Source organism: Lepidochelys kempii, chromosome 1, assembly GCF_965140265.1.
Source record: "Lepidochelys kempii isolate rLepKem1 chromosome 1, rLepKem1.hap2, whole genome shotgun sequence".
Taxonomy (NCBI): domain Eukaryota; kingdom Metazoa; phylum Chordata; order Testudines; family Cheloniidae; genus Lepidochelys; species Lepidochelys kempii.
In genome coordinates this window covers 106,979,355-108,049,828 of record NC_133256.1, presented here as the reverse complement: position 1 = coordinate 108,049,828, position 1,070,474 = coordinate 106,979,355, and the positions used below count along the sequence as shown (strand labels likewise).

Genomic DNA, 1,070,474 nt, shown 5'->3' with positions numbered 1-1,070,474 from the left:
TTTTTGGGGGGGGGGGAGGGTTGGCGTTCAAATAAGTATGTGTGCCATGTACTCTTTTACTACCCAGCAAGCCAACAGTTGCTGAGTGAACATTTTAATTCAGTGTGTCACCAGATGGATCCTAAACAGTGCAGAATGGACTCATAAATCTATCAGGAGTAGGTTTACGCATTATTGTGCTTGACCTTGGTAACGTTAACAACGATCTAACGTTGAACAAACAGTTTACGTTGTATGTGGCCCTCTAGTGGAGGGTTGGTTGATGCCACTTGATTGTCAATCAGTGAACTCGCCATATAAAAGAGAACAGATGTATAAATAATGGTTTTGCATCATTTGATATTTCCAAGTGAAAGTGTTTTACTACTATTACATTTGAAGCAGTCGCTGACAGTGTTGCTTCTGGAGCCATACAGGCACTAAAAGAAACCTCCTGAAACAGCTTAACAAAGACTTCCACAAGAAAACTGCAGTTTTTTGAAGGAGAAGAATTGGTTAGACCAAGTCAGGCCTGCTCTATACTAAAATGTTAGGTAGAAGGAAGCCACCTTAAGTCGACCTGTTAATGTATGTGTCTACACTACTGGGTCCTTTACAGCGACCTAAGTCGCCTCTAATGTCGACTTTTGTAATCCAGTTCTGTGAGAGGCGTAGCATTTAATTCGCTTTTCATGGGTCGACTGCAAGGTAGTGCAGACGCAGTGTCAGTGATGTGCTGGGAAGGGCTTTCTGTGCACCCTTATTAACATTCGACCACCAAACAGAAAAGAGGATTGGGATGCTGTCTCTACTTTTGATAAAGCTGACCCATTCTGAACAATTGTCAAGTCCCTTTACAGAGTTGACATCCGTGGATTTCATAAAAATATTCCTGAGGAGTAGACTTTTTGTCTTTGGAATGTACCAAATTGTAACTGGTTGCAAAAATTACCAGGGAAGAATACCTCTAAACTCCCCTGCAAAGCTACACACATCTCTGTATTTCAAATTACACAAGTTTAACGTAGTGTACAGCATAAACATTTTATTTTATATACAATTTTAATTTGGCATCTTTTGCAAGAACAAAGGAAAACACTTATAAAAATACAGTTGGCTGTGGTCAAATTGTTTTTGTTTAAACAGGAAAAAAGTGAATAGATTCATCAGTACCTCATTGTCCTCTCTGCAAGTACGCTCATGTGTGTTTTATCAAATGTATGTTTTATCAAAGGCTAAAGGGGAACATTTTTATGGGAATCCCTGGCCAACTGATCCCATTTGGACATTTTACTCATTTGCTTACAGTTTATATGAGCAATGAAGCCAATTATTAAAACAATGTATGGTGGCTGAAGTGCTAGCTTCCCTGGCTATGTTCATTTCCAGGCATCATGTCTACAGTCTGCCATATGTTTCATTGGTTTATTTCTGTGACTTTCCACAATTATAATTTATGGTAGTAGTTGCTAAGCCAGTGTAAAGTATTTACAAATATTTTGAAAATGAACCTGTACAAAATGGTTTATAATGTATTTGTGCCTTTTTCCCCATTTACTTCAGTTAAACTACTTCTAACAGTGAAATTATTCAAATTATTCTAGACAAGACCCTATCGAGGAACTTAAGATTAACATTTTTCAGTGTCCACACTAGGTGCAAAGTTATGTTCAGAGTTTGGTAGCTAACATATTTTCAAACACAGTCTGTTTTCCTAGCCTAGACAAGGCCCCTGTGGTTGCAGGATTGGCTCCATCATTAGTGGCCCATCACACTTTGCTATATGTTGCTGCTAAGATCATTTTATATGCACACTGGAAACATAGCAACTGCTGAAGGGCCATCTAGTCCAATATCCTGTCTTTGATAGTGGTCAGCACCAGGTGCTTCAGAGGAAGGTGCAAGCAATCTTGCATAAGGCAGACCTAGGATAGTCTGCCCCCCTCAAAATCCTTTATAGTTAGAGATTGTCAAACTCAAAAACATGAGGTTTAATAACTTTTCCAAACTGTACGCTAGCATTACACTTTTGCTTTTCTACTTACTCCTTCAACATACCATTTAAAAGCAGCTAAATAACAAATATCTGTACAAAAAAAACCAGAAGAATATTGGAACATTTGCTGTTTTTTGCTATTTTTTTTGGAATAACCTAACCTTTGTAAACATATGCAGAGCCTGAAAAAATGATTGGGGCATTCACTCTCTTAGGGAAAGTGTAGGAAGCATTCTTAGGAGAGAGTTATAGCACATGTGCTAGCTTAGGAAATCTTAAAACTTATGTGCTCTACACGAGAAAACTATTTGGATACCTACAGGAAATCCCAGTCTTAAAAACATCCTGGTCTCTTCCTGACTAAGGGAGAGAGAAATACATAATCCAGATTTGTTGGATATCTGGCAGTTTTTACAGCATTGCATTTGGAGTGAAATATTAGCTAAAGAAGCATCAGTTGACATAATTTATCTGGACTTTCAAAAAGCTTTTGACAAAATCCCTTACAAGAGGTTATTAAGGAAACCAGCTGGTTTGGGGATGATAGGTAAAGTACTGTCGTGGATTAGAAACTTGCTGAGAGACAGAAAACAGAGAGCAGGAATAAATGGTCAATTCTCAACATGACAGCAGGTTAGCAGTGGGGGTTCCCAATATGCCGCACTAGGACCGTTGTTGTTTCATAGATCAGTTATCCAAAAAAAGAGTCATTGAATCATAGGGTTGGAAGGGACCTCAGGAGGTCATCTAGTCCAACCCCCTGCTTGAAGCAGGACTAATTCCCAATTTTTGCCCCAGATCCCTAAATGGCCCCCTCAACAATTGAACTCACAACCCTGGGTTTAGCAGGCCAATGCTCAAACCACTGAGCTATCCCTCCCCCTGTGCAGTCAGGTGGCAAACTGTGTCTCTTCTAAAAAGAAAAGGAGTACTTGTGGCACCTTAGAGACTAACCAATTTATTTGAGCATAAGCTTTCGTGAGCTACAGCACTTTGTTTTGTGTTCTAGCCCACCCCCATTCATTTTTCTTTTCTTCTTTGTTTTCTCTTGTGACAATTTTTTTGATTTTCAGTTCTGACCCCCATCCTGTTTATCACTGGAGAAGACAGTGAGATGTTTTGACCAGTTATACTTCTCTCTGTTCTTCTGTGCCTAACAGACGTGGGGACTTGGAAGGGAGCAGACTAAAGGTCAATCCAGAATCATGGTGACAGTCAGTAGTTTGCAGTCTTGGAGTCATATTGGATCAATGGCTGTTTTAGGAAACCCGTGGGCAATGTATTTTTTCCTTTTGTAGGTTTAACCTAGAGACTGACTGTTTCTTTCTGACCCTCCCCGCAATGATCAACACTTATGTATTGCAACGCAGAGCTAATTATTGCCACGTGTCCTACCTAAAGCTACCTTCAAAAAGAGCCTTGACGCTTTAATTTGTGCAGGATCCGGCCTGTCCCCTTAAGTGGAGTAAGCCACCATTGGCACTAACACCCGTGCTCCTTGTTGCTCACTAACCACCTGCTAGCTTCTGAGTGCAGTTGAAGCTGTTGGTTATAATCTATAACTCTTAAAACCAGTGTCTTCCTACCTGGGGAGCAAATCCCCACTATCAGGGAGGTGCCAGGTGAGGTTAGGAGGGGAGAAAATGGGATAGAGGAACAGTGGAATGGGGGAAAACCACCTGGCCATAGATCCACCCTGCTCCCACTGGAAATGTGCTTCTGCTGCTTCCTTCTCAGCTCCCACAGTAGTCCTTTTCACAGTTGGAGGAGCAGCTAAGGTACAGGGCTGCAGTCACAGGCAGCAGCCAGGCAGCTGAAGCTTCTCTTCTGAACCCCATCCTGAGCAGCACATAATTTTCTAGTGAGTTAGTGAACTAGGGAGGAGGGAAAAGAGAGAAGCAAATAATAAGAAAGAGCAATAAAATAAAAAATAGAATGGAAAAATAAGAGACAAGCTGAACAAGAAAACAGAGAGAATTATTTATTTATCCAGGAAGTGCCAAGCTGCTGGACACACTAATAAAGAAGGGAATGACGGCAAAGAGCTTGCATTCTAAAACAAAAGGATAAAATTAAAGAGATGGCAGCCACTGTGCTGGTGCAATGGGCCACTTGAAGGGGAGCTTTTTAGCTGTCAATTCACCCGAAGAGAGTCTCAACAGGGAAAAACTGGTGTTTAGGAACCACTGCCCTAAATTCTAGGGTTTTGTACCTCAAGTTTTGATTGTGGCACACACCATATAGGTTAGGGTTCGTGTGGACACTCTGCACATAATTGTTCCAGGCTACAGACATTTGTTCTTTACCATTGACGGACCTCTTTTCTGAACATTTTCCAGTACAGTGTGAACCCCACAACTGAACACAGTCTTACAATAACAGCCTCATTAATGCCATGTACAGTGGTTATAACACCTCCCTACTTCAACTTAATGTTTGCTTATAAATCCAAGGATTGCATTTGCTGCCTTTGGCCCTCATGTTGCACTGGGAGCTTATGCTCAGTTGGTTATTGGCCAGGATCTCTAGTCCTTTTCTGAGTCTGTGTCAGAGCAGGTGCCTACCTCAGCTACTGAAGGGGTTTGACCACACTATGTCTAAGAGGTTTAGGGAGCTTCTGTATCCCCGATTGTTCCTGGCATTCCAGATAGCTTAACAGTCAAAATGTGTTGTTAAATTGTTTTTTATTTCATAACGTTATTGTGATCACTTCTTTCAGATACAGACCTTGCCACAGTCGTCCATTCTTTTCTAACTTCTGTCCTGGATTACTGCTATGTTCTTTAGGACCTACCCTTCAAGAGCACTCAGAAGTTTCTGAGGGTCCAGGATATGGCTGCCTACATGCTTGGCAATGTTGATCACAGGATGTTTTTTTACATCAGTTCAACAACTGAACTGACTTTGTCTTTTCTTCCAGGTTCAATTCAAGGTAATGATGTTGATCCATTATATTCTTTATTAAAATTGATTTCTAATAACCAGTGTTCATTCAAGACATATTTCTATACTGTGCAGAATTTGATCTGTGTTTACCAGGAACAGAAAGTCGAGTAGAACAAGTGTTCTGTGTGATGAACGGGCTAGTTTGAAAAGTGAACTGAGTGCAGACACAATCAAGGCTGTTGTTTCACTCAAAGTGAATATTAATTACACTTGTTCAGTGCTTCATGATAAAGTCATTCAGAGAATTACATTAATGGGAAAAAATCCTGCACTCTGAAAAATATGCATATGTTGAGTCAGAACTTAGCCATAATGACACCAGCACGTTTTAAAAAATGAGTATGAGTATGAGTATTTTGTATGAGTATTTTGTGGACACTCGTGAATCACAATTATCCTCGTTTGGGTTTTGAAAATATGGTCATTGGCTGCGTGAAGCAAGGTCCTGCACTCAATTTGATGGTATTCCTTGTCTGTCCACTTGGTGTCTGTCTGTCTGCTATGATGATAACTTTTGAATGCTGCATCTGATCAGTTCCAAAATTTCAGGGACTGGTCTGGGCATCAGTGGGCAGTACCTAACTGATGCTGGTGAAAATTGGAAAACAAAAAAAGGGGGAATGGGAGAATGAGAATGGGAATGAGATAGAGTCCCTTCTATCTCGTTAGCAGTTAGTAATTATCTATAGATCAAAGAACCGGTTGATGGTAGCCATTAACACCTTCCATCTTAACCATACCCCCCACCTCAGTTCTGCCCATCCACACAATACAATTTAAAAGGTGACACCCTGAATAAATTATCTCCCAGACAGAAAGAAAAGAAATAAAAATGTGATGGAATGGGGACACACAGAGCCCCTGGCATGGAGGGAAGAATAGAGGACGGTGGTGGGACATATTACCACCCCAATCATGAAGGAGTTAAAGCAGGGGTCGGCAGCCTTCAGCACGTGGCCCATCAGGGTAATCCGCTGGCAGGCCGCGAGACATTATGTTTATGTTGACCGTACGCAGGCATGGTCCCCCGCAGCTCCCGGTGGCTGTGGTTCACTGTTCCTGGCCAATGGAAGCTGCGGGAAGCAGCGGCCAGCACGTCCCTGCAGCCCATGTCACTTCCTGCCGCTCCCTTTGGTTGGGAACAGCAAACTGCAGCCACTGGGAGCTGCGGAGGGTAGTTGCTGCGAATGATCAATGTAAACAAAATGTCTCGCGGCCCGCCAGTGGATTACTCTGATGGGCTGCGTGCCGAAGGTTGCTGACCCCTGGTCAAAAGTATACATGGGTTAAAAAAAGAATTAGATAAGCTCATGAAAGATAGGTACATCAGTGACTATTAGCCAAGATCGTTGGGTGTCCCTAAATATCTGACTGCTGGAAGCTGGGACTGGACAACAGGGGATGGATCATGCGATAAATGCCCTCTTCTGTTCATTCCCTCTGAAACATCTGACACTGGCCACAGCTGGGAGACAGGATGCTGGGCTAGATGGATCATCGGTCTGACCCAGTATAACTATTGTTACGTTAAATAGCTCCTCTGGGCACAAACAGACCCAGCCCGGTGCAACATGTGAGGCCTCTCAAACCTGGAGAAGGACAGCTCCTTAAAGGGGAGTGTCCAACCCCCTACAAGGGAGCAGGAGGCAGGAGGCAGAGCTAAACCTCCCTGGCCTCACAGAACAGGGCTGCCTACCAGGAAAATGGCTGAAGAGCCTCTGCCATCTGGACCTGCTGGAGAAATAACAGCAGAGGTGAAAGTAAGCCGGTACTGTCCGACTGTACCAGCAGGGGGCAGCTTCTCCAGGCCAGCAATTTGAAAGGGCCCTGGGCTCCTGGCCCTTTAAATCGCTGCCAGAGCCCTGCGGCTATAGCCCTGGGGTCGCAGCGGTGGCCAGGAGCCCCGGGCCCTTTAAATCACCCCCAGAACCCCGGGGCTCCTGGCCACCACGAATGCTACTATGGGGCTCCGGTGGTGATTTAAAGGGCCCAGGGCTCCTGACCACAGCTAACGCAGCCAGAGCCTCAGGCCCCTTAAATCACTGCCGGAGCCCCCGGGTAGTGGTGGTGATTTGAAGGGCCCAGGGCTCTGGCAGCGATTTAAAGGGCCCAGGGATTTAAAGACCCCGTCCCTTCCGCCCCTTCCACCTGAGCCCCCCTCACACCTTGCTCAAGACCCCAGCCCTGTGTACCAGTAAGTCCCTTAAATTACTTTCACCCCTGAATAACAGGATTGTCTTCACTTTGTTTTCCCTTTTGTGTTTAGAACACAGGATGCTCAGCCTGGATCCTTTGGGCCTAGACCTTTTTACAGAGACTACGGACCTCTTACCTTACCTTGTGGGGAACTGCTGGGTGAGTCTAGACAGTTTTGTGGGCTGCAGTGTTGTTTGGTTAACACTTACCATTTTTGATTGTTTTGTGCCTCTTTTATGTTTGCCACCCGCCAAAGGCTTACAACGAGAGGACTATATTCTGCACTCTAAGCTGGCTCTACAGCAATGCCTACAGCCAGCGAAGGATGTCTGTGGGGAGACAGATAGCCACCCTCACCCCCTGGGGTTGAACTAGACAAGGCAACCTATGACAGGGACCCTGGTACAGGAGAAGGGGGAATTGGGGTCACACAGCACCTCTAGTATGGGGGGATGACAATGAAATGGGGGAAGAGGACTGGGGCACACACAGAGTGCTTAGCATGTGGCAGAAGGGGGAATAGGGAGCACACAGAACCTCTGCCAGGGAGGGGAAAATGAGGAACCCATCTCTGGGGGGAGTACACAGAACCCCTGGCATGAGAGAGGAGATGGGGGTTGCAGAAATAAAGGGGGATCGGAGGGTGGCACACAGGGAGTTTATGTTGGGAATGGAGGAATGCAGGGAGCCTGTGGTGTGCAATGAGCTTCTTCAAATGTAACAAAGTGTGCAACACCCTAGTCAATGTGTTTATGGTGCAATAGCCAGTCTCTGTTCTCAGGCTTTTGCCTGTGATTGTGGATGGGTGGGAGGAGGGTTAATAGTATATTTGATAGGAATGTGGGGGTGTTTTGAATTGTCAGTGAGATTTCGAAAGGGTTTTTTATTAAAAAAAATGTATCTGTGCTCAATGACTGTGATATTTGGCATGTTTTACAAATTACAAAGGTGGAATGGGCCCCATCCTCACTCTCCCCATATCCCATAGCAACAGTTGTAATCTGCTGGGTCATTCTTGCTGTCAGCTCTTGGGTTGCATTCTCCAGGCCTGACAGCAGGACATTCTCAGGGGAGAGCCTGTGCTGTTGGAACCTGCTCCCTTTGGCAGTCGGCCAGGCACCATACTTGGCAAGCATTAGGGCCCACTGTAATATATCTTTGTTTAGTCAAGCTTTCATCTGATCTCTGGACTATTTTTGAAGCAGACCACGTGAGCGTATGGAGTCTCTATTTTTAGTGCTACAGAATAATTTGACAACTTTGTATTTATTTTTAATACACACAAGGCACTCAAGTGTTAAGGTGATAGAAACAGTTTACAGATTAGTCAATAAATATCACCATTTACCTTGGGATGAGTGTTTCGTGGATCACCACAAGTGCCTATGTTTAGACTATAGTCCTGTGTATCATCACTTAAGACCCACTTTTGCCACCTTTCCTCACATTCAGTAGCACCTTACTCCACAAGTACTGCTATTGAAATGAACTGAAAGCAGAGTAAGCGACACCTGTGCAAATCATGATTCATATCAGCTTTGCCTATCTACAGCACAGGTTTGCATTGCTCCTGCTATGCTAGCAGCTAGCCAGCAATGGCTGCCGTCAGGACAAATCCCCAGTGTACATAAGGCCTGAGAAAGGATCACATCCATGGTTCCCAAGAAGACTAAAAAAAACAGTTAAAGGTGGTCTGAAGTCAGTAAGAGTTTGCGTGACCAATGATGATTGGTCAGATCAGCCGTGCATCTTTATTTCCTTCATCTTTTCCTCCCTCTGTTTTCAAAGCCTTGCTAGAAACAACTGTCCATTTTGCTTCTCTTTAAATTCACTCAGTTAAAATGAAGAAACATGCACTGCTAAAGTAAGCAAATACATTGGGTACCTTGCACATTGGGTACCTTAAAAAAAGTCCTTACAAAGGCCTTGAGCCAATAACCCTACATGTTGTAGAAAGGCCAAAGAGAGCTTACTTCACAATTGTTAACAAAGGAGAAGCATGAGGGTTATTAAACATGTTGAATTTCCACACAGGACCCACACACAGTGACCCACCATCGGTGCTTCTGTCATTGTCATGCAACAGAGATGATTCACAGGGCCTGATTCTCATCTTACGCTGGCATAAGTCAAGAGTAACTCCACTGAAGTAAATGTAATTACACCAGTGGAAAATAATGCATGTGAGCAGGGAATTAACTCTTCAGCATTCAGTGGCCCTTAAGCCTCCCACTTCCATCAAAGCACTGGGGTACTATAGTTCATTTTTAAACACACTAGGCAGTATTATAAAGTCTTACAAGAACTGTGGTTGGCTCAAAAATGTTCATCTCCTTTTTCTATGTTTATCTAGGATTGTTTCTTTGGACAATTATGTGGGGGGGGTTTGTTTTGCTTTTATGTAAAGTGGACTTTAAAAGACAACCCTGCAGCCACAGCTTCCAAGTCTTTTGGTAGGTTTCCAGAAGTCATACTCCCGCTCCTTATGTGTAACACCTATGAAATGGAAATGCATTCTGCAGTTATAATGAGAAAGTCTACTTTAAAATGAGGCAAAATAGGTTTTATCGGGCTAGCTTTGAATTCAGGAGTTCCCAAACACTGCAGCCCTCTGAATCTTCAACACGCGACAGGTGCACACACAACCAGGATTAACTGGAGTGATGACAAAGTGAATTCATGAATCCTTTTATATTTAGGTATCTTTCAATTTGGTCCCTGGCCATTTCCCCCCCCCCCCTCCCAATAATCTCTGTCTGATCAGTGCGACATACCATTCTAATGGCTTCATAAGAAGGTTGCCTATAGGCACTGTAAGATTCCTACTTTACTGGTAGAAATAGGTTTGGAAACCAGAGGCTTTCCCAGTCATACTGTCTAGCTTTCTTTTAATTATTTGCATAGTCAATTCAATAGCATCAAGACAACAGATACTCTAACTGTTCGGTTTAGCAGTGACAAACCATTTAAATTACGTACCAAGTACTTTGGTCAGAAATCATCAAGTGATCCATCCCCAACAGGTCCACATGAACTGGTGCTTAACTTGAGTTGACTGAACATTTAGATGGAATCAAAAAAATGTTCAACATAACTTCAAATATCATGCTTTCGTCTTGAAACAAGAAGCTACACTGAATAGGACTCTTCAGAATGCTGCTTCCAATACCCCAGCAACAGAGTGGAAAGCAGGAACACAAAGCTCGTTTTTTCCAGGGTCATTTTGTTTTGTTTATACAGAACCTTTAAATCAAAGTATCTACATTTTGGGTTGCTGGAAGTGGTTGTAAATGAATTAGGGGGCTGAGGGACCCTAAACCAGCTAGAATTTCAGTTTGGACAAATTCTCCAAGTCTTCTGAATTTTCAAAGTTTACACCTCACCATCCTTCCCCTAACAGCCCTCACCAATCCCCTTCACAGTCATCTGAGACACTGCTGGGCTCACTGCAATGCTGTGACACAAGTTCTACTTGCCTAACCAGAGAGTAAAGATAACATAACCCCCCTGTTGGCATCCAGTACCCCAGCCCTATGGTCATGAAAATAACCCAAATTGCTCCCCACACATCCACCCATGTAGAGAACATGGATCGAAACAGCATCTAGATACCTGCCCTCAGCTCCCCCACCCAACACCTCTGATGGCTGCAACTCCCCCAACCACACAGCCATCCCTCCTTCACACAACTCCTGTCTTTCCCCTACGCCATCCCATTTCCTGTGCCACTCCCTGCCTCCAGCTACCTTCCCCTCATTACTTTCCTGACTCTCCTGCTTAACCCCTGGTCCCATGGCTCCGGCCTCCCCCCTGCAATCATCTTCTGGCTCCCCAGCTCTCGCCTCTTATCTCAACCCCTACCTCCAGCCCCTTGGCTCCCCAAGGTCATCTCCTGTCCAGGGCTCCTGGCTCCACCTCATCCCCCATCAGCTCCTGGCTCCCCAGCCCTCTTTCCACTGGCTCCCTGAAGCCAACTCCCACCTTTCAGTCCCCCAGAACCACCTCTTATGCTTCTGCCACTCAAACAGCTCATGTCCCCCAACTCCAGCCCTTCCCAGTCCCACTTCCTGGTTCTAGCCTCCCCCATCAGCACCTGCTCCCCAGAGCCTCCCATGCCCCTTCCCCAGCTCCCCATCTCATCCCCCCCAGGCTCCCAAACCCACCCTCCAGAGAGCCCCCATGTGCCCCTCCCCAACCCACCCCTGGATCCCCAGAACCTCCCCTCACGTCCCCCCACCCCCCTCCCTATCACCCCCTGGGCTCCCCAACCCCCTGCCTCCAGAGAACTGCCTATGTTCCCTACCCCCAGCTCCCCACAAAATGGGTATAAATGGTAAAGCAGAATAACCGGTACCAATTTGATAATCACCAGGTGTGCAAGACATGTTCAGAGGCAAAAAGGGTGTTGTAGGAAAAGAAACCTGACCCCTCTCTTACTTTATCTTGCATTCTCATATTAGTTGCTTTTCCAGCTGTACAACCTTTCCACTATTCAACATGTAAGTTACATTTGTTTTCTATACCCACTGCTTGTCCAATTTGGGTAAGCTATGCTGTTTTATCATTTATAACTGTCTTCTAACAAACTTGCATTTGGCATGCAAGTTCCAACAACGTTTACATCAACACTAAATTGGGTCACGAGAGAAAGACAGAGGCAAGGCCTAAGTGTGGGCCTTCTACTTTGCTGCCTGACATAACTATACAGAAGTCCCTAACTACTGCCTTGCTGAACTGCTTTGGCTTGAGTGTTACTGTTTAATGCCAGTGTGAAGAAACAGCACCACCAAAGCAACTTGATTTACTTATTTAACCTTGAGAAAGTGTCTGAGGATACACAGGGATAAGAGACCCGCAGCATAGCCACGGCTGGCCCTGGTCGGCTGATGGGGGCTCAGGCTGTGGGGCTAAAAATTACTGTGTAGACATTTGGGCTTGGGCTTGGGCTTGGGCTTGCAGGTTACCGGAGCTCACGCTCCAGCCGCAGCCTGAAAGTCTGGACAGCGATTTTTCAGCTCCAGAGTCCAAGCCCCCTGAGCCTGAGTCAGCTGACCCAAGGCAATCGCACATTTTTTATCCTTATATTGTCATAAGGTGACCATATTTCCCAAAGGGAAAATGGGACACAGCTCAGGGCTGGCCCAAGCCCTTTTCCCCTCTCCACAGGGCTGGCCTGAGCCGTTCACCCGAGCTTCCCAGGTGGGGCTGGCCCAAGCCGCTTGCCTGCCCCCTGTATGAGGCTGATGCTGGCACCACTGCTCGCTCAAACCCTGCCTTCCCCATGACCGAGTCTTTCTTCCTCCCCTGACGGGGCTGACATTGCTGCTTGCCCCCCCCCCACCAGCACATTCCTCCCCACCCCACTTTTTTGACAAAAGTGGGCATTTGTCCCACTTGCTCTTGCCGACTGATCAAGTTGGCAAGACCAAACAGGACAAATGCCCACTTTTGCCAAAAAAGTCAGGACAGCAGGGACAGGGCTTAAAAAAGGGACTGTCCTGGCCAAAACGGGACGTCTGGTCACCCTCTGTATTGACGTACTCTTAGGGTATATCTACGTTGCAGCTGGGAGTGAGCCTCCCAGCCTAGACAGACAGATGCCTGCTAGCACACTAAAAATAGCTGTGTGGATGTTGTGGCACCAGCAGAAGCTTGCTCTAGCCTAGTGGTTCTCAAACTTTTGTACTGGTGACCCCTTTCAACACAGCAAGACTCTGAATGCGACCTCCCCCCCCTTATAAATTAAAACCACTTTTATATATTTAACACCATTATAAATGCTGGAGGCAAAGCAGGGTTTGGGGTGGAGGCTGAGAGCTCGTGACCCCCCCCTCCCCGTAATAGCCTTGCAAACCCCTGAGGGGTCCCGACCCCCAGTTTGAGAACCCCTGGTCTAGCCATCTGAGCTCAGATCTGGGATTAGGGTAGGCGTGAGCTCGGGCAGCTAGACCGAGCCTCCGCTGGTGCTGCAACATCCACACCACTATTTTTAGCACATTACCTTGAGCCCCACGAGAACAAATCTGTCTTCCCAGGCTGGGAAGCTTGCTCCCAGCTGCAGTGTAGAATAGTTATCAGGACAATGCACTGCAAATGGTACCAAAAAATCCCTGTACAAATTGAGAACAATTCCTGCAAAATCAAACAAACACCCATTGTACAATTTCCTCATGATTTTCATAGAATGTCAGGGTTGGAAGGGACCTCAGGAGGTCATCTAGTCCAACCCCCTGCTCAAAGCAGGACCAAATGCCCAATTTTTGCCCCAGATCCCTAAATGGTCCCCTCAAGGGTTGAACTCACAACCCTGGATTTAGCAGGCCAATGCTCAAACCACTGAGCTATCCCTCCCTCCATTTTTTTCTGTTCTAGATCATACTATTAGCCAGACCAACTTCTACCCCAGTGATCAATATATACTTCTTTTTTAGCGTCATTACAGTCAGTATGTAAATCTGTGTCTACGGTTCAGGCACTTTTGGAAAACTGCATTATTAAATTAAAGTAGCTGACATGCAAAATAAATCTTGAGGTCATCTCTCAGGCAAAACTCCCATTTAAATCAGTAGGAGTTTTGCATGAGAGAATAGTGACTAAACATTCAGACACAACTTCAGGGTCTGCCCTTTTATTTTAACAAGAAACTAACAGCTTTTTTTGATTTCCTTATCAGATTTCTAGTTTTTCCTCTTAGCCATATATTGACACTCATAGGTGCTAGAGCTAGAGGTGCGGCTTGAAGTGGTTTCTATTCTGTACAGGGTTTACTGTTTGGTCCAATGGCTCTCAGCACCCTCACCATAAACATGGTTCCAGCCCCCCTGTTGGCATGACAGCTGTTCAAGAGAGGTTGCTAGTGGTAGGGTCTTGGTTTAGCATGGAGAAAAGTGTATTCCTCCCCTCAATGGCTGTACTACTTTAGCTCAGAGTTAAAAAGTAAGTCTCTTTGGCAGAGGCCATATATAGTATACTTCATCAGAAAAGGTGAGAGTTCCAGAAAGTTATGAGCAACTGGAAAAAGTGGATTATAAAGGAAACTCACAGGCACCTTTAACAACATCTGTTGCTACATCTGTTTCTCACTCCAGTTAGATACAGGGCCTATTTTTTTTATTTTTTGGAATATACACAGACAAATTCAGTTTCCTCTTTGCTTGAACATACTGTGTTCTTCTTATCGTATCCCTTTAGAGCCTGTGCGGAAGTAATAAAGTATATCTCTGCTTCCAAAGATATGTCTCGTGTAATCAGGAGTAATTCACTGAGTGGAATTACATCGGTCTTACACCAGTAAAGTGAGAAAACAGTCATGCTCATGGAGTGTTGGCCAACTTTTTCAGGGATCATCTCTCAAAATCTGCATACTGATAGCATTCTTCAAGTAAGAATGTCTCTCCTCCTCCACCACAGCAGTGTCCCGCCTTCTTCTGTTGGCCCCTGCAGCGGCCTGTTCCAACAATTGAATTGGGTGTGGGGATCCACTGCTGTGGAGGCATAGATCCTCCATACAGATGGCCTGGCTTCCTACGGGACTCACATTCCATTCTACAGGACACTAGCCCTCCTTTCACCCCAAGGAGCAAAATGAAGGGAACCTTGTTGAGATTTTTCCCCTAGACCCGTCCTGTGGGTGTAATCGCAGGAGAGGATGATCTGGTCCCTGTGAGTGATGCTCTGCGCCTTTCCGGATTTTGCCTATTGAGGTCAATAAGGGTTTATCTTCAAAGAGACACTGCACAATTTTAAAATAGGTTTGGGCATCTGACCAGTCCAAAATAATTGGCCAATTGACCAGTCAAATATTGGTCAAATAATTTAAAGCACTAACTTATTAGAATAGTAACAACAGTAACACTACAGAGCAAGACTTTATGGTCTCCAATTGACTTAGCCATGGGCCTGGTCTACACTACAAAGTTGGGTTGATGTAAGTTGTCTTGCGTCAACCTATTTGTGCATGTGTTTACACTGAAATTGTCTCCAGACAACACAAGCACACTGTTACAGCAAGGCAGTAACCCCACCTGCCCAAGCAGCTTTGAGCCATGGTTGACCTACTGAGATTGACACCATGGGCGGCAGGTAGTATAGGCAGGGAAAGGCTGTGCCTCCCCAAACAGCCTTGCATGACCCTGCCCATGCTCAGCCCCGAAACCCCCTCCTGTTTGCTTCCAGTTCCCGTCCTGCTCTTCTGTGGCTGAGAGGCTGGGGCAGGTAGGTTGGGGCCAGTGCGAACAAGGCCTGGGGCTGGGGGCACTGGGGTTGGGGGCTGGGGCTGGGGCTGGGACCATGCCATGCCGCCTGTCCATCCGCCCAGTGCTGGGGGCACTGGGACCATGCTACCTGCCCAGCACTCCAGGGCTGGGAGCACTCCGGGGCTGGGGCTGGTCTAGCCACACCACCCGCCTGGCGCTCTGGGGCTAGGGCCACTTTGGCTGTGCTGCCTGCCCAGTGCTCCGGGACCAGTGGCTGCATGGGGGGTGGGTGTGCTCCAGTGGGGGGGGGGGGGGAGAAGGAGAGAAGAAAGAAGAAGGGGGCAGGGCCTCGGGCTGAGGGGGAGGAGCTGGGAGCTAACAACACTTTCACCTACTGCCCATGGTTGACGCAGCGCAAGTGTCAAAACTCTGTGACCTATGTTCACACTAACAGTCCTCCAGCAGCTGTCCAACAATGTCTGCTCAGGTCACAAATATGAACTCCATTGCCCAGAGGTCACAGAGATTTGAAGCCACCCTGCTCTTTAGAATCCCCACATATTTTTGAAATACCTTTTCTGGATTGTCCAGCTTAGTGAGCACACCTAGCAGCTCTTCACTGTTTTGAGCAACTGCCAAACCAATCATGCCCGCTCCGCACATTAGATGCCCTCCGGCCTGTGGGAATCTCCTGGGCCTGTGGGAAGAAGAGGCTGTGTGAGGCTTGTTCTGTGGACCAGCTGTAGAAATGTGGACATCTGTGAAAAAATTGTACAGGGGATGCAGGTGAAGGAGTAAGACAGGGATCAGCAGCTGTGCCATGTGAAAGTAAAGGAACTGTGGCAGGCATACCACAAGGCCAGGGAGACCTACAAGAGATCTCATGCTGAGCCCCAGACCTGCTGCTTTTACCAAGAGATGCATGCCATACCTGGTGGAGATCCCACCACCACCCTGCAGCTCCAGTACCTTTGAAGCGCCTGAGACACAGACCCCTGCAAGCCGGTGATGCATCAGACCATGAACAGAGAGCCTCGAGAGTGAATGTGGCAAACAGTATGGAGAAAGGCCCAGGAATCCCGCAGGAAAAGGAGCAGGATATGCACCAGGACATAATGGGGTTTCTCAGCCAGTAAACATAAATGCTTCAGATTCTTGTTGACCTACAGGTCCAACTATCATGAGCTTGTCTCCCTTTTCAGTCAATGGAGAACTCGATTTTAGCACTTCCTTATGCCCCCAATATTCCATTTGGCATTATGGCTGCATCCCTACTCATAACACTCTATACGGGGGATAGTAAGGACAACCACAGCTTCATATTCACTCACCTATGAGAGCTATGATTGGTGTATATGTAGCCAAAATGGAGAGGAATGTTTTCTACTGTTCTAATTTTAAAGTTCTGTTCTGTTAATTTATTTGAGAAGTTTGTATTGTATTTGCTTTTTAATTGCACATTAATGTTTTGCACTGCTTTCAGTACACAATACATTTCTAGTTTTGAAAATAAATTCACCTGTATCACATCATAATATACACTTCAGAGTGCCCAGCACTACTCAAAGTACCCACTACTTGTATTTCTACACGACCACAGAACTCATAGGTTCAGTGAAAAACTTATAAATATACTGCAAGCACTGCATAATTCATAGGTGCATTAAAAGACAAAGCAGTGTGATATTCATAAATATACACCAAGCACTACACACTTCCTAAGAGTCCCAAAAACTGCAGGGCCAGGTAGCACTCCACACCACACTGCTGTGCTCTTTCAAGGCCTCCCTCAGCCACACAGCTCCCTGTTGAGCTCTTCTAACGCCCCTTGAATCTCTGGCTGTTCAAACTCAGCAGACTGCCGCTCCACTTCCGTCCCAGTGGAACTTCCCCCACCTGTTCATCTCACATATCTTATACATGACACAACAAACAGCTATAACTAGGGCTGTCAATTAATCACAGTTAACTCATGCGATTAATTCAAAAAAATTAATTGCAATTAAAAAAATTAATTGTGTTTAATCACACTGTTAAACAATAGAATACCAATTGAAATTTATTAAATATTTTGGATGTTTTTCTACATTTTCAAATATATCAATTTCAATTACAACACAGAATATAACATGCACACTGCTCATTTTATATTACTTTTGATTACAAATATTTGCACTGTAAAATGATAAACAAAAGTAATAGTATTTTTCAATTCACCTCATACTAATACTGTAGTGCAATCTCTTTATTGTGAAAGTGCAAATTACAAATGTAGGTTTTTTTGGTTACATAACTGCACTCAAAAACAAAACAATGTAAAACTTTAGAACCTACAAGTCCACTCAGTCCTACTTCTTGTTCAGCCAATCGCTAAGAGAAACAAGTTTGTTTACATTTACGGGAGATAATGCTGCCCATTTCTTATTTACAATGTCACCTGAAAGTGAGAACAGCGGGTTTCGTGGCACTGTTGTAGCTGGCATCACAAGATATTTATGTGCCAGATGCGTTAAAGGTTCATATGCCTCTTCATGCTTTGGCCATAGTTCCAGAGGACATGCTTCCATGCTGCTGACACTTGTTAAAAAAAATTATGCGTTAATTAAATTTGTGACTGAACTCCTTGAGGAAGAATTGTATGTCTCCTGCTCTGTTTTACCCGCATTCTGCTATATATTTCATGTTATAGCAGTCTCGGATGATTATCCAGCACATGTTGTTTGTTTTAAGAATACTTTCACTGCAAATTTGACAAAATGCAAAGAAGATACCAATGAGAAACTTTTAAAGATAAACAACCCAAAGTTAAAGAATCTGAAGTGCCTTCCAAAATCTGAGAGGGACGAGGTGTGGAGCATGTTTTCAGAAGTCTTAAAAGAGCAACACTCCGATGCAGAAACTGCAGAACCAGAACCACCAAAAAAGAAAATCAACCTTCTGCTGGTGGCATCTGACTCAGCCAATGAAAATGAGCATGCGTCAGTCTGCACTGCCTTGGATCGTTATCAAGCAGAATCCATCATCAGCATGAACACATGTCCTCTGGAATGGTGGTTGAAGCATGAAGGGACATATGAATCTTTAGCGCATCTGGCATGTAAATATCTTGTGATGCTGGCTACAACAATGCCATACAAATGCTTGTTCTCACTTTCAGGTGACATTGTAATCAAGAAGTGGGCAGCATTATCTCCTGTAAATGTAAAAAAACGTGTTTGTCTGAGCGATTGGCTGAACAAGAAGTAGGACTGAGTGCACTTGTAGTCTCTAAAGTTTTACATTGTTTTATTTTTGAATGCAGTTATTTTGTACATAATTCTACATTTGTAAGTTCAACTTTCATGATTAAGAGATTGCACTACAGTACTTGTATTAGGTGAATTGAAAAATACTATTTATTTTGTTTTTTATAGTGCAAATGTTTGTAATAAAAAATAATAATATGAAGTGAGCACTATACACTTTGCATTCTGTGTTGTAATTGAAATAAATATATTTGAAAATGTAGAAAACATCCAAAAATATTTAAATAAATGGTATTCAATTAGTGTTTAACAGCATGATTAATTGTGATTAATTTTTTTAATCGGGCAATTAATTGTGATTAATTTTTTTAATCGCGTGAGAGCCCTAGCTATAACCATTGGAATATTGTTCTTATTGAGATCCAGTCTTGTGAGTAAACAGCGCCAGCATCCCTTCAACCTACCAAACGCACATTCAACTGTCATTCTGCACCTGCTGAGTTGGTAGTTGAAATCTTTTCTTGGTGCTGTCATGGTGGACAGCATATGGCTTCATGAGCCAGAGGGGCAAGGGGTAGGCTGGGTCCCCCAGGATCAATATTGGCATTTCAATTTCGCCAATGGTAATTGGCCAGCCGATGCAGCTTTCTGAACAGCCCGTGTTCTTAAAGATGCTCCTTCCCTTACTAGCCATCACTAATACTATTGAACCATCCCCAGTGATCCACCAATGCTTGCATAACCATAGAAAAGTAGATTTTTTTCTATTGATGTACTCTGTGGCAAGGTGGGCTGGTGACAAAATAGGGATATGTTTTCCATCTGTCATGCTATTGCAGTTTGGGAACCCCATTGCTGAAAATCCATCCACTATTTCCTGCACTTTGCTGAGAGTCATAGTCCTGTGTAGCAGGATATGATTAATGGCCCTACACATTTGCATGACAATAGCCCCCACCGTGGATTTTTCAACTCCAAAAGGATTGCCCACTGACCAGAAGCAACCCAGTGCTGCAAGTTTAAACAGTGAGGTCGCCATTGTGTTCTCCTTTGTCATTGTAGCACTCGTTCTGGTGTCCATGCACTAGATGATTCAGGTGAGCTTGGCACACAGATCCAGGAAGGTGGCCTTTTTCATCCGAAAGTTCTGCAGCCACTACTCATTGTCCCAAACCTGTTATTGCTCATTTCTCAGGCCCCGGATCAGCACTCCATGGTCTGCAACTGCTCCATTAATGCCAACAGCAACTTGGAATTGCTTTTCACTATGTCTCTCAACAACCTGTCCTCAAAAAATCATCATGCCTCCCCTGGCTGCAGTTTTTCCTGCAGCTCTGCAAATACTGGAGGATCATTCATGCTGTGTTTGCAACTTTCATTAAAATAGTGCCAGGCTTTGCAGGCTCCATGCTTCTGTCGGAGATGGTGAACAGCAAAAAGTGCTAAGCAGGTTTGTGGGATTTTTTTTTAAAGTGAAAAAATTATGGGATACAGGTGGCATTATGGGATGAAGAAAGTTGCATGATGGGAATTGGAGCCCTTGCACCCAGTCACTCCTTTGTGGCTCTTTTCCGCCAAAATTTCCCAAAAGACAATGAGTGCACCATATGGTGGCGAATGGCACACTGGGATACCTCCCCATGGTGAAATGCACTGTACATCAACACAGGCAGTCTCAGTGAGTATGCACAGTGCCAACACAAGCAGCCAAGTATGCACACAAATGAGCAATACAATTACTGTGGTGGCTTTACGTAACTTGTGCAACTTTCGCACCCTCGAGGCCAAGATGGAGTCTGCTCTGTAGGCAGCTCTGGCCAAGAGAAGGCACGTGCAGGAATGCAGCAGGGAAAGTCCCTTCCACCCCAAAGGCACCTGTTCCAAACCCCCCAAAGTGAACACACACACACTGGAAGAGTACAATGAATATAGGAAAGGGAAATATTTATTTACAGAGGGATCAAAGGAGAAAAATAACAGGGCGAAATATAGGTGGAGTGGTAAAACAGGGTTGCATTCAACACAAGGCCCCACAGGCCCAGTGGTACCACAGTCTGGAAGGGCAGACACCGAGCAATGTGTCTGCACACAAAGTTCAGGAGTCCTGGGCAAAGTTCCAATCTGGCAGTGAGTCTTGGGTGCTCCTGGTCATCTTCGGCACCAGTAAACTTTCCCCAACAAACCCCTCCGGTGCCCTCTTCTGCCCTTCTCTGCAAAGCCACACAGAGTGACCACGTCCCCACTTAACTAGCTAACAATGTCCTTCCTTATTCCCAATGCAAAGTCACAAGCCCCCGTACTTATGGCCCCATGCAGCTCTGGGCAGCAGTGAAACTGGGTCCAGCTCCAGCCTGTCCTTCTCGAGCGATTCCTCCCTGGCACAGTGCTCCTCCTGGCTCCTGTCCTGGGGTGCCCCTATTGGCCACTCTGTCCCTCCCAAGCTTCAGGCAGGTTCTTGGCTCCTTCGCTCTGTGAGAACCTGCTGGCTGCCGCCCTTCTGTCTGGAGCTTTAGACACACACATCCTTTCACTCTCCTCTCGCTCTCTGCTCCCCCCACCAGCATTTCCTCCTTCCAGAACTATCAGCCCTTCCCCGCTCAGGAAAAAGATTTAAAGGGGCCATGCTCTTTAAACCAAAGGGGTTACACTTGCATCACCCCACGTTTATGGCATGGACATAGCCTCACATTTTTCTGAGTTAAAATAATTCAGTTAAGTACCCTTGTTTTTTTGTAATTAGGCACAAATATCTCAACTGAAATGAAGTTCTAAAGCAGTGAAAGGATCATTATTCTGATTACCTTCTTAGCAATGTTAGGGTAGCATTTAAATGTGAACATTATTCAAGACTGAACAGCTGCAAAACAAAAATGAAGTTAAACAGAAATAAAACGAACACATAATAACTATAAAAGCAAAAGTTCGTTTTAAAATGCATTTATGCTAGGTAGCCAGCAGGCCAACTCTTGAAGCAGCTTAATGGCTGTGCATCAATTTGTGTTGGGGAAATAAGTTGAATGACTGTGAACCCTCTTCTCCCTCCCCACTCCATTCTGACTTCATTTCTGTATGTTTGTCTAATCGGTTTAGACTGTAAACTCTGAGACAGGGACTGTGTCTTCTAATCATATACATTGATGGCCTGGTATACAAATCAAGATATACATACATACAGTGTTTGTTCAAGAATATTTCAGCCAGGCAAGATAGTCAGCTTCCAATTAGTTCATCATTTTGTCAACCAGTGGCATCAGCATGTAGAAAAATGAGTGATCAAGACATTTAAGTAGGCTTGCTAACAAATGGCACCGTGATGCAATGAAAAAGGTAGGCGACCACCTACATCAGGGCATTCTTGCTGGAAAAATTGCCTGGTTATATAATAGATGGCCAATTTATAGTATTTGACCAGTGAACTGACTGGCTTTGCAAGCCCAGTTTAAAGTCACAAGTTTAAACTGGTACCGCTTTGTGTTTGGACCAGACCTAAGACTTCTATCAGACTAAAAACTAAGACCCAGACCCACAAAGGTATCTAGGCCTAAGAGATCACATCAGGATCCGGGCCTGGTCTACACTATGCAGTTTTGTTGGCAAAAGCCAGCTTTTGGTGACAAAACAGTGGAGGTGTACACTATACAAAGCTACTTTTGTCAGCAAAACTCTCCTGTTTTGCTGACAAAATAAAACCACAAGAGGCATAAAGCTTTTTGCGGCAAAGTTAAAGCAACGAAGTGTCAGTGTAGAAACTGCGGTTCCTTCGTTATGTTGCCATAACTGGTCTTCCCCAGTATCTCATAATGCCCACCGTGACCACTCTGCTCACTGTTGTGAACTCAACTATCCAGCTACACAGGCATGAGCTCCTCCCCTTTCAAAGCTCCATGAAGTTCTGACAGCTGAGCATGTCACTCCGCTCTGACAGCAAAGAGCAAATAATTAACGTGGAAATCCTGCTCTCTCTTGCAATGAGAAACCCACATCATGTGATGCTGTACCTGCCCCATGAGGCATTGCAAACCCTTCCCAAAGCAGCCTGCAGCCAATTGCACAGTGGGATAGCTACCCACAGTGCACTGCTCTCTGTGTCAATGCAAGAGCTGCTAGTGTGGATGTACTCTGCAGCCACAAGGACCATAGTGTGGACATGCAACAGTGGTTTAATTAAAGCATCATAAACTCTGCCTACCAAACTCTGTAGTGGAGACATGGCTTTAGCCTATGGTCTTTAAGCTAACACCCCAGTTTCTTTAAAGGTGTAGCAGGAATCATATCAGTGTGGCTCTGTCACAATATGACTTCAGATATGCTTATTTAAGCATGCAGTGAAAGTTGTGCAGTGTATCTGACTTGTAAATAATATGACAGGGTCGGGCCAGATGTCTACAGAAGAGTAATAGAAGGCAGATATATTAGCCCCATGCTAAGTAGGTCCCTTTTCCCTGGGTAAGGTAACAGGGAAGGTTACAGAACAATCAGGAACCTTCTGGAGACAATTAAGACAGACTGATCAGAACACCTGCAGCCAATCAAGAAGCTGCTAGAATCAATTAAGGCAGGCTAATCAGGGCACCTAGGTTTTAAAAAGGAGCTCACTTCAGTTTGTGGTGTGCGTGTGAGGAGCTGGGAGCAAGAGGCACTAGGAGCTGAGAGTGAGAATGCGGACTGTTGGAGGACTGAGGAATACAAGCATTATTGGACACCAGGAGGAAGGTCCTATGGTGAGGATAAAGAAGGTGTTGGGAGGAGGCCATGGGGAAGTAGCCCAGGGAGTTGTAGCTGTCATGCAGCTATTACAGGAGCCACTGTAGACAGCTGCATTCCACAGGGCCATGGGCTGGAACCCGGAGTAGAGGGTGGGCCCGGGTTCCCCCCCAAATCCTCCCAACTCCTGTTCAGACACAGGAGGAGTCGACCTGGACTGTGGGTTCAGAAAAACGGCCAAGCTGAGGACTGCCGTGAAGCTCCAAGGTGAGCAAATCCGCCAATAAGCGCAAGACCCACCAAGGTAGAGGAGGAACTTTGTCACAATAACTATTGCTCAATCCTTCAGTTCTTTCTCAGGCAAAGTCCCTATTAAACTCAATGGAATTTTTGCCAGCATAACAACTGTCAAAGTAGACCTTAATTAGTAATGTATTCAGTATTATTAAATATTAAGGACCAGATTTCCATATTCTTACTGACATGGAGGAGTGCCTTACTCATCAAGAAGACCCTCGGAAGTCAGTGGGATTACTCAAGGAGTAGGTACTACTCTATGCAAGTAATAGTATCAGAATCTGATCTCAAGACATTAATATTTTCCATTTTTTATGTATCCTTGTAACTTAAAAAACACAAGGCTGTTTTGAAAGTGTACTCCAGGGCTGATATGCAGAGCTGTATCTCAGAACAAATGTTTAAAGCAAAATAACCACAGGGAGAAGCTCTTCCGCCAACATAACTCTGTCCACACTAGCGCTTAGGCCCGTGTAACTTATGTTGCTCAGGGGGGTTGGGGGGTTATTCACACCTCTGAGCGACATAAGTTATACCAACATAAGTGCTAGTGTAGACATAGCCTAAGGAACTTTTGAGGAGTTCAATATTTTTGTGTTCAAATCGACTTCTCCCATTATGTTTGAGAGCATTGGTATGTAGTCCCAGGAAGAGCACAGGCGTTTTACAGAGGTCATTCTTCCACTGATTTAAATAGAAATAGCTTCTTTTTTTGAAAAAAAATTTATAGAGTCAGCCCCCTTAAGCCTCAAACCTTAAACATTTTGTAAGCTGAAAATTAGTTAAAACAAACAAACAACCGCCCCCCCCCATGCATCTCACAGTCCATTTCACCTTAATTAAAATGGTACATATCGCTGTGGCACGGATACTTAATTGTGCATGTCATAGCGGTGTGTATGTACAGTACAAGAAATGTTTTTTTCTGAAAGTTCAGACCTGAAAATAAGATGACTGTCAAGAAATGTTAATTTTCAGACTCACCAACACTGACTGTGCCCTTTAGTCATAAGTCTAAGGAAAAAAGGAGACTACGTGCTACACCATATTTCCTGTAACATATGTTTATGATTAAGGCGTTTAACTAACACAGGATGTGCTCAGATGAAGAGGAAGCTGCTCCTCCGAAGCAGCCAGTTGTGCTCCCAAAATCAAGCATAAATGAGTTTGCCAATGAGGAGCTTGTCATTAAGTCTGAATTCTTAACCCAGGCAGAGAGATATTAATATGTTGCCAGTAGGAGTGCAGAACTCCTTCACCTAGCCAAATAATCTGAATATACCACAAATTTTAAAAAATCCCTGCATATATAAAGAGGAAAATATCTCTGCAGCATGTTATTCCTTTGAAGTTTTGAATACTAAGCAGTTGTGCTGATGGATTGATTTCCTGGTAATTAAAGACTAGCCCTCTGATTGTTTTAAAAACATAGGAAGTGTGCAGCATTGGCAGGAAAAGGAGTGAAGGAGAAGCCTATACTGAGAAGGGTCTATCTGAAAGTATTCAACAAGTTCTGAACTGTAAACAAGAATACAGATGCCTTGTTGTGGGGAGGGAATATGTGACATATTCTGCTGAAAATCCATAAGGGCGGCCTACAGCAAGAGACAGCATAAAGCACCAGACTTTTAGAAGTTGGGCAGCAATTTTAGGTCAGCTTCATTACTCCATTTCTGCCCAGTGCACTTGGTACATGAAGCAAAACACAGGCCAGAACTAAGGTTGCCAGATGTCCAGTTTTCGACCAGAACACCCGGTCAAAAAGGGACCCAGGCATCTCCGGTCAGCGGTGCTGTCTGGGCTCTTAAAAGTCCAGTTAGTGCAGGGCTGGCAGGCTCCCTACCTGGTTCCGTGCATCTCCCAGGAAGTAGCCGGCATGTCCTTCTGGCTCCTAGGTGTAGAAGCTTCCAAGGAGGCTCCATGAGCTCCCCCCACCTCAAGCACCGGCTCTGCAGCTCCCGTTGGCCCTAGGAACCAGAGGGACATGTCGCTGCTTCTCGGAGCAGTCTGAGGTAAGCACCACCCAGGGCCTACACCCCTCACCCCCTCCTGCACCCCAACTCCCTGCCCCAGCCCATAGCCCCCTTCTGCACCCAAACTCCGTCCTGGAGTCTACACCCCACACCCGCTCCAGCACCCCAATCCACTGCCTCAGCCCTGAGCCCCCTCCCACACTCTGAACCCCTCAGCCCCAGCCTGGAGCCCCCACCTACACCCCAAACCTCTCATCCCTGGCCTCACCCCAGAGCCTGCACTTCCCTCCGGAGCCCTCACCCCCAACGCCTCAACCCCCTGCCCTAGCCCAGAGCCCCCTCCCTCACTCTGAACCCCTAATTTCTGGCCCCACCCCACAGCCCTCACCCTCAGCAATGATTTATGCATCATGGTGATTCTAAATAGAGGCATGAAGTTTTTAAAGTTCAAAATGAAAGACGATTAAGAAGAGTAAAATGTATTAGAACCTCAGAATTACAAATACCAGAGGTACGAACTGACTGGTCAACCACACACCTCATTTGAAACCGGAAGTACACATTCAGGCAGCAGCAGAGGGGGGAAAAAAGGAAATACAGCACAGTACTGAGTTAAACGTAAACTACTAAAAAAATAAAGGCAAAGTTTAAATTTTTTTTTACAAGATAAGAAAACCGTTTCTGTGCTTGTCATTTAAATTAAGATGGTTAAAAGCAGCATTTTTCTTCTGCATGGTAAAGTTTCAAAGCGGTTCTAAGTCAATGGTCCGTTGTAAACTTTTGAAGGAAGAACCATAATGTTTTGTTCAGAGTTACGAACATTTCAGAGTTACGAACAACCTCCAATCCTGAGGTGTTTGTAACTCTGAGGTTCTACTGCATGTGGGTTACAGAACCTATTTGATAAAACAAGGGGAAAGTGATACAATACAAAGAGGGAACAAGAGAGGATCACATAGATGAAGAAAATTTTTTCAATATCATCTGTGGAGGGAGGAGGGAGCTGCAGCTGAATCTAAAATACAGACGAAAAGGAATTACAGATATCAAATGTCAGAGGCCAATGGTTTTAGAAAGAAAAGCTAATCTTTTCTGTTATTTAAGTCAATTCACAGTAGTCACTTTGACACACACTCAAACAAAGTGCGGAAAAGAGGCCTCAGATTTTATTTGTGTCTGTCATAAATATAAAGGGAAGGGTAAACCCCTTTGAAATCCCTCCTGGCCAGGGGAAAGCGCCTCTCACCTGTAAAGGGTTAAGAAGCTAAAGGTAACCTCGCTGGCACCTGACCAAAATGACCAATGAGGAGACAAGATACTTTCAAAAGCTGGGAGGAGGGAGAGAAACAAAGGGTCTGTGTGTCTGTCTATATGCTGGTTTCTGCCGGGGATAGACCAGGAATGGAGTCTTAGAACTTTTAGTAAGTAATCTAGCTAGGTATGTGTTAGATTATGATTTCTTTAAATGGCTGAGAAAAGAATTGTGCTGAATAGAATAACTATTTCTGTCTGTGTATCTTTTTTGTAACTTAAGGTTTTGCCTAGAGGGGTTCTCTATGTTTTTGAATCTAATTACCCTGTAAGATATCTACCATCCTGATTTTACAGGGGGGATTTCTTTATTTCTATTTACTTCTATTTTTTATTAAAAGTCTTCTTGTAAAACACTGAATGCTTTTTCATTATTTTCAGATCCAAGGGTTTGGGTCTGTGGTCACCTATGCAAATTGGTGAGGCTTTTTATCGAACATTTCCCAGGAAAGGGGGAGTGCAAGTGTTGGGAGGATTGTTCATTGTTCTTAAGATCCAAGGGTCTGGGTCTGTAGTCACCTAGGCAAATTGGTGAGGCTTTTTACCAAACCTTGTCCAGGAAGTGGGGTGCAAGGTTTTGGGAAGTATTTTGGGGGGAAGGACGCGTCCAAACAGCTCTTCCCCAGTAACCAGTATCAGTTTGGTGGTGGTAGCGGCCAGTCCAAGGATAACGGGGGTAATATTTTGTACCTTGGGGAAGTTTTGACCTAAGCTGGTAAAGATAAGCTTAGGAGGTTTTTCATGCAGGTCCCCACATCTGTACCCTAGAGTTCAGAGTGGGGGAGGAACCGTGACAGTGTCAATGCTGGATCAGCAGATGAGACAGTAGACAATTACCAGAGGTTGCTATAAACAAAGACATGGTGTGTGTTTTGCAGAACATCAGACTAGGTAATCATAACTCTCACTTCTGGCCTTAAAAATCTATGAATTGCACACAACCTCTGGTTAATCACCCAAACCCAGACAAACCATGATTTACCAGTATTTGATTCTGATTTACCAGTGTTTGAGTTTGAAAAAGACAAATCCGAAGGGCATTGCTGAATTGTAATCAGTCTTACTAGCATTTTTGACTAACCAAAAAACACAAGAATCCTCAACTGTTAAAATGAAATATTTTTGCAAACTGTGGAAACTGGTAGCAGAAGTTGTGTCAGCAAGAAGTGTCACGATTTTTGAAAGAGGTATCATTTTAGGCCCCCTACACCTTTATTGAAGTCAGATGTTTCATAAGACGGCTCACGCCTCAGTATGCAAGCACTAACAAAATTACAAAAGCTTACTAGACTAACAGTATAGACCATGAGGTCCTGTGGCAGGGCTGGTCTGTTCCATTAAGTGTAATAGGACCTAGGGGTCATCGCACCCCATATTTGTAGTATGTCCCCTTTTAAGGTTTTTTTTGGGGGGGGGCGTCTCAGTGGTCTAGGAAAATGAAAGGCAAATGTGGGGGGATAGGAAGAAATCCCAGGGGAATGGTCTGCATTAAGGTAATAGAAGCACACGTTTTCCCCTACAGGCCTGGGACCAGGAACCTTGTATAGAAAGCAGGGTTCCCCTCTCCCACCCAAGGAGAAGAAGCAGCTCTGGGACAGAGGGATAGACCAGCAAGAGAGGGCTTGCCTGCTCATGGAACTCTCTGAGCCTGGGAACGGCTGGGAGACAGGGACCAGGTGAATGAGAAGCTGATTGAAAGTCACAGCTAGCCTGAGGTCACTAACCAGCCCAACTAGGGGAGCTGTGGGCCTCCTGTTCCAAGGAGGAAGAAGCCCAACAGAAAACACCAGCCCTGAGAAGGAGGGCTGGGAAGATTTGCAAACTTGAAGAGAAGATCTATGGAGCAGGACTAAAACCCCAAGAGGGAGGGCTAAGACCCCTGGTCATAAAGGAGTGATATCTTGGGGAAGCTCAATGATCTAAACAAAATAGACTCCAGGATAAGGGGGGAATAGTGTTTAAAGACTCTGGAGGCGAGCTTCTTATTTCTGAACCCCAAGGGAGGGTGTTGAGGGAAAAGTTGCAGGTCCTTGCTTAACCAGCAGGGGGTCTATAGAGCAGGCATCGCACTATGACAGCCTTAGATTTCCTAGAGCAGTGGTCACCAACTGGTAGATCGCGATCAACTGGTCAATCGTGGAGCCTCTGACAGTCGGTTTCAGTCTCAGCCCCTGAGATTGTCAGATGGTCCAAACAGGGAGACTGGCTGCTGACAGTCCAGCGGTGCAGCAGAGCTAAGGCCAGCTCCCTGCTTACCCTGGCTCCGCGCTGCTCCCAGAAGTGGCCGGCATGTCCGGCAGCGGCTCCTGGAATGGGGGGAGGAGCAGGGGGTCTCCACATGCTGCCCTTGCCTGCAGGCACTGCCCCCACAGCTCCCATTGGTTGGGAACAGGAAACCATGGCCAGTGGGGGCGGTGCCTGCAGACGGGGGCAGTGTGCGGAGCCACCTGCCCCCCCCCACCGCCAGACATGCCGGCCGCTTCCAGGAGCAGCACAGGGCCAGGGCAGGCAGGGAGCCTGCCTTAGCCCCTCTGCACTGCCACCCAGGAGCTGCCTGAAGTAAGTGGAGCCCGGTTGGAGCCCGCACCCTGAACCCCTCCCACACCGCAACCCCGTGCCCCAGCCCCCCCACACCCAAACTCCCTCCCAGAGCCCTCACCCCCTCCTTCACCCCAACCCCTGGCCCCAGCCCTGAGCCCCCTCCCATACCCCCTTCTGCATCCCAACCCCCTGCCCCAGCCCCTTCCCAGAGCCTGGACCCCAACCCGCTGCCTAAGCCCTGAGCCCCCTCCTGGAGCCTGCACCTGCTTCCCAATCCTGAGCCACCTTCTGCACCCAAACTCCCTCCCAGAGCCTGCACCCTGAACCCCCTCCTGAACCCCAACCCCCTGTCCCAGGCTCAGCCTGGAGCCCCTCCTAGACTCTGAACCCCTCGGCTCCAGCCCAGAGCCTGCACCCCCTCCCCTTGTCCCAGCCCAGTGAAAGTGAGTGAAGGTAGGGGAGAGTGAGCGATGGAGGGAGTGGGAATGGAGTGAGTGAGGTGTGGCCTCAGAGAAGGGGTGGGGTAGGAGGTGTGGCAAGGTTGTTTGGGTTTGCGTGATTATTGTTATTTTCTTTGAGGTAGATCCTGAGTTGCACTTAAATTCAAAAAGTGATCTTGTGCTTTAAAAGGTTGGAGACCACTGTCCTAGAATAATGTAAAGGGGCTTATTAGCATTAACTCCTGTGACAGATATTGCAATCCCAATATAGTCTCTTTGGGGACCATTGTATTACATTTATGAACGGCTTATGTATGGCAGTATTCTTTTCCATGGGAGAAGGTTACTACAGCTCCTCCAAGAACTAAAACCTCTGGGGCGGGGGGGAGTGCTTCTAAGATGTGCTACTGAGACTAAACAACTCTCAAGAGGTACCATTCCGGGCAGTAGTTTGGATATACTGGTTCAAACTGGTTTTCCAGAGACTAGAAGACAAACAAAGGGCTTACGGTACAAAAGGATGGGTTTGAACTGACACAGGGCATTCTTCTGATTCAGCAAATGAGGGGCCCCAATCCTGTGGAAGGGTTGGAAAGACTTTGACTGACTAGGGCTTCATAAGACTGATGGGTGACTTCTGGAATGTTTGGTGAGTGCTTCAGCCTGTTTTTTATTTTTATGTTTTTTGGTAATGTTTCACCTTAAGAATAAATGTGATTATGTAACCTTCGGGTGGGCTAGAGTTTACTTCACTGCCCTTCCTCTAAGTGCCATAAAACAACTCCCATAGAAAAGCACAGGAGACCCAGAATTCAGTCACTGAGGATTTTCAGCAAGGATTGCACAGGGTCAACCTCCCCACCATCAAGTCCAAAAGCAATTAACTTAATTCTTAAGTACCAACTTTATGAAATCTTATAATTGTAAAGAAACATAATTAATAACAATAACAACTTAATTTTTGCAACATAACATGGCTACTTTATAACATACATCATTTTCACAGGTTTAGTCTGTATCAGCAAAAACAACAAGGAGTCACAAAGTTCAGGCACCAGGTTTGCCGAGATGGTATCGGGGATGCTATTCCTGATGGCTTGTGGTCCATCTTTGTGTGGAATGTTGGTGTAGAGGACTTCTACATCCATAGTGGCTAGGATGGTGTTTTCTGGAAGATCACCAAAGGATTGTAGTTTCTTCAGGAAGTCAGTAATGTCTTGAAGATAGCTGGGAGTGCTGGTAGCGTAGGGCCTGAGGAGAGAGTCTACATAGCCAGACAATCCTGCTATCAGGGTTCCAATGCCTGAGATGATGGGGCGTCCAGGATTCCCAGGTTTATGGATTTTGGGTAGCAGGTAGAATACCCCTTGTTGGGGGTCTAGGGATGTGTCAGTGTAGATTTGTTCCTGTGCTTCTTTAGGGAGTTTCTTGAGCAGATGGTGTAGTTTCTTTTGGTAATCCTCAGTGGGATCAGAGGGTAATGGCCTGTAGAATGTGGTGTCAGAGAGTTGTCCAGCAGCCTCTTGTTCATATTCCGACCTATTCATGATGACTACAGCACCTCCTTTGGCAGCCTTTTTTATTATGATGTCAGAGTTGCTTCTGAGACTGTGGATGGCATTGTGTTCTGAGGTTATGGAGCAAGTGATGCTGCTTTTCCACAATTTCAGCTTGTGCACGTCAACAGAAGCACTCTATGTAGAAGTCCAGTCTGTTGTTTCGACCTTCAGGAGGAGTCCACGCAGAATCCTTCTTTTTGTAGTGTTGGTAGGAAGCTTCCTGTGTGTTAGTGTGCTGTTCAGTGGTGTGTTGGAAATATTCCTTGAGTCAGAGACGTCGAAAGGAGGATTCTAGGTCACTGCAGAACTTTGTGACTTTGTCCTCACCCATAACTATTTCAGATTTGGGGACAATTTATACCTTCAAGTTAACAGGACTGCTATGGGTACTCGCATGGCCCCACAGTATGCCAACATTTTTATGGCTGACTTGGAACAACGCTTCCTCAGCTCTCGTCCCCTCACACCCCTAGTCTACTTGCGCTACATTGATGACATCTTCATCATCTGGACCCATGGAAAGGAGGCCCTCGAGGAATTCCACCAAGATTTCAACGATTTCCACCATACCATCAACCTCAGCCTGGACCAGCCCACACAAGAGGTCCACTTCCTAGACACTACAGTGCCAAGAAGCGATAGTCATATAAACACCACCCTATACCAGAAACCTACTGACTGCTATACTTACCTACATGCCTCCATCTTTCATCCAGACCACATCACACAATCCATTGTCTATAGCCAAGCTCTAAGATACAACTGCATTTGCTCCAACCCCTCAGACAGAGACAAACACCTACAGGATCTCTATCAAGTATTCTTAAATCTACAATACCCACCTGCTGACATGAAGAAACAGATTGACAGAGCCAGAAGAATACCCAGAAGTCACGTACTACAGGACAGGCCCAACAAAAAAAGTAAGAGAACGCCACTAGCTGTCACCTTCAGCCCCCAACTAAAACCTCTCCAGCGCCTCATCAAGGATCTACAACCTATCCTGAAGGATGATCCTTCACTCTCACAGACCTTGGGAGACAGGCCAGTCCTCACTTACAGACAGCTCCCCAACCTGAAGCAAATACTCACCAGCAACTACATACCACACAACAAAAACACCAACCCAGAAACCAAACCCTGCTACAAACCCTGGTGCCAACTCTGTCCATATATCTATTCAAGGGACACCATCATAGGACCTAACCACATCAGCCATACCATCAAGGACTCGTTCACCTGCACATCTACCAATGTGATATATGCCATCAAGTGCCAGCAATGCCCCTCTGCCATGTACATTGGCCAAACCGCACAGTCTCTACGCAAAAGAAGAAATGGACACAAATGTGATATCAGGAATCATAACATTCAAAAACCAGTGGGAGAACACTTCAATCTCTCTGGTCACTCAATAACAGACCTAAAAGTGGCAATTCTTCAACAAAAAAACTTCAAAAACAGACTCCAACGTGAAGCTGCAGAACTGGAATTAATTTGCAAACTGGATACCATCAGATTAGGCCTGAATAGAGACTGAGAGTGGTTGGGTCATTAGAAAACCTAAACTTAATTTCCCCAATACTAATTTCTCCCTACTGTTAATCACACCTTCTTGTCAACTGTCTGTAATGGGCCACTCTCTTACCACTGCAAAAGTTATTTTCCTCCCTTGGTATCTTGCTGTTAATTGCTTTAACTCATTAGACTGACCTCACACTTGGTAAAGCAACCTCCCATCCTTTCATGTATTTATACCTGCTCCTGTATTTTCACTCCATGCATCTGATGAAGTGGGTTCTAGCCCACGAAAGCTTATGCCCAAATAAATTTGTTAGTCTCTAAGGTGCCACAAGGACTCCTCATTATTTTCAGTTATACATAAACATAAAGAAAACAAATTAAATCTAAACAGGTCAGTTCCCACAAAAACATAGTGTGAAGTACCTCAGAGGTCCCCAAAGCTTAGGAAGAGTTCACTCGAGTCTCAGTTACTGTCTTTGGTCACCAAAATCTATATAGTCTGCTGAGTCAAAAGCACTGCAACAACATATTCCCTCCACTTGCTTATAGAAATCAATGCAGAGTCTTTCGCCTCCTCTGCTGAAATCACTCAGTTAGCTAACTAATTAACCAACCACTCAGTTAAGTCTATAGATTTAAAAAACCCTGCTGCAAAATGGCCTTTCTTAGTCTCTTTTGCTCCAATGCACAGGGAAGAATGGGACCCAGTAGTATTTTCTATTGCAATGTGCAATTCGATTAAACAACACTAGTGTATGCTGGGTGCATCCTTATGCCATACTGAGCTCAATGAGAGTTTTGCCTAAATAAGGACTGGATTTATCCCACAGGGCATTCTTTTTCTTCTGTCTCCCAACAATCACTTTTCCAGTCCTTCCCCATAGGCCCCGTGCAGGGAGAGGAGCAAGATGAGTTCAGCTGAAGCCCCAAATCCCGGCAGCTGACTCCCGTGGGGCCAAAGCTGAGAGACCCCACTCCCCACAGTGCAGAAGCCCCTAGCCGCACCACACCGCCATAGGGCAAAAGGCCCAAGCCCCCCTCCTCCCCCTAGTGTGGTAGACAGAGAATGGGGGGCAACTTCAAAAGAGCCACATGCCGTTTGCGAGCCAGTTTGGATGCCCCTGGAAGTTAACCCCAATTGCACATCAAGTGCCAGAAAATGCTCCTGTTCTCTGTCACACATTCATTGGAGTTTTTGCTGAAATAAGGCCTTATCTACCCCAGGATTTTAGCCACTGGCATAGCTGCATGAGTGCAAGCCCCTAGAGAAGACATTATTTACACCCATAGAGTGCAATTTTCCCCACTGGACAAACACTAGGGGTTTGCAACAGTGTATCCATATTGATGGCTAAAACCCAATGTAGACATGGCCCAGCTATCTTCACTCTCTTTTCTGTAGAAAACGGAAACTGCCTTTGTTATCTCAGCTTTCTTGGCTTCAATACATTTTAGCATACTTCTGTCTCTGACTGAGACACTTAGCAAAGCATAGAAGAGAAGGAGCTGTATAAGTACTAAAAAGTCATTTTGGGAGCTAGCCAAGAGTGAAGTAATAATAAAAAATAATAAACTAAAAATACATTTATACAGCTGCCTTTATAAAATGGCCCCAGGTAACTAGCAGTTCAGACACAAAAGCTGCCTCTAACATACACTCCACTTCATTTTTTTATTTAAAAATTAAAACAGATTCATTTCCTCAAATATCAAGAAACTTATCTCAACTTTGTTGTATAAACATTAAAAAGCACAAGCCCCACACAAATGAGTTATATTTAAGATCAGCCAACCAATTCACAGACTGACCAGAGTACTACACAATTAGGTACCCTATGTACAATAGGCCAGTGATCCCCAAACTGTGGGGTGCACCTCCCAGCAGAGCACGGAGGAACATTCAGGTGGGCGCGGTGGGGCACAGGCCAGTCCCCCACAGGGAGTGGGGAGGAAGCCCTACCCCAGCCCTCTTCTGCCCCCAGCTCTGCTCTGGACCCAGCTCCCAGACATGGTTCCACTTCCAGCCCCACCCCCCAGCTGCCCAGCTGTGGCTCCACACCTGTCCACAGCCCCGGCTGCCAGCATGGCTGCGGCTCAGCTCCCAGCCCCAGTCTTGCCCCTAGACTCCAACCCCGACCACGGCCCAGCCACGGCTCTGCTCCTGGCCCAGCCCTGCTCCCAGCCACAGATCCATCCCCAGCTGTGGCCCCGGCCTCAGTCCCTGGATCCCAGCTCAACCATGACTTCAGCTCCAGCCTCAGTCCCCGGCCCCAACCATGGCCCTGCTCCCAGTCACAGCCCCGACCCCAACCATGGCCCCAGTCCTGACTCCCAAACATCACTGGGTGCGCGTGTATGTGTGTGGACAGAAATAAGGAGGGGTGCAAAGTAAAAAGTTTGGGGATCACTGCAACAGGAGCTCTAGCTGCCGCATGTCAGCTTCAGTCTCTTAGCCCTGTCTGTAAACTCAGGCAATAGTGGTGTACACTCAATGATAATCTCTCCTAGATATCTCAAATCCGTTGGTCTGTCTTTCTCTTGGTAATCTGAGAGTATTATAAAGACAGACAAAAACAAAATGCTTGCAGGATAAATCTAAAATGTGGGTAATATCCCAGGATATTATCTTCTTCTGGCACCTGTGTCCCATTCCAATACCAGCATTACCCATCTGCCCAAGAGCAGCAGATTCCAGTGACTTGCAGGTTAGCTTCCCAGTGCAAGAGACATCAATGATGTGGATGTGACATTATATCCCATATTCGTCATAATAATATTATTGATATGATTATGGCATAATTATGATGCTGTAGTGGGGCAGTTGCCCCACTTTGGCAGACAAGGGGTTAATAGCAGCCCTTGGTGCTGCTGAGCATAACCCAGCCAATCAGAGAGGGGCAGAAAGGCAGCCAATCAGAGCCAGGCTGGGCCCAATATAAAGGCTGCAAAGCAGCAGACATCAGTCTCTCCTTGACAAGCAAGGGAGACGGACTGGCTCCTAGGAATAGTACCTTAGATAGAGCAGTGCTGGGCAGGCTCAGGGGAGCAGAGGGAAAGCTCCAGCCTGATAGCTGCTGGGCTGAGAAGGGGCAAGGGCCAAAGGGGAAGTGGGCCAGGGAGCATGAGCAGTAGAGGGGAGAGAAGTGGGTCAGGATATGGCTGCAGCCAGAGGGTCCCTGGGCTGGGACCCAGAGTGGTGGGTGAGTGGGCCTAGGTCTGCCCCTTACACTGTACCTGGCTGTGGAGGAGCATGGCCTGATACAGACTGTGGCATTCCCTGAGGCAAGGGTCTAGACTTTGGGGCTGCAGTTGGCCATGAAGGCAGGTGCAGACTGAGGACTGTGTATACCCCCTGGAAGGGGAGAGCTCCAAGTGGAGCATAGCTGGAGGACTGTGTCCAGAAGAGGATGTTTCTTGACTTTAGCAAAGCTTTTGACACGGTCTCCCATAGTATTCTTGTCAGCAAGTTAAGGAAGTATGGGCTGGATGAATGCACTATAAGGTGGGTAGAAAGCTGGCTAAATTGTCGGGCTCAACGGGTAGTGATCAATGGCTCCATGTCTAGTTGGCAGCCGGTATCAAGTGGAGTGCCCCAAGGGTCGGTCTTGGGGCCGGTTTTATTCAATATCTTCATAAATGATCTGGAGGATGGTGTGGATTGCACTCTCAGCAAATTTGCGGATGATACTAAACTGGGAGGAGTGGTAGATACGCTGGAGGGGAGGGATAGGATACAGAAGGACCTAGACCAATTGGAAGATTGGGCCAAAAGGAATCTGATGAGGTTCAATAAGGATAAGTGCAGGGTCCTGCACTTAGGACGGAAGAACCCAATGCACAGCTACAGACTAGGGACCAAATGGCTAGGCAGCAGTTCTGCAGAAAAGGACCTAGGGGTGACAGTGGACGAGAAGCTGGATATGAGACAGCAGTGTGCCCTTGTTGCCAAGAAGGCCAATGGCATTTTGGGATGTATAAGTAGGGGCATAGCGAGCAGATCGAGGGACGTGATCGTTCCCCTCTATTCGACATTGGTGAGGCCTCATCTGGAGTACTGTGTGCAGTTTTGGGCCCCACACTTCAAGAAGGATGTGGATAAATTGGAGAGAGTCCAGCGAAGGGCAACAAAAATGATTAGGGGTCTGGAACACATGAGTTATGAGGAGAGGCTGAGGGAGCTGGGATTGTTTAGCCTGCAGAAGAGAAGAATGAGGGGGGATTTGATAGCTGCTTTCAACTACCTGAAAGGGGGTTCCAAAGAGGATGGCTCTAGACTGTTCTCAATGGTAGCAGATGACAGAACGAGGAGTAATGGTCTCAAGTTGCAGTGGGGGAGGTTTAGATTGGATATTAGGAAAAACTTTTTCACTAAGAGGGTGGTGAAACACTGGAATGCGTTACCTAGGGAGGTGGTAGAATCTCCTTCCTTAGAGGTTTTTAAGGTCAGGCTTGACAAAGCCCTGGCTGGGATGATTTAACTGGGAATTGGTCCTGCTTCGAGCAGGGGGTTGGACTAGATGACCTTCTGGGGTCCCTTCCAACCCTGATATTCTATGATTCTATGTCGCAAGCCAGGGAGCAATGCGGGTCCCAGACAGCAGAGCAGACAATGGGTGGGACATCACCCATGGAGATAATTCCTGGAGCAACCAGCAGGAGGTGCTGTGGTGGTGAGTCTGCAACCTGTTACAGATCCATTTTGTACAAGATGGATCATGTAAGGTGTCATTGGAAAAGTTATGATTTGCTGAATATGATTATCCTATTTGTGTGCATATCATTATTTATCTGAAGTTATAAATATTGACTATGAATCTGTATTTCAAATGGGCTTACTCTGGAAAACACCCACAGCCAGTCTTTCAGGTACAACTGTGAAGAAGCCAGACAGTGTTAATGGTTCATCAAAAACAATGGGCTGTGGAATAGCTTAGCCTTCCTGTACCTGTTTCGGCCAGCCTGTAAGTAATGGCGGCTGTGACTCTGCAAGGGCATGTGACCAGACCACATGACTCTGAACTTCATCTTGGGTACCCGTATTTTCCCACAGACTGGTCTGGGAGCCACGTTTGAAACAAAGGGTTCCTGCCATATGGAAAAGCTGTATAAGGCAGGGAATTCTTCATTCCCCACAACTCAACACCTGAAAGATTTTATTTTTTATTTTCTGGAAGAAAAGGACTTGAAACAGGGGTGGGGAGCCCAGGCTGCAAGCAAGTGCAGCTTGGGCCTCAAATCTGCAAGCCTGCTTGTATCATCAGTCAGGATGAAAAATTCATATCCTGTCTTTCTAGTATCTAAACTTAGTAAACAAAGAAAATCGCAAACTAGGTAATCTGCTTTGATCTTTTTGCTATCACTTAAAATCTATCTTTTGTAGTTAAACTTATGTTTTAATCTAAACCAGTGTGACTTTGAAATGTCTAGGGAAAATCTTAGCTTGGTTTAACACAAGTGTATGTGCATGTTCCTTTTCACGTTGAGGGAGAGGCGGACTGAGTAACAAATTCATACTGGTCGGGATTTTGACCAGGGCAGGATGATCCAGTTTCCCAGCCTGAGACCCCAGAGCTGTGGGTTATTTTGGCTGCAGCCTCTCTATTGTTGTTTCATGCAGTAACTGGCCAAAGCCTGCATGCAACTGCAACTGGGTGTGTCCCTGCCTGAATGTATGCTGGTGGGAGTGTAGGAGTGGGAGTGGGTCACAGCTTGTCTCAGCAGCATAGTGCTGAGAGAACCCAGTCTGGTGAGTCAGAGGGCTCAGAGGTACCGCAGTTCCAGGTGGCACCCCGGGAGGACACCCATCACAGTGGAGTCTGAGTAAATGTAACTTTTTTATTTTCACATACACAGTCCTGAAGCAGAGCTGGTCAAACAGCTTGCAGGTGATCCCTTCTTTCAGGAGTGGCAGCCTAGTGTTTGGTTCCCAGGGAGCAACTCTGCCTCAAGAATTGGTACCAATCAGAGACCCAAGCAGACAGCAAACTCCTTGGCTTGCTCCCACAGCTCCTTTTCCAAGGGCCACCTCTTCTGCATAGAGCTTTGCACAACTAAAACTACTAACAACAAAATGGCATGTCTGTCCAAGACTGAACACTTGCACACTAAGGAAAACAACTTGGAAGACTATGTTTAACAGTGACACCCACTATCACAATAGTCATACATAATTGACCAGAAAGGGGCAAATGCCCAAAACAATTCTACGATATATCAATACCATTCCATTCTTAATAGGATTTAACTTTAGATATTTGACTTGAATATCTCAGTTAAAACTGACAGCAATAAACAAGACTCAATAAATCTATGTAATTGGTATAACAGTGAATCCAAAATATAGAAGTCAAAACACACCAAAAAATGAACAGCCAAATCCTGCTCCACTACAGCTACTTTGCAATGCCTGCACCAACTGCCTCCCACCCCTAGCATAAGGAGAAGGAGGGGCATGAGGAGGATGTGCAGCAGAGCAGAGATCCGCTATAGCAGGTCCTCCACTGGTGTAAGGTCCCTGAGGGACCTTGCACCAGTGACATAGGTTAGGGTTGCCCAAGTGTAGCCCCTAAACTGCATGGGGACTGGGCAGCTTCAACCGCCTCCCTGTGGTTCCCTTGCCACTCCATCTGAGTACAGCTTGGATGTAGTGGAGAATCAAGCCCTGAAGGTCTAACCAAAAAAGTAAAATCCCAAAATGGAATCCAGTGGCACCAATCTCTGGCACAGAAAGGATCCAAACCAGTTTAACCTAATTCCAGACAATACCACAAAACAGGTTAACTGTATTAAATGCTGCTAAAGGCCAAAGAAACCAAGTTTTTTAAAAAACAAAACAAAACCTCCTTCCCCCATCAGATGTATTTAAACCTTTAAGATTTCAGGTTAGAAATTAGCCCTTTGGACTATGTGTCCAGTTGGCCTTTCCCTAGTCTCCAACTGTGTGCACACACACCATTTGCATATACAGAAGCCTTTTTGCACACAAACTTCTGCACACACTTACTTATTTCCATGTGCACAATTAGAGAAACTTTTTTAATTGCCAGCTGATGAACCATTGCATAAAAGCACTGAAATCTGAATGATGAATTCCTTAAGAATATCTCTGCTTATATATAGTTATTTACTCTTCTAGTTTAAAGGTGAAGTGGTATGTTGTACAGCAACAGTAATTGTGATAGCTAGGCACCAAAATGCAGTAAATTGAGAGTAGCAATAGAATCAAAGCCAAAGTGTGCTCCACTCCTGCTCTCCTAGATTTCAGTCATGTGGTTTTTTGTCTGGCATTTTTTATTTTCCCTCTTTCACTGCTTTCCCTTCATAATCCTCTTTTTCCTCAGTGTGTCCCTTCCTTCTGTGTCGCTCATCCTTTGTTCTTCTTAGGTTCTCTTATTGCAAGTAGGCTTCTGTGTGGAAAAAGTTCTCAAAACCAGATATTTGACCATATCTATAAGGAAGATGTCTATTCCTGCTGCCACCTCTGTCCCTTAGCTTGATCTCATTCTTGACTGAGAGGGATACAGAATGTTGGCAGAGGATAGATACTAATGAAGTATGGTCTTTGCCACTTCTAGTGGGTGGTGTGTTGTATATGTGTGGTCTTTGGGGGGTTTTTTTGGATTAGGGATGGGTCAGTCATTATTAGTATTCAATCTATTTGCTGGAAAACTAACCAGTAAGGCTGTAGAAATTTTTCTGTAAAACCTTCGGGGGGAGGAATAGGGTTGTTTTTTTTTCTTTCAGCAAAAATTTTCTATTTTTAAAGAATCTGGTTTGGCTTTCTGATAAATCACCCAAGCCAAAATGTTTTGGTTCTTGGTATTTTTGACCATAAACTTTCAGTTTTTGATAGCCATATCAAATGTTCTTTGGGGAGGGATTCAAAGCTGTTCTACTGGACGATCTATCACACACTTGAGAGGTGTGGACAGATTTCTCTTTTTCAGAGAAGGCATTCCTGAGTTTGGTCACTCATGTTTTTGATACATTTTTCCCCACCCATGATGGTTGTCAGGGCTCTAACTCATGGCAGTGTCTCAGGATATCGAGTGTTGGTGTCTGAGATTGGTCTAAATCTTAAGAGGTTGAGTGGCCCCTGCTTTTTGCCAGTTGGGTATTCTTTGTCCCTAAGACTTTCTTACCCACACAATTTCTAGCTCTGGAGTTACCGCTGGAGGTGGGCAACTTTAGTTTCAGAGCAGCTCACCAGTCTATATTCTAATGACAATATGTGGAATCAGCATATCCTGTAGTGGGCCACCCTTCAGTTTCTTGAAATGTACTAACCAGCTGCAGCGTCCCTGAAAGGAACATTTCATGTCACTTCAGCTCCTCTCCAGGCAGACTGTCCATCAGTAGAGTCTGCACCAGTAAAAACTGATACAGATGCTGAATTAATCTGTTCATAATTGCCCCAAGTGTATAATATTGCCATCTCAATCAGTGGTGGATGTAAGATTGGCAGATGGATTCTGTAGCATAACGAAAGGATGAGAAGCCAAAGAAGTGGGAATGGGGGCAGCTACTGCAGTTTAAAAAGAGAAAGTTCTTGTGACTGTGGGATGCATGTTACACACCCAGACACAGAAACCTTAATTTGATTCCTCTTTAAGGACCTACAATGCCAAGATAAAGTAACATAATCAACAGAAGTCAAAGCAGTGCAAAAGCATGTTTAACATCTAGTTGCAGATAATGGAAGAACACTCAACAGCAATGTTGATAAACGAACCTATAAACCACTTGAATGATTTTACAAAGTCACTGCACAGCTAAACCATCTGACAACATGCAGTTGTTTGGGTCACTCAGACATTTAACCCGTGTGTCCTTCAAAGGAGTAATATGAACTAATTACTAAACATTATCCAAAAGCATTAGCACTGCTGATGCAGAGATTAACTATTCATTTTAACACGGTGAAGAATCCTCACGTTTTCATGTGACATTCTAGAAGTACAAATACAGTTTTTTACCTGGGGAGACACATGGTTCAAGTTTAGGGATTTGAAGTAGAATGTTAATCATAATTCATGTCACAGCTGTACTTCCTGTTCTCCATGCAATTTCCATGGTCATGTGTGATAGTAAAATGGTGCAATATATTTAGCATAAATTCAAGTTGGACCCCCTTCCTGAAGGAGCACTGAAATTACAAAGTTGCTGGGTTAAGAAACAGTTCAGGGTTTTTAGTTACGTTTTTTGTTTCAAGTTTTGCTCCTCAGAATGAATTAATAAAATACCACATTCCATTTTCCACTCCCTTCTCGAGACATATTTCTTCCATAAAGCTTTCCAAAAATAACCACTACAAGATTCCAAAACCAACTTGAAGTCATAACAGTACCTCCATGTGTTTGCACTGATTTGTCTTTGTCTGAATTAGATTATAATACTTAGGAGCCAGGAAGAGTGTCTCCTCAGGTCTGTATAACTCCACACCCACTCTCAGCAGGCAACAAGAATTAAGATATCTTTCGTGAGGAACAACAGGTAAACAAATATGTATTGCTTATATACATGTCATACCTGCTATTGATGAGTCAAGCACTCAAATCATAAATCAAGCTTCCAAAATCATGAGATTTAAAATACTAATTTGGGGGTGTTTTTATTTGGGGTTTTGAGCCTCTAGGTCACATTTTCAAGCTTTTCTCTGCAATCATGAAACTTACTAGGGCTAGACACTTCCTTTTTTTAATGAAAGTTGGGATTCCCTTGTAATCACTTCACATCAGCTGGGACCTTTAGAGGAAAAACCAGATATTGCAAGTCTTCCATAAAATCACAATTGGCAACACTGCATTATATTACAAATGGAGTAGAGGTGAAACTACCAGATTGATGGCAGTGAAAACTGAAGTCCTATATCTGTGTCCAGATATAGGACAGAGCTAGCTTTCCTGTGCCACCTTGCCAATGAGTGTCAATTCTAATCTACAATAGGCCGCCTCTGTGGGTGAGTTCACTTGCTATACCCGTTAAATAATTTATCCTCCACAGAGACACTGCCAACAACCAACTGCAGAGGTGGTGGTTTTTATTGTGTGTTAAACTATTGCCTACCCTAAGCCTTCAAAAATCATGAGTCAACCCCCCCTACCCCCAGTCAGGATATTGGTTTAAAAATAACAAGTGTTGAGGTGGTGGGTGTTTGCCTTCTGGTTGTTTAGACTTTCATGTTCAGATATTCAAGCTTTCTTCTGCAATCCTTTTAACGATGGCTGAGAGTTTCACGCAATCATGATTCCAGGTGCTGAGGCTTTACAAAAAATGCCAGATATCATAGCAAAAGTACTGCCAATGTTCATGCTTCCACTGGCTACCATGAACATGGACTGAGACCAAACTAATTCACTCAGGCCACAAAACGGTCATCAGATGGCAACTTGTGCTGGCCTCCTCTGACCTGCTCTGGTTCTCACCCGTTCTGTCTAGTACCAAGAGGCAAGGCTCCATGTACCATGCAGCACATTGTATATGCTAAGGCCTCCATCAAAGCCCTAAATTTGTGGCATTTCTGCAGTAAGTATGCAGCATTTATATGAATGTGGCAATAGGAACTGAATTACAATATTGATTTACTAGCAGTGATTCCTTCGTTAACTGAAGGCCTACAAAATCATTTGATTAACTGTCTGCTTCTCATTTGGAAGAGCAGAGAAAAGGCAGTAGCAGAGGGTAAAGCAGTGTCTTGAGGGGAGCAGTGGAGGCTTACAGGAGGAAGCACCTGGTGTCTGGGTTCCAAGCTCTGCAGAAGTGGAGTTCTCCACTTCTATTCTGTGCCAGTCAGCAATTGTGGGATGACAACTGCCTTAGCCTGCAAGACTTCCCCCCCAATCCTTCCCAAGGTATGTAAACCCCTTCTGATCCTCATGCCACTAGACGCTTCCTGGTCCTTCACACACTTTGCCAGCCTCTGCTCCTCTGCACCACCTGTGGTGCACCTAAAATGGTATGTGGGCAAGTTGCAAAGCTATAAAATGGTAGGAAAACTGATAGTTTTTAAGATGTATGCAGTACAGATTTGTGACATCCTGGCCAAAAAAAGGTAAATTATATAGCTGTGAGTGTAAGTACATGGTGCACAGGGCCTTGACTAAAAGTGGGGGAATGCATAGCCTCTTATTACTGCCCTCTACTATCTAGTCTCCCTACCCTCCTTAAGCGTAAGCATTTTACTGTGAAAGCTGTCTCTCAGTGTTCTGCCTGCATATGGACTAGATCTACTGAAGTCAAATGATTGTCTTCTGTTTACAGAAAACTCCCATGAGCTCTGACATTCACTCTGAATGACATGGAAATTTCCTGCTTCCTTAAGAGTAAGTCCCACCTCCCCACCCCCCTTTTTTGCTGCTCAGAGCAGTTTTCCAAAACTATACCCTTCTCTTGTAACCATTCAGTGTGGCCTTGAAAATGCAGTACACACTCTTCAAGGAACAATTTAATATCACGCTTCAAAATATCTTAGTTGATCCTGTTTGTCGTCAGGAAATTTTGTTGCATGTATCTATATCATCTGAGTTGCTAGACTGGCACCTATTGGCAATGATAGATAAGGCAACTTACTAAGTGATTAAGCTCTTGCGTTTGTTTCTACTATTGCCTGGTGTCAGAAGGGAAACAAATTTGCTAGAAGTAGTTTACATTCAGAACTGTAAAAATCTCAAGATGCCCACTTAACAAGAATGGACTCTACATTAGCACTGTCTTTGGAATTTCCAGACTTCTAAAGGTTGATCAAAATGGCTTCAATTTTTTTCCAAATACTTTATGAATACCACAAACTGAATAAAATAGAATATTAATTGGCTACACAAAATGAGAGAAGGTTGGTTTGAAGACATTTGGCCAAATACTACTCTCAGTCAGGTGGATACTGAAACAAAAATAGGAAGTTAATTTGTGGGGTGTTTTTGCAACTCTAAGCTCCCTTTCTGAGAATATTCTAGCAAACAAGTTTGCTGGCTTGGATGTTCATAGTGGGGGAGGGGGGGGAAGGGAATTTTAAGAAAATATTTTCAGAAAGTTTTTAAATCATAAGTGAACATTTGCACCAGACAAAGCCTTGTCTACATGAACAGTTAGTACATAACAAGCCAGGGTGTAAATGTGGCATGTGGCACCCACTAACTGCATGTGGGCACTCATGTGGCACCCACTAACTGCATGTGGATTCTGCTGCTTCGGTAAACTATCAGTTCCTAGTATGCTTTGATCTACTCTCCTTTGAAATGGATCCACACAGTTAGTGTATGGCATGCTAGTGTCCTGTAGATTTACACCCCAGCTTGCCATATACGGACTGGTCATGTAGACAAATCCTGAGAATCTCAGTCTGTGACGCTGTCTATCCTGGTGCCAGCTCAGGACAGGGCTGCAAGCTAGTTCGTTCATATACTAATAGAAATCAAAGGAGTGTCAAAAGGTTAGTATAATCAGGCCAATTCACTTGTGTTTAGTTCAAAGGAAATTTTAATGATGTCTTCACTTATCTATAACCTGTTGATTGCTATCACATTATATGTACATCCCTGTAACTAGTTTTAAAATGAGAATGTCCCTGATGTGTAAACTTCATGAAAACTAATGAAGGAATGTTGTTTGCTTTTACATTGTGTATACCCTTGAATTAAGTTACCCATCAAATGCAACTGGAGCCTTGGAAAGGTAAAAGTCTTAACTTCAGAGCAAGGGCTATTGTGTTCAACGATGGGAATTCACAGACTCAGTCTGCATTTCCTCCTCATCCACATCAAAGGAAAAAGCACCTGCTTAGAGACTGTCAGCTTGTCTGCTGGAGAAGAAGATATAAATATGGAATCAAAGAATAGTCCTGAATCTGACTGTTTAGACCTTACAGGGAAGATACTAGATGAGAAGTTGAGATCCCCAGAAACATCTGGGTTCCCTGAAAAGACTTTTGGAAAACTAGCAGTTTATTACATCAACTGCTATAATTTTGGACTTATAAACTTTGACTCATCTGTTAAAGCAGATAAAATATTCTTAGCTAGTAAACCTCTTGTTTACTATAGATCATCTGTCAGCATTGTCTTTGGTGTGAGATCCAAAGCACCAATTGATCTGGAGTAAGCAACTGATCCTTTTGGGTTGGGAATAACCTGCTGTGATGTGACTTTCGGTTTATGTAACCATTATCATGAAGTCCAGTTTGGCTGGCTGGCAGGATAGGCTGGAGTGCCTAAAGGGATTGTCTGTGACTACATGGTAAGATTAATGTAGTGATCCAAGAGTTTGCATTTGTTACTGGTTTGGTGAAATCTAACTCTAGAACACACCACCAGTTTGGGGTGTCTACCCTGTTTTCTGACAGTCTGATCTGAGAGTGGCACTCACTATTCGTTGTGAGCCACTCTAGACAGCATGACACTCATCCAGGCCCAACCCCAAAAACACATGTGAATAACTTTACTTACATATGTAGTCCCAAAGAAGTCAAATTGACTTATGTTTAAGTTTTGCAGGGTCCTGAGCCAGAAAACAGAAATCATATGATGTGACTAATCAAAACAAATATCCTCTTAAGTTTCAAATTCACAATAAACTGCCCACAAATAACTTACAAATGCAAATTTTATTCATAGAAATCATATGGTGAACTGTGGGGGAAAAAATCCAAGTTAGTCACAGGTATTTCACAAACAAAGACAGGCATTCATGGAGGGCCAGATTCTCCGGTCCACTGAGGCCAGTTTGCAACATATAACTGTGGCAAAGGGGTCTAAATATGCTAGGAGATAAGGGAATTATTCACAAACTTACAAAGGGGAAATCCACAGCTGTCAGGGTGCCACTCCTGGGCTGCTTCTGACCCTAGTCATCCCACTGTCTCCAGCAAAAGTGGAAGGGGGGGGGGGCTATAGAGATCCCTAATGCCTGATTCTCCCATAGTGTAAGATCTATGGAAGAATTTACTCTAACTTCTTATAAAGATCAGGGATCTGTGACTGGCTTCCTGCAGCCACCATACCTCCTCATGTCTGAGGTGTGCTTGACTGTATTGGATAATCAGGACCTAGATAAGTTATTAATTACAAAATTATTCACCAATCTCCTTTAATGGAGCCACTCTGGATTTTCACCATTGTAGCTAAGACCAAATTTGTAGCATTCATGGCTGTGAAATTAAATCATGTCACACACTTATCTTTTCCCAAAGCATGCCATAAATTTAGTAAAACATACACAATTTGATGTCATCCCATGCCCCAAAGCAAACATACAATATAACCTCTTTAAAAACAAACATACTATAAAATGCTGCAATCCCTATTGTTTTATTCTGGAACCTAACCTCTTGGGGGGGCAATACACACGTCCTGGTGCAGAATAGTACAGGAGTTGCATGATATTTGATCTAGTCATAGTGCAATGTTTTTGGAAACTATTGTATATGAATATTAAATATTCTCTGGGACCCTTGTCTTTCACTCTTTACTACAGATTATTTTAACAGAAATATCCAGCCACTATGGGAAAGTGGTTTGGGATTGTGGGTTAAGCAAACTATCCCTGGGGCCACTAGCCCCGACAACATCCTACCCAGTTGCCAAAGTTTTGTCTCCACTTTCTCTTCCCCCTGTGCCCCCCTCCAAAAAAAAAACAAACCCTTCTACAATGCAGTTATGTTTTTCAGCACAGAATTTGGCAGCATATTGGAAATTAGGGGCAACATAAAATTAGTAATACAATCAGTACCATATTCCTTGTGTCTAATTTCCATATTTAATTCAGTAAAAATCTAATTTTTTAAAAAAATCTGAAATTGCTGCAGCAGCATTTCTAATTTGCTCCACGGAGTGTCACATCAGCAAGGTGTCTTGCTGAAGAATATGGGTCAAGCTTGCCATGAAGTTTGTGGGGCCTATAAGGGGCAGAGACTATGCCACCTTTCCTATTAACATACAGCCAGCTTACTACTTTTGAGCCTAAGAGTTATTTGAGCTATGTCTGCATAGTGGACTTTTCAATTTATTTTTGTGGCAAAAATTGTCTGTCTTCCTCTCTTGCCTAAGTTTGTGGGTGGTTGAATGTACAATTTTTGAATGACTAGACTCACTGCCACATTATTATGTGTGGAAATTGAATTGATTCATTAATGGTTATAAGGCAATGTTTGATACATGTCATTACATGTAGAGATGAAAACTCTCTTGTTTTCTCATTCAGTATGTAAGAATCAAAATTTAACTCTATCATTGAGTATAGTGGTGGAGGGCCGTAGGCTTCATGAGGCCTGTCAGGGTAAACTGCTGGTGGGCTGCGAGACAGTTTGTTTACATTGACTGTCCACAGGCGTGGCTGCCTGCAGCTCCCAGTGGCTGCTGTTCGCTGTTCCCAGCCAATAGGAACTGAAACCCGCAGCTCTAATTGGCCGGGAACAGCAAACCGTGGCCACTGGGGGCTGTGGGTGGCCATGCCTGAGGACGGTTAATGTAAATAAACCGTCTAGTGGCCTGCAGGTTGCCCACCACTACTCTAGACAGACATTTTAAAATCAACATTATTGATAGCAGCATATAGATCATTGTGTAACAGTTGATTCCTTGTGTATAAAACACAATTTCCTGGTCTTAAGGGACAAATCACACAGTCCTCACTCAGATAAAGCTCCCACTGATTTCTTTGGGAGCTTTGCCTAGTACAGACTTCAGGATTTGAACCTAAAGGCACAATTCAAAACAGAAAAGAACGTGGTCACAGCAGCGGGATTGCTTCATACAACCTCTGAGTTTTCATACATTTCTTAAAGGAGAAAGGAATATTGGATTATCTGGGAGGTTGTTCCAGATGTACAAGGTTTTGCGAAAGACGGCTGTGACAGGAAGACAGTGGTCAGGAGAGAATCTTGAGCAGAGGATATAGTGATGGAGATCAGGGCAGAGATGTAGGCAGGAGAGATGCTACCAAGTGTTTTGGGTATTAGAATAAGGAGCTTAAACCAAATATAGAAGCAAGTATAGTCCCTGCATCACTGTAATGTTCTAGGATGTAATCCAGACAAGTGTGGGGTTGTTACCTCTTATTCTGTAACTGAGTGCCTCATGATGCTTTGCCACTGTAACTCTCTGCCGGGAACACTTACAGTCAGCAACATGTATGCAGCTCACATCCTGAGTGGTGCAGCTCATGGCTCCTACTGGCCACGGTTCACTGCTCCAAGCCAATGGCGGCCACAGGAAGCAGCGGCCAGTACGTCCCTGGGCTCGTGCCGCAGTTCCAGGTGGCACCCCGGGAGGACACCCGTCACAGTGGAGTCTGAGTAAATGTAACTTTTTTATTTTCACATACACAGTCCTGAAGCAGAACTGGTCAAACAGCTTGCAGGTGATCCCTTCTTTCAGGAGTGGCAGCCTAGTGTTTGGTTCCCAGGGAGCAACTCTGCCTCAAGAATTGGTACCAATCAGAGACCCAGGCAGACAGCAAACTCCTTGGCTTGCTCCCACAGCTCCTTTTCCAAGGGCCACCTCTTCTGCATAGAGCTTTGCACAACTAAAACTACTAACAACAAAATGGCATGTCTGTCCAAGACTGAACACTTGCACACTAAGGAAAACAACTTGGAAGACTATGTTTAACAGTTTTCAGAGTAACAGCCGTGTTGGTCTGTATTCGCAAAAAGAAAAGGAGTACTTGTGGCACCTTAGCGACTAACCAATTTATTAGAGCATAAGCTTTTGTGAGCTACAGCTCACTTCCTCAGATGCATATCGTGGAAACTGCAGCAGACTTTATATATACTACCAACACTACAGAAAGAGGGATTCTAGGTGGACTCCTCCTGAAGGTCGAAACAGCAGACTGGACTTCTACATAGAGTGCTTCCGCCGACGTGCACGGGCTGAAATTGTGGAAAAGCAGCATCACTTGCCCCATAACCTCAGCCATGCGGAACGCAATGCCATCCACAGCCTCAGAAACAACTCTGACATCATAATCAAAAAGGCTGACAAAGGAGGTGCTGTTGTCATCATGAATAGGTCAGAATATGAACAAGAGGCTGCTCGGCAGCTCTCCAACATGAGTTTCTACAAGCCATTACCCTCTGATCCCACTGAGAGTTACCAAAAGCAACTACAGCATTTGCTCAAGAAACTTCCTGAAAAAGCACAAGATCAAATCCGCACAGACACACCCCTGGAACCCCGACCTGGGATATTCTATCTACTACCCAAGATCCATAAACCTGGAAATCCTGGGCGCCCCATCATCTCAGGCATTGGCACCCTGACAGCAGGATTGTCTGGCTATGTAGACTCCCTCCTCAGGCCCTACGCTATCAGCACTCCCAACTACCTTCGAGACACCACTGACTTCCTGAGGAAACTTCAATCCATCGGTGATCTTCCTGATAACACCATCCTGGCCACTATGGATGTAGAAGCCCTCTACACCAACATTCCACACAAAGATGGACTACAAGCCGTCAAGAACACTATCCCCGATAATGTCACGGCTAACCTGGTAGCTGAACTTTGTGACTTTGTCCTTACCCATAACTACTTCACATTTGGGGGCAATGTATACCTTCAGATCAGCGGCACTGCTATGGGTACCCACATGGCCCCACAGTATGCCAACATTTTTATGGCTGATTTAGAACAACGCTTCCTCAGCTCTCGTCCCCTAATGCCCCTACTCTACTTGCGCTATATTGATGACATCTTCATCATCTGGACCCATGGAAAAGAAGCCCTTGAGGAATTCCACCATGATTTCAACAATTTCCATCCCACCACCAACCTCAGCCTGGTCCAGTCCACACAAGAGATCCACTTCCTGGACACTACAGTGCTAATAAACAATGGTCACATAAACACCACCCTATACCGGAAACCTACTGACCGCTATTCCTACCTGCATGCCTCCAGCTTTCACCCTGACCACACCACACGATCCATCGTCTACAGCCAAGCTCTGCGATACAACCGCATTTGCTCCAACCCCTCAGACAGAGACAAACACCTACAAGATCTCTGTCAAGCTTTCTTACAACTACAATACCCACCTGCAGAAGTAAAGAAACAGATTGATAGAGCCAGAAGAGTTCCCAGAAGTTACCTACTACAGGACAGGCCTAACAAAGAAAATAACAGAACGCCACTAGCCGTCACCTTCAGCCCCCAACTAAAACCCCTCCAACGCATTATTAAGGATCTACAACCTATCCTAAAGGATGACCCAACACTCTCACAAATCTTGGGAGACAGGCCAGTCCTTGCCTACAGACAGCCCCGCAACCTGAAGCAAATACTCACCAACAACCACATACCACACAACAGAACCACTAACCCAGGAACTTATCCTTGCAACAAAGCCCGTTGCCAATTGTGCCCACATATCTATTCAGGGGACACCATCACAGGGCCTAATAACATCAGCCACACTATCAGAGGCTCGTTCACCTGCACATCCACCAATGTGATATGCCATCATGTGCCAGCAATGCCCCTCTGCCATGTACATTGGTCAAACTGGACAGTCTCTACGTAAAAGAATAAATGGACACAAATCAGATGTCAAGAATTATAACATTCATAAACCAGTCGGAGAACACTTCAACCTCTCTGGTCACGCAATCACAGACATGAAGGTCGCTATCTTAAAACAAAAAAACTTCAAATCCAGACTCCAGCGAGAAACTGCTGAATTGGAATTCATTTGCAAATTGGATACTATTAATTTAGGCTTAAATAGAGACTGGGAGTGGCTAAGTCATTATGCAAGGTAGCCTGTTTCCTCTTTTTTCCTCTCCCCCCTCCCCCCAGATGTTCTGGTTTAACTTGGATTTAAACTTGAAGAGTGGTCAGTTTGGATGAGCTATTACCAGCAGGAGAGTGAGTTTGTGTGTATGGGGGTGGGGGGGATGTGAGAGAACCTGGATTTGTGCAGGAAATAGCCCAACTTGATTGTCATGCACATTGTGTAAAGAGTTGTCACTTTGGATGGGCTATCTCCAGCAGGAGAGTGAATTTGTGTGGGGGGGTGGAGGGTGAGAAAACCTGGATTTGTGCTGGAAATGGCCCACCTGATGATCACTTTAGATAAGCTATTACCAGCAGGACAGTGGGGTGGGAGGAGGTATTGTTTCATATTCTCTGTGTGTATATAAAGTCTGCTGCAGTTTCCATAATATGCATCTGAGGAAGTGAGCTGTAGCTCACGAAAGCTTATGCTCTAATAAATTGGTTAGTCTCTAAGGTGCCACAAATACTCCTTTTCTTTTTATGTTTAACAGTGACACCTACTATCACAATAGTCATACGTAATTGACCAGAAAGGGGCAAATGCCCAAAACAATTCTACGATATATCAATACCATTCCATTCTTAATAGGATTTAACTTTAGATATTTGACTTGAATATCTCAGCCCCCATTGGCCTACAGCAGTGAACTGCGGCCACTAGGAGCCACGATCGGCCGAACCTATGGATGCGGCAGGTAAACAAACAGGCCTGGCCGCCCAGGGGCTTTCCCTGCACAAGCGGCAGAACACGTTTAGGAACCACTGCTCTATTCCATTTTATATTCTGTTCTGTCCCAGTTCTTAAACTGTACTCATCCCCATGCTATATGCTGAGCAAGTCCTCTGATGTAACTTAGGCTGCTCTATTTTACACCATCTGCCGAAAGCCCTGAGGAGCCATTATGGCAGGTGAGAATCCATGAGTGTATGGAAACCCTAGCTATGCTCCTTCACAGCTACACCCTCCACAGCAGTATCCAGGAGTTCGTGGGAATGGGTGCGTAGGAGCCACTCTGCTGGCTCTAGCCTACCAGAGGAATCCCAACACTGGGGTGATCTTCCAATAGACAACTACAATGGCCTAAAGTCCAGAATTTACAACTGGTGAACTGCAAATAGGCTGGGCTGCGCTGCACCCTAGGATGTGGGCCAGTGCATACAATATAGATCTTGGCTGATCCTTTTAATTTGGCCTTTGTTTAGTTCTTCCCCGTGCCCCAAATGAGGAGATTATCTATATCAGATTAAATCCCTATGGCTCCCTAGTGAATTTCTGAGTACTTATTCCTACAAAGCAAGAACTTTTACCGTGAAGTTAAGGGTTTAAATAACCTTTTTTTTCCCCACCCAAACCCCACAAACTTTAGAACTCTTCCACTTGCCAAACTAGCCCCAAATATTTGAAATTATGTAAATGCATTGTTTATGGTCACCCAAATGACCTGTACTTCAACTGAGCTATTAGCCCTCAATGAATTTGACCCGAGAATGTTACCAGAAAACCCAAACCCCGACATGAACTGGTTCCCTTTCTAGCATTCTCAACAAAGAGATCAAGAACTGGCTGAGTATGGAGACTCCTGCCACAAAGATTCCAGTTTAGTTCTGGATCAAGATAGACATACTGACAAGGCAGCAAGGTGAAGATTGCACTGCTGCTAGTGTCCCTGCTGTACCGGTTAACAGAGGGCTTTAGACTCCAAGGATGTCAGTCAAACTGGCAACTTTCACAAGCACTAAAAGAAGTTTGAAACTAAATTTTAAAAAAGGCAGAAATGTCTTAGCTAGACAGTGACATAAGGAACAAATATACTACAGCTGATAGTTGTTTAGGCTAAGGCCTGTGAAACTGTAGTACGGTACTACAATTAGCATAAACTGCATTAGATAAAGAAAAATCCACTGAAAACCACTGTTAAATGTCAAATTATGTTGCTAACATTTCACTAAACTTTACTGGTGGAAAGAAATAATCTATTCTGTCCCTTCCTCCATTCATAGAATATCAGGGTTGGAAGGGACCCCAGAAGGTCATCTAGTCCAACCCCCTGCTCAAAGCAGGACCAATTCCCAGTTAAATCATCCCAGCCAGGGCTTTGTCAAGCCTGACCTTAAAAACCTCTAAGGAAGGAGATTCTACCACCTCCCTAGGTAACGCATTCCAGTGTTTCACCACCCTCTTAGTGAAAAAGTTTTTCCTAATATCCAATCTAAACCTCCCCCACTGCAACTTGAGACCATTACTCCTCGTTCTGTCATCTGCTACCATTGAGAACAGTCTAGAGCCATCCTCTTTGGAACCCCCTTTCAGGTAGTTGAAAGCAGCTATCAAATCCCCCCTCATTCTTCTCTTCTGCAGACTAAATAATCCCAGTTCCCTCAGCCTCTCCTCATAACTCATGTGTTCCAGTCCCCTAATCATTTTTGTTGCCCTTCGCTGGACTCTCTCCAATTTATCCACATCCACCTTGAAGTGTGGGGCCCAAAACTGGACACAGTACTCCAGATGAGGCCTCACCAATGTTGAATAGAGGGGAACGATCACATCCCTCGATCTGCTGGCTATGCCCCTACTTATACATCCCAAAATGCCATTGGCCTTCTTGGCAACAAGGGCACACTGCTGACTCATATCCAGCTTCTCGTCCACCGTCACCCCTAGGTCCTTTTCCGCAGAACTGCTGCCTAGCCATTCGGTCCCTAGTCTGTAGCTGTGCATTGGGTTCTTCCGTCCTAAGTGCAGGACCCTGCACGTATCCTTATTGAACCTCATCAGATTTCTTTTGGCCCAATCCTCCAATTTGTCTAGGTCCTTCTGTATCCTATCCTTCCCCTCCAGCGTATCTACCACTCCTCCCAGTTTAGTATCATCCGCAAATTTGCTGAGAGTGCAATCCACACCATCCTCCAGATCATTTATGAAGATATTGAACAAAACTGGCCCCAGGACCGACCCTTGGGGCACTATATAACCATATAACCATACGGGGCATAGCTATTGGGAAATCTTTCAATTACCATTTTGCATATGGCACCAAATTTCCATGCCATCTTGAGCCAAACTTCTCTCCTATATGTATTTTGTGTGTGCACATAGCATTACGGTGAGAAAAATCAAAGTGCACACATACAAAATGGTTGTAGTTTTTATTTTTTGTTTAAACAGATCATTATTTTAATAGCAATAACATACTCTGTGGTGACTGGAATTTACAGGATGCTTTCAGAGTTACTATGATGGACAGAAAAAAGAGCATAAGGGCTTTCAATGAAAACACTAGATTGTGAAATTAATCCCTTCACACAGAAAGAACTTGCAGAAATTTCAAGAATATATTTTTAAACATCAAGTGATCATCTTAATATCTGAAGCAGCTGAAGACATTAGATATTAAGGATCTTGCCTCAACATATTAGACAGCGTCTTTCATGTCCTGCCTTAATGCTTAAAATATCACAGTGCCATTCCTTTGGAGTTATGTAATTATTGTATGTTGATATAAATAATGGCTGTGGTTTAAGCCTCCCTGTAAAAATGTTCTATGTAGCTTTTAAAGTCTACTCTTGTAAACAATTTAGGAACGGAAGCAACAAAATTAAATCAAATATATTTTCTTCAAAATGTCAGCTTCAGTTTCAGAAGACATATATTCAAATACGAGAACAGTTTGTACATTAGAATTAATGGCTTTGATAAAATAATGTCAATACTAATATGAGAGCAGGCGTGGCACTAACTGATGTAGTAAAGAACACATAGAAGTTTCCGGTCTAATCTCCAGCTACACTGTAAACTCATGCTCTTGTCACTTAAAATGTTTGCTTTTAGGGCTTGCATTTTGCACAGGTACTCTCTGCTCAAAGGTGAACTGCTTCAGAAAGCTGAACAAAAGCAGCTGCACACTGAAAAATGTAGTGACGGTTCGGATGGCATGAGGCTAGGCCTCCATGTTAATAGACCACAATGTGTTTTCAGCTGAATCAGGCAGTGATCCATTCTCAGTCCACCTACCCAAAGCTACTGTTTTTGCATGAACTTGTCTACTGAAGAGAACCAGATGAATTCAGTCAGGCATGGTACAAAGTACAGTATCTTAAATAATTCCCTTAATAAAACATGTTGAACCAGATTCTGATCTCCATTAGTCTGGTGTCAAGCTGTTACAATTCCACAGGTTTTAGTGGGGTTTGTGATAAGGTGTTCACCCCACACCAGAAAGGAAGGTGTTAAAAGCAGCCTGGGAGGCTGCGCAAGGAGCAGCCCGTTGGAGAAAGGCTGCACACAGCAGCCAATCAGGACCCAGCGGACTTACAAAAAGGAACTGCAGGGCCAGAGAGTCAGTGGCTGCAGGGAGCCCAAGGAGAGAGAATTGTGTTTCCCTGGGCTGCAGGAAGGGTAGCACCTTGGACAGAGCAGTTACTGGTAGGGACCAGAGGAACAGGAGGCTGCTATCTACAGAGTCCCTGGGTCGGGACCCAGAGTAGTGGATGGGCCTGGGTCCCCCCACCACCACTTGCCACTGGGGAAGTGGCTGGACTGTTGAACTGGGATACTCCCCAGGAGTGGGGAAACATGGATGGTGACGCAGCCAGAGGGCTGAGTTATGAGAAGGACACTGTGGTTCCTGAGCTGAGACAAGTCTGCAGGCAAAGAAGGTCACAGGAGAGGCCCCACCGGGAGGGGGTGCACTGGCTGAGAGAGTTAATCCCTGAGAAAACCAGAAGGAGGTGCTGAGCTGGTGAGTGAACTCTGTCATGGGGTCACTGAAGATTTATACCAGTGTAATGAGATCAGAGTTTGGCCCTATGCACTGGAGAGAGCTCGAGGAGGTGAGACCAGTGAAAAACAAGATGGTGAATGTGAAGAGTTGAAGCTAGTGCATATGCTTTTAAAGTTTATCTTCTCTAGTTTAATTGTATCTGCTGGGCATTGTAAAAAAATAAATCTCATGCTGCTCCAGATGAAATCTAAGTCTACTTACATAGAAGGAGCAGCAAATGAAAGCCTGGAAGCCAGTGGAAATGATGGAGCGGGCTAACATTCATTAGTGCATGAATTCACAAGAAATGTCACTGATTAATATTGATCAGGCTCTGCCCCCATATACACTCCCTATGGGTATTACACCTCAGGGCTTTTCGGAGTGAAAAGTGAGTTCACATTTCCCCACAGATTCGGGGAATGTCTCATTTGTCTGTAGCAAAGGATAATATTTTTAGAGAACAAATAGTTTACCATAAAATAGAAGCAAAAGGTTTCATTCAAGCAAATTAGACATTAACTTAATGCACCAAAGTGGAAAAAGGGGCAGGGAGAGAGAGTCTGCTGTTCCAATAAATTTCCAAAAGACAGTCTTCATCCAGATTCTCTAAATTAAATATTTCCTAATCCACTTCAAAATGTTGTCCTGGTACATTTGAATAAAACTGTAACCTGTGGAGGTAGGGCTATTGTAATCTTGGTCAATGGGAGTTTCCAGGTCAGAATTAGGTTTTATGGGCCGGAGCTTCAGCCAGTGTAAATCACAATAGCGCCATTTACTTCAGTGGAACTATGTTGATTTACACCAACTGAGAATCTGGCCCTATATATTTTGATCCTGACATCAATGGGGGGCTGTGTCTGAAATCTATCCAGGTTTATAAAATTGCTCATCACCAGATTATCAGAGGGAAGTGAAACCAGGATGTGCTAAGAAATTAGAAGAAAAAAATTATAAGATGTCTTTTTTCAGACAGTTTTTAAATGATAATTGTTTTTAAAGAGTTGATGGGAGGCAGAGTAGTACAACGTTTTACAACTGTACTCTCATGAAAACAGACTACATTCAGACTGTGTCTTAGCAATTTCTCTGCTTTTCAAATTTCTCATGTGACACAGCTTCTTTCCAAGAAGGACTGAAATTCCCAACATTTCTTGATGATTTAGTTCTTAATAGCAAAGAATCTGCAAAATTAATCAATCTCTGTTACAGCCGATAAATCTGGAAAATTGCATTGAAATCAATGCAATGACAACAGTGGAAGTACCAAGATATTTCAGATCAGAAACTGGGACTTTTGAGTCTTACTCACATATGTATAGATACAGGCCATACTATAATCTCACTGGGGCCTTCTTTCTTTTCGGGGGGAGGGATAGCTCAGTGGTTTGTGCATTGGCCTGCTAAACCTAGGGTTGTGAGTTCAATCCTTGAGGGGGCCATTTAGGGATCTGGGGAATTGGGGACTGGTCCTGCTTTGAACAGAGGGTTGAACTAGATGACCTCCTGAGGTCCCTTCCAACCCTGATATTCTATGATAATCCTTAGACTACAGCATGGGTGTCTTTGAAGAGCACTAGATTCACAGAAGCTGGTTTTCTTAAAGGAGCTATTGATGAGATATGAGGTACGGAAATGGGAATAGCTCATATGAAACTGTTATAACTCTTATTCATTAGTTTTGATCATTTATTTTTCAGAGCCTGTGCATTTAAAAATGTTTTCCTCTGTAAGCAGTATAACCTTTTGTACCTACATATAACCTATATTTTAGTCTTTATGTTCTACCCATATGCCTAGTATTCATGACTATCACACCAGACCCACTTTTTGGGAAAGGATCTCTTCATTCTCTCACTTTATGAGAGCTCAGTGGGAAACAGTTTTCCCATCCCATGAGAATTTTTGAAAGAATTTTCCCATCTCGAATTGGGACAAAGTCAGAATCTTGAAAACTTTTGAGAACTAAAAATCTGACTTTTTTTTGATAGGGTCAGTTGAAACATTTCATGTTGATTTTTACCTTTAAATTTGTTTTAAAAAAATAAAACTAAAATTTTGAAACAAAGTTGTTAATTTAAAGTTTCAAATTAAACATCAGAACTTTTCATTTCAAAAACGTTGAAACAAGACATTTTGAAAATTTAAAACCTTTTTTTAAAAAAAAATTCAAAATGGGAAATTCATCAAAAGTTTCTACCAAAAGTTTCACTTTTAATAAATCGGCATTTTCTGTTGAAAAAATATTTTGTCAAAAAATTTCTGACCAGCTCTACTTTTTATCCGGTGCCTCCAACCTGTCTTGTTTTTATATTCAAGTAATCCCCTAGTCTTAATAATAATTCATTGCTAGTAATTTAACAACAGTCTTAATTAGTTACATAGTTAACAGATTTAAAGAGCATCTTAACTCAGGTCAGTCTATCACCCCCAGTGGTTCTCAACCTATTTACCATTGTGGGCCGCATATGTAGCTTTCTGTGTGTAACTGTCCTATATATTCAAATCATAATCATATCTTTAGCTATAAAGTCATTGCAATGGACAGAAAACCATCCAAGAGAAATCAGACGACCTAATTTAGCATTATTTAAAGATGTTATCACTTTAAAATCATGACTAAGGACTAGCTGATACATAAAACTTGAATTGGTTTAACTAAAGTTGTTATTTAATTTATTTAATTTTACCAGTGCAAGTATCTAACAGCTGGTCAATAGTCTCTGTGAAATGAGTATGTGTGATGTCCCAGGCTGTGCACCCAGCCCTGGGAGTTCCCAGACAGCTGCCACATCCTGGCCTCCATCCAATGGCTACTAAAACCAGGTGGGCTGGGAAGCTGTCAGGGCTATAGCCCCAGCCAAGGCACCACCAACTGGACCTCTGATTGGAGGCTCTCCTGACTCCACTGATTGGTCCAACTATGCTATTTAAGCCAGGAGAAGGAAGTTTGTCTGAGCAACAAGGTGGTTTCCTGTTGTGGCTGCATTGTACCTTGCTTGTGCCTGCCTCCTGCACACACAACCCTGTTCCTGCCTTACTGCCATCTTTGCTTCTGTTCCCACTGAGCTTGATCCTTGTCTCTCCTTCTGCCCTTATGTCTCGTCTCCAATCCTCCTAGTCCTGACTCCAACCCTGACCTCTGACTTCTGACCCTGACTCTGGCTTGACCCCTGACTTTGGTAACTGGCAGTGCTGACCATTGACTTTATTCCCCAACCTGTATGCCTGCTCGGCCCACTAGACCTGACCGCCTACATCCCAGTCCATAACAGCATGTTGGTCTCTGCCCAGCTTTGTGAATAAGTGTCCATATCCCAAAATACTTCATAACTGGCACCTGACCTCAGCAGAGAGCCCAAGAAGTGAATGGTCATCAGAACTGACCTATCCTCTAAAGGTATTGCTGCACGATAATTGGGGACTGTAATTTCAGTATGTGTAGACATACCCAAGCTAGCTTTTATCTAGTTGATGACTGAATGGTTATGCACGTGTCAAATCTTAATTCTCTGTGAGTAAGCAGTTGAGTTATTTTGATTCTGGGTTTCACTTGCTCAGTGCAAGAGACTTGACAGAACTACAACATTCCCATGAGTTAGCCAGCTAAAAGATGTCAAATTTGACCCAAAATAAAATGTTTATAAATGAACAGAAGAAATTATAATGGAAATGTTGCTTCAACCTTAACTACAGCTTTCCAAGATCAACAGACTTTAAAAAAACAAAAGAATTCCCCAAAAAAACCTAACAAAAAAACCCCCAAGCCCCCCCCATTTTCTTTGCAACAGAAACTACCACAAGATGGTTCCTGTCATACAGCCTTTCTCCAGAACAAAAATGTATCTTGATGATGCAGACTGACTTAACCTTTACTCACTCACACCAACATTTACAGACAAACTTGAGAAATGTGGGCCACAACCATTGTGAGATGTATGTTACTAGAGGTACTTCATCAAACAACTCTGAAGGAAGAATCACATAATCCCTTAGCCCTGGTCTACACTAGGACTTTAGGTCGAATTTAGCAGCGTTAAATCGATTTAAACCTGCACCCGTCCACACAGTGAAGCCCTTTATTTCGACTTAAAGGGCTCTTAAAATCGATTTCCTTACTCCACCCCTGACAAGTGGATTAGCGCTTAAATCGATGTTGCCGGCTCGAATTTGGGGTACTGTGGACACAATTCGATGGTATTGGCCTCCGGGAGCTATCCCAGAGTGCTCCATTCTGACCGCTCTGGACAGCACTCTCAACTCAGATGCACTGGCCAGGTAGACAGGAAAAGAACCGCGAACTTTTGAATCTCATTTCCTGTTTGGCCAGCGTGGCAAGCTGCAGGTGACCATGCAGAGCTCATCAGCACAGGTGACCATGATGGAGTCCCAGAATCGCAAAAGAGCTCCAGCATGGACCGAACGGGAGGTACGGGATCTGATCGCTGTTTGGGGAGAGGAATCCGTGCTATCAGAACTCCGTTCCAGTTTTCGAAATGCCAAAACCTTTGTGAAAATCTCCCAGGGCATGAAGGACAGAGGCCATAACTGAAGGAGCTGAGGCAAGCCTACCAGAAAACCAGAGAGGCGAACAGCCGCTCTGGGTCAGAGCCCCAAACATGCCGCTTCTATGATGAGCTGCATGCCATTTTAGGGGGTTCAGCCACCACTACCCCAGCCGTGTTGTTTGACTCCTCCAATGGAGATGGAGGCAATACGGAAGTAGGTTTTGGGGACGAAGAAGATAGCTCACAGCAAGCAAGCGGAGAAACCGGTTTTCCCGACAGCCAGGAACTGTTTCTCACCCTAGACCTGGAGCCAGTACCCCCCGAACCCACCCAAGGCTGCCTCCTGGACCCAGCAGGCGGAGAAGGGACCTCTGGTGAGTGTACCTTTTAAAATGCTATACATGGTTTAAAAGCAAGCATGTGAAAGGATTACTTTGCCCTGGCATTTGCGGTTCTCCTAGATGTAGTCCTAAAGCCTTTGCAAAAGGTTTCTGGGGAGGGCAGCCTTATTTCGTCCTTCATGGTAGGACACTTTACCACTCCAGGCCAGTAACACGTACTCGGGAATCACTGTAGAACAAAGCATTGCAGTGTATGTTTGCTGGCATTCAACCAAAATCCGTTCTTTATCTCTCTGTGTTATCCTCAGGAGAGTGAGATATAATTCATGGTCACCTGGTTGAAATAGAGTGCTTTTCTTCAGGGGACACTCAGAGGAGCCCATTCCTGCTGGGCTGTTTGCCTGTGGCTAAAAAGAAATGTTCCCCGCTGTTAGCCACAGGGAGGGGGGAAGGTTGAGGGGGTAGTCACGCGGTGGGAGGAGGCAAAATGCGACCTTGTAACGAAAGCACATGTGCTATGTATGTAATGTTAACAGCAAGGTTTACCCTGAAAGAGTGTGGCGACTGTTTTATAAAATGTGTCTTTTTAAATACCGCTGTCCCTTTTTTTTTCTCCACCAGCTGCATGTGTTTCAATGATCACAGGATCTTCTCCTTCCCAGAGGCTAGTGAAGTTTAGAAAGAAAAAAAAACGCACTCGCGATGAAATGTTCTCCAAGCTCATGCTGTCCTCCCACACTGACAGAGCACAGACGAATGCGTGGAGGCAAATAATGTCAGAGTGCAGGAAAGCACAAAATGACCGGGAGGAGAGGTGGCGGGCTGAAGAGAGTAAGTGGCGGGCTGAAGAGAGTAAGTGGCGGGCTGAAGACAGGGCTGAAGCTCAAATGTGGCGGCAGCGTGATGAGAGGAGGCAGGATTCAATGCTGAGGCTGCTGGAGGATAAACCAGTATGCTCCAGTGTATGGTTGAGCTGCAGCAAAGGCAGCTGGAGCACAGACTGCCACTGCTGCCCCTCTGTAACCAACCGCCCTCCTCCCCAAGTTCCATAGCCTCCACACCCAGACGCCCAAGAACGCGGTGGGGGGGCCTCCGGCCAACCAGCCACTCCACCACAGAGGATTGCCCAAAAAAAAGAAGGCTGTCATTCAATAAATTTTAAAGTTGTAAACTTTTAAAGTGCTGTGCGGCATTTTCCTTCCCTCCTCCACCACCCCTCCTGGGATACCTTGGTAGTCATCTCCCTATTTGTGTGATGAATGAATAACGAATGCATGACTGTGAAGCAGCAAAGACTTTATTGCCTCTGCAAGCAATGATTAAAGGGAGGAGGGGAGGGTGGTTAGCTTACAGGGAAGTAGAGTGAACCAAGGGGCGGGGGGTTTCATCAAGGAGAAACAAACAGAACTTTCACACCATAGCCTGGCCAGTCATGAAACTGGTTTTCAAAGCTTCTCTGATGCGTACCGCGCCCTCCTGTGCTCTTCTAACCGCCCTGGTGTCTGGCTGCGCGTAACCAGCAGCTAGGCGATTTGCCTCAGCCTCCCACCCCGCCATAAACGTCTCCCCCTTACTCTCACAGATATTGTGGAGCACACAGCAAGCAGTAATAACAGTGGGAATATTGGTTTCGCTGAGGTCTAAGCGAGTCAGTAAACTGCGCCAGCGCGCCTTTAAACGTCCAAATGCACATTCTACCACCATTCTGCACTTGCTCAGCCTGTAGTTGAACAGCTCTTGACCACTGTCCAGGCTGCCTGTGTACGGCTTCATGAGCCATGGCATTAAGGGGTAGGCTGGGTCCCCAAGGATACATATAGGCATTTCAACATCCCCAACAGTTATTTTCTGGTCTGGGAATAAAGTCCCTTCCTGCAGCTTTTGAAACAGACCAGAGTTCCTGAAGATGCGAGCATCATGCACCTTTCCCGGCCATCCCACGTTGATGTTGGTGAAACGTCCCTTGTGATCCACCAGAGCTTGCAGCACTATCGAAAAGTACCCCTTGCGGTTTATGTACTCGGCGGCTTGGTGCTCCGGTGCCAAGATAGGGATATGGGTTCCGTCTATAGCCCCACCACAGTTAGGGAATCCTATTGCAGCAAAGCCATCCACTATGACCTGCACATTTCCCAGGGTCACTACCCTTGATATCAGCAGATCTTTGATTGCGTGAGCTACTTGCATAACAGCAGCCCCCACAGTAGATTTGCCCACTCCAAATTGATTCCCTACTGACCGGTAGCTGTCTGGCGTTGCAAGCTTCCACAGGGCTATCGCCACTCGCTTCTCAACTGTGAGGGCTGCTCTCATCTTGGTATTCATGCGCTTCAGGGCAGGGGAAAGCAAGTCACAAAGTTCCATGAAAGTGCCCTTACGCATGCGAAAGTTTCGCAGCCACTGGGAATCGTCCCAGACCTGCAACACTATGCAGTCCCACCAGTCTGTGCTTGTTTCCCGAGCCCAGAATCGGCGTTCCACAGCATGAACCTGCCCCATTAGCACCATGATGCATGCATTGGCAGGGCCCATGCTTTCAGAGAAATCTGTGTCCATGTCCTGATCACTCACGGGACCGCGCTGACGTCGCCTCCTCGCCCGGTATCGCGTTGCCATGTTCTGGTGCTGCATATACTGCTGGATAATGCGTGTGGTGGTTGATGTGCTCCTAATTGCCAAAATGAGCTCAGCGGCCTCCATGCTTGCCTTGGTATGGCGTCCGCACAGAAAAAAGGCGCGGAACGATTGTCTGCCGTTGCTCTGACGGAGGGAGGGGCGACTGACGACACGGCTTACAGGGTTGGCTTCAGGGAGCTAAAATCAACAAAGGGTGTGCCTGTACATCAAGGAGTATTTCAGGCAGGACTGCACGGAGGGTTCCAATAAGAAATGGTGCACCAAAGTTATCGTTGTTATTGGAACAAGGAGGTTAGCCTGGCCTCTGATTGATACATGGCTAGATTAACCTCGCTGCGCCTTCTCTGTGACTGACTGCAGTGTGATCTAGACAGGGGAGGAGGAAAATGAGTACAAAACAAATCTGGTCTATTTCTTGTTCTGACCCACTCCATCTATCCTTTACATCTTTGGCTGGCAGCAGACGGTGCAGAAGGACTGCATGCCATCCACATCTCATGGCTGCTTGGCAGAAGATGGTACAGTACGACTGCTAGCGATCTTCATCTCTTGCCTGCCTGGCATAAGATGGTACAGTACGACTGCTAGCAGTCCGTATCGCCTGCCCGCTCACCATAAGACGGTTCAATAGGACTGCAGGACTAAAGAGAATGACCTGGTCAAGTCACTCCAAATTTAGTCCCTGCGCCCATGTCTGCCCAGGCGCTCCCAGCCGACGTGGCCAGGAGCACCTCGGACACGACGAGGACAACTACCAATCGTATTGCACCGTCTGCTGCCAGAAGGCAATGGGTTGCTGCTACTGTGCAGCAAAGCCGTACCGCGTCTGCCAGCACCCAGGAGACATAGGGTGACGATTACCTGAGCTGGCTCCATGATTGCCGTGGTATGGTGTCTGCACAGGTAACTCATGAAAAAAGGCGCGAAACGATTGTCTGCCCTTGCTTTCACGGAGGGAGGGAGGGAACGGGGGCCTGACGACACGTACCCAGAACCACCCGCGACAATGTTTTAGCCCCATCAGAGTGCTCCATTTTGAGTGCTCTGGACAGCACTCTCAGATGCCCGATTGTTTGCCATTGCTCTGACGCTGGGAGGGGCGCTTACAGGGTTGGCTTCAGGGAGCTAAAATCAACAAAGGGGGTGGCTTTACATCAAGGAGTATTTCAGGCAGGACTTCACGGAGGGTTCCAATAAGAAATGGTGCACCTAAGTTATTGTCGTTATTGGAACAAGAAGGTTAGCCTGGCCTCTGATTGATACATGGCTAGATTTACCTCGCTGCACCTTCTCTGTAAGTGACTGCAGTGTGATCTCGAAGAATGAGTCCCCTAGACAGGGAAGGGGGGGAAGCAAATCTGGTCTATTTCTTGTTTTGATCCACTCCATCTATCTTTTACATCTTTGGCTGGCAGCAGACGGTGCAGAAGGACTGCATGCCATCCACATCTCATGGCTGCTCGGCAGAAGATGGTACAGTACGACTGCTAGCAGTTCGTATCGCCTGCCCGCTCACCATAAGACGGTTCAATAGGACTGACTGCAGGACTAAAGAGAATGACCTGCTCAAGTCACTCCAAATTTAGTCCCTGCGCCCATGTCTGCCCAGGCGCTCCTGATCAACCTCACAGAGGCGACCAGGAGCACCTCAGACATGACAATGACGGCTACCAGTCGTACTGTACCGTCTGCTGCCACAAGGCAAGGGGTTGCTGCTCCTGTGTAGCAATGCCGTACCGCGTCTGCCAGCACCCAGGAGACATAGGGTGACGGTTACCTGAGCGGGCTCCATGCTTGCCGTGGTATGGCGTCTGCACAGGTAACTCAGGAAAAAAGGCGCGAAATGATTGTCTGCCCTTGCTTTCACGGGGGGAGGGAGGGAACGGGGGCCTGACGATATGTACCCAGAACCACCCACGACAATGTTTTAGCCCCATCAGGCATTGGGATCTCAACCCAGAATTCCAATGGGCAGCGGAGACTGCGGGAACTGTGGGATAGCTACCCACAGTGCAACGCTCCGGAAGTCGACGCTTGCCTCGGTACTGTGGAAGCGCTCCGCCGAGTTAATGCACTTAGAGCATTTTCTGTGGGGACACACACGCTCGAATATATAAAACCGATTTCTAAAAAACCGACTTCTATAAATTCGACTAATTTCGTAGTGTAGACATACCCTTAGAAAGATAAGGCCCAGTAAGAAGTGTCATACTGGAGGAACTGAAAACCCCTCAAACAGCTTAATACATTTGGACATTTCAAAAGGTTGGAGGGCATCAGTAATGGCATGAATTAGGTCACTTCACCTTTTATCGTTTTTTGTTTGTAGGAAATGTTCATGTCCTTTTCTCTTTTTAAATATCTTCCCTTTTTCAAGAAAGATTGTTGGATTATTACCTTCAGATCTCTCTATAATGAATCAAGTTGCATGTTTTGTTGCTGTTTCATATTCAAATAAATGTGTTACACAAATGTCCTGCTTTAACATTCCATCTAAACAGTAAACAAAATATATAAACAGTAACTTTATACCTGATCCTTAATATGTGAATGCTTATTTGCTGTCTTTTTAAGTTAAGTATGATTAGTTACATAGCTCCCCTAGCAGTAGCTGTGCGTTCCAATCAGATGAGTCAAAATGTGTATTATACAGCACCTCATGTCTCCTTTTTAATGTCTGCTTAAAAAAACCCTACAATTTCCATTGGCTCATGGGAAATGCATACACATTAAATCTCAAAGGATTCCAAAGCACTGTGCAAATAGTATATACAGGAGTCATTTCACCCATCACTGAAGTGCAGCCAACTGTGGGGTGGAACACGACAAATATTTAATACTACACAGCAATTTATGACAGAAAGTGACAACGACTACATAGATTCACATATCTAGTGAATTTTCAGGAGGAATTCAGGGACTACTCAAACTTGAAATTGGACAGGACCCTATGCATATACCCCTTCTTTCACTAATAGGATCTTTAGTGAACACATGTGGTCAGGACCTCTGATTTACATTCCATCTAGAAGGTAAAGATAAATGGGAACATGAATTTGGCATTACTGTATTTCAGTAGGGGTCTATCACAGTGGCCCCTACAAGCTGATCTAGGGTTGCCAACTGTCTAATTGCAGAAAACTGAACACCCTTGCCCTGCCCCTTCTCCGAGGCCCCAGGGGATTAGGTGTTTGGGGTGCAGGAGGGGGCTCTGGGCTGGGGCCAAGGGGTTTAGAGCGCGGGAGGGGGCTCAGGGCTGGGACAGGGAGTTGGGGGGAGGGAGGGGGTTCGGGCTGCAGGCTTTCGGCACTGCTGATCTCCTGGCCAATGGGAGCTGTGGAGCCGTCACTCGGGGTGGAGGCAGCGTGCAAATAACCCCTGGCCACCCCTCCCCCTAGGAGCCAAAGGAACATGCCAAGCACTTTCCACAAGCTGCATGGAATCAGGCATGGAGCCTACCTGCCCCGCTGCAGTCAACTGGACTTTTTGCGGCCCAGTCAGCTGTGCTGACCGGAGTTGCCAGGGTCCCTTTTCGACCAGGCATTCCTAAGCTGATCTGAGTTAGAAACATTGCTCTTAGCAGGGCCTCGTTCATTGTTGTGATGATTCAGGCCTGATCCAGAGACAAATGATGACAGTATTGATTCGTTACAGAGATTGCTTTATACCATAATGCCAGCATTGTGTCTCTCAGGTAAAACTAATCCCCAGTCTAGCCAGGTAAAGTGGGAGGGGGAAAGAAATGTGACCTGTCAAAAAGCAGTACAATAAAACAGACTCCCTCTTACTGTCTAGGCCCTGGATTCTTGTTCACAGTTGAGCATGGGCCAACTGAATCACAGGTGTTAACTAGATGAATGGAGGCAGAATTTACAAGCCTGATAGATGAGGGGATGGGTCACTCTTCCCAAACTCATAAAAGATGTCACTTTAAGAACTGTAGTGTACACATCTATTTTTATTTATTATACACCCAATCAAATGACTTGCTAAATAGTGGGGATTTTTAAAGGCTTTTTCATGCAACAGTAAACTTTTTTCTAATAAAACTAGGGTTGTCTTGTAACCCAACCCTAGTTTATTCAATAGTTAGACGTTCTGCAATCATCACTCCACATGAGGCAGTCAGGCATGGGAAAAGATGCGGGGAGGAGTTGGCTCTGGCTTACAACATGCAGCTGCTCTTGCTACTTTCCTACAAGAGAGCAATACATCAGTAATTATCTGAATGTCAGACAGATTCCCTGCTTTCCTTGCCAGACAAAACTATGAGAACTGAGGACTGGGAAGGAGGATAAAGGGCTTTCAGTTTGCTGCTTTTCCATTCCCTCCTTCTTTTCCATGTGTGCAGCTACTCTTACTTTTAATTTACTGGTCTTTGTGCCATGAGTGGCCTGAAAAAACAATCAGACTTTGCCTTAGGACTCCACTGTTAATGCTTCTGTATGAACTAAATTAACCATTTGATTATTTCTAATAGTTTATCTGTTTTCATCATAACTTTTATGCATAGGGCCCTACCAAATTCATGGCCATGAAAAATGCATCATGGACTGTGAAATCTGGTCCCCCCCCCCAAAATGAAATCTGGTCTTGTGTCCTTTTACCCTATACAGATTTCACGGGGGTGACCAGAGTTTCTCAAATTGGGAGTCCTGACTCAAAAGGGAGTTGCAGGGTTGTTTTTGGGGGCGGTCACATTATCGCCACCGTGACTTCTGTACTGACTTCAGAGCTGGGCGGCTGGAAAGCGGTGGCCCTTAGCCGGGTGACCGCTTCTGATGGCAGCGCCCCACCAGCAGCAGCGCAGAAATACCAGGCCTCCCTTGCTTCTGCGCTGCTGCTGGCGGTGACTCTGCCTTCAGAGCTGGGCTCCGAGCCAGCAGCTGCTGCTCTCTAGCCGCCCAGCTCTGAAGGCAGAGCTACCGCCAGCAGCAGCGCAGAAGTAAGGGTGGCACTACTGCAACTGTCCCTGCAATAACCTTGTGATCCCCTCACAGCTCCTTTTTGGGTCAGGACCCCCACAGTTACAACACCCTGAAATTTCAGATTTAAATAGCTGAAATCATGAAATATACAATTTTTAAAATCCTATGACTGTGAAATTGACCGAAATGGACCATGAATTTGGTAGGGCCCTATTTATGCATAAATTAGTGAAGTACAGTGTTTTGAGCTACGTGTTTATTTCCTATTCTATTTTAGGATGATTCACAAAAACAGTTTTAACTTCAGCAAAGAAGCTTTTTGAGTAAAGGGAATACTACATAAAAACCCCCATGAAAACCAGATTATATACTAAGTGATACAGTAAACCACCCACTCTTGTGGTTCAAAGTGTTTCCAGAGAGAGGTATTAGCCCTAATCTTTGAACTAGTCTCTGAAGTTGGTTGTTAGGATATAGATATTCAGGCCTGTCTGCAAAGGCCTGTACTCTAAGAATTTAGGTGTATTCTTATCACTTGGCTAGTGATAGAGGTATAAAAGAAAGAATCAAAATCACTGTCTGCTGGTGTAAGGGCCTTCTCTTACTGTGACAGTTTGTGGCCCTGTGCTTAGGCTCAGGCCTTTGGCTAAGCAGCAGAGGCAGCCATAAGCTGGGAAGCGAATGGTCACATCCTCACATTCCAAACTAGTCACATTGAAATAAGGTGCTATTGGGCTGTTAGGCACTATCAGGACAGGATTGTATTCCTATCACCTCCAGAGAAAGGGAAGTGCCTAGAAAATGTAAAAGGAAACTTAGTTTGATAGCATCCTGTCTGGCAAGAACTCACTTATCAATAGCTGGGATGTGAAATCCTCACTTCTGCATTGTTTTGTCATTATAGTTCCCACTTTGCTGTTGTTTGTCTGTATAATCTGTCTGGTTCTGTGATTGTTCCTGTCTGCTGTATAATTAATTTTGCTGGGTGTAAACTAATTGAGGTGGTGGGATATAATTGGTTACATAATCATGTTACAATATGTTAGGATTGGTTAGTTAAATTTCAGGAAAATGATTGGTTAAGGTATAGCTAAGCAGAACTCAAGTTTTACTATATAATCTGTAGTCAATGAGGAAGTGACGGGGTGGGGGTGGGGGTGGGCATGTGGGTGTGTGAGATGGGAACAGGGAATGGGGGTAAAAAAATTGGAATCATGTTTTGCTAAAGGGGGAGATGGGAACAGGGAATGGGGGTAAGAAAATTGGAATCATGTTTTGCTGAAGGGGGAAATGGGAACAGGGAATGGGAGTAAGGAAGTTGGAATCATGTTTGGCTAAGGGTAGGAATGGGAACAGGGACACAGGTGTAAGGCTCTGTGGTGTCAGAGCTGGGAAGGAGGATACTAAGGAAGGAAACTGGAATCATGCTTGCTGGAAGTTCACCCCAATAAACATCGAATTGTTTGCACCTTTGGACTTCGGGTATTGTTGCTCTCTGTTCATGTGAGAAGGACCAGGGAAGTAAGTGGGTAAAGGAATAAGCCCCCTAACATTGGTGAGTCAAACTCTACACTAGAAACATTTCTGGAGAGTTTCCAACTGTTGCTAACACCACTTCCTGGTATCTAAAGGAAAGCAAAAAGAAAAGGAGTACTTGTGGCACCTTAGAGACTAACCAATTTATTTGAGCATAAGCTTTCGTGAACTATAGCTCACTTCATCGGATGCATGCTGTGGAAAATACAGAAGATGTTTTTATATACACAGACCATGAAAAAATGGGTGTTTATCACTACAAAAGGTTTTCTCTCCCCCCACCACACTCTCCTGCTGGTAATAGCTTATCTAAAGTGATCACTCTCCTTACAATGTGTATGATAATCAAAGTGGGCCATTTCCAGCACACATCCAGGGTTTAACAAGAAAGTCTGAGGAACGGGGGTGGGGGGGAAGGGGGGAGAAATAAACAAGGGGAAATAGGTTACGTTTTATAATGAATCAACCATTCCCAGTCTCTATTCAAGCCTAAGTTAATTGTATCAAATTTGCAAATTAATTCCAATTCAGCAGTCTCTTGTTGGAGTCTGTTTTCGAAGTTTTTTTGTTGAAGGATACTCACTTTGAGATCAGAAATCGAGTGACCAGAGAGATTGAAGTGTTCTCTGACTGGTTTATGAATGTTATAATTCTTGACATCTGATTTGTGTCCATTTATTCTTTTATGTAGAGACTGTCAGATTTGGCCAGTGTACATGGCAGAGGGGCATTGCTGGCACATGATGGCATATATCACATTGGTAGATGTGCAGGTGAACGAGCCTCTGATAGTGTGGCTGATGTTATTAGGCCCTGTGATGGTGTCCCCTGAATAGATATGTGGGCACAGTTGGCAACGGGCTTTGTTGCAAGGATAGGTTTCTGGGTTAGTGGTTCTGTTGTGTGGTATGTGGTTGCTGGTGAGTATTTCGCTTCAGGTTGGGGGTGCTGTCTGTAGGTAAGGTCTGGCCTGTCTCCCAAGATTTGTGAGAGTGTTGGGTCGTCCTTCAGGATAGGTTGTAGATCCTTGATAATTCGTTGGAGGGGTTTTAGTTGGGGGCTGAAGGTGACGGCTAGTGGCGTTCTGTTATTTTCTTTGTTCGGCCTGTCCTGTAGTAGGTGACTTCTGGGAACTCTTCTGGCTCTATAAATCTGTTTCTTCACTTCCGCAGGTGGGTACTGTAGTTGTAAGAATGCTTGATAGAGATCTTGTAGGTGTTTGTCTCTGTCTGAGGGGTTGGAGCAAATGCGGTTGTATCGCAGAGCTTGGCTGTAGACAATGGATCGTGTGGTGTGGTCAGGGTGAAAGCTGGAGGCATGTAGGTAGGAATAGCGGTCAGTAGGTTTCCGGAATAGGGTGGTGTTTATGTGACCATCGTTTATTAGCACTGTAGTGTTAAGAAGTGTATCTCTTGTGTGGACTGGACCAGGCTGAGGTTGATGGTGGGATGGAAATTGTTGAAATCATGGTGGAATTCCTCAAGGGCTTCTTTTCCAGGGGTCCAGATGATGATGAAGATGTCATCAATATAGCGCAAGTAGAGTACGGGCATTAGGGGACGAGAGCTGAGGAAGCGTTGTTCTAAGTCAGCCATAAAAATGTGGGCATACTGTGGGGCCAAGCGGGTACCCATAGCAGTGCCGCTGATTTGAAGGTATACATTGTCCCCAAATGTAAAATAGTTATGGGTAAGGACAAAGTCACAAAGTTCAGCCACCAGGTTAGCCGTGACATTATCGGGGATAGTGTTCCTGATGGCTTGTAGTCCATCTTTGTGTGGAATGTTGGTGTAGAGGGCTTCTACATCCATAGTGGCCAGGATGGTGTTATCAGGAAGATCACTGATGGATTGTAGTTTCCTCAGGAAGTCAGTGGTGTCTCGAAGGTAGCTGGGAGTGCTGGTAGCGTAGGGCCTGAGGAGGGAGTCTACATAGCCAGACAATCCTGCTGTCAGGGTGCCAATGCCTGAGATGATGGGGCGCCCAGGATTTCCAGGTTTATGGATCTTGGGTAGTAGATAGAATATCCCAGGTCGGGGTTCCAGGGGTGTGTCTGTGCGGATTTGATCTTGTGCTTTTTCAGGGAGTTTCTTGAGCAAATGCTATAGTTTCTTTTGGTAACTTTCAGTGGGATTAGAGCGTAATGGCTTGTAGAAAGTGGTGTTGGAGAGCTGCCAAGCAGCCTCATGTTCATATTCCGACCTATTCATGATGACAACAGCACCTCCTTTGTCAGCCTTTTTGATTATGATGTCAGAGTTGTTTCTGAGGCTGTGGATGGCATTGTGTTCTGCACGGCTGAGGTTGTGGGGCAAGTGATGCTGCTTTTCCACATTTTCAGCCCGTGCACGTCGGCAGAAGCACTCTATGTAGAAGTCCAGTCTGCTGTCTCGACCTTCAGGAGGAGTCCACCTAGAATCCTTCTTTTTGTATTGTTGGTAGGGAGGTCTCTGTGGATTAGTATGTTATTCAGAGGTGTGTTGGAAATATTCCTTGAGTCGGAGACGTCAAAGATAGGATTCTAGGTCACCACAGAACTGTATCATGTTCGTGGGGGTGGAGGGGCAGAAGGAGAGGCCCCGAGATAGGACAGCTGCTTCTGCTGAGCTAAGAGTATAGTTGGATAGGTTAACAATATTGCTGGGTGGGTTGAGGGAACCATTGCTGTGGCCCCTTGTGGCATGTAGTAGTTTAGAAAGTTTAGTGTCCTTTTTCTTTTGTAGAGAAGCAAAGTGTGTGTTGTAAATGGAAAGCAGTGTTTCTAAGGCAGTTCTTTGATGGTATCAACAAAATAGTGGACGATGGAGATTGACCTAGTTTATCTGGACTTTAACAAATCCTTTGTCAGAGTCCCTCCCAAGATGCTAATAGGGAAACTACAGTAAGCAGGAATGGAGTTGGGAGTTGGGAGGTTGTGATGGAGTAAGAACTGGCTAACAAAGACTACGAATAAGTAGTCAATTTTCAAAATAGAACAAAGGTAACCAGAGTTGCTACTGGATCCATACTACGACTTGACTATAATGTATTTATTATGATCTAGGAAAGGAAGCAAAATTTTCAGATGACAAAATGATTTAGGAAATTTAAGACTCATAAAACATGAGGAACTCCAGAAACTTAGGTGAACAGGCAACATGAGAGCCGATAACTCAGCAACAACCAATTCAAGGTAACATGTGTTGGAAGGAATAATTTAAACTATTTATACATATGGCTAGATTTTAACATAATTGTAACCTCTCAGCAAAAAGACCTAGGCGGCATTGCAGAAAGAGGAGAGGTTTTTCACAATCTGTGTTCTGGCACAGTAAAAAAACAGACACATAATGTTCGTACATACAAAAAATGGGGCATAGAATTATACAGGTAAATCACACTACTATCTCATCTGCAGAATTGTGTTTTTTCACAATTTTTTTTAAAACCAAACTTTTATTTCCCCTTTCTGAGGTTACATTTGTTAGGCTCTGTTAGGGACACAACACAAGTTATCTGTCTCCAGAGTCACAGACTCTATTCTTCCTCAATAGCTAACCAATATATAATAAATCAAGGGAAAGCAAACGCAATTAAAAGAAAACTAACCACCATCATTACTACTGTCCATAAATTCTTCTGTTCCTTCTTCATCCTTCTTAGAGGGCATCTGTAGCGAGGAGGTGTGGCCTCCTTCAGAGAGTGACAGGGAGTGACCACAACATGCCCACTGGTGGGCAGAACAAGGAGAGCCATGTCCACCCTGCCGGAAGCGGAAGGGTGGAACAGGAAGCTTAAGCCCAAAAAGCAGGCCCTACAGCTCAGTTGGGTTGGTGCTGCCAAGGGTGACAGACACATCCCACCAGCTGCTGGAACCTCTAGAGGAACCCCGCTGTACTGAGGACTGGCCAGATCTCCCTGGGCTGCTGGCCAACCGAGATAATGAGGAGCTTTTGGGGCTGCTGCCTGGGGACTGGCCAGAGCTTCCCAAGAAGATGGAGGACCTCCATGTTATAGAGGTTTCAGAGTAACAGCCAAGTTAGTCTGTATTTGCAAAAAGAAAAGTGGCACCTTAGAAACTAACCAATTGTGGCACCTTAGAGACTAACCAATTTATTTGAGTATAAGCTTTCGTGAGCTACAGCTCACTTCATATAGGTATCAAAACCCGGGTATGTAGGAAGTAGCCATGGGGAACTAGACAACTGTTTGGTTAAGAGCTGGCCTGATTCTAGGTCAGTGTGTTGCTGGCAGATCCCCGCTGACCCAGTGGTGGACCACTCTGCCACTGTTAGGGTCCTGGGCTGGCATGCAATGGAGTCAGGTCGGCCCGTGTCCTCCTACCCTCTGATACCCCACCCCTGGGGTGGCAGCCTCCCCATATTAGGCCAGCAGGCCCGTGTTAGTTTACTGTCTGCCGAGCTATGACCCTAGCCTCTGCTGGTGCTCACCCTTACCTGAGCCCCTAAACTGTGCTGGTGCTCACCCTTATCTGGGATTTATAGACTGCTTATCTGCTTTGCCCTGACTTCAGGCCAGAGCCTACTCACTGTTTGCTGCACCACCCTGACTGAAAACCTGGGGCTCATAGACTGCCATTCTGTGCTGCCCAGCTGGAAGCTAATTTCCCCCTTTTGAGCTCACCTTTAGAGGGATGTGGCAGCGAGGAGGCGTGGCCTCCCTCAGAGAGTGACAGAGAGGGACGGCCACACAGCCTACAGCATACTATGGGAGTTAGGCACCACAATACCTTTGATGATCTGGGCTCTTAATACTGTTATAGTCCCCAGCACAGTAACAAAGTCCACCTGCTCCGACTGATTCAGATTGAGGCACAGCTCTGTCTCATTTTCACAATTGGTGGAGTTTTCCCTTAAAGAAACAATAGAAGCAGAATTCTGGAGCAGAGAAGGTTCACCCTGAAACACCAGCCACCAGCAGATCTGGTTACTACTTTTTACACACACACGTAACTGTGACCTACTGAATCAGTAAGATTGATTCTACTTGATCATGAAAAATCAGGAATACGTTCTGTTGTGTATATAACTCAATATGTATTTATAGCATTTATTGAATCTTTTTATCTTTTTGATTTTTTTAATAAATTAAATACTAAAACATATGATGAAGCTCATGCAAGCCAGGAAATTCAAACCAAAAGGCTGATGCTGTTATTAAATTATATATTGTGTCTTTCTTTTGCCATACAAGGGTGTCGTTTTCAGGTTAGCCTTCACTTTTAATTTCCTTCTTTATAACATATAATGCACGCAGACTAAATTAATAACTATATGTGGTTATTTGTCTGGGAAACCAAATATATAATATAGAAATAAGCCTGACCACAGAATGTGGATCCATTTCCAAGACCTCTGAACTATGGAATGGAAAGACTTCTGTGTGAAAAGAATGGGACTGTTCAGACAAGAAAGGAGACTATTAAAACGGACTATATACAGATACACAAAACAACAAATGGTACAGAAAAGGTAAATCAGGAATTCCTGTTCACCCTTTTGCATAATACAAAAAGGCAACACAGTTAAAATAAAATACTTTTCTACATAGTGCATAATTAGCCAATGGAATTCATTGCCACATCATTAAGACTATAAGCAAAGCAGGATTAAAAAAGGATTTCAATTTATTTTGATGCCATTGTTCTGGATAATGAGAACATCCAGTTACATCAGACAGAAAAACTGTAAGAATAAAAAGAAGGAATATAAATCTTCTTGCTCCAGGTCATAGGCTAACCATTAACTGGTGGTAGTTAGAATGAACCTTCCTCTGGAGAGGTTAGTCCATAATTGTCCACCTGCAAGTACTTGGTATGGGCTACTGTCTAAGCTAAAAAAAAGGAAGAATGGTCAGAGGCTAGAATACTAGCCTACTTCTTAGAAGTCCTAAGTTCATTTCCTTGCTCTGCCATAGATTTCCTGCATGCCCTTGGGCAAGTTATTTAGGCCCAAATCCTCAAAGGTATTTAAGCCCCTAACTCCCATTGATTTCAATGGAAATTAGATGCTTAAATATCAGCGAGACTCCGGGTGTTAGTCTCTCTGGCCCAGATCCTCAAAAGTATTTAGGCATCTAACTCCCTGATTTCAATGGGAGTTAGGTGTTCAAATTCCTCTGGGCCGCAGGTCCCTATTTGTAAAATGGGGATAATAGCACTTCCCTACCTCACAAGGGTATTGAGAAGATAAATACATTAAAGATTGTGAGGTGCTCAGCTACTACAGTAATGAGGGACATGTATGTACCATACATACAGAGGATACTGAAATTAGATGGACCACTTGCCTGAACAAGTATGGCAATTTCTATGTTCCACTGAAGAGATAAAAGACACTTTAGTAGAATCATAGAAATGTACGGCTTGAGAGGTCACCTAGTCCAGTGCCCCACACTGAGACAGGACCAAATATACATAGACCATCACTGGCATATGTTTCTCTACCCTATTCTTAAAAACCTAAAGTCCAAGTGGACATGAGGTTTTAGTTTAGCCTCATTCTTATTATGACCAAAATTGCTTCTAATATTTGCTGCACATTATTATAGCTATAAATGTAAACAGTACTGAAAAGGTTTTATTTGATTACTTGTCAGTGATGAGCCCAATAATGTACAAGACACCAATAATGACAGTTCTCCCCTTACAGTTTCCAGGCTAAGGCAGGACTATATTTTAATAATATTCTTCACTTTCTGAAGGCCTCTTATGACTTTGTTTATTTGCCAAGATCAATACAATATTTTGACAGCACAATAAGAATCAGTGTTTTGGCTTTTTTAAAATTAATCTAAATCTGTTTTCTCCATTCTTGAGCAATCCGTGTGATATGTTAAGCACATATTGTCAGTTGAAGCTGCTGCTTATGCTGAACCAGTACCCTGGAAAACACCATCTCCCCTCAAAAAGAAAAGGAGTACTTGTGGCACTTTAAAGACTAACCAATTTATTTGAGCATAAGCTTTCGTGAGCTACAGCTCACTTCATCGGATGCAAACTGTGGAAAGTACAGAAGATCTTTTTATACACACAAACCATGAAAAAATGGGTGTTTACCACTACAAAAGGTTTTCTCTCCCCCCACCCCATTCTCCTGCTGGTAATAGCTTATCTAAAGTGATCACTCTCCTTACGATGTGTATGATAATCAAGTTGGGCCACTTCCAGCACAAATCCAGGGTTTTTTTCATGGTTTGTGTGTATAAAAAGATCTTCTGTACTTTCCACAGTATGCATCTGATGAAGTGAGCTGTAGCTCACGAAAGCTTATGCTCAAATAAATTTGTTAGTCTCTAAGGTGCCACAAGTACTCCTTTTCTTTTTGCAAATACAGACTAACACGGCTGTTACTCTGAAACCTGTCATCTCCCCTCAGTTACTTTCAGTATCTAATCAGATTCAGGGAAGTTGTAATCCAGAAATAACCTTCTTGGTAAGGTGATCAGATAGCAAATGTGAAGTCAGGACAGGGGATGGGAGGTAATAGGAACCTATATAAGACAAAGCGCTGAATATCAGGACTGTCCCTATAAAATTGGGATATCTGGTCACCCTACTTCTTGGTGTTGGAACCTTTCCAGCCACTGATGTCTCAGGGAGAATTTGAAAACATCTCCATTAAGCAATAGTTCTATATATCAATTTATTTCTGTTTTCCCTTATCACTAAGATTATTTCCATGCAAAGAGGAATTTTGAGGTGGAGAATGTGTGTGAGGATGTGACTTTCTCAGCTTATTTACTATGGTCAGTTTTCAGGGTTGTGTTTTGTTTTATTCTGGTTTGTACCTGAGCTTTATCTTTGGGAATTTGAGGGATACAGTAACACAGATCTGGCAAAGCTAATCCAAGTCAACCTCACATATCTCCAAAAGGATGTATCTTTTAGTATTAAATTATCTAGCACAGTGTTTCTCGACCTTTTTGATACCCAGGGACCAGCTTGCTGCCTTTCTGAACTGTGTCAGGGAGATCTCAGGGACCAGCAACAGTCATAGAATCATAGAATATCAGGGTTGGAAGGGACCTCAGGAGGTCATCTAGTCCAACCCCCTGCTCAAAAGCAGGACCAATCCCCAATTAAATCATCCCAGCCAGGGCTTTGTCAAGCCTGACCTTAAAAACTTCTAAGGAAGGAGATTCCACCACCTCCTTAGGCAACGCATTCCAGTGTTTCACCACCCTCCTAGTGAAAAAGTTTTTCCTAATATCCAACCTAAACCTCCCCCACTGCAACTTGAGACCATTACTCCTTGTCCTGTCCTCTTCTACCACTGAGAATAGTCTAGAACCGTCCTCTCTGGAACCACCTCTCAGGTAGTTGAAAGCAGCTATCAAATCCCCCCTCATTCTTCTCTTCTGCAGACTAAACAATCCCAGTTCCCTCAGCCTCTCCTCATAAGTCATGTGTTCCAGACCCCTAATCGTTTTTGTTGCCCTTCGCTGGACTCTTTCCAATTTATCCACATCCTTCTTGTAGTGTGGGGCCTAAAACTGGACACAGTACTCCAGATGAGGCCTCACCAATGTCAAATAGAGGGGGACGATCACGTCCCTTGATCTGCTCGCTATGCCCCTACTTATACATCCCAAAATGCCATTGGCCTTCTTGGCAACAAGGGCACACTGCTGACTCATATCCAGCTTCTCGTCCACTGTCACCCCTAGGTCCTTTTCCGCAGAGCTGCTGCCTAGCCATTCGGTCCCTAGTCTGTAGCTGTGCATTGGGTTCTTCTGTCCTAAGTGCAGGACCCTGCACTTATCCTTATTGAACCTCATCAGATTTCTTTTGGCCCAATCCTCCAATTTGTCTAGGTCCCTCTGTATCCTATCCCTGCCCTCCAGCGTATCTACCACTCCTCCCAGTTTAGTATCATCCGCAAATTTGCTGAGAGTGCAATCCACACCATCCTCCAGATCATTTATGACGATATTGAACAAAACCGGCCCCAGGACCGACCCCTGGGGCACTCCACTTGACACCGGCTGCCAACTAGACATGGAGCCATTGATCACTACCCGTTGAGCCCGACAATCTAGCCAACTTTCTACCCACCTTATAGTGCATTCATCCAGCCCACATTTCTTTAACTTGCTGACAAGAATACTGTGGGAGACCGTGTCAAAAGCTTTGCTAAAGTCAAGAAACAATACATCCACTGCTTTCCCTTCGTCCACAGAACCAGTAATCTCATCATAGAAGGCTATTAGATTAGTCAGGCATGACCTTCTCTTGGTGAATCCATGCTGACTGTTCATGATCACTTTCCTCTCATGTAAGTGCTTCAGGATTGATTCTTTGAGGACCTGCTCCATGATTTTTCCGGGGACTGAAGTGAGGCTAACTGGCCTGTAGTTCCCAGGATCCTCCTTCTTCCCTTTTTTAAAGATTGGCACTACATTAGCCTTTTTGCAGTCATCCGGGACTTCCCCTGTTCGCCACGAGTTTTCAAAGATAATGGCCAATGGCTCTGCAATCACAGCCGCCAATTCCTTTAGCACTCTCGGATGCAACTCGTCCGGCCCCATGGACTTGTGTACATCCAGCTTTTCTAAATAGTCCCTAACCACCTCTTTCTCCACAGAGGGCTGGCCATCTATTCCCCATGTTGTGATGCCCAGTGCAGCAGTCTGGGAGCTGACCTTGTTAGTGAAGACAGAGGCAAAAAAAGCATTGAGTACATCAGAGTTTCTCAGTGACCACAGACTGGTCACTGAGAAACTCTGATCTAGCATGAGAGGGGGTATCTCTTGTGAGGAATTGGATGAGCACTAATAGGTCAGCAGAGGGCAGTATGATGGATAGTCTAAGGCAGGGGTTCCCAAACTTGGTTTGCAGCTTGTTCAGGGTAAGCCCCTGGCGGGTCGCGAGATGCTTTGTTTACCTGAGCGTCTGCAGGTACGGCCACTCCCAGATCCCAGTGGCCGCGGTTCGCTGCTCCCAGCCAATGGTAGCTGCAGGAAGAGGCAGCTCCCATTGGCTGGGAGCAGCTCCCATTGGCTGGGAACAGCGAACAGCAGCCAGAGCGGCATACCTGCGGATGCTCAGGTAAACAAAGTCTCGCAGCTTGCCAGGGGCTTACCCTGAACAAGCTGTGAACCAAGTTTGGGAACCCCTGGTCTAAGGGTAAATATGCTGCTGCTAATTTCCTTCTGCTCAGGAGGTACATAGGTCAACATGAGAGGAAGGTTCCATGGCAATTGGCCGCTGAAGCAGGGTGTGTTGTGGGATCTTAGGGAGCAGTGTGGAGGCTATAGTGAGTTGGTTTAATGCTTGTCTGACTAATGATGCACAGAGAATGCCACCAAAGACTGTTCAGGACAAATGTTTATGTAGCTCAGCACTCCAGAGACCCCATAAGGGGGGGCAACAATTATATGATGAACGTTAGTGCCTTGCAGTATTACTATCATGAGCATCAGTGTAATGGACTTCAGATGCAGTCCAGCTGGGAAACCTAGCCAATACAGAATGGAGGCATGAAGTGCCCCAGCTAAAATTCTATAACGCACCATGGCATCATTTCAGAATTGAAATTCTGCAGGTTTTGGCTGACATTTTTCAGATTTTGAGTGTTTATCTTTTTGAAAAGTTGAATTTTTCTGTGGAAATCAGGTGGTTTTCACGAAAAATGTTGTTTGGTTGACAACCCAATTTTTCACTGAAAAACAGTTTTGATGGGAAATTGTTTGACCAGCCCTATTCCTGATTTGTTTAGAGATAAGAGTCATACATTGTCTGAGAAATCAGGATCTCTTATCAGATCCACAAGGTAGTTCACACTCTTTGATGCTGGAAGGAAATCTAAAAATAAGATGCTTGGCTCTGCCAGTACTTTTGAAAATAGTTGCTTCTATATTAAGAAACTTTAGGCTGCTAACCCCAGAAAGACAAAGAAAATTCTGGTCCTCTTGGTATGTAATTACTAAAATATTTATACTTGTATAAACAAATTACAGAACACCAGCAATGTTTAGATCTGCTATTTCAGGCAGCTACTAGTCAAAAGAAAATTGTTTTGTCAACACATCCTTTGTAGGTTAATAAAAGCTGCAATTATCTAAAACACTCCTCAACCTAAAAATAGTATTAAAGGATATTAATAGAGATCTAGTCTTTTTGCCAAGGTTTAAAAATCTAAAGCAGTTGTTAGATCTTTTGGCTGAAGCTAAATGCAGTTCATCACTAATTTATCTGAGTGACATTAAGATATGGTTCTAGTCTTAAAGGTGACTGCCCCTTGTGTATAAAGCAACAAACATCAATCACAAAAGTTTCTAAAAGTTTCTGTGGAATCAATGAATCTAAGACAGTGGTCTGGATTCTAGTCCTTTTTCACATAAATGTTGTGTATTATTTGTATTTTATTGGGTATCAACAGAATTGTTCACTAGGTTCCAGTGACTTACATCAGTGTAAATCCATTTTCAGCAGTGGGGTTACACTGGTGTCAAGTGTAGGATTTAGCCAGCCGTCTTTTTACTAGTGGTGATAATGCGTGACAAGGGAAGAATACAGCTACTATTCCGATTCCAGGTCCAGACCCCAGTCCTGCAGACATTTATGCAGAGGAATAATCCAACTCATTTCAGTTGGAATAAAATTATTCACTTCCATAATTGTCTGCAGGACCAGGGCTTAATGAATTTCTTTAGTTTGTCAAATTTGCTTTTGTATTCTTTTAGGAGATGGTTTAAACACCATCTTCCTGTCTCCTCTGAGTCCATTGCTTGCTGCCTGTGCCGAACTGTGTTGTTGACAAGAATGAATAGGTTTGTATTTACTCCTTCTTATAATACTTACTCCTTTTCATAATACAAGAACAAGGGTCCACCAAATGAAATTAATAGGTAGCAGGTTTAAAACAAACACAAGAAAGTATTTTTTCACGCAATGCACTGTCAACCTCTAGAACTCCTTGCCAGAGGGTGTTGTGAAGGCCAATATGATAACAGGGTTCAAAAGGGAGCTAGATAGATTCATGGAAGATGGGTTCATCAATGGAGATTAGCCAGGATGAGCAGGAATGATGTCCCTAGCTTCTGTTTGCCAAAAGCTGGGATTGGGTGACCAGGCATGGATCACTTGATAACCTGTCTGTTCATTCCCTTTGGGACACCTGCCATTGGCCACTGTCAGAGGACAGGATACTAGGCTTGATGGACCTTTGGTCTGACCCAGTATGGCCGTTCATATGTTCTTAGATTATGGGAACTGTAACTCTAAATTTTCTATTTGTGACTTTCAAAATAATCTAGAAGATTGCTCTATTGACTTTCAAATCACTTAGGCACTTTTGAGAATCCTATCCTACAATCCTAGATTCAATGTAGTATTAATTAGTATAATTTTTAAGAAAGTTAAATGTTAACATTTTTTGCTTTTTAATAGCAACCATTCTCCCCTGAGGAGGACCTGAAGTACCACTGCTCAAAATGTGAAAGTGCAAGCAGCACACTTTGTCTAGACTAGGGGGGGGGGTCCCTAAATGGGAATTATTATTAAGGTACTGTGAATTACAGCATTTTCCTCTGGGAAAAGAAAGAATATTTGCTAAAAGTTAGCATCTCTCCTCTGGGGCAGTAGGAAGAGAATATTGCTGTGTTTGTGTTCCTCTAAGCATGAAGGTATAGTACCCCATTAGCAGAAGAGAATGCATTGTTTTCTTCACATTGAGGGAGAGACGGACCAAGTATTAAACCCATATGCTGGCCAGATTTGACCAGGGCAGGACTGTACTACTCTGGGATCCCAGGCGGGGAAACTGGTGGTTAGAGAGTCTGCCCTTCATGCAACTGAAGCTGGGTGTGTCCCTACCTGTATGAATGCTAGTGAAAATGCAGGCTGGAGGGCTTTGCAGCTTATCACGGCAGTGCAGTGTGAGAGGGAGCCCAGGCTGGTAAATCAGGGGGCTCAGTGGTACCCCAGTTCCAGATGGCACCCCGAGGGAAACCCGTCACACCCACCACCCAGTTCTGTCTACAACTAAACTCCCACAGGTGGAGCTGCACCTATAGAGAATTACAGGTCCCCTTGCTGCCAGTGTAGGCAAGCACAGTGCAGTTGCATTAGTGGAAAATTATAGGTCTCCTTTTTATACTGTGGTCAAGGCCTGACAATTTAGGCTAAAACCCAGGTGCCTCATTAGTTTATTAACTCCTCAGGGCAGGTATTGTCTCAGACTCTGTATGGTGGCCAGTACAATGTTCCTTATGGGAGACTATGGCAATACATAAAATAGCTAGTGTTGTTTCTCAGTGTGCTACAGTTGCCTCCCTGCTGGGGCTGCCACCGCCTAGGGAACGCCCCATGCTGCGATCCTGCTTTCCCCGTACCCCCGCCCATTCCCATATCCCCTTCTCTTCCCCATCCCCTTGAGTGCTGAGCAATTCCTTAGCTGAAAGCCTTCCCCTGCACAACTGATTTAAGTGTCTTTCTGCAGCTGGGTGTGTCCCTATCTGTGTGTGTGCTAGAGGAGGCTTGAGGGCCTGGCGAGTGAGTCCAGGCTCGTGGAACAGGTGGGCTCAGTGGTACCCCAGTACATCAGGTGGCACCCCGGAAGGGGGGGCAACCCATCACAGACATATTCCAAAAAGTTTCTTTACATAACATAATAGCTAAGGCCTGGGCTATGTTGAAACTCATTTATTGTGGAGTAAGCAGTTTGTCCCCAGCGGAAAATAAGGATCAGCATGTGTGTCAGATTTTTCATGTGCATGCAAAGTTCATGCTCGTGACATAAATAAACAGTATGGAAAATTACCAGTTGTATTGTGAATCTTATTTTTAAAAGTGTGATAGGGTATAGGCTACTTCATTTTTAATGCTTGTTTAAATGTTTTGTGTGTGTTTAATTTTATTTAAAAATAACCAAAGGAAAACAGTATCATCATCATGTTCCTATTATGCCTCTGCCATTTAGGGCAATGACGAAGCTCCTCCACTCCTGTCTGTTTCTGACAAGTCTTTCAGTGGTTCCCCAGCGGTGCCCCAGGTTTTTCAGCTCGGCTTCCATAGCTCTTCACCATGTTGTTTTCACTTGCCTTCAGGTGTCCATCTTATTGCTACTCTGGTGATGGAATCAGCCCTGGTCTACACTAGGACTTTAGGTCGAATTTAGCAACGTTAAATCGATTTAAACCTGCACCCGTCCACACAGTGAAGCCCTTTATTTCGACTTAAAGGGCTCTTAAAATCGATTTCCTTACTCCACCCCTGACAAGTGGATTAGCGCTTAAATCGACGTTCCCAGCTCGAATTTGGGGTACTGTGGACACAATTCGATGGTATTGGCCTCCGGGAGCTATCCCAGAGTGCTCCATTCTGACCGCTCTGGACAGCACTCTCAACTCAGATGCACTGGCCAGGTAGACAGGAAAAGAACCGCGAACTTTTGAATCTCATTTCCTGTTTGGCCAGCGTGGCAAGCTGCAGGTGACCATGCAGAGCTCATCAGCACAGGTGACCATGATGGAGTCCCAGAATCGCAAAAGAGCTCCAGCATGGACCGAACGGGAGGTACGGGATCTGATCGCTGTTTGGGGAGAGGAATCCGTGCTATCAGAACTCCGTTCCAGTTTTCGAAATGCCAAAACCTTTGTGAAAATCTCCCAGGGCATGAAGGACAGAGGCCATAACAGGGACCCGAAGCAGTGCCGCGTGAAACTGAAGGAGCTGAGGCAAGCCTACCAGAAAACCAGAGAGGCGAACAGCCGCTCTGGGTCAGAGCCCCAAACATGCCGCTTCTATGATGAGCTGCATGCCATTTTAGGGGGTTCAGCCACCACTACCCCAGCCGTGTTGTTTGACTCCTTCAATGGAGATGGAGGCAATACAGAAGCAGGTTTTGGGGATGAAGAAGATGATGATGAGGAGGAGGTTGTAGATAGCTCACAGCAAGCAAGCGGAGAAACCGGTTTTCCCGACAGCCAGGAACTGTTTCTCACCCTAGACCTGGAGCCAGTACCCCCCGAACCCACCCAAGGCTGCCTCCTGGACCCAGCAGGCGGAGAAGGGACCTCTGGTGAGTGTACCTTTTAAAATGCTATACATGGTTTAAAAGCAAGCATGTGAAAGGATTACTTTGCCCTGGCATTTGCGGTTCTCCTAGATGTAGTCCTAAAGCCTTTGCAAAAGGTTTCTGGGGAGGGCAGCCTTATTTCGTCCTTCATGGTAGGACACTTTACCACTCCAGGCCAGTAACACGTACTCGGGAATCACTGTAGAACAAAGCATTGCAGTGTATGTTTGCTGGCATTCAACCAAAATCCGTTCTTTATCTCTCTGTGTTATCCTCAGGAGAGTGAGATATAATTCATGGTCACCTGGTTGAAATAGAGTGCTTTTCTTCAGGGACACTCAGTATAGCCCATTCCTGCTGGGCTGTTTGCCTGTGGCTGAACAGAAATGTTCGCCGCTGTTAGCCACAGGGAGGGGGGAAGGTTGAGGGGGTAGTCACGCGGTGGGAGGAGGCAAAATGCGACCTTGTAACGAAAGCACATGTGCTATGTATGTAATGTTAACAGCAAGGTTTACCCTGAAAGAGTGTAGTCACTGTTTTATAAAATGTGTCTTTTTAAATACCGCTGTCCCTTTTTTTTTCTCCACCAGCTGCATGTGTTTCAATGATCACAGGATCTTCTCCTTCCCAGAGGCTAGTGAAGCTTAGAAAGAAAAAAAAACGCACTCGCGATGAAATGTTCTCCGAGCTCATGCTGTCCTCCCACACTGACAGAGCACAGACGAATGCATGGAGGCAAATAATGTCAGAGTGCAGGAAAGCACAAAATGACCGGGAGGAGAGGTGGCGGGCTGAAGAGAGTAAGTGGCGGGCTGAAGAGAGTAAGTGGCGGGCTGAAGACAGGGCTGAAGCTCAAATGTGGCGGCAGCGTGATGAGAGGAGGCAGGATTCAATGCTGAGGCTGCTGGAGGATAAACCAGTATGCTCCAGTGTATGGTTGAGCTGCAGCAAAGGCAGCTGGAGCACAGACGCCCAAGAACGCGGTGGGGGGGCCTCCGGCCAACCAGCCACTCCACCACAGAGGATTGCCCAAAAAAAAGAAGGCTGTCATTCAATAAATTTTAAAGTTGTAAACTTTTAAAGTGCTGTGCTTAAAGTGCTGTGTGGCATTTTCCTTCCCTCCTCCACCACCCCTCCTGGGATACCTTGGTAGTCATCTCCCTATTTGTGTGATGAATGAATAACGAATGCATGACTGTGAAGCAGCAATGACTTTATTGCCTCTGCAAGCGGTGATTAAAGGGAGGAGGGAAGGGTGGTTAGCTTACAGGGAAGTAGAGTGAACCAAGGGGCGGGGGGTTTCATCAAGGAGAAACAAACAGAACTTTCACAGCGTAGCCTGGCCAGTCATGAAACTGGTTTTCAAAGCTTCTCTGATGCGTACCGTGCCCTCCTGTGCTCTTCTAACCGCCCTGGTGTCTGGCTGCGCGTAACCAGCAGCTAGGCGATTTGCCTCAGCCTCCCACCCCGCCATAAACGTCTCCCCCTTACTCTCACAGATATTGTGGAGCACACAGCAAGCAGTAATAACAGTGGGAATATTGGTTTCGCTGAGGTCTAAGCGAGTCAGTAAACTGCGCCAGCGCGCCTTTAAACGTCCAAATGCACATTCTACCACCATTCTGCACTTGCTCAGCCTGTAGTTGAACAGCTCTTGACCACTGTCCAGGCTGCCTGTGTACGGCTTCATGAGCCATGGCATTAAGGGGTAGGCTGGGTCCCCAAGGATACATATAGGCATTTCAACATCCCCAACAGTTATTTTCTGGTCTGGGAATAAAGTCCCTTCCTGCAGCTTTTGAAACAGACCAGAGTTCCTGAAGATGCGAGCGTCATGCACCTTTCCCGGCCATCCCACGTTGATGTTGGTGAAACGTCCCTTGTGATCCACCAGAGCTTGCAGCACTATCGAAAAGTACCCCTTGCGGTTTATGTACTCGGCGGCTTGGTGCTCCGGTGCCAAGATAGGGATATGGGTTCCGTCTATAGCCCCACCACAGTTAGGGAATCCCATTGCAGCAAAGCCATCCACTATGACCTGCACATTTCCCAGGGTCACTACCCTTGATATCAGCAGATCTTTGATTGCGTGAGCTACTTGCATCACAGCAGCCCCCACAGTAGATTTGCCCACTCCAAATTGATTCCCAACTGACCGGTAGCTGTCTGGCGTTGCAAGCTTCCACAGGGCTATCGCCACTCGCTTCTCAACTGTGAGGGCTGCTCTCATCCTGGTATTCATGCGCTTCAGGGCAGGGGAAAGCAAGTCACAAAGTTCCATGAAAGTGCCCTTACGCATGCGAAAGTTTCGCAGCCACTGGGAATCGTCCCAGACCTGCAACACTACGCGGTCCCACCAGTCTGTGCTTGTTTCCCGAGCCCAGAATCGGCGTTCCACAGCATGAACCTGCCCCATTAGCACCATGATGCATGCATTGGCAGGGCCCATGCTTTCAGAGAAATCTGTGTCCATGTCCTGATCACTCACGGGACCGCGCTGACGTCGCCTCCTCGCCCGGTATCGCGTTGCCATGTTCTGGTGCTGCATATACTGCTGGATAATGCGTGTGGTGGTTGATGTGCTCCTAATTGCCAAAATGAGCTCAGCGGCCTCCATGCTTGCCTTGGTATGGCGTCCGCACAGAAAAAAGGCGCGGAACGATTGTCTGCCGTTGCTCTGACGGAGGGAGGGGCGACTGACGACACGGCTTACAGGGTTGGCTTCAGGGAGCTAAAATCAACAAAGGGTGTGCCTGTACATCAAGGAGTATTTCAGGCAGGACTGCACGGAGGGTTCCAATAAGAAATGGTGCACCAAAGTTATCGTTGTTATTGGAACAAGGAGGTTAGCCTGGCCTTTGATTGATACATGGCTAGATTAACCTCGCTGCGCCTTCTCTGTGACTGACTGCAGTGTGATCTAGACAGGGGAGGAGGAAAATGAGTACAAAACAAATCTGGTCTATTTCTTGTTCTGACCCACTCCATCTATCCTTTACATCTTTGGCTGGCAGCAGACGGTGCAGAAGGACTGCATGCCATCCACATCTCATGGCTGCTTGGCAGAAGATGGTACAGTACGACTGCTAGCGATCTTCATCTCTTGCCTGCCTGGCAGAAGATGGTACAGTACGACTGTTAGCAGTCCGTATCGCCTGCCCGCTCACCATAAGACGGTTCAATAGGACTGCAGGACTAAAGAGAATGACCTGGTCAAGTCACTCCAAATTTAGTCCCTGCGCCCATGTCTGCCCAGGCGCTCCCAGCCGACGTGGCCAGGAGCACCTCGGACACGACGAGGACGACTACCAGTCATATTGCACCGTCTGCTGCCAGAAGGCAATGGGTTGCTGCTACTGTGCAGCAAAGCCGTACCGCGTCTGCCAGCACCCAGGAGACATAGGGTGACGGTTACCTGAGCTGGCTCCATGCTTGCCGTGGTATGGCATCTGCACAGGTAACTCAGGAAAAAAGGCGCGAAATGATTGTCTGCCCTTGCTTTCACGGGGGGAGGGAGGGTGGGAACGGGGTCCTGACGATATGTACCCAGAACCACCCGCGACAATGTTTTAGCCCCATCAGGCATTGGGATATCAACCCAGAATTCCAATGGGCAGCGGAGACTGCGGGAACTGTGGGATAGCTACCCACAGTGCAACGCTCCGGAAGTCGACGCTTGCCTCGGTACTGTGGAAGCGCTCCGCCGAGTTAATGCACTTAATGCACTTAGAGCATTTTCTGTGGGGACACACACACTCGAATATATAAAACCGATTTCAAAAAAAACGACTTCTATAAATTCGACCTAATTTCGTAGTGTAGACATACCCTCAGTTTCCATCCTAAGCACATGACCAATCCATTTCCAGTGGGGGAGGTTTAGATTGGATATTAGGAAAAACTTTTTCACTATGAGGGTGGTGAAACACTGGAATGCGTTACCTAGGGAGGTGGTAGAATCTCCGTCCTTAGAGGTTTTTAAGGTCAGGCTTGACAAAGCCCTGGCTGGGATGATTTAACTGGGAATTGATCCTGCTTCGAGCAGGGGGTTGGACTAGATGACCTTCTGGGGTCCCTTCCAACCCTGATATTCTATGATTCTATGATTCATGCCTCCTGGCAATGATGGTGCTCAGATCCTCTTGGCTGCACTGTGTCCATAGATCTTGGTTTGAGATTGTTCTAGGCCAAAAGATCAACTGGGTAATGCGGCATACAACATAAGACATGCCAAGAGGCATTAAATGGACACTCTTCTCATCCCTTGAAGACCTGGACTTCGCAGATGATGTAGCTGTCCTATCACATACCCAACACCATATACAAGAAAAAATAACTCGACTCAACCACAATAAGACAGATATCATAACCTTTAATATTGCCTCACCATCACCAGTACGGATAGAGGATTATGTTCTCACCAATGTAGAAACATTCACATACTTGGGCAGCACCATCAGCCAGAATGGTGGAACAAGCCAGGACATCTGGAAAAAAAAAAATCAATAAATCCAGGAACACCTTCAGGAGCTTAAATACCATCTGGAAATCATCAAAATACAACACCAAAGCAAAACTCAAGATTTATCAGAACTGCGAAAATAGTATACCATCACCAAATGACTGATACAGCCAAAAGGCATTCATTAGACTTAATAGATAAACACATTTTATTTCATTTAACTTATATAAGTTGGTTCTCCTGTAGTTGAATGCCTTTGCTCCTGGTTTTTTTTTCTTCTTAAACCTGTAATTTCTTGCTGTTTTCAGCAAATCTGGAGACTTTCTGACATTCATAAATGTCATCACAAGACATACTTCAGTGTACCTATACCTAGCTTTGCTTTCACAATACGTTCACTTAATCAGTTCCTTTCTTTCCTCCCAAGCTGAGTCACTAACCTGCATACTGCAAAAGGATTTTTATTTGAGACTGGAATTGAAAGCATGAAAGATACAAGTTTAAAAATGTGTGGTATTTTTTTGAAAACTTCCAGCATCTTTGATCAGCTTTTTGCTCCTTTGAAATTATTTTTCTAATTTGCTGTAAAATGCTGTACTCATCATATAGCTTATTAAAATCAATCTCAAGGTTAAGAACTTCAGCCCGCTTCTCAGTATCAAACCATTCCACTTCATTGTCCAGTAAGAGGACTGACACGTTTGGAAACAGATGTCTCCATCATACCATTTCTAACGATATGCACTGCATCTTGACAATCCCTTATCTGCTTCCTCCTCAGATTTTCACCTGTTCTATAGAGATTGCGCAACATAGCCTGCACTGATGGTCCTCTTTCCTTCTCTTTAGTTTAGAATGACAGTCTAATTCTATACAATTGGTATTGTTGCATTCTAGCTTTTTGAGTGCTTCAAAAATACTCCCATCAGGTTATGTAGGAAGTAAATTTAACAAAGAGAGATTCCTGATCATCCTCACTGAATGCTTCCCAAATAATCTTGGCATAATTTTCCCCCTCTGAAATAAATATGCTTTTAATACAGAGTGGATTGATTTTAAATCAAGGCAATTTAAATCAGCTATTTAAACCAACATATGGATTTAAAAGCCTTGGTTTAAATAATTGATTTTAATCAATATTTCTATTTTATTTCAGTTATTTTACAAAGAAAGGTGCATTCTCATTGGTTGATATAACTATTACGACATATTGATTTACAACTAAAAAGAACCTTTACACTAAATTTGTGCATCTTTTTGCTACTGTGACATTACCTAGAGTACAATCTGGACTGTTGAACAGCTGTGTCCCCTCAGTACTCCAACCTGGGGAACCTTTTACACTGCTTTAGTGTGGGAGCAGCCACTCCTGACCTGTTCACTCAGAGCCTCCAGCATGTAAATTACTCCCAGCTATATCGTAAGAGTGATACAGTTAGCCATGCCTAAATTATATTACAGAGCAACATCATCAAATTCCAAGTCCTAGACTTGTCCCCAGAAATGTGTGTCTTGTATTGCCCAGTACCCTCATGGACAATACAAACTCATAGAAAGTCCGTTGTTTCATTAACAGAAAATGATATGCACAAATCTTGTTATCCCAAATGAAGTTTCCCAAACACTTCAGTCCAATCACACACTGGTGTAGGTAAAACAAGTTATTAACTGCAGAAATTTAGATTTTAAGTGATTACAAGTAATGAGGCATAAAAGTAAGAATTGGTTACAAAGAAATAAAAGGTAAAACACAAACTAATGCCTAACTTAACAAACTAAGTGAATTTAAAGCAAAAGGATTTATCTTACCACATGCTTACAGCAGTCTAGTTGGATTCTTGTCAGCCAGGACCCCACCCCCAGTTCAATGATGCTTCCTTTTCTTTCAAGTGGTGTTGATGCTGTGAGTAGAGAAGAGGGGAGAGAGGTGATTTGGGGCTTCTGTTACTCATTTTTATCTTTTTCCTCTTCTTTGAGAATCATCTCCAGCTGGGGTTCAGGAGACAAAGTCTGGGGACAGGAATTTTCATGGATTCAGCATATTTATTTTTGATTTAAATATTTTAAGAAACTATAATAAATTTAGGCCTTAACAAATTTTGTATTAAATTCAGATTTCATTATAAACAGGCTTATTTTTAAAATAACAAGTAAATCCTATTTAAATAAAAAAAACCTGATTTAAAAAAATAAATTCAAAAACATCCTGTATTTTTATCCACGCTGCTTTAATGCAGCCCAGTGTGGTAGGACTCATTCCATTGCAGGCAGAAGGACAGATACCTCATTGGCACATTATGAAGAAGTTTCTTATACGCATAAGAACTACCATATTGGGTCGGATCAATAGTCCATCTAGTCTAGTATCCTATCTCCCAGAGTGGCCAATACCAGAGATCCAGGGCAGGGCAGTTTTGTAGAGATCCACCCAGTCTTCCCCTCCTGGTGTCTGGCAATCTGAGGCTTAGGGTTGCCCAGAGCATGGGGTTGATCTCTAATCAGCTGGACTAATAGGCATTGATGGACCTATCCTCCATGAACTTATCTGGTTCTTTTTTAAACCCAGTTATGCTTTTGGCCTTCACAACATCCCATGGCAATGAGTTCCACAGGTTAATTGTGCATTTTGTTTGAAAAAGTAGTTCCTCTTGTTTATATTAAACCTGCTGCCTATTCATTTATTTAGGTGTCCTCTGGTTTTTGTATTGTGGGAAAGGGTAAAAAACACTTGTTTCCCACACTAGTCAAGGTTTTATAGACCTCTATCATATACCCCCAATCATCTCCTTTCTAAGAACAGCCCTAATCCTTTTTAGTCTGTCCTCTTATGGATGCCATTCCATAGCCTTGATCATCTTTGTTGCCTTTTTCTGAACCTTTTCCAATTCCAGTATATCCTTTTTGAGATAAGGCAGCCATAATTGGCACACTATGAACTTATATAGTTGGCATTATGATATTTTCTGTCTTATTTTCTATCCCTTTCATAATAGTTCCTAACATTGTTAGCCTTTTGGACCATTGATGTATATTGACCTGACATTTTCAGGAAACTATCCACAATCACTCCAAGATCTCTTTCTTGAGTGGTAATTTAGAACCCATCATTATATAGGTATAGTTGGGATTATTTTTTTCAACATGCATTACTTGGAAGTTATCAATGTTGAATTTCATCTGCCATTTTGTTGTCCAGTCACTCCGTTTTTGTGAGATTCCTTTGTAACTCTTCACAGTGTGCTTTATACTTAATTATCTTGAATAATTTTGTATCATCTGAAAACTTTTCCACTTCATTGTTAACTCCCTTTTCCAGATCACAAATGAATATGTAGACTGCACATGTCCCAGAACAGATACTTAGGGGACTCCACTCCACTGTGAAAACTTACTATTTATTGCTACTCTTTCTGTCCTACCTTTTAACAAGTTATTGATCCATAAGAGGACCTTCCCTGTTGTCCCATAACTGCTTACTTAAAAGCCTGTGGTGAGGGAACTTGTCAAATGCTTTCTGAAAAAAAAGCACACTATATTATTCCTGGGAGAATACTGTGCACGTGCATAATTAATGAGCTGTGCATATTTTTAATTTTTTGTAGGGAAAAAAGCTTCTGCCAAAATGTTGCTGCAGTTCCAGCTTTTGCTCACCAGAGGACGCTATGGTGCAAGAACAGCAGCCGCTCCCAACAGAAAATAACTTCTGCAGTTCTGCCTTTTGTCCACCAGAGGGCGTTGTAGAGATAGAACAAAGCAGCAGCTCCCAGCCAGCCAGGGAAGGAGCCCGCTTTCTTCACAACACCTGTAAGGCCAGGTCAGGAGAGAGGGGCTATGGGGAGAACGACAGGGTGGGGTGCTGGGGGAGAGGGGTCAGAAAGGGGAGGACAGACTGGAGAAGGGGCTGAATGGGAGTGGAGGCACAGAGCCACAGGCGGGAGGGAGGTGCAGGGCCACATGGTGATGGCAAAGGGGGTGCAGAGCTACATAGGGGAGTGGGTGGGTGGGGGCACAGAGACACATGGGGATGGGGAGGAGGTACAGAGCCATATGGGGAGGGGGGTGTCTGAGTGGGGGTGCAGGACACATGGGGATAGGGGCAGATGTGCCTGACTGAATGGGAGAGGCTAGGGGTCAGCTAGGGTCTGCATGGGGGAAGCTCCCTAACAATCCTTCCCCACCCCCCTAAAATACCTGTTCCATACTTTTCCCACCCATACCCAACAACCCTCCAAGTTCACACCCAGACTCCTTCCCAGCAATTTACTTCCCTCTCCCTCAGCTCCTCTGTTACCCCTGACTCCCTCAAGCCTTTGCAGTGCTTCTGCAGGGTGTGGGAAATACGGTTCTATATTGTAGTTTAAATGAATTATTACTCAGAGTTCTGTATTAATATGCCTAGTAAGGAATCTATTTATCAAACATTTCCTGAATCTTTTTTGTTGTTTGTATTGTTACAGACATACTTGCTGACAGGTATTTTGAAACAAATGACCAAAAATAATTGAAACTGGTGTGATTATATTGTGTTATTTTGACAAATAAAATATGCAGAATTTTGCAGAATTTTAAAATATTGTGCACAAAATTTTTAGGCACAAAATTCCCCCAGGAGTAACTGTATTGACTGTATCACCCTTATTTATATGCTTGTTGACATACTCAAAGAATTTTAATAGATTGGTAAAGCACGATTTTCCCTCACAAAAGTCATGTTTTCCCAACAAATTGTGTTTATCTTTGTGTCTGATAATTCAGTTGCTTTGTTATAGTTTCTACCAATTTGACTGGTACTGACATTAGATGCACCAGCCTGTAATTGCCAGGATAGGCTGTGGAACCCTTTAAAAAAGTTAGCTTTCATGCCATTTTTAACAGTTATGAATTACATTGCACTTGCATCCAATCTGAACCATTCTGTCATTCATTTGTTTTAGCTTCTGGTAAACGGACTTGTTTTTTTCCAAAGTCAGAGACGTTATTAGCTACACAAGACCACACACTTTATATAAGGTCACTTTCTTCTATGTTTGAAATACCTACAACAATAGCATTACTTGTCTCCTCATTATCGTGGTAAAAATCAAGTAAGCCATTTTTAAATCCCTTCCATCTTTGAAAAATAACCAACAGAAATCAGGAAACATTTGTTTCCCCTATTGGAGGGATCTGTTCTGACTGAGGAGAAAAATGTTCTAATTTGAGATCATTAACTAAAAGTTGCTTCAATTTCAGTGCCACTTTTAGGAACTCTAGGTGCTTTTGTAGGTTCAGAAGACTTGGGTTGGTGGGTGTTTTGTTTTTTTGCACGATTTGTGAATCTGATAGACATTTTGGAAGCCACGTGTTGCGCCAATCTTGATTAAAATAAATGATCAGTCACGCCATGGTAAATTTCTTGTATTTCTTCTGCTGTCACTAGACTTTCCTGAAGTGTGTCCTCTTTGATTTTTTTAAAAAAAGAGTTCATTTCTGATTTTTCACAGCATCTTTGTGTTTTATACATTCCACATGAATGGCAAGAGCTCTTCTCTTTTCATATTTAATTGAAAATATTTGATGACACAAAATACATTAAACCATGAATTCATCAGTTTTGCAAAGGCAATTTTTATACCCAGGGTCCTTTAAACTGATGAGTGGTGTAAGTACAATAGTCCTTTTTCTTTTCACAATATCTTGGAACCAGGATGTTTTGAAGAGCTGCAACCACCATATCATCCATTTTGAAAAATGGATCTGTTCCTTTTGAAAGTGCAAAATTCTGTTCTTGCTCAGGATCCAGAATTATGTTTGGTTGCTGTGAGAGAGCATTGATTTTATGGTAGCTACATAATGTAAGTTGCAGCAGCAGTACAATTGGATGGAGGAGAGATGGCAAGTGTACATTTTCTCACCACTTCAGACACCAGCTGGACTATAAATAGCCTTGGCAGAATTCAATTTTTTAAATAATTTCAACCATTTATTTTTAAGCTTTTTTCTATTTAACAACGTAACTGTTCACAGCTGTGGGAAAGGGGAAGATCCGACAATGGAACTGATGGCAGTGGATACTGAGAGTCAAAAAGTTATAACTTTATGACTCAAAAACACAAATTCTCAATATCACATCAATTGATACAAATTAAACAGCCTTAAAGCTAATTGTGATAAGGTCTCCGGCAGCATTTTTCTTACTGTGCCTAGCATAGATGCTGGAACTAGCGCTGCTCCTGCACCCTAGGGCTTGAAGTGGTTTCCATTATATACAGGATTTACAGTTCACTTCAGTAGCTCTTGGCACCCCCCCCCTTGCCTAGAGGTAAAGTTGCATTATGGACGGATATAGTTGGTTTGGGTGACAAAAATCGACTCCCCAGGAACGCCTGACACTAAGGCGAGGCTGCCCATGATCAGTCTGAGGCACCGTTGCACGCCCGCCCTGGAGCGGCTCCTGTGACGCTTCTCTGGGCTGCTCGTTGCCGCCCCCAGCTTAGTCCCCTCGACGCCCTGCGCGGCGCCGGGCGGGGTGGCCGGAGCGCGCGGGATCGGACTGTCGTCATCACAGGGCCAACGCTCCGATGCTGCGCGCGCTCCCTCCAGCTCCCGGTCAAGCTCGCGGCACCAGCGGCTGGCGGCCTGCAGGCGGTGACAGGGGGAGGGGCCGCAGGAACACTCAGAGCGCGCGCGCGGCCCCCGTCCAACCGCTCCCCTCCCCGCCGCCCCGCGCGCTGGCCGCTCCGCCCACGCCGCTCGGGGAGGAGCCACGCGCCCGCCCCACCTGGTTCTTTGTGCTCGGAGTCGGTTCGGGACTCGGCAGCAGCCTCGAGCCTCCGTCGCCCCCTGTCACCATGTCGCTGGGAGTCGGCCCGGAGGCGGGATTCTCCAGCGAGGAGCTGCTGATCCTGCGCTTCCCCCTGCACCGCGCCTGCCGCGACGGGGACCTGCCCAGCCTGTGCGCGCTGCTGCAGGGCTCGCCCCGCTCCGACCTGGCCGTCGAGGACTCCTTCTACGGCTGGACGCCCATCCACTGGGCCGCGCACTTCGGCAAGGTGCGGCCCCGGCCCGGGGAGGGGGCGCTGCCCCGCGGGACCCCAGGCTCGCACGGCGCCATCTTGCCGTGCTCGCTGCCGCGGGTGGACGGCCCGGGAACCGCCACCCGGCTCAGCGGGAGTCTCGGTGCCGTCCCCACCCCCCAGGGAGCGCAAGGGAGCGGGCTGTGGGGGGCGCTCCTGTCGGCCCCGCGCTGGGGGGGGACGTGGGACGGGTCGGGCTCTCGTGGGGGGCCTGTCCACGTCCCGGGAGAGAGCCGGGGCCGCCTCGGCATCGGGCCCGGAGGAGGGGCGGCGACTCGGGCCCCGGCAGCCGGCGCTTGCTGATGGGACGAGGAAGCGCCGCAGCTCATCGGGCCCGGTGCCCCGAATGAGCCCGGCCGGCCCCTGGGGCGCTCGCCGCCCCCTCCCCGGCGCTTTATTGACAGGGACAGATCCGTGGCCCCTGGCCAAGCTTTTCGAAAGGTGCCGGGGTCACTGGCAGCGGCTGCGGGAGCCAATGGGGAGGAGGAGGGGGCAGGTGCTCCTCCCCCAGCGCGCGGGGGCGGGGCGGGGTATTGAGTTACCTGAGGACCCACATTTTCGTCGCCCCCCCCCCCCCCCCCCCGTCTAGTAACGGTCCTTCTTGCGCGCGCAGGCTCCACCTGGAGACTTGGCTCTGTTTTGGTGCCCGTGTTGTGACGACCGGCGTGTGCGCTGGGAAGGAGGCGATCGCTGGGCGGAGCGCGGCCCAGGGGCCCTGCGTGTGAGCGGCGCGGGGGGATCTGTGCCCTGGCGGCTCCCTCGCTGCCGTGCCTGGGAGGTGAAAGGACGCGCTGGGTCGCGCCACCGCCGTTGTGTCGGGTCTGGGTCCCCGGAGACAGTTGTGTATTATAACTGCGGGCAGGACGTGGCCCCGTGTGAAGGAAGCGTGGTGGCCCCCAAACATCTGAACGTTAACTCCCTTATTTTCCCCAGTCCCTGAAAATGGTTCTTTCCCCTCATCTTTTGTGACTTTTTCTGTCTGTAAGCCTTATTCCGGCTCTTTCCTTTCTTGTATTATGGGGGGCAGGGCAGCCGTTTGTGCCTTTAACCATTGCTTTTTATATCAGGCTTTATAAGGTTCTTAAAGGAACGTGTAGAGGGACCAGTCAGGCCTGCAAGCCGTGGCCAGACATCTTTCTTTAATGAAAATACTAAAGGGAATGCAGAAGATTTGTTTGTATACAGTTTTGCATACAGATAGGATACATGAAAACATAACTAATATTTTAGTGCTCTTAGATTGCTGCACTTTTGGCAGTGTGGCAAGTCAGAGCAATTAGCTCAATTAAAAGAGGCTAAGCCTTTGAGGAGAGAGCCAAGAGGGCAAGCCAACAAAGAGGATAAGCAGGACACGGTTAAATTAAGGCGCCTCAATTCAGTTCTCCAAGGTTGGGACAGAGCTGGTTCATTAAACCTCAGTGAATTCCTTTGCTGTAGCAGAGCCTTGCTGTATCTGGGTTTATGAAGAGTTTCTGTACGCATTGATGTAGTATATTTCAATTACAAACCTTTTCTTATATTTGTGTTAGGGGAAAATACAATATTTTAAATAGACATTTATCAGGTAATTAGTTCCAGTTATTTTTGTACCAGATCACAAATTTGGGAACATCTTTTATTAGATAAACATAAATACAGCGTGTTGCTGAGAAATGAAAACAGCCACTTCCATTGAACTTATGCACACACTTTTTTTCCTGCTCTTGTGTTTTCTTGAGTGGCGCTTATTCTAGTTCAAAATTATCATAACTGGAGGTGAAATTAATTGCATTTCTAAACATATTGTGGATTTTAAAAACATTTGTTTATAAAAAAATAATTTACTGCACCTGACTCTCCTCCCTATTCTAGCCCCTTTCTGCTGCTCTAGAAGAGCAAAGAGGCCATAAATGTGACAGATCTTCCCACCCCAGCTACCGATTCTCTTGGCATGGGTCAGTCACCTAGTGATGTGAATCCAGCTCCTAGGCTACCCTCATCCCCATGTAGGGGATGTAGCTGAAACATTATTGTGCTCTGGTCATCCCTGACCGGTGGAGTACTCCTTATGGGTGCCAAAGCCATCAGGCAAACCTTAGACCAGCATTCTTATGTATGTTGGGACTTGTGTAGAACAATTTCCAGGATTGTAGCGCCCCAGGTTGCTCCTTTGTAGACACCCACTCCCTCCTGCACCAAGCAGGTACTGGGTACAGAAGAGACTCTGCCTCACTATCTTCATAGATCATTTAAAAAAAAAAAAGTAGATGTTTTGACTAATATCAGTAAACAAGAACTGTTATCTTGGTGACTGCCCCCACAAGGAAGCAAACTGAAATGGCTAGTTTTATTAGAAAGAGACTAAATTTTTTTGGAGGGTTGGGAAGGTAAGGAAGGGATGACCAGGATCAATATTTGTAAATGGAAAAGGTTAAAGGTAGTAGGAAGATAAATGCAGTATTCTAGTTTCTAAGAAAGTATTACAAATAGAGAACAGTTCTAAAACAAAAAACAGTAAGAAAACATATGATTAATTGTAATAGCAGGTAACTGTGCCCTGGTATTCATAAGGTCTGAGGGCTCATTTGTCAGTATGGACCTCCACTGGTAGGATTTGGTGTTGAAATATGTTCATGAATATAAACCACAGTCAATCCCAAGCTGCTCCTTTTTACCTTAGATACCTCTGGAGCAGTCACTGTTTTCTGTGTATTCCCTGAAAACTGAGATATGCTTGTCTCCTGGGACACTAAGGGATTCCTGGAAAATCAGCTACATCCAAATTAGAAAAGGAGTACTTGTGGCACCTTAGAGACTAACAAATTTATTTGAGCATAAGCTTTCGTGAACTACAGCTCACTTCATCGAATGCATCCGATGAAGTGAGCTGTAGCTCACGAAAGCTTATGCTCAAATAAATTTTTAGTCTCTAAGGTGCCACAAGTACTCCTTTTCTTTTTGCAAATACAGACTAACACGGCTGCTACTCTAAAATGCATCCAAATTAGTTAGTATTCAAGAAAATATTGTCTAGTTCATTTATATAGTGCCTTGAATTATGCTGGGTGTTGTACAGAGCTGTAAGATAGGTCAATATATGATCTAAATAGCCAGCATCCAGACAAGGGAATTGAGGGCAGGAATACAGCACCAAGATAGAGGTGGGTTTTTGTTTTGTTTTTTTAAAATGCTTTCCTTCTATATTTATGTGGTGGTTTTGTTTTTTGTTTTTTTTTTAAATCCTTGACTAATTGGCCATATTTTTTCCATGACCATATCAGCTTGCCTCTTACTTTTTTAATACTTGATTGTTTTGTGATCCTTGACTGTTGTTGTTGGACTATTTTACTTTTCATATATATAATGTAAGGTAAGTAAATTCTATTCCTCTTTGGGCTGCAACTTAAAAAAAAAAATACGTAATCCAGTATCCCCCTTCCCCATCGTGTAAGTGTAAATCCCTGGAATCCCCCCCATCTTCCTCTGATTAACCCTGATTCCCAATCCCCATTGTAGCTATATCATAAACTTGAAAAATATTTTTTTTTTATTTTTTTTATTAAAGAAACCAAAAAGATGACCAAAACCAGTGCTCAGTGTTCGAGTCCATGGGACAAGAATAAGGGATTCTGGCCTCTTCCTGACTAGCAGCTACTTCCATTTTCTGATGGAGTTGGGACTCCGAGAAGCAGGTCTCTCAGTCCATGAGGCAGAAGGCCACATGTTCTGACTTTCAATGAAGCGCAGCAACTCATCCTCTCTATTATTGGATTTCTTAAAATTAGAGAAGAAGTTTAAGAAAAAAAAAAGAACCATTTTAAAAATAACCTTGTTGAGTTACAGGCTTTGAAACCATGTTAGTGTGGGTTACAAATCAACCTTAAATGCTAGAAGAAGGGCACTGGTTCTGCAGTTGCATTGCTTTTCTCTGGAGTTGACAGACTGTGACCTACGTGTAGCTCACAGTAAGTGGTCATTAAGGTTTCCCTGCCTCTCTTCAGGCCAGTAATCTGGATTTATATGATAAAAAAAGAAAAATCCTTTGCTCTTGGCAGAGTGAAAGATTAGCACTTTCACTGGAACCTTTAGATAGCTTAGTCTTTATGTTGCAAAATCTCCTACAATTGCTAATGCTGGTTCAATTTCGCCTTTGTTTGTAACGTTGGTGGATGGGCCGCTGGCTGTAACTGATGTCTTAAACAAATTATTTACCCCTGCTTGATTATGGTAACCCATCAACAACATTGGGGGCCTTGGTGTGTGAACACCAGTGGAGGCTAACCAGTGTTGGTAATGGTGGTCAAATTTTGCAGAGTTCACACCACTACTACAACTGTATCTTTATTACAGCATCTTTAAGTTCGTTACCCCTTGATATAACTCTTAATTATTACTGCAGTTGTTTTAGCATCTATTTCTTTTCAAAGAATACCTTCTCCCATGTTGAATGTTAGGGTTTGTGGGAGCTAGGCTCATTAGCACTATACTTCTTTGCTCACCCCAAGATACTTTTATTCGTCGATTCCAAGGCCAGAAGGAACCATTGTGATCTTCTAGCCTGACCTCCCATAAAACATAGGTCATAGAACTTCCCCAAATAATTCCTAGAGCATATGTTTTAGAAAAACATCCATTCTTGATTTAAAAATTTATCAGTGATGGAGAATCCACCACAACCCTTGGTAAATTGTTCCAATGATTAATTACCCTCACTTAAAAATGTATATGTTATTTCCACTATGAATTTGTTTAGCTTCAACTTCCAGCCATTGGATCGTGTTATACCCTTTTCTGCTAGAGTGAGAGTCCATTATTAAATATTTGCTCCTCATGTAGATACTTATAGACTATAATCAGTTTTCCCCTAAACCTTCTCCTTCTTAAGCTAAATGGATTGAGCTGTTTGAGTCTGTCATTATAAGGCATGTTTTCTAATCCTTAATCATTCTCATGGCTCTTCTCTGAACCCTCTCTGTTGCATGGTGAGTTACTATATTTCCTTTATACCCAATCTTAAATCCACTGAGAGTTTTTAATGCATTTTATTTCCTGTATGCTGTTTATACATCCTGTTTTCTCAACAGAGAAGTACAGTTAGTAATCAAAGTTCTCTTAAAACTAAATCTATAAATTCGTAAATTACAGATTGAATTTTAACTTTTTTATTAAACTGGTAGGGACAGTCGCTAATGCCATAACACATTTGCCCAATTACAGTTGAAGTTTAGAAAATATATGTAGTGATCATGTATTTGTTAAAATTTTCAAACCAAGATGCCTGATTTTAGTCATTTGACTCGAAAACTTTGATCTACATGCTCTTTACTCTTTAGAGTAAAATTAAGCATACTACAGTGATGCCTAGTATAAAACAAATGTATGTTTGCACATAAACTAACTTCCTAACGATTCCTGTTCCTGAAGGCCAAAAGTTGGTGCTATTGCGTGACACAATTTTCCAACCACTTTTCTCTAAGCCATTACCTTTGCAATTCTGCTACCCCCTACTAATCTGACATCTTTTCAAAGCATTCTCATAATTATTTTAATGTTGAAATATTAAAAATTTCAGCATAGTATGATATGAGATTGAATGTCAGAATGCAGTAACTCCTCACTTAATGTTGTAGTTATGTTCCTGAAAAATGGAACTTTATGCGAAACCATGTTAAGCGAATCCAGTTTCCCCATAAAAATTAATGTAAATGGGGGGGGGGTGGTTTAAGTTCCAGTGAAATTTTTTTCGCCAGACAAAAGACATTATATACATGTACAGTATAAGTTTTAAACACCGTTTAATATTGTACACAGCAATGAATGATTGTGAAGCTTGATTGAAGTGGTGGAGTAAGAGGGCGGAATATTTCCCGGGGAATGCCTTGCTGCTAAACGATGAACTAGCACTCGGCTGAGCCCTCAAGGGTTAATACATTGCTGTTAATGTAGTCTCACACTCTACAAGCATGGACTGAGGCAACACAATAGATGTAGGGCTGTAGCTGCAAACCCTTCCCTGCAAAAACTGAACATGATGATGAGCCCATGCTATCCAGCTGGAGCATACCGATCCCTCCTCCTGACAGCATATGCACAGCTGTAAAGGTGCTGACTTTCCAAAGTGCTGGGGGGTGCGTGCATGAGTGAGCGAGACAGAGAGGTGCATTGCCCCTTTAAGTACTCTGATCCCACTTCAAGTATGTTGCCCTTTTAAGCAGATCAAACAGGAAGCAACCGCTTCCAGCAAGCTCCCTTCCTTCTGTCCCTGAGCCCTGTCCCCCTCCTCTGCTTGGTAGAGAGGGGTATGGGGGGGAGGAAGGAGCAGGGGGACATCCTGATATCAGCACCCCTGTCCCCCACCACCCTCTGGGCAGAGGGCAGGATCCAAGGCAGAGGGAAGGATCAGCATGGCAGTGGGGGGAGGGCCACCTGAACTGCTGCTGGGCAGTTGCCAAGCCACATACCTTACAGGGAATTTAGGGGAGCTGAGGGGGGGGCTGCTGGCCCCCCCGGTTCTAATCCCCACAAGGAGGGGCTGTTCTTTCAGAGAATCCTGCAAGCAGTGGACAAAGCAGGCAGCTGCCAAACTTTGTTATAAGGGAGCATTGCGCAACTTTAAACGAGCTTGTTCCCTAATAGATCAACAATGTGACAACGTTAAGTGAAGAGTTACTATAAAGAGAAACTGCCAAAGTGATCATATTTGAAAAGACAACCAAAAAACCCAAACAGATCCTTTTGCTATGTTACCACTGAATGCACTACAGAAATCTTAAATAGAAAGAATTGTAATGCACATACTCTTCAGCGTTTTTGTGTTACTTTTGTCAATGAACTCAGCAAGGGCACTGAAAAGTTAATAAGCATTTTACTTTCTTTTTAGAGTTTGGGTTTCCAAAGCTGCAGGGAAATAGTAAAGTAGAATTTTTAGTTGCATTTCTTTATTGCATACTCTTCATGCGGGTCCCTTCCTTTTAAACTTTCCTGAGAACATTTAAGTTCACGGTAGGTTTTAGTTTATTGAATAAACAAAGTTCTAGCAAATGCTACTTGACCGTGTCTGTTTAAAGTCGCATTCACAACTTTCCAGATCAGAAACTTAACACCTTTTCTGACAGAAGCAAACATTATATAAATCCCTACTATAATCATCTCTAAAGTATCAGTTTTTTCCTTATCAAATTAATGGTGTTGGGTTTGTTAAAGATTTTTTGGCAAGAATTAAATTTCTCTTGGCTACTTCTTTAGTGACTGAGCCCTGGTCTACACTGGGGGAAGAGGGGGGGATATGCAACTTCAGCTATGTGAATAATGTAGCTGAAGTCGATGTACTTAGATCGACTTACCATGGTGTCTTCACCATGGTGAGTCGACTGCTGCTGCTCCCCCATTGACTCCGCCTGCGCCTCTCGCGATGGTGGAGTACAGGAGTCAACGGGGGAGCGCTCAGGTTTGATTTATCACATCTAGACTAGATGCGATAAATCAATCCCTGCTGGATCGATTGCTGCCCGCTGATCCAGCGGGTAGTGTAGACATACCCTGAGAAACCTGGAAGAGGTGGTGAAGGCCCAGTTTATTATTTTGTTAGTCATGTTGTTCAGCCTGCTTCCACTAATGGTCAATTTAAACTGATATTGTTCCACTTTCTCCTTTAATTTAATCAGTGATCTGTAAAGTATCAGGGTATATTTGATGGGTAATATTTCTGAATTATTTTCCCCTTGTCTATTTAAGCTGGAGTGTCTAATGCAATTAGTGAGAGCTGGCGCTACTGTAAATGCCTGTACAACACGTTTTGCCCAAACACCAGCCCATATTGCTGCTTTTGGAGGACATCCTCAGTGCCTGATCTGGTTGGTTCAAGCAGGGGCCAACATAAACAAGCAGGTATGGATTAATGTTGGGTTTGATATTTGTTTAGTTTTTTAAAAAATACTCACATAGGTCTGGATCCACAAAGGGACTTGTGCTGAGTGTTGCAGTGCCTAACTTCTAGGCACCTAAAAAGTCATAGGAACAGTGTTGCAATCCACAAAGCCTGAGTTAGGTGCCCAAACCTGGTACACGATGAATGGGGAGAGGATAGGCATCTTAGAATGTGATTCCCAAAAGCTAGCTGGCTAGGCGAGGAGCAACCTAAACTAGCCAGTGGCAGATGTGGATGGGAGAGGTTTCTTAAGCTCTACCCTTTTAATGGAGATAGTAACCTACATCCAGGCTGCAGAGAGGTGCCTAGCTCTGCTAGGAACCCACCATGGGAGGGTGGAGAGAGAGACTCTAAAGCCTCATGGTTAGTGCATCACTTAGGTGGGAGATCCAGGTTCCAGCCCCACTGCTCCAGTGACTCAGCCAAAGCTTCAACAGCAGAGATTGAAGTAGTCTCACATTGTAATATCCCATAGCTCTGGAGTTAAACACGCTGCTTAGAAGTAGGAGACACCTATTCAAATCCTTTCTCCCCATCATGCAGAGTGGGGAACTGAACTTGGTTCTCCCACATCCCATGCTGAGTGCTCCAATCATTGGGCTGAATGTTATAACGTGAGTGGATTTTGAATGATACCACACACCTACTGGATTGGGCCCCGAACACAAAATAGGCATTCACTTGTCTTTCCTCTTGCCAGTTTGTGGATTGCTCTTGGGCTTAGGTGGGAGTGAGGTAGCAGTGCACTTTCCCATGGGCAGAATCATATGCACCTAGGAAATATTTATGCTGAAAACTTAGGCACTGAGTGAGTTCAGGTGCCTACAGGATTAGGCAGCAGCTGAGCAGGAGTTTTATGGGTTGCAATGAGGCCTGAAAACGGGACTGAAGAATCTAAGTACCTTTGTGGCTCTGGGCCAGTCCTTAATGAAGGATAGTTCGGAAAAAGTTTTAATTATTTGTATCTCATGCATTAACTGTAGAAAGCATAAGTGTCTTATAAAATGAGATTTATAAAGAAATTATAATGACAGTTTTAGTAAATGTGTTTTAACTCAACTGAAGATTTGAATAACCCATTTTTCTGCTCCAAGATTTGAGCTGTGGCTGCTGTTTTCAGTAAAACTGTCTTTATCAAGTTGCTGTGGTATTAGCAGCATGACCACAATTCTGTTGTTACAATGCATCTCTTAAACAGATAAGAATGTAAAAAATACAACTGTAAGTCAAGCCACCATATCTAATTAAATAATGGAAACCACTAGTCAATGCAACATGATTCAATCAAAATTCTAACTGGTATTAATAGGAGCTGACTGAGATTATTTTAGGATGTACTTGTTTTCATAATATTTCTCTTCTGAGGCTAAAGGTCTTATAAAATTCAACAAGTGACTTCTTTAAACTGTTTTTAAAAGACACACATTTTTCAGCATCATAATATCAGTGGTTGAATAGATTTTATCTGAGCTACTTAATCTTCATTACTGTATTGTGAGGCCGGACTAAGACTTATTTGTGGGTGGAGGATGGATTAGTATAATAGGCAGTGAAATTGTGTGGGTGACTTTTGTACTCTGGAATTTTCTTAACAGTAATAGAGACAAGCAGTAATAATTACAGATTTGTACTGTTGTGACTTTGCAAAAAAATGTGGTTATTAATGCACAGCAAGCATGACCATAAATCCCTTTAGTGCTGAACAATGTGCCATATATATTCTAGCACAGTGGTTCTCAAATTGTGGGTCAGGACCCCAAAGTGGATCACAACTCTATTTTAATGGGGTCGCCAGGGCTGGCTTAGACTTGCTGGGGCCCAAGGCTGAAGCCCAACCCCCACCACCTGAAGCCTAAGGGTTTCAGCCCTGCGTGTTGGGACTCAGACTACAGCTCCCAGGGTCAGTGGGGCTCAGGTGTGCTCAGGCTTCAGTCCCCACTCCTGGGGTCATGGTGCAGTGAAGTTTGAAAATCGCTGTTCTAGCAGCAGTGAAAACATTTATTATAATGCTGTGGAGTGGCAATTAATATAAACAGATATATAGATTTAAAAAAAGAAATCTACAGTGGTGGATCAGAAATTTTACAGTTGCCTAGGTAATACTTCACTATAAAATAAATAAATAAAGGGGTTACTTTCACTCTGTTTATGCTGTATAATATTTACTATGAAACAAATAGGATGTGCAATATTGTCAAGTTAACTCCGCTGTAGTAACGTTAACTTCTAATGTAATTTTTTTAAAAGAAAAAGTTGCACAGTTAAAATACAACTTTCATTTTTAGATTTTATGTGAGAATTTTAATATCCAAATGGTCTCGATTGTTAAGATGAATGGGATAGGAGAGCATTTACTGAGGTCACATTTTACTGTGTCTTAATAGAGGCTTGCATGAGGGAAAGAGGTTAGATTTTGCCTTGAGGAAGGACTGTGCTATGATTGTTTCAATGAGACATGAACAACTTCCCACACAAAAGTTACCCCATCATCAACCTCTGGAGCTGTTGTTCAGAAAGGTGCATTTTTGTTGCCACAAAAGGGGCTTAATTAGGATCTGCTGTAACTGAGCATCCTCAAACTAAGAACTGAATTTCCAGATTTATAGCTTTATTATCCAGCTAGCTTCTTTGCTTGTCTCAGTATAGTGTGATGAGCCTTCCCTTGTAGTAACAACTGATTCATAGAAAGGGTCTGGATGAGAAGTGCTTTTCTTGCTGTACTCTGTGCAGCCTGTTGGCCACTGGAAAAGAGAGATTGGTTCTTCCTGTTGACCCATTCTATCTGGTAATCTATCCAGAGTATTGTACCTAATAAAAAGAGTAATTTTGGAGGTAGGGAGAATTCATTAATTTTCCCATAAATTTGATCTCAGATGTCCTTCCGAAAGAATAAAATTTACTTGCTAGTTTTCAAAATTCAGGTTTGTTTGTTTTTTTAAATTCAGGAATGGGGAATAACTTTTTTCAATGGTAAGTGGGTTGTGTTTTCCAGTCTGATGTAAATATCAACATGCTTGAGTTTTTTCCTCATAATCTAACAAAACAAACCAATCATCTTCTAGTTAAAAATAATTGTAAATAATTTCATTGCTCCGGAAGAGTGTTTCAAAAGTACGCCTCTACCCCGATATAATGCGACCTGATATAACGTGGGTTCGCATACAACGTGGTAAAAGCTCTGACACGCTGCTCTGAGCAGCGTGTTAAGCAGGCCATGGCCAAGGGGTTGGATAAGGGGCAGAGGGTCTCGGGGGCGGTCAGGGGCTCTTCCTCCCCCCCCTCCCCCGCACAGGGTCTGGGAGGCAGAAGCTTCGGGGGGGGGCACTTTTGGGGGCCCCGCAGTCCCAGAGTGGCCTGGGGAATTAGCGGGAGGCCGGGAGCAGCCCACTTCGCTGCCCCAGCCCTGTTGCTCAGGGGAGGGGGCTTGGAGGAAGGGATCCTGCCCCACATTCACCGGCAGTGGCGGAAGCGGAGCAGCCCGGCCCCAGCCCGCTCCACTCCGCCAGCTCCCAGCTGTGGTGCTCTGCTTCCCGCTGCAGGTGAGTGCAGGACCTTTCGCCAACCCCCCTGAGCGACACGACTGGGGCCGGGGCAAGGAAAGCGGAGGCGGCTAGGGTCGCATCGCTCTGTTTTCCGCCACCGGTGAGTACGGGGGGCGTCCTTTCCCCAACCTCCCTGCACTTGCTGGCGGTGGGAAGCGGAAGCTCCCCCTCCCGCCCCCATACTCACCTGCAGCGGGAAGCGGAGTGCCACGCTGGGAGCTGGTGGAGTGGAGCAGGCTGGGGCCACGTTGCTCCGCTTCCTGCTGCTGCCGATGCGTGCCTGTCGGGGCGGGGCATGTGGATAGGGGTCAGAGCAGTTGGGCGACAGGGAGCAGAGGGGGTTGGGTGCGGGGGGGCCTGGGGGTGATTAGGGACGGGGGTCTCTGGAGGGGGCGGTCAGGGAATGGGGGCAGAGCAAGTTGAATATTACGCGGTCCCACCTATAACACTTGGAGATTTTTTGTCTCCCGAAGACCATATTATATCAGGGTAGAGGTGTAGCAAGTGAATAGTAGTTATAATTTAAATTTTGCCATCTTAAGTACAGGATTTCCTATTAAACAAATGCTGTAAATAAGCACAATGATCATATTTTCTGTAATTCCCTTAATCCACTAAATGTCTGTAATTAGAGCGGCATTACCACCCCACTCCATGGTCTCACGGGTGTTTGAGGGATTTTTTTCTGGGACAGCAGGGAAAAAAACTCCTTGAGCCATCTAAGGAGCACACCTCTGTCTAATCCTCTTAATAAGACATTCAGCCCTCTCATGGTCTATAAGGGGACTCTGGGCTGAATGGTAGGTCATAAGGCAGTAGCAAAGCCTATTGGCTCCTGTGCACTTAAGGGTTTATAACAGCAGTTCTCAAACTTTTGTACTGGTGACCCCTTTCACACAGCAAGGCTCTGAGTGCAATCTATTTAACACTACCATAAATGCTGGAGACGAAGCGAGATTTGAACTGGAGGCTGACAGCTCGTGACGCCCCCCCTCCCCCATGTAATAACCTCACGACCCCCTGAGGGGTCTCGACCCCTGGTTTGAGAACTCCTGGTTTATAAGCTTCTTACCAGCCCTGGGTGCTATTCTGCAGTGGAAGAAAAGCTCCCCACCTCCGCTTCTTGGGATGAGAGTTGGACCAGGTCTCTTGGGATTTGCTGTGGAAGTCATGTTAGTTATGTCTTAGAGAAAATTCCTTCCTTTTCATTTCTGTCAGATTTGCCTGAGCAGGTCAGTGTGGAGTTTTTTGCCTTCCTCTCAGCAGCCCAGGGAGCTGGTGGGTTGGTTATGTTGTAAAATTCATTTTTGTTCCAGGTTGGCAGGTGCTTACTGCAGGTAAGCATGCAGTGGGGGGGCGTGTCTAGTTTCCTGATAAATCAGAATTGGAAGCAGATTAGGAGAAGGCGTCTCCTAAAGAAAATGGGAAATGAGATAGGAGCTCCTAATGATCAATACAATGAGGCCCCCTTTTCCCTACTCCCTTACCCTCAGATGAGAGAGGGTAATGAGTCTCGGCACCAGTGCTGGTTAATGATGTTGGAGGCTGATGATAGCCCTCCAGTGGGTGTGGAACTGATTACACTAGGGTTGGTGGCCTGCACTGGACAAGTTATTGCTGGATAGTAGCCTAGCTCAACCACATTCTTGGTGTCTTGTCTGTTTTTCTGCATTGTCTGGGACAATTGCTGTGTAGCAGATAAAAACTCCGTTCTATCGGTATAACTGGCCAGCTTTCCTGCTTTTCTAATCAGTAACATATATTTTATTTCATTGGTTGTGAAAATAATGCAAAGCAGCAAGCTGAAAACATAAGCTGAAATCCTGTTCTGACCAATACCTCTGTCAGCTCTTGTTTTCTCCTTGATCTTTTGGCCACTCCTCCTGTCTCTGTCTGATGGGGACACAACTCACGGAGATAGGACATCTTTGTCTGTGCCCTTGCCCAAGACTGAGGGGGATGGAGGTTCCAGAGAAACTTTGTCCTTCAGCACCTTCTTTTAGAAGTTATAGGATTGTCTTCTCTTTGAAAAGGTCGGTGTGACACTATGCATATAACAGTAACCTTAACAAAAAGATTTACTTAAAATGGAGAATGGAATTAAAACAAACCATGCTTAATGTCAGCTGAGCACGGATATGACCTTTGTAAAATTATCCTTACCATGAAACAAACTATTGACAGACTCTAAATCAGGTATATAAAACATACATTCCACTATCCGGAACTAACCTGCAAGCTGTCTTTGTGTGGCCCACAAGGCATAACCAGAATGTGCAGAATCTTGGTTTTCATTTTTTAAAAAATCTAGTTCTCACAGTTGCAGAGATAAGGTTCCAAACGTGAACAGAATGTAACCGATGCAGTGATGTCTGTCTTACTCTGCAGATACCCTGAATCAATGACTAAAAGAGCTGTGAACCCCCGTATCCTTTATTAATTGCATTGGATCATCAATTCTAAAACCCAGTGATGATCCTTATCAGTTAAATAGTTAATTCTGACATTTATCATCTTAACAGATAGAATGGTGGGTAGGAATGAAGCACCTGGGGTAGGAATTGGGAGTTGCTGCGGTGCAGGACATGCAGAGAGAACAAGAGACTTGCAAAGATTGGGAAAGGGGAAAAAAAAACACAGGGCAGGAATAGTGGTGGCTTTAAGGGAAGCATATTTTCTCACTGAGCGATGACTGCAACAGTACAGCACTGAAAAACCAACTGAACATTTACTTCAAGCCCACATTCTCCTTATGATCTCTGGGTACATTTACTGCTGTCAGTGGGAGATCCGTGGCACATTGTGGGAAGCATGTAGTTCTGAATTCATAGTGAGCCCATGGATCATAATCAGAATTCAGCCCTCTCCTACAAATGAAACTGACACCACTGCTGTAGCTTGCCTGTCAAACCTGTAAAGGCTTGTTGGGCAGAGAGAGGAGGGAGAATTGCATGAAAGAGAATTTGTATTTTTGCTGGGCTGCTTATATAGCAACAATTACAAAGGGGCTCCAATCCTGATTTGGATCTCTGAGCACTACTGTAATACTAATGGATGATGATAGCCTCAAAGAAGGATCATTCCATAATCACATGATATTAGTTTCCATATGAGGCAGCCAAAATAGAGAAACCCAGAAAAACCTTTACAATACTATTAAAGTAGTGGTCACATTCACAAATGGATACTGGCTACCTTTACTAATCCATTTCTTTAATTCATATCAGGAAAAAGCCACTAAATGTTTAGAAATAATGTAAGTTTTATTTTATTTTATTTATTTATTTTGGAGCAGTTATACCTGACAAAATGTGCTCTGTCTTTTCAGGATTATGTTGGTGAAACCCCTATTCATAAAGCAGCACGTTCTGGTAGTATGGATTCCTTAAGTGCCCTTGTAGCTCATGGAGCTCAAATAGAGTAAGTGAGGTTTTTTGCTTGGTCGTTGTGTGTCTAACTAACTAACATAGGATAGCAAACCTAGATACTAATAAAACTGAAAAAAATCAGAACAGCAAACATCTTATTAAGAAAATTTCAGTTAGACATGTCCATTTATTGTAAAACTTAAGGTTTTTAACATGTCTTGTAATAAAAAATATTGCACTTGTAGTGATATCAATCAGTGCAATATATGAAACGGAGTGTATATTTAAGTTATTAAAACCATATTTATCACACCTCTGTAAAATGCCCCAAAATTTTACATCTTGTCTGTTATGTAGTTATCTATTACAACACTTTATACATCATATTAATGAATACATTTACAAAAGAGCTAGAGCAGAGTTATTTGCCAAAAAAACTTTCACTTAGCTATTAGTGTAATAATTTTTGTTAGTATATATTGTGTATTTGCACTGTTAACTTTTTTCTTTAAAGGTTTATATACTGCAAAAACATTCAGAAAATTTCACAAACTTTTGCAACTTACAGCATGGACAAAATGGATGCAGTTTTCACCTAGACATGTTGAGTATAAGCTCTACGGCTTATAATACTGTAAATACTTTAGCACTTTGTTTATAATTAGAACTAGCTTTATTATTTAATGATAATTAGTGTGTTTTGTATTTTAACCTGCAATGTGAATCTCTGAGTTATAAGTGAAATAAGAATCTGAGTTAATTTCTTGTTTAACCCTTTGGTTTCCATCTTACTGTTTTTTGTAATGCTGCATCAATGAAATCTGCCTTAATTAGTTTTTTGTTACAGTACTATATAGTGTCCAGAAAGCGTAATTTACAGTTTAATAATATTAAACACAACTATCTTGCTAGTATAATGGTGTTCAATTAAAAATTGTTATGCAAACTCTGAGTAGAATCTTGACATGTTACTTGAAATCAAATTTAACTTTATAAATTCCCGTTTTGAACTGAATACATCTGAAAGTGAATGCTTGAGGCAAACTGGAATTAAAATTTACTGTGGAATTGAGGAAACCTTAATTATCATCATCATCAATTAGTATGTGATCAGTTGATTTTGAAATTGGCTGAAAGGATAATGTTAAGTGGTATAGAAATTTATAATAAAGTACTTGAAATAAATAAGATTCTAGAAGTAAAATAAACTAATGGTTAGCACTAATAGGGTTTTCCTTATGCAAGCAGTACAATTAAGAAAGACGGCTCTAAATTTAAATCATTGCATTAATCTTTCCTGATATTGACATGTCGTTGTGCGTTGTAGGCAAAATATTGTTATAAACTTTTGTAGAGGGTATCTAACTTTGGCCAAAACTATTGTTGGTCTTTCTAATGTAATCTAAAGTGCAACAGAAATAGTGCAGATTTATGATAATTTTATGTAATAGATTACCAATTTTGTCTATGTGGTATTTCAATATTTATACAGTGCCTTCAGTGTTCCATGGGGCTATATAGACAAGTAAAGTAACAGGCCTTGCCCTGAGGGGATTATTGTCTAAGGCCTCAGTTTTTCAATCTGATTTGCTTCTGTGGACTGTTACTCTGCATGGACCCAAAGTGAATGTAGTAGGACTCTGTGTAAGCCCACAAGTCTCTGTTTGTAGATCAGTTAGCAGGATCAATACCTTAATTTGATTCATCTGTTTCATATGGAGTGAAATCCTGGGCCCAGTGAACTCAATGAGAGTTTTGCCATTAACTTCAGTGGGGCCAGGATTTCACCTGTAGTTTTTCAAATTTAAATGCCTAAAATTAAGCCCCATATTTAAACATCTGAAAAGGGTATTGATTTTTAAGCATCCAGGTTTGAATCTGGACCCACAGTTAATAGTCTTGTTGATTATGTAATAAAATGCAGAGTACCTTAAGTATTACATTTTTATTCTTATCTATTCTATGTCTTAAAGAGAAAAAATGGACTCTTCCCACTAGCTATACTAATTAATTCAACCATGGATATAGTAAATGAAATGATTGACTATATGGAATCAAAAGAAGTTTTATTTTTAAATACGGAATTATACACATTGAATCAAATACATTGATGAAGTAAAGCAATTATAATTCTCTGGTTTTAGTTAACTGTGCCCACAGGTACTGGGGGTGAACTTGGCCCTTGGTTCATAGTAATTTGCACTTCTTATTCTGTTTTCTATAAATAAATTCTTGTTTATTTCTTTATACAGTGTTTTTGTTACTAAAAACTGTAGTTGCATGAAGATGCAGAGAATACAACTATGACTGCAGATAGGCAAATATAAAGACACCTGATGTAAACAGGTATACAATGTATGCTGAATTTCACATCATTTACTTGTGTTGTATGGGAAGTAACACAAGGATACTAAGACTCCATTGTTTCACTATGGACTTACTACTAGTAGTAGTATAATATTTTCATCAGGGTATCTCTTATTAAAGCCTGATAATTGAAATAGTGCTCTTTTAAAATTGAGTGCAAAAGCTAACTTGGGCTACCACAATGTTTGATAAGTTTTTACAGTATTCTTGTTACTCATTAAGTTAAATTGGAAACTAACTAATATTGACCGTATTTAATTTTATCCTTGTTGGACAGATGATGATAACTTGAGTTTGAATAAATTTACTTTCTTGAAGTTCTTCAAGTTTACTTTATTTCCAGTTTGGTAGTTCACCACTCCTATAAAATAAATTCAATATGTTGCAGTCTAAACTGGACTAAGATTTGTATTATTTCCCTAATTGATGAAAGAAAATATGGGTCTCCATTCCTGTGTAAATTTTTAATTGTAAAACAATATTAAATGTACCCCATTGAAAATAGTTTGACTTTTTTTGGTGGTATTTGCCTTCTCATATTAGCTGAATCATACTCTGTGCACAGGATGTCCTATATCCATAGAAATGATTGCTTCTAACTATGGTTTTCATGGATTCTTGAAGAGGGGGAAGCAGGTGGTCACAATGTCCTCATATGAGTGAAAAGGTTTGCTGTGTAACTGACTTATTAATATGGATAATGCTTTTTAAAGTAATCCATAATTGCTGGATTTTTATTAAAATGGCATAATAGCACAATTTATATATTTGTCAAAATTGTGCACATTAAAAATAATGATGAAACAAGTATTCACAAAACTCTACAAAGAAAAGATTTCTTGGTGCCAGGTTTTCTTTTGACCTTTTAATATATCTTTTTTCAGACCCAAATTATTTTATAACTTCTAAAAATACACTTTTATAACATTTCACTCATTTAAAAAAGATACCCAAATATAAATGCTGAACACGCATTGTTGGATAAATGGGAAAGAAATACACATCAGTATATCTGCTGTTATTAATGACCGTGATCATTTAAAACGGTTTCTGGCACTTTGCATCTGTGCATCATATCACACATTTCTGATCACATCATTCTTTTTCCTGTTTGTATGAACAGTTCAGGCTTCTGCAACTGCCATTTGAGCAGCCACGCTGTACTACTTCAGTGACTCAGTCTTGAGTTGGATTGATGGAAGAGACCCCCCTGCTAATGGCCAATTGTTGATTCATCTGAATCCTGCTATGGTGGCGAGAGAACTCTTGACTTGAGATCATGGGGTAGTTTGAGATGTGTTCATTAAGATGAACACGCTAAATCTTGCTATGGGCAGTTGTTTTGCTTAAATTGATAAAAAGGAAGAAATTCCACATGTTCTTTCCATACTATGTTCTTGAAATATTCAGATATATTGTTCAGGGTTCTTGAATACCGAAATACAAGTGAAAGCTTCATTTGTTTGAGGAAGAGTTCTGTAAAATATTGTAGAAAAATAGTTTGTCAAGCTGTCAAAGCCTGGTAGTGATGCGCCAGTACCATTGTCTATGGCCATTAGAGAAAAGTTACAGAAGAAAAAGTGTTTTCCTTCCTGGTTTGTGATAACTTAATTTGGTTGCCAGGGGAAGATATCGAAGTACTGAGATAGACATGTCAATGGCCAAAGTCAAAATGAGACCAGTGGCATTTGAAACTGTGAAATCAGTAGTACATCTGCTTCTGTTGGGTGAATGACCTACATCACAATGATACTTTATGCATTCAGCTCTAGCTGACACAAAAATTTCAGCTACTTTCTCACCAGAACTTTTGCCTGATGTATTGATTATGTATTAATTCCCAGTTAGCATTCTGTGGTTTGCCAGGGCTCAGCCTTGAGCTTGAAAAGAGTTCTCAATATGACGAGAGCCCTGATGTGTACAGGAAAAATACTTACTTACACTTAGGAAGGGCCTTTTGACTTTGTAATTTTTTATCAATACAGTTAGCAAGATCTCTACCTACTTTACTGGGTTGGAGTGTTTGTGATAATTCAGAATGGTCAAGACTTCTGGCATAAAAGCATTCATATACTCACTCCATCCTTTGCAGAGAAACCCAAAGTATCAGTCATTATCTTTCTTAATGTGTTATGCTGATGCCCACTGTGCTTTAGTTCCTTTTCCTTATTTGAACTTCCACACCACTTCTTCTCCAGTAGAGTATACCTGGCAATACTGGCACTCAGTATAGAAGAATTATCCTAGTAGTTTTGTTATGCCCAAATACTTCTAATTCTTATTGCTTATTTTCCATCTTACTGTCATTTAAATGCTTCTTAGCACAGTGTTCCATATTTATGGTAAACCACTACATAGACCTTTGCAAACTTTAGACCATCTTGTAGGTACCTCCTTTCCAAATTCAACTCCTCACCTTCCCTGTGGCATCTATACCTCTGGGTTACTTAAAGTAATTTAGGACATTATCAAGAAGATGCAATCGAAATTAAACTATTTTGTTACACAGATCTTGTTAGGGTCAATTTCAAAGAGGTTTTTGAAAATACCAAAACCTTAAGCCTGACTCTGTATTCAGTAGGGAGACCAGACCACCAGGTTAATGTGCTCTTGGAGGCCTCTTTTGGTAAGTGGGGGCTGTTTCATTTTGGAGTAATGGGTGCTTTAAGCTTGGAAGCTTCCTTACATCACAGTCCATTAGGCTGGAGAGTCACACACATGGATAGCTGTAGTCAAGTCAGAAACTGAATGTGATTGGGCTTAGCCTCCTTGCCAGCCAAAAGTGACAGAGGACCTTTTTTTCACAGCTGTAGTTATTTGGGTATTCAGTAATAGCAAAAAGTCCAGGAAAAAACTTGCCTTCAGATTCTATTAAGATAAGAATTGGGTGTCTTTTCTGGTAGCGGCATGCTCTTAAATATGAGACGGGACAGCCATAGTTATCAGTATTATCAGATACAAATGAGAGATGCTGCCATTTGAGAGAGCCTGCTTAAAGTCCATAGAGCAGCGGTTCTCAAACTGAGTCAGGCCCCCAAAGTGGCTCCCAACCCCATTTTAATGGGGTCGCTGGGGCTGGAGTTAGACTTGCCGGGGGCAGAGTCCCACCGCCGGGGGCCAAAGCCAAAGCCCGAGGGCTTCAGCCCTGGGTGGCTAGGCTCAGGTTACAGGCCCCCATCCTGGGGCTGAAACCCTTGGGCTTCGGTTTTGATTCCCCACCACCCGCCCCACTTCCTTGGATTGTATAGTAATTTTTGTTGTCAGAAAGGTGTTATGGTGCAATGAAGTTTGAGAACCCCTGCCATAGAGGAAAGGAAGTCCTCCATCCAAGCAACAACAGAAATCTTTTTCCATGCCCCTGCCTAGAACTCCACTGGAAAGGATATATTATATTGGCATAAACCTAATTGAATTGTTAACTGGTTTCTCATAAACTTCTTGATTCTTTTGCTTAGAAAAGGGAGTTTAGATGCTGCTGTGTGGTAATTTGCTACATTTTTTTTTTCTCAAGTGGGTTTAAGTACTTGCTCAATTGATTACTTGAAAGTACAGATAATAGGTTTTTGTCTTCAAAGGATGTTGTTGATCATGGCTCTGGCTTCTTGGAGTGTTTTTAGGATTCGTTGTTATGGAAATGGACTCGAAGATGGAGCATATTGGGCTTGTTCTCAACATGCAGGTCTTCTTCAGATAGACTAATCCAGATGTAGGGGAACTTTTCTGTAAAATAAGTTGATAGTTAGTTACAACAGAAAGTGCTGGTTTCTGGAATCCAGTGGAGAGACCTCAGGATGACCAAGAGAATAGTGATTTGAAAATGTTCATTAGGGCGTTATTTTAGCAGCTGCTGTGGTGGGGAAATACCCTGTTGGCCACAAAGATCAGGTTCTGACTAGCTGTAGGCCTGTGACAATAAGAGAAGGGGTAGAATTTGCTGTATTTGTTCTGCTGATACCCTCTGCCTGAGTGTATGATTTTAAACTCGTACTATATTTCACTGCAGCCTCTGTTGCTTTAATCTCTACAGGTAGTTTTTGCCAAATTTAGTTTTGTCATATTTTTGTCTGCAGCTCTAATTTTGGCTTTCTCAACAGATCTGATAATGACTGAACTTACTCCAAAGAAACAACTGGCATAGAAAAACATGAAGCAGTCCCACAAACACAGAAATTTTGTTTAATTGGTGAAAAAAGGCTCTGAAAAACCTTTTGTGTCTGTGACTTCACTATAGCTTGTGTCTGTGACTTGCATAAAAGCCTGACAGATGCTTTATCTCTGACAAAAGCATATCTGCCAACTGCCTAGAAGTACATCACTGGCCACTGTTTTGAGAACCATTGCTTTAGTATATTAATACTCATATTTTAGAAGTTTGGGTTTTTTTCTGTCTTGTTTTATATATGGTAGTGTGTGGCAGAGCTTGGGGGTTTTTTGGTTTAGTTTTCTTTGAGTTTGTCATGAGAGAGTTCTTGCTCATCTAAATCTTGCTCATAAACCTTGCCAGTTTTGAACCCAGAAGGTCTTTTGTCAGCTTAACTTACATAATCACATCCAGTCATCTTGTTGCAGAAGGTATTCCAGTGCTCTCTGAATCTAAAAATCTTTCCCCGCTAGTGGAAACTAGTGGATCTATCATTTGGTCTGTAATTAACTGCCATTGGTGCAATTTTGCATTGTATGTCTATTTCTTCATTGTATGTCTACTTTCACTTGACATTTAAGAAAAGTTTCTCTAAGAAGATGACCTACATCAATCATATCATTTGTTCTACTTCATGTCTTCAATTTTTATGTTAAATACTCCCCTCAAGTATAACTTGTTTTCATATAGGTTATTGTCCAAGAGGGTTCCCACACCACATGATTCAGGCTTTCTGACATGAGAAATTTTCTTGGTTAAACTGTCTGTCTATATTTTGCCGTTGGTCTTCTCTGTGTATATTGAGCAGTGTTGAGGTGGTGATTGTTGTTGAAAACCATGCACAGCCTGTCCTTTTGTGGCATGTAAAAGCTCTGCTTCTTTTGCAGCAGCATTTTTACTACTAAGCTTCTCAGGTTTGTGTGTTGTCTTGATTTTTGAAAACTATTTGGTTGGTGGTCTTTCCTGAGTGGGTTTGAGACTTCAAATACAACTTTCTTGCCTTTTGATAGATACAAACAAACACACACCCCTTGCAATTTTTACTTTGACACCTCCTTAACACACTTCCGTTATAGAAATAAGTCTTAACTTGAATTTCTAATCTGTCTCTAGTCACTAAGTAGCTGCAGCAATAATATTTACTCTCTTCTGACTTGCTAATGTAGATCATCCAGTTTGACCTTGGTACATATATTTGACATAGCAGAAATGGCGGTACTTCATCAGTTGCATTTGTAACAAGTGGGTATTCTGTTGGAGCCTGGGTTTCTCTTTTAGTCTATAACTTCTAGTATTCTCCTGTGAACGTTCCTTGGGGTCAATCTGGCAAAGTACTGTGGTGATGCTGTAAAGCCTCGTTGAGCATTGCTGTTGACAATCTGGGAAGTTTCTGTGATCTTCTTCCTTTTTAGCGGAGAAAACCTTTTCCATTATGGTGCAGTGCTTAGGTGAACAGCTTACCACTTTGAAAACTATTGTAGTCCCTTTTATCTGGTCTTTGAACAGTGTTTAGGAAACACTTATTGTGTAATACAGCATATGTGGAAAATCTGTCAATTTCTGCTGAATGTTACAGCTCCATGGTTCCCAAGCTACCATGGCCCTGACATAGATTTAATGTATGAGAATTGCCTTAGTGGAATGGCACTCCACTCCTCCTCCTAACACACTCTGTGTGGAGATGTAAGGGGAGACTCTGGTCAATGATTTAAAAATATTTAAAATAATTTTCATTAAAATTCAACTTTTCATTATACCATGACACTGGATGTGAAATGAAAACTTGGCACCAACTTCTCATGTCTGTGTGTAGAAGCCCAGTATGTATTTCCACCAAAACATTTCACAACGTCTTCAGCAAATCTCAACTGCCATTAATTAAGAGTGTTTTTCCTTTTCTACTATCACTATCTGAAGAACATGCATTTTAAAAAATGATTTTGCAACTTCTGTACTTGGACACCAAAGGGTTAAAACATTTTAAGTTTAGTATTTTAAATATTTTGCTTTAGAAACTTTAGACTAGTATACTGATGTCTGTAGGAAAAGATTTTTCTCACTGTCGACATATTAGTGTTCTGATCCTTTTTTAATCCTTGTCTCTGCTAACTTTTGTATAAGCATAGTACTAATTCATTTGAGATACAGCATATTAAATTTAAAGTAACTGAAGCCATGAGTTGATCAGTAGTTTTTAGCCCATACTATTTAAATTTCGTCAAAGAACTTCACAATTAAATTGGCTTCAGCATGAAAGTAGTAATGTTTAAAAGCCAGAAAGGCTCTGTGTCTCATTGTTAAGGTGGTCACATGGTGATGGCTTAAACACAATGACTAACGTGCTACTGCACTCTATGTATGTTAATGTAACTTTTAATCTTAATGTTGCCTGCAAATATGTGATCCCTTATGATATAAGTTTCCTGTTTATGCACCATTGCCCGTTTAAATCAAACAGAAGATTCTGAAACTGTAAAAACTACACATGTCAATGTTTTACAGCTACGTAATTCGAATTGACTTGATTTTTTCAAGTAATCCTAGAAAGGGGGAGCATTCCATATAGAAACTGCTGAAACTGCCACAGGTGCTTCTCCGAAAACCTTACAGTTGTGGCATTGAATGTTCAGTATCGCTTCCTTTCTGCACACAAGGCATACTGTTGAGGTATTTGTTGCGGTGATTGGTTTTAATGCTAATCTAGGAATTCAGATATAGAATCTATAGATTTGCATGCTTTTGCTTACCCTAATTTACAATATCTACATTTTTATTTGTAAACTAACAATAAGTAAATTGAGATCAGTATTTTTTAACAGAAGTATTACATTGATATACAAAAACTGTGGTTTATTTTCCTAGATTGTCACATGGCATTAACAAAGAATAGGTGATGTGATAATCACTCTTTAAAATGGTAGTTTCAGGGAATTTTATATATATATATTTTTTATATTAAAAAGTTGGATTATTTTTTGTAGCAAATACTTGCTCTATTTTCTAAAGGATGTGACATTATAAGTGGAAGATTCTTTGAGGTACATCTTTTAAGACTACTTACAACTATTAAACTCACTCTTTTCCCTAAGACAGCAAAAATCTGTTCACTTGCAGGAAAGAATTTGATCACACGTTTCTTTTTAGCAAATTCAGTTGCAGCATGAAGCTCTTCAAAAAGTAAAGTGTTTTTACTGTAGGAGAAAAATGGAAACTCAAAACATGAGTGAAAACCACAAACCTCTTTTATACCAAGAGAAGTTATAGTTCTGAAGACACCTCGTGTTGCATGAAGCAAAATGATCAGGTGAAAGGGAAGAACTCTATTGCTGAATGTTGTCCGTAACTCTTCAGGAGAAGGTATACAAATAAATGTATTTCTCAAGTCAGAGGATTTAAGCATTTAAATTCAAAAACATGCACAGTTTATGTATAAAATTCCTGTGTTGCCAAATAGCTCAAGAAATATAAAATGTAAACAAGCAAACATTGCAGTCATCCAGTTTTATTCATGTTTAGACTATACCTCTCATGTAATTAAATTTCTCGTTTGGTTTCTCCATCTTGTATAGCCTCTTTCTGAGATTTCTCTCTCCATTGTATTCATCCTTACTCTCCAGAGCAAAATGGAAATATCTGTCTTTACATTAATCCAAGAACCCCCCGGGTTACTTCTTGTTTGGATCCCTTCTAAGGAAAGTATTTTGTGGTGTTTCTCATCCTCCTCAAAACTTTGTCAGTTGGGTAACAAATTGCTCTGAAGGGAAAGCATGTCCCTGTCTACAAGCCCAAGTTCACAGAATCAGAGAAATATAGGATTGGAAAGGACCTTGAGAGGTCATCTAGTCCAACCCCCTGGCCTGGGGCAGGACCAAGTAAACCTAAACTGTCCCTTAGAAACCTCCAGTGACAGGGGTTCCATAACCTCCCTTGGAAGCCTGTTCCAATGCTTAACTGTCCATGTATTTAGAAAGTTTTTCCTAGTATCTAACCTAAATGTCTTTTGCTACAGATTAAGCTCATTATTACTTTTTCCACCTTCAGTGAGCATGGTTAACAATTGGTCACTATTTTCTTTATAACAGTCCTTAACATATTTGAAGAGTGTTATCAGGTTTCCCCTCAATCTTCTTTAGTCCAAACTTAACATGCCTAGTTTTCTTAGCCTTCATCATTTTTGATGCTCGCCTCTGGACTCTCTCTCCGCATCTTCCCTAAAGTGTGATTTCCCACAACTGAACACAGTGCTCTAGCTGAGTAGACAGGGACAGTTACATCCTGTGTCCTACATATGACACTTCTGTTAATACACCCCAGAATATTAACTTTTTTTTTTTTTTGCAACTGCATCACACTGTTGACTCTTATTCAATTTGTGATCCATTATAACCCCCAGATCTTTTTCAGCAGTATTACTATCTAGCCAGTTAGTCCCCCACATTGTAGTTGAGCATTTGATTTTTTTTGTTTTTTGTTTTTCCTTCCTTAAAAATAGTATTTTGTACTTGTCTTTATTGAATTTAATCTTGTTGATTTCAGGCCAGTTCTCCAGTTTGTCAAGGTTGTTTTGAATTCTAATTCTGGCCTCTAAAGTGCTTGCAACCCTTCCCATCTGTAGATTTCATAAGCAAACTCCTCATTCCATTATCCAAATCATTAATGAAGATATCACATAGTGATGGACCCCTGCTGGACTCCGTCGGATACATTTTCCCAGTCTGACAGTGAACCATTGGTAACTACTCGGAGTACGGTCTTTCAACCACTTGTGTACCCACTTTATAGTAATTTCATCTAGACCACATTTCTCTAGTTGGTTTATGAAACTCTCATGTGGGATTGTGTCAAAAGCCATATTAAAACCAAGATGTCAGATCAATAGCTACACCCCCATCCTCTAGGCCAGTAGCTTTGTCAAAACCAAATTGGATTGGTTTGGCATGATTTGTTCTTGACTAATTCACGTTGGCTATTACTTATCCTTTTATCGTCTAGGTGCTTAAAAATTGATGTTTAATCATTTTGTTCCAATATTTTTCCAGGTATTGAAGTTAGGCTGACAGGTCTATAATTCATCAGGTCCTCTTTATTCACATTTTTTAAAGGTAGGTACTATGTTTGCCCTTTTCCAGTAGCCTGAGATCTGACTCCCTGATCTTCCATGAGCTCTCAAAGGTCCTATTTTGACTTATATTGGTTCCCTCTTGTTGCTAATATTAATTGTGTTGAGTGTCTGTCACCATTAATCTTTTTAGCAAAGACTGAAGCAAAATAAGCATTAAACAGCTTAGCCTTCTTAATGTCATCTGTTGTTAGTTCTTTTTCCCCATCAAGTAGTGGACTTACACTTTTCTTTGTTTCTCACTTGCTCCTAATGTATTTATAGAATCTTCTCTTACTGATTTTTATGTCTGTTCCTGGATGTAACTCCTTTTGTGCCTTTCTGATTGTGCATATACATGCTTGCTATTATTTTTTACTCCTCCTTAGAAATTTGTCCATGTTTCCACTTTCTGTAGGATTCCTTTCATTTTTCAGGTAATTAAAGAGCTCCTGGTTGGAGCAATGTTGGCTTCTTACTATTCTTCTTATCTTTTCTTTGCATCAGGATAGTTTGCTGTTGTGCTTCTGATATTGTCCCTGAGAAAGCACTAGCTCTCCTGAGCTTTTTCCCCACCTTAGATTGTTTTCCTATGGGACCTAACCTACCAGTTATCTGAATTTTAGTCTGCTCTTTTTTTAAAATCCATTGTCCTAATTCTGCTCTTGCCACTCCTTCCTTTCCTTAGAATTGTGAAAGCTGTCATTTCATGATCACTTTTTCCCAAATTGCCTTCCAACTTCAGATTTGTAACTAATTCCTTCTTGTTAATTTGAATCAATTCTAAAGGGCTGTCCCCCTGGTTGGTTACTTCAGCTTGTGAAACAAGAAGTTGGCCCCAGTATATTCTAAGAATTTATTTGGCATTCTGTGTTTTGCTGCATAACTTTTCCAACAAGTGTCTACATGATTAAAGTCCCCCCCTTATTATCTTTGGATATTTCTGTAGTTTGTTCTAGAATCATAGAATATCAGGGTTGGAAGGGACCCCAGAAGGTCATCTAGTCCAACCCCCTGCTCGAAGCAGGACCAATTCCCAGTTAAATCATCCCAGCCAGGGCTTTGTCAAGCCTGACCTTAAAAACCTCTAAGGAAGGAGATTCTACCACCTCCCTAGGTAACGCATTCCAGTGTTTCACCACCCTCTTAGTGAAAAAGTTTTTCCTAATATCCAATCTAAACCTCCCCCACTGCAACTTGAGACCATTACTCCTCATTCTGTCATCTGCTACCATTGAGAACAGTCTAGAGCCAACCTCTTTGGAACCCCCTTTCAGGTAGTTGAAAGCAGCTATCAAATCCCCCCTCATTCTTCTCTTCTGCAGGCTAAACAATCCCAGTTCCCTCAGCCTCTCCTCATAAGTCATGTGTTCCAGACCCCTAATCATTTTTGTTGCCCTTCGCTGGACTCTCTCCAATTTATCCACATCCTTCTTGTAGTGTGGGGCCCAAAACTGGACACAGTACTCCAGATGAGGCCTCACCAATGTCGAATAGAGGGGAATGATCACGTCCCTCGATCTGCTCGCTATGCCCCTACTTATACATCCCAAAATGCCATTGGCCTTCTTGGCAACAAGGGCACACTGCTGACTCATATCCAGCTTCTCGTCCACTGTCACCCCTAGGTCCTTTTCCGCAGAACTGCTGCCTAGCCATTCGGTCCCTAGTCTGTAGCTGTGCATTGGGTTCTTCCGTCCTAAGTGCAGGACCCTGCACTTATCCTTATTGAACCTCATCAGATTTCTTTTGGCCCAATCCTCCAATTTGTCTAGGTCCTTCTGTATTCTATCCCTCTCCTCCAGCGTATCTACCACTCCTCCCAGTTTAGTATCATCCGCAGATTTGCTGAGAGTGCAATCCACACCATCCTCCAGATCATTTATGAAGATATTGAACAAAACCGGCCCCAGGACCGACCCTTGGGGCACTCCACTTGATACCGGCTGCCAACTAGACATGGAGCCATTGATCACTACCCGTTGAGCCCGACAATCTAGCCAGCTATCTACCCACCTTATAGTGCATTCATCCAGCCCATACTTCCTTAACTTGCTGACAAGAATACTGTGGGAGACCGTGTCAAAAGCTTTGCTAAAGTCAAGAAGTTTAGTTCATCCTCTTTACAGCCTTTTGAGACACTTGTCAGATTGGATTCCATATTCTGTGTTGTAAAATTATAAGTACAACAGTTCCATCACACTGCCATCACTAGCAGGAATCTTTAACCAATGCCTTTGGGCTCTTTTGAAAGAGATGTCAGAGCCCAAGGTTCAGGCCTATCCGGGTTTGGTCAGAGCCATGTCTAAAATTTGGTTTCAGAGTGTTCTGTAGTGTTCTAAAAATTTGGGACAGTAGATTAGGGGAAACCTGAAGTCTGAGAGAACTCCCTTCCCTGCTGTCCGTAGATTGGCATGTATTCTTAAATGTCTTTGCCCTTCAGGGTTTGATCCATGAAGTCAGGGATGGTGTCCCTAGCCTCTGCTAGTCAGAAGGTGGGAATGGGTGATGGGTTGGATCACTCGATGATTACCTGTTCTGTTGATTCCCTCTCTGGCACCTGGCATTGGCCACTGTCGGAAGATAGGATACTGGGCTAGATGGACCTTTGGTCTGACCCCATATGGCCATTGTTATGTTCTTAAGGCCTTGTTAGAATCGGTGTTGTTTATGAAGACTTACTGCTTTTTCAAGTAGGTATGAGAGTGTGAAGTATTCTCTTCATCAGTTGACCAGGCACCTCTGATTGCATCATGGCCGAGAATCTGAGTCACTTTAGAGAAATAATCTACCTTGTATTCCTTAGTACTAGCCTCCAGTAAATCTTCTAGTTGGAAACAGTTTAGCCTCTTTTCTGTTTTTCAGTGAACCCTGGTATATAGTCACATTCCACAGTCTTGGATTTGCCTTCTATTTCCCAGTCATCTATACTAATTCAGAAATTGATACAGGTCATTTAGTTACTGTTCAGTGGTAAGAGGCACAGTCCACCTCACTTAATAGTTAAAAGGAGTATTCAGCTTGCCACTCTACCCCTCTTTCCCTTCCTGTTAGAGGAAGCGTAGAACTCTGACTCTCATCTGGAAATGTCTTTTGGAGACTTTAATATAGGAGCTCGGATCATAATGACTTGAGAAGCAAGTTGTAGCCAGACCCTTAGACACACAGTGTAAGGAAAGGTATAAAGTGTAGGGAAAGGCAGGGTATGCTGCAGTGAGTCACTCCCATCCTGGACATAGTTAGTGTTTTATGTTCATGTTAGCACAAGTGATGGGCAGAGCTAGCTACCAACAGCTGTGAAAATCTGCAGCACCACTGGCTAGCCACGGAAGAGAATACCTACTGCAGCCCCTGAAGGGGTATAGAAAGAGGATGTGCTTGCTCCCAAGGTGGTATAGACCAGGTCAGCACCAGCCCCCATCCAAGCTAGTGCTTTTAAAGGTACAGTGGAGCTCTTAGTTTTTTTTAATATGTAGTCATGCTCTGACTCGGGGCCTTTAGAAGATTCTGTGAGAATATTGCGATTCATTGTCTACCCAGATTCCTGTCAGTGGTGGATGGCAGCAGCTTTCACCAGTCTTTTCCATTACATTGCTTGGAAAACCCATTTGCTTGCTTGATGAAGGTTAATTTTGCACCTGTAAGGTGTGTGACCTCTATCCAAATCCTATAACTATAATAATCCCTATGGTTCTTTCCTGTCTGTTCCATGCAGATTGCTAATTGAGTATTTTAAGTCTTTCCATCAGTTAGCTTCCATTAGTATTTCAGAGTGCTGTGGCTTCTTTGTCACTTTGTGCTCTTGTCAACAAACTTCCCTTCTAGATATGTCTAAGAAAAGATACCCAAACTTGGTAGGCCTGTTTAGGTTTATTTTTTACTAGGTTTTTTTATTCTTTGATGGTCTCTTTTGGATTCTTGGAACCCCCTCAGTCAATTCCAGTTTCTGTCCACTTCTTTCTTCCCATTACTAGCCTCCTTAAATAGGGAATTCCCATTTGCTTTATTTAGTTAAGATCTGACTCGAAGTTTTCAACGCCCACCCCCTTCACACCTCCCCCCCCGATGTATTTATGAGCTCTTTGGTGCAGCTACCAGATTTTTGTTGTTTTTTTTTTCTTTTTTTTAATAGTACCTAGCACAGCAGGGCCCCTAGGTGCTACTGCAATACTACTAGTAGTAGTAGTCTGATAGCTCTTTCATAGAAGGCAAAGTGCCTGGATCTTCAAGTTAGGGAGAAACCATTCTTTAAAAAAAAAAAAAAAAATTCACTTTCTCTTCTCCCCCATTAATTTAAATAGTTTGGGAATTAGTAACTTAACACCTCTTTCAGGAAAATGAAAGTAGTTGTGCCCTTCTGCAGCCTTGCCATGTGGTGTTAAAGGGCTAAGCATCTTAATTTATACATCTTCCACCTGGATAGTCTTTCTTGCTCCCTCCACCACTTTGGGAAATGCTGGTGTAGCTCTTCTTACCATTTTACCCTCCTTTCTTTACTGCTTAGAGCAGTGAAATAGTTTAATAACGTTTTTAAATGTCAACATTGTTATTTAGCATTATTTAACATTATTCTACGTATGTCACATTGGTATAATTTAGAGCCTGTCTATAACTTGCTCAGTTCCTTTGTTTTCATGTATTTGGCAAGAGCACTTTATTATACTTCACGGGAATTTCAACAAAGGAGACAGTTCAATGGATTGGCTATGTTAATCTCTTAAATTATCCCTCTGTTGGTCCCTCTACTTATTTTCAGGAACTTAAAGTAATAAGCTTCTTGCCCAAACTACGAAATCTAAGAAGTAAAGATACAGTTTTCTGGCTGGGAAGTTTTGTTTCACAGTGTATCTAGTTAGGAAAGATTCATCAGCATTCTCTGTTCCTCCCTCTAATTCTGCTGCTGCCAACTCCCCTTGTCTACACTTTTTTGTAGCAACGTTTTCTTATTACACTTTAATGTCCATATTTCTAAAGACAGGCTTACTGTTGTCAGAGGCCATTCATGTAAATGCTTATCAGTGGGGAAGGGCAAAGGGAGAACTCTTTCAAATTGAAACTTTCGTCTGTAACCGTGGATGTCCTAGCTGGCTTTATTTAATTCATAATCTTGCTAAATTAGAAAATTCAATGCCAGTGTTCCATCTTGGACCAATCTTGAGCCAAATAACAGAAGAAGTCCCCAACATTTATAATGTCACACACTTTGAAATAAGAAACGAGCAAAAAACAAATCCTAAGGAAAGCCTAACTAAGCATAGCTTTTATATTTTATTGTTAGGAAGATGAGTGATGTTAATTATTGTTGTCTTAGATACCGGAATGCCATGGACAATTACTAAGTCATGTTAAGTTTGTTTTGAGGGTGGTTTTTACTCAAGATAAAGAAATAGATTGTCAAAATAAGCTGCAGAAGGTGATAGATTTCAAGATTTAGATTTAGGAGTCTGAAGTCTGTGTAAAGGTCAGATGCTTCAGACTGTAATTTAGAAATTAAGCATTTTGAGATGTTTAAATAGGAAGATGCTTTTTTAAAGACACATAGTATATTGATTTTATTGAAAAGTATATTGTCTCCCAAATTTTGCTTAGAAGCCAGATATGTGCAAAGAGCTAAGTTAGTTTTATAACTAAGATTGATAGCAAATTTCCATTAAGGAATTATTTAAGTTCTTTCTCTCTCATCACCTGCAGATAGTTAGTCAGTAAGAGCAGCAGCAGCAGTCAAGGTGGGTTGATGAATGAGTGTAATTCAGTTTCTTTGTATTGTGCAGCTTGAGAAATGCCAGTGGACTGACAGCAGCAGATCTTGCGCATACCCAGGGTTTCCAAGAGTGTGCCCAGTTTCTCTTGAACCTCCAGAACTGTCACCTGAACCGTTTCTTTAGCAATGGCATGTTAAATGGAGGTCCCAATCCAGTCAATGGTGGGACAAGTCGAAAGAGATCCTTTGAAGATGTGGATTCTGCTGGAGTAAAGAAAGCTAGGATTGAAGGTGAGACTTCAGAGGTAAAAGTGGGAGGGGCAATATCACTGTTGACTGTGAGAATAACAGAAGGTACTCTGGGCTAGAAAGTTTATTTTTGACATCCCTAAAAAGGGATACATGAATCAAATATGAATAAAACAATTATGAAAACAAGACTGGTGGCCTCCTTAAAGAATTACCTTTGAACGTTCCCACTCTTAGCGAGTACATGCCTCACTTCTGCAAGTCCCAGAGCTAGATGGACAGGAAGTAACTTGGAAGGAATGTGTGCACTCTCTTCTGACTCAGATGTTGATTCATAAAAGGACTGTGAAGCATCTTTTAGCGTCTTTCTGTCATAAAGAATATATAGTCACAGAAATATAGGGCTAGAATGGACTTGTAGAAGTCATCAGATCCAGACCCCTATGCTGATGCAGAACCTAGTAAATGTAGACCATCCCTGACTGATGTTTGTCTAACCTGTTCTTAAAAACCTCTAATGATGTGGGTTCCACAACCTCCCTTGGAAGTCTATTCCAGTGCTTAACTAACCTTGGAATCAAAGATTTTTTTTTTTCCCCCCTCCTAATATCTAATGTATATCTCCCTTGGAGCAGATTAAGCCCATTATTACTTATCCTACCCCAGTGGACATGGAGAACAATTGATCACCATCTTCTTTATAACAACCCTTAACATATTTGAACACTGTTATCAGGTTAACCCAGTATTTTAACATTTACTTATGGATCAAGTTTTCTAAACCTTTTTATCATTTTGTTGCTCTCATCTGGGCAGTTTCTAATTTGTCTACATTATTTTCCTAAAGCGTGACATCTAGAATTGGACATAGTACTTCAGCTGTAGCCTCACCAGTGCCAGTAGAGCAGGACATCTGCCTCGCTTGTCTTACAACACGGGAGGTAATTGTCCAGTCCTGCTTGGCACTGGTGAGGCCTTAGGTGGAGGCCTTCTTAAAGTACCCAGAATATAAATAGCTGCCCTCACAAACAATCCCACTGTTTTTCTGTCTGCCGTATGCCGTAGTTGGGAACGTTTTCCTTTCCCTTCAGCATTATGCAGTACTTCCCAAAAAAATCCTACATAAATAGTTTAATGGTTTGTTAGACAAGGTTTTCCACCGGCAAAACTCTGTGGAAGGTACTGGCCAGATTTGGCTGCACTCCAAAAAACGTATTAAGGTCCTAAGGCTTCTCCATGACTGCCACCATTCTCTGTAATGGCCTGGAGATTCAAGCTTTCGTCATCAAAATTGGGGTTAAGTAGGGATGTGTTATTGCCCCAACTGGGTTCTCCATCTATTTAGCAGTCATTTTGGCCCTCTTTTTAAAGGTTGCCTCCCCAATAGAGTTGACATTCAATACAGAATGGATGGGCGACTTTTTAATCTTCGAAGTCTCCGCTTGAAGTCTAAAGTACTCAGTGCATCTATTATTGATCTTCAGTGTGCTGATGACTGTGCCATCCCTGCACCCGCTGAGAATTACCTTCAGTCCACACTGGATTTTTTTGCACAAGCTTACTGAAGCTTGGGACTCTCACTCAATAGTGAGAAGACTAAAGTGATCCATCAGCCTGCTTCAGGCCTTGCACACAATCCACCACAAATCACCATCGAGGGACAAACTTTGGAGACAGTTGAGCACTTCAGCTACCTCGGTAGCCAACTTTCTCAAATTGCAAAAATTGACAGTAAGATCCAGCACAGGATCCAGTTCGCAAGTGCGTCCTTTGGGAAATTGCTCCGACGTGTTTTCACGGACCGTGACCTACGGTAGGATACCAAGGTCTATAAGACTATTGTTGTTCCTACACTCCTTTCATGGTTGCGAAACCTGGGTGACCTATCAACAGCATCTCAAGAGTCTGGAGAGGTACCACCAACAATACCTCCGAAAGATCCTCACATCAAGTGGGAGGATTGCTGCATTAACGCCAGTGTCACCAGCGTTGAAGCAATGATCCTCATGCTCCAACTCCACTGGACTGGACATTGTGTCTCAAAACAAGACCTCTGCTTTTAACTTGCTCATTGTCGGAGATCCCGTGGTCAGAGGAAACGCTACAAGGACACACTGAAAGTGTATCTGAAGAAAACTGATGTGGACATCACAAGCTGGGAGGAGCAAGTCCCCAACCGACCTCCATCAGGCAGTGGTCCACTTCAAGGAGAAGCGCCTTGCCCTCAACAATGCAGAGAGAGAAGGAAAAAGAGAGAACTTTTTCAGCAGGCAGCTGACCCACCAGGAAATCTCTGTACCTACTGTGGGCAGATCTGTGGTTCCAGGATCAGACTCCTGAGTCATCTCAGGACCCATCTGTAAATCCATGGTAGAGATCATCCTCTAATAGCGGCATTGCTGATGATGAGACAAGGTTTTGTTTATTTTCAGAAGTCACAGATATTAGTGATCCAGCAGGGTTCCTTTTGTAGCATTGCAAAAAAGCAGAGATTCACAAGATGTGATTCTTTCCCTTTCAAATGACTGAACTGGGCATGAGCAATGTCTTTATGTACTTGAAAGAAGATAGTTTTGCAAAAATCCTGGAACACCTGCTGGCCCTTCTCTAAAAGAGCCCCAAAAGACAAGCCAGACCAGCAAGTGGTATTCCAAAATTACTTCCTTCAGCCCTGAAGTTGCAAAAGCCTTTGCAAAAAATCTTTTTGGCATGAGTGGTGTGTCTGTGAAACCCACTTCTGCACCATATTTTGCTAGATTCTCAGACAGAGAAGTCAGTCTGTGCAGAAGATAGCCTTGTAGGAACCCTTCAAGAAGTTTCAGAGGCTGCAGTATCTGAGATTTTGGTGGAAACTAGGGGTAGCACTTCTCTAGGTTCTGTTGACTTCAAAAATTGCTCTGTGCTAAGGTGAGGCTCCAAGAGGTTCAGCCAGACCTTGTTGCAGTTGGCCTTCCCAGATCTTAGTTGTCCTGAAGGAGAGAACTTCCTTGTATCTGGGCCATTTGGTTTAGTCTCCTGCACTAAGGCACTCATCTGATGCATCCAGCATGATCTCCAAGAAATGCCTCTAAAGGTGTCAAAGGACGGCTTTCTGAAGATTCTACACCATCCTCTGTGCCCAGCTGTGATTATTCCTTATTGGAGTTGCTAGCTTTTGATTGCCCTACCATTGTTGCCAAGGTAGTTTTGATGAAGTGGGGAATTTTTGCTGCTAATTTTTATGAGTACTGTGTGCGCTTCAGTTTCCCCTATATGCTGCATGGATAACTAGGTGGTTGGGAAAAGGCTGTTTACTCTTGGGCAGTCGTGTGAATAGCACCTGGCTCTGTCGGGTTTGGGGCCTAGGTCAATGGATGGTCTGTGAAGACAATGGCAAATCCAATCACCAAACTTTTGGTACCTAGCAGCTAATGACCATGAATGGTCCACTGCCTCTGGAGGAAGCTAGCCATATTTGACCAGCTGGACAACGACTGACTGAGGAGGGGCCTAGTAGAACTGGCCTGGGAACTTGAACAAAGAGGATGGAGAGAGAGAGCAGGAGCCAAGGGTGGACACTGCTTTGCTGGGTTTTGGATAACCAGAGTGGAGCATGCTCTAAATTTTGTTTTCTTTACGCTAACCAAGGACTTTCTGTGCTATGTTCCAGACATCTAATAAACACTGCTGTTCTTGCAGTGCCTGCCAAGTCCCTACAAATGCTGACTGTGGGGGTGCATTACCCCCTTTGGGTGTACAAATCTCTCTGGGGTGTCCAACTCAGGTGGACTCACTGAAGAGAGCTCATGGTGTGAAGCAGGGGTGCTGGAGGTTCTGAGGTTCAGTTCAAGGAGACAGGGAAGCCAAATGTCTTCCCCTAGTGAAAGAGTGAGATCCTAAGGAGGTCTGGCACCCTGAGGGGAGTCCTCCCTGGACTGTTCTAGAGCACTGGACCTTTGGCTCCATGACCGGTGGTAGCAGAGGATGGCTTCTGAATGCACCAAGAGTTGGTTGCTGAATGCACCAGGAGTATGTTGCAGTATGTGACTAGCAGCAATAAAACAAAAGTAGTCAAAGGAAATAGCCAGAAAATGGTGTATTACCATCTTCCTAAGAAGGAATTGCAAACCTGTGCATAGAGAGAGGATTAGGTGTTGGAAACTGATTGCATGGCTGGAGAAGAATGATCAGTGTAAGAGGCAGGTTCCAGCCCCAAATGTGTGTCCAAGAGGGTCCAGGGACAGCACCAGAGAGAGCAGCCAGGGCAGCAGCAGGGTGTCCACAAGACCCAGTTCCACCATCTAGCCTAGGGGTCTTCATGGGGAGCAAGGTCATAAACAGATTTGAAGCAATGGGAGTTGGAGCTGAGAGAGAAGTTGCTGGAAGACTGCAAGAAGTAATGAAAGCATGAATAGGAGATGAAGAAGCAGAGGAGCAAGAGGACCCACATAGGGGTAAGTGAGGAGAGGCCATGGGATGCCAAGTCCACAAGGAATCTAGATACCAAATTGCTGCCCCAGTTTAAGGAGTCCTGTAGATGCCTACCCCACTGCCTTTGAAAAGGCTTGTAATTTGAACCAGGTTAACCCTGTGGGCTGGCTTCGCTGTCTCACCCCCTCACTCGGTCCCAACCCATATAGGCTTACAGCCAGATGGATGGAGTTGATATTGGGGACTATGAACTATTCAAAAAAGCTTTGCTGCTCAAGTTTGAATTGACTCCTGAAGCATTTAGGAAAAGGTTTCAGAGTGTGCAAAAGACTTAGAATGTGACCTACTTGGAAGCCACCATCCTGATGGGAGCGTATTTTGACAGATGGGGTAAGAATGCAGGGGTCACCATGCTAGAGGGTTTGTATATCCTAATTGGGTTGGAGCAAGGCTATGAGATGGGCTTCCTGTTCACTAATCATATTGTCAACCTATCAGAACACAAGGATTTGCACAGTGCGAGTCAATTGGCGGATGAAGAGATTCTCCCAGGGACTATTCCAGAGCTGTTCCAGAGCACTGGACTTTGTGGATCTGTGATAATAGTGCATCCTTAATGCACTAGTTCTAGAGAAGGCAGGTGCTAAAGTTTTATGAGTTGGTGATGTGAAGGGTTGGAATTGAGAAGACTGACTTCTGCTCCTTGCTTAGTTCCCATTTCCTTAGGAAAGCCAGATTCTGGCACAGGGGCTGGCAAAGATTCCCTTTGTCTCAGACACTGCTGAGAGATCTTTAACTTCAGTAGTGTCTTTAGGAAGACAGGTATGGTTTAGGAATTCAGCATTTCCTCTGAGACTTAGACGCAGATTTTGGATCTCTGTTGTAGGTGTATGGACCACCTTAATCCTGAGATGAGATCCTGGAGAAGCTGAAAGTGACTAAATCAACTGCTTCAGGCCTCAGCCATCTATTTATGGGTCAGTTCTGCATAGAAATTCAAACTAGAAAGTGTCTTACACCTTTCAGAGCGGATAGATGAAGGAGCTTCACTTCTTCTTCAGGCAGCATTGTTGCCAAGCAGCAATTTGAAGATGAGAGAGATGACCCTGTTCCAGGCTTTAGGGAAACAGATCCTTCTATGTGCCTCCCTTTTTGAGACCGTTTGTCCTTAGGGGTTTTTTTTCTTTGACATAGTAAACCATTTTCTTGGGCTGATGGAACCAGAAAATTTATCAGACGGGGGTCTGACTTTCAGTTCCGGGTTGTGTGTGTGTCTGGTTGTGTGTGTGTGTGTGTGTGTCTGTCTCTCTCTCTCTCACACACTCAGTCTCTCTTTTCTCTTCAACGATCCCTCTCATAAGAAACTTATAGGACAAGGTTTTGGCGTTAGTAAAATTTATGAGAAAAGAAAATGTCAGACCCTTACAGGAGAGAGGGATTTTATTCCCAGTATTCTTCCTTTCATAAAATTTACCTGCAAACTATTCTAGACTTCCCCAAAAACAAATGCCCAAGGGAAAATCAGATTCCATATGGTTTCTTCTGGGGAACATAACTCCTTTTTGGTCCTGCATTGGTTTGGGTCCCTTGTTTACTTGCTTACTTACGCAACTTGATACGGTGAAAGCACAAATAGTACCACAAGTTCATGATGTACAATGATCATTACCAATAGATGGCACTATCCTTTGGGAGAGTGGTATCTCCTAAGGTGTTCACCAAGTCCTTGGTTGTGATCATAACTCACATGCATCATCAGGGCTTACAGACCTTCCATACCTAGATGACTGGCTTATAGGAATTTTATTTTAACATGGGTTAAGTTACGCCCTAAAGAAGTGTTTCATCTTCAAGACTCTCTTGGTCTGAGTAAAGAAAAAAATCAGACCTTATTCCAGTTAAGATTTTTACTTTCATAATATCTACCCTAAATTTCACAAGGGATTTAGCTTTGTCTACCTCGAGGCAAGTTGACAGAACTTACTAAGGCAGTTTTCTGAAGAAGTTGGGCTCAGTTGCAGTCTGCAGACTTGTCACCCTGTTTGCATGTCTGCAGATGAAACCATTACAAGGGTGGATTAAATCAAGTGTACAAAACGAGTACAAGCTGTTCAGGTTTGTTAACTTGTCTTCCTAAATTGCTGATATATTCTCTGGAGGTGTCAATCACCGAGATTCTATCAGGCAGACAAGATGGTTCTTGGACCTCACCCAACATTTCTGACAAAGGTTGGACCTCTGTGTGGCGTTTGGAGAGAAATCCAAGGTCAAGACATCTATATTCAAAAGTGTCTAAATGACTTAAGTGATGCATCCAGTCCTGTTAAGAATTAAGTAATGATGTTCTGCTGGAGCACCCGAGAGAATACTCTTCAACAAGCCGTGTCTATACTGTAGCCATGTCAGAAGTCTTTTGGTGCTTGGTTTGCCACTGCATAAATCACAATTCTTCGAGTGCTTGCTCGTGTCCATTCCATATGAAGTGCGTGTGCGCGCCACATGTACTGGTGCCGGAATTTTTTCTGTTAGCCGTATCTGTAGGGGACCGGGAGTGGTGCCCGCATGGTGCAGTATAAGGGATGTTGCCGGCTCCCCTACCCTCAGTTCCTTCTTGCCGCCAATGATGGTGCTGGAACTTCTGCTGCTGCTTTGGCTAGCTTTCGCTTAGTTCAGTGTGTCTCACGAACATTTCTTTGTAAAATAGTTGTATATAGTTTAGTATTTACCCTTAGTATTAGTTCTAGTTAGTTGGTCCCGGATGGGACCCCACCTAGGGACGGGGCATGCCCGATACCCAGGCTTTAAACCAGGCAATGGTTGTAAGTGGCCCATGCCCATCAACGACCCACACTTTAGTTGTTTAAGGTGTCTAGGAGAAGGACACATAAGCACTCCTGATGGAGTTAGCGCTGACCCCGGCACCAGAGCAGAGGTCCAACTCAGCCCCAAGCACCACAGTGTTGGTACAGAGCACCCTGCTGGTGCTGTCTACGAGCTGGCACTGCTTCCCCCCACCCCTGGCAAAGAAACCCAAGAGGTCCACAAGGGGAAGATCTCCCACTTCCTGTAAGGGAAAGGAGAGGGCTGGAGGAGAGCCAAGACCTGTGCTGGACGGCTGGACGCCTCCATCCGGGAGTCGTCCTATCTCATATCAAGCGGTCAAGACCCTCCTCTACTGTGCCTGTCGCATCGGACAGTGATGAGGGCCTCCATCAAGTTGAAGTCCCATTGATGCCCGAGGCCCTGCAGGCAGCGCAGGAGAACCTGATGCTACTAGTGCCGCCCACACCAGCTCTTGCGGTAACCAAGCTAAGTGGTAAACCCATCTTGGGACCATTCAGAGTGTCCCCGCCTCAGCAGCGCTGCTCCCCATCACAGGGGACATCCCGCCAGCGCTTTGCTGCATGGAGCTGTCATGCCTCGGACTTTGGGAGGCAGGCTCAGAGAAGCCCTCTTTGGTCTCTGGACCCTTGGCACTGACAGTGGGATTCGAGGCGTGGCTCACTGGTAACCTGGCGCAGACCTGTGGAGGCACACGTCCCCCAGCATGAGTGTCAAGACCGACCCATCGGGTTTCCAATGTCTCGGCAGCGGTCCTGTGATTGATTGGAGGAACAGGGTCACTGGTCACCCGCCCAATGGCACCCATCACTAAGACACAAATCCCTTTGATCAGGAAGATTCTATCGACAACCGGCACGCTTCAACTCCTGGTCCCACTCTAGATCTTGCTACAGGTCAAGCAGCGTGAAGTGTAGATCTACCAACGCAGATCTGCCAAACGACGAAGATCCCTGGGGTCCCGCAGAAGGAACTCATCCCGATTGGATAGGTCAGCGTCGAGGCACTGCGGTGAGGAGGGCCACCGAGCCAGCCAGTCATGGTCATTCCACAGTGTCCGTTCTGTTTACAATTCCAGTGCTGATCAGGAGTCCCTGGTAGCAGGACAGGTCCTGGCACCAGTGGTACCATCGACCTCATAGGCACCGCAACCGACCCCATGGCTTCCGGGCTAATGGCTGGCAGTGTGGTATCCCTGGAATCCATGGGGGTTCACCCAGTCTTCCCAGGCCGCCCGATCAGTGGTGGAGGCCTCAGATAGGACATCGGCCTCAGCATCCCACCTTCCTCCGGAGGTGGAGGCTCCACAGGGGAAGACTGGCCCCAGGCCCATGAGGACCTAGGGGAGCAGTCAGTTGGACTACCAAGGGAAGTGTTGGAGCTCTCAATGCTAGCTTTGTCCTCCTCATCGCCAGACGCTTTTATGGGTCCCCCTCACCCAGTTCTGCAAGATGATGTCACGGCTCATCAGGAGCTTTTGAAGAGGGTTTGCCTCTACCCTGGGGCTCCAGGCAGAGGAACTTGAGGAGCCGTCAGACTCACTGTTTCAACATCCTTTGCTCCACAGCACCCGCTAGAGTGGTTTTACCCCTACACGAGGGGGTATCAAAAATAATTAATGCCCTATGACAAACCCTCTCCTCCCTGTCACCCATCTCAAAAAGGGCTGAGTGCAAATATTTTGTGCCAGCTAAAGGCCATGAGTATCTCTATACCCACTTGGCCCCAAACTCCCTTGTAGTTGAGGCTGTTAAAACAAAGGGAGGGGCGGGGCAACCTGGGGGTATGCCCAAGAATAAAGACTCAGAGACTGGATCTGTTTGGGTGAAAAATTTGTCTTCCAGCCTTTAGTTGAGCCAAGCCCTCCTTGGCCACTATGACTACAATATGTGGCAGTCTATGTCCAAATTCGAAGTCTCACTACACGAAGGGTCCAAGAAGGAATTCCGGGCCATCCTCAAAGAGGGCACGGCTGCAATGAGAGCGGCCCTCCAAGCAGCCTCGGAAGCAGCAGGCTTCACGGCTCATCTCCATGTAAAGGGCATCCTGGCTGCTCCTCTCGGGTCTGTCAATGGAGGCTCAGCAATCGATGCAGGACCTCCCCTTTGACGGCCAGGCCCTGTTTGTAGAACAGACGGACGGTAACCTGCATGGCCTTAAGGACTCCTGCACTACCCTGAAAACTCTGGGGCTGTATGTTCCAGTCCAGCCCGTAAGTGGTTCAAACTGCAACAATCTCAGGGCCAACGGAGTCAAACCCACCAGGAGCCAGCCCCCCCCCCCCATAAGAAAAGTATGGGCTACAAGCACCACCCGAGCCCCCCACCTCCTCCCTCAAGATTGCGCTCGAGGGCGATGTGCCAGACTTTTTACCCCGGATTCGTCTGTCCTGCTGTTTTCCAACCACCTTTCTTTCTTTTTTTTTCTTTCCACATGGACAACTATAACTTAAGACTGCTGTGTCCTCAATACTTTGGCGGAGGGTTATACCCTACAGTTTACTCCCACCCACCCCATTCCCCATCCCTCTTCAGGGACCCTTCTCACGAGAGTCTCCTCGCACAGGAGGAAACGGGGTTGTTACAACTGGGTGTGATGGAAGAAGTTCCTCTCGAGTACAGGAACAAGGGGTTCGTATATTCCCGGTACTTAATCCCAAAGACGAAGGGCGGTCTGCGGCCCATCCTGGACCTGATGGACCTCAACAAGTATCTAAAGAAGCTAAAGTTCTGCAAGGTCTCCTTGACTTCTATCATCCCCTCCCTGGATCCAGGAGACTAGTATGCCACCCTCGAATTGAAGGATGCATACTTCCACATAGCGGTCTTTCAAGGTCACAGACACTTCCCCCAGTTTACTGTGCGGCCCCACCACTACCAGTTTGCAGTCCTCCCGTTGGGCCTGATGACAAGCACCTAGGGTGTTAACAAAGTGCATGTTGGTGGTGCCTGCTTACCTCAGGTGTCCAGGCATCCAGATCTACCCATACCTTGATGACTGGCTAGTCAAGGGCAACTCCAGGTCTTAGGTCCAAGAGATGTCCTGGTGCTACAAGCCACGTGCCACTCCCTGGGCCTACTGGTGAACGATAAAAAGTAGACGTTAGTTCCGGTGCAAAGGATAGAATTCATTGGAATGGTACTCTACTTGACCTGCGCCAGAGCATTCCTGTTGCTAGAAAGATTCCAGATGTTGACAGACCTCATCACGGAGGTCTCCACGTTCCCCCTGCCTACAGCCAGCGTTTGCCTGCGCCTGCTGGATGACATGGCAGCATGCGCCTACGTTGTCCATCATGCCAGGCTCTCAATGTGACCCCTGCAGCAATGGCTGGTGACGATCCATTCCCAGTCCAGAGATCACCTGAACAAGATCATTACCATTCCCCCAAGGGTACTTGCCTCGCTGCGATCGCATGACTATCTTGGAGAGGGTTCCATTTGACACCCCCCATCACTCCATCGAGTTGGTATCGGACTCCTCAGACTTCGGCTGGGGCATGCACCTCCGTGACCTCCAGACCCAGGGTATGTGTGACATTACACATAAATGTCAAAGAACTCAAGGCCGTCCGCTTGGCATGTGGAGTCTTCCTACCTCACCTGTCAGACAAGGTGGTGAGAGTTCTGATGGACAACATGGTCTCAATGTTCTACATCAATAGGCAAGGGGGAGCATGTTTGTTGACTCTCTGCCAAGAGGCACACTATCTTCGGGACTTCTGCATCAGCCATGAAATCCATCTGGAAGCTTGTCACCTCCCTGGCATCAAGAACACACTAGCAGATCACCTTAGCAGGGACTTCTCTTACTGTGGTTGCTCCACCCAGAGGTAGCCTGCATGATCTTCTAGAAGTGGAGAACTCCCCAAGTGGACCTGTTAGCCACCAGACTAAACAGGAAATGCCACCAGTTTTGTTCGCAGGAAGGCCTGGGCAAGGACTCCCTCTCTGATGCCTTCCTCCTGTCGTGGTCAGGGAACACGATGTACCCGTTTCCTCTGATTCCTCTCATCAGCAGGGTCCTGGCAAAGATCAAGAGAGGCAAGGCACTGTCTTAATCTACCTGCTTCATCTGAGGAGCCAGGGCCTGGCACACACTTCCATTAGTGTGCATCTCGCGGCCATCTCCGCTTTTCACCCACCGATCCAGGACCAGACTGTGTTTTCTCATGACATAACGGTCAGATTCTTGAGAGGCTTCAAAAGACTCTTCCCGCAGGTGTGGACTCCTGTCCTGCAGTGGGATCTTAACTTGGTCCTCTCTAGGCTCACCTGCCCACCCCTTGAGCCGCTGGGTTCCTGCTCCCTTTCCCACTGTCTTGGAAGGTCGCGTTGCTGGTGGCGGTGACGTCGGCAAGATGGGTCTCTGAAATTAAAGCTGCCCTTAGGACCTCCATACACGGTCTTCTACAAAGATAAGGTTCAGTTGCGGCTCCACCCTGCCTTCCTGACAAAGGTTGTCTCCACCTTCCATATGAACCAGGACATCTTCCTCACAGTGTTTTGTCCCAAACCGCATAAGACCAGTGAGGAGAGGCGCCTTCACTGCCTGGACATCCGGAGGGCCTTGACTTTCTACTTAGAATGTACCAGGCCTTTCCGAAAATCGACTCAACTCTTCATCACTACAGCAGATAGGATGAAGGATCACCCGGTGCCCTCGCAGAGGATTTCCAATTGAATTACCTCGTGCATAAGGACTTGTTACAACCTGGCGGGGGTTCCACCGCCACCGATTGTCAGAGCCCACTCGATAAGAGCGCAGGCATCTTCGGCAGCCTTCCTGGCACACATCCCTATCCAGGACATCTGTAGAGCTGCAATATGGTCCTCTGTTCACACATTTACCTCTTATTATGCCATCACTCAGCAGGCCAGAGATGACGCTGGGTTCGGCAGAGCTGTGTTGCGATCTACATGTCCATGAACTCTTACCCACCTCCAGGGGTACTGCTTTGGAGTCACCTAATGTGGAATGGACATGAGCAAGCACTTGAAGAAAAGACAGTAACTGGTGTTCTTTGAGATGTGTTGCTTATGTCCATTCTACAATCCACCCTCTTTCCCCACTGTCGGAGTTTCTGGCAAGAAGGAACTGAGGATGGGGGGGAGCCGGCAGTGCCTCTTATACTGTGCCATGCGGGTGCCACTCCAGAGGGCTCCAGAGCCAGTCCGCTATGGATATTGCTGAGGGAAAAACTTCCAGCACTGGTGCATGTGGCGAGCACACACACTTAATATGGAATTGACATGAATACCACATCTGGAAGAACACCAGTTACGGAAAAGGTAACTGTCTTTTCTCTCTACAATGTAGCAAGAACAGAGGCAGTTTGGGGAGCACAGTGCTTCTTCCACTGGCCAATTAGCAAGGCTCCATGGAGGCAAAGCCAGGAAGGAAAAAAGGGCATTGCTTGTCTTACATAACTCCTGTTCTGTGACTGTATAGCCTCTATAGAGCACCACACTGGGTCACCCTCTCTCCCTCTACCGTTTTTGGAGCCCAGTTACGTTTAGGTGTTCTGGAGGCAAACAGGGAGAGCATTGGTGAGGGAAGGCCACCTGTACTCTCTGGGGCAAGTAGGCTTGATGTCCTAGACTACAACTGTCACTACTGACTTCCAAAGGTTCTCTTATAGTATGAAAATCCCCTTCTGAAAGGCTCTGACTCCTATATTGTGGCTCTGGAAGCAATACTGTTGAGAATAAGACGCTTGAGGTAAATTAAGCCAATTTTTCCCTTTGTAAGCAAATGGCTAAGCTACATTAGTTTGACATACACGTTCCCTGCCTGTGCAAGGATGCAGCGGGTGCATGCATACGCATTAGTCATAATTATGCTCCAGAATGTAAACTTTTACTTAAAAGCAAAATTGTCTATAGACTTTATGGTTCCAAAGAGAGCATTCAGAATCTGAATCCAATATAATGGTGTCTGATTCCAAGCTAGAAATGTTCTCTGAGAAGTATGAATTGCTCTCTTTCATATCATTGTGCTAACTGAAGCCTAATGATGGGTAATTGAAATGTCAACTATTTCTCTTCACTTCACCAGAAAAATCAATCTAATGTACTTGAATGTAATGGGGTGTCTAGTTTGTGTTGAGTCGTAGTCAGAGTTTAAGGCTAGAAGGAATGACCAGATCATCTAGTCTGATCTTCTGTATATGATGGGCAACAAACAGCATCAACACACACTAAAACCAACAACCAAAGTATTACAGCACATAGGAGACTAAAACTACTATGTTGCCACTGACAGAAAATAGGAGAAACTGAGTGTACATCAATGCCTGAGGTCCCTGCAATGGCAGGGAATTGATGAAGTGAGATAATCCTGGCAACTGACCTGCGCTCCATGCTGCAGAAGGCAAAAAGACCAAAACCCAAAGGTCACTGCCAATCTGACCTGGGGGGAAATTTCTTGGCCAGACCCACATATGGATCTGATCTCCATCTGTGGCCATCTCTGATGCTTCAGAGGAGGGTGACCAAAAAATCCCCACCCCAGGATACATTGGGGGCAAGAATCCTTTCTTGAGCCCTGTGGGTGACCAGCTGAAGCCCTAAAGTATGAGCTTTAAAAACACAAGATATAAACTGGAAAGGATCCCCAGGGCTGCTAAGCCCTGCCCCCTGCCAAATCATTAATTCTCCCACAGTTGGTCACTTCTGATCCAGAGTTCCATTCAAGCACCCCTCAGAATTCTTATTTTATGACCATACAATTAAAGTTTCCATATAGCAGGTTTTTTCTCATTTTAATAATGAGAATATTTACACTTCAGTTTATTGGCTTGGCTACAAGTTTTTAAATGTGCTCTGGAAACTAAATCTAACTTTTTTTTTTTTTTTAACCAGCTCATAGCTTTGATGGCTTAATACCAATGATGAATGGAGGAAATGAGGATGATGCTGACAATATGCACATTGATAAAGAGGTTGCTGTTGTATCAGGTGGGAGTGGACAGTTTCCTGTTAACTACAACAACATTCAAATGGTCGAAGACACCAAACAACAGGAGAGTGGTTCTGTTGGACCAAAAGAGATTGAAATTTACACAGTTTCTGCAATGCAAACTCCCTGTCGTTGCAAGAATCAATATGCATTTTATTTCTAATTTAAATATAAAACATCCTTTTATTTTTTGCACACTGTTGTCCAGAGTCTTGCAAACTATTGTATTACTGTAACAGCTATTATATTTGGGTTTTTAAGTAGATATCAAAGATTAGCTGTTTCATAGAACACACTGCAAGGGTATAAGGGAAACCTTATTGATAGATCTAATCTAAATAGAAGTTCACTATGGCTATTTCACTTTTATTAAAGGCTTACATTTCATGTGCCTTGTTTTTAGTTACTATGTTTGCAGCTTAAAGGAAAATTTGGAGGTATTTTAAATGATTGATTTCATTGGTACCAAATAGACTTACTTTTCCTTGTACAATATTGGCAATTATATCCTAATGGTTTATATAGTTCTTGAAACAGGGTGATATCTCTTAGCTAGTTTCAGACTTGCTCAACATATGCAAATAATAGTCCAAACCTAATGACTGTGTGTTCAACATTTGTTCAAACACCGCAATATGACTGTAGAAATCATATTGTGAACAGCTATTGCTTTTGTTTTATGTGGATAAAAGACTATTGATGCCATGGGACTTTCATTGAGTTGCCATTTGGAACAATCTTGGAAACCACTCTTTGGATTTTGTATCAGTCTTCATGAAATCAGCCATATTGTTAGTAGTAGTGCATATTAGTACTTTAATTTTTTCAGGGGCCGCTTGATCAAGATGCTTTTTAATAACCCAAGAGTGTATATAGAGTTATGCTGTCTTAAGAAAAATTGTCTTGGGTCAGCTTGTCCATCCACTTGGTAGGTAAAGGGAGGAGTTACTATTTTAGTGTATTATTAAATTTTTAAATGAATATTCATGTCGTAAGTCATACTATAATAAAATGTTTCTGCTTGATACCATAGATCGGATTCACCAAATTATATTAAATGGACATTAAAATATGTAGGGATTTAAAAAAACAACAACAACCTTTTCATTAGTTTGAAAGTAGATGAAAAGCTCCAGTGATAGTTGCCAAATGTTTATATTTATTGAAAAGTAGTTGACTTTCTCTTTCATAAATATTGTGTATTGTTTTAGGTGCTTATTTTCAACAAATATAAAAATGCTGTAATTATCACTAGAACTATTCACGATATGCTTTTGAATATTCACTAACAGAAATGCCATTGTTAACTTTGTTAACAAAGCTAGCCTAAATTACCAATTTTAAAATGGGACTCTGCACTTTTTCCAGTTAATAAATATTTTATCAAATTTTTAATGTGCGTCTTCGTCACAATATTAGTAGGCATAATATGTTGAGTGTTTTTTTTTTTTGAACTTGACCTCCAACAGGATTCTATGGCTAATAAGTTTAGTTAATGTGATTATTTTAAGCAGTGTAGGGATAAGCAGGAAACTTCAGTTGCTGCACTTAGTGTCACAGATAACTCTCAGTTCATTCACATCCTTGGCATTGTGTGTTACTATAAGTGAAATACCAATGTCATATTATATATATCCGTTTATATTTATGTGGAGAACCACAACTTTCCACTTCTTCAGTGTAAAGCAGTGGTACTCATTACCTTTCCTTCAAACAAAGACCCCGTGTTTTAAAATTTGGCAATTTAGTAAGAGAATACTTAACTGCCCTGAGCTAGAAATAAAACAAATGATACTTTTCTGCACAAAGATTTATGCATTAATATGTACATAAATGTATGTGCATACGTTCAGAAAGACCTAGAAAACAAAATGTAAAATGCTCAAATATCAAAATACAGAGCTAGTTTCTAGGTTTGCCCTGCCTATCGTTAGACAGACGTGCACACACAATAGGTAATTTTAGGGCACACCCAGTAATCTATTTTTGTGCTAGTACTTTCAGTACCACTACAAAAACATACATTTGAAACTTGACTGAAATTTAGTTTTACAGATGAGGTAATTAGCGTACTAATTACTAAAATTCAAATGAGAAATTGCTTAAACCAGTCTGTTTTTTGCATGCATATTTTTAGTATTTCTTGTTTTCTGTTAGTAATCTTATGGTCTTCTGTGCATTTTGCTGTTGTATGGCATTTTGCATGTGGATTGTACAGATGTTACAAATCTATCATTAAGAAAAAACATATTGTTCCCGCCTAATATATTCTCAAGTAAACCACTAGTTATACTGAAATTAATTGTTTGATATACAACCTTAGGAAACATTTTATATTAGTTTCCCTATTGACACAAGCTTGTTCATATTGCCTGCTTCAACATGTATTGTTACCTGAGATCTGTCACTAAAGAGGAGGCAAGAAACATAATCACCACTGCTAAAAACTGTAGTCCACTCAAATTTAAGTTCTTGCACATAGATTCTTTAGTTGCAGGTGGATTTTAAATTTGTCCTGTTTCCCAAAATACTGTTTGGAATGTTGTCTGCTTTGTTACTCTACACTTGTCACTTAACTTCTTTATTTTTCTAAAATTCGCAGTGTCTTAGAAAGATTAGCATAGCTATATATATATACATTTCTAATTTAGTTAGCAGTTATGTTTTTGAAATTAAAATTAGCTTTCAAATTTACTGGTCAGAGTCAGATTATACTACTTTTAAACCACCTATGTTGACGTGGAATATAAAAATTAGGTTTGCACTCAAGTGTCTTTCCACTCTCACCCCCAAGTTTCTGTGCATAGGTTTTGAAAAACAAAGTGGAGTGCAGTGGAGACATTTTGATGTATTTCCATTGATTCTCAATTTTTGGTGACAGATGTATTTCTTAATGCAGATATGAATAGCAGTAGCTCCGTTTTGAATGCATTGACAAATGGATGTACCATCAATGGACATTTGGACTTCACCACCATAACACAGTTCAATGGAATGGATTCCAGGCATGAAGAATGTTTAACGTTAAGACCTAATGGAATAACTTCTGGAGCAGCTTCTGCCAATAGGCACATAATTCACACCTGTAATGGCACTGAAGAACCAGAAAAAGCCATGAATACTTCTGCCGATATGTGTGGTTCACTGCATCTGAATGGAAGCCCAAGTAGCTTTGTGTCTAACAGGCCCTCATGGGCTGAAGATCTTGGAGATACTTTGCACTATGGGCATTATCATGGTTTTGGGGATACTGCTGAAAGCATCCCTGAACTTAACAGTGTTGTTGAGCATTCCAATTCTGTTAAAGTTGAACAGAAATATGATAATACTGTCTTAGGCACAATGTATCTTTATCATGGTTCCTAAATCAACATCTTGTTTGTCAAATTCATATTGAAATTGCTAGCAAATGTTTGAGAGGGACAAAAAATCCTCATCTAGCATTAAATCTGAAAAATGCACCTATTACTATTTTTACACTTTGTTTATATAAAAAGTAAATCTTTCATTTGACAGTCTTATACTATAGTTCTAATTTGTTGCATGTATGAGGCTTATCTAGTGATGCAAGTAGGTGGTGTTACAATTAAATGTTTATTCTTTGCATTTTACTATAGAATGTTGTGGTTTTGTACTTGTTCGTTTATTTGTTTTTTTTTTTAATTTTATTTCCAAGCTAGTGAACACTATCTTTCCCCTTCTTAAAAGTGTTTTCCCTCTTATTAATATGATCAAACTGTATTGAATTTTGTGCAGAAAACAAGTTGTGTTTGTGTATCAATCTTGAAGTAAATATTTTCCTTTTTTGTATTTTCTGCTGAAGCTATGGTAGCGATATCAATGCCAGCTGTCACTATGCAAGGTTTGAAAAGTGTTGTTCTTAAAGGAGCTTCTCTGATTTACGAATTTGTATGTTTCTTTAATAGAATTGGAACTTCATCTTTTCGTTCTATGACAAATGAAATGTTAAAAATGCAAAGACAAGTTAGAAACATTTTTCAATTTAGTGTAGCATAGGAATTCTTTTCTCCATTGTTAGGGCCCTTTGCATTATAGAGGTGGAAAAGCAGATTACCTATGGTCAGTTGCAAGTGAGAGTGCTTCAGCATTGGTTCTGATTTATGGCTTTTTTTTATTTTGCTTCTCTACTTTACTTATGTGTTTGATATTTTACCATAGCTCACAGCCTGGATGCATGTTGGCACTGTTTTTGCTTTTTATGCAATTTAAAATTACTGCTACTTGTTATAGAAATAGTCAGGTCAAAATATTTGACTGATTTTGATATACTGTACATATATTTTGTTTGCTTTGTGTTTTTTACAACTGTTTTGAAAATCTAATGCCGTGTATATCTAGCCAGTTAAGATACTTTTAGGGCTTTGTTCACTGAAAATACATTGTATTTAAATCCTGTTACACAAGTAAAAATTCATACAAGTGCTCTGTATACACATTAATAATGTAAGATACTACTTTTGTGATTTGATAAAAGAATGGTGGGAGAATATATTAAACAAGAGAGAAACCCAGTAAGCTTTGAACTGTATCAATTTTTTTTGTTTTGTTTAAAAGGGACATTACAAATTGAATTTTAAAAAAATAATTCCATATTGTATCTGGATTTATTTTATTTAGAAGTGACACATTCATTGATTTATATGAACAAGTGTTTAATAGATTTAAAGTCAAATCTCACTTACCTATTTAATCCTTCTTAACGCCTGTGTGGAATTTGTTTATTTTCATTATGTGGAATTATAAAAAAGAAGGTAAATAGGCTGGCAAGTCATCTTTGACTGAGTTTCTTTGTTCTTTCAAAGATACTAGTACATGTTTTCTACATTATGTGTAAAGACTCTATCAGTCCTGAGTTCCAAAGAAAGATCAGAAATGTTAGTTTTGTGTTTCACCCTGAAATTGTGTAGTACTTAGTTTTCCCTTAAACATTTCATTAGGAAAAAGTCTGAAAAACTCAGTATTTTCTAATAGAACTTACAATATTGTTTCATATATCACCATTCCGATATAAAATACCACAAAGCAAATTAAAGTGTAGCAAGTTAGATACTAGTTGAGTTACAATGACAGTATAAGCAAATGGAGCAGTTGGCCAGAATAATGCAGGCACTTAACTTCTGGTGACAGATGAGATGTGCAGGGGGACCTAAATCTCACCGGAAGCATGGCGCCTCTAGCATGCTATAATTTTGGTCAAACTAACACTTCAGACTTATTAACTTAAACCTTGATTAAGACATTTTTTTCCAAGTGCTATTTTAGAGTTTTACATATGATTTTGTTTATATTCATTTGGACAAATCAAAGCCCTTAGTATTTATAGTAGTGTGCTGTCTGAATTTTCCTCCTCAGGTTACAACTAATCTTGCACACATGTTGCTTGGCCACATTTTATAGTTTTTCAATGAGGTTTTATGTACCCAAGTGAAGTATAACTCAAGACTTAAATTTCCTGCCAGACAAGCTTTTAAGGAAATATATACTATATTTGGCTTTCATTCACTATTATTTAAACAGATTTCAGACACTTTTTCTTCCAAAATATTTGACTGAATAACTTGAGTATCTCTATCCTATCTGTGAAAAATTTTCTTCAAACCCCTCTTCTCCTTCAAATGCTTATTGCTTTCAAGACTAAATTTCCAAAACTGAAACTAGAGGGTCTTGATTGCTGCTTGTTGTAAATTCTCAAGATGTCTTCTGAACATTTTTAGTATATGGAAGGTCCACTGAAGTCCTCAAAGCAAAACAAGGTTGCAAGAGTGCAGTATGTGAGTTCAGAAGGAGATAGATGAGGAAACTTTGAGTTTATATACTGGAATTGAAAGTGAGAAATATAGGCTGTTACCATAGCCCTGTTTTCACTACTGTACAGAGGCTGAGAATTGGAGAAAGGTGGAGCATACTCCTGGTCTCACAGATTGAATACTGATATGAATAGTTAAAGGCTATTTGACTATTTTAATTATTAGTCTCAAATTTGCTGTTTTGAATAGGAGGATGAATTTTGCTATCGTACATGTTTGTAACTCCATTGACTTTAATAGTATAATGAAAAGCAAGTGTAATAAAAGCTGCTTCTGGCAGAAAAAGTGTAGATGGATTTGAACTATATACAATCAAATGGCAAAAAACATTTACACGGTTAGTTTCCCAGTGACAGCTCATGTCCTTCCAGAATGTTGAGTTTAGCTTAACTTAAACTGAAAACCAAGAAATACACTGTTACAGTAAACGTGCACCCAATCTTTCCTCTGCCCCCATGCCGCCGGCAATACCCACTAGGAATTAGCTGCATACACTGCAGCTGCATTCACAGGAATGTAGCTATATTGAATGGTATATGCAATAGGTGGGACTAGTTTGTAGAAGTCTGTTTGTGAGCTGAGAAAGTGGAAATTAGTTTTCACACTACAGAGCTGTAATTTTATGAGGTGATTGGGGTTTGCTCTTACCCAATCAGTGTAAGGAAAGGGGAGGATGCATACCCTAGAGATGGAACTAGTATGCATCATTTTATTGCAAGATTATGTAGGTTGTCTCAGGTTGGTGCTGAGCTAGTGCCAGGTATGGTCTCTCTGGCCTAAAGTTGGGGCTGGAGCAGGTAGGGTCCCTCCAGCCCACAGTTAGGTGTAGGGCAGATGGGGCACCTCATCCTAAAGTTAGGATTAGAAGTAGTTTTCCACCCTTCTAGCCTGGGCTAGGATAAGGCAGGTAGGGTCCCCCTGGTCCAGAGTTAGGGATGGAGGTACCCCAGTATAGGATTGGGGTGAGACCAGAAAGTGTCCCAATGAGAATGAGGGCTTGGGTTAAAATTGGGCTGGAAAAGTGGCTCAGGCTTGGGTTACAGTGAAAGTCAAGTAGGGGCCCCCAGCCTAGGGTTTGGGCAGGAAGGGTACTATGTTCTAGGGTTAGGTGTTGGGAGTAAATAAACTTTCACAAGTGATGGTTTGGGCAGGTACAGTCCCCTAGGGTTAGGGTTGGAACAGGTAGGGCCTCCTACCCTAGGTTTAGCATTAAGGCTGAAAAAGTTTCTCAGGTTATGGCTGGGGTAGCTAGTGCTCCCAGGGTTAGGGTTGGGGCAGTTAGGGACCCAAAGTCTACGCTTAGGTCTGGAGTAAGTAGGGTCTCAGGCCCAGCATTATGGTCAGGTGTCTAAGCATGGGGTTAGGCCTATAGGGTCCCTATATACTTCATGGATCCCTGAAGGCAATTTATCTAGTGAACCAAAAAAGACCTCCTGCTCTTTAGAGGGAAAGGACCAGAAGAAATACATCTATCAACCGATTCTGGGGGACAACAAATGAAAAAACATAAATGGAAGTGAGGGTCATAGGTTTACAATCAGTGTTTCCGAGGGGGACACCAAGCCGAGATGCCTGGACAATATCCACTGCTCCTCAAAAGTTCAGGGAGCTAGTCGATGCCACTCAGAGAAACACTTCCTAGAGACTTGAACAAACAAGTGCACAAAATCAACCCCCACAGTCTTGGTCACAGGTGAGCCCTCCATCCAATTCCTTCCTTCTGGATTGGATATATGGCCCATTAGCTGAAAGCCAGAAGGAGGTCGACAAGGAGGTTCTGCAACTTTGTGGGCCTATGGATAAGATGTGCATAAATAAAAAGGTGTGGGGAAAACTGAAGATAGAACCTCAACAAGACATTCTGGAAGAGGCAGAAAAGGGGCAGCCCACTGTCAATATGCATGTGCCAGGGTCTTCCTCTCAGCACAAGAAAAACAACTGTAATGGGAATCCAAAAACCATCAACAATAGGCCTCTGTTCATGGCTCTGTGAAGGGGCTGCCTAATTATATTCCTGACAGGCTGTGGCACCAATACAAGCTATCCCACCAAGACTTCTCACCTTCCATAGATGGCAACATGTCCCACCATTACATACTGGGGTGACTATGAGGGTGAAGAAATGAATAGCATGGTGCATGAGCTTGTATAGATGTTCCTGTGACGTGGCTTGGAATCAGGCCAGCCAGGTCTTACTGAGTTGGCTTATATGGGAAATTCAAAGCAGTAGGGGCCTCACCTGAAGCTTAGAAAGGCCAGAGGAAATGGGTGGGCAGGGAACACTAGAGGCTGGGAGCAGGGCTGCCTTTACCTCCTGTGGCACATGTGGGGTGGGCAACCCCATTTGCTGAATGAAGGTGTTGGGGTCCACCTACTCCTGCTGACAATAGTCCAGGAGGTCTCTGGTCCTGACTGGTGTCACCAACCTCTGGTGCACTGAGGGGACCTCCAATACAAACTCCTTATGGTCGGCGAGGGAGACTAATAGGGTGACCAGACATCCCGATATTTAGCTGTTTGTCCCACATCCTGGGACAGTCAGGACACCATTTGTCCCAATATTTGGCACAGGGCTAGACTGGTCACTGTAGCTCTCAGGCTCCCTACCTGGTTCTGCACAGCTGCCGGGAAGTGGCTGGCAGGACCCTGAAGCCCCCAGGCGGAGGAGCAGCCAAGGTGAGTCTCTGTGAGCTGTGCCCACCAGGCATGCTGGCTCCACAGCTCCCACTGCTGGGAACCGCAGCCAATGGGAGCTGCAGGGGGCGCGGCCTGCAGGCACAAGCAGCGTGCAGAACCCCCTGGCTACCCCTGACCCTAGGAGCCAAAAGGACCTGCTGGCTGCTTCCCAGGAGCTGCACCAGGTAAGTGCCGCCCGGATCCCGCACCCGGCAGGTCCTTCTGGCTTCAGAGGATCAGGGGCGGCCATGGGGCTCTGCACGCATGCTCAGCTCCTAGGCCAGTGGGAGCTACGGGAAGCAGTGGGATACAGGGATGTGCTGGTCACCGGTTCCTGCAGCTCCCATGGGCCGGGAATGGTGAACCGTGACTACTGAGAGCTGTGGGGGGCTGTGCCTCCGGAAGGGCAACGTCAGCAAAATGTCTCATGGCCTGCAATCTGATTACCCTGATGGGCTGCATGCGGGCCGCAGGTTGCCCACCACTGCTTTATACCATTATCTATATCATTGATGAAGATATTAAATAGAACTGGACCCAGAACTTATCCCTGCGGGACTCCACTCACTATGCGCTTCCAGCATGACTGTGAACCACTGATAACTACTCTCTGGGAATGGTTTTCCAACCAGATTTGCATCCACCTAATAGTAGCTCCAGCTAGGTTGCATTTTCCTAGTTTGTTTATGAGACGGTCATATGAGACAGTATCAAAAGCTTTACTAAAGTCAAGATATACCATGTCTACTGTTTCCCCCCATCCAAAAGGCTTGTTACCCTGTCGAAGAAAGCTATAAGATTGGTTTGACATGATTTGTTCCTGACAAATCCATGCTGACTGTTACTTATCACCTTATTTTCTTCTAGATGTTTGCAAATTGATTGCTTAATTATTTGCTCGATTATCTTTCCGGGTACAAAAGTTAAGCCAACTGGTCTGTAAGTCCCCAGGTTGCCCTTATTTCCCTTTTTATAGATTGGCATTATATTTTCTCTTTTCCAGTCTTCTGGAATCTCTTCCCATCTTCCATGACTTTTCAAAGGTAACTGCTAGTGGCTCAGATATCTCCTCAGTCAGTTCCTTGAGTATTCTAGGATGCATTTCATCAGGCCCTGGTGACTTGAAGACATCTAAGTAATTTTTAACTTGTTCTTTTCCTATTTTAGCCTCTGATCCCACCTCATTTTCACTGACATTCACTATGTTAGACTTCCAAACACCTCCAAACCTTGTTGGTGAAAATTGAAACAAAGAAGTCATTAAGCACCTCTGCCATTTCCACATTTTCTGTTGTTACTTCCCCTCCTCATACCCCAATTGAGTAATAGGCCTACCCTGTCCTTAGACTTCCTCTTGCTTCTAATGTATTTGTAGAATGTTTTCTTGTTACCCTTTATGTCTCTAGCAAGTTTGATCTCATTTTGTTCCTTGGCTTTTCTAATTTTGCCCCTACATACTTGTGTTATTGTTTATATTCATCCTTTATAATTTGACCTAGTTTCCACTTTTTGTAGGACTCTTTTTGGATTTTTAGATCATTGAAGATCTGGTTAAGCCAGGGTGGTCTCTTGCCACACTTCCTATCTTTCCTACGCAGTGGGATAGTTTGCTCTTGTGCCCTTAATAATGTCTCTTTGAAAAACTGCCAGTTGTCTTCAATTGTTTTTCCCCTTAGACTTGCTTCCCATGGGATCTTACCTACCAACTCCCTGAGCTTGCTAAAGTCTGTTTTCTTGAAATCCATTGTCTTTATTTTGCTATTCTCCCTCCTACCATTCCTTAGAATCATGAACTCTATCATTTCATGATCACTTTCACCCAAGCTGCTCTCTATTTTCAAATTCTCAACCAGTTCCTCCCTATTTGTCAAAATCAAATCTAGAACAGTCTCTCCCCTAGTAGCTTTCTCCACCTTCTGAAATAAAAAATTGCCTCCAATACATTCCAAGAACTTGTTGGATAATCTGTGCCCTACTGTGTTATTTTCCCCTAGAGATGTCTGAGTAGTTGAAGTCCCCCATCACCACCAAGTCCTGTGCTTTGGATGATTTTGTTAGTTGTTTAAAAAAAGCCTCATTCACTTCTTCTTCCTGGTTAGGTGGTCTGTAGTAGACCCCTACCATGACATCACCCTTGTTTTTTACCCGTTTTATCCTTAGCCAGAGACTTTCAACAAGTCTGTCTCCTATTTCCATCTCAACCTCAGTCCAAGTGTACTGTATACATTTTTAATATATAAGGCAATACCTCCTCCCTTTTTTCCCTGCCAGTCCTTCCTGAGCAAGCTGTATCCTCTATACCAATATTACAGTCATGTGTATTATCCCACCAAGTCTCTGTGATGCCAACTATGTCACAGTTGTATTTATTTACTAGCATTTTGAGTTCTTCCTGCTTATTCCCCATACTGCTCACATTAGTGTACAGACATCTAAACTACTGATTTGATCCCTCCCCCCAGTTCTGTCTTGTCTCTACTCTATCCCTGCTATAACCGCCCTTGCTCCCCCCAATTGCCGAACCTTCTCCCCGGTCTCCATGTTTTTGACTTACCTGGGGACTTTTGTCACCTGCCCCCTTTGAACCTAGTTTAAAGCCAGAGGTTAGCCAGTCTGTATCCAAATATGCTCTTCCCCTTCCTCGATAGGTGGACCCCATCTTTCCTTGCAGTCCTTTTTCCTGGAACAGCGTCCCATGGCCAAGGAAGCTGAAGTCCTCCTGGCGACACCATCCTCCCAGCCAGGCATTCACCTCCAGGATGCATCTGTCTCTGCCTGGGCCCCTACCCTTGACCGAAAGGATCGAAGAGAACACCACCTGTGCTCCCAACTCCTTCACCCGTACTCCTAGAGCCCTGTAGTCACTTCTGATCTGCTGAGGGTCATACCTCACAGTATCTTTAGTGCCCACATGGATGAGTAGCACAAGGTAGTAGTAAGAGCCCAGATGATCCTTGACAATCCCTCCGTAACATCTCTGATATGGGCCCTTGGCAGCAGCATACCTCGCCGTGTCAGGGCAACAGATGGATGCCTCCGCCCCCCTCAAAAGAGAGTCACCAACCACTAGTGCCCTGTTTCCTTTAGGGAGTGGTGGCTGTGATTTTCCCAGCCTTGTGGGTACATGGCTTCTCCTCCACCTTTGGGGGTGATTCCTCATCACTCATTGCCAGGGCAGCATATCGATTTTTCATCACCATGGTGGGTGGGTTGGGAGTAGCAGTGAAGCACTGCCTGCAGCCAGAAGTAACCAACAGCCAGTGTCCTCCCTGTGACAGAGCCATATCCTCCTCCCGTGGTGGTGTGACAGCAGTCCTCTCTAGTTAGATAGCTTCCTTAGCCTTGGATGTCTCTATATGAATACTCCTGAGGAATTCCTTGTGGGCACGGAAACTCCTCACCCTAGCCACTTCCTCCTGTAGCTCTCCCACAGGCTTCCTGAGAGATTCCACCAGCAGGCACCTTTCACACTAGATGGTCCCCCCAACCTGGCTTTCTGGGGGTGAGAAAATGCAGGCCACAGTCTCTGCAAATCCACACCAGGATCTGGGTAGAAGCATCCCTGGTTAGGTTGTCTGTCTGGATACAGGTCCAGGTGGAGGAGACATCAGCAGCATTGGCACTGGCGATGCAGCCCTTCCTAACCCTAGCGATTATATTATGACTCCCTCTTTCAAACTCCTTCTCAAACTCCCCTGTTCGCAGTTCCCTGTTCGCTAATCTTGTTACCCTTCTGCCTCAACAAGAGAGAGATTTGCTGCTGCTAAACTGTGTGTCAGCTACCAGACATTCCAGTCTGTTAGCCAGTCCAACAAACACTGTAAGGCAAGAAAAAGACTGGCAGACGCCTGAGAAAATGCTTGATGTTCCTAGATCCTGAACCCTCTTGAAGAGGGTTCCTCAGCAGTATCCAGCCCCTGGACACATACAGAAAATACCAACTCCACTGTCTCCTTGGCTCAGCAGACGATGCACACTTCGCATTAACAGAACAGTGCTGAGATGGATTTATAATAAAACAAGAATGAGTTTATTAATAAAGAACAGATATGTAAGTGATACTAAATAGAGACAATGGAAATAGAAAATGGCTATAAATAAAACAAAAGTATAGTCAGATGTTCTAGTGTCTAAAACTTAACAAGTTACAATCCTTAAGATAAGTTTCTTACCCAAAGCTACTTCTCCATGGCACCAGCCCACCTAGTTGGGGATCCACCACTCATCAAAGCACAGAGCCTGATCTTTTTGGTTCTCTGAGGGGTGGATAACAAAGGGCTTCTCTCCCTCTCTTCTTATAGTCCAGTAAACCTTGGAAATGGATTCTTTTGAATCTCCAGCTAAAGTTATTCTCCGTTGCTGTCTGTGCTCCAGGGGGCCAACGCCATGCTGGGTCCTCCTCCTCCTGACAACTGGTGTTTACTTCAGATGCAAATGAACTGCCCATTAACTCATGCATCCCCCTGCTCAATTTACATTATAGACACAGGCAAAGAGGTGATGCAACAGGCCTTTGTCTAGGACAAACTTGTTTATCAAGTCTGCCCCCAAAACGTATGTTAGGTACATATTTCAAGCACATACACACACACGACCTTTTATACGCCATCCAGCCATACATCACACAGTGCTATTAATGACCCGTGTGTCACCAGTTTTCATTTGCTACTACACACAATACTCTTTACAGATAAATACTATGATGGCAATGTCTTAGGAGTAGGGTGTGTGTCAGACCTGGTAGGGGTTTACAAAACAAGGGGCTCTCTAAGGGGCTCTTACAGTCACACTTGCCTTAGTGCTTTTGGATGGGCCTGCAAAACAATGTTTTACCCTGTCCCAAATGTAACTATCTCCAGTCTGCCATGTTTGCACCAATAATGCACTGGGCCTGCCTCAGAATTCTGGAGACAGCTAATGAAAGGGATTGAACAGAATGGCTGACATCAGCTTGTGAAAACTGAGACTTTTTCCTCATGGCTGCATCTTATGCTCAAAAAACTCAACTTTCAAACAAACAAAACCTCTAACAAATATGGCTATGAAAACAACCTTTGGAATGTGAACTGAATTAAACTGATGGAGGGATGTCTGCCTGCATCTGCAGATAGCCTGAAACAATAGTGCTAAAAGAGGTGTGAACAGTAACTGGGTTAACTCGGAAGCCTAATTTAAAGTTAAATGTCAACATTTTAAACTATTTCATTGCTGATCATAACATGCAAGAAGAAGGACAATGGTTATATAATTAGAGACTCCATGGAGGGCAACACAGTGGTGTGTTCAACAGGCCTTGCCTTGACAGGGCCCCTGGTATCTTGCAGGGTGTATCACAGCTGAGGCAAGTGCTGTAGGCACTTCAACTGCTAAGGCTCTGTTAGGGTTCCTTCCCCACTCTGAACTCTAGGGTACAGATGTGGGGCCCCGCATGAAAGGCCCCCTAAGCTTATTCTTACCAGCTTAGGTTAAAAACTTCCCCAAGGTACAAACTTTGCCTTGTCCTTGAACGGTATGCTGCCACCACCAAGCGGTTTAAACAAAGAACAGGGAAAGAGGCCACTTGGAGACGTCTTCCCCCAAAATATTCCCCCAAGCCCTACACCCCCTTTCCTGGGGAGGCTTGAGAATAATATCCTAACCAATTGGTTATAAAATCATCAGACCCAAGACCCAAACCCCTGGATCTAGGAACAATGGAAAAATCAGTCAGGTTCTTAAAAGAAGGGTTTTATTTAAAAAAAAGAAAGGTAAAAATCATCCCTGTAAAATCAGGTTGGAAAATACTTTACAGGGTATTCAGATTCAAAACAAAGTAGATCCCCCTCTGGGCAAAACCTTAAAGTTACAGAAAACAGGAATAAACCTCCCTCTTAACACAGGGAAAATTCACATAAAATAAAAGATAAACTAATCCGCCTTGCCCGGTTTACCTATACTGGTTGCAATATTGGAGACTTGGATTAGGATGGGTTGGAGAAGATGGATTTCTGTCTGGCCTCTCTCAGTCCCAAGAGAAAACAACCACGTAAACAAAGAGCATAAACAAAAGCCTTACCCCCCAAGATTTGAAAGTATCTTGTTCCCTTATAGGTCCTTTGGGTCAGGTGCCAGCCAGGTTAGCTGAGCTTCTTAACCCTTCACAGGTAACAGGATGGTGCCTCTGGCCAGGAGGGATTTCATAGCACTGTATACAGAAAGGTGGTTACCCTTCCCTTTATATTTATGACAGGCTCTACGGCCAAGATTTTATAAGATATTTAGAGTTGCTCTGCTCTACTTTGCAAGGCCTAAGTGACTTAGATTGCTAAATCCCATTTTCAAACGTGAATTAGGCCCGCAGGCCTGATGGGTTCCAACTGTCTTCAACAGCATATCTGTCCAGGCCTCCAGAAACACTGCCCCTATGACCCACTATCCTGAACTCTCTCTCTCTCACACACACACACACACCAGCCACCCCCATACCACCACCACCCAGGAAGAGAAGAGTGGTAGCAAATTCATCTCAGCAGATTCATCATATTGATCTCTGCAGACGTATCAGCCAATCAATCATAATACTATGAAGGTCCCAATTTACAGTGAGTGACATTTCATTTTGGTGTCACAAGCAGGCAGAATTTGGGTTGTGGGAGGAGGCTGGAGACCTTGACAATGGCTAGGCTGCTAGTGTGCTGAGACGACTGCCTGTCATGCTGACTGTATTTCTCATTGGCCACTGCTAGTACCAAAGTAGAGAATCATAGAAATGAACGGCTGTAAAGGACCTTTTGTCACAGATCCACAGGCTCAATGCTATGGCTCCAGCTTTGGAACAGTCTCTAGGAGGAAACCCTTCGGTGTGCCAGTCCCCGCCCCAGGATTGTTGCTCTTCCTCCAGGGTAAGCCATGTGGATTCTCCACTTCCTTAGATTGGCCCTCTGGGCCTGCAGCAGCCCCACTTCACACCATGAGCTCCGTTCAGCAAGTCCAACTGAAACAGACCCCTGACGGAGACTTCTTCTTCGAGTGATTGCTCATGTGTGTTCCACAATAGGTGTGCGTGCTCACCATGTGCCGGAAGTATTTCCCCTAGCAGTACCCATACAGGGGGAGCACCCCAGCAACCCCTGGAGTAGCGCCTCCATGGCACAGTATAAGGGGAGCTGCACGCTCTTCCCACCCTCAGTTCCTTCTTGCCGCTAGCGAAGGTGCGTCAGAACTGCTCTGCTCCAGCTTTGCAATGGATATAAGTCTGCATGGCATGAAAGACTCCCACACGACCCTCCAGACTCTCGGTCTCTATGTTCCAGCTCCGGATAAATCTAAATTCAAGCCGCAGCAGATTCCTGCTCAGACCACCCACCTGAAATACGAGGCCAGCTATAAGAAGTTGTGGGACTACAAGAGATGCCCTCAGAGGCAGTCTCTGCCTGCCCCCCAGCCTGGGTCCTCCAAAGGCAAGCAGGCGGGGAAAAGGTGGTTTTGACGGGACACTCGGGGGAGCCCTGCCAGTTCTCATCAGGGATCCACCCTCAATAAAATTTCCCTTCTCCAGCTGGTTGTGTGCTTTCCTCCCAGAGTGGTTGCGGATGACCTCGGACCAATGGGTCCTCAACACCATAGCCTGGGGCTACACCCTCTAGTTTACGTCCTCTCCGCCCAACCATCCCCCGCCCCCGTCCTTCCTGGGGGACCCCTTGCATGAAACTCTGCTCAAGCAGGAGGTGGGGCTGCTCCTGGGAGTAGGAGCTGTTGCAGTGGTGCCTATGGAGTTCAAAGCCAAGGGGTACTACTCCCGCTATTTCCTTATCCTGAAGGCCAATGGGGGACTCAGGCCCATCCTGGACCTGCAAGATCTGAATCAGTACATGGTGAAGCTCAAGTTCCACATGGTCTCCCTGGCCTCCATCATCCCCTCCCTGGATCCCGGGGACTGGTACGCTGCCCTCAATCCTCAGGATGCGTACTTCCACATTCATATATTCGAGGGGCACAGATGCTTCCTCTGTTTTGTGGTGGGGCAGAATCACTACCAATTTATGGTCCTCCCATTTGGCCTGTCCACTGCCCCCAGGGTATTTACAAAATGTATGTTGGTGGTAGCAGCCTACCTCAGGCGCTGGGGGGGGTCCAGATTTTTCCCTATCTGGATGATTGGCTGGTCATGCGCAGCTCCCAGTCACAGGTGAGGGATCACGTGATGCTCCTCCTATCCATGTGCACCACTTTGGGCCTGTTGGTAAACAACAGCAAGTCCATGTTAGTCCCGGTTCAATGGATAGAGTTTATTGGGGTGCTCCTGGATGCCTCATTGGCTAGAGTCTCCCTCCCACCAGACAGGTTTGAGACCCTGAAGGGGCTCATCGACACAGTCACAAGGTTCCTGGTGACAACAGCCAGAGCGTGCTTCCAGCTCTTGGGTCACATGTAGGCATGCACATACATGGTTCATCACACCAGACTTACGATGAGACCCCTTCAGCTCTGGTTGGCCTCGGAGTTCTCCCAGGCCAGGGACAGGATGGACAGAGTTCTCACCATATCCAACTCGGTGATTGCCTCCCTACGGTGGTGATCCGCCCCAAGCAACATGCTCCAAGGGGGCCCGTTCAGGGACAGGGCCCCATCACTGCAACTGGTGTCCAATGCATCGGACCTGGGTTGGGGGGTGCCTACGTGGGGGGGCCCACCAACGTCTGTGGTCGGCTCAGGATCTGACCCTACACATAAATGTCCAGGAGCTCAGGGCAGTATGGCTGGCGTGCGTGGCCTTCTACTCTCACCTGGGGGGCTGGGTGGTCAGAGTCCTCACAGACAACGTGGCCTCTATGTTCTATATCAACAGGCAAGGCGGGGCCCGATCCTCTGCCCTCTGCTGCGAAGCTCTCAGGCTGTGGGATTTCTGTATAGCCCACAACATCTGCCAAAAGGCCTTCCATCTACCAGGCACCCGGAACGCACGGGCGGATCGCTTGAGCAGGGACTTCTCCTCTCAGCACAAGTGGTCTCTCCACCCAGAGGTGGCTCACAGGCTTTTCCGAGTGTGGGGGACTCCCCATGTGGACCTGTTTACGACGAGACAGAACCGCCACGGTCCCCAGTTCTGCTCCAGGGCAGGACTGGGAAGGGGCGCTATCTCAGATGCCTTCCTCCTGTCCTGGTCAGGCCAGTTTCTCTATGCCTTTCCTCTTTTCCCACTGATCAGCAAGGTCCTGGAAAAAATAAAGACGGACACGGCCCGGGTCCTTCTGATTGCCCCAGCATGGCCCAGGCAACATTGGTACAGGACCCTCACGGACCTGGCGGTTGCTCCTCCATGGCTGTTGCCGTTCCGCCCGGACCTGCTCTCCCAGGACTAGGGCCACCTCCTTCACCCCAACCTAATGGCTCTCCACGTCACAGTGTGGCTGCTCAAGCGTTAGGTAGGGAGGAAAGGACGTGCTCAGAAGGGGTTCAACGCGTCCTCCTAGAAAGCAGGCGGCCCTCCACACACCATGCCTACTTGGCAAAGTGGTACGGGTTCTTCAGATGAGCGAATGAGTGGGGTGTTTCCCTGGTGGCTGCCCCGATCCAGCTTGTCCTGGACTACCTTCTGCACCTTAGAGCCCAGGGCCTGGCGCCCTCGTCAGTCAAGCTGCACCTGCCGGCCATATCGGCCTTGCATCCGCCAGTGCAGGGTCACACAGTATTCTCCCATGCTATGAGTGGCCGGTTCCTCAAGGGCTTGGACCATCTCTTCCCATATGCTAGGCCCCCGGTCCCGCAGCGGGACCTAAACCTGGTGTTGGCCCATTTCACGGGGCCCCCGTTTGAGCCGTTAGCCATGTGCTCCTGGTCCCACCTCTCGTGGAAGGTGGCCTTCCTGGTCGCAATCACGTTGGCCAGGCGGGTCTTGGAGCTTAGGGCCCTGACCTCCGAGCCTCCATACACGGTTTTCCATAAAGACAAGGTCCAGCTCAGCCCACACTCTGCGTTCCTCCCGAAGGTGGTCTCCGCCTATCACATGGGTCAGGACATTTTTCTACCGGTCCTCTGCCCCAAGCCCCATGCATCCAGTGAGGAGCGCAGTCTCCACATGCTCGATGTGCAATGGGCTCTGGCTTTCTACCTCCAGCGGACCAAGCGGTTCAGAAAGTCCTTGCAATTGTTCATCGCCTCGGCTGAGTGCATGAGAGGTCAGTCAGTCTCCACTCAGTGGCTCTCCAACTGGATCACTTCGTGCATCTGTACCTGTTATGATCTGGCGGGTATCTCCCCGCCACCGATTGTGAAGGCGCACTCAACTCGAGTGCAAGCCTTGTTGGCTGCCTTCTCGGCCCACATCTCCATCCAGGACATTTGTAGGGCTGCCACGTGGTCTTCGGTTCACACGTTCACCTTGCACTATGTGATCGTCTCCCAAACCAGGGATGACGCTGGGTTTGGCAGGGCTGTACTCCGTACCTAGTATTTGTGAACTCCTAGCCACCTCCAACAGATATAGCTTTGAATCACCTATTGTGGAATACACATGAGCAATCCCTCGAAAAAGAAAAGACAGTTACCTTTTCCGTAACTGGTGTTCTTTGAGATGTGTTGCTCATGTCTATTGCACACTCCACCCTCCTTCCCCTCTGTCTGGCAAGAAGGAACTGAGGGTGGGGGGAGCGCGCAGCTCCCCTTATACCACGCCATGGAGGCACCACTCCAGGGGTCGCTGGGGCGCTCCCCCACTATGGGTACGGCGAGGGGGAAAACTTCCGGCACCGGTGCATGTGGTGAGTGCGCACACCTATTGTGGAATAGACACGAGAACCACATCCCAAAGAACACCAGTTATGGAAACGGTAACTGTCTTTTGTACACTCTTCGGAGATGAAAGCACCTCACCAAGCATTTGCAGTGACGCTCACACAGCACTGTCAGAGCAGTAGGGTTTATTAGTCACCTGGAACACAGCATAGGAAGTGCGTAGGTTAGTACAGAGAACTGAAGGTTAAAGCACAGTCCATTCTGGGTAGCTCAGCACCAAGACAAGCTAAGCTTCGTGATCTCCACTGTTCAAGCTCTGTCTCTCCATCTGTCAGACTTCCGTGGTCAGAAGAACCTCAGGTTAGAGCCCTGACTGCCTCTAGCAGCCAACACTTATCCCTCACCGCATACCTCTATAGATCTTGAGCTACTGAGAGGCAAGCAAGTCCATAGTTCTCTGGGTCACTGTGTGCTAGGTTTCACTGTTCAGGCAACTGGATTTGCCATTTTCTTCTCAGAGGCTTCATCAATGGGGGAACCAAGACCCAGACAGCTCGGTGACCCACATATCTATGTGTCTTCACCTGCCTTGAGAGCAAACAGCTCCTTTCCAACTCCGAGATAACGCAGCTTACAGGGGAAACTGCGACACACAAAGGCTTCATTAAAAATATTACAAAAAATTCCCACTTTGTCAAACCTCAAAAGGTTATCTAGTCCTAGCACTGAGGCAGGACTAGGTATTATCTTCTAGACCATCCCTGACAGGTGTTTGTCTAACCTATTCTTAAAAATTTCCAGTGACAGATTCCACAACCTGCCTAGGTAATTTGCTCTAATGCTTAACTATACATGGATAACTATAATATGTGTTTTATTTAAAAGTAAGCTTTTGCCTTTCATTAATACAGTGAACTCTATTTTCTACTTCTGGATATCACATAGCAAACCTAAAGGAGCTGAACCTATACAAAGCCAGTAGGTGGATTGGTATTTTCTTTGATGCTACATGGTGAAGTAAATTATTGTTTTTTCTGTACTCCTTGTTATAGTACCCAGATGTGCTATGGCTGTGTAGGAGATATAATAGATTGTAGATTCAGTTCTCTATCCATTTTTGAGATGGTAAGTATGGACACTATTGTAAGAACCTGCAATGAGGAAAATATTTTGTATTGTTTTATGATATTCCAACACATTATATTTGTAAAGGCTTTCCAAAATAGAGTTTGTCTGAGCAGATACCCTTTGAAAGTTAGTGTCTTGTATCCTCTGCCATGTATTTTGGCAACAGCATTGCGAGTCTGAGCAACCCAGTGAATTTCATGCGTCCCATAGTATTTTCAACTCCCAGAGTAGCTAAAAGTCAGAAAAACGTCTTTTTTAAATTTAAAATTATGTTTTAAAATATTGAAGAAAATTTCTGATAGAATTTAATAGTGGTCTCTAAAGATTTTTTTTTCTACAAGTTGTAGACTTCCAGCACGTGCTTAATATCAAATGATGTGGTAAGTCATAATTTCCCGGCGTTACCTGAAGTGCTACTGTGTCTGGTTAGCGCTTGATGTGTGTCTCCCAGAAGCACCTATATGGTCTGAACCTAAATTCTGATGCTGCTTTCTGCAGCAAACTGGAAATGCTTCCACGAGTAAGCATTTTTATTATTATTAAATTACTTTGAAAATGAATAATCAGTATTCTTTGTTATTTATTTTGATATTAAATTAAACTTATAGGACACTATCCCAACACAGCTTTTCAATTTCCAGTGTGCCACAATATTTTGTATTGAAAATGCACAATTGTATTGTACCAATTGCCATTTTGTGGTGGAGCAGGGCAGGGTTGGAGGAGGGAATGGATAAACTAGAGATTTGGGCAATTGGATAGAAGCAGGTTGGGGATTCTGATATCCAGAAAGTCATAGGAACAGGTTGAGAATCTGGAACCCACATTCTTGAGCCTTCTCGCACTGGATAAGAAGGGGACACATTTTCATGTTCCGACTTCTTCCCTTTCAAGTACTATCAGAGGGGCGCCTGGTGAACGCTTGAGACAGCTGCCCCACTTGCCCTCTACTAATATGCCCCATTGTTTCTCAGTCCTGGCAACTGGAGATCTTTGCTTTGAGCCTGGGGGTAGGACTGTCCCTCGGGAAGAGCTCTCCAGAACTCTGCCTCCAGGCGTCACATGCAGCAGACTCCAAGGCGTTTCGAAAAGATGTTTAACCAAATGTCACTCAGTTTCTTCATTGGCTTTGAGGGTTTTCTCCTCAAAATCGATACTCAAAAATAAAAAAAGTCTTTTGCCATCCTGAAGCGGGTTTGAAGGACAGCTCCTTTCCTCCCAGAGAAGGCAGACAGCAGGCTGCAGAAACCAGCTCCCAGCCAGCCTGCGGGCATGGGCCATGCTGAGATGGTTGAGAAGATCACAAAGCATCCCCTTCTCACAAGCTTCTTTTCGGTGGAGTAGTGAGGCCCTTGTGCAAGAATAGGTTAGGTCCCCGCTCCCCTGGCCTCCTCATCCTTCACTCCTGGGGCCAGAGACCCCTGCCCCCCAGCCCTTCCCCTGGAGCTGCTCAGCTCAACCACAATGGGACCTGGGCACCCCCTGCCTGGCCCCTGTAACTTCCGCACCCCCCAGTCCACCCCCACTGCCTTTTCAAATGAGCTTCTCCCTGTTGAAGTAACAGCCACAGTGTGAGTCTGTGGCTATGGCACCGGCCAGGGAAAGGACCAGGGGCTACCTGGCCCTGTGGGAGCTGAAGCCCCACCAGCGCTGGAGATGCTGCTAGGAGCAGCCCCAAGCAGCTCAGTGCCTGAGCTGGGGATGAGGAATGGCTGGGGAAGGAGTGAAGAGCTTCCCCAGCTACCCAGCAGGGCCACTTCCTGCTGCTCTGCTGGATGGGCCCTTATAATCTCATGGGCCCCAGGGCAACTGCAGCATTGTAGCTACACCAGAGGCTGTTTTACCTGCAAGGCCTCAGCTACCTTGAAGGTGCCAGCTCCTGTGACCTCTCTGATACCAGCGAGTCCTTTTGTGCACAGAGGCTCCAGCTCATGCTCATTCTGTGCAGTCAGGCCCCACTCAGCCCTGCCCCAGCAGCAGGGAGCACAGTGTAAAGTGATTCAGATCCTCTTCCCTAGGAGATGAGCCTAACTGCTCTTCACTTCCAGCCTCCAGGAGTCCCACAGGAGGCCATGAAGTGGCTAGCATTGTCCCCAGGGAGACATACAGGACATATGCTTGCCCTGTCCTTTCAATCTCCCTGGTAACGCACTCTGCTCCTCACCGGCCCCTCTGCTTCCTCTCAGGGGTTTGGCCCAGGGGCTGGTGAAGGATATTGCTCTCAATCAGCTCTTAAAAGGGCAGCAGAAAGTCTCAACACATCTCAGGAGGGAGTCTCCCGTCTAGATCCTCTACAGAAAAGGAGAAATCTCTAAAGCTGGGGTACTTTGAGCGAGGCACTACCATCTCTAAACTAAACTTCCCAGAATTAAGCACACATGGGGACCTAACTTCATAGGTGCTTATGGTTTTAAAAAATGAAACACCCCAAACAAACAAAAAACAAACAAACAAAAAAAAAAACCTTGCAAAGCTGAAGAGCCGTATAATTCTATTCTTACCTGGTTCATGAGGGCATAATTAAGGTGGAGTGGAAATTACCTAGCAAGTCCTTCTTGTGCCTAAGGATTAAAGGTCTTCATTACTCTGCATAAAGTTAAGCCTGCTGTGTCCTCATTAGTGAAGGGGAAAATAATATTAGCTGAGGGAGTATTTCTGCCATAGTCACAGACAGGAGAATAAGGTCTCTCAGACTAAATTTGGAGACATCAGCCTCAGCCCTTAAACTATTGACTGTAATTTCTTATTGTGGAATTTGTGCTCAGTTGGGATGCCATTGTGAGTGTGAGCAAAAATCCTAAAACTGAAATACAGCAACAACAAAACCACTACACCCAAGCTACTTTTAACTAGATCTTGCTAGCAGCTGTCAGGATGATGCTTCACCTGGCTCTGACTTGCTATACATTCAAAAACTTCCAAAGATGTGTCCTGGAAGTCAACTATAGCTCTGCTTGAAGAAACTGGAATTGTGGGCTCACCTCTGATATCCTTCCAAATATTTGTGCTTATTTGCTCTTGGGGGGGAACAAAGACAAAGCAGTCACTGAGGCTTCAGACAAGGGAACAATTCCCTCCCACCAATGAAAGAGCTGTTGAGCTCCCTTATCTCAGCACGTGTTCCCTTTGAAACTGTGGCTTCTCCAGGGTCTGGCGTAGAGATTACACATTAGGGAGAGGCCATTGCCATCTAGAGAGTTGGAAGAGCAAGGCTGGGATTCTCTGAAAACCCCATACAACTCCTAAAGCTCTGTGGGGGAAAAAAGCAGTGATTTTTGTGGGCAGAGAGATCACACACATTTTATGAGGTCTGAAAGGCTCCTACAGGCTCTTCCATCCACACTTTTTCAAATGCTGGGGAGTAGATATCCTCACCCCTGCTGAGGCAGCCTTTGGTAGAAGGGTGTTATGGAACAGAGTGCCCCAGTAAGTTTTCAGTTCCTGTTCAGTTCTACATGGGTGTGACACGCTGTACCTCAAAGTAGTACCTTGAAAACCCATGTTCATCTTTGTGATATGATTATATGTTTTGTGCAAAGTATGCCTTGTGAGGTATCATTTTGCAAGGTCTTGATTTGTTGAACAATAGTATCCTATTGGATTGTATGTACTATCATTGTATGGAAAGTTATGAGGTACTGCTATATATATGTTAGACATATGTTGTGAGGTTGGGAACACCCACCACCAGCCTCTCAGTTACAACAAAGGAGTAGCCGTCACCAGCCAGACGGTCGTTAATGGCTCTTTAACACCCAATCTACTATCCCAGAGACTTCTTAGAGAAGGCACCTACGCAATGGAGACTGCTTGACCAATGGGGACTGACTGACCCCCATGTCACAGCAAGGATCTCAGAAGGTGAAGAAGGTGTAAAAAGAGAGAAAGTGACATCATCACTTGGCCTTTCCCCGCACCCATCTCAACATCTGGAAGAAGGTCTGGAGGAAAAAGACTTTGAACTGAGGGACTTTGGTCTCAGGCTGGAAAAGGGTCCAGTCCGTGTATTGAAGAACTGTAAGTTGCTTGTGCCATCTGTTGGGGTGAGAAAAGCTGTTTGACTCAGCTCTTGCTTAGTCTAAAAGTTTAGGATTTAGAACGCGTGTTTACTTTTTTATTTCCTTAAGGTAACTATTTCTGACCTTTATGCTACCACTTATAATCGCTTAAAATCAATCTTTCTGTAGTTCATAAACTTATTTTAATATTTTGTCCTTACCAGTGAGTTTGTCTAAAGTGCCTGGGAAATCTCAGGTTACAAAGGCCAGTGCATGTTCACTTTCCTTTGACAGTGTGGTGAACTAGGCAGTGAATGTACGCTGGCCAAGCTTCTGACCAGTGCAAGATGGTACAGTTCTGGTGTGCAAGACAAGAGAGCTGGGGGGAATTGAATGGAGCCTCCCTATTGATGGTTTAGGAATGGCTGGGAGATCATTCATGTAACTTGGTTGTGTCCCTGCCTGTGGATAGCTGTATGAGTGCAGTGCCTGTCAGAGGCTTGCAGCTTGACATCAACAACACCGTGTGAGAGGCAGCCCAGGCTGGTGGGTTTGGAGGGCTCAGCAGTCCCACAGTCCAGGTTGCACCCGAGGGACCCCGTCCCAATGGGTCGATTGAAGTCTTCTCCTTCCTACACTCTGGATGATTTATTGTGCTCCATGTCTGACCTCGAAGATTGTTTGACCAGGAGAGGACTGAGAAAGGAAACATTTGGTCTTACATGTGACTTTTCCAGAATTGCCAACTTCAAGAGATCCATAATGATGAGTCGGACTCTCCAAAATCGTGAGATCGGCCAACAAATCACGAGATCAGAAGAAAGATTCTATTGCATTTTTTCAGTCTGTCTTTTGATTGTTGAGCTCCCTCTGCCCATCCCCTGCATGTGACAGTTTGTGCTGCCTGCTCTGCCAAATGTACTGAATGAGATGACTTTGGACCATGCTGCAGGAGCTCTCACCCTCATATCTGCCCATTTCCTACTCCCATCCAGTCCTTCCATCAGTTTAGTCCTGCCTCAGTTCAACCCACCCTATTGGCCCCCGCGGCCCACTCAGTTCAGCCCCCCTCTTCCCCAATCTACTCCTTTGAAAACAGAGTGGATGGGGGGAGACTCAGCTGGCTTCTGGCAGGGCTGAACTTCTCACAGGACTCTGGAGCTTCTCACGTCATTGTGAGACGGGCTGCAAGACTCTCCAAAATCCTGTCTCTTGGGAGGGAAAAAATTGCAAAAGTTGGCAATACTGTTTTTCTTTCTAGGACTCTCCACGCCAGACATTCTGAACCTCCTTCAGAGGATTGCATTATGTCCAGGTTTTTTTCCTGGCTACTCCTCACTTGTTAAGTAGTTTGAAAAGGAAGAGAGTGTTTCTCCAGGAAATCTCTAAATTTTTTGTCAAGGCTCTGCTGCAAATGGTTTGCGTTAAATAGCACTTTTATACACTTAGCATTTTTCAGCTTTGAAAGCTATTGTTCTGGAGCCATCTTTCTGAGCGGTGGTTCTAAGCCCAGGATCACAGCAAAGGTCTGGTCTGCTTTCAGTTGCCATGGAAATAAAAAACACCCCACTGTGACACCTGTCAGAGATGGAGCATCCTTAACTGAAAATTCACAGATAAAACAGAATTTTCCCTAGCTAGCAACAATAGGTAAGCTTGTTAGGCAGATTTTTCACTAAAGGGTTAGCAGTGAAATAATTAGCAATGTTGACACTGAAATTGTGATCATTAAATTTCAGATTTAACACACCATTGAAATAAGTGGGACAGTTCACAGCTATTGTTTCAGGCTGCCCTCAGACCTGGAAGAAAACAGGTAAAATTTTCTTTGCAACCACAAAGACCAAACATTTTCTTAAAAAGAAAAGTTTAGAATCTGTTACAAAATTATGAGGTGGTAGATACTTTAGTAAACGGTACAGCCATGGGACTGCAGAATACATGGGGCCCTGCTCTTTTGTTGTCCACACAATGGCACCAACCTTGCCCTGGTTTTATCAAGAATGGTCCCAAATTTCTATTTGCTGGAACCTTCTTTGCTCTGTTCCACCCCCTTATATAGCTTTGTCACAAGGCGAGAATCTTTTGTCTCTCCGGGTCCCCACTCCCCTTCTAAATGGAAAAGCCCCAGGTTTAAGATGGATTCCAGTACCAGGTGACATGGCCACATGTCCTGTGAGACCCCAAGCCTTCATTCTTCCTAGCCTGACCCACAGGAAGGCTTGCAAGTAAACAAAGCCATTTACAACCAATTGTCCTAGTTGATGGGAGCCATTAAGATTCCAAACCACCATTAATGGCCCACACTTTGCATAATTACAATAGGACCTCAGAGTCATAGTTCATATTTCTAGTTTCAGATACAAGAATGATACATTTATACAAGTTGATTATAAGCTTTGTAATGATACCTTACAAGAGATCTTTTGCATGAAGCATATTCCGGTTACATTATATTCACACTTATTAGCATATTTTCATAAAATCATATGGAGTGCAACGTCACAGTTGCTACCATGAGGAGACATAAAGAAAGGAGGGGACATTCATTCACCTTCATTCAGTAGAGTGAACCGTCCTTCTCCTCAGGGGATGGAATAAGGAAAGGCAGAGGAGCTGGAATTGAGAAAAAAGGGAATTCAAGGGTGACCCTGGGAGGGAAAGTGTGACCCATGAACCCCTCTATGCCAACTGGCAAAGGGGTATAGGAATGCCCTGATTTTGGTATGTCCATTCCAGTTCACCAAAGAATGTTGCATGAGATCTCAAATGAAAGCCAGGGTCACACTGGTCGTTAATATTGTTGTCAAACGTCTGTACAGATACTAGGTAAGGAGTTATGTATGTATACTGAAAATATGCAGAGTTGACAAACAGGTTCTCTTTTCAGACAAAGATTCACCTGTCAGCACGTAAATTAAGCACTGTAAGCCAACACAATGGCTACACAGCTGCATACGACGTTACCAGAGGGATGTGAGCAGCAGCACACCAGAAAAACAACCCATGGGGTGGGGGGAGGGTTATGCTGCCTCTGAGTATAGACATTAACGTTGTGGAGATAAGGAAAAGGCAAGGAACATACCTTTTTATGCTGTGCCTGAGAAGTGAATGGGCAGTGCATTTACCTTTGTGAAAACAGGATCTTCAGCAACCTTGACTGGGGAGAGGAGGTTAGCTTAAGTTAAGTTTAGTCTCTAGAAGACATGTAATGGTTTTGCATTATATGTAACCCTTTTATTTCCATTATCCTTACTCACTATCTCTTGAATCTTTGATGATCACCATATTGTTGTTTTCACTATATATATGTCTCAGTGCTGTGGTATTAAGCAAAATGTTGATCCTGAGTTGAACCATACAAGCTGGCATGCACACTGTTCCCTTGGGGACAGCAGACATGGTATTTCGTGTGAGTGTTTGGTGGAGAAGGGGCTGGACACTACAGGGGAATGCTTCAAAGCGGCTCGGGGACTGGGGTACACTTGTTGTTAAACTGCAAGACAATGTAAATGCGTTCTAATAGTTCATGAATTAGGGACCCGATCTTATGGGGTTCCAGGGGCTTCTGTATAGATTATTTAGGTTAATCTTTCTATCTACCCAAGGGGACTCAGTGCTCATTCTAGAAGATACCATCAGAAATGCTTAGTTTTGCAGTTGTATTATGTTGTATTATGCAATAAGCGCCAAACCGTGTAATATAAATGTTGTAGAAATGTACTTAAAGCTCGCGTTCACTCGCAGCATGCGTCCCCACTACTGCGACACCGCATTACCATTGGTCCTACCCTTCCCCCTCCAGCTACTATTCTAGAAAATTCTTTGACCTATATAAACGGCCGCGTCAGGCATGCCCAGCTCAGTGTCTACAGTGTTTGTAATCTTTGTTGCATGTACTCTACTGAAATAGCATAATAAGCCCGTGGCTTTATGTTTTAATTCAATTGTTTGATACCCTTTTAATTTTAAAATACGGATCGGTTCGTTGTTAATATAAGAAAAGGAGCAGACAAACTGAATTATAATGAATGTGCTGATAGTAGTGCAAATACCTCAGACTCCTCTGCTAAGAACTTACATGAAGATAATGCTGCCACCAGTTCCAGTGCGTACAATAAACTGAGTAATGACCAACAGAAACAGACTTTGTCTCTTAGTTCAGGTCAGCGTAGTTCCTATTCAAAGCCATCAAACATTCTATCTGATGACCCCATCTGTGATATTCCAAAAAAATAGATTAGAATGCCAGTCTCGATTATCTAGAGGTCCTTATCAGCCTAGATTGAGTATGTTTCGTAGAAGTAAAATAGGGAATAAACAACGAAGCTTCAGTGCGATTGGTATGAAAAGTATAGGTGGTTAGAATATAGCTCAACAGAGGATGCAGCATTTTGCTTTTACTGCCGTTTCGTCTCCTCTAATGATGCAGCAAACAAAGGTCACACTGATCCAGCATTTACTGATAAGGGATTCAGAAACTGGCATAGGGCTAACGAATATTTTAAAAACCACCAACTGTCAAAACCTCATGTGTTGAGCTGTTCTTCATGGTCAAGTTTTAATGAAGCGATGAGGGCAAGCAGGCTTATCTGTCTAAACAAGAAGAAGAACGGTGCCATAACCGAAGTGTAATGGAGCGACTGATCGACGTTGTTCTGTGTTTGGCGAAAAGTGGGAGACCATTCAGGGGTCACAATGAAAAAGCTGACAGTTCTGAGAAAGGTTTATTTCTAAGTCTTGTCAATATGCTTAAAAAATATGATCCCGCAATGGCAAGGCATGTGCAACAATCTCCTCGAAACGCTACCTATCTGAGTAATCGCATCCAAAATGATTTAATTGTGGCCTTGCACAACGTTGTGCAACTAAAGATTGTGTCTTCGCTAAATGGAAAAATGGTCTCAATAATTGCCGATGACACTACTGATTGTGGACACCATGAACAGACGTTCATTGTGTTGCGGTATTTTGACAATGAAAAACATAGTCCAGTTGAACATTTTGTGTCTGTTCAGAGACTATTAACAGTTGAAGCTCAGTCTATTTTTGACCAGTTAAATGACATCCTTGGCATTCTTAAAATTGACTGGTCATCAGTGACGTCTGTCTGTTTTGAGGCGCAGCTACGTCTGGATGTACTGTGGGAGTTCAAATGAAATGTAAAGAAAGAAACAGTGAAATACTCTATGTACACTGCTATGCGCATTGTTTGAACCTCATCCTAGAAGATGCATGCACTGCAAGTAAACAAAACAGAACTGACTTTTTATGCCTTCATGGAGGGGAGTCCTGTGCGACATAAAGTAATGGAGAAGATTTCACAAGAAGTAGGATCCCAGTTGAAGACTTTGAAGTCCCTGTAAAACACAAGATGGGCATGCAGAGCAGGAACAGTGGCTGCTGTAAAACAAAACTACTCCATCATTTTACAAGCTTTACAAGAGATTATCGAAACAACTCTCCTTGCTGACGCTAAAATAAAAGGGGCCTTATCCATGATCTAAATTCATTCAAGTTCATCTTTGCCCTTCACATGATGCACCCTATTTTCCAGATGGTGGTAAAAGTGAGTAAGGCTCTTCAAGCTCTAGATCTCAACTTACTTACTGCAATGACGAGTGAAAAGCTTGTGTAACTCTTTGGCTGCAATGAGAAGTAGCCCAGAATATTTTCAATCTATTTTCAATGACAGTGTGAAAATGTGTGTAGAGAATGATATGTCGATTCCTCCAGTTAAGAAGAGAAAAACATCCACTCGTATTGATGATGCGTTTGAGTCCCAGCATCACTTTGATACAGAAGAGGAGCAGGAGAGAATAACTTCATTTTACCCACTCCTAGACTTTGTGATTACAGGCATTGACCAGCGATTTGAACAGGAGACTTGTAAAATTGTGCCTGCAATGGGAAAACTGCTGAGCTTAGACATTGGCAGGGACAATATGAGAATCATTGCCAACAAATTTAAAGTGTCCTTGGATGAGTTGGAAGCTGAAGTCAGATTGCTTCGGGGTTATGACGAATCTGTTCCTAAAGTTGGCACTACGAACACCACCAGAGAGTGGCTTGATTGGCTAAAGGAATCGGATCGGTCTTCCATGTTCCAGCCTTTTACAAATCTATTCAATGCTTTGCAGTCTTACCTGTTACAAGCTATTCATGTGAAAGAGCCTTTTCGAAACTAGCACATGTAAAAAGCAAACTAAGAAGTACAATGTCCCAGCAGCGCCTTGACTCACTCATGATTTTGTACATTGAACAAGAATTGGCTTTGTCAGTTAATTACAATGATGTGATTGAGCAATTTAAGTCCATAACACTTGGTGAGGGACGTCTCATTCTCTAGGACAGGAAGATGAAGAGACCTTCATCTGTTGTGGTCAATTTGGGTTAGCTCATTATCTGGTTAAAGATAAAGATCATGAAAATTGACTGTATCTTTGTATATGCCTGGTTATCACTACAGCAAAAATTTGGTATTTTGTGTCTCATTTTTTAAGTTTGTATATTTTAAGTAAAGTTTAGTTGTTAATTTAAAAAACATTACGTTTAGTTAAGTTTTAGTTTCTTTAGTTGTTTGATGAATAAAAATAATGTCCTTTATGATTGAGTATTCAATAAATAAAATTCCCTGGGTGCACACCCTAATTAAATGTGCTGCGCATGCCTATAGGTGCTATAGTATGATTATGCATAGGGTCATGCATAATGAACTTAGAGAACTCATTTCATGACAGGTTTGAAGAGGGATGACAGTACATGTGGAGGAAGGAATGTAGCCTGTATATCACACACAGTTTTGGATCTCTCATTATGTCTGCACACAGAACATGGTGCCAGAAGTCAATTGGCTCCTTCAGGTACATGAACTCAGAAACTAAGAATATTGTATCAAAATGCCCCCCATAATCATGGTGACAGATGGCCACGTAAAAGCGAATGTGTTTAACAACTTGACAATTTTTAGAGCACAATGGCAAACCTACTAAATTGTTAAGGGTTGGATAAAAAGGAAAACAAAGTAAGAAAAGCCACACTATTAGATGTAATGGGCAAAGGCTGCCACATAGTCCATCAGCATCTCAGTATGTCAGCAGCAGACTGGGATGACCCTGGTAAAATGCTACACTTGTACAACTGACTAGGTCTGTCGGTGTGTGAAAAAAATGCACCCTGACTGACGTAGCTATGCCAACACAACCCGCAGTATAGACACAGGGTACATCTACACTTAAAACACTACAACAGCACACTGACAAAAAAGATTCTCCCATTGCTGAAGTTAATCCACCTCCCTGAGAGGCAGTAGCTAGTTGACAGAAGAATTCTTCCATTCTACTCTAGGGGTTAGGTCGGGATAGCTCCATCTCTAAGGGGTGTCAATGAAAGTTTCCAGTGTAGACCAATCCGCAGATATGTCAATGGAAGAGTGCTTCTGTTGATATAGGTAATGTCATTCAGGGAGGTGGTTTCCTACAATGACAAAAAAGTCCCTTCTGTTGATGTAGGCTGTGTCTACACTATGTGGCTATGCCGGCAATTATCAAATCTTTAACGATGAACTAAATTCTTGATAGACTAGTAATAGGGATAAAAAATGCAGATGCTCAAATTAGAATGTTCAAAGAGACAACACTAAATCTCCAAAATCTACAGATGTGTGTAAAGTTATTGGACAAGCTCACAGCCAAATGAAGAGAATAAGTGGGGAAGACAGAGATAATTCACCAAGGAGTATAGGAAAAGTATAGGAAAAGAATGAAAATACATGTACACACAAATTTATGCAAACACAAATGCACGGAGACAAAATGCAAAGCAAGATGTGTGGATACTGTGGAGAAAACCATGAAAATGGAAAATGCCCCATATGTAGGGTCATATGCAATAACTGTGGCAAGAGAAATTCATTATGCCGAAGCTTACAGACAAGAAAAATAAACAGAAAAATATCAAGGATGCATGCAGAGATTCAAAAAAATGAGATATTGCATGTACATTACATTAATGCAGTGCAAAATAGCAAAAATATACAGTTTATAAAGCTCAGACTAGCACCAAATGCAAAGACCAGGGAGCAGTATACAAAGAAACAGGAAATGTAATGTCAAATAGGCAAAGGGGCATCAGAAAATGTGCTGGGGCACATTGTGGGGCATAAGAAAACGTACAAAGAGTTTCAGCATCATGCGCAAACAAAAAAAATAGAAGCAAAATTACAACCAAGCAAAGCCAAATTAAAATTCTACAATGGCACAACCATAATACCATGAGGAGAATGTAAGTTACAAGCAGAATGCCAAGGAAAAAATATACAGACTGAAATTTCAGGTAGTACAGACAACACAGAAGCCACCGCTTTCAGCTAAAACAAGTAAATGCATGAACCTAATGCTCTACACCTGGGGGAAATGATGCACAAGCAAAACAAAAAACAGCCAGAGCAGACAGTATGCTGTGGCATCCCTACAGCAAAGCTGCTAAGTGATTACCACAATGATTTTGAAAGACTGGGATGTTTTCCAGGCATGTTACATCTAGAAATAGATAAAACAATTCTGAGCCAGAACAGCACCTGTCTCACAGAGCAACCATTGCATTAGGAGTAAAAAAACAGGAGCAATGAAGCAAATGAAGAAAGAGCCCACAAGCTGGCTTAATAACATGGTAGCCATTGAGAAGCAAGCAAGCTGTTTATTAGCATAAACAAAGCGCTAAAAGAGCTCACTTCCAAATGTCTATGACTGAAGAAATATTACCTGACTTGGCAGGAGTAACAATATTCTTAGTACTTGATCCCAGGGAATGACATTGGCAAGTGCTACTAGATACAGAAAGCAGCTATCATACCACATTTTAAACACCAGCAGGTACGTAGAGATGGTTGAGTACCATCTGGGATCAAACCTCCGGCAGAAGACTATCAACACCATCAGCAAGATGTACCAACAGGGCTTGCTAGGATCAGTGTCATAGCTGATGAAATGCAACCATGTGTAACCCTTCTGCCCATCAGAGTTGGCAGCAACAAGGGCCGGGTTCAGTATCTAGGGGTTCCATTCCAATAACACAATGCAAAACCAGCTCAAGTCCCCATCCAGTGACCTGGGACAAATATATACCACCCCTGCTGTGCGCCTCCAAGAGGCAATACTTCCCCTCTCGCAAGCATGGAGTCTGAGTGTAGCAAAAAGCCTTTTAATAACAGAGATAAACAATGTGGCATTATGTTGGGGAAACACCACCAACAGGATTCATAACACAACCCATGAGCAAAAACCCACCCCAAGCAAATTGGGGCATGCCCTTTCCCTTTGGTTCTTGAGTCTAGCAACCCGAAATCACCCAAAGTCCAGTGACCCAAAAGTCTCTGTCCCTGGTCAGGGCAGCCCCAGAATTTGAAAGTTTATCTGCAGAGTTCTACCTCCCAACCTGGGTGGAGATGGGGGGGGGGGAAGAAGAGGTAAGGGGGCACCTTACATGATCTGAAGCTGCCCCACAGCTCCATAGGCCTTCACTTCGCTCCACCAGCCAGTCCACAAACTGCTCCGCTCAGCTCCACTCCGCGTCCCACAAGCCGCTCCAGCCGTCCCACGAACTGCTCCACCAGCCAGTCCACAAGCCACTCCAGCCGTCCCGCAAACTGCTCCACAATAGATCTTCAGGCTCCCCCACTACTTAACAACACTCAGTGATTTCAGCTCTTAATCAGTTTTTAGCTCTTTTGTGATTTCAGCTTGTAGTAGGGGAGCCTTAGCGCTGGTGCACCATTAGCCCAAAGTGAATTCAGCTCAGCAGCCTGTAACTAGACTCCGAATGGAATCAACATTAGTTCTGATATTCCACAGTGGAGAGAGGAGGAAGTGTAATTAGCATGCAAGACCCTCACCAGGGAACCCATGCCACCAAGTATAAATACCTGTCCCCAACCTCTCTCCATTCACAGAGTTTTGGAACCCATGTCCCTTGCCTTGCGAGTGCTACTTAGTTGATGGTGAGTCCCTCCATCATAACAAAAGGCCAACTACAGTTCCAAGCACAGTTCCCATAATCAGGGTAATAACAATTTATTCTTCCTGCCCCAATAACAGAGACACTGGGGATCCCACAGCAGCCAAAGTGACCATTTGGGCAGCTATGGCCTCATTCTTGGTGGGGTGGGTTTCCTATGCAAATGAGATCAGCCCCTGAAGTTCTTTTCCACAACTTGCCACACCTCACCACCAGATGTCAGGGTGGAGCTCATCCTGACTCTGCTTACACATGCAATGTCATACCAGTGAGACAGGGCTTGAGCTATCACTCCTATAAAAAGGGACAATGGACTAGAGATATGCCCCGGTTGAAAAGGAATGTCTTGCAATAGTGTTTGAGTGTGAAAAGTTCAACCAATATGCTCAAGACCAGGAAATTATTCAAGTAGAAAGTGACCAGAAACCACTAGAAAGCATTCTTTAAAAGCCATTGCTAGCAGTTTCCAAATGCCTTTAGTGCAGGGATGGGGAACCTATGGCTCGTGGGCCGCATCCGGCCCGCTGCTTAATTCCATCCAGCCCACAGCAAGTCTCTGCACCACGGGCGAGAAGCCCTGGGCTTCAGCGCCCTCCCACTCCTCTCCCCCCCACCCCCCCGGGGTGCTGGAGCCACAAACACTGGCTCACCCCACTGTGGGGGGAAGCTAGGGTTGCCGGGCTGTTAAAAGTCCAGTCGGCTCTGCGCAGCTCCTGGAAGTAGGGGTGATCAGGGAAGCTCTGCATGCTCCCACCCTTTGTCTGTCTTGTCTGTTTAAATGGTAAGCTTTTTGCGCCAGGGACTGTCACTCGTTACATGTTTGGACAGTGCCTAGCACAATGGGGCCCTGATCTGAGCTGGGGCCTCCAGGCACTACAAAATAAAACAATGATAATAACAAACTCAGAATTCTAGTTTATTTTTAAAAATGTAATACAGTTTTAGTGTTAGGAGAAACTATAATTCTCACTTTTGACATCACAACAGACTAATAAACTGACCACACAGTGAGAAAGCAACAAAGACAACCAAATAAAGCCAAAATCATTAACATGAAACTTACACTAAACATCCTACCAGGAAGGTGCCGAGAGCACTTTGCAGGGCCAAGCCCAGAATAATCAGTCCTGACGATCCAATCTTAAATGCTGCAAACTGATGGAAAACAAAAGTTGAGTTAGGAAAATAAGAATTAAACTACATCCCAAAGGTAATTTTAGTATTAGCTCACTAAATTGAGACATGGAAAGTAAGCCACTCCTTGCTCTATAGCTTCATCTAGTGGAAAAGAAAAGGCAGATTAACTTCATCCAAGCAGTTTTCAAACCTGTTCAGGTCCCAGCTTTTAATATGCATTGCCTTGGGGCCTGCTCAGGGCAGGCAGCCTAATCTGTTTTGGAGTTAGATTTTCCAAGCTGCAGTAAATTGGCTCTGAGCACTATGTTACAGGTCAATTTTTCTTATCCATTTCCATATGTCACTATATCTCCTCTGCATTTATTTTAGAATTATACACTCAGTACCACAAAATGCAAGGGGGAAAGGAGACATTCAGTATATAATTGATTTTAAAAGAGAGATTACTTACCAGGAGCCAGTAACCTGTTCGTTTCCTCTGTGCATTCAGACTATTCTGTTGAAGTCCTCTCTAAAGTGGTAACCTCAGAAGAGATTGTCCATCTAGATCAGCATTTCCCAAAGTGTGGTACATGTACTCCTGGTGGTACATGAAAGTATTTCAAGGTGTACACGGCAGAATTTTTTATTTTACTTTATCATAGGTTTTTTTTAGCAGCAGAAAACAAATCACTCAAATTTAATATATAAGAATGGTGTACACTTGTACAATAGAAACACACAGGTTTACATTGTAACTAATCTGATAACACGTTCAGTAACATCTAATAGCACAGCAGAGCCGATGCAAACCACGTGTGCGCGTTACCGCGGCTCGGGCAATACGCTTGCCTTTGTGGCATGCGCAGAAGTCATCCTGATGGATAAAAGATAAAAGTGAATAACTATTGGTAGTAATCTAAAGATCTGGCTACATCAGACAATTGTGAAGAACAAAATTAGTGAAACATGTGAACCATCTGTAAGTTTATTGAACGTATCAGCAGCAAAGAAAACGAAAAAAGCCCGCAAATATGTTGAAGAATATTTTAAACTGGGATTTTCGTGGACTGGCGATGAGGTGGAGCCTGTTCCACTATGTGTGATTTGTTACAAGACTCTCACAAATGAAAGTATGAAACCATCCAACCATTTCGATAGCAAACAAAGAATACGAGGGAAAACCTGTAGAATTTTTTGAAAATAGGCGCAAAGATCTCCAGAAATCCCAGAAAACAATTTGTAATGTGACGGGAGGTGAAAATATGAAAGCTTTGGCAGCTTCATATAGTGTAGAGCACTTAATTGCAAAGTCTGGAGCTGCTGAAGAGATTGGCGAGACATAAGTAAAACCTGCAGACAAAGTAATGGTGCAAGTGATGATTGGAGACAAGGCTAGCAAAACTATAGATTGTGTCCCCCTCTCAAATAATACTGTTCATCGTAGAATCACAGATATGGCTGAAAACGTTAAGCAGCAATTATTGTCAAGAGTACAAAAGAGTTGCTACTATGCACTGCAAGCGGATGAATCCACTGATATTGTGAATTTAGCTAATCTTTTGTTGTTTGTCAGATATGAGCTGAATAATGAAGTCCACGATGATATTTTGTTCTGCCAACCTATGCCAACACCTGCAACCGGAGAAGCTATTTTTAAAGTTATTGATGACTTTATCAAAACTAATGACTTGGATTGGAGTAATTGTGTTGGAATAAGCACGGATGGCGCCAGAGAAAGGAGTTTGATGACTGGTTTGAAGAAGGGAGTTGTTGCACGTACTCAAGCTGTTGCACCAGAAGCAAAAATCGACTCATTGTTGCATTCACAGGGAAGCACTCGCACCCAGAACATGCAGGCAGATCTAAAGCAAGTACTGGATGAAGCTGTGAAAATAATCGATTTTGTGAAAGCCCGCCCTCTGAACACCCGGCTGTTTTCTCAGCTTTGTGATGAGATGGGCAGTGATTACACACACCTCCTATTTCACACTGAAGTGTGTTGGCTTTCACGTGGAAAAGTTCTGAATTGCCTGTTTGAGCTGTGAGAAGAACTGCAAGTTTTTTTAGATGAAACCTTTAACCTGTGAGACCGTATACACGACTGGAAATGGCTATGCAAACTAGCATATATTGCAGATATCTTTGCTCATTTAAACAACCTCAATCTATCTTTGTAAGGGAAACTCATATCCATATTCCATGTTCAAGACAAAGCGAGCACCATGGTCGCAAAATTGAAACTGTGGCATAAACATCTTAGTCGTTGTGAACTGGATTCCTTTCCATTTCTTCATGACTTAGTAATAAACTTGACTAACGAACTTGATAGTGATGTTTTGCAAACCATGAAGCAGCATTTGGAAAGCTTGCAGAAAGATCTTTGTAAGTATTTCCCTGAACCGGACTGCACCTTTGAATGGATAAGGAACCCTTTTATCATCAATGTTCAAACATTGCCAAATAACCTCTCTGATTCAGAAGAACAGCTCTTGGAGCTGGCTTCAGATAGCTTCCTGAAAACAAAATTTGAGCAAAATACACGAACGTCATTTTGGCTGGGGGTTAGCTCTGAATATCCAGCTCTATCCGACAAAGCTGTCAAGTATGTTCTGCCTTTTCCCACCTTGTATTTGTGTGAGATCGGATTCTCTACTCTGGTTGGCATCAAACCAAAAAAATGAAATCATCTTATTGACGTGGAGCCCCATCTTCATCTTAAGATCACAAACATTGACCCAGATATCCCTGCGATAGTGTCTGGTCAAAAGCAGTTCCATCCCTCACATTGAATAATTTGGTTTGTACTGAAACTTTTTCAATACCGAATGAGTAAGTATTAAAACTAGTGCTTTCTTCACTAACCTAATCAAACCAGCGTATTTTAATTTCAGAATGCTATGAATTCACCATATATATTATATACATACATATACACACATATATATACACACACACACACGCTGTTCTGCCAGACTGTTGATTCGCTTCTATTATTTTAATTATTTATAGTACTATTTCTATATGTAATTATTATTTCTATTAAAATTTTTGTTTCAACTGTATGTAATATAATTTTGTATTTCTAATAACATTTAATCCAGAAGGAAACAAATTAGGAGTGTGTTATAAAAATGTGGTTACCACCGCCTGCCAAAATTATCTTCACCGGAGAAGGGGAACGCCGGTAAGACGAATGTCTCAAAAGGAGTATGCAACTGTTGTAAGTTTGGGAAACACTGATCTAGATCAACAACAAACTCCTTAATCCTGCACTAAAATTCACACTTCCTGCCTACCTTCCCCTCTACCCTGAGTTCTCTATGTAAACAGGAGCCTGTGGTTCAGGAGAGCAAACTGAGGTGGCTGGTGGCCCAGCAGATGCACTCTCTTATAAAGCCTTGGGTACTGAACATTCAATACCATGAGAGGGTGCTCAAGCATCCCGCAACAGACATGGCTTTGAAGAGGGCTCTGTAAACTCGGTGCAGAAGCACAAAACCCCACATGTGAGAGGCTCCCTGATTTCCCACTGCTTGGCCCCATGGAACAGTGCAGGGAGCCGCCCTGTAATTCAGTTGACTCCCCCGCTGTGAAGGAATCTGTTGAGGAAGAGGCAGCTGCAGATATCACCCAGCAGACAGGGCAACACAAAAAGAAAAGTTGGGTGCAGAGTGCAGCAAAATGGCAAAGTGCTGAAGTCTCTGGCACTTTGGAAAAATGCCAAATTCTGCAACCACAGAATAGCAATCACAAGCTTTTCTTCGCAAGGGCAGGAAATAATTTTTACACGAAAACTGAAATTCTGGAGCAAGATTCTGCCACAAGAGGTGGCTTCCTTGTCTGAAGAATACATGTCACTGGCATAATCCATGCAATTACGCTGCACAGGAAAGTTAGGGTGATGATATTAAGTTTATTTATAAAGAGGGAGGGCGGGGCTCTGTTGTGACTTTTAGTCACAGCTCTGTATAGTGGGTGAGGAGCAGCTATCCCATCCCAGTGGGAGTGCTGGAGGCATTGTGCTTCAGTAAGGCACAATGCTTCCTGGGACTTCTAGTTGCCCAGGGGAGCAGACCTCCTGCTACTCCCCCAAAAGGGATGCAGCATGCTTTCTCTTTCACACTCAGCCAGATCTGCTACCTATTGTTTGTGGGAGTAGGGTTGTCAAATTTCTAACTGCAGAAAACCGAATACTCTTGTCCTGCCCCAAGGCCCAGACCCCACTCCATCCCCCCTCCTTCTGTCACTCACTCTCTCCTACCCTCACTCATTTTCACCAGGCTGAGATAGGGGGTTGGGATGAGGGGCTTGGAGTGCAGGAGGGGGCTTCGGGCTGGGAGGTGGGGCCAAGGGGTTTGGAGTGTGGGAGGAGGCTCTGGGCTGGGGGCAGAGGGTTGAGTTGTGGGAGTGGGTTCGAGGTGCAGGCTTCAGGCGGCACTGACCTCAGGTGGCCCCGGCATTTCCCGGGGACAGAGGAAGTCTGCACGGAAAACAGCAGCAGCATGTCCCTTTGGCTCCTAGGTGGAGGAGTGTCCAGAAGGCTCTGTGCACTGCCCCAGCCCGCAGGCGCTGTCCCCGCAGCTCCCATTGTCCATGGTTCCCGGCCAATGGGAGCTGCAGCCAAGCGGACTTTTAGTGGCCCAGTTGGCAGTGCTGACCAGAGCAGCCAGGGTCCCTTTTCAACCTGGCGTTCTGGTCAAAAACCAGATGCCTGGCAACCCTATGTGGGATACATAGCTTTCTTTGTCCCAGTTCTTCCCACCCTTGGAGTGCTAGCAAGGAGCAGTCCCCTCTGCTCTGGAGAACACAAGGACTGCAATTGTGGCCATTGTCTGCCCAGGGAGCACAGAGGACATGTGGGGGAGAGCCTTACTTTTGCTCTCAGAAGCTAGCAACAATCTGGCCCATAATCTCCACTTCAAAGGTGCTCATGGCATTGTGCTGTAGTACAATGAAAACAGAAAATATCATACTGTCACCCTCCTGAAACTAGATAAGAACAACCAATGGGGAAGGAGGTTTGACACAAGAAAAATAAGGCCAAACAAAGGCAGAATAATAGGAGTGGGAAAGGTTATCAATATGAGTTCAATACCCACCTCTGGGGAAGCAAGATCTCTGCATTCTCAACTGTTTGCAGGCAGACTCCGGCAGGTTTAGCAATCCACTGAAGTGTTTAAAACATTCCACATCAAGATGAGGATGTCATCTGACAAGTAAATTTTTCTTTGAATGAGGGTTCCTTACGTGGGCTCCACTCTGAGTGTGAATGTGCTCCAGATGCCTGAGACCAGAAGATTTTTGCTAGCAGAGTTGATTTTTCCATGCTTGAGCCCTGCACCTCCTTGACCTCTGAACTGAGAGCATAAGGGGTGGGGTGGACTGCCTGCCTCTCCAATTCCTTTATCATGCCCGTGGTCCAGACAGAACACCTTCAGTGTCTGCAGCATTAGGTGGCCTTCTTCTTCTAACCTTCCTCTCCTTCCCCTCTGCATGAAGCCTTATCCTTCAGTTATTCATGGTAAAAAGGAACTGGAGAAGCGGTCAGTCTCCGTTGCCCCTTATGCCCATGGTTCTTAGCACGAGCCAATGAGGCACATAGGCAAAGACTAACAGAGACTGCTAGCAAAAATCTTCTGGTCTGAGGTGCATGGAGCGCATGGGAATCCAGAGTGGAATATACTAATAGGGACCACAAGTCTTGAAGAACTCCAGTTACTGTATGAAGTAACCTTTCCTTATTGCTATTCCTTATGTCTCTAGTGTGAGAAGTTACAATAGTATTTTTTCAAATAGAATACGGTATTTTGACTGTTCTGATTCCTCTTAGCTTACTGGTGGGGGAGGGAAATGTCTCTTGGGAAACTTCTCCATGAGACTGTTAGGTGTTGTAAGTTGGAATGGCATCTTGCCAAGGAGGTAGTTTTGGCTTATGATGATGATTGTGAAGCAGTTTTCATAGTAATGTGCTATGCTTTCCAGCACACAGCCTATTGGAACATATGGCCCTATATGCACAATCTGGATATGAGGGTAACAACTTCCTGTAAAAAAAGGAAATAAGTTTGTATTGGCAGGGAGATTAACTAAATAAGATATGTTAGATCCCTGCACCAAGCTAACACATTAGAAAACTATCTCATTATAGTAAAATGTAGTAAAGTAGGCAGTTTCTCACCAAATGTAGAATCAGTGACTACAAACTCGAGGTGGAAACTGGGAGGCACAACTTACAGTCAAAACCCAGAGAGGCATGATTATGCAATTAACATAACAGAGGAGTGATGGAAACAGAGGGTTGCTTTCTGTTCTAATGTCCAAAATTAGAGGGAGTATTTCCTAAAGGCATCAGGAAACAGAAAAGACATCTCAACAAAAAGAACTAAGGAAAAACTACATCTAACTCAGTGAGAAAGTTGGCAGAGATGGCATCATACTGCTCAGTAACCTGCCACTGGCTTGGGACTGAGCAGTAATGGCAAATGGACATAAGGGATAAGCCCCCGACACAGAGTGTATCCACATTGGATCACACCTACCTTCGTCAGATACTAAAAAGAAAATTGATTTAGAATCCAAATAAACATGTGTTTATTGCTATTCTCTCCTTTGTAGTGTGGCTGGATCAAAATACCAGGAACATCTGGAAAGTGCTACAATGAAGCCTGGATTTAGGCCCCAGTTCAGCAAGCTACCTAAGCAAATGCATAAGTCCCAGGAACATATTTATTTATCGTTGTGATGTGATGAAGCAGGGAAATTGCCCACCAGCACAGCAGGGGTTAAAGAGAGCCTTTGGGCCCAGTTAGCCCCGCCCTGCTATATCTACAGCCAATGCTAGGCCCGAAGGGGGAAGAAAAGGAGAGTCTGGCAAAGAGGTAGAAGAGGTCTGGCAAAGAGGTAGCTGCCTCCCTACCTGAGAGGAGGGGGGTCACTAACCTGCCAGCGGAGACTGCCACCAGGGAGTAAGTATGGTCTCCTCAGCCAAGGGAGACGTTGTGAGGTTTGGTCTCACCAAATTTAGGACTACCCTGCCTGAAGAATAGGGTTGCCAACTTTCTACTCACACAAAACTGAACACCCTTGCCCTGCACTGCTCCTCCTCTGAGGCTCCGCCCTTTCCCCCCCTTATCAGAGGCCCTGCCCCCCACTCACTCCATCTCCCCTCCCTCTGACGCTTGCTCTCCCCACCCTCACCCACTCATTTTCAATGGGCTGGCTCAGGGGGTTGGGGTGTGGGAGGGCTCCAGCTGGGGTTGCGGGCTCTGTGTTGGCTCGGGATGAGGGGTTTGGGGTACAGAAGGGGGCTACTGGCTGGGGGTGGAGCCAAGAGGTTCTGAGTATGGGAGGTGGCTCTGGGCTGAGGCAGGGGGTTGGGGTGTGGGAGGGCATATGGGCTCTGGGCTGGTGGTGTGGGTTCTGGGGTGGGGCCAGAAATGAGGGGTTCAGGGTGTGGGAAGGGGCTCTGGCTGGGGGTGTGGGCTCTGAGCTGGAGCTGAGGATGAGGGGTTTGGAGTAAAGGAGGGTGCTCTGGGCTGGGACTGTGGGTTTCGGAGGGTGGGAGGGGGATCAGCACTGGAGCAGGTGGTTGGGGAACAGCAGGGGTGAGGGCTCTGGCTGGGGGTGCAGGTTCTGGGGGGGATGAGGGGTTTGAGGTGCAGGAGGATGCTGCAGGCTGGGACTGAGGGGTTTGGAAGGCAGGAGAGGGATCAGGGCTGGGGAAGGGGGTTGGAGCACTGGGGGGTGGGAGAGCAGCGTTGCAGGCTACGGGCAGCTCCCAGAAGCAGTGGCATGCTCCCCCTCTGGTTCCTACACGGAGCTGTGGCCAGCCCTGCACGCTGCCCTGTTCGCAGGCACTGCTTCCGTTAGCCACGGTTCCTGGCCAATGGGAGCTGCCAGGCCAGTGCTTGGGGCGGGGGAGCATGCGGAGCCCCCTGGCTGCCCCTACGTGTAGGAGTTGGAGGAGGGACATGCCGCTGCTGCCGAGAGCTGCGCGGAGCAACGGCAGGCAGGGAGCTTGCCTTTGAAAACCAGACATTGGCAACCCTACTGAAGGAGCCTGTGACTGCAGCAGGGGGCTGCCCAGGATCCATGGAAGGGCACTAAGGCAGGTAAGCCACCTCAGTCAATTGGATTATAGGGGCCATGCCCCAAACTGAAGGGACAGTGGTAGGAAGTAGCCCGGGGCAGGTGGGGGAGGGTTGACTCACAAAGAGCCCTGGGCTGGGACCTGATAGAGTGGGAAAGCCTGGGTCTCCCCTACCTCTACAGCCTAAAAGACGGAGGCACCTCATCAAGGGAAACAAGGGGCTGGAGACCAGGTGTGCCAACCACTAGGTGGCCAGCCCTCCAAGTTCCCTGTTACAATCTTGCTGAACTGGGGCTGTAGTTCTCTACTACTTATGAAGGGCTGTGTACCTCTGCCCTCATTCTAAACCCCTTATGAATGTGCGGCTGGCTTATGTGAATCCTATATTGTAATTACCTAGTTTATTTTTTTTTCCAGATTTAAGATTTTGAAAATGTAATTAGGCACTTGTGAAAGGTGCCAGAATGGCAGCTCCAGAGTCTGAAATCCTCTCCTTATCCACAGAAGAAAAGAGCATAGGCAGCAGCAGTGCAAGTTTCCCTACAGTATCTCCCTATGTGCTGCCAACCTGCCCTGGAGGAACCACCTTCTAGGGGTGAGTAGCTAGCTCAGCCTCCATGCCCATTCAGTCTAATGGCTCTAATTCATTCAGTCATCTATCTTTCCCATATATATTCAAAGCTATATACTCTTATGTATTTGTTTTAATGCTTCCACCAATCACTATGCACGCTCAGAGATAAGGCTCAGTCCGTCACACAATACAACTTTCCAGTGTTATTTAATTATCATGTTTGCTATTGCTGCAATTTAGAATAAATACTCTTTAAATCAAACTTGGGTCATATTCCTGATATTTACAATCATTCCTACAACTGAAGGGAACAATTATTGGCACTAAGTAGGATGGAAGGAAAGAAAGCCCAAAGCTTCAAGGCATACAGCAGATGATATATGTGAATTTTACAGCTTACAGAAACTATACACAGTGTTTAGTCAATTTAAAGGTAATGAAGACAAAAATGACATTCTAAAACTCAGAGGAGTCTAAGATGTGTTTCTAATACCTGATGTGTAAACTTGGAGAGAAAGTTGGAAGTAAATTGAAGACTTGAAAGAAATTAGATTACTTGAGAGGGAACTGTAATTGAAAAAAATGAGATGTGTGCACTTGAAATAAATTTATTTACTACCATGGGATTCAGTAATTGAAAAAAAGAGAAACTTGTAGAGCGGAGCATTTGAAATTGACTTGAGTGAGAGAGCAAAAGAGAGGAGTGCTCTACTGAAATGAATTTCCTGATTGATTTGTAGTACTAAACTTTGGAAACATAACCAATTAACTTGAAAGTATAATCTTTGCTCTAGGGAGTCGGGCATTATGGATTTCGAATAGGACACTAACATACTGTGGGCTGAGTGGGACTTGCCTCGTCAAAATTCCCCAGTTCTTGGTCAATGCCCTGTAATAGTTTGTCCAAGATATAACCAGTGCCTGCTTTACATCTAAATTTTTTAGGTAGGATGCTAAAACTTGCTTCTCCTCTATACGTGCTTATTCAGGGCTCAGATGTACCTTTAAGTTACAGTCCCGCTTGGGGGTAGAACTGGAGCTGTACCATCCCAGAGATAGCTCAGAAAAGCAGAACTTCTCCCAGGGCTGGCCAGTACATATCTCAAGGTGTGCAGGTTATTCTTCCCTGCATGACCAGCCAGCTCCACTTGCTGGTGCATGGCTAGGGTTTGTGGGGGATTCCCCTATCTCATCTGCACTCCCAAGGAATACATAAGGAGAACAGCCTCTGTCCAGTGCAGAAAAAGCAAATGTGGTCTGGACTGCACAATTGTGCACAAGGATCTGAGGTGCATCTTGCATCCTCAATGATGCACCATCATATTGTGTTGGGGGTGCAAAGCTGTAAGCATTTCTGTTTCTATGTAATGCATTTTACAGAAATATTCACATGTGCTCATCAGGAGTCCAAACCTGCACCACTATGGTGTATGGGAGTTCTACTGACTTCAACGGGAGCAGGGTTAGTCGCTAATTAAAGGTACTTTTGAAAGTTTCTCCAGTGCTGCATATTGGCCAACAATATAGTCCAGCAGCTACTGGGGCTTTTATGGAGCCCATTCCAGAAATGCATTTGACAGTCTTGTATCCTTATATTCACAACTTTTACAAAACTATAATCTCTTGTACAAAGTATGCCTCATGAAGTATTTGAAAACTCATAATTTGCTGATCATTGTACGTGAAGTTATGAGATTCTACTGTATGACATTGCTGAGATATGCTCCAAGTTTAGAAAAACAGGCACAAACCAGTTCCTCCGAGACAAAGGAAAACTGACACCTGGTTGAGGCATCAAAAAAAATCAAATGGACTATCACCTAGTTAAGTAGCCATTCTTTGGCAGGAAGAAAGGGGTGAGAGAAATTTACATCTTGGCAATAGAACAGTTGGGGGTTTTAATGTAACCAGACTCGCTGTTGCCTGAACCCCAGCTGGAGATGATTTCTCAAAGAGGAGGAAAAGATATAAAAATGAGTAACAGAGGCCTCAAATCACCTCTCTCCTCTCCACATCAACAAAGTTTGAAAGACAAAGAAAGCATCATTGAACTGGTTGAAGGAATCCAGCCAGACAGCTGTAAGCATGTGGTGAGAGAAACCTTTAGCTTTAAATTCACTTAACTTGTTAAATTAGGTATGTCTATATTTTACCTTTTATTTCTTTGTAACTAATTCTGACTTTTATGCCTCATTACTTGTAGTCACAGAGAGATGGATTTTAAGTACTTAAAAGCAAGTTTATTATCTAAGCTGGTGTGTTTGGACTTAAGTTTTCGGCAAACTACATTTGAGATAACTGGGTTTGTGCATATCATCTTTTATTAATGAAATGATGGACTTGTATTGTCCAGAAGGAAAGAGCTGAGCAGTACAAGAGGCCCATTCCTGGGAACAAGTCTGGGAATTTGCAGGTGTTACTCTGTAATATAATTCAGGAGTGACTGGCTAGAAGCTCCCATCTAATTCAGATGGGAATGATTTTTGCACGCTAGCAGCTAATGTGAACAGACCAGGAGTGGTGGTTCTCACAGAGAAGCCCTGTGAAAGGCACTCCAGGTTGAAGAACTGAGAGGACCGCTGTTCAGTCTAGATTGTTCCCTGGGTAATATTACAGTGTTCAGCACTTAACTCTGGTTCTACTTGAAAACGACCAGTAAAATTGGCATTGTGGAGTTCCATGCCTGGAGTCTGAAAGATTCCAGGTCAAATGTGCTTGGTTTACAGGTTTGCTTGCATTTCAACTACTAGCCTTGCAACCTCTGCTTGTGAATAAAGAATTGAGCGGGGCTCTTTCTGCCTCACACATACCCTGTAGAATATTTATTAAAAGTTGTCAAGGTGCCTTCCCCACTCTGAACTCTAGGGTACAGATGTGGGGACCTGCATGAAAACCTCCTAAGCTTACTTTTACCAGCTTAGGTTATAACTTCCCCAAGGTACAAACTATTTTAGCCTTTGCCCTTGGACTTCCACTGCCACCACCAAACTTTATCTGGGTTCCTGAGAAAATGTAGTTTGGAAACGTCTGTCCCCCCCAAAAATCCTCCCAACCCTTGCACCCCACTTCCTGGGGAAGGTTTGGTAAAAATCCTCACCACAGACCCAAACCCTTGGATCTTAGAACAATGAAAAAGCATTCAGCTTCCTTACAAGAAGACTTTTTTAATAGAAGTAAAAAAGAATCACCTCTGTAAAATCAGGATGGTAAATATCTTACAGGGTAATTAGATTCAAAACACAGAGAATCCCTCTAGGCAAAACCTTAGTTATAAAAGACACACAGACAGGAATAGTCATTCTATTTAGCACAGCTTTTTTCTCAGCCATTTAAAGAAATCATAATCTAACACATACCTAGCTAGATTACTTACTAAAAGTTCTAAGACTCCATTCCTGTTCTGTCCCCAGCAAAAGCAGCATGCATACAGACAGACACAGACCCTTTGTTTTTCTCCCTCCTCCCAGCCTTTGAAAGTATCTTGTCTCCTCATTGGTCATTTTGGTCAGGTGCAAGTGAGGTTACCTTTAGCTTCTTAACCCTTCACAGGTGAGAGGATTTTTCCTCTGGCCAGGACGGATTTTAAAGGGGTTTACCCTTCCCTTTATATTTATGACACAAGTGAAGTCAGGTCTTCAATGACACCTGTGGATCCTCATTGCCATTGGTGGTTTTGGATAGATATAATTTATTAGTCCTGTAATTGGAACTTTGTAAACACTACTGTTGAGGATGCACAAGAGGGAATAGAATCTTCAACTCACTCCCACCTACCTGTGTTGGCTCTACAGGGCTAACAGGAGTAAAATGCAATTAAAACTTTAATTTAGTCACAAGTCAGGGCATGGCTTATTCCATGATTTCACTGTTGTAGAATTCAGCCTCTGCTGCAAAATCATGCTCTAGAATCTCCGCTTTCACTTAACAGTTCCTTCTGACATCCAGACTCTTTCATTCTTAGCCTTGCAGAGCCAACACCGCTAACAGGAATAAAAATAGTAAGCTAGTTTGCCAGTGAAGTCAGCACACATGACTCTGAATATATATACAGTGGACAGATCTGAGTAAGAAGGTGCTACTATTTATTCAACACAGTTGCTTTTCAGAATAGAAATGCTCTTCTGAGATACTCTAAAAGGTGTCCTTTGGTGCTATGCTATGGCTGAGATGCTGAGTGCTGCTGTTCTGGAGTGCCTCCTACTGAATTGCACATATGTGCACTACACAATCTGGGACACCACAGCAGCTGGCTCATAAGAATCCTTTGTGTTCCATTATGCAATGACTGGAAGTAGTGCAGAGGATTGGGATGAGGGTTAGTTTATTTTTAACATTTTCTTTTTTTTAATTGCTCTTGAAATGCTAAAAATGTAAAAAGTGTTTGATTGCAAACCACTCCACAGTTCCTGTGAATACCTCACAAAGAATTTTTTTTTTTTTTGGAAATAAAAAGCTACTTCCTGTAAGGAAAAGTTGTCGGTCTACTGCAGTAGTGCAGATCACACCCATTTACCCTCTGATAGCTGAGCCAAACAGAGTGTGAGGCTAGACATACAGGAGTTGGTCAGCCCTGTAGAAGTGCTTGCGTTGTGCCAGGGCTGAGCCTCAGCACCTCTAGGCTGGGCAGTTCATAGCCCTGGCACCTCTGGGCTTGCCACATCCATTATGAAAGGAAAAACATTTCTTGAGCCCTGGCACCTTTTTTAATTACAAATTAAGCACTGCCTGTAGATTCGAGAGTAGCTGATTTACCAGAACCAATAGATAGATCTGCTGCAAGGGCTGGATTCCAATCCCTGTACCTATTTGGATATGGGCTACAGATTTCTGTTTCACCAGCAGCTAAGGACAGCTCAACTATTAACCTAAGGCCTAGAATGCTGCTAGCTGTGACGACTCCAGACTATTTGCTGATAGAATTCTGAAGTGGTTGGAAAAGAACCGCGTCTGCCATTCTCAAGCTCTGAAGATTGCAGGTGACACCAGTCTACATATTATAGTCACACTATAAAGATGGAGAACCACTCTCAGAATAATGGTGGGGGGGGGGGGTGAGTGTGAGTGTGAGCAAGAGCAAGAAAAAGTATAAAGTGTAAATTGTATTGAAACTTTTATATTTAAATATCCGTAACCTTAACAAAGTAGGGAAGTCTGTAAAGGAAAACCAGGAGATTTGTTGCCTAGCAGCTGTGGAGTGGTTATAGAGTGACTGCTTAACACACGAATTGCTGTATTTGTCCTCACACTATAACAGATTTTGTTAAAGTTATGTATCGTATTTGAAATACTATTTACAATGTTTTTATAATATTTACAATGTTCTTTGTGTATTCAATGTTTGCACAAAGAATGTGTATGATACTCTGACATTCTCTGGGAACTATTAACTACTTATCAGGCTCTTATTAGTGTGTGAGGGGAAAAGAGAGGACACTTAGGCCATCTCTGTATTAGACAGCATACAGTGCACTGCTGTACTGATTCAGCTGTGCCACTGTAAGATCTCTTGTGAAACCTCTCTGTGCTGCCGGGAGAGCACTCCCCCATCAAGATAATTAAACCATCCCCAACGAGCGGTGGTAGCTATACCAACAAAAATGCTGGTGCAGACATAGCCTTAGAGAAATTTTATCTATTTTTTCACTTGCCTCAGACTATATCAACACTGAGGCTTGGTCTGACCTAACTCTGTAGTGTAATGTAAGGCAGCTTGCATCAACCTAATTATGTCAGTGTCTACACTACAGCCTTGCTCCCACCAATGGAAATGCCCTACTACACCGACTTAACTCCACCTCCACAAGAAGCATAGGGCTTATGTTGGTGTAGTTAGGACGATGCAGTGTCTGTGTACACTGTGTGTTACTTTGGCAGTCATTCTTGTCAACCCCCAGATCCTTTTCTGCAGTACTCCTTCCTAAGCAATCATTTCCCATTTTTATTTGTGCAATTGTGCACCTCCTAAGTGGAATACTTCACATTTGTCCTTCTTGAATATCATCCAATTTATTTCAGGCCATTTCTTCAGTTTGTCCAGATCATTTTGAATTCTAATTCTGTCCTCCAAAGCACTTGCCACTCCTCCCAGATCGGTATCATCTGCAAACTTTATATGTGCACTGTATAGACCATTATCCAAATAACTTATGAAGATATTGAATAGAACCAGACCCACAACATATCCCTGTGGTACCCCACTTGATATGCCTTTCCAATTTGACCGTGAACTATTAAGTTTTTCAACTCGTTGTGGACCCACCTCATCTTGGCTGTATTTCTCTAGTTAGCTTATGAGAAGATCATGTGAGACCGTATCAAAAGCCTTACTAAAGTCAAGATATATCATATCTACTGGTTTCCCCCACCCCCTCCATCCACCAGGCTTGTTACCCTGTCTAAGAAGGATATTGGGTTGTTTCAACATGATTTGTTTTTGACAAATCCATGCTGACTGTTACGTCTGACCTTATCTTTTAGGTGATTACGAATTGATTATTTGCTTCATTATCTTTCTGTGTACCAAAGTTAAACAGACTGGTTTCTAATTCCCTGGATTGCCCTTATTCCCTCTTATGGATAGGTACTGTATTTTCCCTTTTCCAGCCCTCTGGGCTCTCTCCCATCCTCCAAATTCTCAAAGATAATCACTAATGGCTCAGATCTCTTCAGCGAGTTCCTTGAGTACTCTAGGATGTATTTTGTCAGCCCCTACCAACTTGAAGACCTCTAACTTCTCCAAGTGATTCTTAACTTGTGCTTTCCCTATTTTAGCCTCAGATTCTACCCCATTTACATTGTATGACTAAAAGAGAATATCAATCAGTGCTAACTTTTTTGGTAAAAACAAACAAAGGCATTTAACACTGCATTTTCTGTTGTCTTTCCCTCAGAGTAATGGGGCTACTTTGTCCATGTCTTCCTCTTGCTTCTAATGTACTAGTAAAATGTTTTCTTGTTACCGTTTGTCTCTAGATAGTTTAATTTTGTTTTATAACTTGGCCTTTCTAATTTGCTACCGCCATGCTCATGGTGGTGCGGTTTTTTAGTTTTTATGTTCAACCTTCATAATTTGACCTAGTTTCCACTTTTTGTATGACTTTGAGTTTCACTTTGGTGAAGATCTTCTGATTAAGCCACGGTGGTTGCTTACCATACTTCCTATCTTTCCTTTCTTTGTGCCCTTAAGGTCTCTTAAACTCCCATATCTCCTGAACACACTCATCCTTTAGACTTGCTTGCCACAGGATCCTACCTACCAATTCTGAGTTTGCTAAAGTCTGCCTTCTTGAAGTCCATGGCCTTTATTCTGCTGTTGTCCCTTCTTCCATTTCTTAGAATTATGAAGTCATCGTTTCATGATCACTTTCACCCAAGCTGCCTTCCACCTTCACATTCTCAACCAGTTCCTCTCTATTTTTCAGAATCAAATCTAGAACAGCCTTTTCACTAGTTGCTTTCTCTGCCTTCTGTAATAAGTTGTGTCCAATGCATTCCAAAAACTTGTTGTGTCGTCTGTACCGTGCTGTATGTTCCCAACAGATGTCTGAGTAGTTGAATTCCCCCTTCGCTACAAAATCCTGTGCTTTGGATGATTTTGTTTAAAAGGGGGGAAAAAGCTTCATTTGCCTCTTATTCCTGATTAAATGGTCTACAGTAGACATCACCCTTGCTTTTTACCACGTATAACCTTACCCAGAGACTTTCAACAGACTTTCCCACTTCTGTCTCAACCTGATATGTCCTTTAATAAAAGAATACCATAGATTCATTTTAAGGCCAGAACGGGCCATTATGACCCCTCTAGTCTAATCTTTTGTATTACACAGACCATAGAATTTCACCCAGTGATTCCTACATCAAGCCCATATCTTGTGGTTGAGCTAGAGAATATTTTTAAGAAATCATTTAGAAAGTGGTGGTTATCTTTTCAATTGGTAGGAAAGGGAAAAATGTAAATTGGAAGGTAAGAGTACTATCTCAGATTGTTTTGGCTATGTAAAGGCCAACTGGGGAAACTACTAAACACTTTTAAGCTTTATCATAAGTAGTTAACAAGCTGCAGTAAGCAGTCACTGTTGAAAGCTCTGTATTGTCTACAGAGTTTGCAGCTTTGTTAATTTTTTTAAATGAACTGATTTTAATTTAGCAACGGACCCAATAATATGAACCAGAATAGTATAAGAAGAATAATAGTAGAAAGGTATAGAGGCTGCTACCTTTAGGATGATAGGTCAAATCCAGGTAAGATCAAGTAATTGAAAATCACTATCGAATGATGTTTTTGAAATCATTTTGTGATAAAACCACCCTGACAATCTGCACTTTTGTTGGCAGTGTTCATGTACAGCTCATGGAGACTGTTACCTTCACCTCTCTGTTTGCAGCATACTGACAAATCTGTATGGAGGAAAGTAGGAGGCTGTACCTGATCTGTCTCTACGTACCGAATGTCAGTCTCCAGTGCTGCCAATCAAGCACCTTTTGCAAGCGCTAAATTTACGGGGGGAATAATTTAAGTGAAAAAGAAGGCATGGAAACGATGAGCATACCTGTAATTCAGAGACTTAAGTATAACTCTTTTAGTTGGCAAAATTTACTTAAACCATTTCCCGCCCCCCCTCAGTACAGTGGAGGCTGTACACTGCTGGTTCTAATCCTGCATCTGCCACTGACTTGCTGTGTGTCCTTGGGCAAGTCTGATTTCCTATCTGTACCTCAGCTTACTCATCTGTAAAATAGAGAGATGATACTTACCTTTTTGCAAAACACTTTGAAATCCTCAGATAAAATGTGGAAAGTACTCATTTCCTGAATGTTTAGAAAATAGTGCATTTCATTGGCAGGATGGGGTAGTGTGATGAATAGAACTAGAAAGAGGGGCAGGATTTAAGAGGAATCTATCTGGTATTACACCAGGGATTTGGGAATGCATGCTGTTGCTAGGTTTCTACCTGACAAAGACAAGTCTGCCAGCATGTAACACTGACCTCCATGCATGCTCACTAAAGACCTTCCTCCTACAGCTCCACCTGGATGCTGAATCACCTATTGCTAATTAGGTTATTCATAAGTGTTTTCCCCTGTTTAAAGTCTAATTGTGGAGACACAGACAATATAAATAACTTCCACTGTAGGAGACATGCCAATACTACAACTCTGGTGTCTTTGGGAAGTATGTTCTCATAGGTTATTATTTGTGTACCTAAGTAGCCATAAAAATACATTTCCCCTGCTAAAAACTATCACTAAACAGAAAAATGTGCCAACCAGACTTCTTTTTACAGACTCTCAGAAACCTCTAATGACAACTGAAACTACTCATTTATTTGCTGTGCAAAACATTGAGAGCTGAAATAGAACTGAAAGACGGACATTCTGTTCTGTGTGTGTCTACCTCTCTTTCTCCTGTTTTCTTCAGTGCCATTCTCCACACATGGAAAGACTTCCCAATGCCTCAACACCAGGCACCCAGCTTCTCTTAATTCAAATTCCCTCCTTAAAACTCAGTTCTTTCCCAAGGTTTAAAAAATACTAACCTCTGCCCATTTAAAAAAAATGCAGCAGCTGAATTGCTGACAGCTGCCCTTCATTGAAATACAGACGTTGTAAACTGCTCTTTGACCAACTTCCACAGTCTTCCAGTGCATCTTGTGCTTTCTGTCTATTGAAATAGTAAGTTCTTGGGGGCAGGTCTGGTATCTTTCTGTGCATTATACCCAGCAAAGCATACCAAAGGCACTTAAATAGTTTATGGAAAAGGACATCTTCAGAATCCATTCTAACAATTAAGGCTCATTTCATTCAAAATCATGGGCAGATTAATTCTCTCCCCCAACACAGGTGGAAAAGCAAAACTGGCTGCATCTTTTATACTGTATCCAGGAGGCTGGGGAGTTGGGATCCAGAGCAGCTATGGTCCCATAGTTAAGAGTGCAGCCAGGTCCTTTTAGAAGCCTTTATTAGTGTCTAATGTTCCTCTAGTTCAATAACAGCTTGATAGTACAGCTATGGATTTTCCATATAGTTAAATTCCCCTTTAAAAAGCACATACTGTACTTTTACAATGCTGGGTTACAAGGAAGCAAAGTTATGTGTTTGTATTTAACTGCAATAGTTATAGCATGCATATGAGTGTGAAACTGACTCAGGCCAGTCCTTGCTTACAGACAGCCCCCCAACCTGAAGCAACACCACACAACAAAAGCACTAACCCAGGAACCTATCCTTGCAACAAAGCCCATTGCCAACTGTGCCCACATATCTATTCAGGGGACACCATTATAGGGCCTAATCACATCAGCCACACTATCAGAAGCTCGTTCACCTGCACATCTACCAATGTGATATATGCCATCATGTGCCAGCAATGCCCCTCTGCCATGTACATTGGCCAAACTGGACAGTCTCTATGTAAAAGAATAAATGGACACAAATCAGACTTCAAGAATTATAACATTCAAAAACCAGTCGGAGAACACTTCAATCTCTTTGGCCACTCGATGACAGACCTAAAAGTGGCAATTCTTCAACAAAAAAACTTCAGAAACAGACTCCAAGAGACTGCTGAATTGGAATTAATTTGCAAACTGGATACAATTAACTTAGGCTTGAATAGAGACTGGGAGTGGATGTGTCATTACACAAAGTAAAACTATTTCCCCATGTTTATTTCCCCCTCCTACCCCCCCACTGTTCCTCACATGTTCTTGTCAACTGCTGGAAATGGCCCACCTTGATTATCACTACAAAAGGTTTCCCCCCCACACCGTTCTCCTGCTGGTAATAGCTCACCTTACCTGATCACTCTTGTTACAGTGTGTATGGTAACACCCATTGTTTCGTGTTTTCTGTGTATATAAAATCTCCCCACTGTATTTTCCACTGCATGCATCTGATGAAGTGAGCTGTAGCTCACGAAAGCTTATGATCAAATAAATTTGTTAGTCTCTAAGCTGCCACAAGTACTCCTTTTCTTTTTGCAGATACAGACTGACACGGCTGCTACTCTGAAACCTGACTAACATTGGTAGCCAAAGCAGGGAGGTCTCATTAGAATTGAGACTGTTGCCCTCTCCTGGGGTCTCTGCAATGCTGTGGTTAGAGAATTTAAAGTCAGAAAGGATCAGCAGATCATCTGGTCTGACCTACTGTATATCACAGGCCTCCACCCCCAACTTCAAACCCAGCAACTGAAATTAGACCAAAGTATTACAGCCCATCAGAAACTAGACCATCCTGTGCCATGGGCAGAGAATAGGAGGGCCCACGGTGCACCAGTGCGTGAGGCCACTGTAGTGGCAGGGAAATGATTGAGTGAGAGCCTGTTAATCCTGGCAAATGATCCACAAGCTGCAGAGGAAGGCAAAAAAAAAAAAAAATAAGCCCCAAGGTCACTTCCACTCTGACCGGTGGGGAATTCCTTCCGGCCCAAACATTTGGCAATCAGCTTGAACCCTGAACATATGAGCAAGAATCAGCCAGTCAAACACCAGAGAGAGAGAGACAATGCCTGTTGTTGTTGCTGTATGTCATGTATTAAATAATATTTGTGAAGCAAAGGGAGAAACCTTACCGGCAGGGTGGAGAGGGGGAATTGGAATGTCTGCTGAATTTTTAACAGCCAAACACAAGGGCAACAACGACAGCCTATCAAGAAGCTGTACAGCTGAGGAAGGCCTTAAAAGATCATTTTAACAGTGCGCCATTGTATTGCTGTGCGCTGCTTTTGTGTACGTCCGACTTTGGCCTGAATATGGCTCTCTGATTTATAAACACCTTTTATGAATTCGGTGGGAAGGGATGGTGCTTTAGTCTCTGACAATTCTATCTGGTGACACCCAATAAATATATTGTGATTTATTTATTTTTCCAAAAAATGTAATTTTTATTGAATGCATATACACAATGAACAAACACTGTATTGCTTGCAAAGGATACATTTCTTATGTCTTTTATTTTTAAGCTGAGATATTGATGTCAGTATCTTTGTTTGTAACTAATTTGATTTTTAATACATTAAAATTTCATCTTTCATAAAACACTATCTGGATGCCAAAACATGCTGGCTTCTAAATGATTCTAATATTCTCTTATTTCGTTGCCAGTTCATGGTTTTTTAAAATCGACTATTTTAAAAGTCAGTTCCTTTGTTCTCGGACCATGCAGAAGGGTGCCATTTTGAATGACTGAAGGAATTGGGGAGGAGGGTGGTTCAGGCATTGCAAAAGAAAAAATACATTTAAAAAAAAATCATGCAGCTATGCACCTACCTGTGCTTCCTTCCCCTTCCTCTCTGGGCTTGTCTGGGTCTTGGTGCGTCCAGCTGCATATCAAAGAGCTCCTGACTCTCAGCAGGATCTGTATGCCCCTCTGTGTCCCCATCCTCTACAAGCTGGTCTTTGCTGGGCAGTGCTGATGGTCCCTTCTCTTGGTCTTACAAGGTGTCTACTGTCCCATTTGAGGTTAGTAGTTGAGTCCCCACGAAGTATGGAAGAAGAGATCAAGGACTTCTTTTCTGGTCCAGGCAGGAATACTTGGTTTCGCTGGACCTCTGTTTTTGTGCTGGGCCAGGCATATCTGCTCACAAATGTGAATTAGCAGGAAAAGAGACATTTTTCAAAACACACCGAGGATTTTAAAGCTGGGCACGGAGGCACTTCCAGTGACTGACCATCATGCAATGGAGTTCAAAATTATGACTGGAGCAGTTATTGTTGCAGGGACAAGGGCATTGCTGGACTGTGGCTGGAGGACTGTTTTACAAGCACAGGTAAGGCAGCATCCACTGTGGTATTTTGCTGGCAGAAGTATGTTGGCTGAGGAATTGTCCAGGGACCCAGAAAGTGTGGGTTTCACCAGGGGAATCAAATTTTGGGTGTGGACACATGCGAACCTATGGTGACAAAAAGCAACTTCGTCAGGTGGAACAGGCCCCTTTCTCTTGCAGGATTCATCCTACATGTCATCTATTAGTTAAGGGATTTAAAAACAGAGAGAAACTGTGAGTGCTGACATTAAGAAAGCGATATTCATATTTCTGAGCCAAAATGGCTAACTGAGAATTCCAACTGGTGTGAAAGTTCATTTAGGAGAATCAATTATGTGGAAAACGTTTGAGCAGCAAACTTTTCTACTGCTCTCAGACAATGCTGTGATTATTCCAAACAGCCACAGTCACTTTCAGATGTTGGAGAAATAATAAAAGAACAGCCAATGTGACAAAGCTCTGTCCTTGCCTCTGTGGGTCCCGCATTTCCTGGTGGATTTTGCTAGCCTCAGAGGCCCACTGTGACCCTCCACGTAACCCTTCTCTCTCTAGAGACAAGGGTCACAGTCTACTGAGCCATTTTCATCATAAGCCAGCGAGGGAGGTGAGGAAAAGATATCCTTCCTTGCATAGTCTCTGTTGTCTCCCAGTCTCAGTAATTAATCAGGGGGCAAAAGGGGCGGGGGGAGAGCCCAGGCCCACCCTCTACTCCAGGATCCAGCCCAGGGACCCTAATAGTATCAGCTATGGTAGCTGACCTTTTAGAAACATGACATGTACAATTCCCTGGGCTACTTCCCCCACAGCAGCCCTCATTTCCTCAAGCTCCACTTCACCCTCACCTCAGGGCCTCCTTCCTTGTGCCTGATATGGTGTGTACTACTCAGTCTCTCCAACAGCGCAACTTCCTCCCACAGCTCCTGACCTGCACACCCACCTGACTGGCTGGGAGGCTTTTAACTAGTTTCAGCCAGCCCCTGATTGGCTTCAGGTGTCCCAATCAACCTAGCGTTCTCCCTGCCTTCTGGAAAGTTCTTAATTGGCCCCAGGTGTCTTAACTGACCTGGAGCAGCTGCCATTTCACTTATCCTGGTACCAGGGATTTGTTTAGCCTGGAGCTAATATATCTATCTCCCCCTACTTTTCTATAGCCATCTGGTCTTGCCCCATCACACCAAATATAGATGTCAAGCTTCAGATCTGTCTGAAGAAATGAGATGCGGGGAACTGAGATCCTTTGCTGATGATCTGCAAAAGCTAAACATAAATCTTCCTCAAATAAATTATCTAATCTATGGACCCCCTGCCCTGTACATTGATTAAGAAAATGGGTTAGTGAAACCAGTGGATATGTTTTCATCCTGCTGTAACAGAGAGAAAGGAAACCGCCAGGTAATAACTTTGGGTGGGAAAAAATCTTTCTGCCAGACTCCAACACAATAAACTAGTGAGTCTATTATGTTAGATTTCTTTGATTTACTTCCCTTTGTGGAGCTGATCTTGATGAGTGAAGCAATAAGTGTGTCTCATGTCCCACAGGCTTATGCAGGAAGATCTGTAGTTTATTTTTGAAATAAGAGTCAGTACCTGTATGGACTTCTAGAAGAAACTGTTGTGTGAGAAAAACAAAGAGGGGATTCCTCAGTCTGATACAGTACAGGCTGGGGAGAAAAGGGGTGTTTGGTCCGTTGGAGCAAGAAGCTAATCTGCCTCTACGGCTGCCACAACTATTCCCCCTGCCCACTCAGCTCCTGCATGCTACTTCAGTTCCCCACACACGCCCTACACTGGGCCTTACCATTGGGAGCCATTGGAATTTTATCCTTAAATCCATCCTTGCCCATGTTTTATACCACTATTTCTTATTTAAAATTCTTCAGAGGTGAACGTCATATGTCTGATATGACTTATAGAAGCTCCTATGCAGACACCATGGCTCAACAACCTCACCAGTATTGCTAGCAGACATAGTATTCAAAGCTCTTACCTTTGGCCATCTTGAGCCTGCATAACAGTTACAAAGAACATCTGCTTGTCCTTCTCTGCAAAGCTGCTGTGAATTCTCTGAACCCATTTCCAGGGACGACAGCATGCAGGAACAGGCCCATTGGCACACCTTGCGCTGTACATACAACTTGATATCCCAGTCCAAATCTGGCTGCCAAAAATATTTCTGTTCACTCTAATTCTTTTAGTGTGGCTTTCATGCAATTCTGCCATCTGGATTATGGAAATTTTTGGTATCACCACATGGAAACTCCACAATATACAGTCAGTCTCTGCTTGCAGTTCCACTTTTTAAACTGTATATGATGTAATCTGCTCACTGAGGACAACCTTCTACAATGTTATCCTTTGCAACAGAAGAGGCCAGATGTTACACTGCAGTCCCTTTATGCTGCTCCAAGAGTGCAAAGAGCTGTTCTAAGTGCAAAGTAGCAGCTCCAAGCCATTCCTCTCAGCCTTCAGTGTAGAAGGTAAGGGGACATGACTGGAGTATTACTGTGCTCTGGCTATTCTTGGCTACTGGAGCAGCTGCTTGGAGCCACAGGCAGTTGAGTGAAAATTAAAGGAGCCCTGCGCTGCTCTGACCTATGTCAAGAGTTAGGCACACATGTGGCTGACTCGAGAACAGGGAAAATGTTAAGGTGACTTAAAGCCATCTTTGCCTTGCTTTTATTCTGGAATCCAGAACAAAGAATTAAGCCCCAATCTTTTTCCTAAAAAAGAAAAGGAGGACTTGTGGCACCTTAGAGATGAACAAATTTATCTGAGCATAAGCTTTTGTTGCATCCGATGAAGAGAGCTGTAGCTCACGAAAGCTTATGCTCAAATAAATTTGTTCGTCTCTAAGGTGCCACAAGTCCTCCTTTTCTTTTTGTGAATACAGACTAACACGGCTGCTACTCTAAAACCAATCTTTTTCCTGTCTCCAGTGTAATTACTTTTGCAGCAATAGGAAATCTTTCCAAAAATGAGATTTTGAAGATGAGATTTGCTGGTGGTAGATTTTTCACCTTTTAATAGCAAAGGGCATAATGCTTTGTGTTTTTCAGATGACTCATACCAGATGTCATAATAATAAGACATCAGTTTCTGAGCCCATTTCTGTAATCCAGCAGCAGCTCAAGCCAATACAGTAAAGGTGTTTCTTTGCTGCAGTTATCCAGATGTTCCTAATTTCCTCCTCCCATCCACACATAAAAACCTAAGTTTGGTGATGCTTTCAACCTGTGCGGTCTGGCCTGGGGGTTGGGTTAGAGTCCAGGTTCTGCCTTTGCTTGGGCTGGTAATCTGGCCACTTTGCAGTGAGGACACAGGCTAAATCAAAAGCCTCAGCATACTCTGAACATAATATTTCCAGGAGATGGGATGCTATATTTAGATTCATAGATACTAAGGTGAGAAGGGACCATTATGATCATCTAGTCTGACCTCCTGCACAACGCAGGCCACAGAATTTCACCCACCCATTCCTGTGAAAAACCTCTCACCTATGTCTGAGCTATTGAAGTCCTCAAATCGTGGTTTAAAGACTTCAAGGAGCAGAGAATCCTCCAGCAAGTGACCCGTGCCCCATGCTACAGAGGAAGGCGAAAAACCTCCAGGGCCTCTTCCAATCTGCCCTGGAGGAAAATTCCTTCCCGACCCCAAATATGGTGATCAGCTAAACCCTGGGCAAATGGGCAAGATTCACCAGCCAGATACTACAGAAAATTCTTTCCTGGGTAACTCAGATCTCACTCCATCTAACATCCCATCACAGACCATTAGGCCATCACAGGCCATGAATATTTAATTACCAAAATCATGTTATCCCATCATACCATCTCCTCCATAAACTTACCGAGTTTAATCGTAAAGCCAGATAGATCTTTTGCCCCCACTGCTTCCCTTGGGAGGCTATTCCAAAACTTCACTCCTCTGACGGTTAGAAACCTTCGTCTAATTTCAAGTTTACCTTGCACTAGTTTAAGCAAAGTGCTTTAATCATTTGAGCCAGGAATGATCCCCTTTGTTAGAAACAGATCCATATTACACTGTTTACCTTGGTGTTATAGTTTTAATCTGATTTTCAGAAAACTTCACTTTTTCCTTTTGTAGAGGTTTTATGTATTCATTGTGTTGATTCTAAGGGCACAACACAGTGAGTACTTATGACATCTTTTTCTATATTCCCAGACAAATAAACATTAAGAGGGAGTTACAACTGAGAGCACATATCAGTAATTAAAATATTACTCTGATGTTGTAAAAAACCAAGCATTATAAACACAGGAAATAAAGAATTAAGGTTAAACTTAAAAGAAATCAAAATACATCAAGGCATGGAAATGTACAATTAAGGCACCAAAACAACCTTAACTCTGCCCTGTAGTGACACCATGCAAAAACCATATGATTATGATGAAGGCATTTTTGTGTCTGTGGCCCTAGATTAGATTAAACTGATTTTTAAAGATAAAGACATTCTTCCCCCTTATGGGGAAAAATGATTTGGCATTTCTGAAAATTAAACTCAGGCTGCTTTGTGTTAGATACCAGAAAATTGAGACATTCACAGTAAAGATGTTGGCTTTGATCCAACAGTTGCTGAATTTAAGCCTCTAGGTCCGTGGTGCGGTGCCAAAACTTTTCCTGTTGTCGTCCCCCCCGTCCCCCCCCCGTAATGGAACCTACCCACAGCCCCCTCCATGACTGCACAGTTGGCTCAGCCGAGGCGCTTGGGCTGACAGCGGAGCTGGGGGCAGAGCTGGCGGGTGAAGGGGGCATGATGGCAGAGCTGGGCTAGGGGCAGAACAGAGGGCGGAGTGGAGTGAAGCTGTTGCTGGTGCCAGAGCTGGGCTGGGGGCAGAGCGCGGCTGGGTGGTGCTCCCTCCCCACTTCTCATGGGGAGGGGGGGCAGGACCAGGCTCCACCCCCCAACCCTGAACATTCCTCTGTGGCCCCCTAGGGGGCTGAGCCCCACAGTTTGGGGACCACTGCTCTAGGTAGAGCCTGTATCTGACAATCACTTTTTAAACTATGTTGCTAAATATATTCTTTTCCCAAAGCCCTATAACTGCACATGAACATATGGATTTAAGAGAATTGCACTGGTCGCTTCTTATCAAATTGTTCTGAGATGTTGAGTGATAAATTGATCATACAGGAGGAAACTGACAAAGCTAATGACTGAAGAAACAGTAACACAGATAAGGCCCGTTCTTTCAGCTGAGACTCTGGAGATCACCAATAGAGAGGGAAGCTGGCAAAAGATAAGAGCCCTTTGTTAATTGTAAGATATAGCAAATTGAAGCGTTACTTTCTGTGTGTGGGTAAATCATTTATGCAAAGTTCATTTGGGTCTTGTCCTCAGCATCATGCATCCGATGAAGTGAGCTGTAGCTCATGAAAGCTTATGCTGAAATAAATTGGTTAGTCTCTAAGGTGCCACAAGTCCGCCTTTTCTTTTTGAAAAAAAAAGTTCTGTAAATTTTATGTGTTTTAGAAAAATATTAAGGAACTGGATTAGCAGAGAGTACAAGATATAGAGCAATTGGGGGACAAGAGTAATTTATATTGTATTCATTCTTCCCCAAAGTGGGAGTATAAGAGATGGGTCCATCTGTCTTCATCTGCTCTTGCAAGATTCAATAAAAGATCCAAGTTTATGTTCGGTATAGCTTTTATAAATGATGCTGTAGCAGCCCTGGATATTTTGACCCCTTAGGGACCTATTTGAGTTTTTAGTGAGAAAAATGAGACCTCAGATATCCAGTTTCCTTAACACTCTGATAATTTCTCGAAGATGTGAATTGGATGCAGAAATTTAGGCACAGTTCTGTCAGGATCAGTGACTTTTGCACAGACCTAACATACAGGCTAAGAGCACATGCAGTAGAGTTGTGCAGGAACTAGAATTTTCATTTCACGGGAAATTCTGTGATTTTTTTTTTAAAGGGATTTTCATATTCAGTTGGAGAAAAAATTCAGAACACAGAATTTTGAAATCTACTGCAAAATAAAATTTTCAACCATTTCATTTTTTGTTTTTTGTTTTGTTTCAAAATGTAAAATCAAAACGTTATGTTCCAAATATGCTTTTCAATTTTTTTGAAAACAAAACTTTGTCAAAATCGACATGTTCCCTGGAAAAGTTTTTGTTATCTGATTAAATGACATTTTTCCAATGGAAAAATACTGAATATTGTATGTTAGGGCTGATCAACATTTTTCTGTGAAAACTTTTGTAACTAACATGCAGGAAAACAACTCTTGTTAATCATCTTTGCTTGACTTTCTTACATCTTTACTGGAAAAGAAAATATGAAGCTCCTATCCTGCATCTGTATGCCCATGAATAACCCCATAGGATGGGGTTTACAGACCCCCCACACAGACTGAGAGTGTCCAGGAGCAGTACTGGGCCAAGAGGGCCTACAGAACATGTTCCAAATGACAGGTTTCAGAGTAACAGCTGTGTTAGTCTGTATTCGCAAAAAGAAAAGGAGTACTTGTGGCACCTTAGAAACTAACCAATTTATTTGAGCATGAGCTTTCATGAGCTACAGCTCACTTCATCGGATGCATACCGTGGAAACTGCAGCAGATATTATATACACACAGAGATCATGAAACAATACTTCCTCCCACCCCACTGTCCTGCTGGTAATAGCTTATCTAAAGTGATCATCAAGTTGGGCCATTTCCAGCACAAATCCAGGTTTTCTCACCCTCCACCCCCCTACACACAAACTCACTCTCCTGCTGGTAATAGCCCATCCAAAGTGACAACTCTCTTCACAATGTGCATGATAATCAAGGTGGGCCATTTCCTGCACAAATCCAGGTTCTCTCACCCCCTCACCCCACTCCAAAAACCACACACACAAACTCACTATCCTGCTGGTAATAGCTCATCCAAAGTGACCACACTCCCTACAATGTGCATGATAATCAAGGTGGGCCATTTCCTGCACAAATCCAGGTTTTCTCACACACCCCCACCCCCATACACACACAAACTCACTCTCCTGCTGGTAATAGCTCATCCAAAGTGACCACTCTCCCTACAATGTGCATGGTAATCAAGGTGGGCCATGTCCAGCACAAATCCAGGCTTTCTCACCCCCGCCCTTTTTTTTTTTTGACACACACACACACACACACACACTCTCACTCTGCTGCTGGCAATAGCTCATCCAAACTGACCACTCTCCAAGTTTAAATCCAAGTTTAACCAGAACGTCTGGGGGGGGGGGTAGGAAAAAACAAGGGGAAATAGGCTACCTTGCATAATGACTTAGCCACTCCCAGTCTCTATTTAAGCCTAAATTAATAGTATCCAATTTGCAAATGAATTCCAATTCAGCAGTTTCTCGCTGGAGTCTGGATTTGAAGTTTTTTTGTTTTAAGATAGCGACCTTCATGTCTGTGATTGCGTGACCAGAGAGATTGAAGTGTTCTCCGACTGGTTTATGAATGTTATAATTCTTGACATTTGATTTGTGTCCATTTATTCTTTTACGTAGAGACTGTCCAGTTTGACCAATGTAAATGGCAGAGGGGCATTGCTGGCACATGATGGCATATATCACATTGGTGGATGTGCAGGTGAACAAGCCTCTGATAGTGTGGCTGATGTTATTAGGCCCTGTGATGGTGTCCCCTGAATAGATATGTGGGCACAGTTGGCAATGGGCTTTGTTGCAAGGATAAGTTCCTGGGTTAGTGGTTCTGTTGTGTGGTATGTGGTTGTTGGTGAGTATTTGCTTCAGGTTGCGGGGCTGTCTGTAGGCAAGGACTGACCTGTCTCCCAAGATTTATGAGAGTGTTGGGTCATCCTTCAGAAAAGCCAAGTGAACTCTGTCAAGTTGAGTGGGGAGGCAGACTGGGGGTTGGGGTGGGGAGTTTGGCTGACAGAGTTGGTGAGGCTGGGGGGCCTGGCTAGAAACTGGAATTGAGGCAGCTGCTGGCAGGCTGCTGGCTGGAGGCTGGGGCTGAGTGCTGCTGTCTGGCTGAAGGTGGTGTAGGAGCAGGCCAGGTGGAGGGCTGTGGCTGGCCCCCAGATGAAATGATGCTGGACATTGAAACTGACAGTACAGGTGAGGGGGAGAGAAAGTTCCCTTGGACTATAAAAGAGAATAAGCAGGGGTGAGGAATGGTCTCAGATCAAGAAGAGGGAAGAAAAAAAAAGACTAGCTGTATCAGGATTGGAAGAAGGAATGCATAGAAAAGAAAAACAGGATAAAAGTCAACATTTTATCATTGTCAGAGACAGCAGATGTGAAAATAGGAGATGTTTAAAGACTGAATGGATAAAGCAAAGTGCTGGTGATGTACAAAGAATGCAGGGTGGAGATCTACTGATAGACTATACCCATAAAGAGCAAGCTGGAAAATGTCTTACAACTGTAACCTGAGGGAAAATGAAAGTTCCTAAATTCCTGCTGGAAGCAGGAGGAGTTATGTCTGGATTGTCACTAGGTTTGTCTGAGGATGATCTCAAAAGGAGTATAGGCAAAGATAAAGTATTGTTTGTTTGTTAAACAGCTACTTAGTAGGAGAGAGGGAGAAAACCAGACATCTACAGCTTCTTGCATAACACATAAACATGGGCTACTTCCAGATAGGATCCAAATGGGGTATCAATCTTTCTGGGTTAAACAATATATTCACACACCCCCCAACCCCCCCCCACACACATGAAGTGCTATAATTGTCAAATGTTTGGACATATGGCAGCCATTTGTAAGCAGCCATTCTGTCTAGAAGGAACAGAACCTAAATGCAGCAATGGCGGGGGGGGGGGGGGGGGGAAGCACAGTGCAGCATATAAAGGATGTGTGATAGCACAGTGAGCCGTAGAAATAAAAAAAATTATTCAAATAGTATCACTTATATAATAGTATCCTCTCAAAAGGTACCCACTGAAGAAAACAGAAAGTGAGGAAAACATGTGCGGGGCAGCAGAACGTATATTTGGTCAGGCAGGTGAGTAAGAGAGGAATGGGAGATGATGTATTGCTTGTAGGTAAAGAGAAGTTTACAGCATTCATTACAGAAGTTATTTACAGCACCTTGCAGACAAGGAGAAACACTGAAAGGATTAAAATCATAGCAAAAGCAGCAGAAAAATATCTAAAGATAGACACCCTCCATTAGACCTCATTTACACAATTTTAAATGAAGGCAATAATACAATTTAAATAAGATAGTCTTAATGATCCTTAACTGGAATGTACATAGTTTAGTAATGCATGGACAGGCACAAAAGAGAGCCATCTTTGAAGTGGGGGAAAGGCCTAATCTAATATGTGTGTAAAGAAACATGGCCAATAAGTAAATTTGCATTCAGTTCAGCAGGATATGAGATGCTCCGGAGTGACTGAGAGGCTACCTGAGTGGCAGGAGGTTCGCATATTTATAAAAGAGGGACATAACCATGTTGAAATGGATGTGTAGAAACTAAGTTTTGAATATAATGCTATTGAGATTCCCATGCATAACAAAAGCATTTACTTACAGATTAATAATGTTTATAATCCATGCAACATTAGCTAATTTTTTAGTGCTAAAATAACTAATATCAAAAACCCATTTGTGATTTGAGGAGATTTTAGTAGCCATAAGCAGCTATGGGGAAGTAAGAAAATTGACCAAAATGGTGAATGTTACTGAATACAGGAGCAGCTACTAGATTTAATCAGTGGATAGTTCCTTTTTCTGTTTTGGAGTTGGGAATTGCAACTAATATTATAGCTAGTGAATGGAACTGGGAAATTCATAAAGATGGAATGGGAAAGAAACGGTTACTCACCTTCTCGTAACTGTTGTTCTTCGAGATGTGTTGCTCATATCCATTCCAGTTAGGGGGGTGTGTGCCATGTGCACAGTTCGCTGGAAGGTTTTTCTCCTAGCAGCGTCTGTTGGGTCAGCTCCAGAGCCCCCTGGAGTTGCACCTTCATGGCACCCCATATAGGGCCTCGCTGACCCACTGCCACCTCCAGTTCCTTCTTGCCGGATATGCCAAAGAGGGGAAGGCGAGTGGGTTTGGAATTGACATGAGAAACACATCTCGAAGAACAACAGTTACAAGAAGGTGAGTAACAGTTTTTTCTTCTTCAAGTGCTTGCTCATATCGATTCCAACTACGTGACTCCCAAGCCTTACCTAGGCAGTGGCACAAGGTCTGAAAATTTGGACATTGCATCCCATGACTTAAAGTTATATCGGCTAAGGATTACTTGCTGGTTTGTGATCCAAAGCTGGAGCCCTCTGGTGGAGTATATCTTCCTCCTGAAGAGGTCCAGCTTCTTTGCATCCTTAGCTTGAGGGGTAGGCCCTTGCTGCCCTTGTCTCTCCCTCTCATTAACAGACACCCCCCCCCACCGAATCTGTCGGGGGGGTGGATGAACAAATATTCATAGCCCATGGAGGGCACCAAGTACTTTCTCTCAACTCCTTTATCTGTAGGAGCCAGAGAGGATGGTGTTTGCCAGAGTTTTTGTTCTCCTGAATGGTCTTTATCAGGGCAAAGGTCACCCTGGTGGGTCCTGCCAGGGATAAAATGTCCATAATTGGGTCTGACACCTCAGTGACCTCTTCCATCTGTACCCCGAGGTTCTGAGTGACCCAGCTCAGAAATTCAAGGTGGGCTGTCAGGAACAAGAGACCCTGCAGATGTTCCTGCCACTGCCTCCTCTGAAGACGATGAGGAGCCCCAAACATGGGAGGGCCCCTCCTGCCCATCTGGCTCCTCAAAACGCTGTGGCTCCAGCCCCAAATCGGCGTCCACCTCAGTGCTGGCCACAGTACCAGCTGCGGCGCTAGCCGCAGTACCTTCTGTGATACTGATCATAGCCACAGTGCTGGGTATGGTGCCGCCAGGTTCGGTGCCGCCAGGTACAATGCCGGTGCCGGCTCTGCTGTCTGTGCCAGGTGCAGGTACTGATTCTGGGAGTAGTGGTGGCTGATGCTCAGGAGAGATCCCTGGCCCTAGACACGGTTCTTCTCTCAGAAGCGACCGAAAAGGAGCATGCCAAGGTGGACCCCGAGACTGGTGGTAAGCCCACGGGGTCCAGAAGGGTCACTGAGTCAGCATCTGCCATTGTGGAGGCCACGGTACCAGGGGGAAATTTGAGTCATCCCCGCTGTCTGGGAGTGCTGGTGTCTACGGTGCCGGCTTCTCTGGGACACATATGAGTCTGTGTCCAATTTGGACTCCAATGAGTCCATGCGCAGAGACCCTGGCAGTGCCCAGGATCAGTGCTGGGGCGATGGAGACCGTTGCCAAGTCATAGCCGGCTTGCTCCTGGACTGCACCAGTGGCCTCTGTCATTTGGGGCCTTGGTACCAGTGCAGTGCAACCATGGTCGGGGGAGTATGGACCTGTCAGAGTTATCAGGTCCCGTGCCACCTCATACATTTTGGGTGTGGAAGGGCGATCCAAATCTTCCACCTGGGTCTTTAATGATCCCTCCCATGGGCCTGGAGTCGATGGTGCTGGCTCTTGAGCTGGAGGGGAGGTGCAGTCTTCCACCGGTCGCCCTCCCTTGGGTGGTTCACGTTCCCTTGGACTGGAAGGTGAGCGCCCTCTATCAGTCTTCCTGTGCTTCTTCTTTGGGACAGGAGACTGTGAGCAGTGCGGAGATTGATCCCACACCATGCTCGGTGCTGGAGAATGCTGGTGCCGAGGGTCTCTGACCCCAGAGTCCTTCCTTGGCATCTCCTGGACTGAAGCTGGTGCGCTGCACACTGGCACTGAGGAGCCCTATGTGGTATCCATGGGGCTCGACTCAGACTGAAGGTGGAGAGCTGCTTCCATTAACAGTAACTTTAATCCGTGGTCCCTCTCTTTCTTTGTGCGGAGGTGAAAAATCCTACAGATTTACACCTGTCTGTTTGATTGGACTCCCCCAAGCACTTTAGACAAGCCGAGTGTGGGTTGCCCTTGGGCATAGGCTTCTGGCAAACCCCACACAGCTTAAGCCCCTGGGTCCGAGGCATGCCCCAGGCCCAGGAGAGGGATGGGGAAACAGGGGAGGGACACCCCCCCACACACACACACACTACCCCAAGTCCAAATATTTAATTAACTTTTAAAAAAAACTATCTTTAACTATTTACAGAATACTATGCTAGAGGATCACTTGTTGAACATGAGTCAAAAGGCATCAACGACCGTCACTAGCGATAAGAAGGAACTGGAGAGGCAGCCGGTTGGTGGGGCCCTATGAAGGTGAGACTCCAGGGGGTTCCAGAGCTGACACAGCAGACACTGCTAGGGGAAAAACCTTCCAGCACACTGTGCACATGGCATGCACACACCTAATTGGAATCTATATGAGCAAGCACTCAAAGAAGAATGATCACTTCCTTATGCTTATTGAGAACCAAGGCTGAGGAAATGTCAAAAAGAGTTCCTAGTGTAAAATTTTTAAAATCTGATTGGGGGCCATTTCAAGATCAAATGTGATGACTATTTATGTAGTAACTGTACAAGTGATAACCTAGGAGAATTCTAGACCAACGTAATACAAGGAATTACAGGAGCAGCTGATCTGGCCATCTACAAAGCATCATATTGCCCCTGACTTTGAAATCTGGTTTCCTGGTGGAAGGAGGATTTCAAATTAGCAATCAAAGAAAGAAAAAAGGCATACAAGCAAGCAAAACACAATGAACAGTAAAAACTTAATGATTAGAAAAGATGTAAGGTGGTGGCACAAAGGATTATCAAAAAGACCAAAAACAGGAAAATTGTTCAATTTCCCACAAAAATTTCTCCAAGATTCAAAGCTTTCAGAAATATATAAGTAAATTCAAAGAATGAATGAAATTTAAAATAAAAGTGTACCTGGTCTTATCGTAAACAATGAAACGGAGGTCTTTAACTTAGAATGACGGACATTTTATCAAAATAACTCCAAGGCCAGCAGTGATATGAATCAAAACAATGAGTTTTGTAAGGGGAAATAGGAGGGGTTTTTTAGGAGAAATGTGAACTATTAAAGGACTAGAGAGACTGTACTGATGTGTTAAACAAAAAGTTGAGTGTGCAGGAGCTTATTCCAGCCACTAGGAAAAGGAAGCATACAGCTCCAGGCAAAGATAATTTAAGTAACGAAATGCTTCAACACTTATCAGAAGGGAATATAAAGATTCTGTTGCAGTTACACAATGATATAGGGAAAAGGTCTGCTGCTAACAGAGTGGAAACAAGCATTAGTGATACCGGTTAGGATACTAAGCTAGCTACATACAAGCCCTGATGCTTATAGGCCTATTTCTCTCCTATTGTGTGTGGAAAATCATGGAAAAAATTATAAATGTAAGACTACTGGCATACTTGGAGACAAATGATGATATAACTGACGTACAAAGTGGTTTCAAAAAGGAAGATGCACAGTTGACCATATAGTGAGACTAGAAACGGAAGTACAAAAAAAGCATAAGGACTAAGAACTTCATGATAAGTTTTCCTGGACATTGAAAGAGCATATGACATTCATGGAGGGAAGGCCTCTTATATACACTAGTAAAACTAGAATAAAAGGGAGGATAAGGAACTTCTGAAGTGAAAGATCTATACAAAGTACACCCTGCTTTATCAAAAACCTACAAGCTTACCAAGGGAATGCCACAAACCTACTTTGTTTTCCACTATGATAGATGACCTCACAGAAAGTGTGTGGATGGGAATAGGTATTTCCCTTTTTGCAGACTACTCTCTAAGCATAAAATAGCTACAGTAGCCATGGAAAAGACAAATGAGGCTCTCTAGAGAATTTCCAAGTAGAGAAATGATTGGGGATTTAAATTTTCCCTTGCAAAAAAATAAAGGAGTGCGCCTTTAACCATGAAGAAAATTAGGGAAGGCTGGGACTTATTTCTTTATAGTGGAAAAAATTCAGATAATTCAACCGTTTATGTTCCTAGGAGGAGTGTTTGATAATACATTAACTTAGAAGGGTGACACAGATAATATCCTGCAAAAGTGTAGATGTAGGATGAACTTACCTAAAAATGTAGTTGGAAACAAATGGGGTGCAGATCAGATGGTACTGATGATGATGATGTGTAGAGCATTGATAAGATCAGTTTTAGACTAAAGATACCAAGCTTTTGGTTCAGCCTCAAAAACAACTCTAGAAATGTGGAATTACTTCAGGTCCAAGCTCTGCAATTGGCATGTGGCTCAATTCTAACACCACCAGTGTGTGCGCTGCCAATAGTCGATGGAGACGTATCTATAAATCTAAGGATAAAACTATTAGATCTAATCTTTTGGGCAAAGGTTAAAAGGAATCCTCAAACTAGAAGTACACAACAGATTTATGAGGACTGCTGGGAGTTTAGTAGACAAAATTATGTGGATTGCCACAGACTTCCTCATACTATAAGGTCAAAATGGGTAAAGGAGATATGTGTCACCTTTTGGGGTTCAATCCAAACTGCCTTGTAACCCTGGGTGCCTTAAAACGCTCTGCTACTGTAACTCCCATGTGTGGATGCTCCCAGCCAGCAGACAAGCATGCACTGAGTGTCTGGGTGATAAGCAGCCCTGGTTCAGTAACTCTGCCTCAAGCAGCCTGCTTGTTACACCACAGCTTCACTCCAGTCTCCACCAGCTGTGGATACTACTAGCCAAGTGACCCCAACACACATTCACTCTTGAATTTCTCCAAAACAGTCTGCCCGGAAGCATCCAGCCCTTTCGTGGGCCACTCAGAGAAATAATAAGGTTTGTTTGCTCTTTAAGGAGCAATGCCCAGTAGCTTGCCACATTAACTGGAGTTAATTATTTAGTTCAAACACAGCAGTGGGTTGGTTTAGAGTAAAATAATTTTACAATTATTAACAATAGGACACAGGTTAAGTGATGCCAAGTAAAAGAAATAAAGGTAGAGATGGATGTAAGCAAATACAGAGGAAACATGAATCTAAAACTTAATCTAGCAAGGCACAGTCTTTGTTTAAGATGGTGTCACATACCAGTTATTCTTGATCCAACATAGCTGACACTGTCTCAGTCAGGACCTTCCACAGAAGTAAAGTGCTGAGTTCCTTTGTTATCTTTAGGTGAAAGATAAGTTTGGGGGTTATTGCCCCTCTCTTTATAGTCCAGTAAACCTTTGAAAAACATATCTCTTAAAGTTCAAGAAGCAAGAAGGCTTCCTGGTGATGCGGTCTCCATCCCCTGTTGAAAGTTGAATTGTTACCTCCTCCCTTTGTTAGCTTGATGGCTTTGTTTATCTTTTATATAAATGTACCTTCCTTGTCTCTGCCCGATGACCAGGTTGGTTAGACAAGCAAATACTCAATTCTTTGTGATCCAGTCATGCTGATTCCCAAATCACTTTGTAAGCTTTGATGGTTCCATTTCCCGCATGTGTAAATTTCATTCCCATTGTCATTAGTTGCCCTACTTCATTGGTATTCAAGACCTGGGCAGACCTGTTTCTGTATTTGAACAAAGTAGACTTTAAAAGTTAATATCAGAGGACATCTGTAACTCCATATGCAGCACAGTTGCATATAGTCCACAATTATATTATTGACCAGTGTGTAATTAGTTTTCAAATGCTAGAATCGTAGGGCTGGAAGGGACCTCGCGAGGTCATCTAGTCCAGTCCCTGCAGTTATTTTAGTATTTTATCTAAACCAGTGTGTGTGTTTAGATTGAAGTGTTTGGGAACACTTGAGTTAACAAGGCCGGTGCAGAATCATTTTCCTTTGATGAAATGATAGACTTTCTATGAGCTTGTACTGTCCAGGAGAGTACTAGGCAGTACAAGATGCACATTTCTGAGGTCAAGGCTGGGACTAAGAACATGCGGATGTCGCCCTGTGAGTAATTAATTAATGGCTGGCAGAGCATTCGTGTTACATAGCTAGGGGTGACTTTGCATGCTGAAGGCTGTGTGAGCAGGCCAGAAGTGGATGTTCTGACAGAAAACCTGTGTAAAAGGCATCCCAGGATAGAGAATCTAGGGGGCCCTGCTGTTCCACCATCCAGATTGTGCCCTGGAGATTGTAACAATTGGACATTCTGGTACTTCTGTCCCTGCCAGCCTGGGCCTGCCACTGTGCATGCATGTGAGGTCCTGCTACACAGAAGGCATCATTTTGTAGAGTCCCCCATTCCCACCAGAGAGACCACATGCATGGTGCATGTGAGCTCACTCCAGCGGGGACGGAGTGACATAGTCTTCAAAATGGCACCCTCCACTCAGATACCAGAAAAAACATGTCCAGTTTTGTCTCAGTACCGGACAAGGGACAATGCTGCCCCAAAAGAGGACTGTCTGGCTTGAAACTGGATGAATGACCAGCCTATTGGGAACTCCCCACTATAGAGGAAGGGTTGTGAACATGCCCCAAATTGAAGAGGAGGTGGGCCAGGAAAGGCTGGTCAGGTGCACCAGGAAGAGGCAACCAAGACACTTTACATCTCTCCCCCTTGCATCCTGGGCTGGGATCCAGAAAAGAGAGAAGACCTGGGGTCTGCCTGCCTTTCCCCCTGTCCGTACAGGAGAACTCTGGAGCACCAGGGAACAGTCGACTGCTGGTTGACCACTGGGCCTGCTGACCACCAGGCAAGCCCACCCTAGGACTTTGGGTGTAGAAGGACTATCGCATCGTAGACTACCCAGTAGGCTTGCCCACCTTGGAGTTGAACATGCTACATACACCCCGAGTCATGCAAGTACTCCTGTTGACTTCAGTGAGACCACTCAGGTGAATGAGCTTGACCTCACATGAGTAAGGCTTTCAGAATCGGACACTTAGGCCTTGTCTACACTACACAGTTTTGTTGACAAAAGTCTCTGGACTCTAGAGAGATTACTGATGAACCCAGGAAGCTGAGTAGCAAATACAGCCTCCACTGCTGTTCTGGGACCTGCATGGGGCATATCAAAAGCTTCTTCTGATGAGAGTGAGAGGCTTTTCCCCACAGCAGCTTCGGGTCTGGGGAGGGGAGGCACAGCATGTCTGTGGCAGGGCCAGGGCTGGGGCATAGGGGGAGTGGGCCTCGGGGCACCTCCAGGCAGGTGTGTGTGTGGGGAAGGGACTCAGGGCCTCCAGCCAGCCTGGGGCTCCTCTGGCTGAGGGGGGCTTGGCACTCCTCTGGATTGGTGGGGATGGACTTGTGGCTCTGGCCATGGGGTGTGGGAGGGAGAGGGTCTCAGGGCTCTGGCTGTAGGGGAGGGGTGCGGGTGAAAGGGGCAGAGCCGGGGACTAGCTTCTCTTAAGGGGGGCTCCACATGCATCACAATGCAATCCCACCACTCAGTCCTTGTTTCCTGAGCCCAGTACCGATGGTCCTCCGTGTGCAGCTGCTCCGTGAATGCCAGCAGCAATTTTGAATTGTTTCTTTCCATTGCACACAGCAGGCCAGTCACCACAGAATCACTTTTCTGTTTCCCAGCTCATGAAATCCTGCAGGACAAGCCGCGTTGTGCTCATAACAGTCATCACCAGACTGATCAGCAATTTAGGATACATATCAGGCAGAGATGGCAGATGCACAGTTTACAGGGGATGTTAAAAACGGCTCAAAACAAAGTAGGAAGCCCACGGAATGATGGGGTGGAACAATGAGCATGCCCCTATGATGCACTGCGATCCATTCCCAGATCTCCCAGCAGTAGAGGGTGGAGAGTTTCACAGTGGAATAGCTACCCACAGTGCAATGTTCTGTCAATGCAAGAGCACCAACTGTGGATGCACTCCACTGACACAAGGAGCGTTGTGTGAACATGCACGACCAATGTAATTAAAGTGGCATAGGGCTGTCCATGTAACGTAAATCGACTTAACTCTATAGTGTAGACAAGACCTTAGTGACTTAAGACAATTGCACTGTGTTGATTGGCCATAAATTGTAGTATGAATTAAAAAACAACATGATGTTGTTTTCAGTGCTATAGTCTTGCGTTGCATTTTTATTATTAATTTTCTCTTTGTAATTCTTAGTCTTTCTGTTGTATTCTGGAAATAATATGAGAACCTTCCTGTGGCTAATTTTCAGACTCGTAAATTCTCATAGCTGATGACTGAAAGGGTTTGTCTTGACTAGGATTTAAAGTGTGGTATAATTTTTTAGCTAATACGTTCTAAAACACTAGTCTAGACAAAGGAGACTAGACTTTTACCACATACTACCTGTTTGTCTTGAAGTCTCTAGGGGAGCTAGTTTTGGTGTTTGTATCAGTATAGAGTATCTCAATAATTTACATCAACATATATAATGACACTAGGGGATTGTGCTACACTGAGGGGTTGTGCCAATTTAACCAAATCAGTTTTTGTATCAGTGTAGTTAAAACAGTACAAAAACTGGGCATAGTTAAGCCCTTAGAAGTTGTCTACCTTGGAAATTAGCCCTGGTTTCAGCCATCAGTGTAGCTGCAACTCCCTAGTGTGTTGTTTTTGTTTTTTCTTTCCTACAATTGGCAACAGTAGAGCTTGTCCCTGCTTGAAACTGAGGCAAAACACCAGTGGTGTAAATTGTAGCTTATCTTCCAGAAGAGGTTTACACGGGTGCAGCTATATTGCAGACCAAAATCAGGGTTAATTTCTAATGTAGACAAATGCCCTATTCTCTGTGTTAGATTACAATGTTTTCAACAATTATTTATGTTTTTCATCCAAAAAATAAATATATAAACAACTTCTTGCTGAACAAGCAGAACATAATGCATGGTATTCAATCAGTTTTCCATAACATATTGTCTTCACTTAGATTTTTGACATGAACTAGGTAACAAGAATATTTTGCTCCTTCAAAGTCCTGGGCCAAATTCATCCATGGTATAATTAAATGGAAAGTAATAGATTTACTCTAGAGATTAATTTGACTCGTTAACTAATTAATCCTCACAACATCCTGTGAAGTACATTAGGTAAATAGGTACTATTATTCCTGTTTTACAGGTAGGGAGGGATTTGACTTGCTCAAAGTCACATTGACCATTGGTTTGAATGGAAGTTAGGAGACTTAACACCATTATGGATCTGGATCCTCCTATCTTCTCTCTTAGGTACTTATGTGACACTCCTCCCACACTATATCCATAGTGTTTGAGCACCTCCCAATCTTCAATGTATTTATCCTCACAATACCCCTTGTGAGATAAGTATTTAAAATAATGAGAGCCTAAAGTTAGATTCCTAGAGCGGGATTCACAAAGGTATTTAGGTGCCTAATGCCCCTTGATATCCCCTTATTTAGATGTCTAAAGTAGCTTAGATTTTAAAAATTGATGGTTTTTGTAATGGTTTAATGGTTTTTGTACCCAATGTAAAACACTTTAAAGGGGCCCTACCTTTTCAGAGGGTGAATAGTCCGCACTTTCTGAAAATCGATCATATGTAAAGGGTCTCAAGTTGGGCGCCCAAAAGCTGAGGCACTCAACAGGACTAGCTATTTTTTGTAATTTAAAAGCTAATGAATTAAAATCCTGTTAAGCAGTAACTTTTATTGCTAACAATTCTATTAATATTTTCCACCCATGTGATTAATTTTGAGGGTTGGTTTTTTTGTTTGTTTTTTTTCCCCCCATTTTTCTAGTCAGATGTTAAACAAGCCAAGTCAGAAAAAGAACCGTTCAGCCACATAAAAAAATGATAGCTCTAACAGCAGCCATATTAGACAAGGGTAGCTATTTATTTGTCTTCCAGTATATAGTGGTCCTGCCTTTGCGGGTTCTTATGTGCATGTTGCTGTGTAAACTCATTGGAGAAGGCCAGGTTGGAAAAGTTCATGTTGCACTTGGATCAAAAAGAGGGGAGATTTGCAATGGACCTTAGCTTCTGAAGGTATTTGTGCCACAGTCTTGGACTGGCCCCTGGGAAAGTTCTGTCTCCTGCACCCGCAAGATATATTCTTATTGTAGAGAGTTCCATTGTACCAGAGGAGCAGAGTTGTTGAACACAGTCTTCATCCCAGAGCTTCAGGCAACCTTTTGGATATCCTGGGCCCAGGTGACTGAGCACCACTGAGCAAGCTGAAGATAAGGGCCCAGATCCAAAAAGGTTTAGGTGCCTAACTCCCATTGATTTCAATGGAAGTGACATTCCTACAAACCTGTGAGGATCTGGGCCCAAGACGTGACATGGTTTGATAATGGTATGGGAAGCCAATGCAGAGAGTGGAGGACAGATGTGATGTGCTCATGTTGGTGAGGAAAAATGCTATAGCATTCTGTAGTAGTTGAAGTTTTGTAAGCACTGAAGTCTTCATACCCAGGTGTATTGCACTGCTGTAGTTCATCCTGAAGGTAATGATGGTATGTACAGCTGAAGCCAGGTCATTATCTGATAGGAAGGGATGCTTTCAACTGAGCTACAATGATTTGCACAAATTGAGGATCTGGCCCATATTTGTCTTCAAGATAACTAGTCAATTATCTGTTCTTTAAGGCCCCCATCGCTATATATCCGAACATCTACACAGGTCTCAAACTATAAAGGGTTTTATAGAGCAAAACCAACACCTCCGAAGCCAGCGCAGACTTTGCAGCAAAGGTGAAATGTGATCTATGCATGAAATTTGATTCTCTCTTCCCCCTCACCAATCCAGAGCTCCTATCTGTGCGAAACTTAATTGTGTCTTGGTTAAGTTCATACCAACATGGTCCACTGAGGAGATGGCACTTCAAAGACGATCAAACTTATTTTTAGGGTTAGATCATATATATTGATTAACTTGGTTAATTTTAATTAAAACAAAAGAAACTTATTCTTGTAAATAATAATGAAGAGTTAATACAACATTACATGCAAAGAAGCACGTCTCTAAACATACTTTCCGACTTCTACCCTTGTTTCTGACTTTAACTAAAAAGATTCTACCAAAAAAGAACCAATGGACCAATCCAGTTCAGTTCAGTTGTATTTATTTGGTACATTGCATTTAATTGGGACAGGAAATCCACTTAATTGGCAGGAAACTTACTGAAGCCTAATGATATGCAAGGCTGGGATGGCTGCTTTAGGGAGATAGTAATTCTGTTTAACTGAGATGTTTTTAGGTGACGTAATGGTTCAAATTGGTGTTTAGCTCTTTTTCTTCAGTATCATGCTGGTTCTGTCTGTCTGTTCTTCTAGCTATAGCTTGCAGTTACACCTTATGTGCGACACAAAATACTTCATCACTACCTGCTCTTATCTGCTAACCTGTATTTTCCATACCAGCTGTACCTGCTAAGTCTCCTACTGCAGTGCCTCCGCTCCATGGACCTGTCTAGTAATGTGAAAAAATTGCTGCATTACCATTGAAATGGCATCTTCTACTAATCTGGGGAATTTATCACTAGCTCTGGGGATCCTTTTATCTCTAGGTCTCTCATTCAAATCCAGCCCAGAGCAGCAATGACTATAGCTCGTTGAACATTTCTGACAAAAAAACAAGTCATGCTTCCCCCCACTCAGACATTTTCTAGTAGTAAGCTACTGAATGATAGCTGTTACATCTGATGATTGTTCAGTCACCTGTAGGACATGATTTAGTAAGCATAGTCCAATTTCTTAGTAGAGCGATTACCTATCTTAACTGTGCCATTTGCTGGCAATCTCAGGAGTGAAGCCAAGCAAGGAATGGGCACGGAGACTCAAATGTTCTCTCACTTCTAGAGATGGTCTCTCCAACTCAGCGCTCAGTTATGCTGACGGATGGTGTTGGGAAGCTTGTACTTCTGCTGCCTCCCCCGAACCTATTCTGTGCAGAAATAGACGAAATAAGTTCCAGGGCTAGTACCTTCTCTGAACCATTAAGTTGACCAAACAGGCAAGAAGAAAAAAGTACATTGGTAAAGATACTATTTTAAACAAGATGCAAAGCTTGAGTAGTTTCCACAGTATGAGGCTGTAGACTGTGTGTCAGCATACCATGAAGCCATACTTCCAACAATGAATAGCTTAATAGCAGAAGCCAGTTCACGCTAAATGAAGTGAACAGGCTCATTGCTTGAAATTAGACCCTATCAAATACTGTGGTGTAGGTCCAAGAGATGTCAACGGTAAGCAGCAAAAGAAAATTGCAACCCATATGTGGAATTGAGAAGAGCAGGAAGGTCATGGAGAAATGAGTAAGCTGATCATATAACTTTTAAACCACCTAGCAAACGAGCAGGTGCCTTTGACACATGGCTAAGATAAGGGAGGGCAAGAGCTGAAAGTCTACTCATTTAAAAACAATGACAAGATGGACCTATCAGCAAACTAATGGATCCCTCTTAAATTGGACTTTTTCTATCATGCATCTCCACACCGCCATTATTTTACCCCAGCTCTCTGCATTTGAAACACCACTTGGGACCTACGTTGGACACAGTTTAATGGGGGAACCTAGGATCAACCCTGGCCAGCTAGCCTGGGTTCAGAGATGTTGAACTGTGTTTGTATTCCATCCTAACTGGCATTTCAAATTAGTTTGGTGAGCACGATTTTTTAAAACATGTTCTCCTAGATTAGACAAGGCTTAATTGGAGAGGGGACAGAACGTTGGAGCCAGGCAATTCCACAAGGGTTGGGATTAGCAGAGGGGACAGCAGCTGGAGTGAGGAATAGGAAAGAGAGCAGGGGACTGTGTGGGAGGGAGAAGAGGAACAAAATGGGGGAGAGGAGGAGTGGGGTAGAGAGAAGACAAAGTAAGATTCAGCAGAGACTTGCTGCCATAGTTCCCCTGCTGGCCCTGGATCCTTACCAGTTGTGGAGCTCAGGGGTCAGAGCATGAATGGGAAACTCATTTAATTTAAAACTAACTCAGTCAGTATAATTTAGGTCGGGAATCCCCATAGGATTGATGTAATATTTGCAGTATGTGACTTAATGCATTTTGTAGCTTCCCTATACATCCCGGGGTCACCACAGCCCTTGCACTTACTCCTGTTCTGCTGACTCCATATCTTCCACTCCACTTCTTGCAGATGAACCAGCCCACCAGTTCAGTGGCATGATTTCATTATTTGTGAGAGGCAGAACAGCTGCAGTTTAGGAATTTTAGGAGAAGAGGAACATGGTGTTCATAAGAGAAACAAATCTACAAAATTCTTATATGAACCATTGGATTTGGTAATATGAATGGATCAGTCCCAGCATTGTGTTCCAAATCTTCCTCCTGCTGCCCATCACCTCTCTGCATTCCTCTCCTACTGCCCTTCTCCAACCTTTCTCCTGTTACCAGCCCCAACCCCAACCCACTTGTTCTTAAACCCTCCCCCCCACACACATAGGGAGTTCCACAAGAGACAGGAGGAGGCAGAAAACAGAATGATACTTCTCCCTTCTCTGTGTCCTGTTTGACTCTGCCAGGATTTCATCCTCTCCACTGTGAGGTAGAGGGAACAGTTTGACCCTATGTTCTATAAAAAAAAGTGAAATGTGATCTGGGTGCCTAAAGTTAGCATTTTTATTATAGCTAAAGCAGTTTTATTTGAGGAGACCAGCAGGGTTACAAATGCTTAAACTGGATAGTTGCAATAATTCTTTTATAATATTGTAATTCAATAAGCACTTCCTATTGATAACAAATGTGAACTAATTTATATCTGCATGAATGTAAATGTGGCCACTTCCATTCCATTGATTTTTTTTTTAATTATTATTATTATTAAGATATATGGCCAGGTCTTAGAGTAACTGTAAGAACTACAGTGTAGAGTTGGATGGAAGGTTAAATGCTATTTTGAGACTCTTATTCTCTTGCTAATCATACGCTCTCTGAAGATTCATTATTGGAAGCATAATTTGACTACCATTACAACAGATTCTACTTTAGGCTTCCAGGCAGCAGTTTGATGGTGCTACTGAAGTTAGAAATTAATTTTTAAATGGTATGAATCAATATTAAAATGTAATCACCAGAGGAGCAAACTAAGATTTTTCATTTATTTCTTAATATCACAGCTGTACAATTTTCATACATACAGAAGGAAATGCACATTGGATACACAATGGCATTTGGCTGCATTTCCGATTATAATACAGTAAGTGCAACTCCACTTAAAAATTTACATTTATACACCTTATACAAATTAAAGATTGCTACACTATTATCTGTGACAGTATAAAGCTTGATTTATGTTAAGTTTCATTACTAAACCACTTCCTGGTTAAATATAAAATGTACTCAATCATTTTAAAATGGCCCTTGTGGTACTCGGCCAGTATATAAAATATTTGTCATGTAAAATTTAACCATTTACTTTTTTAAAAAATAATCTTCTAACGCTATTTAAACATCCGTTATTGAACTGTTATACTGACACACTCTGTAGCAGAAGTCATATTTTACCTTCTTGTTTGATCTTGCATTGGTCATCACTGAAAGAAATTAAATTTGTAATGTACTGTCATTTTATTCAAATACAACTGGATGGCTAAATATTAGACAGTTTGCTGGAAAGGTAAATAACATTCCTCTATAAAGAAAAATGAAATTACATTAAGCAATATTTGTTATCTAAATGTTAATGGGTATAGTGCTACCAGCACAAAAAAGAAATATTATATTGTCTTTAGATCTATCTGAACACTAAATTTAAACACTTATTACATGTTTATTAATGTTGGTCGCCAGACCACTTTCTTTTTACAGCTGTATCAAATGGAAAAACAAAATTGCTCTTATTGCCGTCCCTATAACAGGAATGGTTTAGTTTCTAACCTCCTTTAAAAATATACATTTTACAATCCTTGCACCTCAACAAAGGTGACACTGACAATAAATACACTGGTTGGTTGGTTGGTTTTTTATCTTTCTTCACAATCAAGAGTCTACAAACTACCTGTTGTAGGCCCTTTCTTTTTTAGATTTCTCCAGTGCCTTGTCCATAGTTTTCTCATTTTCTCCTCTACATTTAGGGCAGTACCATTTGCCCTTTGGTTTATGATTGAGTCCCACACATGAAAAATGAAACCACTCAATTGGGCACTCATCATTATCACATCCTATCATTTCTCCATAGGAGACTTGATTACACAAGCAGTATGTTGGCTCATTGGGATCAATAGGAAGATCCGCAGGAGAAGCCTCCCTCTCTGCTTTAGCCTTAGACCTCTTCTTTTTCTTGGATGTTTTTGCTTTCTTCTCCTTTGGCATTCCTGAGGTGATGTCATCATGATCATGATTATTAGAAGCATTTTCTCGATTTTCATTATTTCTTTGCCTCCTAGACCTCTTATTGTTGGGCTTTTCAGCCTGAGTGATTGTCTCATTCTTTGACTTATCTTGGCTGGCTTTGCCACTGTTTCCAGTGGTCTCATTAGTCTCTTGACAGGTCTCAAATAGTTCCACATGACTGTCCACTTGCCTGGTTCTATTCTCAACAAGCTCCACCATCTGACTGACAATTTGGATCTTTTCATCTCCCAGTTCCTGACTCCGGATCAGTGCTCTCTGTATGCAATGCAACAGTCTTCTCTTTTGCACTGCATCGGTCTCTCGTTTGAACTTTTCATAATAATCATCCAGCTCCTTTAAGATCTCTGCAAAGGAAAAAAGTAAAACTATAAATATTCTGCACATACAGAATGGCTGAACAAAACCTCCCCATACTATTGCCTCCCAAAAGCAGCACTACTTTCTTGTAAAGTACAAAGCTGATCAAAGGCAGTCACACCGAAGTTGAAATCTGACAAGTGGCGGCTCACATCTACAGCTGAATAGTTGGTCTCTCTGGAACAAAATGCAAATGCCATCTAGTTTAAATTTAGAAATGTATTATTAAAATAATTTCATTTTAGACTGTTACACCCTGTGCGAGTTTTGTGGGTGCGGCAGTATGTGATGTCTATGAAGCAGCTTGTCACAATGAAGGGAAGTTACAGATTGCCAGGTAAGTGGCCTAGATCTTCAAGACTTTTCCTTTTAGACAATTGAAGTGGATTGAAGTGCATCATGGGTGAGGGCTCAATGTCCCATGATGCAGTTTTTTCTGTACCATCATTCCATGGGCTTTCAACTGCATTTTGTGGCATTTTTCAATGGCCCCTGTTTATTGTGCGCTCGCAATCTCTGTCTGAAAGGATGGATCCAGCATTGCTCTCTATTGTTGTGATCACTGTTATGAGCACATCATGGCTGGTCACTGAGTATACCATGAGCACCCAATTTAAACAGGAATCAGAGGTGCCTGACCTGCTGTGTACCATGGAAAGAAACAACACCAGATTGCTTTTGGCATTCACGGAGCAGCTGCACATGGTGAACCATCACTTTTGGGCCCAGGAAACAAGCGCTGAGATCGCATAGTTATGCAAGTCTGGGATGATGAGCAGTGGCTGCAAAACTTTTGGATGCAGAGCGCACCTTCCTGGAACTGTGTGTGGAGATAGCCCCAGCAGTGCGGCGCAAGGACACCAGAATGAGAGCTGCCCTCTGAGTGGAGAAGCGCGTGGCGATTGCTGTGTGGAAGTTGGCGACTCCAGACTGTTACCGGTTGGTTGTGAATCAGTTTGGAGTTGGGAAGTCAACCATTGGGGCTGCGGTAACGCAAGTGTGCAGGGCCATTAATCACATCCTGCTACAAAGGACTGTGACTCTTGGCAATGTGTGTGAAACAGTGGATGGCTCTGCGGCAATGGGATTCCCTAAGTAAGACAGAGCAATAGATGGCAGACATATCCCAATTTTGGCACCAGACCACCTTGCAATAGAGTACATCAATAGAAAGGGGTATTTCTCGATGGTGTTGCAGGCACTGGGGATCACCATGGGCATTTCACTGATATCAATGTGGGATGGTCCGAAAAGGTGCATGACACATGCATCTTCAGGAACACTGGTCTGTACAGAAAGCTGCAAGCAGGGACTTTCTTTCCAGACTAAAAGATTCCAATGGGGGATATTGAAATGCCCATAGTGATCCTGGGAAACGCGACCTATCCCTTACTGTCACGGATCATGAAGCCTTACATGGGAAACCTGGACAGCAGCAAGGAGCGCTTCAACAATAGGCTGAGCAGGTGCAGAATGACTGTAGAATATACGTTTGGCAGTTTAAAAGCAGGCTGGCGATGCCTTTATGACAAGTTAGACCTAAATGAGGAAAATATTCCCATGGTCATAGCAGCCTCCTGGGTGCTCCATAATATTTGTGAGGCTAAAGGTGAGACGTTTCCCACAGGGTTGCGTGGAGGCGGATCACCTGGTGGCTGATTTTGAGCAGCCAGATACCAGGGCTGAAGTGCACCAGGGGGAGAGCAATTTGAATCAGGGAGGCTTTGAGGCAACACTTTGACAATGAGCTCCAGTAATGTGTCATTCTATACAGCACTCTGCCATGCTTTATTAACTTGCTGCGTTGTATGAAAATGTTGATGATTCCTGACCGGGATGTGTAGTGAGCAAATGATGAAATTGACACTGTGTATTAATTCCAGCATAAACCACTGTGTTTTGGAGACAAATAAAGACAGGTTATCATTCAAAGAGTTTGTTTTTATTAAATACCAATTAACAACACACATAAAAGACTTGGTGGGAAGGGAGATAACAATGAAGGGCAGTGTAGGCTTTCATAGCTGAGTGTAAGTCCAGCTATCATTCTGGAAGCTGTCCAAAGAGGTGGAGTGACCAGGTACCAAGATGGGCTGGGAAGTTGCACGGAATGTGTGGGAGGAGTTTGGGGAGTGCATGGAAGGCAGTTCTGTATCATCTGCAGGGGGGTCGAACACATGAATTCTGCCTGCGGTGTGATTAGAGACTTCAACATCTCTGTTTGCTCCTCCAACACTTTTATCATCTGCTCCTAGCCTACTAAAATTCACTCCTAGCTCTCCTTTCTGTCCTGCCTATTTTATAATTTTTTTTTTAAAGTCTCTCTCCACAACCTGCTTTCTTGTTTTTCGGCCTCTGAGGATTGGAGCAATTCTCGGAACATGTCCTCCTTGCCTTAGCTGGCGGAGGCACTCCACCAGTATGTAGGGGGTTCCACTGAAGGCCACAGCTGTAGAAACACAAGAAACAATAAACAGAAGCATGAATGTTAGTGCACACACTGCATCGACTCATTATAGTAAAATGCACCTTTAAAAAATACGAATCAGTTTCTCACGGTCTTTTGGCAAGCAGACAGCTCAGTAAGCACTCTAAATATGGTGAGGTCGGCCTAGGGGAGGGGAGGGTGCACTCAAGATGGGGCAAAGGGTCTCGTGTTTTTTTTAAAGAGGATCACTGCAGGTGACTAGGGACAATATTGTAAATTCTGCCACCATTTTCCATAGACAGGGGTCAATGAAGATGCTATCTCACTCTTGAAGGTAAGCCAGGATGTAAGGATGCATCTCTTGCATGCGTGCAGCTTCAGATCGAGTGTCTATGCCACTCGCCTGTGTGCTGCTTTGGTTCCTGCACAAGTGATTGCTGATTGGCGCGGGAAAGTTTCCTACAATGGGGGAAGGAACAAAGCAGCTCTGCCAACGAACCTTCAGCAGAGGATTGGCGAGTACCTCCAGGAAAGTTTTCTAGGAGATCTCTCTGGAGAATTCCCGTGAAATCTCGGTGTACATTAACACGCTGTTTCACCGCACTGCTTTGCTGCACAGAGGAATGTAAAGCACTTGCTAACACAGCTAGTCTTGTACATTTCTATCCCTTTACCCACTTTTACAATATATACAAAGCAAAGGACAGCTCTACTTCATATAACTTCAGCTCAAAAAGATCACTTACCAGAGTTCTCCTCTGCCGCATCATATACACCAGAGATGGACTGCTGGGACTGGCTGGACCCCTCTGGAGTGGAAAAGAGTTCCTGACTCACCACACCACTGGATGACCCTAAAATGTGCTCTACTTTGTCCTCGGGGCTGTGTCCGCTGCCCCACCAAAGTATCCATGGGGCTCTTGGCATTGGAGGTGGGGTTGCTGCAGAGGATGGTGTCCAGCTCCTTATAGAAACAGCAGGTCTTCAGCGCAGCACCAGAGGGACTGTTTGCCTCCCTTGCCTTCTGGTACGCCTGCCTCACTCCTTTATCTTCGCGCACACTGATGCATGTCCCATTTATAGCCCTTATCCAACATGCTAGAAGAAATCTGACCGTAAGTATCACAGTTCCTGCAGCTGGAGCAGAGCTGGGACTGCATAGCCTCCTCTCCCCACAATGCCAGCAGATCTAATAACTCAGATGTGCTCCAAGCGGGACAGCATTTGTTGCATGGAGCTGCCATGGTCAGCTGGAAAGACTGTTGTGAGCTGTCCACACTGAGCAAACAGGAAGTGGAATTTCAAAAATTTTCAGGCCTTTAAAGGGGGAGGGATGCCTGTGTGCAAGGCAGTCGAGTACAAACTGCTGACCAGAGCGGTCAGGATGGATATTGTGGGACACCTCCTGGAGGCCATTTACAACAACATGACCAAGTGCAGTGTCTACACTGCCACTTTGTCAATGTAACTTTGCTGCAAAAAGCTCTATGTCTCTTGTTGAGGTGGTTTTATTTTGGCAGCAAAGTAGGAGAATTTTGTTGGCAGAAGGAACACTGTAGTGTGTACATCTCCACTGTCTTGTCAACGAAATCTGACTTTCGTTGACAAAACTGTAGTGTAGACAAGGCCTTAAGCTACCCTTCTATTCCTCCAAGTCTTTGGCAGGTGAGAGCCAAAGCCTAAGGATTGCTGGATCAGGACTGCAATATACAAACTATAGCTATATTTTAGGTATTTTACCTCCTTTTAAGATGTGCAGGAGGCTTGGATACATGCCTGCATGTGGCCATGTCCCTCCCGCACCAACATATTCTGAAATGGTTGCAATCTGAGTAAATACATGCATCTATTTTCAATATGTATTTAACCAGAGAAAATAAGTATTTAGGACATTCAAATATATTTGGCAACAGTTGGAGCAGTTATGATCTCGGATTTAAAATAGTAAAAGTATAAACCAAATGGAGATAGTCTTGAAGTGGTATTATTGTCCTACTTACTATAAGGATTTTTTTCAACAGGCAAACATTATTTTGGAGAGAAAGAAGTTTTAAAGGGTCAAATGTGTGATTCTAGAGTTCATAACTGTGAAAAATAGATGGATGTGTTTGATTTGTGCTCATTTCATCAAACTCCATTCAATATCAGTCAGACATGTTAGATTCCTTTCCCTTTCACCATCATAAATATACTCGTTCCTCATCAGATATTATCTACAATGAGGATTCTTTTCTCTCTTTTTTTTTTTTAAACTGCATCATGTTCTGTTTCTCTTTCCATTCACCTTGAAATGAACACAAAGGCTGCTGAGAAGAACAGTTTAGCTTACTAACCAAGAATGAAGGTTTTAGAAAAATGTAAGACTTGGCAGAAAAAACAGACAAGTAACTCAGTTAACCTAATAAATATTACAATCACATCTACATTTAAATGAAATAGCAAAGGTCTGACTTTGAATTTTACAAATGTGGACATTTATCTCCCTAATAAGACTTTCTTTTGGACAAGAAAACATGCTAATAGATCTTGTTACACAACTAATCCCAACAAAGCTGTTGCTATTTAGGCTTTGTCATGATTAGGATAAAAAGGTGTTTGTTTTTTGATAACATGTTAACTAATACATTTTAGGACTCTCGTTTAGATACAGCTAGTTGTGCTACAGCAGGTAGAATTGGTGTGAATGAGCTAGCTAACCTTCTTAAAAAAAACAAAACCTTTTATCCTAATCAAGACAAACTCTTAGAGATTAAGTATGGTGGGAGATTAAACATTTATCATCATTATTCCCAATGACTTAAATTCGGAAGTCTATATTCCAATTTTGTGGCACTTAGCCACGGTCATTAATAGATTAGCCCACTTAAATTTGAGATACAGATAATCTTTCTAGGAGAGGTTTGTCAGAGGAGCAGCCGTGTTAGTCTGTATTCGCAAAAAGAAAAGGAGTACTTGTGGCACCTTAGAGACTAACCAATTTATTTGAGCATGAGCTTTCGTGAGCTACAGCTCACTTCATCGGATGCATGCCGTGGAAACTGCAGCAGACATTATATACACACAGAGAATATGAAAAAATACCTCCTCCCACCTACCAGCAGGACAGTGGGGTGGGAGGAGGTATTTTTTCATATTCTCTGTGTATAAATAAAGTCTGCTGCAGTTTCCACGGCATGCATCCGATGAAGTGAGCTGTAGCTCACGAAAGCTCATGCTCAAATAAATTGGTTAGTCTCTAAGGTGCCACAAGTCCTCCTGTTCTTTCTAGGAGAAATACTTTTCTTTGTGGATATCCAAAGAATGTTTCTCTACAGGCTACTAATTTTTTTAGTGGCAAAATAGTTTAATTCGGTTCTCCATTCCTATTACTAAAGCTTCATTTTAAATATGCTATATGCACATGAAAAATATACCATTATCACACTGCTAGCATTGCTCTACTATTTAATATATTGGTAAGGCATATTTCATTTAGTCATAATAATCTTGATCTTCCGAGCTGCAGAGCACTTCCTGTGAGGTGCTAATCAAAGTTGCTCAGCACAACACAAGACACTGAGTGATACAGTTGGCTGCTGTTTACAACTGTGCCCAAATAAAAAGGGTTGCTCAGCAACAAGTGGGTGTTCTGATGGATGGAGTTGGGAGACTGTGGTACTTAAGTGTGACACTAGATAAGAAAATAAGTTTCTTAGCAGCTATTTCAGCTGAAAGTTGTGCCAGGCTCTAATTTGTAATATTCCTTAGAGAAGCAAACTCAGCAGCATGGCTTGCCTGTCCTCTCCAGAATGGCTAATACTAATCCACTCTCGGGTAAATACTGTATAGGCCCTATGCAAAAGCCTAGCTGTTTCAGTGTCTCCCAAGATAGTCAACTACCTGTGAGTCCCTGGTTTTACTCTGTCACCTGTATGTTTAAAGCACGTTGGGGAAGTTACAAATGCAAAAATCACATGCTGGGAATTCTGTGCACCTTGTAACTCCGTAGGCTGCAGAGGACACAAACTATCGGTTTTTTTGCTGTGTAGCATCAGAAAGCCCACCCTCAGCCATAAGAATGAAAACATAGGCAATACCCATCAGACAATCTTAAGTACTGCACTAGCTGAGCTAAACAGTTTCTCACAACACACAAAAATTCTCTTTGAGACATTTATTTCAACATTATCCACTGCTCTGCACTGAAAGTCTCTAAGCCAATAAAATCCCAGGTTTAAAGTATAGCTGTAGAGATAAATTTGTCTACCTTGTTCTAATATTTGCCCAGCTCCCCTGTGATCCATATTTGAATAAGAGTCACAGATTTATTTTCCAAGTTTGAAATATTTACCTCACTGTTCCCACTGATTGATGGCAGCAAGCTCAGGCCCCCATAAAGGTAACTAATTTGGAATATTCAGTGTTGATCTGGAATAACAGCCAGATCCTGTGCTGCAAAGATTATTTCTGTCTGCATTAAGCAAAGCAGACTGCTGGTTTGATGCCTGCAAGGGTATAAACCTTGACTTGTGTCATTTTAATTTTTTTCAGAAAACATAAATGAACAAGAGGCTCTATTTCAACAGTCACTTGAATGGCTTTGAGTCAGGGCCCCCACCCTTCTCTTCTAACAAAGATCTAGAGGCCAAGTAACAGGGGACACTTGATTACTCCGGTGGAAACAGATAGTTGCTGTACCCTATATCTGCCTATCCTTTTATATTGTCAGTGGTCTGGTGTGCATGCTCTCAGGTTGAGGCTAGCATAATCATTTCCCACCATTGCTAACATTGGTACAGCTCCATCAATAGACAAGGTGCCAGCAGCTGCCAACATCACTTTCTCAACCATGCCCACAGTATGTCTAAATGGCATACTGAAACTCCCATTGACTTGAAGGGGAGCAGAGTGTGCCCAATGCTAAGCACTTTTCAAAATTCCACCTTCAAAAAGGTGACTTTTCACAAACCCAGATGGAAACATGGGTATTGTTTTTTTAAAAAACACAGCTTTGTTAGATGTAAGGGGACTGTTGCCCCGTTGCTAACATTCAGCGGGGGTGTTTTGGTTAGCTAGCTCCCAGTACTAAAAAGGGGGAAGGGTCAATGGGGAATCAGGACCCTGAGACTGATAGTCCCCAGGCACAATGGGGAGAGGCCAATGCTCCAGGTTAGCCTGAATGACAGGGCGGGCAGGCTAATCAGGGAGTCAGGAGGCAAGGGAGGTCCCGTCCTCCGTGTGAGCTGGATTTGCCTGGGTCAGACAGAGTGGGGCTGAGCTAAGGAGAAAGCAGGGGCCCAAGCTAAGCTGGGGAGCAGAGCTGGGCCAGATCCAGAGGGACCAGAAAAGCAGCCCCGAGAGAGCAGAACCTGTCTTGGGAGCAGAGCTGCAGCCCCAAGGCCAAAGGCACAGCCCAGAGAGAGCAGACTTGCCCTGGGAACAGAGCTGCAGCAACCAGAGCCAGAGGGGCCAGAAAAGCAGCCCAGGAAGCAGGTCAGTGCTGGGAGGAGAGTCACAGAAGCAGCCTGCAGAGCAGACCTGTCCTGGGAGCAGAGCTGCAGCAACCAGAGCCAGAGGGGCCAGAGAAGCAGCCCAGGGAGCTGGAGGCAGAGCAGCAGAGACAGAGTGGTGGAGCTGGAGCTGGAGTAGTCCGGAGCTGGGTGCGGTGAGCAGCTGGGCAGACCGAGGGGGACCCTGGGCAGCAGGCCCAGCACAGGGAGACGCCTCAGCCAAGAGGCTCTGCAGGCCAGGCTTGGATCGTAACCCCGACAGGGCGGGGGCAACACTGGGTAGAAGGGTCCTACCACTTAGCCTGAGAGCATGTGGCCACCACCAGAGCAAGTGTCCAACCCACAGCATCCCAGCAGCACAGCCAGGGCCTGAGAAGGAGGCCTGGGACTTCCAAGGAACAGACTGTGAACTGCCCGGACATTCCAGAGACACTGTTTGTGATGTTCCCTGCCACAGAGCGGGGTGATGTGTTTCCTTTCACCTTTCCCATATCCCCTTATTCTTTTTAAAATTAATTGTTGATTAAATAACTTGCATGTAATGGTCAGTGGGTCAGAGAAGTGCCCAGTGCAGAGAGAGTCTCTTGGAGTGGGGACACCCTAGCCCCTGTCCTAGGTGACCACAGCAGGGTTGGGGGTTGAGCCCCCCAGGAATCCTGGGCCCAGCCTTGTTGGGATTACAAGGACTCTGCCAGACAGGACAGTGGAAGAGGAGCCCTCAAAGGCAGGGAGGCCCCTGAGTAAAGGAAGTGGGAGCGAGGACTCAGATCCTTTCGCTAGCCCACTTCACCAGGGTAGTGCAGAAGCCAGCAAAGTTCCCCACAAGAGCAGGACTATTCAGCCGCTTACATAATGGTAGTTTGGGGGAAACGTATATTGTATATGGTAGAACCTCACTAACTCAATAATTAGGAGAGTAGTTACTAATTATTAACTTAGCAATTTAGTAAATGAACAGTGGTGGTAAACGATACTGCACTATCTGTACTTTGTTCATTTACTCAACTATAACTCATTTTGTGACACTTTGCCATACATCAGTAAGTTTTATATTTTTATACAATGAAATCTGAGTACTGGCATCTTACCACAATGCTCTACTCTTTATTATTTTTTAAAGGTATGTCAGGAGAGACCACTATTTGTGTGATTCATGAGGATTACTGTTTAATGAAGTGTGTATTTCAAAGCTTCTGATATACTACCACACACTATAAATCAGCAAAATGCTATGCAAAATTCAATTTATTTAAGGAACAATCCCACATCTAAAATAACTGCCAAAATCTTGCTATAAACTATATGTATAAGCCCAATGGTAATTTATATTTCTCGGATCCCCCTCTCCCTTTCAAAATCTGAAGAAATTGTTGTTTGAAGGAAGGCTAATAGCGAGCTAATGTGCTTTTTTTTTAAAAAATACATGAAGGGTGGGGGGGGCATTTTGAAGGTTACAGAGCACAAGAAATTCATAGGTTGTGGTCTGGACTTGCCAGCCAGGCTACCCCGGGGCCCGGGTGTAAATGGCATCTCTCTGTGGAGAGGAAAGAGCTCCCTCGACACCGGCGTGGGGTGCAGATTTGCAAGGAGCCGGTTTCCGGGCTAGGGACCGGGCTGGGCGTTGGCTGTTGCACGCCTGGAGGGGGGCTGCCCAGGCGGGGGCCAGGATCGCTTCTCTCCCCCGTCCAGGCTGGAGACGGCGGAAGGTTTGGGGTCTCGGGCCAGCCGCGGGCGGCTCTGCTCCGCCCAGTTGGAGCCAAGCCCCGCTGCAGGAGCGCCCGGCCCAGGCGAAGGCAGCGGGACTCGTCCCCCGCAGCAAGGACCCGAGTCCCGGGGACCCGCCACGCGCGGCGCGGCGCGAGCTCCGCCCCGAGGCGCCTAGGGCCGCCTCCCGGGAAGGGCGCTGGGCAGCGGAGTCCCGCCAGCCCCGCGCCGCCCCAGCGCCCCGCCCCGGCTCGGAGGCCGCCCCCTGCCGGTCAGACAGGACACACGCGGGGAGGGAGGGGCGCTTGATTCCCAACCTCCGTTCCCGGCTCCTCCCCCCACACCGCGCCGCTGCGCTCCGCCGCCATTATAGGCGGGGGCGGGGCACCGGCGGGCGCTCAGCCAACCGGGAAGGCGCTCTCTATCAGTCTCCTTCAGGAGGCTCCGCCCCTCCTTAGCAACCGGCCACTTGCCAACGCAGCAGGCACAACCAGGACGTGACGTCAGGCTATTGTTCTTTGAACAGGAAATGGGCCCAACAGAGTTTCCCGTTTTTCGAAACAGAGGGAAGGAGGCGAAGCCGAGTCTGCCCTCTACCAATCAGAATCAAAGAGTACAGGGGTAACCCGCCTTTATCCGTCCAGCACGCCAATCAGAAAGAGAAGTGCGAGGAACCCGTCCCTTTCGGCGCAGCAGGCCAATCGGAATCAGAAAGCCCGGTGCTCACTTCTCCAGGGCAACCGACCAACCAGAATGGAAGGACCCGCCCACCAATCCCAAGGCTCCAATCAGAACCAGAAGGCGGAGACAGCACAGGCCCCCCACCTAAAAACGTGTCAATCAGAATCCGAAGGCCAAAGTTGCGCCAATCAGAAACGGGGAGGCGGGGAGAACCTCAAGATATTCAAATCAACCCCACAAAAAAAAGGGGCTTCGGAAACGCCGCGAAGAGGCGGAGCTAGAAGGCGGAACAGCGAGCCCGGGCAGTGAGCGGCAGAGGCTGAGCCGTGGGGGCAGAGCCCGGCCAATAGCGCGAGGCGGAGGCGGGGCGAAGCGCGATATGCTAATGAGGGAGGGCTATAAATGACGCAGCGAGCGGGGTGACTGACTCCGACATAGCGCGGACGCAGCTCCTGTTTGCACTGTGGTGGGTGTGCAGGAAAGCGCGCCGCCCTACGCCTCCTCCCCCGCACCGGGCAGCGCTGCCCTGTAGCCCCTGCTGCCGGTGCCTTCGATGGGGAGCTTTCCACCAGTCTCTAGCCCGCGTGCGGGGAGGGGAGCCCGCAGATCAGCGGCGAGTGCCGCAGAGACCAGCCCCCCCCTCGCCCCGTACAGCAGGAGGGGTCCCCTCCAGCACCCTTTGCCCGCAGCGCCCAACAGACCTTCCCGTCTACACACACAGCAAGTGACAAAGCTGCTCCGCAAACTAACCCCTCTCCCCGCGGGGCAAGGAGACGGCATGCCCCGGAGTGAGTGCAGCCAGCATGCTGCGGGGAGGGGACACTTAGCATTCAGCTCATCCATAACCCATCCAGCGTTTATTTTATATAACTCCCCTCCCCCCTACACGGGGCTGTTTTACAGGGTGAAACGCACCCCCATTAAAAAGAGCCTGAAGAAAGCAAACCCTGCCCCCCACTCGCATCTAAACCTCCTCCCCCTTCTTCCCTAGCAGCCTCTCTCCCTTACTACAGCCATAATGAATACTGTACATTCCTAAATGTTGTTGTGCTGTAATCTCTCCCTCTGTCCACCCAGCACTTTCCCGGTACCTACAAAACCTCCCCCCACAACTACACACCCAGAAATAGCCCCCCCATACCCCGCTTCCCTGCCCCCCGTCTTCTTGTCCAGTATTTTACACTGAAAAGCAGAGTCCTTGCTTAATAAGAGAAGCCGGAGACCTTTTGTTCCGCCCCATGACAAGAGCTAACGCTGCAGATCAGCCCCTCTCTCCTCTTCTAGGCTCTTTTTTCCTGCTTTCTCCCTCCTCCCAGAAATAAAAAACTACCATCCCTGCAGGGTGCGGGGAGCGGGCAAGGGGTGCCAGGACTCAGCTACCAAGGAAAGAAAAGACACCACCTAACCCAGCACCACACACACACAAGAAAGCACTTACCTTGATATTTGGCGTCAATTTCCCTCATCAGGGAGACATTTCTCTGCAGATCGAAGGGCAGAGACTCGATGGAGTCCAGATAATCCTCCACATAGTTCACGAGGTGAAGCTGCTCTCCGTTTGCAGGACTCAACATTTTCATCCGGCAAGACAAACAGTCTTCCTCCCCCCTTCTCTGCGAGACGGAGGGCTGCTCGCTCCAAAGACGACAGCCCCAATCTGCCCGGCTCGCTCCCTGTCCACCTCTCTCTGGAGCTCCCCAAAACCGAGAGAAGCTACATCTGACTCCTCTCTTGTGAACGCCGAGAGAGAGAGAGAGACACGCACCCTCCGCTAGTCCCCACCGCCAGCAGCAGCTGATTGAATGGCTGTCGTTGTGGGTAACTCACGAAGGAGGTGGTAGGAACAATCAGAGGGATTTGTGTGTGCGAAGGGGGAGGCAGGGAGGGGGGACTCAAACCAGATCCTCCGAAACAATCTGGAAACAAAATCTGTTGTGCAAAGTGTCTGACAGAAGCAGCAGCTCCTCCGTGCGCCGCTCCTCGCCTCTCTCCTTCCTTCCACGCTCTTCTCGCCGCCGCTGCTCCCGTCCCCGGTTATATTAATGCAGCCTCCCCTCTCGCTATACGCCGCACTTGATCCAACGTGGAAAACCCAAATACCAGTTTCAAACACTTGGGAAACATTCAGCCCCGCCACGCAGCACGCATGCGCACCCCTCCCCTCCACACACTGACCCCTTCCCCCCCCCCCCCCCGCAGCAGCAAACAGCAGCAGCAGCAGCACGAAGGCTTATGTGCATATTCATTCTCTCTGCACCTCCTCTCCTTACTCACGTTTAAGAGCAGGAGGTGGGGCAGCTGCAACAGCAGAGCCAAGCGGGGAGGGGGGAGCTTGCGCTGCGGCTGCCGGTAAGGTACCGAGGGAACAAATGGGTTCCAGAGGCAAAGGCGCGTGTGTGATGCCGGGAGCGCACCGGGAGCCAGGGCATGGTGCTCGGGGGCCCGCTGGGAAGTCGTGTGGCTACGTGCAAGAGCGCTGACGCTACGGGGGAAGTTGTGCATGGTGCTGAGATGGCGGCGATGCACGGGGCGTTTGTGCGTGATGAACTCAGCGGCTGGTGCTTTTACACGGGGGTCCCTGGCACCCACGCTGTGCAGCGGGTGGAAACGGCTGCGCTGTCCCGCACAGCCTCTCCCGCGGGGCGGGAGGTATCGCCGCAGGACCTGGGGGGGGGGGGGGGGAGATGGTGCAACGCGGCTGCTGCTTCAGCCCCAGAGTGGACCGCCCAGCTCCCAGGCACGGCTCCCTCGGAGTCCCGCTGAACGGGCACAGGCCCAGTCTGAGCCGCGGTACCCGGATCACCGGCCACTGGCACAGCCACCGCCAGGCAACGGCATGAATTCAAGAGTCACCCAGCCAGCGCAGGCGGCTGCTGACATTGCTGCCAGCCAGTCGTGTCCCGCCCCGCCGCCCTGCGAGCCAATCAGAGACGGGGATCGGGGCGGGACAAGCAATGACAATTCTGCTTGGGACACCGCGACAAGGGAGGGGGGAGGAATGCGCATGCGCCTTCTGACGAGGGGCGACGAGAAAATGGAGGTGGGGAGAGTTAAACTACATTTCCCAACAGCCCCTGGGTCCCCGGGCATGCGCCGTACACGTGTGCACTGCGGGGCGGGCAGAAAAATCCCTCGCACGCAGTCCGCACATGCCCATGCAGGAAACAAAGGGGTTACTGGGGAGGGAGGGGACAGCGCGTGTGTGTTGGGGAGGGTCTGCGGGGGCTCACGTGTGAGGGGGAGGGGAGTGCCTCAGGGGTGTAAGGGGGCCATACCCTATGGAGTGGGAGGGGAGGCTAGGCGGTGCCTTTGGGGTGTTGCCCGTGTGAGGGTGGGTGGAATGGGAGGGGGGATGCCTGGGGGACCTTTATGCAGCCCCGTCCCCTGTCAGCTTCCTGCCTAAGTGGGGTCCTGTGTTCTTAAAGGTAATTTGATGAGAACAATGACATTCATCCCCCCTACTCCCCCCCCCTTTTCTACTTGGACAACTCAAGAAGCCCCGTAAGCCTTCTGGGGCTCTGGTTTTCCCACATGTCTTCGTGGTCTCACCGGAGATGAGGACTGGCTGCCCCTCTGGCCAGGAACTGAAGGGGCCAGCTTAGAATCATAGAATATCAGGGTTGGAAGGGACCTCAGGAGGTCATCTAGTCCAACCCCCTGCACAAAGCAGGACCAATCCCCAGTTTTTGCCCCAGATCCCTAAATGGCCCCCTCCAGGATTGAACTCACAACCCTGGGTTTAGCAGGCCAATGCTCAAACCAGTGAGCTATCCCTCCCCCCTCCTTGTTGTATCTTTAACAAAATAGCTTTTCATCCAGCAGTTTGAGTTAAAAGCCAACCAAAAAGGAAAAATAAACAAAGCAGCAGGAGAGTTTTAAACTGCCTGGAGAATTAATCACATCTCTAAACTAATTTGATTTCACGTTGTTGGCAGCTGAGATGTCCTATCTCTGCACGTTCTCTAGTAGCCCACAGAAAATGAAAAAAGTGATGCCTGAGCTATTAATATGTAAAACAAACCCTTCAAGCCTTCATGCAGCATAAAGAAATTTAAAAAAAGATACAGCCAATTATGTTCCCCAGTGTAGGTCACCTTTAATTTAGATTGTAACTAGAGGAGAGGGAGTCTTTGTTTTCTAAAGTTTGGTACACATCTATTCTGCTGGATGTGCTAGTAATGAACATCTCACAGAGGCTGAAATACTGTAGTACCCAGTATGCCCCATCCCCGAGGAGGAAGAAACTAGTGTACACAGCAATTTCTCTTCCTCACATCGCCCCACTAAAAATGCCCCATTCTCCGAAAAGGAGAGTGCCTAATACACAGCAAAATCCTCCCCGATAGAAGATATCCCCAGCAGAGCGAATGAGAGACTGTAACATGCAGTAAATCTCCATTCCAGAGTGTGATAGTAAAACATACACAGTGTGCAATACTCTCTGCACCATACTGGGGGTAGGTGGGAAAGGAACAAACCCACCCCAAAGCCTTCAGAACACACTCATTTCCAGAGGCTGAGATACTAAAACACACACAGCAAAATCCTTGTCTTATCCCTAGACAGGGACACAAATATGCAGCAAAATTCTCCCTCAATCCACAATACTTTGAGAGGGGAGAGAGAGTGTAACACACACACACACACACACACATATCATCATCATCAAAACCACCCCAAACCTCATTGGGGAAATAGACTGCAATACGCACAGCAAAATCCTCCTTTCCCATTGATAGTGTTTCCTTCCCTCACACTCTCCCTGCTCTCCAGTAAGGGAGATTTTGGGTAGAAAAAGCTCTGGCTGGAAAGCTCATTTCTCCAGAGGTGGCAGAGACTCAGCATTTCTCTGATCTGCCTTGCTGCTGTGCTGTGGGAGCTTAGATCATGATGGCAGAGGGGAGGTGTCTTTCGAAGGAGCTGAAAGTGTTATTATTTTAACAATAGCCTTTAAAATAAAGTGATTAAAAATCAGCAGGTTTCTCCCCTCCCTCTGTGTGCTTTAATGGGGGGAGGATATTTTATTTAAAATGGATACTTATTGGTAAGCCTAGTTGTCAAGACAACAGTATCATTAGCAGGAGAGGCCTAGCTCCTCCTCTTCCTCCCCCTCCATCTTCTCTCCCTCTCCTCCCAACCTTCCTTTCTTCCTTCCTCTTTTCCCTCCTCCCCAATCATGCTTCGGTTGCTTGTAGTTTCTCTAGTAGCTCTTCATGCATTTCTTCCCTGCGTTTCTTTCACTGACCTAGCTGTTGCTACCACTGAAGCTTCAACTGCAGGAAGCGGAGGATAACCCTGGTCTGTGTCTGGAGGAATCTCTCTGGCGGGGGGAGGGTGGGGAGGATTGGGAGCAGGTTTCTCCTGCTTGTTTTATTGCTTATGCTATAAGTACAAAATATGGGAAGTATAAATAGCAAAACTTCATTTTCCGGGATGCTGCAATGTCTATGGCTAGGTGAACGATCACAAAAAGAGCGGGAGGAAGAACAGTGTTGTGATGAAAGCACTGCAGGGTAGACCTCTTATTAAAGCTTCCTTACAAGGTTCATATGTATGTTTCTCTTCTCCCGCTTTAAGCAGTCTTCTCATGAAGACTTGACTTTACTCATGAAGACCTTCACTTAATATAACTGGATTGGCAACATGTGTGATTTTATCATAAGTCTCTCAATATTAGGAAAATGTATCTGTGCTTATCTGAAAATTTCCTCTTTTAAAGCCCCAGATCCAGAAGTCATACGATTACGTGAGAATCTCAGCTTTCATTTAAAAAAAAAAAAAAGTAAGTTTCTAGCCTCATGGTTGTAGAGAAAAGCTGGAAAACACGATCCCTAAATGCTCCAAAACCAGGAGGCAAATAAAAAGAACCCCCCATTTGTTAGTTTAATAATCTCATGATTTTAAGCCAGTTTCATGATTTCTGGGGGCCTGACTCATCATTTTTGAATGCATAGGGTTGGCAAAACTGTTATTGTTTGTGAAGCATTAACACTGTGGTCATCACTATACAGAACACAGAGGAAGAGCCAGGCCCTACCCAAGGTATCTGAATCTATCTAGATATTTATGCTCATCACAATGATATCTGAGCACTAAATAACTACTATCCAATCTCTGCTTTCTTTTCTGTTTTATGCTTTACCCTATCTGTTTTCTCAGTTTCCCCTTTTTGTCTGTTAGTTATCTTACTTATGATGTAAACCTTGAACAGCTAAGAGAGGCATAAAATGTGTGTATTTATTCTGTGTAGTAAAGCACCCACATAATGCTCTAGGCACAGAACAATAATTATACATGCAAATTATAAACTCAAATGGCTGTAAAAGGCCCTCCTAACTCACCAAAAAATGAACTCTCCTCCTCTCCCCTCCAGCCCTATTCAATGCTTTTGGGGAAAAGCCTGGATAGATAAGCTTTTCAGTGTTTCCTGAAGGTCAATAAATCTGGGCTGTGTGGTGCCAAGAGGGAGGAAGTTCCAGAACTGAGGATCTTTCACTGACAAGACATCCTAACCTACCCCTTGTTTGAACCAGGGGATTGTAAACTCAAGTGCCTTGGTTGATCCCAAGCTTCACAGTATGACAAAAGGGGAGAGAGAAGGTCTTTCAGGTAGTCACAACCCAAACCCTTTAAAGTTTTATGCATCAACACCCACAAACCTGAGGTTCACTAAGAAATCAACGGACAGCTAATGAGTGCTGGGGACTGGACTAGATGAGCTTTCGAGGTCCCTTACAGTCCTATGATTCTATGATCATAAATTCAATGTGCTCTCTGCATGAAATACAAAACGGGCAGCCTCATTCTGCACTAACTTTAATTTTTTCAATGGTGACTGGTGACCTTTAAGGATAGTTGGGCCTACCCCCACATCTGTGACTGACCAGCTGATGATGTGACCCAGGCATTAGGTGATAGCCTGAAGATCTCCTGGTCCTCATAAAAGTCAATAATAGTGACTAGTGATAGTTGCAGGAAGACTCCCACAGGAGTTTCTGTGTCATGAAAAAGAACGTACTTCATATGTGCCTCCAAGGCAGATGGCCTGTAGAGTGTAACCCTGTAGGGAGTAGATGGGGTTCTGGGGAAGGCCCCAAATCAGGAGGAAAGGAAATGAATGATATTTTAAATTGTGTTAAATTTCTTTCTTTGAAGAAAGAAAGTGAAGACCTGTGGCAGGAGAACGTTCTCTGATGCATGGGCTTGTGAGTTAGCCCACCGGTTTGCAAGACGCATACAGAACATGTTGCAGCGATCCAACTTATAGGTGACAAAGGTACGGATACCCAGGATGAGATCCACATGTCAAATAAATGGTCACAACCTGTTTTACCAAGTGCAAATGATAAAAACATATGTAGCAACCATGGCAATGTGGGGATCCAGCAACAACTGGAGATCCAAAGCTTTCAGGATGTGAACTTCAGTAGCAAACGGTATACATACTACATTAGTTGAAGGATCTTGATCTAGGGTCCGCCATTATTTTCTGTTATTTACCTCAGCCAATTATCTCAGTCGCACCTGGACTGAGCCTCAGTCAGCTAGCCCTCATTCAGGCCTACACTATTCGGCTTGAGTAAGTTGTTCAATTGTATTGCCAGGGTTGGATACTGAAGGCATTGTATCCCAGATCTCCCTATTAACACTCTTAACAACCTCATGTATATGTTGAACAGAAGGGTGCCAGCCAGAAGAACAGCATGAAACTGTGAATGAGAGAGCCCTTGGGATAGATGAACAATTGCCTAACAGTAATCTCTAAAATCTCTCAGACAGAATGGAACAGAGCCACTCGAGCAATTCTCTCCAAACATGCCAGGCTACAGTGACATATTAACAACACTTAATGGTCAATGGTAGCAAAGACAATAAAAGAATCAATATGGACATCTGAATTCTTTCCAGGAGGAGCCAATTTTGTCTCCATATCCTGGAGCTGGCAATAGCTGGCATGTGTAAAGGTAGTGTATTAGTATGTGTGTTTTTAGCATTTTGGGGCATTGCTCAAAGAGGACAGAGTTAAGGTTACATTGCAGGACTATCATGTATCTTTACTTTTTATTTCCTGGTTTTCAGAGATTTTAGTGTAGCTGAACTCTGGAAAGGCAGGAGGAGGCATCAGTGGGCAATCTTAATTCTGTTTCAAAGAAGTTTTGGGGCATTTAATTTCACTGGTTTTTAAAAAATAATTTCTTAGCATCCCACACCCCAATGTACCACAACCCAATTCTCTGCCTCCCCGGCCTTTGGCTCCCTGGCAATGGTAACCCTGGCCACAGAATGCACTAGCTGCATGCTAATCCCTTCACAGTGACATGCCTGTTCTCAGTTCCACATCCTGGTCTCAGCACTATGGGGGCAGTTTTTGAAGGGAGACAGAAATGGAAGGGGGTTCTGGATGTGGGGCAGAGCTAATGCCCTGAGTGCATCCCCCACTGCAAAGATCTGACCACCTCCTTTCTTCCCCCAACTCTTCTGCACTATTCTGACCTTCTCTTTCCTTCTAGAAGCAGCAAGAGGGGAAAAGATGAGCTCCCAAAGAAAAAAGGTCCCTCACAGAATAATCGCTTCATTGAGAATAATATTCATTGAGGGATAGTAGAAAATCTTTTGAAAACTTAGTTCTTGTCATGTACACTTTGTCCATGGTAGGTTGCAGGGCTGCTACTAGTAGGTCAAGCTTCTGTGCAGACATCTCAGAGAGATATACACCAGATGTGTTCAACATAAAATCTTTTAATGTGCTTCTAGGTATGGCTGAGGTTTAGTTAAATAAGGTATGTTATACCCAATGCCACCTAGTGGATGAACATTATAATACAGTTTAGCATTCCATTACATCTCCCCCTTTAAATTCAACGTTCCTACCATTTACAAAATTTTCAATATCACGGTATCTTTGAAGTATCAGTCTGTTAAGTGTCTCTGAATCATACTGTTTTTTAATTACATGACCCAAAACTTGGTCATCTGGCTGTTAATTAATTGCAACAATTGACTGTGGTCGGTTTGCAATTTTTGAGTCTTCTTCTTGTTCTGCAGCTGCCATCTGTAGAATTTGCTCAGTTGACTGTTCTTTCTGAGGAACAAACTGTAAATGTCAATGGTTTCTGTTTAACTCTCCACTGTCGGTCTCAATCACATATGATTTGGGTGATTCATAGATTCATAGATACTAAGGTCAGAAGGGACCATTATGATCATCTAGTCTGACCTCCTGCACAACTCAGGCCACCAAATCTCACCCACGCACTCCTGTGAAAAACCTCACCTATGTCTGAGCTATTGAAGTCCTCAAATCGTGGTTTAAAGACTTCAAGGAGCAGAGAATCCTCCAGCAAGTGACCCGTGCCCCATGCTACAGAGGAAGGCGAAAAACCTCCAGGGCCTCTTCCAATCTGCCCTGGAGGAAAATTCCTTCCCGACCCCAAATATGGCGATCAGCTAAACCCTGAGCATATGGGCAAGATTCACTAGCCAGATACTACAGAAAATTCTTTCCTGGGTAACTTATGACAGCTGAAGTTGTCCATCCTTTTTCTCCATCCAGTTTGACATGAATACAGTCACCAGGTTATAGACCCGGCAGTTCTCTAATTGAGTCTCACCCGTAGTAAACATGTTCATAAGCTTTTTTTGCTGTTTTTTCTGATTTGGCTACTCTCCTCATGTCTGGCTACTTTAGAGAGAGATTTTTTTCCGAAGTTGGAATGGTAGTTCTGAGTTGTCTTCCCATCAGGAGTTGTGCTGGACTATATTCAGTAGCAGCTAGTGGTGTTAATCTGTAGCTCAGAAGAGCAAGGAATGGATCTTCCTGCTGCAGGATTTCCTTGGCTATCTGAACAGCTGTCTCAGCCTCTCCATTTGCTTGTGGGTAATGTAAGCTGCTAGTAATAGGTTCAAAATCGTATTTAGCTCATAATGAATTAAATTCTGCTGCAGTGAATTGTGATCCATTGTCCATCACTTGTTGTTTTGGAATACCAAAGTAAGCAAAAGTGCACTTAGTTTACCAATAACACTGTGACATGTTACAATATGCAACAAGTACATTATTTCTATACATCTGGAAAAACAGTCCACTATGACCAGGTAATGATATCCTTTATATTGATATAAATCTGCAGCTAGTCTTTTCCAAGGTCTATCTGGTAGAGAGATATGTTATTCAAGGTTATTTATATTGTGTCGGTCTACTAGTTCTACAATGTTCACATGCAGATAATTTATGTCCTTGCTGATGCCTGACCACCACACTGCTTGGTTGACCCAATCACAGCCTTTAGTTAGTTTAGGATGTCTCCTCTTATTTTGTTTGGAATTACAATGCAATCACCTGTAATCATGAGTCCATTTGCCTTACTTAATTGTCCATGTACTGCAGAGTAGTTTCTTGTTACTTCCCTATTGTCATTTAGATCTTGGACCTTCCAACTCTAATGTAACTTAGAACTTCTTTAAGTTGTGTGTCTGTCAATATTGCTCTTTGTAACTGATGTTGTTTCTTTTCTGTCATTGAACTGTATGCATCCACAGTATCCACGTATGTCTTTTGTATCAGCTTTGAGCTCACGATAGTTGAGTGTGATGCTGGTCTCCATGACAGAATTCCTGCTACTAACAGATTTTTCTCAGGAACCTATTTAGCATTTGGGTTAAATTGCATTAATCTTATCAAAAGATACTGGCATCTCAGCGGTGTTTGATCCAAGTCTTTTCAGTTAATGAGGGTTAGAAGAAATGTATGGTCTGTTAGTGTAAACTAATCCAATCCACACAAATATCTGTAAAAGTTCTCACATGCCCATATGCTTGCCAGGCACTCCTTTACAATACGTGCATATCATTCTGCTGCTTCTGTAAGCATGTGGGAGGAAAATGCAATTGGCTTCCACTCAAATCCATGTTGTTGCAACAATACATCACCTAAGCCATAACTCCTTGCATGCATACTGACCACTGTGGGTCTGTTCACATCCTAGTAGTTGAGAACTAGCGCTGTTGAGATAATTTCTGTTAGCTTTTTGAAGGCAATTTCTTGATTTGGCCCCCATAGCCAAGATGTGTTCGACTTTAACAGTTCATTCAGTAGTTTTGTCACTGTGGAAAGGTCTTGTAGGTCCCTTCTGAGATAAGTGTGACATCAGCTCCTAAGTCAGTTTTAAAGTCAATCATCTTTCTATGAATATTCAGCTTCATTCTCCAGGCAGGTTCTGTGTCATCACATATGATAGATACCACAAATAATGGCTCTTGATTGTATTCATATTTAGCATTCTCACTGCCTTAGTGCAGCAAACAGCTGCAAAATGTCCATATTTTGTGCATTTATTACATATTTCACCTTTAGCTGGACACACATCTTGAGCTATAATATTTTCCACATCTTGTACATTTATTCTGAAAGGCTTTGTAGTTTGCCTGGAATTTCCTCATAGTCTCAGGGCTTTTAAGAGAAAGACTTTTAGCGCTTGTATGTCTGTGTATGACTTAGGGTTAGTTTACCTGAAGCTAAGCTAATTTTAGGTCTTTAAAGCTGCTTCTGCCTTTTGTTCTGCTCTTTGACTAGTTTAAACTGCTTTGTTAGCTGTATAGCTGTATTTAGGATTAAGTCTGGTTTTAACTGAAGATGCTGTGAAAGATTTTTATCTGTTAACCCAATAACCAGCTTCTCTCTGATATTGGCATGTTTTGCAGCCCCCAAATCATAGTTTTCAGACAATGCATGCAGAGTTCTTATAAAACATCCAGCATTTTTCTTGGTTCTTAAATTCACTGGTAAAAACATGCTCTGTCATAAACCACATTTCTCTGAGGTATAAAGTGTGCATGAAACATAGCCAAACTCCTTCATAGGCATCATTGTGACTATCTTCAGTAAGGTAAAAGATTTAAAGATATGCTCTGCGTGCTTCCCAAATAGCATAAATTAAAGAGGATACCTGTATATCTTCAGTTTCCTTATGGAGTTTTGTAGCAATGCTTCCAGGCTGTCCATTGTGAGGGTTTGTCAAAGCGTTACATTCTCTGGGGCATTGAAAAGTGGCATCTTGATGAGATCCTGCAATCTTTATTGCTTTGTTCCTTCTGTTTGCAACCTGTGTTGCTGTTTTTCTTTTGTTTCTGTTCTTCTCTGGAACTGGTTTATTCCTGACACCATGTCATGTCAGGAGTCACTGTAGGTTGCAGGGCTGTTACTAGCAGGTCAGGCTTCTGTAGCAGATATGGACTGGCCACAGAGCTTCCTTCTCAGACAGATACGTGTACAGATATGTGTTCAGTATAAGATCCTTTAATTTACTGCCAGGTGTGGCTGAGGTTAGCTTAAATAAGGTATGTTACACACACTACCACCTAGTAGCTGAACAGTATAGTACAGTTTAGCATGCCATTGCAGTTGTAATCTAAGATCTAGTTACCAAACTAAGTTTTCAAAAACATATTATTATGATTAATTATTATTATTTATTTGTATTATAGTAATGCCTAGGAGCCCTAATCATGGACCAGGACCCCATTGTGCTAGGCGCTGCACAAATGTGGAACAAAAAAGATGGCTTCTGCCCGAAAAGTTTTACAATCTATATATAAGACAAGCGATAAAAGATGGATTCAGATGGCGGAGTACAAGGAAACAATCAGACAGTATTGGTCAGCATGACAGGTTGTAGTCACAGCACACCAGCAGCCTAGTCCTTGTCATGTTTTTTGCAGGCATCACAACCAAGGAGAGTTTTAAGAAGGGATTTGAAGACGAACAATAATGTGGCTTTACAGTTGTTTATGGGGAGCTCCTCTCAAGTATGAGGGGCAACATGGGAGAAAGCACAAAGATGCTTCTTTGAAAATTTAACAAATGGGTGATGGAGGATGGCATCATGGACCAATTGGAGATGTGAGTTGATATCTTAATAGTGAATGAGAGATGATAGGTACGATGGAGACAGGCTGTGAAGGGTGTTGAAAGTGAAGACAAGTAGCTTATATTTGATGCACCAGAGAAAGAGAAGTCAGTGGAGGGATGAAAGACAGGGGTGACATGGTTAAAGCAATGGGCTAGGAAACATACAAACATAAGAACAGCCATACTGAGTCAGACAATGGTCAGTGTAGCCCAGTATCCTGTCTTCCAACAGTGGCTGGTGCCAAATGTTTCAGAGGGAATGAACAGAATGGGGCAATTGTCAAGTGATCCATCTCCTGTCATCCAGTCCCAGCTTCTGGCAGTCAGAGGTTTAGAAACACCCAGAGCATGGGGTTGCATCCTTGACCATCTTGGCTAATAGCCATTGATAGACCGATCCTCCATGAACTTATCTAATTCTTTTTTGAACCCAGTTGTACTTTTGGCCTTCACAACATCCTATGGCAATAAGTTCTGCAGGTTGACTGTGCATTGTGTGAAGAAGTACTTCCTTACGATTGCTTTAAATCTGCTGCCTATTAATTTCATTGCGTGTCCCTTGGTCCTAGTGTTATGGCTTAAATAACACTTCCCTATTCACTTTCTCCATTTCTTTCATGATTTTATAGACCTCTATCATATCACCCCTTAGTCATCACTTTCTACAATGAACAGTCCCAGTCTTTTTAGTCTTTTTTCACACGGAAGCTGTTCAATACTCCTGATCATTTTTGGTTTCAGTGTAGCAGCCGTATTAGTCTGTATTTGCAAAAAGAAAAGGAGGACTTGTGACACCTTAGAGACTAACCAATTTATTTGAGCATAAGCTTTCGTGAGCTACAGCTCACTTCATCGGATGCATTCAGTGGCACTGTAGCTCACGAAAGCTTATGCTCAAATAAATTTGTTAGTCTCTAAGGTGCCACAAGTCCTCCTTTTCTTTTTTCTGATTATTTTTGTTGCCCTTCTTTGTATCTTTTTCAATTCTAATATGTCTTTTTTGAGATGGGGTGACCAGAACGTCATGCAGTACTCCAGGTATGGGCATACCATGAATTTATATAATGGCATTATGATAGTTTCTGTCTTATTAGCTATCCCTTCCCTAATGTTAGCTTTTTTGACTGCTGCTGCACATTTAGCAGTTATTTTCAGAGAACTATCCATGACTCCAGGATCTCTTTCTTGAGTGGAACCACCTAATTTAGACACTATCATTTTGTATGTGTCATCGGGATTATGTTTTCCAATGTGCATTAGATTGCACTTACCAACATTGAATTTCATCTGCCATTTTGTTGCCTAGTCACCCAGTTTAGTGAGATTCCTTTGTAACCCTTTGCAGTTAGCTTTGGACTTAACTATCTTCAGTCTGCAAACTTTGCCACCTCATTGTTTACCCCCTTTTCCAGATCATTTATAAATATGTTGAACAGCACAGGTCCCAGTACAGATCTTTGGGGACACTGCTACTTAATACTTTCCATTGTGAAAACAGACCATTTATTCCTTCCCTTTGTTTCCTGTCTTTTAACCAGTTACTGATCCATGAAAAGACCTTTCCTCTTATCCCATGACTGCTTACTTTACTTAAGAGCCCTTGGTGAGGGGCCTTGTCAAAGGCTTTCTGAAAATCCAAGTACACTATATAAACTGGATCACCCCTATCCACATGCTTGTTGACACCCTCAAAGAATTTTAATAGATTAATGAGGCATGATTTCCCTTTACAAAAGCTGTGTTGACTCTTCTCCAACATACTGGGTTCATCTGTGTGTCTGATTCTGTATTTTCCTGTAGTTTCAACCAGTTTGCCTGGTACTGAAGTTAGGTTTATCGGCCTGTAATTGCCAGGATCTCTCTTGGAGCCTTTTTAACAATCAGTGTTATATTAGCTATCCTCCAGTCATCTGGTACAGAGGATGGTTTAAGAGATAGGTTACAAACCAAAGTTAGTTATTCTGGAATTTCATATTAGAGTTCCTTCAGAACCCTTGGGTAAATACTGTCTGGTCCTAGTGACTTATTACTATTTAATGTATCAGTTTGTTCCAAAACCTCCTCTATTGACATCCCAATCTGGGACAGTTCCTCAGATTTGTCTCCTAAAAAGAATGGCTCAGGTGTGGAAATCTCCTTAAAATCCTCTGTAATGAAGATCTATGCAAATAACTCATTTAGCTTCTCTGCAACAGCTTTGTCTTCCTTGAATGCCCCATTAGCACCTTGATTGTCCAGTGACCACACTGATGTTTGCAAAAAGAAAAGGAGTACTTGTGGCACCTTAGAGACTAACCAATTTAATAAATAAATAAATTGGTTAGTCTCTAAGGTGCCACAAGTACTCCTTTTCTTTTTGCGAATACAGACTAACACGGCTGTTACTCTGAAACCTGGCACACTGATGTTTGGTAGTCTTCCTGCTTCTGACATAGCTAAAAAGATATTTTGCTGTCACGTTTTATGTCTTTGGTATTTGCTCTTCAAATTCGTTTTTGGACTGCCTAATTATACTTTTATACTTCACTTGCCAGGGTTTATGCTCCTTTCTATTTTCCTCATTAGGATTTGACTTCCAATTTTTAAAGGCTGCCTTTTTTGCCTCTTACCACCTCTTTTACTTTGTGGTTAGCCATGCGGGGATTTTTTTGGTCCTCTTACTGTTTTTATTAATTTGGTATATATTTAGGGTATGTCTACACTTAAAATGCTATTGCCTACCTTAGAGGTGGTAGTTAGGTAGATAGAAGAATTCTTCTGTTGACCTAGCACTGTCTACATGGGGATTTAGGTTGGCTTAACAACACCGCTCAGTGGTGTGGATTTTTCAGGCTGAGGTTAGTCTCTAAGGTGCCACAAGTACTCCTTTTCTTTTTGCGAATACAGACTAACACGGCTGTTACTCTGAAACCTGTCAATGTAGTTATGCTAACCTAATTTTCTAGGCCTTCGTTTGAGACTCTGTTATGGTGTTTTTAAATAGTTTCCACACAGCTTACAGGCATTTCATTCTTGTGACTGTTCCTTTAATTTCCATTTAATTAGCTTCCTCATTTTTGTGTAGTTCCCCTTTCTGAAGTTAAATGCTATTGTGATGGGTATCTTTCGTATTTTCCCCCCTACAAGGATGTTAAATTGAATTGCATTATGCTCACTGTTACCAAGCAGATCAGCTGTATTCACCTCTTGGGCCAAATATTGTGCTATGCTTAGGACTAAATCAAGAATTGCCTCTCCCCTTGTGGGTTCCTGGATTAGCTGCTCCAAAAAGCAGTCTTTAATAGCATCTAGAAATTTTATCTCGGCATCTCTTCCTGAGGTGACATGCACCTAGTCAACATGGGGATAGTTTAAATCCCCCATTATTTTGAGGTTTTCTGCTTTTGTAGCCTTTCTAATCTTCCTGAGCATTTCACAGTCGCCATCGCCATCCTTGTCAGGTGGTCGGTAGTATATTTCTGCTGCTATACTCTTATTATTCAAGCACAGAGTCAGCAACCCGGAGTAGCCAGCTTCAGCCAGAGTGAGAAGCAGCTCCCCCCCACTCCCCACCCATGCTTGGCTGCCAGGGACAGTGGCCAAAGATGCTGGGGAAGAGGCACAGTGGGAGAAGGACGGAGGCCCTGCAGATAATGTTGGTGGGGTGAGAAGAACGTGGTGGCCCTGGGCGGGGCGGGGAGGTCACTGGGCAGAAGAGACATGTGGGTTGGTCACATGTTCTCCTCTTTAGATTGTGCCTCCCCAGTATCAGGAGGCATGAGTCATCTATGAGAGGACCCCTGTTGCCACCCTTGTTGCTTCATTGGGGAGGAAGACCCTGCTGCCACTCTTAGGGGGCAGAAAGTCCCATGTTGCTGTCCCTTTCTTTTTGGGATAGAAGGGTGGTCCCCTAGCACCACCATTCTGAGTGGAGATTGGGGCCACAGGGAAGGGATGGGTTTACCAAGAACCTGTGTCATGGTGTGCCTGAAGCCCCAGACTGCCTGAATTTGGCCCTGTGTTTGGAAATCCCCAGAAGTATTCTTGATTTAAGGTGCATAATTCATGGTTCCAATACCTCATGATCATTAACCCAATTATTCTTGTGGGGAGGGTTAGGTTGGCAGAAATCTAATTTTCCTTTTAGAGTAACAGCCGTGTTAGTCTGTATTCCTTTTCCTTTGAAATCTAATTCTCCTTTTAGAGTAACAGCCATGTTAGTCTGTATTCGCAAAAAGAAAAGGAGTACTTGTGGCACCGTAGAGACTAACCAATTTATTTGAGCATAAGCTTTTGTGAGCTACAGCTCAATTCATCGGATGCATACTTTTTTTTTCCACAGAATGCATCCGATGAAGTGAGCTGTAGCTCACGAAAGCTTATGCTCAAATAAATTGGTTAGTCTCTAAGGTGCCACAAGTACTCCTTTTCTTTTTGCGAATTCTCCTTTTAGTATCTCAGTTTTCTAGTGCTTGCAGTAAACTATCCATTATTTCACTGAATTTATTCTACTAGAATAAAATAAGTATAAAGTGTAATGTAATGTTTATTGTTTATTTAAGTGCCTTTAATAATAACCATAACCTTTTGTGCACTTAGAAAATCATATTTCATTGCAGGACATGAAGGTTATGAATCGAATGCTAAATTAAAGCCTTTCTGAGTTCCACAGGTTGACTACTTCATTGTATTCTCTTTCGGTTCTTAAACCATACTCATCACCATACTATCTTAGAGCCTTCCAATTGTGCATTAAATGACATGACTAACGTCTGTCATGGGTTTGTTATCTCATCCTCTCCCCTTGGGGAGAAGCATGTGCAATGGAGTGACTTGTTTTAGTAGGACTTTTTATTTTTAATGAATATACCCGTTGCTATTTGTGTGTATGTTAAAGAAGGCAAAGTCAAAGAAGAAAGTGGTAAGGTTTGTGATAGCCCTGAGTTCCTCAGGGAGTTCATTCCACAGTCTCAGACCAGCCCTGAGAAAGTTTTCCCACACCAATAAGCTTTACCCTTATTGTAGAGAGTTCCATTGTGCCAGAGGAGCGAAGTTGTCAACCATGGTCTTCATCCTGGAGCTTTAGGTGGTCTTTTAGATATCCTGGGCCCAGGCCATGGAGTGCTTAAAGATAAGGACTGATAGCTGGAATATGATTTGAAATGATTTGGGAAGCCAGCGTAGCGAGCAAAGGACAGGTTTGATGTGCTCTGAAACTATATGAAGAAAAAAAATAAAAGAGGAGTTCTAAATGCATTCTTCTGATCAATCCCCAGCTATTTTAACAATGTCAGCCAAACTAGGGAATGAGTTAAAAACCATGCCATTAACTGTTATTTATTAATCATTTGAACTCTGCCAAAGTGATTTGCACTGTACAGAACAAAGAAGATCACAGAGTTAATGACAACTCTGCTATCAAGATGTGCGTGGAATTATACAGGAATCAAAGAGATGAGACAATAAAAAACTTTCACAATGGAAACTGAAGTAATTGGCCTGTGAAGCTTCACAGAAATATATAAAGCATATGTACACAGGGTATTGGACAGTATCTTTGATTTCATCCCAGCAAGACTCAAAATAGCGAACCATGCATTGGTGAGGTTTCTTCCTCATCAAAAATCTGAAATTGTTAGATCTAAATATTGTGGAAAATGACACATTAGGGGAAAAAAAATAACTGCTGGAAGAATGCTAGGGCCCTTACATCTTACTCTCTGTAAACCAAAATGAGACCCAGAGATAGATAGTTTTGATGAAGAGAGATTTCTATTATCACACAGAGGCAATGAATTAAATAATCATAATAAATCCCAGAAGACTTATCTAGACCTATCCTTATAGCTTTGAGGGAAACCTATTGAGGTTCACGTCAGGCCCTCCATGAGGCAGCATACCACAAAGAGACTTTCTATACTGTCCAGTCAAAACGGAAGGTTGTGGTCATTTACTTCCAACTAGAGCTGGGTGACAAACTGATTGTTTTGGTTTGGTGGCAGTTCCAAAAAATAGAAGAAAAAAAAATCAGGCCTGGTCAAACTAAATCTGATTTTTATTTATTTTTTTTAATTTTCAGTGAATTGAAAAAATCCACTTCAATTCTGGAGCAGAGAATTCAACGAAGGTCTTGTATATTCTAGGGGCCTGGCCTAACCACCAAGCTAAAGGTGCTTAGGAGAGGGGAGAGTGGAGTATGGCAGTACCACTTCCTCCTTCGGCTGTTTTGTGAATGGCCAGATCTATTTGGGTCATATTGAGGTATAGTTTCAGGATGACCAAAACTGCAGGTTTTGTCAAATAAACTATTTGGCAAAAAAATTCTGCCCCACACTAGTTCTAACACATCTACCTTTTTTGTAGAGGTAGTAGAGAAGTTTGCTGATGAAAGAAATTCAGCCCTGTAGGAAATGGTAATGTCTCAAAAGACACCAGCCAGATCAACCCTTTCTGATATGTATTTATTATTTGCATTTCAGTAGCACCTAGAGGCCCCAAAGAGGGATCAGCGCACTCCAAACAGTGTAGTCACCACTTTAATTCCTCTTTGTGCTCCCAAGGGAGGAAGATCAACAAACAGGTAGCTGTAAACAAAGTCCAAAACCAAAACCATCGAAACACTGGTTTAGGGCTGCGTTTTCTGCTTGTAATGCCTGGTGAGAAAGCGGATTTGATAAATCAGCTGATGGAAACTGGGGAATTGCCTAGGAAGACTTTTGGAAAAGTATCTGACTTGTAAAGATCTTTTCAGAGTTATCTGGAATTAAAATAAATTGCCCATGAGACCAAACTTCAAATGCAATCTGAGAAAATCATGCCACCTTTTACTCTGTCTTTTGACTTTTTAACTCCCCTCTACACACTTGTCAATGTGTGTTTGATAATTTGAGATTGAAAAGTCAACCTCTGGTGCACACAAAAATGCACACTTTTCCCTGGCTACTCAGATGGAGACTCCACTTATCAGCTCCTTACCCCTGAGATATAGGAAATACCTGGGTGGCAATTACCCTTAGTGTCTTGACTTCCCTCCTAGGAGAGTCAAGAGACTAAGGTGCAGCTGTAGCACTTAAGAACATGAGAACATAAGAATAGCTATACTGGGTCAGACCAAAGGTCCATCCAGCCCAGTATCCTGTCTGCCAACAGTGGCCAATGCCAGGTGCCCCAGAGGGAGTGAACCTAACAGGTATTGATCTGTGATATCTCTTCTGCATCCATCTCCACCCTCTGACAAACAGAGGCTAGGAATACCATTTCTTACCCATCCTGGCTAATAGCCATTAATGGATTTAGCGTCCATGAATTCATCCAGTTCTCTTTTAAACCCTGTTACAATGCCTAGCCTTCACAACCTCCTCAGGCAAGGAGTTCCGCAGGTTGACTGTGAGCTGTGTGAAGAAGAACTTCCTTTTATTTGTTTTAAACCTGCTGCCCATTAATTTCATTTGGTGGCCTCTAGTTCTTATATTATGGGAGCAAGTAAATAACTTTTCCTTATTCACTTTCTCCACACCACTCATGATTTTAAATACCTCTGTCATATCCCCCCTTAGTCTCCTTTTTTCCAAGCTGAAAAGTCATAGCCTCTTTAATCTCTCCTCATTTGGGACCCGTTCCAAACCCCTAATCATTTTAGTTGCCCTTTTCTGAACCTTTTCTAATGCCAGTATATCTTTTTTGAGATGAGGGGACCACATCTGTACGCGGTATTCAAGATGTGGGCGTACCATGGATTTCTATAAGGGCAATAAGATATTCTCTGTCTTATTCTCTATCCCTTTTTAATGATTCCTAACATCCCATTTGCTTTTTTACTGCCGCTGCACACTGCGTGGACGTCTTCAGAGAACTATCCACGATGACTCCAAGATCTTTCTCCTGATTTGTTGTAGCTAAATTAGCCCCCATCATATTGTATGTAGAGTTGGGGTTATTTTTTCCAATATGCATTACTTTACATTTATCCACATTAAATTTCATTTGCCATTTTGTTGCCCAATCCCTTAGTTTTGTGAGATCTTTTTGAAGTTCTTCACAGTCTGCTTTGGTCTTAACTATCTTGAGCAGTTTAGTAACATCTGCAGACTTTGCCACCTCACTGTTTACACCTTTCTCCAGATCATTTATGACCTGTGAAGACTTCAGTGAAGACTCCAAGACGCTACTGGGAGGGGTTCTCCTGTCAGGGAGGTACTACACCTCCCCAAGAGGTAGTAGTTAGGTCAACAGGGGAACTCTCCCATTAACCTAGCACTGTCTACACGGGGGGTTAGGTTGGATTTTCAACACCCCTGAGCGAAGTAGTTATACTGACCTAATTTCCTAGTTAACATGAGGGCCTAGTTTATTTCTATTGATAGAAAAAGGGCTGGATGGGAAGTGGTTTGAGAACCACTAACCTAATTAATGTGTCATGACTCATACAGGCGCACAGAATTTATATTACTTTTTTTAGGTTGATGAGTTAGATATACATATTAATGAACTTTACATTAATTCCTTCTTTCTGAATTTAGCTGAATAGGGGGCAGAGGAATGTCAGGAGTGGGGGGGATCTTTGACAAAAATGAATATAGTATATGTTATGGAACAGCAAAAGAGAAATAAACTCTGTCCTTATATATAAGTAAATTCATATGTTTATGTAGTACTAAAAGAACAGATGACATATTCACAAATAAGTATGAAATAACTAATCAATGTTAGCTAACAGGTAATCAACATACTCAAGGAGGACAGTGTTATATAACTCCCGTAATTAAATAATTAACAAAAAATTAAGTGTTGAAAGTATTTTCAGTATTCCAAAATTGACCCAATAATTACAGGGTTTCTATGCAAAAATGTGTATCAATCATTCACATAGGCGCTGACCTCTTCAATTCTCGGGGAGGTGCCCCACCCCCACTCCACCCCTTCCCCCAAGGGTCCCCCCCCGCCTCTTTCTGCCCCTGTTCCTCCCCCGCAGTGCCTCCTGCATGCTGCTAAACAGCTGCTTGCAGCAGGGCGGGAGGTGCTGGGAAGGAGGGGGAGGCGCTGATCGGTGGGGCTGCCAGGAGTGCGAGGCCCTGGGTGGATGGGGGAGGTGCTAATCCATGGGGCTGCTGGTGGGTGCTGAGTGAGCAGCCACTGTTTCATTTCTGTGGGCGCTCCAGCCCTGGAGCACCCACCGAGTCGGCGCCTATAATCATTCATATAAGCAATAGTGTCACAGTCCAAACAAAACAGGATTGGTTTAGCCTTTTGCAAGAAGCAGCACTTCCCTGATCTCGGCTCTTCCCTAGCCGAGACTCCCCCACTGCCCCGCTTCTGCTGCTCTAGACCCCACCTCCATCTCCTCCTTATCCCCTATCTCTCTGCATCCCATTCCCCTGCGACCACTTAATCTTTCCTGCTCGCCAGTGTACATCGGTCACAGAGTCTCTCAAGCTCCTCACAGTCCCTGTGTCCTGTCTGGCCCCCTGACTGACAGACATTTTGCCCATGGGCATGTGGCTTCAGTCTCATTGAAAACAATGGAAGGTGGCTATCAGTTTTATTAAGGACAGCCTCTCTTCCACATGCAGATAGGCTGTAAGGAAATGGGAGGCCATCCTGCTGACTTCAGCCACATTGACAGTAACAAGTGATAGTGGCCACTTTGAATAAGGCAAAACTTTTGAGCTGATAGCCCTTCATCATGAAACACTTCAAAAATTGCGAGTCATGATAAATCACAAGAGTTTGCAATACTGGCTATGGGATATCCTGAGGTGGGGCTCCTCAGTCTCGCCTGTTGAAGTAGTTCCACCACGTATAAATAATTATTGGAGCAGGGGACTGAGTCTTCCACTTCTGTACCCTAACCACCAGGCTACAGAGCCATTGTCACCTGTTTGCTTGTTCTCTGGCCTAGTGACTCTTTAATAGATTATTTAAATGTACAGTGGAACAGCTTCCACAGGAGAGATTGAGGGAACTCCTGTCCCGTAGCTCTGTGGTTGGAGCATTCACCTGAGCAATGGGAGATCCCTGCTCAAATCTTTTCTCCCTTGTAGTAGAGAGGGGGAAACTGAATCTGGCTCTCCCCCATCCCAACTAAGTTTGCCAATTATTGGGCTACAAGCTGGGCATCTGCTCTGCTGGCTGTTTTGTGTGGAATGAGGCAGGTGCCTAACTCTGTCTCACAAGTAATGATTTCGGTGCCTAAGCTGCGTGACTCCTAAAAAGGGCTCCCAGCTGTGGATATCCAGCAGAGATAAGCACCTCCCTACAGCCTGGAGTGAAGTGGCTACCGCCAGGAGAAGGGCGGGGCTTCGGACACACCATTCTTGTCAGCATCTCCCAGCTTAGGTGGCTCTCAGCCTAGCACATTTGCTTTTGTGGATAGTATTTTTGATACCTATCTCTCCCCATTCATTGTATGGGAGCTTAGGCTCAGACTTCGTGGATTGCAGTGTTGTTTCTGTGATTTTCTAGGAACCTAAAAGTTAGGTATTTAAAGGCTCAGCATCACAGCACCTAAGCCCTTTTGTGGATCTGGGCTTTTGTCCCTATCTTATGCTAAATGCAAGACAAATTCATCCTGGTATAACTCCAATTTGTAGCATAATGGACTGAATTCTGTTGAGTTACTCTAAGGATGAATATGGTCCATTTTTCTTAGAAACACCTAAACCTCATCAAAAGACATAAGACATATGGCTTGCCTAGGTCAGTTGAACTCACATGGTGACTTTAAACTAATTTAGTTAAACTGGTGCAAAAGGCTTTATGGACACTAGGGGTGCCAACTTTCTAATTGCACAAAACCAAACACCCCTGCCCCATCCCTTCCCCGAGGCCCTGCCCCTGCCCCGTCCCTTCTCCGAGGCCCCACTCCCGCTCACTCTATCCCCCTTCTGTCCATCGCTCGCTCTCTTCCACCCTCGCTCACTTTCACCGGGCTGGGGTAGGGAGTGGGGTGTGGGAGGGGGCTCAGGGCTGGGGAAGGGGGTTGGGCTGTTGGCGTGGGGTGCAGGAGGGGACTCCAGGCTGGGGCAAAGGGTTGGGGTGTGGGAGGGGGTTTGGTACAGGGTCCCGGCAGCGTTTACTGCTGCTCCCAGGAAGCAGCTGCCAAGTCCCTGCAGCCCCCTAGGCACATGGGTGGCCAGGGAGGCTCCATATACTGCCCTTGTGCCTGCAGGCGCTGCCCCTGCAGTTCCCATTGGTCATGGTTCCCAGCCAATGGGAGCTGCGGAGCCACCCATTTGCCTAGGGGCTGCAAGGACCTGGTGGCTGCTTCTGGGAGCTGCATGGAGCTAAGGCAGGCAGGGAGTCTGCCTTAGCCCCGGGCCCTCACTGCAGCAGGGTCCCTTTTCGACTGGGCATTTCGGTCAAAAACCGGATGCCTGGCAACCCTAATGGAAACTTATTTCAGTTTAAACTAAACTGAGATAAACATATTTTAAGTAGATTATGAACAAGTCTAAGATGAACTGAAATAAACCACTTTTAATTCAAATTGAGTGTTCACACACAGGTTTGCAACAGTTTAACTAAATTGGTTTAAAAGCCAATTTAGGTTCAACTCAAACAACTTTCTCATGTATACAAGGCCTTTGTAAAGTTTACCTGTATGTCCTGAAAATTTTGACAAAAATAAGGCTATTGTACTAATACTTTGCATTGATATATTTTATTCAAATACTTTGAAAGTGGTTTATTAATCTTAATTAAATAAAAGCTTCTCCAAATCTCCGAGGAAGGATAGTCCAGTCCTTGGGGTGCTACCTGGGAAGCTGAGAGACCCAAGTTTAATTTTCAGCTCTCACAGATTTCTTGTGTGACCGTAATCACTCTGTGCCTCGGTTTTCCCAACCATAAAATGGGGGTACTGTAAGGGTACTTCAAGGCTAAACACATTATAGATTATGAGACACTATGATAAAGGGGGGGACGACACACACGCAGATCCACTTCCTTTGTTAGGCTCTCACCCTGCAAACCTTTAGGCACTTGCTGACCTTTACGTAGGTGAGCAGATTACAGGCGAAAGTGCAGGCAGCAAAGCTAATGGAGTGTGTTACCGCAAGGGCAAGTGTGACACCCCCCCCCCCCGTCCTTCCCGTGTCCAGGCGGGCATGGCCGCTGCTCGGAGGAAGCCCTGGGCGCTGGACGTTTCCCCCTGCAAGCCCAGTGGGAGGGCAGCGAAGCAGGCGCCGCGGCAGCACCAAGAGCATCCAGCAGCGCAGCCCCGGGCGGCCCGGCCGCGGGCCCCGCTCGGCTCCGCCCGGGGCGCGGCCGGCGCTGGGACAGAGCCCCCGCCCCCGCCCCTTCCTGCCGCTCGGGCTGTAGCTACATCGCTCCCTCCCTGTCCCCTGCACAGGCGGCCCGGCTGCTGTAGCTACACCCGGCGCGGGCTGTGCCGCGGCGGCTGCAGCTCCGCCCTCGGGGCGGGGGAGCCGCTTGGCCCGCCCCCCTCCCCACCCCCGGAGCCTGCAGCCTGGCCTGCCCCGCGCGGAGCTCTCGCCGCCCCGGGGGTGGTGGCGCGGCGCGAGCATGCTGCAAGCCCGGCGGGCCGCTGCCTCCCGCTGCCTGCGCTCCGGGGGCCGGGGAGATCTCCCCGTGGCAGCCGGCCGAGGGGCTGGTGCGGAGGCCGGGCTGGTGCGGAGCCGGGCCTCCCCGGCGAGGCGCTGCTCTGGCGTCGGGAGGAAGTGGATCAGGCCCACAGGCCGGGATACCGGGATCCAGACCTACAACAGCCTGAGCAGAAGCAGAGAGCCCTTAATACTGGCCAATGCAGGAGTGGCGACCTGGTAGCGATTTAAATAGCATTAATCAGTGGCCAGCCCAATACAAAGTAAAAGGTTATACTCTGCAGCCTTCTAGAAATAATGCTGCTGGTGAGATGGGGGGGAGGGGTCCTGTCAATGTTCCCTTGCTTTTAAACTGATAGCAAAGGGATCCATCCTGCACAGCTAATCACCTTCCTGTGGCAGTGTTCAGTTTGGTTAATGTATCTGTTTTTAGTTGTCCATAGCAGCAGGTAATACGTCAAACAGCTTTTGACTATTTTATTATTTGTTCTTCACTAGATCTTCCCTTTGTTCACAGGTATAGCTGTGGGCCAACAGTATATGATCATGCGCACCTTGGGCATGCTTGGTGAGTTGTTTTAAAATTATAGGAGGAAGACTGCATTAATGTTTTATGATGTCAGGTGACTGACTGCAAGGTAAACACCAGCAGCTGGTCTGTGTCAGCTGGTTCAGGGACTCGCAGGGGGTCCCAGAACTGGGCACCAGCCTGAGTCCAAATGTCTACACCGCAGTTAAAGAGCCCTATAGCCTGAGCCCCACGAGCCCACGTCTCCTGATATGGGCCTGTCACAGGTTTTTAATAGACAAACCTCTTGTGTCTAGCAGCTCAGGACAGCCAAGAACCTGAGGTGGATGAATGAAACGTAATTGCTATCCAAAGGACAAGCTGCTGTTCTTCACTTAAGAAAGACGGTGCCTCTTACCAGAGACTGAAAATGAAAGCTAGCCTCATGCAATTGTTTCCTGGTGAAATCTATTCAACAGTGAAACAAATGGCTTATTTTGGTTGAGAGGAGCTGCTTGGGAACTGCCCCATCCTGTTAATTTGCTAAATTCTTCCTCTGGGAGTTGAATTTCAGGACATTTCTAATCCTGTAACGTAATCAGCATTCAACATGACCTTGAGAAATTAGAGAATTGGTCTGAAATCAACAAGGACAAGTGCAAAGTACTACAGTAAGGGTATGTCTACACTTAAAATGCGACAGCCGCATCACTTCTGTGTAGACACACCCTACACTGACCGGAGGTGTTCTCCAGTTGGCGTCACTAATCCACCTCCCCAAGAGGCGGCACCTAAATCAAGGAAAGAATTCTTCTATTGACCTAACACTGTCTACGTGGAGGGTTAGGTCTTCTTAACTATGTTGTACAGGGGTGTGGATTTTTCACACCACTGAGTGACATAGTTAAACCAATTTAATTTTCTAGTGTAGACAAGAAGGAAGAAAAAAAAATCAAATGTACAACTACAAACTGAGGAATAGCTGGCTAGGTGGTTGTACTGCTGAAAAGGATCCGGGGGTTATAGAAGATCAGAAATTGAACATGAATCTACAATATGATGCAGTTGTGAGAAAGGCCAATATTCTGTGGTGCGTTAACAGGAGAGTCATATGTAAGACGCAGGAGGTAACTGACCTTCTCTACTTGACACTGGTGAGGGCCCAGCTGGAGTTCTGTGTCCAATTCTGGGCACCACACTTTAGGGACGATGTGGGCAAACTGGAGAGAGTCTAGAGGAGATCAGCAAAAATGATAAAAGGTTGAGAAAACTTGACCTAGGAGAAAAGGTTAAAAAAATTGGGCATGTTTCATCTTGGGAAAAGAAAACTGAGGGGGGACCTGATAAGTCTTCAAATATGTTTATAAAGAGGATGGTAATCTATTGTTGCCCCGTGAAGGCAGGGAAAGAAGTAATGAGCTTCATCTGCAGTAAGGGAGATTCAAGTTGGATGTTAGGAGAAGCTTTGTAACTGTAAGAGTAATTAAGTTCTGGAATAGACTTCCTTCCAGCTCTATACTTCTATGGTTGTATGCTCTTCAGAGTGGAGCTGGGTGTACAGCTGCAACTTGGTAGCATTTACCGTACAAAGAAACTGAAGGAGAAGATCTGTTGTCTGACCTAGTGCTAAAATAGACATATACTAGTTAATACATCCAAAGTTTTCAAGTTCTGATCAGTTTGGCAGTTTGTCTCTATGGAGGGGAAAAATTTTTTTTGTATATATTTTCATTTATTTATTAGGACAGTATGAATTATTTTGGATCATACCTGCAGAATAACAAGGGTGCCACCAGACTCCTTGCTGTTTTTGTGGATACAGGCTAACACGGCTACCCCCGATACGTGATACCTGCAGAATGTGACTGTTACACATAATACATTAACTTTAATTTGCTAGACAGTTCCATATCAATCTGTTTTAAACATTTTGGAAGAAGAGCAGCTGATATGCCACAAGTAATTTGGATTTTAAAAAAATGAATAATTTTGCCAATTGTTTATTAAATTAACTTTAAATGCTTAAGAATATACTGCCTGAAGTACGTTTACTAAATTCCTGTGTGCAGACAAGTTAAAGACTGTTAGATCTGTATAAGCAGCTCTTTTGATCACATTACATATGAACATAGGCTGCAAGAATGATTTCTTCCTTTCATTTGGCTTGGTTACTATGTCAGCAATTAGAAAAAACAGTACGGGGCTGTTAGCCTGGTAAAGGGACATTTTAGGGTTGGTAGGCTCAAAAATTGTCTTTTTTTCTTTTTTGTTTTAAATTGTTTGAAAATTCTGTGTGACTTATTTTTTCCTCCCCATAAAAAATGTTTCAATGCCTTTTTGTTTTATAAAACCAAAGCACACAAACCTGCCAACACTTCAAAATTCATTAACAGTTTTATAGTAATAAACCAGTTTGTGTGAGTAGGATTGGAAGATCGGGGGTAATTGTAAAGGAAGCATTTCATCTTTTTTTTTTTTTAAATTGATGTAAGGCATGTGATGACTGTTAGTTTGTCAGCCAGAGAGACTCTAAGGTCCTTGGGTTACCAGTCCTGCAACTGTATGATAGTCAAAACTCCTGCTGACTAGGAAGTTTTGCTTTCATCTGTACTGCAGGAGAAGAATATGTATAGCTTGGACAGGAACTGTGGAAATGATCTTAAATTTCCTCGACAACTTGTTTCAGTTTTGGAGTGGGGTTACCTCCACTGGTGGCGAGAGGGTAGTTTATTGTATGGTTACATTCAATCTAGGGCTTTCCTGTGAGAGAGATCAATGTAAACAATAGTATGATGTGCAGGTATGGCAGAAATAACTTTGAAAAATACCTTCACCATGTTAAAGAAAGAATGCTACTAGCGTGGCTAGAAACTGGGTGTGCTGAACATCTCCAGCTCCCACTGAAGACAGTGGAAGTTTCAAGTGCTCAGCAGCTGTTATGGTTCATGCCAATGATACTTAAAATCATAAGTGCTGGAACTAGGGGTGCTGTTGTACCCCCTGGCTGGAAGTAGTAATAACAACCCAAATACATGGTTTCTTCCTTCCGTACCTCCATTATAAAAATTGTTCCAGCACCACTGCTTAAAATAAAGAGTGTATTGCATCTTACTCCATCTCTGAGGAAGGATGTCTTTCAGGTCATGGTTAGCGGTATGAATGTCAAATACCACTTAATATTGTAAATATTTCTTCTTAGCTTATGCTGCCTCATTGACTTTGACTGTGTTCTTTCTCTGAACCCATTGTGTTCCATTTTCTGCTGTGGCAGGAACTGTGAGAGGAGAATTAGAATATTTATTTCTATGTATCTCTTGTAGAAATGCAGGTTTTGAAATACTAAGTGCCCAGACATAGAACTGGCAACCTCTCCTTTTTGCACTCTCAGTACTTATGTGTTGCTGTATTCTTTTTGTGTGTTTATTGTTGTAGTTTTCCACCTTTTCTGTAACTTTCTGACAGGGCTTTATTAATCTGGATGCTAATAAAGGTCAGAAAATCTGGAAACCATACTTGAATTATTTTTAATTAATACCTAATATGCAGTATGATGATGTTTTAACTTCCAAATAACCCCTATTTTTAGTTCTACAAATTGGTGGGGGAGAGGGCTGACACTGTTCACTTCGGAAGAATAGCTTAAAACGTCATTGTTCAAGAAAATTATTAAACTTGCTATATCAATAAACTTCTTTACTCCACAAGTACCTCATTCTAGGCTCTTCTGTCAAGTGTTTTTTCCTCTGGGGTAGTGGCTCTCCACCTCTTCCATGTTAATCCCACATTACAACACAAAGTTTTAGAACCATTCTCCCTTCTAGCTGTAACAAATGGGAGTGTCATTGCACACCTCTGAAACCTGTTTGGACCTCGCAGGTTGGGAACCATGCTCTCTGTTTTGAGAGTAGGGAGGTAAGTGTCATCTGAATGCAAATAACAAAAGGAAATATCTAGTAAATGGCCTGCGAGAAGGAAACCCATAATTTTCCAGAAAGTTTTATTTAAATGTAGCATCTTGTGTGCCAGTACCTTAGCATGGGTGAGTATATTCTTTTAGTTCAGTGGAATACCAAAATATACACTATAGTAGCTCATTTCTAACTTAATATCCCATATAACTTTTGCATAGTGAATTATATTTGGATCTCAGGGTTGAAACTGTTACTGTTTCTGTTCTTAACTATTATCCCAGTTCCTTTTTACCCCCAATATCTTTTTCTGCATGTATGTCACTCTTTTAGTACAAACCCTAAATAGTCAGGCTTTGTACTGGAAACTAAATGGAGGCAGGATGTTTAATATTCATGGACTTTGTTAAAACAATGCACAACTAATTTACTGATTTACTACACAACTAATGCACAAATTCTGTGGGCTGGAATAGCAGGAACCAACACAATGTGTCCCCAGTTAGGGGTTTGGGAGTCTCTGGATCTGTATATGTACTTCCTCGTAGCCCTTCTCTTTTCCACCGCTACTTATTCAGAGATGGTGAGGAGGCAATTCTGCGTGTCTGCTCTGCTCATTCATCTCTCCCTCTCCTTTCCTGGACAGGTCTAAAGTTGAACAGGCCCTTTACAACTCAGGGAATTTCACCTTGTTTTAGTCTCATTTTTCTGATTATCTCTCCATCCATCCCTCTTGTCCTCTTCTCTCTGCTGCCCTTTGCAAGAAGGGATATGTAGGAGTTCCTAACTTACCTTCTCTATATTATTCAGTTTTTCATGTACTTCTTTTTATCTCCTCTCTGAACTAAATAGCTCCTGTCTTTCACTCTTTCCTTATATGGAAGTTTCACCATGCCTCTAATCATCTTCATCTCCTATCTTTGAAATCCACCTGTTTCTCATGTTTTTTGTTTTATAAAGGGTAACTAGAACCGAACACAGCATTCAAAGTATGGGTGCACCATTGGTTTATATAGCTGCATTACGATCTCTACCCCATTCCTTTTGCTTCCTCATAAATTGTTTGTTTTGTTGACTGCAGCTGTACATTGGGAATAGGCTTTCATGGAACTGTCCAAAGTGACATTCAAGGCTTTTTCTGGGCTCTTACGGGTTAATTTAAAATTCACTAACATGTATGAGTAATTCAAATTATTCTTTCCAATGTGCATAATTTTCCACTGGTTTTTACGCCTTCACATTGCCCAGTTGCCTTGCTTGGTTAGGTATAACTTAAGTGTTAATTTGACTAGGATGGCAGGTTTCTCTTAGTGTCCCTCTGTAGTTGGGTCTGCTTACAGATTGCTTCTGCTCTGGACCCCTTCTTCTGCAGCTGCTGGTCAGTCGTCAGCTGCTGAAGGAGGTTCATGTGGCAGGCAATTGATTAGAAAACATGGGGAGGCATCCAGGCCTATAATGTACCCGTGAGACCCACCACTCCTAGCAGCATGAAGAAAATGCTCAGATAAATTGGTTAGTCTCTAAGGTGCCACAAGTCCTCCTTTTCTTTTTGCAAATACAGACGAACACGGCTGCTACTCTGTTTAAACCATTTGTGGTCCATAAAGTTATATTTTCACTTTTTTCTTTTAATCAAAATTATTTTTGTAAAGAGTAAGGATGCCATTTTATTACTTAATTCTTCAAACAAGTTTTTATTTTTCTTGTTTTTAAACCACGACAGACGCAATTAATGAAGGAAGTAATGGTACAGATACAGAAATGAATTAACAATGGAAATGAGTGTCATCCGCAGGAGGGATTTCAAAGGAATTACATTTTTGTTTTAAACCCTCTCCCCTGCCCCCTACAAATAAACGACCCTTTTATTTGCTGTGCAACAGCCCCCAGGCATTGGAACCATGTTCACATTTGTACGGTGTGTGCCCCCATTTAAGAGGATTCCTGTTAATGGGTCAAAATGTAACCTTGATTTTAAACACTTAATTCTGAAATTTTATCAGTTTGCTGACATGAGGGTTTCAACTTGGTTAGGATCCAGCTTCTCAGCTGGCTGATTCCTAGCAATAATAATCCCAAGAGCTGGGTTCTTTTCTGTGCCACCCCTTCTTCCTTCACTCTCTCCTTTCTTCTAGTCAGCATGTTGCTGTTGAAGAATAAAAGAATCCTGCTCCCTGAAATGCCAAGGTTTCTGCATATTTCAACATGCTGTTTCTTCTAAAAACAGAGTAGAGGTATATAGCAGGAGACAGTGCATTGTTCATACGTGTATTAGCAAAGAAAAACACAGAGCTGGTGGATTTAATTTTAAGCATTTTGACATTAATGGTGATTCTTTTATTGATAGTGAAATGGACTGAGAGGGCCCAGGTGTATTTTGGTGGACTAATACACAACATTTTTATGTTATTAGAATTTTACCTAGAATTAGCCAGGGATTCATTAACTTGATCTGTTTCTTAGTTTTTTATGCTACTTTTCCAAAGACACATTTTAGTATGGCAGAATTCAAGCAAGTAACACTAGTTTTCTTCATGTGCAGTTCAAATATGATATTCGCGATTTATGATGTGAGACTAAGAATTTCTGGGAAGGCATTGTGTTATCACCATCAGATCCAGGCAGCTAAGTGAAAGGTGCAAATACATCTGCAAAGTTAATTGAGCCTTGTTTGTTTTTTGCAGACACAGTAAACAGTCTCCAGTTTGTTCAGCATGCTGGATGGTATGGAGAATGTAGATTTGTGAATATCCTTCTGGACCCAGTCCTGTAAGGTACTGAATGCCCACAGCTGCCTTTGAAGTCAATGGGAGCTGTAGGTGCTCATCACCTTGCAGGTCTGCGCCTATCCTGAGATGCTGCTGTTGTTGCTTAGCCACACCACCCGCTTGCTCCCCTGTGGCTACAGGTGAGTCTCCCTTCCTGCTGTCCCTTGGCCCCGCAGTGCAGCCCTCTCCCGTGCTGGCGGCATGGCGAGCTGAGGCTGCGGGGGAGAGGGGACAGCAGGGGAGGGGCCGGGGGCTAGCCTCCCCGGCCAGGAGCTCAAGGGCTGGGCAGGACGGTCCCACGGGCCATAGTTTGCCCACCTCTGTATTAGAGGTTTTAGAAGCTGAGTATGGAGTATTGTAAGTGTGATCTTCATTTTAGTAGTAAGCCTTTAGGTTAACACAATCTCACTTCAGTATATTGTTTTAAAGAGATGTGTGCAAGAAAAGAAACACTTCAGAACATTTGATGTAATGTGTCACCAGTGCCAGAAGAGGGTAGACCACTTCAACTGAGATTTGCATAACTTCTTTACAGAATGTAACTAGTTTTGGAGTAGCATTTTGTATGTATTTTGTGTGTGTGTATCTGTCTCTGTCTGTGTGTGTCTCTCTCTCTAAAGACTATCATTGTTCTCTTTTCATTATTAGGCCATTCAGAGCTGCTATATGGGTGATTTTTGCTGTTTTATTAATTTTATTTAGATTTATTACCAATAATACACATTTAAAAGCCCTTATTTTTCTTTTTCAGTTCCTATGTTAGATTTGATATTATTCGAAGAATAATAACTAAGGTTTTTGGAAACGAAGTAGTCATGGTGATGGGGATTACAGACATAGATGACAAAATAATTAAAAGAGCCAATGAGGTAAATATATGACGTTTACTTTGACAAAAACTTATAGTGTTTAATATACTGAGTAGTCTTGGACAACAACTTGGATTTTGTTACTGCTTTTTAAAATCACTGGCTGATTGTTTCCTGGGCTCTCAACTCATGGGAATCTGGCAGAGCTGGCATAGGTATCTCTGTGAAGGAAGCAGTGTATAAAGTTGCCCATCAGTGAGATATAGGTACAACAAATGCCATGCCATTGGCTACAAAGCAACCCTACTTAGTCGTCTGCTAGAAGGGCTGTTTTTTCAATACAAGTTTGTTAAGGAAAGTGGAAAGTCATTGGGGTTCTCATTAGAGTTGAGGAGTTGTATTAACCCCTCTCAGTCCTAGGGTGAAAATATTAACCAGTGAACTTTGGACAGTTGTCCATAGTAGCTGCTGTTTTACAGAAATTATCTAAATTGTCGGTATTCGCCTTGGAATTGGTCATTAAAGAAGATGGTTGTTCTATAAATAATCATGGAGCTTCCATAAAATCAAGTTGCAGGTGCTCATCACCTCTCAGAGGTCTTCCCGGAAGGATCTAACTGTACAGTGAAATGGACTGAGAGGGCTCAGGTGTGTTTTGGTGCACTAACACACAACATTTTTATATTATTAGGACATTACCTAGAACTAGCCAAGGATTCATTGATATGATCTGTCTCTGAGTTGTATATGCGCTACCTTTCTTAATGGCTTTCGAGGCCCTGAACTCAAATGGATCTACTCACAAGCTTAACGTGAGGGATATGTATAAGTCCTAGATTGATAAAGTTATTAACTATCTTTACTCTAGCAAAGTTTTCACTGATGGCTGTTGGCTAAATTAAAAGCTTTGTTTGTAAACTGCTCTCAGTGGGATGCTAATCAAATCAGTTTTACCAACTGAGCATAGTGAATTGTCATTCTATCTCTTTTTCTGCTTGATAAAATTCTTATCAGATCATAAAATGTTAATAATATACAACTAAATTGTGAATGCTAATTATTTTTTGAAAGATTTAAATTGAGTTTTTTGGGTGTAAGACCTGGTGATTCCTGCCTTCTGGAACACAAGGGAATCTGTCACAATAGATCTCAGCCACAAACTGCATGTTCTTTTCCTGATGTGAGATCTATTGTGACAGTTATTAAAAAAAATAACTTTTAATGATTACAAGGAAAAAAAATCTATTTTTTAACTGTGATTCACAGCAAATATAGAGAGTTTTCTCATATTGGCCTTGTTATGCTTTTGATAAAATAAGTTTTTGCTCATTCTTATTCTTTCCCTTAGGAATATTTTTTTCTTGATGGCTGCAGGCCAGTGCTTTAACATACAGCCTACATTTAAAACGTGTATGCGTGTTTATCTTGAGAATTTTTTTTCATAAGAGCATCATGGTGATTTCTTTGCAGAAAAAGTTGACTTAATGTGTTAAAAGAATTGTAGTTAATTTGCTCCATTCTTTTGTCAAGATTGAAGTCTGTGCTATGAAGTAGTTTTAGCCTTCAGAACTTTTGTAACTATGCTAAACAAATTTGATGTTTTTATTCTATGCTTACCAAGTCCCATAAGTTGTATTCTGAGGGGTGTTTTCTACAGTTAGTAGAACAGTGGCATACTGAAGTCTCCTCACCATTTTATGGTATTTATATAGAGGAGGAGGTGTTAGGATTTGTTACTGACTGTCACTCTATGGTTAGGACTGTAGGTTTATCATACTATTGGGTGGGAAAGTCTTTAGAAGAGTTGTGGTAACAATAGCACAAATAATAGAAATCACACACAATTATTTAAAAATAAATCCTAGCTAAGATTTGGTGTGCCTCAAACTGTATTTACAAAACCAAGCCTCAGTTTAACGGTCTGTGGGAACCACAATACTTCTAGATTGCTTAGCATCTGCCTTTTCCGCATTAGTCCTCTGCATTGGTTTAGAGCTCCAGGAAAGGCTCTTGGTCAAACAGCACACTGAGCAGGCCAGAATGTGGTGCTTTGATCCCAACTTTATAACTTCTCTAGGTTGTTTTTGTGTTGGTTTTTCTTTTTTCTTCGGTATCTTCAAAACATTTCCATGAACATTGTCTTCAGATGCAATTAGCTTGCCCTTTATCCCCATTTGAACAAAGCGTTTCTGGATAATATATCATAAGGACATTTCTGCATTAACAGGAGGATGTATTAGATGACCTAAACGGCCGTTTTTACATTTATTTCCTGTGATTCTTCCAGCTCGTTAAAAAAGATATTTAATAAAACTGATCTGACACCAATTCTTGAGAGTCATCCTGTAGAGTGACAATCTCTTACTCAGTGGGCATTAATCATTAACCTTTGTTTTCAATCCTTCAGCCAGTTTTTAGTCCACCGGGGTAGGGTTCATATCCAAAGGAAGTGGAATTAATTTTGGAAGTAAGATTTCTTGACACTGTATCAGATGCTTTACCAAAGTCCAGATATAGGACATAATTGCATTCTCCTTCTCAATCCAAAAAGCCATTTGTTTTGTCTGGAAAAATTTGTTCTTTATACTCTCATGCTGTTAATTGCTGTTGATTCCTTCTATCCTCTAGATTTTGAACCCGATCGTTTTTCAAGTCCCGATTATGGAATACATTCGGAGAGAGGCACAGGTCAATGAACAAGTTGAGGAAGGGTACGCCCCAGTGAGCTTGAGGAGCAATGCCCTCGTGAGAAGTCTCACTAATACTGAGATTCCTGTTCGGGGGTGCTGGCTCCTAAATCTTGCTCAGGGATTCATTTGGAGCCTCTAGTGTCTGAAGCAACTCCTTTCTGGTTCCTAGAAGGGAAAAGAAGCTTTCCTTTCGTACCAGGCCTTCTCTCGATTGCAAGAGATGTGCCTCCTCTATTCTACCTCTTCCCCCAAACTCTTGGCTACTCCGATAAGTGGTTCAAAAAGTACTAAGCACTAGCCTGGTGAAAATCAGGCCCCTTTAAGATGTCTTAAATCAGGCATCCAAAGTCACCTTTGAAAATCTTGACCCCATTGCCTGCCTCTAGTTGCTTATAACATTTCTGAATAGCATCTGCAGAATAAAACTGATGTATTTCTGCTCACCTAATTCTGAATGGCAGCAATAAAATTGAATTTTGTTCTGTTAATTTAATTCTGTTGCTCCTGTCTGCCAATTCAGAAAGACAGCCTTCCGTTTGTTCACATGCAGCAGATTATTTTCCAAAACCTAAGGACTAGAAATTTAAATCTTGCAAAATTTGATAACATAGCACCTCCACTTGCCAGGGAAGGTTTTGTTCTGGTGAATTTTTCAAGCCCTGGCTATGATGAGTATTTGAGACAAATATAATATCAAATGCAAACTGACTCTTTATTTCTGCTTTCCACTTATTTATTCACTTTTGTGAAGATCCCTGTGCCTAGCTGTGAGCATTAAAAACTTGTAGATATTGTTGGAGTGCTACTATGCTTTACAAAATATTTGACTGTCTATCAGTTCATTTCCCCAATTGCATTCACATATTTGAGGAACAGCAATGAAAAGTTGAAGTATCATATTAATTTTTAACAATAAAAATACCATGTGTGATGTCTGTAAGTCTCTGTTCTATAACTCTGACATATATCAGTAAGTGCTAGAAATGGCTTTATTGCACCATGAATCATAGAATATCAGGATTGGAAGGGACCTCAGGAGGTCATCTAGTCCAACCCCCTGCTCAAAGCAGGACCAATCCCCAACTAAATCATCCCAGCCAGGGCTTTGTCAAGCCTGACCTTAAAAACTTCTAAGGAAGGAGATTCCACCACCTCCCTAGGTAACGCATTCCAGTGTTTCACCACCCTCCTAGTGAAAATGTTTTTCCTAATATCCAACCTAAACCTCCCCCACTGCAACTTGAGACCGTTATTCCTCGTTCTGTCATCTGCTACCACTGAGAACAGTCTAGATCCATCCTCTTTGGAACCCCCTTTCAGGTAGTTGAAAGCAGCTATCAAATCCCCCCTTATTCTTGAATGCAAAGTAAGCTTAGCATTGGAAGTGAAGTCCTTTCTGAATAAAAATAAAAGATTTGTGGACTTAATTTTTAGTCAGTTTCTATAAAAAGGTGTGGATTAAAATGTTCCTATAATTCAAACATAAATGAAATACCACTTTTATGCTAAAACTGTCTTTTATATAGTCTCTTTACTGAATGTTGGATTAATAAACCTTCCTTACTTTTTTTTTTTTTTACCTCGGGGAACCTCATAACTCTTCCAGTTAGCCATTAACTGACTGATAAGACTATACTATTTTGTATTATTTTGATTTTTGATTCACTCATCTGCCTCTCTTCTACAGATGAACATATCACCATTAGCTCTTGCCCGGGTTTATGAAGAAGGCTTTAAACAAGACATGGCTGCATTAAAGGTGTAAATCTTTAATATTTTATTTTTTCAAACTGAAATTATTATAAAGTGCATTTATTTGTTAAAGGAAAAATGACAAACTGATTTTTAAGTTATATTTTTAATTGACTAATTTAAAAATACTCTATTTCTGATTAATCGTCCTTTAAATAGTACAGAGTGAACATTTTTAAAATTCCTTTTCAAAATTTTTATAAGATTTCATCTGATCCCCCTATGTTTACATGTGTCTTTTGGCAAGGGAGAAATGTCTCAAGGAAGGAATGAACGGTTATAAGCTCTTCAGGATAGGTACTGCATACTGCCTGTGTTTGGGCAGTGCCCAGCACCAGGGGGGCTCCATTCTTGGTTGTCTCTAGGCACTAGCGTAATGAACATGATTAATCAACTACAGAAAGGGCCTGATCTAAAGCCCATTGAAGTCAGCAAGTGTCTTTGCATTGACGCCAAAGAGCTTTGCATCTGGCTCAAAGTGCTGTCAAATGCACCAAGTAAATAAGCTAGGAAAAAATGGAGAAGTTCTTTTTTCGGTAACTGTTTTCAGTTATAAGCATCTTAGGTGGTGTTTGTAACTATAGTATATGCAACGTTTTGAGAAAGAACTGTTGTGTTTTTACGTTAGCTGGGTTCCTTTAAACATGCTGGTATTGTCACAAACTAAAGCAGCATATTCTTTCTGCTTCTTTATTTAAGGTTCTTCCCCCAACAGTATATATGAGAGTGACTGAAAATATTCCTCAGATAATTTCTTTTATAGAACGAATAATGGCTAGTGGACATGCTTATGCGACCTCCAAAGGTAAGACTTCTAGCAGTACAGTTTGATGTTAATGTGTATGCAAGAAATTCATTCTCTTCGTTGGAGTTATAACCAGACCACTCTGGGGTCAGTTCAGATACTCAGTATCATCTCTTCCTTTGATTGATAACTGATAAAGCAAATGCTGTGAATAACTTTAACACACTTTTTATACATGTTGTTAGCACTGTATGCTTACATTGTAATTGAAATGTGACTGAGTTTTTAATGTTGTTCTTTAAGGGCATTAACTGCATTATATAATTCCTAAGGAGAAATCCTGGGCTAGAAAACCATGGAACTGGCACATTCTATTTCGTCAGAGGTTTGTGCAAGATAAGAACCTGGTAGTCCCTATGGGAAGGTGTACATCCCTTATACACCGCAGAGCACATCTTTTGCAAAACGGAGTGCGTAGTGGGGTTTTAGAAGCAGGGCTGATGATTGTGGGGGGACCGCAGCTGCACGTTAACTACACCTGTGAGAGACTTCATTTGAGTCCTGAAGAGTACAGTTGATATTATGTGAGCAGAAAAGAACCCAATATGACTTTTATATCCTAGGGTGGGTTTGCAGTTAGAAAAAATAATCTTATGTGCGTGATAAGCAAACTTAATCTGTAGTCTTTGAGACACCATAAACATGGAAACACATGCTCTCGTTATTGCAGTCACTGTCCAGAGCAAAATGATTCTTTTAGGAAATGGTACACAACAGATGCTTTACTCAGGAAAAGTGTTTATCTTTTCACCACACTGGCAAAGTGAATGCCCCCTATCTTTATAATAAATCTCAATGTTTGTTTTCTAACAGGTGATGTTTATTTTGATGTCAAGTCTAGGGGAGACCGATATGGAAAGTTAGCTAGTGTTTACACTGATGTACAAGAGGAAATGGGTATGTTGATATGGACTGGTTTGGATCAATACTTTGTTTCAGTTAAATGTGTTTTCTGAGGCTTAACTAGCATGTGTATGAAATCCTAATATGAAAGGCTAAAACAATACAAACAATGCATCTCCTTCTTAGTCATAGTTCTTTTGTAACTTTAATTCATAGATAATATTTATTTAGTGCTGAAAAAGTTTTGACCATTTTTTCTGGCTGTATGCATTTAAGGTTTTTTGTTTTTTTTTCCCCCTGACTTTACTTCACTTAAATACAGTTTTCTTGCTGAAAAATTGGAAGGAAAGTTATTCTGCAACCACCAGATAACCTATGTTTAGGAGAAATGATTGTTTTATATTCTCCAGGTTATCTTTGGATGGAATAGAGTTAGAAATATGTTAGGTGTGGGTCTGTTAGTGGGAGCTAAGATTGGCCTGGGCACTTATAGATAAATAAGATTATATAATTTAGTCAAATACAAGTTACTGAGTTCAATGCAGGGGGAATTGGGTGAAATTCTTCAGTCTGTGTTACAAAAGGAGTTAGACTAGATGATCTAATGATCTCTTCTCGCCTTAATGTCTGTGAATGAATCAGAGTCCATTTCTAGCTCACGGTAGAATGTTCAGGATATAATTTTTGTTGAACACTTTGTGTCCAACATGTCTGTCCTCCTGGCTAGGGAAAAAAATACAGGAAAATGGAAGTGTCTGTCCAAGAATAAAATCTGGATAGCTCCCTTTACTGACATTCTGAATGGCTTCATGCATTTACTCTTTTTGGAGACTTATCCTATTAACAAATAATAAATTATTGGCAGTTGATAGCGATAAGCGACATGTCAAAGATTTTGCCCTGTGGAAGGCAGCCAAACCTCAAGAACTTTATTGGGCTTCTCCCTGGGGAAAAGGAAGACCTGGCTGGCACATTGAGTGCTCTACAATTTCGAGGTCAGATTTCCTAGTTTTTTAATTTTGTGCGAAAGTGTGTGCCTGCGTACGCGTGTGACTGATGTGGATTTGGTAACTGGAACAAGGAAAGGATATGTCCATTTGTAATTTTTGAATATAAACAAAAATAAGAAATTGCTGACTATAAAGAAAACATGTTCATTTTTGCAGAAAGTGAAACTGGACAAATACATTGCTGAAATTTTAGTATTTCTTAGAATACTTGTTCTGTTACTGTAATAAACTGGAGAAAGCATTTGGATTTAAAGTGTTTCAATCTGTTAATTACTACATTTCCTTACAAAGGCTCTTGTGGTGTTCTGATTTTGATCAGTAAAATATTATTACAGTACAGTGTTTGGAAGTCAACTGGATATCCATACTGGTGGCATAGATCTTGCGTTCCCACATCATGAAAATGAAATTGCACAGTGTGAGGTTTATCATCAGTGCGAACAATGGGGAAATTATTTTCTACATTCTGGTAAGTAACAGCTTAAATTTAGTCATCTTAAATTTTGAATATGGCTTTCAGCTTTTCATGGCATGCTTTTATGCTCAGAAATGTGGAGAAAAACTTATACACAGATATACTGCTACAATGACCAAGTTTCTGTTTTCTCTAAATTAAGAAGGATAATTGAAAATGAATTTTACCTTAAATAATACAAATTGACTCTTATTTTAAAAAAAGTTCAGAAATGTAGGAGTTTGTAATTGGATTTTTGGAAGTCTCTAAGTAGTTAAACTGCATTACCATGTGGGTTTTTTTGCCCTGGATGAAAGAAATGGAAGGGAAGGTTAATTATTACTCATTGAAGATATAATCTCACAGAATTCTCACTCATCCTTCACCTGCTTTCCTTAGAATTTTGAGATGTCTTCTTTATATTTATTTCTCCCAGAAAACTAGAAGAGATTTATTTATTTATTTATTTATTTAATTGTTGTGTGTATATTCCTAAAAATAGAAAAACACATCACCTTGGAATCAGAGCCCTCCAGATCTGGGGGAAGGTGAGCAGGGTAAGTAGGTGAGTCAGAATTCTGTGAGATGTCTGATTATAATTTTCAGAAGCACCAAAACGGAGATGGATTACAAATCATTCTTGGAGTCCTTTAACTGTTGGCATCAGGTGCACTGGGCTTGAAATAAAGTGTTCAGTAGAAAGCTGTAACCAAAACGGCAGTATTTATAAATGTAATAAAGGGATTTGAGTTGTGGTAGGGAAAGTCATCTGTACCAATGGAAAATTAAACTTGAGGATAATGCTGAGATATATAAACAGATTAACAAAGAAAACCCCTCAGTGGTGTTTTTCCAACAGAAAAACATCTGGATTAGAGAAAGATACTGGAGTTCTGAATGTGTAATTATCTGTTGTTGACATAGCACTAAACTCTAAATTCACTAAATCCACTGAATTCTGCTGAGAAACTTTTATCTACTGTTAGCATTATTTCCAGTCATGAGAAAAGAAACAAGATTGTGTCTAACATGCTCTATAATTGACTTCCGTTGCTTTATACTCTCTTGTCCTGGCGTCGTGAAAAAGAAACAACTTCAAACAAAGATTTCTTCCTTCTGCCTCCTACTCTTTTTTACAGTCTTGTTTCTCCACAACTCACCACAGTTGTTGTATTGCCCAGTCTATTTGGAACTCACTCACTGGGCACTTTATCTTTAAATTTCCCCCTAAAGCTGTGGGAGCAGTTCATCAGCTGGTCTAAACTGTCATAACTCCATTGAAGTCTTCCTTTCTAGCTTTCTTTAACTTCCTCTTTGTGATCCAAACAATTTACATTGTCTTTGATGGCAGGGTTGACAGACTAATCACTTCATATCTTGAGGAGATTCCCGTACCCCTTAGCACAGGTGAGCACCAGAGACCGTTAAATTGCCATATCAACTATGATATGCCATTCTATTTTATAGCTAACTGTTTTCAAACATGGTTTAAAATTAGCTTGGGCCATATTGATTTTTAAACACTCTTATCAATGTGAACTTTATTTAAATCAAGTATAGAAACCATATCTAGCCTATGCACTCTTAACTGATTTTAATCACAATTTGGCACCGTCAGCATTGGTCAGAGGGGGGGAAAAATAATAAAGGACGAGGTTAGCTAAAGCATACTTCTGAATGTCCCCTGCAGCTTGGTGAGTGGGGAAATTCAGAATGGAATTGTTCAGAGGTCTAGTGTGGATGGACCCATAGTGTAGACAGCCTCAACCTCTTATTTCCACACTCTTACAGAGCTTAAAAAAAGAGAAAGATTGAGAGTTGGGTGACTTTGTCACCTGTTAAGACAAAAGACGTTTTCCAGACAGCTACCTCATTGGTTTTATCTAAATAGACTCTGTGAAGGGGCCAAACCCTTGTCTGACAGAGTCTCCTGTTTGTGGCATTGCTCAGGATTGTATAGTTCCATGCTTTGCTGCTCTGAGTAGGAACGCCCCTAACACATCTGTGTACAGCACTCCAGATAACTTTGCTCTGCATTAGGCTTTGCCACTGCATCATCTTATCCCTGGTACCATTGTCAGTACCAATATATCTACCCTGTGTATTATGGTCCTCTTTCCCACAGTGATTATTCTGACTTTCTCCAAAGTTGGTGATGATAATAGCCTGATTCTGCATCCCCAACCCCTGCACATGTAGAGTACTGCTTCTTCATGCAAGAAGTCCCATTGTGTTAATTGAACTACTCATGTGAGTAAGGACTGCAGAATAAGACCCATAGTATGTGGTATATAAACATAGGCCTAGCACAACTTGCTGAGCAGTAGATTTAAATTCATGGGGATTTGAAAAATGATCAGAGTGAGAAGAAAGAACCGTAGAACTGAAATGCCCATAGTACAATTCTGCTTGGAGGAAACTCTTGTTGCAGTTGAGTATATCTGTAATGTTGGAGCCATAGTTGATCAAATATCCAAATGCTACAACTATTGGTTTAAACCCAGTCTGTGACCCAATATGTTTGAGTTTAACTTTCTGAGATTACAAGTATAGACAGTACTCACCCCTGGAATCTTCCTGCTGCAGCTCAAATGCTAAGCAGTATGTCATTTCAAAAATTCCTGACCTGTAATCACAAAGTATTAGTTTTCAAGTCAATATAAAGATGTCTGTTTTTGTTTTGTCTGTTAATAGGCAAATATGTCTTTTGTGGGACCAACTGAAATTTTAAAACTTACTAGCAAGCTCTTTGGGGCAGGGACTGTCGTTTTGTTTGGGTTTGTACAGTGCCTAGCACAGTGGGGTCATGATGATAATATAAATAATATACTGGGAATGGCTCAGACTTGTTTCATGTATTACCACCTGCACTGGTTAAATTGAACGCTGGTTTCAACTCCCAGTGTAGAGTATGTTGTAAATCAACAAATGGAGATTGTCCAGTGGCAGTCTGTTATCCACGCTTTATTCCCTAAATCCAGGCAAGTTTAGTGGTTTCCTTGGTGAAGGATGTTCACTACTTTTCAGTGAGGGATTCTAGCTGGTGGTACCCTTTCAGTTTTAGTCTTAAATGTTGTAAATCAAACTGTAGAAACATTCTTGTCTAGGAAAGAATGAAGGATTCTGAGTTCTCCCAGAAAGAAGGAAAGAAAAAAGAAAGGGGAAAAAAAACCTGGATTCCAGTGAGAATTCAGATGACGATTCTCTAGAAGCCAATAAATTATATTCTTTCAGTTAAGAAATGCTGCTGGAGGAGGATATTGTGAATTATTTAGGACAAATGATTCAGCTTCAAAAATAATTCTGCTAACACTCTGGAATACTGGCAGGCTCAGAATCATAAGAGCAGTCCTCATTAGAAGAAAATCCCTGCACTGAGGATAAATCATCTTCTAAAGATTTTATTTTTAGACTGCTCAGCCTCTGGGAAGAACACCAAGCCAAAGTTGAGAAAATCCTGATATTTTAGATTCTTTAATGGAACCATCCTCTCCCAGTGATGGGATTCTCTCATATAGAGGAGTGGGATTTGAAATAATTCACATGTTGCTGATGACTCCTTATGAAACCATGTGATAGAGATACTCTGGTCAAACATTTAAAACCTGCCTGCCTAAAATTAAGCACTTAAATCCATACTTAGACACACACACAAAAATGGCCTGATTTTTTCCAGGTGCAGCGCAATATGAGTTTCCACTGAAGTCGGTCAGAGCGGCAGGTGCTCAATCACTCTGAAAATTTGGACAATTTTATTTAGGTGCCTAACTTTAGTAATAATACCTAGCTCCTGTATAATGCTTTTCAGTAGCAGATCTCAAAGCACTTTACAAAGAGCTCAGTATCATTATCCCCATTTTACATATGGGGAAACTGAGGCACCGAGCGGGGAAGTGAAAATGATGGCCTTTGCACAGTAGACCAGCATTATTTCTTACTACATGCTATAGGATGAAGGACAAATGCCTGAAAATAGGATCTTGTTTTGATGGCAGATCCCTTTTTAAACCAGTCTTACACCTGTGGATCCCTGACTCCTCTCCCACCCTTAGCACTGTGAATTGTACAGATTCTGTTTCCAGTTGAGGAGGAAGGGGTTCGACGCATTCTCCCTAGAGACCATCACCACTGATCCTTAATCAGCCACAGGAATTACTACAAAGTGCTACCATACTGGGCCCTTCTCTCCACATCCCCCACACCCAGGGCTGAACACACGGTCTCTGTAATAGGTCCTGATTTTGTTTTTGTGTGTACACGCACACGCACACAAACAAACCTGCAAATCAGTATTATGCACTGAATAATGTAAAATTCGTACAACCAATTAGACTGTTGAACAGTACAAGGAGCAGAACTTCTGCTGTCTAAGAGAAACAAAACATAATCACATCACATAATATCCTTTAAAGAGCATTCTGACTGGGGTATAAGATGAACACTGAGGGTATGTCTACACTACGAAATTAGGTCGAATTTATAGAAGTCGGTTTTTTTGAAATCGGTTTTATATATTCGAGTGTGTGTGTCCCCACAGAAAATGCTCTAAGTGCATTAAGTGCATTAACTCGGCGGAGCGCTTCCACAGTACCGAGGCAAGCGTCGACTTCCGGAGCGTTGCACTGTGGGTAGCTATCCCACAGTTCCCGCAGTCTCCGCTGCCCATTGGAATTCTGGGTTGATATCCCAATGCCTGATGGGGCTAAAACATTGTCGTGGGTGGTTCTGGGTACATATCGTCAGGCCCCCGTTCCCACCCTCCCTCCCCCCGTGAAAGCAAGGGCAGACAATCATTTCGCGCCTTTTTTCCTGAGTTACCTGTGCAGACGCCATACCACGGCAAGCATGGAGCCCGCTCAGGTAACCGTCACCCTGTGTCTCCTGGGTGCTGGCAGACGCGGTACGGCTTTGCTGCACAGTAGCAGCAACCCATTGCCTTCTGGCAGCAGACGGTGCAATACGATTGGTAGTCGTCCTCGTCGTGTCCGAGGTGCTCCTGGCCACGTCGGCTGGGAGCGCCTGGGCAGACATGGGCGCAGGGACTAAATTTGGAGTGACTTGACCAGGTCATTCTCTTTAGTCCTGCAGTCCTATTGAACCGTCTTATGGTGAGCGGGCAGGCGATACGGACTGCTAGCAGTCGTACTGTACCATCTTCTGCCAGGCAGGCAAGAGATGAGGATTGCTAGCAGTCGTATTGTACCATCTTATGCCAGGCAGGCAAGAGATGAAGATGGCTAGCAGTCGTACTGTACCATCTTCTGCCAAGCAGCCATGAGATGTGGATGGCATGCAGTCCTTCTGCACCATCTGCTGCCAGCCAAAGATGTAAAGGATAGATGGAGTGGGTCAGAACAAGAAATAGACCAGATTTGTTTTGTACTCATTTTCCTCCTCCCCTGTCTAGATCACACTGCAGTCAGTCACAGAGAAGGCGCAGCGAGGTTAATCTAGCCATGTATCAATCAGAGGCCAGGCTAACCTCCTTGTTCCAATAACAACGATAACTTAGGTGCACCATTTCTTATTGGAACCCTCCGTGCAGTCCTGCCTGAAATACTCCTTGATGTACAGGCACACCCTTTGTTGATTTTAGCTCCCTGAAGCCAACTCTGTAAGCCGTGTCGTCAGTCGCCCCTCCCTCCGTCAGAGCAACGGCAGACAATCGTTCCGCGCCTTTTTTCTGTGCGGACGCCATACCAAGGCAAGCGTGGAGGCCGCTGAGCTCATTTTGGCAATTAGGAGCACATCAACCACCACACGCATTATCCAGCAGTATATGCAGCACCAGAACATGGCAACGCGATACCGGGCGAGGAGGCGACGTCAGCGCGGTCCCGTGAGTGATCAGGACATGGACACAGATTTCTCTGAAAGCATGGGCCCTGCCAATGCATGCATCATGGTGCTAATGGGGCAGGTTCATGCTGTGGAACGCCGATTCTGGGCTCGGGAAACAAGCACAGACTGGTGGGACCGCATAGTGTTGCAGGTCTGGGACGATTCCCAGTGGCTGCGAAACTTTCGCATGCCTAAGGGCACTTTCATGGAACTTTGTGACTTGCTTTCCCCTGCCCTGAAGCGCATGAATACCAGGATGAGAGCAGCCCTCACAGTTGAGAAGCGAGTGGCGATAGCCCTGTGGAAGCTTGCAACGCCAGACAGCTACCGGTCAGTTGGGAATCAATTTGGAGTGGGCAAATCTACTGTGGGGGCTGCTGTTATGCAAGTAGCTCACGCAATCAAAGATCTGCTGATATCAAGGGTAGTGACCCTGGGAAATGTGCAGGTCATAGTGGATGGCTTTGCTGCAATGGGATTCCCTAACTGTGGTGGGGCTATAGACGGAACCCATATCCCTATCTTGGCACCAGAGCACCAAGCCGGCGAGTACATAAACCGCAAGGGGTACTTTTCGATAGTGCTGCAAGCTCTGGTGGATCACAAGGGACGTTTCACCAACATCAACGTGGGATGGCCGGGAAAGGTGCATGACGCTCGCATCTTCAGGAACTCTGGTCTGTTTCAAAAGCTGCAGGAAGGGACTTTATTCCCAGACCAGAAAATAACTGTTGGGGATGTTGAAATGCCTATATGTATCCTTGGGGACCCAGCCTACCCCTTAATGCCATGGCTCATGAAGCCGTACACAGGCAGCCTGGACAGTGGTCAGGAGCTGTTCAACTACAGGCTGAGCAAGTGCAGAATGGTGGTAGAATGTGCATTTGGACGTTTAAAGGCGCGCTGGCGCAGTTTACTGACTCGCTTAGACCTCAGCGAAACCAATATTCCCACTGTTATTACTGCTTGCTGTGTGCTCCACAATATCTGTGAGAGTAAGGGGGGAGACGTTTATGGCGGGGTGGGAGGCTGAGGCAAATCGCCTAGCTGCTGGTTACGCGCAGCCAGACACCAGGGCGGTTAGAAGAGCACAGGAGGGCGTGGTACGCATCAGAGAAGCTTTGAAAACCAGTTTCATGACTGGCCAGGCTACGCTGTGAAAGTTCTGTTTGTTTCTCCTTGATGAAACCCCCCGCCCCTTGGTTCACTCTACTTCCCTGTAAGCTAACCACCCTTCCCTCCTCCCTTTAATCACCGCTTGCAGAGGCAATAAAGTCATTGCTGCTTCACAGTCATGCATTCGTTATTCATTCATCACACAAATAGGGAGATGACTACCAAGGTATCCCAGGAGGGGTGGTGGAGGAGGGAAGGAAAATGCCACACAGCACTTTAAGCACAGCACTTTAAAAGTTTACAACTTTAAAATTTATTGAATGACAGCCTTCTTTTTTTTGGGCAGTCCTCTGTGGTGGAGTGGCTGGTTGGCCGGAGGCCCCCCCACCGCGTTCTTGGGCGTCTGGGTGTGGAGGCTATGGAACTTGGGGAGGAGGGCGGTTGGTTACAGAGGGGCAGCAGTGGCAGTCTGTGCTCCAGCTGCCTTTGCTGCAGCTCAACCATACACTGGAGCATTCTGGTTTGGTCCTGCAGCAGCCTCAGCATTGAATCCTGCCTCCTCTCATCACGCTGCCACCACATTTGAGCTTCAGCCCTGTCTTCAGCCCGCCACCTCTCCTCCCGGTCATTTTGTGCTTTCCTGCACTCTGACATTATTTGCCTCCACGCATTCGTCTGTGCTCTGTCAGTGTGGGAGGACAGCATGAGCTCGGAGAACATTTCATCGCAAGTGCGTTTTTTTTTCTTTCTAAGCTTCACTAGCCTCTGGGAAGGAGAAGATCCTGTGATCATTGAAACACATGCAGCTGGTGGAGAAAAAAAAAGGGACAGCGGTATTTAAAAAGACACATTTTATAAAACAGTCGCTACACTCTTTCAGGGTAAACCTTGCTGTTAACATTACATACATAGCACATGTGCTTTCGTTACAAGGTCGCATTTTGCCTCCTCCCACCGCGTGACTACCCCCTCAACCTTCCCCCCTCCCTGTGGCTAACAGCGGCGAACATTTCTGTTCAGCCACAGGCAAACAGCCCAGCAGGAATGGGCTATACTGAGTGTCCCTGAAGAAAAGCACCCTATTTCAACCAGGTGACCATGAATTATATCTCACTTTCCTGAGGATAACACAGAGAGATAAAGAACGGATTTTGGTTGAATGCCAGCAAACATACACTGCAATGCTTTGTTCTACAGTGATTCCCGAGTATGTGTTACTGGCCTGGAGTGATAAAGTGTCCTACCATGAAGGACGATATAAGGCTGCCCTCCCCAGAAACCTTTTGCAAAGGCTTTAGGACTACATCTAGGAGAACCGCAAATGCCAGGGCAAAGTAATCCTTTCACATGCTTGCTTTTAAACCATGTATAGCATTTTAAAAGGTACACTCACCAGAGGTCCCTTCTCCGCCTGCTGGGTCCAGGAGGCAGCCTTGGGTGGGTTCGGGGGGTACTGGCTCCAGGTCTAGGGTGAGAAACAGTTCCTGGCTGTCGGGAAAACCGGTTTCTCCGCTTGCTTGCTGTGAGCTATCTACAACCTCCTCCTCCTCCTCATCTTCTTCGTCCCCAAAACCTGCTTCCGTATTGCCTCCATCTCCATTGAAGGAGTCAAACAACACGGCTGGGGTAGTGGTGGCTGAACCCCCTAAAATGGCATGCAGCTCATCATAGAAGCGGCATGTTTGGGGCTCTGACCCAGAGCGGCTGTTCGCCTCTCTGGTTTTCTGGTAGGCTTGCCTCAGCTCCTTCAGTTTCACGCGGCACTGCTTCGGGTCCCTGTTATGGCCTCTGTCCTTCATGCCCTGGGAGATTTTCACAAAGGTTTTGGCATTTCGAAAACTGGAACGGAGTTCTGATAGCACGGATTCCTCTCCCCAAACAGCGATCAGATCCCGTACCTCCCGTTCGGTCCATGCTGGAGCTCTTTTGCGATTCTGGGACTCCATCATGGTCACCTGTGCTGATGAGCTCTGCATGGTCACCTGCAGCTTGCCACGCTGGCCAAACAGGAAATGAGATTCAAAAGTTTGCGGTTCTTTTCCTGTCTACCTGGCCAGTGCATCTGAGTTGAGAGTGCTGTCCAGAGCGGTCAGAATGGAGCACTCTGGGATAGCTCCCGGAGGCCAATACCATCGAATTGTGTCCACAGTACCCCTAATTCGAGCTGGGAACGTCGATTTAAGCGCTAATCCACTTGTCAGGGGTGGAGTAAGGAAATCGATTTTAAGAGCCCTTTAAGTCGAAATAAAGGGCTTCACTGTGTGGACGGGTGCAGGTTTAAATCGATTTAACGTTGCTAAATTCGACCTAAAGTCCTAGTGTAGACCAGGGCTAAAGAGTGTTGATTTGAGTGGGGAGCAGTAATAATTGGATGGAGTTCAAAGCAGAATTATTGTAATTGAATAGCCAGGAAAGTTCAATTATTCATATCCACAGTCCAGTATAGTTCTTACAGCCACAATTTAGTGCTGGATCCTGAGAGGAGCTGATCACCTATGAGTTGAATGGGAGGTGCAGTTGCTCAGTATCTTTCAGGATTAGTCCCTTAATGTGAACAGCTGGCTTAAGGCTTTTAACCACACTTTTTGAAGTGGTGCTGAGTGCTTTGTTCTTGGCTACACTTATAGCTAAACCATACTCGGCACCAATTCAGCTGCACAAATTCCTTGCGCTCATTATCAGCAATGGATGGTTTTGCTAATGTAAACAAGACCCCAGAGTACCGATATGTCTGAAGGGAACTCTATCAAATGTCAGTGACATTGTATAGCAATGTTTGAGCTGAGCTACATGCTATCCCAGGTGCAATACATACTCCTGGGGGAATTCTGCCCCTAAAAAGTCTGCACACATCACTTTAAAATCCTGCATATTTTATTTGTCAAAATAACACAAAATAAGCATGCCGGTTTCAATCATTTTGGTAATTTATTTCAAAATACCTGTCAGCAAGTATGTCTGTAACAATACAGAAAACAAAAAGCATCCAGGAAATGTTTTTTGACAAATAGATTCCTTACTAGGCATATTAATACAGAACTTTGAGTAGTTCACTTAAACTACAGTATAGAAATGTGTGTCCCACATCCCTCAGAAACAGTGCAAAGGCTCGGGGGGAGTCAGAGGTAACGGAGGAGGTTAGGGAGAGGGAAGTAATTTCTGGGGGTGAATCTGGAGGAGTGTAGGGGAGAGAAGTATGGAACAGGTTTTTTTGATGCGGGGGAGGGATTGTTAGGGAGTTGGGGAGCCTCCCCCATGAAGACCCTGTCTGACCCCTAGTCTCTCCCATTCATTCAGGCACATCTGCCTCGTCTCTGTCTCTGTCCCTGTCCCCGCAACTAACTCTTCTGAATTCCAGCGTGAGACCCCCCCCCCAGCAGCCCCTGGGTGCCCCACTCTGTCATTCCCCACCTCACCTGGCCCCTCAGGTGTGCTGCTGTGAGAAAAACAGCCCCTGCTGTCTCCCTTGCTGTGGCTGGCTGCTTTGGCTCATGAGCCAGCTGCCCTCTCTTCTGGTGCCACAGCAGCCTCTGGTGGGCGAAAGGTGCAATTGCAGCACCTCTCCAGCAGAATGTATTATTATTCTGCGGAGATAAAAAGTCTCTGGAAGACATGAATTCTGCACATGCGCAGTGGTGCAGAATTTCCCCAGGAGTAAATACGGATGGCTGCTGCCCCTCCTCTGCTCTGGGTCCTGCAAACCCAGAGCTTATTTCAGTCTATAAAATGCAGCTATTAAAGAGTCTAGGGGCATGTGGAGTTTAATTTAAAACAACAAGCAAACTGCTCGCCCACATGCAAATGCATCATCCCAACACACCAAAATGTAAGTCCCCACTACCAGTTCACTTCTACCCTCTTAACCCATCCTCCGAACCTGATAAAATATCTTGACCTCTGTAGGCTGGCACTTTCAGGTTGTAGTGGACCAAAGTGGGCAGTAGGTTTCAGAACAGAAGCCCCTTCTCTGTAAGTCCTGTTGCCAACCTTCTCTTTAAACTGTATGACAGCAATAAATAAAACTCCCTTGCTCCCCATGAACAGAATTTGGTAGTCTGTGCTGCTCAATGTGTGGAGATGGAAGGGAGCAGTTTATCCACAACTACTTGCAGAGATGTCAGATTTAGAGCATCGCAATTCATAGGTCTAAACATGATGCAGCCAGGACGATACCGTTCACATGATCAGGGTTTCCAAAGTGGGTGTGTTTTAAGGGGCTTGCCTTCTGTTAATTGGGGCTGGCCTGTTGTGTTGGAGGGGCAGCCAGGGAAATATCTGCCTTGTGTGAAAAGGATGCAGTCCCAGATACAGTGTATTATTTTTGACATATATTCAGGCTGCCCCTTTAGTTCATTCTTCTCTGGTCTTCCCACTAACTTTTTCATCACTTTTAGCTCCTGAAGCATTTCTAAGCCCAGATCTTCACAAGGAAAACAGTTTCCAGTTAGCCTTACTTTGGGAAGCTGCTGGTAAAAACTGTTGATTGCTTTTCAAAATCCTTGGCTTGCTTTCAAGTCCTTTTAAGGTGGAACTTCACTGTGTATATGTGATCTTTCTGTAATAGATGAAACAATGCTGGCAAGATGTAAGAACACTTAGTATCACCTGCTCCTATTAAATCCTAAATTTGGTGGAGGTTTGTATGTCTCTTCCCTACTTTGAAACTGGCCCATTTTGTGTGGGCACTGTTGTAAGGCAAAGCTTCTGAATTAGTTGTCCGTCTGTGTTACGCTTTTATTCCATTTTTGAATTTGGTTAGAAAATGCCTTGCTTTGCATGAGGATATTATATGTGTGAGGAGGCTTTACAGGCCTCCAAATATTACAGAAGGATGTCAAGAGGTAAGACTTTTTTTTATTATTATTTAGAAGTGTGTGTGTGTCTGTGTGTTGGCATTTCTGGTGAAAGCAAGCTATTTATTTACTTCCATTATGTTAGTTTTATTTCTTTAGATTAGTTTAAAATGTCCCCATCCAAACCTCTGGGTGCCTAATGGTGTAGGATTTGGCGTAAAGCTGTGGTTAAAAATACAAAGCACTGCACTGAAATGGTTATGACAAATCCATCTAAGCATGTTGTACCTCCAGTTCCTCAAAGCAGAGTTTGCTTTTTCATTCACCTCTCATTCAGTAGCAGACTAATTTAACCATATTTTTTCTTCCAGGGCATTTGCTTATTAAAGGAAATCAAGAAAAAATGTCAAAATCATTAAAAAACTACATTACAATTAAGGTAAAATATTGTTATGAACTAGAGAAGTTCTGGTGCGTGCGTGTGTGTGTGTTTAATGTGCTACCATTCATTGTGGCCCTGATTCAGGAAAAAAATGTGGACAGGTTTAAATCATGTGTTTAAATCCTGTCCTGTAGAGAAACGCTTTCCCCAAATTTCCAGACCTGAAGAAGAACTCTGTGTAGGCTTGAAAGCATGTCTCTCTCACCAACAGAAGTTGTCTCTGTTCCTCAAATTGGGGCCTTTGTGCCCATTATGTCTTATTCAAGCATATTAACCTTTAGTTATCAGTAGGAAACCTGCTCTTACTTAAGGGTTGTTTAGCGTCCTAAGGCCAAGGCAATGAGCCATAATCAAAAGATATAGTTCAGTTCTGTTCGCATAGTGAATTTGATACTCCTGTCTTAACATACGTGAACAAAGATACATATTCTGGAACACAACATTCATACCATCTATTAAACTGGTCAGCAGACAAGCAGATATGAATTCATTAACATAGGTTATTCAAACTCTTTCAGTCTGGGGACACTACTTTTTTGAGACTTCATTCCTTATCTCATTTATAATGAAGCAGGATTTGATAATGTAAACCCTTTTATATGGAACTGATGTATTTTCCATCGCCAGTGTAGACGGCTGTTGTAGCTGGTATTTTTGTTTTAATTTAATTTTATTTATTTTACTGTCACTCTTCTTAACTCAAATAGACCTTTACCTCGTAGCTAATATCAAGTGCTCGCAGTGTTTCAGCCTGTGCGATCCTGTTAGATGATTACCGTATTAGAGAGGCATAGGCTCTTGCCAAAAGCAGCTTTCTTAGCTAACTCCACTGAAGCAGTTACTTCTGATGGCTCCTGTCTATATGTTTATTAGTGGGTTTAACCACAGGTTTTGAAGTGGTGCGGAACACAGTTTGTCCTTGATTACGTGTACAATTAAGCTGTGTTTAGCACCAGTTCAGCTGCACTCATTGCTGACATCCGTTGTCAGCAATGGGTAATTTTCCTCATGTAGACAAGGATTAAAAGGCTGTCTCAGCACATACATTCCTCTCTCTCTGCCCTCCTGGAAGACTAATTATAATCCTTTGAAAATCAGAGTGGAATGTGAGCTGCTTTATTCTTAATTCTCCTGATGCTGTCTGTGTACAGCTAAGCCTCATGTGCCCTAGGAAAATTATCCATTGCTGACAGTGTTGACAGTAATTTTCCTAGTATAGACAGGTGCTGGAGAGGAGTTGGAGGAATGAGGGTTAACGCAAAAAGCACAACTTCAAAAAATAGAAATAGTCGGCAGCTGCATTTCTAATGGAATGTTATGAGCTGAGAGAGAATGTTCCTGGGAAGGTGAAGAGAACTTTGTCATAGCAAATAGCATTTACATCCAGGGCAAGTCAGATACATTCAACAATAAATAACTACTGACCCAGCACCCCTCCCTGCAGTTCCCCAGGTGTACTTTTTCTTTAGTCTAAATATATATAGATTAGCCATGATTAATGAAGGTAATCTTGTCCTGTAGGTAATTTTCAGACCAGTGAACCAAACTTCCTCGCATTTAGTCATTCTGCATCATGAAAGCTAAACCCTATGTGGGACTTTTCATGAGAGTTCTAAAAAAATTCAAGGCTAGGATGACAATGCCTACTGCCATCGCTTTATCTCCCCTGCCAGTAATACACTGAACACATTGCAAATAGTCAGTGAGGCATGGCTTTCCTTTCCTGCAGCCATGTTTGATGCCCTTGATCAAGCTGTGCTTTTCTGCAGTATTCCACATGCACACACCTTCTGGTCTGTTAAAATAGCTATTCATATTCTCCCCCAAAATCAGTTTTGTATGAATATTTTCAGTTTTCCCATACACCCCCAAAGAGTAACATGAGTAACATGCTTTCCCCCAAAACATAGATTTGAAAAAAAAACAAACAAACCATATATACATACATACACATATCCATCTATCAAGATCTTCCAATTCAGATAATCCAGATGGGCCTTGCTCCAGCTCAGAGTTTTGATTCATACAATTTATTTCCTTCCTTAGGCATAATACTCTCCTACCATACACTACCACAGTGTCTTCAGGCACTTTGAGTTTACTAAGCTATAGAAAGTGTATAGAAAGATAATTTAGTATCACAGTCTGATTCTTGATTTAGCTTAGCCTTGATTGCCCCAATTATTTCTATTTTTATTTTAGACACTGTACGTGCTCGACATTTTGCTACCTTCACTGTGCCACTTGCTCTGTAATATTGAAACAGATGCTACATTTCTATATGCATTTCTTTGTTTTCCCATCTTTTCAGACTTGTACTAACTTCTCATTGCAATGCTATGGTTCAGCAGTACTTAGAGGGGCTACCAATTTACTACCTCTCATCTGCTAATTTAAAAGATCATGAATGTAGCATTCACTGTTACCTGCCACTCTTCGTGCTGAGAAGTAGACGGGGTTGTCACGTGGTTGACCATTTTTAAATAAACCATCACAATTTGAAATAGTTCTTTGGAAGACACAGTAAATTTCATTATCACAAGAATGAATTTTTAAAGCAACCTTAACATTAATCCAAAATGAGGGAGTTACCCTCTGGATGAGTAGGTTTTTGACAGGTCTGTATGGATAAATCAAGGTAGTACAGGAGAAGTTAACTTTCACACAGTCCTGATTTTTCCTTCTATTCCTACATATTCTAATCTAATTATAACATATAAATTAAACTCTAATCTAGTTCAACAAATCCAACGTTCTGTTTGTGAAGCTAGCAAGACTTCAGGGTACCTTCACCTTTCTGTTGTATCTGAATCTCAGCACAGCATTTCAGGTTTATTTTTCTCTTTGTCCTTCATACTGTGTGCTTGCGTGAGATGATCATAACAGTGAAAATTTAATTTTGAATGCATCTTTCAATGCTTTATATCGACAGCTGGCATATATCTGACATTGTCTTGTTTAATTCTGCCACAAATAAACTTTAGTTTAAAGTTGAACAATTAAAATAATCGTTTTCATACATTAAAACATTATAATGGCAAAACTGGATAATCAAAAATGTATTTATTAATCATTCCCAAAAGGCTAAGAAATGAACACAAAATACAGAAATACAAATCCCATCAAATACAAAGTGTAAAATTACACAATGAAGATCTGTTTAGACTATGTCTAGTATAATACTGATTGATTATTTGTTTGTTGATTAGGATTTTTTGACAAAGAATTCAGCGGATGAATTCAGAATGTTTTGTTTGCGCAGCAAGTACAGATCAGGTAAGAAGAAAAAGGGGCTGATTAGTTTGTCTTTTCACACAATCCTCCAAAATACTGAGGGGGTCAGCGCTTCAATGTGTTGGGTTATCTTCATGTGGAGTCTAACTACGTTAATTCCCACACGTAGAAGACTGCTCAGCACCTTGGTAATGTGTGCTGATCTCTAACATGCTGGGAATTTTCATGCTTAAACAGTTCACTGACAGAGAGATCTTTTTGCTGCTTAAATAACTTCAGCTATTTGTAGGAGCTACACTTTTCCGCTGCCTCAGTGGATCCTTGCTCACGTTAGGGGTATGTCTACACTACAGCGGCACAGCTACGGCGCTACAGTTGTGCCGCTGTGGCACCCTAGGGTAGATGCTCACCTCGTTGACGGAAGGAGTTTTTCTGTCGATATAGTTAATCCACTCTCCAAGAGGTGGTAGCTAGCTCAATGGAAGAATTCTTCTGCATCTTCCCTTGGGGTTAGGTCAACCTTACTCCAGTGCTCAGAGTGCAACACTTTTTACAGCCCCTGAGGGACGTAGCTAGGTTGATCTGTTTTTTCAGCGTTGACCAGTGCCTTGGTAGCCGAAGGCTCTAGGAGTGCTGTTTATTCCTAAAATATTTCACAGAAAGGGATGAAGAGAGAGTTAAGAATTAGATCGACCTAGCTAGGCTACTCAGGGCTGTGAAAAATTTTGTGCCATGAGCACCATAGTTAGGTTGACTTAACCCCCAGAGTAGATGCGACTAGGTTGAAGGAAGAATTCTTCCAACCTACTGCCTCTTGGAGAGGTGGAGTAGCTGCTTGAATGGAAAACCCCCTTCTGTTGATGTAGGAAGTAACTACCGTGCTCAGCACAGCTGTTGTGCCGCTGTAGACTTAGCCTGACTCTCAGCAACAGACCTCCATTACTAGGGAAAATAAAGAGCAAATTCTAGAAGAATCTGGATGCTGAGCAAGCCCTAAGTGTGGATGTGTGTGAGGTTTTCTGCGGCAGAAAATGGATGGCATGCTCCTCACCTCAGGGTCTCTGCACCCGTCACAAGACAAAATTAGTTTTGAGCACATGAATGGGTCCTTGATATGCACCTCAAGGCATTGGAGCCCTGAACAAACGTGTTCGTTTGTTTTTATAAAGAAATGGAAACCCAAACTACATTATTACATCGTACATACGTATTTTATGGCTCAATAGCTCAGCCAAACCTTCTAAAGCTGACCCTGGGGTGAGGAGAAGTGCCGACTGCCCTGCAGCTGATGAATGGTTACCCATCATTTGCTAGAGCCTCATTAGTTCATTTACAGGATGTGAAGACTCACTGCAGTGAGTCTGGGCTCTTGTGCACGTCTCATCTGATAAAGGATAAGGACATAAGAAACCTTATGATTTGGAGTCCAGTGGGAAAAATGAGAATCTGCTGATGTAACCTACAGAAGCAAACAGATACGTGAATGACTGCTGCCGTCTATACAAAGTGGGCACGTAAGGTTAATAAGGCAGGACGTGCTGTGGGACATGGGACTGTTCTAAGGCCATGTCTACAGTACAGAGTTATGATCATTGACAAAACTTAAGTAGACTTAAGTTACTTTAATAATATCAGTGGAGCGCATCCACGCAACACTCCTTTTTCAGCTGAGCATGTCCACAGTTGTTGCTCTTGCATCAACAGAGCACTGCATTATGGGTAGCTATCCCACTGCATCTCACCACCCTCTGCCACTGGGAGCTCTGGGAATGGATCGTGGTGCATCATGGGGACATGCTCACTGTCCCACGATGCAGTTCATTCCATGCCATCATTCCATGGGCTTCATTTCATGCTGTTTTTCAACAGCCCTTGTAAACTGTGCACCCTTCATCTCTGCCTGACAGCCTGGATTCTGAGCTGCTGATCATCAGGTGATGAGTGTTATGAACACAACACAGATGGTCCTGCAGTATTTCATGAGCTGCGAAACAGAGTTCATCGGTAATGCCTGCCCAGCTGTCTTCCATGGAAACAAATAATTCAGGATTGCTGCTGGCATTCACGGACTAGCTTGCTACGGTGGACTGTCGGGATCACATCGTGGTGCAGGTCTGGGATGATGCGCAGTGGCTGCAGAACTTTTGGATGCACAAAGCCACCTTGCTGTGTGCAGAGCTCGCCCCTGCCCTGCGGCGCAAGGATACCAGACTGAGACCTGCCCTCACTGTGGAAAAGCAAATGACAATCGGTATGTCGAAGCTGGCAACTTCAGACTGCTTACCAGTCAGTTGCGAATCAGTTTGCAGTTGGAAAGCCCACAGTGCGGGCTACGGGAATGCAAATATATAGGACCATTAATTGCCTCCTGCTTCGAAGAACTATGACTCTGGGTAGTGTGCAGGAAATAATTGATGGCTTTGAGGCAATGGGATTCCCTAACTGTGGCGGGTTGATAGATGGCACAGATATCCCAATTTTGGCCTCCGACCATCTTGCAATGGAGTACATCAACCAAAAGGGCTACTTCTCCATGGTCTTGTGGGTGCTGGATTACTGGGACCGTTTTGCTGACGTAAGTGCCGGTTGGTCAGGGAAGGTGCATGATGCAGGCATCTTTAGGAACACTTGACTGCATAAAAAGCTGCACACTGCGACTTTCTTTCCAAACCAGAATTTTCCAGTGTGGGAATGTGCAAATGCCCATAGTGATCCTTGGAGACAATCCCATGGCTCATGGAGCCTTACACGGGAAACCTAGGCAGCAGCAAGGAACACTTCAACAACAGGCTCAGCAGGTGCAGAATGACCGTTGAATGTGCCTTTGGCTGATTTAAAAGGTTGCTGGTGCTGGTTTTTTTGGCCGGTTAGATCTCAATGAGGAAAATAATCCAGTGATCATTGCGACCTGCTGTACTCTACATAATATTTGCTAATAGAAGTGGAGTTCTCCAGGGGAGGGCTGCTGAGGCTGATTGGCTGGCTGGCTGGCTGGCTGGCTGCTAATTTTGAGCAGCCAGATGCCAGGGTAATTAGAGGGGCACAGCGGGAGCCTGTTTGAATCAGGGAGGCTTTGAAGGAGTATTTTGACAGTGATTCCCAGTAGCGTGTCTGTATGTGATGGATTTGGCTAGGCTGCCATGAATTACCTCTGTAGTGCTCACTTCTTGAGCATTATTGCAAGGAGCAAATATTCCTACCTACAGCCACTGTGTTTCAGTGTTCACACTGAGCGATGTATGTATGTCACAAATAAAGACTCAGTTTATTTCGAAGACTCAAGTTTAATAATCGGCTAAAACACAAATTTTCAGACAAACGGGACATGAAAATGAGGAACAGTCTTGCAGTTAGGGCTCTTACAGCTGGGTGTAATTCCAGGTGTGGCATGCATGGGGTACCGTGAGGAACCGGGAATACGCAATGAATGCGGTTGGGGAGTTTGGGGAGGGCATGGACTGGAGTTCTGTAGTGGCCAGAGGGGGAGTTGGGCACGGGTTTGCTCTGATTGCAGGCTAATGAGGGACTTCAGCATCTCCGTCTGGTCCTCCAGGAGCTTTATCATCCGTTCCTGCCCCTGTGAACTTCCTTGGCTGTCCACCCTCAGTCTTTCATTAATTGTCCCCCTCCACGCTCATTTCGCATCTGTTGACTGCAGCAGTTCATGAAACATATCCTCCTTACTCCTCCTGGGTTGCTGCCTTACCTGATGGTGGTGCTCCGCTGGTGTGGAGGAGTGTGTTCTCATGGGGACATCTGCAGAACGCAAAGAAATAATGAACAGAGACAGTATTGTGAGTGCGTTGACAGCCGTGAATCACAAAAGGTACACATACACCTCTTTCTCACTGTCCCTTGGCTAGCACACAGGTTGCCGTGAGTTTGCGGGGAGGAGAGTGGGCAAGGGAGAAAGAGCAAGAAGGGACAAAGGGTGGTTTGTGAAGGGGGTTTATTATAAGCAGTTGGGAGCCTATTCTGAATATTGGTACCCCTTTCCCCAGGCTATAGTAATCGAACCCGATATCTCATGCTTAAGGGTAACCCAGGACACAAGGGAGCATCTCCTGCATGCGTGTGACTGCAGACTGGTTCTGTATGCCCCTTGCCTGTGTGCTGCTCTGGTCCCTGCAGCAGTAATTGCCAGGTGATGCATCAAAGTTTCCTAGAGCAAGAGGAGAAACGAGGCAGCTCTCCCAAGGAACCTTTGGCAGAAGATTGCAGAATACCTACAGGAAAGTTTTTCCTAGAGCTCACTCCGGAGGATTCCAGAGGCATCCCCGTGTACATGAACAAACTTTTCTGCCCTGGCCCCACTGTGTCAATGCACTGGCTCTGTTTTTAATTTCTGTCCCGAATCCCTCCTCTACCATATAACTAAGTATATGAGAGCTCAGTCTCGTCTCACCATGTGCTATCAAAGTAAAATGAGCACTTCCTGGAGCTCCCCTCTCCTGCATGCTGTGCGCCATACTCGGAGTGCTGGGACTGGCTAGACCCCTCCAGAGTGGAGAAGAGTTCCTGACTCACTGCGCCACCGGATGACCCTGCCGCCTGCTCCACTTTGTCCTCCGGCTCCACCTTCTCGTCCACCACTTCCTCATTGGGGTTGAGTCCACTGGCCTAGCTGCCTCCAGTCCCGCTGAAGTATCCACAGGGCTCTTGGCAGTGGAGGTGGGATCGTCACCGAGGATGGGCATCCAGCTCCTTCTAGAAGCAGCAGGTCTTCGGCACCGCGCCAGAGCGATGGCTTGACTCGCTTGCCTTCTGATACGCCTGCCTACTGCGTGTCCTTTTCGTGCCCCTTCTCCTGCGTGGCGCTAGCAGTCAACCCATCAGTATCAAAATTCTTACGGCTGGTGCAAAGCTGCAGCTGCAGAGCCTCTTCTCCCCATGTACTCAGCAGATCCAGCAGCTCCGGTGTGCTCCACGTGGGAGCGTGGCTGCTGGGTAAAGCCATCACGGTCGGCTGGGAAGATGGGGTCAGCCTTTAAATGGGGGAGGGGCACGTACCTGTGTACCTCCAGGGCAGGAGAGTTCAAACTGCTGGCCAGAGCGGTCATGATGGGCATTGTGGGACACCTCCTGGAGGCCAGTTAGAGTGACATAACCTAGTGAAGCGTCTACACTGCATTGCTCTAACTATGTAGCAAAAAGCTTTGCGATGCTCGTTGAGATGCTTTTATTATGTCGGCATGGCAGGGGAGTTATAGTGGCGGGAGAAGCATTTTCAGTGTGTACACCTCCACTGTTTTGTCGACAAAAGCTGACTTGTATCAACAAAACCGTGTAGTGCAGACAAGGCCCAAGATAAAAAGCCAGAGTCTGTCCCCCTCTCCTGAGTTAGCTTTGTGTGTGTCTGTGCATCCATCCGTCCCCACTGTTTAATTCATTTTTAAAGCTTCTTTTACTACTTGCTTCTGTATGCTGCCTTTTGCAACTGCTTCCGATATAAATTGCTTAGTGCAGAGAAATTCTGCCTGAGTTCTTTGTTTGTACCTCCTTGCTCTCCTTTGTTTGTTCCTCAAAAAGCTCTGTTGGCCTACATTTGACCCAACGATAGCTGTCTTTAAGAGGAGGCATATTCTAGAGGTTAGAATACAGACTTGGGAGTCAGGAGTTGTCAGGGCTGATTCCCCACTCTGGCACATCGAGTGCAGAAGGTGGAGGCTCGCAAGGATTTTAAAAATTAATACTGGCCACTCCAGGCTTGTATTAAACTCCCAAGGTTACAAGCTTCTCTCTGACCTTGGATGGGTAGATGCTGCCACTACCCAAGTGCAAAAAAACCCTTTGAAACCAGAAAGGCGCACTGGGGAATTCCTTCCTGTGGGGTACCCTCAAGCCCTCTCCCCCCCCTACACACCCCACGGAGAAAAGCTGAGAAAGAAAAACAAAGGAAATCAGCTGTTGCCACCAGCTAATTAAACAACATATGCACAAACCTCTTAGGACACAAAAAACCCAATCCTGTTTTTAAAAAAGGTAAATTTTTTTAAAAACAAAAAGAAAGAAAATACATCTGGAACTTAGGCTTTTGCTAGATTTAAAAAACCCACTTACAAAAATGAAACATCAAGAATAACCTTCCTGAGGTCCAGTTTAAAGGTTACAAGCAAAACAAAAGCATTTGGGGTTAGCACAGAAGAGTCCACAAGCCAATAAGAAATAAACAGAAATAAACCTAATCATGTCTTCCTTGACATTCCCTAATTTACTTACATATCTGGGGTTTCAGATAAGCAGTCTCTAGGTATGATCTGATGGTTTTTCATACCTGGCTTTCAGCTTCTCACAGCATAACTGCTCCCTGTTCCCCTCTTTCCCGGAGAACCATAACACACAGACAAAGGGAAGTTTTTTCCCAATTTTAAAAAATTCTAGCCCTCCCATTGGCTCTTTTGGTCAGGTGCCCCTCCTTTCCTTTTACCTGTGGGCTTGTTAACCCTTTACAGGTAAAGCAAGTAGAAAATAGCTACTAAGAGGAATTCTATAGCTAACAGGCTGGCTGGGTGTCCACAAAAGGGAGCTACCTCCCACCCCCCGGTCCCCTTTATTTGTCACAGGAGTCTAATGGTCTAGGCCCATTAATGAGCTCCTGAAACTCTGAGATATGGACAGTGGTTAACCACTCTGCTTCTCTGGCACAATGGAGCTGTCCACCAGGATGATAAAGCTTGTTTGTTCAGGAAACAGAACTTTCTCAGGGACTTCATCCAAGGTGATTATAGACATGAATGAGTGGACATAAGAAAACAAGAGCTGCCATACTGGATCAGACCAATGGTCCATCTAGCCCAGAATCTTGTCTCCCAACAGTGGCCAGTAACAGAGCTTCAGGGATAGTGTACAGAACAGCGTAATTTTGGAGTGATGTACGCCTCTTCTTCCACTCTAGAACTAAACACATTTGAACTGGACTGTGCATCTGCACTGGACCATACTTGTAGTATAGGAGATAGGCATAAATCAGTGAAAAAGAACTGCTTTATTCAAAGTGGACTTCACTGTATTAAACATTTATCATGTGTGCTTATCTTACAGTTCCTGTGACCAGAGAAATTCATTGAGTAATCTTATTGGATAAAAACTGATATCCAATTTCTGTAACTTTTTTACCAAAAAAAAAAAAAAAAAAAAGTAAATGTCTGATTTGAAAAACACAGTAAAGTTTTATTTTTGAAACCAATCTTAATGCGACGTTAAGACCGATTTTATTCACCCACAAGTTGAGAATCTCTCAAATATAGAGCCAGATTTTGACCTCTATTATATTGGGGGTAAATCCAGAGAGATTCTGTTTAAACTGTTAGACTTGTTTTTGGATTTATATTGGTGTCAGTGAAATCAGGTCTGGCCTATGGCTTCCACCACAGGTTTTTCTTGCACCTACTGTTTATCTTTCTTAATGGTGTGTGCTTTTGTTCAGTGTTGTGTAGTCATACAAAGCAGACCCTTGTAACATGTGTGCTTGTGCGGCCAGAGGGAGGGTGCCATGGAAACTGTAGGGCACACTAAGCACTGATATAAGGAGCAGTACACTATAATAAACTATACTTTGGGTGTAAGTTAGTCAGAAAACAGGTATATGTGGCAAAGCAATGTTCCTTATGTTTAGGGCCGCAGGAGGCTCCCAGAGGTTTAGGTGGGTCTGATCTCCGCCAGAGCAGCTGTGCAGGAGGTGGACAAGTCCTGTCCCTCCCCAGCCCAGCCGGAGCTAGGAGCCCCCTTTGCTGGGGCACTCCTAGGAACAAGGGGACATCGGATTTCACAGGGAAGGGCTTATTTCACAGTCCGTGATGTGTTTTTCACAGCTGTGAAATTGGTAGGGCCCTACTTATGTTCAGTGGGTATGTCAAGGCCCTGTACCTTACTCTGACTTGATTCTCTAAAGGATTAAGTTTAAATTCAGCCCTGATGTTGGTGGGTGCAACTTCCAGTGGCCATAACTCAATGGGAGTAGCGCCCACTTACATGAGAGCTGAATTTGGCTCCAATATTGCAGTGTAAGTTAAAACATGTATAACTTTGTGTAATTTAGGAAGATGATCCACAGCTGACAGCTGATGTCAGTGATGGGTGCAGGTAGACTGTTGCTGTCCATGGTTTACCTGCAGGTGTAGCCAAAGACGGAGTGTTCTCAACACTATTTCAGAAACTATAGTTCAAACCTGAGCAGATTTTTTTTCTTCTATCTGAAGCAAATATTTATTAGTAAGCCCTGACTTTAATTGTAGAGCTTTCACATGGGCTAAAACTAGAATCCCTCTTAGTGGTATGATGTTATCCCACATTGATGGACTGAAGATGATGTTATGGTTAATTAAACATGTATGCCTCTTTAAAAACAGGTAAGTATTTTGTGTTACACATCAGGAGATGTGATGATTTATTTTTGATTTTTATGAGTGAGTTGTATACTTAATTTTTTTGGTGGTAATTACAAATATGGCTGATTTAACTATTTTTGGGTGCCTACTAGATGGAAAAATTCAGTATGTGAAAGACTATTGTAAAATATCAGATTCTGCTTCAGATAGTTTTTCTCAGTCTTTGGGCCATTGTATTTGCTTTCTATAAATATGTGCTGTGCCATTTTTAATTACTGGATTGTTTTAGAACCATTAAATCTAATATGCCTAAAGATTAATGTTTTTAGTTAAGTTTGTAGGTAATTTAACAAAACTTGCTGTGACAGATAAATAGTAAAGAACTCGTATTTCTTGTAATATTTTCTCATGGCTCTGTTTCCTCTATATGTTGCACAGTATCTTCTGTATCATAACATCTAAATGAATTTTTTATTTTCTTAGCAATAGAATTTGGTGATGACAGCATGAATGACGCAAAGAACCTCCTTCAGGCCATCTCGTCTTTTATTAGTGATGCAAATGCTTATATGAAAGGACAGCTGGTGTGTGATCCCATTAGGGAAGATGTACTGTGGGAGATGTGAGTGCAAATATATATATTTGATCACTGGAAGATTCTGATTATAAGAGTGATAATATGTGAACTCCTGATTGATTATGAGGGGTTAAACTTTGTGCCACACTGCATGTCATTAAAAAGCTGTACAAAAATCCACCCGGTCAAGATAAAGGGGGAGAGTGAGAAGCAATATCCTCTTCCTTTTCGCTTTCCGATTGCTTTTTTCCCCTTTCTTCCTTAAGCTGATACACTTGTGCATAGTCTACTGTGCTCTGATGCATGGTGTATATGTAATGTAGCCTTACCTAGGTTGCTTTGCTCCTCTTGAGTGACATAACCTCTCAATTGAATTCTGACATGGAGGAGAGGAGAGAGTGGGACATGGAGAGGACCAGAAAAAAGGTGGTATAGGGAAGAATGAGATCACAGCTGCATGGGGCATGACCCTGAAGACACAGAGTGATTTTGCTGTGAATGAGACAGAAGGTGATAGGGAACCAATGAACAGAACACAGTGATGTGATGATGTTGTTTTGTTTCCATGCACTTGTGAGATGGTGGGCTGCACCCTTCTGAATAGACTGGAGCAATTTTGGGAGGCCATAGGTAGGAGCTGCAGTAATAATTTGAAGTAACAAACACATTACAGTGCGACTGAACTGTGCATTCAAGTAGTGGAAGTGGGCTGTTCTGTAGAAGTTTTAGTCAGCATTTGCTTATATGTAACAGTCATTTGCAAAGAGGAGTTGGTGGCTGAGGCTAGCAAGATTGTGGTCCTGAAGGGCAAGTGGACAGGTCATAGTTGAGAGAAGGAGAATGAGCTCAGTGTGCTGCTGAGGGAGCATCTCTGGCCAAACAGGAGGATGTCAGCAGCTGGTAACAGTCAGTTGAGGAAAGTTAAGGCAGTCAGGTATTGCAGTGTTTGGGACAGGAGGAAAGGAAGCCGAAAGGGGATGTCAGTGAAGGATTCATAGGATAAATAAATTTGGGTGCCAGCAATGTAAAAGTGGCTGAGAGTAAATAGGTGAGTGATGATGTTAATGATGGGCAGTGGTAGATACACAAGGGAGAAGGGACCCTAGGGGGACCTCAAGAGCAATGTTCTAACCTCTCATGAGCAATTGCCACCAGGCACAGAATGGCTACAAAGGGAGGAGCAAAACAGTTAGTAGGGAGCCAGAGATGCCAGCATAATGTTTGAGGCTCTCAAGAAGGCTGTGGTGCAATCATTCATGTCAAATGACGTACTGAGGTCAGTGGGAATAAACAGAGGGTTGATTGGCAGTGTAGGAGAGGGGGCCATTGACAGCCACACACTGTTTACAAGTTGCCATTTATCCCCTTTTACTAATAAATGCACTGGTAGCATTGATTCTTCCACTGGAGAAGAGAGGGCAAGAGCACCTCCCAAATTGACACCCCGAAGCTTCTCTGTCACAAAGGGCCTTTCCCTCTGAGCCAGGTATCGCACAGACGCAGTGTTTGGTGCCGAGAAAAGAGAGCTTGCTCCTGAACCTGTGTCCTCTGATGCGGCATAAAAAGCTCCTCGCTGACGCCAAGTCCGCTCTTTTGCAACGCTTTGGGACACCACATGTGACTTGGCTCCTGCAGACAGACCCACAGTTAGCGTGAAAGATGGACATTGTTCATGTAGCCATTGACAACTGTGAATTGTGATGTCCTATTTCCCGAGTGGATGTAACGGTTCAGTTTTGGATAGACACAGCTTTCCCCTTTTACACTGAAAAATTTCTGCTCTTCTGAGAGCTGTAGCATTGCCCATTATGGTTCAGATAGGAAGAAAATGACAGTGTCATTTAGATGACTCCCTCTGGCTGATAGATGAATTCAGTACTCTGCTAGCAACTTGTCCATCTTAACTTACACGTTACCTTTTCTTTTTTCAGACTAGCCAACACAAAAGCAAACGTAAAGGCTGCATTTGCAGATGACTTTGACACCTCCAGGGCTGTTGCTGCAATTATGGACCTCATTCACCATGGCAACAGACAGCTTAAGGCTGTCACTAAGGTAACCCATTAGGATACAGAGATCAGAAAATGACAGCTGTCTACAGTCCTACTGTTTAATTCAGACAGATTAGTTTATTGTTCACACACAGACCTGCAGAAACAAAGCTCTACAAATTGTTGACCTTAAAGACACACATTTATCGAGACTGCATCTCTAGAATTCTGTACTATTGTTTTCTGTTTCACTGTGTCCAAAGCACGTTTCTCTCCTGCTGCCTCATATTCATAGGGAAGACTTTTGAAAGACACCTGAGGGTGTTGTTATGTGCCAGAGGCTTTAATGCTTGTTGCACATACCTGCTTTCTAGCCCCATAATACCGATGAGAGTGGACTGGGGATTGATTGATTTTGTAAAGAAGTCATTGTTATGACCAGGACTTCCAAGTGCATGGGGTGGCAATGGCGGTTAACACAGCACCTGTTTTATTCAGCCTTCACAGTTGCCTCTGCTACTTGCAAATAATAAATCCTGTCTCAAACTGCCCCTCTAAGGCTCCAGCTACCCTTCAGATCATTCACTGGCAATTTGAGGCCCCATTTAAAACCTGATGCTGAAGCAGAGGAGGCTTTGGGTGGCTGATTACAAGAGTTCAAGGATGGAAATAAAGCAAAAGCACAGCCCTAGGGACTCCTGGGTTCTGATCCTAATTTTGGCAATGATGTCATCTTTGGTCTTGGGTCAAATACTTAACCTCTCTGCTTCATTGTCCCTGACTGCTTAATTACCAGTCTCATGGTGTTCACAGTTTGTTTTTACTGGGGCTGAGAGGGGTGAGGATGAATGTAGTAATAACTCAATTTCAGATTTTTTTTAAAAACCCCATCTCCTTTGAGTCCTGTAGCAGCACCAGTCCTGGAGATCTGGACTTAGTCACCGTCTTTTCCTTTCTTTAGAGAGCTCTTCTCCGAGCCACTGAGTCAGTCCAGTTGGTAGTTTAAGTCCTGGATAACCCAGCTGTTTGAATTCCAACAAAACAAGCCCCCCTCGTCCTTTGGATCATGTTGATTGTTTCTGAATTTCCTTTAATTATCAATCTTTCTGGTAAGGTTGTGCCCAGTACTGGTTGCACTATTCCAGGGGCAGTTGCACGCAGCTGCTTTGTGCATCTCTTTGAACATTACTATTTTCCGTGTTTTGTTTCCTACGGAGTATCTGTGTGTTGGGTTTTTTTCTCTAAAGGTACGTGGACGGTTGTTACCGCAGTGTGCAGAGTAGTACATACCTGCACGTCCTCCTAGCCCAGAGCTAAACAGCAGCATGGATGGTGAGGCAGAGGGTTAGGCAAGTAGAGTGCCCTTACGTGCCAGAACCTTAGGAGATGTACCCTACACGGCTCCCTGTATGCCCAAGCAGTGCCTCCAACTTTTAGCAGTGTAGCCTTTCCCCACTGTCTGCACACCGCAATGGCAAGTGTGGACACCACCTGCCTTTCACTGCAGTGTCTAGCTACACATGTAATCTATAGTCCCTGTACTCTACACACACAGCCAATATATATGGGCTTGCATTTCCCTAAACGGAACTTATTTCATTGTTTGCTTTTTTCCCATGTTCCTAATCGCTCTTGATCCATTTGTATCTTTTTTTTCCTGGCTGCTGGTTCTAGCTCCTTCCAGTTTCGTGTCCTTTGCAAATTTCAAGCTATTTCTGGCTTATCCCAGTCATTAATGAAGATGTTAAATAAAACCTCACCAAATACCTCATTTTGATGCATCTCACTACACCCTACAACTTAATATTTTGCCGTTGTCCTTTGCTAGCCAGCCTTAGTCCCCGTAAATCTTTTCTCCTGTTCTTGCCATGTTAATTTTGAATGTTGAGCTCATGTTGGATAAATAGAAAAGGAGAAAGTGTGCCTGCATCCGTGTTTACAAATGCTGCTCCTCGGGTGACCAGTACTTGCAGACAAATACTGTCAGGGTGTCTGAAAATGGCTTTCACAGTGCCTAACTCGTCAGGACAAAAGGTGATGCTTGAAGCAGTTGATGTAATTAATTAACCTGAAAAACCTTCAGCTGTTAATTTGGTTTTCATTTTTCTTCATGCTCATAGGCCTTGTCTACATGGGAAAGGGTGTGTGTTTTTTTTTAAATAACCTAGAGCGGGAATTTAAACTGCAATAGTTATGAGTCCCTGGCATGGACACTCTTATTCCCATATAGGAGTGTCTATGATTTAACTTAAAAGCTTTCCCAAATGACATAAGTGAAACTGAAAAAAATTCCACTCTTCTATCAGAATAATTTTCCATATAGGTGGATTATACTAGCATAACTAGTAAAATTTTCCCATGTAGTCAAGGTCATAGACTTCAAACTGTATTGGCAGCTTGAGGCCTGCAATAAACCGTATGGGTAAGCCAGCTTTGTTTTTGTGATTTGTAACAGGAAGGTGGATCTCCTAGAAGCCCTGTTGTGTATGGAAGCATGCTTTCCTATATAGAGGACTTTTTTAACACTGTTGGAATATCTCTTGGAGACAGACAGGTATGAAACCGCTCTAAAGATCTATCATGGGTGTCATTGTTTGTATTATAACAACAATATAGTAGCAGCAGAACATTTTACAAAAATATAAGCAAAATGTCGATGAAACTGGTGGTTCTGATTTTTGTAACTGATGCAGAAACACCGAGGGAAGGATCTGCACTGATACAGATGTAAATTATGTGGTTTAGAAGAGAAGGAAAATTAAACACAGATGAACAGTATAGAACAAAGCATGGGCTGAATTCTGCTCTTGAATATTCCTGCGCATCTTCTATTGCGGCATTGGTGCAGTGGAAATGAGTTTGGGGAGTGAAACAAGAATATGTTTGTGACTGAGGTACATAAGTACTCGATAAGATCGAAATAGGGAGGAAAAGGAAACCAGTGAAACGCCAGAGCAAGAGTGCTATGCGGAGAGATGCTAAAAGCCAAAGGCAATAATCCAATATTATATATTTAAAAAATAAACAGGACAGGAGCTGTTTCAGGCTTGTTTTCCATGGATCCTAAAATTCGCAGATGCTATTAAATTCTAAACAGGGAGCAAATTTCCTTTTGTGAGGTAGCAGATCCATACTGTAATTTTTTATAGTGTGTACACACACGCAGCTATTCATTCACAAGCCTTTTAAAATCAGTAACTGTTCAGCTATAAATTGAGGTGGTTCCTTTATATTACTGTGTTAGAGTGGCTTCTGAACAGCTGTGTATGCTAGGAGCTGGCTGTAAGTCTATGCATTTGTCGCGTTATTTTTTGGTGTTATACTGTATTTGGGGGAATCGTGTAATTTTCATGTAGGACATTCATCTGCATTCTGTGGCCTTTGTACCTAGCTCGGTACATGCTTTTCTAGCCTTTTGATGCTGTATCGGGTTCTCTGGGGCTTCCAGGTGGTGCGAGGTAGGATTAGAAGACAGAGAACTCTGTGCCTGGTTTCTCTGGAAGAGAGTTCGTTGTAATTGAATGGAAATGATGCCTTGATAAAGGGATGACAGTTTGTTTGGGTCTACTACAAACATGCCAGATCCACTGCCTTTAAAAGTGGATTAAGCTAATTTGGGAATAAGAGCATCCACAGCTGGAGTTAATCAAGAATAGCTATTCTGGAATGACTTCCCTGTGTAGACAAGCCCGGAGTAGTTGTCTGAGTTTGCCACCTGCCTACCCATTGTTGGATGGTAAAGTTTCTGTAGGCATCTCAAAGTCAAGTCTTAAGGAGGGATTTGGAAATGGATAAGATGCTGGTGCAAAGGTGCCTCACAACAGTATATCTTATTTCCCTTCCTATACCAGAAGTTACATTAGCATAAGCACAGTTACACCATTATACCTGTCCAGTATAGCTAAAGCCATACAACTTTGGGTATGCCTGCACTGCAATAAGTGTGATTGCAGCATGGACTAGCAGTACTTGCTCCAGCTTTAATCTAGATCGCACAGTTCAAAATACCAGTGAAGACATGATGGCATGAACATGTAATACGAGTATGTACCCAGGGTCCCTGGCAGCTTGTAGAGGCTGCATCACTGCAACAACGCTACTGGTTTTAGCTGTTAGCTTGATAAAAGCTGGTGGAGGTTTGCCAACCTGTGCTGGAATCAGACTCCTGATTGCAATGTACACATGCCCTGTGTGTAGACAAGGCCTTACTTCAGAGTTGAATGAATACTGCTTAACTCATTTTCTGATGCAGTGTTTTAACGCTGCTGCTCTTGATTTATAGGTTGTTCCAGAAAACAAAAATTCAGCTATGCTTTGCAGTGTGATTGATGAGCTAGTGAGCTTCCGTGTCAAGGTGCGTAATTATGCTCTTGCTATGCCTGGAGCAACAGAAGCAGTGCAGGTGGAAGAAGGTACCATTCTAGCAAAGGAAACAAAACAGGAAGAGAGAGAGAGAAGACGGCAGTTACTGCTGGAGCGAGAACTCCTTTTGCAGGCTTGTGACAACCTACGGCGAGACCTTGCTGCATTTGGAATCAACATAAAGGTTTTGAGAAAATATTGTCTTTGTAACTCCTTTAGTAATTCATAGAATCCTAGCACTGGAAGGGCCCTTGAGAGGTCATCTAGTCCAGTCCCCTGCACTCATGGCAGGACTAAGCATTATCTAGACCATCCCTGACAGGTGTTTGTTCCATCTGCTCTTAAAAATCTCCAATGATGGAGATGCCACAACCTCCCTAGGCAATTTATTCCAGTGCTTATCTACCCTGATGGTGAGGAACTTGTTCCTAATGTCCAACCTAAACCGCCCTTGCTGCAATTTAAGCCCATTGCTTCTTAACCTCTGAGAATAGGACAACAATTTTTCTCCTTCCTCCTTGTAACAACCTTCTATGTACTTGAAAACTGTTATGTCCCCCTTGTCTCCTTTAATCTGCTCATGTAACATACTCTAATTTTCTGTTTTATGATATATTTAATTCTGCATTCTACTTTAAATATCCCTCATGACTACCAGTCAAATTGGTAAATCTGAAAACTCCATTACTGGCCTGGCCTGTTAAGAACTTCACTTGTTAAACTGAAAGTGCCTCTGAAGAGTTCATTTCCCAAAACTGCAATTGAATGGCTAGATAATAATAGTAGTCAGAAGTGGACTATCATACTTTTCCAAAAATATTCAACCTCATGTCATTCTTTTGAAGTTTAAAGAGCTCAAAATTAGGCAGTTTATTCTCTTTTAGTAACCATAAAGGAGGCATATTTTGTTTTGATTTTGCAAAAGTTTTAAACATGAAAACTGACTCTGATAACTTGTGATTACTTCAGTGTGAGAAGGTACACACTAAATATTTTTTTAAAAATAGGCATTACAGTATGTTCATCACCTCATCCAGTATACAGCTATCACAGAATGTGGTCTCAGCAATGTTTTAGAACTGAAGTTGCAATATTTTTCTCATGTCAATGCCATATTATTTAAACTAAACAGAGGAGTGTCCAATGTAATTTACGATCTGTTCTGTGAATAGATGGGACCACCTTTTTTTTTAAACTTGATCAGTAGTGACGCTAGATTATTAGAAAGCCGTATTTCCAAGTACCTACTTGTTTTTTTTAAATGTAATCAGCATTTTTGCCTTTTGAGCTTAATACAGAATGTTTCAGGTTCATTTAGGCTGCTTCTAGGGATTTAAATAATTTAACCAGGTACAAAGTACTGTGTGTAATCAAAAACTTACTGGGTTTGACCCACTTATTTATTCTTACAGGACCGGGGTACTACTTCCACATGGGAAGTGGTGGATCAGAGAAGAGCAGAGCAAAGAACGGAAAATGACAGCTGATATAGCACAGGGACATGACTGGACTGATCATGTGGCAGTGAATGCTTTAGGAACCACTGTGAATTAATTTTTTTCCTAATCAAAAAAGAACTCTGCAGAAACTTGTATATCTATTAATAAATAGTGTTAACTTAAATACCTCTCTGCTTGCCACAACTTGATTTTTCCCTTTGAGAAGGCGTTGAATCTTTTCCTGCATGTATTGTGAAATAAGCTGGTAGTAACAGAAGTAATGCAGCAACTGTAAAAAGGGGAATCTATAATCCAAGTAATTAGCCTATGAGCTGGGTTTGGCATGTTGTAAATGATACACTTGATACTGTTCATATAAAAATTGCTATAGATGGTCAGTAATAAAAGGGAATGGGTACAGAGGATAAACCATCTTCAGCTAAAAGTCTCTTCAGCTTCTGCAGGTGCTGTGTGACTAAGCCACTGCAAATGAAGTACACAACAGTTTTGCTTTATTTGCTATATTTTTATTTCCTATGGAAAGAAACTTGCTACATTTCCAGAATCTTTTAAAATTAACTTGTAACAATTTGTATACAATGGTGAATAACAAAGTTACTTCTGTGTATAGTTAAAACAAAGGCAAATTGAAATTTATACTGACCTCTGATATCAAGCAATTTCATTTTGGAAAAAAAAAACAAAAAACCAAACCCAAAAGGTCTTATTTGATTTGGCTTTACCTACAAATGTAATTTAGAAATAATACTTCTTACATACCAAATACAAAAACCTCATTTTAAAATCAATTCAACAACTGTTTTAAAACTGTTTAACTTTTTTGATTTTAGGAATTAGAGTTCAAAAGTAATTCCAAGGGGAGAAAATGACAATAGCTTCTGTTCCCCAGGGAAGTAGACAGTTTACAAACTGTCTTTGGTAAAATACTGCAAAGTCTTTTCTTAGGAGTAAACAACTGCTCTAATTTTAAAAGTCTTAGAACCCCAACAGAATAAAATGAGCAAACATATAAAAACCTATTTTAAAAATAGGTTAGCAGTTTAGAAAGAAAAACAAAAACGCATTGGGGTGAGGTAGTAGTCACAGTGCATCCAAAAATATGAATTATAAGGGCCGGAGCTACTCAGAACAGCCTTTCTGATTGAATGTGTTTACTGAAGGAAGTTATTACAAGATGTGAAAGTGCAATCTGACTAATATATAGGGTACTAAACTCTATTCTAGAAATAAGCTACTGGAAAAATGGTTTAAATGAATATGTAGCATCTAATAATTAAGTTTGCAAAATTAGTCCCTATGCGGTAATGAATATGCACATTGAGTTAGATTGTAGGTTTAAACCATAGGGCAGTAAGTTGGTACTTACTGAAACGTACTTCTGACTTCCCCCCACAAATTAGTTTTACCTCAGTATTAAGCTGTACATCCAGAAGTTTAAGAACCCCTGTACTGCACAAATCTCTCTCAACTTCTGATTTATTCCTGCCTGCCATCTACTCAGCCAGCCAGCGAGAGACACGCACGGAAGTGCTGACCTGTCCTCCTTGACACTAAAGCGCTGCCTCTGTTAAATGATGATCCACCGAAAGCCTTTAAAAAACCCCTTGCTACGGCCCAGGCCCGACCGCCCCAGGCTCAGCACAGGCTCCTAGTGGACTAACTGTATTTGACTGCCTGCATGGCCCTAATGTCGTATAATTAAATGCAGCTTTCTGGCTCCTCAGTTATTACTTATGCAGGCAATAAATAGCCACATATGCATACATACAGTAATGTGCTCAGAGCTCTACTCCAGCAGTTTGAGTTGGCATAAAAGCACTCAACCGTCTACCCCCACTGACATTTTTGACCATTTAAATATCACTAGTTCCTCACCACACCTAGTACCTTTTCTTCAAATGATTACATTTCACACACACACAGTGCTCCATGTTAAATTTTAGTCTAGAGCAGCAGATGGAATATAAAGTAAGTTATTTCAGCTAACCATAATTCCTACCTTTCATGCCAACACTTCTGGAGTAAATCCTTATTTTAAGGGGGTTCCCCCCTCCTCTATGTTTTAAAATGAGCCTCATTTTTTCTGAAAAACGAAGAGCAAGAATTTCAAATCAGCTATTGCTGCCCATGTCTAGGAATGGGCAAAGGCAACCAATTACATTCAAAATGGAAAGCAACTCAAGCTTTTCCTTTCCAAAGCGGCATCTGTAAAAAGGGGAAAATATGAATGTGGAGAAATATGAAGTGCAGTAGCTACTTCTAGATACAGAGTCTAATAACAAAATCATGACAACCGTGGTGCAAGCCAAGAAATTCAGTTCAGCTGGTGGAAGAATTTTACTTTCTTCTTAAGTATCAAGTGCATTTTTGCAGTTCACACACACTTTAGTTATTGCTCAATAACTATGAAAAAGAACAGGAATACTTTCACTTTAGTTTTATTATATTATATAACAGATCTGCAACTACAGCATATTTCAGCCAAAACATTTTTTGTATTCCAAACTCTTAAAAAACTATCTACATTAATCATTTTTTCTATTTAAAAAAAAAAAAATCTACCTAGCATACCAATGCTGCTACAGCACTTGAAAGGGTGCATTACTTATGTATATTCTACTGTAAATGTAATTACTGTTGTAGTCATTGTTCTTTGTTTCCTTCCACTCTGGTGCTTTGGCTTCAGGTTTCAAAAAGTTTGTTAAAAGCTGTTCCAACTTCTGAAATCATATCAGATGTAGTCATTGAACGTCCACATTTTTGAAAGGCTTGGTTGTTACATTGCCTTGTAAGAGAACAAGCTCCAAATGCAGCCACTAGAAAAGGATTTTGACTAAAGGAAAAAGGAAAAAACGTACGTTAATTTTCTTTAAACACTCTTACACAGGAGAACCTTGCACAATCCCAGAAGGTAGTGGCTTATGAAGATGGAGGGTTGCAGTAAAAATTAAATCAATCTGGAATACACTGCTGTCTTGTTACTGAATTTAGCGTTAACATAATTTATATGCATGAAAGAATTAGTAACAAATCAGAGATTCTTCAGTGCTTCCATTTACCTTCTCGATGCTTACATTTTCTACAGTTATAAGAGTTTCTCAGTGTTAGAGTGAAGCACATTTATCCTTATTTACCACCTTATGCTAGTTCTTACATTTCCATATTACGGACCCTCATCAGGCTAGAAATCCCATTGTGAATGTTTCTCCCCTCAAATACCCCCCTTCCCCAGTGATATAGTACTCAATTATATGAAAAGTAATATTAGGACAGAAGGACAAGATAAAAACAGGCTTGTTTTAGTGTAATGGGTGAGTGCTTAAGTCCATTCCTATCTTGTATCTGTGTACTGAGTTTCTTTTTCCTGTGGGGGGAGGGAGGGCTTTATATTTGTTACTACCTATTCTCCCCTTCTTCTTCAAGCGTTTGCTCATGTCCATTCCAAAATAGGTGAGTGCTCACCCCGAGCAGAGCCGCCAGAAAGTTTTTCCCTCAGTGGCATCTGTCAGGTTAGTTCTGGTACCCCTTGGAGTCATGTGCTCATACCACTGGAATAAAGGGGCCTGCCACCCCCTCAACTCCTTCTTTCCACCCAGGACAGTCATTGGAACTTCAGTTCATCCTGGCATTCCCCGCAAGCACCTTGCGCCGTGGACTTTGTTCTAGCACCTGTACATAGTTATTCGTAGTGGTTGCGTTCCAGGTAGTTTGTCAGTAAGTTAGTTAAACTGGTGGACCAGGCTTAGTGTGGTTAGCCCTTCCACAGCACTGGGACATGCCTCAGTGCCTGGGGTTTAAGCTGTGTGTGTCATGCGATAAGCTGATGCTGGTTAGTGACCCCCATTGCAGCTGCCTCAAGTCGGTGGGGGAGGCCCACGTGCAGGATCTGTAAAGGTTTCAGGCCCTGCACTAAGAAACACAGGGACACCAGGCTTAAGCTCTTCCTCATGGAGGTGGTACTTCATCCTTCCTCAGAGCCAAGCCAGGCCAACTTGGCACCAAGTACTTTGGGCTCAGTAAGAAGCATACCAGCTTCTCTTAGACAGATGCAATGCTGTTCTGCTTCTCTGGTGCCAAGGAAGGACGTTCCTTGGACTTCTTGGTATTCCCAGCCCCGACAGTCATCCCTGGTGCCAAAGACGACCACTCCTGCAAGGGACTCTTGACACCGCTCTCCCTATCTGGTACCAAGAAAGCAGCAGAAGAAAACTGACCAGGTGTGATCCCCAACACAGAAACACTGGCAGAATATGACCTGTGCTGGGCCACTTGGAAATACCTGCTCTTCGCTTGGTGCTATTGACTCCGGCCTGGGAAGGGCTCCATTGCGTCTGGCACGTTTGGACTCTCCAACAAGAGAGCGCCCTTGGACAACTACGTTGGTGTTACCATCCAGGCCTGAGGCAGCAAGGGAGAAGCCATCACTCCCAATTCTGCTGTCCCCCACCATTTGGGAGTGGTCAGTGGTGGCGCAAGAGGCAAGAGCCCTCACAGCACCAAGACCCCAGGTGCCGTAAAAGGGGAGAGGGGCCACAATGGCATAGCACCAGTCTCCTCCCTCCCAGCGCTTCTCAGCCAGCACCAGTGAGCACCTAAACCAGTTCGGTTTCAGAGTAGCAGCCATGTTAGTCTGTATTCGCAAAAAGAAAAGGAGTAAACGGGATACAATTAATTTAGGCTTGAATAAAGACTGTGTAATGACCCATTCGCTCCCAAAGTAAAACTATTTCCCCATGTTTATTCCCCTCCCCCCACTGTTCTTCAGACGTTCTTGTCAACTGCTGGAAATGGCCCACCTTGAAAATCACTACAAAAGGTCCCCACACCCCCCCACACCCCGCTCTCCTGCTGGTAACAGCTCACCTTAAGTGATCACTCTCATTACAGTGTGTATAGTAACATCCATTGTGTCATGTTCTCTATGTATATAAATCTCCCCACTGTATTTTCCACTGAATGCATCCAATGAAGTGAGCTGTAGCTCACAAAAGCTTATGCTCAAATAAATTTGTTAGTCTCTAAGGTGCCACAAGTCCTCCTTTGCTTTAAACTAGTTTGGTTAGCCTAAACTAGCCAGGGAGCAGAGAGAGCCATAAGCATGGGTTGGCCAGCTGAGCTGCCCCTAGAACATTATAGGGGCTGAGGCCCAGCGACATGAGCCATTAAACCTGAGTCCTTTTCCCTGGCCCACATGGGGAAGGTAGGGAAGAGAGATGTTCTGAGCTGGGCCACCTGAAGGACACCCCAGGAGGCAAGACTCAGGAAGATGAGGCACTAAAGCTATAAGCTCCTCCTTTCCCTGGCACATACGGAGAAAAGGAGGTTTTGAGTGGACTGCCTAGAGCAGTGGTGTTCAATTTGTGGACCCCTAAAAAATTTCAAATAGATGTGCAGACCCCTTTGGTGCAACTAATTTTCAGCAAATGAACTGGTCTGTTTCTCTCTAGACTTGTCAAATTTCAGCATTTATAAAGTGTCTGACTATTCTGCTGCTAGTTCTGTAGCAAGTCTTTGTTCACTGATACAGTGAAAGCATAACTACAGACTACACTGACCTCTGTGTGCATACTGGATAGCATCCACGGAACACTAATATAAGAACTAATTTCACACCTGAATGTCAGCAAGAAATCAAAGTTATTTTTTAAACTACCAGGTTTTTTTTTTAAAAAAAGTGAAGCCAAACAAACAAGTTACGGCTGACAAAATGTAAGACTGAAATTGAGAAGTAAAACGGAAATCTGAAGAGCAAACAGTCAAAGATGCAGAAACAAAAAAGTCATTCTTTAAATAATAATATCACAAGCAGAAAGCCTGTGAGACAACTAGTACGTTTGCTGGACTAGAGGAAATAAAGGGAACAATTAAGATAAGGACATTGCAGAGAAATTAAATTGATGCAAAGAAGTCACCAAGGATGATATTGGGGAGATACCTAATCAAGATCTACTCTTTTCAGTGAGTGATGATGATTAAGATATTGGAACAAATGGATTAAAAAGTAACCAGTCAGAAGGATTAGCCAAGGAAAGGTTACTTACCTTACAGTAACATGAGTTCTATGAGATGTTTTGACTCTATGGGTACTCCACTATAGGATGTGCATGCACCCATGTGCTCTTGACCAGAGAATACCCAATAACGTCCACAGGCCTGCACCTGTGCAGAGCAGTGCCTCATGCTTCCTTACAAGGGCATTTAAGGAGGTGTGGACCCACCGCCATTCGTTTCCTTTTCGACTGCAAAGCTGAAGACTCCACAGCAGATGGGAAAAAGGGCGGGAAGTGGAGCACCTATAGGGACAAAATATCCTGAAGAACTCAAGTTAGTGTGAGGTAAGTAACCGCTCCTCCTCCTTTCAGTGTATGTCCCTGTGTATGCTCCACTGTAGGGGACTCTCAAGCAGTATCTAATTGAAGAAAGGAGTGCTGAGGAGCCAAGTCCAGGACCGCTTGGAAGACTGCCAAAGGTAGTATCATCCCTGGAAGCAGGTGAGTTGGCATAATGCTTTGCAAAGGTATGGATGGTCTAGCAGCAGAGCTACAGATTTCTGCTGTGGAAATTTCTTTCAGAAGAGCTAGAGATGTGTAGTGGGCCTCGTGGAATGTGTTGTCGCTCTCTGAGGGGGCTGCATACCTGCAGATTCATAAGAGTTTAAGATGCAGCCTGAAACCCATTTAGATAGAAATGACTTATCTCCACACAAAGGTTATAATTTGGAGAGAGGATGAAGAGAGAACCTCAGAGATCTGAAAGGTCTTAGTCCTATCAAGGTAGAAGGCACAGACCCTTCTGACATCCAGTGTGTGAAAGCTGGTCTTCTCTCTGGAGGCATGTGGTTTGGGTAGAAGACTGGTAGGCAAATCTCTCGGCTAATGGGATATTCCAAAGAAATCTTCAAGAGGAAATGAGGATGGGGATACAGTGTGACTTTGTCTCCATATAAGATGGCATATAGTGGGTCAGCCATAAGAATGCAGAATTCTCCCATTCATTTGGTTGATATGACAGCTATGACAAATGACGTCTTAAGGGGGAGGGAGAGGAGAGAGCAAGTAGCCACTGGTTCAAAAGGAGGCTTCCTCAGGGCATTAAGAACCAGGCTGAGGTCCCACTGAAGGGCCGGAGGAAAAAGGTTGTGAAGACCCTAGAGGAATCTGGCTGAGGTAGGATGGGCAAAGACTGAAGCCATGGATGGGTGAGTGGGAGGCTGTAATGCTGGCCAAAGGCACTTTAATTGAGCTTACTGATAGCCTTTGCGTCTTTAAGTGTAAGAGACAATCCGTGATCGTAAAAAGCAGGACTCAGATGGAAGAGAGCACCAGGAATAAAAATATTTCCACTTCTGAAGGTAAGTTCTTTTGGGCACTAGAGGTCTCTTACTGGATAGGAGGACTGTTTGAACTGCAGTAGAACAGGTTAGTTCCATGCTTGATAACAGGAGCCAAGTTGTCTGATGCAGAGAAGAGGGGCTGGGATGGAAGTGGGTCCCTAAATTCTGTAACAGGAGATCCTTCCTGAAGGAGTCAGAGAGGAGTTGCAACTGGGAGGTGAAGTAGGTTTGAGTATCACACTTGTCTTGGCCAGGCCAGTGCTATGAGGATGAGCCTCACTCTTTGCTGACACAGTTTGAATAAAGTCTTGAGGATCAGAGGTGGAGATGGGTTAGGCGTACAGCAAAGTAAGGTGCCACGGTGTCATCAGAGCCTCTCCCAATGAATTGCAGCCTTAAGCCCCTCTTGGAGAAGAGAAGGTGACATTTTGCATTGTCCAAAGTGGCAAAAACACTGCTGAGACATCCAAAGTCTGGAAGATGCTGCGGAAGACAATGTCTTTGAGTTCCCATTCATGGTCCTGCCAGAAGCGTCTGCAATTGCAGTACGGAAGCCTGGTAGAGAGACTGCTGAGATTTCTATCTGATGTGAGATGCACTAATTCCACAACCTTAGCGCCTCTGCGTAGAAAGACTGGGATCTTGCTCCACCCTGTCAATTGATGTAATACATCGCTGCCCTGCTGCTCAGAATTACCCTGATGGAATAGCCCTGTATAAGAGAGCAGGCAAGCATACCATACTGCTCTTAACTCCAGGATGTTGATATGGGGCGTAGCCCTGGATATAGTTCGCCCTGCATGGTAACCCCTTGAAGATGGGATGCCTGTTCCAATAGAGAAGTGTCTGTTGTCAGAATCTGTGTTGGTGGAAGCTGAGAGAAGGGAGTTCCCATGGAAACCTTCCAAGGGTTCTTCCTATGTCAGGGAGTCTAGAATCTTCTGCGATAATGTGACACTTTGCAAAGGCTGTGTCTGCTTGGAGTATACACTGATCTTAACCATGTTTGAAAACATGCGAGATGCAGACTTGCATGAGGTTCTACAAATGTGGAGGCTGACACGTGTTTCAAGAGTTGCAGGCAAGTCCTTACAGATGTTTGTGGACTGCACCGTACCATCAAGATTAGACTGGATAGTGTGGAAAACCTGTATTTGGATAGGTAGGCTCTGGCTGATAGGGAGTCCAGGGTAGCGTCTTTATAATGTTGGTTTTTTTTTGGTGGGGGGGGGGGGGGATTGGATTGCAGTTAGAATAGATTTCTTGTAACTGATGAAAAGGCCCAGAGGTTGGAATAGGTGGTGCTTTGGAGGTTGCCTACTGAAGCTGTAGGTCTGACTGGCCTCTGATCAGCCAGTTGTCCACGTATAGGAATACTGCAATGCTCCAGTGACAAAGGCAAGCTGCTATGGCTAAGAGGATCTTTGTAAAGACCCTTAAGGCCATGGAGAACTCGAAGGGGAGGGCTCAATATTGGTAATGATATTATCCTATTACAAAGTGTAGAAAACACTTGTGGGAATGGTGGATAGCAAACAAAGCAGACATCTTGTAGGTCAAGGGCAACAAACCAATCTTCCAGATCTAGGAATGGAATAATGGTGGCTAGAGTCACCGTTCCAAAATGCTGTGCAAGGATGTAGTTGTTCAAATTCCTGAAGTTGAGGATTGATCTCCACATTCTGTGCTTCTTGAGGACTAGGAAATAGCTGGAATAGAAGCCTTTTCTGACAAACTCGAGTGGTACCAGTTCTATCGCCCCCAATAATAAGAGACTGTACCTCCTGTTGTAGGGGCTCCTCATGAGAAAAGACGAGGGGGTTCAGTGGAAGTGTATGGTGTAACCCACTTTGATGACCTACAAAATCTATTTTCTGAGGTGATGTGTTCCCAGGAAAGTAGAAATTGGGGCAGGCAGTTTCAAAAGCTAGGCTGGATGGAATGATTGCACCACATAGAATGTGGTGGAGGAGGCTGCTCGATGCCCTCAACCGAGGTTATTAAAACGGCCTCTTAGAGGGAGGTGCAGACTGGATAGTTGTAGAAGCAGGTGGACTTCTCTTTTGGGGTTTCGGCCTTCTCCTGAAGGGCTCCACGGTTTGGAGAAGGCATGATGGTATTGAAACAGCCTGGATTGCTGAATGGTTTGAGATCTGCTAAAACATATTTATGTTCCCAGAGACCAGAGTGTTGCCCTGGAGTCCTCAGGGTGTGGAAAGAGTCGTCCAGGTGCTCAATGAAAAGCTTGTGCCCTGCACAGGGAAGGCCGTCTATGGTGTTCTGCTCCTTTCTCATGAGGCGAGAAGACTGAAACCAAGATGTTCTTCTCACAATCACAGTCATGGTCATGGATTTAGAGGCCGTGTCATCAGCATCTAGAGCAGCCTGCAGACAACTAACTGGCCTTCAGAAATGAGGGACAGAATTTGGTCTCTCTGGTCTTGTGGCAGGTGTTCAATAAAGTGTGTGAATTTTGAGTAGTTGTTGAAATCCTATTTCCATCATCAAGGCCTGATAGTTGGCAATCTGAAATAGAAGAGCCAATGATGAGTAGTACTTCCTGCCTCGTAAGTCCAGTGTTTGGACTCCTTATCCAGAGGAGAAGGTCTAAGGCAAGTCTGACTGTTCCCTTTGCTGGCTACGTCCACCCTGAGGGAAAGGATGGGAAAAAGATGCTCCATTTCCTTAGGTGAAATATAATATTTTTTTATCTGTCCACTTACAGGTGGGTAGAACTGTGGCAGGTGTTTGCCACAGAGTGTGAGTGGGAGTTAATAGTGCCTCATTAATTGGAAAAGTAATCTTTCCCTTGGGATTGATGTTAAAATACTCAAAGAGTGCTGGGACTCCTGGCCTTCTTCCATGGGGATCAGTAGGGAATTTGCCAGGCACTTCATGAGGTCCTAGAAGGCCCTGAAGTCATCAACATATGATGATGGCAGTGGCATAGTTGCCTCCTCTGGAGAATGAGGACCAGCTAGTTGAGGAAGAGAGGCCTCTTCAGTCTGTGATTCTTGCTTCTCCTGTGTACCATCTAATACTGACAAAGTGTGTGGTATTGGAGATTGGTTCATCAGTACCGGAGGGTGATACGGTATTGCTGGGAGTTGAAGTTTCTTTTTGCATGACATCCTGAAGAACTGTTCTTCAAGGCGGCTCTGTGCTTCTAGCAGGCACAGTGTGGAGGGGGAGTCTTGGGGGCAGTGTCACCAAACAGTCATAGTCCCAAGACATAGGAGGTTTGGTCAGTTCTGGGAGACCCTCTTCATTAAATGGGCTCATAGAAGCATGATGGTATGGTATAGAAGTGGAGTCCCTGTACCAAAAATCTCACAGTTCATAGTATCATCCCCAGAACTAAGTGGGGGGCAGGCCTCACGTATTGTTGCCAATACCAAAAGACTGGAAGCTCAAGGGAGAATTGGCTCGCAGGCACCAGGGCTGTATTGGGGAGGGGACTGTGGTAGACCTCTTTGAAATGAGGGACTCCAGTTCATCTGGAACTACGAGGTGCTGTGTGGACAGGAATCTGGAACGCGATGGAGGGCTATGATAGTCAATGGCAAAAGCTGGGGTCAGTACCAGAGTGGATATCAGGAAGTAGCTGGTGAATGAAAAGTTCCCTGGATCTTCTTGGACCTCGGAGTTATGGTAAGATGATGGTACCTGAGCATGTGGGGTAGGTCTGTGTGTGTTGCGATGCTGAGGTGTCAGATGGTACCAATGAAGATAGCGGCCTGAGAGTAGAGGGCTTGTCCATGTGGAATTTTTTATGCAGTACTGGTGCCTCAGTGGCATCCTTTGAGGGATGCGAGGTCTCCTGATCAGTCTTTTGGGGTGACACATCCCCTTCTTTGTTTCCCTGCTTGGGAAAAATATGCTTCTTTTTCCTGAAGGTCTTGGTGTCGAGGGCTGCTGACAAGGTTCCAGCAGACACTGGAGTTGCCTGAGATGTTGAGGCTGATGTACTGGGGCAGGGCAGGGAAAAGACACATCTGGAGCTAGGAGGAGTTCAGCATAGTCTCCCTGTCTTTCTTGGACTTGACTTTGAACTCCAAGTAGACCATTGTCAGGAAAGAGTTAAAATGTAGCTAACAGCTAAGACAAAAACCGCAGAACAAGCACGAATGTTTCAATAAGCATTCAGTAGCAAGGACATGGACAACTGTAAACAACTGATAAGCTTATATGGTCAATGCCCGCCCAGTAACTCAGCTCTTAGAAAAATGCTAACCCTCCCTTCAGAGCCCGCCAGATATCTGTAAGAACTAATCCCTACTTCCCCACCCTGCCTCTTTCCCCCACAAGGTAGCCATGGATGCTTGATGCAATAGGATGACCTCTATACATACGTACTTCTTAGTTTTATCTTTGTTTGGGGTTCTCTCGACTTGTAACAATGTCTGTCTCTGTATGTACAGATAAATGCAAATGAATTGATAAGAGAATGTATATAACTGGCCACTATGGCACCATGTCTTTGAAGCTGCTTGCCAGTCTTCCCGATACCATGAATAAAGCCCCTTCAGTATTGTCTGTGCTTGCCTGATTCTTGGGGAAAAGAATCTTTTTGCCTAACACCGTGCACTTCAAAGGAATGTGGGATTCATCCAAGCACCTCAGGCAACTGGAATGTCAGTTGCTATAGGGAAAAGACCTTTGGCAGGTCTGATAGGGTTTAAACCCAGGATTTTAGGCATAACCAAGAGGATCTAGACACTAACTTCAACTTCTAAGGGGTCAAACTACTCCCTCCGCCTCCCCACCCGCAGAGCACAACCAATAAAATAATGAAATAAAATAAGTAAAGATTTCACAGGGAAAAGGGAGGAAGCTGAAAAGAGCTGACACCAAATCGCTCTGACTTGAACAGCAGGCAGTTAAGAAGGAGCTGAGTAGTGGCGGGCACACGCCTCCTCATATGGCCTAGTAGGGAGACATGAGGCACTGCTCTTTACTGGTGTGGACCCTTGGACGCTATTTTGTATTCTCCGGTCAAGAGTGCACGGACGGGCACGCACGCATCCTACAGAGGAGCACCCATAGAGACATATACTCAAAGAACTAAGAGTTCTCAAGAAACAGAGTAAAATGGCTGAGCTGCTTCTAAAAATATGCAATCATTAATATCAGTTACTATACTTGAAGGCTATGAGCAACTAATATTCTAACTATTAAAAAAGAAAAAGGCACTAATGGTGATGGTAGGATTTACAGACCCATGATCCTTACTTCAGGAGAATAAGTAGAAATGATTATTAAAATTAGAATAAAAAAACCCACCTAGATGAAAATGATAATGGGAACAAATAACTGGTCATCACTGTGGATAGTTCACTGAAAAACATCTTCCATGCACACTGGTGGTCAAAAATAGCAAACAATATTAAGATGTATAAAGAATGTAAAAGAAAAATAACTGATAATTTTATAATACTCAGAGTCAGTGGTATGCCCTAACCCAAAATACTGTGTTCAGTCCTGGTCATCTTATCTCAAAACAGATATAGTGAAAACAGAAGGGGTTTAAAGGGGGGGTGATGAAAATGTCTCTAAGCATACAGAAACTGCTACAAGGAGAAATTAAAAAGACTGAGACTCTTTAGGCAAGACACATCATAAAAAGTATATAAAATAACATTTAGTATACAGCAAGTAAATGGGATGATCCTATTTACTCTCTCTCAATATAAAAACTAGGGAACATGCAATTAAATTTAAAAAGGCAATGTATTTAAAACCTACAAAAGGAAATTCTTTAACATAGTGCACAACCTGTGGAACTGACTGGCACAATACACCATTGAGGCCAAAAGTAGAGCAAGTTTCAGAAAAGAATTACATAGTTATATGGCTAATGAGACCATCTCCCGTTCCTAAGGTCATGGAAAGAGAGGGAAAGTTATTCCATAATTGTGCAGGATTTTTTGTGATTTCCTTTGCAGCAGCGCCACTGGCTACAGAAAGGATATAGAACTATATGGACCACTAGTCTGATCTGATAGGAATTATTATGTATTCTTAAAACAGCTGGCAATGACCTTTTATTTTAAAATGTTTTATTGTGAACCCAAATTACTTCTGAGATTTTGACGTAGCCAAATTAAATGTTTAAGTACCTGTAATTGGTTTAGTTGATTCTTCAGTTAGTCCGTTAATATTTTACAATTTATACATTTATAATTTAAATGACAAATTACAGTTGTAGAATAACCTGACTGAACCAACACAATTCATCAATACACCACAGAGAGAGATAATAAAATTATATATATTTGTATATTATTGAGATTTCACTGCTGTACAGCAACTGCCATTTATTTAATATTACATCTGATATATATTCTGCCTATGAAATTCATTTTAAAAAACACATGTTCTGGTAAATAAATATTCTTGGAAGTCCATTCAGGTTTGCATTCCTTTTCTGCCTTGTGATCTTGAGCCATTCTCAGAATCAAGAGACAGTTTGGCTTCATCAAAACCAGAACTATTACAATGGCTATTGTCTACTCTACAACACGACGTTTGTCAGGGTGATCTATCCCAGTGCCCCAAATTCAGATTGTGTTTCTTAATAGCATCTCTACAGGAGTTGCTGTGAGGAACACGGGCTAATATGAGCTAAAAGAACTAATGAAATCATACCCATTAGTTTTTTCTGGTCCAGCAAGAAATGCCCAGTGTGCCAAGACTCCAAGCGAACCTGAAAGAAGGTCCCCTTGTCCGCCACATCTTCGGCTGCTTCCTTCATGACTGCATACAAGTACTACAAAGAAACGAAAAACAAAGGGTCACATATACTTACCTTCTGTTTACGTGACATACTACCAGGGCTGTGAGGGCTGAGGAAACACAAGAAACGCAAGGTATGCTAGAAAATTTCTTCTCTGAGGAGAGACATTGTCAGGTTAGAATTTACTTTAAAGAAGACTTCATCTCCCACTTTTAAAAAAAAAAACATCTTTCAATGATTAAAAGCAAAATCATGTAAAAATAAAACTTATCAAGTATGCAGTTTACTTTTTCCATTTCTCTCAGAATGGAAAATAGACTCTGCATCTAGCCAATTTCATATGTAGGTTTTCATGCACTATTAGATTGTATTACCACAGAAGCTCCAATAGGACTGGGTCTCCACTATATGAACCATTGTACAAACACAAAGCACACCATAATCTCTGACCTGAAGAGTTTACAAATCTGAGAAGTGAGTTACAAGGACAGAGCAGGGGAAAGAAATATAATTAGAAACCAACCAACCAACTTGTAGTGTTTGGGTTGTAAATACTGCTTGGATTTTTTTTTTTTTTTAAATAAAACCTACATTGTGGGCAAAATTTGATCCAAGTATCCCTTTCAAAGGTCATAAATAATTATCAAAACACTCAAACATCTTATGGTATCTGCATTAACTGTCCCAATAAAAGGAGGTAGGCAATTTTTTAAAAATTAACAGAAGATTAGGGCACAGAAGATTTCTGGGTCTCTTAACACACTGTAAATTCTCAGGAGAAAGATGCTTTTGAAAATTTTACCCACTGTCCTAAAAGTCATTTAGGAGCCAAAGTCCCATTGAACATTAATGAACCTCAAGCACTTTGGAAAATGAGACTAAGGTTCTTCTGAAATTTTTACTTTGTGTGCATCATATAGCGGACACCATATAAATTACATTAATACCCACTCAGTCTATAGAGACAATGCTTAACATGAAATGACTGTGAGAACAATTTTTTTTGTAACAGAACCCCTGTAACAAGTTTAATATCGGAATCCAGCATCTATCACAACCCTTCCCACAAAAGGTTGTCAGCAAAACTAACTATATTTTATAAGAATGAGGAGAAATTATTTCAAAGCGCTGTTAATGTTCTGTTAATGTAGGTATAGAAATTTAATTTTCCCATTACCGTAATTTCTGCAACTTTAACTTGGCCACATTGCCTGTATTTAGAACTGTTTATTTTTGCCTTTCCTTGTGAAGTGTGTAATGAAATAGTTCTGTTTGTTGTTAAATGTAAGAAACTATACAGTACATGCACCCACAGTCATGTTATCACCATTGTAGAAGCCACCTAGATGATAGAGCACTGGATTGATAGTCAGGAGACCTGGGTTCAAATCCTGGCTCTGCCACTGGCCTGCCAGTGACCACGGCAAGTCATTTCATTTATCTGTACCTCAGTTTTCCCATATATAAAATGGGAATGATACTTACCCTCCCTTTTATAAAGTGCTTTGAGATCTACTGATAAACTATATAAGCAATGGGTATTACTATTTTTATAAATGTTAATTGTGACACCTTTATGTTGCATTACTTTGGGGAGGAGCAGGGGGGAGAGAGGGAAGAGATTGCCTGTGCTTAATAGGTTCCAGGTAGCATTTAAAGTTATTTTCTTATGGAGGTGGGGGAAGGGGCAAGTTCAGACCTTTGCAACTGAGATTTTCTTCTGTTCTTTGTCAACAGTGTTACTATGGAAAGGTTAGGTCACAGTATTAGATTTTGCATTTTTACTCTGAAGGCACCCAGGTTCATGAAGTGAATTCAAGATAGTATGAGCATGCAAATAGTTTAGCTGTAATCTAACTCCTACTGCCCACAGGATCACTTTCCTCCATTCACCACATATTGAGCTGCAAGGGCTCACAAAGCAAATAAAAAGAAAACAAAATGAATTCAGGCACATCCCCTCCTCCAGGCAAACAACCAGACTCACCCTCTTCTCTCTTTGGGCAAGGGTCACAAAGTCTCTCCCAGATCCAGAACAAACAGAATCTGTCCCAGCAGGGAAACAGTTACTTGGGACAGCAACCCCTGCTCCAGTTCTCCAAAGTCTACCTCTGGGTCCTGGCCTTGACTTCCCCAAGATCCCTGAACATTATTGTTCATCTAAAATACCTGAGCTACTCTCACTTGAATTTTCTGCAAGAGGAATCACTGAGCCTTTTTATTTAGAAAGTGGGGCAATTTACATGAAAAATTGGGGAAATTTATTTGCACATCCTTAAACAATAGCATATAAAATCCAGTTATCACAATCACACCCTTTCCAGGTCAGCTCTAAGGCTGTACTCACTCTCTGTTGGTGGGTGTGGCAGAGAAATATACTATGAGTCTCCCTCTCTCCCCTGCCAGTTGTCTCAGCAGTAATCCATTTGGGCTCATCAGGCCAAGCAACTATGCTTTGTTGGTATCATCAAGAGGGCATGGATTCATTAATCACTAACAACATTCTAGCAGATGCCACCACAACATGCCCGGAAGTTAATTTTTCAATCACTCCTGCCTCCACCTTTCCTCTACCCCCGCCAAGACTAGGTTGTGGATGTGTTTCTCAGTGTGTACCATGTGTGTCTCAAGTTTCAAAGGGCAGAGGGTTTTTTTTTTATTAGCTGTGTGACAAAGGTATATAGTTTTGGGGAAAATCTCTCTAATTCTGCTATTCTGAAGATAATATCTCACAGAATTTTCACTGGAAGGTCTTGAACTCTTGGCAGGAGGCAAGATGGAAAATCCTCTGTTCAAAGCTTTTATTTTGGCCATCTGAGTGGCAGCTGAGCACAAGCCCTGCTTATTAGCCGTGTGTCACCATCTGCCACTACCTCACAGCTCCTTAGCCTTCTAGTCAGTTCTGAATTGTGCAGGAGGCAACTGCTCTTCAAACTAAGCCAATTATAAAAGAAAACTATAAAGTAAAAGATTTCTGGAAGCCTCATATGTACACACCACCTAGAGGGTAAACAAAAGCAGACTCCCCACCCCCACCATAAGCAGAGATGATGGGGCACAAATCAGTGAGGAAGCTTCAAAGAAGCAAAATTCCATGTATGTAATTTAAATAATGGGAAAAAGGTACTATCATCCTCACAAGAGTCTTAGTCTTGGAGACTCAGTAACTCAAGATATGTTTCAAGATAAAAGGTTGACACACTGCAGTAAGCGCATTGCAAAAAGGAAAAAAGGCTGATGACCAGTATTAAGACCTGTGAACTTTTTAAATTAAAATAAATAAAAAAGAATGAAATACTTCCAAGCAACAACAGGCAGCATAAACTGACAGACTGGCAGAGCCTCAGACGATATGTCTTTGTGATGCTTTTCCAAAAATTTGGCCAGTTCAGTTAGAGACCTCTTTGACCTTCCCCAAAGGAACTGTAGGGCACCTTGTCTTGGAAACAGGTTCTGCAGTACTAAGAATTTAGATCATGGCTCTTTCCCAGAGGCCAAATCTAAGCAACAGAGCTTTGTAAAAATGGGCAGGGGTGACCATGTGGATGACCTTCCATATACCTTGCATGGAGCAGTGGCAGCTAGTGGCAATGGTGCTGGTCCATCACAAGATAGAGGTGATAAAACTGTTATTAAATGACACAGAAAAGAATTCAATAAATATTTCTGTTCTGTGTTTGGAAAGAAGCAGGATGGTGCACTTGTATCATACAAGGATGAAGTACTTTCCAGACCATTACAGAAGATATTAGACAAGAACTGCAAGGCATAAACATATTAAAATCAGCAGGCCTGAATAACTTGCACTTGAGTCCTAAAAAAGAGTTGGCTGAAGAGATCTCTCACCTGCTGATGTTAATTATAATAAATCCCGGTATACTGGGAGTACTTGTGACACCTGAGAGACTAACAAATTTATTTGAGCATAAGACTGAAAGAAGACTGGAAGAGTGCTAATGTGCCAATATTCAAAAATGGCAAGCACGATGATCTGGGTAACTACAGGTTGGTTAGCCTGACATCAATCCCAGAAAACATAACAGAAAAGCTGATATGGGATTCAATTGATAAACAATAGGAATACAAATTAATACCAGTCAACACTGCTTTATAGAAAATAGGTCCTGGCAAAGAAACCCAATTCAATTCTTTGGAGAGATTGTAAATTTGGTTGATAAAGGTAACTCCATTGATATAATAAACTTAGACTCCTTGTGAAGTGTTTCACTTAGTATATCAAGACACTCATTATAAAACTGGAATTATACAACGTTAATGGAGCTCTTGTTAAACAGATTAAAAAATGGGCTGACAAATCTAAAAAAGGAGTTGTCAATGGAGAATCATCATTGAATAGGGTGTTTCCAGTAGAGCTCTAGCTATAAGCTCAACGCTATTCAACATTTTTATCAATAATCTGGAAGGAAATATAAAACCACTGCTGATAAAAATCTGTGAATGACAGAGGTTGGCAAAAAGGTAAATAATGAGGACAGGGTAGTCATATGGAGCAATCTGTATCTCTCTGTAACCTGGGCCCAGTCAAACAAAATGCATTTTGATACAGCCAAATACAAAGAATGCAGGCCACACCTACAGAACAGGGAACTGCATCTTGGAAAGCAGTCACTCTGAAAAGGAGCCACAGTGGACAAACAAACAAACATGAGCTCCCGGCACAATACTGTGGCAAAGTGGGCTAATGCGATCCTTGGACCTATACCCAGGGGAGAAGTGAATAGAAGTACGGAGATTATTTTACCTTTGTACGTAGCACTGGTGAAACAGATACTGGAACACTGTGTCCAGTTCTGGTGCCCACATTTTAAAAACAATGTTGAAAAATTAAAGGAGTACTTGTGGCACGTTAGAGACTAACCAATTTATTTGAGCATAAGCTTTCGTGAGCTACAGCTCACTTCATCGGATACATGCTGTAGCTCACAAAAGCTTATGCTCAAATAAATTGGTTAGTCTCTAAGGTGCCACAAGTACTCCTTTTCTTTTTGCGAATACAGACTAACATGGCTGCTACTCTGAAACCTGTTGAAAAATTGGAGATGGTGCAGAAAAGAACCACAAAAATTATTTGAGGGATAGAGGAAATGCCTTACAGTGGGAGACTCAAAGAACTCAATCTGTTTCTGATCAAAAAGATGATGAAGAGGTGACTTGATTACAGAGTGTAAGTACATTCACAAAGAGATAACAGGTATAAAGGGGATTTTTAGCGGAGAAAGGCATAACAAGAACCAACGGCTGGAAGCCAAAGCCAGACAAATTCAATTTAGAAGTCAGGTATAAAATTTTAACAGCGAGGATGATCAACCATTGCAACGAACTACCAAGACTAAATGCCTTTTGGAAGATTGGCTTTAGACAAACACAAGTGATTGAGTTCAATACAGGGATAACTGGGTGAAACGTAAAGGCCTGCATGATACAGTAGTCAGATTAGGTGATTTAATGGTCACCTTCTGGCCTTAAACTATATGAGTATATGACATGAGATGATTTGGAGCAAAGACGATCAGTGGTTCAATTGGTCTAGTGGACCTGGTTCATTTCCTGGCTCTGCCATAGACTTCCTATGTGACCCTAGGCAAGTCACTTAGTCTCTCTTGTGCTTCAATTTCCTATCTATAAAATGGGCATTTCCCTACCGCACAAAGATATACTGAGGTTAAAGCACATTAAAAATTGTAAGGTGCTCAGATATTAAGAGGGCACATTAGATAGGAACCCTCAGGCCCAGCTACCATTGCCAAAAAGTTTTGAACTGAAGAAGTTCCTATACTGTAACACAATGGGTGCTAAAAACCCAGAGTGAGACTCCGGTGAGGATGCCATGCTTAGAAAAAAGAAAAAAAGGTTCTCAAACGTTCCAGAAATAATTTCATCATTTTGCTAATATCAAACATGGGTAATTTCACCCTAAAAATCAGGAAGTTAAGTGAAAACAGGAGGTTATAAGTGAGCAGTCTTACTTATAGCACTTGCTGTTAAGGGCATGATATAATCGGAAAAATCAAAATGCATGGAAATATTCAACACAGCAAAACTCAGGTTATTCATACTATGCCATCAATGCTTGATTTTTAAATGTTAATCAGAATGATTAGGTTAATTTTAGATATTCATGTTCATAGTTTTCTTTACTTTTATTTATTCATATTTTAAAATGTGAGATATGGGCAAGTTCTAGCTATGACCAAATGCATAAGTAACACTGGTAAAGATAATGACTAGTGTAAAGATTTAAAGTGAAATATGTATAAGGAGGCTGTAGACCAAGACATGAATTCAGAGTTCTGCTGCAGCTCACGAAAGCCGATGCTCAAATAAATTGGTTAGTTTCCAAGGTGCCACAGGTCCTCCTTCTCTTTTTGCAGATACAGACTAACACGACTGCTACTCTGAAACCTATTCCTGATTATGCTTGTCTAATTCCTGTCTGTAACAGGTCAGGCAAGTCACTTAATTTTCTCTGTGCTTGTTTCCCCATCTACAAACTGCGCATAATGCCTCTTACCCACCTTCTTAAAGTAATCAGAGATCCTCAGATGAAAGGTACTGTAAGTGCAGGTCTCACATACTGTCTGGCCCCAAACAGAATTATATTTCTTCCAAATGTTTCTCTCAAACAACATCAGTTTTCACACATAAATCTTACTTGGCCGCTTCGGATAGCTATCAAGGACCATTTTGCTTCATTAAATGGAAGATTCAGCTTTAAGAAAGTTATTTCAATTTGAATGAAATCCTCAATCAATACATTTATTTGACCTGGCAACTATTAATACTAAATGAGTAACATTTTAACCTTTTCTGTTTTGCAGGTTGGTCCACAAAGGAATCCTGGTGACATGCCCCAGCATGCAAAAGAACGGCGATATAAATGCTAATGACTAGGGCTGGAGTAATCACTCTAGTGATGTGGGAAAGGTAAGCTGGCTTTTATTTAAAGGGTGTTTATACTGTTATATTCCCTAATCACACTTAAAATTTAGCTAGGTCCTTGAGTGTAAGATACCAGTTGTTTGAAAGTTAAAAAAAAGTCTATTTCACTTTAATTTTCCAGTCATCTGTTTCTTTGATGGAGGCAGGAACTGAGGAGCTGCTCTGATGGCAGGTGGTGTAGAACAGTGCCAGGGAGACTACAGGCTGTGCTCAGAATGTATCTTGAACCAGTGCACTGGAACTGCAATCTCTCAATCAGGTCTAGCTTGGGGATGCAGAAAGGGAACAAACATCCTGTCCTCTGTCTGATTAAGAGAGCAGAAGAATCTATTGGATGCTCGAACATTGCAAAAGCAGCCAAGCAAGACAGGGACTCTAACAAGCAGCTGAATAGCCACTTATCCAGCCATAAAGGGAGTAGGGGGAGGATGTGGGACCTTTAATTCAAGGCCTGAGTGGCACTGGACTGGCTCTCATGCCAGAAGGTGGCTTTTTAACCTCTGTTCAATAGCAAGACATTCCCTTCACCTGATGCTTTCCTACTTTCTTATACACATCTCCAGGCAGTAGGAGAGGAACTGGAGAGAGTAGCATGCTGCTGCTACCTACTAGTAGAGGGAGGCTTGGGGAAGAAGCTAGTGGCTACTTGTCAGAGACTCTCTCTTTTCAAGCAATGCTTTGAGGAGAGAAGCCAGTAACTGATATGGGGCTGGAGAAAAACATAACAATTCATTTTAAAAGTCAAAATACAGACACCTCAAGGACCTAACTAAATTTTAAACTTGTTAGGAACAAAAACTGGTATAACCACACTTTATTATTGCCCAGTTCTCCAAAGAATAATAAAAAGAAAACCTTAGAGAGCTGTGCCATATTGAATAAAAGCTGACTTACCTTTTCCCCTTATGCTGAGTACTCACGCCTGCCCTGATCAGTGATGGTACTGATATCACCTACCAACAGAATGGTGGGGCACATCTTTGTAGAGCAGGAAGTCAACAACTGTAGACCAGGCTATAATGTAGAATTGCAAAAGAAAAGAAAAAAAAGTGTATAAAACTTAATTAAAAGCCTTGCCAATTACGTTCACTGGGCAGTTGGCAGTGCATACCTGAAGTTGAGACTTTTAAAAACATTACAACTCCTCTCACTCTCCAGAAAAAACAGTAGAGAATTATTACTGGTTTCTCAGAGAGCTATGTATGTGAATAAACAATTCACAGATCAAAAGGGACCATTATGATAATCTAGTCTGATCTCCTGAATAACAGGCCACAGAACTGCACAAAATGCTTCTGCATCAAGCCTGTATGTTCTGTTTGAGCTTTAGCATATATTTTACAAAAATATCCAATCTTGATTTAAAAAGAAATCGAGTGACTGAGAATCCATGAAGTCCCTAGGTAAATTATTCCCATGCTTAACTACCTTACTGTTAAAAATGTGCCTTATTTTATTCTGAATTTGTCTATCTTCAGCTTCCAGTCACTGGACCTCATTATGTTTTTTTCTGCTGGATTAAAGGCCCCTACTATCAGAAATCTTCTTTCCATGTAGGTACTTATAGACTGTGATCAAGTCATCCTGTGACTTTCTCCATGTTAAGCTAAATAGATTGACCTTCTTTAGTCTGTCACTCAGATTCAAATACCAAAGAAAAAGGCTACTTGTGATGACTATATTTGCCTTACAATCATCTGAACAGAAGTATGCAATTAGCCAATGTAAACAATCGATAAAAAACTAATGCTATCTACAGTTTTCATTGCTAAAAACTAATGCTATCTACAGTTTTCATTGCTACAGGCAGCTGTATCCTCAAAGCTTTCCTCTGTACCAACTAAGTACAAAGTAGCCTGAAAGCTTTATCTTCAAAATTCCAACTTTTACCTTTTCTGTAGCATATTCAGATTTAGTTTTTAAATTTTTTCACTAGATGTGTAAGAGGTAAGGGATGAGGTCCAGAAACTGCAGCATTTAAACAATAAGGATTAGTGTGCTAAATGCACAAGCCGAAGCAATAGATTCCTGGAAGGAGAAAGGTAAGGGATAAAGATTGTTGGAAGATGGCAACTTTAAAAAGTACAAAACCTTTCAGAACATGGAAGTGTGCCTAAGGCACACTTTCCTAATCCGATAATAGGGATTTTCCCCAGACTGGAATCATCATGTGTGTTGTCTCATCTGATGTAATTTTTTTATGAAGCAGCAGAAGTAAAGACTAAAGATCTTGGAAAGACATGGTATGGAGATTGGTCCTTAGGTGCAGCACAAAAGCAACAAGCAGTGTCTCCTCTCTCAATGCAATTTTGAGAAGCAGTTCTGTGGCATCAAGATGCCTCTTAACATTGCCAGAAGTCCCCAGACTCAGTTGGTTAATCTAAAGAACCTCTGTCAACAGGAGATGCACTTTGCAAACTGAATATTTGTATTGGTTATAACCTCTTCCCAGACACGAAAGACAAACAAACATGGACGTTTGTAACAGACATCATATCCTTGTATTAAGCCCAAGACCTGAAGACTGCTTTTTTAGCAACGTCAACAATGCTGCCCGAGATGTAAAAGGACCCAAGAAAGGGAAGATATTGAATATATGGTCTGATGGGACCAATATAACAAGTAAGGGAAGCAACCTAACACAGCTGGGCCTCAGACAACACACATAATGGCTTGGCAATTGAAAAAAGTTGTTTTTTAGAATGAAAAACAAAATGAATGGCTATACAACTATGAAAAAATAGTACTCCATAGAGCCAGAGAAAGGGCCGGGGGAGGGAGGAAGAGAATAATTAGGAAACCTCAAAGACACCAAGCCTGCTCTGAGCTCACTGCACACCTGGTGGTCAGAAGGCACTGGAGAACAGTTGGGGCACTCCCTCTTTTATGGCCTCTGAATCCTGTGTGAGGAGAGAGGGTGGGGGCTGAGTGGCCCCATCTTCTAGAAAATTCTGAGGAGGCACTTATCCAAGGAGTGGGGAGCTACATAGGCAATTTTCAAAAGGAGAACAGAGAGCTATTCCCCCACTTTCCACCATCCAGGAAAACACCTGTATGTAATAAGGAAGCAATGAAGAAAAACAAATATTGCAAAAATCCTACATTGTTCTAAAACACTGTTGGCAACTAACACAGGACAGCCATACACTGGAAGTCAGGATATTCTGACTTCCGACAGTGTATATATAAAATAACTGTTAAAGCGGCATATACACTTGTCTGAAATTGATAGTTCATATCAGCTCCTGTTAGACCTCAGCTATCTCGTTTGTTATGTAAAACATGGTTACAGTCTCACAGGGGGATTACAACATTGTTTGAATTAATTTTCTATTGATTACTAGAAAACTTGGCATCAAGCAAACAACTCCTTTTTTAAAAACTGCTAAGTAGTAATTTAACTTTTTTAAATAGAAGTTTTAAAAGGGGCAACAGTTATCTACAAAGAATTTAGCAAAAATGTTGCTAAGTCTAAAGTATGTGGCATGTACATTAAGTCTAATAGACATGAGTGATGTATATCACTGCCTGCAGAGTTGTTGATAAAGAGTTTACAGATCTACATAAGACGATGGGCAACATCACGTGACGAAGCAGCTGATGGAGCCATTCAATACATCTTCATTCCTCAGTCACATCAATACGTAGTGAAACAACTAAGTTTCCCTTGAGTAAATACATCTGGAACTAGTTTGTTAATACTTTGAACTTATAACTGCACTCCTTTCATCTGAGGATTTTAAAGAACTTCACAAAAATTAAGCTTCTCAACACGCACGTGACATAGATAAGTATTATGCCCATTTTAAAGACGGGAACAAGGAAGTTAAAGGACTTGCACATCAAAGCCACTAAAAATCACACACACTTTTTAAGCATCAAGCTTCAAAAGATATCTAAAGTGCTGTGCAAAAACGTATCAGTCAATCCTTGAATCAAATGAATCAGCTACAGCTGGACCACAACTTTAAAAAAAAAAATCATACAGCTGAAGACTTCACTTACCTTTTTCTCCATCTGAAATAAGATCTCGTTCTCCTTTCTGAACAATTGTCAAATTCCCCATGGCTTGACTGAGCCGTAACACACATCCATGGTGATCATTGCTATCCACAGGATCTCTAAGCTACAACACAAGAATTCCATACAGAATAATTCATTTTACCATTAATGCAAAACCAAACAATTTAAGCCTATGAAAAAAGATTTGTTATTCAGTCTTTCTATACTTTTTTATATTCTTTCCATTCATCCATTTTGTGCTGCCGAAAAAGAAAATGGTTATAAAAGTATCTTTTTTTTGCTTGCTTTAAGGATGTGCCAAGCAATGATCCAGTGTTGTCATGACAACTATCACATGCAGATTTACTTATCCCCACGATGCTTTTTACGTAGCTAAGGAACAATATGAAAGTTTGATACAATATCAACAAATATTTTTTGAAAGATGAAACAAACACATACTTATGTATCACCAAAAAATTAATCAGCAGCTCACCATAGCTTCATAAAGTCTGCTAAACTCCATATAGTTTGGAGTAAGAATGGCTCGCTGGTAACCTTGAATAAGAGAGGGTTGTTGGGAAATGAGCCACAATCCATCCTGCAGAAGACAGTTAAAAAAAGAATTTATTTAATAGCTTTTTAAATGTCAGACAAATAAATGTATGAAAAAAAAATACTTACAGCATCAATGACAATAGGAATTCCTTTGACCTTGGCTTTTTCTATAATACCCTGCAAGAAATGCAAATGATTTTAAGACGCTTGCTATGTTAACTCCCAAAAGATCTAAATGAAATTCAGCAGTTTATTTCAGTCTAAAAAAAGCTGCCTAAGGAGTCTGGTCACACAGATCACCATTTCAAAGAAAAAATTAAAAACATGGTTAGAGAAGACACTTCCATATCAAATTTGTGCATTTTACAGACAGAGATATCTTCTAATTGCTAGCAATGCAAATTTAGTAGGACGTCTTAAAGATAAGCTGTACTCTTTCTGGTTCACATTTAACCAGCAGCAATGGAATCCTGCAACTGAAACTAGGATAATATTTGTGTTGATGTGTGAATGAGAAAATAATCCAATTCACACTCCCATAGCTGTACTGGCTTCAAAATGCTAATAAGTAAAATGCAGTAAAAGAAAAGGAATAAGATGATGACTAAATAAGTTCAGGAAATATATCTGCCGAGCAAGACTGTGTTAAGTTTAGTCACTTTTCTGACCATAACCACACTGTAATACGACTGTGTTAATAACATACCTTGTGTGACAAGACAGACATGAAATGATTTTACACTAGCAGAATGAGTTTAGAAACAAACAGGAAGGGTGGACTTTTATTTGCAAAAAGAAAAGGAGTACTTGTGGCACCTTAGAGACTAACCAATTTATTTGAGCATAAGCTTTCATGAGCTACAGCTCACTTCATCGGATGCATACTGTGGAAAATACAGAAGATGTTTTTATACACACAGACCATGAAAAAATGGGTGTTTATCACTACAAAAGGTTTTGTCTCCCCCCACCACACTCTCCTGCTGGTAATAGCTTATGTAAAGTGATCACTCTCCTTACAATGTGTATGATAATCAAGGTGGGCCATTTCCAGCACAAATCCAGGTTATCATACACGTTGTAAGGAGAGTGATCACTTTAGATAAGCTATTACCAGCAGGAGAGTGGGGTGGAGGGAGAGAAAACCTTTTGTAGTGATAATCACCCATTTTTTCATGGTCTGTGTGTATAAAAACATCTTCTGTATTTTCCACAGTATGCATCCGATGAAGTGAACTGTAGCTCATGAAAGCTTATGCTCTAATAAATTGGTTAGTCTCTAAGGTGCCACAAGTCCTCCTTTTCTTTTTGCGAATACAGACTAACACGGCTGTTACTCTGAAACCTTTTATTTGCAAAGTTTCTTGCAACAAGTACATACCAGTCCAAAAATAAACTGTCTCTCTGTCCCCTCATTAATCACTGAAAGGCAGCAGTGATTAATAAAAGCTTTTAGAATGTTGTTTGTCGTTGGCTTATGCACTGACGCTTGAGGATTTAGATCTCCCCCCTGCCCACATATAATGTAACAGGGAATGTTATCTAAATGTCTAATAATTTTTTTTAACCCTACTAAGCTTGTGTTCAGATTATATCACACCGCCATGAGCGCCACAGGTTAATTATGTACAGTAAAAACTGTGTTATCAGAAGTGCCGGTTAATAAAGTGCTGGATATCTCCCAATACAAAATCAATCAATCAATCTAGTAACTGACAACCTCCATTTCCCCAATGTGCCGGATAACAAAGCTTTTACTGTATTGTGTAAAAAAATATTTTATCATCAGTTTTAAATTCACCAAATATACTCTGTTCTTGTACTATGAAGGAGAGCAAATAAGAGTGTCCCAATTTGTCTTGTCTATCATCATCATCACCACCACTACTCCCATAACCACATTGGTTGTTGGGGCACCATCACTGATAAGCCATTAACCAATTGTCTCCACCCCTGACGATTGTGTGTCAGTGCTCGAGTCTCCGCGAAGTCCGTTCCTGTCCACTCTTATGTTGTCAATCCATCACTTCTTCTGTCTCTTCTTCTCCTCTTCCCCTGTACTGTCCCTTGGAGGATGATCGTGGATAGGCCAGTGAGCTTGTTACATGGCCGTACCACTTCAGTTTGCACTTCTTCATGGTCGTCAGGAGGTCTTCATATGACTTGGAGCGTTGGGTGATGTTGCAGACCTCTTCATTAGTGACGTGATCAAAGTAGGAGATGCCCAGGATTTTACGGAAGTATCTCATCTCTTCTACCTGTATTTTCCATTCAAGTTTTGCCATAAGGGTCCATGTCTCGCACACATACAGAAAAACTGAGATGACCAGTGCGTGCAGCAGTTTCAGCTTGGATTCCAGAGAGATGTTCTTATTCCTCCAAATTGGCTTTAGCTTTCCCACTGTTGCTTGCGCAGTTCTTGCCAGAATTTCTGCCTTTGATCCTTCATCAGTGATGACTGCCCCCAAATACCTGAACTGTTTCGCTGTCTCCAGCTCTTGTCCACTGACAGTGATATGTGAGCTGATCCCATCATGTACGTTTATCATCAGCTTGGTTTTCTCTGCACTGATTTCCATACCGTATTTTGCAGAGCTTTCATCCAATCGTTTCACAAAATTGGCAAGCTCATCTTCGTTACCTGTCAGGCCGGTCAATGTCATCAGCTAAGCGAAGATTTGAGATTGTTTGCCCCCCAGGGCTGATTGTGCATATGTGATCTTCCAGGGCATCAGTCATTTTGCGCTCCAAGTAGATGTTGAACAGCGTGGGTGAAAGAAGGCAGCCTTGCCAGACTCCAACAGTGTTACAAAACCACACTCTTATTGTGCCATTGACAAGAACTGTACTGCTGGCCTTGGCATACAGTTGTTTAATGGTAAGAATAAGCTTAAAACCAACACTGTACTTCTTCATGGTTGCTCAGAGAGCTTCATGCCATACTCTGTCAAATGCCTTTTTGAAGCCAACAAAGACATGGTAGATGTCCTGCTGATGTTGTAAGTACTTCGCACATAGAACATGAAGATTAAAAATCTGTTCCATGGTAATTCTTCCAGCACGAAAGCCAGCCTGTTCTTCAGCAATGATATTCTCTGCTTGTGGCTTCAATCTGTTCAATATGACTTTCAACATCAATTTGCTGGCATAGCTAATTAAGCTTAAAGTCTGGTAATTTTGACACAAGTGCAGGTTGCCTTTCCTTGGCAGAGTGATGATTAGTGACTGTGAACACATGGAGGGCCACTCATCGGTCTGCCAGATCTTGGTGAGTACATCTATTACTATTTCTACTCCAAATTCCTTCAGTTTGGCTGGGATGTTGTCAATACCTGTAGCCTTTCCATTCTTGAGTGATTTCACAGGTGTCCCCACTTCTTCACGCAGTACTGGAAAGTCATCCTCCTCTTAAATCTGGGCTGTCCAGGACACTAGGATCTCCATTTGTCCGGTGATTGTATACATCAAAGCAGTAATTTGTCCATCTGGACAATCGAGATACAAAAGGAGCACTTAAAGACAACAAAGTCACTTCGGAGAAACTAAATGAATTCTTTGCTTCAGTCTTCACAGCTGAGGAAGTTAGGGAGATTCCCAAATCTGAGCCGTCCTTTGCAGGTGGCAAATCTGAGGAATTGTCATAGATTGAAGTGTCATTAGACTAGGTTTTGGAATGAATTGATAAACTTAACAGTAACAAGTCACCGGGACCAGATAGCATTTACCCAAGAGTTTTGAAAGAACTCAAAATTGGAATTACAGAACTATTAACTGTGATTTGTAATCTGTCCTTTAAATCAGCTTCTGTACCTAAAGACTGGAAAATAGCTAATGTAACACCAATATTTAAAAAGGGCTCTAGAGGCGATCCCAGCAATTACAGACGGGTAAGTCTAACGTCAGTACTGGGCAAATTAGTTGAAATAATAGAAAAGAATAAAATTATCAGACACATAGAAGAACATAAATGGTTGGGTCAAAGTCTACATGGTTTCTGTAAAGGGAAATGTCTTACTAATCTATTAGAGTTCTTTGAGGGGTCAACAAACATGTGGACAAGGAGGATCCAGTGGACATAGTGTACTTAGATTTCCAGAAAGCCTTTGACAAGGTCCCTCACCAAAGGCTCTTACTTAAATTAAGTTGTCATGGGATAAGGAGGAAGATCCTTTCATGGACTGAGAACTGGTTAAAAAGACAGGGAACAAAGGGTAGGAATAAATGGTAAATTTTCAGAATGGAGGGGGTAACTAGTGGTGTTCCCCAAGGGTCAGTCCTAGGACTTATTCATAAATGATCTGGAGAAAGGGGTAAACAGTGAGGTGGCAAAGTTTGCAGATTATACTAAACTGCTCAAGATAGTTAAAGACCAAAGCAGACTGTGAAGAACTTCAAAAAGATCTCTCAAAATTAAGTGACTGTGCAACAAAACGGCAAAAGAAATTTAATGTGGATAAATGTAAAGTACTGCACAATGGAAAAAATAACCGCAACTATACATACAATATGATGGGGGCTAATTTAGCTACAATTAATCAGGATAGAGAAATTGGAGTCATCGTGGATAGTTCTCTGAAGACGTCCGTGCAGCGGCAGTCAAAAAAGCAAACATGATGTTAGGAATCATTAAAAAAGGGATAGAGAATAAGATGAAGAATATCTTATTGCCCTTATATAAATCTGTGGTACGCCCACATCTTGAATACCGCGTACAGATGTGGTCTTCTCATCTCAAAAAAAATATACCGGCAGTAGAAAAGGTTCAGAGAATGGCAACTAAAATGAGGGGTTAGGAATAGGTCCCATATGAGGAGAGATTGACGAGATTAGGACTTTTCATCTCGGAAAAGAGGAGACTAAGGGGGGGAATATGATAGAGGTATAGAAAATCATGAGTGGTGTGGAGAAAGTGAATAAGGAAAAGTAAAGTTATTTACTTGTTCCCATAATATAAGAACATGGGGCCACCAAATGAAATTAATGGGCAGCAGGTTTAAAACAAATAAAAGGAAGTTCTTCTTCACACAGCACACAGTCAACCTGTGGAACTCCTTGCCTGCAGAGGTTGAGAAGGCTAGGACTATAACAGGGTTTAAAAGAGAACTAGATAAATTCATGCAGATTAAGTCCATTAATGGCTATTAGCCAGGATAGGTGAGGATTGGTGTCCCTAGCCTCCGTTTGTCAGAGGGTGGAGATGGATGGCAGGAGACAGATCACTTTATCATTACCAGTTAGGTTCACTCCCTCTGGGGCACCTGGCATTGGCCACTGTCAGCAGACAGGATACTGGGCTGGGTGGACATTTGATCTGACCCAGTAAGGCCATTCTTATGTTCACCTGTTGATGATGTCTTTCTTCTGTAAGACTGTTCCCTTCTTTGTCTTGAATTGCATTAGCATTGGTCCATCTTTCCTTCGTCAGATCTTTTACAATCTGGAAGATTCATTTGCTATTTTTATTATTGATACATTCTTCAATTTTAGAGCATTGTTTTTCTATCCATATCTCCTTGGCCACCTTCATTCCTTTCTTGATCTTTCTGCCAATCACTCTGTATTTATCAGCTCCCTCAGTGCGATTCTCGTCTCTCTTGAGTTCTCTTCTAATGTCACACATTTGTAGTATTTCATTTGTGACCCAAGGTTTTTTCTTCTTACAGTGTATCCCAAGAATGTCCATTGCTGTCTCATTCATTACAGTGTTGAATTACAGTGGTCACTGTTTCTATGTCTTCCTCCAGAGCAAGCAACGGAGCAAATTTTCCACCAATCATTGCTTGGAATGACTCCGCAATGCTTTGGTCTCTAAGTCAAACTTGATTCTGCTGAACTTTGGCCTAATTATTTTCCTTAGCTGCAGCAAAAAGTTTAGCATGAGGTTGTGATCACTTCCAGCATCAGCACTGGGGAAGCTCCTTGTTTTAGCTCTGTTGATCCCAGAACGAAATCAGTTTTGCACAATGTCGTCATCGATCTGACTGTGATGAAAACCATCAGGTGCATGCCATGTTGATCGTCTGGATGCTTTATGTACTCCTAATGCATTTACACGGACCAGATTGTTATAGCTGGCAAACTCCAAAAGTCTCAATCCTCGCTCATTGGTTACCGCATCACAGAAAGGGCCACAATAATTTTGCCAGTCTGCGTGTGCATCAGTACCTACTTTAGCATTCCAATCTCCCTGTACAATCAAGATATCTTTCTTGTGTACCTTATCAATGATATCTTGGAGCTGATTATAAAAATCTTCAATTTGCTCATCGTCATAGTCTGTTGTAGGGGCGTAGACTTGTACTACTGTGATATTGAACGGTACAGCCTTTAGACTGATGGAAATAAGCTTGCTAGATATTGGGTTGCATCCTAATACTGTATTCTTGATATCCTTATGCAGAAGAAATCCTACACCGTTGATATGTTTGTCCTCTCCACTGTAATAGAGTACATGGCCTTCCTCTGTTAGAGCCTCTCCAAAGTTCTTCCGTCTGACCTCAGAGATTCCTAGGAGGTGCCAGGGGTATTGTTCCATTTCATCTGTGAGTTCTTTCAACCTCCCTATTTGTCTCAATGTCCTTACATTCCATGTGGCTATGGTAACGTTCTCTTCCACAGAGCCTCTTTATTGGGATTACACCAGTAGTATACTTGTCGCGTTCACCCTGGCAGGAGACGGTTGGCATGGTCATTAACAACCCAAGCTGCAACCAATCCGGTATGGACATGGGTGACTTGCTCATCATATGGTGTGTCTTGGGCAAATTTTTAACCTGGGGGAGCCCATCCCTCTCCAGGCAGTCCCCTTTTAGTTGCCTTTTACGACATGCAGGAGCAGCAGTGGGGACTATTCGGTTCCCAAGCCCACAGGGGGTATACTTGTCTATACTATTTGTTATTTTATATTGATCTATTTCTTCACCATATTAAATAGCTCTAACACTTCCATTCTTTTAACGATTTTCCCTAATGGTCTTTGGACTCCCATCTACTTCTGATATTGCTGACGTGACCAGAACTGAACACAGTGCCCATTTTTTGCATACCCTAACACTTGTTTTTTGTCTGATCGCTGCTGTGCAGCAAACAGATGTTTTGAGGGAGCAGTCCACATTAACACCCAGAGGCTTTTCTTGAATGCTTACTGTCAATTTAGAACCCTATGCTGCCTATAAAAAGTTCAAATTAGTCTTTCCAACATGTTTAACTTTTAATTTGTTAAGGATTAATTTCAATATGCTGTCATACTGTTCATTTACCTTTTTTTAGGACCCAGCAAAGTTCTTCAATCTTCTCATCTCAAGCAATCTAAATAATTTTGTACCATTTACAAATTTTTACCACCATACAAATATAGCTACTAATGATCTACAAGAGTAGGTAAATTTAACAGTGGTTCTAGTATGGAGCCTTGGGACCCCCACCCTGCAATTTTCTAAAAGAGATGCTCTAGTTCAAGCAGGAATTAATTCAGAAAAGGTCTATTGCCTGTGTTATGCAGGAAGTCAGAACGGATGATCATGGTGATCCCTTCTGGCTCTATAATCTATGAATTAATCTTTTGGAATATTGAAAACTGACTATGTATTCCTACTTTTTGCTTTCCTGCAAAGACTTTATGAAAGTCCAAATGAAACATACCGACATGCTTTCCATTATCCATTATTTTGCTGAAACACACAAAATTCTAGTAGATTTGCACAGCATGATTTTCCTTTACAGAAGCCATGCTGGTTTTGTCCTTATATCATGTGCATTTACAATTATATTTGGTTGCTTTAATCAGTTCACTTGGAAATAAAGTAAGTGTTTTGTTTAATTCCCAGGATCAACCCTAACATTTTCAGAATATAACACCATCAATTACTGCAATCTGGTATTGGAGCCAGTTTTACATGGACTGCATATTTTTGTATCTCAGTCACTTCATTCTTAAGCTTCTTCAGTACTCTGGGATGATCACCATTCAAACATGATGACTTACTGCTACTAACCTAATCATCGTTTGTTTCAGAACCTCATCTTTTGATCCCTCAATATTTTGACAGTACCTCATGCCTATTACCTGAAAAATTAGATATAGGGTAGACACCTCCCCAATATATTCTGTGGAGAAGACTGATGCAAAGGTACCCAACAGAACCACAAAAATCCAATCTCACCTTCAAACACTACTCATCTTCATCACAGTAGTAACTCGGAATATTCAGAAGACATCTAAATGGACTCTCTTCTCCTCTACACAGAATACAACGTACCGTAGCAGTTAAAGGTTAACTCCCCCATTCAGAACAGAATGGGACCACCACCTACTTACAGGGTCTTACTTTGGAACCTTATTAAGTTATTTTATATGCCAACATCACTAACTATTTCACTGTTGACAAGTCAAAGCAAAAACACCCAGCTGCTTGAAACAGCTCAGCTGGGAATGAGCTGAAATAGCTCAGTTAGGAGAGCATTAGACTGAAGATCTAAAGGTCCCTGGTTTGATCTCGGTTTCGGCAGATGATTTTGGGATAGCTCAGTGGTTTGAGCATTGGGCCTGCTAAACCCAGGGTTGTGAGTTCAATCCTTGAGGGGGCCATTTAGGAATCTGGGGCAAAAATTGAGGATTGGTCCTGCTTTGAGCAGGGGATTGGACTAGATGACCTCCTGAGGTCCCTTCCAACCCTGATATTCTATGATTCTATGACACACAGTACTTGTCATGCTCCAATACTCTTATTTATTTGAATGAACATTCAAAGGCAATAAAACAAGAATTAAAAAATGTAAACCTGTCTACCAAAGATCAAATATCAAAATAATTTAAAATGTTTACTACTATTAAAAAAATATGGTAACTGTCATTGGAACAAATAGAACACAAGATACCAAACACCCTCTGGGCGGAAACACATCTTCATGAAAAACTCATGAGATTTGCATATTTAAACCAGTGTTCCCAAGAAATTTTTATTGCTGCTGAACCTCAATCTAAAACAAGGTAATTTTCTATAACACCCTCTGAGTCAGAAGCACCTATTCTGAGAAGAACCTATGTAAAAATGGCACCCTCTTGATCAACAGATCTGTTCCTTTTCCTTGGGGATGTTTAGTCTACGGAAGAGAAGAATGAGGGGGGATTTGATAGCTGCTTTCAACTACCTGAAAGGGGGTTCCAAAGAGGATGGCTCTAGACTGTTCTCAGTGGTAGCAGATGACAGAACAAGGAGTAATGGTCTCAAGTTGCAGTGGGGGAGATTTAGGTTGGATATTAGGAAAAACTTTTTCACTAGGAGGGTGGTGAAACGCTGGAATGCGTTACCTAGGGAGGTGGTGGAATCTCCTTCCTTAGAAGTTTTTAAGGTCAGGCTTGACAAAGCCCTGGCTGGGATGATTTAACTGGGGATCGGTCCTGCTTTGAGCAGGGGATTGGACTAGATGACTTCCTGAGGTCCCTTCCAACCCTGATATTCTATGATCCTATAGTCTATGTGTGCTGAGGGCTTGATCTGGCTTGCAGAACCTTTAATAGTGGTAAAGATTTAAACAACAGAAAGAATGAACCCAGCTTGATTGAGGGGTATGTCAACGCTGCAATAAAAGATCACAGCTGGCCTTGGTCAGTTGACTCAGGCTCACGGGACTTGGGCTGCAGGGTTAAAAATTGCAATGTAGACATTCATGCTCAGGCTGGAGCCTGGGCTCTGAGATCCCCACAAGGAAGGAGGGTCTTGGAGCCTGGACTCCAGCCCCAGCCTAAATCTCTACACATGTCAGCAACTTATGTGTTACCCTGGATTTGAGGGATGTGTACCACAAAATATTATCAAGCCAACTGCAACCACGTTATGTGCATTCAGCCACTATTAATTAATAAAAGAGAACACTGCATAGTTAAGGTTTAATTGGAAAGCAGGCTTTTAGAGGCAAAGTCAAAACTAGCTGGCAGTTTCTGCTAATCAGAATGGGAGGAAGGGAAAGAAAAGTAAACAAATGAGACTGAAAACCGTGGTGGTTAGGAGACCTTAAGTCTGGGCCCCTCTAATATTAAAAGTTTATTGAAAGTTAGGAGAAATGATAGCTCATAGTGACCTCCCTGCTGGGTTATGTGTTTTGTAACAATGTGTTATAAAAAGACTAGATAATAGAGTGTAATTTGGAGCAGTCCTCCGAAGTCAACTTGAGACATTTTTTCCCCGACATCTTTTCTCCCCGGCAGGTGAGCAACTAGTCACTGCAAACCTGCTGTTAATTACTCACTATCGTTCCAGATGTTAGGTAAATATCTGGGATGTTCTGAAACTATTGCTTATCTCTGAGTGTGCTTAAAATCTAATGAACTGCAGTTTTAGATAGAGCACGCTTACTTGCATTAATCTTTTATCAGACGGAATTGCTGTGTTCCCATTGATTTATTCCCGATACCGGCTGGAGTGAAATAGTTAAGCTACCCCTGCTGGGGTTCTGAAAATCCTGCGTAACAGAGGCATCCATTTTATGAAAATATTTGTCCTTCTGTATATGAACTATTCACGTATTAAACAATTCAAACTGAAACTAGTTAAGAGATCTAATTTTAACATGTACAGTATGCATTAAAAAGTTTACCATCACCCTTGTAGTTTAAAGGGGGGAAGGAGAGTGGTCTTTGGCAGAGGAAAAGGAAAATCTTAAGATGATTTGGGGAAAATTAAAAAAAAAAAAAAAGAAGAAGCAGAAACACCCAATCACTGAAACTAACAGAACTGGAGAAACTGCATATAAATTACTCCCCAAACAGTTTTCTTTTGCACAGGAAACAAATATAGGCAAGACCTACTTCTCAATTTCTCTCTGAATTCAAAAAGAATCCTTTGCCAGTGAACTTGCTTGGAATCCGCAATTAAGAGCTTCCACAGTACAGGACAACTGTACCTGTATTCCCCTCAACAGTTCAGCAAAGGCAACAACTCTTGGCTTCCAGCTCCCCAGCTGTTGCCTCTTTTGGGTCTCTCTCCCTTCTGACCAAAATATTCCCAGGCTGAACAGTTGTCTTTCCTTTACTGTGTCATTCCCAGTCAGGTTGTCCTAGGACACCTGCTTCTTTTCTCTTCAGAGATGGGTAACAAAGTGATTGCTACAAACATAAGTTACCACACAACTCTTTGTAAGCAAGCCTGCTTTATAAGGAACAAAGCATTACAGAGAAAACATAACAACAACAAATAAATCAGCTGGTCAAAATTTTTAGACAATTATTTTTTACCTTCAATTTCAACCAAATTTTGGACTTCTCATTGAAAATTCTAAACTTTTTGTTTTGCTTTTAAAAAATCTGAAATGAAATAAAAATTTCAAATGGAAACAGAACATTACGATTGTTTTGTTTCAGTTTTTTGTTGAAAAACAGAAACATCTCATAGAAAAGTAAACATTTTTAATGAAAACCTGTTTTGTTCAAAGTTTTTCACAGAAATAAAAACTGATTTTTGACCAGCTCTATAAATAAAGAGAACCTCCCACTTGTTAGCACACTGAGTCTTTTCACTAATATAGCATCTATACATCATCAAATAATTTTTTAAAAATGAACAGAAGGAAGATAAGTCACAGTTTCAATGCAGAAGTTCCCAAAATCACTCTCTTTCTCCATCACATTCAGGATACTTTAACCTTCTGGTTTAAGTGTTTCTTGAATCTACTGTTTTGTAAATTCCACGCTGAAATGTCAAGATCTCTGAAAAACCTAGCAATCCAACTTTTTGTTATGGTCACTGATTAGCCCAGCATTTCGCTTCACCAGATTTTACTATATTGTACACACAGCTTCCGGCATTAGACTGAAACATGAACTTTGGTGTGTTGACATAGGACAGCAATAATGCAAGACTTCATCTTGGAATATTGTGTAACAGTTTGTTCCTCTCTGTATAGAAATATTTAAATGCTCTTTTTTCCAGCAAGAATATTGCTTCCATTAGAAAAGGAAGTTTATATTTATTTATTAGCAACTCCTCCAGTGCGTGGGTACACATTTGCTTACTGATATTGTTCTTGGCAAAAAGTTTTCAAACCTGGGTGCCTAAAGTGAGTTGAAGCTTAAGCATTTCAGTGATTATTTTTGATCATTTCCATTTTGGTGATGAATCTGTTAAAAAAAAAAAGGGGGGGGGGCGGGGAGGGGTTGGGGACAACATTTTCTAACATAGGAGCCTAAATATAGAGTTAGGTGCTTAACTTTAGACACCTGCGTTAGAAAATGTTGGCCTTTGTTTTTACAGATTTACTATCAAAATGAAAGTGATCAAAATAAACCACTTGGATGCATGAGCTTCAAGCCTCACTCTGAGTTTCTGATGGTGAAAATATGACTTAGGGCTTGTCTACATGGCAAGCCAACAGGAAGCCAGAGGATGAATCTACAGTGTACAAGCTTGTCTCCCATTTGAAATGGCAGTACATCAAAGTGTACTTTGTAACTGTTAATGTGTGGTAGCAGAGTCCACGCAGTGAGTTAACGTGTGACAGTCTAGCATGCTGCAGATTCTCACTGTGGCTTGCCATGCACCAACTTGCCACTTAGACAAGCCCTAAGATCTATGACCCTCACCACAAAGGCTGGGCAACTTCTAGTTTTAGCTTTTCTCTTTAAATTATAGTTACTCACATTTAGTGACCAACAGATCTTGACTACTACCAGTCATAACAAAAAGAAATCGTTTATAGAAATTTCATTTGAAGGCAGTTTTGATTCACTTATAGCCAGTACTCCTATTACAGATGTTGCTTTCAAACTATATTTTAATGGCTCCATTAAGACTATTACACAATAACCCCACTGAAAAATATTAGTTTAGCTGCACAAAAACTGAAAACTTGGTTTATAAAATTCAGTAACAAAGATGTAGAGCAAAATACTAGAGTACATATTACCTTAGCGTTCTCAAGTAGTACGTCATCTCTACCTAAACCAGGTCCTATGACAACTGAATGCAGTCGCGGCAACCACTTTTCCACTTCATGAACAGCATTAGGACGGTCACTACGTAGGGAAAACAAGTACAAAGCATTTACTTTCAACACTCTCAAATCTGAAATCTAGCATCTCCCATGTACATCTGAGGTTAGCCAAACATTACTGCTATCATGCCGGTTTTTGCCCTCTAGTGAAATAAACAGATTTTTGTTTTGTTGAAAGTTTGTTTTTTCATCTTACTGGGGAGAGGAGAATTGGGAACCATTTGGGGCCTAAGCGCTCTCTAAGGAGTGGAACACCTGTTAGCAAAGGCCCCAGTCTTGCAATTAGATCTGTGCAGGCAGACTCTGATCCCACAAGGAATCCTGTTCACTTGAACAGGATGCTACACAGATGCACAATCAATGCTTTAATTAGGAATTCTAGGGATCAGGATCTTTATGTTCAAATGCCCAGCTATTTCATTAGTTAAAAGGACTGGTGTTCTCTGTTCTATATAGAGCTCAGACTCCCCTCAAATCACTACCCAAAACTGTAAAGAAACCATCTTTGAAAAACAGATTTGTGGTAAATGATGTGTCTATTTACTTATCCTTCACCTTTACGAAGGTAAGGTTCACGGACATTACTATAAGCCTCTACTGTAAAAAAAAAAAAAAAGTCAAACAAGTCGAGTTCTACAAAATTCTGATTTGAATTTTAAAATATGCCAGCATGAGGAACTTGGAAAACTACAGTATAAAGGTAAGTGCCACTGGAGAAATAGTAGATTTCCTTTAGATTAGTACATGAGTCCTTGTGTATACTAGAAAAATGCAGTTAATGAAACTGATTTAACAATTGAGTGAGTTCAACTTGTGCAAACACCCAATACAGCAGTATCAATACATTACCAATTTAAGAAAGGGTTAAACAAGTTTAAATACATCTAGGATTATGGATCTGCACTGGTTTAATTAGACTGATTTTTACATCTATTTAGTTAAAACAGTGCATCTTTCCATACTGGAAAAAGCCTCAGAGATGGAAGAGATCTCTTAGACCTAATCATTCTCCCTGTAGAATTGTTCCCTACGATACATGCTGTATTTCCCCAAAGGAAGATGAAGGTTATTTACCTGTAATGGAGTTCTTTCAGATGGACTCTGTATATTCACACTACTGGGGGATGTGCCAGTGGGTACACCTCAGGAAAACCTGCTCAGAGCAATGCCAAATGAGAGCATCACCACTCACCACTCCCCTCTGTGTTCTGGAACATTCCAAGGCTGAGGCTACGAAAGGGGGCTTGACACCCTCTGCCACTTCTGTTCCTTCCACTTCCTCTTCAGACTTAAGATTCTGAGGAGAAGGTGGGCAGGGAGTGAGACAATGCAGAATCCATCTCAAAGAATTCTCATTACAGGTAATTAATCTTCATTTCTTCTTTTAGTATTCTCTGCATATTTCCACTCATGAGATAGTTTGATAAGCAGCACTTCCTGTAAGGAAGGTATGATCTGGGGTCCTAATTGAACAGGGATCATAGTAATGCTCTTCCAAATTGCACATTCCACTGAGATGCTAAGTCTAGGGAGTAGTGTTTTGTAAGTGTACATACAGAGCTCCAAGTTGCAGTTCGACAGATCTTCGCAATTTGAACAGGTCTAAGGTGTGCTACAAAGGCTGCAATTGCTCTAGTAGAGTGTAATCTAACCCCCAAGGAGGGTGGAATGGATACTAGTTCACAGCGCTCCTGCTTGCACTGCCTAACCCAACTAAGTAGCATCTATGAAGAGAGAGTGTCCCTTATGGTTATCAGCGTATGAAATGAAGACACTGTTAAGACACTAAGGGTATGTCTACACTACCCTCCGGATTGGCGGGTAGTGATCGATCTATCGGGGATCAATTTATCACATCTAGGGTAGATGCGATAAATCGATCCCTAATCGCTCTGCCATCAACTCCTGTACTCCACCGCGGCGAGAGGCAGAAGCGAAGTCGACGGGGAAGCAGCAGCAGTTGACCCTGATCCATGAGGGCACGAGGTAAGTTGACCTATGATAAGTCGACTTCCGCTACGTTGTTCTCGTAGCTGAAGTTGCATATCTTAGGTCGATCCCCCCCGGGTGTAGACCAGGCCTAAGCCTTTTAGCATCCAAAGTATGCAGCTCTGTCTTGTCTACATGAGTACAAGGTCTAGGGAAAAGACTGGATAATTAATAGTTTGATTAAAAGGTGAAAGTCACACACCACCCTGGGAAGGAAACTAAGATTAGAGCAATGCACCACCATATCCTCTGGAAGACAGTGAATGAAGGATACACTAGGCAGGCATCTAATCCACTCATTTGTCTAGCTGATGTCATAGCTATGACAAAAGCCATTTTGATAGACAAGTAGAACAAAGAACACTCTGCTGTGGCCTCAAAGGAAGTCTGCGTAAGAACTAATTTGAGTTCCCAGGATGGGACTGAAACTTTTATGCATGGATACATACTGACAAGTCCCTTCATAAATTCCTTTAACGTATTATGTGCAAAGACTTATTTATCTACCAACACATTACAGACAGCTATAGCTGTTAAGTGAACTTTCAAAGGAGAAGATAGAAAACCCCAAATGATTTAATTAAAGCATTCCAGAATAGACTGAATTGCTGCTACTGATGGATACATGTTTCTTGCTTGCTCATTTCACAAACTTATTCCACTTGAGATAATACCTTCCAGTAAACTGCTTTCTAGAGTTAATCAATGCTAGTGACACTTCCGACGTGCAAGATTTCCGAAGGTACATTAGATTCCTATAGGCTATGCAGTCAGACGCAATAATAGGGTGTCAGGAGATAACTCAACAGAAGGGCAGAATGTAATAAGTCTTTGGCCACAAGGACAGGCCTATATACACCCTTGGAGAGCTGGAAAAAGTCTAAGAACCACTGTTGCCTTGCCCATGCTAGGGGAATCAACGTTATTTTGGTTCTGTCTTATCTTATCTTCTTTATCACCTTTGGAGGAGAGGGAAGGGGGAAAAGATACAAGGCAGACCTTTTCCCCACTCCAGTAGAAAGTCATCCAATATAGACAGACTGTCTCTCCCCCTTCTTGAGCAAAACCTCTGATACTTCGCATTTTGTCTGGTTGCAAATAAATGTATGTCTGAGAACCCCCACAGGGTGAAGATCTCATCTATCACTGATATTTTTAACAATCAGTCATGAAGTTCCATTACATCTCTGCTCTTTTGATCCACCAGTATGCAGTCCTTGCTTACGAGGCGAAGAGCTACGGGATAAATAATCACAAAGCACAACTGCTTTCTCGTGCTGTTGTAGAGAAAGAATTCCCCCCATTTGTTCATATAATACACTGCCATTGTGTTGTTTATGAAGACTTGCACTACCTTGTTCTGGTTGTGAGGTAGAAAAGATTTCAGGCAGAAAGGCTCTGTTCCTACATGAGAATCAGGAACTGCTCCTGTAAAGGAAATCCTTTGTGTAGAGATTTTTTTCTTGTTTATCAAAAGCCCTAATGTCTCAGAAAGAGAGAGACCACTTGAACTACAACCTTGGAAAGGCCTTCATCTGATAAGGTTTTGGTCAGTCAGTTGTCTAAGTAAGGTTAAATTTGAGGTTTAAGATTCAATCCTGAAGACAAATGTTGAAGACTGCCTCCCCTTCCTTTGGGGCTTTAAAGCCTTTTGCCTCTGTTGTGGCTGGGAAGGAGGGGGCTGTTCATGCAGAAAGAGGTATCTTTGTGAAAAATAAGACAATGAAGAGGAAGGGGGATATAACTGTCTAGGATATCTGAAAACAAGTCCTGAGGTCCTCTTTCTTGGAGGCTGGCAGACTTCCCAGCATCTTTAGTTGACCTAGTGTCCTTCATTTTCTCTTAATTACTGAATAACCCATAGCCTTTGAAAAGAAGGTCTTCTACCTTGGATTTAGTTTCAGGTAGGAGAGCAGATAAACAAAGCCAAGTATGTCTGTGTAGTGCAATAGCTGACACACTCACTCTTGCTATTGAGTCCAATGAATCATAAGAAGCTCTGAACAAATGTTTAGCCATTATTTCACCCTCCATTATGAAGGCGCTGCCAAGTTTCCTTTGGTCTTCGACAAGCACTTTGGCAAATACTCTATGCTCATTTTCTCCCTTAAGTGGTACTAATAGTGCAATCTCCCTGCCTGAATTTGCCATTCAAACATTGAGCAAAGGAGATGAAAACGCTTTTCTGCCAATTGCATCCCATTTTCTTTCCCTCTCCGTCAGAAGGAGTAGAATGTAACTGTCCTCTGGATCTTTATATTGACACTACCACCACATGAGAATTAGAGGTAGTGTGTATATGAAAGAACGAGAACCTTCATACAGTAATTGGTACAATATGCCAGCTTTTTTTCAGCATAGTCTGCCATAATAGAGAAGTCCAAACTGCCTGTACATGCCTAAAATGGGAAGGGTAATCTTAGTTATAGACTGAGAACCCAGAACGCTGAATACAGCATGGGAAGTTTCTTGGTCTGTGATTGATGGGAGAGATCAAAAGTCATGTAATTGTATTGCAACCTCACGTGGGGAGGATGCCGAAGCAACATCAAGATTTTCATCCATGAAAGATTCCTCGTCAAGATCTGGCTCCAAATCCTCACATTCAAATTGAGCAGCAGGTGCTGCTTCTTCCTCTGATAATTCATCAGGAACTATAGTGGAAGAACGCTCCCTAAAACCAGGTGAAGATGACGGATCCAGGAGTCTCTGATCCAAGGAGTGATACTTTTCTGGCCTATATTAGAAAGGAGTTTCTACCTTGATTAGAATGTGGAACATTCCCATACTGCCTAAGAAAGGGCTAATCGGGCCAACAAGACAAGAGCAGTATCTCCCAATCATACCAGTAACCAAAGTCAGGCTAGGAGGGTGTGATGTTCTGTAAGCGCTGTATTTAGGAGATGTAATCTTTCTAATGAGAATGGAACATAGGAGGTATATGGGTATGCTTAACATGTTTCAAAACTTCTTCAGACTACAGCTCTACCCTCGCATCTGATCTTGACTCGGACTCAAATTATTGGAGAAACTACAGGACCTGTCATATGTAAAACTCAAGAAGGGCAAAATAACTTTATTGGGGAATCCTAAAGGCATTTTAAAAGAAAGTGTCCAGGGATATCTACAACGATTTGTCTGATCACCTTCTTTTCTCTGGTGGGGAGATTGGAGCAGAAGAACTAACAGGATTCTTCCTCTTTGCTGCTTTCCATTTGGGAGATGAGACAACATTGTCTCGTTGCAGATGTGACAATAGGTCCAAATGCAGAACCATATGGTGCACTTGCAATACCCCTGTGAGAGCTGATACAGTGTGGATGGGAGATACAGAATCTACTGCTGAATCTCTTCAGATCCAATACAATCTTAGAAATCAGAACATGGCTCTTAACCTGAGATTTACCCCATGCCAGATTTTTGTTTTGTTTAGGATTTGCAGTCCTTAGATCGGAGTCTGAGGATTCCCCTGAATGAGATTTGGCCCTGCTTATAGAAACCTTCTTATTCTGCAGAGTTCTCCTTAGAATTCAGTTAGATGGATTTGAAAGTTTCTCCTGTGGTTTGCCTCTGAATTCAGAGGCTGGCAAAGGGATCCTCTGAGAGCTTTGAGGTCAGATACAATAGTCTGGAATCAGTCCCCACTGAAGTCTTGAATTCTGATCCTGGGGCAGAGACTGGAACCTTTGGCATAGTGCTCTCAACCTCCTTAGACTTCAAGGTAACAAGCGCAACTCTCTTATGGTTATGTACAGACCCTTTAAATGTGCCAGATCTGGGAGTTTTTGCAGCCAGAGATTCCTGCAGTAATGAGGCCTGCAGCATATTCTGGCATTCCTTGTGAGTCCAGCAGTTAAAGTGCTGCAAATTGAGCCACTCGAAGAAGAGTGACCCTCTCTGAGCCACAACAGGCATCTGGTATGGGTGTCTGACGCTGAGAAGACTGTTGGACAACAGGAACACCTCTTGAAGCCTTGTCTTCTTGTTTTCAGATCTGGTGGTTGGAACCAAAGTAGGAATTAACTAGCCTAAGAAATAAAAACCTTCACAGAAAATTAAAAAGAACCAGCTAATTAACCATCCTTAAAACTAAAACTGGCTAAATAGAAGGCACTGAATTCACTAGAGAAGGACCCAGATCAGATGGGTCTGGAAAAGTAGAGGTCTGGCTGCTGCTGTGGCTGGAAGGAACTGAGGCGGCAGGGGTGCCAGCCCACCCGCTTTTTATAGCCTCACTCTCAGAATACTCATGAGCACAGATGGCAGGTGTGGAGGGGCACTTAAGCACACCAACAAGCACTGCTATAAGAAGGTGCAACCATTTGGCTGCGCTCACAGGCTCATCCCCATGAGTGGGAAGATGCAAAGACATGAAGAATGTACACTATTCAGATCCTGTTTGGGTGGCTGTGGAGAGAGGGAAAAGGGGACAGCAGGTTTCCCTACTTGCTGGTGGAAGGGAAAGAAACAGAATAATGGTGGAAGGAATTTAGCTCCTCCCTCTCAATAAGTGTACTCTGATACCAAAACCTGGTATATTTTAAAACCAATTGAAATTACAAAAAGTAGTTCATTTTGTGTGCCCTTTCCACCTCTTTTAAAAGGGGGTCAACTTAGCACCTGGACATTTTGCTATTAGTAACTATCCTGACTTTTGAATGTTAAGTCTCATACTTAATAGTAACGGACATTTGCTTGTTACTGGAACCTTTGAAAAATTGTAATTAGAGAATAATGAGCTCAAACTGCTACATGTTTTAAGCGTACACCACAGCCTTTTTTGGAATGAGTACCGCTGTTCATTGTTCTAACATGGCAAAGCTATGATCTACTTGTATTTTTTTCCTCGGATGTTCAGTTATGGCCACTGTCCCCCTCATTCCCTGTCAATTAACAGAAAAATCAAACTATCCAACTGGTGATATTATCCAGTAGAAATACGTCACACTTCCGTAGTCCTACATGGGGAAGCTGTCCAGAACAGCCATTGCAAACTCTAATCAGTTGCAGAATAGGTTTCTCTGCAACGGCTATTCTGGTCTAGGGCTTCTGGGGACGGTGATCAGTTTGCCCTGGGCCCCCAAAACCTGTGTGGTGCTGCAACCCTGTACACCATGTCACAATGCCACTCACTGGAATTAGACTCCGTGGCCTGTCTGTCATGATGGAGGGCCGAATCTGAGGGGTGCTGCAACCCTGCAGGATGGGAGCCACCACTGCAGGGCGAGAGAAGGGCAAGCTCACCATCCACAATGTCTCTCCCCGGGTCTCCCCGAGTAGAATTTTTTTTGGAAGGTTGGGGGGGGGTGGGGGTTGCTCAGTTTCAGATTTTACCCCAGGCTCCCAAAAATCTCTGGTAAGCCCTGGTCTGGTCAACAAGCCCTAATATTTTCCATGCACTTCACTCACATGCTAATTAATCCTCACAATACTCCTTGGAGTTAGGTAAGAGGTAGTAAAACACTATGGAAGGCAGGAAGTAGGACTTTGGTTTTGCTTCTTTTTAACAGCATTAGCAAAACTACATTATAACAAAGGAATGAGCAGCAAACCCTCTCTACTTTAAGCAAAAAAAGTGTTGCAAGATACTATTACTTGGAAAATCTTGAATTTGCAACATTCGTACAAAAGCTTCGTGTTTACAGATAACAGCCATCCTAGGTGTTTTAGAAGCATCAGTTATAACGATTGTTCATAACACTTGGGAGCAAACATTTAGCTTAGGTCTGTCAGAACTAGCACACTCTACAATGATTTTCTTCAAGTGTGAGGCAGGAGTCAAAAGCATTTGCAGCTATATGAGCTCAACCAGTTCTCTTCAACCCAACCCATGATGCAGTGCCTCATTTGGAAGTTGGCCAAAAGCCCCTCTGACTAGCAAGAGCTGCTTCAGGAATCCCATAATGCACTAGGACAAGCTCCCAAAAGACACTTTGTGCTGAGATTCCAAAATGGTTCTGTCAAAAATAGGATTGCTGTGCAGAAGTGATGAACCAGTGCATAGGTAAATGAGACAAACCACCATTTGATAAAAATGTGTGTCCCTGCAACAGTTTCCTTGCTTAGTGTACTGACACCCAATTTCTAATTAAAGTTTGTCTCCTTTAAACCCACAAAGAACAGTAATAAAACAGTCTCCAAATAGATATTTTCTGTCTTCTCTCTAATCAGATATATGAAAAACATTAAAGGCAAGCAGAAATGTGCTACTGGAAGTCTTGAGCTTCTAAAGCATTATTAAAAAATTATTCATTTTTACACACAATCGAGTATGTGGAAAGGCTCCAGTAACCCAAATTCTAATAAAGGTACCATTTCTGGAAAAAAAAATGTAATGTGGGCCACTGTTTTATTCATTTATTAAATTACTTTTCTCTTCTGCATTCTGCAATTTAAGTGTTATGTAACAAGATTTTATTCCATGCTAAAAGAGAAGCTTTGAAAAGCATGACTTTAAAATGATTTTGGCTAGGAAAGAACAAATGCATGTAATAAATAAAAGAGGTTTGTTAAATTTAGGCTAATAGCTGAATCCAAGTCATCAGTAGTTGCATAACTATGTTGTCGCTTTTCGGACAGTTCATGAACATAACCTCATAGCAGAAAATTCACTATTTTTTTTATTTTCAAGCTTGAAAGTTTTGTTTCCTCAGCTCAACCAATGATACACACTCTTTAAGACAACCATTTGTTCAGAAATACAAAATCCAATGTTGAGCCAATCCTGCTTATTTTGCCTTTGGTGATAATATTTAGCATTTCTGTACTCCTTTTCATCTTCAAAGCATTTTACAAACATTAACTTTCATGCAACACTTCTTTGCAATTTCACATCAAGAAAGAACACAAAGCAGACTGCCAGAAAGAACCAGAGATTAGGAGCAACAATAATGATGATACCACCACAAAATTCACTGACATAAAGAAATGCTGAAAAATGATTGCTGGGTTATTGTTTTTTTAATAAGGGAATCAGAGTAAGTACTGCCTAGAGTAGCATCAAACCCACTTCATTTCAGAATATCAGTGGTGTTCAGAATACCTATGATTGCACAGCTAAAGAGAAATATGGATTGCTTATATTGCATAGTAGTTCTGAATACATAAATTATAAAATTGCCATTTTATAGTCTACACCACACACACAGACACCAAATTACAGATGTAACACTGTTACTGTAACCAGTATGGGGTAATTACCTAACACGTAACCTTGTTTCACTGAAGATACGATCTTGCAGGATTCTCAACCAAAGTAAAAACTAGACACCCCCACTTCTTACTGGTCACTGTGTTGACCCCCTAAGTCAGTGGTTCTCAACCCAGGGTAGGTGTACCTCTGGGGGTACATTAACTCATCTATATATCTGCTTAGTTTTACAAAAGGGTATATAAAAAGCACTAGTAAACTCAGGACAAACTAAGAGTTCACACCGACAACGACTTATTTATGCTGCTCTATATACTATCTCGGCAGTTCTCAAAACTGTGGGTCGCAAGTTTGTCTTTATGGGATCGTCAGGGCCGACCTCAGACATACTGGGGCCGAGGACAGAAAACTGAAGCCCAAGCCCCGCCACCCAGGATGGAATGCAAAGCCTGAGCAACTTAGCTTCTTGTAGTGTGGGGACCCAGGCAATTGCCCTGCCTGCCACCTCCTAACACCGGCCCTGAGAGTAGGAATAGACTCAATGTGGAAAAAAACATCTCTAAGGTGCCACAAGTACTCCTTTTCTTTTTGCGAATACAGACTAACACGGCTGTTACTCTGAAAAAAACAGTTGTTGCTGTCACTTCACTGCCTCCCAGAATGACAAGGCTCCCAAGTGAAAAACAGACTTAAGTATCACGCTGAAATGTAAGTACAATATTTATATTCCAATTGATTTATTTTACAATTATATAATAAAAGTGATAAAGTAAGCAATTTTTCAGTCACAGTGTGCTGTGATGCTTGTATTTTCAGCTCTGATTTGTAAGCAAGCAGTTTTTAAGTGAGGTGAAACTTGGGATGTGCAAGACAAATCAGATGCCTGAAAAGAGTACAGTAGTCTGGAAAAGTTGAGAACCTCTGCCCTAAGGAATGCAATTGCTATCCTCTAGACATTCCAGTCAGTGCCTTCAACTGATCACTAGCCTAAGCTCCCAGAGAGAAGACTATTCAAAATGATCAACACAATCAAAAATGAACCTCAAAAGGGGGAAAAATGAAAAACGAAGTGCAAGAGAAACCTCCTTCAAAAAACCACCATCAGGCTCTGAGGGGAACTGGTCAGAAGAACAAGAATAATAAAAGATGAGATCTTCAGAGAAGCAGAGTTATGAGAAACAAATGTTCTCTTATCCAACAGATATTACCTCTGCAGGACTCCTACTCCTGAAGCGTAAGAAGCCCTAGGAATGTCCCAAAAGAATAGCATTAACAATATAAAAAGGAGCCAGGAATCTCTTACAAGTCCAACATATAACATTTGAGAATGCAAAAAGGATTAACAATCCAATGCAAAAATTGACCAAATGAAAATTAGGGATGTCCCCAAATAAAATCTTTTTTTGAGTGGGGTGACTGGGCAAGAGTTTGGATTCCCCTATGGTGGGAATGAAAATCTCATAGTGAAAATCCACTTGGAGGTTGAATCCAAGTAATAATACTTTGTAAATCTGGAGCATAAACTATACAGTTGCTTTGCAGATATCTGCAATCAAAACATTCCTGAGGCAGGCCAAAGTGGCAGCTTTTCTTCAAATGCTGTGAACCTTTAAGCATCTGCTTAGCTCCAGGCTAGCCAAATAATAGCAATGTGAAATACCATCAGATTTTTTTTTTGACTAAGTTCCCTTAATAATGGTAAATTAAATGATAGATATAAATAAGAAAGAAAGAGGAAGTGTCCCCATAGTGGGATCCAAAGGCACCTTCCTGAAAAGCCCAGCAAATGTCTCCCTGATTCTCCCCTGGCTACTGGTAAAAAGGGCAGAAGTATGCATAGGTGTATTTATCAGCATCTTATGTGCTTGTTATTCTTCTTTCTTTGTACACCCAAAACACGTATGAGACAGTCTGCAGTGAGTAACTAGGAACTGTGGAAGGGGATAGAAAAATAAAGCCATAAACTCATAAGCAAGAGTGTGGCAAGACTTGCTAGTCCTGAAGTTTGTTTTCGTTTTCTTTTGTAATCAGAGTTCTGCATCTGCCCAAATGGAGGCTAATTGTTGTGCAAGGAAGCAGAGCACTGGCAAGCCAAGGTGCAGTCACCCAATCAATAATTTCACTCATCACTGGAGAATGTGTTTTCCAAGTCTTGCTCATTAGCAGTGCACTCTAAGGGCAGGTCTATATTTACAATGCTGCATCAGTGCAGCTGCAGCACTTCAGCCAAGATCTACTATGCCAGTGGGAGAGCTTCTCCCGTTGATGTAGTTAATCCACCTGTGACGGGTTCCCCCTCCCCAGAGTGCCAACTGGAACTGGGGTACCACTGAGCCCCCCCCCCAACTCACAAGCCTGGGCTCCCATTCACCCTGTAATGCTGTGAGAAGCTGCAGACACGCTCCCGGTCTCTCACTTTCACCAGCACAGAGGTAGTAACACAGCTGTAGTAACACGCTGACAGGCTTTCTGACCAGTCCCTGCATGGGAAGGCTATACAGCTAGGGCACTTACCAGCTCCCAGGCATACACCCCTCTGGAGGGTAAACCCAAATTATACAGTCTTGCGCTGCACAGGGAACTGTACAGCGTAAGCTCATGAAATTTGCCCCCTCCCTCAATGTGGAAGAAGATATGCAACAACTTTCTGCCCCAAGTTATGATTTCCACACACTGATTTTAGACAAAACAAAAACAAGTTTATTAACTACAAAAGATAGATTTTAAGTGATTATAAGGGATAGCAAACAGATGAACGCAAATTACCTAGCAAATGAACAAAAACACAATTTAAGCTTAATACACTAAAGAGATTGGATATGAGTAGCAAATTCTCACCCTAATTGTTGATTTAAGCAGTTTGAAGAGATTCTTGAGGGGCCAGCTGCACTTGCTCACAGCTTAAAAACCACAGGTATTCCTTTTGCAAGCTAGAAATCCCTCTAGCCTAGGTTCCCCCAAGTTTAGTCCTTTTTCCTCAGGTGTTTCCAGGAGTCTCTTTGGGCAGGGAGTCAGTGAAGAACCACGATGTCACTCCCCTGACTTAAATAGCTTTTGCATATGGCATGAACCTTTTGTCTCCCATCTTGGTTCCCATGCCTTTCAGTGGAAAAATACTGGTATTCCAAGATGGAGTCCAGTACCAGGTAATCTGGTCACATGCCCCTGTAGTGTTATAGCAGCCATGACTCAGAGGCTGTTAGTAGTGTCCTCAGGAAGGCTCCTCCCCACCCCCCACCCCAGGAGATTAGCTTCTTCTAAGACCTATTGTTCTCCCTAATGGCCCTTCCCAGCCAGCCATCTAGACTGATTGCATTCTGCCTTGTGGGTGTTCCCCAGGTGTAATCACATTTGTAATAGATGCATAGACAATATTCCTAACTTCAGATATCAAAATGATACATCCATACAAATAGGATAATCATATTCAGTGTATCATAACCTTTGCAGTGATACCCTACAGGATCCATCTTGCACAAAACACATCATAGTTATGCCATAATCATAACAATATCTCTAGAAGAACATGGGGCGTAGTGTCACACCACCTCTGCAAGAGATGTTAGTTATGTTGATAGGAGAAGCTCCCTCGTGAACACAGAACTGTCTATACCGGGGGTTAGAACAGTATAATGGTGTTGGTCAAGGGGTGTGGATTTTTCACACTTCTGTGTAACAGTTATACCAATGTATGTTCATAGTATTGACCTGGCCTAAGACTCATTTAGGCAACTCCAAATAAATTGGCATAAAACTACAAAGTTCTGTTATATAAAATCAGATAAAGCCATTTATATTTTTAAGTGGCCAGTTTCAAAAGTCTAAGCAGAGTCTTATCTTCAAAGATAAGAAAAAGTTTCTGATATGTGACTCAATGGGCTTCACTTGTGTTTGTCCAGTGCTTCAGGTAATTATATTAATGCAAACTGAAATTTAGATCTGCTGACATTTACACTGAGGCACCTTATACAGTAGATAAACAGATTTAAAACCAGCACACAGTGTATAGCTCCAGGATTTAAGTAATCTTAGAAAGTGGAGTAATTAACCAATATGCCAAATCCTGGGTGAGGTCGTGATGGGAAGAGAATATTCTGGGCAGATTAGCTAGAGAAAAGTGTGGGGGGGAGGATTTTCTTTTTATCGTGAAGTTATGTGACTCTATAAACTCCTACAACTGATCTATTTGTTAAACGTATACACAATTATTCTTGCAGTAAATTGACAAATCTAAATTTTATTTCAGAAAGGCTATGTTTAAATATGTTATAAAATAAATACAGTAATTGTATGTTCATGAAAGATACCAGACTGACAGCAACCAACAACGATGTACTGCACAGGAAATGCAAGAGTACCTACACCGTCCACCCAGGTGCCTCAGACTGAACCTGGGATGGACCACCTACCTGGACAGAGGGTACTTTCATCTTGGCTTACTAAATGTTTGGTCTCTTTTCTGAAGCAGACAGGGGAGTGTACAGTAATAATGGATTTTGTAGTAGAAATCTGTCTGTCTACCAGGGATGGAACCAAGTCCACTAACTTTTCATACAGATCACTGAAAAGACATCAGAAAGCAGAAACTTTCAGTATTTAATATCTTGAACTGGATTTGAAATGGTGACCTTTATGTGAAAAGCTCTATAATCCCATTACCAATCCAAGTTTCCCTCATAAAGGGCCTTAATGAACCAGATCAAATCAAAGTGACTTCACTGGCATGCTGTGGGTCAGAAGGTACCCGAGAACCAAAAAGACCTATCTGAATTTTAAGAAATGGTAATTTAAAGGGTTACACTGAATTAAATTCAGAATACTAATACTTTTATTCATCAACCAAATTGTGGTTAATTATCACAGTGGACTTCAGACAAACTGGATGACTTTATATAATATCTGAGCTGCAGACCCCAGGTATACCAAGAGTTACTTTCATCTTTAATGCCCTTGCATTTGTGGACTAGGTAAGCAAAAACAAACCAAAGAAAGAGGGGGTTCTATATCTTTAACATCAACCGTTTTCTTCATGGATTTACCAGTAACAAAACCACCACTAGAGAATCTGGCAGGCTTCACCTGCAGACTAAAACAGGAGCCATGGTGGCAATCCAGTAGTGCAGTTCCAAGAGCACTGAAGTTATATGTTCACAGTAAGATACTTTGTTTAATAAATGGGCTGCCACATTCTGCACCAGCTTCATTTTCTAACCTCATGACAACAAAGACACGGATGACTCTATCAAGATCTGCATCTGAAAGAAACAGTCACATTCATCCTACCAGGCAACAACGGAGAACCAACAAAATGAGCATATTTGGCCACAGTTGCTAGTTGAACATCCAAGAACAGACTTGGGTAGAGTTTCAGCTAGTTAGATTTCAAACACTGGATCTTTTGTTTCACTGTGCCAAAATGATCAGAGGTGATACAGCCATCGAACTGTGTACGGTCAACACACTATTGTGATCCATGTCTCCTTATTAACTATCCCAGAGGCATTATATGACTGTTGGGCAACAGAAGTGACAGAATACAGCCCTATGTACACTGCCAAAGAGAGCCCTCAGGACAAATGAGCCACTGCCTAACTGTCCTCTGAGGCTTCTCACACAAGAACAAAGCCAATCAAGAGCAACTCTACCCACCTTGCCAAAGACTATCAATACAGCCATTTTATAGCCTGCACTTGGATATATCCAATTCTTTATCTGAGTTACAACATGGTTTGGTTTCAATCACACTACCAATTTTAATTTGTTGCAGCAATGCCAGGGAACAGCCATATTGGAACCATGTACCTTGACTCAGATTTTTTTTTAATAGTTTAGATCATCATGAAACAGGGGCCCTGACCAGCTGCAGTCATTAAAAATTCTAAGCACTGGTGGGCTGACAATTTCAACTTCATACATTTTACACTACCTATAATTTTCTTGTACTTTTACAGTGGGGTACAGTAGTTACAATTCCCCTCTCCCCCAAAAAACCATATATTGTTGCTGGCACAGATGGCTGCCATGTAAGAACTTAAGAATGACCATATTGGGTCAGACCAATGGCCCATCTAGCCCAATATCCTGTATTCCAGTGGCTACTGCCAGATGCTTCAGAGGGAATGAACAGAAGAGGGCAATTATCAAGTGAACCATCCCACATTGTCCAGTCCCTACTTCCGGAAGTCAAAGATTTAGGGACATCCATAGCATGGGGTTATGTCCCTCAGCATCTTGGCTAATTGCCATTAATGGACTTTATGCAACTTTAACTATAGCATTGCCATTGTAAAGACAAACACAAGACATTAAAAAAACGTTAAAGAGAACTGCTGCAGAACTTTTACAAACCCCACTAATTCCTGGAATCTTCTCTACAAGAATTATAACAAATCACTTTTACCCTAATTAGGAAAAAGTTCACACAAAGTCTTGATTATTTACATACAAGACCTATGGTCTAAGCTGCTGGTCTGTGGGTAATACATTGGCATGCAACAGCCATAGGTCCTAGTCCCTGAGCCAGTCTTAGTTCCCCAGGTTGGCAGGGGCTCAGAGTATGACTGCAGATGAGTGAGGCTAGGCTTTGCGGAAAAAGGAGCACTCAAATTGCTCTGAAATCACCCCTGTAGTAGCACCTTTGCTCTTTCAGGGTGGCTGGCCCCAGTCCAAAGTCTCACTCAAAGCAAAAGGTATGTTACATTTGGGGTGAATCAGGTGGACCTTTTTCTAGGGTGTAGTGATGGTTAAGTATGTAGGAACTAATGCTGTATCTGCCAGACTTCTTGCCTAACCTTGCAACATTCTCTCTTCTCATACAGCCAGCTGACATTCAGGGGCCAGATCCTGCCCCTTAAGTTTTGTAATTGATTTCAATGGGTATGGAATGGAGTCCTTAATGAGGTAGTGAGGGCCAAGATGCACCACTTGCCTGTCTCTCTACTGAGTAGAGTTTGAAACAGAGTCCAGGATGTTCCAAATCCCAAAGTGCACATATCACACACCAGTTTTGGAGCATTCAGCGCATACTTTTGGTTGAGTAGGCCTGTATGCAGCGTATATCACTGGGGCCCAAAAGCTGCTAGGAACTCAGACACTTGGAAGGCTGGGAAGAGAAGGAGGTTGGCTGGCAAGGGCATGCACAGGAATAAAAATTTGGCTGCTTTTGGAGGGACACTTTGTGTGACCCCTGCAGCTGGAGGACCTGCCTCTCCACCTCACCCACCCCCCCGGCAGCCAGCGGAGCTGCTTCTCCCTTCCCATCCCCTAACGCTGGAGGATCTGCCTCTCCCCATCATGACCCCAGGGCCAGAGGAGCAGTCATCTCCCCACTACAGCTGGTGGAGCTGGCTCTTCTCCCCCTCCTCCTGTGGCCCCAGGACCAGAGGAGCTCACTCTCCCCTCTCCGGTACCAGAGAAGTTCTGTGCTCCCGCTGATGGGGGGAGGAGAAGGAAACCTGTGCTGCCCCCCCCCCCCCCGCACACAACCCTGTTGAGTGTGCAAGTCAGCAAGCTGGAACTTACTTCACTAGGAGGGTGGTGAAGCACTGGAATGGGTTACCTAGGGAGGTGGTGGAATCTCCTTCCTTAGAGGTTTTTAAGGTCAGGCTTGACAAAGCCCTGGCTGGGATGATTTAGTTGGGGATTGGTCCTGCTTTGAGCAGGGGGTTGGACTAGATGACCTCCTGAGGTCTCTTCCAACCCTGATATTCTATGAACTGGGACATTTATCATCTGTACTGCAATAGCACTTAAAGGCTCCAATAACGACCTCAACATGCTAGACCGGGGTTGGCAAACTTTTTGGCTCAAGAGCCACATCTTGGTATGGAAATTGTATGGTGGGCTGTGAATGCTCACGAAATGGGGGTTGGGATGCAGGAGGGGGTGAGGGCTCTGGGGGAGGTAGGGGGCCCAGAAATGAGGAGTTCAGGGTGCAGGCGCGGGCTGGGGCAGGGTTTGGAGGGTCTGAGGGCTCCAGCTGGAGGTGCGGGCTCTGGGGTGGGGCTGAGGGATTTGGGGTGTAGGACGGTGCTCCAGGCTGGGACTGAGGGGTTCAGAGTGTGGGAGAGGGCTCCGGACTGGTGCAAGGAATTGGGGCACAGGAGGGTGCGGGCTCTGGCTGGGGGTGCAGGTTCTGGGGTGGGGCTGAGGATGAGGGGTTTGGGGTGCAGGAGGGTGCTCCAGGTTGGGACCGAGAGGTTTGGAGGGCAGGAGGGGGATCAGGGCTGGGGAAGGGGGTTTGGGCATGGGAGGGGCTCAGGGGTGCAGGCTCCAGGCAGCGCTTACCTGAAGCAGCAACAAGTTCCTGGCCAATGGGAGCTGCGGAGGCAGCGCTTGGGGCAGGTGCAGCATGCAGAGCCCCCTGGCTGCCCCTACGCGTAGGAGCTGGGGCAGGAGGGGGAGGACACAACACATTGCTGCTTCCGGAATCCACGTGGAGCCGCAGCGCGCGCACACACAGAGCGGCCCCTGACCCTGTTCCCCGGCTGGAGCACAGGAGCGGGGCAAGCCCCAGGCCCCACTCTCCAGCAGGAGCTCAAGGGCCAGATTAAATCGGCTGGCAGGCCAGATGTGGCCCACAGGCTGTAGTTTTCCCACTCCTGTGCTAGACACTGTACGTGCCTATAATGACAACACAGTGGGCACCCTGAAGAATTTACAGTGTAAGTATGCGATGACATAAAAAAGATGAATATGATGTGAGATGGTGGGGTGAAGAGGGAGATTGTGATCCAGGCACTATGGGCTCAAGTTTTGCAGCATGTGCTATTCAATTCCACAGCAAAGTTAATTAGGTTACCTTGTTGATTTTTTTGCATTACCTTGCCAAATCCTCTCAAAAGGTGCAGCAGTATATTTTACAGAATCCCTGGATAAAGGAGAAAATTACTCCTGATAAGGCTGAATGTTTAGGTTCCCTATAGAGCAAGGGCGGGCAAACTTTGTGGCTTGAGATACGCATCCGGTTTCTGAAATTGTATGGAGGGCCGGTTAGGGGAGGCTATGCCTCCCCAAACAGTCAGGCATGGCCTGGCCCCCACCCCCATCCAACCCCCCCTGCTTCTCTCCCCCTGATGCCCCCCCTCCCCGGACTCCTGCCCCATCCAACCCCCTGTTCCCTGACGGCCCCCAAGGAACCTCTGCCCCATCCACCCCCTCCTCTGTCCCCTGATTACCACCAGACCCTCTGCCCCTGACTGCCCCCCGCTGCCCCATTCAACCCCCCTTCTCCTTCCTGACTGTCCCCCCGTTCCCCACCCTCTGACCGCCCCAACCCCTATCCACACTCTGGCCCCTGACCACCCCCCCGAACTTCCCTGCCCTCTATCCAACCCCCCCCGCTCCCTGCCCCCTTACCGCGCTGCCTGGAGCACTGGGGGTGTGGCTGCACCAGGACAGGCAGCCACGCAGGACAGAGCACCGGATCAGGCTGGGCTCTGCAGCTGCGCTGCCGGTGGCGCAGTAAGGTGAGGCTGCGGTGGAGGAGGAACAGCGGGGAGGGGCTGGGAACTAGCCTCCCGGGCCAGGAGCTCATGGGCCGAGCAGGATGGTCCTGTGGGCTGTAGTTTGCCCACCTCTGTTATAGAGACAGCTACTATTACCCAGCTCCTGGGATGTAATGGGGGAAAAGGAGTATGTGGCAGCTAGGTAAAGCTCTATCGTTCCCAGGCCTCATGCTGCTACCCTTGCCTCACTGGGAGGGGAGCAGGCACCCTGCCACCATCTGTCCAAGTGGCAGATGGGGCAATGGTCTGAAACTAGGAGTTGTGGTACACCTAGGACTGCAAATTACCCAATTCAGCCCCACATCCTTTGCGGCTCACAAGGAATGGAATTCTACCCAGTTCCTGCAGCTCATCAGGTTGGCCCTCTGCCCTAACAACCTTCCTTCTCAAACTTTGTTCAGACCCCCACGCCATGACATTTTGTATCCTGGGCATGAGTGCGTGTGCCTGGCTCCCAAGGCTCATCAGCTCAGCCTCTGGCTGTCACATACCTCCTCTGACCCACACCTTCAAAAGATAGGCAAAGGCCATCCTGATGAGCCCAGAGAGCTTTCATTTCATGTTCCAGCTTGCACTTTTAAGGAGAGCAAGGCAGGAAAATGTGCTACTTATCGTAATGTCCTCCCTCTTGAGGTGAAAGCAGTACTAAAAGAGGAAGCTGCAGTCAGCTCACAGTAGAGCAGAGAGCATAAGATGTCAGACTCCTGACTGCACTAAAAGGGGGCATTGTACAGCAGTCTGGCAAAATGTCAAATTCTGCAAAATAAAAATCAGTGAACACAGAATACACAAGGCCCTGATAATGATTGGCATAACAAGCAGGGTCACAGAACGTCAGCTGCCTAGCCACTGTCATGCATTATGCAGATATCACAGCAAAGGTGACCTTTAATGAGGGGTAGGAAGAAGGACAATGCAACAGCTCTGCAAACTTTTATAGGGAGCGCCTCTCATTCATAAAGAGAGATAACTATGCAAGGGATGTTTGAGAGGAAAAAATGGACTGATGCGTTTTGCCGTTGCTGGAAGAGGAGAAACAGGGACTGACAGCTCAATACCACATAAGAGATGATATGTAAAAGATGCAACTAAGTCTTGAATGGCTTTAAAAGTGAATGTGGGCAGTGTGTGTTTGACACAGACAAAACTGGATTTAAAACATTGCATCAAGGCATTTGGGAACCCACAAAAATGTACAGTGCTCACATTTATGAGGAAAGACCATTATTAAGACCGCAAACAATTCATGGAGGTCACAGAAGAAGGGAGGGGAAACAGGGCTGGGGCATGGGGTTGGGACTCCCCTCCCAACAGGTAAGATTTAGTCACAGGTATTTTTAATAAAAGTCATGGACAAGTCAAAGGGCTGTGACTTATTGTTTATTGCCCGTGACCTGTCCATGACTTTTATTAAAAATACCCAGGACCAAAACGTACCCTTAATCATTATCTTACATTTGGAGGCAGGAGAATGGGCAAGAAGTCTTATAGGGAGGTAAAAATTTTTTTTTTTAAAACCAAACCTGAACATTGTTTGCGTTTTTATATCTTAAACTTTATTCAAGTTTAAGTAATGTTCCCAGCAATATCCAACCATACTGAATAAGTACACCTCTCCCCCGATAGAACGCGGTCCTCGGGAGCCAAAAAAAAAAATCTTACCACGTTATAGGTGAATCCGCATTATATCAAACTTGCTTTGATCCACCGGAGCACTGCTTTACCACGTTATATCTGAATTCATGTTATATCGGGGTAGAGGTGTATATTAGCTGACTGTTTCTGCTAAGTCAGTTTGAAGTGTAAAAATAGCGATAGACACAAACAGTGACAAGGCTTCAGACCTAACATTCTATTTGGATGAATAGGGCAAGTTCATTCACACACACAGCGTTTGTCTTTTTTACAGAATTAATAGGACAGTGCATCAGATTAGCATCAAAAGGTTTCCTGTGCAACCAGAGGGGCAACTTTTTTTTTTTTTTTTTTTAAATTGACAGATTTATTCTACAGAAGACACTGAACTAAAATCTGTGTGGAAAGAAGAACCCGTAGGAATTCCACATATAGAAATTTAGAGAGAGAGAGAATCCGTCACTTCATGAAGATCCAGCAATCTCTCCTTTCTGACCACATTATCTCATTTTTTCCTATGATACCTTTTCATTACCACAAACTAGTCAACGGTACTGTGTATCAACTCCTCCCACATAAAGTCACATTGGTTACCCCAACTGTCATAGCTCCACTGAAGTAAGTGGAGCTGTGACAATTTACACCAGCTGAGGATCTAGCCATTGGAGTATAGACATTAGTGTGGTTGCACCAGGGCAATGCAAACAACTCTACCTTGTCTACACCAGGAAAACAAAAAGGTGTGCTTTAAAAATAATTTTTTAAAAAAGCCCCTCCCCCCCCCCAAAAATCCTGATTGCTTACTTGTTTTAAACATATTTTTCCAATTTTCACACAGAAAACATTTAACATCTTTAAAATGTGCTAACTGGTAGCAGTCAATCCCAGGCTTCCCTTTAGGGTTGATCACTTTAAAAAAAACATGTTAGCACCCTTTTTAAAGTATTAAATCCTGTCTACAGTAGCATTTATCAAATGTTTCGATTCTTGTTTTTAAAGCACTGTTTTTTCTAGGTTATGTAAGGTTCTAGTGTGTGTAGACATGATTTACACCAATGCACTGCAATTTGTACTGCAAGCTTACTGTAGGCCTCACTTACAGGGCTCTAGATCTTGATTCTTACTTGGTACATTCATTCCTAACAATTTGCAAAACCTAACCCAAACAATGTCGCCTGTAAGATATCCAGTTAGTGACACACTCCAGCCAACAACTGAAACAAAAACCAACTAACCTCTCACAAATTCATATAAGCAGACCTTGATATTTTATACTGAGTCTAGTTAACAAATGTAGTCATTAAAGGGTTATCTACAAGGTGAAACATTTAAGAAGTTTAGATTAAAAAGAAAATCATAAAAAATTAAAATCAGTTTCTCGTGCAGTAATTTAGCATGTATAGTGTCATGTCCACAGTGGTGAGAAAGTAAAACTGATTCAGAACCAAGAAGGAAAAAAATTGGGATGTGAGTGTTTTATTTTGGCTTTTAAAAAGAGATTCTAAAATGCGGACTTGTCCCATACTCAGTTCTGGATTTTGTGACTGCTCCCGTTTAATGCATAACAATTACAAACACATCAGCAAGCAAGCTGAAAGAATAACGTTTGCTTTTTTAATTTGTGCTTTGACAGAAACACGCACGCGCAAACACACGTACATGGCTCTAACAGGTCAGAATCTGCGCATGCTCTTAAATGAAAATACGTAATACATAATCACTTTCATAACCTTTAATTCACCTGTCCTGTGATTCAGGAAGAGCAACATTGTAAACCAATGAACTATCACACTGAAATGTTCAATCTTGTAGTCCTGACTTGATAATTTAAAGAAAAAAAGGTTACTTACAGCACTGGATGAACAATCAGCTCCGGACTATATGACTTTATTACAGCTGCTGCATCTTTGGTACAAAATACGTGGGATAAGTCTGCACCCTAAGAAAGAAAATTTGCAGAATTACCATTTGTAATCTTAGTAGTGCATAAACAATTATTCCAATAGCTATTCATTGAACAACTATGGATTCCTACTGCTTGTTAAATAAAGCAAACTTGGCACCTATTTGTTCCATCTTGACTAGCATTCAATAGTTTGGAGAGAAATTACTTTATTTCTTAGCTCTAACTTCCATGCTAAATTGCATATTTACAGATATACTTGCTTACTGAACAGGATTATGGCAAAAAAATCAGTGAAAGTTTAGGGCCAGATCTTGAAACCCTTTATCACATGAGTAATCCTCTCCATTCATGCATGAGCAAGAATGACAGGCCTAGTCCCACAGTAAGGAAAGACAAAAAGGAGACAGTCAAGTAGGAGATAGGTTACAGCACAGACAAAAATTGGTGTTGTGCTATATTCATGCAGGATAAACAAGATTACCCAGGAGTTATTTTCCAATCCCATAGTTTTTGATCCAATGAGCCAAATCTGGCCTAGAGATAAATTGGCACAATTTCATTTATTACCATTGAATTGCATGCATTTCTGAGTTTGACCCTATGCTTCTTTTACCTCTGATAAGAAAAAGCAAATAATATACACGTAGGTTAGGTAGCCAGGGACAAGAAGTTTCCAATACTTCGGGTGTAGAAAGACACACCAGACTTAAAAGATACAAACACTTAAAGGAAGACAGTAACCAACTAATGGTTCCTCTGGTGTATTAATATCATCATTTAACATTTTCCAACCCCTGAGCAATTTAAGGTCCTGATCCTGAAGTTTGTTCTGTTAAGGTGAAATGCTATGTCTGTGCATAGGCCCACTGAATTCAGTAAGGTTCCAGGTTGGTGCAGCAGCCTGCCTGCACATAACAAATGGCTGTATTATGGCCATAGTGTCTTGTCATACCGAGTAGTCATCTCTGTCAAACTTTAAATACAAAAGAGCCCAGTTTAAATTATTTTTGGTCTTGCCTAAATTAAATAATAATAAACTTAGCTTACTGAAAAGAAAAAAAAATGAATGACTTACAAATCTGAGATTCTTCCTAGCCATAAAAGTTATGAATGTTCTAGAACTCAGAAATTATTAAAAAGATAAAAAAAGTTACATTTCTAGTAGAACTAAAATCCCATACATAGTACAATACAAGCCTTTTGCAAATGACACTAGACAATCCATTTATGTTATTAAAAATACATTACACATGAAAGCTGGAAAACACGTACCACTTTTAGAGCTGAAATTGCAGCAAAATATGGTGCCCCAGTGTACCTACAAATGAAACATTTTCTAGGTTAGGAAACAGACACACAATTGTACCAAAAGACAAAGTTGGCAATTGATCACCCTGCTACAACGAAGAATCGAATTCAAGAGCAAGTTAAATAAATAAGCTCAAGTAGTTCCTATTTATAAAGGATGGGTGAAATCCTGGCCACACTGAAGTCAATAGCAAAACTCCAAGTGACTTCAACGAGGCTGAGATTTCACCCTATGCATCCACTCTCATTTGTGTGATATTTACATGGATTACATCATAAATAAAAGTCAACACAAAGTACTCACATAAGCACAAAAGACAGACTCAATCCATTCAGAAAAGGGACTCAGAAAAAGCTCAGGTATAAAAGACAGTATCTTGCAACGTGCCTTGCCAGGTCAAATTTGGGCTCTAGTAGACCAATCAAAAAAGCGAATTAGAGAGACAAGGATAATCCAATAGGGAAATCCTAACTGTAACAAAAAGGTCCCTTCCAACCCTGATATTCTATGAAAATAATGAATTTAGCTCTTTAAGTGGTATTTTTAATCTGTAGATTTCCAAGTACGTCACAATAGAAGTAATATCGCCATTTTAGAGACGGCCAAACGGAGGCACAGTAAGGTGAAATGACTCACGCAACGCATCACAATGGGTGTCACAACTGAGATGTTCGGCAGTCTTGCCTTGGGCTCAGAGCAGGTCAGAGTTCAAGATGGACCAGAGAGCAAAACCGAGAGTCAGGCATCAGAAAGGGTCAAGATACCAGGAGATCAACAGCAGGATCAGGTACTAGAGAGGAAGCAGTCCTAAACACGGGGAACCCAGCTGCATGGACAACTTCCTGTCCCTGTGCTTAGTTTAAATAGCAGCTCTGAACCAGTCAGTCAGATCCCAGGACTGGACTCCTCTGTCAAAGTTCAGCTTCTATTCTGACAACTTTTAGGTCACTGGGCAACAGGCTGGAACTTACTAGCTCCTCAGGACCCGGGTTCAAGACACGTGGTCCCTATCATCAGGTCCCTGGCAGAACCAGGAATAGAGCCTAGGTCCTATAACTTCCAGTCCTGTGCCCTCCTCAATTGACCTACACTATCTTCTGTTCCCCAGAGTTCAAATCAGGATACTATTAGCAAAAACATGCCACCTGATTAGTGTTGAGAAGGTGCATAATAAGAGTCTCAAAAGGCAGCTTGAATTCAAACCAAGAACCATGGCCAGGTAGCCAAGATGTAGTTCATAAGTCTGGTGTAAGTCAGGAATCGTATAAGGATATCACCACTATCATCAGTTGTTTCACCTTGTTACTTTATTCTCAATGCTTCTCCCATAAGCTCCATTTAAATTTCCTTCTACATTGTGTAAAGACAGACATTAGGGTGGAAAGAAGAGAGAAGGTAGAGGGGAATGGAACTCAAATGACCAAACTTCAACTGCATTTATAGCCAAAACAGGGATGGCATGACATTTACCAGAAGTGGTTTTTACTACCCCAAGAAAAGCTAGTTAGAAAGTGCCTTAAAGTGTGACTATGATAAAAACTGTTTCATTAATGCATACCACCTTACACTTAGTTTTAGTTAGATTCAAATTGTGGTTATATGAATTAAATTTCTGAATCTATTGGCTTAAATTTGGCAAAAAAAGTAAAATTGAACTGGGTGTAATTCTAATATATGCAATCATAGCATTGAACATGGGAACGTCTACACATTTTGTTTGGTATTTTCTCAAGTTACACATTTCAGTCAGGACCTGTTCCATTTTTCCATGTTACATAGACAAAAATTAAAAACAGTTGGTTATATGAAAGTGACAATACCGCAGAACTGTAGGCTTGAAACTTTAAGCAATCAGAAGCATGCAGAATTGTAGACTACCACTCCAGGTCCATATGGCAGTACAGCATTCTGTAGCACAAGCCCAACTTTTATGAAATGTACACACTAAGCCTCAATTTTGAGCTGATGTATCCAAAGTTTGAAAAGATTTGTTCTGTGCTTGCTGAACACTGATGCAATTGTACCACCAGTTCTATGAAGTCAGATGTAATATTAGTAGTCTTCAGATTTTTCCCACCATGTTACAGGGGAAACTTTTTCCTTCATAGCAGATGAAAACACTGATTTTAGATACAGCATTTCTACTTTAAATGCAAGTGAATATGGCAGAAAGTGAGGATTTTTACTGAGCAACCACTGCCCGGCAATTTCTTCTTATTCAGTTGACAATTTCTTTCCTGCTTATTTTAGATGAAGACCAAACCAGGTTGGCCAACATGTGTACAGGAGTAACTGCCTCATTAAATCTGTTTTGTGCTGTTGCTTTGCACGGTGCAAGATCTTCAGTAAATCCAACCATTCTTTGCATGCAACTGCAATTGTTAATGTGCCCCTTTGGAATGTGTCAAATGCCACAGCAACTGGTTTTTATTGACTGATCAAGTTCTTTGCTTCTTGGTAAATCCCTTGATTAGTAGTTACACTGATCACTCTATCTTCAAATTCTGCCTCATGATCACTCACAATCCTGAGATAACACAGCTAATTTTTAATTTATGTTTCCAGGCATACTATTTGAGTGTTCCATTGTGTCTCACCAGGGATTTGGGATTTCACAGATCCTTGGCATTTTTTTTAAACAGGCTCCAGTATTCAAATACTTTTGTAAATCTACTACATGTTTCATCAAAGCACTTTGTGCAAGGTCTTGTCCAAGTAGATTTAGCCAATGTAAGGCACAACTATATGTAACTAAAGTGTCATTTTTTCCAAATTACTTCTCATTCTTTACAACTTTTCCCCCGCACTGTCTGTCAGGTAGCTCACCACCACAAATATACAATTCACTTACTAATGCCTTGGCTTCCCTTGCCAGGGTATCACAGTACTTTCCTGTCTTATTGCTCCAAGTCTCAACCTCTGTCACATTTTAAGATTCACCCCAGACCAGTGAGTGGTTGTGTCACTACTCGCCCCATAACTCTGAATGCCTTAAAATGCTCTGCTGCTGTAACTCCCTGTCTGGGCGCTCCCAACCAGCATACGAGCATGCACTGAATGACTGCATGTTAAGCAGCACTGGTTCAGCAGCTCTGATTCCAGCAGCCTGCTTGCTACACTACAGCCAGACTCTGGTCTCAACCAGCTTTTGTTTTTATTAGCCAAGTGACCCCCAACACACACCCAGTCCCAAATTTCCCCAAAACCATCTACCCTGAAAATGTCCAGCCCTATCCTGGAACATTCAGAGAAGTAATACGGTCTGTTGCTCCTTTAAAGACACAAAAGCACAGCAGCCTGTTGCTTTAACTGGAATTAATAATCAATTTAAGTCAAACACAGTAGTAGGCGGATTTGGAATAAAAGTAAAACAAGTTTATTTAACCAAAAATACACAGATTTTAAGTGCATTCAAGAGATAAAGTCAGAAATGGTAACAAATAAAAGTGAAAACACCAATCTAAAAGTTTAACAAAGACTGTCTTGCGAAATTTAAGTTTTAAAGAGGATTTTCCTCTGATCCAGTCTTTCCAGCTTTTTACTGAATGGCCTGGCCAGGACATCACAGAGATCAAATTGCTTGGTTTCTTAAGGCAAAGAATCCCTTAGGGGCTCACTCCCCCTCTCTTTATAGTCCCATGAACATTTGAAACACATTCTTCTGAAGGGTTCCCTCGGGTAAAGTTCATTAATTCATGCTGAATAACGGAGCCATGAGGTTGGGAGGATAAGACTCCAAGCTGGTTCCTTCCCCGCTGGCTGTTGCTACTATGCTCATTATCTCTTTCTGCTGCAACTTCCCATACAAATGATAACTCACTGAATTTGGCCACACCTGACCTGAGGTGTTGGCCTCTTTTCTTACCTGAGGAAAACCTGTTTATCAACTCCCCGACATGCCTGGTTTTTAGTCACAGACTTTAAAGCATAATATTAGTGAGTATCTATAGTTTCACACACAGCCTTGTTACATATATTGTACAATGATATTATTGACCAGCATGTTATTTGTTTTCAAATGATACCTCACAAGGCATACTCTGTACAAAAATCATTGCAGTGGTGTGAATACAGAAGTGCTTGCGCTCACAACCACTGATACATAAACCACAATTTTCCCTGTGTGCATACAGTTAGCTATCACTGGGTCACTACACATTACTCCAACCATATGCTTTTCCACATAATTTATTGCATGCTACTATCCTCAAGCCATCAGTATTTGTGTTTAACAGTTCACCAGCTACCTGCTTTCAACTGGATGCTTTGCAGCTTGGCCTTAGGCAGCTAATCATTGCTTGAGAAGTTGGACGTTGAATAAAAGAGAAGGGAATATTATAGCCATAAAATATTCTGCAATTTTCAAGTTTAATTTCTGTTTCAGTTTTGGAGTTGTTTGTGTTACAAAAATATCCATTTTTGGTTCAAAAAACATGATACTTACTCCTTGTTTTCTTTAGCCGACCTGGATCTGATGTACTTGGCAATGGTTATGCAAGTATTATCTGTACTCATCCTCAGGGTTTGATTCCAGTTCTACTACTTAGTGTATGCGCAACATGCTTCAGGTGGCATGGGACCAGGATTCAACACCAAATTTGGTCCGCGGGTTGGATCATTAGCTTCCCCAAGTTGGGCTGGATACTGACAGGGAGTGCGACGTGAATGCTGATCCATGTGTTTAGCCAAAGGGAGTCTGGTGTCTTTCTTCTTTCCACAGCATTTTGCAAAATGTTTCCTCATACGGTCTGCCTTCCCATTCACTTTTTCTTTGCAATTTCTGCCTTTAAGAATCTCTTTGCCGCCACCATGAACTTTCTCAAAATAGCCATGGACTGGGTCAAGTGGTCTTCCACCTTTGCTCATGCTGAAATACTTTGACTTGAGTCACCATACACCGGAATTCAGTTGCAGCAACTGTACGCCAACTAGTCCAGTACTCCGTCTCTTGATTTGGCTAGACAGGTAGTCTGGCAATTTACCTCAAACAGAAAATGAAACGTCTGAATCTGGGAATTCCCCTTCTCTGTTTGCTTAACAAACATGTAATTTTCATTGCTAAAGCAAAGAAGGGGTATTCCCAGATTCAGACGTTTCAGTTTCTGTTTGAGGTAGCTAAGGCACTAGCATACAGTTTTAGGTCTTTTTTGTTTTATTTTAACTGAAATTAAAAGAGACCATGTTACTGCAAAATCATTATTAAGTTGCTTGATATTTGCCAGTAATTTTCATTAGTATGTTCTAATAATTTTATTCTTCCAGTTTCCCAGTTTAAACTGGTATTTACCAGCCCTGACCTAAACTAGTTTTCCCCCCAAGAAATTGCCAACCCTTAAGTCTTGCATCACTGACATAGGGGGACACGTATTCTGATTCTAATGATCGACTAAGTAAAGCCCCCTTTGAAAACAGTATTTTCAACGTAAATTATTTTAAAAAGTAGTAAAACATGTACTTGAAATCCCTAATCAACAACAGCATATATATTTCTGTTTAACTTACTCTTGACATCCTCCCACGATGCCTATCCGTCCATCTTGACCTTTATGCTTCTTTGCCGTTAGAGGAGGAATAACATTGCGCACCAACTGAAAAATATTCTCCATATCCTTTATAGAATGTGTTTTGTGTAGTGAAAAGGCTCTCTCGATAACTAGAAAAAGATAGAAACATTAAAAAAATTACTTCAGAAATGTTTCTTTTTAAATTGATAGAAACCTCAGTGCATTTTGAAACATTCAGAAGTATTCGTGTAATCAATTTCTATAACAGATGTTACATAGTCGCACAGAATGATTAAAAAACCCAAACTCTCCAATTTTACTTTGAACAAAACTATTCAGTCTTGCACTCAGTAATTGTCCTTGCCATACCAACACCACAAATAAAAAAAAGATGTTCTAAGAAAGTTAGGAGACAACTCTGAAAATATTCCTGTAACAAACAAGAAAACACCGGCTCTGCGCAATGTCAGCAGAAAACCCTTTTCTCCAATCTTTACAGAATCTAACATTAAACCACACTAGCTAAACTGTAGCAAAAATCACTTTATAGTGTTCAATAATGATAATTATATTCCTGGCTGATCTCTTGTTTTGACAAGACTTCTATAATATAAAGAAAAGGCGTGCTTGTGGCACCTTAGAGACTAACCAATTTATTTGAGCATAAGCTTTCGTGAGCTACAGCTCACTTCGAAGTGAGCTGTAGCTCACGAAAGCTTATGCTCAAATAAATTGTGAGCTGTAGCTCACGAAAGCTTATGCTCAAATAAATTGGTTAGTCTCTAAGGTGCCACAAGCACGCCTTTTCTTTTTGTGAATACAGACTAACGCGGCTGTTACTCTGAAACCTTCTATAATACAGGCATTCAATTCCCATTGGGATCAAACACTAACCTTCTTGGAGCATGGCCAAAAAATATCATTGTCACAATCCAGAATATAACAAAAAACTCATCTCCGCTCTGGAAATAGGGCAATATTTCCCCCTTAAAATTACTCCACATTTTACAAACTACCTAGTTTTCTACCATAAAATCTACAAGAAACATGCATCCCATACACCTCACAACCTACTTACAGTGCCTTGGCTGCTAAAAAACCTTCAGTTTTCTTGCTTTTCTAGAACAGAGACTATAATGAGGGGGAAACAAGAGAACATAAAAAAAAAAGAAGGAACTCTAGACTGGATTTCACTTCTGCCTAAAGATTTCACTTCAACTTTAGATACAAATAACTTAGGTCCCAAATCATTAACATATACAGTATGTTGCCTTAAATTACTTTTAAAGCATATTTTATTATAAACTGTAAAAAAAATCCTCTTATGATTGGAAGCCAATTCAGAGTTTCTCTTGCTACAGTACAAAATTACAACTACATCTGCATCATCAAATGTAGTACACAGGTAATAGAACATCTTTCAGATTAAAAGTGAATGCATTTTAGAAGTAATAAATATTAAGGTTAAATATGTATTGTGTTCAAGATTTAGGAGCTTAAGTAGTTTTCTGTACCACTACTGGTAAGAAATAAACTGTAGTAGACATACAGGGTCTAATTTAAATATTAAAATATTGCTCAAAAACTTTGATAAACTATTATGACATCAAAAAGTAGTATTACAGACCAGATATCCATTCAATAGAATAAGAAAGTATGCTAACTTAAACCATAACAGGCCTAAACATTCATTCCTTGTTTATTCAAGACTCCACTAAATTTCAAGAGAAGTTTGGGAAACTTCATTTCAGAGAAACACAGAACTGGGCCTTACATTTATTTGGCTCTTTAAATGTCCAAACTATAAGTTCTGATAGCCTGCCCAGAACCAGAAACTGGCTTACAGAGTTTTATTTCTAATTCTGCTTATCTATATATATAAATAAGACTACTCATCCACTGAATACTGAACCCACATATGATTTTAAAAACAAAAGTAAAACAAAACAACTGTTCATTCCAACCTGATGGGCTATAACCTGTTAGCCTGTAACCTAAGCCCTGCCACCCAGGGCAGAAGCCATCAGGCTTCAGCCCCAGATGGTGGAGCTCAGGCTTCAGCTTCGGCCCTGGATCTCAGCAAGTCTACGCCAGCCCTGGCGACCCCAACTGAAATGGGGTCACGACCCACAGTTTGAGAACCGCTGATCCAGAGTGAAATCCAGGCCCTACTGAAATGAATGGCAAAACTTCCTTAGACTTCAGCAGGGCCAGGACTTCAGCCGTAATGTTCAAAACATGTCCGACATACCCACTGTTAAAAACCTCAATACATGTTATTTTTCCAGGTCTTTTTCATTACTTTGAATTAACATTTTCAAGTATGATGACAGCCTTGACAGCAAGATTACTACTCAAAAATGTTAAGATCTATATTTCTTTTTTCAATTTTATGTAGACTATTGTTTCATTCTGCTGCAAGACACTTGCTTCCAGATCATTTCCAGTAAAAGTTAAGCTCCATAACATATTATATATAATTGCATTCTATATAGATCTGAACGTGACATGAACTGATCAGTTCTTATGGATTACTTTTCCAAAATGTTATTTCAATATTTAGAATTTGTTAGAGTCTTTTTTATTTTAATATCAGTACAATAGCAAGGCAAGGCATTTTAATTCAATTTACAGACAAAATAAAACTCATCACAATATTGAAAATAAGTCAAAGCTAGACATTTATTTTCAGATACGACCACCAGCCATTGCACAAATCTTTTAAATATAATATTAGATCTTATTTATGCTATAGAATGAAGTACCTATTGGTGGAGAAAGTGCTGCTGTCATAGCATTATAATTAAAGTTATCGCCATATGATCGGTGATTTGCTCTCTGAGGTGGACTAGTTGGTATAGACTGTGACCTTTGTGATACTGTAGAAGAAATTCCTGCCAACATCTGTCCCAACATTTGTAACATCTGGAGTTCTCGAGCATGCTCAGCTTCACGGCGCTTGTCCTCAATTTTAAGTCGTTGCTCTTCATATTTGTAAAATTTCTCTTCTGTATCCACACTCTGTTGTAGGAATTTCTCCATCATTTTATCCAGTGTTAAATTTGCATGGCGTTTTTTTGATCTTTTGGGTTGAGAGAGTGGTTGTGTACTGGTTTGAGCATTGATTTGTTTAAAGCCTAAAACAAAGTAGATAAAATTATTTTCAATCTTCCAGACATACTAAAAGGAACAAGTAAATAGTAAAACTGTTCCCCTTGTGAAATGGAGATCTATTTTGCCATCTCAAAGTATCATTTTGTTTCAAAATTAGGCATGATTATTTCTGATGATTTTAAGGAGTACCAAAATAGGGAATACATGCTTATCCAACAAATTATACAGGTAACATGTAATCAAATAGGGACCCCTTTTAACTGCTGTAGTACTAAACTTCAAAAATAGGAAGAGGCTTTTTGATCTTTTAAAAAGGTTTGTGAAAGCTATTCAACAGTACAGCCTCATTTGTGTATTGCAGGTAATTACGCTAATCAGAATTGAGCTTCAGCCTGCTGGCATTTTAGATTTGCATTTCAAAAAAGATGTTAGTGTAAACAACACTTTGATGAGATTTATGTATAAAAAGGAGATTGGTTAAATGTCAACCAATTGGCTAACTTCCGAGTGTTCCAAAGACAGAGTCAGGTTTTAGACAAATACCCACAGCACAAGACTGGACTTTAAAAAACATTTGTGCAGAGTACAAAGGGCAACAGGGAAAGGGGCAGGCTTTATGTTGCTTTCTACTCCCCTCCCCCCAACTGTACTATTCAACTGAGTCAAATACGAGTTCTAGAAAAAGCCCAGTTAGGTTTGTGGCCCACAAATGACAGTACATAGATAAAAACAAACAGAACATTTTCCTAACTATTATCATAGCGAACTATTTTTAAAAAATAATAGTTACACAGTGATAAACAGAACTGCATAGCATCTATAGCAAAGTTTAAACATAGCAGGAATGATGAGGATGCTGCCATTTTTATCCAGAACTGTTTGGCACCTCCTATCTTATCTCTACTTTAGTTTCCTATTTGTTTCCTATTGATAACAAACGAATGAAAACTAGAGACCCTTCATTCTCCCTCCCCCATATTGCAACTATTTACTTAGTAATTTTTAAGAGCTTCATGAACTAATTCCTTTCCACTCCTGCTTTCATTCTGGGAAGAGCCAAAGGGACGAAACACTGGGATAGGGAAGGAGAAGGGCAAAAAGGAGAAGAGAAATTAAATGGAGGAGATAGGACTCCACAGTGGGGGGGGGGGGAGGGGTTAAAGACACTAAAGACGTTTTAATCCAGTTCCCCTTGAAGAGGATGAGAGGAGTCTGGAAGGGAAGAGGCCAGTGCAGAAGCGATTGGAAGCACGTTAGCTAGAGGCGCTAGTACTTCTATTGTATGGGGGGGAGGGACAGAGGATATGGGGGCAAAGACGGGGGGAGGGATACCCCTACCAGCGTGCATACGGGGTGGGGCTCCCCGGCCCGGCAGCTGGTACTTACCCTCGGCGGGTGGCACGGGGATGGCGAACGGGGGGCACTCCACCTTGATGGGGTGCTCGGCGTAGGACGAGCACTCGCCCGAGTCCTCGGTGAAGTGGTCGTGGGGGGACTCGAGCTCGGCGTCCTCGTCGAGCTCGGTGTCGGGCTCGCGGCTGTTGTGGGGGGTGCCCGGCGTGGGCGGCCCGGCGGCGGGCTGGACGCCGTCGGCGGGCTGGGCCAGCAGCTCGGGCGCGCTGTCCGGCCCGCCCCGGCAGCTGAGGATCCGGTCCATCTCGTCGTAGTACTTGCAGATCTTGCGGGCGTGCCCGTTCTTCTTCAGCCCGTCCCGGGCCTGGTAGTACTGGCGCTTGAGGCCCTTGATGCGGATGCGGCACTGCTCCGGGGTGCGCTCGAAGCCCAGCTCGGCCAGGCGGCAGGCCACGTCCCGGTACACATGGCTGTTCCGAAAGTTCCCGTCCAGCGCCGACTGCACGTCGGCCTCGCCCCAGATCTCCAGCAGCGCCCGCGTCTCCAGGTCGGACCACAGGAAGCCCCGCGTGTTGGTGATCATCCTCGGCCGGCCGGCCGGCGCTGCAATGGCCGCGCACCCGGGGAGAGCTGGGGGGGGGGGGTAGCGCCCGCCCGGCCTCGCCTACAGCCCCGGCGGCGCAGCGGCAAGTGGCGGAGAAGCCAGCGCCGGGCCCCGCATCCCAGCCCGCCGCCCCCCCACGCAAACAAACTTTCCGGCCGCCGCCGCCCGGTCCGGGTCCCCTGCAGACGGAGCCGCGGCCCCGCAGGCGCAGGGCGCCGCCCGCTCAGCCAGTCAGCCGGGCGCGGCCGCTCCCCGGGCCCCGGCAGGACGCTGGCTGAGCTGCTAGGCCCCGCTCGCTGCTCATCACACGGCGCCCCCGCCCGCCGCGGCCGGAGCCCCGCACGCTGCCCTCCCCCCCCCCCTCTCTCACACACAGGGCGCCGCAGGCAGCTCCGCGCCCAGACGCCCGCCCGCCCGCCCGGCGTCACCGCGCACTGCGCGCTACCTCACCCCGCACGCCGGGGCTCAGCCGGGCCGGCCCGCGGCTGCTGGGAGCGGGGCCCGCGCCGCAGCTCCGAGCTCGCTCGCCCGGGCCAGGCCCGGGCCACGCAGCGGTGACACACAGACAGCACCTGCCGCTCGAGTCAGGCCGCGGCTGGCTCCTTAAACAACCAACCCTCGGCCGTGGCCGGCCCTCAGCCCTGCTCTCGGCAGCTCCTGGCCAACACCCCGCTCCCCTCGCGTCATGCCCCCGGGAGAGTCGCTAGTCGCTAGTCCACCACCACGGTAACAGGCAGGTGTGGAAGCGTTGCGCCTGGATGTATTATTTTTTATTCCAGGCGCACTTGGAGAGGTCCTTGTGTTAGGCGATAGGCAAACACCGAGGCCCCTGTGCTGAAAACTGGTCCGTGTGATGTGAACCCTCTTGTTAACAGACAGCTCCTGCCTGAGCAGCCGAATCACCTCTTCAATAATCAATATCTTCTTACCAAACACCACCTCCAAAAAAATAAAGCCGTCAGCTATAGCTCTCCACGCCCATGTATCGTTGCCTGCTATTTACATCTCACTCCTCTTTGGACGCTAGTGAGTTTCACTTTGGCAGGGTCATGCTGAAACCCTGGACTGCGAACATGGCACGGGAAAGCCTTCACCCAATTGACTAAAGAACAGTTTATATTCATTCCACACATTTCCATGGATACTAGGTTTTATACAAAACGAGGAAGGCACAATGTATAGGTTGGGCCTAAACGTTAGCTAAAATTTGTACAGACCGTTGTAAATACAAGGCACGACTGAAATCAAATGACAACGCATTGCTGTTCTCAGCGGAGGCCCTGTCTCCGACAGCGCAACCCTCTTCCTGAGCTCCTTCTTCCAATGCTTCCCGTGGCACTGCTCCGGGAAGACACCCACCCACGGCTTTGCTTTCTAATTCCTCCGCCCCGCGCCTGTGAAACTCCGCGGGGGAGTCAGAAGGGTGGGGTGCCCTGAAGAGCATCAAGTCCAGGCAACCCAGACCAAGGGGCAGTTTCTTTGACGAGTGGAGACCCTGCTTGGGCACAGGGCACTTTGCTTCGTCCAGCAGTTTTCAGAAAGCCGGCGACGCGCGCCCAGCGCACACACCTGTCTGGCCCGTGGCGAGCCGGGAAAAGCTTCCGCCATTCGCTTAGGCTGGCGGCAGCTGCCGCCCAAACGAAGCTGCGGGTCCCCCATACCCTGCTGGCGAGAGACCCAGTGGAGAGGGCTTATACCTTTGTCATACTGCAGCCAGATGATCGTAACTACAGCCGAGGCCAGTGCTGCGAGCACACAAGTGGTGACAGTGCCCCTTCCCCAAATCATCTCGGATGGGGGCCTGGGAACGGCCCCAGCACGGGCCCCGCACGCACCGCTCTGCACTCTCCTCTTACCTAGCCACCAAGCGGGGCTCACACCACCTCCTGCCAAACACACAGGCAAGCGCCTGACACAACTCATCAGCGCTGCTTCCGGCTCCACGCCGCCGCGGGCTGCCCACACAAGCCCGCAGCGCCACGCCTTCCTCTGGGGCACACCCACGAGCGGCAGCCAATCCCGGCTCTAGCCGAGCTCCTGACAGACACATCAGAGCCGTGCTGCCGGCTGGAGGGGAGTAGCCTGCTCTGCTCCAGTGTGTACAGAATGCACTCAGGCTCGAGAGGGTGTCAGGGCTGCTGAGGGCATTTTACCTGCTGATCTAAGGCAACAAATGTGCACCAGGAGCCACCTCTCCCACCCCCTGCTGCACAGACTGAGAAAAGAGTGAAGGTTTCACCACTCCTGCTTGAAGTGGACTGCAAACAATATTATGCATTAGCCAAAAGATAGGTGTAAAGCAGAGGAGGGGAAAACCTAAACCCAAAGCAAGGAACAACATGGGCACTTAAATTTTGAAAGGGAGTCACTGCCCTGTACTAAATCCAGCCCACTCTTCCCCTCCAGAATCCAAGACCAGAGACAGAAACTGTTTGATTCCCCCTCATTCTGACCTCTTGAGGCCCAACAGATTGTAAAATCTGCCCTTGAAGAAGTTATCAATGTTGCAATTTGCAAACTTGCCAAAGGGTCTGGATTTAGTTTAGGATTGTTGCTTGACAAAAGACTAGGGTTAAAAATCCAAACCCAGGATGCTGTTAAAATGTAAATGAGATTGTTCAAATCAGGATTTACTTTTCATATACAAGATAAATTTCTCATATAGGCTTTTCAAGCTGCTGGTTTAATTTATTTTTTTTTGCACCAGTTAAAATAACCCATAAATTATCTTTTCCATCTTTTAATTTGATCTCTTCTTTCAAAAAGCTCTCTGTCTCCCTCACCTGACCAGGGTCGTCTGTGTGACACTCTGATTTATGAGTGAGAGTCATCTATAAACTGTTATTTATATCTCGTGGCAGATCATTAAAATGGGATTATTGAAGTACTTTCATTAACTCCAGAACATGGCCAGGGTGAATGCAAATGCCACGATTATGGTCATCCTTAGCTGTATTTCACATATGAAACCCAGGTAACAAATTAAAAGAGGAGGCTAGCCAAGGAGAGCCGGTGAGGTTGGATTTGGCTCATAAGAAATCTGAGACATTAAGGCTCAGGACAGTTTTAATTTCTGTCCTGGATTCATGCACAGTTCTACCAAGAATACTTTTGATATCAACTCATATAAACACCTGGTCTAACAACAGGGAGAAGTCACTACAGTTTTAATGGTTTAGTTAATTCATATTCTGGTAGGGACAAGACAAATGATATTTTCTCCAGTCATTTTTTAAAATTTAGGGTCATTGTCAAGTATTACTTAATTTAATTATTTTTAGTTGCATTTCCTTAATATAGGTTCTTCGTGTTTGCTATGAATGTAAAAAAAATACCAGTTTGGGCAAATTTCCTCTGAACTCATTTAGCATGAGTAACCTCCTTTTTCCTGAGCTGATGTACAGATTGCATGGCAGCCCAAAAGAAGTCCAGTTGCTAATGAGCTTTAGCTATTCCAGGGAATTTGACCCAAGGAATGGAATATTATGTTGTGGAATTACAAAATTCCAACTCCAGAGTAAACATGTCTGGAACCTGGCATCATGTACAGAGCCACCTTATAATATTGTTTCTCATGATCATTTGTCGACTGTGGGTGAGCAAGAAGAAAATAAATGTCTGTTGACTCCCATCAAGACATCTCCTGCTCTTAGTACACAGGATACTGGCAGCTGCACCAAAGATGTATTTTGTGCTAAATATAAAAGTGATAGATGACAAGATAGGAAGTTGTTAATTACAGAAACAGGAGTAGCAAACGGGAGTTTTGCAAGGGAGTTCTCCAGATGAAAGAGGAGCGGCTACATGACCTTTGGGGTGAGTGTGTTGTCTGTTTGTTTGTTGTGTGTTTGCTGCTGGACTGTAGTATAGGACTGTTTGCAGGGGCCTGTATGTGCTGAGTTTAGTGGCCTGCTAGGCAAGGCTGAGAACTTCTTAACAAGGCCTTGATCCCTAATCCCTTTAGGATCCATTAACTATTAACCAGGGGAGGGCTATTCAGGGAGAACAAGGGTTTAAAAAGCCAGCTCCTAAGTGACCAGAGGAGCTAGTGAACAGGAGCAGGAAACTGAGTGTTTTGCGAGGAAGTTTAGAGAGGGAGCCAGCTACATTCTCTAAATGTCTGGGAACCGGGAACCGCAGTCACTGGGAGCTGTGAGTGGCCGTACCTGCGAACGCTCAGGTAAACAAAGCGTCTTGTGGCCCGCAGGGCCACAAACAAGCCACGAACCAAGTTTGGGAACCCCTGAGTTAGGCTAATAAACACCTTCCCCCCTCCCCACCTCAACAAAACAGAACAACCCCAAAAATGGTGCAGGAGTAAAAAAAAAAACTGCAGGCAGAAGTCCTACAGCAATCCAGTTTATTGCACTGAATGCAGCATGTATGATTACAAGCCTTGTGGGCAGGTGGCGTATGTGTGCATTCAGTGCAAGGAGCTGATGGCCTCAGGGACTGAGTACGGGTTCTTGAGTCCAGAATAGCTGAACTGGAGAAGCTAAGGGAGAGAGAAAGGTACATAGATGAGGCTTTCTCGGACAGAGTAGAGCGGTCCCACCCCCCACTCTGACAGGCTCTGTGCTGTTGAGGAGGATGAAAGTCTTGGGGAAGGAGAATCTCAAACTGGAATGGAACAAAACAGTCGCATAGCTGGGACCCTCCTTTCAGATGGATGTCATGGTATTATCCACTCATACTGAGGATCTCTCTCTGCGGGAGGCCAGTTATAAGGAAGAGAGAGAGAAAAGTAATGGGGGATCTGATCATTAGAAATATAGATAGCTGGCTTTGTGATGACTGGGACAACCTCATAGTGAATTGCTTGCTGGATGCAAAGGTTGCGGTCCTCTCAAGACATCTAGACGGGATTATGTGCAGTGCTGGGGAGGAGCTGGTGGTTTTGTCGTAGGTGTAGGTACCAATGACAGAGAAAGATAGGAGAGAGGTCCTAGAGGCCAAATATAGGCTGCTAGGTAAGAGATTGAAGTTCAGGACTTCCATGATAGCATTGTCTGAAATGTTTCCAGTTCCCACATAGGGCCAGTTAGACAGGGAGATCTGCAGGGTCACAATGCATGAATGGCGTGAGGAGGAGGATTTTAGGTATATTAGGAACTGGGGAACCATTTGGGAAAGGAGGAGCCTATAAAGGAGGGATGAGCGCTACATAAACCAAAAGGGAACTAGATTGCTGGCATGTAAAATTAAAAAGGTTGTAGAGCAGTTTTTAAACCAAGGGCTGGGGGAGAGCCGACAGGAACAGAGGAGCACACGGTTCAGACAGAAGCACCTTATAAGGGAGGATATATTAATGGGGATTTCTCTCTCTCTCTCTCTCTTTATCTAGTAAAGAGGAGAGAATAGAAGTTGATAAAGTACAGTTAGGAACTGAACAGAAACAGTCAAATGAAAAAGAGTCCCATTCAATTACATCACATGAAGGCAGACAACTAAAAAGTGATACATTTTACAGGTGCTTGTATACAAATGCTAGAAGGCTAAATACTAAAATGGGTGAACTTGAGTGCCTGGTATTAAATGAGGATATTGATATAATTGGGATCACACAAACTTGATGGAATAATGACAGGTTAATACCAGGGTACAAAATATATAGGAATGACAAAGTAGGTTGTCAAGTATCAGGGAGTAGCTGTGTTAGTCTGTAACCACAAAAACAACAAGGAGACCGGTGGCACCTTAAAGACTAACAGATTTATTTGGGCATAAGCCTTTGTGGGTAAAAACTCACTTCTTCAGATGTAAAGAAAAATATAGAGACAAATACAGTAAAAATCATACATGACTCAAACTGTCCCATAGAATCTCTATGGATAGAAATTCCATGCTGGAATAATAAGAGTATAACACACGGAATATACTACCAACCACCTGACTAGGATGGTGATGGTGATTGTGAAATGCTCAGGGTGATTAGAGAGGCTATAAAACTAGGAAACTTAATAATAATGGGGGATTTCAACTATCCCCATATTGACTGGGTACATGTCACCTCAGGACGGGATGCAGAGATAAAATTTCCAGACACCATAAATGACTGCTTCTTGGAGCAGCTAGTCATGCAACCACAAGGGGAGAGGCAATTCTTGATTTAATCCAAAATGGAGCACAGGATCTGGTCAAAGAGATGGATATAGTTGAACCATTAGCTAGGTAATAGCGACCATAATATAAATAAATTTAACATCTCTGGGCTGGAGGGCAAATACCAAAGAAGCCCACCACAGTAGCATTTAACTTTAGAAAAGGGGAACTACACAAAAATGAGGAAACTAGTGAAATGGAAATTAAAAGGAACAGTCACAAGAATGAAATGCCTGCAAACTTTTTAAAAACACCACAATAGAAACTCAAATTAAATGTATATCCCAAATTTTAAAAAAATAGTAAGAGGACCAAAACAAAATGCCACCAAGTCTAAACAACAGAGAGGCTGTTAGAGGCAAAAAGGCATCCTTTAAAAATTGGAAGTCAAATCCTACTGAGGAAAATAGAAACCAGCATAAACTCTGGCAAGCCAAGTTTAAAAGTAGAATTAGGCAGGCCAAAAGGAATATGAAGAGTAAATAGAAAAAGACCCAAAAACTGACAGCAAAAAGTTTTTTAAGTACATCAGAAGTAGGAAGCCTGCCAAACAGTAAGTGGGACCACTGGATGACCAAGATGCTCTAAGGTGCCATTAGTACTCCTTTTCTTTTTGCAAATACAGACTAACACGGCTGCTACTCTGAAACCTGTCAAGGTGCTAAAGGAGCACTCAAGGAAGACAAGGCCATTGCGAAGAAGCTAAATGAATTCTTTGCTTTGGTCTTCACTGCAGAGGATGTGAAGGAGATTCCTATACCTGAGCCCTTCTTTTTAGGTGACAAATCTGAGTAACTGTCCCAGATTGAGATGTCAATAGACTTCATGTTTAGGCTGTTACAGTGGCTGATGAGATTACACTTGATAATTTGTTGGCAAAATCTACATATAGAATTCACAACCAATTTGGGATTTGTGCCCTGGTTCTTCACAGTCTGCCCTGTGGTTGGTACTCATACTGTTGAGTCATAGAAGGCAGCTTTATAATAGGGTCAATGACTAAATTTTATTTATTATTTATTTGTATTTTGATAGCGTATCAGTGATCAGAGCCTCACTGTTCTACGTACTGTACACACATATAGGGAAAATATGGCCCCTGCCTTGAAAAACAACAACAAAACACCCCAAAAACTTTAAATTCAATTAAGACAGAGACACTCAAAATGATGGGGCAGATCCTCTAGTGGCATAAATTGGTGTAGATTCATTGACACAATTTACACTAGGGCCCGGATCCTGCAAACATGCACCCATTTAACATTATTACCATGAGGAGATAATGGGTATGTCTACATTGTAGCTTGGAGGGTGCTTCTCAGCTCAGGTAGGCAGATACACACTAGCTCTGCTAAAGTTCTAAAAATAGCAGTGTAGCTGGTGGGGTAGAATGGGCAGTGGCTCAGGCTAGACACTTAAGTTGGTACCAAGGGGGTCCAGGTGAGTTTGTACTCAGGCAGTCAGCCCAAGCTGCTGCTGATGCTACCCGTGACTGCACTGCTGGTTTTAATGTGTCTTTACCAATGCTAGAAGCACACTTCCAGCTGCACTGTAGATTCACCCTAATGTTTGTAGGATCAGGGCCTACATGAGGATCTGGTCCAATCAGTATAATAATAGTAATAATAATTAATAAATATAAATAAACTTCCACTTATATAGTCATTTCCATTGGTGGAAATCAATGCTTTTTAAAAACATTTATGAATCCATTTTCACAAATTGACTGTGAAATTGGGAAATATTATCCCCATTTTATATACATGGAGAAACTAAGGGACAATGAGATTATGGCCAGAATTTTCAAAAGGTTCTGTAGGTTGCCCAAAGTCCTGTAGGAATTCTGAGGGAGAGCTAGGAAGTGAACCCAGATCTTCTGATTTGTAGTCATATGCTTAAGCCACAAGGCCATCCTTCCCCAAATAACGAGAGCATAAACTCTATGTCCATTTCAAAGGTCATAAATTAGTCTTATAAATTTTTCTGGCCAAACTATCATAATCGGGCACACTGCATCTTTTTTAGTTGCTAGGAAGCGGTTCAACACATTCCACTCCATGCATCTGATGAAGTGCGATCTAGCCCACGAAAGCTTATTTTCAAATTAACTTGCTAGTCTCTAAGGTGCCACAAAGACTCCTCGTTGTTTTTGCTGATACAGACTAACACTGCTGCCACTCTGAAACCTGTCATCAGGAAACTGTGTAAGCCTGGAACTGAGTATCAGGAAGTTTTTCCCTCTGGATCCCTGGGCTCCAGGGGAGAGGAGGACAGGTGTCTGGGTAAGGGGGGCCCTGCAGCTGGGCTCAGGGGGGGAAGGATAGGGGATGCAGGTATATGGGCTGGGAGCCCCCATGGTTAAGCTCTGGGGAGGAGGAGGGTTGGGTGTATTGGCTGAGAGGGCCCACAGGTAGGCTCTTGAGGGAAGGGGTTGTGGGTGTCTGGGCCCTCAGCTGGGCTCTGTGGGGGCCGAAGGGGGCAGAGAAACAGGAATTGGTTGTCACAGGGGTTTCTTTAACTCTCTACTCCTGGGGGAATTTTTGTGTTTGTCTGTATTGTTACAGACATAGTTGCTGACAGGTATTTTGAAATAAATTACCAAAATAATTGAAGCTGGCATGATTATGTACTGCTATTTTGACAAATAAAATTTGCACAATTTAGCAGAATTTTAAAATATTTTGCGCAGAATTTTTAATTTTTTGGCACAGAGTGCCCCAAGGAGTAAGCTATCTCTCTTCATAAAGGGGCTTAATGCTTCTTCCATTTAGCCTGAAAGAAGGATGGTTAGCACACCTATTAGCTTTTACAAGGTCTGCAGATCAAAGGCCTGCTTGTTGGCGGCTATTAATACCCTTCAGCATAACAAAATTTAATCCTTCCTGCTGCTAAAGTATTTTATCAGATTTGCCAAATAAACATACACACTAGCTCAAACACTGGTCATATTTTAAATGATCTCACCCAGGATCTAATTCATTTGTTCAGTTATTAACTTGGTCCCAGCCATCAATTTTGCTATAACATAACATAATCCCTTTACTGAAGCGGGAATCCTAATATGTGTTTTTGACATTAAGGCAGTTTAAGATCAAACTGGATATTCACTCACTTTGAATTGGGCCCACTTAAAAGGAGCCAGGTAAAAGCTAAGGTTCTTTGGGCCTTATCCTACAGCCACTGACTTCAATCAAACACTTTATCTTTCTCACTGTCTACCTGATTGATCAAAGGGAGTTTTTCTACTGAGATCAAAGAAAGCCCCTTTCTCTTTGGCTGGTTAAACTACTCTGCCTATGCTCAGTAGCCTGATTTGCAATCAAAGAATGCGTTTACTGTTAAATAATTTCAGATTACCAGTACTGACATCTTCATAACATTATTACTGAAAACAAAGCAAGGAAAAGTGATGAAAAAAGATGTAGACAATCCAAATGTTAATTACTAACATATGTAGTACTAAGGATTTTGACTAGGAATATATTGCTACCAGATCAAGAAGTGTATTTCTACAGAAGATATACTTAGTGTAAGTTCATTGGCTGGGGAATAATGTCTGTTTAGTCTTTGAGATTTCACAGCCGTTCTGTTTAATAATTTGTATATTTTAGCAGTGTAACTGAGAGCAGAGTTGTGCCCTTTCTGGTTGTTTTTCACAAGGATTGCCTGCACTGTTGACAGTTGAACTGTGCACTGATATTATATCTCATTTACTAATGAGAATATGTTAAATTGTTAAATCAAATCAGTATCAGGATTAAAAGTGCTACTTTGAATAGTCCCTTACAATATGTTCTAACTACTTATGATAAACAATCTGTTTCATGTTCTATTTTGCTGTGATGCTGGGTGTACTTTTCTCAGGCCTGAAGAAGAGCTCTGTGTGGCTCAAAAGCTTGTCTCTCTCACAACAGACGATGGTCCAATAAAATATATTACCTCACCCACCTTGTCTCTCTGCTATATGTCATACTCAGACAAGATGAACTTAATTAGTAACAATTGTTCTACTATGAATGTTGGTATTAGAAACCAGGGGTCATCCTTGGTTTACGTCCACAGAAGTAATTCAATTTACACCAGTAATGCATTGCACCAGAAGGGCTAAGGGATGAATGAGCGTGAAGACAGAACTACATTCTTCCCCACAAGAATGGTGCCTCCAATACTGGATTGAGGCACTTTGATTAGTGAGCATGGGAGAAACACATGCTGCTGCCTGTGGCATATCTTTTACGGAGAGATTTAAGATTTCAGTCTCCTGGGTTGTTGATTTGTTATCTCTGTTGGGTAGTAATTGCACAAATATATACATATGGATATATTCTCTGTCATGAAGTATAACATAAATCTCTCTCTTCTCTTCCTCTTTTTAATCCAGTTTGGCTTTTTTAACCCATTCGTAGTCTTAAATCAAGTTTACTATTTGTCCTGTTTTGAGATGGACTCATCCAGAATCCATCTTTTAAAGTGTGCAAGAGTATGTCTACACAGCAAAGAAAAACCCACGGCTGGCCCACGCCAGCCAGCTTGGGCTCATGGACAGGGCCGTATTAATCTTTTGTGGGCCTGGCACCAAATATATTTGTGGGCCCCCATGGAGGCAATGTAGCATGGCATGGGGAGGTCAGTCCCCAGAGCGAGGGGCCAGCCAGGGGCAATAGGTCATGGCATGGCAGGGGCAGCCCCGCTCCGCCCAGCATAAGGGCACTATTTACAAACCAGCAGTTGCCAGACGCAGAGTGGCCCACCCGGCCCTGTGCTGCCAGCATGCCCCTTCCCCTCCGGGGGTGGGCCCATGCTGCGCCACACAGCCCCCCTACTCCCTATGCCCAGCCCCCCACAGATCCCTACACACAAATGCACAGCGCCCTGCACACCACCCCTGCCCACAGCTCCACCCCCCCCTGCACAGAACCCGCACTCCCGAGTGCCCCAACACACACAGCTCTTCCCCACCCCTTCACAGCCCACCACTCCTCCACGCCTTGCCTCCCGGCCACATTCACCAACCCTGCTGGGAGGCGACTGTCTGCTGGGATGAGCCGGCAGCACAACCAGGAATGGGAATCGCTCCGGCCCCTCGGGAGTGGCGCGATCAACCAGGCCAGGGCCTGCCCCTGCTGGGCTCCCTCAAGACACACCAGCCAAGCCCCCCAGCACTGTCCCTCCTCACAGCTGGCTGAGACTGGCCAGGCTTCTGCACCAGTCCCAAGCGGCTCAGCTCCGAGGGGACAGGCAGGGCCCCACAGGTGGTGGGAAGCAGAGACTGCCCACAGCTGGAGGTGCACAGGGGTCCGGCCAGGGGGCAGAGAGAAGCAGGGGGTGGGGCCAGGGGGCAGAGAGGAGCTCTCGGCCGGCCGGCGGGCAGGCCAACAGGAGCAAGTGGTGGGTGGGGGGAGCCAGTGGGGTCTCAGGGCGCAGTGCAAGCGGAGCAGGCCAGGGCCCCTTCTGAGCATGGACCCAGCTCCATGGAGCCACTGGCGCCATTGTAAACCTGGCCCTGCTCATGGGGCTCGGGTTGCGGGCCTGTTTCATTGCTATGTAGACTTCTGGGCTCAGGCTCAGAGCCCTCCCGCCTCACAGGGTCCTAGAGCCCGGGCCCCAGCCTGAGCCTGAGCCCAGGAGTCTACACTGCAATGAAACAGCCCCGCAGCCCGAGCCTGAGTCAGCTAGCAAGGGCCAGCCACAGGTGTCTAGTTGCTGTGTAGACGTACCCAGCTAGACTTAGAGCTCTAGCTTCCTAGCCCCACGGAGCTAGGACTGCCTACCAGGAAAGCTGCTGAAGGGCCTTAGCTGCCTGGACCGTGTGGAGAGGATAGTGGGACCTTCTTTACTCTGTTTTCCCTTTTGGAGCCCAAGGTGTTCAGCCTGGGCTCCTCAGACACACAGAGTTTCTAGGAACCCAGATCCCCTTCATAGAGATTTATCTTTTGCCTTGCAGGGAACAGTGGGGTGAGCCCGGATTGTCTTGTGGCCTGCAGGATTATTTTTTGTTTGCCTTTTTTGTTTTGGACTGCTGTTATGCTCAGAAGAGAAGGAGCTGTGTTTCTAGGACTTACTGCGGGAGGAACACATCCTGGACTCCAAACTGGCACTACAGTGATGTCTACATACAAGGAAGTATGTCTGGGATGAGAGAGGTTCCTAGGGTCAGATTAAAAAATTATGGGGCCCTGTGCACTATAGTAATTGGGTCCCCCACCTTCCATAAACTAGATAGCAAAGTGCTCCTGCTCCAAACATACCCCACCCCACACACAGACCCCTGAATGCCCCTCTCTTCCCACCCCACACACAGACTCCCAAATACCACTCGTAACCCACCCATACATCAGCCCACACAGACCTCTGAATGCCTCTCCCACCCCACCCCCTCCATACACAGACCTCCAAATGCCTGTCCAACACCCTCTCCCAGCCCTGCTAATCCTGACAGCCCCCGCACATACCAGCAGCCCTCATATACACCCCACGCATCTCACCCCACCATCCTCAGCTCCCAATATCCCAACTCCAGTATCCCCAGAATCCCCTATTCCCCACGCAGCCCCCACAACTCACCCCACTGTCCCTGACATCCTTCATTACCCCCACAACTCACCCCATCTCCCCCAACATCCTCCACTTGCCCCTAACCCAGGGGCGGCCAACTTGTGGCTCCGGAGCTGCATGCGGCTCTTCAGAAGATAATACGGCTCCTGCTAGGAGCCAACTTTGGGGGGGAAATGGTGGATGCTCAGCACCAACCAGCAGCCCTATCAGAATCTCCGACCTGAACTGTGACATTGAATCGCAATTGCACTTGCAACTTCAGCAGTGTGAGTATCTGAGCATTGCTTTGGATGAGTCGTGCCATGCACAGGATAAACCTTATTATCAGTATTTGTCTGCACTGTGTCTGACGACTGTGTTGTAAGGGACGAACTCCTCGATATTGTGTCACTAAAGGACAGAACTTGTGGACGAGATTTAAAGGCAGCACTGATGTTGGTAGTTACAAAAAACCACTTGCTTTTACAGAAGCTCACTGCCATTGCAATGGACGGGGCTCCGTCCAGGAGGGGATTTGCGAATGGATTAGTAGGGCTTTGTAAGTCTGACGAGAGCTTTCCCGAATTTTGGGCATTTCACTGTATTATTCATCAGGAGCAACTGGTATCAAAAATCTCAAATTTCATCACGTCATGAAACCTGTTTTTCACATTGTGACATTCATTCTCTGAAATGCACTCAATCACAGACAATTTCAAAATCTAATTGAAGAACTGGATGAAGACGACTCCCCTGCCAATTTGCCATTTCACTGTACACTTTGATGGCTCTCAAGAGGTAAAGTTATTTCCTGTTTTTTTTGAGCTCCTGGAACCAGTAAAATTGTTTATGAGGAGAAGCACAGAATACACCCTGAGCTTACAGAACCTGGATGGGTTCTAGACTTGGCATTTCTTGCAGACATGCTGCTGCATTTGGATAAACTAACATGGACTTACAAGGAGAATTCCAGTTGCTGTCTGATCTAGTGCAAGGTGTATTTGCATTCATGAACAAACTGCAGTTGTTTCACAGACAAATGCTTGACGGAGAGCTGACATACTTTCCCTCAATGTCACAACTTCAAGCCAGTTCAAAACAAGATGCAGCAGAACCCCTAAAATGGAGCACAACTAGGTATGTGAGCATGATTAAAAATCTTAAGGACAGTTTTGAGGAAAGATTCCAAGATTTGCAGCAGAAAAGACCTCAAATCAGATTTCAGATTGACCCTTTTAGTACTGAAGTCAATTGTCTGAAGCCCCCTTTAGTCACTGATGAAGCAACATCCCAGATGGAAATAATAGAACTTTTGGAATATGACAGACTGAAATCTGTTCAGAAGACAGAGAGGACCCTTACTTTCTGGAAATCTGTACCAAAGGATAAATACCTCAACATCAAAGGTGCAGTCCTAAAATTAATCTCGATGTTTGCCTCGACCTATCTTTGTGAGTCTGTTTTCTCGACACTCAAACATGTGAAATCCAAGCATCGATCCATTTTGATAGATAGCCACTTAAGAGAACTGCTGCATGTGAACACAACTGATCACAAACCAAACTTCATGGGAATTGTTGAAAGTAAAGATTGCCAGAAGTCCCACTAAGTAAAAGATTAAGTTGTTATTATCGTTAACTATACTTTATAAATGTATAATAAATACACATTATCAACTTATATAATGATTATGTGTGGGCATATTATACACACACACATATATATAATCATTACATATTACTATGACTCTTTGGCAATGTACATTGGTAAATTCTGGCTCTCTCTCAGGCTCAGGTTGGCCACCCCTGCCCTAACTCCTCACCCTGCAACACTCCCCACTCACCCCATAGCCCACCAATGACTCATCTCCAGCCCTCATCCCCTGCTTTGAGGCCCTTCCTGGCCACTCACCAGCATCCCCTTGGCTCAGTGCTCCTGTCCCAGGCTAGGGCGGCTCCTCCTGATCCTGGCCTCCCAGCTCTGCTCTCGCACAGCCCACACTGCCTAGGTTTGGCCCCTCCATCATGGCCGTGCCAAATTTGAGCAAGTGGCACTGCGGCACATCACCACTCAGTTTACCCCTCCCTCCCCCGGAGATGGGGGCCCTGTGCAAATGCACAACATGCACATTGGTTAATCCAGACCTGGAGGTGTTTACCCTCACCCCAATGGGGTGCCCTAGAGGTATTACCAGTGGTGAGCTGGAGCCGGTTCACACCGGTTCACATGAACCGGTTGTTAAATTTTGAAGCCGGTTTAGAACCGGTTGTTAAAGGGGTGGGGAAGCTCAGGCGAGATGGAAAGGATGGGGCCCGCGGGACCATCCTGTCTGTCCCGCCTGAGCTCTCGGCTGGGGAGGCTCCCATGTGAATTCTTACTGACCTGGCGGCACTCCGAGTCTTCGGCGGCACTTCAGCGGCGGGTCCTTCATTGCTGCCGAAGACCCGGAGGGACTGAAGGACGTGCTGCCAAAGTGCCGTTGAAGACCCGGAGCGAGTGAAGGAACCAGTTCTTGAGCTTCTGGCAACTCATCACTGGGTATAACCTATGATATACCTTTATACCAGTGGTCCCCAAACTTTTCAGGGTCACACTCACATCCCCATTACCCCTGTCTGCTGCCCTACCCTTCCCCCCCAAGCCAGGGCTGGGAACGGGGTCCCAATTCTGGAGGGGGATGGGGAGAGGGGTAAGGGGGCCAAGGCTGGGGCCACAGCTGGGGGTGGGCAGGGCCAGGAGTAGAGCCTCAGCCAAGGGCCAAGGCTGGGGGCCGAGGCTGAGGCTGGGGGCCAGGCCCCCCCCGGCACAAGGTCGGCAGCTGGGTGGTGTTCCCTTTACACCCCCTGTGGGGGTTGACCTGGGCCCCACCTGTGCCCCTCCAAACCTTCCACCACACACCCCTAGGGGGGCATGCCCCACAGTTTGGGGACCTCTGCTTTATACCAATATAACTGCATCTACCCTAGAGGGATTGTGCCATTTTAACTATAATGGTATAGTTAGAGCAGTACAACTTTCTAGTGTAGCCAAGAATCTAATGGCCAATTAGTTAATTTAGCCCCAGGTTTTCTACAGAGTAATTCTGAATAAACAAACTTTCATGAATACATTTCAATGATCTGTCCTTTTGTATTGCTAAAGGTTCCAGGTAACACCTTTTCCAGAATGACATTATCATGTAAATGAAGAGTCATCTTCTGATAAGTCATTTGCCTAATGAGTAGTTCGCTTGTGTAAGGGAGGCATTATAGGTATAAAGATCAAGGACAGGATTTTTGAATGAGGTGGGATAATGGGAAGCAGGAGTGTTAAAGGAAGCTCCCCAGAACTAGCAACGCTGCTGTACTTATTACACTGAGGTGGATGTGGGCAAAAACAGAGAGGTAGAGTGAGCGAGAACCATTGAGAATACTTCTGGAATCAACAAGTCAGCTTCATCCACCTTAAATCTTTTTGTCTAGCATATATTGCATTGGATGCTTCAGCAAATAGCATATGTTGATAGTTTATTACTATTTGTGACTGGCTCATTAGTATGATGACATAGTCTTTTATGTGAAGCCTGAGTGACGAGCAGTTTTTTTTTTAAATTGCCTCATCATGAAGCTATAGAAGGACAGGGTGTTGCTTTGGTCCCAGAAGTGGCTCCTTAAGGATTAAAAAAGACAATGAAAAACAAATAAAAATGTTAGAACTTGCATGCATATTGTGACAAAGTTCCTCCTCTGCCTCAGTGGGTCCTGCGCTTATTGGCGGATTTGCTTTCCTCAGAGATTCACGGCAGCCCTCAGTTTGGCCACTCTTGCTATTGGCTCAAACCTGGCATCCACTCAGCTAACCTCATCACTGGCCAGCATGGAGGACATGGAGAACAATCCCCGCAGTCTCCGTGTCTCACCTAGTGGGTCGGGGACAGGGCAGATCCCTTTCCAATTTAGACCTTCCCTTCTGGTGTTTCTCACAGACCAGGTTAACTCTTCCTGTGTCCGATCAGGAGTTGGGAACTGGAGGGGGAACCCAGGCACACCCTCTACACCGGGTTCCAACCCAGGGCCCTGTGGATAGCAGCTGTCCACAATGTCCCCTGTATCAGCTGCGTGACAGCTACAACTCCCCGGGCTACTTCCTCATTGCCTTCCCCCCAGCATGTTCTTTATCCTCACTGCAGGATCTTCCTCCTGAAGCTTGATCATGCTTGAACTCTTCACTCCTCCAGCAGCACACCTTCTCACTCCCTGCTCCTGGTGCAACCCCCTACTAACTGATGGGAGGTCCTTTTTAAACCAGGTGTCCTGATTAACCTGCCTGCCATAATTGAATATAGAAAGTTCTTAATTGGCTCCAGGTGTCTTGATTAGCTTGCCTGTCTTAATTGGTTCTGGCAAACTCCTGATTGTTCTAGGGCAGCCCCTGCTCTGGTCACTCAGGGAACAGAAAACTGTTCATCCAGTGGCCAATATATTTGCCTTCTACCAGACTCCTGTATCCCACTAGTCTGGGTCTGTCACAATATCTAAAAGGATATTTCTGGTGCAGTAAGGTCCTCACGGCATCTCCAGCCATGTTCCATCATGTTGAATTTGGCCCATAACGTGACTCTGGTTACAGAGAATTCATGGCGTAACCCTAGGTTATTACGTGTACCGTGTTTCTTAGGAAAAAAAAATCTTTTTGATTAGTTTATTCCCTATTTTCTCCTTTTAAGTCTCCTTTGCCTGCTTTACAGGCTTCTTTTTACTGAAGGTTTTGGAGGCCAATGAATCTGCTCCAATGCTACCCTAGTTCAACGGTTTATTCCAGTGACTGGTTGCTGACATATTCCAGGAAGCCGCATCATCACACAGTTCTAGCAGAAGGTGTTTGGGAGGCTCTGTGCCCTAGTTCTGATGGACCCCCCATTCCCCAATTCTGCAAATGCACATTGGCTAATCATTTAATTTAAAGGAAGCAAAAAACATTGAAGGATGATTTTTCTTAGCTCAACTTTTTAAATGTAAACAAGAAGGTTCTGCATTGGCATGTAGAAAGATATGAAAGTTAAGGACATAAATTCAAATCAAGTGTCCATTGTTTGAGAAATTCAGAGGTGGCTGGCTTATTATGAAGTGTTAATTCAGTCTGTGTAAACAGCTTCTGGCAGTATAAGCAAAACTTGTATTATTAAGTTCATCTAAGGTAACTTTATTATAGAAGGAAGTAAAAATGGCCCTTTAATATAAAAATCTGCCCCAGAGAATGGGAGTGGTGAGAAAAGGAACCACTGACTCCATTCAGAAATCTTACCAGTTCTCAATAGTTTATTTTGAGGGGCTGATCCAGGGACAGTGTAAAGAATTGTCAGCCCAGAGCAGGGGCCTTGCTATGCATGAGATCAAGATTAGCCAGAGTATGGTCTCAAAGCAGCTATATTTCTTCCCATCCCCAGCAACCGTTTTCATTCGTGGAGCCAGAATTTTTCCCTATATATTCTGACAAAGCATTTGGAGTAGGTTGGGTCATATTGAGGATATGTATGGGAAGACATAAGATTATTTGGGGGCCTCATAGACCCGAAGCAGGTTTGGTTATAGTAAAGACGTGGGAACCAACACCTCACAAAGGAAGAGGAGTAGGCGACCTGGCACTTTTCTTAAATTTTGCAGATTACCTTTTGAGAATACTTTATCATTAGTGGCCAATTGACCCCAGAACAACACTTTCTAGCTGCGTGGTTCAAAGATGTTTATATGTGGGCTACAACACCAGCCACAGAAGCTGTTCCCTTTTGAAACAATTCTCTTCTGCACTAGTCTGTTGTGAAAGACGGCAGAAACCTTAGGAAAGTTAAATTTAGGACCTAAAAGTAATAGTGACTTCTTATGATTCCTACAATATGGAATACAGATGTTATAAGTGAGATTAATACATGCAGCAACTCACAGTCATTGAAGTTTAAACACTAAACACATTCTTATCATTCTAATACCTATTTTAACAATACTAACACAAAGGTGAGCCAGACTGATTCCAGCTATGTATTTGTCAATATTCAATTGAGGCATGGGGACCTTGGCATTAGCTGGCATCTGGTCTGCCAGCATTACAATTATTATGAAGGATATTATGAAATATGGGCAGGTTTTAGCCTATTCCTAGCTGTTGCTTCATTTATGGACAGATGCTGTGCCATTGTACTTGTGTACCATCCCATCTCCTCCTCCCTCTTGCTACCACGGTGCTTCAAATGGCAGACAAGTTGGGGAGGGGGGAGCAGCAGCTTACAGGGGCTGAACGCAGTAGCTTTTTTTAATGGAAAAACATTAATGCAAAAGTTGAATATTTGTGGCCTTATCTCGGAGAAAATGTAATTTGTTGTTGTAACACAATCCTTAAAGGCACTTCTATCCAATACCCCTGCTTGCGAAGTCGCCCTCTCACTAGTGCAGAATCTGGCTTATTGCTGATCTTACTTGGTCCACTCCTGGAGAGAGTAGTAAAATAGAATTATTCACCTAATAAAAATTCCAGACAGTCTGTGAGATTCATTGGTAAGGGAAGCCTCCATCTGCCACTGCTTTAACTTGCAATCCCTGTCCAGGCACTTATCAATTCATCTGTCACAAGACACAGAAAGATTTCCATTGCATACACAGAAGATCTCCCTGAGGTCTAGAATAATGGGTCCTTCTTTCATTCTCGTATCTGAAGCGGCATGACATCTTGTAAGGTGGCAGCAGCCTGAAAAGGGTTTAGTATAATCACCATTTCTGCTCTGTCTCCCAGGACCTGCACCCCTCCCCGCTTTTCTCAAAAAGAAATTTTTGGGAGAGTTGAAAGGTTAATGAACTCATCATTAAGGCTATGATTTTGTCCCCCCCACGCCTGCGGCAGCCAGGAGTTGCAAGGTACCCCCAGAGCGCTGAGACACTCTGGGCAGTGGGGATACCCCACAGTGCCTGGCTGCCACAGGTCGCAGGGCCCCTGAGAGCTCCGAGCTGCTGTGGGTGGCACGGGGACCCCACAGCTCAATGCTGCTGCGATCAGCAGGGGGCTCTGAGCCGAGGAGCTCCCAGGCGTTGCAGGCGGTGGAGACCCACCCGGAGCTCCAAGCCATCACAGGCGGGGGGGGCACCCAGAGTTCCGAGGCATGGGTGGTGGGGGCTCCTAGAGCTCTGAGCCAGGGCCCTCACAGCTGCGCAGCCGCCACAGGCAGTGTAGGGACTCCAGAGCTCCTCATTTTGTCACAGATATTTTTAGTAAGTCAGGGACAGGTCAAGGGCTTCTGTGAATTTTTCTTTATTGCCCGTGACCTGTCCATGACTTTTACTAAAAAATTCTATGATGAAATCTGAGCCTTACTCATCATCTCTTTCCCTGGGAAAATTTGGTGGCCAAGAGACTCAGCAAAGATAAAGGCATTCTCTGGATATAGATTCTGATATATTTTATTTGTGGCTGTGCACAATGAGGGATTCAAGGGCACTCACAAACTTTTCTCCATCTCTCTGTCAGGACTAAGTAGAACAGTATCAGACTCACTGAGGGAAGGAAGGGCACCTAAGAGATCATTTAGTGTCAGTGAAAGCCTTCAGAATTTGAGGTCAAAGCAACAGAGGATCAGAGATGCATGGAGGTGCATAAGGACTCCTCCAGGTGACTGGAAAAGCACAAGAAGTCTGAGGAGAACTGAAGAAAGGAAGACAAGGAGATGGAGGAGAAGCTGCAGGCTAGCATCTCATGCATGATCATGAGATGAAGGAGTGAGACATGGCATTTCAGAGGACATTATTTGGGCTCATGAGCCATGAGGGCAAATCCATAGTGTGCATAAGCACCATGACTCTACTTCAGTGTTGCCATGTCCTACAGCCTATGAACCCAATGCCTGAAGGAACCAATCAATGAGCCATGGAACCTCAGACCATCATCAGATCTGTGCATTCTACACCTGTTCCAATTCAGGGGAAAGAGAACAGATAAACTAATGTTTAGTTTTCTTAGTAGTGACAAGTTTTTGTTATGTCTTATGTTTGCATGTTTGAACCACATTAGGGCAGTGGATTTGCCCACATTTTTAGCATGAATCAATTTCAATAAAAGTAAAGAGAAAGGAATCTTTATTTCTTTAATGCATGCAAAAGCATTACATGTGATTTCAAGGCAGCAGCATCAATTAGCCCCAGTATATTCCCCATGCAGTTCAAGAATATCAGTGCACAAGGCATCCCTTGTGGCCTTTTCTGTAACAGACCCTGTGCCAGCAAGGGGTATATTTGGTGGCTGCCTGGAAGCAGACTCCAGATCATCATTGTTGGCACAGACAAATCCATTGCAAAGTATTTGCCCTTATCCTCCCATATAACATGAAGCATACAACATGCCCTGATCACATGTATGATGTTAAACACACTAAAGTCCAGACAAATCAGTAAGCAGCACCATCTTGCTTTCAGTTGGCCAAAAGCACATTCCACCATCAACTTGTACCTGCTCAATGTGTTGTTAAACTGCTCCTTTTCCAGTTGGTGCAAATCAGTATAAGCAGAGTCTGAATGAGCTGTCCCCTGACATCTAGAGATGAGCTGTGGAAGAGGAGTTCAGGAGCTGATCTCGTTTGCATGTGCACCCCCACCCTGCCTAGGTGCTCAGCATGATGGGATTGCTTGGCCAAATGGTCACTTTTGGCTGGTGTGGGATCCCCAGTCTCCTTGTTATTGGGGCAGGAGTAATAAAGGGTTGTTAACCTTGTGGTGTGAATCAAGGGCAGCAGAACTGTACTTGGCATTTCCCAACTGCCACTCTCAACTAAACTCTCAACTAAACATTACTTGCTAGGCAGGGACATGGGTTCCAAAGCCCAATGAGTTGAGAAAGGATGGGAACAGGCACTTGTAGCTGGTGGTGTGGGCTATGCCTAAGGGTGCCAGGCACTGTTTGATCCTTTCTGTCTCCAGTGTGTAATAACAGCTAATTTAGATTCAATTGAGAGTCTTGTTACATACTGCAGAGCTGAAATCACTGATACCTAGGTTTAAGTATTAGACCTGCTTTGGGACAGTGTTTCTGATGCAAGAGACTGTCCAGTGTGCACCAGCAGTGAGGCTCCCTAACTAACAGCTGAACTCATTGAGAGCTGTGTTAAGTGGTGAGCCCTGAAGACATCTTGGCAAGCAGCCAGCAGGGTGGCTGGTGAAGAGGCATGGTGAGTGGCCAGCAGGGTGGCTGGTGGAGAGTGCCAGAGCAGAGCCCCACAGAGGGGCAGTGAGTGATTGCCGAAGCAGCGGAACAAGTAAGGTGCCTCCTTACCCGCCCCTCCACCCAGGGTTGGAGGTGAACTCTGCAGATGCACCTCTGAACTTTGGGTCTGCGCTGTCCAAGGTGGGGTGCAGAGAAGGGATGGGCATGTTAAAAGGACTTTTGGGTTGCTGGACTTAAGAACCCACGGGGAAAAGGACACTGCCCAATTTACTTGGCGGTGGGTCTTTTGCTCATGGTTATGTTTATGGACCCTGTTTGCAGTGTTTTCCCAAATTAATGCTGAGTTTCTTCCCTCCTTTTATTAAAAGATTTTTGCTACACTCAGACTCTGTGCTTGCAAGAGGGGAAGTATTGCCTCTTTGAGGCGCCCAGAAGGGTTACATCAGAATAAGCCTTCATCAATCAGGGCAGCAGAGGGTAGGCTGGGTTGCTTAAAATCACAGTGGGCACAGATACTCCACTGATCACTGTGTTGTTTGGGGGAAACAACATACTAGCTTGCCCATATTGAAACAAGCCAGATCTGAATACCCTGGTATCTTTCTCTGTGCCGCCGCATCTGATGTAGGTGTCCATGAATATTCTACAGTGATCCACAAAGCCCCACATAATGATGGAATAGAATCTTTCCTGTTAATGTATTTGCATGCATAGGATGGGTATATGCATGCCATCAATCATACCTACACTGTGCAGGAACCCCATCCATTCCAAACCCCACAGGACCTTAAATTGTAAATTCCTTCAAGCACAGACCTGTTTTTTTTCCCATTGGTATGTAAAGTGCCATGCACACTGATGGGACTGTATAATAATATCCCTTCGTATATTGTAATTTTGTTTGGACTTTTTGAACTGACATGCCCATATTATCTTCACCTGCACATCTTTTACAAAAAGGACAGTGTATTGGGTACACAACATACAGGAGAAGGAACAGCCAAATCAGGGAACTGGGAATATATTCAAAGGGCATTGGCAAGGCACCTTTCATATTTTTTCTATTGTTTATAATAATCCATTGAAATTTAATGAAGTTGTTTACTTATGTGTTTTTCCCCTTCTATCAGTTGTGTGCAATTCTGCTGAGTTCTCCTGTGTCTTTGGCTACTGGAACTGCTTCTTTTCATTAAAAAGAAAAGGAGTACTTGTGGCACCTTAGAGACTCAAGTACTCCTTTTCTTTTTGCGAATACAGACTAACACGGCTGTTCCTCTGAAACCTTCTTTTCATTGTGAACATGTGCATTAAAACACTTACTTTGAGAAAAAAAAATATTTAGATCATTACACGGACTTAGCAAACAGCCATCCGAAATAAAGATTGGTCAGGCTTCAGGTTTCTCAATCTTAACAGTGTCCATGTAATATCAACTGAACATTTTACACTAATGAGGAGACAGTTGCACATGGACACAGAGTTACTGTAGCTTTGACTTATTGCGTAGCTGACTTCCTTGAAAATGTTCCAGTTTTTGTGTCTGTCAACTGATGCGATGTCTTTATGCAGTATAGATTCTTGGCTCATTCCTTTGCTGCACGTTATTGGACATGGACCACTCATCATCTTGTTGACAAAAATATTGAACTTGAAGAATATCATTTTGCTTAAACAGGAGAATCACACTTTCCTGTTCCTTCTGTCCCCACCTCAAAAAGGAACGATATGCAGCTGTAGACTGGGCCAAAGAGAGCCCTAGAAACATGGACGGTGGGTGAACCACAGGCTTGGGGAGCTCAGTCCATCCTACCCCTTCCACCTGAGGCCCCGCCCCTTCCATCCCCCCAAGCCTAGAGCCCCCCCAACCCCAGGTCACCTGCGTGCCTGGCAGGTGATGCACGGGACCCTCACCAGTCACAGAGTGCTGGGAGTGCAGGTGGCATGCGGCCTGCCTCCTCCCCAGCCCCAGAACACCGGGCGGACAGTGCATGGCCCTTCCTCCCACCAGCCCTGAAGGGCTGGGCAGCGCAGCCCCAGCACCGCACCCTCCCCCACACCCCCCTGCAGCGTTGGGCAGCCCCAGCCACCCAAGTCCCAGCTGCCTTAGCCCTTGCCGGTTTCCCTTCCAGGAAGAGGAGCAGCCTGCCTGGGCTGGGGCCAGCTAACAGCAGGAGGAGCCTCATGGTGGAGTGTGGGCAGGGCTACACGGGGCTGTTTGTGTAGGCACAGCCTTCCCCAGCCTATTATACACACTGCCCATGCCTAGAAATGTTCATCTTTTTGCCTGTAGCACTAACTAAATGAGAATTAAGCAATTCAACAAGTGTTGAAAACATAGGCATGCCACTGTGAGTTTTCTAATTTAATACAAATATTTGCTTTCAAGCACATTATACAAGTATGTCATGCTATGCTGGGGTCACAGAGAGAATAATTCAGTGTATCTACTTTTCTCATATGATTTTCTAGAAAAACATCCTTGAAATCAAGGGGGCAAAGGAGATAGTTGGAACTTTATAATAATTACCCTACTGAAAATTGTATAAAGAAAAGGAGTACTTGTGGCACCTTAGAGACTAACCAATTTATTTGAGCATGAGCTTTCGTGAGCTACAGCTCACTTCATCAGATGCATTCAGTGGAAAATACAGTGGGGAGATTTAAATACACAGAGAACATGAAGCAATGGGTGTTACCGTACACACTGTAAGGAGAGGTTTCAGAGTAACAGCCGTGTTAGTCGGTATTCGCAAAAAGAAAAGGAGTACTTGTGGCACCTTAGAGACTAACCAATTTATTAGAGCATGAGCTTTCGTGAGCTACAGCTCACTTCCTCAGATGCATATCGTGGAAACTGCAGCAGGCTTTATATATACACAGAGAATATGAAACAATACCTATTCCCACCCCACTGTCCTGCTGGTAATAGCTTATCTAAAGTGATTTCCAGCACAAATCCAGGTTTTCTCACCCTCCACCCCCCCACACAAATTCACTCTCCTGCTGGTGATAGCCCATCCAAAGTGACAACTCTTTACACAATGTGCATGACAATCAAGCTGGGCTATTTCCTGCACAAATCCAGGTTCTCACATCCCCCCCACCCCCATACACACACAAACTCACTCTCCTTGTAGCTAATTGTAGCCCTCTGTCCTGACCCACTTGCCTTCTTAGGCCCTAACCGTGCAAAGGCTTATGCATGTGTTTAATTTTAAGCATGCAAGTAGTTCCATGGAATTCATGGGACTAATCACATGCATAAGCCTTTGCAGAATCAAGGCCTTCATTTGTAAGCTCTTCAAGATAGGGATCATGTCTTCCTAAGTGTTTGTATACTGTCTGGCACAAATGGACCCTGCTCTTGGTTGGGAACTATTTACTAGATCAAATATTACTGTAGGATATGCTTTCATATACTTTCATACTGCATAGCTCTGGCATTACATCTCAGTCCTGACCTCCAGTATCTCTGCTATTCCATGTAGCTGTCTATGCGACAAGCTAGGGATGGATTCCTCTGCTCATGTGCTCATACAGTACACTTCCTTGTTAAGTTAATCAGCAAGCTGAGACCACAGCAGCTGCTGCCAGGAAGCTCCCTCCGTCCTGAGCCCTGTCGTGTGTCCCCCTGCTCTATGGATATGGGGTAAGTGGGGTGCAGAAGCAGTGGGGAGGGGGGCACCCTGAAATTAGCCCCCCCCCCCAGCAAGCAGGAGGCTTCAAGGCAGAGGGCAGGAACAGCACATGGCAGTGGGGGGAGGGGCAGTTGAACTGCCCGCAATTGATAGCCCGCTGGGGGGCTGCTGCACAGGGAATTTAGGGGAGCGGGGAGCTAATGGAGGGCCGCTGGCCCACCCTGGTTCCAAGCCCCCACCCGCTAGCTGCAACGGGCTGCTGTTCCTGCAAACAGTGGACAAAGCAGGCGGCTGCCAAACGACGTTATAAGGGAGCATTGCGCAACTTTAAACGAGCATGTTCCCTAATTGATCAGCAACATAACAACGTTAACCGGGACGACTTTAAGTGAGGAGTTCCTGTACTTGCGGTAGCTTGATGAGAGTTAGTATGAGTATAAATAGTAGCATAGCCACAGTAGCATGGGCAGTGGCAGCAGCGGCTGTGTCAAATACAAACCCATTTGAAAACAGTGGATATGTACTTGGCATGGCTCAGCCATGCCCGCACTGCTGCTACCCAGGCTACACTACTATTCATATTTGTGCTAGCTCTCATTGAGCTACTGCAAGTATGTGTAAATACGTGGGGGGGAAGCTCACTGAGCTTGTGTGGCATAGCCTTAGTCTCTTTCCAATTCGAGAACAAGAATTGTGCCAAACTAGGTGTGGGTTTGTGATATATACAAATGTCAAATCGGGATGCATATGGAATTACCAAACTTATTTTCTACTTGTGGTCAAATTCAGATGGGAAGCTAGACTTCTAGTGGTAAGTGTATGTTCTCCCCTTCCCCTCTGTGGTTTCTTTGTGTCTATCTTTGTCACAGAGGCTGAAGGGAGAGTATCTACTATACTTTGGGGTTCCTCTTTACAGATAACGAAGGTGAGACATTGTTAGAAAAAGCATCAAAACAAGTGATGGAACCACTTGAGATACTAAGTGACAGTAAGCACCAGGCCTGGATGGTATTTACCCAAAAGTACTAATGGAAATTAAGAATGGAATGTACGACCTGTTAACGAAAATATTAATCTATCATTGCAAATGTATTATACTGTGCTTAGATGCTACAATGATGTGTGCTATAGAAATACCTTAGACAGATATTTTATTTTTCTATTTATTAGAGAATAGGAAGGGTGCCAACACTGAACTCATGCTAAAAAAGACCCAAAGAAATATAGGCCAATTATCTTGATTTCATTACAGGGAATAATTGTTAAGAAAGTAATTAAAGACAAAATTACAGAGCACTAAAATAAGTATAATGTGATAAGGACAAATTAGCACATCTTCTGTGAGAGTAAATTGTGACTAACGTTTTATAATTTTTTTCAAGCATTAACAAAAAATAGTGGATAAAGGTGATATCATTTATTGGATAAAGTCTCACACTAGAGCTATAAAATAAGCATGATAACCACAGGGTGAGAGGTAAATTATTGTCATTGATCAAAAACTATTTAGGAGGAAGGAAGCAAAGTATATGAATCAATGGCTAATTCTCATACTGGATAAGGTTAATATTGGGTTGGCTCAGAGATCAGTACAGTGAAAAATTTCTGTTGTGCTGTCACCAAGCAAAGCCAATAAGAGGTAGCAAATTAATGATAAAAAGATGTCAGAAAATATTACAGTTCATTACCAAAAAGGTACAGATCCTAAAACTTGTTGGAAATTGGTGATTAGCACTTATTGTCCCCCTCACCCACTCAAACCTTAATGTCGTTCTACCATGCTGCAAAACCATTCAACAGTGTTATGCAATTATTTTGTTCAAAGTTCTCATAATGTGAAAAAGGGTCCAGTTACCATCTTCACCTCCCTGGAATAAATCCACTTGCCATGGTCCAGACTGTGCATCTACCTATGCAAAAGGTGATATGCGACTGGGCACAATTGCTCTCTGTTCATGCCCCCTAGAGCGCAAAAGGATGGGAAGTGAGGGAATAAGTTGGGCTGAGTATTTGGCCAGTGGCATACAAAGCACAAACCCAAATCCCTGGCAACAGAACTCAGACCCAAATTACTGTTAATACTGTAGCAGTAACAAACAAACAAATGAATTTATAAGTAAGTTAGCAAAACTTTATAACATGCTAAAAATCTCAACTCCACAATAAAGTCTCATGTCAGTCTCTAGACTCCTGCATGAGACTGGAGAGGTTGGAGAGGACCCCAATTCACCTTCCAGCTATCTGTGTGGGCCTGGTAGCAATGAAGCCTACCAGGGTTGTAAAGTGCGTGGCTATTCACCAGACACCTGCCCAGGCCAGGCTGTACTGGGAGCTTGGCAGGAAGCCCAGAGAACTCCCTTCTTTATTCTCTAGACCCCTATAAAAGGCCAGGAAGCAACAAGATCCTAGTGAAGAGGACAGGAAAAGCTCCCTTTTTCATTTGCTGGGAGGTGAGGGCACTGTGAGATAAATGCTCAGGTCTTTCCCAGAAGGCACTGTTACAAACATGGCTTGGTATATAGGTTTGACTAAACAAACTTAGAAGACATATTGCTGTATTGTGGGAAAAACGTTGCTGAGTGGAGACACAATTCAATTGTGTTCGTTGTAATTCACTTAGATGAGAGTGTCACAAACTGGCTACAAAAAGTCAGTTGTACTTGTTGTACTGACAGGCCCTAAAATGAGGCCAAACGATATGAAAACTATGTTTAAACATGACCCACGGTGGCTGGCTAAACCAGGTCAAAAATCAGTTTAGCTGGAACCTTAACTCATTTTGATAGTTTCTTAACTTCGTCTGAGTCCTGATAGGGATATGCACGCTTCCGTCCTTCAAAACTTGGGAACACGACAATTTCCTGGACAAGAGCTGTTTTCTATAGCTGAGGGAAGGAAGGCAAACTATGTGCTCTGTGAGGAGAGTCTCTGATTTTTAAACATATTAACATTTCAGAGCTATATTCTGCTTCATTAACACATTCTCAAAAGAACAATAAATGCATGCACGTATAATTTATGGCATGTGATTGTCTTTTGTTAGTTTCTTGTGTCACTTATATTGTCAGATAACTCTCTGAAGATCAGGGCTTTATTATTCCCTTTACATGAGACAAATGAAGTAAGAAACAATTAGAGAATATGAATAATAAGCATGAAGAAACCTGGTCCCAGGGTCTTAGTCACAAATTGATGTTTCTGAAGAAATAATGGAGACTTTGCAATAACATTTTTTTGCCTTCATCTCAAAATGCCAAATGAATGAATTAAAATAAGGAGTGCCCCCAGTGGCAGATTAATTGGTCCCGGGCCAATTTGGGGGCACCCAGCAGGAGCACCAAAGCCTGGGTAGAAGTGTGGGGGTGGACGAGGCCCCACCCTCTCCATGGCCCAGCTCCCTGCTCTTCCTCTTTCCCCCAAGGCCCGGCCCCCTGGCCAGGCTGGAAGCTGGAGTTGGGCCATAGTAAGAGCCACCCAGGGAGCACAGCCACTGTGGGGAGCCCCAGACCATCCATCTGCCCTGGGCTGGGGGCCAGGGTGCCAGAGAGGAACCTTTGGCCCATGTCCCTGCCACCTGGGGGTGCACCACCCATGGGAGGTAGAGATTCTGGGGCTCCATATATAGCGGCCTGGGCTCCCTGGGTGGCTCTTACCATGGCCTGGCGCCGGCTCTTGGCCTGGCCATGGGGTGGGCCTCAGAAGGGAAGAGGAAAAGCAGGGGCCAGGCCACTGAGACGGACCGGGCCTCATGGTGAGGGGGAACTCAACCCACCCCCCACCCCAGCTGTCCACCAGGAAGAGGCTGGCACTCCTGGCAGGTGCTGTGCTTCCTGGCGGGGTAACTTTGTATTAATGCATTTTGGTACATTTGTGTTTTAATGGGATGTGGGGAGGCTAAATGTTCTTTGTGCCCAGGACCCCCATGCATTTTAATTTTCCTCTGAGCAGAGCAAGAAAGAATATATAGAACTGCTCCTGCTAAAATTATTAGAGACATTCTGGGACTCTGTCTCAAAGACATGAATGGGTTTCTGACCTGAACTGTCATGCATTTGTTATACAGTAACTCCCCACTTAACATCCTGTCGCTTAACATTGTTTCGATCTTACGTCCCTGTTTAATTACAGAACATGCTCCATTTAAAGTTTTGCAATGCTTCGCTATAACGTTGTTTGGCTGACTGCTTTGTCCACAGCTGGCAGGCCCCCTATCAGCTCCCCTACCCTCCCCCACAAACAGTGCCTTCCGCCAGCCAGCAGACCCCACGGATCAGCGCCTTCCCCCGCCTCTCCCCGCCTCCTGCCCGCAGCAATCAGCTGGCTTGTGGCATTCCGGAGGGAGGGGGGAGGAGCGAGGACTCAGCACGCAGGCTCCCCCTCCCTCCCCTGCCTCTTGAACGCTGCAAACCAGCTGACTGTCTCGGGCAGAAGGCAGTGGATGGAGGGGGAAGGCTGCGCGCCGAGTCCTCACTCCTCCCTCCTGCCCCTTGAACGCCACAAGCCAGCTGATTGCCATGGGCAGGAGGGAGGGGGAAGGAGCGAGCATGCGGCGCGCCTTGCCCCTCCCTCCCTTGCCTCCTGCCTGCGGCAATCAGCTGGCTTGCAGCATTCAGGGGGCAGGGGAGGGAGGGGGAGCCTGCATGCCATGTCCTTGCTCCTCCCCCCTTCCTCCTGAATGCCACAAAGCGGGGGGGGGGAGGGAAGAAGAGGCGGGTTAAGGGTGGGGGCTAGGGGGAAGGGGTGGAGTGGGTGGGCCGAGGGTTGAGCCCCCCGCCCTGGTGTTTGCAGAGTAGGAGAGCTGCCGCTGCTGCTGCACAATGTGCTTCTCCTAGCCTACAGCCCCTTCAGCCTCCTTGCCTGCCTCATCTCCAGTGCCAGTGGGCTGTGCCTGTGTGGGGTAAGGTGGGGGCACCTCCCAACTATAGTACTGTACTGTATGGCAAAAAAATGTTTTTCCTGGAACCAACCCCCCCATTTACATTCATTCTTATGGGGGAATTGGATTCGCTTAACGTCGTTCCGCTTAAAGTCGCATGTTTCAGGAACAGAACTACAAGTTACTGTATATGTAGCTTTGGGTGATTTAACAAGACAGACTAGATAGAAAACTATGGGAGAAATGAAAAAAATTAAATTTGTTAGTTACAGCATATATCAGTTGCACTCTGGAATTGATGAGTACAATTTGCTTACACTCACATAAAACAGTTTTGTAGAGCAGTATGAATTGTAGCGACTCATAGGACCAATTTCTGCCCTGATACATACTCTCTGTGACTTCATGAAAGGCTCAGATTGCACAAGGTTTGATCATGGCTCAAATTTTACTGGGGGCAGATTTTTCCTTTACAGCCCTGCTGTGGTTCTAAGAATAAGAGTCCCCTGATAAAACTCCCTTCTAAAGAAACCCCTCTTCATTTTTCCTCTGTTTTTATTCCTCTCCTCATCATGCATTGCAACTGTTAAATGACTTTAAAGCCCCATCGGTCCTGCTTTTTAATCACCCTAGGAACCCGCATCAGTGTAGCAAGCAAGAAACCAGAACAAGAAATTGAATAATCAAGCCAGAGTCTACTGTAGAATACTACCATCAGGCTAGTCCGAAGGAAAATGTTTTTGATATCCTCACAGAAATTAGAAATGGGAAGGAATCTGTTATGCCATCTCCCACAATAGGAGCTCAGTGTGTGCCCAGTATCGCTAAAAATCAAGTCACCTGTTTAGGTGCCCACCCTTAGGTATTCAAGTTTGAAAATTTTGGCCTAGGTTACTATTTCTTATGATTGTTTTTTTAAAAAAACCTTTAAAATGTGAACAGAATTTAAATTGATGTAGTGTTGCCTTCTTGAGTTTGTAAATTGACAGCTTAAAACAAGAGCTTGAAAGTATCTCCATGTGTGTTGACTCTGAAGCCTAATGGCAACACATACTTTAAATGTCAACATTAACTCCTTTAGTGTTGATCATTTTAGCAGAAACATCCTGCTAATGTGCTTGTCTTCTGTTGTTGGATGCAGTGGTGGATCATAAGGATGGAGGTGGTGGGACAACTGTTTGGGCGGATGGAAATTTAGCACTTCAAGATCCCTCCCAAAATTTCAAATCACTTCAGATCCTACTCACAGTGAGGTGGGAATGAGGAGAGTCATTCCCTTTCCCTTGCCAAAGGCGTTATCCTGTGTCCTGACTTCCTGGGTGCCCAAATCTCTAATTATCTCTTATCCACATGCAAAACCACCTGCTATTTTTCTTCTCTGCCCTGACAATTTCTCTAGTGCATTATATATTGTAAATATAAACATCTGCAGTCCATTGAAAACTGAAATGGGGGCCTCACAAAATAAATTGGAGTTTAATATTCAAATAAATACCACAAGGGACACTTGTATTATTCATTTTCATATCTGATTCAATAAAACAATTTTTTAATTTACCTGAAGTTGATGCTGTCAAGACTCCTTCCCCACTCTGAACTCTAGGGTAGAGATGTGGGGACCTGCGTGAAAGACCCCCTAAGCTTATTCTTACCAGCTTAGGTTAAAAACTTCCCCGAGGTATAAACTTTGCCTTGTCCTTGAACCCTATGCTGCCACTACCAAGCGTTTTAAACAAAGAACAGGGAAAGAGCCCACTTGGAGACGTCTTCCCCCAAAATATCCCACCCAAGCCCTACACTCCCTTTCCTGGGGAAGGCTTGATAAGAATCCTCACCAATTTGTACAGGTGAGCACAGACCCAAACCCTTGGATCTTAAGAACAATGAAAAATCAATCAGATTCTTAAAAGAAGAATTTTAATTAAAGAAAAGGTAAAAGAGTCACCTCTGTAAAATCAGAATGGTAAATACCTTACAGGGTAATAAGATTCAAAACATAGAGAATCCCTCTAGGCAAAACCTTAAGTTACAAAAGACACAAAAATAGGAATATACACTCCCTCCAGCACAGCTTATTTTACAAGCCATTAAACAAAAGAAAATCTAACGCATTTTCTAGCGAGATTACTTACTAATTTTACAGGAGTTGTAAGGCTGCGTTCCTGATCTGTTCCCGGCAAAAGGATGACACAGACAGTCAGAACCCTTTGGTTCAACCCCCCACCCCCCGACCTCCAGCTTTGAAAGTATCTTGTCCCCTCATTGGTCATTTTGGTCAGCGAGGTTATCTTAGCTTCTTAACCCTTTACAGGTGAAAGGGTTTTTCCTCTGGCCAGGAGGAATTTTATAGCACTGTTTCCAGAAAGGTGGTTACCCTTCCCTTTATATTTATGACAGATGCCTAATTTTTTTTTGCCACAAATTCTTCACTGGTCTCACACTAAACTCACATAGACTGATGTTATAATGGTATAACTCCACTAGCATTAAAATGACTGGTTTAAAGATGATTTTTACCTTCTGAGGGCTTTATTTTGATATTTACTTACACTGATATAAATAAAGTGTCAATAAAGTTATATAACATTTATAATAGTTTAAGTAATCAGAATCAGGCCCTTAAAAATAAAATAACTTTCGATCTCATCATTTCACCACTTTACTGCCTACTGCTTACTTTCAGATACTTTATACCTACTAGTATGTTCACCAAAGCTGTAATTCTAGGTTTATTGTCACACTTGAACTGCAACTTCTGGTTCCAAGTCCTCATTCTCTGGCCTTTTCAGTTATATTCCTAAAGCCTCCAAGAGGTCTCTGTATTTAGATACAGAACTGCTTTTTTGCCTTTTAGTTTGCTTTACATGGTTTTGCTATGCCTCCATGTCACCTGGGAACTCTCTGCATTTCACCCAGCATTTTCTGCCAGGAACTATATTTCCATTTTCTTGACAGTAGTGTTTTACACTGAAAAGTACACTCTCAGCTACTTTTAAAAATAGTTTGTGATTTCTTTTCATGAACTTAAAAATATTTCCCCAATACTCATATTCAGTCAAACCCTGCTCGTTCTGTTCACAAGAGCAGTCAAAGTGAAATCACCATGTAAGGCCAACAGTGTTTGGCCAGAATTCTTTTCTGTTTAGCTGACACCGATTTTTGTTTTCATCTTCCAAATCTGTCATGTGACAGAAACATGTTAGACTATAACCACTGATGTTGGTGAGGAAAAATATAAATTTTGAGGAAGAGCGGGGGCAAATAAAAAAAAGGACTGCTTAGTCTGGGGACACACATGTCTCGTAACAGTCCAACTCATGATCCCAGCACACAGCCAAGGGAGGTGGGCTATGTGTTGGAATAATACGTAAAAACATCTTCCTCCCAAGGCCATGGAGTATCACCGGAGCTACTCTGAGGCCATTACTGCCACCTAAAGGATGCACTAGTCCGTGCAGCAGATGTGTCCCCCTTTCACAGGGGGATGCCTGGTGAATCCATGTAGTCCTGGACCCCCAAGGCTGGATTTTTCTGTTCCTGCATGGCCATTTTGCACGGCTTGGACCATGGCAAATAGTTGTATTCTGTCCAGAGGTGGTCAGCAGAGAATTCCCTTTGTGGAAGGGAGCCCTCCACTGGCATGAAGCTTGCATAGGCATTCTAGCCACCTTCTGCACCAGCTACCCCACACACATCTAGGGTCGGGAGCAGGGCCATCCCTAGCTATTCTGGGGCCCTATGCAGCCCCCATTCGGGAGGGGGGTGTGGGGGCGGGCCCAGGCCTCTGTGGGGGGAGGGGAGCAGGAGGGCTGGCCTCAGGCCTCCGCAGGGGGGCAGGGCTGGCTTGGGGGACAGGAAGGAACCACCCCCTAGCACTCACCGGCGGCGTGGCTGGGACCGGGTCATTGCAGTTCCTGCCGCCAGTGAGTGCAGGTCCAGCCCTGCTGCAGAGCTCAGGGGAGTAGGGGCAGGGCTGGGGCAGGAAAGAGGTAGGGCAGGGCAGGGGCCGTGGGGTGCCCCAAATTTCCTGGTACCCTACGCAGCTGCATACTTTGCATATGGGTAAGGACAGCCTTGGTCAGGGGCATGTTGAGAGAGGAAAGGATCATGCTGGATCAGGTTCAGATTGGGGAAGGGTCATGACAGAGCAGAGCTCCACTATGCCTATCCTCCACTGGCATAAAGTCACTTCATAGATTTTAAGGCCAGAGGGACCATCATGATCATCTAGTCTGACCTCCTGCATAGTTTAAGACTCTTACACCAGTGCCATAAAACAGAGCAGCTCCTTGGTTGCTATAATTTACTATGAGACTAGGCAACACAAGATCATGGAGCTCTGAGATTCTGCTCAGCCAGCTCCCTGATGCCCCCCACCCCAGGGCCAAGCAGAATCTCTTCTCTCCACAGGAGAAGATTTACCCTTCAACCCCAAATTCCCCTCTGTGCTGGGATGCAGACAGTCCCTGAAGAACATAAGGGTGCATACGTCCTGCTCGGTGATCCAACACTAATTGCCCTGTACAGCAGTACCTCATTGGTTGTATTACTGTTGATGGGGTGGGGAAGAATTTATCCTCTGTGGGTAACAAAAGGGAAAACACAGCATAAACAGTGGTCCCAGAATAGCAGGGTGAAAGCAAACAATCTGAACAGAATGACTCAGACATTTGGGTCTGGCAGCTCTGCTCAGGGCAGGAATAGAGGAAGGAGGAAGAGTGGGTTCTTCTTTCCCCCATCCTGGGGCAGTGAGGGTCAGGTTCAGCCCCTGACGTAGGCTAGACAACCTCACAGTTACTCTAAAATATGTCAGCTTTTAATGGGCCCGTAGATGCCTTTATGCAAATCAGAGATTGTCAGACCCTCATGCTTCTTGTATACCCCAACAAACCCCTGTGCCAGTCAGTTATGCCAGCTGTATGCCTGGCAGGAATACCCTTACACAAGAGGAATCCCCAGCTGCCCTTTTGTGGCTGCTATCCATAGTGCAAAGGTACATATTGGGGCCAAGAAACAGGTCAAATATCTGGAGTGATTTTTGTGTTGAATGAATTGCAGCAGGGCATTCACTGCTTGAATGTCAGGGTAGTAGATGCCTTAGCAACACAAGCCTCCATGAGAATATAAGGAGAGAAAATGTGATTTAACAGAAGTTATTTGCTCTCACATCCTTAAGGGATATTGTCAACCTCTATGCTTATCAGAAACCAACAGCAAACACATTTTCCAGGACAGGAAATATGATCTTAACAACATCTGACTAGACATGTATTTATTGAACACAGTGCCACTTTGTTGCATTTTATGTAAAATGCCCTTGTAAAGAGTGCTCCAGTAAACTAAAAGAACTCCCTGCATGGGTCTCACAGAAAGAGATGACTGAAAAACGACTGCAGCATCTAGTCTGTGCAAGAAGCGACTAGTTTCACTGCCATAAACATATGGGACAAGATCCTCAGCTGATTTCATGCAGTGTCAATTGCAAGAGATCTCTCACTCGAAACTTGTTAAATCTAATAGAGTGTGTCCATCTCGACTGAGTTAAGACAGGATTGATCATAGAATCATAGGACTGGAAGGCTGATAGCTTCTTAACGAAGCTTTAATCCCTAAACCCTTTAGCACTCATCAACCCTTAACCAAGGGGCAGGGCTACTCAGGAAGACTAGGGCTTTAAAAAGCCCTCTCCTAAGTGACCAGAGGAGCTAGCGAACAGGAGTGACTAACAGGGGAGTTTTGCGAGGGAGTGTGTGTGTGTGGGGGGCTAGATACACTTAACATTCTTTAAACTTAAAGCCTCAAACACCCCCTGATAAAAACAAAACATCAGCAAAGGAATGAGCTGCAGGAGTAAAAAAGAGAATGCAGGCAGAAGTCCAGCAACAGAGTGTGGGCTATCCAGTTTATTGCACCCAATACAGCACGTATGATTACCTGCCCTGTGGGCAGATGGTGTATCGGTGCTTTCGGGGGGGAGGGATAGCTCAGTGGTTTGAGCATTGGCCTGCTAAACCCAGGGTTGTGAGTTCAATCCTTGAGGGGGCCATTTAGGGAACTGGGGCAAAAATTGGGGATTGGTCCTGCTTTGAGCAGGGGGTTAGACTAGATGACCTCCTGAGGTCCCTTCCAACCCTGATATTCTATGATTCCTGTCCCTCAGAGATCATGTATGGGCTTTGGAGACCAGAGTGCCTGAACTGGAGGAGCTAAGGGAGACAGAGAGGTACATAGATGAGACTTTCCGGGACACAGAGGAATGGTCCCACCCCCGGTTTAAGAGCCTCTGTGCTGTTGATGAGGATGAAAGTCTCAGGGAAGGAGAACATCCAACTGGAGAAGAGGGAAACGATCCCATAGTTGGATACCTGTCCGGGGGAGGGAACTCCAGTTATTAGGAAGAGACAGGTAATAATTATGGGGGATTCGATCATTAGAAACGTAGATAGCTGGGTATGCAATTACCAAGAGAACCGCATGGTGACTTGCCTGCCTGGTACAAAGGTTTCAGATCTCTCAAGACATCTAGACAGACTTATGTGCAGTGGTGGAGAGGAGCCAGCGGTCGTGTTACGTGTAGTACCTATGACACAGTCAAGGATAGGAGGGAGATCCTGGAGGCCAAATTTAGGTTGCTAGGTAAGAGATTGAAGTCCAGAACTTCCATGGTAGCATTCTCTGAAATGCTTCCAGTTCCATGTGCAGGGCATTAGACAGGCAGAACTGCTGGGTCTCAATGAGATGACAGTGTAGGGAGGTGGGGTTTAGATTTATTAGGAACTGGGGAAAATTTTGGAAAGGGGGATCCTATACAGGAAGGATGTGCTCCACCTAAATCGAAATGGAACCAGATTGCTGGCACTTAAAATTAAAAAGGTCATAAAGCAGTTCTTAAACTAAGGGCTGGGGGAAAGCTGACAGGTGCGGAGGAGCACGTGGTTTGGACAGAGGCATCCCTTAGGGGAGGATCTATAAATAGACATTCTGTATGTCCTAGTAAAGAGGAGAGGATGGAAGATGATAAAATATGGGTAGGATCTGATCAGAAACAGTCAAATGAAAAAGAGTCCCATTCAATTACCTTATGTAATAGCAGACAGCTAAAAAGTGACAAGTTTTTAAAGTGCTTATATACAAATGCTAGAAATCTAAATGAAGATGGGTGAACTCAGATGCTTTGTATTAAATGAGGATATTGATATAATAGGCAATGACATCACAAACTTGGTGGAATGGGGATAATCAATGGGACACAGTAATAGCAGGGTACAAAATATATCGGAAGGACAGAACAGGTCGTGCTGGAGGGGGTGTGGCACTATATGTGAAAGAAAGTGTAGAGTCAAATGAAGTAAAAATCTTAAATGAACCAAACTGTACCACAGAATCTCTATGGATAGTAATTCCATGCTCTAATAATAAGAATAGAGCAATATGGGATATATTACAGACCACCTGACCAGGATGGTGATAGTGACTGTGAAATGCTCAGAGAGATTAGAGAGGCTATAAAAATTAAAAAAAAAAAATGGGGGATTTCAACTATCCCGATATTGACTTGGTACATGTCACCTCAGGACGGGATGCAGAAATAAAGTTTCTTGACATTTTAAATGACTGCTTCTTGGAGCAGCTAGTCCTGGAACCCACAAGAGGAGAGGCAATTCTTGATTTAGTCCTAAGTGCAGCACAGGATCTGGTCCAAGAGGTGAATATAGCTGGACGGCTTGGTAATAGTGACCATAATATACTTAAATTTATCATCGCTGTGGCAGGAAATACACCACAGCAGCCCAACACTGTAGCATTTAATTTCAGAAATGGGGACTACACAAAATTGAGGAAGTAGTTAAATAGAAATTAAAAGGTACAGTGCCAAAAGTGAAAGCCCTGCAAGCTGCAAGGAAACTTTTTAAAGACATCATAATAGAGGCTCAAGTTAAAGTATACCCCAAATTGAAAAAATAGTAAGAGAACCAAAAAAGTGCAACCATGGCTAAACAACAAAGTAAAAAGCAGTGAGAGGCAAAAAGGGATGTTTTAAATAGCGACGGTTAAATCCTATTGAGTAAAATAGAAAGGAGCATAAACTCTGGCAAATTAATTGTAAAAATATAATCTGAAGATTATAGTTAGCCAAGGACAGTTAGCCAAGGACTCAAAAAGTAATAGCAATTTTTTTTTAAGTACATCAGAAGCAGGAAGCTAAACAACCAGTGGGGCCACTGGGACAATCAAGATGTTAAAGGAGCACTCAAGGACAATAAGGCCATTGCAGAGAAACTAAATGAATTCTTTGCATCAGTCTTCACGGCTGAGGATGTGAGGGGAATTCCCAAATCTGAGCCATTCTTTTTAGGTGACAAATTTGAGGAACTGTCGCAGATTGAAGTGTCAGAGGAGGTTTTGGAAAAAAATGATAAACGAAACAGTAATAAGTCACCAGGACCAGATGGTATTCACTCAAGAGTTCTGAGGAACTGAAAGTGAAACTGCAGAACTTCTAACTGTAGTTTGTAACCTATCATTTAAATCAGCCTCTGTACCAAATGACTGGATGATAGCTAATGTGATGCCAATTTTTAAAAAGGGCTCCAGAGGTGATCCCGGCAATTACAGGCCGATAAGCTTGACTTCAGTACTGGGCAAACTGGTTGAAACTATAGTAAAGAACAAAATTGTCAGACACATAGATGAACATAATTTGTTGGGGGAAGAGTCAACATGGTTTTTGTAAAGGGAAATCATGCCTCACCAATCTACTAGAATTTGTTGAGTGGGTCAGCAAGCATGTGGACAAGGGGGATCCAGTGGATATAGTGTACTTAAATTTTCAGAAAGCCTTTGAAAAGGCCCCTCACCAAAGGCTCTTAAGCAAAATAAGGTGTCGGGATAGAAGCATAGAAGATTAGGGTTGGAAGAGACCTCAGGAGGTCATCTAGACCAACCCCCTGCTCAAAGCAGGACCAACACCAATCAAATCATCCCAGTCAGGGCTTTGTCAAGCCGGGCCTTAAAAACCTCTTTAAGGATGGAGTTTCCACCACCTCCCTAGGTAACCCATATCCAGTGGGATAAGAGGGAAGGTCCTCTCATGGATTGGTAATTGGTTAAAAGATAGGAAACAAAGGGTAGGAATAAATGGTTAGTTTTCAGAATGGAGAGAGGTAAATAGTGGAGTCTGTACTGGGACTAGTCCTATTCAACATATTCATAAATGATCTGGAAAAAGGGGTAAACAGTGAAGTGGCAGAATTTGCAGATGATACAAAACTACTCAAGATAGCTAAGTCCCAAGCAAATTGCAAAGAGCTACAAAAGGATCTCACAAAACTGGGTGACTGGGCAACAAAATGGCAAATGAAATTCAGTGTTGATAAATGCAAAGGAATGCACATTGGAAAACATAATCCCAACTATACATATAAAATGATGGGGTTTAAATTAGCTGTTACCACTCAAGAAAGAGATCTTGGAGTCATTGTGGATAGTTCTCTGAAAACATCCACTCAATGTGCAGCGGCAGTCAAAAAAAGCAAACAGAATGTTGAGAATCATTAAGAAAGGGATAGATAATAAGACAGAAAATATCATATTGCCTTTATATAAACCCATGGTACACCAACATCTTGAATACTGCATGCAGATATGGTCGCCGCATCACAAAAAATATATATTGGAATTGGTAAAGGTTCAGAAAAGGGCAACAAAAATGATTAGGGGTATGGAACAGCTTCCGTATGAGGAGAGATTAATAAAACTGGGACTTTTCAGCTTGGAAAAGAGATGCCTAAGGGGGGGATATGATAGAGGTCTATAAAATCATGACTGGTGTGGAGAAAGTAAATAAGGAAGTGTTATTTACTCCTTCTCATAACACAAGAAGTAAGGCTCAACAAATGAAATTAATAGGCAGCAGGTTTAAAACAAACAAAAGGAAGTATTTCTTCACACAACGCACAGTCAACCTCTGGAACGCCTTGCCAGAGGATGTTGCGAAGGCCAAGACTATAATAGGGTTAAAAAAAGAACTAGATAAGTTCATGGAGGATAGGTCCATCAACGGCTATTAGCCAGGATGGGCAGGGATGGTGTTCCCAGCCTCTGTTTGCCAGAAGCTGAGAATAGGAGAGAGGGGATGGATCACTTGATGATTACCTGTTCTGTTTATTCCCTCTGGGGCACCTGACATTGTCCACTGTCAGAAGACAGGATACTGAACTAGATGGACCTTTGTTTTGACCCAGTATGGCCGTTCTTATGAAGGGAACTTGAGGGGTCTTCTAGTTCAGTCCCGTGCACTTATGGCAGGACTAAATATTATCTAGACCATCCCTGACAGGTGTTTGTCTAACCTGCTGTTAAAAATCTCCATGATGTAGATTCCACAGCCTCTCTAGGCAATTTATTCCAGTGCTTAACCAGCTATTAGGTGGTTCTCAGTACTGAGAACTTGGACCAACTGTAAATGCAAATGTCTTTTCCAGTTTTCTGATTTTCATCAAGGTCAATAGAGATCTCCCCACTAATGCATAGAACATTCCCTCAAATTTTGCATTGTGTGGCTGCGCTGTTCAAAATTTCTTACATTAGATCTGGACAGACAATCAAACAGAGAAACGCCATCAGATTGAGTGTAGGCCAATGTTCCCTCTAATTTTTCCAGCACGTGTATGGAATGAATTCTCCCATCGACCCAGCACAGTGTAGACACCAAAATAAATTGACCTAAGCTATGTCGACTCCAGCTACATTATTCATGTAGTTGGAGTTGCATAACTTAAGTCAATTTAACCCCGTAGTGTAGACCTGCACTAAGTAATAACTAGACTGTTCCTGAAAGGTGTTTATCCAACCTGTTCTTGAAAACGTTCAGTGATGGAGATTCCACAACTTCCCTGGCAATTTGTTCCAATGCTTAACCACCCTGACAGTTAAGAAGTTTTTCCTAATGTCCAACCTAAATCATGCTCACTGCAATTTAAGCCCATTGCTTCTTGTCCTACCCTCCGAGGTTAAGGAGAACAATTTTTCTCCCTCCACATTGTAACAACCTTTTATGTACTTGAAAACCGTTATCATGTCCCCCGCTCAGTCATCTCTTCTCCAGACTAAACAAACCCATTTTTTTCAATCTTCCTCATAGGTCATGTTTTCTAGACCTTTAATAATTTTTGTTGCTCTTCTCTAGACTTTCTCCAATTTATCCACATCTTTCCTGAAATGTGGTGCCCAGAACTGGAAACAATACTCCAATCGAGGCCTAATCAGCATGGAGTACAGCGGAAGAATTACTTCTTGTGTCTTGCTTACAACACTCCTGTTAATACATCCCAGACCTTCACGTTCACCATGACGTTCACTTTTTTTGCAACAGTGTTACACTGTTGACTCATATTTAGCTGGTGATCCATTATGACCCCCAGATATCTTTCTGTGATACACCTCCCTAGGCAGTAATTTCCCATTTTGTATGTGTGCAATTAATTGTTCCTTCCTATATGGAGTACTTTGCGTTTGTCCTTATTGAATTTCATCCTATTTACTTCAGACCATTTCTCCATTTTGTCCAGATCATTTTGAATTTTAATCCTATCCTCCAAAGCACTTGCAACCCCTCCCAGCTTGGTATTGTCTGCAAACTTTATTTGTGTACTTTCTATGCCATTATTTAAATCATTGATGAAGATATGGAACAGAACTGGACCCAGAACTGATCCCTGCAGGACCCCACTTGATATGCCCTTCCAGCTTGACTGTAAACCACTGATAACTACTCTCTGGGAATGGTTTTCCAACTAGTTTTGCACCTACCTTATAGTAGCTCCATCTAGGTTGTATTTCCCTAGTTTGTTTAAGAAAAGGTCATGTGAGACAGTATCAAAAGCCTAACTAAAGTCAAGATATACCACATCTACCTCTTCCCCCGTATCCACAATGCTTGTTACCTTGTCAAAGAAGCTATTGATTTGACACGATTTGTTCTTGACAAATCCATGCTGACTATTACTTATCACCTTATTATCTTCTAGATGTTTACAAACTGATTGCTTAATTACTTGCTCAATTGTCTTTCCGGGTACTGAAGTTAAGCTGATTGGTCCGTAATTCCCCAGGTTGTCCTTATTTACCTTTTTATAGATGAGCACTATATTTGCCCTTTTCTAGTCCTCTGGAATCACTCTCATCTTCCATGAATTTTCGAAGATAATTGCTAATGGCTCAGATATCTCCTCAGTCAGCTCTAGGATGTATTTCATCAGGCCCTGGTGACTTGAAGACATCTAACATGTCTAGGTAATTTTTAACTTGTTCTTTCCCTATTTTAGCTTCTGAGCCTGCCTCATTTTCACTGGCATTCACTGTGTTAGATGTCCAATCGCTACTAATCTTTTCGGTGAAAACTGAAACAAAAAAGTCATTTAGCACTTCTGCCATTTCCACATTTTCTGTTATTGTTCCCCTGTCATTGAGTAATGGGCCTACCCTATCCTTGGTCTTCCTCTTGCTTCTAATGCATTTGTAGAATGTTTTCTTGTTACCCTTTGTCTCTAGCTAGTTTAATCTCATTTTATGCCTTGGCCTTTCTAATTTTGCCCCTACATACTTGTGTTATTTGTTTATATTAATCCTTCGTAATTTGACTCGTTTCCACTTTTTGTAGGACTCCTTTTTGAATTTCAGATAATTGAAGATCTCCTGGTTAAGCCAGGGTGGGATTGCCATTCTTCCTATCTTTCCTATGCAATGGGATAGTTTGCTCTTGTGCTCTTAAAAATGTCTCTTTGAAAAACTGCCAAGTCTCTTGAATTGTTTTTCTCCTTAGACTTGCTGCCCATAGAATCTTACCTACCAACTCCCTGAGTTAGCTAAAGTCTGCCTTCTTGAAATCCATTATCTTTATTGTGCTGCTTTACTGTCTACCATTCCATAGAATCATGAACTCTACCATTTCATGATCACTTTCACCTGAGCTACCTTCACGTTCAAATTCTCAGCCAGTTCCTCTCTATTTGTCAAAATCTAATCTAGAACAGCCTCTCCCCAGTAGCTTTCTCCACCTTCTGAAATAAAAAATTGTCTTCCACACATTCTAAGAATTTGCTGGATAATCTGTACCCTGCTGTGTTATTTTCCCAACAGGTGTTTGGGTCGTTGAAGTCCCCCATCACCACCAAGTCCTGTGCTCTGAATGATTTTGTCAGTTGTTTAAAAAAAAAAACTCATCCACCTCTTCTTCCTGGTTAGGTGGTCTGTAGTGGACCCCTACCATGACATCACCCTTGTTTTTTACTGCTTTTATCCTTACCCAGGGACTAACTCTGTCTCCTATTTCCATCTCAACCTCAGTTCAAGTGTACTGTATACATTTTTAATATATAAGGCAACACCTCCTCCTTTTTCTCCCTGTCTGTCCTTTCTGAGTAAGCTGTGCCCTACTGTACCAATATTCCAATCATGCGTACTAGCCCACCAGGTGATGGCATGCAATGCCAACTATGTCATAGCTGTGTTTATTAACTAACATTTCAAGTTCTTCCTGCTTATTCCCATACTTCTTGCATTAGTATATAGACATATAAGATACTTATTTTATTTCCCCCCTATGTTTGCTCATCTCTATCTTATCCCTGCTATAATGGCCCATGCTCCCCGCAGATTCCGACCCTTCTCCCAGGTCTCCATTTCTTTGATTTACCTGTGGGCTTTTGTCACCTTCCCCCATCGAACCTAGTTTAAAGCCCTACTCACTAGATTAACCAGTCTGTATCCAAATATTCTCTTCCCCTTCCTTGATAGGTGGACCCTGTCTTTGCTTAGCAGTCCTTCTTCCAGGAACAGTATCTCATGGTAAAGGAAGCCGAAGTCCTCCTGGCGACACCATCCTCACAGCCAGGCATTCACCTCCAGGATGCATCTGTCTCTGCCTGGGCCCCTACCCTTGACTGAGGGATGGAAGAGAACACCACCTGTGGTCCCAACTCCTTCACCTGTACTCCCAGAGCCCTGTCATCACTTTTGATCTGCTGAGGGTCATACCTCACAGTATCATGGATGAGTAGCATGGGGTAGTAGTCAGAGGACTAGATGATCCTCGACAATCCCTCCATAACATCTCAGATGCCCCTGACAGACAGCATACCTCCCAGGATGCCATGTCCAGCCGACAGATGGATACCTCGGTCCCCCTCAGAAGAGAGTCACCAACCACCACTACCCTATGATGTTGATATATAGATCACCATGTAGAACCAGTGGGTCTCTTGGTTGCCATGACAACCATGGGACTGTCCCGGGTAGCTCTGGACTCAGCATATTTAGCTGAGCACACAATGTATCTTGGTTTAGGGCTGTTGGTGGTGGTTACTCCTCTGTCATTGACTGACTATTGCCTCCTTCAGCTTCCTCCTCTGACTGAGGTCAGGATGAATCTCTTTTCTCAGGGTCAATGATCTGCTATTAGTTTGCCCTCCAAGGTTAATGGGACCAATTGGGGAACATTTTGATTCCACATAACCGTGGGGAAGGACATTGTATGAACTGGCTACTCTGTTAATAGCCTAGAACAACATTTAGAATAATCTTTTGTCTGTTACTCTCAATACTGTGACCCCTACACTATTTCCCGGTCCACCTAGGTTATTATAATGGGAATATGATGGCAGGCAACAGATAGAGTGGCAAGACACTCTAATGCCAGTACTGGAAATCCCAGTCCAGTCTGCCTACAACATGCATTGTTTTTGGATTCATATGCCATGGCTATACTATATCCCATCTCCATCATAGCCTCCGCAAAGTTCTGCTCAGTAGAACTTTTCCAGCTGGTGAACAACCTTGTTAATCTGAACTGTCTGCATCAGTAATAATTGTCAAGTGTTTCTTGTTGTGATAAGAATTCAGTTTAATTTGTGAATAGGACCAGTGGTGAGCTGGAGCCGGTTCGCACCGGTTCACTGGAACCGGTTGTTAAATTTAGAAGCCCTTTTAGAACCGGTTGTCCTGCAAGGGACAAACGGTTCTAAAAGGGCTTGTAAATTTAACAACCGGCCAAAAGTGGCCCAGGGAGGCGGAGGTGAGCTGGGGCAGGGGGGTGCAAGGAGGGCTGCCTGCGCTGCAGTAGGTAACTCAGGGGGCATGCAGGGGAACCGCTCCCCGCCCCAGCTCACCTCCACCTCCCTGGGCCTGAGCGGGAAACCGCCGCTTGCTTCTCAGCCCTCCCAGGCTTCCCGTGTGAACAGCTGATTCATGGGAAGCGGGGGGAGGGGGCGGAGAAGCAGAGCAGGGCGGCACGTTCAGGGGAGGAGACAGAACGAAGGTGAGCTGGGGCTGGGTGCGGGGCAGAGAGCTGCCGGTGGGTGCTCTGCACCCACCAAATTTTTCCCGTGGGTGCTCTAGTCCCGGAGCACCCATGGAGTCGGTGCCTAAGGCGCCACTTTTGATGTGATCAGTGGGGGGAGCGGCCGCTCCCCCTGCTCCTGCCTTAGCTATGCTACCCTGCCTCTAGGAGCCAGAGGGACCCGCTGGATGCTTCCCGGAAGCCGCCCCAGGTAAGCACCACCAGGACTCCCCACCTCGCCCCCCAGCAGGTCTCTCTGGCTCTTAGGCATGGTGGGCACCCACTATGGTGGCCCATGAGACCCTCCTGCCCGGTTCTGGGGGCAGTCAGGGGACAGGGGAGGGGGGTGGATGGGGCAGGGGTCCCGGGGGGGCCGTCAAGGAACGCCGGGGGTTGGATGGGGCAGGAGTCCCGGGGGGTGGGGGCAGGCCACAACCCCCTCGTGGGGTGAGGAGGGAACCAGTTGTTAAGATTTTGGTAGCTCATCATTGGATAGGACCACTCAGATTTAGACTGCACTGTGGTAGCAGAGCCATATCTTGAAAGGACAGAGGCACCACTGCGTTACTGCAATTGGATGATGAAATCACACTGGTCTAAAACAGAAGTAATGCAGTAGTGAATCAGGCCTACAGAGTCTTCTCTGCTCGAGTTTTAGCTGGTGTCCCGCACTAAAGTGATGGGGGACATGTACGCTGTGACTCACATGTCAGATAGATGCTCCTTCACACCCGATGAAGACTATATGGGAGGTACTGAGGTCATTGTTGAAGATGATTTTCAGTTCCTTCCTCTGTTAGTGCAAGAGGTCAGTTTTCTTAAAAAACAGATTGTCTCTTGTTGCCCCAATCCTTTCCAGTTGTTGCCAAGTGTTCATTCTTCCTTCTTGGGAAAAGGTTATTGGAAAAAAGTGTAGTCAGACAATATGCTGAGTTCTCAGGTCTCCTTGGTCCCAGTCGATTTGGATTTAGGGCTTCACATAGTACCAAAGGTGCAGTGGTTTTATTGGATGATAATTGGCTGTCAGTGCTGCCTTTTGGATCTGTCAGCTTCCTTCTATACTACAGTAGAATCTCGGAGATACGGACACCAGAGTTACAACCTGACCAGTCAACTGCACACCTCATTTGTAAGCAGAAATGTGCAGTCAGGCAGCAGCAGAGACCACACACACACACACACACAAGAGCAAACATTGTATGACTAAGCAAAATGTCAAACAGTGGAAGTGCAAACGTGTCACACTTTCAGTTGACCCAAAGCTAGAAATATTTTTAAAAACCTCAACAACGGTGTTAGCCTCAGCAACATAGCAGTAGAATATGGTATCGGGAAATCAACCATCATCGATATTGGAAAAAGCCAGGAAAAAATAAAGCAATTTGCAAAAGGAGCCAAAGACATTGGAACAGTAAAAAAGCAGGTGTATTGTACGCATAGCTGCTGCTGGTGCTGCTGATTCTGATAAGGCCGTGTATCTGTGGTTAGCACAAGGGAGATCAAAAGGCACTCTTACAAACCGTGCGATGGTTTCAGAAAAGGCAAAGTTACTCTGCTGAGAAATGTACCACACAAAGGGGTGGGCCATTTTAAAGCAAGCATAGGGTGGCTCTGCCGGTTCAAAAATCGGGATGGAATATGGCAATTGGGAATGCAAGGAGAGTCTCTGACAGCTGACTCACATGCCATGTGTGAATTTAAAAACACTTTCAAATCTTTTATTGAACAGCATAAATTTACCCGGGACCAAGTGTTTAACTGTGCCAAGATGGGCCTTTACCGGTGCCTGCTTCCAAAAAAGACTCTGGCAGACAGTTCAGGAAAACTTATGAAGAATCTAAAGCCAGTAAAGATTGGGTCATGCTGATGGCTACCGCTAATGCAAGTGCGGATTTCCGTCTCCCTTTGGTTTTCATTCACAAAAGTGCGGAACCTCGTTGCTTTGCAAACATCACTATGTTAGCTCTACCTGTCCTAGGGTGACCAGATTGCAAGAGTAAAATATCAGAACACATGAGGGGTGGGGGGAACAGCCACAGGCGCACAGCCCCGACCTGAGCCATGGGAGTAGGAGGTGCACAGTCCTAGGAAGATGTGAGGGGGGTGTGCTGTGAGGAGACAGGGCGTGGGGGAATGAGTGTCTGAGAGGTCTGTGGGGGGATGTTGGGCTGTGAGGAGGTGGAAGACGCTGGGGAGTAGGGGTGCTAAGCAGTGGGGGGCCTGTTGGGGGGCGCTGGGCAGTGCGGGAGATCTGCGTGTGTCAGGGTGCTGGGCATTCGGGGTCTGTGTGGGGCACTGTGTAGTGGTGATGGTAGGGCTGTGGGGAAGGGCACTGGGTAGTGGGGGAGATCTGTGTGTGCTGGGGAACTAGGGACTGGGGGTTCTGTGTGGGGTGCTGGGAAGTTGTGGTGGGGCTGTGGATGTGGTGGGCGCTGGGCATAGCGGGTCCGGGGGGTGCCGGGTGGGGGAGCTATGTGATGCAGCATGGGCCCCAACAGGACATTTAAATTGGTGGGCTTTTGTGTTGGCATTTTTTTTCATTGATAATGAACACTAAAAAAAAAGCAAGAGAAATTACTTAAAATTGAAAAACAGTACTGTGTTAAATGTAAAATACTAAAAAATAAAGGGAAAGTTTAAAAAAAGATTTGACAAGGTAAGGAAACTATTTCTGTGCTTGTTTCATTTAAACTAATGGTTAGAAGCAGAATTTTTCTTCTGCATAGTACAGTTTCAAATTTTTAAATCAATGTTCAGTTGTAAACTTTTGAAAGAACAATCATAATGTTTCGTTCAGAGTCACAAACAACCTCCATTCCCGAGGCGTTTGTAACTCTGAAGTTCTAGGTTTCAGAGTAGCAGTCGTGTTAGCCTGTATTCTCAAAAAGAAAAGGAATACTTGTGGCACCTTAGAGACTAACCAATTTAAATAAATAAATTGGTTAGTCTCTAAGGTGCCACGAGTATTCCTTTTCTTTTTTCTGAAGTTCTACAGTATTGTCCACTAGGTGGTGCTAACACACCTGCAGACCCCAGAAGTAGATCAAGTCATTTTTCAATAGTTCCACCGCTTTCTACTGAAGGCAGTGACTGTTCCTTTATAGTGATACCGGTGCCAAAGTGATATTTCAACACAATGGATCACTGTTATGTGCTCTACACCAGATTATGCCCTAAAACCATTGGAAAACTGCAGTTAGTGCAGAATACAGTGAGCCATTTATTAAGTGGCTTATCTGTAGGATATCCATTGCATCGGGGTCCATTGCCAGAATTACCAGGCGGCTGACTGAGGCAGGAGCAAATGCAGGCTGGAGCACGGTCTGACTAGCATGGAAACAGGCCTTGCTAGAGCAGGAGCAGTCTTTTGAAACTACTGGCAATGGGAGCGCTCCCAGCAGGTAGTGATATTGAGCAGACATGGGGTATGTCTAAACATCAAAGAAAAACCCAGGGCTGGCCCACGCCAGCCAACTCAGGCTGCGGGGCTGTTTCACTGCAATGTAAACATCCGGGCTCGGGCTGGAGCTTGAGCTCTGGGATCCTCCCACCTCACAGGGTCCTAGAGCCTGGAAGTGTATACAGCAATGAAACAGCCCTGCAGTCCAAGCCCCCTGAGCGTGAATCGGCTGGCACGGGCCAGCGGCAAGTTTTTCATTGCTGTGTAGACGTACCCTAGAGAGACTGCTTCCATTAGGAGCCTATACATACTCCTTGTGATCAACTGAGAGGGGCTGAACCTAAGTTTGGCTGAACCCAGCTTGAATGGCATGGGGCCTATCACAAGCCGTGCAGGTAATTGTCACACTCTCTGGCTCAGGGATAACTCCTCAGACTTAAGCGGGCTCAGACACAGGTAACTCAGGGTTGACTCACCCAGTTTAAGTAGGCTGAGGCTCAGAGATAACTCGGGTTTAGGCAGGCTCAGAGATACCACATCCATAGCATGCACCAGTTTTCGCTGCCAATTGATTTGAATGTGACGTTTATAGTTTGAGTCCCCGTGTGGTTTGGGTGCTGGCTACCTTAAAGACCGTCTTTCTCAATGCATCACAACATGGTAACTGTAATCAGCAGAGTCACTCAAGCTAACAGCCTGCTGGTTTGGGGGTCTTCATCTCTAGAACTTGTTTTTCCCTTTGGTCCAACAGTCCAGATGTAAAAACTTTCAGGACACACTGTAAGGCTCATCAGTTTCCCAAAGCTTTTCTGGGAGTGTCAGCTGAATAGGCTCATAGAGGGGGCAGCAAGTGAGTTTATTTGTGTGGCACAAACTATCCCCAAAGTATTCAAAGTTAGGAGCTTGTAGGGGCCTTGAGAATCATTCTGTGAGGAGGAACATAGGAAAATTACAGGCAGGTTGTCTGAGTCTCCTTCATGATAACGTTGTGCACAGTCATGAGGCTACAGGGAATCGAAAAGTTGTTCACAGGCACTTCTAATAAGCAGAACGAGTGATCAAAAGAATCACTCACTGCTTTCAGATGACTGCACGAAAGTACATATGTAACTAACTGCTGAAAGAGTTCTCAGTAAACATGTTTAAATGTCTCTTTCATCCCATACTACTCCATGCAGCAACCTATCCTGTTTAGTGTGGTTCTTCAAACTAGCTAACTTCCCACAAGTTCAAGGGGCCAAATTCTGCTCTTGGTTACACTGGTGCTATCTCAATGAAGTTGCATTGATGTAAAAGCAGAATTTGGTCTATGTTCTCTCAGTCCAGACGATAAGGCCTGATGGAGCAGAACTCCAAAATATTTAAGGACCAGCACAAGTTCTAACTGAAGGTTCTTCACAAGTTCTGGCAGAGAAGCAAACTCCTATATTTAATTATTAGTTTCCCATAACAAAACCACATGCCTGTATTGAGAAACGATGAGGTTTATAGGATTCTCAGAAACATATAGGAAAATGCTTGCTGCCACCTTGTGGGGCTTTAACTGAAACAAATATTGAGTATGCAAAGCTGATACTTGTGTTTATGTGAAACTTGGGAATAAAACAAGAAACACACACTCAAAGGACCAGAAAACACCAGGAGTGCCAACTCATGGAATTCCCTCAGAGCAGGTGAGTTTGCCTCCCTTGTGGAACAGGCAGTGGGCCTGAACTTCCTAACCTGCTAATGTTCTGAGATTTGCAGGGAGATCCTGCAGATCACAGTGCACCCACAGAGACCAGAGGCCCAGGGCATCCTCAGTACACTCTGCTATTCCCCCATCGCTCAAACAAAAGCTATGCTCTCATTGGCTCCCCCTGGCTACTACCCCAAAATTCCCATCAAAGGGTTTCAATATGTTGAGAAGGAATCAGTATAAGATAAAGATGACAGATTCAGCTAATTCCTGATATTGTAACTTTACAGTTCAGCTGCTCTGAGACTGTGGGAAGGGGTCAGGTGAGACCATAAAGATTTTTCTCCAGCACCCCCAAAACCACATGCCAGTATCTTTGACAAGTTAGACAGTGGTATTTGGTACTGCAGGAGGTATCTCCTGATTATCTAGTTCTGTTTGAGACCAGGACTGTCTTCCTATGTGTCTGTACAGTATCTAGCACATCTTGGGTACCACTTTAATATAAATAATATATAAAATAATACACACAACCTCTGGTTGATGAATATAGTTTTCTAGGAATGACTGCCAAAAAGTCATTAAAATATAAGATAGATACTTTTTCTGTGTGTGACCATGTTTCAGTATTAATTCCATGGGAGTCTTGATGTCCATATTACCTTTGACCAATGAATGTTTTAAGACATTATTTAACATACATTAAAAGATTACTGCCTGTTGCATAAGACTTTGTACCAGTTAAAATCATGTATTAGGCACAAAGCATATCCTCTTGGGAGAATTTGGAAATGCCCAAAATTTCAGCTAGTGGAATTTCATCTGAACCATCTCATTGCATGATTCCATCCCTTACAGAGCAGGCAGGGAGCATGGCTTTCTTCATTTATGGGTGCCCAAGATCCATGGGAAAAATTCTGTAGATTTTAAGGCATCTATGCAAGATTGGTACATTTGACTGGAGGCCCAGTGCTTCCATGCTACTCCTAAGGGAGCCATGATCACAACAGCTCTGTGCCTGCTAAAATTCCCAAAGTCTTCAAATAGTGGACATTCAAGAATCGAGTGGGAGTCTGCGTAAAAAATTGCTGACAGTAGGCCAGATTATTATCCTGCGGAGGGAATAAAAGGATCAGAAAAAGCCTTTAGTACAATTTTAGGGAGGTGGTTGATCCTATACATACAGATCTCAATCCCTTCGCCTAAGTAGAAACATGTGATCCTTCCGTGTGTGTGTCTCTCTCCAGGGGCGATGCTGGGGTGGGAGGTGGCAGCAGGGGTCAGGGCCATGGCGAGGTGGGGGTGAACCCGGAGCCGGAGCCTGAGGTCCCACTGCATGGCTGGGGACTGAAGGAGGCAGCAGGGGGAGGGGTGACATGGGACGGCGGGGTGAGCCCGGGACTGGATCCCCAGTGCCGGAGCCCAAAGCCCTATGGCTGGGGGCCAGAGCCTGCCACCGCATGGCCAGAGCCTGCTGCCTGCCACCCCAGAACCGAAGCCTGAGCCCCACTGCCCCTGGAAAGGTGGGGAACTCACACTGCTCCTACAGTGTTCGTGGCTCCAGAAGGGGGCATAGACCAGACCCTGCTGGCCGTCCTGGGGGAGGGGCCACTGCTTTGTCCCTCTTCCCCCAGTCATCACCCAGGAGGCTGTGGCTGCAAGAAAAGATCCTGGTGACCGCATGCGGCCACAATGCCTGCATCTGAGAAATGCTGGATTAGGATGAGACCTTCATTTGCCCACTGTGGGGTTTCTTGCCCTGACTTCTGACACATCTGAAGCCGATCACTGTTGGAGATAGGATACTGGACTTCTTACCCATTCATGTTGTTGGAAATAATTTTCCTACTAAGTTTATTAAGGTTTACCATGACTCAGTTTCCACACAAGGATTCCTTGATTTAGTCCAAAGACCCCTTGGTATTACATTCAAAATATCAATATAAACATATACATCCTCATATTCTTTATCTTAGTAACAATACAGTGATAAGCACTGACCAACATATTGACAACAGTGAGGTGTCCTGGGAGGTATCTTCAGTCCTGGGAGGTATCTTCCCATCCTGTCATGATTGCAGGGAAGTAAGGAAAGCTCAGACAAAGAAGAGAAAATTTGCTTTTTGTACGCTATACTAAACAAGTGATGCTATTGTTAGTCCTTGGATCTTAGCCAAAGTCAGCTGAAGCAATTTAGGGCTGCACTTTGCTCTCTTCAGGGTTTTCTTTTTATCTTATTTTGCTGCATTTTTTCCAACTACTGAACTAAGCATTTCTAACCAAGTAATTATTGCACTTGCTGCCCAATTAACCATGTTTTCTTTATTTCTTTTGCTTAGCCCAAACCTTAAATAAGCTAGCACTGGTATTTCCAAGGGTATTACGAGTTTAACACAAACAATTCCTTTTTCTCACAAGTTTTTCTTTTTGGTCACGTGTTTTGGGCCTATTACTTATGTTAAAATCTATACAATTTAACACTGTAAAACCTGGGCCTATATTCCTACAGATGTCAATGGGAGTTGTCTGCACTTAGCACCTCCCAAGAGGTGCTCAGCAACTTGCAAAATTGCAACCTTTGTGAAGCTAAAAAAAGATTTCAAAAACCATGACTACTGTTAATTGCCTGCAGAATAAATAAAGGAAGGCGTAACTGGACAAGTTCAGTCTTATTAAGGATTTTTACAGATTTAATAATATAAAAATTTGCATCAAGTAATAGAAAAGGTGCTTTTTTGCTTCAGTTTTATTTAAATCACTTAGAATCCATTAATAAACAACAGCACAATTAATGCAACCATTAGGAATATCTGTTACAAAATGAAAATCTTTATGTTGTGAAAGAATCAGAAATATGCTACTCACTTCTTCATCAGCTGTGGTCATCCAGTCATATAATGAAAGACCATTGTGGCTTGTCACAAGTCAAAAGGAAATTATCTCAGTTCAAGGAAAATCTAAGAGCTAGATCTGTGCCACTATTACTCCCGTTTGTGAGCACTTACAGTAGTAGTCCCAGTGACTTCAGTGTTACTGCTACAGTCAGTAAATGCTCACCAATGTGAGTTCAAGTTGTTCTAAGTCTGCTAGAGGTACAAAGCAGTTTCAATTCTGAGGGGTGTGAAATGTCAACAAAATAGCTGTCATTATTAACATACAGCTGTCATATATTAACATAATGAAACATATTTTACAGAAGCTGAAGAAGGTGGTCTAAAGCAGTGGCTCTCAACCTCTCCAGATTACTGTACCCTTCACAGGAGTCTGATTTGTTTTGCATACTCCCAGGTTACACATCACTTAAAAACAACTGGCTTTCAAAATCAGACATAAAAATACAAAAGTGACGCAGTACACTATAACTGACAAATTGCTTACTTTCTCATTTTTACCATACAATTATAAAATAAATCAATTTGAATATAAATATTGTGCTTACATTTCAGTGTATAGTATATAGAGCAGTATAAACAAGTCATTTTCTGTATGAAATTTTAGTTTGTACTGACTTCACTAATGCTTTTTATGTAGCCTGTTGTGAAACTAGGCAAATATCTAGTTGAGTTGATGTACCCCCGAAAGACCTCTGTGTACCCCCAGGGGTACGTGTACCCCTGGTTGAGAACCACTGGTCTAAAGGGACTTTTATTATGTTACGTTGTCTATAAAAATGGAATCGTAATCAAGACTCAAATGTAATATTGTCAGTTCATCCAAACAAAAGTTAGAGCCAAAACTAAGGGCAAGAATGTGAGCTCCTTCACACACATTGGCAAGCAGTGACTCTCACAAGCAGTTACTGTCTCCCATAATTGTAATGTTATATTCTTATACATTACATTAACTCAAAATAAGGGAAACCTTAAGGACTGTAAACAGTTACCAAAATAATAATCTTTTATAAAGAGAAAAAGTAACTCTTTCTTCCTTCTTTCCAACCTCTTTTGGTTCCAGTCACAAACTCAGTGGTGTCAAGGCTGCAAATCAAGTTCACTCTTACGCAATATCCTTTCTCAAAAAACGACCAGGGTTCAGCCTTCTGGTTAACAGTTAACAAAGCTTATTTCAAGTACTTGATATTACGGGGTAAAACATTTGAGAGCTCTGAGTTAATGTTTATTTTAGCCCTTTGAAATATGAATCACTTATTCCAGCTCATGCAGTCTTCTGTGATTTTTACTTGCAAGTGTGAAAACAAGTAGGACAGAAAGAGCCACCCTGGCTTACCCGAGATATCTAAATAAAGAGCTGAACAGAAAAATCTTTATAAATATAGAAAAGCAGACGGAAGAAAGTAATAAAGACTATGATCAATAAACATTATTAGGTTACTGTTATAAAAATTAATGATGGAAAACACATACAGTATTAACCCATCTAATCTGTTCCCCTGTTGGTGCGAGGTTGTTCCCGACAGCATATTCATAACTGCTTTGTCTGATCTAGTTTTAAAGGACCAAATCAACAAGGTTTCTCCAAATTGAAACTTCATCCCACTAATTCAGTCATTGGCCTCTGCTGAAATTGCTAGCGAGGATACTAGCTGCTGGTGTTAATCTGAGAATTGGAATTGTGCCTATAAATGTCTTCCCAGTAGAAAGTGGACAAAGGAGACCTCAACTCATTTGAGAGGCTTAAGTCACAGAAGAGCTGACATGTAGATGAATGTTTGTTCTTACCTGCCTGTGTTTTGACTGAATTTGTTTTTTTCAGAATTTGCTCAGTTCCTTGATCTTTAAAACCTCCCCTCTGCATTTCTCTGTTTAAATTCAGTTTGCATTACATTGCCTCTGAAAACCGCCATTGTTTAGATTTGATTCACTTTCATTGGCTAATTGGATCATAATGATACCACCAACATAATGATCCCACAATATAGCACCGTGATGTGCTGTCAAATGTAACTATATTTGGCTGTTGGCAGTTAGTATAGATTACAATAGCCTGAGGGCTGTTCTAGTTTATGGTAGAGACAGATGGGGACAATATCCAGGGAGTAGGCAGTGGAAACAAAGGGTACCTGCTCCCCTTGCTCCTCAGTCCCCTCCTGAGCCATGCTGTTTGCCCCTGGGTTTCCTACCTCTGGACTGAGAGCTCTGCCACCAAGCTATAGAATCATTCTCATGCATGTGCTTTCTCTTACACACTCTTTCTCTGGCCCAACTGACTGAATGAGAGAGAGAGAGAGAGAGAGAGTGTGTGTGTGTGTGTGAGAGAGAGAGAGAGAGAGGGAGAGCGCACACCATGAGAATGACTCTATGACCTGATGGTTAGAGCACTCAATCTGGAGATGGGAGACTAGGAGCCAATCCTCCTACTCCAATGACTCTTTAACTATTTAACCAGAGTGCAACAGCTTCAACAGGAGAGCTCGAGGGAGCCCCTCACATCAAAATATCCCATAACCCAATGGTTAGAGGACTCACCTCCAGAGGTGAAAGTAAAAGTGAAAACTTACCAGTACGGGGGCTGGCTCTGGCCCCCCAGAAGGGGCGGGGCCTCGGGCAGAAGGGGCGAGGTTGGGGGGGGTCAGCGTCCCCCAGCCAGCCCTTCCAGATTGCCTGGCTCGCACCACCTGGGGCTCCAGCGGCAATTTAAAGGGCCCGGGGCTCTGCCCGCTGCTGCTGCTACCACAGCAGCAACCGGAGCCCCCGGGCCCTTTTAAATCGCCGGCCCCGGGGCAGCTGCTCCGTTTCCCTCCCCCTCACGTTGGCAGCCTGGGGGAGCAAAAGGGGCAGGGACGATAAAGCGCTGTCCCTTTTGCGCTCCCCTGTCAGCGGCCCTGCTGCTAGGGACTGGCAGCACTTTACAGTAAGGCGGTAGGGGCTGGTACCGGAAGCCACTTTTTACCGGTACGCCGTACTGGCCCGTACCACCTTACTTTCACCCCTGCTCACCTCAGAGGTAGTAGATCCCTCTTCAAATTCCCACTCACACAGAAGGGGATTTGAACCAGGGGTCTCCTACATCCCAGCTGAGTACCCAAACCAATGAGCTAAAAGTGATGAGGGAAGCTAGTCTTCTTCCCATGCATCTTGCTCACAGTGTCGTTGTTTACTGCCAAGAGAGAGTTTGCAGCTGAGACTCCCAAGCAGAGATAGATGTCTCCCTGCAGCCCAGACACCTATCTCTGAGACAGGGTCAGGGCAAGGACATCGGAGCCTTCCCAAAAATGGGGGGGCCAGGGCCCCCAGTTCTCTTGAGGCCCCACCCCTCCTCTTCCCCCCAAGGCCCTGCCCCCAGCCAAGCCAGAGTGGAGCTGGGGAGTCCTCATGGTAGGGTGGGGCTGAAAGCAGCCCCCTGCCTGTGTCCCCGCTCCCTGGGCCCCCCACGCAGGGCAGGTCGAGGGACCCACTTCCCACTGCTGCCCACACAGCTCTGTTCCTGACCTGGCTCCGGCCAGGGGGGGCCTCAGAGCCACAACCCGGCCATGATAAGAGTTGCGTGGGGCTGGGCAGCTGTAAGGAGCTGTGGCAGACTCTCCATGAGTAGCCCCCGGTGGAGGTGGAGGGTCCGCAGCTCCTTACAGCTGCCTGCGCTGCTCTTACCATGATCGGGCTGCGGCTCCGAGCCCCGCCTGCAGTCAGAGCTGGGTCAGGGAGAGGCACATGGGCAGCTGTGGGGAACCATCGTGGAGTCACAGACCCGCCACCTGCCCTGGGCCGGGTGGGGAGTCAGGAGGGTGGGGACATGGCCCGGGGCTGCTCGGGCCCCCCGCACCCTGCGGGAAGGTGGTGAGTCTGCAACATGACTCTCCACATCTGCCTGGGCTCCCGAGTGGCCTGGCCAGGGAGTTGGGCCTCAGGGGGAAGAGGAGGGGAAGGGAGCAGGGTCCACCCTGGCAAAAAGTGGACGGTCCCGGCCTGTCCACTTTCAAAAAGTAGGAGAGCCATGGCCCCCTGGCCCTCCCTGTTCTGGCACCGCTGGGCAGGGCTTACCACACAGCCCTCTAGTTGGCATCTCCCATGGGCTAGCTTAGGCAGCATCCTGCCCAGTAGGCTGGCTTCTGTGAATTGCAGTTTAAAGTGCCTGCCTCTCCCCATTTATAGGAGCTTAGGCGCCTAACTCAGGCCATGTCTACAATACCATTTATGCTGGCAAAACATATGTCGCTCAGGAGTGTGAACCCATGTGCCCCTCATCGACATAAGTTTTGCCGTCATAAGTGCTCTTGTGCACAGCACTATGTCGGCAGGAGAGCTTCTCCCACCAACGCAGCTACCACCGCTTGTTTAGGTGGTTTTATTATGTTGATGGGAGAGCTCTCTCCCGTCAGCATACAGCGACTACACAAGCGATCTGACAGTAGTGCAGCAGTGTATTGTCACCACTGTGCTGACGTAAGTTCCCTAATGTAGACATGGCCTCAGTCTTTGTGAATGGTACTGATTTTCTAGGCCCCTAAAAGTTAGACAGTGTGATGCTCAGTGTCCCAGTGCATAACTCCTTTTGTACCTCCATGCCCAAGTGTCCACATTACAAAGTTCATGGGCATAATTTGTTCTAACTGACATCCTTGTTGGCAGTCTCGAAACAGGAGTAATAGACTGACTGACGGAGAGAATGAAATCCATTCTTATTCCCTAGACCAGTGTTTCCCAAACTTGGGACACTGCTTGTTCAGGGAAAGCCCCTGGCGGGCCGGGCTGGTTTGTTTACCTGCTACGTCTGCAGGTTTGGCCGATCACGGCTCCCACTGACCGCGGTTTGCCGCTGCAGGCCAAACTGGGGCTACGGGAAGCGGCACGGGCCGAGGGACGTACTGGCCGCCGCTTCCCGCAGCCCCCATTGGCCTGCAGTAGCGAACCGCGGTCAGTGGGAGCCGCAATTGGCCAAACCTGCAGATGCGGCAGGTAAACAAACCGGCCCGGCCTGCCAGGGGCTTTCCTGAACAAGCGGCGTCCCAAGTTTGGGAAACACTGCTTAGAGGATTCCTCCAGGTTACAGAAGTCTTCATTTTATAAGCGCTGTGAATCTGTTATCTCTCATGATCACTAAATTCCTTGATAATTTTTTAAAGTACTTTGTGAATTCATATGTAATCTTTCGTTCCTCGCAACATAGAACCTGATCCAAATGCCACTGAAATCAATGGGATTTTCCCCAATGACTTCAATTGATTTTGGATCAGGCTCATTATCTGAAGTCCACAAGTGTTCTTTATGATGTAAGAATTATTATAAAGATCCAATCAAACCTCAGTATAAATATATTTCAAAGCTTTATGTGATGGAGAAAAAAGTGATTGGTTGGATGTAAGTTATGGTATGCCACTTTAGCACCTGATCTCTGAATTTCAAATCTTAATGAGACTAATCAGCACCTTCTGGTTTGAGTTACATGGCTAATTTCAGGGATCATGTGCATCTATGTACCCAAAGATGATTTTTTTTCCTTTCTAGTTGCCTCTAAAACTCTGCTTCTATTTGAAGCTGCATTAAGAACAATTATCATTATTTCTCCATTCCCATTTGTGAAAACAGGATTATTTTCTACTCCCTTTTCTTGCTGTCAATATTCTGTATAACCAGAAATTGTACTAGGCCCAAATTCAGCAAAGTATTTAAGCGCATTCTCAAGTCCACTCCTGTGGACTTTAACATATACTTAAGTCCCATTGATGTTAATAAGACTTAAGCACATGCTTAAGTGCTTCACTGAATAGGGTCTGGCTGCTGAAATTGGGCCCTAGATCACACTCTCTGTCTCCTGGAGAATGGAACTATTTCTGAGCACTCGTTGATGCCCTTACTGCTACAATGTATATTCACAGTTTCTTTCCTTTCACCCTCTTCCCTATTCGTGCAATTAAGATTTAACTTCCCTCTTTTTATGCTTTGCATCCTGTCATCTGTTTGGTAAAAGAAGTTTGTTTCACTCTTTAATTTCATTTGTTGCCTCCATTTAGTTTCATTTGCCCATATTAAATTAATTTTCTCGTTTCTCCCTTTGTTATTCTAAATGACATCAGAAAATCTTGATATTTTATTCTATAGTAATCTCTTCTCTGAGCTTTTGAGATTTACAAGCTTTTTTATTAAATAGGAATAAGCTCAATCCAATAATAATATCTTGTTCTAACATCTCCAAAATGTTAAGAACAGCCATACGAGTCAGACCAAAGGTCCATCTAGCCCAGTATCCTGCCTTCCGACAGTGCCAGGTGCCCCAGAGGGAATGAACAGAACAGGTAATCATCAAGTGATCCATTCCCTGTCACCCATTCCCAGCTTCTGGCAAACAGAGGCTAGGGATACCAGCCCTGCCCATCCTGGCTAATAGCCATTGATGGACCTATCCTCTATGAATTATCTCGCTCTTTTTTGAACCCTGTTATAGTCTTGGCCTTCACAACATCCTCTGGCAAAGAGTTCCATGGGTTGACTGTGGGTTGTGTGAAGAAATACTTCCTTTTGTTTGTTTTAAACCTGCTGCCTATTCATTTCATCTGGTGACCCCTAGTTTGTGTGCTATGAGAAGGAGTAAATAACACTACAAAAATGTTCTTGATGGTTATTTATTTTTACCTTTTAAACATACCAGATCAAACCCTGTCTTGATGTAAACATGTTTAAAGTCAATCAGGTTATACACTTTTTACTTCAGGGCTGAATCTGTTTTTAAGCTATAGATTTAGATCAAATAGCAACAAGTATTAATAATTCTCTACCTGAGAATTCCTCTACCTGAGATAGATACAGAAAAGCCTGCATTTTATGTATCTTTTATCGTTCAAATTGATTTGAAAAACCTCCTATTATTCTGGAACAATTTTCATAGTGCTCTCTTTTTCCATGCTAACCCTTTACAGAGCAATCCTATTTAACAGCTACTTTCCATGTGAGTGACATAAGGCTACCACTCATGTCCATGGCCATTTGTACTGATTAATGAGCTATTGGACCAAACATGACACTGACTTACAACCTCAGCAATTTCACTGACTTCAGTGAGGTCAGAATAAGTTTCAGAGTGTAATTCAGCCCAGAATTTGGTTCAATTTTTGTATAATGCTTTGAAGATGTAAAGTTCCACATAAATGCTAAATATTATTAATTACTACTAAATGGAAAAAGAAAATTGATAAGTAACTTAGCATCCTGTTTTCCTGCCCAACCCCAGCCTTTGCATTCCAAATGGAAGAAAGAATACAAACTTCAACTAGTCTTGTCAGTGCTGTTGCCAGCACAGAAGCAACCGAAGCAATTATCTCAGCAACTTATTTTTAATAAGGGCAACACATTCATGACAGGTTTCCTTTCGAGACATCTTTCCAGGCTTCCAAGACACCCAGTAGCATCAGTACCCTGATGTCAAATGGTGTCAAAATAGTAGCATGTTTCACAGCAACTCAGAAGTAAATTATCATGAAAAAATAGCACGAGCAATCACAACTTGAAGTTGCATCAGATTTTCTCATGAAGGAGCTACATAAAGGATACTTTTACCATAAGGGGGGAAAAATGTGGAATTCCTGTTTCAGCAAGGGATCAGCTGTAAATGTTTGGTTACTTTTGTCTTAACAGATTTTTTTAAAGTGGGGTTTCACCTTAAACTTAGAAAAAGATCATACATGTATAGGCACATGGGGAAAGTTTTTGAACTGGTTAAGGGCCAGATTCTGCCACTCTTACTCAAGCTGAGTAGCACTTTACTCTGTAAATAGCTCACTGATGTCAATATGGCTGCTTGTGGAGTAAAGTACTACTAAACATGAGCAACAGTGGAAGAATTGGTTAAGAAAGAAAGGGTAAAAGCAAAGCAGAGAGGTTTTATAAAATTCATTACCCGTGCATTTCTACATCCTCAAATTGAAAATGCACTTGAAAGGAAGAGAGAGAAATATGTTCTTGGGAACATTTTTGTTTAATATGCTGAAATTTGGAAGACTCAGAAAAAGAGGAGATTCTGAATGTAACATCATCATGTAGAACACTCTGCATGTATCACAGTATCACAACAGGTCAGATGCAATGATGTTAGTCTTACATTATGCTTAGAATTGGTATAATAAACCTCAGGTTTTTTAGTAGGGTTTTTTAATGTGTATGTATATACAGTTTCTCTCTGCCTGTCTAGTATATTCTTTTGGCAATTAATCAAAGCGGTACTGATTAATTGTTGTTCAAAATCTGAAATACCACTTCTCTTCCCTGTCATCTTCCAGAACTCTGTATATAATATGGACAGTAACTAGGAATTTCTCTTCCACATTTCAGGGAAAATAAAAGATTTGTGTATGGCAGAACTAAAACCACTGTAACATACTACAGTAACAGGATCATTGTATCTGCTTTGAAGGCTAATCTAGAATAAGGCATGAAAAATTGCCACCATATTTTCTCATCTGAAGACTAGGCCTACTAGTTTAAGTCAAAAGTACCAGTTCTGCTACCTCTTCCCAAAAGCCAAGCCTATTTCATTGATGTTTGTACAATTGAAATCCCCCCCTAAATCATTCACCCTCACTAATAAATCAGTTATGCCACTTCTCACACATCATTAAGCCACCACCACTACCTCTGTTCACTCCAATAAATCAATTCTACCTCTTCAGTTAAATTCTGCACCTTGTTTAGGGACCACCACGATCTGGTGCAGACAGTCCAAAGGCAGACTCATGAATAGCCCTAGATTTTTCAGGAAAAAGGCATTGTGATAAACTGTAAGTCACTGTGGTCAGTTTACATTTTGAAGGTTCTAAAGTTATCTTTGAATTGAAAAGGGACAGAAGTTTCTTTTGTTTAAAAGTGAAAATGGAAATTATCACTTACATTTACAGGGTTCTGAAACTCCGAGGGCACCTAACTGCTGGCTTGGCATATTGCAGACGTGGACAATGCTTATTGGAGGAATGAAGAAGAAAATAATGGGGATCTGAGTGGATTTTCCCTCCCTGCAAAAAACACTTGAAGCGTGGCCAGTCTAGCCACACTGCTATGTGCAGGCCACAATTTGATTCCTGTCTGGACTTCAGCTCTTATTCCTAGCCCAGGACTAACCTGTGTGATTCAGCAGAGATTGATAAGGAACAATATGAGGTGCTTGGCTCCACAGAAAGAAAAGGAGTACTTGTGGCACCTTAGAAACTAACCAGCTTATTTGAGCATAAGCTTTTGTGAGCTACAGCTCACTTCATCGGATGCACGAAAGCTTATGCTCAAATAAATTGGTTAGTCTCTAAGGTGCCACAAGTACTCCTTTTCTTTTTGCGAATACAGACTAACACGGCTGTTACTCTGAAACTTGGCTCCAGAGGAATTTCCTCACCTGGAAGGGTGATGGCTGCAGCTCCAGAGCCTTGATGCAAGGTTTAAAGTTGGAAAAAAGAAAAAAAAATAGTTCCTCAAGGTTTTGACAGGAATGACTTCATGAGGGGGGCAGGGCTCCTTGAAAGTGCAGTTCTGCTCTGAAAAATGACTCTTGTAAACATGGCATCTTAGATTTCCATGTTTATTTTAATGATTTACAGAATGAATTTACAAATAAAATTATGGTTTGTCTAACTGCCAGTGCTGCAAACTCAACCTGGGATTTAAAAGCCAAGCTGTGTTCTTTCTGGCTCACGCATCGGCAATGAAGCTTCTGGCATCAGAACTTAAGCCCCAAACCTGCAATCAGATTCCCGTGGTTGAACCCCTGTATGCAACTAGAGCTCATAGGACTTCGCATGGGAGCAAAGATTTGCTGACAATGGCCCCAGTTGCAGGATTAGGATGTTAGTTAACCATTCTCCTGATGATATGTGAGCCAGGTCAGACTCTAGCTCACTCTCATATCATTAAATATGCCCTGCAGTGCCAACAGGAATGAAAAAATAATAAAACGTAGTGTAGGCACCAATCCTGCAAATTCTGTGCAGGCTGCTGTATCCACACAGAGCCCAGTAACTTCAATGAACATCCATACAAAAATATTGGAAACATGTGTAATCTTTAACAGCAATGGAAGCTGGAAAATTCACAAGGGAGGCAGCTATGTGGACCTTAACATATCCCATTGTACCTAACAAACACAGAGTCATCTGACATTCCTTGTGCTGGAATACCATGAAAACTAGATGAGATAAGGAGGAAGCAAGAGCCCTAATGAATTTTGTTGTTTGTCAGTCTCCTAAAATGTGATTGCAGTTTGGGAGGGGAGGTCTATGTACAGCTCACACTTCCTCACTGAGGCTATGTCTACACTGCATTTTTGTTAGTAAAACTTTCGTCAGGCAGGGGCGTGAAAAAAAACATCCCAACCGACAAAAGTTTTACCAACGAAAAGCGCTGGTGTGGACAGCACCTTGTCGGTGGGAGACGCTCTCCTGACACCACTTGTTGGGGGTGGTTTTATTGTATCAGTAGGAGAGCTTTCTGCTGCCGACAAAGAGCGGCTACGCGGTGTGCTTTACAGTGGCATGGCTGTAGCAGCACAGCTATGCCACTGTAAGGTGTTCAGTGTAGACATAATCTTAGAGAGACAGGTGAAGTAATATCTTTTATTGGACCAACTTCTGTTGGTGAGAGAGACAGGCTTTCGAGCTTACATAGAGCTCTTCTTCAGGTCATTTCACCTACCTTGTCTTTCTAATATCCTGGGACCCATATGACTTACAACAGCACTGCCTACTTACTTAACAGAACTGCTACTCTGTGTATTGAGTCATATCTGCTTACTTTAGTGATTAAGGCACTTATCCAGCAATTTCTTTGATGTCAGTAGACTGTTCCATGCCCCCAGAGCTCCATAAACTCTATGCAGCTGTTCTTCTGTGGTTCACTTTTGCAGCCTAAATACTTTCTTTTAACATCTTTTTTTGGTAGTAATTACAGCAATCAGCCTAAAAAAGGTAGCAAAGAGCTGACTCGCTCATATACCACAATGATGGATGCAGCATAAGAACCAGTGTTACCAACTCTTGTGATCTGATCACATCTCTGGATTTTTGGTGAATTTCTTATAGTCCCAGCTCCTGAAATCAAGAGACTGCATGACAATTTCAGCTTTCACTTAAAAAATGTAAGTTTTTAGTCCTCTTAGTTGTGAAAATGTGAAGTGAGTGTACCCAAAAAAGGTTCAGAAATCAAAAGCCAATAAAAAGAACTCCACATTTATTAAATAAAAATCTCATGGTTTTTTTCAGCCAGTCACGTGATTTGGGGGGGGCCTGACAAGATTTTTGAAGGCTTGGGGCTGGCAATGCTGAGAACTTTAATAAAACAGGAAAAGTAGGGCAATTTGTACACTATGGGCAGGGATCTTGTGTGGAGAGAGTTGAGACCGCAGCCCATTTATGACATCACTCCCTTGTTGTTTTTAGGGCCTGATCCAGCACCCATTGGATTCAGTAGCTGTCTTTCCATTGGCCTCTATGAATGACACAGTGATAAAATTAATTTTTTTTTAATTTAAATATAAAATAGTTAGTTAAGCAATCAGGCATTACAATAGAATCACACACTGTATTGACACATTCTAAGATGAAATGATATTTGTAGGGATGATCAGTTCCTAAATGAACAGAGTGGGTATAACCCTTTCTCTAATGTTTCCTTGATGGTGGATGGGCCCTAAAATTAGCAGGCTACTCTTTTTATAATCTATTATAATAACACTCCTTAATTAACAATAAATCCACCTTTTTACCTTAATTAAATATTTTCTACTTTTTCATTGGCTGTTTAAGATTAAACGTCATCTTAATTAACATCTGCAGAAATATCATGCCAAGAACTATCAATACAGACCACATTTTCCTAAACATTAACAACATATCTAAAACAATTGTAAAAAACAGTTAGGACCAAAACAGGTTTACAATATGACCTGGGAGTTATGTCCTCACTTATCTCTCTAACTTGCCTCTGAGCTGTCTCACTTTACTTCACTCATATTTTACCAGGCCTCACTTGACTATTGTCAAGCATATTTTTTAGGAATTAGATTTTTGGGCCTACTTACATTTCAACATATGTCTATATAACATAAGCAAGCATCATCTTTATAGGCTACAGTCTCCACCTTTGACCAAAAAGTCAACTGCTTTACAAAGAGAGACAGGACATTTGTAGAGACTTGTTTGGAAATGAACTGGTGAAGGGGTTTCTATGTTAAAGATTCAACAGTGAAATTCTGAAGTGCTTTGGGAGCCCTCTGGTTGCAAGGTTGCCAATTCTCACAATATTTGTTGTTTTTCTTACAGTCCCAGCTCCTGGAGTCAAGTGATTTTATGAGAATCTCAGCTTTCATTAAAAAGTAAACTTGTATCCTTTGTGGTAGTGAAAAAAAGTAATAGACATGCAGAAGTATACCCTAAAGATTCAGATTTTGAAACCAGAAGGCAAATATAATAAATTTATTATTTTAAAAATCATGATTTTTAAGCTAATCTTATGATTTTTGAGCACTTTGGGTTGGCCACATGGCAGATGAAAGGTGCTCTACATAAATGTAAGATCCACACTGGCAGTACAATGCTTATGTGCAACCGTACATTAATAAACTAGAGTGTGCAAAGGCCACATTGATGGGACTGAGCAAAACCCTAAAAAAGCAATCCGATGTGTGCATAGATCATATGCACCAATTATCCTTATGATAAAGTAGCCAAGATACACTACCATTGCACACCAACTCATATCTGACATTTCTTGGGCCCCTGATCACTGTAATTCCTCTCCCCAGATACAGGTCACCCATGACTTTGGGAAACTCTGTATTACAACAGCTTAGTTCCCTGGGTTTCTACATCTGAAAGCAATTTACAGGCTCTTGTTGTCTTCCAGAGTTTTTTCAGATGAGCTCTGTAATTATTTTAATGGTCCTTATTTTGTTATACAGCATCCTGAGGTTCTGGGTGTAGAGAAGAGAAGGGCAAACATCCTGTGCTGTGCATGATGAACCTGATCTCCTGAAGTCAACAGGAAGTGAAGGTACTTAACACTTCACAGGATCGAGTTTTTTGTTTACCTGAGCGATGCTACCACACATTACTGTTTTTGTGAGGGCCTTCCTTTTTCCCATGGTTACCACTTACCTCTACTGTTGTGTGTCCTCACAACCATCTTCATATACAGCCAGCCATCCCTTCCCACACCTACTCCATTGTTAATGATTGATGATCACAGAGGAGTGAAAATGCTTTTAAATGACAGTAGGGGATAGAGGGTATAAAGAAATTTAAAAACTCACCCCACTGCTGAATCAGCCTGTAGTGCTAGTATCAAGGTCCAACTGAACTGGATATTGGATCAGAGGGACCTACAATCTAATTTCAAAGTGCCAAGGTTATGGTTGGCATGATGCGTGAGAAACATCTAAAGAGCTGAGTTACAGGGACTATTTGTGACGTTGCACCCCATAATGCTTTATAGAAATGTGCTTATGAGTGTAAATATGACATAATTGGAATATGTTTTATGCTAGATATGCCATGTAACATATATTTGCAAAGGTTATGTTCTACTGAATGTATTAATCCTACTCGTATGCATGTATCATTTTTATATCTGAAGTTATGAGTGTTGGCTCTATGCTTGTATTTAAAGTGTTTGATGGAGAAGGCACCTAAGGCAGATTTGATCAACATAGTGTGAAGGGGTTATTCAAGTAAATGGAAGTACTTGGCTAACAATGGACCTTGATAGACGCCAATCGACAACTGAGCTTTCCTGGGAACATGTGGGCAATGGCTCGGCCAGTAGAGAACTGAGTTATGCATGGACATGTGACTTGCCTATGTGACTCCAATACTCCATCTTGTAGCTGTGATTCTACACAGGGGGAGAGAGGGGTTTCCACCCACAAGAGAGAGACTATATAAGCCCCTGGAAATCCCTCTATTTTGTCTTCAGCTGGCTCAAGAGATAGCTTCTCCACCCCAAAGAGACTCCTGAAAGAAACTGGAACAAAGGACAGTAACTACAGGGGTGTGAGTGATTGCTGGACCCTGACTAGGAAGGAGTCTAGTCTGGCAAAGAAGCTTATTGGAACATCTCTGAGGGTGAGATTTACCTGCATTTAGTTTCTTACTGTATTAGGCTTAGACGTGCGTGTTTTATTTTATTTTGCTTGGTAATTCACTTTGTTCTGTCTGTTATTACTTGGAACCACTTAAATCCTACTTTTTATATTTAATAAAATCACTTTTTACTTATTAATTAACCTAGAGCAAATATTAATTCCTTGGGGAGCAAACAGCTGTGCATATCTCTCTATCAGTGTTACAGAGGGCAAACAATGTATGAGTTTACCCTGTATAAGCTTTATAAAGAGTAAAACGGATTTATTTGGGGTTTGGATCCCATTGGAAACTGGGTATCTGGGTGTTGGAGACAGGAGCACTTCTTAAGCTGTTTTCAGTTAAGCCTGCAGCTTTTGGGGGACATGGTTCAGACCTGGGTCTGTGTTTGTAGCAGGCTACCATGTCTGGCACAACCAGGCAAGGCACTGAAGTCCCAAGCTGCCAGGGAAAATGGGCTCAGAAGTAGCCCAGCACATCAGGAGGCAGTTCCAAAGGGGGTTTCTGTAACCCAATCCGTCACACTATTCACTGTTAGTAAAAATTTGTTGATGTCACTTCTCCCTGATCTCCCTGAATTGCTGTGACAGGTTGAAATACATGAAGTGCTGAGATATTGGTATCAGTTTCACACAACCACAGAAGCTTGTTGCAGATACAGCATTTAACTACTTGGCTGCATGTGATCTCTCCACCCAACATCGATATCAAAGGCATAGTGATATCTCCTTTTATAGTTTACTTTATTTGTTAAAACATAAAATCCCCACTATGGTTTCAGATGCATATGGTATTCCAACCACTTTCTGCCCTAACTTCTGAGCAGCATTGTAAAAAGTCTGTGTTAAACATCTGCACTATCCTACCCCAGAGGCATCTGCATTTCAGTAGTAGGTAAAAAGATCTCCATGTGCAACAGAATCTCACTAAGCTGCAAAAAATAATCTCACAAAAACACCCAAAACACATTGGTTTCACTCCAATTAGCAGTCATGATTTAAGGGCAGAGACATCAGTTACTCAGGACTCTTACTTTTCATTACATAGGCAGTAAGTGAATAGGACAACATGCACGAGTAAGGATATGTGCTGCGGCTCCCTTTACAGATTCAAGATCTCAGAGTATGGGATCCTTGGGGAAGGCACCTTTGTTTTCTTACCTGTCTGCAAATAACCTATCACTTATCATAGAATCATAGAATCATAGAATATCAGGGTTGGAAGGGACCCCAGAAGGTCATCTAGTCCAACCCCCTGCTCAAAGCAGGACCAATTCCCAGTTAAATCATCCCAGCCAGGGCTTTGTCAAGCCTGACCTTAAAAACCTCTAAGGAAGGAGATTCTACCACCTCCCTAGGTAACGCATTCCAGTGTTTCACCACCCTCTTAGTGAAAAAGTTTTTCCTAATATCCAATCTTCAATGATATACAACTGTATATTGTATACTGTGGTTTGAATAAAGTCAAAACAAAGAGGACTCACTCAGTATGTACAAGACTAAGTGGGTGGTATATTTTAAAGGGGAACAGGTACAGTTACAGTCTGGTCCAAAATGATCTGTCATTATTTCGCAAGGAAGAAAAAGTGTGAGAGTTACTATACAGGTTAACAAGCATCCATCCATGCAAAACTAAGACCGAAGAGAGAAAAAGTGGGGAAGAAGGGGGATAACAGAGAAAGAAAGAGATTAAGGCACAGCATAGAAAGCAAGTGTGAGAGAAGAATAAAAAAGTGAAAGGATACAAACTATAACAATACAGTACTCTTGGGTTCTGCTTACCCTGGCTCTGCCAATGACTCACTGTGTGACTTTGGGCTAAGTCATTTCCCTTCTCTGCACCTCAGTTTCCCAATATGTAACACAGGAATACTGACTTACGTACTAGGATGGGCGTGAAGATTTCACAGACCTCCTAATACAAATTAAACATTCTACTGTACATAGGCTACAGTTTAGTACAGGTGTTTTTAATAAAAGTCATGGACAGGTCACGGGCAATAAACAAAAATTCACACCCCGTGACCTGTGCATGATTTATACTAAAAATGCCTATGATTAAATCTTGGAGGTGGGGTGCTGGGGGGAGACACTAGGGGAGGCACTACTGAGGGGCACCAGAGCCAGGGGCACCAGCTGCCATCAGTGGTGATTGCTCCGGGCAGCTGGCCACCGCCACGGACCGCAGCAGCTCTGGCTGGCCACCCAGGGACCACGGCTCGGGGCCACGGACTGCAGCTGTTCTGGTCAGCCTGGGATAGCTTCCCGGGGCCATGGACCGCAGCTGCTCCAGCTGGGCAGGGACAGCTGCTCAGGGCTGCACCTGCTTTGGCTGGCCAGCCGGGCAGGGACTGCTGCCTGGGGCCACGGACCATAGCTGCTCCAGTCAGCCAGGTGGGGTCCTCTGCCTGGGGCTGCAGACCATGGCTGCTCTGGCCGCCAGCCCGCCCAAGGGCCATTGCTGGGGGCTGTAGACTGCGGCTGCTCTGGCTGTCCCGGGACTGCTGCCAGGGGCCACCGGAGCAACAGGTGGTGTGGCTGTCCCGGGTGACACCTAAGCAGATGGCCCCGGAGCCAGCTATTTGGGCAGCCCTGGGGTCAGCCACACTGGCCCCTGCAGAAGTCATGGAGGTCAAGGAAAGTCACTGAGTGAGCTTCCTAGTAATGAGCTTTGTGTAACCAGGGGAATGGTCCCACTATCATGGGGAACTTTCCTGGCTTATGCAATACCCCAGTGGAATTGGCTAAGGAATGGATCTGAGTCCTCGTTCTCACTCCCTTTACCCAGAAGCCTGCCTGACCTTGAGGGCTCTCCTTCCACTCCCCTGTGCAACAGAGTCCTTGTAATCCCAAAAAGACTGGGCCCAGGATTCCTGGGGGTTAGACCCCCAATTTTGTTGTGGTCACTTAGGACAGGAGTATTCTCTCTGCTCTGGATGCTTCCCTGACCCACTAATCATTGCATATAGTTCAAAGCAAATACTATTTATTAAACAGCAACTAATTAAAAAAATAAGGTAAAATGGGAAAGGTTAAAGGAAAACAAATAACCCTGCTCTGTGGACATGAGTGAACCACAAATAGCCATCTCTGGAATATGAAGGAAGTTCAGTCTTCTCCTCATACATCCTTGGCCCTCTGCCCAGGCCCCGGCTGTGTTCCAGGGATGCAGCGGTGTTAGCCGACGGCCAAGGATGTTTGGTGAGGTGCCAGCTATGCCCGTTTATACCATCCGTGACTTTAACCGCTAGGACACACTATCCCTTCGCGGCGGGCAGCCCGGGCTAGGCTGACGGATGCCCCAAGGTCCTAACCACCCGTGACTTTAACTGCTAGAGCTCAGAGCTCCTTCGCAGCGGGCAGTCAATACTGACTGACAGGTGCCCCAATGGCAGCACTAAGAGCCTCTCCACACCCGTGACTTTAACTGCTAGAGCTCAGAGCTCCTTCGCAGCGGGCAGCCAGGATTGACTGACAGGTGCCCCAAGAGTTTGCCCCGTGGAGGCGGCACAACTCAACGCTAGGCTCTTAGTACTCTCACCTAATGGCCAGGCTTTAGAGCCAAAACGGCTGAGGTTCTTTAATTGTGTTGGCTGCTTTACAGTAAACCAGAGAAAACAAGTCAGGCTTATGCATAAATGGTTACCAAAATTTATTAAGCTAGATTCTAATCATGTGGTTACAAAATTGCTAGTGCCTACTTATTTAAATGTAGAGATGTTATACACACAAACAAGTTACAAAACTGAAGCCACAATCCCAAAGGAAAGAAAAACAAAGTATAGAGCTCTATGTCAAAATATGTGTACACTAAAGATAGGAGATCAGGTGTGGGTGCTTCTTACCCTCCTTGCATCTCTCGATTCCAGCGGTGCCAAGCCAGGATCGGTCACTCAATTCCGCGGAAAGACGAATAAGGGACAAGGCGTAGGGACCCTCTTAGCTGCAGAAGCCTTGGGAGGCTGTCACTTATCTGACCAGCAGATAGATAGTGAAAAGCACTCAAAAATCATGGTGCTGTAGGTCCCCTACTTATACCTCTGTACTCCTTTATTCTCTTTCTCCTTTCTTATGCCAAATTGAGGCTGGTCTGTCGGGGTGACGCCAGCTTTCGCAAGAGTAGTTTACACTTGCAAAGGAGAGAAACAATAAGTGTCGACTACTGGACATTTCTTTTATCAGGGTAAATATTTTCCCACCTAGGATGTTGGTGTGTGTGCATCACACTATTTAGTTGGGGCTAAGAGCCATGTCTGTCACAGGGCCTCTGCCTGCTGTGAGCTTAATCGTCGTATCTGTTCCCAGAGGCACATTGTAGCAGCACACCTGTGCTTTCACAGCTTCAAAGGCTGTGCTGGAATATATGTTAAGTGCCCTGTTCCTGCTTCCTCCTGTGTTTCCAGCAATGCTGGTCTGGGGGGGGGGGGGGCTGGCTGTCTGGCTACAAGCGGGTCACACACTTGCTCTGGCAGTGGCCATATGCCCTCAGGCTCCAGGGAGGAGGATACTTCCCCCTGTCAGATGGGGTTACAATCCCTCTCCAAGTCTGGCCTGCAAGGCCTCTTGGCTGGTGGCATCTCCCTGACCTGGGCTCACTGCCCAGGGTCCCCTCGCTCTCCCTAGCTGCTCACCACATTGAGCTCCGGCCTGCTCCAGCTCCAGCACTGGTGCTGCTGTTCTGCCTCCAGCACAACCCCCTGGGCACCTCCTCTGGCCCCTCTAGTTCTGGCTGCTGCGGCTCTACTCAGCTCAGGCTGCTCCTCTCTAACTCTGGCCAGCACAGCTCTGCTCCTCAGCTCGGGCTCCTGCTCTCCCCTTACCTCTGCCCGCGCTCTGGACCTGGCAGCTCCAGCTCACGTAGTGAAAAAGTGAAACTGTTCGAGCAGCATATTCCAGAAGTCTTGAGGTCTTTCTGAGTGTAGCCTTCATTGATTTGAGATCTACCATACCATTCTTTCACTAGAAGGGAAAACCTATAATGGCAGCAGGCCGTAAAAGAGACCCACTTTGGGAATAAGAACCATTCAAGAAATATATGTTAGCTGATGGTGTTTTAAAGAAAGTCACACCAGTGAACTGGTGTAAGTCACTTAAGCACTTGGATACAAAGACCGTTGAAGTGATAATCTCACTTTTAACAGCAGTAGCTTCTTCTGCCGATGTAGAAAGAATAGTTTCTTCCTTTGGACTAATTCATTCCAAATTGAGAAATTGTTTGGGACCTGAAAAAGCAGGAAAGCTTGTTTTTCTTTTCCAGATTATGAACAAACAGGAAAATGAAGGTGAAGATGACTGAGTTAGGTGCAGAAGCCAATATTGTAAGTTTCTTATGTTGACCTGGCTGACATAGTCGATTTAATTTTTGTTTTGTTTTTTAAATATTTCTTTTAACTATTTTAGTTAAAAATAATTTTAACAAAAACAAACCTGATTTTAAAAACTTTAATGTTTAACTAAATTCAAAAATTCATATGCTTGTTTTGTTAAAATATTATGTTTGCTGTTGAAGAAAAAAAATCCAGAATACATAACGTTGTTGTTTTAGTTAAATAAAACAATTTAAATGTCTGTCTGGTGACATTCTCCCTCCTAATACAGCATGGCAAGAAAATCCTCCAAATATTAATAATTAATCTGTTGAATTGGAGATCGTTAACCTCCCAATCACTTCATAAATATCTGCTTCTATTACCTTTGGTAAATGAAATAACCAAACAATCATTCATTTTCTGATATAGCTGTAAAACTAATTTGAAAAGTTTTCAAAATAAATCACTTAAAAATGAAACCTACATCTATCTCTGAGTTGTGAAGAATATGTGTTAAGGTTATAACAACCACCAAGAATGCACTTTTGTGTAGAAACCCATGATTAAATTGAGTCTTCCTGACTAGTGATTTAAATCAATTTGATTTAAATCAAATCTACCCTGCCGCCTGCCCTATCAATCAGGCTGACCTGGAGCTTTGGCCTCTCCCCATTGCTCCTGGGGACTGTCAGTCTCAGGGTCCTGATTTCTCAGCAGTCCTTCCCCTTTTTTTTGTTACTGGGAAATGGCCAACCAGAAAACCCCACTAAGTAAGGGCCAACTGTTCCCTTATATTTGGGCAAGTTTGTGAGGAAGGTGCTCTATATCCAAATGCATTTTCCAGAAGTCACAAGACCCACAAACAGTTCACTCCTCCTGCAAGCAACATGAGAATTGCAGGGCCTCAGCTGTGTAAATCAGTGTGCAATTCCAGGGTTGTTGAAAATGGTTCAACTGCTAGTGGAGACGAGACAAAACCATTCTGAGCACTGTTATGGAAAGCACAGTTGAGACCATGTTCCACCAGTTCTGACTGGTGATTCTGTGTATGAACACTGGAAATAGTTGTGTCATGTCCACGTGAGCAGCTGAACCATGTTCAGGGGGAATCCTATTGCTGACAACCAGGCAGCTGTGGGTCATTTCCTTGTGTAGACAGACCCTATGTCTTTCTGAAAGAATCCAGATCATGCAGAATGAAGCCATAGAATCCTAACACAGTATAAAAGTTCCTGTCTCAGCGTGAATCCTTGCTTATTTCATTATTTCAGATATAAGAAGAACACAGGCTAGCTTTCCAAACAACTCATTATGTATTGTGTATTCTGACTAGCTGGCAGATTCCTGTGTTAATCCATCACTAATACAACGTTAATAGCATGCTGCCTTGCACACTTTCCTTGTAAGTTGATTTAAAAAAAATCTCTGATTCCATTCTTCCCACACTTTCACCTTGGAGCTACCAGACAAAAAGCAACCACATTATGCTGCTTGGAAAAAGCACATGATTCAGTGAATTACCCTTTCCAAAGACAAGCTGATAGAATCTGGGCAGGAAATGGGAACCAGTCAGGAAGGTTATTTTCTTCATAGCAAGCCCAACCCCCAATATTAATCAAAATGAAAACAAAAATCCACTGCATATTTCACACATAGCCTTGAGTCACATTCCACATTAAGGACCTCCTGAATAAGTTTTTAAAGTTCTTTAGCCCACTTTCCCTCTTCCTTAGGTATTGGTATGTCCCGGGGACAAATGTCTTCAGATCTTCAGTATTAGGGATGTAGCTAATACCTAAGTTAAATTGTGTATCTCTGGGGGGAAACTTTGCAAGACCAAGAGTCTGGGGGCAGCATAAGCAAAGTTCCTTGTTAGTGATAACAAACAAATAAACAAAAAAGCCACCAGCCATGGAACTATTTCCTTTTTAATAGGGAAGGTAAGTGAAAAATCAAAACTTTCTGTAAACTTGAAATCTAATCTTCTAGCTAGAAGAATGCTAGCAATTTCAACAAGAAACATGTGACTGTGTACATGGGATCCCTTGTTATTAAAGAGGTTGCTGTTTTCACTTGTGCTAGGGAGAGAAAGAAATTAGCAACTAGCAAGTTACCTTTTAAAAACATTGTTGCTTTCCCCCGATGATTTAAAAAAATCTGAACATACCCTAAGATTCAAGAAAATATTGATGATCTTTTGAAATGTGCTTTTGAAATTGCTTAACCTTAGGACTGCAAGAGAGATAATCAAAGATGATGAGCCAGAGCCTCAGGTAAATTAGTGTAATTTAACTCCACTAATTTAAATGGTGCTAGGCCAATTTACACCAGCTGCGATCTGGCTAAATGGCTCTGAAAATTTAAAATTTGCTACTTGGAGGCCCATCTAAGAGGAATACAAAAATCTGTCACTTAAATAAGGTGGAAGGCTCCTCCTAAACTGATACCCACAACTCCACCTGGAAATTCCTAATTCAAGCTAACTCTCTTCTCTTTAGTTTCCACACTGTAGAGGAACAAAAGAAGGAGGAGTTTGGATAGTGTTAGCCTGATTTCCAATTTGCTACCTAGAGTCTGGTGGCAAAGGAAAAAGTTCCTCAGTTGTGTGAGCACAAGAAAAGCTCTGAAGTAGGTTAAGCCCGCCCACCCCTCCATTTCTAATTTTAGCCTTTATTCTTTAATGCCTTAATGTGTGTAAAGCCTCTGAAAACCTCAGGGACAGATCTTATTTAATTAAATGCCCCCATACTATTGTTTCTACTCCCAGCCTCAGCGCAGCACACAGGATAGCCAGTGGTGCTCACTGAGTAGTTAGGTTTCAGAGTAGCAGCCGTGTTAGTCTGTATCCGCAAAAAGAAAAGGAGGACTTGTGGCACCTTAGAGACTAACCAATTTATTTGAGCATGAGCTTTCATGAGCGATGAAGCGAGCTGTAGCTCACCAAAGCTTATGCTCAGATAAACTGGTTAGTCTCTAAGGTGCCACAAGTCCTCCTTTTCTTTTTACTGAGTAGTTAAGCGATATTTCTTTTTATGCTCATTATTCAATACGGGGCCTTATTTACTGCCCATCGTCCTGACTCTGGCCTGCGCACAGAATTGCCAGCTTCTTCGTGGGTCTTGGGAACATCCCAAGCCATGGTGATGAGCGAGAGACGGAGATCGAGCGAGATGGGGAGAGCAGGGGGCTGGAGCCTGAGCGGGACCCCGCGGATGGCCGCTGGGTAGTGCTCCCTGCTTAGGTTCCGCCTCAGAGGCAGCCACCGTGGCGGGGTAGCTGAGGGGCCTCGGCGGCAGCAGAACTAGTCCTGCCGGCCAGAAGGAGGGGCTGACTCTGGGCTGCGGGCAGCCCCACGTGGCCGGCTGGGCTGGATCCCTGCTCCGGCTCCTCCTGGCTTCCTCTTCCGTCCGGCCCGGAGCCTGCCGCGGGGGACGGGGCCAGGCGGGAGCTTCTCCACTGTGGGCGAGCCCGCCCCCTCGCTGGCGGCTCCGCTCGGCCGGGCAGGCATGGGCCGGGCGGCTGGCTGCCCGCAGTAGCTCGGAGCGGGGGCAGGGGGCGGCCCGGGATGCGGGCGCAGAGCCGAGGCCGCTGAGCTCCGAGCGGGGTTTGCGGCGGAGGCTCCCCGCAGGATGAAGCCCGACGGGAAGGTGGTGCTGCTGGGGGACATGAACGTGGGCAAGACCTCCCTGCTGCACCGCTACATGGAGCGGCGCTTCGAGGACACGACCAGCACGGTCGGGGGGGCCTTCTACCTCAAACAGTGGGGGCCCTACAACATCTCCATCTGGGACACTGCAGGTAACCCCCCCCTCCCCCCGTCCCACCCCCTTTCTGCGGGCCACGCGCCTGGGGCAGAGGCTGCCGGGGTGTCCCGAGCCGAGCTGCGCCGCGCGGGGGATTCCTGGAGCCCCGGCACCCTGGCCACTCCGGGCTGTTGCGGTGTTGGGGCGTCAACCAGCCGGAAAAGTGAGGTGTCTCCCCCCCCGCCACCCCATGGACGAGCGGCTGGAGAGGCTGTGTAGCCCGGAGCTGGCTCGGCTCGGCTCCCGAGGCTGGGTTCAGGGACAGAAATCCGGGGTGCGGTGGAGATGGGGTGCGGGTGGGTTGTGTTTCTGCAGAGCGCCCTTTGGTGCGATGGGAGAGCAGCTGCATGAAAGCCCGTGGGCGGCGTTTGCCGGCTAACCGACTGCTCCCCCGCGGCTGAGCTGGGCCCAGGTTTTCAAGCGGCCGCCACATGATGTACAGTCTCATGTCTCAGATGGGGGGACTTTCTCATGGCTTAAAAAAAAAAAGGGGGGGGTCGATGTCTTCGTGGCACGAGTGGCTGTTGTACGTGTTACGTTGTTGTAACTTTAAAAAAACACTTCAAAGGGAGGGGAATGCCTGTAACATAGTCTAGTACAGCGCTTCTCAAACTGTGTGAGTGGGGGCCCCGAGGTGGGGCGCAACCCCATTTGAATGAGGTCACCGGGGCTGGTGTTAGATTTGCGGGGCCTAAGCCTGAACCCCACCAGCTGGGGCCGAAGTCCAAGGGCTTCAGCTCTGGGCAGCGGGGCTCCAGTTACAGGCCCCCCAGGGCAGCAGGGCTTGGCTTTGGCTTTGCCCCGCCTCCCCCCATCTGGGGCAGCAGGGCTCTGGCAGGCTCAGGCTTCGGTCCCCACCCCGGTCATGCAGTAATTTTTGTTGTCAGAAGAGGATCAGGCGGCACAGGAGTTTGAGTTAATTCTTCTCCGCTAAGTTCCAGGACTCCAAACGGGGGCAGGACAGTGGGGAGAGGCACTGATGTGTTCATTCTGTTGCCATGTTCAGTAGGGTAGCTTCCCCCCAGTTTTGTAACAGGAATGTTTTTTCCCCTATATGTCTGATGCCTAGCCCATTTGCACACTCATGTCATATAAAAACTTAAAATAAGTAGTAAGTCTAAAATGAGATGTATTTATGATGGACTTATATGCATTTGTAAGGTGCTTGTCACTGATATTTGGGGCACTCTTTACAAAATTTAGATGAAAATTAGGGGGGGTGGCGAATCTCCTCACTTTTGTCTAGCTGTAGTAGTGGTCAGAACACTTTTCCTATAAGGCCAGTGCCAGACACTTACCCATCCACGGTAGGAATTACAAAGACATTAAAATACTCCTAGCTAGTTAGAAGCTGGGGCAAATTTTTATGTTCTGTAGCATGCTCCAGGATCAGATATATGCACCCTATGGATAGTAGTGGAGAGATCTGGTTTGAAAAATGGCTCTCAAGTTCAGTGAACACTCTTGTATGTTTAATATTGAATCATTCTTTAGAACAACTTGTGCAGGATTCAAGAACTTCTGACAATATCATCACTGAAGCAAGACCAAGGTTTTATATTTAACTGAATAGTGTCCAAGGAGAAAAAAAAAATGAAAACCTCTAGTACGGTTCATGCTTGCAAAACTTTGCCAGAAATGGAGAACTACATAGCATGTAATGCCCTAGTTTCCATTTGGTGACGCTTAGGCATTAACAGGAAAGTCTAGTGACTTTCCGCATGTTTCATCAATACCAGTGCAATAAATATACTGTCCAGCTGACACAGACTTAATTATTTCATCAAGTCCTATGAAGTGGCTTTTGCTGAACTGTGTGTGGAGAAGAAACTACTGAAATTTCTTAAGGAAAAATATTTATTTGGATAAGTGATCAAACATTGTCTGATTTATTTGTTTTTTCTACATTTATGTTTCTAATTTTATGTAGCAAAATGCAGTTAAACAAAGATGATTCCATACCAATAGCTTCATGTATTTCAAGCTCCTTATCTCTCCTTTTTGGAGTTTACTCTTCTCCCGCTCCTTTCCTTTCTTCCCTCTCCCACCCCCCACCCAAAAAAAAAAACAAAAAACAAACCCAAAACACCTTATGAAACTTAAGAGCCAGTTACTGAACTGCTTTTCTTAATGTGGTAGTGAGGAGTATGTGGTGTTGGGGGTAGCTGATTGTCTCTGCTGTGACAGACCCATGTAAATGTAGGTAATTGATAGATGGAATTTGTTTCAACAGAAGAAATACTAGTTATATTATAGCTTCAGTAAGACGGTCTCCACTTATTTTTCTCAGTTTTCTTCTGCATCCCTGTCCTTGAGAGGAATTTTTTTTTTAAATAAAGAAGATCCCATCTAGCCCTACACTTCTATCACTCCCTCCCACCCTTGTCTTTTCTAGATTTACATAATCTCCACACCTAGTTTTAGTCCCACATTGTATCCACTAGTTTTGTTAATTGAGGAATGGGAAGAACTTTTTTTTGGGGGGAGCTTGGTTAAAGCCCCAATACCACCCTTTTAAATATGTATACAGTAGGAAAGGCAACTCTTGAGCGACTCAAGGCAATTCCTTCTTTTTCTGCTCATGGACTGTATTTCACCTTTGCAACACTTGCAATTCCTGCTGGCCTACAAACGGAATTGGGTTAGTCCACTAGTAGGTTCCATCTCAGTTGCTGCATAAGCAAGCCCCTGGACTGAAGTCTCCAGCTGATACAATTCTAGGAAAAAGTTGAAACACATTTATAGTGACAGGTTTCAGAGGAGCAGCCGTGTTAGTCTGTGTCCGCAAAAAGAACAGGAGGACTTGTGGCACCTTAGAGACTAACCAATTTATTTGAGCATAAGCTTTCGTGGGCTACTGTGGTGGCTGAAGTTGCTCTAACGTAGATATATCTATATGTTCCATTCTGTGCATCCGATGAAGTGGGCTGTAGCCCACGAAAGCTTATGCTCTAATACATTTGTTAGTCTCTAAGGTGCCACAAGTCCTCCCCTATTTATAGTGAGTTAGCTTCCTGTATAGCATCACTGATTTTACCTCTACCAGGTGAATGTTGAATGAGCTTTAAATCTGTGTCGTGAAGATGCGTTTAAAACTTCCTTTGGCAGTCTATTCCATTACTTACCTGATCTAAGAAGTTGCTTGTTGCACGCTGAACTCATATATCTTATTTTAGGAGTCAGAAATCAACTAGCAGTAAATATATTTGCAAATATGCACATATCTGGAAAAAGACAAAGCAGAAATAGATGTTGGATGACATTCCTAGGAAGGCCTCAGAAATTAGTACTCAGGCTTGGTCTATGCTACCCAGCTAGATTGACGTAAAGCAGCTTACATTGACCTAATTATGTCAGGGTACACACTACAGCCTTGCTCCCACTGATGTAAGTGCCCTATTCCACCCCCTTGAGAGGTGTAGGGCTTATGTCAGTGTAGTTAGGGCGACACAGTGTCCGTGTAGACACTGCGTTACTTACATCGACTGGCGGCTGTCATTCTTGTCAATTTCACAGCTCCATGCTGGAGCTGTGAAATTGATAAGAAACCTCTGGCTAGCGGTTAGCTCCAGCTAGAGCTTGGGTGCCTGTCATCCCAGCTCTCTGATTCCAGTCAGGCTGCTGCCTGTGCTTACCTCTGGGAGCCGTGCTGCCCCGGGCTCTTCACTCCCAGATGGGCTGATGCTTGGGCTCCCCGAGAAGCCCAGGCGGTTGCCCCTCCTCTCCTGGCAGGGAGATGTGCGAAGCTGAGAGCCCTGGCTCTCAGCCCGCTACACTGCCCCTCTTCAGTCAGTGGAAGTGCTCCTTGTGTGGACGCACACCACTGACAAAAGGAGCGTAGTATGGACATACAACCACTGCATTAATAACTGTGGTGGCTGAAGTCGATCTAACATAGGTCGACTTAAGTTTGTAGTGTAGACATGCCATACGTTTTTGTTTTTTTTTTGTTTTGTTTTAAATGGAATCTGGTTTCTGGAGCATGCACTGAGCAGAGCACTTGCTTGGTTGTCTTGTCTTTGGGTATGTCTACACTGCACACTAAACCCAGACTCTGACTCAGCTTTGAGCTCAAGTCCCTCTTCCATTTACCGTTGGATCAGTCTGAGTTGGGTCAGCAAGCCCTCAGGACCCTAGTATGGATGTGGGTCAGAACCCAAGTTCCACTGTGACTCAGGTCCAAGCCTTGTCATTTTGCAACGTGGATGCAGGCCAAGCTGCAGAAGGTCTGTGTGGTGTGGTATGGATACATTAGCACAGCTGAGAGACCCTGGTCCAGCAGTTGTATACCCAGGCTTACATTGCAGAGTGGACGCTCAAGCACTGTCTTGGAAGCACCAAGTCCACAGGCCCGGGTCCCACAGCTTAGTGTGCAGTGTAGACATTTTCCAGTGTTGCCAAGTAGATGGGCTGTTGCTTCCTGGATCAACTGAAGCTTTAAGGTTGGAATTATCATCACTAAGGATAGTGAGTGACAGCAATCCTGTCTAGAGGTCACAAAAACTTGAACCACTGTGGCCGAGACAGAGTCACATTAGGGTGGCATAGGTCTACTAGCCAGCCACAGATTGATGTTTTTAGCAGCTGTAGCTATTTGTGTATCCAGCAGCACTGAGGTGCTAGAACAGAGGAGAGCAAACTATGGCCTGCTGGCCACATCCAGCCCGCGGGACTGACCTCCCTGGCCCTTGAGCTCCAGGCCAGGGAGTCTAGCCCCTGGCACCTCCCCCACTGTCCCCCCTCTCCCGCAGCCTCAGCGTGCTGCGCTGCCAGCGCTCTGGCCCACTGCTCTTCCCAGGCGGCGGGGCTGGCTCTGGCAGGGCTGTGAGCACCTGCTGCTCTGAGCAGTATGGTAAGGGGGTGGGGAGTGGGGGGGTTGGATAAGGGGCAGGGGGTTCTGGGGGGCAGTCAGGGGACAGGGAGCGGGGGAATTGGATGGGTCAGAGGTTCTAGGGGGGTGTGGTCAGGGGATGGGGAACAGAGTGAGGTTGGATAGGCGTGGAAGTCCTGGGGGGTCTGTCAGGGGGCAGGGGTGTGGATGGGGTCGGGGGGGACAGGGAGCAGGGGGAGTTGGATACGGGGTGGGGTCTGAGGGGGGCGGTTAGGGTCGGGGGGGAGTCCCAGGAGGGGGCAGTCAGGGGACAAGGAGCGGGGGGGGGGGTTGGATGGGTCGGAGGTTCTGAGGGGGGCAGTCAGGGGGAGGGGGCGGTTAGGGGGTGAGGGCCAGGCTGTTTGGGGAGGCACAGCCTTCCCTACCTGGCCCTCCATACAGTTTTGCACCCTGATGTGGCCCTCTGGCCAAAAAGCTTGCCCACACCTGTGCTAGAAGGACTCTGGAAAAGCTCCCTTTCATAGACCAGTAGAATTCATGGGAATTGTTTATCTGAAATCGTCTTTAGCTAACTTTGAATTCTGTAGCTTTGTTAAATCCTGGCATACAAATGTCAAACACCATAAAATCTTGCCATTGTTTTTATAATAGTATTTTTAAATGAGCAGTATTGTGTGGTGACAACAAGTATTTTTAATGTTTAAAGCAATATACACACTGCATATCACTACAGTCTATGAGTTTGAGATGGGAGTCAAATTTAATAACTATATGATAAAACAAATACCAGGGAAAAAAAAGAAAATCGAGGGAATAGTGGGAAAAGGTGAAGGGATCCTCTTGGCAGTATCACTGCTCATGGCAAAACTGTGGAATTTCACACTTACACCTCCATGTTAATATATGAGTACAAATAATATACTGCATGTACCTATAGAATCTGTAGACTATCCCAGGGGTTCTCAAAACACATTTTTTGGTGGCCTCAGAGTGCAGCCACCAACTCTTTCTGGTGGTCACTCTGACAATTTTTGCTAAAATACTTAATTAACTTTAGGAAAAATAAACAAATATGCACATATCCATGTCCAAATCATTGTCATTTATTTATGTAGGTTTTTTTTTTTTTTGCAGACTCAATAATAAAAGTAATGTACAGTTGTCTCTATTCACTATTGGACCTAAACAGACTAGAAACACAAATAAGGTGCTTTGCATGTTTTGCTTTTTTTGGTTGGTTTTTTTTTTTTTAGATGTGCTAGGTAGTAAATCTGCTACTGTGAAAAGTGATATTTGTGTATTTGTTAATATCACTTTTCACAGGAGACTTAATTTGTCCCCCAGCTTGCCGGGGATGAGTAAGCCCTAGGTGGGGAGGGAGGCAGGGAGGACCAGGGACGATGTGGGAGTGAGCCTGGAGCCCTGCGGCTGGGGGATGGAGTCTGCTGCCACATGGCCAAAGCCTGCCACCCAGGGCCAAAGCCTGAGCCCCACTGCCCCCAGGAAGGTTGCCTGGTCCTACAGTGTTTGTGCTGCTGGTCGTTTTGGGGAGGGGTGGCTGCTTTGTCCCACTTTCCCCCCATCACCACCCAGGGTGCTGTGGCCACAAGAAGAGCCCCTTGTGGTCGCATGTGAGAAACGCTGGACTATCCTAATATGTAGTTTTTTAAAAAAAAACCCAACAACCAACTTAAGGAAGTTTTGGGTTATGAAACAAGAGGGACGAGAAAGTAAATTGACTGATCACTCTGACTGCAAGAGTAACACAGATGTGAAAAGTACATACTGCTGCCATGTCAAGTTTATCACTGATCTCCTGAGTCCCTTAAAATATGTTTCATGTTGATCAGGCAAACCTGCACATCCTGCATTGTTACTAAAGCATACTTTGGCACAGAACTAATCAAAATATCTGTTTCCAGGAAAGAGTTGAATTTTCATGACAGACAACTAATGATAACAGAACATTGAGTCAAACATCTAAAATGTGACACTATCAGTCTTGTATATAGCATCATCGCAGCCTACCGAGTACAGGTACCTTGTTTTACATGGAATCTTTAAAAGCTGTTGGCTAGAAACACTGAAACTCTAGTTTGAAAAATTCCAGCAGTCAAAGGAAGTTTTACTGAAAAATACACCAGTTCTTACCTTCTCTTGCTGTACTCACTAATCTCTTTGGCAGGTTCAGCCTGAGAGGTCATGGACCTAATTCAGCACTCCCATAGACTTTAAGGTCAGAAGGGACCATCATGATCATCTAGTCTGACCTCCTGCACATTGCAGGCCACAGAACCTCATCCACCCACTCCTGTAACAGACCCCTAACCTCTGGCTGAGTTACTGAAGTCCTCAAATCATGGCTTAAAGACATCACGTAACAGAGAAACCACAATTTACACTTCATGTGACCCAGGTCCCATGCTGTGGAGGAAGGGGAAAACCCCCAGGGTTTCTGCCAATCTGACTAGTGGGGAAATTCCTTCCCGACTCCAAATATGGTGACCTGTTAGACCCTGAGTATGTGGGCAAGATCCAGCAGCTAGTCACCTGGGAAAGAATTTTCTGTAGTAACTCAGAGCCCTCCCCATCTAGTGCCCTGTCTCCAGACACTGGGGAGCCTTGCTACTGGCAGTTGCTAATGGGCCACATGCCATTGTATCCAGTCCCATCATACCATCCCTTCCATAACCTTTTCAAGCTGAGTCTTGAAGCCTGTTAGGTTTTTTGCCCCCACTGCTCTCCTTGGAAGGCTGTTCCAGAACTTCTAACCATCAGAGAATGAAATCTTCATCTAATTTCAAGCCTAAAACTTGTTGATGGCCAGTTTATATCCATTTGTTTTTCTGTCTACATCGGTGCTTAACTTAAGTAATTCCTCTCTCTCCCTGGTATTTATCCCTCTGATGTATTTCGAGAGAGCAATCATATCTCCCCTCAGCTTTCTTTTGGTTAGGCTAACCAAGCCAAGCTCTTTGACTCTCCTCTCATAAGGTAACTTTTCCATTTCTTGAATCGTCCTAGTAGCCATTCTCTGCACCTGTTGTAGTTTGAATTAATCTTTTTTAAACATGGGAGACCAGAATTGCACACAGTATTCCAGGTGAGGTCTCACCAATGCCTTGTATAATGGTACTAACGCTTCCCTGTCTCTATTGGAAATACTTCGCCTGCCTGATGCATCCTAGTACTGCATTAGCCTTTTTCACGGCCGCATCACATTGGTGGCTTGTAGTTATCCTGTGATCAACCAATACACCCAGGTCTTTCTCCTCTGTCTCTTCCAACTGATAAGTCTCCAGTTTATAGCAAAAACTCTTGTTATTAGTCCCTAAATGCATGATTTTGCACTATTAAATTTCATCTATTTCTATTACTGCAGTTTTCAAGATCCTCCAGATCTTCTTGTATGATATTCTGGTCCTCCTCCATATTGGTAATACCTCCCAACTTTGTCACCTGCAAATTTTATTAGCACAGTCTCCCGCTTTATGCCAAGGTCAGTAATACAAATGATTGGTCCTAAGGCTGATCCCTGAGGAACTGCACTAGTAACCTTCCTCCAGCCTGATGGTTCATCTTTCAGTATGACCTGGTGTAGTCTCCTCTTTAACCAGTTCCTTATCCACCTTTTAATTCTCATATTAATCCCCATCTTCTCCAATTTAACTAGTATTTTCCCATGTGGAACTGTATCAAGTGCCTTACTGAAATCCAGGTGGGTTTGTCTAAATAAATCAGTTATCTTCTCAAGGGGGAGATCAGGTTGGTCTGGTTGGTGCAATGTGCCAATCAATCAGTCAGTCCCTATGCTTACACTTAAGTGTTGTGCTGAATCATGATAAACTAAAGTACATGCATAAATGCTGTACTAGACTGGGGCCTAAGAGCAGGCCAGGTCATTCTGGGTGAGGCTCTGCTCCTCTCCAGTCCTTTGCACTCTCATTCTTACCTCAGAAAGATCAATTGCTAAGTTAAGTCCACATCTCTTATGTTTTTCTTTGTACATGCACTTTAAGATGGGAGAATAGAAACTGGAAGAAAGCTGGGGAAAATTTTTTTTTTCATATAGGATTTTTCACAGTAAATAACCTTTTACTGTTGAACTCATATGGCTGCTAAAATAATTAGGCTTTGCTCTATATAGGTAATTGAATATTTGTGTTTTAACAATATTAAAATATCAAAAAACAGAATTACTTTACTATTAAAACCTAACTCCATGCATTAATTTTTAAAAAGACTCTTTAACTCATGAGAATTTTCTTCCTGAAGCTAGTAACTAAACTGTGAACTGTATGTCTACAAAGTATTACACTATTTAAAAGGTAATACATTGCTGGATTGGAATTTTATTTTCAAAACACACAGGCCCAGATTTTTAAAAGTATTTAGGCTTTGCAGCGCTCAGTAACACCTAACTCAGTGGTTCTCAAACTTTTTTTTTACTGGTGACCCCTTTCACATAGCAAGCCCCTGAGTGTGCCCTCCCCTTATAAATAAAAAATACGTTTTTATATATTTAACACCATTATAAATGCTGGAGGCAAAGCGGGGTTTGGGGTGGAGGTTGACAGGTCGCGACCCCTCCCATGTAATAACCTCATGACTTTCTGAGGGGTCCCAACCCCCAGTTTGAGAACTGATTTAGGAGCCTAAGACCTCCTTTAGAATGAGATTTAGGCTGCTAAACTAGGTAGGCATTGGAATGCTGAGTGCTGCAATGCCTAAATACCTTTAAAAATCTGGACTTTAAGCATGTGCTGTATTGAGACCTCCTTGGTAGTTTGTGCAAAAAAAAACAACAAAAAAAACCAAGCAACAGAAGTGAGATCCTCAGCAAAAGGATCTTTCTCTGTCAAAATGGCTGTAGAATCAAAGGCTGGAGAATGAAGGATGTTAATATATATTAAAATATAATTTTTTTTTCTGGCAGCTGACAGCAGTCATGGAATATAACAAGTTCTTCCTGTTGTGAGTAGGCCGTGAGCTGCTTTGAGTTAGAGCCCATAGCCTTTCGTCTTCTCCAGGCTGGAGTTCAAATGCAGATTGAAATTCTGGTGGCCTTACAGGAGCCCGGCTTGTTTAAATGGAAAATTACCATCTGGTTTGTGAATTAGTGTTTTAGCAGCTGCTAATTTCTTTGCGGAATTTTGTCTCTATGGTAAATTTAAATGACTTGCATTTGTACCGTTGGCAGATTAAAAGGAATGTTCAGCAACAACAAAACTTCTCAATTACTAGCTGTCTCTTCTAGACGTTTTGTCTAATGCTGGCTCATTGTCAAAGTAACAGACTTGCAAGTTAATGGAAAGTATTTCACAAACTGTATTTGCTGAGGCAATAATAGTATTTTACAAAAGGGGCTGGCTAATGAATTTACCACCAGACAGTCATGTGTTTGCATAGGAATGACAAGGCGTGATGGTTAGAACTGCCGCCCTCCCACCCCCGTTTGGTTTAGCTGTGTGCATATGAGAACAGACTCCCCCACAGCAAAAAATAATTAGCTATGAACCAGTTGTAATGCTTTCCTTCAGCATCTGCAGATTTCTTCCATGATGGGGAGGGGGAATCATAAACATGCCCTGAATTGCAATGTATCCTCTTTATTTTGACAACAAAGCTGACTTTTCTCTGAAGAATGACCTCACTGCATCTGAGCGCTCTCTCTCTCATGATGATCATGGGGGTGGGAAATGGAGGCAAGAACAGAAAGTTTGCTTTAAAAAAAAAAACCATGGAAACATGGTTTTTCTATGATTATAAATCTTTTCATCTCCGAGATTTGTCTGCCTGGGCACAGTACAGACAGTGGGCTGGTCTAAACTACAGCTTAATTTGGTGTAACTTAAATCACTCGGGGTGTGAAAAAGACATCCCCCTGAGCAAAGCAAGTTATATTGACTTAAGCGCTGTCCACAATGGCGCTATGTCTGTGGGAAACGCTTAAGGAATGGGATGGAAAATACTGTGTGCCCTACTGGTCACCATATCTCAGAAGAGATATTGCAGAATTAAAGGCAGTTCACAGAAGAATATCCAAAAATGATTAGGGAAATGGAAGTTGCCTTCTATAGATAGGAAACTTTTGCTTTCCCTGTCCCGTAACTTGAGGACATTCAGTTAAATTAAAAGCTTGCAAATTCAGAACTGATAAAAGGAAATACTTTTGTACACTGTGTGTAATTAGAATGTAGAAACTAATTACAACAGTAAGTTGTCGGGGCCAGGAATTTAGAAAGATCCAAAAGGGATTGGATGCTTACATGGATAATGAGAACATCCAATTAATGGTAACAAATTTTGGAAGAGATGCTAAAACTCATGTTTAAGGGATTAAGCCAACATTTACTAGAGATCAGGACGAGCGCTGATGTGGGGGCCATGTTACCCCACATCTGCCTACTTTGTGGTTCTTACACTTTCCTGTGAAGTATCTGGAACTGATCACTGTGAGAGACAGGAGACTGCTTTAGATAGGTCTTGTTGGATCCAGCATGGCAATTCCTGTTTTCCCAACTCTGAGTTTAAATCCATACTTGGTTTGAGGTATTTAAGAATACAGTGTAAAAAAAAAAAAAAAAGAAAACCCAGCACTGTTCTAGCATACACTCACTGAACTATCATGTTATTTCTCATGTCTCTCTCGACTTGTTCGTGACTGAAACTTTCCAGAACCAGTAAGTCAATATTTCACAAAAGTCATAACCAAGGGAAACCGCTTAGGGTCCACACACAGTTCAATTTCAGTAATTGAAGACACCTTCCTTTTTGAGTTTCTAATTTTGAGAGGAGGCAGGAGGAGATTTGTGAAGATACTCTGTCATACTCAGACGATTATAGGGGTTAATTTTGATTGAGATGTCCTTGAGAGAGGGGGAAAATACACCTGTTCAGTCTTTGGAGAACAATGTTTTAATTTGGAAACCTGCTATTTAGTATAGAGGAGTTTGAAAAAGTCTGAGATTAACCTTGGATTGAGTGAAGATGTATAGTTTAAGACTTATTCTTTTTCTGGTTGAGTACCAAACTGAGGTTGAGGAAGGTCTGGAAAAAATAGCACACTCTTCCCTACGCTATGTCTGCAGTGTACCCTTCCGCCCTTCCCCAAGAATGAATAAAGTATTTAAAGAACTTGACTAATTTAACAATTTACAAATGGTCAATAAAATTTCAATTCAGTGTCTAATAACCTTGTAAGCTTTCTATAGCTAGTGGTGAAATATCAAGGGACTGTGTGTGTGTATTGTGGGTTTGTTTGGTGTGGTGTTTTTTGTTTTTAACTACAGTGAAAACTTTTTGGTGGGGACAGGACTTGCGGGAGAGAAACTGATGGACTGTGGGATACGCAATGAGGTATGGAGTCTTTCATTTCAAAGTCACTGATTTATAATTTGGCTCAGTTTCATCACAAGCAGAAGCTGATTGTTTCACTAGTTGTCCAATTGCCGTATAAAAAATTGTCACCCTTGTTGGCATTCTCAGGAAATGGGCCAAAGACTGATTTACCCTCCTTGGCAAGGTTGAGGATGTATTAACTGGGCAGTGTGGGGAAGCTTACACAGCTGTTGCCTGTACTGTACTTGTTCTGTTCAGGAATGCAAAACGTCAGCCTCCTGGACCGCCTTTCACAAACATAAAACTCAAAGTTAAAATGTCTATTGCAGCTTTGTAAGACATTACTGTCTGAGCGATATTTTTCTTTTGTTCCTGTGCGAACAATACTTTCTCTACTTGAATATTCTCTCCATTCTTCTGTGTTGAAAACCTTGTGGAGAACAGTGAATTTAGCTTAATTAACTGCAGCATAAAGAAGAGTATGTAAACCTGACTTCACATTTTATGTGCCCAATAGTAATTCTAATTGTCTAAGTTTTATGCTAATTGGATACCAATTTGAGAATGGATGCCAGATATTTACTTAAATGACTTGGCTATCCTATGTGATATTCCCATTGAACTAAAAGCAAAGTGCAGTGCATTCATTTTTATGTTCAAAGGACGTGGTATTTTCCAGCAGTAGTGTCTTTGAGTGCTCAGGAAGAACAAGTACTCTGCTTATTGTACATTGTATACGGTTCATGGTCAGTGAGCCTCCCTCTTGAGGACAGCTGTCTAATACAATAATTAGTTCATCTTTTAGGTGAGCTGATGTTTCATTCACTGCAAGTGCCACATCTCTGCAAGTTTTACCAAGTGATTGATGTATGTTGTAAGAAATTGAAACAAGCCCTTAAATGTAGTTTACGAAACAACCACTAACTGCCACTTTTCTAAACTTCTCCTTTTAAGTGACTTAAGGGCCTGATGCAGGATGATATCATACCCTAGAGCCGTATGAACTTTCAAGCAATTCTAGCAGTGCCAGCATTTCACCTTCAGTTGAAATTGTAAATGTAGTAATTCCTTGTTTGAGTCACCCTGGACTAGTGCAATATATTAAAGACAACATTCTTTGTACGGCGTTTCATAAGAAAAGGCATTGATTCAACAATAGAGGAAAAATATAGTATTTGCTCTCATTATAGAAAATGTTGGGAATGAAAGGATCCTATTTCTTTTCCCTGAGTCCCAGTGACCACCTGTGTTTTCAGGGAGTGCTGAATGGGACTCTCTTGGGATTTGATCAAAGCTTTTTCTATAAATCCTATGTTAAGATTCTTTCTCCCACTGCTGTGGCTGTAAGATTCATCTGCAGGGACTGAACGATTACAAGTCTGGGAAGCAAGACTTGGACAGGGTGATTAACTTTAGGTCTTGCATGTGGCACTGCAGAGCTGGCCAAAGGAAGTGGTTTTTTTTGTTTTTTAATTTGAGTGAACTTTAGCGCACATGCAATTTGGAGACCTGCAGACTGAAATTTTTAATAGCAGGACAAACTAGGCAGTGGGAGTGCAAGCTTTTCCTACCCTGCCTCATCAGTACTTCTCTCCTGATTTGGAAAAAGCAATTCCAAAAGTGAAAATATTAAGTCTCTATGTCTCTTTTGAAGTTTGGGCTCTCTCTGCCTGTTAGAGACTGGGACTGAATGACAGGATGGATTACTGGATAAATTACCCTGTTCTTTTCACTCCCTCTGAAGCATCTGGCACCAGCCACTGTTGGAAGACAGGGTACTGGGCTAGATGGGCCTCATATACTTATTACAATAGAGCCAAATGTGGTAGTGCATCTTACAATGTAGACAACTTGCTTCACATAGGCCATCATATGTCTTGTGTGTGAAGAGCTTTGGCTGCTAGTTACTAATTTGGACCGTATTCTAACTAGTGACCTGAAGGTGGGCTCCAATATATGCGTCTTGTGACATAAATGTGAACTAGGATGCACTCAACAAGTCTGAGCTCTTCACTTTGATTTTACATTCTTTTTGCAGATAAAAGGGAAGTTCACAGTATATTGCAAATTAGTGTTAGAGCCCTGTGAGAATTCTAATAGGACCCTATACAGGAACAGAAATTTAGAATCCATTAATTTCATATCACTAAAACAGACTAAAGACTGTACAAATACTTTACAGTGAACCAAAATTTCTGTATTTCTGAGTTCTTTCTTCTGTCTTCTTTCATATTCAAAAGGAATCATATCTCAGAGAAGCAAGTACCCATCTTGGATTTTTCATGAGCTTTTCCATCTTGAAAACACCCCATTAATCTCTTGCGCAACATCGTGTTTTCAGACAGATTCCTTCCTCTTCCAAAGTTCTGCCAGCCCATAGTTTGATGCTGTCAGAAGATGAAAGCAGCTTTGTTTAATGGAGTAGATAAGATTCTATCAGAGGGACCCAAAAGCACTTCCAATGGATGGATTAATATATCCTTTTGGGGGGGGAAAAACCCCATTGAGACTTAAAATGTAATGAGTATTCCTGTGCTTTGGGACTGACTTTCCTACCAAATATGGATAGTATGCCTTTCATACTATATGCTGTCCAGCAGTCATCCAACACACTCTTGTACAGTTTTTCCAAAAATAGTGATGTAGGGTACTGCTGAAATAGGAAGTTATGTTTTTATTTACTGTTAACATGTCTCTCCAGTATTTGAGTTCTCCATTATATGTGGCAATGTGTCAAAAAATTAAGAAGTAAAATAAAATCCCAGCTATTTCATTTCACTAAATCGTTGTGTCTGAAATAAAGGTCCGGGTTGGTGAGAACTGCCGATGAATGCCTTACCCTCAAAGTTGTCATTATAGGACTCAGTGAAGCATGTTGCTAGCAGGAGCAAGGGAGATTAATCTGTAGGTCACCTTGAACAAGGGAACTCTTAAATTTTGTTGTGCAGTAATAGCCTTCAAAATGGAATGTAAATGTATATCTGACTTGCGCTATATAATAGCTGTTTACTTGGACACCATCCAAGTTTCACAGTTACTTAAACTTGCCAAATCCACTATCCTTCCATATAGAGGAATTAAACCACGTGTGGGCTTTGTGTCTGGGCTGACTAGACCAAAGCACAGTTGTGGCAGGTAAGACCTCCTGGCCTAAGGTTAGGAATGGGGCAGGTGAGGCTCCCTGGCCTAGGGCCATTGTCTGCTGGTTGCTCTGCTCAGACTGCTTGATGAAAGAATTCTCAGGATCAGTGCTGCAAATTTTTCCTGCTTTTCTATGGTCGGTTAAAAGTGCCAAACAAACCAATAACGAAGACTCTATTTGAATGACAACTTGACACTTTATGACTGTCTGGGATTGAATAAAGCAGTTGTTTGCCTCTTCAAAGACAAATGAGGTTAGAATAAATTATTTGTATATCTGTCTGCACTCCCAATTCAGAGTCATCACATAGCATATTTTTAAACGGTTTACTTTGTCATGAATCCATTTGGGTGTCTTTATAAATTTAATGGCTCCAAGGTTTTACCCCACTTTACTGGTTTGTGTTGGCCTCCAAAAATAAAAAGTAGAGACTTATTCCCTTCACTCTACTCATGTCCATGTTGCAAGGCTGCAGCCATATTTCAGGACTCATTAAGGACTGTTTAAAATGGACCCAAAAGGGAAACCAGCTTATGTCTTATTTATCTGACCTTAACAGCAGAGTTTCATAATCTAGTTAAAAAGGAAAGGAGGACTTGTGGCACCTTAGAGACTAACAATTTTATTTGAGCATAAGTTTTCGTGAGCTACAGCTCACTTCATCGGATGCATGCAGTGGAAAATACAGTGGGGAGATTTTACATACACAGAGAACATGAAACAATGGGTGTTACCATACACACTGTAACAAGAGTGATCAGGTAAGGTGAGCTATTACTAATGGGGAGGGGGCACCTTTTGTAGTGATAATCAAGGTGGGCCATTTCCAGCAGTTGACCGGAACGTGTGAGGAACAGTGTGTGTGTGGGGGGGGAGGAGTAAACATGGGGAAATAGTTTTACTTTGAGTAATGACACATCCACTCCCAGTCTTTATTCAAGCCTAAGTTAATTGTATCCAGTTTGCAAATTAATTCCAATTCAGTAGTCTCTCGTTGGAGTCTGTTTTTGAAGTTTTTTTGTTGAAGAATTGTCACTTTTAGGTCAGTAATCGAGTGACCAAAGAGATTGAAGTGTTCTCTGACTGACATCTCTTGATGTCTGATTTGTGTCCATTTATTCTTTTACATAGAGACTGTCAGATTTGGCCAGTGTACATGGCAGAGGGGCATTACTGGCACATGATGGTATATATCACATTGGTAGATGTGCAGGTGAACGAGCCTCTGATATTGTGTCTGATGTGATTAGGCCCGATGATGATGTCCCCTGAATAGATATGTGGACACAGTTGGCAACGGGCTTTGTTGCAAGGATAGGTTCCTGGGTTAGTGGTTCTGTGGTGTGGTGTGTGGTTGCTGGTGAGTATTTGCTTCAGGTTGGGGGGCTGTCTGTAAGCGAGGACTGGCCTGTCTCCCAAGATCTGTGAGAGTGATTGGTCATCCTTTAGGATAGGTTGTAGATCCCTGATGATGCGTTGGAGAGGTTTTAGTTGGGGACTGAAGGTGATGGCTAGTGGCATTCTGTTCTTTTCTTTGTTGGGCCTGTCCTGTAGTAGGTAACTTCTGGGTACTCTTCTGGCTCTGTCAATCTGTTTCTTCACTTCAGCAGGTGGGTACTGTAGTTGTAAGAACACTTGATAGAGAGCTTGTAGGTATTTGTCTGAGGGGTTGGAGCGAATGTGGTTGTATCGTAGAGCTTGGCTGTAGACAATGGATCGTGTGGTGTGGTCTGGATGAAAGTTGGAGGCATGTAGGTAAGCATAGCGGTCAGTAGGTTTCCGGTATAGGGTGGTGTTTATATGACCATCGCTTATTAGCACTGTAGTGTCCAGGAAGTGGATCTCTTGTGTGGACTGGTCCAGGCTAAGGTTGATGTATGACCATCGCTTATTAGCACCGTAGTGTCATACTGGACACTACGGTGCTAATAAGCGATGGTCATAGCCAGAAGAGTACTGCTGGAAATGGCCCACCCTGATTATCACTATAAAAGGTTCCCGCCCCCCACCCCCACTGGTAATAGCTCACCTTACCTGATCACTCTTGTTACAGTGTGTATGGTAACACCCATTGTTTCATGTTCTCTATGTATATAAAATCTCCCCACTGTATTTTCCACTGCATGCATCTGATGAAGTGAGCTGTAGGTCATGAAAGCTTATGCTCTAATAAATTGGTTAGTCTCTAAGATTATGTCTGCACTACGAAATTAGGTCTAATTTATAGAAGTAATTTTTTTAGAAATCATTTTTATATAGTCGATCGTGTGTGTCCCCACACAAAATGCTCTGAGTGCATTAACTCGGCGGGGTGCTTCCACAGTACCGAGGCTAGCGTCGACTTCTGGAGTGTTGCACTGTGGGTAGCTATCCCACAGTCCCGCAGTCTCCGCTGCCCATTGGAATTCTGGGTTGAGATCCCAATGCCTGATGGGGCAAAAAACATTGTCGCGGGTGGTTCTGGGTACATGTCATCAGGCCCTCCCTCTGTGAAAGCAATGGCAGACAATCATTTTGCGCCTTTTTTCCTGAGTTACCTGTGCAGACGCCATACCACGGCAAGCATGGAGCCCGCTCAGCTCACTGTCACCGTATGTCTCCTGGGTGCTGGCAGACGTGGTACTGCATTGCTACACAGCAGCAGCAACCCATTGCCTTGTGGCAGCAGACGGTGCAATAGGCCTGAAAACCATCCTCATCGTGTCCGAGGTGCTCCTGGCTGCCTCGGTAAGGTTGGTCAGGAGCGCCTGGGCAGACATGGGCACAGGGACTCAATTAGGAATGACTCGACCAGGTCATTCTCTTTAGTCCTGCAGGCAGTCCTATTGTACCATCTTATGGTGAGCAAGCAGGAGATGAGGATGGCTAGCAGTCCTATTGCACCATCTTCTGCCGAGCAGCCAGGAGATGTGGATGGCTTGCAGTCCTACTGTACAGTCTGCTGCCAGCCAAAGATGTAAAAGATAGATGGAGTGTATCAAAACAAGAAATAGACCAGATTTGTTTTGTATTCATTTGCTCTCCCTCCCTCCCTTCCTCCGTGAAATCAATGGCCGACAATCGTTTTGGTGAGGTCTGTCAGGGGCACCTTGAAAACTTCAATGGAGATTCAGTCCTGCCTGAAATACCAGAGGGAGGGATAGCTTAGTGGGTTGAGCATTGGCCTGCTAAACCCAGTTTTGAGTTCAATCCTTGAGGGGGCCATTCTGTGTGACAGTTGTTTTTGTTTCTCCTGGATGTAAAGCCACCCGCTTTGTTGATTTTAATTCCCTGTAAGCTAACCCCGTAAGCCATGTCGTCAGTCGCCCCTCCCTCCGTCAGAGCAATGGCAGACAATCGTTCCACGCCTTTTTTCTCTGCAGGCACCATACCATGGCAAGCATAGAGCCCGCTCAGATCACTTTGGCAATTAGGAGCACGTTAAACACCACGTGCATTATCCAGCAGCATATGCAGCACCAGAACCTGGCAAAGCAAAACTGGGCAAGTAGGCGACGTCAGCACGGTGACGAGAGTGATGAGGACATGGACACAGACTTCTCTCAAAGCATGGGCCCTGGCAATGTGCGCATCATGGTGCTATTGGGGCAGGTTCATGCTGTGGAACGCCGATTCTGGGCCCAGGAAACAAGCACAGACTGGTGGGACCGCATAGTGTTGCAGGTCTGGGACGATTCCCAGTGGCTTTGAAACTTTCGCATGCATAAGGGCACTTTCATGGAACTTTGTGACTTGCTTTCCCCTATCCTGAAGCGCATGAATACCAAGATGAGAGCAGCCCTCACAGCTAAGAAGCGAGTGGCGATAGCCCTGTGGAAGCTTGCAACACCAGATAGCTACCGGTCAGTCGGGAATCAATTTGGAGTGGGCAAATCTACTGTGGGGGCTGCTGTGATGCAAACTATTTGTTTCTTCTTGATGAAACCCCCCACCCCTTGGTTTGTTCTACTTCCCTGTAAGCTAACCACCCTCCCCTCCTCCCTTCGATCACCACTTGCAGAGGCAATAAAGTAATTGTTGCTTCACATTCGTGCATTCTTTATTCATTCATCACACAAATAGGGGGATAACTACCAAGGTAGCCCAGGAGGGGTAGTGGAGGAGGGAAGGACAAGGCCACACAGCACATATGCTGGAGCATATTAGTTTGATCTTCCAGCAGCCTCAGCATTGAATCCTGCCTCCTCTCGTCAAGCTGCCGCCACCTTTTCAGCTTCAGCCCTCTCTCCAGCCCGCCACTTACTCTCCTCAGTCCGCCACCTCTCCTCCCGGTCATTTTGTGCTTTCCTGCACTCTGACATTGTCTGCCTCCACGCATTCGTCTGTGCTCTGTCAGTGTGGGAGGACAGCATGAGCTCAGAGAACATTTCATCACGAGTGCGTTTTTTTCGCCTTCTAATCTTCACTAGCCTCTGGGAAGGAGAAGATCCTTGAAACACATGCAGTTGGTGGAGAGAAAAAAAAAAGGGGAGAGTGGTATTTAAAAAGACACATTTTATAGAACAATGGGTACACTCTTTCACAGTAAACCTTGCTGTTAACATTACATACATAGCACATGTTCTTTCATTCCAAGATCGCTTTTTGCCTCCCCCACCATGTGGCTAGCCCCTCCCCCCTCCCCGTGGCTAACAGCGGGGAACATTTCTGTTCAGCCACGGGCAAACAGCCCAGCAGGAATGGGCACCTCTGAGTGTCCCCTGAAGAAAAGCTCCTTATTTCAACCAGGTGACCATGAATGATATCTCTATCTCTCTGCGTTATCCTCAGGAGAGTAAGAACGGATGTTGTTTGAACACCAGCAAACATACACTGCAATGCTTTGTTCTACAATGATTCCCGAGTACGTGCTACTGGCCTGGTGTGGTAAAGTGTCCTACCATGGTGGACGGAATAAGGCTGCCCTCCCCAGAAACCTTTTGCAAAGGCTTTGGGAGTATGTCCAGGAGAGCTGCAAATGCCAGGGCAAATTAATCATTAAACATGTTTGCTTTTAAACCATGTATACTATTTTAAAAGGTACACTCACCCGAGGTCCCTTCTCTGCCTGGCGGGTCCGGGAGGCAGCCTTGGGTGGGTTCGGGGGGTACTGGCTCCAGGTCCAGGGTGAGAAACAATTCCTGGCTGTTGGGAAAACCGGTTTCTCTGCTTGCTTGCTTCATCTTCTTCCTCGTCCGCAAAACCTGCTTCTATGTTGCCTCCATCTCCATTGAAGGAGTCAGACAACACGCTGGGGTAGTGGTGGCTGAACCCCCTAAAATGGCATGCAGCTCATCATAGAAGCAGCATGTTTGGGGCTCTGACCCGGAGCGGCCGTTTGCCTCTCTGGTTTTCTGGTAGGCTTGCCTCAGCTCCTTAAGTTTCACGCGGCACTGCTTCGGGTCCCTGTTATGGCCTCTGTCCTTCATGCCCTGGGAGATTTTGACAAATGTTTTGGCATTTCAAAAACTGAAACAGAGTTCTGGTAGTACGGATTCCTCTCCCCATTCAGCAATCAGATCCCATACCTCCCGTTCGGTCCATGCTGGAGCTCTTTTACGATTCTGGGACTCCAGTATCATCACCTCTGCTGATGAGCTCTGCATGGTCACCTCTGCTGATGAGCTCTGCACTCACCTGCAGCTTGCCACACTGGCCAAACAGGAAATTGAAATTCAAAGGTTCACGGGCCTTTTCCTGTCTACCTGGCCAGTGTGTCTGAGTTGAGAGTGCTGTCCAGAGCAGTCACAATGGAGCACTCTGGGATAGCTCCCGGAGGCCAATACTGTGTAATTGCTTCCACAGTACCCCAAATTCGACCCAGCAAGGCCGATTTCAGCGCTAATCCCCTTGTCGGGGGTGGAGTAAGGAAATTTGATTTTAAGAGCCCTTTAAGTGTTTTTTTTTAAAAAAAAAAAGGGCTTTGTCGTGTGGATGGGTGCAGGGTTAAATTGATTTAACGCTGCTAAATTCGACCTCAACTCCTAGTGTAGACCAGGGCTAAGGTGCCACAAGTACTCCTTTTCTTTTTTGCAGATATAGACTAACACGGCTGCTACTCTGACACCTGTCATAATCTAGTTGTAACTTTAGAGAAGAGTCACTTGCAGCTGTTATTTGTCCAGCCAGCCCATCAGCCTGTGCTCAATGTTGATTCTTTTATCTTCTTTCTATATATATCTCTATAAATAAAAGTCTATATTACAAGTTAACTTGCAAGACTCACTTCTTGGTTTTTAATACAACTGAGACAGGTCACTTGTGACACCAACTACCATGATGCCATCAACTGATAGAAATCTCTCTAGCTGTTCCTGCCAGATATAGCCTCTTGGTTTGTCCGGTGACTAATCACTGGGGGAAGAGGAAGGACTATGGTTTGTTTGTATTTTTAGGGTTTTTTTTGGTGTGGTTTATTCTTTTGTATTTGTACAGCTATCAGTATTTGCTGACCAGCTTTCTTGCCCCCTGGCTCTTTATGGTCTAATTCCTTGATAACTGTTAAAAGAGGCAATTCAGTTTGAAACACTGCCTTCCCACTCCTGTAAAAATGGAAAGTGACTGCACTGCTAAATACTTACTTTGTTACTTTAAATGGTGTGCACCTATTGGTGTAGCAATGCACTTTATTTCACCTTGTTTGCTTTGGCTTGCAATTCATACTCTTCCAATGGAAACATGACCAATTTTTAAAATGTAAGCTCTTTAGGACTGCCTTCCTATGTGCGTACAATACCCAGTGAATAGGGCCCTGATCCTCATACTAAATATTTAATTTTGTCATGCGCAAGGGTAGGGGAAGTTTGATAGTGTCACTGCTGTATTAAAGAAGTGTGGCAAAGGGAAGCCTAAAATGAACTTTATATGTGTTCACGTGGCTTTAAAATTCAGTGATGCAAGCCAATTTCTGATGGATGAAGGTGGAAAAATAGTGCATCGTAAGGGTGGATGCTACCTCTCGTACCATGGCACATATATCCTGTTCTTTCAGTGACATCTCTGAAGATTGATTGTGTGTGTTTTAAATACCTAGTACTGAGCTCAGATGCCCATTCCCTTGTCTAGGGAGGACTAATATAGATGGAACTGTGGTAGGAGCATTACAGGATATATGTACAAGTCAGTGCTCATTTCCTTAGTTTTCAGTATTGGTACTGATTGTAGGAGAGTAAGAAGTTTTACCCTCTTGGATGGTGGAAAATAAAGCAGGGTATTACAAGAAAACAAACTGGTGGTGGGTGAGTAAGTTGAAAGAGGAAATGGTTTTATTCAAGTTCCTATACGGTAGTGCTTACCATTGTGCTTTCTAGAAGTTACTCAAATACATTAAACTGTGTGGCTAACCATGGCCTTGTGTGGCTCTCTTTCTCTTCCTCTTCCCAAGGGGAAATTGTGTGGGGAATTTTTAAAATCTATTTATATTATACAGTACAGTATATACATGCAGTTGTGCAAGCAAAAGCAAGGTCATAGAAATACGTCTTGTGTGTGGAGTGGAAGGTGATGTTTGTAGTGGTTCTTAGACCCTGCAAGAGTTGGTTGAACAGTCTTGAACTGGCCCCTGAGAAAGCTATGTGTCCTGCACAGGTGACTTTCATCCTTGTGCCTGAAGAGCAGAGTTGTTGATCACAGACCTCATCCCAGAACTTTTAGGTGATCTTTAGGTATCCTGGGCCCAAACTGTTGAGTGCTTTGAATATAAGAACGGAGACTTTGAATTTTACCCTGTATTTTACAGGGAGCTAGTATAGAGAGCAGAGGACAGGTCTGAAGGGGTTACTGTAGGGCTTTGATGGGCTCCTGTTTCTGTGAGACTCACTACTTCATTCTTGACTAATTGGAGTTCCCTGAGAACTGACTGCCTCATGAGTGTAGTCCAGTCAGAGGGTGGCAAAGTTGTGTAGTACTTGATTGTCTACCAGAGTGGGATGCATTCTCCTAACCAGCCATAGATGGTAGACTGCATTGATTGCAGATGCCGCTATGTGAAAGCTTAGCATCAATAAGGACTCCAGGGATACTGCTAAACTCAACTGACCAGTTGTTGTGCATCTTCGAGCAATGGAGAGTACACTGGCTGCTGAAAACTCCTCCAAGTGTCTTCCGCTACTAATTGGAACAACCTGTTTCGTGCTTTGGTTCAGCTTCAGCCAGCTGTTCTTCACTATGAGCTGATCTCAGTCAGTCATGGGAACAGCTTAGTGATGATGTTGGTTGTTGTGAAGGGTAGACAGAGCTATGGATCAACTGCATATTGTTGCCACTCAGGTCCATGATAACTCTCCAGTTTTCTTAGTGGATGTGTGTAGAGGTTGAATAGTACCAGAGCCACTAAGGAAGTAACCATGAATGCAGTGGTGTTGTAGTCATGTTAGTTATCCCAGGATATTAGAGAGACAAAGTAGGCAGGGGCGGCAGGCTTGTAGAAATTTTGGTGGTGCCTATAGACTGCCCCCCCCCCAAACTCCACCCACCACCTGCCTAAGGCCCTGGGAGGGAGTTTGGGTTGGGGAAGGAGGTCTGGGGTGCGGGCTCTGGGAGGGAGTTTGAGGGCAGGAGGGGGTGTATGGGAAGGGGGTGGGGGTGCAGGCTCTGGGAGGGGTGGAGGGGTTCGGCACTTACTTGGGGCTCCTAGGCAGGGTGGGCCGGGGGTCTCAGCATGCTGCTACCCCCAGCCACTGCCCCCGCAGCTTCCCATGGGGCGCTTGGGGCGGGACACAGACTCACCCTGCCCAGGGGCTGCAGGGAGGGGCCGGCAGCCCTGTGGAGTGAGCAGGCAGGAAGCCGTTCCGCTCTGCTGCGCTATTGGTGGTGAGTGGGGGGGCCCTGGGCTGTTTTAAATGGCCCGGGGGCAGCGCTGAGGGAGAGACCAGTGCTGGAGCCTGGCCCGTGGTGCCTGGGCAACAGGAATATTCCTAGTGCCCAGGCACCACCGGCCCATAGAACTCGCCACCCATGAAGGTGGGTGAGGTAATATCTTTTATTGCACCAAGTTCTGCTGGTGTGTGTGAGAGAGAGAGAGAGAAGTTTTCACACTTGCACAGAGCTCTTCTTCAGGTCTGGGAACCCTACTCAGAAAGTCACAGCTAAAAACAAGGTGGAACAGATTGTTCAGCATAAGTAGTTAACACTTATTTCAAGAGGAGATTCATAATGAAATGGCAACAAAAATCAAATGGTTGCTCTTAACTTTCTAGAATGCAGTCTCTTCTTGGTGTTCTTGCCAGGCTGATAAAACTATCTGGATATGAATAAGTTGAATATGTTACAAACAAGATTAGTATCTCGTGTAAAGCATTTCATCTCAGAAGCTTGAAAGGTGTTTCACAACTTTCAACAAAATACTTCGGGATCTCTTAATTCGCTACAGAAGCGTCACCACTTCTGGGGTGAAACACTTCCCCTGTGCGACAGCCATCTCCACAGCCTCCAGGCTAGAGGAAGTGAAGAGTGCTGCATCAAACCATTACAGGGGAAATTTTAATAGGCGGAAAGTCACTTCTACATTTAGAATGTTCAGGATACAGGTGCCACCGCCTCTACTAAGTGTTGTCAGATACTTAATGCTTATCTGAGGTGAGACTGCCACATCTCTTTTTAATGTTTATGCCAAAAGATGGACCCTTTGACAGCACAATCCCCCCCCCCCCCCTTCTCCCCCTCCAGCCCACCATTCTGGACTGTTAGTGGGTACAGAGTTAGAGAAAAGAATGCTACCTACTGAATCATCAACATCACTTCCTAGGGACTTGGTGGAGATTCTGCCTTGGGTACTGTTTTGGGTTATCCCTGTTTAGACTGACAAGGTGGGTGAGGTAATATCTTTGAAAAGACCAACTTCTGTTTGGTGAGAGAGACGGGCTTTCGAGTTTACACAGTGCTCTTCTTCACGTCTGACAGGGACCTCAAAATAAGGTTGAATACTTCACCATGTCCCAGGAAGTTCACCATGTACGAGAAGTATGCACAAGACACTTTTTGGAGCCAGAGGAAGGGAAAGAGGAGACTCTGAATAATGAAAAGAAAATAAACTAGGTCTTAATTTAGACCTCCTTTCTGATTGACATTATCCATCTGTTAATTTGGTGTGGGTTACTTAATTTAGCTACTGAAAACACAATAGTGTCTTCCACTATCTTTTTTTTTTTCCCCGACCCAATTCTATTGTAAATTAGTCTGATTATATAAATATTGGAGTCATTTACCCCATTTAACTAAGGAATTATCACTAGAATCTTGAATTCTCTTATACCTTCTGTTTCACTGTCAAAATGAAGATGGACTGTAGTTAGCCTTTAGTTTAGGAAGCTTCCTAAATCATTAGGAATCATAGGAAAGTAGTCTCCCTAACAAAGACTGTTAAAAACGTAGGCGCCAACTCCATGGGTGTTCCAGGGCTGGAGCACCCATAGAAAAAAAATTAGCGGATGCTTAGCACCCACGGGCAGTCAAGTTCTCCCCCTCCCCCCATGAGTGCCTCCCTCCCGCCAGTGGCCCTGTCAATCAACTCCTCCCTCTCTGTGCCTCCTGCCCACTATGATCAGCTGTTCTGTGGTGTGCAGGAGTTGCTGGGAAGGAGGGGGAGGAGCGGGGATGGGGCACACTCAGAGGAAGGAGAGGAACTGGGCGGGAAGAGGTGGAGCGGGGGTTTGGGGGAAGGGGTAGAATGTGGGCGGGGCCTCGGGCTAAGTAGGTGTTGAGCGTACCCCAGGGGAAATTGGAAGATGGTGCCTGTGCCTAAAAAGCAAACTATTTAATCCAGATGCTGAAAATTAAAACTAAAATAGGAAGGATCCTTAATCTGTGAGGCAGCTGATGTTAACTGATTTGCTAAATCTTTTAACTGTAGTAACACGAGAGCAGTAACAACAAGGTAATTTCTGCTATACTGACCTGAGTAGAGAGAGGGATTTAAGAATGGCTATTTATTAAAAGAAGAAATGATGTCTTGTAAAGTGACTGCCCCCGAAGAATGTTAGTATCTGTGTGGGTGATTGAGCAGGCAAAGTTCAGATTGCTAGTTACTTGTTTGTTGTCCAACATACTACTGTACTAACTAGTGAGTGTTCTTTTGTGTCCTCTGAATTAATGCTAGTCTAACTGAGCTGATCTTGGGTTGCAAGTTTATTTTGAGCAGAAGTAGGAATTTCTAAATTTAAAAGTAGACAAGTGAAGCAGATCTCCCCTACTGAGCAACTTGAATGGAAACAAGTTAGCCCAGGAAGGTTTTGTTAGCAGGATCTTTGCTGCTACTGGTCACTCTTTAAGGGTGGAAACATCAGAAGTGTCTGTCCTTCTCTAAAGCAGACCAAAAGATAATTTGAGGTAGAAGAATCTGTTTCCAAGCACATATTCACACTATTGCAAAGGAAAGCAAACTTTAAAAACTCAAAAAGAAAAGGAGTACTTGTGGCACCCTAGAGACTAACAAATTTATTTGCATCTGAATGCATCTGATGAAGTGAGCTGTAGCTCACGAAAGCTTATGCTCAAATAAATGTGTTAGTCTCTAAGGTGCCACAAGTACTCCTTTTCTTTTTGTGAATACAAACTAACATGGCTGCTACTCTGAAACGAATTTATTTGAGCATAAGCTTTTGTGAGCTACAGTAAAAAACTCAGTATTTTAATTAAAAGAACATTTCGTCGTCTCATATTGCTGGTTTCTCTTCAAAGAATTGGATCAATATTCCAGAGGGCATTGAGTGTTTATGGTTAAAGCATGAGTAGGAACAACACAGACTTGGCTGAAGTGTCTTATGCAGACTATGATTTCATCAGTCTAAAGGAGGACTGTCAAGCGATTAAAAAAAATTAATCACACGATTAGTCGCACTGTTAAACAATAATAGAATACCGTTTATTTAAGTATTTTGGATGTTTTCTACATTTTCTAATATATTGATTTCAGTTACAACACAGAATACAAAGTATACAGTGCTTGCTTATATTTTTATTACAAGTATTTGCACTGTAAAAAAACAAAAGAAATAGTATTTTTTCAATTCACCTAATACAAGTACTGTAATGCAATCTCTTTATCATGAAAGTTGAACTTAGAAATGTAGAATTATGTACAAAAAAAGCTGAATTCAAAAATAAAACAATGTAAAATTTAGAGCCTGCAAGTCCACTCAGTCCTACTTCTTGTCCAGCCAATCGCTTAGACAAACAAGTTTATTTACATTTCCAGGAGATAATGCTGCCCACTTCTTGTTTACAATGTTATCTGAAAGTGAGGACATGTTCTCATGGCAATGGTGGCTACAACAGTGCAAGATATTTACATGCCAGATGCGCTAAAGATTCATATGTCTCTTCATGCTTCAACCACCATTTCAGGGGACATGCATCCATGCTGATGGGTTCTGCTTGATAACCATCCAAAGTAGAGCGGACTGATGCATGTTCATTTTCAGTCTTCTGCTGGTGACATCTGACTCATGATGATGATTTTCTTTTTTGGTGGTTTGGGTTCTGTAGTTTCTGCATTGGAGTATTGTTCTTTTCAGACATCTGAAAGCATGCTCTACCTCTTGTCCCTCTCAAATTTTGGAAGGCACTTCAAATTCTTAAGGCTTGGGTCGAGTGTTGTAGCTATCTTTAGAAATATTACATTGATATCTTTGAGTTTTGTCAAATCTGCAGTGAAAGTGTTCTTAAAAGGAACAACATGTGCTGGGTCATCATCTGAGACTGCCTATAACATGAAATATATGGCAGAATGTGGGTAAAACAGAGCAGGGGACATGCAGTTTTCCCCCAAGGAGTTCAGTCACAAATTTAATTAACACGTTATTTTTTTAATGAGCATCATCAGCATGGAAGCAAGTCCTCTGGAATGGTGGCTGAAGCATGAAAAGGCATACAAATGTTTATCTGGCATGTAAATAATTTGAAATGCCAGCTACAAAAGTGCCATGCAAATGGCTGTTCTCACTTTCTGGTGACATTGTAAATAAGAAGTGGGCAGCAGTATCTCCTATAAATGTAAACACACTTGTTTGTCATTGGTGATTGACTGAACAAGAAGTAGGCCTGAGTGGACTTGTAGGCTTTGAAGTTTTTGCATTGTTGTCTTTTTGAGTGCAGTTATATATAACCACAAAAAAAAAATCTACATTTGTAGGTTGCACTTTCATGACGAAGATTGCAATACAGTACTTGTATGAGATTAATTGAAAAATACTATTTCTTTATCATTTTTACAGTGCAAATATTTGTAATAAAAATATACACTTTGTTTTCAATTACAACACAGAATACTATATATATGAAAATGTAGAAAAAGATCCAAAATATTTAATAATTTCAGTTAGTATTCTATTGTTTAACAGTGGCGATTAAAACTGTGATTAATTGTGATTAATTTTTTAAATCCTGATAAATCGCAGTTTTAATCGCCACTGTTAAACAATAGAATACTAATTGAAATTATTAATCGCCACTGTTAATCACATTAGTTAACTACAATTAATTGACAGCCCTAGTCTAAAGATAAAAGTATGACTCTGTAACTAGCTTCTTTGTATGTGAACCAACAGTTAATATTTGAGCGTTCAGTCAAATTGCCTGTTGCAATAAGTTCTTGGGTTCTGCCTGAAGTTGCAGCTCTGATCAGAAATAAGTTCTGCTGTTTCATCTATATTGGTTTAAACAGCATTCTGTTCCAAAACGTGTGTATCAAGGTCATCGGGCTAACGCCTCTGAATTTAGGCACAACTTGTTTAAGCAGTCAGTATTCTGTCAAAGAACAAACGTTGGTAGTTTTTGCTCTACAGCAGTTAAAATGTAAGCATCAGTGTAACATTCTTCTGCAATTATTTGTTTCTAAAACATAATCTCTGAATGTTCTCAACCTACCCTGGGAACTACAGGCCAGTCAGCCTCACCTCAGTCCCTGGAAAAATCATGGATCAGGTCCTCAAGGAATCTATCATGAAGCACTTACATGAGAGGAAAGTGATCAGGAACAGTCAGCATGGATTCACCAAGGGAAGGTCATGCCTGACTAATCTAATCGCCTTCTATGATGAGATTACTGGTTCTGCGGATGAAGGGAAAGCAGTGGATGTGTTGTTTCTTGACTTTAGCAAAGCTTTCGACACTGTCTCCCACAGTATTTGTCAGCAAGTTAAAGAAGTATGGGCTGGATGACTGCACTATAAGGTGGGTAGAAAGTTGGCTAGATTGTCGGGCTTAACGGGTAGTGATCAATGGCTCCATGTCTAGTTGGCAGCCAGTATCAAGTGGAGTGCCCCAAGGGTCGGTCCTGGGGCCGGTTTTGTTCAATATCTTCATAAATGATCTGGAGGATGGTGTGGATTGCACTCTCAGCAAATTTGCAGATGATACTAAACTAGGAGGAGTGGTAGATACGGTGGCAAGTAGGGATAGGATACAGAGGGATCTAGACAAATTGAAAGATTGGGCCAAAAGAAATCTGATGAGGTTCAACAAGGATAAGTGCAGGGTCCTGCACTTAGGACGGAAGAATCCAATGCACCGCTACAGACTAGGGACCGAATGGCTAGGCAGCAGTTCTGCGGAAAAGGACCTAGGGGTGACAGTGGACGAGAAGCTGGATATGAGTCAACAGTGTGCCCTTGCTGCCAAGAAGGCCAATGGCATTTTGGGATGTATAAGTAGGGGCATAGCCAGCAGATCGAGGGACGTGATCGTTCCCCTCTATTCGACATTGGTGAGGCCTCATCTGGAGTACTGTGTCCAGTTTTGGGCTCCACACTACAAGAAGGATGTAGATAAATTGGAAAACGTCCAGCAAAGGGCAACAAAAATGATTAGAGGTCTGGAACACATGACTTATGAGGAGAGGCTGAGGGAACTGGGATTGTTTAGTTTGCAGAAGAGAAGAATGAGGGGGGATTTGATAGCTGCTTTCAACTACCTGGGAGGTGGTTCCAAAGAGGATGGTTCTAGACTATTCTCAGTGGTAGAAGATGACGGGACAAGGAGTAATGGTCTCAAGTTGCAGTGGGGGAGGTTTAGGTTGGATATTAAGAAAAACTTTTTCACTAGGAGGGTGGTGAAACACTGGAATGCGTTACCTAGGGAGGTGGTAGAATCTCCTTCCTTAGAAGTTTTTTAAGGTCAGGCTTGACAAAGCTCTGGCTGGGATGATTTAATTGGGGATTGGTCCTGCTTTGGGCAGGGGGTTGGACTAGATGACCTCCTGAGGTCCCTTCCAATCCTGATATTCTTTGATTCTATCTGAAATCCCTACTGTGCTACGTTTTTTAATCAACTGAATGGCTTGAATAAATCAGTTCTCTGATTTCTTGCAGTGATTTTTTTTTAAATTTGATTTAGAACCAACATCTGTGCAGTGATTCATATATAGTCCCGATGGTGTAGTTTTTTAAAAAGCATAGGAATGCTCTGTGAAGTTGGGATCCTGTCGTTTCATTCTACACTAGTTGCTTTCAGCAGACTTCAGTGTTAAGATAACATTTCTTCATTCATCTGAAACCTCACTGTGGGTCACGTAGGTGGGGTATGTAAATATTAGTTTCTTTCTCTCAGTTTGTACTGTAAATAAACTACAAATAGAACTGTCCTCTCCACTGCCAGAGATGTAGGTTTAAGATTATCACTCTCCATTGGCTATTGCTATATTTTTCCAATACCTGGGGGTCCTGGAGCCTCCAGAAGGAAAGGGAAACTTGAGTCTGAAGTCTCTGAGATGCTTCCTTCCATTTTAGAACCTGCTTTTACAACTAAGGCAGCAGCCCATGAAAGCTACTTGTCAAAATGGGTAGCTTGGGACAACGTAAACACATTACCATGCTAAATAAAAGCGACTTTTTCAGAATGGTGTAAGGGTCAGTTGGAACTTTGGCAGCAAATGCAGTTTTCTACTGCTTTATCCTAAGTCTTCACTGGCTGGAAAGATGCCATGGAGGGAGAGGGTAGGAATATTTGCTGAGTAGTAGGTCACATTACCTCCCGTCATACCATATAATTAAAGACTCCTCATAATGCGTACACGGAAAAAGTGGAAGTAGAATTAAAGTTTCTGTGGGCACTTAGACTTTTTGAACTCAGTGGTATTTGTGTGTTTAATAGCTCAGAACTTAATATTTCATTAGTGTAACCTTAAGCCTACCTTTACACTCTTGAACAGGAAATTATTTTGGTGTGTTCAGAAAAATAGTTGACTGATGCTTCTACATCTTAGAATGCGGAAAAACACTCTTCTTGTCAGGTTCCTTGGTGAGCAGTCTTCTGGGAATAGCAGTCTTCTTTTGTGTCTTTAACCATGCTTGCTGTTCATCCTGTTTTCTCTTCTCTATCTGTGGCCACAGTGTCCTCTTAGCACACTTTACAGAGGATCTTTGCAGTTCCCTTGTCCAATGAGTAGAGTCCCTTGGGTTTGTTTTTGGCCCAGTGCTATTCAGTATGTTGATCACTGAACTGGAGGAAAACACCAATTCATTGCTGGAAAAATTTGCAGATTACACAAACTAGTGGAGTTGTAAATAATAGTGTAATATAATAAATAAAAAATAAGTGTAATAATGAGTGATCTGGATCACATGGTAAAATGGGTTCCCTTGGGTAACATACCTTTTTAAAAAATACAGGTAAATGCAAGGCTGTACATCTAGGAACCAAGACTATAGGTCACACTTACAGGATGGGGGGCTGTAGTTTGGAAAGCAGTGACTCTGAAAAGGGTGTCAGGGTCATGGTGAATAACAAGCTGAACAAGAGCTCTGTGTGGTGCAGTGGCTAAGAGAGCAAATGTTGTTCTTGGAAGTATAAGCAAGGGTTTATGCAGTAGAAGTTTATACAGCAGAAGAAATGTAATGAACATCAGTATAGCATCTTTTTCAGTGAAGAAAAAATGTGGAAAACACACAATGGTTATTTAAATAGGCCCTACTGAAGAACATTTTCATTGGGCTCGGTTGGGAGGGTCGATTAAACATTTTCTGGGATTACTTTTAATTATTCTACAGTTGAATAATTCAAGATATGAAAATATCTTGAGCTGTATTTGCTAAACCTGAGACAAGAGTGTGTGTGTGTACTCCAGAGAGAGATTTGCTGAACTGCTGTAAGGTTTAACTGTAATTAAGCTTTTCTGTGTAAACGCTGCAATGTGGCTAACTCTTTTCTAGTTTGCCATCGTAAATGATATCCTTGTACACCCTGTGACCTATCTCTGTATTTGAGTCTTTATATATTTCAGTTTTTGATAGCTGCTGTGCTGTGACATTGCACACTTTAAAGGTGGTGCTAATGGATCGCTCCATTAGCAGATTCTAGCTAGCTCTGTGTGCGTGCACCCACACTTTAATTTAGCAGTCTCATGGTTTAAAAAACAGTGACCCCAGTTGCTATCTGGAGAAACAAAACCAATTTTAAACAAATTCACATTGTGTTAATGATTACTCTTTAAAAAGCTAAGCTGCGTGTTCAAAATGTATGCGATCTCAGTTGTTGTGTTCTTCAGTGTGGACTTTGATCTAGGTGTTTGTGTCTTGACAGTTCTTTCTCTGGAACAGCAGAATATTGTTATGGATCAATTGATAGGGGGCTTCTGCCAGCATTTGTCCTTAAAAGAAAATCATTCCTGAGTGAATCTGAAATATAACGGTTTTCAGAGTAGCAGCCGTGTTAGTCTGTATTCGCAAAAAGAAAAGGAGTACTTGTGACACCAATGAAGTGAGCTGTAGCTCACGAAAGTTTATGCTCAAATAAATTTGTTAGTCTCTAAGGTGCCACAAGTCCTCCTTTTCTTTTTTTGAAATATAACTGCAGCCCTGTAGCAATATATCTTAAAGCAACTGCTCAGTAAACCAGATCTTTGAGAAAGTAAGTGGATAAAGAAAAATAACTGATACTCGGAGGCTTTTGGGCTGCACTATCGGTTGTATGACAGTCCTAGCATGTGCTGTGCAGATGTAATTTTTTTTTATTAATTGTGGGGAAAAAAGGTTTTCTGAAGAAAGCACAAAACGAGATAAACTAGGATGGACAAATTTAGCCTTGAGGAGCTCATATGTCACTATCCTTGTCTACTATGTGTGGCATATGGCTCTTAGTACAGCATATCTACATTAATTTTGCATGTGGCTCAATACTAGCAGTTTTAAGAATTAATCCATTCAAATTGGTTATTTTATACAAGCATTTTGTATTAATCTTGCCAAAATATGGCTTATTTTGCACCTCTTGAGTGGTTGTTCTGTAGCAATTGTTGAACAGATGTTAGTTGCGCCAGTTGATTGAACTGTCTTACCCAGATGTACACAGCTGTTTGACAATAGAGTGTTGGCCTCTGAAAAGGCGGAAGGACCACTGAGGCGACATGGGTAGGGCTGTCTGATAGTCCCCTCTACATAAAAGGGAAGACTACAATTCTATCTTAGTAAAACAGAGTTCAGTTGTGGCCATAATAAAAATGTTTGGTTTTGTTTTAAACTGAAGAAAGGGGAAGCAAAGCTAAGGACACTTGCTATCATCCACTTTTTGTTGTTGCTTTGCAATGAACTCTATTGCTTTATTTTTCTCTTAAAAACAAAAACAAACTGAGAATAAACAGCCATGCTTCTATAAGGAACTACATTGGAACACTTCTGGTTTTTTGTGACTTTGCTCTAATTCTGTTATGTTTAGACTGAAGAAGGCTCATGATACTTCTGTTAATGGGGAGCTTTATTTATTTATTTAAAGTCCCAGCCAATCTCTTCACCCACCCACATCCATACAAAGTACAGAATCTTCTCCGTGCTCCCCGTTTGACAATCTCACTTGTAACAAATCCTACAAATCTTATTGATAACATGTCAATCATTTAGCTTGGTAACGTTTGTATTGGGGCTTTGGAATCAGAATATATTAGTCTCGGCATATTTGAGTCTTCTAAGGCCACTGAGTAAACTCTTTTTTTCCTTTTTCTTTGTGCTCTGTCTCTTCTGTCTAGTAGTTATATGGTTGGTCTCTCCTGTTTCCCAGCTCATGAGATACCAAGTCATGAAAGTAGGAAGTGCTTTTCTTCCAGTTGTTTGCTACTAGTGCATTCTGGTTCTCACAATAAATAAATGTATTGTCAAAACAAACTGAACTTCAACTAAAGCAGGGGTGGCCAACCTGTGGCTCCGGAAGTTAATATGCGACTCCTTCTATAGGCACTGACTCCGGAGCGGGAGCTACAAGCACCAACTTTCCAATGTGCCGGGGGATGCTCACTGCTCAACCCCTGGTTCTGCCACAGGCCCTGCCCCCACTCCACCCCTTCCCGCCCCCTCCCCTGAGCCTGCCACGCCTTCGCTCCTCCCCCTCCCCCCCAGAGCCTCCTGCATGCCAGGAAATGGCTGATCGGCAGGTGTGGGGGAGCTGATTGGCGGGGCTGCCAGCGGGTGAGAGGTGCTGGGAGCGGGGAGAGCTGATGGGGGGGCTGCTGACATATTACGGTGGCTCTTTGGCAATGTACATTAGTAAATTCTGGCTCCTTCTCAGGCTCAGGTTGGCCACCCCTGAACTAAAGGAACTTTGGGTAGTGTGCATTTTATTGGCGGTTGAATCTGTTACCTATTTTTTTTATTAACCAATATTCCTAAGGTGGGCAAACTATGGCCCGTGGGATCGTCCTGCCTAGCCCTTGAGCTCCTGGCCTGGGAGGCTAGCCCCCGGCCCCTCCCCCACTGTTCCCTCTCCCCCACAACCTCCGCTCGCTGTGCCGCCCACGCTCTGGCCTGCTGCTCCTCTCGGGCTGGCTCCGGCCAGGCAGCGTGGCTGCGAGCTCCTGCTGCTCTGAGCAGCATGGTAAGGGGGCGGGGGGGGGGAGGGTTGGATGGGGCGGAGGTTGGGGGGGCAGTTGGGGGACAGGGCGCAGGGGGCAGTTGGATAGGCATGGGAGTCCTGGGGGGGGGGCTGTCAGAGGGCGGAGGTGTGGATAGGGGTCAGGGTAGTCAGGGGACAGGGAGCGGGGGGGTTGGATAGGGAGTGGAGTCCTGGGGGGCGGTTAGGGGGCAGAGGGAGATTGGGGAGCAGGGGGAGGTTGGATGGGGTGGAGGTTTGGGGGGGGCGGGGAGGGGAACGGGGGGGTTGGATAGGCATGGGAGTCCCGGGGGTCCTGTCAGGGGACAGGGAGTGGGGGGGGGTTGGATGGGGGTGGGGTCCTGGGAGGGCATGGTTAGGGGACAAGGAACAGGGGGGTTGGATGGGTTGGGGGTTCTGAGGGGGGCAGTCAGGGAGCAGGAAGCGGGAGGGGACAGATAGGGGGCGGGGGCTAGGCTGTTTGGGGAGGCACAGCCTTCCCTACCCGGCCCTCCATACATTTTGGAAACCCCGATGTGGCCCTTGGGCCAAAAAGTTTGCCCACCCCTGCAATATTCCTAAATGACGCTATCTTTCTTCCTATAATTTTGCCAGCAGATATCTCTGTAGAGGTTTGTATTTTCCTTTCCTCTTCCTCCTCCTCCTCTTTCCTCCTACATCAGATACTACCGATGTGGTGTCTTGTAGTAGTTTCTTGGAAGTTGTCAGGCCCTATAGCTATATTTTTGATGATCTCTGTGAAAAATAAACACACATACATACCAAGTACATTGTGTGACGGGTCTCTAAAAATTTGTAGATGTTAGAAATTCTTTTTTTTTTAATTATTATTATTCTATAACTAAGGGATTTTTACATACCAGCTCCCTTTCAGAATTTAGCTAATTCAACATTTACAGATTAGACTAAATTCTAAAGAATGAATGAGAATTCCTAAATTTATATTTAATCTCTGTAAAACTTCTCAAGTATCTCCTCCCACCCTCCCAGGAGCTGAGAAAACCTCTTAAGACTTTTCTAGTCTCCCATTTCTTAAAACTACCCACTTTTGAATTCAGGTTACAATCTAAGACCCTAGTGCTCCAAAGATACCTGCTTAAATTTTCTTAGGTAGCTCCAAGGATGTCCTGGTATTCTTCAAGAGTAAAGTTAAGCATGTCCATAAATGTTTTCAGTATCAGTTACCTAAATTTCGTTCTGTGAGGACTTAGAAGATGGGGGAAAAAATTAAGTTTACTGAATGTCTTATTCCAAATGTCAAAAGTTGTGCTAATGTATACGCACTGTACTAGATGTACTGAAAGTTTTAGGGTCTCTGTTAACTTAGCCATGGCTAATGTCTGTCTTTTTATACTTGGCTCGTTTTCTTCCAGTGTGTATTGGCTGTTTTGGGGCTTCACTGTGAACAATAATCACTTTAAGGGTGACCTGCAAAGGATTTTTATAAAACTGGATTTATGCCATCTTTTTGTAGTAGTATTTTGTTTTGGTTTGGTTATTTTTTTTCTTTGTTTTTAGCCTGCTTGTTTTTAAATTGAGAATATCTTGGCTTTTTTGGAGGAACAGAGTAGGAGGTATTTTTGTTGTAAGCCCTTTCCACCTTTAACTGAATGGCCAAGAGTACTGAGTCTTTAACAAAGATTTCTTTTATTAAAAATAGGAATTAAAACTCTAAATGCTGCTTATGATGCCCTTGTGTATACTACCTTTCCGGTCACATTATTCCAGGGTAGGCAGAACCCAAACTTCTAATACAGGGGTGGCCAACCTGAGCCTGAGAAGGAGGTGGAATTTACCAGTGTACATTACCAAAGAGCCGCAGTAATACATCAGCGGTCCGCTCCCCCACCCCCACTCGCTCCCAGTGTCTCCCACCCACCAGCAGCCCCAGCGATCAGCACCACCTCCTCCGTCCCTGCACCTCCTGATCAGCTGTTTTGTGGCATGCAGGAGGCTCTGAGAGGGTGGGTCGAAGAGCAAGGGCACGGCAGGCTCAGGGGATAGGGCGGGAAGGGGTGGAGTGGGGGCAGGGCCTGTGGCAGAACCAGGGGCTGAGCAGTGAGCGCCCCCCGGCACATTGGAAAGTTGGCGCCTGTAGCTCCAGCCCCGGAGTTGGTGCCTATACAAGGAACTGCATATTAACGTCTGAAGAGCCGCAGGTTGGCCACCCCTGTTCTGATGTATAAAACCGTTTCAGGCCTTTAGAAATACTAAAGAAGCAGAAATAGGGCATAAGCCCAGTTCTCCCCCGCCCCCTTTAACATTTAAGCAAACGTGCCTGGTAGTAGGCCTTTATTTGGTAAAACCAACCTCTCCTCTGTCTTATTTTTTCCCTAATGTTTGTACCTTTCATTCTGCTTTTTATTTTACCATATTAATTAACTTGACATGGGATGTTTGTATTAACTCTGCAATGAGTACCAGCAGAGTTTTGGGGGGAAAATGATAATCTTAGCAGGCTAATCAGTTCACTGTATCTATGCTGCTCAACTAAGAGCTGGTGTACTCTAAAATGATGTAGAGCTTGTCTACACAGCACCTCAAAGCGCATCACAGGGGTGTGATTTGTAAAGTGCTCTAACATATTACGCTCTATAAGTGCCTCGTATAGACCCTGCTGCACACTCTAAATGGTACCTAGTTTGAGTTAACATAGTCCTGTTAACACAAACTGATACCTTTTTAGAGCATTATCCAAAAGATTGCATAAAGATGTTTATAATAGTTTCTGTGTTCTCTTTCTTTTGAGAGGAGAAAGTATTCGATTTGACTTCCTGAATTCCTAACTTGGGCAGGGGTGGGATTCAGATGATGTAGATTCACTGCATTAATGTAAAGATTCCTAATATCAGGCCCATAGCTAATAATATGATATAAGGGTTTGTTCAAACCCATTTCCATGAGTAGATTCTAGTGGATAGATGGATTGGTGGTGGGTTTTGCAGCTTCAGTTCAACTTGTTTGATGGTTGTTTAAGGTGGGAGTTCTACTGATAGACATCTCATCATCACTTCCCTTGCATTCCTTAAAGCTCATTGGGATAATACCTTTGTCTGTCATATTATTGGGTAGTGGTCTAAATTATCATGTCTGGGTCATGTCATGTGGACAGTTTAGTCTAGCTTTCTGTTGAGAGCTCTCTTTTTTGTTTTTTGTTTTGTTCAAATAAACTATTACTTCAGTTGAAGCATGATGTGACCGTGTGATATTACCATGTGGTGTTTGTAGTCTGTCAAAGGAGATGATGATAGATTTAATTATTATTACTATTTCAGAAAGTTTAAGTGAATGCACTTTTTATTCAGGTGCAGCTGTTTCAGTCCAACAGTCCTCATGCTTATAGAGATAACCAATGTCCTGGGTTTGTATCCCTCTCACTTAGCATCTGCAGTAAGAAGCTTTAGACTCTAGAGTTCCAGACACCTTCAGAGTGTTTGTTTTAAAAACAAACTTTGGTTTTTTACTTTGGTTGGGGCCATAGACTGTTTGTAACTTTCCTACCATCAAAATCCCCTTTTATGATAAGATAGGTGTGTTTGACTTGGTTTATCAATTAAAAGCTAGTGTGTTTGGAAAAGAAATTGGTTGAGAGATAATGGCCTGTTACTCTTCAGTGCTAGAGACTTGTCCCAAACATTTTTTCCTTGAGGTCACTTTTTCTTGTCCCTGTTTCAAAGTGTTTCCTATGGACATATATATAATAGGGTCGTCTTTGGTTTTGTATTGACTTTTTTTTGTGTTTTTAATCCTATTTAGTCCTTTGAGTTAAACTTCATATCTTCTACTGTAGGTTTTTACCTCTTTTCACATAGATAAAAGTAAGCCCTTTTGGGTATTAAGATAAGTTTTTAATACTAAATTCTAATGCAGCCAGAGTACACTCTGCTATATTAATTTGAATTGATTTAAAACAAAGATAATATTTTCTGAAACCACTTCATAATGACTATTGTCACTGAGTAATAAGTAACTCCTTGATTTAATAGGATTTAAAAGTTTGAGATGTCAGAACTTCCCGCACAATGGAAATTCCATCTTCTGACCAGTTCTAATTATACTATCTAATAAGAGACAACTATTATTGAATAATTCATCTAACTGTTGATTCATTCATTTGTCTTCATTCATTCTTTTCCCCCTTCTCCTCTCATTTTAATCTTTCTGTGTTGTCTTTTACATATTTCTGTCCCCAAACTACCAAAACTATGTACCTAACCTTGCCGTTGTAGACTTCCCACTACTAAAGTGCCTGCCTTCTTGTGACAGGTGTAGGGAAGTGGAAGAGAACCCTTAGAATGGGTGGGCAAACTTTTTGGCCTGAGGGCCACATCGGGGTTCCGAAACTGTATGGAGGGCCGGGTAGGGAAGCTGTGCCTCCCCAAACCGTAACCCTATCCGCCCCGTCCCACTTCCCCCTCCTGACTGTCCCCCTCAGAACTCCTGAACCATCTAACTCCTCCCCCCCCCACTCCTTGTCCCCTGACCACCCTCTCCTGGGACGCCCTGCCCCTAACTGACCCCCCCACGACCCCCGCCAGCTCCCTGACTGCCCTGACCCCTATCCACACCCCCACCCTCTGGCAGGGCCCCCGGGATCCACCCCCTGTCCAACCCCCCCTCTAAAGCCCCTTTCAGAATGCAGCCCTGTGAACATGGGCTGAGGACTCAAGAGGAGCAGGGGCAGCCGCGCAGCTGGAGAGAAGCGGCGGTTTCCCCTTCAAAGCATCGCTTCTCTCCGGCTGGCTGCACGGCCGTCCAGTGCTCCTCCTGAGTCCTCTGCCCACGCTCCCACACTGCCCACCTGATCCCCTGTGGCTGCAAGGGAGTCTCCCTTCCTGCTTTCCCCTGCCTCCGCAGTGCAGCCTCCTCCCGCGCTGGCAGCACAGCGAGCTGAGGCTGCGGGGGAGGGGGGACAGCGGGGAAGGGGCTGGGGGCTAGCCTCCCCAGCCGGGAGCTTAAGAGCCGAGCAGGATATCTGTGGGCCAGTTGTGGCCGGTGGGCCGTAGTTTGCCCACCTCTGCCTTAGAACAAATAAACTCCCACCTTTTGATAGGCAACTAAACACCTCTGACCTCTTAGAAGTCAATGGCAGAACTCCCAGTGATGTCAGTGAGGCCAAGATTTAATCCTCTGAGTCACGCTACGGGGAGGGGAACATGGGGGTAGAGACTATCAAAGAACAGTATCTATATTTCTTGTGTGCTTATGCAAACAAAAATCAATGTTGTCAGTCCCCTCATTTGTTTCCCCATGGTGTCACAAATGCATTTATTACTTCACTGGTTGTCCTCACACAATTAATGAACAACATTCTGTTGAATCATAGGAGATTAAGGTTGAAAGAGATCTCAGGAGGTCATCTGGTCCAACCTCCTGTTCAAAGGAGGACCAACCCCAACTAAATCATCCCAGCCAGGGCTTTGTCAAGCCAGGCCTTAAAAACCGCTAAGGATGGAGATTCCACCACCTCTCTAGGTAACCCATTCCAGTGCTTCACCACCCTCCTAGTGAAATAATGTTTCCCAATATCCAACCTAGACCTCCCTGACTGCAACTTTAGACCATTACTCCTTGTTCTGTCATCTGCCACCACTGAGAACAGCCTAGCTCCATCCTCTTTGGAACCCCCCTAAAGGTAGTTGAAGGCTGCTATCAAATCCCCTTTCACTCTTCTGTTCCACAGACTAAATAAGCCCAGTTCCCTCAGACTGTCCTCATAAGTCATGTGCCCCAGCTCCCTAATACTTTTGGTTGTCCTCCACTGGACCCTCTCCAGTTTGTCCACATCCTTTCTGTAGTGAGGGGGTCCAAAACTGGATGCAATACTCCAGATGTGGCCTCACCAGTGCTGAATAGAGGGGAATAATCACTTCCTTCAGTCTGCTGGCAATGCTGTACTAATGCAGCCCAAAATACCATTAGCCTTCTTGGCAAGAAGGGCACATGGTTGACTCTCATTCAGCTTCTCGTTCACTGTAATCCCGAGTTTCTTTTCTGCAGAAGTTCCGCTTAGCCAGTTGATCCCCAGCCTGTAGCAGTGCATTTACTTCCTAAGTACAGGACTCAACACTTGTCCTTGTTGAACCTCATCAGATTTCCTTTAGCCCAATCCTCCAATTTGTCTAGGTCACTCTGGACCCTATCCCTACCCTCCATCGTATCTACCTCTTCCCCCAGCTTAGTGTCATCTGTGAACTTGATGAGGGTGCAATCCATCCCATCATCCAGATCATTAATGAAGATGTGGAACAAAACAGGCCCCAGGACCATCCCCGGGGCACTCTGCTTGATACTGGCTACAAAATAGCAGTGAGCCATTGATGATCACTACCCACTGGGCCCGACGATCTAGCCAGCTTTCTATCCACCTTATAGTCTATTCATCCAATCCATACTTTCTTAACTTGCTGGTAAGACTGCTGTGGGAGGCTGTATCAAAAGCTTTGCTAAAGTCAGGGTATCTTGCATCTACCGCTTTCCCCATATCCACAGAGCCAGTTATCTCATCATAGAAGGCAATCAGGTTGGTCAGGCGTGACATGACCTTGGTGAATCCATGTTGACTGTTCCTGATCACCTTCCTCTCCTCCAAGTGCTTCAAAATCAATTCCTTGAGGACTTGCTCCATGATTTTTCTGGGGACTGAGGTGAGGCTGACCGGTCTATAGTTCCCTGAATTCTCCTTCTTTCCTTTTTTAAATAAGGGCACTATATTTGCCTTTTTCCAATCGTCCGGGACCTCCCTCAATCGCCACGAGTTTTCAAAGATAGTGGCCAATGGCTCTGCAATCACATCAGCCAACTCCGTCAGCACCCTTGGATGCATTAGATCTAGACCCATGGACTTGTGCATGTCCAGCTTTTTGAAATAGTCCTTAACCTGTTCTTTCACCACTGAGGGCTGCTCATCTCCTCCCCATACTGTGCTGCCCAGTGCAGCAGTCTGGGAGCTGACTTTGTCTGTGAAGACCGAGGCAAAAAAAGCATTGAGTACTTCAGCTTTTTCCACATCATCTGTTACTAGGTTGCCTCCTCCATTCAGTAAGGGTCTCCTATTCTTTCCCTGACCACCTTCTTGTTGCTAACATACCTGTAGAAACCCTTCTTGTTACCCTTCATATCCCTTGGTAGCTGCAACTCCAATTGTGTTTTGGCCTTCCTGCGCCCTCAATAAGGCTTCTTTAAAATAAAGCCTGCTCTCCTTAGCCTCCCATGTGATCCTGCCCATCAGCTCCCTGAGGGAGTCAAAGTCTGCTTTTCTGATGTCCAGGGTCTGTATTCTGCTGCTCTCCTTTCTTTGTTTTGTCAGGATCCTGAACTCGACCATCTCATGATCTCTTGCCACCCACTTCTACTTCCCTACCAATTCTTCCCTGTTTGTGAGCAGCAGGTCGAGAGGAGCACGGCCCCTAGTTGGTTTCTCCAGCACTTGCACCAGGAAGTTGTCCCCAGACACTTCCTGGATTGTCTGTACTGCTGTATTGCTCTCCCAGCAGATGTCAGGGTGATTGAAGTCCCCCATGAGAAGTTGAGAAGTAATTTACTGAACTACTCATATCCATAGCCTGCCCGGCTTTAGTTATATCTACAGATCTTTAGTTATATTTGTGATGGTGCCCCCCATAAGGCTTTATGGAGATATGCTTATCAATGTATATATGACATAGCTAAATATGTTTTATGCTACATATGCCATGTAACATATCTCTGTAGAGGTTATGATCTACTGAATCTATTAATCTTTTTTGTATGCATGTGTCATTTTTGTATTCGAAGTTATGAATATTGGTTGTGTACTGGCTTGATTTTTAAGTAACCTTTGTAAAGCATTTGGTCAGCTTCTTGAGAAAGGAATGTGCAAATCAAGAAGCACTTAAAATACAATGGATCTTGGAATGCTCCAATCCACATAAGAAGTCTACTTGAGGAGGTTCAAGGAAGCATGTGACCCATGGCTGCTACCTGGTAAGAAACTGAGTGTCATGCATGGATATGTGACTTGCCCAGGTGACTCCAGAACTCCATCTTGGAGCCGGACTTTGCATCGGAGAGAGGAGGGGGTCTCTACCCACAAGAGTCTATTTAAGCCTGTGGGAGATCCCTCCATTTTGTCTAAAGAGAGAGAGCCTCTCCACCCCCAAGAAAGAAACTGAAACGAAGGACAGTATCTACAGGGGGTGTGAGTGATTGCTGGACCCGGACTAGGAGATTAGTCTGTAAAAGGAGGCTTACTGGAACTGGTGAGGTTTTGTCTGTATTCAGTTTTATTAGACAGACTTGCAGGTTTTATTTTATTTTGCTTGGTAATTCACTTTGTTCTGTCTGTCACTACTTGGAACCACTTAAATCCTACTTTCTGTACTTAATAAAAACACTTTTTTTTCTTATTAATTAACTCCGAGTATGTATTAATACTTGGCGGGGGGAGGGGAGGCAAACAGCTGTGCATATCTCTCTATCAGTGTTATAGAGGGCGAACAATTTGAGTTTACCCTGTATAAGCTTTATACAGGGTAAAACGGATTTATTCAGGGTTTGGGCCCCATTGGGAGTTGGGTATCTGAGTGTTAAAGACAGGAACACTTCTGTAAGCTGCTTTCAGTTAAGCCTACAGCTGTTAGGGGTCATGGTTCAGACCTGGGTCTGGGTTTGTAGCAGGCTAGCGGGTCTGGCTCAAACCAGGCAGGGCAGGAAAGCAGGAGCAGAAGTAGTCTTGGCACATCAGATGGCAGCTCCCAGGGGGTTTCTGTGATCCAACCCATCACAATATCTATAGTCTTTTATGATGTGTCTAATATTGTCCATTTGAAGCTCAGTCTCACTGCAGCAGAATTCTTAGGGGATTTCCCCCCCGTGAGTGGTTTCTTTTATGAGCTTGAGTAGATGCCAGGGGCTGGCTACAAGTGTAGTGCTGCAGCCTTTTCCTTTTTCAGATTCTTCCTCTCATTCACTTAGGATACAAGGTGGTACTTTCAGAGTAGCAGCCGTGTTAGTCTGTATTTGCAAAAAGAGAAGGGGTACTTGTGGCACCTTAGAGACTAACAGATTTATATGAGCATAAGCTTTCGTGAGCTACAGCTCACTTCATCGGATGCAAGGTACTTCTTGCCTCTCACAGATCTGAGAATTAAGATTCTGATAAAAGAATTGTATCTGAAGAGAGCACTCTAGTGATATTTTATGTTCCCCTTTCTTAATTCCTCGCTAATACACCATCTGTGTCTCCTTTGTTTCAGAATTGCAGTGGAAAAGTCTTGGACAATCAGTATATGAAAGACAAGTCAGCTACATAGATTCTTTCTTTAGAAAATTTCCGGACCTCTTTCTTGTGTGTTACACGTCAAAAAGCACTATTTTTATCTGGTTCTTCCTCCTCCTACTGAAAAGTTACAAAACCCTATATGCTTTCCTCTATTATTATTTCTTCATGGGCCTCCAGATTAAAGACTTCCTTTCCTAAAACTGGCACCAGCATGGTATTACTTTTTGCAAGGTTTTCTGGAAGACTTTTCCTTCTTAGGCTGTGTGTCCCCTGTCTTTTTTGTTTTTAAATTTTTTTTCCTGACAGCTTTGCAACTGCTTTTTAACTTGCTCTGCCGGAGTATGATTGCTCTGGAAGTTCCTCGGAGACCCGCCTCTTATGGACACACCAATTTCTGTGACTTTTAATTTTTGTTTTTGTTTTAATCTCTGATGATTGTGGGTATTATCAGAATAATATGTTTCATATAAAAATGGGTTTGCCGTTAGTTTAACCTACTGCTTGAAAAGCTGTGTGTTTGGGTAGGGGTCAGATGATTTGTTACTTTCCCTAGGCTCTAAATGGTCACAGACTAGTAATGTTCATGTCTGTGAAAAACTGGCTTTTAGTAGTAGGATGCTTTTTTGTTGGTGCTGGGACCCTCTCAGTGGCATCCTGTAGAACAGTGGTTTGCGGACCACTTGAAAATTGCTGAGGGTCTCAGTGGACCACTTAATAAGCTTTCCAAATGTTCTTTGTACCATTAGCTAACTATTGTAAAGCGCGTTGGATAAAAGCGCTATATAAAAAAATCCCTTCATCATCATCATCATCATTTTTTTTTGTTCTACAAATAAAAGCACCCAACTCATATTTTAATATCAGTAGTCTTACCTTTCCAATGCAATGGATGTGCCCCCTCTCCCCCGCTGCGGCAGCCCCCGAGCTGAGGCTGGGAAGGAGGGCCATCTCTCTCCCTGGCAGCACAGCCCTGGAGCTGGAGAAAGTCACCTCTTTCTCTGGCTGCCGCAGCCCTGCATGTCCCAAATTCCCCCACCCCCTATTCTCCCCAAAGCCACCACCTCACCTTACATGTGCATCTTTTCCAGGGTCCAGGCACCTAATTAGTGGAGTCACACCTGCGTGGCTCTACTAATTAGGTAGGTGGCCCTTCAGTCTCTTGTGTGCGGCCATCCAGGTGCGCACCTTAAAGGGAACTATCTGCAGACCACCTGAATGGAGCTCTCGGACCACTGGTGGTCCATGGACCACAGTCTGAGAACCTCTGCTGTAGGATAAGTCAGATTTGTTTGATTAAATTATTTGTCTATACTCTATTTCTCAAATCAGGATTGGTGTAATTTTAAGTAGTTAATATTGAAGAAATGTGGCAAATGTCAGGAAGCAACAGATGGCACAACCCAACTAGAAATCAGACATTTTTGCTGCATGTTTAAGTAGATTATGTTGTGAGCTGACTTGCTTTGCCTGTTTTCCATTCCATAGGCATATTTAATGCAAAGAAGGAGAAAAGGAAAGTTACAATAAACTTGCCAGTTCCATTCTGAGTTCTAATTGAAGATTGGTTGCAATCAACTTCTGGAATTTAACTAAGAAAGTCATGGTTCATGTTCTGCTATACAAGAGAATAGATTAGATTTGCTTATGTATGCCATGGAACAAATACCTGTATTGTTTCAGTGTCGAATGGTTGGAGGTAACAATTTTGAGGCTGAATTTTCTGGCTTAGATAGATGAAGTGGGAAAAGCAGAAATATTTGTGTTCTGTTGTATTTTACAGGCCACGTCGTAAAGTAAGGGTTCTAATGAAAATGATGTGATTATTTTAAAGTGTGGAAAGCAAAACTGGAAATCTAGATCTCTGCAGATATTTCCAGTCTAAACACACTCCAGTTGGTCTGTCTTTCAAATACACATGAGCAAAGAAGTGCACAGCGCACCTTTAAGCATGAATTTGCTGCTTCTGAAGATTGAAGTCTTGTGAAATACCTTCATTTGTCTTCCTAAATTGGCACATATAGCCTTGTAACCTGGGACATGAAAGTATTAATCTGTGTCCGTGATCATCCCTTTGTAAAGTTCTCATCCCTGAAGGATTGTGGACTTGATTCAAGACCTTTAAAAAGAGATTAGGTGAACTAATGTTTTAGCTGGGGATCCTTCTGTCAGACAAGCTTCCCATCAAAGTATACTGGCTTCTTCCCTTTTTCTTTGTTTAGGTGTTTGAATTGAATAGTTTTGGAAGTCATCTAAACTTAACCAGCGCAGTTAATTACTTCATAAATCATCCTTTTTCAGTTAAAATATCTTCTTGGCAACACTTGTATTGCCTGACGCTGGCTGAAGCTACACAAAAATTAAGCACGATCAAGGTATCTTCAATAAAATCTTAGTGTTGCTTTCTCTGGACTTCTATTAAAGATCCTGACTTTTTCTTTCTGTCTGGCCCAAGTACACTGTCGGGTCTCCGTGGAAAGTTTAGACTATATCTAAGATCATCTTGGGCAAATGATAATGTGAGCATGGAAGATCTTCTCTCTGTTGTTTAATGGAAGGCCCTGCTTTTGGGGATGGTACCAGAATTGGTAGGTCATATTATACATAAATCAATGTTGAAAAAGCTAGGGTTGAGGTGACATCCCTCTCTTATTTGAGGGCCTTGGTTGGCATGTCTTGTTTTTTATCCTTGATTGGTAAATAGGTCCACAAGATTGTTTATCCACAATTTCATTTTGTAGCAATTTAAGTTAATGCCTAGATGCTACATTGAGTCAAATGTTTTTGTACAAGTCTGTAAAGCAGTCCAATATCTGACTTTGTACTTTTCACATGATTATGCATCTATGGGACTAAATATGGGGTCTAATTCACTCCAGCTTCTTGGAAGAGTCCATGATAGTAGAAAGCTTGCCCAAGAGGAGTGATTTTCTTCAAAATCAGTAAGCCTGGGTTTTTTTTCTGGTTTTAAGAGGAGTTGATGCATGAGAGCGTGGAGGTGGGTGTTACAAGGCTTTGGAATTCACCCACTGTGTCTCTCACTGTATCTAAACCAGTGACCCTGAAACTTGTCACCTGTTTGGGCTTATTGATTTTGAATGAAATCTGTTATCTTCTAAGGTTTAATTGAGAAACCTGCCATGAAATTCTATATTTGTACATGCATTTTGAGTAGGCTGCAGTTCTCTGTAAATCAGTGGCAATATTTGCACTTCCTATTTTCTGACTGGTCTTTCATTTAGTACAATATTCTCAAGAGGCTATTGGTAGACTACTTTTTTCCTTCCCTCCACTGTAGAAAGGTTCAGTGAATAATGCAAGCATCACATTTTATCTCCAAACAAATGCCAAAAAAGGGTGTAGGTCCGAGGGCCAGGGCTACTCTTTCCAGTGGGCCAGGTAAAAATTTTAAGAGTGACACACTGAGTGAGGAGACAATGTTCTTTCCTACTAATTACTGAGATTGTATTAAAACTGTGCCACTTGATGGTGGCTGTGGGCAGTATACTAAACGGGGTAATGGTGACAAAACTGGGGCAGGCATCTAAATCCTATAGTAGTAGGTGTCTTACAGATTTTTATAGTGTGTTTATGGAGGGTACCTTGGCATATAGGTTCTGATATCTGGGTGTTAAAAGCTCTTGTCTTGTTAAGGTAACTGTTGGAATACTCATTGAGCTGAAAGCTGTGAAGATGTACAATAAGATTAATTTTGTTTTGCACTATTCTTCTAGAGTCACTGACTTCAGAGGCCAGAATTTCAGAACTGCATGTGTTCAGAAAGCTTGTGTGCCTGGGCTGAATTTGTACACTCAGTCAATTATAGCTGAGTATGAAATCATGGTACCTGCAAACATAAATAGTCAATTAGATGCAACTGGCCAATTACACATACAGAGCCTACCTCTGATGCTGTGTCCTTTTTGATTTTTGCTTTTGAAGTTTGCTTGTGATAGTATGAAATTTTTATCAGTTCAGAGTTCATTATAACTGATTACTCAGCTTAAATGAACTAATATGCACACATTTTTGCTTTTACAACATGCATACAGTTTCTGAAAACATAGCGTCAAAAGCCTTGTTTAATAGCCCATTAGTAAAAGTCACTAGTGCATAAGGCAAGCAGCCTGTGGACTTGGCAATTTGTGTTCCCTGCAATATTATTGCACTTATTAGCAAAAGTATAGAAAAGTTGACGATACTGTAAATGGTAGGCTTTCCCCTTGGGCGCTGTATCCTTTTGATTTTTGTTTTTGAAGCATGCTTGTGAAACTAGGCTTTTTGTTGTTAATGGTTTAGTTCAATTTATTAATTTTATTTTTTTTCTTTGCCAGGACGGGAGCAATTTCATGGCCTTGGCTCTATGTACTGTAGAGGAGCAGCTGCTGTTATCCTTACATATGATGTAAACAACTTGCAAAGCCTGATAGAACTGGAAGACCGATTCTTGGCACTGACCGACACTGCTAGCACTGACTGTATCTTTGCTATTGTTGGAAACAAAGTTGACCTCACAAATGAATATGCTTTATTACAAGAAACAGAAGATGAAAATAGACCTGAAAAGCCTGTCACCAGTTGCATCTCTACCAAGGTCCAAAAACAAGTCTACCTGGATGATGCTGTTGCACTCTACAAAAAGATACTAAAATACAAAATGTTGGATGAGAAGGATGTTCCAGCAGCTGAGAAAATGTGCTTTGAGACCAGTGCAAAAACAGGATATAAGGTGGACTACCTCTTTGAAACCATATTTGATATGGTAGTACCAATAATTTTACGGCAGCAAGCTGAGGGGCCACTACAAACTGTAGACATAACCAATTACAAGTCGGCAAAAAGGACAAAATCTGGTTGTTGTGCCTAAAATACTGATGATGTGGGGAGTGAGGGGATTGTGCCTGTATGTTGTGCTAGTGATCATGAATCTAGAGATGCTTATAGTTTGAGCAGAAAAGGAAAATCAAGGAATAAATGATCTTGAATGAAGTATGCAGAACAACAAATCCTTTGAAGATTAAAGTCTAATTTATTTATAAAAACAAAAATCTGAATGGAATCATAGGGGAAGACTTGTAAATTTCATACGGCCCTTGGGGTGGAGGAGAGATTATAATGAATGTACAGAAGTGGGAATCGGTGCTATGGTACTGTTTCCATACAGATTGGTACTGACAATCAGTTAAGCACTCTCAAAGGAGTCCTGCTTTATTGTTTAGAATGCATTATTTTCTCCACATTTAGTATGCTACATCTAAACTGTCATTGGATGTAACTTTCACTTTTGTACTGGATATGACTTTCACTTTAAAAAAAATCATTCATTTTCTTCTGGGGAATATTTAGATGCTGGGTACTTTTTTAAGCTTTACACATTATTTTTTTTCCAGAATATAAATTATGTAGAAAAGTCACTAATCAAGCAAATCAATTATCCTTTTGTACCAGATACCGCAATATAAGATGTACTATTAAAGTTACTTTGGAAATGAATTGTTCATTCTGAGGATTTATTAATGTACATCCTGCTACCTTAGCAGTCATGCGTTCTCTACATTAACCAGGGACAGCGCTGTCCTGTGTTACTTGGAGCTAAAAACTGCAAAGGGTGGTAGGAAAAAATATATTGGTACTTACACTCCTGCTTCATTATGTAGGGGCATTTGTCCCCCACATAAAGTATTTGATACACCTCCATGACCCTATTCCCACAAAGCTGGGGTCAGGAAAAATTGCAGTTCTAATTTTGGCAGGGTGTGATTTTATCAGACAAGTTCCACAACCAGGAGGGAAGTGAAGAATTGAGTTTTCTGATGTGAAACCAGCAAGATGACGGTTTTTGGAGGGGAGTGTACAAAAGCCTTTATACATCCTAAAGGAGCAGTAAAGTGCACTGATGGGCTTTTTTTTTTGGTTGTCATTGCCGTTAAGAGGACTGGTAAGATTTTAATACTGTTCTTAGAGTGTTGTAGCACTGTCAAGAACAGTGACGGGTGTAGTCATCCAGTATCTCATACGGAGTCATGACAGGGATAGGCAGGGCCGCACAGAGGATTTTGGAGGCCCAGTAACATCTGAAACTGAGGCCCCTGCCCTTCTAAAAACTTACAAATGAGGGGGGCCCTGGGGGCGTTGGAGAGGCATTCACCCCACAGTGGCAGATCCTGTCCTGGTGGGCTGGGCTCAACTCCCCACTCAGGCTGTTGCAACCTGGTGCGCAGGGTCACAGTGCCACTTAGATTTGGTTTGTCCACCACTGTGTCATGACAGAGGGGCCTCTGGGCCAAACCTGAGTGGTGCTGTGCCAGGTTGCAATGCTACCCTATTTGGGGGCTGTCTCATATAGGGGGGGCCACGGCAAACTGTCCCTCACCCTCCCCCACCCCCGAGCAACTCTGGAAATAGGCAATAACAAATGTAGACCCCAATTCTTGAAGTCGTGTGTGTGTGTGAGACTCCCATGGATTTCAACAGGAATTCTGCACATGGAGCAGTTGTACAATCGGTCCCCAAAACAGAGATTTGGACACCTACCCACTCACCCACACCAAACCAAGGTTATCCAACACCAATAGAGACAATTTCTGAGTAGCTAAGTGTTAAAAGCTGTTTCCAGATAGTAATTGGTTTCAGAGTAGCAGCCGTGTTAGTCTGTATTTGCAAAAAGAAAAGGAGTACTTGTGGCACCTTAGAGACTAACCAATTTATTTGAGCATAAGCTTTCGTGAGCTACAGCTCACTTCATCGGATGCAGATAGTAATTAAAACCTCTGTAAACATCTGTCCCGCTGAGAAATGTTTTGCAAGTGGGCTAATCTGAAAGTTCAAAGCAGCGTCCATTATTCCCATTACAATGATTTAAAGTCTATGACACATGATGAGGTGAAATATGGTGGCTACATTGACCATTTTAAAAGTTCTGGTCTTGGGTCTGCTGGTCTCCTCCATTACATGTTTTGGAAGTATTTGTCAAACTAGCAGAAACATTAAGTACAGCCGCAGTGTATTAAAACCCCGTGCTTTCTTTGCTTACCCACCAAGTTCAAGTGATTCTCTGCTGTCTCCCTCCTCTTGTCCCCCTCCTCCTCCCACAACCTGGAGGGGTTTGTCAGGAGTCTCCATAGCACTGATCACTTGGTGCTGCTTCAGGCTGAAGAGCAGACCATAGGACTTTGCTGGTCTCCGCAACATCCAGAATCAAGAGGGTGGCTGAAAGCTCCCCCTCCCCAAGGCTGCACAATCTGCAATGCACTGCCTGAAGACTCTCAAAGCAGAGCTAGTGTCTTGTTGTAGGTAGCTGTGAGGTCAGACTTGCAGGAGGTAAGTGAAGTGGAAACACTTTAATTGTACATTTTAAATATACCACGTTATGTAAATAGGCTCTCACTTTTGGGGGCTGTCTGTATTTGGTTCATTTGAGATCTTAAGCAACACACACAAATCTTTCCCAAAAGCTTCAACTGCTCAAACCCGCCCTCACCTGCCTATTGTGTTCGAGTCTACTCTGAAAAGGATTATGTCAAAATCAGTCTTGGATTTCAGGTCTGCTCCATGTGTGGAGTCAGAGCTTCACTTGGTGACTGTTGGGACATAAAAAGCACGTACTGCTTTTTCTTTCTACTCTTTCTCAGTATTGCTGGCTGGATTCTTTACGCTCCAATTGGCTGATCCTGCACAAACCCGCAGCAGACAGTAGGGTAGCAGAGGTGTAACTAAGGCTCATTAGTCATGCAGAACCCTTATTACTGATGGTGAGGGATGAAAAGCAAAGATTAGGCTGACTTGCAGGGCTAGTTGTTTTGTGGGGGAGGGAGCAGAGCGCCACTTGTTAATTTGAGCCCATCTGATCTGAAGTCGCTGAGGCACAAACCTGAAATCCTAATGTGGTTTTTTTAAACCTTCTCCAGTTTAGAGTAGAATTAGACTTTTAAAGCAAAGTTCAGAGTATTTTTAAGTTAATTGTTGTGGTAAAGACTTTAATGTTCTTGAGCTTTGAGGCTTTAAGTTCCTGTCTATACTTAACCGCTGTGTTGAGGGATCAGCACTATTCAAAATAGGCAGATGGCCCCAGCCTCATTTCAACTGTACCTTGGGCTTCCTCAAGCCCTTTGCATGACTGAGGAGATGCAGTTCAACCTTCTCCACGGCAAGTCAGAAACATATGGTTTAACAGCAAGAACCCATGTTACATCCTGTCCCCCAATATGGTACCTTTTAATGTTTCTGTGATCAAACATTTTGATAAGAGCATAAGTGCTCTCGCAGTTGTCAATTCCCCAGTTGCGGGGGACCCCAATCTCTTGTCCCTAGTGCGAGCATCAGTCTTTCTGGAAAGCCCTTCATGGACTATATTTTGCTTACTGAGGGGGAGGAAGAGTGAAGCTGTAGCACAGTGACTCGCGGCACAAGACTTGGCGCTAGTGACCACTAGCGGGTGTTATGGAAGTAAATGCTTTAATTTCTGTGTGTCCTGAACAAAGCCTTAAACTGACGCACTTGCTGTGAAATAGCATAAGTGCACCTGAGGACTGTGCGACAAAACTGCTCGGGCTGAGTTCCATATCCGGTTTGGATTCTGCAGGCTTACAGTGGCAAACTGCACCCGTCTCTCTTCCTCCTCTGCTATCAGTAATTCATGGGACACATTGCGCTAAATGTCTTCTGAAAACCATTTTTCCTCATTTGATTGAAGCACAGGAGCACTGATCACTTTTCAGAAGTGACTTTGGCTTGGAGGGGAAGTTGTGAAGAAATTGAACCATCTAGTAGAATTATTGCACTTGTTTCCGAGTAGCTGACCCTGTAGGCAGGGACCACCACCACATGGATACTGTAGTAAGATCTGCTTTAGAGAAATAACATAGTTATCAGTAGCTAGTCTCGCTTTCTCTCCATACAGTCACTGAGACTGTCTTCACAATATAGCTCAAGTTACTTCCCTTGAGGTAGCCTAGCTCAGGTGAGAGTAGCCAGGCTGCAGAATAAGAGTTGAGCTTCTGTGTCCACAGTGGGGCTGCACTTGCATGTGGTGTTAGGACTTCTGCGGGCATTGCTCATGGTTCTTTGCGCAACAGTATGCTGAGCCACTCTATAAATTCTTCCCAGTGAATTACAGGAGAACTTGTCTGTCCTGGGCAGGTCGGGGGGGAGAACACATTGGAGGTCTGGGGGCAGTCAAGAGGCACTAGCCTGCATCCACACTGCAGATTGATGGTAGTAGTGGCTGTGTTTGGTTCACTTGAGTGTTAGTTAGCCTATACCCCCCGACAGGCTAGCCCACTTGAGTTATAACGTAGCTCTACAGTGGAGACAAGCCCTCAGAAGTCTACTATATTCAAACCGGATCTTTGGCTCCAAGACCCAACTTTGTGTTTGGTGAGCAAAGCAGTAGCCCCCATTTGCTCTCCTAGCAGCAGAGCGAACTACTTTATGCACAAGGAGGTCACGTTTATTGCTTAAAATCTGCTAAAAATTAGTTCTTCCTGTCTGCTTTCAACAAGTCCAGTGACACATTTACCAGATAATTGAACTCGGCGGATTTGGGGAACGCAGCCAAGCTCTCAATCTCCAGTTTCAATAGAGTGCTGCACTAAAGCCCAGAAGAGAGAGATGTTCTCTTGTTTCATTCTTCCAGGCACAGAAGCACGAAGCTAGGTAGGATTATTTTAAAAAGCAGAGTGTAGGACAAACAGCATGTTTGTTTGAAGCAAAGGGTTTCTTAATCTTTAATAAAAGACAGGCTTGTAGCGTGAATAGTCATGTCTACACTCATCAGAAAGACTAGATTATATTATAAGAATTATGTAGAAAAATTGAAAGCTGTCAAAGACGTTTGAGTTGTATACCTATGGCTGATGGGAGCCTATATGTATTGGAACATTCTTCTATTGGGTGGTTTGTAGCACCTTAAACCCATGGGTGACTGTTAAAACTCTAACTTTGAGGCACCGTAGCTGCTTCAAGTATCCTGAGTGACTTTAAGTGTGCAGAAGTTGAAGTTTCCTTAACACAAGCCAAGAAAACTAACTACAAAATCTAGCATTCATACAATGGTGAGGCTTAAAAATCAAGTACACAGAACTGAGGATGCACAAAAGTTCAAGGTCTTTATGGCTGTTCACTTTTGGATTCCTTGAAATGTGAACCCGACTTCTCAATTTTAACATGGTCATGCAAATATTTGCATTTAACAGACTTAAGCACAGAATATCTAAAACTGGAGGAAGTTAATATCTGATGTGATGGTTTCTAACCATCAAGGAGATGAGATTCTGGAACAACCTCCCAACTGGAGTTGTCAGAGCAAACAGTTTAATTAGTTTTAAGAGAGAGTTAGGTGAGAGAGTTATTATTTTAAAATAATCCTACCTATACACTTTGAGTGCAAGTGTAAGATGGGGTTGTTTGTGATGGTGGGGGGAGGGGCAGGGATAAACAGCCCTGCCGCTCACTCCTGTTTGTTTTATCTTCCTGAAGTGCAAGCTTGAGGAACATTTCAGCTGGCCACCCGCAAGGGTCAGGAAGGGATTTTCTCTCCCCAGTGTATTCTGAGAGGTTATTTTAAATCTCCTTCCTCTGAAAAATCAGGGATGGCCAGGGCTGAAGATGGGACATTGGATTGGGAGAGCCAGGGCTCTGAGGTGGCTCTGAGCATTCACTGTCTCAGGTGCTTGGCTGGATGGTTTGTGCTCACATGCTCAGGGACTAACTGATGGCCATCTGCGGGGTGAGGATGGAATTTTCCCTCAGGTTGGATTGGCAGTGACCTTGGGGGTTTTTCACCTTCCTCTGCAGCGTGTGGGTGCAGATCACTTAGTAATAGAGGTCCTTTTCTTTGCTAACAACTCCCACCTCAGACTTGACAAACTCACTGCAGCAAACACGTCTTCCAGGATATTTATCTATAAAGAGTAACATGTAAGATATCTACAGAAAACCTGTGACTTGTCAAAATTCATAATCCATTGTATGAATGGGGGTAATTAAGGAATAATGTATTTATATCAAAAGTATGCTTTATGGACTGGGGATAAAAATTAGGTACTGGGGATAGTGTGTCTTGGTGACCGCCCATTCGGGCAGGGCGGAGTTGTCACCCTGCCCTCTTTAGTCAGAGTTTAGCCTTGCACAATGCTAAGGCTTTCAATGGGAAAACATCAGAAGCAACAGCAAACACTTGAAACTACTAGAAAGTAAAAAAAAAAAAAAAAAAAAAAAAAAAGAGAGATTTACAAGGAGACTGGGGTTCGCTTTGGCTGTAAATAGAAACAAAAGACTGTTTCAGTATCACAGGGGAGAGGGAAAGAGCCTCTCTAGTCATCCACAGAAGGAGCCCCTTGTGGATAGGGGGAGAGTTTCATGAATGTTTGGATCCCAGTTCTTTGAAAACCGCCATCACTGCAACAGCCTTGGGTGGGGAGAACTTACTTTACTAGATAGGAAAGGTAAATATTAATAGGAGTAGATCCAAGTTCGTTTTGTGATTTTTGTTTTCTATTGTAACTTTTATTTCAACCACTCTTATTTCTAGTTAAATCTTTATTCTTTTTAAAATAAATCTACTTTTACAAGTGCTGTGTGCTATATGGGACCAGTGGTTTAAGGTAGAACTGGTGAGCTGGGGTACATGGCTCCTTAGAGGGCAGGGGATCTGGAATTTCAATGAGTAGCCAGTGTCAGCGGCTGATATCACAGGGGAATGATGCAAAGAGACTCGGGGAACTGAGGTGCACCCATTGTTAACCTGCAAGGTGAAAACAGGGCTGGCATAGCCTGAAGGCGAATGCTTTAGTGGCTGAAAGGCTGGTGGTGTTAGATGGTGCCAGGCACAGGTGAATCTCCCTCATGCTAGAGGCAGGGGCTAACCAGGTGATTCTCAGTTCTGTGTACTGTCGCAGTAACTTGCCAGGATTATCTGGGTATATCTCACTTAATCATTTCCCTGCCACAGCAGGGGCTTTGGTCCCTCCTATTATCTACCTCTGGCACATGCTTCTAGTCTCGCATGGGCTGTAATGCTTTGGTTGAATTTCAGCTGATCGGGTTAGTGTGCGGATGATGGGTGGTGCTGGCAGTCCGGGCTATTCAGGAGGTCAGACTAGATGATCTGGTGGTCCCTTCTGGCCTTAAAGTCTATGGCTCTATAAATCAACTGACAAATAAATGCTTCTCAGCTACAGTTTCACAGGCCTAAAAACATTCCCTTGTATTGCAAAATTCACTGCAGGCAAAATTCAGGTGAATTTTCTGCCAACACAAAGAAACCGAAGTGGATTTGATAGCTGATTTTAATAAATATATTAGAGCATCTGTAAACAAATTGATACTATTCCCTGTTGCCTACTCTTTAGTTAGATTCTCTTAAAGCAGTTGCAATAGGCTCTCGCATTAATTGCACACTGCAAAATTCAGAAGTGAGGAGTATTTAGTTAGTTCAGCAGTTATAGTTATTTGCCAAATACTTGAAGAGGTACTTGAAGAGTATTTGCCAAATACTTGAAGATTCAGGGGTGGAACTGCAATATGTAACTTATGGTAATTGTCAGGCATGAGACAGCTTTGGGTGATATTGCCTATGCTGTGTTTACTGTCCTAATGGCTTAATTTAGCTGAAACAAATATTAGGTGGCGTCTGTTGGGGAGATTGGCTCTTGTAGCTGAGTCACCAAAATGGACAGAGGTTGGATACTGGGCTCTGCCATGACTTGGGCAAGTTACTTAATCTGTGTCCTCAGCCCTTGCCTGTCAGATAGGGATAATGCTCTCTTATCTCACAGGGATGTTGAGGATATACCCACAATGAGTAACTTTATCTAAAATAAGAAAATACGTCATTGCAGAAAACACGCTAGCTGAGCATTCTTTAAATACACCTATACGTCTACTCTTTTCATCAAGGTGAGGCTCTTCTGCTCTGTAATTTTACAGACCATTATAGATTCTAGGGTTAATCTCCATCCCAGGATTCCACTGAGAGCTTGTCTACATTGTGAAATGCTGCAATGGAAGAATTCTTCTATTGACCTAGAGCTGTCTACCCCAAGGGTTAGGTCACCTTAACTACCTTGTTCAGGGGTGTGGATTTTTCACATAGCTGGGGCGACCAATTTTTTAGTGTAGACCAGATCTCAGAGCTGCATTGCCTAAGATGATGATAGGCAACTGAGGAACTGGTTAAATTCTCTCTCCTTGTAACAATGGATGGAATAGCATCTTACTTAGCATCCTCTCTCTGAAACGGCTTTTGTGTCTCCAGCTGACAGACTGAGCAGACCCCTGCTTGGTTAAATGGTTTGAATTTAGATTGAGGAAGCTTATTTGGCCACCTTTTGATACTTCTGCTGACATCCAATTAACATTGTCTCTAATTTTTTTTTTTAAACAAGCCAAACAAATCCAAGCCCCCAAACTAACATCTATGAAAGTAATCTGCAAATGTAATAGGAGAGCCTGGCATATGTTTAGAGAATTGAAACAATCAACAAGTAGATGTGTAGAAAAAACGAACTTTATTTAAGATAATTACAGCAATGAGGGACCATAATTACAAAACCCAACAATCAGTGCAGCAGGGGGAAGGTGAACTGCATAAGGAGAAGTTAAAACTGATGTGGAGGAGATAACTACCGATTATTTTAAAGCCAGCGCAGTAAGCGTACATAGTGCTTTTCACCCATGCTAGTAAATGTAGCTCCCCTCCCCACAAAAAATCTTGCTGGAAACATTTAAGTGTCATGGTATTTATCATGCTTTTTACCATGCTGCATAAGAGACTCACAAGAAAATAAGCAAGGGGTTTATCATCACGTGGTTCATTCTTCTCTCCCAGGGTCATGCGGGACAGCTTACCCCTGGGCCTAATGTTTTTTTTCTACAGAAAAAGCAGTTAATCTCTGTCGGTGACCATGTAGCAAACCCAGTAGATCTTTTGCAGGAGTCAGGGGCTACCCATCATAGACTCTGTGGATCCTCAGCAAATCTTGCACCCAATTTCCAGGGCCTTTGAAGATAAACTGTGCAAGAAACCCCCTCTGAGTGACTTCTAGCCCCTCTACATGCCCTTCCTAGTGGTACAGCTGACTAGTTATGCTACCATCATCCCTCTGCCCTCCAGTTGTGCACTTCTTCACAGATGAAGTAGACAGCTTGGAGGTTTTGGATCTGAAGATAAGGCTGTATTGAGTAATAATAACTTCAGCTGGGAAATCTGTGCACATAGCACGGGTTTTTCAGGGGCGTATGTTGTATAGTGGCTGCTCCACAACCATATAACCAAATTCATATGGAGCCCTAACCACACAATGTTGTTAAGCGCATGGCATGGTGGTTAAAGGAAGCATGATGCTCTCTCCCTCTTGTGGTCCCATGTGTCTAGTGGGCATTTGCTCCTTTCTGTTGTGTGGCACAGAATAAAGACCCACTGTAGTTTATCCTGTGATGTGAGGTATAGCTGGAAAAGTGTGATAAGTTTGTGAAGTAACATGCTGCCATTAGTAATGAACTGTTCTCATCGCAAGAAGAAGAGAGTAACACTAAATGTGGCTACCTGAGCTAATTCAGAATGTTTATAAACTCTCTGGTGGTGAAAGTGGTAGGACAAAAAGCATGGCAAAGGCATGGGGAGTTTAAAACAACCTATCTTTCCATTGTAAGTACCCAGGTATAAACTTTTATTACAGTAAAAGGTAAGTTCAAAGGCTGGGCGTGGGACTCAGATCCAGGAGTACTTCCCAGAGGTTAGCCCCCTGCTGTGCTAACACTTACATTTTACTGTTGTATGTTACCACTTAATTAACATGAACTACACCTGTTAACAATAAACTAAGACAAGACGTACATTTCATTGAATGTTTACATCAAACATGTTAGAGAACAGATCTGCCCAAGAGAATTGTTAGATTAGTAACTGGATGGTTTTTTGTGGGTTTTTTTTTTCATGTTTCAAGGTTGAATATTTGACTCAATTAGCAAATAACATGGTGTTAGACTAGCAAAATATACTGTATGGTAGGAGAAGCAGTCAGCATTTGGTATAAGCCTTTGTGCTTTTACAGAAACTTAACTTTTCATTCAGCTTTTGAGGTAATAAGTTAAATAAGCACCACTGTGATAGGTCTAGAACACTGTAGAAACATTTTCCTTTTACTACTAGGGATATATAATATATTTTACAAATTTTTCATGCACACTTGACATCTGCTGATATGAGTTCGGATGAGACCTGCCTTGAGCGTATCTGCTGAGGGCAAGCTCTGGAATTGCTGGTTAATAGTGGTAAGCCAGAAGCTATACTTGTTTGCATAGTAGTGGCAGGTTCCTCGGGCACCATTGCATTCAATGAAAGGAGTAGCTCTGAAGTCTTCCAGACAGCTCCCCGGAGAAACCAGTGACTGTCCTCCACCTTCATCACCAGCTCCAGTGTGCTATGAGACACAAAGAAGGCAGTGTTCAGATACAGGACAGGACTACACAAATCACTGCCCTAGATCAATACTGTCAATAATCAACAGGTAGGGGAGGGAGGAGACCAAGGCTAAAATGACTTCTAAATCTGTTACCTGAAGAGTTCTCACTGTAGGACATTCCTACTGAGGCATACATAGGGCCAATCTTGCAAACCTCACCCCCATGTTTAAGACTTATGGGAGTACTATTGTTGATTACTCACAGTAAAGTTTGTAGGAGTAGATCCTTCAACTATCTGGTTTATCTACATTTTCCATTTTAACCCTATCTCCTCTTCTTTACTCCAGACATTTAAGATTTCATATTTTCATGGCAATAATGATACATTAAGACATGTATAATTCACACTCTTTAAATGACATCTCTAAGCAAAACTGACACACAATCATTATTGTACCCCTTTAAGAACTAAATCCCTCCCTTTTAATGGTGTGCTGCTGAAACAAGCACGTAGCAGTGAATATCCCAACAGACTTCTCTCTAGTTTTCCAAAAACATTTAACATTTATTCTCCTATCGCCTTTTTCTCCCATCCCTCAAAACCCTTCAATTTTTAATGTAAAAGGAGAAACCAAATCAACAGGTTTGTTTTTTAATTCATATGAAAACATAGTAAGAATAAACCCTCATTTCTTGCCTTTCACTGCACAGACCAACTGTTCAGCTTGCAAAGCTGTCCACAGATCAGTAACAAAAGTAGAAACTGAGCTTTTACCACAGTGCTAAATAGGTATGGTATGAATTCCTCTCCTTGCACCGTTCTCTCACTCAGATTGCCATACGGTACCTATGATTCTGGGTAACAGCACCAAAGCTTTAATCTCTGAGGTGTTAAACACTGTTCAGTTTCAGGTCTAGTGCAATACTTAAAATCAGTGTGGTGTCACCAGGGATGAACTTGGCCCTCTTCTCCTTTATATGGGCGGAAATGGGGTGGGCACCAAACCAAAATGTCTTAGTGTAACAACGCTCTTAGCTCCCAGACTTAACTCATTTGCCTCCAGACAAATGATGGCCTCCCATTTACATTTTGTTAAGTAGCCTTCAAATCTTTTCACTCACAGCTGAAGCTCATGACACTTCACGTATACTTTAAGTACTATTTGAACAGTGATTCCAGGTTATCCTGAACAGAATCACACAACAGAGTATTTTCAGCTATCTTAATGACCTACCAACTGCTAATGCGCTCAAAAGAAATCTAATTTCTACTCACCAGGGCTCTGAGCCTGCAACAGGATCTGGCCAGGCATGCCCTGTTCTTCCGCATGAAGTCCCATTGACTTCAGCAGGACGCTGGGTGACCCATTCTGAGCTCTTTGCAGGACTGGCCCCTAACTCTAACACCCAAGAAGAGTACCATTTTACTGAAACCAAGGAAGTTGTAGTGAAACACTATTGAACTGAATATGCTTTTCTTGAGATTATCAGGAACATCATGTATAACAAATCTTATTCTTCAGTGTTCAAAATCCCACCCTGTATCCTAACCAGCCACTTCACTAGCCTCTGCTTAATTGCTAATGCTGTGGTGCACACACACATCAAAAAACTGAAGCTTTCCTCCTGTAAACACTTGTAGTTTTTGGCACTTTCCTTGGTAGCAAAGGACTTTGTACAGGGAAATCTACCTCTTGTTGCCAAGGCTGCAGCTCTCTCCTTACCAATGCTTAGTATTTAGACAAGGTATTTACAAACAAGCACTCCTACGAGGTGTTCTGTTCTATATAGGTTTTAATACCAGGCTCGTCACCACAGTACCTGAGCATCTTCCAGTAAATGGATTCAGCAAGATGACTAACTCCTGTCACAGGTTGTTTGTTCACTCACCCTCTCCCCAGCTAGGTGTCTTGTTTTGGTAGCAACAGCCATCTTTATATATATAAAAAGATACTATGTGTGTGTTAGAGAAAGCAACGTCAAAGAAATGTGCCTTGAACCTGGAGCAGAAAGTGGTGAGGTTTGTGATCGTTCTTAGTTACTGGGGAAGTTCCTTCCAGTCTGGGATCAGACCCTGGAGAAAGTTCTATCTGCCACCCAGATGAGCTTTACCCTTGGTGGGAGTTCCATCAGGTCAGAGGAGCAAAGTTGTACACCAGGGTCTATTCGTCCTGAGCTCTACAGAGTCTTTTAGATATACTGGGCCCAGGCCATGGAGTCCTTTGAAGATAAAGAGTGAGACCTTGAACCAGAGGTAACACATGGAGAGGACGTTGGGTCATGTCCCACCTCCCCCAGATTTGCTGCTTGGCTTGTACTGAGCATGTTCAGTAACACTGCTGAAGCTGGCAGCCCTCACTTTGTCCTCCTCCCCTCGCTCCCAGCAGGCACGGGTCATCTTTGCCTTGAACTTGATTTGATATTCTATCTGAAGCCAGTGTACAGAGCAGACGTCAGTTCTGACACGTTCCCGGTAGCGTGTGTGGCTGAGGAGATGCACTGCAGAGTTTCCTACATATTGACTGTTTCATGCCCAGGTATATTGCATTGCTGGAGTCCAGCTAAGCGGTGACAGGCATGAATAACTGAGGCCAGGTTTTCTTTGTCAGGCTGGGACACAAGTGGAGGTGGTAGAAAGTGTTACTCTCCGAGGCTGCTAGATGAGAGCTCTGTGTCAGCAAGAAATCCAAGAGTACTCCTAGACAACAGACTAAACTAATTTTGGTTGTGCTTCTTCAATCCCTGGAGACTGCACCACAGCTGCAAGCTCTTCAATATATTTTCCTCTGCCCCGCGCGCCCCCCCCCCCCCCCCAGCATCACCTCTGTCTTGCTCAGGTTCAGCTGCCACCCACTATTCTTCAACCAAGCACTGGGCCATCTTGGTGGTAGTGTCTTATGTGATGAAGGATAGATCTGCATGTTGCTGGTACTTGAGTCTGTGTCATCTAACCAGTTCACTTACTGGTTGACTGTAGATGTTGAAAAGGATCAGAGAGAGCACTGATCCTTGTGAACTCCACAAGTGAGGGGTCTAGTGGGGGAGGGAAGTTTCTTATCACTACGCATTGGGAGTGGTCTTCCAGGAAGGACTGACTATTTTAATGCATTATCCCAGACTACTGCCACCTCTCTCAGGTGAGAGAGCAGAATCTCTTTATCAACAGTACTGAATGCAGAGAGGTTGAGCAGGATGAGAATGGGTTTCTGTCCTCTATCTGTTTACTGGAGGAAATCATTCATTAGTGCCACTAAAGTGGTTTCTTCAGTTTTTTAAATTTTAGGTTTGTAGTTTGAATTTTTTGTTTTGACTGGTGATTGTTTAATAGTCAACATTTGCTGTGGAAAATGTCAATGAAAGTGAGAGTTTTTTTTGTTTTGGTGATGTTTCCTGTGGGAGGCAAATCCATTTTCTGACCAGGTCTACTTAAATAACCTTCAGAAGGCCAGAAACAAAAACAGTACTAGGAGCTGAGATTAGAATCTAGGTGTTCCTGTCTACCCAAGTTCTCATACAGGTTCTCATACAGTACGAGTCACTATGCTTAGCCGAGTGCCTGTGTAGTTCCCTAAGCCTTGGTCAGACATACCTCTCTCTAACTTATCGTACACACCTAGTGGGACATTACTTATTCGAGGGAGAATTCTGCATTCCGTTGTTGTTACTTCTTGGTACTTCCTGCAATGCACATATATTCTCTGTAATTTTATTTTTTCAAAGGGCTGTTGTTCTAGTTTTTCCACTGGTTTTTGCATTTCATAATTTTATTTCTCTCTTATGCTTAAATTTAATTCTTTGAGTAGTGAGTTCTAAAATGCCTAACCTATCCTGCCTGGGTTAATTATCCCTATGGTAACTTTTTAAAAAAAACAATTATATCTAGGTTTTTTGTTTCTACTGGTGGCGCATATCCGCACATTACCTCGATATCGATGCACATAACAAAATTCATTCTGCACATGGATGGAAAAAATTAGAGGGAACATGTGTCTTAAGGATGAATAATTTTCAATTTGAAAGCTGGGACAAACCAAAAACATCATGAAATGTCAAGTTGCTTAAATACAGCTTTTGTTTGTTGAAAATAAAGTAATCTTCACTCTACTACTTAGTATTTTTGACTGACAGTCTAATTCTTCCTTTTTGTGCAGGTCAGTGATTTTGTCAGATCAATTACTTACCATTGTTCCTGAAAGACCTATTACCTACTCCTCATCCTCTCTCTCGCTGACAATGGCTTAGTGGGCCGCCCTCCCCACCTCCATGCATAAACTCTAGCTGACATTTTATTCTTAGCTCAAACGTCTTTTTTGTTTGGAGGGTCCATTTTCTCTACAACATAAAGTGGATCATATCTTCTGCTGTCAGGTACAATTTGTCACTTGGAGCATAGTCACTCGAACCTCCACGTACTAATCTGGTTGGAGAGAAACTGTTGTCCCAGCCCTTCATGTAACTTTAATTGGCCTCCATGATGAGGGAGAGAGCAGTTTTCCCCACACATTTCTCCTCCCTGCTTCTATGGGACGGTTCAGCGCGTTTGGATTTTTAGCAAACCTGAACCTAAACCTGAACAACTTGGCCAATAGGTGGGAGCCCAGCTTAATGTAACTTTGTGCGATACTGTCAGCAAATGTTGAAAAGGACAAATACCATGAGGAAGGAATATCCAATCCATAAACTGCGCCACCCTTCAGGGCAGTGCGGAATAGAAACATCTTGACTATGGACAGCAATTGCAACAGCTGGGGCTTCACAGACGGAACAACGACTGATATATGGTCTAATTTCTTCTTCTGCCACGGGCATCATTGGAAGAGGTGCTGTGGTTGAGAGCCAGTAGGATTTATCATTTCTGTTTGCATAATAACAGACATCCCCAGGGTTACAGTAGAGGAAAGGCATGGTACTAAAACGAGCCAAACAGGATCCAGCCAGCCCTGTAAAAAATAAACCATCACAAATCTTTAGCATGTGCATATTCAAGTAATGATTTCTTTTTAAGCTTATTGTGCATACCTGCATAATTCGGTAACATTTATATTTGTATTACAGTTCCACTCAAACTTCAGTAATGATCTGGAGAAATCACCTCCAGAGGGAGATGAAAGAAAGATATTTAGTTCCAATCCGCTGTCATTTCTAGGCATCCTAGCCTAATATGCACCGAAGCCCAAATTTTCAGAAATGGTCTATAATTTTGTGTGCCTCTAGTTTTGAGTGGCAAAATCAGATTGAAAGTGTCAGATGTTGAGATGTTAAAGAGCCATGTACATACCAAGGTCCTGGTTATGTGCTTTTTCCTGTCCTTCAAAATACAGTAGACTGTAGCCACTCCAGAGTTTGTTCATACCAACTGGGCACATTGGCTCTTGTTCAGACTGGCTATGCTTCACCAGAAGGTACCCAATGTTAACACTGCGACCTGGCATACCTGGTAGCCCAGGGTTACCTGGACGGCCTGGTTCACCTTGGGGAAAAATGGAAAGAGACAATAAACAGTAACTGGGAAATAGCCATTTTAGACTTGATTCTGACCAACAGGGCGGAATTGGTAGTGAATCTGAAGATGGAAGGCAATTTGGGTGACAGTGATCATGAAAAGCTAGGATTTCATGATGCTAAGGAAAGGAAGGAGTGAGGGCAGCAGAATAAGGACAGTGGACTTCAAAAAAGCAGAGCTGGTCGGTAAGGTCCTGTGGAAAGAAAAATCTAAGGAGGAATTCAGGAAAGCTGGCAGTTGCTCAAGGAGACAATATTAAAGGCTCAACTGCAAACTATTCCAATGCAGAAGAAAGATCGGAAGAATAGTAAGGGGCCAATATGGCTCCCTCAGGAGCTCTTTAATGACCTGAAAATCAAAAATGAATAATCCAAAACATGGTCAACTTGATAAGGAAGAGCACAAAAGAACAGCCCAAGTATGTAGGGACAAACTCAGACAGTCTAAGGCACAAAATGTGTAACATCTGGCAATGGTTATAAAAGGGAATGAGAAAAGATTCCTTAAATACGTTAAGATCAAGAGAAAGACAAAGGGAAGTGTAGGTCCTCTACTTAGCAATGAAGGAGAGCTAATAACTGATGACACGAAGAAGGCTAAGGAGCCTCAATGCCTATTTTGATTAAAAATAAAAAGGTTAATGATAACCTGAAGCAATCTCGGCACCCTTAGATATTATCTTTGAGAACTCCAGGAGGATGGGAGAGGTCCCAGAAGATGGAGAAGGGCAAACACAGAACTTATATTTAAAAAGGGGAACAAGGAGGACCTGGGGAATTATAGATCAGTTGATCTAACTTCAGTATCTGGAAAGATACCAGAGCAAATTATTAAACAATCAGTTTGTACACACTGAGAGGATAATAAGGTTATAAAGAATAGTCAGCTAATCTACATACTGGGATGGGACCTATTCAACATTTAATTTTATTGCATGATATTTATCTTCTCTTTATGGAAAGCTAATGTAGTCAATCAGCTACACTTCTAGGACTGATCCAATTCTGCTGAAGTCCCTGAGTGTGTTGGATTGGGCTCTCTAGATTTTAAGTGGAGAATGTGATTCAATACTAGAGCTGAGCAAATAATTCACAAATAATTATCTGATGACTTTAGCCTCTTTCTGCTCATGCAATATAGGCAAGCAGTGATTTTCTTTTAAAATTTATTCTTCATCTAAAATTACCTGCCAATTTTTTTGGGTGACTTTTTTAACCCTATAAAGTGATTGATTGTGAACAATTTTCCACAAATATTCAATATTTGACATTCTTATTTGGGCTGGACTGATTTGTGGTGTTCAACTAATTCATATGGTAAAGTTTCTGGTTCCTAACTGGATGTGCACCCAACCACTTGTACCACAACTGCTCATCTATTTACCTTACGTAGGAATTTGAAATTCTGTTTTCATGAACATTCCTGTTTGTAAAACCTTATTGTTGGCGTATTTACTGAAGGCCAGAACAGAAGGGGCACAAGCATTAAAACAAATTAATTTAAAAATCTGAGTGAATGTTCATGGAAAACGTGCACTGAGATCTAGTTACAACACTTAGCTTTAAACAGTCTTTAAAACTATTTCCATGAAAACTATTAATCAGCAAAACCTAGTAAGAGCATTGGTATTTGATGTAAGTGGAAGTCAGGAGAGTTGCTTCAGAACAATTGTTGACAATTGTACAATGATAAAGTGCTAATAACAGAAGATTAATAGAATGAAGTGGGGAAAAGAAATAATAATAATAATGCAACGTCACTTACCCTCAAAGCCTGCTAGACCTGGGAAACCTGATGGTCCTTGATCTCCTCTAAAACCTGGAAGAGCTGACATGCCACCTCTTCCTTGGAACCCTGGTTTACCTGGTGGGCCTCTAAAACCTTAAAACCATCAAGTTCAACATGATCAGACAGATTTTATTTTATTTTTTTAAGTACAGAAAATAAGATTCTCAGAGCGAAGTTCTGTTCTGAAAAGTTACCATATAAACCTAGCATCTACATACTCAACAGATCTGGTTATTATAAACATGTGTGTTCAGTCAGACCTGCAAAGTTTGTCACCTAAACTAAAAGCAAGATCCTATGATGCTTGCCTAGACGAAGTTCCTCACTGACTTTTTAATGAGGAATTTTGCCCAAGAAAGAACTGCAAGATTGGGCCCCATAATTCTATTATTTTTCATGCCTGTTACCACTGCAGATCCCATATAAACTATAGGAGAAGAATGGAATTTAGCTCAATGTATCTCACCAACAGAACTGTTGTTTGAAGTTTGAGGTCAGATTTTGCCCTCAATGACATTTGTATACCTCAGCTCATGGAGTCAGTTTGGATTGATCTAAGATGACAATCGGGACCAGTGTGTGGTTCATGGTTGTCACAGAGACTTGCAGTTGGTTAAGATCTGCATGTTGCACAGATTCATTTTGATTGCTCAGGATTCATTTTTGCAGGGGTGGCAGTGAGAAAATTTCCCTTGTGACTTCAATTACATTTAGAATTAGTGAGAAATAATAGGTAGGGAACCCCCCAGCACTACTTTTACAGAAGCCCTATTCTGAACAGCACTGCACTTCAAGTGTGAATGCACAATTCCTACCTGGATCACCTGGTGGACCGTGGGGCCCCATCTCACCAGATATTCCTTGGGGACCTATATTTCCATGTGGGCCTGCTGTACCCTGGTGAGTGACCAGCTTAGGGGGGACTGCAGGCAGCCCAGGAGACCCTGGAGGTCCTTGAAAACCTGTATTATAAAAAGAAAAAGTGAACTCGTTTTCAGACAAAACAACTCCCTTCCCTTGGTGTGCTCTGTCTGTCACTCAATGAGGTACTAAGGTTGGACATTTTAGTTGACTATTAATATTAGAGATGTACCCTGAGCCATAAAGTTCAGCTGCAGATCTGGGTTTGCAATTTCCAAGGGTTTGGGGAGTAGGAGATCACTTGGCATCCTGGAAGGTGGGGAAATCATTCCAGGCCTCAGGGGTTGTGTTAAAACAGGTAAAAATACATGAGTGGAAGGAGACAAAGGGAGCAAGAAAGCAGAAGAGTGGGTAGAGTGTAGCTTGTGATATCCAAAGTTGTGCAGTGCTCTAAAAAACTAGAACGAGATATAGCACTGTCTATTTTTGTAGGCTTTTAAGGAAGAGGGAGGGTTGGTATTAGTGAGGCGTAGGGTTTTTTACATTTCCAAATATCTTTTCTGTTGGTCTACTCTGGTGGGCTGAGTAAGGAGTTGTTATAGTTTGTATGTGGTTGGCATTTTAAAGGTTTTTGAAAAGCACCTAAAGTTTGGAGTTGGCCCTTTTCATTTATATACACATTAAAATCAATTTTAGATGGGAGCCAAACTTCACAACTGGCCCAAAGTTCATTCAGGAATGCAGCCATGGGGTCAGTTTGAAGGCAGGTGTGGTGGCTGCTGAGCAGGTAAGTTTTATTTGTTTAATGATGGAAAATATAGCACCTGAAGGCTCTTACTCACCAGTAGGTCCTCTGTCCCCCTTGGGTCCAGTGGGCCCTGTGTCACCAAAAGCTCCCACTAAGCCAAGAGTACCCATGAGACCTTGTGCGCCTTTATGCCCTTTAATGCAAAATGTCACATTTGAATTATTGTATCTATGCACAGATAATATAAATGGTCACTTCTAACATCTACTGTAGCAACAAATAACCATTTCTTTTAAAAAAGGGTTCATTTTTTGCCAGCTGTACCTTTTGGTCCAGGGTACCCTGAAATTCCAGTTCTCCCTGGTGGTCCAGGGTCACCTCTAGGTCCTTTTTGACCATCTTCTCCAAGCACACCTATTTGACCATCTTCTCCTTTGCTTCCTGCTGGAGCTAAAATTCCAGGTCTGCCCCGTGGTCCTGGATAGCCTGTGAGAGCACATATTAAATTGGAATCTGTGTTGAAAGGCAGAACTGACAGCATGGACATGGGGGGAAATTAACAGTGTCACCTCATGGTGGAGCATGGGTCCCTTGCCAGGTTTCAATCACTGAGCCTGGGGTGGGGAGAGGGGTAATGCCCATGGGACCCAAGAGACATAAGAATGGCCATACTGGGTCAGACCAAAGGTCCACCTAGCCCAGTATCCTGTCTTCTGACAGTGGCCAATGCCAGGTGCCCCAGAGGGAATGAACAGAACGGGTAATCATCAAGTGATCCATTCCCTGTTGCCCATTCCCAGCTTCTGGAAAACAGAGGCTAGAGACACCATCCCTGCCTATTCTGCAGCCCTGATGTTAGATTGAGACATCCTACACTATGGAAGGAATTAGTTACCTTAGGCCTTCAAGTCAAAGTTTCTTAAGCAGGGTTCATGGAAAGGGAACCAATAAGGGCCCCTTCATAGTATTTTGGCTTTTACTACTTAACAGCCCAGGTGCACAGGTCTAGAAAAGCCCTAAAACTTGGATTCAGGAAAAGTATCAATGGAGGAGGAAATGCTGATGCAGAACTTGACAAAGGCAGTTTGTAATGTGTCTTCACTATGTGACAAGGAGTCTGTGGAGGGTTTGCTATAGCTGTCATCAGTAGAGTACAACCACAGTTCTTCCTATGAAACTACTACTTGTCTAGTGGAGTATGACTTTTACAGAAGGGAGCTTTTTGCTTTGAAAGAATTAGGCTTCTCAGATGCAACTGACTATGCAAAGGGATGAGGTGGAAAGAATTAATTTAGCCTGAAGGGATGGTATCTACTGAATTTTCCTCTTCGTTGAATTCCTTTAAAGTAATGCTTTGGGATTCTTCTAACATCTTTCCAGCAGCTGGGGAAGCCCATCAATGTTTAAGAGCTTTAAAAGAAAGAACCACTTGGCTTGATTTCAAAATTATTACAGAACTCTGAGAACAGTTCAGGTTCAAAATAAAGTCTATCTGAATACAGACTTCTTCTTTTACAGCATGGCTTTTATTTATTTTTAATAAAAAGTGTCTTTTGTAAGCGCTTGCAACTTCCCATCCTGGGAGGAGGAAGGGAAAAAATATCCCTATGTTCAAAAAGTGGCGGGAAAATGATAATTACTTTTAAAGCTTAAGGACGGGATTTTCAAAAGCACCCAGCAATGATAAAACTCCCCTAGATTTCAGTAGAAGAAGGGCTAGGCCAGTGGCAAGAGAATTTGAAAATCCCACCCTAAAGCTTTGTCTTGAGTAGACTGTAAGCAAATCAGCCAAAATTTTCAAACCTCATTTTCAGAGGTGCAGAGCTTCCACTGAAGTTAGAATGGAAATAGGGCCCAGATTTTTAAAAGGTATTTGGCGTTGTGCTCAGCACTACAATGCCTAGCAGCGGAGACTATCTGATTTTCAAAAGTGACTTAAGCACTTTGGAGCCAAAATCCCATTGAGTAGTCAGGAAGCAGTTAAACCAATAACACAGGGAGAGGGTAAAAAGAAGGAAGATCTGAGCACTCTGCACAAAATTGAGATGTTAAGAACAAAATAATGAAGGAACCAAAGAATACGAAGAGAAGAAATTCTTTAATTGCCTATAACCTAATACTAGGAGTCTGGGTAACAACCAAGAGAAACTGAAATTGCTCATTTAGGAGAGTATTTCAATCTAGCTGGTATTACTGAAATCTGGTGAGATGATTGACACACCCGGAATGTTAAAAATCCAATGGTTATAACCGAGGCAGGAAGAAACGAGTGGGCAAAAGGGGAGGGGGAGTGCCATTCTATTTAAAAATGGCATTCTCTGTTTCCGATTGACTGATAACTCAAAGAAAATGATCTTGGATACTTATGGAGCAATGTACTAACAGATAAAGCATAAGATGGTGTATTAGTTGGTGGCTGTTACAGCCAAATCACAGTAGGTAGCAGGATGACTGCCTCCTTACACATCTATCTCTAATGTGTAGGGAGCAAGAACCCTGTGTGATCATGGGGGATTTCAATCTGAATGACATATGCCAGATGTCTCAAGCTGACAGTACAAAAACACCCTTAGAATGTCAAAACATTTTAGATGACAATTTCATAACTCAATAAGTGTGGCAGCCAACATGGCGAAATTCTTTATCAGATTTTCTTCTAAAGAGGAACTGATCACAGACCTAAAAAATTAATGGTAGTTTGGGTACAAGTGATCATGACTTGATTACACTGGTTATGTGCAAGCAGAATAAAGTCCAGACCAGTCTTGTCACCTTAAGAGCGCCAGTTTCACAAAGCTGAAAACAATTATGAGTCAAAACAGCTGGGAGGAAGAATTTAATCAGAAAAACATGAATTATAATTGGGAATCATTTAAGAACACCTTACTAGTTGCCAAATAAGTCACGATCCCACAATGGTGGAAGAAGGCAGTGCTGGTTTGAAAAATGGACATGGTTTAGAGGAGAAGTGAATGCTGCTATAAAAAGTAATATAAATGTGTGTGTGTGTATGTATCTATGTATGTATAATTGATAAGGAAAGCAAAGGGATACAAGGAGAGATCTATGGACAGCGGCGTTAATGACAGTAAGGAGTTTAAAAAATATATTAACAGCAAAAAGAATCCTGACAATGATACTGGTCAATTACTAGATGGAAATGGTAGAATTCTCAAGATGGCAGAAGTGTTCAATAAATATTTCTGTTCTGTATTTGGGGAAAAGATACACAATATAATCTTATCATATGGTGATAACTCCCCATTTCACTAGACTCTCTGAAGAATGCTAAACAGAAGCTACTAAAGTTAGACCTTTTAAAATCAGCAAGTCCAAATAACTTGCATCCAAGAGTGTTAAAAGAGCTGGCATTGTAGTTTGCTGGACTGGTAATGTTGTTTTTCAATAAGTCTTGGAGTACTAGGGAAATTCCAGAAGGTTTGGAGAAAGCTAATGGTGTGGCAATTTTTAAAAAGGATAAACAGGATGACCTGGGTAATTATGGGCTGTCAGGCTGACATCAATCCCAGGCAAGATAATGGAGTGGCTGATATAGACTCAGTTAATAAAGAATTAAAGGAGGGTAATGTACTTAATGCAAATCAGCATGGGTTTATGGAAAATAGATCCTGTCAAACTAATTTGATATCTCCTTTTGATGAGATTACAAGATTGGTTGATAAAGGTTACAATATTGACTTAATATACTTAGACTTCTGTAAGGCGTTTGACGTGGTACTGCATTACATTTTCATTAAAAAACTAGAATGATATAAAATTAACACGGCACACATTAAATGAATTCACAAAAAGAAAAGGAGTACTTGTGGCACCTTAGAGACTAACCAATTTATTTGAGCATAAGCTTTCGTGAGTTACAGCTCACTTCATCAGATGCATAAAGTGAGCTGTAGCTCATGAAAACTTATGCTCAAATAAATTGGTTAGTCTCTAAGGTGCCAGAAGTACTCCTTTTCTTTTTGCGAATATAGACTAACACGGCTGCTACTCTGAAACCTATTAAATGGATTAAAACCTGGCTAACTGATAGGTCTCAAAATGTAACTGTGAACGGGGAATCGCCATTGAGAGGGTCTGTTTCCAGTGAGGTCTTGCAGTTTTTTCATGACCTCGAAGAAAACATAAAATCATCACTAATGAAGTTTTCAAATGACACAAAAAGTGAGGGAGTAAATAATGAAGACGACAAGTAACTGATTCAGAACATTCTCAACTGCTTGGTAAACTGGGTGCAAACAAACAATATGCATTTTAATATTGCTACATATAAATATTTACATCTAAGAACAAAGAATGTACAGGACTCTATCTTGGGAAGCAGTGACTCTGAAAAAGATTGGGGGTCATGGTGGATAATCAGCTGAACATGAGCTCCCAGTGTGATGTCATGACCAAAAGAGTTAATGTGATCCTGAGATGCATAAACAGGGGAATCTCAAGTAGGAGTAGAGAGGTTATTTTACCCATATATTTGGCACTGGTGTGAGTGCTACAGGAATACTGTATCCAGTGCTTGTGCCCACAATTCAAGAAGGTTGTTGATAAACTGGAGAGGGTTCCAAGAAGACCCACGAGAATGATTAAAGCATGCCTTATAGTGATAGACAGAAGGAGCTAAGTCCACATAGCTTATCTAAGAGATAGTTAAGGGGTGACTTGATTACAGTCTATAAGAATCTACATGGGGAACACATATTTAATAATGAGCTCTTAAATCTGGCAGAGAAAGGTATAACAAGATCCAATGGCTGGAATTTGAAGCTAGACAAATTCAGACTGGAAATAAGGCATACATTTTTGACAGTGAGGGGTAATTAACCACTGGAACAATTTACTAAGAGTCATGGTAGATTCTCCATCACTGACAATTTTTAAATTAAGTTTGGATGTTTTTCTACAGGATATCCTCTAGAAATTATTTCGGGGAAGTTCTATGGCCTGCATTATATAGGAGGTCAGACTAGATGGTTCCTTTTGATCTTGGAATCTATGATGTTGGATTTTAGCTCTTAAGTGCCGAAATCCCTTTGAAAAATGAGATTTAGGCTCCTTATCCATTAGGTGTTGCATTGCTGAGTGCACCAATGCCTAAATACCTTCAAAAATCTGGGCCTATGTGCCGAACTCAGGCACCCAAGTTTGAACTGTTGGAGTACTCTAAGGGCTGGTCTTCACTACTGCCGTAATTCAATGTAAGTTACGCTACTTCAGTTATGTGAATAACGTACCAGAAGTCAATGCAGCTAGATCCACTTACCTTGGCGTCTTCGCTGTGCTGTGTCGATTGGAGACACTCTCCCACCGATTTCCCTTACGCTTCTCGGGAAGGTAGGTACACAAATTGATGGGAGAGTGTTCTCCCATCGATCTTGCATGTCTTCACCAGACTCGCTAAATCAACACTGTTGCACTGATCGCAGCAGTGCCCATTTAGCCAGAAGTGTAGATGTGCCTAAATAACAAAGTAGAAGCCTGGCAGTCACTGGAGGGGCTGCTAAATATCCCAGTAGAGTCATTGCACCATGGTTTATTCTGGTCCTTCTTTTGTGTGTGAGAAAGGTGGGCTCATGGACCACCAGTTGCAATTTTTGTAGAGTGGAAAAGTGAATGTGTTTTCACAATACAAACTTGACAGCCCAAATAACTTAGTAGTTCAAATCAATACACTCAAGTTTTGCGAGCAATTTTAAGTGATTATTTTTTCACTGGTTTAAGTTAGCTTGTCACAGACTTGCAAGCCTCAGGGATATTAAATTTAAAAAAATGTAAATTAATTAGTGCTTTTGAAAGTTGCTAGTCAACCGTGGAGCATTAAATCTATTTATCTGCAAAGCAAGCCCACCACTATAATTCAACAGTAACCTGTACAGACCACCTCTGGGGGTGTGTGTTGAAGGATCGTTTTATCTCCATTTTATATCTCACGAGTTTTCTTCAAAATTAGGTTCCTGATTTGGAAAGCACCTGGGATGCTTTAATTAATTAGAGCTAATATAAATAACAGTGACAAACACTGCTAAACATCTGTGTTTAAATATTCGCTCTTCATCTGCTAATGCACACATGGCATATATTACCTGGCACTCCATCTAGACCTGGAGAACCCACATCACCAAGTATTCCTGATATGTTTGAAACTCCAGGAAAGCCTGGAATTCCATCAGACCCTAGGTTACCAATTGGGCCTCGTTCCCCTGCAAAGAAAGTAAAGACATAATTAATACTGCAGAAAAAGAGCATAAATTACCAGATGAACCAGACCTTGTACTCTGTGATTTTCAGAGGTGCGGAGTAGTCCCGTTAACTTCAGATGAAAGTGTGGGTGCTCAGTGTGACACTGTATAAAAAAGGAGATCGTCTGCACTATTGTTGTCACCAATGTTACAAAATTGTGATAAATCGTGTACAAAGCATGCCTTGTAAGATATCATTGGAATCTGCTAAGTATTATTATCCTGTTGAAACGTGTGTATCACCATTGTATGAGAAGTTATGACATTTTACTGTATGCTTGTTACTAAATGTGTTCTGGGGTAACACCAATAAGACAGATTTACATCAAGACTAGCCAGCCACGGTGTTGATAGGCCATTCAGGAGAATCAGCTCTTCCAGTGGGATCTTCCTGAGGACAATGGAGGCCCAGTGATTCAGCAGGGCACGTAGAACATGTGATGCATAGCTCGATGTCTGAGCCAGTATTTTTCCATGCCCATGGACTGGGGGTATAAATTGGAGATGGGGACATTACTTCCTTGCCTCATTCCTGCTCCACATCTCTGTACTCTGATTTCTAACAAAGGGAGCTTTGAACAATGGACTAAGGACCCCAATAATCAGGATGGACCAGAGAGACTTATTGCAAGCTAGCAGATTTAACATCACTACTGTTATCCTGATCTACAGACTCTGAAATCAACTAATTTCCACCTTAATTGAATTGGCTCGTTAGCACTGACCCTCCGCACTTGGTAAGGCAACTCCCATTTTTTCATATACTGTGTACTTATACCTCCCTACTATATGTTCCACTCCATGCATCGGATGAAGTGGGTTTTAGCCCATGAAAGCTTATGCCCAAATAAATTTGTTAGTCTCTAAGATGCCACAAGGACTCCTCGTTGTTTTTGCTGATACAGACTAACACGGCTACCACTCTGAAACTAGTAATGTATATAATTCACTTTAACCTTTTAATAACTCTTCTCTTTTTTATATTAATAAACCTTTAGTTTTTAGTTTACTGAAGGATTGACTACCAGCATGGTTTTGGGGTAAGATCTGAAGTATACTCTGACCCTGGGGTGAGCGGCTGGCTCTCTGGAGCTGGAAGAACCTAATGATTTTTGGTTTTAATCATAATTGAAAACAGACGTCTGTTTTTTTTTCTGGGTGTTGTATGACGGGCTAGAGGGCCTGATGGGGACTGACTGTGGCTTCATAAAAACTAATATCGTATTTTGGAAGTACACATCTGTTTCTAGCTTGGTGAAGTCTTATGATAGAGTACAACGTCGGACTTGGGCATAAACCCTGTATTCTGGCAGTCTGACCTGAAATTGGCATTCTTAGCTGTGTCCCATACCAGGCAGTGTGACACTCAGCACCCTGAAAATGAGGCTCTAAGATAGATATAACTTTGTTTTTACCAGTTCCAAAGCAGGTATGGATAGTTAGTTATTTCTTACCATACTGGGTGCTAATAATCTTGTATGTGCCAGGTGCTCTATTATATAAATATTGTTCCAAGCTAGCAAGTACTTGAAACACACTGGCTCTGCAGCAGAAGAGCAAACACCACTGTACCAAATGTCCTACAAAATCAGTGGCTATTGATTCCTTTAATTTTTCAATTAAAAATAGAGATATGTAGAATCCAGAGGACATTCTCCACAGATCCTAAGTTTTTAAACAGTTGGAAGTATGGGCCATAACTCCTTGAAACTATCCATTTAAGTCGGATAAAGTAATACTATTGCAAATAGTCTCAGGAAGCCATGAAAATATTTTAAATCTATTTTTTCTTCAGTAAACAATTAACACTAACAAACAGGAACGAAATTAGCAAAATAGCACCATTTCTAGGAGGAAAGTTGAGAAGGCACAATGTATCTTAGTGGCCACAAGAAATCAGAGTATAACTGAGCGTTTCCCCAAGGGAGCAGAGCTAGAGCCATCAAAGGGTGCAGGGAAAAGAATTAAGGGCCTGATTAATTAAGTGGGAATTTCAGGCCCTAAATGTTGGAAAGTCTTCAAAACATACAACTAACTAGTTTATATGGTTATTATCATAGATGAATTTATGGACAGAGTGTGCTTTCATGGAAGGGCAGTTATGAGAGTGGAAGTTAAAATGGAGTGGGGCTGCTACCCTTAAGGGGGCTTGGCAGGGGGCCACTTTGATGTCAGAGAAGTGGAAAAGATTAAAAAAAAAAAACAACTCATCTGCTCAGCTACTCAGTGTAGCAGCTGTTTTTCTCTGCTTTTAATAAAATAGTTCCATAAGATACTGATTTCATTAACAACTTCAGAAGACTACATAATACTTACCTTTAAACAGAATAATCAATGTTTAAAAATTTTATTCCTTTGGTGTAAATGCCACTGATGGGAAAATCCGTTTTTTATACACCTTCTAGCTTCTGAGTGTTTAAGGGGCACTCAGATCACATTTTCAAGCTGTTTTCTGCAACCAGGAGAGCTAGAAACATTTTATGGGCCTATATTGATTTAAGAAAAGGAGGACTTGTGGCACCTTAGAGACTAACCAATTTATTAGAGCATAAGCTTTCGTGAGCTAAGAAGTGAGCTGTAGCTCACGAAAGCTTATGCTCTAATAAATTGGTTAGTCTCTAAGGTGCCACAAGTCCTCCTTTTCTTTTTGCGAATACAGACTAACACGGCTGTTACTCTGAAACCTATATTGATTTAGTTCAACAAGGCTGTGATAAGAACAAACAGGAAGGCAATACTATGGCTCTCCAGATAAGAACATCCTGGCCTTGACTTGAAAAGTCAACAGGAAAAGCTATTAGCTTTAAGGATCCTACAGCCTGACTTCAATGATGCAATCCTTGTTTTGTCAGAGTGGGAGCTTAGAAATCAAATGGACACCCTCACCAGGAATGGTCAATTGTGAAGAGTTGTCCAGGGCGGGTGTCCGAAAAGGAGACTAGGCCTTCCACTGATCCAGGGAATGAATTAGCTAAGCTTTAGGGCTGCAGTTCTCAACCTGTGGCCCAATTAGCACAAAGCTTCAGCCCAGCTGTGGGCTAAAGGCCCCCGGGGAGCATGGGGTCTGAGTTCCTGGCTGCCCCGCATGGTGGGGCTGCCGGCCAGCCCTGCGTGGCAGGGATCCAGACTCCAAGGGTTGCCCCACGGGCAGGGTCTGGGCTGCCGCCCGACTGCCCTACCACACAGGCAGGGTCTGGGCTGCCGCCCGGCTGCCCTACCACACAGTCAGGTCCAGGGTCGGGGCTGCTGTCTGGCCCTACACAGCAGAGTCTGTGGTCCCTACTGCCTGGCCCTCCGCTCAGGGCTCCACTCTGCAGAGGGGTCTCTGGTCACATGGGGAAGGTTTTGGGTGAGGGAGCGCTGTGGTTCTCAACCTGCGGCCATGCAGCCCACAATGATAAATAGGTTGAGAACCACTGCTTTAGGGAAAGGCAAGCATGCATGTAGACTGGTTTATTATTTTAAGACCGGTTTTCTCTGAAATGCTGCTGTTCTAAATGAATATTACTTTGCTTTAAGCAGGCTATCAGGTCCCTGGATACCTCTCTCATGGCTCCTGGAGGGAAATGAACTGCAGGTGTTGAACCCAATTCAGGCTTGTGGAAGCAATTGTGATTAGCACCTGGGCTCGTAGCACAGGGCCCAGACTAAGAGTGGAGAATTGCGTGATTCCACCACAGAAGAGAGGAGCAGTTTGAGGTTCAAGACCTGAGGGACGCACTCAAAGAGACCAAGAGTGGTCAGAGGTCCAGGTAGCCAAGTAACTGTGACACTGAGGCTTTAAGGAAAACACCAAATATCACAAAACTCACAATAAAATCACAAGAGTTGGCAATATTGGAACCTTCTAGATCAGGGGTTGCCAATCTGAGCCTGAGAGAGAGCCAGAATTTACCAATGTACGTTGCCAAAGAGCCGCAGTAATATGTCAGCAGCCCCCCATTAGCTCCCCCCTCCCCCGCTCCCAGCGGCTCCCGCCCACCAGCAGCCCCACCGATCAGCTCCTCCCTCTCCCTCCCCACACCTCCCGATCAGCTGTTTCGTGGCATGTAGGACTCTCTGGGGGGGAGGAGCGAGGGCATGGCAGGCTCAGGGGAGGGGGCGGGAAGGGGTGGAGTGGGGGCAGGGCCTGTGGCAGAGCCAGGGGTTGAGCAGTGAGCACCACCCCCCCCCACCCCCGGCACACTAGAAAGTTGGCTCCTGTAGCTCCAGCCCCGGAGTTGGTGCCTATACAAGGAGCCGCATATTAACTTCTGAAGAGCCGCATGTGGCTCCGGAGCCAGAGGTTGGCCACCCCTGGGCTAGATAGTGTAGCAATAGCTCTATGAACATCATACTTCTGTATCAGCTTGAAGTACCTGTGTGAGGCTTGGAAATGACAAATAATGAAAAACTCTAATTTTCAATACAGTTAATACTTGGCATAGATTGAGAACTGCTACCCCCACTAGCAGCAGGGCCATAGCTGAGTGAAATGGCTGTAGATTTCTTATAAACAGCTGTAACTTAAATTGCATTGTGTGAGAATGTATGCTAGCACACTTGCTATGCTCCAATATAGAATAATAAAAAATACAACACCCTAAACACTGACCTGGATTGCCTCTCTCGCCTTTCTGGCCTGGTGCTCCTCTGGTGCCTTCAATACTGCTCGGTTTGCCTGCTTCCCCTTTGTCACCATAAATACCTGGGAAACCTTCAGCCCCATATGCATCTGGACCTGTTTTGGAGTTAGTAAGAGTAAACTGCCAAATATCTCAGGATTTCATAATGCTGCTATACTACATACTGAAAACTGTATTAAAATAACATTAAGGCTCTTAATACCGATTTAAACCTGCCAAAAGGAAAGGGATTATGATTTAAAGATTTGTCCCTAATCACCTAATTTTGATTAGGTTGCACCATTTAAGATATATTACTTTTTGCCAATCCTGGAATATCCACACAAATTCCATCAGAGCCTACTGTTCACATGCTAAATTTCAGATGACTATGTTAAGAAATCATATACAAACCCATCCCAAATGGAATTTATAATGGAATAGCCAAGATAACCTGGTGCCTTTATAAAAGGACAGAATAAGATTGTCACACATACCTGGGGAGCCTGGCAAGCCCTTACTGCCTGGCAAACCATCCAATCCACTGATTCCTCGGAAGCCAGGTAAACCTGTTAAACATTTTACTCATGATTATCTTATACATAGGTTCAATGAGTTGTTAAGATTCTTTGGTTGGTAGAAAACGGATGCGTTTGATGGAAAATATAGCTTCCTGTCCCAAAGGTAGCCACAAAAAAATTGTATTAGGATTTGAATTTACACACAAGTGTATATGCTTATCACAAACCTACACACAACTGTGTATTTTCCTTTGTTGGCAAATGTATCTATTTTTCTCGATATGATTATGCAGTAAAATCATAGCCTTATTTTTAAGAAGCAGCTCCAATCTAACTGGTAAAAGTTACACCAAGAACCAACACAAACAAAAGAAAACCAACCTGCCATTAATTATCTTCTTACTGCCCTAGCTTTGATAGGATTCATCTTTATACCTTTTTGTAGCCCCTAAAGCAGGATAACAGTAAGGTGGCCACACATCCTTCAAGTTCTGTAAAAAGAATCTCAAGGGGAAAAAAAAATCACTGTGTGGGATTTTAAAAATCAATCTGAAAAATGCCTAAAGCTTGCTGCTGTTTGAAATGGGGCATTTTCTGCCCCATGCCTGGAGACGAAAACTTACATGCTTTAATTTATTAAGGGGCAAGGGGGCAATCCTTGGTCTGGTAATTAAGAAAGTTCACTGTTTTATTTAAAAATATTATTTATATCTTGACAACAAAGCTCTCAGTGTAGCGTGCCATAAGTCATTTACTTTTCAAACCGTGTATTCAGTATCAGTGAACTCTACTGCATCTGATGATTATGTAAGATGAATTGCTCACTATCTAATGCACTGTAGGAAATGATATTACTCTCTGCTACATTTGAAAAAGAGTTGATCATATTGTTGAAAATTAATTTGTTTTGCAACCATCATGTGAAATTAAAACAGTTCCTGTAAATTAGGTTCTTGACATATCAAAAACTCCCCCTTCAGTCAATGTGAGAATGCAAGGATCCTTATAATGCAAGAAAAGTCAAATCATACAAGTGTACATTTATGCATCTGAGATTTATAGGAAACCAGCATTTATTGGAAAGAGAGGTAGAGCTCTGAAATGCCAATGATCCTCTTTCTTCCTCACCCCAAAATGCACAATAATGAAATACTTAGAGTAAAATGACTTAATTAAAATAGTTTTATAACCTGCTTTTCCCGCTACACCAGGCCATCCATGACTTCCTTTTTCACCTTGAAATCCAGGAATACCTGGGTCTCCCTGTGATCCTGGTGGTCCAACCAGTCCTGGGAAGCCTATAGGAAAAACACATCATTAATTCTGGGTGTCCATGAAATTGATCCTATTGTATACCATAAAACATGGACTGTGCTACCTTCAGTCTTTCAGATAGCCAGCATGGGCAGCCTTATGGATAAATAAACAACAAAGTCCCCTACAACAAAATTATGAAATAAAGAGCTAGTGTGAAGTATGCTATGGGGGAAGAAACACATACATCCCTCTCCCCACCTTCCCCCCAAAAGAGCAGTATGAGACAGCAAAAAATGCATTGTTTTACTATAATTGCAAACTTCATGCCTCCAGCTACCTGAGAAATGCAGACATAGACAGTGGTGGGTTTCTACTGCTATTAGAAAAAACAATTTGAATATTTTAGTCTAATTGCTGTGCCACCTTGGGCAAGTCATTTCCCTTCTTTGTGCCTCTGTTTCCCCTTTCACTCTGTCTGCCTGGTCTGTTCAGACTAAGCTCTCTTTGAGCCAGGGACAGTCTCTCACTACATATTTGTACAGTACCCAGCACACTGGGGCCCTGATCTTGGTTGGGGCTTCTAGGCAATATACTACTAATAAATACATGGAGCAACATTTTTTCATGTTCACCTAATGGTAACAGATTTCTCAAGTTGCCAATTTGGATCCAGAGCAGAATCTGACCACTATTTGCCTTGTATTGTTAGCCAAAAGAACTGGTTCAAAATACTGTGGCTGAAGGTCCTTTGGGGTATTTTCCTATCTCATTTAAACTAGAGGGAAGGGGAAATATTAGAATGCTCCCTTCCTTGTGTATCATCCAAATACTCTCATCCCTTCTTGTACACTGAACACCATTGCACTAAGACTGTATTACTGTAAACAGGCACGTCATCTTAATTAGTTTAATTAATTAATGAGAGCTCATCTAAAAAATCTGAATATGAATTTTTTTGGGTAAATTTTTCTTTTGAAAATTTTCACATTTTTAAAAAACTGTTTTTGACCAGCTTATTGAGTGGTCAAAATTTTTCAAAAATTTGAAATTTCTGTTAAAAGCATTTGAATAAAACTTTGTTTTTTTATGCACATTTCAAACCAACTCTACTCCTAATCTTAGGATTGCTGCATAGTTAAGACAGAATGTGAGAAATATTTCACCTTTTTGCCCCTTTAAACCAGGAAAACCTTGGGTGCCTTTTAGGCCTTCAATGCCAATAAAACCAGGATCACCTCCTTCACCTTTATCTCCTCTGGTTCCTTTCACACCTGCAACACCAGAAATGTTAATAGATTCCCTAAACAATCACCATATATATGCCAGGAATATTTGAATAATTATCAGGAATAACTGAATTTGAAGTTGCCTATTTAATGAGGCAGGATTCCTAAGAAAGCCCTTGCCTCATTGCATAAAGAACCCACTCGGAGCTGGTCTACACTGGGATCTTACATTGACATAGCTCAGTGGTTCTCAAACTTTTGTACTGGTGACCCCTTTCACATACAAAGCCTCTGAGTGCGACCCCACTTATAAATGAAAAACACTTTTTAATATATTTAACACCATTATAAATGTTGGAGGCAAAGCGGGGTTTGGGGTGGAGGCTGACAGCTCGCAACCCCCCATGTAATAACCTCACGACCCCCTCAGGAGTCCTGACCCCCAGTTTGAGAACCCCTGGCATAGCTACATCTCTCAGGGGTGTGTGGCAGTCTATATTACTGCATTCACCCATTTTACAAGACTATGTTAAATTTGTACAAAGCATACTGTGTATGGTATCATTTGAAAACTCATGATTTGCTAATCATTGTCCTGATAAAGTATGTGTGGTAACACTGTATGTAAAGATATAAGATTCCACTATATAACATTACCAAAACATGGGGCTGAGCAAGGGGCGGGGCGATCCTGACGGAAAGAGATTCAGTTAGTAAGAGTGCTGGATCATGTGGTGAGAGACCTCTTTGCTTTGTATTCACTTCGCTTGTTAAGTTAGGTGTTAGTTGCATTTTACCTTTTATTTCCTTGTAAGCAATTCTGATTTGTGACCTCCAGAAGAAAAGGGAACGTCCATGTACCAGCAGGGCAGATATAGGTAAGTAACCGTTTTCATGTTCTCTCCACAGGTACTAATGCGGAGAGTGGACCAGATGATATGTCTGAGGGAAAGGAGCAGAAGGAGACTCCGCCGATTGGAAGGCATGGTATGCACTGTCCTAGGGTTGGGGGTTCCACGACCACCGCTCCCAAGAGAAGGAGGCGGGTGGTGGGTGGTCGGGGACTCTCTCCTCAGGGGGACTGAGTCATCTATCTGCTGCCCCGACCGGGAAAACCGAGAAGTCTGCTGCTTGGCAGGAGCTAAGATTCGCGATGTGACGGGGAGACTGCCGAGACTCATCAAGCCCTCAGATCGCTACCCCTTCCTGCTGCTCCACGTGGGCACCAATGGTACTGCCAAGAATGACCTTGAGCGGATCACTGCAGACTACATGGCTCTGGGAAGAAGGATAAAGGAGTTTGAGGTGCAAGTGGTGTTCTCGTCCATCCTCCCCGTGGAAGGAAAAGGCCTGGGTAGAGACCGTCGAATCGTGGAAGTCAACGAATGGCTATGCAGGTGGTGTCGGAGAGAAGGCTTTGGATTCTTCCGATGAAGTGAGCTGCAGCTCACGAAAGCTTATGCTCAAATAAATTGGTTAGTCTCTAAGGTGCCACAAGTACTCCTTTTCTTTTTGCGAATACAGACTAACACGGCTGTTACTCTGAAACCTGTTCCAAGGAGTGCTAGGCAGAGACGGGCTCCTCCTAACGAAGAGAGGGAAGAGCATCTTCGCAAGCAGGCTGGCTAATCTAGTGAGGAGGGCTTTAAACTAGGTTCACCGGGGGAAGGAGACCAAAGCCCTGAGGTAAGTGGGATACTGGGAGGAAGCAGGAGCGCGTGAGAGGGGAGGGCTCCTGCCTCATACTGAGAAAGAGGGGCGATCAGCAGGTTACCTCAAGTGCCTGTATACAAATGCACGAAGCCTGGGAAACAAGCAGGGAGAACTGGAAGTCCTGGCACAGTCAAGGAATTATGATGTGATTGGAATAACAGAGACTTGGTGGGATAACTCACATGACTGGAGTACTGTCATGGATGGATATAAGCTGTTCAGGAAGGACAGGAAGGGCAGAAAAGTTGGGGGAGTTGCACTGTATGTAAGGGAGAAGTATGACTGCTCAGAGCTCAAGTATGAAACTGCAGAAAAACCTGAGAGTCTTTGGATTAAGTTTAGAAGTGTGAGCAACAAGGGTGATGTCGTGGTGGGAGTCTACTATAGACCACCAGACCAGGGGGATGAGGTGGACGAGGCTTTCTTCCGGCAACTCACAGAAGTTACTAGATCGCAGGCCCTGGTTCTCATGGGAGACTTCAATCACCCTGATATCTGCTGGGAGAGCAATACAGCGGTGCACAGGCAATCCAGGAAGTTTTTGGAAAATGTAGGGGACAATTTCCTGGTGCAAGTGCTGGAGGAACCAACTAGGGGCGGAGCTCTTCTTGACCTGCTGCTCAAAAACCAGGAAGAATTAGTAGGGGAAGCTAAAGTGGATGGGAACCTGGGAGGCAGTGACCATGAGATGGTCGAGTTCAGGATCCTGACGCAAGGAAGAAAGGAAAGCAGCAGAATACGGACCCTGGACTTCAGAAAAGCAGACTTTGACTCCCTCCGGGAACTGATGGGCAGGATCCCCTGGGAGAATAACATGAGGGGGAAAGGAGTCCAGGAGAGCTGGCTGTATTTTAAAGAATCCTTATTGAGATTACAGGGACAAACCATCCCGATGTGTAGAAAGAATAGTAAATATGGAAGGCGACCAGCTTGGCTTAACAGTGAAATCCTTGCTGCTCTTAAATACAAAAAAGAAGCTTACAAGAAGTGGAAGATTGGACAAATGACCAGGGATGAGTATAAAAATATTGCTTGGGCTTGCAGGAGTGAAATCAGGAAGACCAAATCATACCTGGAGTTGCAGCTAGCAAGAGATGTTAAGAGTAACAAGAAGGGTTTCTTCAGGTATGTTAGCAACAAGAAGAAAGTCAAGGAAAGTGTGGGCCCCTTACTGAATGAGGGAGGCAACCTAGTGAGAGAGGATGTGGAAAAAGCTAATGTACTCAATGCTTTTTTTGCCTCTGTCTTCACGAACAAGGTCAGCTCCCAGACTACTGCACTGGGCAGCACAGCATGGGGAGAAGGTGACCAGCCCTCTGTGGAGAAAGAAGTGGTTCGCGACTATTTAGAAAAGCTGGACGAGCACAAGTCCATGGGGCCGGAGGCGTTGCATCCGAGAGTGCTAAAGGAGTTGGCAGATGTGATTGCAGAACCATTGGCAATTATCTTTGAAAACTCATAGCAATCGGGGGAAGTCCCGGACGACTGGAAAAAGGCTAATGTAGTGCCCATCTTTAAAAAAGGGAAGAAGGAGGATCCTGGGAACTGCAGGCCAGTCAGCCTCACCTCAGTCCCTGGAAAAATAATGGAGCAGGTCCTCAAGGAATCAATTCTAAAGCACTTACATGAGAGGAAAGTGATCAGGAACAGTCAGCATGGATTCACCAAGGGCAAATCATGCCTGACTAATCTAATTGCCTTCTATGACGAGATAACTGGTTCTGTGGATGAAGGGAAAGCAGTGGACATGTTGTTCCTTGACTTTAGCAAAGCTTTCGACACGGTCTCCCACAGTATTCTTGCCAGCAAGTTAAAGAAGTATGGGCTGGATGAATGGACTATAAGGTGGATAGAAAGCTGGCTAGATTGTCGGGCTCAACGGGTAGTGATCAATGGCTCCATGTCTAGTTGGCAGCCGGTATCAAGTGGAGTGCCCCAAGGGTCGGTCCTGGGGCCGGTTTTGTTCAATATCTTCATAAATGATCTGGAGGATGGTGTGGATTGCATCCTCAGCAAGTTTGGAGATGACATTAAACTCGGAGGAGTGGTAGATACACTGGAGGGTAGGGATAGGATACAGAGGGACCTAGACAAATTGGAGGATTGGGCCAAAAGAAATCTGATGAGGTTCAACAAGGACAAGTGCAGAGTCCTGCACTTAGGATGGAAGAATCCAATGCACCGCTACAGACTAGGGACCAAATGGCTCAGCAGCAGTTCTGCAGAAAAGGACCTAGGGTTACAGTGGACGAGAAGCTGGATATGAGTCAACAGTGTGCCCTTGTTGCCAAGAAGGCCAATGGCATTTTGGGATGTAAAAGTAGGGGCATTGCCAGCAGATCGAGGGATGTGATCGTTCCCCTCTATTCGACATCGGTGAGGCCTCATCTAGAGTACTGTGTCCAGTTTTGGGCCCCACACTACAAGAAGGATGTGGAAAAATTGGAAAACGTCCAGCGGAGGGTAACAAAAATGATTAGGGGACTGGAACACATGACTTATGAGGAGAGGCTGAGGGAACTGGGGATGTTTAGTCTTCAGAAAAGAAGAATGAGGGGGGATTTGATAGCTGCTTTCAACTACCTGAAAGGGGGTTCCAAAGAGGATGGCTCTAGACTGTTCTCAGTGGTAGCAGATGACAGAACAAGGAGTAATGGTCTCAAGTTGCAGTGGGGGAGGTTTAGGTTGGATATTAGGAAAAACTTTTTCACTATGAGGGTGGTGAAACACTGGAATGTGTTACCTAGGGAGGTCGTGGAATCTTCTTCCCTAAAAGTTTTTAAGGTCAGGCTTGACAAAGCCCTGGCTGGGATGATTTAGTCGGGGATTGGTCCTGCTTTGAGCAGGGGGTTGGACTAGATGACCTCCTGAGGTCCCTTCCAACCCTGATATTCTATGATTCTATGATTCATTTTAATTGAATTTTAAATGAAGCTTCTTAAACATTTTGAAAACCTTGTTTACATACGACAATAGTTTAGTTATATAATATATAGACTTATAGAGTGAGATCTTCTAAAAAATGTTAAAATGTATTATTGGGACGCAAAACCTTAAATTAAAGTGAATAAATAATAAATTAAATAAACCTTAAATTAAAGTGAATAATAAACTCGGCGCCCCAATTCTGAAAGGTTGCCAAGCCCTGGTGTAGGTAGTATCTAAGCTGAAGGGTTACAGCTGTGCAGTTGTACTGCTACAGTTGCTCTGCTATAGTGTTTCAAGTGTAGACAAACCCTCAGTGGGCTTGCCCAGCCTGGGAAAATGATTCATGTTGTAAAATGTGTTAGATGACCCATATCGATTAACACGTTTTTAAACACTGCTTAGTATCTAGTGAAGACAATAACTGTGTTGTTTAAAAATCCTGGTCAACCCTGGTTTTAAAACACTACTATTTTTCTCAGCCTAGACTAGTCCAAAGAAGAGGTAGGCTCAGCACTCTCCACCACGCACAGTTAGGGCCAAATCACGATCCTACTAGAGTCAATGGCAAAAATGCCATTACAAAGCAGAACGCAATTTTTTAATTTAGGTGTATGCTGTTTGACTATACATGTTGTCTAACTTTAGTGCAGCATATTCACATTCTCAGCGAAGAGGTGATACTGCATACTTTCACCTCGACGTGGAAAATGTAACAAATGTATATCTCCAAGCACTGTGATAAGGGGACTGTGAGACAGATTCTGCAGTCACTGGAGGCACACAACACCCCTTTTCCAAGCAAAATGTCTATTGACTTTAGTGAGAGTTCTGCGCACACTAGGACTAAAAGCCAAATCCTGATTTTCCCTTACATGGAACTCTTGGGCTATTTAACCACTTATTCCTCAGTACTCCAGTTTCACCCAGGCATTTACTGCAGTGGGACCTGTTGAATAGCTCATCGTGCCAGAGAGTTCATACAAATGAGCTTCCCATCCCTGTGAGCAACCCTCCATGGACTGTAACATGTAGACATGTGAAAACAATATATAAAGAACAATTCTGATGGTCAATGAAATGAATACCCAATGATCCAGTTACACCAGCTTCTCCTTTCAGACCTGTGCTTCCTGGTAAGTTTATAGTATCTCCTCGATCACCTGTTTCAAGCAGAAATAAACAAAGGATGAGCCTGGACTTCAATTCTGAATACAAATTCAATTTATTAGAGTTTTGAAGAATCTGTAGCCTTCAGAGAAAAGTGCAAAACTCACTACTGTAGCTTAGCTGTGCCCCAACAACAACAGTGGAAATGATAAAACAAACAACAAAAAAGGAGGAGGAGATGTGCAAAAAAAGTCATGGCCCCTCTGAAGGAGGAAACTAAACAAGACTATATGGACTTGATCCAATGCTCAACAGGCACTGGATCAACTGGACCACTGAAGTTTTTCCATTGACTCCAGTGTGGTCTGGATCAGACTCTATATGAAGGACTTCATACAATGCATATGAAGGTTTATATATGAGATTAGTACAAATGGATCAATGGATGAGATAGAAGCAGACTCACCAGTTTGCCCAGCAGAGCCAGGTCTACCATAATCACCTCTGATTCCTTCAATACCCTTTTCACCCTATCATATGGTTAAAAATGGACAGTATTTAATTAGAATGAACTTTTACTCAGTCTTTAAAACAGCATTGCTATTGAGACACTATAAAATGCCAAAATACTTACACTTCTGAGTTTCTTTAGCACTTTATAATTGATTCCTTTGGCTGATGTAGCCAGACTACATCAATAATAATGATAGGCTGCATTTGTGAGCACTATTTCCTTTAAAATTGGGAACATGAATTGTGTGATATAATTCAATTTATTTTGGCAAAATCCTGCAGTCCTCACTCAGACAAACTCCCACTGATGTCTAATGGGGAGTTTACTTAAGAAGGGACCATAGGATTTTGCCCTATACAACCAAGTGTAGTGGATGATTTTTCTTGTTATGCCCTTTGTGAGTGGAGTTCTCCCAAGCGTGACTTATTTTGTTGACAAAGTATGCACGGAAATTGCTGGTAAATGAGAGTTAGGGCTAGTCGACACGAGAATCGCTACAGCAGCGCAGCTCTACGGACGCAGCTGTGCTGCTGCAGTAGCGCTAGTGTGGACGCTCTATGCCGACGGGAGAGACGTCTCCCGTCGGCATAATTACTTCACCTTCCCGAGCGGTGGTAGCTGTGTCCACGGGAGAGCATCTCCTGACAACATAGCGCTGTCTATACCAGCACTTAATATCAAAGTAAGCGCTAGTGTGTATAAGCCCTTAATGTTGATCAGCCTACTTCTGTGGGAGAGATTGATTTGATTCTCTGACCTGGCCTCTTGCTCATGAAATTGGAGAGCAAGGTGGGGTTTTTTGGTGCTGGCACAAGCAGCCCCATTAGGAAGGGCAAGCCTGAGCTAAGACCAACTTTTCCTAGCAGATTCAGTAGCAGAACTGAGAAGCCCCAAGGAGGATTTGGGTACCACATCAGCAAAAAGATGATGGCTGGACTTTGGTGTCATGTGGAGAACAGGAGAAGGAGAAAATCATATTGGCATTCTCAGGACTCTGTCCAGAGGACAGTGGAGGCAGAGTGTGTTTTACAGAGATGACATCTCATACATTCAATTTTTATTGATTTCTGATATCTTTGTATTTCAATATTCCAACACAATTTTAATGGTGTATAAAACCCAGATTAGACAAGCTTAATGATGGCCTTTTAGTTGAAAAAAAGAATCCCAATGGACATTAACTTACCCTGATTCCAGTGGTACCAGGGAAACCTCGTATGCCAGGAGGTCCAATTGTACCAGGATACCCCTGAACACCTGTCACTCCTTTAATACCAGTGTCTCCTTTATCACCTTCAATGTGACTAGTTGATCCAGGCAAACCTGGAACTCCTGGTTTGCCAGGTAAGCCTGGCATTCCTTTAGTACCTGTAAGAAAACCAGTATGAAATGTAAGGGGAGGTTCACATGACAGGTAATTCCATCCATGTAAAAACTTTCAGGTCAGCAGTATGTCTTTAGACAAAAAGATAGAGAGCCAGACAGTGCCAGGACTATACAAAGAGGCAGCACATTTTAAGGCCATAGGTACATTAGATGTTTCTTATCAGATTAGCCTAAAAAAAGGAAAATGTCAAAATCCCTTTGAAGACAAAAAGAAAAGGAGTACTTGTGGCACCTTAGAGACTAACCAATTTATTTGAGCATATGCTTTCGTGAGCTACAGCTCACTTCATCGGATGCATAAAGTGGAAAGTACAGTGAGGAGATTTTATATATACACACAGACCATGAAAAAATGTACATTGTAAGGAGAGTGATCACTTAAGATGAGCTATTACCAGCAGGAGAGTGGGGTGGGGGGAGAGAAAACCTTTTGAAGTGATAATCAAGGTGGGCCATTTCCAGCACATTTCCAGGAGTTAACAAGAACGTCTGAGAAACAGTGGGGGGAAGGGGGGGAGGAATAAATAAGGGGAAATAATTTCACTTAGTATAATGACTCAACCACTCCCAGTCTCTATTCAAGTCTAAGTTAATTGTATCCAATTTGCAAATTAATTCCAATTCAGCAGTCTCTCGTTGGAGTCTGTTTTCGAAGTTTTTTTGTTGAAGGACAGTCACTTTGAGATCAGAAATTGAGTGACCAGAGAGATTGAAGTGTTCTCCGACTGGTTTATGAATGTTATAATTCTTGACACCTGATTTGTGTCCATTAATTCTTTTACGTAGAGACTGTCCAGTTTGACCAATGTACATGGCAGAGGGGCATTGCTGGCACATGATGGCATATATCACATTGGTGGATGTGCAGGTGAACGAGCCTCTGATAGTGTGGCTGATGTGATTAGGCCCTATGATGGTGTCCCCTGAATAGATATGTGGGCACAGTTGGCAACGGGCTTTGTTGCAAGGATAGGTTCCTGGGTTAGTGGTTCTGTTGTGTGGTGGCTTGTATTTGCTTCAGGTTGGGGGGCTGTCTGTAGGCAAGGACTGGCCTGTCTCCCAAGATTTGTGAGAGTGATGGGTCTTCCTTCAGGATAGGTTGTAGATCCTTGATAATGCGTTGGAGAGATTTTAGTTGGGGGCTGAAGGTGACGGCTAGTGGCGTTCTGTTATTTCCCTTGTTTATTCCTCCCTCCCCCCACTGTTCCTCAGACGTTCTTGTTAACTCCTGGAAATGTGCTGGAAATGGCCCACCTTGATTATCACTTCAAAAGGTTTTCTCTTCCCCCACCTCACTCTCCTGCTGGTAATAGCTCATCTTAAGTGATCACTCTCCTTACAATGTATATTTTTTCATGGTCTGTGTGTATATATAAAATCCCCTCACTGTACTTTCCACTTTATGCATCCAATGAAGTGAGCTGTAGCTCACGAAACCTTATGCTCAAATAAATTGGTTAGTCTCTAAGGTGCCACAAGTACTCCTTTTCTTTTTGCGAATACAGACTAACACAGCTGCTACTCTGAAACCTTTGAAGACAGACGGTAAAATAATGATGACAGTGGAAAAGACAGCACAGAACAGAATTAAAGATTCCGGTCTTGCTCTAACTCCATTTAAGTCAGTGGGTCTGATTCTTGGCTCTCTCAGGGCTTGTCTTTCTGGCAAGTTAATGTGTAGCACACCAGAGGATGAATCCATAGCATGCTAGCTCACTGCTCACTACCTCTCTGGATAGACAAGCCCTTAGACCGATAGTGCCATTGAAGCAGTAGAGTTACAGTGAGAATCAAGCCCTCCGTTTTCCTTGCCAGCTCAGCTCTGTTGTGCTGTAATACAACAGGAGGTATTACAGATTAAGGATATGGAGAGGAAAACTGAAAAGCTTCTAAACTTCAGGACAATACTTAGTACCTGCTAAGTAATCATGAATATTAAATGATTGTTTTGTTGTTCTTACCTTTAAAGCCTAAACCTCCTTTTAGGCCAGGCTCTCCTATATCTCCTTTCTCACCTTTAACCTCAGACAGCATGCTTGATATGATCTTTGGTGGTTTTCCTGCTGGACCCTGGTCCCCACGGTCACCTAAAAATAATAAAGCCTAGTCAACTCTACTGTATTGAAAAATACAGAGAAATAAATTGAGACAAAAATCTCGATAGTCAGAGCCAGCATGCTAAGAAAACTGTTTATAATATTAAATAAAAATACCCTAGATTAATGCAGCATGAAGGCAGCATACTCAAACACTAGAAGATATGAAAAATAAAACTTGAAGTGGAATGTACAAGCTTAACTCTGCCCTCTTGTGCATATTCATTCTGTTGCAGTCTGATTACGTGAGCATAAACTATTTCTCACGTAACATGGGAGAAACCTGGGAGCCCAAAGTCAGTCTAAGTAAGAATGGCCTATTTTTCACAGTTGTTGAGCACTCACAAACCACACTGAAGTTAATGGGAGCTAGCAGTGCTGACCACATTTGAATATCAGGCCATTTTTACTTAGGTGCTTAACTTTAGGCAACAAGGTTTGAAAAATTGGCCTTAGATAATATGCGATCATGAACTTAAAGACCCCTGTTATGCACAAGCAGGAAAGGACAGAGCTATTTTATTCATGCAACTTTTACTTTCACATTTCCTGACTTTTGAGTACTTTTTTGTGTAGTCTTCACACTAAAACTACATCAAAGCATTGGTGTTTGTTAAAAGAAAGAAAAAGGTCCTCATTTCTATAACTAAATAGACACAAACTGAACAAGGCCAACTAGTGTCTGCCAGCATCATTAGTTAGGTATGCTCTTTGACTGACTGATACTTATTCAGTCTAAAGCAACTTTCATCACGGCTTTGGCAGCATCCCAACTACTTGTCCACCTACACTGTGGGGCTTAGGGGTTGGGTTCCCCCCTCCCTCATTTAAACCAAATTTAGGGCCTCAAACCACAGAAATCAGGATTGATTAGATATTGCATTACATCTGCACTGTCCCTAGATTTTTCAAGCACTTTTGCTCACTCTCTATATGCGAGATCCTTGTCAGCCTCCTGTTCATGGTCTGAGCCTGGTTCACAGGGAAATGTCACTTGCAACATGTCATATGGAGTGAGTCACATAGTTCATGACTGGAGGGAGGGATAACTCAAGAGACACCATTTACTGTTGGTTACTCAGAGAGAAGCGCTGTATGTTAGTTGTACTCTTTGATCTAGAATGTGTTATTCTGAGAGCAATTTTTTTCCTTTGGCCATTTAGGCCAATATACAGTAAAAGCTTTTTTATCTGGCATGTTGGGGAAATGGGGGGTGCTGGTAAATGAAAAATTTCAGTTAACTAAAAGGGAAGGAGTTTGCGGGGGGCAGAGGGGTTTCGGGATGCGGGATCCAGGAGGTGCTCACCTCGGGCAGCTCCCTGAAAGCGGTGACCTGTTGCTGATGCTCCTAGGCGGAGGCACGGCAGGCAGCTCTGCGCACTTCCCCCTCCCCGCCCTGCCCTGAGCGCTGGCTCTGCAGCTCCCATTGGCCAGGAACTGTGGTCAATAGGACCTGCAGGGACGGCGCCTGTGGGCGCAGGAAGCGGGGACAGCTTTTACTGTAGTCTGGGATTAATCTAGGGTGCAAAGTGCATCTGTCACAAATAACAGATTCTTTATTCAGGTGACTATTTGGAGTTAATTAAGAAGATGAAATTGGTGATACACACCCAGAAACTTTATGAGCTTTCATTAATACAGACAAACATAATTGAAATCATATGAAAAATCAATATAAATAGAATAAGTAAAGTAAAGTGGTTTCCTGCATTGTTCATACTTATAATGTATACTTATAACCTTATAGAGACCATTAGAAACAAAGACTGAAGAAAAAGTAAGTGAAGATCACTCCAAAAGGAAGGCTTCCTCCTAGGTTGTACTATGCTGTTGTTCCCATGTGCCAAAAACAGGTTGGTTAACAACATCTTTTGTACCCCTTTTCCTGTTTCATTCACATATGTGCAGGACCATATCGGATCAAGCCAAGTCTCAGCCCCCTATTCATATCTGGTATTCTGGGAGACCAATTTTAAGGTTCTGGTTGTCCATAATAACATCTCCAACAGTTAGCCCAACCATTTGCATTAGTTCCTCTCCCAATAATTTTAATACGTTAATATGGTTAACTCTTTTTGCAAGAAATCCCGAAGATGCTACCATCTGTTCATTTGTAGTTTACCTGTATATCACCAAATTCGTTGCTAAACTATCACAAGATATGTATTGCTAAATTTTATAACCTTAGATCAAGCTCATGCCATTCCATAACCTGTGGTCCAGCACATAATATGCATGCTATTTTATGCCCACTGCCAACTTCTAGTAGGCCTCACTCTAAGCCCTTAACACATAATGCTGAAGACCTATGACCAAACCAATTTTAATACATATATTTTGATTATTCTACTTGCTGTTACAATAACTTGCAATAACTTCCATTATTATTTCTATAAGCATGTTTAGCAGATAGATTCTATTTTACCCAAAATTATAGACCTTCCAAGATCAGGGATCAACAGGCAACACTAAGAAAAATTAGAACTTCACCAATTTAACACAATTTATCTTAAAAACAGCTTGACACTCCCTCTTCCCACTCCTGATATTGCAGGCCATCAATTCATAATGGGTTTATGTAACAAACAACAGCACACGACATGGAGGGTACTTATAGCAGACATGCACTGGGATGTATTGCTCCTCAGGAAGTACTAATATTTGGTATAACAACATATTAAGCCACTGCCTGTCAGAATTAGATAAACAAGAAGCCAGGAGATTTTCTTTATATATATTTCAGAGTGAATTAATACAGTTCAGTTTGAAGATCTGAAAAAAACAGTGTTTATACTTTATAATAACCATGAGGACACCTAGCTAACTACAATAGTAGGAATGGAACTATGTTAACTGCCATTCATTCAAGATATAAGAAGTCCTGGATTAAATTTAAGTGCAGGAAGGCCGGGCCTTTTCAGGACCTCCTTTGTAGTAATGATAGAATTCCTGAGTTAAATTCACTATGTCAAAAATGTATTGTTTTTGCATTTATATCCTGGCAGAATTCTCTCACACACGTAAGAAACAAACATTCAGTAACATTAGAAAATGCAGATGTAAATACCTTTATGGCCTGGTTCCCCCTGTAGACCTTTAAAACCCAGATTGCCAAAAGAGCCGACTTCACCTTTGATTCCTTTGAGTCCTGGTTTTCCTTTCTGGCCTAACATACCTTTGAAACCTCCAATACCAGGTGAACCTTTAGCACCTTTAAAGAAAAGGGGAAGAGAAATTTTAAGCCAAACCAAAACCAATTTAATCTATTTTCCATAATGAGTAGCTGTAAACTAAACACATACTCCCATTCCTTATCTCTACTAATAAAACCCCTACCCTCCCAATAACCCTGCCTCACAGCTTTAATGTTTTTTCCCTCGGCCTTCACATCCATATTCTTGCTAAATTTTGTTGTTTCCTTCTCTATAAAACCTTTAGAAATCTGTTCTTTTTCTCCATTCCTACCACTAAAACCCTCTCCAAGCCTTGGTTATCTCTTCCCTTAACAAATGTAACCCGCTCACAGCTAGTCGCCCTTTATCTTACCTTTCTTTGGTGTACCCAAAACAACACCGCTAAGGTCATTTTCCTCTCCCGCTATTCTGAGCACACTGTTCTCCTTCCAGAATTCCTCCACTGGCTTGCCCTCTCCTCCTGCATCAAATTCAATCTACTCATCCTCACCTTCAAAGCTTTGCACAACTCCACCCGTGTTGTCTAAGCCAACACCCATTGAAGTTGATAGATACTTCCATTGCCTTCGCTATGCATTGGGTCAGACCCTTACTCTCTGCTCTCATTTCTGCCTTACTCCCACTGATTCTACACACTTGTCTATTTCTTTTCTTTCAAATTCTCCTTTTTTTTTTTCTTTCTTCTTTTCCCCTTCTCCTACTCTGGGGACACCCTCTATGCTTAGAGCAGCCCGCTGGTCTCTGTATATCCACTACCCTCCCAATCTTTTTTTCAAATCCCTTCTTAAAACCCATGTCTTTTGTGAAGCTTTCCTATGCCAATCTCTTCAGTAGCGAAGTATCTTTGTGCCTGTTTTCACTAGAGCTGTTGTCCCATGTTCAAATTTAGGCCTAAAAGCCTTGCCCCCTTAAATATGTGTAAACTTAGATTCCAAAGCCTAAAAAAGTAACATTCAGAGAGTTGTCAGAGGTTTAAGAAGCCAAGAACTTGAATAAGATGAATTTAAATGTGACAGCTATCTCATCAGCTAGTGTAAATGGTATGAGGAACTAGCTCTGAATCCGTACAGCAAGGAGAACACCTCAGCTAGGGATCCAGCTGAAGGATGGCTGAAGCTCAGCTTCAGAAGGAACAGTACGGTGTAGCTATGAAGCACATTACAATAAGCTATTTTAAATCATGGTAGAACCCAGAGACATTGTGATTAGACAACTGGTACCAGAAAGTATCTCAAAAGCAAGATCTTTGCTCTAAAAGGAAAGTGGGCCTGAATATTCTTTGTATTCATTGACACTGTGGTTACAGGAAAAAAATATCCCTTGACTATTCAGTTAAGTTAAAGGATTTTGGGCCAAGTTGTGTCTTTAAGGCACTGGCAGTCATTAGAAATGTAGTACTGCAGTGCCCATAGAAGCATTGTACCACAGTGCCCACAGAGGGAGCTCCATGAGGGGATGTACCTCCCTTCCCCAGGTCCCTGGTATGCAGGTGGTGTTCATCTGCTTTACTGTCTTTCCGGCCAGCACAGAGGCCTTGCCTCCTTTCTTTCTCCTTTGGGATATTTGCACTCCTGGCAGCAGTTCTGGTGTTGCTCTGAAGGATGGGATTGCTATTGTGCCTGGCTCTTGTGTAGGATGCTGTAAGGTAAGTAGGGAGGCTTCGTATAGCCTACTCTGACCTTCATACCCATACTAACATCAGGCACAATCTGTCTGTTCAGGTTAGTGATCCTGTTGAATGGAAGTTGATTTGAAGTCCAAAGTAATGCCAGAAAGAGAGTCCTATGCTGAGTTTGACCTCCCCAATGCACACTGTGACAAAACTTGTGTTTTGCTTCACCCTACTCCACAAGGGATGGAATTCTGTTTTGACTAGCTTTTTCTAATAAAAAATACCTATTGTTGGTATACAATGAACTCTTGATTGGCTAGCGAGAGCTCCAACTTTTCTATGTGAAAGGAAGTGCCCTGGTAAACCTGAACATTGTTTCAATGGGACCGCTTCTGTGGATGGCATTGCTTGCTAGGTGCATACCTGCCAACACGTGAAAGCTTTGAAATAGGGATTGTGGGGAGAAAAAATAGAGAGAACCCTTTTAATTTCATTGAAATAAACTGGACTGGGGGTGAAGGAAAGGATTTTGGAAAGAATGAATCGTAAATAGTACCTATTTTTCAAAAGGAAAAACAAAACAAAACAGGTATTGTCCTCACACCGAGCTTCATCTCACAGGCTCTCTCTACCCTCAAGCTTTAACTGCCAAGTGCTGGCTGAGAAGAATAGTTACGGTGTTTCTGAAATATATTGAACCAAATTCTCTGTGGGCATAACTCTATTGACTAAAGCAGAATTACACTTGTAGAGAAATTGTTTAACAGAGACACGCTCTAAGCTATTGTATCTTTCTTAATGTATCTATCATTTTAAGATTTTACCTTTTAACCCTGGAAAACCAGGCATTCCGTCTATTCCCGGGAGACCAGGCACCCCAGGTGTTCCTTGTACTCCTTTGTTACCGAGTTCACCTTTGTCACCGGCCAGACCTTTCATGCCCACTGGACCAGGAAAACCTTGGTCACCTTGATCTCCTCTGGCACCAAGTGAACCTGTAACGATCAACGGGAATAGGAAGATTAGATGTAAGTTTTTGGACTTGAATGTCATTTTTACAAGTTGTGAGGAAAGCTGAAAGAATTCTGTTTGCTCAGTGCAGATTAGCAAATTTAGCTATGAACAAAGAGCAACTAATTACAATTAAAACATTTTTCTTAGTAAAAATGAAAGCCTGATATTGCAGAAGATATGGGGCTAGCTCAATGTACAGACGTCTCCAAACACTGCTTCATGGACAGACTTCTAATTCAGCCTGACTCTGTACCCAAGTTTCCCCTTCTTTGCCTTCTCTTTGGTCTTCTAAGGATTAAACACTATTTCCATTGTGCATTTCCCATTCCAGCAGCTGTGCTTTCTCTAGCAACCTCTGTTACTAGAAAGACAGGCAGCACTGAAGAATGGCAAAAAGAAGACAGCAGCCTTGTCTGGAGGGATACTAATATGGCTCCCATTGCTCTGGTAGCAGGGTACCTCACAAACATTAGTGGAGTTAACCTCATAACCCATCTGTGGGAAAGGGAAGTATTATTTGTCCCCATTTTTCTGGTGGGGAATTGAAACACAGAGAGATTACATGACTTGTAAAGGTCACACACACACACACAGAGTCTTTGTCAGAGCCAATAAATGAACCCTGACCATCTAAGTGCTAGTCTAGTGACTTAACCACAAGACCATCCTTCCTCAGTGATAGAGCGTAACTCTCATAGGCATACAGTTATAGGTTAACATGAGAAAAAGCAAGTCTGTTCAAGATAGAGAAGCTTACAGGAAAAATTCCTCACCAACAAATCCTGGTGAGCCAGTTCTGCCGGGAGGTCCTTGCTGTCCTGGAAGCCCTGGGAATCCATGCAATCCTGGTCGTCCTGGCAGGCCAGGCAAACCAAGAGGACCTGGGGGTCCTTGCTGTCCTTTGGATCCTGGCAAACCTGGAGTACCACCAGCTCCTAAAATATCATACTAAAGTAATTAATTCTAGGGTTCCGATATCTTCTAAAGTATAGGTTTATTAGACAACGTTTGTATTAATCAATGTGCATATACCTTGCATAGTACAGTTCTCACATTTCAGAGCTAATTATTTTCCATCAGAAAAGATGACTTTGGAAAAATCAAATTAAAAAATAGATTATTAATATTTTAGTAATTTACACTGAAAATTGACTAGCTACTTCAGCTTCGGAACAGTGCTGCACTGGCAGGGATATGGACTTCATGATCTAATAGGTCTTTTCCATTTCTGTGATTTTGCCATTGCCTGTATTCCTGTACCTGAAATAACTGACTGAAGCACAAAAATAACATTCAGTATAATTTCTAAAGTAACATTTATGTATTTTCAGAAGTGGACAAAGTCAGTCTGACAATGGCTCCTTGGTTCATGCTGTTGTTCAAGGACACTGCAGCCATCTGGGAAGGTCATGGTCATTGTTACGAGATTTGTACCATACACAGACACAGTAGGCCTGTTTCCAGTGCCTGGTGCATTGTGTGGCCATTTACACCTCTGCAAGATGAGAGCAAAGTGGGTGTAAAATCCCCACCAGGACAGAAAGGTAGCATTTTACACCCACTCGGCAGCAGAGTAAAGGACTGCAGATTACAAGGCAATAGTGAATCAGTCCCAGTGGATCTGCTTTTCTCTTACTTACTCTGGTAACATATCCATGTAACTCAATAGACTTAAATGGAGTTACTCTTGCTTTACATTGGTATTACTGAGAGGAAATTCAGGCCCCAAAGTGAGAGTTTTATTTGTGAGATAAATAAGAGAGATTTCCTCTCTGAAGCATTAACAATTTAAATCAGTGGTGGGCAACCTGCAAGGCACAGCTTGCCCACCACTGATTTAAATAGTTAAAAGCCATCAGGAGACCACTGACATCCGCCGCTGTGTCCGTTTAACTCTCTAGCCCAGGGTGCCTTTTACATGGCTTTGCTTGTGAAAAGCAGCCTCTCCAGGCTTGGCTCACACACAGCCATTAGCATGTAAAGTCACTCCTAGCAAAGTTACATGAATGCTTTCCCAGACACTCATGAACTACATACAGGGTGAAACCTGCAAATTCTTAGTCCCAGCCTTGCACCCTGAGAAATATGCATCTGATACTGTCCAGCACACTACTAAACAATGCAAACTCATTAATAGTCCATAATTTCATCAAAGGAAACGATTATGCACCAACCTCGGTTAATCCAAGTAGAGATTCCCCAAACACTTCAACCAAAACACACTAGTTTAGATAAAACGATAAAACACGTTTATTAACTAGAGAAAGATTCATAGATTCATAGAGAAAGATAGATTTTAAGTGATTATAAGTGATATAGCATAAAGCTGTGAATTAATTACAAAGGAAATAAAAGATAAACACGCAATCTAATTCCTAAACTTTATCAAGCAAAGTAAGATTTGAAGCAAACAGCTTTCTCACTCCACCAGATGCTGCGGGCAATTCAAGGTTCTTAGTTAACAGGTTGGATTTCCTTTCAGACTGGGACCACTATGCTTAGTTCAGAATCCCTCAGGTATTCATTGATGTTATGAGCAGAGATGGAAGGTGAAGAGGAGAGGTAATTTGAGTGTTGTGAGTTCTCTTTTCTTATGCCTTTCCCCACTCTTTGAAGATTACTCCCAGCTGGGATTCAGGAGACAGTCAGTCTGTTTGCACTGGACCTCCAGTTGTTTTCCATTGCTAATATGTAAAGTTCTTGATCTCAACCTCCTTCCTGCCAAAGGATGACCGCTTATCTAGGTGATAGAGGTGATAGTCTCTGATGTTTATTTGATTATGCTGATACCCCAGTGCGTCTTTGACTCTGAAAAACTAGTTTGAGCCTGCTTTTCTAACTTTGTAATATGTTACAGTAACATCATTTCTATACAGTAGAGTCTCATAACTTTACATACAAAGTTGCCACACATGTTTTACCAGGATAATAATGTTCAGTAGATTATGAGTTTCCAAATGATACCTCACAAGGCATACTTTGTACAAAATATTTCATAACCATATAAAAGTGGTGAATATGGGGTACTGGGTGTCACATGGGGTACAGGATATAACAATCACAAACAAGGGGTGAGGGAAAGGGACTGTGGGAAGAAAGAGGGTTTGTAGCAGTGAAAAGTAATGAAATACACTGATTATTAAATACACATTTAATTAGTTTTCTCTTTATTCTGGGCAATCCTTATGCATGCTAAGTAACATTTACTCATGTAAGTGATTCCATTTGGTCTTATGGGAAGGTATTTGAAAACTTCAGTGGAATTATTCCTAATTTATACTTTTGTAACAGAGTAGAATTTAGCTCCATACCTTAAAAATGGCTAAACATTTTAAAATTTCATACAGAAGAGTAAAAAAAGGAAATCACTCACACATGAATGTTTGTATGTTACATTTTATGCTTGAAACAATTATGTCAGTATTGCAAAATGGATGGAGAATAGAAAGGCTGACACTGCATGTCCTTTACAGTAATTACTTTCTGTTAATACTGAAAATGTCACTTTTATATAAATAATTATACACAAAGTCTAAAGTCACTGAACTTTTCTCTTTTCCATCCCTTCTTTAACTTGAATTTTGGCCTTCTTTACAGGAAACCTACTTATGAGTTTTGTTGACTATTTTCTTTTTCTCAAATGAGTCTAGTGCTTATGAAAGGTGCCAGATTACTCTCTTCATCCATTTCTCCTACAAGCAAATTTTTGCCTTGACTGGAGACTTTCCCGCAAATGGAATATCCTCTCCAACGCTGATCTGCCAACTCACCTCTCCTCATTTAAATCCCTCCTGAAAACGGACCCCTTCCACAATGCCAGGCAAGAGTGTTTGATTTTGTATCTTATCTGCCTTATTTTTCATACATATTTAAAAAGCAAAAAAAAGGGACATAGGACCTCCTGAATCATGGAGTCCAGTTTGCTACTGCAGGCAACCCCCTTATACAATACTATACATAACATTAAGAAGGTGCTTCTTAAAACTAGTGCATTACTCCTATTGGGCACTGTACCAGAACCACACTCTGTTGATTAGAAACCATCTTATTTCCAGTCTAAATTTATTCATGACCAGTTTATACCCTTTTGTTCTTGTGCCAACATTAAACATGTAGTTTAAATAGCTCTTCATCCTCCCTGGTGTTTACCCTGCTGAGGCAAGTATAGATAGCAATCATATCCACATCAGCCTTCATTTTGCTAGGCTAAACAAGCCAGGCTCCTTTAGTCTCCTCTCATAAAATAGGCTTTCCATTTCTCTGATCATCAAAACAAAAACCCCTTCACTGAACCACTGTGCTGTGTACCTACCTAAATAGAGTGATCACAGAATTATGTTGCCCTTGTCCTCCTTCCCTATAATCACCCCTCATTCCCTTCACATCTAAAGGGGGGACTTTCAAACAAACAAAGGGTAGCTAAGTGCCCAAATGCTATTGAAAGTCACTGGGAGTTGGGTGCCTAACTCCCATTTGTGCCTTTGAAAAGCTCATCACAAAATTTAAGGTGTTAGCTCTTTAAATAGCCTCAAAGATATTTAATATCCTAACTTCCAATGAAATCAATGGAAGCTAAGATGCTAACTGCCTCTGAGGAGCAGGGCCCATGTCTTTTTTTTGTCTTCAATAAAAAGCTCAGCATAATTTTTGTTCTCTATGAAATAAAAAACAACACACAAAAAATTGACAGCAGTGAAAGCTGGACTCATAAACAAACAAATACAATTAATAAATAAAATATTTATCTACTGAGTGAGTAGCAGCAATACATATCTAACTGCCAAACTAGCATGCTTAAACTTGATCAGAAGTGGCCACACACTCAGGGATGAGTGGGCAGCACTAATTCCATATTCTGTTCTGTGCTTTCTGCTGAGTTTACCAGCAAGGGTTTCCGCTGTGATGTGGAGACCTGGGAGCTGAGACTGTCAACTCTTTCCCCACATAGGACTCTGAAAAGCCATGAAAGAGTAAAGACTTGTGTTCACTACTAAACTAAGACAGATTTGAACTGCTGACATAGAAATAAAAGCCTCAATATCTCATTATCAAGGTTTATGTACTGTGGGTTAAAATTAACTCAAATTTGGCATCAGTAACCCCTAATTATGTGGCACGCTGGGTGCCGCAGACTGGAAATTCTGTCAGAGCTTCAGGTAAATTCAAACCCCAGATTGTGACAAACTGTACCCCGTGTTCACCACTTTTACAAGATGATGATACATTTTGTACAAACTATGACTTTTAAGGTATCATTTGAAAACTCATAATCGGCTGAACATTATTGTTCTGGTAAAATATGTGTATCAACATAGTATGTAAAGTTAAGATTCTGTTGTATAACATTCCTGTAACATGCTCCAAGTTCTTCAGCGACAAAAGACACATTGATGCCCAGGCCAGGTATCAGCATAATCAAATGGACCATCATGAACTATCACCTGCCTAAACAGCCATTCTTTGGCAGGAAAAAGGGTGGGAGTGAGAACTTTATATATTGGCAAAGACAGAGCTGGGGGTTTCCATGTAAACAGACTGGCTGTCGCCTGAAACACAGCTGAGATAATCCTCCAGAGAGGAGGAGGGTATAAGAATGAGAAACAGAGGTCACCAAATCACCTCTTTCTCCCCTCATCTCCACTCACATCAGCAACATTTGGTTTGAGAGACAAAGGAAACGTCAATGAACTTGGGAAGGGTCCAGTCCTGGCTGAAAGATTCAGCCTGACTACTGTAAGCTTATGGTGGGAAACCCTTTTTGCTTTTAAGTTCACTTAGCTTGTAAAGTTAGGTATTAGTTTGCATATTATCTTTTTATTTTCTTTGTAACCCAATTCTGACTTTTATGACTCATTACTTGTAATCACTTAAAATCTACTTTTCTGTAGTTAATGAACTTGTTTTATCTAGACCAATGTGTTTAGATTGAAGTGTTATCTCCACTTGAAATAACAGGGTCTGTCATTTTCCATTGATAAAATGATGGACTTTCTATTAGCTTCTATTGTCCAGAAGGACAGTACAAGATGCACATTTCTGGGGAAAGCCTGGGACTGGGAATTTGCTGGTATTGCCCTGTATGTAATTCATGAGTGACTGGCAAGAGCATTCATGTAATTCAGCTGGGAGTGATTTTGCATGCTAGAGGCTGTGTGTGAGCATGACCAGGGGTGGCTGTTCTCACAGCAAAGCAGTGTAAAAGGCACCCCAGACTGGAGAATTGAGGGGACACAACAGTCCAGATTGTATCCTGGGGAATGCCATACAGAGGTTTTTATTGAATTAAACAGGAAAAGTGAATGATGGAATCAGTGCTGTATCCCTTCTGTTATTTATTATGGGCCAGACTTTATCACCCCCTGTTGAGTGGTACCATGCTTTGAAAGTCAGCCCATTCACATCAGTGGGACAACTTGTGAAATATTGTACCCTCTCTACTTCATTAAGACTGGCAGAATCTGGCCTTTTGATATCACATTTTAGTTGATTTTACTGTGTCCTGAGTTTCCAGTGTGCTGCATTGTAGAAGCTGCTGGGGGAAGCTAGAGGCTTTGGCAGCTATGGAGGGGACACTTGTGTCTTTTGGTACCTAGGGAAGGTAAGGGAGCTAGTTTAGGATTGTGGGATAAACGAATTAGTTGGATGTACTGCTAACCTGATCAGCAGCTCTTCTGCATACAAACAGAGCCCTTCCAATTAAAGCTTTGCTGAAATCTGAAATCTGCCTTTCCTTTTGCTGAAACATTACTTTATTTAAAATAACATTTACCTCTAATTCCTGGTACTCCATGATCTCCTTGTAGGCCTTTCAATCCTGGGAATCCAGATGGTCCAAAATCCCCTGGGGTGCCCGGTGCTGCTCCTAAAACTTCACCTGCAATTCCTTTTGGACCTGCAGGCCCTGGGGCACCTGGTTTTCCTGCACTGCCTGGATTCCCCTGTAGCCCTGGTAGACCTGGTGGGCCTCCATCTCCCCGGGATCCAGTAAAACCTAAAGGCAAAATGACGATCATCACGTGGCTAACCATGACCAAAACATTGTATTAGATATTAAAAGTGTCAGATGCACCATAATAATGTAAAATATTGTGTCAAATAATTTTAATTTGTTTAATCCCACAGACTTTTTGCTGAATGCTAATGCAGGAAAGTGTGTATTATTGAAATATAAAGCAGTTGTAGGGCATATAAACTGTCAAATATGTGGGTACATATTTGTGGGTACATTTATAAAGCACCTCATTGACCTAGGGGCTAGATTCACAAAGGAACTTGGGCACCTATCTGCCTCTTTAGGTAACTAAATCCAGCATTTAGGCATCACTGACATTCACAAAACCACTGCTCAGCTGCTGCCTGTGTATGTGCCTAAATCCTCACAGGGCTTAAGTTTCCACTCATGGGCAGGCAAATAGTCACCTGTACCCTGATGCTGCCCCACATCTAAACGGACTTCTTACAGCTTTGCTCATGCCTAAGTCCTAGCCAGATTCTCAAGTGAGGCATTCCCTGCCTAGCTTGCCTGCAGGGTCTGATCCAGGATGCATGCTTAGAGCATGCCTAAGTCCACCCAAAATAGAGCTAGGGTGATCAGGTGTGAAATTTTTGGGCTTGCTTACAAACAGATCACCCAGAATGTCCAACAGCCCAGTGGTTAGGGCCTTATCTGGGAGGTGGAAGGACCCACATTTGATCCCTATTATTCCTGATTGGAGCATGGACTTGAGCCTGGGTCTCACACATCCCCGTGGAGTGCTGTGACCAACGGGCTATAGAGTTAATTTTTTAGTTTTTCTTTTTTGGAAAAGGTTCAGAAAAGGGCAACTAAAACGATTAGGGGTTTGGAACGGGTCCCATATGAGGAGAGATTAAAGAGGCTAGGACTTTTCATCTTGGAAAAGAGGAGACTAAGGGGGGGATATGATAGAGGTATATAAAATCATGAGTGGTGTGGAGAAAGTGAATAAGGAAAAGTTATTTACTTGTTCCCATAATATAAGAACTAGGGGCCACCAAATGAAATTAATGGGCAGCAGGTTTAAAACAAACAAAAGGAAGTTCTTCTTCACTCAGCACACAGTCAACCTGTGGAACTCCTTGCCTGAGGAGGTTGTGAAGGCTAGGACTATAATAGGGTTTAAAAGAGAACTGGATAAATTCATGGAGGTTAAGCCCAATAATGGCTATTAGCCAGGATGGGTAAGGAATGGTGTCCCTAGCCTCTGTTTGACAGAGGGTGGAGATGGATGGCAGAGAGAGATCACTTGATTATTACCTGTTAGGTTCACTCACTCTGGGGCACCTGGGGTCGGCCACTGTTGGTAGACAGGATACTGGGCTGGATGGACCTTTGGTCTGACCTGGTATGGCCATTCTTATGTTCTTGCTCTGGCCCAATTAATATTTAATTACCTGTACAAAGTGGAGCAGCTCCAACAGGAGAGACTGAGAAAGAGCTACCCAAAATACCCCAGAGCCTGGTGGTCGGGCCACCCAGCAGTTTGATTGTGGGAGATCTGGGTTCAAGTCCCTGCTCTAAATCAGGCACAGTGGGGGTTTGAAAACTGATCCCAGCTGAGTGCCCTGATCACTGAGCTATTGGCTATGAGAGGGTGAGGGGATGTCTCCCTCTGTTCTTTTCCTGAGAAAAGGCTGACCAGCACTTTTGTGGATGTGGGCCTAAGTCGCACTCCTCTGCACTGGCTAGCTTAAGCAACTCCCAGCTCAGTTTGGGGCTTCTGTGAATCCTTTTCTTAGGCACCTAACTCTCCTTATACAATTCATGGGGAGCCTGAGTGACTAACTCAGGGCTGTGAATTCCACTGGGTGGCAGGGCACCTAGGAGTTTGGCATTCCAATGCTTAAGTCCCCTTTGTGAATCTAGCTAGCCCTTAGGGGCCCAAGTCCCACTGAAAGCTATGTCACTTGGGCACTTTTGAATATTTTACCCCGCATCATCTTAATACCATGGGGCAATAAAACAGTTATTGTAAACAAAAAAGCTGGTTTGCTAAGCAATATGGGTGGGATTTTCAATTGCACATACATGATTTAGTAGCACAAGTAAGAATGACATTAGGATTTAAATTTCTAAAACCACATAGACGTGAAAATATCACATTATGTCTTTTTTTCCAGTGAATGCTTGACTAAAATGGTGCAGATGACTTTTGCAGAATATTATGGGGAAACTCCAGTCCTCACTTTCTCCTGCCTGATTATCTTGGCTGAGCACAGTCTGTCTCAGCAGCAGGGCAAGAAGACTCCCCTCTAGGTTACAGGCCAAAAGAAGATCTTCAATGAGGAAATTCCAGGCAGGTTTCATGAACCTTAGTGAGGAGGACAACAGGATCCACATCACCCCACATGACCCTCCTGTCTTGCCCTTTCATCCTGTATGCGCCATGTAGGAAAGCCCTGGATTCTCAGCAACACAGGAGGAGTACACCGCCAGGGCTGCCACTCCCACAAATCTTGTTCCTCCAGCAACGGAACTGAGTTGTTTTCACTGCCAGAGCCCCTTCTCACCTTCAGAGGTAGGGGCATGATTTGTTCTGAGCTGCATTTAGGTATCCCTCACCAAAGGATGCATTATGCAGTAGTTTTGTTTTAAAGCTATATTAACCGTCAACCACTCTGACTTACGACAAGCCCCTCATACCAACGTTCCCAAGGAAACCAAAATAACTAAATAAAAGTATATTTAATAAATACAAAAACAGGTATTTGATGCATACTTAATACAATACACATAAAAGGTGCTGTAGGTACTATACACTTGTAAACACTGTACTTCCAAATGGGGATATATTCAGCGACCTGTGGGCGGGGTGCATATTTAGCTACTGGATTGTGAACCTAAGATACATATATGTTCTTGTCTTGGTGTGTACAATGTAATTCATGTTTCTGCTACTAAGAGTTAAATGGATGCATTCATAAGTGCCTTTTCTTCACTTATGCATTTTGTTTCAGAAGTGTAAGTATGAATATGCTCCAGCTGGAGTGTGAAAATCTCATTATTGAAGTATCATTGTTTAAAAATCAATGTCATGGTATTTTACTATTACCTTTATACCTCTGCACTAGGGGGGACTTGGAAAAGAGGAAAATGGATATTCTTTCATAATTATGTACAAACAACATTTTCCAATGAGAGAAACTTTTGGCTTCACAAGATACCTTAGGTTGATGTTATATTATTGTCTGAATGCTGAAGGGAAGACAAATTAATATTTACACCTGGACTAGCGTGTTGAGGTTCCCATGACTACTGCAAACAGAGCAGAAGTACTCAAAGAATAGCTAGTGACTTCAACATACCTCGAGGACCTGGAAATCCTTCACGACCTGGATCACCTTGTGAACCTTTTAGCCCTTGGAATCCATCCAGACCTGGTTCACCTGGAATCCCTTTAGCACCTTTTGCACCTAAATTATGCATAAAAAAGTAACAAATCAGATCCAAATGCAAAGTAAATATATGCATAAATGCAGACAAATATGCTAATAAATATCATAATGATGTATCTTAAGATTTATGGATCGACTTTTATCACATTTTGTCTTCAGTGGAATTTATGCACAATCTTTGAAATATTTTACACCTTAAATTTATCATTATGAACTACAATTTACTTTGTTGTCTCTTATATTGCACAGTAGTTTTTCTGCATTAATTTGCTAGCTCTGACAAAATAGGATGATGTTACTTAGATGAAGAACCACTTTACCTTATTTATTGATAAGAGATTATTACTGATAGCTAAAGGTTTTTTATTTCTAGAGTTGTTGACTTTAAAATTCAAGACTGTTTTATGATTGCTGTTTGTTTTGTGGAAAGTTCCATTAAAAAAAAAAAGGCCAGGATTAAGGAGCACTGTCAGAACTGTGCAGCCTGAGTATGATCTTCCTAGTGCCAGCACTGTGCCAACAGCCTCTCAATGTTATGAGCAGAAAATTCACTTAATTTAAAGAAAAATACTAGAATTGCAGGTAGAACTGCAAAATTTAAATGTGCCTGTTACCCAAATAGCACTGTTAACATTTAGTTTTGTTTTCTTTCCATTAATTGTTGTGCTAGACAAAAAGCCTCTCTCTATAAAGTAGGCAGCAGGTACAGAGGGCAACAAATATCATATTTCAGTAACTGATTATATTAGGAAAAAGAAAAGGAGTACTTGTGGCACCTTAGAGACTAACCAATTTATTTGAGCATAAGCTTTCGTGAGCTACAGCTCACTTCATCGGATGCATACCGTGGAAACTGCAGCAGACTTTATATATACACAGAGAATATGAAACAATACCTACTCCCACCCCACTGTCCTGCTGGTAATAGCTTATCTAAAGTGATCATCAGGTGGGCCATTTCCAGCACAAATCCAGGTTTTCTCACCCTCCACCCCCCCACACAAATTCACTCTCCTGCTGGTGATAGCCCATCCAAAGTGACAACTCTTTACACAATGTGCATGACAATCAAGTTGGGCTATTTCCTGCACAAATCCAGGTTTTCTCACATCCCCCCCACCCCCATACACACACAAACTCACTCTCCTGCTGGTAATAGCTCATCCAAACTGACCACTCTCCAAGTTTAAATCCAAGTTAAACCAGAACATCTGGGGGGGGGTAGGAAAAAACAAGAGGACACAGGCTACCTTGCATAATGACTTAGCCACTCCCAGTCTCTATTTAAGCCTAAATTAATAGTATCCAATTTGCAAATGAATTCCAATTCAGCAGTTTCTCGCTGGAGTCTGGATTTGAAGTTTTTTTGTTTTAAGATAGCGACCTTCATGTCTGTGATTGCGTGACCAGAGAGATTGAAGTGTTCTCCGACTGGTTTATGAATGTTATAATTCTTGACATCTGATTTGTGTCCATTTATTCTTTTACGTAGAGACTGTCCAGTTTGACCAATGTACATGGCAGAGGGGCATTGCTGGCACATGATGGCATATATCACATTGGTGGATGTGCAGGTGAACAAGCCTCTGATAGTGTGGCTGATGTTATTAGGCCCTGTGATGGTGTCCCCTGAATAGATATGTGGACACAGTTGGCAACGGGCTTTGTTGCAAGGATAAGTTCCTGGGTTAGTGGTTCTGTTGTGTGGTATGTGGTTGTTGGTGAGTATTTGCTTCAGGTTGCGGGGCTGTCTGTAGGCAAGGACTGGCCTGTCTCCCAAGATTTGTGAGAGTGCTGGGTCATCCTTTAGGATAGGTTGTAGATCCTTAATAATGCGTTGGAGGGGTTTTAGTTGGGGGCTGAAGGTGACGGCTAGTGGCGTTCTGTTATTTTCTTTGTTAGGCCTGTCCTGTAGTAGGTAACTTCTGGGAACTCTTCTGGCTCTATCAATCTGTTTCTTATTAGCCCCGATAATGTCACGGCTAACCTGGTGGCTGAACTTTGTGACTTTGTCCTTACCCATAACTATTTCACATTTGGGGACAATGTATACCTTCAGATCAGCGGCACTGCTATGGGTACCCGCATGGCCCCACAGTATGCCAACATTTTTATGGCTGATTTAGAACAACGCTTCCTCAGCTCTCGTCCCCTAAAGCCCCTACTCTACTTGCGCTATATTGATGACATCTTCATCATCTGGACCCATGGAAAAGAAGCCCTTGAGGAATTCCACCATGATTTCAACAATTTCCATCCCACCACCAACCTCAGCCTGGTCCAGTCCACACAAGAGATCCACTTCCTGGACACTACAGTGCTAATAAACAATGGTCACATAAACACCACCCTATACCGGAAACCTACTGACCGCTATTCCTACCTGCATGCCTCCAGCTTTCACCCTGACCACACCACATGATCCATCGTCTACAGCCAAGCTCTGCGATACAACCGCATTTGCTCCAACCCCTCAGACAGAGACAAACACCAACAAGATCTCTGTCAAGCTTTCTTACAACTACAATACCCACCTGCAGAAGTAAAGAAACAGATTGATAGAGCCAGAAGAGTTCCCAGAAGTTACCTACTACAGGACAGGCCTAACAAAGAAAATAACAGAACGCCACTAGCCGTCACCTTCAGCCCCCAACTAAAACCCCTCCAACGCATTATTAAGGATCTACAACCTATCCTAAAGGATGACCCAGCACTCTCACAAATCTTGGGAGACAGGCCAGTCCTTGCCTACAGACAGCCCCGCAACCTGAAGCAAATACTCACCAACAACCACATACCACACAACAGAACCACTAACCCAGGAACTTATCCTTGCAACAAAGCCCGTTGCCAACTGTGTCCACATATCTATTCAGGGGACACCATCACAGGGCCTAATAACATCAGCCACACTATCAGAGGCTCGTTCACCTGCACATCCACCAATGTGATATATGCCATCATGTGCCAGCAATGCCCCTCTGCCATGTACATTGGTCAAACTGGACAGTCTCTATGTAAAAGAATAAATGGACACAAATCAGATGTCAAGAATTATAACATTCATAAACCAGTCGGAGAACACTTCAATCTCTCTGGTCACGCAATCACAGACATGAAGGTCGCTATCTTAAAACAAAAAAACTTCAAATCCAGACTCCAGCGAGAAACTGCTGAATTGGAATTCATTTGCAAATTGGATACTATTAATTTAGGCTTAAATAGAGACTGGGAGTGGCTAAGTCATTATGCAAGGTAGCCTGTGTCCTCTTGTTTTTTCCTACCCCCCCCCCCAGATGTTCTGGTTTAACTTGGATTTAAACTTGGAGAGTGGTCAGTTTGGATGAGCTATTACCAGCAGGAGAGTGAGTTTGTGTGTGTATGGGGGTGGGGGGGATGTGAGAAAACCTGGATTTGTGCAGGAAATAGCCCAACTTGATTGTCATGCACATTGTGTAAAGAGTTGTCACTTTGGATGGGCTATCACCAGCAGGAGAGTGAATTTGTGTGGGGGGGTGGAGGGTGAGAAAACCTGGATTTGTGCTGGAAATGGCCCACCTGATGATCACTTTAGATAAGCTATTACCAGCAGGACAGTGGGGTGGGAGTAGGTATTGTTTCATATTCTCTGTGTATATATAAAGTCTGCTGCAGTTTCCACGGTATGCATCCGATGAAGTGAGCTGTAGCTCACGAAAGCTTATGCTCAAATAAATTGGTTAGTCTCTAAGGTGCCACAAGTACTCCTTTTCTTTTTGCGAATACAGACTAACACGGCTGTTACTCTGAAACCTGATTATATTAGGGTAGCTAGTTTTAACATTAGCACCAAACAATAGTAAGGAAAATATGTTTCATTTCACAACCCAGTTTAGTTTAATCCAAGCTTTGCCAAATCTATTTCAATGTATGGTTGCAAGCGAAAGCAGGAAAGGCAGTTTGAGTATCCTTTTTAAAGAAAAGTTACATGGGCCCTCAGGACAGAACTTAGGACAGGCTGTTTGAGTCGCAGGACAGAATTTAGGGCAGGTTGTTTAATACAGTGTTAGGAATTTCACAGGAATAGAGGACTTAAGGATGTGAGACGACAAAGATCCCTTTTTTCTGGCTATGCTGTGTCATTGGTGTATAGATTACCGAACCAGTTCATTAATTGTACATGGCACAGTTACAGCCTAGCTAAAAAAAGGCAGGAAACCTTATAACCAAAAGACAATAATGAAAGGTGACATAGCATAAATTAGACATGGGTAATTTGGTGAGAGCATAAACGAATGTGACTTTGTATAATACTAAGGGGGTACAAGGACAGAGTTATGGCAACAATGGGTTGTGGAAAAGTATAAAATAAAGCAGGACATTTACTCCTCCTAGTGTTCAATATTCATATTCCTTGGGGTTGAGGGAAACAATGCCATGGAGACAGCATTCATTGCCACAGATCAGCAGGGTTCTCTTCCCCCCTGCCTCTGGAGCCTGAGGGGATGGTAGCAAGCTCTTACAGTTATTGAAAGATGCCAAGATGCATATTCAGGGGATGGCAGCAAGGTCTTATAGTTATTGAGATGAGTTATTGAACTGATGAAGATGTTTATCCAAGAGATGGACACACAGATGAGGAGCTTTGTTTACAACAAAAACAGACCAATGCCTAAAATAACACACACATGAATCTGATGGCATGGAAGCATCAGTGTTTAGAAGGATTGTGATTAAGAAGTAAATCTGACTTCATTCAAAATCATTGGAAAGATGAAAAATTCACATAAAATTACATAGGAACTGAACCATCCTAATGAGTAACAGATATACCAAAACTTTCAGAGAAAATCATTTTGCACAACATTAAAAACCACCTTCAGAAGCACTGATTACAGTGCCAAAATACATAGTCAAATAAAGAAATGTAAATCTGAATTATTCAACATGCTGCAGTAACAAGAGATAAAAAATAGCAAATCCCATTAAGAAATATGAATGAGTCATTACTTAAACCATAACAACAACAACAACAACACACTTCATATTTAGTTTAAAAGGAAAATTTGACCTTAAACACGGTAGCCCAGATCTTTGGCCAGAGCTATGGCCCAAAAATGCAAGGCACAGTTCGGGAAGGCTGTAAAGAGGGACTTCAAGCTCCCCAAACACTAAAGGCTGCTTTAAGTTATGTCAGTTACCAGTGTTCCAGGGGGTTAAATACAGCGGCTGTGGATCAGCAGGGTTTGGAAAGCCCCAGACCGTGCCTTCTGCTGCCCCCACCAAAAAGCACTGAGGCGATCCTCCTAGGATTGGATAGACCAATCTTGGAAACAAATATTGCTGGGAGCGCTGAGCAATGCAAACCCACTGCATCAGATGATCTGGGCCTACTTATTTAGAGTTCCACTGAGACTTTAGGCCCAGCCCTGTTTAAGAGGCTGTGTATAATTATAGGACCCCAGGAGGAGCACTCAGAAGGCATTATGACAATTCCTCCACTACATCCACTTGCTTCCAGGGCTAGTAATTTATTACACTCTTCTAGGGATTAGCATATTCCCTGTAATGTGCCCAGCCAGACTTTAACCCCACCCCGCCTCTGTTTGCCCCCTGGCTCTTGGTGTGGAGAGTACCAAGTAGGGAGCAGCCACTGCTCTCCCCACTGCCGCAGAAACTTCAATCCATGAGGTTCCTGCACAGCTCCTCAGGGAGTGAGGGTGTACGGGTGGGGTGGGGATGATAGCGCCTCAGTACTCTCCTATGCACTGCACAGAACCAGGGCAAAATCCAACCTTTAGTGGTTTTATTAAACTGTGAAACTCCACTGATTTTTTAAAGGCATATGGTAGTTGAAAGAAACATGGCATTGATGAGGAGGCTGCATGGAGAGAAGAATGAACTGGGTGATTGAATAGAGGACTGTTCCATCTCTAATATCTATTCTACTATAGAAGGCATATATCATCTGGCGTGTTTATTTTGATTTTTGCCACTTTCTTAAAAGACAACTGCTTAAAGCCCCACTGACTCCTTATACCTGGTTGTCAAATGATAGTCACAAACAGTGTGGATTTGTGACTAAATGTAATGACTGTTCATAGAGAAAACCATTGTTGGTGGCTGATTTTGTTACGGAATTGAAATTCATGAGTGAGAAGAGGATTAATGCATGTGGTGCAGCCATTATGTATCATACACATTGTATCTATTTTCCTTTATCAGTCTCACCCCTCGCCCAAATTTTAACTTTAAAGTCTCCTTTATTCTCATTTTAAAATATATTTAGTCTAAGGACACAACTAGAGTCAGGTTTAGCAAAAGCTAATTCCAAATGTAGTATGTAAGGTAAATAAATGTTTCAAAAGTAAAGGCACAACATTACCCATAGCTCCTGGCAATCCTGGCTTTCCTGGGGCTCCTTTTGGTGCTCTCACGCATTCTGTCCCTACAAATAAACATGATCAGTGGAGTTCCACTTACTCATCTGCTGTGTATCTCATTGTTTTTGTGACTTACAATAACTTTACTATGATTAAAGCTAGCAATTATTTCCCTTAGTAAAACGATAAAAATCAAAAGTTTTATTTAATCATTTTATATAGCAATATGCAGCATAACTCATGTTGACAATGAATTAAGAAAAGTTGTTCATTTTATTTCACTGGAACCTTTGCTGTGCTAATAGCAGTGAAGAGATCAGATGTTATTATAACACTTGTATGGCCAAATTTTCAAAATGGCAACTCACTTTTTTCTGGAAGCAATTTAAAAATCAAACAAATGAATTCAGTTGCAGGTGAAAACTAGAATACTTGTTCCTTTAAATACCAAATTGCACTGATACTTTTTACCTAAACATAGAGTACTTCTCACAAATGGTTTGCTACATTGTACTTGTGAAAGTTTGCTTAAAATCTCTTTGGAATCTAATTTCAGTTGTTTTTTGTAATTTCAGATAGTTATTACAAACCACATGATAATTGTTTTTTTTTAATCACAATAAACTCAAGGGAATAATGAACCAACTAATTTTTGGTCTGCAGGGATGAACACCATTAATTTAAAAACACATGCTACAATCAAATTACTGGTTAGTTGTATAGCACAAGTGTCATTCGTGACCTGAATTGTAAGCAGTTTTACAGATGGAGTTATCTCCAAGAAATGGCAACATCAAAATTAGTCACCAGGAATCAGTAAGCACGTTGTCATGCTGTATGTGCCCCAGAGATCGAAAGATTAAAATGTTTCCAAGCCATCTTATTTCTGTACTGTACCTGACCAAACTGTCTTGGTGCCATCTCCCCTAGAAAGATCTTCAGTAACTTGGTTACAATCTACCCGGGAAGTATGAGAAAAGAGAAACAAGCAAGATAGACTCTTAGCATTTTAAACAAAATGTGAAAAATTACAAAACCCAAACTTCTCAGTTCTAACTGCAGATGCCTATTACAGCATCAGCTGATGCACTGTGTCTAAATTATTGTGCACTGGATAATTCTCATAAATTAAAGAATGAAAAGACAGCCACTAGTTTTAAAATACTTGGAAAAATGATGAGCCGCATCTAATTCTAACAAAGGAGAGTTCATGTAATGAAGTAAAATATTTGTTTTTGATATACAGTGAGAAATAAGAAATGACAGATCTTCCTCTCCCTTCCCCTTACACATGAAAAGGCTAGTATACTGAGACCAGCCCTGCAGTCTAGCAACGGCACCAAATAATTGAGGGACCTCTGGTTGGGTACCAAGATCCCAGTCAGAGAGCTTTAAAGGATCAATATTTATGCCCTGATGAGGAGCGGGGCGGGGGATGGGGGAGGGTGTTCACGCTTCTCTCTTATCTCTGGTCAATTAATGGAGTAGGTTTGATTGGGACCGACCCAAGGAAAGACAGCCAAAACGCAAGGTATGTATAAGTAATATGTTCTTTCCCCTCGCTCAAAAAAGTTAAGGTTTTACTAGCTAATAGTGCCAAATTTGTAAACTTTATTTAAATATCTGAAAGGAAACTACTGAAGTATTTCTGTTCGATTTCTGACCAGATAATATAACAAACTCCTTCTTATTCATACGGACTCACTATACTGCCTTGTCAGTGAGTAGATTTACATGATGTTTTGCATATGACCCAGTACTGATCCCTAATGACTTTAACATAAGAGACATGTGATCACACATACCTAATTGGGCAGGTGTACCTCGAGGACCTGGGGGACCTTGAAGCCCTGGATTTCCATATGTTCCAGAGTCACCTGGAGGGCCATGGTATCCTTTTGGGCCAGGTAAGCCTGCACCTGGCAGACCAGTCTCTCCCAGAAAGCCTTTTTCACCTTGTGTTCCTGGATAACCAGGGTCACCTGGTGAACCTCTTACACCATCACCCTATGGGAAAACAGATTAAATATACAGAGATGGGCACTTTGACTTTGCATAAGAATAAACCTCACCCAAACAATTAAACAATTTTTCTTATTATTAGTAATTGGTAGATGGTCAGTTTCCATGTATCATGGCCATTTACAAGGGTGACATCAGCAAAAAAATCTTAAACGTAATAAGGGGTAACATGTTAACTTAGATGTGTGACATTGCACTCCATATACTTTATGGAAGTATTCTTATGAATATGACATAACTGGAATATGCTTTATGCTAAATACCCCTTGTATGGTGTCATTAAAAAGCTTGTAATCTATTAGGTGTGTTCATCCTATTTATCTGCATGTATTATTTCTATATCTGGAGTTAGGAGAATATGATATAAACTTGTATCACTGATGTAAATATATTAAGTGGAGGCTATTAAGGGTGCTCCAGAAATAATCAGTTGTAAATGGCCTTAGTTACTTGAAAGTCTTCCTGTGTACGTGTGGGCCAGCCCATGGGGAATGGAGACTAGGGGTTTTACAGTGACATGTGATCATGTCACCTGATAATGAAATCCATCTTAAATCTGGTACTTTTCCATTCAGAAGGTAGGGTGGGGACCAAGAGAGACAAAAGATTCCCATCTTGTGCCAAAGTTATAAAAGGGGGTGAAGCAGGACAAAGGAGGAGGCCAGTCATGAGAAAACCCCATCTTACCACCTGAAATGTCTTCTGGATCCAACAAGGACTGTAACATGGGGAAAGGACTGGCCCAGACTAGGAAAGAGTCTAGTCTGTGAAATAAGCTTATTGGAACATCTCTGAGGGTGAGATATTACCTGTATTCAGTTTCTTAATGTATTATGCTTTGACTTGCGTGTTTTTGCTTTATTTTGCTTGGTGACTTACTTTGTTCTCTCTGTTATTACTTGAAACCACTTAAATCCTACTTTTTATACTTAATAAAATCACTTTTGTTTACTAATGAACCCAGAGTAAGTGATTAATACCTGGGGGAGCAAATTGCTGTGCATATCTCTCTATCAATGATATAGAGGGTGAACAATTTATGAATTTACCCTGTATAAGCTTTATACAGAGTAAAATGGATTTATTTGGGGTTTGGATCCCACTGGGAGCTGGGTGCGGAAGACAGGTAACCTGCTGAACTGTTTTCAGTTAAGTTTGCAGCTTTGGGGGCATGGCCCAGACCCCGGGTCTGTGTTGCAACAGGCTAGCATGTCTGGCTCAACAAGGCAGGGTTCTGGAAGTCCCAAGCTGGCAGGGAAATGGGCTCAGAGGTAATTCCAACACATCAGGTGACAGTCCCAAGGGGGGTCTCTGTGACCGAACCCGTCCCAAGTTGTATAAACAGGGATGGTACCAACGAAACAAACATCCATTGACAGAACATTCCACTAGAGAGGGCTAAGGCTGGTGAATGCACATTGTTTGGGCTATGTGAACCAGTCATACACCACCTGTGGCTGTAAAGCTGAATGTGACTTTTGGGGAGTCTGTAGGTTCGATCTGAGAGCTGCTTACTCTGCCAAGAAATGCATGGCAGGCCAGGTAGCACTGTGTGAGTCGATCAGAGTGTGACCAACATCATTTCACATCTCCCCAAGCAATCAAGTAAGGAGAAATAGGAGAGAGGAGAAACAGCATGACCCCTTTCTTAAAGAAGGCAGAACTAGAGCAGAAAAGGCAGGAGAGCGTAGAAAGTGTCAAATGGAGTTGTAGAGAAAGAGTAATTAACTGTGGAGTGGAATCATTACAATTAGAAATGGGTCAGGCCTGGTGTTTGAACCCAAATTAGATTTAGGCTGGTATAACAGTTCTGAAATCTTGGGAGCTTTCATATGATTTTGTTACAAAATGACAGATATTTCTTAATCCGCTGTTCTAATGACATTTCTGCCATCTTGAGCCAAAATATCATGAGAATAACTGTTCTTTCAAGATTGGTGTCACAATGAACCAGAAAATAGGTCCTTTTCAGATTTAGATTTGACTGATGACAACAATCATAGACATTCAGATTTGATGTTCTGGGTCTGGCCCATTTCTAGTTATGATGTCAGAGCCCAGTGCTGTGTCAATATGTGATGACTTTATGTTTTCAGGATGCATCACCCTAGTGCAAGCATAATATGCACTGTCAGGCAGCTGATCTGCGATTAATTTTTGTCTCTCCATAACTTCATTTTATAACCATGTAGCTCTCAAGAGATATTCAGTGTGAAATAACTTTATGTAAGTGTAAAAGGAGGAAAACCAATAATAAATCATTGATGGAACAAACTGACCTGTCTGGGAAATAAACTGGTATTAATTTGCTTAAATAAAATGGGAAAAGAATGGAAAATAATTAATATAATATGTAAATCTGATATGTGAATGCATCACCAACCAGTGAAGATCGGATAATAATTTATGATGGACGCATGAAGGACAGCTCGGTTATGAGATGCTGAACTAAAGAAGTCTGTAATTAAATATGGTAAGCAAATATTGGATATAGTTGTTACTTACTGGAAGGCCAGGAAGCCCTGGTAAGCCATCTATACCATTTTTTCCTGGAAACCCATCTTCACCTTTAATGCCAGATAGTCCAGGACCTCCTGGGTCTCCTTTGGTACCTAAAGAAGTGCTCTCAATGTGAAATTACTCCTGCATTGGACAAAACGCTTATATGTAATTTGCAAATTGCAAGGGAAGTAGATTGCTTGCTTTACCTTTTGTTGTAACATATCTAGAATCTCCTTTCTCCCCTTTTGGCCCAGGAAATCCGACTGCACCGGGAAATCCCTGTTGATATCCATTTTAAATAAAGTTAATCAGAACTTTATTTAGGAAACAAATGGAAAAGCAATAGTTAAAAGTAAACCTGTGCACCAAGTGACCCTCTGTTCTTCAAAAAGCTCCTCAAAACGCACTTATTTCACATCTCTTTCTATTAATCATTTTCTCTATGGTGTTCCCATTCTTGTGCCTGATGTTTAATCAGTGTGTTGACTCTCTACTTTAGATAGTAAACTCCTTGGAACAAGGAACTTGTCCTCTTACATATCTGTAAGATGCCATGGACTCCTCTGGGAGAATATAAAATAATAGTGGTCCAGATTTGTTCCTGCTGACGCAGGCAGGTGCAATGTACATGTGCCTGGCCCCATAACCCCAGGGAGGCTTGATCAAGAAGGAGGATAGGTAGAAATACCACTATCTACACTGTATGCAGGATTCTGAGGGGTAACGGCAGTTTTACAATTGCCAGGGACTCCCATGGAGGGGCAAAGTCTACTGAGGGAATACACCAAATTACTTATAGTTATAGTGGGAAGTAAGATAAATTCTGCAACCAATTCCCAGAGTAGGAAAACAAAACTGAGAATTTTTATTTATTTATTTGTGGGTTTTGCTCAGCATCATACTATGCGGAGGCCTCACAACACCTGTGTGATGTAGAGAAGTATTATTTTCCACATTTAATAGGTGAGGAGACTGAAGTATAGGGACGTTAAATGACTTGCCTTAAGTCACACAGAAAATCTGTGTCAGAAGTAAGAATAAAACTCAGATCTCCTGATTCCTGGTCCTTTGTCCTGATTACAAAACCACTGTAGCCTAGGATTAATCTAGTGTGCAAAGTGCATGTGTCACAAATAACAGGTTCTTTATTCAGGCAGCTACTTTGAGTTAATTAAGAAGATGAAATTGGTAAAGCACACCCAGAAACTTTATCAGCTTTCATTAATACAAATATAATTGAAATAATAGGAAAAATTATACATAAGTAGAAGAATGAGTACAAGAAAGTGGTTTCCTGCATTGTTCACACTTACTACCTTATGAAAACCATTAGAAACAAAGATAAAAGTAAAAGTAAGTGAAGATCACCCCAAGAGGAAGGATTTGGGCCAGGCTTCCTACTCAGTTGCCCCATGTCGTCATCCTGGTGGCCTAGTTAGGATTTATCTGACAACCTGTTATACATCTTTTCCCATTCCACCCATATACCTCCAGGACCATACCTGATCAAGTCAGCTCTCAGCCCCCTATTCACATTTAGTATTCTGGCAGACCAATTTTAGAGTTCTGAATGGTCATCTGCAGTGTTCCGGCTGACTATAACTACATTTCCGACAGTTAACCCAACCATTTGCATCAATCCCTTTCCCAATAGTTTTGATACATCAAAGTGGTTAGCTGTTATTACAAAAAGTCCCTAAGATGCTACCATTTGTTTGTTTGTGGTTTACCCGTTTATCAACAAATGCATTGGTAAACTATCACAAGATATGTACTGCTAAATTATATAACCTTAGGTCAAGCTTGTATCATTCCATAGCTTTCAGCCAAGCACATGATACTGTGCTATCTTATACCCACTGCCAACTTCTACTAGGCCTCACTCTAAGCCCTTAACACTGAAATTCCTTAAGTCCTGTAACCAAGTCTATTTTTAATAAATATATTATTAAATACTTGCTGTTACAGCTTCAACAACTTCCATTCTTATTTCTATAAGCATGCTTAGCAGATAGATTCCATTTTACCCTAAACTATAGGCCTTCGAAGATCAGGTCAGGAGTCAACACAACCCTGATATCCACCTGAAGCTGCAAGTCAGTGATCTGGAACCAAAGCCCATCCCAAGGAAGTACGGCCAGCATGGTGACTATGGTGATTTAAGCCACGGGGACTTAGTTTAAAGGCCAAAAATAAGGCAGGTGTTGGGGCCTGAAGGCTATAGATTCAAACATTTTCTGCACCAGTAGATGTTCATATCACTGTTTTTTGTTGTGAGAAACATATTATTGCTGAATAGTCCAAGAGCCATGTCTGATGGATTTCCCTACCTTCCTTTTACTTTGTGCCAGGGTACACAGAATATAAAGTAAATTGTCCAGTTCCATTTTAATTTTCTTAGAAGACTCATGTTCCAAAATCAATTACTAGTTCTTGGCTCCAAAATAGACATGGAAATTATTTCTCTGCTGCCGAATATGTGCAACATAGAGATTCACACTTCCATAAAGTCTTGTATAGACCAAATCTACGATAAACAGAAGCTGATTTCTCAACTCATATTTACAAGCTGCATTTAAATGTATGGCAAGCTTTGGTCTAAATCTACCCCACGCTATCCTAGAAGTTCCATAATGCACTTAGATCTACCCCACTTTCAACTGGGAATAGATCAGAGTGCACTACAGAACTTTAGAGCAGGGTCCACATGATACTTAATTTGTGGAAAGTTAGTGCAGGGTAGATTTAGACCCTAGCTTGCCATGAACTAAGCATTTGTACAGGCAAGCCCTTAGATATCAATGTAGAGATGTGTATTTCAGATGTTCTTTTTTAAAGGCAAAGGAAGCCCTTGAATCTAATGTGAGGCCAAATTCTGACCTCAGTTAAATAGTTGTAAGTCTCGAGTAACTGCATTATATTAGTGAAAAGAAAAGGAGTACTTGTGGCATCTTAGAGACATCGGAATGCATCCGATGAAGTGAGCTGTAGCTCACAAAAGCTTATGCTCAAATAAATTGGTTAGTCTCTAAGACGCCACAAGTACTCCTTTTCTTTTTGCGAATACAGACTAACACGGCTGCTACTCTGAAACCTGTATTAGTTAAGTGATTTTAGCTTTTCTATGTTTTGCTTTGAAAGATGGTATATAATGTATTTTAGCATTGGGTGCTTGCCCAAAGTTTTACAGCTAATTTTTCTGTTCCTTTCATGCTCAACATCTTCAGTCACTTTCGGTCAAATTCAGTTTTCACTTATATTTATAGGTTTCAGAGTAACAGCCGTGTTAGTCTGTATTCGCAAAAAGAAAAGGAGTACTTGTGGCACCTTAGAGACTAACCAATTTATTTGAGTATAAGCTTTCGTGAGCTACAGCTCACTTCATCAGATGCATTCAGTGGAACTTATCCGATGAAGTGAGCTGTAGCTCACGAAAGCTTATGCTCAAATAAATTGGTTAGTCTCTAAGGTGCCACTAGTACTCCTTTTCTTTTCACTTATATTTATGTTAATCAGGACTAATTCTAATGAATTCAGTGTCATTCAATATAATTGACTGAATATATCCAATGAATTACAGAGTTACTCCTGACTTTGTTGCAACTGACAGTAAAGTCTGGATCAAAGTTATTGAAGATCTTCAGTTATAAAAGAGAAATATTACTTGTAAAAGTTTGGGCAAACTCCTACAACTGGTTGAAAATATTTTAGTCAAAAATATGTTTTGAGGGGTGGAAATTTTCTTGTAAAGAAAATTTTTGAAGAAGACTCAAAAGATCAGTTTTGTTATGTTTTGTTTAGGACAACCAATAACCAAGCCAAATTTTGGGTTTCAGTTGCTGTAAAACAAAAAAAAAAGTTTTGGTTGGGTTTTAGTTTTCCATCAAAAGCCTGACAAATTCCATTAAAAATTTCATATAAATGAAAAATCATCATTTTCTTTGAATTTTTTTGTTAAAATAAACTACATTTTTAACCAGCTCTACAAAAATTCCATTGCTAAAACAAGAGTCTCAGTCTCATTGAGGATCCAGTTCACAAAGCCCAATTCTGCTTTTATGTACAACACTGTAATCCAGAAGTGGTTATTAAAACAGATGTGTAACAGTGGTGTGAATTTTAGTGGGAGCAGGATCAGGCTTGTTAGGTATATTTCAGAGTAACAGCTGTGTTAGTCTGTATTCGCAAAAAGAAAAGGAGTACTTGTGGCACCTTAGAGACTAACCAATTTATTTGAGCATGAGCTTTCATGGTATCAGAACTTCCAGAGTGAAGAACAACAAAGCTAGTTTGGTGAGAATCACTTGTAAAACAGTTACAATATATTCCCTTTGAGTGAAAAAAGAGATCTTGGAGTCATTGTGGATAGTTCTTTGAAAACATCCACTCAGTGTCCTGTGGCAGGAAAAAAGCTAACAGAATGTTGGGAATTATTAAGAAAGGGATAGATAATATGACATTACCTCTATAAATATTGTCTCTATAAATTGCAATATTTATTGTCTCTATAAATCCATGGCACGCCCACATCTTGAATACTGTATGCAGATGTGGTCGCCACATCTCAAAGACGATAAATTGGAATTGGAAAAGATTCAGAAAAGGGCAAAAAAAATTATTAGGGTTACGGACAGCTTCCATATGAGGAGAGATTAATAAGATTGGGACTTTTCAGCTTGGAAAGGGGGGATATAGTAGAGGTCTATAAAATCATGACTGATGTGAAGAAAGTAAATAAGGTGTTATTTACTCCTCATAACACAAGAACTAGGGGTCACCAAATGAAATGAATGGGCAGCAGGTTTAAAACAAACAAAAGGAAGTATTTCTTCACACAATGCACAGTCAACTTGTGGAACTCTTTGCCAGAGGATATTGTGAAGGCCAAGACTATAACAGGGTTAAAAAAAGAACTAGATACATTCATGGATGATAGGTCCATCAATGGCTATTAGCCAGGATGGGCAGGGATGGTGTCCCCAGCCTCGGTTTGCCAGAAGCTGGGAAGGGGTGACAAGAATGGATCGCTTGATGATTCCCTGTTCTGTTCATTCCCTCTGGGGCACCTGGCATTGGCCGCAGTCAGAAAACAGGATACCTTTGGTTTGACCCAGTATGGCTGTTCTTATGTTATGTTCTTAAACAATTGTTGGTAAGGTAGCTATTTTATCAACAACGCAAAAATATTGATTTGTGGCTTTTAAGAAGACATAATATCACAAATAAGATTCTCACAATTCAGCAACTAGACACATGCATTTTGTTAGAAACAACGTTAAAACCCAGCCCTACTGGCATTATCATCATCTTGTCAGCTAGCAGTAGATTTATTAGAGTTGGTTGAAAAAATTTTTTTGAAACATTTTTTGATGGACAATGATTTGATTTGCCAAAAAATCTGTTTTCATGAAAAACATTTGGGTTTTCATAAATATTTAATGCAAAAATATGAATATTGAAGAAAAGTTTCAGTGAAAAGAAGCAATTTTAAGAAAAAATTTTTTCCTGACAAGCTCTGAAAAAAATGAATTAAAGAAATAAATAACTTACTTTTGCACCAGAGAAGCCTGGAAGACCATGCTGACCTTGATCTCCATTATCTCCTTTCCGCCCAGGATGTCCAGTTGGGCCTGGAAAACCTGGTGGACCAGGTGGACCAGCAGGACCCCGTCTGGCTTCCTCACTTTCAATACATTTACAGTCCCCTGTTTCACCTGCAGAAATGTGGGAGGGAGGAAAACATAGAAACTCATTGAAAACAAACATTTGGAAGAATTTCTTATGAGAAATCTTAGGTGAGATAACTTTAATACATTGGGGTTCATGGCCCTGTTGAAGTCGATGACAAAACTCCAATTTATGTTAGTGGGACCAGGATTGATCCCTAATGAAGACATAAGTATATAAAAAAAGAGCTTTATGGGGAAAAGAAATAGCCCTATGAGATATTTTTCTTATTGTGTTAGCACTAGGTCAAATTCTGCAGTCCTAGTTCAGATCATGCTCAGGCAAAATTCACCCTGACCACAGCGAGTGTTTTGGATGAATAGGGACCTCTGGATTTGGCCCACTATTTGTTCTGTTTCAGAGTAGCAGCCGTGTTAGTCTGTATTCGCAAAAAGAAAAGGAGTACTTGTGGCACCTTAGAGACTAACAAATTTATTTGAGCATAAGCTTTCATGAGCTACAGCTCACTTCATCGGATGCAAAAGTGATGCAAATCCGATGAAGTGAGCTGTAACTCACAAAAGCTTATGCTCAAATAAATTTGTTAGTCTCTAAGGTACCACAATTACTCCTTTTCTATTTGTACTGCCTTACCTTTAAATCCTTTTTGTCCTCGGAACCCAGGGAAACCTCGGCTGCCCGCCTCTCCTGGATCCCCTTGACGTCCCTTCAGTCCAAAAGGATAGCCTATGAGGTTAATGCATTTGAAATACAGCATTAATGTCTTGTATATTTACCCTTCCTGCTCTCCTTCCCATTCTTTATCCTGTTTTGAGCAGCACTGCATCCGACTCTTCTCTCTCCCTGTGTGTTCCTGTCATCTACCAGCAACCTGACTCCTTCCCATCAGCCTTTCTCTCTCATTTTTAATCCTGGCGCTCTGTCTTCACAATGTCCCACACTCCTCCTTGGTGACTTCAGCTTCAATGTTGGTGACTCATCCCACCCCTTAGCCTCCCATCTCCTCACCCTCACCTTTTCATTTGACCTGCAGCCCCAGTTCAACTCTCACACTCACCCAAAGTGCCATTTACTTGACATGGTCTTTTCAAAGCACTGCTCACTAACCTCTCTATTGCTGAACTGCCCCACTCTGACCATCACTGGTCTCTCTCGATACTGCCCATTTTCCTCCCACCTCACCGTGCATGGCCACCTGGTTCTTTTATGACTTCCAGACCATCGATGTCATTGACTTTTTCTCTGCTCTCAGTTCTCTCCTCCCTGCTCTGTCTTCCATTGATATGGTTTTTGATTCTCTCAATATTTTCACTCTTTCACTCTCTTTTTGCCACTCTCTCTGTGTCTGCCTTGTCCATCCCCAGTCTAGGCTCACCCCTAACACCCACTTCCTCTGCTCCTGCTCTTTTGCTGCAGTGTGTCTCTGGCAGAAATCCCGAGACCAGGCTGACTTCCTCCACTGTACATTTCTTCTTTCCTCCTTCAGTTCTGACATTTTCCTAGCAAAGCAGCTCTACTTCTCAAACCTGAGTCCTGCACCTGCAGTCTCAGCCATCTTTTCACCACCTTGGACTTCTTCCTCCACCCCCTCCCTTCTCCCGCCCTCATCTCCCTCTCTACTCTGGGTCTCACAGATTTCTTCAAAGAGCAAATTGACAAAATATGACATGACCTTCCCCTTCCCCTCTCCTCACCTTCCCTTCCTCTCCTACCCTCTCTCCTTCTCACAGATACAGAAGTTTCTCAGCTGCTCACCTCTAACTCCTCCAATTCCCCCACATCCCCTCTCCTTATTGCCCTTGCTTCCATTCTCCTCCCCTCCCTTCCCATTCACCTCTCACTCTCCTCTTCCCATACAATACAAGGGTGCTTTAGTCTCTCCCACCTTATCAAAATCCTTGACCCACTTGCCTCTTCAACTATCACCCTGTTCCCTTCTCCCTTTAGTCTCTAAGCTCATAGGACATAATTTTACAATTGCTGTCTGGAATTCCTCTCCTCCTATTCCATCCTAGACCCCTCCAGTTGGGCTTCTGCCTCTTGCACTGCACTGAAACTGCTCTCACCAAAGTCTCTAAAGACCTCTTCCTAGCCAGATGCTCTATCCTCATTGTCCTTGACCTGTCAGCTGCCTTTGACACCATCAACCATATTTTTCTTGAAATCTGCCCTTCCTCAGCTCTCATGACACAGTTCTCTCCTGGTTCACTTCCTACCTCTCTAACTTCTCTTCAGCATGTCCTTTTGAGACTACTCCTTATTCTCCCTCCACAGAGTTCCCTCCTTTGCCCAGGGACCAGAGATAGAGAGAGAAGAGGAGAGGGCCATCTCACGCACAAACACAAATTCAATCATCATCTTTATGCTGATGACTCTCATCTGCCTCTCCACTCCAGATTGATCTCTTCCTTTCCAAACTAAAAAGTATCGGCCTATGTGACGTTGCCTCTGGGATGTCCATCTGTCAGCTTAAACTCGACATGGCCTAAACACAGCCCTTGCTTGCATCCATTCGAAACATGATCATTTTGCTAGCTCATTGCTTTGCATCCTTTGAGTGGCTCCCCCTTCCCCATCACATCAAATGTAAAACTACATGTCTTCATTTTCTAGGCTCTTCACAGACTGTCCCTCCCACCCCCCCACCATCATCTCTTGTAGGTTATCTAGTTGTCAACTTTCACCTCTGCTCTGACAGCGTCACCAGTTGGCTTCATCACATACTTGTTTAATTTTGAAACTAGCACCTTTGTGCTTTCTAACATGTTAACCCTCACACTTGGGGTGAGCTCCCTGTAAGCAACAACAAAGCCACCTCATTATCCTTCTTAAAATTCTTTGCCATGATGCCTATAAAAAAACCTGACAATGGTTATGCAGCTGGTGTCCTGGGACCCCTGCCTATCATGTTGATCAGTGTTGTCTCACTGGTTCCTCATGCTGCCCTGTCTGTCTGTATCTACCAGTTTTCTCTCATCTTGTACTTAGATTGTAAGCTCTTTGGGCAGGGACAATCCTTTTGTTCTGTATTTGTACAGCACCTAGCGCAATGGGTTCTGAGGCTCAGAGGTGCTACCACAATTCCGTTAATAAATAACTGCAGTATTATTGACATGCAGTATTGGCTGTACCACATTTGACATAATATAGTATATCTAAAACATTTCTAAATACTTAAAACTTAGAATTCCACAGGGTATATTAATGACAGCCTATTTACAATGAGTATACTGCATGGGTTTACTTTGTAAATTCAGTCAATGCATAAGCCTATGTCCCCAGCTGTGCCAGAGTTTTGCTTGGTTCAGTGGAAAGGTGACTTTAAGATATCTGGTTCACAATCCTTTACATCCCCCTCCTCAATCTCTGGGATTTCCATGGTCTGTTTCAACCAATGGTATATCTTGGAGCAGCTTCAACACTGCTTCAAATTTCACTGGCTAGCTGAAAGAACATCACACTCTGGCCCTACCCTACTGCCTCAGCATTCCAGACCCTCCTCCTACGTTGCGGGTGGGGGGTGCTTTGATGAAGTAGTTATTCCATGTTAGGGGAACACTCAGCAGACTACTTAGGGCAGTTTTATGGTACCTACGTGAAAGGTCTACTGTATCACAAGCCAGGATCTAGTCCACAATCCTTTCATCAATGAAAGTTTAAAAAAATATTTAAAGCCATATTTTTGTGTTCACTCCTAGATCAGATTGCTGGATTATTTTCTTTTAGCCATGGAGAGATAACCATGCTAATACTGCTAGATGTTTTGGTATCTTTCAACAAGACTGATCATTAGATACCACTCATTAAGCAGAGACATAGTGGGATTGGACAGAATTGAGATCAGCTGTTTTAGACCATTCTTCTCAGGTAGCTCACAAAGAGTCAAAACAGGCACCTTTTCCCTGACGTCTTCCCATGGAGAAATCACAAATTCTTCATGGTCAGTGTATACATAAGATCTCGAGAGGAGATGATGAGACACTACTGTCTTCAATATAGAACAGCAACATAGGTGCAGGAACTGGGGGTATTGGTGCACCCCCTGGCTTGAAGTAGTGATAACAATCCAAAGACACAGCTTCCCCGTCAGCACCCCCACTATAAAACTTGTTCCAGCTCCACTGACCAGCAATATATAAACGATATCCAGAACCCTGACTCAGCTCTCCCAGTACCTGAGTGAATAGTGCCTGGATGAACAGCTGCTAGCTAAAATGTAACCCAGGCAAGGAAGAAGTGACATTGATAGAAAAAAGGAAGTATCAGGAAGGTAGATGGAGCTAGCAGTTTGCTACTCATCAAAGGAATCAGCTCTGTGATTGTGGCTGAAAGTCCCAGGGCCCTCTATTGGATTCCTCACTGCTCAAAGACAGACAACTAAATAATGATCAGTGTCAGCATTTTAAAAAATCTTTGGCTGGCCAGAAGGCTGCACCCCTTCCTGTCCAATGCGTATCAAGACCAATGGCTCATGTTTGCCACCTTCATACCCAACTATGGACCCAACTATTTAAAATAGTTCAGGAACAAAAGGAACCCTAGCAATGAAGGATGCCTGTTGCTCAAAACTTGAACTATGCAAAATTTCTCTGCTGAAAAATCCAAACCATGAGAAAAAACACAAAACAAACCAACCAGACGTGTGTTCCAGGTTTTGTTATTAATGTTTGAAAATCAGGTGAACACAGCTTTCTCCCTGTGTTTCTTTGTCCTTTTGGCACCCTCCCTCCTGCCCACGTACATACGATCACTCCTCTACATTCTGCTCCCATCATTGAATGCCCATTCCTCTCCCAATCTGACCTATTAACTTGACATGCCAGAAGCCTTGTTAGAAAATGATCAAACAATGACATTTCTGATACCCTAAAATTAAACCTGCTCATTCTCCAAACACCTTACGGCTTGGCAGCATCTTTAGCCACTTACCTGGTGTTCCTGGAGGGCCAGGTGGGCCAGGTAATCCTGGAAGTCCAAGTTTACCATCACTACCAGGTGGACCTGGCTTTGTTGCTAGAAAACCTGGTTCTCCACTAAAACCTTTGGGACCCATTTCCCCACGTAAACCTCTTCTTTCAGAGCCATCTGAAATGGGAACACATCACCCAAGAAATTGAGAATGATCTCTTAAAGATGCTCTCAGATTAAGAGGATAGGCATGCTAGGTTATAGAGGGGAAGCAGGCATAACTACTTCCACCATGTGAGGAAACAATGCAGCTATTCTGTATATAGTGATAATATCACTTTTCATCTGAGCAATTCAAAGCACATTACCAAGGTGGATAGGTATCATTACTCCTGTTTGCAAGTGACTTTGCCCAGAGTCGCACCAGAAGTTAGTGGGAGAAACTGGAATGGAATCCAGGTCTCCTGATTACCAGTTCAGTTCCTTATCCACTACACCACACTGCCTCTTTCAGCACTCTGTGCTCCGTATGTGTCTTCATATGTACTCCTGCCCGCCTCCCCAGAATAATTCTGACTAAAATTGGAGCACAGCGGATTGTTGTGAGTCAATATTTAGATCATGAAATGTCAGAATATTACCAGGAAAGCCATCTGATGAGCCAGGAAGACCAGGAAGGCCAGGATCTCCTTGGTCCCCCAGGTCTCCTGCAGGTCCAGGAACACCTGGCAATCCTGGATCACCTCTTACACCTGAAATACATCCCCATCCCCAGGAATACAGGTTAGTCTGCTGATCTTTGCGACACACACAAGCAGCACTGCATGTTCTCGATTGCTCAGCCAACTGTAATTCTTGAAAGATAAATTAGACTATTCAGCTACTTCATTTGGTGACACATTCCAGAAAGTGTTCTATTAGAAGCCGCAGTATTCACAGCAGCACAAGATCCACACACAAATACCTGTAACTTGTCAGACAGAAATGTTTAAGAAGAAGTTAGGTTTGCAGAAGAAAATATTTAAAATTAGCATTATTAAAAGTTACATCATAATATCTGGATTGCCCTATTAAAGTTAACATTAGCAGAAAGTTATCATTTTAAAGAAAACACAAAGGTGAAGAAAAATAAATCTGCATTTACAGTTTCAACAGCTGCATACCTCTACTGTGTATCCCCAGCCACACTTAGCTCTGGGCGGGAAACACCTGCCAGCTGCCACCTGAAACATAGGCCTGCCAGTATGAATACATAAATCCCCAGATTGTGCTTCTCTGAGGATATAGTGGTTAGGGTTCAATCACGCCCATGTTGGGAGTGGTGTGGAGTTTCCTTGCACTAAAGGGGGCAGATTTACTTTCAGAGCTCCCAAGCGTGAAGTGGGAGTACACCTGTGACTATACCCATTCACAGGAGGTGCACTAGGTCACATGGAAGGTTCCCTCCTCTTTTGGTGGGTGCCTTACACTCTAGTGCAGTGCTACTCAAAGTGGTGGTCCGCGGACCGGTGCCGGTCTGTGAGCCATTGGCTGCCAGTCTGCACACACATTGGAAAAAAAAATTGCTGGTCCCCGACATCAGGACAACCAATAACCAAGCCAAATTTTGGGTTTCAGTTGTTGTAAAACAAAACAGCCTTCCTCATCCTTCCGGTCCGAGCCAGGAACTGACTTACTCAGGCCCTGCAGCTCCTTTTATCTGAGCCTGCTGAGCTCTGATCGACTGCTTCCAAGGAGCCTTTCTAGGCAGGTCTGGACGACCCACCTTTACTGTTTCTTTTCTGGGGCAGGATGTGGTAGGACCACAAGGCTTCCAGCAGGGGGCCTCAAAAGTGCCAGTACAGCCCACCACAGTGCAAAAACCAGTTGTGTGCCTGAATTTATAAATGGTTTACTCAGTGAGCTGCTATTCCAGGACAGAATAACTCCTTGTAATTTGGGAGTCTGGGGTAGTCCACTTACAACTTTTAGTGAGGTTATATAGTGTTTCATGTTAGCCATGTAAACGATAATGTATATGTATTTGGGAAGGTTTTTTTAAAGCAGTGTGGAGAAATGTTTATATGTGCAAAGCCTCCCCCGTGCAGAACCTCACATTTGTGTTCGCACCAGTTTTGCTGCCAGAACAATAAAGCAAGCAAGTAGAGAGCTGTGTTTCTATCAGCTCCCTATGTCTGTATCTATCTCCTTCTCTGCTGGGTCCAAATATAACAGTGAGAGACAGAGGTGATGCATAACCGTTAACAGTGGGGGGCACAATTTAAAGGTTCTGGGGGGCATGTGACCGCCCCACGGGTCACCTCTGAATTTAGAACAGAGGTTTTCAAACTGTGGGGCACACCCCTCTAGCGGAGCACAGCGGAAGGTTCGGGAGGGTGGGGAGTGGCTACAACAGGTGGCTTAGGAAGGGAGCCCTACCTCCATCCCCTGACTCCCCTAAGTGGACCACCCAGACTGTGAGGTGAGCCAAGGGGTGGAGATGGCGCTCCTTGCCCAAGTCCCACTGTGTGGTGCCAGCCTGGCCCCGCTGCTGCGGTAAGTCGGGGATGGAGGTGGCACTCCTTCCCTGAACCCTGCTGCTGAGATGAGTCAGGGGGTGGAGGTGGTGGTCCTTCCTCAAGCTCCACCGGGCGGCGCTCGCCTTAGCCACCTGGCATTGTTGCTTACCCCACCCTGGGAAATGTTTCTTCATGCCCTGCCTCCCCGCCCCCAGTTTGAAAACGTCTGTGTAGAAGCTGTTGCTAAACGGAAGGCAGAAATCAGGTAGAGCACATGACCCTGCATTTACACACACACACACACACACACACACACACGTCGCCTCTGGTGAGAAACATGTTCCTTTCAGACATTCCTATCTGCCTGGTTATATACAAATTAAGTATTGTATATATCACAGTGGATACCCATCTACAAACTAAGCCACCAACTAATCAAGATTAAGAATTTAACAAGAGGTCAAAAAATCTACAGGAAGGAATACACAGCAGGAGGATGTCCAGTTTATGAATAAAGATCAAAGGACTGTTTTATTATATCAGGGTTTTTTATGGCGCACCCTCGTATCTTTTTACCTACAAGTAAGGTGACAGAGGGCTTGTTTCATGAACCGATTATCACAGCTGTGCTTGGCTGTAATATGCTGGAAGGATTTTGGGTGAGCTTTTGCTCTTATGACATAATAATGTCCTATTTGTTAAGTTTGGGCTCTACTATGCATGTTATGGCTTTACTTTAGATGTAATCTTTTGTTTCCAATACTTCTGCTTGCTATCATATGAATCTCTATTCTTTGTTAAATAAACATATATTTGCTTTTCTAAGTGCTGTGAGTTACGCGGAGCTATGTTGTACAATGTAACTGGTAAACAGTGGGGTACTGTTCCTTAGGGAGCAGAAGATCTGCAGTTCTGTGAGTGGATCAGGGGCTGGGTACTCCAGTGAGTTGCATGGAGGACTTGGAGGTTGGAACGTGCCTATCGTTAACTTGCAGAGGGACAGCGGAGCCCACATGAGCTGTGAGGAAAGTGCTTGTGCTACGTGTGGCTGGTGGTGACCCCCTGGCTGGTACAGGCAAGGCTTCCTCATGTTAAGGGCAGGTAGTAGCGAGGTACCCCACAACCCTGGGATCCCTTGGGACGCATCACAGTAGATAAGCCCTTGATTAAGCTCATTTAGGAGCCCAGACTGCAGGAATCTTTCTGAACATTTAGTTTAAAGCTCTGGCTATGGAAAAAATAATCTGTTTCTTTTGGCTGGTCTTCAAGTACACCCATCAGTTGCATTTTAACAGTCTGGAATATTGATTTCACATCAGTCTGTGGCTCACCTCACCTGTCATGTTACCAGTGATTTTTTTTTTTGTTAAATTGTCCATTACTGCATGTAAATGTCACAAAATACTTACTGTAATGTTGGCATTTTCTTAGCTCTCAAGGCTTTGTCTTCACTAGGGGAAAAAAAGGAGTGCTAACATGAGTTAGCAGGTTGAGTTAAAGACTAGTCTAGCATCTTTAACCCAGCCTGCTTACTCATGCGAAAACTACCAGCTGTCCTGTCTTCACTTTGAGATAGCTAACTCGAGCTAAAAACACACCTTTTTTTCCTGAGTGAAGACAAGGCCTAAGAGGGATACGGAATAAGATAACTTCCCTGAAAATAAGATAACTTTACACTATTTGTACGCTATTGTTTGAAATGAGTAACACATATATAGATCAGTTTTACTAAAGGAGCAGAGTTCTTTGCATTTTGCGCTTTTGCTGTGTGGGGAAGATGGAGAAACAAGGATAAACTATCAGCATCACAAGTATTCTGAGCCATGAAGACATACCTTTTCTTCGAATGGGATACTGAGTATAAACAGGTGGTCCTTGAAAACCTCTCTCACCCTGCTCTCCCTGTATAAATAGATAACGAAGCATCAGATACATACTCAGAGTGTGCCTACGCCATTTTGTGGTGAGGCACAATTTGAGCATGTGGGTCCGTTGCACGAAGGGCCAGATTTTCAAAAAATATTTAGGTTTCAGAGTAGCAGCCGTGTTAGTCTGTAACTGCAAAAAGAAAAGGAGGACTTGTGGCACCTTAGAGACTAACCAATTTATTTAAGCATAAGCTTTCATGAGCTGTTGCATCCGATGAAGTGAGCTGTAGCTCACGAAAGCTTATGCTCAAATAAATGTGTTAGTCTCTAAGGTGCCACAAGTCCTCCTTTTCTTTTTGTGGATACAGACTAACACGGCTGTTTTTTAAAAAAATATTTAGGCACCATAGCAGCAGATAGGCACCTAATAGAATTTTCAAAGTCCCAATGATTTTGATTTCAATGGGAATTAGGCACTTAACCTGCATACGTACTATAGAAAATCCCACTGGGTGCCTATCTTCATTTCTAGGCACTAAATACCTTTAACATCTGGCCCCATGTTGCCAACAAAATCCTTGCATTTCTCTTCATTCACACCAGCTCTCCACTGGTTCTCCCACTTGTTATTCTCATTCTACTTTTTTCTCATTCATCCATATTCTCCCACTCATCCACTCTCTTCATCAGTTGGGGACAAAGAAAATATTCACACCCCCCCTCCCCATAGTAATACAGTGTCAGTTAAGCACATATTGTGAATTTTTACACCTTCTTCTGAAGTATCTGGTTACCGACAGAGGCCAAGCAGCATAGACAACTGCCTAGTCAATTATGGCAACAAACACTTATATTTTTATTCTAATGAACAGATACAACATAAGCAAAATTATGTCTGGTTTACTAATTCTGACAAATTAAATTAACTTTTAGTGCAGGAAAGTAAAGAAGTACCTTCATTCCTTTAGGACCACTGCTGCCTGGCATGCCATCAAATCCTTGAAAACCCTGAAATATATATCAAAATGCTTGCCTTTTTCTAAATCAGACAAAGAGTGAAAATATTTTGTTACAGGATTTTTCAGCAGGCCAGCTTGTTGCCATTATTTTAATCTGTCACAGCAGTCATTTTAAAAGCATGAGAATGGTGGTTTCCTCTAACACAGTTAAGGTGTGTGAACCATGCAGCAAAGCTGAGAAGTTTGTCACCCTCAGGATTTACTCTTGGGAATAATAATTTAGTTCTACCTTTCAGGTTTTTTCTGTTACATATTTTGTATATTGGGTCAAATCCAAGCCTTGGTACAGCCCTGCCACATAGCCTGGTTGGAGGACTATAGAATGGGCAGGAAATGAAGCTGTTGAGCTCTCAAAAGATCTTGCGATGGGAACCTGCATTCTGGATTGATAAAAAAAAGGGGCAAGGAGAAGGCAAATGGCCCATCCTCTCTAGTCCTTGGAGATAGTGTCATGAAGACAATGCACATGCACAGTGCCTCTTTTACTCTGCAGCACAGTGGGGTTTCCTCCACATGTCGGTCAGCCAGAGAAACTTGTCTAGAATATACCAATGAGCTACACCCTAGAGGTGTCATTGTTATAATAAAGTCATAGTTATACTTAGGTTGTGAGCTCTTGAGGGCAGGAATTGTTTCTTTATCATGTGTTTGTACAGTATCAAGCATCCTGGGGCTGGGGCCTCTAGGTACCACTGCAATACAAAATGCACTACTGTTGCAGATTACATAACTAAACTATCAATATCCGTAAGAATGTTTTATCACAAACATATCTCTACAGAGCATTTTAATTAATTGAATGATTTATTCTTTTAACTGAGACAATGACACCTCCAGGGCTTGCCTATACCAGCTTTCTGGTACATGTCTGAAGTGACTTAAATCTGAAGCCTGTGTCAGCAGGGTGCAATATATCGTATCCCATTAGTGTATATTTCAGCTGATGGAGCTGTGCATATGAAAATACCAGGCTTAAGTCTCCTCCCGTATGCATTGGTTTTACACCAGTGTAATTCCATTGACTTCAATGGAATTCTTCCTGATTTATTCAGGTGTAAGGGAGAGAAAAATCAGCACTATTCTATTTTATTTAAAAAAATTTCTAGAACTGAATTCTAGATACAATGTCCACGTGTACTCCAGAAAACAGAAATTCTAAAAAGTTAAAGCATTTAAATAAAATAGTGGCCAGAGCCTCAGCTGTTGTAAGTCACTGTGGATCCACTGATGTTAGAGAAGCTGTGCAATTTACACTAGCTGTGGATCTGAGCCAACATTTTTATATACAGCCTCTAAAACTGAAGAGTGTAGTGAACTCCTGAATAGAGCAGATATTTCAATAATTGGCTTCAGAAAACATTTACACAGTTTTAAAGCATTGCAACACACCACAACACTCTCCAAGATATCACAAACTGACCCCCAGGGATCAAAGATGTTATCCACAATGGAAATATATGTCAAACATTGTCAGAAAACTAACAACTGTTATGCAATAGATGTAAAATCTCTTTCACACTAGGTGGAGCTGTATATCTAAAAAGGAAGCCAGGAGTTTCCTAACTATCTACTGCTTACTTTAAGTACACTGAGAGGATTAAGCTATAGTTCTTCCTTCTCTCAAGGGAGTCAAACAATTAATTTAAAAAAATGTTTTTGCTGCTGAATAACATATTGGGAAACCTACTCCTTCAGATGTCATGATTTACCAGTTATATCTCATTGAAATAAATGTACCCTTTACTAAAATTTTGTCGGGACTCAAACTCTAAAAGGGACAAAAGGGGTCAATAAATGATTCTGACATGGGTGCAGATATCAAGCCTACTTAAGTAAAAGGAAAGAGCCCTTAATGTACATATTATTGACAGTTTTCTCTCTTCTAGACTAGCCGTTTTGACAGTAGTTTAAGAGCCGTGGATTTCACACAAGGATTAGTATTCCTTGCTGCCAAATTCCTTAGCATAATCAAGAAGCACAGAGAAACCATTTATTCCTGTATCCATAGACTTATTTGAATATCTTATGGGCATGGTTTCTAACACTGATAGAAGCAGCCATTTTCTGCACACAAATAAAAAGCACGAGAGCTTCCAGATATGACAACATTTTCTTTTAGATATTATTGAGTGTTTCTATGGACAGAGAATCAGCTAGGATTTTTCTCAGTTTTTCCTCTCTCTCCTTTTGGTTTGTGCTCAGAAATTCAAGATGGCACATGGATCACAGACCTCTAAAACATTTGATGAAAATTATCTAAAGGACAACACATTTCAGTATGGTATAAAAGACGTTACAGAACTCACGTTAGCAATGATGGGAACTGTGAATACACTTCCATAGCTCTCTGAAAACATATTCCTAAATGGCAATACAGGCTTTAATTACCAGACCAATTTCCCCCCCTCACTTTTAAAATAACTGGGATTCCCCAAAGAACAAGGACGTCACCTGGTCCATAAAATCAAGTTGATTGCCGTTGGAGAGTCCAGACAATATTCTGATCTTATTTACAAGGTATAACTGAGATCAGAATTTGATACCTATAGTATGTGTAGAATACACTTTGATTTTCAATTAGTGAGTCTAAATATAAAAGTCAAGCATGGAATATTCCAAAGGGTTACTTATACTGTGCAAAACTGGCTCTTTGTGATGTAATTTGGTAAAATGTTAAATGAATATGCATTTCTTATGTACTGTTATGCCCACTTAAAACTTAAAGTTCTAATGTCTGTTGTGTAGGGCATGTTATTTGTCTGGCACATGTTACATGTTATATAGTGCTGTGTACACTTATAGCATTGTGTAAATAATAAATTAGAATGTATCGGTTAGAATAAACTCTGTATTGATGATATGCTCTGTCATTTTCCAGGATAAAACATGTATTTTTCTATAATCTGAAGATGTCAGTTCCATATGTTAAAAGCAGTGTGCTAGAGACAAAATCTGATTTTTGTGCTAAATACTCACTTTTTCCCCAGCAGCTCCTGGGATGCCATTGATACCAGGTAATCCCTATGAAAGTACAACATCATTTGCAGAATAAAGTGAAACCCTTTTAAAAACTTTTTAAAAAACTGACCATAACAAGAAGAATTTATAGACTCATTTTCTAATAAGTAGATGCACGGTACAAACAGAACAGGCTAATCTCTTTCTTTCTTTCTTTCTTTCTTTCTTTCTTTCTTTCTTTCTTTCTTTCTTTCTTTCTTTCTTTCTTTCCAAGATGTTGTAAAACCACCATAAGAATGTTATGATTTCTGAGTGTTTTTAGAAATATTTATATTGCCTATGCTTTCCACCATATTTGTTCATTTCAGAAACAGTACAGCGAGGACAAATGATATGGAGCAGCACCAACTGTGTGCTACAAGATCTTTGCACCCAAACAGGTTTATGTTTTCTATTGGGGTGTAGATGAATAAAAACAATAAGAGTGACAGTCAGTATTCCCTTACCCATTAATTTGGCTTTGTGAGGATAAGAAGGGGATGGAGAAATGGAATCCACCCCTGAAACCAGCAAACAGGTCATAGAGTTTCAGCACAGACTTTTATAGTTGCTATAGGATGCAGTATTGGCTATAGACCCCAATATGGAGGGGGTCCAAGTCACTTCATATGCATGTGTGGAGCCAGTGGCTTCTCCCGTTGCCTGTCTCAGTGGCCTCTCCCTCTCCAGTCCCACTAGGCACAGATAGGTTGCACAACCACTCCCACACATAGCTTCTTCACCTCTGACTTGATCTGACGGCCACATAGCGCGTGTTAGATGGCTCTCTGCCCTGGGGTGAATTTCATCTTTAATGAACCACTTACCCTTAGTCCTGGAAACCCTATTATTCCTTCTTCTCCATCTTCTGCTGAATATGCGGGTAAACCCTAGGAAACATTGCAGATGCACTTACATAGACCGTTATGTTTACAGACTGTATATATGAATGTATCTATGAAGAGAAGAGCACTACACTGCATGCAAAGGCTGATAATAAGCACAAGTGAAAACACCATGGCCTGTGTAAACATCAGACCTGACCCTGTAGTTCATACAAGAGCTAAAATTTCCTTAGTTTTGTCTGTTTGCATAATCAGAGTGCTAGGATCAGGCCCTTAGAGAGATGAATCCACCGCCCCATAGCCTTTAAAAAAAAACAACTACTTTTGTAGTTGCTACTCTGAAGAAAACCCAAAGCAACTGTTTGTAACTGTATAACCAGTTAGTTATCTCAGATCTCATCCAAATCCTAGTTTCAAATAGATATTGAGAAAACACAGATACTCCACCATCCAAGTTTAATAAAAATGAGATAGGCATAGGCCTTCTTCACTTCGCTACAGGCATAAATCCAAAGTAATTCTACTGAAGTCAATGAAATTATACCTGTGTAAAACAAGTGTGAAAGCAGATTAGGATTTATAGAGCGTGTAATCGACTGTATACTAAAGGCAACACAGCTCAAATTGCAACCTTCCCCAGGGGTGTCACATACCAGTTGAACAGGAGGGTTGAGAGAATAGAGCCTTACAGAACCCCCTTATGGGAGATCCTCTGGGCTAGTGATTAATTGCTCAAAACTACTCTTTACAACTGCTCAGAAAGTAGGAATGGAGCTAACCAAGAGCAAAACCATCCAGCTAGTCCAGGTTCTGCAGATGAGTTAACAAAACCTCACAGTCTATGGTGTCAAAGATTGCTGACAGCTCTAAATTAAAGGACAAACCACCTGACTATTGTCCACTTGACTACTGAATTCATCAACCAATGAAACCAAAGCTGTACCTATGCTATACCCAGGCTGGAGGGCAGACTGGAAGGGATCAAGAAAATTGCCGTATGTTTAATGGGATTTTAAGGAACGCTATGTACACCAGACATAGTAACATTTAACCTTCAAATTAAAAAATTGGTTGTGAGAAAGGATCTCATTTTAGTTAGCCCATAAAACTTATTGCAATGGGCGTTCCATCCTAAATATCATAGAATCGTAGGCCTGGAAGGGACCTCAATAGGTCATTTAGTCCAGTCCCCTGCACTCAAGGCAGGACTAAGTAATAACTAGACCATCCCTGAAAGGTGTTTGTCTAACCTGCTGTTAAAAATCTCCAGCAATGGATATTCCATAACCCCCCCTAGGAAATTTATTCCAGTGCTTAACCACCGTCACAGTTAGGAAGTTTTTCCTAATGTCCAACCTCAACCTCCCTTGCTGGACTTTAAGCCCATTCCTTCTTGTCCTATTCTCAGAGGTTAAGGAGAACAATTTTACCCTCCTCCTTGTAACAACCTTTTATGTACTTGAAAACTGTTATGTCCCTGCTCAGTCTTTTCTTCTCAGACTAAACAAACCCAAGTTTTTCAATCTTTCCTCATAGGTCATGTTTTCTAGACCTTTAATCATTTTTGTTGCTCTTCTTTGAACTTTCTCCAATTTGCCCATATCTTTCCTGAAATGTGCTGCCCAGAACTGGACACAATACTCCAGCTGAGGCCTAATCAGGGCCATATCGTGGCACGATATGGCCTGCCATGACTCATCAAAGGGGTATGAAGAGAAAAGTTGATACATCCTGTTAAGTTGTTTTATTTCTATCCCATACCATTTCAAAGGTAGAATGTACCAATATTAACCACAGTGCTCGACTTATTTGTCTTTGGTTTTCTTCAATTGACTTACCTGAGTTCCAGGTTCTCCTGTTTCTCCTTTTATTCCCTTTTCACCCTAACAATGAAAAAAAAGAGGAAAGATTACAACCGTTCAAGTATGTTGTGCTTTCCCAAATGCATCAAGTTTTGTAACATGAAACAGCAGGTATTTACCAAGAGAAAAAACATTACTATTGAGTTCTGGTCAATAATATACTTGTCTTATAAAATGCGTGAGTCATAAGTAGTTTTAGTGTTTTTTATTTGATAATTTGTTGGGAAATGCTTTTTGATGTATTTTTTTTCTAAAAGAGATACGTTTCTCCATACTGCTCAGATTGAAAAAATATGCAAGTATCCCCACCTCACAGTACAAGGCTTAAATCAGACTTGTTTATGAGGAGATCAGATTCTGTGGTTATGAGCGCCACAGAAATGCCTGCAAATAAATAGAAATATTCCCAACTCTATCCACTCCAGAGATGAGCTTAGTTTAGACTTTCTCTCTTCCTTCGCCTTATTTGAACTGTGATCAGCCTCCTCCACCTCCTTTTATTTTATTTTTTTCCCTGAGAGCTAAAAGTTATTTTGACATCACATTTTCTTTCCCAACACCATTCACTGTGTTTCCTAAGGCAGTCCAGGGAATGTGATGTGTAACACTTGTTATAAACCCGTCTTCAGCACGGATGAGCTACTTCCCAGGAGCAGGCCATTTGCTCATCACTTTGCACGAGGAAATAAATCATCCAGTGGAGCAGTGGCTACGCCACAACCCATTCTACGTTGCTCAGGACTTAACTGCCCCCTGCTGCGTTCCTCCAGGAAAAGGCAGAATGCAGTGCGGAGAGTGGGTGATTCAAAGACCCAGCAAAGATACTTCACATGCTATTCTTCCACTTGATATTATCGATCTCACAGACTATGAGTAACTGCCATGGTGCAGTTACTTCTGCTACGGATGATGGTATTGCAGGGTAAGACCCAAGGAGCTTCTTATGCCAACTGGCAGAGGGCACAGAAGATGCATAAGAGTTATAGGGATCCCCTGGGCGTGTTATTTACATTCTAGTTCACCAAAGAGTGTCATGTAAGGTTTCTACTGAAAGCCTGTGTCACACAGGTCAGAAGTCTATTAGCATACTGAGTCAAATGATAATGAAGAGATTGAAGGGATTTCAGAATGAAAATTAACAGGAAGAGATAAACAGTGGGGAATTGTGGAAAAATTCTATTTTATAAGTGAAGAACAAAAAATTGGTCTGATATATGAGGAGTGCAGAAAGATGCCCTGGTTCCTTCATCAGAGGGAGACAAGTTGCCAGAGGGCTTGATCTTATGAAAGGAGGGTCTCAGCCATCATGGTTGAAAAATGCTGCAGGAAGCACTTTAGGGTAAGCGGTATCTTATTAAACAAGAGGGCATTTTGTTAGTGGAGTTTAGGCTTTAGAATGCATGTTATGATTTTATTTTACACGTAACCCTTTCTTTCCAATATTTCTGTTTGCTATCATATGTATAGTCTTCGGTAAATAAACTTGTAGCTGCATTTTCTATAAAGAAATCTAAGTGCAGTGTTGTTTTCAGGGGAGCTATGTTCTAAGGTGAAACTGGTAAGCTGTGGTGTACTGTTCCTTTCGGAACAGCAGGTCTGGCAATTCTGTGAATGTCCGGAAGATCCGGGGCTGGATGCTTGGAGGACTGAGGGATGGCAGAGCCTTTGGACTGAGAGGGGAGTGTGTGTGTTGCCTGTGGCTGGGAGCGTCAGGGGGCTGACCCCTGGCAGGTACGGACAATGCTCCCTCATGCTAAGGGCAGTGGTGCGAGGTGTCTCACAAACATGGGTGCCCCCAGGAAGAGTCCTAGGGCTGTTTAAAAGAGGCCACCCAGGTCAGAGTTAGAGGGAGAGCTGCCCTAAGCAGGGGATGGAATCATTTTATCAGTTATGGGACTGCAGAGTGGTTACTAATTTAATGAGTTTGGCAGGGGGTCTAGCCATGGGGTGTTGAAGTTTCAAACAAATATCTATATACTACTTAGTCCTTCAGCCCAGGGTGGAGAAACAGTGCCTGAGCCCAGGGTGGAGAAACAGTGCCTGAGCCACCTGACCTCTACTAGTCTCAGATTTGGGACAAAAAACAAAAACAAAACAGATTAGAGGTTGGTGATTGATGCAAAAGGCACCAAATTCAGGGGAGGGCACATCTTCCCTGCGTGCAAAGAGCCATTTATGTGAATAGGCTGTGTCATAAATATAAAGGGAAGGGTAAACCCTTTTGAAATCCCTCCTGGCCAGGGGAAAGCTCCTCTCACCTGTAAAGGGTTAAGAAGCTAAAGGTAACCTCGCTGGCACCTGACCAAAATGACCAATGAGGAGACAAGATACTTTCAAAAGCTGGGAGGAGGGAGAGAAACAAAGGGTCTGTGTGTCTGTCTTTAGTCTGCCTTTGTCGGGGATAGACCAGGAATGGAGTCTTAAAACTTTTAGTAAGTAATCTAGCTAGGTACGTGTTAGATTATGATTTCTTTAAATGGCTGAGAAAAGAACTGTGCTGAATAGAATAACTATTTCTGTCTGTGTATCTTTTTTGTAACTTAAGGTTTTGCCTAGAGGGGTTCTCTATGTTTTGAATCTAATTACCCTGTAAGGTATCTACCATCCTGATTTTACAGGGGGGATTTCTTTATTTCTATTTACTTCTATTTTTATTAAAAGTCTTCTTGTAAGAAAACTGAATGCTTTTTCATTGTTCTCAGATCCAAGGGTTTGGGTCTGTGGTCACCTATGCAAATTGGTGAGGCTTTTTATCCAACATTTCCCAGGAAAGGGGGGGTGCAAATGTTGGGAGGATTGTTCATTGTTCTTAAGATCCAAGGGTCTGGGTCTGTAGTCACCTAGGCAAATTGGTGAGGCTTTTTACCAAACCTTGCCCAGGAAGTGGGGTGCAAGGTTTTGGGAAGTATTTTGGGGGGAAAGACGCGTCCAAACAGCTCTTCCCCAGTAACCAGTATTAGTCTGGTGGTGGTAGCCGCCAATCCAAGGACAAAGGGTGGAATATTTTGTACCTTGGGGAAGTTTTGTCCTAAGCTGGTAAAGATAAGCTTAGGAGGTTTTTCATGCAGGTCCCCACATCTGTACCCTAGAGTTCAGAGTATGGGAGGAACCTTGACAGGCTGTGTCTTACTACAGGGGGTTTTCTGTGTGCAGAGGGGTAGGCCCTGACAGTCACTCTAAGGACAGGATCATGCCTACATTTTATGGATACATACAGTAACGCAAATTCTCTCCTTCAGGATATTTACCCATATGTTTCTGTGAAAACACGACAATATCACTGACTGTTGGACAAATCATCAATATGAATGCTTTCTATATAGAATTTTGTGATAATAAATGAGAAAATATTAGTGACATTAAGTAGTACAGAGTTAGGATTTGCTTGAAGAAAAGGAACAAGTTTGTCTAGGCACTTCAAGGGAAACATAGTAAGTATGACTCTGAGCGATTTTAGCTCTAATACTCATAAGTCTTTCATCCCAAAAGGAATGGCAATCTTGAGTAGCAAAGGCATTTGACTTTGTGTTTGTATGGTAATCTATTGCACGTTCTCTCTCTCTCTTTTCCCTAAATTCACTATTATGTTGCAATCCCTCCACCCCCCCAAAATCCCCACTCTTGAATAAGTACTTAGCTTTGTTTATCTGAATTCAATTCAATACCCCGTATGCTTTTACACAATGTTTTTAATTACCTTGTATTGTTCTGCTAAGATTGTGTCTGGGGAAACTATCAGCTCCCTCGTAGATGGAAGACCAGGAGGGCCCTGTGGACCTATTTCACCCTGTAGGAAAACCACAGAAATATGTTTAGAAGCAGCTAAAATAACTCTTTAAATTGTAGACCTGCATTGGGTGCACAATTTGCTACTAAAATTTAGGACTAGATCCTAAACTGGAACCAATCGGACCAACATGGACTTACACCAGCTAAAAGTTTAGCTGTAAAAGTCTAAGGCTATGTCTACACTACAGCCTATGCTGGCAAAACTTATGTTGCTCAGGGGTGTGAACATTCTACCCCTCCTGAGTGACATAAATTACACCGACATAAGTGTTCGTGTGCACACCTTCTCCTACCCACATCGCTTATGCTGCTTTCAGAGGTCGGGTTTTTTTATGCCAATGGGAGGGCTCTCTCCGTTGGGCATAGAACATCTTCACCAGATGCACTACAATGCACTACAGCTGTGCCACCGCAGTGCTATACGTATAGATGTACCCTAAACAAGGTTATGGCAAGAAAAGAATTAGATTCATACTAAACTAAGAGGTGACAACATTTTCCATTATACTAAATGCTTCTAGAACAAAGTTAAGATTCTTCTTTCACTCTGATCTAACTCCATTGATTTCAATAGAGTTTCGTCTGATTTGTACTGGTAGGAGAGCACAGCAGACCTAGACATGTAAAAGACTATTTGGCTACAACATTTACTATTGTGCTTATCATCACTTCAAAGTGAATGAATTTTTACTATAGTATATCACCACAAAATAATATTAGACAGTAATATAAACAAGCTCTTTTATAAAGTGTAAGTGTCACCAATTTATCTTGTCATACCCATACTAATTCACTGGTTTTCCTTTACCTTTTCACCTTTTTCTCCATAAAAACCAAGGCCCCTGTTGCCCTGCAAAGACATTAAGTCAGCATAATATAATTATACAATACTTCTACAGAACAGCTTTAAATGAAAGGAGCTCCAGAAGTACTTAACCAAAGGAGTGTTTCAGGGTAGAGATTCTTAGGACATCATTGCAGAATTGTGATCACATAACAGTCTAGCTCTAACTCAATAAATCATTTTGGTTTAGCATTTAGAAAGACGGCTGCAATTAAAATCTCATGTTGACAGCACTTCTCCAGTGTTTCCTCTGACAGGCATTAAGTCTGTCTTTTCTCTGAGTAAAAATGTGAAAAGACTGCACTTTACATCTGTGGGGGCTTTTTAATAAAACTACATGTTAAATAAAATTACCTAAGTACACTGCATATTGGAACTAGGAACTCATGTATTTTCTCAGATAAAATATAATCTGAGATATATGGACAGATTCTTTGATCTGGGGAGACTGCTGTGCTCACACCAGCAGTGTAATCTGGCTCTAAAGCAGGTTTAACCACCCCAGAGAAGATTTCCCCAGCGAAAGGTTGATTTAAAGGGTATGTCTACAAACCTTTTTGAAGTGAGTGGGAATGAGTCTCCCAGATCAAGCTAGTTGGTCCACACTAGTGCTTTAAAAATAGCTGCATAGACAATGCTTTGAAGGTGCACTGGGGCTGGAACTCAGGTTTTGAAACCACCCTTCTCCCTGGGTTTCACAACTCACAACATTTTCAGTTTACTAGGTATGTCTGTGATCACTATAGTCTGCAGACCTGAAGAAGAGCTCCATGTAGCTTGAAAACTTGTCTCTCTCACCAACAGAAGTTGGTCCAATAAAAATATTACCTCACCCACCTCTTCTCTCTATAATAATTAAAGGCCTAACTGAGCACATCAACTGAGGTCAGTGATATCTGTCCATTGACTTGGCTCAGACCCTATGAACCCAAAATGAAATATATAAGGACAGCTCTTCAGAGAAAGAGACTTACTGGTGGTCCTGGGGGTCCCGGTGGCCCGGGTGGTCCCTGTACAAATACAATTGCAGAGAGTAAATTACCTCTTATTAGTGCCTTTTCTATTAATACTGTTTTGAGAACATCAAACACTTTACATGTGAAACATAAGGATACATTCAGAATGTACTGCATTCACTTAGCATTCAGACAGTCAACAATACTTAATATATTAACTACCTTTATTGTACCGTATGATATTGAAACATGCTAGCTTAGCGCATTTGATCATCCTCCTGGCCCTAATGGGATACGAGGCTGCTAATTACCTGGAGCCAGTGGAGTTACTTCTGTAGCTCAGTAGGAACTTGTGGTTTTCACAAGACAATATAATTGCGATAATACAGGCGGTACATGCTGAAAGTTCTTGATTCTTTTTTGCAATGCTGATCCCTGGAGAATTAGCGTAACATACTGCCTTTCACTGTCAAAATGTAATGCCCTCGTTGGTTTTAACAACACCTAGTTGTCATACTTAAACCTGTTAGCTACTGTACAACGACTAGCTCCGAGTGTACAAAAAATTAGGCCCTGTTAGCATGGTACTTCTGTCAGGATAATTTCATAGAGTACATATTTTAAAAATACTTACTGGTCTCCCTGGATTTCCTGTTGGACCAATTAAACCCACAACACCGAGAGCACCTTGAGGTCCCTAGAAATACCAGAAATGACTTTAAAAAATGAAACAAACCAATAATGGATGTTGTTTTGGTAGCTGCTATTATTAACATATTGATAAATCATCACATTTGGTGAACAGCAACTTACTGGAAAGCCCAACAATCCCGGCTCACCAGGCTCTCCCTAAAGAAGACAAAAATAGTTAAAGACACAGTAAGTACTGTGTACGACACTAAACAATACATCTTCTAGTTCAGGGATTTTTAAAAAGCCATTCCTTCAGTCATATCAATTATTTTAAATAATCAGACCGCAGCATAAAAACATGACACAAAAAGTTTAAAGATAAATTCAATATAAATATTGATATAGAAAATCAGTTCAATTTTATTACATGTTAATTGTATACTTTCTATGTACAGTACAGTTATATATATTATGGCTGGGATTTTCAAAAGGTGGCTAAGGGAGTTGAAATGAAATGGGAATTGAATGCCTAACTTCCTTTGGAAATCCCAGTTTATAAATTTAGATGATGTCTAACCAGGATATGTATGTATCCTGAATTGAAAGAAACTAGTTAAATGCGGATTCTCTCAATACATTGCATTTAGAATTACAGTACCAAATGATTGTTTCTTTGAACATTTCCATCTTTAGAAACCACATTTTTGACTGTAGAACATGTTGAAATATATTTGGAAGTTTGATCCAAAAACCTTCTGGGACAACAGTTCACATACCCTTCCTCATTTTGTACAGTTCCTTACTACACAAATATCTCCACTGAAGTTAGTGGGACGATTTATGGAGCAAGGTAAACCTAAAAGGTGTATGGCTGTCATTATCTAACTGTTGGATATCAGATACTCGAAATGAACTAATACAAATGATTAATTATTAGCACTATTATTAGATTTCAGAATTATTCTAGAAGGAAAAGAATACTCTCTGATTGAAAAATACAAGATACCTATTAACATATTATCAAAAATAATTTCCAGCACACCCATAGTCAACATGTAGCTGGAGGTTCTTTGTTATGAAGAAATTGGAAAGGTCCCACTTTCCTGGAAGTCAGCTAGGGTTCATAATACTCAGGAGAGTGAAAAGTAACAGCCCTGTTGCAAAATGCATGTAGAAAAATCAGAAACTTGGCTTAAAGATGGAAAAAAACCCACCCCTCTACCAAATCCAAGAGATGCTGCACATGAGAGCTCATCAATTCACAAGTGATAGATACATACCCTGAATTTGCTTGCTAGTTCAGGAGTCATTACAAAAGGTTCCCCCTTCTGACCTTTTGGTCCCTGGATTCCCTAAATTGATAAGACAAAAAGAAAAAGACTTGTCACATCTATGACTATTTATATATTTGCAGTGATGAGCTGCCAAAATCTTAACTGGTTCCCTATAAAAAGTTCTGATTTAAGGGATGTGCCCCAGTATGTATTTTTTCTACCAACAGGGTTACCATACGTCCGTATTTTCCCAGGAGGAATTTTTAAAATTTAAAAATTCCTCCCGGACGGTGATTTAAGAACCAAAAAGCCGGACCTGTCCAGGAAAATACGGATGTATGTTAAGCCTGCCTAAAGTTCTTTTTTAAAAAGATGGGCCTGAACTAGAAATGAGCTCCGTTTCACATGTGTGGGTCCCTGCCACTCTCTCTGGGGGTGTGCTAGGGTGACCAGATGTCCCAATTTTATAGGGACAGTCCCGACTTTGCGGTCTTTTTCTTATATAGGCTCCTATTACCCCCCACCCCCTGTCCTGATTTTTCACACTTGCTGTCTGGTCACCCTAGGATGTGCAGATGTGGGTCCCACCTGCTCCCTGCCCCCCTCATTGAAGCAGGTGTGCAGGGTTACTGCCCTGGGAACTGCAGGGCACCAGTGGACGTGGGGCCAGCTGCAGACAGGGGCTTGGGGCAGGGCTAGCTGGAGGCAGGGGGTGCAGGGCTGGCTGCGGGCAGGGCAGGGGGTGTGGAGCTGGTTGGAGACAGGAGGGTGTGGGGTTGGCTGGAGGCAGGGGGTGCAGGGCTGGCTGCGGGCAGGGCAGGGGGTGTGGGGCTGGTTGGAGACAGGGCAGGGGCTGACTGGAGGTAGAGACTGGCTGCGGGCAGGGCAGGGGGTGCGGCAGGGGCTGGCTGCGGGCAGGGCAGGGGGTGAGGCAGGGGCTGACTGCGGGCAGGGCAGGGGGTGCGGCAGGGGCTGTTGCAGGCAGGGCAGAGGGTGCAGGGGTGGCTGGAGATGGGCTGGCTGCGGGCAGGGCAGGGGGTGGACTGCGGGCAGGGCAGGGGGTGCAGCAGGGGCTGTTGCAGGCAGGGCAGAGGGTGCAGGGGTGGCTGGAGATGGGCTGGCTGCGGGCAGGGCAGGGGGTGGACTGTGGGCAGGGCAGGGGGTGCAGCAGGGGCTGGTGCGGGCAGGGCAGAAGGTGCAGGGGTGGCTGGAGATGGTCTGGCTGCGGACAGGGCAGGGCAGCGGGTGCATGCGGCAGGGGTTGGCTGGATACAGGGCAGGGGGTGCGGCAGAGGCTGGCTGCAGGCAGGGGGTGCAGGGCTGGCTGTAGACAGGGCAGCGGGTGCGTGTGGCAGGGGCTGGCTGCAGGCAGGGCAGGGCAGGGGGTGCAGGGCTGGCTGCAGGCAGGGGGTGCGGGGGTGGCTGGAGGCAGGGCAGGGGGTGGCTGGAGACGGGGGCTGGCTGCAGGCAGGGGGTGCAGGGCTGGCTGCAGGCAGGGCACCACATGGCTCCCGCAGCACCCCCGGCGGTTGGAGGAGGAATTACATCACTTTCCGTCCGGAGCCCATCAAGGCCCCAGCGCCCCCTGCAGGGAAACGGGTTAACAACCGGTTCTAAAACTGCTTCAAAATTTAACAACCGGTTCGCGCGAACCGGTGCGAACTGCTTCCAGCTCACCACTGCATATTTGAAGTTGTGAAATATATCCAACAGCAATTTCATATGCATATACACACTACAGTGTGTGAACAGAGATCATGCCTAATGGTGGAAATTCATGTTACATGTAAAAAGAGGAAATCATCAGGATCATATGGGTGAATTGTGCAGGAAGCAGGCAAAGAAATTTGCCCTTAATTAAGAATTAGGTTGTGGGACCTCAGCATAGTCCAGTCTATTGGCTGGAATAATGACTGTGGTCCCACCATGCTGCTTATGTGGGTTCATAAAGCCACTAGATCTAAATAATGAACTTTTTTTGTGAAAAAAAGTTGTGAAAAATTTTCCTCAAAATTTTGATTTATTGTGATGAATGATACTCTTTAGTGGATAGAGTATAGAAGCCACCCTGTGGTTCCCTCAAACCACTTCACTGTGGGACTTATATGCTGGAGAGGGTTTTGAGTAGACCCTCCAGACCTTTGTGAATTTCATAGTTTTTCATTACTAACTTCTGTGGCAAAACCATATGGGTGTTGTGTTAGGTCATCCCCTGTAAGTGGAGTGTTTTGTGGATAAACAGAGGGTCAAAAACCAAAAGCACTACTAAAAGTCATTAGAAAAAATAGTTAAAACATGAGATAAACAGAGTGGATAGGGAGTCCCGCTTAAGATTTTTCCATTTCAGTCCTGAAAATACTAGACTTAAATTAATCAAAATAATCAATTTAAGTTCATTCATTCAGCTACTTACAAAGAAACCAGGTTGACCACTGGGCCCCTGACTTCCTTGTTCACCAGCATCACCTCTGGTCCCATTGCAGCCATCGTGACCTGGTTTCCCCCTTGATCCTGGCTGACCAGGATGACCCTGTAGAGAATAAAAAATGTGTTTATCTATCCATCTGTTCCTAATTTTCATTTTCCAGTGCTTATATAGTTTTTAAACATTCTCATAATCAGCCCAAGGCTTAGATCCATGGGAAACTACAATTTTCAAAGAAAGAAACACAGACAGTGCTTTTTTTTATATAGCTGCAGCTTGAACCAGATGCCCCAGACAGCATGAAAAAAGTCAAAGGCAAAGGAAAGGGTAAGAAAGCTATGCTCAATGCACTTTCTGTTAAACAGAGAGCTAAACCAACTAAGGGCTCTTATACAGGGAGAATCAGGGCTGGGATTATTGCAGAAATCAGTATCTCGGCGTAAAAGTCTGGGAAGAAGGGTTTCTTGCTGGCTTTGAACAGCTTCCCTTCTAGGAGGAAAAAAAACATAGCAATGGTTTTGGAACAGGGCTGGGTGTCATGATGCAGCTGTGACATACACATGGAGAGAGAAAAATAAGCAGCTCAAGCCAAAGGGGTATGTGACATTGTGGAAGTACCACTATCAGCCTCTTGGGATATTGGAAGGGAGAGAAAAGCTGGTCGTTTTTCAGCTCTCCCTTAAACTGGATGTACTCCACTGTGATTCCATTAATTTCACTGCCGTTACTTACTCCTGATTTTCATCAATGTCAAAGAGAATCAGAGCAATCATGTACTTGCTTTGAGCTGCTCTCTACTCTATGAAAGACTGCAACCAGAAAGATAGGAGCTAAGTATGCTCAGAACCCCATCTTTCTTCTCCCTTCTCCACCAGCTGGAGCTGTGCTTTCCTTTCTACTCCTGTTCCCTCATCTGAGCAGAAAGAAAACTCCTAATTTCTTGCCTGCCCCCACTAAGCACCAGTATTCTCCCACTATTCATCGGCCTCATGATCCTCACCTCCCTCTTCTTGGCCATCAGCCTCATATCTCTGCACTGAGCCACTCTTGGGTTCACATCAGTTCCTATTTACTTCCAGATAGTCACCATTGGTTCCTGGCCTGAGACAGCTGGCTGGGAAACAACAGCAGGGGAAGGCAGGATACATTGAGATTGCAGGTTGGAGGAAAGAGGTGGAGCTATCTAAGACTCACTGCAGGCAAGTGTCCCAATACAGCCCAATTTTCTTGTAGCCAGAACACCACCCTCCTCTCGCACGGACATCAGCTGTGTGTATGCAAACCCCACTGAAGTCAGTGAAAGTTGTATGCATGGACTCATAAGGACCCTTGGCTGCAGTGCTTCCGCTGTGGAAGGGAAGGAGCCTTTCATCTTTGGTTTTCAGAGAGAAGAGGAAGAAAGAGTGTGAGTGAGAGAGAGAATCTTCTAAAACCAGATTTGGAACATTGCTGGAAGCAAAGAGGGTTAGAGGAGAGTGGATGTGGATGTGCATGTGTGGGTGGTAGAGAAAGTCCCTGATGTCAGAGAGCACTGCAAAGGAAGTCCTGGGAAATCTGTCCAGGGATTCCTGTGACTCAGATTTCTTTGCTTATTATTTTATGCCACAAGATGTAAAGTAGGGTAAGCTGCACTTTGAACTCTTTCCCATGAATGGACTATGGTTTTCATTTTAGGACTTTTCAATGGGTTTGTTACACAGACAGTGAGAATTTATTCAAAGTTCTACAGTACTGAAATACCTATGAAAGCTTTTAAGATCATGTCACTCACAACATATAACAAATAAAATTAACCTCTTGGCCCCCTTATAACCACTGACATTTTCAAAGCACTTTACAAGCATGAAACAATGAAGGACAGGATTTTGTCCCCCTCCACTGCATGATGAGGGGAGACTAAGTACATGGATCACAGCTCTCTCGTGCAGAAGAGCATGCTTAGCTCAGCAACCCCTATAGACACGCTACAGACGTCCTCCTTTTCAGCCCTTTTTGTGGGTTTCTCTATGATGGGCAGCAACTGAATCCTAATTATCTGTGATGATGATAGACAAGGCAGAGTTTTCTTCTCAGTTATATGTCTGCAACTGCATTCATTTTAACAAGTCTCACTGACTTGAGTTGGGTTGCCTGCATGTAACCGAGGACAGAATTTGATATATGGGTTTTAATTCAGTGGGGTAGTTTCAGTCCAGGCAAAAATGTTTACAGTGAATGGTAAACAACTCTCAGTAATCCTTGATATCTAATGTATGAAGTGAGTGACTACTTACAGGAACACCATCTGCACCAGGGAAACCAGTTACTCCTCTTAGCCCCTAAAATGAGACAACACAATTAAAGCAAGAATTATCCCACTATTTTCTTCTTTAGGTGTTAGATGAAATATGTGAAGCTTTGAAATTACCACTTCTCCTTTTGGTCCAGTTACTCCAGGTTGCCCTCTTTCACCTTTGTGACCTTTGTGACCTTCTAAACCTGGGATACCCATTAATCCCGGTGGTCCAGGGAATCCCTGAGGTCCAAGTAGTCCTGGTTGACCCTGAGAAAAGCAATAAAAGCATTTCTTTAGGAATGATTGTAATACACAGGGATCACCAATTCATCTCTATTATAATGGAATCTTCCCATCCTCTTAAACAGATGAAAAAAAACACTCAACTCTTCTTACTCTGGTAGGCTGGGTTCTTTGGTGAACATCATGTGACAGCAACACACATAGAAATATACAACAGGGGACTGTATTGTGTATGACAAAGCAAATGCTTTAAAACAAAACAGCACTCATCCTAGAATATTCACTGTTATGCTATGAAAAGAATGTTATCTGCAGAATAAACAGAGCTGGTTTCTGTTGAACAAGGCCCAAAGCAGATCCCATTACAGTGCACTCCAAGTAACTGAGATGTACTTAATTGTGAAATCCACTTAATTGGGATGTTTCTCCCAAATTGAGCCAGATACTTAACAGCAGGAATTTCTGTTTCTTTGGGATGGTAATTCCCCTTAATTATGATGCCTGAAGATGATTAGATGGGATTCACATAGGAATAGGTACTCAGCTAAGGAATGGTAATCACATAGGTTGAAGAGTTGATCAAAGGCTTCTCCGTCCTCAAAAGAATCTCTTCCAGTGTTGGTTCAGCAAAACAGCATTAATGATGCCATTCAGGCCACTTCAAACTTTGCTTAAAATTCATTCTCTTGAGGGTTTCAGAGTAACAGCTGTGTTAGTCTGTATTCACAAAAAGAAAAGGAGTACTTGTGGCACCTTAGAGACTAACCAATTTATTAGAGCATAAGCTTTCGCGAGCTACAGCTCACTTCATCAGATGCATATCGTGGAAACTGCAGCAGTTTCGCAGTTTCCACGATATGCATCTGATGAAGTGAGCTGTAGCTCACGAAAGCTTATGCTCTAATAAATTGGTTAGTCTCTAAGGTGCCACAAGTACTCCTATTCTCTTGAGGCTGGCAGAATCGCAAGGATCAACAATAACCAACTAGCACTATACTCTTCTATTACATTTAAATTCAAATTGCGGGGAAAAGATCTCTTTGAGACTTAGTCACGTGAATCAGCAGGTTGGAGATTAGTGACATGCAGCATTTTGAGAACCATTCCAAATATAAAATGGCTTCTTAGGGACTACAGTTTTTGTGTGTGCTGTGTAGTGCCGAGCACATAATAATTAACAACAATCTTCTTTTAACTGGGAAATCTGCTTAATCAGGATGACAGGCCATCCAGAAAGGCAGTGATCAATTTGTAATGAAATTGAGCTGGGGCTCAAGCAATTAGGTGCTGGGGCTCTAGCCATTTTTTTCACATTCATAACTGATGCAGCAAGCCCCGAGGTGCCGGTGCTATAAACTGCCAGGCCTAGAGGTGCCGGGGCTCAGCCTTGGAAAGCCCTGGTACAAATTAAGCACTGTAGCAAGGCATCCTACAAACCACACAACTAAAATATACACAAGTGTGTACAAACGGAATGAAATTATTAGTATAATACAGATCCATCACATATTCCTCACCTCACTTCTCTGAAACCACACCCCCGCAAAATAGATAAAATACATAAGGTTATATATACATCAAATATTCCAATCTTTTGGTCCTGTGAAGAATATTGGTGCCATTTTCACTTAATGCCACTGGGCTAGAGAAAGGAAAAGAAACAAAACTGATACTGGATCACTTTCTTGGATCCAGAAAGTCGTCAAGATGCTTAACAATATGCTGTTGAGATTTAGGCAATCTTTTGGTTTATTTTTATTTTACACTATGGGCTCTGTCTTGTGACTTGTGTGACATACTTCACAAATTTTCTTTTTTCATTTTCACTCCTCTGTTCATAACTATATTCTGGCTATTGTAGCCCTTCAGAGAAACACTCCAGTAGCTTTAATAACATAAACAAAAACAACCCTCCCAACCAAAATATGATATATGCTTGTGGTATAAAAATAATCAATCATAAATGATTATTCTTAGATCTTCCATATATCTTTGTTTTCACTTTGTTCACAATTATTGATCAAGACTCAAATTAGGCTTTTCCCTTCTACTATGGCTTATTCAGAAAAAAAAAATATCATCATGCAGGTAGGTTTTATGGCTGAAGTACTGGCTTTTTCACCCCTACCACAAAAGTGTGAGCATGATTTGTACACAGAATCAAGGAAATGTAGGGAAGGGAGCATGAGAGGTCATTTAATCCATTGTAAGGAAGGACCAAATATGAGACCATCCCAGACAGGTGTTTGTCTTACTTGTTCTTAAAAACCTCCAGTGATGGGGATTCCACAGCATGCCTTGATAACCTATTCTAGTACTTAACTATCCTTTCAATTAAAAACTTTTTCCTAATATCTAACCTAAATTCCCTACAGGAAATCCACTATGTTATTTCAGCCCAGACCATATTGAGGAGCTGACATAATGAAAACATCTGCAAAATTCAGTACAATTTCTGCTTGGAAAGGGGTCAGGAATGAGATGGTTTACAGATGTATTACACTTTATTCCTCTGGATCTAATCACCAGTATGGATCTTTTGCACCTTATTTTCTACCCTGTTTCAATTAATCTAACAAAACCAATTACTTAGGAGCGGTGCCAAAGGATACAATGGATCTAAATATTTAAATTGTCATAGTGAAACAGCTTCCATCCTATACATACAACTTGACAAGAATATAATGCAATGTCCTGTCATTTAGAGCAAGTCTGCTTTATCAGTGAAGCAAAACTGGGATTATTTGGCTATGGGATGTGAATCCTTCTTTTGTGTCAGCATATTAAATAGAAACAAATATACATATAAGTTAAGGGCCAGATACTTCACTGGCAAAAAATGAGGGAGTTGCTCAGATGGACAAAGGGACCAACAAACATCTGAGCAAGAGGCAGCTCAATTCCTCATCCTGCTCACTCCTACCTGCCCTGAGTGTGTCTCTATCTACAAAGACAGCAGAATGACTATAATAGATCCACACACAGGAGGGTGGGCTCTAGGATCAGGAATGTGGAGACATGCCCTCAACCATACCTTTCCCCATTTATATGCTATGGCATAAACTCTGGGTGCATAGGTGTCAGGTCAGGTGGTCACATGCCATGAGTAGCTTGTGCAGGGTACTGATTGATATTTCCAAAGCAGTAGTGTCTCCTTGTACAGCTGTAATTGCCCATATCCCCTGTTCTTCTGCTTCCAAGGTGCATAGACCAATACAACACCAGACCTTATAGAAATATCTTAACTATTTGTTTAAATTTATAAATACTGTGTGACAGGGTGCTGAGTAAGGAGTGCTTAACCAGCCCCCTGCCACTTCAGGCCCAATCAAGAGGAATAGATTGGGGCTGGTTGAAGAGCCCTGTGCCTGTCTGGCAACGAGAAACAGCTGCCAGCCTAATCAGCCAGGGACTATAAAGGCTGGCAAGCAGGAAGCCAGAGGAGGACGGCACAGGCAGCCCTGCCCTGCCCTGCCCTGCCCTGCCCTGCCCTGCCGGTAAAGTTTGGCTGTTAAAAACCTGTACATAGATAGTAAGGTGGTGGTGGGAAAAAGCTGTAAATAAAGAGCACTGGTGTTTGCATCAACCTGAGGCATCCCTGACTGATTTACAAGGGAAGCAGCGGCAGAAACCAGAGGGGCCCAGTTTACGCCTCGCTACACACTGCTTAAAAATATAATGCTTTATTAAATATTGATGTTTACATAACTGCAAAGAAATAAACCCATAAAAAGGCATAAGGCAGAGCCTCAAATAATCTCTTAAAGTAGATGCAAATCACATGCCAGAAAAAGCAGAGCACCATGCAAACAAAGTTTGCAATCCACAATCCAACTGTATAGTCACATCACCTGAGTTATCTCAAGTTTCAGATTACATTTTGAGCAATTTTAGTAAAATGGATCTTTTAATTAAGCCACAGTCAGAGAAATAATGGATTCTATGTATGGAAAATGCTACTTGGTGTAGCCACAGAAATAAATGAAAGCCTGGCTAACCCAAGTAACTTCCACAGTCTAGTCAGCCGCGGGAAGGATGTAAACATACAAACACCAGGCTTGCAGATAGAATGCCTTTTGAACATCTAATTACAACTTCCAACAAAACGCTCATAATGGACCAGATCACAAAATGTGCACAAAGCCCTGCATAGGGGATAGTGTGGTGGCACACCACCCCTGTGGCAGCATCATAGAAGGCACAATTTTGTCTTTCCATTAGTATAACAAAGATTGCTCATCGCTACCAACCGTGTGCTCCAGTCCTGCTCCACAAGCATGCGGGGGGAGGGGGGCAGGCTCTGGGCTATGGCCCTGCCTCCACCTCAACCTCTCCTTGCTACCTTTCCGATGATTTGTTCACGGGGGAAAGGAGGGGGCCTTACATACACTATCTCATGTCAGGGCTCACCATTATACATTATTATGTACAACAAAGGTATTATAATTAAACCTTGAGGGGTCACTGACCTAGTCTAATGAGATTACGAGTTAGCTCCGGAGAATACAGCCTTATTGTAACAATGCACTGATGTCTGCATCTTTATTTTGCCAATATGTAACTTGCATTGTATACTACGTCCATCTTTTCTCCACTTTCTTTATTGGACCCCTGGTGCTGCTCACCAAAGATGTGGCCACCTGTTAACTAGAAAGCTTCAGTCAAATAAAGGTCTCGTCTGTCATGTTTTAAATAGCTGACAAAGTAGGAACAACATTTTCAGATGCTGCAACTCATTTTTTTTGGGGGGGGGAGTCATCTATTTTCAACTTCCTTCGAAACATAACCAATCTTCAGACTTCAGACACTCAGAAACTCTGCTGGCCTTTCAGCTTTTTCCTGGCATGGAGTTTGCTTTAATTAAAATTAGCTTGTGATCTCACTCCTCCTCTTCATACTGATTCTGTCCCCCAAGCCCATCTTACAAGATAATGCTGCCAGCACGGAGTGGTACTATTACTCTTTATTATTACTACTTGCCAGCCCTTGCTACAAAGCACAAAGGTGCTAGAGCAGTGGCGGGCAACCTGTGGCCCACGGGCCGCATGCAGCCCATCATGGTAATCTGATTGCAGGTCGCAAGACATTTTGCTGATACTGACCATCTGCAGGCCCGGCCCCCCCGCAGCTCCCAGTGGCCGCGGTTCACCATTCCCAGCCAACGGGAGCTGCAGGAAGCAGCGACCAGCATGTCCCTGTGGCCTGCGCTGCTTCTCATAGCTCCCTTTGGCCATGAATGATGAACTGTGGCCACTGGGAGCTGTGGGGGGCCATGCCTGTGGACAGTCAATGACAGCAAAATGTCTCATGGCCTGAAATCAAACTACCCTGATAGGCCGCATGCGGCCCGTGGGTCACAGGTGTCCCACCACTGCTCTAGCACCTTCATGCTTTGTAGCAACGGCTACAGTGATGTCCCTGAAAATTCACCCAAATTTGGCCACGGTATAAACCTTTCAATAAAAATCTCATTTTGTACAAAGAAAAGGAGTACTTGTGGCACCTTAGAGACTAACCAATTTATTTGAGCATAAGCTTTCGTGAGCTACAGCTCACTTCATCGGATGCATACTGTGGAAAGTGTAGAAGATCTTATTATATACACACAAAGCATGAAAAAATACCCCCTCCCACCCCACTCTCCTGCTGGTAATAGCTTATCTAAAGTGATCATTCTCCTTACAATGTATATGATAATCAAGTTGGGCCATTTCAAGCACAAATCCAGGTTTTCTCCCCCCTCCCTCCCCCCGACACACAAACTCCCTCTGGGGGTGGGGGGGGGTGAGAAAACCTGGATTTGTGCTGGAAATGGCCCAACTTGATTATCATACACATTGTAAGGAGAGTGATCACTTTAGATAAGCTATTACCAGCAGGAGAGTGGGGTGGGAGGAGGTATTTTTTCATGATTTGTGTGTATATAATAAGATCTTCTACACTTTCCACAGCATGCATCCGATGAAGTGAGCTGTAGCTCACAAAAGCTTATGCTCAAATAAATTGGTTAGTCTCTAAGGTGCCACAAGTACTCCTTTTCTTTTTGCGAATACAGACTAACACGTCTGTTACTCTGAAACCTGTCATTTTGTACATGCTCAGTAGAGGCTTGTTAGAACTTGGTAAGAAAATTCTGTGAAGATTCCATCCACATTGATCACGCTCCAGCTCAAGGCTCCAGGAGCTGACCAGTGTTTTCCCCTGCAATTGCTCCTTCTGCCTGCCAGGGACCACTGTGGTGCCAGGCACCAGTACCGAGAGCAGAAAAACTGGATCCTTTGTGCTCTCAAGGTCTCCATTCTGGCATCCAGGCAGTATGGAGGAGAAGAAGGAAGATGCCTCACTGTAATGCGAAGCATGAAGAATGTGGGCTCGACAGGACAGGGGTAGAACAGAGTGGAGGTGTGGTTGCAGGAACCAGAAGGTAGTGAGGAGCCTGGAGGAGGGGGAAAGGAACTAGTGTTGCAGTGAGTAGGAGCATAAGGCAAGGGGGCAGGAGCTGGGATGAGGACAGTAGGACAGAGACAGGTTGGGGGACAGGAGCAGAAAGTTCTACAAGCATTAGAGCACACTATCCTCTGAATCTGGAATTTAACCAGAGTCCTAAATCTTTACATTCCCCTGCTGCCAGAAAACAGGCTGTAAAACCCATTGCATAAGTGTGTGTCTCATTCCTTCCCTAGTGCCTACTCTCTATAGAGGATACAGCCTACTATTGCTTTCAGTTACTCTGTCAGCTCAAATGGTGCAGTAGATCTAAATGTCCAAACCCTGATGATGATCCAAGTTAGAAATCAATAATAGAATTTTTGGGAGGGAGGGAGTTATATTAGGAATTACATTTCAAAAATCTATGTTAAAAGAATGTTAAGGCTGCAAAGTCAAGCACTCAAATTAGGAAATGTCAGAATTAAGGTTGCCCATGCAACCTTAATTTGGCCCTTTTGTGCATATGTGATAAGAAAAGTCTTTAACTACATGATCACATACTGTCTTTTTCACAGGACCACTGCCTCTTTCAATGCACAGAATGCACAGTGCTCTGGGGATGAATCAGTGTTGTGTAATGGAAGAGACTATTGTCCGTAGGACCCCTTATTTTGCAGAAATTCTAAGTTGTGTAGTAAATGAAGCAGGGGGTTGCAGAAAGAGAAATTATGATTGCCTGGTTAAGGACATTAAATGCCATCCTGGAGAATTGGATTCTAGCTCTGCTTCTGCCAGTGTTTCTAAGTGAGCAGTAAGTCACTTAAACCAAAATTTGCACAGGTGGCCACTAATTGTTTTTCTTATATTCTGGGTTCCCAACATAGGATACCTGGGCTCTGATTTGAGGAGGTGCTGAGCACTCACAACAGCAAGTGAAATCAACTGGTGTTGTGCTTTAAACATATAGTATGCTATAAAACTTCTAGGTACTCTAAAAAGTCAGGGCCTATGTGTCTCAGGTTGGGCACTCCAAATTAGTGGACACTTCTGACAATTTTGGCCTTGATTTCTCTGTGCTTCAGTTCCTCATTTTTGGAATGGGAATAATACTACCTAATTTCATAATAGTGCTGTGAAGATAAATTATTCACTGAATGAGACGGGGGTCCTACAGGAAAAATAATATGTAATCATGTAATTAAAGACTGTGTCATAAGGCTTACCCACAAGGGGGGTGAATTAAGGTTGCATGGGCAACCTTCATTCTGGCATTTCCTAACTTTTGAGTGTTCGACTTATACATTTACAGGATTTTATAGCCAGAAATGACCATTAGATCATCTAGTCTGACCTCTTGTATAATACAGGCTACAGAATTGCATCAAGTTAGTCCTGTATTCAGCACAGTAATTTGTATGTGACTAACGTATACCTTCCAGAAAGGCATCCAGTCTTGACTGGAAGACTTCAAGAGATAGAGAATCCACCACTTCTCTTGGTAGTTTGTTTCAGTGGTTAATCACCCTTATTGTTAAATACTAGCATAGATTTTTAACAGTGAGTGTGAGTAATCATTGGAGCAAACTACCATAGAACATGGTGGATCATCCATCTCCTGATGTCTTCAAATCAAGATAGGATGCTTTTGCATCCATTATGTTGACTTTGCAACCATAACATTATTTTAATATAGGTTTTTTGGACGCAATTTCAATAATGACACTAGTGGTAAGTTGACTTACAGGTGTGATTCACATTTTTTATTGTCCACCACCCTCTCTAGGATAGCAATCTGAAATATTGCTGAGGTGAAATGATTTTACTTCAGAAAATAGCTTACATATACCTACTCCTCATCACGTGTAGATTCATGGGTTCACACTAAGAGGCTAACAAAACAGTGTGCATCACATCATCTAATAACTACTTTTGAGAGGGATATGCAAAGGCAAAAAAACCTTAGGAAAATGGCATTCCTTGAAGATTAACAATGGGGTTTACTTCTCTGTCAATTCTTACATAAAAATTACATCCCTGTTCAGATGATTTAAACAGTCATCAATGGCAGGATACATTCCTTAAGTAGGCAATTCCTGCTATGTTCTTCCCATGACTTAAAATAACTGGAAGAGGTCTCACACAATTAAATTGTCCAACACAGGCATGTGCAGAATCTATTTACAGTAAGGAGCAAAGGTCAGAAATTCTAGGAAGCCTGGGGGAATTCTTCCCAGAAAATGTTTGCAATGTCTGACGCAAATCGGTGCCTGTTCAGTAAATGAGGTACATGAAAGAAAGTGCTATCAGGGGTGTGATTTAATTTAGTGATAACTTGGCATTCCATAATTAAGCTCCAGAGAATTATGAAAAGCCTGAAAAGACTTCCAAAATTATATTGCATATCCATATGCTTTAGACATTTTTTAACCTCCAATTCTTTTAGGACCACTCAAGTGGAAGATAGCTCATGCGGTGAAGCTTGCTTTCCCCACTGCTAAATTTAAAAAGTTAAGCAAAGGAACAGTTATGATTATGATTAAACATTTACGTTGTGGTAGTGACTAGAGGCCAACCAAGTTGAGGCCCCATTGTGCTAGGTGCTGTCCAAATTTATAGTAAATGACAATCTCTGCTCCAAAAGCGATTATAACCCTAAAGACAAGATGTCATATGTGGAGGAGACAAATAATAAGGACAGCTTGTGGGTGGGGAGGAGGCATTTAACCAATGATGAGCAGTAATCACACAGTATTAGAACAGTTGTCATAGCTTCACCATACTTGACAACATGCTCCATCATACTTTGTTGTAAGTCTATTTTTTAACACTTTCTGGTATAAAGCCAGGGTAGAGAAATCTCGCTTCCTGTGACACTGACTATATGTAAAGGCATTCCACCATTTCCTTGGTGCTTATCTGAGACCTTAGTCTTGCCAAGAAAGACAGTCAAATGGGCCTTAGAAATTTGGAGGGAAAAATAATCCTTCATAAGAACTGTAAGAAGGATGGCTGGGAGAAGGAAATGGTAGGGAACTCACAGATCTAATGCTAGTAAGTCGTTTGACAGCTGGTCCAATGGGAGGGGAGGCAACAAGCATGATAGAAAGTCATTCACTAGGGATGGGAGTAGAAAGGGTCATTAAGAAAAGAAACAGTGTCAGAGCTGGTGAGGAAGGCTAATTCAGGAAAGAGCATCCCAGTGGGTGCATGAAGGAGAAGCTGCACTGCAAACCAGTTCTAGCCTGGCTAGTAGAAAGCCACTGGTAGGAAGGGGCAGAGGAGATCAGAAGTAGAACATCTCTGAAATCAGAGAGCAGTTCAGAAGGGGCCAAAGCTAGGAAGATCAGCATGTCAGAGAATGAAAATTACATTGATGCAAGGTCATATATTTACAAATGTAGGTCCTTGTACAAGTATTATGTAAATGCACACCTCTGTTGTTCATTTGCTTTGCCAAAAATAGCATTAACAGGAGAAACCAGGCTATATGTTTAAGGATTGTTCCAGCTTTGGGGTAGCCTCCCCCATAGAGGGGAGCTAGAAATAATCTTCTGGACCAGACAATTTGACAGTCGCCCTTTCAGGAGGAGCCCTTAAGTGTGGTGCTGGATAACTATGGACACCGCTGGCTAGACGGGAAGATGTAATGTAAGGGTCTCAGGGAGAACAGACAATGCCCAGTCACTGGAAAGTCAATTCCAGGCACAAGAGGCCTAAGCCCAACAGTCTTTCCCCTTTGAGGTTCTCAGCCTAGGAAATAACTTATATGTTTTTTGTATCACAATCCTTGCACACCAGGGGTATATGTGTGAACTCTTTCTTTCCTCTCAGCTTTACTAAAAACTTGTTTTTCTGTTACACACACATCAGTGGTTATTGGGAACGCACCAAGCACTAGGGCTGGCTTAGAAAGCATCTGTAGTGCTTGCCTTTGATTGTGTGCTATGCTGGACACATTGTCAGGTACTCAGTGGGATTGTGTCACCACAGCACTTATGGTGACCCAGAAGAGGGGCATTACACTATTATGCCCTAGGATCACAAATGCATTAAATTCTACACTGGTTACCCTAGGTGTAATAGTTCTCTCTGTAAGAAATTATACCTTACAATGGAATTAACAAGATGTTTTGTAAAGCACAAAACAACAACAAAATGAATATGCAATCAAAAATGTTCCCATCTGGAATTCATAGCTCTGGAATAAACGGAATAATAAATAGCTCATTTATTGGAAAATTATTTTAGGCATTTCTCAACTATCTGAAATTTAGTTTTAGCATGATTTGAAAACAACCACCACTTTTGCAGTCCCTGCTGCCAGAAGGTCAAACATTCTCATAAGCTTTAGTAAAACTCCACCAGAAAGTTAAATTTAAGTACTGTACTCATGGTGAATCACACTCAACTGTTAATAATGTTAACTATTGAGGAGAAAACATACATGGGCGCACACACACACACAAAATCCCATGGACTTTGCTTTTATTTAGATCATCATAAACTTTTACTTTTATAATCAGTACAGCAATAACGATTAATTTTAAAAGACCCCTAAGCTTTGATTTTCAGTACTTTTAATGCAAGCATGAGAATTCAATAATTGCCAGTAGATGGCACTCACTATTATCATTTTTGACAATGTACATAAACAACAAAGGTACACATTTAGGAAACACACATACCTAATTTTGAACTCTGAGACTGTCTTGGTAAGAAGTTAGAGCGAGACAAAAATGTGTTGATACTAAATCCCAGAATGCAGGAGAAGTAAGATGTTTTTGCTAAAGTGACCAGCTGTGAAATAGTTAACAATGCTGTACTAACTGTGAAATAGAACTTCCTGGCTTTTATTCATTTCACTCCAAACCATATAGGCTAAAGACTTTGTTAAAATGAAAGCTTTTTTTACTGCCAAAACTGATGAGGCCAAGCCTTTACCATGGCACCCAGGCTTCATCAGACCAATCGTCTTCGTCTATTATGTCTCAAATGCTCTGCTTTTAAGGCTTCATACTGTTAGGATATAGATATTCAGGCCTGTCTGCAAAGGCCTGTACTCTAAGAATTTAGGTGTATTCTTATCACTTGGCTAGTGATAGAGGTATAAAAGAAAGAATCAAGATCACTGTCTGCTGGTGTAAGGGCCTTCTCTTACTGTGACAGTCTGAGGCCCTGTTCTTAGGCTAAGGCCTTTGGCTAAGCAGCAGAAGCAGCCATAAGCTGGGAAGCGAACGGTCACATCCTCACATTCCAAACTAGTCACATTGAAATAAGGTGCTATTGGGCTGTTAGGCACTATCAGGACAGGATTGTATTCCTATCACCTCCAGAGAAAGGGAAGTGCCTAGAAAATGTAAAAGGAAACTTAGTTTGATAGCATCCTGTCTGGCAAGAACTCACTTATCAATAGCTGGGATGTGAAATCCTCACTTCTGTATTGTTTTGTCATTATAGTTCCCACTTTGCTGTTGTTTGTCTGTATAATCTGTCTGGTTCTGTGATTGTTCCTGTCTGCTGTATAATTAATTTTGCTGGGTGTAAACTAATTGAGGTGGTGGGATATAATTGGTTACATAATCATGTTACAATATGTTAGGATTGGTTAGTTAAATTTCAGGAAAATGATTGGTTAAGGTATAGCTAAGCAGAACTCAAGTTTTACTATATAATCTCTAGTCAATGAGGAAGTGACGGGGTGTGGGTGGGGGTGGGCATGTGGGTGTGTGAGATGGGAACAGGGAATGGGGGTAAGAAAATTGGAATCATGTTTTGCTAAAGGGGGAGATGGGAACAGGGAATGGGGGTAAGAAAATTGGAATCATGTTTTGCTAAAGGGGGAAATGGGAACAGGGAATGGGAGTAAGGAAGTTGGAATCATGTTTGGCTAAGGGTAGGAATGGGAACAGGGACACAGGTGTAAGGCTCTGTGGTGTCAGAGCTGGGAAGGAGGATACTAAGGAAGGAAACTGGAATCATGCTTGCTGGAAGTTCACCCCAATAAACATCGAATTGTTTGCACCTTTGGACTTTGGGTATTGTTGCTCTCTGTTCATGTGAGAAGGACCAGGGAAGTAAGTGGGTGAAGGAATAAGCCCCCTAACACATACTTCTTCTTTTTCAAGGGAAAGACACACCTTTCTAGAGAAGTGAGCAAAAAAATCTTGTTTATTTTCTCCAGCAGCAAGTTAGCTTTAAACTTCACATCAAATACCTACAAAAATTAGTATTCCCGCTCTCCACTGCTCTAAGTCGTATTCTGTTGCTAAACTGGATTCAGCTACTGACGTCATGTGCTGTAGGTCATCAGCCCTTGAGAAAGACAGTGTTCTATGATCTAACTTGCACATCAGATAATGGAAACGGAGCAAATATTTTACATTTCTCTTGAACAAGTCAGCATTTGATTCTACAACATTGGTGCAGTTTTAAGAGATGCAGTAGGCCTAAAAGAATATGACAGAGGCAGCTCTCCCTATTCTTAAATTCCCCTTTGATGTTTGATGTATTATTTGTCTGAATATTTCACAGCCCATCTTATCTCCTGAAAAACAGACTTCCCTCTCATCTAATAAAAAAGCTGTTTTTTCACACCAGAGAATAAAGAAAATATAAATTCAATTAAATTTAAAAATAACCCAAATGAACACAGGTTAGCCTATTGGTATGGTAATAATTTGCTGGTCATTCAGCTGTATCATCCAGACATAGGACATTTATTCCTGGGACAGTGGAAACCAAATTACATTAACATGAATTCCAGAGTAGTGATTCAGTTCGCAGAATGTTTTCTCCGAATAAGGAAGAAATAAACATTAAATCTTCATAAAAACCTCTATTAGAGAATGCTTGCCACCAAAACTCAGAAAGCCGCAGTCCCCTTCTGTAGGCAGTAAACTAAAAACTTTGTACTGCTCTCTGTTCCCAAGCTTTAATCTAATTTATGACATGTTTTCCAAAACTGTTTGATCTTCTAGGAAGTTGCTGTGTCACCCTAGAAGATCAAACACTGGTACAAGAAGATATAATTGGAATTATAGGTCAAGAACTCAAAGGATTCAGTTTAAAAATTCTTCATACGCAGAATACATGAAAGTATTTGGAGGAATGCTTTGAGGTGTTTTTGTAGGGTTCTCCTCTTTTTAAACAATTTTACTGGGACAAAAACAGCAAAACACCCATAGAAAAGGATAGGTGGATATTTTTTATCCAAGGATAGGCAAAACCCCATAAGGTTTTCCATGCTAAGTTTTCAACAGGGTATTTCATGGCAAATGGGATGGGGAGGGAGTGTTCCTATTTACAGAACCAGTAAGGGGTTTGGCTCCTGGAACTCACAGGTCCCCCAAGAAATTTAAGATAAGGTTCTTGTGGTATATTGCCAGCTCTGCTTGGTGTGTTGATCCTATTGAAGTATATGGCAGTACTCCCAATGACTTCAAAAGACAGAGATTTGACCTTAAATAACCAAGCTTTAGGATTATGGAGTACAATATATAAGATTATTATTCCATTAAGGATGAGCAGATGACATAAAACTCATGCATGAAAATTCTGTTGTAAGAAAAAGTGCTGAATGTAACATGCATCAGATTATTAAACCACGTTGTCAATCAGTGCCACACACATTACTAGTTGTAATGCAAAACAGTAACGTTCTCTTGGACGTTAGGAATGGTTTAGCATAAAAACAGGAGATGGAAAATGTCACGACCACTTAAAACGTTTTTTCTTTTTCGTTTAGAGTACAGTGAGTAATTTAAACTATAGCAGTTCCAGATAGCAGTTTATCTCAGTTTCTATTGGCTTCAGATTAATATACCTGGTAAAACTTCTAGACCAGATTCTGGCTCCCTGATACAGCCCCCATACACTACAGGAAATCCTCCAGTGCAGGGCCAGCATAAGTGGTCTATAAATGCCCCCTGTCATAGTCTCCAGTTTAGGCACATGCTGTTTGCGAGAGTGGAAGGAGAAATGCTATCAGTGTAGCTAGTCTGGTTTATATTTGTGTAATCTGGCACAGTAATGCAACAGGGAGTCCACTCATTGGTTAACCCCACCTAAGATATAACTTACCTTTATGGTTATCTAAATATTATGACTTCATGTTCAATCTAAATATTGAGTCTTTATCAAATAAATAAAACCTAATGTTTAATTTGAGTCACTGCTGCCATTTAAATAGATACAGCAAGCTTGTGCAGACTAAGGATATGCCACATTGCAAAACAAAAAAGTGTTCTTATCTCAGGTTAGCTACCTCGGGTTAAAACAGCAGTGAAGACCCAGGAGATCGGGTTTAATTCAGATTAGCAGCTCCAGCTCAACCTGTCTGCCCTATGAGCTTTTAACATGATCTGCTAGTCTGAGTTATAAACTGAGTTGCCATGTCTTCACTGCTATTTTAACTCGAGTTAGCGAATATGGTTTATCTTACCACAGTTAAGAAGCTCATTTTTTTTAGAAGAGTAGACATGCCCTAAGAGCTAACTGCCAGTTTTGAAGACTGTTTCTATAACACTCATTTATCATTTTAGAATAATTCATTAATATTTGATTAAATTACTCAAAAAAGTTCAGTTGACATGCAACAGCAAATTAATTTAGAAAACAAGTTAATACGCATTTTGCCAAATCTGCCCTTGGAAGTACTCAAATATTAATGTGATGGATGTGATAGAAAAGTGGAGGTGCGTCTACAACTCTCATGGTTTCAATGGCAGTAGAGGAGATGTATTAAAGGGAAGAATTTAGCTCACTGGGCCTAAAAAGTGATATATACTTGAATGAATATATTGAAATAGAAATATAATAAATGTATCAGACATTTTTAGCACAATATAGTAGGCTTCCAAAATAGGAAGAAAAAAAAATCTTTTCATTCAACATGGGTTTTGAAAGAATTTTAAAAGCTAGACACTCAGGGAATGTATGATGCAGGGTGAAATTCTATCCTTTTCTATCTGCCAATATCTACACCAAAACCTTATTTATTTAGTTATTTTTCATTTTCTCACTTATATTATTAATTGTTTGACCAATGAATTCGCAAGATCAGGAATTTTAGCTTCTGACAAGCCATATCAAATATTAATAACCTGTCAGGCAGTTAAGCCAGAGGTTTGGTTTTTAATAACTATAAACTTGTTGCTTGGTTAGTTAAGCTCTTAAGGAAAACACAACAACCAACACCTGTTTGTATTAGAACATTCAGTAATAGAACTGAAAAGTGATCTGCCAGCCAATTGTTTTAAAATGTTTTTTTTTCTTTTTTTCAGTGCTGTGTGGGAGTGTTCTCAGGATCTTAAAAATTCAGGAAGTTCAACACAGATGTTTTTTGTCAGTGGGCGTTGGAAGCACCAATAGCTACATCTGTTCATTTTTTATATTTGTGAGAACACTTTTTTTCCGCCAAAACCATCCAGGGTTGAAATTTCCACACTGTGGAACTGGCCAAAATGTTAAGCTTGTTAGACTACATGAGTTTAAGTGTATGTGAAAATTAAAACCCCTATAGGAATTCACAATCTACAGTATGCCAGTTTTTCCATCTTATACTTCTGTTTGAACAAAAGTGTAATTATTTCTGTGATGGGAACCACTAGCAGAACTGTAAATAGTTTTTTGATCATTCAACTATCACTTGTTGCGAACTGTTTTGGATTTAATATGAGCATATGGTAGTAGGCCAAGTTGTCCCCTATGTGAGAATCACCTGTGCAGGGGAGACAGGAATTGTTATGAGGTTCCCCCCACAGAATTTTACTGGCATTGTTCCCTCAGCAAGGTGATAAAAAGGCTGCTCCCTGTGCAGAATGAGTAGTGTAAGGACTGACTTCCTCAAACCCGCAGACATGTACAGATGTCAGGGGAAAAGCTGAGGCCTGGAAAAGCTGTATCTGTATGGAAGCTCTCTAACCTTTGCAGCCCTGTTCATGTGGACAGAACTGTCCCTCCAGCATCAGATTCTCTTCCCTCTGACCTGACCCCCATGCCCCACTCACACGTCCAGCTTCTAATGAGATGGCCTCCATGGGGTCAGTGGGAATGGGTAACAATAGTATGGAGGTGGCACTCTGCCCTTCTGAGACCTGCCTGCTATCAGGGAACTGCCTGACCCAATAAAATGTATAAATATATTTTTGTACATCCTGATTTTAAAATGCTATTTGAAATCAATGGGAGGGAGGCTACAAAATACCTTTGAGGATCTGGCCCTCTGTCTATAAAGATGTGATTTGCACTATGAAAACGTTTGGGAATCTCTTACCTTTTTAATTCAAAACAGAATAAGAGCATTGAAATATAGTAGGTGTCCTTTTATATCATGCCTCTTAGTAGTCTTATCTAAGTTCTTATAAATCATAGTGAGTACACTTGTAACGTTTGCAGACAGTACCAAGCTGGGAGGGGTGGCAAGGGCTTTCGAGGATAGGATTAAAATTCAAAACGATCTGGACAAACTGGAGAAATGGTCAGAAGTAAATAGGATGAAATTCAACAAGGACAAATGCACTTAGGAAGGAACAATCAGTTTCACACACACACAAAATGGGAAATGACTGCCTAGGAAGGAGTACTGCAGGAAGGGATCTGGGGGTCATAGTGGATAACAAGCTAAATATGCGTTAACAGTGTAACGCTATTGCAAAAAAAGCAAACATCATTCTGAGAGGTATTAGCAGGAGTGTTGTAAGCAAGACACGAGAAGTAATTCTTCCGTTCTACTGCACACTGATTAGGCCTCAACTGGAGTATTGTGTCCAGTTCTGGGTGTCACAGTTCAGGAGAGATGTGGACAAATTGGAGAAAGTCCAAAAAATAGCGACAAAAATGATTAAGGTCTAGAAAACATGACCTATGAGGGAAGATTGAAAAAACTGGGTTTGTTTAGTCTGCAGAAGAGAAGACTGAGAGGGGACAGGATAACAGTTTTCAAGTAAATAAAAGGTTGCTAGAAGGAGGAGGGAGAAAAATTGTTCTCCTTAACCTCTGAGGATAAGATAAGAAGCAATGGGCTTAAATTATAGCAAGAGAGATTTAGGTTGGACATTAGGAAAAACTTCCTAACTGTCAGGGTAGTTAAGCACTGGAATAAATTGCCTAAGGAGGTTGTGGAATCTCCATCATTGGAGATTTTTAAGAGCAGGTTGGACAAACACCTGTCAGGGATGGTCTAGATAATACTTAGTCCTGCCATGAGGCAGGGGACTAGATTAGATAACCTCTCGAGGTCCCTTCCAGTCCTATGATTCTATGATTATTCCCATCATTATGCTATTGGAAAGCCTACAGGAGAACAAGATAAGTTTGTGATCTTTAAAGTGATTCACAAAACAAACCCAGGAGGCATTTTGTATACAAGTAAAACCCCTGAGTTCACAGTGAGATTTTGGACAGTCTGAAGAATGGGAACCTCAACGATATCTGGATAACAACCACTGCAAACAATATATGACTGTGTTTGACTTTCCAAATCCTCTTTCAGATTCTCAAAATGATCAGTTTATGAAATCTATAGATTTGAAATATTTTTCTCTCTGTGAAGTCTAAAATATATATGCCTATGTATGTATTTGTTCTCCTTTGGGATATTGCCTTCTGATCTTTGTATATGATCCTAACCCAATCCAATAAAGAATCCATGCTTCTCTAAAACAGATAAGAGGCATCCTCCTTGACTTACTTCATCATATAGATATACCAATATTGACTGCACAATTGCCTTGGCATCTAAAATTGGCAATGCATTTTCCACTGAAAGTTACACACTGATATTCACACTGAGGGCTTGTCTTCATTACCGCTTAAGTCGATGAAACTTATGTCCTCAGAAGTGTGAAAAAACCACCCCCCTGAGCAACATAAATTACATCAACTTAAAGCAGTGTCTACATTGCGCTATATTGGCAGGAGACGCTCTCCCGCCAACATAGCTTCCACCTCTTGTTGAGGTGGAGTAATTATGTTGATGGGAGAGCTATGAAGACTGGTTATTATGGATAAAATAGGACTCTGATAGACTCAACCCCACTAAGTGTTTCTGCCATTTACAGTTACTTGTCTCCTTATGGAGATGTGAACAGAAGTACTTCAGACAACTCAGGTTAGTGTTAAACACATGCAAATATTTTGTGATATTTTCAGGATGGGAAACATTTGAAACAAAGAGAATCTAATAGAACAGAGTTTAACAAGGGGAAGCAAAGCTGGAAAAGCATTTAGAATTCTCTTTTGAGTAACGACCTTACTCATTTTCCTAATAGACGCAATGGCCAATTTAATTTGTGTAGTAACTCCGAAGAGTTATAATATAAATTAATTTGGATCAATAAACCTAAAAGTGTTTGCTTCTTACAACAAACTGATACATTCTGTTTGTGAATACATAAATACATGTTTCTGGTTGTGCCAGTTTAATGCAATATGTAGCTGAACAAGTATTCACCCAAATCCTATGGAGAAAAATACAAATCCAGCTGTCTGCATTTTTTTTTTCCTGAGATTCTGGCTGATTTTATCTCTAGTTTCTACATATGGTCATATTAGATACATTGTAAGAATGGAATGAATTCCAAAAAATTAAGACTCTCATGGCCCCATGGGGATTACTCAAGTAAGGAAGAATTTTAATGAAGCATCATACAGAAGACAGTTGCATGATTATCTAACTATGGTGAGCACTGGACAACGCCATTCTCCCCTATCTAAATCCTGTTTCCTTTCAGCACTCAACGAAATTGTTTATTCATTTGAACAAAACAGGTGGTTTATCATATTTCCCCAATTTAGTTTACTGGTTACTTATACAGACGTGTCCAGCTCCTGCATTTTTGTGATTGTGACAACTTGAATTCATAAACATTTATGTCTGAGTAAGTATTTTGTGTGGGGGGCAGATGTGAAATATTTGTGTGTGTTTGTTATTACACAGGAAAAAGTCCACTTGCTTGATGCTGGGGAAAAAACTCCTATGCTATATGAAAGAATAAGAAACAGTTTGGCAACAATAAGATATAACACATTTATCTTTATGAAAAACAGTACTATGAAGATGACTGGGGAGTTCTTTGGTATTTCCACCTAGCTCCAACCCTCCCTCCAAATTTAGATATGTATATGCAGAAAATTTAAACAAAAAACAAAAGAAAATTTTTAAAGCTCTTTTGAAAATTAAAACGAAGATACAATGGAGAATGTTAGGAACCTATTTTAAACTACTGTATTAGAATATTGGAATTAGAATATTAATTTTGAACCACTAAACTATCAAAATTGCTCTCTAATGTGCTGTTTCTTTAAAGGCATATTGGAAAGAACAGGTTCACTCATTTCTTTAGCCAGATGTCTATCTATCCTAGTAGAATTGAGAGATATTTGCGAAAATAACTGACAAAACTTAGGGGCATTGATTGTTGCACCTTGGAGCATCAGTGGCATTGGAAATGCTATAAGTAGTTGAAAGCTTTGTGACCAAGAGGTAGCTAAAAAACAAAAAGTAACAAAAAGTGATAGGGACTGGGAGAGGGTGATGGACCAGACACTGAAATTACTTATAGGAAAGTGATGAATCTATAAAAGAAGCTCAGTATAGGAACTGAAATGCTCAACTGCAATCTAGTTTGCAGCAAGGGGCAAATTTGATGGGAAAATATCTGAAACAGAACAACACAGACATGGCTTTAGGTAGCCATAGTCTCAGTGCAGAAGAAATTAAGGAGTGAAGCATAAATGATGGAAGTCCTGTTGCTAAGGAATTAGCAGATTTACCTGAAGATAAGGAATGGAAATGTGAGGAAAGTGATGGATAATCATTCAGTTTTCTTGGCAACGTAAAAGAGAATGATGATAAAGAAGAATGTGGCTCACATGAAAAGGAGAGAAACGATAAAGAAGAATCAGCCTTGCACGATCACAGAAACAGCGGTGAGAAAAATTGCACACCACAAATCAATACATCAGATCCTGCTTTATGGTCGGCGATCCTAAACTCTGCCAATATGGATCATACGATTTTGAATGGGCCAGGCAAAATCGAGGATATGACATTGCCAGTAAATGCGTGGAAACAACACTTCTCAAGTGACACTGTGAAAGAGTGCTTGAGAATGGTGAGAAACTGAATCAGCATAGGCTAGTTTACTCAAAATCAGCTGACAAAGTGTTCTGGTTTTATTGCAAAACATTTGAAAAGAATGTCAAATGGTTGCTTGTGCTTTCTGGGTACAATCACTGGCATAACTTAGCTGGTGCTTTGAAGCAACATGAAAAGTCACTAGGCCAGCCTATTCCAAATGGATGGAGGTTGAGTCCGGGATCAAGCTGAATAAATTCACAGATGCAGAAAACCTGTACATTATTAATGTAGAAACGCAGCACTGGAGGAACATGTTCGAGCATCTGATCTCAATTACCCTCTTCCTTGCAAAGAATAATTTGACTTTTCAGAGCTCATCAGAAAAGTTGTTCTCTGAACATAATGGTAATTTCCTCAGTTTGGTAGAGTTTCTTGGGAAATATGACGATGTCAGGCGCGAGCACCTATGTCAAGTAGTTTGTAAAGAAGCTATAGACGATTACTGCTGCCAAACAATTGAAAATGAATTGACTGATCCCATGGTAAGGAAGATGCTTGATAACATGTTGATGCAGCTTGGCAAAGCAAAGTACTAGGCCATAATAAAGGACTGCACTCCTGATATGTGTCACAGTGAAAAGACGTCATTTACAGTAAGATTTGTTGACGACGAGGATGGCTGTATCCAAGAAAAGGAACATTTTATCTGTTTCTGGTCTGTGGATGACTCTACTGGAACAGGCCTAACAGAACTGTTTATGAATGTTTTTAATGAGAATAAAATAAAGCTTCAGGACTGCCGCGGCCAAGGCTACAACAATGGCATGAAAGTGAAGGGAAGAAACCGTGGCGTCCAGGCAACGATCCCTGAGCTGAATCCAAGAGCTTTCTTCGTGCCTGGTGGCTGCCATTCCCCTCAACTTGGGTGTGTCCGATGCAGCAGCATCTTCTTTAGATTCAGTATCTCTCTTCGGAGTACTGCAAAGGATATATGTCCCGTTTTCAGCATCAAGTGTCAGGTGGGAGATCCTCATGCATAATGTTACAAATCTGACGTGAAGGCACTAAGTGACACTCACTGGGAGAGACGCATTGACAGCACAAGGCCAGTGAGATACCAAATGACTGAGGTTTATGACACCCTGATGGAACTGGCACAGTTGAGTAAAATCGAGACTGGAATCTGACACGAGGCGCAAAGCCTGGCAAACGAGATCACTAACTTCTAATTTCTGGTCTCAATTGTGGTTTGGAACGATATCCTGTTCCAAGTAAACGTTGTAAGCAAGGCATTACAAACTCAGTCAATGGACATCATTACCACTATTATTTTGATGAGAAGTTGCCTTGATTTCATTGTGGCCTACAGAGACAACAGTTTTGAAGATGCCATCATTGCTGCCAAAGAAATGGTGGAAAACTTAGGAGTTGAGCCTGTCTTCAAGGAAACTTTGTATTAATTGAAAGAAAAGACAGTTTGGTTATGAGGACAGAGATGAGGTGACGGGAAGCTTGGAAGAAAAATTCAAGAGGGAGTTTTTTTGCTCGCTCGTTCACACTGCTTGAGTGTCCATCCAAGAAAAGACATGACAAATGAAGCACCACGAAAAGACTTGGGTTTTTTTGTTGACCTTAATAAACTGCTGGTAGACAGGAAAACACTCTTGAGCAATTGTGCAGACCTTCATGAGACACCGACACATGGGGAATGTTCGGATGTCAATGATAAAGATCTCTATGTCGAATTGGACAACATCCATCGCATATTGTAATCTGGGAAGCACTCTCCACTCCAACTTTTCCATTCATTCATGATGTAGAGCTGAAGGATACTTTTTCTAATGTGTGGATAACTTTGATGATTATGCTCATGCTACTAGTGATAGTCCCGAGTGGTGAGCACAGTTTTTTGAAAACTCAGTCTCACTAAAACATAACTTTGATCGATGATGGCTGATGAGAAACTGAAATCGCTTGCTATTTTATCACTTGAAAATGCCACTGGACAGTCTTTGGATCTCTCTGATGCTGTGCTTCAGTTCACGAGGGCAAATGTGAGAAAAGTGACCTTTTGAACTAAAGGATTATGGTTAACATTTTAAGACTGTTTTCTACTTTAATACTATTTTAAACTGGTCCACCCAATGTTGGTTCAGAGTTCAATTTCTTGATGTTAGTACATTTCAGTTATTCTTAAAATCAAAAAGTTTCTATGAGCTTAGAGGAAATGAATGTTTTTATTTGCTTATATATGGCATGAATAAATACAGATTTACAGATCCTAGTGTGCAAATTTATCATCTTATGTGACAGGGATAAATCATGCATCAAAGTGGTGAAATTGGCTACAAATGCAATAAAAATAAGGTATTCAGAAGTTTAACAAAGGGTGAGGGGTTTGGTGCTGAAGACGCTCCTCATCTGGGTCACCATTTGGTCTATGGCCAGCTCTGTTCTCAGCTACTCTTTGCACAAAACCTTGGATAACAGGTTTTATGCAATAAACTCTTACGGGGTCTGAGGCACACAATTCACCCCAAGTCACAGGCAATATGTCAGACTGCAACAGTGTCCCTTTGCACTGATTTGGGCTACAGAAACTAAACAGGTGGGAATCCAATGGCCCTTTCTCATCCCAGGCTGCACTCCTTGCCCCCTTTCCAGACCAGTCTACTTTGAGTTGGCTGGAAGCCCCACCACAGAGCATTCAGAATCCTCTGTCTGGCATCTTCACTCAGACTCCTTCACAGAGGATGTGTGGGGCCTTATATAGGCCATTCTGCATGGGGTGAATTTCTGTCAGGTTTTTTTTTCTATTCTGCTGCTTCAAATTCCAGAATGTCATAAGCAATCTTTCAACATAATAAAATGGGGGAAAAAAATCCATCAAAACTGTGAAATGAAGGAAGACAAAAGATGCTTGGAGAAATATTTGAGAGGATGGTTTTCAGTACAAATGTCACTGGTTTTACATAATAAACAAAAAATATGTGACAGGGTAATAATACATGCTGACCAAAGTACAACAAACATGAAAAGTCATACTGACCTTGAATTTATGCCTTGTTCACTTATGTTTTTCCTAAAACTCATGTCAATTCCCACAATTTTTTTAATTGATTTTTTTTTAAAAAGGCAGTTAAAACAACAATCCAGTGCATGGAATCTCAGGCAGAAACTCTCACTCACTGTCCCAGACATTCAGACACTAATATAAAATCTTGTAAAAAACATAGTTAAGTCACTCATTTTAAACAGAAAAGTAGGAGTAAATACTATCAATTTCCATCATGTCCCAATGCTTCTGAATTGTTAATCAATGTGTTTCTAAATCTTGAAAGAAACATTACATATACATACATATTTTATATTTAATGTTCAAAATAAAAATGTAACCAGAGTCATAAAAATTAATGACTTGATGAATCTTAAAGTTTGGAAAAACAGAGATTCAGAAACTATTTATGACAAAGGCCAGTTCCTGTGTCCCCATGGACATGCTTAGTGCTGCTATGCCACCCTCCTTCACAGCCCTTGGTGTAGCAGGTGTGCAGGAAGGCTGTGGCTGCAGTGCATTATATTCTGGTGATCCCTGGCTGCTGCAATGGCACCTTGGAGGCCATTTCAGGCAGTCACAAGGGACAATATCTCTCAGACTTCTCTAACTTGTGCTCATGATCAACCTGGCCTTCAGTAACCCAGGGCTCATAAGGGTACAAAGATGGCGTACAGCTCCGTCTCCCCTTTGAGGCTAGTATTAAACATAGCTCCTCCAGACTCAAGGAGCCAAAGTGTGGCATAACGGATACTGGAAAAACAAGTATTTTGTGTCCCTTATAGGATCATCCAAATACTGAAGACATAACTTGTATATTGTTGAAGACAGTCAGTAATATGACCACTGTCATTAATAGAGTACAATTTTGGACAGGAAGTTGTGATATAGAAGAGAAACTGAAGCTGAGTCAGCACTCAGGGAAGAAATGGATGCATTTGTTATACCAATAAAATAAAAACCAGCAGGATCTTATTAAAGGCAATAAGACAAAATGCCACATTTATTGTGAATACAGAAAGAATCATAGTAAGCAGTTAGTTTTAGCTATAACATTCCATTCAATCTCATATTTATTCACACATTCATTCATACACACACACACAGGTTCTGCAAGGTTGTTGTCATAGTTACCAGCCTTAGAGTTGCTCGTGCCAAGCCACTGGCCAGGTGGCCTGGACATGAGGAGGGAGCAGGGCCTTGTCAGATGCTCATCTGATGCTCCTGGAAGTTGGTTTGCATAATCAGACCCCAAAGTTCTCACTTTCTAGAGTCCATTTTTATAGGATTTGAATCTCCTGGAGGAAATTAAGGGCATGTCTACACTACAAAATTAAGACAACATAAGTAACGATGACATACAGCTGCCGCAGTAATTAAATCGCCTTTGCATGTCCACACTATACTCCTTGTGTCAGTGGTGCATGTCCTCACTAGCAGCACTTGCATTGATGCAGAGAGCAGTCTACTGTGGGTAGCTATCCCACTGTGCAACTCACCACCATTTGGCGCAGGATGTTTTGGGAAGGATTTGCAAAGCCTCATGGGGGCAAACAAGTCATGCAGAGGTGACTGGGAACATGGTTTCAATGTTCCATGAGTCAGTTTTCTCCATCCCATAATATTATCTGCATCCCATAACGTTGCACCCGCTTTTCAAAAACCCCGCAGACCTGTGCACCCATCATCTTTGTGAGAAGCATGGCTCCTGCACTGTTCTTCAGTACTGTTCTGACCATTGTGCACACAACGCATCTTGTCCCTCAGTATTCTCAAGAACCACCAGAGGAGCCGAGAAGGATATGACGATGCTTTGCACGCTGCCTTGCTGATGGACATAGAAAGTAACAATTTAAGGTTGTTGTTGGCATTCATGGAGCAGCTGCAAACAGTGGAGAGCCGGTTCTGTGCCTGTGAAACATGCACAAATTGGTGTGATTGCATCATTATGCAGGTTTGGGATAATGAGCAGTGGCTGCAGAACTTTTGAATGCAAAAGGCCACATTCATGGAACTGTGTGTGAACTTGCCCCAGCCCTCCAGTGCAGAGACACCAAAATGAGAGCTGCACTCGTGGTGGAGAAGCGAGTGGTGATCGCTGTGGAGAAGCTACTGATTGCTACTGATCAGTCAGGAATCAATTTGGAGTTGGGAAATCCACTGTGGGGATTGCTGTGTTGAAAGTGTGCATGGCCATTAATTGCATCCTGCCGCGAAGGACTGTGACTCTTGGCAACATGCAGGATGTTCTGAATGGTTTTGCAGCAATGGTGAGGCGATAGATGGCCTGCATGTCCCTATATTGGCATTACACCACCTTGCCACGAAGTACATCAACAGAAAAGGCTACTTTTCTATGGTATTGCAAGCAATGGTGGATCACCGGGGACATTTTACCAACATCAGTGCGTGCTGGTCAGGGAAGGTGCATGACACATGCATCTTTAAAAACATGAGCCTGTTCAGAAAGATACAAAAAATGACTTTCTTTCCAGCCTGGTGGATTACCATTGGGGATGTTGAAATGCCAGTAGTGATCCTGGGAGACTCAGTTTATGCCTTACTCTTGGGGCTCATGAAGCCGTACACCGGCCACCTCGACAGCAGCAAGGAACACTTCAATTACAGGCTCAGGAGGAGCAGAATGACTGTTGAATGTGCCATTTGAAAGGGTGCTGTCTACTCACTCAATTAGACTTTAGTGAAAAAAAAAATCCCAATGGTTATATTGCCCTGCTGTGTCCTTCATAATATCTGTGAAGCAAAGGGGGAAAAGTTTCAGCCGGGGTGGAGCACAGAGGTATTATACCAGGCTGCTGATTTTGAGCAGTCAGATACTAGGGCTATAAGAAGAGCTCAACAGGGAGCTATATGGCTCAGGGAGGCTTTGAAAGGCCATTTGAATAGTGAGCCACAGTAGTGTGTGTTGCTGTAGTGTGCTCTGCCTGGCATTGTTTTTAGAAACCCGGTATGAACCCTGTAATGAGTGCTGCGTGGGGTAATATAACACTGCAAATGAATCTATTGCTATTATCTTTGAATGATGTCAGCTCCAGCCACCATATGTTGTGAACTAATGAAGATGAATTAAGTTTCCATAAATAGAATTTTATTCCAAACAAATGCAAACAAACATAATTGTAAATGAATGAAACTGTATACATTCCAGGGAAACAACTTTTGATGGGGAAAGAATAGTCCTTCTCATTTCAAAAACCACATACATCAATTGTCTCTCTCACAGGTCAGCGTATGTGCAGCTGAGATTGTGTGTACTCTCCCTCATGGAGGAGTGGTAGGGGTACTGCAGTGGGCCCAGAACATAGGTGGAATTTGGGGGTGTATGTGGTTAGGTAGGTCCTGGAATGCAGTTATCAATAGGCTAAAGCAGGTGGTGAGCACGGTGACTTGAACCTGAAGGTCAAGAGAGTCTCCAGCATGTCAGTCCGGCACTTGAGAAGTGTTATCATGTCCTGCTGCACGTCTCTGTCCTTTTGCTGAATGTTTCTCCTCTCCGCACTCTCCCTTTCCATTCTGTTAGAAAGCGTGCTTCTCCAAGCCCTCTGCTCGGAATCCGCAGCACCAGAGACTTGCAGAATCTCTTGGAACATGCTGTCCTGCAGACTCTTTCTTCTCCTTTTTTTCTGGCTGAACCGCTCCACTGGTGTAGATGGAGGAACCCTCAAGGTCACATTTCTAGCTGCAAAAGACACAATGCACAGAGGTATTATTGTGAGTGTTTTCACTCCCCTTGATCCAAACAAGTTACAAGCACTACATTCTCACTTCTTCTTGGGATTCATAGAACACGGTGGCAATCCCAGCCACCATGATGAGTGTGGCCCAGGGGAAAGGGGGCAATTTGGGACAATGGGGGGGGGGGGTGGAGGGGGAGAGCACACAGGCATTAGTATATGTGGATAAGGCAACTGACTGGCACTGTTTTCCACAGGCAGTGGTGATTTTAGCTGATCTCTCACTCCTGAGGGTAACGGAGGCTGAAAGGGAACAGCTCATGCATGCATCCGGCTGCAGACTGGGTCCGTATGCTGCTAGCCTGTGTGCTGTGTTGGTGCCTACTGAAGTAATTGCTGACTGGTGTGGGAAAGTGTCCTACTATGATGGAAGAAATAAGGCAGCCCTCCCCACAGATCTTCAGCAGAGGATTGCAGACTACCTCCAGGAAAGTTTCCTCAAGAGCTCTATAGAGGATTCATAGGACATCCCGGTGCACATAAACCAGAGGTGGGCAAACTATGGCCCGTGGGCCACATCCGGCACATGGGACCATCCTGCCCGGTCTCTGAGCTCCCGGCCGGGGAGGCTAGTCCCTGGCCCCTCCCCCGCTGTTCCCCCTTCCCCGCAGCCTCAGTGCAACGTGATGCCAGCGCTCTGGCCCGCCGCTCCTCCTGGGCAGCGTGGGCGGTGCAGCTGGCTCTGGCATGGTAAGGGGGCAGGAAGCAGGGGGTCCTGGGGGGCAGTCAGGGGACAGGGAGCAGGGGGCAGTTAGATGGGGTGGAGGTTCGGGGGGGGCGGTCAGGGAACGGGGAACGGGGGGGCTGGATAAGTGTGGGAGTCCTGGGGGGCCTGTTAGGGGATGGGGAGATGGATGGGGTCAGGGCAGTCAGGGGACAGGGAGCAGGGTGGGGGGTTGGATAGGGGGTGGAGTCCCTGGGGGCAGTTAGGGGCGGGGGTCCCTGGAGGGGGCGGTCAGGGGACAAGGAGCGGGGGGGTTGGATGGGCCAGAGGTTCTGATGGGGGCAGTCAGGGGGCAGGAAGTGGGAGGGGGCGGATAGGGGGTGGGGGGCAGGCTATTTGGGGAGACACAGCCTTCCCTTCCCGGCCCTCCATATAGTTTTGCAACCCCGATGTGGCTCTCGGGCCAGAAAGTTTGCTCACACCTGACATAAACAAACTGTTCTGCAGAGCCCCCATACAGGGGAATGAGAAGCAGATAGTAACTCTACCTCTATTGGTTATTTTGCTACCTCTTGTAGCCTAATTTAAAAATAGTAAATGAACGGATGTGTCCCTGAAATATCAAAACAAACTTCATACTTACCAGAGATTCTTTCCCCTGCATCAGGCTCGCCGGTGCTGTACGGTAGGGACTGGTTTGACTGCTCCAGCATCAGAAAAAGGTCCTGGCTTTCTGAACCACTGGATCCCCTGGTAGCCTGTCCCCCAAATTCCTCCTTCCATCCAACACCTACTCCTCAATGTGCACTGCAGGGGTCTGTGACTCCAGCTCCCCTGAAATGTCCATGGGTCTCTTGGCGGTGCTAGTGGGGTCTCCCCCATGGATGGCATGCAGCTTCTTGTAGAAGCAGCATGTCTGTGGCTCTGCAGCAGACTGTTTGCCTCCCTCATCTTCTGCTATGCCTGCCACAGCGCCTTGATTTTCATGCGGGACTGCTGCGTGTCCCTGTTGTAGCCCTTCTCTCCCCTGCCCGGAGCAACCTGCTCATGTATGTTGATGTTTCTAGGCTGGTTTGGAGCTTTGCCTGCACAGCTTCTTCTCCCAACAGACCCAGGAGATCCACCACCTCCTGTGTACTCCAGGCAGGAGGGCGTTCGCTGCATGGGGTTGGCGTGGTCAGCTGGGCGGTTGCTCTGTGAGCTCTCCAAGCCGACCAAACAGGAAATGGCATTTCAGAAATTCATAGGGTTTTAAAGGGGGAGTGGTGTGTACCCGCATACCTGGCCGCTGGGCAGTGGGGTTCAAATTGGTGACCAGAACAGTCACAATGGGGCATTGAGGGACACTTCCTGGAGGCCACTAAAATTGATGTAACTAACGTAGTATCTAAACTGATACTGAGTCAACCTAACTACATCGACCTAAGCGCTATGCCTCCTGTGGAGGTGGAGTTATTAAGGTGGCGTAGTGGGCTAATTATATCGATGGGAGCAATATTTTAGTGTGGACGCTTACAGAGTTAGGGCGACATGAGCTGCCTTGCGTCTATCTAACTCTGTAGGGTAGATCAGATGATGCATTCACAAAAGGAAGATTTAAGTACTCTAAACAGCTTTCCGGATTTTCTACATATCTGTGCCACCCAATGTCATCTCTAAATATAGCAGGAAATGGAAGCTGGAGAGACAAATTACTTCTGCATTGATATAACTTTGATCTAAACATCAGTTTATTGCTGACAAAGGGATGAACGTTGTAGCAGAGTAAAAAAATATCTGAAAGAGAGAATAGATGCAGTTTCTGAGGAATGTTTTCCTTAGGCAGAAGGGTTTTGAATTTTATAGATTGGTGTGACAGAATTCAATTTTTATTTTTTTATAATTTAAAAAGAAAATAGTTTATTTTTAAGAATTTTTCCTATTTTTATCAATTTAAATTTCAGAGTTATGGGAAATTAAGGGGTCAGACAATAGGGAATCAGATAATTATTTAATGACAGTAGATGTTGAGATTCAAAAATTTAAAGTTGCATAACTGTTAAAACACAAATTGTCAACATCACATGTCAAAATGTACAAAGTAAACATTCTTCAATCAGCTCTAAAAAAGCTCTCAAGCAGCCTTTTTCTTACTTTGCCTATCTGCAAATTTGGATTATTACTGATGGAAATATTTTTTGTTGGTTTGTGTGTGTGTGGTGAAATCGACATTTACTGATAAAAAGTTAATCCTTCCAAACCTACTTAAAGAGTGGGAAGAGGCATAGCCTTCAAATGATTATTCACTACTTTTGTTGCAGCAGTGGTGGGTCTGCAAGGAATGCAGGGCTTAACTCCACGGTTCTGGAGGCCTTCATGAAGACAGTGGGACAGATTCTCAGCTGGTACAAATCAGCCATACTCCTATAATTAATATAGTTTGTTTAATACTATGCTACACCAAACCTCTGGATACTTAGTGGTGCACTTGGTGTTCCTTTAGGGCCTCTCATAACTCAGAGGCAAGTCCTGAAGGCCCTTCATCTGCCAGGTCCTATAAATGCTAGCAGCTGGAGGGTTCTAACATATGATTAGAATGAAGGGATAGTTTACTGGAGCTGACAGAAAAAGACAGGTTGCAGTGATTCAGTGGTTTGAGCAGTTACACTTTAAGGTAAACATTGCTGTTCTTAGCTTGGCCTGTGGGGGGCACTCCAACTGCGGGTTATCAGGCCTAACACCTGACGTCTCCTTCTTCAGTGAGTTCCTCTATTTCAGGCAAGTAGGTATTCTGCAAGCTAGGAATCTGTGGTGTCACTCACTGGGGCCAGTCTGCCTGATCATCCTGCTATTGCTGCTGTGCTTCCCTGACATAGTTCCCACTAGCAGGCTGCTGCAATTGTGGCTGGCACTTAGGCTACAAGTCTTTCCCAGAGTCTCTGTTCATATATACTTGTCTTTTACAAGCACAACATCCCCTTCTCTTTGGGCCTGACATCCAGTCAGGGCACACTAACCAATTCCCAAGCTAAACTCCAGTGTCAGGGGCACTTTGGCTGTAATAGCCTTCTGCAGGCTATTGTCCCTTAAAAAGCCTTGGCCAGCCATGGATTCTGTGCTCCCAAGACTTCCTTTTAGGGCCCCTCTTTACTCAGTCCTCTGCCCAGTCTCTGCTGTTTTCCCCACAAGTTCTTCACAGACCAGTATCCTGCTGCAATGCTTGCAAGTTACAGTCTGCACTGTATGTAGCTTTCCTGTTTCTGCTGCATTCTTGTGATAGAGAGCTCACTTCATAGGTCAAAAAGAGTTCCCACCCCTTCATCCTCTTGGCCTGAAGAGGGGATTGGGGTTGCTCTTGCACTACTGGAAGGTCATACTTCAGCAAGTGTTTGCAGGAGGTAGGGGAAAAGTAGTGAGTTTGCTGCTTAGCACATTCATCATGTCAATGGAACAATGCTGATTTACACCACTTGGCCCAGTGCCACTCCCTAGATTCACTTCTCCTTTAGGTGCCATGCTGCTATTATCTCTCATATACTCCAACCTTCCCTGTGAGGATATAGAAGGCGCAGAATGGGAGTCAATTCTGGTTAAACTGTCGTTAACTCCCACAGGAATTTCCAAGCAGAAGTTCCTTGGGCAAACATGTTGTATAGAGTGACTGTTCCCTAGCTTTGCCTCTAAAACAAAGGAAGCCCAACCACATAGTCCAAGATTTTTTAAAAAAATTTGGAGGCCCAACATGACATATTCAAAATCATTATAGCCACTTTTGAAAAATCTTGGCTATAGTCCAAGTGCTTCTGCAGTCACTCCCCCCGGGAGGTGGGGAAAGGGAACTTCCAGCACAGCTGTTGCTATGCCTTCTTTTACGATAACCTCTCTTTGGACTTTTTTGGAGAGATGGCCACCTGATAGCTTTTTGATAGAAGCCAGCTTCCCTCTATCAGGCAGCCTCTGACAATATCCAATAATAGTGACCAGTTTTTCCCAACTAGTCCTCATCAGCCAGGAAGGACATAGGTCCAATGCAAAGGATGTCGAACTAAAAATATTCCTAAAATCTGTAGTACTGCAGTCAGTGACATTGGCCTAAACTCAAGCAGAGAAGACTTTCTTTTGTATCCTCAAGCAATTGCTCTACAAACATTGAAGCAAGTAGTTCACTCTGAATCTGCTCAATTTTCTTCATTAAGTAACATAAAATGTCCTCACAACAGGAAGGACTTGTATCAATCACTGAGTGAAGTAGCAATACATAATGTAAATACTATGAAAAATAAATGTTCCAAAGCCACTTACTATCAGAAGCATGAAATACAGAGCTTACTGTTTAAGTTCTCCTACATCATTCCTATCTACTCCCTCTTCATTATTCCCACAAAAAGACCATTCATTCACTACAACTTGGTAAGATTATTCCAGATCATTTTCTGAAGTTATTCACATGCTCTATTCTGCCTCCTGCAAAATTACTTATAAATGGCAATCATGGTAAACAAAATTTTTTGTCTTACTCCTGTGACTTGTTCCAAAATCTGTGTGCATTGCCAGGGTTCCTAAACCCCCACAAGATAATTGTTTTGTTTTTTATGGTGCTGTTAAAGTGGAAAGACATACACTATCCCTCTCAGTGTGGGTAGAGTGGAAATTGTAACAGGATGAACAGGGGTTATAATTACCCTACTTATTATATTTTTAATCAGGTCATTGTAATATATCCTTTTCAAGAGCCTGATCTTTCAGTCCTTGTTCTGGCAAACCATTGATATCAACGGGAGTTTTGCCTGAGTAAGAACTGTGGAATTGGGAACCAAATAACGTAGCCTATAGATTTAACACTATATCGAACAAGAAAAGATGCATTTACGGGTTTGTGTAGGTTGCTGATACACAAGATAATTGGTTACAACCAGTTTAATGAACTAATGTGATTAAAACATATTTTAGGTTTCAGAGTAGCAGCCGTGTTAGTCTGTATTCGCAAAAAGAAAAGGAGTACTTGTGGCACCTTAGAGACTAACCAATTTATTTGAGCATAAGCTTTCGTGAGCTACACGCATCCGATTAAGTGAGCTGTAGCTCATGAAAGCTTATGCTCAAATAAATTTGTTAGTCTCTAAGGTGTCACAAATACTCCTTTTCTTTTTGCAAACTTATTTTAGTAATTTTTGCACATTTGCATACTCATCCTTTTTTAGTATTGAATGAAAAAAATGAATAAATCATTGATTTCATGACGAAATTTTATTTATGAACAATTTTTTTGGTTCAAATTTTGTTTGGCATACAAAGTGTAAAGAAACAGAAGTCTCTTCTGACGCATTTGTAAGGAAATAGAGTACAAAATATATCTCCAGACAAATATCAGTGTGAGTGTATAAACAGCTTGTGAGAGGAGTTTTCCACCAAATCTCGATTTGTCATATGATATTAACAGGAATACAGCGAGCTCTTGGCAGCACTACTCTGAGCAATGTTATGACCATGGATGGTAAAGCAGTGAATAAACTGAAGTCAGTTATGTTCATGTAGCACTGCATCTGAAAACTATATGTATGCCAAAACTTAATTCTATCAAGTGCTACTACTTCTACAGATACTAAGTAAGCCACATAAGAGCAAGGTGGTATGCAGTGATATATAAGTTGATATGCAGTTTTTAGAAAAGAAATCTCTCATCACTCTTGCAGTTGTTATAAAGCAATGCATGTGTCAGAACACTTCTGGAAATACAGGGATGAAACCGCAGGGCAGCGCTTGGAGCACTGGAGAGGGCAAAAGTGGCTTTCACTACTTGGTTATTTCACAGTTCTGGGGAGAACATGGACCCCATTTGCCCCTGGCATAAACTAGAGTACCCTCAGAGCAGCTCTAAATTGCGCCACCTTGCAATGCCCCCCTAGGGATTTTTATGCTGGTGGGGATTACTGGAGTGTGCTCTGCTCTGGCCAGGCTCTCTCCTGCCCTGTCAGTTTAAAAATAAAGGACAAGTATATTTTTTGGTAATCGAAATGAAGGAAATAGCAGCCTATACCTGTTTTTTATTTGCTTTGATCTGAATATGCTATTTAATTTTAGTTCTGCTTAATCCTCAGGGGAAAATGAAGTGCACACATATTTTGCAAATCAAAACACAGATATGCCAGATTTCTTCTTCCTTTTTTAAAAGAATTATTAAAAAATACAGTTACGCAAATGGCAGTCCAAAGTGAATGTAATCCTACAAATAGGACCTCCTCCATCCTGCTTGTTATGGCAACTGAGCCAGACGCCTCTTTGGGCTTGTCTACACTTGTGGCTACATCAGCACTGCTGCAATTGATGCAGCGGCATCGATTTAGTGGGTCTGGTGAAGACAAGCTAAGTTGATGGCAGAGCGCTCCCGTCAACATCTGTACTCCACCTCCCTGAGAGGTGGAAGGTAAGTTGGCAGGAGAACATCTCCCATCGACTAGGGTTGCCAACTTTCTGATTGCAGAAAACCAAAAACCCTTGCCCTGCCCCCGGACGCGTAGCCAGGTGGCGGGAACAGGGGGAGAGATCCAAAAAAAAGCGGCCACCCGCTGCAGCGCTTTTACTCACCCAGCGGTGCTCCGGTGGCCGGCCCTCACTCGCTCCGGGTGTCTTCGGTGGCACTGAAGGTCCTGCCGCCGAGGTGCCGCCGAAGACCCAGAGCGAGTGAAGGTCCAGCCGCCGAGGTGCCGCCGAAGACCTGGAGTGCCGCTGGGTGAGTAAAAGTGCCGCAGTGGGTCGCCCCTTTTTTTTGGATCGCTCCCCTTGTTCCCTCAACAGGGGAAAATTTAAAAGGTGCCAAGACATTGACAAGGTGCCACTTGTGCTCAGTGGGGCAGCGGCCACTGCCCTGCTCCCCCACCCCAGCTTTGCTACTGACTGCCCCCTGCCCTGCCCCTTCTCTGAGGCCCTGCCCCTGCTCACTCCACCCCCTCCCTCCGTAGCTCACTCTCCCCTACCCTCGCTCACTCCCTCATTTTCACCAGGCTGGGGTTGGTGTGCAGGAAGGGATGCAGGCTCCGGGAGGGAGTTTGGGTATGGGATGGGGCTCAGGGGTGGGCCAGGGGATCGGGGTGCAGGAGAGGGTTCGGGATGCGGGCTCTAGGTGCTGCTTACATCAGGCAGCTCCTGGAAGTGGCCGGCATGTCTGGCTCCTAGGCGCAGAGGTGGCCAGGGGGCTCTGCGTGCTGCCCTCACCTGCAGGCACCACCCTCACAGCTCCCACTGGCCGTGGTTCCTGGCCAATGTGAGCTGCGGAGCTAGTGCTCCGGGTGGGGGTCAGCACGCAGAGCCCCCCAGCCGCCCCTGTGCTTGCTGGCTGCTTCTGTGAGCTGTGCGGAGCAGGGGCAGGCAGGGAGCCTGCCTTAGCCCTGCTGCGCCACCGACCGGACTTCTAGCGACTGGTCAGCGATGCAGACTAGAGCCGCGAGGGTCTCTTTTCAACAGGGCATTCCGGTCAAAAACTGGATGCCTGGCAACCCTACCATCAACACAGTGTGGTGTAAACACCACTGTAAATCAACCTAAGTTATGTCGGCCTCAGTTACATATTGGCATGCAGAACTTGGTGGTGAAACTCTGCTGGTGGGAGATTCACTGAGTACATCCCCTGGCACTGTGAAAGGAAGCATAGCCTACTGTCCCAATAGGATGACAGTTAGGAAATCTGCTGTAGAGTTTTCTTGGTTTGGGAATATTTTGTCCCTTGATGCATAGGCATAACTGCCTGATTAGGAATACAATCTCTGGGACAAATTCTTCTCTGAATTACTCTGGTGTAATTCTGGATTAACTCCACTGAATTCAATGTAGTCACTCCAGGATTACACCAGCGTAACTGAACTGGGAGCAAATTTTGGTCTAATATTTGCAGATGTGCAATGGGATCACTTCCAATTGCTATGCTTTTTCTTAGAAAGCAATTCATTATAAAATGGTAGTTTAACTGCAATTTCTCATAATTCTGAATCTCTCATGATAATCAGCTTTATGGAAACAGAGGAATTGGAATGAAAGAAACTCACTACTAAAATAATAAGGGATAACACTGCTACTTAAAATACAAACTGGTCCACTGTGTTACATTTATCCATATCCATATTACATAGAAGCCTTCTGTTGAAAGCATTCCAGGAATGTGCCATTCACTATTAAATCAATGAAGTCAAAGAGCATGAGAATGTACTGTTAGATCCCAAAAGAATCAATCCAGATTGTCCTATAGAAAACTTGCAATGTAGAATGAGGTTAAAACTAAGCATGACTTTTTGAAAGGTCTGAAAGTAAGAACCGATTTCATGTAAAGCCTTCAGTGCATACATTCAAACAATCCTATTTGTGAAATCTGACTAGCATTGTGGGAAAAACAAACATTCTGAACACTTAAATAGTGCCTTAGCAAACGTGTATTTTCTCTTATTCCTCACATAAGAGTTTATCTGTATTACAAATTTTGTAATTGTTTAGAAAACAGACCTGCTAAATATAAATAACTGAAACTTATTAAAATACAGAACAAAAGGGGCAATTTTGCAGAGGCATCACACACTCAGCTTTTTCATTGTATACCCCATTTAACGTTACAAAACTAGATTCTCTCATGGATAAATACGATTATTTCGTACACACATTCTTTCCAAGAACTTCTGGCTCCCAGGGTCTAAAAAATATGACAACAGTGTGAAACATTACAGAGCTCTTAGCATTTCATTCTCGCTCATTCAGCAAGCAAAAATAAATCTTTGCTTTTTGTGCTGGTAGATAACACGCAGTGCCAGGAACTGCAAAATCCTTCCCTTTTCTAGTAGTGTCTAGAGCACTAGCCAGAGACTGGAAGAAATGTTAAACAAAACTGCTACTGCATAATCACCTTCTCCTGCACAAACTCTTTCAATAGGTTTAATACTCAGTTGCATTTAGAGAATATATTTGTTGAGATTAATGTGGCATAATAGCTGTGTTGCTTGCGTAGTTTTACTTGAGGTTGCATCACTGTCTCTGTTAAGACCTCCCTTGAAACAGACAATTTGTAACATCTGTAAAAATTCATTCCAGGATTAAACTTGGCTTAAAAGCTCAGGAAACATCTTTAAATTGAATTAAATTGGAAACCCACTCCCAATTTGGCTATTTAAAATATTTCTTAATCGAGTGAGAAAGAGTCAGTTTTTCATAATTAAGGTCCAAATTCTACCTTTGGATTCACAGAAGCAGGTAAGAAGAGGTGTGTGGGTTCAAATTGACTTTTGTAGGTCATCAGTGGGAGCAACCTCTATGCAGAATTTGGCTCATAATGCCTAGTTTTGGCAATGGACTTCATGAAGAGATTGGTATACGGGAGTTATAAAAGGACAACAAACACAGGTTCAGAGCAGAAGAATAGTTTTGTGGCTAAGGCATTGGAGTGGGACTCTGGAGATCTGAGTAGTTCAATTCACAGCTCTGTCACGGACTTCTTGTGTGACCTTGGGCAAAGCTTTTATGCTAACCCTACACTGCCCTGCGGTTCAGATGATGAGGGTGTGCATAGTTGTGTGCACCACAGTGCTGCACTACAACTTCCCTGTGTGGACGCTGTTGGTGCGAAGTAAAAGGTTCCTAGTTCTCATTAATGTAATCTTATTGGAAGAGGACTACATTAATACAAAACTAGGATTCATTTACTTTGCATCCACAGTGTCCATACAGGGGAGTTACAGAGCAGCACTTTGATGAATAGCACTGCTATTCACATCCCCCTAGTCCAAACTGGAACAGTGTAGACAAGCCCTGACTCTCTTAATGCCTTACTTTCCCATCTGTAAAATAAGGATGACTTCATTTCCTTTCTTCTACCCTTTGTCCGTCTTGCCTAAATAGTCTGCAAACCTTTCAGGACAGGGTTATCTCTTAAGAATTTATATACAGCAATGTTGAACCAACCTCAGTTGGGAACCTCTAGGCGCTACTGTAACATAAATAACAAAATATTAATATAAGTATGGTTAACTATATCAAATGGCTTTTGGAACTCTTTAATAAAGAAAACCAATGTTTGTCTAATTGCCTTTTTTCATAGCACAACTAGTACCACAATGAACAAAAAAGTTTCTTTAAAAAAAATTTGGATTTATTTTCTCACCAACAAATGATACAACCCCCCCAGAGCCTTATTAAGCAATGAAACCCACTCACAATGCAGTCCTCACTCTAAATCAAGCAACTTGCAGGTGACCTGTTCTACAGCTGTATTAGCTGTGAGACACACACAAACACAGGGGTGCATTTTTGTGGGAGAAGGGAATCAGAGTTCTTTCACAGGAAAAAAGCATTCCTTCATGGTGGCTAATCATCCTCACTGTTTGCTGAGTCACATTCTTCTGAGGTGCCTCTAGAGAGAGAGAAATATGTTCTGGGAAATGTTCTATATTTAGAAACAAGTGAGGATCTCAACACTGGCTGCGCTGAGTAGCCATTCCTTCTACAATGCCCCGAACAACACTGACGATTCATTTTCCATATAAGACAGGGAGACATTTCTCATCAACCAAGAGTTGGCCTACTTACACAAACTCCATCTGCATTTGTAGGAGCAGAGCAGTATTACTGAGACAAGAAGACTATCACTAAAAATCTGAATCTGTTTCACTCTCACCAAAGTGTCTTTCTGTATCAGAGTTGAACACCACTCAATTTGCACAGAACACACTTCACATAAACTGGGCCAATTGTTTGTAGCAAGGGTAGCTGATTCCAAGTGGAGTTTTATAAATGCTGTGGTACTTTTGCCACAGGAAACTCAAAAATTCTTCTGCTTGTTGCAAGGACATGCAATTTAAATTGGACCACTTTTGGAGGGGTGCGTTCTGTGATCCCACTGCAGCCCCAGGGCCAGAGGAGCTCTGTGATCCTGCCTCAGCCCCGCTGGGGTTGCTAACTCTCCAGGATTGTCCAGGAATTTAAAGATTAATCTTTAATTAAAGATTATGTCATGTGATAAAACCTTCAGGAATACGTCCATCCAAAATTGGCAACCCTAGGCCCTGCTGTCCGAGGAGCTCACTCTCTCCACCATGGCCCCAGGGCCAGAGAAGTTCTGTGCCCCCCACTGATTTCTGCAGGGGCCCATGTTTCTGCTGGCCCCCTCCTAGTACATGCCCCAGAACTCTGTGTGTTTCTGTGCATATCGATGTATGCTGAAAGGAAATACATGCACATTATGCATCTTATTGGGAAATCATTTTTCTTCTTCTGTACTAGCTTCAGTTAGCCATTTTGATTCCTTATTTCAAGCCAAATCAACTTTTGTGTACTAAATTGCTTGTTTGTATCCAGTTTTGTAGTTTTATAAGATAGCTGTGTTATAGAAATAATTTAACAGAGACTTGTGGACATGAATTGTCAGTCTGCTCACTCCCATTAAAAGGCCCTATTATTCTTTCACAGCATGTTTTCATCCTATTGAATGGGACATAATTGTAATTCTGGGAGTTTCTGTCAGTGGGATACAGAATTTTGGTGTGAGATTGTTTGGGGGTGATGGTGAAGGAGAAAGAATTGTGAATAGCTGCTATTGTGACAATCATAAGCGAATGTCAGGCGTAGATTTACCTGTGCTCTGTTGCTTTAAGGATTGAAGGTCTGCCATTAAAGTTAGTGGAAAGACTACCATCAATTTCAATACAAATTGGTTTCAGAGTAACAGCCGTGTTAGTCTGTATTTGCAAATAGAAAAGGAGTACTTGTGGCACCTTAGAGACTAACCAATTTATTTGAGCATAAGTTTTCATGAGATGAAGTGAGCTGTAGCTCACAAAAGCTTATGCTCAAATAAATTGGTTAGTCTCTAAGGTGCCACAAGTACTCCTTTTCTTTTTGCGAATACAAATTGGGTCAGACTGTTACACAGTATATACTATACCTCAAGCTTCCAGTCATCTTGAATTACAAAATATAGTTTCTACCTAGCTGGCCTTGCTGTGGCCTGGAGCAGTGGTTCTCAACCATGGGGGGGCCACGCGCAGGCTTCAGGTGGTCCACCAAGCAGGGCTAGCATTAGACTTGCTGCGGCCCAGGGCAGAAAGCCGAAGCCCCATCACATGGTACTGAAGCCCAGAGACCCAAGTCCCACCAACCGGGGCTGAAGCTCCAGCCTGAACAACTTAGCTTCATGGGGTCCCTTATGGCGTGGGCCCCAAGCAGTTGCCCTGCTTGCTACCCCTTAACTCTGGTCCTGGCTTTAATATGCAGAAAAGCAGTTGTTGTAGCCCAGGTGGGCTGTGAAGTTTTTATAGGATGTTGGGAGGGGACACAGAAAGAAAAAGGTTGAAAACCCCTGGCCTGGAGGGAGCAAGGGAACACACTTGCAGTTGTGTTAACCTGGCATCTTAATGAGTGTGGTGAGGGTTTTTCAGTCATGTTAAGCTAATATAATAAAATATTTTTGCTGTCAAGAGAGAGCCAATAAGACTGCAAGCAGAGTGAAGAACTATTCAGGCCTTCTGATAGTGATTTTGCTGTGCAGCTTTTTTCCTATGTTAACAACTCAAAGTGAAATTTGTTCTGCTGGAATTTCCTGTTTACTCTGATCACGTCCTGCCACGCCAATGTCAATAGTTTATGTCGTTCCCATTCATCAAATCCCTCCAGAATGTTTCCTTTAGGGTACTCTGGGGTTTTCTCTTCTTAATAGTGTATAATCTCAAAGGCTATAGCATTACTTCATTAAAAATACTTCTAGAATCTCAAATTATTTATTTTTATATTTACCCTCTCATTGATAATTGCTCTGATGATAACGTAACCAAAACTGAACACAAATTTCTGAGATAAAATATAAGCAATGCTTTGTACACTAATATTATCACTTGTTTTGTATTTCTCTCACTTGGTTGAGAGAAACAACCAGTACATGTTGGTTGCCTTTTGTTTAGAACAGCAATAGAACATATTCACAGTATTGGTATCAACATTAAAGTATGGTATTTCATATTTGACATGCGTATCTAACCCACAAGAATGTACTAAGACAAGTGAGATATCAAAACCAACTTCCAGGATTTCCCATTAGTAATGTCTTTCCAGCTGGTGCTGTATTCTCTCTATCCTGAAATTATGCAGTTGATCCTCTTTTGCAACTCCACCCTCTGAATGTAAACTACTCATTCATTATTGAACCTCTCCCATTCAGTTATCTTCCCAACAATATCCTCTTCCTCTCTCTCTAAATTTTAATCTCCGATCTTTAAATACTACAGCTGATAATGCAAACATGGGGCTGGATTGCTCCCTCCTGTGGAAAAAACATGTCTCAGTAGGGAGGACATGTCTGAGAGGATTCCCTGTGGAGTTTCTCTAAGTTCTACTAAAAGGATGGGGTTTGCCATGGGTCTGCAGAATAAGCTGTATGGAGGCCCTGTGCCCTCCAATGATCCCCTCGGATCCCCTCCACCCCCACATGTCTTGGGAGAGTGACTGCAATAGAGCTGCCCCCTTTAAAGGGAGATCTCCATAGCAGAGGACAGATAAAGCAGTCCAGGAAGGATTACCTCTCAAAGAGAATCTTTGAAGGTGGTGGGTGTGCATCTTCCCTTCCCCCATCCAACAGAAAAACATCCATTCTCCGTCCTCAGCCCACCCATTGTAGGGAGCCTTCCCTGAGGTCTGGGAAAATGGAGGGATGATGACATAGCTGCTCTCTCACTCCTTGCACATCGGAAACAGAGCACATATAAAACGTAGCTCAGTGCAACCAGTAATCATTACAAAATCCATAGCTAATTAAAAGGGCTTAAGAAAATTCCAGCTCATTTTATTTACTACAAGGAGATTTTTATATTTCTAACCTCATTGACTTTAAGTGGTTAGCTGAAAATCTTCCAAAGTTGGTTTGGGGACAAACTAATTTTAGATGAGCACTAATGAAAGTACATAGTAAGAAAGTGCACTTCATTCTGTTCTGCCCTCCTGCAAAGCTCTACAGGTACCAAAGAATCATCTCCTTCTGAGCTGTAGTTCATCCTCATTCCCTTTTCTGAATTAATGCGGCAGAAAAGGCCTCCTATGTTCCTTCATCAATATAGTCAAATGCAGAGGCATGAGTACCCATGGGATAACAGACTGTGAATTTCTATCGAACCTCCTATTTAAATCAAGTGCTGGGTGCACATGGTGGGAAAACCACGTGGTGACACATAACACTCCTAGAACTGGTAATAGGACACTACATATTATACAGAGAACAACCTCAGCTTTAAAGGTCTAGAAATGGGAAAACCCTAGCTTCCAACAGCTTTGTTCTGACTCATAGTAGAGTGCGCATACTTTAATCTTCATTGCAAGGCAGTGCATTCTCTAGGAGTTTGTCATGGGACTATTTACATGCGGAAGGGATTTGTGTTGCCTCCCCGTTTCCTGTTGCTCAGCCCTGCTCCTTTGCATTCCATTACCATTCCTGTCCATGTCTCTGGTCTGTCCTGTTCCCTGATGGTGCTTCACTCCTTTCTCCCTATCACCTGCTGCTTCCTCAGTAAACCCCATCCACAGACCTCCCTCGTACCGCCTCCTCTCCACCTCCAAACCTTAGTTTGCTCTTTCCTCAAAACAATCAGTTGGCAAGAAGATACTGCTCCTCAGGTTCATGTTCTTGGGGAACGAAGCACCAGCCAAGAGATGAGGGTTGGATAGGAGTGGAATCTGGAAGGAGAAAGGGAGAGGGAAAAAGCAAGAGACAGGAAAATGGAGAGAAACAGGGAGTGAATTGTGGGGAGTAGGGAAAAGCTATAAAGATGAAGGAGATACATTTTGAAGAGATTACCATCAAAACAATGCTTGAGAGTGTACAATGCAACTGGAACAAATTCTTTACCACATGGATGACCAGCTGGGATTTTGTAAAGCATATTGTGAATCAAGAAAAATTGCCCTTCCCATGCTCTATGGCCGGACTCTGGAAGGGAAAGCTATTTCATACTCATGTTTTTTTTGTGGGAAATGCATGTATATGAGGGAGTTGGCTCAAGCAACATGGCACCTATTTAATGCCCATAAGGCACTTTGAAATCCTTCAGTTAAAGACAATACAGAAGTGCAAAATTATTAATGTGGGTACTGGAGTTTTGGGGGGAAGGTATAGAATGGGGTGGTGTGAAGCATATTTAATGTTCGGAAGGCATGTGAGATTCCTCTTCTGAAAAGTAATAATTACTATTAGTATAGTTATTTGTGTGTTGTACGAGTGAGGTGGCTGGAGAAGGAATGTGTTCCTCTTTTATTTTTTAACATTGATTGTAGGTCAATATAAATGAATGAGCTCACCTACCAGGAGAGAGAAAATTCCATTCACATAATTGATTGTAGACTGCCTTTTCTCCACCAAATTTAAACTACTCCAGTAAAGAGACAAAACACAATAAAGTTCTGAATTTATTGAAACAATAGCTGCTAAGTGAGACAGTAATTCACCCCAAAAGTTTTTTAACTGTTGTGTTTTTGCTACATTGTTAGTGGAGTAATTCCATTGTTAGTGAACTTTTTCTCTGTCATTGAAACATTCTAGGGATGTTTTGACCTAAGGGAGATGTGTTCAATCATTTTGATTGATTTGCACTGAATGAGCAAAGTGGTTTGCTTTTTTATTTTGAGTTAGCCTTGTCTTATTTTTTGAAATATTATGGAGTCATGGTATTGTCTTATATGTCTATGTTATTGGACAGGCTTCCAGGTGCCCTACAGAGCTATACAATTCCACACCAACATGTCCATTTTCATACTAATACATTAATTGTGCATTATTTATTGTGATTTAATACCCAGTCATCAAAATGGGTAGAGTGGTTGGGTCAGAGTCCTTTCTGTCCTGTGATCATGGAATGATATTAACAGCAAGTGGGGAAAACAAATTTCTAAAACATGTTGAGTGTGTCTGATTTTGTGTGTGTGCTGCTAAGCTTTTTCTGACACTAGAGGTTGGAATTCCCAGGACCTTCCTGGAAAGACTCAGAAGCTCAGGAGCTCTGGAGAATTGACTTGGAGGGTAAAGGAAATCTCCTTGGGGGAGCAGAAGGGAAATGTCCCCCCCCCACCTTTGTCAATTCTTAAACATTTGCCGCATAAACAGTTCATGAACCCAGGCTCTAGTGAAAAATTAGCTACCTTAGAGTTCTGTTTTCTCCTCCATAAGCATGTGCAACTCCCATCATTAACTGGAGTTCCATGGTACTAGGGTTATACCTAATATGTAACTATAATATTCAGCTAAATAGATTTATACAAAAACAAATTAAAATCTGAACAAAGGACAGGGCAAAACTGTGGCCTCTAGAAATGGAAATACCTATTAGGTCATCTTGTCAAACTTTCTGCCTGTTCTGGATTATTGGGTTTTTATACAGTTTCAGATATCCTATCTGACTGTTTACTGTAGCATTAGTACGAGAACATTAGGAAGTGAAAACAGTGCCAAATATAGTCATTGTTTGTTATTTGTATTACAGTAGTATCGAGAGGCCCCCAGTTACACCAGAGCCTTGTTGTACTAGCTGCTATACCTACATATTGAATGGCTGTCCCTGCCCTGAAGAGCTTATGATCCAAACATGCAAGAAACATGAAGATGGGAGAAAGGAAGTATTAATATGTCCCATATTACAGATGAGGAATTGAGACACAGAGAGAGGGACTAAGAAGCAGGTTCTCAGAAGGGCTGCAATTGGGACCATGTTTTCAAGAGATGTCAGGTCCCATTTAGTCACCTAAATGATGTAACCAGATTGTGAAAAATCAGCACCCAGTGGCTCCACTGACATCACTGAATGTTCAGCACTTTTGAAAATCTGATCCCACATGACTTGCCTACAGTCACACAGGAAGTCTGTAGCAGAGTCAGGAACTGAATCCAGATTTCCTGAGTCCTATCCAGTGCCTTTATTACAAAACCATCCTTCCTTCCTTCCTTTCCTAATCAGCTTCATACAGAGCATATTAAATTGAGATTACTTTTACTACAAGATTTTGCTATTAACTTACTCAGGTTCTCTCATGTTATGCAAAACAATAGTACTATGGATCTCTCTCTACGCACACATTATATATACATGTATCTCTTGTGTATCAGTCGCCCTGATATCTAAGCATCTGAATGATTAAACTGTTGGACAGCCGCTTCAGTTTACTTTTAATTATTAGACGTTATGATTCACTTTTTGTATCAAGAGAACAAAGCAACTAAATCTAGTCTGAAAATAATTACTTTTTATTTAAAAAAATTAAAGTCTTTGTTTCTAAAAAGTGAACTACCATACTGTGGAAAGGCTAATGATCTTACTTTACATGTGTTGCTCAAGTGTAAAAGTATAATTAGGAAGGCCAAAAAAGAATTTGAAGAACAACTAGCAAAAGACTCAAAAACTGAGCCCTGGTCTACACTAGGAGTTGAGGTCGAATTTAGCAGCGTTAAATCGATTTAACCCTGCACCCGTCCACATGATGAAGCCCTTTTTTTGACTTAAAGGGCTCTTAAAATCGATTTCCTTACTCCACCCCCGACAAGGGGATTAGTGCTTAAATCCACCTTGCCGGGTCGAATCTGGGGTACTGTGGATGCAATTAGACGGTATTGGCCTCCAGGAGCTATCCCAGAGTGCTCTATTGTGACCGCTCAGGACAGCACTCTCAACTCAGATGCACTGGCCAGGTAGACAGGAAAAGGCCCGCAAACTTTTGAATTTCAATTTCCTGTTTGCATGGTCACCTGCAGCTTGCCATGCTGGCCAGAGCTCATCAGCAGAGGTGACCATGATGGAGTCCCAGAATCGCAAAAGAGCTCCAGCATGGACCGAATGGGAGGTACGGGATCTGATCGATCTATGGGGAGAGGAATCCGTGCTATCAGAACTCCGTTCCAGTTTTCGAAATGCCAAAACATTTGTCAAAATCTCCCAGGGCATGAAGGACAGAGGCCATAACAGGGACCCGAAGCAATGCCGCGTGAAACTTAAGGAGCTGAGGCAAGCCTACCAGAAAACCAGAGAGGCAAACGGCCGCTCTGGGTCAGAGCCCCAGACATGCCGCTTCTATGATGAGCTGCATGCCATTTTAGGGGGTTCAGCCACCACTACCCCAGCCGTGTTGTTTGACTCTTTCAATGGAGATGGAGGCAACACGGAAGCAGGTTTTGGGGACGAAGAAGAAGAAGATGATGATGATGATAATGAGGTTGTAGATAGCTCACAGCAAGCAAGTGGAGAAACCTGTTTTCCCGACAGCCAGGAACTGTTTCTCACCCTGGTACCCTCAGGGTACCTGGTATCAGTACCCCCCGAACCCACCCAAGGCTGCCTCCCGGACCCGCCAGGCGGAGAAGAGACCTCTGGTGAGTGTACCTTTTAAAATAATATACATGGTTTAAAAGCAAGCATGTGAAAGGATTAATTTGCCCTGGCATTCGCGGCTCTCCTGGATGTACTCCCAAAGCCTTTGCAAAAGGTTTCTGGGGAGGGCAGCCTTATTCCGTCCACCATGGTAGGACACTTTACCACACCAGGCCAGTAGCACGTACTCGGGAATCATTGTAGAACAAAGCATTGCAGTGTATGTTTGCTGGCATTCAAACAACATCCGTTCTTTATCTCTCTGTGTTATCATCAGGAGAGTGATATCATTCTTGGTCACCTGATTGAAATAGGGTGCTTTTCTTAAGGGGACATTCAGAGGTGCCCGTTCCTGCTGGGCTGTTTGCCTATGGCTGAACAGAAATGTTCCCCGCTGTTAGCCACGGGGAGGGGTGAGGGGCTAGCCACGTGGTGGGGGGAGGCAAAATGTGACATTGGAATGAAAGCACATGTGCTGTGTATGTAATGTTAACAGCAAGGTTTACCGTGAAAGAGTGTAGCCATTGTTCTAGAAAATGTGTCTTTTTAAATACCACTGTCTCCTTTTTTTTCCTCCACCAGCTGCATGTGTTTCAAGGATCACAGGATCTTCTCCTTCTCAGAGGCTAGTGAAAATTAGAAGGCGAAAAAAACACACTCGTGATGAAATGTTCTCTGAGCTAATGCTGTCCTCCCACACTGACAGAGCACAGACGAATGTGTGGAGGCAGACAATGTCAGAGTGCAGGAAAGCACAAAATGACCGGGGGGAGAGGTGGCGGGCTGAAGAGAGGGCTGACGCTGAAAGGTGGCGGCAGCGTGATGAGAGGAGGCAGGATTCAATGCTGAGGCTGCTGGAGGATCAAACCAGTATGCTCCAGTGTATGGTTGAGCTGCAGCAAAGGCAGCTGGAGCACAGACTGCCACTACAGCCCCTGTGTAACCAACCGCCCTCCTCCCCAAGTTCCATAGCCTCTGCACCCAGACGCCCAAGAACGCAGTGGGGGGGCCTCCGGCAACCCGGCCACTCCACTCCAGAGGATTGCCCAAGCAACAGAAAGCTGGCATTCAATAAGTTTTAAAGTTTTAAACTTTTAAAGTGCTGTGTGGCCTTGTCCTTCCTTCCTCCACCACTCCTCCTGGTGCTTCTCTCCTCCACTACCCCTCCTGGGCTACCTTGGTAGTTATCCCCCTATTTGTGTGATGAATGAATAAAGAATGCACGAATGTGAAGCAACAATGACTATATTGCCTCTGCAAGTGGTGATCGAAGGGAGGATGGGAGGGTGGTTAGCTTACAGGGAAGTAGAGTGAACCAAGGGGTGGGGGGTTTCATCAAGGAGAAACAAACAGAACTTTCACACCGTAGCCTGGCCAGTCATGAAACTGGTTTTCAAAGCTTCTCTGATGCGCACCGCACCCTCCTGTGCTCTTCTAACCACCCTGGTGTCTGGCTGTGCATAACCAGCAGCCAGGCGATTTGCCTCAACCTCCCACCCTGCCATAAACATCTCCCCCTTACTCTCACAGATATTGTGGAGCGCACGGCAAGCAGTAATAACAGTGGGAATATTGGTTTCGCTGAGGTCTAACCAAGTCAGTAAACTGCGCCAGCGCACTTTTAAACGTCCAAATGCACATTCTACCACCAATCTGCACTTGCTCAGCCTGTAGTTGAACAGCTCCTGACTACTGTGCAGGCTGCCTGTGTATGGCTTCATGAGTCATGGCATTAAGGGGGAGGCTGGGTCACCAAGGATAACTATAGGCATTTCAACATCCCCAACAGTTATTTTCTGGTCTCGGAAGTAAATCCCTTCCTGCAACCGTTTAAACAGATCAGAGTTCCTGAAGACATGAGTGTCATGTACCTTTTACGGCCATCCCACGTTGATGTTGGTGAAACGTCCCTTGTGATCCACCAGTGCTTGCAGCACAATTGAAAAGTACCCCTTGCGGTTTATGTACTCGCTGGCTTGGTGCTCCGGTCCCAAGATAGGGATATGGGTTCCGTCTATGGCCCCACCACAGTTAGGTAATCCCATTGCAGCAAAGCCATCCACTATGACCTGCACATTTCCTAGGGTCACTACCCTTGATATCAGCAGATCTTTGATTGCGTTAGCTACTTGCATCATAGCAGCCCCCACAGTAGATTTGCCCACTCCAAATTGATTCCCGACTGACCGGTAGCTGTCTGGTGTTGCAAGCTTCCACAGGGCTATTGCCACTCGCTTCTCAACTGTGAGGGCTGCTCTCATCTTGGTATTCATGCGCTTCAGGGCAGGGGAAAGCAAGTCACAAAGTTCCATGAAAGTGCCCTTAGGCATGCGAAAGTTTCGCAACCACTGGGAATCGTCCCAGACCTGCAACACTATGCGGTCCCACCAGTCTGTGCTTGTTTCCCGAGCCCAGAATCGGCGTTCCACCACATGAACCTGCCCCATTAGCACCATGATGCATGCATTGTCAGGGCCCGTGCTTTGAGAGAAGTCTGTGTCCCTGTCCTCATCACTCACGTCACCGTGCTGACGTCGCCTACTCGCCCAGTATCGCTTTGCCACGTTCTGGTGCTGCATATACTGCTGGATAATGCGTGTGGTGTTTAACGTGCTCCTAATTGCCAAAGTGATCTGAGCGGGCTCCATGCTTCAGTATGGCGTCTGCACAGAAGAAAGGCACAGAACGATTGTCTGCCGTTGCCCTGACGGAGGGAGGGGCGTGACGACATGGCTTACAGGGTTGGCTTACAGGGAATTAAAATCAACAAAGGGGGTGGCTTTGCGAGAAACTGAATGGCCCCCTCAAGGATAGAACTCAAAACCTCAAGGATAGAACTCAAAACTGGGTTCAGCAGGCCGTTGATTTCACAGAGGGAGGGAGGGAGGAGAAAATTAATACAAAACAAATCTGGTCTATGTCTTGTTTTGAGCCACTTCATCTATCTTTATACATCTTGCTGGCAGCAGACTGTGCAGTATGACCACTAGCCATCGTCAACACCTAGGTGCTCGGCAGAAGACGGTGCAGTATGACGACTAGCCATCATCTTCTGCTAGCTGCAGGTTAAAAGGCAGTGCACTACCGGTAGGACTCAATCGCCATGAGACGAAACAAGGGAAATGACCTGGCTGAGTCACTCCCACGTTTGCCCAGGTGCCCGGTTAAAAGAGCACCCAGGACTACGTTGATGACGGCTACCAGTCATACTGCACTGTCTGCTGCCAAAAGGCAATAAACTGCTGCTGTGTAGCAATGCAGTACCACGTCTGCGAGCACCCAGGAGACATACGGTGACGGTTAGCTGAGCGGGCTCCATGCTTGCCGTGGTATGGCGTCTGCACAGGTAACTCAAGAAAAAAGGCGCAAAACGATTGTCTGCCCTTACTTTCACGGAGGGAGGAAGGGAACGGGGGCCTGACGATATGTACCCAGAACCACCCGCAACAATGTTTTAGCCCCATCAGGCATTGGGATTTCTACCCAGAATTCAAATGGGTGGCGGAGACTGTGGGAACTGTGGGATAGCCACCCACAGTGCAACGCTCCGGGAGTTGACGGTTGCCTCAGTACTGTGGACACACTCAGCCGACTACATGCCCTTAGAGCATTTGTGTGGGGACACACATAATCAACTGTATAAAAACGCTTTCTACGAAACCTACTTCTATAAATTTGACCTAATTTCATAGTGTAGATGTACCCTAAATAGCAAATTTTGTTTTAAGCACATCAGAAGCAGGAAGCTTGCCAAACAATCAGTGGGGCTACTGGATGATCGAGATGCTAAAGGAGCACTCAAAGAAGTGCAGCCCATTGCAAAGAAGCTAGATGAATTTTTTGCATCAATCTTCACTGTAGAGGATGTGAGGGAGATTCCCACATCTGAGCTGTGCTTCTTAGGGGACAAATCTGAGGATCTAACCCAGATTGAGGTTTCAGTAGAGGAGGTTTTGGAGCAATTGATATATTAAACAGTAATAAGTCACCAGGATGAGATGGTGTTCACCCAAGAGTTCCGAAAGAACTTAAATATGAAATTGCAGAACTACTGATGGTGGTGTGTAACCTATCACGTACATCATCTTCTGTAACAGATGACTGGAGGATAACAAACACGACAATAATTTTTTTTAAAAAAAGCTCCAGAGGCAATCCTGGCAATTAGAGGCCAGTAAGCCTAACTTCAGTACCAGGCAAATTGGCTGAAATTAGGCTGTTGATTAATCGCAGTTAAGTCATGAGATTAACTCAAAAAATTAATTGCGATTAAAAAATTTAATCACCATTAATCACACTGTTAAACAATAGAATAACAATTGAAATTTATTAAATATTTTTGGATGCTTTTCTACATTTTCAAATATATTGATTTTTATTACAACACAGAATACTAAGTGGACAATGCTCACTTTATATTAATTTTTGGATTACAAATATTTGCATTATAAAAATGATAAATAAAAGAAATAGTATTTTTCAATTCACCTCATACAAATATGGTAGTGCAATCTCTTTATTGTGAAAGTGTAACTTACAAATGTAGATTTTTTTGTTAAATAACTGCATTCAAAAACAAAACAATGTAAAACTTCAGAGCCTACAAGTCCACTCAGTCCTACTTCTTGTTCAGCCAATCGCTAAGGCAAACAAGTTTGTTTACATTTACAGGAGATACTGCTGCCTCCTTCTCATTTACAATGTCACCTGAAAGTGAGAACAAGCATTTGCATGGCACTTTTGTAGCCAGTGTTGCAAGATATTTACATGCCAGATGTGCTAAACATTTGTATGCCCCTTCATGCTTCAGGCACCATTCCAGAGGACATACTTCCATGCTGATGATGCTTATTAAAATTAAATTTGTGACTGAACTTCTTGGGGGAGAATTGTATGTCTCCTGCTCTGTTTTACCCACATTCTGCCATATATTTCATGTTATAGCAGTCTTGGATGATGACCCAGCATATGTTCGTTTTAAGAACACTTTCACAGCAGATTTGAAAAAAATGCAAAGAAGGTACCAATGTGAGATTTCTAAAAATAGCAACAGCACTCGACCCAAGGTTTAAGAATCTGAAATGCCATCCAAAATCTTAGAGGACGAGGTGTGGAGCATGCTTTCAGAAGTCTTAAAAGTGCAACGCTCCGATGCAGAAACTACAGAACCTGAACCACCAAAAAAGAAAATCATTCTGCTGCTGGTGGCATCTGACTCAGATGATGAAAACGAACATGCATCGGTCTGCTCTGCTTTGGATCGTTATCAAGAAGAACCTGTCATCAGCATGGACGCATGCCCTCTGGAATGGTGGATGAAGCATAAAGGGACATATGAATCTTTACTGCATCTGGCACGTAAATATCTTGCGACACCAGCTACAACAGTGCCATGTGAACAACTGTTCTCACTTTCAGGTGACATTGTAAACAAGAAGCGGGCAGCATTATCTCCTGCAAATTGTAACCACTCTTGTTTGTCTGAGCGATTTGCTGAAGTAGGACTGAGTGGACTTGTAGGCTCTAAGGTTTCATATTGTTTTATTTTTGAATGCAGTTATTATTTTTTGTACATAATTCTACATTGTAAGTTCAACGTTCATGGTAGAGATTGCACTACAGTACTTGTATGAGGTGAATTGAAAAATACTATTTCTTTTGTTTTTTACAGTGCATATATTTGTAATCAAAAATAAATATAACGTGACATTCTGTGTTGTAATTGAAATCAATATATTTGAAAATGTCCAAAAATATTTAACTAATTGGTATTCTATTATTGTTTAACAGTGCGATTAATCACGATTAATTTTTTTAATCGCACGATTAATTGCAATTAATTTTTTTAATCACTTGACAGCCCTAGTTGAAACTAAAGCGTTAAATAGTTTCCATGTTGGTTTTTCCTGGATCCTGTTCTGAGACAATCTTCCATAGCTGGAAAAGGTCAACACCCTACCATTAATACAATGTTATTTAATAAAAGTTTCAATAAAAAGGATTTCGTAAACAAAAGCCATTTTTTAACATGGTGCATTAAGAGCTCTGTTTACTTGCTCTTACTCCGCTAGCACCTTATTATACAGATAAGACCACGAACGGAACTGAGTACATATTTTTTACCATATTCCACATTCAGAATGAAAGAAATAGTTACTAAATTGTCCTCCCAACTTCCTCTCTACAGAGATTTAGAGCAATTGGCAATTTATTATTTCTGAATTTAAATTAATTTTTTTTTTGCTTAGATCTCTCTAAGAAGCCACATTACATAGTGTGTAATACTTTTCCTATTATCATTATCTTCTCTAAAAAACAGGTTATGGTGTTGAGGAACCAATCTGAAGTATTTTAGATAGTTATTAAAATATAACCATGCTGATTTTATCATAGTCTGAATACTAAGAGAAAATCTTTAATATTAACTTCTAGCTTCCTTTTCCCATCTGCAGAGGGGTATTTATGTTACCTAGCAAACTTCACATAGAAAGTACAGAGCTGTGCAAATAATGGAAGTTAAATTACAGTCTCCATATCTGTCTCTTTTATACAACACTAGCATTGGTTGCATATGGCAGTGGTAATGAAGTACTCACATGATATTCTGGCTAAAAAAACATAGCACAATATTCAGAGAATTGAGGGATTTTTAACACTCATCACTTTTTTTTAGACTGGAGCACCTGTTTTGAGAGCTCATCCATTTGCAATGCATATGATTCATATTTGTTTTCTCCAGAGAACAAATGTGAAAGACTGGTATGTACGATCCAAAACAGGGATCCTTCTACTCCTTTCCTTAAGTCTTTCAAATGCAATGTGGAAAGAATTTCTTGGATAAGGAGTATCAGAAAGCAGGTGTGGTACAATCTTCCAGCTGTTTATGAAAACAATAGAATTAAAAGTATGATGAAATCTTTAGCTTTGAAATTTTTTAATTACTCTCAGAATCAGTTAATCTGGTTGTTTTAACTTGTTCTCTGAAACAGGTGCAGCAGAAACCTTCTGTGTACAGCTGTTAATGAAAATCTGGTAAAATGAATATTCTGTCAAGCTGTTTTACCAGGCCATCTCACTGTTGAAGTGAGAAGCACAGTGACAAAACCTGCATTAAATGGTGTTTAAATAATGTAAGAGTCTATTCCCTATTTGTGAATGCACAAGTCTACTTAATGTCAGTTGGAGGGTATTAGTGGAAAGAGAGTACAACTACCATACCCTTTCAAAACCTTTTCATGCACTCATGGCTACACTGTGCCCTTGTCTTAGTTAGTCGAGCAGAGGAGCGAACTTGCCCTCCCTTTGCCGAGAACATCATAGTGGATCTTGGTTTGTGTGGTGTGCAGACCCCATTCTGACAACTTGTTCTTTGAAAAATTCTAGCACCTCCAGGCTTTGGGGAAAGGTCTTAAAATTTGGCAGGGAGACACAGGCAACCTTAACTCTGGTATTTCCTTACTTTCCTGTGCTCAATTTAGCAAACCCTAATAATGTTCTTTTAATGTAATTTTTTAGATGTAATATCTCTTGTGACAGGGTCAGGCCAGATGGCTACAAGAGAGTGGTCGAAGGTAGATACATTAGCTCCAGGGTAAGCAGGTCCCTTTTCTCTGGGAAAGATAACAAGGACTATTCCAGAACACTCAGGAACTTTCTAGAACTAATTAAGGCAGGCAGGCTGATTAGGACACCTGTAGCCAATTGGGAAGCTGCTAGAATTAATTACGGCTAATCAGGACACCTGGTTTAAAAAGGCTGTCACTCCAGTTAGTGAGGTGTGTGCGTAAGGAGCTGGGAGTGAGAGGATGTGCTGCTGGAGGACTGAGGAGTACAAGCGTTAACAGACATCAGGAGGAAGGTCCTGCGGTGAGGACAAAGAAGGTATCGGGAGGAGGCCAAAGGGAAGTAGCCCAGGGAGTTGTAGCTGTCGCACAGCTGTTCCAGAAGACACTCTAGACAGCTGCAGTCCACAGGGCCCTGGGCTGGAACCTGGGGTACAGGGCAGGCCCAGGTTCCCCCCAAACCTCCCAACTCCAGACCCAACACAGGAGGTTCCACCAGAGGGGAAGGTCTCTGAGCTGGTCCCTGACCCATGTGGTGGATCAGCAGAAACTGCGGGGACTGTTCTTACTCTTTTTTTCCCATGCTGGCCAGTGATGAGGTTATCTGAGTGAACGGCAAATCTGAACCACGAAAGTGGCCAAACTGAGGGCTACTGTGAATCTTTGAGGTGAGCAAAATCTGCCAATAAGGACCCACCAAGACCCACCAAGATAGAGGAGGAACTTTGTCACACTATACACAGGTTGGATTGTTCCTACCACTTACACAATTGTACAGGAGAGCAAGAGGGAATAAGGATTTCATCTCTGCACCTGTTCTGCCATATAAGTGCTGTTCTGGGGTGTGTCAGGGGCTGCATATCACATATTCCCCCCAGGAAACAGAAATGAGTGAGGATCGTATGGTGAATAGGGGGAGCAATGGCTTTGCCCCCCTGTGATGTGCCATCCAGAAGAACTGTCTGGATGAAAAGTCAGAGAATTCTGTGTGCCATAAATAATGCTGAAAATGATTCTACTACACTCTCTCTATCTAATGGAACAGAGGAGTTCCCAGGAATAATTGAATCTCTCTGAGGCACAAGACCTCCTTGTGCTCCCCTGGAACAGGGCACCTATGCACTTCCAATTGCTATGGGCTGCATGAAAATATCATGATCTAACCTCATGTCTGTAAACTGTGGAGACTACAGTGATATTATCAAGAATTAGTTCACATGCTTCATCCAAGAAGAAAGATATTCAGTAATTCAGATCAGAGATGTCAGATAATTTAATTTTCCTTTGAGATGCCATTATAATGCTCTGTTTAGGTTTCAAATTCATATGTTTGGTTAGTTCTTACCCAAGTAAGGGCTTCTGTTGAGAGTTCCACATTTTAAGGGGCTTTACATTAGTCCAGGACCCACATAAACCACAATCTGCATAACTTTGAAATGTTAATACACTGTAAAATAGCTGTCTTGATCCTTGGACTGGTTCATAATGATAGGGCTTAATCTTATAATTCTGAAGATTTAGAGAAAAAAGGCAAGCAAGAGAATTACTATAGCTGACTTAGTTGAGTTATATAATAGCACTGGGCACAAACTAAGAATAAAAGTTACTAATTAATGATGGGTAGATATCATAAACAGTGGAGTCCCCTGGGATCTGTCCTGGGACCTGTGCTGTTCAATATATTCATAAATGATCTGGAAAAAGGGATAAACAGTGAGTGGACAAAATTTGCAGACAATACAAAATTACTCAAGATAGGTAAGTCCAAAGCAGACTGCAAAGAATTACAAAGGGATCTCACAAAACTGGGTGACTGGGCAACAAAATGGCAGATAAAATTTAGTGTTGATAAATGCAAAGTAATGCACATTGGAAAACATAATCCCAACTATACATACAAAATGATGGGGTCTAAATAAACTGTTACCACTCAAGAAAGAGATCTTGGAGTCATTGTGGATAGTTCACTGAGAACATCTGCTCAATGTGCAGCAGCAGTCAAAACAGCTAATAGGATGTTAGGAACCACTAGGAAAGGGATAGATAAAAAGACAGTAAGTACCATAATGCCACTATACAAATCTATGATATGTCCACATTTTGAATATAGCATGCAGTTCTGGTTACCCCATCTTAAAAGTATACATGTTAGAAATGGAAAAGTCACAGAGAAGTGCAATAAAAATGATTTTGGGTATGGAACAGCTTCCATATGAGGTGAGATTAAAAAGACAGGAACTTTTCAGCTTGGAAAAGAGACAACTAAGAGGGGATATGATACAGGTCTATAAAATCATAACTGACATGGAGATAATGAATAAGGAAGTGTTATTTACCCTTTCACATAACACAGGAACCAGAAGTCACCCAAATAAATGAATAGGCAGCAGGTTTAAAACAAACAAAAGGAAGTACTTCTTCATACAACACACAGTAAGCCTGTGGAACTCCTTGCCAGGGGATGTAGTGAAGGCCAGAAATATAATCAGGCTTAAACAAGAATGAGATAAATTCATGGAGGATAGGTCCATTAATGGCAATTAGCAAAGATGGTCAGGGATGCAATCCCATGCTCTGGGTCTGACTGCCAGAAACTGAGAGTGGACTATAGGGGATGGATCCAGTGGTGAGCTGGAGCTGGTTCGCACCGGTTCACTAGAACCGGTTGTTAAATTTAGAAGCTTTTTTAGAACCAGTTGTTCCGTGAGGGACAACCGGTTCTAAAGGAGTTTCTAAATTTAACCAGCCAAAAGTGGTGTGTTAGGTGCCGACTCCACGGGTGCTCCAGCCCTGGAGCACCCAAGGGGAAAATTTGGTGGGTGCAGAGCACCCACCGGCAGCTCCCCTGTCTGCCACACCCCCGGCCCCAGCTCACTTCACCTCCGCTCCGCCTCCTCCCCTGAACGCGCCCCCCCAGGCTTCCCGCGAATCAGCTGTTCACGCAGGAAGCCAGGGCGGGCTGAGAAGCAGGCGGCAGCTTCCCGCTCAGGCCCAGGGAGGCAGAGGGGAGGTGAGCTTGGGCGGGCAGGGGCGTGAGGAGGGCTGCCCGCGCTGCAGCAGGTAACCCAGTGGGGGTGCGCAGGGGAATGGCTCCCCGCCCCAGCTCACCTCTGCCACCCTTGGCCTGAGCGGGAAGCCGCCGCCTGCTTCTCAGTCCTCCCCGGCTTCCCGCTGAACAGCTGATTCGCGGGAAGCCGGCGGGGGGCAGGGGGGGGCGCAGAGAAGCAGGGTGGGGCGGTGCATTTAGGGGAGGAGGCAGAGGCGGAGCGGAGGTGAGCTGGGGCCGGGCGCGGGGTGGGGAGCTGCCGGTGGGGCTCTGCACCCACCAATTTTCCCCATGGGTGCTCCAGCCCCGGAGCACCCAGGGAGTCGGTGCCTAAGGCGCCACTTTTGATGTGATCAGTGGGGGGAGTGGCTGCTCCCCCTGCTCCCCCCCAGCTATGCTCCCCCACCCCTAGGAGCCAGAGGGACCTGCCGGATGCTTCCTGGGAGCTGCCCCAGGTAAGCACCGCCGGGACTTCCCACCTCGCCCCCAGCAGGTCCCTCTGGCTCTTAGGGGTGGAGTGGGCACCCACCACGGTGGCCCACGAGACCCTCCTGCCCGGTTCTGGGGGCAGTCAGGGGACAGGGGTGGATGGGGCAGGAGTCCGGGGGGGGCATCAAGGAACGTGGGGGGGTTGGATGGGGCAGGAGTCCCGGTGGGCGGGGTGGGCAATGACCCCCTCGTGGGGTGAGGAGGGAACTGGTTGTTAAGGTTTTGGCAGCTCATCAGTGGATGGATCACTCAATGATTGACTTGTTCTGTTCATTCCCTCTGAAGCACCTGGAATTGTCCACGGGCAAAAAACAGGATATTGGGCTAGATGGACGATTGGTTCTGACTCAGTGTGGCCATTCTTACATTTTTATGTCCACTATGACTAATTGACTTAAGGAAATTGACTTCTAACAAGGACTTCTGACTTAAGGACTAATTGACTTCTAACAATACTAGCTTCCTTGCATATGTCTACATAGGGGTAAAAAGCCTGCAGCTGGAGCATGGGTGGTAGGTGAACTCCCCCTTCGGGGAGGCTAATCCATCAGCCCCACCCCTTCTGCCCACGTCCTCCCCTGTGGCCAGAGCCCCAAGCCTCCCCAATCACTGGATAAGCCCCAAACCCCCACCCCACCCCCGGCCACAGGCCTGACTCCCAGGCGGGCTGGCAGGTCTGAGCTCCAGGCCACAGGAAAGGGAAAGGGAGACGGGGCCTCAGGGCACAACCTGGACAGGGCATAGCCTGGGTTAGGGAGGCTTAGCCTGTCCTGGCCTTTGATAGCTGCCGCCCATGAGCTGGAGCCCAAGCCTGGGAACTCTGTGAGGGTGGAGGGTACCAGAGCCCAAGCTGGAGCCTGAGCTTGGACATCTACAGAGCAATTTTTAGCCCCATGCCCACAAGCTCGAGTCAGCTGACCTTGTGCTCCAGGTCTTTTATCCTTGTTTTTTATCCTTTAGCATTGTCTCATTATTAAGCTAAATATTTTGTATGCTTCTGGAAACTAGTCCCTCTAATAACTGAGCCTTGACTTTACTACTTTGTTCTGGAAAGTGATAGGTTAACATTTTAGGAGGGGAATGACCCCATAAATAATTTTCTAGTGAAAGTAAAATTTAAGCAAAAATGGCTATTTCCTATTTCCAGCAACCCTATACCCTGCCCCCGAAAATGGTATCACAGAAGAGTAAGCAGGAAGCTTAAGCATTTCCTTATCAGACCCTTTGGAATTTCTTAGTTAATGCTGTAGATTTGACTTAAAACACCTGGATCTTTCCCTTGCCAAACAAGTAAAATCTCTATGGGATGTTTCTGCCTTGTTACGAAATGTACTGTGCACCCCAGCTGAATTCTTAGATGTTTAGCTCGCTCTTAAAGAAACAAAGTAAGTTTCTTGCCAAATTTTGAGACCTAATCAGATCAGCAGCCATGGTAACAGAGACAACTTCTGAACTAGAAGAGTCTGCCTAATAACATTTTAAACAATATGCATCACACAGAACTGTTTATAAAAAGAGATGGTCCTTGATATAATAATTTAAGCAGAGGCACAGGTGGGTGTAGGAAGTACAAAGGCTCCTGCCTGGAACTTTTTAGTTGTACTTGGGGGTGGTGGTGAAGGGGTAGTTTGTAACATCCTTTTAAGGGGTGCTGCACACTCCCCATCCCCCCAACCCAGCCAGAAGAGCTAGCTGATGCACAGAGATAGTGGAGTCCTAGCTAAGTTTTATTCCCGTCTGCTTTCTGGAGAGTTGATCCCAATGAGAAGTCTTTATTTCTTTCCTCCTCAGTTGCATGACAACACAACTGTCTACTGTAATTCTTAAATACAAGAAAGGTAACAGAAATTTGAGAAAACACAGACCTATCGACTCCCTGCCTGCAGTCTACAGTAGGGTTTCAAGTAATTAACTGCGGCAGTAGATGTACAAATATAGTCTAATATTGTGTTGGATTTGATTATGAGCTTTTAACTCAGGAGAATAAGCCTCACTATTAGGAACTGTGTTCCACGAGCCATAGATTAAAGTTATGCAGCTTCTAACAAAATATACCTTACTGTAAACCTATTTAAATAGATCTTCACCAGACTGGATGTGTACATAAAGCATTCTGAAATATTAAAATAGAGATAGACCATTTCTTCAAGCACTTCACAATCATCCCTATTTTTTTCCCTCTGATTTAGATGAAAAAGAAAGATTGCGGGTATAATTCATGGTCAGTATTATCTTATAAAAAGAAAGTGTTGATAGAAAATCCAGATCCTGGGATCTAAAGTGAGCCTGAGTACAAAGAAAATCATGTTCCACAGAGACACAGAAAAATGTGGCTCACTACAGCACGGATAAAACAACATATATATTTTGATAGCTGCAGAATTCAGATGGAGACAGGTGGGACCAATCTAAAAAGGAGACCCAGGCTAAGCTGAAGTCTTTTCTATGAGGTGAAAGATGTGAGGTAGACAGCCTCTCAGTGTGGTTCATGCTTGTTATTCCATGAACATGAAACAGAATTTTGACAGTTCAATACACAGATGAATGCACAAAATCAGCCCCCTGGTACATCCTTGATTTCCCTGGAGTGGTACCCGGTTACATCAGGGCTTAAGGTGGCTCAGTTAGCCAATTTCTGTGCTTATTCATATTGTGTAAAACGCTAATAAAGTTAGTGAATACACAAGTAGAGAATACACAAGTTATAAATCAGTACAAAATATTGCCTGTAAAACCTAGCGATAGATAGCAAAGACCACCAAGGAAAATCCTTACAAGGGAGAGGAAATATCAACAATTGTAGGATCCATGTAAATGAAAAAAGATTGTAGATCTCTGCACCAAATCTAATATTCATATGTCTTTCAGAGTCTTAGAAATATTTTTGGCTTCAAATATGAATGCAAATAAACCCTAGTATTTCTTCAAAGAGGGGCGACTCTTGAGAATGGTGTCTTCTTTGTAAATTATGTAGTTTTTGAAAGTTTTTATTTTTGTAAACACGAGGAAAACAGGCAAATTCAGAAAGGATGCCAAGCAAACATTCAGAGAATATTTACCTACTAAATATGAAAATCCTTTTAAAACTGGTATGGTGAAAGTAGCTTAGACGATGCTATTACTGTATTCAACGCAACAATTATTTTCATGGGTAAACATGTATTTTATGGGCAAAATACTGCCTTTATTGTAGAGGATTGCAGGGGTAGCTGAACAGTATGCCTTTGCAATAGGCATCAGAACCATTAAGACTGGTGCAGGACAGTTCAGAACAGAAGAGCATGCAGTGGGGGCTGCATCTTACTGCTGCTTCAAAATGGAAGAGGATGCAACCCCTCCCTACCCCATGGCATGTCATGCTGACTGTGTAAGGGGGTCTAGCCATACTCCCAAAATGGCAGAGGACAAGACCTCACTGGGTATGTCTACACTGTGATAAAAAGCCCACAGCACCAAGACTCAGCACCTGGGTCAGCTGACTTGTGCTCAGAGTGTTCAGGCTATGAGGCTGGAAATAACAGTGTAGATGTTCAGGCTTGGACTGGAGCCCAAGCTCTGAGACTCTCCCCCTCACAGGGTTTCAGAACCCAGGGTCCAGCCCAAGCCCGAACATCTACACTGCCGTTTTGTAGTCCCGCAGCCTGAGCCTTGTGAGCCCAAGTCGGCTAACCAGGGCCAGCCATGGCTATGCTGTGGGTCTTTTAGACATACGCAATGAGGCCTTCTCCTATGCATTCTCCTCTCTGATACACCAGTGAGACTGAAATAACTCCACTGCCTACAATGGGGTTACAATGGGTAAAACTGGTTTAAGTGATAGGACAGTCAGGCCCATTGTTTAATGCCCTTGAATTATGCCACAGTGGTTAAACCTAAACATTTAACAGTGAGTCCTACATCTTTAAATATGTCACTCCTACACATAATTTAACACTATTCCAGACAATCTGATGAAGAAACGGAGGACATTTACAAAGTATTCCAGCTTTGAATACATTTTCTAGTGGGCAGATTACATATAAAGCACTCCTCCAATAATTTTCTGTCTGGGTCTGGGGAAATACCATTGCCTTCCCTGCAGATCAGGGACTTAATGGTTACCGGTTTAGCGCTAGACTGTGACAATGGCAAAGCTCCTGTGTAAAATGATGTATAGCTGTGTCACTCCAAGAACAGCACAGCAAAGGAAATGTGCCTTCGAGAGGCATAAGTTAGTTTCTTTTTTCCCCTTGCTACTTCTACCAGCAGAAAATTATGATACTTTGTGTGATCAGGGTTCCAGCGGGGCCACGCTGAAATTGCTCATTAGGGCAAACTCCAAAGAACAGGGAAGACAATCTGCAGAACTGGTGGTTATTCTAATACTTAGATTCACCAATTCAGCAACAAAGCAGCTTCTAGAATACCTTACTTGTTATCAGAAATACAGTTCTCTTAAAGCAACCCAGCCTTGAGCTCCCACCCAGACAACCAAGTCAAATATGATGAGGATTACCAAAAAATCTTGTTCATCATATAAAATGTTCTACCAACCCCAAACGATCGGACACATTACCCACCAGGTTAATGAATATCTTAGATCTTATCCAAATACACGCTTATAGCCAGTTCTTATTAATTAAACTAAAATTTATTAAGAAAAGAAAAGAGAGAGAGAGTATTGGTTAAAAGATCATTATACATACCAATATGAATAGAGTTTTTAAGTCAGTTTCACAGTAGAGATGGAGAGCTTTAGAGCTGCAAAATGTCCTTTTAGAATTAGTCCATAGGTTACAGTCCAATGTCCAATATCAGGGTGATCCAGATGCACTGGAGATCTCAGTCTTGTGACTCAAACTTGCCCTGATGAAGCTTAAGCAGATCTGAGATGAAAAGGATCAGGGCCTAGGAGTTTGTATAGATCCCTGGCAGGCTACTGTCAGCCTCCTGACAGCAGGTGTTCCTTGGGTGAAGAATAGCGTCTTTGAAGTAACCTCCTATTTCTTAAGCATCACCAGTAATTAGCTACATGGATTAACATAAGGCAGTTGCCTATCTCCTGCCATTTACATACTTCAAAGAGAAATGAAGACAGTGATATCACTACATTCACATGTTAACATTTCCTTTTGATCTCTGAATTAATAGAATACAGCGACAGACAGGAACTGTTTGGCTACATTGTCAACCTCTAACAATAAATATATAAACCATGGATTGACAACCTTTGGCATGTGGCTGGTGGGCCGAGGAGGGTTTGTTTACCTGCAGTGTCTGCAGGTTTGGCTGATTGCAGCTCCCACTGGCTGCGATTCACCATTCCAGGCCAATGGGACCTGCGGGAAGAGGTGGCCCAGCCCGCACCTCTTCCCGCAGCCCCCATTGGCCTGGGACGGGGAGCTGCGATCGGCCGAACCTGAGGATGCTGCAGGTAAACAAACCCTCCCAGACCTCCAGCAGCTTTCCCTGATGGGCCGCGGGCCAAAGGTTGCTGATCCCTGATGTAAACACACAAAAACCACAACCATTATCTACTAATATGTCTCTAAAGGTTGAAACTGGGTCAATTAGTCTGCAAGTTGCTTAACCCTTTCTGGCCCTGTGTCACACTTTGTATCCTGGGTTAACTGTACTGGGCAGCATGTGGGCCATGAGAATGGAGGAAAAGGTAGCCTAGAGTCAAGGCTATGTTCATTCTCCATCCACTTGCTTGGGTGATGGGGAAAACAACAGGCACGCCACACCCACTCACTCCTATGTGCTCAGACTCAAAATCCAGGTAAACCCATGCATGGGAAGAAGGACAATTCTTATTCTCCTTTACAATTATGCATGTAAGCACAGTCCAAGGGGCAATTTAGCCCTTAGACAGCATACTTCCATGGTGTTCATGAGTCTGTTATACAGAAAATTAGTAGTTATGTATTTCAATGCTGTTTTTCCAAGAGCTTTATAATTCACTTAACTCTTTTACTAGACATGTTTTTCTCCTTAGCCTACTCTACTCAGAGCCATTATCTTTGAAAACTTGTGGTGATTGGGGGAGGTCCTGGATGACTGGAAAAAGGCAAATATAGTGCCCATCTTTAAAAAAGGGAAGAAGGAGAATCCGGGAAATTACAGACCAGTCAGCCTCACCTCAGTCCTTTGAAAAATCATGGAGCAGGTCCTCAAGGAATCCATTTTGAAGCACTTGGAGGAGAGGAAGTTGATCAGGAATAGTTAACATGGATTCGCCAAGGACAAGTCATGCCTGACCAACCTGATTGCCTTCTGTGATGAGATAACTGGCTCTGTGGATATGGGGAAAGTGTGGACGTGATATATTTTGACTTTAGTAAAGCTTTTGATACGGTCTCCCACAGTATTCTTGCCAGCAAGTTAAAAAAGTATGGATTGGATAACTGGACTAGAAGGTGGATAGAAAGCTGGCTGGATCATCAGGCTTAATGGGTAGTGATCAATGGCTCGATGTCTAGTTGGCAGCCGGTATCAAGCAGAGTGCCCAATGGGTTGCTCCTGGGGCTGGTTTTGTTCAACATCTTCATTAATGATCTGGATGATGGGATGGACTGCATCATCAGTAAGTTTGCAGATGACACTAAACTGGGGGAAGAGGTAGATACACGGGAGGGTAGGGATAGGGTCCAGAGTGACCTAGACAAATTGAAGGATTGGGCTAAAAGAAATCTGATGAGGTTCAACAAGGACAAGTGCAGAGTCCTGCACTTAGGACAGAAGACTCCCAGACACGGCTACAGGCTGGGGACCAACTGACTAAGCAGCAGTTCGGCAGAAAAGGACCTGTGGATTACAGTGAACGAGAAGCTGAATGAGAGTCAACAATGTGCCCTTGTTGCCAAGAAGGCTAACGGCATATTGGGCTGCATTAGTAGGAGCACTGCCAGCAGATCAAGGGAAGTGATTATTCCCCTCTATTTGGCACTGGTGAGGCCACACCTGGAGTACTGCATCGAGTTTTGGGCCCCCCACTACAGAAAGGATGTGGAAAAATTGGAGAGAGTCCAGCGGAGGACAACAAAAATGATCAGGGGGCTGGGGCACATGACTTATGTGCAGAGGCTGAGGGAACTGGGCTTATTTGGTCTGCAGAAGAGAAGAGTGAAGAGAGATTTGATAACAGCCTTCAGCTACCAGAAGGGAGTTCCAAAGAGGATGGAGCTAGGCTGTTCTCAGTGGTGGCAGATGACAGAACAAGGAGCAATGGTCTCAAATTGCAGTGAGGGAGGTCTAGTTTGGAAATTAGGAAAAACTATTTCACTAGGAGGGTGGTGAAGCACTGGAATGGGTTACCTTGGTAGGTGGTGGAATTTCCATCCTTAGAGGTTTTTAAGGCCCGGCTTGACAAAGCCCTGGCTGGGATGATTTAGTTGGGGTTGGTCCTGCGTTGAGCAGGGGGTTGGACTAGATGACCTCCTGAGGTCTCTTCCAACCCTAATCTTCTATGATTCTATTGTTTTCCTGGGGGAAGGGGGGGAGAGTTAACATTCTTTCCCATCTCCTTAGATTACAGTTCACCCCAAGGTCTAACATTCTATCTTCGTCAAAGAAAACCTCCTGTTTTGTACCAATTTGCTTCTTAGTCATACTCCCATTATTGATCTAGAGAACCTTACTATTCCTTTACAAAATATTTTACTTTCTATCTACTAGCTGATCTGCAATATTCTGAATACTAAAGTTTATTTTGTCTAGTTTTTCAAACCAGCTTGTAAAGATTTTGGCAGTTACAGATCACTGCATAAGATGATATATTTGCTAAGTATAATGGAAGTGATTAAAACACATGGTCCTCCTCCACACTGTAGTAAGCACAGCTTCACACCATACAGACCTTGTCACTTGATTTATTATAACCTGACAGCTTTTAACAAAATCAACTCAATAGGTCTTTGAAAGAAATAAACCAGCTGAGAGAGACTTGATCTGAGCAGAGGATAGTAAGTCAGGAAGTCTTCAGAATTCCCAGTTTTGACACTGTGACTCCCCATTCTGTGACCTTGGGAAAGCTGCTGTGGGCCATATTCTTTCATCCTTGCTCATACTGAGTAATACCTTATTCCATGCATGGCTGCATATATTTCTTAATTGGTATATAACCAAGTAGTACTACCCAATGTGGGTTAGTTTGGCAGAATCAGGCCTTGAACTAGTGATGTGGAAATCCTGCAGTTTGGTTTGCAAGAGTTAGAAGTAAAAAATCAAAAACAAAACACATTGCAGATTTACCTAGGGATCTGTTGTGCCATTTAGACACACACCAGAGGAAGGAGTGCTGCAGAGACAAATCACCCCCAGGGGAATCCAAAGAGGAACACTCGTGCATGCAAGGGGAGCACACCCAGTACTACACCCCTTTACGGGTTTTAACCTACAGCTCTGCATGCTGGTCCCACTCCACAGGCTCATGAGAAGCATGGGACTATAGCTGCTCTTTCTCAGGCCTCTCTCTCAGAGTGTCTTTGCAGTCTTGGAGAAGCAGTGACAGAGCAGTCCTAGAGCACCCCATCTGATCCTTATGCAAGCCACACAAGGCATACGGGAAGGTTCTTTACAACCTCTGCCATTATATATGGGCAAAAGGACCAGGAAGGATCTGGGCCTTACAGATTTCAAGTTTAACAAACAATAGGAACCGGCCCTCTACCCCACAGCCTATCCCTGACAAAAAAATATTACTGAAAACCTCAGGATTGTGTGCACAGTGGAGTTACAAAACATTTCTATTATTCAACGCACAAAAAGGGTTCTAGAACTGAAAATACATAATGGTGAGAGGAGTTAATTGTACAGTTACAGGAGAATAACTTGGAGCTAGAACAGTTATATTTGAACTATTAGTGTTTCCCACAGAAAAAATATTGTGACTACAAACTAGCAAGCCAATTCACGTGCCCACTAAATACCAAACCAAGCTAACTGAATCAGTATGGAACCAATACCGCCAGAATGGTTCTAGAGGGCATTGTGCTGTTGAGTTCTTGTCCTGTAGAAGGATGCTGAAGTCCTAACCATTCAGATTCAACTTTTGTTATTGTTATTTGTTAAGTGCTAACAATGTTGTTGGCACAGTACAAGACACAAAATGCCCCACAGAGCTCCTGCCTGCCCCAAAGAGCTTACAGCCTAAGCAGACAGGCATAGCATACAGGGAGAAATGCAGATGAAGGAATGACTACATTTAAAAAATATATATAGCTTATTTTATTAACTTATCTTCTGGGCAACATGGAAGAAGTGAGCCTTAAGGTTGGATTTAAATAAAAAGAGGTTAGTAGGCTGGCAGACTGGAATGTAGAGGATATTTTATCCATAATGGGGTGGTTTAGAGTAAGACATGGCAATGCCTGAGAGAAGCTAACAAATAAGGCATCAAGGTTAACATAGATAGAGCGGAGGGTGTTGAGCTGATGTAACAAGAACCAAGGTCTCAGATGCTAGTAAGGATGAGAAATTCAACCAGTGACAGTAGACAAGGAAGAACTAGTAGAGGGATTCAAAGAGGGTGGTAATAATGTAGTCAAAATGATGGACAAGGAAGATTATTTTAGCAGCTGCATTTTGAATGGACTGCAGGAGGATGATATGAGCAGTGAGAAGGTTGAGGAGGAGAAGGATAAACTTTTGGATTTTAAATCAGTATTAGGCTCTGCCACTGAAACTGCGGCCAAACCTACCAGTTTTTAGAAAATCAGTAAAGACCTAAGAGGTATCTTTAACTAGCAAGGTTATATTTGCAAGAATAAATTTAATAGAACGATAGTATGTGTATCTATAGAGACAGTTAAATATTGAATTTCATATTTAAGAGTGGAAAAATACAGCCATATGAATGCTGGTAAACAAAGACATCTTTGTGTTATATATCTGGGGAAGTGCAAGACAATAGGGAAGCTGAAAGACTAAGTTGTTTTCATAGACAAATAATTTTATTTCAAAGAAAAATTGGTTTACGTTTCAAATAGTTTTTAATTTGCTTGGCCTTGCAGATTCCCCATTGTCCAGCAATGTCTCCAATGCCTAAGACAGAAAGGTACTCCAATAATAAGTGCTTTAATTCTAATCTGTTTTGATGCCTATGCTAATTGCAAGTTAGTATATTTTAAGAGGACAGCAACAAGTTTACTACAACTTGAAATAAAAAATCTCAATAGAATGCTCATCTTGAAACCCTTGATTTGTGTTTAAAAATCAGATCCAACAAACAGTATAAATGATGAGACATTTAAAAAAGAAAGAATCTTAGATATACACATTCTCCCCAAACTGAAAACTACTGTGAACACTTGTAAATGCTTCAAACTTATATAGGCATTGAAGAATCTTTCCAAAGCAGATACAATGACAAGATGACAATATTGAGAAACTAATATACATGATTTCCCTAGAGAGATAACTGTTCATTATGACAATCCCATTCCCACACTCCTGATTTGTCAGGGTCACAGACTCAAGAGATTCTGTTAATGGTTTAATAGTTACGAAATGAGAAAAAGGGAAAATGGGTCAGTGTTGCTTGGTCCCATGTGACAAAAATGAATAAAATAGAAACAAGCATCATACTGAGAAACTTCTTGTAAAACCTTAGATACATGTCATGAGAAACCACGTACACTCTGGAGGTGTAATATTGTAATGTCAGAGCTAAATTATAACTGGGACTATCCCTCCTACACCCCTGCGTGGGCTACCCAATCACAGTCTCAGGCCCTCATCCTGTAATTTACTTGCTCTTGTAAGTAAATACTATTCAGAGTGAGCAAGGGTTGCAAAACAGGACCCAGTGTGAACTAAGTATTTCTACGCAATAGATGCACAATTAGGTGGTATTATAATGCCTAAAGCCAAAGCCTTAGTGCCTAACCCCTTGAGAAATGTAATTACCCTGAAACATGCTGTCTGGATTGTATCAGTGCCATAACCAAGTGTAATTTATACTTGAAAATAGGGGAAACCAATCTGACCCAAGAATTTACTGAGCTCTATAGACATCACTGACCACTATGAATCAAGAACTTTCAGTTGATTGTATAGGTGTGAAGTCATTTCATAAATTTAATTTTATATTTTTTGTTTAGGAATGTAAAAAATGATGTTCTAAATGTGTATATGAAAAACAGTAGGACAAAGTTCTTCACTTTCTGTTATTATTGGGCAGAAAACTATAGTAACAGTTTTAAATGATACTGGGTAGAATCTGAGGAGCTTCTTACTCATTTTGAATGCCAGCTTCAACTGACTAATCTTATTCATCTTTGTGATCAATTTAGCTTTCCATTACTCATCTTCTCTAACACGATAGTTGACATTTTTAAAGGCTTTTTTTTGTTCAACATTATTTCCTCCTACAGTTAAAGAAGCCTTGCTTTATCCTTATCTGGAATGAAATGGCTCTTGATTTTTTACCAACAAAGTAAGTTTTGTGTAGTTTCATTGTCCATGTCTCATTGTATTCATCTTAAGGATATACAGATGGCCACATACCAACTACAAAAAAAAAAATCTAGCCCCAAAATAAAATCCTAAAATACCAGTGAAATATCTTTTCCTCCTAATGACTTTCTTCATTATAAGTTTCCTACTTGAATGTATTATCACAGGCAGTCCATTAATAGAACACATAGTTAACCAAGAGTATATTCAAGGATGTAAGAATCAGATACAATTAGACCTAGGTGAATAATACAAAAATTGTGATTCTGGAATATCTCTTCCAATGTGAATTTTGATTTATCTATATTCACAACTCTTGTGCTCACAACTATTGCATATACAAATGCTTGTGCTTTGCAAATAAAAATTCTTGTAAAAGGCAGTTATGTTTGCATATTCACCAAATATTTTCAAACTGCATAACAGCAATATGATTTTACAATTCAATAGGAAATTTGCACTGTTTTGGTACATATATGATCAACCATGAAACAGAAACAATACCACCTGATTATGTAATCACTCAACATAGTGTGACTTTCAAATTTTGAATATTTGCAGTTCATGAATGATCCACGTGCCAATGATGATTTGCTGAAGAAATGAATATATTTGAGAAACTCGTGTTTGTGAAAATAAAAAGAATAGGGCTGTCAAGTGATTAAAAAAATTAATCGCTATTAACCGCATTGTTAAACAACAGTAGAATAACATTTTTTAAAATATTTTTGGATGTTTTCTACATTTTGAAATATATTGATTTCAATTACAACATATACTACAAAGTGTACAGTGCTCACTTTATATTATTTTTATTACAAATATTTGTACTGTAAAAAACAAAAGAAATAGTATTTTCAGTTCACCTAATATAAGTACTGTAGTGCAATCTATTTATCATTAAAGCTGAATTTACAAATGTCAAATTATGTACAAAAAATAGCTGCATTCAAAAATAAAACAAAGTCCACTCAGTCCTACTTCAGGCAATCACTCAAACAAACAAGTTTGGTTACATTTCCAGGAGATAATGCTGCCCGCTTCTTGTTTTCAATGTCACCTGAGAGTGAGAACAGGCATTCACATGGCACTGTTGTAACCAGCTTTGCAAGATATTCATGTGCCAGATGTGCTAAAGATTCATATGTCCCTTCATGCTTCAACCACCATTCCAGAGGGCATGCACCCATGCTGATGATGGGTTCTGCTCGATAATGATCCAAATCAGAGCAGACTGATGCATGTTCATTTTCATTATTTGAGTCAGATGCCACTGGCAGAAGGTTGATTTTCTTTTTCGGTGGTTCAGATTCTGTAGTTTCCACATCTGAGTGTTGCTCTTTTAAGACTTCTGAAAGCATGCTCTACACCTCGTCCCTCTCAGATTTTGGACAACACTTCAGATTCTTAAACCTTGGGTCCAGTGCTGTAGCTATTTTTACAAATCTTACATTGGTACCTTCTTTGCATTTTGTCAAACCTGGAGTGACCGTGTTTGTAAATCAAACAACATGTGCTGGGTCATCATCTGAGACTGCTATAACGTGAAATATATGGCAAAATGTGGGTAAAACAGAGCAAGGGACATACAATTCTCCCCCAAGAAGTTCAGTCACAAATTTAATTAATGCACTATTTTTTTTAATGAACATCAGCAGCATGGAAGCATGTCCTCTGGAATGGATGAAGCATGAAGAGGCATACGGATGTTTAGTCTATCTGGCACGTAAATACCTTGCAACACTAGCTACAAAAGTGCCATATGAACGCCTGTTCTCACTTTCAGGTGACATTGTAAATGAGAAGCAGGCAGCAGTATCTCTCGTAAATGTAAACCAAGTTGTTTGTCTGAGCGATTGGCTGAACAAGAAGTAGGACTGAGTGGACTTGTAGGCTCTAAAGTTTTACACTGTTTTGTTTTGAGTGCAGTTATGTAACAAAAAAAATCTACCTTTGTAAGTTACACTTTTCATGATAGAGATTGCACTACAGTACTTGTATGAGGTGAACTGAAAAATCCTATTTCTTTTGTTTATCATTTTAAGGTGCATCTATTTGTAATAAAAAAGATAAAATGACCAGTGTACACTTTGTATTCTGTGTTGTAATTGAAATCAATATATTTGAAAATGTAGAAAAACATCCAAAATATTTAATAAATTTCAATTAGTATTCTATAGTTTAACAGTTTAATAGCGATTAATTTTTTCAATCACAATTAATTTTTTGAGTTAATCGTGTGAGTTAACTGCAATTAATTGACAGCCCTAAAAAAGACATGGAAGTCATCAAATAAAGTATATAATGCTTTATATACTGTGACAGGGTTGGGCCAGATGGCTATAGAAGAGTAATAGAAGGCAGATATATTAGCCCCACGCTAAGTAGGTCCCTTTTCCCTGGGTAAGGTAACAGGGAAGGTTCCAGAACCATCAGGAACCTTCTGAAGACAATTAAGACAGGCTGATTAGAACACCTGCAGCCAATCAAAAAGCTGCTAGAATCAATTAAGGCAGGCTAATCAGGGCACCTGGGTTTTAAAAAGGAGCTCACTTCAGTTTGTGGTGTGTGTGAGAGGAGCTGGAAGCAAGAGGCACTAGGAGCTGAGAGTGAGAATGCATACTGTTGGAGGACTGAGGTGTACAAGCATTATCAGACACCAGGAGGAAGGTCCTATGGCGAGGATAAAGAAGGTGTTGGGAGGAGGCCATAGGGAAGTAGCCCAGGGAGTTGTAGCTGTCACACAGCTGTTCCAGGAGGCACTTTAGACAGCTGCATTCCAGAGGGCCCTGGGCTGGAACCCAGAGTAGAGGGCGGGTCCGGGTTCCCCCCGGAGTTGACCTGGACTGTGGGTTCATGAAAATGGCCAAACTGAGGGCTGCCGTGAAGCTCCAAGGTGAGCAAATCTGCCAATAAGCGCAAGACCCACCAAGGTAGAGCAGGAACTTTGTCACAATACTCATATCTGGATGCCAAAATCATTCATTGTGCTCTTCTTGCATCTTTTATTACATTTTTATTGCAGGCACCAAGGACTGGTGCCCATTTTGCAAGGTGCTATTGTGGTGGGGCAGCTGCCAGTTCCCCCGATACTGAGGGAGACAGAAGAGTGGGGCACAGGCTGTGCCCAGAAGAGGACACTGAATTCCGGGAAGTGATGCGGGTCACAGAGTGGTGGAGACAGCAAAGCGGGAGTAACGGCATGCGAGACACCACCGCAGGAGAGTGCCCTGTGGAAAGAATTGAGCTAATTCAAGAATGGCCAACAGGAAGCGCCATGGTGATGAGTCTCGCTCCGCCACAGCTATATAAACACGTACGAAGACACCCTTTACTCCAAAGAGCTCACGATTTAGGAAAATAAGTGACATGTGAAATGTGAGGGAGGGGAATACAATCTTGGTATATTATTAATTATTCCCATTATGCTAAAATGCACAGACATAGAACAGAAGACTTTCCCTGCACCAAACAGTTTACATATTACCCCAGCAGAGGGAATCTGGCCCTATGTATCCAAAAGAATATAGAATATTTTGGAAATAAGTGGATTGTATTATTCTATATTATTGTTGTGTAGCTCAAACAAAGAACTGGTTAAAGTTAAAACTCATCTATTCAGTATGAGTTACAGTAGTTCAATTATTATCCAGTTTATATGTTTAATTTAGTCCTAAGGGGATGGAAAGGGAAAAGAGTACAAAGGTTAGAACAGTGAGATTGGCTGGTTGCTTAGGTCATTCTGCAGGCTCTGGGATAGGTTTTTTTTTTCATTAGCTAAAATTTGTAATATTTCGGAGTGTGGTAGTAGAGGCAGAGGGCAGGGCATTATACAACAAAGACGAACAAAGGGGAAGAAGAGGAGGAGGAGATAGGAGGGGGAAAGAAGGCATGTATGTGTGAGAGGAGGACAATGAGAAATATGATGGGCTGCAAAAGGTGGTGGTAGGAAAGAGGAAGGATGAGTGTAGCACAAACAATCAAATCAAACCAGTAAAGCCCAGGGTTCAGATTTCAAGCCAGAGTTAATTAGATGGCTGTTCTCTTTGCTGCTATTCTGGCCAGAGAATGGTAAGCCCTGACACCCCTCACCTTTTACACACTACCCCCTCACATTCCTTCTACTTCCCATGGGAATGATGAAAGACGATCTCTGTGCCTGATATACCGGGTTGTCTAATATAGTTTTAGTAACATTATATAGATGAGCTTTGAGACTCTCAGCCAAATTTCAGAATGTCCCCAAAACTATATGCAGTATCCTAAGTAGATGCAATTGTATAGCTCTAGTCTAGCACAGTAACATTTGTAAGGTTAGCACATCAGTGCTTGTTTTGCTGGAGATCAGGCGGTGTGCATGGAAGGGTTTTGAACGCTGCGGGGTGGGAGGTAGAAGGAAAAGTGAGATTTCTCTTTCCATCTCTTCCTCAGCCAAGCAAAATCCCTTCCACGCCTTTGTTGCCACACTATTGATTTGGCTAGGTTTTAGAGAAGGCCTGGGTTTAGAGCTCATGCAGAAGAAGGGGAGTGCAGGAATGTCATCATGTGACAGCTCTAACAATAGGGCAGTCCTTGAGATGCACATGCACTCAGCCTATCATCAATTTCACTGGTTCACCTTCTCCAGATGCCCAGTCAGCATGGTTACAAAAACTGGGACAAAATACTGTTTATTACATAATTGACTGAGACAGGCCCAGATTTCCAGGTACATCCTAGTAACATCTTTGTATGTTCTACCCCATTCACAGTTAACTCATGTTTACATAATTTTAAGCCATTCTCTTGGCCAATACAAAAAAATTGACATTATGCATTATTCAGCAAAACTTTCCATTGATCATCCCTTACCCTTAGATCTTATTGATGTAAGATGTAAAGTATGTTCACTTATTTCACAGGAATACTCTCTAGAAAAAAAATCTAGTTTAAAAGAACTGGTATTGGTTGAAAAATGTATTAAAAGCATGTTTAAACACACAGCTAAAACAGAAACAAATGTGGATTTCCCTTTATGATCGTTATTACAAAGGACTTCAGTAACTCAGCCAGAAGTTAGGGGTCTATTACAGGAGTGGGTGGGTGAGGTTCTGTGGCTTGCAATGTGCAAGAGGTCAGACTACATGATCATGATGGTCACTTCTGGCCTTAAAGTCTATGAGCCAAAAAAAAAAATTCTAGCACTTATCCAGGCATCATGAGCTCCCGCTACCAGACTGACTGATAGTCACTGGAGCCCAGTTAAAGCAGTTTTCACTAAACAGAGTGTGAGGGCATAAACAGACATGAAATTTCAGATAGACTAAAACCAAGTTATTTAAAAACGTAACATGCTGGCTGAGTGTCATGTTCCCCTCTGGGGATTATTTCACACAGAATGGTGGTTCCCAAACTTTTTAGTACAGATAGCCCTTACAGATATTTTAAAATTAGATTCAAGAAGGTCACTAGAATTTGGACAACTTTATTCTTAGGAAGTCTCTTTGCTGATGGCTCCCTGCAGGAGCAGAGGACACAGAGGAGCTCCCAGCCCCAGCAGCAGCATAAGACACAAACCCATAGATAAGATGCAGCCTAGTTTAACAGTCTGTTAATCAGGAAAAAATACCCGTAATGGACATTGATTATAATTTTTCCCAAATAGTCGTGGCTCCACTGTGAACTCTTCTTGGTTCCTCACAGGAGCCATAGCTCACTGTTTGGGAAGCACGGGCAGATGATCAGGCCCAGAGCCACAAAGGTATGAGGCAAACCCCAGAGTTAGGCATGTAAATTCCATTTTTAGGCACCACTGTGATCCACCGAACCACTGCTCGGCTACCACCTGACCCTGTAGGTGCCTATACCCACTTGGAACCTAGGTGTTTACACTAAAAGCTCCCTGGGTAACTGTGTAATTGGCTTCTGGGCATGCACACTGTACTCTAGAGTAAGGCAGAAGTGAGCGTGCCCACAGACCAATTACACAGTCACCTAGGCATGCTCAGAGGCTGTCTAGCTCTATGTAAAACAGCCAGGGAGTGGGGATCAAGGAGAAGGCCTCCCTTGTAATTTTTAGACAAGCAATTAGGGTATTCCCCTGCGATGTGGGATTTGAACAGGGATCTGTTGGCTCTCAAGAGAGTACCCTAACTACTGGTCTATAGAGTGATTTTTTTTCTCTCTTTCTCTGGCCAATTGATACTTAATTATTCAATTAAAGTGGAAAAACTTCAGTAGGAGAGATCTACAGCCTACTTACTTCTGAAGGGTTATGCTTTCAGCTCAAGTGAAAGAACCCTGTGCTATTGATCTCTACTGACAACAAATGGTAGGGGCACTGATAAAGGGATGAATGTAAATAAAAATATACATGTGAAAGTGAATTGAACCTGTGTATCTGAGAACAGAATTTAGCTTCACAGCATTAAACAAATCTTTGTGGGTATATTTTCCTAATTTCCACTCTTTTCTCAATGACTAGAGACCACAAGTCACTTATACCTAGTCTCTTATACAAGTCTCTTATATCTAGTATTTTGACGAGGCTGAGTCACAGAGGGAATTGCAGCAAAAAAATAACTTGCATTTCCCAAAAGACTGTATTCTTCTGCTCAGCCTTTGTTATTCTGTACTTGATGAGTTTGAGTTATAAATCTAAACCAAAGACTAGCCTCTTGTCCACACAATTCTCATTAACACCATTGGGAGTTCTGTGCTTAAATCTGCCATTGTTAAACAAAACAAAAACAACCTCCTGCCCATACCCCAGAATCTCTAGCATATCAACAGATTGCAGGTTTGTAATTTTAAATCAGTGACATTTCAAAGCTATTGCAGTCAGTGGCGGATTAGCCACTGGGCTGACAGGGCCTATGCCCAGGGACCCCTGAAAAAATCCGCCACCAGGCAGCAGAAGCCCAGAGCTCCGGCCACTGGGCAGATCAGGGGAAGCCCCTGCACCCCGACCCCACTCCCTGGCAACAGTGACAGGTGGGATAGGAGAAGCCCCTGCGCCCTGACCCTGATCCCTGGTAGCAGTGCTGGACAGGTTGGGGGAAGCCCCCATGCCCTGACCCTGCTCCCAGACAGGTGAGCGTGTCAGGGGAAGCCTGAATACCCTGACCCCACTCTCCGGCAGAAGCACTGGGCAGGGTGGGAGAAGCCCCGGCGCCCTACCCATGCCCATGGCAGAAGCTGCAGGGTGGCAGGGGAAGCTCCCAGCAGACCCAGACCCAGGCAGAAGCCACGGGGCGGCAGGGGAAGCCCCCACACCCAGACAGGTGAGTGTGTCAGGGGAAGCCTGAATACCCTGACCCCACTCTCCGGCAGAAGCACTGGGCAGGGTGGGAGAAGCCCCGGCGCCCTACCCATGCCCATGGCAGAAGCTGCAGGGTGGCAGGGGAAGCTCCCAGCAGCCCCAGACCCAGGCAGAAGCCACGGGGCGGCAGGGGAAGCCCCCACACCCAACCCCACTCTCCGGCAGAAGTGCAGGGCAGGACAAGCCCCAGCACCTCAACCCTGGTCCCCCGCAGAAGCATGGGGGTGGTGGGGAAAGCCCCAGCACTCGGACCTCTGCTGTAGCCCTGGGATTGGAGGAACTCTTGCTACCTGCTACGGCCTCAGGTCTGGAGGAGCTCTCGCTCCCCACTGTGCCCAGGGCATGGAATGGGGACAGAGCTTCTCCGGTCTTGGGGCCACAGTGTGGGAGGGAGCAGAAAGGAGCAAACAAGTTGCAAGACCACAGTGTTGGGGGGTGTGGAATGGGGAGGGACCATGGGTGGAACAGGGGCAGGGCCCCAGGGAGGGGGCAGAAAGGGTGGAACAGGGGTAGGACTGCAGGCAGCATGCGTGGGGACGGGTCCCCCACTTGCTCTGGCCCCGGGCCCCAGGAAACTTTAATCCACCTCTGATTACAGTATTCATTTTGTGTGAGAATGAAACTTGTCGTTTCAGTACAACAGTAATTATGTGATAACCAATTATTCCACCAATAAATTTAAAAATTCAAAGGACTCTCAAATTACAGCAGTAACATATAGTACAGAAAACTTGTGTAATTGGTTTAGACATTTTTCCAGTACAGTGGCAGACTATTGGTCAATATAAGTAATTTGTTGTAGTTTAGTAAAACATAGCTAAAGATAGAACACAAAACTGGGAAAAGTTATATGAAACATATATAAACCTATAAAAAAGAGAGGAAGAACGGTCTTGTGGTTAAATCACTGGATTGGAACTCAGGAGATCTATGTCATTACTGGGTTTTGCTAAAGACTTCTTGGGTGACATGATGTTTGAATTTGCTGACTTCCTTTTTATTTATTGTATCTTTGGAATTTTTTTATAAAAAAAAGCAAGGGAAGAATACTTTTTATCCTTCCCAATAAAGTAGCATCAACTTTCAGAGTCTTATCTTTTCTTTAACTTCATATCAGTTTCTAGTGAAAAATCTGACAATTCTTTAAAGAGTCATTATACATTTAATTCTAACTCAGGGTGTATGTTTGTAAATTAACAATAAAAAACCCCACAAGAGCTAATGGGTCAAATTCTCTGCTGGTATAAATGGGCACAGCTTCTGTGATGTGAAAGGAATTTATTCTAGCTAAGAATTTGGTCCACTATGAAAATAAATGATTACTGAATTGAAAAAAGTCAATAAAATAGTTTTGGGGAAAACCTTGCAGTGGTAAGAATCCAAACAACTTGCAAACATCTACAAAGATTTTTTTATTTCAAATTTGGGGGAAAACCCACTTCTACACCCAGTCCCTATATGGCAAGCTATAAACTTTAAATAAGAGGCGTTTATAAATTAAATGCCAGCACGAGCTTACCTATTGCAAAGCAGCCAGAAGAAGGCGGCTGATGTGATATATGTATTGTTGATAACTTACTACTGGTCTCTTTCTTCAGTTAAAGAAACATAATAAATTTCTTTTAAAAAGTTTTAGATACACCTCATGTTTTGTGAATTATTCCCTCTAGACTTCTAGCTTCATTAAAATAAAAAAGTCTGAGTGATCTGACAAAAGAGGCATTGCTCGCACACTGAACTATCTTTACCGCTCATGGTTTCTATTACTCCAGTCCACTACAAAAACAGTGACCAAAGGGTTCAAGCACTGTTAGACTCATATGAAAAGTACAAAGTGAGGTTTCAATAGGGAGCACTTTCTCACTCTCTACAGAAAGAGCAAAATGTTTCCTTCATTTCCATTTTCCATAAAGCCTTCTAGGTTGACTTCTAAACAAGCTAAGGATGCAATAGGCCCCACAGTGGATTATTATATTGCAAGCATTTATTGTTGTTTCCTACACAGTTGCATTAACCATTTAAAAATTTAAATGACAAACTCCTTTGTCCAAGGTATTCATTTATGAAAGCTATTTTTTTAAAACTTCTTAAACTTATAGAATTACTACAAAAAACGTGAGATCTGGAAAGTGTGTTTTCATGGCATAATAAACACCAAAAGATATTGTTTTCTGTTATAAATTTCTCTGCTTTACTCAGATCCCAATTTCTCATGCAATCCACATCTCCGTTCTGTTTTTCAAAAAGGACCAATTCACACAGTAGTTTATATTCTAAAACTAGTCTTTGACAACTAGCAAATATACAAATTATTTACAACATAAGAACATAAGAATGGCCATACTGGGTCAGACCAATGGTCCATCTAGCCCAGTATCCTGTCTTCCGACAGTGGCCAATGCCAGGTGCTTCAGAGGCAATGAACAAAACAGGACAATTATCGAGTGATCCATCCCCTGTAATCTACTCCCAGCTTCTGGCAGGTAGAGGCTTAGGACACCAAGAGCATGGGGTTGTATCCCTGAGCATCTTGGCTAACAGCCATTGATGGACCTAGCCTCCATGAACTTATTAAATTCTTTTTTGAACCAAGCTGTATTACTGGCCTTCACAACATCTCCTGGCAATGAGTTCCACAGGTTGACTGTGCATTGTGTGAAGTACTACTTTCTTAGATTTGTTTTACGTCTGCTACCTATTAAATTCATTGCATGACCCACGTTTTTTGAGTTTTGTGAAGGGGTAAAAACTTCCTTATTTACTTTCTCATCACTATTCATGATTTTATAGACCTTTGTCATATCTCCTCCCTTTAGTTGTCTCTTTTCCAAGCTGAACAGCTCCAGTCGTTTTTAAAATCGCTCCTCATAAGGAAGTAGTTCCATACCCATAATTTTTATCACCCTTTTCTGTACCTTTTCCAATCCTAATATATCTTTTCTGAGATGGGGTGACCAGAACTGCACACAGTATTCAAGGTGTGGGAGTATCATGGATTTATATATATACACATACATACATATATATATATATGTATATACACACACACACACTCTAATTCTGTGCAATGTTGCTTATATTCAAACTATGGAACCAGCCCTGCAGCCCTTACCTACCTGAGTAACCTTTATTAAGGGCCAAATCCAGAGGGGTGTTGCCCACTCACTCAGAGATAGAACTGAACACCTCCTAATAGGTGCTAAAGGTCCTCAAGAGCTATAAAAATCAATGGAACTGACTCCATCACTTAACCTACTAGCTGACAGATTCACTGTTCAATAGGAACATTGCTGTGGTGGAAGGTCATAGTAATGGAGAGAGAGAGAGAGGTGATTTCTCAGATAGCAAGAACTAACTGTACAGAGAGCTTTGAATATCAGGACGGAGACCTTGAACTGGGTTCAGTACTCCTTGCAAAGAACAGAGCCATGGGTTCACAACAGTGTGTGGTGCTAAACAAACAGGCTGCTGCGTTGTGTAGGTGTTCGTGCTTTATGAGAACATGTGGCTTCATTCCTATTTATAATCCTAAACATACTTTAAACTGTTGGTTTCTTTAAATGAGTGGGCTCACTCACCAACCCCTGTACCAAAGAACATCTCCAGCCATAGGACTTCAATGCCTTTTCTTCCAAGTGTTAGTTTTAGTTCTTCAATAGATTACTCACATCCTTTCCCTCTGATCTGGGGCCTTCTGCAAGACCCCGTCTAATCTCTACGGGGTTACACTCCACAGGCCATCCACCTGGGAGACAGGACAAGCCCCTCTGCTCCCTTCTCCTTCCCGGCCTTTGCCTTGCAGGACTACTTCCACAAGTCATCCACTTAAGAGTCTCTCATAAACTGGGGTCTTCCTCCAACCTGAGGACTCCTGTTTTCTACAGTTCAACTGAGCTTTTGCTGGCTTTTGTGAGGACCAGGTGATCTTCAGGCTATCAGCTCATCCCTATCCTCACAGTCACAGCTGAGAGGTAGCTGATTAGTCAAGTGGGACTGAGTCCAATTATCTTGAAGAGCCAGACACCCTGTGATAGTTCCTGTGCAAAGAATATCCATATTTAGTTGATGCACAGTCTGACTGCACTCAGACTTCCAAAGGACCAGCCAACAGAGAAAAGGGAGAAGGGAATAAAGGAGTAAACACTTCAAAAAATTCAGAGGAACTGGCTCAATCAAAGTTCCCTTTATCCTCCCCTCCAAAGATTCAAATTATGAGGCCAGACAGGAAGCAGTCTGGCCCGCAAGAGCCACAATTTTGAGCTTTCACTCATTTAAGAAGAAAATGTATATTTGATTACGAATTGAAAATGTAACCCTGAGCCATGCCCTGCAACCTTTAAACTGAAGTGTTTGTATCAGACCTGTCACAATGGGGAGGTGGTAGAGAGGACTCATGCCTAAATCCACAAAAGAACTTGTGTGCCTAAAGTGAGAGTTAGGTGCCTAAATCCAAAATTTAGGACCACTAAGATCCTGAAACCCCCTGCTCATGTGTAAATGCCTAAAATCCCTCCGCACCTACAATTTTTCTGCAAAGTCCCTGAGGCACCTAAGTTTCTGCCTCTGGGCACACACACAGCGGTCTCTGGGAGGCATCCAGACACCTCTCTCTCTCTCTTTCTCACCTAAGCTCTCTCTCAGTCCAATGCGACCCTCAAACCAGGAGAAGAGAACTGGGGCAACACCTCTCCTCTTCAAGGGCCAATCCAATAGGTGTGCTCAGAGCACACCTATCTTCACACAAAAAAGCTGGAAGACCTTTAATCCAATGTTGGGACTGGGAGACCCTCGTTCCATTTCCCCATCTGCCTGAGGGACAGAAAGGATTTGAACAGAGGCCTGCCCCCCTCCCAGGGAAGTGCCGTAGCCCCTGGACTATAGCATCACTCTCACTCGCCCAGTGCATATTTAATTATTCATACAAAGTTTATGACTTCAACAGGAGAGCTCGAAAGTGACCCATTCAGAATATCCCATAGTTCACTGGTTTGAGAAACCCCTGTTCCGACTGCTTCTTCTCATAGAGCAGAGGAAATAATTGAACTGGAGTCTCCCATATTCCAGATGAAAGCCCTAATCACTGGGCTAAAGGTTATAAGGGAGGCCTCTTCAACCTTCTCCTCCCTCTCCCGGCCATTTTATGTGGAGTTAGGTGAGTGCTGTGCTGTTCTTGCAAGAAATGGCTTAGACATCTGACTCCAGGAGAGACTTCACTACTGTGGATCCCAAGCAGAGATAGGCACCTTGATCTAGCCTGGATTTGGATGCCTAACTCTCAAAGAGGGGTACAACTTAAGACACACCTATCTTGTTGGCATCTACTATTGATTAGCTTAGGCAGCTCCTCGCCTAGTGTGCTGGCTTTTGTGAATTGCATTCTCAGGTGACTCTCTTCCCCCATGCATTGTATAAGGAACCTAGGCACCTCATCAGGGTTTGTGGATTCCACAGGGCGGCTAGGTGCCTAAAAGTGAGGAGTTGCAATGCCTAAGTTCCTGTACAGATCTGGGCCCCACTACCTTCACAATCACCTCCTGTGCAGCCCCAGAAGCTGCTCTGATGTGAGCAAAGAGCACTCTGAGCAGCTGGTGTCTCTTCCTTTTCAACTGCTCAGCAGGAAGTCCACTGGTACTACAGGGGAATAAAGATAGTGGCTCTCGCTCGTTCTTTATCTGCTTCCCTGCAAGTCTGCAGGAGCTCATCTGACTCTCTTTGACCCTAGGGTAGCCCTTAAAGTATGGCTTCTGCCCTCACACGGCCACCTGGAACAGCCATGAGAGAAGAAAAGGAGGAAAAGCTGAAAACCAGCAATCAGTGATGGCTCCTTGGTTCTTTGCACAAGATCTGCCAGTGGTTGCTCTAACTTGTGCCACCTGGCAATAGTTTCATAGGAACCATACACCACAACCAGTAGGCAGCATGCTCCAGCAACTCCTCCCCATGTTTGGCATGGTCGGGGGGATGGAGACCTAGAGCTCCCAACTGTCATCCATGTCACATGATATTTATGCCTCTGGCAGCCCTGGCACTCATTCCTGCAACCCAGCTGGATCCTCATTCATCAAGCCAGATGGTTAGCAGGAGCTGTACTAGCTCCTCTGAGTCACTAGGGGCACCTACTCTTCAGGAAGCCTCTCTGGCACCTGCTCTCTTACATCTGCTCCTGGCCAGGTACCAGTACTAAGCAGCATAGAGGCTCAGGGTGGAGGAAGGGAGGAGTTGATTGTGGCAGGAGCTGCAAAGTAAGGCAGAAAAGGCTGAAACTTTATATATGTAAAATTAATGACAAGTTTCCCTTTAGATCTTGCCAGCCAGCACAGATGTTTTCACAATTATTTGTAAAGTTGTTAATGTACTGATGAATTAACTTCAGTCAGAAGTTTTTGATGTATAGTCATTAGCAGCAATCCAAAGGCGTGGTACTGCTTTTCTGGCTTGAAAGACTTCTTATTAAGAAAGAGTTCTCCACCAAATTCTAAATTGTACCCAGTGGCAGCAATGCTAATTAGCATCAGAGCTTCATGTTTTCTTTATCCAATTGTCTGTTGACTGCGCTGAATTCCAAATGCCCTTCAAAGTAAGGCTGATTATGCCAGCCACAGCTAGTCACGGGACAAGCAGACTCCATGCAACTTCTCCAGACTTCGTTGTGAATGATAACTAATAGGCAACATGCCTATTGTGCATGTAGTGAGTCACCTCAAGAACAGAAAATGAGCACTGGGCCAGTTTATACTGAGGTTTTGTTTGAACAAATATTCCCTCTGAGGACTATCATGAGAGCAAACTCTATGCCAATTTAACCAGAGTCTCTAGTGGCAAAAAGTTGTTGCTTAAACCAGATGTACAGCTGAGTCTGTGACAGCCGAAGAGGCCAACAAATACTAAATGCATCCAGTGCACACGGTGTCAAAGTGATGTTTTACAGAACTAAAAATAATTTTGTAAACATGTTGTGAAGTTCTTTGAATAAAATAAAATATACCCTTTTCCATTATTCACACATTTCTAATTAAAACTGAACCACAAATAACAAAATAAATGAGGAAAGTATGTTTTGTAATAGATCTTCCTTGGCTTTCAATGTTTGCTTACCTATGACCTAATGGCATCAGGAGCCTGCTCAACTCTCAGTTAAGTCAAAGGGAGTTGAGGGTAGTGAGTGCTGCAGAACTGCCCTAATTTGATAGTTTTCACAAATTAATTTGTAGTGGGCTTCCACTCACTAGGGCACATTGAGTGAGTTTCTACTTTGCTATTTTAATATTTTCAAGTTTCTGCCCTACACAGGTGTTTGTTTGGTTGCTCTTTTCTCCTCTTGAATAGATTCAGCAACCTGTGAAATAAGGGTTGGTCAGCCAATACAAAAATGCAAAATGTTTTAGTCACAGTACTTGGCAGTATTTCAGCAAGTAACTCTTTCCACCAACTCTAATGGCTATAAGAAATCTGATACTTGGCTTCTGTCACAAAGATGATAATAAACAAAATTACAAAGGAAAAAAAAGTACAACCCACCCAACTTCATGAATCCTTTTACCACCACTAAAAGTTTTATCCTACAGTGCACCAAGAAGGATGTGCAGGGAAGATGCACACCTGTTGAGCGAAGCACTCTGACTGAATAGATATAGAGGCAGTAGCTGCAGAGAGAGTAATGTGCACCAATTAAGTCAGTGGCCCCTGCTCCCAAATCAGCTTCAACTGGAGCAGGATCTAGTCATTGTAATTAAAAGCACTTAATGACCTTGCACATATCCCCTTCCATATGGGGGCTCAATATCCAAAAGGCCTCCAGGGACATGGTGACTGAACATGACTACTACACTGTTCTTCCGTCCTAATCCACTATATGGTAATGAGGCGTTCTCCTTATGTTGATATGGGCAATCAGTATTTCTGCTATGAGCAGGAGTACTGCTGGTAATGTGTTGCTTCATCATCTATGTCTCAGGACAGCAAGTAGCAACACCCTATGCAGAGGAGGCCCGACATCTTTTGTGGCCTACCACCCTTCCTCTTCTACTGTCATGCAGAGTCAAGCCCAAGGACTGTAACAAGAAATTGAAGTGGCACAAACTGAGTGGAAAGTGGAAAAAGGGAGCTCACATGGGATTCAAGACAGCAGCAAGGATGTGTGGCCTGCCTCTCTTAACCTTTTCTTAGCAGTAGGGGGCAGAAAGGGCTGAATTACTGTATCAGATGTAGCAGAGTCTGCCATTTAGGGCTCCTAAATCATGCAGGATTGGATGTGCACCCTTGCACAGGTTAGGAGCTTTGCATGGCAACTGCCTCATCCTGCAATCCTTTACTTGCTCCCCTCAAAACACTGCTTCAGCCCCTTCTGCTTCGTGCCAATGCATTCCACACAGTCCCAAATGGCTCCCCTCCTGTGGAAGTTCTAAATCCCACAAGCCTGATATTCTTCTGCTTTAATGCAAATAATGAGGACTGAGTATACATTTACCCCCATGCCCAATTTGTAGAAACATTTTGATAAAACTGAAGGTTACTGAATGGTTTTATAATTGCTTAACATTGCCATATGATCCAGGCCAGCTTTGCCTCATAAAAAGCCAGGGAGAAATGGTTTGCCATATAACTTAGTTCTAATATGCTGCATAATGAAAGAGACCTTTGATAATAATCCTGTAATCCTCCACGCAAGTGCCATGTACTGTGTTTTGTTCCAGAATGTTTCTTTCTTAATTAAATCTTAGTTTCAGATGTGCATTTAGTTGCTTCATTCAAACAATCTAAAAACTGCTATAGGAACTATAGTGAAGTCAAATAATAAGATATTCTTTTTCAGCAAGAGTATTATTTAACATACATAACGCCTACAGACTGATCCAAAGTTCACTGATGTCAGTGGATTTTGGATCTGGTCTCTACAGTGCAACATACAAGTGTCTGGATAGGAAGACATTGGTACTTACACGGCCCCCTTTTTCAGGGAAACATTCACATCCCCTACTACAGTCTCTTCCTCCACATGGTCCTGTGTAAGATTTTCCACCCTGAAAACAGAATGCACACAAAAATGTTAAATGAAGTCAGCTACAGTACATAGGAGAAAATAGTAAAACATATACTTGGAATGGTAAGCTCACTGGGAGTTGTCCCAAGCAAAGACTAGGCCTTCTTAATTCATTCATTCCAAGGAGGAGGATTAGTAGATTTCCAGTTCCTAGTTATACACATTTTAGCAAAAACCATAACAGCCTAAAAAAGCATTGAGTCTAAATTTTAGGAAATTTCAAAACTGTCATTAGGGGATTAACACTACGAACTACTGTGACAAGATTTTCTACACGGATATAGAATTTCTAAATGTTGTTATAACTCCACATTGTGAGTAGTATGTCTCATACATCTTTTTGATGCCTCCAGCAAACATCTGTATTACATAAGCACAGCTGCTGAATTCTTTGGGGGGGTATTGTATAAGTCATATATATCAATGCAGTGGGCCATTCAATACCTGGTATTAATTGTTATTGTATTGTCAAGACATATCCAGTATAGTCTAAGTTTTATTGCATGCAATAATTTAGATTCCCAAAGCAAACACCCACATTTGTTGTGAGGCTCTCATGGCTCTCATACATTTAAGTTCCTTTTTTGTTAGTTTTAAGGCATACAAGATTTAAATTAATTTGGATTCAAAGTTTTCCCCAAGTTTGATGAAACCTGATAGCTAAATTGATAAAATGTGTCCTAGGAACTGAAATTGTGTCTTCAGCTTCCCAAAAGATTTCATATTTGTTTCAGAAAATAATCTCCCAGACATAATACTCCCCCACTTCATTCACGGAATTCTGCACCATTTGAGAAGGAGAATATGTTTAGACTATACCATACAGGAGTGACTAAGTCATGGCCATTTTGTAATCACTAACAACAAAGAGTTTTTCTCTTAATTGGTGGTGTGGGTTTGAATTTGGTAAACATTATTGCTAAAAAGAAAATTCACTGGAAATTTGGAAGCTGGTATATTTGTTTACTTGTGGGGAAAAATGCAGTTGTTTACACATGTATTGGAAAATGTTCAGGGGCTATGGTTTATGTGACATCCTTCCTTCCAGCTTTTAATTTGAAAATTGGAACAATACTCATAGCTAAAGTGGTGACACCAATTGTTTGCTTCCATAATTTTAGGAAGTTTTTAATTTCCTTTTCCTCTTTTTTATGTCCTTTAAGTAGAAAAATTCTTGGGATAACCAAAAGAAAAATCTGGAAGGTGTATCTAGAAGGTAGAGAACCCAATGGGAAAATGTTTGAGACTGACCCTAATTTTCCATTCTGGATTATGGTTGGGCTCTTCTTGCCTGGGTTTGGCCTTTTGTACTTCTGAGTTTTAGAGGTAACATTTTCCACTTTTCCATCTATAAATGTTTATAATTCACTGATGTAGTGTTACTGCATTGTCATTTATTTTGAAATTATTATGAAATTGTAACATAAGGTTCCCCCCCCCCCAGTGTTTAAGTGTAAATTTGTAAAAAAATTCTTGTTAAAAGGTTACGTAAACAATGCTATATATACACACACACACACATACACACATGATGGAAGGGCAATCAAGTTAGAGTATGACATAAGACATTGTCATTCAAAAAGCCCCAAACTCTAGGGACAAAAGTTTAGAGATATACAAAGTATTTTTTATTTGATTTCTATAATTTTTGAGAAAAATGTATTTAATTGTTTATGTGAATAAACCTGACTTATTGAAAACTGAGCTGACTATCTTAAAACTGTGTTAACAATTAAATGACATTTCAGGAGCTTGTGCAATTAAATTGAAGGTAAGAACCAAAGCTGTAGCTTAAAATTCAAGAAGTCTGCTGAAGAACAATCTGAGGTCAGAGGTGGCATTAATCTCTCATATCTTGGTGATGGTCTAGGACAATGGTTCTCAATCAGGGGTCCGAGGGCTGCTGGAGGGCCATGAGCAGATTTCAGGGGGGCTGCCAAGCAGGGCCAGTGTTAGACTTGCTGGGATCTGGGGTAGAAAGCTGAAGCCACACTGTGTGGGGCTGAAGGCCCAGGCTCCCAGCCCTGCCACCTGGGGCTGAGGCTTGAGCAACCTAGCTTTGTGCGGCCCCCTCTGGTGTGGGGCCCCAGGCAAGTGCCCTGCTTGCTACACCCCAATGCTGGTCCTGGCTTTTATATGCAGAAAAACAGTTGTGGCACTACCCAGCCATAGAGTTTTTTTAGCATGGGGGTGAGGTGGGGGGGGGAGCCTCAGAAAGAAAAAGTTTGAGAACCGCTGGTCTAGGAAGTTTCTAGCAATTTCTTGTCATTAAATAGCAACTATTATCTGAAGGCAACCATATTCTTTTGAAATCCTAAGTCTTGGTACAGTGAAGATTAATTACAGAAAGTGCTTTGAGATCTTCAGGTGGAAGGTATTACACCATAAGTGCAGGGTGTTTTTATTCGTACAAATATATTCACTCAATAGCCAAGAGAGAGTTTTTACAGTGTCTAAACACAGTCAGACCAAGGTACAGTGAGAATTATAGTTTGTAATCAAGTTAAATCATTTATTGATCAAGTTTTATTGTTTAGTCATTACTACTAATCCTTCAGCTCTTCATTATTTAAACTGATTCTAAGTCATTTTCTTCATCACTAGTCATTAGCTATCATATGCATTACACATTAATGACTTTGGCTTTGCACAGTTATATCATTGAAAGGTTGATATATTTGAGCATTATTCTTCAACTCTACATTGAGCTCTGTTGGGATACTCACATGAGTAAGGGCTCAGTCTGAGTAAGGACTGCAATATCAGACCTAATGAGTATGCAAAAGCAATGACAGACTGGAGTTACAGACTGGGTTAGTATGTACTGGATATTAGACACACAAATAATTTCCCATGGTATGTTGAAGACCATTTAAAAATAAGTAATTTAAGGTTAGAGTGATCTTTTCCTTATACTATATGCAGAGCAAGCAGTGAAATTCTTTTGAAGTGTATTGTGCTCTCCTTAAGTGCAGGTGATTCCTACTAATGTCAATGGGAGTTACATATGTTTGGAGAAGGGAATGGAGTTAATGTGTAACATTTTGCTGCAGATGAAGATAGACTTTACTATTTATGTACAAATAAGAGAATGTGAAACTGCCAGTAATGTCTGTGAACCTTGTGAATAAAACATTAGCATATTTAATATTAATCAAATGTATGTAAAAATGGAAGTATAAAGCTCATGTGTCCCAAAACAAAGAATATTTTGTCCTCTCTGTTCTCAGACGTTTTGTCCCAAGACAATATTTCTTATGCCAGTGCATGTCCAGCCAACAAAAGGCAATTCTCTGCAGAAAATTTGGAGAGACTTTCAGTTTTGACCTGAATCCGGTTTTCTCAAGCAAAAATCATTAAAACAACAACAAACACTCACTAACCATTCAAGCTTCTGTATGTATTAATTATTTTCTTTATTGCTAGCATTTAACACAAAATAATCCACTTAAGTCATTGTCATCCCTGGATGCCCATTCAAACCCCTAACAGTTGGTATTCTGACAGAGAACAAAGCCAAACACAGAACAAGGCTCCCAGTACAATTCTACTAGTATATCAAAAACAGGAAATATAGGCCATTTCCTTACATGCAGCTTTAAAAATTAAGGAGATTATAATCAAAATATTGCAATATGCTATCAACAGATTCTGCATGCCCCATATTGTCTTTGATACTATTGCAGAATTTCATGTTATACCTTGGCAATAACTGTACTCGCTTGCTATCAACTTTATTCTTTCTCTCAGTCACAGCATCTGTCAAGGTTCCTCCCCCACTCTGAACTCTAGGGTACAGATGTGGGGACCTGCATGAAAAACCTCCTAAGCTTATCTTTACCAGCTTAGGTCAAAACTTCCCCAAGGTACAAAATATTCCACCCGTTGTCCTTGGATTGGCCGCTACCACCACCAAACTAATACTGGTTACTGGGGAAGAGCTGTTTGGACGCGTCTTTCCCCCCAAAATACTTCCCAAAACCTTGCACCCCACTTCCTGGACAAGGTTTGGTAAAAAGCCTCACCAATTTGCCTAGGTGACTACAGACCCAGACCCTTGGATCTTACGAACAATGAACAATCCTCCCAACACTTGCACCCCCCCTTTCCCGGGAAATGTTGGATAAAAAGCCTCACCAATTTGCATAGGTGACCCAAACCCTTGGATCTGAGAACAATGAAAAAGCATTCAGTTTCTTACAAGAAGACTTTTAATAAAAAATAGAAGTAAATAGAAATAAAGAAATCCCCCCTGTAAAATCAGGATGGTAGATATCTTACAGGGTAATTAGATTCAAAAACATAGAGAACCCCTCTAGGCAAAATCTTAAGTTACAAAAAAGATACACAGACAGAAATAGTTATTCTATTCAGCACAATTCTTTTCTCAGCCATTTAAAGAAATCATAATCTAACACATATCTAGCTAGATTACTTACTAAAAGTTCTAAGACTCCATTCCTGGTCTATCCCTGGCAGAAACCAGCATATAGACAGACACACAGACCCTTTGTTTCTCTCCCTCCTCCCAGCTTTTGAAAGTATCTTGTCTCCTCATTGGTCATTTTGGTCAGGTGCCAGCGAGGTTACCTTTAGCTTCTTAACCCTTTACAGGTGAGAGGAGCTTTCCCCTGGCCAGGAGGGATTTCAAAGGGGTTTACCCTTCCCTTTATATTTATGACAGCATCTATGCCAGGCTAAGATTTACAGAGGGATTTAGAAAGTCTGGGAGCTTAATGTAAAGCTAAGTTTGACTGGTAGTGCCGACAAACCTCATACTTGTGTGGTATGGCAATGGGTGGCATATTAGGGTATCTGACCTGAGATTCTGGCTTGAGAGTTAATTTTGGATTCCAAACACGCCTTTGAAAGCAGAACATTATAGCATCACCAGTGAGATCTGCTAGTTCATCTAAAAGCACAGTTTCAGGGGATTTACACTCAGCTGTAAAATCTCATGCTGATCTGAAACACTGTCTATAAAATCCGAACCTGGAAGTGTTTCTTTCTTTTGCTTTCTTTAAAGGAAAAGAAAAGAAAAAGAGCCTGTGCATGTGTTATAGAGAAAGAGGACACCTGGGCATTTCAGTGGTTTCAGATGAATTACTCTGTATTACAAGTGTAATCACTCAAAAATGGCTTTATTTAAAAAAGAATACACCTTGTGTCCTGGGCATGCCAAATTATTCTCCTAGCAAAATGTATAAACAAATCATTCAAAACCAGCCTGGAAAGTGTTGCTGATTGGGTGCCACGGATTACACCAGCACTGATCTGCTTGTTATCAGGTTAGAGGCTGAGCCCTGACCTTTGCAGGCAGTCACGCCGCAGGGACTGTCGGGGTGTGATGGGAAGCAGTCACCTGAAGCTCTGGCTGCCTTCAATCCAGCAGCGACTAAGAGTACTGGGCAGTAAGTCTTCTATGAAGTCAAAGCTTAAGACCTTAATTGGCCTGGATTTCCAGAGGATGGGGAGATGTAGATTGGCAGCTGTCTGAGAGGAAGGAAAGCATGTAGGTGTGGATATACTCTCCAAATATTCTGAGAATTGTTTGGCTAAGACAGCCTCTTTTTTACCTAAGAAAGCCTGGTCTTTTTTTATTTGATGCATGATTACCATAACTTCAGCGCTTGACCTACATATCAAGGGCCAAATTCTGCATGTTTACAATTCCCATTGAAACTAAGGAGAGCAACATGTGTCTCTCTCATTGGAAAGAAACTGGAACCTACATTTGTACACATTTGGGGAAGGACTTTTCACAAAGAACAGCCCTGGCCACCAGCCATATTTATAGAGCAGGTGGTTTTGAAAAACTGTTCTGTGTATTCTCTACAATATATGCAAAATGACAGTGCACCCTTCTGAATATTAAGATTCAATCATATGTTCACTATCATGTAGATCTGATTATTATTTTTTCCTAATGTAGGCCAATGTGAAAATATTCTTTGATCCAGAGCTATGTTGATCAAGGTGTGTGTGGGGGGGAGGGGGGAACCATACTCCCTCTCCAGCACAGCTATGCCAGCAAAAGCCCTGTGCAGACACAACTATGCCAAAAGCAGAATGTTTTTGTTGGTAAAGCTAATATCATTCAGGGAGATGGTGTTACTATGTTGGCAGAAAAATTCCTTCTGTTGGCATGCTGCATCTGCCCTGGGGGCTAAGCTGGGATAGCTATGCAGACATAGGCTTTGTAGTGTAGACCTGAATGAATGAGCAGTTTGGTTAGGTGCTGATTCTGGCCCCCTCTGTGTAGATGTGCAAAGAGGGAAAGAGCGTACAAGGAGCAGATAGACCCCCACTATTTGTACTCCTTGGGAGAAAGGGGAGCTATAATGTTACCTATGGTTCTAACAAGCCCAAAAGGGGCTGACAAGGAAGCGTAGCCAGCCAAATGCCTGCCTGCCCAGCTTTCAGCACACACTGTGAGACTAGCAATGTAGGTTAGGGGTGCTGCATCTCCCAAAAAGAAGTTATAAGAGAGTCTCTCTCTCAACAGGGTCTGATGGACAGATGACTGGCAACTGCTACAAGGGAGGGGCACTTTCACAGACCATTTAGTATCCTATGAAAGCCAGAAGAGAGCTGATAACATTCATTGTTTGGAGGCTGTATGCAGGACGGGCTTCAGGCCCGAGGTGAATATCTGAGTGTTTGTTTGTTGTGAGTAGCTGAGTGTTCGTATCTGAGTGTTTGTTGTGAGGACAGTTTGACTGTGTGCTTGATTGGTTGTTTGAAAATGGCGGGAACTGGGAGTGCTTTGTTCCAGGTGAGCCTTAAGTGGGCCTGACTGTATAAAAAGCCAGTCAGCTGCGAACCAGCTGAGCAGCTAACAGAAGGAGTTTGCCTGGGGAGAGCCCACTGAGGCTTACATCTTGCCGGATTCTCTGAGTAATTACTGCAACTCCTGAGGAAGCTCGTAGAAGGAAGGTAATATGGATGGGGGGGGGGGGGGTGTTCAGCTGTTGTGACCTGCACTGGATGTGCTATGTTTGTCTTTCTTCCACAGGACAGAAGCGACTTTGTCTGTACAAAGTACAAGCTGGTCTCCATATTGGAAGAGAAGGTTCAAGGTCTGGAGCAACAGGTATCGACCCTGCGTTGCATAAGAGAAACTGAAGATTTCCTGGACAGACGTCAGGATATGTTTCTACGGGCACAAGGTTCTGAAGATTCAGAGCAGGCTGCACGCCGGGGACAGGAGGATGGTGAAGAAATTTCGCATCATGTGACCTCCAGAAGAAAAAAGGGGAACGTCCATGCACCAGCAATGCAGATACAGGTAAGTAACTGTTTTCACGTTCTCTCCACAGGTACTAATGCGGAGAGTGGACCAGATGATACGTCTGAGGGAAAGGAGCAGAAGGAGACTCCGCCGATTGGAAGGCATGGGATGCACTGTCCTAGGGTTGGGGGTTCCATGACCACCGCTCCCAAGAGAAGGAGGCGGGTGGTGGGTGGTCGGGGACTCTCTCCTCAGGGGGACTGAGTCATCTATCTGCTGCCCCGACCGGGAAAACCGAGAAGTCTGCTGCTTGGCAGGAGCTAAGATTCGCAATGTGACGGAGAGACTGCCGAGACTCATCAGGCCCTCGGATCGCTATCCCTTCCTGCTTCTGCACATGGGCACCAATGATACTGCCAAGAATGACCTTGAGCGGATCACTGCAGACTACGTGGCTCTGGGAAGAAGGATAAAGGAGTTTGAGGCGCAAGTGGTGTTCTTGTCCATCCTCCCCATGGAAGGAAAAGGCCTGGGTAGAGACCGTCGAATCGTGCAAGTCAACGAATGGCTACGCAGGTGGTGTCGGAGAGAAGGCTTTGGATTCTTTGACCATGGGATGGTGTTCCAAGAAGGAGGAGTGTTAGGCAGAGACGGGCTCCACCTAACAAAGAGAGGGAAGAGCATCTTTGCAAGCAGGCTGGCTAACCTAGTGAGGAGGACTTTAATCTAGGTTCACCAGGTGAAGGAGACCAAAGCCCTGAGGTAAGTGGGATACCGGGAGGAAGCACGAGCAGGAGCGCGTCAGAGGGGAGGGCTCCTGCCTCATACTGAGAAAGAGGGGCGATCAGTGGGTTATCTCAAGTGCCTATACAGAAATGCATGAACCCTGGGAAACAAGCAGGGAGAACTGGAAGTCCTGGCAAAGTCAAGGAAATATGACGTGATTGGAATAACAGAGACTTGGTGGGATAACTCACATGACTGGAGTACTGTCATGGATGGATATAAGCTATTCAGGAAGGACAGGCAGGGCAGAAAAGGTGGGGGAGTTACACTGTATGTAAGAGAGCGGTATGACTGCTCAGAGCTCAACTATGAAACTGCAGAAAAATCTGAGAGTCTCTGGATTAAGTTTAGAAGTGTGAGCAACAAGGGTGATGTCGTGGTGGGAGTCTACTATAGACCACCGGACCAGGGGGATGAGGTGGACGAGGCTTTCTTCCGGCAACTCGCAGAAGTTACTAGATCGCACGTCCTCGTTCTCAGGGGAGACTTGAATCACCCTGATACCTGCTTGGAGAGCAATACAGCGATGCACAGACAAGCCAGGAAGTTTTTGGAAAATGTAGGGGACAATTTCCTGGTGCAAGTGCTGGAGGAACCAACTAGGGGCGGAGCTCTTCTTGACCTGCTGCTCACAAACCAGGAAGAATTAGTAGGGGAAGCTAAAGTGGATGGGAACCTGGGAGGCAGTGACCATGAGATGGTTGAGTTCAGGATCCTGACACAAGGAAGAAAGGAAAGCAGCAGAATACGGACCCTGGACTTCAGAAAAGCAGACTTTGACTCCCTCCGGGAACTGATGGGCAAGATCCCCTGGGTGAATAACATGAGGGGGAAAGGAGTCCAGGAGAGCTGGCTGTATTTTAAAGAATCCTTATTGAGGTTACAGGGACAAACCATCCCGATGTGTAGAAAGAATAGTAAATATGGCAGGCGACAAGCTTGGCTTAACAGTGAAAACCTTGCTGATCTTAAATACAAAAAAGAAGCTTACAAGAAGTGGAAGATTGGACAAATGACCAGGGATGAGTATAAAAATATTGCTCGGGCATGCAGGAGTGAAATCAGGAAGGCCAAATCACACCTGGAGTTGCAGCTAGCAAGAGATATTAAGAGTAACAAGAAGGGTTTCTTCAGGTATGTTAGCAATAAGAAGAAAGTCAAGGAAAGTGTGGGCCCCTTACTGAATGGGGGAGGCAACCTAGTGACAGAGGATGTGGAAAAAGCTAATGTACTCAATGCTTTCTTTGCCTCCGTCTTCACGAACAAGGTCAGCTCCCAAACTACTGCACTGGGCAGCACAGCATGGGGAGGAGGTGACCAGCCCTCTGTGGAGAAAGAAGTGGTTCGCGACTATTTAGAAAAGCTGGATGTGCACAAGTCCATGGGGCCGGATGCGTTGCATCTGAGAGTGCTAAAGGAGTTGGCGGATTTGATTGCAGAACCATTGGCCATTATCTTTGAAAACTCATAGCGATCGGGGGAAGTCCCGGATGACTGGAAAAAGGCTAATGTAGTGCCCATCTTTAAAAAAGGGAAGAAGGAGGATCCTGGGAACTGCAGGCCAGTCAGCCTCACCTCAGTCCCTGGAAAAATCATGGAGCAGGTCCTCAAGGAATCAATTCTGAAGCACTTACATGAGAGGAAAGTGACCAGGAACAGTCAGCATGGATTCACCAAGGGCAAGTCATGCCTGACTAATCTAATTGCCTTCTATGACGAGGTAACTGGTTCTGTGGATGAAAGGAAAGCAGTGGACGCGCTGTTCCTTGACTTTAGCAAAGCTTTTGACACGGTCTCCCACAGTATTCTTGCCAGCAAGTTAAAGAAGTATGGGCTGGATGAATGGACTATAAGGTGGATAGAAAGCTGGCTAGATTGTCGGGCTCAACGGGTAGTGATCAATGGCTCCATGTCTAGTTGGCAGCCGGTATCAAGTGGAGTGCCCCAAGGGTTGGTCCTGGGGCCGGTTTTGTTCAATATCTTCATAAATGATCTGGAGGATGGTGTGGATTGCACCCTCAGCAAGTTTGCAGATGACACTAAACTGGGAGGAGAGGTAGATATGCTGGAGGGTAGGGATAGGATACAGAGGGACCTAGACAAATTGGAGGATTGGGCCAAAAGAAATCTGATGAGGTTCAACAAGGACAAGTGCAGAGTCCTGCACTTAGGACGGAAGAATCCAATGCAATGCTACAGACTAGGGACCGAATGGCTCGGCAGCAGTTCTACAGAAAAGGACCTAGGGGTTACAGTGGACGAGAAGCTGGATATGAGTCAACAGTGTGCCCTTGTTGCCAAGAAGGCCAATGGCATTTTGGGACGTATAAGTAGGGGCATTGCCAGCAGACGGAGGGACGTGATCGTCCCCCTCTATTCGACATTGGTGAGACCTCAGCTGGAGTACTGTGTCCAGTTTTGGGCCCCACACTAAGAAGGATGTGGAAAAATTAGAAAGAGTACAGCGGAGGGCAACAAAAATGATTAGGGGACTGGAACACATGACTTATGAGGAGAGGCTGAGGGAACTGGGGATGTTTAGTCTTCAGAAGAGAAGAGTGAGGGAGGATTTGATAGCTGCTTCAACTACCTGAAAGGGGGTTCCAAAGAGGATGGCTCTAGACTGTTCTCAGTGGTAGCAGATGACAGAACGAGGAGTAATGGTCTCAAGTTGCAGTGGGGGAGATTTAGGTTGGATATTAGGAAAAACTTTCACAAGGAGGGTGGTGAAACACTGGAATGCGTTACCTAGGGAGGTGGTGGAATCTCCTTCCTTAGAAGTTTTTAAGGTCAGTTTTAAGGTTAGAAGTTTTTAAGGTCAGTTTTTAAGGTGACAAAGCCCTAACTAGGATGATTTAATTGGGGATCGGTCCTGCTTTGAGCAGGGGGTTGGACTAGATGACCTCCTGAGGTCCCTTCCAACCCTGATATTCTATGATTCTATGATTCCAAGCAGGTGCTTGGGGCAGCAGTCAGAAAGGGGCGGCAGTGATTCTGTGGCGGCGGCAATTCGACGGCGGCTTCTCTGTTCCGCCGTCTGCAGCGGCAATTCGGTGGTGACAGGTTTTTTCACTAATTGGGGAGGCAAAAACGGTAGAGCCGGCCCTGGCTGTATGGTTTACTTTCATTTAAAAGTTAGATTTGGCAATTATGCCATAGTAATCTCTCAATATTTGGAGAATTATTTACTTTTGCTGCCTCAATTTATAAAGCATTCTTGTCCCAGACTTTAGGCAGAGTTGAATAACAAACATAAGAAGACTGCCATGTACAAGAGATTTGTGATTTTCCATAAGAATTTTAACTTTGCATGGCTTTCATCCTAAATACATATTTATAAAACAAACCAGACAGAATCCAGAAGGCACTGTTGTGACACATTCGGCTTAGTAAGACCTTTAAAAATGTCAGCCACACAATAAATTTTAAAAACTGCCTAGTTAAAAATGCCTAGTATAGATACTTGAGAAACTCTATGGGGGATCTCACCCCTAGACAACAAAAGGTTGTATGCAAGCAGCATACTCCATAGCATTCTTCCCCCTTCTGTATCCCTGAAGAAGCCACTATGTGGACACTCCAGAGTTATGAGAAGCTGCATTCTGCTGAATTGTCCCTTGCAGGGAGATGATTACATATTAACTTAAAATGGGTGCTAAAAACAAACAGGAAAATACATGTATGTTAAAATATGATGTAAACCAGTGTAAAAAGCCAATCAATACAGTAAAAATTTAAAACTTCTAATTTATCTTTGCTATTTAAGTTAGTTATTTCTGAAGCATATGTGATGCGATGGGAGAAAGAGACCGAGGGAGCAGTCCTTGGGCTCTGCGTAAGTGTACCAGCTTTCTGAAGACACCTTAAGATAAAGAGGACTTTCTTAGAATGCTGGGGCATCCACAGATAGGAGAATAACATCCCCAGTAACTTCTGTATTTGGGGAGGGGTCTGATCAACAGAACAATCTGGAGCTGATTCTGCTGCCTTTAGGACACATTTTTGATTTATACTGTGAGAGGGTCGGGCTAGATGGCTATAGGAGAGTAATTTTTTTTTTTTGAAGCAAAAGATTTTTTTTTTATTTGTATAACACACTTACAAAGTAAAAACAGCAGCATACGCAATGTGTAACACAGCAACCAATCACAATTGTTTTCTCATTAGCTTCAGGGGAGGGAAGTGTTCAAGCTTGCCTGGGCCCAGAGCGGGGGGCTTCCTCAACTCTTGTGGTCTTCCACCCTTCCGAGTTACCTGGTGGCCCAGAGCGAGGGGGCTTCATCGACTCTTGTGGTCTTCCACCCCTTTGAGTTACGTGGCGCCACGCCCAAGTGTCACCAACAATTCCCTCCTCTGAAAGCACCCAACAAAAGGGGCAGGCTGTGGGGTGGACAATCCGGGGGGGAGGCACGTGCACCCACGTGTGAAAGGACCCCTCTAAGGTGGTGGTGTCTGCAGCAGCAATGGCTGGGGCTGTGGTCCCTTACTCTCTCCCCCAATCAAAGGGTCAGACAAAGGGACCTGCACAGGGACACCGAACAGAGAACCTCGGACGGCGCCCACTGCTCCTCAACAGCATCAAGGGAGTCGGTGGACGCCACCCAGACGAACTCTGCCCGGATACGTGAACGGACCGAGGATCGGAAAACGGCCCCACAGTCACACGAAACTCCATCGGCCAACCTCCTCTCTCTGGTTTTATAGATGGCCATTTTAGCCAGGGCCAGGAGGAGGTTAACTAGGAGATCCCGCGACTTTGTGAGGCCACGGATGGGGAGTGCATAAATAAAAAGGTGAGGGGAAAAATGCAACCAAAAACGTAACAGGAGATTTGTGAGGAGCTGGAACAGGGGCTGCAGCCCGGCGCACACCAAATATACGTGCGCCAGGGTTTCCCTCACACCACAAAAGGGACAAGTGTCTGGGACAGGGGTGAACCACGCCAAGTACGTGCCCATGCTCACAGCTCCATGAAGGAGCTGCCAACTGATGTCCCCAACAGGCCTTGGAACCAAGGTGGAATATAGGCTGGCCCACCGGGGCTGCTCACCCTCCAAAGGTGGCAGAAGGTCTCGCCACTTTGTGTCGGGGCGGGACACTAGGGTGAGGGCGTGAAGGGTGTGGAGCACGAGCGTGTATAGATGTTTCCTTGGCGCGGTTTGGAAGCATACCAGCTGCAGTTCATGCAGCCAGCTCGCAGTGAAGGGGTCGATTGGGTCTGCGGGGCAGGGGTCCAATTAAAAGGTCCGGCAGGCCTGGGGTAGAGGGTGGGCAGGGCGTGCCCTCGAGCAGGACCCGGTTGAGGTAAGCTCGAGCAGCGGGCGGCAAAGCCTCCTGAAGTACTCGCCGGGGGGTGCGAGGTCTGGAGAGCCCCATGCGCCGGGCGAGCGTCAGGGGATCCAGCCAGTCTCCCCGGTCGTAGTCCAGGAGGTCTATGACTCTTGTGACTTCTGCCAGGATCAAGCTCTGGCGCACCGAGCGGGACTCCGCTACCTGCACATGGAGCTGGGGGTAGTGTAGCAGGGGCTCCGCGAGGAGATCTACCCCCTTGGTGGCCGCCCCAGACCTGGTCGTTAAAAACAGTTTCCAAGTCCGGAGGAGATCCTGGTAGAAGACCGGCAGCCCCAAGAGGTCTCACGGAAGACCTCCCAGCCGGAGATAAAAGAGCTGCTGGTCATATTGGAGCCCTCAGATGCGGCGCAGGATGGCGTGCGCCAGTGTGCTCCACGCCAAACTGCCTGCACCATAGAGCAGCCTCTGTAGGGCCTTGAGGCGGAAGACACAGACCTGAGTGTGTAGACACTTCAGGCCCTGTCCTCCTCCCTTCAGGAGCAGATGAAGAACCCCTACAGGGGCCCAGTGCGTTCCTGACCAAAAGAACCCCAGAATTGATGTCCGGAGGTTGGTCAGGAAACCCGGAGCCGGGACCAGGGTGTTGAGCTGGTACCAGAGCATGGACAGGACTAGTTGATTAAGCACCAGCGCTCTCCCTCGGAGGGAGAGAGACATCGGAGTAGTCCCGTCCATTTCCGGAGCCGCTCTATCACCCCGCCCTCTAAATTTTCCCAGTTTTCCGGAGGAGAGGGATGCGTGGCAGAAAGGTAAACACCAAGGTAGAGCAGCGGACCCGCGCACTACCGGATGGTCTGAAGCGTGGGTGGGAGGGAGCTCGCCTGCCGCCAGTCTCCTACCGCCAAGCCAGAGCTCTTGACCCAGCAGACCCGGGCGGAGGAGGCTGCCGAATAGATGGCCTGGCAAGCCTCCACCTGCGCCAAGTCACCGGGGTCCTGGATCACGAGGAGCACGTCATGAGCATACGCTGACAGGACCAGCTGCAGCTCCGGCTCCCGCAGCACCAACCCTGTCAACCTCCTGCGGAGGAGACAGAGGAAGGGCTCGATCGCCAGAGCGTACAGTTGGCCCGAGAGGGGGCACCCCTGCCGTACTCCTCACCCGAAGCTGACCGGTTCGGTCAGGGTCCAGTTGAGCTTAACCAGACACTCTGTGGAAGTGTAGAGCACCTGGAGAAAACCCATAAACTGGGGTCCAAAGCCAAACGCCTGCAGAGTGTTCAGGAGGTACCCGTGGTCCACCCTATCGAATGCCTTCTCCTAATCTAGGAACAGGAGAGCGAACGACAGATTGTCTCTACGCCCGAGTTCCAAAAGGTCCCGAACCATAAATAGGTTATCAAAGATACTGCGGTCCGGGACGGTGTAGGTCTGGTCTGGGTGGATCACGTCCACCAGCACAGACCCTAGCCGCAGCGAGATTGCTTTCGCTACGATTTTGTAGTCCGTGCTAAGGAGTGAGATGGGACGTCAATTTCGTAAATCGCGGAGGTCCCCCTTCTTCGGCAATAAGGCGAGCACAACTCGCCTGCACGAAAGAGGGAGGACCCCGCTCTGCAGAGCCTCGGCCCAGACAGTGACTAGGTCTGGGCCGAGGATGTCCCGAAACACACGGTAAAACTCCACGGTTAGCCTGTCCATGCCTGGAGACTTATTAGTGGGCATACGACGGAGGGCTTCCGAGAACTCGGCCAGAGTGAGAGGCAACTCTAGCCGGTCTCGGTTGCTCACGCTGACTGTAGGGAGCTCCTCCCAAAGCACTCTGCAAGCGCTAGGGTCGGTCGGATCCGGGGAGAAAAGACTTGTGTAGAAGGCTCAGCCCTTCCCGCACATCTCCGCCAGTTCCGTGAGAGGGGTGTTGTCTTCTGCCAGGAGACAGGTGACGTGTTTCCCAGCCCCCATCATTTTCTCCATGGCATAGAAGAAGCGTGAGCCGTGATCCATCTCCCGAAGGAGGCGGATGCGGGATCGAACAAAGGCGCCCCGGGCCCAATGGTGCTCGAGGGCCCGGAGCTCCTCCCGCTTCTCCCGGCACGCTCCGCAGAGGAGCGGGTCTTCGGGGCTGGCGGCCAGACGCCTCTCCAGCTCTGAGACCTCCCGTTCCAACTGCTCTATTGCCACATTTCTCTGTCGGCTGGTGCCCCGGGAGTAGTTGCGGCAGAAAAGCTGGGCGCAGTTGCGACAGAAAAGCCGGGCGCGCACCTTCCCCAGGTCCCACCATCGCCGTGCCAAGGGAAAGCCATGCTACTGCCCTCGCCAGGCCAGCCAGAATTCCCGGAAGGACGTCACAAAGCCCTCATCCTCCAACAGGCTGCTGTTAAAATGCCAATAGGCCGGCTCCGGCGTCTCCGCACAGAGGGAGGCTGTCACGGTGGCTAGGTGATGGTCAGAAAATTTGGCCAACTGAATGCTGGAGGAGTGGGCTCATGAGAGATGGAAGCGTGATAAATAAATGCGGTTCAACCGGGAGTGGCTCGACCGATGGGCCTCCACCCGGATAAAGGTGAATGTGGAAGTGTCATGCGGGTGGTGGTCACTCCAGATGTCCACTAGGGAGTGATGTTCAACTATCTCCCGGAGGGTGTCCGCGGCGGCCAGGCTCTGCTTGGTCCCCGAGCGGTCTCGCTCCTTGAGGGTGGTATTAAAATCCCCTCCCAGGACAAGGCACTCATGAGAATCTAAGGTGCCGAGGAAGGCGGACGCCTGCCGATAAAATTGCAGCCGCTCCGGGCCCGATGTCGGGGTATAGACGTTAACGAGGTTAACCATGAGCCCCTCTATATGGATCCGGAGATGCAGCAGGCGACCCGGCATGGCCTCGGTGACCCCTAGCACCTCGGGCCGTAGGTCGGGGGAGAACAGGGTCGCCACTCCAGCCTGCCGAATCGTGGAATGGCTAAAGTAGACCCTGTCCCCCCACTCCAGCCGCCAACTGTCTTCGGCAGTCGGATCCGTATGGGTCTCCTGCAGGAAAATCACAGAGTACCCTCCCTCTCGAAGGAAGGAGAGCACCTGGGACCTGCGGAGAGCCATCCTACAACCCTGGCTGTTCAACGTTGTGATGGTGAGAGGTGTCATGGGGGGCGCCAGGGGGGATTCTCACTGGCAGGGACGCTCGCATCCCCCAGCGGGCCGCGCAACAGTACTTGACCCATCCCGTAGGTGAGTAATTGGTCACAGAAGACGCGGACCCGCCAGTAGGCCGCGGCATCCTCCTTCCCCATCCCTTTACCTTCCCCCATGAGGGCCCTTGTGGCCCAGAGCATTTGAAAAAAATCCCCCCATCGCTGGAGAGCAAGCTGTACCTTGTTGTGGGAGCCACGGACATCCTCTAAAAACTTCCGCAGCTCTCCTCGCAGCTCATGGGGGGGTGGGGTTACGGTTTCCCGGTTGTTCTCGGCGGGGCCCTTGGTGCAGCCCCGTGGCCCACTAAAACGGACAAGCAGGGTGCGGACCCCTGACGGGGTGCCTGATGGGATGGAGGTTCTAGGCCCACCCCAAGCTCTGGGGCCATAGGGGGCGGTGGAGGGAAGATAGCAGCTCCTAATGGGTCGGGGCAGGAGAACACAAAGGCCGCTCCCTGGGGGTCATCAGTTGGGAAAGGGAAGGAGACAGCCCCGGTGGCGGCAATAACATTGCAGGAGGTAAATTGGATAGGGGCAGGGGTAGGGGCAGAGGCGAGGTTCTGGGTTTCGGGAGGCAAGCAGCTGGATGGTGGTGCCTCCCGATCAGACTTGAGGGTTAAGGGGGTGGGGAGGGAGCTCTCAGTGATACCGGGCGCAGGCTCTATGGTGGATTTAGCGGCCACAGCATCAGGAGGTGGATTATCTTCTATTGGGTCCCCGCCCGGGAAGGAAATCTATTGCTCCGCACCAACAGGGGGTGCCCCTGGCGACTCGTGTCCCGGCTGCATGGCGCCGGCTGTCACCTGAGCAGGCTCGATGTTAGTCAGCGGGGTGCCATCAGCGGCCGGGTCAATGGAGGAGTCCAGGACCTCCTCACAGGTGGGAGCAGAAGCAGCAGTTAGGGGGGAGGGAGCATGGGGAAAAGAGGAGTGGAGTGAGGTCACCCAAATCGAGGTTTGGTGGCAAAAGGTCGTCCTCCCCCTGGGTGACCGGGGTCATATCTAGGGCCTCGATCTCCCCGAACATGGAGGAGAGGACACTTCCGTCGCCCCGGGGTTCTCCCCGCTGGCATCCACCACGACAGTTGCCTCGGGGCTCACAGGGACTTCGGGTAGCGTCAGGACAGAAGGGGCTTCCTCGAGGGTCTCGGAGGGGAGGGTCTCCCGTGGAGGGGAGACACTACCTTCCGGTGCTACCTCGTCTTTCCCGGCTGACATTGGTGGATGGGAGACTCGTGGGCAAAGCAGAAGGTTCGGCATCGGTGCCCCCCTTCCTGGTCTTCCGGGGGGCCTCCGCCTCAGTTAGATGAGGCGGAGCTCGAGCCTTCCGCTTGCCTCACTTCCCCTGGACTAGGGCCCAGCCCTCCATGTCATCATCTGGGGGCTGGTTAGCAGGGATCATGTCAGCGGGTAAAGGCAATGGCTCAGGGATTTGGGGGGTGGCGGGGGGGGGGGGGGATGGTGGGGCGGCATAAGGGCGGGAGGATTCTCCCTGGGGCAGGCTCTCTCCCATGTCTGGTGGTATCTCTGCCATACCCTTCTCCATAGGCCCCACCAGACTGTCAGCAGCGAGGGCGGGGCTCTCCCGCTCGTCTGGGCGTTGTAGGGGAGGTGCCCCTTGGGCCTGAGCGGGAGAAGTGGTGGTCCGAAGAGGAGGGGGGGCGGGTTCGGGTATCGGGTGGCCAGGGGCGTCGGCAATGACGGGGCCGATGTCCTGCCGGGTCTTGGGGATCCCAGATGCCCCTCCTTGCCGGGCAGAGGTAGCACCGGGCTTCCCCCGTGGAGAAATACACCTGGTAACGGGTCCCCTCGTGGGGGACTAGGAAGTACCCCTCAAGCGTCTCTCCGTCACGCACTGCCGATGGCAGTAGAAGCTGCACTTGCCAGCGGAAGGAAAAGATGTGATGGAGGGTGGGGTCCTTGCAGCCCAACGGGAGAGGGCTGATGACAGAAACAGGTTTCCCCAGGGTGGAAAGGGCGGGTAACAGGGCAGCACTGGGGAGAAAAGGAGGGACAGAGGTCAGGACCAGGCGGACGCCCAGGTCCTCTAGTAGCTCTAGGGGGACAAACACCTCCCCCACCGCCTCCTGGGCGGCAGCCTCCGATGCTAAGAAGAAGACAACCTTTCCATACATTTTGGAGGCCGCCACAATGGCCGAGGGCCCCACCACCCTCGCCAACACCCACACGCAGGTCTCCACGTGGGGCGAGGAGGGCACCAGGAGGCATCGGACACCGTGCTTCCTTGTCATGGTGGGGAAGGGGCCCCGGCCGCTGTTGATGGTGGCAGAGGCGGTGGGAGGGAGAGATGACGAGGCGGCAGGCGGGGGGGCTGCCGCCACCCGGGCATACATCCTGGGGGGGAGGGAGGGACACCCGCAGAGCTGGTGAAGGGGGCACCGGGGAGGGATGCTGTGGTCGGTGGCGGGGCCGCAGCAGTGGGGGTGGCCCCTGCCACGGAGGGCCTGGTGGTTTTAGCGGGGCCCTTCCCCTTCTTCTTGCCCTGGTGTTTCCTGCTAGCTGGGGGGGCTCCCCTAGAGTCTGGGGAGGCGGTGGGCATGGCAGCGGCAGAGGTCACCCTGGTGCCCTCCATTGCCGATGCCCCAGTGAGGGCGGTGGAAGGTGGTTAACAGGAGTTGGGGTCAGGTAAAAAGGGACAGGCTGTGGGATGGGCAGTTTGGGGGGGGGCCATAAACCACCGTACGCTTGTCCAGAGAGTCCTGTTTGGTTGGCTGGTGCTTCTGGCCCACACGGTGGAATCAGGGCGAGCAGCTAAGTCCAGAGGCAGATGTTAAACAGCCAGCAATGACGGTGGAGGAGGCAGTTGTGAAGATGGTAGTGTGGGGGTTGGGAGGACACAGATGGATCGGGGGGCAGCTCCGTGCCACACCCCGTGTGTCCCTACAAACACAGTCACGACACAGTCAAAGCCTCCCCCCACACGAGAGCACAGTTCGAAAGTTACTCAGTCTTGGGCCCCCTCCACGGCGATTTGTAAGTTCCCCGGGCAGCGTTCCTCTGGTAAACGGCTGTTTCTCTGTCTGTTCCGGGTTTTCTTTTTTGCATTCCAGAAATGCCGGAGCAAGTGATAAGATTCCTCTCAACCGGAGATGGGTCCGCAGACAAACAGCAAGCGGCTGGGTCTGGGGGCTGGGTCCTTCCACTTCCCCCCTCCGGGGAGTGGGTCAGCAGCCGCCCCCCTCTCGGCGGGGGAGGTTTAGCTGGAGCGGCAGCAGCGTCTGAGGGTGGGCAGGGGGGGCTAACAGCCGGCTGGCCGGCAGCTGGCCAGCACTCTAGCAACAGCGGAGAAAGAAAAAAAAACAACAAAAGAAAAGAAAGGGGGAGAGTGTCTGGCCTGGTTGGGGGGAAGGGGAAGCCGAAAGCAGGGACAAAAAGCAAGAAAAGCCCAGGCCAGAGGGTAGCAATAGGAGAGCAGGCTAAATAGGTCCCTTTTCCCTGGGTAAGGTAACAGGGAAGGTTCCAGAACCTTCTGGAGACAATTAAGATAGGCTGATTAGAACACCTGCAGCCAGTCAAGAAACTGCTAGAATAAATTAAGGCAGGCTAATCAGGGCACCTGGGTTTTAAAAAGGAGCTTACTTCAGTTTGTGGTGTGCGTGTGAGGAGCTGGGAGTGAGAGGCACTAGGAGCTGAGAGTGAGAACGCATACTGTTGGAGGACTGAGGAATACAAGCATCATCAGACACCAGGAGGAAGGTCCTATGGTGAGGATAAAGAAGGTGTTGGGAGGAGGCCATGGGGAAGTAGCTCAGGGAGTTGTAGCTGTTGCACAGCTGTTCCAGGAGGCACTGTAAACAGCTGCATTCCACAGGGCCCTGGGCTGGAACCTGGAGTAGAGGGTGGACCCAGGTTCCCTCCCAACTCCTGGTCAGACTCAGGAGGAGTTGACCTGGACTGTGAGTTCATGAAAATGGCCAAAGTGAGGGCTGCTGTGAAGCTCCAAGGCGAGCAAATCCGCCAATAAGCGCAAGACCCACCAACGTAGAGGAGGAACTTTGTCACAACACCCTTCTAGCAAAAGGTCATAGTTTACCAGAGGGCCTGATTTGGCCCAGAAGGCCTGGTTCTCCACTAACTTGCACCATGTGTAGTCATTTGTACCTATGCTAATGGGTGCAAAGTGGGGGTAAAATGCTACCATTCTGACTGGGTAACATTTTGCATTCACATTGCACAGGTGTAAGTGACTATGCAAGGTCTAAGGCAGTGGAGACTGCAAGCCCATGGTATGTACAGTAACACTACACTATGATCTGGAGCCAAGTTTTTTCCACAATGGAATGAGTTAGAGACGGTCAGCCCAGCCTTTAATCTGAATTTGGCTTTTGTCCAATGTTTTATATTATAGGCGTATATTCCCCCTGCCTCCGCTTAAAGACAGCAGTTTGTTTATGTACTGGTAGCACAGAATAAATTCTATACAGCACCCTACTCGCTAAAGTATTAATTCCTATATTTAACTACGGTTTCCAAAGCCTTTTTTTCCATTAACTCTGGAAAGACATCCAAGCAATGATATCATTTGCTTCAAACAATAGAAACGTAGGAAGTCTAGATCTTATTCCATGTATGGGGAAGTGTTTTTGAAGCATGTCTATTTATAAACCAATCCTGTATTTGACCTGTCTAGTGTATTCACCTACAAAACTTGGCAAATAGAGGGAGCTCTCAGTTAACCATGTTAGTTCAGAACACATTACTGTAAGTGGTGGTAAACCTTGAAAGGTTTAGGGGTTCAACTCTGGTTCAGATACATATCCAAAATTTTTGAAGCTCATCTGAACCTATGAGATTTCCAAAACCTACCTGTGCAAACAAGGCTTTTGCTATTGAACAAGAAGCAGTGCAATTACACTGGTGCTAGTGATGATGAAAGTATTAAATGTCAGCCTGCTGCTGCTTTTACTACTCTATTATCTATACCTGCTCAGAGATGCGCTGGTGCTAGGGCAGTACTGTGAGGCTTTTCCAGGGTAGAAAACCCGGGTAGAATTTCTCCTGGCTGCTCCTTTTCCCCTCCTACCTTCAACATGTGCTTGTGTATGTGGGGTAAGTGTATTTTCCCACTTTCCTCTGAGGTAACATTTGCTGGCTGCTTTCTGTATTGGAACAATTGGTCATTAAAATAATGACCTTTAAACTGAGTTCTACCCTGAAAAATTACTATGCAAAAATGCATCCCCTGCAACCTGAAAGGTGGGGGGCTTTGCCTAGCTTTGTGGGGAAAAGAGAGTAATGGCTCCTTTAAGGGTCCCTGCTGCTCAGGAGTCAGAAGAGAAGTGGCCAGGAGGGTGGGGAGGGTGGGCCACTGGGAATCTGGTAAGCCATTGGTCTGAAGGAAGGTATATAATCCAGGTGTCTCTCTATGCCCATCATAGTTGCTTTTTAAAGATAAGGAATCACAGGGGAAAAGTAGGATGGGCAGGAAATTTGTAAGCAGGAAAAAGTCTACATTTGATGACTCAAGTCTTCACTGTAAATTGTTCATCTACCATTTCCTTTCTGTTGAGACTAGAAAGAGACCTTGAGAATTGTGGCTCCTACTGACCCAACTCACTTTTCAATTTAGATGTCCAATCTTGTTTCCTTATTGAACCCCTTAATTCCTGCTCTGATTGGAGCAGATTAAACTGTGTTAAAAGCAGGTTGTTATTTGCTGTTGAATATCAGGAGTATAGCCCATGGCCTGGGTTCTCCAAGTTGGATTTGGTTGTCTGTTTGAACACTGAGAAAGCTGTTGACAGAATATAATTTCAATGTACTGAGATGATATGGCCCAGGGCAAAATATTTTGAAGTGGGTCCAAGAGCTCTATAACTCCTGTAAAATGGCTGTTATCATGAATTGTTTACATATTTTTTCTTTGATAAAGGGCACATGGTAAAGGTGCTCCCTAGAGACAGGGTTCCTGTTTGGCTGGGCAGTAAAAGATTTAGGTGAAGCAGCCTTGTCTACAGATCACTGCATATAAATGTTTATATGCTGTTCAGACTGTCCAGATGCACCTTTGATTCATTAGCTGAAACATGTCCTCAGAGTTCAAAATTAATTTACTAAATCAGGAGCTGTGGTATCCGGATATCGCATGGATTCCATAAACTCATAATCCATGTAAATTGGCCATGGTGGACATAACTCCAAAGTAATTTAAGATCCTAGGATGAAATCATGACCCCACTGAAGTCAAGGGACGTTTTACCATTTACTTGAATGGCGTCAACATTTTACCCCAGTAGGTATTTCTGATTTACATGCAAGTAACATCCCACCCATGTTTCATAAAATAAAGACCTGTCAAGGTGGAAACATCTCTTCCTCATGGGCAGAATTACTGATAGCCTAATACAAATGGTAGTTTCCCCCTGTCCCACCTGTATTTTTTTATCTCCTCCAGATGCTATGACTTCTTTTCACTAAAGAAAGAGAAGGGAGTTGGAAAAGGTCTTCATGTTCTTCATTTGACAGAAGAGATGCCTCAGAATAATGCAGAAGAAATATCTGAAGTACTTTAAGGCAGGTGGAGCCTTGGCATTCCTGGTTATTATAAAACTACACAATGTTGTTTGCCGGTTAAGATCACTGAAGGAATGGCTGGGAGAGGCAGAATGTTTTACACCAGCCCATACTGAAAATGCAGTTTTCCTTTTTCAGCTTTTTTTTTCTTCAGCTGACAATCTCTAAACTCACTCCCTTATGCATTGTCAACACTTAAATCTGTGGCTACAGTGAACATTGGAAAGTGTCGGGAGAGGGTAAAATAGAATCTATTTAATATCAAAATTAATCAAACAGTTAATGCTGTACAGGCTGTAGTATTCATTTTTAATAAACTCAGCTGAATTTTTTTTTTTAAATTAGTCTGAAACAGCTTCAGACAATCCAATTTGCTGCACTGGAGGGCCATAGAAATCTCAGGCCCTTGCTACAAAATTTAGGTGCAGATTGCCACAGAGAGCACTTGAAACCTTGATTTTTCCAAAAAAAATATAAATGTAATTTATCCAGAATAGCTCATCACCCCCATGCAGTCGTCACCCCCAAGGAGATTACCTAGATTGCTGGGGCTCTGTCTGCTGGCAGCTCAGGGAGAGGCACACCACACACCATCCCTGGTAGGGAGGGGGAACCAAGACAGACTCGGAATCTGCTCGGCAACCGATAGGGAGTGAGAGGCCCTTCCCAGGGAGCTCAGGAAAGGGGAGAAGCCATTTTTTGAAGCAGTCTGGAGCCAACCAGGGCAAGGGGAGGACTGGCTGTGTGGGGAGCTGGTGAGTCCCAGGCTTACATGCAGCATTCCCCCTGAAAACTGGCCTCTAGGGACCTGAAAGCAGGATCCCTTAGCTGGGTTCTTCCTTCTCCACTGAAGGCTCCCAGTTTGTAGAATTTTGCTGGGAAACTTCCCCAGTCAGGCTGAGTTCGCCCTCCAGCTCCCTAGGTGAGACCAGTCTCCACATGGTCAGCTCTGCTCTGGCTGCTAGTCCAGGGCTGCTGCCTGCTGGGAGTGTGTCTGAGAGCTGGGCTAGGAGTCTACAGTTTGGATTTTAGTATAGTTGTGTAATCTGCACCTTGAGTCCTGCACCCCTTTGTGGTGAGGGAAAATCCTCGGATCAGAAGCAGCCTGATTCCTGCCTGAAGAGGATCCCTGCCAGCAGAGAGCAGCCCCTCTGCAGTGACCGAGGAGTCCAAAGTCATCTCTGAACCTGAGAATCATTCATGGAGTTTGTGAGTGCACCATCTTTTACTTAGTCAGGGAAATTGTTTTGGGGACTCCCTGAACTGTGTCCTTAAGCCAGGGAGTAAGGGTTTGGGATTTTATAACCTGCTGCGTATTAAACCCGTGGAGGGACTTACCCACTTGTAAGTCCTTTAGGCTGTTCTGAACCCAGTCAGCCACACTGCTAAACCACTGCAGAGAAGATATCATGGTCATAGGTCATCAAGGGACCCAACAAAGTACGTGTACCAATGGGACACTAATCTTACATTTGCTACATCAGGTCCCGTGACTGGGGAAAGTATTGTCAGCATGGGCACCAGTGTCCCTAAGAATAGTGGTTTACCCTGTTTATGTTATATTTGTCTCCTGTTTAATATAATGACTATGTTGAATATATGGTATGTATTTGTTATTTCTTGGGAGTCTCCAACTATCTGGCAAGTAAGTTGGGGTTACCCTGAGCTTAGAATTTTCCTCCCAAGCTGACCCTGACCAAATAAATTCATAGGGAAAAATAAAGAAGATACACCCTGCTGAGTGGGTGGTGGGATCCAGAAGAACCAAGACCTGTCCATCAAAACCTGTAAGCAGACTGGCATTAAAGAAGGTAACCGGGTGGAGAGGGGGCACTACACAGTATTTACTTGTCACTCAGTTTCTGTTTTTACTTAGTTGTGCAGCTCATTTACTTTCTAAAACATTGTAGAATTTAGGTCAACTAACTTTCCCAGAGACGCACCGTGCCAGTGACTCAGTTTCGGACCCAAGACATTCCTGCCTCTCCATCCTTTGCTCTAACCAACAGACAACAATTCACAAACATTGTCTGCATTCTGTAATAGGGCTTGTGGTTCAGCCTGCACACCAAAAATGCTCTTATCACAGTACAAACAATGAACATGCTGAGATTATAAACATCCAAATACTGAACTTCCTTCAAATGAATTAAGTGATGTCATCTGACCCTTCTTTCACATCCTTTTTTCATTATATTTCTGTCCTTGCAAACATAGCCTGCTCATTAGTCTAACAAAAATCAGGAAATGTTCATGCCTTGGAAGTAAAGAAAACAATATGAACCAGAATAAATTAATGAATAGACCTATATTTCCCAGCATATACTTGTGACGAAGCGGGACTGTTCTTAATGTTTCCTCTGAATATTGTGGGGGTGCCTCAGTTTCCCCTATGCAGTTCTTAAGTCTCTAGGTGGTGGGATAAGGGTGTATGATCGTTGCAGAGCCCTAGAGGGCAGGTGTGTGCAGGGGTCTGGAAACAGAGAATGGCCAACACCCTGTTTCCTGGCAACTGATGGCCTGGTCCTTCCCCCCTGCAAGGTGAGAGCTAAAGGGTTGGAGAACAAAGGCATTAGGTGACCTCCTGGGCCGGAAAGGGATAAAGCCCAGGAGAGGAGCAGGGGCTGGAGAGTGAGTGAGTTAGGGGCTGGCTGGGGAAGTGGAGTGAAGTGCAGACATGGTTGTCTGGCTCACTGCCCCCCCCCAGATGGACCTGGCTGAGGGGTCCTGTTCTCTGTACCTACAAGCTCTGTTTTAGACCGTGTTCCTGTCATCTAATAAACCTCTGTTTTACTGGCTGGCTGAGAGTCACGTCTGACTGCAGAGTTGGGGTGAAGGACCCTCTGGCTTCCCCAGGAGCTCCGAGGGGAAGACCCAGGAAGGTGGAAGTTGTGTGAGCTTTTTGCCCTGCAGACAGTCTGCTCACAGAAAGGAGACTTCCCCAGAGTCCTGACTGACTTCGTAGGGAGCAGTTCCAGAGCATCGCCCAGGGACTCCATGACAATACTACAGATATAATAATGTTGAGTTTGATACATTTGAAACGGTCATGCAGTGGGCCCCTCCTTGTTTGACAAGTTTAGAATCTTTAGCAAACATTTAGGTGGTGGTGAGCCTCATCTTACACCTCTTAGAGGTGCATGTTTCTGTATGAGCTGTATACCTAATGTGATTTATATCTTCATTTAAGAAGGGAGAATAGCCATGTAATGAAAAAGGACAGGGAGTCAGCTGATTAGATGTCTGTTCCTGGCTCTGTCATAGAACTTCCTGTGTGACCTTCTACAAGTTACATAGGCCAAAACTCTCAAGCTGGGGTGCCTAAAGTTCATAAGAGGAGCTCATTGATACTTCGTCAGTGATGGCAGTGAAATACTTCAGACTGTTGTACTGGAAGATTTCAACATTCATGCTGACAAGGTGACAGATGCCAAAACCCCCAAACTCATCTCACTTGTCTCGCACTTTCACAGGTCATCTCTAGTTCAGCTCAGACAGTCGTAATACTTTGGACCTAGTCTCTGAATTAGAGAGCTCAATATCAAACAGCCACTGACTTGTACAGGCTATCTCCTCATTAAGGCAATGATCAGAGCTCTCCCAGCTCCCGGGGAAATAAGAAAGACCCATAATCTTGATAAGACCATGAAGACTTGGACTCCCATCGAGTTCCAAAGCCTGCTAGAGGACAGCAACACTCCACATGCAGGAAAAGAAGTCAAGGATCTGGTGAAGCATTGTCATTATTGTACAGCAAACTCAATCATCAACACACTGGCTCCCAAATGGCTCCTCTTTGTCCCCATCACCTACACAGATCTGTTTTCTGACACCTTATGCCAGATGAAGAGAGGGGGTTGGAAACTTAAGCACCAGTAGGGGAAGATAAAGTGTGAAATAGATAGGCTGAAGCAAAGAATTCCTCAGCCTATGGTGAGGCTGTATTACAGGCCCAAAGAACCTTCCTATCAGCCTCCACTGAAGATTCCAAATCATGCCCCAAAGAGCCATCCAGGGAGGTAATCCACTTCACCAATCCTGAGTGCCTACAGCCTGCAGCAGAACCTAGTGACAAATATGGTGGGGAATTATCATCCTACTTCACTGAAAAGATCACATACATTCAGAAAGGCTTCTCAGACAGCATGGATTCACTTCACCTATACCTACCAACCAACAACCCATTCACATTCCAAGAGTCTAGTACATTGATTCATCAACAAGCAATGAACATCCTAAAGGAGTCTTGACCCAAGGGCTATGGATCCAACCTACGCCCTTTCTGGCTGGTGTATGGAGTCATTAGCAACTAGTGCCATTCATTACCGAAACATCCAATGCCTCATTCAGGAAAGGAATCTTCCCTTCCTCCTAAAAAACACACAATAGTGAATCTAACATGAAAGAAATGAGATAAACTTGTATCACAGGGGGCTCTCCACATCCATTGGGGGGATAGGTGCCCCTGCTTGCCCAATGTGGGGTTGATACAAACCACCACACAGTTGTTGCGACTCTCAGCTGGGCCAAACAAACACAGTGAGACTCCAGCTCTTTGGGGAGGGCAAAGCAAACAAATAGTTTGTAGCTTTTCAGCCTCCTAGCTAGGGTATAGAACAACAAACAGGAGTTTTGGTTCCTTGGGCAGAGCAAATGAACAGTTTATAGCCTCTGGGCCTCCTGGCAGGGGCAAACAATCACAAACAGGGCTTCAGCCCCCTGGCTGGGGCAGAAATGAACGGTCAATGGCTGGGTCTCTGGCAGTAATGCCCAACAGTCAGCACAGGGAGGAGGGAACCCGGGCTCACCCTACTCCAGTGAGTTCCAACCTAGGGTCCTATGATGCCAGCAAGCTCTCTGTTCAGGTCTTAAGTACTGGCTCCCAATACATTTCCTGGGACACTTGCTACCCTTAAGTCCCTTGACGACCCATTCTCCACAGGCAGTAGGTTGGCGTCCCCATTGGTCTCCACTACTGGTGTGCTCTACGCAGTGTAGTCTGGGATACCCACCTCAGCAGTCTGGAGGACTGAGTGTTCTTCAGTGGGACCCAGCAGCACACATCCATCCTCTTCAGCCAGCCCCGACTGAGCTGGCCATCTTCCTTTTATCTGCTCCCTCCACATGAAGCATGCGCAGCAGAAGCGCATGGGCATGGTCTCTTGGGCCCAAAGTGACCGGTTAACCCCCACTTCCCCAGTGCAATGTTGTCACATGCCCTCCCCTTCAAGCTGGTGACAACCCTCCCCCTTCTTCTTCCCCTCCCACTAAGGGGAAGGGGTCAGCCTTCGTGTGAGCCCTACCCGGACAGTGAAATACTTTGAACTCATAGGGCTGGAGCGCAAGGTACCACCTCATAATCTGGGCATTGGTGTCTTTCATTTGAGTGAATCCCCCCAAAGGGATGCGTGGTCTGTGATGAATTGGAAGCAGTTCCCCAGCAAATAGTAACATAGTGCCTCAACTGTCCATTTCACTACCAGGGTCTTTTCTTTTTCCTATTGGGGAATATCTAGTTTCACAGGGAAATAACTTCCTACTTAGGTAAAGTATAGGGTGTTCCTCCCTATCCAGCTCCTGGGATAACACTGCTCCAAGGACCACTTCAGAGGTGTCACTCTGGAGTATAATTGTTTCAAGAAGTCTGGGTGGAACAAGACTAGTTCTTGACTCATCTGATCCTTCAGGGTCTGGAAGGCGTGCTCTCACTCTTTAGACCACTGTATTTTCCAGGGCTAGGAGCTTTTTGTCAGATCCATAAGGGGCACTGCTAGAGTGATAAACTCAGGCAACAAAGCACCTATGTTAGCCAGCCAGCCCAAGGAACTACCTCACTTGCCTTTTGGTCGTGGTGGCTGGGCACTCTCTCAGGGCCTAGATCTTATCCACGAGCAGGTGCCACTGACCCTGTCCCACCGTGTTTCCCAGGTACTTCACCTCTCTTTGTCCCAGCAATATGCAGATGACACAGAGCTCTACCTATCTTTCGCCACATATACTCACACCACTACTGCCAAAATGGGACAGTACTTGGATGAGATCAGCTCATGGATGAAGAACAGCTGGCTGAAACTGAACCTGAGCAAAACTCATGGGGATACTGGGGAGCAGAGGGAACAGTCTAAAGAGTTGGCAGCCACGGTGTAGTCTCCTTTGGCTGAAGGTTCACATCCTCACTTGGTCAATTCAGTCTGTAGTTTCAGAGTACTCTTGCATCCCCCATGGACCCAAAGCATTCATATAGAATGCTCTTCTCAAAGATGATGCTATCATCCCTGGCTGGCTAGGACACTCCAATCCATCCTGGTGAATAATGACCAGACTTTGGTTACAGATGCCTTTACCATCTCCTCTCTGGACAGCAATGTGATTTACCTATGCATGAAGCCATCTGTCCTTATGAAGCTTCAACTAGTACAGAACACTGCAGTGTGTCTCCTCAGGAACACAAGTTACCATGAGCACATCAGACCTATCCTCTGCTTTCTATGCTGACTTCCCATAAAACATTGAGTCATGTTCAAGGTCTTGGTACTTATCTTCAAAGCACTCAGGGTATGTCTACACAGCCCTCAGCAGCTAGCCTCTCAGCCTAGGCTGACAGACTTGGGTCAGTGGGGCTCATGCTAGTTGCTCTCAAAGTAGCTGTGTAGACATCAATTTGAAGTTGCAACTCAGGCTGGAGCTTAGGCTTGGAAGCTTATGGAGGGCATATGCTTTAGAGCCCAAGCTCCAGCCTAAGTCACAACTTCCAATCAATGTCTACACAGTTATTTTTAGAGTGCTAGCATGAGCCCCACTGACCCAAGTCTGTCAAACTGGCTAGGAGGCTCGCTGCCTGGGCTATGTCAATATATTCCCAATGGCCTGGGCCCAGCTTATTTATAAGATCACATTAACCTCTGGGATGAAGACCATGGTCAAAACCTCTACTCCTTAGGGACTGTGAATTTTCTACCATGTAGGTAAAGCTTTGCTGAAGTCCAGTCCTCGACTGTGAAATGAACGCTCAAAGAAACTAAGGACCTTCTACTCTAAATGAAAAGCACAATATTTTTGACCTCACCTTCTCTAAGCCCAGAGAGCTGAATATACATTTACAAAGAAACAAAACCCCAAAACAAAAGTCTATGAAAACAGAACACTACACTGCATGCACAACTCTCCCTTGGAGAAAGGATGAAAGAGAAAATGAATTACATGTGACAGATGTTAACCACCTTGATGTAGACATAGCCACAGGGCAGGTCTATACTACTGCTTAAGTTGATCTAACTTACACCACTCAGGAGTGTGAAAAAGACCCTCTTCTCCCCCCCCTCCCCCCGGAGTGATGCAAGTTACAGCGAGCTAAGCAGTGTCAAAACCAGCACTATGTCAGCGGGAGAGCTTCTGCCTCTTGCGGAGGTGGAATAATTATGCTAATGGGAAAGCACTCTCCCATTGGCATAGAGTGTCTTCACCAGATGTGCTACTGTGGTGCAGCATCATCAGTGCAACTGCACTGATGTAGTGCTTTTAGTGTAGATCTGCCCTTAGTGTCCTACTGGAAGGAATTCAGATTCTGTGGTGATAATGATGGTATAACAGCTTATATAGAATTCACCTCTAAATAGGTACCATCTGAAATAAGTTGCAGATGTATGTAACTTTAACCCAGTTTTGGTCTTAAGTTTTCTGTGATTCAGTTTCCCCATGTTACAAATGGGGATAACAATACCTACATCACAAAGGCGGAATGAGACTCAGTTAATCAAGCCCTTGAGATCATTGACTAGAAAGTGAGAGAAGAGTAAAATAGTGTTAAATTGTCCTTTACATTTATTTTATGGTATTTTATATAGAGTGATTTATTATGTACACAAAGTGAAATTATTTTGGAATATGAAGACTTGCACAGAATGGCTTTTCTAGCAAATGCTCAAAATCTTGTAACTATGCTTTTTAAAAAAAGAAAGTAATGCAATCAAATTCTCACTGAAACAACTGAGGTCTACACTGAGGCACAGGATTCTGTTTGCTGAATAAATAACTTTGCAAGATAGAGACAGAATTAATACAGACTAATTCTCCCTCCTCCCCCCACCACTACCAAGTGAACAAACTCAGTTTAATCAGGATCCTTCAAGAATCTGTAAAAGCTTCCTTTTACTTGTGCATGATCCTGGGTCAGGCAAATATACCTCAGTAACTTTCACCATCCCAAGAACAACGGCATGTGGAGACTGATGCAAACACAGCCTCAGAATTTTAATCCAATTTTTCATTAGATGCTTCCCCCTGCCCTCATAGACAAGCATCCTCTTCCTCTTTATGGCTGCCAATAACATAAACTTATCCCCATCAGGAAAGAGCTGACTCTTTTGAAGTCAGAGTCAAAGCTTCCTCTTGAGACAATCAGTAGGGGACACCACGAGAACGGAATAGGCATTACCCATGGATAATCTGTCATGAGACCCAAGTACAGAAATTTATTTGAGACTTCTGCCCCTAACTGACAAGAAGAAAGACATGACAATGAGAACAATGGATTTTAAGGCAACATAATTTGATAAAATTTGATTTCCCTAGATACATTTTGCTACTTTTCATTCCTATAAAAATTCTCTGACAATTTATGTTTACGTAATGATGAAGAAGAAACCCATGCAATGTTTGAATTACTGAAAGCCTAAGGAATTAGTTACATATGCCCTCTCAATTTATATATTTCCTCAAGTAATTTTTCACTAAAATAGGCTTCCAATACATTATTGCAGTTTTAGCTTGCTAAGGCAGGTGTTTTTCATGGATAACTGTATTGATATAAACTGGAAATCAATTATCTATATGAGATTTTAGGCATATCCATACCACAAACTGTCAGTACCATTGTTTATAATCTAATGTGAGATGTGAGCACCTTCTTTGAGTGCTGAGTCCCTCCTGCAAGTTGCTAAGTGTCTGCAATGTACATGATCCAATTCCTTTCCACAACGGTGTGTGCAACAATTCCAAGAAAATCCCTACTGTTTTGCATAGATCCCCAAACTTCCTCCTTCCTCACTATTCAGAAGTTCTGTTTGCTAAAGTATGCTAGCCAGGATTTTAGAACATGCTGGACAGAAGGGAGAGGGAAATCAAAAAGTGCTAAAACAAGCATTCTGGGCATTCATTCTAAGCCACATCCTCTTTATCCTGTTAGTACTTACTATGCAGGAAAGAACATAATTTGTTTTCCAGCTGTGAAAAGGGTTAGGTTTCTTCTGGCTTTTTCTTCCCTCTATTTCAAAGTGGTGTTTTTTTCTTCTTCCAGTGAAGAGATCTCTTGGGTTTCTCTCAGGCTATTGCTTCTCAAAGCAGAATATTTCAGATTTGCTGATACCTTCTCACCTTAGGCAGTGAGCTTTGTTGCAGCAGTACAATCATTTGGACAGGGTTAGGCTATCTTACTCTAGTTCCCAATTCTTTATTCAGAAGTTGTCTTCTCTTCAGTCTTTATTCCTGTTGACCCAGACACATTATTTCCCCCCACACCCACATTTTTAATGATTCCTCCCTCCATACTCTCTCTCTCTCTCTCTCCAGGTATCATAGGTAGGGTCAGTGATGAAAGTATAAGCCCCCAAAGTAGGATACTATCAGTATAGTGTTCATTCTTATACAGATAGCATCAGGGAGTTTTAATTGTTAGCTGCCAGTTGGAACTGCTGGTTTGGTATCCCCGCAGAAGTTCCTTTTTCTCCTGGAAGTCATGTGTTTCAGTAGCCAGGCAGGCTAAAATCCAGAGTCCAGCACACAACTGAAGTGGCTGGGTAGCGTACTGGGCAGATGTGCATGTGGACAGGAATCTTCCCGCTAAGATATGGAGTGGCAATGGAACCACCCTGCAGAGCCCATTCCAAGCCTTTTGGAGACCCTGCAGGAGAGAGGATTCCTGCAATGGCAGGTCCCTCTTGTGGCTTACTTGTGCACTGTGCCTTCCTGTCCCCTTATCAGAGTTTAGCTTCCAGGCTAAGTAGCCCTTTGAGGCTTGGATGAGTGGGGGGAGGAAATCACTCAGCTCCGACTAAAGTTGCAAGGGAAAGAAAAAAACAAACAAACCTCTTTGCGGTATCCTGGGACCTACTGCCTCAGGAAATGTTTAAATCTAGTACAAATAGTGTCATTTGGTGATACTTCATGGAAGTACATTGGGGATTAACTTGACCTCCCCTCTAGGGATCATAAATGAAGACATGGAAGCTCTGAAAAGAGGAGACAAAGAAGCTATAATTATATCTTCTTTAGAAGGATCTCCGTTTAAGGAAGACAGGCTCAATTAGTGGTTGGTAAACTTCAAAAGGTCTGGAGTTAAGACAAGCACCCAAAACTCTGGATGTTTATCTGAACTATCTAGCCCTCTTAAGTCTGCAAAATTGGGCTAGAAATCTTGCCCAAGCAGGCTTTCTTGTGATCATTCCAGAACTTCCTGTCATGCTAGAAATACAAGACCAACCTTTCTGGGGGTATTTAATCACTTCTGAGCCTTGCTGTCGATCAGGTACAGAGAGGCATGAGCAAAAGAAAACTAATAATTTATGAAGCATTCACCACCATAACATTAACCAAACAGTTCAGAACCTTCCATTGCCTTGTCAGTAGCTAAGAATTACTCAGAGAATGGACAAGTTCCACTTGCCTGAGTTAGAGCCAGAGTCTACCACCTTTATTCACACTCAGTAGCACTTCACTCTGTGAATAGTTTTCAAAACTTACCAGCATCTCCCTGATGGGCAAGCTCACACCCACTAGCTGGTATTAAACCAAAAACCTATGACAAGAATTGCTCCTTCTATGAAGCTAATTCAGTGGAATTATGCCAGATTTACAACATTGTGAGTGAGAGAAGAATATGGCCCTTAGTTTCTTAATCCGTGTTTCAGTGTCAATTCGTGAAGCATTATATTTTTCTGGGTTGTTTTTTTGAATTCCTTCTCTGGTGGTATAACTGAATTTAATCAACACACATTTCAATGACCATTCTAGTGCCTTAGTACATGTTGAATTCAAAGTTTAGTCTCAGCACTGACTAGATGTTTGAATATTTTGTACAGGGGTTTAAAGAGAGTAACAGGGGACAAAAACTGGCCAACTATTTGGAAACGTGAGCTATCCATCCTGCAGTAAACAGCACTGACACACAGACTCCCAGGGGAGTCGCTCTTTTTTGTTTTACAAGTTGGAGATGAAGTTTTATGATGACAACTATCAGCAAATGATGAAAAGTAAAACAAGAAAAGGTAGAAATACTTAATTAATCCTTTCCCTATACATTACATGTGCAGCATGGAAATTTGCTCTTCTGATCAATTGTATAACATTCCACAGTTTTATTATGTGATACATGATATACATATATTCTCTTTTTATGTTCAATATATTCATTTGGTGAATAAATCCAGTTTCAATTTCCTCCATGCCAGTAAAGGATTGAATGTGATCATGAGACATGTAAGACCAGACACACTAACAAGAAGAAAGTTATTGGGATACTTGTCAAGAGAAGAGTTAATTATCTTAATTACTAACCCTACAAAGAATGATGAGGTGGACAATTTCAATAAACTTGAATTAAGAGCAGCTATAGAGTACCTTATAGAACTAAATCTGTTCTTTGAAGTTTTGCAAACATTCTGCTACACCATGCAGAAATCCTACATGTTTATTATCCACCATGAAAAGCTGTGTCTTTGTGGTACTGTTCATACAGAGCTTTGCTATTAAATATAACTGAAGGAAGAGATAAAGCTTTTCCAACATTTAAAGTAGTTTTTATATTTATATAATATTGTTCATATAACCCACAAGTCACTTCACAATAATAAGAGTGGAAGTCATGCCTTCAATTTATAGATGTAAAGCAGAATCACAATAGCTGTAGGGTGAAATCCTGGCTTCTTTGAACTGCCTCTGCATTCACAACTTTCCAAGACTGCTGAATTAATCAGGAACATTCAAGCTATCCATGCGCATGCAGAAACTATCAGGAGTTGGAGACAAGGCAGACTCCAATATGACTTTCTTCTGAGAGTGGGGTAAAACCTATCCCAGACACCTAAGCACAATAATAGGCTCAGACAAACACAGAAGTGGAGGGAGAAGTAGAAGGAGAGTGAAAGATGCAGAATCCAAAGTATAAGTGGCTGAACCTTGAGTGCAAGAGCAAAAACCACTTTTTTATTATGAACTCTCAAACTCCTGCTCTCAAACTCCTGTATTTAGCACTAGATACCACAGTAACAGAACAGAGGGAGACAAAGGTAGGATTCTGCCACTCTCCTTTATTTTGGGACTATTCTTGGAGTAAGGTACTGCTCCAACATGGGTGATGTTGGCAGAATTGGACCCTTAGGAATTTACAGCACACCAGTAACTCTAGTATCTAGAGCACTGAATTCAGGAATGTAAGTGGGCATAAGAATGTAACCAGAAGTGGTCTCTGCTCTTGCTCATGTTCTCTTACACCCTGGTCACTTAAGTTTGAAAAGTTATCTTTCTTTCTTTGGTTCATTAGAACATGTGAATGTGACTCAACATGTCTCAGGCTTGCAAAAATGGGCTCTTGCATTGTTTTACTTTTCCAATTAGATGTAAATGAAAGCTAATGTTTAAAAAAAAAAGTATATAGTACACAGGTTAAAAAAAGAGCATCTGTACATCTGGCTACAGTGCTTAGATTATCCCAAATACAAAGTTTGTTTTAAAAGTCATAAGATAAATATAGCGCATAACCAGCTATCACTCAAATGAAGGTGAATAAATTTAACAATACAGTTTAGATATTAGAATCCGAACATTCAGGTACATAACTCATGGAAAGGTTTCAGAGTAACAGCCGTGTTAGTCTGTATTCGCAAAAAGAAAAGGAGTACTTGTGGCACCTTAGAGACTAACCAATTTATTAGAGCATAAGCTTTCGTGAGCTACAGCTCACTTCCTCAGATGAGGAAGTGAGCTGTAGCTCACGAAAGCTTATGCTCTAATAAATTGGTTAGTCTCTAAGGTGCCACAAGGACTCATGGAAAGTTATACAGAGCGTTGGTTGTAGAAAGAAAATATAGGAATGAGTGCAGATTGTCTCTCAGTAATTGAGCATCCAAGGTAGATTGTCCAATTAGAAAATACAATCCATGAGGAAAGTATTTCAGTTACTTCCCCTCCTGCGCTTCGCTACTATGCGATAATATCCAAAAGAGAATACTAAAGTCATCAACAAGGTAATGCATCTGATGAAGTGAGCTGTAGCTCACAAAAGCTTATGCTCAAATAAATTTGTTAGTCTCTAAGGTGCCACAAGTACTCCTTTTCTTTTTGCGAATACAGACTAACACGGCTGCTACTCTGAAACCAGAAAAAATTATGCATTTATTTCCAAATATCCGTTGCTATAATACTATTCAAACTTAGATTTCAATGATACAACTCCATATATTAATTTATGGTTTTGTTTTGATAGACCACTGACAAATTCACCTCAACTATTTTATGTCATTGTTCATATTTGTTTTAAGAAAAAAATATTAAAACTTATTGTTCTTGCTGGAAAATTAATTATTCCTATTTTATACATACTTGTGATCTTTTGGGAGGGGCTGAGGGCTTGGCATGGCATTTTCTATTTACCATAATAAAACTCCCCTAATCTCTAACACTAGAAATATGCATTTTACCTGAAGCTATGCATTTTCACCAAACTCAAAACACATCACTAAAACACTTAGTCTGGAGAAAACATACGCAGCATTTTCTGTACCAACTCATGCTGTAACTCCATCTGCTCTCACAAGCTAAAACAAAGGTCGTTCTTGGATGGCAAGACGGGTTTCACAAGGTGAGCAAGGAAGCTAAGAGGACATGGTGGCATGCACCCTTGCTGAGTCAGTATTGAACCATTGAACTAGTGCTGTCCCAGGACACTTTTCAAAAAGTCAGGCTGTTCATCTGGCCAAATTCCAACTTTATTATCTGCAAATGTGATTTCCATACAAGTGTATGTGTATGCAAAACCACAAATCCACCAATTAAGCTGCTTTGTACTTAATGATTAACAATCAACATTCTAAATTGTACCAATCTAAATATCAGGCATCAGAGTTGCACAATAAAAGCCACAACTGAAAAAAGAAAAACATTTCAAGTGCACTGTATTTGTGGTGCTTGGGGGAACTTCAGAATATTCAACTATTTCAAAAGAAACAAATGACTAGAAACATGGGGAAAAGTAGAACAAAATGTACACTACTAACTAGCTTAATTGCCTTACCAGCCAACCACATAGATACATGCACACACAGACACATGGTAAAAGTTGTATCTTATTTGTTGTCACACTTTCCTTTCAAAATACTGTCTGTTATGGAAAACAGAGCTCTATATAAAGTCAAGATAGATGTTCCATATGAAAGACTTGACTATGAAATAAATTACTTACTGACCTAAGTTTTACAGTAGCTTGGTTTAAAGACAGCTGAGGTTATGCTGCCATGCCCTGTACTGAAGTATCATGAAACAGTAGTATTATTTTGAAATTTTTATGTAATAGTCTGATGCTTTCACTTGAACATACTGGGTCAGTTCTTTAGCTTGTATAAACAAACAGTTGCCAATTTACACCATCTGAGGAACAGATTAAACTGTTGTGGAAACCTTTGTATATATTCAACAATATACTAAGTTTTTGGTTTGAAAATAGTTATTTTCATGCAGTAAGATCAATATGGTGTCTGAAATACATAATTCTTGTGATTCATGAAATCCTTTAACCCAAAAATAGCTAAACTAAGTTGTGTCAAACAAGCAGAAAGTGGACACACAAAAAATTCAAATCACTGAGATAAAGAAGTGAAAGTTAGGAAAGGGAAATTAGGGTTCTTTTTTCCTAGTGAATGAATAATTGCTTATATTTTAAAAATAAAATTTTAAAAATATCAGAAGGACCTACTCCTCAATCCAAACTACAACATCACTAATTTTACACAATAGTAATAAAAGCCATTATCTGCGTATGGTAGATTTTATTTGTATACATGTAACATGAACAAAATTTCAGTGACAAAGGATGCACTATAATACATGCTAGGTCCTTCTTAATAGATTTGTGGTCCTTGTTTTGATTTCCTCTTCCTCAACACAAAAAATAAGGTGATGGGGGAGAATACAACCTTTTTCATATTTTCAATGACATATATAAAGTGTAAGTTTGAAATGTGGCCTTTTCTTCATTTTTCCTTATTTTGCTCCCTTTATTGAAAGAAAGAAAAAAGAAAGAAAGAAGCATCTCTGCATGCCCCCGTATGGACGTAAATGCCCAATTTTAGACATCCAAGTTTTAAGGTGTTGGCCTAAACTTCTCTGCCTCAGGGAGGCAGACTTAGCCTCACTTAGTCTGTGAGATCTGATAAGAGTGCATGTTGATTGGTAAGACTGCAGGCCATGAAGGCCAGTGAGATTGTTCCAGTTATCTTTAAAGTATAAGAGGGCCCTGGAGGCACTGGAGCTCCTGGGAGACAGTATATGGTAGTTCTTTGCTACCTTGTCTCTTTGTGATACTCTACTGAACTATTAAGATCAAATTTATTTCTAGTGCAGTAAATTTAATTTTGATTTCAGACTGACTGTGTATCAGAAACTTGATCTGAGGCTCTCTTTCAGCAAAGTTAACAGGGTTAGTCACCAAGGGAGAGAACGCCCAAAATGCTTTCCTTTGAAAGGAGATTCTTGTCAGAGGAGGTATAATCCTACCCATTATTCTAGTCATAAATTTTCTCAATAGTAGTCAGCTGGAGAGGTGAGAGGAACCTACTACAGATGAGACAATCTCCCAGCCTCAATGCACCCCACCTCTTCTTGGGTTCAGTGCCCCAGATGGCAATCAGGAGCACAGCCAAGCATGAGTTCCACTTGCTGCAGTGGAGAGGCAGAAGAGGTGAGTGAAGCAGCCATAGGTCACTTCCACATAGAAAGAAGTTACTAACAAGGGCAGAGGTGGAACACTAGAGACTTTCTACGGGAGAGAGAGAGTGGATTTTCCGCTTGTTAGCAAATAACCTGCTCACTTCCCTGCTAGTGGCGGCAGCATCTACCACAGGAGAGGAGGAAGATACTGTCGCTGGTGGAGGAGGGAACAGACTCCCAGCTCGAGATGCAGAAGACACAGCCTACTTGCTCATCTCTGAAGAACAAGGACGGGCTTAGCTCCTCAGAGTCTCTCGTCACTTTTGCTATGCTAGAGAATGGCACCATGACAACTTGCACCGGTGTGACCAAAACCAGTGATTGTGGTTCTTTGAATCTCACGTTGCAAATATAAACACAAGTGGTAAGTTTATTAGAATGTAACTTTTTTTTTCTATTTCTTTAAAGCAGCAAAGGCAAAAAGATATTAAAAGTAAAAGATACAGCCTAGGTTCCGAACCTGGGGACCTAAGGGCTGCAAGAAGGCACTAGTGAGTTGCAACCACCATGCCCTTCCAATAGTGTTATATGTGAGGAGGGTCCCATCTAAATGCTGGCTACATGGCAGGAGTTTTTGTTTTGTTTTGTTTACTACCACCATTAAGGAATAAAGGAGTGGTAGTGTCAATGACAATGGCCATATTTTGGGGATGTGGGAATACTTTTGAAGAGAAGAACCAGCAAATCTAAATCCTATGTTATACTTCTGGAAAACAAAAATTGTTTTTGACTCCTACCCTTCGTATTCTGATTACACTAAAATAAATGCTACGCATACACTAACTTCTTGTATGCTTCTGTTCTTTATTTTTTAAGCAAAAGTATTGCAATGAAGTATGAAAAATTAATACTGGCTTTAAACTTATCTCTTATCTCTGCTTGTTGTATGTGGAATTTTCCAGAGGAATCTGTCTGGCAGATGTTTTTAACTGGAGTTGGTCAAATGGATAACTGAGCCCCAGCAGGAAAAATAAATAACAGTGTTGTGACACCAGGAACCCAGCTGTCTTTTTCAGTGATGAAGAGAGATAAATGTCTGATGTAAGCAGCAGCATTCTGATGTTCTCAATAAAATTTAAAACGCGGGGAAAAAAAACCACACAGGCTGCAATAAGTGGTTGATGAAGCACAAGGATTTCGTAACATGCCTTTGACATATAACTAGTTCTGGCCAGTTGGTGACTCCACCAACACACTCATTGCAACACTCAACATTTTAGTTAATTTTTTGGGAGACTGACCATCTTTCCACATCTGAAAAAGAATACAATCTCTCTTATCCCCCTGGAAGGTAGGAATGGAAGATTGGGAGTCAGCCCCCACATTTTGGACCTTTGGTCTAGAAGACTTTCATCTAGCAGACAAAGGCATAACAAGATCCAGTGCTGGAAAGTCAACATCAAAAATATTCAAACAGGAAAATTCACATTTTCAATTATGAGGATGTTTAACCATTGGAATAGATTACCATAGGGTGTGGTAAATTCTCCATCACTTGTGGCCTGTAAATCAAGACAGTTTGTCTTTCTAAAAAGAGATACTCTAGTTCAGGGATCGGCAACCTTTGGCACACAGCCCATCAGGGCACACGCTGGCAGGCTGGGACAGTTTGTTTACCTGCAGCGTCTGCAGGTTCGGCTGATCGCAGCTCCCACTGGCTGTGGTTTGCCATTCCAGGCCAATGGGGGCTGTGGGAAGCGGTGCGGGCCGAGGAATGTGCTGCAGGTAAACAAACCGTCCCAGTCCACCTGTGGATTTCCCTGACGGGCCATGTGCCAAAGGTTGCTGATCCCTGCTCTAGTTCAACCACAAGTTATTGGGCTAGATGCAGGAATTATTGGGTAAACTGCTACTGTCTATGTTGGACTAGGTGATAATCATAGTCTGGCCTTAAAAAAAACCAAAAAACTATTAACCTGTGGATCATGTGGAGAGAGTGCATAATCTATATGGAAGTTAATACAGCCTGAAGCTACATTGAGTCTCCTGCAATACTCCCTCCAAAGCTGTAAAATTCTCCAAGGGAGCTGCTTTGCCAAGGAAAGAGAGGGGACACTAAGCCAATAGTGAGACACTGGGCCTCTGTGCATATCTTGGGCTGAGGTGGCCAACCTGAGCCCGAGAAGGGGAGGGAGGGATAGCTCAGTGGTTTGAGCACTGGCCTGCTAAAGCTCGGGTTGTGAGTTCAATTCTTGAGGGGGCCATTTAGGGATCTGGGGCAAAAATTGGGGATTGGTCCTGCTTTGAACAGGGGGTTGGACTAGATGACCTCCTGAGGTCCCTTCCAACTCTGATATTCTATGATTCTAAGGAGCCAGAATTTACCAATGTACATTGCCAAAGACCCACAGTAATACATCAGCAGCCCCTTATCAGCCCCCACTCCCAGTGCCTTCCACCCACTGGCAGCCTCACCGATCAGCGCCTCTCCCTCCCTCCCTGGACCTCCCGATCAGCTGTTCGTGGGGTGCAGGAGGCTCTGAGGGGGTGGGGGAAGGAGCAAGGGCATGGCAGGCTGGGAAGGGGTAGAGTGGGGGCAGGGCCTGTGGCAGAGCCAGGGGTTGAGCAGTGAGCGCCCCCCGGCACACTAGAAAGTTGGCGCCCGTAGCTCCAGCCCCAGAGTTGGTGCCTATACAAGGAGCCGCATATTAACTTCTGAAGAGCTGCATGTGGCTCCAGAGCCGCATGTTGGCCACCCCTGTCTTGGGCTATACATGCAGTTTGGATGCTGTTTCTTCTACACTGGAGGAGGACAATACCCTGATGGAAAAGTTGAAGTGAAATTCTGTGAGGGGGAATCCTTGCAGAGATTTCCTCCTCTCATTTTCCCTTGGAAGAGGATAGTCTGAGCCTTTCCATGAATGTTGCATGTATTAACTTCAGTTCTGAGACTAGTCTGAAACATACACTTTCTGAAAAGTTAAATGTATTCCTATGAAACAAATTAATGTAAGCAGTTTAATACAGCTTAGAGAAATCCATTTTTAGAGGGCTATTTTTACAATATCATCAGCAAAACTGGGCCTTGTAGTGAACCTCATAAATTAAATGTATCTGACTGTCGGGTTGCTATGCAAACAGTAACTGGTTACAGGCTACAGCACATTCTGTCCTCGGTGGCAAGGGCAGGGGCGGCAGTAGAGGCAGAGGTGGGAGCACCAGCCAGGCAGGCCGGGCTCTCAGCCTCTGTGGAGGGACTATGGGTACTCTGGGTGCTAAACACATGGAGTCCTTGTGTTCAGATAAAAAAAGAGGAAGAACAAGAAGTGAAAACAGAACCAAGACAGCACTAATGAAGAGAAGCAAAAAGGAAAGGGAGAGAGGAACCGACAGACCAGAATACTGCTATGGGAGAATAAAGAACATTTAAGAAATAAAAGCCCATTGAAACTGATAAGACATGTATTTATTTTCACAAAGCTAAGGGCGAAGGTGTGTGAGAAACTCTGCCATTCCTTCTCCACTTTGCCCTTTTTTTCTCCTAATTATTTGTATCTCACCTGTCTCCTGCTGCTTCTTCTTCTTTCCAGTTCCCCTTCTCTTTCTTTAGAGGTGATTATCACATCGAGATGTGCTTAGGTTTATACCTGGCTAAAATTAACCATCTTGCACCTATTCCCATGATTATTATTGTGGGGAAACTTTTCCCCATTCCTCACCTGGGACCAGATGATGGCATTTAGCCACTGGCCCATAGCGAGGCAATGTTGCTTGGCAGTAGGGGAAACTCAGAGCACTGTACCTCAGCACAATCTCTCCTTCACTTATGCACTCACAGAAGTGACATGTACACTGCTGTGGGCTGCTGCTGAAGGTGCAGTAGGACCATCACCCAGCCTCTTCTGGGGGAATTTGCACAACTGAAGATAATAGAAAGGGGCAGTCACTGCACCTTCCCTGCCCTGTCCATTCACCAAGAGCCAAGGACAATCTGGTCCAGAGAAAGGGTGGGTCAAAATTTCCTATCCATCTGCAGAAGTCATCAGCTTCTACTGTTGGTTGGCTGAAACCTAGAGGTTCATTTTGGGAAGCTGAAGATATTTCCCTGTACAGAAATATGACTGGTTCAAAGAAATCAGTTATATGCTAAAACCATACTTCACATTAAGTTTATAGAATAAAATTATTATGTAATAAGAGTGACTGGGGATTTGACATGTTTGGTGGGAGTGGGTAAAGATTCAAGTATAAATCAAATACACATTGGCCAAGATTTTCCAAAGTGACTGGTGATTACGGGTGCCTTAATTGTTGAGTGCCAACCTGAGACACCTTAAAAGGGCTTAAGTGGGAAAATGCTCAGCACTTTCTGAAAACCAGACTACTTTAAAGTGTCTCAAATCAGGCACCCCAAAATTGGGGCACCCAAAATCAGTCACTTTGGAAAAATCTTGGCAACTGTCTTTAATATAATGAAGGAGCAATGCTTGTAATAAAAAGCTTGTCTCTGATGGGATTACACTTTATATCACTGAAGCAGACTACAAAATTTTCATCTGGAGAATACCTTTTGGTTTGCCTTTCCAGCTGATGTGGAGAAATTCCTGGAACAATAGCTAGCAGAAAGAATGATGGGGTCCAAAGCATGTATTGCATATACAGTCTTTGTATGCATAAAAAGAAGTGCACTGTGTTATAACTGCATGCCTGATATGGTATCAATTTATTTGGGATGGTACATTTGTTTAATAGTCATATGTACAGAATTAGGCTCTGAAACTGCATTTCCATGTGTTCCTATTATTTTATGGTAAATATTATGCTGTATATTTTTTATGAAAGAGGGCTTCCCTTGGTTTCTTGCGGTTACCTCCCTAAGTATTGGAATATTTGTCATAGTAAATTTTTATTTTTGGTGTTCCAACCTTCTTTCCCGGGATCCTGTGGCAGAAGGTTATTTTTGTAAAGAAAATGATATTTTTATAATGCTGTTACCAAACAGGTTTTAAGGTTTAAAATAGTCAAAATCATGTTAACTATAGGCAGCTGCCACTCAACTAATAAAATGAAATCCTCCTTTACCTCTGCAAAAAGGTGCAGACAACATGAGTGCTCCAGGGCTGGAGCACCCACAGGAAAAAAAAAATAGTGGGTGCTCAGCACCCACTAGGCTCAGCTGTTTGGAGGCACTCCTGCTTAGCAGATTGGTGGCTGGGGGAGGGGCTTGGAGGAGGGCAGAGAGCAGCGAGCTTGCGGGGGCCTCAGGGAGGGGATAGAGCGGGGGTAGGAAGAGCTGGAGTGAGGGTGGGTCTTTGGGGAAGGAGCACGGAGCAGAGGAAAGGCCTTGGGGCAGAGCGCGGGGGGGAGGGGTGGAGTACCCCTGGGGAAAAGAAAAAAAAACCCCTCAGTGCCTATGCATCTGCATACAATTAATGTTACCCTATCAATACTGTAATCACAGGAAGATGTAATATTAGCAGCAGTCTCATATCTTCATGCTAAGGATCACTGTATTTCATGTTTTACATTTGTCTCTTTGCTTTATATTTATAGTGACAAAAAACAAAATATAACTAAAACATAACCCTGTGTCCCGATTCCCAATCCCTCCCCTATAAAACCATGGTTTATGTAAGTTTACTAAGGGGAACTGGAGTACTTGTTGCACCTTAGAGATTAACAAATTTATTTGAGCATAAGCTTTTGTGGGCTACAGCCCACTTCATCAGATGCATGCAGTGAAAAATACAGTCTCTTTTTCTTGAATGAGATGCCACTTTCTCCTAGATAAGGAGCATTATAGCAGAAGTATCTCTTTTCATAAGATAAATGAATTAAATTTATAAAGAAAGATCCAGACTCATAGAGAACTTGATGTTCAAAATACTATATATACACACTAGCTTTTTTTCCCCATAGATATTTAGGTCAGAAGGGACCATTATGATCATCTAGTCTGACCCCCTGCACAACGCAGGCCACAGAATTTCACCCACCACTCCTGCAAAAAACCTCACACCTATATCTGTGCTATTGAAGTCCTCAAATTGTAGTTTAAAGACTTCAAGCTTTTCTGATGGAGCCGGTGCTTTCAAATATATCGCAAACTTTGCGGAGGACAGTGAATTCTGAGGCTCACAACCAGAAAGCATGTAAAATTTGGTATGAATGTGTATCTACCTAGAAAACAGATTAAATTGTACTACAATATTTGCAAATATTGCATTAGAGCTCAGTCCTTACTCATGGTAGTACTTCTCAGTGGGTCCAATATTTGACTATTAACAATATATATATCCATCTACTGAGCTATTTCTTTTTCTTCTCTTTCTTTTTAAAAGAAAAAAAAAAAGCTTAAAAATAGTGATTAAGGGCACAAATTTGTTCCCCTGCCTCCAGAGACACAGTGCTGCAGCCTGCTCCAGAAGTAATGCCAGTGTGGTTCTGCTGTGGATAGAGTAGGTAGGATTTGGAGTAGTGTACAGAGTGTACACACTTCACAGGGCTCTTTGCACAACAGTGTGGAGGGGTTGGTGGATATTTCCACTAAGAGGTGGAGCGAAAGGATCGGCTGCTATGGAATTGTATGGACAGGCTACTGCATGCCAATAGAAAAGAAGAAAAAGATTCCACTTTTGTGACCTGGACATTAAAATTCCTCTGTTCCCAACCCCTAGGCATTGGAAAATGACCAGCCTGGCTACTAAGGCGAGGTTGGGGTTGAGGATTTGCCACTTAGTGCAATAAAATTACATTGTTGTAACTTATGGTTGAAGTTTTAACCACACAAATATCAACAGAGTGTATACTAAAGTTCAAACAATAACTATTTCTTGGTCTCATTACACATATAAAATAATCCAATAAAGCTAACAACATTAGAGTAATATAATAGAGTACATTTGTATAAAGCATCTGAGTGATTATTGATGTGGGTACAAAAAACTTTGTATTTCTTGACTTTTGTGCTTGTAAAATCTCAAACCAGAACCTTCCATTAATGTGATTTCATGCATGTATTATCACCACAATGTAGAACTTATGAAAACATAGGGAATGACACTAGTATAGAATAGAGTCTAAAAGAAAACAAATAGGAAAGCTGGTTAAACCATTCTAAATCGAGATAACTCTTTAGGAAAAAAGTAAAAAGAATTTTAACTGGAATACATTTTAAAGTGTAGACTCGCCAACCTCAAGTTTCTATTTTCAGCCTCGTACACATAATAGGACAAGAGGGCAAAGGTAGAAATTAAAGACAAACAAATTCTAGCCATCCGTCAGGAAGCACTTTTTCACATGAGAATCATAAATTTTGGAACAGTTTATCAAGTAAGGTTAATGAGGCTAACACGCTTGGGGCCAAGGAACATAAAAATCAGATGGCATCATGGGTGGGTGACAAAAGGGAAGCAATTCATAATTATCTGGAAAGCAGGAATGCTTCTAATGCTTAATTTGCACAGATACTCACGCAGGGACAAATTCTCTCAGCTACATCTGTGCAATCCTATTGCCTTCAGTAGAGTTCTATCAGCATAACTGAGAGGAGAATTTGGTCCATACGTTTAGTGTGTTTGTAGAAGACATCAGTTTGGTGGAGTGTGTTTTTATTTTGGGGGAGTGAGTGAGTTGTGCTCAATCAGCTTTAGCTTACAAATTAGATTCAAGCATTAGCTTTAAATTTTTTCCAAACTTGCCATATACGCTTACAATGCTGCACAAATAAATAAATTAAATTAAATACAGACACACAGGGAGCTTTTAAAAGTCATTAAGGCCTATTCCTGCAACCATTCTCATGTGAGTAATAAATATAATAGTGTTGATGTAATATTTTTAGATTTCTATAAGTCTTTTGACTTGGCACTACATGACGACATTTTGATTACGAAACAAGAATGATACAAAAATCACAATGGCACACATTAAATGGATTAAAAACTGGCTAACTGATTGGTCTGAAAAAAGTAATTATAAACAAGGACGTATCATCAAGAGAATGGGTTTCTAGGAGGATCCCGGAAAGACCCATTCTTACCCCCATACTACTGATAAAGTTTACAGATGACTCAAAGATTGGGGAATGGTAAGAGGACAGGTCACTGATAGAGAGTGATCTGGATCACTTGATAAGCTGGGTGGAAGCAACCAATAAGGCCAAATATAAGATGATACATCTAGGAACAAAGAACGTAGGCCATTCTGACTGGATGGGGGCCTCTATCTTGGAAAAAAGAGTGACTCAGAAAAGGACTTGGGGGTCATAGTGGATAATCAGCTGAACATGAGATCCCAGTGAGATGCTGTGGCAAAAAGTCCTAATATGATCCTTGGATGTACAAACAGGGGAATAGTGAGTAGGGCTGAGGAGATTATATTACTCCTGTATTTGGCTCCGCTGTGACTGCTACTGGAATACTGCATCCAGTTCTGGTGCTCATAATTGAAGAAGGATGTTGATAAATTGGAGAGGGTTCAAAGAAGAGCAATGAGATTAAAGGATTGGAAGACATGATTTACAATGATAAATTAAACAGATTGAGTTCCATGAGCCTAATAAAGGGTAATTTGATCAGAGTCTGTAAGTACCTACATAGGGAACAGAAATCTGATCATAGAGGATTTTTCAACGTAGGAGGCAAAGGTATAAACCATATCCAAAAGCTGTAAATTGAAGATAGATTAGAAATAAGGCAGCAATTTTTAACAGCAGAGGTAATTAACCACTGGAACAATTTACAGAGGGTTGTGATGGATTCTTCATCAAGACAAATCTTTTAGAAAAACATCTAGTCTTGATATGACCTAAATCAAATAGGAATTAACCCAGGGAAGTCCTGTAGCATGTATTATAGAGGAGGTCACAAAAGATGATCACAATGGTCCCTTCTGGTTTTATAGTGTATAAAACCGCCAGTGGTCCCAGTGCTTGCTGGTTGAATCCAGTTACAACTATTGTTTCAATTTATAGCACAGACTACACCTAATCAATGTTTCATAACACAGCATGGGTGAGATCTCTTCTAGAATTCTGAAATTTGGTAATCACACTTCAAAAAGGATATTGAAAAACTGGAGAGGGTTCAGAGAAGACCTGCAAAAATGATTTCAGGTCTGGAAAATATGCCTTTCATTGTGAGACTAAAAGGAGCTTATTCTATTTAAGCTCACAAAAAAGAAAGATAATAGGCAATGTTATCACAGTCTACAAATCCCTAAGCAGGGAGACTATACTGATACTAGAGGGCTCTTTAATCTATCAGACAAAGCTATATAAATTCTAATAGTTGGAAGCTGAAATCAGCAAGCTGGAAATTTTTAACAATGAACGTAATAAACTATTGTAACCATTTACCAAGGGTTATAGTAAATTCTCTGTTGCTTTGAAGTTTTATATCAAAACTAGATATGCTCTAGCTCAGCCAGACGTTATGGCCTCTATGCAGGAATTATCAGATGAAATACATGGCTCATGTTATGCTGCAAATCAGAGTAGATGATCATAATAGTCCCTTCTGGCATTAAAAAAACAAACAAAAAAACCCAACCTATGACTCTACAAATAACGCAGCTAAATTAAGCTTTACTCATCTACTAGCAAATTCTTTCATTCCATCCTTCACAAATTCTGACCATGAGCTGAATTTGACCTGATTCCAATATTTCTTATGAACTGAGGCTACCAATTGTCAGTTTTTTCCCCCATCCATCATTTTTATTGATGACTATTGTTTACTCTCCATCGGAAAAGCTGGCCCAATGCTTAGGTATTAACAATGTTAGACAAAAATTTAAATCTAATGCAATATTATAGTCCTAAAATACACTAAAAGAGCTGGATGATTTTAAACAGGAATCCAACTCAAGGGATTATGATTGCAAATCTAACCTCAGACATCAATTTACTAATAAAAAGCAATGTATGCAGGAAAATCTGGGGACATGTTATGGCTCAGTGATATAAGACCATTCTACAATAAAAAGGAAAATACCATTACTGATGGGAAAAATGTAACAGAACTATGTTTTTCAAGTTTCTCACAGTTTGAGGATCTAAATAATATTGTGAAAGGAATCTAAAGGCTTTTAAAATATCTTTAATTACATCCAGATTGCCACAAAACAGTCTTCTCTTAAGTGTTTAACTTCCAAAAAAAAATATTGAATCTAATTATAGTAAAAATAAACCTGAACCATTTTCTCAGCTCAAATACACAAATTTGAAGAATGCTTTTATATTGGTATGTAGTCAGAGTTCACGTATACATTTGATAAACAAGCACTGTCACTCAGTGTTAATTTTAGTGAGGCTGTAGACTTCTTTCACTATCCTGAAAACAGAACTGTAACCATTAACAAAAAAACACTTTATCAGCACACAAACACACAAGCTGTGTTCTGATTAGCTGTTACCTTGTATATTAGTCTCAGTCCACACTATAAAGGTTACTGATAACTGTAGCACAGACCCCTGATAATTTAGGACCAGATGCAAAGCCAGTTCAAATCCATGGGAGACTGTCCATTGATTTCAGCGGGGTTTGTATCAGGTCCTTAATAACAAATTCTAAAAACCAATGTAAAGCTTTAGGCCATATGGTTGCAACAATTTTAAAGCAGATTTTCCTGTTGAAGTCAATGTGTCCTTTGCTTAAAGTCTGATGGTATGATACGCCCCTGGCATGACAGTTAATAATTACCGTGTAGTGTAGTGTAAACAAGTAGAGTGTGTTCTGTGGCACCAAAACAATTTATTTTTAAAAAGTTATTAGGCACACGTCATGTAATAAGATACCAGAATCTTACTTTGATTACACTCTTCACAAACATGCAATTTTTAGACCATTTATAGTGACCCTAGAGTTAGGAGTTGATAAGACTTTATTCTACCTAGTTATTTTTTTCTTTAAGAATTTTGGATATAGGTTAGATTAGCAGTGACCAAGATTTCTTCTCTTTATAAAACACAGCTGTTACACACGTCCTGAGATAAAATAAGTAAACTCTTAGTAGAATACTCGATTTCAAGAAGGAGAAACTGGCTGCAACAAACTACTTCTGTAATCAGAGAGAGAATGACTGATATGTTAACCATTCTGTACATAGTGTTTGTTCATTTTATAGATTTAAAAGAATCAAAAGGCAGCTGGCCTCACTAACCAGATTTTCTGAAAATACTAATGCATGAAATACTGATACTGAATGTAACCCTGATATATAGGGGAAAGAGCTCCCATGGAAGTTTCTCATCTTTATGCCCAGGCTGAACCAGTGAAGGAAAATGAAAATCTACATTTTAATTTTAAAATATCTTTTATATTTTATAAGAGTTTCCCCTTTATTTAATACGAACCAACCTCAGGGAGCAGCCAGCAAAGGCAGCTGAACAGATGAGATAGGGATTTGAAGAGAACCCAAAGGGAAGAAAGAAAGGCAAGACCTTGGTGACTGAAGGGGCTTGAAGGAAACCAGCCCACACCTCAAGAGCAATGGAGTGAGAACTGACCTGCTATTTCAGTGAATGAGGAAGAGGTCTCTTCCAAAAGACAACACGTGTGTGTGGGGGTGGGGGGGTTGCTGCTGGGTTTTTAGAGGAGAGTTCAGGGGTTCTTCTAGGAGCCTCAATAAGCATCCAAACTTCTGGATGTTTATCTGAACCAACCAGGATCTCCCCAATTTTGAGGTTCTTTAATCCCTCTAAAAATGTATTTTTGCACTGTTGGAAAAAGTGCACATTCCTCACTTACACATATTTTGCAGTGTAGATGTTGGATTTACGATTAAACTTTTGCTATGTTGAGTCAGTGTGACAAGTTTTCACGTATTATTGCAGCATCGCTATGCACTATGTCTGTGGGACAAATAATGAAGGATTTGGAGTGGATATTTTCACCTCTCTTGATCTATTAAGAAAGGAGATCTTTAAGATAGTCTGAAACTTCTATCAGTTTTGCAGTTTCACAAAGCTGTAACCATACCATGAGCCTACTCAATAAATACGTAAAACTCTAAGGGGGAGATTGACGACCTCAATTCTAATACTGCACAAATGACTCGCCAACTCTTTGTCCATTACAGGTAATGATAACAGTACTGTGGCCCATCTCTCCTTGTGTCCAAGTGATATTAATGTGTAGCTGATAAGCAGCTGATTGAAGTGAAACACAGGAAAGATGGAAATGAAGTTATCTGGAAAAAAGAGAAGCATTTAGGACAACTAGCAATAACCAAGGCATCACCATAATTCAAGAGGGTGCAACTCCGATCACATAAATAAATTTGCAAGCTAAGCGTCTTAAGTGGCAATTAGATTCTGAAATAGGAACAGCTGCCAAAAATGTTTTGTTCCATCTCTGACTGGCCAGAAGGCTATGCCTCATCCTGTTGGATGCTGGCTTAACCATAGTGATCCATGAAGCTGTGACTTTCAAGCTCAGCTATCGCAAGACATTGTTCCCAGGGAAGAACAACAGGCCAGCTAGTGTGACAGCCTATTCATTAAGTAACATAGGGTAATGTTAACATGTCACTGTAGAGATAACATTGATTCCTCATGGAAACAAATTCAAGGCTCTGATCCTTATCTTCAGATAATGACTGCATTGGGCTCAAGCTACTTCAGTGACCCCTCTCTCTGTACCCATGATCTTATACAATACTGTGCTCCTAAAGGACAATGGATCTCTAGACCAAAAGGACGACAGCAGGAGGCAAATTTTCCTAGTGGTTGACTCATGGCTTTGGAACTCCCTTCCTCAAGATATTAGAATGATCACAAATCTCATCTCCTGGAGGACAACAGCAACCTTAATTATATATTGTCATTATAGTTATTATTAATTATTATTATTACTAGTAATGGAAACCTTTTCCTCTCATACAGTGGAAGAAGCAAGAGAACCAAAGATCAACACTGATTAAACTACACATTGAACCTATACAGTTCTGTAAGGTGCTCAGATACCATGTTGATGAGTACAGTATAGATTGATAACTAAGAAGTTCATGTTAAAAAGCAGCCTAAATCCAACAGAATGAACACAAGTTGTCCAGCAGCCTCCAGGCATATCTAGATAATTGTAATATAGATAATTCAAATATACACAGCTATGCATATTGCATAACATCTTTCCCCTTTCCAGTTTGACTATTCTGAGGAAGGCATTATGGTGCCATTAGCTCCTGGGACCAGAGAAAAGCAAAGAGTCCTGAGAACTACCTTTCCCTACTCGCTGTGATTGAAGAAAAATCTCATTAAAGTGCCTTGCATAAAAGTTTTCAAAGACGGCAACATTAAAGGTTTGGTGGGCAGGGCAGAAGCACCATGCTCTGCCGAAGAATTTAAAGCTTTGGCCATGGACATGAAGGGGAAAGTCAAGAGAGAATATGGGTGGGAAACTAAAGCTGGTCAGCTGAGCACTGATCTCTTCTGCTCCCCTGGCAATTGTACATAATTGACGCCAACTGGCCTCTACTCATCTCCCCAATACCCCCTTTGTTCTGGAGTCGGGAGGGAGAAAAGAATCTTTGTGTGCACAACCTCCTCTCTTGAGTACTCTGGGTGGGTGAATGCCCTGTGATGAAAGCGGGCGGTCTGGGGCAGAGGTACAGTCCTACTTGCTTTCCAGGCCGCAGCAGATCAAAGGGTGGATGGAGAGTGAAGTAGAAGCCAGTGAATAACAACCGTTGGGCTCTTCACTGAGGAGAGGGGACCCACTAGGCAGACTGGCCAGATTATTTGTCCCCTCTAAGCCCCTGCGCAGCTTTCCCCTTCTCTGAGAAGCTCATCTCTGCTAATTCTTAGGAATGACAAAAGAGGCTATTGAAGTGAATGCTGTGGATTCCCTTGCTTTTGTCAGTTTGTTTGAACACTGCCATTATATAAACATGGTTATTTTAAAATATCCCTACTTTTCAAAAGTGCCATAGACCTGGACAAAATGGCTTTCATCAAGACAGCACAGTCTCTTCATACATTTGTCATGAAACTTGCCTCCCAACTGTAATAAACTGCAATTGCATCATGTTTTAAACACCACATACTTGCACTGACATAATCACGAGATTTTTCCGTCTGTGGATAAACTTCCCATTCAGGTGAATGATGCACAATTACTGTTGCAAAGTACACCTAAAATATTAAGAATAGCAAGTCCTGCATATGTTCAGTATGTCTTATTTTAACACAAATGGCCCCCTTTGCTGAACCCTGAGTTCTTAGTTAGGTAAAAGTCGTATTGCAGTCATTAGTTCTGTTTTTTGTGCATGCTCTGGAATACATTTTTGGCATCAGAGAACTGAGTAAGGTCTTCAAGATTTAGCTATACATGTTCAATGAATTAAAACCTTTTTTGTTGTTGCAAACCATAAATAATACAAAGAAACTAGGAAGTAAAGTCTGAATTGCTTCTTCATCCACTGCTACGCATCTAACACTTTCTATGAGCTCAGTTATACCACTCAAGCACAGATATGCATTGAGGGCAGTAGTGAGCCCTCAGAAACTCCCCAATGTGCCAGGGGAAAAAACAGGGAATGAAGCACACAACACTGTATACCTGGACAGCAATGTGAGCCATCTGGGGAAGTGGCAGCCCTAAGTCCTCAGTCTTCACATAGAATAAAGCAGTCTTTGTGTTCTGATGAATACAGAGACAGTGCCCGCTTCTGCATGTGTGCACAAGGGGGCAAAGGATGTGGGCTGCTTTCACCTTCTCTACTCCACTGTGCACCTGCAGAGCAGATGAGCATAATCTGGCCCCAGATTTGAAGTTTTCTAAGGAAAGCTCTAACATTTCCCTGCTCATTTTTAAACAAATATGTCAGTTAAGATTTCTAAGTTTAAGGCAGAAATGTTTGGGTCATTTCCAGCAGATGTTATCTTGGCTGCTGGCCCCAGGGAGATCTGCAGACTTCCCATGCTCTGAAGCCCCAGAGGCTATTCCCAGTTCTGAAAGGGAATTAGGCATTCCATTCTGCCCACTCCTCTGTCTATGACTCAGCCCAGAACACATTGGGAATGGTGTTGAACTGTTCAATTCCCATCCTTAAGGTGCTCCCTGATGCCTTAACAATATTTAGGGGGCCAGGAGACTGTAACCAGTGGACTGAATGTCAATTATCTTGGGTAAAAGCATAAAGAGGCTGCGGTCCAAGTACAATTGGACCTTTCTCTATTTGATAACTGTATGCTGAGGATCAGGCAGGCAGAGCAACACAGTGAACATGCACGCTGAAGTTTATAAAAAGCTGATAATCTTTGGTGAAAATGAGGAGAGGTGGGAGAGTGTAAGTGCAATATGGGGAAGGCCCATTTTGGCACTATGGGGATGAAGGGGAGATGCCTTGTAAGTATTTCTGATGACTGGTAGATGACCCTTCCTCAGAACTCCAAGGTTCAGAAGATTGATCTAGAAATGGCCATATCCCCAACCTCTACCGGTATATGGGAGAATTGCTCTAAACTAGAAATGGTTTCAAGGCTGTGGATGAGGAGACTGAAGGGCACTGAAGGTCCTGAGAACTGAGACTACTTCAGCACAGAAGGTGAAGAGCTAATTTGCATGAGCTTTTTCTAACAGGAAGCTCCTAAACTCTCAGCTGAAGAAAAAGTTTGTTTTCAATTCTATGGCTTCCGCAGTAGGTCAGCCTGTGCACTGAACAGGTCACCTTCCTGCGGAGCCAGAAACAGTTGCCTTCTGGCACTGAACAGCTCAGTCAGCTACGGAATGTTATCTATTAAGTTGAATCTGCAGGATCAGGCACTAACAGCTGACATACAAGTTTCAGGAAACTGCCGTGAAAGGAAATTTTTTTACCAGTTACAGATGCACTCAGAACTGCATTAGCTGGTGGACAGTGCAAAAATATGTGACAGGTACAGAAGTGACCATACTTGTCTAATGAGGCATAAACATGAAAAAAACAAGAACAAAACAAAACACTCTGCTAACTTGGCAAACTCAGGCAAAGGGAAAGTTAGTGAACAGACAGTCCTCCACTGCCTTCAATATTATTTTAGAAAAAATACAGTCAAACAATATCGTCCTTACCAAAAATAGAAAATCTTTAGCAGGCCCTTGAAATATGAACGAAAAGGTATACTTTGTAGTAGAACAATCAACAGGTGGAATCATCAGCCTGTGATGGAGATATTTTAAGCAAGGAAGACTACAGCTAAGGATTGCCAAAAATCAAGCCCAACTCTTATTTACAAGAGTAATCTTGACACACTGATTTGAGAGAGACTACTCATGAGATGTAAATAAAGATTGCAGACTCAGGCCCCTAATTTTACAGTTAATGAAATATGATCTTTGAAGTGTCCTAGCAAACATGTCTTTGATCATGACGATCAACAATTATTTTTCCTTAGTTCTCTTAATGCTTGCGTCATTCCACAAAATAGCTGCACAAAACATATCTCGAAAATGCCGTTGATGGTGGGGTGTGGATCATATTGCCAAATGAAAATGTGCAGATTAGAGGAAATATTTTTTTTTACAATTCACAAAGGTAGTGATGTGGGAGACATGCAGTAGCTTCCATTAGAAGTTTTAAAGGTGGAGTTCATACAACAGATGCAATAAAAATGTGCATCTGTTTTCCATAGGCAGACAGGTGAGAGTGCTTGTTGCATTATAGAGCACAGCTTCTTTTATGGGGAGGGGTGGAAGTTAATATGGAAATAAAGTTAAGAAAAAAAATCATTGCCCTGGTTTTGTGGGCTATAATTATTCTCAGTGATAAGGTGAGAAAGATTTTTTTCTTTACATTTACTGATGACTTAAAAGTTCAGACAGTCAAAACTTTAATAGAGACCCTCTCCCCTGAGATGAGGATCAGAGAAAAAAAAATAGTGAATATATGGAATGCCAACATAGACTGCTAATTAATCTCTAGCTGGCTTTTATTTAGGTGTGTGCATATAAATATTATTTCTACATTCATATAATGCACCTATCAAACTCTAGGTATGTTTATAAAAAGCAAGAAAAAACACCACCATAATATTTCTGACAAAAAAAATCCTATTACTATCCCAGTTTCCATTTAGCGTGCAATGGTAAGGGAGTAACAGAGAATAAAATGGTGACAAGAAATGGAGGCCTATATTATTAGGCTATGGCTACACTAGAGAGCTTACAATGGCACAGCTGTACTGATGCAGCTATACTGCTGTAAGATGTCTTGTGTAGCTGCTCTAAGCTGATGGGAGACAGCTCTCCTGTCAGCACAATTAAACCACCCGCAACAAGTGGCGATAGCTATGTCGGCGGGAGCTTTCCATACTGACGCTTGTGTCAGTGTAACTTATGTCACTTGGGGTGTGTTTTTTCACACCCCTGAGTGACATAAGTTATACCAACATGAGTGGTAATGTAGACATAGCCTTAGTGTTTTAAAGACTCAGCATTTGAGACTGTGAAAGCAGTGTCAACGAACTGCACCAACTACTCGCCTATTGTTGTGTATAGTTATTCACATATATTCATGTTTGTTCATTCTATATCCTCACATGCTCTTTGCCCCCATATCTTTCTTCATAGATCCTAGAGACAGCCTATTTTCTATCTACTTTAGCACCATCATCTTCTATCACAGCCTTCATCCTTCCAAATGAAGAGGAAGGGACCATTTGAAACTTATCAACATCACTCTTTAAATCAGCCAGGAAAAGTTTGTATGATATAAGGCTTTTTCTTCAACCATAAACTGAATCTTCTGCCTCTATCAGCTACTGGATCAAAATTAATTAAAACAATATGTTGCTAAATGTCTGAATATACTGCAAACATGTACAGCACTTTGTATTCCTAGAGAGCCAACATTGTTAAGATAGCCCAATTAGAGCAGCACAGTATTTCCCCGAGGGAGAAAGAAAAAAGAGAAGGCACAGCCTTCCCTGACACTTTAGTTGGCACACCCCTGGTGAGAGGAAGGCAAAAATCTTCAACTAATAAATCCCTCAAGGTCCTGGATTAGTGTAACACAGTGTAGTAAAAATTCTGTTCCTTATCCAACATTTTTTGGCTTGGAAACAAACTGGGTTCAATCAAACGGATGGACCATGCTAGTGCAAAGAGAAAGAATCTAATAAAATAATTAATGTTCTCAGATATTAAATGGAGATGTTCAATTATCTCAGTACATTTTTAAATTTAGAACAGGTCACAATGTAGTTTTAATCTTCCCATAAATAACTTGTTTGGAGACAACTAAATTTTATTTCCTTACAAGTAAAAACCAAACCACAACACATAATAGAGACTTAAAAGCACAACCCTTATATATTATTTGTGGTCTGATGTTCATATATTAAAGCCAAGCATGTACCACTTTAAGGACTGTGGGAAATACAACCTTTCCTTAACCATTCCAGCAGATTTCCACTAAAATAAATAAATAATTGACAAAAATCAAGACTCCATACATACCTACCTTCTAATTTAGTGAGTAGGGTTTCCATCTCCAAAACAGTAATAGCTCCTAAAGTGACCTCATCTCCTCTCCCTCTATAGCAAAATGTAGAGATCTGTTATCCTCATCCACTAAAACATTTATTGGTTTTGAATAGAAGGCAGAGTGAGCTTTCTTTCTTCTACTTTATGCAGCATGTGCTACATGTTAGTGTTTAATAACTCTATAAAAGCAGACATGCCACAAGGACCTTACTATTGCATAAGTCTCTGGAATATACTTCTGACCTATTCACAGGAACAATTAAGTAAAGATGCCTGTTGTAGTTTTCCAGTGGGCTTTTCATGGACATTACCATTTGTTGGCAGAAATATAATGGTAGTGTTTTTTTCTTGCTTATTATAAGCATACCTAGAGTTTGATAGGTGCATTATATGAATGTAAAAATAATATTCTACACACATCAAAAGAATTCATTTTTAACAGAGGCCATGGAAATACATCAGAACACCTTTTCCCTACTGTTCCCTTATACATGGCTCTATCCAATTCAATAGGACAAAGAAATCTTTTTGGCCTGTCCTGATTTTTTTTAAGTTACTCATGCCAAGACCTGAATTAGTGGTTGCACATCCCCTTGCACACAGAACGCCTTCCCTAAAATAGTCCATAAGGTCATAACCATTCCTTCTTCAAATCCCTCTTCAAGACCCACTTCCGTTGTGACTCCTACAAGAAATCAGCAAACTCATAACTAATAGGGTGAGTGGTAGTTGCGCATAGCTGACATTTATTTGTTAATTTTCAAAAAGTTTTTAAAAGATGAGATCAAGTTGTGCAAATAGCTAGCATATATAACTAGATGAACTTATTACCCTTGTCCTCCCTTCTTTCCTATTTTTGGAAGGCGTATTTACTTCATCCTGTTTAAAATTAGATACAAATTCTTTGGGGGCAGGGACCATGACCTGTTTGTAAAGTACCTTGCAAAATGTAGCCCAATTCCCAACTGCAGTCTTTGGGTGCTGCCATAATATGAATAAATAAAATATAACAGCCAATTAGCTTATGGACCACATGTGAAAATGCTGGCTTGTGGGCTGTCAAGAGGAGGCCTATGAGCGAAATCCTGGCTCCACTGAAACAACAGCAAAGCTCTCATTGACGTCAGTGACTTCCTGAGGACACAAGTATGAAGCAACACTTGTTTTAAATGGGAAGTCTGCATAACTTTGCAACTGCTTCTTTGGAAGAAAGGCCTTTCCTCTATGACAACAGTAAAGCTTGGCATCATGTACATTCTTACTACTGACAACACCTTGTGACTTTAATGTAGATAAAAGTAACCCTCTGGAAAAAAAAATCACAGTTTGCATACGCTCACTAGAGACTCGTTGGAGCTTCAGACTAAATTCTCCAAAACTTTTGTATATAATGAGCATGCTCCAACTGCAGGATTCACGCAAGACTTCCTGTGTAATTGCTACTTCTGACTGTTACAGGGCAGGATGGGGCCAGGCACCAGAACTAAAAGTAGGGAGACTCTTCAATGACACCCCTGCTAGTGCCCAGGCAGCATGGAGAAGGAAGCCATCTGAATCAAAGGCAGAAGGGACAAAAGCCGGACGTGAGGTACGTGCAGAGAAAAGATTGGGACAAGGAGCCTATGCAGGTGGGGGTGGGTCCTGGAACTGGAGGCTAGCTGGGAGGAGAGAAAGTGACACTGGGAAATGAGTGAGTGGAACACTGGGATTGGCTGGAAAGAAGACTAGGAGCCAGGCTGTGGGAAGATTGGGACTGGGTGCATAGACATATTAGGATTGGAAGCCCTGGGACCAGGTGGGCAGAGTGGGGAAGACTTGGGTTGCCTGGGCAGGGAGACAGACTGGTAGATGGGGTGCTGGGGAGACTAGACTAACTGGGTAGGGAAACAGTGACTGAGATTGGACCAGGAGCCAAAGAAGTGTAAAGACTGGGTCTGGCTGGGCAAAGAGGCAGGGACAAGGAACTGGGAAGTATGGAAACTGGGAAGAGGAGCTATGGAGGAGGGTGGAAGACTGAGATTGGATGAGAAGCCTATGATGGGAGACTGGGAGCCAATTAGGGCAAGTGGGGAATGGGGAAACAACTGGAGGCCAGGGAGTGAGAGAAACAGACTGGACAAGGATGGTGGGGACAGGGACTAAGACAGAGCAACAGGGATTGGGGACCCAGGCATGGGGAATAAGCAAGACTGGGTTAGATACTATGGTGATGAGCACCATAGAAAAGTCCATGAGGAAGTTAACAATTCTGTGTTCAGAACACGGTTTGTATTATGTGTAGGAAATAAGGCTTGGAGGTCATACTTGGAACAATGACAATAAAACAATATATTGAATGGTGCTCATTTTAATGCATCAATCCAGTGCACTGAATGAGGTTCTGTAGAAAAAACAGTGATGATGTTACAAACAAACAACCCATCCTACCCCCCAAATGGTACCATAATGAATACGCACAAGGGGGCCAAATTTAGGTTGCATAGGCAACCTTAATTCTGGCTTTTCCTAGCATCAAGTGCTTGATTTTGCAACCATAATGTTCCTTTAATGTAGTTTTTGTATGTAATGTGTACACACATTTATTAATGTTTGTAATTCCATCTAAGATCTTTGGGTAGGGGAGAGGAACAGCTGAATAAGCAGAGTCTTTTTTTCCAGGAACTTAACTTTTAACAAATTCCTGAACGAACAAGTATGGCTTTTTTTCAGAACAAATACGAAAACCAGGGGGTTGTTGTCTGAACAGCTATATTTGTGTGAGGGGGATGATTTTTTATTTTTTAAATGACATCATACACTCTAGTTAATAATATCATTGTCATCTATTAAAAGTTCAATATTTGTATCTTGAATTATGTTAAATGGTCTCTCTTATGGTTCAGTTTTTTATCTGCTGCCAATTGTCTGCCAGGAGAGAGAGAGCACAAGAGGTACACACAGGATTGGTACCATAATGAGACACTGACAGAGAATCTTTATTCCCACTCCAATACACAGACAACTAGGACTCGAGACCTCTAAGGCAGTGGTTCTCAAACTTTAGCCACACGAGGACCCCCATTTTGATTTAAAATTTTTCACGGATCCCCAAGTCAGCTTCTAATTTTCCCTGCGGGTGCTCAACCCCAACTCAGCCTCATGCCCCGCTCCCACTCCACCCCATCCCCCAACGCCCCACCCCTGCTTCACCCCTGCCCCTCCTCTTCACCACCTCTTTCCGCCCCCTTCCATGAGTGCATCCCATCCCCGCTCCTCCCCTTCCCTCCCAGCGCCTCCTGCATGCCGCTGAACAGCTGTTCCCTGGTGTCCAGGAGGCACTGGGAAGGAGAAGTTGATCAGCAGGGCCAGCGGCCTTGGATGTGACTCATGGACCCCCTGGAGTACCCTCATGAACCCCCCATGGGTCCGTGGACCCCAGTTTGAGAACCACTGCTCTAAGGAATCTGACTCTCAGCAAAGGTAGAGCTCATTCATAGAAGTCCAGAGTCTGATTCTCCACTTCCATTGGTTGATTTTACAACAATATAACTCCATTGTTATCAGTGGAGCTATTCCTGATCCACATCACATCGGTGTGAGTGAATGGAGAATCAGTCCCTTCTCATCTCCCCAATATTTCTTCCAGGATTTGAAGAAATGGTGAGGTAAATTTAGTCTGAACACCAACAAAAGGATGAAATATTCAGGGAGGCATTTGTCAGCCCCTCAAAAACTTTAGCCATATTCAGTTTAGCTACTATGTCACATTTTATGAGGAAATTAGACTTCAATCTAAATAAGGGCCAAATTTTGCTCTGTTATAATGTGTATAAATGAGGAGTCACTCCAAGCCAATGAAATTACTCCATATTTATGCAAGTGTAAATTTGGCCCAAGTTTGCAACAACTCTGTGTCATCCCACTAACATTTGCATTTTACAGAGTTCATTACAATGGCCCTGAGTCTTCTGCTTCTCTTCCCTTTTCTCCTTCAAATATTCTTCCCTTTATTTCTTTATTTCTTGAGTGCACCACACAAAGGACCAGATTCTTCCACCCTTACTCACATTGAACAGCCCCACTGGTTACATCAGGAGGAAGGGTGGTAGCGTCATACAAATATAGGGCTGGCAGGAACCATCTGCCCCATAGTTTTATTATTTATCCGTCTTTATCATTTTTCTTCTCCTTTTTTCTGTTTGGGTTATTTTTCTCTCATTGATTCCACAGGCCAAATGAATGCCTGGTGCAACTCTGCTGAAGTTAATGGAGTTACACATGAGGGATGATTTTGGCTCAGAGTCTCTGCTTTTGGCCCTATTTATGTCCATTTTAGCGAATGTTATTTTCTTTGTCTATTTCTTGCAGTCTATTTTTGCATAGTCTTTGTATAGTAGCCCTCATTTAAAACCATGTAAAAGAAAATGCTAAAATGGCACGTAACCTCTAGAAAGGTGTAGAGTTTTCCATAGTAATCCATGCTCCAAGAGATGTAATGACATTATTCTGTCATTTTGTGGTTGAGGGGAAGACAGGGACAAGATAACAGTTAGTGCTGGGGGAAGATAACATAGGTTAAAAAAGCTGTGTGCATAAACAAAAAACCTATTCCAAGTAGTTCAGGAAGCACAGAAAGAAAGGAGACCTGTACATTTTGATAAATTTGGGAGAGGTATCCAAAGTTCTGTTTGCTTAAACAAACTGAGAATTTAAACTTGTTTAAGTTCTCCCAACACATACTACTTACTACAACTTCAAGCTATTTGAAGCCTTCTATGTTAGACAGAGCTATGGTCCAGATCCACTCAATTTTTTGTCTCTCCTTCCTGATACTTCCATAAAACTCACATCCACCCTAAAACTTATACTCTTTCCTTCTTCTCTGTCCCAAGACACTTTATTCTTCTCCTAACCCTAAACATTCTCCTTCCTGCTCCTTTAGTCTTCCTTTCCTGCCCTCCACCCCCAACATTCAGACAAGGCGGTGGAACCAGCCTGGGAATTTTCTGAAGCAGCTCACAAAATTCTAATGAATTAATCCTCATAATAAATCTATTATATATAAATATTATGCTACATATACGTACACAAACAGGGAGAGAGAGGGAAGATGAGGCATGGAGGTAACCCAAAGTTACATAGAAATTTTGGGGGCACAGCCAGGAATAGAATTGAGCTCTCCTGAATCCCACTCCTGTGCCAGATCCACCAGACCAATCTTCAGTAGTGCTGTCAGCTACCCACTCACAGTCACTCATATACTACTGCCTCACCCACTTACATTCATCCTGCTGGCCCTGGGGAAATAATGTTTCACCTTTCACTGCATCTTAGGCCTTGTCTACAATAGGGGGGTAATTCAACCTAACTTATGCAGCTCCAGCTATGTGAATAACTTAGCTGGAGTTGACGTAGCTTAGACTGACTTATTGCGGTGTGTACCCTGTGCTGCATCAATGGGAGACACTCTCCCGTCAAGTTCCCTTACTCTTCTCTTTCTGGTGGAGTACCAGAGTCGATGGGACAGCGATCTGTGGTCGATTTAGCGGGTCCTCACTAGACCTGCTAAATCGACCCCAGGTGCATCGATCACTGCAGCATCGATCCCCGGAAAGCATAGACATGGCCTAAAAGTTGAATGTCACTGCTGCTGCATTTGAATCCTAGGTGATCCCCAGCAGTGAAACCATCAGCTTACTTGTGCCAAGTGCTTGCCATTTCTACCACTCACCTTCTGCTGTTTGAATTTGACATGTTATAATGATATGCATTATAGCATATGCCATACTGCATAGCACAGTAACATATCAAGTTTTGTCAAGAGGAGATGACTAGCAAAAGGGGCATGTGACATTAGGCATCTTAGCTCCTTGCTCCTCTCCTTCCCTGGCTTCACGTTTCTCTGGTAACAAAATCTCAGTGGATCCAAAATCTGTTGCACTCAATGTTCCTGCTCAAACCAGGGTACAGATGGATCCAACCTTAATCTTCCACAGAGGATAAGCAACCACCTATGAAGCCAAAAGGCTGCTATGACTTGAGTGCGAAATAGACTAGTAACTATTACAAAACCTGCTTCAAAATATTCTGAAAACTAATACCTCCTATTTCCTAAATTGTTATACCAATTTATTACACAAAAATAATCATACAGATTTTTAAAAGATGCAGTCATAAAAGTCTGAAAAAATGTAGGAGAAGCCAATGTAGGATACCCTAAAAAACCCAGATGGCCAAATCACAATTGCCCCTGCACAGGTGCACAAAGTCTTACTCTCATTTGGGTACCTGTGCAGGAGCAGCCATAAACCAGGTCTTTACAGTCCATTAGCACAAGGGGTGGAGGAATGGTAGGGCCTGATCTAAAGCTCATTGAAATTAATGGAAGTTCTTCTGTGGAATGCAGTGACTTTGGAACAGGCCCTTAGTGCCCCAGACATTCCAAAGAGGACAGGGCCGTAACCCTACCCACCTATTGGCAGACAATACAATATGGCCTGGGATATTTAGAAAGTTCCCAGCATGATGTTCACTAACATCTGTGCAACAGAGTATCAAACTATCCAAGGTTTTCCTCTTGGAGATAAGAATTGATTACATTTAAAAAGACCATTTATTTATAAATGTTACTGGTTTATGTTAAAAATCAAAGTATCTTTAAGTGCTCACTCAATCTACAGATTAGGATTGTGCTCAGATGAAGCATCAATATCAGATGAAGATATTTATCATAGGTTAATTTCCCACATTTGTGCGCCATGGGTGTTACACTAATGTCTTCTTTTCCACATATCTGGTGGCTTTTTTGGGGCCACAAAGGAAGATAATTAGGGCCGTCAAGCGATTAAAATAATTAATCACATTGTTAAACAATAATAGAGTACCATTTGTTTAAATATTTTTGGATGTTTTCTACATTTTCAAATGTATTGATTTCAATTACAAGATAGAATAAGAAGTGTACAGTGCTCACTTTACATTTATTTTTATTACAAATATTTGCACTGTAAAAAAACAAAAGAAATAGTATTAGGTGAATTGAAAAATACATGTACTGTAGTGCAATCTCTGTGTCATGGAAGTGGAACTTAAAAATGTAGAATTATGTACAAAACATAACTGCATTCAAAAATAAAACAATGTAAAACTTTAGAGCCTACAAGTCCACTCAGTCCTATTTCTTATTCAGTCAATCGCTCAGTCAACAAGTTTGTTTACATTTACAGGAGATAATGCTGCCTGCTTTTTGTTTACAATGTCATCTGAAAGCGAGAACAGGTGTTCACATAGCACTTTTGTAGCTGGCATTGCAAGGATTTACATGCCAGATATGCTAAGCACTCATATGCCCTTTCATGCTTCGGCCACCAATCCAGAGGACGTGCTTCTATGCTGATGACACTTGTTAAAAAAAAAATATGTTACGTAAATTTGTGACTGATCTCTTTGAGGGGAGAATTGTGCGTCTCCTGCTCTGTTTTACCCGCATTCTGTCATATATTTCATGTTATAGCAGTCTCGGAAGATGACCCAGCACAGGTTGTTCATTTTAAGAACACTTTCACTACAGATTTGACAAAACACAAAGAGGGTATCAATGTGAGATTTCTAAAAATAGCTACAGCACTCGTCCCAAGATTTAAGAATCTGAAGTACCTTCCAAAATTGGAGAGGGACGAGGTGTGGAGCATGCTTTCAGAATTCTTAAAAAAGCAACACTCTGATGCGGAAACTACACAACCCAAACCATCAAAAAAGAAAATCAACCTTCTGATGGTAGCATCTGACTCAGATGATGAAAATGAACGTATGTTAGTCCATACTGCTTTGCATCATTATTGAGCAGAACCCATCATCAGCATGGACGCATGTCCTCTGGAATGATGCTTGAAGCATGAAGGGACATATGTAGGGTGACCAGATATCAACTGTGAAAAAACAGGACAGGGGGTGGGTGGTAATAGGCGCCTATATCAGAAAAAGTCCCAAAAAACGGGACTGTCCCTATAAAAATGGGAAATCTGGTCACCCTAGACACATGAATCTTTAGCGCATCTGGCATGTATATTTCTTTCAATGCCAGTTACAACAGTGCCATGAGAATGCCTGTTCTCACTTCCAGGTGAAATTGTAAGCAAGAAAGCAGCAGCATTATCTCCTGCAAATGTAAGCAAACTTGTTTGTCTGAGCAATTGGCTGAACAAGAAGTAGGACTGAGTGGACTTGTAGGTTCTAAAGTTTTACATTGTTTTGTTTCTGAATGCAGTTATGAAACAAAAAAAATCTACATTTGTAAATTTCACTTTCACGATAAAGAGATTATACGACAGTACTTGTATGAGGTGAATTGCAAAACACTATTTCTTTTGTTTATCATTTTTTGTGGAAATATTTGTAATAAAGATAATATAAAGTAAGCACTGTATACTTTGTATTCTGTATTGCAATTGAAATCAAATATATTTGAAAATGTAGAAAAACATCCAAAAATATTTAATATATTTCAATCGGTAGTCTATTGTTTAATAGTGCGATTAAATCTGCTATTTATCACAATTAATTTTTTTGCGTTAATCATATGAGTTAATCGACAGCCCTAAAGATAATCTTGGGCTAATTTTTGTAATGACTTGTTATTGCTTTAACAAATAATCTGATTTGAACAGGTGTAATCATGGAAAGAGGAAAGCCCCAAAAGGCAATCCAGTATAGTGAAGGAAGCTGAACTCTGGGGCTGTTATACATTTTATTGAAGATGCTAATGTGTAAGTGATCTGCTGGCTGTTTTTTCTTTTTAATTGAAATGACAGCTAGATCAGGCATTTAGGAAAGAAGAATGCAATTTCTGAACTCTATAGCACCTCAAATAAAAATGCTGTGGGTTTTCCCCCTTCCCTTCTCTCTCCTCTCATAAAGGGACAAGACATTTAACTTACAGCTTTTACTCTGCCAGTTAACAGTGAGGTCAACACCAAGAGCAGCACGACCTGCATAGCCCTGTACAGAAAGGAGAAACACAACATTAAGAATTTGTATTGCTGTAGCACCGAGAGTGTGATATAGCTATACAGGCTACTGTGAAGAAAAGGTCCCTGCCCTACATTTGAAGAGAATTTTGTCCGCATTTTGTCAATCATTAGAAGTGCCCATCATAACAACTACTTGAAATAAGAATGGAGGGGATGGAAGCTACTTACTGCCAAAGGGCACGACGTGAGAGGAGGAACCGCGAGCTTCTCATCTTTGCTTCGTCTCCCATGCTGTGCGGGGCTCCCAGCGGCAAAGCTCTCCTGTCCCAGGAAAGCCCCTGGATCCAGAGCGAGAGGGAGAAATCCAGTGTGAATGAGGAGTAAGGAATGTGCAGGTCACCCCGACTGCATGCAGGGAACAGCCCTGTGCACACGGGAGTTAGGCTACATGGGCTGAGCTAGGTCCTTCCCATTCACCTAGCGATTCCCGTCTCCGCGTTCCTGGCGGCTCGATGCAAGGGGCGCTCCCCAAGCGGCACACCTCTGGAGAGGGCGCGAATGCTGCCCTGGGGGGACGCACGAGCTACAACGCGGCTTTGGAAAGGAAACGCTACGCTGGAGTCCCAGCCCCTCCACCCCCCGCTGTCTGCAGCGGCCGCCGCGTCCCAAGGCACAGGCTTGCCCTTTGCAGGGGCGCTGGCGACCCGAGGCTCCGCTCAGCTGGCTCCCCGAGCGCACGCCAAACCTCTCCCAGCCGGGAGCGCCGGTACCCGGGCCAGCCCAGGTGTGAGCTCCCAGCGATCAGAGCAGCGCTGAGCGGCTCCGGCTCTCCTCCTCTCCCCCACTCCCCCCGCGGGCGCCCGATACTCACCCCTCCGCTCCCACCTCTCTAGGCTTCCCAGGCCGGGCGCATGCCCCTTCCACAGCCGGTCCCCAGCAGCGAGGCGAGGGGCTGGAGTCAGACCGGCCGCCGAGTCCTCCCAGCCCGCCGCGTGGGGGTGGATTTTGTGGGGCGAGGCGGGAGACTGCCCCCTTCCTTCTCCGGAGGAGCGGGACTGGCCGGCCGGAGGTGGGCGACGCAGAGGGGACGAGACACTGGGCAGCCTCGCCGGACCTCCTCCCAGTAGCCACCGCCCGCGAGGGGAGGGGGCAGCGGCAGCCGCCCACAGACTGGGGATGTGGGCAGCCCTCGCCTCTTTGGCTTTAGAGGCGCTGCAGCCGGGGCCGAGGAGAGACGCGCGCAGGGGCCGGGAGTTGCGCGCGGCCAGGCGCTGAGCAGGCAGCGCGCTTCCCCGCTCCGGGCGCTGGGAGCCTCCGGCGGGCGCGGGGCGCGCCGCGGGGAGAGCCGCACGATGAGGCTGTGGCGAGGCGTGGGGCTGGTGCTGGCCGCGCTGCTGCTCAGCGAGGAGCCCGACGAGGCGTCCGCGGCGGTGAGTACCGCGGCGCGGAGCACGCCGCCCTCGTCCCCTCCCGGAGAAGCCCCCGGGCCAAACCTGCGGCCAGACGGCGGGCCCGGTGCTGCTTCGCTCCCACCCTTTCGGCGGACGGGACACAGTGAGGACCCTGGGGGCGAGGCGCCCCCGGTTACTTGTGGACGGGGGAGAAGGGGATAGAGAGAGAGGCCAGTGTGGCCGGATGGGATTGCACAGGGGGCAGCCGGGCTCTCATCCGGGAGCTGAGTGCCCCCCGGCTCCCGCCGGTTTAGCCCGGACCTCGCTTTAAAAAGTGATGCAGCAGCAGCAGCAAGGTGGCTTTCTCCTCTGGCTGCTCTTGCCCGCCCGGGTGCGGGGATATGCAGGTGCCCCTTGCTGGTCGATCTGCTCCCGCGTCTGTGCTGATGTACTCAGGGGGATATTTTCACTCACTTCCGAGGCACCCCCCCCCGGCTTGTGAGTGTTCATTTCCCACAGAGAAGTAGCAACATGTTGCGACTCATAGGCACGCAGCCAAGGTTGTCAGTGCAGTAGCCGTCCTGTGTGAGTCTCTGAAGGCTACACACACACGTAGGTTAAATTTCTCACTGTAATCCCGAGCCTGGGATGGTCCATGCTGGCCCCGAAGCAGGGACCACTTGGTTACTCCTAAGGAACTTGCGTGGAACCTCCAGTATCCTCGCTTTCCCACGCCTTTTCGAGGATCACTGGAGCTGCAGAGGAAACGTAAGGGGCATGCTTAATGGTTAGAAAACACACTACGTCCATGTATTAAAAGGGTGGGATTTTTTTTAAAATAAAGCTGGGAACCCAAATCTGTGTACAGGCTGCTTTCCTAGTTCATCATTACCTCCTGCCAGGGGCAATGTGCTGAAGAAGTAGAGATATCAGATTGCATGGCTGGCAACAGAGAAAGGTTCTCCTGGTCAGACTCCCCATAGTCTTTCCCTAACAAAAACAAAAGTTCCAGCTGCAACCAGTTCAACTTGCTATGAAGGTGTCTCCTCATGTAACTCGTTTTATCATACAACTTTTTCTGGGATCAGCTGTCAAACTCCTCAAGTTAGGACACTTAATTTCTTAACATTCTTGAAATATGTTGAAGCTGGAATCAGTTCCCCTAAGAGTGTGTAGTAAATTTGATTAATAAATTCTTCTGCTTTAGTCATTTTTTATCAGCTCCTTGATTTTTTGTACTAATTTTAGTTCTATGTTATAATAGCTGAGTTCAGTTCTTGTTACATAAGGCTTCAGACTTCTGATAACTAAAGATGGGCATATGATTATACATGATCTGTTTTCTGATTGGCTAGAAAATTAGATCTAGTATTGGTAAATTAATTAGAAAGGAAATAAGGAATATTTCTCCTTATTTTTCACAGATTTAATATAGGGTTTCACTTTTTGTTTAGTTATGTTGACATCTAAAGATATGTAGAAGTTTTATGTCTTGAATCAATCCAAATGCAAGGAAAATACACTCCAGTGAAATCTGATTTCTTATCTGATGCTGCTTATCTGCTAATAGCAGATTTACTACGTTCCAGAATCTCAGCAAGTTTTCTTGCTTATTCGGGGATTGTTCTGTAGTTTATCGATAGGCCTTTTCCATTATGTGCCCATCATTTTGACATTATACTCTCTCCCGCCACCCCACATCTCAGGACAGTATTTAGTTCATTCCTATGTTATAAAATATAATATATCAATTCACATTGGCATTCTAGGTCTGATATTCTTAAAGATATGAGAATCTGTCTTTAAGCTTCCAACTTGTCAAATGTCTAATACAATCAATAATTTCACTTTTATATTTTAAATGTTTTGAGTTCTTGTGTAAATAGAACTCTATGAGCAAATTGCTTCTCTGAGATTGATCTCTAAATGTAAGGTAAGTTGTTCTACTAACCTCATGACTCTGGCTGAGGTAATCTAAAGCTAGTAATGATTTCAATTTCATTCATTAACTAGCCTTTCTTTCAACATTGCATTAGCTGCGCAAGATAAACTGGCAAGTGTCATGCCACAAGGAAACAGAAGCATGCTTTGGAAGTTAAAATTTCTGCAGTTCTGTTAACCAGATAAAAGTTAAGCCCCAGGCAGCTGCTTTTCATTGAGCCAACTCACTGGTATAGGTATCTTTATTATAGGACACAAGCAAGCTGTCCTAGTGGATAAGGGCATTGTTGTGGGCTCACTATGATAGGGATGCTGTTGGGCTTCCCTTTCCTGGGCACTAAGCCATCAATCATTATGTCTGGATGTTTATTTACCACACCCATGGGAATGGTTGACTGTACTTTTACAGCTGTAGAGATTGATAGAGCTGGCCTATAAACTACAATGCTTGCCTGGGACTCAAGGTCTTCAAATGAGCAGGGCCCCAAATGGTCCACTGCTTTGCATATGCTTAAAATACAGTTCTACTGAAAAAATGACTGCGAAATTGGCTGTTTGGTTATTGTGTTTTTGATTCCATATCAAATGTGCTCAGTTTACAAGTAAAGAACTTTTTTTGTTTTTTCCTAGTGGTCCTGCACATTTGACATAAGTTCTGAGGTGTAGATCCATAAAAGGTCTTAAATGCCTATGTCACAGTTTTAGGTACCATTGTGATCCACAAAACCCCATCTCCGCTACTTTCTAAGGCTATATCTACACTTTTGGGGGGTTGTAGCGTATAGTCACTACACTAGTGGCGCAATAACCCTCCCACTTTTGGTGGATCCTACCCCCTTCCCCTTCTCTTCCCCCCGAGGCCCCACCCCCTGGCCAGGCCAGCAGCTGGTGGAGCCCGGCTGAGAAGCCTGGGCAGTTGTGGGATCCGTGCAGAGCCTCCACCTGTCCACAGAGCGGGGGGCCTGAGGGCAGCCCCTGGCCCCTGGCCCTGCCCCACAAACTCCCCGACCAGATCAGATGGAGGTGGAGGGTCCGTGGCTCCATACTGGCTCCCCAGACCTGCGCATGCAGCTCTTACCCTGACCCGACTCTGGCTGGGAGGTGGGACTTTGGAGCCTCAGCCCGGCCAGGGTAAGAGCTGCACAGGCAGCTGTGGGGCGCCTCAGCACGGATGCGTCACCTGCCCTGGGTGGGGGCCCAGAGGGCAGGGACACAGGCCAGGGGTTGTTCTTGGGCCCCCTGCACCGCGGGCAGGTGGAGAGTCTATGGCAGCTCCCCTCAGCTGCCTGTGCAGCTCTTACCTTGGCTGGGCTGCAGCTCCAAGGCCCCGTCCCCCACCCAGAGCTGGGCTGGGGTGAGAGGCACGCGAGCAGCTGTGTGGAGCCTGGGTCCCTCCACCTGCCCTGGGTGGGAAATCCAGGGGGTGGGGATATGGGCAGAAGGCTGCTTTCAGCCCAGCCCATTCCACCCCGAGGTGAGGGGGGCGGGCTTCCCAGCCCCGCTCCGGCTTCTGGCTTGGCTGGGGGCGGTGCCTCTGGGGAAAGAGGAAGGGCAGAGGCGGAGCCTTGGGGGAAAAGGAGGGACCTCTGGGGGAAGGGGCAATGAGGGGCCTCGGGGGCAGGGGCCCCAGACCCGCTCACTTTTGGGAAGGCTCTGTCACCCCTGCACTACATGTGTAGCGACTGTCTTAGTGAAAGCCTCTTGCAGTGGGGAGCTACTGGAGCCTTTGCACCTGACAGGAGCCTTTCACTGCAGTTGGAAAAGGCTCAAGCAGTGGGACACTACACTGTTAAAATAGCAGCATAAATGCGGGAGGCTGCTTGGGCATGTAGAGAGTGGTGTGGGGTACATACGCTCCTGGACAACCCCAGGGTAAGGCACTCTATTCTACTTGCCTGAGTAACGTTTTGCTATCTACATTGCTATTTACACTTGTGCTAGGTGAGCGTGTGCTGTCTGTATTCTACACACTGCTGTAAGTATAGATATAGCCTAAACCTGTAGATGCCTAAACTCACTCAGCACCTACATTTTTGCTGTAAAAATTCTTTGGTCCCTACATTGCTGCCTCTAGGCATGTGTGTTACTGCCTCATTCTAGGTACCTGGGCACTGATATCTCACCTAAGCCCCAGTGGGATCCACAATGCAGGGGAAGATAGGCACTCCTCCACTTATCTTGTCTGTGGGGCCCATTCTAGTAGGAGTACTCAAAGGTTACCTACCAGATTAGGCCCCTTCCAAATCCAAGAAGCGGTGAAACCCACCTAATAACTTTTAGTCCAGTCGTTCGACTACTCACCCAGGATGTGGGACATGTAGATTAAATTCTGCCCTCTCCATGAGGGAGAGAGAAATTGAATAGAAGTCTCCTTCCTTTTAGGAGCGTGCTCTAACCACTGAGCCATTGGATATTCTGATGTGGGGCTCCCTCCATCTCTCCTGAAGCTTTTCCACTTTGGAGAAATAATTATCAGGCCAGAGAAAAAGAGAGAGAATGACTCTATAGCCTAGTGGTTAGGGCATCCACTTGGGAGGTAGGAAACCCAAAGTCCCCTGGCTTCAATTATTCTTCAATTATTTATCCAAAGTGGAATAGCTTCAACAGGAGAGAGTGATGGATCCCCACATCAGAATGTCTCATAGCTCAGTGGTCTCTGGAGTTGTGGGAGACCCCTGTTCAAATCTTTTCAACCCAGGCAGAGGTGGGGCGGGGGGGAATGGGATTAAACCTGAGAGAGTCCCACATCCCAGGTGAGTGTGCTAACCACTGGGCTAAAAGTTAATAGGAAGGGACCACTATCTCCTGTTTCTGTTTTGCATGGAGTGAGCAGGTACCTATCTCATCCTTGTAAGAAGCAGCTTAGGTGCTGAGTAAGAAGGGGGCTGCTCTTACATAGTCACCTTACACAATAGAACCATGCTTCAAAGCCAGCTGTGAACAGGCATGGGCAGCAATACAATTAATGGCAGGACTGCATGCCTCAACTTAAAAGGCATGGTCAGCTTCCCCCTGAGCCCTGTCAGATGGCTCTACTAAATGCATTTATTTACGGCACTAGAACCCAAATGTGCTCTATGCCAACCCACAAAGCTGTTTTTTTCTTTTTTTTTTTGGCAAACCGAGCTTTTTTTTTTTTTAAATTTACCAGTAAGATCAGTTTCTATTCCAAAATCAGAAGGAGAACTTAACTGTAAACAAGGGATTAGTTAAGATGTGTTCAGATCAGGCTGAGAGACTATTCCCTTGAGTAAGTTACAGAACTAGTTTGTTTTATGGAACCCACAAGGGTTATCATTTGCAACACCCTCAAGGCTGCATTTTTCTTTGGTGAAGTAAATCTGTTTCCTTATATTAGTACTGTATTATTTATCTGAGAAATCACTGTGATACAGAAATCCTAGCTGCTTTTTTGATGTCTAGTCAAAGCCACAGCTGCATTTCTCTGTTTTCTGAAATGGGACTTAATGTCTCAATACTTTTAAATGATGGGGCAAATTGCCACTAGTATCAGCAGATGCAGTGCCACTGAACTTCAGTGAAGTGAAGGAGATGCTCCCACCCACAGTACATCAGGAGTGAATTTAGCAGTTTCTCTATGATACAAATCCAGCTCCCACTGAGTTCAGTGGACGTTTTGCTATTGACTTAATGAAAGCTAGATCTTCTCTAAGAGCCAGATGTATTACTGTTTAAGTTGGCAGGAAAAGGTAGACTAGAAAAATGATAAAAGCATGCCCAAAATGTTATAAGGGTAGTGCTATTTCCACCAATGTAGTTGACACTGACGTAATGTTAAATCTCTGTTGTCAAGGATTTATTAATTTGTTTAAAAAATACCTCAGGCTGAAATTAGACATAAAAGCTTTTAACATGAGAGCAAATGAACACTTTCTGAATGTTTGCCTTTTCATATGTGCTTGCTGATAAGAAATGGTGGGCCTTCTAAAAGAAGCATTCATTTTAAGGTTATTTCATTTAAGACAGACCCAACAAATTGTAAGGATTTTTTGGTGCTATTTGTTTATCTTCTTCGTGGTTTTATTGATATGAGGGCAGGTAAGTAATGTAGCATTCAACCATAAATATTTGTGATTATATGCTCTGTAGACTAACTGTAACATCCAGCTGTATCTTACTCATTTTATTTTAATAATTATTGTTCCTGGGATTGCATATGTTAGTTTATATAACATATGGTTATTATTAGTCATGAATTTATATTTTACAGATGTTATAATTACATTACATGTGGGTTTTTATTATAATATAATTGCATAATTTCTCTGTTATGTTCTAAAAAATTGCTTTGGACTCATTCTACTTGCTCACACACTCTTTCAGAGTGCAGGAGTACATGTGACAATAAATAGCTTTTTCAGGCTATTAAACAGACATTTATTCTCAACAGCCATTTACTGTGCATAGACTCTGTTATGAATATTGTTCCTTTTATAGGACTAGACTAAACAAAGAAAGATTCAACAAGCCACATCATAAAAAAAAAAAAAAAGAAAGACTTTCCTCATAAGTGTTTAGAAGGTCTGCTCCATTGCTTTCTCAAAATTTCCATTGATGTCACTTGGTGTAGCTCAGATGAATAATTGTTCCTATTATTCATAGCAGTTACCATTAAAAAAGTCCTCAGCACCTTGTAAGGCAGGTCCAATGTTAAAATTAAACAGGCGGCTATAACCTGAACAACTGTTTTAGGCAGTAGCCAATGTAGAAAGTGAATGATTGGACACAGACAGCGCTGGTAAGAACTTTACTCTCATTTGAATTGTCTGGGCTGAAATCCTTCTCAGTCATGTGATATAGAATTTTCTGAGGAATTATATTAATATTCCAAGAGTTCTTATGATGCAATATCTTAGACCTGTAAAGAATACAGTAACAAATGCAGTCAAAGGTATTAAAGTAAAATATTTATCAATTATCACCACCACCATCTTCTCTTGCAGTGTCTCAGGTATTACACGGTGATAACTCTTTCCAGATGTTGACTTAATGGTGATTATGGTATAACTGGTTGGAAAATGGATTTTTTCCTTCAGAAAATTAAAGAAAAAGGAAAATCATTTGTCTTTTAATCAAAAATTGAAACTTGAAAAGATTTGCTTTTTAATGAAAAGTCAGATTTTTCCACAAGAAGTAGATGCTGTCTGCAAAATTTTTCAAAATCTCAGTTTTCCATACAAAAACAATCTAGATGGAAAAATTTCAACCAGCTCTTATAAAGAATTACTTTGTTTGGTCATTATGGCAAAACATTATTGTGCTTTAACTGTCATCATTTAAAAAAATGATATTTGTAGGTGTATTATCTACATCTTAGAGTCTAGAAGACTAGAACAAAATCTGAGAAATGAAATGATCATGGGCAATTGTGAGATTTCACTTAGCATGGAACACTGTAAGTGCTTGCTTTTAAGTCTTTGACATACATGAATACAGTTAGGCAAGATAAAAAATGTTAAGGTAGAGCATTAGACAATGAGCAGATGAGCTGCAAAGAGTGCATAAGGACTACATTGTTCCTAGCCCTCATGCAGCCATGAAGTAAAGTAGGAGGAAGTAGGGATCCTCTAGAGCAGTGCTTCTCAAGCTATCTGATGTGGGGGACCGGCAATTTTTTTTCCAATGTGCGCGCAGACCGGCAGCCGATGGCTCGCGGGCTGGCACCGGACTGCGGACCACCACTTTGAGTAGCACTGCTCTAGATCAGTGGTTCTCAAAGCTGGTCCGCCACTTGTTCAGGGAAAGCCCCTGGCGGGCCAGACCTGTTTGTTTACCTGCCGCGTCCGCAGGTTCGGCCGATCGCGGCTCCCACTGGCTGCGGTTCGCCGCTCCAGGCCAATGGGGGCTGCAGGAAGGGCAGCCAGCATGTTCCTTGGCCCACGCTGCTTCCCGCAGCCCCCATTGGCCTGGAGCGGTGAACCGAGGCCAGTGGGAGCTGCGATCGGCTGAACCTGTGAACGCAGCAGGTAAACAAACCAGTCCGGCCCGCCAGGGGCTTTCCCTGAACATGCAGGTGACCGGCTTTGAGAACCACTGCTCTAGAGGAGATAGTAAGCTGCACCCCTTTAAAAGGTGCAGTAAGTTTCTTCCCTTCCTTTCCCCCTAAACAGCAGCCCTCCCACAGTGCAAATGTGGTACCCTAGGAGAAGGTGTGATTATGAATCATAATTCTTCCAGGGCTTCACCTGAGGTGGTGGTACCCCTTATTCAAGACTCTGCCAAAATTCCATGATTTAGCTCATACTGAACTTTGTGGAATGCATAATATCCACTCATGATTTTGAAATATCTGGGGTCAGTAGGATGATATTGCCTTATAGCTTAATCCTAATATAAAGGCCAGTTCTACCATCCTTACCCAAATTTAGTACCACTTTACTTCTCGTGTATAATGGAGCTACTTGTGTAGCAAGGTAATGGTCTAACAATCAGTAAGGTGGCAGAACACAGCCCATTAAATAACTACTATGTATTACATTACACAGAATTTAGTAATTTTCATTAATGCTGAGAACGATCATGGTAATGTCTGTATGATAACATCTCACCCTTACAAGTTTAATGTGGTTAACAAAAGTGTTACATACAGCTGAATCATAACCATCCTTTATCCTTTGTTTTCTATGACTAGAGGTTGCCAAGTATGCCAATAAAAATACTCATGAAGAAGGAACTTTCCAACAGAATAAAATAGTTGGAATAGATGTCTTACTGTAGACTAGATATGACCTTACAATATATACAACCCTAGGGTTTTAGAGAAGTGGCTTAGTAAATGACAGGAATTTTAATGCCTGACTGAAAATTTTCCCTTTCTGTATTCAGGATAGTGGGAGCCATTTCAAGGTGTCTTAATTCAAATCTGTATAGACTTGCAGTAAAGTAAAGGCAAGTGTACTCTAAATAAAATATAAAATATTCATTCATTCTTTCCTGCCGTTACTGTTTGATGTATACAAACAGGTAAACAATGTTTTAAGCAGATATAAAACTTAGTCTTTTCTAGCTTTAACTAAACAGTCATGTAAAAACATATCTATTTATCTATCCCAATAAACATTACAGTGTTTTAAATTTAAACATTAGAAATGAACAATTAAGTGAAGGTAAATAAACACTGAAATGCCCTCAACTGAAGAGAGAACTCAGACACACTAATATTAAAGTGTAAAATAGGACATTGCACATATTAAAAAAACAAAACCTCAGTTCTGGTCCCTTCTATCTCAGCCCTGCATCAGCCTATTTTAGTCTATATAGACTGATCACTGTAGTATCTGAGTGCCAATAAACCAGAAACTCTTTTACAGCCATCTGTTCTACATCATATATATTTAAGATATGGGCTAGAATCTGAGAAACCTTAGGGTCTTATTAGATCTCACCTGTGCTTCTTGACAATCAGGTAAAGACAATGGAGAGAAACACCTTATTCTACCTGTGATTTATCAGGTGATCATGCATATAGAAACTCCAACTGGAGCACAAGTGCTTTGTGCTCTTATTGGCCATTTGCTTATGTGTCCAGTCCAAAGTCCTGGTCCTGCTCCTAAACTTTCTCAGGCTACACTGCCTCTTTGTTCATGATTCACTAACACTGCTGCACTCAGATGCTGGAACATTGGTGTCAAGGTGAAGCCCTCAAGAGTGGGTGTAGTGTCATGTCAGTGGAGGGTCCTAGACTGTGGAACTCCATACTAGTCAAGATCAGAATAAGCTCAGGCCCACTCATCTTTCTCTCCTATCTGTTTGTGCACACTTTTGCTGCTACTGTTTCTGGCATAAAGCCTCTTGCTGAGCCTGAGGAAGGCTGTGCATCATCAACAGAACAGTGAAGTAGACAGTACTTAAAGTACTCTCAAATACACAAAGTAAGCAAACTGAAAAGGAAGGAGAAAAATACTATTGAGACTAGATGATGATAATCAAAAGATAAAAGAGAATATATTTTTCTCCTTCCTTTTCAGTTTGTTTACTTTGTGTATTTGAGAGCACTTTTAAGATGGAAGTTTTCAAGAGGGCTGAGAGGGAATTTGAGGAAGAAATTGTCAAAGATCTAAAAAAAACCCCAAGAAATACTTTCATATACAAGTGTATATCAGAAGCACGAGCCTGTGAGAATCAATGGGTCTACACTTGACTGCTAGGAAGCTAAGAGTATGCATTGTACTTGTAGCAGTGTCGGTCCCAGAATACTAGAGAGACAAGGTGGGTGAGGTGTAATATCTTTTATTGGACCAACTTCTGTTGTTAAGAGAGACAAGCTTGTTTAGCATAAGTAGTTAGCACATATTCTAAGGGACCATTCAAGGTAGATTTCAGAGTAGCAGCCATGTTAGTCTGTAAGTGCAAAAAGAAAAGGAGTACTTGTGGCACCTTGGAGACTAACACATTTATTTGCGCATAAGCTTTTGGGAGCTACAGCTCACTTCGTCAGATGCATCTGACGAAGTGAGCTGTAGCTCACGAAAGCTTATGCTTATATAAATTTGTTAGTCTCTAAGGTGCCACAAGTACTCCTTTTCATTCAAGGTAGAGTGGCTCCTTAACACCTTTGCAGTTATAGGACAAAAAGAGGGGATTAGTGGATTACAGATTATTGTAATAAACCGTAAATCCAGTGTCTCTGTCCAGTCCATGGTTTTTAATGTCTAGCAGAGTTATGAATTTAAGCTCCCAGGCTCACCAGTGTTGTCCAGTTTCCTTTGAGCATGAGGACTGATAGATCAGATATAGAATGATTGCTTTGTGAAAAGTGTTCACCGACAGGTGATAGGGAGTTTTTGTCTTTTATCATTTTCCTGTGTGAGTTCATTCAAGAGTGTAGTGATTGTTTCATCCACGTAATTGTTATTGGGGCATTTAGTGCATTGGATGACTTATACCACGTTGTGCTGGCATGTGTAGGCCACATGGATCCTGAAAGGTGTGTTGTGCGGGGTGTTGATCATTGTAGAAGTGGAGATATATATGTCTGCAGGTTTGTTTTGCGTCTATTGTTCTGGCAGGATGTGGTGTAACTTTGAGTTGGTGTGTCCTGGAATGGACCACCCAAATATCCAGAGAAAACCTGCTCCAATACAGAAATAAACCCCTCTCTGCCAGCACACCACTAGTTGTCACCTACCACCTACCACTGGAACCCATATGGGGTATCATCAAACAACTATAATCCATACTTGAAGGAGACCCCATCCTGAAAGAAAGCTTTCCTGAACCCGCTCTTCTGGCCTTCACACAACCTCACAACCTCTCCTAATTCATCATCAGAAGCAATCTCCTCACAGACCAGGACACACCAACTCAGGCCCTGCCATAACAACAAGGGATTTTAAAACAGTTTTTAAAAAGCTAAAAAAACAAACCCCTAAATCGCCCTGGATTGAGAGGTAAAGTATTGTCAGGAATCAAAAACTGGCCAAGAGACCAAAAATAAAGTGTACAAATAAATGTGCAGTCTTCAACATGGCAAAAGTTTTCCTGAAGCACTATACCTAACTGGTGATGTATAATACATTTATTAATATCTGGAAAAGGTGGGTAAGCAGAAAGGTGGCAAGAGTTTCAAATTTTCACTAATTTAAGAAATTTGTGTCATTTAAGATATAACGGAATTAGCAAAACAGGTGAATGAACAGCATGATGGCAGATGAAATTGTTGACTAATGCATAGTATGATTTGGTGGAAGGAATACTTTGAATTACTCATATACTACTGGGTTTTAAGATAATTATAGCCATTTGGGAGAAAGAGACTTGGGCATCTGTAAAAAAAAAAATCTCTGTTCATTGTGCAGTGGTGGTTTAACAAAATATGCACATATGCAAAATACTATGATCTACAAAAATGGGGAAAATACTGAAAATATTGTAAGGCCATTATATAAATCAGTGCCTTAGCCATACCTGGAATACTGTGTTTCATTCTAGTCACCATATCTCATGAGATATAGCAGAAAGGGAGAGGTCCCAGTGAGAGACTATAACGTTGATTATAGGCAGGGCCGGCCCTAGACCAAATGGCACCCCAGGCGAGGAGCGTCTTCGGTGCAGCCCCTCCATTTGTTAAACTTTTGAATGCTTTATTTTTTATGAAATTTGTACCCCATTTCATGACTTTGATGCACGATTTGCATGAATGATTTATCCTTGTCATATAAGACAATAAGTTTGCACACTAGGATGTATAAATCTGTATTTATTCATGCCATATATAAGCAAATAAAAAAAACTGTTTTGTCTAAGGTTATAGAAACTTTTTTATTTTAAGAACAACTGAAATGCACTAACATCAAGAAATTGTTACAGGGTTAAAGTAGGTGACAGCCTTAGAATGTTAACCCTAGTCCTTCAGTTCAAAAGGTCGCTTTTCTCGCCTTTGACCTCGTGAACTGAAGCACAGTGTCAGAGAGATCCAAAGACTGGCCATTGGCATTTTCAAGCAATCAAATAGCAAGTGATGGTAGTTTCTCATTGGCCCTCATCAATCAAAGATATGTTTTAATGAGCCCGAGCTTTGAAAAGCTGTGCTCACCACACACGAATGTGGCTGCAGCTTAAGCAGAATCCTCAAAGCTATCCACACATTAGGAAAAGCGTCCTTCAGCTCTGCATCATGAATGATTTGGAGAACTTGGAGTGGAGAGTGCTTCTTGTGTTGCAAAACGTGATGGATGTTGTACACTTTGACACAGAGATCTTTATTATTGACATACAAACTTTCCTCATGTGTCAGCATCAGGTGAAGGTCCGTACAATTGTTAAAGAGTGTTTTCCTGTCCGCCAGCAACTTAAGGTAATACAACCCCCCCCCCCCCCAGGTCTTTTTGTGGTGCTTCATTTGTCCTAACCTTTCTCTGATGGACACTTGAGCAGTGTCAACAAGCGAGCAAATAAACTCCCTCTTGAATTTTTCTTCCAGTTTCCCATCGCCTCATCTCTGCCCTTGTAATCAGACTGTCTCTTTTTCTGATGAAACGAGTTTCCTTGAAGACATGCTCAACTCCTATGTTTTCCACCATTTCTTTGGCAGCAGTGATGGCATCTTCAGATCCATTGTCTCTATAGGCCACAACAAAATCCAGGCAGCTTCTTATCAAAGTAGCAGTGGTTGTGATGTCCATCAACTGAGTTCGTAATGTCTTGCATAAGACGTTTACTTGGAACAGGATATTGTGCCAAATCACAACCGAGACCAGAAATTTGAAGTCATTGATCTGGTTTGCCAGGCTTTGTGCCTCATGACAGATTCTGGCCTCAGCTTTACTTGATTGCGTCAGTTCCATCAGGGTGTCATAAACCTCAGTCACTAGGTACCTCACTGGCCTTATTCTGTCAATGTGTCTCTCCCAGTCACTTAGTGTCTTCATGGTTAGATTTGTAACATTGTCTATGAGGATCTCCCACCTGATACTTAATGCTGAAAATGGGATATATATCCTTTGCAGTACTCTGAAGAGAGATACTGAATCTAAAGAATATGCTGCTGCATCTGATACAAACAGGTTGAGGGAATGGCAGCCACAAGGCTCAAAGAAAGCTCTTGGATTCAGCACAAGGATCCATGCCTGGATGCTGCTGTTTCTTCCCTATGTTTGCGCTGTTGTTTTAGCCTTGGTCGCTGCAGTCCTGAAGTTTTATTTTATACTCATTCAAAATGTTCATAAACAGTTCTGTTAGGCCTGTTCCAGTAGAGTCGTCCACAGATTAGAAACAGATTAAGTGTTCCTTTATTGGATACAGCCATCCTCGTCGTCAGCAAATCTTACTGTAAATGACACTTTTTCACTGTGACTAATGTTGGGACTGCACTCTTATTATGGCCCAGTATTTCGCTTTGCCAAGCCGCATCAATATGTTATCAAGCACCTTCCTTACCATAAAATCAATCAATTAGTTTTGAATAGTTTTGCTGCAGTAATCGTCCATAGCTTCTTTATGAACTACTCAACGTTGGTGCTCATGCAGGACATCATTGTATTTCCCAAGGAGCTATACCAAACCAAGGAAATTACCATTATGTTCAGCGAACAACTTATCCGATGAGCCCTGGAAAGCCAAAATATTCTTTGCAAAGACGAGGGTAATTGAGATCAGACGCTCGAGCATGTTCCTGCAATGCTGGGTTTCTACATTAATAATGTGCTGGCTTTCTGTGTCTATGCATTTATTCAGCTTGAGCCTGGACTCTACCTCCATCCGTTTGGAGTAGGCCATAAAATGACTGGGTGACTTTTCATGTTGCATCAGTTACATTGTGCCAATAATTGTACCCGAAAAGTGCAAGCAATGATTTGGCATTCTTGTCAAATATTTTGCAGCAAAAACAGAACACTTTGCCAATTGATTTTGAGTAAATTAGCCAATGCCGATTCAGTTTCTTACCATTCTTGAGCACTCTTTCGCAGTGTGACTTTGAGAAGTGTTGCTTCTGCTCATTCACTGGAAATGTCATATCTTCAATTTTGTCCATTCATGCAATTTTGATCAATATTGGTGAAGTTTGGGATCACACCACTACGATCTGTGGTGTGCAGGTTTTCTCACTGCTGTTTCTGTCATCATGTGAGGCCGATTCTTTTTTTTATAATTTCTCTTCTTTTCTGGTGAGCCACATTCTTCTTTATCATCATTCTCCTTTATACTGCCTGGAAAACTGGATGATTCTCCACCATTTTCCTCACATTTTCATTCCTTATCTTCAGGTAAATCTGCTAACTCCTTAGTAATAGGACTTCCATCATTTATGCTTCACTCCTCAATTTCTTCTGCACTAGGATGATAGATGGGGCTTTAGGCCATAGCAATGTTGTTTTGTTTCAGATGTTTTCCCATCAAATTTGCCTCTTGCTGCAAAATAGATTGCAGTTGAGCTTTTTGCTTCCTATACTGAGCTCCTGAAGGCTTTACTGAATACCTGAAACATTTTACTTCAAACATTCTATTTTCCCTTTAGTCGCTAACAACAAAAACAGCATCATGAGCCCGGCTCCTCCCCAAGCCCAGAGGCATGGTAAATTGAGTTGGGAGAAATTCTGCAATACAATCTGTTAAGGGGCAGCACCAACTGGAATGCCCTCATGCAACAGGCCACTGCACGACCCGTTTGCTTGCTTCAGTTTCCCCTGTCAATCCCAGGGCTCCACGCCAGGCTCTCTTACCTCAATAGTACCCCCTCTTGGGGCAGGTCTATTAGAAAACATTGTGCAAATGGTCCAGAACTTAACTCCCAACACTTAGTCCATCTATCACCTCAGTGCAAGCGGTCATTAAAATCCTAACAATTTATCCCTTGATGCCCTACATACTACATGCCGGTGCCTTCCACCATACCTAGACTCTTTGTCAGTCCTCCTCTGTCCCCCTGCCAAAACAGCCACCCTGCCCTGTTCAGCTGCACTGCTCTTCCCAACAGGAACCGCTACAGCCTCTCTGTTGGGATATATTTACTAGAGGAGCATCCCTCACTTCCCCAGGCCCTCTCATTGTCCCCCTTGATTCCAACTCTCTGATGTTCAGACATCAACAGGTAAGCTCCTCCACTGCTCCCGTGCCTTCAGCCCTCTCCATCCCTCAGCTCCAGCTTGGAAGCCAGCAGTAAACCCCCTCTGCTGCTCTCCTGCCTTCTGCCCTCTCCAGTTCTGGCTCTCTAGCTTGGGGACACCAGCCAGAAAACCCTTCTTGCTACTTTCCTGCCTTCAGCCTTCCTTTAAGAACCAATGCTCTACAGCAGGGATCGGCAATCTTTGGCCTGCGGCCCGCCAGGGTAAGCCCCCTGGCGGGCTAGGCCGGTTTGTTTACCTACCGCATCTGCAGGTTTGGCTGATCGCAACTCCCACTGGCTGAGGTTCGCCACTCCAGGCCAGTGGAGTGCAGCTGGGGGCTGTGGGAAGTGGTGCGGGCCGAGGGATGTGCTGGCCGCCGCTGGCCGCTGCTTCCCGCCGCCCCCCGTTGGCCTGGAGCGACGAACCGTGGCCAGTGGGAGCTGCAATCAGCTGAACCTGCAGACGCGGAAGGTAAGCAAACCATCCCGGCCCGCCAGGGGGCTTACCCTGGTGAGCCGTGTGGCAAAGGTTACCGTCCTTGCTCTACAGCAACCCTCCCTCATCTGGTCTCTCTCAGCTTCTCCCTGGTTCCTTGTAGCCTTCTGGAGCTGCCCTGCCCTCTTTAATTGGTCAAATGGGAGCGCTTGTTCTGGCACAGGGGAGCTGGATCTACTTAATTTACTGGGGCCAGCCAACCTGTAACATGCTGAAAGGACAGTTGTCTTGTGGACTGAGCATGGGGCAAGTTGTCAAGGGATTCAAGGACAAGTAACTTAACCTCTCTGTGCTTCAGCTTTCCTATCTGGAAAGTAGGAATAATAATACTTTGTAGAACATTTTAAGTTCTACCAATGAAAAACTTAATGTAAGTGTAGGTACTGTCATCCTCACTGGAAGGATTGTAGTTCATTCTGAATAAGACTTCACATTTATATAGCACCTTTACAACTGATGATCTTGAAGAGCAGACAACTATGAAACAGCTAAGCTTTGAAGCACCTCGGGAGACACTGTCTTACAGGTGGAATGCAGCAACGTGTTTAACAGCACTGAGCACACAAATTCACGTCAAGAAGTGAAGAAAAATACTGACCCCAACTGAAACTCTGGGAGGAGTTTGAGTCAGTAGCATATAATTTCTAGAGTTGGTATTTGGCCAAAATATTAGAGTTAACACACCTATCCTTGAAGAAAGGGGTTGTGAAATCTCAGATATTCACAAATGATCAGGGCCTCGGTTTTACATCTGATCCATATACAGCACCTCTAACAACACAATATCCTTCTAATGTTACACTGGGATGTTGGTTCAGTACTTAAAAGAGAGAAGGGTACCGCCAGCTGACTCACTAATACAACTTCCTGACGCATTTATGTTTTCCCTAAAGGTCTCCTGTCCAGGAATTGGCTAAGCCAAGACCTGCTTAATGTGTGAGATTTGAAACCACAGAACAAGGTAATGGCTGTTCAAGGAGACAAAACAAATGAACCTGGAGTAGCTTTGAAGTTTTAAAAATGCAGAAATTATGTTTTCGCCCCTAAAAAAGCTAGTGCCGGGCCCCTTCAAGTATCAGCTCCTAGAATGTAGCCACCACAAATGCTAGTCAGGTGATCAAATGTGCACACATGGGGCTAAGTGGGTGCATCACTGTTGGTTTCTCTTTTGTGCTAATGTAGTCCTTTATGATGTGCTTTTATAATTTTTGCTGGGAATAATAATAATATAATATTAGATTGCGATATTATGTAATATATAATATTAGATAATATATAATTTCGATAATATATAATATTAGATTTCTGTGTCCATATTATGCAGTATTTTATCTAAAATGAAAAGTCACAAGTTTAGATTTTACACAAAGAGCTTCAGCTAGCAGGCAAATCTTTCAATGAGAGTAAAACACACATTGAAATCAGTGGAAGATCTGCAGGATTGGGCCCCAATTGTTATATTCAGGTTTCACTTTGTAGTGGACTCTAAAGTTGTTGGAAATGGTTTAGGAAAGTCCTTTGTACTCTTATGGGCTAGCAGAGATAAAGTGAAGTGAATAGTGTACAAAATGTTCTTTGTCTTCTGGAGGGAACTAGTTTTGGAGATACACCAGGGTTTTTGAGCCCCCCTTTACGAGAAAGGTTTCATCCCACTAGTTAATCTACAACAGCAGCAATAGGAAGAGGTCAGAGTCTGGGTAATAAAGATGGGAAGAACCTTGCCAGCTTCCAAAGTGAAGGTAGTTAAGGAAGGATTATGTTGAAAGGCTCGTACTTTTGAGACTCCCTGGTTCAAATCTGTATTGAGATTTGCTGGAAACTTCAGATGAGCTCTAGATTTAATACTGAACTTTTTAAAAGCTGCCAGAAGTTTAGTGTTGTTCTTCAGTATTTTGTTAGTGGGTCAGGACCCATGGCAACTAACATTATCAAAAAAGAGCAGTTTGTTCTGGGCCTTTTGCTCTGCCCCGCCATTTCTCAATGCAACCACCTTGGAATTTATAGTCTTCTCTAACTACATGTGAGGTCTAGTTTTTCACCAACACAATCAAACTGTTTCTTCCAGCTAAGGTGCCTTCCGTTACAGTCTTTCTACTGATTAGAACAGTGCATTGATACTGAACCACTCTACTAATGGATCAGGCATGTCAAAACGTTTAGTGGAATGGAACACATTTTAGGTTGTTTTCATGTAAACATTATTTGTTTATATACATGCTTATGGTGGGAGTTTCAGAAGTGCTCGGTGTTAAATTGATTTACTTGAGAGCAGAGTTAGACCTATACTAAGCACTTTTAAATCTCTCTCCTTCAAAGCAATAACCACATGCCTTTTTGGAAAAAACGTGTAATTTTGTTATTTGTAGCTGGTTCTGTGGTTCAGCATATTTCCTAAGGTGCTTAGCTCAGAACAAATAATTAAAATGGTTTATACTTTTGGAATACATTTGCTCCAGGCAGCTAAAATGGTTCTATTGTAGCTGGAGAATAAAACTAATTTGACTGTGTGCTAATTTTTGCTGCATAGCTGCATGCTGATTGTGTACCATAAGTATCAGTCTAATGCTCATAACAATAAGTGTTTAGAGTCTAAAAGTATTTGTTTCTTAAGACTGAAACTCAAGTAGGATTGTGGAAATATGCTGGTATTGATTGATGAGGCATTATATGATCAGGAAGTTCATATATTAATGAATTTATTGGTGTGCAAAAGTATATATATTAAAGGAAGGGGAAGTCAAGAGAGAGATGTCTCAAACATCCCAGGAATTTGCATATTGTACTGGTAACTATGTGTCCCATTTATGGCAATGACAAATCTGTTATCTATTAGTGGAATAAGAAAAAAACAATTCTGACTACCCTGCAATATATGGATGAATGTGTGAGTAATGATTTAGTTCCAAAACTCATAAATTTTAAGTTAGTTGTAATTAAACAAACTCTGTAAAATGCATGTGTTTGTGGAAGGGTGGGCCAGGGGGATTAGATAGAATTATCCCAAAGAAATGCTTGAAATGCTGCAATCTTTTCAAGGAAATTATATGATTTTTCTGTTTGTAACTTGTTTGTTTCTTTTCCTTTACTTCATGAGCTCATTAAGAATAAGGGATACAAGATTGGTTTCAGAGTAACAGCCGTGTTAGTCTGTATTCGCAAAAAGAAAAGGAGTACTTGTGGCACCTTAGAGACTAACCAATTTATTTGAGCATGAGCTTTCGTGAGCTACAGTGATGAAGTGAGCTGTAGCTCACGAAAGCTCATGCTCAAATAAATTGGTTAGTCTCTAAGGTGCCACAAGTACTCCTTTTCTTTTTGTGGATACAAGATTATTAGAGATAGAAACATTGGCGAAATCAACATGGCTATATTTGGGAATAATATATGGAATGACAGGTGAAGCAAGGAAGAAAATGAAAGATCAGGGTGTTGTGGTCTGGGAGGACTGTGTCTCTGCTTTGTGCTAAAATGGAGTAACATTAGCCCTTATGCATCATAGTCTTACTCTTTGTAAATTTTATTCATATTTTAAAAACTAAAATACTATTTCCCATTACGAACCTTAGTGAGATAAAGAATGTTGTTTTGCTACTAAATCTTTGGGCCAAACTCTGACTTGAATCACACCCATAGGCATGTTAAAATATCGGAGAAAAATCAAACAGCACAGTAATGTATCATTCAAAATGTGCTCTGATTCACACTGGCAAAACAAATAGTAGATTTCGGCATGTTTTCCGGGAATGGTCTGGTAGGATAGACTGTGCAGAGGATCTGTTCTTGAAAAATGTGGATGTGTCATGGGCATAGAAAATTTTTGTTTGCAGACCCATGAGACCTGTGCAATAATTCCAGATCAAAGAGCTTAATACTGTGAAGTACTGAGTACTTCCTAGGAGGTGTGAATGACCTCCATTCCTATTGAAATCATTTCAGTAGGAGACGAAGGTGCTCAGCATTTTGCAGGATTTTGTCCGAAGTGTTAAGGAGACCAATGGAGTTGGAATTGAGGAAAACGGACCAATAGGACAAAGACAGGGAAGATTTGTATTAAAGTGCTGACATCATAGGAATGTCCTTGTGTCCCTGGAGATTCCACGGGAATGTCACTATGGATTGGGGGCCCAATTTATGGTTGACTTACAGCCCCTTGGTGCCATCATAGTCATTGCAAAGGGGCCACAAAGCTGTCACATGGGCAGGGCCGTCCCTACCCATACGCAAAGTACTCAGCTGCGTAGGGCACCATGAAATTTGGGGCACCACATTTCCTGGTGCCCTGCACAGCTGCGTGCTGTTCCAGCCTCTGCTCTGCCTTTTCCCTGTGGCCCCTGCTCTGCCCCTCCCCTTCTCACCCCTGGCACAGTCTATTAACTGTCTAAAAGAAATGTATGAAATTGATTGATATGGGAATGTGCATATATGAATATGTCATGTCTTGTATTGTTTTTTGTATCTGTTCTATATTTCAGTTAAATGTGATTCAGCTGTATTAAAAACCGTGGAATAATTTGAAACTTGGAGGGATATATAAATCATACCTAATAGATCCATCAGACAGAAAAGGGATTATCTGCTAAATTTGACTTTTTATTTTATGAATATTAATTTTGAAATGTGCTACCAAAAAGAAGGAGAGGTAGACCTGTAATTGAAATACCACTATCAATGTTGTGAACATACTACATGTTTTGCTGTAGATGAAGAAAACTAACATGTTTTTAGAATGTCATTTGTAATTTGAGTTTACTTAGGGATTACTTAGACTTTACATCTTATTCTGGTTTATTTATAAAGTGAATTGTTTCTTACAGTGCTTGGTCGTTGTGTTGCAAAGTGTGAAGCAGAGAGTACTCTTGCTTTACTAGATACATACTATACCTGGATGCTACAGTGAGTATTTATTTTCTTGTCAGAATCAGTTAATAGGTCAAGAAATAGTCCATAACTTCATAATTAACCAGCAGTCTCTCCTAATTGTTTCCAGTATTTGTGCTTCTTTTCCTAATGCAAATTAGTCAAGTAGCCTTTTAGATGGGGATGATGGCAAAATGATATGCAAATCACCCAGAACTTTGGTCTTGGTACGAAAATCCCTTACTGGCCTTATCTTGTGGGAAAATTGGGCCTCTCATGAAGAGTCTTTGAAGTGGTGCTCTATTGTGACTCTCATCCACATATCCCATTTCACACTCCTTCATTTGTGCTCCTTATTTGCAATCTTGTATAGAATTGGGACTGTCCACAATAAACTCAGACTGTAAGAGAGTCAGGCCAATCTATACACTTCAATGAAATATTGAACTTTGAACGAGGTGCACAAATGTAAGGACAGACCTCTAAGCTGACCTACAAATCCAAGTTATCCTTCCTGGTTTCAATATATTAGAAATTTAAGCTTCAGTAAGGCAAGTAATCCCTGCCACTTGTTCCAGGGCAAGATGGAAAAAGTCCCCAAACCTGTGGCATGGTCAATCTACTATGGGAAAAAAATCATTTCTGACCCTAAAATTGCCCATCAATGAGATGTTTTGGAGTATGCGAGAAACAGACACCAGCCATTAGTGCCTAATTCTTTCCTGAGATGTAAACAATAACTAAAGCTATGCCCAGGGCAAACCAACACTCAGTGCTGCCTTTGCTATCCATCATAAACTTGCACCGGGCAAGAGAATTAGGACAAAGTCTCAGGTTGTTTGTAGGGGCAGAGATGCATTCCTGCTCCCTGCCTTTTATGCCATGGAGAGAGGCAGATAAGTGTGGATTGACTAGCAGGCAATGAACCTGCGTATCAGATATCCTCATTACCTTTGCTCCTCATGGGTCAAAGGATGAGTTGGCAGGGAGTTTCAAATCCTGGGCTTATCCTGCTGGGATTGGCTTATCCCTTGGGCAATGAGGATCAACATTTGAAGTGCTCCTCTGTCTCTGCTCTGTGGGGATCCACATTTGGAGTTGCATTCTGGCTGAGTGTGATGGGTAATAATTACAATGTATGTTGTAATTGTTCAAAAATCTGCATTTATTTCTTTAGAGAAAGAGACTATTAAAGGGAAGGTGAAAAAGCAGGAAAATGGCAGTAAGATATATAAAAAAGGGAATGTTGGGCTAGAGGCTCTTTACTTGGTTCTAAAATATCTTATGTTCTAACCACTTTGCTTGTGACTTCAGAAATTGTAATGTTGTCTAAGAATTTCCACTTGAATTAAGGTACAATAGCAGTTTAGCTACTCTGTTCATGGGGGCAAAATGATGAATTTAGTCAGCCTGCTTGTCTGAGGGTTGTTTTTTATTACCACTCTTGTAGAAAGAAAGTCTCTGATTATATTTCCTTTAACGGTTTTTCTCCCTTTGAAGGCGTGCTGTAATTTTGTTTTACCATCTCATAGAAAGGAAGCCACACGCAATGGCTATTACCATTTGTTTTCTGTACAGCTCATGTAGCTAATTACATTGGTGATGAGGGGCTGACATCTCCCTAAAAATTCAGACAATTAAGCTATAAAAGAGCAGCTGAAAATATGTGCTAGCATCTTTATTGTCTAATATCAAGAAACCATAACATTTTTGAATATTTTGACATCTGAGAAAACATGCAGAAAGTGATCAAAGTATATATAGCAGAAAATTAAGATTACCTAGTGAGGTTTTAATATGAACAGCTGAATTTCATTGCCTTAAATAAAGGCACATCATGTCTGATGGTATCACAGTAGAAGGGATACTATTTCCTATATGCCCTTTTTGGGCTTTCCTGTAGTGGCTATCATTATGACACCTGTGGTTTAATTGTTGCTTTGAAATACTGTGGAGCAGTTTCTCTGTACTACTCCATTCCCTTTGGACCGCTCAGGCAATGGAAAGGGAGCAGGCATTGGCCACAACCTAATAGTAGGGGATTTCCTCCGGCACGTGGAAGTCTTCAGTAGGCACAGAGCCCTGTAGTCAGCATATACCATACCTTCCCCGGAGCCTCTAGCACAGTGGCATTTTAGGAGAGGAAGGGGGCAGGAAGAGGGTGTGGCTGGAGCACACTGCTCTAAGCCCAGCTGGTGGATGGTACATTGGGGACCATTGACAGCTGGTGCAGGTTAGAACAGCCTAGGAGCTGTTCTAACCCACTGCCAGGAGAAGGGAAAAGGTGAGAATCAGGGAGCCATAACCAGCTCCTTCATGCATTCCTCCAGCTTCTTTCCCCCTCATTGAACATACACTCAGCAGAGCAGAGAATCTGCCCCTCTGTTTCTTTTTAAAATGATTATATCTTTTCCTTATTCTTGTTTAATTATGAATTTTCATATTGTGCAGTTTAAGGGTTTTATCCAACCTAAATTTGCCTCCACAGCTCTTGACAAGCAGAGCCTCCTAAAGATATCCAGGGGAGAGATTTCAGAGTAACAGCCGTGTTAGTCTGTATTCGCAAAAAGAAAAGGAGTACTTGTGGCACCTTAGAGACTAACCAATTAGTTTCCCTCTCAGAAATAGCTGTGTACTGTTAGTTTTGTCCTTACACTGCCACTCCAGTCAACCTTCCCAGGGCAGAGTATGTTTCTTGTCTGTCCAGTTTGATTGTCTGTAAGTAGAACAAGTTCTTCCCACCTCATTAAATATGTCATTTTTTGATGCTTCCTCACCTGCAGTCTTGATTGGGAGGCAGGTCAGATCTTCCTGAACAGAAGGTTCACTCTGAACTCAAAGCTTCTATGTAAGTTTAAGAAGTTGGTCCTCCTCCCAAACCTCCTACACAACAGGGTGTAGAGTAACTCTCACAGGTTACATGGCCCCAGCATTAGCAGAGAGTACCAAACCCAGCACCAGGAGTTACAGTCCTCAGGAAGCAGGGAACTCATTTGCGTGGAATATCTTGGAATGGGGTGTACAGACGTGTTCTGCTCAATAACAGTCCAAAGCAGTGCGGACCAATGCATGCTAATTTTCATCATCTGAGTCAGATGCCACCAGCAGAAAGTTGCTTTTCTTTTTTGGTGGTTTGGGTTCTGTGGTTTGGGTTCCGCATCGGAGTGTTGCTTTTTTAAGAATTCTGAAAGCATGCTCCAAGCCCAGTCCCTCTAATTTTTTGGAAGGCACTTCAGATTCCTAAACCTTGGGTCGAGTGCTGTAGCTATCTTTAGAAATCTCACATTGGTACCTTCTTTGTGTTTTGTCAAATCTGCAGTGAAAGTGTTCTTAAAATGAACAACATGTGCTGGGTCATCATCTGAGACTGCTATAACATGAAATATATGGCAGAATGCAGGTAAAACAGAGCAGAGGACATACAATTCTCCCCCAAGGAGTTCAGTCACACATTTACTTAACATTTTATTTTTTTAACGAGTGTCATCAGCATGGAAGCATGTCCTCTGGAATGGTGGCCGAAGCATGAAGGGGCATATGAATGTTTAGCATATCTGGCACGTAAATACCTTGCAATGCTGGTGACAAAAGTGCCATGCAAATGCCTGTTCTCACTTTCTGGTGACATTGTAAATAAGAAGAGGGCAACATTATCTCCTGTAAATGTAAACAACCTTGTTTGTCTTCGTGATTGGCTGAACAAGAATTAGGGCTGAGTGGACTTGTAGGCTCTGAAGTTTCACATTGTTTTGTTTCTGAGTGCAGTTATGTAACAAAAAAAAATCCACATTTTCAAACTGCATTTTCACAATAAAGAGACTGCACTACAGTACTTGTATGAAGTGATCTGAAAAATACTATTTCTTTTGTTTATCATTTTTACAGTGCAACTATTTGTAATAAAAAAATAATATACACTTTGTATTCTGTGTTGTAATTGAAATCAAATATATATGAAAATGTACAAAAACATCCAAAACATTTAATAAATTTCAATTGGTGTTCTATTGTTTATCGCAATTATTTTTTAAAATCTTGATTCATTTTTTGAGTTAATCGCATGAGTTAACTGCGATTAATCGTCCGCCATAATTCTAAGAGATGTAGGGAAGCTAATTCTCTGCTGATTCAGTGTATTGAGAAAGGTGGCCTGATGATTAAGGCTCCAGCTTGACACTCAGGAGTTAAATACTAATTTGATTGTTTGTTTGAAAACTAATTTGCTGCTTTCAAGCATTAAAAAAAAATCATGAGTCGGACCCCAAAATCATGAGAGTGGCTTAGAAATCATGCAATTTTTAGAAAATAATGCTGAGTTCCTTTTATTTGTCTTTTGGTGTGTTATCCCTTGTTCACATTTTCAAGCTTTTCTCTAGAACCATGAGGCCTAGAAACTTTTTTTGAATAAAAAAGGAAAGCTGAGATGCCAATGGAATCATATGAGTTCAGAAGCTTGGGGCTTTAAGAAAGCAAAAAATATTGCCAGACTTCTAATAAAATCACAAGAGTTGGTAGCTCTGAAGGTGAACATGTCCTCATGCTCTGATCAAACAGCAGGGTGCTGCTGACACCTGGAAATAATTAGATGTTTGGAAAAGAAGCAGAGCACTTTACAAAATAGAATCAAGTCCTTTGTGGTTGACAGGTTGAAGGAATATTTAGCTTTGTAGCATGTAATAGTTTAAAATCAGATTTAGGAAGCAGAAGATCTTGAACTGTAAACAGGTATATAGTTTGTTGTCTGGAGCAGGGTTCGGTAGTCACATGAGCCCTCTATAGAAATCTATTACTATGGTTTAAGGGCTGTTTTAAAAATACAAAGTGAATGCCACTTCCAAGACTCTGCATGTTAATGGACAATAGAAGTTAAACTTGTAACTTCTCTGTACATCCAGAGAACAGCCCCCTCACGGCCCCTTTTTACATACACTTGATTTGTAAATCATTTTCTAATTACAGGATTGGTAAAGCAATTTCTTTTTCTAAAGAGAATGTAAGGTATTCAGAAAATTACCTGGATGAAGACATTGGATGGGATAATGGGTTCATACTTTGCTATGGGGAAATACAAAACAAGTGGGAAATATAATTAAATATTGTTTAACAGAATAGCTAGCTTCCCAAATGCTTTGAGATTCATAAAAGTCTGTCCCAGAAAATGATGAATCAAAATCTTTATTTGAAACTTTTTAAAATACAAAAATGTCCTTTTTGGAAGCTAAAATTCTCCTGGACAATTTTCATTTTTTGAAATTTTACAATTTCTTTTATTATTTTTTGTTTTGTTCCCTCCCTTTCTTTCCCTTCTAATTTTTATCCTTTTCCTCCCTTTGTTCTTTCTTTTTTTTTCTGTTTTGTCCTGAAAAAGGGAGACATGGGGAAGAGAAGGAATAAAGTAGAGGAATCAAACTGTTTTTTTTTTTAACAAAAAGTTGCTTAAAAATGGTATGCTTCACACACACAAATTGAAGTTTTTCAACTCTAATCAATAATAACGAGTGACTCAAAAATATTTTAAAAAACTCTAGCATTGCTTTCTATACAGGGTTGATCTTGTCCCAGTCTTGTCTCTTTCCCATCCGTGGCTCCTCATCCTAGTCTCATTGCTCTGCCTGAGCAAGTTCTCTCCCTGCTTCCTGGTTCCTCGTCAGATCTGTCTCCACTCCACTGGTTCTCAGTCCCATTCTCCTTGTCTAACTAGTCCCAGTGTTACCCCAGTTCCTCATCCTCTTTCTCCCCCATTCCCACACTATATTGGCGGTGCTATGAGGCCCACCTATAAGAATGAGGAGAAAGATATGTATATAAACCAAAAGGTCATGAACTTTCTAGCATTATAAATATCTGAACAACTTATCTTTAATCTTTGTTGGTCAAATATTTCATGTTCACAGGTTCCCTAATCTATTTTTGACATATACATTGCATTATCATTAGTTTATCTGTATTTCTTTTGTAATATGTCAGTCTAACAGATGAAATGTTGCCAGATACAAATTTTTAATTCTGAAAATATGGAAAGAATGGTCTGATCAGCTTTCCATTTTTTCCTGGAAATTTTCCAGTCAATCCTAATGTCAGCAGTGCACTGTTTTGCTTTCATTACTGTGGTCTTCTGTGCTTACAATGAACATAATAGAATTGAAAGGTCAAATACTGTAGGTCTTCCATGTGGAACTGTTTTGCATCTCATGAATATGAAACTGTTAAAACTAGCTAAATGCTTTGGTGACTCAACTGTTAAAATATCTTTGAACTCAGCTGAGGTAACAGTAAAACTACAACAGTATTATTTTTAGGCCTAAGGGAGACAAGGCATTTTGCAACTTGTTTCAGGATATTTAAAGAAAACAGAAAACAAATATTGCTACTAAAAGTTTAAAACCTCAAAAAGAATTCTCTTAGATACATTGTTATTAATGAGAACATTTTTGAATCACTGTGTCATATATGGTAAATAATTTATTTTTAGATAATGTGCCTTATGCGCTTGTTAATAAATTGTAGCCCCTAGTATCTACACACTTAGTCTCAGACAACAACAATTTCAAGAGTTGAGGATAAACCATGACTTTTTCTGTAGTGGAAATAGTTTTTGAGCTATTTCGTATTTTCTCTTTTATCAAAAGAGGAAGTCTCAAGGTTCCTTCCTCACTCTGAACTCTAGGGTACAGATGTGGGGACCTGCATGAAAACCTCCTAAACTTACTTTTACCAGCTTAGGTTAAAACTTCCCCAAGATACAAACTATTTTACCCTTTGCCCTTGGACTTCCACTGCCACCACCAAATGTTTATTTGGGTTTATTTATTAGGAAAGCGTTGTTTGGAAACATCTTTCCCCCCAAAATCCTCCCAACCCTTGCACCCACTTCCTGGGGAAGGTTTGGTAAAAATCCTAACCAATTTGCATAGGTCCACAGACCCAAACCCTTGGATCTTAAGAACAATGAAAAATCATTCAGTTTCTGAAAAGAAGGATTTTAATAGAAGTAAAAAGTAAAAAAGAATCACCTCTGTAAAATCAGAATGGTAACTACCTTACAGGGTAATTAGATTCAAAACATAGAGAATCCCTCTAGGCAAAACCTTAAGTTACAAAAAGACACACAGACAGGAATATCCATTCTATTCAGCACAGCTTAATTTCTCAGCCATTTAAAGAAATCATAATCTAACACATATCTAGCTAGATTACTTACTAAATTCTAAGACTCCATTCCCGTTCTGTCCTCAGCAAAAGCATCACACAGACAGACACAGACCCTTTGTTTTTCTCCCTCCTCCCAGCTTTTGAAAGTATCTTGTCTCCTCCATTGTTTATTTTGGTCAGGTGCTAGCGAGGTTATCCTAGCTTCTTAACCCTTTAAAGGTGAAACCCTTTTCCTCTGGCCAGGAGGGATTTCAAAGGTGTTTACCCTTCCCTTTATATTTATGACAGGAAGTGTTTAAAAATAAATTGCATGTTGGAAAATAATAATGAAATTTAAAAAATTCTAATGATCTATTTAGAATATGCCATGTCTCTTATTAATTCCATAATATGTCTCTGTGTCTGAACTATTTTAATTTTCCTTTTACAAAGTAGTGCTTTTTGTTCATTCAAAGGGAAAAGTAGTTCACTGTGTCCAAAAGATCACCTTATACATTTGAACAATAAAAGTGTCTTGTATTTAAAATCACATCGTGTTGTCTCTTCGAAATCTCATTGGAGGTTTAAAGCTTTTATAATGAATTATAACAAACTTTATTTGGGTCCGCTATCCAGGAGGTTCTGTTACTGAACAGTTCTAGAACCTCCCAGGTACTAGTTCTATATGAGCTAGGAAAAGCACATAATGGTTAATTAGGAAAGCTTTAAGCCTCCACGTAGAAGTTCTGGAAAATCAGAACAAATATTTGTGCAGCTTAAAACCTTTTTAATTGTATTCAGTTGATATATGTATGAGTCTTGCCAAAATCATTGCACAATTTCTGCATAGAACAATTGTCACTCTAAAAGGGGAGAACTGAAGAGATTGTCTTAGCTGTTTAGCACACAAATAGGCTGGTAATGGTGGCAGGATTATTGGAAAGAACATTTTGATGAATAATGAAGTTGACAGTAAAACTGATGATCATTTGCCATATTTATATATATATATAATTGCTTCTGCAGTTCAAAAAGAAATATGCAATTCTTTATACAGTGACTGAAAACACAGTAGTAGGGGAAAAGAGGAGGACGAGTGTAAAAATAACGTGTGGTCCATGGGCTAGCTGTGGGCCTTTTCAAAGTTGTTGAAGTTATTGGAAAGCTGCCATGGATGTCAGTGGGCTTTGGCCAACACCTTATGTGCAGAACTTGATTCCATGCTAAGACTAAAGCGTTAAGATGGGAACAGTCAGGAACCCTAAAAGTCAGAAAGTTCCTCCAGCAATCTTAACTTGGCTACATTGAATATGTATATAAAATATAGTGTTTTCTATTCTAGCTAAATGTAAATGGCGAATGTTGCATATCCTGTATATTTTATTGTGTATTTATCAGTATAAACATCAACAAGGCTATTTTTTCAGGAACTCTCTTTTAAATTTGAATAAATGGATGACTGAAAAGTTTTTGAAGAGTGAGGTAAGTGCCTGCTGTGGCTACTAACAAAGTTCTAAAAAGAACTGTTAAAAATCGATTTTATTCAGAGAGGACTAATGTTACAATTAGATCATACTGTGTTATTTATGGGTGCCATAGCTTCTGTATCACGTAAAACTGTCAAATAAAACATAGTCATGCTTTGTGAGCAGAAAATTTTAAAATTCTAACTGTTGCTAATTCTCTTGTTTTTAGAAGTTTTTCTTTTAATATAAATGGTAATTGTTTTACATTTTCAAAGGAATAATGATGACATTGTGTTGCATTTTAGATCGTTTGGAACTTAGGAATGCGACTTTTATTTTAAGGTTGCATGGGCTTTCCCAAAGGCATTTCACTTTTGACCTTTAGATTAAATTCATGCATGCTCATTTTTGTAGAATGGCCACAGAATCGGCTGGTGTAGTGTAATGGCATTTCTTGTTCAACACAAAGCCTTGCTCTATGTGAAAACTCAAATATAAAGAGTAAATAACAGTATTAAAATGCTCTAATACACATCTTGTTCTGTTCTTAAACAAGTTTATATCCTTGGCTCAGATCTTCATTAGTAATTTAACTCCACATGTCATAAGTTTTGCCTTTAACTTGGTATTTGCTCCTGATTTCCCATTCATAATTTCCTGTCAACAAAGTTTGAAGGCTCAGATCTTCCTGCTTCAAAAGCATAGGCACCTAGCACTTGAGTTGAATAAAAATATATATTAGCAGCTCTAGTGCTAGAGAAAGACAAGGTATGTGAGGTAATATCTTTTTTTGGACCAATTTCTGTTAGTGAGAGACACTTTCAAGTTTACACAGAGCTCTTCTCCAGGTCTGGGAAATTTAGGGTTTGTCTAGACATTTAAAATGCTGCACCGATGCAGCGGTGCCGCTGTAGCACTTCGCCCATCAGTGTAGATAATCCACCTCCCCGAGAGGCAGTAGCTATGTCGATGGAAGAAGCACTCGCGCTGACATAGCACTGCCTACACCAGGAGTTAGGTCAGTATAACTGCACTGCTCAGGGATATGGATTTTCCACACCTCTGAGTGACATAGTTGTACCGACATAAGTTGCTAGCGTAGACCAAGCCTTAGGGCAAGTCTACACTTCAGATGATGGAGCTGCGCCACTGTACTGATGCAGCTGCACTGCTGTAGTACTTTAATGAAGGTGGATTCATGAAGAGAGCTCTCCCATCGGTGTAGTTAATCCACCATCCCGAGAGGTGGTTTGCTGTCTACACAGGGGTTTAGGTTAGTATAACTATGTTGCTCAGGGTTGGGGGTTTCACACCCCTGAGTGACATACTTATTCCGATATGAGTCTGTAGTGTAGATCAGACCTCAGAGTGTCACAGCTAAATATAAGGTGGAATAAATAGTTTAGTATAAGTAGCTTATACATATTTCAAGGGACCGTTCAAGGTGAAGTGGTCCATTAACAGCCCTCCAGTCACGGGTGTGGGGGGAGGGGAGAGAAAAAGAGGAAGGCGACATGTGACACTCTGAATAAATTTCTTAGACCTGAAGAAGAGTTCTGTGTAAGATCGAAAGCTTGTTTCTCTCACCAACAGAAGTTGGTCCAATAAAAGATATTACCTCACCCACCTTGTCTCTCTCTAATATCCTGGGATTGACATGGCTACAACAACACTGCATAGAGCTCTAATTCTAGATAATAAAGCAGTTTTGATTATATCCAGGAGAAGGCAGAGGAGCAGATCCACATGGGTCAGTTCACTAAGGGCCAGTTTAATCAGCTTAATCTGTAGCAAAGGAGATTTAGGTTAGAAATTAGAAAAAACGTTTTAACTGTAAGGATAGTTAAGTCTGATATCAGCTTCCATGGGAGGTTTTGGAATCCCCATCACTGGAATTTTTTAAAAAGAGGTTGGACAAATACTGTGAAGGATGGGCTAGGTTTACTTGGTCTTGCCACAGCACAGGGGCCTGGATTTATGACCTCTTCAGGTCCCTTTCTGCCCTTCATTTCTGTGGTGCTATACCTAGCTCTTGCATGCAAGCTTGGCAGCAGGGGAAAGAGCACAAGGAATTGAGGAGTCACGTATGAGTTGGCATAATGACTACAACAACACTGCATAGAGCTCTAATTCTAGATAATAAAGCAGTTTTGATTATATCCAGTAGCGGGCAGAGGATTTATGACATCATCATTTTGCACTTGCCCAGGGAGTGAGTCAGGCACACTAGTTAAGAGCATGTTGCACCATCTCAGAGGATCCTCCCTGTGCATTGGGGAATTCAGGAGGGACCCCTAAGGCACAACCCATCCACACATTCCATGCAAAGCCATATTGTCCACAGTGTATGTAGGCCATCGGCTAAATCTCTCTGCCTGGCTGGCCCTAAAATGTGGACCTAGTAAACAATCAGTGTAGCCTAGTCATTCAAACAAAAGTTGGAATTATGATTCTTGGGCTTCGTTCCTAGCTCTCTCATGGACTTCCTGTGTGAATTTAAGGTTAAAATTTTAAAACGTGTCCTCTAATTTTGAGTGGTGCGCTCATCACACTTGGAGCCTGATTTTCGGTGGACTTCAATGGAAGTTGTAAGTGCTCAGCACCTTCACAAACCATGCCCTCTGCATTTCAAGGTGTCTGCCCGGAAACTGAAGCAGCCAAAATTAGTGGACACTTCTTAAAATTTGGGCTTTTTATTGTTAATATTAATATTTATAAAGTGCTTTGAGCTAGACAGATAAAAGGAATAACAGAAATGCACTGTATAACTTTCCACTCATAGCAAGTATACATTAGTATCTGTGACTGGCTGATATTTCTTCTGTTCCGTTCTATATAGTTTCTTATACCATGCTCATCATGGTAATATCTTAGCACCTTCCAGTAGTGCATTAAGCAATGTGCCTAACCTCTGTCTTGTGTTTTGTTCTCTCATACTCTCTCCAGGAGGAAAATTGTGTGTAGTGGAGTTTTTGTTCTGGATTTTTTAAGATTTTGTGTGTGTGCGTGCACGCATGCGCAGAACTCGATGCAATATTAAAGACAAAGGAAAACAATATAGCTCTGTGTGTGTGTATTAGAGAAGTCAAGGTCAAAGAAATGTGCCTTGCACTTGGAGCAGAAAGTAGTGAAGTTTGGTGATAGTCCTTAGTACCTGGGGTAGTTCATTCCGCCGTCTTGAGCTGGTCCCCTAAATTTTCAAGTAGTACAGCATTTAGCCACACAGTTTCTAATTGCTTGTGACTTTAAGAGTTATGATTGAGTACTGTTGCTTTGTGATTCATACAACTGTACAATGAGATATGCTACTCACAACTGCGTGTATTTCAAATAAGCTGTGACAAGCCCCCACGCCCAGGAACATGGGGCATGTCTAAATCCTGAAAAGAGGCATTGGCTGTAGTACCTGACCAAATCCTGTTTTGAAAGAGAAGGCAAGGAAGGAAGGAAGGAGATGAAAACACAGTCTAGATGACTGGGGAAAACCAGTCATTTACCACGGTAACAGTGCTAAACTATTTGTAATACTGTGTCTGTCACAGCCCATCAGTCCATATGAACAGTATCTTTAGTCAGTAAGTTCAAACAGAACTACTTTATATTAATGAAAGCAGAAGTTCAGTGAATTGTAACTATACAATTATGAAAACATATTAAAAAGAACTGTCATATAAACATCTGTAGCTTAAGAGTTGTGCAGGTATGCCCAGCACATTAACAATTTAGGGATCAACGTCTCAGTCTTATACATAGAGTAGATGGATACAAGAAACAATTTTGTTTCCTCCTTGTGGTGCTTATTGTTCAGCCAGAAGTAAAGTAGGTCAGAAGTGTCTTAAAATATCAACTTCCATTTTTAGCCACTTGATTTATATATATACAAAAAATAAGCAGTTTAGTTGAAAGGCTAGAAGAATAATCTGTTGATAAGGTTGTAATTGTTCAGTTAATTGCAATTTTGATTAGGCTGCTTGTAAGGAATAATTATTACTTCCATATTAAAAGTACAGTGAATCCAGGAGGATTGAATCCAGAAAGCCAGGAGGGTTGTAAATAGATCATAAAGTTATGAAAGATCATTGTTCAATTCAGTTGTCACTGTCTTGAGTGGTTCACGACCATGAATGCCAACCTCAGGGCAGACTGCCAAAAAGGAGGGCAGACACCCCAAAGTGGTGGCATGTTTTATAATTTGATTTCACCAACCCACTAACGAATGTGAACTCCTGAAGCACTATGACACTCTTACCATGAAGTCACTGATGTTCCCCTTGGGCATTCCAGCCTATATTGCTACCCAGGCAAGCTGGACTTAGGGATAGTTGATTGCTGTACACCAGGGATTGGCAGCCTTTGGCATGCGGGACTGCAGGGGGAAGCAGCGGCCAGCACATCCCTCAGCCCACGCCACTTCTCGCTGCCCCCATTGGCTTGGAACATCGAACCATGGGCAGTGGGAGCTGTGATCGGCCAAACCTGAGGACGCTGCAGGTAAACAAACCGTCCCAGTCCGGCAGCAGATTTCCCTGACAGGCCGTGTGCCAAAGGTTGCCAATCCCTGCTATACACCAAAGATCACAAAAAATTCAATTTGATTCCAGTCCCAAGGGACCAGTCACTTACCCTAGGTCAACTGATATCTTAGATCTCACACCAAAGACAGCGCTGGTAGCTAATCCTATAGTAAACTAAAGATTTATTAAGTAGGCAAAAGAAACAAGAGAGTTATTTACAAGTTAAAGCAGGCAAACATGTATACACAAATGATTACAGTCTATGGTTCCAAAAAGTGACAGAGTTGTGGAGGAGCACATGGGTCAGTCAAATATAGTAAAAATCCTAAATGAATCAAACTGTACTATAGAATCTCCAGGGATAGAAATTCCATGCTTGAATAATAAGAGTATAGCAGTAAGAATATACTACCAAGCTTCTGACCCAGGATGGGGACTGTGACTGTGAAATGCTCAGGGAGGTTAGTGAGGCTACAAAAATAGAAAACTCAGTAATAATGGGGGATCTCAACTTTCCCCATATTGACTAGGTACATGTCATCTCAGGATGGAATGCAGAGATAAATGTTCTAGCCATCATAGATGACTGTTTCTTGGAGCAGCTAGTCCTGGAACCCACAAGGGGAGAGGCAATTCTTGATTTAGTCCTAAGTGGAACACAGGATTTGGTCCAAGAGATGAATATACCTAAACCCAGTGATGAGCTGCCAAAATCTTAACAACCAATTTCCTCCTCATCCCACGAGGGGGTCATGGCCCGCCCTTGCCCCTGAGGACTCCTGCCCCATCCACTCCCCTCCCCTGTTTCCTCATTGCCCCTGGAACTGTGCAGGAGGGTCTCATGGGCCACCATAGTGGGTTCCCACCCCACCCCAAGAGCCAGAGGGACCTGCTGGGGAGCGAGGTGGGGAGTCCCGGCGGTGCTTACCTGGGACGGCTTCCGGGAAGCATCCAGCAGGTCCCTCTGGATCCTAGCAGCAGAGCACCCTCCAGGCCCCAGGTCACCTCCACTGTGCCTCCGCCTCCTCCCCTGAACGCCCTGTCCCCTCCCCTGAATGCCCCGTCCTGCTCTGCTTCTCCTCCCCCCCCCCGGGCTACCCGTGAATCAGCTGTTCAGGTGGGAAGCTGGGGCGGGGGGAACGGGCGGGCGGAGAAGTGGGGCAGAGCGTAAACTCAGGGGTGGAGGTGGAGCGGAGGTGAGCTGGGGCTGGGGCCGGGCGCGGGGCAGGGAGCTGCCGGTGGGTGCTTTGTACCCACCAAATTTTCCCTGTGGGTGCTCCAGCCCAGGAGCACCCATGGAGTCGGCACCTAAGATGCCACTTTTGGCCAGTTCTTAAATTTAGAAGCCCTTTTAGACGCAGTTGTCCCTCGCGGGACAACCGGTTCTAAAAGGGACAACTGGTTCTAAAAGGGCTTCTAAATTTAACAACCGGTTCCAGTGAACTGGTGCGAACTGGCTCCAGCTCACCACTGCCTAAACCTCTCGGTAATAGCTACCATCATATAATTAAATTTAACATCGGGGGAGGGAAGGCAGAAAGGGGAAGAAATACTAAAGAAGCCCACCACAGTAGAATTTAACTTCAGAAAGGGGAACTACGCAAAAATAAGGAAGCTAGTTAAAGGGCAATTGAAAGGTATAATCATGACAGTGAAATGCCTTCAAAATGCATGGAAACTTTTTAAAAACACTATAATAGGGCCTCAGATTAAATGTATATCCCAGATTAAAAAATATTGTAAGAGGACCAAAAAAGATGCGGTCAGGGCTAAATAACAAAGTAAAAGAAGTGGTTAGAAGCAAAAAGCCATCCTCTAATAATTGGAAGTCAAATATTACTCAGGACGACAGCAAAGAGCATAAACTCTGGCAAGTCATGTGTAAAAGTATTGTGACAGGGTCGGGCCAGATGGCTACAGGAGAGTAATAGAAGGCAGATATATTAGCCCCAGGTTAAGTAGGTCCCTTTTCCCTGGGTAAGATAGCAGGGAAGGTTCCAGAACAATCAGGAACCTTCTGGAGACAATTAAGACAGACAGGCTGATTAGAACACCTGCAGCCAATCAAGAAGCTGCTAGAATCAATTAAGGCAGGCTAATCAGGGCACCTGGGTTTAAAAAGGAGCTCACTTCAGTTTGTGGTGCGCGTGTAAGGAGCTGGAAGCAAGAGGCGCTAGGAGCTAAGAGTGAGAACGCGGACTATTGGAGGACTGAGGTGTACAAGCATTATCAGACACCAGGAGGAAGGTCCTATGGTGAGGATAAAGAATGTGTTGGGAGAAGGCCATGGGGAAGTAGCCCAGGGTTGTGCAGCTGTTGCACAGCTGTTCCAGGAGGCACTCTAAACAGTTGCATTCCACAGGGTCCTGGGCTGGAACCCGGAGTAGAAGGCGGGCCCGGGTTCCCCCCAGATCCTCCCAACTCCTGGTCAGCCACAGGAGGAGTTGACCTGGACTGTGGGTTCATGAAAATGGCCAAATTGAGGGCTGCTGTGAAGCTTTAAGGCGAGCAAATCCATCAATAAGCACAAGACCCACCAGGGTAGAGGAGGAACTTTGTCACAGTATAATTAGGCAGGTCAAAAAAGAATATGAAGAGCAATTAGCAAAAGACTCAAAATCTAACAGCAAAATATTTTTAAGTACATCAGAAGAAGGAAGCCTGCCTAACAATCAGTGGGGCCATTGGATGATCAAGGTTGACTCTCAGGATCTCTGTGTCTGTTTCATAGCTCTAGCCCTGTAAAAGTCCAAACAGTAAAGGAGATGGAAAAAATTTTTTGTTCACTATCTTGATTTCCTTCTTCCAGAATTTAACCTGATGGGATGAGTCCTTCTGCAGGTAACCTCTTCATGGGTGCAAAGGAGCAATTATCAAATCTTTGTATTGTGATGTCCCACAATGGCCCATTTAGTTTTGATAGCCTTCTTAATGAGCAGGAGATGATCCCTTCTGACAGGTTAACAGTTTTAGGGCAAACATTTTTTACAGTTATAAAGTGAAAACTTAAATATTATCTTATAGCATGTGATAAAAAATAGTAAATGAGATGAATGTATGCAGCAATTTACAAGCATTTCATGAAGTCTAAGCACTAAACACATTGTTATAAGTTCAATACCCATCTTAACACACAGGTGTAACAGACTGGTTTCCAGCAACGAATTTGTCAGTGGTTGGCTGAAGCCTAAAGTCTTTTCACATGCTGGCAACTGATTTGCCAGCATCACATTAGGTTTTAAAGATCTTGGGCCGAATCATAAAGCCTGCTTAGGCTGCCTAGTTTCACTGAGGGATTGAAGACACTGGTCTGAGAAATTTTCAGGATGGTCTGGATAGCACAGTCACAGGGCACAAAGGAGATGAGTTACTGGTTCACAGTGCTTAAAACATGTTGCTTCAAAGGTGGTTGGACTACTGAGCTCATGTAATTGAACTCCCTGCTCCTTTGGGCCCTCTGATCTGAGTCCCTCTTTCTCCCCCTGGACATGAATTGCAAAGGAAGGTGACCCTCTGGGACTGCAGTAACTCCTGAAGAGCTGATTTTTGTCAGGGAAGCGAGAGGGCCTATGGATTAGGCATTTCAGAACCCCTGATGTAATACTGTAGGTGATGGTGTCACTGGGAAGACACCAGATCTCTGCTCTCTTTTCCCAACTGTTAGCTTTTGTGTGTGTGTCTGTGTGGGGGGGTACTCTATGGATTTAATAGGCTCCCTTGTCTGTGACATCCATCTTGGAGCTATCAGCCAACTCCAATGCTAGGAGGTGTGTGTGTGTCAACCTTCTTGTTATCTTCCCATTTTTCAGTCACCCAGGATGTTGGGAGGAAGTATTTTCTTTCCCACTGTGACTTCCCAGCAATGAAAGAGGCTAAGTGGAAAGAGTATTGGAAATGTTTAGTCACCTATACTAAGCCAGTTACAGCATGCACTTGTGTCACATTCCATTGTTAAGGTTGCAAAATAGTTACCATGACTACCCAGTTTTCTTTTTCATCTTTTGGCCTGGAATTTAATATGTATGGTCTCTGCCTGAAGGTGGATTTCTTGAGTGTGTTGAAAGCCTGTGCAAATTTCTTTTTGCAGTGTGTAGCCATTTTTGATTTATAGAAGAGTGGGGTTTCCTATTTCACCAGAGGCAAACTGCACCCCCATAGGAATGATCATAGGTGGAAACTGAGAAAATACACATTTGCAGAGATACCTGTCCTCTGCATGGGGAAAAAACTCACATAGGGGATGGTATGACCCAGTGTGAATGTGCCCTAAGTATATTTCCCCGTTTTATAGAAGTAATAAGTTTAGCAATTCCCCACTGCAGTACAGTAAATTATGCTGGCTACATAAAATACATTCTTGAGTTATTTAGTGTGTTTGACCTACCCACTGGTTACAGCTGTGAAAAATACAGAAAATCTAGAGTCCATAAAAGGAGGAAACTGGAAGTTATTAAAAGCCAGCCTACGTAGTAAGTTTCAGAGTAGCAGCCGTGTTAGTCTGTATTAGCAAAAAGAAAAGGAGTACTTGTGGCACTTTAGAGACTAACCAATTTATTTGAGCATAAGCTTTCGTGAGCTACAGCTCACTTCATCGGATTCGATGAAGCTTATGCTTATGCTCAAATAAATTGGTTAGTCTCTAAGGTGCCACTAGTACTCCTTTTCTTTTTCCTATGTAGTAGATAAATATAATGCAAATAGTCATATTTTCACTCTTGTATTGTAATCTTTAAATCTGTAGTGTAACTGTGAACTAAAATGTGTGTGTTAAAATGTGTCAGATGCTACTTTATAATCTAGCAATTTTTGTTCACTTAGAATTTTGGATTTATAACCAATGCAGAATCAGCCTCTTAAAATGTTTCAAATACAGCTTGGTGCACACATGAAACATCATGGTTAGTGAGAAAGTAGGCAGAGACGGATTTTTTCCCCAGTCTCTACTGTACTACTTGACAAACATTAACCACAGGTTAAATGTACAACATGATTTATGGAACACAAGATTGCTTCAATAAATGAGAAGGTATACGGTGCTGTTCCTGTAGGATATGTAACTGGCGTGTTTTCCTTTCCTCTGTTAATAGGTTAGTAAACAAGTTATTGGGCTAATGCACAGTGGTAACTGGGTTAAATTCCATGGCCTGTGCTATACAGGAGGTCAGACTAATGGTGATCTAATGATCCCTTCTGGCCTTGGAATCTATGAGTATGTCAGGTTGTGCAATTGTTGTTACTGACCCTTTAAAATCAATTGGATAAATTGATGCAGCTTAGTGTTTATAGCAGATCTTTTTCATCAGTTTAGAGCTCAAAATAACTTCCTATACAACTTTTACAGAAAAATGAAGCTAGAAATGAAGCAGCCATACTTTAATACCAGTAAGCCATGTGAGGCTGCCCATTTGGAGGCTATAGTTACTTGATTCTGCCAGGTGTGGTGCACGCTGTCCGCACCTAGCCAAAGCACTTAACTTTTGAAGTCTGTGGAAATTCCTACAGAGGAACTGCCCACATGCTTAAAGATAAGCACATGTTTGTGTGCTTTGCTGCATCAGGGCCAGACTGCTCAGCAACTTGCAGGATCGAGCCCTAGTTAAATTTCTAGAGTAGCTGAAGAAGGCATTTCTGGACATAAACTGAATATCCAGCTGGACCACCTTAAGGAGCTATCTAGAGCAGTGATTCTCAAAGCTGGTCCGCCGCTTGTTCAGGGAAAGCCCCTGGCGGGCTGGGCCGGTTTGTTTACCTGCTGCAGCCGCAGGTTCGGCCGATTGCAGATCCCACTGGCTGTGGTTCGCCGCTCCGGGCCAGTGGGGGCTGCGGGAAGCGGCGCAGGCCGAGGGATGTGCTGGCCGCCCTTCCCGCAGCCCCCATTGGCCTGGAGCAGCGAACCGCGGCCAGTGGGAGACACAGTCGGCCGAAGCTGTGGACGCGGCAGGTAAACAAACCGGCCTGGGCCTCCAGGGGCTTTCCCTGAACAAGCGGTGGACCGGCTTTGAGAACCACTGATCTAGAGATTGATCTGGGTGATACTCTATCTGCCAGGAGGCTACGTCCCTTTGGGATTTACCACAATGATGTGCCTTCCTCCTTCAAACTCATGTCTCACCATGCACTAGAGGTATGTAGCAATAATCACCTGATCTTGGACCCCTGTTGTGGCTTATTGCTGTTCATTAAAGCTCACTAGTGCTTGACCAGTTTTGAAGCATTAGACACAACTATTCCTTGTAGATTTTAAAACCTTATGTTCAGGAATACATTGTTCATGTTTCGGCTATGCAGCTGCTAGCAAACTCTTGGTGTGCCATCTTTTATTTTGGGGAAACAGTGGAGAATGTACTGTACTCATGTGTGCATCATAGTTTATTTATTTGTGATGAGAAAGTCTAAATGCTCCATTGAGTGACCTGTATCATTTTTGATTACCATGAGAAAAAAACATATTGAGTGAAGAATATCAATGAATCCCCTCAAAACCAAAAAAACAGGGAGGCAAGTTCACACTGAATAGGGTTTTCTCACAAAATGTATCTTTGGGTTAGAATGGATGATTATGATTGCCAAAGGGAACTCAGGTTAAACAGGCTTGCAGTTTATACTGTCTCTTTGGATAATTGGAATGAGGTCCCTCCACCTCATATCAGAGGTATGGGGCAATGGACAATGTATTGAGGAAAGATTTTCTTTGCTCAAAATTAATTGGTCATATCTGTCTATTTTATTACTTGAATTTATAAATATTCTCAGGTTTCAGAGTAACAGCCGTGTTAGTCTGTATTTGCAAAAAGAAAAGGAGTACTTGTGGCACCTTAGAGACTAACCAATTTATTTGAGCATAAGCTTTCGTGAGCTACAGCTCACTTCATTATTTTTCATTTAGAAATTATTTGTTTACTGCCAGTGATATTTTCACTTGCTCTCTATTCAATTTTTAGATAATGTGCCATTGTTCATTGGAAAAAGACAATTTATACGGTAAGTATCTATCATTAAGTTAAAAGTTAGTACACCTTGAAAATATAAGAGGGGAATTTACAGTAAGCTGCTCTATATCAATATCAATGTAATTTATTGACATCAATATATTCTGTAGTTCTGGAGGTTTCCTTTAACACCAATACTCTGATGTCTTATATGTAAAGAAAAATAAATAATAAAATAAGATCAGCTGTTTGCCACTGAGAGAAGAATGATACTTTTAGTTATGGAACAGGTTGACTCCCTGGGTTATTTTATATTTAGTGTTTTAGTGTTACACACAATCCTCAGCTTCTGTGACCCCAGTAAAAGAGGGTCTGTCTTGGGCTTCATGAAGTATAAATCCCCCTTCATCTCTCCCCCGCCCTTCTTCTGATCAGCAGGAAGGGTAGTGCAGGGACCTTCTCCTGGCCTGGCCCCAACTGCTTCTTGCCCATCCCTGTAAACTTTCCCCTTCTCTCCACCCATTGTAAGAAGCCCTTAAAAGGGGCAATGCCCCCTTTTTTTTCTGTTAGCTGGACAAAGACCCCATTGGATGAAAATTGTGATTGATATGCTGCCGATATGAGGCCTGTTTGTTCTGGCTCCTAATTCTCTCCTGAAAAATTAGGTCATAAGCATCTCAAATTGGGCACCCAAAATTGGTGTGCATTTTTGACGTTAGTATCTCTGTACCTCAATTCTCCAACTATAAAATGAGAATAATGCTACCTTACCTCACAGTGATGCTGTGACGATGAATTCATTAATGTTTGTGAAGCACTTATTGCCTATAGTGATGAGCATCATAAAATAGCCAGTGAGGAAATTAATAATTCTGTCTTTAGAGCAGGGGTTTGAACAGTATACAATAAATAAGGCATGGGACCACACATTGTACAATGAGGCTAAAACAAAATATTTAATAGCGGAGCATTAAGTGGTCAACATCCATCCTGTGCATGGAATGAGGCAGAGGGTCTAATGTAATTAGAGACTATCATAATGCATATACCCATGGTGGCTGAATTAAGGTTGCACAGGCAATTCCTAACTTTTGAGTATTTGACATTGCTACTTTAATAATGTTCTTTTAATGTGTTTTTGTGTGAAATTAGTAATATGTATTATGAGATTTAGCATTATATGCAGAAGAGTATTATTTTACTATTAAAAATCATTTAATAGTAAAATAATAATACCTAGCTTTTATGGAGTGCTTTTTTTATCAGTAAAATTGTATACAATTTTTCCATTTGCCATCAATCATATGCTGCCAAAATTTTTACAAGGGGCTGTTACATTCTGGGGTGCTGTCCAGATCAGTGAGGGGTTATGTTACTGTCTGCCCCACAACCTTGGTTGGCTCACAATGTTTTGCAGTTGTAACTCTCAACATGGACTGCTCACAACAAGCCTCCCTGCATGTGGGTCACACCCTGAGTGTCAGTGTACAGCTGCAGCTCTGGTCCAGCAGCTCTGACCCCAGCAGCCTGTCAGCAGCACTCGTCACATTCTGGCTTCCACCAGCCTTGGTTACTACTTGCAGGGTGTCCCCAAAATTTTTCCAGTCCCAAATTTTCCCAAAAATGTGTGACCAGATAATAAAGGTCCATTGCCAGATAATAAAGGGTCAATATTCAAGTTTGCTACTTTAACTGGAGTTACCAGACAGTTCAGTTTAAACACAACACTGGATTAGTTTAGATTAAAAATCAAACAAGTTTATTTAACTACAAAGAGATAGGTTTTAAGTGAGTACAAGTGTAAGTTACTAAAGTCCAAAATGATTACAATAAAAATAAAGATAATACACTTTCTAATAGCTAAAACTTAACAAGCTAGGCTTGGTTCAAGGTAAAATCCTCACCATGTCTTTCCAGCAACAAGGCTGACCAAATTCTCAGGTCAGGATTTCACCCCAAAATCAAAGGGTGGTTCCTTTTTCTTCTTAGGTGAAAGAGAGAGAGATCACTTGGAGTTTTCTGCCCCTTACATTTATATTCCAGTTACCCTTTGAAGTGGATTCTTCTGATGGTTACCTCTCAAAGTAAAGTTTATTCAAACAGCAAAGAAGGTGATATTGAATTTGGTGGTGAAGGAGGCCGGTTGCTGAAATGGAAATTTGCTTTGTCTCCTGTCATCTCCTCTCCCTGGTGTCTCAAGAACCTGTTTACTACTTATATGTAAATTGAAATAAACACACATTTTTTTCATTCAGGATACTTCTGCCTGGGGCAGGCTGTGTGGTTTTGAACATGTGCTAAGAACATCATAGAAGGGAATTTCATAACTTCACATATAATGTTGCTCCATACATTTCACCAGGATATTATTGACCAGCAAGATATTAGTTTTCAAATGATACCTCACAAGACATATTTTGTACAAAGATTATTACAGTAGTGTGTAAGGTGTGGATACATGGGTGCTTTCGGTCACAGGGGCTTCCTCAAAAATTCTGCACCTCAGTCTGAAATACAATACTTTCATGCACCCCCAACATCCATTAATTCCATATTCTGCTTTACTACCTCCCCCCACCCCCGCCCAACACTCCATTAAGTTGTTCTAGGAGCTGTGGTGGCATACAGGCTACCCTGCAGGATCAGTTTAGTAAGGAGTAGGCTTCTGGGAGTAGGTTAACTGGTCATTTGGGATGTGGATGCCCTTTTGGTTCCCAGTGTGGGAAGGTTGTATGTAGGAGCAAGTCTTCTTGGCTGGTGAGGGAGTATGAGAAAGGGAGCAATTTTCTCTAGATTCTGGTCAAGACAGGGGGCCAGAGAATGGGGTTCCTCCCTTCTTTCCAGCACTGATGAGTCAACAGCAAGGAAATGGGTATACAGAAGCAGTAGCAGGACTCTGACATCATGCAGATACCCCACTTCCTCTGCTTCACCTCCTTTGGGCTACAGGAGCAAGAGGCGTGGAACAATGGGACGTACCCCCCTATATGCACCTCTCTAGCTCTCCTATAACAACCATAGCTATGGCAGTAGTGAGTTACCTATGGCATGACACTTGAGGCTGCAGCATTAGCTGGTGTGACACCTCTTGAGTTAGCCTAGGCCAGGTCAGAGCAGCCACACTGCAAAATATCACAAACTGCTGTGTTCACACTCATGATGCAGTCATTTGTGTGTGGTACTAAAATTTCTGGGGACATATTCCATGGTTCTTTGCACTGCAGTAAGCTGAGCTGCTCTATGAATTCTTTCCGAGTCAATTGTGGGACAGCATCTGTCCTTTCTAGGCACACGGGGGACTGTGGGAAGGCATTGGAGGACTAGTTGCAATTGAGTGGAGCTAGTCTGTGTCTACACTACAGAGTGGTTGTGTTCACTGAAGTGTTAGCCTATAGCGCCTGACGGGTCAGCCAACTTGAGTTAAAAGTCCCACCACACTTAAGTGAAGGGGTTTTGTGTGTGGCTAGGATTTGACTTAGGGCAACACTCAAGTTATAACTGTCTTCTCTACAAAATTAATGACAAGCCTGGGGTGAGCAGCCATTAGTTCAGTCAGTCCCAGCCACAGAGATGGATGAAAATATTAGTAGAGTCAGCCATAGCATATAAGTTCCAAAAATGTTTTGCTATCACCTCACCCCCTAACGTAACTGACTCCTGCCTACCATAATCTTTCATCATTAAACCCAGAGCTTGGCTAATAGGAAACAGCAGGATGATTCTATGACATACACCCCAAACTTAACTGAATAATTTTATAGTTTAAAAAGTCTCTCTGTAGGATCTTCAGATCTCCTCCTTGTCTCATGCTCCATGTGGAGCACACCTGTTTTTCCTTTTAACCCTTCATTTACATTTTAAAAGCTACCTCTACCAGGAAAAGAGAAGTTTACTATTTAAAAAAAAAAAAGCTGAGATCCACCTTCACAAGACTCAGAGACTGACTTTTTAAACAAATCTGGCCCAAGGCCCTCCAGTTCATCAGCCCACATCATCCTTTATAGTTCACTACTATTCCAGGTTCTTGTCATGACACATACATGTGAATTATTAATTTTCTTTTAGATGGACTTTGTGTGGAGTTAATAAGGAAGTGAAGAATTTCACTGAAAGCAGCTTAATTAAATGAAGACCTTTTTTTGGAATAAAAAGAAGCCTGGTAGCATTTGAGAATTCTTTATTACTCGGAACATTTTGTAGAAAAGGGTTTCATGTTGTTAACATTCCAATTGATTTCAAGAAGGAACTGCATATATCTTTAAACAGGCTCTTTCCCTACCCCTGTTGCCTATTCCGACCCCCAGTTTCTTAGCACTTCTTAAATTTTAAACAAAACGTATGCGGTAGAGCAATTTGTCAAGAATACGTAGTCAGTATACTGCTCTCTTAATTTATTTAGCATATGACCTTGGACATATTTGTGGTTTACATTAAATTACATCAGCCATAAATTCATGATCTCTTTTAAAAAGATAAAGAATGCTTCAACTAGTGGGAAAGAAGACCTCCTTGTTACTGTGACATGTCTTGGTAATTTGAGATGGTTTATTTCTATGTGGAGCTTACACTCTGTATGTGTAAAAAACACAGGCCATACTTTCTAAACTGGAGGCTGACTAAATTCAAAAGGGGGGGAAAAAAGGACTGTCTAGATTTTTATTCATTCTTTGTCATTTCAGCAGGAAAAGATTCAAACTTTGCTTGTTCCCCCTCCCCCTAGGCTTTTGCATTTCATTGGATTACAAAACATTCTGAGGCACTTTTCACTTGGGACATTGATTCAAGAGGACCGGTCAGTCTGTGCAGGATCTATTCTGAGGAACTTTTCACTTGAGACATTGATTCAAGAGGGCCAGTCAGTCTGTGGAGGATCTGGGGGTTGGACCAGCTTGTAAATTCTTGGACATCCCTTTTTTCCACTCTTCTCAAACCCAGTATCACCGCAGTACACTCTTGTAGAAGGTAAAACATTTATAATCCATGTAATTAGATATCTTTTTTCCTCTCCTCCCCTTGACACATGGATCATCACATCATCACACCTCCACATCATCCACAACTCCTCTTCTTCCAGCTTCAGCAACAGATGTTACTTAACTTGGATCTCCAATATGGCACTGCATCGTTTTACCAGCCAAAACAGCTAATCAGATTTAAAGGGTTGGTTGGTTTGGTTTTGGTATATTGTAAAAATGATAGGAATTTAAAAAAAAAAAGATTTTACAAAATGTATTTTGTAATTGACTTATTTTTAGTCCCAAATTATTTTTATCCAACAAACTCTAGATATGCCCTTTGCTTGACCTTTAGCAGTACTCACTCTTAATTTTAAACTGCCTACAGCCAAACCTGACTATGGGCAGCAGGTTTTTGAGGTTAGAGATCCAAAAAGCTGGAATGAGCAACAATCACATACTCTCTTTTTTAAAAAAAAAAATTTAATCTCTTAGCTTAAAATCAGTCACGACAAAAATAATTTAAATGGTGACTGCTCGGTATTGTCTACTATTTTAGCTAAAGTGACTTAAATTATACAGTCAGATACTGAAGTAGGGTGGTGTAAACTTACATGACTGCTGTCCCCACTGGACAATCATTAAAATTAGATGTAAGCAAAAATTTTAAATAAAATAAACTTTGCCAATGACATCCATATCTAGCTGGTCAGCCTTAATTCTGACTTTGTCAACAAACCGGTATATTAAAGACATATTTTTTCCTAATCTTAATCTTCTCATAATGCTGTTGGAACAACATACTAATATGGCCCCTGTTAGAAGTGTGTTAAATACCCACAACTGATTAATTTGACCTGCTTTATGACTTTTGTTCTTATAAAAGTTATTTTTCATGAAACTCTACCAGAAGTCATAGAACTCTACAGACTAACAGAGATTGATCATGTTTAAGAAAACTGCACAGTGCCATTTGAACTAATATAGTTAATACTGTGTCACTTTACAACACAATCTGTTTTCAGTACCTGGTCACTGGAATCTCTTCTTTTTTTTTTTTTTGTCTTGGAAGGGCTGAATTTTAAGATACAGAATGACTTTTTGTTTGAGAGGAACAATACATGTGAAATATGTTTGCTTTTTTCATAGTGAAAATTTGCTTGGCAAACTCTTAACAACTCTATTCAACATGACTGATCATTTAAAAAAAAACAAAAATTAGTTGACAGTTCACTCCATATGCACCTCTAAAAAATGCTAGTGGGTGTTTTTTTTTTGTTTTTGTTTTTTACAATAAAGGATTTTTAACGCTAAGACTTTATGGTGGATACTTTTCTGTAATATACATCAACTTCTTCCTAAATTATTGTAGTGCATTATTGTAGTGCATTAAGAATTCAAAAAACAGTACATGTAACCTGTGTTAATTGTTTTTTAAAAAGCCAGTGTAGTGTGAAATAGTGTGAAATCTAACATTCCATTTGGAGAAATACTGTAAATGAAAAGAATATTAGCTCACCCAAATCTACTGAAATAATGTCAAGACTGTCATACTAATTTAAAATAAAAAGGTAAATTCAAACTAAGTCTGATAACCTCTTCTTAGAGCCCCATTTGTCTCTCTCTATGTGTGCCTGAGGTTCTCATTAGCAATGTTTGAACCAATCTTAGCTCTTACATATTCCTGTCTACTTAAGTACTCCAGCAGATATCGGGGAATTTTTGTTGTACTCTTTGTCATATCATTGGGGCACCTTATGAATTTCCATGAACACATATGAAAACCTTAAGACAACTGAATGGCTGCCTTATTTAAAACATGAGTTTATTTTGAGTGCTTTAAAAAACCAAGATAACTAAATGTTAATGACTACAATATGATTAAACAACTACACCTTACCCTGTAAAGGTAGCCAAACTTGGGATCTCTTGGTCCAACTGAAAAAGAAGATTTGAAGTGGGACCCTTAATTGAGAATGCCCTACCACCAGTCCTGCAAAATGCTACCCTAGGAATTGAGAGCAGGAGCTTCCCAGTCAATCTTAACTGACATATTGGGAGATGCTATCTGACAAGGAGATAAGTTGCAAATCATTCAGGAATTTATTTTATAGTTCATAACCAGCATTTTAAATTACACTTGGAGGTGATCAAGTACCCTGTGCAGAGCATGAAATGCTTATCTGCTTATAACAGCTACTCTGATATAACAGGCAGGCAGCTGCATTCACACCAGCTGAAGCTTTGGTGATCCACGGATAGCCCGAAGCAGCACACATTGTAATAGTCTAGCTCGGATTTATTTATATGTTAGATTTAAAATAACAAAGATGCTTATCCAAGGCTCTAGACTACCTGATGTAATTAATTATACAATAAATATAATTAGATTAAATCTCAGCAGCATGAAAATCATGAGTTCCTCAGGAACTTAACCAGACAGCCGCCTATCCCCTTTGTCATCCAGGAAGCATATCCTTCATATGCTCCAGAGATCATATCAAGCAGATATCTTTTACAGCATGCCCAGAAACTCAAACTCAGACTAATTAGGACCAAAAGAGAGGAGCAAGTTCCATAGTCTCGGAGCCCTCACAGAGAAAACCATGCAAACTACGCCTTTATTTTATCACAAGAGGGATCTAGATTGAATGCCCTTGCTGACCGTAGCTGTGTCAATGTGGCCCTGGGAAAGAGGCATTCCCTTAAGGAGGCTGGCCCCAGGCCATTTAAAGGCTTTATAGGCCATAGTCACAAACACATTGAACTCCACCCAGTGACCAATGGTCAACCAGTGGAGATCCTAGCGCCCCAGTGTCTTGTGCTCCCTTTGAGCTGCTACTTGGTTCTGTACGAGCTCCAGTCTCTGGATTTAAGGTGTAGCCTCCCACATACAGCACATTGCAACAGTCTGATCTTGAGGGGCAAAGATCTAAATAATGGAGGCATGGTCAGCATCCAAAATGAAAGGCCACAACCTCCTAGTTAGATGCAGATAGTAAAATCTGACTGGGTTACTGTTGTAATATGGCCTTCAAACAGCAGCTGGAGGTCTAAAATCACCCCTAAGTTTTGAACACTATTAACTAATGGTTTAAATGATTCTAAGTGGGGTGCTTTGCTCCAAATATCAAGTTTGCAACAAAGCACGGCCTGCTATTCTTAATTTATACTTTAAATTCTACATAGGTAAAACACACACACGCAGAGCTTTCTCCCAGTCCTCTCTGTTTCTCAGTTTGCTGTTGTTACAGTTGCAGCTCACTCCCTGCCGCTTCTTTTGCTCTATCCTTTCGTTCCTTAGCTATTTTTGTTTCAATGTTGCTGGTGTTGCGGCTGCTCCTTTAGGTGCTGTCTTTAACGGTGCTCTCCCCAGCATTCTAAACTGTCTTTCCAGCAGCTCTGCGGTCCTCTTGGTCAGCCCTCCAAGGGTCTTTCTCCAGGAGTTCTTCCAGCAGCTCTTCGTGCGGAATCCTGACTGACTTCTGCCTGCTGGCAGCTGACCTTGTATACTGTCCTATTGGGACTTCCTTATATACCCTAAAGGAATTACCCCATTTGCACATGCTCAGTACCAACCGTTACCTCAGAATTATGATTGACAGCTCGGACCTTTAGAACATGTTGTAACCAGTGATCAGTCAGCTAGCTTTCTCTCACCCGTACGGCACAAGCTCAGTAGCTCCCCCAGTTTTCACCACTGGGCATGCTCAGCCTAGAGATCGCTCAGCTCTAGTCTTGTGACCTATATCATCCAGTGGTAAGTGACCTGCAGCTTTCAGTTGGTGAAGTGACTCCTGCTTATTCAGAGACATAATATGGAGTTTAAGAAAAAAATATACAAAATGGAGTCTGGGGAATTTTTCCTGTATCATCATCATCATCACCACCCCAATGTTATCTGGTTTGAGCTTCAGCCAGCACAGTTTCACTCGTGCTCCATTCTCAGATAGACACTAGCTGAGGCACTGAAGTACATCATCCCAATCAGACAAAACAGCAGATTGAAAATCCAGCACCTCATGCCTCCTCACTAATCTTGCTGATGGCCCATATGAATGGCTCAGACAAAAAACGTGCATAATTGTGGCAAAGAACATATCAGAGAGGAAAGGTAGGCTATGATTGATGAGAAAAAGGCATGTGATTGATAGTTTACACATTTTGAGATCCCAACATGGGCCCTTGTGGTCATGGTTCCTTCCCAATTCCCAGTTTCACTAGTAAAAGAAGGCAATGTCTGTCTGGGAGCTGGGATGCTAGGACCCAGACAAGTTCCCATGTTACTCAAGGGAAAAAAGAAAGTTAGCAGATCTCAATTAGCATAAGGAAGCAGCCTTTTTGGATAAGGAGGTTGTTTCTGCTATTTAAAAGATAGGTATCAGAAAGGGATATTCGAAAGAACATCCTAAATTGTTGTGTATGCTTTTGTTTTGCTTATTTGTGGTGTACAGTTTTTTTTTTGTTTGTTTAGTGTGAGCAGCCCAAAGATCAGTGGTGGCTTTTCTAAAATAAATAAGCAAGACCCTTTTCTCACTTGTCTCATAAAACTCCTCTGATTTTGTGAGATGTAAAGGACTAAAAGATATAATACAGCACTTCTAAGAGGAAAAAAAAGACTAGAAAGATGCTGGTACATAAATCATATCGGGATGACGGAGGAAACATAGTTTTTTTTATTATTCATTATTATTGTGTTTGAGGATTCATTTCTGTGGATTTGAGACTAGACAACATTTTTAAAGGGAGAGGAGAGTTTGATTAACTTTTAGTCTTAACCATTGAAATATTCAGATGGGAGGGATCAATTTTTTTATAATTTGTATGTAATATTTAATGACTTTGTCATTACTGATTCATCAATATATAAAACAACTTATACATTTTTGCAAAGTTAGAACTTCTATACAAAATAATGACGCAACCATGTCACAGGAAGAAGGTAAGAAATAAGATTAAAGGAAGAAGTCTGGTATCCTTAATGAGTAAAACAGAACAATCTTTTATGATACTTACTTCCTGATGGTTCCTTCTTCCCACAGCTTTTGTTTTTGTACTGTGTTTTCCCAGTAGAGGAAATGTGGACTCCATGTCCCCAAAATGATATAAATTAGATTAATAGCAGACCCACAGTTTTGCTCAAAGTACAGTTGCCTTCATGTTTAATATAGGCAATAAGGATTTTTTAAAATAGTATTTAAATCTCTTCCGTGACTTCAGGCTACTGAACTAATTTCACACAAGAAAAGAATATCCTTAGCATTTAAATTATAATCTGATTTTACTCTGGAAGTACTCAGAATGTAGTCATGATTAGTTGGGTCCCTTCAAAGTGTCTGTTTAGTGCAGTGACTTGAGATGTTGGCCACATTGCAGGCTTTATTTCGGGGAGGGGGGTAGATTCAGTAGCGTTTTCCACTTGTGGGAGATAAAATTACTAGGTTACATCCATGTAAAGTGCATTAGGAATAAACAACTGTCAGGATCCTACATAGAGGATTTAAAGAAGTCAAGATATTCTGGCTTTTTGTCCTTACTTTGTTTTCCACATTACTATGTTCCTTTACATTTGTTCAAAACCTTATTCTTCCAAAAAATTAGAAGTGGGCCATGGTTGTCAAAAATGGGTGCTTAAAATTAGAGTCTGAAACCCAAATTTAGGCACCTAAATAAATGGCATGATTTTAAAAAATGCTAAGCATCGGTCATCTCCCATTTACATCAGTAGGAGGTGGTGGATGCTCAGCACTTTTGAAAATCAAAACACATTTTTTAAGATGCCTGAACTAGGATTTTGAAGCCTAACTTTAGGTCCTTATTTTTGAAAACCTCACCATAGCCTTTTCCTCTTTTACTGCATTTTTCCTTTTGCTTGTGTTCTCAAGATATTGCTCCACTCCACCAACATTCTTAGTTAGCTTGCTGAAAATTCAATACCCCGTGGTATCTGCTAAGCCAGAGAGAGTGTGTATCATGGTGGGAGGATGTTAATAATGATGTTATATTATGTTACAGTCATAATAATGATGTTACAGTCTATGGAGTAATGATGTTACAGTCTGTGGAGTAAGAATTGGCTCTTTAATGAAAGTACAGGTACACTTCAAAGGTAGTTAAAAGAAACTATAGACCACTTTGATCACGTTTCAGTCTCACCAAAGTGCATTTATTTTGCAGCCAGTCAGGCTTTGTTCCTATTGCTATGTATTTTTGTAAATTATTTTGGGGTGAGTTTTTCTTAAAGGGGCTATGCACGTATAAATTGAGGGGAGAGTTACTTTGACTTCTTGAGCTCTGCTCTTGTAACTATAAAAGAGCTCTTCTCTTTGGTTCAGGGAGGGGGAAAAGCCATAAACAACACAACATAAACAAACAATTTTAATTCTGATCCTGAAGGGAATGCAACTTGGAAATTGGCAAGTTAATATCATACCTCTCTAAGACAAGCTACCATTTATTTGGCGTCCACCAAAATTCTAAACGGGGAATCTTTTTCCTACATTCCAGTGGACCCATGCTCAAACATCACCATTAATCCTGAGAGCAGTTTGGCTAGACTGTATGTTATGGGAAGTATCATTCTTATGCTGTATTTTCTGGTTTTTCTACTTTTTTTTGCTGGTGGAGAATTAAACTCTCATATTCTGGAAGGTCACAGGGAGTACAGGACAGTCTTTGCCACCTGCCAACCTTAACTCCACATTAAAGTTTTTCATGTGAGAATACTCCCAATATATGGGATTTTTTAAAAAGAAAAGATGATAAATTAGATCAACTGTTAATCTACCCATAGTAACTTTTATTGCATTCCATTAGAGCCGTTTAAAAATTGGTAATTTTTGGTGAAAAATTTCAGACAATATTTTGATGAACATCAAATGAATATTTGATGTTCATCAAAAACTCTTTAAATTCATTTTTGTTACCTGCTTTACTACTTTTATCTGTATTATAAATTGTTTTCGCACTGTTTATTTTTTTAAAAAAAATTTACATTGATTTTTAAGATACCTAAAAGTCTAGCTAGTTTTAGTTACGATTATCTGAAGTTCCTAGTGCTGAGTGGCTGGGAGACATGAGTGTACTGAATGATAAAGGTAGCAGAGAGATAAATGCCAAAGTACAAATAATTAATTTAAAAAGTTTTGAGAGTGCCTTTATAACGAGACAAAGAAAGTTAGCAGGTTGCAACTGAGAAATGCATCACACAGGTAAGATTAACTTAAAAGTCTAACTTTCATTATGTGGATGATCAGGAGTTTCATAGTTTGATAACCTTCCTTAATGGTTAAAGCATCCCCCCAAATTGACAAATGTGACAATTCTTTATCAGCCTTTCTGAACATTCTATCTGTGTGTCTGACTTCAATGATGATACAGTGTTTTGTCTGTTTTAATTGGGAGTTTCTTAAAATCTCTTAGTTTATGTGAAAACCAACTAATTGCATACAACTGTTAGTCTGGCAATATTAAATATTGTAAAGAGAAAGTATGGACTCTGTGTTTTATACATTTCTCCTTTCTAATAAGTACTAGTGAATTTAAGTTTACTTGTGTGCCAAAAAAAATCTGCGCACAATATTTTAAAATTCTGAAAATTTTATTTGTCAAAATAATGGTATATAATCGTGCCAATTTCAATTATTTTTTGTAATTTATTTCAAAATACCTGTCAGTTGCTGAGTCTCTTGCAGAACTTCTGCTAATATTACCAGTGTTAATATTGCTTTTGAATAGTTTAAAATATTCACAATAGTTTTATAAAATGGACTGAATCTGCCCTAAAAGATTAAATTCTTGTATTTGATTAGCTTTTTGTGCTCAATGGATAAAATGTATGTTTAGTACAAGAGTAGCAACACTCAAAAGTAGCTCCCAATACAGAGTTGCTGCAAGCTTTCAAAAATCATAAGTAAGGCCCCAAAAGGTCATGAGATTGACTTAAAATAAAATTTTAGTTCTTTTTATTTGTCTTTGGGTTTTGGAGTCTTCGGGGATCATATTTTCAAGTTTTTCTCCATAGCGAGGAGACCTAGAAACTTAATTCTTATATAATTACATGATTCCATTTTTAAAAAATAACACCAAATATTGTAAGAATTGTGAGAGCAACACTGCATGACACTATTCACAGGGCTGGATTAAACCGCTACTGGGCCATAGGCAAACATAAACTTCTGGACCCCTAATTTTAATAGGAACAGTCATACAGTATATTTGCTTCAGTTGGGATGGCTAGCAGGACAGGCTGCTCATCCTGCTACCGCTGCTCAGGGTGCTGCTCACCATGACAGAAGGGCACACAGGCCATCCCTGAGTAGTGCTGTGACCCTGTGTACCACGTTTGAATGCCACTCACTCAAATTTGGCATGGCCACTCCTTTGTCATGATGAAGGGGCAGCTGGGTCAAACCTGAGTGGCATTGAGACCCCATGAGCTAGGCTGGAACACCTTTCATTCAAGTGAGTCAGGGTTTTTCAGTTTGTGTGCAAATCCACCAAAACAATGGCCACTGCCCAAATTTGAGCCCTAGGTGTGTGCCTAATTTGCCTGTGCATTAATCCAACCCTGATTATTTATGTGTATAAAGTTACGCTTACACCTTTGCAGGATTGGAGTCTTTTTGTTAATGATTTACTATACTTTAACAATAGATAAGGAGATTTAGAATATATTTACATTACAATGAGTTTTCCCTTAATTTGTAACAAGCTAAATTCGTGGTTTTTAAAAGTGCACTCATTAGATGTGCAGTTAAAAAAAGTGTGCTCTCTTCTAGAGAGCAACCTGGGAATACATCTGGTCCATTAAAAATACTGCCAAAAACGTAACATTTAGAATGAGATGTTCTGAACTTTTAATATGACTTCTGCAGATGTCCTGGCATCAAAAAGGAGTATTATGATAAGTTTTTGGGTGATTTTGCTTACAACTATCATTTTTAAACTATATTTGCTGAAAATATGTATACTCTATATTGTCAATGTTTGTTTTGCTTATAGTAACAAAAATGGGTTATGTGGGAGCTTTTAAAAATTAAAACGTTTACTCCAAATGTGTCGAAACCTCAAGATAAAATTGTATTTTGTAAACAAGTTTAGTTTTGACATTGAAATACAAACAAAGTGCTTCCCCTTTTATGAAATCTTTGTCTTTCTAACATGCATAGAGATGTTCTTTCCTTTTCATCATCATCATCATCATCATCATCATCACTCCAATAACTGTATTGGGGCACCATCATTGATGAGCAATCAACCAGTTGTCTCCACCCCTGATGATTGTGTGTCAGTGCTTGAGTTTCCGCAAAGTCCATTCCTGTCCACTCTTCTATGTTGTTAATCCATCTCATCTTCTGTCTACCTCTTCTTCTCTTCCTCTGTACTGTCCCTTGGAGGACGATCTTGCATAGGCCAGATGCTCTTGTTACATGGCCGTACCACTTCAGCTTGTGCTTCTTCACGGTCGTCAGGAGGTCTTCATATGACCCAGCGTGTTGGGTGATGATGTTGCAGACCTCTTCATTAGTGACGTGGTTGAAGTAGGAGATGCCCAGGATTTTATGGAAGTATCTCATCCATACTACCTGAATTTTCCATTCAAGTTCTGCCGTAGGGATCCATGTCTCTCTCTGTGGGTTCGGGGACAGAATAGGCCCACTGCTCCTCCTGCATGTCATAAAAGGCCAGTAAAAGGGGACTGCCTGGAGAAGGATGGGCTCTGCCAGGTTAGAAATTTGCCTAAGACACACCATATGATGGCTTTCCTTTTACATGTGCACAATTGCCATGAATTTACACTTGTGTATGTATGGGAGGAAGGATCATAGTGAATAGATTCAGGTAGACATGTTTCATTCACAATTTTCTGTTTAAATTTTTTCTCCCAAAGCTTTGGCTTTGATTTCAGCTTTGTGAAACCTAAGCAACTATTAACTTTTAGTTCTGTGATCAGTTCTTCTCTTTGTCAAGATGAGGTCTAATATAGAATTCCCCCATGCTGACTGCAGCATTTTTTGAGTTCAGAAATTATCATCAACACTTTTTAGAAATTCCAAGGGCATTTTAGTATTTGAAGCATGTCATATGATACTGCAGGTTTTTTCCGCTATACATTATAGATAGGTGCTTAAGGAGACAGTCTTCCTGTTCTCTAGGGTGACTTGGTGATCTGTAGCAGACACCAACGAGTACCCTATCTTATTTTTTATCTATTAGAACATTGAGTTAGTGACTTTGAAACAGTTAATGCCATTTTTGACATAGAGTTCTATCCCACCCCCCCTTTTCCCACTCAATCCTTCCTAAGGAAGTTATATCCAGTATTTTTAACATTCCAGTCATATGGATCTTTCCAGCCAACTAACTAGGTTGAATTTAAATTCATAAGCAAGTAATTCCAAGTCCTCTTGTTTCTTACCCATGCTCCAAGCATTGGTGTATAGGCAATTTAAATAATTTCTTCTCTTCGTACCTCTTAGTGTCCTGATTCATTTTGTTTTTGGCATCCTCATTTTGTGCTAAATGAATGCTCACTTGTTCCCCCTTTCCACCCTCCCCTTTTGTTCTTGGTTTAACACCCTCCTGACTACTTTAGCCAGCCTATCCACTACAGGATTAATTCCCCTTTTGCTGAGATGGATGGCATCCAAATTGTACAGTCCTCCACTCTTCATAGTAGGTACACCAATGCTCCACATAACCAAAATCCTATACATTGCCACATAACTAGCCAGAGATCCATTTCCAGGACCTTTTGTCTTCATTTACTCAAGGGACAGGAAGGATCTCCAGAAAGATCCTTGAACATTCCTCTCCTTCAGCACCTTTGAGTTCCCTGAAGTTTTCTGTAACCTGAGGCATCATGTGAAGCTGTGTCATTATGCACCATTACCAGTGGAGTCTGGTGAAAAGACTTCAGAAGCCCATCCATTCTTACAGGCACATCACTATTGATTGCTTTGGTCAGGTCAATTCTCTGTAAAAGATCTGGAACAAACAGGAGCTGGTCAGAACATTCTGGAACAATGAGAACAAAATAATTAAAATAGTGAAAAGTATTTTTAAAATAGTAATATCCTAGATGAACGGAGTTGGGAGTAACTGACAGGAGTCTCTTAAGAAGAGGGCAGAGCAAAACTGGCCTGGAGACAGGGCCTGTTTCTTCTTTCGCTAACACGGCCGCAAATCAGAAGTGCCTCTATTGAAATCAGTGAAAATATATTCATTGTAAAATTGGTGTGAGTGGAGAATCTGGCTCACAATATTTCCTTTAAGGATGATCTCTGGAGCTCTTTATACCCTGTCTATTTTCCTACCTGATAGCTTTCAATAACTGCTTACATACCACACCTGCTTATATCAGTGCTGATATAAGGTCACAGAGGCCTTAGAAAGATAAAAGTCCATGGCAACTTTAAACACTGAATATCAGAATGACTTGGAGAGTCAGAGTAGATATATCCTTTCTTATGAACTATCTACTGTCATGTTAGAGAGGATTAAAACTATGTTAAGACTTACTTTCCATTGGGTATTATGGATATGCAGGTAATAAGTTCTTTAAAAAAGGTAGTGATTATTCTATCGTACTTTTGAGTTGATTGTATATTTGAGTGACCTATATTGCTGATGTGTGTTAGTTGCTGTCTCGGTATAGTCCATTTACCTGAATTTTTTTGTTCTACCTCTGTTCAAAAAAGGGTGATACAGAGGTATTACACTATTGTCAGTCCCAGGGAATGTCTTTGCTTTCCTATTAATGTTTCAAATCAGTGATGCACTTTGATGCAAAGGCCGGGTACCTACTGTTGCTTTAGAACTAGTCATTCCACTGTTGACCAGATGTTTACCCTGATGCAACTTTTTGAGAAGATGACTGAATTTAATAAGTGATGCCAGTACTTTTTATAAACTTCCTTCAGGCTTGTGATTCAGTACATCGAGCAAGTTTGTGTGATCTGATGAGGTATCTCAGCATTCCTGGGAAGATAGTGTTATTAATAAAAGAACTCTGTAATGGAACGTAAAGCTGTGTTTGAATCAATGGCAGATACACAGCAGGGTTTCCTAGATTCACAGGAGTTCAGCAAGGCAGTGCTCGGACACCATTGTTGTTCAATATAGATGCTGATTGGTTGATAGATAAGCTTGAGGAGTCAGCTGCTGGTGGCGTTGAGCTGAACACCATTCTCCTTTGAGGTATTGAAAATATGCAAATGACATTGTCTTGTTGGATCAGTTTGGTGAATCACTGTAGCTGAAGGCTGATCTGGTTGGGCAAAAAAGCAGCACATATTGGTCTGATTATTAGTCCAGATAAAACTAAATCCATGGCCATTACCATCAGCCTTCAGCTCCAGATTATAATCATTTCAATATTAACCTGTCCAAACAGGACATTGAGTAGCTGTCAAATATTTGGGCAGCATTATAGCAAGTGCTGGAGGATGCTCACAATGCAAATTTTTGTATAGCAGCAGCTACCATGTTTTGGTCCCTTTAACGGCCTCCTTGGGGACATCCTGACATCAAGCTTGCTACAAAGCTATAAAACCACAGTTACACCAACTCTGTTGTACGGAAGTGAAACATGGGCACCGAGGAACGCTGAAGAATACCAAATTACTGTTTTAATTCTCATCATCTCCATCAGTTGCTCCATATCAGGGGCAGGATAAGATCAGAAATGAGGATTTTGAAGCTGAACCTATCATTGTCCTCCATCAGCACTGGTTTAGTTTCAGTGGCTTTCTTCGTATGAACATATTCTAAGAATGAAAGACCTTCGCATTCTGAAGTGTGTATACCAAGGAATGCTACTGTCAAGGTTCCTTCCCCACTCTGAACTCTAGGGTACAGATGTGGAGATCTGCACGAAGGACCCCCTAAGCTTATTCTTACCAGCTTAGGTTAAAAACTTCCTCAAGGTACAAACTTTGCCTTGTTCTTGAACCCTATGCTGCCACCACCAAGCAGTTAAACAAAGAACAGGGAAAGAACCCACTTGGAGACGTCTTCCCCCAAAATATCCCCCCAAACCCTTCACCCCCTTTCCTGGGGAAGGCTTGATAAAAATCCTCACCAATTTGTACAGGTGAACCCAGACCCTTGGATCTTAAGAACAATTAAAAAGCAATCAGGTTCTTAAAAGAAGACTTTTATTTAAAGAAAAGGTAAAAGAATCACCTCTGTAAAATCAGGATGGTAAATACCTTACAGGGTAATCAGATTCAAAACTTAGAGAAGCCCTCTAGGCAAAACCTTAAGTTACAAAAAGACACAAAAACAGGAATATACATTCCATTCAGCACAGCTATTTTACCAGCCATTAAACAAAAGAAATCTAACGCATTTCTAGCTAGATTGCTTACTAACTTTTTACAGGAGTTCTGAAGAGCATTCCTGATCTGTTCCTGGCAAAAGCATCACACAGACAGACAGACCCTTTGTCATCCCCCCCCCCCCCGCCCAGCTTTGAAAGTAACTTGTCTCCTCATTGATCATTTTGGTCAGGTGCCAACGACGTTATCCTAGCTTCTTAACCCTTTACAGGTGAAAGGGTTTTGCCTCTGGCCAGGAGGGATTTTATAGTTCTGTATACAGAAAGGTGGTTACCCTTCCCTTTATATTTATGACAGCTACTATGCAGCCAGCAATCACACCGGCCCCAAAAGCATCAGTGGCACAACAGGATTGTATATTCAGTTTGTGTCCATCACTGGAAATCAGACTATCTTAAGCACCTTGCCAGAGATCAGTCCTGCTGGTGCTTGATTTGCAAGGATGTCACATCCCTTTGGAATTTGCCATGCTGCTGATTTACCTGAATTAAACTTTCCGTCTTTTTGCCCCCTAATGTAGTAAGGATTAGAAAATAGAAACTGCTGTATAAATTTTATCTCCAAAGCACGTTACACACCTCCCTGAGTAATTCTTATTACACCACTGTGCGAAAGGTATCTATCCTCATTTTACACATGAGAAAACTAATGGAAGAGAGGTTAAATGTCTTTTCCAAAACTGATTTAAAGGGGTTCCTGGGTCCCAGCTCCATCTTTACACCATTAGCTCCTGATGACAGATCTTGTCTTCCTAATTATTTGTTAAGCATTAAGCACGCTTTTGGTGCTATATAAATAGACCACAGGCTGCCTGAAGACCCCTGTAAGGGTGCTTGAGCTCTGAAATTGCTGTCCTGCCCTTGTCTGAATTAGCTTAGATTTATCAACTTTCAGAGCATGGTGCAGGGCCCATTTGTTTAATCTCTTCTTTGATCATGAATGGGGGTGCTAGTATTTAGTTATGAACTGTGACTTGATAGATGGGTGAACTGATTACAATTACAAACCAAATACAGTATAAATAACTGCAGAGTGTTTGGAGCCTATGTATGGCTGCTTTTTATTGTTTATAAACATAAAGAAGTCTAATAGTTGTGCTTTTTAGTAAACTTGTTTGTTTTAAATAAACTGTACAAATATTTAGGGCCATATTCTTGCTTTGATCAATATGTGTACTTACACTGACCTCCATATGTGGAATGCGGGTTTTGACAACGGACTGATTTTATATCTCTGTCTTTCCCATCACTCTCAAAACTGCTATAGAACACAATGGCTTTTCAGCTTCAGTTTTAAATGTATTTCAGTTTGTGCTATAAAAGTTATTTAAGCAGAAAAATAGGTTTAATTAGTATGTTAGTAAACCAAAAAATAGACTTTTCCCTGTATGGTTATGAAACATGTTTTTATTTACCAAACACAATAAGCAGTTCAAACAGTAGAATAAAAATTTTATGATCTGTTTTTTTACAAGTTCAGATTTTGCCAGCTTCCTGTCTAGTCAACAAGAAAAAAATAGAGAAGACTGATAATTTTGTTTCCTTTAGCCGCTGGCAAATGTTACATACTAAAAAAAGATGTCCTGTGACTGTTTCACTCCACCCTAGTTATGCTCAAACCTCTAAATTATTATTAATCTGGCTTTTTAAAACGTGGATGTTTTTAATTTTGGCGAATCCCATAAAGATACAGCATAGACTGACAAGACCAGCCTTTTTGTGTCTAAGCCGGCTGGATAAATAATGTGGGTAGGGATCAAAAAACTGAATTATTTCAAAGAGTTCTAATTAACTAGAAGCCCTACCATAATTGTATTGAACAAATTAAGAGGAAATATGTTGCTTAAAAGTCATTAGCTTTGGTGCAAATTCACACAAATGACTCATTAAAACTGTGCTTATATCACTCATTTAGCCTTTATCAATCCCATTTCAGTCCAAAATGTTTGTTTGGAACAGAGAGCATATTTTGTATAGGAAGAGCTGCAAACCGGTGTGAAAATTCCTATGTACCCATGTAAGGGTTAAAAGGGGAGGTAGGGGAAGTCACTTCAGTCTCTACTGATTTTCATTGCTCTTCTCTAAATTCCCTCCAGTGTTTCAAATAGATCTAGTAATTAGGTGCCTAGAAGTGAACATACTACACATGAAGGCTATGTTTGTGCTACCAGCCCTGGGTGCGATTCCCCTGCTCGAGTACTCATACTTGATCTAGCCCTTATTGAGCTAGCATGAGTATAAATAGCAGCATAGTGTAACATGGGTAGCTGAGCTGGGCCAAATATATACTCACTGGTTTCAGACAGGTTTTACTCTGCATGGTGAATTACATCCCTAGCTCACAGTGTAGACATAGCCTAAGTGGGGTTGCACATAGCTGTACAGAGAGGGCCTATTACATTCTTGCTCTGTGGTGTATCTGCATATGCAGCCTCAAACAACATTGGCCTTTTTTGCTGCCATATCACATTGGAAACATATCAGATTCGCAGTCAGTTATTACTAATTTGCCTTGTTCAACAGTGCTGCTTTGTATGTTTCTCACATCCATTGAATTGTATTTAGATATCCCCCCTTTCCAGCATATTAACTTGCATTGTTTCCAAGTCATAATTTTACTTTTTTCCTTCCGTGGTTTCTTATTCTGTCAGCCCCTTCTTAAAGAGCTACTGCTATGGGGAAATCCAGCGGAGTGCTGTAGCCCACTTGGTACTCTTGGGAAAGGAGGAAAGGGGCTGTTGAGGTCATGTGCCCCCAAAGTAGCTGGTGATCTTTAAGCATTAAGAATGTTCCCATCACGATAATAGTCTGGAAAAATAAATACAGAATTAATGTTTGTATTAAACTTGTCTATAAAGGATCATACTGTGCCATACTCCTTGATTCTGCAGCTGTGTAAAGGGGTCCACTCACCACAAGGGTACCTCCCTGTGGCTGTGTCTGGAAATTAGCTCTTGCCCTGTCACCCACCCTCTTCTGTCAGTTGCTCGGGGTGTGTGTGTGGTCCTTCTCTCCATGACTCAGGGTGTTCCCGCTTTGTTACTCAGCCCTCCAGCCAAGTCACTATATAGTTTCCCCCTTACAGAATAACAAAGGCCCACTGGACAAGCTGTCTGATTCTGTTTCAGCCAGTCTTGTGTTCCAGGTCTCCAGAATCTGTGTCACTTTCCCAGTGGTTGGTAGGGGAATCCAGCCTTGCCATCTACTCCAGGTTCCAGCTCAGGGATATGATCACTAGTAACCTAAGTTCTCTCTAAGCTGCATGGCTGTGCAGCAGGCTATCAAGGGCAATGCAGGCATACAGCGGGAAAAGGCTCCTCTCCCCCAGCCCTAGGCTGCTGCAGCGAGAGAAGGCTGGGGGGATTCCTCTCTCCCCGCCGCAGCCCTGGGGCAGCCTGCATCCCAAACCCCTCATCCCTAGCCCTATCCCAGAGCCCACACCCTCAGCTGGAGCCCTCACCCCCCTGCAGTCCAACCCTCGGCCCCAGACCTCCCACACTCCGAACCTCTCAGCCCCACCCCCGCAACACATCACCTCCCTGTCGGTGCACATAACAAAATTCATTCTGTACGTGAATGTAAAAAATTATTGGGAACATTGCTAGCAACCCAGGTCTGCTCAGTCTCAGACCCTGTTGTTGTTTTGCTGGGCTCCTTCCTACCCCACCTCTCTGTCACCTTTCCTATCTCTGGAGATTCTTCTGCTCCCCATGGCCGCTTCATCCTTCTCGGCCTCTTGCCAGACTCCCTGGTCCAGAGCACAAACACACAGTTTACTCTCCTCCTGGATCTCCTCCATGTCACTGGCCAACTCCCTTTCCCTCTGTGCAGTAACTACAGACCTCCACCCTGTAGCCTCGTCCTCATTCCCTTCTAGGTGCCACATCTAAGATTAATTGGCCCCTTCTGGCCCACATTAACCCCCTCATGGCTTGTGTAGAGTGGACAACCCATTCCAAGCTGCCTTTCAAAGAAAAACTATTTTTTTTCTATTTTCTATTCTTTGTTACTCTCTGTCTATTTCTCAGACAGAAGATTACCTTTTCAGCTTTCATCTTCATACTAAGAGGAGGCTCATGTAAAATGCTGGGGTTTACATTGTGCTCTGAAAACACTGCATGGTTTTAAAACGGAGGGTATAATTTGTTGCAGGACTGAGCCCTAAAAATAGCCATGTGTTAGTTCATAAGGGATCTTAAAGATTAGGACCTGGGCCTTGGAAGTATATCCAGTGTTAAGCAGGGTGCCTCTGAAAAATTCAGATCATCATGCAGCAGTTACAGTATGCTAATCTGGACATGAAGAAAAATGAAACACAGTCATTCACTTTCTCAGGCAAGAGAAATAGGCATCATTTCTTGGCTAAGTTACGAGATGAATTTGAAACACTGTGAGAAAGAAAAATTCCAGATGCATTGCTGACTGGAATGTTGACAAAAGCAAATGGTGCTTTTGTACCCTCCCATCCTCTTTTGCATGTGCTAGAGATATGCATGTAACAAACTCTTTGTGTGACACCCCGTCACCCCCATCCACTTCGCGTTCTGTTCTAGGTTTATAACCTAGTTTTGCAAATGCAAATAAGGAAGCATTAAGTTTAGGAAATGGTGCTTCTAGTGTGGTCTGTTTGCTACTAAAGAAATTTGAAGTGCAGGTGTTTGCAATCAATAGTTTGGAACAATGATTTTAATCTTCCATTGTGTTATTTTACTACAGATTTGTATAGTAGCAGTGATAGTATTTCACAGGGTCAACCTGTTTGTAAGTACTTTGAACTATGCCTAAGGAAAGTAGACTTATAAAATGAAAATTAGTCTTTTAGTAGATTTTGGCTGGCTGTGAAGTAATCTAAACACACTGCTTCCCTTTTAAGTCCAATGTTTGACAAAGATGTTGAAAAGTTGTGGTTGCTACTACTGTTGACGGAATACCTTGCACTTCCTGGTCAGAATGTATTAACTGTTGATTAACAGTTTTAGAGAATTTTGTTGAGTTTACTGGGCAGACAAAGTATGTAGCTGGAATGCCTTGTATTACAGAAGAAATAGTTAGAATTGCCTCCTGCATGGTGCAAAGAAACATTAACAATTCTTTCATCTGTTTTGAAGTAAAGTTGTTATTGTTTCTATGTGCATTTGTAATTAAATCATCAATTTTTAAAGAGCGCTTCTGATTTATTGTAGAAGGAAAATAGGACTATGGGTGGGATACTGTATTGTCTGTCTTAATGAAGAAATCTTTTAAATGGTTTTATTGATTTCTGTATCTAAAGATCACTTGCAAACAAATCGTTTTGTTCTGTTAGTCTTTTTATAAAAGCTTTTAGGGGCAAATCTTATAGTCCTTGCACAGGCAAAACTCCCATGGAGGTCAGGGAGAGTATCTTTTGAGTAAGGGCTGTAGATTTTGGTATTTAGGGTCAAATCAGGAGACACAAAATGCGGTCCATGGGGCTGGGCTTCATGCTGGGGATCTCTACACTCCATGAGCACTGCTGCAGTATCAAGAATGCATTAGCTTTCTCAGTAAGGCATTGTCTATTCTGAGGAATTATGTAGAGTCCATCCTAAAGTAAGCCATGACCACTTGTCATGATTTTAAGCACAACAGTCCTTTCCTATATTTAACTGCATTCCTACATTGTGGATTCCTACATTGTGGATTCGCTACCGCCATACCTTGGTCCAGGACCAAATGGCATCCCAGACAAGGAGCATCTTTGGCACCCCTCTCCTCTATGTATTATACTTTTGAATACCTTATTTTTATTTAAAAATAAAAAATAAAAAGCTTATGCCCAAATAACTCTGTTAGTCTTTAAGGTGTCACCGGACTCCCCATTGTTTTTTGTGGATAGAGACTAACACAACTACCCCTCTGATACTTATTTTTATTTGCATTTGTAGCCCATTTCATGACTTTGGTGCATTTCATGACTTTGCATGGAATTTGCATGCAAGATATATCCCTATCATATAAGACCATACATTTGCATGCTAGGATCTGTAAATCTCTATTTATTCATGCCATATAGAATCATATAAAAATAGTTTCCTCTAAGCTTACAGAAACTTTTATATTGTTTCGTAGCTAGGGGTTCAATAGGATATCTCTGGTGTCTCAGTGTCTTGGTGTCTCGTTAAATATGTCCTTTATTAGTCACTGCTTACACTCTCCAAGTCTTAAAACACAGGTACACTTTCACAGTAACACAATAAAACAAGGTTCACAATATCGCAGGTGGGCTCTCACTTCAGTTCATTTTTATATCTTGCTGACTGATGGCAACACACCACCCCTTTTATACCTATGGGGGCATGGCTGACCACATTCTAGGAGGTTCGAGGAACATGTAGTTCTCAGAAAGTCTGGACGGTTCCACGAGATTCTACAAAGGTTCAGAACATTCTAGGAGGTTAGTGAAAAATGAATCCACATACAGAATAACAAATATTTTACTTCAAACATTCTATTTTCCCTTCTGTCAGTAACAACAAAAACAGCATCCTGAGCCCGGCACCCCCACAAGCCCAGCACCCTAGGTGGTTGCCTGGGTAGCCTGCCCCTAAATCCAGCCCTGAGCACAGGTTTCCTTGAAGTTTACTCCCTCCTTCTTTGCCACAGGATGGGTCTTCACATCACTTTACAATAGTCAGCCAGGAGAATTCTCTTGCCAACCAGCATATTTAGCCTCTGTGACTGATAGCCAAGAGGAAACCTTCTATTTTAGAGCTCAGCTTGGGATCCAATGTACCATTTTAAATTTATTCCCTCTCTGTTTACTAATATTGGTCAGCCAAGTAAGGGAAACCCTTGCTCCTGCCCCAGTTATAAGGATGTAGGCTGAATATAGCAATTGGGTGGGGCAGAATGCAGACCACGTTCCATGGAAGGAAATACATTTGTGGAATAGAAAGCAGCATCCAAGGTTGAGTAGTCAATAATGCTTGAAGAGACTGATCCAGCAGCCACAGAAGTTGCCTTAGTGCTGTGCAGAGCCTTGAGCCACCAAGACAGCATATAAAAAGATCCTTGTTACTTTTGTTTGTGAAATACAAAAAACAAACAATGATTAAATCTGATTTAACAGTTTCCTTACATTACAAAGGGATATGTGTCTTTTCAAAGGCATTTGAGAAAATGCTTTGAAGTAAATGTAAGAAAAATCTAAGCAAGTCCAAGGGAAGACACTGATTCTGAATTTCAGAGTAACAGCCGTGTTAGTCTGTATTCGCAAAAAGAAAAGGAGTACTTGTGGTACCTTAGAGACTAACCAATTTATTTGAGCATAAGCTTTCATGAGCTAGAGCTCACTTCATCGGATGCATACTGTGGAAAATACAGAAGATGTTTTTATACACACAGACCATGAAAAAATGGGTGTTTATCACGACAAAAGGTTTTCTCTCCCCCCATCCCACTCTCCTGCCAGCAGGAAAACCTTTTGTAGTGATAAACACCCATTTTTTCATGGTCTGTGTGTATAAAAACATCTTCTGTATTTTCCACAGTATGCATCCAATGAAATGAGCTGTAGCTCACGAAAGCTTATGCTCAAATAAATTGGTTAGTCTCTAAGATTCTGAATTGTTGATCAGAAACTGTTGCTGTAATGCCGGGATAGTCAATTATTTTTTGTCAAAGTCTAAATTTCTTGGTCAAGGTATAGTCAAGGTCCAGACTCCATAGAAAATAATAAAAAAAATGATAAAGTAAATAAAAAGATTTCAGGGTCCTTTCAAAAGCATCTGGTAGTCCAGATATAGCCCATGGTCTGCCTGTTGACTATCCCTGCTGGAATGCCTCAGTATCCAAATCATACTTCTCCTTTGAAAATGTAAACTAAACTGGAGTTCTTAAAAAGGAAATGAGATTAAAAACAACTGGATAAACTGGCAATTGGCAACCATAATTAGTTTACACTAGCAAACATGGAATAATATTTTATATATGTAGTGATAGTCATTTTAATTTCTTAAAAGCAAAAATATTTTAATAGTGATGTCAGAGAGACCTTGATAGCATTTAGTAATCAATTAGCTACTTAGAATTGTGCTTGAGGACCAGGATTGAAATCTCTCACATTCTGAAATTCAGTAAATATTTTGATTTATCAATTATTACACAGTTTACAGAATACAGTGTTCTATCTTACTAAGCTTTAGATAAAAGATATTTTCTTCACCCATATGGCAAAATAAATAATAAAAAATATCTTTGATGGAAGAGTTCTATGCTGTCTATAGTTTTGTGGAAGCATCCTGTAGAATTCTGTAACACTAATTTAATTCTCCATTAAATTTGACAGAATAGTTAAACCTAAACAGAAAGTTTAGAATTTCCTATTACATTCCATATAATTTTCATAGCTATAACCTATTTGTTTTCTAAAAACTGGACAGATATTTTAAATATTGCCTTTATTTGAAGTTTGGACTAGACTCTGATACAGTGCCTAAATGTTTCTTATATTAATATGTGGGGAGGTACAGAATTGACAAAACTGGAAACTGAGGTGCCTTGTTTGTCCACAGTACACGGACATTATGGGAAGCCCCATCTATTGGAATGTTTGCATCTAGGCTAGACACAACACTAGAAAAATGTATTCTTGAGAACAGAGTGAAGATTTCTGTGATTCTACTGACAATGGCAATGGAAGCTGTCCCACAAGCTGTCCCAACTTGCAGTTGTGATCCAGAGAAATAATCTAAAGAGGGAAAGTGTTGTTAATTCTCCTTTTCCATTCAGGCCTTAATTTCTCTTCTGAGATTGCCAGCTATTGTCAATCACAATAGTTGTGTGGGTGAGTTTTATTTTCTCTTTAAAGTTACATGAACCCTGGACCTATGAAGAATTGAACTGAGACAACCATGAGCTTTGAACAGCAGTCATGCGACAGCAACTTTCAGTTATTGCTGACTAGAGCAGAATTTAAAACAGTGACCTACAGGTAAAAACTGTATTACCCATAACCAGTCCCCGGGTCAAAGCAGTTCCCCAGACAGCAGTAATTAACATCCGCCTACAGTTAGCGGGGAAAACAGGCAAGGAGATGAATGAATATGAATTGCCAAGTTATTTTATGGAGTAGAGGAGCAAGTACAGGAGAGTGTCAATATGTTTTTGAAAATAAAAAACAAAAAGTTCCATTCCCTCACAGTTATTTATTGCCCCTATAGACTTCTCAAATCTATGATTTTAAGAAGAGAGAACAGTGCTCAAACTTTTTTTTTTTTTAAATCTACCTTCAGCCTTTCTTCAATTGGCAGTACTGTGAAGTGAAGGTAGGGCATAAATCCTCATTCCTCAACCATTCTGAGCATTGAAGTTGAAATTTACCTGTGCTGCAAAAAGCCCAAATAAATGGGTTTTGTATAGGGCACTAAGTAGGGTTGAAAGGGGGATGGAATTCCCACTCTCAGTATCTGAGTAGGTCACAGCCACTGCTCTTTCACCCCTTCACCTGGAATAACAGCCACTGTTGTTCCTCAACCTTGCACAGACTATCTGGTACAATATGAGTCGCTGAGGAGCACATGGTCCCCTTCCAAGCCTCCCTTTTCCTTGACAGGCAAGAAGTGCAGAGCCACTCCCCCATCCCATGCATACACAGCTAGTCTGTCACTGCTGTATTTGTGTGTGTAAAATGGCCTTCTAAAAACCCTTCTGTTCCATGGATCAACTCCACCCAGAAGGAGAAGCATCTGATACGAGTTTCACAATTCAATTCTAACCGGCAAGTGCAATTATAAATAAAAAACCTTAATCTTCAGAGTTCACTTGGGGCTAGCCTAGATTAGGATAAAAGGTGTAATTTTTAAAAGTGTTAGGAAACACATTTTAACAATCATGTTTGAAAGCCCTGATGTAGGAAGGGCAAGTCATTCGTTTTAGAGCAGTGGTTTTCAAACTTTTTTTCTGAGGACCCAGTTGAAGAAAATTGTTGATGCCCGCGACCCAACAGAGCTGGGGATGAGGGGTTTGGGGTGTGGGAGGGGCAGGGCTGGGGCAGAGGATTGGAGTGTGGGAGGGGGGCAAGGCTAAGGGCTGGGGGTCCAGGCTCTGGGATGGGGCCGGGGATAGGGCTTGGGGTGTAGGAAGGGGTTCCAGGTTGGGCGGGGGCTCAGGGCTGGGGCAGGGGATTGGGATGTGGACTTACCTCTGGCAGCTCTCAGTCAGCGGCGCAGCAGGGGTGCAGAGGCAGGTTTCCCTCCTGTCCTGGCACCATGGACCATGCTGCGCCCTGGAAGCAGCCAGCAGCAGGTCTGGCTCCTATGCGGAGGAGTACGACTCTTGCCCACAGGCATGGCCCCCCAGGTCCCATTGTCCGGTTTCCGCTGTTGGCCCCTTCCGGGGCGCAGCACGGTGTTGGAAAAGATAGTCACTAGCCTGCCTTAGCTTGGCAGCACTGCCAATGGGACTTTTAACGTCCCAGTTGATGGTGCTGACCAGAGCAAGGCGACCCAGTGCCTGACATGCCGTGACCCAGTACTGGGTCGTGACCCACGGTTTGAAAAACACTGTTCTAGAGTTCATCTCAACCAGCTAACATGATAAAATAAAACTTGTCCTGTCTACATTAGTACTTTAAAATGTGTTTAAAACTTGTTAAATAACATGTTTTAAAAATACACCTTTTTATCCTAGTCTAGACGAGTTGTAGACTGTAAAGTGTCGTCCACCTTGATCATCTCCAATAGCTGATTTTCTGTCTCTCTAAATTAAAGATTCCTTTTTGCTTATGCACTGTGTTGGGATATAGAAATGATGTTTCTCTGCTTGCATGTTCATCTGAAAAATGATGACTATCCTGTGCCAGTATGGTTAACTGTTTCCAAAATCTAAAATAAATACAAATAATCCTAGAAATATTGAACTTTGTATTTTTCCATAACATCAAGATGTCATTCCTTTTTGTGCTGCTCTTTATGGTTAAAACTCTGAAGTACAAGGTTTAACAACTTCATAAAAAGATAATGGGAAATCAGATCAGTTAAGAAAAAACTCAAACATTACAGGATTTAATTTGAGTATCCCAGTAATCTCCTCCAACGTTATTTTGCCATCATATTTGGTGTATGAGAGAACAGTTCAGTTAATTTCAATAGAGTTATATCTACAAGGTAAAGACTGGACTAGTAATACTGCCAGGAAGCTATTTTGACATTTTTAAATAGAGCAGGGAATGTGAAAGGAATTTAGAAGATAAGTATGCTTCATTGGCAGCACCTCCATATTTCCCTATTTGGTGGGCTGTGAAACACAGACAACTATGGACCTGAGTCTGTTGTCACTTAGATGGGAGTTATACCTTTGTAAGTGTGGGTAGAATTGAATGCTGTGTTATATTAAAATAAGTCTGATCCTGATCCCCCACAGGATGGACTCATACACACAAAAAGCCTGGAAATGCAAACATAAAACTGCCCTTTCTCTAACAAATAATCCTTGGTACACCAGAGATCTCACAACTGTGCATGATTTCAAGCTACAGTGTCTGCTGTAAATAGCCTTGACTCTAAATCTTGCCTTTGCCAGTTTAAAGAGATACTGTCAGAATAAAATTCACATAACATAATCCCTAATCAGTGTTAGTGATAGCTAGAGCAGTGCGAAACTAGGAGGCTCCAGTTCACAGGAGTTCATGAAATTCTTTGCTTTAGTCTGAGAATTTGTGATGCCATAGTTTTCTTCTGAGTTTAAGTTTCTAATAAACCATCAAACCTAATGCCAAGTTTTCCCCAGTTTCAAGAGTGAAAAAAAAAAGAAGGAAGGACTCATCAAGTTGTAAGTAGTTCTCACCCCAAACCATGATTCAATCCCTAAGTCTAATGTCTATGGGAAACTACCAATTGATAATGGGTAGTTGGTAAGCTGAGATTTTCTGATTACTGTTAGAATTATTACACCTGTGAATAGTGCACACAGCTCATATGCAAAAATATGCTCTCTTTACTGTTATCCGACTGTCACACACTTGCCTGCATGCCTATTTACTTCACGCACTTATATCTCGTATTTAAATTGGAGTAGGAAGTGTGGATGGGATTTTCATTGACTTCAATGAGAACAGAGTTAAACCAATGCTAAATACTTTTAAAAATTCCACCATGTCTTTGTACAGCACCCAGTACAATGGCATCCTGACCAGGTTGAGGTTTCCAGGAACTATTGTAATACAAATAGTGAGGGTTGAGATAATTGCTCAAAGCTCTGCCTAGATTCACTGAAAGGTTTGTGAATCTTAGCAGGCCAAAATTTCAAGTGTGTAATGAAACAAGGGCAAGTTTCACCTGTTTTTAGGCTTTGTTATGAAAGTTTGGCTTAGTCTTCCAACACCACCTGACTACACAAGCAAAAACAATTGAAAAGTGGAATTAACTTTTCTCCATTTCTGCTCTTTATTTACACAGATTTACGATAAATAGTAATGCTATCAGTAAACTAGAACAAATATGATTTGAATGACATGCAACCAACAAGTTGTGCACATAGCTAATCTATATAACTACATGTTCCTACCGCTGCTAACCTCATCCCAGTTCCTTTTTGTGTTTTGTATTAAATTAGATTGCAAGCTGTTTGGGGCAGGGACTGTCTTTCAATATATGTTTGTACAGCACCTAGCACAATGTGGCCCTGAACCAACTAGCCAGCAAGCAGGCTGGCTGATGTGGATACACAACCTCTACTGGAAGAAACAGTCTATAAATACCACCTGTAATGATTACTCTTGAAATTGTTTACTTCTGTAGTATAGGTGATTATCTAGGTACTGATTCTGTCTTTTTATTTACCTGTGGAAATTTGTATAAATTGTGCATTTTAGGGACTGGCAATAGTCTCTACGTTAAAGTGTTAATCTGACCAGTATACTGTTCTCAAAAAATGCCCACGAGCAGATCCCCAAACCAAATTGTGTTTGCTATGGCTGATTTCCCCTCCACCCCCCAAAGTGCCAGGAAAGTGGCTTTAAATGGGAAGATTAAGCAAAGTGTACAAGTTCTTTGCAGTTGAGGATCTGAAACAGATGTACTGGGAGCTAGTTTATGGAGCACAATTTATTGGAGACATTTGCTGCAGCAGCTTTTTTGAGCCTTCTCAGCTGCATCTATGATAGGGAATGGTGTTGCTAAGTTTTTGCACATCTTTCAGTAAAATGAGGTCAAGGAGGTCATGTGGAATTATCATACTTTAAGGGCCTTGTGTTAATTGCCTAATATATGGATTGCATTCATCTATGCAATATACTTCATCTGTACATAGCATTTTCATCTGTGAAATAAAATGGCGGATAACATTTTTAATAAATTCTCAGTATAAATTGGTAGATTACTTAGATGATTTGCAAATATGATTCATTGCAGAACAGTCACAGACTGCAACACAATGGAAATACTTATCCAAAAATGATGAAATATATATTGTTATAGTAAACTTCTGATTCTGGGCTTATACGTGTTTTGTGACTAGTGTGTAACAGTCAGGAATAAGATGAAACAAGTAGTATCAAATATTGTATAACATTTCTAGATGTGCTAAACTGGGTAGAAGCTGCACTTTTGTATGAAGACTGATGAATCTTCATATAATTTATGATGGCCTGTGTTGTGTTTGGCAAAGCTAGAGGGCCAGATTGTGTGGCTGGCTATTACAAGGAAAAACAGCAAAGACTATCAAGGAGACTTCCTTCCCGCTTCTAACCCCCAACTTGGGCTTCCTTCACAAGCACCATTTACAGTTAGTCCTGGCATCGCAAAGCATTGGCTGCACCGCACTGCACATCACTTCGAGGAGGAGGGATAGGAGTTGGGATGGAACTTTGTCCCCTCACATGCCTCTCAGTATTGTCCATCCCAAACATTCAAAAACCAAGACGCACACCTCCCACTCCTCTGTCCCCATGGCGGGTCATGAGTTTGGCTTAAAGATCTCCTGTGGAGTGAAGTTGCCCACATGAGATGTGACCATTTCACGTTCAAAATTCAGCCTTAAAAACATACACAGAAATGGAGGCTTCCCAATTCACTGCTTGCAGGGTCTTCCACTTACCATCTCCTGTCCCTTTGAGAGTGAAGAGCTGCTGTTTCCTTACTCCACAGGAGAGGCAGCTTTCCACTCACATTCTCCAGCTACACCTCCCCACAGTCTCTTGTCTCCCACCTGTTCCCAGTAAGTCACTTGCCCTCCACATTCCCCCCTCCCCCATTTCCCCTTAGCCTCTAGCTATGTCTGCACTTACAGCAGCATGTATTGTACATACACTGCATGCCCCCTAGCATGGTTATAAATAGCAGCATAGATGGGAGGCACCGCTTAGGCAAGTAAAGACACAGCTGAACTTTGTGGCTATGTACCCCACCCAGTGCTCTACATGCCCAAGCAATGCCTCCTGCATCTACAGTCCCGCTGCCTCCCTGCTGCCAGACCCTTCCCCTGCTACAAGGAAAGGCTCCAGCACCAGGGAAAGGCTCTGGCAGGGGAGAGGCAGCAAGGAGCTGTCAGAGCCTTTCCCCTGTGCCTCCCCCTGCCTGAGCCTTGCACTGCCATGTGTAGCTACATGCAGCAGTGTGGCTGCAGCCTGCTTTTCACTGCAGATGATAGCTACTTGTACCCTACATGCCATTGCCAGCATAGGCAAGGCATGTAGGCAATGGCAGATTGCCCACAGGGCCCGTGCCCAGGGGCCATGGCCAACTGGGGGGCTCTGGCCCCCGTGCTCTGACACTGCTCCCCAGCAGCTGCACTGGGCAGGCAGGGCAGGAGAATCACTCCCACCCCCACCCGCAGTGGCCTCTGACCCGTCACTGGCAGAAGCCGTAGGGCAGCAGGGGAAGCCCCCAGCACTCCCCGACCCAGACAGAAGCCCCGGGGTGGCAGGGGAAGTTCCCAGCGCTCCCCACCCATCCCTGGAAGAAGCCCCAGGGCAGCAGGGGAAGCCGCCAGTGCTCTCAACCCATCCTTTGCAGAAGCCCCGGGGCTCAACCCCACTCTCCTGTAGAAGCACCAGGCAGGTGGAGCAGGAGAAGCCCCAGTGCCCCAACCCTGGTCCCCCACAGAAGTTCGGGGGGTCACGGGGGAAACCCCAACACCTGGACCCCTGCTGCAGCCCTGGGACTGGAGGAGCTCTCACTCTCTGCTGTGGCCTTGGGGCCATGGTGCAGGGACAGAGCTCTCCAGTCTTGGGGCTGCAGTGCAGGGGGCAGAAAGGAGCAAAAGGGGTTGTGGAATGGGGGGGGACCCTGGGTTGAACAGAGGTGGGCTCTGAGAAAGGGGCAAGAAAAGGGGTGGGGATTTGAGGCAGGCCACAGGCAGAAGGGGCGGAATGGGGGTGGGGCTGTAGTCGGAATGAGTGGGGCGGGGTCCCCCATTTGCTTTGGCCCAGGGCCCCAGGAAACCTTAATCCGCCTCTGCGTGTAGGGTACATTCTACCTCTCTGCCACATCCTATTCCTTTCCTTCTGTACCATTCAGTCTCCTTCTGCTTGCCACATTCCCCTTTAGCCCCCTCAGTCTACATCCTGCTCACTATATTTTCAGGCTCCTCAGGAGTTTCCTGTTCAGTTTCCTAGCATATTACCCTCCCTCCTGCCCCAGCAGTCCCATCCCTGCACCTCCCCATACCCCATCCCCAACCTGTCCCTTCCATTTTCCCTGAGACTAGCCTGGCTTCAATGCCACTGACATGGTAGGTGGTGGCCATCTTTGCCAGGGTTCCTCAGGTTAAGGTTGATAGTGCTTTTGGATAAAAAGAAAACTTTTTCAGAATTCTCAGTCTTGCAAAGTGCCTGGGTCCACTCACCGCTAGGGCACCTCCTTCTGGCTGCTTTGGGGATTAGCTCCTTCCATGTCCGACACCGTCTTCTGGTGCTTGTTCGCACGCTCTGCCACCTCTCTCTCTCTGGGTTGGCCCCCCAGCCAGGTCACTATAGTCCTCCCTTAGCAGAATCCTATCAGACGACTGTCCCAGGCAGCTCCATTGCCCAGTCTGTGCCACTTCTCCAGTGTCAGATAGGGGAACCCCCCAGGCCCACCCTCTACTCAGGGTTCCAGTCCAGGGACCCTCTGTCTCACAACTGCAGTCTGTTTTCTTCCAGACCCTATTGCTCTTTCCCTGGATTTCTTCCTACATCTTCTAGCTCCCCCAGATTTACCAGCTTAAATTGCCTCCTCCCAGGGAGCAACTGCAGACTACTTAACGTCATAGCCCTAAACACATCTGCCAGGGAATGACTGCAGACTACTTCCCCTACAGCCCCTTTTAGCTTCCAGCTTTCTGGTGTTATTCCACTCCTGTGTGATCCTTCTCAGCGAGTTACCTCATCAATCAGTCTCTCAAGCCCTGTCTCTCCCTCACGTGCAGCCTATCGGGTTAATTAATCTAACTGAACTTGCTCTACCTTGTGTGGGGGTGAAGACCCCCTCACAGTCCCAAATATCATAACACCTGCTACCAGCACAGCTGGCTAGCAGGCTGGATAAGCCTACACAGTCCAGTTCACTCTGGTCTGCTCAGGGGGGAACTGTGCCTCCCTGAATTACAGTACCTCACTGAATTTCTGGTGAAGTGCTATACTTTGGCCCAGAATACAGCATACTGCAGGCAACAGAACATTTTATTGTAGACCTATATCAGCAGTTCTGAAACTGTTGGTAGGGACCCCAAAGTGGGTTGCTATCCCCTTTTAATGGGGTTGCCAGGGCTGGCGTTAGACTTGCTGGGGCCTATGGCTGAAGCCAAAGCCCAAGCCCCACTGCCCAGGGCTGAAGCCGAAGCCTGAGCCCCACCACTCAGTGCTGAAGCTCTGGGTGGCAGGGTCAGGATACAGGCACCCCACCTGGAGCTGAAACCCTTGGGCTTCGGCTTTGGTCCCTCACCCGGTGTGGTGGGGCTCAGGGTTTGGATCCCCTGCCCAGGGCAGTGGGACTCAGGTGGACTCAGGCTTTGGTCCCCCATCCTGGGGTCACTTAGTAATTTTTGTTATCAGGAGGAGGTCGCAGTGAAATGAAGTTTGAGAACCCTGTCCTATATATATGGGCAAAGGTCTGAATTAAATGCAAACCTTGTTTGCTAAGAGCATATAGAAGGCTCCCCCGACCTTACCCCAGGGTAGGGCCAAACACAGAACTGTGCAAATCAAAGGACCAAAACTAGCAAAAACTTTGCTTTCCTCACAGAATGAAGAGATCTACTGACATAATTGAACTATATTAGAGTGTATATTTCAGAAAGATAAAATTTGCCTCTGGAAGTTTTTTATAGGCTGATCTGCTAATGCTTTCTATAAATGGTAATTGTGCTTTCTATAAATCCTTAAGAAACTTTTAATGAGAAATACTTATTGTTCACAATTCTCCAGTTCTCCTAACTATATTTCTGTGTTAAATATTTTAGATTTTTTAAAATATTTAAAAATCAGTTAAATTACAGTTTGACAGGAAAGATTAAAGGTGGTTTATTTGCAGGAACACAAAAAAAAGTATCTCAAACCATAAATCTATTCTTTTAGCCATTCTGATTTTAAAAACAACCCCGCATTTTTTTTAAAAAAGAATAATTATTTTCTAAACCTGGGCATGTAAAATATTAGCAACATTTAAAGATTAACCTAAAAACAGGTGTTTATTATGAATAATACGTACTTTAACTTTAATTACATTCCCAGGTGCTTTTAAAACATGCTTTTGAGTCTAAGAGATGTGTTGATCTTACTGATAACATTCTAAATGATGCTGGATAAGGAAGTATGACCTGTAGCCATGCATCCTCCACAGTGATCTCAGCAGTTCTGAGAAACTAAACGGGGTCAAGTAAGGTCAGTACTTAAAATGGAAGAGCTAGTGGCTGGCAGGGGCGGGAAGGTGGAGAGAGGGAAGAGAGATCAGGTGCTTCGGCCATTAATGTTGGTTCTTCAGGAGACGCTTTTCTTTACTCTCATTGAACTCAGTGTTGATTTTCATCTCTTGTCTTCATTTCTAAAATAATATAGTAGTGGAATCCTGAAATATCATTAGATCATTATTAAAATAAACACTTTGGTTTTTGCTTGAATATGGCGGGGGAGGGAAGGGAGGAGAGGGGAAGAAGGTTATCAGAGAAAAGAACAAACTCAGTGGGTTAAAAAAACACCAAAAAACTTCAGCGTTACAAAAACTGGCAGGTAAATTGAAATTACCACTAAGTGTTCCATGTGAGTAAGTGAATCTTAATCTGTTTAATTTTTAAATGGACATATTTACCCAGGGAAAATATTGCTCTACTATTTAACTTTGATGAGGAGCAATGTTTGTTTGGCCCCACTGACGTATTACATGCTTTAGTTTTAGTTCCCCATCAATGCTGAGAACTTGGAAGAGAGTGGAATCAGGGTAGGTTTGACGTGGGGGAATTGGGCAGTATTCTGGGAACTCAGGCAGGAGATGTGGCCTCCGTAACTGCCACAGAGAACAGCTCCATGTTTCTTTAGCTTAGGATCAGGGTGGGTTAGTGTATCTGCAATAACATACATTCAGTGATCACTCCTCCCATGCACCAAAGACATAGCAACTTCGGGGCTGTTACAGCCACAGAACCATTCCTCTATTGCTTCACAACCAGCAAGGGCAAAGGGGAAAAGACTCATTGGTATGTTCTGCCTGCATTCAGTTGCTTTGGTGACACCATACAGCCATAATCCTTTAACTAGCAGCCAGAGTGCATCAGCATATCTGGTTTACCCCTTCCCTTAGACACCACCATGCTAGTTTGACCTTGCTTTGTGAAGAGGATTTAGCCCTTAATGATTATGTCCTAGAAATTGTATGCATTTAGTTACCACTGACTCAGATAAAAACATCTCCCAAACCATATTCCCCAGCTCATGGCTCATGTAAACAAATGAAAGATTTAGTAGATGGATGCCCTGATCGTCGGACCCCTGGGCGCTTGGGACCCCTGCAACGAGCCTGTGCTGCGGATTTGTGGGATCGGTCGACGCTATGCACGGCTCATGCGGCGCCTCATGGTCTCAGACACCATCCGATGGTCCAGGGACATCTACATCGAACACATCACCGGCCACCGACAGTACCAGGAGGTGTGAGCCGGTACAACTTCGTGCATCAACTATGGGAAAGGGACTGAGAAACTTTTTTCATTGGACCATATGAACTGGAACCATAAACTCACTGAACATTAAATCCCACCAAATGAGGGTAAATCCATCCTCATCATCGTATCCACCCATTATACTCCACACCTGAACATAGCCATTATATGAACAACATACCCCCATATCTCAATGTGTGTACTTTGACCCGTTAAACTTTTACCCCCAATCGGGGAGATTGCAGATTATGTATTCCTTACGCCACTCATTCCTAAACCGAATTTCGCACCCCTTGATAATCTGTACCTTATTCCCTGATAACCAGAAACTTCTATGCTTAAACTCTGTACCATTTTCTTTTTATTTCAACATCATCTTAATAAAATTATTGAAACTATCTATATGAAATTCTTCTCCTCAAGCATCTGTGATCTGAAAGCACATCCTTATCTCCCTCTGCTGGGGATAGGGAGATGACACTTTTCCATGGCGTACCTTAAAAGGTTTGCAAAAAGAAAAGGAGTACTGGTGGCACCTTAGAGACTAACCAATTTATTTGAGCATTATGACTTTTACTTCTTGCGAATACAGACTAACACGGCTGTTACTCTGAAACCTTAAAAGGTTTGTTTCATGTAATGTCCTGACAAGCAAAGTCAATAATGCTGCTTGGCTTCCTTTCCTCAGTTGAGATATAATGAGAAAGAATTCACACCTGCCAGCTCTCCAGGATTTCCCCTCTCAGGAACCTGTAAGCCTTAGCTAGAATCTGTCAGAATACACTTTGAAGCCTGGAGCTTCTGTGGGAGCATTAGTTGGCTGCTTCTCAGCATTCACTGAACTTTTGGTAAAGATGGCAGTGGTTTGTCAAGTGTAGAAAACCCAGCACGATTATTCTGTCCTAAAGAGTTTTCATATCAAGCCCTGAAGGGATTGTATAGCCTGTCAAAGTGTTACATTTCTTTGACTTGAAGTTTACCTTTAAAATATTTTAAGGTTGATACATATATTTACTAATGTTTTGCTTTATATCAATGCCATCACCGCAATCAACATGCTATTAATAAATTGAAACTACTTCATATTTTAGAGATTGAGTTAAATGGTGGAGAGGCTATAAAAAAACAAGGGACGATGAAAACAGCATAAAAGTAATAAATGTAAGAAACAGGCTTGGAATCTGTGGAGTTAGTCACTGCTCTGCCAATAAACATTGGCAGTTGTTTCCATTTCCAATATGTGAAATTAAGAACAGCTTACTGTCTTGGAGGCTATTGTTCAGATTTAACTTCATAAAATATATAAACAAGTTCATCTGGAGGTAACAATTTACTATGGTGATGAGAACAATGTTTTAGTTTCCTGTTAAAAATATTGTCTTACCATTATCAGAAGACTGCTAATGACACTGTTATATTTTTCAGGGAACTAATATTAGTAAGTCTAATGAACAATAGTTTACTGTACTGGCACAAAAATGCTCTGCCTTTCTAAAAGCATTAAACATTCTGTAAATGTGACATTTTCCCTATTAGTAGTAGAAAATTAACCATAAAAAACTTAGTTACACAATCCCTTCATCCTCAAACTAGGGAGACACATTTATAGAGAATGCCAGCCATTTATTAACAGGATCATAGATTCCAGATCAGGCTCTAAAACTAGACTGTGCTTTTTCCTTGAAACTATTGAACTTTTGAATGCTCTGAACACGGACAGTGGTAAGTCCGAGAGTCCCTATGTAGTTCTAAAATGAGACCTTCATTTTACCAGATGCGCAGTGAGCATACATCTTGTTAAAAGTCAGTCACTTTTAAATGGCATGTCAAGAAATAAAGATTCAAAGCTAACAAATAGTTTTTTGGTAAAAGCTGAAACAATTGGTTTTTACTAAAGCACACTTTTATCTACTATCTTAAGCAAAATAACATGGAGAAAATGAAGGGAAATGTACGCACTAACCTAATATTGCTGCATCACTGGAGTTAATTGCTTAGTGTTTTGTGTTGTGTTTTGGGCAGCTGTATTTTTAATATGTATGGCACCCACACCTCTTGGTTAACTATTTGTTATGTATTGCAATTGTCACCAAATGCAAGACTTTAATTCCTTTTTCTTTAATTTACAGGCTTGTTCTGGCTGTGGAAAATGTGACTGCAGTGGAGTAAAAGGGCAAAAAGTGAGTATCTCAGCTGTATCTGTCTAATTTTCTCACTTATATTGGCAACAGCAAAGAAATCATTAGAAGATAAATGAGATGCAGTTAGAAATGGGTCCACAGCCGACTGCTTAGTGTGTAGGTCTACACTATGCAGCCCTTCTTAGGCCCAAACTGTGGTAGTGTGAGGTCCGTATGGCACAGAGTTTGGATCTGTTAAGAGAAATTGTGAAAATTAAACTTTTTAAAAATGGGGGTTACTAAATATTAAATTTTAAATATATTAGCACGAGATTTTTAGCACAGCTGACACTCAAATACATACTTCTACAAGTATGACCTATTGTTAGGGAACCAGATTCTTATAAAAACATGTAGGAATTTTATATAGGCCAGGGGTTTGCAAGCTTTGGCACATGGCCATCAGGGTAATCCGATGGCGGGCCGCGAGACATTTTGTTTACGTTGACCGTCCTCAGGCATGCTCCCACACAGCTCCCAGTAGCCACGGTTCACTGTTCCCGGCCAATGGGAGCTGTGGGAGCTGGCAGCCAGCATGGGGGCCCCCGGAGCTGCAGGCAGCAGGGGTATCCTACAGCCCCTGCTCAACTGCCCCACTTCAGGCAGTGTGGGGACCCACAGATCCCCATTTTGTCACATATATTTTTAGTAAAAGTCACGGACAGTTCACGGCCTCTGTGAATTTTTCTTTTTTGTCCGTGACTTTTACTAAAAATATCTGAGACAAAATCTTAGCCTTGCGCAGCTTGGTCAGAAGGGAGTCCCATTGCATCAGGGGAAATGTAGTCCAGCCAGGACGCCCAGCCCATAGAAGAGAATGGGGGCAAGATGCGGGGCCTGAACTACAACTCTCAGGAAGTGGTGTGCACAACAGAGAAATACACTTTAATGTTGAACTGACTTGAAGTAAAGTACTTTGGTTCAGTTCAACAGACTTAAATATTTCAATTTGGATCAATCCAATCCCGAATGAAATATTTCTTTGATTTTTCCCCACAGAAAAAATAATTGACAGAAAATTCCTGGCCAGCTCAACAAAATGTTTTTTTCTGTTTTAGTAAAAAGATGCATATTTAATATTAATGACAGTTTACACAATCATGGTAAATCCTTTTCCATTGCAATCCCTTTGATGCAGCTTTTAAAGTTCCATTTTCTCAGGCTGACAATGTGTCCTTCAATGTAATTTGTGTTAAAATCTACATCTCTTGAATAAAACTAGAGTAATCCACGATCTTTGTAAGAGAAGTCTGGGTGGATTGAAGTACACTCCCAAGGTGTGGATCTGCAATGCAGCCCCTTTCATGGCTTCTATTCCTGCCTATGAATTCGCTGGCTTTGTAAATATTATTGATGTGTAAAATACAACCCCTCTAGCTCTTCTTCTCATTCATTTTCTGCTGTACAGTTTTTAATGTACAGTGTACTGGTTTGTTGCAAACACCTTGCATACATTCCTGAGTATAGTATAGGGGTTTAATCAGCATGAATTTGGGATAGACATGTTAATCAGGAATGAATGGTGCAGCCCAAATGTGTGCTCCTAAAGCTTTTTATCACAGCATACCAGTCTTGTATTCTGTGCTATTAAACATCTGTTATAGAGGAACTTTAGGGATGTTTTAGAGAGCTAAAATGTTTGTTGAGAACTTCCTTTGTTATTTCTTTCTCTGGAAAATCAAACTGCCTTAACTGAAGGCTAAAGGCAGGTGAAGCAGTTGATGATGCATGATAATTTCATTCATAACAGAACATGGATCAAGTTGTAGGGTAAATAGTTTCAGAAGCTTCTAGGAGATACTCTTCTAACCTTTTCAACCAACAAGTAGCATCAATTAAGTCAGCCGTCCATTTAATAAAGAAGACAAAGTAGCATGATTAGGTTCACGCTAGAATTCCTGAAAACCTCAGGATTCTGAACTCTGACCTTATTCACTATTTACCATTCTGTCCAAGATATTTCTTGTTTCTCAGTTGCAACAGTAAATAAATTATTATGGACAGAAGTTTTAAACCCATAACTCTACTTTTCAAACCCATTAGTTTGCAGATCTTAATTTCCAGCTTGCTCTCTGTTCTGGGTAAGGAATAAAATATAGTGTTCAACTTTTTATGAAGTATTTCTGAGATGCTGAAATTGTCATTTATTTCAAACTCAGATCGAGATTCTTCCTGCTAGAGGTATGAGACAGTTTCTCTGCTGCTGTATTTATTACCTAGGCTCAGAGTTTTAAAAAGTGTTCTTCTATAAATGTAGGCTCATGTCTTGAAGTCCAAGACAACAACCTCAAGCTCTTTAATAACTGACAACCACCTCAAACTCTTTAACGACTTAGATCAAAATGGGAAGTGGAAGAGATACCGGTATCAATACTCAGCAACAGAAGCTCTAATAAACTACAGAACCCCTGCAAACTTTTCCAAAAAGTCTGTGCATGTGCATGACACTCTCTATAATGCTGTTTTATATACATGATAATATTATCCCAAAGTGTTCTGTCTTAAATGTGTACTCTGTTAAATATATGTGGTTTTGGTTTGAGTGGGGAGTCTGATTTCATTGTTGGCCTTAGAGACATCCAAAAGGGGGAATGAGCAACTATACCTAAAAGATCATTGAAAAAGGAAAAGGACTGTGAAATAGTACAAAAAGTACACCAAAACCTGCTCATTTTGTTGTTACTAGTACCAAGCATTAGAATATAACTTTAGGGTTTGAGTGGATACCTGACTTTTGCAAAACCGGTTCAGACCAGCTATAATTTTTAATTACATTTCTTTAAACTTCTGACCTATCTATTTAGGGCCAAATCTTCAATCCAGCCACAAGTCTGAATAGCTGGACTAGGTTCTGGGAAGCTGTGCAGGGGAAAGAAGAGAGGCATCCACCTCTACAGGCTGCATAGTTCATCTAGATAGGCTACTCAACCCAATAAAAAGAAAAGGAGTACTTGTGGCACCTTAGAGACTAACCAATTTATTTGAGCATAAGCTTTTGAAGTGAGCTGTAGCTCACGAAAGCTTATGCTCAAATAAATTGGTTAGTCTCTAAGGTGCCACAAGTACTCCTTTTCTTTTTGCGAATACAGAGTAACACGGCTGTTACTCTGAAACTTGTCAACCCAATAAGTGAAGCAATTTTCTTCTTCAACTCTAATATAGCCCCACTGTGAGAAGGTGATTGGAGGATTGATGTATATCCTCTGGGCCCATCTCTGCCTCTCCTCTACCCACGCTCTACATACTGTCAGATAGGGACTCCTACTGAGCTGGGCTCCATATGTGCAGAACTGTGCAAACTTTAAAGAGCCTCTTCAAATCTACCCCCTTCTAACACAATGGAACCATACCAGTTGTGCTGCATGGGAGCTTCAGCAGCTGTGGAAGTGGGTGCTGGGTTTGCCCTTTAATGCCTTAATTCAGAGCATCTGGAGATACATTTTTCACCATAGTGTGGGAAGAATTTTCAGGCTCCTTTTATTTTTGTAATTAACACTCAGTTTACCATATAATTGCATTAGTGATCTCAACATACAAATTCAGGGGAATTTTTTTTGCTATAGAAACCTGTGCAATACCTTATTAAAAATTACTAGAGGACACTTTCAACATGAGAAGGCTGTATTATAATGACATTTTTATCTCTCATTTGAGAAAGTTTTTATCACATTGGGTCACTGGGATAGCCATATTTAGAATATGTTCTTATTGGACCACCTCCAATGTAAATTGCATCCCTCTGCTAAAATCCTTTAAGTTGACTCATACTTTATTATGGGCATATAATTGACAAAGCCTTAGTTTTATTTTATTTTTTTTCCCAGATTTTAGAAAATGAATTTCACTGCAACAGATGGCTCTTAGCATATAAAGCCTTTGTTATTAAATTGAGCAGTCATATAATACTAGACAGTTGGCTTTAAGTTAAATAAAGACAAATATCAAATGTTTACAAGATATTAGGTGTAATAATTTTAGAGCAACTTTATTGTTTTATTCAAAATAAAATAGCTTACTACTTTCCATTAGGTTGGCTTTTAACATCTTCAGATGTTTTCTCTCTATGTATTTTGGCGTTGTATACAATAACTTATTGTTCTTTCTAACCTCACAATAGTGTGGGACCTCCATCTATTTAAACTGATTAGAATTTTGAATGCTTGCCTAACTGTTACTTGGTTACTCAGAAATATTGAGAAGCTATATATTCGTTTTCATGCTTAACTGGATTTTAAGGGCCCTTTGAGACATTTGGAGAGACAAGAAATAGCCAGGCATTACTACTGGTTAAAAAGAGCATATTAGCATTTAATTACTATTTAGGGTAAAGTATTCATACAGATGAGTAAAATTGTTTAGATTCATGAAGTCTTCCAAGAATGTTCAGTCTATCAACTGAAAACGTTCAGGAACAATTAGTATCATATTGTAAATGTGGATTCTTGAGTTAACCTTGGTTGCTTCAAGTAACTCGGTTACTTTACTATTACCACCGTAAACTAAAAAGCTCGGTATTCTCATCCAATGCCTGCCAGTTATTATTGTATAAATTGTTATTCTTTAGAAAAATTGTTATTCCATGCCAGGGTTATTGTGTATTGAGTATCTTGCAATTTACACCTTAATGTAGAATGCTGAAATAAAATAAAAATAGCATAACTGCTGCATACTTGTGTTTTTGAGAAGTAAGCAAATCCCATAAATGATGCAAACCATTTTTATCAGCATGTTTTCATTCCTTATTTTTGAAAGTTTACATGTGCAGTAATTGGCACCATAAATACAGCTATGAAATGGGCTTAGCAGAGAGTGGGGGCCTGTCATGGCTTTTTTAATTATCAAGAGACAAAGCAGCAATATTTGCAAAATAAAAATATGAAAAAAAAATTACATTTCTACTCATGCATTTGTCGCTTATATTATTCAAGCAGAGTTATTCAAGGGGATTTGGCAATTTGTAAAAGATGTAATACTTGAGGCTCAACATCAAGGTATTCTGATTCACAGGAAAGATAAGAGCCACCACAGGAGGTCAATGTGGCTGCAGAAGGAGGTTTTTAGCTGTCTAAAAAGCTAAAGTGATACATACAGGAAATGGAAGGAGGGGCATGTCACCAAGGAAGTATACGTGGAAATAGTGCGAGCATGTGGGGACAAAGATCAGGAAAGCCAAGGCAAAGAATGAGTTACAACTGGCAAGAAATGTTACAGACAACAGGAAGAGGTTCTTCAAATATGTCAGATAAAAAAGAAAGATCAAGGATGGTGTGTGTGTCTACTGTTCAGTGGAGATAGTGAGCAGGTAACAGAAGATGATAAGAAGGCAGAGTTGCTCACAAAAAAAACAGGAGACCAGACAACTAGTGAAGTTACCATAGACAATACAGGGGAAGGGATGCCGATCAGGATAAGTAAAGAACGCATCAAAGATCTTCTAACCAATCTGAATGAATTCAAATCAGTGGGGCTGGATGCTATTCACCCGAGAGTACTAAAGGAGTTAGCTGAAGAAATCTCGGAGCCACTGGCAATAATATTTACAAACTCATGGATTACAGGAGAGGTCCCAGAAGACTGAAGAAAGGTTAATGTAGTAAAATTTACACTGTGTAAGCTAAAAGGGTTAAAAAAGGAAAAAGGTCAAACTGTGTTTCAAAATTATCAAAATAATTGACACAAAACAAAATATGGTTTTTTTGGTTCATGAATACTTAAGAGTTTCACTTTGTCCTGATTTGAGAGAGGGACAAATTTTGAACATGAAAGTATTTGTGGGATGGGGAAATCGTTTTCAGTCCAGCTTTAATAATTAGTGAAGGGGGAAGTGCGAGGATTGTGGCCTGATTATTAAAGGTGTTAAACATCTGTTTCTACAGACATCAGTGAGATCTGTGGTTGTTCAGTACTTTTGACAATCAGACCATATTAACTATTTGTTGAATGTTTATGGCATTTCCATTGTGGCTGCAATGTGTTTATATTTATTTATCCATTCTTTTGCTGTCACTTAGAGAAAGAATCTATTTTTTTATTCAAATCAAAGGTAAGAACATATATCCTATGCAACGAGCATGTGAACAAAGGTGACATTCTCAAAGAGCCAACATGACAAAAGGCTTTAAATGCTATTTGAAAGAACAGTCCACGTTGGAAGTTTTCAGCAATTTGCCCACTTGGTGGGACAAATGCATAAGTGGTACTTGAAGCTTTCACACCTTGCCTTTTTTCTGTTCAAGCTGGTTATTGTAACCATTTCTCCCGTTAGCCTTAAGCGAGATCAAATGCCTCTGAGAAAACTTTAACGTAATAATGTATATTCTTACACTTAGTATGGTGGTCTTGGCTATCTTTGGTTCCAAGTGATATCTAATTTAAATGAAATGCTGATATTCCTGTGGAAAGATCTTTATACACACAAACATCCAAGCATCCCCATGTAATGGAATATGCCTACAGAGTACTCAGTTTTCAGTGCCTAATTCCAATGCATTTCACATAGTAGTATTCCACTTGGCATTACATGGCCTTCTTAAACAGCTGCTGCCAGATACATATTTCCAAGACTTTGCTTGTACAGAAGTTTGCATAATGTTCTCAGACTTTTCATCATGGAGTATGACATGACACATAGCTGTGTGGAGTTTGATTTTACACTTGTGAAACAGTTTCTAATATAACTCCTCATTGCAATTTCTCACTAGGCTTATAGGACCTAGTTCTGATCTCATACCAGTGTAAATTACATATAATTCTACTGAAGTCAGTGGGATCTCACAAACAAAACCAATGTAAAATCAGAACAAGCCAATAAAATCTCCGCTGTTCTTAGCTTCTTACTTATTCAGTAGGAAGAAGGGTCTCATTCTATGTTAGGGAACATCAATAACTTTAAAATGCAGAAAATGGGGATAGAACCAGGCTGACCTGTATCTATGCTTACTCTGTGGTGTCTGTATTAGAACCCTGCCAGTGAATATTTTTTAATACTGCTCCCGTCCCACCCCACAATACCCACTCCCGCTCCTACGCACTCCCGCATTATTTCTTGCATTGTTATCCCGTTCCCACCTGGAAAAACCTTTGATCCTGCAAGAGAGACAGATTCCCGCATGCTACTATAAAACCACAAAAAACTCCTCAAAACCCCAATTGGTTTATATGCATCTATATCTATATAACAGAATTCAGACACAATTTTTACCACTAAAAGAATAAAACAAGTCTTGCTTAAACCATATAAAAATACTTCAACTCCTCTTATAATAGACATCAAATCTTTCTATCCCTCATTTAAATTTAAATATTAAAACCTTTGTTTAAAAAAATTAGAGTTTTCCTGAAAATTAGCAAAAAGAAAAGGAGTACTTGTGGCACCTTAGAGACTAACCAATTTATTTGAGCATGAGCTTTCATGAGCTACAGCTCACTTCATCGGATGCATACTGTGGAAACTGCAGAAGACATTATATACACAGAGACCATGAAACAATACCTCCTCCCACCCCACTCTCCTGCTGGTAATAGCTTATCTAAAGTGATCATCAAGTTGGGCCATTTTCCAGCACAACCAGGATTTGTGCTGGAAAATGGCCCAACTTGATGATCACTTTAGATAAGCTATTACCAGCAGGAGAGTGGGGTGGGAGGAGGTATTGTTTCATGGTCTCTGTGTATATAATGTCTTCTGCAGTTTCCACAGTATGCATCCGATGAAGTGAGCTGTAGCTCACGAAAGCTCATGCTCAAATAAATTGGTTAGTCTCTAAGGTGCCACAAGTACTCCTTTTCTTTTTGCGAATACAGACTAACACGGCTGTTACTCTGAAACCTGAAAATTAGTGCAGTCTTTTTTTTTTCCCCCTTTGGCACACCCAATCCCACCCACAAAGTACGTTTTACCCACTCCTGCTATTATGGCAGTGAGTCCTGTGGGACCTGTGGGATCCAGTCCCACTGCAGGGCTCTAATCTATATGTTTAATACATGTTTTTCCCATGTGCAGTTGCTTCTATATCTTGACATGTGTGGAAACCCTTCCAAACTGATTCTATTTTTATGTGCTCCTTATTTCCTTATTCTTCTACACTAATATTCTATTGCCATGTTGCAGACAATGTTGAGTGAATGTTAATTAGGAGGCTGTGGATGGAGGTAGGAGAGAAAATGTGTGGGGAACACCAAAGCCATATTATGTAGCTTATTCATTGGTCTCCTTTAAATTGTTCTCTCACCAGATTACGCTGTTTGCTGGTGATCTCATATAAGTGAGACCAAGTTAGCTATTATAACTGATGCTCAGATAAAATGCCAGATTCCCACACAGGGAGATTGATTAATTGCAGCAAAAACCTCTATCCTCTGTCTCTCATTACATTTTCTCCACAGTCCTGTGCACAAGAGATAATCTGGGTATAAATAACCATCATTAAAGAAACCGAAGTAATACTGTAATCTCCTTGAGTTTTATTTCTATTGCTTTTTGGCCACAGAATTGAGGAAAATAAAGAAAAGAAATAGAAAAGATGGTAATGGCACATTTGGTAGAACCAAGTCACAGTTCTTTTTTGCAAGTACAGTTGTTTTTGCTTGTCAGACGCATGCTTATTTTTCCACTTCATGATGTAGATTCCAGAAAGCATTTACTCCTTTCTCTTGCTCTATTTCTGCCTCATGTCTTTTTCCCCCTCAAAATCTTATACTTCTTGTGTAATCCTAGGTACTCCAGAGCACTCTTTCCTTAGAAGAAAAAAAATATCCCTCCTTTTCTTCCATTCTGAAGCTAGTTAAATAAAGTCAGTGGCAATAAAATTAAAATTTGGTATATCAGAGAGCGGTTCCCATCAAAAAATTACTACCGTGTATGATCCCAATAAAGTACTAAGTTGGTTAGTACTAACACATTCTGGCATTTCATGTATGTTTATAGCATCAGGACACCCCCAACAGCTGGATAGTTGAGCTTCATAGAAATTTCTCTTTTTCCTTTGTCTACTTGCATCTAACTCAAAGACTTTGTCAGAAGTTTTTCTGTTTTCCATTTTAATGGAAATAGTGTAAATGACAGATTTGCCATGGATTATCATACTGGAAGAGAATCAGCAAGGAAAAAGAAAGTCTTTACTTCATCACTCCTTCCTTAAAGCCATTTTTCAATGCATGAAGCAGTAATTTTTCATTATGGAGTTTTGGGTGAAATTCACCCCTATGCAGAGGAGGCCTATACATCATTTAAGGTCCATTTTAGCCATATATCTGGGGCTTCAAGTACATAGTCCTTGTTTGTGCCCTCTGTTTAGAGAAGGATTTCACAGTGTTGTGCATTAGTTTGCAGTAGAGTTCCATGTAGAACAGGCTAAAAGCCTTCCCTGGGGACTGCCCCTTGACATGGTGAGCTGCCTCTTGACACGGTGTGTTCTAATGGCCTGTGAGCTATGCCAGTGGGAGTTTTAACTCCTGATAGGGTCACCCATGTTAGACTGGTCAAAAGATAGGAACCAGATGAAAAGCAGTCTATTGGCCTTTCAGTTTACGGGTTGAGGATATGCCAACAACCAAGCTGCAACCTTTAAAAAAAAAAAAGATAGAAACGTAACTAGTAGACACTACTGCAAACAGCATGCCAAAGTGCTGGAAACACTGAGAAGTTCTTTACTAATGGTAAAACTAACTATGGAATGGTGGAACAATAGTTGCAGCAGCAAAAAAAAGCATTGCTGGTAATGAAAAATATGGACAAACATAAATGTGAAATTCTTGTAGTAAGTGAATATCGGTGGCCAGAAATAGATAGAAAACTATTCTAAAATGAAAATAAAGTCATAATGTATCTGCAGAGGTGAAATGGTTGCCACAAAAAGAGAGTAATATTAATTGACTTCCAAAGCAGAAAAATCGCTCATAGAGTGGGAGCCAAATAACCGATTGTTCCAAGGTAGGTTTCATGCACAATATGTAAAAATGACATTTATACAATGTTATGCACCACCAGACAACTACAGTGCTGAGATCAATGATCAGTTGTCTACAAACTCAAATTGACAATATTCCTAAGCATGACATCTGCTTAGTAATAAGGGACTTCAGTGCCAAGATTGGGGATGACAACAGTAGAGTGGAGAAAGCAATGGGTAAGCTCAACCTTGGTTCCTAACATCAGAATGGCAAACAACTAGTAGAACTATGCCTGCTATCAGGGCTCATAATTGGTGGAAATTATCAATTAATTAACTTAAAGATATCCATTAATTAACTTAGAATTCCCCAGAACAATCAGGAATCAGATTCACTGTCTATGTATTAGAAGGAAACTTAATCAGTTCTCCAGAACTTCAGAGCATACAGAGGAACTGACATTTGAAGTGACCACAGTTTGTGCATGGCAAGATGAAAGATCAAAGTTGAACACAAAAGCACCAAGAAAATTGGCAGCAAAAGGCCATCAGATAAGACATTACAGCAGCAATTTCAAATTGAACTGAAGAATGTATTGTCACAGTTGAGGGCCCCTGCACCTGTATTCCCCCTCTGTAGCCCAGCAAGGGCACATACTCTTAGGTTTCTGGCTCCCCAGCCATCACCCTCCTGGTCAGAGACATTCACTTCTATTTCTCCTGATAGGAGTTTTTCCAGACTGCACAGTTCCCAGCCTACACTGTGAATTCCCCAGCAACTCAGACTGCCTAAGCAGGCCTGCTTTTGCCTTCTTGTCAGAAGCTATATACAGCTTAACTTCCCATAGTTATAAGTTTTCACACAGCTTTTTCTAAATGAGCACATTTATTCTTAAAGTGAAAGCTTTGCAGAGAAAACATATTAAAAATAATGAAAACCTACATGCTGTGATGCTGTATGATTAAAGATGACCATTTATATAATTGATATTACCACTGTTACACTTTGTACGAAATTTATAGTAGTTGTATATCACGTAAGGTGTCAATGGAAAAGTTATAATCATACTTGATAGATTGTTCTGGTTAAGTCCATATATCATCTGTGTATCTGAAATTATGAATATTGGCTATGTACTTGTATCTTAAACCTATGTTGTATTCCTGGGTGATACCCTCCAGATAAATTTACATCAAGGCTACACAGCTATGTGTTGATGGGCCATTAAGGCCTCTCCAATCTCACAATGGGCCATAGAAGAAACTCATCCCACCCAGGTAGCTCTTCCTGAGGATTTTTCATACAGAAAGGGGCCAATAGCCACTCCCTGTGATTCAGCAAACCATATAAGGACATATGCTCATGTGATCCTGGACTCCATTTTGGGCCAGTAACTTTCCACACACAGGAGCTCTGTTTGGGACAGGAAATTTCCAGGCACCTGGCAAAGGATATAAAAGACACCTGAGATATCTCCATTTTGCTTCTTTCCTGCCCTAATTCTCTGGACTAATAGATTTACAACTAAAAGGAGCATCTTGAACTATGGACTGAGGACCAGAGAGACTTTACAAGCCAGCAGTCTATTCCATCACTGCTACAAACATAGACTTTGAGAGTCATAGACTTTAAGGTCAGAAGGGACCATTATGATCATCTAGTCTGACCTCCTGCACAACACAGGCCACAGAATCTTACCCACCTCATCCTGTAATAAACCCCTAACCTATTTCTGAGCTACTGAAGTCCTCAAATCATGGTCTAAAGACTTCATGGTGCAGAGAATCCTCCAGCAAGTGACCTGTGCCCCACGCTGCAAAGGAAGATGAAAAATCCCCACGGCTGCTGCCAATCTGCCCTGGAGGAAAATTCCTTCCTGACCCCAAATATGGTGATCAGCTAAACCCTGAGCAAGTGGGCAAGACTCACCAGCCAGACATCCAGGAAAGAATTCATGATATAAGGACTTTGCAATCATTTGCATGTCTATAACTATTTATATCTCTCCTTTTCTTTAATTAATAAACCTTTAGTTATTTTACTAAGGGTTGCAGACAGCGTGATATTTGGGTAAGATCTGAAATGTGTATTGAACTGAGGGTATGTGTTTGATTCTCTGGGATTAGCAAAAACCTCACATATGGTGAATTAGGTTTTCAATAACCCCTCACCATATTAGACCTGTTTATTTGGATGGGAACCAAGGGCTGGAATGCCTAAAGGGGACTGTGTTTGGCTTCTGGTTAGCCAGTGTGGTGCTACCGAAGCTATTATGTTACTGGCTAGGTGAATCTTATTATAGAATAAATCACCAGCTTGGAGATTGTCTGCCCTATTTCTTGTAGTCTGTCCTGAGTGTGGTATTCTGAATGTGGCCTTTCCAGCCACCTGGTCACATATGTATACTAATAAGCTTACCAGAGATCACCCCAACTCCAACAAAGGCTCTGGCCAGTGATCAGTCCTTCATACTCCTCCAATGGGTTTTTTCTGTGGTTACAAGTTCATAACCCTCTTGCCTCAGAACAAGCACACTTGTGCAGTCATGCTGGAATAATTTGTATAGTGGGGGTGCTGACTGCCATTGAACCAAACTGTCAGCCCTGTTTATGATTAAAACCACTTCAAGCCTAGTTCCAGCACCTATGTACTTGTGAATCTGTTAATCACTCCTTTATAGAGTTTGGGAGTCTGATCTTGTCCTCCATGTAACAAGTGATCATCAGAGGTCCTCTCCTCTGGGCAAAGTTTCAAAATGCAGGGTTTTTGGCATAACCCGGTGGGGAAGAGTGGGAGGTACATTGCTTAAAAGAGGTCTTTGAATCTCATAACACTTCCCAGGATTTACATTAGCATGTTCCCCCCCCCCGCCCCGAGATGTTACATACAGTCTCACAATAATGCATAAACAGTTGCAATTTTAATAAAATGAACCCTAAGATACTTAAACTTAATTCAGTAACATTTAACTTAATTCAATGAGGTTTGTCATGGTATTGCAGGAAATTGCCATATCTGTCATATATTTCAGGTGCTACAAGACTTAAATCCACCACAAAAAGTCAGCGTTGATGTGTCATGGTCCTTTTTTTATGACTGTCATGGGGTGCACCACTCACTGCCGGCTGGCGCCTCCTCCTAGTCATTCTGGGGATTCGCTCTTGAGGTCAAGATCCCCTTCCACAGTTTGCATGTCATCGCTCTGTCTCTGGTCTGCAGCTCCTTTTGCTCCAGGACCCACAACGTCTTCTTCATGACTTAGCTCTCTGGCTATGTCACTCAGTGTTCCCCCTTCCAGGGTTCAGTCCATCAGCAGTCGTAGGCAGTCTTTCCATTCACTGCCTCAGTTCTTTGCCATGCCCTCAGTGGCTGGTAGGGGAACCTGGGCCTGCCCTCTTCTCTGGGTTCCAGTCCACGGACCCTCAGCTCAGCAGTTTTGGGCTTCCTTTCTCTACCCTTACTGCTTCTTCCCTGGACTGCTTCCTACCAGTCTTTTTCCCCTTCTCTCTGGGTGTACCAGCTCCCAGAACCCTCTTCCCTCTTCCCAGGGAGTGACTGCGCTTTCTCACCCACAGCCCTTTTCTGTTGTCAACTACCTGGCTTTATAGGCCCAACCTGTTCCTGCCCAGCTGAGCCTGCTTTCAATTAGCTTCTGGCTCCTCCTCCAGCTACAGAATGTGGAGTTAACTGGCCTATCTGGCCACTTTAACCCCTGTGAGTCCTGTGTAGGATGGGCACCCTTTCACAATGACAGTATCATAGATGGTACAGTAACGGGTTGGTTTCTAGACAAGCAAACCTAAAGTCTGAATAAGTGACGATACGTGGAACTGTGTGAAAGAAAGGAAACAAATCAAAGCAAACATCAGTGCCTCAAAAACACTTTCAGAAAATGAAGGAGCAAAAATGTGTGTTTAATAAAATAGAAAACAGTAAAAATCAGCATTAGAAGAGAAGAGAGGAAATACAGAGGTAACATTGCCAAAGAAACTGAAGCAGCTGCTGAAAGAAGTGACTGTAAAATACTTTATCAACTCAACAGGATTCTAACTGGCGAGTTTACACCATCCAGAGGGCCTGTTAAGGATAAAACAGGAAAGGCCTAAACAATGGAAAAGAACAACGGGGGGGAGGGGGGAGAGCTCTTTAAAGAGTTGCTAAACAAACTAACAATATAAGAAACTATTGATATTAACAAAGATTAAAAACCCTGAACTAGACATTGTAACATTTCACATCCCAAAGAAAGAAATAAAAAAATGCAATAAAAAAACTGCATGTGAAGACCAAGTCACTGGGGAAAGAGTGAAAACTTGTAATGATAAGGCTGTCAATGAAATCACCGAACTTGTCAATAAAGTATGGGATCAGGAAAAGTCTACAAAAAAATCACTGAAAAGGCAGATTCTGGTCAAGCAAAACACTTCGTGAATTCATGTAAATTTCAGTGAATCATGTCATCTGAATTTTAAAAAGTTTTTTTTTTTTTTGTATTTTGACATGAATACAAAACATTTAAATTTTGGGGACTAGACTCACAGATTTAATATTATTCACAAAACCGAAGGAGGGGAGGGCAGTGTTCCCCCTTATAACCAATAGCTTGGTGGCTAAAGTACTCAGCTGGGAGGTAGGAAACCCACATTAGAGCAGCGATTTGAACCCAGGGCTCCTCTCTCCTGAGTGAATTCCTTAATCACCACTTTTAGGTATTCTGGAATGGGTCTCTCTACATCTATCATGTTGAAGCTGTTCCACTTTGTATAAAATAGTTGAATAGTCATTTGGCCAGAAAAAGATAGTGAGACCACCCACTTGGAAGAGAGGACAAATAGGTTCCAGTCCCTGAACCAATGAATATTATTTTTTTATAAAAAGGGGGACAGCTTCAACTGGAAAGACTGAGCGAGTTCCGCTCTGAATGGCCAATAATTAGGGCACTTAGCGGGGAGACCTGATTCAAGTCCCTGTTCTAGAGCAGAGATTTGAACCTGGGTTTTCTGTATCCCAGGTGAGTGGCCTAACGACTGGGCTGTTGGGTATAAGGCATGTGGTACCACCACCACCTCTATTTTTGTGATATTAGCCTTTCGTTTCCAAAATTTTCCAAAATGAAAACATTTGGTTTGACTTGAAACAAAATATTCAACAGCTTCTGCATGGGTTAACATTAACTATAGATGAAACTTTAGGCACTCTTTAGGGTTTGAGGCACAATGCAATTTGCCTTGTGGTATTTCAACATTGGAAAACCAGAGTATTTGCTGTAGCTATATCAGGAAGCTACCTTGTTGTTGTACAACTTTAAAAAGTAGCATAAAATGGCATTTCACCCAAGCCTGGAAGGAAGAAAAATGTGTTATCTAGAACAGCAATATCTATTCAAATACTACTTTGTGAGAACTCATTGCAGTCTGTAATGTCTAGGACCAGTAGTCCATGATTTTACTATTTATGGTAGAGATTATTTTTTTATAAATATGCTTATGACAAATCATTGGCAAGAATATGAAACTTGCATATAAAGTCACATTTCATTCAGGTCTAGAGTCTTCATAAAAACAAACTAAAAAGTGTAAAATGTTTTTCTGCTTTTTGTCTTTGGAATATGATGAATATTTAAGCTATGACAAATCCAGACAAACCCTAAATAATGTTCAGTAATTAAGAAGGAAGGGTGTGGAGCATTTTACCAGTATTTACAGGACCTTTTAACGTTAAGTGGTTTAACACAATGTGCAGTAAACTAAAGGAAGAATTACTCAAAGCTAACAAACTCAGTAGATGATCTTGAGTGAAAATTAACACCCTTTCTTTTAACTTGTCTTCAACTGGTGCAATTTTCTTTTTCATACCACTGTCAATCAATTTTCTTTTTCATACCACTGTCACCTTTTCCCCTCAAACTTTTCTATTGCCCATGTTCTCTAAGCTTGTCCCACTCTTCAAGGTCACTCTAGTCTATGTGAAGGGGCTCCCTGGTTCAAGTTTCTAATCAAGGATCCAAACATGGTTTAGGCCTGAACTGTTAATACATAGGTCAAAAAGAACAGCACTGTAATTATACCTTCATCCTGATTTAACTCATTATTGGAGGGTTAGGATCCTTTGCTGTGACTCTGCTGTTTTCCCCAGATGGCTAGGATAACCATATTTAGTAGGCTTGGTCGTGTTCATTTACACAGTAGGAAAAAATAATTCTCTGTGTGAAAGACCATGTCTGTGTTCTGCAGCAGGTCAGACTAGATGAGCATAATGGGGTCCCTGCTAGCCTTAAAATCTATGAAACTGTGTGACCCACTATGAGCTGGATGCTTTGCAATGTTTTGGAAGTCCAGTACAGCCCAAAAGCCATCTTAACTGGCTACCTGAGGAATCCCCAGGTAGTGCAGAGCCAGCATAGTGGGTTTATGCCAATCTCAAATTGGCCTCTGGCAGAGAGGGCAGAACAAGAGTACCTGTATTCTTCATCAGGCACGGATAGTCAGAACAACCCCTTGGTGTGATAGTAATCCAGGTGTAATTTAGAGCAGCCATGAGGCTTTATGCTGTGCCAACTGCTGACCTAGCCAGCCCCAGGACTGGAGAGTTGCAGAAGTGATATAAAGACTCTTTCTTTACTCCCTCCCAGCAAGTCCTCTGCTAATTTTAGCTTGGCCAAACCAAAAACGCTGAGTGGAGATTTCTCTTGTACCAGTTCCTTAGAATCCTCCTGTCGGGAGGAGAAAAGATTTTGCCAATCCCCAAGCTGAGAAGGGCTGTGCCCCAAAGCACATGTGTTTTCCAAGATCTGTACAGAGCTCCTATGCATGCGTTCTGTATACCCTTAACAACAGTGTTTGTATAATTTATTATGTGCTACTTACACAATTCCATAACTGTACTTAAAGTAGCTAAATTCTAATTCTGGAGAGCATGCAGTCTAAACCAGGGGTTGGCAACCTACGTCCCTGTGGCCCATGCCACTTCCCGCAGCTCCCACTGGGAGTGCGGGGGACTGTGCCTGCAGATGGTCAATGTAAACAAAATGTCACACAGACTGCCAGTGGATGACCCTGATGGGCCGCGTGCCGAAAGTTGCCGACCCCTGGTTTAAACATTGTAATGCTACAAAGCCTTAATTTTTTTAAATAGTGCTTGCTTTGCAAATATAAAACAATAGAAATAAGTAATTCTTTAAGTAAATTTATTCACGATGAACTATTGGAAATGAGAAGTGTAATTAAGGACAAGCAAATGAGCTTTATTTATTTTTAATCTGGAAAGATGTTTAGTACTAATCCTCCCTCTTGTGGTTAAAAAAAGAAATACAGATTCTACTAATTTGCATCTACAAATTGGGCCTGACTCTCTGCTCCATTACACCTGTTCTTTGTCAGTGTATCTCCAAGCCAGTGGTATTGCAATGATGTAAAATAGGCTTAACAAGGTGGAGAATGAAGCCCAATGACTTGAAGGTGAATATTTCAGAAATGAGGCCCAATCACATAGTATAACATACTTCTCACAATATAGCGATTTTACTGGTCTGCCACCTAAAAGTACTTAGATGAAAGATTATCAAATCACTGGAGTATTTATGGTTACGTCTACAGAACACCAAAACCCAGGGCCAAATTCTGGTCACATGTGGGTCTGAGAAGTCCATACTGAGGCCATCTTCACTTTGCAACAACCTATTGCAACTGTGTATATTTTGCAAGATCCACACTGGGGCTGTGCAGGATTACGGTGATACATTAAATCTTCAGGATTCATAATGTAGGTTTCAAATTTTTAATAACTACATAATTCTATCGAAACCCAAAACTCATCCTCACCAAAGCCAACATTTTCCTAAAAATGGAATTAGAAGAGAGAAAAATTAGGAAAAATAATGGTCAAAGAAGTCAGATCACTTGTTCTGTGGCTTTTTAACCCTCACCTCAAAACAGCTTAATCAGTTTTGCATATAACTTTCAAGAAAAAAATGTTCTCTTGGCATGCATACAAATCTGTGATGTTTCAGGCAGATTGGTTTAGTTTCTGGGAAAGTGTGTGTGTGTGTGTGTTTGTGGGTGCAGTGAGAGAGAAAGAGAATGGCTTAGAATGGAATGACATTAGAGTCATACTTAAGTTGGAGCTACTAACATCTCTCCATAAAACTCAAATATTTGTTTAACTTGCTAATTTTCAGCATCTACTGTGACTGTATAGGGCCAGATTTGGGAGACTTTCCTTTCCCTAGTTAGCCCTTATCCATGCCATTACCCTCACTGAAGAAAATGGGACTGACTGGCGCAAATAAATTGGTTAGTCTCTAAGGTGCCACAAGTACTCCTTTTCTTTTTGCGAATACAGACTAACACAGCTGTTACTCTGAAACCTGGCGCAAGTAAGTGCTCACCCAGGGAATAGCTGCATGACCTGGGGCATAGTAATTGCAGGCGGTAGCAGCTCTCCTGATAAAATCCAGATTGTTGCCAGGAAAAAATGAAGTGGTTGCTTGAGAAGTCTTTTGAATATTGTAATCCTGTAGACTGGTGGTTTTCAGCCAGTGGTCCACGGTCCCCTAAAGAGGTCCACAGAATATATCTAAGATTTGCAAAGTGTTCTGCACATCCTTTTGAAATTTTTTACTGGTCTGCGAATGAAAAAAGGTTGAAAACCACTGCTTTAGAATTATCCTTCTTGGTGATGTGAAAGAGGATTTTAAAAAAATGTTTATTGTATGGTAGACGTAGATTTATTGTGAATTCAGGAATTAGTAGGTATGGATATTAATATCACTCCTGACCTCCAGTAAGTACTCTTTCCATCACTTTAGTAGGAGAGGCCAGACCCTTGACTTTAGCATTTAATATATTAGAACGTAGGTTTTATTCATCTAAAAGAGATGAAATTTGAGCACTCTTGGTTATCAGAACAAAAATGATCCAAATAGGAGAATTTTAACACTAACGCAGGCACTTCGATATTAATAAAGTACTTATTACTCATACAATCATATTGTAATTTTTGACAAAAGCTACCAAAGCCAGAGAAATTCCAAGATTTGTGGCTCGATCTCATGTGGTCACTGAACAGAAGAATATCATGTGGGAACCAGGGAGTTGGGGCAGCAAAACAATGGTGAATTGGAGAAGCCTGGGTAAAAACATGGTGGGGAGTGAAACACACCTGGTTCATATTCATTTGTCAATTTATTCTAATCTATCAGTAGATTATGAATGGTCCCATTACAAAATAGCCAAATGCAAGACACAGAAGCATGGAATTAAAAGTAGGGATAGGGAAGGGTGAGAGACAATAGTAAATAACAGAAAGGCAACTGGTGAATTCCCCACCTTCCCAGGGGTAGGGGAGGCAGGCTTTGGCCACGGGGCTTCGAGCTCTGTCCACTTGGTGGCAGGCTCTGGTTCCAGGCTCCAGCTCCAGGCTCACCACCCCTGCCATTGTCCCTGGGCACCACTGCCTCCCTGTTCACCTCCCCATCCAGGGCTTGATTTGTCCCAGGGCTTGCTGGGGCTGAGTAAGTCTGCTGTGAAAAGTGGTGTTAACAAATATGCCAATATCACTTTTCACAGCAGAAGACTTACCAGCTAGCAAGTCTTAGAGGGAAAAGAAGCGCAACCAAAAAAGCAAAAGAAACAACAACAAAAAGACAACATGCAAAGCACCTTATTTGTGTTTCTATTCTGTTTAGGTCCAGTAAAGAATAGAGACAACAGTAAATTATTTTTATTACTGAGTCTGAAAAAACCCTACATAAATAAATTACAATGATTTGGACATGTATATGTGCATGTTTATTTAATTAACTGAAGGATAAACAATTATTTTAGGAAAAATTGCTAGTGTGGCCACCAGCAAGAGTCTGAGGCCACCAAAAATTTTGTTGTGAGAACCCCTGATGTTACTTGGGGCCTAAATTTGTCAACCGCTTTGGAATCCTCCTGGATGAAAGATGCTATGTAAATGTTGTTAAATTTAAAATCTCACATTTTTCACATACTACTTCTATTCTTTCTATTGGTCAAGTGGCATCTTATCTTTCCCCTTTCAAGGATTAATATTTTGTTTAAAAAAACTTCAAAAATATCAGACAACAGGAAAGTGATAAGTCAGAACTTGTTACAGCCACTCTGGGCAGCGGTTCTCAAATGAATTTTTGGTGTGGCTGCTCAAGTGCCACAGCAAATTTGTAATGGCTGTAGTTTTGAGAGTTAAAATATTATATTACTGACAATCTAGTCCTGTGGTTATTTGCAAGTGTCATCAATAAAAAACAAGTCTTTTCAATGTAAAGAATAATAGGTACTCTTAATTTACACAGCATGTGTACAATTATCACTAACTATATCCATTTTTTAAAAAAGTTGGTTGTAACAAAAGTGTGTATAGCCACATGGTAGCCACATGACCCCCGGAAAGTCATGGTGGTTGAACATGAAGTCCCTGGTGGCTGCGTGCAGCCACTGGGACCACACTTATTCTAGGGATCAGTTATAACAGGCTTTCAATTTCTTCTGTAAGGCCGGAGTTGTCAAAAATAGCTTAAAGTCCTTATGTAGGTACCTAAGAGTGGGATTTTCAAAAGCTCCTAAAGGATCTACGAGCACAAGTATGAAGTAACTAGGACTTGTGCTTCTAAGTCACTTAGGGGGTTTCAAAAATCCCACCCTTAAGTGCCCAAATCTAGACTTAAGATCCTAACTAGGATCATAGGTTCCTGTTTCTGAAAATTTTGGCCTCTATCTTTGTTCCCAGTCACTTGAGTCCAAGTATCTTTTTGTCCAGTGTCTTCATCTTGAAAGGTAGGAAACATAATTTATAATCTAATGTTGATTATTTTCCACTCTCTGTACCAAATGTATTGGAGCAAAAATTTTGAAAATACTAATTGCATGTAACTGTCTTGAATAATGATCTGCAGTTGTTCCATGTGTGAAACAGTATTTCATGGCTAATTTGGAAGGGTTAGTGCCAGTGAGAAGATCGGCCTATGTGGCTATATTCTGAACATGTTTACTTCTCACTAGAGAGCTGTCAATTTGTTTTAATTTTTAATTTCTATGTTTGACAGTATTGTAAGGACACTTGATGCATTGTGCAAGAGCTAGACCACAAAGAGCAATCTCAACAGACAATTTCATGCAACCTTTAAGGAGTACCTATTTTTCAGCTGCACCACTGTAGAAGCATAGTGTTTATCACACTAGCTGAATTCATCATAATGAATTCTTCTTTTGTATTTTCCTACAATTTACATGGAATCAGTAGAGGTGAAGATGACTAAGGGGTGTTGGTTACATCTGTTTTAATTTCTGAATCCTATGAATCAAATTTTAAGTAGGAGAAGTCAACTCAGAGTTACTTTCCAAGATTTTGCAGCTGCATAAGTTGGAACTGGAATGACTGCCCTGTGTAGCCCTTACACTCAGATTCTTGTATTCTTTGTGCATCACCACTGGAGATCTGAATTCTTCAAAAATAACTGGGACAACAGCAGTTTACTGATGCTCGCCAGCTTCCGTAGTGGGGATGTTTATTTGTGTGGGGATGTTTATTTGTGTCAGTTTTTCTTGCTCCAGTTCCCAGGATAAATTTAATATCAGTTACTAGATGTTGGTCCCACTGAGGCCAAGGTTCTATTAAACCAGAGTGAATGTATTGGCATCTTCTGTAATCAAATGAGTAGGGGAAGGAGACTGGAAGCCAAGACACCTGGTTTCCATTCCTGACTCTGCCATTGACTCACTGGGGACTAGATTGTCCCAGCCTTCCTGTGGCCGCACAGGGGAATAAGGCTCCCTTAATAGTCTGCTTGATCCTGGTCAGATTTTGACTCCAGCCATGGTGGGGAGAGGGGGAAAAATAGGAGAGGAAGCTACTCTGCAAGAAAGTGGGCAGGCAAGAGACAGAGAGAGCCAAGAGCCCTAGCCCCTCTCCTCCTATCTGCCTGCTAGATTAACCAGCCAGGCGCAGAGCAGGCAAAAACTTGCTCCCAAAAGAAAGGTAAAGTAACTTATTCCCATGCTCCGTGAGCGGGGGGATCAGAGGAGAAACTGGGATTGAAATTCTCTTCTTCTCAACACAGCTTAGGGTTGCCAACTTTCTCATTGCAGAAAACCGAACATCCTTACCCTATCCCTGCCCTGCCCCCACCCTGAGGCCATGCCCCTTCTCAGAAGCCCCGCCCCTACTTACTCCATCTCCCCTTTCTCTGTGGCTTGCTCTCCCCCACCCTCACTCATTTTCACTTGACTGGGGCAGGGTGATTGGGTGTGGGAGGGGGTGAGGACTCCAGCTGGAGGTGCAGGCTCTAGGTTGGGGCCAGGGATGAGGGGTTTGGGGTGTGGGAGGAGGCTCAGGGCAGGGGCAGAGGGTTGGGGTCTGGAGGGGGTGAGGGCTCCAGTTGGGAGTGGCAACTCTGGGGTGGGGTCAGGGATGAGGGGTTTGGGGTGCAGGAGGGGGCTCAGGGCTGGGGCAGGGGGTTGGGGTGCAGGAGGGGGTGAGGGCTCTGACTGGGGGCACAGGCTCTGGTGTGGGGTCAGGGATGAGGAGTTTGGGGTGCAGGAGTGGGCTCCGGGCTGAGGGATTTGGAGTGTGGCAGGGATGGGGGGCTCTGGGTTCTCAGCCAATGGGAGCTGCAGAGCTGGCTCTTGGGATGGGGCCAGTGCATGGAGTCTCCCTGGCCGCTCCTGTGCTTAGGGGCCACAGGGGCATGCTGGCCTCTTCCGGGAGCCATGTGGAGCCATGGCAGGCAGGGAGCCTGCCTTAGCCCCACTGCGCCCCTGAGCAGACTTTTAATGGCCCAGTCAGCGTCCCTTTTCGACCAGGCGTTCTGTTCGAAAACCAGACGCCTGGCAACCCTAATACAGCTACATGCTGCCCCTTATTCCAGGCAGATGGCGAAATAACAAATAGCTCTGTGTGAGCTAGAGCAAATTACTTAGGGTCTGATTTTCATTTATTGTAAGGTCCCATTTAAACCGCTCTGGCAGCATGAAGAGACTTTGGCCTTAAACTGAGTTATTTACATCTACTTTGAGGCCTCTTTATGTTGCCAGCACATGTAGATGAGAATCAGGCCCATAATCGTTTAAGTGCTTCAATTTTACCCATATGTAGAATGAGTGAAATAATATTTTCCCGTCTCACAAGGGTGTTATGATGCCCTCAGTTTGTAAAATGCTTTGAGATCCTTGAATGAAAATCATTAGTTACATTACGTACATCCACTGAAGGTCATTTTTTCCCTTCACTTGCACATGTTGTACTTTCCTGGAGCAGTGGACAACTGTGCTGATATCTGTTTTAGTGTCTTCTGTGTCCCTAATTCGTCTCCCAGCAGGTCACAGGAGCAAGTGTCCAGGATTCATTGTAAAATCCTGCTTGTAAATGAGGTAACATCTGTTCTTTGTAGATGTACTTGCTACTGCAGTGCAACAAGCCAGCCAAAACATGGGGTTTTTGTACCTCAGTAATCCATTTAGCATTTCTGATATACTCCTGATTTTAGAATAATTACATCCACATTTAGTCAGATGCCTCTTCCTGGATCCTGGTATATTCTTCCTTAAAATGTTTTTTTAAATCAATTGTATAGTTAGAATTTTATACCTTTTTTACTTTAGATTCAGAAATGTGTTTCTTAATTACTTTGTGTTTTCTTTTGTTGTGGTCTTTTACATTGCCTGGGATTTTAGTATTCTTAAGCAAACATGCTGGGATCAACGTGATGTGTAGTAGTAGTCATGCCATTTAAGCAACAGAAAAAATATTTTTGACAAAAATTAGTTTTTTGACTAAATTAATTTGAGGGGGGAACAGTGCTGTCTTTCCATGGAAAAGTATTATTTTGTCAAAAAAACAAAATATTTGCCCCAAACCCCAAATATTTCAATTTGGAAATGCTGAGGTGGAGTCTCATGTCCCATGATAAACCATGGTCAGAGACTCCCATAATGCAGTGCCTTGCCTCTCTAAGGTGGGAGAGACACTAATGCAGCATGGGAGATTTAGTCCAACCAGGGAACCCAGTCCATAGAGGCCAATGAGAGCGTAAGGCCCCCAAACTAATACTCCCAGGAGGCACAGTGGGAGCATTGCCAAATTATATTTTGATGTTCAGACAAAAAATTTCTGCATTTAAATGTATGCCAAAAAATTCAAATTTTCTTCAGGAGTAAACCCCATTTTGATCATTTCTTGGCAGTGTGTTGGGGGATTGCCCCACCTCCTTTTGAGTGATTTCCCCCCAGTGCTGCATGGAGGTAGTATGCCTGTGACTATGTGAGGCCCCACTTCCACCAGCACCCCCTGGAGGTAGAAATGTGCGTGGCAGATGCCTCTGGAGGCTCTAGGATGCCACTTCCCCAGAGACATGTGGGCTTGGGGAAGAAAGGAAATTCCAAGAAGGAGCCAGTCTAGAGAAACCCAAGCCAGCAGGAGCAGACACAAAAGGAGACTTAGCAGAGACGCTTAGGCACTGATGGAACCATCAGGCAGCTTTTTACCATTTTTACTCAGGAGATTCTCTGCTGACTGGCTGTTTGCTTCAGCCCACTCCTGCCCCTTCCCTCACATTCCTTTCACCTCAGCCTCACTCCACATGCCTTTATATGCCCCTCTTTCTTTCTCTGTCCCTTCCTCCCTCCCTCTTCTCCCCTGCCCTGTCCCCCCTTGTACTCCCTTTTCTAAGTCCCCTCTCCTTTCCTTTGTCTTTTTGTCTAGCTAATGCCATCCTAACAAAACCCACACCCAAATAATTAATAAAACCCAAACTCCACCCCACAAAAAAACAAAACAGTACAACTCACATGATATCAGTCAATCATCACTCAGCTCATGCTGCTTGTGTTATTTCCTTTCCTATTGCTGAACTCTTGAAGCCTGGGACTGTCTTTTTAAATTTCTGAGTACAGTGTCTAGCATATTAAAGCCACATTCTCAACCTCTAGATGCTACTGTAATAAAACTAAAAAATAATAATCCTTGTTCAGTGCATGCAAAATTCTTGCTGGTTTCATATGGAGCTCTAAGTTAGCGAGCATTAAGTAGCTACAAGATTAATGCATAATGTGCAATAGAGTTCGTTTTCTGACTACTAACAAAAGAATTATCTGATTTAAATAAATATGGATATCTATAGGAGAAGGATACTTTTCAGCATGAAGATCTTGAAAATCACCCTTTTGGCCCAGAGAGCAGGAAAGAAGACTCTGATAGATGGTGCAGTCTGTTCACTGAGCCACCTGGGAAGGAATTTTACCCCAAACTTCTCCTAGGGCACTTGGGCTCAAAGCTATATATAACTGGCAGAGTCTTACCTCATGAAAGGTGCTGGAATGAACAAGAGGAGTCAGAATGGTAGTTCATAATGCAGCCTTCCCCATTTGCCACTTGTCACCTTATATTTACAGTTCAGAGGTATGTAATTTTCTACTAGACTTATTGGCAGCTGTGTAGGAGTGCAGCTACTCCTAAAAAGATCATAATGGAAGAAAAGTTGCAGAGGGGCTGTGCAGCACCCATGGTGGATAGTCATGCCTGTGGTACCATGAGTCATCATGTAGAACTTTGCTCAGGAAGACTGAAACAAATGTGTTTTCTTGTTTAAAATACACAAATTACTCTTCTATCTGTGTGCCTCTGCCTCCTTTGTTCTCCCCTTCCTTGAAACACGTTTCTATACACATTAACATCAATTTTATAGTTGTTAGATTTCTCTATTAAATACCAAACTCAGATGTTTTAACTCCACCTAGATATAATCTGTAATCTACTATCTATTGGCAGCTGTCTCAGTTTTACCAGGGATAGTATACTATTGTATGTAGTGTTGTTGTAGCTGTGTCGGTCCCAGGATATTAGAGAGACAAGGTGAGTGAAGTTGGTCCCATAAAAGACATTACCTCACCAACTTTGTCTCTGGGAATATTGGTAGTTTGAAGCAGCAGAACCAGTTTTACTAAGGTTGAAGTGTTCTTTTTCTTTACAGGGTGAAAGAGGTTTGCCTGGACTACAAGGTGTGATTGGGTTTCCTGGAATGCAAGGACCCGAAGGTCCACCTGGGCCATCAGGAATTAAGGTAGGGTGCATTTAATACTTAAATGGGAAGATTTCCCCAAATCCTTGTCACTGTGAAAGACCAATATATTCCATTTTTCTTACAGGGTGATACTGGAGAACCAGGGCTACCAGGAACAAAAGGAACAAGGGTGAGTATCTGCTTACATTTAGTTTTAATAATTTTGAAGAATGTAGGTTAAGATTTTTAAGTCTTAATGGTTAGCTTAATTTTTCCAGATATGTTTGCTCTTTGCCAAGTGCAAGATAATGTCAGCCCCCTCTTTAAGTTAGTCAGTGGCTGCCTGTTAATTTCAAAATTCTTGCTCTTGCCTTCAAGGGTCTGCAGCATGCTGCCCCTGCCTATGTCCTCTTACATTACCTACCTGGTCCTTATTACTCTACCAATTATACTGGTCTTGACAGTCTTCATGTTTCCCTCTCTTCCAAAGGTTGCCTTTTCCCATGCTCTGTTATACTTGGAAACCCCTCCTTAAGCTTGTTCACCAAGTCACCTCTCTCACCTACTTTAAAAGTCTCCTTAAAAAAAATCACTTCTGCTGTCTCTCCTATAGGAAGTGAGCAGGGAGGACAGGATACACACACTTACACACAAGTTAACAGAAACATTAATATATGTGTATGGCAGGGGGCTCAATCCTGCAACCATTAAAGTCAAAGGCAAAATATCCATTGACTTCAGTAGTGCTGGACCAGACCCTTTCTGAGTATCGCTGTGATTTTATTGATGTCACTCTCTTGTGCTTCTTCTTCCTTTCCTAAGCTGTGCATTTGACCCTTTCATCTGTCATGTTCATTTTAGCTTGTGTACTTGCCAGGGCATTGGCCATGTCTTTATTCGTTTTGTGAGGTGCCTAGCTCTTTTGGGGCACTCTAAATTAAGGATATAATAATCATGAAAGAGAACTTGAGTATGTTGTATTTCCTGTGACATTTTTTATACCCACGGCTTTCTTGCACATAGTCTCAGATAGGCTTACCGACTATGGCTCTTTAGTGCCCTCTCATGGTTAGACCATATAGAACTTGAGTCAGCTATAGCCTTTGAGTTAATAGCTGTAGCTTTCAGGCACTAGCAGCTTACACTGTTAGACTCAAAGGTCTTAAAGTCAACCCCACTGTTAATGATAGACACGGCCAGGGGCACTGTGTTGGCTAATTTGGGTGAACATATACCAACTGTACATGTGGTCACCACTCGCAGTACCAGTAGACTGAGCATTTAATAATGCTACAAGTTTTGGAATGAAATTACTTACCCCAAGCTAAAACAACTACATTTGTCTTTCCTGCTCCCCAACACCCACATTAGAAATCACTGGAAGACTAAATAAAAAGGAGATTGCTATAGATTTCATATTATGAATTACAGTGGCAAATGTACGAAATATCTACTCCTTAGCAGCATTGACTGTGCATTTCAGTTCTGATCTAACTCCCATTGAACACAATGGAAATGGAGCTGATCAAGGATTTTTCAACATGTTTTGGAAAAAAATCAAAGCTTTTGTGGATTTGTTTTTAGTATTATTTTTCACCTTGCCTATAGAGCAGTGATGGGCAACCTGCGGCCAATCAAAGTAATCTGATTGTGGCCTGCGATACATTTTGCTGACGTTGACGGTCCGCAGGCATGGCCCCCCCGCAACTCCCAGTGGCCGCAGTTCGCTGTTCCCGGCCAGTGGGAGCTGCAGAAAGCAGTGGGCCGTAGGGACGTGCTGGCTGCTTCTTCCTGCAGCTCCCATTGGCAGGGAACGGCGAACTGTGGCCACTGAGAGCTGTAGGAAGCCATGCCTGCGGACGGTCAATGTCAGCAAAATGTATCGTGGCCTACAATCAGATTACCCTGATGGGCTGCATGTGGCCTGCGGGCCGCAGGTTGCTCACCACTGCTATAGAGTGTTTGAAATTTTGACGGAAAGTCTTTGCAAAAAAATGTTCATGGAAAGTTTTCCAGATATTTTGATCAGCTCTAAAACGGCCATAATTAGATCAGGCCCATAATTTTATATTTTATTGGGTAATTTTGATGTCTTCGCTTTATAGTTTTTAATATATGTTCATTAATTACAGGGCCCACCAGGTTCATCAGGATATCCAGGAAACCCAGGTCTTCCTGTATGTATGAAGCATACATTTATTTACAAAGAACCCCACGGTTTTACTAGTGACATCAGGTGAGGATTAATACAGCATTTATTACTTTTCTTCTTTCTCCTATTGGTAGGGCATCCCTGGACAAGATGGCCCACCAGGTCCACCTGGTATCCCAGGTTGCAATGGCACAAAGGTGACATTTACATTTTTAACAATTTCCTTGTACATATTTTTTTTTTAAATATGAATGTGTTTCCTAAACAAAGTCAATTTCTCTGTTCTCTTTAGGGTGAAATAGGCCCTGTTGGTCCTCCAGGTTTACCTGGATTGGATGGGAGAATAGTAAGTAAACATTTTAATCCATAATTCATTCTTTCCACTCTGATTCTTGACATTTTAAATGTTATTAAAAATTGTATAATATTGATAATGTGTATGAGAAAAAATAATACATTTTAAGTATTTATTTTCCAGGGACCTCCAGGATCTCCTGGAATTAAGGTATGTTTGTCTTTAAAATCGAACGCATTCATATATTGCTTTTAGAAGTTAAAAATCAGATGACCTATGCACATCAAAATTAGCAGCCCTTACTTAGGTATTGGTGTGGCAAAGATGTACATACATGCTTGACTTTGTATGCTGTGAGGTAGTCCCATTAGTTGCCATGGGACTTCTCATAGTGCATAAAGTTTAAGCACTTGCATGAATCTTTGCAGGATCAGGACCTAAAAGAAAATAGTACCCACTGTTAAGTAGGTGTCTTATGCCCACTCCCTGATGTATAAAGACTTAAATTCATTTTTAAGATTCAGCCATATATTTATTTTGACGTTACCAGATTTGAGAGAACTCCAACATTTCAGCTTTCCAGTCAATTTTCCACAAAGACTCTCCTTGGAAAACAGCCAAAAACATGACCAAGATCTCATGTTCGTTAAACAAATAGTTGAAATTTTATTTATAAAAACTAACTTTCTATGTAATGAAATGTATATTACTTTGTCTTTCTAAGGAATGAAATGCTGTGACTATGAAAGGATTTGACACATGAATATAAAATTAATGGATATAATTTGAAACTTCAATTTGCATATAAATCATAAGTGTAATCACAGTTTTGGTGTGAAAAGACTTTTAGTCATAAAAAAAACCCTTGCCTCTTTCTCTCATATGGGAGGAAATGACTCATGGTAAAATAACGTTGATTCTTTAATGATTCTTTTCTATACATGTGTGCATACATAAACAACTTTTAGAAACAACATAACTGAATCACAAAGGGCTGTGATTTGTTCAGAATTTATGAAAATGGCATCATGTGATACCAAATATGAAGCAAAGATGTGAATAACTTAATTTACAAGTAATTTGGATAAATATTATTGCCTTATTTTAGGTATAAGTTATTGTCGCAAAGGAAAATCTCATGTTTTTTGCAGGCCATTAAATTTTGGAGTTATGATTTACTTCAAGGAAAATTCTGCATTTATTCTATGCTGCTAGGGTTCCCTTGACCACTTTATATAGGATTTTGACACACTATGGCTAAATTTAGAGCTGGTGCAAACAGGTGTGATTTAAGTTAGTGGACGAGCAGTTGAGGAACTCTTCAACCCCATGTGATTAGATCAAGTCAAGTATCACAAGAGACCACCCTTGATTAACCAGGAGATCTTCAATTATCTGGAACTTAAAAAAGAGCCCAACAAAAAGTAGAAATTATGTCAAATTACAACAGATGAATATAAACAAATAACACAAGTAAGTAGAGACAAAATCAGAAAGGCAAAGGCACAAAACGAGTTAAACTAGCTAGAGACATAAAGGATAACAAGAAAATATTCTACAAATACATTAGAAGCAAGAGGAAGACCAAGGACAGGGTAAACAAAAACAGTGGGGGGAACAAAAACAGAAAATGTGGAAATGGCCAAAGAGCTAAATGACTTTTTTGTTTCAGTTTTCACAAAAAGTTTAGTAGCAATTTAATCATCTAATTTAATGAATGCCAGTGAAAATGAGTTAGGATCAGAGACCAAAATAGGAAAAGAAAAAGGTAAAAATTACTTAGAAAAGTTAGAAGTGTTCAAGTCACCAGGGCCTGATGAAATACATCCTAGAATACTCAAGGAGCTGACAGAAGAGATATCTGAGCCATTAGCGATTATCTTTGAAAAGTCATGGAAGATGGGAGAGATTCTGGAGGACTGGAATATAGCAAATACTGTGCTCATCTATAAAAAAGGGAATAAGGACAACCCGGGGAATTACAAACTAGTCATCTTAACTTTAGTAATGGGAAAGATAAAGGAGCAAATAATTCAACAATCAATTTACAGACACCTAGAAGATAATAACGTGAGGTGATAAGTAACAGTGAGCATGGATGTGTCAAGAACGAATTGTGTCAAACCAACCTCATAACTTTCTTTGACATGGTAACAAGCCTTGTGGATGTGGGGGAAGTGATAGACATGGTATAACTTGACTTTAGTAAGGCTTTTGATCCTATCTCACATGACCTTCTTATAAACAAAATAGGGAAATACAACCTAGATGGAACTATTATAAAGTGGGTGAACAACTGGTTGGAAACCTAGTCCCAGAGAGTAGTTATCAGTGGTTCACAATCAAGCTGGAAGGGCATATCAAGTGGGGTCCTGCAGAGATCAGTCTTGGGTCCGGTTCTCTTCAATATCTTCATTGATGATTTAGATAATGGCATAGAGAGTACACTTGTAAAGTTTGCTGACGATGCCAAGCTGGGAGAGGTTACAATTGCTTTTGAGGTTAAGATTGAAATTCAAAATGATCTGGACAAATTGGAGATATGGTCTGTACTAAATAGGATGAAATTCAATAAGGACATATTCAAAGTACTCCTCTTAGGAAAGAACAATCAGTTGCACACATACAAAATGGGAAATGACTGCTTAAGAAGGAATACAGTGGAAAGGGATCTGTGGGTCATAGAGGATCACAAGCTAAATATGTGTCAACAGTGTAACACTGTTGCAAAAAAGCAAACATAATTGTAAGCAAGACATGAGAAGTAATTCTTCTGCTCTACTCTGCGCTGATTAGGCCTCAACTGGAGGATTGTGTCCAGTTCTAGGTGCCACATTTCAGGAAAGATGTGGACAAATTGGAGAAAGTCCAAGAAGAGCAACAAAAATGATTAAAGTACTAGAAAACATGACCTATGAGGGAAGATTGAAAAACTTGGGTTTGTTTAGTCTGGAGAAGAGAAGACTGAAGAGGGATGTGATAACAGGTTTCAAGTACATAAAAGGTTATTACAAGGAGGATAGGGCAAGAAGCAATGGGCTTAAATTGCAAGGGCGGTTTTGGTTGGACATTAGGAAAAACTTCCTGACTGTCAGGGTGGTTAAGCACTGGAATAAATTGCCTAGGGAGATTGTGGAATCTCCATCATTGGAGATTTTTAAGAGCAGGTTAGACAAACACCTGTCAGGGATGGTCTAGATAATACTTACTTTAGTGCGGGGACTGGACTAGAGGACTTCTGCAGGTCCCTTCCAGTCCTACAATTCTATGATTCTAAGTAGTTGATTTGAAATCAAGTAAGGTACTACTCAATATGAATAATGGTGGCAAAACTGAGCCCATGTATGGGAAGGGTGGATATAAGTTCATCATATGGTCAGATTTTGCCACCTTTACTTATATTGAGTAGTACCCTGCTCTGTAGGAAGTTCCACTGTTTTCATTGGTATTGTAGAATCTGGAATGTAATGAAAAAACGTACTAGAATGTAAATCCTTCTTGAATCATGGAGGTCTATGGACTCAGCACAACTGGTATGGTTCAACAGGACAGGATGGGAGCAGCATTCAGAGAGCCCATGCAGGCTGTGCCTTCCCATCTCTACATGCCACAGAGCACGGCTTCATGTTAGCTCTCAGTGCACCACTCTGCAGGGAGGTTTTGGAGAAAATGTAGGTTGAGGGAGGGGCAGGTCTGGAGTATGTGTGACTATGCTGATTCACCATCTACTGCTCCCACATAGAAGTCAGGTGCTGTGGTCATGGGGACTATTGCAGTCTCAAGGTTGTATAAATAGCCAGAGATCACAGTCTAGGAAGGAGGGTCCCTTGCCTGTAAAACCTCCAAATGTTTCCAACACACAGGCCAGATACTCAGATTGGAAAGACTTAAATTTAATGGGCAACTAGGGGGATTTTCCCACCAATAAGTGGAAAGTAAGGGGAAAAGTTAAGATTGGTACTGGAATCTTTACTGAGTATTTCAAGGGTACCTGACACTGAAGGGCTTTAAAAACTACAACAGCTTCCTTGTGGTATGTTTAAAACAACTCAAACAAGTAAAATGCTGACCATTTTTTTATACTTCCCAAATGATTCCAAAAGACTGTATAAATGTTATGTGAGTGCTTTTCTCCAGTCTTAATGTCAGTGTTTCAGAATCAGTGTTTTTATTTGTGTGCATATATATATTTCACCTTTTTTTCCCCCTTCTCCTATGATAGGGAGACCCAGGTGAAGTGATTGGGTTCTTACCACAAAATGTGCTAAAAGGTGAAAGAGGTTATCCTGGCCTCCCTGGACTACCAGTAAGTCTTAACTAAAATGACTGCATCACATCTTTAAGTGGGGGTAGAGCGTTGTCTGGCTTGCCGAAGGAGAGACCAGTGCTTTACGGGGGAAGAGGAGGAAGAGAAAGACTCTGAAGTTGCTGCAAAAGGGGAATAGATCAGCATGGTGCCCTGGCACCAGAATGGCTGAGGAGTTTAAAAGGGGCAAGTCCTGGCAGTAGAACCCCTTTTCCCAGGAGTGGGTGAAGCAGCACCCACTCTTCCTCCCCTGGAGGTGGTAAAATGCCAGATTTGGTCAGGCCCTGCTGTGGGCATCGCACAAGCCACTTCTTTTCAGGGAGGCTGGGAGGAATTTTTCCCTCACCACCAGATTGGCCTAGGTGGAGTGGCATTTTTTTTTTGCCTTCCCCACAGTGGGTTCAGGGAGGGCTTTGTTGAGGTGAGGTGTGAAGGGAATTAAGCTATGTGTCGCAACTCATTGTGTAAGTGTGGGGTGGATGTCCAGGGAAGGTACTCCATAGGGAAGGGATACAGTGACTAGATAATATGCCTTGGTAAAGGACTTAAAAACTAGGTGTTGGTTAAAGGCGTGGAACGGGGAGAGGTTGGGGTTCAGGACTTCTATGACTGGTATATCAGGGAGCCAACCCCTTTCATCTAACCCACCTTAACCCTCGTTCAAGTGGGGGGATGGCATGGTCCCAGAAATGAGTTAGTTTGGGAACCTGGATGGAAAAGGGGGGCCTGGCAGAAGCCCCCCAGGTAGATAATGAACATGGGGTTACCTGCACTGTACACTTGTATCTGCCAGGTGATCCCAGACATCCAATAATAAAGTTGTGGCCTGATTAAAACCATATCAGGTGTCCCCTGTCCTTTCAGTATAGCCAGATAATATATATAAGCATCATTAAATTTCTCAATAGGTATCTCTTTTTAATGGCTCCTTCTTATTTTCAGGGTACACCAGGATTGCCAGGGCTCCAAGGCCCCATCGGGCCACCAGGGATTACAGGAGTTCCAGTAAGTGTCATTTTATGATGATTTATGTACTGCTGCTTTATGAAAAAGCTCTAAATGATTGGCATATTGGGGATGAATGGTATGGTAGTTAGGGCACTAACCTACCACTTGGGCAACTCAGATTCAGTCCCTACTATACCACACATCTTCTGTGTGACCTTGGACTCCAGGGGACTGCTTCTGCAAGATGCAAATAACTCTAATTTACTTCAGTGGCTGTTAGAATCTGGCCCCTCTTTCTACAGTTTTGTAATAGATTTTTACATTTTCCCCTCTTGAATCCATGGAAAATGTGTTGCTGGTCTCACAGCCTAATCTAAATCAAAATAGCTGCTGAAATTGTCCTAGAGGTACTATTAGGAACAAAGGAAAGGCAATCTCTTCCCAAGTAGAAGGTCTCCTGTTGTGTTAAATTCCAAATGTTCAAGGCACCTGAACTACTTGATACGTTGACAGGTGTAGTAGATGTCAGAATACATTCTCTGCCTTTATGGCCTTAGAAAACCACAGATACCAGCAAGCAGGGACCAGTTAATCCTATTTTTAAAAATCAGCAGTATTTGTTTCCCCTCATAGTGAGCTACATTCAGGGCAATCTGTGTTATGAATCCATGGCTGTGGAATCTACACTGCAAAACTGCTGTATAAAAAGGGAGCAAGGTATGACTCAGTGTAAACATGCTTGAGTTAGTGGTTACATTTACTGAGTTAACAAAGACTTATCTAAATTACGCAAATTAAGGATTATTATTCAGCACAAGTGGTCAGCAGGACATAAGATTTACATCTCATCTGAAAAATGGCACCTTCAGCAGTACAGATGTGCTAAGGTTGGGGAACTGGTTCAAGCATAAATCAAAGGGAAGAGTGCTATCTATTGAATCACCAGCACCACTCCCTGCAGCACCTGCTGTTTGCTATGAGTGTCTCTTGTCCAGGTAGTGACCAGCTCCAGCACTTCTTAACTGCAGTATCACACCCCTAATGTAAGAGCTTAGACAAATTCTGGAAGTTAGAAAGTACTAAAAACATGATATTGATCTTTCTCCATTAAAATGAAGACACCAGTAGAACGGTGCATTTTTAATGTCTGGGGTAAGCAGAAAACATTACATGTAATGTATAGCAAGCGGTCTAATAAAATGTCATGTCTTATAGGGTCCCCCAGGCCCACCGGGACTTCCGGGTGAGAAGGTGAGGATTTTCATAGGCAGTACTGAGCTATTTTTTCGACGTGCTAGTCTTCAAATGTTCTGTGCATGTTTGTGTCTTTATATAAAATATTGTATCTTAATTAACAGAGCCTCAAAAAAGGTATGGTTTTGTAGGTATTCTTTAAGATATGCTCTCCTACCAGACCAAAACACCACTAAGTGTTATATTCTACTATTTTTATTATTTATTCAGAACTGGTTGAAAATTTCAAAATTTGTCAGTCAAAATTTGTCATTGAAATGCCACTAAAATGTTCATGAGAATTTCATTCATGGGGGATGGGGGACAGGAGTGAGTGATCGGGAGGATCAGGACCTCATTGTGCTATGCCCTATATGCACACTTATTAAAAAGACAATGCTTTCCCTAAAGACCTTGCAATATGCATTATGACAGAAAATGATAGGGAGTGTGCAGAGGAGGGGTAGACAGCAAGGTAAATATAAAAATAAAAATAGTACATCTTGGCGTAATGGACATTAGTCATGATTTGCCATCTGCCTTTATTCCATATATTGCATTTTGATGTTGCATCTGGAAGAATCAGAGTCTATGTTGGTATAAGTCAGCTGAAAGGAGATCTCCAGCTCCCACCCCAGTAGTGTGCATGAACATTCTAAACAAAACCTCTGGCTGATCCCTCACCAGCCCATAGCCACTCCTGCCCTCAACAGGCTCTGGATTCCCCCCATTCTCTTGATGATGGTGGCAGGGTGGCATTGAGTAGTATATGGTGGGGGAGTGTAGTGGCCTGCTACCTCCTCTGGCATTCAACTGGGGACTATTCTTCTCTCCTTCCAAACTTCCTTCCATCTTCCAACCCCGATCTGGGGTGTCCCCCTGCACATTCGCTCTCTGCTACCTTTAATGTGTCTTGCTTTGTCCAACATTTTGGGATTCCATGTTCCTCCATCTCTCTCATGGGGCTTACTCCTCTCCCCATTTGTTGTCTCCATCTGGTGCCACCTCTCCGAAGGCAGAACTAAGTTGAAACTGCTGTTGGGGGCTGACTCTCTGCAGGAGTCAGGACCAGAGGAAAGACAGCTTCTGGCCACCCAGCTGTAGTAGCTGCAGTGATCTCTGGCATCTAGAGGCAGGAAGTGCACACACACAAAAACCAACAGTTGCATATTTTTTCAGCCCCAGCTACTGAGTGCAAAGAACTTGGGACTATCATGTCCTAAATAGGACTGTTTCAGGTATTCACAGGGCTTCTGGGACTGCACTGAGTGCACAGGCAAAGGGAAAGCCAACATTAGGGCAGAGATCGTGTGGGATGTACAGTGGTCCCATTGATCATAGCCAAATATTTATTTGGAGGCCACATCTCCCATGCCTTCTGCAGTCCTACCATTGCCCAACTTGTCAAAGTGAACACATGGTTGAGCTAAAGATAGGGAAAAAATAGGATAAATATAATGACTGTTTATAAGATCATTTGGGATGGTCTCTGCTTCTATATATCTGTCTTGAAAGAGAAGTATGTGGGAAAAAGAGAGTTTTTGTCAGAAAGAGTGAAAGATTTGTCCATTTAAATATGTGTATACACACATATAGCTATATTTTAGTTGTCATTAAAACTATGTTATAATCTTATGGCCCCCTTAATTGTATGTCTTCCTGATCCTCATCCTCCATCTCTGTTTGTTTTTCACAAAAATAATGTGATCTCCTCATGGCTGGACCTATGCCTTTTTATGTTTTGAAGATGTCGAGCACATTCTAGGCATGACCAGAAATGAATAAAAAAAAATAATAATCATTCAGGCTTATGGCTAATTAACTTTTAATTCAGGATAAGAATATATGGGCCTCGAGGACTTTCCATATTTGAATAAACAGAAGGTTAGATTTGGGGCCAAATCTACCACATTTATAAAATCCTTACATATATATATTTATAAAAGGAAAGTTGGCTAATTCAGTAACACATGTATAATTTTTATCATCAGGGTCATATGGGCTTGAGTTTTCAAGGACCAAAAGGTGATAAGGTAAGCCCCTCTGTTTGAAATGCTTTAGAATACAACTGCTAGATATATTTTTGAAGCTATATTTATTTTAAAGTTTGGTATTGGAGTCACTCTGTAGAGTAAGCCAATACAGTAACTTTTTCATTTTAAAAGATTTGGGTTCAAACCTGGTTCAAATCACTGGCTGGTATAATTAATTACCAACATGGTTTGTGGAATTTCACATGACTGGCATTAGGCATAGAAATTGCCATACGTCATTAGATCCAAGGTCCATCTAATTCAGTATCCTGTCTCTGACAGTGGCCAGCACCAGATGTTTCAGAGGAAGATTTAAGAACCCTGCTATAGGCATATATGGGGTCATGTGTCCCCCACATATGCCTCATCTTGATCTTGAATAGTTAGACTGGTTTAAGCCCTGAAGCATGTGGTTTAAAATTCCTGCCAAAGTTCTTATAATTAATTTTGGTAATTCTGTATATTCCTGTTATCCATAGAAATGTCAATTCCCTTTTTGAATCATGCTTAGTTCTTGGCCTCCGTAACTTCCTGTGGCAGTGAGTTCCACAGCCAAATTACATATTGTGCGTAAAAGTATTTCCATTTATCAGTTTCAACTTTAACAGTTCCCATCTTTTTATTTAATTGAATGTCTCCTTGTTCTTATGAAAACAGAAGTTCCTGATCTACCTTCTGTAGAAAATTCATTATTTATAATTTAATATAAGGAATAATTCTGAATTCAGTTAGATCTCCTAATACAGAGTATGTTTTCTGAAACTTGAATGTAAAAAGATATAGAGAGGTATGGGGATTTTTGGTTAGCTTTGTTTTATATTGTAAATATTTTGTCTTAACCATTGTAATTCTGTATATCTGGATTGCTATGGAGGAAATGAATGATTATCACCCTATATTTTATGTAATGTAATTGTTGAGGCAAAGTTTCATGAAGAATATGTGCAGAAAAAAAAGTAGAAGATTTAGTGAGATTGATTTGTTGACTTACTTGGGTTTGCCTTTTGCAAAAATTGAGTAGGAAATATAACAGCAGAAATAATGTGCATAGTATATAGGGTCTTTTAGGAGGTGTATTCCTTGAACAGCTATTGATTTTATTGTGTGGAAGCAGGTGGAGTTCCCATCTTGCTGAGAATAAAATAAATACACACGGTATATCATCCAAATTTACTCTCTCCTAGGGTTTAGCTTTATGGGAAGCTCTAATAATGGTGAAACAGCAGAAACCTCAACCTACTATTTTCTTTTAAGCTTGGGGCTTCTCTGCATGACCTCTTTTCCCCTAGCTGGTTGTTTTCCCTGATAAAGACACCTCTTGTATCCTTGTAGGGATTAACAAGGTGGACCTGCCAGTATGACTGAGCAGTAATTACGCTGCAGGCAGGGTGCAGGCAGGTTACATTAGGGTGACTCAGAGCAGGGTCTTAGTCTGACAGCCTGTTTGTAATGTGCTTTTCTGCAACTGCATGTGCAAACCTTTGGGTTACTAGGTGTTTGATTTTGATAAAATAATAATCCAACAAACATCCTGTCATTTTTTTAAAGTGAGTGGTAGTTCTATTTTATTTTAATGATTGTATTTATGAATGTTCTCCGTATAAATATTCTTTCTAATTAAATTAATAATCCTGAATTTTGTGTCAATAGGGTGAACGAGGAGTGGGGGGCCCTCCAGGTCCACAAGGAACTGCCTCACAACACAAAGAGAAAGGAAGTGTAATCATATATGGAGAGAAGGTGAGAAAATATTACTTAGTCCTTACAATATTGGACTCCTAGTTTCTTTGCTTAAAGACTGTGGGGACAAGCTTACTAAAGAAAGACAGGGAAACCAGCGTTATAAGCAGTCTAATGCCAATTATGCAAACTTGGTCCATGTTTTAACTTTCCTGAATAAAGTTTAATGCTCTTCCTGTAAGTATATGAAGAATTTGTATAGGGATAATCTGTGAATATGCTAATACCTGTGTAAATAAGTCACGTCTCTAGAAGACTTTGGTAACAAGGTTATACATTAAAGAATAGTTTCAGAGTAACAGCCGTATTAGTCTGTATTCGCAAAAAGAAAAGGAGTATTTGTGGCACCTTAGAGACTAACCAATTTCTTTGAGCATAAGCTTTCGTGAGCTACAGCTCACTTTATCGGATGCATACTGTGGAAAGTATAGAAGATCTTTTATACACACAAAGCATGAAAAAATGGGTGTTCACCACTACAAAAGGTTTTCTCTCCCTCCACCCCAGTCTCCTGCTGGCAATAGCTTATCTAAAGTGATCACTCTCCTTACAGTGTGTATGATAATCAAGGTGGGCCATTTCCAGCACAAATCCAGGGTTTAACAAGAACGTCTGGGAGGGGGGAGGGGTAGGAAAAAACAAGGGGAAATAGGTTGCCTTGCATAATGACTTAGCCACTCCCAGTCTCTATTCAAGCCTAAGTTAATTGTATCCAATTTGCAAATGAATTCCAATTCAACAGCCTTTTGTAGTGGTAAACACCCATTTTTTCATGCTTTGTGTGTATAAAAGATCTTCTATACTTTCCACAGTATGCATCCGATGAAGTGAGCTGTAGCTCACGAAAGCTTATGCTCAAAGAAATTGGTTAGTCTCTAAGGTGCCACAAGTACATTAAAGAATGTTCTCTCATACTTCCGTAAGTTTTAATACAATATCATGTATGTGGTGAACTGAGAGAAGAAAGGCACCCCATTCCAGAAACTGAGCAGTTCAGTTACACTCATGTAATCTTCCTCTCCATACTTCCTTTCCCTGCGGTGTGTATTGCACAGCTCTAGTAGGGAAGCCAACGACAGCACTGCACAGGAATTGCCCATGCAGCCCAAGAGGAAGCATAGGTGCTGGAACTAGGAGTGTGGGGGCCACGGGGCGCTGCAGCACCCCTGATTTCAAGTGATTTCCATTATATACAGGATTTACAGCTTGGTTCAATGGCTCACAGCATCCCCACTATACAAATTGTTCCAGAATCCCTGGGAGGAAGTGTGACTCTGGAAGGTGCAGTTGAGATCTGCAGAATTGGGATCCCTTTTACATTGGATTCCCAGCCAGTGCAGCCTTCTCCTTCCACTAGGCTACTGACTGTCTGTGGATGCTTGAGGGGAAGTTATGGATAAAAAAATGTGGCAGAAATGTTGTATCTTGTACTGAATAACATTTCACCTTCCTGTGGCTTTTTCTGCTGAGGGAAGGTTGGGGCAGATAGGGTGATAGGCCCAAAGTGTAATATACAGGCTGATCAACATATTTTTTCTGGTTAATTGCAAATATATTTAAAAGTTGAACAACTAATTTATATTAGATTTATGCTCATTAGCAGAATAACCTCCAGTGAGCCTGAACGCTAATGAATTTTATAGTTATTTAATGGGGCATCATAAGCAATAATTTATTAGTATAATTCATTAGATTTGAATGGATTCTAATTTTGTATTTTAAAAAAAAAGTTTAAAATTTGACAAGCTACCTTTCCCTGCATGCCTACTAGGCCTTGTAATTTGAAAGAGAGTGGGGAACATGGAAACAATGTACTGTATCTGACAGAGAGGAAATGATTTATTCCAGAAGTGGATTATGGATAATTTTTCCATATATTGATTTTCATTGTTTTTTAATTTTATTAGGGTGAACCAGGTGAAAAAGGTGATAAAGGGATTCGAGTAAGTATTATGTAATCATTTTGTTTGTATTAAGAGATTTTACCAGACCCAATGGCGACCATGCCTTAAAGGACTTTGTGTGTCTTAATGGCTTATAACTAAAATAAAATGTACAACAGAAAATACAGTATGATTAATCTGGTTTGTTTTCTTAAGGGATTTGCAGGCTCAAGTATCAAAGGGGAAAAAGGTGAACCTGGGAAACCTGGCTCACGAGTAAGTATACGGTATTTTATCAATAAAAACTGAGCATCACTGTTAGGGCCCTACCAAATTCACAGCTATGAAAAACATGTCATGGACCATGAAATCTGGTCTTCCCCCGATAAATCTGGTCTTTTGTGTGCTTTTACCCTATATTATACAGATTTCGTGGGGGAGATCAGCATTTCTCAAATTGAAGGTCCTGGCCCAAAAGGGAGTTGCAAGGTTATTTTAGGGGGATCACTGTATTGCCACCCTACTTCAGAGCTGGGCGGCCAGAGAGCAACGGCTATTGGCCAGGCACCCAGCTGTGAAGGCAGTGCCCCACCAGCAGCAACATAGAAGTAAGAGTGGGAATACCATACCAGGTCATCCTTACATCTGCGCTGCTGCTGGCGGTGGCTCTGCCTTCAGAGCTGGGCTCCTGGCCAGCAGCTGCCGCTCTCCAGCTGCCCAGCTCTAAAGGCAGCACCAGATTTAAATAGCTGAAATCTATTATTTTTAAAATCCCATGACCGTGAAATTGGCCAAAATGGACCGTGAATTTGATAGGGCCCATTGTATTATTTACATAAAATTATTAAATAAATATTAAATTTGATATCTTATCAGTGAGATGTAACATGTGATATATTTGTTAATATGGGATTTTTGCCAAAGTTTTCTATAGAGCCAGCTTTCTGCAGCTCCCATTGGCCTGGGACGGTCAACTGTGGCCACTGGGAGCTGTGGGGGGCCGTGCCTGTGGACGGTCAATGTAAACAAAATGTCTCGCAGCCTGCCAGTGGATTACCCTGATGGTCCATATGCCAAAAGTATACAGTGATGTCTAAAAGCCTCACAAATACTTTACAAAGTATTTAAGGTCTGATCCCATTTTCATTGAACTGACAGTTGACTGAATTCCATTGACTTCAATGGAAGCTGGTTCAAGCCATTACAGGACAGAACATAACATACCCCCCCCCAAATGATTTGTTATCCAGCATGTTGGGGGAAAAGGGAGGTGCCCATTAGTCAAAAATTCCAGTTACCTCAGAGTTATACTTACCAATGGAGGGAGTGAGTTTGGGTGTGGGAGGGGGCTCAGGGCCAGGGGTTGGGATGCGGAAGTGGGTGTGGGGCACAAGCTCTGGGAGGGAGTTTGGGTGCAGGAGAGGGCTCGGGGCAGGGGATTGGGGCACAGGAGGGGTTTGGGGTGCTGGATCCAGTCGGCGTTCACCTCGGACATCTCCCCACAAGTGGCGACATGTCCCTGCTGCTCCTAGGCAGAGGTGTAGCCAGGCAGCTCTGTGCACTGCCTCCACCCACAGGCGTCACTCCCGCAACTCCCACTGGCCACAGTTCCCAGCCAATGGAAGCCACAGAGCCCGCGCTTGGATATCAGAAATGCTGGTTTATAGAGCTTTCTGGTTGGTAAAGTGCCGGATAACCCAGCTTTTACTGTACTTAAATGAAAGATTTGCATAATTAACTGTGCATAGTGTATTTAAACTGTATAGTTTAAATACACTATGCACAGTAAATCTGTTTAATTTACACATAACTTTTCTCCTACAAGAGGAGGAATGGAGAGAAAATGACTTGACGAACATAAGTTACCTTGCTCATTTTTAGCTTGTTTTTCATAGATTTTAAGGCCATAAGGGAAAGTTATGATCATCTAGTCTGAGCTTCTAAGTAACACAGGCTATAGAACCTCACTCAGAAATTCCTGTGTCAGGCCCATAACTTCTGGATGAGCTATAACATATCTTTCATAGTTTATTAGCATGGGTAGGTTTCATATAAAAATCTAAATGGAATGTTTCTCAACTGATGGGTCATGCTCCCTATGGGGATCATGAAAAGTAGTTAAGGAGGGTTGTAGGCATGGGAAATGTTACTAAAATCTAAACCAAAGAAAATCTTGCTCCTTCATGCCCCATTAAACCTTTACCCTTCAAGGTTAAGTATTCTCTGTTAACATCTCAAAAGACAAACACAGATAAATTATATGGGCTTATCATTTATGCATTTTGTACTCTTAATGTAGGTTTAAGGGGCCTGTGAAAATATTTGACTTCAAATAAGGGGTCACCAACTTGAAAAGTTTGAGAAACTCTTGCAAAGAAATCAAAGTATCCTGGTATAGCTTGTTCAGGGACATCATGCTACTTTTGGTATTATCTCCTGAACAAAGTTTTTAATGTTTATTGCATATTTTGCTCTTTGGGTAGATCTCAATTACTTCTGAAGTAATGACAATTTTTGAAAGAAACATTATCGAACAAATCCTTAAAATCTGAAACTCTAGTTTTATTGAATGATTTGTCTACAGTTTGATGAATTATTTGAAGAATCTTCATTAAGTTTTGGGATTACTACTGCTACTTTCTCTCTTATAAACATTTTGAAAAATAAGTATTTACATCCCTTTATCTGCTGGTTAACCAACAGCTCATTCTTCCTCCGTGGTATGATTCAGAATTGCATATTCCGGTTATAGTCTGATTATATGTGTTATTTTCTGTTGTGTATCATTTCTTGTCCTACCAGTTTTTCTGTTTTGGGTGTGAATTTGGTGTTTCTTTGTTTATTTTTATGGAACTAATTTTTAATTAGACTGAGTTGCATGCAGTATTCATGCCTTACACAGTCTGAATATATTAGTTCAATGTCTCTTTATATATTCTGTGCCAATCTACTTTCTTAATACAATTTAAGATAGCCTAAGTGTTTTTAAATATATAGACAATAAACAATTTATAAAGAAATTACCCTTAAAATGTGGTAATTGTTTGTAGTGATTTGTTTACCAGTTATAGCCATTTCATGAATCATTTGTACTCTATTGCACATATACATATAAATATTATCTAACCCTAGAATGAAAGGCACAATTGACAAATAAAATGCTATAGTCCTGATGTAAAAAAAAAATACTATAAATCAGTCACTGATGCCTTTGATAGTCTAGAGTTAACTAAGAACTAATCCTTAAATTGCTGAAAACAGATTTGCATTTACTTTCAAAGTGTTACAAATAGAGGAATTAAACCACACAAAAAAAAATCTATGCTTTCTTTGAGACCCATATTAACAAACACATCTAAAATATGAGATATGAAATCCTCTCTGGCAGTAAATGGAAGAAATAGAGGTACAGTATTCTGAATAGCCTTGTATAGCTAATTTGGCAAAATGTGTAGACATCAAAATCATTGTTCAGGGCATTCCACATTCCTTACTTGTTCTAATCGTGGAACTTCCAATGACATCGAAGTGCATTCCACACATCAGTGAGTTTAGAATCTGCCTCGCACCTCTTTTAAAATAATAGTATTTTTAGCTAAATTTAATAGAAGAACAAAACATCCACAAAGAGACCGGGTGTGGGGGGAGGGCAATAAAATAACCTAGAGTAAAAAACAAATACCGTATGTACAAATCCTAAAAGAAAAGAAATGTGCATACTTAATTTGAACAGGTTGATAAGGCTTTTAGCTATTTTTTACTGATTTGAAAAATCACCCCCAGAGATCAGAAAGTAAAACAAGAGCAAAAGAAACATATATGGCAGCTAATTTGCCTAATCAGCATTATTTCAGGAACACCTGTCATTCATGGTATCTATGCACAGTCATTCCTAAAAGAAACAAACAAAAAAGGAAAATAGGAGATAAAATTTGATTATATAATAAAATAAGAACAATATTAATTGTCTACTAAAGTACCATCTGAGCAACATGGCGAGATCAGCAGTTCTGTGTTTGACTCTAGATCAGCGGTTCTCAAACTGAGGGTTGTGATCCCTCAAGGTGTTGCGAGGTTATTACCTGGGGATTGAGAGCTGTCAGCCTGTGCCTGGCTAGACTGATAGCCGGAGCCCCTGTTAAATTAAAATTACATTAAAATTAAATTACCTCCATTTTTAATTTATAAGGGATGGGGGTCACATTCAGAGGCTTGCCGTGTGAAATGAGTTGCCAAAATAAAAAGTTTGAGAACCACTGCTCTAAATTATCAGCATGCTGGGAAATGTACATCTTCAGTGGTCATCTTTTTGCCCATTGTCATACATTGTGCATTGTTAGCTGTGAAAGGAGGATTCATGAACTCATTATATTGCTGGATTCTTAGTTTTAACATTTCAGGCAGTGTGTACAGAAATGATACAAATTTGATGTTCATAATTCAGTAATGTGGAATTTTGTGCTTTACAGGGAAAACCTGGAAAAGATGGCGAGAGAGGACCAAAAGGACAACCTGTATGTTTCACTGCATTTTTAATATTACTCTTTAGCTTTTTAAAAGAAAAAATTGTCTTCTATACTAAATGTTTGATTCCACTGTATGCAAAAATAAGAAAAATGAAAACTGTAGAGTGATTCCAGCAGATTTCAGAATTATTTATATAAATTGCCTTTTGTGTTGAAAAAGTGATCAGTTTGAGGATTTAAACTGAGACACTATCACTAATAAGGTACAACTGTATTTATTGTGTCTGATTTGTTTTTTCTCTCCTCTCCCACTCGAATATACACATAGGGTGAGGATGGTAGGTTTGGTGTTCCAGGACTACCAGGTGACCCTGGTCCTAAGGTAAGTAATTAAATGTTATCTCTTTGGGACAGAATTAATAGCTAAGATTCCATTGTATGCATTCATAGCTTACAGTAACCAGTTACATATTACACACACAAAAAAGCTATGTTAAAAATATTATTAAGATTGCAAAGTCAATCATTCAAAAGTTAGGAAATGCCAGAATTAAGGTGGCCTGTGAAATCTTATTTCGGCCTCCTTGTGCATATGAAATATCATAGTCATTAGTTACACGGTCAAATGTCCTCCCTCTTTCCCACACCAGCCCCACCCCACCTCCAGCTTTGAGTCTCACTGCCTTTGCCCAACCAGTCACAGTTTCTCTCTTCTCCTGCCTCCCACTCCAGTCCTACTCTCCCAAACTCTTTGTCCCAATCTGCTCTTTTCCTCTTCCCAATCTGGCGTTTGTCTCCTCTGCATTCAAATCATACTTTCTCCTTCCTGGCTTTCTCCTTCATGTTGTCTGGGAGCCAGCATGAAGGGCACAGAGAGCACAAGAGAGACAGACTCCCTGCTCTCGGATCCAGTGCCCAGCTGTACCCTGGCCTACAGTAACTGGGAACAGCCATTACAGAGAAAGTCTAGCTTAGTGTTTGTACCCCTGGTCTGGAAGGATCATACTCAATTTGCTTGTGGGGATGCACCATTTGATTAGCACAAGGAGCTGTGAGAGGCTCAATCACACTCAATGAGGACAGAATCTTTGGAGATTTAAGCTCCTAAAATCTAAGGCTAGGTCTACACTACCTACCGATCGATATATCGGGTAGCGATTGATATATTGGGGGTCAATTTATTGTGTCTAGTCTAGACACGATAAATCGTTCCCCAAGTGCTCTCCCTTCGACTCCAGAACTCCAGCACCATGAGAGGTGCAAGCAGAGTTGACGGGAGCAGCGGCAGTCTACTCACTGGTGTGAAGACGCTGCGGTAAATCAATCTAGGTACATCGACTTCAGCTACCCTATTCTCATAGCTGAAGTTGCATACCTTACATCGACACCCCCACCCCCCCAGTGTGTACTAGGGCTAAGAAGTCTCCCCTGAGCGTGTGTGAACTAATTTTTTCAAAGTCTTATAACATGGCCAGATTTGGGCAGATTTTAACAGGGATAGCAAAAAGTATAGCCATGACAAAAATGCCACCCCCTGACAATTTTCAAGTCCATGCGCCAAAGTATGGGGGAACTAGAGCTTTCCAGGTAAATGGTTGTCAGAATTTTTTACCATGGGCAAAACTATGTATAGTTCCCTAGCATAATTCTCATTTTGGTTGAAATTTTCCCCCCAAAATTCAGCCTGAAGCAGACACCTACCATGAAAAATTTCATCCCAAACAGTTACAGTTTGGCAAAGTTGTAAGCAATGGAAAACAAGGTCTTATAATGGGAAATGTCAGCATCTTAATAATAGGGAGTGCTACCAGACCTGCCTGTAATAATAAATGTAACTTAGTATAAAACAGTGCATGTCTCGTCATTTAGAAAAATACTGAACATACTGCCCCAATTAATTGGCTGCGTACTTCTTTGTATTTTGTGAGTTTTTGCAAAAGAAGGGGTCTGTATACATGAATCCGGCCCAAATTTGCACTTGTAAAGTGGATTCTATACTGATCTTGTTCAGTGAGTTGTTGGAACATAAAGTCTTCATGTGTAAGACTAAAAAGCTAATGGAATGCCATTGGTAGATCAGTTTTCATTGTGTGGTACTTGAGTTTAAAAATGTAAATTGTTTTTCTGTTCAGGGAGACAAGGGCGCACAAGGTCTTCCAGGACTTCCAGGAAGAGTAAGTAAATTAAATTTTGCTTATCTGAAACAGACACAAAATACCAAACCAGCATGGAAGTCAAAGCACTCAGGACTTTTTTTTAAAAGGCTATGCATGGGTTCCGATCCAACTGAAATCAGTGGCAATATTGCTGCTGCCATGCTATTATTATAAAGCAGTACAGATAATTACTAACAATGGTGAAAATAAGGACTTCAGAGCATGGTTTATTGACTGTACAGTGTAGTACAGGGTTTTTTTCACACTACTTTTAGATGTAGATTGAAGTTAGCCAGGCACATACGTGTCCCAAATTCTATGAAGTGTTTTCTCTATATTTGGGATAAAAGGAATGGATAACTTCTTTCAACCAACTGTGCATTATTTCTGAATATTTCTATAACCCCCAAGGAGATTACATAGATTCCAGGGGGCGATATATAAATATATAGTGCTCAGGATAGATAAATATATAGTGCTCCTCATCCAGTCGGAGGGGCTGGATGTCTCCCCCAATCAGGAGCTTGAGGGGGGCTTCTGTGAGTTCACCTGTCACTGGACCCTTCCCTAGTTACACAAGTGAGCTGCTGGGTGGCAATGTGGCCTGAGCGCTGCCTGGGGAACTCTATGGGCCTGGGTTTGAGGCTTGTGAGCCCTCATACCAACACTCCTGTATGGGACATGCTCAGAGTCAGCAGGAGGCATAGCTAGAGCGTCCTGGTGATTCCTCAGGTGTCATAGCAGCTGCTATTAGTCCATGCAATTTACGGCAGTCCCGAGGTAGTTCCAAGTTATACCACAGAACAAACTGGCCCCTGGCAGCCCCAAGATCAGAAAGGCTAGGAATCTCCAACATACCTGAGCTCTTCAGTTATGTATTTCCTTAGGCGGTGCGTGACTCTTGCATTTGGGCTTGAGCACTGGAAGCTCCCTAGAAGTGTGGGAGGCCACCAGTGCCCGCTGCCCGGACCATGGCTCTGCCCTCACTCAGCACCCTCCCCTTGAGGCACCGCCCATGCTCCACCCCTGCTCTGCCCTGAGGCCCCACTCCCACTCCACTCCCTCCCCTGAGGCCCTGATCCACCCTCTTCTCTCCACCCCCTCCCCTAAGGCTACCCACTCAGTACTCACTCCTTTCTTCCCCCTCCTGCCTTAATGGTGAGCCACAGAGGGGAGGGGGTGAAGAGGAGCGAGTGACGGTCGGGGGGCTCAGGGGGAAGAGGCGCTGTACAGGTGGGGGCACAGGGAAGAGGCTGAGCGGGGCCTCGGGGCAGAGTGCAGGCATGGCCACGGTCCGGGCACCAGCGGCCCCCACAGTTCTCAGGAGCTTCCAGTGGTGGCACTCCAAAGGAAGGTGCACCGCTTCCAGCATTTCTTGCCCTGTTTGGGGATGCTTAGTCTCCCCATGGCTTATTCCTGCTGCTCATGTGCATTTCCTAATATCTTGGTCTGTGATTCAGGTAATAGGTACTGGAACAGTGGATGCTTATGGTGAAAAAGGAGACATTGGTCCTCCAGGTTTTCCAGGATTAAAAGGTGAACAAGGTCTAAAAGGTATGCATTTTTATTTCCTTTTTGTCTTCATATATGCTCTTTATATCTTTTTAAATGAGAATATTATTGAATTACTTGAATGCTGTAATGGAGCTATATGATAATGAAATGCCCTGATTTTGTCACTGATTTGCGGTTGAGTTATTACATCCTGCTTATGTACATTTCCTATGTAATTTTGACTGGGTATGGTATGATTCCCTTTGCTGTATGGCATGTTTCACATTTTGTTGTAGTTTTGCTGTGCTCTATGTAAAGGATTAGGGCTGGGCAAAATTTTTCAGACAAATAGTTTATTGCAGTTTCAGTAGACCCAAGCTATTTGTGAATTATCACAAATTTGTAGAATATTTTTGGCCAGAAAAATGTTTTTCTTTCACAAGAGGTGGTCATTGTGCTCACCTTATAACTTTTAGCTCAGTGATTAGGGTATCCTAACCACCAGGCTGTTGTCTACTCTGAGATGGGTCTCTCTCCAACTCTGCTGTTGAATCTGTTTCAATTTGTATAAAAATGAAATGGTCACTAGAGACTTAGAGTAGATTCTCTCCCCTCCCAGGTGGGTGGACTGATGACCAGCCTACAGAGACATTCTCACTCTCTCTTGTTTTGGCCCAATTTGTGTATCTTATACAAAGTGGAACAGCTTCATCCGGAAAGATCGAGAGAGATCCAGCCCAGAATAGCTCATAATCCAGTGGTTAGGGCACTCACCTGAAAAGAGGGAGACCTGGGTTGAAATCCATGCTCCTTTCAGGTTAACAGGGGATTCAAAACCAGGTCTCCCCATCCCAGGTGAATGCCATAACCACTGAGCAAAATGTTATTAGGTGGGCAGCTCTGGCTCCTCCTCCTGCCATTTTATGAATCTAGGCTTTTAACAATGTCTGGAAATAACATTTCTTGAGGAACAAGATATTTCATTTGACTTGAAACACACTTTTTCAGTTCACCAAAAGTTTTTGGAATTTTCAGGTTCAGTTCAATCTGAACCAATTTTTTTTTCCACTATTTTGAAACTGCCAGAGAACTGAAAAAATCAGATATTAGATAAGGCTGCAGTTTGGTACTCGGTAAAGTGGCCACAGAAGGAACAAAAGGCCTGATTCTCCTCACTGAGACACCAGTTTTATGGTGGTCATACTCCAGTGACCGCGACATAGAAATGTACATTGAGTTATAGCAGCAGGAAAGCAGGATAACAGAAAAGAGATTCAGGCACATAATTTCCTTAAATAGTCACAATCGGTAATTACATTTTCTGTCTTAAAGGGTATGTAAGTAACTTATAAAGCTTGTCAGAAAATAGATGGGGAAAACTGAGCATTCTCCCCATTTTTTTGGAAGAAATTTCAAAACTTTTGAAACTTTCCAGCTAGTATGGTATTCCTTGCACATCCTGAGTTCTCACTGACTTTAACAGGAGTTTGGGGCACAAAGAATGCTGTGTCAGGTGTTTAGCAAAATGTCAGGGGCTGATCCTCCCAGTTCCAGTGGAGTGTTGAGGGCACTCAGCATCTTACAGGACCAGGGTCTTTCTGACAAATTTCTGTCTTGCAGACTTCCACAGATGTCCATCTCCGATTATTTTTTACCAAAATTTTTGCAAATAATTTTAGATTAAATCATCTGAGTTTTGATTCTAGGTATTATTTTACTCTCCAGTGTTATAAGGTGGTGGTAGATATTTGGGGGGAGGAATAGCTCAGTGGTTTGAGTATTGGCTTGCTAAACCTAGGGTTGTGAGTTCAATCCTTGAGGGGGGGCCATTTAGGGATCTGGGACAAAAATTGGGGATTGGTCCTGCTCTGAGCAGGGGGTTGGACTAGATGACCTCCTGAGGTCCCTTCCAACCCTGATATTCTATGATTTGCATAATAAATGCTCTGAGATCATTACTGTTGACATTATCTATTTCATTAGCATTCATCCCATAATAAAAAGCACCTTTGTTTTTAGGTTTACCAGGTGTACAAGGACACCCAGGTCCTCCAGGTATGAACATCTGACTGTTGTTTTTATTCACTCTTTACAAAAAAAATTCTTCTGGGGTCAGTCTTGAAGGGTGCTGAGCACCTGCCACTCTCAGTCACTCCCTGACCTCCAGAGTGGGCATACGCTGCCCTCTTGGGGGATCTAATCATCCCCTCAAGATCTTTTTATGGATTGTCCCTCCCCATGTATGGAAGGAGAATGTCAGCTATCTCTGTGGCACAATCCCTGCTTTCTATGGAGAACGTTGAGGCTGTATTAATTTTTCATGGAGTCCTCTCTAGGGAACTAGGGAAACTTCTCCTAAAATGGAAGTGGGATGGGGTCTGAGAGGAACAGCCAGACAGAAGAAGCCCAGAAAACATAGCTCCCTTAGAGCCATGCACTGTCCATGGACCCGAGGTGAGGGCAGGAAGTCCTAGCGCTGGATTCTGGGGGTGCCACCCTAGCTGACTGCTCAGAGTGTTTGTCTTATTCTCTTATGAGTTTTCAGGGGAAAGGGTGACACATCTTGGGATTTGTCCCTTTGTTTGTTATTGAGTATTGAATTTAGGGGATTTATCCTGGTGTTCACCTTCATTATCGCTGGGTGGAAAATGTCAAACACAAATTGAAATTAGTGAAAAAATTCTGAGGACTCCAAAGCAAGGTCAATAAATATATCTATATTTCACCTCACAAGCCATGGCCTTGACTCCTGAGTTTTAAAAAGCAAACAAACCATTTAAATCTCCAGGACAAACCTTATACCTGCTTCAAGTCTGCCAGTGATATCAATGCTATGTGGCTGTCATGGGCTGGTATTATCTGTACTGACAGTGAACTAAGTATTCATGCTTGGGTGAAGCAGTGTCATATTATTGCCAGGAAAGTTTTCAAAGTTTAAGGGAGAGGATAATGCATGTGGTAGGATGTAAAAACCCCTAAAGAATTGTGTGACAAGATAAAAAGAACAATGACTTTTAGTTAGTCATTGCTACAGAGTAGACTTCGATGAAGTGTGGGCTTGTGTGATTTTTCAAGTCTTCTTTTTTAATGTAGTAAAAGGAACAGAATGTTTTAAAAATCAGTTCTAACGATTAATGACGGATCTTAACAAAAATCACTGATGAAGGTTTTGAAAACTAGAGTGAACAGTATGAATTGCTAAAAGAAGATCTTTAGTAGTCTCCCTCTACCTATTATGATGTGATTGGAATAACAGAGACTTGGTGGGATAACTCACATGACTGGAGTACTGTCATGGATGGATATAAGCTGTTCAGGAAGGACCGGCAGGGCAGAAAAGGTGGGGGAGTTGCACTGTATGTAAGAGAGCAGTATGACTGCTCAGCACTCAAGTATGAAACTGCAGAAAAACCTGAGAGTCTCTGGATTAAGTTTAGAAGTGTGAGCAACAAGGGTGATGTCATGGTGGGAGTCTAGTATAGGCCACCAGACCAGGGGGATGAGGTGGACGAGGCTTTCTTCCGGCAACTTGCAGAAGTTACTAGATCGCATGCCCTGGTTCTCATGGGAGACATCAATCACCCTGATATCTGCTGGGAGAGCAATACAGCGGTGCACAGACAATCCAGGAAGTTTTTGGAAAATGTAGGGGACAATTTCCTGGTGCAAGTGCTGGAGGAACCAACTAGGAGCAGAGCTCTTCATGACCTGCTGCTCACAAACCGGGAAGAATTAGTAGGGGAAGCAAAAGTGGATGGGAACCTGGGAGGCAGTGACCATGAGATGGTCGAGTTCAGGATCCTGACACAAGGAAGAAAGGAAAGCAGCAGAATACGGACCCTGGACTTCAGAAAAGCAGACTTTGACTCCCTCAGGGAACTGATGGGCAAGAATCACTGGGAGAATAACATGAAGGGGAAAGGAGTCCAGGAGAGCTGGCTGTATTTTAAAGAATCCTTATTGAGGTTACAGGGACAAACCATCCCGATGTGTAGAAAGAATAGTAAATATGGCAGGCGACCAGCTTGGCTTAACAGTGAAATCCTTGCTGATCTTAAATGCAAAAAAGAAGCTTACAAGAAGTGGAAGATTGGACAAATGACTAGGGATGAGTATAAAAATATTGCTCGGATATGCAGGAGTGAAATCAGGAAGGCCAAATCATACCTAGAGTTGCAGCTAGTAAGAGATGTTAAGAGTAACAAGAAGGGTTTCTTCAGGTATGTTAGCAACAAGAAGAAAGTCAAGGAAAATGTGGGCCCCTTACTGAATGAGGGAGGCAACCTAGTGACAGAGGACGTGGAAAAAGCTAATGCACTCAGTGCTTTTTTTGCCTCTGTCTTCACGAACAAGGTCAGCTCCCAGACTGCTGCACTGGGCAGCACAGCATGGGGAGGAGGTGACCAGCCCTCTGTGGAGAAAGAAGTGGTTCGGGACTATTTAGAAAAGGTGGATGTGCACAAGTCCATGGGGCCGGATGCGTTGCCTCCGAGAGTGCTAAAGGAGTTGGCGGATGTGATTGCAGAACCATTGGCCATTATCTTTGAAAACTCATAGCAATCGGGGGAAGTCCCAGACGACTGGAAAAAGGCTAATGTAGTGCCCATCTTTAAAAAAGGGAAGAAGGAGGATCCTGGGAACTGCAGGCCAGTCAGCCTCACCTCAGTCCCTGGAAAAATCATGGAGCAGGTCCTCAAGGAATCAATTCTAAAGCACTTACATGAGAGGAAAGTGATCAGGAACAGTCAGCATGGATTCACCAAGGGCAAGTCATGCCTGACTAATCTAATTGCCTTCTATGATGAGATAACTGGTTCTGTGGATGAAGGGAAAGCAGTGGACACGTTGTTCCTTGACTTTAGCAAAGCTTTTGACACGGTGTCCCACAGTATTCTTGCCAGCAAGTTAAAGAAGTATGGGCTGGATGAATGGACTATAAGGTGGATAGAAAGCTGGCTAGATTGTCGGGCTCAACGGGTAGTGATCAATGGCTCCATGTCTAGTTGGCAGCCGGTATCAAGTGGAGTGCCCCAAGGGTTGGTCCTGGGGCCGGTTTTGTTCAATATCTTCATAAATGATCTGGAGGATGGTGTGGATAGCACCCTCAGCAAGTTTGCAGATGACACTAAACTGGGAGGAGAGGTAGATACGCTGGAGGGTAGGGATAGGATACAGAGGGACCTAGACAAATGGGAGGATTGGGCCAAAAGAAATGTGATGAGGTTCAACAAGGACAAGTGCAGAGTCCTGCACTTAGGACGGAAGAATCCAATGCACCGCTACAGACTAGGGACCGAATGGCTCAGCAGCAGTTCTGCAGAAAAGGACATAGGGGTTACAGTGGACGAGAAGCTGGATATGAGTCAACAGTGTGCCCTTGTTGCCAAGAAGGCCAATGGCATTTTGGGATGTATAAGTAGGGGCATAGCGAGCAGATCGAGGGATGTGATCGTCCCCCTCTATTCGACACTGGTGAGGCCTCATCTGGAGTGCTGTGTCCAGTTTTGGGCCCCACACTACAAGAAGGATGTGGAAAAATTGGAAAACGTCCAGCGGAGGGCAACAAAAATGGTTAGGGGACTGGAACACATGAGTTATGAGGAGAGGCTGAGGGAACTGGGGATGTTTAGTCTACGGAGGAGAAGAATGAGGGGGGATTTGATAGCTGCTTTCAACTACCTGAAAGGGGGTTCCAAAGAGGATGGCTCTAGACTGTTCTCAGTGGTAGCAGATGACAGAACAAGGAGTAATGGTTTCAAGTTGCAGTGGGGGAGATTTAGGTTGGATATTAGGAAAAACTTTTTCACTATGAGGGTGGTGAAACATTGGAATGCGTTACCTAGGGAGGTGGTGGAATCTCCTTCCCTAGAAGTTTTAAGGTCAGGCTTGACAAAGCCCTGTCTGGGATGATTTAGTCGGAGATCGGTCCTGCTTTGAGCAGGGAGTTGGATTAGATGACCTTCTGAGGTCCCTTCCAACCCTGATATTCTATGATTCTATGATTCTATTAAATGATGCTCTTTACTTATTGTCACTACCCTCATTAACAGTTATTAACTTAACGCTTCACTTCCCACTTATCCACTGATTTCCATTAATATTTTTGTTTCAAGTGCTCCTGAAATCAAGATAAGAGATAAGATAAGAGACTACAGCAATCGGGATATACTATCAACCTCCTGACCAGGAAGTTGACAGTGATTGTGAAATGGTCAGGGAGATCAGAGAGGCTACAAAAACAGAAAACTCTTGGGGGATTTCATGCTGACTGGGAACATGTCACCTCAGCATGGGGATGCAGAAATAAAAGTTCTAGTCACCATTAGTGACTGCTTCTTGGAGCAGCTAGTCCTGAAACCGACAAGGGGAGAGGCAGTTCTTGATTTTTTCTAAGTGGCACACAGGATCAAGCCCATGAAGTGACTGTAGCTGAGCTGCTCTGTAATAGTGACCATAATGTAATTCAATTTAACTTCCTTGTGGGAGGGAAAATGCCAAAGAAGACCACCATGGTAGCATTTAACTTCAGAACAAGGAGCTACACAAAAATTAGGAGGTTAGTTAAACAGAAATTAAAAGGAACAATCACAAGAATGAAATGCCTGCAAGCTATATGGAAACTTTAAAAACATCATAATAAAGGCTCAAAGTACATGTGTACCCCAAATAAAAAAAAGAGCAAGAGGGCCAAAATCTGTCACCAAGGCTAAACAGCAGAGTAAAAAAAGGGTCTTAGAGAAAAAAAGACATCTTTTAAAAATTGGGAGTCAAATCTGAGGAAAATAAAAAGGAACATAAACACTGGCAAGTCAAGTGTAAAAGTATAATTAGGCAGGCCAAAAAGAATTTGAATAGTAGCTACCAGGACACAAAAACTAACACCAATTTTTTTTAAGTACATCAGAAGCTGGAAGACTGCCAAACAATTATCTGGGCCGCTGGAGGATCGAGGTGCTAAAGGAGTACTTAAGAAAGGCAAGACCATTGCAAAGAAGCTAAATTGCATTGGTCTTTGCTGCAGAGCAGCATTTTCCAAATGTGGGATGCTGCTTGTTCAGGGAAAGCCCCTGGCAGGCCGGGCCGGTTTGTTTACCTGCCGTGTCTGCAGGTTCGGCCAACCGCGGCTCCCACTGGCCGTGGTTCGCCGCTGCAGCCCAATGGGGGCTGTGGGAAGCGGCACGGGCAGAGGGACGTACCGACCACCGCTTCCCGCGGCCCCTATTGGCCTGCAGCGGCGAACTGCGGTCAGTGGGAGCCGCGATTGGCCGAACCTGCAGAGTCGGCAGGTAAACACACTGGCCCGGCCCGCCAGGAGCTTTCCCTGAACAAGCGGCTTCCCAAGTTTGGGAAACACTGTTGCAGAGGATGTGAGGGAGATTCCCACACCTGAGACATTTTTTATAGGTGACAAATCTGAGGAACTGATAGAGGAGGTTTTGGAACAAACTGATAAATTAAATAGTAATCAATCACCAGGATCATATGGTATCAACTGAGGAGATCTGAAGGAACTCATATATGAAATTGCAGAACTATTAATTGTGGTTTGTAACCTGTTGCTTAAATCAGCATCTGTGTCAGATGACTGGAAGATAGCTAATGTAATGCTGATTTTATAAAAAAGCTCCAGTGGTGGTCCTAGCAGTTACAGGCTGGTAAGCCTGATTTCAGTACCAGGCAAATTGATTGAAACTGTAGTAAAGAACAGAATTATCAGACACATAGATGAACACGGTATGTTGGATAAGAGTCAACATGACTTTTGTAAAGGGAAATCGTGCCTCACAAATCTATTAGACTTCTTAGAGGGGGTCAACAAACAGATGGACAAGAGTGATCCAGTGGATATAGTGCACTTAGACTTTCAGAAAGCCTTTGACAAGGTCCCTTACCAAAGGCTCTTAAGCAAAGTAAGCTGTCATGGGATAAGAAGTAAAGTCTTCTAATAGATCAGTAACTGGGTAAAAGATAGGTAACAAAGGATAGGAATGGTCAGTTTTCAGAATGGAGAGAGGTAAATAGTGAGGTCCCACAAGGATCTGTACTGAAGCCAGTGCTGTTCAACATATTCATAAATGATCTGGAAAAAGAGATAAACAGTGAGGTGGCAAAGTTTGCAGATGATACAAAATTACTCAAGATAGTGAAGTCTGAAGCAGACTGTGAAGAGTTACAAAGGGATCTCACAAGACTGGGTGTGTGGGCAACAAAATGGCAGATGAAATGCAAAGGAATGCGCATTGCAAAACATAATCTCAACTCTATATACAAAACAATGGGGTCTAAATTAGCTATTAACTCTTAAGAAAAAGATTTTGGAGTCATTGTGGATAGTTCCCAAGGTGCAGCAGCGGTCAAAAAAACTAACAGAATGTTAGGAACCATTAGGAAAGGTATACATAATAAGACAGAGAATATCATAAATCCACTATAGAAAGCAACACCCACACCTTGAATAGCACATGCGGTTCTGATCGCCCCGTATCAAAAAAGATATTTTAGAATTGGAAAAAGTACAGAGTAGAGCAACAAAAATGATGAGGGGTATGGAATGTCTTTCACATAAGGAGAGAGTAAAGACTGGGACTGTTTACCTTAGAAAAGAGATGACTAAGGGGAGATACGATAGAGGTCTATAAAATCATGACTGGTGTAGAGAAAGTGAATAAGGAAGTGTTATTTACCCCTTCACATAACACAAGAGCCAGGGGTCGCCCAAGTAAATTAATAGGCAGAGGGTTTAAAACAAACAGAAGGAAGTGCTTCTTCACACAAGGCACAATCAAACTGTGGAACTTGTTGGCAGGGGCTGTTGTGAAGGCCACAAGTATAAATGGGTTCAAAAAATGAGAAGTTTGTGGAGATAACAATGAGACAAGTTCAGGGAGGATAGGTCCATAAATGGCGATTTGCCAAGATGGTCAGTGAAGCAACCCCATGCTTTGGGGATCCCTAAACCTCTGACTGCCAGAAGCTGGGACTGGACAACAGGGGATGGATCACTCAATAAATTATCCTGTTCTGTTAATTCCCTCTGAAGCATTTGGCACTGACCACTGTTAGAAGACAGGACACTGTGCTAGATGGGCCACTGGTCTGACTCAGTATGGCCATTCTTATGTTCTAGATTTATTCCTTGGAGATTCTTGCAAAGGCTATCCATTTCTGTAGCATGTCAGGATTTGTAGTATGGTAGTGGTAAAATTTCTCTCTGCATGCTTCATTTTCTCACCATCTTCTAAGGTCACACATCTATAGGATAGACTTCAGATTTAAAAAATAGTGTTGATATGTGGGACTAGTATTTAAATTTAATATAAATCTTCAAGAATCAAAATGCAGTCCCTTGTGTTATACTGGGTTTTGCCCCTTAAGCTTAGTAATTTATTGCTGGTGTATCTGTTGATCATTTTACCTTTTATTTGTATTTGCTTTCATGTGTGTTTTACTTTGTTCTAAATAAGGTTTACCTAGCCCAGGGATCACAGGTCCACCTGGCTTCCCTGGTGAGAGAGGTGAAAAGGGTGACCAAGGTCCTCCAGGACTCTCTCTGCATGGATCAGCTGGAAGGGATGGTTTTCCAGGGCCTCCAGGTCCTCCAGGACCTCCAGGACTTCCAGGCATAACAAGTAGGTGAAGATTTTATTTCAGGGGTCGGGAACCTTTCTGAAGGGGGGGTGCCGAGTCTTCATTTATTCATTTTAATTTAAGGTTTCATGTGCCAGTAATACATTTTAACGTTTTTTAGAAGGTCTCTCTCTATAAGTCTATATATTATATAACTAAACTATTGTCATATGTAAAGTAAACAAGGTTTTCAAAATGTTTAAGAAGCTTCATTTAAAATTATATTAAAATGCTGATCTTACGCCGCCGGCCCTCTCAGCCCGTTGCCGGCCTGGGGTTCCGTTCACCTAGGCTGGCAGCAGGCTGAGCGGGGCCTGCGGCCGGGACCCTGGCTGGCAAGGAGCTGGCAGCCAGAACCCCACACCAGCAGTGGGCTGAGCGGGGCTGGCGGCTGGGACCCTAGACTGGCAGTGGGCTGAGCAGCTCAGCCCGCTGCCGGTCTCGGGTTCAGTCCGCCGGCTCCTGCCAGCCAGGGTTCTGGCTGCCGGCCCTGCTCAGCCCGCTGCTGGTCTGGGATCCCAGCCCTGCTCACATAGAGTTGGTACCTACCTTCTCCCTGGTTCTAGCCCATTCTCTTCCTCTCTCTCTGCACTGAGCTGAGGGTGGGAGTGCACTGAGCACAGGACTGGGGGTGAAGGAGCAGGCTGGGGGTTGGGGTGCAGGGTCTGGCCAGGAGCTAGAATGAGGGAGGGGGCTCAGGGTTGAGGCAAGAGGTTTGGGTGCGGAGTGCTTACCTCAGCAGCTCCCATTTGGTGCGAGGGGTGCAGGTCGGAATGTGGGAGGGTGCAGGAGCTCCTGTTTGATGCTCAGGGTGGGGGTGGGAATGTGGGGGGTGCAAGAGTCAGGACATGGGGTATGAGGTGGCTGGGTATGTGTGGGGGGTGCAGGAGTCAGGGCATGGGGTGTGGGGGGACTGGGTATGTGTGGGGGGTACTGGAGTCAGGGCTGGGGTCATGGGGGGTGCAGGGGTCAGGGCAGGAGGCTGGGGTGTGTGGGGGTGCATGGGTCAAGGCAGAGGGTTGCCTGTGTGTGAGGGGGTGCAGGGATCAGGGCAGAGGGCTGGGATGTGTGGGGGGTGCAGGGATCAGGGCAGAGGCTGGGTGTGTGTGAGCAGGGTGCAGGGCTCAGGGCAGGGGGCTGGGGTGTGGTGGCGGGGATGTACGGTGCAGGGGTCAGGGCAGAGGGCTGGAGTGTGTGAGGGGGGTGCAGGGCTCAGGGCAGGGGACTGGGGTCGGGGGGGATGTAAGGGTCAGGGCTGGGGGTGTGGGCTGGGGTCTTGGGGGTGCTCCCAGCCCCTGCTCAGAGCGGCTCATGGCAGGGGGCTGGAGGGGATATGCCCTGATTCCACCCCCCTTCCCCAAGGCCCCATTCCCGCCTCTTCTCCACCTCCTCCCCGGAGCGAGCGCGCTGCAGCTCCTCTTCTCCCCCTTCCGCGCAAGGGCCGTCAGCTGATCGGCAGCAGGGAGGGAGAGAAGGAGGGGCAGGAACCCAGCACCCTGGGGGAAGAGGCGGGGGAGGGGGAGCTTGCCTGCCCTGCAGCAGCAGCCGGCAGGACCAAGCTTCTTCATCCTCCAGGCAGGCAGGATTTTTAATGGCACGCTGCTCCCTGCCGGGGTCCTGGCCTGGGTTCAGCAGCGGGCTGAGCGGGACCGGCGGCTGAGACCCGGCAGGCAGCAGCGTGCCATTAAAAATCAGGTCGCGTGCCGTTGCCAACCCCTGTTTTATTTCAATATGCAGCTGAAACACTGTTAAAGTTTTGTATATTCAAAAAGAACAAGGGCAACAAGGATATGTCAGGAAAGTGGAGGCCATGATCAGAATCAGCGTGCAAAGGAATGCTCCCTAAGTATGGAAAGAGAGAAACATATGTGACTTTGTTAATGCAAAAAAATGAGGAACTGTCTAATAATTAAACAAATCATTTGCCTGACTCAAGACACAGATCTTTTTCTGGATAAATGGCTGCTACTTTTGGCTTCTTTCAAAAATGTATCTGATTACATGATCCCACACCTGGCATAAATAGTTATACATGCAGAGCTGTCCCTTGGTACAGCGAATCGGGGTGCCGCGCTTTGGGGAGCTCTGCGCTTCGATAAAATCTTGAGGAGGTGGGCGAGGTGGTAAGGCGGGCAGGCGAGCAGGGTGTGGAGGAGAATGGGGAGGCGAGCGGCAGGTGGGGGGGCCGAGGAGGAGCCCCCCTACCAGAACCTCCCCATCTCCCCCGTGCCTCCTGCCGGAGGGCCCCACTGATCAGCGCCTACCACAGCCACAGATCAGATGTTTCTCAGTGTCAGGAGGTGTGGAGGGGGGAGGGGAAGGGGAGAGGAGTGAGGGTGCAGTGTGCTCGGGGGAGAGGGCGGAATGGGTGGGAAGGGGCAGGGCGGGGATAGGAAGAAGTAGGGTGGAGTGGGGCCTTGGGGAGGGGGTGGAGTCGGGGTAGGGGGAGCACACAAGCACACCAACCGCCCCCCCCACCAGATTGGAAACTCGGCACCTATATCCCGGGCCCCACACCCCCTAGGTACGGCCCTGTATACATGTATGCATTTGGCCTCTGTTTTGACATGCTAACTTTCACATATTTATTTATATAGTGACAATAAAATAATTTTTAAAATGAAGACAAACAAATACTTATATTGTTTTGCATGCAAATTGTATTTGATAACGAGAAAATAGGGTTCTAATCCTATGATTCTTTACTTATGTGACATAAATGAGACTAGCATGTGATAATAGCTACAGAATCAGGCCCAACATTTATAAATTAGAAGTTATTTCCTTTTTAAATAGTAGTTTTTATTGTGAAAATGGGATTATTTAAGGTGTCTAGAGCATGGGATGGGCACTTGTTTAATAAATCTAAATGAACAGCTGATGAAGAAGCAAAATGCTTTATGGGTGTTTTACAATTGGTTTTATAATTAAACATGCTTATAAAAAATAATATATTTTGAACTTGTTTCCCATTCTGTAATGGTTCTGTAAGGAACCAAAAAGATTCCTTTTATTCCATACACTTTTGCAAGTACAATATTTGCAATGGCTCATCCTAGGTGTTTACCTATAACTTAGTGTAAATGGCCATTTAACATAATAATATTAGGAAATGAGAACCTTTCTCATGTTTGCAGTGTTGTTGTAGCCATGTTGGTCCCGGGATATTAGAGAGACAAAGTTGGTGACGCAATATCTTTTATCTTTTTTATCTTTCTGTTGGAGAAAGAACTCTTCTTCAGGTTGTGGTTGATTCTGTTTTACTGACTAACAAATTTTCACTGCATGCTTAAGTTTCTCAGGCCAGATCCTCAACTGCTGTTAACTGGCGTAACAACAATGCCTTCAATAGAGCCATGTCAATTTACACCATCTGAGGACCTGGCTTTTTTTTTTTTAAATGACTAGGAAGTATTTGACTAGACAGATTGTAATATACATTTGCACTTAATTATGGATAGTACTTTCCAGTCAACATAAAATAAATAGTAGATAATTACAAATAAGCAAGGATATATTTCAGTGCTAATTGCTACCTAGGGACACATTAATAGTTCATTAAACAAACATTAGAGAGACTTAGATGTTTCCATTTTCTCCATCCTAATTTTCTGCTTTATAATTCCACTACAGTATGCTCCCATATGCTTTCAGTTAGCTCTCAGCCATTTGTGCCTTGAAAACAGTGTTTATAGACAAATTTGTTCAACATGAAATGTTAATATTGAATTATATCCCTTGTTAGTAGCACTCCCTGTAGTCTTTATTTGGATTTTAAATGACAGATTTTTAATTGTTTGAGCTGGGTCTGATTTTGTTTGCTTGTTTGTTTGTTTGTTTGTTTGTTACTGAAGAAAGACAATGCAAAAATAACAGAATCTTTGCTAGCCTTGCTGGTGATGGGGGTTAAGCCCCATCACACTTGGATAAAGAATAAAAATTGAAGATTAAAAATGATGCTATAGTTTTAGGCAAACAGATATAATTCAAATTCATTTGTTTTATTATCTACCTTGTTCAATTATATGCCTTTAAAATTAAACACTAACATGTTATTGCACTGTAGCTAAAATGTAATCATGACATAAAGACAATAGTATTTTGTCTGCAATTCTTCAGCAGACTTGAAAAGAGATGTACATATCAGGTATTACTAAATTATTGTGGTAGAGATAAACTTTTTAAACTAGTGTGGGGAGGAGATTTTGCAACAATGCCTTGCAACTGAGGATCCCCTAATGATAAAATCCTATAGATTGTGGGGATTTTTTCAACCTTTTACAGAAATTGAGGACAATATCCTTGCTATTGAATTCCAGATGGTTTAATAAGCTATAGAAAGGAATGTCATTCTCTATGAAATTCCTAAACCAACAAAACTTAGTTTAAAAAAACAATTAAGGTTGCTTAGTGATAATATATTTCCTTATGGCATCATTACAAAACCCAAACACTTATAAACAAGAAAATAAATAGTTAAAGACACTATAAATATTATACTGCCCACATAATAAAAAAAGTTTTATCAAGAATAAAGCAATGCATAGTTCATTACTGTAAAACCTTAACGCTGACCAAAAAGCCCCTCCACCTCATTTTACCACTTTTCACAAAATATATGCATAATGCAAAACTGATTTTTACTTCCTGGGTTTGTTTTGTGTGTTTGTTGTAATATGTTGTGTGACGTGTTCCCCCGGGGGTGCCACGTGGAACTGGGGTACCACTGAGTTCTCTGACTTACCAGCCTGGGCTCCCTCTCAGCACTGTGCTGCTGTGACAAGTTGTGGACTGCTTCCAGTCCTACACTCCCACCAGCATTCAGAGGCAGGAACACACCCAGCTGCAGTTGCATGCAAGCTGTGGTCAGCCACTGCATGAGCCAACAATAGAAAGACTACAGCCAAAATAACCCCCAGCTTCCCTGCCTAGGACCCCAGAGTTGTACCACCTTGTCCTGGTCAAAACTTCAACCTGTGTGAATTTATTACACAGTTCGCCTCTCCCTCAATGTGGAGAGGAATATGTACAATATGCTTGTGTTAACCAAGCTGAGATTTTCCCCAGACACTTCAGTCAAAGGAACGCTGGTTCAGATTAAAACATAAAACAAGTTTATTAACTACAAAAGATAGATTTTAAGTTATTATAAGTGATAGCAAACAGATCAAAGCAGATTATCTAGCAAATAAACAAAACCACAAACTAAGCCTAAAATACTAGATAGATCAGATATGAATTACCACTTTATATAGCTTTAACATATGGCGGGAATCCTTTGTTTCAAAGTCAGTTCCCAGCCCAGTTTGTGGGAAAATACAGGTACGCAAAATGGAGATCAGTGTCATGTAGTCTGGTCGCATGCCCTCCTGAGTCATAGCAGCCATTACTTATAGGCTGTCCGGAGCAGTCTCAGGAAGGCTCACCCAGTGGGGAATAAGGTTCTCCTAAGGCCTATTGTTTTCCCTAATGGCCTATTACCCTGAATAGGCCCTTCACAACTAGCTATCTAGACTGTGTAATGGGTGTCACCCAGGTGTAACTACATTTGAAATACAGATACATAGTCAATATTCATAACTTTAGATATAAAAATGATACATGCATACAAATAGGATAATCCTATTCAGCAAATATGCTGACCTGGACTTCAGAAAAGCACCCTGGACTTCAGAAAAGCAAACTTAGACTCCCTTAGGGAACTGATGGGCAGGATCCCCTGGGAGGCTAATATGAGGGGGAAAGGAGACCAGGAAAGCTGACTGTATTTTAAAGAAGCCTTATTGATGGTGCAGGAACAAACAATTTCAATGTGCAGAAAGAATAGCAAATATGGCAGGCAACCAGCTTGGCTTAACAATGAAATCTTCGGTGAGCTTAATCTCAGAAAGGACGCTTACAAGAAGTAGAAATTTGGACAGATGACTAGGAGGAGTACAAAAATATTGCTTGAGCATGCAGGGGTGTAATCAGGAAGGCCAACGCACAATTGGAGTTGCAGCTAGCAAGAGATGTGAAGGGTAACAAGAATGATTTCTACAGGTATGTTAGCAACAAGAAGAAGGTCAGGGAAAATGTGGGTCCCGTATTGAATGGGGGAGGCAACCTAGTGACAGAGGATGTGGAAAAAGCTGAAGTACTCCTTGCTTTTTTTGCCTGGGTCTTCACAGACAAGGTCAGCTCCCAGACTACTGCACTGGGCATCACAGTGTGTGGAGGAGGTGAACAGCCCTCAGTGGTGAAAGAACAGGTTAAGGACTATTTAGAAAAGCTGGACATACAGAAGTCTATGGGTCCAGATCTAATGCATCCAAGGGTGCTGAGGGAGTTGACTGTTGTGGTTGCAGAGCCATTGGCAATTATCTTTGAAAATTCATGGTGTTCAGGGGAAGTCCCGGAAGATTGGAAAAAGGCAAATATAGTGCCCATATTTTAAAAAGGGAAGAAAGAGAACCCAGGGACCAGTCAGCCTTACTTCCGTCCCCAGCAAAATCATGGAGCAGGTCCTCAAGCAATCCATTTTGAAGCGCTTGGCGGAGAGGAAGGCGATCAGGTACAGTCAACATGGATTCACTAAGGGCAAGTCATGCCTGACCAACCCGATTGCTTTCTATGATGAGATAACTGGCTTTGTGGATATGGCGAAAGCGGTGGATGTGGTATATCTTGATTTTAGCAAAGCTTTTGATATGGTCTCCCACAGTATTCTTGCCAGCAAGTTAAAAAAGTATGGATTGGATGAATGGACTATAAGGTGGATAGAAAGCTGGCTAGATTGTCAGGCTCAATGGGTAGTGACCAACGGCTCGATGTCTAGTTGGCAGCTGGTATCAAGCAGAGTGCACCAGGGGTCAGTCCTGCGGCTGGTTTTGTTCAACATCTTTATTAATGATCTGGTTGATGGGATGGATTGCCCCCTCAGTAAGTTTGCAGATGACACTAAGCTGTGGGGAGAAGTAGATATGCTGGAGGGTAGGGATAGAGTCCAGGGTGACCTAGACAAATTGAAGGATTGGGCCAAAAGAAATGTGATGAGGTTCAATAAGGACAAGTGCAGAGTCCTGCACTTAGGAAGGAAGAATCCCATGCACTGCTACAGGCTGGGGACCAACTGGTTAAGTAGCTGTTCTGCAGAAAAGGACCTGGGGATTACAGTGGACGAGAAGCTGGATATGAGTCAACAGTTTGCCCTTGTTGCCAAGAAGACCAATGGCATATTGGGCTGTATTAGTAGGAGCACTGCCAGCAGATCGAGGGAAGTGATCATTCCCCTTATTCGGCACTGGTGAGTCCACACCTGGAGTATTGCATCCAGTTTTGGTCCCCCAACTACAGAAGGGATGTGGACAAATTGGAAAGAGTCCAGCGGAGGACAATGAAAATAATTAGGGGGCTGGGGCACATGACTTATGAGGAGAGACTGAGGTAACTGGGGTTATTTAGTCTGCAGAAGAGAAGAGTGATGGGGATTTGATAGCAGCCTTCAACTACCTGAAGGGGGAGTCCAAAGAGTATGGAGCTCGGCTGTTCTCAATGGTGGCAGATAACAGAACAAGGAGCAATGGTCTCAAGTTGCAGTGGGGGAGGTCTAGGTTGGATATTAGGAAACACTTCACTAGGAGGATAGTGAAGCATTGGTTACCTAGGGAGGTGGTGGAATCTCCATCCTTAGATGTTTTTAAGGCCCGGCTTGACAAAGCCCTGGCTGGGATGATTTAGTTGGTGTTGGTCCTGCTTTGAGTAAGGGATTGGTCTAGATGACCTCCTGACGTCTCTTCCAACCCTAATCTTCTATGGTTCTATCATTCTATGAAATCGTAACTTCTTCAAGTGCTTGTTCCCATCCATTCCAATTAGGTGTGTGTGCATCGCGTACATGGACGTCAGAAACTTTTTCCCTTAGCAGCTCCCGTCGGGACAGCAGAGGAGCCCCCTAGAGTGGTGCCCTCATGGTGCTGTATATAGTAACCTGCTGGCCCAATGCCCCTTCAGTTCTTTCTTACAGTCCATGAAGGCGTTGGAACGTGGTCTCTCACTTGCAAGTGAATCCCTTAGCAATCTAGTTTTTACCAGCTAGACAGTTTGTTATTAGATAGTTAATAAGTTAGTTAGGTACAGTTTTAGTTACAGGTGACTGGGATTTAGTTCCAGACACCAGCCTTGGGCTGCGGGGCATGCCGCAAGCCCAGGGGTTTAAAGCTTGCGCTATCTGCCGCAAGTCTATGCTCAACAGTCCCCCCATGACTCCTGGGGGAGATACACCAGGCTGAGCGCTGCAAAATTTGCAAAGCCTTTAAGCCCTATACTAAGAAAGAAATGGACTTTCATCTTAAGCAGCTGCTCATGGAGGCCACTTTACAACCAGTGGCCCCAGACCACTCGGTACCGGGTCCAAGTTCCTCGGTGAGAAGTGCCCCAGCATCGGTGCATGATTCGACACCAGGGTCTAGAGATCACAGGCACCGTAAATCACGGGCTCTGAGAAGAGCCAACCAGCCCTGGCACCACTCAAGCTCCCCGGCACCGGCCAAGTGCCATAAGAAAGGGGAAAGAGGATGCTCCCCTCAAAGAGCGACCAAGACAGTCAGAGAGGCTCCTACCACTCAGAGGCAGGACTCTGGTTCCCAACAGGAGCCAGCACCATTGACTCCGGTGCCATAGGCACCGTTGAATCCGGCGCCCAGCGACTTCAGCACTGACCAGTGTCTAGAGGAGGTCTTGGAACCCCTGCCCATGCCTGACACATTTGAGGCTGCAAAGGACCTCATCGAACTGTCGGCGTCCAATCCCCTCCAATGCGGGGGGAAGCTTCCGGCACTGCTTAGGCAGGTGCCATCCAGAGAGAAACTGGCAGTGGTGCGCTGCTTGAGGTCACCGCTCATGCACTGTCCCGTTCAAGCTTGCTGCAGTGCCACTCCCTGGCACTGACGACTCCACATGAGGTTAAGGCACCAGATGAAGAAGCACCCTTGGCGCCCCCACTGAGGACCTGGCACCGCTCCACGTCATCCTCAGTCACTCGGCACCAAAGCATGGTACCAGCCACTTCCCCGGCACTGTATGCACTTGGCCGGCCCAGGTCTTGGGATAGCCGGTACCACTCACTATCCCGATCCTCTCGGCACTGGTCCCCGGCCTGCACCTCTTGGCACCCCACAGTGGCCCAAGGATCATTGGCGCCGCCTTGGTCCTCCCCTTCAGACTCTAAAGCCAACTCAGGTCACTTGAGTTATAGCAGGCACCGGACCATGACCAGCAGAGAGTCCCACGCAGCCTGGCAGCCACAGTGGCCGCCTCCGGGGCAGTGGCCCTTTTGGACCTCGTGGGCCTACCACCAACAGCAGGGCAGGTTTTCTAGAGCCTCTAGATCTGTGTACTCAACGCGATGCCACTCAAGGTCGCCATATAAGCACACCTCGAGGGCAAGAGAGGACACGCTCTCTAGGCTGACGTCGGATCCCCCAGAGCAGCTGACAGAGGCAGGTCCATTGCCCACACCATTACCAAGAGGCATGACCCCAAGACCTCAGGAGGCACAGTCTACCTCTCAAGAGGCGACAGTCTTGACAGGTCCCAACACAGCCCAGGACTATGGGGGACTACAAGAAGGTCAGGACGATGGCAACCAGCCACAGAACATGTCCTCATCCTCCCCAGATGAAGCAGTGGTGGGTACATCTGTGTCAGGACCCCCACCTATAGACCATAGGGCCCATAAAGAACTTCTCCGCCAAATTTCCCTTAACATGGGCCTTCAGGTGGAAGAGGCCATCGAGCCAGAGGATCTGATGGTTGATATTCTGGCTCCGGAAGGTCCCTCAAGGGTAGCATTGCTACTGATTAAGACTATCCAGAGGAACTGTAAGACTATCTGGCAAACCCTGGCTTCTATTACCCCGGCAGCCAGGGGAGTGGAGAGAAAATACTTTGCCCCATCTAAGGACTACGAATTCTTATTCTCCCACCCTCCACCCTGCTCTCTAGTGTTGTCAGCAAGCCTCGGCACCAAAATCCAAAGACGCCAAACGATTGGACCTCTTTGGCAGGAAGATCTACTCGTGGGGAGGCCTGTAACTCAGGATAGTGAACCAACAGGCCATCCTTAACAGACACAACTTCAACGCTTGGAATGCTATGTCCAAGTTTAAGGATCGCCTGCCACAGGATTCACATGCAGAGTTTTCTGCGCTAATTGAGGAAGGGAAAGCAGTAGCCAAAACATCTCTGCAAGCCTCCCTCGATTCGTCCGACTCTGCGGCCAGAACCATATCCCCAGGAGTGGTTAAGAGGCTTTCAGCATGGCTACAGGCATCAGGCCTCCCTCCTGAGGTCCAAAACACTTTGCAAGACCTCCCCTTCGAAAGCTCTGGCCTCTTCTCGGAGCAAACGAACTCCAAGTTGCATAGCCTCAAGGATTCCAGAGGTTCAATGAAATCCCTGGAGATGCATACACCAGCAGCCCAGAGGAAGCCCTTCAGGCCTCAACTTCCACAGCAGAGGCAATGCCAACCTTGCCCTAGACAAGACTCCTACCTCAGGCGAGGCAGAAATAATAGATGCAGACCATCGAACAGCGTGTCTAACCAAGGCCCAAATAATCCCCAGCCCAGAAACAAGCAAGGGTTTTGAAGGCACACATGAGGGTAGCCTACCAATCTAGTCCCAGGATCCCTCCCCACAGTTTTTAAACAGGCTATCCCGCTTCTACCGTGCGTGGTTCCATATAACATTGGACCACTGGGTCCTACGCATGGTGCAGGTGGGATACTTCCTCCAGTTCTCCTCCTTCCCTCCCTTCCCACCCCATCCCCATCCTTGTTCAGGGACCGCTCTCACGAGCTCTCTCATTACTCATCGATATGGGGCGGTGGAGGAGGTTCACTAGGAGCTAAGGGGAAAGGGATTTTACTCCTGTTATTTCCTAATCCCCAAGGCAAAGTGGGGTCTACAACCCATTCTAGACCTTCACGGATACAACAAATTTATGGTCAAGATCAGGTTCTACATGGTCTCCCTAAGCACTATCATCCTGTCACTGGATCCGGGAGATTGGTACGCTGCCCTCGATATGAAGGACGTCTATTTCCACATTGCCATCCATCTGGCACACAGATGCTTCTCATAGTTTGTGGTAAACCGCAAGCATTACCAGTTCATGGTGCTTCCATTCAGCCTTTCCACAGTCCCCCGCGTGTTCACCAAGTGCATGGTGGTGGTGGCGGCCTTTTTGCGCAAAAGACAAGTTCGAGTGTACCTGTACCTCGATGATTGGCTGCTGACAGGACTCTCCAAAGATCAGGCACAGTCCCATGTTACACTGGTCAGGGACGCCTTTCACAGACTGGGGCTCCTTCTCAACATAAGCAAGTCGTCACTCGTACCGACCCAAAAGATGGAATTCATAGGGGCGCTCCTGGACTCAGTACAGGCAAAGGTGAGCCTCCCAGAACCCAGGTTTCAGGCCATAGAAAAATTGTCAAGACGATATTACAATATCCCACCACAAGCGTCAGGGGTTGCCTGAAGCTAATAGGGCATATGGTAGTCTGTACTTACGTAGTCAAGCATGCCAGACTGAGGCACAGGCCCCTACAAGCATGGCTCGCATCATGTTACTGCCTGGCCCAAGACAGCCTGGACATGATAGTAACGGTACCCAGGCAAGTCTGAGAGTCTCTGCGTTGATGGCTGGACCAACCAGTAGCCTGTGCAGGAGTCCCTTTCGGCGCACCCCAGCCTTCACTGATGCTAGTAACAGACGCATCAGATCTGGGTTGGGATGCACACCTAGGGGATCTGAGAACACAAGGTGTGTGGTCACAGGACGAGATACGCCTCCATATCAACCTGAAGGAGCTCAGAGAGGTTCATCTGTCCTGTCAAACCTTTCATGCCATTTTGCAAGGTCACAGCATGACAGTCCTGACAGACAACACCACCACCATGTTCTACATAAACAAACAGGGCGGAGCTCACTTCTCACCCCTCTGCCGCAAGCCTCTTCTCCTCTGGGACTTCTGTATAGTCACCTGATCGCCTCAACAGATCCTACCAAGCTCGCGAGTGGTCAGTCTGATCAGATGTCCTGAAGTCAGTTTTCCAAAGTGGGGGTTATCCCCAAGTCGATCTATTCGCCACCAAGGACAACAAACAGTGCCCTCAGTTCTGCTCATTTCAAAATCACAGCCTGGTCTCCATCACCGATGCATTCTTAATGCAGTGGGGGGAGGGCCTGAAGTATGCCTTCCCTCCAACCCCGCTGATCCACTGGGTCCTGCTCAAGATACACAGGGACAGAGCAATGGTGATCCTGCTTGCCCCGTCCTGGCCACATCAGCATTGGTACACAACACTCCTAGAACTATCAGTAGACACCCCAATAGCTCTACCCCTGTATCCGGACCTGATAACTCAGGACTGCGGGTGCCTTCTCCACCCGATCCTACAGTCCCTGCACCTCAAGGCTTGGAAGCTCCATGGCTAAACTTGATAGAGAGCCAGTGCTCTCAACCAGTGAGACAAATACTTCTTGGCAGCAGGAAACGTTCCACCAGGTCAACTTAACTGGCCAAGTGGAAAAGGTTCTCCTGCTGGTGTGAACCCAGACATCTGTTACCACTCCAGGTATCTATCCCAGTTAGTCTAGACTATCTGCTTCACATCAAGCAACAAGGCCGGGAAAACCGAGAAGTCTGCTGCTTGCCAGGGGCTAAGATTCGCGATGTGACGGAGAGACTGACGAGACTCATCAAGCCCTCGGAGCGCTACCCCTTCCTGCTTCTCCACGTGGGCACCAATGATACTGCCAAGAATGACCTTGAGTGGATCACTGCGGACTACGTGGCTCTGGGAAGAAGGATAAAGGAGTTTGAGGCGCTAGTGGTGTTCTCTTCCATCCTCCCCGTGGAAGGAAAAGACCTGGGTAGGGACCGTCGAATCGTGGAAGTCAACGAATGGCTACGCAGGTGGTGTCGGAGAGAAGGCTTTGGATTCTTTGACCCTGGGATGGTGTTCCATGAAGGAGGAGTGCTGGGCAGAGACAGGCTCCACCTTACGAAGAGAGGGAAGAGCATCTTTGCGAGCAGGCTGGCTAATCTAGTGAGGAGGGTTTTAAACTAGGTTCACCGGGGGAAGGAGACCAAAGCACTGAGGTAAGTGGGAAAGTGGGATACCGGGAGGAAGCACAGGCAGGAATGTCTGTGAGGGGAGGGCTCCTGCCTCATACTGAGAATGAGGGGCCATCAGCAGGTTATCTCAAGTGCTTATATAGATTGGGCCAAAAGAAATCTGATGAGGTTCAATAAGGATAAGTGCAGGGTCCTGCACTTAGGACGGAAGAACCCAATGCACCGCTACAGACTAGGGACCGAATGGCTAGGCTGCAGTTCTGCGGAAAAGGACCTAGGGGTGACAGTGGACGAGAAGCTGGATATGAGTCAGCAGTGTGCTCTTGTTGCCAAGAAGGCCAATAGCATTTTGGGATGTATAAGTAGGGGCATAGCGAGCAGATCAAGGGATGTAATCATCCCCCTCTATTCGACATTGGTGAGGCCTCATCTGGAGTACTGTGTCCAGTTTTGGGCCCCACACTAGAAGAAGGATGTGGATAAATTGGAGAGAGTCCAGCGAAGGGCAACAAAAATGATTAGGGGACTGGAACACATGACTTATGAGGAGAGGCTGAGGGAACTGGGATTGTTTAGTCTGCAGAAGAGAAGAATGAGGGGGGATTTGATAGCTGCTTTCAACTACCTGTGAGGTGGTTCCAGAGAAGATGGTTCTAGACTATTCTCAGTGGTAGAAGAGGACAGGACAAGGAGTAATGGTCTCAAGTTGCAGTGGGGGAGGTTTAGGTTGGATATTAGGAAAAACTTTTTCACTAGGAGAGTGGTGAAACACTGGAATGCGTTACCTAGGGAGGTAGTAGAATCTCCTTCCTTAGAAGTTTTTAAGGTCAGGCTTGACAAAGCCCTGGCTAGGATGATTTAATTGGGAATCGGTCCTGCTTTGAGCAGGGGGTTGGACTAGATGACCTCCTGAGGTCCCTTCCAACTGTGATACTCTATGATTCTATGATTCTAAGGTCTATCACTTTCATCCATCAGAATACACCTGGTGGCTATTTCAGCTTTCCATCCAGGGAAATCTGGATGCTCGGTGTTCTCAAATCCCATGGTGGTGCTTTTCCTTAAGGGATTGGAAAGGGTATACCCTTACTCTCGACCACCAGTACCAACCTGGAATCTGAACCGGGTCCTCTCCAAGCTCATGAGCCCACCGTTTGAGCCCCTGGCCACTTGTTTCCTCCTCTACCTTTCATGGAGGTAACGTTCTAGGAGGCCATTACCTCAGGAAGGACAGTGTCTGAACTAAAGGCTCTCACCTCTGAACCCCCTTATATGGTGTTTCATAAGGACAAGGTGCAACTTAGACCGCACCCTAAATTCCTCCCCCAAGGTGGTCTCCCAGTTCTACATGGGACAGGACATTTGTCTGCCAGTGTTCTTTCCAAAGCCTCACATGAGCCCACAGCAGCAGAGCTTGCACACGCTAGATGTTCGAAGAGCCTTAGCGTTCTACATAGAGCGCATGAGGCCTTTTCGCACATCAACCCAACTGTTCATGGCCATAGCCGATAGAATGAAGGGCCCTCCAGTATCTTCTCCGTGCATCTCGTCCTGGATCACAGAATGCATTCACACATGCTATGAGTTGGCTAAGGTCCCAGCTCCAGCAATCACAGCCCATTCGACGAGAGCGCAGGCGTCTTCAACCACCTTTCTAGCGCAGATACCCATCCACGAAATCTGCAAAGCAGCTACCTGGTCTTCAGTGCATACGTTCACAGCCCACTATGCCATAAGCAGCAGGCTAGAGATGATGTAGCAGTTGGCAGAGCTGTCGTCCAATCAATCATTCCTTGACTCCTACCCACCTCCAAAGGTCAGTTTGGAAGTCACCTAATTGGAATGGACATGAACAAGCACTCGAAGAAGAAAAGATGGTTACTTACCTCTCGTAACTGTTATTCTTCAAGATGTGTTGTTTACGTCCATTGCAATACCCACCCCGCATCCCTTCTGTCGGAGTCAATGGCAAGAAGGAACCTAAGGGGGGCCGGGCTGGCAGGGTACTATATACAGCACAATGAGGGCACCACTTAGGGGGCTCCTCTGCCGTCCCAACGGGAGCTGCTAAGGGAAAAAGTTTCCAACGTCCGTGCACGCGATGCATGCACACCTAATTGTAATGGACATGAGCAACACATCTCAAAGAACAACAGTTACGAGAGGTAAGTCACGTCTTTTTTCCAGTGAGATCCATCTTGTAGAAAATTCATCATAATCATATCATAATAATAATATTACTAGGATGAATATAGGGTATAGTGCTAGAGACTTCAGTCAAAATGATGTCAAATTATATTGACTCAGGACCCCGGCAATAAAACCCAACCTAGGGAGCATTATTTTTGTGTTCAGACCTGAGGTTCCGGTGAACCTTTTCACTTGTTTTCTTACTCCTGACCCTAAAACATCTGCTTTCTTCAAATATATATACACCGGACCCTCGCTAGAATGCAGGATTTGGGATCCATGCGCGGTATTGCATTAATGCGGGGACCGCGTTAAAATGAATTCCAGTTAAAGTAATTAAATTTGGGATCCATGGCTGCGATTGCATTATATGCGAATTCACGCTATATAGATGCGCGTTCTAGCGAGGGTCCGGTGTAGTATGTGAGTTTTTAGGGATATTTAATGACATGAAAAATTTGGAAGGTTATTAACAAGCTGCTTTTGATCTAGAAAGATCAAAAGAAACCTAGGACAAAAATGAAGATTTCAAATTTTTAAATGTAACCGTAACTAAAATCTGTTTAGTGAACTTTTTTCAGACTTTTCAGAAACATCCTCCTTGGCCTCCAGTGTAAAAATATGTTCTATTTTAAATAAAGTATTATCAGTTTTCTAAGCCAAAGTTATAGCTAACAAAAGCCCAGGTTTTTAAATGGAAGTTATTTGCAACCTTAATATGGAGAGACTGCCACTTGTCCATAACTCCATAGATTTTTAGAGTAACATCTATAGAACTTAATTACATTTCTATAGACCCCTATTGATTTTATCCCTTAATTTCCATAATAGCTGACAAATAAATATGTAAACTTGCTCCTCTTAGTGGTCACAATCAACCTGTAGCTACTTCACCATTGTTCATAATAATCCATGGAGAAGTGACATTGACTTGAACTGTACTATTATGAAAAGTTGTACTCGGAGAATAATGTTCTTTATTATTTTACTCCAATTTTAGACGGAATCATGGAATGTCAGCCTGGAGAACCTGGTGATCGAGGTCTTCCTGGACCCCAAGGACAACCTGGATTCTTAGGAGAGAGAGGAGATAAAGGTAATATTGTTTAAAGAGCTACTTGCATTCATTTGGACCATTCAATGGTCCTGATTCTCCACTATCTTCTATCTTGCGTAGTCATTAAGGCTTTGATTCTGCAAAGTGTTGAGCACCCTAGTCCTGATCCATAAAAGTGCATAAGCACCTGCTTAACTTTAACCATGTGAGTTTCCAAGGATAGAGGTCTGAATGAAAGAGAGGACGGTGGTGTTGAATTAAGTTACATGAAGCTGACTTCAGTTTGTAATTCAGATATCCTCCACTCTGCCGTATAGTGGTAAAGGATGGGAGGATTTCAGTGGAAAAATAAGTTCAGCTTTACTTGTTCAAGTGGATTATAAGATGTAGAGGGATGTTAGAGAGAGAGAGACTGAGATGCAGAAGTGGATGAAGAGAGCCAGATCAGAAATGGAAAGTGGATTTGTGAGTTATTGATATAAAGATGGTAATAGAAGCATTTAGTAATAATAAAAAAGAATTAGACAAAGCCTAGAGATAGACCTAGGAATTTACATCCAAATTGCATAGTAAGGATTTGTGAAACTCAGTAAGACTTGACATAGCACATTCTTTATGTTAATAAAATCCTTGGTAGTTTTCTTAGGCTCCAGCTACGACTTAAATAACAAGATAGGAACATTTGCAGGCAGAATGTGAATAAGCAGGCATTGGAGAAGAGGCCACATGTAATGATTACAGATTTACAAATTCATTAGGGAAACACCTTTTGGTAGTCATCTAACCTTCTCTGACATTGGATAATAGTCAAGAGCTAGGAAGCAATTATAGAATTATTAAAAAATGAATTTGTTTGAAAAATACAAAATATAAAATTTGCAGTGACCATGGCCTAGATTCACAAAGGTACTTAAGAACTGTGATGCTCAGCATTGTGACACCTAATTTTTAGGTTCCTGTTAAACCACAGGAACAATGCTGTGATCCACAAAGCCTGATTTATGTGCCTACGCTCCTATGCAATGAATGGGAAGAGTTAGGCGCCTTAGGATGGGATCCGCAAAAGCATTTATGCTAGATGGGGAACTGCCTGAGCTCACCAACAGGAGATGCCAACAAGAGGGGTGCTTGCTAAGCCTCACCCTTCTCACTGAGATAGGTGTGTGAGTCCAGGCTTCAGGGAGGTAGCATTTCTAACTATTCTCAGCTGTGAGGCCTTTCTTGAAGGTAGGTGCCTATGGTGTTTTTTTTTTTCTTCTTTTTAAAAGATGCCAGGCTGATGGGGGAAGGGCCTCCCTTGTAACTTTTAGCCTCGTTAGGGTCCTCACCTCAGAAACCTCTGGCTTAAGTCCCCCCTTCACCTCATTAGGAGAAGGGATTTGAAAAGGGATCTGCCACCTCTCTGGTAAAGGCACTCACCTTTGGGCTGTGTGGTGCTGCCTCAGTCTCTCCTGTTGAAGCAGTTCCATTGTGGATAAATAATTAGTCATTTGAGCAGGGGGACCAGATCCTGGGTCTCCTACATTCTGGGTGAGTGCTCTAACCACCAGGCTATAGAGTCATTCTCATGGTTGTGCATGAGCTTTCTTACCGTGTCCCCTGCATCAGGCCCAGCATGCAAGTTAGGCAGATGTACACCTATCTTCCCCAGTTTGTAAACCACTCTGGGGCTTAGGCAGGAGATAAGCACTTGAACATCTAGAGGCAGGCAGCAGTGTGTATGCCCTGAGGCAGAAACATAGGCACCAAGGGAACTTTTTACTGCAAAACCTTAAGTGCTGGGTGAGTTTAGGGACCTACTAGATTCAGCCGGAATGTTGTGAATCGTAGTGGATGCTAAAACTGGGACTTAGGCACCTAAACCCAGACTTTAGTTGCCTAAATACCTTTGTGAAGCTAGGCCAATATGTTTTTTAATGTTAGGAAAATACTAAAAGATACTAAAGCGAATCCGGAGATTATGTCAGGTTGTGCACTGATTCATATGTAACCTATTGAAATAGATAAGGTTACACAGGGTGTTAAATTAGCACAGGCTGTTAAATCACAGAGTTTGGTTGACCAAAGGCCTGGTCTGCAAGGTGCTGAGCTTCTCCTGCTTTCCCCCCAGGAATGAGAGAACTTAAACCTTGCAGGATCCAGTCCTCAGTCATGAAACAGAAGTTAATTCTTTCACTATATTGGGGTAGAATCACAGTATATTGTGAAAGTTGTAGAGCTTTACATGTGCTTCATTTTGGAAAGCCAAGAGGCTGAACTCAAATCAGTTTCTTTAAAGAACAAACAAAAATTCCACTTAAAACTGCTCTAACAGAAGTATCCTTTTACTGGTGAGTCAGACTCACACAGTATAGCACGAACAGCCAATCATATTCAGGCTGAGCTCACCTAGAGGTAGGCTTTTTGGCCAAACCCTCTGTAGTGCTGTGTCTACTACTTTCCTTCATCCATTATTTTACCAATATGTTGCTTTTAGAGATTTCTGCTTTTGTTCCATTGTGGCTGGGTGTGCCCAGCCTGACTTGAGTAGGGAGACTTCTAAAAAACCAATGTGTTTTCAAGTGACAACATCAAAAGCTATTGAAAATAAAGATTTTATTTATTCTGTAGTACAGTGGTTATATTATAGGGTGAAGTATAGAAAACTAGAAAGACTGCAGCACTTTGCTGAGAAACAGTCTCCATTTCAATGCTCTTCTCAACTGTAATTTTCTTACATATATTGACCTTCAAGTTCCATTTCCCTGTCTGCAATGCCAATTGTCTTTGCCCACTGATCCGTAGTGATCTTGCTTTCTCAAATCCATTGATATGTCCAAATTCATTTCTCTCTCAAGGATAAAACATTACTTTTCTTGCAGAGCAGGTCTCCTATCCTTCTAATAAGCAACAAAGCATCCCACATTTTCCTCCTCCTGGCCCTTTCCTTTGCTTGGGTTCAGAGAAAAGCTAAGGGCTGAACTCTGTAAATGGGTATGTCTTTGTTGATTTTAGCAGGGCTGGTATAAATGTGCAAAACACCACTGAAATCAATTGGTTTGCCCTCATTTACACCAGGAGAGAATTTGGTCCCAAAGTCTCTTTGCAGTCACTGTTTTTCCAAACCCACAAAATCTATGTGAGTTCCAGAGTCCCCATTTTTTCCCTCTTATCTAATTTTGTTTTTTAATCTGGCACATACTACAGTAGTTCTTGTCTGTTCCCTCTTCAGCCAGATTATCTTTTCCCCCTTCCCACTAATAAAGTTTTACATATCAGTACTGTCACACACACACACAAAAGGAATTTGAAGTTTTTTTAAAAAGACAATTAAAATCTTTAAATAAATTTGCTCATAAAATCTAATTTAAGCATTTAGCTAACAAATTTACTTTCTCTCAATCAACATACAATGTCTGGAGGGTGTTTTCTTCTTAAAGGATCTGCTTGTAGTCTTCTTAAGTCTTTTTTTATCTTTGCAGGTGATAAAGGTGATGGTTGTGCCTTGTGTGATGTATCTGGGCTTCCTGGACATCCCGGGCCACAAGGGCCACCGGGTCCACCAGGTAAAAACCAAAAGCTATACAAACAAAGCAGAATCACAACTTTGCATCCGGATGTGTCATAAATTAATATTTTTCCATTAATCGACTCATTACTGAAAATAATGAGAGAGCAGGATTTTCCGTAATGCTCGGTAGTGGCCTAACTATGCTTCCATTGAAATCAACAAGTGTTTTACTATTGACTTCAAAAGGAGCAGAACTCGGACAACTCTGAGCACTTTTGAAAGCCTGACCTAAATGTTGTTTTCCCAAGGATTATGAAAGGGCAATCTGAATTTGAAAAGGGTTTGTCAATAACCAGTAGCTATATGTAGTATTTTTTCTTCATTAATCTTTCTCTTGGTGGTGGGGACCTGACTGGTTTTCAGTAGGACTTCAGCCAGAATCATCCTGCTTTTAAAATTTGCAACCTAGAAATCGCACATGCTCAGAACTGTGCTGAGATCTGATACTGAATTGAGTTATTAAGGCCAGATCATGGTTGACCCTGACACAGCAACTTAGGTTTCTCAGAGGGAGTAAGACTTTCTCTTCCGTCCCTTGGGCATCATGATGTTGAGATAGCTTAAAGGATCCTTTTGTAGTATCGGGACCTATGATTTTAATAAAACCATTTTTTCTTGAAAAATATATTGCTTGCCTTTAAAGTGATTTTAACCCTCCCCCCATGTTTTCAGATTATTATATTCCTGGGAATATTTTAAATACTGTTTTATATCCATTTATGATTTTACAGTTAATTTTGATTTTTAGGGCCAAATTCTGGTAGTAGCATGGGCAGCCACCGGAAGAAATTGAGTTTGGTAGAGGGGCTGCTGGATAAAAATGAACCTTTTCTGTTTAAATCCCTCTGTAAACCTAGAAAGTGACGGCTCTACAAACAATATGTAATGAGAGCCCTAGAGAGGTGTCAGGGGAATTATTCTGCACATTTTTATCTACTCTGACCTAGTGTTAAGCCCTAAACGCATCCCTGGTCTCCAGTATTGACTACTGCTACCAAACAGAAATTATCAGTCTGGAGAATAATTGCTGTCTGTCAGAAAACAGGTACATGTGAACAATGCTTTTGTATTATATATGTGTACTGTGTCAGTGTTCGGGAGGTGGTGAAACAGAATTAAAATTCTGTGGTGATTCAGTGAATTGCAGTCTGGAAATGGCAGTTCCAATTAGTGGGCTGGATTCAGAGCATGCTGCCCAACTTACGTAATTGAGTTGTGTGCTATGTATCTTCTTTCCAGGCCTCTTACACATATACTGGGTTAGATCCTGAGCTCTGTTATGCCCAGGCAACTTCATTAATTTCAATAGAGTCGCATGGGTGTAACTGAGGGCAGAATTGGGCACCAGTTGAGAAGGACCTCAGAGCCTCTAAAACACAGTAAGCTATAATGTAAAAGTATCTCTAGTAAATATTGTTTTCTTTCTCATATTCTTTTTAAGGCTTTCCAGGACAGCCAGGAGCCAAAGGAGATAGGGGTATGCCTGGACTCACTGGTCTTGAAGGGGTTCCTGTAAGTAAATGTTTTTCAAATGTTTCATATTTATTTTCTGTTAGGCTTGTCACAGGAGACACTCAGTGCTACTGTGTAGTAGCCCCATTAACTGGTGCTAAAGGATTGGTTGTGTGTATTAAAATAAATTAGGTAGTAGTGTGGTTTAATTTACAGTAATGTAAATGGGATCTGTGGGGGAGGGGGGAAATAGCAAAATGAATTCTCTACTATTTTTAATCATTTCTTGAGTAACATAGCATAAGCTTTTACTGTGAATATTGCTAAACCTTTACATCTCTTCCTTCTCCTTTAGTCTCCTTTCACCCCTCTCTTCAAACAAGGATTTGCTGGTATCCTGGATGTTTTTAACTTTGTTTTGCTTGGAAAAGTTAAAAGAGATTCATTAAACAGCTGGTGAGTTAGCTTTTAGCTTAGCTTAGGTAGGCTAGAGAGAGCCCAGCTTGGCAGGCTCACATTGCTGGAGGCCATGCCTGATCCACCACCCACTAAATCCAATGGAAAGATTCCTATTGATTTAGAAGGGACGCTGGTTCAGGCCTGAAGGGTGGAAGCACAGCATATATTAGCAAGAGGAAGTTTCCGTTTAAAGTTTTCACTCAGCTTCACTTCCTTGGTGACTGGGACCCTTTCATTTTTCTTTTTCAATTAGAGAAAATGTTTCCATGAAAGAATTATACATAGGTTCAGGATAATATGTAGGGAGCTCTAAGAATGGATGGAAGCCCTTTAAGTACAATTAGTTCATTAAATTGTAAGCTGTTCATCTCAGGAACTATATTTTCCTTGGATAGCTCAAATAAAACAAGGTAGACAAGGAGAATGGAACATTCATCATGTGATAATTAGCCTTTACTCTTGTTTCATTAGCTAGACTTACATAAGTGATAGATGGAATTTAGCAGACAATCTGTTAGGAACTGCGAGAAAAGTGTGTGTGGGGGTGTGTGTGTAAATACTACAGGGCTAAGAATGATTTTTAATATATTGTATATTTGTTCATTGATTTTTTTAAAAATAAAGACGAAAATTAAAAAGAAACAAAATGCTCTGGGATCTGGCATTGACAGATAAAAGCTCTTGATTTGGCCTTTCTGTGACTGGGAAGTCCTGTTGATCTAGGGGAAGAAAGAGAAGGAGAAATGACTTCTAAGCAAGAACAAAAAAAAATTCTCCTGTGATGCTTCCCAGGGGTACTCAAGGTTATAAGGCACCTTGCTACAATCTGCCCTTAGCATGAGGAAGCCTTGCCTTTGCCTCCTGAGTGTCAGCTTCCCAACCCCACCAGTCATGGGCAACACAAGCACTCTCCTCCAGGCATACACAGGCCCCACTCTCTCTCTGCAGGTTAGTGATAGGCAAGCTCCAATCGTCGAGCCCTCCGAGCGTCCTCCTGGAGTGACCAGCCCCTGGTCCACTGGACACACACAGAATTCACAAATTTGCTACTCCCAAAGGAATAGCATACCCCAGTTTACCAGTTTCACCTCAGGATCACCACTCTGCTCAACTCACAGCACTTAGATTTGTTTATAGTGAAAACAAGTGTTAGCTTATTTAACAAAGAACAGAGATTCAAGTAATAGCAAGTAGGTAGACGTATTAGAAACAATTGGTTACATATAAAACAAAATCATAATATGCTTGTTATTAAACCATAACTGGAGAAACGGCTATATTAAGAATGACCAAATTATCTTGACATTGAGGCCTTATAAAAAGGTGAACTCTGAATCCTTATGGTCAATATATGAACAAGTAGAGTACCATTTTCCATAACATGGCCTTTAGTTCCTATTCAAACAATTAATACAAACATTCACAATTAGAAAACTGGTAAAAGAAGTAAGGAGACCAAGAAAGAAAAGTTTCTGTTATGATGGCCATTATCAGTTAATTCACATTCTCTGTCCTGGCAAATCCACTCTTTTTGCTTACTGTTCAGTGTCTGGGATGAATGTTAGGGTTTTTTTCTTTACACTTGAAGATTTTTTTTCTTTTTTGGCTGGGAAAAAAAAAGCATTAAAAAGGCTTTGAATGGTGCTGGAATTGTGTATAATTTCAGGGTTCTCCAGGTGTGCCAGGACTGATTGGTAGCCCAGGAGCAAAGGGAGAGCCCGGAGACATTTACTTTGATTCTAATCTAAAAGGTGATAAAGGAGATCCTGGATTCCCTGGGCAACCAGGTGTTCCTGGAAGAGAAGGAAGGCCAGGGAGAGATGGCTTGCCAGGTCTCCAGGGCCCTAAAGGGGCATCGGTATGTGTGTGTGTCTATATTTTTGCATGCTATCTTCTGGCTCACTAATTATATGTAGTTGTTATATAATATGCAATTTATGTTTACTTGTCTCATTCTTTGGGCCAAATTCTCACACGCTGACTCATTTGAGTAGAACCCTACTCCTCAGCAGAGGATTTCAGTGGGACTGCTGAGGAGTAAGGGTGTAAGAATGAGGCCCTTACTACTAAACAGCTAAGAATGTTTGCATGACAGTAGGGTCACTGAGCTACATTCGGGCTCTGAGTATATGCTATAGGAATAAGTAAGGCTTACTTAGATGATGTGGCCTGGTGCCTGGGAATAACCAGACCTACTTGCCCTATATTGCTTTCTCCCCAGAACTGTGGTGAATGGGCAGAGCTGGTTCATTTTTCCCCTCCCCAGAAAATTGCTGGCAAGATCACGGGGGTAGTTGTAGACCAGCAATAAATTACTACTCCCGGGATCAAGGAGAAAGCAGGGGAGGCGCTGTGATGCAGAGATGTGTCTCTGAGTCACAGTGTCTCTCAGGGCTTATCCTGGGCAGGTGCAGCTTACCTGCAATACTTTGGTGAGGGCTCTGCTGATAGTCAGAATCTAGCCCATTGTTCAAGGAATGTTCTTCTTATCTGTAGTTAGATTTGTCACTGCAGTTTTGGGAAACTTGAGTGCCATATTTCTTGCCTTTTAGAAAATATCTGTCAGGGGCATTTGGCATATAATTTACTTTAAGCTTACCTGTTTTGTCTCATAAATGCACCTGATGGACAGGTTGTTGGATCCTGTTCTGTACTGTCTCTATTCTGAGGTATCTTATAGAGTAAGAACCAGCAAACTGTAATTTCAGAGAACCTGAAAGAGGAAAAATGGTTCTGAATGCCGCACTTATGCTTTCTATTTGAGGCATTTAGCACAGAACTCTAAACTGGATTCACCTTTCTTGCTACAATTTCCTGTTTTAAATAATAGAAATCACCCAAAAAATTGGAATTCTGTATTTCTGAAATTCTCGGGTTTTTTATTTCTAAAATCCAGATACTTCCTTGAAGTCAGTTACTATTTTGTGGTGCTGATTCTGGGACTGTATAAGTCAACATTCAGCAATTTAAATCCTAGTTGGAAATGTTGGTGTATTCATCAGAGAACTGGTCATTAAATGGCCCCTTCACTGCATTCTGCAACAGGTGTAACTTCCAAGTGCTCTTCCGTATGAGACCCAATCCTGCTTCTAATGCAGTCAGTGGTAAAATGTCCATTGGCTTCAGTGATGCAAACTGGGGGCCAAAGAGTACATTGCAGTGAATCCAGTCTAGAAGCCATAAAATCATAGATGAATCTGACGAAGACCAGTAAGCTTTTTAGATCACTTGTAAGGCATTATCAGTGTGAGAGGTACTGTAAATGTTACTGCTTTCTTCCTAAACTTAGGGTACAATTGGGCTGAAAGGAGAACGTGGTCCCCCTGGCTCAAGTGGATTTCCTGGGGTACGTGGTGAAAGAGGCCAGCCTGGTCTTCCAGGGGTAGGACCTGCTGGGCCAGCTGGTGACAAAGGAGATAAAGGCTTTCCAGGAAACCCAGGTGTACCAGGCCGCCCAGGTAACACTCTAAATACTGAGAGGGGGGAAATTGATGTTTTCTCTTTAACAGATACATGTGTCATAGGAAATTGAGGTAGATGAGACCTATTAGGTCATCAGCATTTGTTCTTTACAGTGTATTTTGCAGCCCTGAATGTTTACAGATAGTTTCCTTACAGAGTCTCCCAGAACAAAGCAGGGAGATCATTAGTCCCTTTTGTGTTAACATTACTCTTCCCACTCCACAAATTTAACCCCATCCTTTCAGAGGTAAGAAATGTATCTGACTTATGCTATCAGACACTGGACACAGGCCTGTGGAAGGGTTACTGCATAAACTGCCCCACTCCAGAAGAAGTCCCAGGAAGGGTCGTGATCCTCACCCTGTGGAGTTACTATTCCTGTCCTGCTCCCTCTTGATCCTGAGGGGTAGTAATTTGTGGCTGGTCCGTACCTTGATACCCTCACTCACAGGAAATCCTACTGTAGTTACCAGGACTATTCCATGTGAGTAAGGGTGTCAGAATCTCAATGGCCTGAGAGTAAGGATACATGTAGCCAAGCATCTGCCCATTTCCCATGTACTCCGCACCCACTTATGTGCCCAAAACCAATATCTGATTAACCCACACAGCTTTGTAAGGGTATTTTGTACACACACATACCCTTTACTCCTTTCCACTGGCATGTCATTTAAGTAACAATCTAGCCCTTTGGGACTGGTGCACCTGTGTCAGTGGGTCTTGGTGAGTTCACATGGCAGATACAGATTTGTGGCAGTCAAAATGACAGCCAGAATTCTTTAGGTTTCATACATTTTTTTCATGCTTTGGCCTTTTTCATCTTCCAGTTAGTGCACTAGAAATGAGTAGTAAAAACAGGAAAACAAAAACCAATGGGCATCTCTAGTACCTCAGAATATATACACCCCCTTGTGTACTAATACATTTGCCTTTTTATTTGTAAGTATGGATTCATCATCTTTACCTTCCTAGGGCCAAAGGGTGAAGCAGGACAAGTCATTCCTCTGCCTGGTCCCCCAGGGTCAGATGGTCTCCCAGGGCCACCTGGCTTCTCTGGAGTCCAAGGTATAATTATCTCTTGTATTTTCTCTCTGTTGCTAGTAAAGGATTTCCTACCCCACCAAGCTGTTTTTTGCATAAGTGCTTAATGTACTATGTCTGTCTTGTTTTCAAAGGTGACAGGGGGGATCCTGGGTTTCCAGGAAAACCTGGACTTCCAGGAGAAAAAGGTGCTGTTGGGCAGCCAGGAATAGGATTCCCTGGGCCTCCTGGCCCTAAAGGTAAGAAAACTACACAGCAACAAGTCCTTGGCCATATATGTCTGTCTCTTAGTTAAGAGTGAGGACTAAATATTCGTATTTTGGTTTTCTCATCTAACATATGGAAGATATACTTCATAGCACTGCCCTCACTCTTTCAGGGCTGGATTGTGACCCAGCATTGTGAAGCCAGGGTAGGGAGTAATGGCAAGTAACCCCCCTTTCCTCAAATCCCCATGTGCATTTGCATTATTGCTCACTTTATTGTGAATCCAAGCTGCATATCTGTTATGTGACTAGCAGATGAGCTGGAAGGAGTTGTCAGGCTATCTGGAGTGACTTAAGGGCATGAGAACCAACCTCAGGGCAGAGTGCGAAGAAGCAGGGCACAAACCCCAAATTCGTTGTGAGTTCTATACTCAGATTTCACTTGCCTTTGTGATAGATGGTCCGTTATCCCAAAAATCACAACAATGTTCAGTTTATTCCCAGTCCCAAAGGACTGGTCACTTAGCCCAGGTCAATTGCATGTTAGATCTCACACAAAAGACAACACCTGTAGCCAATCCTATAATACATTTAATAAAGGTTTATTAGCTAAGAAAAAGAAATGAGAGAGTTATTTACAAAGTTAAAGCAAACAACCATACACACACAAGTGACTTACATGCTTAGGTTCCAAAAGATGATAGAAACTTCTATAATAAGCATCCTCTGTGTGTCTTTTGGGCTAACCCAGGCTAAATGGCTCGGGATCCCTTTCTTATGCTTAGAAATCTTGTCCTCTCAAAGTCCAAGCAGCATAGTGATCCAGTTTCTTCTTGTCAGGGATTTTTGTTCCCTTCCCCCAGAGTTCAAGCTGTCTCTGCTTCATAGAGGGGGAGAGGACAGGGGAGGATCAATTAACCAAGTATTTTGTCCTCTGATGTTCCACAATGGTTTGTCTGGTGTCTATGGACCTTCTTTTGTTGGGCAGGAGATAACACCTCCTATGGTAAACCAGCATTTCACACTTGGTAATGCTTCTCTCCTGTCTGTGGGGGTTTACAGCTTCAGAGCAAACACTCAAATATTATCTTATAACATAGGATAGAGGTATTATAAGTGGCGTGAGCTGGCATCTGGTCTGCCAGCCTCACAGAAGTTCTAAAGGGGAGGGGAATGAGCAGGACTTTCGTTCCACCCACGTCTAACTCATCAATTAGTGGATCTAGAAGTGAGGAAATAAGTTGCATCCAGTAAAGGGCTGCAGTAGATTGCTTTACCCTCGGAGTAAGGAGCAAGAAATGAATTATGTCTCATAGTTGCAACTCCTTCCCTGAATTTCTCCTGGGGCAGCACAGCTATGCACCACCCCTTGACAGGGGCGGAGCATCAAAGCTGAATCTAGCTTTTTGCGTGGAAAAGGAGATGCATTTATGATTATGCAAAGCATACTAGTTCTCTGTGAGGTCTACTTTAAATGATGTTCAGAAAGCTTTCTAGAATGCATTCTTTCCTTTAAAGAAGGAATGTTTTTTCTAAATGAGGTGAATCTGTGCAAATATTAATTTAACATCAGTCATTAAATACATATATTACTTCATTCACCCAAGATGAAATCCTGCAGGTGCTGAGCACCCTAAATTCTATTGAAGTCATTGAGATTTGGGAGTGCACAGCCCCTCTCAAGAGGTGCTCAGCTCCTTACAAGTTTGGCATTTGAGGAGATCGACTTGACCCTGTTTAATATCTCTCTATGTGAGTGTGAATAGTTCATTTTAAAAGGCAGAAGAAACTTTAGGGTTAACTTACTGAGACCCTGATTATGTGTGTTTGTTTTGTAGGTTTCCCAGGTCAGCCTGGCACAACAGGTCAGCCAGGGGCTCAAGGGCGTCCTGGCTTTGATGGTTTACCAGGCACACCGGGTTTACCTGGTCAAAAAGTGAGTGTTTGCAGTTTACGTTGTTGTTTTCAATTACTATTTGTGTGATCAACAATACAGAGCTGTTGCTGGTACTAAGAAAAGTATAGTAGGCCAACTCCTCATCTGGAGTAACTTAGCATATGTACAGAGAAGACCAGTGTGATGTTCTGCGTCCAAAGTGCTTAATTTAGAACACTTAATTTATTGTATATTGACTCCTAATGTATATTATTTGCACCTTAAGGGTGACCCTGGAGTGGGCCTCCCGGGTCCTAAAGGATTACCAGGGCTACAGGGTCCAGCAGGCTTCCCTGGAGAAAAAGGAAATGCTGGTTTGCCTGGCTTACGAGGAGAGCAAGGATTTCCAGGTGTACCTGGTCAGCCAGGAATCCAAGGTAATTAAAAAAATCCGTTACAGCTCAGTATTAGTAACATTTTTTTTTTTTACACTTTAAAAATAAATCTTAATGGTTGAAATTCACACATAGGCAGAAAGCCAGCAAAAGACCTGTGCACCACTTAAACTTCCAGATATAATGTCCATTTCCCTTCCCTCTCTGCCTCCTTCCTGCCCACCTGGCTGTGCAGGCCTTCCTCTTCCCATTGCTTTTGGAACAGCCATGGAGTCAACACTAATGACTTAAATGATGCCTTCTGCCGGCCCTTTGCACGGGGCGAGGGGAAGAGTGGTGTGTGAATGTCACTCAAAGTGCCGATCTACTATCTGCACCAAGCAAGCTAAAAAAGTAATATGGCAAAATAATTGACTTATGCTTTATTTTTCCCTGTAGGTGACCCAGGTTCAGATGGATTACCAGGTTCACAAGGTGCCCCAGGTGTGCCAGGAATAGGCCCTGTGGGGCCCCCTGGACCTGCAGGAGAACAAGGGCCACAGGGACCAACAGGTGATACAAAATTCTTCCTTTTTCATTTATATCTGGAATCGATTTTATGGATCTTATGGGCATTAATATGGGGGAAAGTGGTAGGCCGCTTTTATAATATTTTCCAGCCTTTTAAAAATGTAAACTCTGTGGATAAGAATCTTTAGAAAACGAGAATGTCATCAGGCTTCATCTCTGTGACCTAAAACGGATGGTTGATGCACAGCTTCCTCACTAAATCTCTGAAGGCTGCATGTACCAGCTGATGTTGCAGATTAAAAATAGAAATGGATAAGATTGCAAAAGCACTTAGATTATGACGATTTTTTCACTTTGTTTTCCTCTGCTAATAAAGAAATGTGCTTGGTTTTCTGCAAGATGCACAATTTACAGAACATTTGTACTTTATACTGTAATTTAATTAATAAAGTCGTATGTGCTCTATTAAGAGTTGGGTTTTTTTCCCTGTAGGACTTCCTGGAACAAAGGGAGAGAGGGGCTACCCAGGTCTCCCAGGACTAGATATGCCAGGACCAAAAGGAGATAAGGGTAGCCCTGGCCAGAGTGGGCTACCAGGTCTGGTAGGTTTACCTGGCGTACCTGGTCAACAAGGAAAAGGTGGACTTTCAGGCTTTCCAGGTATGCATTTTTGCTTTCAGAAAATTAATCATTTGGGTTTTTTTGACTGTTTCAAATACCAATAGTAAGTTAATGATCTGTTTTTTAATTAAGCAAAACAAATTAAGAATAGGCTGTGGAGAAAACGGTATCTATCTTTTTTATTAAATCATAGTTGTGTGCAATTCTGTGTCATTATGCCACTTAGTTGTATGCCTATCATTGCAGTTAGGGTTTGATCCCGGAAGATGCTGAGTACTCAGGCTCTGATCCAGCAAAACACTTAAGGAGATGCTTAACTCTAAGCATCTCCTTAAGTGTTCTGGTAGATCAGACCGAGATAGCTTTCAAGGTCAAGCCCTTAAATTGTGGCTAAGGATCCAGCTTTAAAAAACAAAAGCTACTGCTGTTCTTCTGTGAGACTCATCCCTGATGTTTAGGCAGTGTTTGATCTCAATAAAACAAGTATTAACCTGGAGCAATTGTATTGTAATTGCAGCTGAGACTAGCATCTGACCCTCCATCTCATTACTTTGGAATTTTAAGGAATTGTCTCTATTTTGGATTGATCTTGATTCTCTACTTTTCATCTATTTTTTACTGTTTCTTTCTCTATCAGTTTGGTTCTGAGTGGTTACTAATTTATCTGCCTCACTACAAACTCATTTAACAGCCAACTGGGCTTGCTATGTATATGATATTATATATAAAACACACCTGGCAAACAAACTGACAGGACAGAGCCCATAGTTCTCGGTTAGCTTATTTTGGGTGGGATGGACTGGATTTAAATATTTTGAGTGGGACCAGTCATAAGTTTGAAAATAAAATACAATAAAAGATTGTGGGAATCCTGTGCTAACAATTTTAAAAAAATCCAACTGCATTTCTTGACCAAATTATTTTGTAATACATATATATGTATATGTATTTATATATATATATAAAAATAGCATTTGTTAAGAGATTATATTTGGATGATTATGTTTTGTTTTCTGAGACAAAAGGAACATATATTGTTTACTAGACATATTACTTACTATTTTTTATTAATGATTAATATAATCACTGACAGTACAAATTTATTTTTTTACATATGTATTAAGATAAAGGGTGACAAACACAATAAGTAATGGAATATAAAGTTGAGACAATATAGATTATATAAGACTATACAATTGTTTAATAATTTGTTTTTTTAAATTAGTTCATCCCATTTGATTTCTCTTCCCCCCCCCCCCAAGAGTTCAGTTCCTAATGTAATACAGGCAGTAAGTCATTCAATTTCTGTTACTTATTTTAGTCAATTACATTTCTATTAAATATTATTTTGCTTTGATTTCAGGCATCAAAGGAGAAATGGGAGTTATGGGGACCCCTGGAATCCCAGGTTCTCCCGGGCCACTAGGAAATCCAGGATTACGGGGTGAAAAAGGTAGGAATTTTTGACAAATGAAGATCTAGCGAGAAATCATTAAGAGAGATTGCCTCCGATGAGAATGTGAAACTGAAGTCATTTTAAAAATCCACTATGGGTTTGGATGTTCCAGGAGGACAGAATATTGGAGTCAGGATCTGCATGTTGGATTGAGTTCCTGCTTAGCATATTTACAAAGTTAATGCAAGTTTAAAACTTTTATCTAAGATAAGGTATAGTCATTAGAGCAAAAAACACTGAGCCAGGGGCACCAGAACTGGTGCGGGCAAGGGGCATTGGCTGTCCCACTTTTTGAAAGTTGACAGGCCTAGCCCGTCTCCTTTACACCCGGGGCCTGGTCCCCTGCCCCTCCTCCTCCCCCCAAGCCCCGCCCCACAACCAGGCCAGAAGCTGGAGCCAGGTCAGGGTAAGAGCTGCACAGGCAGCTGTGGGGAGCCACAGACCCTGCACCTGCCCTGGGTGGGGTGTCTGGGAGGCAAGGAAAAGGCTGGGGGCTGATCTCGGCCCCCCCCCCCAGGCAGTGGAGGGACCCAGGCTCCCTGGCCAGGCTCCAGCTTCACTGGGGGGGGTGGGCCCTTGTACACCCTCTCCCCCACTTTTAGGAAGACTCCATTGCCCCTGCACTGAGAGCACGGATTCTAAATGTATCATAGACACATTTACTAAGCTCAGTTTCAACCTTAATAGGCCATTCCTGTCCCAAAATACTTAAATTGGCACCTCAGCATGAATATGCATCAGTCTGAGCATCTATTTATGGGGTAGATGCCCTATACCTTTATGTAAAACTCCACAATAAATGAATAGGTTTTAAAGAAGTTTTAAATTTGTAAAAAGTGGCAGGAGTCTGGTTTTACCCCCACCCTGTTAGCAGGTGTTAGAACCCTGCAGGGAGCTGCTGATTGGTTCCTGCTGACTCACTGTTGAAGACAAGGCTCATTAACTCCACCCTTGATAAAAGGCAGGTGGGAGCCAGAGGCTGGGGCTGAGAATTCCTAAAGAAGGAACCCCAGAGTGTGACCACACTCATAAAATAAGTGTATTTTTGACAGGTTTCAGAGTAACAGCCGTGTTAGTCTGTATTCGCAAAAAGAAAAGGAGTACTTGTGGCACCTTAGAGACTAACCAATTTATTAGAGCATAAGCTTTCGTGAGCTACAGCTCACTTCATCAGATGCATATCGTGACACGATATGCATCTGATGAAGTGAGCTGTAGCTCACGAAAGCTTTTGCTCTAATAAATTGGTTAGTCTCTAAGGTGCCACAAGTACTCCTTTTCTTTTTGTATTTTTGACGTGTGTTAACAGGTCAAGATAAAACAGACTCCACCACTACAGTTTACCATGACTAGCTAACACATATTAAAAATGCAACGGTCTTGGCTACACTACGATTTTAACATGTTAAAATACATCTTTTATTTTCCTAGTGAAGACAAGGCCTTGGAAATAGCCACGTCTGGGGAGTAGGTGTGGACTGAAGTGTATGTTGTTTTGATTTGAGTGGCCTTGTTAGCAAAGCTGGACACCAAGAATAGGATGCACTAAGCCAAAGGTTTTTTTCCATGCAAGAGCAGGTTAAGTACCAGCCAGATCAGGGAGGATTCAATAGAAATTACTCCAAAAAATATGGAATTTAAAGGAGAGTTAAATCCCTCCTATAGGTTTTTCTAGCCATCCCATAGGATTCTATCATTAAATTTGCCTAGGTGGGTTTAAAAAAAAGAACTGTAGAAAGATTGTCATTAAATTCTATAAGACTTTTTCACAGGGGTATTACTATAAGGTGCTCCCATTTGAAAATTGGACACATTGTATCTGATGGAGGAGGTAGGATAGGGAATGACAATACCAGAAGCTTCCTTCCAACCCCAACCCCATTCTGCAGGGACAAGGTAGGTGAAAAAGTGGGAGGGCCATACCACCTGAAAGGTGCAGTGATTTAAATATCCTCCTGGGCCACTTCCTTAGGCAGGGCTGTTGTGGAGCCCTGGTCATAAATTAAAGCAGCTTTCTGGTTGGCAGAACTCAGCCTCCCATGCAACACATGGGAACATGGAGTAAAAAATGCCCCATCCTTTCCCTGTGGAGGTAAATCAGACTCTTCTGACCTTGGTACACTTAGCTCACAGTTTGAATTAGTAATTACTTTGTTTTGTATATATCTGTCACACATCATACATTACTGTGGTATTCTGGTATTCTCTCACTGCAGGTACTCCAGGTTTTCCGGGTACGTCAGGGCCACGAGGTGATCCTGGTCTCAAAGGGAGTAAAGGTGAAGTAGGTCTACCAGGAGAACCAGGAACCATAAAGATAACGGACATGGAAAATATGAAAGGTCAAAAGGGAGACCCAGGAGAAAAAGGTAACCTTTAATCTTTACATTTGGATAAGTACCAATCTTTATCTATTTATGTATTAAAGGTGATGCTTAGTGTTTGTCCTCTGTTACATCTTGGTTTTAGAAAGCCAGCTTTCAAAAATCAAAATCTAGGAGCTTCACTGTGACGGGTCTGGCACCGCAGCACCCCTTTGTGGCAGGGGTGCGTGGGGTGTTGGTACCTCGCCACTCAAGTTCCCACACCCGCCCCTGTAAGCATATCCTGATGTGGCCTAATGGCTGGTCTCCCCACACTCGTCCCTATGCATCTTTTTCATTTTTGTTTACTTTTTTATAAAAATTATTATCAAAATGATGATTGACATTTTTGGTTTTAACACTAATCCATTTTTTGGTAAATTAAGACTTTCAATGACCTTTTCATTAACCTTTTCAGTTGGGTAAAAGGCACCATTTTTCTTTTAATAACGAAATCTTTCAACAATGTTCATTGAAAAAATTCAATTTCAAACAAAAGCCATTTTTCAACAAAGCTGCTTGTTTTAAAAATTTCAGTAGCTACTCTCCAGCACCCAGATTCCTCATTAAGACTAATTTATTGTACGATACTAACAAGAAGTGAATCAACTAACAAAATATAAAGGTAAAAATATTTAATTCAGAGTGACCCTTTCCTCTGGTATCAGAGGGGTAGCCGTGTTATTCTAGATCTGTAAAAGCGTCAGAGTCCTGTGGCACCTTATAGACTAACAGACGTATTGGAGCATGAGCTTTCGTGGGTGAATACCCACTGCGTCGGATGCATGTAGTGGAAATTTCCAGAGGCAGGTATAAATATGTGAAAGCTTATGCTGCAATACATCTGTTAGTCTATAAGGTACCATAAGACTCTTTGCCGCCTTTCCCCTGGGTTTCTCTGTATGTGCTGTCTTCTCCGTTTCTCTCTAAGATTGTCAGTTCCTTTGGAACTGTTTTCATTTTGTGTCTTGCAAAGATGGTGCACAGGATAGTGCACAGGATGGTGCACAGGTTAGTGGTCATGGCTTAGAAGCAGAGACACCCCACTTATATATGGACAATAGCATAAGGGGGCTCTTAGACAAAGGTCTAAAGTTAGGTAACTCAAGGTAGCAGGGGCTTTCACATTTGAGCCAACACAGGGGTCACTCAGGCAGCCTCTTGTTCACAGACAGACCCCCTCAGTTACCTGCTTAGACAGCAAAATAGTCACCTCAGTCATTCACATTGCAACCTGACACTGTCTGGAGTCTCATTACACATTAACATAATTAATAATAGAATACTAGCTTTCTAGATGTCTCAAATACATTTATCCATTCTGAATGTATTATGTTTCTTTTCATGCTTTTTTTCAAGATATACCTTGCTACATGTGTTACAAAAAAACCACAATACTGTGATTGTGTGCACTAACAACAAAGTTGATTTTGGTTACATATATGTAGCCGGTGTGGCTGGTGTGCTAGATAACTTTTACAATGTTACTGCACTACATCTGAAGTTTGAATTCACCCATTTCCTTGTTTATTAGAGAGAAGTGATAACTGTGAAGATTCTCACAATGCAGGAGTTGCCTATTACTTTACATGTGAGAGTAAAAGTAATGACAGAATTGAAAATTAGTTTTGGGGTTTTTTTTGGTATCCAGGACAAGAAGGAATAATAGGAGAAAAGGGGAAAACAGGGGAATATGGTGTACCAGGAATGCCAGGGAAGGATGGTGAACGTGGCTTCCCGGGACTTCCAGGTATGTTTGCAGCTTTTAATAAATATAACTACCACAGACTTTTGTAATCCTTGTTAACTAATGGAACTTGTAATACTTTTCGTTGTTCGTAGGACGAAAAGGTGATCAAGGCCCTCCAGGATACCCAGGTGACCCAGGATTTCCAGGACAAAAAGGGTCAATTGGAGAAATGGGTTTGCCAGGTACCATATGGTGTGAACTTAGCTTGTTGAGATATCACATTCACAAAGATATGTGTCAAGAGTGGCTGGTCAAAATAGTGAAGGAAACACAGATCTTAAAATATTTAGCGATAGATTGAGCCTTTAACCAATAGCTGTGTCACCCCAGGAGAGATGCCCAGGAAGGAATTGTGACCTCCTCCTTACTTCTGAGGGGAATAACTTCCCTCAGCTGGTTGCAGGTTACATCCCACCTCATGCTGCCTCAGCTCTGCTGGCGAGCAGTTTGGAGTGGTGGGACAGTCCAGGCTCTACTCATTGATTACTCAGCACTGTGGCACACTGCTCCTATTCTCCCCCTCTGCCAGGAATCGACATGTGGAAAGGCTCCACCTGGTGTAGGGAACATATTGCCCCTTGTGCTCCTGTGTCTGGCCACATTCTGACCCTTGAAACCCTGAAGTTAAAAATAATTTATTGTTAGTGCTCAGCCAAAGAAGATTTTCTTGTTATTTGCATAGATTGGATAACAGAGAGGATGCTGTCCTTTCGCCACTGGTTTAAATATGGCCCAAGTCAGTAGTGACCAAGGCTATGTCTACGCTTATGATGGAGTGTAGAGTACATACTTTGCATGCCCCTCTCACGCGGGTATAAATAGCAGTGTAGATGGTGAGGCACCGCTTAGGATATGTATGCTCTCTACACGCTGAAGCAGTGCCTACCCCACCTACACTGCTATTTTTAGCAGGGTACTGTCCCATGCCGGAGCCTTTCCTCATTACAGTGAAAGACTCCCCACTGCTGGAGCCTTTTCCCGCCACAGGGAGCTGCCAGAGCCTTTCTCCGGCACAGGGAAAGACTCTGGTAGTAGGGAAAAGTTCTGGCATGAATGAAGCAGCCGGGAAAGACTCTGGCAGCTCCCTGCTGTTGGAGTCTTTCCCTGCTGCCAAAGTCTTTCACTGCCACATGTAACTACGCACCGCTGTGTGAGTGCAGCCTGCTTTTCACTGTGATGTGTGGCTACATATACCTTAGGTGTTGCCACAAGGCCCAAAAGAAGTTGCCATCTGACATTCATTCAGCATCCTGTGTAAAAAGAGTTGGTTGTCTCAGTTCAGATATTAGTGGATAAGTAGATCATAGTCTGCACTACTGTTGGGCGTCTGAACAGAGAGACCAAGGACCCAAGGGACATGAAAACTTGAACCACCTTTCACCTCTAGAGGTGGCTCTTTCAGAAGATGGTGGTATGATGTTGTATGGTTGCAGATGGGACGTTGCACTGCTTCTGCCTGTGTTGTAACTGTTCTATTATTAAATACAGAAGCTTATTTTTCAGCTCTGCCAACTGGGACACCTTTCTTGAGCACCACCGTCACTTATTTTTCAAATGGGGAGTGGGGAACCTGCCTTGTAAAATCTTGTAATATCTTCAGGTCAAAACAGTCTGTACTCATATTTAAAAGTGGTATTTTCCTGTATTTGTTGACAAAGCTAAAAGGGCATGCAGGCATAAACATGTTATCTATTTTGTACATTATAGCAACGGTTGGCAGAATTTGATTTTTATTTTTTGATAATTTTGACAGATAATATAGATGTTTATTTTTAAGCTTTTTTTTTTAGGGTTTTTTTTATCCATTTAAATTTTCACAGTTGTGGGAAATTCTGCGGGTTCAGATAGTTGGAGGGGGTCAGACAATAATTATTTAATGACAATTAACATTGAGATTCAAAAATTGAAAGCTTTATAATTGTTAAACACAAATTGTCAACATCATAGTCAAAATATACAAAGTAAATATCTGTAAATTGAACTCTAATAATTTCTGAAGCAGCATCTGTAAATTTCAATTATTACTGGTAGAAATATTTTTTGTCTGTTTCAGTGTGTTTGGTGAAATCTACATTTATCAATATTTTCCAAGAAAAATCTAATCCTTCCAAGCCTAATTATAGCTTGAGGAAGCGAAAGGGATAAATAATTCCAAATCTTTTTCTCCTAAATCTCTGAACTTTTTATCTGATTCAAAACAAATGGTATATTTTAAAAAAAGCTAAATTTGAAAAAGACAGTTTATCCAGAAAGTGTATCCAGAAAATGACATGACAGTTAAAATAAAGAGTGAGGTTAGCTATTTCAGTGGTCACATTTAACCTGATTTAGGTAGGGCTAACTCATACGCAGGAAATGTAGGTTGAATTTTGAGTCCACCCAGTTTTAGATCGTTCCTTTATATAACAGTAGAGATTTACCAAACCACTGGACAAAATATTTAGGACCAGATTCTTAGCTGATATCTGTCAGTGTAGGTCCATTGAATTCAACTGAGGATCTAAGCTGGCATAGATCAGTGTAGCTTCACTGACTTCTATGGAGCTATGCCACCAGCTGAAAATCTGGTCTCCATGCCTTTGGTTTTCACTCCTACATCAATATTAAAACAAATCTGTTAAAATGGGTTCCCAAATTCTGCATTCAAATCTCAGATCTGTGTATGAGGACAAACACATCAGCACAATTACTTTTTTCAGGATCACAGATAGGATTTGCACATACAATTCAGGCAGCCAGTTTTGAAAATGTTATGTATGTATCTTATAGATTTTGTCATAAAGTTGGAATGCATCCAACTGTGATAGAAATGTGGTGTCCTAGTGACAATCTCTATTTTTTTTAAAATAGAGGAATGGGAGGAATGCATCTTAACAGGGAACCCTATCTCAGTTAAAATTGGCTATTTGTTAGTTTATACCTAACATATTTGAGAAATCAAAGAAAAAAGATTGGAGGCCAAAAAATCAGTAACATCAAGGCTGGCCAATTTGTCATCCAACTTCTATTCTCATACATTATTTAGATTAATTTTAATTGTTAGTCAAAACTGGCCTTTGATATCAATGAGCAAGAGAAAGAAAAGGTGCATCACTAAGTTGCTACTAGACATGGTAGGTAACCTGGAAATCGTTCTGGTTCCATTGATCAGATGGGTATATTACAAATTGTATATGTCAGTTGCTCTTTATGGAAACCTGAATTTTTTTTGCATTTGGTTGTGTGCATGGCTAAATCATAGGCTCACTTCTGAACATATATGTATAATAAAACAGGGGAAGTACCAAAAACAATTCACTTTCTTAGATGGCTAGGTTCTTGTTTATCTCTATTTACTAGGTAGTACAGCAATTCACTTGTTTCCTAGTTCTAACATTCACAGTCATTTCAAGGTAACATCTCAATAACAGATTTTTGTCTTTATTGCTAGGGTGCCACAGATTTAGTATACTTTTTATTTTATTGTTAGGAACACCTGGAGAAAAAGGTGTGCCAGGTGTGCCAGGCTCACAAGGTGTGCCAGGATACCCTGGATTACAAGGTGAAAAAGGAGACAAAGGAGAGTCGGGAATTCCAGGGATTGGCATTCCAGGTTCTCCGGGTGAGAAGGTATTTACAATCTCAAAAATGAATTGTCTCATTTCTAATAAGTACCTCAAAAGATTCATTTGTTCATAAGATATTCTGTTAAATTTATATTTTGTTTATTTTAATATCTGAGTGGAAACTTAGTGTGTATGTGTGTGTGTGTGTGTGTGTGTGTGTGTGTAAGAGAGGCCTGGTGGTTAGGGACATGGGAGTCCTGGGTTCAAGTCCCTGTTCTGCTATGGACTTCCTGTATGACCTTGGGCAAGTCACTAACTTCTCTGTGTCTCAGTTCCCTATCTATAAAATGAGTCTAGACTTGAGGTGGCTGGCAGTCTAGGTTTCAAAGGGAAAGAAACCAACAGAAGTCAACCCTCCCCGACGTTGGCATTGGAAACAGGAGAGGATGATGATGGGCGGGCGTGTGTGTGTGTGTATGGAGCATCTCATATACTCCATGGCACAATGGTACCAAATTTTGCGGCAGTGTTAATTTATTCTATCTCCATAAAATAAAATAATTTACATCCCTGAAAATGAAGGAAATTAACTCTTAAAAGCCGACTAAGAAGGTGCACAACACACTATACTAAAACATATCCTGATTTCCCTTCCTTACAGGCATTTCCCTTCCTTACAGGCATTTTTAATACATTAAAAGATTGTGAGCTGTTCAGATAATATAGTAATGGGCGCCATATACATGCCATAGATAGACTTAATTCACACTCCACATATTCTGAAAGGGGTTCTGATGTTGGTTCACGAGACTTTTTGAAGGGAAAAATTTAGAGTAACCTTTGAACTTTGAAGTGAAAATTATAAAATTAAACCCTGTGTATTTAATAGCAAATAAAGAATTTTGATAATCTGGACTTTGAAGGTGACTAAATGCATGTGCAATATATAAGTTATGTGGGTAACTTGCAGAAAACTGCTATCTTTATCACTGGAAAAAAAATGATAAAAGGCCCCCAATGAAGCGTATAAGAAGGCTTCTAGTCGTCTGTGCACTACATAAACAGAATGAATTCAGATAATTGTGTGTTTGTGAGCCTACAGGCTTCACTGAATTTAATCATAAAATAAGGAGGATGAAATTCTTTAATACGATGGTTGATACAATGGGGGGAAATTATGTAATATTGCAGAACATGCTTTGCCATTTTACCACATCTTAAATGTGTGGCTTTTATTGTTTGCTTTTTTCCCCCATAGGGAGAACAAGGAAGGTCAGGTGTTCCAGGCTTCCCTGGTGAAAAAGGTGAAAAGGGTAGCACAGGAATTCCAGGAATGCCTGGTTATCCAGGTCCCAAAGGATTACCTGGCATTGCAGGATATCCAGGCAAGTCCTAAAAACATTTAACGTAAAACTAACAAGCTTAAATGTACAGTCAGTGAATCAAATCCTCTTGCTTTCTTTAGGCAGCCCAGGTAGCCACGGAGAAAAGGGTGAAAAAGGACTCTCTGGCTTGGGTGGTATTCCAGGTTTAAAAGGAGAAGCAGGTAAAGAATCCACTTCATTTTTAAAAAGCACTGTTTCAAGTGTGCTTTCTACTTTAAAAAATGACTGAATAGTATTGTGGTCTTCTGTATTTATTTTGTCTCAAAGATTCCTGGTCACATTTGTTCATTTTACAAGTGAAAACTTTGGAGTTGGAGGCCGGAGGGGCATTGCAAGACAAAACCAATCATTTTAAGATGTGGGGGGACTGGTTCTTTAAAGCTGTTTGTAGGACATTTTTTCTTCAGTTCCATTTGTTGCTACCATCATCTTTTTTATTGTTACCAATTACATTTGAAATCCCTCGCATTGACCTTTAGGGCCTGATCTCCACTATGTTACACTGGTGTAATGTCACTGGGGTAAAACTAGTATGCTAAAGTCAAAGTGGAGAGTCAGGCTATATAGGGTGATTGTATGAATTCTCATGGCCCAGTTCTCTCTCTGCAGGACATAAGCACCTCATATTCAATGGGTGATACTGAGGGAGAAGACTCAAGCTTTTCTCATACTTTAGTCTTAGCTGGGTTCACAACTATTACTATAAGAAACTAAAACAGGGATCGGCAACCTTTGGCACATCCCTCGGCCTGCGCTGCTTCCTGCAGCCCCCATTGGCCTGGAGCGGTGAACCGCGGCCAGTGGGAGCTGTGATTGGCCGAATCTGCGGACGCTGCAGGTAAACAAACTGTCCTGGCCCGCCAGCGGATTTCCCTTGATGGGCCGTGTGCCAAAGGTTTGCCGATCCCTGAACTAAAAGGACCGATTCTTCTCTCATACTGGTGTAATTCAGGAGTAACAACAGTGAAGGCAGTGGAGTTCTGCCAATGTAAAACCTATGTAAAGTGAGAACAGAATCAAGTCTATAATGAATAACTGCCATTTTACTTCAATGGGAGCAGCATCATAACCTACGTTTCCATTGAGAGAAAGATGTGTAAAAATCTGATGGCTGGATTATAAAATGGCAATGAATGATTTTTCAGGTGAACCTGGTTCTGAAGGTCCCTCTGGTGTCCCTGGTCAGAAAGGTGAACAAGGTTATGATGGAATACCAGGTTTGCCTGGACCAAAGGGTGACCCAGGTAAGCATCATGCCATGTTACCTTTCTTTTGTATTAAAATGTACATATATGTCAGATATTTATTACAGAAATGCACAGGAAGTGTCTGATTGCACAGTCAAATAAGATGGAGGACCATGTAGTTTTTAGGTACTTACATTGGGAGGATTATATAATGAAGTTTGTATAATGCCTTGCAAACTACTATGAAGCTGGTAATTTGGACAGAAAGTTTCTTAGGAAATTGGTAGGTCTGAATACTGACATTTTCCCCCTGAGAAATTTGCAACAATAATCTTTGAAATATTTCAGTAAAAAAAATTGTTGTTTTTTTATGACAGAAGTTTTGAACTGATTTGTAATGAAAACTTTTACTTCAAATAGACATAAAATGTCATTTTGGTTTTTAAAACAAAAATATGTAAACAACATATCGTTTATATGAAACAGAAAAAAAAATTTAAAAATTTCAGTGGGAAAAACACCTTTTTTCATCAGAATCAAGAATATCTCCTCTTAACTCCCATTGACATACATTGACAAGGACTGCAGCATCAGACTCCTAAAGTTGGCATGGATATTTAAATCCAACAGAATATTATATTCTTCACATGATCATTCCTGAAAAGGTATAAATTGGAGGGGAAAGAACCATGTGTACTGTTAGTGCAGTTTGGACCAAATCTTGAGATCCTTACTCAAAAGTTCAGTAAAGTCAAAAGGGGTTTGCCTGAATAAGGACCTCACAATTTGGCTCTTTATGACTTAAAAAGGAACATGCAAAAAAAAAAAAAAAAAAAAAGACCGAGCATCCTGCATCAACCGAGCACCCTGCATCATCATCAACAAATTATACCTAAAGTAAACAGCATTAATTAGCCCTCACACTAAATTAATCTTCGCTTAGTTCATGTAGCACTATGGAGTCCTGAACCAGCTTTGAGGGAGATGAGTGCCTTTAGTTAGTTGCATTGTGCATCAGTGTTAGCTTGAAGGAAAAACTGTTGCAAAATCTGGCAGTATTTTAAAGCATTTGCTGTTTAGGAAATCTTTTCCCAGAACAAATTTGCTGTGAAATATTGGCGCTGGCTCATCCTTTCTTCTTTATTGGTTCGGTGGTGGCACTTAGGGGCCTCATTCACAGATAGGGCCCCATTGTGCTAGACACAATATAAATACTAACTGAAAGACATTCCCTGCCCAGAAAAAATTGTGCATAAACTGTTCATTTTCAAATGCCAGTGTCTGTTGTTTTAATAGATATTAATTATGTATTAAATGTAACTATTGTCTTGTCTCATTTTTGCTGCCGTTACTTGTAGGTATTCCAGGTAGAGGGCTTCCAGGATTTCCTGGTGCAAAGGGAGAAAAAGGTAATATAAAATAAACAAAGTTTTAAAAACTTAATTCTGTCGTTCAAACACATTTGCAACTGCATTCTTTTATGTGCTCCACTGTTTAAATCTGGAGGCAAAAACTCTGAGATGTCAATCACCAATTTCGATTACAGTAGCAGCATCTTGGACATGAATTAGATATGCCCTAAATAGGTAAATATTCTTAGTGTGGAATTTACTGCAAGCTGTGTTGTGGTGAGATAATGCAAATAACTCCTATATTTGTATTGTGTACAGTGCTTTTGAATTTGAAGTCCTTCTGTTTCCATACTAATTTTGTAAAAATCAAAGTCTAGCTATTTTTCCTTTCTTTAACATTTTATTGTACATATTTTCACCAGCCAATAAAATACATTGAGTGAGCAATTAAAGTTCTAAAATAAGCTTTAAATTACCTATTTATACAAACTTGGGAAAAAATTCATATGTTTTAAATGTCGATCTTGGTAAATCTATCCTCTTCTTCTGAACTAAACCCTGTTGTCCTTACCCAAGTAAAACTTCCACTGCGAAGACACAAGTGGAATTTTGGCTGATTAAGGACTTTAGGATTTAGCTCATAAGAAGAGTTAGGTGTGAGTGCAGGGGATGAAGGTGGTGGAAATGGGTGAGCAATAAGCCACAAACAATTTAGCTAGGCAGACCCTTCAGTTAAACTGACCATTTCTTTTAGCTGATTCATGAAGATCTGGTAGAGAATAATGAAATTTCCAGAAAGAATTTCATTGTAATCCAAATGTCTAAAAGAAGATCAATATAGAAATAAAGGTTATCAGCCCATAATAATGCAAAATGTTTCAATTTATTATCATCCTTTGTCTAACTACTTTGGGGGCTGTTTTAAATCTTAGGTGCAAAAGGTGATGTGGGTTTTCCAGGATCCCCAGGAAGCCCGGGGATTCCTGGTTCAAAAGGAGAAGCAGGATTTGTTGGTCCGCAAGGTCTTCCAGGCCAACAGGGCATTCCCGGATTACCAGGGAGATCAATGGAAGGTCCTAAAGGAGACAGAGGACCCCCAGGTCAACCTGGACTTTCAGGTAAGTGATTAAAAATCTATGAACTGTAAACTATCTAATGTTTATGGTGATGATATGAGTTTATTATTTATTTTTATTACTAGTCTGCACTAAGGATATTAGTGATATCTCCTTTCTATTAATAATATAATTTCATATTGCTTTGTATTAAAGTCTTTATTATGTTTCTTACCTTTTTATAGATTTTTTTAATACAAAATAAAATCTTCCTAGTTGTCCTGGAAAAGTATTCTCCCAATGGACAGTTTTGCAGTGTATCCTAAAAGTGATCTGCCTTTGGGGTAGTTTAATCTCTCCTCTTAGCTCATTCCATCCATGAACCCCCTTGACCCAGAGCACTTTATCTGCAACTCCAATGTGCTTCATCCAGGGTTATATTAGTGGCTTTGTACCAGAGAGTGCAGTTGTCTTGTCCAGCCATGGATGGACATACCATAGCTGATGCTGCTGCGTCCCAGCCTGTTGATGTATTTGAAAATTGGGGCAAACGCCTTGAGTTAGCAATGGAAGTGGATTAGAAGCCAATGGAGATTGTGGAGCACAGGAGTGAATAGCTCATAGCACTGTAGGTTGCCAAGTTCTGTATGAGCAGAAGCCTCTGCATTGCTTCTTTTTCTGCCCCAGATACAATGAATTACAGTAATTCAGTTTGGAGAAGTTTAATATGTGGATCACTATTGCAGATCCTTGTCCAGAGAAAATGTGAAGCCTCCCAGCTTCATATAGCCTAAGGAGAAATAAGGTATTTCTTGATCCTTTCTCAGCCTGCTTCTCCAGTAGCAGTGGTGAGCTCAGCAGGACCCTGAAGCTCTGAAACTATTTGAGCTGGAAACTGACCCATTGGATAAGTAGGTCCATGTCCTAGCTAGCTATTGAAGCATTCCTGCTCCTTGCCAGCTTTACTTTGATCTTGCCCACCTTTAACTTGAGCCATCTGGTCCTAATCCAAATACTGATGTCTTCTAGAAAACAAATTTGCCAAGAAACTTTTCCCCACCCCTCCATTTTAGGTCTACCAGGTCCAGAGGGACCACCAGGATCTCCAGGCCTTGAAGGAGCCAAAGGAGAAAAAGGAAACACGGGTTGGCCTGGAACACCTGGAAGACTTGGAATCAAAGGTGATCTGGGATTCCAAGGCATTCCTGTAAGTTACTTTAACTACCTTAGTGATTTCTCCAGTGTAGCTCAGTAGCACATAGTGGTCATTTTAGTTCTTCCAGTTAATGGATGTATTAATCATAGATATTTCTTTTTCAAACCAATAATACTATATATCCAGAATGCTTTCAGACTCTTTGCTGACTGTGCAAAGCAGGTATCTCAAACTCAAATCACCACAGGGGCCACATGAGGCCCAAGGGCCTTACCAGTGAAACCTTTTCGTAGAACGATACAAAAGTATAGTCAAAAATGAAAAAAATAAAGAGTAATATAGTGTGCTATTAAAAGTAAATCTTTTAAGTTTTTTAAAACTGTAATGAGAAGAGGGGTTTCAATAAAATATAAACACCTGTAACTTATGTGGTCAGTAATACTGATGATGATCTACACCAGGGGTCTCAAACACGTGGCCCGTGGAGTTATTTCCTGTGGCCCGCCATAGGCGCTGACTCTCTCCTGCACTGTGTAACCCTTTCCACCCCCTCCCCCCCAGTCACACCCCAGACACACCCCAGTCACTGCACAAAGTTGAGAGGGAAACTGAGGCTCACCTAGGAATTATAAAAAATTTACAGAAAATTTCCACTTCGTCACAGACACTGTCCAGTGTTCCAATGGAGAGAATTCTGGGCGATGGGGGTAGGGGGGGACTTCTGGGTTTCCAGCACCCCTAACAGAGAGACCCCTGGGCAATGGGGGGAGGACCCCTGGCTGCCCAGCACTCCTTACAGAGAGACCCCGGGGTGATGGGGGATGGTGCCCAGTGTCCCTAACTAACAGTCACAGGGGTCTCAAACATGCGGCCCTGCCCCTGCCCCACCTCTTCCCACCCCTTCCCTGCCCCCATTCCAACCCCTTTCCCAAAGTCCCCACCCCAACTCTGCCCTCTCCCTGCCCCTATTCCAACCCCTTCCCCAAATCCCCGCCCCTGCTCCACCTCTTCTCTGCCTCCTCCCCTGAGCGTGCCATGTTCCCACTCCTCCACCCTCCCTCCTGGAAAGTCCTAAGTGCTGCCAAACAGCTGTTTGGCGGCAGGAAATGCTGGGAGGTAGGCAGAGGAGCGGGGACGCAGTGCGCTCAGGAGGGAAAAGGTGGGGAGGGGAGCTTGGGTGCTGGTGGAGTCAGCGCCTATGGCGGGCTGCAGGAAATAACTCCACGGGCCGCACGTTTGAGACCCCTGTTCTATACCCTTCCTCTCAGTATTTCTGCCTCCTCATTTCTTGAAGCACAGTTCTCTTCAGGTTGTAGCTCATTCTTTCTTCTAGCAGGAAATTAAACTAAAATATAATAAAAATAGGTGAATAAAAGCAGGGTAAGAGAGTAGGCATGGCACCATCACACTCATTGTACAGGATGAAGAGGGACTCAGGAAAGGGGTCATTAAGATCCTAGTGTGGGAAGCAGGATTCCAACAGTGGACTCAGAGGAACAGATTCTTCATAATGTAAAGCCACACTGGATGTTCTTCTGTCTCCAAGGGGCTGCTTCTACAGTGACACTTAAACCCATGTCTTGAATTTTTTAAGCTAGATCCTTGTTGGTCACCAGCTTTCCACTTTCGGAGTAGCTGCATGCCATTAATAACTCTGAGAGACAGATGTTTTCAACAAGCATTGATAGCAAGATTCAAATGTGCATTCTCTTTGCTAAGTGTCCAGAGTGCTTATAAGCAGAACTGAGTGAAAATCAGAATTTCTGTCCCACAGAAAATTCTGATATTTCAACAAATGATTTGTTTCCAAATCAGGACAAAGAATTGAAATTTTTCACAAAATGAAGTTCCAGTCATTTTCAATTAAAACATAACATTTCAACATTCCCAAATCAAAATGTTTCATTTTGGTTTTATTTAACTGACCCGAAACATTTCATTTCGAGTCAGTTAAACATTAAACTGCATCTTCCTATTATGTTGCATTGCCTCAAGGGAGTTGTGGTTCAAGTATCCGATGTCCCTATTCTCATGGACCAGTCTCCCAGGCCAGACTGCATCTCCCATGAAGCACCGACAGCCATATGACTTCTGTGATGCACCATGATGCTAGGTCATAGGGGAAACTGTGTTGCATCCTGGGAGATATAGTCCAGCCAGGGAGGCAACTTCTAGGAGAGAATATCATATGAACTACAATTACCACGACCAATGTACCATCATAGGAAAATGCAATTTAAAGTTGAATTGACTCAAAACGAAACATTTCAGGTCAGTTCAACAAACTGAAATATTTCCTTTCAGGTGGAACCAACTCAAAGCAACATATTTCGTTTTGGTTTTTCTGACAGCAAATTGAAAAACTTCAGCAAAATCAAAATTTTCCTGTTGATTTTGCAGAAACTGCATTTTCTTTTGAAAAATCATTCTGATGGAAAATTCCCAACCAGCTCCAATTGTAGGAGTCAGGTTGGGGAGCACAAGCATACAGTTTGTTTGGGGGAGGTAGCCTGAGACTCCTTGCCTCATGATTCTGACCTTCATTCTGCTGCTCAGGCCCAGGCAGGTAATCGGGCAGTGCAATGCTCAGCTTATGCACAGGCGTGCACCTTTTAAAAGAAAATAATTGATGTATGCCATGTGCTTTTTGAATACAAGTAACCACATAACTTTATTTTGTGAATACCTCCCTTCCCCTTTCTGATGTAATTTCTCCGTGTGTACCCGCCATGGTATCTCTAACCTATTTTGTACATTTCTTAGTGCAAGGACTATGGCCCTGATCCTCAAAGGTATTGAGGTGCCTAATTTCCATTAATTCCAAAGGGATTTAGGTGCCTAAATACTTTTGTGGCTCTGGATCTACATCTGTATTTTCTCTGCATACCTATAGAGCTTTATGCAAATGTTATATTATAATAATGGCTCATGACGACTGTAGTGTTTAGGACTTGTGTTAGCAATTTGTTGTGGGAATCTCTAAGGTATGCTTAGATGATTATTCTGGATCAATTGAAACAGAAACTAGAACGTTAGAGACTAACCAATTTATTTGAGCATAAGCTTTCGTGAGCTACAGCTCACTTCATCGGATGCATACTGTGGAAAATACAGAAGATGCTTTTATACATACAAACCATGAAAAAATGGGTGTTTACCACTACAAAAGGTTTTCTCTCCCCCCCACCCCACTCTCCTGCTGGTAATAGCTTATCTAAAGTGATCACTCTCCTTACAATGTGTATGATAATCAAGGTGGGCCATTTCCAGCACAAATCCAGGGTTTAACAAGAATGTCTGAGGAACGGGGGGAGGGGCGGGAATGGGGTGTAGGAAAAAACAAGGGGAAATAGGTTACCTTGCATAATGACTTAGCCACTCCCAGTCTCTATTCAAGACTAAGTTAATTGTATCCAATTTGCAAATGAATTCCAATTCAACAGTCTCTCGCTGGAGTCTGGTTTTGAAGTGTTTCTGTTGTAATACACTGAAGGATGCTGTCAATAAATTCCATTGGGTAACTAGTGAGTTTACTATGCCTTGTGTGAGTCTTACAGTATGTGGCCTTGATTTTCCTCTAGCACAGGCCTAGTCTACACTACAAAGTTAGGTCAACGTAAGTTGCCTTGCATCAACCTGTTTTTCACATATCTACACTCAAATTTGTCTCCTGCTGACATAAGCACCCTGTTATGGTGATGCAGTAAAACCACCTCCCCGAATGGCATTGAGCTGTAGTCAAAGTACTGTGGTTGACACAGTTCAAGTGTAGACATTGCATGACCTATGTCAATCCTAACAGTCTTCCAACAGTTGTCACACAGTGCCTCACACTGACAGCTCTAGTCACAAATGTTGAACTCCACTGCCCAGGGGTCACGAAGACCAGAAGCCCCTCCCGTCTCTTTAAAATACTGTGTATTTTTGAAATGCCTTTCCCTAATGGCTGGGCTTGGTGAGCACACCTAGCAGCGCTCCCTTGTTGTGTGCAGCTAACCAACCGACTGTGCCAGCTACACGCTCAAGACATACTCCTGCCTGGAGCAGACAGGAGGTATCGGATCACTTGTGGGGAGAAGAGAGTGTTGAGGCACAGCTATGGAGCAGCCATAGAAACATGGACATCTACGAGAAGGGGATGTAGACGAAGGGGTACTACAGGGATCAGCCGCGGGAAAACAAAGGGACTGTGGCTGGCATACCACAAGGCCCAGGAGGCCAACAGTCAATCTGGTGCTGAGCCATAGACCTGCCATTTTATGACAAGCTGCATGCCGTACTTGGCAGTAACCCCACCCGCACCCCGCAGACCACTGTGGATGCCTCAGTGGAGCCTGAGATGTAGCCCTCTGGCATGGACAGTGAGGAGGAGGAAAGGAGATGTGGTGGGGCAGGGCAATTTGGCTATGCCATGAGCTAGGACCTGTAGAGACTCTGCTGCAGCCTAGTCAGTCCCACTAGCCAGGCATGGGCGAGCACAGTGCAAGAGATGGAACCTTGGGAAAGTGAGTGCATGCATTTTCCCTTTTCATGTTTAAATGTAAAGATGGCGCCTGGCCCATCCCAAGTTACTAAAGACATGCATCGACTTTTCATTGTTTTACTTATCTGAGAAGAGGTAGCAGTACAACAAACGGCGGTAGATCTGTTATCTTCTTTTCATTCCCCTGTAGGATTAGGCATTGGAGGCCCTGCAGAGCAGTTTGTTGATGTACAGAGGAATGTCCCTTGTGTCCTGAGAGATCTTGATGAAACTTTCATAGAGTTACTCTGCAGTTCTCTCCCGAAGGTTTCTAGGGATGTCCATCTTCTTTCTTCTTCAGCGGTAGGACACTTTTCCACACCGCTCAACAATGATTTTGGCAGGCACCATTGTAGTAAGCAGGCTAGTGGCATGCGGTCCTGGGTGGCTTTGGGATGCCTGCAAAGGCTGTGTTCTCTGTGCCGCTGTGACACTCAGGAGTGAGAGATCAGCTAAAATCACCACCACCTGTGAAAAATAGTGCCAGTACTCAGTGCCGTTGCCCTGTACTTGTACCCATTGAAATAGGGACCATATTGTTTTATGCAACCGAAAATGTTAATACCCTCCTCCTTCCCCCACCTGGCCCCTCGCAGGCAATACTCACCATGGCTGGGGCAGGAGAGCAGTGCTGTGCAGGGGCACGCCGCAGCTGAAGTAGCAATAAGTATATCTTATTACAGATTATTATGGGAATGAGGGAAGGGAGTTTTGAAGCTTATCTTTCACTTTCCATTGTGACTCTACGTACAATTATACATATTTCCATTTTATCTGGAGCTGCTGCTGTTGCAGCCTTGAGGATTGACCCTCCACACCTGGGGAATTCCTGATCCTACTGAAGAGGAGAAAGAAGAGGATGAGGGATGATATGTTCTGTGAGATCCTGCAAACCAGTGCTGCACTGGACTGTGAACAAAGGGTCTGGTGGGCCAACATGGTAGACTGCATGGAGAGGGATAGAGAGGACAGGAGAACATGGAGAAAAACCCAAGAATCCCTTCAGGAAAAAGAGAGATGCACCAGGACATAATGAGGCTTCTCAGGCAGCTAACACAAATGCTGCTGACCCTAACTGACCAACAATCACAAACTTGCCATCCTTGGAGAACAGTCCATGGAGAAGTCCGTGGTGGCAGCTTCCTGCGCCCCTCAAAAATCCTCTTAGAACCCTGGATCTCATTCCTAGCCCTACCACTCCATGCCAGAGGACAGTAAGGACAACCACATCTTCACATCCATGACCTATGAAAGGCACAGTTGGTGTATGTATCCAAAATGGACTACATTTGTGCACTGAAATGGACAGAACTGCTTGCTGCCTTTCTAAATTTAAAGTTGTGTTCAGTTAATTTATGTTGGAAGTTTGTATTGTCCCTTTTTCTTCACATTGTTTCATTTCACGGCTTTTGTCAGTGGAGGCAAGTCTATATTTTGAAAATAAATTCATTGTTATAGTTCACCCCACATACTGCAGAATGTATGGCAGGATGCAAAGCTCCTAGTACTTGTAAGTGTACAGCACCCCAGAGGTCATAGGTTCAAGGAAACACCCAGTCATAGGTATAAATGTACAACAAGCACCACATAATTCATAGTTTCAGTGAAAGACAGTGTAATAGTTATAAATGTGCAGCAAAACAGAATAATTCATAGGTTCATTATAAGACAAAAATAGTTCTATGTATAAATGTACACGAAGCACAATTCCTAACAGCTCACAAACCTTCAGGGCCAGAGCATAGTCAAGCACAGCACATTACTGTGCCTGACCATGGAAATGCTCTTTCAAAGCCTCCTGTAACCACATAGCTCCATGCTGGGGTCTTGTAATGGCCCTGGTGTTTGGCTGTTCAGAGTCAGCAGACATCTCCTCTACCATTGTGGCAACTACCCCCACCCCCCTTTGCCTCACATAGATAATGCAGCAGACAACAGGCAGCTATAACCATTGGGCTGTTTTTCTCAGTGAGATCCAATCTACCAAACGCACCTTCATCTGTCATTCTTCACCTGCTGAGCTGGTAGCTGAATCTTTCCCTAGTGCTGTCAAGGTGGACAGGGTACAGCTTCATAAGCCAGAGGAGCAAGACTTAGGCTGGGTCTTCCAGAATCACTATTGGCATTTCAACATCACCAATGGCAATCCGAGGGTCAGGAAAGAATGTCCCTGCTTGCAGCTTTCTTAAAGTCTTGTGTTCTGAAAGACGCGAGTGTCATGCACCTTCCCTGACTAGCCTTCAGTGTTGTTGGTGAAGCATCCCCAGTGATCCACCAATGCTTGCATGACCATAGATAAGTCGCCCTTTCTGTTGTTGTACTCTGTAGCAAGGTGGGCTGGTGCCAAAATAGGGATATGCATGCCATCTATCACCTCACCACAATTTGGGAACCTGATTGCTGCAAATCCATCTACTATGTCCTGTCCATTTCCAAGAATCACAGGTCTGCATAACAGAAGACAATGAATGGCCCTACACACTTGCATGACAATAGCCTCCACTGTGGATTTGCCAGCCCCAAAATGATTTCCCACGGACTGGGAGCAATCCAGAAATGTAAGCTTCCAGAGTTTTGATCGCCACTCACTTCTCAACTATCAACACTCTCGCTCTCATTCCGGTGTCTGTGTGCTGGAGGAATGGTGCGAGCTCGCAACACAAATCCGGCAATGTGGCTTTGCATGTCCGAAAGTTCTGCAGCCACTGCTTGATGTCCCAAATCTGCATTATGATGCAATCCCACCAGTCAGTGCTCATTTCTCCAGCCCAGAAGCTGCACTCCACCGTTGGCAGTTGCTCCATGAATACCACCAACAACCTTGTTTTTCACTATGTCCCTCCACAACCTGTCCTCAGAGAAATTGTCATGTCTCCTGTTGCTATAGTTCTTGCAGCTCTGATAGTACCAGAGAATCATGCGGCTTGTATTTGCAACACTCATGAGAATGGTACAGAGGTGTGAAGATCCATGCTTCTGTCAGAGATAGCAGATACCAAACTGTGCTGTGTGGCTTGTGAGATCTTATTAAAAAAAAACAACACATAATTATGGGATATGGATGGCATTATGGGATATGAAGAAAGTTGCATGCTAGGAACTTGACCCCTAGCTCCCAGAGATCCCTAGGTGAGTTATTTATACACCACAACACATTGCAAAAACTTCCCAGAAGGCAATGTGCTAGATGGCTGCACATGGCACACTGGGATACCTACTCATAATGTACCACACTTTGTATTGACACAAATATTCCTGGTGAGTACGTGCAGCACCAATGTAAGCAGTCAAGTGTGCACGAGCATGAGCGATACACTAACTTTGGCAGTTGTATGCTAACGTAACTTGCATTGACCAAAGTTTGTAGTGTAGACATGGTCTTAGACTATTGTAAAACTGGTAAAACCAATTTCACTGGAGTAGTTCATTTACAGCAGCGTATGTGAAAGGAAAATCAGGCCTTGTGTGTTAAACTTCTTCGCTCCTAGACCAGTTCAGCACTGCTGAAAAGACCAAGTTCCCTGCAAGGGAACTTGAGGCTACTGAGTAACTTTCATCTCATTCCATATATGTACTAATCCTTTCTGTGACCTGAAATATCCTATCTTCCCACTGGGGTCACCTGAGGCCAGCACCCTGAGTCTAGGATACTCTGAGTGAGTGCTCTATTTAGTGATACTTGTCCCCCTTCTAATGTTTTTTTCATGGTGTCATTTCCCAAGGCTCAAGGCCATTTGATTTATTAAACTTTTATTGAGCCACCTTATTTTATCCCAGTGTGTTCGCAAGATAAAGCATAGCATAGCACAGATCAACACACAGGTTGTTCTGGCTGCTTACCACAAGCCTTTGTTTCTGAACAAAGCCTTCTCATTTGAGCAATGTAACATTAGAGGAGGACCATCTTTGGATTGAACGGCTTGTCTTTGATTTTAGAAATTACCGACCTGAGTGTTTTTTACAGTTTTCCAAAATCCCACGATTATTTGAGAGGTGTATCATAGCGATACAGGATAACTCATGTCTGTCTTCTTTTTATACAGGGTAGTGCTGGTTTACCAGGAGGTATTGGTCAAAAGGGTGATATGGGACCTCCAGGAGTTCCCGGGTTTCAAGGTGAGGAGAAATATGTAATTTGTGTATAGTTACAAAATTATTGTTCTCTAACTTCATGTAAGGTAGAGGGAGATGGTGCTTTCCCCGCCTCCTTTATCAAAAGAAAATAATCAAAGAATGTTAATCTAGCATCCCACAAATACCGTAGCCTTAACTTTGAAGCTAGTTCAGAAGCCAGAACAAGGATAATATTAATTTCTCAGTAATTTTTTTCCTTTCCTTGTTCTGTAGATTGTACAATTCATGTTTGCTTTTGAAGAAGAATGAAAAATCAATGTCTGTATGTCCTAAGAATAGTCAGGGTTTTCTTTGAGATGTGGTGTGACAGGTGCAAAACTTGAGGCTGCTTACAAGTAGACAAACCTTTTCTATCACTTCCACTATCATTGTTATGTTTATTAACATTTTAAGTGTAAGAAAGAATGCAGCTGTCAATACATTTAAAATGTATCTGAATTTAGAAATCTGAGTGTGAATTTGTCTTCAGTTATCTTTTAATTGAATATTGATGGCAGTTTTATGTGATCACTTCATATGCCCTTTTCCAGCAAACATTTGAAATCAAAGGAACTGCTCATGTGCGTAAAGTTACTCACGTGTCTAAGCATTTGCAGTATTGGATCCATTATTCAGCACACACAGTTTTAAAACAAGAATTAATATCTTAAATTTTCATGTACATTTGACTTCAGGTCCAAAAGGGTCTTCTGGCTTCCCAGGTCTCAAGGGAGAACAAGGTGACCAAGGGTTTCCTGGCTCTAAAGGTATGGTAAGCTTATGTGTTTTTCAGATTTTCAAAATAGGTATTATTTTACCTAACTATGGCATTATATCACCCTTTGCATTTTTTACAACATAAAAAAAACCCCAGAATGTGCAAGTGCGTGAATAGAATCTCAACCTCAAAATGTACAGCCTGTAAACATAATTTACAATTAGATGTAAGCTCTTAGCTCTTAGAGCTAGGTTTCTATCCCAATATATTCGTACAGAGCCTAGCACAATGGGGCCCAATCCTTATTGCGACCTTTTGGTACGAATGACATAATTATTATTTATTTATATTGTCTGATAACAAACACTTCCGTTTGTATTTGCTTCATCAATTTTGACAGGTTTACAAGGTCCACCAGGTCCTCCAGGTCCTTATCAGCTTCTTAAAGGGGAACCAGGTTTACCCGGTCCTGTCGGACCAGTTGGTTTAAAAGGGCTCCCTGGACTTCCAGGTCCAAAAGGACAGCAAGGTGAGAGGGTCTTAAAGTTGCATATAGGTGGTGCATAATGTAGAAAGAAGCTGTGACAGGCTGAGCATTAGCAGGCTATTGTCTGTTCAGGTGCTTCTCCAGCCATGTCTGTAGTGGCTGCTTATAGGAAAGTGATGCTTCTCTTTGAAGTCCCAGTACACAGGAATGCCAAAAGCAGGTCTTCAACAAGGAGTCCCCACTTCCTCTCTTAGCCCAGCATTTCTGTGGAACTGAGCAGCATTTAGCATGAAACTTACATAAAACACCTAAACTGGAAGGTTTAAAATTTTTAAAGAGATTAAGAGAAGCAGGGAGAAAGGGGGCGAGGGGTCAGGAAAGTAGAAGGCTGGCATAAGTGGGCGAGGGCCGGTAGCATTTTGAATTGGCAAGGGGGGGCATAGGAAGCTGCAGTTCAGAAGAGTTCCAAAATCGGTAACATTTTAAAGGAGAAACTCCTTCCCCCTGCTCTCCATTATTTTATATGGAGGTGGTAGGGAAATAAGGTGAAAGATAGTTTGTCGTTTTGCATTATCTATTTAACGTAAATGGCACGATGATTCTTCTTGGTATTGGGGCCATATCTGTACACTGTTGTGAGTTGGTTAAATGGCTGTGAAATCATCCATTGGCTTCACTGTCCAATCAGAATATGGCTTTGGCCAAAAAGAGTCTGTAGCCATGTTCCAATAGTTATCTCAAAGCCTTAATGTCACACTGCACTGTACAGGATCTGCAGAAGAACAGGGTGTAACTGAAATATCAGGAGCAGAGTGGAAGTCCCAGGTTGGTGCTGGTACTGTTAAACTGCATCCCCTGCATACTGCAGACTGGTATTTAAATGAGAGTGAAAACACTCTCAAACAGCTACAAAATAAAGCACTGACCTAACGGGTAAAGCCAAAACCAATTTGGCAAAGACCTAGCAGGGCTGTGAACTTGTTACTGACTTGGGGCTCTCTTTATGGGCTTTTACTTGAAACTCCTTCAGCTTTGTACCCCTGCGGTCATAGAATGAGGAGAAAGACCTGTGCGTCCCTCTTACTGCGCGGACAAATGCTCGCAGGGAATCGGTTGCTGCAGATGTGCACCTTCAGTGGCTATATTTTGATCTTCTCCCATCCCACACCCCTCAACACCTTCCCCCTGCAGGCACTCCCACCTACCTGCTCTGGGTACTGGCATTTACCCATAGGTACTGGGCATGTGCTTTTTTTCTGTACTGCCACCCCATAATCCAAAAAGCAAGAACAAATATGTCTCTGTGATCCAATTGTAATTATTTCTTATATTTCAACAGGAGTGACAGGACCTGAGGGTATACCTGGGCAACCTGGTGTTCCAGGATTTGATGGTCAACCTGGTCAGAAAGGAGAACCTGGTCCTTCTGGTCCCCCAGGTAGGTCTGTGTATTCTTTAAAGACTCTGTTCTTCATTACAAAGGGACTATAAAAGATTGCTTATTAAGAAAAATAAGGTTGGCAGTTGGATAAAGATTGCACAAGAAGCAGAGGCACATAACAAAAACACTTGTAGCATTTAAAAGCACATGGTCATTAAAGGAATTGCTGGCACCTCCAAGAGATCTTTTTGATGTAATTTAGTGACAGATAAGGCTATTTCACATAGACTTAAATGGCCACATGTTATTTGCCACAGCCCTTATAAAAGGTGGAGGTAGATCAGATACCAGATAAAGGAAATACAGTTACAGTGAATATAAAAGATATACAGGTTCAAAACCTCCACCTTTCTGTTAGGGTAGAGCTACCAGTTACAACTGCAGGAGAAGAAGGTTTAGAGGCAATTATTAATAATGAAAAGACTCTGGCTTCAGAGAGATTACCTGTGGAATTTTATAATACCTTTATTGAGTGTCAGGTGTCTTTTTTACATGGCTTAATCTAGAAAAGAGATGACTCAGAAAGGAAATGTTCACAGTTTAGAAATATCTTCAAGATAACAATATATTTAAAAGAATAAATTATTCAGAGTCCTCAAAGTGATAGACTGGTGATCAGGAATCGAGAATTTAAGATCTCTGCTTAGTTTTAACTAAACAGAAGTTAATACGGCACTTTAATTTAATTGATTTTTTTAGCCTAAATAGGACCTGAAAGAGTATTTTTATTTTGTAGAGATTCTGGGTTACATTGGAAGGATCTCTAAAAGTTTAAGCCTGATGTTTAGCAGCACTTTTAAAAGCAAAGAAAGAAATAGAGATTTTGAATAAATGAGAAAATCACTGCACAAGAAGGTGATGAATTAGGTCACCGTTAGGAACACTGTGCTCAGTTCTGGTTGTCTTATTATAAAAATGGTATTACAGAGATGGAAAAGGTACTGCAGAGGATAGCCAGAATGATTCAGTTATTTGCTGAATTTAGTTCTACAGAAAGGCAGAGAGACTAGGCCTCTATTCTTTGGAAAGGAAGAAACCACAGTGAAGTATGTACAGTTCTGATGGGAATAGAAAGGATAGAAGCTACAAGAGTATCTGATTTTCTGTCAATTTCAGGAACTAGGGGTATAAACCAAGCTAGGGGAAAGTCAGGTCCCAAAGGAGTCTAGGCAGAATTTCAGTAGGCAGCACTGGTGGTAGACCATGTATGGAATTCTCCACAGAAGACAGCAACTGGAACAGCTTTAATTAGGGTTAAAGGCAGAGTTAGACAAGTATTTGGAAGTGGGGGGAACATTACAAGAGAGAGTGTGAATCCAGCCTGGGATGCCAAACCCTTATTAATCCCTACAATACGTTCGTTTATGTAAAACATTCCATGATAGAAGAATAGATTGTCTTTGATTGGAAAATTATAAAAATGAAGGTGTGCAGAGGACTATCAGTAAACTAACAAGATTATAAGCAGTGTGTTGTAACTGTGTTGGTCCCAGGGCATGAGAGAGGCAAGGTGGGTGAGATAATATCTTTTATTGAACTAACTTCCATTAGTGAGAGAGACAAGCTTTTGAGCTTACACAGAACTCTTTTTCAGGTCACCTTGTCTCTCTAAGATGATAAGTAATTATTTCAGTTGAACTGATTGTTCTGTACAAAGCACTTGCAATACTGTATGTTAAGAACACAGCATAGTACTTACATACCATGGTAGAGGACACTTTAGAAAAACCTAAGAAAGATAGCTAAGTAGATCTGAAAATAATAGATGATAGCAATCCTAACCAGTATAATACTCTTGCAAAACAATTTCCATTATAATTTCCTTTTTTTCACATGCCTGTAACTTTCTGAAGTTCTGGGGTTGAAATTTCATGCTTGGTATCTGCCCACAGAGGAATAGTTTTGGAAAATATAGACAAAATCCCTTCAGCCATTTGAATCATGAGAGCATAAAGAAACATTTTCCATTTTAAAAATAAATAAAATAGAAGCATCTTTCTTATCCCAGGGGGCTTACTCAAAAATAGATGAACTTTTAGATTTGATGACTGATTAGGCTATAATGAACAGTGTGTGTTCTGCTACGTTTGAAAAAAAAATACATATAATTACAAATACTTGAAAATGCAAGACTCCAAATGCACAGAAGAACATTCTGTGAGTGCACATAGGTTGGACCAGCAACCACTGAAGTCAATAAGACTGTATTTTTTTTACTTCAGTAGGCACTGGTCAGAGCCTAAGGTTACTGGTGTAAATTCATTGACTTTATTTACATTGATGGGAGATCAGAAACATGCCATTAAAGATAGATGTGGTGTCCATGAATTGTAAGTGCAGTAAGCAATTTAGCGCTGTACATTTTTGTAGCCACTCATACCATTACCAAAGTTTGTTAACTGCAGAGGCTGAATCGATGCAGTGGGAGGTGGTGCTAGGAACTTGTGGAGGCTGCATTCCTTGGAAACTTTGGTCAATTTTGTTTGAATGAAGCAACAAAGAAGTTGTGCTGGGAAACATGGCAGACTTTCGTCCTCAGTAACCAATTAACACAATCAGAAGTTGCGGCTTGTAAGATCTGCCAGCAAACTAGTTCTTCACTAAGGATTTGACTGGCTCCACAACACATGAGGCCTCTGTAGCTCTACTCCTCTTAAGCTTAGAGATCCGTAGGATCTGAACTTCTGAAAAACATCACAGGGCATATTTGAATGGAGGCTTCACTATAGCTGTGGGTCAAGGATCTTACAAGTACCATTGACAAAGCCTGGAGATCTTGCCATCTTAATAAAATCAAATCCTTTACGATTGTGCAGCCTGCTTTTCCAGTGCACCAAGCCCATAATGTTAACTGGGGCAGAGGCAGGCCAGGGCCAGAGGCCCACTGCCATGCTCTCTTTCAGGTGATGCTCATCCCTTAAGGGTGGGAGGGGCAGTCTCTGTGCATCCTCAAGCACAGAAGCTATAATTTTTCCCTGGCCCTTGCACAGGGCTGGCACAGGAAAAGGCTCCATCCACCCTCCTACTCTTCCCCCCATCTACACACTCCCAATGAGAATCTGCCCTCTAGTATCTTCTGGTCCTTCTTTCCTCAGAAAATGTAAACTTCCATGTATTATGTATATTGTAAACAACATGGATGAACAAAATGGGCACTTTAACATTGCAAGAGAAACCCTTACTTTACAGAACTTGCTGATGTCTGAGTGCTTATTTTCCCCAGTCTTAATGTTGCATTCAAATTTTTTGTTATTTTTTCATTTCATATGTGTGTAATTTCAGACAGTTCAAATTCTTAACAGTGATTGCCTGGTAAGCAGCAATTCTCTAGTTCCCTTTACTTGCTTTAATTTCAGCTCCATCAGAAATTGGCACACTTTTTCTCTGTAGACATTCTTAAAGACATTTAATAATCATTCAAAGTACTTTGGTTTCCTTCACTTCCATTGTCTAAATTATTTTCCTTTATGTGTTAGAGTTTAAGAAATTAAAGAAAAGTAGTACTGAACACTGCAGAGTAATTTTTCTCCCCAGATAAAACGTTTAACTTTAGTGTAAGGTTAAATACAAAACATTATGCAAATACATAAGGCATAATCATTTGTTTCCTGATAATTTACAATTTTTATCATTGACACTGTATGCAGTCTGCTCAACGGAGTGCCATAATACAGAAGCTGTGTACGTTGAAAATAAATATGCAATTGATGGCTCAGATTGGATTCTCTCTATCAACACTTCTAGAAATAAAAAAGAGGTAAATGTGACTTTCTGTCTTGTAGGTCCGCGAGGAGCCAGAGGTCCACCAGGCCCTGAGGGTTTACCAGGGTCAATGGGCCCACCAGGCACACCATCTGTCGCTCATGGCTTCCTTGTTACCAGACACAGCCAAACCATTGAAGAACCAGAATGTCCACCTGGAACTAAACTGATGTACTACGGCTACTCCTTACTTTACGTACAAGGCAACGAAAGGGCACATGGTCAGGATTTGGGTAAGAAAATCATAAAATAAATCAAATCAAATAAGACGTTAGCATGCATTACTGATGAATGTGTAGTGCAGCTTCATTTAATTAGAAACCAAACATTTATCTTATTCGTAGGCTCGTACTACCCTATGTAGAGCACAGACTGCATAATAATCATACTTACTTATAGATATTGTAGTGCTTTTCCAGCCCTGCACAAACATGCACTAATGCACTAAGGAGCGTGATGGGACACACCCCCACCCCACTGGTAGAAAAGCTTAGGTGCACCTGCAGAACATGCTCTACCGGGAGAAGAAGCGCTTATAAAGGTGAAACTAGCCACAGAAAAGGGGGGACATTTGCCTGGAAGCAGGAAAGCTGCTAGGGACTGCTAGTGATCTCTAGTAACAAGGGGAGCTCAGTCTGAGGCAGTGGCCAGCCTTTCCTTATCCCCCCACTCCCCACACCTTCAACTTTTGGCAGGGGAAGATTGACATTACAAGCTTATTACCGACAAGGGCCCTGAAGGGCTGCCATCAGTGACCTGTGGCAGGACCTGGAAAGCACCTCCAGGGACTACAGAGACAAGTGAACTGTAGTTGGACTCTGAAAAGACCCTGGGAGTGAGCTGAACACCTGCTGGGAATAGTGAGATTGATCACAAGTGGGGCTCCCGTAGGCAGGGCTTAAATTCAGCCAGAGCTGTCCAGAGCAGAGCACCAGCAAATATTTTCAGCACCCCCCCCTGGAATTTTTATAGCAAGTTGGGGGTGGAGGGGCCTGGGGGGCTCAGGAAATTACTCCATGAGAATTTAAGCCCTGCCCATAGGGGACCTAGGGGCAAGAGACTCAATGAGACTACAGCCGAGACCAGAGTGCGGGTCAGCCGACTACAAGGAGACAATGACTTCTTTGATCAGAGAGCCTCAGCCATTCAAGGCATTGCACATTTATAATATATTTGATTGCTAGTTTGGGTAATTACTAGCTAGTAATCAAAATATCATCTTTTTTAATGTAAATGGACTGGTGTTACTAAAAACCCCTTAAGTTTTGCATTCCCTGACTTTTTATATTTAAGTTTGTGACCTTATTGTTGCTTTAATGTATCTTTTGGCATTTGATAAACAAATATACAATTCTAGAAGCAACCATTATATAAACTGGATTACCATGGAGCTGAGGGGAAAAAATTATTTTAAAGTCTGATTGTGGTCTGCCACTGGGATTTATACAGGAGCAAAACAAGCTAGCCCTCCCCTCTCAGACTGATATCAGAACCTCTCTTATGCTCTCACCATCCTGCTGGAGCAAGCCATGAAGTGAGTTTCAGACCTCGGGTTGCCATGTTAGCACTTTAAACATTGTGCATTGTCATCAGAATTGCAATGATTTGCTGTTGCCAAATATTCACTTGAACGGAGTTTTACACATTAACCTTTTTATTACACTTTCAGGCACAGCAGGGAGCTGTCTTCGTAAATTTAGCACTATGCCATTCTTGTTCTGCAACATCAATAATGTATGCAACTTTGCATCAAGGAATGACTATTCTTACTGGCTGTCTACTCCTGAACCCATGCCAATGAGTATGGCTCCTATCACTGGTGACAATATCAGGCCATTCATCAGTAGGTGAGTATTGCTCTTGCCGCATTGGTTATAAATATGCAGAAGACCTATTAAAAATAGAGCTTGTCAAAAAATGTTCATCAAACTTTTTTCATATCACTCAGAATATCCTGATTTTATTTTCAATTAAATGACTGAAAATTTTCCATATTGATTTGAATTAAAATGAAAATATTTTGAGTTCCACTGGAAAAAGTGAGGAGATCCTAAGCCAAAAAATGGTAATTTTGCTTCATATGAAACAAATATATTTATTTTGAATCAATTCATTAAAAAATACGACAGGAAATTTTGAACAGAAATTTTCATTTTTATTGAAAATTCCAAGGGAAAAAATAATTTCTGTTTTTATACTCAGCTCTAATTAGAAGCACTTTGTGGCTCAATATCTTTTCCCTTTCAGAAATACATCAATGTCTGTTTTACGTATCATGCAGTATGCTGGGTTTCTTGCATTGTTTTGGACATTGTTTTGGTGCTTGAATACAACTAGTGTTAGTTTAAAGCAAACAACACTGCAAAGGAACCCAGGTGTAGTACTGTAAAGCAATCATTTACTATTTGTAGAACTGACTCCTCAGCTGGTGTAAACTGATGTAGTTGCATTGAGCTCATTTGAGCTGCGCCAGTTTACACCAGCTGTGGATTTGGTCCTATTTTTTTTTTCATTTACTAGCATAAACTGTGCCCAGATATAACATGCACAAGGCTTAAGGCAGAGGAGATCACATGAACTTAGTGGGCTGCACCACTCTGATTTAATTAGGATTTGACAAAGGAGCTCCCACATCTTACTAAATTGATAATCATGACACGCAGGGGTCAGGCAGGGCCTTCGTAGGTTATGCCTACACTGCTGCTGGAAGGATGTTTCTCAGCTCGGATAGAAAGACACATGCTAGCTCTGCTCAAGCTAGCATGCTAAAAATAGCAGTGTGGCTACAGTGGCATGGGCAGTGGCTCAGGCTAGCTGCCCAACTGCATACTGGGATTGAATTCAGGCAACTAGTCCAACCAACCACTTATGCTACTGGGTCCATACTGCTATTTTTAGTATACTAGCTCGAACAGCGCTAGCATCCGCATTGGGAAACATCCTCCCAGCTGCTGTGTAGACACCCTAACAATTCCTGCTGCTCTCTCCCTACCAGGGAGATGAGTGGGAGTGGAAATTGCTCTGGTGGGCATTCTGGGAGTAAGGATATGACACATTTGTCTATATATATTAGCTATCCAGACAATTCTAAGGTAACATCCCCCATCGTAGGTATCCAGTGTATCAGAGTACTTAATATGGCGGTTTGTTTCTCATATAACAAGCTAAGGGCCAATTTTTAAAAAGCATTCATAAGAATGAAATATCACTCCTTCTGCATGGCAACACAACTTTGTGTGTCCCCAGACTTGGAGTTTTATGTGTAAATTATGTAGTTGGACCCAATTTATACAAATATTACTTCTGTACTTAATTCCCAGGTTTTTTACACCCAAAATGCCTCAAAATTAGATTGCATAGATTTTGGCCAAGATTTAAAAAAAAGAGTAGGGATTTGGGATATCTGCCTTTTTTGTGCCCTATTGGAGATGCCTTAAAAGGATCTAATTTTCAGAAAATGGTGAGTGCCCACCCTCTGAAAACTAAGCCCCATTAAGTTGTTCATGTTAGGCACCCAAAATTCCTTGAGTCACTCTTGAAAATCTTGAACAAAGAGACCACTGTTGAAATTTGCCCTTAAACTGCCCACTATCCTACGCATACAGAGTACCTGTGGTGCTTTATATATATTTGTAGATCTTGCAGCTTTCCCTTAAGCCCTGAGTTCTAAAAGAATCTACTGTGCCAAGAGTTGCCATGGCAGGGTGGTGTACAGTGAAATTATTTTAATATGTTCTTTTGTATCTGTGCATGCTACTGTAAACTCAAAGCAGAAGGCTATCTTCATAGTCTGTCAGTTTCTTTTATTATTTGAGACTGTTAAACCATCATCAACCTGCGTCAAAAAATTGAAAAGATGTAAAAGTGTCACTTGCCTGTCCTGGTTCAAGAGACTTCCTTTGTTCCAAAAGTCATTCACTGATGCACCAGAAATCTCTTGAAGCAAAGCTAGTACCAAGCGCCTTTTACATTCTCTTTTTTTCTCTTTCATTGCTGTGCTTCTTAAAATAACCACGTAGTTTTTGTGCTGGAGTTCAAGGCAGTGTATGAATCCTTTTAAGTCAGACGTAGATGCCTTCACTCTGAATTTCTTTGCTTTTGTGGATTTAACAGAACCCAGCTTATTCTTGCTTGTTATACTTAATTTCTCTGGTGCTCTGATTCTGCAATACAAAGCTGTTCATGTCTAGGTATCTGGTTTGAACCAAAAGGGCCAGTGCTAATTGCTATTTTTAGGGCTGTGCTGCAAGTAAGGAATTAGTGGTCCCAGTCAAATTCCTAATTAGCAGGAGCCCATATGATTATCATTTGCATCATAACTGGCATTTATTAGTACATTGTTTGGCAGTCTTAGCAAAGAGAGAGAGACACCCACCAAGGAGTTACTGTGCCTGAGCCTTCTGCTTATTTTGGGGCTCAGCAGGTCAGAAGTAGAATGTACATACCTGAACTAAAAGGATTTTTGTTTGCAAACCTCTCAGAATGTTGGTTTCTCAGGCCCAGTGTTCCAGTTGGTTGGCTAAGTTGTCCTTTATTCAGAGATAAGGACCCCAGACATAAACAAAAGTCACTTTTAAAGGGAATACATATGAAACCCTCCTCTTTAAATGTTTCACTGGCCTTCCCAAGAAGTCTTCAGTTCCTCCAAGAAGTGCTGGTGTTGTCTCCAGAAGTCAAAAAGTCTACAGCTAAAGCAATTTTTTGTTCCTATTTGCTCCTGGTCTCACCAGACTTTCTTCTAGTTCTTTAGCCATTTTCCCTTCAGTGTTAATAACATTGCACATATGCTGGCTGTTGAAATTTAAAATTTAAAAGAGAAAAAAGGGTAAATTTATTAAACTATTCAGTTTATAATAATAAGGCCCTTCCTTTCCTCTATCCAGTGAAGACCAATAGGATTAGTGTTTCCAATGCTTAACTGTCATAAGAACGGCATGACCAAAGGTCTGACTTTCATAATAGGGAAAGTAAAAAGGACTGGAGTGTTGATCTTGTAAATTCTGTACTTGCTGTGCAAATAACTCCCAAAAAGAGGAAATAAATGTTACTATTCCAAGTACACTGAGTTCCTTGCTGTCATGTTCTTTATAGATGCTCTGTGTGTGAGGCTCCTGCCATGGTAATTGCAGTTCACAGCCAAACAGTTCAAATACCATTGTGCCCTGAAGGCTGGATGTCGCTTTGGATTGGTTACTCCTTTGTAATGGTAAGTGCACCAGGACCTCACCTGGATCAGAAAAATAATTTATGCTGGTGTTTGATATATTCCTGCCTTTAAAAAGGTACTGTCTGCCTGTGCCTTTGCAGGGAAACAAGGGCAGAGTATGAGGTCTCTGCTCTTTTGGTGACTTTAGAAACATGTTGGCTATTTAGTTAATGTGAGAGAATAATTTAGTAACAATTCATTCTCTAGTTTCTAGCAAAGTAATTCCTCTCGCAAAACACACTGTCATTCCCTTGATTACAGCTTCAGCACAAATGCCAAGGACTAAATGAACATGGAAATTAAGCAGACCTTCCTATTGTCCCTCCAGATCAGGGTTGCAGCACCTTCACAGAGCAATATAGAGCCACTGCCTCTGCTCTTCCTGATCTCTCCATGAACAGGGCCTTTGTCTAACTGAATTTTTGATCTTTTGTGCAGTCTCTGGTGTGCTTCAGTACCAAACTTTATCTGACACAGTCTCTGGTAACGCAAGGCAATTCAGTTCTACGGGCCCTAACACCAGTGGATTCCAAGATACCCTCCCTGATTGCCTTCAACACCATGCTCCTCTCAGGGCCCAAGATATCCTGCCCCTGGGACCCATTCCTCCCACTATCCTCCCAGTTTTCCCAGACTCCCACTGCCCCCAACTGGCCACCCATTATCCCAAAGCAGGGGGAAAGAGTGGTAGCAGGTTCTCCACCACATTACTGAAAAGAGGGGAGGAAGTGCATATGGCAAAGTATTGGTTTAAAAGAGTTACAACCTACTGTCAGTAAGAACTTGTCTACATTACCTGCTGGATCAACAGGTAGCGATAGATCCAGCAGGGGTCGATTTATTGCGTCTAGTCTAGACATGATAAATCGACCGCCGAGCGCTCTCCCGTCGACTCCGGTACTCCACCAGGGCAAGAGGTGCAGGTGGAGTCAACGGGAGAGCATCAGCCGTCGACTTACGGCAGTGAAGACACCGTGGTAAGTAGATCTGAATACGCTGACTTCAGCTACATTATTCACGTAGCTGAAGTTGCGTACTTTAGATCAATCCCTGCCCCCCACCCCAGTGTAGACCAGGCCTAAAGAGCTAGATATTTCTAATCTGATGGATTTACTTGCATTTTCCCAGCATACCAGCGCTGGTGCTGAGGGTTCCGGACAAGCTCTGGCATCTCCAGGTTCCTGTCTGGAGGAGTTCCGCAGTGCTCCCTTCATAGAATGCCATGGTCGTGGAACTTGTAACTATTATGCAAATGCTTACAGCTTTTGGCTTGCCACTATAGAGAGAAATGAGATGTTCAAGTAAGTTATAGTTGATTTTTCTTACTAAAATCCATATTCACAGCTCACTATACATCTGTAAAAGCAACAGTGTGAGACTTGCTTTAAGGTAACACTAGAATTGTTCTAGATTAAGTTTAAAAGATGAATAGCTATTGGTAGTCTATTTGGATTAAGATATACAGTTAAAATGTTTGTAAAAAAATGCTTTTTGGGAGAAATAGTGAATATATATTTTGGTAGTATTTACCAAATGAAACTTATTTACAGTATTCCTTTTAGGATGACCTAAGCGTGTTTATACCTCCACCACACCTGTGTTTCACTTGTGTGATTTCAGTTGTAATTGGGATACACTGACATCTTGATAGAAATTAACCCAGAGCATAATCTAATCCCTAGTGGATATTAGCTCATAATAGAACCACTGCAAACTAGCACAGCTGTTGACATCTCCTCAGAAAGGGTATGTCTGCATTGCAAATAAAAACCTGTGCCAGCTGACTTGGGCTCACAGAGCTTGGGCTAATAGGGTATTTAATGGTGGTGTAGACATTCAGGCTCGGGCTGGAGCCCGGGCTCTAGGATACTGCAAGATGAGAGGGTCCCAGAGTTTGGGCTGCAGCCCAAGTCCAAACATCTACACCATAGTTAAACAGACTCTTAGTCTGAGTCCTGTGACCCCGAGTCAGCTGGCATGGGCCAGCCGTGGGTGTCTAATTGCAGGGTAGACATACTCAGAGAGGCAGAGAACTGAATGAGCTTGAACAATTATTTATTATTCACCCGTGAGCTTTACCCTGTGCAGAAGGGCCTATGCACAACTTCTGTACTATTTAGGCTCTAAACTGAGGAATTAAGTGATGCAAAGCCTTGTGCTAACCCCTACACAAGAATAAATATCACTCTTTAGTACAAGGAAGGCTACATAGAGAAAAAGAGAGAAGAATGAGCATCATAGTTACTTTATTCCTTACGTCCCTCACAAGGAGAGAACTGTAAAGCTTAGCATCCCTTTCTCTTTATGTACACCACAGAAACAGTCCTAATTTGTACATCATACATCCTGGGGGAGGGAAACAATCCTGCAACCTTACCTCATGTGAATTTGAATTGCAGGCTTGAGGTCTGGATTATTAAAGGCCCATAGTCAATAAAAAAAAAATCACACTTCTTTGTCTGAAAATATTTTACCCACTTTTGTTTTTAATAATTCCTTATAACTAAAAACTTGAGAGACCGATCTTTTTCAGTTTGTTTTGTTTATTTTGACATCACTTTGTATATAGTCATCCCACCCACCCCCCATTAAAAATAGCTAATTATTATGACTGATTTTCTGGAAGAAGTGACCAGATAGTCTTCAGTGACCTAGGCACTTGATTCAACTCTGCCCTGGGTTTCTCAATTTTTCATTAACAGACTAAACTTCTGTATTAAAAACACTGCCAAGTTAACAATAAACTTGCAAACTGATATTTTTGTATTAGCAGTTATTGATGGTTGTCCATTTTTTTTTATAGGAAACCTACTCCTTCAACTCTGAAAGCAGGGGACTTGCGCTCAAACGTTAGCCGTTGTCAAGTCTGTATGAGAAGAACATAATGACTTTTGAATTTCAACTAATGTCACAATATGGTGCTATTTGTTTAACAGCAGTGAAGCTTAGACTTATATCATATGTACCTCATTGTTGTCCAATATGAAAACAGTAAAGTGCCTTATAGGAACTTGCATAACTAACACACCCTGCTTTACTGGCCCTGTACTTGCTGAAGAAGAAAAGAGACAACAAAGATAAGCTTCAAATACCAAATGGCACTTTTGGTAAAAGAAATTTTTATGTAAATGCAATGCACTGACAGTATAAACAAGCCAGAGTTCATGCAGAAAAATTTGAAGGTGCTAGGAGGTATGTTGTTGTGCCTTACTTTTGACTCCCCTTTCTTGTATTATATATTTAGATTCATTTCTCCTACCCAGATATGTATGCAATTACCATTGTCTAGCTATCTCAAAATTCCAGACTCTTAGGTATGTACTTATTGTTCCTGTACAAAGTAATACTAATATAAAGAAGAGTTTTGTGATTACAGATTATAGTTAAACAGCAGGTATCCATATTTTCAAAACATAGCCATCCAGCTTGCTTTTCTATTTGTAGTGCTTACTTCCACCCTAGTCCTATTGGTTTCAGTGGGACTATGCTCCAAAGGAAGGGTTTCCCAAACTAGTTCCACAAATGAGCAATTAAGTGTTTCTGCTATGTTTGGTACTATGCAGCTTCTTCATGCAGTGGAACAAATTTTCCTGTGGAATAAGGAATGGTCCAATTGTGGTTAGGAAAAAAAATATATATATATATATATATATATTAGTAATTTATATAGGTATCAACAATTAGGCAAATCAAGCTTTGAATTTGCTATCATTTCAAAAAGAAGCTTACATAATTTTTCCTCTTTTTCAATATAGTGTCATCAATTAGATGTTAAATGCCAAAATACTTAATGTGAAACATCTGTTTTCTATCGCTCATTTCAATACCTAACTGTAAATTGCAGAGAATGAACCCAGGTTAACGGCTATTTGTGTTTATTATAGTAAAACGTGCTTTGAGCTTACAGTGTTTATTCTGTATTTAATATTTTCAGGGTTTTAAAAACTAATCACACACTGAATGACTTGATTTTCAAATTTAAAAGGCCTTAATTTTGTTAATATTCCCCTCCCCTCCCCGAAAGTTTTTCGAAGTGTTCAAAGAAATAATTCTATTGGATCTCTATGCAAATATTCTGATGTTTGAGCACATCTGTGTCTAAAACTATTTTATAGACTGTAACCATGCAAATACCAAAATATTCTTGAGAATGCCAAGGACTTTTATGTAATTTCTTAAATTTTATGTATTTCGTAAAAAATCAAATTTGTAATAAAACTATTTGTGTAAATTTTTTTTACTAATTTGTTACTTCTGTTTACCCAGCAACAATAAATTATTTCTTAATAAGCTACTAATAAATGCACAAGCTTGATGCAACCCTAGATCACTTTTGTTCGGCACATCTTGCAACCATAAAATATTTTTGACAGGCGGAAATAAGGACACAGTTCTGACACCTTACAAGAACTAGTAATGGAAGGCAAAACATAGTTGACACGTTATCGACACAGGTCTTATGTTGAGGTGTTTGGGGTTTTTTCAAATTAAAAATCTCACTTGAATGCAATCCAGGTCAAAAAGCTAGCGGTACATATTTCTCACTCTTCCCTTGACTCTTTCGTGCATGTAGTGAGGCGGAGTGGCCTCCCTCCAAACTGGAGAGCGAGGGACCACTACAGTCCTCTTGCTGGGCAGAGCTGAATCTGCCCTGAACCGGCACTGAAAGTCCTGGGGTGGGACAGGAAGTATAAAAGGAGAGCCCTGGAGCTCAATGGGGGGTGGACCATCAGAAGGAGCAAAGATCTTTGCAGGAACCCGGACTAGCCACTGAGTGGAGCTGTGCCCTGTGGTCGGAGATGGATGAGTATCGCAAGGAGCTTCCAGGACTGCTGTCAGACGAGTGCTCTGAGGAGCTGTGGGGACTGCCGGTGGCCAAGTACCCTGAGGAGACAGAGAACCTTTGGACCATGGAGCCCTACACCCTGACTGTGATAGAAAACAACACAGGTGACCTAGATTTTATTCAGGTTCTGCTGCCAGAGAGTGAGTCAGCGTGTTTTGGGAGGATCGCCGCCAACCCAATGGCAGACCCATCTGCCACTGTTAGGGCCCTGGGCTGGGACCCGATAGAGTGGGTGGGCCTGGATCCCCTTAACCCCCTGCCACTGACCCCACCCCTGGGGTGGTGGCCAAACTCCTTCTTTTTGGCTAGAAGGTATGGGCTGTGTTGTGGAGCCATAGACTATATGTGCTCTACCCTGCCCAGATGGCCAGAACTCCCTTTAAGACTGTTAGTTACTGTCAGCCCCAGCCAGGCGGCTGCGGGGTAAAGACTGTTTGTGGCTCTGCACTGCCCAGAGGACCGGAGTTTCTTCTATAGATGGTTACTTGCTGTCTGCCTGTAGTGAGGTGGAGTGGCCTCCCTCCCCACTCGATAGCGAGGGACCACTACAGTACACCAAAGAGGACCAAAATCTATAAGATAAAATCCAAAATGTACCAGCTAGTGTTTTGCTTATGAGCGGGCAGTGTGAATCTCAGATCTGGCTACCTGACAAGAAAACATGATGGTTGCTCCATTTTTTCCTAAACAAAAGTAAATCATTTGTTAAAATTTCAGTTTTGTTTCATATTTTTGCCCCTTCCTTGTGGAGAGGCTGCTGCTCTGTATTCACCTGCACTTAAAATCCAGAGTGCATTGACTGTGTCTGAATTGAAATGGGCTATATGCTTCAGTGGTGATTCTGTGCCCATGGAAGTCAATGGAGTTTTGCCAGGGTCTCACTTTCCTTATAAACGCCGTCAAACAGTACACAGATCTTATACTATCTTGTAGAGAAAGCATGTGTATAATTCGTCAGGTGTAGTCCTTCCCCATGCAATGTATGGTGCACAACTAGCTGAGTGGAATGAGAGGAGAATAAGAATATAGCAAGGCAACAGATTGTGTGGGAAATTATCCATATATTCTTCCTGGTAGTGGTGTCTGGAAGGAAACCAAAGCAGAAGTTCAGCTTGCCTTTTCAGACTCAGGCCACACATGCTGGTGTGGCAGGTTTTTTATTTACACTCAACACCTTACCCGCTGGGCAGATCGGAATTAAATTTTGCCTGTAGTTGGGTGACCCAAACTATCAGACAATTGGATTTTCTAAGGCTTGCGTGTGAGTTTAAGCCTAGTCTGAGAAAACATCTTTTGGCTGGTGAAGGACTGATAACGGGGATCACACTAACCTCTTTTCTTAATAAAAAACAATGTGACAGCAAGGCCTGTTTAAGTTTGAAAGACTGCTCAGGTAGTATTTAGAAGTCTTAATTATTTACTAATGATTACTTATTTAGTAATCATTATCTACTAAAATGCTCTAAAAAAATTTCCTGCCCCAAATGCCCTTTGTACCAATGTTAGTATATGCAGGTAAAAGTGGGGGAAAGTCAGACATAATGTCTGAGCACTTGCTTTTGATGACCTAGATGAAGCTGAATAGCTGCCCATGCACTAAGGTAGAAAAGTGACATTTTCATAGCAACCCGCTCTTATATTACAAAAGCATATAATCAGTAGTCATGTATTTAAGCACTCAGGGCAAGCATTGTTGCTTCAGTGTGGCTGATTATATGGACAGGAACTCTGAATAGATCATTTGTTAAAATAAAGTTATCTTGTATACACCCAGATTACACGATATAATTTTCCCAATAAAAATTCAATTCATTGTGTAAACCTGACTTCTATGCAGTACTTGAAGACAACGCTTCATGCCCCCAATACGCTTCTAAAGCTGCAGGTGGTGCCCTCGTTCTCTTTATACGATATAGGAAGAATAGAACATTCGTATATCTAACAAATGCTCCTTTCCTGCTTGTCTCTCTAATTTCCTCTCCAAATTGGAGGAAAGTAGTTTTCAATATAAACACACTGGACATATGCATACGTTGACATGTAAAAATCTGATAAAATATTCCAAAATATATATCGATACAAATAACTACATCCAATGGTTTTCCTAATATTTTGAACGCATGCATATTTTCTAACAATTATGTAAGATCAGTTTCTAATGATGGGATTTATCATTTTGTAAAGGTAAGTTCTTTGATGAAACATATTTTCCTACAAAATAGTTTCCCTGAGAGCAATATCCCCTTATCAGTAGGGCCCTACCAAATTCACGGACCATTTTGGTCAATTTCACAGCCAGAAGGTTTTAAAATTAGTCAATTTTACAATGTCAAATGTAACTGTGGGTGTCCCGACCCAAAATGGGATCATGGGGGGTTCACAGGATTGCCACATTCACTTCTGTGCTACCTTCAGAGCTGGGCTCTGAAGGCAGCAGCCACCAAGCTTCCTGCAGCTAGAGAAAGTTAGTGGAGGTGGGTCTGATCTCCCCTGAGCTTCTGGGAGTGCCAGAGCAGGGAGCTCCTAGCTGCTAGTCCCAGCCAGTGGTGAATTAATGCAGGAGCCCTGGCCAATTGGGGGATCCCCCCAAAAATGGGCACCCTGAGCCCAGTCAGCAGCTGTGGGGCTGAGGCCCCGAGCCGGGGCATCTAGAACCTAGGCGCCCCGAGTCCTGGCTGCAGTCGCAGGGGCTGAAGCTCCGAGGCCAGTTTTGGGACTGCTGCAGTGCAGAAGTGAGGGAGGTACATCCTCACTTCTGCGCTGCCTCTGGAGGTGGGTCTGATCTCCCCACTGAGAGCAGTCATGCAGGGGAAGGACAACTCCTGTCTCTCCCCAGCCCAGGCTGGACTAGCAGCTAGGAGCCCCTGAGTGGGCCACTCCCAGCAGCACGGGATGATTGGATTTCACAGAGCAGGTCTTATTTAAGGGTTCATGACATGTTTTTCATGGACATGAAATTGGTAGGGCCCTACTTATCAGGCTCCTGGAAAAATGACAGCATGAAATGTGGGTCAGCTATTTTTAAACAAATATGCTACAGTTTTATGACTTTCTGCAAAGTCATTTATTAACTCCTTTAGATATCATAAAAAATCCTGCTTAATCCAAAATTAATTGCACAAGATGTCAGTGTCTATAAAGCATGGGGTCACTTATCATGAAATGATAGAGTTTATGATTCTAAGGAATAGTAGGAGGGAAAACAGCAGAATGAACTTCGAGAAGGCAGATTTTAGCAAATTCAGAGAATTGGTAGGTAAGCGCCCATGGGAAGCAAGTCTAAGGGGAAAAAATAAGTTCAGGAGAGTTGGGAGTTTTTTTAAAAAGACCATGCTGGCTTAATCAGGAGATCTTCAGTGACCTGAAATTCAAAAAAGAGTCCTACAAGTGGAAACTAGGTCAAATTACAAAGGATGAAAATATATATATTTATATATATTGTGATACAGGAGGGCCAGGGAGCAGTGGTAGAGGGGAAATATATAAGCCCTAGGCTAATTAAAGTATGGTTCCCTGTAGACTAGAGCGGGTGGCTACAGGTTAATTGGAGCACCTGTAGTCAATTAAGCCGTCAGGAACCTAATGAAAACCCCTGCTTCAGGCAGTCGGGGGGGAGGAGGAGGAAGGAGAGAGGACTGGAGCTTGGAGGTGTGTTGTAAGATTTGAAAGACAAGAGAACCGAAGTAAGGGAGACCCTGCCCCAGCTGGGGAGGGAGACTTCCTCCTCCAGCGTCTAAGAATCGAAGGTTCCCCACCCAAGGGGGAAGAGGGGAAGAACCAGCAGGGGTTGAGAGGGGCTGGGGTTCAGAGTGAGGAGCAAACCCAGACCTCTCCCCCACTTCCCTCCTCTACCACCTTCCCAGGCCACTAGCAGGGACCTCAGCAGCCGAAGAGCAGGGGCAAGGGGTGGTGTCTTAGCCCCCCTGCCAAGAAAAGTTCAGGACCCACCATACTAACATCGGCCTTCTTGCCACAATATGCACACACACAACACAAGCATGTATAGACAAAATTAGAAAGGCCAAGGCACAAAATGAGATTAAACTAGCTAGGGACATAAAGGATACCAATAAAACATTTACAATTACACTATAAGCAAGAGGAAGACAAGGACAGGGTAGGCCCATTACTCTATGAGGAGGGAAAGACGGGGGGAAAAAAACAGAAAATGCAGCAATGGCCAAAGTGTTAAATTCCATTTTTGTGTCAGTTTTCACCAAAAAAGTTAGCAGTGATGGGATGACTAACATAGTGAACGTCAGTGTAAATGGGTAGGATCTGAAGCTAAAATCAGAAAAGAACAAGTTAAGAATTACTTGGAGAGGTTAGATGTCTTCAAGTTAACAAGGCCTGATGAAATACATCCTAATACTTAAGGAACTGGCGGAAGAGCTCTGAGCCATTAGCAGAATCCAAATAAACTGAAATTTTCAGTATTCAGGTGATCTTCGAGTGCTTGCTCATGTTGATTCCACATGCACAGTTGCCGGAGACTTTTGCCTTAGCAGTATCCATAGGGCCGGCTTGATTGCCATGCTCATGCGTCGGTATATCAGGCACTGCCAACCCTAGGTCTTCTCAGTTCCTTCTTGCCGCCCATGATGATTGGTCAGAGTGCCTCTTTCCTTTGCTTCACAAGTGGTCAGCGGTTTTTCCTACTCTTCCAACCTCCTGTTCAAGCTGTAAATAGTTTGTTTTTATAGTAGATTAGTTAGTAAGTAGCTGTTAAGTACTGTAGTCAGTCAGTCAGGGTTCTGAGGGGGACTTTGCCTCAGGCGGGGCATGCCCCAGTCTCCGGGTTTTAAGCCCTGCTCTGACTGCAACAGGTCTATGCCTGTTAGTGATTCACATAGTAGCTGTTTGAAGTGCCTGGGGGAATCCCAGGCTAAATAGAAGAATCATATCTGTAAGAACCTTCTTCCCAGGACATAGAAAGAACGCGACATTCGCTTGAGGGCCCACCCCACAAGAGGGCATGGGATTCACCATTGACTCCGGGGAGTGGTAGGGGATCCAGACTGATGGCGCAGTTAACCCCTTCTCAGCTCCCGGCGCCCAGAAAGCAAAAGACTCCCCCACCGCAGCTGGCACCGTGTGCGGTGATGGACCCAGCGAAGGCTCCCTACAACATCAAGCAGCTATGAAGGCCTCCCAGAAGGCAAATGAGTGCTGTCGGCTAAGGCAGAGCCCTTTGTCGCCAGGCCTTTGGTCTCCGCATCAGCCCAGGTCAGCGCTTCGTTGCTACAGATCTCTGGCACTGTGCTCCTGGTCTCCCAGAGGGAGGCGCCGGTCGTCTTACAGTTGGCACAAGTCATCCTCACGCTGATGGTCACCATCACCGAGATCTCGGGGACACTCCCCAACACGGTGCCACTCTCCCTACTCCTGGCACCAGTCTATTTGAGGCACTGGTCACCCACAGCGATGGTTAGCTGCCAGACCCCTTCCCTTGTAGGGTATGATGCCCCAGGCCCTCCCCCGGTGGTTCAGTCATTGACCTCCTTGCCAGATGAGGCGGTGGCAGGGCCCTCCCATGTTAGCCCACTGGACGACTTTAAGGAGCACCAAGCCCTGCTCTGATGGGTGGCCACTAACTTAGGCCTAGAGGCAGAAGAGATGGCAGAGCACCCAGATACTTTGTTCAATGTGCTCTCTGTATCCATCCCCACACATGTAGCGCTCCTGGTGCACGAGGGGGTCCCGAACATTGCCAAAGCCCTCTGGCAAACTCTGTTCTCCATCCTCCCCACTTCCAAGAGGGCCAAGAAAAAGTATTTTGTCCCTGCCAAGGGGTTTGAATACTTATATAGACACCTGCCCATCAGGGTTCAGTCACCGCTGCCCTTCCTCCTCCCATCCATTTGTGCAACCTGGCCCGGCGAAACACCGTGGGGGACAGAAGTGGGTGTTTTGAGAGTGTGCTCGAGAGCCACACCCCAGTCAACTCCCTGGATCTGTCCCATCTTTTCTTCAACCATCTTCATCCCTACCGTTTGGCCTGGTCGAGAATCACCTCGGACCGTTGGGTGCTAGAAATTGTATTGCTGGACTACACCCTTCAGTTTTTGACCACCCTTTCATTCCCCCTTCCCCATACCTCTTCAGGGACTCTTCTCACGAGCGTCTCCTCGTTCAGGAGGTGAACAGCATGCTGGGGGCGATGGAGGACTTCCTTCAGCAAATGACAGGGAAAGGTTTCTGCTCCTGCTATTTCCTGATCCCAAAATCAAAAGGGGGCCAACAACTCATCCTGGACCTGCAACGACTCAACAAGTATCTCAAGAAGTTGAAGTTTCACGTGTAACCCTGGCCTCCACCATCCCCTCCCTGGATCGGGAGACTGGTATGCCACTCTCAACTTGAAAGACACTTATTTCCATATCTCTATCTTCCGAGGACACAGATGGTTCCTCTCTTTTATGGTGGACCAGTGCCATTTCCAGTTCACGGCACTCCCTTTTGGCCTCTTCTCAGCCCTGCAGGTCTTTACAAAATGTATGGCCCCAGTAGCTACTTACCTGGGGCATCAGGGGGTCCAGGTCTATTCTTATCTCGACGACTGGCTCATCAAGAGCAGATCTTGGGATCAAGTGCAGAGCAGCCTTGATTTGGTGTGGTCCACATGCCACGACCTGGGCCTGTTAGTTAACAAAAAGAAATCAACCCTCATACGAGAGCAGCGGACAGTGTTTGTTGGGGCGGTGCTTGATTCCATGTGGGCCAGGACATTCCTTCCAGAGACCCATTTCTGAGCCATGTCAGACGTAATCTCTCATGTGAGGGGCCACCCATTCACCACCATCCACACTTGCCTAAAACTGCTGGGCCACATGGTTGCCTGTACTTACGTGGTCTGTCATGCCCGGCTTCACCTCCAGCCATTGAAGGCATAGTTGGCATCGGTCTACATCCCCAACAGGCATGACCTGGACCTGGTAGTCAAGGTGCCAGACCACATCCAGTCATCACTGGCATGGTGGTTGAACCCCACATTGGTGTTGCAGGGAGTCCCCTTTGTGGCCCCATCACTGTCGCTAACTCTGGTGTCTGACGCCTCGGATCTAGGGTGGGGAGCCCACTTGGGTGAGCTGAATACACAGGACCACTCCCTGCACATAAATGTCAGGGAGCTCAGGGCGGTTTGCCTGCCCTGCCAGGCTTTTTGGTCCCAATTACAAGTCAGTGGTTCAAGTCCTGACAGACAGCACAGCTACAATGTTTTATATCAACAAGCAGGGCAGAGCCAGGTCATCAGCCCTCTGCCAGGAAGCCCTCAGACTATGGGACTTTTGTATGCAGCATGCCATTCATCTCGTGGCAGCGCCCCTCCCCGGAACCAGGAACGTGCTGTCAGATCGCCTCAGCAGAACCTTCTCATTTCACCACGAGTGGTCTCTCCACCCCAATGGGGTTGACCAGATCTTCTAAAAGTGGGGGTCTCCCCAGGTGGACTTGTTCACGACTCGTCAGAACAGGAAGTGCCACCAGTTCTGTTTGTTTCAAGGGGTCAGCAGGGTCTTCTTGTCAGACACCTTTCTACTTCCTTGGTCGGGAGCTCTGATATACGCTTTCCCACCAGTGAAGTTGCTTCACAAAGTCCTCATGAAGATCAACCAGGACAATGCCAAGGGGTTATCCTGATAGCCCCAGGTTGGCTTCACCAGCACTGGTTCAGTATGGTCCATGGACCTGTCAGTGACGACCCCAATGCAGCTGTCCCTCTGGCTAGATCTTGTATCGCAGAATCACGGTTGGCTCCTGCACCTGAATCTGGCAGTGTTGCACCTCACAGCTTGGTTGCTCCATGGTTAACTACTGATGAGTGAAGTGCTCGGCCCAAGTCCAGCAGGTCCTACTGGGGAGTAGAAAGCCCTCCACTAAAGCGATCTACCTGCCTAATGGATTCACGTGCTGGGCCTCAGCTCAAAAGGTTAGGCCAGAGCAGGCTTCACTGCAGCTAGTCCTGGACTATCTTCTGCATCTAAAGCTCCAGGGTTTGTCCCTTTCCTCAACTAAGGTCCACTTGGCCATTATATCAGCCTTTCACCCTTGTTCCAGGGCAGGTTGGTCTTCGCTCATAGCATGACGGTCCAGTTCTTAAAAGGTCTGGAGTGTCTCTACCCTCAAGTCCGGGACCTCATCCCTCTGTGGGACCTGAATCTGGTGCTCATGCAGCTCATGAAAGCTCCCTTCAGGTCCTCAGCATCCTGTTCCCTTCTTCTGTTCTCCTGGGAGGTGTCATTCTGAGAGGGCACAGGGCCGGTGGCGCCTGAAATACTGACGCATGAGTGCAGCTCTCAAGGGGGTGCCACAGCCGGCCCTATGGATACTGCTAAGGCAAAAATCTCCAATGACTGAGCATGTGGGCACGCACACACCTAGAATGGAATCGACATGAGCAACACATCTCGAAGAACAGTCACGAAAGGAAAGTAACCATTTTTTGCCATCTCTTTCTAGTCTTCCTTTACCTGGCATCATAGAAAAAAAATGAGAACAGGTCATCTCACAGTCTCTGCACCTAAAAAGGCCATGAGGACATCCTGGTAGCTACTATTCTTTGCCTCTCTCAGGTTGTAGGGGCCTTTGCTTGTTCTGTATTATTAACAAAATGTCAGTGATGTGTACTGTACTTCCACAGATTAAGGTAAGTATTAAGTATGCCAAGTATTAAGGTAAAAACCCCGCCCCTAGAAGTTGGGTTTCAATTAGATAACATAATGAGAAAAGAGAGAAGATCGTGGATTCCTAAATGAGTTCTTAAATCAGACTCCTGATAATGCTGAGCCCAGTGTCCTGGTGTTCTAATCTCTAATAGAAATGACCTGTGCCAGTAGGGCCATCATGTTACAGTGTAGGAACTCAAAGATATTATGATGGATGTTGTATAAGAACCCACATGAAAAGTGTTACTTCCACCCATTCACTATGTCTGAACATAGATTTCATCCAAAGTGTTTAATATACATTTACTGATTTATTGTAATCTAACACGGAATCAGCTGGAAACCAGAAATACTTTAGAAACTTGTTTTCATCAATACCAGCTTAGGAAGAAGGAAGGTGCTTTTTCTTCCTTTGGGGAATTTAAAAATGAACTATAAGAAAGGTCGCTATGAACAAACTGACAAACATGGCTATTACAAGCAAAATTGCTTGTGTTTTTAATGTATTTCCTTTTATAAGGAAGAAATAATACCCTCAAATGACAATGTGTAGTTTTGATTGTATCTTTTGAGTAAGATACATGTCTGCTTTACCATCCTGAGGTATTAAAGCCAATGGGAAAAATAAATAAATGCCAGATCTCATGTACATTCCTAATACAAAAGATTGAAAATACTTCATAGTAAATCCCGCTGGTTTCATTCATATAATCTCCATGTTCAGACTGCACCTAAACTGAAAAAAAAAAGTTACACTGAACCAAACATTCTTAGCTATATATTTTTATCTCTATTAACATGTCACTCAACATCTTGTGATCTCATACCAAAAAGACCCAAGTAGTGGTTTTCTGTAAGTAGAAATATTTTATGAAAGTCTGTCTGAATATTTCGGAGTTCTGCATTGGCTACAGAATTTTTCTTCCTTGCCTCTGGTTATGTACAGTCAGCTGTATTTATTGTAATTGGTGTGAAATGGACAAGATACTGACAGAGAAGCCTAGAAACGGAGCATGATCGTTTGATGCTCTGTCAACTTCTGTCTTGCATAAGAAAACATGTTGCATTTGTGCAGGATTACAGCAAGCCTTATCTGTTATTTCATCTCTGAGTTAGATTGTAATAAATAAGCATGTGAAACGGGCTGGACAAGGAGAAGAGCTTTTGATCAGGTCGGCTTCATACTCCCTGTAATGGAATGCTGAACTGTTCAGGTGTCACTGTGTATAAAATACCTGATTTAAATGAACCTCAGCCATACCTGGCAGAGCGTTAAAGGATCTTATGATGAACACATCTGGTGAGTATAAACAGGCTCTGTAGCCACTCCATATCTGGCAGAGGCACATGACACTCCCGCTGTACAATTATAGTAGTGGAATAATTTACCATATTCTCTTTCCAAAGTGTATCTGCCAAGCCTTCATCAGTGTGCGCATCCTTTTTACCATAAGTTCAAGGGAGAAGTTCAGCATGGATGGTGCTAGTACACTCCTAGTGCTGGCTTTTGCCAGCTCTCTTTGTCTCTTGGCAGGCATGGAAGCAGGCAGTGGGAAAGTGCTCCCTCTTCCCTTTTTTTTTTTTTTTTCTCTCAGCCTCATTTTGGACTTTAGTGACTCTTCGTACTTGGACAAAGCCTCTCTAAGGTTTTGGGAGACTTATGAGCAAAACTGAAATATTAGTGCTACCGTGGAGAAGGGAGCCTTCTAAGCAGGCAGGGGATAAAAATGGCAGCCAAATCACAGGAACCTCAAAACAAAGCCAAAATCATACCTCAAGAGTTCTTGCAGTGCTTCCTTCCTAGGAGGCACCAGGAACTCCAAAGCAAGCATGCTCCTCAAAGACTGGCACCAAGGCAGATCTAGCCATGTGTCTTTTTCCGTAGTATCGATGCACTGCAGGGAGGTGCCCCAGCTCAGTAAGGAGGTGAGGTCCAGGCCAAGGTGCAGCAAAAGCCTGCCACCAGCACAGCATGCACATTTAGGGAAAAGAGGATCAGTTTTTAGACAGATGCTTTTAGAAATTTTTAACTGGTTTTGATCATGCTGAAGCAGCAATTGGGCATTGGCTGACACTCAGGCAGCCCCACTCTTGGTGGAGACCAGTAACTTTGCAGAGTGACTCATCCTCATCCTAACACAATCATCCAGGCCTCCAAACAACATGACTGAGCCAAGAAAAGGTCCCAGCACAAGCAGAGGAAAAAGCATTCCCCATCATCATCCAGCCCTTCATTTGCCAACCCAGAAAAAGAAAGTGTTATTGGTACTCCAAATAAATTAAATCCAAAACACAAAACTTCCTCATCTCTTCGGAAGATGAACCCACCTCTTCCCTAAAGGAAGATGGTGAATTTTCTGAATGGGGGAAAAAATCAGAAATGGAATTTTGAGAGAAAATTTTCCACCCGATATCTTCACAAGATGCCCAGAAGCACTAGAGAGCTTCAGCATTCGGACAGACCAAGAAAGAGGAAACTGTCTGTAGCTATATAAGGTTACAAGGAAGAGATAGAACCCTTTCTTAATAGGGTAGTCCCAAACACTATGAAGGTCAAATGGGAAAAGACAAAAATCCAGCTGACTGACTTGACCATGCACATAACCTTACATATGCCAAAGATCAGTGCAGTATTGGTGGCCCAGTACGTTAATCTCTAAAGAAAGACACTTGCTTTCAAGGATCACAGAGACTAAAAACCCCGTTGAGTGAAATCCTGAAGTCAGTCAAGAAAAACCAAAGCACTTCAGGCTACATCCATATCCACCTGGTTTCCCAGAGTGATAATAGGCTGGTCTAAAGAACAGAAGGAACCAGCCCGGCTTATCAATGCATGTGGCACTATGAAAATGGGGAGTATGAAAAGAACTATTGAGCTACCAGACCAAGTTATTGCTTTGCTGAGATATTAAGAGATGAAAAAACTGATCTCATATACGTAACTTCAATGTCAGCCCATGGCTACCCTTCGCAGTTGTAGAAATCTAGCTGCCATATGTAAATTAACAATGGTTAGCAGTGGAGATATGTTTGTTTTAGGAAACATACAACACAATGGAAATTCTTAAAATTTCTCCTTCTGTTTCAACTGCAGTGAGAGCTAGAGTTAGAGAGGTTTTGTATTTGTTTGTTTGCTTTTGAAAGGCACTGAACATGACCCCTCAGGAATGTGTAGGAGAGGAAATGAAAAGCATATGTGGGAAGCTGAGAAAGCAGCACTTCTCCGCTATCATTAAACATAAAATAAGGTAGATCACATCAGTTGTTGGCATATTTTCCCAGGGGAATAGATGTCATAGATACCGTACTGTCTTATTATGTATTAACTTGGCATATGGCAGTAAATTAAAAATACTAACGGATGAACTGTGTGACATGTAAAAGAGTTTGAAGATCTCTTACATGCAACAAACTCTTTCCTTTTTCAGACTCTAATAGTATTCCACACTCCTGTGTCAGCCCAGCGTTAATAAAACTTGAGTTAGCAGCCAATGGCTTTGTTAACCTAGGGTTTGAGCATCTGCACTCATTTGTAACCCCAGGTTAGGAATTGTTGAACGCTGCATCCTAACTTGGGGCTCCAGTGTCTACAGAGCATTATGTAGGCACGAGTCCAACCACCCATATCTCAGACTTCCTAGCACCCTTCCAAAATGTGGCCACTTTCACCCTTTTTACGTGGTGCAGTGTGGAAAAACCTGACTGTCCACCAAACTTGACTGCCCAGAGGACAAAAAAAGTTGGCTCGTGGGATTGTGGGATACTTTTGGCAGACTTCCAGAGCACGAGTCCAGTGGGGCTGTGTCTACACTGCAAAGCAACAGGGCTTGAACCTTGGGTCCCAACTTGACTTGGCTTGGGACCCTCTACCACTGTTGAGTCCTGGGATCCATGGTCTGAGCCCTGGGTTAGTGTGATTTGTGTGTCAATGGAAGGGGTGGGACAAGGCTTGAGCCTGAGTTCAAACTCTGCATTTACACTGCAGTGTAGACATACCCTAAGAAGGCGTAGTGAGGGACATTCTTGTCATTTTCCACAGAGTCTAGTAGCAGGGTGGACCTGTGACAACTGGCATGTTTGTTCTCAGTGGTGTAAAGTGTGCTGGAAAGCAGAGCCTACCTTTCTTTGCAATAGGATAGTAACATATGAGTAACAACCTCTTAGACCAATTCCAGTAAAAGTATATTTGTATAGAAGTCCTAAAACCAATCCATTATTTTAATAGATTTATATAGGGGTCTATTTTTTGCATATTATCTGATCAAATTATTATTAAGAATAATAGGCCACATAAGACTTTTCATCAATAGATTTCAAAACTGTTTATAATTAAAAGTAAATATTATCCCCGTTTTACAGGTGGGAAAAACTGAGGCACAGAAGGTGAATTGACTTGTCCAAGGTCACCCAGCAGATCAGATCACCTGAGTGCCAGTCTAGCATTCTGTCTGTTCCCACGCTTTCTCGCAAATTGTCTGGCACTTTTGGTGTAACCACACTGAGCATTTGGTTACATATTCTAATTGGTAATCAAATCCAGTTCCTGACTCTGTGTAGAAATGATAGTCTTTGGGTTTTTTAATAGAAGTGGGATGAATAGGACATCTTGCAATAGTCATTGGTGCCTTACAAATCCTATAAATTTGCTTATGGAATTTTTAAGCAGCCACAGAATCAAGTATAGAGGTATTGTTGGGAAATCAAGAAGGCGTGGAGAAGTCAAGTAGTGCAAGCTCCATTTCCTCTATTGGAAGGGTTTGTATGTTGCAGTCAACACTTGGGATTCTGTTGCCCTATAGGAAGAACGATATCACCAACTCTACCATTGTTGTTTGTAGTGTAATTGTAGCCATTTTGGTCCCAGAATTTGAGAGAGACAAGGTGGGTGAGGTAATATATTTTGTTGGACCAACTTCTGTGGTGAAACAGACGAGCTGATCATAATGGTCCCTTCTGACCTAAATATCTATGAATCTATATTTGTAGCTTTTGAGGTTACACACAGCTCTTCTTCAGCTAAGTTCGAAAGCTTGTCTCTTTCCCCAACAGAAGTTAGTCCAATAAAAGATATTATCTCATCCACCTTGTAACACCAGCTCTAGACATTCAAAGTAAAATTTTGGAAACAAAAGAAAGATAGTTTGAAAGCGGTAAGTTAATTTTGGCAAAATTGACGTATGTATTACATTACCAAGACTCTGTTTTGTGTGATATCTCTAGTGGGATAAGGAAGAGTCACCACAGAAGAAGGAACAATGTCTACAATGGGTGTTCCTGCACTGGCAGATGTCCTGAGTGCTAACTCTGCTAATACCTGTCTGAAATTCTAACTATTTTCTCCCTTTTGTGTAATCTACAAAGAAGTGTCTATCCAGTCTGCATTCATAGAATCATAGATTATCAGTGTTGGAAGAGACCTCAGGAGGACATCTAGTCCAACCCCCTGCTCAAAGCAGGACCAATCCCCAACTTCTGCATTCAGAAGACAAGTGTAGAGCCCTCCTCTGCTTTTGGATACCATTTCTAGTAGGGGACCAGAGGCTCTTCCTGTTTATTAGTGAGCATTCCTTGAAATGAAGTGTGTAAATAACTCCCATATCTGAAGCCTGCTATTGTCAGCTATTGTCCGACAGGGTCTTAAATGACATTTTTTACTCAAATATATTTTTTGCATAAAAGAATTGCTAAACTCCCATCTAAAACCATTTGTCCAAGATGTTGCTAAAAACTTGGCCCAAAGCTAGACTAACATTTTTAAAACTTGGGTGCCTAAAGTTTGATGCTATAAGGTATGATTTTCGAAAGCACTCAACATTTGCCTAACTCTGCTCCCATTGAAATCAGTAGTCATCTGACTGTTGAGTGCAATGAGGACAGAGATAGGGCAACACTGAATACTTTTGAAAATCCCTTTCATGATAGTTAGGTAATTCCAGGGTAAATCATGAATGCTACTGTTATCTAGATCACCTGTTGATAATGCAGCTTTTGTTGGTTGATTTAATTTAGGAAGTGTCTCTTTGGTTCTTTCCTGTACCAGCTGCACCATTTTGGGAATTACTAAAGAAATGAGTCCTCTTGAACTCACTTTCAGTTTTGGAAAAGAGGCCAACAACAGTTTGTCATCAATTTTTATTAACACTAAAAATGTTGACAAGCTTTTGCCATTGTAAGTATTGTGGGGAAAACAAAGCGTTCAGCTGCACCCTTTATTAATTTTCATATTTCATTTAAAGCTACAGATTAGTCATTTCACTCTAGTTGCTCGATTGTTTTCCTTTCTTCATATTTTAGTTATTTTACATTTGGTGTGGAAAAGGCAGACTCTGGGCCTTGTGCTACAAAGAAGCATATTTTTAATCACTTCCTAGAATCACTTACCTTGTGAAAGATACACAGTGCTACTATGCTGAACAGCTTAGGGAGGACAATGAAGGAGAGTAGACATGGTTGTTATTCTCATGAGGATCTGTTGATAGGAATTTAATGCTCCGAGTGAGAGGAAAAGTCTGACATTGAGAGCAGACTAGCGTAAGCTTGGTGAATCTGTGATCCTTACTCTTATTTCACACTGAAGGGGTTCAGTGAGTTGAAATGTGTAATTTAAAATATAGACAGATCAACAATGGGTCACTTCCTGCATAATCAAGGAGGTCTAATTACAGAAAAATAAATAGAGTAGAGAAAAAATCTCTTATACGTGTATGAGAGCAGCTGAGATTCATAACCAAACCAGAGATTCTGCTACAGTAAACTTGAACTGGTGGGACAGGTTTAAGCACTTAATCCTTTTTCTGCTCCTGTTATAACACTTCCTAGAATATGGCAATACTAACAGGATGTTTTTCATAGAGATTAAAAAGGGATTCGTTGTTTTTGTGAAATCATCCATGACTCATCTCCAGCCAGTCCATTGTCAAATCCGTGGCTGATTGCACTGGCCTGAACAAACAGCATGTTTTCCTGATGAAAGGAAGGCAAACAATGAGGTGCCTCCTTGTTCATTTTTTGTCACTGTTTATTTTGACCTTTGCTCTCAATTATCAATAATGATAATTAAAAGAACCCAAACGAAGTGTAGTTACTTTTAGTTCATTCTATACAGTAACCTGAAGATTCTGGCCAGGTCCATCCTTCAGTCCTTGCTAGTCCCCTTTTAACAGACTGTTCAGAAATATCCAACCTAAAAACAAATGGAATGGAACACAGAATGCTGGGTGACTTCATTTGTCAGATGACTTGGCTTTCGGCTAGATTGTCCCAGCATGGAATAGAGTATGTGAAGTGAAGTAAAGACCCCCTTCCTTCTCTGCTTGGTATTGTTCAGACTGACTCTGGGCACTGCTTACCCAATAGTCCCTCCTGCAAGAAAGTGAGTGAAGAGGGGTGCAGAGTGGGAGGAGCGCTGAATCTGTCCCCTGCCTAGAGGACAACCAGAGTAGCTGGCTGGGAGTACATGGGTGAGTAAATTGCTCCATAAAAAGAGATGAGGTAACTTGCTCCTCCCTAGAGCAGGGAAAGAATTGTGAAGCTGAGGGTATGTCTACAGTTCAAATGCTGAAGTGGTGCAGCTGTACTACTGTAGCGCTTCAGTGTAGACCAGGGGTTCCCAAACATGCTTAGCAGCTTGTTCAGGCCCCTGGCGGGCCGCGAAACGCTTTGTTTACCTGAGCGTCCGCAGGTACAGCTGCTCGCAGCTCCCAGTGGCCGTGGTTCGCTGTTCCCGGCCAATGGGAGCTGCAGGAAGTGGCACGGGCCGGGCTACTGCTTCCGGTAGCTCCCATTGGCCGGAAACAGCGAACCGCGGCCACTGGGAGCTGCGAGAAGCCGTACCTGCGGACGCTCAGGTAAACAAAGTGTCTTGCGGCCCGCCAGGGGCTTACCCTGAACTAGCTGCTAACCAAGTTTGGGAACCTCTGTTGTAGATATTACTTATGCTGATGGGAGGGGTTCTTCCATCAGTTTAGTACTGTCTGCACTAAGGGTTAAGTCGGCATATATCTCTCAGGGGGTTGAGTTTTCACAGCCCTGAGAGACATAGCTATACCGGTATAAGGCTATGTCTACACTAGACATTACTTTGGTATAACTTACATCACTCAGGGGTGTGAATAATCCACACCCATGAGTGACATAAATTATGCTGACCTAAGCACCAGTGTGGACTGTGTTATGGCAGCGGGAGAGCTTCTCCCACCATATAGCTACTGCTTCTTGCAGAGGCACAAGTTATTAAGCCGATGGGAGAGCTCTCTCCCGTGAGCTTAGTGCGTCTTCACCAGAAGCCCTACAGTGACACAGTGCAGCTGCTCTGCCGTAGTGTAGTCAGAGCCTAAGTTCCTCGTGTAGCCCAGGCCTGAGTCACTGTTCATTCTCCTCTCTACTCCTGGGATGTGGCAGCTATGCATTGCCCTTTACTCAGGGCAGAATGTCACTTTACAATCTAGCACTTTCTGGTTTTCACTTGCTACTCTCTCAGGCCTGGGCTACACTAGGAATTTATTTCTGTATCGCTCCATCTCTCAGGGAGGTGAAAAATCCACACTCCTGAGAGACACAGATATTCCGACCTAACCCCTGATGTAGACTAGCACTAGATTGATGGGAGAATTCTCCCTTCAACATAGCTACCACCTCTCAGGGAGGTGGATTACCTTTACCAACAGCAGAAGCTCTCCCATTAGTACAGGCAGTGTCTTCACTGAAGCACTACAGTGGAGCAGTTGTATCATTTCAAGTGTAGACAAGCCCTCAGTCTGCTTTAGAAATCATTTAGCAGTGAGAAGTGCTACTTTAAAGATAGAGTGTAATCAGGAGTGTCTGAGGCATTAGTAACATGAATATTCCTGGTATAATATAACTCATTTCTTCCTGACAGGTTTCAGAGTAAACCTTTCTTCCTGTTACTCTTCTGCTTGTCTCCAATGGTCTCACTAGTGGAAACATGCTGTTTAAAATATTTGGACCACTCTTCTAAATGGGGCTGTCAGTTCACTTTCTAAAGAGTCACAAGGGTTAACTAAACTCTTCTGTCGACCTAGCTGCATCTTCAGTGGGGGTTAGGTCGGTGTAGCTACAGTGCTCAGAAGTGTGGATTTTTCATACCCTGAAGCTATGTCCAACCAGGTAGACCAGGCCTAAGTATTTTACTTAGGAAAGAGGCTACCATCCATGTGCAGTAATTATCCCCAGTGAAAATTTCTGGGGGTATGTCTACACAACGGAGCCTTTAGTGACACCTATGCCATCATAGGCCCGTAATGTTGATACAGCCTACACTGACGGAAGCCCTCTTCTGTCGACACAGAAGCCCTCTTCTGTCGACGGAAGCCCTCTTCTGTCTGTATTGGGGGTTTTGGCGGCATAGCCATGTCATTAGCAGGGGGTGTTTTTCCACACCCCACCAGATAAAGCTACGCCAATATAACTTTTAAGTGTAGAGCCAGCCTGTTTTCAGTCTGCCAGTGTAAGGCAGTAATTCATGCTCCTACATAGCCCTCGTGGAGGCGTTCCTGTGACAGGAGACTGAACAGAGACAGGGCAGTGGATCGAGCAGTCTGGAAATTCTGTCCCTGGTCATTGTGCTCATAGCTACTATAAAAATATCACAGCCAATTATGAATTTTGTTCTAATATGGAAAAGGATGGATGGAGAAGGTCATTTTGAATATAGCTCCTATTTATTTGTCTATCAATGCTCGCAAGGAATTATACGCATGTACCAGATGCTACACTAGCTGTGCCCTGGGTTCATAACACTGGCAATTAAACAAAAACAAGAATGTCTGTGGGGTGTCATATTAATAATCCTAAAGATTAACAACTAATCCCAAAGCATAATGAATTTTCCATCAGTTGACTTGTAGGTCACTGTCACTATAAATCTAGCTTCACAAAGACCAATGTCCAAAAGAATCCCCATCGATCGCTAAAAAAGAAACCAAACCAAACCCCATGTTATCTATGGACTAGAAAAATAAAACACTGAGCTAAAGGAGCTAAACTGAGGTAGCCCCTGGGTGGCACTGCACTCAGCTCAACCACTATTCAGATATACTGAAAGAAAAGTACCTTCATGGAGAAAAAGACAACGCATCATTTCCATTTAGTGTACTTTTTGTTCCGTTTCATTCTAATGAAACCCAATCTCTGTGCCATGTAGCTGGCAAAGTCATTGCCTTTAACTGGAGGTTTGCTAATCTCTTGTGAAGGACTGGGTGGTATATTGGATGACAGGAATATGCAGTTTGCATTAATACCTAGATCCTAGACAAGATGGCTCCAGCATTACAAGACCATGTAAAAGCACAGATGCCCAGGCAGCAATGTGAGCATGTGTGCAGACATCTGTATGAGAGGATGGCAGCACGTTCGGGGGCAGTGCAGTCTCTGCTGGCTACATTATTGCAAACAGTTCCAGTATATCATTAAAGCACAAAGTGTAGCATTTGTAACTTGTTACTGATACCGAGCACCTGGCAATGCCACATGCTGAGCCAGGGCCAGCCCTAGGTGTTGTGCCCACCAGGATGGAAAATACTTTCAATGCCACCGACCCACACCAAGTGGCCGAGAGTTATAAAAAAGCAGTGCGGTACCCCCCAGAGGTTGGCAACCCTATTTGTCAACCCCCTAAAACCAGCCCTGTGTTGAGCACCTCCTGCAAGGTGCTGCGTGCCCTCAGCTCCCATTAAGTCCAATTTTGCCGGTATCAAGCCCTTATATGGAGATAAAAGATCATAACAACATTATGAGCAAGTGAATGCTAGGCTCCTGATTTATGCTTACAGGTGATTTAAGACTATATTGGCCCTGAATACCCCAAACCTCTGCCACTCTCCACAGAGTGGCCAACAGTGCATGCTGTGTCTACTGCCTAACTCTGAGCCAGCAACTTCCAGCCCTCTCACCTCCCCTTGGGTCAAGTCATAATGTGATCTGAGACACTGACACTGAGTAAAACCCTAGCCCCATTGAAATCAATGACAAAATTCCCATTGACTTCAGCTGGGCCAGTATTTCACTCTATGAACTCATAACACATCACTGCCTAGGTCCTGTCCTGGGAACAATTGGTCTGCAGCCAGCCCACATTATGTCTTGTCCTGTGCTTTTCACTGAGCCACTCTTGTGTCAAGACCCACCAGGTACATCTATATGGGAATTAATGGGAAGCTTTTTGATGTGCATCTGGTAACTTGCAATATGCAAGTCACACCAATTGCATGCACGTGAGTGCCTGTTCCATTTTCAGTTTGCATCTTGTGAACCTATGCTGGTGCTTTGCTGTGAACTGAAGGTGTAGTGTTCTCAAGGGCTACCCCATGATCCTTTGCTTTGTGGCTGAGCAGCATGCATCATGGGATTGCTTTCTGGGTGAATTGTGGGATGCAAAGCGGAAGCCAGGAAGGTTCAGACTTCTCAAAAACAAACAAGTTTCCTCTAGTCTCCACCTGTCTAGAGGGCTCCTGCTTAGTGGTTAGCACCAAAGATGGCAGTTGCTGCTAATGGGTGTAGTCCTCAGGTGACAATTCCACCTAATGAGTACAGTTCAGGGGCAGCAACTCTGCCTAGTGGTGCAGGCCTCAGGCAGTGTAGGGGAACCCAGGCCCAGCCACTCCACCAGGTTCTGACCCAGGTCCAAGGAGGCTAGTTTGGCTTTGCGTACCTTGCAGGGTCTTGCCTCAGCCTCAAGTCAGCTTCCCTGGGTAACTTCCTACCTTCTTCTGCATCTCGGCTGGCCACTGTCCATCCCTGTGGGCACAGGCACTGACTTTCATTTTTCCCGGTGGGTGCTCCACCCCTGTTCTGCTCTGAGGCCCCACCCCCTCTCTGCCTCTTCCCCTGAGTCCCTACCCTCGCTCCACCTCTTCCTTCCCCCACTCCCTTCCCTCTGCCAAGGGCCCCACCCGCCCGCTGTTCTCCACTCTCCCCACAGCGCCTCCTGCCAAACAGTTGATCGGTGGCCCTGGAGCACCTACCTGAGTCCAGTGCACACCAGGTTCTTACCTAGGGGTTCTCTTGGCCTCTAGTCTGAGACCTCTTGCTCCTTCTAGAGCATGATCCTTCTCTGGAGTTAGGGTCCAGGGAGGTCTGTCCATTGTGACTCTTCTCCAAGGACAGTGGGTGATCCTTGCCATGCCAGGCTTCTGGCCAGTGTCTGGGAGACCCTTGACTGACACCAGGCTCTCTGCCTAGGAGGCTCTCCTCTCTGGGAGCACCTCTTACAGGCTACCCATTCTGCTGGGTTTCCTGGAGAGCTCACCCTCTAGGCTCCCTGCTCACTCAGCCTTCTGGCTCAGGACTGTCTGGGAACCTCCTTTCCACAGGATCTTCCTGTCCCCTTTGGAGTTTCCCTCTAACTTGGCTTGGGTAACTTTTATTAATTCCAGGTATTTGTTTACTAATCCACCACCTTAGGCAGTTATTTATCCCTGGAGGGCCTTCATAATGCAGTCACAGGCAGACTGGGGCCTACCTCCCCATAAAGGGCAGCTGCCCAGTGACACTCTTTCCCGCAGACACCCCCCGCCACTGCATCTCCATAACAGACCTCTCAGTACTCCTCTCCCTCAGATCCATACCCATAGCAGACCCCTCAATATCCCTTCTTTAGAGACACACCCAATATGATGGTTCTCGGAGTACCCAGGACTGTGAGTCACCTCATTAAGCTCTGCCTCCACCGAGAAGGAGTCTTGCCTATGGTGACTGGGTGTTAGCTCCCTAACACCACTAGCCTTTCAGTCACTCAAGCACTCTCCTCTGGATCATGCAAGCCCTGTCTTTGCCTAGTAGGTTAACAAGAGGTGCACCCCAGTCCCTGAGTCCCCTGAAGCATTCCCCTGTGATATCCAGCCTCTGACACTGACTACCCAAAGAAATCCCAGCTCTTCTTCTTCCAAAGGACCAGCGGACCCCAATTTGCCAGTTTTATATTAAATCAACACTCCTGTGTAACGCATAGCATTTGTGAGCACTTAAATAAATCTTCTTTTGTTTTATTATAAGAAAGCAATTCCACTGGAAAGAAGAGAAAGTGATGGAAACAAATGGTTACAATACAAAACAAAACATGAACTAGGGCCTATGAGTATTACTAATTACTTTCCCTATCAAATAAAGTAGGTTCAGTCCATTGTTCAGTCCCCAAAGTTCAGTCCATTGCAGAGCAGGCTGGCTTCATAGGAATCGGGATCCAATCTTTCTTGAAACAACCCTGCTCAACAAGATGTATCCTCAGTGAAGGGATACAGAGTGTCTTTCTCACTGATATGCTGAACCAGTCATTTGTCTTTATTCACAGACTGGGTGATCCTTTGTCTGCTATAATGTTCCCTTTTGCCTTCAAGTGGTATCTATGCCTATGCTTTATCTCTGATGGTTTTCCATTGACTTTTCTATGTTGTTGTAATGATGGACAATTGAACTATACATTAAACAGTCAGCTAGTCAGGGAGTGGGTGACAACTCCCTCCTGCTTGAATGGGCCATCACTGAGGCATATAATTTCCGGGTGACTCACTTTCATGCCAAGACCATAAGGGCATAATTTTCAATATTGTTACATTATTACTGTAATATTACCTATACACACATCTTGCAATAATTATGGGTATTGATACATTACAAGCTTTCAATAGAGACTTTATATGTTACACTTTGTGGATAAATATAATGAAAGCGGTGTATTAGGTGTAGAGAGTTTGTCAGGTCTGAGATAGGAGTTGCCTGTAAAGAACTGTGAACCCTTTGCCGGTTAGCACCAATGGGCCTCTGTGTCACATCCATTACATCCAATAACAGACACCCACTATATCCCCCTGGTCCAGAAGCCCATCCTAAACAAACACTCTTCCATCACCATTATAGCTCCAGTTCACCCCACCTTCTGCAACCCATTCACAGCCCACATTAGCACACCCATCTGCAACCCCCCCCCACACACACACTCTTCCTGCCTCCCCTCAGCACACACTCACTCTACCCACCTCCATTAATCAGACACACACTCCACTCCCCTATTTCAGCACCCACCCAGCCACCTACCCTATCCCAGGCTTCCATGAACAACCAATGTTTTTGTTTCTGTGGGTAAAGGAGACACTGAGAGTGATAAAAAGTGCACAAGGATTTTGTCATATTTTTCTGTTGCTTGCAAGAATGTCAGTTTGATATTTTTAGAGGGTTTCCGGGTAGTCCTGGAGGAAATCTTTTGATTTTGGTCTTTTCTTTTCTTTTTTCTTTTTCGGTAATCTTTACTGTTATTCTTGTTGTTGAAATTGTGAGTTCCGGCACTTCTTTTGTTAGGCCTCTGGCACTGGATGCATCAGTAGCAGCTCCATCAACAGTCAAGGTAGAGTGGTGATTTTCACTTACACCAGAGTTTCATTTCCTGTATTTTCTATGAAGATCAAAGAATTTTTGCACCAAATTTGCAATTCATGAAGACCATGTTGATATTTACATTTAGGAAAATCTTGAAGAAACTCATTCACTCTCTTCAAAGTTCTCAAATAGTGTTTCTCAAACCTTTCAGGTTGGCACCCTCTTATTTAAAGTGAAAAAATGTCATGACCACTTACATTTACTATAAAAGGAAGAATAAAAAACATATATATGATGATGATCATGATAGTGATAAGGATAAGTCTAGATCATTCGTGTGTGTGTGTGTGTGTGTTTTGAGAAGGTAACAGACAGCACTTGACCTTCAAAGGTAAAGTGTGCAGGAAGTAGAAAGAGCAAGATTTTCTTTGGTTTCAGATTATAATAAAAATGTTAATGTCTCACAACTACCCGTTACCCCAGCTGCCTTTCGTGAACACTTGAGGGTCATGACCCACCAAGTGAGAAACACTCTTCTAAAGGTTTAACAGTGTTGAATTGAGTAAATCTAGCATTTGTAGCCAATCATTTATTTTGATTCCCTCTAGCTCAGCTACCTCATCCCTAGAGACTTGGGGGCCAGATTCCGTGCCGCATCTTCTGAGAGGTGCCCGTCACGGAGAGGAAGGCTTGTAGGTTAACAGAGACTCAGCTTTCAGACTTTAAAAATCTCTGTGTGTGTTCATCAATAAGCTACTTTTAATTTTGTTTACTATGGAGTCAAAGTTGTGGGCATGCACATGATTTTAAGGAATTGGATGAGTATATGGTGAAAAAGTGTGTAATGGAAGTGAAAGGAGTGTGTGTTGTGTGAGAAAGAGTCATCCAGCTTACTTCTCTAAATTCAGGTCAAGGTTGTGGGGCTGCTATTTGGGGGCCATGAAGAATTATGTACAAACTGAGGAAATTTGATCTCAAATCTGTGAGAGACAGCAAGCACGGAACCCCACAATGTCATCGTTGAGACACTTTTCAGAATACTTAAAACAGCAAGGGAAAGTTGTCCTGCATAACTAACAACACGAGGATGCACAATAAAGAAATGGTCACATGCACATGAAAGCAGTTGATCCCTCGTACCATAAATACACAAATACACTGTGTCCTTCACTTTCACAAGGTAATGTGTGCTAAACCTTACAGAGATAATGCATTTTTAATGAATGAATGCATTTTTAATGCATTCATCCTTCCCTTCATTCAGAAACTATCAGCTTCTCTTCGACAGTCCATGGAAGGAGATGAGTGCCTGAGCAGGGAGTTATTTTCAAATGAACCATGTAGCTCCCGAGGCGCAATCCTGTACACTTGTACTGCATCTCCTTGTCATTAAAAAGAGATATGAAATGGCAGTACAAAAACCGATGCTTAGGAATGTAGTTTTACTAAGTGTCACTGTAGATCTAGATTGTAGCATAGATAAGGAGCACTCACTCCTGAATCCAGCAAGCTGCCGCACATTACAGCACTTCCTGGAGTTTAGCAGAACATGTGGTGCATCTAGATTTACTGTAGTTCCCAAAGATTTTGACTGAAGTTATGTGATATGAAAGGAAATTCTGTCATCCCCTTTAGCCCTAATTTCTTGCATAACTTAAGAGCGGTAGAGTTTACTACAGAATGGCATGTTTGCAGAGTTTTTAAAGCCTAGGAGCAGCAAAATGAAAAATGACAGAAGATGAATGAACAAAACTCTTAGCACCAAACTGATAAGCTAATGACACTCCTGGAGGTGGCTGCTCTCTTCCCTTATCACTGGGTGAGAGTGTGCATGACCCCCCTGAACACACATTCAACTTCCACGTGTATTCCTTGCTGGGAGAAGCATCACTCAGTATTTAAGTTCTTGTTTGGCTTTTCAGAAAAAAAATTATGGATGACAGAGAGAAAGTGGGTAAATGTGCTGAGACTAACAATTACCAAGCAGGTACTCAGTGGGCAACAGGGAAATTAAGAAAGCAAGGATCTTCTTGAGATGCATTAGCCCCACTACTTCCCATCGTGGCAACAATTGCTCCCATTGTGGATCAATCCCTACCATGTACAGCAAGGATAACCCTTGAGGATTTCCTCACAGCAACTGTGATAAAAGGACCCTTTTCCCCCTACAGGCAGAGACTACTACTTTTGCCTTTACTCACCTAAGGACCGGGAGTTGGGGGAGGGGGAACAAAAACACACCTATGGAAAATTAAACAAAATGAAAACAATTGCCTCCAACCTTTTTGCCCTGTCAATAGGAAAATCTGTAAGTACATGGGTGATATAGGGTACACAGGCCCCGTCACTTGACTGGCAGGGAAGGGGTTAACCCTTCTACCTAGGAAGGACCTCAGCTACTAACAGTTAGAGATACTGAAGGAGTGGTCATATGACTGAACTGAACAGGGTCAGCTGATAAATGAGCAGCCTCTAAGCTCATTTGAAAGAGGGACCTGTGGGGAGAAGGAAGGGTTATCTGCCCTAGAATCAGGTTGATGAGAGGATGCATGAGGAAGTGTTTTGCAGAGGCTTGGGGAGAAGGCCTACAGGGAATGGACATGCAGGGCTGACAGGAGATCTGGGTTCTGGAGTGGGCCCAGTAGAACTCCTTTACTCAGAGAATTGTGGGGCTGAGAGAAAGTGGGGCCTGAACCCCCAAGGAAGGGCAGGCAAAGCCCTGATACAAGTGAGGAGCTGAAAGGCTGCTTATTTTGTTGTACTTGTTGTTTACCCTGCAAAGGGGGCCAAAGGGACAGTTTATGATTTGGTCAGAAAGCTAAACAGTTAAAAAGCAGTGAAATTGGCCCATCCAAAACTGGGAGAAGGAAATGCTTAGAGCTGGGAGGGGGGGAACTGAGGTATGGCGCCCCGAGTACTAAGGAAGGGCTGACTGGGAATTTTCTTTTATGTGTTTGTTTCTTTGAATGCTGAGTTGTCAAAACTGAAACGTTTAACATTTCAGTTTTGATGAACTCCTGTGGCAACAGGCTGGTTTCTGTTGGAAAACTGTCTGGTGGGCTGCTGGGGAGTCTGGGTTTCCCATGTGTAGTAACTAAGGCCCCAAAGGTATGAGCAATTATTATTTAAGAATTACCCCGTCATTAAGGCCTTTTTAAAAAAAAATAAAATAAAAAAGGAAGGCTCAGAGAATAAAACCCCAAGGTCTAAATGCTATATTTCTTCAACAGTCTGAGGAAACTCAGAGTTGCTGTAGCCTTTTGCAAGAGTGTACCACTGGTGCAGCTAAAGAGACTTTCTTGTTTCCATGTCTGTGAATAAGTAACTGAATTAAAAATCATATTAAATTAATATCAAACACTGATATTATATGATGTGCCAAACACAGTAGTAAAATAGGAACTTGATGGAACCTAATTTTATAATTAAAGTGTGTATTAAGGAAAAACAATGAGGAGTCCTTATGGCACCTTAGAGACTCACAAATTTATTTAGGCATAAGCTTTTGTGGGCTATAACCCACTTCATCAGATGCAAGGAGTGGAAAATACAGTATGCAGGTATAAATATACAGCACATGAAAAGATGGGAGTTGCCTTACCAAGTGGGGAGTCAGTGCGAATGAGGCCAATTCAATTAGGGAGGATGTAGCCCATTCCCAACAGTTGACAAGAAGGGATGAATATCCTCGTTGTTTTTACTGATACAGGCTAACATGGATACCCCTCTGAAACCTGTGTATTAAGGGGAAGTCAACAATAAGTAATACAGATTTGGGCAAAATTTTGTAACTCTAATGACAGGGTTACCTCCTGGGCAATCCTGACAGGACAAAGTCATATTGATTTCTTGTAGTTTAAGTGATAAAGTGAAGAAGTAAAGCTAATGTTTACAATCAAGCATGTTTATGTTATCAAGTGAGATACACCTATGCTGAAAGAGGCAGTAAATAAAAGGAACTGAAACCAAATAGTGTGTTTATAAGGACACTTTAGCAAAAAGTGGAATAATCAGAAATCTAACTGTTTGACTGATAATTCACAGACTCAGCTCAGCCATATATATCAACATCTCACCATTGTTGTTAAAACAAGCAGGAGAGAAATGGAAGATTAATACAGCTTCTTCTGGACTGTTGGAGAACCTGCTTAAGTAACTTTGCATTGTATAATGGACTCTTAAAACAAGTCTAAAGTAGCCAGTGTTCAAGGTATGTCGCAAGATGTTTGGACCAACAGTTATGGCCTAACTTCTTACATAAACTGGTCTGACGAGATGCGTTGCACAGAGACTGGAAAATTCCAATCCCAGTTGCAAGAACTCAAAAGCTGATGTCTTGTTCCCTGACTGGATGGTTAGAGAGGATGACTCATTTTGGGTTGGACGCTTTCAATCTTTGGAAGAAGCATGGGTCACCATCTCATTGGTTCATGCCAGTGCTTCCAAGAACAACTAAGTTGGACCACCCAGTAGAAATAGTATAAAATGGTCTTTTCCCTTCAGCACATCGCTTCCTTAAAACTGAAGACACCTGGAAGGGAGAAAACTGGAGTCGAGGGCTGGCCACCTGGGACTCCTTCTGGTGACATCAAGTAAGTATCTTGGATAGGCACCTCTTTCTATTTTCCAGCTGCTGGGGTTGCTTGCTAGCATGCCAGGAAAAGACTATTATCATGTTGATTTAAACTCGTGTCCTGCTGTAAACAATAACTGAGCTGAAAGATGATGGCTGACCAACAATCTGGTGATAAATAACACGGAGACTGCCTCTTGTGGTAATGACACAAATCAGTCATTTAACCACTTCCTGAAACTGAGTACCTAAGTAGTAAGGAAGTGTACATGCTTCTGTATGTGTTAAGTTTGTCAGAGTTAGAGTGTTTGTTTTGTAACAGGTTCCAACCAGGATTGCTGTAAAATAACTGGTTGAAAAAAAGGGTAGGAATAAATGGCCAGTGTACACAGTGGAGAAAGATGAAAATCTGGGTCCCTCAGGGATCTGTGTTAGGACCAGTGCTGTTCAACATATTCATAAATGATCTGGGAAAGGGGGGTAGATAGTGAGGTGGCATAGTTTGCCTACAATACAAAATTACTCAAGTCCAGAGCTGACTGCAAAGAATTATAAAGGGATCTCACAAACTGGATGATTGGGCAACAAAATTGCAGATGAAATTCAATGTTGATAAATATAAAGAAATGCGCATTGGAAAACATAATCCCAACTATACGTACAAAATGGTGGGGTTTAAATGAGCTGTTACCGCTTACACAAGAGATCTTGGAGTTATCACAGATAGTTCTCGAAAACATCCGCTCAAGGTGCAGTAGAAGTAAAAAAAAAAAAAGCTAACAGAATGTTAGGAACAATTAGGAAAGAAATAGAAAATATCATAATGCCACTATATAAATCCATGGTAAGCCAACATTTTGAATATCATGTGCAGTTCTGATCACTGCTTCTCAAAAAAAAAGAAAAAAATTATAATTGCAAAAGGTACAGAGAAGGGCAACACAAATTATTAAAGGTCTGGATCAGCTTCTATATGAGGAAAGATTAAAAAGTCTTGGACTGGTCATCTTAGAAAAGAGATGACTCAGGTGGGAGGGATATGATATAGGTCTAGACAGTCATGAATGGTGTGGAGAAAGTGAATAGGGAAGTGTTATTTATCCCTTCACATAACTAGGGCCGTACCAAATTCACAGTCATGAAAAATGCATCACGGACCGTGAAATTCGGTCTCCCACCATGAAATCTGGTCTTGAGTGTGTTTTTACCCTGGACTGTACAGATTTCACAGGGGAGACCAGAGTTTCTCAAATTGGGGGTCCTGACCCAAAAGGAAGTTGCAGGGGAATCACAAGATTTAAGGGGAGTTTTGCAGAACTCCTGCTTGATATGGTTATTTTAGGGGGGCTGCAGTATTGCCACCCTTACTTCTGTGCTGCCTTCAGAGCTGGGCAGCCAGAGAGCAGCGGCTATTGGCCAGGCACCCAGCTCTGAAGGCAGCGCCCCGCCAGCAGCAGTGCAGAAGTAAGGGTAGCAGTACCACAACCCCTGCCCTACAATAACCTTGTGGCACCCCCGCATACAGAGTTCCTTTTTGGGTCAGGACCCCTACAATTACAACACCCTGAAATTTCAGATTTAAATAGCCAACATCATGAAATTTATGATTTTTAAAATCCTATGACTGAAATTGACCAAAATGGACCATGAATTTGGTAGGGCTGCACACATAACACAAGGACCAGGCGGTCACCCAATGAAATTAATAGGCAGTGGGTTTAAAACAAATATAAGGAAGTACTACCTTACACAACACATAGTCAACCCATGGAACTTGTTGCCAGGGGATTTTGAGAAGGCCAAAAGTATAACTCGGTTCAAAAAAGAATGAGATAAGTTCATGGAGGATAGGTCCATCAATGGCTATTAGCTACGATGGTTAGTGAAGCAATCCCATGCTCTGGGTGTCCCTAAACATTTGACTGCCAGAAGCTGGGACTGGACAACAGGGGATGGATCTCTCAATAATTACCCTGGTCTGTTCTTTCCCTCTGTAGCGCCTGGCACTGGACACTGTTGGAAGATACTGCACTAGATGGACCATTGGTCTGGCCCATTATGACCTGACCCTTGCCTATGTTCTTAAAGTAGCTTTAAAATTGAACAAGTTACTCTTAACTAGAATTATTGAACAGTGTACATATCAACCCTAGTTAATGGTTTCACGTTGCCTTTCAAATTCTCAGTGTATATAGACATAAAATGAGACCAAATGTGCAAACTTTTCACCTGCATTCAGTCTGTACAGTCTGCCAAATGTAGGAGTTTATGGCAGATGGTTAGGACTGTTTGTCAGATCCTGAGGCTAATACAGTTCATTGGGAAACAGAAAACCAGTGTTGATTACTGTAGACCCATTGGGAAGGAGACCTTGGTGAACTGGCATGTAAGTAATTGACCAAATTGTTGTGTGATCTAGCTTTGGATTGTTTTAGCAACACTGGAGTTGCTAAAACCAATTGGCCCAAGTGAAGCCATATTCTGAGGGACTCCATCAAAAATCTAAACAGTCATGTTCCCAGTATAGTAACTGAGTATGTGTTAATCTCTATTGTGTTTGTGTGATTTGATTCTGAAAACCTGAATGGTTATATCAACCAATTTTCTAACTTATATATAGCCAAATCATAGTCCAATACTATTTTTGCCTTCTTATAATCCTATACTATTAATGGCTATTGTTAAGGATATTTAATAAACTCCATAAAACTAATATCAACTCTTGATTCCTGTTTCTTCAGGTAAGCAATCAAAATTAAAAGAACCCTAAGAACGGTGGTACAGGTAATCAATTAAGCAGCTGATTAATTAAGGTTTGTTTTGCCCTATATTTCTGAAAGGGATCAACTGTAGCCCTGCCATGCGGACTGTCCTGGGGCCAGGAACTGCAAGGATTCCTGTGTCTGCTGTTCTGTGGCAGCCTTGCCATGAGAACTGCCCTTGAGCTGGGGACCCCAGGGTTTCCACGATTGGAACCTGAGACCCCCTGCTTGATATGGAACTCAGGGCCCCCGACTCCCTAGGTTGTTTCCCTTTCATTCTGAAAAACTGAATGGAAATGTGATTTCCCCCAAAAAACGAACACCACATTTTTGGAATCTCCTTTCTGCAGCAGATTTCAACATTGCTTGTTTTCATAACCTATCAGAATGGAAGTTTTCTGGAAATGTCCAAATTTCCCTCAGAATGGAGACTGGGTTTCAGCCAGCTCTGGCACTAAGGTGATTTTTGTCATAACTCACGAAAACACGATGGTCACTCAGAATTGCCCAGTGGTTAATTGAATCAATCCACAAGAGAGAGACATAGCAGCTTATGCAGGAGCTTGGGCTCTCAAGTCCACCCAGCTCTGTAGGCTTGAGAGCCTATGCCACAAAATGCATGTAGCTATTTTAAGCCCTACTAGCACAAGTCTGTTCAGGGTGGAAGGCTTGCTTCCAGCTCCAGTGTAGACATACCCTTATTTCCTTTGTATTTGTTGCAGTGCTTCTGTATTATTTAAGAGGGTTGGTAAGGATTTGGTGTTGGGCCAAGGGTGTCCTCCTGGGTTCAGCAGAGAACATATTTACAAATGCTACCACAAGTTGGAGTGCCTGTTTCCTTTGTTCCCGGCTTAGGTTTTCTTTCAGGGTAGTAAATGGTGATCAGGGAGAATGCAGGTGTGGGGTCCAAGCTCCAGGTCATCAGTGTCAGACGTGATGATAAGGCCTTCCTCGGCTTTCCACAGGTTCAGCAAATTTATGTGATAAACCTGCTGTTCCTTCTTCCTTCCTTCCTGATTGTCGGATCAGACAGTTCACTACTTCATAAGGCCCCTGCCACTGGGCCTTTAGTTTACGTTCTGAGCTTGGCAGAAGCAACAAGACCTTATTGCCCAGTTGGAAGACCCACAGACATGCCCCTTTCTTATAATTCCACTGCTGTAGCTCGTGCACTTTCTGGAGGTTTTCATAAGCAAATGCTCCCATAGTCCCTTGCCTCTTTTGTAGTTTTAGGATGTATCAAATGACATTTTTGGCTTCCAGGGCTTGGGCTTACCATGTTTCTCACATGAAATCTAGTAAGTTTCTGGGCTGCCTTCCATATAATAATTAGAAAGGAGAGAATCCTGTTGAGGCCTGGGGGGTTTCCCAAATAGCAAGTAGTAATGCTGGGAGTCGTTGATCCCAGTGTTGAGTGTCCTGGGCAATATATTTTGAGGAATATTCTTAAAGGTCTGATTAAATGGCTCAACCAAGCATCAGTTTGAGGGTGGTATACTGATGCCTGAAGATTTTGATCTTCAACAAGTTGCAGACTTTCTGCATGAGGGGCGATGTAAAATTGGTTCCCTACTCCATCAAAATCTCTTTGGGGACCCATGCAAATAATAATTTCATCTACAATTATTTTTGCACTCATGGATCACAATGGTACCGCTTCTGGATAGTGGATGGCATAATCTATGATCACTGAAATGTGTTGGTACCCTGTCGCACTTTTCTCTAGGAGCCCTGCCATATCAATGCCCACCCTTTCGAAAGGAACCTCAGCTAAGGGAAGGGGTTCCAGCATTGCTCATAGGATGCCTTTGAAGGCCACTAGTTGGCTGTTCGGGCAGGAGGCACAGAAGTTTTCTTTTTGCCCTGTTTTTATTAATTTAGATGGAATAAATAGGCTAACTGTATTAACATAATTTAGTTTTTGTCCAGCTTTAAACTGTGTTAAACAATGTTTGGTATACAGAGACTTCAGCCTGCCTAGTGCCTTGGCATGCATATCATTAAGCATCCTTTTAACCTTTTATTAAAGATAAAGAAAAAGAAAAAACAGTTAAGGCATTTGAAATGTAAAGTAATAATACTTTCATTTTAACAACATCTTTTGTTTCTTGTCTCTTTAGCTGGAGAGAGTTTTTAAGAGCGAAAACCCCTTATTTGACAGTCTTTTTAGAGGGTGTAAAGAGCTAATAACTGTCCTTTTCGGGGGAAAACTATGGGCTGGAGCTGTTAAAGTTTGGTCTCATTTCATCCCAGATTGTGTTTGGGATTCAGCTAGAATCAGTAGAGATGGCAATGTTATCTGGGTCCCTCTCTCTGGCCTGGTCTGGGCAGGATATCTCTCAGGCTAAGGATGAATGTCTGGGGTCTCACAAGATAGTAGGATTGGCATATGGCAGCCATGATGGTGAAGCTTGCTCCAGTAGCCTCTGTCTGTTTTTTCTATTTTTCTTTAAGGAGTGTGACAGGGTGTTCACCCCACGCCAGCCCTGAAGGGGCTAAGGAAGTGAGAAGGCCCAACTAGTGAGATATGCCATGCATGAAGGGTTCAGGCTGGAGAAGCAACTCCTGATTAGAAGATGAAGCTCAGCTGAGCAAGTGTGGGCTTGGCTGTATAAAGCCAGGAAGCTGGCAACAGAAATGGCTGCAATGAGGAAGTCTGTAGCCAGCCTCTGTCATTTTAAAAGTGCAGCAATATGAAAACAAAGTTTCTGACTGGAAGCCTATGCCTCCCTTACCAAAGGAGGCATTTTATGGAACTCTGGAGAACCCTACAATGTTACTTGCTTTTTCTGCCTGTGCTACATTTGTTCTGTTTAAAATGGATGCCATTTCACAATATCAGGACAGAAACTTAATTTCACAGACACAATGGAACCCACTTGTCAGCAATCTGGTTTTGTTTTTCAAAGAACAAATTTGTTGTATGGCTTCTAACTATACTAGAATTGGTTTGGTGTGTAAGCAGAAATTTGGGACTTTGATTCTTTTACTGTACATAAAATGTAACTACATTTGTACTCTCTGAAAGCAATTTGCACTGTCCATGTTTGGATGTATGCCATGTGATTGATACAGGTAATTTCCTGAGTGGCTCTTGCAAATTCTGTCCCATATTCTCATTCTTTAATCACAGAACCCCTCAAACTGACCAGGACAACTCAGAATCCAAGAATTATTAACAGCCATTTTGTGAACCTCTACTCACAGTTAACAGTCCTTTATACCATAAGTAATCCCATTGAAATCAAATGGAATACTTGTGGAATAAGATATTACTCAATGTAAGGGGATGACAGAGTGACTGATGGTAAAGTATCAACCGTGATTTTATGCTAAATCACCAAAAATTCAAAAAACAAAGAAACAGGATATTGCAACTGATTGAAGAAAACATTAAGAAAGAGCATGCCACATACAATATTGCTATCACACCTGGCCCCAGAGAAGCGCAGTGAATAGAAGTTTGCTTATAAACAGCGGGGCTATGGTACAAGTCTTCTAAAGACCATTAGAAAAAGATATGTTTTGAGTAAGTAGGGGCTTAGTCAAGGAATTTATTGCTCTTCCAAGAACAGCTGCAGCTTGTTTTTTCTAATTAGAATGGCTCTCTCCAAACAACCTTCCTTTTGAGTCTGAAGCAGAAACAATGTATCTTAAATAAATAAATAAATAAAATAAATAAGCAACTCCAACAATGTTGCTGTAAAACCACAATTGGGAGTTTACATTCAAAGGGGGCTGGGGAAGGCTTTCACTATTTCAAACCACCTGGATTACATTTGGAAAGCGTCATGTCACTCTGCTCTGACAATTACATGTTTGACCTAAAAATAAATAGGTGACATTGTGTTCCATTTATACACACACCAGCATATTAGCTTTTATCTACAGGCTTCCTGCCATTTGACCCCTATGGGCAGACTTGTATGCCCACAAGCAGTGCTACTTTAAAATCAATGAGATTTTGCAGGGGCGTAATTTTGCTGCCACGCAGATCAGACCGCAGGATCGGAGTCCTAATTTATAAAGCTGAACATTTTTGTTATAGTTTGTTATTGAAAACTCCACGCTAATTTTCTTAAAACACTCGCTTTCATAAATGTGTTTTTATTGCCTCTTGACATGTGACTAACAACCAAGTCGCTTCTGGAATGTTCAGCTGAATCACTAAACACTTCAGGCCAGATTCCGATTCCCTTATTCACATTTCATTGGGATTACTGATTGAGGGGATCAGAATCTACCATGAATAAAATAAACAAAAGTGAAAAAAGATAAAGAAGAAAAGCTGATTTAGTCAATGAAAAACTTTGTTTTCCTTCTGTCTAGTGGGTGTGACAGATCCCTTCTCTCTCCCATTAGAGCATGGCAAATTCCTCTCTCCCCTCCCTTTTCTCCCTGGCCATCATCCTTCTTGCTAAGAAGGATTGGGAGCAACTTTCTTTGGCGCCTGTAAAGTTTAAATATAGCTCCTTAATGAGCTAAAAAACCCTGCTGTTGTGAAAAGCATGGAAAGCCTTTCTGTATTTTCTAAAACATCTGGAAATCCAGTGGGTGCAAATATCTGGAAAAGGAATGGAGGGGTTTTTTTATTTTTTCCCTACAAAAATAAGGTGCTTATTGAAGTGAAAGCAATAGTTAGAATACCAGCTCAGGTAAATGTGCTGAGCAGGTTCCCCGTTTGTGCCAATGCATTTTAGGTCCAGACTTTTAAAGAATTCAGTGCTAACAGTGCATATTACCACCTTCATCACTGTAGTATCAGAGCACCTGTTAGTAGGATATTAAGGGATATGATTAAAATCTATCCTGATCTGCTCATTCTCACTTGAAGTTCAAATTTTACAATGAATTAGTTGTAATTTTGAATGGAGATGTGCCAGACGCTCTTTTCAGAATATTGTATAGAGCAGTAGCTTCTAATTCTGTGATAGTGTAAAAAAAAAATGTAGGTCTCATTGCAAATAAACTAATTGTCAATTACAATTCAAAATATAATAGAAATCTAAGGTAGACTAGCGGATTTTGAGCGACTTGGCCATGTATGGTAGTCCATGGTTGCTACTTGAATAGAAAGCCCGTGCTTGATAGTGGGTGTATTTTTCTTTGTCAGTGACAATTTTTTTTACTTCTCTGAACAAGACCTCCAAATTGCATATATAAATACAGCACAGTGAAAAGCTACATTAAAACAACATTATTGATGTTGCAAAGACACAAATTAGAAAATACCAGAATTAAAGTTGCCTGTGCAACCTTGATTAGGCTGGTTTGTGCATATGCATGATCCAGCCTTTAATTATATAACATACTGTTTTTCCCCACAGACCCTTGCCTCATTCAGTGCACAGAGTGGATGGTGCTCACTTAGGGAGCTGCTAGTTAATATTTAGTTTTCTCATCATGGCTTAGTGTGTGGCCTCCATGCCTTATATCCTGCACAGTATTCAAATTATTATTTATTTATTGGCTTTTCTGTGGAATGCATCACTATAGTGTCTGAGTGCTTCACAAAAAGAAAAGGAGTACTAGTGGCACCTTAGAGACTAACCAATTTATTTGAGCATAAGCTTTCGTGAGCTACAGCTCACTTCATCACAGTCACTAATGAATTTATTTTCAGTACACCCCAGTAAGATAAGGGGTATTTATTATTAGAGCTGGTTGGAAAATGTTAGACCAAAAACATTCTGTCCAAAAATGCCCTTTCATTGATACCAGACTGTTTCATGGACATGTCTCAGTTCCAATTAAAATTTTGTTGGAAAAGTCTCAGGTCCAGAATGGAATTTCTAGTCAAAACCAGAGCAAGCAAGAGGCACTCACTTGAGTGTGAGAGACCCACATTCAAGTCCATACATTGCCCAATTGGAGCAGGTACTTCTTGAACATGGGAGTGCCCTAACCATTAGGCTGTTGCCTGTGTAGGAGGGAACAGTCTCATGTTTTCTCATGAAAAGTTTTGAAAGGTCTCATTTTCATTCCACATTGGCATTAAACCACATTTTGAAACCTTGGATTTTTTGAGAGATGGAATTCTTTTCTGGACAGTCCTAATTATTATCCCTATTTTGCAGATGGAGAACTGAGGCACAGAGAAATTCAGATTACAAGGATCCACTAATTTTGGGTGCCCAATTTGAGACATCTAGGACCTGATTTTTTTTCAGAGTAGTTAGCATTACATAGCACTTCATATGTTCAAGAGCAGTTCCTGTGGAGCTCAATTGCAGAAGTTCTAATTGCACACTGCTGCAGATCAGATCTCATGGTCTCAGATTGGGCACCTACAAAATGAGAAATGCACAATTAGAGACTACCTGTGAAAGGTCATTTTGACTGATTTGCCTACATAGGAACTTTATGGCACAGGCAGGGCCAGAATCCAGTTCTCCAGAACAGCAGCCAACTGCTTTAACCATGAGGCCATCCTTTCCTCTGCTTGCAACTCTCTCCCCCATTAACTACACATCTTTTCACTTCCTCCACTAATGTGGCATGGCTCCTACAGTCAATAGCGTCCTTCATTACATGACTGAATCAGTCCCAGAACAGGTCTATCCTGTGCACTGAATGAGGCAGGAGTTCTGTGGAAGAAATAGGATGTGATCACATAATTAAAGTTGATGTAATTCATCTAAGAAGCCAAATTAAGGTTGAAGAAGCCACCTTAATTCTGGCATTTACTGAATTTGGAGTACTTGGTTTTGCAACCTTAGTGTTATTTTAATATGTGTGTGTGTGTGTGTGTGTGTAATTGTGACGGCTTTAAAAATTAAAAAAAAAAAACCACACAGAAATTCCATCATGTGCATCATACAGACACCTACATGGGTCATCAGCAGGGTTGGAATCTTTTGATCTACTGCACAGACCTCTGCCACATAAGTTAACAGAGTAGTAGTAGGATGTCATCCTCTGTGTGGACCAACACTAGTGGGGGATGGGACACACATTTTGCCAGGGGGTTTCACTGATATTTGCTGACAGTAGAGGAACGGTGAGACTCAGGAATCTTAGATTCCATTCCAGGCTCTGAAGAGTCGTGTGCTCTAGTGAGTATAGACTCTTCTGCCTGTTTCTTCCAAAATTGGCCACTTCTGTCCCTTCCCCTCCCACCTCTCCCCAGTCCCATACTCAGTCTGTCTCCACTCCTCAGGCTTCTCATCCCTATCCCAGGGTCCTTGCCCAGCCATTCCTAGTCTCCCCCCAGTTCCCTCCCCCATACATGGCCAATTTATTTACTATGAAGTTTGAAACAAAAATCCAGCCTGAGAAATTTTTTTTGGTTTTTGTCAGGTTGGAGACATGAGAGAAATCCAACCTTTAGGATGGCTCTAGGAAAGAATGATTTAAATGGGACCATTGTTGAGGTAGACTTCTTTTCTCTCTCTCTCTCTTTTTAAAGGCATTTAAGCTTGAAAACTTCATTTTTAGGTCTGAAAAAAAATACACCATGCAGCAACAAAATAACCCTTTTTATATGATGTTTTGAGCTAATGCACAGCAGTTTATATGTGGTAACCTTATCACTGCTCTGGTTTTATTTTTATTGCTTTGAGCTAGAGAGACTGAAGACTGCTGTTATAACTAGTCATATGGGGATAATTTGCTAACAAAATGTATAGATATAAAGGTAGGTGCCATTCAGGACTCAAGCTATCTGACAATGTCCCAATAATTTGTAAAGAGATGGAATTTTCTGACATGGTTCTAATTCTTTCCCTGAAGCTTGCATGCTTCGCCTTGGTTGTGCAGAGAGATCTTTGTTGTGCAGAGGTCTAGTTAGTAATCACAATATCTTAGGGGCCAGTCCAGCTGACGGGGCTGGTCTGCGAATAGCCTGGCAGACTGCACATAGGGGTAAGTACAGCAAGTGTCCAATTGTGCAAGATGCCAAAAAAAGTTAACTTTGCTTAGCAGCTGGGAGAGGTGGAGCTGTTTTTGGAAAGGAAAAGAGGAGCCAAGCGTCTATGAAGTACATAGTGAGGCATGTGTTAAAAACTGAAGTACTGGAGGCACTAGCAAGCCCAAAAGTTAGGTGTCTAACATGAGCTCTGAAGTGCTGATACTTGGTAAGGACTCAGTGCTGTAGGGTGCCTGAGTTCACCTCTTCATGATGCTTCTTGGCTGCGTCTCCTCTTCCTACCTCAGCTGAGAGGTTAAATATATGTGAACCTGCCAGTAGCTCCTCAGAGTCCACTTGCTCAGCTATTGAAACTACTGTTCAAGTCAATGGGAATTGCAGGTGCTCAGCACCTCTCAGTATATGAGCCCTAAGAAATGAAGGGCCAGAATCTGGTCCCACTCCAGCTGTTTTGGGCCTCTTTGTTGGTACAAATTATCAGGAAACCCAGTTTAACCAGTAACCTAGGAATTCACCTTGTGTAAGGGAATCCCTGAGTGCAGCGGCTCTGCAACAGCTCCTATTGATCCCAGTCTTTGGTTTTTTTCAACCGGAAAAAAAACCGCAAAAAACCCCACCACAACCAATCCAGACCTCCCCACTATGATTATTGCTATGAGCTGGGGCTAATTGTAGCAGTTGGATCATGTCAAAGAAGATATTCATGACAAGGGGGAGAGCTAGAAAACATTGCGGGGGGGGGAGGAGAAGAGATAGGGGAAAAGGGAGAGAGCCAGGAGGAGAAGGGGAACAGGGGGTAATTAGCATGACAGGAGATCTTGGATTTACTAAGAGGCTTTCTTTGACAATTAGAGTCAAAAGTATCTCAAAACAGCCTAAAAATGTACCGGTTCTGAAGTCCTGATGAGTAAAATATTTATATAAAAACACTGAACATACATAACCCTTTGCCAGCCAGGAGCTGAGACCCAAATCCTCAGACATATTCAGGCGCAGATTCCCATTGATTGGAGTTAGACACCTAAATACCTTTGCAGTTCCGGGCATTAGTGACATCCATAAATCAGCTACTTGGGACATATATTCATTTTTCATATGGTAGAGGCTATAAAATTGCTTTCCAATGGTAATGGTTATGAAATATTTCAGAGTAACAGCTGTGTTAGTCTGTATTTGCAAAAAGAAAAGGAGTACTTGTGGCACCTTAGAGACTAACCAATTTATTTGAGCATAAGCTTTCGTGAGCTGTAGCTGTTCACTTCGAAGTGAGCTGTAGCTCACAAAAGCTTATGCTCAAATAAATTGGTTAGTCTCTAAGGTGCCACAAGTACTCCTTTTATGGTTATGAAATAGGGTATACTCTTTGGCTTACTTAATATATGGCACATGCGGTAGAGTGAAAGGTTGGGACCCATGATGTCTTACAAACTTTGTTTACATAAACTAGCAGCAGCCAATTGCACCCTTGCTGATCTTTCAGATAAAGTAGAAATAATGGATTCTAACAATGTGTCTCAAATAAAGCCATCTTTACCCAATTTCTTTGACTTTGGATCTCATAGACAAAGAGGACCAAATTTGTGCTACTAATTGATATTGATGTGTTGTTCATACTTACCTATCTCAAAGTAGGGTTGGTGTTCTATAAATTCATCTGTTCATGTGCATACAGCACTTGGAAGATTAAAAATACTACCTAAATGCTAAATAGAATATATAAACACTTAGGTCTTCTCTTATATTTGAGTTAAAATTTAGCACACAACAGAAACTGTTTAGAAACTATGCAGCTGTTCAATTTTGATTATTGCTTACTGATATACATTACAAACAAGAAAGGTACTAATTCCATCAATGACAAACTATTTGTAATTTGCTCCTGTTGAAGTGTGCATGATTGATTATAAGTCAAATATCTTCCACTTCCTGTTCAACACACAGTTTTTACAACTGGGACTTTAATAAGGCTGAACCCAATAAGATAAACCTGTCTACTTGAAAGGATCCTATTTATAAATCACTGGCCTTCAAACAAATGCCCAGCATACATTGGTGTCTGACCTTAGCAGAAACAAAACCTAAAGGGGATTGAAATGTGCACTGTAATTATACCACTTTTCATATGATATCATATTTAAAACGAGTTCCTAGAAGCCTCTCCAGTGAACATGGCTCGTGTGTCAAAACATTCAGCTTAATTTCATAGCTTTAAATATACGACTTGCTGAAGTGTGAATGGGTCTGGAAGAATATAGAACAGGGAGGGAGGACTTGGGAAGGCACGTGTGTTCATGTGTTCTGTAACCCTCATGTTGATTAATATTTTCTCAGACAAGTGTCTCATTAAATTTGAATCTATCAATACTAGGGGAAGAGTATAACTGATTGTATTCATTTCAAACTATATGAAGCTTTCCAGACTGACCATCTTTTGATGGAAACCCAATTAGTTCACACAAGCTAAGCTGCTTCAGACCTGTAGCGACAAGATGACTCACTGGCGTGGCACCTCCTGCTGGTCATCCTGGGAATTAGCTCTCCAGAATATAGAGAGCCCTCTGCAGGACCCAGTGTGTTGCCTGCCGCTGGCCCCATGTCCCTCCTGGACCCCGGTGCCCCTTTCCCCGGGGGTTCTGCCCCAGCAGTATCCCCACACTCTGGGTCTCCCCTCTCAGGGGAACCCCCAACCCTCTAAACCCACCTTGCCTCAGTTGCTATTGCCAGTCATTATCTAGCCCCCACTCACTGGGGCAGACTGCAGTCTGTAAACTCATCATGGGCAACGAGTTAGGACCGCTGCCTTTGCCTATCCTCAGGCTGCCCCTCTGCAGCCCCAGTACCTTTTTGGACCTTTAACAAGGCCTACAGCCTGTGGGTTTACCAGGCCGGAGCGCCCCATGCCATGCACCGCTTCAGCTATCTTGCTCCCAGGCAGCTAGCCCTTCCCACTCCAGGACTAGAGTGTCTCCTGGCCCCCAGCCCTCTTATAAGGGCCAGCTGGGCTCTGACTGAGCTGGCCACAGCTGTGGCTGCTACGCCAATCAGCCTAGCTTGGCTGTTTTAACCCCTTCTGGGCTGGAGCAGAGTGACTGCCCTGCTACAAGACCAAATCAGTACTTTGATGACACATCTACAAGGAACATCTAAGGCCTTGTCTATACACAGATGCACTGGTTTATCTAAAGCTGTGATCTTAAACCAAATTAATGAAATGTATGCACGTTTGTGCTTAGATATTCTTATTTCAGTTTGAGTGACTTTGTTTTAGCTTAATCCTGAAAAATACCCAAACTGATTGAGCTACACTGAAATAAATCACTCTTAAATTCAAATAAGTGTGTCTACACACAAGCTCTGCATTAGTTTAACTAACTCATTCTAAAAATACACTTTTAGTTAAATCAGTCTAGGCAGACCTAAGTGCTATAGGTAGTAGTTTTGGGGGTCAAATCCAAAAAGGTATTTAGGAGTTACTCTGCCCAGCACTGATACTCAGACTGCAGCTCTTGAGTTGCAAGTGGCTCTTTGCGGCACAGGATATTAAAACACTGTGTGATTTAATTATTAACCCATCAAAGTTATTAACCAGTCAAGGTGCTTTTACTATGCTCATGCTTGATACCTCTCTGGCTTAGTCTACATTTTCCTGTGTCCCCAGCTGTCTCCTGTACAGGTGTTCGGGCTGCCCCCACTTCTCAGTGACCTGCACAGCCTGACAGGTATCAGCAGCTAAGGCACGCTCAGAGCACACCTCCTGGATCAGGCCCTGCTGGGAAAAGAAGCACCCCCCCACTTACTCTAAAACCTCTTTGAGGCCTGCAGGGCTTTGGCTTGAACTTGGGTTTCAAACTGCTTGCTAGCTGTGGGGCGGGATCAGGGTTTAGGCAGCTTTGTGAATGCTGACCAGTGGAAAGGTAGGTCCCATGGTGTCAGGCAGCAGCTCAGTGGTAGGTTTCAAAATGTCAGTGGCACCAAAATGGTGGCCTTAGGCGCCTAAAAAGGTGGCCTTCAAGTATCTGGGCCTCAGTGAGTCAGTGTTGAATCAGAGCCCTAGCACTGTATTGTGAGGCCCTCTGGTGCTAGTGGGTGTCATTTTTTAAGATGTGACATGAAACCAAGATCCTGATCACTTGTGATCATTTAAAAATCCAGTTTTACATATTTATGAGTTGAGGATTATAAAAACTGGCTGAATTCCAATTCTGTCTACACATACCTGAAATCTCCTTGTCCCAGTCTGTGGCATAGAGGTTAAACAGCAAGCACACTTTTACTCCAGAGATGGCTGCATTTCAGTGATTGGGGAAGTGACCACTGTATATAGTTTGTATATCAATTTTTTTCTAAAGTATCTTAGGATCCTTCTGAATTCCTGATGTAAGGTAGGTGGTCATCAGCTAAAAACAACAGAAGAGGAGAGAGATGTAGGCATATTAGTCAGTCACAAGATAACTATGAGCCACCAATTTCATGTGGCTGTGATAAAGACAAATGTGATCCTAGGATGTATCAGATAAGGTATTTCCAGTAGAGATTGTACAATGGCATTAATACTTCACAAAGCACTGGTAAAACTTGAAATACTATGTATAATTCTGATCACCCATGTTCAAGAAAGATGAATTAATATTGGAACAGGTGCAGAGAAGGGGTTCTAGAATGATCAGAGAAATGGAGAGCCTATCTTATGAGAGGAAACCAAAAGAGTTTGTATTATTTAGCCTGGAAAATCGAAGGCTGAGTGCAGATATGATTGGTGTCTATAAATGCACCAGGGAGGGAGAAGAGCCAATTAAACTAAAGGAAACTGTTGGCACGAGAACAAATAGGTGTAAACTGGCCATGAATAAATTTAGACTGGAAATTAGAAGGCTTCTAACCATCAGAGGAGTGATATTCTGGAACAGCCTCCCAATAGGAGTAGTAGGAGCAACCAATCTAATTTTAAGATAGAGCTTGATAAATGTATAAGTGGGATTGCACAATGGGGTTCTCTGCTGTTGTGGGGTGTGTGCTGTCAGTGGCCCACAGAGTCCCTTCTGGTCCTACGTCTCATGTTCCTAAATCTTTTGCTTCAGGACTTCAGCTGGTCACCTGCAGGGGTCAGGAGGGAAATTTTTTTCTGCTGGTGCATTCTGGGTTTTTTCCACCCTCCTTTTTAAGCATCAGAAATGTCCACGGCTATAGATGGGACACTGGATGGGGGTGGGCCTGTGCTCTGTGGTGGTGCTGAGAATTCTTTCTTATATTCTTGGCTGGTGGGTCTTGCTCACATGCATAGGGGCAAACTGACTGCCATTTTCAGGTTTGGGAAGGAATTTTCTCCTTTGTCAGATTGTTAGGGACCTGGTGGTGGTTCGGGGGTGGGTGGGGAGGTTCACCTTGCTCTGCAGTATGGGGCACAGGTCACTTGCTAGGACCATCTCGGTATATCTCACTTAATCAATTCCCTGCAGGGGTTTCAGGCATGGTTATACTTCAGTCCCTCCTGTTGTGTGCCACAGGTAGAGAACAGTAGTTGAGTCTCCGGAGGGCTGTAATACTTTGTCTAATCTATTTTATGGCTCAACACAAGGGTAACTGGGTGGAATTTAATGGCCTGTGATGTGCAGGGGATCACTAGATGATCTGGTGATCTCTTCTGGCCTGAAATCCTATGACTTCATGAAGATGAATGGCACATTTAAATGAAAGGTAGGTTTCAGATTTTGGAGACAGAGTTATGAAAGCCTTGGCTATCCTTATCTTAGAGCTGATGCCTTCATCCTGTGGGCTGAGCTGTTCTCTGTAGTTCTCTGGAATAGTTGCTAACTGGCAACTTTCACAAGATAAGACACCTTGGCAATGGACTCCTCATAAATATCTAAGTAGTCTTGAAAGTCCAGCAAAATGTGGACCGTTAAACAACCAATTTCAAACCATACCTAGTCTTAGTCTGTTCCAGTCATGCCTATAGCAGTGTTACCAACTTGTGATTATTTTGAGAGTTACATGATTTTGGCTGGGACTGGGGACAGTTGATCACACAAGAAGTTCCTGCTTCTAGCAAATTTGAGCCCTCTGATTGCTGCCTGCACCATTTGCCTGCCTCCTGGGGCAGATTAACCAATTTGAGCTGCTGCAGACAGAGTTCTCGCTCTCTTTCCCTTCCTCTCCCAGTAGCAACCCAAAGCCATTCTCACAGGAGTGGAGAAGTAGCTAAAGAGCCCTACTGCTCACGGCAGCTCCACCTCCTGCTCCCCTTCCTCTCCTGTGAGTAATGGGTACAGGATGGTTTCTCTGCTCTTCCCATCCAATCCCTTGCAACATCCACCTGGGAAGGAGTAAAGGGGGATGAAGAGTTCCTGGATCTATCCCCCAACTTGGAAGAGTGAGACAGGATTCCACTGCATTCTCCCCAGGCCTGGAAGAGTAGGGTGAAGAACCCCAGAAGGAGCAGCTGTGAGGCTTGGGAGGGTTAAATTGATGGAGGAGGCTACGTGGGGGCAGAATTAATTGCTGGGTGTGGGACAGGCTCCTTCCTTGAGAACTCCTGTAGCAAGGGCCAAAATTCCCTTATCTCACACATTTGGAAGAGTGAGCATCACTAACTGTCACTCACACAAACTGGGGATGGGTTTTCTCTCCCCCCACCCCCACTCTCCTGCTGGTAATAGCTTATGTAAAGTGATCACTCTCCTTACAATGTGTATGATAATCAAGGTGGGCCATTTCCAGCACAAATCCAGGTTTTCTCCCCCCCAGTGTTGGATTTGTGCTGGAAATGGCCCACCTTGATTATCATACACATTGTAAGGAGAGTGATCACTTTACATAAGCTATTACCAGCAGGAGAATGGGGTGGGGGGAGAGAAAACCTTTTGTAGTGATAATCACCCATTTTTTCATGGTTTGTGTATATAAAAAATCTTCTGTACTTTCCATAGTATGCAGCCGATGAAGTGATCTGTAGCTCACGAAAGCTTATGCTCTAATAAATTGGTTAGTCTCTAAGGTGCCACAAGTACTCCTTTTCTTTTTGCAGTTTAAAAAAAAAAACTCAAGAGGTTATCCTGGCAATTAGAGGCCAGTAAGTTCTATTATTGTTTCAACCAGTTTGCTTGGTACTGAAGTTAAGAACAGAATTATCAAGGGAAAAGTCAACACAGCTTTTGTAAAGTGAAGTCATGCCTCACCAATCTAGTAGAATTCTTTGTTGGTGTCAACAAGCATGTGCACAAGGATGATCCGGTGGATATAGTATTCTTGGACTTTCAAAAAGCATTTGATGAGGTCCCACACCAAAGACTTTTAAGTAAAGTAAGCGGTTATGGGATAAGAGGGAAGGTCCTTTCATGGATCAACAACTGGTTAAAAGACAGGAAAGAAAGAGTAGGAATGAATGCTCAATTTTTTGCAGTGGAGAGAGGTAACTAGCAGTGTCCCCCCAAAATCTGTTCGGGGACCAGTGCTGGTTAACAGATTCATAAATGATCTGGAAAGGAGGTAAACAGTGAGGTGGCAAAATTTGCACATGATACAAAATTACTCAAGATAAAGTACAAACTGACTGCCAAGAGTTTCAAATGCCATATTTAGACACTTAACTTTGGGCACCCAGGCTTGCAAATGTGCTCCATATTGCAGAGAAGACCTATTTGCTAATGCTCTTGGGTGTTTTTCTCTTCTATTTTTGGAGTGCTACATAGAGTATTTTGTTTGGCATTTGTTTTCTTGTGATGATGTTGTTGACCTTCCATATCACTGAAGAAGTTAAGCGAACATGCTTGTTCCGTCAATCTGGCAAATGGGAAGAAAGAGAAAAGAACAAATAGGACATCACAGGATGCTAAGAAAATGACTTCTATTTATAGCCTGGGACATTTTCAGACATAAACACCTCTCTTAATTGCAGACTCTGCAGCATCACTCTGGGGACTATTGAATTGCTTGGAAAGCTGGCAGCCATATATGGCATACCAGTGAAAGACTTGACAAGGCTAATTGTGCTCCAAGCTGTTTTCAGCACTAGTGGGAAATGAGGTCTGTGTCCTGCATGTACTGCACAAACTAAGGTTTCAGAGTAGCAGCCGTGTTAGTCTGTATCCGCAAAAAGAAAAGGAGTACTTGTGGCACCTTAGAGACTAACAAATTTATTTGAGCATAAGCTTTCGTGAGTTACAGCTCACTTCATCGGATGTATACAGTGGAAAATACAGTGGGGAGATTTTATTTACACAGCGAACATGAAACAATAGGTGTGACCATACAGCCTGTAACAAGAGTGATCGGGAAAGGTGAGCTATTACCAGCAGGAGAGCAGGGGGATGGGGGTGGGGCTGGGGAGGGAGGGAAACCTTTTGTAGTGATAATCAAGATGGACCATTTCCAGCAGTTGACAAGAATGTGTGAGGAACAGTGTGGGGGGGGGGGAATAAACAAGGGGAAATAGTTTTACTTTGTGTAATGACACATCCACTCCCAGTCTTTATTCAAGCCTAAGTTAATTGTATCCAGTTTGCAAATTAATTCCAATTCAGCAGTCTCTCATTGGAGTCTGTTTTTGAAGTCTTTTTGTTGTAATATTGCAACTTTTAGGTCTGTAATCGAGTGACCAGAGAGATTGAAGTGTTCTCCGACTGGTTTTTGAATGTTATAATTCTTGACGTCTGCTTTGTGTCCATTTATTCTTTTACGTAGAGACTGTCCAATTTGGCCAATTTACATGGCAGAGGGGCATTGCTGACACATGATGGCATATATCACATTGGTAGATGTGCAGGTGAACGAGCCTCTGATAGTGTGGCTGATGTTATTAGGCCCTATGATGGTGTCCCCTGAATAGATATGTGGACACAGTTGGCAACGGGCTTTGTTGCAAGGATAGGTTCCTGGGTTAGTGGTTCTGTTGTGTGGTGTGTTGTTGCTGGTGAGTATTTGCTTCAGGTTGGGGGGCTGTCTGTAGGCAAGGACTGGCCTGTCTCCCAAGATCTGTGAGAGTGATGGGTCGTCCTTCAGGATAGGTTGGAGATCCTTGATAATGCGTTGGAGAGGTTTTAGTTAGGGGCTGAAGGTGACAGCTAGTGGCGTTCTGTTATTTTCTTTATTGGGCCTGTCCTGTAGTAGGTGACTTCTGGGTACTCTTCTGGCTCTGTCAATCTGTTTCTTCACTTCAGCAGGTGGGTATTGTAGCTGTAAGAATGCTTGATAGAGATCTTGTAGGTGTTTGTCTCTGTCTGAGGGGTTGGAGCAAATGCGGTTGTATCGTAGAACTTGGCTATAGACAATGGATCATGTGGTGTGGTCTGGGTGAAAGCTGGAGGCCTGTAGGTAGGAATAGCGGTCAGTAGGGTGGTGTTTATGTGACCATCGCTTATTAGCACCGTAGTGTCCAGGAAGTGGATCTCTTGTGTGGACTGGTCCAGGCTGAGGTTGATGGTGGGATGGAAATTGTTGAAATCATGGTGCAATTCTCCTTCCCATGAGTCCAGATGATGAGGATGTCATCAGTGTAGTGCAAATAGAGTAGGGGCATTAGGGGACGCGAGCTGAGGAAGCATTGTTCTAAGTCAGCCATAAAAATGTTGGCACACTGTGGGGCTATGCGGGTACCCATAGCAGTGCTGCTGATTTGAAGGTATACATTGTCCCCAAATGTGAAATAGTTATGGGTGAGGACAAAGTCACAAAGTTCAGCCACCAGGTTTGCCGTGACATTAATGGGGATACTGTTCCTGATGGCTTGTGGTCCATCTTTGTGTGGAATGTTGGTGTAGAGGGCTTCTACATCCATAGTGGCTAGGATGTTGTTTTCAGGAAGATCACCGAAGGATTGTAGTTTCCTCAGGAAGTCAGTGGTGTCTCAAAGATAGCTGGGAGTGCTGGTAGCAGAAGGCCTGAGGAAGGAGTCTACATAGCCAGACAATCCTGCTGTCAGGGTGCCAATGCCTGAGATGATGGGGCGTCCAGGATTTCCAGGTTTATGGATCTTGGGTAGCAGATAGAATACCCCTGGTGGGAGTTCTAGGGGTGTGTCTGTGCGGATTTGTTCTTGTGCTTTTTCAGGGAGTTTCTTGAGCAGATGGTGTAGTTTCTTTTGGTAACCCTCAGTGGGATCAGAGGGTAATGGCTGACTAAGTGGCTGACTTAGAGGGGGCCCCTATATAGGTAATAGAATCCATAAGCACATGATATTTCACTTATGAACTTGGCCTCAGGAATTTGCAAAGCAGTAGCATGTTTTGAGGAATGGGATGTCCTATGGAAAGTGCCTTTATATCCTTTGGAAAGTTTGATTGGTAGTCAGGATTTAAAGACCCTCCACCATCCCTTCCCTGTAGCATTAAGGAGGCAGAAGTCATTAACTAGGTCTCCCTCCCTGGACGTGGGATTTTTCCATCCCAAAGTGATTTTTTTCCATCCATTAACATGACTGAAATCTATATCCATGAAATGTTAAAAGTTCCTGCAATGAGCTTTTGGGATTGTCCTCTTAGAAATTCTCTGCTGTAGCAAATAATTTGTAAACATGGATTTGTTTGTCTTCTGATCTGTAAGTCTGCATTCCCAACAAATTTACTGCCTAAGTGATTTGTCTGTTGTCCTGTAAGGACCACCTCAGGGACTGCTTAACTCAAAATCTGGGGTGAGCAGGGGAAACATCATTGGCATTGCACCCGCTTACCTAAGGCCTAAAATAGGGTCTGTTCATAAGATTCAATATATTTACACAAATGTCTTCATAGCATTTGTAATGTGTTCACCATCTGTTTCTGTGCCTTTCTAGGCTCTGGTAGAGGAGACAGGTAACTCTTAAGGACTTAAGAGCTCCAGGGAAATCAGCTTGCTAGGCAAATGGCAGGCATGAATGTGATATAAAAACACCTCACTGAAACAGATTTAACAGCATTTCTTCCATTTTATTGGCCCAGCAATAAGTTGCAGTGGGTCTGGCTTCGGTGCATTGGAGATTCCTGTTCTCTAGCATGTATTTTTAGGAACCCTTTTGCAAAATCTAAGTGGCATGTGCACTTTTCCAGGACATCTCTCCGACTCTTCCCTTGTATACTGACAATTTGATGTAAAATTGTGACTGTAACCACGTGTGCAGGGCTGTTTAAGAGCAAGTGTTGTGAGCCCAGGCATAATTGAGGGTTTTATTTTCAAGATCAAAGAACCCTGGAAAACATCGTCACTCAGGGATTGTTAGTATTATGTGACTAAGGAATCCTTTGACAGCCAGAACTATATAAGGAGGAGCCTGTGACTCAGTGAGAGCAGAGGAGTGGATGTATGACCTAGGTTTGCAGGCAGGAGGTCTGGGAAAACAGCTAGGGAGGCTGGAGGAATAGAGATGGGAAAAGGTCTGGAAGGAGCCTTGCAACACAGTAGACAAAGACCCCAAGGAAGAGTAACGAGTAGGAAGAAACCTGGACAGGATAGCATGGAAGGGAACCAGCGCTTGCATTTATTTAGGGGTCTAGGCTGGGACTCTTCATATGGGTGAGAGGAAGCCCCTCTTCTATGGTTCTATGCACAAACATGGCAAATGGATTGCTAGGCCCAGGAGATGGATAACAGAGGAACTACAGTGCAATCAGTGTGAAGATAATTGCATGGCCCCCGTGATGGCACACCATGAACAAAAAGGGGAAAACTTTAGTTTCCGTTATATTTATTTTGTTAACTCTGGAAGGGGTGGGTGTTTATGGTTTAACTGGAGGGCTAAACCACCTCAGAGATCCAACAGCACTGAGAGCCTGAGGATCAGTATGGGGACACAGCAGGTTGGCTAGACTGGGGAAACTGAGGCAGGTGCATGACCAGAAGCCAAGGAAGGTAAGGCCATCTTGACAAACTCTACTTGAGTCACTCTGAAGCCCAAGAGTGAATTAAATTTAGTAGAAGATTTAGAGTAACTCATAGGCTTGCCCATGTATTCTTTGGGTCCCTGCATGAATAAGATCCATAGCCGTTGTAAACTGGTTCACCACTGTGCATTACCATTAGGTTGAATATATTCAAGGAAACAGGAATAAATTGATTCCTTATCCTCTACTTGTGGCACCTTAGAGACTAACCAATTTATTTGAGCATAAGCTTTTGTGAGCTACAGCTCACTTCATCGGATGCATCCGATGAAGTGAGCTGTAGCTCACAAAAGCTTATGCTCAAATAAATTGGTTAGTCTCTAAGGTGCCACAAGTACTCCTTTTCTTTTTGCGAATACAGACTCACACGACTGTTACTCTGAAACTTATCCTCTACTGTGAATGAAGCTGTAATCATCTAGCCCAAGAAACACTAAAGCAATTCCCTAGACATAAGCCCAAAAATGGCAATATTCTTCCACTGTGTGAGATGCTATTACACTGTTAGAGAACAATCAGCCCCAAATTGCCATCTGGGTCCTGCATTGTTTAGTGTTGCATGGGACTAAGTAGCGGGCTTGTGCCACTATGTGAAAGAAGGAATTGTTCAGTCTTAGTTATATTCAGAGTTGAAGGTACCTATAGTTGCTTTCTTAAAATAATAAAGTGAAAGTATGATATATAGAACCTCTTAAGCGTACACAGTGCTGGACAGGACATGTAAGAAGCACAGTCCTCGCTCAAAGAGCTTTTCTAATTCAGACAAATAAGATAAATAGGGACTGCAGAGAAGCTGATCAAAAATTCTCCATCAGAAGTGTTTACAGGATAATTACAGGATAATCCAACAGAGTTTTGAATCTCTTCAACTGACTTCTATGAATCAGGTTAACAATGATCAATTTACAGTTATCAGGCCCTTGCCCTGAGGGAGTTCAGGGTAATTCTGAAAACTTTTGAACATGTTGACAGACATCAAAGAAAGCAAAGAAAGCTAGTGTCAAGGTTCCTCCCCCACTCTGAACTCTAGGGTACAGATGTGGGGACCTGCATGAAAAACCTCCTAAGCTTATCTTTACCAGCTTAGGTCAAACTTCCCCAAGGTACAAAATATTCCACCCGTTGTCCTTGGACTGGCCGTTACCACCACCAAACTAATACTGGTTACTGGGGAAGAGCTGTTTGGACGCGTCTTTCCCCCCAAAATACTTCCCAAAACTTTGCACCCCACTTCCTGGACAAGGTTTGGTAAAAAGCCTCACCAATTTGCCTAGGTGACTACAGACCCAGACCCTTGGATCTTAAGAACAATGAACAATCCTCCCAACACTTGCACCCCCCCTTTCCTGGGAAATGTTGGATAAAAAGCCTCACCAATTTGCATAGGTGACCACAGACCCAAACTCTTGGATCTGAGAACAATGAAAAAGCATTCAGTTTCTTACAAGAAGACTTTTAATAAAAAATAGAAGTAAATAGAAATAAAGAAATCCCCCCTGTAAAATCAGGATGGTAGATATCTTACAGGGTAATTAGATTCAAAAACATAGAGAACCCCTCTAGGCAAAACCTTAAGTTACAAAAAAGATACACAGACAGAAATAGTTATTCTATTCAGCACAATTCTTTTCTCAGCCATTTAAAGAAATCATAATCTAACACATACCTAGCTAGATTACTTACTAAAAGTTCTAGGACTCCATTCCTGGTCTATCCCCAACAAAGACCAGCATATAGACAGACACACAGACCCTTTGTTTCTCTCCCTCCTCCCAGCTTTTGAAAGTATCTTGTCTCCTCATTGGTCATTTTGGTCAGGTGCCAGCGAGGTTACCTTTAGCTTCTTAACCCTTTACAGGTGAGAGGAGCTTTCCCCTGGCCAGGAAGGATTTCAAAGGGGTTTACCCTTCCCTTTATATTTATGACAGCTAGTAACTTTTGGGGGCACTATTTGATAAGTCATACTGATATTCTGTTGCTGCTTTCAAATGCTGCTTATTACATTATAGAATTACTGTGTCTCTGATAATTCACTGCAGCAGGCTCTCACACTGGGCCTTTTAAGCAAAGTCTATTTGCCAGCTCACTTAAACATGCTCACTGTATGTTGACACTTCAGGTTTCTTTGGTATTTTTGGTTTCCTTGCCCATAAAAACCACTCCTTAAAATGACCTGTTTCCTGGGCATTGGGATTTAAACTAGAACAGCTTGTTCTGGCAACTTTCTCTGCGCTACAGCAATTAGATGTATTAAAAAAACAAACAAACCCACAGTTGTTTTTCCTCTTTCCTTCCCAGTAAAAACAAAATAGTCACAATCCTTATTCAGTGTAGAGGCCATTCATGTTTGATACTGATCTAAACAAAGGGAACCGACCAGCGCATTATTTGGACAGTACTTGGGACAACACATTTTTTTTAAAAAGTCTTTTTGTATTGTTACCCCTTTGAACCTGAGTGGTTAACCAATATCATGGTCTTGCAGGTTGCATGTTAGGAGGAGAAATTGATGATGGAATCAGGTATTTCCTTGACGGAGTCCTGTTTATTACAAAGAATGTACAAAGTCCTCTTTTCCTGAAGACGGTAGGAATCAAACGGGAGGCAGTTTCTTAGCTCACAGTTGAAGCCTCTTTCCAACCAGTACTTTGGCTAAAAAGCTTTCTTTCCAGGCATTTTCTCAGTGCTACCCTACCATGCTCTGGTAGCTTTAAGGTGACCAGATGTCCCGATTTTATAGGGACAGTCCTGATATTTGGAGCTTTTTGTTATATAGGCTGCTATTACCCCCCACCCCCGTCCCGATTTTTCACACTTGCTGTCTGGTCACCCTAGGTAGCTGTCTCCCTGACTTTCTGGCTCCTTTTCTCTGCCTGTTTCTAGGTGCTTCTGCTCACAGTCACATACAACTCCACCAGAGCAGCTGTGCCCACATAGTTCTGCGGCTGACCAGCCTGGGTTTTGAGCAGTGGCTCCAATTGTTTCAGCTATCTTACTCCAACAAGGAGCTTAACTGTTTATGATGTTTATCCTACTCACTTCAACGGGTTTCACCCATCCCCCATCAGAACAGTATTTTAAAGTCAGAATATTCTTATTAGGATAAACTCTAACTCTACCCACTGGTGATTAATCTCTGTTTAAACTCAACATGTAAAGCCTACATTACAAATAAAATCCTCTCAGGGAATCTTCAAATTTTAAGAATAATTATTTGGCAAACAACGGGAGGTCAGCTGACAAATAGTTGTTAAGGAATATACAGTAAAAGCTGTGTTATCCGGCACTTTACCAGCTGGAAAGCTCTATGAACCAGCATTTCTGATCTTCATTGAAAATCCGGTTTATAGTATGGTTGGCACGGAGCAGGCTCCCTACCTGGCTCCGCAGGGCTCCCCGCAAGTGGAGCCTCCTAGGCAGAGGCATGGCTAGGCGTCTCTGCACGCTGCCCCTGCCCTGCTCTGAGCACTGGTCCTGCAGCTCCCATTGGCTGGGAGCCACACGTCTGCCTAGGAGCAGCCAGGACAGGTCGCTGCTTGCAAGGAGCCGCCCGAGGTAAGCGCTGCCCAGATTTAACAACCCCTCCTGTACCCCAATCCCCTGCCCCAAGCCCTCTCCTGCACCCAAACTCCTTCCTAGAACCCGTGCCCCGCACTCTCTCCCATGCCCCAACCCCCAGTCCCGCACCCCCTCCCCCACCCAAACTCCCTCCCTCTTAGTTAAGTGGAATTTTTCACTTACTGGCACCCCCCATTCTTCCAACATGCTGGATAAAAAAGCTTTTACTGTCTTGTACTATATGCATTTCTAGTTAACTGAAGTAAGAACCCAAAACTATAGAATTCAGTATAATCAGGGGTCAATGAGGCCTAAACTAGGTTTGCTTTTGAGGTTCTGGCTCTAGTTCAGAACATTGCTTGTATTTAGAATCCCACCTCCAGCAAGAGACAAGAGCACAATACTACAGAGTGAAGTGAAAGTCAGAAGACCCCTCTGAGTCTTTTTACAATTTAAAATGTAATGCACCTGTTCTTGCCTGCTTTCTCCCAGCTACTATTTGCAGAAGCTATTTATTTTATTTCTTTTTTATACCTATTAACTTTAAAGGTTTTATTGGATGGACTGATAGGTCCTGAACCCAAGAAAGGCAATATTATCTAGGGATTAGTCACTGAGAGCCAGGAGATGTGAATTCTAGTTCTGATTATCTTGCTTCATGACCTTTGGCCTTGACTTTCAAAGATGTGCATTTGCATGAACGCAGCTGTGCATACTTGCTGTGCATTTATGCACATACATGGTCATTTAAAGGCCTAATCTGTACATGCAAATTCCTAGATAACATGCACATATCAAATAGACATGTTTCTTAAGTGCCTAAATTCCTATATATGTACATAACACTACTATTTGTACATCTGACTTTAGAAATCTGGTCCTTTACAGCTCTGTGCTTCAATTTATCCATCTGTGAAGAGTCTAATTATGTCCACTTTTATAAGGTGTTTTGGTACCCTGAGATGACGCGTATGTAGATGCAAACTGTTATCCTTTACATATTTAGTGACATGGTTCTAGAATCAATCCATTTACCAGTTACATTAGTATTCATTGCTTATACGATGACTTAACATAGCTGTGGGTTAGTGAACAGTAACTACAGAATTGTGATTCTGTGTTAGTTTTCTTGGTTTGAGGGTAATCCTATGTTATAATCCAAACTAATTACTCTATTCTTAAGGGAGTCCAAAAAAACGATTAGCAAAAGTATTTTGGGATAATTACTTTAGTGCTCATTAAAGTGAGAAATGTATAGTGGTGGTTACAGCTAAACAAAAGTCAAGCAAGAGCTATGCTAATGCACCTCAATCCTGACCTGCATAGCCTCTGCTCTTTTAGGGCCTGATCCAAATCCTAGTGAAACCAATAGAAGGACTCCCATTGACTTCAATGTGCTTTGTATCAGGGCCTTGGTCCTGAGTCGCCTCTGCCTTCTTTTTTCCAGCTCGCTGGTGTTAGGTCACCGGATCAGTCTTCTTCATGCTTGTCTGTCCAACATTCACTCCATATCCACTCCATCGTCTCATACACAATCTGTCACTGTTTTCTTAGCCATTCTCTTGTTCTCTACCCACAAACTCTAGTCTCAAATGCCTCCCTAACAAGATTCCCTTCATCCATCCTTTGTACATGCCCATACCATCTCCGTCTTCTCCCTTACAGCTTCTCTCTGATACCACAGACCTTGGTCTTACTCCTGATGGCATCTTTCCCCATGTTGTCTAGCAAGGTCACCTCCTTGCTGTCCTGAAACATCTCATTCCAATGGCTTCAAGTCTTCTCAAGTGCCTTTTGTTGGTCACCTGTGTCCCAGATCTGTATGGAAGAGCTGGTCTTAACATGATTTTTATAGTTGTCCCTTCAGGAATCTGACCATCTGTTTATCATAAATCACTCCTCTTAGTTTTCACTAGATCTTCCCATGCTCAGCAGCCTTGCTTGCAGATCTCTATTGATTTCTCCATTTGCTGCTAACCAGCCTTCCAAGATACTAAAACACAGAAAACTGACTTAACTGCTGGCCTTCAATGTTGTTATTCATCAGTTATGGTGTCGCATGGTCACCCCCATGACTTTAGTCTTTTCTTTATTCATTCTGAGGCAATAATTTGTTAGTTTCCTGTTCCAGGCATCAAGCACCTGGACCAAATCTTCCTTACTCTAGGCCACTAGTGCGATGTCATCTGCATAGATCAACTTTGTACCACCTTCCGTTTTGATTTGCTTACTTATGAAGTCCCTCACAATTATGAATAGTAATGGACTAAGATCCCTGATGGACCCAAACCTTCACCTTGAAATCCTTGTTACACTGAAGGGTGTCCCCAATTTTGTCATAAAACCATCATACAAACCTATCATCATCTGGATAAGGTCCTCTGGTACCCCACAGAATTGTAACAGAGGCACAAGCAGTCATCTAGGTATTTTGTTGAATGCTTTCTCAAAACTGAGGAAAGCCCAACATTTCCCTCCAGTTTCTTTTCCACCAACTGTCTACAGATGGACATACCATTTGTCATCCCTTTCCCTTTTCTGAAACCAAATTGCTCCTTTCCTGAAACAGGCTCCACTGTACAATGGATGCAACTATCTATGGTTATCTCTAACAGTCCCATGCAGTGGGATAGCAGCTTAATTCCTCAGTACTTCAAAGAGTTGTGTGTGTCACTTTTTCACTTGTGTATCAGTACTAATGTGGATTTCTCCATTCTCTTGGGATTTTCTTCTCTTTTGAAGCTGCATGCAGGACTCACGTGAGCCAGCAAACACCAGCCTCTCTCAAGGCTTCAATCATTTCCACTGTGACTTTTGTTTGGACCTGCTGCTTTTCTAAGTGTCCTCTTCAGCAGTGCAGCCTTGCATCTACCACTGACAGGTCAATGATTTTGGTAATTATCAGCTCACACAATGGTACTACAGCATATAAAGGGTTCTTTTAATTAAGTAGACCTTCATAGTATTCTCACCATTGGGGTTATGTACTGTCTCCTGTCACAAGCAGTATTCCCCTGCATTCTTTATGAATGGTGTGTTCACTCCATCTTCCCTCCTTGTGTTTCTTGTCAGCTTGATAGCATATTTCTTTTTGGCAATTTGAGGGCAGTTGTTCAGCTCATTACACAGCTCATCTAAAGCTAGGTTTTTTGCTTGTCTGACTGGTTGCTCTGCTGATTGCTTGGAGGTTTCAGGATTTTCTCCTATTTCTTCCTGCTTTCTGCACTTCCTCATTCTACCACCGTTCTTCATGAGATCTTGATCTACTCTGCTTAATGCATCCACACAGCATCTCAGTTTCTCAGATCAATATGTTCTTGAAAATATACAAATTCGAACAGCAGACGAGGAGGGGTGTATCTCTTGGCTCAAACCTTGCAACTGTCTTCCTAAATTTATCTACATTCATGCTGTGCAGACTCTGTGTCCTGATACAAGTTTCACGGAAGCAAAGCTCCTGCTGGGTGCATTTGCCAGTTGTGACTGTTACCACCAATGGCTTATAGTAGGGTTGCAACTGTTTTGCTCAGGGTAACCTTACAATCCTTAACCATCTTCCTCTGGTTCATTCAGGTTAAAAAAGTTTCTATTTGCATTCTTACTCCACTGCTTCAATATTATGTAAATATTACTTTCTCTTTTCTTAAACCAAATGCTGGGACTCACCCACTGATTGCCTAGGCACATGTCAAGCAGTGCAGTGCCCTCTGCGTTCTGCGACCCCAGTGCATACCATCCCAGTATCTGCTTGTAGCAGAGCGGTCACCCCGCTCCGGCCCTGAAAGGGTTAAGAGCCAGCCCTTCGAGAGGGCTGGGGCTGACAGCCAATAAGAAGAGGCTGGGAGGCAGCAAATCAGGATCAGGCTGGGCTCTATAAAAGAGCTGCAGGGCCAGAAGGCAGAGGGTACTTCTCACTCCAGGGCTGGAGTGAGAAGGGCATAGCTGCCTGGGAGCACAGGGTACCTCAAGCTAAAGCAGTGCTAGGAAAGGGCAAGAGGAGCTGGGGAGCTCCAGCCTGGCAACTCCCCAGGCTGAGGCCTTGTTAAAGGCCCAAGGAGGTACTGGGGCTGCAGAGGTGCAGCCTGGGGATAGGCAGAGGCAGCTGGTCCAACCCCCTTGCCAATGATGCGTGGCTATTAGATTGCAGTTTGCCCCAGGGAAAGGGGACTAGATGATGACTGGCAGTAGCCACTGAGGCAAGGTGAGCATAAGGGTAGGAGGTTCCCTTGGGAGGGGAGACCCAGAGTGTGGGGTGCTGCTGTGGGGCAGAACCCAAAGGAAAAGGGACAACAGGGTCTGGGAGAGACACGGGGGCCTGAGGCGGGAGGGACACTGACTAGCAGGAGGTGCTCTGAGTGCTGGAAAAGAGCTAATTCCTGGATGACCAGCAGGAGGTGCTGCATAGTGAGTCTGAGATGTGTTACACTGCTCATAGCCAGATCAACTTGAGACTGTATGGGCACTGAAATCTTTCAGGATAAGCAGTAATTTCTCTGATCCAGCCTTATCTGCTAGGTTCTACAGGCTCTGCCTAACCTTTCCCTTCTCTTCCCCCAGGGTAATCTTAGATTAATAGAAGTTTAGGATTGGAAGAGACCTCAAGAGATCATCTAGTCCAACCCCCTGCTCAAAGCAGGACCATCCCCAAGTAAATCTCCCAGTCAGGGCTTTGTCAAGATGAGGCTTAAAAACCTCTAAGGGTATGTCTACACTACCCGTCGGATCGGTGGGAAGCAATCGATCCAGCAGGGGTCGATTTATCTCATCTAGTCTAGATGCGATATATGAATCCCCGAGCGCTTTCCCATCGACTCCTGTACACCACCACTGTGAGACGCGCAGGTGGAGTTGACAGGGGAGCGGCAGCAGTCCACTCACCATAGTGAAGACACCGTGGTGAGTAGGTCTAAGTATGTTGAATTCAGCTACGTTATTCACATTAGATTGATTCCCCCCTAGTGAAATGGTTGTCTGTGTCACTTTTTCACTTGTGTACCAGTACTAACACTAACCTTGTTATGGGGCATATACCAATACCACAAATAACCTGTGTTCCTTTGCTTGTCTTCAGACAGCCTTTAAATGCTCATTCACCCTGATGATTTCCTGAGTTTTACAAAGTTTGTCGTGAACCACCTCTCCTACACCATTTCTCCTGCCACTGCACCTTCTCTGAACATGTATTACTTGTGTTCTTAGCTCTCGTGGTTTCCCTGTGAAATCAAAGGCTGTCCTGTTTTGAAAAATGCCTGATTTCTGTATTCTACTTACAGTAAAAATCAGACCATTCCTTTCACACCAAAGGCTATTTGTCATTGTAAGGCAGCACCTCTAAGATTTTCTTATTACCTTGTTACTGCTCCTCTGAACTGGATGTGTCTGTTAAGGACGACTCCCTGTCTCGATCTTGACTTCAGTGGAATTCTGCTTGGGCCTAAGGGTCCATTTTGTCAGCTCCCTTTGCTGGATGGGGACCAAGAAGAGCCAATTGACTTAATTTGTGACTACAGATAAATTGCCAACAATTTCACACTCTAGAAACCACCGTATGCATGTCCACATGTGTACACAAAACATCAAAATATTGCCTGAGATATTTATCCATGGGAAGCAATAAGCAGAAATGTATTTGAAATTGTGTATGTGATATTACACTGCATATTCTTCATAGAAATATTGTTATATGAATATGGCATAACTAAAATATGTTTTATACAAGATGGGTCATGTGAGATATCACTGGAAAGGTTATGATTTACTGAATGTGATTATCCTATTTGTATGCATGTATCATTTCTCTATCTATAGTGAAGTTAGGAATATGGACTATGTATCCATTACAAAAGTGCTTGCACTTGGGGAACACCCACCTGACAGTAGGCAATCACCCTGGATGGGCCATTAGGAAGGACAATAGGACTTTGAAGATGCTAATCTCCCTCTTTCCTGAGAAATTTCCTGGGATGCTGCTTTAACACTGCAGGGTCAGGTGATCATGCACCTGACACTGGGCATCATTTTGGACTGCTGCTATTTTTCCACTGGAAGTGAGTGGGGGTCAAACTATGAAACAAAGGATTCCTGCAATATGTAAATCCTATTTAAGGCTGGGGAGTGAGTTAATCTTGGCTCTTCTCCACTGCCTCCACACCCAAGAAGGAAGACTGCTGAAAACACCTTAAGAAACAAAGAAATTAAGTGGGGGCAGGGGCTGAGCCTATGCGAGAAAGTAGGGTTATCAACTTTCTACTCACACAAAACCAAACACCCTCATCCTGCTCCATGCCCTGCCCCTCCTCCGAGGCCCCCCCCTTCTCTGAGGCCCCGCCACTGCTCACTCCATCTCCCCTCCCTCTGTCGCTTGATCTTCCCACCTTCCCTCCCTCACTCACTCATTTTCACCGGGCTGGCTCAGAAGGTTGGGATATGGGAGGGGGTGAGGGCCCTGGCTGGGGGTGTGAGCTCTGGGGATGGGGGGCAGAAATGAGGAGTTCAGGGTGCTGAAGGGGGCTCCCGGCTGAGGCAGTTAGTTGGGATGTGGGAGGGGGTGAGGGCTCTGGCTGGTGGTGTGGCCTCTGGAGTGGAGCCAGGGATGAGGGGTTTGGGGTGCAGAAGGGGGCTCCAGGCTGTGGATGAGGGGTTCAGAGTGCAGGAAGAGGCTCCAGTCTGGTGCAGGGGAGGGGTGAGAGCTCCAGCTGGGGGTGCAGACTCTTGGGTGGTACTGGGGATGAAGGGTTTGGGGTGCAGGATGCTGCTGCAGGCTAGGACCAAGGGGTTCAGAGGGCAGGAGTGGGATCAGGGCTGGGACAGGGGGTTGGGGTGCAGGCTCCAGGCAGCACTTACCTAAAGCAGCTCCCAGAAGCAACAGCATGTCCCCCCTCAGGCTTCTACATGGAGGTGGGGCCAGGTGGCTCAGTATGCTGCCCTGTCCATATGCGCTGCCCTGTCCATATGCACTGCCCCTGTGGTGCCCAGCCAATGGGAGCTGCAGAACTGGTGCTTGGGGCGGGGGCAGCAGGCGGAGCCCCATGGCTGCCCCTACACCCTAGAAGCTGAAGGGGGGACATGATGCTGCTTCTGGGGAGCCATGGCGAGCAGAGAGCCTGCCTTAGACATGCTGCGCCATTGACCAAACTTTTAACGGCCCAGTCAGCAGGTGCTGACCAGAGCCACCAGGGTCCTTTTTTCAACCAGGCATTCCGGTCAAAAACCAGACACCTGGCAAGCCTAAGAGAAAGGTCAGCCTGTGAAGGGTGTCCCTGGAGATTTAAGCTGCAAGCAGTGCAGTTTACCTTCAAGAAACTCTGCAACCCACACAAAACATTTAGAGTGAGAAATTACTATTTGTAGCCAATTTCTTTAATGTATTAAGCCTTGTTTGCATGTTTGTTTTATTTGCTCAGTAATCTGCTTTAATGTGTTTGGTATCTCTTAAAATCTACCTTTTGAAGTTAATAAACTTGTTTTTTGTTTATTCTAAAACCCAATTTGTGCAGTTCATAATGGAAGAGGGTCGCAAAAAGCTGTGCATATCTTCCTCCACATTGAGGGAGGGAGCGAATTTCATGAGCTTACGCTATATAGCTCTCTATACAGCGCAAGACAATATAATTTGGGTTTACACTCTAAAGAGTGTGTGCACTTGAGTGCTGGGCAATCCTCGAGCTGAGACTTTCCAAGCAGATCTGATTGCAGACTCTCTGTGATTCTACAGCTGGGTGTGTCCCTACATGTGTGTGTGCCTGGTACAGCAGGACAGGGTGAGGGCGCCCAGACTGGTGGAACAGGAGGGCTCAGTGGGACCCCAGCACATCAGATGGCACCTCAGACGGTGGGTCCAACCCGTCTCAGTCTATAAGAGTTCAAGTTCAGTTGTGAATGAGGCTTTGCAAATAGGTGTCATGCTGAAGCAGATATTTTGTAGGTGGAGCACAGGGATAACTAATTCTATTATCTTTTTATATTGCGCATGGTTAAATTGCAAAGGTAGAGGATTGGTAACAGTGGTTTCCATTTAGTCCCTAGTGGTCCTTCTGTATTACCAAAACCCAATATAAATAGCAGAAAATGTAGCCCCTTTGTCAGTTTTACACATTTGAAGACTGAGGGCTGGAAAAAGAGAACAGTACTGGAATGCGTCTGGCAGGGCTGTGTAGAAAATCTGGACTATGTTGGCCACATCAAGCATGGCTAACAGCCCTTACTTAAAACAGAAGTGTAAAATTAACCACATTTAAACAGCATAACTCTCAGATTCTCAGAAACAGATTGATAGAGCCAGAAGAGTTCCCAGAAGTTACCTACTACAGGACAGGCCTAACAAAGAAAATAACAGAACGCCACTAGCCGTCACCTTCAGCCCCCAACTAAAACCCCTCCAACGCATTATTAAGGATCTACAACCTATCCTGAAGGATGACCCAACACTCTCACAAATCTTGGGAGACAGGCCAGTCCTTGCCTACAGACAGCCCCGCAACCTGAAGCAAATACTCACCAACAACCACATACCACACAACAGAACCACTAACCCAGGAACTTATCCTTGCAACAAAGCCCGTTGCCAATTGTGCCCACATATCTATTCAGGGGACACCATCAAAGGGCCTAATAACATCAGCCACACTATCAGAGGCTCGTATACCTGCACATCCACCAATGTGATATATGCCATCATGTGCCAGCAATGCCCCTCTGCCATGTACATTGGTCAAACTGGACAGTCTCTACGTAAAAGAATAAATGGACACAAATCAGATGTCAAGAATTATAACATTCATAAACCAGTCGGAGAACACTTCAATCTCTCTGGTCACGCAATCACAGACATGAAGGTCGCTATCTTAAAACAAAAAAACTTCAAATCCAGACTCCAGCGAGAAACTGCTGAATTGGAATTCATTTGCAAATTGGATACTATTAATTTAGGCTTAAATAGAGACTGGGAGTGGCTAAGTCATTATGCAAGGTAGCCTATTTCCTCTTGTTTTTTCCTACCCCCCCCCCCCCAGATGTTCTGGTTTAACTTGGATTTAAACTTGGAGAGTGGTCAGTTTGGATGAGCTATTACCAGCAGGAGAGTGCGTTTGTGTGTGTATGGGGGTGGGGGGGATGTGAGAAAACCTGGATTTGTGCTGGAAATGGCCCACCTTAATTATGCACATTGTAGGGAGAATGGTCACTTTGGATGAGCTATTACCAGCAGGATAGTGAGTTTGTGTGTGTGGTTTTTGGGAGAGGGGTGAGGGGGTGAGAGAACCTGGATTTGTGCAGGAAATGGCCCAACTTTATTATCATGCACATTGTGTAAAGAGTTGTCACTTTGGATGGGCTATCACCAGCAGGAGAGTGAATTTGTGTGTGGGGGGGGTGGAGGGTGAGAAAACCTGGATTTGTGCTGGAAATGGCCCACCTGATGATCACTTTAGATAAGCTATTACCAGCTGGACAATGGGGTGGGAGGAGGTATTTTTTCATATTCTCTGTGTATATATAAAGTCTGCTGCAGTTTCCACGGCATGCATCTGATGAAGTGAGCTGTAGCTCACGAAAGCTCATGCTCAAATAAATTGGTTAGTCTCTAAGGTGCCACAAGTACTCCTTTTCTTTTTGCGAATACAGACTAACACGGCTGTTACTCTGAAAACTCTCAGATTGGCATGCAGAGAGTCCACTGATTGCCTGTTAACAACTGCTAAGGTGGTAACTTCAGAAGCTTGCATTAGACGATGAGCGGCGTGTCTCCCTGTAATTGTGGTTGATTGAGCTATAATAGGTTAGTTTTTTGGCTTCAAACTTTTTCCTACTTGGAATAAAATTTTAAAAAAATAATGATAAAATGAAGACAGCCTGATTTGGGGTAAATTGTGTTAAACATGGAGAGAACAGGCTTTTCTTTTTCCTTTCTCTTTCTCCTTAGCTGTGTTCTGTGCTTCTCTCTCACTGTCCCTCCCTATCCCCCTTTGTGGAGAATCCCTATGAACATTCTTGTGTTGCTGACAAACAGAAACTGTAGTAAAATATATGAAAGTTCAAGGGACTGGTTGCATTTTACTGGAAGCCTTCATTCAAATAAGGACTGAAATAATTTATATAAAATACTTTTTTTCCCCTCTGGAGAAGATTGTGTGTGTGTGATATTGATTTATTTTACTGTATCAGATTTTTGTAGGCCAGTTAACTTATAAAATGCCATAGTTGTAACTTCACTTTTTATTTCCTAAATTTACCCCTGTGATGGTCAATGTATATTGAATACTCTGTATTCCAACATCATTAAATACTGCTACAGCGTAACTTGGATCCCTATAACACATCCCTTTATTTTTACCTCAAGCTCATCATCATAGTATCTGAGTTCCTAACAAAATTATGCAGTTAATTATTTGCAGAGACAGCGAGGCTAAAAAGCAACTTCTTTGGATTCTGTCCTTCATATTCTCAGCATGCCTGAGATTTTTTTCTTCCCTCTCAATTCCTTCCCCCCGCCCCCCAATACTTATAATTTTCTGCAGTGGATTGGAAATATTCCAGGGTGGGTATCATGGAAATGCTAATCTGCGCTTCTTGAAGGTGATGTTTATGACTGTCCTACACTTTTCTGGGAAGGAATGCCAAAGCTGGAAACCTGCCACTGAGAAAATTCTCTCCTAGCTACTGTTCTCACACGCCTCACTCATTTGGGTCCTGCATCACTGAGAACAATGCAAGCTTTGCTATTAAACTTCAGAGTGCCCAAGATCCAGCTCTTGGTGGACCGTTCCATAGTTCTAGATGAGTGGAGTTTTTTGGCTCCATCATGGATGTGGAGAAATCTGGTCCTCGAAGGAGTCTCTTTGAGATGATATATTGACTCCTGAGTCGGAAGTTTTAGATTTTGTGGTGGGCCTGTGTATACCTAGTGCTTTTCAAATCTGTTGAAAATAGGAGCTTGCAATGTTACACTGTTAGGCTCTTAGCTATCTTAGTGTAAGAAACATCACTGAAGTACCAGTGTTTAAAGTGCCAGTACAAGGTGAATAAGGAGAACACAATATGATACCTTGTGCATCATATTAACAAGGCAAGCCAGCAAACAAGATTGAAATTCCCATGAGCAACATACAAGGATAAGGATAAGAATAAGAGCCTTATAAACCAAAGATTAAAGGAACAAAGTGTTACAGTATGATGTAATTTCAGTAATTTTGTAACTGGGAACTCTCTACCTGCTAGTCTTGAAATGAAAAGTACGCAAAGTCCTGCACAACCATTATGTCTTTTTTTCCTTAATAGTGGCTGGCATATTAGCTGTTTGAGAAGGTTGCTCTGAGACTTGTCACTGAGCTTCCATTATTCCTTATTCACTAAGGTGTCATTCATAGTTACAGTTATGAAGTAGAAAATATGTTTTTGATCATTGTGAAGATGCCTTATTAGAAGTGAAACTTTAACAAAAATTAAATCAGCTCCTTCGATTATTTTCAGCAAGAAAAATAAGTTTTTTATGGGGGAGAAGGAAGTTTGATAGCTAACAATTGCTTTCTCCCCCAGCCACAATAGAAGCTCCTTTTTTTGAGTTAATTATGCATATGAACCATCACTGAGATCAGAGATAATAATTTAATTTCTGTGAGCTTAATCTTGTATCTTCTAAAATGTTTTTATACAGCTCCAGATCAGTTAGTGAGAGGATGACAATGATCCAGGCCTGAGGCAGTATAGCATGTACCAGTTGGTAAAATATAGATGCATGCGCACGTGCCCCAGAAACATTCCCATTTCTATAACTGAACATTTTCAAGGTTTTGAAACGCTAAGGTAGTTTTCGTCTACATTTTTGAAGTAGAAGTACTGTAATGCCATGAGAGAGACTATTCAGATACAGAAATGTTGGAAATCTCATGTGGAAATCTGATCTCACAGAAATCCACATAGAATTTGCAAACTTGTTAGGTTCAAATATTTCTTCTTATTCAAATTTTGGATACTTATGCATACCAAACCTGACTTCCAAATATTTTGAGGTTCACCCAATGATAAGTTGAAGCCTGCACACTTTCACTGAAGGGGTCTGCAGTATATGTTGGTGTGTGTACATATGTTTATTGCATTGTTCCTCAGGACCTGAAGAGCTCTGTGTAGCTCAAAAGCTTGTCTCTTTCACCAACAGAAGTTGGTCCAATAAAAGATATTACCTTGTCCAACTTGTCTCTCTACATTTGTATACGTAAGTTTAATTTCACTGAGGGCCAAATTTTCTTCTCACTTTCAATAGTGTGAATGAGATGAGGATTTAGCTCTAGGTGATGAACTAGTGGTCATTATTATTATTTACTGTTACTACAGGGAATAATACTGCCACTGGTACTAATACCAGATGTTCCAAATATGTCCATCTTAGCACCCCAGTCGTCCCTCTAAAATACCCTCTTACCTTTTCTCCCACTTCCCATTCTTCTTTACATAATTTATGCTCTGTTATACATAATAATGCTCTGTTATCCAAAACTCATGTGTAATGTTCTGTACATCTGATTTTTCTTATTCACTATAAAGTCAGCACACCATATTAGTGTAATTGATTGTCAAGCTGATGAAAATTTTGAGAGCTCATAGCAGTCCTCAAAAAGCAGTGAACAAGGTAGATAAAATTTCACCATTGCTTACACCATTATGTTCATTCAGTTTAATACATCAGCTTTCTAGCAAACAGCTCCATTCTTCAGGTACTTCCAACATGAACTTCATGACTACTTACGGAATCAGTCCAAGAGGATTACAATAGAAAACACCACAGTGATCACTGGCAAGCCCAGCTCTTGTTAAGGGTTTGTTAGTATTTACATTATAACTTAGCGATTTCAATTCCCTTCTAGCTGAAACTTCAGGTCATGTCTTCCTTTATAGGGAAAAAAAATCACTAAAATTGATTAAACTCTAGTTTTTTGATACTTAGAGCTATGAATTTTTGGGTAGAGGGTAGAGGCTGCTGGTTTCACCTGGGTTTTGGACAGGCCACACTAAACTAATATGATTTGATTTTTTTTTTTGAGACCACATAAAAGGAGTTAACAAGAACGTCTGAGGAACAGTGCGGGGGGCAGAGGGGAATAAACAAGGGGAAATAGTTTTACTTTGTATAATGACTCAACCACTCCCAGTCTCTATTCAAGTCTAAGTTATATTGATAACATCTTCATCATCTGGACCCATGGAAAAGAAGCCCTTGAGGAATTCCACCATGATTTCAAGAATTTCCATCCCACCATCAACCTCAGCCTGGACCAGTCCACACAAGAGATCCACTTCCTGGATACTACGGTGCAAATAAGCGATGGTCACATAAACACCACCCTATACCGGAAACCTACTGACCGCTATTCCTACCTACATGCCTCCAGCTTTCACCCAGACCACACCACACGATCCATTGTCTACAGCCAAGCTCTACGATACAACCGCATTTGCTCCAACCCCTCAGACAGAGACAAACACCTACAAGATCTCTATCAAGCATTCTTACGGCTACAATACCCACCTGCTGAAGTGAAGAAACAGATTGACAGAGCCAGAAGAGTACCCAGAAGTCACCTACTACAGGACAGGCCCAACAAAGAAAATAACAGAACACCACTAGCTGTCACCTTCAGCCCCCAACTAAAACCTCTCCAACGCATTATCAAGGATCTCCAACCTATCCTGAAGGACGACCCATCACTCTCACAAATCTTGGGAGACAGGCCAGTCCTTGCCTACAGACAGCCTCCCAACTTGAAGCAAATACTCACCAGCAACCGCACACCACACAACAGAACCACTAACCCAGGAACCTATCCTTGCAACAAAGCCCGTTGCCAACTGTGCCCGCATATCTATTCAGGGGACACCATCATAGGGCCTAATCACATCAGCCACACTATCAGAGGCTCGTTCACCTGCACATCCACCAATGTGATATATGCCATCATGTGCCAACAATGCCCCTCTGCCATGTATATTGGTCAAACTGGACAGTCTCTACGTAAAAGAATAAATGGACACAAATCAGATGTCAAGAATTATAATATTCATAAACCAGTCGGAGAACACTTCAATCTCTCTGGTCACTCCATTTTTGACCTAAAAGTGACTATTCTTCAAAAAAAAAACTTCAAAAACAGAGTCCAATGAGAGACTGCTGAATTGGAATTAATTTGCAAATTGGATACAATTAACTTAGGCTTGAATAGAGACTGGGAGTGGTTGAGTCATTATACAAAGTAAAACTATTTCCCCTTGTTTATTCCCCCCCCCCAGCCCCACTGTTCCTCAGACGTTCTTGTTAACTCCTGGAAATGTGCTGGAAATGGCCCACTTTGATTATCACTTCAAAAAGTTTTCTCTCCCCCCATCCCACTCTCCTGCTGGTAATAGCTCATCTTAAGCTATCACTCTCCTTACAATGTGTATGATAAACATACATTTTTTCATGGTCTGTGTGTATATAAATCTCCTCACTGTATTTTCCACTTTTATGCATCCGATGAAGTGAGCTGTAGCTCACGAAAGCTTATGCTCAAATAAATTGGTTAGTCTCTAAGGTGCCACAAGTCCTGTTCTTTTTGCGAATACAGACTAACACGGCTGCTACTCTGAAACCTGTCATTTTGTAGGACATTATTTTGCTAGGGAGCTGGTTGTAATGGAAGGGCACCTACCTGAACAAAAGGCACTATCCACAAAATGTAGTTTGGCTTAAAACATTTAAACAAGTACACTCAAGAAGTTGGTAATTTTGTGAACTGAAAAAGCAGCTTTCACCCAGGAAAGAGCTCTCTTTCTTCATTTATGTACAAAGTGCAAATAGCCAGGGACTCACAAAAATTGTCCTTGATCATTTCTTGTGGTGGTGACCTCCTCTGCTGTCTCTGTCATAGCAGACAGCAGCAGCACTCAGGTATCGCTGTTCACACTTAAAAGGGGACATGCCTGGGAGAAAAAGTAGCACTGGATATGTTATGCGGATACTTTAGTAAGTACTAGCGTGATTACATTTTGTCTCTGATGGTGTCAGTGTGCCATGGTACCTCCCACCATGTTATCTGGGGCTAAGATTTTTCCCCTCTTTAAATTAATGTTTACTGGTGCATAATAAACTCTGTTTTGGGGGTGGGGGAATCCTATATAAATTATGAAAAAAAATCTGCACAGCTTCAGACCTTCTGCAAATATAGTAATGATATTAAAAGGATTTTAATGGTTTTGAGATCTTATGGCTGCTTCAAAGAGTAAAAGTAAAACTCAGTGTTTCTGTTGACATAAATCCTAAGATGTGATACCTATAGTGTGAACAATGTTATACAACAATAAATTGGATTGGATTATAAATCTCTCAGGAGGGAGAATTTCTTAAATCAAGCATACCCAATAAAGATACTGTTTCCTTAAAGAGTGATAAAGTGGAAGACCTTAAAAGTTCTAAAAAGATTGCTTAATGATCTAAACAAACTTTTATTCCCACTTTTACAGCATCTAATTCTCTCTCTTTGGAGGTGCCAGCTGTTGTGAGGAAGGGAAGTAGACTTTTCATGGGCTCTAAGTAGGAGTAAGGTGGTTGGGCAGATGGAAATCTCATGTGGAGAGCAAAGGTTAATCTGAGCTGTGTATAAGAGGAAGTAACTGCTTAGCGTGGGCTATCTGTGTCGCATGTAGTTCACTGAAGGCAAACTGAGGGCACCCGATCTGCTTTCTGCTGCTTCCCTTTGTATTCTTTTTCAGAGGCAGGACAGTAAAGTAAATAGAACTGATCAGATTCTGCCCTCCGCTTTATCTGGGCATCCCAGTGAAGTCACTGTGGCTGACTTCTGTGGGGATGCCTGGTATAGCTGAAGGTAGAATTTGTCCCAAATTGCTCATTGTCCTGCAGCTATAAATGCCCCTTCAACAATCTGAAGTGGATCTGAGTGTTCAGAACTTTATTTATCAAAACTCCGCTTCCCTCCCTACAATATCACCTTTTCTTGTTAGCATCTTTCCTAATCATCACCCATTTCTGCCTTCTTGCTCTAACAACCAGTTTCTGCATGCACCGCTGCCTAACACTTAGTGTTCCATATCTCTCTGGGGCAGCATTTGAAATCAGCCATTCAATTCATTCTCTGCCTACCAAGAGCTGTACTGAAGCTGGCAGTTTGTGTAGATAGATGCCTTGCAAACCCATGAAAGTATTCTTGCTCAGACATCCTTTGAAAATAACAATCACACATTCATCTTTTGTAGTAGTCTACTGCAACTGGTGCACAGTAGGTCTGCCTGACATGTGAAGCCTTTGCTGCCCTGTTTAAAGTTAGTTACATGTTTTTCCCATAAAGTTGATTTAACATGGATATAGTGGTCAGCCTGGTAGCCACTTGAGACTACTGAAATTACTGTTATGATCAATTTATGCAAATACATCTGGCTCTACTACAACTTTGTTTTTCCACCCCCATTCTCTCCCTGTTTTATTGACCTGTCACACATTATCTAAAGCTGAGATTGTAGGATTTCTCTAGGGCAGGGCCTGTCTTTGTTTGTTCATTTGTAGAACGGGGCCCCAAGCCTCATTTGGGGTCCTCAGCATTATGGGGATAGAAATAATAAATAAATAATAACTTTTGTTGACTCATTTGAAAAATAGTTATTGTGTAGTAGATATTTATTTATAAATGTAGATTAGGTGGTGCAACAAAATATGGCAGTGCTGTTAGTTATTTGCCCCAATTCATTGTATGTTTTCTTATAGGGGGTTAATGTGACCTAAAGTGAAAGCAAACTATATGCATTTGTTGATGGAAAGATTCCCATTGGCTCCGAATATCATTTAAAGATGTTGTTTGTTCTTGCTGTAGTGAGTGTTAATGAAGTACTGATAAAGTATATGGAGACAGCTAAATATTACTATTTTTTCTCCAACATAAAAACCTACTATGAAATAGGTCTTATTCTTTCTGTGTTCTTTCAGCATAAATACCATCATTCAGCCTTTGGACCCAGAACAGCTAGATGGAGCTCTTTCCTCTACAATTAACAGGAAACCGTCTTTAGGAATTAATTAAATATTAGGCCAAATTCTGCTAACCCTTATTTATACAATAGTTTCATTGCTTCAGTGGACTTGGTCATGAGTAAGGGCTAACTGACCCAGGGAAGGTTTTGTAAGATTGGGCCCAAAAGGTTTATAATTATATCCGAGAGATGTTAATAATCTGCATGTGAACAGCAGCACTACAGTTACCTCGAGAGTACACAGAGTCTGTGCCTGGGTTATTGACACAGAAGATTAAATGAAAGTGGATTAAGTGTAACCTGAAAGTTACCTGCCAGGCAGCATCTCTGTCAGATAACTTATTGGAATTTATAGACTCATACACAGAGATAAACTATATGGAGTAGTCAGGTAAATTAGCCAATGTGATGCCTTTAACAAATATGTTGAAACAAGTCAGGTAACAACAAGATCTTTGGTAGAACTGCCAAGACAAGGTTAGACATTCTCTTTAGCTCGGTGAAAATGGGGTAAAGGAGACAACAGTCACTCTCACCCTAATGCTAGTTACTCCTGTTTAGTTAGTGAGCTTTTATAATAGCACTGAAGTTTAGGGTAGCTGTTATTTCCTGTCCTGTCTGACTTGCTTAAGTGTACTTCCCTCCATCTTTAGGAAAGGAAGGTAAATGAAAGAAGAGACGCATGTGCCCTAAAAAAAACAAGGTGGTAAATTCATTATTTATAGCAGCATAATTAGATAATATGTATTGTAGGAATAAAGTGAAATGTAATAAACAAGAATCTGGGAGTGTTTGCTTTTTTGTCATCCGTTCGTAATACATGCCCTTCATGCTGGGCCTGATCCAAAGCCCATTAAAATCTATTGGAATCTTTCCATTAACTTGAATGTGCTTTGGATCTTAGGTCCCCTAAGAAAGCTTTGGTACTACTTTGACAACAGCAACTATCAACGTCATTGTGAGCTAAAGACATTCCACATGGACCCACTACTATCTTTGGCCTCAATTCAGGAAATGTATTGTCAATGTTTTTTCATGATGGACAGCAAAAATCCCATTTATTTAAGCAGATGCTTAACTACAACCATGTGCAAAAGTGATGTCCTGAATAGGGGTGATGTCCTCAGTTGGGAACTTTGTGGCTGGAGACAAGGAAAAAAGCTGGATTGGAAATTTTTAATTCCCCTGAAGTGTAACAGAGATGTGCTGTGGTTAAAATCAAGTCTGTTTCCTCTTGTTAGGAAAAATGAAAGAAAACTTTTATACAGATTTTTTTTAGAAAAACCCCAAACCTTTGGCATGGAATAATAACTATAAAAAACTGAACTGAAAGCTTCCAAATGGGTGTCTGTCATTTCCCCTTCACCACTCTGTGTGTTCCACTTGGATAAGCATCAATGAATCATCACAAGGAGTTGGCCTGAGGTTCAGTTGTGTAATCAAAACTAATTTTGCTGCGGTGCTTTTTACAACCTGAGGGATTTAAAGGAGCATAAATGATCAGTTTTAGCTACTTCAGTCATTAAGTACAAATATTAAACTTTTATATAAGTGTTTGTACCTATTTTGGAGTTGTAATCAACAGGGTTTTTATTATTTGTTTTTTCCTTTCAATGCACTTCTTTGGAAATGAGATGCCTTAATATTTTGAAGTGATTTATTGCTGAGATTTTGCAGACTAACAGGCACTGAAATCTTCTGAAAAACCTGACAAAGTATTTACCATCAGATAGCAAACCTCATAAATATTCAGCAAGCCCCATTTTTATATAGACCCAAATAGTCTTTAGGTTAACAAAACACTGGCAGGAATCCAGATAGCCAGATATCTGGATAAAGTAAGCGGGGATTAACCAGGGCTCAGTGATGTGTCAGGGAACAAGGAAGAATAAATGCCAGTTCAGAGTTCAGGAGGGGAGATGAGAAACTATATTGAACTCCCCACCTCCCTCTATTACTGGAGTGGAGTTTCAGCATTCTTCTATTCACCCACCCCATGTTGGGACCTTGCTGAAAATTTCTGATGGATTCCTGCTACACATTGCAGGCAGTGGGGCTTGTTGACTCCACCTTGAACACAAGCAGTTGGCTCTCTGCACAGAGTGGGTCTATGTTGATCAGTCCTTAGGCAGGAAAAGCAGCCAAAGCACATCATGTTCAGGTTTTAAGGCCCTTATCCAGTCACCACTTCCTTCTCTGCCAATGATGCAAGCCTTCACTGTCCACATGGCTGCTTCTTCCTAAAGCAACTTCTTTCTGTCTTCCATGCTACCCTCGACATAGGGCAGTTCTGTATCCCCAAAGTACTCTATAAAGCCATTGCTACCCTCTCCTTCAAATCTTTCTGCAAAACCCAGTCTTACTGTGATGCCTTCAGGAAACCACTGACTGATAATGGCCAGTAGGAATTCTTAGAGCAGGGATTGGCAACCTTTGGCACATGTCCCATCAGGGAAATCCACTGGCAGGCTGGGCCAGTTTGTTTACCTGCAGCATCCGCAGGTTCGGCCGATCGCAGCTCCCACTGGCCATGGTTCACTGCTCCAGGCCAATGGGGGCTGCAGGAAGTGGCGGCCAGCACATCCCTCGGCCCGCACTGCTTCCCTCACCTCCCATTGGCCTGGAAGGCGAACCGCGGCCAGTGGGAGCTGTAATTGACCAAAACTGCAGGTAAACAAACTGTCCCGGCCCGCCAGTGGCTTTCCCTGACAGGCCACATGCCACAAGGTGCCTATCCCTGTATTAGAGAGACAAGGTGAGTGAGGTAACATCTTCTATTGGATCAGCTTCTGTTGGTGAGAGAGACAAGCTTTCGAGGTTACACAGAGCTCTTCTTCAGGTCTGGGAAAGGTACTCAGAGTGTCACAGCTAAACACAAGGTTGAACAGATAGCTTAGCATAAGTAGTTAGCACATATTCTAAGGCAGCGGTGCACAAACTGGGGGGCACACAAAGGGTTTATGGGGAAGGGATGCAAAGAAAGTTTCTTAATATCCCTTTTCACAGCAGATTTACTAGCTCCCCATTGCCACCCTTACTTCTGCACTGCTCTTGGTGGTGATGGCCTTCAGAGCTGGGCAGTTGGTAAGTGGTGGCTGCTGGCTGGTGCAATGTTGTTTGTGGAACAGGATTTAAAAAATAGTCCCACACAGGACTCTACAGAAGTGCACAGATTTTGGTGCCATAAAAAGCACCAAGCAAAGACTCTAGAGATAGTCAGTATCGAGTGCACTGTTTATGTATCTATTCCCTTCAAAAGGTTAGTTTGATCTTTTTCAAACAAAATGGATAAGTGGGTTGTGGATGGTAGTTGTAAACATTGCAGTGTTTCTGATTCCTCATTGGATGCTTATGTTACTTCAATAGAAGTAAAAAATAAACAACAACCCACTAATACCAACAGTGATGCAGCTGAACTTGTGAACCTTCCACAAGTGTTGGCGCTAGTAAGTCTACTGTGAAAAGTCGTATAAAAGAACCGTTCAGTTTTAAATTAAGAAAATATCAAGATGAATATATAAAACTGGGATTCTCATGGACTCTTGTCAATCACAAGCAATGACCACAGTGTTCTGTGGTATTAGCATGAAACTATTGAAGCTCAGATGGCACTTGATTACGAAACATTCTGAAAATGCAAATAAAGGTGTTAATTTTTTCCAAACGCCATGCTAAGTCATTGAGTGGTCAAAGAGACACGCTGAAAAAGCAAGTGACGGTACCATCAAAAGTTCTGAAAGCATCCCTTGAAGTAAGATATTCGATTGCTAAATCGGGAAGCTGCATACCATGGGTGAGGCATTAGTATTACCACTTGCAGTAAAGATGTGTCAATTATGCATGGAGATAGATGTGGCGAAACTTTGAAAACTATTTCTTTGTCATGGGATACAATGAGCAGGCGGATCAATGAACTTTTTGACGCTATCAAATTGCAACTTTTGACTTGAGTTAAACAAAGCACAATGTTTGCTGTACAACTTTGAGAGCACTGATATCACAAATTTGGCTCAACTCATTGTGTTTGTCAGGTATTGCTATGAGGATGAAATTCTGGAAGATATGTTGTTCTGCAAACCACCTGGGGGTGAATTATGGGAAATGACCTCTTCAATCTTGTGAATGAATTCTTCAGAGCACATGGCGTGTCATGCTCAGTAACAGGTTTACAATGGTGTCAATGGCACTGAGGTGCAAGGCCCACACTCAGAAGGGGCCCTGGCACCTGGAACGTGGCCCCACCCCCTTGCTCCGCCTGTGCTCTGCCCTAAGGCCCCACCCCTGCTTGACCTCTCCCGCACCACCAAGTCCTCACCTGCCACTCGCTCCTCTCTGCCCCTTCCCCTCCATGTGAGTGGCAGGCAGGGCCTTGGGGGGGGAAGAGCTCGAGTGGGAGGCCAGGCCTCACAGAGTGGGGGGCAGGGCCACAGTCCAGGTGCTGGGGCCCACAAAAGATTAATCCGGCCCTGGTCATGGTCTAATTGCATTGGTATGTGTACTGATGGTGGAGTTGTGATAGTGGGTCCCAAAAAAGGCTTCAGAGGGAAAGTACTCAGCGTTGCATCTCACATTAAATTCATGCATTGCATGATACAGCATGGGAGGTTCTGGCTGCTAAAACACTGGAACCTGAAGCAAACAAGGTTTTGAATGATGAGGTATAAATTGTGAATTTGGTAAAACCAAGACCTTTAAAAAGCTGGCTCTTTTCTATTCTGTGCAATGAAATGGGCTCCCAGTATGACAAACTCCTTCTGCATATGGAAGTCAAATGGTTGTCCCAAGGGAAGGTGCTTCGCTGTGTCGTCAATTTCAAGGATGAACTCCAGCTTTCTGTCAGAACACAAGGTTGCACTGGCTGAAAACTTAACCAGTGAAAGATGGCTCTTGATTATTTGCTATCCGATAGACATTCATGAGAGATTAAATGATTTCAACTCTTCACTCCAAGGAAAGAACAGAAACATCTTGCTGCTTGGTGACAAGATTTCTGCATTCCTAAAGAAGCTCACTCTGTGGAGACAGAAATATGAGACGGAAATGCAGTCAGTTTCCATTGCCTCCCTGAATTCACAGAACAATATCAACACAAACAAATTGATAAAGTTGTCTCCAATCATCTGAAAAATCTCGATCAAGAGTTTATAGGAGAGGTTTCATGGACTTCCAGCAGAGGAAGCTGATTGGATTAGAAACCCTTTTTGCACAGATTTGGCAGCTACACATCTCCCTCTTGCTGAACAAGAAAAGTAGTCAGAACTATCAAATGATCACACCCAGTTGAGGGAATTCAAAGAAAAAGCACTGGGAAGTTTTTGGCTCTCTGTGAAAAAGGAGTATCCAGGACTTGTCATAAGTGCTCTTGCCATTCGCATCCACATACCTATGCGAGACTACCTTCGCCAAGCTGGTGGCAATCAAGACCAAACAGCGCTCACGACTCCAGCTGGAAAATGATCTCAGAGTAGCAGTTTCTGAGATAAAATGAAACATGGATGTCATTGTCTCAGAAACGCAGTTAATATGAGTGGTTAATTTTTTTTTCATTCAAAATTTTTTTTAAATATATGTTTGCAGTTTGTAATACTTTGTGTTTACCACTTCCTAATAACCTTTACCTAGTCTTATAAATTTAACAATAAAAATAATTGTTTCATTCCTTCTGCCAACTCGCCAAAAAAACCCACCAGTTTTAGATTACAAGTAATGGAGGGGGAGGGAGGGGATGTGACAAATTCCATGAATGGTGGTTGGGGGGGGGAGGGGGCATGACTAGAAAAGTTTGTGCATCACTGTTCTAAGGGACCATTCAAGATGAAGTGGCCTGTTAACATACCTGTAGTCATAGGACAAAAAGAGGGGTTAATGGGTTGCAAAGTGTTGTAATAAGCCACAAACCCAGTGTCTTTGAGACCATGAATTTTAGCGCCTGGCAAAGTTATGAATGTAAGCTCCCAGGCTCATCTTTTGAAGTGTTGTGCAGATTTCCTTTGAGGATGAGAACTGATAGGTCAGATGTAGAGTCACTTCACCGTGAAAGGTCCCTTAGAAGATGTGCTAACTGCTTATGTTAAATTATCTGTTTGATCTTGTGAGTACCCTTCCCAGACCTGAAGATGAGCTCTGTGTAAGTTTCTCTCTCTCTCTCTCTCTCTCTCACACACACACACACACACACACACACACACACACACACACACACACACACCCCCCAAAAGAAGTTGGTAGGATAAAAGATATTACCTCCCCCACCTTGTCTCTCTAATATCATGGGACTGACATGGCTACAACAACACTTCATACAACAGTAGGGATTATTGACATCCATTCACTTATATAAAAAAGGAAAGTTTACATGATGTGGATCTCTGAGAGTATGAATATAGCTAGTCTAAGTTAAGGTATGTTCTTGTTAATGATGTCTTTGTCATTCTTCCCCTTCTTCGCCAATTGTTTGTTACACTCACTTGTTGTGCTATTTCCTATGATAAAACGTGGGATGCTATCGGATGTCTATGGAATTGAAGTGAGCGTGTTTGTAGAGGGGCATTCTGCATAACTAGATACTTGTGAGAGATGTGGGAGTATATTGGCATAACCATTTGTGTATATGCTGAAAGTTCCTTGTACTCTGAGCTGTCAGAATATTATGTAACAAACAGATTAATATTAACCCTTTTCCTTTCATTGTCTCAGTTAAATTGCCTGAGGGGTTAGAGCGGCGATTGGGGAATAAAAGGTAGTGAAAGATTAAATGATATAGGGGAAAATAAGAACACACCAGTCTGAATCATACCATACTTCCTCTGGCAGTGGCCAGTATCTGATACTTTAGAAAAAATATTTTATGCCCATAATCCACCGAGTCTATTTGTAATGCTGTACATGGGGGAGGGTACAAGGTGGGATGGAATTTCTTCCTGATCCATCAGTGATTTAAAAAATTTCCTGTCCTTTTATTTACCTGAAAAATGAATCCTAGGATGGATCAGGATGTTCTAAAATAGAACAATCAGGAAGAAGTTATTTCAAATGAAAACAGTAGGATTAACCTTTGTGATGAGAAGCTGATAACTTTCCACAGCTGTTCTTTTTTATCATCAACACAACCTGCAAATAACCTCATCTGCACTCTGTTAGAAGAAATGAAGTATTACTTCTGCATTTCCTTATCTTCTTATGTTGTAACAGTACTGGCTGTGCCTTCACTTCCCTTTGTTTTTCTTTTCACACAAGGGATCTAATCAGGGTGCAGATTAAAGAGACACCAGATGAGAAGAGAAAACTCTAGTGGAGCTGCATTGCAGAATAGCCAGGCATGAAGGATAGCCAGGCTGTGGTGATACTGAGGAATGGTTGCACATTGTGTCTTTCTTAATTGATCATAATATAGTAAAGAATTATATCATGATGGACTTCTCCACACCAGGTAAACTATGTCACCAGTATGTAATTGTATTGGATCCATTCACTTGTTCATGTGCTCCCCATAACTCATCTAATACATACTCCCTTCTCCCAATCTTACCACTAACCTATGCTGTACTGCTTATTGTACTGCTTTCCTAACTAGGTAAGTCGGGCTGTTCAGGAGAATGTGTGATTACTGTCCTGGAGCTTTGTATCACCTGCTAGAAAGTTCAATGGAAATGTTATGTCCATTTTATGAAATCAAAGCAAATTAGTGTAAATAAAATAATTAATTTAGGGGCCTAATCCCACTGCCATTAAAGCCAATGACAAAACTCCCACTGAATTCAGTGGGGACCAGATCAAGCCCTAAGTGGTACATGCATAGAGTTGTGACTCTGGTTCTCCATTGCGAGTCTTATTTACTCATAATGAAAATTAAAACTCAAATTATATAAAGAATCAGCAACCTTAAAAAGTGGAATTTGGAGTTGTACAAAAGATTTTTTTCCAAGGATCTACTAGGTCAGTGGTTCTCAAAGCTGGTCTGCCACTTGTTCAGGGAAAGCCCCTGGCGGGCCAGGCTGGTTGTTTACCTGTCGCGTCCGCAGGTTTGGCCAATCGTGGCTCCCACTGGCCGTGGTCTGCCGTTCCAGGCCAATGGGGGTTGCAGAAAGCGGCGAGGCCGAGAGAAGTGCTGGCCGCCCTTCCCGCAGCTCCCATTGGCCTGGAGCAGCGAACCGTGGTGAGTGGGAGCTGCGATCGGCTGAACCTGTGGAGGCAGCAGGTAAACAAACCAGCCTGGCCTGCCAGGGGCTTTCCCTGAACAAGCGGTGGACCGGCTTTGAGAACCACTGTACTAGGTCACAATGTAGGGCCACACCAGAGAGTGGATAGTCCACAATTCTTCCATTACAGGACCAGAATTCTTCCCGTGCATCTGTTAATCCTATAGATCTGCCACAACCAATGGGCCCCTCTTCAGGGGCTCTGTGCCTCTGAACTGTTGCCTTGCCCCCATGATTCAATGCATCAATTGATAGGAAACTTCCTGCAGGAGCCACACTGCTGAACACTTCCCCAGCTACCCCTTTCATAGAATATCAGGGTTGGAAGGGACCTCAGGAGGTCATCTAGTCCCCAATTTTTGCCCCATATCCCTAAATGGCCCCCTCAAGGACTGAACTCACAAACCTGGGTTTAGCAGGCCAATGCTCAAACCACTGAGCTATCCCTCCCCCAACACATTTGTTTCCTTTTTCATTCATCCATTCCTGCAAAATGTATCCATTCCTTCTCTGTCACAACTATAATTTTAGTCCAAAGCCCATTGAGTTCAGTGGATTTGTAATTAGGCCCTTGGAGAATCTCATGAATAGCAATGTTAATAGACATCCCTAGAAAGCTATTTGTATATATCAACTTTGCACATTGCTGTTCATCTAGGATCTCAAAGTATTTCACAAGCATTTACTAAGACTCACAACAACTGTGTGAAGTTTAAGAATAATTATTATTCCCATTTTATAAATAAGTACTCCATAATAATACAACCTTATAATATTTGGGCATAAATTTACAACACCAGGATGATACCGAATTAAATGGAACTATATAGTCTGACAGTCCACCTTATAATTCATCCCCTTCCAAATTCATCTTACAAGTTAAAAATGAATGAATGAATAAAATAAAATGGGGCTCATCAAAAATTTGAATCCGACCTCATCCCTTTTGAATATTTTAGCAAATTAGGTTAAGCAAGGCACTTCAAGGTTTGACATTTGATCTAGGGTTGCCACCTTTTTAATTGCTGATAACCAGCCCCCCAAGGCCCTGCCGTCTGTACCCACTTCTTTGCCCCAAGGCCCCATCCCTGTTCCACCTCTTCTCTTGAGGCCCTGTCCCTTCTCCACCTCTTCCCCCACGGCCCCACCCACTTGCTCACTCCTCTCCACTCTCCCCGCCATCGCTCGCTGGATCATCTCCACCTCCCTCTCCCATGCCCCAGCTGGGCTCCCTCCGCTGAGGAGCTGGGACAGGAGCTGCTGCAGCCTAAAAAGGAGCCTGCCTGCACATGGCAGGTAGCCCTGGCTGAGAAGGAACTGGCGCAGGTTAATGACCCGGCGCCTCTCCCACCCCGCAGTAACTGGACTTTTGGTTTCCGATCAGTACATTTGCCAGGTTCCCTTTTTGACTGGACTTTCTGATAAAAAAAATGAGCACTTGGCAACCCTATATGGTACCCAGACCCAGAAACCAAAAAACAGACAGTCCTGTAAAACCTGGATGGATGGCAACCCTGGTTGGATCTATCCTGTAGTTGACATTTCGCAGGACTTTCTAGGGTATATTTACATATCCTTCTCTCCAGAAAAGGTCCAATATGTTTAATTATCTTCAATATTTTCTTTAAAAATATATTGTAATCATTATCTCTTTAGTTATTTCTCCTTGCTTCTCTAATACCTTCAGCATTCATCTCTATTATAGTGGTGCAACAGTGCTACTATGCTTAAAAGTTGCATCATGACATCTGTTTAAAGGTGGACTTTTCTAAGTCCTCTAAAATTAACATGATTACTCTGACATTTGGTGTGCCTCAGGACAATGCAGGTAGGGGTAGTGACCCAAATCTGGAGTCATTTGAGCCAGGGCTTCCAGCAATATAAGCCCACTCCACCATATACCCATTTAAAAAATGTGTCTAGGTGTTTTGCCCAGAGCTAGACATCAAACTATTGATGAGCTATGGGTCAAAATGGTCTCAATCTGTCGTGGTTTACCCTAGATAGTGCATGGCACCTACTAAATCTATGGGGGATCCAAGCTAAGAATAGTATTTAAGAGAATGTACATGTTCACACTGCACATGTGACCAAGGGGTTCCTGAATTACAGCCCCCCCTCCCACTCCAGTTTTCTGCTGCTGCCTGGTACTTTTAAGCAGAGCGGTAGTAGTGAGCTGTAGCTCACGAAAGCTTATGCTCAAATAAATTGGTTAGTCTCTAAGGTGCCACAAGTACTCCTTTTCTTTTTGCGAATACAGACTAACACGGCTGTTACTCTAAAGCCCTCATAAACGCTGTGAACTCACTCTTCAGTTAACATCCCTAAAGGTAAGTTAATCACGGGCAAAGGAGTTTTGGACTGAGGGGCTGGAGGTTGCTACAATTTGTGAATCATGGGTGGCCATTTCATTTTAGGGGGCTATGTAATCAAAGTATTTGGAGGGAAAACATTAGACCTGTGACTGCTTCCTGGGAGGGGAGGGGCATTAGGAGGTGGCAGAGTGGGGGAGTACAGGGAGAGGGTGTCAGGAATAAGGCCTGGCAGCTCTGTCTGTCCAGTCTCTGACAGCCTTATGAGCACAGCTGGGCTGCATCAACCAGGCTGCCTGACAGAACACCTCACCTGGCTGCTAGGAAGCTAGTCAGCTTGCTTTTAAACCCAGCAGTGGCAGTTTGCTGGCTGCTCAAAGCATTTGCTATGGCCATGATGGCACCTGTGCCTGCTTGTTCCCTGTCCTGCTTCCCTCTCACACCCAGCTTCACCTTTCCCTTGCCTCACTCCAGGTAACCTGGCTCTGACCTCTGACTCCGGCTCTGACCCTGGGCTCCAATTCCTGGCTACTGACACCTGCTCTGTTAGATATGACCATCCACGTCCCAGTCCCTGACAGAGGGGTTGGGGCTGCAGTGAGGGGAGGGGGATGGATGGTAGGGGAGGAGTAGAGGGAGAGGAATTGTATCCTAACGCCCCTGCACCCTCTGTTCTGTCTGTGTACCTCAATCACCTTGCAACTCCAAACCTTCATCAGTGCGCCCCGACATTGCCTTCAGGAGGTTCCACATCCTGGCGCACACGCTTAGCCAATGCCCCAGAATGCACACCACACAGCTATAGTCTAAGAACCATTTTGCAGCCTTTCCCAACTCAGTCATCCTGAGGGCAGATCGACATGTGGGCTGTGAGTCCCATCTCCTGTAGGCACACCTGTGCTAGCTCTGCTCGAGGTGGAGCAGGAGAAATAGCAGCGTAGCTGTGGGGGAGCATAGCTGGCAGCTTGGGCTAACTGCCAGAGTATGGATGCAGGGGGTCAGGGCGGGTTCGTATATAGGCAGCTAGCCCGAGCCACTGCCTGTTCCACCCTAGCTACACCGCTATTCTTAGCGTGATAGCTCAAGCAGCCCTGGGATGGGCAGGTGTATGCGAGCTGGGAATCACACCTCCCAGCTGTAATATACCTGCTGCTACTCACAGAATACCATCTCAACCTGCACTTTTACTTAACCATCACTGAAGTCTTAGGATTCTCTCATTCTGCCTCACTGCTGACAATATCCTTTGTAACGTAACCTACACAATTCTGCATTGAAGTGATACACACTGCATCCTGAAAGTACACACAGGGCTGTCCTTACCCATATGCAAACTATGCAGCTGCGTAGGGCACCAGGAAAGCCTGCTCCTGCCCCCCACAGACCTTGGGTGCAGTCGTCCCCACGAGCGGAGGCCTGGGGCCAGCCCTCCTTCTCCCCAAAGGGAGGGGGCTGTGCAGGGCACCAAAATATCTAGGCACGGCCCTTGGTACACGTGGATCGCTTCCGTTTGCTTATGCACAATGGAGGATGCACAACATAGCCCTCCTCATCTCATGATCACAGCTCTGTCACGCACTTCAAAGTAATTCACACATGTCCTCATATCACACACACCCCAAGCAGCCCCAACTACTGCCTTCACCACTTAGTATAAGTACACCTAACACACTGATTGCATCTGGAGTGCACTCAAATAATTACTATTTGCTACTGATGGCTCCAGGGAAACAGAGGGTAGGTGGCAAGGGCAACATTTTTTTTTGTCCTGTAATAGTGTTAGATGGAATCCTGTGGTTAAGAGAGGATGGGTTGTAAATGGAGATGAAGAGCTTGTACACTTCACCAACTGTGGGGTTGGCAGAGTAAAGGTATGTGTGTTAAGAGGGTGGATTGGGGGCATTGCTGAAAGAGGGCAAAGAGATACAGAACCTGGTTTTCAGAAGTTTGACTTTTGCTAAATTCAGCATTCTGCAAGGGGATGACATACCACCAGAAAACTTAGGTGTGCATTAACACAGTTTTCTGCCACTGAACATGTATATGTCTTTCTAACATAGTAAACACAGGCAAGAGACAGGTTGGAGCAGATCTTTATTTTGTAGCATAGAGTAAGTTGACTTTCTCACCCCTGATTAATGAGCTAGTAATTTATTTCTATGGCTGCCTTCTTGAATTGGATATTTTCCATTTGCAGTTTGTGTGTGTGTTAGAATAACAATTCTCATTGACAAGGAAAGCTGTGTGGAGGTATTTGTGATATATTATGAAAGACTTAATAGGAAATAGTCTAGGTAGTTGCCAAAGCAAATTAATTATGAATGTTTATAGTTTAGAAGTTTTTAGAATCCTTGCTGTTCAGGATATATATGTGTGTATAAATATAAAGGATAATGAGTTATGATGTGTTTACTTAATGAATAAAACTGCCAAGGCTTCAAGCAACAATTAATAGACGTGCCTGAGAAAAAACACCCCACTGATCACCACCCAGGTCTAGAAACAGTGTAAAGTTACAAGTACTTTAAACTCTATTACAGCCTTGTTATCATTTCTAGAGTTTGTAGGTTTGTCATAATGTAACAAAGAGTGATTGGGGTCATAATTCTTTGAATAAATTAGGTAGACTGTAACATCCAAACATAGCTGATTATGTTTTATATACAGGAAAGCCATGAAGCTATCTTGAAATATTAAAACCCTTTTCGTATTTCCTCAGTTAAGGAAATTTCCAAACCAGATAATACCCAGCTTCTACAGGAGGGTAGGTTTCAAGTCTCCATCTCTGAATACATCCTGTACCAACCAATTAAAACACTAAAGCAAAAGCTACTAGAAAAACTTCACTGATTGACCAAAAAAGTAAAAATGCAGCTGCCTTTTGCGAGCTGACACCTAGCTTTTGTGACTGGGAGCGAGCCTCTGCTAGGTAGGTATGATAATTGTTGGCTTTGTTTGAAGAGCCATCAATAAATCTATTTGTAGCCAGACAAATGGAATCAGATTCTTGCCTATAATCTCTTTGAGGATGTCGTGTGTGCAGCTAACAAAGATTCTAACTATTAGTTCTTTTGCATATAATAATTTCTACAGAGAAATGCTGGTAGAGAAAAGGAATTTACTATTGTGTAATTTAACACCATGTAGCTATTTTTATACTTAAGTAAAACTGTAAGAAAATATTTTAGCTTTGACCTCTGAATGGAGAGTAAGACTTTTGGCTTAGAGCACCATCACTTGTTCTCTACTGAAAGTGCAATGGAAGCCAATGTGTTTAAAATAGCATATGGATTTATGTGACCCATACCCTTCTTTTCTCTTTGAGAAGCACCTAGCAATTGTGGGTCCTACTTGACACAAATAATAATAAAGTATTTGTGATGCTCTGGTGTTTCACCCAGACCAGTATGGTAAGAGGCTGTTGTGACATTATTTACATGAGCTGTGACCATATAGATCGTTGTTGCAACCATGGTCCTATAGTTGAACGAAATCTTGTACAAAGGAGGTAAAGTAAGGTGTCTACGGAAAGGTTGTAATTTTCTGGTTATGATTATGCTGTCTGCATGTGTGTATCATTTTTGTATTTGAAGTTATGAATATTGGCTCTGTACTAGTATTTCAATGTGTTTGATTCTAAGTAGCATTAGTGAAGCATTTGGTTAGCTTCTTGAGAAAGGACTATTCTCAGTAAGTGCCAAATCAAAAAACACTTAACTGACAATGGACTGTGGGAGATATCAATCCACATCTGAGCTTTCCTGGGAATGTTCAAACTAACATATAACCAGTGGCATCGGCCTGCAAAAAGCTGAATTGTTTATGGACATGTGACTTGCCCAGGTGGCTACAAACTCCATCTTGTTGCTCTGATTTTTCACAGAAGAACAAAGGGGTTTCTGCCCACAAGAGAGAGAATATAAAAGACCCTGATAGCCTCTTCATTTTGTTTTCAGCTGCTCAAGAGATGGCCTCTCCACCCCATGCCTGAGAGAAACTGAAACAAAGGACTGTAACTAGGGGGTGTGAGTGATTGCTGGACCCAGGCCATAAACCACAACGTTGGTCTGAAAAGGATTGGGCCCAGACTAAGAAGGAGTCTAGTCTGTGAAAGAAGCTTATTGGAACATCTCCGAGGGTGAGCTTTACCTGTATTCAGTTTCCTACTGAATTAGGCTTAGACTTGCGTGTTTTGTTTTATTTTGCTTGGTAACTTATTTTGTTCTGTTTGTTATTACTTGGAACCACTTAAATCCCACTTTTTATACTTAATAAAATCACTTTTGCTTATTAATTAACCCAGGGTAAGTAATTAATATATGTGGGAGCAAACAGCTGTGCATATCTCTCTATGAGTGTTATAGAGGGCGGACAATTCATGAGTTTATCCTGTATATGCTTTATACAGAGTAAAATGGATTCATTTGGGGTTTAGGCTCCCAGAAAGACTGAATACTAGGTGCTGGGAAAGTCCCTGTTAACTGAGAAGCCCCTGGGCTAAGTGAATCTTAGTTTCTGTGAACTGCAGGGGGACGTGGCCCAACCTCTTGGTCTGTGCTGTAGCCAACTGGTGTGTCTAGCTCAGCAAGATGGGATTGGAGGGAAGCCTTCTCTTGCAGGGAGTTTTGTTCTCAGTGGTATCCTAGCACATCTTGTGACAGTCTTGAGGGAGTTTCTGTGACCCAACCTGTCACAGGTGTGTCACTGCCTGCCCTGGAACCCTGGGTGGGCAGCTCTGGCTCAGAGCCTTGCCATGTGCAGACTGCTCATAGCACAATGGCTTTGCACTGGCTTCCAGCAGCCTGGTTACTCCTTGCCGGGTGACACCAACAGCCCTTCCAGTGCCGAGTCTCCCTTGCAGTGTCCAGTCTCTCTCACTGGATACTCACAGAAGTTAAGTTGCCTGCCTCCAGAGAGACAGTGCAGACAGCAGCCTCGTATTTGATTATTTGATACACAGCACTGAGATGTTTTGTAATGAAACAAGAATAAGTTTGTTAACAAAGAACAGGTATCAAAGTGATATAGAAGATTAGAAGACACAGAAATGGTTACAATTCAAACAAAACACACTTCCTAGTGACTAAAACTGAACTCCAGAAAGTTACAATCTCTGTCTAAATGGATTTCTCACCTATAGTCAGTTCCAGCTATTCTTGGTTTTCAGGCCAGGATGATCTACTTTTCCTGAGCTACAGGGAGCTGCTCCCCTTTTGTCCCCTATATGATTGCTGCCAAAATGGCTTTCTGCCTTCGCTTATACTTCCCAGAGTCTCTTGTCTCTGTTTCAAGAGCCAGGAAGACTTCCTGTGGGTGCAGGTGTAACCCACACACCTCCTTGGTGTGGCGCTCTGTCCCAGTGAGTGGCACCAAGGTCACTTAGAGAGAGATTAATGAGTCTGCTCTACAGCCTTAGCTAACAGCCATATGGATTTTAGCTCATGCAGTAGAGGCTCATGCATTAAGCTTCAGAGGTCCCAGGTTTGATTCCGCCCGCCAGTGACTGCGGTATGTCAGTGTTACACAGGCTCCATCCCTCATCATGATCATTAAGTGGTCTTCCCCTTCCCACACACCCCTGCTGCTCAGTTAGCTCGGTGGTGTTGTTTACTTTCTAAGCAGGTGTTCTTTTCTTTGTATTCTGAAGTGTTACCCCTCTTAATTTACACTGGAGACACAGGAAAACAAAATTCGTTTCTCTAGGATAGGCTGGGCTTATGCACTGCTTACAAAACACCTTTTAAGAACATTTTTCCATCACAGGTCTATAATTCTTTATATACAGCCCATACATACATCATGCAATATTAATGACCCATTTATTACCAGTTTGCATATGATACCTCACATGACACCTTTTAGATACAGATTATGACAACAGTTTGTTGGAGCAATGAGTGTGTCAGGCCTGGTGTGAGTTATGGTATAGTGTGCCCTCTGCCCATTGGCACTGAGGAACTCCTTGGGTCACAGTTTTGGTTAGCCTTCTCCCTTATTGGTATATTCTTGCATTGAATGGGAAAAAAAAAATCAGGTAACCTAAATTTTGATAATTAGGCAGCAATTGTATCTGAAGTATATAATTAGAACCTCCACTGGGCATTGAAACCCAGTTAGTTGACTTACCTGAGATACTAGATGTGACCGAGTGTGATTTAACTGGGGCAAGTCATGAACACTATTTTGTACTGTAACCCCCTTATGTATTAGGAACCCCATTTTGTGGTATGTGCAAAACTCATATCAAACATTGCCCAATGCAAAGTTATTGTGATGATTCCAGATAGCTGCCCTACCCAGGAAAGGTGCTTGACACCTAGTTGAAAATTTTATCACTGAGATACCATCACAGAGTAATCTGGAGCCATTGACTTATTGTATTAAATGCTAGCCGAACCCCATGGAACAATGGATTTTTTATATGGGGCACCAGCACTGCTGGTGGATTTGCAGCTTTTCAGCTTGGGTATCAGGTAAAAGGGAGAGATAGTTGTATTTAAAAGTGTGGAGGAGGGGCATCCCTGAGTAGGAGTGCCTGCCACATGCAAGAAGAATTGGCTGGAGAGAAAAAAGAAAAGATGGACTCTGCCTAGTCTGAAATGCTGAGAAAACCTCAGATTCACAGAAGGGGTGAGATCAGACTAAGGATGTGTGTCTCAGTACTTTGTCATTGTGTAAAGATCTGTAACTCTCTAGTACTTTAAGAGTAATGTATTTGTGGTTAAGAAATTCCTTTGCTAAGTCTTTATTCCTTGTTTTCCTGTCACATTATCCCTGAAAGGGTTAAATTACAAGCAGAGTGCCTACAGCTAGGTGGAACTCTGAGGGAGTGTGTGTAAGCAATTAGGCCTTGGGAGTCCTGAGGCACTGGTTTGGAGAAGTTGGGTGGCTGAACTGTGGGCTTCCATGTCCCAAGGCAGGGTTCAGACAAGAGGTTTGAACCTGGGCATATGCCATAGAATACCAGAGCTATAAACAGTGACTTTTCCTAGACCCTATCCAAAGCCAATTGTCTGAGTATGTCAGATCAGGAATTTTTCAACTAAACTTTTGTTGTGGAATTTATTCTAAGTTTTTTGTGGAAGTTTATCAGTTTTGCTGAACCTTTCACTAGGAATGTTTCTCATGTCCAGGATGACACTTCTGGTCAAAAGGCAAGGCGAGGGAAGACCCATTCCAGAATAGCCAATAGCCCAATAGTTAGGGCATTCTTCTGGGATGTGGGAGACCAAGTTCAGGTCTCTGCTGTGTCTCCCACTTCCCAGATGAGCACCTTAGGCACTGGGATATTGACTATGTTGGGGTGGGTGGAATATTGACTATGCTGGGGTGGGATTCTCCCCTCTTTTTTGACCAACATCCTGAACCTGAGAAACCAACATGGAAATGCCAAAAAACGTACAATTTTTCATGAAATGGAATTCTTTGAATGCTGGTCCCTATCTGTATTCCACACATGGATATGCATGTGCTCCAAGCACCTGAGACTGGAGATTGCTAGCAAGTAGCATCCATTGATCTGCAGCAGTGCAGTTGCTCCCTTTGTGCACAGTACTGATGGTATCAAGGGCAGTGCGGATTGATGCCTCTCCAGTTTCTTCTTACCGCCATATGGCCTCAGTGGGAATCCTTGAGTGTCCAGAACTGATTCTCTCAATTTTTTTACCTGTATATATTTAAGTTATATATTGTTAGTTAGAATCCATGTCCTTGGAAATCGTTCAGTCCCTCAGAGTGGAACTTAGATAATGCTCAGGCTCCCAGGGTTTAAGAATTGAGTGTCCTGCCTCCTTTTTGGTCAGCAGCTATCACTAGCACTGACTTTACTGGATCAGAGAAGCTCATATCTTTGCTAAATACAGTCAGTATTTTCTGTCCTTTTCCCAGTCAAACACTGCAGGTGCAAGAACTCTGACTTCGGAAGCACCTAATGAGGCCTTAGTTAGATCCAGGCTGGGGAAAGGTACGTGGGCCTGAGACATCAAGGAGTGTGCCTCCTACTTTGATGCCTGACTCAGAAGTGGGTACAGGTAGAGTGAAAGACCCTTTGTCTGGGCCTTCTCAGGAGCATCAGAGGCATTCTCTCAAATGTAAGAGAATATCCCTTCCTAGATCTTCTACTAGAAGGGATCCTTCCCCAACACCATCCAGTTTGGATGGGTCTTTGGGCGGAGGGCACAAAGGCTTAGGTCCTCGTAAGCCTTGTGCCCATGATCAAAAGATGAATAAGAGCAAGGCTCCATTAGTGCACTTCCTGCATCACCATCATCATCACTGATGGTCACACCCTGAGGTGTAGGTGGTGTGACCTAGTGGTCAGAGCAAAATCAGAGGGCAAAAACAGAGTCACGGTCAGGAGGCAAGCCAGTGGGCACAGCCAGAAGTATGAATCAGGAGTTCAGAGATAGGCAGGGACTAGGGCTGGAGCGGAACAGATGAGGGATGGAGCAAGTGCTGGACAGGAAGCAGGTCTGGCATAGCTGCAGGCATAGAAGGCACTGAGCAGCCACTGTGCTGCTGTTGCTACAGGGTTTAAATGGTGATCTGTGGGATCTTCTGAACAAGCAGGGAGCACTGAGAGTTAGTCAGGGTTTATTGGGCCCAGCTGAGCTCACTGAGTTGCTAGGCAACCAAGTCCAGAGGCAGCTGAATTCCTGACACTGACCTTGGGACCAACAGAAAAACAAAGCACTAAGCACCAAAGAGCCAATGATAACCATGCAGTCAGAGGCTCCATCACTGGCAGTACTGCCACAGCCCCAGAAAGAACCACCAACTGCCAAAAATTACTTTACACCTACTCTGGTGGTGCAGGATAATGAGACTCAGTCTGAGGTGCCAACACACCATACCACACGTGAAGATATCTTCATAATTCTGGACCTGCAGTCCCCCCTGTTGTCGGGAATGACCCTCACGAGGGCAACTATAATGCTGGGGAGAAGCTCATCTCCCATTTGATCCGTGGCTTCCTGACGCTGATATCAACAGCACCACCAATGGGACCAAACCCAATCTTTTCATCCTCTGGAGAGTCAGATATTCTGGTCCACTGGTACCACCAGGTATTTCTTCTTCATCACCCCATGAAGCAATTGCTCCAGACTTGTAGTCTCCTCTGGATAACCAGTGCTCAGAGCATCAGATCTCCTTAAAAGAGGTCCAGGACTCACAGCACAAGCACTTTGATGTCCTGCTGCCTCTGGGTCAAGCCATATAGCATTCCCAGTCAAAGAGGCCAGATGAGAACAGGAAAGAACAGTATGGTACATTCCAGCCACTTCTACTCCTACTCCTACTCCTACGGGTTTGTCTACACTGCACCGTAAGCCTATAATTGATCCGGAGCTCAAGCCTAATCCCCCTTTGTTTCTACATTGCAATTGTACTTGTGGCATTCTGTACCTTGGGGGAGCACCCTGTAACCCCCCATATTCCTCCTCTGTATATAATTGTGATATTAAAGATAAAGCATGCCTTGTAAGGTATCAGGGGAAAGGTTATGATCTTCTGAAAGTCATTTCTCTATCCATATATGTATATCATTAATGTATGAAATTATGAGAATTGTGTTGTGTGGTTGTCACTAAAACATGCTGTAAGTTGGGGAATCATCCAGATATTAGTTCCCCAGAGGCAACAGCAAGGAAAATAACCAAACCGGTGGGTGTCAAATAACCCAACAGCAACCGTTGTCCAGCAAGGGAGCTACAATTCAATGACTCACCTGCATAAGGCCACACTAGGGAAATTGCTCAATCTTACCTGGGGACTCAGCAATGCCCCCCAAACATGCCTGGACTTGTGATCTACGAACACATGGACTGAGGATATAAAACTGAACACAGGGGGCCCATGTTTGGCCTTTCTCCTTCACCCAACTAAGCTGCAAGCAACAAGGACACTCTGAAGACTCCAACTGAGGGGACTGGCCCAGATTTCAAGATGGAAATCTGTATACTATGAACTGCAATATCCAGTGGGGTGAGAAAAACGGCTTAGTCTAGTTGTTAGTCTAATAGGGTTGAAAGTTTAGACTGCATGCTGATATTTTATTTCTTTTGGTAACTAAAACTCTGACGTTTTGCCTAACAATTATAGTCACTTAAAATCTATCTTTTGTCGTCAATAAATTTGCTTTACTGTTTATCGTTACCAGTGAGTTTGTATGAAGTGTGTGGCAAATCTGCTCAGGTTTTGCAAAAGCTTGTGTATGTCCAGTTTCCACTGATGAAGTGGTGAATCAATTAATAAATCTGCACTGCTCATCTTGAGCAGTGCTAGACAGTATCTTCCTGAGGTGCAAGGCTGGGAGCTGTGGGGATTGGGCTGGTGCTTTTCCCTGTGTATTTCATGAGTGGCTCTGGGAGTATTCATGCAATATAGCTGGGTGTGGGGCTCCACATGTTGTTGTGCTGAGTGATAACAGCACTTGGAGGGGTTTGATGCTGGTCACTAGAAAGGCATTGTGAGAGACAGCCCAGGCTGGAGAGAGTTCAGGGGGGCACAGAGGTCCCACAGTCCCAAGCTGCACCCCAGTGAACCCGTCACAGTACTAATTCAGGATTCCAGGACCCTGCAGAGCTGGAGGGTTCAAGCTCAAGTTAATCCTGGACCCAGGGTCTGATCCTTATTGCTTTGAATGCCCTGCTTGACTTAAGTCCCAGGAGTCATCCAGAAATATCCCACAATTCCATAGGACAACTTCCTTAGTCCTCTCTATCCCAACAATTGTCAATCCACTCTATTGAAAACTGAAGCTATCACCCTTTGGTGAATGGCAGCAGCTCAGGTCAGTGATAATCCATTCTCTTCTGATCACAGATCAGCGAGCACACTATCGGAGAGCCTTCTGGGTTTGGCGGGCTGTTCAAACTTCCCGTAACGTGCAGGGCAGGCAATAGTTTTCCCACAGTGCAGGATGGTCCTAGGGCTGGAAAGGCCACATTTCAGGGCTGGGAGAGGGGTGCTAGAGGCTCTGGGATGTGATTACTTTCCCTTGGATCTGCAAGTTGCAGTGTGGACGCCAGAGCCCTAGGTTTGAGCATGGATTAGAAAAGTCTTAATGTAGGGTTTAAATGCAATGTAGATGCTCAAGGTTCCCTAACACAGGTCAGCTTACTTTAGTCCATTAACCCTGGATTTATACTGCAGTATAGATGTAGCCTTAGACATCTTGAGGAGAAAGGTATTTACTTCCACCAGCCTTCAATTTAGAATCTCAACTATCAGGCCTTCCTGGCAAAATGATTTTTTAAAAACTATTCTAACTTTTTAAAGATTTTTAAAAGAATTTTTAAAGATTTTAAAGAGAAGTTATCCCAGGAGGATATGGCCTAATTACTAGACCTCATTGATGAAGGCAGATTGGTGGCAAGAACCTCGCTAAAACTGAAGCTGTCTCTTCACCACGTCAAGATCCCTGGCGACCATTACAATGATGTGCTGGGAATATTGGCTACTTTCTTTGGGCCTCCCCAGGGACCTACCAAACACTGTACAGCACTTGCCCTTTGATTAAATCAATCTTTTCCATCAGAAGACAGACAAATCTTTACATTTGCTAAAGGACTGCAGGCAACCCCCCTCTCCCTGGCTACATGTACACCAGCCCCCAAAAAGAAATATAATAAACAACCTTACAAGCCAAGGCCTTTATAGGAGCCTTTCCATCCACAATGCTTTTATGAGCCACCTGGCCAATGGTAGAAGGTACAAAAGCCCATATATTCATATACACCTCTACTGCAGCTACCGAACCTCATCCCCCACCCCCGGACCAAAAGATACTTTTGACAGGGTACTTGAGCTGAGAACCAGTTTTGATGCCATCTCCACCCATCTCCCAGGTCCATTTTGGTGGACACCTAGCATGATTTTCCCACAATTGGAGGGCAATAACAACTGAGTGTTGGATATCATTTACTGTGGGTATACCATCGAGTTCCTTTCCCCACCCCCTCCAAAAACCCCTGGCTTGTCCCTCTTCAGGAACCACTCTCACAAGGAGATCCTCCTTCGGAAGGTAAAATCCCTCCTACAACAGGGAGCAATAAAGTGAATCCCCCTTCAAAATCAAGGAAAAGGGTTTTACTCCACATACTTCATTGTTCCCCAAAACACAGGAGGTTTCATACCCATCCTCAACCTACAATGACTCAATATTTGTGTTTGCAGGATAAAACGCTGCATGGCCATGTTGGCATCAATTATTTCATCCCTAGAAAAAAACCACATATGGTTCACAGCTCTCCATAGGAAAGATGTCTACTTTCACATCAATATCCACCTTTCCCAGAGAAGATTCTTAAGATTTGTGGTGGGCCACAACCACTATCAGTGCTCCCATCTTTCATTGCAACTGTACCCAGAGTCTTCACAAATGTGTTTTCTGTAGTAGCTGCACATCTCAGATGGGATGGTTTCACTATATGCCTGTTTCTGGACGACTGGCTCCACAGACAAGGCATTTCCAGAAATCATGGCATCGACCTTATCACTGCTCCATCTCCTAGCATTTGTGAGAGTCTCCGTGAATATAAAGAAGTCCACTCTGACTCTGACCCAGGCTATAGACTTCATGGGCATGACCTTATGCTCAGACAGGGCAAAGATTTATCTCCCTATGGACAGATTCCAAGTCACAGGCAGACTGATAGAGCAGGTTATCTGGGCATTGATCTGGATTTGCTTTACTCTTTGGGTCACATGGCGTCAGTAATGCCATTTGCCAGACTCCACCTCTGCTGCCTGCAGGCAACAGTGTACGTATACCAAGCAAACACAGCATGTACGCTGTAGTGACAATCCCCATCAAGATGAGGACCTCTCTGACCTGGTGGAGGGATCTGGCACAAGTGCTTTGCTCTCCCTTCACACCCAACAACAATCACAGATGACTCTTTGTTAGGGTGGAGACTCACATGGACAGTCAGACAGCACAGGTCATTTGGATATCCCAGACAAGCAGGATCCATGTATGCCTCCTGGAACACAGAGCAGTCCAAGAAGCATGCATGGCATCCCTATCATAAATCCAATCTCACCACATTGTGAGAATGTCAGATGATATGAAAACCATATTCTACATAAACAGATAGGGAGGAGCAAGATCCATTCACCTGTGTGCAGAAGTGGTCAGTCTGTGGACCTGAAGTATCAACAACCACATTACTCAGCTGAGAATCTCCCAAGAACCCATAATTCACCGGTAAACAGCCTCAGCAGGCATTTTGGCACTGACCGCAAGTGGGAGTTACACAGCTCGCTGGTGAAACAGCTTCTTTGCTCAATGCTGAACTCCTACTTGGGATCTGTTTGCCTCTCTGACAAACAGGAAGTAGAGCATATACTGTTCCAGGGGAGCTCAATTCTCCTACTTCCTTGGTCAGACTGCCTAAACTATGCCTTTCCTCCCATCCCACTTCTTCCTCGACTATTGTGGAACATGTGACATGACAAAGTACACGTCATTCTCATAGATGGCCCAGGCAGCTTTTGCATGTGTCAGTCCCATAACCAATCAGCATTCTTTCCTTCCCAGAGCTCTTGCCTTGAGAATGGTAAGATCAGACATCCCAACCTGGAAACTCTTTGCCTCCCATCTTGATATCTGGATGGTCATCAGATTTAGAATGTTCCTCTGCAAGCTGTGCTTTCTAATAGTAGAAGGGACTCCATGAGAAAAATGTTATCTTGACAAGTGGAAGTGCTTTTCTACCTGGGCCTAGCAACTCCATATCTCTCCTGAGTCAATAGGTATCCCTGATAGCTTAGATTACCTCCTTACTCTCAAGAAGTCAGGCCTTTGCCTTAGCTCAATACAGGTTTACCTAGCAGCAATCAATGCATGTCACCACCAATAGAGGGCTACTTTGTCTTTAAGAATATGGAGATGATTGATTGAGTAAAGGGTTAGAACTTTTCCACCAGTAATAAAACCAGACTCTCAATGGGACCTTAATTTAGTGCTTTCTACACTCACCAAGCCACTTTTTGAACCTCCTGGCTACCTGTTTGATGTTTCAGTGAATCTATGATGGTTGCTTTCCTTGTTGCCTCCACCTCAGCTGGAGGGATTGGTGAGCTAGGGTCTCTAATGGCAGACCCTCCTTACACTGTATTTCATAAAGACAAGGTCTCACTATGACTGCACCCAAAATTCATCCCCAAAGTAGTTCTGGAATTTCACATAAACCAGACTCTCCACTTTCTGTTCTTGCACAAGCCCCACACCTCCAGCATAGAAAGGAGACTTCGTTCCTTGTCCTGAGACAAGCTTTGGCCTTTTCCCTACAGACAACAAAACTAATCAGTCACCTAGGCTCTTTCTGGCTGTAGCAGAATGAGTCCAAGGGCAAGCCCTTTCGTCTCAGAGGATCTCCAAATGGATCTCTGGCGCCATCCTACTTTATTAACTGGCACACATGGGCTCATTCTATGAGAGCAGAGGCAGCTTCAGTGGCATCACTCCAAGAAGCACCTCAGTTTACTTTTGCAAAGCAGTGATATAGAGTTCGATCCACACGTTCACAAGACATTATGCCTGGGTCCAAGCCTCCTCTGCTGATGCATCCTTTGGTTCTACAAGCAGCCAGACCACCTGCGTCCTCCTCCTCCTCTCTGACTGTCAGACACCAACAGTGTAAAACATATAGGGACCAGTACTCAAAGAGAAAAGGGAAGTTACTTACCCTTCATAACTGGAGTTCTTTGAGATGTGTGGTGCCTATCTGTGTTCCATTACCTGCCCTCCTTTCGCCTTTGCTTCAAATCCTCTCTGATTTGTGTTAGGAGGAACTAGACAGGTGTCAGTTCCTTATACTCTCCTTATACTATCGGTACAGGATAGATGCTACTTGTGAGAATTCTCTGGTCTCAGGCATGAGGTCCACAGGCGTATCCCACTGGGACCACACAGTTAAGAAGGGTAAGTAAATGCCTTTTTCTGGTCAGCCCTTCTTAGGAGCACATGGGACCCAGAGTTTGGGTCCACTTACAACAGACTAGTGACTATTCAGAGGAGGACGGGGCCAGGTTGTAACAGAGATTTCT

The 1,070,474-nt window shown here is 42.9% G+C and overlaps 8 protein-coding genes and 2 long non-coding RNA genes across 27 annotated transcripts; 4 read left to right on the top strand and 6 right to left on the bottom strand.

The window, feature by feature from the left end:
• Positions 1-96,598: 96,598 nt before the first annotated feature.
• On the top strand, positions 96,599-148,115 carry ANKRD10 (ankyrin repeat domain 10). 2 transcript variants are annotated; one of them, XM_073349906.1, is made up of 6 exons: positions 96,599-96,902; positions 104,640-104,792; positions 111,703-111,794; positions 129,120-129,340; positions 143,413-143,508; positions 146,409-148,115. In XM_073349906.1, the coding sequence occupies exons 1-6, from the start codon at positions 96,702-96,704 to the stop codon at positions 146,873-146,875; spliced, it is 1,230 nt and encodes a 409-aa protein (XP_073206007.1). In that variant the 5' UTR covers positions 96,599-96,701; the 3' UTR covers positions 146,876-148,115. The 2 variants fall into 2 exon arrangements, with proteins under 2 accessions (XP_073206007.1, XP_073206016.1); XM_073349915.1 differs by lacking the exon at positions 96,599-96,902 and adding an exon at positions 97,621-97,704.
• Positions 148,116-178,836: 30,721 nt separating this feature from the next.
• LOC140913404 (uncharacterized) lies at positions 178,837-200,500 on the bottom strand. Its single transcript, XR_012159577.1, has 3 exons — positions 199,918-200,500; positions 179,455-179,583; positions 178,837-179,021 (listed from the first exon to the last, which is right to left on the bottom strand). It is a non-coding gene; the product is annotated as an uncharacterized lncRNA (long non-coding RNA).
• Positions 200,501-223,942: 23,442 nt separating this feature from the next.
• On the bottom strand, positions 223,943-238,359 carry ING1 (inhibitor of growth family member 1). The gene is made up of 2 exons (XM_073349736.1): positions 237,647-238,359; positions 223,943-225,893 (listed from the first exon to the last, which is right to left on the bottom strand). The coding sequence occupies exons 1-2, from the start codon at positions 237,786-237,788 to the stop codon at positions 225,190-225,192; spliced, it is 846 nt and encodes a 281-aa protein (XP_073205837.1). The 5' UTR covers positions 237,789-238,359; the 3' UTR covers positions 223,943-225,189.
• Positions 238,360-238,439: 80 nt separating this feature from the next.
• CARS2 (cysteinyl-tRNA synthetase 2, mitochondrial) lies at positions 238,440-309,511 on the top strand. Of its 7 annotated transcripts, XM_073349860.1 has the most exons (16): positions 238,441-238,557; positions 243,364-243,484; positions 262,172-262,222; positions 269,590-269,707; positions 274,025-274,096; positions 274,789-274,894; positions 275,708-275,791; positions 276,603-276,732; positions 277,083-277,216; positions 289,323-289,390; positions 292,603-292,669; positions 301,438-301,576; positions 303,463-303,586; positions 305,978-306,076; positions 307,805-308,068; positions 309,297-309,511. In XM_073349860.1, the coding sequence occupies exons 4-16, from the start codon at positions 269,654-269,656 to the stop codon at positions 309,369-309,371; spliced, it is 1,416 nt and encodes a 471-aa protein (XP_073205961.1). In that variant the 5' UTR covers positions 238,441-238,557; positions 243,364-243,484; positions 262,172-262,222; positions 269,590-269,653; the 3' UTR covers positions 309,372-309,511. The 7 variants fall into 7 exon arrangements, with proteins under 7 accessions (XP_073205979.1, XP_073205961.1, XP_073205947.1 ...); XM_073349878.1 differs by lacking the exon at positions 269,590-269,707 and having other exon boundaries at positions 238,440-238,557; XM_073349846.1 differs by lacking the exons at positions 238,441-238,557; positions 243,364-243,484 and adding an exon at positions 261,551-261,873.
• On the bottom strand, positions 284,182-286,308 carry LOC140913467 (uncharacterized). The gene is made up of 2 exons (XM_073349929.1): positions 285,552-286,308; positions 284,182-284,964 (listed from the first exon to the last, which is right to left on the bottom strand). Exons 1-2 carry the CDS (start codon positions 286,132-286,134, stop codon positions 284,465-284,467), a joined length of 1,083 nt encoding a protein of 360 aa, XP_073206030.1. The 5' UTR covers positions 286,135-286,308; the 3' UTR covers positions 284,182-284,464.
• A 2,255-nt stretch (positions 309,512-311,766) lies between the features above and the next one.
• NAXD (NAD(P)HX dehydratase) lies at positions 311,767-383,975 on the bottom strand. 10 transcript variants are annotated; one of them, XM_073349792.1, is made up of 11 exons: positions 383,847-383,953; positions 379,685-380,056; positions 376,918-377,068; positions 371,379-371,424; positions 370,051-370,139; positions 347,834-347,942; positions 335,060-335,110; positions 334,872-334,976; positions 334,379-334,499; positions 323,326-323,446; positions 311,767-312,177 (listed from the first exon to the last, which is right to left on the bottom strand). In XM_073349792.1, exons 1-11 carry the CDS (start codon positions 383,911-383,913, stop codon positions 312,027-312,029), a joined length of 1,383 nt encoding a protein of 460 aa, XP_073205893.1. In that variant the 5' UTR covers positions 383,914-383,953; the 3' UTR covers positions 311,767-312,026. The 10 variants fall into 10 exon arrangements, 9 of the variants coding, with proteins under 9 accessions (XP_073205893.1, XP_073205884.1, XP_073205860.1 ...); XM_073349783.1 differs by lacking the exon at positions 383,847-383,953 and adding an exon at positions 383,688-383,840; XM_073349759.1 differs by lacking the exon at positions 383,847-383,953 and adding an exon at positions 381,420-382,331.
• Positions 383,976-458,375: 74,400 nt separating this feature from the next.
• RAB20 (RAB20, member RAS oncogene family) lies at positions 458,376-508,670 on the top strand. Its single transcript, XM_073349722.1, has 2 exons — positions 458,376-458,843; positions 507,544-508,670. The coding sequence occupies exons 1-2, from the start codon at positions 458,675-458,677 to the stop codon at positions 508,074-508,076; spliced, it is 702 nt and encodes a 233-aa protein (XP_073205823.1). The 5' UTR covers positions 458,376-458,674; the 3' UTR covers positions 508,077-508,670.
• Positions 508,671-516,698: 8,028 nt separating this feature from the next.
• On the bottom strand, positions 516,699-766,056 carry COL4A2 (collagen type IV alpha 2 chain). The gene is made up of 48 exons (XM_073349678.1): positions 764,788-766,056; positions 764,145-764,254; positions 763,884-763,944; positions 697,460-697,540; positions 612,253-612,387; positions 612,119-612,163; positions 609,834-609,950; positions 607,427-607,498; positions 606,327-606,362; positions 606,148-606,210; positions 605,532-605,567; positions 604,522-604,563; positions 603,622-603,711; positions 599,901-599,945; positions 598,045-598,107; positions 597,197-597,241; positions 594,156-594,209; positions 593,169-593,235; positions 589,477-589,587; positions 588,857-589,012; positions 584,561-584,653; positions 583,790-583,953; positions 578,446-578,518; positions 578,243-578,349; positions 575,521-575,722; positions 574,613-574,672; positions 573,718-573,780; positions 567,264-567,371; positions 563,710-563,931; positions 557,714-557,875; positions 556,751-556,921; positions 554,188-554,331; positions 550,986-551,111; positions 548,825-549,006; positions 547,591-547,654; positions 547,103-547,177; positions 541,314-541,421; positions 540,084-540,191; positions 538,870-538,941; positions 538,363-538,488; positions 533,613-533,729; positions 527,839-528,000; positions 527,609-527,707; positions 526,721-526,867; positions 525,882-525,998; positions 523,893-524,084; positions 523,268-523,554; positions 516,699-518,631 (listed from the first exon to the last, which is right to left on the bottom strand). Exons 2-48 carry the CDS (start codon positions 764,204-764,206, stop codon positions 518,377-518,379), a joined length of 5,187 nt encoding a protein of 1,728 aa, XP_073205779.1. The 5' UTR covers positions 764,207-764,254; positions 764,788-766,056; the 3' UTR covers positions 516,699-518,376.
• LOC140913391 (uncharacterized) lies at positions 650,427-654,889 on the bottom strand. The gene is made up of 2 exons (XR_012159571.1): positions 653,867-654,889; positions 650,427-650,709 (listed from the first exon to the last, which is right to left on the bottom strand). It is a non-coding gene; the product is annotated as an uncharacterized lncRNA (long non-coding RNA).
• COL4A1 (collagen type IV alpha 1 chain) lies at positions 764,659-973,641 on the top strand. 2 transcript variants are annotated; one of them, XM_073349702.1, is made up of 53 exons: positions 765,280-765,346; positions 786,123-786,201; positions 845,721-845,771; positions 871,648-871,737; positions 871,823-871,867; positions 873,810-873,854; positions 873,964-874,026; positions 874,122-874,175; positions 874,308-874,334; positions 878,347-878,430; positions 879,373-879,435; positions 880,594-880,629; positions 882,603-882,644; positions 884,295-884,384; positions 886,292-886,327; positions 886,484-886,543; positions 890,737-890,781; positions 891,062-891,115; positions 892,866-892,907; positions 894,350-894,443; positions 896,403-896,438; positions 903,848-904,012; positions 920,328-920,423; positions 923,846-923,929; positions 925,376-925,446; positions 927,512-927,703; positions 929,135-929,303; positions 930,280-930,372; positions 930,483-930,587; positions 932,393-932,490; positions 932,717-932,867; positions 933,264-933,377; positions 933,828-933,995; positions 935,320-935,409; positions 937,629-937,781; positions 939,427-939,525; positions 939,618-939,707; positions 942,995-943,134; positions 944,329-944,459; positions 944,540-944,616; positions 945,601-945,699; positions 947,001-947,051; positions 947,927-948,112; positions 949,123-949,256; positions 957,771-957,843; positions 958,536-958,607; positions 958,959-959,087; positions 960,385-960,483; positions 964,269-964,481; positions 965,918-966,095; positions 969,340-969,454; positions 970,583-970,755; positions 972,258-973,641. In XM_073349702.1, exons 4-53 carry the CDS (start codon positions 871,696-871,698, stop codon positions 972,337-972,339), a joined length of 4,848 nt encoding a protein of 1,615 aa, XP_073205803.1. In that variant the 5' UTR covers positions 765,280-765,346; positions 786,123-786,201; positions 845,721-845,771; positions 871,648-871,695; the 3' UTR covers positions 972,340-973,641. The 2 variants fall into 2 exon arrangements, with proteins under 2 accessions (XP_073205794.1, XP_073205803.1); XM_073349693.1 differs by lacking the exon at positions 786,123-786,201 and having other exon boundaries at positions 764,659-765,346.
• Positions 973,642-1,070,474: the final 96,833 nt, after the last annotated feature.

Bases quoted from the DNA above. Each gene is read 5' to 3' on its own strand.
- ANKRD10 (XM_073349906.1), top strand. From the start codon at position 96,702: ATGTCGCTGGGAGTCGGCCCGGAGGCGGGATTCTCCAGCGAGGAGCTG. The intron at 96,903-104,639 runs GTGCGGCCCCGG...TGTCTATTTAAG, and splicing joins GGGCCGCGCACTTCGGCAAG to CTGGAGTGTCTAATGCAATT. The intron at 104,793-111,702 runs GTATGGATTAAT...CTGTCTTTTCAG, and splicing joins GGGCCAACATAAACAAGCAG to GATTATGTTGGTGAAACCCC.
- ING1 (XM_073349736.1), bottom strand. From the start codon at position 237,788: ATGAAAATGTTGAGTCCTGCAAACGGAGAGCAGCTTCACCTCGTGAAC. The intron at 225,894-237,646 runs GTAAGTGCTTTC...TTTCCTTTGCAG, and splicing joins AATTGACGCCAAATATCAAG to AGATCTTAAAGGAGCTGGAT.
- CARS2 (XM_073349846.1), top strand. From the start codon at position 261,617: ATGCTGCAAGCCCGGCGGGCCGCTGCCTCCCGCTGCCTGCGCTCCGGG. The intron at 276,733-277,082 runs GTCAGATTTCCT...ATATTATTACAG, and splicing joins GAGTGCTCTACAATTTCGAG to TACAGTGTTTGGAAGTCAAC. The intron at 308,069-309,296 runs GTTTTGAGAAAA...TTATTCTTACAG, and splicing joins CATTTGGAATCAACATAAAG to GACCGGGGTACTACTTCCAC.
- LOC140913467 (XM_073349929.1), bottom strand. From the start codon at position 286,134: ATGCAGAGCTCATCAGCACAGGTGACCATGATGGAGTCCCAGAATCGC. The intron at 284,965-285,551 runs GTGAGTGTACCT...TTTCTCCACCAG, and splicing joins AGGCGGAGAAGGGACCTCTG to CTGCATGTGTTTCAATGATC.
- NAXD (XM_073349759.1), bottom strand. From the start codon at position 381,969: ATGATCACCAACACGCGGGGCTTCCTGTGGTCCGACCTGGAGACGCGG. The intron at 377,069-379,684 runs GTACTTCATTCT...ATCTTTTTCTAG, and splicing joins AGCACTTTCTCCACCAATAG to TTATCGAGAGAGCCTTTTCA. The intron at 370,140-371,378 runs GTACGTGTTTTC...TTTCTTTCTTAG, and splicing joins CAATTTCAGCTCTAAAAGTG to GGTGCAGACTTATCCCACGT.
- RAB20 (XM_073349722.1), top strand. From the start codon at position 458,675: ATGAAGCCCGACGGGAAGGTGGTGCTGCTGGGGGACATGAACGTGGGC. The intron at 458,844-507,543 runs GTAACCCCCCCC...TTTCTTTGCCAG, and splicing joins CTCCATCTGGGACACTGCAG to GACGGGAGCAATTTCATGGC.
- COL4A2 (XM_073349678.1), bottom strand. From the start codon at position 764,206: ATGGGAGACGAAGCAAAGATGAGAAGCTCGCGGTTCCTCCTCTCACGT. The intron at 597,242-598,044 runs GTAAGTGGTTCA...GTACTTTCATAG, and splicing joins TAGGGTTTCCAGGACTAAGG to GGATTACCTGGTATCAATGG. The intron at 594,210-597,196 runs GTGAGTATTTAG...TATATATTTCAG, and splicing joins CAGGAGCTGCTGGGGAAAAA to GGTTTTCAAGGATTTGATGG.
- COL4A1 (XM_073349693.1), top strand. From the start codon at position 765,269: ATGAGGCTGTGGCGAGGCGTGGGGCTGGTGCTGGCCGCGCTGCTGCTC. The intron at 932,868-933,263 runs GTAATTAAAAAA...TTTTCCCTGTAG, and splicing joins TGGTCAGCCAGGAATCCAAG to GTGACCCAGGTTCAGATGGA. The intron at 964,482-965,917 runs GTAAGAAAATCA...TTACACTTTCAG, and splicing joins GGCACATGGTCAGGATTTGG to GCACAGCAGGGAGCTGTCTT.